At 41.7% G+C, this 1,135,342-nt stretch overlaps 6 protein-coding genes, 2 long non-coding RNA genes, 3 other non-coding genes and 5 pseudogenes across 23 annotated transcripts; 7 read left to right on the forward strand and 9 right to left on the reverse strand.

The window, feature by feature from the left end:
• Nucleotides 1-31,742: 31,742 nt before the first annotated feature.
• On the forward strand, nucleotides 31,743-409,407 carry ZFHX3 (zinc finger homeobox 3). 8 transcript variants are annotated; one of them, XM_074405623.1, is made up of 11 exons: nucleotides 31,743-31,814; nucleotides 81,480-81,825; nucleotides 224,457-227,242; nucleotides 233,916-234,412; nucleotides 297,590-297,821; nucleotides 363,893-364,000; nucleotides 382,429-382,562; nucleotides 382,690-382,890; nucleotides 394,071-394,173; nucleotides 395,773-401,211; nucleotides 405,116-409,407. In XM_074405623.1, exons 3-11 carry the CDS (start codon nucleotides 224,506-224,508, stop codon nucleotides 406,786-406,788), a joined length of 11,124 nt encoding a protein of 3,707 aa, XP_074261724.1. In that variant the 5' UTR covers nucleotides 31,743-31,814; nucleotides 81,480-81,825; nucleotides 224,457-224,505; the 3' UTR covers nucleotides 406,789-409,407. The 8 variants fall into 8 exon arrangements, with proteins under 8 accessions (XP_074261724.1, XP_074261720.1, XP_074261742.1 ...); XM_074405619.1 differs by lacking the exons at nucleotides 31,743-31,814; nucleotides 81,480-81,825 and adding an exon at nucleotides 117,629-117,692; XM_039478219.2 differs by lacking the exons at nucleotides 31,743-31,814; nucleotides 81,480-81,825 and adding an exon at nucleotides 122,034-128,574.
• Nucleotides 175,574-176,666, reverse strand: LOC101047533 (farnesyl pyrophosphate synthase pseudogene; annotated as a pseudogene).
• On the forward strand, nucleotides 180,112-180,218 carry LOC120362034 (U6 spliceosomal RNA). The gene has a single exon (XR_005578037.1). It is a non-coding gene; the product is annotated as a U6 spliceosomal RNA (small nuclear RNA).
• Nucleotides 372,163-372,222, forward strand: LOC120362196 (U7 small nuclear RNA). Its single transcript, XR_005578161.1, has one exon. It is a non-coding gene; the product is annotated as a U7 small nuclear RNA (small nuclear RNA).
• LOC104653210 (uncharacterized) lies at nucleotides 398,946-579,980 on the reverse strand. The gene is made up of 5 exons (XR_012519182.1): nucleotides 579,766-579,980; nucleotides 462,192-462,253; nucleotides 402,015-402,096; nucleotides 399,565-399,660; nucleotides 398,946-399,034 (listed from the first exon to the last, which is right to left on the reverse strand). It is a non-coding gene; the product is annotated as an uncharacterized LOC104653210 (long non-coding RNA).
• On the reverse strand, nucleotides 560,101-560,160 carry LOC120362209 (U7 small nuclear RNA). Its single transcript, XR_005578172.1, has one exon. It is a non-coding gene; the product is annotated as a U7 small nuclear RNA (small nuclear RNA).
• On the forward strand, nucleotides 565,471-566,191 carry LOC101047208 (ubiquitin-conjugating enzyme E2 S pseudogene; annotated as a pseudogene).
• Nucleotides 579,981-688,746: 108,766 nt separating the features above from the next.
• Nucleotides 688,747-691,967, reverse strand: LOC141581761 (uncharacterized; annotated as a pseudogene).
• Nucleotides 691,968-846,497: 154,530 nt separating this feature from the next.
• On the reverse strand, nucleotides 846,498-846,613 carry LOC120362047 (U6 spliceosomal RNA; annotated as a pseudogene).
• A 69,590-nt stretch (nucleotides 846,614-916,203) lies between these two features.
• LOC101046893 (c-Myc-binding protein pseudogene) lies at nucleotides 916,204-916,567 on the reverse strand (annotated as a pseudogene).
• A 58,166-nt stretch (nucleotides 916,568-974,733) lies between these two features.
• On the forward strand, nucleotides 974,734-1,006,561 carry LOC141585626 (uncharacterized). Of its 2 annotated transcripts, none has more exons than XR_012519210.1 (3): nucleotides 974,734-980,911; nucleotides 994,233-994,372; nucleotides 995,611-1,006,561. It is a non-coding gene; the product is annotated as an uncharacterized LOC141585626 (long non-coding RNA). The 2 variants fall into 2 exon arrangements; XR_012519211.1 differs by lacking the exon at nucleotides 995,611-1,006,561 and having other exon boundaries at nucleotides 974,734-979,927; nucleotides 980,814-980,911; nucleotides 994,233-995,058.
• Nucleotides 1,006,562-1,008,869: 2,308 nt separating this feature from the next.
• On the forward strand, nucleotides 1,008,870-1,087,293 carry PMFBP1 (polyamine modulated factor 1 binding protein 1). The gene is made up of 22 exons (XM_074405686.1): nucleotides 1,008,870-1,024,904; nucleotides 1,025,454-1,025,593; nucleotides 1,028,214-1,028,285; nucleotides 1,033,813-1,033,965; nucleotides 1,044,149-1,044,397; nucleotides 1,047,704-1,047,925; nucleotides 1,056,773-1,056,943; nucleotides 1,057,968-1,058,078; nucleotides 1,060,613-1,060,739; nucleotides 1,060,831-1,060,988; nucleotides 1,064,508-1,064,751; nucleotides 1,066,711-1,066,900; nucleotides 1,067,049-1,067,202; nucleotides 1,068,454-1,068,621; nucleotides 1,068,966-1,069,103; nucleotides 1,073,903-1,074,067; nucleotides 1,074,614-1,074,781; nucleotides 1,075,088-1,075,255; nucleotides 1,076,338-1,076,441; nucleotides 1,076,987-1,077,061; nucleotides 1,080,880-1,081,115; nucleotides 1,084,488-1,087,293. The coding sequence occupies exons 3-22, from the start codon at nucleotides 1,028,274-1,028,276 to the stop codon at nucleotides 1,084,535-1,084,537; spliced, it is 3,063 nt and encodes a 1,020-aa protein (XP_074261787.1). The 5' UTR covers nucleotides 1,008,870-1,024,904; nucleotides 1,025,454-1,025,593; nucleotides 1,028,214-1,028,273; the 3' UTR covers nucleotides 1,084,538-1,087,293.
• LOC101034274 (BEN domain-containing protein 6) lies at nucleotides 1,051,015-1,053,550 on the reverse strand. Its single transcript, XM_003939962.4, has one exon. It carries the CDS (start codon nucleotides 1,053,122-1,053,124, stop codon nucleotides 1,052,285-1,052,287), a length of 840 nt encoding a protein of 279 aa, XP_003940011.2. The 5' UTR covers nucleotides 1,053,125-1,053,550; the 3' UTR covers nucleotides 1,051,015-1,052,284.
• Nucleotides 1,087,259-1,106,128, reverse strand: DHX38 (DEAH-box helicase 38). 3 transcript variants are annotated; one of them, XM_010350686.3, is made up of 27 exons: nucleotides 1,105,933-1,106,128; nucleotides 1,103,891-1,104,232; nucleotides 1,103,378-1,103,565; nucleotides 1,102,612-1,102,716; nucleotides 1,101,591-1,101,738; nucleotides 1,101,338-1,101,456; nucleotides 1,101,106-1,101,182; nucleotides 1,100,492-1,100,647; nucleotides 1,099,801-1,099,962; nucleotides 1,099,211-1,099,318; nucleotides 1,098,791-1,098,903; nucleotides 1,096,860-1,096,997; nucleotides 1,096,275-1,096,461; nucleotides 1,095,934-1,096,119; nucleotides 1,095,442-1,095,582; nucleotides 1,094,954-1,095,064; nucleotides 1,094,762-1,094,878; nucleotides 1,094,475-1,094,582; nucleotides 1,093,950-1,094,062; nucleotides 1,092,805-1,093,013; nucleotides 1,092,554-1,092,708; nucleotides 1,091,974-1,092,129; nucleotides 1,091,743-1,091,877; nucleotides 1,091,420-1,091,545; nucleotides 1,090,842-1,090,937; nucleotides 1,089,294-1,089,415; nucleotides 1,087,259-1,087,945 (listed from the first exon to the last, which is right to left on the reverse strand). In XM_010350686.3, the coding sequence occupies exons 2-27, from the start codon at nucleotides 1,104,211-1,104,213 to the stop codon at nucleotides 1,087,861-1,087,863; spliced, it is 3,684 nt and encodes a 1,227-aa protein (XP_010348988.1). In that variant the 5' UTR covers nucleotides 1,104,214-1,104,232; nucleotides 1,105,933-1,106,128; the 3' UTR covers nucleotides 1,087,259-1,087,860. The 3 variants fall into 3 exon arrangements, with proteins under 3 accessions (XP_010348988.1, XP_010348987.1, XP_010348986.1); XM_010350685.3 differs by having other exon boundaries at nucleotides 1,105,900-1,106,128; XM_010350684.3 differs by having other exon boundaries at nucleotides 1,105,770-1,106,128.
• Nucleotides 1,106,129-1,106,217: 89 nt separating this feature from the next.
• TXNL4B (thioredoxin like 4B) lies at nucleotides 1,106,218-1,114,348 on the forward strand. Of its 3 annotated transcripts, none has more exons than XM_003939959.3 (4): nucleotides 1,106,218-1,106,436; nucleotides 1,109,378-1,109,546; nucleotides 1,110,822-1,110,973; nucleotides 1,112,693-1,114,348. In XM_003939959.3, exons 2-4 carry the CDS (start codon nucleotides 1,109,415-1,109,417, stop codon nucleotides 1,112,856-1,112,858), a joined length of 450 nt encoding a protein of 149 aa, XP_003940008.1. In that variant the 5' UTR covers nucleotides 1,106,218-1,106,436; nucleotides 1,109,378-1,109,414; the 3' UTR covers nucleotides 1,112,859-1,114,348. The 3 variants fall into 3 exon arrangements, with proteins under 3 accessions (XP_003940008.1, XP_039319716.1, XP_039319720.1); XM_039463782.2 differs by lacking the exon at nucleotides 1,106,218-1,106,436 and adding an exon at nucleotides 1,109,993-1,110,124 and having other exon boundaries at nucleotides 1,109,457-1,109,546; XM_039463786.2 differs by lacking the exon at nucleotides 1,106,218-1,106,436 and adding an exon at nucleotides 1,109,993-1,110,124 and having other exon boundaries at nucleotides 1,109,477-1,109,563.
• Nucleotides 1,114,349-1,116,119: 1,771 nt separating this feature from the next.
• On the reverse strand, nucleotides 1,116,120-1,120,744 carry LOC101033231 (haptoglobin). The gene is made up of 5 exons (XM_010350683.3): nucleotides 1,120,709-1,120,744; nucleotides 1,119,182-1,119,264; nucleotides 1,118,777-1,118,878; nucleotides 1,117,966-1,118,040; nucleotides 1,116,120-1,117,053 (listed from the first exon to the last, which is right to left on the reverse strand). Exons 1-5 carry the CDS (start codon nucleotides 1,120,711-1,120,713, stop codon nucleotides 1,116,275-1,116,277), a joined length of 1,044 nt encoding a protein of 347 aa, XP_010348985.2. The 5' UTR covers nucleotides 1,120,714-1,120,744; the 3' UTR covers nucleotides 1,116,120-1,116,274.
• Nucleotides 1,120,745-1,135,342: the final 14,598 nt, after the last annotated feature.

The following is a 1,135,342-nucleotide window of genomic DNA, read 5'->3' on the forward strand; positions in this document are numbered from 1 at the left end:
CAGCTCGGCTGGGGCTATTTTGAGGGCCGGTGGCATGGGAAAGTTCGGCCTGGAATCTTGAGTCTGTCAAAGGAGACGGATCTCTCCCAAGACATGGGAAGACCACGAAGCAGCTGGTGAGCAAGAGGAAGGAGGGCAGTGGACCTGGTCAGTTTTCAGGGCCAGGTTAAACGTGGGTGACAGAGAAGGCCAGGTGTCGCCCCTGCTCTCTGGAGCTGCCAGACTTGCTGTTGGAGGCTTGGGCTCGGGTGTCACTCAGAGTGTCCATAACCTCTAAAAAGGCTGAACATGGCCTTTTGCTCCTGTGGGGTCAATGGACCATTTCACTCTTCCTGAAGGACCCGGCAGGCGGGTGGAGGAGGGGTGGGAACCAGAGTGGCTGGTCAGTCTGGACAGGACCTAGTCCCTAGTCGCATCTCTGGCGGACCCAGAAGGGAATTTTTTTTCCATTTTCTTATTGACACATAATTGTTGTGCATATTGATGGGGTAGGTGTGATATTTTGATATAATATGTGTCATGATGAAATTAGGGTATTTAGAGTAACCATCACTTCAAGCATTTAGCATTTCTTTGTGTTGGGAACAGTTGAGGAGGTCATTTTTGCCCATTCAACCCCAAAGGTTGGCACCGGGTACGTATATATGTTACAAAATTAGGGGCACAGTAGCATGGATTTGAGGAAATCGGGCCCATAAACAAGAGTTAGTAAAATATGTAGGCAGAGAATATATATGCAGATGTCAAGAACTGCTTAACATCCCCCTCGGGTTGTACCAACAGATGGCAATTAACTGCTAACAGTCAGGAATTGGTAAACACAGAATACACAGACGCTTCTGCATTGTGTACCTGCCTGCACTGCAGGAGCACAGATTCCCCTTTGCGGCTGTGAAATTGCATGGAACGTCTGGGTCCATTCTGCCTTTCCTATTTTCTGTTCAGAAAGCACACCCAGGACGACTGTGGATTCACACATTCACTGAGTAAGTCTGAGCATTTATCAGAGACCAAGCACTATCCAAGGCACAAGAGTCTCACACAGACAGAGCTCTGTCTGCCTGGGGCTTTCAGCCCAGTGGATGCATTTGATCTGTCCCTGACCCTACAGTTTCCTTGACGATGCCTCCGCATTTCCCCGGAACAGCCCTGTTTATATCTGTTATCCCAGAGTAATTATTAATAGCGCTTCTTTTCACTCTCAAACGCGTCCCAGTTTGGATGATAAATTATATGGCTACTCTATCTAGAGTCTCTTTTTTGAAAGTGCTTTTTTGGGGGGATGAAATCTAATACACGGAGATAAAAAGTGCAAAAATGTAGCATCCTCTATTTGAGAGGCTCTTTGGAACTTGCTGAAGTCAAGAGAGGGTTCCCAGATGATTGAGAAAATGGCTTTAGCAGATTAAATTTTAATTAGCTCATAACGGGTTCCACCGCATTCAGGACTTGAATCCCTGCCGCATGCTGTCGCCGGCTCTGTAGTCCCAGACACCATCGGCTCTAGATTTTCCACGGTGCGTCGGAAAACTCAAACTGACTGCCCTCTTCCACCAAGCACAGGGAGAGCTGGGGCACATAAGGGCACTTGTCCCCACACAGCCTAGAGGGGAAGAGCCAATCCAGGTTACCATGACAACACCCTTTCCTGAAAATCTCTGACTGACACTTCCTGGGGAGACAGGAAGTAAGGACAGGAAGATCCCGAGGTCATTCTTTTCCTTTGTCCAGCTTTTCCCACCTCCCAGACTCTCTGATGATTTGACCTTTACTAGCTCAGCATCTCTTCTGCCAGCCCCATCATCAAAGCTGTCCTGGGGGCAAAAAGCAAGCAACTGTTTCTGTCTGCTTCTTCCCAGCAGGCCAGTGGAATGCCCAAAATATTTCCATAATAACCTGCATCGAAGTAACTAGTGAGGGCCGGGCGCGGTGGCTCACACCTGTAATCCCAGCACTTTGGGAGGCCGAGGCAGGCAGATCACCTCAGGTCAGCAGTTCAGGACCAGCCTGGCCAGCATGGTGAAACCGTGTCTCTACCAAAATACAATGAATTAGTTGGGTCTGGTGGTGACATGTGGCTGTAGTCCCAGCTACTCGGGAGGTTGAGGCAGGAGAATCGCTTGAACCCAGGAGGTGGAGTTTGCAGTGAGCTGAGATCGCACCACTGAACTCCAGCCTGGGTGACAGAGTGAGACTATGTCTCAAAAAAAGTAATAATAATAATAACAACTAGTGAGAGAAAGGTGCTTCAGTAAGTTACACAGTTGATTCCTAAGTAAATGAACCGTTTGTGGACTGTCTGCACTTCTGCATTTAACATGAGGAGACTGGCTTGCCACAGTGCCTCCCACCTGTAATCCCCGCACTTTGGGAGGCCGAGGTGGGCATACCACGAGGTCAGGAGTCTGAGACCCTCCTGGCCAACATACCGAAACCCCATCTATACTAAAAATACAAAAATTAGCCAGGTGTGGTGGTATGCGCCTGTAGTCCCAGCTACTTGGGAGGCTGAGGCAGGAGAATCGCTTGAACCTGGGAGGCAGAGGTTGCAGTGAGCTGAGACCATGTCATTGCACTCCAGCTTGGGTGACAGAGCAAGGCTCCATGGCAAAAAACAAAATGACACAAAACAAAACAAAATCAGGGCATTAATAATCATGCCACAAGTGTTATTCAGTGCCTACCACGTGCCAGGCACTGTGCTGAAGCTTGGGTATTCAGTACTGAACAGAATGGACATGGCCCCTGCCTCCATGGAGCTTACAGTGTCCTAAGGGAGGCAGACTTGCAAGGGATAATCATACAATAACTATGCAACTGTCAATTGTAATAAATGCAACAAAGGAAAAGTGCAGAGTAGGAGAGAAGCTACAAACGAGGTACCTAGTTTAGATTTGGGTGGGTCAGAGAAAGCCCCCTTATAAAAAGCAGCTATGATCTAAGACCTGAGGTGGGCAGAGAATGCCTGTCTTCTGTTTATATGAAGAGTCCATGAGTCTCCACCACACTGGGCAGAACCTTGATACTTTACTGAAATATTTCACTTCTAGGCCAAAAGGAGGTTTCCCTCACTAGTGACTTTTTTGGTTTGTTTTGAAACGTAGTCTCACTCTGTCACTCTGTCACCCAGACTGGAGTGCAGGGGCACCATCTTGGCTCACTGCCACCTCTACACCCCAGGTTCAAGTGATTCATTCGCCTGCCTCAGCTTCCTGAGTAGCTGGGATTACAGGCATCTACCACCACTCCCAGCTAATTTTTCTGTATTTTAGTAGAGATGAGGTTTCACCATGTTGCTCAGATATTGCCCAGAATTGAAAGTCACACCGTGAGGTATGACTTTCAAGCCCACATATTTACAGCTTTCATCAAAAATAACACAAGAGATTTGCAATGCCACCGTTCTAGATTGTTGGTTAGTTGTGCTTGAAATGTAGGAAAAGGTCAAAGCGTGCCCTTCGTCTTTCTGTCTCAGATATGGCGTCCCTCATATCTGAATCTCCAACACCTACCATGACTCAAAGCATTGTTAGATGCTCAATATGTATTGAGAAAATGAAGGCACCATTGAACAAATAAGTGAACTTCAATAGATGTGGTCTGTGGACCAGATGTGTGCCAGGCACACTCACAAATATCTTCCAGCTCCAACACCAAAAACCTCATTGCACCTTCCTCAAAGATAGGATTCTAATGTGCTGAATGAAACAATAGCTCTAAAAATAATTCTGAAATATAAGCTGAATGAAGTTTGGAGAAGCAGATACGGGAGCAAATGCATTTTCAGAAGCATTTTGAAATAGCATGGGGAGATGGCAGTCAGCAGAACGAAAGGGTGCCATGCTCTCAAGGGTCGTAGATGCGGAAAAGGTGGTGACTTGAAAGGGAGCAGAGGGGCAAAGCAGAGCGGACGGTCAGTATTGCTGAAACTCAGAGGGCGGCTGGAGATCTTGAGATGATGCACAGAGCATTTTGTGGGTGCAGATGATACATTTGTATTCCGTTGCCCTTGGGACAAATGCTAAATACACTCCCAGCAGCCTCGAGGCAGAATGAGGGAATTGAGGGTTGAGCAAGCCCGGATTTGGAGAGAATGGTGAGAAGGGAATTCCGGCTCAGTAGAACATTTAAGTGCAGAGAAGCTTCCAAAACAGTAATGCTAGACCAGGTACAGTGGCTCACACCTCTAATCCCAGCACGTGGGGAGGCTGGAGTGGGAGAGTTGCTTGAGGCCGGGAGTTCAAGACCAGCCTGGGCAACACAGCAAGAACTCATTTCTGGAAAAAAAAAAAAAAAAAAAAAAAAAAAAAAAAAAAAAAAAAAAAATTTAACTTAACCAGGCACTCCTGTAGTCCTAGCTACTCTGGATGCTGAGGCAAGGAGAATCTTTTGAGCCCAGGAGTTCAAGTCTACAGTGAACTGTGATCACACCACTGCACTCCAGCATGGATGACAGAATAAGACTTTGTCTCAAAAAAATAATAATAATAATAAATAAAAAAGGAAAAGAAAAGAAACTATAATGTTAAAAGGCTGGCATTTACGGAGCAGGTGATAATAGAGAATTTTTCTGAAACAAAAGTAATGAAAAGAAGTGTGAATTCAGAAATAGCTCTGAATCTCACTAGTATAAGAAAGAGCATTAGGGAAAAAAGGAATCTAAGGGGATGATTTCATATTTTAAGAGATTTCTCTAGTCTAAAAGGAGCAAGTCTTACTGTGAACAATTTAGACAAAAGAAAGTTTCAACAGAGGTAGGAATTTGTTTCAACAAAGATGACAGTGGGAAGCACAGACTCTCTTTTAGGGTTGGAAATCTCTACATTTTAAAACCATTCACGTTAGACTGGGGGTGAGTGGGAAAGGGAAGTATCTGAAAAAGTTAAGGGGGTAGGAAAAAAACCCGAAGGCAAAAATTATTGCCCCTGCCAGGGACCTCTGATATTCAAGAGAATTTTCTGCAGAAAAGAATCTTGGTTTGAAGTTGCTGTTCTTCTCTGAATCTCTGCAGTTCCCTGAGACGGTGACAAGTTCCATAATTGTTCTGGCTTTATTGTTTTTTCTCCACAAAGCTATTAGTGAAAGAGCCATAAAATTGTCTTACCCAACATTCTCAGTTTCAAGAAATATGATACACAGCAGATTGGGAGAAATTATTATTTTTTTTCGATTTCACAGCCTCTTGGCACAAGCTCAGCCCTGAAATGGTTAAAATATCAGCACATTTCACTAGTCTTGGGTTACTCATAAACATTCAGCAAAGCAATTTCACTCAATCGCACATATTAACTGCTTAAGTTCTTCTCTCTGAGGATGTGGACTGTTATTTTATGCCAAAAGTCCTGTAATTAAGTTTGACATAAGCGCATGGATTAAATGTGTGGCTGGGAGGGAGGGGGGCTGGTCCAGAATGGAAGGGTTTTTCCCCCGCCTTCTTGCCATATGGAAACTGTAACTAAATAATGTGCAAAAAATTTTAAGAGAATTTCCAATCCTATTACTCAGTGTTGTTTATCAGGTAAATCTCAAGGCCAATACAGTTACAAAGCCAGAGTTTCTTTTCCCCAATTTTGCAGTAAGTACAGCAACAAAACATGAACCCTTCAACAGCCCAGGACCCTCATATTATGATACTTACAGGGCAGAGAACAGAACAGCTATTAGAAACTCTTCTGATGGGCAAGGGATTGTGGGTAGAGTTTGGAGCTGATTTATCAAACTGCTCTTATTCAGGGACATCAAGAGGAGGATGTTGTGTGTTGTGTTGTGCTGCTGTGTTATGTCGTGTTGTGTTGCCAATGACGTTAAGGTATGCAACATTCTGATGCACTTGGTTCAGATGGCACTTTTATCTCATCAAGACTTTCCCTGTCTGAAGGTCCTCAGGTAACTCTGAAAAGGCTCAAATCACTGAAGCAGCAGAATAACAAATTTACTTTCAATTTCTGGCCACATTCATGACAGTTTCTTGCGGTTTAAGAGAGGAATGCTCTTGTTCCTGCCTTCCTAAAAACAGCTGAAAATAGCTTTAAAAATGTTTGAAGGAGAAAACATCCTCCTTGAGTTTCCCCTAAATCAGAGGGAACACACAGGAAATTAACCCAGCAAGGGTAGCCAGGCAGCAGGCCCCTCCCTGCCTCTCTCCTGGGGAATCCTGCCCCACACCCTTGCCCAATCGAAATCTTCCTCATGCCTCTCTTTCCATTGGTTGAGCTGGGTTGACTGCTCTCTTGGTGGCTTTGTCTAGCCATAATGTCCTTAAAGCATCCAGAAATGCTATCCGCATCCCTGCCAGGCTCAAGTTCTTTTGACTTTAGTCATCATTCGAAAAAAATCTCATTGCAACTTTTCCCAGCTTCCTTCTTGATTTGTCTCTGTTTGTCCAAACCCGACTCTGAACCTTTTCCTCTTAGAAAGCCGCAGGCCAGGCAGTTCGTAACCCTGGTGTACGAAGCTCCATAAATCTCCATGTCACACTGCCATGGGTTTCTGACCATTTTCACATATCCATTTTTTTTAATAATAGGTGGCTCAAAATGAACCCAGCGTTGAGATAAAGCTTTAAAACTCTACTACCCAGGAGCGAATAATTTACTTAGGCTCAATGCGACCCTCTATATTCCCCATAATTTGGGGAGAATATCTGCCACAGCTTTTAAAAGCCCATCCCAAGCCCTCCAGGAATATTCTTGTTTCTCAGTTTATCCTCCTGGTTTTATAGTTAATATTTCTGCTCATTAAATTACATAAACCTGTTATTAGGCCCACAGTCTTAATGGATTCCAGGCATTCTGAATCTTACTATACTCTTCTATATTATCCCCCAATATGGTACGAAATATAATTACTACCTTTGACTCTATCATCCGTGTCATTGTTGGGAGTTGCCTGGTTCTTGTAAGTGGCTTTCACTTACCCAGGCCTTCTTTTTCTTTGCTATCTCAGGTAGCTCTGTTTCCCAAGACTAGCCCCAGAGAGGTAATGGAACATGTACCTCTGCCCCCCAGCTGGGCTCTTGCTTTGGTCGGGAGGGGTGGGGAAAGAAGACTCCAGGGGTTTGCCGTTTTCTGAGTCTAGTCCACTGACTTGAAATGAATGGGATTGACCCAGGCCACACCGAGAACGGTGGGCTCAGGCCACTTTCTAACTGTGTCTGGTTACATTTTCCATGGACCAGCTTTGCCCCTTTATTCTGCCAGTATCTGATTCCTCCACAACAACTCCAGAAGGAAGCCACAGCAAAGACACGTTGCCATAGGCTGGGCCCAGGGAGAGTGCAGATGGGGTTCCCTGCAGCTGATGAAGTGGGGCAAAGTGTAAGATGTTAAGAATCTAGAGGCGTGGCCGGGGGCGGGGGTGACTCATGCTTGTAATCCCAGCACTTTGGGAGGCTGAGGCAGGCAGATCATGAGGTCAGAAGATGAAGACTATCCTGGTCAACATGGTGACACCATGTCTCTACTAAAAATTCAAAAAATTAGCTGAGTGTGTTAGCACATGCCTGTAGTCCAGCTGCTCAGGAAGTTGAGGCAAGAGAATCGCTTGAACCTGGGAGGCGGAGGTTGTAGTGAGCCGAGATCGCACCACTGGACTCCAGCCTGGTGACGGATCAAGACTCCATCTCAAACGAAAAAATGAATCCAGAGGCTTGAGCATAATCATACAGGACATCCTCGGAGTCCTGTTGAAACTCTCCGCCGTTGAGCCTCTTCCACTTTTGTCCCCACATATAGCTTAGTTCCATTTTTCCTCCCAGCTGCCGGCGTGTTTTGCATCCAGGCTGGGTTAATTCCCATCTTGGACCTCGAATTCCTTCTGCACTCACTGTCTTCCCTCTGAGAAATCTGTGAGACTGAGAACCTGGTAGGACTGTCTGAAGTCCATGCTCACAGCTTCTAAATCTGATCTAGCCATGTCAAAGAGCATGGCCATTTTCTGTGCAGTTTATGCATAGCGTCTTTTGGTTCCAAACTTCTTGAGCATGATTCCAAATTAGACATCCGCTTGCTTGTCAGTGAGTGGCAGTATGAACGAACGTAGTAAATAAGGATGCAAGCTCTGAAGCCTAGATTCGAATTTTGACTCAGACATTTATTAGTTGTCTAACCTCAAGCATGTTAACTCCCCACAACTCATATGCCTCATCTGTATCATAGGTACATATTAGTACCTACTTCTTGAGGTCATTGTGAGAATTAAACAAATAAAGCATTAATGACAGCTCTTGGTCCATGGCAAAACCTCCAGTAAGTCTTGGCAGTAGACAAACAGATGATGTGAATTCCAAATTTTCTTTTTCCTTTTTTTTTTTTTTTGAAACACCGTCTCACTTTGTCACCCAAGCTGGAGTGCAGTGGTGCCATCTCAGCTCACTGCAGCCTCTGCCTCCTGGTTTCAAGCCATTCTCCTGCCTCAGCCTCCTAAGTAGCTGGGATTCCAAGCACCCACCACCATACCTGGCTAGTTTTTGTACTTTTAGTAGAGACAGGGTTTCACCATGTTGGTCAGGCTGGTCTCAAACTCCTGGCCTCAAGTGATCCACCCGCCTTGGCCTCCCAAAGTGCTGGGATTACAGGTGTGAGCCACCATACGCGGCCCCACATTTTCTAAGGGCATCAGCCACATTGTTTTTGGGAGGTTTTGGAAGACCTGAGATGCTCAGGCTCTCAAGAGGATGAGTGACGAGAGTCTCCAGGTCTTTGGGCTTCCCTTGACTTTGAGGATTTAAACATAGCCTTACATCCAGACCCACAGACCATTCATGTGTGACTCAACTTCTCACAGCCTAGCATTATTTAAGGATAGAGAGATTCAGGAAATGAGAAAATTGGTATAAAAATTAATAAAAGGATTTAGTTTCAAAATTCTTACTGTTTTGTCTGCTGTACATAGTCACAAATTGCAGACTTCTCCTGTGGGCTCCCTATAAAAATCACAACCTTGCTGGAGTTGCCCGATTGGCTGAGCAGCTCTGCAAGGCTTTCAACCCACAGTGAGGCTTTTAACCAACCTCTCTGATGGTCATCTGACAAACTGGGTTAATTCACTACCCTGCCTACCTCACAAGAGTATGGCAAGCAAGCAAGAAAGTGAAAGTGTTTGGAAATATAATCTTTGTTATTATTAAACATACAGCTTCAGACTGGGTGCGGTGGCTCACACCTGTAATACCAACACTTTGGGAGGCCAAAGTGGGTGGATCATGAGGTCAGGAGTTCGAGACCAACCTGACCAACATGGTGAAACCCCATCTCTACTAAAAATACAAAAATTAGCTGGGTGTGGTGGTATATAACTATAATTCCAGCTACTCAGGAGGCTGAGGCAAAAGAATCGCTTGAACCCAGGAGGCGGAGGTTGCAGTGAGCCGAGATCACACTGCTGCACTCCAGCATGGGTGACAGAATGAGACTCTGTCTCAAAAAAAACAAAACAAAACAAAACAAAACAAAACAAAACCAAAAATTGAAACATAGCAAAAGGCCAGGTGTAGTGGCTCATGCCTGTAATCCCAGCACTTTGGGAGGCCGAGGCGGGCAGATCATCTGAGGTCGGGAGTTCAAGACAAGCCTGACCAACATAGAGAAACCCCGTCTCTATTAAAAATACAAAATTAGCCAGCCGTGGCAGCATGCGCCTGTAATCCCCGTTACTTGGGAAACTGGGGTAGGAGAATTGCTTGAATCCACGAGGTGGAGGTTGCAGTGAGCCGAGATCACTCCATTGCGCTCCAGCCTGGGAATCAAGAGCAAAACTATGTCTCAAAAAAAAAAAAAAAATCCCTTTCCTTGTCCTTTTATATTTTTTGTCTACCCGATTAGACTGTCAGAACCTCAGGGACAAGACTCGTTGTTAGGTGTTTAGAATACCCTATCCCCCAGGTATCCGAATCCTGCACCTGGTTCGGTACATGCTTGTTGGATTAAGCTGTCTCATGGAACAATTCTGTATTTATTGTGAATAGATGGACTTGAGCAATCAAGCCAGGCAGAGTTAGACTAGAAAAAATACATGTGTTGTCCCGACTGAATGAAAGATGGCCATCTATGTGTCAAAGACATCAGTATAGGAGAAATGCTGCTCACCAATCACTGTCAAATCCGGAGGGAAAAGCTATGGAAAACACCTGAAGACCACATGTTCCTGGAATCTGAGCTCTGTGCATGAATCATGCCATATAAGACCAGCAGCATGGGTAGGCTGACTTTTTTCTGAGGACGTAGTTGTAACTCTGAATTCACAGATGACCACCATTCTTTAGAGGCAACTCTTTCATCATTATCCTGGAGTTTAGAAGAATTTCCCTATTGTTTCTCATTTAGATTCATCTGAAAATAAATATTTTTGTGGAAATATGACATTCCAGGCAGGGTTGAGAGTGTTTAAGCCTGTAATCCCAGCACTTTGGGAGGCTGAGGTAGGCAGATTTCTTGAGTCCAGGAGTTCAGGACCAGTGGGGGCAACATGGTGAAACCACATCTCTACAAAAAAATAGCCAGGTGTGGTGGTACATGCTTGTGGTCCCAGCTACTGTGGAGGATGACATGGGAGGATCACTTGAGTCTGGGAGGTGGAGGCTGTAGTGAGCCAAGATGGTGACAGTGCACTCCAGCCTGGGTGACAGAGCAAGACCTTATCTCAAAAAAAAGGCGAGGGGGGGTGGTGTTTAAGAGCAGCAGGGCCCAGAGTTTGACCTAAATTCAAATCTGTGAGCCTTTAAGTAAGTCACTTAACCTCTCCAAGTCTCAGTCTTCCCTTCTGTGAAATAGGGGAATTTGTTAAATGAGACCATGTATATGAAGAACTGAGTGTACAGCTCAGGATAAACACTCAATAATTATTAACATCCAATAATAGCCATATTCATAGCAGTCAAAGACACAGAAGTAAAAGATATTTCCAGCCAGGTGCAGTGGCTTATACCTGTAATCCCAGCACTTTGGGAGGCCGAGGTGGGTGGATCATGAGATCAGGAGTTCAAGGCCACATTGGCCAAGATGGTGAAACCCCATCTCTACTAAAAATACAAAAATTAGCTGGGTGTGGTGACACATGCCTGTAATCCCAGCTACTCGGGAGGCTGAGGCAGGAGAATTGCTTAAACCCGGAAGGCAGAGGTTGCAGTGAGCTGAGATCATGTCACTGTAATCCAGCCTGGGCGACAGAGCAAGATTCCATCTCAAAAAAAAAAAAAAAAACAGCAGAAATAACCAAAATGTCCATCAGAGGGCAAAAGGGCAAACAAAATGTGGCACATCCAAACGATCAGTATTATTTAGCCGTAAAAAGGCGTGAAGTGGGCCAGGCGCGGTGGCTCAAGCCTGTAATCCCAGCACTTTGGGAGGCCAAGGTGGGTGGATCACGAGGTCGAGAGATTGAGACCATCCTGGTCAACATGGTGAAACCCCGTCTCTACTAAAAATACAAAAAAAAATAGCTGGGCATGGTGGCACGTGCCTGTAATCCCAGCTACTCAGGAGGCTGAGGCAGGAGAATTGCCTGAACCCAGGAGGCGGAGGTTGCGGTGAGCCGAGATCGCGCCATTGCACTCCAGCCTGGGTAACAAGAGTGAAACTCCGTCTCAAAAAAAAAAAAAAAAAAAAATGCGTGAAGTGCTAATACACTCCATGACATGGAAGAACCTTTAAAGCATGATGCTAAACAAAAAAATCCAGACACAAAAGACCACATATTGTATGAGTCCATTTACATGAAGTGTCCAGAATCGGTCAATACAAAGAGACACAGAGTAGATTCGTGGTTGCCAGGGGCTGAGGTTGGGGGAAAAGGAAGGAGTGACTGCTAATTGGTGCAGAGTTTCTTTCAGAGGATGATGCAAGGTATTATGTGAGATGTTAATAAGATATATACTTGGGAAGAACCACATTGTTCTAATGATACAAACTGCAGCAAAGTGGAGAATGACCAAATCTCAGTTGGTTGATGCACAAAGAACGCTGAATGATTAGCTTAATGACTTTATAGAGCAGGAGTCCCCAACCCCTGGGGCGCAGACTAGTATCAGTTTGTGGCCTGTTAGGAACCAGGCCACACAGCAGGAGATGAGCATCCGGTGAACAAGCTAAGCTTCATCTGTATTTACAGCTGCTCCCCATCGCTCTCATTACCTCCTGAGATCCACCTCCTGCCAGATTGCTGTGATGTTAGATTCTCACAGGAGCACAAACCCTATTGTGAACTGCACACGTGAAGGATCTAGGCTGCATGCTTCTTATGAAAATCTAATGCTGGATGATCTGTCACTGTCTCCTATCACCCCCAGATGGGACTGTCTAGCTGCAGAAAAACAAGCTCAGAGCTCCCACTGATTCTACATCATGGTGAGTTGTATAATTATTTTATTACATATTGCAATGTAATAATAATAGAAATAAAGCACACAATAAATGTAATGACCTCGAATCATCCCAAAACCATCTCCCCAACCCCCAGTCCGTGCAAAAAGTGTCTTCCACGAAACTGGTCCCGTCCCTCGTGCCAAAAAGGTTGGGGACCGCCGTTATATGAATAAAGTCATTGTCCTTTGCCACATCCTCCATGTCCAAGGTAATGCATGGCACGTAATAGGTCTGCAACACACATTTTTTTATTCTGAGTAAATCTTTTTTTTTTTTTTTTTTTGAGATAGAGTCTTGCTCTGTCACCCAGACTGGAGTGCGGTGGCACAATCTCAGCTCACTGCAACCTCTACCTCCTGGGTTCCAACGATTCTCCTGCCTCAGCCTCCTGAGTAGCTGGGATTATAAGCACATGCCATCACGCCTAATCTTGAACTGTTGAGGCACACCCTCCCCTTCTAAGTTGAAAGTAGCAGTTCTGAGTTCTAGCAGTTTCAGTCGGTCTAGGATCCCTAGGTTTTACATAAGGAAGTAAGAGGTCCACCAGGCCACCTATGGATTAAATTTGCCCACTTGAGGGCCTGCATAAAGAGCAGTTCTCACATTTTTATAATCCTAAGAATGACCTGGGCAGCTTGTTTACCATGAGGATTCCTGGGCCTTCCTAGCAGAAAGGCAAACTCTGTAGGTCTTAGAAGGGGCCCAGAGATGGTGAGATGGTGTTTAACAAGCACCCCTAGTCACGCTGATACAGGAATGCACGAACAATACTTTGAGAAATGCTGCCCTCAAAGGTTGGAAACCAAGCCAGGCACAGTGGCTCACTCCTGTAATCCCAGCACTTTGGGAGGCCGAAGAGGGTGGATCATGAGGTAGGGAGTTCGAGACCAGCCTGGCCAACATGGTGAGACCCCGTCTCTACTAAAAATACAAAAATTAGCTGGGCATGGTGGCACATGCCTGTAATCCCAGCTACTCAGGAGGGTGGGACAGGAGGATTGCCTGAACCAGAACCTGGGAGGCGGAGGTTGCAGTGAGCAAGATCGTGCCACTGCACTCCAGCCTGGGCTATAGAGTGAGACTCTATCTAAAAAAAAAAAAAGAAGTTGGAAACCAGTGCAGTGCCAAATGTCTACTGAGCACCAACCTTAAATAGTGCCCTTTGCTAGGCACTTTAGGGGGACAAAGACATATAATCCCTTTCACGAAGAGCACATAACCAAATCTGAAGACAGTGTGATACTGGCCATGCATGTGGAATGTGATCAGTAACCACTGAGCAGCTGAGACTCTAAGGCTGTAGGAATTCAGAAGAGCAAAGCAGCTCCACGAGCCAAGGTGGTTGGAGAAGACCTTTTGAAAGGGAGGGGTCACTTAGGTCTCACCTTAAAAAGTGACTATGGGCAGGGCACAGTGGCTCACACTTGTAATCCCAGCACTTTGGGAAGCTGAGAAAGGAGGATTGCTTGAACCCAGGAGTTCAAGACCAACCTGGGCAATATAGAGAGACCCCCATCTCTACCAAAAAGATGTTTAAAAGATTAGCCAGATGTGGTGGCAGGTGTTTGTAGTCCCAGCTACTCAGGAGGCTAAGGCAGGAGAATCGTTTGAGCCCGGAGGTGGAGGTTGCAGTGAGCTGAGATGGCACCACTGCACTCCAACCTGGATGACAGAGCCAGACCCTGTCTCAAAAAAGAATAAGCATGCCATGACAGAATTCCTATTTTGGTCAAAAGGATAAAGCAATCCGAATATGCTTTCTTTCTTGTACTCATGGTAAGATGCTTCCTTGAAACAAGCAATTAAGGAGTGTGATTTTGATGGCAGTAATGAGGGAAAAGCAGATGGATGGAGGGTTAAACCCTCCATGCAGATGGAGGGAAGCTCAGAGATTAGAAAAAGTAACTGGGGTGCAGGAAAGAGAAGGGGACAGAAAACCACACCTGCCAAGCCCTATGTGGAGTTCTCATCCTTAGGAATTTGCTCAGGACTGCTGGAAAGAGACACACTGCTTCCAGTCAAAGAGAGTGATGGACATGCTGGAAACAGCTTTTGCAAATCATCATACTCACTACTCAGGAAAACTCATCAGGTCCTGGCTTTTTGTGTTTGGTGGGCTATTACTGATTCAGTCTTGGAGCTCATTATTGGTCTGTTCAGGGAATTAATTTCTTCCTACTTCAGCATTGCATGTGTCCAGGAATTTATCCACATCTAGGTTTTCTAGTTTGGATAAGGAAAGGGAACAGCGCTTTTACCCAGAAAGGGAGCACAGCCATTGCATCACAGCTAATATCATGTATCCAAACAATGCCTATATTTAAGGAAAGATGTCCTATTATCTAGCTTAGACTGGGCACGGTCTGTAATCCCAGCACTGTGGGAGGCCAAGGCAGATGGATCACTTGAGGTCAGGAGTTCGAAACCAGCCTGGCCAACATGGCAAAACCCAGTCTCTACTAAAAATACAAAAGTTAGCTAGGCACCATGGGAGGCACCCGAAGGCCCAGCTACTCAGGAGGCTGAGGTAGGAGAATCTCTTGAACCTGTGAGGTAGGGGTTGCAGTGGGCTGAGATCATTCCACTGCACTCCAGCCTGGGCAACAGAGCAAGATTCTGTATCAAAAAATAATAATGATAATAATAATAATCAAGCTTAATGAACAAAAATAACAACTGTGTTTATGGCTTATTCTGCAGCTTTTGCCACAATAACAAAGCACCCCAAAATTTAGTCACTTAAAACAATCAATTATTTCTCACAGGTCTTAGGGAAACTCAACCATTCTCCTAGTCTGAGTTGACTTGACCAAGATAGATAAACAAGACAGGCCTCCCATTGCTGGCCTGGAGTAGGCTCTGTATCAGCTGAAGTAGTTCCTCATCCCTCAGCAGGCGACCCCGAACTCCTTCACATAGTGGCCTCAGGGCTCCAGAAGCCAGCAAGATAGCAAGCCCCAGTGCACAAGCCCTTGTCCGGCTTGGGCTTGCGTCACCTTAGCTATCGTCCCATTGGCCAAAGGATGTCGTATGGCTGGACCAGAGTCTGTGAGAGGGCACCACCCAAAGTCACAGATACAAAGGGAAGAAAAATGTGTGACCATTTTTATCACCACGGCGATGTACATCTAACAGATCATGTATCTCTAAAGGAAGTGGCAATGATCTCATAAATTTAAGTTCCTTACAGATACTGGCAATTAGACCTTTGTCAGATGCACAGTTTGCAAACGTGTTCTCCCATTCTGTAGGCTGTCTGTTTACTCTGGTGATTTGTTTCTTTTGCTGTGCAGAAGCTCCTTAGTTGAATGAGATCCCACTCATCCATTTTTGCTTTTGTTGCAGTCGCTTCTGGCACCTTCCACATGGAATCTTCGTCTGTTCCTATGTCCAGAATGGTACTGCCTAGGTTGTCTTCCAGGGTTTTCATGGTTTTGAGTTTTATATTTAAGTCTTTAATCCATCTTGAGTTGATTTTTCCATAAGGCATAAGGAAGGGGTCTAGTTTCAATCTTCTGCATATGACTAGCCAGTTATCCCAGCACTGTTTATTAAATAGGGAGTCCTTTCCTGCTTGCTTGTTTTTGTCAGCTTTGCCACAGATTGTATGGTTGTAGGTGTACAGCCTTATTTCTGGACTCCATATTCTGTTCCCTTGATCGAAGTGTCTGTTTTCGTACCAGTACCATGCTGTTTTGGCTACTGTAACCCTGTAGTGTAGTTTGAAGTCAGATAGCATGATGCCTGCAGCTTTGTTCTTTTTGCTTAGGTGTGGCAATGATGTACTCAATTCTACCTAAATAATCTAGAAGGGTAAGGGTCAACGTTGGTTGATGCTGAACATGTCTGAATGTAAACGTTGGAATTCTTGTGAAAAACATTTACAAGTGTATATAACTGATAAAAAAAATTTTAAACGAAAGAGAGAGAGACCTGGTATGGTGGCTCATGCCTGTAATCCCAGCATTTTGGGAGGCCGAGGCAGGCGGGTCATGAGGTCAAGAGATCAAGACCATCCAACCCAACACAGTAAAACCCCATCTCTACTAAAAATACAAAAATTAGCTGGGCCTGGTGGTGCGCATCTGTAGTCCCAGCTACTCAGGAGGCTGAGGTAGGAGAATTGCTTGAACCCAAGAGCCGGAGGTTTCAGTGAGCTGAGATCACGCCACTGCACTGCAGACTGATGGCAGAGCAAGCCTCTGTTTCGGGAAGAAAAAAAAAAAAAGAAGAGAGAGAGAAGGAAGGGAATGAGAGAAGGGAGGGAAGGAGGGAAGGGAGGAATGAAGGAAGGAAGGGAAAGAAAGAAGGGAAAGAAAGAAAAGAAAGAAAAAGAGAGGGGCAGGGAGAGAGAGAAAAGAAAAGAGAGAAAAAGAGAGAGAGAAGGAGGTCTTTCTTAGCATATAGGGTTTTATTACTTTGCACTGGCAGAATGCGACCAGTTTTATAAAGACTCTAAACTATTCAGTTGTCATGACTGCCTTGAAAAAAAGCTTCCTATCTCCTGAACTCTTGGCTGGGTTAGATTTCAACACTGGAGAGAGGTCCTCGTGGTATGCATCCAGGAACCCCAGTTTCTAATCCCCAGAGTGGTAAATGCCGGGGCTGCTGGCCCAGCCTTGGAAAGAACAAAGATGCAGCCTGCAAGGTCCCATTCTTAGGACATAATTAATGTGCTGGTAATTTTTTTCATCAACAAAGGATTACCAAAATATCGCATGATTTCCTCCAAAAATGTGACCCTCCCTTTCCTGTCTCATTTTTCTTTTCCTGGATCCGAATACGGTTTCCATTGGCCTCACAAAAACAGTTATTTCTGTTCATTTTCCTCAACTCATCTCAGTTCCTGCACCCCAAGAAGTCCAGAAATGCTAATGCCAATTATTAGCAGACTTTTAAGGGGCTGCTTCTCTCTGTCAGAGGCTCTTCTCTAAAATGCGTCTCTCTGTGAGGCCAGCGGTGTCCACGGCAGCCCACGGCAAACCTCATGGCCTTATAAAAAGCCAACTAACTCAATAATGCCATAGGAATCTTAATGACTAGGGCCATTTGGCCAACAACATGACACAGTTTTTTCCTCTCAAAATTCAGGCATTCAAAATTACAAATATCCCATCCAATTCAGATTTAATTACCACTGTTCAAACTTGAAGAACTTTCTCAGTTTCAGTTAAGTCACATTGGACACAATAAACTCCTGCTAAGGGATGCTAACCCAGCCTCCTGTTTTAAGGGGAAGCAGAAAAATGGCGTAATTGTTATCTCTTTCAGATCAAATCTCGATTGTGGACTGGCCATTTCTTTACCAAACGTTCCTAAATCACCCAGGATAGTTTCTCCGTATTTATCATAGCCAAGAATGAAATTAACCTGTGGCGAGCCCTGATGCCTGATTGGGCCACAGAGACCATTGTTTCCACAGCCCAAGCCCGTGTCTGATAGATGAGCTGATGTAAGGTTTGAATATGGCAGAGGGTATTCGAGGGAACAACTGTCATGGAAAACCCAGCACTTAAGAGGCACCATCTCCCCAAACCTACCGGGAGCTACTCTGTACGGTCTGCTGGGTAAGGAAAGGGAACTGAAGGAGCCAGCCCTTTGGGGCCTTCAAATGACTCCATTCAAGACTTGTCCTCCCTCCTATGGACGGCTAAACTTCAGAGTCAGGCACATCTGAGTGTGCTTTATTAATGTGGCTTATATCCTGGGCGATGTAGCGACACCTCGTCTCAACAAAAAATTTAAAAATTAGCCAGGAGGCCAGGCATGGTGGCTGACGCCTGTAATCCCAGCTCATTGGGAGGCTGAGGTGAATGGATTACAAGGTCAGGAGATCAAGACCATCCTAGCCGGCATGGTGAAATGCCGTCTCTACTGAAAATACAAAAATTAGCTGGGCATGGCGGCACATGCCTGTAATCTCAGCTACTCCAGAGGCTGAGGCAGGAAAATCGCCTGAACCTGGGAGGTAGAGATTGCAGTAAGTCAGGATCATACCACTACACTCCAGCCTGGCAACAGAGCTAGACTCCGTCTCTAAAAAAAAAAAAAAAAATTAGCCGGGCATGGTGGAGTGCGTCTGTAGTAACAGCTACTTTGGAGACCGAGGCGGAAGGATCACTTGAGCCCAGGAGGTCAAGGGTGCAGTAAGCCAGGATCACACCACTACACTCCAGCTTGAAGACGAAGTAAAACCCTGTCTAAAAATAAATCAAACTAAATTAATTAAGTTAAAAGAAACATGTCTTATAAAAAGCAGGGCCAGGAGCAAAGACTTAATTTAAGAGAGCCCTACCTATTGAGAAGATGTCTTCTTGAAATAATGATGGGTCTGTGGTAACCGTTCTCTGAAGATCCATTTCAGTCTGCTTTGCAATCTACCCCATCGTCTGTAACAATTATCTTTTTTAAGAACCACAGTTTTCTTTTAGTACCTCAAATCATTTTTTTAAATGGGAACTACCCACCCACCTATTAGGTCGTTCTTATAATAAGCCTGACTTTTTTGTGTTACTGGAAAAGAATACTTTATTTATATTCTTGTATATATAACATATATGTACATGTGTGTATGATACGCATATGTACTCTATATAATGACATATGTGTCATATATATATGTATTTATATACTTTTTTTTTTGAGACAGTTTTGCTCTTGTCACCCAGGTTGGAGTACAGTGTCACAATCTTGGCTCACTGCAACCTCTACCTCTTAGGTTCAAGCGATTCTGCTGCCTCAGCCTCCCGAGTAGCTGGGATTACAGTCATGCGCCACCATGCCCAGCTATTTTTTGTATATTAGTAGAGACGGTGTTTCACCACATTGGCCAGGCTGGTCCAGAACTCCTGACCTCAGTGATCCACCTGCCTCGGCCTCCCAAAGTGCTGGGATTGCAGGTGTGAGCCACCGTGCCTTGCCTCATATGTATTATTATATAATTATGTCATGATATCACTAGCACTTGTTTCAAATGTGCTACATTTTGTTACCATTGGCTGTTCTGGCTCCATGGAAAGCTGAGGGATCGGGGCAAGGGCTGAATTTCCTCTTGGTTTCCTCTGGGGCAACAAGATCCTTGCCGTCTGGGAGATGCTCCTGGTTTCATGTAGGACCAACATCCTTTATATTGACCACTGAAGCCTAAAGCCATAAGAGTTATTTGCTTTTAAGGGTATGCTGTTTTGGCTTGGTAGAGCGAGAGTATACATGCCAACTGAAAAAAAGAAAACTCTTTGTATTACTTTTTTTTTTTTTTTTTGAGACAGAGTCTCACTCTGTCCTCCAGGTTGGAGTGAAATGGTGCAATCTTAGCTCACTTGCAACCTCTGCCTCCTTCTTTCGAGTGATTCTCATGCCTCACCCCCTGAGTAGCTGGGACTACAGGTACAGCCACCATGCCTGGCTAATTTTTGTGTTTTTAGTAGAGTCGAGATTCACCTTGTTTGCCAGGACGGTCTCGAACTCTTGGGCTCAAGTGATCCACTCACCTCGGCCTCTCAACGTGGTGGGATTACAGGCGTGAGCCACCACCTGTAATCCCAAAAGCATCTGTCTTTATGCTGGAATCCAATTTATGCTTCTTTATTCTTGCAATCTTTGCTTTTGATTATTTTAATGGCCTTCACGACACACATCTCCCCCTTTCTTCACCCAACTGTAGTAGTGTGAAACTTTTAAAGGCTGAGCATTTTGCATCTGATGTAATGTCCACTTTTTCCCCAGAACATATTTCTATTTTTCAAAGTCTCAAATTACCATAGTAACTGTCAAGAGTCCCTAAAATGTGTGTTATATTCTCTGGACTCAAACCTACTGTGGAGTCACCACAAAGGCCCAGGGGATTGCCAAAGAGCTTGGTCCTAGACTGCGAGAAGAGCCACCCACCCCCAAGTCATTCATTTCTTTCCATTTTAGTGTGTCTTGGGGAAGACTGAGTGACAGAGCTGCAGGGATGATGGAATCGTCAGTAGAGACTCTGATTCTTGTAGACAGGGAGTCACTGTCCAGTGGCCGCCTGTGCCCAGTCACTGGTGCAGGAGAAAGAAGAGGAAGTACCGAAAAACGGAACAGGAAACAGATGGGAGACATGATCTCTCAAAACTCCCAAAATTCTGAAAAACCTCAGATCAGCCTGGTTGCTTGAAGATTAGGACACATCTGAGATCTGCACATTGACCAAAGAGAGGCCATCGGAAGCAGGCCCAGCAAGGAGCCATGTCACATGGATGCCAAATCCTGGGGGCTGCATTTTTGTAATACCCAAGGGAAGTGAGAGGGCAAGAGAATCACTGAGTCAATCTGGGCCAAGATGTGGACAAAAGAGGGCCCATTCTCGCAACGGTCGCCTTCACTCCAGCGTCACATGGACAGCTACAATCTCTGCAGTCATGTGATAAGAATGCTCGTTTCTTCCCTTAAACTTAAGAGATACTTTTCTACTAAAAATGAAAGCCCGTAATGGTGACCAGAGGGAAAGGACTCAGTATTCCTAATCTGCAGTCTCTAGGGCTCACACAAGGAAAAGAAGGTGACAGAACCTGGAATTGATGTGTTGAGGCCATTTTCTATGACTCCAGTGCAGCAATATCAAAGAATCTAAAGGACTTCATTAAAATTCACCCCAAGGCCAGGCGTGGCCATAATCCCAGCACTTCGGGAGACTGAGGCAGGTGACTTTGAGCCTTTGAGCTGGAGTTCGAGATCAGCCAGGGCAACATAGGGAGACACCCCGTCTCTAAAAACATAAAATAAATTTACGCTTAAAAATTCATCCCAAGGTGCAATTATGTATCGAAGATGACTCTTTGCTCAAAGTTGAGGGCTCTGGGAGAAACCTTCCAGGTGGGGATGAACCCGCAAGCTTCAATGTTCCTGGTTTGCCAAGTGGTTTGGGGTGGGGGGGGGTTGGAGGGGGTGGGAGAGGGTCTCTCCCTGACAACCAGAAAGTTGAACTTGCTTCCTGAGATGCTAAAATCTGACAACCAGCTGACCTCCTCCTAACAAAGCCTGATAGCAAAACCATCCAAAAATCCCAGACACCCCTCCCCCTTCCCAGCAACTGCATTTCACTTGTGACCCTGCTCAGCCTGTGGTCAGGAAAGAGCCTTTGAACACATCTCCAGAGCTGCAGCGATTAGAAGGGCTTTGATTACCCGGCTCAGCTGGCCCTCCCTTCTTGCGATTACTCCCCTCCCTTCCCCCAGCCCCCTTCCTGAGCCTCCTCACCCCAGTAGCCCAGGCCAGGCTTTTTTTTTTTTTAAAGCAACCCATTTTTTTTTCTTTTCATTTCCTATAGCATCCTAAACCTCAAGAAGCGGTTAACACTAATCCTGATTTATTTAGGGTTTATCTGCATTATTCATTCCAATCACGTGAAAAAAAAAAAAGCGCTACAAGTCCGTACTGTATACGAAGTTTGGGTGTGTGTGAAAAGAGCCAGCAATCCCTGAGAAACATACTTTCTTTAGCTATCTTTTAAATCCAAACAACTTTCTTTTCTAGTCTGAAAATATTCCTTGAAATGGGCCCCATCCTTAACAATTTCATTTATTTTATTTCTCCCCCCGTCAATATCCTTTGAAGCTACTTCCTGCGTTAATCTGGACTTAATATGGATTTAAACATTGACAATGGAAAATAATTTGGGTTAAAAAAATAATCTTCCTTGATAAAACTAGAAAACTTCCACAACTGTCAGCATCTCTGACAGCTAGGCATAGAATGAGATTCTCGAATCTGCATATTGAACACGAGGAAAAGCAGGAAGAACAGGCTGTATGTTATATTTTATATTTGTCAGCTGTTATGACTGACTGGAGTTGAGTGATAGCCAGGGTCTTGACTTGTTGTTTGAATGAATTCATCATCGTTCGGGACAGATGAACAGTTTTTTGGTTCCTGGGATGTACTAAAAATATCTTGTTGGAATGAGGGAGGTGTCTCAGGAATAGAAGCTTGAATCTTCTCCATGGAGTGGCTTCCCATTAACTAATAGGGCCCAAAGCTTCCAAACCCCCATTTCTAGCTCTCTTCTCTGCCCCTCTCTATTTTTGTGGGGTTTTTTTTTTTTTGGAAGGAGGGTTCTTTTTTCTTTTTCTTTCTTTCTTTTTTTTTTTTTTTTTTTTTTTTGTATTCTTCTTTTAACTGGTATAATGCTGGAAATTAAAAGGTCCCATTTCTTTGGGGTGGCCCTTGGCAAGGCCAGTGTTATCGAGTGACTTCTTCCTGAATTTGACTCCGGGAACCCATGGAGATTGGAATATTTTCATGGGAATTTAGAGAAATTCAGATTAGATCTCAAAGTCTACTTTGTCAGACCCTCAGCACATAGGACAGACCTAAATGTGTTTTGATTTCTTGGGGACTTAGAGAATGAAGGCTGAATGCTAGAAGGCCCCTGCAGGAGTAGAAAATGTATGGCTTTGATTCACTACTGCCCATTCCTTTGCCCGTGGCAGACATTACCAATCAATCACAACATTCTTTCCCACCGAGCAGGAGGCAGCCTCTGTATCCTGGTATGAGACCCAGACCCTTCTCACAGTTCCTCACTGCCTTCCTCCAACCTGCCTCTGACTGGTTCTGCCTTTCATTCCTGCTGCAGCGGCCCCTTGTAAGTTCCCTGTTACTTGCACCCCTTGCTATTCATTACATGTGACATTCCTTTCCCAACCAGGAAGCCTTCTCCACCTCCCACACACCTTCCTTTCCCCTCTGAGATGCCGGTCCTCAGAAAGCAAGTCGCCCCTTCCCTCCCTGCCCCTCACCACTTTTTGTGTTGTACGTTTTATTTTGATAACATTTACCTCCTCTCAAAGTAATATAAATTCACTGTAGAAATTGTATACATTACAGATCCGCAAAAAAGTGGGGGCTTTGGTTGCCCTCAGCAATCACTGATCTACTTTCTGTCTCTATGAATTTTTGTGTCATGGACGTTTGATAGAAATGGAGTCATTCAATGTGTGGTCTTTTGTGACTGGCTTCTTTCATTCAGCGTGTTTTCAAGGTTCTTCTACATGGGAGCATTCCTTTATTCCTTTTTCTTCCCAAATAATATTCCATCATATTAGCCCGTTCTGTGTACGACTGCCTGTTTTGTTTTTGTTTGTGCGGTGCTGGTTTCAACACTGTACTCCTGTCTGTCATCTGTGCACATATGAGTTGTGCCGGTGATTATTTTTGGTAGACTTCTACTGAATTTACAAGGAAACCCAGTTCAACTTAGCTCAAAAGACACATGTGAAAGGTTAAAATGTACAATGTTCTTTGCTAGAAAGTGCTGGAGATACAAAGATGGATGTATTCAGCCTCTGTCATCTGGCAGTTTGCAATTTATTCCTCTGTCATCTGGGAGTTTGCAATTTATTTATACCAAATCATGAGAGCACATCATGTCCACCAGTCACTCTGGTACCCTTGGCTTTGAACTAGTCTTTTCGTTTACATTATAGAGATGAAGACGTGTAAATGTTTTTCAAGGTTATTTCATGCTTTTATGTTTATATCCTGTGATGCTCTAAGCCACTCCAAAACAGAAACTATGGGTTCTATTTCTTTTCTATTATAGTAATCTGATTATAATTACATCAGCTGCCACTTGCTGTATATTTATTTTATTTGATGTGCAAAACTACGTGTGAGGTAGTTATTACTTCCTTTTATTGTTGAGGACACTGAGGCTGACAATGAGAAGTTACTTGGCAAAGGTCATCTGCTGGGAAGGGGCGGGGGCAGGACTTGAACCCAGGGCCATCTTACTTCAAAGAAGCTCACACGTTTGACCACCGAGCCACACCATCACCAAACTATAGAGGGAACATTGTTGACAGCCAGTAGGTGACATTGTCCACCTACCACTCTGGCCAGCCCCTCCGCACCTTGGTCTGGATGGCCTGAACCAGTCTGTGGTGGGGAAGAGTGAATCCAAAGGGGCCTGGAGCCTCCGTCCAGCAGCATCTGCAGTTGTGTCTGTTCTGCTCTTGAGTTTGCGGTGGTGGGGAACGTTACTCCCCCAAAAGCACCGTCTGCTCAGTACAAGAAATCATTGATTGTCATCTTTGGAAACAACCATTCTGGAAGGAAACTGTAGAAAACGCACTTAGGGATGACAAGTTAGGAACAACTCAATCCAACATGTGCCCTTTGACAGCGCAGGTGTCAGATAGAAGCACGTGGGAACTTGGGCCTCCAGAGCCATCCAGCTGCTTTCCCAGACACACGTGCCTGTACTCCGCTGTCATCCTCAACAATGAGGCAGGTTATGTCTGTGAGTCTACGTAGCACAACGAAGACAATAAATATTAAATAATAATTATTGCTTCTTTCACATTCACTGACAGGATAAAATCCAGGTAAAGAGCCGTTGAGGTCTAATTACTTTGTAGGCATTGAAACCAAACTGCTCATTGAAAAATTAATTGTGGAGCAGCCGGAGACAGAGTGGTAGGAAGTTGTTTGGAGTGGTGGTGTCACTCTGAAACTCCACGTAAGATGCAGAGCAATAAACACCAACGCAAAGTGCTGAAAATGACTGAGCAAGCGAGGACTATTCATGCAGCTGGGTAACGCATGGACTTCAGTTCATTTCCTGATTAGTGGGGCCCACAGCAGATGTGTGGAGTGAGTGACCAGCTGAGCTAATTAACTAATAAGCAGAAATGTCATTCAGGATATTTAGAACAATATGCAAGTGATCTCTACGGCATGAGTGAAGTCTCCACATATTCACACCTACCAATAATTTATATTACTATAACATGTTATATGAATGACATTATTAAGGTATATCTGTTGATAATAGTATATAGTATTAATGCCATTAATATAAAATATATTAATATATAGTAATAATATTGTTAATATTAATATGTTAAAATATTATATTACTGTTATGATAGAAAATAAAATATATTAATGACATTAATATTAATAAAGTTACAATAATATCTGTTTGTAATTGTCTATAATATTAATGTGATGAACATCAAATATCACCAATAATTACTGACATTCACTGAGCACTCACTATCAGCTATATAGCACTTAAAAATTTGTCTGTATATAAAATCTCCTTTAATTCTTACAACCAATTGTGAGCCAAATACAGTTACCCTTTTTTTTTTTTTTTTTTTTTTGAGATAGAGTCTTGCTCTGTCTCCCAGGCTGGAGTGCGTCGGCGCCGTCTTGGCTCACTGTAGCCTCCGCCTCCCAGGTTCAAACTGTTCTACTGCCTCAGCCTCCTGAGTGGCTGGGACCACAGGCTCACGCCACCACACCTGGCTAATTTTTGTTTTTTGTTTTATTTGTTTGAGACAGAGTCCCGCTCCGTCGCCCAGGCTGGAGTGCAGTGGTGCAATCTCGGCTCACTGCAACCTCTGCCTCCCAGGTTCTAATGATTCTCCTGCCTCAGCCTCCCAAATAGGTGGGATTACAGGTGCATATCACCGTGCCAGGCTAATTTTTTTGTAGTATTAGTAGAGACGGGGTTTCACTATGTTGGTCAAGCTGGTCCCAAACTCCTGACCTTGAGATCCGCCTGCCTCAGCCTCCCAAAGTGCTGGGATTATAGGCGTGAGCCACCACATGACTAATTTTTGTATTTTTATTAGAGACAGGGTTTCACCACGTTGGCCAGACTGGTCTCGAACTCTTGACCTCAGGCAATCTGCCTACCTCAGCCTCCCAAAGTGCTGGAATTACAGGTGTGAGCCACTGCGCCCAGCCCAATTTTCTTTATTTGTGAAATGAGAAAATGGAAGCACCGAGAAGTTAAGTAACGTGCTTGACATCACACAGATAATATTTTTTTTAAAAAAAAAAGGCCGGGCGCGGTGGCTCAAGCCTGTAATCCCAGCACTTTGGGAGGCCGAGGCGGGTGGATCACGAGGTCAAGAGATCGAGACCATCCTGGTCAACATGGTGAAACCCCGTCTCTACTAAAAATACAAAAAAATTAGCTGGGCATGGTGGCGCGTGCTTGTAATCCCAGCTACTCAGGAGGCTGAGGCAGGAGAATTGCCTGAACCCAGGAGGCGGAGGTTGCGGTGAGCCAAGATCGTGCCATTGCACTCCAGCCTGGGTAACGAGAGTGAAACTCAGTCTCAAAAAAAAAAAAAAAGCCCAGCATTTGCCAGAGGAAGGCACATTTGCTGCCATTCTCTAATCTCTTAAGAAATTACTGAGTTTCTAGGACCTTAACTAAGTATCCAGAGCTTGTCCAGTTCATAGTTTTTAGACTGCTCCATAGAAGAGTGGGAGTTGCTGTAGAATTTCTACCAACGTTGGATTATTTCTGCCAAACAAGGAAGAGTTCAGCATTCTGGGGAAATATTTGTTGCTTGAACCTGCTTTGTATATTAGATTTCTACGTAAGATTTTACTTTTAAACCAACGAAAGAGTGTTCCATTGGTGTAGGTCAGGGCTGGCAAACGTTTTCTATAAAGGGCCAGATGGTAAATATGTGTTAGGCTTCACAAACCACACTGTCTCTGTCATAACAACTCAACTCTGCTGTTGTGGTACAAAAAGAATCATAGACAATACATAAATGAATGAGTATGGCTGTGTTCTGATAAAACTTTATTTACAAAAGTGGGCCATGGGCAAAATTTAGCCTGCCCAGCCATAGCTTGCTAAACTCTGGGCTAAGTCATCTCCCTGTGGTCAAGTGGAGTTTGCCTAAACTTTCTTTCTTTCTTTCTTTTTCTATTTGAGATGGAGTCTCGCTCTGTCGCCCAGGCTGGAGTGCAATAGCAAGATCTCGGCTCGCTGCAACCTCCACCTCCCAGGCTCAAGCAATTCTCCTGCCTCAGCCTCCAGGGTAGTTGGGGTTACAGGCGCACACCACCATGCCCGGCTAATTTTTTGTATTTTTGATAGAAACAGGGTTTCGTCATGTTAGCCAGGATGGTCTCGATCTCTTGACCTCAGGTGATCTGCCTCCCTTGGCCTCCCAAAGTGCTGGGATTACAGGTGTGAGCCACCACGCCCAGCCAAGTTTGCCTAAACTTTGTAAATAAATACTAGTTTTTCTTGCTTACAAAGAGAACATCTATCATCCAACATCTCATATTTAACAATGTCCATCATCAAAAAGCCCAGGTGATGCTTTTTTGTTTTTGTTTTAATTTATGTTTGTCAGAGAGAGGATCTCGCCGTTTCACCCAGGCTGGAGTACAGTGGCATGATCATGGCTCACTGCAGACTGGAATTCCTGGACATAAGTGATTCTCCCACCTCAGCCTCCTAAGTAGATGGGACTCCAGGCACATGCCATCATGCCTGGCGAATTTTTTTATTTTTAAATATTTTTCAGTAGAGACATGGTCTGGCTATGTTGCTCAGGCTTCAGGCTATGGTTTAAGGCAAAAGGAAACTATTGTGTTTTGAAGGTTGAATTTATCTAACTGTCTAGCAGTTCTACTTCCGAGTTCATCCCCATCGTACCTGTGTTGGGTGGATGGCATGATCCCCTTTAACAGTGAAGAAAACAGGCTTAAAAAGGTAAAAGTAATACCTTGAGTCATGCCAGTGTCTCCCCATACACCATCACACCATATTGCCATGACCAAAGCAGCATGGCTCATCCTACCATGGAATACGGCGGACGGACATTGATGTCACCCTTAACCTGTTTTCTTCCAAGAAAAACAATTCCAGTTGACTTCCCAACCTCACTTTGCACCCAAGGACGTTTTACTACTTCTATTAATAAGAGACTTAAGAACTAGTACTACCAGCCAGGCATGGTAACTCACGCCTGTAATCCCAGCACTTTTGGAAGGCCAAGGCAGATGGATGGCTTGAGCCCAGGAGTTCGAGACCAGCCTGGACAACATGGCAAAACTTCGTATCTACAAAAACATAAAAAATTTAGCTGGGCTTGGTGGCGGCCCCTGTAGTCCCAGCTACTCGGGAGGCTGAGGTGAGAGGATTGCTTGAGCCTCGGAGGTCAAGTTGGCAGTCAGCTGGGATTGTGGCACTGCACTCCAGCCTGGCAATAGAGCAAAACGCTGTCTCAAAAAAAGAAGAAAAGAATTTTAAAAACTCGTACTACCACGTTCATCGGTTTTCCCAAGGCATAACTCAAGAGGAGAATGACCTTGCAATTTCAACAAGCCGTTCTCCCATTCGTGCTTTCTAGCCATTTATTGTCTGTGTTAGCAGGCTGCGTTGGGGTTTGTATTAGCTGATCCTCCGTGGTCCATATGCCTTTCAAAAGATCATTTTTTTAATCTATATACTTTGTTTTCTTCCTCCTGTTTTTGTCTCCCTTAAATTCAAACTCTAGCGGGAAATTTTGGAATTCTTCCACTTCAGTGACCTCATTTTCATCAAATATTTAATGGCACTACTAGCCTGGTTACACCCCACCTGTAGATAAAGAAGTCTAATTTCTTCCTCCTGCCTGAGGTTGAAACTTTGGCACCCTATTGCAGCCCCCGCCTCCCAGGTTCAAACGGTTCTACTACGTCAGCCTCCTGAGTAGCTGGGACCACAGGCTCGCGCCACCATGCCAGGCTAATTTTTGTTTTTTATTTTTTGTTCTATTTTTTTTTGAAACAGTTTCACTCTGTCGCCCAGGCTGGAGTGCAATGGCATGATCTCAGCTCACTGCAACCTCTGCCTCCCGGGTTCTAGCAGCTGAGCTATTGATAGTTAGAACACTAAATCTCTTCCAGAACACATTGATTGCCTTCTTTTTATGTTTGCTCAACTGTCTTGGGTTTGCAAGACCTCTTCTATCTACTTTTCAATTCATTCTGGATTGTTTTCCTTTCAAGAACCAATCAGCCCCACTCAACTGTCAGTGGGAGGTTGGCGCCGTCCCAGAAGTCAGTGACAGTGTCACCTATCATGGCTCTTGGTTCTAGAAAGTCTGTGTCTGTGCTTCACCGCAATCCACCTCCACGACTGAATGGAAATCCAGCTACATGTGAAACAGAAGAGAAATTCATCATAAGTGGAAAACTCAGTCATCAGTAAGCGGCTCTGCAGGCCTTTCAGTTAGGGACCAACCACAGAACTGGCTCTCCATCAACAATCAAACAGTCTTTAGCTGTGATCAGCCACTTCCATCACCTCTGAGACTGGCAGGTTTCCAATAAAGCCAATAGTCCCCTCCCCCCAGGGTAAGGTCCTCAGCGGGAGCCCGCCACTGTCTTTTAGCCCAGCAATTTGACAACAGTGTTAGCTGACACTCTATTAGCCAGCAGCTACACCCTGACCTGTGACCCTGACATTGGCCCCTGGCATTGGACCCTGACATTGGCTACACCCTGACCCCTGACTCTGATCTTTTGAGATGGCCCGCCCTGCTGGTTAGCTCGAGAGAAGCCTGGCCAGGATGGAGCGGGGCTCTCTGGTCAGCTCCCCCAACAGGAGGCTTAGGCTTGAAGTACAGACACATGCCTCGTTGAACCTAAGATGGCAAAGGTGAAAGTTCAGAAGCATGTCCATCAGCAGCCTGTCACCGCGGGACGATGTGCGAACCATGGGGGCTTTCAGCACCGGGATAGCTGTTGTCACCAGACAGCTCTGCTCCTTAATGGAAAAGACATATCGAAATATGGCTTACAAAATACAAAATAGTGGACTGAAATGTACATTATATGAGGGTGTTAGATTGCACCGTACTTCACAGTGGAGGAATTAGATTGAAGTGTTATGCCAGGGTAGTTAGGTTGAAATATAGATTATCCCAGGAATGTTAGCTTGAGATGTACTTTATAACACAGTTGTTAAATTAAGATAGGCTCTTCAGTGCAGGCATTAGCCGGAGATGTGCATTATAGCCAAGTTTTTAGGGGAAGATGTGGCTTCCGCTCGGCGGGGAGGGGCGAGCAGGAGAGAGGAAAAACACTTTGGGTTGAATATTATTCAAGGTTAGGGAGTGTCTTCTGCATTCGATGGATGTCAGGGATCTGGATATGTGGGGCAGGACAGAGTGTAGCATCTGATGTTCCTTCCTTTCTCCTTTCTCTCCAGCCAATCTGCCACTTTCCCCACTTTTCCTGTTAGGGACTTAAAGGCTTCCCCCATCAATAAAAACATTAGCTCACTAAACAGTCTGATGGCTTTTCCTTCCCTGGCTTAACCCTTCGGGAGCTGGGGTTTCCTTTGGATTTGTAAAGATATTGATTCCAGATAATGTTTGCCTTTCTAACTCTCTCTTCCTTAGACTTGATGGATAGGTTCAGGGCTGCATCTCGGCAGCTAACTCACCGCAGCTACCCAGGGAAAGAGGAATGGAAAACGAGGCAAGTGTTCAGTAGTTAACACCATTTGAATCCTTTCCCTGGAAAGGACAGGCAGAAAGGCAGTGGCCGGGAGAAACCCGAGGGCTCACGGTCACAGTCAGTGAGCCTAGGATTTCACTTTCAGTTTTCCTCATCCTTGCCCGGATCCCACTACCGGTATTTCTTTAGTTCGATTTAAGAGTGTTTTATGATTTTTTTTTTTTTGAGACAGAGTTTCGCTCTGGTTGCCCAGGCTGGAGTGCAATGGCACGATCTCGGCTCACCGCAACCTCCGCCTCCTGGGTTCAGGCAATTCTCCTGCCTCAGCCTCCTGAGTAGCTGGGATTACAGGCACGCACCACCATGCCCAGCTAATTTTTAGTATTTTTAGTAGAGACGGGGTTTCACCATGTTGACCAAGATGGTCTCGATCTCTTGACCTCGTGATCCACCCGCCTCGGCCTCCCAAAGTTGTTTTATGATTTTTAATTAATATCAGATGCTGTCTTGGGTTGGCTACCCTGAGTTGCAGTTTTAAAAACTCCTTTCACAGTTCAAGAATGTGCTTTTCTGGGCCGGGCACGGTGGCTCTGGCCTGTAATCCCAGCACTTTGGAAGGCTGAGGTGGGTGGATCGTGAGGTCAGGAGATCGAGACCATCCTGGCTAACATGGTGAAACCCCATCCCTACTGAAAATACAAAAAATTAGCCAGATGTGGTGGCACACGCCTATAATCCAAGCTACTTAGGAGGCTGGGGCAGGAGAATCGCTTGAACTTGGGAGGCGGAGGTTGCAGTGAGCTGAGATCACGCCACTGCACTGCATTCCAGCCTGGGTGACAGGGTGAGACTCCATCTCAAAAAAAAAAAACAAAACAAAAACAAAAAAACCAAGAATGTGCTTTTCTGCCGCCTAGGCAGCATAAGTGAATACAGGTGACTGTGTCACTCGCTTATGACACTGGCTGATGAGGGGATGACTCGAATAAACCCTCACCCTAGAAACAAATTCCATCCAAAGAAAGTAAGTCAAAAGCAATGGGAGAATCCTCTCGTTCATTAACCACTCGGACTATAAAGATTTGCCAAACGTCTCCCCAACCGTGTTTTTGTCCTTTCTTTTCTTCCCCAGCTCGGAAGATGTAAGTTACAGACCCCAGAAGTCGAGCCTAGCCCCACTGGATGGTGTTCAGCTTTGCCAGAGTTAGAGAGGTGAGTTCCATCTTTCTCGTTTCTCAATGAAAGAAAATGGTATACCAGGTGGGTTAACATAGTCCAAAAAGACTAACCAGCCAGATAAGGCCGCCAAACAAAACCAAACAGTTCAAAGGAAATTGCAGTGTTACTAGACACCTCCGCAGTGTGCCTGGGGTTTCAAGAAAGAGACAAGCAGGTATTTCTGTGTGCATTTTCCAGGTCGTATTTCTCTAGTTAGCAGTGGGTTTGCTAACAGCATTTACCTTCCCTGGCTGAGATTTCTGTGGGCAAAACACGATGAATGTGTCAGAAATATGCTGTCTGGGTGAACGGGGGGAAAAAAAGCAATTTCACCTGCCCTACTATGGCTCTGCCAATGTCATCTTTGTCAATGTTCCCACTTCTCTTCTCTGAGCATTTCTTGGTGAAGCATTTGTTAGAAGTTGGCCTTATTCTCCAGCCTGGTGAGTTCCCTTCTCTTCTCGGGGTCCTTCCTGCCTCATTTTCTAACATCATGCTCTCCTTAAAAATAGGCTATGAGAGCTATTTCTAACCTCCATCAAGGGATCTGTCCAACCAGACTCCCACGGGATGTGAGAATGCACTTAAACCAATCCCAGAGAAGAAAGGGGAGAAATAAGGTTGGCTTATTCCCAGACTCAGTTTAAAAAAAAAAAAAAAAAAAAGAAAAGAAAGTCTTTTGCATCAAATGAGATATCTGAGGCCCCTCCCTAGAAGGGAAATGGCAATATGGTTCTCCTTAAACACCTCCTAAAACCCTACCCGAAAGAAGAGACCAAATTGTACCCTGGCAGAATCATGGCAGCCTGGGGACTAGCAGCAGGTTTGGAGTCTGTTCCACCCCCATCGTTTAATTGCTTTGTGAATATCGACCAATCTTGGGCCTTTCTGAACGTCAGTTTCTCCATCCATGAAATGGACATAGTAGTATCTGACCTATAAGGATATTATGACTATCAGACAGGCTAGTGCATATAGAATGCTTAATCTCATGCCTATAATCACTCAATGAATAGTAGCTGTTAACTTTATCATTTTATGATCATACCATCTGCTAGCTGGAGTGCCATGCCAATTCCCACCGGCACCTGTGGCATTGACTTACCACATCTCACACTACCCCTCACGCACTCATTAACACATCTGGTTTAAAAATACAATGTATCTCTTAGCCTCACTCCTTTAGGTGACTATTGTTTGTAAGGATTTTCTCTGTACAGGAAGAAGGGTAGCCCTGCCAATGAAGGGAGAAACAGATTGCTAGGGCCTCACTAATGGGATATAATCCCCCCTCTGTACCCACTGGTAACTAGCCATGATTGTATTTCAAAGGTAACAGTTCTTCTCTATGGTGGGTATTGGTGTGCAGTCAGTAAATAGGACCTAATGTGATCCGACAGGCCTGATTTCTCTGGATATATATTAAAACAACATGCCTATTGCTGATGGCTCAGAGGTCCTGACCTTTAACAGCGACTTATGACGTAAGGCAACCTGCCCAGGAGAGCAGGCAGGGCAGAAGGCCAGAGGAACAAGGTCATCGGCTAATGAAGTGGTCAGCATTGAGTTTCTGTCACTCAGCTGGTTAAGAGGAAACCGAGAGGGAAGTACAAGAAACTGGGAACATTTAAGAAACAAAGGAGGGACCATGCTTGAGTCAATGCTCTGAAGGTGGATGATACTGTCAGAAGGCAGGGTGATGACGGGCAACCCGTCCGAGCCTTCATCCTGGCCTCGTTCAGTGTTAGCTGCCCAACATGGGCTGGTTGAAAGAGCATCTGCAAGAAGCCAACTCAATATAAATCCTGAGTTAGAATGAAAATAAACAGGTCCTAAACCACCCTTCTCTTTGTTGTAAATCTGCTTCAGACACACAGTCAGGAAAGAGATCAAGCGTACAGGCTGGGAAGTGGCTTCCAGACCTATTCTTTCTCTACATGGACAGACTACCTCCTGATCCTCAGCGTCAGAATCTGAAAAACTGGAGTGAGATTATGGCACCTACCTCCAAGGGAGGGTGGTACAATTAAATGAGAAATTTTATTCAGCTGAGCATGATATTATGCCTTACGCCTATAATCCCAACACTTTGGGAGGCAGAGGCAGGAGGATCACTTGAGCCCAGGAGTTTGACATTAGCCTGGGTAACATAGCAAGACCCTGTCTCTACAAAAAATTTAAAAATTAGCCTGACGCAGTGGAGCACAACTGTAGTCCCTGCTACTCGGGAGGCTGAGGTGGGAGTATCCCTTGAGCCCAGGAGTTCAAGGCTACAATAAGCTATGACGGAGCCACCGCACTCCAGCCTGGGTGACAGAGTGAGACCCTGTCTCTGAAACAAAAAAATTACTTAAAGAGATGAGCAAAGCCCTTGGCACAAAGCGATCCGTCAAATGTCAGCAATTAATTTTGTCATTCTGCGCGCTCTAACAATCTCAGAAAGTGTGTGAGCTTTTTTAAATGGGTAATACATTGTCTATTTCAGAGTGAGACAGTTCCATGAGTTTCACTCTTACCATCTGTAATGCATTTCCACTGGTGGAGAACTTTGAATTTCTGAACCATTCACCCAGTCAGCAACATCTATTGAAAACTACGGTATTAAGTCATAAGTGTGGTATTACATTGAATCAGAAATATTCTTGACTTTATTTCACGGCCCCACTGGGTGGCAGAAACCTCAAGATGTATAGTGTAAGTGGCAGCATATTACAAGAATATGCTGTGGAGTGGGGTGACCAGCTGCTCTTGAGAAGGCTAGGGAGAAGTCAAAGAGATGGGGGCCTCTTATCTCTTCCATCACTTGATCCTCTAAATGATGCCTTGGGGAGGGTAAGGTCAAGATTTCTTTCCCCATTCGTGTTTTTTTTGTTGTTTGTTTTGGGGACAGAGTCTCGCTTTGTCACTCCGGCTGAAGTGCAGTGGCACAATCTCAGCTCACTGCAACCTCTGCCTCCTGGGTTCAATTGATTCTCATGCCTCAGCCTCCCGAGTAGCTGGGATTATAGGCACATGCCACCACGTCTGGCTAATTTTTGTATTTTTAGTAGTAATAGGGTTTCACCATTTTGGCCAGGCTGGTCTCGTACTCCTGACCTCAAGTGATCCATCCACCGAGGCCTCCCAAAGTGCTGGGATTACATGTATGAGCCACCATGCCCAGTCTCCCCATTCATTTTAGGTATGAAAAGGTTAAGACCTAGTCAGGTTAACCCTTGCCTTTGTTTGCCACAGTTAATAGTAGAACAGAAACCTTTAGCCCAACCTCCAGGCTTCCCTGAGATCACCCTTTCAGCAGATCAGTATGAATCAGGACCAGTGATGGCCATCAGAGGTCCAAAAATATTCCTCTTAATGAGCATTTGATCACACCCAGTTATAATCCAACTCTTGAACATCCCTACACAAAAAGACACAGATGGTTTCGGTTTCATTTCCTGAGTTATTAAAAAGATTATTTTATTTTAAACCTTTTTTTTTTTTTTTTTTTTTGAGACAGAGTTTCACTCTCTCTCCCAGAATGGAATGTAGTGACATGATCATAGCTTACTGCAGTCTCAAACTCAAACAATCCTCCCACCTCAGCCTCCCAGGTAGCTGGGAATATAGGCATGTGCCATCACGCCCAGCTTATTTTATAATTATTTGTAGATATAGGGTCTCACTATGTTGCCGAAGCTGGTCTCAAGCTCCTGGCCTCAAGCCGTTCTCCCACTGTGGCCTCCCAAAGTGCTGAGATTACAGGTGTGAGCTGCCATGGCTGGCTCCATCTCACTTCCGAAAGTGAAGCACTAGGAGTTCATGGGAGAAACACTGGGCAGAGAGATTGAGAACCAGTATGCTAGCCTCATCAGTACCATGGTCTTCCTCAAGCCCCGTAGCCACTGATGCCGCCAGTCCTGAGATTAGGAGACTTGTCTTCATATTTCCTACCCACCTCTGCCTTACAAAGATGATACAAGGGTGAACTGAAAGCATTGATCCAGGGAAGCTCCTTGAATGTTTAGTAAGGAGCATAAAGTTTCAATGGAAATGATTATCAATTTAGACTGTCATAACCTGGAAATAGAAGTTGGAGCGTCACCAGGGCAACCAACTCCCTGTTCCCGTCATGACCCAGCCGAAGCTCTTTCCCAGGATTTCATGCCTTGGGAAATTTTTAGGTTTGGAGACTTGAGGAGAAGGGCGCAATGACTCACATACCATTAACCAAGGCTGGTTTTTTGTTTTTTTGTTTTTTTGTTTTTCTCAAATATAGACCTAGCTTTAGACTTTATTTTTCTAATTAAAAGATAATGTACAATGCCTGTAAGCAATTTATCAAAGCATAAAAATTAAAATCACCAAAAACTCTACCACCCAGAAGTAAACACAGTTAACCCAGACTTCATCCTATCAGATGTCACCTATGCATACACATAATACATCTGTTTTATTTCACATCTGTGGCATCATAACATACATGCTATCTGCAGCAATATACAATGTCAGTGGGTTATAGATTTTCAATAATTTTTGATGATTTTCCATAGTTTATTTGTAATGACTGCATTGAATTCCAGTGTTGGATGTACCACTGTTGATTTAGCTAATTCCCTATTAATGAGCAGTGATGTTGTAAACAACGATGCAATGGACATCTTTGTTCTTGGTAAATCTGTCTCATTGTCTCATTAGGATAAATTCCTATAAGGAGGAATTGCTCGAGTTGCTGTCCCCTCCAACCAAATGTTGAAAAGGATTCACATGGTGTAGTAAGAGAATAAAAGGGCAATGACCAGGCTGGGCACGGTGGCTCACACCTGTAATTCCAGCACTTTGGGAGGTCGAAGCAGGAGGATTGCCTGACCCTAGGAGTTTGAGACCAGCCTGGGCAACATAGTGAGACTCTATCTCTACAAAAAAGTTTTTTAAAATTAGCCAGGCATAGTGGTATGTGCCTGTGGTCCCAGCTACTTGGGAGGCTGAGGTGAGAGGATCACTTGAGCCCAGGCAGTCCAGGCTGCAGTAAGCATGATCAAGCCACTGTACTCCAGCCTGAGTGACAGAGTGAGACCCTATCTGAAAAAAAAAAAAAAACAAAACAGGTTGGGGGCAATGACCAGCCATGCTGAGCAGCCCGATCAACCCTGGTGACCTATAACAACTGCAAACACATTCATTCACTGGTGGGGAGTGAAGGGTAAGAGAAGGGGAACTTTCATATCCCTGGGGTTAAGGATCATGCCATCATGCCATGATATTCTTCTTTTTTTTTTTTTTTTTTTTGAGATGGAGTCTCACTCTGTTGCCAGGCTGGAGTGCAGCGGGTGATCTCAGCTCACTGCAACCTCCTCCTCCCAAGTTCAAGTGATTCTTCTGCCTCAGCCTCCCGAGTAGCTGGGACTACAAACGCATGCTACCACACCCAGCTAATTTTTGTATTTTTAGTAGAAACGGGGTTTCACCATGTTGGCCAGGATGGTCTCAATCTCTTGACCTCGTGATCCACCTGCCTCGGCCTCCCAAAGTGCTGGGATTACAGGCTTGAGCCACCACGCCCGGCCATGCCATGATACTCTAGAACTAGACATTTGTTTTCTTTCACTCCCTGCCTCCTACTTTTCTTGCCCTGGCCTTTGGAGCCCTGGCACATCTCACAGCTCTCTCTGAAACCAGCAGACCCAGTCTTCATCCCTGACCCCTCTGGCCATCAGCGGGTGGATTCCATCTCCTCTTGAATGAGTTTTCTTCCTGGTTGCTTTTCTCTGTATGGGGCCCAAATGTTGATTAACTCCTTTGGGTAAAAGTAGCCACTGGGGCCAGCCAAGCAGTGAGTGGAGTTGGGTGATTACATTGCAATGTTTTAATTTGTCTTCAGACAAATTCTCATAAGCTTTCACGAGAAAATCTCCCATTAGATGTAGTCATTTAATTTAAGAACAGTTGGGAGAGGAAGATGAGCTAAGATGACAGATGGAGGAATGCAGATGTGTGTCTTAGAGGGACTCAGAAGCACTCTGAGGATTTGGCATCCAGCGAAACACAATGTCAGCTTCTACTGATTGTGCCCATGGACTTGAGAAATTGTCAAGAAATCATTAGAATACAGGGATTTTCTCCGATGACAAGCAGGTTTCATTATTTTCTTCTGCCTATAAAGTCATAACAAGGTCAACTAAAGAACTGGATACTCCCCACCCCCAACACCCTAAATCTTGCAAATACAAAAAAATTTTTTGAGTAGCCTTATAGGAAGGCAAAACCAAACAGAAATTATAACAAGGCTGCTGTTTGAGATAAGTTTCCTTTGGTCACACTGCCACAAGGATAATTGTTTTTAATTCCATGCTTTCTCTGGCTTCCTTCATACAGATTTTCCGAACATCCTAATTTGGTGTTTTTATCATTCAACATCTATTATTGTTTTAGGACCACAGTTATTATTTTAATTATAATTTAAAGCTGCCCAATATACCCAGAGGTCACTGGGCACCTAAAAGAAATAAATAAAAACAACTTGCCATTTTTAAAAGCAGCATGTTTATTTGCAAGTCCCACGAGCCACTCAACCAAGACATCATAAAACTTTCAAATAAACTAAAACGGAAACAAAATAAAATGTCCGTTCTTAATCTCCTTAGAAGGCAAGCAGGAGAAAGTTGCAGCTAGCTGAACGCTGGCGTGAGAACTCCGAGGGCGATTTCATTACTGCGTCCAGGAACTGAAGTGTGTATCTCAACATCTACATTCCGTACTCCAGGCTGCCGTGGGTTTACAGTTCCTGAGCTTTGATGTAAAGTTTTCGTCAATGAGAAGTCAGTCTAGCAACAATTCTGGTGCAGAAAAAGAAAAGGGTAGATGAGAGGCTTACAAACACCTACCCACTGTCTACTTTATCCAGATAGCACTGGCTAGTCTCTGCAGTGTAGGTACTTACAAAGCAGCATTGATCTCATCAGCTGTGATATTTTAAAATGTAGAATTGCTGAAATATCAAAGTCTAGTGATTTTACATTTAGAAGGCAAAAGAAATTTCAAGACAGTTCCATAATATCCCTACATGTGAGTTTCCATAACAGAAAACAGTAAAATCATTTTCCAATCATTTACTGCTAGCATTTTCCATGTAATCAAAGCTGTTATGGTTTGTTAAGCAACAGAATTATCTAGTGGGCAAGAGGCTTATGCTGCTCCAAGACCTGCTAGCTACACAAGTATGCAAATCAACGAGTATTGTAGAAGCCATTAGATAAATATAGTCAGGATCTCCAGCAGAAAGCATCTTTTCCCTCCACCCCCAGAATTGTCTTATTTGATTGGTGCAAAAGTAATTGTGGTTTTGACCTTTTTTTTTTTTTGAGATGGAGTCTCGCTCTGTCACCCAGGCTGTAGGGCAGTGGTGCAGTCTCAGCTCACTGCAACCTCTGCCTCCCGGGTCCATGTCATCCTCCCACCTCAGTCTCCCAAGTAGCTGGGACTACAGGCATGTACCATCATGCCCGGCTAATTTTTGTATTTTTAGTAGAAACTGTGTTTCACCATGTTGGCCAGGCTGGTCTCGAACTCCTGACCTCAAGTGATCTGCCTGCCTCGGCCTTCCAAAGTGTTGGCATTACAGGCATGAACCACTGTGCCCATTGGCCATTACCAATGGTAAAAACTGCAATTACTTTTGCACCAACCTAATAGATTGTTTAGAATGACTCTCTTTGGGAACCAAAGAACTAGACTGTCAAGTTTGGGTCACCCCAAATTTCAAAAACAAGGCAGAAGAATGATGTCCTCAGAGTGACAAAAATGGAGTCCCAGAGATCTCCTTCCTTGCTATGGAAGACATAAGAATCAAAGAAGGAAAAGAAAAAGGAAAGGAAAGGAGTTCTTTAATACCCAAGGAGGCAAACTCAAGTGGCACCATGGCTTAAGCAAAGAATAGATATAAGTCAAATGAGCCTAGTGTACGGCAGTAGGAGGAGGGAGGGGCTGTGGAAGCCATGCCCAGCCTAAAAGGCAGCTGCTACTCAACTCTAGCTGACGTTTCCCAAGCCCAGTGTAACCAAAGCTTTCAATTAAGAGAAGCTGGAACTATTTTTTTAACCTGAAATATCTCAAATGTTGAATGTTGGGCCGGGCGCGGTGGCTCAAGCCTGTAATCCCAGCACTTTGGGAGGCCGAGGCGGGTGGATCACGAGGTCAAGAGATCGAGACCAGCCTGGTCAACATGGTGAAACCCCGTCTCTACTAAAAATACAAAAAATTAGCTGGGCGTGGTGGCGCGTGCCTGTAATCCCAGCTACTCAGGAGGCTGAGGCAGGAGAATTGCCTGAACCCAGGAGGCGGAGGTTGCGGTGAGCCGAGATCGCGCCATTGCACTCCAGCCTGGGTAACAAGAGCGAAACTCCGTCTCAAAAAAAAAAAAAAAATGTTGAATGTTGGCAATCAATTTAACTCAAACATCTGCGCATAGAATAGTGCTTTATTTGGTATGTTAAAGGAGTTCCACATACAACGTGCAGTTCCTGGGCCATAAGTTGGCAGCCTCTAAGAGAGAGAGGAGAGCAACTGGAAACTAAAAATGGCAGCAGGGTGTGAAGCTTGAAATGGGTCATTTACATTCAAGAGTTCCTTCCTTCTCTGTCCTTGGATAAGGGACAGTCCCATCAGGACTTCGTCCTAATTCCCATCTCTGAATGAAAATAAATCCTTTTTCTCTTCCCTTCTGTCCAATGTCCTGGAACCCAAACTAACATTTAGTCTACTCCATCTGTTCTTTCTGATGCTGTTTGTACATACTGAGCTGGTGAATGAACTCCATGTGTACTGAGCATTGCAAGGGTGTATGCTCTCTCGGCCTTCTGAGATGGAGAGATGCATAGAAAGTGTTCATAGAAAGTAGAAAGTTGTTTTGCAAGATTTCTCGGCTAAGCTATAATACAGTTTATTGGTTATTTAAGGATGTGCTTATTGATTCAAGATACTATCCTTCGAACAGTCCTGGCATTTCACTTAGATGTAACAGGGAAGGTCCCTAACAGCTATTGTTAGAAAAACAAAGCAAGTCCTCAAGGTCTGTTCTGACCCTGGAAGGGGCCACTGAGGTCATTTGAGAGGTGAGTGGTCAAAAGCACGGTACCTGAAGGCAGATTTCCTGGGTTCAAATCGTAGCTCTACCATTTACTGTCTGTAAGACCTTAGATATATTACTGAAGCCTTTTGTGCCTCAGCCTCTTCTTTTAAGCACACTTACCTCATAGGGCTATTGGGAGGGTTCAACAATTGAAGATTAGATATAGACGAAGGCATAGACGTAGATAGTATAGAAAGACAGAGAGAGCGCTTGGAACAAGGTTTGGTACCTAAGTGTTGGCTCTCAGCACAGCAGTGATGACTGGAAAGCCATCAGTCCAGATGCATCTCAGCTACCTAGATTACTCCAGGTAATCTACCTTTAAGAATTCCGTATTAAGGCCAGGCTCAGTGGCTCACGCCTGTAATCCCAGCATTTAGGGAGGCCAAGGCGGGCGGATCACCTGAGATCAGGAGTTCAAGATCAGCCGGGCCAAGGTGGTGAAACCCCATCTCTACCAAAAAACAAAATACACAAATTAGCCTGGCTTGGTGGCACAGGTCTGTAATCCCAGCTACTTGGGAGGCTGAGGCAGAGAATTGCTTAAACCCGGGAGGCGGAGGTTACAGTGAGCCACTCCAGCCTGGGTGACAGAGCAAGACTCCAAATCATAAAAAAAAAAAAAAAAAAAAAAAATCCCATATTAAAATATAGGTACTTGTGGGAGAGCTAAAACCTTAAGCTGAGCTAACACCTTCTTGGGGATTACTGTGAGAGCCGGTTCTAACAGGATATGGCCCAAGAGAGGGTTCTGGGGATGGAGAAAACAGAAGTTGGTAGACAAGAACCCCCAAAATACTACAAAGAAAGTACCACAGACTGGTGGCTTAAGTGACAGAAATTTATTTTCTCGCAATTCTGTAGGCCAGAAGTGCAAGAGGAAGGCCCTGGCAGGATTGGTTTCTTCTGAGGTCCCTCACTTTGACTTGTAGATGGCCGTCGTCCTCCACGGTGTTCACGTTGTCTTTCTCTGTGCGTCTCTGTCCTAATCTCCTCTTCTTAAAAGGACACTAGTCTGGCTGGGTGCAGTGGCTCACGCCTATAATCCCAGCTCTTTGGGAGGCTGAGGAGGGTGAATCACCTGAGGTCGGGAGTTTGAGACCAGCCTGACCAACATGATGAAACCCTGTCTCTACAAAAAATACAAAAGTAGCCAGGCGTGGTGGTGCGTGCCTGTGATCCCAGCTACTTGAGAGGCTGAGGCAAGAGAATCACTTGAACCTGGGAGGTGGAGGTGGCAGTGAGCAGAGGTCGTGCCACTGCACTCCAGCCTGGGCAGCAAGAGGGAAACTCCATCTCAAAAAAAAAAAAAAAAAAGACTGGTTGGTTTAGGGTCCACCCATATGCCCTCAGTTTACCCTAATTACCTCTTTCGTTTCTTTGTTTTTTGAGACAGAGTCTCAAGTGATTCTCCTGCCTCTGCCTCCTGAGTAGCTGGGATTACAGGCACCTGCCATCACGCCTGGCTGATTTTTGTATTTTTAGTGGAGATGGGGTTTCACCGTATTGCTCAGGTTGGTCTCCAACTCCTGACCTCAGATGATCCATCTGCCTCAGCCTCCCAAAATGCTGGGATTACGGGTGTGAGCCACCACACCCAGTCCTTAATTACCTCTTTAAAGGTCTTATCTCCAAACACAGTCACATTTTGGGATACTGGGGGTTATGAACATAATTCCACCCATAACACTCAGGTACGAATTAAAATCCCCAGGAGGTCCCTTGACCATGCCCTACGTCAAAAGCATCAGAACTTCTGAGGGTGAGATACAGGGCTCTGAACTTCTTAAAACCCCCCAGGGGCCTCCCACGTGTAGCCAGGGTTGGTCAGCCCTGGAGCCACTGGCCTTCCACTCAGAGCACTCTTTGGTGGTCCGTAGTTTGCTCCGCTACGTGTCTTCATGAATTTCTCCATCACAATCCGGCCACACTGACCAGGAGAAGAACGCTTGCTGACGAAGACGCGAGGGAGAGATGGCCCACGTCGAGCATTTGTCTTCCCTCTCCTCCTGATTGATCACTTTATTCAATAATAAAACTTTTAAAAGGTTGAACCTGAACTGAGGCTGTGACTGTGACACAATTAATCAAACTCTTGAAGACTCATGTTACATTATGTGCTTCAGACATTGATCCACTTCACTAGAAGTTGGCCTGAAATACAGCCTAGACACAGGATATTGGATCTGTAAGGAATGGCCGCGATGCTGTCAATTGCTTTGTGTCTCTGTGTGATATGTGGTCCTATAGCAGACCAGACCATAAAGCAGGACAAATTCCAGTGCATCAGAGAGGACATCATCCAGTCCCCAGCTGGCCCCAAATTGCTAGGAGTGCAAGTACGGATAAGAGAGCTCATTACGGCGTGTTCCTAAAAACTGCTATCATAATACCTTCATCTCCCAGGCCCCCAGTCTCTTTCCCTCTTCTTGAATTGATTCCAGACAATACCAGGATCTTTGGCCCCATAAAAATTTCCCGAGGGAGGCACAAGTTTGGGTCCTTTCTAAATCAAAGTTTTGTTATGTTTTGTTTTGTTTTGTTTTTTGAGATGGAGTCTCGCTCTGTCACCCACGCTGGAGTACAGTGATGCAATCTCAGCTCACTGCAACCTCCACCTCCCAGGTTCAAGTGATTCTCCTGCCTCGGCTTCTCAAGTAGTTGGGATTACAGGTATGTGCCACCATGTCTCGCTAGTTTTTTTGAAATTTTGGTAGAGACGGGGTTTCACCATGTTAGCCAGGTTGGTCTCGATCTCCTGACCTTGTGATTCACCCACCTCAGCCTCCCAAAGCTCTGGAATTATAGGCGTAAGCCACTGCGCCTGGCCTAAATCAAAGTTTTTAAGGACCAAGTGCATCCCCCTGCTTTTTTTAATTTTTTTGAGACAGAGTCTTGCTCTGTCACCCAGGCTGGAGTACAGTGGTGCAATCATTGCTCATTGTAACCTCATACTCCTGGGCTCAAGTGATCCTCCCACCTCAGCTTCCCAAGTCGCTCGGACTACAGTTGTCGCCTACCACATGGGGCTCATTTTTAAAGTTTTTATAGAGATGGGGTTTTACTATGCTGCCCAGGCTGGTCTTGAACTCCTGGCCTCAAGCAGTCCTCCTACCACCTTGGCCTCCTAAAGCACTGGGATTACAGGTGTGAGCCACTACACTGAGCCTGCATCCCTCTTGCGTCACAGGATGCATCAAGCCAGTGATAACATCTAGCATCTCTGTCCAGTGCTTTCTAGTTAACTGAGCAGTTACACATCCTCAAACATTTGAGCCTCACAACAGCTCCATGAGATAGGTGAGCCAAGATTTCTGATCCCCATTTCCCAGAAAATGAAACTTTCTGGGAAAGGGATGTGAGTTGCCAAGGTCATAGAATGTGTAGTAGAACTGGAATACAGTACCTAGTTTTAGGACTCGGATCCTGTGGCTTTTGGTGACACCCTGCTGCAGGCAGCACTGGAGACCACAAAGAAAATCAGAGCTTCTACTGGCCCGAGGCAAAGCCAGGTAATGGGCAAAGCTCCTTTGATGCTTTGCTCTCTCCTCTGCATACCCCTCCCACCCTGTGATGCTCACTGCGTCAGCTCACACTTTGACTAGCATCTCCGGGTCCTGAGGTCTCTCTGTGCTCCCCTCTTAAAACTACCTTGTCGTAGCTGGTCCAGTAGGAAGAATCAGACATGCCCTCAAAGCCCAGCTTGACCTGTCTGCATGACCCTGGGCAAGTTACATTTTGCTTTTGAGTTTCCTCCTCTGTGAAAGGGATTTTTTACTAGAACCCTTCCTTAGGGTTGAATGAAAGCTTGTATGAGTCATGTACATAAAGCATTCTGAACCTTGAATTGTGTTTATTAAGCACTTCAAAAGGGCAGTTGTTTTTTAAAATGATTTATACTTAGGCATTCATTATATATAACAGGAACAGTAGCTAAAATGTTGTGCACTGACTTGTTCTCATGGTATTTTCGTGTATTCTTCCACTGAATTCTCAGGTCGACCCTAGAAAGCAAATCCTATTATTACTCCCAATTTACAGAGAGAGAAACTGAGACCACAGAGAAGTTAATGAGAGCCAGCAAGGAACAGAACCTGAATTGGAGCTGAGGGTGTCTAACTCCAAAACCAGCACCCCCAGCTAAGACACAAAGCTGCTGTTGTGGTGGGGTGGATGACAAACGTCTAATATTGCCCCTTGCCATCTGCATTTTTAAATAAGAGTATCTGGGCCCAGCATGGCACCTCATGCCTGTCATCTCAGCATTTTGCGAGGCCGAGGCAGGGAGCTCACTTGAAGTCAGGTGTTCAAGACCAGCCTGGCCAACATGACAAAACCCTGTCTCTATTAAAAATACCAAAATTAGCCGGACGTGGTGGCTCAAGCCTGTAATCCCAGCACTTTGGGAGGCCAAGGTGGGTGGATCACGAGGTCAAGAGATAGAGACCATCCTGGTCAACATGGTGAAACCCCGTCTCTACTAAAAAATCCAAAAAATTAGCTGGGCATGGTGGCACGTGCCTGTAATCCCAGCTACTCAGGAGGCTGCGGCAGGAGAATTGCCTGAACCCAGGAGGCGGAGGCTGCGGTGAGCCGAGATCGCGCCACTGCACTCCAGCCTGGGTAACAAGAGCGAAAGTCCGTCTCAAAAAAAAAAAAAAAAATTAGCTGGACATGGTGGTGTACACCTGTAGTCCAAGCTACTTAGGAGGCTGAGGCAGGAGAATCACTTGAACCGTGGAGGCAGAGGTTTCAGTGAGCCAAGATCGTGCCATTGCACTCCAGCCTGTGCAACAGAGCAAGACTCTGTCTTAAAAAATAAATAAGTAAAAATATAAATAAATAATATATTTGAATCAAATAAATAATTTAAGTGTACTCTACTGACATGGAAAGTTCTGAATCTGCAGTGGTCAAACATCAAGCATTATAGCAGACAGCATAGACTAGATGCAGGAAACAGGGCTTTCTTGGTGCTGCTACCATTAAGCTGTGAGTGTGCTTTTTTTTTTTTTTAATTGAGGGAAGGAATGACAAGAAAATGTTAACAGTAATAGTTTTTGTACAAAAGTGGATCTGGCTAGGGTGAGGATAACAGGATTTTTCATCTTCATTTTGTACTTTTCTATATCCGAGTTTCCCAACCTGGCTCCACAAATGAGGTTTGCTTTATGCCAGCAGGATTTATTACTATAAAACTATTGTTTGGGGCCAGTTGCAGTGGCTCACACCTGTAATCCCAGCACTTTGAGAGGCAGAGGCAGGTGGATTACCTGAGGTCAGGGGTTCGAGACCAGCCTGGCCAACATGGTGAAACCCCGTATCTACTAAAAATACAAAAAAATTAGCCAGGCGTGGTGGTGCATGCCTAGTAATCCTAGCTACTTGGGAGGCTGAGGCAGGAGAATCACTTGAACCTGGATAGCAGAGATTGCAGTGAGTTGAGATCGCACCACTGCATTCCTGCCTGGGTAATGGAATGAGACGCTGCCTAAAACAAACAAACAAACAAAACTCGTTTTTTGTTCTTTGTTGTTTTCTTTCCTACATACCCCACACTTGAAAAGTTAATGAAATCATGTTTTAAAATGATAGTGTAAACCCAATTGCTAGCTCCACGCCAATATCACTCTCCTTGTCCTCGTGTTGTCTACCATCTCAAGGCACATCTAGACATTGTAGACCCTCTTGGAGAAGAGTGTGTGGTGCCAGGGATGTGGGATCATCTGGAAAGACGGAAAGGATGAAAGAATTGGAGCACACAGCAAGATGGGATATAATTAAGTGCCCAAGAACGCCGAGCCATCTCTTGAAACTGTAGGAGTACAGCTCTGTTTCCAAACATGGTATTTTCCCTGATGTGTTTTTTTTCCTCCACCAAGAATTTTCCACTTTAATTATGTGGGTTAGGTTAGAGAGCTCACCTTTGGAACTTTACACGCGTAAACAGCTAATCCCTTCCATAAGACACATTTCTGGGAAAACCCAGAAATAAATGTTTACAGTCTGTGCTGGGATAACAGAACCCAGTGAAATTTGAAATGATTTAAGCATTAGAGGTCCATGCCCTAAGAAACAATTTTGGAAGAGCTCTCGCCTCCGCATTCTGGAATTCTGGCCTTCATTGTCACAAAGAGTGGAATCACTGGCAGTGCTCTCGGGTTAGATGCTTTCCGTCTTTTCCTGCTTTTGCCTTAAACGTGAGGAGGATGGTTAATTAAAACCATATTTAAAATATTAAGTTGACTACCTAAAGGAATGAGGTTTATTAAAATTGCCGAGCATTAAGTACAGAAACTTAGAATAGCCTGAGCACACTCTTCTTAGCCCATACTCAAAATATCGGTTGAAAGGATCCTGAGCACAGGCGTTGGTGAGTGGGCACACACACACCACATGCACACACAATTGCACACGTGTGCACACAGGCACACACGCACATGCACGCACGCACATCTGCACGCACACACCCACACACACGTGCACACACTGTACACATCAATACATTGATGTATCAGTAAACTGAATGCATTTCTCAAGTAACCAGCATTTGACAAGCAGAGGGCAAAGATGATCCCCTAGTTAAGGTACTTAGAAGGCTGTTACTCCTCAAAATTATGAAATGGTCCCATACAGGCTCAGAGGAGGTAGAGACTGACACTAGATATCACTTCAATTCTTTTTTCTTCTTCTTCTTTTTTTTTTTTTTTTTTTTTTTTTTTTTTTTTTTTTTTTTTTGGTGACAGAGTCTGGCACCCAGGCTGGAGTGCAGTGGTGTGATCTCGGCTCACTGCAAACTCCTCCTCCCAGGTTCAAGCAATTTTCATGCCTCAGCCTCCCGAGTATCTGGGATTACAGGCACCGGCTACCACGCCTGGCTAATTTTTGTATTTTTAGTAGACATGGTATTTCGCCATGTTGGCCAGGCAGGTCTTAAACTCCCAACCTCAAGTGATCCGCCCGCCTTAGCCTCCCAAAGTGCTAGAATTACAGGTGTGCCCCTCCAAGCCCAGCCCACTTCAACTCTTTGAGGCTCAGTTTCTCCCCCGGTCATCTGGGGTCAGTGGTATCCCCTTTGGAAGTGTGGGGAAGGTTTAAGGAGAGACTTAGCCCAAAGTAGGTAGGTACTTGGTCGGTGTAATACCCCTTTCTCCCAGGGAATCTTTTTGGGGTTCAATTGATAAGAGATTAGCAGCTTCCTAGGGTTGTTATGAAGATATATAGATAGATAGATAGATAGATAGATAGATATAGATATATAGATATATAGCTATAGATATATATAATCATGTGGCATGGTGTCTAGGACCTAGTAAGTAATGTTCTTGAAAAATGAAAAACAACAGCCCCACGAGATTAGTGTTATCCTGTTATATAGATGAGAAACTCCTCGGAAAGGTATTTTCTGATGGTCCCTTCCAGTGCTAAGGAATTCCCTTGTTTGTATCACAAATGATTGAGGAATTGATCTGGAGTTTTAGAAATAACCAGGATTTTGGGAACAAGTGGAGAAGGATATTTCAGACAGGATCAAATCCTACAGAGGCTTGTAAGAGAAAAAGGAGTATGAAATGGTAAAAGATAAGAAGTAATGTTACCTTTTTTTTTCCTTCTTCTCCCATATAGAGTGCTTGAGTATGAGTCAGTCAGTGAATTTATTCCTGGGTTTATACTAGGTGTTATTTATTATGTACCCAAGCTGAGAGCCAGTATAAAAAAATGGTTAAGAAAAAGTGCTCTGGAGGTGGTCTGCCTGGGTTTGAATTCCTGCCTGTCATTTATAAGGGATGTGACCATGGGGAATTTTTTCAACCTCTCTGAGCACGAGGTTTCATCATCGTAAAATGAAAATAAAAATAGATTCTTCACATGGTTTGAGAATTACTCAAGTTAATGTATGCATCACTTTTGCCATGCCTGCACCTGTTAGCATTCAGCACATGGTAATTTGTATTGCTGTTGCTGTTTTCATGTGCTTTATATAAATAAAACAAGATTTGGATGGATTAAGAAATAGGCGAAATCACCCAAATACTAACAACTGGTAGAAACAGGTTTCTAAAACCCAGCCCCCTTGTTTCAGTCAGAAAAGGTTCAGTTATGCTAGGTAACAAACAAGCCAAAAAATTAAGTGATGTGATACAATAGAAGTTTATTCCTTATTCACACAAAATCCGTTTCAGTTTTGGAAAACTATCTGTCCATTTGCTTAACATTCCAGACAGTTTCACTCTTATCCATATCAATACTAGTACCCAGGATCAGAGTAGCAAGCAAAGAACAGGAGGGTTGTACACCAGTAATTAAATCCATCTACCCAGAAGGGACATGCATCACTTCTATTCACATTTCATTGGCCAAACAAGTTACGTGTTCACATCCAATTCAAGAAAAAGAATTACAATCCTTCCGAATACATAAAAGTTCAGAAAAATAAGTCGCCAGCCATTCTCTTAACTACACTCTATGGCATCATTCTGCTGATCCCTGTGATAGGATCTGCCATTGCCCAACTTTCCCTGCAGCCGTTAGTTTCAACAGCCCTTACTGAAGTTCAGGAAAAAGCACTGGGGTTTTAAATAAACTAATTATTCAGCACCTGTTCCATAACATCCAGCCTGCATCCTGTTCCTTTCTCGCCTGTCAGCAGTGCTCCGTGGTCAGCGGCGGTCCTCGAGTGCCCCAGTCAGCTTGGCTGAGTCCAAAACCTCCCATGTCTGCATCCAGGGGCATCCCTCTTCCCGCATCCATCACCAGGGCCCAGTGATCGTGCCTGCGGATGCCCAGCTCTCGCTTGATGTCTCAGTTCCAGAACAGAGATGCTCCAGCTGCTACCTGGGAAGGCTCCGGCCCCAAAAATATTTAGTTAGCAGCCATTCAGTTAAGTGGAATTGACTTTTTATCGGCTTTCCTCTGTACGGCTGCCACCAGCAAAGCCTGTTTCCTTCTTCCTTCTTCTCTGCCTGTCAGTTTCCTCCACATTCCTATCGGCAGCCTTTAGCTCCGATCGATACTAACCGCTGTGTAACAGCTCACGCACGACTGCTCTGGTTTGCATCGATCAGACCCTTCTTCCAACAGGTAGTCAGCTATTTGAGGCAATGACTTGAGATAAACACCTACTTTTACTTCAGGCTAATTCATTTCAGGTGGATTTCAAGGAGGCTCTGCACCCCGTCTCTTAGACAAGCTGAAATCAGAGAGTCAAGATCCACACATTGCATGCTTGAGATCCTAGGAGACCTTTCTTCCTCTCCCCACCTTTTTTTCTTTCCCTTGTATTTTGTAAGTGCCACTTATAAACAAGATACCAGGACTTGGGACATTGAAAATGCCACTTGAGAAAATGTGTCGGCCATCCATCCCTCTTTCCTTTTAATGAGATGCGTCCAGGACTGCAGGAAACCAAGGCTGCTGTGGAGGCAGCTTTGTCGCTGGGCAACCAAGCATCCTTCCAGCTGCCCCAGAACGAATCTCACAATGTTCTGCAACCCTGGTCCTCTCACCACCTCAGGGGGCAGTCCTCGAATCCACCCCCATCCTTGTTCGAGGCTCACAAGTGACATTTTCAAGGAGTTGATACTGCAAAACAGATCGCTGTTTCACAACTGATTGTGGTGTGTGGGAATGGTGTGACTTATTAACATTTGCACTGTAACCAAAGAACACACACGAGACTGGCTGACGTACACTTCTTTTCCAACGTGTACACTAAGTGTGGCTGAATGGTTCATCTGATACTATCATTCACCTATCACCTGGCTCCCAGACCTCCCATCTGTTTCTCTTTCTTCAGCCCTCCCTGGCACATCCAGTACTTCAGTCCCTGAGTCCTGCTGAGCTTCCCTGACAGCGCAATTCCATTGTCTCTTCCCTGCATCTAGGCTGCTGTCACTCTCATTCAAGCCCTCATCACCTAGTGCTTGGACCTCTGCAGTATCCTCCTGCTGACTGCCTGGTTTCCAGTTGCTCCCTGCTTGGTTAGTTTCGCCCTGCACACAGATAAATTTCCGGTGCCCACTGTGATTGCCTTTCTCTTCTCTGAAGTCCTCAGTGGCTTCCCAGAGCCTCCCAGAATGAAGGATAAATTCCTTTACCCATCATTCTGGTCCTTTCTCTCTTAATCTTTCCCCATTCTCCAGCACAAACCCCACACTGGTCCATCTGGATGACTCGCTGCCTCCTCTACATGTATTTTTCAACACCGTGCCTAAGAAACAAATGCCATCTCCCACACCCTCTTTGAAACTGGTTCAAATCTTGGTTCTACTACTTATAACTGTGTGACCTTCACTGAGTTATCTAACTTCTCTCTGCCTCAATTTCTCATCTGTGAAGTGGGTAATAATGGTACTGTATTAGGGTTCTGTAGAGGGACAGAACTAATGGAATATATATATAAAGGGGAATTTATGAAGTGTTAACTCACATGATCACAAGGTCCCACAACAGGCCATCTGCAGGCTGAGGAGCAAGGAGAGCCAGCCCGAGTTCCAAAACTGAAGAACTTGGAGTCCAATGTTCGAGGGCAGGAAACATCCAGCACTGAGAGAAAGATGTAGGCTGCGAGGCTAGGCCAGTCTCTCTTTTCAACATTTTTCTGCCTGCTTATATCCTAGTCATGCTGACAGCTGATTATATGGTGCCCACCCAGATTAAGGGTAGGTCTGCCTTTCCCAGCCCATTGACTCAAGTGTTAATCTCCTTCTGTAACACTCAGACACAGCCAGGATGGATACTTTGAATCCTTCAATCCAATTAAGTTGACAGTATTAACCATCACAGTCCCTACCCCATAAAGTGGATATGAGGATTCAACAAATTAATGTATGTACGGCATCCAGAATGGTACCTGCACATAGTAGGTGCCATGTCAATGTTTGCTCTATTATTTTCTTCGTCTCTCCAAGCCACAACTCAAAGCAGACCTCCTCCGTGAATATTCTGCAGGTCACCCTGGCAAAAATAAATAACTATATTCATTTCCTACAGCTCTTGGTTTCTTCTGATACTATAATAATATTGCAGTAAACAGTGACTGGGTGCTAGTTACATGCCCAGTGCTTTCCTATGTGTTACTGCTTTTAAATCCATGGACTGCATACCTTCCATTTGCCCCAGATTACTCTCCCACCTTCTCCACGTTGCTTTTTGCCACAAGAGGCTGATTTGAAGCCCAGTGGCTTCCGATAGGATTTGGCCCATGAGGATCACTGGCAGAAACAGGCGAGAGGAAGAAGTTAGGTCAGAGTTTGTATTCTCCCAGCCCCTGTCCCAGCCACGTCACTGCAGAACAGACTCTTTTCTCAACACAAGGTTCTATGTCCTGTTAAGCAGCCCTCTTGACCCACCCCCGCCTGCTGTGTCCCCAGCTTCTGGTCACCATGCCCTGTCCATGCTTCACACCTGGGTGGTATCACAGTCCCAGGGCCCTACACTGTCTTTTGTATTTCCCTGAACCCTGAACACTTCTTTGTAGATGTAGTAGTCCCTATATAAACTCTCCTCAAGTTATCCTAATACAGTGTCACCCTGGCTGACACAGTTCTCATTATAACCCTACAAAGCATGTACTGTAACTGTTACATTGTTACCAAAGGTGCCCAGGATTGTATCCAAGTGGTGGGACTGCATCTGCCTGGCTCCAAAGCCCACACTCTGAATCGCTCTAGGGTATGGTCTGAATGTTGAAACCTAACTCTCAATGTGAAATGTGATGATATCAGGAGGTGGGTGGGAAGGGATCAGGTCATGGGGGTGGAGTGCTCAAGAATGAATGGAATTAGTGATCTTATAAAAGATACCCAGAGAGCTAGCTTGCCCTTTCTGCCACATGGAGACACAGCAAGGAGACACCATCTATGAACCAGAAAGCAGGCCCTCACCAGACACCAGATCTGCCGGCCCCAATGCCTTGATCTTGGACTTCCCAGCCTCCAGAACTGGGATAAATATATTTCTGCTGCTTAAAAGCAACTCAGTTTATGGTGTTTTGTTATGGCAGCCTGAACAGGCCACCACACTCTGTTATAATAGCTCTCCTGTACAAGGTTGCAAGGTGATTATTTCTATGTGGGTTTTCCCACCTGTGACTCAGACTGTACTGGTTGGTTGGTTGGTTTTGCCATCTGTCTTAGTCCATCTGTGCTGCTATAACAAAACACCAGAGACTGGGTAACTTATAAACAATAGAAGTATATTTCTCACAGTTTTGGAGCCTGAGAAGTCCAAGATCAAAGTACGGGCAAATTTCTTATCTCATGAGGTCCCATTCCTCATAAACGGCATCTTCTCACTGTGTCTTCATGCTATAGAAGAAACAAACAAGCTCCCCCAGGCCTCTCTATAAGGGTATGAGTCCCATTCAGGAGGACTCTCCCCTCATAATCCAGTCACCTCCCAAAGGCCCTGCCTCTGAATATCCCTAAATTGGAGATTAGGTTTCAACTTATTATTTCCAGGAGACATAAACATTGAGACCATGGCACCATATTTTTAAAATATCCAAAACTTAGAGGCTTAAAACCATAATCAATAATTAGCTCACCATCCTGGGGGCTGGCAATTTGGGTTGGGCTTAGCTGGGAAGTTCTTCTGCTGAGTTCACCTGAACTTGTGCCTGTGGCTACGGTCAGGCGAGGACTGGCTGAGGCCTGGTGGTACTGGATGGTGTTGCTTATGTTCCTGAAAGCTGGGAGGTATCCACAAGGGTGACCAGGCTATGTGTCTCCAAGATCTAGTAATCCAGTCTAGATTTCTTCACATAATGGCTGGATTCCAAAATAGCAGAAGAGGGTAAGCCCCCGTGGGCAAGCACTTGCCAGGCTTCTCCTTGCATTGGGTTTTCTGACGCCCCATGAGTATAACCCAGATTCGGGGGCCGGTGAAACGGACTCCACCTCTTGGTGGGAGGAGCTGCAAAATACTACAGCCATTTTTTTTTAATCTACCACATGGGACACTCCTTTCCGGAAAGATCTATGCCTTGACAACTTCACATCCTGTATCCTCATAACCCAAGTCAGAAAAGCAATGTAGGAGCTGGCCCTGTGTTTTAGAGGGTGGGGAGTGTCCTCTTTATAGCTTGGTGAACATCTGACACTTCCTGCCTGTTACCACCAGACTGAAAATAATTCTGAAAGGGAAGTCTCTTAAAACATAGCATGAGGGAGTGGAATTTTTTTTTAATTAGGCTTCAGCAGAATTTTTAAAAGAATCTTTTCTTTTCTTCAGTTGCCTCTCCCTTGTTATAAATTTTAACTCCACCCAGCGGCCAACCACAGCCAGCCCGGCCTCTCCTTCTCCCTCCTCCACACCGCTGTTTGCTTGGCAGCAGTGCTCAGCTCCCAGGCCATGGAAGGCAGAGGGAGAAGTGTTGCTTCCTGCTCTCCTCCCTTCATGTTTTCTTTCCTCTGCTCCTTCTGGGGCTCACCCTTGACTGCTTACTCCTGCTCTGTACTCATTTGCTGCCCCCCTAGGAACAGGATGTTGGGAAGGGTTGGAAGGTTTGTCTGTAGGGAATCCCCCAGTGGCCCCCTAACTTGGGCATTGCACCCAATGGTGGCCTAGGACATAACCAGAAGACTTGACCTCTAGGAAGCCCCAAGACAGAAAACAAATCTTAAAAGTAGTTGCATGTGGGCCGGGCGCAGTGGCTCAAGCCTGTAATCCCAGCACTTTGGGAGGCCGAGGCGGGTGGATCACGAGGTCAAGAGATCGAGACCATCCTGGTCAACATGGTGAAACCCCGTCTCGACTAAAAATACAAAAAAATTAGCTGGGCGTGGTGGCGCGTGCCTGTAATCCCAGCTACTCAGGAGGCTGAGGCAGGAGAATTGCCTGAACCCAGGAGGCGGAGGTTGCGGTGAGCCGAGATTGCACCATTGCACTCCAGCCTGGGTAACAAGAGCGAAACTCCGTCTCAAAAAAAAAAAAAAGTAGTTGTATGTGGCCGGGCACGGTAGCTCACACTTATAAACCCAGCACTTTGAGAGACCAAGGCAGGTGGATCACTTGAGGTCAGGAGTTTGAGACCAGCCTCTGGTCAATATGACAAAACTCTATCTCTACTAAAAAAAAAAAAAAAAAAAAAATTAGCCAGGTGTGGTGGCACATACCTGTAGTTCCAGCCACTCAGGAGACTGAAGCATGAGAATCCCTTGAACCCGTGAGGCAGAGGTTGCAGTGAGCTGAGATTGTGTCACTGCACTCCAGCCTGGGTAGACAGACTCTGTCCTAAAAAAAAAAAAAAAAAAAAAGCAGTTGTATGTGAAATTATATTTAAAGATACTTTTGAACTTGATGTGGCTATCCATTAATTAACTTGGCAAGTATGGATAGAATACCTACCATGTGCCAGGCCCTGGAAATATAAAATATGGTTCCTGCCCCTGAGAAACTTACACACTTAGTGGGGAGAGAGACACACAAAGAGAATATGAATTAATATTCACAAATAATAATATTCATGAAGAGAACATAATTAATATAACTAGGAATTAACAAAACTAATTGCGGTTTCCGCCTACAAAAGTAATGGCAAGGCCGGGCATGGTGGCTCACACCTGTAATCCCGAGACTTTCATAGGCTGCAGTGGGCAGATCACAAGGTCAGGAGTTCCAGACCAGCCTGGCCAACATAGTGAAACCCCATCTCTACTAAAAATACAAAAATTAGCCAGGCATGGTGGTACATGCCTGTAATCCCAGCTACTCAGGAAGCTGAGGCAGGAGAATCACTTGAACCCGGGAGGCAGAGAGTATGGTGAGCTGAGATCACGCCACTGCACTCCAGCCTGGGCAACAGAGCGAGACTCCATCTCAAAAAAAGTAATCAAAGATAGAAATAAAAAATAGAAAAGTAAGGGTGAAAACCCCGATTACTTTTACAACAAGCTAATCAGTCCTGTGTAAGAGGATATTATGAAGATGTGAGAAGGCCCCTGTGCCTAGCCTGAGTGATTAAGAAAAGTATTCTCAAGGAGGTGCTCTCTGATATGGTCTAGCTCAAAGATGCCCAGTAGAAATATAGCACAAGCCATGTGTGTAACTTTAAATATTCCAGTAGTCCTATTTTAAAAAGTAAAAACAAACAGTTGAAAATAATCTTAATCATATATTTTGTGCAACCCAAGATATCCAAAATATTACCATTTCACTGTGCAATCAATATAAAAATTATTAATGAGATACTGTACATTCTTTTTATTGTACTAAGTCTTTGAAAGCCAGTGCGTATTTTATACTTACAGTACATCTCAATTTGGATGCCAAATTTTCCACAGTTAAAGTAAAATGTAGTCCTATCCAAGCAATAAAGCTGTGTTTAACAGAAACATATTAGATTGCTTCAACTTAAAATTTGTAATTTAAATTAATTGAAATGGAATAAAGTAGAAAATTCAGTTCTTCCCTGGCACGAGCCACATTTCAAGTGATCCATAGACATGGAGGGCCAGCAGCTGCCATGTTGGAGAGTGGAGGTCTAAATGGATAAACAGATGGAAAACCGAGAAAGCAGAGAGGATAGGGTAGAAAATTTTTTAAAAAACAATATGAACAAAGGCACAAAAAGGTATGGGGTTTGGCCAGGCACAGTGGCTCACACCTGTAATCCCAGAACTTTGGGAGACCAAAGAGAGAGGATCACTTGAGCCCAGGAGTTTGAGAGTAGCCTGGACAACAGACTGAGGCCCTCTCTCTACAAAAATATAAAAATAAAAATAAATTAGTGGAGCATAGTGGCCTGTGCCTGTAGTCCCAGCTACTGAGGAGGCTGACGGAGGATCCTTTGAGCCTGGGAGTTTGAGGCTGCAATGAGCTAAGATTGCACCACCGCACTCCAGCCTGGGTGAGAGAGCAAGACCCTGTCTTTAACAGCAGTAACAACAACAACAACCAAAACCAATAGTATGGAATGTAGGACTCTAAGCAGCTTAATATTACTGCGATTCAAGGGGCAGGACTAGCAATGGGAAGTGAGCCAAGGGTGAAGGGATAGATCAGAGATAGAAAGAGCCTTGAGTGTGCAACAAACGAAACAAAACAAAACAAAAACACACACAAAAACTCCTGAACTGTGTATTTCACTTAATACGGGGGAAATTGGGCACAGAGAAACTCTCAGGAGTAGGCCCCTGGCTGGAGCCACTGAAACCCACTGTGAATGAATTCAGCCTCCTGAAGACCCAGGACAGAGACTCTCCAAGTCCACATCTGGGACAAGAAAGCTCAGCCTCAAGCAAAACAATGGGTTTTTTGTTTGTTTGTTGTAAATAGCCTGGCAAACATAGCAAGGCCCTGTCTTTTAAAAAATGTAAAAAAAAAAAAATAAACCACTTAAGGTGTTGCATACCTGTAGTCCCAGCTCTTTAGGAGGCTGAGGCCAGCCACTTGAACTCAGGGGTTTAAGGCTGCAGAAATATGATCACATTACTGCATTCCAGCCTGGGTGATAAAGCAAGATCCCATTTTTAAAAGATGTAAAATAAAATACATTACGTGTTTATCTCCTATGATGTAACTATTAGCAATGAACTCAAACAGATCTCAGTAAGGAGGCCTTATGGGCTCACATGGGACATTGCCCAGGTACAGCAAGCCACACAGCTGGTTGGTCCAAGCGCTCAGGAGTATAGTGAGGAGCCCAGAGCCCTTCTTCCTCTCTACCCCATCATCCACAATGTAGCCCTCATCCTAAGGCCTGCCCCCTTGGAGTCACAGGGTGGCTGCCAGCTTAGTGCGGAGCCCCATGGTAAAAAGTGCTTCTGGGTTGGGTGTAGTGGCTCAATTCTGTAATCCCAGAACTTTGCGGGGCTGAGGCGGAGGTATCACCTGAGCCCAGGAGTTTGAGACCAGCCTGGACCACAGAGTGGAGCCCCATTGCTACAAAAATTGTTTTAAAAATTAGCTGGGTGGTGCTGGGCACGGTGGCTCACACCTGTAATCCCAGCACTTTGGGAGGCCGAGGCGGGTGGATCACGAGGTCAAGAGATCAAGCCCATCCTGGTCAACATGGTGAAACCCTGTCTCTACTAAAAATACAAAAAATTAGCTGGGCATGGTGGCGCGTGCCTGTAATCCCAACTACTCAGGAGGCTGAGGCAGGAGAATTGCCTGAACCCGGGAGGCAGAGGTTGCGGTGAGCCAAGATCGCGCCATTGCACTCCAGCCTGGGTAACAAGAGCAAAACTCCGTCTCAAAAAAAAAAAAAAAATTAGCTGGGCGTAGTGGCATGCACCTGTGGTCCCAGCTACTCAGGAGGCTGAGGCAGGAGGATTACTTGAGCACAGAAGGCTGAAGCTGCAGTGAGCCATGACCACGCCACTGCACCGCAGCCTGCACCTCAAAGTGAGACCCTGTCTCAAAAAACATAAAATAATTTTAAAAAGCGAGTGTTTCTGCACTGTCATCTCAAGTAGGATTCTTGAAATTTACCTGCTAGGACCATCCTAGGACACAATGCCCACCCTGAAAGCAGTGACTGTAATCTGAAATATAAAAGGTGTTGCCTGGAGGCCGGGTGCGGTGGCTCACGCCTGTAATCCCAGCACTCTGGGAGTCCAGGATGGGCAGATCACGAGGTCAGGAGATGGAGACCATCCTGGCCAACATGGTGAAACCCCGTCTCTACTAAAAATACAAAAATTAGCCTGGTATGGTGGCAGGTGCCTGTAGTCCCAGCTACTCAGGAGGCTGAGGCAGGAGACTCACTTGAACCCAGGAGGTGGAAGTTGCAGTGAGCTGAGATTGCGCCACCGCACTCCAGCCTGGTGTCATAGCAAGACTCCAACTCAAAAATAAAAATAAAAAGATGCTGCCTGGCTCAGGTTATTCAGGGCTCTCAGCTGGAAAAAGCAACAAAGTTCATGGGCCGCATGGGGGTGTAATTACCTGAAGGAAAATCTGGATACTGCTAAGGTGGAGGATGGTTACATGGGTGCTGGGTAACCAACAAATGCCAACTACTGTGTACCCCTTTGGCTTCTCAACATGTACTCATACCTGTCTTCCACAGAAACAGTCTTACAGATGCCCAGACCCACATAAAAATGCATGCATGCCACTCAAATGCAAGAGCCCAGAGGCTTGCATAATTACTGCATCCTGTGAAATTCCTCTTCTTGAAATTCACAGGTAGCTCCTAGTGGTCCAGTGACCTGTGATTAAATAAGTTGTCTACCCGCAATACACCCAATACAGTGAAGAAAGAATGGGAGGTATACAATAAAATCTTTGGAAAAATGGGAAATCGCACATATCATCTTAACACAAAAAATAGGCCAGGCATGGTCATACCTGTAATCCCAGCACTTCAGGAAGCAGGGGCGGGTGGATCACCTGAGGTCAAGAGTTCAAGACCAGCCTGGCCAACAAGGTGAAACTCTGTCTCTACTAAAAGTACAAAAATTAGCCAGCCATGGTGGTGTGCGTCTGTAATCCCAGCTACTCAGGAGGCTGAGACACAAGAATCACTTGAACCCAGGAGTCAGAGGTTGCAGTGAGCTGAAATTGCATCACTGGACTCCAGCCTGGGTGACAGAGTAAGACTCTGTCTCAACAACAACAACAACAACAACAACTAAGAACAAAAAATAAGATATCTGGCAATAAAAGGAATTCTTGTTATCCAATATAGACCACAGAAGGTCATCTGTGTCCATCTGTCCTCCATAGGCATCTCTGAGGAAGGCATTGGGAGCACGTGTTCTCTGAGGACTCCACTGCTTTAGCAGTTCACTACCTTTGGTGCAAGTTTGGGGCTGTCTTAGTTCGTTCAGGCTACCATAACAAACAACTCGAGACTGGATGGCTTATAAACAACAGAAATGTATTTCTCATGGTTCTGGAGGCTGGGAAGTCCAAGATCAAGGCACCAGCAGATTTGATTTCTGGTGAGGGTTCACTTCCTGGTTCATAGACAGTCGTCTTTTCTGTGTCCTCACATGGTGGAAGGAGTAAGGGAGCTTTCTCAGGCCTCTTTTATAAGGGCACGAATCCTATTTGTGAGGGTTCCACTCTCATACCTAATGACCTCCCACAGGCCCCACCTTCAAATGCCATCATATTACGGGTTAGGATTTTAACATGTGAATTTAGGTGGGGACACATTTGGCCTATAGCAGGGAGCTAGAGATTGATCTAAAGTAAGCCTCACGATGTAAACAATGGCAGATTATCGTCACCCTTTCTTGCCATTTCTTTAGCAATACACATCCCCCCAAAAAACTAATAAGCTAATAAGATTTTCATATTTTTGCCTCTAGACAACTCCATGGGTTATAACCATAGCCAGAGGTTCTGTGTGATCATGTGTTTTAAACCTGGACATTTCTGCTTTCTAGCCCCAAATCTCTATGCTTCATCTATCTACTAGTTTTCCATTTTTTTGGCCATGACCTATAACAAGAAATGAATTTATTTCATGACCTAGTATACAGTTACGCATGGGTGTCTTAATATGTATTTATGTATAGCTAAATCATAAGTTTTACACAACAGTATTTGTTACTACGTGTGCTACGTGCTAATATTTTCTACTCTGTTGAAAAAAGGACAGAAAGAAGAGAGGAAGGAAGGGAGGGAGGAAGGAGGGAAAGAGGAAGGAAAAAGAAAAGAAAAAACAAGCCAGTAACAATCCACCACATGGATTTTATCATCCACTAATGTGTCACACCCAGAGTTGGAAGCCCTACCTTTACTTCAGGCCTAGCATGTGGCCTCTTCCTTCATTTTAGTCTTTGCTTTGAAGGAAATAAAGACAATAGCCTTGGGTAGACAGTTCTTACTCCATTTCGCCATCCCCTCAGACTGTTCCCAGACACTTCACAAAGCGCATGCATCCTCCTTGCTCAGTCCGACAACGTTCACTAGGACAAGCCAGGAGACCGCCTAGCAGGAGGCAGGCCAGGCTTTTTCTGCGTTCCCCTTTCACCTTCTGAGAATCCTCCCTGTTCCTGCATGAACAACTTGGTTTGAGATAGAAAAATGTGGCTTTTCCAGCCCTGCAGGCCCCAGGGTTAGGACTTTTGGTCATCTTGAATTACAGGCCACAGGTGGAAAGAACTTCTCTTAGCCAACCAGAGTCCTTTGACTTCTTGCTGGAAAACAGACCGCCTTCAGCCTGCCCCGCAAAGTGCTTCCCCGAAGGCTGCTCAAAGACTCCAACATCCTGAATTTTTTCCTACTAAACTAAGCTTTGATAGGTACACGGTCTGCATCCCCAGGTACAAAAAGTGACAGTTTTCATCTTCAGCATAATGGAGGCCTCCAGTTTCCCAGCCTGGAGTCTGGCACCCTCCCCAGCCAGTCCTGACCTTCTCCACTTGCAATTCCACAATATAGGGAGTATTTGTTACATACTTCTGGTCCAAACTCTCATCCCTCCTCTTGAGAACTAGCCTCTCTTCTCCAAGCCCTCCTTGTCCTAAAGAAAATGCGTGAGTGAGTAACTGTCAGCAAATCCCCATTAATGAGGTAGTCAGAATTTTCAAAGGACACTCCCCTGTCACCCACCCACTCAACCCCCTTCTGGAGTATCTGGTGAAGGCTCACTTCCTGGTTCATAGACAATCATCTTTTCTGTGTCCTCAGATGGTGGAAGGGGCAAGGGAACTCTCTCAGGCCTCTTTTATAAGGGCACTAATCCTATTTGTGAGGGTTCCACCCTCATGACCTAATGACCTCCCAAAGGCCCCACCTTCAAATACCATCATATTAGGGGTTAGGATTTTAACATGTGACTTTAGGTGGGGACACATTCAGTCTATAGCAGGGGGCTAGATTGATCTAAAGTATGCCTCACGATGTAAACAATTGCAAATGTAATCATATTAGGGGTTAGGATTTCAGCCGGGAGACTCAAGGTAGGAACAGTTTTCAAGACCCAAAGGGCATAAGCACTAAAGGCAGGATGAAGCAGTGAAAGCAGAGAGCAACCTTTTAGAACCAGGCAACCCTGCACCTGATTACTGGTTCATCACGAATGATGTCAACTTGAACAGGTTATCTCACTAAGCTTCAGATTCCTCCTCTGTGAAATTGTCTATAGTAGTGCCACCTAGAATTGTTAGGGCCAAATGAAAGATGTAAAGCATCTAGCCCTAGGCCTGCCCTCGAGGAGGTGCCCAAAAAAAGCCGCTGTCTGGTTCTAGAAGCCAGGAGGTGCTAGAAGGTGGGAGATACTGAAGGAAGCCAAATATGGATACTGGATTCCAGGACCCCATCATTTCTTTTTGAGAAAGGGTCTCATTTTGTCACCCTGGCTGGAGTGCAGTAGCATGATCCCGGCTCACTGCAGCCTCCACCTCCTGGGTTCAAGCAACCCTCCCGGCCTCAGCCTCCCAAATAGCTGCACTACAGGCACACACCACCACACCCAGCTTTTTTTTTTTTTTTTTTTTTTTTTTTTTTAAGAAACAGGTTCCCATTATATTGCCCAGGCTGGTCTCAAACTCTCAGACTCAAGCGAGCCTCTTGCCTCAGCCTCCCAAAGTGCTAGGATTACAGGCATGAGCCACCACGCCTGGCCTGGACCTACAATCTTGGGGCAACGGTAGATCTTAGATCCCTGGAGTCAGGCTTAACAGTCTCCCCCAAGGCACCAACTTAGCAGTGTCTGCTGAGTCTTGGAGATGAGAGCAGCCAGGATCGGGGTCTGGTTTCTCCAGCAGTTGGTCCTGACCTTCAAGATGTTGGCTCCCACAAGAAGTGGTGGTGGGCAACAAAGAAGGCCTAGAGAGAGAAGCTGAAGACAGCTGCTTCTATGACAGCAGACTCTTGAGGAAGCACCACAGCAGGGCCTGGGGTCCCAGGGTAGAAACTGTGATCAGCTAGGCATGGTGGCATGCACCTGTAGTCCCTACCGCTTGGGAGGCTGAGGTAGGAGGATTTCTTGAGACCAGGAGTTTAAGACCAGCCTGAGCAACATAGCAAGACCCCATCTCTTTAAAAACAAACAAAAAGGCCGGGCACGGTAGCTCACACCTGTATTCCTACCACTTTGGGAGGCCAAGGCAGGCAAATCACAAGGTCAGGAGTTCAAGACCAGCCTGGCCAACATGGTGAAACCCTGTCTCTACTAAAAAATACAACAATTAGCTGGGCATGGTGGTTCGTGCCTGTAATCCCAGCTACTTGGGAGGCTGAAGTAGGAGAATTGCTTGAACCGGGACCTGGGAGGCAGAGGTTGCAGTGAGCCAAGATCGCACCACTGCACTCCAGCCTGGGTTACAGAGCGAGACTCCATCTCAAAAAAAAAAAAAAAAAAAAAAAAAAAAGTAAAAACAAACAAAAATAAGGAAATAGCAGTAATCCTTTGTCTGTGGGTTGCCCTTGTGATCAAAGACAGGCTGGCCATTCGTGAGGTAGCAAACCTTACTCCCTTGCAGAAAATCGCCAGTTTGCCCATTTTAAAAAAATGTTTACTTTATGTTTTTTGAAGCAGGGTCTCACTGTGTCACCTAGGCTGGAGAGCAGTGGTAAGATCATGGCCCACTACAGCCTTGACTTCCTGGGTTCAAGGGATCCTCCCACCTCATCCTCCCGAGTAGCTGGGACTACAGGCATGAGCCACCATACCCAGCTAGTTTTTAAATATTTTTTATAGGGATGGGGGTCTCACTATGTTGCCCAGGCTGGTCTTAAACTCCTGGCATCAAGTGATCCTCTCACCCTGGCCTTACATTGCAGGTATGAACCTATGCCTGACAGTTTACCCAATTTCCAATAACAACCTAAGGGATGATTAATAAAGAATATTAAAAAGGTAACTTTAGTTAAGAAAATTCATGGCTGGGCATGGTGGCTCACACCTGTAACACCAGCTCTTTGGAAGGCCGAGGCAGGTTGGTCACCTGAAATCCGGAATCCGAGACCAGCTTGACCAACATGGTGAAACCCCATTTCTACTAAAAATACAAAAAGCTGGGGGTGGTGGCAGGCACGAATAGTCCCAGCTACTAAAGAGGATAAGATAGGAGAATTGCTTGAACCCAGGAGGCGGAGGTTTTGGTAAGCCGCGATTGTGCCACCGAACTCCAGCCTAGACAATGGAGTGAGACTCCATCTCAAAAAAGAGAAAAAAAGAAAAGAAAAGAAAATTCTACCTTATCCTCAATCATAGTGTGAGACCAATGCCAACTAGCCTCAGAAAATGAGTAATATATATACAAAATCCACTCCCTTGAAAGTTTCCAGCCAGACATGGTGACTCACGCCTGAATCCCAACACTGGGAGTTGAGGTGGGAGAGTGACTCACTTGAGCTCAGGAGTTCAAGACCAGCCTGGGAAACAGAGTGAGACCCCATCTCTAAAAAAAAAAAAAAAAAAAAAAAAAGTTTCCAAAAAAGAGTCTGGGTCATGGGACAAACTATTTGATTTGAACCTTCTGCCCTTGAAATAGAATAGAAATGGACACATCATACCCCATTAGTAGGAACCAAGACATGCCATCCACGTTTAATTCCACTTTCCTGTACTTGTTGCTGGCGTTTACCTCCTTGCCTCTTCCCAGGAGCTCATGCAGTGGGTGTATGCATGGGATTCTTGCATACCTGTAATTACTCCCATTAAAGCAAGGCCTTGGGGCATGCCTCATTCTCCGGGCTGACATGTGGACATGGGTGTGGATAGACGTGGGTTGTATTTATCGTGGCCTGTGATTGTTAATTTCTCGGAGGCAGCCTCATGGAAGCTGGCAGGAGTTTTTGCACTTCCTCAGGCCTTTTGCTAATCCTCGACAACAACTTGTTCTTAATTTCCCCGGCCAGTTTATTGACCTCCGGGATGTGGTGAAAGATCTTATATTATTCCTTCCTAGGAGTATAAAATGCCTTCCTTCCCCTCTTCACTTCCTCTGGCAGCTTCTCCACCTTCTCACCTAATTCCGTCTCCCCATCTCTTTCTCCAGGCCTCTTGCCCTCCTCTCCTTCTTTCTGACCTTCTCTGACTCCTCTTCTCTTTTCTTCCTCTCATTCTCTCTTTCCTTTTCATCTTCTTTCTCTCCTTCCCTTGAGGTTTCTCCCAAAGACTCATCCAGCTGGTTTTCTGCTGCCCTTTCTAATGTGTTTTATCCTTTTGAATTTGTACCCAGAGACTTTCAGGAGAAGGACAAATTTCAAAAATCTCTAGTGTCACCGAGCACGGTGACTCATACCTATAATCCAGCACTTTGGGAGGCCAAGGCAGGTGGATCACCTGAGGTGAGGAGTTCAAGATCAGCCTGACCAACATAGAGAAACCCCATCTCTACTGAAAATACAAAATTAACCAGGCGTGGTGGCACATGCCTGTAATCCCAGCTACTCAGGAGAATCGCTTGAACCCGGGAGGCGGAGGTTGCAGTGAGCCAAGATCGTGCCATTGCCCTCCAGCCTGGGCAACAAGAGCAAAACTCCGCTCCCCTTCCCACCAAAAAAAAAAAAGAAAAGAAAAGAAAGAAGAAAAGAAAAGAAAATCCCTAACTTCTTAGGGAAAGACATCGTAGGGAATTCCTAATATCTTAGCGATTTTCAAAGTTTGTCCTAAGAGCCAAGGCGCAGGACTGCTGTGGGTGCTGGGTCCAAAGTGTACAGGTTGACTCAAGGGCACGCCTGGCTCTGCTGGGGCTGCGCACCCACTCACCTACTCAGCCAGAACCCAGGGGGAGCAGTTGAAACACTTCTCCCTGGATGCACAGGAACGTGGGTGGAATCCAGGCTGCTTCTCTCCACCCTTCACTAACCTCCCCCTTTCTCAGTCTATTGGGAGAAAGCACTTGCTTTTTTTTTTTTTTTTTTTTTGAGATGGAGTCTCCCTGTCACCCAGGCTGAAGTGCAATGGTGTGATCTCAGCTCACTGCAACCTCTGCCTCCCAAGTTCAAGTGATTCTCCTGCCTTAACCTTTCAAGTAGCTGAGACTACAGGCATTTGCCACCACGCCTGGCTAATTTTTGTATTTGTAGTAGATAATGGGGTTTCACTATGTTGCCCAGGCTGGTCTCGAACTCCTGACCTCAGGTGATCTGCCCACCTCAGCCTCCCAAAGTGCTGGGATTACAGGTGTGAGCCACTGAGTCCAGCCCCCACCTTTTTTTTTTTTTTAAATCCTGCCTGCCTGGCTTTGTTGTTATCCTCTTAATTTATGAGACTGGGACTCCCAAAGCTCCCTGCCTCACAGGCCCTGCCCTTCTCTCCGTCTTTCCATTTTTCTCTGCCTTCCTATTTTGCCAACTCCTCTGTAGGCTCCTGCTTGGGCCTCTACCTCTCTTCGTCTCATTATCGCACTCCTCTCTTCTCTGTCTTCCCTCTTTCTCTCCCTCTTATCCCTCTTGAGATAGGGTGCCATGGACAGACAGGAACAGAGAAAAATGGAAAACTCTGGAGAGAAGTTTGTCCACCATGCCCAGGACATCTCCCCAGGTGTTTTCTAGAGCACCCCTAGAAAAGGAGGAAAAGGACTACGAGCCACCTAGACCCACCAGTGTGAGATTCTACAACTGCAGGCCTGTTCCGTCCCCTCTAAAGCAGTTCTTGGTAGAGGACCGTCAGTGGGCTTTGGAGTAAGGAAGGACTAAGTTTGAGAGAATCCAGGTTCCTTGAGAACTTGCACGTATTTGTTAAACCTGTTTTCCCACCTGTAAAATGGGGACAAGTAATGCTTCCTGGAGTTTCAAAAACGAAATGAAATAGCATATAGGGCAAGAGTTTAGAATGTGCTACACAGTGAATCCCTCCCTTCCTCCCTCCCTCCCTCCCTCCCTCCCTTCCTTCCTTCCTTTCTTCTGTCCTTCCTCTCTCCCTCCCTCCCTTCTTTTCTTTCCTTTTCTTTCTTCCCCTTTCTTCTTTTTTCCTTCTTCCTTCCTTTCTCTCCTTCTTTCTCTTTCTCTTTCTTTCTTTCTTCCCTCCCTCCCTCACAGAGAATATGGACTCTGCACAGACTTAGGATAAGGAGCAAAGCTGGGCAGTTGAAACACAGGACAGTGTAGAGTTCTGTTTGTTCCTTTCTGAATGGATTGGTTGAATTTCCTGTACGTGGCAAGAGCCCCAGGTCAACTTTTATTCTGCGTATGCTGTGTAACTGCATTTGATTCTTTAATGTTTAAATAGTGGCTGCTTCCCCTAAGCTGGCATGATTGTTAGACCTCCCATTAGTGTGTTTATTTATTTTTAATTTCACTAGCAATGTGTGAAAGCGTTCTCATGGGGAAAAAAAACAAAATCAAATAGGATAATAGAAAAATGCCAGCCGGGCGCAGGGGCTCACGCCTGTACTCCCAGCTCTTTGGAAGGCCAAGGCGGACAGATCACTTGAGACCAGGAGTGTCTCTACTAAAAATACAAAACTTAGCCAGGTGGGGTGACACAAACCTGTAATCCCAGCTACTTAGGAGGCTGAGGCAGGATAATCACTTGAATCCAGTAGGAGGAGGTTGCAGTGAGCTGAGATTGGGCCACTGCACTCCAGCCTGGCTGACAGGGCGAGACTGTCTCAAAAAAAAACAGAAAAGAAAAGAAAAGAAGAATTCCCCTTGGGCTATCCCCAGAAATCCTAACTCTGTCCACAGAGGTAATAACAGCTTGGTGCGTGTCTTTTTCCATTTTTCTTCATATGCATATATGTCCATGCAGAAATGTACAGGTTTATCTTGTGATTGCAAACATAAAATGTGGCTGGGCACAGCGGCTCATGCCTGTAATCCCAGCACTTTGGGAGACTGAGGTGGGAAGATCACGAGGTCAGGAGTTCGAGACCAGCCTGACCAACATAGTGAAACCCCGTCTCTACTAAAAATACAAAGTGTAGCCAGGTGTGGTGGCGTGTGCCTGTAATACCAGCTACTCAGGAGGCTGAAGCAGGAGAATTGCCTGAACTCAGGAGGAGGAGGTTGCAGTGAGCTGAGATCAAGCCACTGCACCCCAGCCTGGGCAACAGAATGAGACTCTGTCCCAAAAAACCACAGCCAAAAAAAAAAAAAAAAATCCTTAAAAACATCAAATGCATCCTTGCTGTTATTAGTCTGCAACTTGGTCATTTGTTTCTGTATTAGTTTAATGTGCTAGGCACGGCATGTGGTTCACACCTATAATCCCAGCAATTTGGGAGGCCAAGGCAGGCAGATCATTTGAGCCCAGAAGTTCAAGACCAGCCTGGGCAACATTGTGAGACCTCACCTCTACAAAAAATTAAAAAATTAGATTATTGTGGTGATGCACACCTGTAGTCTCACCTACTCGAGAGGCTGGGGTGGGAGAATCACTTGGACCCAGGAGGTTAAGGCTGAGCTATGATCAAGCCACTGCATTCCAGCATGGGTGACAGAGGAAGACCCTGTCTCAAAAAAAAAGCTGGGGCAAAATACAAAGAATTAGGGAACCTGTGTAAAGAGTGTGTGGAAATTTTAGAAGTGTTTTGTGTAATTTTTCTTAAAATTTGAATTATATGTTTTTAAAGTTATATAGTAAATACAATGTCATGTCAGGGAAATTCAAATCAAAATATCATTGAGGTATATTTATTACAATTGAATCATCACAAACAAAATTATATTATCCAAGGACCATGGAAAGGGGATACTCAATGCTACTGTTCGCTGTGCTAATAGACACAACCTTTTTGAATGTATCCTACTTTTGCACAAGTACATGAGAAAATGTATAAGGATTTTTAGGATTTAAAAGTAAACAAAACAAATGAAATTCCGCAATGACATTTCATTTGTTTTGTTACTTTTAAAAGTTTTTAATATGAAAAGTTGAAGGTTTATTTTAGACAAAGTCTCACTCTGTCACCCAGGCTGGAGGGCAGTGGTGTGATCTTGGCTCACTGCAACCTCTGCCTCTTGGGTTCAAGTGACTTTCATGGCTCAGCCTCCCGAGTAGCTGGGAGTACAGGTGTGCACCACCATGCTCAGCTAATTTTTGTGGTTTCTGTAGAGATGGGGTTCACCCTGTTGGCCAGGCTGATCTTGAACTCCTGGCCACAAGTCTTGGCCTCCCAAATTACAGGCATGAGATACCACACCTGGCCTAATATCAAAAGTTTTAAACAAAAAAATATAAAATGCTTCACAAATTCGTGTATCTTTCCTGCACGGAGGCCACATAACCTTCTCCATCATTCTGACTTTAGTGTGTGCGCTGTCCAAGCAAGCCCTGCAGCTTTATCTGTAACACCAAGAAATTGGTGGAGATGGCTGAAGTGTTCAGTCACATTTATATTGGGTAAATGTGTTCAGCCTTGTTCATATTCTGGATTAATATGAGGCTCTTCAACAGAATGGAAGGGTGTCCAAGACAGATGGTTGGGTAAAAAAAAAAAAAGGCAGTTTACAAAACAAAATTTGTTTCCTATGATTGCGTTTTTGTAATAAAGACAGTAAAACTATGCACACACATGCGTTCACATCCTTATTCACTCACTCACATTTGTAGGTGCACAGGAAAGAGTTTGGAAAAATACACGTGAAACAGTTACCAGATCATTCTCTAGAAATTCCTTTAGTCCTATGGAAAGACCACCCAGCTCCATCTCTCAGGACCTCAGGCTGGCTGTGGAGGGTCCTCTCGGAAAACCCTTATGCTGGAAAAACAGGGGTGCCTTCAGCCAGCCAGAAATCCCCAACTGGTGCCTATCATAACCGTACCTCTTAGCTGCACCACCAAATTGCTGGCAAACACCCTCACCATGGGCTGCTGTTTCCAGCCCCGTAATGACCAGTGCTCCTCCCCATTGAGGCTGCCAGGCCTGCAGGGCAGCAGGGTCATTACTGAGTTCCAATGAAGAGAGTGTTTATTATTGTTGTCGGTTTGATGCTGATCCCAAAAGGACCTAATCAACAGGTAATAAGACCTCCTGGGAGTGATTAGAAACCTCAGGTTTAACCCTGTTAGAACCACAGCGGAGAAAGCGGAAGTCACTTCAGGACTGTGGCCCACATGCCGCAGGGCCTGACAGGGACGGGGCTGGAGAGGTACTGGTGGGCGCGCTCCAGGACCGGCAGAGAAGGGGATGTAGAGGGAGGAGGAGCGATCCAAAATTTAGTTTATACAATAACATGTTTCCACTGGGCATAACCCCGGCACTTTGTGAGGTCAAGGTGGGAGGATCACTTGAGCCTAGGAGTATGAGGCTGCAGTGAGCCGTGATCCTACCACTGCACTCTAGCCTGAGCAACAGAGCAATAGCCTCAAAACAAACACACACAAACAAATACCCGTAATCTCAGCTACACAGGAGGCTGAGGCAGGAGAATCATTTGAATCAGGGAGGCAGAGGTTGCAGCGAGCTGAGATCATGCCATTGCACTCTAGCCTGGGCAACGAGCAAAAACGCCACCTCAAAAAAAAAAAAATCCTCCTCCTCTTCATCGTCATCTTCCTTCTCATCATCATCACTGTTCTCTCTTTTTTAAAGACAAGGTCTTGCTCTGTCACCCAAGCTGAAATGCAATGGCATGATCACAGCTCACTGCAGCCTTAACCTCCCAGACTCAAGCAATCCTTCCCCCTCAGCCTCCTGAACAGCTGGGACCACAGGGGCACACCACCAGCTAATTTTTTAAATTTTGTGTAGAGGCAAAGTCTCACTATGTTGCTCAGGCTGGTCTCAAAACTCCTAGGCTCAAGTGACCCTGCTATTTGACCTCCCAAAGTGGGATTACAGGTGTGAGCCACTGCACCCAGACCATTATCATCATTCTTTTTTTTTTTTTTTTTTTTTCCTAGATGGGGTCTTGCTCTGTCACCCAGGCTGGAGTGCAATGGTGCCATCTTGGCTCACTGCAACCTCCACCTCCCATGTTCAAGCGATTCTCCTGCCTCAGCTTCCCAAATAGCTGGGATTACAGGCATCCATCACCATGCCTGGCTAATTTTTTGTATTTTTAGTAGAGATGAGATTTCACTATGTTGGCCAGGCTGGTTTCAAACTCCTGACCTCAAGTGATCTACCCGCCTCAGCCTCCCAAAGTGCTGGGATTACAGGCATGAGCCACAAACGCCCAGCCTCGATCTTCATTCTTGATTGAAAACCTGTGCTAGGGGTTCCAAATCGAATATGCATGGTGCTGCCCTCATGATGCCCACAGCATGGGAATAAAGACTCAGAATGCTGTAGGTGCTATGCTACAGAACGGGTTTGTTCCAGGCACAGGACTGATGCAGAGGAGGGAATTCTCACCCTTACTGGGTGAGTCAGGGAAAGCAAATGCCCCAGTAAAGTGGTATCTTGTCATATGCAGATGTGACAGTATCTATCAGTTGAGCAGAAAGTGCTTATATTTAAACACCCGCTTCTAACATGGATCTCCTTTTGTCTTTGATGCTGCTGTATATGCTTTCTTTTTTCAATAAGGTTTGCTATGAAATATATAAAACTAAAGAGGAATCAATTTTATTTCATTTTATTATCGTGTTTTTTTTTTTTAGATGGAGTCTTGCTCTGTTGCCCAGGCTAGAGTGCAGTGGCATGATCCTGGAACACTGCAACCTCCACCTCCTGGATTCAAGCAGTTCTCCCACCTCAGCCTCCCAAGTAGCTGAGATTACAGGTGCACACCACCACACCCAGCTGGGTTTTTTTTGTATTTTTAGCATAGACAGCATTTTGCCACAGTTGGCCAGGCTGGTCTCAAACTCCTGACCTCAAGTGATCTGCCCATCTCAGCCTCCCAAAGTGCTGGGATTACAGGCATGATCTCCTGTACCCAGTCTAAAGAGGAATGAATTTCAAAATACATACTTAAATACTTGCTTTTTGGTATTACAAGTGACTGACTGCCAACCAGTTAGATGGAGTGTTCGTTCCATCTGTTAGCAAAACTTGATAATCTCTGATACAATTGCAGAGTCTTGACCCATTTCTCATTACCCACGTGGTGACCAAGTGCATTGTTTCATAACTATCACATGAGAACACCCTTGGAACTGGACCGACTAACTCTACACAGGCACGCCATCATTATTGCCATTGGAAGGTTTTGATTACTTAAACATACTTTTTTATTTTTTTATTTTTTGAGATGGAGTTTCGCTCTTGTTGCCCAGGCTGGAGTGCAATGGCATGATCTCAGCTCACCGAAACCTCTGCCTCCCAGGTTCAAGGGATTCTCCTGCTTCAGCCTCCCAAGTAGCTGGGAATACAGGCATGCACCACCACGCCTGGCTAATTTTGTATTTTTAGTAGAGACAGGGTTTCTCCATGTTGGTCAGGCTGGGCTCAAACTCCCGACCTCAGGTGATCCACCCACCTCAGCCTCCCAAAGTGCTGGGATTACAGGGATAAACCATCGAGCCCTGCCAAATTACTTAAACTTTCTAAGGCATGGCTTCCTTGATGAATGATGGGAACTTGGAGACAAAGTCACATCTACACAGGCCAAATTGGCTCCTGGCTTTTTCCAACTCACACAGAATTACAACAGCCTCTCTAGTTGTTGCTGTGCAAGATTTTAAATCTTGCATAAAACTAGCTGCAAATGTCAAGTCAGCTGGGTTGACCGATTTGACCAGGCCCAAGAGCACAATAAAGGGATGACATCAGACAGGATACGCAGCCATCTGACTGCTCAGCCCTTTGTAGACTTTGATGAGCACTCACCCTTAGAGAGGGAGAGTTTGTACATCTTCCATCTTGCTTAATCCTGGGTTCTCATCCTGCTAGAACAAAAGTCTTGGAAACTGAAAACTGACACCATGCGAAAAGCAGCATGCATGTAAGGTCTTCTCAGAGCTGAGAAAGAGAGCTTCACCATCACTAACTAGTAAAGGGATGTTAAATTCCATAGATTCTGATTTCACAATTCATCCAGCCACCCAGGACCCAGCGTGGGCGTGGAAAACAAAAGAACAGGACAGGATCCTTGCCCCTAAGGATCTGCTGCTCTAATTAAGGGAAATGGGCAGAAATCATTGGAATATAATGAAAAAAGTCAGGCAGTAGCCAGAGCTCAGGGAACTGAGAGAAGCCCGTAACATGTCATGGGGACCAGGGATCTGGGAGGGCTTCAGAGAAACATCGAAACGGAGCTTTGCATGATGGAGAGGAGTCCCCTGGCTCTGAGGTTGGTGTTCCAGGCAGCAGGTATTGCATGAGCAGAAGCACAGAGGCAGGGGATGTGGGTGGCGGTGGTGAGAGGGAGAGAGGTGAAGGGGTGAAAGAAAAGCTGGATCTAAAGAAATCTCACTCATGGTGACCACGAGGGCCATGAAAAGAATTTTTGACCTGGAAAGTCCTGGCAGTGTAATGATTTTTTTTTTTTTTATTAACAAAAATATTTTATTTTATTTTTTGAGAAAAAGTCTCACTTTGTCACCCAGGCTGGAATGCAATGGCGCGATCTCCGCTCGCTGCAACCTCTGCCTTCCGGGTTCAAGCGATTCTCCTGCCTCAGCCTCTCGAGTAGATGGGATTACAGGCCCCTGCCACCTCCCGGCTGATTTTTGTATTTTTAGTAGAGATGGGGTTTCGCCATGTTGGCCAGGATGGTCTCGAAACACCTGACCTCACATGATCCACCCGCCTCAGCCTCCCAAAGTTCTGGGATTAGAGGTGCGAGCCACCACGCCTGGCCAAAAAAAAAAAAAAAAAAAAAAAAAAACATATATATATATATATGTATGTATGTATTTTTTTTTTAATTAAACGCAGAGTCTCGCTGTCTTGCCTAGGCTAGTCTTGCACTCTTGGCCTCAAGCCATCCTCTGGCCTAGGCCTCCCAAAGTGCTGGGATTACAAACATGAGCCACCACACCCAGCACAGCAACAAGAAACTAACTATGAAAGAAAACAGTGGGATTACAGTGCCTGTAATCCCAGTTACTCGTGCAGTTGAGGTGGGAGAATCGCTTGAACCTGGGAGGTGGAGGTTATCCAGGAGGCACAGGTTGTAGTGAGCTGAGATTGCGCCATTGCATTCCAGCCTGGGTGACAGAGTGAGACTCCGTCTCAAAAAAAAAAAAAAAAAGACTCCTGGAAATTGAATTCTAACCTGGAAATCAGAAAACTGGGAGAATTTTCAGTTTCAGTAGGGTGAAGGGGCTCTCTTGCACTGATGTTTCTGAAAATCAAATTCTGCCAAAGATTTGCAAAGTAGTTCCGCTCTTGTTACCCAGGCTGGAGTGCAATGGCACAATCTTGGCTCACCGCAACCTCCACCTCCTGGGTTCAGACAATTCTCCTGCCTCAGCCTCCTAAGTAGCTGGGATTACAGGCACGCACCACCATGCCCAGCTAATTTTTTGTATTTTTAGTAGAGACGGGGTTTCACCATGTTGACCAGGATGGTCTCGATCTCTTGACCTCGTGATCCACCCGCCTCGGCCTCCTAAAGTGCTGGGATTTTACAGGCTTGAGCCACCGCGCCCGGCCAGATTTGCAAAGTTAATCAAACCTAGCAAACCTGGGCTAGATCAAAGAAGAAAAGGACACGACCATTGGTCAGATTGTCTCAGCTCTTGAGTACCTAGTGGCTGATGTTTACTTGTTCATCTGATTAAGGTGTTGAGTACTTATGTGGGCTTCAGGCTGTTCTAGAATGTGAATAGTATGTCAGGGTCATCCATCAATTGTCCATGTTCTCTACACTGTCTATTCCTTCTCTGCTCACTAGCTCAACTCTGAGAAATTAGGAAAAGGAATGAAAAAGAAATGGAATGGAACCCAGTTAGTTTGGCTACTTTCTGATGGTTTTCGTGAGAGGCTCAATGGTGGAGCCATGGAATTGTCAACAGTAAAACCTATGGCTTCTCCACAAGTATCTTTCATCTGAATTCCACTTGCCCCCAACCCCACCCTGTCCTCATGTGTAATGGGCTGATAGCCATAATGAGATAGTGAACATTTAAATAGCATCTCAAGTCCTCAAGACAATGCCATGTTCGCAGGAAAGGGATTCCACAGAGACAGCCCCAGGTAGCCAGAAGCGGAAGTTCCACTGGGACAATCCAAGGCATGGCTGATGCATATGGCAGACTGGATGACCCTGATTACTCTGAACATGTGGCCTATTCCTGCTTTCTCCCTCCCCTTCCCACTTCATGTCTGTTCCTGCTGAGAAAAGGACACAGAGCTCATCTTTTTTTTTTTTTTGAGACAGAGTCTTACTCTGTCGCCCAGGCTGGAGTGCAGTGGTGCAATCTCAACTCACTGCAACCTCCACCTCCAGGGTTCAAGCAATCTGCTGCCTCAGCCTCCCAAGTAGCTAGGATTGCAGGCACCGGCAACCACACCCAGCTAATTTTTGTATTTTTAGTGTAGATGGGGTTTCACCATGTTGGCCAGGCTGGTCTCGAACTCCTGACCTCAGGTGATCTACCCCGCCTCGACCTCCCAAAATACAGGCATTACAGATGTGAGCCACCACACCCGGCCAGAGCTCATCTCTTAATATTTCCAAATAAAGCTGTGCTAAGAACCTGTCTGGTATGACAAAAATAAAAAACTCCAACAACAAAAATTACTATTCAAAGTAAAGTATTATTTTAGGGTGATATTATTTTTTAAATTCACATTTTTCACTGTTATAATATGTAGCCATTCTGTGAACACATAGATAAGAGGATACAATAGCTATTTGACAGTGTAGTTCTCAGAATATTTGCATATCCAAGAGATTATTTCAGCAAGTATACTTAGACTGACCCTATTAACCATTCACAATATTTTGTCTTGAATCCAATTCACACTCTATAGACATGCCCAATTCACATTTCAGCTCTTACACTGTTTTCTCTTTTAGACTGTATATTAAGAAATAAATCCCTAACATCAAATCTCATGACAACATGTGCTCTGGCTGACAGGATTGAAAGGGGATTTCATTCATTCGAGGTTATTCTGTTTCTTAATTTGTTCTTTAGCTTACCTGAGAAGGAGCTTGTTTTATTAAGCCCAATGTAGAGGGTGGAGGCTGATGGTACAGAATTCACAACTGGCACGAGCCTTGGCAGTGCCAGAGGATGACTGCAAGAAGTCCTTTGAAGCGGCGGCATTGACAGCAGAGCCAGAGAGGAATTCCCAGGCATGAATGACTTTGCCACTTGTGCCCAGGCCAGCTCTGCCAGGCTAGCAAACAGAGCATCCAAGATAAAGGTAGATCAGATGAAAAAAATGTGATGGTCAAAACAGAGGTCAAGAGTTCGAGACCAACCTGGCCATCATGGTGAAACCCTGTCTCTACTAAAGATACAAAAAATTAGCCAGGTGTGGTGACACGTCCCTGTAATCTCAGCTACTCTGGAGGCTGAGGCAGGAGAATTGCTTGAACCCAGGAGGTGGAGGTTGCAGTAAGCCAAGATCATGCCACTGCATTCCAGCCGGGGTAACAGAGCAAGACTCCATCTCAAAAACAAAACAAAACATAACATAACAAAACAAAATAAAACACAGATACACGAGGGACTCAGATACTTGTACACTCATGTTGACACCAACATTATTTCAAAAGCCAAAAGGGGGTAATCACACAGTGTCCATCAGTAAGACAGTGGATAAACATAATATTACCATATTATCCATACAGTGGAGTATTATTTGGTATAAAAGAGAATTAAAGTTAAATACATCTTATGACGTGGATGAACCTTGAAAACATTTAAGTTCAGTGAAAGAAGCCAGATACAAAGGGACAAATATTGTATGGTACCATTTATATGAAATGTTCAGAATAGGACCAGGTGCGGTGGCTCACACCTGTAATCCCAGCACTTTGGCAGGTCAAGGAGGGTGGACCACAAGGTCAGGAGTTCAAGACCAGCCTGGCCAAGATGGTGAAACCCCGTCTCTACTAAAAATACAAAAATTAGCTGGGCATGGTGGTGGGCGCCAGTAATCCCAGCTACTTGGGAAGCTGAGACAGAGAACTGCTTGAACCTGGGAGGCAGAAATTGCGGTGAGCTAAGGTCACGCCACTGTACTCTAGCCTGGGCAAGAGAGTGAAGAGAGTGAGACCCTGTCCCCACCCCAAAAAAAAACATTTAAAAAAAAATGTTCAGAATAGTAAATTCATAGAGACAGAAAGTAGATGAGTGGTTTCCAGGGGCTGGAGGGGCCACAGGGAGCAGGGAAGCAGGAACAGGGCTTATTGCTTAGTGGGTTAAGAGTTTACAGTGATGAAAATTTTTGCAAAGAGATAGTGGCCCTAGTCTCACAACATTGCAAATGTGATAAACAGCACTCAATTGTACACTGGACAGTGGTTAAAATGGCAAATCTTAGGTTGTCTATATTTTACCACAATGAAAAATTAAATAATTTGAGACATATACATAAATCCAAGTAAAACCTAAAATCAGATACTTCAGTTGAAGAGTCCTAACAGCTATACATGAGAAATTACATAAAGTTAGAAGAGAGAATAAGGGCTGTTTCAGAGCTAAGCCTATTCAAACTGTCCAGAAGGAAATCTTTCTAGGCCAGGCTCAGTGGCTCATGCCTGTACTCCCTGCACTTTGGGAGGCCAAGGTGGGAGGACTGCTTGAGAACAGGAGTTCAAGACCATCCTGGGCAACATAGCAAGATCCTGTCTCTGCAAAAAAATTTACAATTAGCTGAGTGTGGTGAGGGGGGCAAGTGCCTCTAGTCCCAGCTACTTGGGAGGCTGAGGTGGGAGAATTGCTTGAGCTTAGGAAGTTGAGGCTGCAGTGAGTCATGATGGTGCCACTGCACTCCAGCCTAGGTGACAAAGCAAGGGCCTGCCTCGAGGGAAGGGAAGGGAAGGTGGAAGGGAAGGGAAGGGAGGGAAGGAAGGAAGGGAGGAAAGAAGGGAGGGAGGGAGGGAAGGAAAACAATATTTCTCATCTTGCCTTGGCTTTCCCTGTGGCCATTTCTTTACAGCGCATATTTATGGCTGTTTTAAGATCTCATCTCTTATGTTCTGGGCAAAGGTGCCAGTCTCCTTGGCAGAGTTTCCCTCTGTGCCAGCACACCTGACATAAAATGAGTTTCTAAAGGAAAGCGTATTCCTGGGCATGCTTCTGCCTTGAGGAAGAGTTTTAACATGATGTCCCATTCTCTGCCCTCTCCTGTCGCACTGCCTGCCCACCATCACAAGTTTAGCTTCAAGGCCGGCTGCAGTGGCTCACACCTATCATCACCCCATCATCCCAGCATTTTGGGAGGCTCAGGCAGGCAGATCCCTTGAGGTCAGGAGTTCAAGACCAACCTGGCCAACATGGTGAAACCCCGTCTCTACTAAAAATTTAAAACGTAGCTCGGCATGGTGGTGCACGCCTGTAATCCCAGCTACTTGGAAGGCTGAAGTATAAGAATTGCTTGAACCAGGAAGCAGAGGTTACAGTGAGCTGAGATGGCACCACTGCACTCTGGCCTGGGTGACAGAGTGAGACTCTGGCTCAAAAAAAAAAAAAAAAAAAGAAGAAAAAGGAAGGAGGAGGAGGAGGAGGAGGAGGACACAGCCAAGGAGGAAGAGGAAGAAGGAAGAAGAGGAGGAGGAAGTACCAGTAGCAGTAGCAGTAGTTCGGCTTCAGCTATTCTATACGAAGACCTCTGAGCTGTCATTGGTTTAGGAAATGTGTGGGAATGCCGTAAGAGAGCCTGCGAGATGGAGGGAGATCCTCTGAGCTCCCAAACCATGAAAAACCCAGACACCACCCATCCTCCAGCACCGACTTGGTGTCGTAGGAGCAGAAGCTGCTTTCTGGAATGGTTATGGGAGCCCAATCCCGGGCAGGCGGCCGGCGCAGGCAGGCAGGCAGTAAAGAGTTTCCAGGTCCCCAGGGGACTGTAATCACATTCCCCAACCAGGTGCTGGGAGGAGGGTTAGTGGCTTCCAACCTTCTTGGCCCGGGGCCAGCATCTCCAGGCCTCTCTCTACCCTTGGCTCAATCACATCTTCTTTCCAACCAGAAGCTTGTTAACTGTTTTCCTGTGCTTTTATTCAGATTTCAAGGCACCCTCTGTGTGTTAAACTTCAAAGAAAGTTTGCTACAGTAAGTGCAATGTTGTAACAAGTGGAGGCTCCTAACAGCACTGTTGAAAATGGTTTATTAAAATGAAGGGGCTGGGATTCTTTTCCCCCTCCACCCGCCACCTTCTTTCAAATGAAATTGCATTCGGGTCTGAATTAAGTTGCCTGGTATCAATCCTAAAATTTTTAAAGATGAAAAGCAGAACCACCAACGCAATATTTAAAATGTAAAATGATTACCAAATGGCACCGGGCCAATGTTTATGAATCACTGAATATGATCATAAAATCATAAAAAATAATCACCAAAAGGTAAATAAATTACCCAGCTTACTGCTTATTTTCACATAGGGTCTGACACAAAAGCTGCAGCCATGAATGATTTATACCTGTTTTAACAATAATACTCATTTTACTGAAAGATGGTCAGCACTCGGGCGGCTGTGGGCAACATGCCAGTTGTCGAAAGGTTAATGTTTCAGCAGCAATACATTAAATTATGAATAACACCGGTCCCAAAATGGAAGGTTATTAGCTCAGTATGCTTAATTAGCCCAGCTAGAACTTTGCCATCAAGTAGCAGTGCCCATTACTTCAGCAGTAGCTAAGATGGGGGATGGCAGTGTGGGATTCTAATGCCAAAGCAGGGGTGCGAGGAGGCAGGATGGGTGTGGGATGTCTTTCATTTTCTTTTCATCCAGTGTAATATTAAGAGAAGCATCTCCAAGCCGGGCACAGTGGCTCACACCTGTAGTCCCAGCACTTTGGGAGGCCAAGGCGGGTGGGTCACGAGGTCAAGAGATTGAGACCATCCTGACCCACATGGTGAAAACCTGTCTCTACTAAAAATACAAAAATTAGCCAGGCGTGGCAGTGCGTGCCTATAGTCCCAGCTACTCCGGAGGCTTATGCAGGAGAATTGCTTGAACCTTGGTGGTGGAGGTTGCAGTGAGCCACACTGCACTCCAGCCTGGAGACAGAGTGAGACTCTGTCTCAAAAAAAAAAAAAAAAAAGAAAGAAAGAAAGAAAAGGGAAGCATCTCACAGCCAGGCATGGTGGTTCACACCTGTAGTCCCAGCACTTTGGGAGGCCAAAGTGGGAGATCGCTTGATCTTAGGAGTTTGAGACCAGCCTAGGCAACATAACAACACCCCTGTCTCTGTTTAAAAGAAAACAAAAAGTGAAAAAAGAGAGAAGCATCTCAGAAGTTGGTTTTCAGGATTTTGAACTCTCCCATGCTTTACCCATGAAGACTTCACAGAAGGGGCCAGGCATGGTGGCTCATGCCTGCAATCCCAGCACTTTGGGAGGTGGAGGCAGGCAGACCACCTGAGGTCAGGAATTTGACATCACCCTGGCCAACATGGGGAAAACCCCTTCTTTACTAAAAATACAAAAAGTAGCGGGGTATGATGGCATACACCTTGTAGTCCCAGCTACTCGGGAAGCTGAGGCAGGAGAATCACTTGAACCCAGGAGGTGGGGGGTCGCAGTGGTCCAAGTTTGTGCCTCTGCACTCCAGTCTGGGTAAAAGAGCTAGACTCAGGAAAAAAAAAAAGAAAGAAAGAAAGAAAAAGAAAGATTTCACAGGAGGAAGGAGCAGAAATTATTTGGGAGGAGCTTGGTCCTTTGTCGTGGTGGTGTGGACCCACCTCGATCTGGTTCTACATGTGTTTGTTGCTGCTACACCTGAGCCCCACCAAAGTGGCATAAGGTACCATCTACTTTGGCACCCACCATTCCCTATCAGCACTCATCCAACACAGGCCTGTATTGGGCAGCTACTGTGTACCCAGCACTTACAAAGTCGGGAATAAGACAAACCTGTTTTTAATCTAAAAGAGGGACAAGACAATGGTGTTAAACCATCAATTATGCAATTATTGCATTAACCACAGTCACATGGCTGAGAAGGTTTAGAGGACCAACCCCTGGACTGGAATCAGGGTAGTTAGGGAAGGCCTCTTACTGCTCAGAATCTCTAAAATCTGTGAGTAGGAATTAGTTGCGTGAATTTCCAGGAAAGAACCTTCCAAGGAGAAAATACCTAAACTATGCCTATGTTTCCAAAAAAGAATGCTGCTGGAGAAAGATCAGGCATTGTTTAAAAGGTATCTTGGGCTACAAGAAAGCTATTGAGTGCCCAGCTTGTGTGTGCGTATGTGTGGGGGGTAGGGTGGAGGGAGTCCACACTCAACCCCACAACCTCCCTTCACCCCATCCTGCCTTTGCCCTGCCAGTTACTCCAGTTCTAAACTCAAAGTTTTCAGCCAGAGGCAGGGCGGGGACTCACCCATGCCATGTTGGTCACATCCCTGCTAGAACTAAGCCGTCTGCACCACTGCCCAGCTCTACTTAGTACTATTAGTAGCTTGTTTTTCTAAGCCCTAAAATTCATTTTCTTTTCCCGCCTCGCTTCCAGAAAAATAAATAAAAGTGAACATATCACTCATTTAAGACGAGGAATGGAATTTAGGTTGCGTTTTTCTTTCTATTTTTATGATTAGTTAGAATTTTCCTGGGAAAGCCGCCAGAAGGGCATTATGGTGAGATAATGTCCTGTATTTAATCAGCGCTGTAATGGCGAACTGTATTCTGTGGGGAGAGGCCGAGTTCACTCATCCTTCTCTGTCTTGTCTGTTTGCAGGAGACGGCCGGTGAGCCCAAGATGAAGACAAGACCGACAAGTGGCCGGGATCCAGGCTGGTGTAATAGCCCGAGAGTGGACAGGGTGCAGCCGTGACTCCATCTCTTCCTACAGGACCTGGAAGCTCTGAAATCCCTGGAACCCCCAAAGGAGCTGAGCGTAAGGGGCTCCCAAACCGACCAAAGTGATCAGCTGTGGTTCTGCATCCGCCGGACTCTTTCGGGGTCGCCCCCTGCGGCCTGGGCGCACTTCCGGCTTTCCGTACGCATCTTTCCCCTTTGCAACCCAAACGCAATGTGCACGGGGTGGCACGCGGCCTTTAAGTGAACCTGGAAGTCAACGCCAGGTAGGACTGGATCATCTCCTTACCTTTGCATGCGCGTGGTCATCCAGAGTTTCGCGAAAACCTCTGCTGGAGGCGAGGGCTGCTGGTTTGCAGCTGTCGGGGTCGTTCTTGTTTTCAGAGTTCATTGGTCCATTGCTGAAGAATGAAGGGATCCCTGCGAGGGGTCAAATAGCAAAGGTTATGTTAGAAAGATGTCTAAAAGGACGGAAGAAAGCAAGGGCCCGAAGAAAAAGAAGGGATTTCACCTCAGGAAGGGCACACAGAGAATAACTGGAGGGAGGGATGCTGGTTGGCCTTTCTCTGCAATTAGCATGGGTGGCCAGGAAAACGGGAGCACGTGGGGCGCACACAGCCTTTCAGATTTACTGTTGTCCCTATTAAACTGGGGGTCTGCGGGAGCCGTCTGTTCAGGTAAGGGCAGTAGAGAGAACAGGATGCCCCAAGCAACCCATAAATAGCAGGGTGAAGACAAAGTGTTTATTACTTAGCCTCATGAAGCCCATATAAGTGCTCTCCTAGGGCGCGAGAGAGCAAGAGCATGTGTAAGGCAGCCCACGTGTGTGTCCTGGGAGTGGGGGCCCCAAACACGGCGTTCGCGCTCTGCTTGATTCTATGAAGGCGTCTATTTGATGGAACGTACTGGAACAGTTCATAGGCAACCCAGCAAATCTGGTGTGGAGACAGAGCTTGCTTTTTCTCTTTCCTTTTCCTGTTTGCAGTGAGAATGAGGCCTTTCTCTTCTCGGCCCTTTGCTCTCCCCACAGTTGTCTCACGAGGTCACCGCCAGCTGACAGGCTTCCTTTCAGTGCAAAGTTTGGATGGAAACAATACTCTGTGTTCTAGGGGGGGCTGGTGAGGCTCTGGGCCTGACCAAGCTGTCTTAAACTTAAATGGGCTATTGTTTTAGTAGGGCTGATGGCTTCTTCAGACAACTGGGTCTGTGTGACACAAGACTTTATCCTTTTATGTGTGTGCATGTGTGAATATATACATGGTACCTTCATACCTTCAACATAACACACAGTGGTAGAAAGGTGGCTTATGATCATGATGTTTAGTTCCACATCAGGCTCAGCCACGCACCAGCTGTGTGCTCCTTGGGCAAGTTATGAAGTGACTTACCCTTTTTAGCTGGGTGATAGTGTTCTTAATTCAGACTAGCTTGTCTGTAAGAAATCTTCGAGTTCAAACATTCATTGACTCCGTGATTGCAAGACATTATATGACGATGTTCAACAATGAACTTAAAAGCACTTTCTTTGAATAGCTGATATATCGACAGAACCGATTTCTAAGAGCAGTTAAGGATATGTGCTGAATGTTCTATTGAATATCCTGAATACCAAATGTATTGGTTTGCTAAAATGAGGAGAAAATGGAAGAGATCTATGTTGTCACATTCTAGCATCTTGAAATACCCTTCTGAGTATCCTCAGGGTTCTCACCTACAGTGACGCTTGTGGCCATTGGATAGTATTGTGAAAATTAAGTGGCACTGTCAAATTCACAAAGTATTTTGTGAATTTCTGAATGAAGACTCAGCTCAACAAACTCTTGCATCCCATGAAGATTGTAAAAATACATGAAAGCAGCTCACCAAAACTAAGGTCAACTATGCGGGGTCATTGTTAATAATGATCAAAACCATAATATCAAATATCAGGGGCTTCAGAGGAAACTGACAGGATAAAGATAGGATTGAGCAAGGCTCAGCTTCTAGGATGCTAGGAACCATCTGACATAGCCAACCTCAGGCTGCTGCTGGCCAGCTCTGCAGAAATGTCGCCAGCACCGGGCTGTGTGCTGGCCTTCAAGGAAGGTAAGTCCCTGGCTGATCCAGGAAAGAGGGATTCCCTGGGGTTCCGCCAATAAGCACAGTGAGAATCACAGGCCTGCACCTGCTGAAAGCAATGGCCAACTCCTCTCTACATCTCCATGAGGTTGTCTCTCCTAGGCTCGGTGGCTAATGCCCCTTTTGGAAATGCCTGACACTGCTGGCTGCCTGATTAGTGGTCTTTACTGCTTCTTCTTTTTTTTTTTTTTTTTGCTAGAGGATCTCACTCTGTCTCCCAGACTGGAGTACAGTGGTACAATCATGGTTCACTGCAGCCTTGACATCTTGGGTTCTAGTGATTCTCCCACCTCAGCCTCTTGAGTAACTTGAGTAACTGTAGTAGGACTACAGATGCACACCACCACACCTGGATAATTGTTTGTATGTTTTTTTTGTAGAGGTCAGGTTTCGCCATGTTGCCCAGGATGGTCTCCAACTCCTGGGCTCAAGCAATCTGCCTGCCTTGGCCTCACACAATGCTAGGATTACAGGCATGAGCCGCTGCGCCCTGTCCTTTACTGCTTCTTTCACATCCAGCCCACTTTCCCTCTCTTTCTTCCTTCCACAGACATTTATTGAGCAAATGCTACGTGATAGGCACTGTGATAAGCGCATCACATGTATATACTTAAAAAAAAAATGGTCCATGATCTCAGAGTAGTTTTGCTTTATGAAAAAGATAATCAGCCGGGCACCGTGGCTCACTCCTGTAATCCCAGCACTTTGGGAGGCCAAGGCAGGCAGATCATTAGGTCAAGAGATTGAGAGCATCCTGGCTAACATGATGAAACCCCATCTCCACTAAAAATACAAAAATTAGCTGGGTGTGGTGGCATGTGCCTGTAGTCCCAGCTACTTGGGAGGCTGAGGCAGGAAAATCACTTTAACCCAGGTGGTGGAGTTTGCAGTGAGCCGAGATTGCATCACTGCACTCCAGCCTGGTGCCTGGTGACAGAGTCTACTCTGTCTCAAAAAAAAGGTAAAAAAAAAACAAAAAGAAAAAGATAATCAAGTAGACAATGACAAATGTAGTTAATCTATTTACTTAATTTGAGACAGGGTCTCCATCACCCGGGTTGGAGTGCAGTGACACCATCTCAGCCCACTGAAACCTCTGCCTTCCGGGCTCAAGCCATCCTCCCATCTCAGCCTCCTGAGTAGCTGTGACCACAGGAGCACACCGCCACACCCAGCTAATTTTTGAATTTTTCGTGGAGACGAAGTTTCCCCATATTGCCCAGGCTGGTCTCAAACTCCTGAGCTCAAGGGATCTGCCTGCCTTGGCCTCCTGAAGTGCTGGAATTACAGGCATGAGCCACAAGCCCAGCCTCACACAGATAGTTTAAATATAGTCATTACAGTGAACTTGGATGCATGGACTAGGGAAAAAAAAAAAGTGACTGAGCCTGGAGGGGTTGATATTGATGGGGATAAGGCATTCTCTGCAGAGGACACACAGGCTATTTGGGAATCACAGTTAGATATTGTGTGCATTGTGTGTAAGATCTGGGAAGAAATCATGACTGGAGATGAGGTTGGGGACCACTGGCCTTAAAGCAAGCACAGCTTGGGTTCAGGAATATTTCTTTATCCTTATATCCTATAGATAGTTCCTCAGCCTTGGACACTGATAGGGAAATCTCCAAATCTTTCTAGTCGTTAACAAAAGGCTCAATCATCATTAGTAAAGCCTGCAGGTCAGTTTCCCAGGGCAACATGGTACCTTAAACTCTGTATCTGCAAGAATGAAAGCCTCACCTAGTACATTCATCCTATCTAGGGATGAATCTGGAATCACAGGATTCCTGTTGCCAGAGACCTGCCCTGATTCATGCCAGTCAGTGCTGGGTCAATGGATAGTGTGGTCACAGCATCCATGACTTCATCACACTGGCATCCTTGATGTAGCTTGCGTTAGACACTTGTTCAGTGGCATAGTTGGCTTCATGGTGGCTCAGCTCTCTGCAGTTTGATTTTTCCTTGGTAAAAATATATGCATGGAGTAAGGAGATGCAAAGACACCATCTCAAGGTGTAACATTAGGCCGAGTGAGGTGACTCACGCCTGTAATCCCAGCACTTTGGGAGGCAGAGGTGGGTGGATCACCTGAGATCAAGAGTTTGAGACCAGCCTGGCCAACATGGTGAAACCCAGTCTCTACTAAAATTACAGAAAAATTAGCCAGGTATGGTGGCAAGCACCTGTAATCCCAGCTACTTGGGAGTCTGAGGCCAAATAATCACATGAACCCAGGAAGCAGAGGTTGCAGTGAGCCAAGATTGTGCAACTGCACTCCAGCCTGGGTGACAAGAGCAAGACTCAACAAACAAAAACAAACAAACAAATAAATAAAATGAAGGTGTAATATTACTTTTGCCTTTGGAAGTGGGTGTCTGTCTGTGCAGGCTACTGAGATCTTCACCCAGGCCTATGTTACGTTCGAAAGCAGAGATGCCATCCAATCCTAAGGCCTCCAATGAGCTGTGCCTTTCTGCCTCATGCTTTCTCTGGCTTCCACCTGCCCTGACCCCCGCCATGTATAGCGAACAGTCTGACTTCCCTTTCAGGGTCAAGACTCTCCAGTGAGTAGCGGGCATGGCCAGCACGATGAGGTTAGAAGACCAGCCTTCCTGTGATAAGATGAGTTCGTGTCAGTGGTCTGCCTCCTGATACTAGTGTCTCAATCTCCCTGATCTCCTGCCTTGAACTTCAGGAAGTATCTGAGTATGATGTAACTCTCATTTAGCTACCTGGATCCAGGCCCCCACTGTGTATTCTGTCCTGCCTTACCTACCTGGTCCCCAAAAACTTGCCTGAGTATGGAAGTAGCTGGGATTACAAGCACCCACCACCATGCCTGGCTAATCCTCATTCTGTCACTCTCATTCACCCTTTGTTCTTCTCCATACCTAGATTCGACATTCAGATAGAATTCATTTAGGTGGCTTCTTGTACTGTAGGCTTTATGTAATCATGGAGACAGGAAGTACAGGTATTTGAAATAAAAGAAATGGGCTGGGCATAGTGGCCCTTGCCTGTAATTCAGCACTTTGAGAGGCTGAGGCAGGTGGATCACTGGAGCCCAGGAGTTTGAGACCAGCCTGGGCAACATAGTGAAACCCCATCTTTATGAAAAATACAAAAATTAGCTGAGCATGGTGGCACATAGCTGTGATCCCAACTATGTGGAGGGCTGAGGTGAGAGGATCGCTTGAGCCCAGGAGTTTGAGGCTGTAGTCAGATATGATTGCTATACTGCACTCCAGCCTGGTGGGCAGAGGGAGACTCGGAAGGAAGGAAGGAAGGAAGGGAGGGAGGGAGGGAGGGGAGAAAGAAAGAAATGAAAGAGAAAGAGAGAGAGGAAGAAAAAAGAAAGAAAAGAAAAGGAAGTTTGGCTTATAGACTTCTTTGTCCCTTACAATTTAAAACTCTCCTGATCTTTGAACCACATTAAACCTCATAATGTGTTAGACTTTGGGGACATTATCCTTGACTCCTAGAGAGCCCAAACTGACATGAACAAAGTCATCTCCATGAAAAAAGATGTACAAATGCCAATCCCATGGGATTCTTGTCCATCATCTCCTTTTTTTTTTTTTTTTTTTTTTTTTTAAGACAGAGTCTTGCTCTGTCTCCAGGCTGGAGTGCAGTGGCACAATCTCGGCTCACTGCAACCTCCACCTCCTGGGTTCAAGCGATTCTTCCACCTCAGCCTTCTGAGTAGCTGGGACCACAGGGGCATGCCAGCATGCCCGGATAATTTCTGTATATTTAGTAGAGACAAGGTTTCACCATGTTGGCCAGGATGGTCTATTAGAGTTATAATCTTCTCCCAGGGGACATCTCGAGGTTTCATTAGATTCAGCAGTTTCCCCGTGATATATAAAACTAGTGATGTTTAAAATCTTGGCTATATCAAAAAGAGTGGCAATTTGGGGAAAGCGTACCTGTAGTCTAGGGGCTTTAGATGAAATGAAATTCCCTTTTCCTCCTGTAAGACAAGGACTTTCCCGGAGTTAGGGTGAAATGCAGGACCTCTTGCTGTCCCGCTGGGTACACTGGTTTCATATTCAGGTCACATTCCCGGATCCTCAGAGGCCCCAGTTAAACCTCTAGAAGCTGCAAGCCAGGGCCTATTCATGACCAACAACATGCTCCTTGAGGAGTCTCACAAGACGCTCCTGAGTCTGTGACCCTTTATCTGCGGAGAAGTAGTCTATCTGAGCAAAGTTCCTCAGCACCTCGCTCCCAGTAAGCTTCCACAGGTTATGAATGTTCCAGAACCTGTCTACATCTACTCAGGCTGCTGTCCAAAGCGGTCCACTGGGTGGGGCTTTCAGCCTTGATATCCTCACCTCCCCATAGAATTGCAAAGTATCTTCTGGCGTTTGCCATCTATGACTTATTTCACAAACCCACAACACGTAGTTACATGACACTTCGAGATGGACCGGGCTGTCTGGGTTTAGGACTAGCTCTGTGTTCCTAGTCTAGGAATTCTCAATGGCAATACTCATTATACTTTTTAATTAAGTTTTTTGAAGTTCGCAGTGTTTTTCTAATTGATACGTAATAGTTGTACCTATTTGGGGGGGGGTACATGCAATATTTTGATGCATGCGAACGATGGGTAATGAATGATCTTATTAGGGTAATTGGGATACCTGTCACCTCAGACCTTTATCTTTTCTTATGTTGGGAGCATTCCAATTCTTCTCTTCTGGCGACTTTGTTTTGTTTTGTTTTGGAGACAGGGTCTTGCTCTTTCATCCAGGATGGAGTGCAGTGATGTCATCACAACTCATTGCAGCCTCAACCTCCTGGACTCAAGCAATCCTCCCACCTCAGACTCCTGAGTAGCTGAGACTACAGGTGCATGCTACCACGCCTAGCTAATTTTTGTGTTTTTTGTAGAGATGGGGTTTTGCCCTGTTGCCCAGGCTGGTCTTAAACTCTTGGACTCAAGCGATCTGCCTGCCTCAGCTTCCCAAAGTGCTGGAATTACCAGGGTGAGCCACCGTGCATAGCCCTAGATACTGTGAACTATGCAATAAATTATTGCTAACTATAGTCCATTTTCATTCACGTTGCTTCAAATGACAGGATTTAATTCTTTTGTTATAGCGGACTGATACTTCATTATGTATCTCTACCACATTTTCCTTATCCATCCATCCACTGATGGACACTTAGGTGGATTCCATATCTTTGCCATTGTGAATAACGCTACAGTAAACATGGCACAAGTTTCGATCGCTCTTCAATATACCGATTTCCTTTTTTTGCGACATACGCTCACCAGTGGCATTGTCAGATCATATGGTGGTTCTATTTTTAGATTTTTGAGGAACCTCCACTTTTCCTTAGAGGCTGTACGAATTGTACTAATTCACATTCCTACCAGCAGTGCACATGGATTCCCCTTCTCCCGCGTCTTTACCAGCGTTTGTTATTTTTCGTCTTTTTGATAAAAGCCATTCTAACTGGGGTAAGGTAGCTCATTGCGGTTTTGCTTTGCATCTCTTTGACATTGAATGATGTGGAGCATTTCTTAAATATACCTGTTGACTATTTGTATTATATATGTCTTCTTTTAAGAAATGTCTGTCTAGATCTTTTGCTCATCTTTAATAATTTGATGGTTTTTTTCTTTTCTTTTTTTGCTATTGAGCTATTTGAGTCCCTTATATATCCTGTTTACTGATCTCTTGTTAGCTTCGTAGTTTGCAAATATTTTCCCCCGTTCTGTACGTTGTCTCTTCACTTTGCTGTTTGTCTCTTTTGCTGTACAGAGCTTTTTCGCTTAATGTAATCCCACTTTTCTATTTTTGCTTCTGTTGCCTGTGCTTTTGAAGTCTTATTCCCAAAATTTTTGCCCAGACTAATGTCCTCCAGTGTTTCCCTAATGTTTTCTTCTAGGAGTTTCATAGTTTTAGGTCTTGGATTTAGTCTTCAAGCTATTTTGATTTTTATTTATTGTGAAAGACAGAGGTCTAGCTTTATTCTTCTGCATATGCTTATCTAATTTCCCCAGTAACATTTATTGAAGAGGCTGTCCTTTGCCCATTGTATGTTCTTTGTTGAAAATGAGTTGTAGGCCGGGCACAGTGACTCACGCCTGTACTCCCAGCATTTTGGGAGGCCCAGGTGGGCAGATCACTTGAGATCAGGAATTCAAGACCAGCCTGACCAACATGGTGAAACTCCATATCTACTAAAAATACAAAATTTGCTGGGTGTGGTGGTGCGTGCCTGTAATCTCAGCTACTTGGGAGGCTGAGGCAGGAGAATCACTTGAACCCAGGAGGCGGAGGTTGCAGTGAGCCAGGATCATGCAAGCCTGGGCAACAAGAGCAAAACTCCATCTCAAATAAATAAATAAATAAAAATAAAATGAGTTGTAAGTGCTGTAAATGTATGGACAAATTTTTCGTTTTCTATTCTGTGTCATTGGTCCATGTGGCTGTTTCTATGCTAGTACTATGCTGTTTGGGTTACTATGGCTTTGTAGTATGTTTTGAAGTCAGGTAATGCAATGCCTCCACTTTGTTGTTGTTGTTGTTCAGGTTTATTTTAGCCATTTGGGGTCTTTGTGGTTCTAGGACCGTTTTTTTCTTCTTCTATTTCTGTGAAGAATATCTCTGGTATTTTGATAGGGATTTCATTGAGTCTGTAAATTGCTTTGAGTAATATTCTTGACATTTTAACATTAATTCTTTCAGTCCTTAAGCAGGGGCTATCTTTGATCTTTTTGTGTCCTCTTTAATTTCCTTCATCAGTGTTTTATAATTTTCCTTGTAGAGATCTTTTATGTCTTTGGTTTAATTTATTCCTAGGTATTTTATATTTTTGTAGCTATTGTAAATGAGATTGTTATCTTATTTTCTTTTTCAGATTGTTTGCTATTGGTGTATATAAATGCTACTAATTTTTTAATGTTGATTTTGTATCTTGTAACTTCACTGAATGTGTTTATCAGTTCTAACAGGTTATTTTGGTGGCATTTCTAAGTTTTTCTAAAATAGATCATCTGCAAATAAGAAGAATTTGGCGGCTGGGCGCGGTGGCTCAAGCCTGTAATCCCAGCACTTTGGGAGGCCGAGGCAGGTGGATCACGAGGTCAAGAGATCGAGACCATCCTGGTCAACATGGTGAAACCCCGTCTCTACTAAAAATACAAAAAATTAGCTGGGCGTGGTGGCGCGTGCCTGTAATCCCAGCTACTCGGGAGGCTGAGGCAGGAGAACTGCTTGAACCCAGGAGGCGGAGGTTGCGGTGAGCTGAGATCGCTCCATTGCACTCCAGCCTGGGTAACAAGAGCGAAACTCTGCCATAAAAAAAAAAAAAAAAAAAAAAAAAAAAGAAGAAGAATTTGGCTACTCCCTTTCCAATTTGGATGTACTTTATTTCTTTCTCTTGCCTAATTTCTCTGGCTAGGACTTCCAGTACTATGTTGAATAAAAATGGTGAAAGTGCATTCTTGTCTTGTTCAAGATTTTTTTTTTTTTTTTGAGATGGAGTTTTGCTCTTGTTGCCCACGCTGGAGTGCAATGGCACAGTCTCAGCTCACTGCACCCTCTGCCTCCCAGGTTCAAGCCATTCTCCTGCCTCAGCCTCCCAAGTAGCTGGGATTACAGGCATGCACTACCATGCCTGGCTCATTTCGTATTTTTAGTAGAGATGGGGTTTCTCCATGTTGGTCAGGCTGGTCTCAAACTTCTGACCTCAAGTGATTCACCCAATTCAGTCTCTCAAGTGCTGGGATTACAGGTGTGAGCCACTGAATCTGGCTTTGTTCTAGATCTTAAAAGTTTTCATTAACGGAATTTTTTATTGAGGTCATTGCTATTGGCATTTTGAGCCAGATAATTCCTTGTTGGTGGTGGGAATGTATCTTGTGCATTGCTAAATATTTATCAGAATCCCTGGCCTCTACCCATGAGATGTCAGTTGTCACTACTAGAAATGTCATCAAAAACTTCCAAATGTCCCTTGGGATGTTGGGGGTAAAGTTAGCCCCAGTTAAGAACCACGGCCCTAGACCTCACGTAGAACAGGTGTGTCACCCTGGGGCTGTGTGGCCTTTCCAGTGGCGGCATGTTCTAGAGTATCTGTGGAATCTTCTCTGGCCTATGAGAAACAGGAGAGGCAGGATGCAGTGGCTCACACCTGTAATCGCAGCACTTTGGGAGGCCAAGGCAGGCAGATCGCTTGAGCCCAGGGGTTTGAGACTAGCCTGGGTGACATGGCAAAACCCTGTGTGTATAAAAAACACAAAAATTAGCCAGGTGTGATGGTGCGTGCCTGTAGTCCCAGCTATTCAGAAGACTGAAGTGGGAGGATGGCTTGATCCCAAGAGGTTAAGGCTGCAGTGAACCAAGATTGCACCACTACACTCTAGCCTGGGCAACAAAGTGTGACCCTGTCTTAAAATAATAAAAAAATAAGCAGGAAAGATATGACCACAAAGAAAGTCATTTGACCATGAAAACCACAAGACTTTCCACCATTCATTTATAGTTTTTCACCCTTTATGTCTTATATATCAGATAATTATTCAGATGTGTTACCAGTTGTGATACAGAAGGGAACCATAATGGAGAAAGAAGTCAGATGTCCCTGTCCAGCCATGCCACTTCCTACTGACACACTTTGTCTGTGCCATCACAAGAGGTCTCATTAGCAGTAAGCTCTTAACTCAGGTTTCATTTGCATGTTATGCTGACTTAGATGGCTCTAATGTAAAGTGTTGGATTTTTTTTTTTTTTGAAATGGAGTTTTGCTCCTGTTGCCCAGGCTAGAGTGCAATGATGCAGTCTTGGCTCACTGCAACCTCCACCTCCTGGGTTCAAGCGATCCTCCTGCCTCAGCCTCCCAAGTAGCTGGGATTACAGGTGCCTACCACCACACACAGCTAATTTTTGTATTTTTTGAAGTAGAGACAGGGTTTCACCATGTTGGTCAGGCTGGTCTCGAACTCCTGACTTCAAGTGATCCATCCACCTCAGCCTCCCAAAGTGCTGGAATTACAGAAGTGAGCCACTGTGCCTGGCCGGGGGTTGTGTGTGTGTGTGTGTGTGTGTGTGTGTGTGTGTAAATACTCTTTCCTGTGTCTCATTTGGCCGTGATTGCAGAATCCAGTAATGTTGTGATGTTTCAGAAACTGTGCCATCCTTTCAGTCATTTCATCACACTGCATTTCAAAGCCAGCTTTTATTGCAAGGAGCTGATTTTTATAAGCAGTGACTAAGAGCAATAGTTGGGACTGCTGAGATCTGCCCAGGCACACACTTCCTTCCCTCATGCCTAGGGAGCTCCATCTTCGAGTAGTCACTGTAGGATCTGCTTTCATCTTATATAAAAAATAAGTAAGTTAGTGGGAATAAAATGTAACATTCATTCATTCAGAGAAAAATTACCAAGTAGGATGTTGTGCTAGTTACCGTGAGATATTTTGAGGCAACTAAGACAAAAGCTCAGAGTTCAGAAGCTCCTTATCTTGTAGTTGAATCAACATGTAGACAAGGGCTGGACATGGTAGCTCATCCCTATAATCCCAGCACTTTGAGAGGCCAAGGTGGGCGGATCACCTGAGGTCAGGAGTTTGAGACCAGCCTGGCCAACATGCTGAAACCCTGTCTCTACTAAAAATACAAAAATTAGCTGGGTGTAGTGGTGCACCCCTGTAGTCTCAGCTACCCGGGAGGCTGAGGCAGGAGAATCCCATGAACCCACCGGGAGGCGGAGGTTGCAGTGAGCCGAGGTCGCCCCACTGTACTCCAGCCTGAGCGACAAAGTAAGACTCCATCTCAAAAAAAAAAAAAAAAACAAAAAAAAAAAAGATGTGGATAAGAACATTTATAAGTCAAGGGTCTTATGACGTAAGTGCCATAAACATCCAGAACAAGGTCGCTGGAAAAGAGGGCAGATTCTGCACGCTAGAGCCCATTGCCTCACCGCAGAGTCTAGAAGGCATGTGTAAATGGCCTGTGAGAACACCTCACTTTTTTCCTTGACAGAATTGGCATCTCAGTGGAACCAGGAAATACAGAAGACAGAGAAGAGCCAGGCTTTAGTGAGGCATTTGATAATATGGTAAAAGACGATTTGCCCATTTGTCTTATGGAAAAGAAGATGAAGTACAAGTTAGTTAGTTATTGATATCAATGTGGAGGAGATTTCTGGTGCTGGGACAGTGAGGTTTTTGTAATCCTTATGTGGTTATCATGAAATCATATCTTGCACAGTAAAGAATTCAAAAGATTTTTGATAGACCAAGGCAAGGTACCAAATTTAGCAAGATGAAATGTAACACAGGAAAATGGCAGGTCTTGACATTGATTCTGAAAATCCATCTGCACAAACTTGGTTGGAGGGAGCCAGGCTTGGTAAGAAGTGTTAGAAAAGACCCAAAGCCTTTTTTTTTTTTTTTTTTTTTTCAGACTTTTGTGCACATTTAAGAATCACCTGGCTGAGCACAATGGCTCACACCAGAAATCCCAGCACTTTGGGAGGACAAAGCGGGAGGATCACTTGTGGCTGGGAGTTTGAAACCAGAGCCTGGTCAACTTAGCAAGACCCTTTCCCTACAAAAACTTTTTTTTTTTTTTTTTGGTTACAGAGTCTCACTCTGTCACCCAGGCTGGAGTGCAATGGCACAATCTTGGCTCACTGCAACCTCCATCTCCTGGGTTCAAGCAGTTCTCCTGCCTCAACGTCCTGAGTAGCTGGGATTACAGGCACCCACCACCATGCCCAGCTAATTTTGTATTTTTAGTAGAGACGGGGTTTTAGCATATTGTCCAGGTTGTTCTCAAATTCCTGACCTCAGGTGATCCACCCACCTTGGCCTCCCAAATTGCTGGGATTATAGGCATGAGCCACCGCACCCAGCCCCAAATCTTTTTCTTTTAAATTAGCCAGGCATGGTGGTGGTGGTGTACACGTATAGTCCCAGCTACTGGGAGGCTGATATGGGAGGATCATTTGAGTCCAGGAGTTTGAGGATCATACAGCTATGATCATACCACTACACTCCAGCCTGGGCAACACAGCAAGATCCCATCTCAAAAACAAATGATCACCTGGCATGAATGTTTAAAATGTGGGTTCCCAGGTGCTACCCCAGATGGTCAGATTCAAGTTTGAGGTGTATTCCAAGAATCTCCATTTATTAAAGTGTCTTAGATAGCTCAGACTGCTGTAACAAAATATCATAGACTAGGTGGCCCAATCAGCAGACATTTATTTCTCACAGTTTTGGAGGCTGGAATCAAAGTACCTACACATTCAGTTCCACACTCTTTTGGGAGGACACAGACTTTCAGTCCACCACATGAAAGCTCTCTGGGTTATTCTGAAGTAGGAGCTCCATGAGCCACACTTTCCAAACCACTGTCTTAGGGGTTTAAGTTAATGGGTGGAAGCTTTCACAATCGTATTGGGCAAAGGTGTAATGAGGAGAATAAAAGAGGTGAGAATTCTGCTCTACTGCCATACACAGAGCAGATGTGGATAATTTACATTTAATCGTGGGCCATGACACTTTAAGAAGAGAGTCAAACTGGAAACAGGAAGGCGAAAGGGACTGAGAAGAAGATCCTGTGAAAAAGAGTTGAAGCAGCTGGCGGTTCTTAGCTCAGGAAGATCAGACAGAGAGAAGAGGCCAGAACAGGGGAAAGGTTGTCTGCATCAGGGAATTAAACTTGCTCTGTGTGACCTCACAAGGTGACACAAAGACCAGTGGGCAGGAACCACAGGGGATCTATTTAAAAGGCTCAAAATAATGACCATCTTCTCTAACAATCAGAGCCATCTGTCCACAGTGCCAGAGGTGTTCAAGCAAGGGCTGGAGAACACGTTTAAATGATTCTTTAGGAAGTTGGGTAATGAATGGAAGGATGGCACATCAAAAAGGTGGCAGAACCAAGGGAAGTGTTATTGTTCTTGTTGTTTGTTTGATCGGAAAGAACAGAGCATGTGTAGGTTTCCATGTAGAAATAGAGTAAAGACAGGAGCCCAAGTGTGGGGGCTCACACCTGTAACTCCAGCCCTTTGGGAGCCCAGGTAGGAGGATCAGTTGAGGCCAGCAGTTTACGAATAGCCCGGGCCACATAGTGAGACCCCGTCTCTCTTTTTAAAAAAATTAAAAATCATTTTTTGTTTCGAGACAGAGTCTCGCTCCGTTGCAACATCCACTTCCTGGGTTCAAGTAATTCTCCTGCTTCAGCCTCCCAAATAGCTGGGATTACAGGTATGTGCCACCACTCCTGGCTAATTTTTACAGTTTTTGTAGAGACAGGGTTTCACCATTTTGGCCATGCTGGTCTTGAACTCCTAACCTCACATGATCCACCTGCTTCAGCCCCTCCAAGGTGCTGGGATTACACATGTGAGCCACCATGCCCAGCCTTAAAAATAAATTTAATGAAAGAAAGATATGAAAGTGACAGAGGCAGGCATGTCGTGGGGGCAGGAGTGGGGAGAGACAAGTAAGTGAAGGAGAAAGGGACCAGAAGGACCTGGTCGGGTTGGACTCTAGAGACCAGGGAAGATTTGTAATGGAATCACAGCAGAATAGTAGGAAGGAGATAAGAGCTAAGGATACAAAGACATTTCACGGTGAAAAAGAGGGTGTGGTATAAGGCACCGTAAGGTAATATGACAGGCAAGTTGAAGTTGAAGTTCATTCCAGTCATGGTTTTCAGAAACAAAGGGTTGAAATCATTTGCTTAGAGTTAAGAAAAAGTGGGCTGGTGGTGGATTGAGGAGTGTGGGCAAGGTATGGAGTACCAGGTTTGGGAATCTGTTGAAGAGCCAACAGTTATCCATGGTTGACTTTGTATAAGGTGCAGTTAACTTGCATTCTTTATAATCCCAGCACTGTTGAGTCATCCAGAGGCCAGGTGCCCAGGGGTAATCTAGGTGGGGAATTGGCATGGTGGACTAAAGAAAAAGAATGAAGGAATTTAAATTTCAGGCTCACAAGACTGGTAAATACCAAGCTGTGACCTGTCAAGGGCAGCGTGGGCTTCCTGTTTCCAGAGCCTTTACACAAGCAAGTATCTCAATGAAGCTCAGAAACTTCAGACCCTAGAGATACCCAGAAGTACCCAGGATACCTGACTCTCATTTCAAGGATGCTGCCTTTGTGCTCCCATCTTGGTCTCGACAGTGCTGGGGCTTTGACTTTGAGGTGGTCTCTGTGTAGCGCGTATTCTGAAAATGCTGGGATTTTATGAAGCCCTGAGAAGTGGGGAAGCGAGCGGATCCTGTGGCCACTATAATTTGTGTTAAGACAAATAAACAGTGAGGTCACTCATGTGTTTTCTCCCATCTTTCTCCTTTATTGCCTCGTGGATTTTCAGTGTGTTTATGAGAAATAATGGCTTTGACGTGCATGAGATCTACATGATTGACATAATCTGAAAATTCACTCTACCTGTCTTTGGCCTTGACCCCATTTAATTCAGAAATAATTTCTAAATCTAACACCTAAACCTGTGGGAGAGATCTGGAAATAGGCTTGTCAAAGTGGAGGTCATATACCTTGACCATTTACTTCCTCATTACTTTTGCAGGATGAAATCTTAAAGATTTCTTAAACACTAGCAGAAATGCCTTATCTTTTTTTTTTCTAAGCAGATTTTTTTTTTTTTTTGCAGGGTAAAGTTGTTTATCAGGGAAGCTGTTGTTATTAGCTAAAATCATGGGAGAGTCACTTCATTTTTAACAACTTGGAAAGACTGAAAGAGAGCAGGATTAATGCCTCTACTTTTAAAAAGAAAAAGGGAAGTGTGTAGTGTCCTAATCTGGAACTTCACCTGGAAAAAAAAATGATTACCAGTTTATTTCTAGAACAATCTTTAGTGAATGCAATGTTGGGAACTTATATCACTTGACAGAACAAGTCCTGTCAAACTGATTTATTTCCCTCTGTGAAAGAGTAACAAGATTTTAGTAGATTGAGGGGAAATGATCGATATAATCTATATTTTATTTAGCAGCATGCATGAACCCGCTCCTTCCAACATCTTGGTCAATAAATTCAGAAAATTTGGGATTGGCATTAGACATCTAGAGGGCAACTGAGGTCTTATCCTGGAGTCTAGATTTAGTAGCAAATCCTTTTTGAGAGTCCCAAAGGAGGGGAATAGTTACCTAACTTTTTTTTTTTTTTTTTTTTTTTTTTTTTTTTTTTTGCGACAGAGTCTTGCTCTGTCACCCAGGCTGGAGTGGAGTGGCACTATCTCTGTTCACTGCAACCTGTGCCTCCCGGGTTCAAGCAGTTCTCTGCCTCAGCCTCTCAAGTAGCTGGGGTTACAGGCACCCACCACCACATCCAGCTAATTTTTGTATTTCTAGTAGAGATGGGGTTTCACCATTTTTGCCAGGCTGGTCTTGAACTCCTGACCTTGTGATGCACCTGCCTCAGCCTCCCAAAGTGCTGGGACTACAGGTGTGAGCCACAGCGCCCGGCTAGTTACCTCACCTATTTTAAGAGGAAGACATGCTGGTGAATTCCCCTTGAAGATCCTCTGAGTTCTGATGAATGGCTCTGACATGTGTGTCATTCATGCTTTTGATTATTCAGATATGCTCAGAAGATCAATCATGTTTGTGTGTATATATAAATGTACATATATACATATTTTATAAAATAAAGTTAATGCCAGCTGTGCACAGCCATTCCCATACCCTGCATTCACATCCTTCTGAAAATTCCCCAAAAACTTCCCGACAGGATCGGTTCTCAGGCTTCTCTGTCACCAAAGGGGTGCGGGGAAATCAGAGGAAACAATAACTCTGAAAGCAAGTGAGACGTGTGGAAATAAATCTGTCATACTCTGTAATGCTACAAGAGAAAGATATTTCTGGAAATTTTAACCCAGCTTAGGAAACAGTTGGCTGTGAGAAACGGTGATGATATTATTTTTATGATGAGTCCCTGGATTTACATATCCCCTCTGCTTGAGGGAATCCAGGCACCTTCAGAACTGTGACATCATCCAAAACTATTAATCTTCACAACGCCCCCCCGGAAGGAAGTCTCTTAGGCACTGGCTTCCTCCTATTTCAGTAACTTTATGACTGGAATTAGGTATATCAGATACCTGTGCATAGGAAAAGTTCATCCTTGATGATGTATCTTTATCTCATTGCTCCACTTCCCAGTACTAACAGATTTCACTGAGAGCCTAATAACACTGAAAAAGAACATCTTAGATGTGTTTCAGTCCCTCTAATTCATGCAGTACTTTTACAGTCACTGGATCTTCACACTCCGGAGAGTCCTGCCATGCTGACAGGTAAGAAATATCAGAATAATGTTAATCATTTCTACCATGGACTGCACCCCCTCCATGTACCAGGAATCGTGCTAGACACTTTCTTTTTTTTTTCTTCTTTTTTTTTTTTTTTTTTTTTTTTTTTTTTTTTTGAGACAGAGTTTCGCTCTTATTACCCAGGCTGGAGTACAATGGTGTGATCTTGGCTCACCGCAACCTCCGCCTCCTGGGCTCAGGCAATTCTCCTGCCTCAGCCTCCTGAGTAGCTGGGATTACAGGCACGTGCCACCACGCCCAGCTAATTTTTTATATTTTTAGTAGAGACGGGGTTTCACTATGTTGACCAGGATGGTCTCGATCTCTTGACCTCGTGATCCACCCGCCTCGGCCTCCCAAAGTGCTGGGATTACAGGCTTGAGCCACCGCGCCCGGCCGCTAGACACTTTCTATCTGCAATCTCCTTTAATCCCGAAACAACCCTGTGGGGTGTGTACTGTTACCTCCATCTCACAAGAAGTTACACAGTGAGGATTAAGTGATTTGCTGGGGCCCATCCAGCTCTTAGTGGCAGAACTAACACTAGAACCCAAGCCTTTGGTAATCTTCCTACTCTCTAGATGTTGTTTCAATTTTATTAAGAAAAGCCTTTGGCCGGTGTGGTGGCTGATACCTATAATCCCAGCACTTTGGGACGCTGAGTTGGGCGAATCACAAGGTCAGGTGTTCGAGACCAGCCTGGCCAACAGTGAAACCCCGTCTCCACTAAAAATACAAAAATTAGCTGGGCATGGTGGCTCACACCTCTAATTCCAGCAGTTTAGGAGGCCAAGGTGGGTGGATCACGAGGTCAAGAGATCGAGACCACCCTGGCCAATATGGTGAAACCCTATCTCTCCTAAAAATACAGAAATTAGCTGGGCATGGTGGCAGGAGCCTGTAATCCCAGCTAATCGGGAGGCTGAGGCATGAGAATCACTTGTACCCGGGAGGCAGAGGTTGCAGTGAGCCGAGATCACACCATTGAACTCTAGCCTGGCAAGAGAGTGAGACTCCAGCTAAAAAAAAAATAGTAAAAATGTTAGCTGGGCACGGTGCCTTGCACCAGTAGTCTCAGCTACTCCGGAGGTTGAGGCAAGAGAGTCACTTGGACCTTGGAGCCAGAGGTTGCAGTGAACTGAAACTGCACCATTGCACTCCAGCCTGGGCCAGAGAGCGAGACTCTGTCTAAAAAAAAAAAAAAAAAAAAAAAAAAAAAAAAAAAAACCTTTGATTCTTCTAGGTAGTTGTTTCTTATATGTATTTACTTTTCTATATATTTTTAATTTGTTTATTTATATTATATATCACTGCAAGGTCAAGGTCATGTCTCTGACTTTTAGGCTTTGAGTGTAAGGTGAATCTGTCCTGAGCTGCCAGCACTGCCTCTCTGACTTGCCATGAGAGAGAGAAGTATTAGGTACTAAATTGTATTTTTAAAAATATGACAACAATGAAAAGTGATTGTTTTACTGTTGTGCTATTCTAGCTCAGCCCACAGGCTCAGCAGTGGAGATTATGTTCTTCTTTTTCCTTTTTTCTTCTCTTTTCTTTACCTCCCTTCCTTCCTTTCTCTCTTTTTTTCTTTTCCTTCCTTCCTTCCTCCCTTCCTCGCTTTCTCTCCCTCCCACCTTCCCTCACTTTCTCTCTTTCTCTCTCTCTCTCTCTCTCTCTCTCTCTCTCTTTCTTTCTTTCTTTCTTGTTCTTTCTTTCAAGTTGAGGACCATCCTCTTGTTCTGTTACCCAGGCTGTAGCACAGTGGTGGGATCATGGCTCACTGCAGCCTCGAATTCGTGGGCTTCAGTGATCCTTCTGCCTCAGCCTCTCTAAGCACTGTGATTGCAGGCATGAGCCACCAAGCCTGGCCTATGTTCCTTTCAGTAAGTAATAATAGAGCAATTATGCTTTAAAAAAAAAAAAAGGTGGGGATTGGGCTGGGTGCAGTGGCTCACACCTATAATCCTAGTACTTTGGGAGACCAAGGCAGGTGGATTGCTTAAGCTCAGGAGTTCAAAACCAGCCTCGGCAATATGGCGAAATCTTGCCTCTACAAAAAATACAAAAATTAGCTGGGTGTGATGGCATGCACCTATGGTCTCAGCTACTTGGAAGGCTGAAGTAGGAGGATCACTTGAGCCCAGAGGTGGAGTCTGCAGTGAACTGTGATCGTGTCACTGCACTCCAGTTGGGTGACAGAACCCAACCCTATCTCAGAAAGAGCGAGAGAGAAAGAAAGAGAAAAAGAAAGAGAGAGGGAAGGAAGGAAGGAAGGAAGGAATCTTACTGAAACACTCAAGTGACAGTCCTAAACTTCATTCATTCACTCACTCATCCCGTCTTTGTTAAGCATGTCTGTGTGCCCAGAACTGTCTTCATCCTGGAATCAGTATCTGCAGTTGAATGTTGTCATCACTGCCATCATTGTCATCATCATTGTCATTATCATTCTCATTATCCTCTCTTCTCCATGGTACAGCACTGAGTACCAATTAGCATGGTGGGTGTTAATGGAGATGCGTACAGTGAACACTGCATATGGTTCCTATCCTTGGGGAAGCAGGTGGGTTATCCCTAACATGAATACAAATCTACTCATGAATGTGTATGCATTTCCACATCATCACAGGTATTCTGTAATGAAGCAGATGGATCTTATTGATATTATTGTGGTTCTTGTATAGTTTTACACAAATGCAGGAAACCTGCTCGGAGAGCTGAATTTGAGAAGGTGGGCGAGGGCATCTCCAACACTGGGCCTGGGACAGGGTTCATGTGAGGAAGTGAGCCTGAGCCTTGAGCTACATTCAGAGATGGAAAAAATTTCTTTCATGTTCTTCTCCAGATCCCTCCAAAATTGAAAGATGCCATAGTAAAGGTCATGCAATTCTGCTGGGTTGGTTGGTGTGTATGATTCTTACTACACTCTCTTATATCTTTCCACAGCCTGGAGTTTGGTTTGATAAAAACTGATAAGTGAAGGCAGGGTACAGTGGCTCATGCCTGTAATCCCAGCACTTAGGGAGGCCAAAGAGGGTGGATCATGAGGTCAGGAGTTCGAGACCAGCCTGGCCAATATGGTGAAACCCCGTCTCTACTAAAAATACAAAAATTGGCCAGGCATGGTGGTGCGTGCCTGTAATCCCAGCTACTCAGAAGGCTAAGGCAGGAAAATCACTTGAACCCGGAAGGCAGAGGTTGCAGTGAGCCTAGATCGTGCCACTGCACTCCAGCCTGTGTGACAGAGCAAGACTCTGTCTCAAAAGAAAAAAGTGAAGAGCACACATTCACTAACAGAGGCATCTCAAACCCACAGCTGAGAGCTGAGAACCTATGCTTCACCTTATCCTTCCATACTCATAATTCAGCAGGGTCTCCATAAATGATCAGATATGGAGATGATGAGAATGACATTGAGACTTTCCAGCACCACTTTTATTTGGAATCAAAAGCCACAAAAATCATTTCATTGACCAACAGAGTTATTTACCTAACTGTTGTCTCAAAACAGCAAGTCCAGGCCAGGCTTGGTGGCTCATGCCTGTAATCCCAGCACTTCAGGAGGCCGAGGCAGTGGATCACTTGAGGTCAGGGGTTTGAGACCAGCCTGGCCCACGTGGTGAAACCCCATCTGTACTAAAAATACAAAAATTAGCTGGGCATGGTGGCAGGTGCCTATAATCCCAGCTACTTGGGAAGCTGAGACAGAAGAATCACTTGAACCTCAGAGGTGGAGGTTGCAGTGAGCTGAGACCGCACCACTGCACTCCAGTCTGGGCGACAGAGTGAGACTCTGTCTCAAAAAAAACAAAACAAAACAACAACAACAAAAAAACACAGCAAGTCCTTGGCTTATGACATTTAGAAGTTTAAAATTAGAACTTCTACAAAATGTTTAAAGCCTGTAGGAAGTTCTAGATTTCCAGCATATCTGAAGAGGATTTAGATTCTGTGACTGGCCTCTTCCACCACACCCTTCCCTACCATAGTCATACTTTGCTGAAGGAACAGGTCTCCAGAAGGTAGCCTTATTATACCTGGATTCTCTCCTGACTGGCTGGCAAAGCCATTTCAGTGGGCATAGTACTGGAAACATGTCTTAAGGAATAGGAATGGGCTGGGCACAGTAGCTCACGCCAGTAATCCCAGCACTTCGGGGGACTCAGGTGGGAGGATCACTTGAAGCCAGGAGTTCGAGACCAACCTGGGTAACATAGCAAGACCGTGTCTCTACAAAAAAGTTCTGAAAAGAATTAGCTGGCACTGTGGCATGTGCCTGTAGTCCTAGTTACTCAGGAGGCTGAAGTGGGAGGATTGCTTCAGCCCAGGTGTTGGAGGCTACAATTAGTTACAATTATGACACTGTACTCTAGCCTTGGTGACAGAGCAAGATTCTGTCTCTAAAAACAAAGAAATAGGAATGAACCCAAACACTGAAAGCCAGTACTGTATTCACATTCTGAGTACCACCTGTAGGTCTTAATAGGGTCTTCCAATAGGATACTGTATTTCTGATTTTTTCTTTTCTTTTCTTTTTTTTTGAGACTGAGTTTCATTCTTGTTGCCCAGGCTGGAGTGCAATGGCATGATGATCTCCACTCACTGCAACCTCCGCCTCCTGGGTTTAAGCGATTCTCCTGCCTCAGCCTCCTGAGTAGCTGGGATTACAGGCACCCACCACCACACCTGGCTAATTTTTGTACTTTTAGTGGAGACGGGATTTCACCATCTTGGCCAGGCTGGTCTTGAACTCCTGACCTCAAGTGAACCACCTACCTTGGACTCGCAAAGTACTGGGATTACAGGCATGAGCCACCATGCCTGGCCTGTATTTCTGATTTTCTGTCCAACTCAGTGGTAAACATGCCCCATGCCCATCAAAGTACTCATGCCCTCCAGGTAGAATCCCACCTTTCTGAATGCTGGGGATTACGAGTTTACCCCTAAGTGATGATTATTTAATAGTCTCACTCTCCTGTGGCCATTCATATCTCCTTCGGAGTTCCACTCACAAACTAAAAGGGGTATCATCCCACTCAGAACAGCGTGGGGTGGGAGGTCTAAGCAATAGGGCCCATTAGTGTCTGCCTTGTGCCCCTTGGCCTGAGAGTTGTTCCCTCTGATTCCCAGTGGTGTCACCCTCTGGCCTCACTACCTTGCTGTCTGCTTTCAAAGCAGTTTCCAGGCACACCCTATCTCCACCTTTCTGGGAGAATAAATAAACAGTTCGGAGGCTCCCATGTCTTTATTAAACATTTCCTCTAAACTGCATGCTCTGGCTCTGCGCCCACGTGCACCAAGAAAGCTGGCCAGGAGCAGCCGAACCCCAGAGCCCTGCCTGCTGGTTCTTCCTAAAAATAGCTGTTTGAACAGCCAGGAGGCCACTGCACGAACTGTCACTCCCTCCCTCCTCTCTGCATCCTAGCTTTCCAAGCTCCCCAGGTCTCAGGCTGGGAGGATGGTAAGCAGCCTCCCCAGCCCCCGACAGAATGAGCAGCTGTATCAGCAGCAGCAGCAGCAGCAGCAGAGAAAAGACCCGGAGCGAGTCACACGTGCTCCCTCCCTCCCTCCCTCCGCTCCAGGTCAGGAGCTGCTGGGACCTGTGGTCTGGCAGTGGGGAAGGGAGGGGGACCTTGGTCAGCAGCAGGGTGGGAAAACGTGGAATGGAAACTAGAAGGGGAGAAGCTGTACATACATAAATAAAGCAAGCATGTTGGACCAAACCCCCAACACCGAAATCTCTAAGCCCAGTGGAGCAGGAAATTGAAAGGCTGGACTCCGCAGCCTCGCCTGGCCCTCCTCCCCTTCTCCCTGGCCCGGAAGACTTTCTAGGCCTCCAGACGTTTTTTTTTTTTTTTTTTTTTTAAATTTAGAAACCTCAAATCTAGAGAGAAAGAGGAAGTGTGTTTTTAAAAGAGTGAGGGCTCAATGGCCACAGATCTGTAAAAACTGAAAGGTGGAGGAAAGAAAAGGGCACCCAGGTGTGTGTGTGTGTGTGTGCGCGCGCACACACACACACACACACACACACACGATAGTCTAGGAACCGGCCCGCAAGGGGAAAAGAAAACAAAGGAAAGTGTGACAGGAGAAAGACAGAGAAATAAGCGGTGGAAGGCGTGAGTGGTGGGGGAGGGGGCTGGGCGCTGGAGAGAGGCAGAGAGGATGGATGCCGGAATGCAGGCAGCTCCGGGAGGGAGGGAGGCGCACATGTGGGAGAGAGAGAGACAATGATGTCAGCATTTCCTTCTGGATTGGTCACGTGGTTCTTGCCAGGTAAACAGACTGGAAATAGACTCCATAAAGGCAGTGCCTGCGGGGGGGGGTGGGGGGGGGTGGGAGAGCGGGAGACGATCTCGCTTCACCCTTTCCTCCCTGCTGCGTCCTCAGCAAGCAGGTTTTCACGTTTGCGACAAGGTGGTCTCAGAGTGGAATTGCATTCTTACAAGCCAAAGAATATGATTCAGAGAGGAAAACCTATTTGCTTTTATAATTAGCTCAAAGAGTTTGGAGACATTTTGATTAAGAAAAATAATAATATAGAGGTGGGGACAAATGTGAGTTTAAGCTCAGATGCTTTGAGTGTCTTGGGCCAGGGATAGCTTATCCCTGTGTCTTCTTTGGAAGAGGCTCAGATGGATCTAGATTAAGGATGGATTGGATGGCTGCAGTTTAGAATGAAAGGATCAGATGCTGTAATTATCAACATTAGAAAACAGAAAATGCTAACAGATTCAACGAGAATACATTAAAAGAGTTTGATACGGTTCAATGTGTGACTCCGGTGCCCAGGAAGGAATGGCGACCCCACAACAGAATAGAAGTTAATAAAAGCTACCATGATTTTCAAGCAGTGCTCTTTAAAAATGATATGGGCTGGGTGCAGTGGCTTATGCCTGTAATCCCAGCACTTTGGGAGGCTGAGGCAAGTGGATTACGAGATCAGGAGTTTGAGACCAGCCTGATCAACATGGTGAAACCCCATCTCTATCAAAAATACAAAAATTAGCTGGGCATGGTGGTGCGTACCTGTAATCCCAGCTACTCAGGAGGCTGAGGCAGGAGAATCGCTTGAACGCGGGAGGCGGAGGTTGCAGTGAGCTGAGATCATGTCGCTGCACGCCAGCCTGGGTGACAAAAGATATGAAAGGGTTCCCAACCAAAACATGGCAGGAGTTCGGGGCATTTTAAAATGGGAAAGGGACATCTGGAAACTTTATCGGAAAGCAAACTGGATGAAGCAGGTAATTTTTCCACCTGGAAAGCTCTAGAGTCCAAAATGGTAATGGGAGGGAGAAGTGTATGGATCTTTCTTCAAATGCCTGGAAACAGGGCCTTTACATCCATGATGAAAATATGTCATTTAGATTATTTTTTGAATGATTTTTGGATTGACAGGATATACTGTTATGACCAGTTATTTTCTGACCTGGTGGAAATTTGGCCAAAGCCTGTGGGAGGTGGAGTGACCAGCTGTCTCAGTTTTTCAGAAATGAGTGGGTTCATAAGATGCTGTTTTAAATCTGGGACAGTCTTAGGTAAACTGGGACCAGTTGGCCACCTTAGTAGGAAGCCAGGAATTCTAGGCTAGTCTTCATGAATATAATTAGACAGTTCACCCCTTCCCCTTTCTACCGACCAAAAAATAAAAACGAAACCACCTTTCGTTCTGTTTTTCTCTCATTTCTTATTCTCTCCCCTCATTTCTTTCCCTTAATCTTCCCTGCTCAGTTTATAGCAGGGAACATCGCATGGCTAATTTGGGTATGCATGACTCTGTAGATGGACACGTGAGCTGGTAGAATATAGCTACATTGAACAGTTGGCTTTAGTTGCACCTGGAGAAGAAAGGAGGGGGAAAAATAAACTATGCATTGTTGCTGCTGCTTTTGCCCCCCACCTACCACGCCCTTAACATCCCTTATGTCGGGGGAGGGTCAGAGCCCAGTCAGTACACACAAGTGTACTTTCAGCCCCTGGGTTAAAAGACAGATATTTGATATCCCTCTCTGTTAACAAAATACGTCACTCTGACAAGACTCCCAGCCCAGAGTTATTTTTGCAGCATTATGTAATTGGATTGCCTAGTCAGAAGTACTTCCTTAACAAGGCTTTCAGCAACCCCTCCATGTGGGCCTGGCCAGTCCTGCTCAGTTAAACACACTCACAGTTGGGCGGCATCAGTCAGAACCAACCCAGCCAAGCATGGTGAGGAGCAATCAGCCCATACCACTGGGCTGACCACCCTTCCCCCTTGTTGCAGGATCATTCAAAGGAGCGGTCAGTGCCTGTAGTACACTGTAGTACACATGGAGGCCAGAACTGGTGGACGACTGTCACAAGGCTAAACCTCAATAACGGCAAAGCAGGCATCATGTTTGTTTCAACGGAGCTGTGGAGCTGCCCCGCCCATACCCTTCCCTACCTTAAGGCCTGCAAATCGAGCACTCAAGTGACCAGGAGTTCCCAAGGGGCCTGCCTTTGGATGTCTGTCTCTGCCCTCTCTTATTCCCTGTCTACTGGATTTCCTCATATTTTTTCATGAGCACTGGTCATCTGATCATCCCTTCCTGTTAGCCCTGCTGACTCACAGAAGTAAGGAACTTGTCTGAGCTTCAGACACCGTCAGAAAATGTATGAAGAAAAACAAAAAGGCCTGATATGAACTTCCCCTGGTATGGCCAGCTGAGGCCGGAAAACCCAGGGGTACACCGGGCTATTGGTACGTGGGTTCAAACCCTGTCCTCCGAGGGTTTTGCTGATACTGTTCTATTGCATTGTCCTTTTGGCCTTTTTCCCTTTAGTGAATAACATCCCCCATGCCCATCAGTGTCTTGTCTGTCAGTCTTGAATCTAGCCCTGAATCCATACAAAACTGGAGCACCCTTCCTGGGATAGTTTTCTTTGCTGCCCCTCAGCCCATATGCCCTACACATCTATCTTTTCTCATCGCTTGGGTCCCCCGATTCTCCTGATCTTGACGAGAGGCAGCTGCTGTAACAGAAATAGCTTTAAAGCCGGACAGGCCTAGGTTCAAATTCAAGCTGAGCCACTTAATAGCTGTGTGACCTTAAGTCAGTGACTTAACCTCTCTGAGTCTGGTATTCCTCTACTATAAGATGGGACTAATATTAAACACCAGTTTCCCAGGGTTGCTGGGAGAACTGAATGCGTTTACTTAGAAAGTGCCTGGCAGGGAGCTAAGACCTGGAAGGTGCTCAGCAAATGCGGGCTCTCTAGGGAGGGAGGAAAAGAGCCACCTTGCCTGGCTCCTGAGAGCTAACCTCCCTTCTCTTTACCACCTATCTCTTATTGGAATATCCTTTTTAGGGGTGCTAAACTGAATCTTACCATCATTTGGTGGTAGTTGGGGGAGGGGCCCTTCGTCCCTGGAATAGAGACTCCCTTGGCTATTCCTTTGAGGAAAGCTTTCCATGTGGCAATCTGGCCCCCGCCTGCCTCCTTACAGCCAGGGTCTTTCTGTGGACCTCCAAGACTGGGCAGTAAATTCAGAGCATTAGCATTGGTCTTATCTGTGCCAAACTACAGGGGCCACCGAGTGCCCCGTACAAAGGGACAAGGGATGAACGCAGATTCTCCCAAAGTGTCCACCTGTGTGAACCCTCCATCTTTGTTGCAAAGGTGGGTTCATTCCAACTCCGCAGCAGAAACTAGTTGGAACCCACAGGGCAGGAGCCCAGGGACAAACTGAGGTACCAGTGAGCCGCAGGCAAAATAACGGGGGAGACCAGGAAGGAGAGGTTCCTGAAGGTGAGGGGCAGGGACAAGCCAGCACTCAGGGGCTCCTGTCGCTAAAGTGCACAAATGCCAAGAACCCGATGTGAGCTGTACCTGGAGGGGCCAGGCTGGGGTGGAGGAGCCCCTGCGGCAGAGTGCAGCAGTGTTCCAGCTGGCAGGAAGCCCTTCCCTGAAGACTGTAAGTTTAACCTTTAGCATTCAAGTGTCGGGGCTTAAGTGTCGTTATGAGCAGTTCTTCCTGCTGCAGCATTCCCAGGCTGCGGAAAGAGGGGTCGGCGCAAATCTGCCCGCTTTCCTTTTTTCTTCTTAGAATGAGAGGGAGGGAGACGTGCAGCATCAAACACCCAGACACAGGCACCCCTCCAGTCGGCCCTTCGCTAACTCGATACACCCATTCCCGCCTCCTTGGCAGGCCCTGTTTCTGGTCGACCTCAGAGGCAAGCAGGGCCCTGGGGGTTCTCCACTTCTAGCTCTGGCTCCTGGGGCTGAGAGGTGCAGAGAAGCCTGCCCTCCCCAGGCCCTGATTGGAAGGGGCTCCTGGGGGAACATCGAGGTCCAGCGTCCGCCTCCAGTTGAGTTCAGGGCCCCCCATCTTGGTGTCCCGCGTAGCAGGGGAGGGGTGCGCATCTGCGGCCCTAAAGAGACTGGACAGCCCGGTGAGGACGGTGGAAATAGAAGGGACCCATCTGCAGCCCTGGGTCCGGAGTTAGGGTGACCGGGGGAGGCAGGCATGGGGCCTGGGCCGCGCGGGTTCTGAGCGCGAGGTGAGCTCGCCGCCGCCGCACCCTCTCCTTCCCAGGTCTCTGCTGGCGCAGGACCCCAGGCCTAGTGGCTTTTCTGGGCATCGGAAGGGGCATAATGGGGTGATCGAATTGCTCCGCCGGGGCATGTTTCCCCGCCCAGCCAAGGGGCCGCTGGGCGATGCTCTGTATCTGCGAGGGGCGCCCGGGGCCCAGTGCAGTGACTGCGCTGGCTTAAGCGCCTTAGCCATAGTCTCTGGAAGCCAGAGGCGCCCAGGGTTTCCTCTCGGGAATCCCAAGCCCGCAGGAAAAAAAGGGTCCCGAAATGTAGCTGCGTGTGCCGGGCATTAGGGACGCGCGTGCTGGCTCAGTGAACTGGGATCAACATCTCAAGGAAACCGTCGAATTCTCGATGATAAGGTTTTGGGGACAAGACAGCAGGGAGGGAAGGGGCCTGGACTGTACAACGCCCAGCCCGGAGGGACGGAAGAGCAGACGCGAGAAGGGTGCGTCTCATGCCCGGGCCAGAGGAAACTGGCGTCGAATGTCCCTGTATCCCGCTGAGCTCTGGAATTAGAAAAGCAGGCGGCTGCGAGGGCGCGCCCCGAGTCCACAGGGGGCCAGTGCCCTGCCCGCAGCCTTGACTCAGGCTGGGCCCTAGGCCACCCGACGGGGAGCCGGGCTAGCCAGAGCCCCAGCTGGTGCTCTCCAGGCCCAGTGCGCATCGGACTCCTGCCGGCCTCCGGGCCGCGCCCTGCCCTGCACCCCCCAGCCTTAACCAAGTAAGGGCTCCAAATTTCGTGCCATCAGCGCACGGGAAGATCGGATTCGCCTTTTTTTCTATTTCTGAGAATGGGAAACCAACGAATCAGAATTTTCTTGCCTTGGCAAAATATCTGTTCGATGTCGTTTGTTGCTTAAATTGTCCTTGGATTTTTTTTTTCAACTTTATTTGGAAAAGAGAAAGTTGAAGCACTCCCCAACCCCCGTTTCTCTTTAAAGCGTCCCTTTAGACGTACAGTCGGTTACCGCAGATGTTTTCTGGGGCAAAGAGAGCGAAATGGAATGGGAGGGAGGACGAGGACTGGGAATCTCTCATTTTAAATCCCATTACTGGCTTTGAGGAGAGGCACAAAAAAAATCAGGAAAAGCTAGTTCGTCCCCCACTGATTTCCTCCACTTCAAAGATTTCCCTTGCCCCTTAAATCAGAAATAATATGGCGCTAGGTATTTCTCAAGAAGAAAAAAAAAACCTTCACGTTTCTTCAGAATATGTACACGGTATAGGTTCCTTTTTACATTTCTCAGCAAAAAAAAAAAAAAAAAAAAAAAAAAAGGGATGGGGGTGGTGGGTAAGAGGCACTCAATTCCCTGGCCATTAAATAAGCCATGCCTGCAAGAAATGCAAGCATGGGGGGGGGGGGGGATTGTTCAGCCGCGCATCCCTCCATTAGCGCACGCCTGCGTTTCTGCGTGTCAGCAATGCACGTGCCACCATGGGCATCATCTCCCCGCGCTGGCCCTCGCGGGCTATGTGCAGATGGGAGCCAGGTCTCAGTTGCCCACTCACAGCCCTGCTCCCAAGCCCGCCGCCCGCGCATCGCGCATCGCAGGGCTTCCTTTTTTTCCTGGCTCCGGCTGGCAAGCGAGAAGTCTCCATCATTTCCCCAATTTATGCCCTTGGAAATCCCTAAAGCGAACGTAGTTCAACCGAGGGTCTCTTGCCCTCGAGTTGTTCACTTTGTTGCGTTGTGATGAGGTTAGTTCTCTCTCTTCACCGGCCCCAGGCTTTAGATGTGGTACAAACTTCTAGTACCAGGTCACCAAAAGGGAAGTCAGGCGCTAGCCGGCGGTGCAGGCGTTGCGAACCCGGGAGAGCCACCGGCTCCGCGCCTCCTGCCCCAAGGTTGGATTTCAGATTTCCATTGCAAAGGAGCTGAGGAAAGTGGGAATCTGACCCAAACCCTGGAACTGACTAATTGCCCTGCATTTTCACAATGCGCCATGTATTCGAAATGAAGGGCAAGCTTTATCATTTGGAACTCTTTCAAGGACCCGGGAGCTCCAAGTTTGGGGCTAATTCTTTAAAGGTTTTACTTCTGAGAAACAGGAAAAAAGAAAGAATGAAACATACCCACAATCCATGTACTGGAGATGACACTCAAGAGTAGGTTGTGGTCTCTTTTGAATCGGGAGTTCAAAAGAAAAAAAAAAAAGGCTTGTTCCCTCCCCCTTGCCCCAGGGATGAAACCTCTCTAGATTTGAGCGGCCAATTTGGTTTGATTTCCGCGGTTTGGAGGCTCTGGCAGGGTTAGGGGCGGCAAGGGCTAAGAAGACAGACCTCAGCTGCCTTCTAGATCAGCTGGTCTGCTCTTGGCCCAGGAAGTAGAAGCTAAAATCGGGGTGATTCACCCTCAACCTGGTAGCTGGAGGGAGAGTCAGGAGAGGGCGTAGGGGAGCCTCCCTGGCCGCACCCCACACGCCAGGTCCGTGGACGGTGCTCATCTCCTAATCTTCTTACCACACCCCCCACCTGCCTCCTGTCCCCCAGGGATCTAGTTCCCCTTTCTCTCTGTCATTTCGAGCCAGTTTTCTTTTCCCACCAAAAACTCCCTTTTCTTGGAGTAACTTTCCGAAAGAGCTGTCCATGTTCTAAATGCCATCCTCATGGAGTTGGATTTGGGAAGCTTGTTTTCAATTAAAGTGCCTTTTGTGGGCACGGAATGAGTCCCTACAGCCCCCAGAACATCACCTGGGTGTGGGGCCAGGCTGGACGCTGAACCATGATAAAAGGGGACCCCAGACCCTCTGCTCTTTTCCAGTGAAAAAGTCCCAGAAACACATCTGAATTTGGTTTTTGATTACCTTTCAGGTGTAAAAAATATTTTGACAAAAGTATTTCCCAGGCTGCCTGAGGTGGGAGAAAGCAAACTCTTAAGCAAGAATATAGATGGGCACAAAGCAAGAAGCTGCATGTAGTGGGCACCACTGGGTACCTCCTCCGCTCACGACTGCGGGGACAGTGATAGGAATCTGAGGGACTGGCATCAACATTCAAATGCCCTAGTCCTGCCAGGGGCACCCCTGGTTTTGAGAAACAGGGAGTGGGAGGTGATTTTTCATCAGATCCAGCTACTCACTCCGTGGTGCAATGAGAACAAAACTTTGAGATTTGGTGGTTGAGGCTCAGGGCACATTGGCTTAACCTTAGGACAGAGCCCTGGATGGAGCGATTGCGGATGCTCAGAGAAGAACCGCACCCCGCATCCCCACCAGAAAAGGGAACTGTCCGATTAGTCTGGGGGCCGGGGATGGGCTGGGGCGATTGGGGTGTCCGATGATGGAGCCCACGTGCCGTGCCTGGCTGCCACTCTCTAGTTTCTCCCTCCCTATCTCATCTTCTGCCATTTCCAGAGGCAGGAGAAAGGTGATCTCGGACTTGACCCCTAAATCACAGCTGCCGGTGGCTGCACCTCGCTCCAGGAGGAGGGCAGCCGGTTCCATGGGCTGGGGCAGCTTAACCCTTTCCTCCCCGCGCGCGCGGAAGCCGCCGGTTGCGTCGCCTCTGACCCTGGCACTGCGAGCAGCCCGCCTCCTCCGCGCGGCACCTTGGATCCGGTGCAGAGACCACAAAAGGACGAGGCTGCCGGGCTCTGCGAGCCTGGGGGCACGGGCCGCATGGCCCGGAGCGCTGCCGGGGAGCCCGAAGAAGAGCCGGAGTTAGCGGAACGAGGAGGGATGTTTAGAACAAGTTAACTACCCAGACAGATACACTTCGGCATGTCTGCATTTATGGAATCCATATGTTGTGGCAAATGAAAGGACTGCAACACGTACATACAATAGACTTTGAATAACAATACACATTCAAAAAGGGACTCGCACATTCTTCACTCTCCAACCCCTTTCTTACATCTAGCTCTGGAGTTGTACGGAGAGGCGTCCTTTCAACCTCTCCTGCCTCCACACGGGGTTTTCTTTTTTCTTTCCCTTTTTTTTTTTTTTCTGTGTCCCCCATCCTCCCACAGAAGACAACCCAGGGCCCAGAGCTAGGCTTTTTCAAAGTGAGATATCCTAAGACCCCTTCATCCTCCTTGCCCCTTAAGATGGCCCATTGCCTCTTTACCCTTTAGACCAAATAATAACTGCTCACATTGCAACCCCATATCCTGATCATTGCAGGGGAGCAGATTCTTACTCAAATTCACCCATTCCATCTTCATCATTAAATCAACCTTTTTATGTTATATTTGCAAATAAGTGGCTTCAAACAGATCTGGAAACACAAGCCCCCAGCGAGCGAGCACTCACACAGCTCTGGCCAGTACCTGAATTTATGTACACCTTATATATCTGTGTACACAGATATATTCACACACACACACACGCACACACACACACAAATGCAAAGACATCTGAAGTCATTCAAATGTATATTTATGTACCCCTTTATGGATATACTTTGTGTTTTTATATCTATATCCATTCATTTGAGAGCTAGAGAAATGTACACAGCAATGCAATATTTAGCCTACATTCCACTTTCCTTGCTAATGTAAATGTCTTAAAAACAGGTTAGTCTAAAATTTTCTGCCCTCTTTCCAGCTAAATGAAAGATTTAGATTCTGGATTTCTTGTTTCTTCTTTTTTTTTTTTTCATTTTTGTACGTAAAATAATCCATATAGATGCTGGATTATCGTCTAAGCATTATTCAATCATACGAGCTTGGTACCTCTCCTCCTTATAACGAATTCACTCAGTAAAATTAGCATAAGTATTTACCAGATTAAGCTGACATTTTCCTATATTGTAACATGAAATACATTTATATCCAGAATTTCCTCCAAATAGCTTAGACCAAAGGAAATACTGACTTCCTCCACACCGTTTTATATAAGAAACAAGCTATAAGTTCACTTCTAGTACTATTTACATTTTAAAGGAAAATAAATATATAGTATTTAAGTGATTTTTCAAGATCTACAAAGAGGAATGTAATTCTGCTACATCTTTAAAAAAATAAACAGCTTTATGAAGATTCCTGAAGACAGATAAAAAAGAAGCGAATACATTCCTGAAGGTCTCAACAATTTTCCTTACCTGATGTATTATGGAAAAATTCAGAATTTACCAGTCTTCCTTCAGTCAGCTACATCTTACACTGACCTGCACTTTGGACTGAAAGGGAAAAAAAAAAAAGATTAACTGTTGCCAATGAAAAATTTAAAATAATAATCAGAAACCGGACAACCTGAAGGTAAAAATATACAATGGCTACAATAAAGATAAATATTTATTTAATCAAAGTCGAGGTTGTGCTTGGAATGTAGGAATGTTTCACCCTTCCCTTAAAAAAAAAAAAAAAAAAAAAAAAAGCAAGAAAGAAAAAAGCTAGAGTCTTTGCAGGCTCCTAGAGAGTTCCCCATTGTCCAGGGCTATCGAGAGCCCAGAATGGCATTAACCTCACAAAAGACACATTGTGCAGGGGACAAAAAAAAGCCCCTTCTTCTACAATAACTTTTAGCTTTTTTATTTTTAGAAAATGACAAAGGTTTTGCAAGCACTGACTGGTGAAACCTGTAGCAAGCCAGGCTGGACTTGGCTTTATTGATCAGCTGTCCTGCATGGAAAAGCAGCCAGGAAAAGTTTGAATGGCAACCCAGATTTGGCTCACAGAGAGGAAACCCCTGATTTTTCTAAATGTATTTTATCCCCCCCCCCACTTAAATAAAATAGCATTATTCCCAGAGTGAATTCAGAAGGATTAGATGAGGTAACCCAGCAAAATCCTAAACCGGTTTTTTCTCTCTAGTCTTGAATAAGAAGCTGCATGCTCTTAAGAGCATTGGAAAATCTCTCAAAATGAAGAATTACTTTCTAATCAAACAGATTTCCTGATTAATTCCCAAATTCCTTTTAAAATAAATAATCTTGGTAGGCTGGGGCAACATTTTTTTTCCCCAAGAAAAATAAGTTTTAACTCTCTCTCTCTGATGTTACAGGGTTTACTAATAATGTCTTCAAAAACATAAATGTTTTTACATTTGTTTGTAGATCACTTAAAGTGCTGATTGCATTTTATTTTATTCCAGACATTGTAATTTCAATTGTACTAGTTCATATTTAGAACTTACATAAATACAGCTTGTCATTTAAAAAAAATATCGCAGTAGCAGTGACGCTGAGGCTAGGATTTTGAAAGGGGGGGAAGAGACAGAAAGAGAAAGAAAGAGAGAGAGAGAGAGAGAGAGAGAGAGAGAGAGAGAGAGAGAGAGAGAGAGACTCTTGTTCTTCCTGCGTTTGTTTGCTTGCTTTTTGGAGGTACCGTGCACCAGCCTAAGTGATGGCTTTGATGTACTCGGAATCGGTACAGTAGCAGGGTCCCTGGCTGCTGTCTTTGATTTCAGGGATCTCCTTTGGGCTCTAGTGGGATGTACTGCTTCTAGTCTTTATCTGAAATCCATCCTCTCATTTCAAGCCCTTTGGCTTCGTGACTCTGCTCCAAACTCTTGGAGGTGGCTGTAAGACTTTTTTTTTTTTTTTTTTTTTCTGGCATTAGGGAAGGCGTATGTAATTTCCCCTTTCTACACTCTAGACCTTTCCTCTATATTTAAATATATTGGCTTTCTCTCTTATGAATTTAGTCTGAAATTATTTTTCACTGCCTTTATTACATCCCTGCTTTTGATGGCAAAATAGCTTCCTGTGTTTTGAAAACATCTGCTTTCCAGGTTTCACACGAGAAAATTGATTTTACTTTTCTCTTAAGTCCAGAAAGGTAGAAAGTTGGACTTGTTTCCAAGTGCAACTTTTCCATTTTTTTGTCTTCCCTAAAGTTATCCCCTTTCAGTTCTGATTCACTTTTCCCTTTTTATTTCTTCTAATCACCACTCTTCTCTTCCCCTCTCCTTCTAAAGAACCAGAGAAGATTGATTGCGTCTTATTTCAGTAGACAAAATTAACATATATTTTTTGTCTAATCTATGGTACGTTTTAAAGTTTTCTCCATATTTTCTTCATTTGTCCTCGGATTTGGGGGGAGGTAATTTTCCTTCAGTTAAAAAAATCTCAGATTTGCAATTTAAAGTGGTCTGTATTTGAAGACTCTGCTCTTTCACTTAAACCTTTGCTCTAAGCTGTCCCACCACTAATGCCCCCCTTCTTTGGAGATGTTCTTTTCCTAGTTAATTTAAACATTGCTGCATTTGCTTAAAGGGAGAAACAGACAAAAGGGAAAAAGAAAGAATAAGAAAGAAAAGAGGAAGGTGGAAGAAGAAAGAAAAGAAAAAAAAAATCTTAAAAAAAAATTCTTAGCCAGGTTCCTATTGTTGCTCCTGTGCATTCCACTTCTTGGTGTGTGTGCGAGCGTGTGTGTGTGTGTGTGTGTGTGCTCGTGTGTGTGTTTTTAATACATGCATAAACTTTTGGTGCCTCTCTCCCTCTTCCTAGGCTCTTCTCCCATCCTCTCTTCCTGCTCTCCTTGCCCTGCTCATCACTTTCCCCTGGTTTTTTTTTTTCCTCCCTTCCTCCCCTCTGCCTCCCTCCACCTCCCCCTTTTCTTTTTTGCTGAATCTTATTGATCCAGAAGGTGGCTAATTAGCCCTTCCCGTCGTGCCTGGGTAATGAAGCACATGCGCACTGAATTAATCACAGCCATTTTTTGCAGGAAACTAATTAGCAGAATAAAGATCCAAAGACTTTTTTTTCTTTTCACTCATCAGCTCCCACTTCCAGCGCGTCCCCTCCGACCGCTGCAGCCGCCACCGCCGCCGCCTCCTCCTCCTCCTCCTCCCGGCCGCAGCCGCCGCCGCCGCCGCCGCCTGCTTTGCATCCCAATTACAGCCTAGAGCCGCCGCCGCCGCCGCCGCCGCTTCTCCTCCGTGGCCCCTGCCCGCTCCGGGGGCTGTAAACTCCCCGCCAACCATGCTGCTCGGCGGCAGCGGCGGCGGCGGCTCCGGCTCCCCGGCTGCGGCCGCCTCCCGCCCCGGGCTCCGCCGAGCGCGCTCCAGCTCCGCCGCCGCCGCCGCCGCCGCCGCCGCCGCCGCCAGCAGCGCGTCCTCCGCCGCCGCCGACCCCCGCCAGCCGCCGCTGCTGCCTTGATGGGCTCCGCGGCCCGAGCGCCTCTTTTCGGGATTAAAACCGCCGCCAGCTCCCGCCGCCGCCGCCGTCGCCAGCAGCGCCGCTGCAGCCGCCGCCGCCGGAGAAGCAACCGCGTAAGTGGCAACTTTTCCCTCTTTTTTTTTTCCCGCCGCCGCCGCCGCCGCCGCCGCCGCCGCCTGCTCCTCCTCCTCCTCCCGCCGCCACCGCCCGGACGCGGGGCTCCTCGGGGCGCCCGGGCTGCTTTGCATGGAGCTCGTCCTGCCCCCTCCTGGCTCCCGCGCCCGGCCGCCGCCGCCCGCGCTCCCCGCGCCCGCGCCCTGCTCGCTCGCTGCGTCCCGCTCGCCTTCCCCCTGCGCCAAACTTTCTCTTTCTCTTCTTCTTCCTCCTCCTCCCGCCGCCGCCGCCGCCGCCGCCACCGCCGCCACCGCCGCCGAGCCCGGGCCGCCCCCTCCTCCCTGGCCCCCGCGCCGCCGCCGCCGGCCGCCGGCGACCCCCGGGAGGGTGGAGGCGCCCGGGGCGAGGCCCGCGCTGAGAGTTTGGAGGCGCCGCCGGGCAGGGCCGGCCGGGGCGCGGGCAGAGGGCGGGAGGGCGGCCGAGGTCCCAGCGCCGAGACAAAGGCAGCGGCCGACGGTGTTGCTGGGGGGGGGAGGTCCGCGGTGCCGAGCGCCCCCGCCCCCGCCGCTCTAGGCCCCCAACTTTGCCCCACCCCGAGAGGCGCCGGGGCCCCGGGCTGAGCCGCCGCGCGGGGCGCGCACCCGGCCCGGAGCAGTCGCTGCGGTCGCAGCCTCTGCTGCTGCTGCCGCGACCGCCGCCGCTGGCCGTGCGGCCGGGCGGGCGCTTTCCGCGCCGGGGCTGGACTTGCCAGGGACGCGGGAGCCCGTTCGGAGCCCCGGGGTCCCGGAGGGGGCGAGGCGGCCGCGCAATCCTCTACCTGCGCGCTCTCCGCCCTGCCCCACTGGCAGCGCTGCGAGCGCCCAGAGGGGGCTCTGCCCTGGACACTAGGGGCTCTCGGGGGCTTGGGGCTGCGCCGCCGGCCAGGGCCAGACCTCTCCGGGCCAGCCTTCCTCCACCAGCTGAGCTCAGAGACATCCGAGGATGCTTTTTGCCTTATTCTTTTCTTTCTTCTTCTTCTTCTCTTTCTCTCTCTTTCTGTTTTGTTTTGTTTTTTTTGTTTTTTGTTTTTTGTTTGTTTTTTTTTTTTGCTCTCGCTAATCTGTGATTATTTACATTCAGTTCCGCACTCTCACCCCTCGCCCGTCTCCACTCAATGCAAAAACCTTGTTCCTGAATGTTACATTATGCATTTTAATGTCCATCTTTTTGCATGTCTATTGGAGAGTAGATCTAAGTGTATTTCATGCAGTGAGTGTAATTAAATTGTGTTTGGACTCTGTATTCTGAGGCTTCTTGTAGAACTATTGAATTTAAAAAAAAAATATATATATATATATATATATTTCACTTTGCGAATTAAGCTGTTGCTCAGCATCTGACTTTTGTCCGGTGTTGTGCTATTCTTTCGACGGTGGCAAATTCTTTGATTACAAGTGCTTTCAAAAGGCATCCAGTCTTAACTTTTCCCCTTTGTTGCTTTGAAGTAGGGTAAATATGACAATTTTTATTGGTCTCAATTATTGAAACTTGATCTAAGCACTGTATGGAAGGAGCATGCTGATTGCCTTTTTCTGGCCTCCAGTTCTAGTGACTTTTAAAAGGCAGTTTGTTAAGTACCTTTGAAGAATATGACAGACGGTGATCGCTTGGCTGTAATGCAAATTACAGAACATAAATTCACTTTGGAATTTAAAAAAGACTGGAGCCCTTTCACTGGGGACAATTGAGGATTTATTATGTTTTTTAAAAAATTACTTTTTTTCTCCTTCCTACTTTGGAAGAATAGCTAGTTGCAGACCAACTTATTTGGAGGTCCTCAGAAAGAGGCTTGGGCAGTAGGCAGGGGAGAAGATTGATCACAATCTACATAATCAATAGGGCAGCGTGCTGCAATCATGTACCTACATTTACTGTAAATTTCTACAATATCTGCAGCGTGGGTGCTCCAGTGTCTTGCTTGGCTTCTTAGAGAGGATTTAGAGGCAGAGCAACCAGAATTTACTGCCCAGCCCTCGGAACAATATAGGGAAGTCCACTCCATAGTGGCTTCATTTTAAAACCCCATTTTGCTGAAGTTTTTTTTTTTTTAATCTATTTACATGTGGGGGTTTCAGGAGCTGAACCCCCAAAGTGTAGATGTCCTGTGGGTTGAGGGGAGTAGGGGGGTATTCAGAGGACCCGGGGGGGGGGGGTGGGAGTTTGCTTATTGAATGACCACTTTGAGGGCCCTCTTCTCATCTTACAATGTTAGCTTTTTGTTCTTGGTTTTTTTTTGTTTTTGTTTTTTAAATAGTGCAAGTAAGAGATAGGAAAATCAGTATATACTAGAGATTGAAGCATTGTCAAAAGTATGAGTTGCCGTGTGTGTATGAGAAGAGAGAGAATACAGTCAGTCAGTCTTGAAAGCTTGGTGGTAGGTGAATCCATATTTGGAGATGATTTTGAAATAGTGTAGCAAATGGTGCACGAAGAGGATTTTGTAAAAAGTGTACACAGAATCAGTTTTGAAAGGCTTGTGGTTTGGGGAGATGAGGTGTGGACAGGGAAACCCACTTTAGGCCAGCAGACTTTCTCTCTCTCTGTGTCTCCCTTCCCCCTCCTCGGGTTTTAGTTTTTAATTACTTAATGCTGAAACGCACAGGGCTTATATAAATATTTGCAAATGCTCTTTCCTATTGATTTTTCTGAATAAACTGCACTGCCTGGGTCCAGAGAGGAGGCGATTCAGATATGTGGACTTTTGAAACATATAAAGTCTCTGGAGAAGTGGTGTTCTGTGCATGTATGTGTTTGTGGGTAGAGTTGTAGGCATGAGGATTTTGGGGGCCCGCAAGGAGAGTTGAGGCTCTCCATGGTGTGGGCTGAGAAAACTGGTCTGGAGCTGGTCCCATGGCCTGGCAGTCCTGACGTGTGTGTGTGTGTGTGTGTGTGTGTGTGTGTGTGTGTGTGAGGGAGAGAGAGAGGGAGAGAGAGAGAGAGAGCGCGAGCAAGCACGAGAGCACGAGAGAGAGCACGCGTGCGTCCATATGTGCGTCTACACTGTGTGGATGTCTTCACTGGGGAAGTCTGAATGCATATGCACTTACACCCCCACCCCTGTTAAATATGGAGCAGTTTTCCAGGGCTCTGTGACTGCCTTCTCCTCAGGGTCACATTGAGTTTGAATCTGACCCAAGGTGCAGGAATCCTGCAATGGGGAAATAAAAGAATATACAGAACGGGGTCAGGTCAGCTGCTCAGAGGCCAAAACCCCTACAGCTGCTTTGATTTTATTTTTTGGTGTATATTTTAGGCTCCTCCTGCCATTCTACAAATTGTGCCTCCCCCTATCAGGTGTTTGGTCTGTGGCTTAAAGGCACCAGAGTCTCTGCCTGCATAGACTAGGCTCCCTAGAACAACAGAAAACCCACATTACCGAATCCAAAACAAAACCTGGGAGGAGGGGGAGAAAAATCCCCTATTGAGTTCAGGCAAATAAGGTTGGGTCTCTAGATCCGGTTACAAAGCAGCTTTGAATATGCAAGACAGTGCACAAGACCAGTTATTCCAGTTACAACAAACTATTAAAAAAAAGAGAGAGAGAAAAGAAAAGACATGTTTAGGTTGTAATTTGTTAGTACAAGGAAAAGAATCCCACATAAAGCTGCCTTTCTTGTTTTTTTCTCCCTTCGCTGGCTTCACACAGAATTCACTCACCCCTTTCCAATTCATCTACTGTATAGGTTCTTTTATTAAAATCTTTTGGGTTTAGGAAGATGGCTGCAAGCAACACATTTTCTGTATTTTTTTCCCCTTTATCTTAGAGAGAGAGTTGGCAGGGGTTCTGTGGTTTGCAGTTACACAATATGTTATCATGTTTTTAATCACTAAATCATTGCAGTGGTTATAGATTTACAGTCTTGGGGTATTACAGAGAGGAGCAACGGCGGCTATATATATGCTTTTAAATTACACCAATGTAAACTGAGTGCGGCAGCTGTGAATATGGTCGGCAGACATCTATCCCCTCCCCCTTCCCAGTTCTTTCTCCCTCTGTGATTTTTCTCCCGAATTTCTTGTTTTTCTTAAAATAAGCTACCCCTCGTCCTCCCCGGTATTGTCGCTTTGCCCCCTCTTCAGAAAGAATGAATTTTCATTTTAGACCTGTAGCCCCAGAGAAGCTGGAATTCAAACTCTTGAGCTGTAACTTCGGATCAGAGTATAACAACAATAATAATGAAAAATGTGGATTTCCTTAAAAAATAAAAAATCCTCCTCGTTTCCTTACGGACGTCGTGTATCGGGACGGAGGGTTGATTTCACGTCAGAAAGTAGTGGGGAGGGTGGGGGGGAGGGGAGCCGGACTGGTGGTGCTCGCCTGCCTGGAACCTCGAATGTCCTGTCCTTGCGAGCCCACTTTCAGCTTCTGTTTGTCATATTATTATGTAACAGAATCCTTGGCAGCATTAAAAATTCAGTATTACAAGCTGATTGTAATGCTGCCTCATTAGACAACACTGTCTGGCCTTGTATTAAGTGAAACGTGGGGCTTGGCTTTTAGATTATAAACACCAATAAATATTAAGGATCAGCAGAGGGGGCAGTAGCAACTGGGTTTTTGGCCCCTTCTGGTTTTACCCCTCCTCCCCGCCAGGCTCCCAGATCATCTTCCCTTTAGCCCCTCTCCTCCCCTCTCTCACCACCCCCATGGTAACTGTCATGTGTTTTCTTGTGGGGATGCTGACGGGTTGACCCTAGTGGCGTTTTAGGAAGGCTTTTTATAGAGTTATCTTGTGTACACAAAAGGTTTGGAAGTTTGTTTTGTTTTGATCTTCAGTAAACAGGTCCTTCACTTTGCTGATGTCATTTCCGTTCATATTTGAGTTGTTTATTGTGCTCCTTTGCAGGGCCCTCATCCCTACCCCCACCTTGCCTTTCAGCTCAGAGCCTGTGGCTGCCTGGGGAAGGGGGAGTGTGCTCCTAAGCTGCCAGGTCTGGGTTCAAAGGCTGAGGGTCGCGTGGCTGTGCCTCGTCCTAGGGTTTGCCCGCTGGGGAAGATGCTTCCAGCTTCAAATCTGGTTAAACACTCCGACATCCACTCGCCCTGGTATTTTCATGGCACGCGGTGATTCATCTCAGCTTCCTTTCTTTGTGACACCTCCCCCCACTTTGCCCCTGCCACACCTTGTCTCTGTCTTTAATACATCCTTCTTGTCCACTTCTCCATGCCCCCACCCACCGAAAAACCTTGTAACGACGACACTGAGACTTTGATTCAGTTGCAAATCTGAAGCTGGCATTAGTGGACTTCATGCTGTGAAAAAAAGAAAGTGTTTCAAGGCCTTGCCCCCGCAGCCTCCCCGCCACCGCCTTCCATCCCTGTTGGGTTTTTGTGCGTGTGTGTTTTCTCCCTGTTTCCTGCCTTTCGTAGCTCTAGAGGCCGTTCTGGTGTTACTAAAAATGACTGTAATGTCCACTGCCTCTTATTTCCATGTGATCTACAATTGGAACCCCCCCCTCCAAAAAAGAAAAAAAAAGTAGGATGAGGAAAGCCTGACTGCGTAGGTCCCAAAGGCTTTCCTCTAACAGAAGGATGGGTTTTAGGTTAAAAAAATACATATATATTATTGTTTTGTTCTTTTAGGTCTAGAAATAATAGGGAGAGAGGGAAAAGCAGTCATCAGGAAGTTCCCTGAGCTGCTTTCCAGCTAAGACGGGTGAAAAATGAACCCGCATTGACACTTGGCTCCATGTGAAAGCCCCTGTCACCTCTCCCCCCTTCCGTGGCCCTGGCCTTTTGTTTCTGGAGAACGGAGCTAAGGTACTTTTTCTCCCAGACCAAAGGCAGCAGGCAAGGAGTCCCCTTGTGAGCTCATCGCCTTTAGATGGCCTTCTCATGGTTATTGTCAATGCAGGCTTCCCCAAACAATTGCTCCGGGGAGACAGAAAAGCAAAAACATTTGTCCTATTTTTTTTAACCTCTTTGTTTTAGACTTCTTTTTTTTTTTTTTTTTTTCCCCTCCATTCTTTAAATTTCACAGTTTCTATTTGTCTGCAGAGACAAACGAAACAGCATGAAGCACGTTTTTACCGTAGGCCTCACTGGCGATTGGAACAGCCTCAATAGAAATCCAAATTCTAAAACACTGGCTGACTTGGAGGAGATGTGAAATTTTCAGCTCGGGGCTCTGAAGTCAGATTAGCACAGATTTTTGAACCCAAATGCCCTAAAATGAAAAGATAAGAAAATAGGATTCTAGAATTATTTGGGGGAAACCATGGAAAAGGTCATCTTTTGTCTCTCTTCCTGTCTTGTGCCTCATCCTTAGAAGCTTGACAGGGGAGAACTGCAAACCCCAATGAATTCTTCATTTAAAAGAAAAAAAATCCAGCCCTGGCTGTTATACTTCTGATACAGCATTTAATTGATTATTTTAACTCATGTGTGAAAGAGCTCGTTACATACTATGGGACTGACACTGTGTTGAGAATTTTTTTTTTTTTTAAACCTACAATTTATATAAACAGGCAGTATCCCATCGCCCATTTCTTTTTCCTCTTCTGTTTCCTTTTTCCTTTTTTCTCCTTCCAACCTGCTTCCCCTCCAAGAATTCAGTGGTTAGCATCAGGCGAACTGTAAAGGGATGTGTCAGATGGTGGGGCTGGCCTGTGAAGAAAATAGAAATCCACCTCTTTCTTCTGGGCCCCAGACAAAGCGCCTCTCTCTCCTGTAATGTATGGACCCAGATTGCGATGCTGTCCTTAAGCGTCTGTCTGCCTTTCCATTAAAATTCTCAATTTCAAGGTTTAGAAACACAAATGTAAGAGTCCCCCTGGGTATAAAAGTCTTGCATGGCAAATTCTCTTTGCCCTTTCAGAAATAATATTTTTGTTTAAAAAAGAAGGAGCGAGAAAGAGCGAGCGAGCTCTTTACCTGCCACGTAAAGCTGTTTTTAAGGCAAATTCTCTATTTTGGCTTTCTGAAAACTTGGGCTTTGTAACTTGAAATTAATGTAGAAAAACTCTCCGGAATCACAGCTCTTAAAAAAATAGTTACACATTTGTGTCTTTTTTGTGGATATCATGGACAGATTTAGCATCTGAGCTGGGGAAGGTGGGTAAGGAAATTAGATAATGTTCCACCTATGATTTGGGGGTAAAAATTAATCTATGGAATTAGCACTGTAGGGAAGGATGGAGGTCTTGAGGTTTCAGCAGAGAAATGTGAATCAAACCATCTGTGTGCAGGCCTTGGCACACTAGCTTCCAATGGTTCTGAAGGCAAATGTGAGCTGTTCTGAGGACGGCCTGCATTCTGTTCCATACCCAGGAAGGCCTGGCCACCCAGCGGGTACCAGGCCCCTAAATATAACTGCCTCAAAATCATGGGGTGAACTGAGGCCATGGAGCGAAATTCAGCTCCAGATGGTTCCTTGTTTATTTCAGGAACGTTTGTTTTTGTTTCTTACCCTCTTCTGGATTTTTCTTTTGTTAAAGCCTCCAGGTTATTTAAGCACTAGTTTTTAAAATCAATGTGTACCTATAATTTAATAAAAATAGAAGAACCCGGAAGGGTGCCCAAATCTGCCTAAACCCAGTCGTACTGTGAAGAGAGTCCAGGTTAAGCTAGAAGTCGGAACACTGACATCCACTGTATCTTAGAGATCATATTTACCTTTGCAAAAATAGAAGGACACAGCATTAGTAGTAAGTGTATGTGTAGAAAGAGAGAGAGAGAGACAAACAGGTTTGGTTCGGTGGAATCATTGTAATTTACCAGCCAGCTCAGCATTAGGGGGCAGGCCTCTGGCTCGGAGAGTGGGTAAGGGGAGGAGTAGAGAAGGGGTTAGCACGCCCTGATTTATTTTTAAATATTTATCCTTTCGGCTGTTGCCAATTACGCTTTCCAGATGAGACGAGAATGGGTATGGAGAACTGCGAGGGAAGAAGTGCCTTTTCTGAGAGTGGGTTTATTTGTCAGCAGTGTTCAGGATGGAGCCATGAGAATGTCAGGCTGTCACTGCTGGGTAGGCCATGGGCTTAACATCAGGCAGCTGCCCTCCGAAGAGCCGGGCCTTCAGAGCTGGAGGATAGAATTTGCAAGGAGTATTGCAGAGAAACTCCTGATTTCCTCTGTAAGTGCAAAAGTTTGCCAGTTCCCTCTGAAGAGGTATTGTTTTTATGAAGAAGGAAAATGAGTTTTAGTAGAGGTGACACCCAGCTGTGTGCAGTCCCTTATTTCCATAATGTACAGAGGCCATAGATCACCTGCCTGTGGATTACCTGTTAAATTTTTGCCTGGAACAAAGGCAGGCTTGACTAGGCCTCATCATGTGCGTAGCTGGTGCCAGATAAAGAAAAGGAGCTCAGGGTCACTCTCAGTTCTACTTGTCAGGCCTCTGAAGTGCAGGAGGCAGGTCGCAGGGTCTGCTCCTCGGGACAGTGGCGGTATTAGGGCAGATCCCCTCTGGGCCTTCTGCCCAGGCACTGTCGAATCTTCCCAGGTTACTTTAATAGTTTGTTCTTTGGGTTGTTCAGCTTTTATTTTATTGAAGGTATTTGTCTGTGGGCCTACCAGCATCATGATGTCACCAGGTTACGAGGTTGTCCCCTGTTAATACAAGTGAAGACCAAGGAGAGTATCAACATTTTCTGATTGTCTTTAATTTACCAAACAGGCCGTAGAGTTGCTCCCAGGTCAGGAATCTTCATTTTCCTGAAGAGATTTCCAGAGGCATCTCTGAGTTGTGGGCCACACTGCTTGAGGTCCTGCTGGTACCATCATCTTCATGTATTATTCATAGTCACTTTTTCAATTAAATTATTAATTGTTTTTCTTTAAGGTGTTCTCAACTTATGTGGCCAATATAAATAACAGTGTGTTTTGAAAACACCACCTGTTCTTGGGCCTGAAGTCAGGTGGTCTGGAAGGAGCTCTGCAGTGACCATAGTTTGCAAAATCATCCTCCACCTTCCCTGCTGGCTCTCCACTCCCCCTACCCCGCCACCGAGCTCACGTGTGACTGAATTGGGCTTGTGCCCTCCTTTGTCCCAAATCGGACATGATTCCCTGGAGGCAGTCTTTTCTCCCAGGGCCCTCACAGAAGAAAAAAAAAAAAATTTTCCCCCAGAATCTGTTCGGGACTAAAATGTAGAGAGGGGCTGTCTGTACCCAACAGGTTAGTTATTTACGTTAATCTGAACCCAAATTATATTGTGCAAAAAGCCTTCTACAGGGGGAGGTGATGGTTTTCACCAGCTAAGCATCCCTCTTTCTTTGGAGTCAGTGTGTGCCTCATGCTAATACAATTCAGTGCATACTGCTCTTTGCCTCATGAGCTGATTATATTTCTAACACTTGCACGGTTCATTATTGTGCCCGAGGAAAAGACTCTCCAGGCTGTAAGGCCAGCCTGGGTGGGTGGTTTTCAGAAAGGGTAAAAGCAGGTGCCCTTCTGTGCTGTGAGAATCGGGAGTAAATTCAGACTGAGGGTGGGATTCTGACGGAGGACAGAAGACTTCCGGTGAGAGATTTCTGTAGGGCTGCCTTTGAGATCAGAATGGAAAAGGTGAACTTTGGGAGACAGAAAAGCATCCAGCAATCGCTTTTACCAACTGGGGTGGCCGCTTTAAATCTTACCCTGGCGGTAGCTACTCCCTTGGAAAGGGCGCGATCTTTGCTATCTCTGCAGTGATGTGGCTTTATAAGGTGAGGCTAGGGAGCCTGGAGGTTTTAATTGCAGCTTCTTTTCTTCTCACTTCTTTTCGTCCTCTCTGTCTAGTGGTCTCTTCTCTTTCTCTGGCCTCAAAAACTATTCCTTAAACTCTCAACAGAGAGCAGGGGGATGTTTTTGTAAGTTTCTGCAACTGAAAAACAGAAGTGCTCTGTAAAGCAGTTAATAGGATGGGTGTGTATTTCCAATAAATTCCTGTCCACATTGGCTTCTGTCCCCACGCTGGAGTGGCCTGGCAGTGACGTGGACCGGGCCCAGGGAGCGATGGCTCCGGTTCGGAGGCCCCAGGCTCCTTTGAATAGCGGAGGGCGCGTCCCTTTCTTCTCGCCCGATTCTAGGCCGGCCCCTGACCTTTGATGAGCGAGGGGTCAGCGCCTCCGGGAGGGCCCGGGCTTTGTTCCCGCCGGGGCCGGTTCCTGGGGCGGCGCAGGCCGAGCGGTGAGGGCTCTTGGCCCTAGGCGGGCGCGGGCCCCCCCACCCCCCGGCCTGCCCCAAGGCCCGCGCCCCGAGCGGAGCGAGCACAGCCGAGCGCCCGGGCCCCGCGCGTCCCTGTGCGTCCCCGGGTCCCTGCGGGCGGGCGCGGTCGCCGCCAAGCAACGCGGCCTGTGCCCGGCAGAACTGTAGATGTCAGGCTTTGCGCGGGGAGCCGAGCGGCAGCGGGGCTGTGAGTTTCAAATTAACCTTCCGCTTTGTTGCTGTGTAATGTGGATCCCCGAAGGCCCCCCGCCCCGTCCGCCCCCCTTTCCCGGGCGGTGCGCGCTGCAAACTGCGAGTTGGGCTTCATTTACATAAAGCGATTCCGGGCGGGCGGCGGCAGCAGAGGAGGCGGCGGCCGCGGCGGCGGCGGGCAGGCCGGGGACCCGGACTCTAGCGCCGCTCCCCGTGGGTGAATCCCCGCCGCGCCCCGGGGACCTCCCTGCGGGGACGCGCCGACCGCCAGCCCCGCCACCACCATGAGCTTCCCTCCCCTGTCTCCGGGCCCCCTGCTCCTAACCAGAGCCATCTCGGAGTCCTGGGGCCAGCGGGAGGTGGGGAGAATGCCGCCAGAGGTGGGTAAGCGCGGGGCTCGGGCGCCACTGGAATTTCCCGTTGTTGCGCAAGGCGGCGCGGCCCCCGGACCTGCGAGTGCCGCCTCCCTCCGGAGGTGCGCGGAGGCTTGGTGTGCCAGGTGAGTGCAGCCTCCCTCCGGGTCCGTGAAGCCGGCCTGGAGCCGCGGGCAGGTGCTGCGAGTCTTGGCCGAACTTCCCATTCTCTTGGGGCGTGTGGGGGAAGGGCAGGCTGGATGCACTTGAACTCCCAGACTCCAGTTGCAACCTATCTACCGTGCGGGCGCCTAAATTCTGTTGGGTGCACAGTAAAGCCCTCCCTTCCTCCTCCCTTCCCTTCCCTCTGTCCTCCTCTCCTTCCTCCTTAACTGAATCTGCTTTTGGATGAGTTCCTGCCTTCTGAATACTTGTGGTACTGGTGTCATTTAGAAGTTTGGGTGCCTCCGCCTAAAAATGCACACTTGTCAGCCCTGGAGAAGTCGCTGGTCAGTTTGAAACAATGTGAAGAATGCCCTTGCGGAGTAATTAAAGGGAGAATCGGAGTTTTGGAGCTGGAGGGCACCTTTGGAGATCATCTTGTCCACCCTCTAATTTTAGTTTTTTTTTCGCACTCAGAAAAGACAGAGCATTTATTTCCTTGGGCGGGGGCGGGGTGGGGAGCTGATGCAAAGGAGAGAGTCAAGATTTTTGTCCTGTTAAAGGAGGAGGAATGCCTATGTTTAGGTCAGCAGCAGAAAAACAATAACAAAAAGAAGCATTGTAGGCTTGGAGGGAAATGAACCTTCTGGAAAATGGTCTTTTCTGCGATGGACACACCTGTGTGACGTTAAGAGAAGGCCTGGAGGGTAAAGACAGTGGCTCAGGCATGACTTGTGCTAAGAGGGAATTGCCTGGCACAGTGGTACCTCGTGTGCTAAACCGGCTTAGGTGAAGCCAGCCAGCAGGTGAATCCAGGGGGGTCATCCGTCCCCCCCACCCTCTACTTGTGTCATTTAACATGCCTGGGAGACTCCCTGAAAGCCACTGACAAATAACCCCAGAGAGGACAGATGGCCCTGCCTGGGTGCAGAGGGAAGGCCTCTCCTTCAGGCTGGGGCCTGCTTGTCGGAATGCATCAGGGCAAAGCCTTGAAGGTACATCGTGAGAAAGTTACACGTCATCTTATTTCTCTCCATGCTTTGAGATCCTCGGAGAGAAGTCCCTAAATAAATAGAGTATAATTTAAAGCTCACCCTAGCTGGGGAACCTGTGTCGTTGCCATCAGCAGCAGGTGTGAGTTTGTAGAGTTGGCCCCTCGAGTCCCCTCATTCCTAAATTCAGGAGGTGTCAAACCTTCATGTTCAGTTAATGGCTGTGGTTTCTGGCTAGGTTTCAAGGGAAACCCTGAAAATCACAAGTTCCAGGAGGCTGGGCTGGAGGAGGACGTGTGAGTGCTGTGGTGGGGACTTCGTTGGGTAGGGAAATACACACCTTTCAAGGTAACCTGATCGAGAAAGGCCCCAGCAAGGAATGTGAGTCTGCTCCTTGTTATCGGAACAGCCACTGGGAGCCTGAGATTCTGAATCTAGTTACTTCAGCATGAAAAACAATGAAGGCAAAGGTGAGGTGTGAGGAAAGTCAGAAGACCACGGTTCCAAATAATTGAAGGGTTTCAAGAATGGGGTCTTTGGAGAGAGGTACATACCTGGGTGTTTGCACACCTGCATTTGTGTTCATTCGGTTTTGCAGAGACCCTGAAGGCACCCTTTCACAGAGTCTGTAGCTGTGATGGCCAAAAGAAACTTTTTCTCTCCCCCTTTCCTAAATTACAGGACTAAGGAGATTGTCCGCGTGGCATTTCCAGCATAGTTTTCAGAAAGCATGTAAAGTGCCTCTCAGAGTGAGCTGGGGTCACACTTGGCTCTTTTATTTAATTATACGAGTGTTACTTAACAACATGGAGCAGATGCAGAAGCGAGCTCTTTTACACTTTAAAAACAGCCCTTTCTCGGAATCACAGGAATTAAGTGACTTGGAGACCTTCTGTCTTTATGACATGGGTCACTTCCCTCTCTCAACCCTTTTTTTGTTTGTTTGTTTGAAATGGCTGCACTTTCTATGAGATAGAGCTACTGTTTTCCCTTTCTTCTGTAAACAGTATTGATGGACAGGGAACTATTGAGAAACACTTGCTAACTATTCCAGAATGATGATGATGGTGATGATAATAATAATCCATGCTGCTTCCCTAACCACCTGACACTTTATTTTGGTTTCTTTCCTTCCATTTTTTTTGTTTGCACAAATGAATGTTAAGGGAGGGTAGAAAAGGCCCAAATAAAACGGTTCTCTACGCAGGCCTCTGCCTGACTCTTCCCAACAGGACAGAGAAGTGCCTGCCTCCTTGCAGCTTCGAGGTTGAATTTCACTGCTGTGTCAACTCAGTGCCAACTGGACAGCCCAGTGGCAAGGAGCTAAAATAAGTGAGATTTCGGTTTTTATTATTCTGACTTTAAATGATGACTGCTAGACACTCCCAGGACTGGCCTGGGAGTCATCTTGGGTGACTCAAAGGTGGTTCATTAGAATACATCGGTAATTACAGACTGCTGGAAAAGTATTATCTGGGGCTAGCGGTGATTTGGCTTAGTTCGTTTATTTCTGGTCACACGCAGCATCCAGGAAACATGTCCTTATTGTCACTGTGTGCACTTTTTAGTGTATCTTTCAGGGGGTGGAGCTTTTTGTCTTCCTCCTACACAGTATCAGCAAGAATCTGGAAATACTTGAGGGCCCAGAGCAGACCCTCACTTAAGAAATTACTTTTATTGCTAAGTTGTAACAGTGAGTGTCATCTTAAAAAGTAAGTATTTAAGTGACTAAGCAACATTTTATCAAAGTGTAGGGAACTGGCTTAAAGAGGAAGAAAGTGAATTGTCCTTAGAAAACTCTCCTTTTGGCTGGGCACAGTGGCACACGCCTGTAATTCCAGCACTTTGGGAGGCTGAGGCGAGCGGATCACCTGAAATCAGGAGTTCGAGATCAGCCTGACCAACATGGTGAAACCCCATCTCTACTAAAAACACAAAATTAGCTGGTTGTGGTGGTGCATGCTTGTAATCCCAGCTATGCTACTCGCTGCTCGGGAGGCTGAGGCAGGAGAATTGCTGGAACCGGTGAGGCGGAGGTTGCTGTGAGCCGAGATCGCATCATTGCACTCCAGCCTGGGCAACAAGAGCAAAACTCCATCTCAAAACAACAATAACAACAACCACCACCACCACCACCCCACCACCTCACCTTTTAGGAGTAACTCACCTACTTCTCAGCTCTGAGGATTTAGCCTTGATCTGCAGGTAGGCAGCAATGATTCTGGCCTGAAGAAGCTTGTGTAAACTCCATCTCACACTCAACCCGCACTATGGAGCTAATGGACTGAAGATGCCTGTCAGTAACCTGCAGAAGTACAGTGCGTGCTGTGGTTTATACTTTCATTTGTTATTAAAATGATTGCTTGCTGTTAGCCTGGTCTATTTCTGTGATGTTTGGGCCTGTTGGCCTGTTCTGGTTCCCAAGGCTGGTACAATTAACCAGGATGGGGGTGTTACTGTAAAAACACAACAGGAAAGCTGATTCCATTATAGTGAACTTCATAGGGGTATCCAAATGCTCTGGTATGATAATTTGATGGTAATGGTTAATATTAGAAATCACAGCACAGCTCAGAACCACCATCCTGTGCCTGAGTTAAAAACTGTGGTCAGGGGAAATGGGAACCCAGTTTTAATAGAATCCAGGCAAGGGAATTCCTTGGCAGGAGCTAGTTTAAATCATAAAGGGTGCCTGTTCTCTCCAAAGCACAGTGTCCTGTGTCCTTAGGCCACTCAGATTGAGAAAGGAACACACAGAAGCTACGGTTGTGTCAAACCGCCCCAAGGGAGAGACCCAGGCAGAAATCTTGGCTCATTGGCGAGCCACTGTCAAAATCCAGATTAAAGAGAAGCACTACAAAATCAACAACTGTCAGATGGCTTTTCTCTGTGATTTAAAGCTGACTGCCGGATTGATCTCTTTGAACATGTGCAAAGTGGCAGTTAGATGTTGGAGGGTTAGCTTCTTGGGGCTAATAGGGTAAATGACTCCTATATGGACAGAAACTGGGGACAGAGGTGTGGAGCAAGGCTTAGTGCTGACTGGCAGTAGCAGTGTGCTAAAGCTTCAGAGACAGGGAAAGAACTGGAATGTATGTTTCTGCTTTTCATTCTTTGGGCCGGAGAACAGGTGGGTGAGGACCAGGCCATGGTCTAGCAGTGATGGGTGTGTCTGCAGTTATTTGCCCAAGGAAGGTACCTTGGCTTTTAACATTTAAAGGTGATTTTTCTTTTCTTTGATGTTTCTGCCCTTCTTTACCCTTCATTCATGGAGTTTCTGGCTTTTACAAGAATAAAGACTCAACTAAAAACAGGGAGGGAGACATAGGAAGTTGGCAAGGTGGCAGATTCAGCCCTGTTTCGGAGCAAGACTTCTCATTTGCTGGTTTTTAACTCCAGACCGGGGCTCTTAGCAAAATGCCTGGGCTTTATCTGCCCTTTGGGTGACAGCCTCTCCCTGTCCACCAGAGGGTCACCGCAGCAGTCTCATCAACATGAGGATTCCTGCCTGGGGGTTTTGATGTGTGCTTTTCCAGAGGGGCCTTAGCTGCCTTCTGTGTCTTGATGGGGCTTAGGTGGTTCTCTGAGCATTCTTTGAGCTTTGGTATTAACACATATGCTGCCTCTAAGATTTTTCCATCCTTTTCCCTCCCTAGAGTGTCAGGTCTAAAGCTTCCAGTGAGGCGGGGAAAACGTGCTGCCCTTCTACCCCTGCTCTTGGCAGCGGGTGGTTTGAGATGAAGCCATTGAAACTCCCCTGCAAGGAAACTGGCCCACCTTGAGAAGAGGGGCTGGTGCTGGGGTGTCTCTCACTTTTTATTCTACTTGATTTCTGGGAGGAAGCTGATGACAAAGGGCCTGAAAGGCTTTCTTAAATGGTGACTTTGAGTTGAATTTCAAGTGGGTCTTTTGGGACAGCAGTTAGGAATGTATGGAGCACCTTCAGTCATCTGCAGGGGGACCTGGACTGGAACTGGGAGAACTGACTCCACTGGACTCTGAAAAGGCGGTGGAATTTTCATCTGCTGCTGACTTCACCCTCTGTCCCAAAAGTTAACTTGGCCACAAACCTTTGATCTGAGAGTGAGACCCCTGTCTCCGTGCTTCTAGGGCAGTAGTCAGTGACTGCCTGTTCTCTGTATAGGGGAGAGGGTGTTACTGAATGAGTAGGGCAGAGGACTTGGGGCAATTTGGGGTGCTTAGGCATGATTGGGGCTTTCACACTGGAAAGGTCATGTGTAGGCTTCTTGATGGGGGGTCTTCCAGGAAGGAGGAGGCAAAAGAACAGTTTGGCTTGTTTCTTGATTGTTCCTGACTCCATCCAGGAGTGTGACTGGAGAAAATTCCTGAGTGTATCGGTTGGGCTGGGTTTTGGATAAAGGTCCCCTGTGTACATCTCTGTCATAGGCTCTGCATTCAGTATTAAAATTCCAGTTCAGAGGCTGTTGCCTGTCTGTCTGCTCACTTGAATCTCCTTAGTAGAGAGTCAGGAGGCAGATTAGCTGAGTGAAAAAGACCAGGGAGCTTAATCTGAGAGCTGATCTCAGCCTTGCTTCCCCCCCAAAAGTCATATAAGTGCCTGTTCAAATATGAAAGTCTGTCTCCCTTCAGTTATCCAAATAGCGCTTTTCAAAAGCCTTTAAACTCCTGAAAGTCCATAAAAAGTACATATGTGTAGACATGAGCGGAGCGGCTACCAGTGCTTCCAGCTCCAGAGTGGCCTGTTTGGGATGACTTCTCTCTTCCCAGCGGCTTTGTCCCGTGGCAGTTGCTGGAGAACACAAGTGTGCCTTTCTTCCCCATCTCCCAACTTTTCTGTTTTTTAAAACAATTATTCTTAACTACTCAGGAAACAATGCCAGCCTCTTCCACCATTTCAGGCCCGGCTTCCTAAAATGCTCTTTGGCTCAAGGCCTTGGTTCTTGATGTACATTTGGCTGGTTGGGGGAGTGGTTTCTGCTTCCCTTGTGGTAGCTCCGCAGTTTCTCTGTGGCCTATCTGCATCAAGGTTAAAGTGTCAGGTCAGCTTCTAGACACTAGAAGGGGCCCATGGATTTCAGTGTGCACGGCAGGAGGTTGGTGTCACTACTCAGGTGATTGCTTTTAAATGCCATCTGTGTCCCGACAGAGTCTTGAGTAATGTCCCCTTATTTTATTTGATACATAATTGAGATGGGCATTGATGAAGACTTTCAGTCTGTGTACTCGACTGTATGATTGTGTGTTATATGGGCTCGTGTTGGTTGGTTTTTCATGAGATAGTATTTTACCCTCTTTAAAAATGTCGTTTAAGAACGGCAGAAATGACAATAGCAGGGTCCCCTTACCCCTGCACACCCTTTTTTAATGGAGGAAGTCGAAGCTGGTTTTTCCTTCAGCAGATACAAAATCCTGAGGTTTATTTGGGGAAAGCAGAGAACGTTTATGCCTTTTGGGAAAGGACTGTCAATGTATTTTGCCCTTGCTGGTGAAGCTATAAAAATTGTCCAGACAGTGGAAAAACGGGGTGACAGAGGAAATCCTGGTGCAGACTTCCAGATGTCTAACTGGAAGGAGGTGTGGTCTTCCTCATTGGTGGAAGGTAGGAAATAATTACAGAATAAAACGGGGCAGGGCCTGGCCGAAGACCAGAGCGCTGCTTGTAAATCTTTTTCAAATGGGGACTGACAGCGAGTGGGAGAAGCAAAGGGGAATCAAAAAAGCCCACTCTTTGGAAAGGGGGCCTCTGCTCTTTGCTGTGGGCCTTACATCCTCTGCTGAGGCCATCGGTGGGAGGCCCGCGCTGTGCAACTTTGGATCAGTAATTTTACCTCTCTGGGCTTCTCTTCTTTCATCTGTAAAATGGGCATAATGTGTACCTTACTTTTGTAGTGGGAAGGCAATGAAATAGGAAGCAGGCCTTCACGGCACTTGGAATACTGAATAGCCTCTCCAAATAGCAGCTCCCATCCCCACGCCCTTTTCATTTCTTTCCTGCTGCTGGCTCTGCTACCTTTCCTTTCTTACCACCTTGGAAGAAATAAACTAAAAGGTCCAAAGCAATTCTTCAGTTCTTCTCCATGGGCTGGAAATAGAGCCAACTCCTTTTGACATCTTTGCAACAGTGTTCAGAGGTGAAAGGGTCTGAAATGGATACAGTGTCCCCCATCCTCCCCAGCCCTCCCCGTCTGTCCCTTCTCCCTAGGCTGGCAGGCAGCCCTCTAAGTGAGCAGCCCACTCAATGACCCACCTAGAGAGGCCTTCCCGGGCTGGCATGTATATGCTAATAGGCCTGACTTGTCCTGGCTTGTTTGTAGTGATTTGTGGAGGCATTTATATGCAAATACTATCAACTTGCAGAGTTAATTATCATGTGCCTCCCCCTACCCGCTCCTGCTCGGCTTTCCAGCCTGGCTGGGCTGTTCTCATTCAGCACCACACTCAGTTTCTGTCTTGGCCTCGCCTGTCCGTTGCCCTGGCCCCCCCTCCTTTTTTTTTTTTTTTTTTTTTTTTTTGAGACGGAGTTTCGCTCTTGTTACCCAGGCTGGAGTGCAATGGCGCGATCTCGGCTCACCGCAACCTCCGCCTCCTGGGTTCAGGCAATTCTCCTGCCTCAGCCTCCTGAGTAGCTGGGATTACAGGCACTCACCACCATGCCCAGCTAATTTTTTGTATTTTTAGTAGAGACGGGGTTTCACCATGTTGACCGGGATGGTCTCGATCTCTTGACCTCGTGATCCACCTGCCTCGGCCTCCCAAAGTGCTGGGATTACAGGCTTGAGCCACTGCTCCTGGTGCCCTGGCCCCTTAATGTACCCGCAGGCCCCATCACAGTGCCTTTGCCGCTTGTCATGGGAACCCAGGCCTAGCCTGTGTGGTCAGGCGTGGTGACTGGGCATCCCAGTGACTCCCCCAGTTCAGACTCTCCATTAGAGGCATACCGTTGCTTGCAGGGAGAGCCTGCCTTATGTTGCTTCGAGTTTTAAACCCCGTTTTTACCCACTACCCTGAAAAACAGCTGACGAGACATATCAGCCCTTGACACTCAATCCCCAGTCTGGCAACAAAGTGATGATAGTTTTAAAATTATTATTAGTTTTTTCATTTTCTCACATTGTTTATACCACTCAAACTTAGGACCAGTTCTGAGCTCTGGAGAGAAGGGGCCATTTTGCAAAGGGATGTCCCCTCTGGCCCCCTGCCCCGGGGACATCTGGGTATTAAAAGTATGCTTGGGTTGTGCATGGTGGCTCACGTCTGTAATCTCAGTACTTTGGGAGGCCGAGGCAGGAGGATTGCTTGAGCTCAGGAGTTCGAGACCAGCTTGGGCAACACGGCGAAGCCCCATCTCTACTAAAAATTTAAAAACAAGAGAAGAGGTATGCTTGAGTGGACCTCAGGCCTAGTCAGTTCCTAGTTGGGTGTTGGCCCTGTTGGTGTTTGGGGACGATTCTTTGTTGGGAGAGTGGCCACCTTGTGCATTGTAGGCCTTTAGTGTGCCTGGCATCTCCCCACTAGATGCCAGTAGCACCTTCTCCCCTAGGGGTGACAGTCAAAAATGTTTCCAGGAATTGCCCTCTGTCTCTTGGGGAGGCAAAATCGCCTCCAGTTGAGAACCCCTGAAATAGAGGTTACATTTACTTCTCCTGGTCTAAAACAAAGGTAGGTTTCCCGCCCCTGCCCCTATTTAGACGCCCTCTCTGCAGCCTAGGAGTGGAGGAGCCTCCGCCTTCGTGATTCTGCCTGATATCAGATGATGCTCTTTGCTGAATTTTATGCTGGTCTTTTTGGCATTTAAAAACGAGGAAACTGGGCTGGGTGTGGTGGCTCAAGCCTGTAATCTCAGCACTTTGGGAGGCCGAGGCGGGTGGGTTGCTTGAGCTCAGGGGTTTGAGACCTGCCCGGGCAACATAGGGAGACCCTGCCTCTACAAACTTTTTTTTTTTTTTTTTAATTAGTTGGGCTTGGTGGCATGCCACTGTAGTCTCAGCTACTTGAGAGGCTGAGGAGGAGGATCTCTTGAGCCCAGGGGTTCGAGGCCAGCCTTAGCAACATGGCAAGACCTCTGCTCTACAAAAAAATACAAAAATTAGCCGGGCATGATGGTGCGTGCCTGTACTTCTAGCTACTCAGGAGGCTGAGGTGGGTGGATTGCTTGAGCCCAGGAATTAGAGGCTGCATCGAGCCGTGATTGCACCATTGCACTCCAGCCTGGGCGACAGTGACATCCTGACCCAAAATGATAATGATAGTAATAAAAAGGAAGAGTCTTTCCTGGTAGAGCATGGTATTGTGCTGGCATCTGAGGTGGTGACATTTTCACTTCTCGAGTGTTGTCCAAGAGAAAGAGTACAAGCTCATATGTAATTGTACATTTTCTAGTAGCCATTCATAAAAAGTCAAAAGAAACAGGTGGAATTAAGTGTAAAGCAGATATTTTCAGCAACCCACGATTTCACCACGACATTCTTGTCTCAGCGCTCAGGACTGGCCTCATATCCAGTGCTCCAGAGCCACGTGTGGTCGTAGCCATCATATTGGATGGCTTAGTTCTCCGATGATTCTGGTCCTTTGCAGTCTGATGTCAGGTCATTTTCTACTGTTAGTGAGTCAGGGTGGAAGTTTTTTTCTTCTCTGTGTTTATTCTGTGAAAGGTAAGGCCTTGGCTGCACAGCTGCACAGCTAAGAATCAGAGGGCCAAGGGGCCGGGTGTCTAATCTCTAGGGAAGCTCCCCCGGTGTCCATGGGGGAGGTGCTCTAGACAGGATCCTGGACTGAGCCTGAAAGAGAGGGGGCCAATATTCTGAGGGCTCACTGGAATCTCACACCTCACAGACTAATGCTTCAAGTTAATTTTGTGTACAAGGGGATGAAAGTTCACAGCTGTGACTGGGAAGAGGGGAAGGACCCTCTGGGATGACCTTGTTTTGGAAAGTCTAAATGGAATACTAATGGCAGAGATCTAAGACTGGTGATGTAGGTGTGTGTTTGACTGGGCTTAAAGATAAGGTGAAGAGTATTTTAAAAGTTAGTGTGCAGCTTCCCAGATAACCATATGCCTGGGGCCATTTAACAATTTATGGCAAGCTGGTAGTCATGGCTGTGTGTTGGGCTCACTTTATGTTTTGAATCCTGGCTCTAGAGCTTCACTGGTGGGGCTCTGTTTATGTGTTTTGGTGGGTGGGGGGTGTAGGGGTTGGTCAGGTTTTGCAGTGGAGCATGGCAGCACTTTATAATGCACAAAGGCTGTTCATTTTTCTGCTTCTGCATACCTTGGCCTATGTCATTTTTTACTGTCCCTAATGATAACACATGCCGGGGTGTTGCATTCTAAGAGTTTCCAGGAGCCTGAAGTGCAGACCCCGGCCTTGTACGGTGCCACAAGCCTGCCAGAGCCGTCAGCCCGGGAGGAGGTGTGGAAGCCTTAATATAGCTCCAAGCCCCAGGTTTCTTTCATCTCTGAGGTCAGCTTTTTCCTGTTGCTTCTTGACTTACTGAAACTGTCGCTGGACTGGGCAGCACACCCAGCAGACTTTCCTAGTAAACACAGCTCTGGGTGGCAGGTTCCTTGCTTTTTCTAGTTGATAGATGAGCAGTGGGATCTCATGTCTCTCCTCTCAGCCATTCCCTAAAAACTGCTTTAAGAGATGCAGAATTTGACAGTGACCATGGAATTTCATGGATGCATTTGAATAGTAACTGGATAACTGAATATCTCCTTACCCCAGTATTCCCAAGGAAGAACTTTCCACTGAAAAAGACTCCTAAACTTTGTGTTTGGAAAACGTATGTTCTTGAGGTAGCGTTGACTCTGCTTTTAGTAATCGGGTTGTGACATTTGGGTGTATTTTAAATCTGGCATTCTTTCTTGTTTGTACTTTGACAAGTTATAGTTGCGGGGGGTTGGGCCAGGGTCTTTTATTTGGGCTACAGTGAGGATGAAATGGACAGTTCTTCTGAGTTTTGGATGTAACCTACAAAAATAACTTCTCTCACGAGAAATTGGCATAGGAAGTTTGCGGGTGCCTTTTTGGAGGGTGAGAGATGTGGTTTGACTTCTCTCCTACTCTTCGCTTCACCTATTCAGTAGGCCACTGCCATCTGCTTTCAAATTTTTATTTTTTCATTTTAAATCCTCAAAGACAAAGGGACCTGGAAGTTCAGACCTGTCCTGCCACATTCCTGAGTAATTTGGTTTTGATTAACCCAAGGAGAAAAGTTGGTTTCTCCTAGCGACGGACGGAGGGGATCAAAGCGCCAGGAGGGGCAGTTCCCCTAATACACGAAGTCCCCCTCCTCCCTCTCTCCAGCCGCCCCCTCTCCTCCTCCTCTTCCTCCTTCCTCTCCTTTCCCCTCCCTCCCTCTCCCTGGGCCTTTTCAACCACCCCCTCTTTAGAAGCTGAGCAGGAGTTATTTCCACTTTCTGACTCTCAGAAGTGGAAGTGTATCATAGAGCTTTGGATGGACAGACCAGGGAGAAATACATCCCCCACTCCGTCCCTTTCTTCCTAAACTCCTTTCCCCCCGCAAAGCTGCAGAGCACATTCCTGTGCTAATCCGGCTGCTGGAGGAATGCAAATGGCCGTAATTGTGTGCCTCTGGACAGGCCTTCCGCATCTGTGCTGCTTTTCTTCTTTGAGGAGGTGGCTAAAAAGTTCATTTACATAGAGAAATGAGACTGGCCTTGTGATCCCTAGTGGCAGAATAGGGACTTCTTAATAGGAAAGGGGCCACATCTGTGCTGTCTGTACCTTCCTCCCCAAACCCTCCCCACTTGCAGTGCTTGCAAGTGTGTGTGTGTGTGTGTGTGTGTGTGTGTGTGTGCGCGCGCGCGCTCTGTGTGTGGGGGGGTTGGGCAGAAGGTGGACACCAGGCTCTTGCTGGGCGTATTTCACAGAAGGGCAGTTAAAAGGGAGAAGTCTTCTATTGATGGTAAGAAATCAAGCTGGAGTATAATCAAGAAATCAAGACAAGCCTACTATTAGACAAGCCTTGTGAGTAGTCCTGGCATTAAAGCACAATAAATGACATTATTGTTTTGTATTTGAGACAGGGTCTCGCTCTGTCTCCCAGGCTGGAGTCCAGTAGCACGATCTTGGCACACTGCAACCTCTGCCTCCTCAGTTCAAGTGATCCTCCTACTTCAGCCTCCCCAGTAGCTAGCATTACTGGCATGGGCCACCAGGCCTGGCTAATTTTTTGGGGGGTGTGTTTTTGTTAGAGATGGGGTTTTGCCATATTGGCCAGGCTGGTCTCAAACTCCTGGGCTCAAGTGATCCATCTGCCTCAGTCTCCCAAAGTGCTGGGATTACAGGTGTGAGCCACCACTGTGGGTCTCAGAAGTGATTTGATAAAATTTTGGGAGAGGCGTGCCACCCCTTGGTCTAGCTTCTGGATGCACTTGAGTTTGGCAGTGAGTTATTGGATACTAAGACTGTTCAGCCCAATTAAAAGTATCACTTGGGAGCCAGTACATTGTAGCTTTAGGGAGATGTTCAAGACAGGCAGGAGAAGTCTGTCTCAGTCATATCTGAGAACCCTTTGAATCCTGCCCGAATCTCAAGCTGTTCTAAAACAGTACCATCTAAACAGTGTGAGCCACATAGGTAATTTTACATTTTCTCTTAGTCACATTTAACAATGAGAAACGGGTAGAATTAATTTTTGTAATATATTTTATTTAGCCCAGTATATGCAAAAGGTTATCATTTTAACAGCTAATCAATATTAAGAAAACTATTAATGAGATATTTTACATCCTTTTTTTTGGTACCAAGTCTTTGGACTCTTGTGTGTATTATGCCTTCAGCACACCTCTGTCCCAACAAGCCACTTGACAGAGGCTCGGTAGCGATAAGGGGTCGGTGGCTACCATGTGGATGGATGGTGGATGTCTGGCATAAAAGGATGCTGCCTTGGGCTCTTCTGAGACATTCTGTTGATGGAGCCCAGTCAGCATCACCCCTGTGACCAGCTGCTTGCATTTACTGGGGTCCAGGGGTGCAGGCTGAGTCTGCATATAGCGGGTTTGGTCACAAATGCCTGGCTCCCCTGACGTGCTCCTGAGATTGTTAGGAGATAGAAATGTGATGTCCGGGTTGCTGGTGTTCTGTAAACTGCTTCCTGGCATGCAGGTGGGGGTGCTCACCTGCCTGTGAAAACCTTCCCAGAGGTGGAAGACCAGCAGAGGCAGCAAGGCGTGGGCCACCTCCTCAGGGGCAGCCCCGTTCTCATTCATTCCTGTGAGTGCTGGTGTTTTTGTTAACAGCAGTCTTAATGCTTCGTGTGTGTTACTGAAATCACAGACAGGGCTACAGGGAGCCTCTAGAAACCCTCGTTTCACCTTCACCGGGTGGGTTTCTAGTTTGTGTCAGGAGGGAGATATGAATATAGAACCTTCTACCTGTAGGTAATTGATGTGTTTCCTTGACTTCACAGTCTTTTCTGGCACCACACACCCAGGCTTCCAGGTTCGGTGGTCCAGGGGCTGTGAGGTGCCTTGCTTGGAAGGGAATTTCTTTTGGAGACTCTAATGCCCCCCATGATGAGAGCTGCAGGAGCGGCCTCAGTTGGCAAGGTCACCGATCCCAGCAAGAAACGCCTCTCTTCTTCTTCTCTTAGTGTTTATTTGGATTTCTGCTTTCTTGCCTCATCTTGATGCCATGAATGGAAACCTTCTTCCCTAATCTAGGGCCAGTGGACGTCTCTTGTTGGAAGAGGAGAAATGGAGGGGCAGAGGGTGATATGGAAAATCAGAAACAGCCTTGCCCATGAGAATCAGGGGCATAATGGAGGCAAGAAGTCACAGTCTAGACTGACTTTTTTTTTTTTTTTAAAGTCTGTTAACAGTTTTTCCTGTTCACCCAGGAAGGGACTTCTTTTCAAAGCTAGCTGATTTCAGCCTTGCTACCATTACAGCTCTTCTCAGTCCAGTGGCTTCTAGCAGAAGGAGCCACTGTGAAGTGTGCCCTAGAGAAGATGCTACTTTCAGAGCAGCTGCCACGTCCCGGTGTCTTCTCTCTTTTGGTTTTAGTGTTCCTTGATCAATGCATGTGACAAGAAGAATTTTCCTTCACCATTGCTGCAGAGCACCCAGGCAGCCTCCTACAATTCGAGGGTCTCCTCTAGGATGCCGGTGGGATTTGTGCCCCTGGTAAGCTGAGAAGTGGGTGTGGATTTGGGTATAGCGGGAGGGCGGTTATCAAATTCCTCTAACAGGCTGACCTCCTGGCAGGCAGGAAAAAAACTGTGAAAGTGTGAGGTGGAAGGGGCCCCGGCGCTGGCCTCTGCTGGGGACAGAGCATCGCAGCTGTCTGACCTTGGGTGAAAAGTTCAAATCTGCATTTAAAAGGAGCCCCAGTACCCCCCACCCCCTGCCTGCCCCAGTCAAGTTGAAACTGTTCATGTTTTTAGAGGATATGATCAGGCCCTGTGCTGGGACACCAGGCAGCCCCTGCTTCACTTCTGTCAAGACCCAGTGCTGGGGGGTGTGGTGGTGGGGGGGGGGACTCTCAGCTAAGATTCGGTTCTTGAACAACAATAGTTGTTGAGGATGAACCCTTGGGGGTGCCTGGAAGGGAGGGGAAGTGTCTCCCTCGGCCAGACACTGGACATTTAACCCCTTTTTCTCCAGGCGCTTGGCAAGGCCTTTCCTCTTCTGTCCTCTCCAAGGCCATGGGGGGTTATGTTGGGGTGCTGGCAGGGCTCCAAGGGACTGGGGATGGGGAGTAAGGAGGTGTCTGGCAGCTGAAGTCCTCTCTCTGTGGAGGGTGGCGGCGCTCAGGCCTGGAAGGGCTGCTCCCTTATTGTGCGGGGTCAGGGAGGGCCCAGGGTTAGGGAGAAACTCAGGTGCATTGGGATGAGAGCCTGGCTTCTGTTTTCCATGCTGAGAAGTGACAGTGTCCACCTCCTTCCTGCCTGATCCTACCCCTGCTGCCCCGCGCCCCGTGGGGTCTGGCTGCAGCCCTGCCCGGAACCCCTCCACTGGGGCTCTGATTTGTTTACTTGAGCATTAGATGAATGTAAGCAGTTCAACCTCTCACGTTTTAGATCCTTAGAGGATCTGAGTGTGAATACAAATGGGTATTAGGCCCCTGTGGTTCCAATGACTGTCCTCCACCCCCTCTTGTTGCTAACTAGCAGGTCTTTAACCTGCGGGGGGAGAGGGGAGGAGGAGGAAGAGAAAGTCCTTTGCAAGCTTGAGGACTCTGGGATGTCTCCTTTTTTTTGCTGTTCTTTTTTTAAATGCTGAGCTTTAAAAAGTGATGTTGGGGGGCCCCCATCTGTAGGACTAGAAGTTGAAGAGCTCGGAAGAAGAAAGCTGCCTGCTCAGGGAAGGCTAGTTATTTTGATGTCTTTCTGGGGAGAAAGAAGTTTTCTAGGTTCTTGTTACTTGTCGCATGCACTCACGAAGTCTGACTATGGCGTTGAAGTATTCCTGCAGCACTGGGCAGGTGGGCGAGTATTATCTCTGGGTTTTTGTTGTTGTCGTTCTTTCTGAATCTTCTTTTTAAAAAGGTAATTAGGAATGTATACTTCGGGGCCTTTTCCTTATATGAAGTGTGGTCAGTAGGAAAGGGTCTTAGCCAGATTTTTGTTTTTGCTTTGCTTTTGTTTGTGTTTTTTGAAACAGGGTCTCGCTCGGTCGCCCAGACTGGCGTGCAGTGGCACCGTCATGGTTCACTACAACCTCCACCTCCTGGGCTCAAGGGATCCTCCTCCCACCTCAGTCCCCCAACCCGAATAGCTCAGACTGCAGGCATGCATCACCACGTGTGGCTAAATTTTTAATTTTTTGTAGACACAGGATCTCCCTGTCTCTTTGGCCCCTCAAAGAGCTGCAGTTAGAGGCGTGAGCCAGTGCACCGAGATTATTTGGCCAGTTTTAACACATTCTCTTATTTTTCTCCCTACTAGAATAGGACACATTTTTTTTTTTCCTTTAGGGGATCTCAGGAGCTCATAAAGTTTCGAGGCAACGCCAGGCCATTTACCCTCATAAGGTTCTAGAATGTGCATTCTATTGGGGTGCTGCCTTCCCTCTGAAATCTTAGTGCCCTCACTCCCCCACTCCAACTCCTCCCATTCTCTCCACACCCCTGCCCTTTCATTCCAGCAAGGGTCACAGTGGTCCTTCTTTTCAGCCAAAGGGCCCTTGGTGAGCTGCAGAGGAAGGAGCGGAACCTCTCCCGCCCTGCATGCCTGCGTTCTGGTTCCTGCATTCAGGGCCCCAGCTCCTTCTGTTTGCGTGGTGGCTCTGAGTCCAGTCACGCCATCGTGGGGGCATTTTAATTAGCAGCGCCTTAGTCATTAGTGAGTTATTGTTTTTGTCTGGAAACACTTAAGTACTGTTTACTCGATGTCTCCACGAAATGCAAAACAGCAATTAAGCAGAAATTTGTTGTGTGAGGCAGGGACCAAAATGGATCATCAAAAGCAGGTTGTGGTTCCCCCAAACCAAGGAAAATCGCTTTTCCCTTTGGTCTCCTGATATCTGGAATGCTCCAGACCCTCTCTCTCTTCCCTGACCTGCCCCCTAGAGTTACTGGCTAGAAACACTCGGGAGCTTCGTGTCTTCCTGCGTGCTTCCTGACTTCGCCAGCGTGAACATTTGGGTTTGGTGAAGTGTGAATGTTTACTCTCCCCTGCCCCCTGGCCTTTTTTTGGTCGGCTACCTGGGAGATTTCAAAACCTTTTCAAATGAAGATGAATTATTTGTGAAAACATTTGTGATGATTTATAGAAGTTGAGTTCGTTTTCTTTATGCTTCTTTAGACAGAGTGCCATTGTTAGTGTGATAGATCCTTGTGACCTCTTGGGAGCATCAGGATGCTGAGATAAATATCCTATTTGCCTAAAAAAAAAAAAAAAAAAAATCTTTTTTATCGATTGGTGAGAAAGAAGCCAAGCCTGGGAATTCTGGCTGCAGTAGAATGGAAAGGCGGTAGGAAGCCACACAGGGCGGGAGAAGTGTGGACTTTCTGGAACTTAGACAGGGATGGCTGAACCTAAGGCAGGAATTGCTCCTTGCTGAGACACAACACAAAACAAAAACCCTAAACCAGCTTCAGTAGGATTGACCCCCCCCCACCCCCCCACCCCCAGGATACAAGGTTTATGGAAAATGGAATCCCTGAGAAGGCTGAGGGGGGCGTGCCGGGGAGGCAATTTAACTCCGAATGTATCATATTAGCCTTCTTTGCAGGACACATTGGTATGAAATTCTTGCCACCAAGTTCGCCACCGGGGACCCCAGTTTCTAACTGCTCTGGCTCTTGAATCATGCTTCCTGTTTCTTCTTCTTCTTCTTCTTCTTTTTTTTTTTCTCTTCTCCCTTCAAACAATATCTTCCGACTTCCAGATTTCTGATAAATTGATAAGAGGCATTGCGTGAGTCAATAGAGCTGTAGACACTTTGCCAATATAACCCCGGCTCTATTGATCTGCCAGTAAATTAAAGTCTTACTTAGAGGCTGCCGATATTTCTAATCTCCTGCCTCACCAATTACATCCTCCCAGCTACCTGGAAAGAGGACTCAAGCCTTCAGACCTCTTTGTGGTTGCTGCGGGTGGGCTGCTCTCCTTCCTTGGAACTGGGGGCACTTGCCTTGCTTATCTGGCAGGTGAAGGGGCAGCGTGCAGGGAAGTGAACCCACTTAACTCCTATGGGCTCTGTCTCCATGCTACAAGATTCATGAGTAAAAATGTCTGGGAAACTAATTCCATTGTGGTGGTCATGTACATTTTATAGCAAGTCTGTGGGCCATTCTTACTCACCCCTGGGTGGGCTCCAAGTTTGGAGGTAGAGAAAGTTGAGACTAGCCATTCCTGGGGATTATCCTGCCATATTTTATTGCTGCCTTCTACTTAAATTTATTTATTTATTTATTTATTTTTTGGCGAATAACCTTTCCTTTGCACTGGGAGGAGAATGGGGGTTTGGATTAGATGTTTGGTTATTAGTATTTATCACTTATCAAAACAAAACATTCAAACCAAGCAAGGTGGCTCACGCCTATAATCCCAGCATTTTGGGAGGTCCAGGCGGGCCGATCACCTGAGGTCAGGAGTTTGAGACCAGCCTGGCCAACATGGTGAAACCCCGTCTCTACTAAAAATACAAAAATTAGCTGGGTGTGGTGGCGCGTGCCTGAATCCCAGCTACTCAGGAGGCCGAGGCAGGAGAATGGCCTGAACCCGGGAGGTGGAGGTTGCGGTGAGCCGAGATCGCATCATTGCACTGCAGCCTGGGTAACAAGAGCGAAACTCCGTCTCAAAACAAAACAAAACAAAAACAAAACACGCCTAAGAGTTTGTGCAAAAGAAGAGGAGCCAAGAGGTGTCCCCAAAATTAGCAAGGACTGAAAGGTGCTTATGCGCGTGCTGCTTTTTTTGGAGTTTGTCTTGTTGACATTTTGCTTTCTCCTTATTGGAGCAGAGAAATGACAGTGAAGGAACTCATTTTTTTGTCTCTTGTCACTTTCGCCCGTGGTCTCCCCCTGCCGCTTCCCAGGCCGGCCTCTCTGCTGCTGGCATGAAGTCAAGTAATGACAACAGCCACCTAAGGATGTCCATGCAGGAACAGTGGAGCTGATGGAGTTCCCTGCCGGGATTCCCACTTGGGTGATGGCCTTGTGAGCAAATCGTTTGTCCGATAAGCTCTTTTCAAGTCCCGTTTATGTGGTTGGCTTTGGGAAGAAATCTCCAGATAAATGCTGTTTTCTCTCTCATACTCCAGGGCGAAAAATCAATGGGAAGGATAATTCCTTCCCTTGTCCAACACACACTTCTCGTGTGTTTCTACCTGTGGCGTCCCTCAAAAAATGTTTTTAAGTCAAGTATCCAGTCCTGGGGTCCCAGCTCTTCTCCAGCATTGCAGGGAAGGGAGGGTTCGGAGGTGCTGGTGTCCTCTTTAGTAGAAGGAGAAGCACAGACTCTGTGACCAGGGAACATTTCTAATTTTCCTCTTTGTCACTCTCCTTACCTCTCAAGGGGCAGAAGGTGATGGTGAACCCAGGTCAGGAAATGCAGGAAACATACCGTTGTGGCTCATCTATGCCAGCTGAGCTTGGGAGGTGATAGAATGGGCTTCGGGGCCCGGGAGCAGGTAGGAACCCTCGAAGGGTCTCCTGTTCCTAGCAGAGGCTTTCAGAACTGCCCTCTGGGCAGCCCAGATGACCCCGTGGTGAGGCAGTGAGGAGGGTCTGGCTCTGGTGAGGTCTTTGCTGCTGGGCCTGTGGAAGGTGCACTCAGCTACCCTGGGCTGAGTGAGGAGTGAAGACGGTGTTAGACAGGGAGAAACCTCAGGAGGTGGGGATTGACTCTCCCCTTTGTTTGCATTGCATTGTGTTGTAGGAGGTGTTTAAATCTTGTTCACACCTGTCGAGGCTGAAGCCTGGCTTTGAGAGCGGTTTGGAACAAGACTTCTGTTGTTGCCGAAAAGGTTTCTTTGCTCAGGACAGAGGAACTTTATTGTAGCAACTTGTTAATGTTCAATTAGGCAAATTTTGGGTGCCCAGGGGCAGTGGGAGGACCCGCTCACTTTTTCTGGGCAGCCCACTGCCCCGGTTCCCAGAAATGGGCCCGGAGAAGCAAAGCCTATGCCATGGGCACCTTAAGAGAGCCACCAGCTGGGGGCTTGGCAGAGCTGGAGAATCCCTCGGCGCAGTTGAGGTTATTGAAGATGGAGTTCAGCGTCTTGTTCTAACAATCGTCCCCTGTCTGTTGGCGCTTTGGGGCTCTCCCCACCCTTGGGTGTGGCCAAGGCTGTGCCTGATGCCTCCGTAGCCTGTGGATTGGCAGGAGGAGCGACCAGCGCCAGACCCGGTGTGTGGCAGCCTCAGCATCACACTGCCCCAGGCTCCGGAACCCTTTTCTCCTTTGGGATCTGAGCCTGCCTGGCCACACCTGGGCATGTTCTCTGCCTTTCTTCCTGGCAGGACTCCTGCTGAATGACTGTCCGGCACCTTGATGGATGGTGTTTTCCACCTCCTGAGGTCTTGAGACTGTGGAAAGGGAAAAACAGGAAGCTCATTTCGCTAAATAGGACGTCTCACTTGGACCTCGGTGCTTGCGTTTTCCCACGTGAACACTGTTGGCTGACAGTTGTCTTCTCGGTAGAAAAAGGGGGAATCTTGAGACTGAAGCTCTGTCCCCCCGCCCCTCCAAAAAAAAGGAGAATCGGAGGGTCCCGGAGGGGCTGTGTTCTGCCCTGACCTGCTGTCTAGGTGCAGCTGGGACCTGGTGGTCTGGGAGGAGGCAGGAGGTGGGTGCTGGCTCCCCTTGACTCTGGAAGTCGTCTGTGCTGGCAAGGCCTGGCTGTAAAATACGGTCCCTGTGGCAGCCTCGCTCTGCAGTGCTGAGCGATGAGGAGTGTGAGGCACCCGGCAGTGTATTAAACACTAGTTGAGCACAGGAGGGGCAGTATATCACAGGAGAGAGATAAGCAAAGTTCTCTGATAGTGGATCAATAAAGGTTAGTGACATCATATCTCAAAGTGAGGGAACCTGCTTTCTGCACAGCCATTTATCAGATCCCAGCCTGGAAGGGCGTTAACCCCTTTCTGGCCAGATTTCTTCTTACTGAGCACAGACCCAAATTCCTTCTCGGTGGTGGGGGCAGTGGGGAGGAGAGAGGGTGTCGCTATCCCCAGCGCTGTATTTAAGGAGCACTCTTCACATGCAGCTTTCGGAAATGCCTTCTGCAGTTAGCATATGAAACCAGCCGTGGCTGGGGCATGCCTTATGTATTTACAGAAAGTTTCTTTACTTGAAATTTTGTGCAAAAGTGACCCTGAAAAGCATGGTTACGTTTGGTGTTTGCTAGGCAAGCAGTTTTGAGCGGACTGGAGAGTTAAAATTGCAATAAGCCTGGGAATGATCACAGTTTGTCTTTTTTTGGCTTGGTGGTATTCTATTAATAGATATTGAGAAGTCTCCCAGCGATCTGGGATTATAGTCTGCAGGCCAGACCCGACCCAACACAATTTGGCGTGGCCTGCCAGCCAAGAATGACTTTTACATTTGTAAATGGTCCTCGGGAGAATCACAAGATGAATACAATTTTGTGACATCAGAAGATAGGTGACATTTATATTTGTGTTCCTAAATGTTCATTGGCAAACAGCCGTACTTGTTTGTGTTTGGTCTGTGACCACTTTCATGCTGTCATGTGGCGTAGTTGAGTAATTGCAGTGCGAATACATGGCCTGCAAAGCCTGAAATGGTTACCTGGCTCTTTACAGGAAAAGTCTGTCGACCCTAGCGTAGCCTCTAGCTCCGGATCTATTGCTAAGTAGCTGTGTGACCTTGGGTAAGTCACTTTACTTCTCCTTTACCTCTGTTTCAGTGGTCTCTGGAATAAAATCTTCTCCCCTGCCAATTCCAGGGTATTCTGGGAGTCAAATAAAAATGAATGAGAAATGGTTTTGAAACATATCTTGTGTTTCTATTACTTTTTTTTTTTTTTTTTTTTTTTGATACAGAGTTTCACCCTTGTTGCCCAGGTTGGAGTGCAGAGGCATGGCACAGTCTAGGCTCACTGCAGCCTCCACCTCCCAGGTTTAAGCAGTCCTCCCGCCTCAGCCTTCCAGGTAGCTGGGATTACAGGCGTGTACCACTATGCCCAGCTATTTTTTTTTTTTTTGGAGACAGAGTCTTGCTCTGTCGCCCATGCTAGAGTGCATTGGTGCGATCTTGGCTCACTGCAGCCTCCAGCTCAGTTCTCCTGCCTTGGTCTCCCAAATTGCTGGGATTACAGGTGCCCGCCACCATGCCCGCTAATTTTTTTTTTTTTTTTTTTTTTTTTGGTATTTTTTATAGAGACGGGGTTTTGCTGTGTTGGCCAGGCTCTTCTGAAACTCCTGACCTCAGGTGATCCACCTGCTCAATTACAGGCGTGATCCACTGTGCCCAACCTTTTGTTTTGGTTGGAGTGCAGGGGTGCGATCTCAGCGGAGTGCACCCTCTGCTTTCAGGGTTCAAGCAGTTCTCCTGCCTCAGCCTCCCAAGTTGCTGGCACCCACCACCACACCTAGCTAATTTTTTTTTTTTTTTTTTTTTTTTTGTATTTTTTGTAGAGACAGGGTTTTGCCATGTTGGCCAGGCTGTTCTCGAGCTCCTGACTACAAGTGATCCATCCACCTCAGTCTCCCAAAGTGCTGAGATTGCAAGTGTTAGCCACTGTACCCAGCAGACCCTCTACTGTCAGAAACTGCCAGGACATGGGTATTATGGGTATGTTCCTTTTGGGAAGCGTCGAATCTGGCATGAGAGGTTGAGCTTTGTGGAGTTCACGTAACTTGTCTCAGTGCTGTGTCGTGTTGGGTGAAGTTTGAATTTGTCTGTCTGAAAACCTGAAGGTGCGCATCTTCCCGGAGCTAACATCTTTCACTTTGTAAGGGAACATCAATTTTCCTCCTCAACCGCTGCGATTTTTATCCTTAAAGAGTTGGATCACTTTTCTTTCCTTCCCACCAGTGATTTATAGATGGGGAGAGCAGGCCTTTTCCTGTAGGTCTCTGACTGTTTATCTTTTTTGATTGGGCCCTGACAATATGTTGGCTGGAGCGTTGGGGGGCCAGATGCCAGGTCTGCAGCCTGGGGGTGCCTAGGGGAGGGATAAGGAGGCCAGAGATTCCAGCCCAAAGGTAATGGGCTGATGTCCAAGTGGAAAGTGTATTTTCATTGAGGAAGTGTAGGCATTAGAGGACCCTGGATTGCTGTGTGATTGTGCTGTCAATACTACCGTATTGAGTCCGTGAGGGCCTCCACAATACGGGGAAACACTTAACTCACTACTGCTTGCTTATTGAGAAGCCAATAGCAATTTACTTGCTGACACTTGACATCAAATCCATTCCCAGAGGTGGAGCTCTGCAAACCACCATGGTATCCCTCCCCTTCCTGGGCCTCTTCTCTTACATTGGGTGTCTGCCCCTGCGTGCGTTCTGCACGGGCTGGTGGCTACCTCCGCGTTGGGAAGGTCTAGGGGCAGGGTGATTGTTGCAGGGAGGGGAATGCTCCTGGTTAGCTTTCTTTGTTTCTTTCTTTTTTTTTTTGAGATGGTGTCTTGCTCTGTCGCTCGGGCTGGGGTGCAGTGGTGTGATCTCTGCTGCAGCCTCCACCTCTTGGGTTCACGCCATTCTCCTGCCTCAGCCTCCCCGGTAGCTGGAATTACAGGTGTGTACCACCACGCCTAGCTAATTTTTGTATTTTTAGTAGAGACAGGGTTTCACCATATTGGCCAGGCTGGTCTCAAACTCCTGACCTCGTGATCTGCCCACCCTAGCCTCCCACAGTGCTGGGATTATAGGCCTGAGCCACCGCGCCCCGCTTCTGGTTAACTTTCATAGCCGACACGTTCTTCTCCTCCCGATTGCTTTTGTACATATCTTCTTTCAACAGGTGCTAAATGACCCTCTCTTCGTTCCTCCCTGGGGTGTGAGTTTTCTGCATGTGGGAACTTTGTCCTCTCCAAAAAAAATCTCCTTATAGTGGATACATGCGGAGGTCATGTGTGGGATAGGGCTGAGGAACGTCTTGTCTCCAGGAGGCAGGCGGTATCCAAGGGCCAGTCAAGGCTGGGGTTGGGGGATGTCGTGTTTGGGAGTATAGAACCTCCCATACAAGATGCAGGGCCTCCCTGTGCCCACCTTCTGGGGACACGTAGCCCCATAGTTGTGTGATCTGGCACAGCCAGACCCTCTGGTCCTCCTATAATTCTTCATGGAGTGGAGTCTGTCTGCAAAGTGTGGTTGCTTGACTGACTGTGTTTTTACGTAGCCAAGTTGTTGAGATGCTTTCAGACCCTGGAGTCTTCTAGAATAATCTGCTCACAAATCAGGGTAACCCACTTCTGGGAGGTGGGACCTGAGTAACACATGGCAGTTTAGGGATGACCAGCCCAAGGCTGCCATTGGATCTGGCTTTACTGAATGCTGGTGAGATTTCGTTTTCTCGTTGCATTCCCAGGCCTTGCTAACCAGTGCCCCGATTCTTTCAGTGCAACTATGTGGGCTTATTTGCAGCTACCACTTGGAGATTGGAGGCGGGAAGAATTGGGCTTGGGCAGTCAATGGTGCATGATCTCAAACTCAGTCTCCATGGGTGTGCCTCCTGCTGGTGGCTGGGGGAAGGAAGGAGTGTGAAGACTTTGCCTTCGGGGCATCGTGAGGCTGGGTGGAGACTGGCCATCAATTCAGTGGCGTCCGCTGCCTCCCACCTGGAAGTTTCTCCCCAGCTGGAAGATTGGGCTGCCTCTTCTCTTCTTTCACCCTTCCCTTCCCGCATCTCTCCCTGCCCACCTGCGTCTCCCTGTCTCTGCCAAAACACTCCAGCTATTTTCTTTCTTTCAGGAAGAGGAAAGCTGTGTGGATGGGAGATTAGGGGACTCTGTGGACTTTAACTTGTCTCCAGTGACCTTGATTGGACCCAGGTTGTGGAGCAAGTGGGTGAGGTGGCCTGTGCCTCGGCTATTTAGTGACACTGGGACATGCATGTTGTTGAATGACAGTACTGCACATGCCTTGTTTCCAGGATGTCCTTCTCTGGGAAGACAGGAGCACTCAGAAGAAGCCCTTCTACCCCGTCTACATGTAGGGCGGGAGGAGCTGGTGTCCCCCCCGTAAGCCTGTCTTGAAGTGCGTGTGTCCCTCGGAGCTGCCTTGCACTTTGTTGCTGTCCCATGTGGCCTTTGGGCTGATGTTGTGACAATCGTTGCAGCCTTTCTCTTCGTCCCTTTAGGCTCAAGGACCGGTGTGGGTGGTGGCAAGATGCTGTGAAGCATTTGAGGTTGTGGATTTGAGCTCTGATTCCAGCAGTCTTCAAAATATTCACTTTATCCCTTTTCCAAGCACTCGTTTTCCATAGAGCAGGGGGACTGACATGAAGGATGCATTAGGGGGGTCCTCTGGCCCCTGGGTGTGTGATCTGCATAGCAGAGTGCTATCTGTAGAGCCTCCTGGGAGGAGCTGGGGGCATTGGCCCTGCTCTTTTGGGGCAGCAGGAAGTTCTGTCTCATTCAGAACAGTGACACTGCCCGACTCCTGGGGAAGGTTGACGATGGAGTTGTTCCCAGGCTGCTGGTCTGAGTGGAATGAACGGAGCGGAGCGGGAGTCTGCCCTGGTGGCTGGGCTGCTTCCTGAGCAGTGTGGGGATGCAGAGGCTTGGTTTTGTCCAGGACGGGCTTCAGGTTTAGGATCACGTAGGCGCGGGCTCATGCACCTTCTGGAGTTCAGTGTGTGGCTTCCTGCATTGATTTTGGCCTTAAGGAGATTGGAGATTCTCCAAGGCCTTTGGCTGTTGCTTTGGCCCTCGTGGCTTAAAATTACGATTTACAGACTTGTCTTGCTGTGCTTATCTTACTCCCCTTAAGAGTTTATGGGATCCAGCCTCTTTTCTTCCCCATCCGCAGCCTCACAGGCCTACCCCAGGCCCCTTGTGTCTGGATGACAGCAGGCTCCTAAGGAGTTTTCCTTCCAGCCCCTTCCACCTCCAGGCACCCTCTGTTCAGAGGTTGCACAGTCTTGGCTCGTAGGCAACACCTAGCCTGTAGATGTGTTTTGTTCAGCGCATACTATATTTTATTTTAATTAATTAATTAATTTATTTCTGAGAGTCTTGCTCTGTCACCCAGGCTGGTGTGCAGTAGTGTGATCTCAACTCAGTTGTTGGGTTCAGACGATTCTCCTGCCTCAGCCTCCTGAGTAGCTGGATTCATAGGCACGTGCTGCCACACCTGGCTAATTTCTGTGTTTTTAGTAGAGATGGGGTTTTGCCATGTTGGCCTGGTTGGTCTCAAACTCCTGACCTCAAGTGATCCACCTGCCTCGGCCTCCCAAAGTGCTGGGATTTTAGGTGTGAGCCACCGCACCCAGCCACATACTGTATTTTAAACATGGACATAGTCTACAGAAAAATCGGTATCAAAATCTTCTCTTAGATTTGCCCATTTGGGGTCTTCAGGGCAAAGCCTGGCTAGAAGAGGGTGGTGACTGTCATTTGTGGAAGGAACATCTCCTTTTTAGGTTGCCTGGACTCACCTGTGCTCATGTGTGTTACCTGCTGTTTGGGATCACGGCGTGTGTGTGGGCTGTCATCTGACTCAAACTCAATTTCAGTGGTTCTCCATAGGGGGTGATTTTGCTACCTCCCCCTGCCAGGGTTGGCAGTCTGGAGACGTTCGTGGTTGTCACTCCTTGGGGAGAGGATGCTACTGGCATCCAGCGTGGAGGCCAGGGATGCCCCTAAACATCCTGCAGTGCCCAGACAGCCACCCCCATCCCCAACAATTAATTAGGCAGCCTGAATGTCAGTGGTGCTGCCATCAAAGTTCCAGCTCTGTGTTCTTGTTCCGCAGACCGGAGATCTGCAGTGGCTCCTCTCCTTCATGCCTTCCATCGTCTGCCTGCCTGGCTTGCAGGCGTGACTCAGGGAGACCAGCACCCCCCAGCCTGGCTTTCCCGAGAGCTCCCAGCATCGGGGCTTCCCCGGGCTGTCCTTGGCCTTTCGTTTGAGACCCTCGTGTATGACAGGCACTGTAGCTGGTGCCGGCAATACTTCAATGGGGGCAAAAAAAGAGAAAAATGTGTGTCTGCTTGGAGCTTATACTGCCTCATCTCCCTCACTAGACATCATTATCAAGTGCATTATAGCATTTCGGATGATGTTAAGTGCTGTGGAGAGAAGGCAGAACAAGTGGGGTGGCAGTGGTTGGCAGGTTCGACGGACACAGTGAGGAAAGGCTTTAAGGGAAGGCGACATTTGTGCAAAGACTCATTCCTTAGCCCAGGGCTGTGTCACTCCAGCCTCTGCCTCCTGTCTGCACGCGGCTGTCTTCCTTGTGTGCATTTCTGTGTGTTCCTCCTTTTCTAAGGGTACCAATCATTTATTTTATTTTATTTTTTTTTTTGAGATGGAGTCTCACTCTGTCGCCCAGGCTGGAGTGCAGTGGTGTGGTCTTAGCTCACTGCAACCTCTACCTCCCAGGTTCAAACGATTCTCTTGCCTCAGCCTTTGGAATAGCTGGGATTACGGGCACCTGCCACCACACCCGGCTAATTTCTGTATTTTTAGTAGAGATGGGGTTTCACCATGTTGGCCAGGCTGGTCTTGAACTCAGGACTTCAGGTGATCCACCCACCTGGGCCTCCCAAAGTGCTGGAATTAGAGGTGTGAGCTGCCTGATCTGGCCCAGTCATTGATTTAAGGCCTACCCTGATCTAGTCTGAGCTCAATTTAGCTACAAATTACTTCAAAGACTCTTTTTCCAAATAAGGCCATGTTTTGAGGTTTTCGGTAGACATGAGTTCTAGGAGGGATGCTGTTTAATCTACTCCGAGTGCTTATCCTCTGGATAGATTTTGAAGACAGGTATGGGACAGGACGGGAAGTAGAGTCAAGGGTGATTGCAAGATTTTTAGCTTGAGTGACTGGAAGCACGGGATCCCTGTGACCTTGGCTGGGCTGGCCACCTCAGCAGGCCCTCATCCCAGAACCTCAAGCACTGTTTCTTGAATTGTCTTTCTTTGCGGCTCTAGGCCCCTTTAGTCTTTGCTTTTATTGAGCTACTACATGTCTCCTTAGCATCACAATTAAGCCTCTTAGCTGCTCAAATATTTAACTACTTCATTCTGAGTAGAAGGGTAAGGTGCCAAGTCTGTCTGAGGATCAGAAAAGTGATTTAAGGGGCTTCATTTTTCAAAGTCCTTGGGCCTATACCCTTTCAACTAATCCTTGCAGTTGCTCTATATAGTATGCAGGGTGGGGACATGTCTCATTTTCTAGATAAGAAAAGCTCAGAGGCTAAATGTCATTTTTTTTTTTTTGAGGCGGAGTCTCGCTTTGTCACCCAGGCTGGAGTGCAGTGGTGTGATCTTGGCTCTCTGCATCTTCCATCTCCCAGGTTCACATGATCCTCTAAATATCTTCGGGGGATCACTGAGCAGTTGGTTCAGATCTGCATTTGAACCCATATGGAAGAGTGTTTGGGGGAGTGGGATGAAGTATATTACACAGGAAGATGTCCTGCTGCGTCACGTTTAACCGTTTAGCCAGATTTGAATAGGATAAGACAGAAAAAGTCCAACGACCATGCCTCGGCCTCCCTGACCTTACCCTTAAGCCAGTAAATATTTGAATGGAGAAAGTCAGGAAGACACAGGGCGTTGGAGAATCGTTGAGTCAAACTCAACACTGGCGATCTGAACTGATCAGTTCCACTTGATTTAAGTTTCGGTGACTTTATTGCTGAGTCATGGTCGACAAGCACTGCCAAAGTCAACACCACGGGCCTGGCTGAGGCAGCTGGCGACACAGTGGTTTGTCCCATGTGCCCCGCGTGTGTTTCCCGTTTTCTGTGTATTTCAGAAGCTGACCCATATGGTGAGACCATTCCTGGCCCTTATACTCTGTGTGGGGGATGTTTTTCTTTTGGAATCTAAGACAGAGATCTTTTGTTTGGAAATTTCTTGCAAGAAATCAGAAGTATGTCTTTACTTTTTGATAGAGTAATAGCAACATTGGTCCTCTTTATGGTTTCCGTGTGCAGTTCTCTATTTGATCTGATCAGAAATTTGGTCATGATCACCAAGGGAGTGTTCTGCTGATGTAAAGTTTTCATATGTGGTTCATTAAATGTGTGTGTGTGTGTGTGTATGTGTATGTGTATGTGTGTGTGTGTGTGTCTGTGTGTGTGTGTGTGTCTGTGTGTGTGTTTTGAGACTGAGTCTCACTCTTATTGCCCAGGCTGGAGTGTAGTGGCATGATCTTGGCTCACTGCAGCCTCTGCCTCCCAGGTTCAAGCAATTCTCCTGTCTCAGCCTCCCAAGTAGCTGGTATTACAGTCACCCACCACCACACCTGGCTAATTTTTGTATGTTGAGTAGAAATGGGGTTTCACCATTTTGGCCCGGCTGGTCTGGAACTCCTGACCTCAGGTGATCCTACCCGCCTCGGTCTCCAAAAGTGCTGGGATTACAGGTGTTAGCCACCGTGCCTGGCCCGTTAAATGTGTTAAAAAAATGTAAAATCAAGCATCCTGGTGCCTCGGTAGAGTAATTGATGCAGGACTCTTGTTGGTGCCTATTATACTGGTGACAGTGGCCTTTCCCACAATCCTGGTGTTGCCTTTCTCTTCCATGCTCAGCTCTCAAACCAAGAATGTGAAGGATCTGTGTGAGATGCTGCAGTGTAAAGTGGATTTTGTCTTTCAGCAGTGATAAGAGATGGTGATAGTCAGTTCCCATGGAATGTCCGCATGGCCCTTGCGGGAGGTTAAAGGGCTCAGTCTGGGACCCAGGCAGAATTGAAACAGACGTTTTTTTAAAAACGTGTTTATGCCTGGCCAGGAATGCCAGACAGCGCTCTCATTTTTCTTACCAGTGGGCTAAGCAAATAAACAGTTCCAGTTGTAGGCCGATGGATGAGAAGAGATCCTGAAGAGGCCGAAGAGAAAAGGAAGGGGGCAGTGAGCCCTGATTGCTTTACGTGGGATGAGGGGAGAGAGACAACAGGCCAGAGAGAAGCCGCTCTAGGAACAAGCTGAGGGTTTGGACTGAGAAGTTGCTTCCTGTGAGTGGTGATGACTCAGTCTCCAGGTTCATGCCCTTTACAGCAGAAGGTCTATGCAAGGAAAAATGCTCATCTCAGGGTGAAGGTGAGGATAGTAGAGCCGGGGTCACCCAGTAACCAGGGCAGGTTTGGGCAGGCAAAAATGCTGTTTCCTCGATGCCACAGTGTGGCTGGGGGCTCTACAGGAGTCCAGGCTGGGTTTCCAGTGGGCATCTTGTTAAGGAAGTGTACGTGTGTTCAGACTTCTTGGGAGGGTTGTAGTGGCCTGTAAATCAGACAGCCCATGTGCACTCACACACACACACACACACATACATACTCAAACACAGACATGATGATGCTGATGGAAAATTCAGAGGCCTTTCTCTCACACACGTATACACACACACACACACACATGCACACACGCTGATGCAAGATTCAGAGGAACTTCACAAACACACACAAACACAGATATGCTGATGGAAGATTCACAGGCTCTTCAGATGCACGTGTGCACACACACACACACACACACACACAGACATGCTGATGCTGATGGAAAACTTGGGGGCCGCGCGTGCACGCACACACACACACCCCCATAGATTCAGAGGCCCTTCTCTCTCTCTCTCTCTCTCTGTCTCTCTCTCACACACACACACACACACATACACGCTGATGCTGATGCTGATGGACGATTCAAGGCCCTACACACACATACACGCATACACACACAGACACAGACATGCTGATGCTGATAGAAAATTCAGAGGCCCTTCACAAACACACACACACAGACGTGCTGATGGAAAATTCAAAGGCCCTTCACACAGACACACAGACACACACACACACGCACACATGCTGATGCTGTTGAAGATTCAAGAGCCTACACACACATACACACACACATACACACACACAGACATGCTGATGCTGATGGAAAATTCAGAGGCCCTTCACACACACACACACACACACACACACACACACACAGGCTGATGCAAGATTCGGAGGCCCTTCACACACACACACACAGGCACACACACAGACATGCTGATGCTGATTGAGAAATCAGAGGCCTTTCACACGCAGGCACACACACACACACACACACGGTGATGGAAAATTCAGAGGCCCTTCACACACACACACACACACACACACACACACACACAACGCTGATTCTGATGCTGATGGAAGATTCAAGGCCCTACACACACACACATACACACATACACACACACAGACATGCTGATGCTGATGGAAAATTCAGAGGCCCTTCACACACACACACACACACACACACACACAGACACAGACATGCTGATGCTGATGGAAAATTCAGAGGCTCTTCACACACACACACACACACACACAGACACACACACACTGTTGCTGAAGGAAGTTTCGGAGGCCCATCTGGGACTTCGCGCCATGCCTGAGGGCCACTTTCCTGAGGATAGGAAGTGGGAGTGAGGCTCGAGTCCACTGGCAGCTGGCATTTTCCACGGCATTAGACCACTTTCTCAAACGAACTGGCCACCCGGTCCTTGCCTTGTGGTGATCGCTTTTGAAAGTCACAAGTGGCTTTAATCCCAACCCTTTTGACTCGAGGCAGGATGAAAAGGTGCCGGATGTTTTGCTGTTGTATTCTTTCATCCAGCGACAGCCTTGAGGACTCTGGGAATGAGGCATCGAAGGATGTGACAATGTGCGTGTGATAGAACGGAGCGCTGGGGCCCTGAGGTGTGTGTCCTCAGAAGTGAGGTCAGAGTCTTAGTGGCACCCGGAAACTTGAGCCCCAGCACTAGGGTGCAAGCAGAGCCGGGTAGTGAGTTCTCTCTGGGTTGGCTAGGAGGGAGGGTAGCCTTTGAGTGAGGAGAGTTGTAGCTTTCAGAATAAAATCACAGTGGCGAGCATTGAGGTGACTGACTGCCAGTTTCCGCATTTAGACTGTAGGGAGGCTGGCTTCAGTCCTTCAAGGAGAGTTCAGATTCCTGAAGAGAGTTTGACAACACACAGCCAAGCCTGGGGCGCATCCCCCCGAAATGTCAATTAAGGAAAATTCTTGCCATTTACTATTTAATTTATTTTGTAAGAAACCATGGTGGGGCATGATGGCTTATCTCTGTCACTGCAGCTCTTTGGGAGCCTAAGGCAGGAGGATCACTTGAGCCCAGGAATTCGAGACCAGCCTGGACAATATAGTGAGACCCTGTCTCTATAAACAAAAAAATTAAGCAAAATTAGCCAGGTGTGGTGGCACATGCCCATAGTCCCAGCTACTCAGGAGGCTAAGGTGGGGGGATTGCTTGAGCCTGGGAAGTTGAGGCTGCAGTGAGCCATGATTGTGCCAGTGTACTCCAGCCTGGGTGACAGAGCAAGACCTGTATTAAAAAAAAATATATCAAAACTGTGAAAGTACAGGTCTCACTTCGCCACAAAAGTCAACTTTTCATCCAGAAGGAGGAAATCCTTTTCAGAAAAGGACAGAGCGAGAGTGGGGAATAAAGGAGCGTCTGCAGAGGTAGGGATGGGTGAGACCGCAGGTGCGGGCTCTGTGCAGGTGGCAGAGGTCTTAGCCTGTTTGGTTTGCTGCTCACCTCTGGCCCTGCTCCAGAGTGCAGTCTCTGGCACACCGGGGCTACCTGGGTATTTCAATGCATGGTTGGACAATTCCCTGGACAGGCTTTATCTGTGGGGTGCTAATTGGACAGTGTGCTGTGGCTCCCTGGAGTTGGGGAAGTCAGCTGATACGTTGTGCTAAAGACCAGAGAGGTGTGGGCGGTCGGGGTAGAGAAGGCATGATTTAGTCGTGACAGCAGCCAGGACATTCATTGGTGGGGAGCCCAGGTGAGTGCTAGAAAGAGAACAGTGTTGGCAGGGGTTTGATGACTTGGCGAGGGGGACCACTGGAAAGCTGGGCAGGAAAAAACTTGGAGCACTTTCAGATATTCCTTTCATGTATTCCTCCTCCTAAGGCCAGCGGGGGAGATTTTTGGGGACATCTTCCCATACCCACCTCCCTGAATGAAAGCAGAAATAACACCCCACTCCCCCAAATCCAAACTTGGAAAAGTCCCATCATGTCTTGGGATCACATGGAAATTGCCCACTCAGTCTTTGGTTGTTTTTGTCTTTTTTTTTTTTTTTTTGAGACGGAGTTTCACTCTTGTTACCCAGGCTGGAGTGCAATGGTGCGATCTCGGCTCACCGCAACCTCCGCCTCCTGGGTTCAGGCAATTCTCCTGCCTCAGCCCCCTGAGTAGCTGGGATTACAGGCACGTGCCACCATGCCCAGCTAGTTTTTGTATTTTTAGTAGAGACAGGGTTTCACCATGTTGACCAGGATGGTCTTGATCTTGTGACCTCGTGATCCACCCGCCTCGGCCTCCCATTTTTTTTTTTTTTGAGATGGGGTCTCATACTGTTGTTCTGGCTGGAGTACAGTGGTGTGGTCACAGCTCCATGCAGCCTTGCTGTCCCAAGGCTGAGGGAGGTGATCTTCCTGCCTCAGCCCGCAGAGGAGCTGGGACCACAGGCACATGCCACCACACCTTATTTTTATTTTTTTGTAGAGTTGAGGTCTTGCTATTGGGCTCAAGTGAACCTTCCGCCTTGGCTTGTCAAAGTGCTGGGATTACAGGCATGAACCACTGTGCCCAGCACCCTTTGTCTTTTGTTAAAGGTGCATGAAGGCGTAAGGAACGTTCAGCGAACTCTGTTGAGATACACATCTGAACTTGGGTAGGGTCCCAGTGGGCTTTGACTATAGGGGGGAGATTCTACTCAGGAGCCACTCTGCTGTCACCAGGGTGCGAATCCACATCATGAAAGGTGCAGAGAACATTCTCAGTTCACCCAGAGGTTACAGAGAGGCTGTAAATGGACATTCAGATAGAAGAAGAGGAAATTACTGGGGTAAACTCTGGTGTAAGGGCTTTAACCAAAGGCTATAAATTAGTCATACAGTGACATCTAAGGAAGACAGGATTCTATTTCTGGGGCTGCTTTATTATTATTTTGAGGGGCATCGGGAGAAGCAAGAGGTGAAGAGAAGTGGGTCAAGTAGCATAAAGACTTTGAATCAAGGCAAACTAGAAACCAGTTCTGCTTGAATTACCGTTCTTGGGACTTTGAGTATTCAGAGTCATATCTTTCACAAGCAGGAGGCTGAGTGAGAACCCTTTGTGAAAGGTGGTTAGATTTTTTTTTTTTAAACCACTAATCTTGTCATGTACAAAATAGCGCCTTGTACACGTGCACTAAAATCGAACATTTAAATTCTATTGAGTAATCCTAGTTACTCCGACCTTAAAAACCAAAACACAATTTATGTTCATTGTTAACATAATACTTGAGGTTAATTGTTAACATAAAACGGGAAAGTGGCCGTGAATGTGTAGGACTGGGAGTATTGGGAGGAATTAAAGTTACACCTGGGTCTAAGACTGAAGCGGATGGGTAGTCTGGCTTGTGACTGAAAGAGAACTGGGGTAGCCTGGGAAATAAAAGAGATGGTGGCGGTGGGGTGTCCTTTGTGTAAGTGAGAAGACTATATATATATATATTTTTGAGACGGAGTCTTGCTCTGTTGTCAGGCTGGAGTGCAATGGTGAGGTCTTGGCTCACTGCAGCCTCCGACTCTGGGGTTCAAGCAATTCTCCTGCCTCAGCCTCCCAAGTAGCTGGGACTATAGGCACCTGACACCACACCCGGTTAATTTTTGTATTTTTAGTAGAGATGGGGTTTCATTATGCTGGCCAAGCTGGTCTTGAACTCCTGACATCTTGATCCACCCTGCCTCAGCCTCCCAGAGTACTGGGATTACAGTAGTGAGCCTGTAATGGAAGGCTTTTCTTTGCATAGAGGTGATTCATAGTGTCAGGATACCTTCTCTCTGTATGGCCAGTCTTTGTGTGGGCCATTCTTCAAGGTGCCATGCCTTGATTGGGTCAACATGGCCAGTGCCCGCATGGTATGTAAAACCCAGTCCTGGAAAGCTGACTCCTCCGGCGGCGTTGGGCAATTGGGGCCCGCCGGCAGCCAGCTTCTGATGTGGTTGGCTGCCTGGCTCACACCTCTCAGGTGCTGGAAAGACGGTGAGATCCAGTGGCCCCAGGCTACCATGGAGGCGGGCAGGGTGCCACGGCCTTCCCCCGCCGTTCTGTTTTCTTTGTCTTCAGGAGCCTGGCATGCATGTGGCCTGGCTTTCCGGTTCTTCAGGCTGGCTGCCTGGCATCACGGTGAGGCTTCAGGCGGGCCCACCTGCGCAATGTATGGGTAAGGTTGTCTCGGCTTGGCTTCTGTTCACGGATAAAAGGAGCTGCGGCTCTGGGGATTCTTCTTGAATGTAGGTGTTTCTATCTCTGTGTCTTCTATTAGATAAAACAAAAATGTAGCGCACACACTCTTTGTTTTTCTGTTGTTTCTTTGGCGAATCTGAATATTTACGAATCTCAAATGCAGGTAAGCCAGTATGGGGGTTCTTTTCTGTCTAATGCTACGATACTCCACTGAACACTTGTCCTAAGACATAGCTCTTGTGGCTGGCGTGGTGGCTCATGCCTGTAATCCCAGCCTTTTTGGAGGCTGAGGTGGGCGGATCACTTGACCTGGGCAACCCAGCAAAACCCTGTGTCTCCAAGAAATAGAAAAACTAGCCATGCACGGTGGTGTGTGCCTGTATCACAGCTATTCAGGAGGCCGAGGTAGGAGGATCACTTGAGCCCAGAAGGTGGAGGATGCAGTGAGTTGAGATCGCGCCACTGCACTCCAGCTTGGGAGACAGAGTGAGACCCTGTCTGGGAAAAAACAAACAAACAAACAAACAAACAAAAACAGGCCTAGCTGTTCTTTACAGCATCTGAGGCCTTTGGTCCTAATTTTTGGTGATGGAGAAAGAGGTTTCAGCTGGTCCCTAGGGTCTGGAGAGGGAGGTAGTGTGAACTCTAATGGTGGGGTGAACCCTTCGGGGACACCCTACTTCTCTGTGTCCAGTGGCTCTGTCTGTCCCCCTTTCTCCAGAGGGCTGTGCTAGTTTCCTTTTGATGCTCTAAGAAATTACCACAAAGCACGGTGGCTCACACCTGTAATCCCAGCACTTTGGGAGGCCGAGGTGGGTGGATCACTTGAAGTCAGGAGTTTGAGACCAGCCTAGCCACCATCGTGAAACCTTGTCTCTACGAAAAATACAAAAATTAGCTGGGCGTGGTGGCGCGTGCCTATAGTCCCAGCTACTCAGGAGGCTGAGGCAGGAAAATCGCTTGAACCAGGAGTTGGAGGTTGCGGTGAGCTGAGATCGCACCACGGCACTCCAGTCTGGCGACTAAGTGAAAAAAAAAAAGAAAGAAAGAAAGAACCACAAACTTGGTGGTGTCGAACAACACAAACTTAAGTTAGTATTTTGATTTTTTTGGTAAGGATGTATGTTGTGTGTTGAACCTTTATTAAGTAATGTTACAAACTGTGTTGTGTGTGTAGAATATTACGTACACATGTTCATGTCTAAAGAATGACTGTTGATGATAAAATAAAAAACCCAAAAAAGACACACACACACACACACACACACACACACACACACACACACACACACTGATTGCTTTGTATCTGGAGCCCAGATGTCTGAAATGAGTTTTACTAGGCTGAAGTGAGGGTGTTGGCAGGGCTGGTTTCTTCTAGAGGTTTAGAGGAGGAACCTGTTTCCTTGCATGGTCACATTTCTGGGTTGATGACCCCTTCCTCACATCACTCTGTGTCATACTTCTGTCACATTTCCTTCTGTCTGTCTCTACCCTCTCCTTTGCCCTGTTGTAAGGACCCCTGTGGCTGCATCAGGCCTCACTGAAGAATCCAAGATTATCTCTTCTATTTAAAGATGCTTCAGTTGCTCATTTGCCGTGGATGGTACCCTATTTGTAGGTTACAGATATTAGGACATGGCATCTTGGGGGGTTGTTGTTCAGCTACTGCAGGGTCCTGTGGAGGAATTGGTGCAAAGAAAGAAACCCCCATGTGCCTCTGGAGGTAGGTGGCACAGGAGGGTAAACGAAATGTTGCAGCCTTACCTGTTCAGACAACGTGTCTTTCCTAGAAAATGACGGAAGAGGTTTCGAGGTGAAATTTGGTAGCCTCCTCCCTCCCCCAAATAAAGTGACATTATTTTGTGAAATTGTATTTTGGTGAGGCCCTTCAAGAGTCAGACTTGACAGAGAAATAAAAAAGAGTGTTTGTAAAGGGTTTTTGGCTGGTCACCGTGGTTCATGCCTGTAATCCCAGCACTTTGGAAGGCCAAGGCAGGTGGATCAGTTGAGCCTGGAAGTTTGAGACCAGCCTGGCCAACATGGTGAAACCTTCTCTCTACTAAAAAAACAAAAACAAAAAAACCAAAAAATTAGCTGGGCATGGTCGCATGCGCCTGTAGTCCCAGCTATTCGGGAGGCTGAGGCAGGAGGCTCGCTTGAATCCGAGAGGTGGAGTTTGCAGTGAGCCGAGAACTCATTACTGCACTCCAGCCTGGCAACAGAATGAGACTCCATCTCAAAAAAAAAAAAAAGTTTTCACATGAGTCCCTGGAAAGAAAGAATCTAAGTGTTGTGGGAATAAGGTTCAGTGGAGATTGATACCGCACTTTAGGGGACACTTGAAGGGGACAGATGGACAGTCTGTGATGTGAGCAGGATGGCGGCTTCCTCTCCACCTTTTCCTGTATAGCCCCTTGGCCTGGGCAGCTTCACTCCTGTGATCTGTGGGTCTGTACCTCCTGAGTGCCCAGGTGATATGTCCAATTGCGAGGTGATGGCTTACAGGCTGCCTTTTGGGGGTCCAGGGGTCCTGGGGGAAGTGTGTTCATAGGATGGAGCTGTGTTTCTAGAACCATCATGGAGACATTTTCTACTATGAGTGATATTGCAGACGGCAGTTCATTCCTTAGCTGGCCTCTGATAGTATGTGTTCGAATCACATGGAATAACCATTTTTGAATTAAATTAGAGTTGTTGAATAATAACATCCTGGAGCAATGTATTAGGTTCTGGGCAGGAATCTTAACAGCATGATTTTGGAACAAGTATATAGGTTGGGCTGGGCGCGGTGGCTCACGCCTGTAATCCCAGCACTTTGGGAGGCCGAGGCGGGTGGATCACGAGGTCAAGAGATCGAGACCATCCTGGTCAACATGGTGAAACCCCGTCTCTACTAAAAATACAAAAAATTAGCTGGGCATGGTGGCACGTGCCTGTAATCCCAGCTACTCAGGAGGCTGAGGCAGGAGAATTGCCTGAACCCAGGAGGCGGAGGTTGCAGTGAGCCGAGATCGTGCCATTGCACTCCAGCCAGGGTAACAAGAGCGAAACTCCGTCTCAAAAAAAAAAAAAAAAAAAATCAAGTATATAGGTCGTTGGGTACCTAGATGACATCGTTTGTGCCAAGATCTCAAAATTTGAGATGGAAAGTATTTCTATCAAATTATTCTTCTTTCTTCTTTTCTTTTTCTTTTTTTAAAATCTTCAGCTGCCTAGATTGAGATATGAGTAGTTTCACCCAAATTCCAAGGAGGACTTGCAGGATAAAGGCTGGTTGCTACTGTTGGGTACCAGGCGTGGGCTTGGGGCCCCTGTTATTGTTCCAAAACTGTGCCTTTAAGATCTTTGTCTAGAACCTAACACATTCCTTCGTGATGTTATTATTTAACCACTGTAATCCAAACATGGTGAGTCCATATGGTTCATATGCATACTGTCAGAGGAGAGCCAAGGAATGAATTGTCATTTACAGTATCATTTGTCGTAGGAAATGTATCTGGGATGGTTCTAGAAAATAGCTCCATCCTGTGCTCACACTTCCCGGCACAGAGGCTGAGCTGTGATGGTGGCACAGAAGCATTGTGGAACCCAGTGGGAGTTTGAGGCTCTCTGCCTGTGACTTGTACCTAGTCCACCAGGTGCTTTGGTGTTGGAAGACTTAAGATCAAGTTCTCAGTCAGCAGTGGCTGCAAAGCCCTGCCGAGAAGACTGACTGCCCTTTTGGGTGCCTCTGTTTTTAAGTGGCTGTTACATTTGACTGCAATGTTTAGCTCGAATGTGTTTTGTGCTTGATGAGCTAATAGCATGCGTTCCTCTAAAGACAGTATTTCAGTGGTGGTGGAGAGGCTTCCTCCTTGGTCTTGGGGGATGAGGGCAGCAGTCAGCTTCTACTCCTCGATAGAAACTTACCTTATGCCCCAGAATTAGTGCGAAACACCCAAATAACACCAAAAAAAGGGCATCCCACCAAATTGAGTTGAGGAAGGGCATCTTAATTGTGCTTACATTTATCATCCTAGTATTTTTGGGGCAGGAAGGGTAGCATAAATCGGAAGAATCCACAGGGGGACTGGTGATACTAATATATTCAGTCTTGCCAGGTGTGGTGGCTCAAGCCTGTAATCCTCAGGAGTTTGAGACCAGCCTGGTCAACGTGGGGAAACCCCATCTCTTCTGAAAAATACAAAAATCAGCCTGGTGTTGTGGTATACACCTGTATTCCCAGCTGAGGAAGGGAAGCTGAGGGGGGAGAATCACTTAAACCCGGGAGGCAGAGGTTGCAGTGAGCAGAGATCACGCCACTGCGCTCCAGCCTAGGTGACAGAGTGAGACCCTGTCTCCAAAAACCAAAACAAGGTTGGGTGTGGTGGCTCACACCTGTAATCCCAGCACTTTGGGAGGCTGAGGTGGGTGGCTCATGAAGTCAAGAGATCGAGACCATCCTGGCCAACATGGTAAAATCCCGTCTCTACTAAAAATAGAAAAATTAGCTGGGCATGGTAGTATGTGCCTGTAGTCCCAGGTACTTGGGAGGCTGAAGCAGGAGAATTGCTTGAACCCGGGGGATGGAGGTTGCAGTGAGCTGGGGTCGTACCAGCTACTCGGGAGCTGGGCTTAGGAAGATCACTTGAGCCCCGAAGTTCAAGGCTGCAGTGAACTATGATCATGCCATTGCACTGCAGCCTGGGTGACAGAGAAAGACTCTGTTTCTATGTAAAAATAATAATAATTAAAAATAACATGTTCAGTGTTGGTCAGAGAGTAGAACTTGATATAAATGTATGCTGGAGTAGAACCCGTGTGCCCAGAGGACTGGCTCTGGAGGGGGTGGTTTCTGAAGGCAGACACAGCATATCGGACCGAGTGGAGACTCGTGGCTGCCAGCTTGGTCCTTCTATGAGGTGTCCAGAGTCAGCTCCCCTGAGAGGAGGAGGCCGAGGTGAGGTAACCTGGTTCTGCAGGTCAGGAGGGAGGCCCTGCCCTGGGGCTGTGTGCCAAGCCCTCTGACATTGCAGCATTTTCGCTTTAATGCATCTGAAATGTGGATTATACTATTAATTACTGCTGGACAAAAAGGGATTAGCGCCGCTGGCCCACTTTCCCTTTTGCACTTTTACACTTCCCCTTTGCTAGGGAATGGACCAAAGGCCAGTGGGTTTTCCTGCCACCCGTCTTCTGTTGTAGTGGCAGTGGCTGCTGTACCTCCCCAGGGGTGAGTGGGGAACGGTGCAGAGTTGTGAACTCCATTTGGCACATGGGGGATGCAAGTGGCACAGCTTCCTTCCCCAGAGCTGGGCATTCTGAGCCAGGATCCTAGGGCGGCTGCTGGGTGGCTTGCCCCCAGCATGGTGAGTGGCAGTGCCCTGCGGCATCTTCGCTGTCAAAGGGCCTTGCCTTGTGGTGGGAGCTGAGTGCATGCCCTGGGGCGTGCCTCCGTGGGTGTGTTCTGCTGCTGATGAAAGCTGCCAAGTGCTGTATACCTTTATTAGTTTTCTTTTTTTTTCCTTTTTTTTTCGGTGACGGAGTCTCACTCTGTTGCCTAGGCTGGAGTGCAGTGATGCAATTTTGGCTCACTAGTGGCAACCTCCGCCTCCCAAGTTCAAATGATTCTCCTACCTCAGCCTCCCAAATAGCTGGGATTACAGGCATGTACCACCACTAAAAAAAAAAAACTCTCTCTCTCTCTCTCTCTCTATATATATATATATATACACACACACACACACACATTATATATATATATCATATTTTAGATGGATTCTTGCTCTGTCATCAGGTTGGAGTGCAGTGGCATGATCTTGGCTCACTGCAACCTCTGCCTCCTGGGTTCAAGTGATTCTCCTGCATCAGCCATCCGAGTAGCTGGGACTAAAGGCATGTGCCACCATGTCTGGCTATTTTTTTTTTATTTTTAGTAGAGATAGGATTTCACCATGTTAGCCAGGTCTTGATCTCCTGACCTTGTGATATACCTGCCTCAGCCTCCCAAAGTGCTGGGATTGCAGGCATGAGCGACTGCTACTAGCCAGTTTTTGTATTTTTGGTAGAGACGGGGTTTGCCATTTTGGCAAGGCTGGACTCAAACTCCTGACCTGAAGTGGTTCGCCTTCCTCAGCCTCCGAAAGCGCTGGGATTACAGGTGTGAGCCACCATGCCGGGCCGCTTTATGAGTTTCTCAAATAGTCAAATAGAGTACAAATGGCTGGTCCTGCCGTCAGCTGCTGGGGGATGGAGATTTTGGTAGCCAGCAATTCGCTCAGGAGATTGTATTTTGAGCCATTCTTAATGCCTAAGCTTTGGTACTAACACCTTATCTTTGCATAAAACGTTATAGATTTTAAGTAATATATGATTACATTTTCTGTTTTTTCCCCATATTGAGGCTAGTATACTCATTTTTCATCCATATGAAATGAGTTTTTTTTTAATAGATGAAGCATTAAATAACCACATCTCACTAATAATGTTCCCAAGAGTACATAACTTGGTAGTGTTTGCAATTACATAAAGTGTAATCTGTTGTGTATGCAGGCGTGTGGATTTCTGTTTACTGGCATCCTTCATTATATGGTAACATAATATACAGAATTTCCCAGTTGCAGAAATTAGAAATTAGGAAACAGATTTCTTCAATGTAAATTGGAAAACTGATTTATGGAGTCTGTTGTTTTTTTTTTTTTCTTTTTAACTTGGCACTATAAAGTTTGTGGGAAGAAAGGGAGTTGACATGGTATGATGCTTATAATCACAAGTTAATTCTATTAATTTGGGATTGAAATTCATTTTAAGTAATAATGGAGAGGTGTATAGCAGGCATGATCTACAAGACGCAGCATTTGTAAAATGGAAGAGGCTAGGTAAGGAGGTAGAGGAACTGACTTTTATACCTCCTCAGCTTCACGTTTGTGATGTTCAGGTTTCAGAATAGTCGCCTGGTTGGAACCTGATAAAGCTTTTTTTTTTTTTTTTAAATTAGTTAATTATTTTATTTTTGTTGAGACAGAGTCTCACTGTGTTGCCCAGACTGGAGTGCAGTGGCTCGATCTTGGCTCACTGCAACTTCTGCCTCCTGGGTTCAAGTAATTCCCCTGCCTCAGTTTCTTGAGTAGCTGGCACTACAGGTGCCCGCCACCACGCCAGACTAATTTCTGTGTTTTTAGTAGAGTCAGGGTTTCACCACATTGGCCAGGCTAGTCTTGAAGTCCTGACCTTGTGATCCGACCACCTCAGCCTCCCAAAGTGATGGTATTACAGGCACGAGCCAATGCGCCTGGCCCCTGATTAAGCTTTTTAACATGTATACACACATACACACACACACACACACACACACACACACACACACACATATATATTTATATATACACATATGGATATACTTGCATATATGTATGTATATGTGTATATACTTTATTTTTCTGTACCTCTTCATTCTTCTCAATTTGGAGATTATAGAATTAGAGATCATTTTTTCCCCTCCTCCCTCCTTTAGTCACAGATGTAATCGTCTTGGGGCCAAGTCTTATTCGGTGGAAACCTTCTCTAAATTTCATCCAAAAAATAGGGAAGTTTACTTGGTTATATACTTAGATAGTGTATCTAGGATGGTTTTATTCCATTTATTGTGGGATGACTTTGTTTCTGAAATTAATTTTTAAACAGGCAGTACGTGCCATAATATAATAAAATTTTCAGAAGTCACAGAGACTTCCTCTTCCTCTCTCCCTGTGTGCTTATACCCAAATCTCTCAGTTCCCCAGGATCAGCGGTGGTTACATCCCTTCCACAAGGTGGGTCTGTGGGGATGGCCCTCACAGCATTATATGAGTCATTTTTCACTCTTTTAACATTGTCGTGTTTTCTGTTTAAAAGATTTTTCTTTCTTTGCCAGACTTTCATCTCCTTTCTTTAAACATGAGATATTTTTATCCTTCATAGAATACTTAGTATTAAACATGTTAATGAAATCCAGTTACTTGAAAATTTAAAAATATTCTCCTAAGTCACACTTGGGTCAAAGAGGAAATGAAATTACTGTTCCAGAGTCATTAGGAAATATTGAGAACTCTGTATATCTAAATGTATGGGTTATTACCAGAGTTATATTCAGGGGCACATTTGTAGCTTTGTTTTTATTTTTTAATTTTTTTTTAATTTTTCTTTTTTTGGGACAGAGTCTCACTCAGTCACCAGGCACCAGGCTGGAGTGCAGTGGCGTGACCTCGGCTCACTGCAACCTCCTCCTCCCGGGTTCAAGCAATTCTCCTGCCTCAGCCTCCCGAGTATATGGGACTACAGGCGCGCGCTACCACGCCCAGCTAATTTTTTTTGTATTTTTAGTAGAGACAGGGTTCCACCATGTTGGCCAGATGGTCTCGATCTCTTCACCTCGTGATCCACCCGCCTCAGCCTCCCAAAGTGCTGAGATTACGTGTGAGCCACCACGCCCGGCCACATTTGTAGCTTTAAATCCTTCCATTATTAAATAAAAGAAAATGAAAATAAATGAATTAAGTATCCAACTCAAACTTGGAAAGGATAAAACAAGCCTAAAGACAGCTGGAGAAAAGAATTATAAAAGTTATATTAATGAATTAGGAAAACAGGTTAAAAACACAAAACTGATAAATCTAAAAGCTATTTATGTGGGGGGAAAAAGGTCAAGGAAGTAGACCAAATCACTATCATGTCTTAATTAAGAAAAGAGAAAACCCCAAATATAGAAAACTAAAAAGGAGTTGATATGATAGAAAAAGTGTTACAAATATAGTATTTGAAATAATTGGTAATATAAAACACAGCAACTTAAAATGCAACACCTTTGAAAATCCCAGTAACCTGGCTTTTGGGAAATGATTCAGATGTCTGAATCTTTAAATCAGAAACTGGGGAAGAGACTGAACGTTAAAAAAAAAAAAGTTCTGAAAAGGACTCTAGATGCAAGAAGTTTAAAGCGTTAAGTTATTTTAAACTTAGGGGGATGCAGTAATTGCTTGCTGAATAAACTACTTCAGGGCATAGAAAAAGAGATAAAGCATCCCAGTTGATTTTACAAATCTGGGACCCAACACCGTCATGAAGATTACACACACACACACACACACACACACACACACACACACACACTCTCTCTCTCTCTCTCTCTCTCTCTCTCTGTCTGTCTCAAGAGTGGGCCAGGCGCAGTAGCTCATGCCTGTAATCCCAGAACTTTGGGAGGCCGGAGCGGGCAGATCACGAGGTCAGGAGTTCAAGACCAGCCTGGCCAATATGGTGAAACCCTGCCTGTACTAAAAGTACATAAATTAGCCAGGCGTGGTGGCACACACGTGTAGTGCCAGCTACTCAGGAGGCTGAGATAGAAGAATTACTTGAATGCAGGAAGAGGAGATTGCAGTGAGCCGAGATTGCACATTGCACTCCAGCTTGGGCAACAGAGTGTGACTCCCTCTCAAAAAAAGAGACAGAATTCTGAAGATTGAGCTCAGACATGAGTCGAGATGCACAAATTCCAGATAAAACAGTCACAGATTGAATTTAGCAGGATTTTGAAAGAATTATTACCACATAGCGTTTATCCTGGAAATGTAAGAAGAGGCTTAACATCAGAATGTCTTCTCTTGAAATAATCATGTATGTAGAGCTGAGAAGAAAAACATAATACAGTTGGCCTTCATATTTGCCAGTTCTTCATTTGTAGGTTCAACCAAATGCAAATAAAAAATTCTTGGGAAAAAATGGGGTCTTAACATGTAAAGACCTGTTGACTCACCAGCTTTTTTGCTTGTCATTACTCCTTAAATTTAACAAATAGTTATTTACTGTTTACATTGTATTAGGTGTTATAAGTAATCTGAAGATGATTTAAAGTATACAGGAGGACTTGACTATCCTTAGATTTTTGGGATCTGTGGGAGATACAGCAAGGGACAGCTGTGTGTATGTGTGTGAGAGAAACAGATGCATTTGGTCATTTTCTTTCCTTTTTTTTTTTTAAAGACAGGGTCTTACTTTGTTGCCTAGGTTGGCATGCAGAAGTGTGATCATGGCTCATTATAGCCTTGACCTCCCAGGCTCAAGCGATATTCTTGTCCCAGCCTCCTGAGTAGCTGGGATTGTAGGCACATACTGCCATGCTGGGCTAATTTTTAATTTTTTTTTCATCTGGGATTATAGGCTTGAGCCATCACATCTGGTTGCATTTGATAATTTTCTACCCTTATTCCTAGTTTGCTTAGACTTTTTAAAGCTCAAGCTGGAAAGAGATTGCATTGATTGCTCGATGAAGAAACAGGTAGCCAACATCTTCAGACTTAGTGATGAATCATGAGAGGCAGTATTCTGAAACTGGGAACAAAACAGAGACTGTGGAATATACTAATTTACTAATTTCTTTTTCCTGCCTTATTGAATTGGTCAGGATGGACAAACCAAAGTCAAGTAATGGTTAAAAAGAAACAATGAAAATTATTTCCAGATGTTACTGTCTTCCTAGTGCCCCAAGATATATTTAAATTTAATTAAGTAGGGAGTTCAGTTACAACATAAAAATTTAAAAGATAAATAGCTTTCTCATATACTGGGAAAAACTGGTTAGAAAATACACAGATCATTCAATGGGACAGAATCAAATAGAAGTGTGTCTGGTAAAGGTCGTATTTCACGTAAGTGAGAGGAATCAGAGTAACAGTTCATAACGCTTCACAACTAAGTGCCAAGCATTATGGTAAAGACTTTTTTTTGTTTTTTTTATTTTTATTTTTTGCGATAGAGTGTTGCTTTGTCACCTAGGTGCAGTGCAGTGGCAGGGTCTTGGCTCACTGTAACCTTTTCCTGCCAAGCTCAAGCAGTTCTCCTGCCTCAGTCGAGTAGCTGGGACTACATACAGGTGCACGCCACCATGCCTGGCTAATTTTTGTATTTTTATTAAAAACGGTGTTTCACCATGTTGGCCATGCTGGTCTCAAACTCCTGGCCTCATGATCTGCCCGCCTCAACCGCAAAGTGTTGGGATTACAGATGTGAGCCACTGCTCCAGACCAAGACTTTACATGAACTTATTTAATCCTCATAGAAACCAGATGAAGTGGACACTATTGATAATAGTTCATTTTGTAGAGAGGGAAACCAAAACTCCTGGAGTTTAAGCAGCTGGCTCAGAGTCACCCAGATTTGAACACTGATCTAACCAACAGCAAAACCAGTAATCTCTATCACAGCACTTCACTGCCTTTAGTATGATGAAATTATGCAGTAAATGGTTGTAGGACAGTTGAGGACAGTTAGGACAATTTTTCCCTAACCCTTGTAGGGAAAAATTATAATAGAAAAGGTTGATATACTCTACTTAAAAAAATTGTGCATGCTCGTCACTAATCACAAAATTCTAAGGCAAATGACAAACTGGGAAAAGGTGTTTAGAGCACATGGAATTGAGAATGTGTTCTAAATCCTTAACATATAAAGAGCTCTTAAAAATGAGTGATGCATCTGGGCGCACTAGCTCATGCGTGTAGTCCCAGCACCTTGGGAGGCCAAGGAGGGCAAATCACGAGGTCCGGAGTTTGAGACCAGCCTGGCCAACATGGTGAAACGCTGTCTTTACTAAAAATAAGAAAAACTAGCCGGCTGTGGTGGTGGGCACCTGCAATCCCAGCTACTTGGGAGGAGGCTGAGGCAGCAGGATGGCTTGAAGCCAGAAGGCAGAGGCTGCAGTGAGCCGAGATTACGCCACTGTACTCTAGCCTGGGCGAAAGAATAAAACTCTATCTCAAAAAAAAAAAAAAAAAAAAAAAAAGATGCATAAAGATAGAAAAAAATGGAGGCCAGGCACATTGGCTTATGACTATGATCCCAACACTTTGGGAGGCTGAGGTGGCAGGACTGCTTGAGCCCAGGAGTTTGAGACCAGCCTGTACAACATAGTGAAACTTGTCTCTATTTTTTTTTTAAATAGTGTTTTTATGTAGTTATTATTGTGGTAAACAAAAATAAAAAGATACAGAAAATGGGTAAAGAACATGAATGGTCAATTCATGAAGAATAAATCTAGGCTGCCCATTTGGAGAGCGAAATGAGACCTCGTTGTTGTTGGTTTTTTTTTTACACAATAATTTTTTACTGAGAGCCTCCTCTCCGCCCTTGCAGTCTTAGGTCACTTTTTCCACTTGTAGATTTTGCATGCAAGCCCCAGAAAGATAGGTGGGGGCAGAGGTGCCGCGTACTGTTCAGTGAGACCCGTAATGTGGTTGTAACTGTCTTCCTCATACTGCGAGAACACGGCCGGCAGATCTAGCTCCTCGTATAATGCCTTCACTCGGGCCACCTTCTCAGCCTCCTTCTGCCCGTAATTTTCCTTCAGGATCTGGTGCTGTTCCCAAGTGGACTGTTGCAGACCCTGGACCACCAGCCAGCTGCATGTGTTGTCCTGGATGTCAGTGCCAACTTTGCTGGTCACACTGGGGTCCCCAAAGAGGTCAAGGTGATCATCCTGAATCTGAAAGAACTCTCCGATTTCCAGCAGGATCTTCTTGGCATTGGTATGCTCCTTCTCGCCATCAATTCCTGCCATGTACATGGCAGCAGCTACAGGAAGGTAGAAGGAGTAGAAAGCCGTCTTGTACTTGACAATAGATTTGCACCTCTTTTCAGTGAATCTGCCGAGATCCACATTGCCCTGGGGGACTGTGATGAGGTCCAGGGTCTGCCCAGTCTCAGTCTGATAGGAGCTCTGCAGGAAGAGCTCCACCAAGTTCAGGTAATAGGGCTGCTCCCGGCAGTAGAGCTTCAGCAGGCGGTTAGATACATGCTTCCAGAAGGATAGCATCATTGATGGCCTCCAAACCCACGCCTGGCTTCTGATATGAGCAGATCTGTCCCTGGCAGGTGAGGGATGAATCCATGATGTCATCTGCCACCAGGAAGAAAGCTTGCAGCAGTTCCACACACCAGCCCACAGTCAGGGCCTGCTGGAGACTATCAGCATTCTGTTTCCTTGGCTCCACCAGTTCCTAGAATGCTACCAGCACCGTCAATCCCCGGTGATACTTGCCTCCAGTGGCATTGTACTCCGGGACCTCCTTGAGCCGGGCAATAGCATCTCCTGTCTCTGGGTGCCCCATCTCATCCTCAGGCAGCACCCTAACGATCTGGGAGAAGTGCTGAACAAAATCCTGCTTTTCTTGGGTATAAACATTGGTCTCCATTCATTCTGAGGGAGGAGCAAAGGGCTCTGTTCCTGGATGCGGGTTCCTGCTCAGTCGAGACCTCATTATTTTGACATATTTGATTACTAGTAAGGTTGAGCTTTGTTTTGTTTGTTTGAACAAAGGTTTTCTTTAAAAAAATAAATAAAGCAAATACCCTGTTCTGGTGATGGGGTATAAAAATTGGTATACCCTTTCTGGAGGGTTGTTAGGCAGTATGTATCAAGAAACTTTAAAATAAGGTTTATTTAAATGTGTAGCTTGTGGCCCGATGAATTTCTGATCCCACTCTGCATTCCCGACCATACCCTATGCCACTGGTGAAATACTATACAAATAAAAAATGTATTTTGTATTTGACAGGGTACTCTGTTGCCCAGGCTGGAGTGCAATAGTGCAATCTCAGCTCACTGCAACCTCTGCCTTCCAGGTTCAAGTGATTCTCCTGTCTCAGCTTCCTGAGTAGCTGGGACTATAGACGCCCAACATCATGCCTAGCAATTTTTTTTTTAAGGAGATGGGGGTCTCATCATGTTGACCAGGCTGGTCTCGAACTCCTGACCTTAGGTGATCTGCCTGCCTTGGCCTCCCAAAGTGCTGGGATTACAGGTGTGAGCCATTGACCCTGGTGAAAAACATTATCCATGATTGTTTCCTCTCCTAGAATCCAAGCTTCACAAGGGCGGGGTCTTTGTCTGTTGTTTAGTTTTCTTGTTTTCTTTTCTTTTCTTTTTTGTTTAACTTATCTCCAATACCCAGATCAGGACTGGTGACAACTCCATTTGTAATAAGGAAACTGTAAGAGGCATGCAAAGGAAATTTATAAGTAAAGATTTTCATTACAGACACTTAGAACAGACATTTATAATAGTGAAAAATGGAAACTATGTAAGAAATCTTACTGGGGATTGATTTAAACTGTGGTGCATCCATATGGCAGATGCTTATGTGGCTATTTAAAACTCCTGCCTCCTGGTTATAAACGTGGGAAAACGGTGATGTAAATGGCATGAAAGGAGCTCTGTGGACTGCAGGACTTCAGTTTAATTTTTAAAATACGCATAGAAGATAAAGAATACATATGAATGATGGCTATTTCCAGCTGGTAGCGGTACAGGCTACTTTTAATACTTTGTTTTTTGAACTCCACCTAGTGAATATCTATTACTTTTTGTCATGGGGAAAAAAATACGTGCTTTTTAAAAGTTTGCAAAAATGTAGAATCACTTAAATAGCACTCACTGGTCTGTGGCTGCGTCTGGAGGCTTTTTGGAGATTATTCAATCTTGTGAATTAGCGAGAACCTAATTAAAAAAAAAAAAAAACCCAGCAAGGATGCTTCACAAAATGTCCTTAGGCTACTTAGCTTTAATTATTGATGATATTTACTGTAAGCATCTATGGTATGTATTTGTAAAAAATAGTGGAAGTCTTAGTGGTGTGCAAGCTTGTGGAATCGCCCTGGGTACTTGAGAACACATTTGCCCAAGTTAGCTGTCTGGATGGAAATGTTTGTGCTGTCTTTCTGATACTTCATTGAATTTCAAAGCAAACTTAGATCACACCTCAGCATAAGCTGGGTGGACAGTATGCTGTTGTGATATGTGACATGTCGATTCTGATGGTCACCAAGAGGCAGGCGATCTGATCTGTCTTCTGTATCATGTCACTTTGTGGAAGGATTTAGGGGACAGGTGTGGGAGAAGCTGCCAAGTACCAGGGAAGCCAGCCAGCATAGAGCATTAACCTTGATGTGCCAAAAGGGAAGACTGGAGTTCCTGATGGAGTTTTTCTAGACAGCGAGTTAGAAACATGATCGGCATGTTTGAGGGGAAGTTTCCTGAAATCCTTAAAGAGTCACGTGTTGTCCTGGCCAGGGTTCGAGTTCCCTGTCTGCTACTTTGTAGTTGTGGGTCTCAGATTCTTTTTCTGTGAAAGAAGTTTAGATTGGATTCTCTCCTCACTCTTCAACCCTAAAATTCTGAAGGAATCTGGTGTCTTTTCATTTGGGGGCATGAATGTTAGGTGTCTGTGTCTTCTGTTAGGGTGGAGAGAGGCTCAGGGACTTTTGCTACTTTGTGGACCAGAATGTGCGCTTGATAGGTAATGTCACATGGTGAGGGGAAGGTGGCTAGAGAGTCAGTCAGTCCGGTGCCTAGCTCGGTGGCTCATGCCTGTAATCCCAGCACTTTGGGGGGCCGAGGCATTTGGATCATGAAGTCAGGAGTTTGAGACCACCAGCCTGACCAACATGGTGAAATCCCATCTCTACTAAAAATATAAAAATTAGCCAGACGTGGTGGCATGTACCTGTAATCTCAGCTACTCAAGGAGGCAGAGACAGAAGAATTGCTTGAACCCAGGAGGCAGACGTTGCAGTGAGCTGAGATTGCATCACTGTACTCCAGCCTGATGGCAGAGCAAGACTCCGTCTCAAAAAAAAAAAAAAAAAAGAGGGTCAGTCTGGCCTAATTGAGTGAAAATCCCATCTCTGCTACTGCTACTTACTGGCCAAAATTATGTATTTTATTTTCTTTCCTTTTTTTTCGTTTGAGACAGGGTCTCACTCCCCCGTCCAAGCTGAAGGGCAGGTGGCACAGTCAGGGCTCACTGCAGCCTTGACCTCCCAGGCTCAAGAAATCCTTTCAACTCAGCCTCCTGAGTAGCTGGGACCACAGTCATGTGCCACCATACCCAGCTAACTGTTTTTTAAAAAAATTTTTGTGGAGACAGAGTCTTGCTATTTTGTCCAGGCTGCTCTTGAACTCCTGGGCTGAAGTGATCCTCCCACCTCAGCCTCCCAAAGTATTGGGACCATAGGCATGAGCCACCACACCCAGCCTCCATTATAGCTTTTCATTTGCAAAATGGAGATGTGTATTAGTTATCTATTGCTGCCTCACAGATTAGCCCTAAATTCAGTAGCTTAAAACAGTAAGTACTTACTTTCTCACAGTTTCTGTGGGTCAGGAATCAGGCTATGGCTTCGCTGGGTCCCCTGCTGCAAGGTCTCATGAGGATTCTGTGAAGGCGTTAGTTGGGGTTGTGGTCTCATCTGAAGGCTTGACTGGGGACGGATCCAATTCTGTGCTCACTCATGTGGTTGTTGACAGGATTCATTTCCTCAGGAGCTGCTGTCTAGAGGCTGCTGTCAGTTCTTTGCCATTTGGGCCTCTCCACAGAGCAGCTCACAGTGGAGCACTTGGTTTCCATAAGGGAGAGGAGATGGAGAAGGGTACGGAAGACCAAATGACAGTTTCTTTGCAGCCTCATCCCAGAAGTGATGCCTTACCACGTTTGCCCTATTCCCTTTGTGTGCTGTTGGTTAGAAGTGAGTCCCTGTGTATTGTATTGCTCATTCCCAAGGGGAGGGGACTACACAAGGGCATGGATACCGGGCGATGGGATTGGAGGAGCTGGCTTAGAGGCTGCCCACCTGGGATCATAAGGACTGAGTGAGGCGACAGTTTGTTAAAGTGTTAGGATGATGCTCGCTTCGGCAGCACATATACTAAAATTGGAATGATACAGAGAAGATTAGCATGGCCTCTGTACAAGGATGACACGCAAATTTGTGAAGTGTTCCATATTAAAAAAAAAAAACAAAAAAGTGTTAGGATCAGCTTCGATGCTCAGTGTTGGCTGCTGTTCTCGTTCCCACCCCCGGTTTAAAAACTGCTTTGCTTAAGGGGTTTGTGGGGTTCAGCAGAGATTCCAGGAGTGGGTCAAACATGGAGGAGGGTCATGTCACACGATGTGACGCCCATCCGCTGTCCTTTTCCAGTTAGGCCTTGGAGTGTCTGCTGGGTGTGACGTGTCTAGCGTAATTTGAGAGGGAAATGGGTGTTTGGACGCTGAAAACATCCAGGGCGTGTGTGTCTGTGGGTTAGGCAGCAATTCAGAGAAACACCCAGGAGCTCTTTGGGAGTCTTCGGGCCGAGACAGAAACGCTTCCCCAAGTGGTCCCTTTTCGTGTGTCTGAATGCCACCACTTACGAAGTCAAGGAGGAGGCCTGCCTGGCACATCCTTCAGTTAAAGGATACTCCAGTGGGTTGAGCCAGGTGCCAGACATTGCCACAACCCTAGGAAATGAGTTAGGAAAAAAATGGAAAGCAGAGTCCTCCCGCTAGAACAAGCTGAGCTTTGTGCAGAACAGGCTCCAAATATGAAAAGACCATTGTTCCCGGATGGCTTTTTAATTCATGCTCACCACTCACACCCATCAGCTCGCCAAGAAGAGGCGCCTCCTTCCTTCCTTTCTCCACATGTTCTGCTTCCCTCCCTCCTCTCCCCAGTGCCCTGGGGACAAGCGGAGGGACCCTGGGGGATGGGAGGATGCTGAGCCTGTGTTGACAGACGGTGCCCGCTCTGTTCTCCTGCCCGGGATACTTATTTGGGTGAGCTCTCCACCTGTTGGAGAGCAGCTCTCTGCACTTCTGGGCTCGGAAGTCAGCCCTGTCCCCGTGGGGCTCCGGGAACAAAGCCCAGCCTCAGCCCATTCCAATACTTCCTTCAAAGCTCTGTGCACACCTTCTCTTGCCTACAGCCAAAGCAATGAGCCAGAAGTGAACTGCTTTCTGTATGTTTCCGTGTCCCCCGGGTTGCCCTGCTCTAACAGCCTTCAGCGTGCCAGTGTTGCTTTCTAGATCAGGTCCTGCACTTCGTTGCGGGTACAGCGCCAAGCAGAGAGACTGAAGCATGTACTGATTGGTATGAAGAAAATGGGATGATTCAAGAGTTGCTGCCAAAGTGTGTGGGTCTCGTGGGCTCATGTGAGACCCCTGCCCACCCTGTCATTGAAGGCCGTCCCACGTCTGACTTGTATTGTGCCCAATAGAATGGGGTCCTGTCAGCTCTCAGGATGGATGGGTCACTCCTGAGCCAATCCTGCCCAGATCTGGACTGAGCCTGCAAAGTTTTCTGGTTAGCAGTTGCTGCGAGCATGCCTCCAAAGTTTATGCCCCATGGACATTTTTCTTCTGCTTATAGTAATTCCCAAATCTGTGGATTTGTCCTGTATCTGTTTGTGTGTTAAGATTTTCGAGTTTTCTAGGCACGGTGGCTTATCCCTGTAATCCCAGCACTTTGGGAGGCTGAGGCGGGAGGATCACTTGAGGTCAGGAGTTTGAGACCAGCCTGGCCAACATGTGAAACCGTGTGTCTACTAAGAATACAAAAATCATCTGAGAATGGTGGTGTGTGCCTGTAGTCCCAGCTATTCGGGAGGCTGAGACAGCAGAATTGCTTGAACCCGGGAGGTGGAGGTTGCAGTGAGTGGAGGTGGCGCTACTGCACTCCAGCCTGGGCGGCAGTTCGAGACTTTGTCTCAAAACAAAACAAATAACCAAAGGTTTTGCAGGCACCACTCTAGCTGACTGTTCTGTATAGTTTCATGTCTGTAGCATACATGTGACTAGGGCAGAAATAATTTAGAACATCTCAAATTAGGTCAAAATGGGAGTCTCCTTTTTAAGAATGTGGAGCTCTTTTCTGTGGCCACTACAGAGTTAATTCCATGTCATTGTGAAGACAGTGAGTTTTCAAGTTAAAGGGTTATGAGGGTTTTAAATTAAGAAACCCCAGGGGTCTAGTTTAATGGTGGACAGGCCCTGGAGAGACGATCTGATGGACCAGATAAGTTGTACACAATTCCATGAAAATCTGTTAACTCCAGACCCAGGCAGCTTAACTTCTTGACATGTCACCCAAATATAATTGTTAATGCCGTGGGAAAGAATCTCGAGTAGGGGTAAGCTCTGTAAAGTCTGTGAGTGAGAACTACGAGCATGAATTTTTACAGTGGGGCCAGATCAGAGTTACATTGTAGATTCTCATCAGTAGAGGAAGCCAGTATTTTAGATGACTGCAGTATGTAACCCCTAAGCCCCCGAAACGTGGCTGGTCTGCACTGTGCATGTGAAACACTGTGAGTGTGAAACACATACCAGTTTTCCCAGGCTTAGTGTGAAAATAAGGGGAAACTACCCTAATAAAATCTACATCGATTACTTTTGAAATAATGGGTAGACAGATTGGGTTAAATAAAACATATTACAACGAACTCCACCTATTTCTTTTTTCCCTTTTGTATTATTATTATTATTTTTTTTTTGAGAGAATCTTGCTCTGTTGCCCAGGCTGTGAAGTGTGGTGGCAAAATCACAACCTCTGCCTCTCAGGTTCAAGTAGTTCTTGTGCCGCAGCCTCCTGAGTAGCTGGGATTACAGGCATGTACCACCACACCTGGCTGATTTTTGTATTTTTACTGGAGACGGGTTTTCATCATGTTGGCCAAGCTGGTTTTGAACTCCTGACCTCAGGTAATCTGCCTGCCTTGGCCTCCCAAAATGCTGAGATTATAGGCATGAGCTACTGTGCCTGGTCTTGAATTATCAGCATGAGCTACTGTGCCTGGTCTTGAATTATCATTTTATTTTATTTTATTTTTTGAGTCATAGTCTCACTCTGTTGTCCAGGCTGAAGCACAGTGGCGGGATCTTGGCTTACTGAAACCTCCGCCTCACGGGTTCAAGCAGTTCTTCTGCCTCAGCCTCCAGAATAGCTGGGATTACAGGCATGTGCCACCATACCCGGCTAATTTTATGTGTGTGCGTATGCGCGCGCACACACACACACACACACACACACACACACACACACATTTTTTTTTTTTTTTTAAAGTAGAGATGGGGTTTCACTATGTTAGCCAGGATGGTCTCAATCTCCTAACTTCGTAATCTGCCTGCCGTGGCCTCCCAAAGTTCTGGGATTACAGGTGTGAGCCACCGTGCCGGCCCTTGTTTTTATGTTTTTGTTTTTGTTGTTTGGACATGATCTTGCTTTATAACTGGAGTGCAGTGGTGTGGTTACGGCTTACTGCAGCCTCCACCTCCCAGGCTCAAGCAATCCTCCTATTCCAGCCTCCCAACTAGCTAGGACCACAGGCACACACCCTCACACCCATCTAAATTTTTAATTTTTTTGTAGAGACAGGCTTTCCCTGTGTTGCCCGGGCAGGTCTTGGACCTCTCGGGTTCAAGCGATCTTGCTTCCTCAGCCTCCCAGAGTGTCAGGATCCTGGCCCTGAGCCATCGCACCAGGCCCTTCCCCCTTTTTAACACAGCTACTGGGAAATTTAAAATGTCATAGATAGGTGGTTCCCTTTCTGGATGAAGGATTTACATGAAAAGTGGTTAAAGATGGGAGAGCCATAGATGTGGGTTTTTTTTTTTTTTTTTTAGACGGGAGTCTCACACTGTTGCTAGGCTGGAGTGCAATGGTATGATCCTGACTCACTGCACCCTCCACCTCCCAGGTCCAAGCAGTTCTTCCTGCCTCAGCCTCCCAAGCAGCTGGGATTACAGGTGCCCGCCACCACGCCCGGCTAAGTTTTTTGTATTTTTAGTAGAGACGGGGTTTCACTGTTTTGACCAGACTGGTCTCAAACTCCTGACCTCGGCCTCCCAAAGTGCTGAGATTGCAGGTGTGAGCCACAGCACCCAGCCAGATGTGGGGGTTGGTTCTGGCCAGTGAACTTTGTGGAAAGTCAAACATGGCTCCCATTGCGAGTGCTGGGAATAAGTCTGGGGGAGATGATTGGTATTTGCTTTTCAAATTACCCCACCTTAGCCAGAACTTTGTCAGACTGTGTCCCTCCAGCTGTGATCTGACTGGGAAGTGAGGAGACAGATGTGTAGTGAGAAGACTGAGTCGCTGCATCCTTGGTGAGGCAGAGGCAGTGGGGCTTAACCGGGGGGAACCTTTGAGGGCAAGGGTGGTTACTCAAGAGTTGGAACAGCTCTCTCGAGTAAAGAACTCTGTTGCTCAACTGTGAGACCTTTAAAGGAAGACAGTTGTTGCTCAAGCAGACCTCTGGACCCTCAGAATCCAGTTGTTCAAGTTTCACAGCCCATAGGCAAGACAGCACCATTGAATTCCTCAGTGGGATGAAGACTGCCATGTTATGCAAGACACATCTTACCTGGCCAGTGACAGATGGGAGCGATAGAGCAGATTCCCATAGAACCTGCTTGTGAAGCTGCAAGAACGCTTGTGCAGTGTTAGCAAAGTTAGATTTCTGTTTGTGATTTCCTTTCTCAGGGTGGGTTTGGGAGGGTCTGTTTTTGAGCCGGGCCCGGTGGTTCTCTTTCCAGAGCGTGAAGATCTTGCACTCCTGCTCAGAGGCTGGGCAGCTTTCTTGGCCACACTGAATGTCCAGCCTTGCTCTTGGCTTTTACCAGCCTAGGGGTCAAGAGTTGACCATACCGATGGGCCGTCGTAATACCTAGAGGGCTGGCAAAACAAGGCCGACCTTAAGCGTCTTTCTTTTGTCTATTTTTATGATCCTGCATCCAGAGTACTGATCAGACCAGTCCATATCTGGCTGATTATTATCAAAAAAGTAAACTTAACTCTGTGGCCAGAAACAGTCCTTAGCATCTGGCAGCTTAGGTTTACCAGGTGAAACTGCCAAAACTCTGTGGTTGGGTTGCACTCAGGGCAGGGCTTTATAATGCAAGGAGCTGGGGCCATTTCTGCACAGTGGGGAATCCCACGCCCCCAGCCCCTTCCCACCTTGCAGACTCACAACCAGTTACAGATTTTATCTTGTTATGAGGTTTGTCTCTTTTTGTAAAGAGTTGATGGATAGTTGCTAGCATATTGGTGCTTAAGAGTGTCTGGGTAACTGATGGGATGTAGATTCCAACCCTTTGTGGAGGACCTGCTTCTTGCTGTTTGGTGCTCTGGGCACACTGGTTCACAGAAGGTGAGAAGACACAGTCTCTGCCCTTGAAAAAAACCACGTCTAGTTGGACTGATCATTGTCTATGCAAATTAGTGCCTACATTGAGGGTCTTAGAAGAAGTAAAATAACATTTATTTCTTTTAAAGTGGAGTCTCGCTCTGTTGCCAGGCTGGAGTGCAGTGGCATGATCTCGGCTCACTGCAACCTCAGCCTCCCAGGTTCAAGTGATTTTACTGCCTCAGCCTCCCAAGTAGCTGGGGTTTCAGGCACCTGCCACCACACTGGGCTCATTTTTATGTGTTTTTTAGTAGAGGCGGGGTTTTACCATGTTGGCCAGGCTGGTCTGGAACTCCTGACCCCCACCCACCTCAGTGTCTGAAAGTGTTGGGATTATAGACATGAGCCACCGTGCCTGGCCGTAAAAGAACTTTTGAATATGCATTCATAATTAACAAGCTAGGACAGTGCCTCTTGAGCAGAACACTGGGAAATTCTGGAGCCTAAGGCCCTGGGCAGCTGGAAAATACCTACATTGATTTGTGTTTTCTGTTGGCACTGTTCTCATGTGTTCATTTGAGCCTCTTAATAATCTCAGAGGTCACTTGGCCAGGCCCAGAGCTTCCCTTTGTTGGTGGTGAAATGCTGGGGCTCTGTGGAGTTGTGTGATTGGCCCAGGGTCTTGAGCTAGGGAGTCGCGGGACTCCTCGGGGGGCTTGTGGGCGGATTCCCGTGTTCTGGCTGCACACCATGCCACATCTGTGGCTCGAGCCTCTGCAGTAGCTTGGAGAGCTCTGAGGACTGACAGCATTTGTGTTTCGTATTAGAGGAATTTGGGGGCTGGCCTTGGGGGAGGAGGCGTATGACTGCTGTATTTGTAGTTGTGATTGGAGGGACAAAGAAGGTGTCCATCAGAGAGGTTTGTGCCAGCGGTTTAATTTCCTTTATTTCAGGACTGGAAGTTATTTAAATTACTTTATAGACTTCCTGTTTCCTTTCAAGAGCTCATTAAGTTGGTGCTGAATGGCTTGCTGGATTGCCGTCATGGAGTGCCTGGACCTGCAGTTCCCATTCTGTCCTCCAGGGCACCCAGATTGGAGAGGCATGTCTGGAATGGAGGGGAATGTTTGGGCAGATTGTTTATGGTGACCCGTTTAATTGACATTCATTTATGATTCGACGTTGATGATTTTCCTCAAGGATAAAGCATACCCTGGACTCCACACTCTGTGGAATATTTTCCGAAACATGTTAATTTCTGTCTCGTTTTGGAGAAGTGGCAGGCCCCTCTCATCTGGCTGTGGGGGTGGGAACCATGTCTACGTTTTTGGTGATTGGAGCACAGCGCTGAACTAAATGAGGCATTAGGAGCAGGTAACTGGGAAGGCTGAGGATGTCCCCGGTGATCAGGAAAACACATTGGTGTAACTGGATTACCTTAACCCTTTATTTTACTTGATGGGAAGCCTTTCAAACAGGGGTTCCAGAATATTGTTACAGCTTTTCACCCCTGTCCACAGGCAGCTCTTGAAGAGATGTGCATTTGACTAGACAGTTTACCTTGAAACCTGCCAAGAAAATAATTTTAGTAAACACCCCCGCCCCTTGTGCATCTTTAATTGTTCCGTCAGGGGGAATCTTGCGCTTGGCTCAGCGCTGGTTCTGTTGAGAAGTGCTAATTAGAAATAATAGCTGCAACAAACAGGTGTTAGAAGGCAACATAAGTGGTGTCAACATCAAGAAGCTGTCACTGGCTCCCTGCAGATGTGTGGGCCAGCTGTGAGGCAGGGGAGCCCGTGCTGTTCCCTGCCATCCACCCGGGGCAAGGTAGAGGAGGTAGAAACCGGGGAGGCTGCCATATCCTGGCCCCCTTGGCTCGGCGACTTGCTCCTTCGTTTGAGGTTCTGTTAATGCACTCTAAGTCCCATTGGTATTCAGTATTGACTCAGTTTCAGCTGGTCCAGAAAGTCTTGGGGGAATCCCAGAAACTGTACCTGGGGGTTTGGGGAGGGGAGGCATACAAGGATCCTTCCAAAGGTGGAAGTAACACAGCGAGTGAAATACAACCTGAGTCAGACTTGCACGTCCAAGTGAATGCTGAGTCTTAAATATTCATTTACAATGTTAAAGTCTGCAATTTCTTCATAAAGAATTCTAAAATAATAAAGATGACCTGGTAGGCAAAATTCACTTGTATTTTCTAAAAGCTTTTGATAAGGTCCCTCATAAAAGATTAAGAGAGAACAAAACCACAGTGTGGCACAGAGTCCTTGTTGTGGATTAAAAAATGATTAAGTGATAGGGAACAGAAGAATTCTGGTGGAGACCCACTGCTTGTAGCGGGGAGAGGTTAATAGAGGGGTGTCTGAGAAGTCTGTCGTCGGGGCTGGAGTTATTAAGTATATTAATTGTTTGGAGAAGGAAACGGAGGGTGAATGAGTGCACTTGGCTGCTGCTACCCTGGTTTTTATAACTGGATTCAACCCAGAGAGTCTCTACAGCCTCGAATGCTTTGGGGGATCGGGCAGCACAGTGGCAGAGGAAATGGAGTTTGAAGACATCTAGGGTGTAATTCAGATTGGCAGAAAGTCTGGTCCATGTGGGAAAGCTACTGTGCCCCTTGAACTTGCCGCCTCTCCTGAGGACAGAGGTTCAGGAGTTATCCTGAGCAAAGAGCACTTCAGCGAAGTGACTTTTGTAGTACAAAGCAGATCAAGGAAATTGGAGTGAGGGGTGGTGGGCTTGAAAAATAAGGGGTTTGCTTAGGAAGGATGAGACAGGTGCTGCTGTGCTGTTGGGTGTCTCTTATTGTCTGGTTAGAGTGAGGAAGGACGATTCTTTTTCATCTGACGGTGTTCTTTTTTGTGCACTTACAGGTATTTTCAGAGTCATGAAGAAGGCAGCTGCTCTCTATGGAAGTGCTCACCGCTTTATTTCTCAGTGGGGATTTGGCATGTTATTCTGAAACATGTTACATACATGTAGGCAGCTAATGGGAGGCCTGCGGATGGGTCTGGTGGAATCACCAAATCATAGCAGATGATTCCGCACATCTCTTGGGGTGGACCACACAGACTGGTATCTAGAATCTTTTAAGGTGAATAGCAGAGCATACAGGCTACTTGGGTAAGGAGTGATTTTTGTTGAATGGGTGATAGGAGCGGGCTGGGGGAGGGTGTCGGCCAGGCTAGGTGGACTTGTCATCATGTCTCCTGCCTTTTTGCAGTTGTTTTTTTTTTTTTCCTTTTTGAGATGGAGGCCAGCTCTGGAGTACAGTGGTGTGATCTCAGCTCACTGCAGCCTCCGGCTCCCGGGTTCAAGGGATTCTCCAGCCTCAGTCTCCGAGTAGCTGGGATTACAGGCATCTGCCACCACACCTGGCTAATTTTTGTATTTTTAGTAGCGATGGGGTTTCACCATGTTCGCCAGGCTGGTCTTGAACTCCTGACCTCAGGTGATCCACCCACCTTGGCCTCCCAGAGTGCTGGGATTACAGGCATGGGCCACCACACCTGGCCTTTTCACAGTTTTTGATGCCTCTCGAAGGCTCTTTGCTGCCTTCCTTCCGTGGCCGGAATGAGTTTCTCGTGCACGGCCATCTACCTTGAGAGCATGCACCTTTCTGAATGGGCTCTTCCAAGCAAGCCGTACGTTGGTTTCTTGGTCAGTCTCCTTTATTGGCCGATTTTCTTTTGCTGTTCGTCTCCTTACGCGGGTCCCACTTTAATTAAGACCTGGAGAAGAGCCGGCCTCCCTGAGAAATGTTGCTGAGTCCCCTGTTTTGGCTGTGAGTAGATGCCTTTGTGTGGGTTGGGATCCCTAGGAGGCCCCCCCACCCAGGGAATTTTTGCAATCTTGGCCCAGCGTAGTTAGAAGCTGCAATTACTGCTTGGTTGCTAATTACCCCGCCTCACATTAGATCCGTTTACAGGGAGAGCTTGGAGCCTGTCAGCAAAGGTCAGCCGGAGGTCCTCTCACTAAACAGCCCTCTTGTGATAGCTGTTGGAGGGGAAAGGCATTAATGGGGGAAGGCCGGGGAGCTGGCTCTGGGCTGTAGGATCCTTGCTTGGGGGGATGGGAGAGGCAGAAGTGCTGTTGGTGACTGCAGAGGTCAGGGAGGCTGATAACCCATCTCATGGCCTTTCTCAGGAAGCCTGGAGGGAGGCGGGGAAACCCTTTCATTTTGGAGGCTCTGCTCTAGCAAGGAGGGAGATGGATACTTAGAGGAAACCAGGACCTGCCAGTTGGGGACTTTTAATGGTTGACTGTGTCAGGAAGATCAGTTCAGTGACAGCCTGTGAGAGGGGAAGAGAGCCCCCCACCGCCACCAACTAAGGGCATCATATCGTCGTATCTTTGTACTGCCTCTACTGTATTACTTGCTTTACATTTTTCTTTTCATGGGCTCCTCTGTTAAAACCCCAAATACCCACCTTAGCATCATGCCAAGCAGTTATATCTGAGCAACCACAGACTTATGCTGGTTGGATTGGCTCAGATAAACATTGACTGGCTAATGATTAGAATGTACAGTGTTCGGCCACTCCCGCCTGGAGCCGTCTAGCCCCTGGCCAGGGGTGTGCGGTGAAACACCCTGGAAAAACAGGATGGAAAAGATACTGGCCTGGAAGTCTGAGTACTTTTGTGTGACCATGGACAAATCTCTCTGCTTCTCTCAACCTCAAAATTAAGCATACGGACTTTGTTGGATTGCTGTCAAAAGACAGAACGTGTTCTTTGTCTGTGTGTTAACAGATACTAATATAAGCAGTAATAGCTAACCCTGATTAAGCATCTGCTGTGCTAAATACTTCACTGTCTCATTAATCCTTACAACCCTATGGGGTAAAGATGATCCTATACCCGTCACGTGAGTGATGAACTTGAGGCCCAAAGTCTGGTGCAGATGTGCTGCTGTTAAATGGCCTCTGTGCTGGGATGCCACCTCAGAGCACACACACCTAGCCATGACATGATTCCCCCCAGTCCTTGGGGGAAACATTCCAATATGCTTAGTGGATGCCTGAAAGGGAGGATAGTGTCAAACCCTAGGAAGGCTATGTCTTTTTCTCTACCTGCATACCTATGATGAAATGTAAGTTACAAATTAGGCATAGTAAGAGATAACAGTGATAACTAATAATTAAATAAAACAATAACAATATACCATAGTGACAGTGATGGGAATGTGGTCTCTCCTTTCTCTCAAAGTATCATATTGTACTGTATTTGTGGGTAACTGAAGTCATGGGACGTGCAGCCTCGGATAAGCAGGAACTGCTATACTCTGTGAGGCTCACACTATACTATACATACTGTGCTGTGTATAGGACTTCTTTGTTATTGACCCATTTGTCTCTCTCTTTTTTTAAATTTTAGTTTTTGAGACAGTGTCGCACTTTGTCGCCCAGGCTGGAGCACAGTGGTGTGATCTCGGTTCACTGCAAACTCCATTTCCTGGGTTCAAGCGATTCTCGTGCCTCAGCCTCTCAGGTAGCTAGGATGACAGGCCTGTGTTGCCATACCTGGTTAATTTTTGTATTTTTAGTCATGACAGGGTTTTGCCGTGTTGCTCAGGCTGGGCTCGAACTCCGGGCCTCAAGTGATCCGCCTGCCTCAGACTCCCAGAGTGCTGGGATTACAGGAGTGAGCCACTGTGCCCAGCCATTATCCACCCATTCCAAGGTGTTAGTTTAGTGCGTCTCTGATATCTGCCTGTTGGGTACATTATTAGGAAAAAAAAAAAAAATCATTAAAAGTGAGAAGAACTGGAAAGAAGAGAGTGCTCAGCTCCTCCAAGGTGGATCCCTTTTAAGATCCTTCAGCAGCTACAGCAAGGTCTTCAGCACTCAGTTCCTGTCTGTTTGGCCCATCCCTGGCTGGACAGGCCTGGACTTCCCCGTAGCTCTCTCCCGCTTCAAATCAGGGCAATATCAGTATGTGGTGATGGGGGCCTCGAAGGCAGGGGCACGATGTGTGAGACTGATAGCGTTCTTGCAGCCTGGGACACGGGCTTCAGAGCAGTTTCAGATCCCTGCATTCTATCTCTTCACCGGTACGGTGCATTTCCCGGCATTTACAGGCCCAAGACCTGGGAGAACGCTGTGCCGTCTTAAACCTCGGAAATTGCCAAGGGACGGGTGTACTGGCTTCCCCTCCGTCTCACTAAAGGCAGCTGCCCTTCCCCACCCTGCTGTAGTTAGGGAGGTGTGCCCCTCTTTTGACTGGCTGAGTCAGAAATGGGCCAGGACTTAGCACTTTCTGATTTAAACAGAAAGGAAAAAGAGAAAACGACATTGTGCCTTTTTGTAAGTCAGGAAAGTTGGTGTAGAGAGGGCCAGCCAATCGGCTGTGGAAGCCTTGTTAGGGGAAGGTTTGGGCCTCCCGACTCCCACTTCCTCTTTTCTTGAGCCAGAGGAGCCCCAGGCCTGTGCATGAAACATGCTTGACAAAACTGAATTTTTACTGAATTTCCACCCCCTGGGTGCTGACTAACACCGCTTCCCCGCATATAACTTTGCATCCGCATAATTAACATATAATTTGATACCTGGAAATTCATGCAGGGTGGAGCTGGAATGGATTACTCAGCTTTTGGCAGTTCTTCCTGGGTTATAGAACTCGATGTGCTGCGTCCTGGTTCTCCTGTTGCTGCTAACTCGTTTGGCCAATATTCTTCCCACTTATTTCTTCCTTCTGCCCTGTAAAGATGAGTGAAAAGATTATATGGTATGTTTCTGTCATTGAAACAACCAAAGGATTGTTGACTTATCCCTGTGCACCGTCTACTTACCGAGCATGCTTCTTCTTAGCCTGGTTCTTGCATTGCCTAGTGGACTTTGGTGGTGCCATGGTTTGTTTGTTTGTTTCTTTCTTTCTTTCCTTCTTTCCTTCTTTCTTTTCTTGTATTTCGATGGTGTCTCCTCTGTTGCCCAGGCTGGAATGTAGTGACACAATCTTAGCTCACTGCAACTTCCACCTCTTGGGTTCAAGTGATTGTCCTGCCTCAGCCTCCTGGCATGCGCCACCACGCCTGACTAATTTCCGTGTTTTTATTAGAGACAGGGTTTTGGCCAGGCTGATCTCAAACTCCTGATCTCAGGTGATCTACCCATCTCGGCTTCCCAAAGTGCTGTTACTTCGGGCGTGAACTGCCACACCTGGCTCTTCTTTATTTTTATTTCTTTGAGACAGTGTCTTGCTCTCTTGCCCAGGCTGGAGTGCAGTGGTGTGATCTTGCCTCACTGCAGCCTCAGACTTTTGGGCTTCAATGATCCTCCTGTCTCGGCCTCTCTATTAGCTGAGACCACAGGTGTGCCCACTACTTCTGGCTAATTTTTTTTTTTTTTTTTTTTTTTTTTGTAGAGATGGGGTTTCCCTATGTTGTTCAGGCTTGTTTTCAAACTCAGGGACTCAAGTGATCCTCCCACTTTGGCCTTGCAGAGTGCCAGGATTACAGGCATGAGCCCCTGGGCCTGGCCGGTACCATAGTTTCTTTCATTGCCTGCTGCTTCATCAAGGTGGTGCCATCGGTGTTAAAACATGCAGTCAGTAATTATCAGTGAAGAATAAAGCTGAAAAATTAAGATGATTTTGCAATTTAAATTTGTAGCGTATGCTGATGGTTATAAGTTTTGTTGGAGAAATTATTTATTGTGTTGACACATGTATTAATGTGGGGAATCGTGGCTAATGTACATGATATTTGCCATTATAGATTGAAAGGCTGGGTGAACCCTGACCCATTGCTGGGAACCAGTTAGCACAATTGAAGTCCAGTGAGGATCACTTGGAAATGAATCCAGAAATTCGTGTGTTTTGAAAAGAAGTGATTAGAGCAGTGCTGGGGGAAGATTGTATATGGTGTGAGCTCAGAGGAAGGCTGGAGCGAGTCCCTTAAACAGAAGTGTTAGGCGGGGTCCAGCCTGCATGGCCAGCCTCGATGGCCACAGTGCACTGATCCAGTGGCTAGAGAAGGATCGTCGGTCCATGTCCCAGCTAAGCATGTACCCTTCGGTCGGCTGGAGGGAAGGTGGAAGCAGGAAGAGTTGCTCCGGGGCTGGCTGGGTGTTCCCCACCCTAGCCTGTGCTCACGAGCCTTGCAGGTTTTGAGAACTTGACTTTGGAAAGCTTCTAAATTTGTTCCTAGTGGGTTGATTTATTCTGTGGAGGTCAAATTAGAGCTAATGGCCCTAATGGTTTACAATGCTCCTAAATGGTTCTTAGCACTTAGGCAGGCTGGACCGGCCCTGTTGGGCGGGTTTCCAAGTGTGGACCATATAGTTCTTAGGGTATTTCTTTGCTGAAGTTATTGTTGGGAGGACAGATACGTGCAAGTGAGGTTAAAAGGTAACAGCAGAATTAGCCAGACTTAATATTAAACTTTTTCTTGGTACCAAATCCAGGGAGGTGTTTGTTAACGTGGGCCCCGTGGGCATATATGAATGAATAGGACGTCCCGCTTGGAGTTCGGGAGGTGGCGTTTGTCAGTCCTTTGCCACTTTGCCTAGGAGCAGATGATTCATGAAATGCAGTCCTAGGGAAGCCTCAGATTTCCTCTGGCCATTCCTGGTTGCCAAACAGTTCCTTCAAGAGCAGGTAACCAGGTTAAAGGAATCCCTGGTGCCTCCCTTCCAGCCATGCTGTAGTATCCGTGAGTTCATGGCAAGGTCTTTGGCAAAGTAATGGTACTCTACATAAAACTGGCTCCAGTGTTCTGATTTCTTTGTGATTAGGAGTAGGTGGGGCAGAGCCAGATGTCTACAAAGGAGCTGCTTGTCTGTGCTGGTCCACAACATCGAAGCACGCACATGTACGCAGGCACCGTCTGTGAACGGTGACCTCCCAGAGCTGCTGGGCGCAGCTGAAGGGGAAGAAAATAGGGCAGGCAGAGGTCCCTCTACTTGAAATGAGGTGGCGGTGGAAACAGGGAGACTGGGAGCACTGTGAATGATTTCTCCATACTATGACTGGAGAGGTGGGAGGTGGAAGCAGCCTCCACAGCATCTTACTTTGGCCTGTCAGCTCTCAAAGTAGTGTTCCTTCAATTGCAAATGTGGTTTTGAAGGCTTAGTGCTATAGAGGTCTATTAGAGGTAAAATAGTCTTGGCTGCTGTGGGTTCAGCCAAATCTGTTGAGCACTGAGTGAGGGATGGGTGCTTGCCTTTTAGTTGCTGTTTGAATGACTACTGAGTTCTTACTAAAACTTGGGTTCTGGCTGGGCACGGTGGCTCATGCTTGTAATCCCAGCACATTGGGAGGCCGAGGCGGGCGGATCATGAGGTCAGGAGATTGAGACCGTCCTGGCTAGCACAGTGAAATGCTGTCTCTACTAAAAATATGAAAAATTTTCCAGGCGTGATGGTACCCGCCTGTAGTACTAGCCACTCAGGAGGCTGAGGCTGGAGAATTGCTTGAACCTGGGAAGCGGAGGTTACAGTGAGCCAAGATTGTGTCACTGCGAACCAGTCTGGGTGACAGAGAGATATCTGTCTCACACAAACAAACAAAAAACTTGGGTTGTTTTGTTTTGAGACAGGATCTCACTCCGTTGCCCAGGCTGTAGTGTAGTGGCCTGATCACAGCTCCCACAACTCACTACAGTCTCCTGGACTCTGGTGCTTCTCCCACCTCAGTCTCCCGAGTAGCTGGGGCTACAGGTGCTCACCACCACATCTAGCTAATTTTGGTGTTTTTTGTAGAGGTGGGATTTTCATCATGTTGCGCAGGCTGATCTCAAACTCCTGCTCAAGTGGTCTGTCTGCCTTGGCTTCTGAAAGTTCTTGGGATTACAGGTGTGAGCCACGGCACCTGGCCAGGTTCTATTTTTTTTTTTTTTTTCCCATTTCCCATTCTGAAAACATACCTTTGGTGTATTTGCAGAGCCCTGAAGTCCTGGGGCTGCCATCCTTAATCTCAGGACCTAGTGGCTTTCCCCTGAGCAGTCTGAAGAATATGACTATACCACCTGCGAGGTGCCTACTTATATTGATAAACATGTCTGCTTTGCGGTTCCTCTTGAACGTGAGGTCACAGCATTGGAGATCGTGCTGCTAATTCAAGAACTTGTGTCTCGAGGAAAACGGTGGTGTCTGTGACCAAGGAGGAGTTAATTTCCACTGCTAATAAAAACTAAATGGGTGCTTTGGGCAGGATAGAACTTGAGACCCAAGCCCAGTTCAGCAGCCCAAGTCACAGTTGAGTAGTGTTGGCGGAAATGCATTCTACAGTCAGCGTTTGACCATGTTCAGTTAGTTTCATGGCCACCAAGTTCTCCAGAGAAGTTTTAATTACAAACCAAGGTGGTGTGGTTTCTTAAATGTGTTAGAACAAATGGATGTCAGCCCAAGGAGCCCTGAGCAGCCCCCCTCCATCGATAAAACCTCACAATTATCACATGGCGGGTTCTAAGGAGGAAATCTGAAGGCCCTGAGTGGCTGTCGGCTGTGCTTCCGTCCGCCCCTTCCTGAAGTTGGGGGCAGGGTGAGGGTGGAGAAGGACAGTCTGTTCCTTAGAGGCTGTGAGAGTGAAGCTCCACCCAGGACGGGCCACGGAGTGCCTGTCCCCGGGAAGAACATGTTAATCGCCCAGGGGTGAGGCCTGCTTTTTGGGGGTGGGAGATTGAGGGGAGGGGGCAGTTAAAATGGAAGACCTTGAAATGGCAAATCTTTATTAGTTTTGTAAACAGCTTTAGGAAGCGCTGGGAGCATCTTGCAGGGACCCTGCAATTATCATAATAAACAGTTTTATCATCTGCTTGGCAATCAATATTGTGGCTTATGCTGCTTTAGTATCTCAGTGGTATTGATTACCTTAACAACTCTGCTGCGGTCAGCTTCCATTAACCCCTGCTGCGCCGGCAGAGCCTGTGCCTTCTCTGGTTGGGTAGAAGACTGCTCTGGTCACAGCCCAAGGAAGTGCCAGACTGTGACAGCTGCTAGTGAGTTCAACACAGTTTCTATATCAGAGCACCCGGGAGAAGGATGGGTTTTTAACCAGGGAATCTGGAAGTGCAACTTTTTAAAGGCATCTTCTTGTGTGTGTGAAGACAGTGTGTTCAAACAATTACAGCAGTGGGATTCCAACTATGACTCAGGAATTTGAATCTCAAGAGCAAAAGTACCATTTCTCCCCTGCCTTGAGTCTGTCCAGTCCAGTGTTCTTCTCGGCTCTACCTCCACCCTCCCTGGGGGAAAAGCTGACTTGTGTAGAATTGAATGGAGGACGCCCTTATGCAACAGGCATTCCTGGGACTCTTCTCACATTTGTTTTCTGATCCACATTTGACTTTTACAGAGAAACCATTTATTTGGGGACATCTAGTTCTAGAATTCAAGTTCCCCTGGATGTCTGCAGATACATAGTTGATCATAAGATGACAGAATGCTGGAGATAGATGTTGGTGCTGCCTGAGATGTTATCACCCTCACTGGAGGGTGAGCTGGGAGGATCGCTTCATACCAGGAGTTACAGGGAGACCTTGTGTTGCCCTCCTCTCTTTAAATCCTTAAAATAGCCCATCTCTGGAGTGATTCCGGTTCAGGTTCCCCTTTTCTCCTGGTGGGAAGAAGGTGACAAGGGCAGTTTAGGAGAGCAGCTGGAGTCCAGTCCCTAGACAAAGACAGTAGGCAGACCCTGTCATTTAGAGATTAGGTAGTTTTCAGTGACGTTTCTCGGAAACCTGGGACAGGATCTTAGCAGTGGGGTTGTGAACGTTGCTAGTGGTAGTAGGGGTAGGTGCATGTTGACTTTCTCTGGTTTTTTCCCTTTTAATTGCTTTATTTTGTTTTAAATGGGAGAGATGAACGTGTATATGTGTATATATAAAAACGTGCATATTAATGTATATACACGCATATTTATATAAATATATGCACATACATACTATATACATGCCTATATAAACATGTAATGCATATAAATATAAATTTTGTATGTATAAATTCTGCCGAGGCCTGGGGTGAGCTTGCACACTATAGTGAGGTTTAGCCCCTTCGCCCCAGTCTTACTGAAGACCATCACAGGGTCCTCATCACGGCAGACCCAGCAGCACAGGTGCTGTTCAACCTAAGAGACATTGACCTATAACACTGACCTCTAAGCCATCTACCACATCTCACCAGTGAATTTTTTTTTTTTCAGCTGGAGTCTTGCTCTTTGGCCCAACCTGGAGTGCTGTGGTGGGATCATGGCTCACTGCAGCCTCAACCTTCTGAGCTCAAGTGATCCTCCCACCTCAGCCTCTTGAGTCCCTGGAACCACAGGTGTGCACCATCACGTCTGGCTAATTTTTAAGGATTTAGAGAGGTGAGATCTCACTGTGTTGCCTGTGCTGGTCTCAAACTCCTGGGCTCAAGCCATCCTCCCACCTCAGCCTCCCAAAGTGCTGGGGTTCCAAGTCTGAGCCACTGCACCTGGCCTCGCCAGTGAAGTTTTAAAGTTTGTGAACTCAAGTTTCATGGAGTCATTGGGGAATGGAGGAGGAAGAGGCAGTATTAGACTAGGAGGAAGGTTGAATCAGGGCAGCTGCCGCTTTCCTGACTGCCTCGCCAGGCTGCAGCCTGTGGCTCTCTTACTCCTCTTTGCTGCCTCAGAGGAGCCAGAAGTGAAACTATCAGATGGGGAGGAAGCCAGCAGGCAGGTTATTGAGATAAGAGCTGAGGCCTGTGCTTGAAGGAGTGTGAGCAGGTTCAGGCAAGGAGGTTGCAGGTGCATAGGATTCCGGGATTAAAGCCCCAACTGATCAAAGGTTCATGCCAAACAGGGTCAGGAAGCCAGGCCATAGAGAACTAACAGCAAGATGGAAGGTTCTGGACTATAATAACTGGTGTGGCCAGGGGGCGGGGGATGGGGGTGGGGAATGGCAAGGTAGGACTCTAGTATCAGACCACAGGCTTGCTGAGCAGGGTCTTACCCTGCACCCACACATGGCAGTGGGTGGTTAGGCCTGTGCTGGTGAGGGGCCCCCAGGAGGGATGGTAGGAATGGCTTTTGACATGTGATTGGAGAGTTGCATTGGGCCATGGCTTAGGCAGGCCTTCTTCCTCTCTCTCGCTCTTTTTTTTTTTTTTTTTTTTTTTGAGAAAAGATCTTGCTCTGTCACCCAGGCTGGAATGTAGTGGCACGGTCAGAGCTCACTGCAGCCTTGAACTCCTGGGCTTACGCCATCCTCCCATCTCATCTTTCTGAGTAACTAGGACTACAGGTGTGTACCACCATGTCCAGCTAATTTTTTTTTTTTTTTGAGACAGAGTTTCCCTCTGTTGCCAGGCTGGAGTGCAGTGGCACAATCCCAGCTCACTACAACCTCTGCCTCCCAGGTTCAAGCAATTCTCCTGCCTCAGTTTCCCGAGTAGCTGGGACTACAGGCGTGTACCGCCACAACCAGCTAATTTTTATATTTTTTAGTAGAGATGGAGTTTCACCATGTTGGCCAGGATGGTCTCGATCTCTTGACCTCGTGATATGCACGCCTCAGCCTCTCAAAGTGCTGGGATTACAGTTGTGAGCCACTGCACCCGGCCTAATTTTTTAATTTCCGTAGCGATTGGGTCTTACTATGATGTTCCAGCTGGCCTCAAACTGCCAGGCTCAAGTGATCCTCCTGCCTCAGCCTCCCAAAGTGCTAGGATTACAGACATGAGCTATCACAACTGGGCCTAGGCCTTCTCTCTTGACCTCTCCGGGGCTGCCCTCCTTCCAGCTGGGATGTTTGGGGACCGTGGTCATTGTTTTGTGTTCTGGACCCACTCACTCTGTCCCCGCCCTTCCTCTGCCCAGACTACCTTGTCCCATAAATTGGAAAGGTTTGTTTTCAGCATTAATGTTCTTCCTACAAATGTCACTCAGCTTAGTCAGTTGGACTCAGAAGGGGGATCAGTGGTTATTAAGTTGCCTCATAAGTTTCATTGTTTTCTATCATGGTAGCAACAGGGGCTTCCAAGGGCTCCACCGTGGTGGCAGAAAGTGGACTAAAGAAACTGCTCACACCTTTCTGGGCACAGTGGCTCACTTTGGGAGGCCGAGGTGAGCAGATTATGAGGTCAGGAGTTCGAGACCAGCCTGTCTAATCTGGCGAAACCCTGTTCCTACTAAAAAATATAAAAATAAGCTGGGCATGGTAGCACACGCCTGTAGTCCCTGCTACTCGGGAGACTGAGACAGGAGAATTGTTTGAACCTGGGAGGTCGAGGTTGCAGTGACCCAAGATGGTACCACCGCACTCCAGCCTGGTTGACAGAGACTATCTGAAAAAAACAAAACAAAACAAAACTGCTCACACCCATAGAATAAGCGACATTTGTGATGGGAGGAAGCCAGTTTCCTTCTTTGCGGTGTTACGTAGATGTGTGCACTTTGCCTGGGTCATGCTACGGTAACCCAGGGGCCCAAATCACCCTTGATATTACCCCCACTGGTCTTAATCTGAACTCTGGATTGACATGAGCTCTTCTGAGTTCAGCCTCATTCATGAGGAGCTCCTAGACATTGATCATTTTTTTTTTTTTTTTTTTTTTTTTTTGGTGGTGAAGTCTTGCTCTCTTGCCCAGGCTGGAGCAGTGCAGTGGCGCGAACTCGGCTCACTGAAACCTCTGTCTCCCGAGTTCAAACTGTTCTCCTGCCTCAGTCCCCTGAGTATCTAGGATTACAGGGGCATGCCACCATGCCAGGCTATTTTTTTTTTTTTTTGTATTTTTAGTAGCGATGAGGTTTCACCAAGTTGGCCAGGCTGGTCTTGAACTCCTGACCTCATGATTCACCCGCCTCGGCCTCCCAAAGTGCTGGGATTACAGGCGTGAGCCACCACATGCAGCCTATTACATATATTTTACAAATAGCTTTTTGAGCTGAGGGGTCAGTGTGTTTGGATGACAGTGTTGTTTGTGCAGGCAAGGGTCTAAGAGGAGGAGTTGCACCCAGGATACTCAGATCTTACACATTTTTATGGCTTCAGCACTTGGTGCTTTAGTGGATTTGTTCCCCTCACTCCCCCCAGCATTCTGGTCTATGTAAAAATTTATGACTTAATGTCTTCCTATCAACGTTCTGGTCTGTGTGGAGCAACTCAATATTTGGTGGTGGTTATAACTCTGCTCCACTGAGGTGTGATCAATGAAAATATCTTCTTTGGGTCTTGGCATCCTATCTTTTTCTCTTGCTTAGGTGATACATGTTTTGGAAGGATTTGGCAACTTGGACATGCAGCAGATAGGTTTCTGTCTTTCTTCTTCCTGTTTCTCTATGAGTTAGTGATTTTCTTCGAGGAAGTGATGCCTTCATGTAGCCAAGAGCACCACAGTAGAAACTAGAGCTTGCGTCCTGGTTTTTGCTCTGCAAGTGACCAAAGGCAGGTCCTTGAGAAAGAAGGACTCACAGGAGTCACCCAGATGTTTGAATGTAGACCTGTAGAATCGAAAACATGATTCCCTTTCTATTTGAAAAGATTGTTGGAGGTCAAATGAGAGTGTTTGAAAATGTGTAGAAAGGCTGGGCAGCGCCTGCAGTCCCAGCACTTTGGGAGGCTGAGGTAGGCAGATCACCTGAGGTCAGAAGTTGGAGACCAGCCTGGCCAATATGGTGAAACCCCATCTCTACTAAAAATACAGAAAGAAATTAGCCAGGCCTGATGGTGGGTACCTGTAATCCCGGCTACTTGGGAGGCTGAGGTGGGAGAATTGCTTGAACATGAGAGGCAGAGGTTACTGTGAACCAAGATTGCACCACTGCACTCCTGCCTGGACGACAGAGTGAGACTCCGTCTAAAAAAAAGGAAAATGTGTACAACACTGTGTGCATGGAAGAAACATTGCTCTGTGTCCTTCAGAAGGCTGGTGCTGGGTGTGACTGTGTCCTTGGTCACATATTGGGGTCCCTGTGAAGAAGTCCATTGCACAGAGTATTGTGGGGAGTTGGCAGGATGGTGACGCATGTTGAAGTTGGAGGGTGTGCTGGATGATGGGGGCTGGTATGGGCCCCGACATGGCCAGAAGCCCACTTACCATTGGGCCATTTACCTTCAGAGCCACACTAGAGAACCAGCCCAATCGGGAGCAGTTCAGTTGAGGCTTTGCAAAGCAATTAAGGTGCTTATAAAACATTCATGCTGAGATAAAAGACAGTGTATGCAAAAACAATGGCTGGTAAACATTTGATTTTTTAAACTCACTGAAAGTGTTAAAAATATTTTCTTAACCCATTAAGTAACGGATGCATATTTTTCTTAATCAGACTTTGGCTCAAAGCTTGAAATCAAGCTATTATGTAACCTTAGGCTGCTAACTTTTGTAAACAGATTCATTTTTGCTCAGTAATGATCGTGACAGTTACCACTTAAAAAGGCTTCAGGTGCTATGCCCAGGTGTGATGCATATTGTCTTTTTCTGCGTTATTCTAAATATTGGTAGCCCGGGGGTGCTTGGTACCTTCCAGGAGTAGAAGTAAGAGTGGGATTCAGTAGATGGTGATTTTTGAAAGGAGCTTTAGAGATAGCTGGGGTCACCCTAGGGAGTTCTCTGGGAGGAAAGCCCTTCCAAAGAAAGGAGGAACCCACACTTCTTTGAAAGAAGTCTTGGTTGGCCCTGATATCGACTCAAGACTTGAATCTCTTGGTTCTGTTCAATGCTGTAGTTTTACAAGATGTTTCCAATAGTGAATGGTAACTTTTAAGTAAAAGAACAAAAACTGAATAGAAAGAATAATACAATGAACCCTTCCATAGCTGTCACCTCGACTTAACAATGAACTTTTGGCCAGATTTGTTCCATCTTTTTTGTTCATTGCTGAAGTATTTTGAAGCCAATGATATCATGATGCTTCATTTTGAAAGAAAATGATACCATTTTATTTATTTCTTTTTTTTCTTGTTTGTGATGGAGTCTTGCTCTCTAGCCCAGGCTGGAGTGCAGTGGCATGATCTCAGCTCACTGCAACCTCTGCCCCCCAGGTTAAGTGATTCTCCTGCCTGTCTCCCGAGTAGCTGGGATTACAGGTGTGCACCACCACGCCTGGCTAGTTTTTGTATGCTTAGTAGAGTCGGAGTTTCACCATGTTGGCTAGGCTGGTCTTATACTCCTGACCTCAGATGATCCACCCACCTCAGCCTCCCAAAGTGTTAGAATTACAGGTGTGAGCCACCGCGCCCTGCTGCTTCCTCGTTTTCTTATGCTGCTTCCTCGTTTTCTTATGTATACATAATATTATCCCTTAGCAAAACTTTGAGACAAGATTTCACTCTGCAGCCCAGGCTGGAGTGCAGTGGTGTAATCACAGCTTATTGTAGCCTTTACCTCCCCAGGCTCAAGCAGTCCACCCACTTCAGCCTCCCAAGTAGGTGGGACTATAGGTGCACACCACTGTACCCAGCCTTTTTTTTTTTTTTAACTTTTGTTAGCGATAGGGTTTCACTCTGTTGCCTGGGCTGGTCTCAGGCTCCTGGGTTCAAACAATCTGCCCACCTCAGCCTACCAAAGTACTGATATTACAGGTGTGAGCCACTGTGCCTGGCCAAAACTGACACGATTAACATGATCTAATCCCAAGTTGCAGTTCAGACTTACCTGATCGTCCCCAGAATGGCTTTTTACAGTTGTCTGATTAGAACTGGCATCCACATGAAATCTACATAGCTCATTTAGTTGTTTGGTTCTTGGGTCCCCTTTAATCTAGAACAGGTCTCCTCCTGCCCCAACGATTATGTGAGCCCCTACCCATCCAACCAGCCTGTGGATTTAAAAGGGTGAGGCAGAGTAGCTTCATGAGGGAGGAAGGCACTGTTAGTGTGGTGTGAAGGTACCTGGTCCTCTTCCTAGCTCTGCCACTGACCGGCCCTCTGACCTCAGCAAACCGCCAACAGCCTGTGGGGTCATTATTCTTGTCTATCAGTGGAAAAAGTGAGACTAGCTGGCCTCACACTCAAGCCTTCTCCGTATTTCTTCCCCAAAGAGATCTGGGAAATAGGGCTGCAACCCCTGCTTGCCCCTAGTCTTATCCCATTCCGAGTAGCTGAGAAATTATTGGAGCTGAATAATCCTGACCCATGGATTTGTTCTTTTTTTTCTTGGACATTGTAAAGTGTCCCTTTAAAGCCATACCTAGCGTGCCTTTATCTTCTTGACTTTTAGAAAGTGTAGGTTATTTCTGTATGTGCATTTTAAGATTGATTTTTTTGTTGTTCAAAATTTCCTCCAGTTTTGTTTTTCATTTCTTCTGTTGGCCCTGGCCTCCATTTCTGCTATGATGTTGTATTGCGTATTGTAAACAGGATCAATAAATAACTGTGTGCTAGGTATTCTTATGGGGCCATCTCCTCGTCTGTAAGCTCATTGAATCCAGGGTCCGTGTCTTATATATTCTCTGCCTTATTGAGGCACAGATTAGGTGCTCGATACAAGCTTCCTGATAGATTTTGGTTGGATGCTTTGCTATCACTTACCCACGTAAAATTTCCGTTTTAACAGTGAGGAGTTGTTAGGAGCAGCACTCATTTCATGGCTGTGGCCTGGTTCTTCTCTGACCCCTCTTTCCTATGGCAGAATGGCCCGTGGAGGTCTGGAGAGCTGCCTGGCTGGTGGTGTCCTTCATAGAACTTGTCTTTTTTGAGGAGCTGCTTGCTGTTTTTTCCATAGGCCTTTGGTAAGCAAAGCAGTATTTGCCAGGCGAACAGTTGGAAGGATCTTAACTGCTAAAACAGTACGCATTCCACGCGTTCTGAAGAGAAGCCCACCTGTGGTTCCAGCCTTGGACACAGGAGCGCTGTCGTTGGGTGTTGAGGATGATGGAGGTGGATTAGTCAGTCTGTCATCTGCTGCATCTGGAAAAGGGTAGATTAGTCCATCAGATGTGCTCCACGCTCTCTTAGGACTCAGGTGGGAGCTCTCCTGTTGACACTCAGCTTTCCTTTGCTGCTTGGGAGAGTTTGGCCTGGCCCTCAGGAAGGCGTTGGAACCAACTGGCTCTCTCCTTTACCTTCCTAGACCTCTGCCTCGTTGCCTTTCCAGGAGAGAGAGGGAGAAGAACATTTGTCCTAGAGGGTTAGGTGAGGACCAGAGTCCGGGCATGTTAAGCCCCTAGCACAGTGCCTGGCACATAGTAGGCACTCAATAAATGGTAAGTGCCTTCAGGACCATCTCTTCGAGTGGCTGGGGGACATTTTTAAAGGGATCCCAAGGGGCTGTGGAGATTGCTTGTGAGGATGTCTAGTCTGTATCCCTGGAAGACTTTGCTGTAATCCACAGGGAAGCACTGAGGGGTCCTGTTGGTTCAGAGAGTCCAGTGATGTCCCCCTGGCCAGTGCTCTCTCAGGCCGGCAGCACGGTCTTGGTCTTTTATTGTTCGTGGAGGAGAGCACTGCCCATCCTCTGGGCAGTGTGGACTTAGCCCAGAGGAAGGCGAGACCTCTTGGGGGTCCTGGGTGTGGCTGGGAAGTTGAGGCTCATGGTCTGCAAGTTTTCTTCTAATGGAATTTCCCATCACTTACTGCCCTGCTGATTTCTGATCAATGAAAATGAAATTGCATCACCTCCTCAGAGGCTCCACGTATGCCTGCTGCTTCCAGCTGTGTCAGTTCCGGTAAAATAATCTCATCAGGCGTGCGAGAGGGTAATAGGAAATAAAAATAAAAACCCACAATTAGCAAGAGGCCTTGTAACTGAGTAACACTTTCCATCCCAGAGCAGAAAGAAAGAGCTAGGTCATGAATGCTCGGGAAAGAGGCCCTTACAAAGAAACAATCCCAGGCCAGGCACGGTGGCTCATGCCTGTAATCCCAGTACTTGGGGAGGCTGAGGTGAGCGGATCACCCGAGGTCGGGAGTTGGAGACCATCCTGGCCAACATGGTGAAACCCCGTCTCTCCTGAAAATACAAAAATTAGCTGGGTGTGGTAGTGGGTGCCTGTGGTCCCAGCTACTCAGGAGGCTGAGGCAGGAGAATTACTTGAAAACCGAGCAGGCAGAGGTTGCAGTGAGCCGAGATCGCGCCACTGTACTCCAGCCTGGCAACAAGAGCCAGACTGTCTAAAAAAAAAAAAGAAAAAAGAACGAAAGAAAAAAATCCCTGGTCCTTTTCTTCTTCCCCCTTTTGTGCCCACTTCCCTAAATCCCAACTCTTCCCTCCACCCTGGGGTGCATGTTTTGAAATTGTGCACAGATTTTTGTTGCCCTGCTTTTGGAGTCAGTAGAATTTCTGTGTGGTCTGCACATGCTGGCGTGGCTTTTCCTTTTTTTTTTTTTTTTTTCCTCCCGAGTCCCCTGCAGATAGACACCAAGTGAATCATCGAGATCCCAGCCTCTCCTCTGGAGCTGTGTGGAGAGAGATTTTTTTTTTTTTTTTCTTTCCCACTGACCCACAACGGGGAACTAATAGTTGGAGAACAACTCAAAGCTGAGTGCAGGTTGTGCATAGACTTCTCAGAGGTGGTTCATGTTAGTTCCTGGACTTTATGCTTCAATGAGAAGTCCATTAAGAATAAGATTCTCCGCTCTGCCGCATTTCCTGTAATGCAGCACGTGTCATGAGCATGCGAGCCTATAAATGGACATTGTTTGGTCACGTGAAAGCTGTGCTGAGCCAGCTCCTCGTGGAGTGCAGTGACCGTGTCGGCCTGCCAACCCTCAGCACGTCTTCATCAGGCTTTGGTGGGGGAGGCCACACGCTGCCTCCGGAACATTCTGCTGCTTACCTGTGTGGAGCTTATCAAGTCACTGGTCCCACCTTAAAGAGGAACCAAGGCCAAAGAAACCAGGATAGGAACACAAAAGGCAGGTGGGGAAGTGGGAAACCAGTTGGGTTACCTATGAGGAGCCAAGAGAAATGAGATCATATCCTTTCTTGTCAACTGGACATCAAAGGAGAAGAAATGCTTCTGTGTAGCCCAGTTCAGTGGTTCTGGCAGTTTCCCATAGCCATTTGTGGGACAGCATGCCCTTCATCCCAGAGGAAAGCATGTTGGGCTGTCAGGAAAGGGTCAACCTACAACAGCCCTACAATGCCCTTCATGGGTGACTCCCCTGTGGACTGAAGGCGAGACCCCCAAGGGGACTGGCAGAGATGAGCCGAAGTCTCGGGGGCTTCGTGTTCCCCAGCACTGTGGGGTCTCAGGACAGTGGCCGCACTTGGCATGCCATGTGTTGCTATGGTCAAACCGTGTTTTTAAACATGGTGGACCTGGGTCAGTTCACTGTACCCATACCTTGTTAATAGAAGGACACGCCTGTAATCCCAGCACTTTGGGGGGCCAAGGCAGGTAGATCACGAGATCAAGAGATCGAGATCATCCTGGACTACATGGTGAAACCCCATCTCCACTGAAAACACAGAAATTAGCTGGGCATGGTGGCGCATGCCTATAGTCCCAGCTACTCAGGAGTCTGAGGCAGGAGAATCGCTTGAACCCAGGAGGTGGAGGTTACCGTGAGCCAAGATCACACCACTGCACTACAGACTGGCAGCAGAGTGAATCTGTGTCTCAAAAACAAAACCAGAAAAGAAAAAAGAAGGACAGATTCTGGCATTAGAGCAGGAAGACTCTGGAACGAGGGGAGCAGTAACCCAGATTGTGTGGATGTAGTGAATCCTAGTGGCCACATGGAGTGCAGAGTCCATTTCTACCGGGGTCCTTGATCACTGCCTTCCAGTTCCTTCCTTTGCATGCTGGACGCTACTGAGAGCAAGCTCGTAGGAGTCTGTATTGACAGGAGGGATGCTGTGTATGTTGTAGGCACTCAATAAATATTGTGGTGTGAATGAATAAAAATCTTTAGAACAGCCAGTGAGTGTTTGGATAAGTATTACACAGAGGAGCTTAAAACTATGACCACTGGGGTCAGAACCCCCGTAGCCTCTGTGTTATTGAAGCAAAGAAATTGGCCCCATTCGCCAGCCAGATTTGATTTCCTGAATCTTACCATGGCTTAACATGGGAATCTTTTGGAACCGTGGGAACAGTTGCCAACATTTGTTCTGGCGCTGTCCAAGATGAGAACTGCTGGCTGAAAGTTTTGATGGGATGAGCAGAGCTCCAGGAATGAAAGAAGAGAGGGTGCATCTTCAGAAACGAAGCTGAAGTTGATGTTAACATGCATTTTTCACATGTCCGTGTGTGTGCACAAATATGCTTCCCCTCTCGCGTCCTAGACACTTAGCACAGGGTCTCAACACACTGATCACATTTTATGACCTGAGCTGGCAACATCCCCCCAGGGACCAGACCTAACCAGGGTGTTCAGGAAGCCATTAAGGAAAAATACGTCGCCACACTCATTCCCAAACTCAATTGTTAGGTCTTAGCAGTGCTCAGAGCAGAGACTTTCAAGCATAATTAATCCAAGTACTATTTAACATGGCCTTGGTGATTCTTCCTAGCAGCTTTTGACCCAAAGGCAGTACTGGGAGCAGCAAGAGGAGAATGACCATCTGTGCCAGTTTTGCTGAGCTGGTGCGGGTATAATTATTACCCACAGTCACTTGATTCTCTGGGTGGCTTCCGGAAGGTTAAGGAAGTGTGAGCTCTTGGATCCTTACACTTTAAGAAGAAATTTTCCTTTGTTATTTTAGCTAATTACCAGGGCCGCTCTTTGAAGTGGCCAATGGTAAATATGTCTCAATATGATTTTCTTGATTAAAAGTAACAGTGCAAATAATGGACTTGGTAATTACCATGTGGGATGGAGAAGGGGCCGTGAAGAACGGGACATGTGATGAAGTTTTATGATCTCCTCCGTTCCCCGTGCACACCCCCTGCCTCCTGATTATATTTTCTTTTATTTTTTTCTTTTGAGACAGTCTCACTCTCTTGTCCATACTAGAGTGCAGTGGTGCAGTCAGCTCACTGCAACCTCTGCCTCCTGGGTTCAATGGATTCTCCTGCCTCAGCCTCCTGGGTAGCTGGGATCACAGGCACATGCCACCATACCCGGCCAAGTTTTGTATTTTTAGTAGAGATGGCGTGTCACTATGTTGGCCAGGCTGGTCTCATACTTACGACCTCCAGTGATCCACCTGCCTTTTGATCACAGGCGGGTGCTGGGATTACAGGCCTGAGCCACCGTGCCTGGCCCTGATAGGGTTTTAAGCTTTGGAATTTGGAAGTCTTTCAAGCAAATTCAAGAGTGTCAGCAGAATCCATGCCCCCTTCAGTCTGTCTCAAAGCCCTCAGGCCTCAGTGGCAGTTCCTGCTGCCGGTTCACTTTGCCATAAGAAAGCGAATTGAGATTGGAGCACCTCTCTGGGCCTGTAAGATTTGAGGACTCCTTATGATGCCATACGCCTCTCAAGCCTTCGGTCTAGTGCAGTGTGTATTCAGGAGGGAATTCTGGGATGGGATCTCTGTGCACTGCGTGCCTCCACCAGGTAGGAGGTTGTAAGGAAGCTTAGTACACACCTGCGGGAGGGATCTCTCGAGGGTGCCAGTCAAGGCACAGGGAAGACTCTGCATGTGGTTTTGCCTTTGCAGTAAGTGTCCCCTCTTCACGCCCTTGCCAATGCCTGTACCTTACAGTGACCATCTCTGCTTTATCGAGTGTCCCTTCGACTCCCCACTGCTTGAAAAATTACTTATGCTAACAAGCCAGGGACATCTGAAGAACTCACTGTGCCTGTGCTGGTGAGAGGCTGTGTGTGTGTGTGTGTGTGTGTGTGTGTGACCCTATTAATGAGCCTCCAAAGGGCAACCCTTGTTTGTTTTGTCATGGTGCCAGTTCTGGAGCCTCATGCTGGAGCGAGCTGCCGATGGTGAGCCCACCGAGTGGTTTTCTTCCTGCCTAGAGGAAAACATACTCCTTGTTTCTGAGCCATTTTGGAGATGCCTGCTGGGGGGAACGTTCCTTCGCCCAAGGCCAGCTGTCACCTCACCCTTACAGGGCTTCTCCATTGTCCTGTGTGTACCATTTGGCAGTCACTGCGAGGACGAACCTCTGTCCAGCAGTGTTGGATGGGGTTTCCCAGATGCTAGAATTAGTGTCCACAGGCCCAGAGAAAAGCAGCTGTACCGTGTTACTCATTTGTTCTCATGTAGATTCCAAGTGTATCAAAGAAAGCTTAAGGCCTATGGCTGCTTTTACCTACATGCCCAAACTGCCAAGTGCAAAGAATCTGCCCTGTCACCTAGGCTGGAGTGCAGTGGCATGATCTCAGCTCACTGCAACCCCCACCTCCTGGGTTCAAGCAGTTCTCCCGCCTTGGCCTCCCAAGTAACTGGGATTGCAGGTGCACACCATCCCGCCTGGCTATTTTTTTGGGTTTTTAGTTGAGACGGGGTTTCATCATGTTGGCCAGGCTGGTTACAAACTCCTGATCTCAGGTGATCCACCCACCTCGGCCTCCCAAAGTGTTGGGATTACAGGCCTGAGCCCAAGTTCATTTTCTTGGGTTTGTGCAGCCTTGAATGAGAGCAGCTACTTTTACTGTTCAAATCAATGTTCTGCTGACTAAGAGCTACCTAACAGCAACTCAGGAACTGTAGTAGACTCATCTGTTTACTGAACTAGTGAACCTGGCTTTGATAGGCCTTCTTGAGAAGTGGAAACTCAGGAGGTTTACTTTTATGTAGTTCATACCTGATTTTTCCTCCTTCCCAATAGAATTAAAAAAAAAAAAAATTTTTTTTGGAGGTAGTGTCTTACTCTTTGCCCAGGCTGGAGTGTAGTGGTTTCAATCTCAGCTCACTGCAATCTCCGACACCTGGGTTCAAGCCATTCTCGTGCCCCAGCCTCCTGAGTGGCTGGGATTACAGGCAGTCGCCACCACGCCTGGCTAATTTTTGTATTTTTAGTGGGTTTCACCATGTTGGCCAGGATGATCTTGAACTCCTGACCTCAGATAATTCACCCGCCTCAGCCTCCCAAAGTGCTAGGGTTGTCAGTGTGAGCCACCGCACCTGGCCGATAGGCAAGGATTGTATCGGCGAAGGAAAACTTGATCTTGTGCTTCTTTAAGGATGTCCCGGGTTTGGATGAGTGTTAAAGAAGAGAAAGGCTATTCAAAGGGCCTGGGGTTGTGGGAACAGAGTTGATACTGCCCGAGAATACGAAGATGATGGGGAGGAGTCCTAGTTGGAGGGAAACGGCCCAGATGATTGAATGGTAGTGTTGGGGGTAGATCTTAGAATGATTTGAAACCACTCTGGAGAGTTTGAGTTTGAATGTGTTTTGGCAGTTGGTTCTTGGATGGGGAAGGATGGGGATGAAGATGACACTGGGAAACCCAGACCGATCTTTCTGTTGTCTGCAAAGGTGGTGCCAAAAGTTCTTCCAGAGAGACCAGGGCCAACAATGAGCTGGTTCCACGTCGTCATGCCATGGGCTCCATACTGTCACAATCACACATTAGATAGGTATCGCCAGTGGTTCTCTGTTCCCACCTCACCCCCTGCCATACCTTTACTCCACTTGCAATGTCTTTATTTTCCTCCTTCTGCCTGATTCCTTTCCTAGGTTCATTTTATACAAATATTTTATTAACTTCATAAAGGGGAGTGCCCTTTAGACATGTTGAGCCATGCTGAGCCTTGGCTGATGGAACGCTAGCCACGTACAGACCTCTTCCGGTCTTCCGAAAGTATGAGACGCTTATTCAAGTGCTAAGTCAGGAATGGAAATTTTTGTTTTGGGAGTCAGCTCATAATTTCAGTAACTGAAACCACAGAAGTAGTTAAGGTAGCTGATGTACAGAGTTAAGAGCCGAGAGACAAGGGGGAAAAGTGTGATGACGCTTAAATGCTGCAGGAGAACAGGGAGGAGAGATGTCTGTGGCTTGAAATAAGAGAATTTTATCCAGTACGTGGAACATATGCCCGTGGAGAGCTGTAGGAATGCGGAGCGACAGGCAAGGTAGAGATGACAGAGGTGGGAGAAGGGCCAGAATATGTCAGAAGCAAAGTAGGTGGAGATTTCCAGGTTTCCGGGGAAGCAGTTTTGAATGCAGGGGAGATTGAAGATTAAAGTAGAAGAGGAGCAGCCATTGACCAACACCAGGAGGACACTGGTGACTTTGGACAGAGGACAGAAATCTGGGAGCCATGGGGTCTTCTAACCCTCTGGAGCAGATACCCAGTCCTTCAGAGAGCTATTCCTGTGCTCTAGGCTGGGGCTTGAAGTGTGTGTGTAGTTTTATTATGCCCCATAGTGGATTCCACTGCACAACCCAGCTTGAAAAGTGTTGATGCCATTTGGCCCTTTCTCATCACATAGAGGAGGGGGATCTCACTTGAACAGAGGAAAACTGATGTGGAGCCAGTGAAGCAGGAAGTGGTGGACAGAGCCCACTCGCTGGAAGGAGTTGAGATCTGAAAGACAGAGAACATCTTCTGAACTGGCAGTGTAAGTAGGTCGGACTCTTTCTTGTCCAGGAGCTCATAGGATGGTGGACTGATAGGAACCCAAGGGGTAGGGATCGCCAGTCAAATCCTGCAAAACCTTCTCATTACTCACTCGGAAAAGGACAACACACATCTGCCATATAAATAACAAACAAGGCCGGGCACAGTGGCTCCTGTCTGTAATGCCAGCACTTTAGAGGCCGAGATGGGTGGATCACCTAAGGTCAGGAGTTGGAGATCAGCCTGGCCAACATGGTGAAACCGTATCTCTACTAAACACACAAAAAATTAGCTGGGTGTGATGGTGCGCACCTGTAATCCTAGCTAATCGGGAGGTTGAGGGAGGAGAATCACTTGAACCCAGGAGGTGGAGGTTGCAGTGAGCTGAGATTGCGCTATTGCACTCTAGCCTGGGTGATGGGGTGAAACTCCCTGACAAAAAAAATAAAAAGCAGGCAATTCACAAAAAGAAACGTAGACTGCCAGTAAATATCCGTAGATGGGTTCTGCCTTACGAGTAAGGAATGTGAGTTAAAATACTCGCTGTTGATGAAGGTGTAGCAAAACTGATGCTCACACACCCGTGCAAGCAGGAGCGGGAAGGGCTTTCCTGGGGGGACAGTTTGGCACGTTCCAGAGGGCCTTAAATGATCCTAGCATCTGAGTCGGCAACTCTGCTTCCAGAAATGCATCCTAAGGCAGTAGAGACAGAACATCATGAGTAAGATCCTGGTTTTAGAGTCATAAGGGATGCTTACCTGGTTTCAAAGGCTGATTAAACTAGCATGCAACTTGGTCAAGGTACTCAATTCTCTAAGCCTCGGTTTCCTCATCTGTAAAATGGGCTGCCGCAAGGATCAAATGAAACAGCCTGTTTAAAAATATAGTGCTCAAAACCGTGCTTGGTTCTACTGGGAGGACAGTACTGGAGCTGCTACTTGGTTTGTTGTTTGTTGTTGTTGTTGTTGTTGTTGTTGTTGTACATACAGAGATTTAAGGGCCCTTATTGCAAAACGGACAGCAAAATATTGGGAGTTGTTTGAATGTCTCATAATAGCATTTGGTGGAAATTATGCAATGTGTATAAGATGCTATACAGCCATTAGTTCTAACTCATGAAGAATATTGAATGGCATAGGAAAAATTTCTTACTAAATTACATTAAAAGGGCAGCCTACATAAAAAGCAGTGTGATCTAAGGGAGGTAAGGAAAATCTGTCTCTGTAAACATGCAGAGGAGAAAAAGTCCGAAAAACTACCTGCCTAGCAGTGGTGCTCTAGCTCGTGGAATTGTTGGTGATTTTAACTTGAGCTGCTGAGTCTTTTTGTACATACTCAAATTTTAAAAATAATGAACTCCCACAACTTTAATCATAAGAGGTTATGTAAAATAAATTTAACATCATGAGATGCCAGATTGAAACTGAAACGGGCCAGATGGTGTGTTTTTACACTGCCTCTTAGCTTTTGCTCTGTAGCCCAATAGCAAGAATGGAGAGAGATCACAAATGGGGTCTTTGAGAGGGACTTCGTGGAAGTTAGGAGGAGATGAAAAAGGCTTGAATGCTGGCAAAGGAAATGTGTAAGTGTTGGTTATGGTTAGTGTCGGAAGGTGTCTGGTTTAGCCAGGAGGGTGCCAGGAGATGATCTGGGTAGGCGGGGTGGGTTGGTCCAGTCAGGTAAAGTGATGGTATTTGGTGAAAGGAGATTCTGGGACAAATTTGGGAGGGGATCAGTGCTTTATGGTAATTAGATCCAGGTCAGGAGCACCAGTCAAGCCAGTGATGGGCACACGATGCTGGTCTTTCCTGTTCTGAATATGGTGGAAAGGCCTCCGTGTGACTCAGGATGGATGCTTATGTACCCACCTGTGAGATAGTTACCATAGCTGTTCAGATTACCCTAAATCCCTTTTTAGAACAAGGCAGAGCATAAATAATATCTGGTTTGCGTTGCTTTTTATTATTATATTCATGGATTTGGTTTTGATTCATGGTTGTTGAACTCTGGGTAGGTTTTGTTTTTGTTTTTTTGTTTTTTTTTTTTGAAACCGAGTTTCGCTCTTGTTACCCAGGCTGGAGTGCAATGGTGCGATCTCGGCTCACTGCAACCTCCGCCTTCTGGGTTCAAGCAATTCTCCTGCCTCAGTCTCCCGAGCTGGGATTACAGGCAGGCGCCACCACACCCAGCTAATTTTTGTATTTTTAGTAGAGACAGGGTTTCACCATGTTGACCAGGATGGTCTCGATCTCTTGACCTCGTGATCCACCCGCCTCGGCCTCCCAAAGTGCTGGGATTACAGTCTTGAGCCACCGCGCCCGGCTGGATATGTTTACATATATAGTAAAATATATTATTTCTCTAAGTACATACAGACTGGCTCTGCTTCTGGTCTCACGACTCCCTCCTGTTCCCCTCCATGACTCCGTTGTATCCAGGATGTCGTGGTGGTTGTGGATTCCCTGCAGAATGGGCTGAGCTAGCAGTTTTCACTTCCAGGCTGATTTATGTTCACAATGGAAATAGCGCAGATGCACTTATTAGCAAACATGGAGGCCCACGGCCTGGGCGATTCTCTGGGCCTCCGGGCACTGAACTTCCGGCAGCACACAAGGCACCTGTTGAAGCACGTGTGTGTTCTCCGACCTGGCCACACTTGCAGAATAGTCCTGAGGGCTGCTGGGAAATCGCTCCCAGGCAGACGGAATCACCTATGTATGGCCTAACGCGTACTGACGTCTGTGCAGCAGCGATAGACAAACACTGTTATTGTAGAAAGCACAGAAGGGAATTGGGTATGGTCAGTGGATTCCAAGCTAAACAGATGCAGGTATTATTTCTTTGACCCTTGAAGGAGGTTTCACCTTCTCTTGGAATCTGGATTACCTTTTTTTTGTTGTTTTTGTTTTCTTAAGGAGGTGGGGTTAGTGAGGGGATAGTTTCTTCATGGTAGTGTTTTTCTCTCTGATACTTTTTAGTCTGGATTTAACAATGTTCACACTCTAGGGGCTGCTGGACTCCTCTTCTGCAGGGGCTGTCCTTGTCCTTTTCCTTAGAATCACTTTTCACCAAGCTAGGGAAATCAGCCCACAGTCAGGAATCATGGGTGTCACGGGGCAATGGCTCAGTGCTGTATGACGTGAAGTTCTGCTCAAGTTGGAATGGCCATTTATTTGTCTTCTCCAACTGGAAGGCTCCACCTAGAAGCCTCTTGGCCAGAGGAGGGGGAGACCAGTTTTCTGTGTTTGTGTCTCTACCCCTCCCTGTCCAGCCTCACAGCCACTTCCTTTTATGAAGCTCTGCCGGGAATGAATTTCACATAAAGATTAAAGATACACATGTCAGGGTGGGTTGACTCTTCATTTGTCGTTTTTGGGGTTTACTATGTCGAATTTTTACTCTGGACAGTTTCTTTTTCTTTTGACATAATTTCAAGTGTACGGGAATGTTTTAACAGTGGAACAAAGAATTCTCATGTTCTCCTTCTAGACTCCTCCTATGGTAACATTATCTCATATATTCTTGCTGTATATATGTAGGTACATATATATTGTGTATATGTGTATATATGTATATACTCACACATACACACCCACATATTTTCCCTAACCCATTTGAAAATGAAAGCATCATGCCCCTTCACCTCTAAATATACCAGTGTGTATTTTTAAAAACAAAGACATTCTCTTTTATAATCACACTGTAGTTATCAAAATTACGAAGTAACACCGGTGTGGTGGCTTATGCCTGTAATCCCAGCACTTTGGGAGGCTGAGGCGGGCAGATCACTGGAGGTCAGGAATTTGATACCAGCCTGGCCAACATGGTGAAACCCTGTCTCTAGTAAAAACATTAAAAAAATTAGCTGGGCAAGGTGGTGGGCACCTGTAGTCCCAGCTACTCAGGAGGCTGAGACAGGAGAATCGCTTGGACCTGGAAGAAAGAGGTTGCAGTAAGTCAAGACTGTGCCACTGCACTCCAGCCTGGGCGACAGAGCAAGACTCTCAACAACAGCAGCAACAACAACAACAACAAATGGAAATTAACATGCATATACCACTATTGGCCAGTCTATAAAACCTTATTCAGTTTTTGTCACTTGTCCCAGTGACGTCTGTTAGGGGAAAAGAAGATCCCAGATTATGTGTAACGTTCATTAGTCACGTCTCTTTAGTCTCTTTTAGTCTTAAACAGTTCTTCAGTCTGTCTTTCTGTCGCATGGCCCTGACATTTCTAAAGAGCATAGGACATTCTGCAGACTGTCCTCGGTTGGATTTGCTTGATGTTCCCTCATGATTAGATTCCGGTTTTGCATTTTTGGCAGGAATACCCAGGAAGGGATGTTGTGTTCTTCTTGGTGTATCCTACCAGGAGGCACATGCCGTCTGTTTGCCTTACTGCTGGCCATGTGAACTTTGATCACTCATTGAAGGTGATGTCTGCGAGGTTCTCCACTGTGAAGTGTTTTGTGTGGGTGTGTATGTTGTGTGTGCGTGTGTGTGTGTGTGTGTGTGTGTGTGTATTCCTGCTATAATTGAGAAGTATGCTGTGGGGAGAGACTTTGAGATTGTAAATAACTTATCATTCAAACTTTCATCCATTAGTTTTGGTGCCCATTGATTCTTCCTTGAGTGGATGATGATGGTTACCAAATGGTGATTTTCTCACTTCATAATCTTTTTCTACATTTGTTAAAGTTGAGTTTTTACCCTGTGGAAGAACTGTCCCTTCTCCCACACTTACTTTTTACTTTTTTCCTTTATTAAAGTAGGGACTTAGGGATTCTTAGGTTATACGTTGGGTTGCAATCCTTTACTGTCACTTAATTTTCTTTCTTTCGATGGGGTTTCGCTCTTGTTGCCCAGGCTGGAGTGCAATGGCACTATCTTGGCTCCCCACAACCTCTGCCTCCTGGGTTCAAGTGATTCTCCTGCCTCAGCCTCCTGAGGGGCTGGGATTATAGGCATGCACCACCACACCCGGCAAATTTTGTATTTTTAGTAGAGACAGAGTTTCTCCATGTTAATCAGTCTGGTCTTGAACTCCTGACCTCGTGATCCAAACTTCCTTGCTCAAATTGTCCCTGATGTGGCCAGTGGGAGCCCCTCCAACCTGCTCCTGGGTCATTTGGACACATCTTCCTCATTCTCTGAGCACAAGAAGATGCTTCGAGCCCATCTTGTACTTTTCCTGCTCTAGCCCAAGAATTAGCCATTTCTCCAAGGGGCCCTAGTTCCATTTCGTGGAGAATGGTTACACCAGACATTTCTTAAAGTAAGAGAAAAAAGAAAAGGAAGGGATTCAGGGAGCATCTTTTTTCCTGTTTCCCCCATTGTTTTATTAAGCACCTATTACATCTCAGATGTGGAGGATTCAGAGATGAAGGACACGGGGAACCCGACCTCCTGCCACTCACAGCCTCCTGGTGGGAACAGACAGACCCACAGATAGCACCCAGGAAGAAGAAGAATCTTCACCTTTCCGAGGGCTCCTGGACACAACCACAATCCCCTTCTTCATTTCTGAAGCTGCACAGTGCAGTGTTTCATAGCATAAACATTCCATTTAGGAACTATGATAATGTTGAGAAAGATTCTCATTTCTAGTGATCCCACCTCTCATTCTTTTTTTTTTTTTTTTAAAAAAGATAGAGTCTCACTCTATCACCAGGCTGGAGTGCAATGGTGCGATCTCGCTGACTGCAACCTTCGACTCCCTGGTTCATGCGATTCTCTTGTCTCAGCCTCCCGAGTAGCTGGGATTACAGGCGCGCGCCACCATGCCCAGCTAATTTTTGTATTTTAGTAGAGATGGGGTTTCACCATGTTGCCCAGGATGGTCTTGATCTCCTGACCTTGTGATCCACCCACCTTGGCCTCCCAAAGTGCTGGGATTACAAGCGTGAGCCATGGTGCTCGGCCTCATTCTTATAGAGTCCCCTCATTACCCCTAATTCAAACCTGGAACTAGGTGGAAACCATAGAAGCAAACCCTCTTGGATGTGGCAGGCAGGGTTTCATACAGCCAAGGATAGTGGTCTTGCCCTGCACGGGACTTCTCTTTCCTGCACCCGTGAGCTGTGGTGTTCAGCCATTCCGATGAGCCTACAGTGTCTTTGTTGGCATCTTTCTTAGGAGATTCCCTGGAGTGGTTCATGACATTATTCGTGCAGACAGAGGAAAGTGATGGGCTGTGGACCTGCTGAGCTCCAACAGGTACAGAGTAGTCTTGATGCCAGAGGCCTCATTACGTCTTAGGCCACTATGCCAGCTTTGGGCCTCCTCTGAGTTTGTCATCAAGAAAGACCCCCTAGATATTTTGTTATCGTTGTTTGCATGAGCTCTTAAGACTGCAGATCTCTTCTGAAATTTGCTGCTATTGGTTGAGCAGATTGCCTGAAGTTAAATGTAGGGCTTCATGTTCTTCCTTCTAAAGTTTCGTCCTGTTAGTTTGGGCCTGTCGTTCCAACTTGTGAAGACCTTTTTCTCAGTCTAGATTCTGCCACCGGCATTTTAATCGTTCCCTTGAGCTTGATAAGCGCTGCAAGTGGGTGTCTGCTGGGTCTTGCTTCTCAAGCTGGTGATCTCAGCCGAGTAGGGACAAGACAGAGCCTTGTGGTGTGTCCCGAGACACACGGACCTCTGTGTTGATGCTTAAAGTAATGGCATCATTAGGTGGCTATAAAATTTGCCACAGTTTATTATCTGAAAGCCGTTTTGCCATCCTGGATATAAAGAAATGATAAATTCAGTGCTATCTTATTAAGATACAAAAGTATGCTTTACTATATTTTTCAGATCATTAAGTCTGAGTAAGGCTAATTTTGGGTTTATTTTATGTGGGTTTTCTTACTGGACCTACAGCTAATTGCTAATTCCTCAGGGTCATCCCACCCCCTAAAATTATTTTCCAGCAACTGCTGAATCTGCTTGAGAACTATGAAGAACTTCCACTATGTACTTTGCAACATATCCTTGAAGTATATCCATAGCCATGAAGTCACTCTGACATTGGTACTTTCTCCAAAACGACGCGTTCACATTGTCCTTTCCCTTTTCTTGTTTGATACTGCTTTACGTTGCTTTTTATGTAAGTGTATTTGTTGGTGGTCTCTTTTCCCCACAAGAATGTAAGCTGAGACCTTTTTATCATGGGTTCTCTAGCATCTGACACATAGTACGTGCTCACTAAATCCTGAACGAATGAATATGTTTCCTGATCTGTAGGTTCTGGAATCTGCAGTTTGTCTTTCTTTAAAGATCAGGATAGTGGACCTACATTTCAATTCTTTGCAGCAGCTTCTCCTACCTCCTTTATCCTCTGTCTAAAGATATCCAAGTAAAACAGTGTGCTTTGAACTGTTCCCCGCACCCCCCACTTCACTCTCAAGCAAGAAGAGGGTATTTGGGTGAGTTGCCAGTGTTCTTTTACATGAGCAGTCCTGGGATCCCCTCACCTTAGGACAGTCCCTGGGTGCCTAAAGACTGAATGTGAATGTGAGATGTAGGAATGTTCTAGTGTTCTCTTTGAGAATTAGGCGCAGTGGCTCACACCTGTAATCCCAGCACTTTGGGAGGCCGAGGTGGGTAGACTGCCTGAGGTCAGGAGTTTGAGACCAGCCTGGCTGACGTCGTGAAACCCCGCCTGACATCGTGAAACCCTTTGAAAACTAAAAATACAAAAATAGCCGGACGTGGTGGCAGTCGTCTGTCGTCCCAGCTACTCAAGAGGCTGAGGCAGGAGAATTGCTTGAGCCCAGAAGGTGGAGGTTGCAGTGAGCCGAGATCCCACCACTGCTCTCCAGCCTGGGCAACAAAGGAAAACAGTGCCTGAGAGCACAGACCCTCCACTCATACTGTCTGATTTGTCAGCTGGGCTGTGTAACTGTGGGCTGTTTTCCCATCTCTGAAATGGAGGTAAAAATAGTATCTATCTCATAGTGTGGTTATGAGGATCAGAGTGATGCTGTACCCATGAGTCTTAACACAACGCTTAATTCATTAGGCGATGACTTCCATTATGATGGTTTTCAATGTTTTTTTCTATTTTTTTTTTTAAGAGATTAAATCTTGTTTTGTCACCCTAGCTGAGTGCAGTGGCTCGATCATAGCTCACTGCAGCCTTGAACTCGGGGGTTTCAGCAATCCTCCTGCCTCAGTGATGGTTTTAATTTTAAAGAGCTTCAGGAAAGAAAGGTACAAAGGAGGACATGAAGTCACCCATAACTTCATTCCCTAGAATTCACCATTGTAAAAATTGTGATAGAAATCTCATGTTCTCCTCTACATACCTCTCTGTGCTTTGTTCCTTCCGCATCTGTATGATCGTTTTCCCTTGCCTATAAAATAGTTTTTTTTTTTTTTTAAAGCAAGCGTATTTATAACAACATAGGGAGCTCTGTGCACTGTAATTTATTTCGGGTCCCTGTTTTTGCCCGATTTTTCCCTTTTTTTTTTTTTTTTGTCATATATGCTATGATGAATCATCTTATGCCTCCATGCATTGCTTGGGTTGTTTCCTTAGGATGAACTCCTGGAACGGGGAATTGCCAAGTCAAGGGGTAGGCACCTGCATTTTTGAGGCCTTTGATGTATGCTGCCCGGTCGCCTTTGGGAAGGCGGTGTTTGCTGCCTCCTCTCCGGCGGAGCAGGGGATCACCCAGGGAAACAGGTATCCTCACCTACCGGCTGATGTCTCTTGGGTGATCCCACACGGCATATGTGCGGAGGCGACAGTTCCTCACTGTCTCTCTTCTCTGTTTTTCCTCCCTTCCCCTTTGTTTCTCTTCTTGGTTTCCTACCAGACAGCCTCTTGTGAAAGGACCGCCTAATTAACCCGGCGCTAATTAACGATTTAAAATTACACGGTGCAACTGTTCATGTTTAATTCTCTGGGAGCTGGAGCAACAGCAGGAACCCCCTCCCCTTCGTCGTCACTGCACCCCTCCCCTCCCACCCCCCAGCTTCCCTGAAACTGCTGCATTTTACCCAGTCCTGCCTTAAAGGAAAAGGATAAAACTGTCGTAAGCGCATGTTTTTAATGAGGGAGGCGAATGTTTTAATTAATAGGGAGTTACAGGGTAACAGGGTAGTGTTTTATCCTTTTAAACAGTCTTTGAAAAGTAAAGATTGATATTGGCAAAGATGCAGTGGGCTTTACAGGTGGTTCCAAGGGAGCTTGGAAGATGAGCAGGGGTCCGGAGGGGGTGCTTGATGAAGGTGTTGGAATTTTTCTGTACTAGATCACCTTTCAGATGGCAGATGTAAGTGCTAAGCAGAGAAAGCGAGCAAGCTAGGTCATTCCTGTAGCTTCCCTTTAACTTTCTCATTGGAGAGATGTGCTCTATTAAAAGCTAACTGAGGCCAGGTGTGGTGGCTCACGCCTCTAATTACAGCACTCTGGGAGGCTGAGGCTGCTGGATCACTTGATCAGGAGCTCGAGACCGTCCTGGCCAACATGGTGAAACCCCGTCTCTACTAAAATACAAAAAATTAGCTGGGCTTGGTGGTATGTGCCTGTAGTCCCAGCTACTCAGGAGGCTGAGGCAGGAGAATGGCTTCAACCTGGGAGGTGGAGGTGGCAGTGAGCTGAGATCACACCGCTGCGCTCCAGCCTGGTGACAGAGTGAGACTCTGTCTCTAAAAAAACACAAAAAACTAACTGAATTCTTAAATAAGGCCTGTGTTAAGTACAACACTGGGGGCTGTGAGTAGAATACCTGGACGTTTTTTGGAGGGAGTTCCGGGTATCACCAGCAGAGAAGGGGGCTGCAGGAAGGGTGGAGGGGTGTGAGTCTGTGCGAGCTGGCCCTGGGAAGGGGCACAGAGCCTGGGGGGAGCCTGAAGAGAGGTGCACCTGTCAGGATGGCAGGGCTGCTTGGAAAAGCGCGGGGACCCACTGCATTCCCAGGCTGCCCTCTGTAACTGAAGACCATTGATTTTACGGGAAACCATGTTTACAGACAGAGTGCTGATCGACCTGTGGAGTTGACTTCTGCCTTCTTAAGTAAGAACTACCTTTTTTCTTATTGACTGGCTGATAAACAGTGAGAGAGAAACAGCCGGCTGGGTGGGAGAGTGGTAGATGCCTTGAGACCCTCAAGCCACAGGATGGGGCGGGTTGGAGAGACTTCTTGATCTCTGTACACAGGTCCCCCTCTTCTCTGTCTCCATTCCTGCACCTCCCAGGGACCAGGAGGAGTCTAAGACCGACCTTCCGTGGTTTCCTAGCAATACAGGTACGAAGCACAGAAGAGCTGTGCTCAGAGAGTGTCTCAAGTTGCGTGCGCGGTCCCTGAGGATGGTGTGAAAATGCAGATTTTCTTGGAGCAGGAGAGAGTGTGTGTCTCACAAGCTCGCTGGAGAGGATAATGCCACAAGTCCACGAACTATGCTTTGTTTGGCAAGGTTGCAAACTGCCCTGCTGGTCGCAGCCAGTGTGCATGGGAAGGAGGCCCAGAGGAGGTAGCTTGAGTCCTGAAGCGGGTTCCTCCTCTCCCACCTGTGTCCTCACGGCTGCCTCTCCCTGTGGATGAGTGGGCTCTGGCGCCACCACCACGGGGTCACCAGCAACCATCATGGGTGGGTACCATGTCATTCTTTCTTGACATCTTCTGCTTTGGAGTAGAAAACAAAGTAAGGAAGGTTTTTAAATTCCTAGCCCCTTAGCCGGATAGTTTGTGGAAGAGGAGGAGGAATAAGAGAACAGAGCAAGAAAAGCCCACCAATTAATTGGTAAACGCTTGCAGGTTTCTCTGACCCAGCCCAGGCTGGAGAGGAGATTGGCTTTGCTGTCGATAAACAAGTCCCTGGTGCAGCATCAAAGCTGTTCTCCTTTATCAATCGTGGCCCCCTCTTCCCGCATGTTCCTGTAACTTACCAAGCATTTATGACATTGATTTTACAATTGGGCTGTTAACCCTCCCGCCCCTTCAGGCCTGCCAACCTTTTTGGCCCGAGCTGTCAATCAGAGATGTCTTCCAGCCAATCAGAAGCATCCCTTAAGAAGAGCCACCTTGGAGTCTCACCTGTATCCTGGCTCAGCCTTGCGGGAAAGTCCCATTGCATTTGCTGTTTGGTTTGGTTTAGTGCCTGTTTTCAATCAGTATGTCCTTTCTAAGGATCATGGAACTTTGTGGCTGCAAAATCTGAGGTTATAAACGGAGAGATAGGAGTGTGTGTTTGCATGTGTATATGAGACACAGCATGGCTTTAGTCTTCCAGAAAGTTATTTCTCCTGAGACTTGTGGTAAACCTGCCTTCCCCATCTTTTCCCGAGAGGGAGCTGTTGGCTCACTGTGCAGTCAAGAATCAAGAAATGGAAAAAAAAAAAAAAAGATTGAGAAGATGGGGGCTATGGGGGAGGGAAGTGAGATCAAGCCTGGCTGAAACCTTTACCGGCCGGGTATGAATGAGATGGTGGGTGGAGAAGCAGCCACGTGTTCTCCAGGAGGAGCAGCAGGGGAAGCGTAGCCGGGGACCTATGGGTGAACGATCAGGGCGCTGTAAGGTGCTGAGCTGCCTGTAGGAGCAGGGCCAGATGGAATAATCGCCCCTGCGATGATGTTACCGCCGGAGCAGAGTGGCTGTGATCCGATGCCTCCCTCCCTAGGGATGTGAGGTCTCAAAGGGCACATTCAGCTCAGTGGCACTTTGGAGTCGGAACTGGAAAAGCCTCAGGGCTGAAGGACAGCTGGTTGGGCAGCGACTAATAACTAAGAGGCAGGTGTGGAGCCGGGTCTCTCCGAGCCCAGCTGCTGTCTCGGCTTGCTGCTCAGGTCTTTGATAGCAAAAAACACCAAGCACGTGGGGAACGCGCTCCCTCCAGCCAGGGCCAGATAGAAGCTGATGGAATGGAGACTTGGTGGATCCAGAGGCTGGTCCAATGCTGCTGGAAATACCAAGCTCATGTTTTGCACCTACGTACTTTTAGTGTGAAGTCAGCTGAGTTGCACAGGCCAGGGAGCGTGACTGGCAGGGGCGGAGGAGACAGGAATCCGGGGACTCGTCTTCTCTTCTGTTTCATGGTAGTCAGGTTAGCACTGGGCCAGTTTTTAGATTCAAGCCCCTCTGTTTGACTGCCTGTTAAATGGGAGCGATGCTTCCCAGACCTCGAGAGGACTTTGCAGAGTGCGTCCAGGCCTGCACGCCTGCTCTGTGAACCTCAGGGTCCTCACCCACCTTCTTGGAACTTCTCAAACTAGAACCACGGTCAGAAACACGACGGCGGCAACTTTTCTAAATCCATGAGCGTATCCCACTTGACCATCCTCTTTCTGGGGACATTGAACCCTCCTCTTCTCAGCCTTCCTCTGTGTTCCCCTGATCCACAGACAGTGTGGGGAGCCGGGGCTTATTTCACATGGTCTGTCCATAGTGCCAGGGCTGTGACTGTGACCTTATGGGGGGCTGGAGAGATGATGTGTCCATTCTCCACGGTGGCCCATCAAAGCTTTCCTGGCAAAGAATGGAAACTCCTGCTAGTCCTGGGGCAGAGTGGTGACAGTTCGAAGCCGAAGAGGCCTGCTCCTGGTCCTCTTTCCCCATGTCCCCTGCTCATTCGTGGACCCGGCTGCGCCACCCCTGTGTGCCGGACGGTGTGGGGCAGTGTCCCCAGGCCCGCCCTCCACCCCGTGTCTCCGCGTTGTGGGTGTTGTGGACAGAAGCCGTCTCTTAGAGCGCTCCGTGCGGTGAGACCTCAGCCTCGGCCCTCCTAACCTCTTTCCTTTCTCTCTCTCTTTCCCCCCTCTCCCATCTCCCCCCTTGCCTCCGCCCTTCAGGTCCGATCCTCCGTACTGGGTGCAATGAAAGCTCCACGCAGGCCTTACCATGGAAGGCTGTGACTCGCCCGTCGTCTCGGGGAAGGACAATGGGTGCGGTATTCCTCAGCACCAGCAATGGACTGAACTCAACAGCACCCACCTCCCTGACAAACCCAGTAGCATGGAGCAGTCCACAGGCGAGAGCCACGGGCCCCTGGACAGCCTGAGGGCCCCCTTCAATGAGCGCTTGGCGGAGAGCGCTGCGTCGGCCGGGCCCCCCGCCGAGCCTGCCAGCAAGGAGGTCGCCTGCAACGAGTGCTCGGCCTCCTTCGCCAGCCTCCAGACCTACATGGAGCACCACTGCCCCAGCGCGCGCCCCCCGCCACCCCTGAGAGAGGAGAGCGCCAGCGACACCGGCGAGGAAGGGGACGAGGAGAGTGACGTGGAGAACCTGGCCGGGGAGATCGTCTACCAGCCAGACGGCTCCGCCTACATTGTGGAGAGCCTGAGCCAGCTGACCCAGGGCGGGGGTGCCAGTGGCAGCAATGGCAGCAGTGGCAGCAGTGGCAGCGGGCCTCTCCCCTCGCTCTTCCTGAACTCTCTCCCCGGCGCGGGGGGCAAGCAAGGGGACCCTTCGTGTGCTGCACCCGTGTACCCGCAGATCATCAACACTTTCCACATAGCCTCATCCTTCGGGAAATGGTTTGAGGGCCCAGACCAGGCTTTCCCGAATACCTCAGCCCTGGCGGGGCTCAGCCCCGTCCTGCACAGCTTCCGCGTGTTTGACGTGCGACACAAAAGCAACAAGGATTACCTGAACAGCGACGGTTCTGCCAAAAGCTCCTGCGTAGCCAAAGATGTCCCCAACAATGTGGACCTGTCCAAATTCGACGGCTTCGTGCTCTACGGCAAGAGGAAGCCCATCCTGATGTGTTTCCTGTGCAAGCTCTCCTTCGGGTACGTCCGTTCGTTTGTGACCCACGCGGTGCATGACCATCGAATGACCCTGAGCGAAGACGAGCGGAAAATTCTTAGCAATAAGAACATCTCCGCTATCATCCAAGGGATCGGCAAAGACAAGGAACCCCTTGTAAGTTTTCTGGAACCAAAAAACAAAAACTTTCAACACCCTTTAGTTTCCACAGCTAACCTCATAGGCCCCGGACACAGTTTTTATGGTAAATTTAGTGGCATTCGCATGGAAGGGGAGGAAGCTCTCCCAGCCGGCTCCACCGTGGGCCCCGAGCAGCCCCAGGCTGGTCTCTTGACCCCCAGCACCCTGTTGAACCTTGGTGGGCTCACCAGCTCGGTCCTGAAGACCCCCATTACCTCAGTCCCCCTGGGGCCTCTGGCTTCCAGTCCTACCAAATCCTCAGAGGGCAAGGACTCTGGGGCGGCAGAAGGAGAGAAGCAAGAAGCGGGCGACGGGGACTGCTTCTCTGAGAAAGTAGAGCCAGCCGAAGAGGAGGCGGAGGAGGAAGAGGAGGAGGAAGAGGCGGAGGAAGAGGAGGAAGACGAGGAGGAGGAGGAGGAAGAGGAGGAGGAAGACGAGGGTTGCAAAGGACTCTTTCCCAGCGAGTTGGACGAGGAACTGGAGGACAGGCCCCATGAGGAGGCTGGGGCCGCGGCAGGTAGTAGCAGCCAAAAGGACCTTGCTCTCTCAAACCAAAGCATTCCTAACTCCCCCTTAATGCCTAACGTGCTCCAGACCCTGTCGAGGGGCACAGCTTCTACTAGTTCTAATTCTGCTTCTTCCTTTGTTGTCTTTGATGGTGCGAACAGGAGGAATCGTTTAAGCTTTAACAGTGAGGGCGTCAGGGCCAATGTGGCAGAGGGCGGCAGGAGGCTGGACTTCGCTGACGAAAGTGCCAATAAAGACAATGCCACAGCACCAGAACCAAATGAAAGCACAGAGGGCGATGATGGGGGCTTCGTCCCCCATCACCAGCACGCTGGCTCCCTCTGTGAGCTTGGGGTGGGGGAGTGCCCCTCGGGGAGTGGCGTGGAGTGCCCCAAATGCGACACGGTCCTGGGCTCTTCCCGCTCGCTGGGCGGCCACATGACCATGATGCATTCTCGTAACTCGTGCAAGACACTCAAGTGCCCCAAGTGCAACTGGCACTATAAGTACCAGCAGACCCTGGAGGCGCACATGAAGGAGAAGCACCCGGAGCCTGGGGGCTCCTGTGTCTACTGCAAAAGCGGGCAGCCCCACCCCCGGTTGGCACGAGGCGAGAGCTACACATGTGGTTACAAGCCTTTCCGCTGCGAGGTGTGTAACTACTCCACAACGACCAAAGGCAACCTCAGTATTCATATGCAGTCCGACAAGCATCTCAACAACATGCAGAACCTGCAGAACGGAGGCGGGGAGCAGGTCTTCAGCCACACCGCTGGGGCGGCGGCGGCGGCGGCAGCTGCAGCGGCGGCAGCGGCCAACATCAGTAGCTCCTGCGGGGCCCCCTCGCCCACCAAACCAAAAACCAAACCCACCTGGCGGTGCGAGGTGTGCGATTACGAGACCAACGTGGCCAGGAACCTCCGCATCCACATGACCAGCGAGAAGCACATGCACAACATGATGTTACTGCAGCAGAACATGACCCAGATGCAGCACAACCGCCACCTGGGGCTCGGCAGCCTGCCCTCGCCCGCCGAGGCCGAGCTCTACCAGTACTACCTGGCCCAGAACATGAACCTGCCCAACCTGAAGATGGACAACGCGGCCTCGGACGCCCAGTTCATGATGAGCGGATTCCAGCTGGATCCCGCCGGGCCCATGGCCGCCATGACGCCGGCTCTAGGTGAGGATGACTCCGTGTTTGTCTTGTTTCCATGGTAGGCATTTAACTGGGGAGAGCGGTGGATAGGCTGACATAGTCCTGTGGATTCAGTTGACTCTGGTCTTCTCGAGTGGTTTCGGTGTAAACTGGAATGTCTTACAGTCAAGTATTTATTCTCAAGGATCCCTTGAACTCGATGTGTCCATATGGAAGCATTTATACATTCAAAAGAGATAAGATGGTACTCTGGCTACGTAGGGCTGGGATGAAAATGTGAGTGTTTGCTCTAGTTTTCTGTTCCATTCTCTCTTTCTTGGTCTCCTTTTCAATTTGTAAAATGACTGTAATCACCCAAAATTTTGGGGTTTCATCAAATATTTACTGACGCTTACCGGAAACTGTAGCTGGGGCCATCATCTCAATAAGAGGAATAGGGACAGTTATCTCAGTGATAGAAAGAGATAGTCACCCAATAATAATAATAATCTCAGAGTGTACGTTATTCACATAACCAAAGGCTGAGTCTCTGCTGAGCTGGGAACCACCCAGATAGACTTCTCAAAGTTCTCTGTGTATTTATGAGGACCTTGATGAAAGAGATGTGATTTTTTTTTTCCTTTCAGTGAGTTCTTGCTGATTAGAATGTTGGAAATTAATTGGGAATTAAATGGTTCTGGTGGCACTGTTGTGAGGGTTGTGAGGATGAAAAATGAGTAAGTGGTAAACATTGTCCTTCAAGGAAAGTTAACTTTTGATAGCAGTTAGATCCTGGTTAGTAGAGCGAGTCTTTGTTGCCGGGAAGAATGACCTATGCTTTATGGAAGCTGACTTGGCTTTGTGTCCAGGTACAAAATATTACCAATTGGCTTACCATATCTGGAATAGGACCAAGAGTGTAGGATTTGGATGCCAAAAATTTTGAGTTTTTATGTAGAAAGAACCACAGCCATGTTGAGGATAACTTCTGCTGCCAAAAAAATCTACAAATGGGTTTCATGAGAAGCTTCCGATCCTTGGGCCACTCAGGACTCCACCCCGTATGCCTCAAACAGGGTCCTGCGTGCTCCCCATCCTTTGACCCTGCTAATGGACCTCGTGGGACCAGTGACAATGGCCTGAATTGAGCAATATACCATTACTGATGTGGGGATAGGTTGTTCTGGCAACAGAGTGTCAGTGAGAACCTTTTTCCGGGATGGCTTAGACGACTGTGGGGCCAGGCCTTATTAGTTAGCAAGTGCTTTTTCGTGTGGCGTTTTAGTGCTAATTGTCGCCAATGAGTTATCATTCCAAGCATTCCATTTCTTTTTCTTGCTCTGTATTCAGTTTTGAATCCTTGGTACTTTAATCTTGTTTTCCATTTCGAAACATTTGCCTGTTGATCGTCCACTACCAAATGATTTGAATGTATTTGACCAACTGGTGAATAGTGGATGCACAAGCCCGGTCGTCTGACTTGTCCCCAGGGTGAACTGTGCATGCCAGGGCATGGGCATCAGTATTCTATGTTTTTTTTTTTTTTTTAAAAAAAAAAAAACAGTAGGAATCGAAAGGAGCCGTAGAATCTTGAAAGGTAGATCTTGCAGCAGATCAAACACAGTGGAGGTGGAATGAAGACAGAACATGGGTAGGTTCATGTCGGGTCAAAGCGAGGCTTTTTTTTTTTTTTTTTTTTTTTTTTTTTTTTTTTTGAGACAGAGTCTTGCCCAGGCTGCAGTGCAGTGGCACGACCTCGGCTCACTGCAACCTCCGCCTCCCAGGTTCAAGTGCTTCTTCTGCCTCAGCCTTCCAAGTGCCTGGGAGTATAGGCACCCTGGCTAATTTTTGTATTTTTAGTAGAGACAGGGTTTCACCATGTTGGCCAAGGTGGTCTTGAACTCTTGACCTCAGGTGATCTGCCTGCCTTGGCCTCCCACAGTGTTGGGATTACAAGTGTGAGCCACCATTGCCAGCCTAAAGTGAGGCTTTTTAATTACCTCGAGAAGAGATAACTAAGGCTAGGATTGAGAAGTAGAGAAATATTTCACATTCACGCCAAATGTCTGTGAGTCTTTGGGGCATTATGCACTGTCCTGGGCACTGCAGCAGGTTCAGAAGGAACTGAAGAATGAGCACTTGTGTTCTAGACACACATGGAAGAACTCTGTCCAGGCACCTAGTCTTACCAGTTGGCTTACCATATCTAGAATAGGACCAGGAGTATAGGATTTGGGTGCTGAAAACTTTGAGTTTTTACATAGAAAGAACCTCTCACAGCCACTTTGAGAAGAACCACACTTTTATTTCTTAAAGAGGCTGGAGCTCTTTTTCCCAAGGGATTTAACCAGCTCACTCACAAAAGGCCCTTGAATTTTCAGTGTCACTACTTCTTGGTTGAGGGGAGTCCCTGTACACCTGTGCCTTCCTTGGGCCCTGAGAATTGCTAAGAAGGTGTGAGAGTCACAGATCCTTTATGCTGGAAGCTCCAGTGGGCCTGGGGACTGTAGTAAGTGTCCCAGAGACTTGGAATTTGAGTCGTATGACCTCAGTAGGAGAAACCAACTTATGCAAATAAAAACAGCCATAACTTTCAGTTCTGTCGGTGGCTCTACTGATTTTTTTCCCCCATAATCTACTTATAAGATAGCTGTAGGTGTGTCATTAGATGTGACTGAGTTCCGCAGGGGGAGAAAGTTTTTCTGAAATACACTCTCCTTACATGGGCCCTGTTCTTGTGCTTCCCATTGGCAGAACCTTCTCTTAGTGTCATCAAACAGACACTGATTCTGGGGATGATGCTTTTCAGAGGCCTTTGAGGAAAGAGTTGGGACTCCTCCACCGAGCACGGTCGGATCTGCTGCTCTTTGTAGACTGCACATTAGATTTGAGGCCTTGTGAACTTCCTCCCAAACCTTCCTTTCAACTCTGAAGTTTAGTGCAGCACCCAGAAGGGGGTTGCTTGGGGTGGCCGTGTGCTTCCCAAGTAGCCAGCCAGCCCCTGGACACTTGCACAAGGTTTCACAGCTCCCTTGCGTCTTCCTTTGATTCCAGAGCTTGCCTTGTAATCTATGTGCCTTCCTAAGGATGTGCCTTTGGGTGGGCTCACGTTGTTACCGTATCCGTTCCAGTGTTAGAGTTGGGTGTATACCCAGAGATGAGGGCCTGCCCCAAGACTGTGTATCCGGCGTGGCTCAAGGCTAAAGAACTGTCAAGTACTTAAAATTTTTTTTTGAGTTGGAGTTTCACTCTTGTCACCCAGGCTGGAGTGCAATGGCGTGATCTCAGCTCACTGCAACCTCGGCCTCCCAGGTTCAAGCAGTTCTTCTGCCTCAGCCTCCCAAGTAGCTGGGATTACAGGCATGCAGCACCATGCCCGGCTAATTTTTGTGTTGTCAGTAGAAAGTAGACGGGGTTTCACCATGTTGGCCAGGCTGGTCTTAAACTCCTGACCTCAGGTGATCCGTCCACGTTGGCCTCCGAAAGTGTTGGGATTATAGGTGTGAGCCACTATGCCGAGCCCCAATTTCTTACGTTTAGGAGCTCTGCTCCTGTCAGGGAATTGGGTGAGATTCCTCCATTTTGTGGCAGCTGAATTAGTTCCTTTAGTCTTACGGATTTGTAGAATTCTAAGCCCTGGGCTTGTTTCTCTGAGGCATAGTTCTCGAAGGGACTTTTCACTTGCCTGTCGTCCTCACCCGTCTCACCACTCTGCTGCCGCTTTCCTTCGCATTTCATTTTAAGAGCCTAGAATGCTGGCCAGGTACGGTGGCTCATGCCTATAATCCCAGCACTTTGGGAGTCCAAGGATCGCTTGAACCGAGAAGTTCGAGACCAGCTGGACAACATCTCTATGAAAAAAAATTTTTTTAAGATAGGCTGGATGTGGTGGGGTGCACCTGTGGTCCCAGCTGCTTGAGGGGGGCTGAGGCAAGTGGATCACTTGAGCCTTGGTGGTTGAGACTACAGTGAACCCGTCCAGCCTGGGCCTGGGCAACAGAGTGAGACCTTGTCTCTTAAAAATAAAAAGAGCTTAGAATGGAAACTGGGACTTAGTTCCTCTGCTTGTTCCAAGAACTTCTCATTTTCACTCAGGCATCAGCAAGTGACAGCTGAATTTCTCTTTAGAGCAGTATTGATGCGCCGAGGTTAAATCTAAAAAGTGGAGACGATTTGATGCTTCAGGTGGTTGGCATCAGAAACAAATATATGTTTGCTCCTTGTCTTACCCTCCGGGCAGTGTCTGCTTTGACTGAACACCAAGCATGTTTCATGGATGTTGCCTGGCCTTCGTCCCTGTTAAGGAATGGAGCTTTTAGGCTTTTCTTTTTTTTTTTCTTTTTTCTTTTTTCTGTTTTTCTTTCTTGTCCTAAAAAGAATGTCATAGTTATGGTTCCTCTCACCAGGGGAGATGGGAAGACAGACAACAAGCTGAAAGCTTCCTAAGCCTTCTGGAATGCACGTGCAAAAGATTTCTATGGCTCTCTAGACGGTCCGTGAGCTTCAAACGCAGCTGCTGGTCTGCTTAGCAGAGCCTGTACTGATCTTTTCACTCGAGGTGACTTGTGTAGCGTAAATAAGAAAATCATGAAAAAAAAACCAACGGAAATATTTTCTTTGATGAGCCACTGACTTGGATTCTAATCAGTCATAAAAAATAAAATAACCTCAGCCCAACCACACATAAAAGGTCAAGTTTAAATACCAGTTGCGGGAGTGGGGGCAGAACTAATAGTTCAAGTACGTGTGTGTTTAGGAAAGAGAAACTAGACTCCAGTGCTCAGCTTTCTGTTTGACTGTACACTTCTAGGAACGGGAGGGAAAGCTGCTCTTTCCAAGCCTTTCTTGTGGTAGAAATAAGGACTTGCAGTGTTAATTTACCATAGCAAATATGAGCTCGTCACCGGTTTATTCAGGGCAGTGGTGGACTGGAAAAGTCCAGGGTAGGAGAGGAAGGAGGAGATCTTCATCTGGCCCTCTTATGGAGATGTGGAGCTGACCCTCGTGTCTCACTGCCCGTCTCGGTCCACTTCCTGAGCATGCACCATTCCCACTCTTTTTTTACTCTTGTCTGGCACAACAAACATTTGGGCATCTGTGCACTCCGTAGAAGGCCAGCGAGGATAAGACTGGACCCCTGTCCTAGGGAGGTGGTGCCCTGATGGGGATCCCAGCTATAACGCCTCTCTGTATGTGGATGACTGAGTGACAAAGGGAATGTGATAGGTCCTAGGGTAGCCCTGCACGTCACACAGGGCAGAGGCTCAGGAAAGGGAACAGGTGGCCCTACTGGGAAGACATGGAAGGGCTGGCAGCATTGACTGACAGGTGGGTTATTGACCAGAGGGGAGTGGTGAGGAGTAGAGGGATTACTCTCCAAACCTGTTGTGTTTTGTTTTTTGAGACAGGTTCCTGCTCTGTCACCAGGGCTAGAGCTGAGTGTCACGATATCGGCTCACTGCAGCCTCTATCTCCTGGGCCCAAGCGATCCTCCCACCTCAGTCCCTGAGTAGCTGGAACTACAGGTGTGCACCAGCATGTCTGGCTAGTTTCTGTTGTATTTTTTTAGAGACGGGGTTTCACCATGTTGAGCAGGCTAGTCTCTCCTAGGCTCAAATGATTTGCCTGCCTTAGCCTCCCAATGTGCTTGGATTATAGGCGGGAGCCCCCGCACCCAGCCCTACTCCCCAAATCTTTGCTTGAGAGATGTACTGTCTGACTCAGGTGCCTGCCACTTATCACCATGTAGCTTCCGAAATTTAAATAACATTAAAAATTCAGTTTCTTAGTTGCACTACCCATATTTCCAGTATTCATTAGTCACATGTAACCGGTGACTGCTGCATCAGACAACACAGCCACAGAACGTTCCCACAATGATAGAAAGTCATGTCGGTCATTGCCACTTCAGATGAATTCTGGGCCCGATTCTGGTTTGCCATGAAGGTTTGGTATGCTAAGATTGTAGCTGTAAGTCATTTCTAATTTTGGGAGGTCTGGGGTTTGAGATTCCGTTACATCCATTGAAGGATACATATTTCTGTCTTTTCTTGGATCTTAGAGAGGGAGTTAATTGGAATATTAAAGAGGTAGCCAGGTGCGGTGGCTCATGCCTGTCATTCAGCACTTTGGGAAACTGAGGTGGGCGGATCAGCTGAGGTCGGAGTTCAAGCCTAGCCTGGCCAACATGGTGAAACCCTGTCTCTACTAAAAAATACAAACATTAGTCGGGTGTGGTGGTGGGTACCTGTAATCCCAGCTACTTGGGAAGCTGAGGCAGGAGAATTGCTTGAACTGGGGAGGTGGGGGTTGCAGTGAGCTGAGATTACCTCACTGCACTCCAGTCTGGGCGACAGAGCAAGATTCTATCTCAGGGTTGGGGGGGGGGGGATATCTGTCTATCTATAGATAGATAGATATAGATATATAGATATGAAGTTACAGTTTCTAACTTTTCTAGTGTTCTTTTCCTAAAGAAGGAAAATATAAAACCTGCCCCAAATCTCAGAATGTCTGTAGGAAAGATTGAAACACATCAGGTTGACTATGTTTGTTTGTTTGCTTGCTTGCTTTTCAGCTCGTAGCCCTCAGTAACACTTGAAATGTGATCTTTTCCTTTGGACCCCGGTTGAGGGTGGCGGAGGTCTGGGTGATGCCTCAGCCGTGGCCGTGACCGTGAACCTGGTCTCTGACTCTCTCCCTCTCTCCTTCCCTGCAGTGGGCGGTGAGATCCCCCTAGACATGCGGCTCGGGGGCGGGCAGCTGGTGTCAGAGGAGCTGATGAACCTGGGGGAGAGCTTCATCCAGACCAATGACCCGTCGCTGAAGCTCTTCCAGTGCGCCGTGTGCAACAAGTTCACGACGGACAACCTGGACATGCTGGGCCTGCACATGAACGTGGAGCGCAGCCTGTCGGAGGACGAGTGGAAGGCGGTGATGGGGGACTCGTACCAGTGCAAGCTCTGTCGCTACAATACCCAGCTCAAGGCCAACTTCCAGCTGCACTGCAAGACAGACAAGCACGTGCAGAAGTACCAGCTGGTGGCCCACATCAAGGAGGGCGGCAAGGCCAACGAGTGGAGGCTCAAGTGTGTGGCCATCGGCAACCCGGTGCACCTCAAGTGCAACGCCTGCGACTACTACACCAACAGCCTGGAGAAGCTGCGGCTGCACACGGTCAACTCCAGGCACGAGGCCAGCCTGAAGCTGTACAAGGTAGGCCCAGCTCCTCGGGACTCAGGCGCTGTCTCTGAAAGGAGGGGGTTGCTCCCTAACAGGCGAGTCTGGGAGCCTTGGGGAGGAGACGGACAGTCTCGGGCATGGCCCCCGTGGCTGTTGGTTGGGAACCTGGAGTTGGGAGGAAAGTTGGCGGTGTCCGCTTTGTCACCAGGTGGAAACGTGACAGGTTCAGTGAGTAGCTTTTGTGGCTGAAAGTTCTCTTTCTCAGTGCCCCATTTTGGGGCAGGTTTTGTTGGCAGTGCCTCGATGGTTGATTCTTTTCTTACTTATGTGGGCTCTTTTGCATCCTCTGCTCCTGTAATTTCCGGCTTGCTTTTAGACTTTTTCTGCTTTCCTTTTCCATCTCTTTATTCCTTTTTCTTCTCTATTTCTTCTTTCCTGGATGCTCCTGGGGTGGCTTGTTCCTTCCTTCCTTTCATGCATACATCCATCATCCCACCAACAGATATACACTGGGCACCTTCTGAACGCCAGGTACTGTTCTGGGCACGTGTCCACATCAGTGCATGAAATTGACCCCCCCAAAAAAAAAAAAAAAAAAATCCCTGCCCTCACACAGCTTCCATTCTTTTAGCAGGAGATGGGTGAGAAACATGAATAAATTATGAAACAGGCTAGAAGGTGCTAAATGCTGTGGGGAAAACTGGGTCCATAAAGGGCCTCCTTTGATTTTCTTTCTGTTTTTTTTTTTTTTTTTTTTTTTCTCTGTTGCTTCCTGGGTTCTATGTCCTTTCTCTTCCTTACACTTTTTCTTCCTTTCCTGGGCTTCTCCCGTCCTCCCCACTCCCTCTATCTCTTCTCCTCTTCCCTCCCTCCTGTCCATTTATTCTCTCTCTCCCCCCAGCCCCCACGTCCGCCCCAGCCCTTCCCTCTACTCCGTAGATGGTAACCTAAGAGGAGGCGCTCCGGATACTGTAAATAGTCCTTTCACTTGCACGGCAGAATCGCTCCAGACGTCTCTATTGATTTTCACTGGACTTAAAGCCTCACCTTTTTCTCTAATCATCCCATAATGGCTTTAGTATGAACAATCAGGTACAAATCGCCATAAATCTCCCCGGCCTCATTCCACACACCTTCCACTCCCTCACTCTCTGTTTTCATTTCCTTACTCCTGTTATCAGCCTCTCTCTCCTCTTGCCTTTCACACCATTTCTTGCGTCTTTGGGCCCACGAGTGTTTGGTCTGTGCCGGCCCTGAGCTAGCTGAGGCCCCGCTTTACTCAGTGTGATTTTAAATGGAGATTCCACGAAAGGAAGACGTCTTAGTCCTTTCCCCATGTGGGCCTGTGCGGGGATTGATAATTGTACTTCATTTTACAGTTGCTCCTTCTCAGGGCGTGGGGAGGACTGCGTAATGCCGATGGAAAGGCACTTTAGGTAAAGGAGGAGAAGGCAGGAATGAGGTAGAGGGGATAGAACATTCTGGAACTGACCATCAATTCAGCTACGGTGCAGTGAGGAAGGTCTGGACTCCACGCAGCCAATCCCCTTATCTCAAATGAGCAAGAACCTTGCTGGACTGGCTGAGTTTTGTGCCACCATTGAAAGAAAAAGGCCCTTTGCAGTCAGTTTAAATTGGAGGTCTGAACTGGCAACAGGATGGTGCCAACGTGGTCAAGAAAACCCGATGGAAAAACCAGTGGGAAAAAGAATTTCCAAAGGACCCGACTGAGTAAAATTTGTACAAAGGACTCGGCGTGGCCATTGAAGGTTGCGCACAACTTTGATGAAGGTTGTTTAGAGGTGGCATGAAGCTGGCCTCTTCCATCCAAGGAAAAAATTGCCCTTTAGATTCTAAAACGCACACGGTGGTGATTAACTCGCACGCTGCATTCTCCGTGCGGCTGCAGTCTTGAATAAGAGTCTGTCAGGCACTTGGCTTTGCTTCTAACAGGCCTGGAACTTGGAAAGGATTTGCTGAGAACATCTCGTTTTGGTCTACAAACCTTGTCCACGGGTCACACCCAGAGAGTCAGGGTGAGGTGTTGGATGGAAGACATGCAGTTTATTTGTGTGTTTCTGCACTATGGGCCTGTCCTTCTGGGCCTTCATTTTTTCATTCCTTTTCTTTAAGGTAGAGGAAACTCTTGTTCAAAAAGATGGCGTGGGGAGAAGGGTCCTGAGTGCTGGGGTGCAGGGTAGAACGTGGACCCCGCACCCAGAGGAGAGGTTCCGAAATTGTGCATCTGGCTGGCACATCCCCGTGGGTGACCAGGGCAGAATTGCCTCTGTCAGGAGCCAAAGGTCATTAGTCTGGTCTCATTAGTCCTTGGGTAATGAATGGCCCTGTGCCTGTCGGGGATCTGCCATAGGGGGTGGGGAGCTCTCCTGCTCCCTGCTGGATGACATCGCTGGGATTATCATTCCCGTGCTCGCCCTGAGCCCTTTGGTCTCTCAGTACGACGAAGATAAGACTTCCCTTGCCACCAAGAGGGGCTCCCTCTCATAAGGTTTCATCAGTCCACTGATTTGGGGTGGGGATGGGAGGTGGTTTGAGAGTGACTTTTTCTCTAGGCCCTGGTGTGGCCTATAGTAAATGGAGATTGATTGCATGTTATTTTTCCTCTTGCTAATGTAATCCATTAGCCCGGCACATGCATAATCAGTTTAGAGCACAGTTAACTGGATGTAATCGAGTTCTTTACTGTCTGCTAGAGAAACTGCTCCAGATGCAGCTGACCTGGGGAGGGCCCCGGGCTTCTCACACACAACCCTCCTTACTCACCCCTTCCCCACCCCACCCTGTCCCAGTTCCCTGGGAGATTATTCATGATCAGCCAGGGCGGCTCTCCAGAGTTGCTCTTTGTGGCACCCAGCGAAGTGGCGGTGATGCATGTGGCTTCCCAGTGAGCCTCCCAGCCCTCTCTTTCAGCCGAGGCTTTTATTCTCCTCCTGCGCCTTTTTCATGTTGGAGGAGACAGAGCCACATTCTCAGGAGATGCAAGCAGTGGCGTGGCTTTCGGTTTGTCGTCTGACCTCACCCTGGGCCGGAGTCGCTGCCCTTGCAGTCATGAATGCTAGTGCGTAGGTTGCTATATGAAGAGTGAACTTTCTGAAAGCCTGTGATAATTTCTCATCCAGAAATGAGAGAGGGTTGGGCTAATCCATAAAGCCTGGTGGTATTGTCTTCATTGCCTGGAGTGGTGTAGTTCTGATTTTTGAGTGATACTCATTTATGAATCAGGATTAAGGTTCACCCTGTTTTTCCTCTGTACCTCCTGGAAGTCGAGTGGAGTTAGGGGAAGGCTGCGGGGCCCGAGGCGTCCGATGGAAGTCCCCTTACATTGTCTCTGGGTCCCAAGTTACTTCTGCAAAGTGCTCCTGATTGAATTCCTTGGGATCTTTTGGTCTGAAACAGCAGCTGGCTCTGGCCCCGCTCCTAGTGCTCACATGTCCACGTCCTAACAGCTACTCTGGTGAGATCCTGTGATTGGCTGACACAGCAGAAATCCCAGAGGCTCAAGTGAAGCTTGGAGACTGGGCTCTTTCCGTCCTTAGTGACTCATCTGATCTAGAATGGGATAGACACTTTTTATCATGAGTACTGAGCTCCCGGGTCCTTAATTCCTCATCCTTCTGCTTTCACGTGTAAATGTATCACTCCTTTCTCAGAGGATGTACATCCTGGCCCCACTGTCAATCCTCTCCACCCATAGAGATGTGGGTGTCCTTGCTCCTCAGAACCAGGAGAGTGGCTGCCACTGATAACGCCTGCCCTCTACCCTCTGCCATGGCTAGCGTGGTGCCGGCGTCCGAGGTGTGTGAGTTCAGAGATGGCAGGAGCTCTTCCGTGTTGATCTTGCATTCCCGGCTAAGTGACATCCATGGCAAGCTCTCTGAAATTTGTGCAACTTTCTGCCCAGAGGAGGAGGGGCATAGAAAGGGCAGTTAGAAATCAGGGCACACTCCTGCCGTCCCCCAGCATCTGTGTTTTGCTTTGATGTTTCTCTTCACCTGTGTGTCTTTGGAATGGAAATCTGTCAGCTTTAGCAGATAGATTCAGACCCCACCAGAATCTGTTACTCAAAACAGTTTGCAGCTGGGGTTCCTTTGATTGGGCCAAGACTGAAGGTTACCTATTAATCTTAAGTTGTGTGCAAAGAGGGTTGTCCACCACGGTGTTGGGTCTGGGCCACATGTGAGCTGCCCTGGAGCAACAAGGCACACAGGAGAGGAGAAGCCAGTGTCCACACCAGCTCTGCGTGGCCCGCAGTAGGAGGCAGAGTGTGGTATTGATTCCTGCACATGACCAGATTCTCCACATAGTGGACGTCTGCGCATGCTGTCCTAGGAGGATTGTGCAGTGCGGGAGGATGGAAGAAAACCTCCATCGGACTTTGCATTGCTTCACAACCCATCCTCTCAGTTCTTTCCCTGATATGTAAGAAACTCACTGGGACTCACACTCCCAGAAGGGCCATAAACTCATCATGTGGGAGACGAGCATATCAGAAAACGTAGGTGAAGTCAGACAGCGATTTGGACTGAAATCTGCATTCTTGGTGCTCCTCTGTGGGTGCCCTGCAGGGAAGTGGGGGTCTTAGAAAGACAGCTGCACACTTTATGCCCATAGGTGTTGCCTGGAGGCCTTTGTCTTGTGCTGAGAGCAAAAAGCATCAATCCTTTGGGGAGCGTCCCCTCCCTCCCCCACACCCTGCCTGCCCGGTGTGGCCGCGTGTTTCAAGCTCCGGTGAAAGTGTAGTTTGCATCGGGATCCTGGAGCCAGCCTCCTCAAACCTCGTTTTCTCATTATTGGACGATTTTTGTTTTGTTTTGTTTGAAGTACCTACTTCTGCCACCTCTCTCCCTACCTGGGTGCCTCCAACCAATAAATGAAAGGAAGGGAATGTTTTCCTGCAGGTGGTTTAGAAGGTGTGAAAGGCCAGATGTTTGGGTGAATTTTAGCACCTGCCCTCCTTCTCCTGGAGCAGCTGGAGGCCTGAGATTCATTTCTCCGACTTGAGGGTCGGTGCTGGTGGGTCACTGGTCTGTGTAGCTGGGCTGGGAGGCTGCGTATGGGCCTGATGGGTCCTTGCTCGAGAGCCAGGGCTGACTCTGCAGCTCTGGTGGCCACCAGTTAACTTCAAGGGGACTCCAGGAAGATGGAAAAAGCAAATATTTTAGGGGGCAGGGCTCATAACAGGACCACGTTCATCCATCGCTGCTGTGGGAATGTGTGGCTCATGGTTCATCAGTGGTGTGTGGCATGAAAGGTGGGTACCTTGCTGGGAGGTCCCTTGTTCTTTCCTCCTTCCAGAAGCTTCTCACCTGTCTTCACCCACATCCCTCCAATATGTTGTATTTCATACTCTCAGCCGATGGCTTTAGGCGCAGGCTTTGTGTGGGTCACTCTGGTTATAGCATTTCACACACCCTCATGTCAAAAAGCTCAGGTCGGTGTGATCTTTTGACCCCGATCTTTAGACACCACGTAGTGGAACTGAAATCTTATTAGATGTGCGTATTGAAAAAAAAAAGTTCAGTACTTAAAAAACACCTGTTGAAAAACCAGTTTTGCAACCATTAACCATAGCACTTTTATTTTCTCCTTTTTCTAAATGCTTTTAGTGTTTTTTTTTTCCTCTCTTTTCGGAGTCCTTTTTGTGGATTGTAAAGAACTGACCAGACCCTTTTAGAATAGTATTGTATCTTAATTCTTTTTTTTAGCATTCCATGCTGACCTCAAGTGTAAGTTAGTAATAAAATATGCCTTCCCTATTTTTTACAGTTAAAGTAATATGAGTAGTGCATGTTCGCTGTAAAAAAAAAATTGGAAAAATCCAGGAATTTTTTAAATTAGCAAGCTTTAAAGAAAGGAATTTTTAAAAGTAGTAAACTTTAAAAGAAAGTAAATATCTGGTTAATCCTACTGTGTGATGTATTTTTATTTTCTTTTTGCATGTAACATAGGCCTTTTACAAAATTAGAATGATACTGTGCATTTATATGTGTATGTGTGTATGTATACACATATATATATGCACAATATCTATACACACAGACACGCATAAGTACGATACCAGTATATATGTGTAGACACACAGCATAATACCTGAGACCTTTGTTTATATCTCTGAGTATTTTCGAATACTTTTTAAAGTGGATGTCTTTTTTCTACTGTCAGACTTTACTGTCCAGAGGCAAACCCACTGAAACATGTATTTGATACTGTTTTGTGCTCTTTCCAGTGCTTCCGTAGATGAAAATGTGTGTGCCTATGTATCTGTACACATGCACATACTGTTCATTTTTAAAAATCTCTAAGTATAGACACATGCTATGCTTTCAATTTTGTTTTGTTTTTTTGAGACAGGATTTTACTCTGCCACTCACAGGGAAATGCCGTGGCACGATCTTGGCTCGCTGCAACCTCTGCCTCCTGGGCTCAAGCAGTTGTCTCACCTCAGCCTCCCAAGTAGCAGGGACCACAGGTGCACACCACCACACCCAGCTCATTTTTTTGTGTTCCTCATAGAGGACGGATTTTGACATTTTGCCTAGGCTGGTCTTGAATCCCCGGGCTCAAGCAATCCACCTGCTTCAGCTTCCCAAAGAGTCTGTTTGTTTTATTCATGAAAATCGTTTTGATCAGTACATACAGATACTTTTTATCATCAGAATCATTTTACGACGGTACAGGTAGATACAGTCACTCTTTTTAATGGCTACTTAGTATTTCCTTTATTGACCAGTCTCTTTTTGATGTACCTTGAGGTTATGTGCAGAGTTTGGATACTGCAGATAATGAATTTGGAATGTAAATCTCTGCATACTTGTGCTGTTCCATGAAGTGGGGTTGTTGGGTCCCAGGACCTGATGCCAGTAGATGCCGCACTTCCCAGTGGCCTTTCAGAAAGCAGGTGGCCATGCCACCCTTCCCCGTTAGGTGATGGCCAGACCTCCTGCACAGCGACCAACGCCATGTTGATGTTTTCCCTGTTCATGGTCAGATGGACAGCATTGTTCTAACGTGGGTCCCTTTTCACTGTTCCAATGTGGGTGGCTAGAGGAGGCATTTTTTTCATGCATTTTTTTTTTTTTTTTTTTTTTTTTTTTTGAGATGGGGTTTCTGTCGCCCAGGCTGGAGTGCAGTGCTGCGATCTCAGCTCACTGCAACCTCTGCCTCCTGGGTTCAAGTGATTCTCATGGCTCAGCCTCCCAGGTAGCTGAGATTACGGGTGCTCGCTACCACAACCAGCTAATTTTTATGTTTTTAGTGGAGATATGGGGGTTTGCCACGTTGGCCAGGCTGGTCTCAAACTCCTCACCTTGGGCGATCCACCCACCTCGGCCTCCCAAAGTGCTGGGATTACAGGCGTGAGCCACCACACCTGGGCCCCATTTATGACTTTTGAGGAATATATTTTGTGTATAGTTGTAAGGCTCTGCTTTTGTATACAGTTTGATTTAAGACGCTTTATTTTCTTTCAAATGAGATGGCTAGCTGTACAATGATTGCTTACATAACCAGTTTTTCCTAGCTGGTGTGAGAAGCTGTGTTTCTATTTCCCCATTCTCTTACGTCTTGCAGAGCCTCTTGTGAATGATCCACAGATTTCGATAAATCAGAGCATATTTACAGAATACTGTCATTGGAGACAAGGGGTGAACAAGAAGGGGCGGAAAGGCCTGGTTCTCTTTCCTGGCATTTGGTGTCTTGTCTGTGGACCAAACATCTTCCTCTCACCTTTTGCTGTTTCTCTCTGGCGTATTCCCCAAAAGAAAATTTCGTAGTTTGCCGTCATTGAATTATCCAGGTTGAGGGAAATTCCAGAAGAAACAGAGTCTTGGAAGAGGAGCTGGATTTTTAGGCCACTTTAATGGAGACTGTGAAACTCACCATGTATCCTCAAAAAGCAATCAGGAACAAATTCTGAAAGTCATGGAACTTCCTTTTTCTGAAGTTCTTATGTAAATAGCATGTAGATTTCATGATTATGTCTACACATTTCCAATACAAACTGTTTTCAGGGATTGGTTACCAGTCTATTTTTGGATTCCAAAGGCATACCATGGCCCTGACTTAGGCTGAGCAGCAAGGAGGTCTAATTTCAGAAAATCTAATAGCTACAAATAACAGCTGACAAATATATTTGTTAAAATATTGGAAAGTACCTAGATTATCTATTTAGAAAGCCCTGGACCTTCTTATGAGAGGGAAATCTTAAACTTTCAGTCTCTTCACCCATCGCCATCCAGAGGTAAGCCATACCGTGGAATTCTTTGCATGAATGACATCTGCCATCTTAGAGGTGGTCTGTAACCCTTAGGACAATTTTGTTGAAAATATTCTGTTGCTTCTGCATTCCAGAATAAGTCGTTGTGTTACAGTTGTTCTAGGTAAACACTCTGGCAAGAGAGGCAGTATGGCAGGTATAATGGGGAGGAGGTGTGACCTCAGTGTTGAATTCTTGCAACTTGCTGAGTACTTGGACTAAAAGGCCAAATTTGAATGTATCTAGTCCCAACAGGTGTTTCTGGTTTTTTTGTTTTGAAAGGGAAATTGTAAGGGAACAATTAGGCATTGTCAGGAACACTGTCAGGAAAAGGCAAGAGTTTGTAAATAATTATATGATCCACCTGAACCGTGTTCTTTATTCTGTTTTACACATAACTTGAAGCCACGAATACTAGTTAAGTGTAGGGTAGGAAAGGCTGGTACTGTGAAAACCATTCTGGTAGTATTAAATAAATGTATATTTAATACTTAACAAAAATTGGCTTTTAGGACTTAAAGCAGCCGGGATGTAGGATGAAAGTTAAAATTTTCTGATGGCAGAAGATCTGTCACTCATGGAAGTACTGGAGAATGTAGAAACTAGCAACTTTAAGGGGGTGGCTTGGGATTGTGTGGGCAAATATAGCCAAGAAAAAGGTGGAATTCCCAGCGATGTGAATTTTATTATTATTTTCTTTTTTATAAAAAGAAATTTAAATCACATTAAAAAAAAAAAAAAGGGTCTCACTATTGCCCAGGCTGGTCTCAAACTCCTGGGCTCAAGTGGTCCTCTTACCTTGGCTTGCAAAAGTAAATCTCAGATAAGCAACAGTGATGTTTTGTGTAAGGACAGCTCGTGAATTATGCTTACACTTACCTGATATTCACATTTAACTGAGCATCCTGTGTTTTGTTCGGCAGCTCTGCCTCTGGATAGCCTAGAAATCCGTTCATAGTGACCTGCCAACAGGCTGTACAGAAGCATAAAGAGAGCTGTGTGGCTTCCTTGTTTGTGAAACCCCTTTTCTTCCAGTGGTTGCCAACAAAAGAACAAAGTTACAAATGCCTCTAATGATGATATCCAGTTTTTGTTATTTATAGAAAAGTGTACTATTAGATATTTTTATTTTCTATGTTAAAGAAAATGCTTTCCTGTTAGAATAAAATCTGAAATTTTCCCCAGAGCTGTATGTTCAGGCTTACTTTTCAGTTATTTTTTTTTTCCTGAGTTCCTTTTATTGAAATGCTTTTGCATCACACAGTGGACATCAGGAGGCCTGGCTTGGTCAGCACCAGCTTGGCCAGATGCTGAAGCTGCCCCTGGTCCGCTCCAGGCCTTCTCGGTCTCCTCCTGCTCTGGTTACTTGTACCTAGACCGTGAAAATTCACAGCACGCGAGCATTGCTCACGGTACATGGCAGACCCCATGTGCGGATGGTATATAGGTCGCTAATAGGAAACGCAGAAAGTAGGTTTAAATTGGGACTGATCATCAAGAATGATTAGGGGACGTTCTCTAGGGTCCCCATCCTCATCCCATAAAAGGCAAACTAGTTAGAAGGTTAGAAATGTTTATCTACTGATAGTGTTTAGTTTATAACCTGTTAATGAGTGGGACATGTTCTGAGACTCAGGACAAGATCCTCCAAAGCATGTTAAGTCTCTTAGGTCAACAATGGTACCCACATTGCTTGGCGGGGCCGGCCTGTGCCCTGGAGCTGCTGAAGGGGTTTACATCCACCTGCTGCTTGAGTCTCTCTTCTGGTCTTCTGTCTGTCTCTGGCGGTAGGCTCTTCCTGGAGGATGGCGGAACCTTTCTAACCACTTCTGTGCTGACCTCTTTGGACTTCTTGGTGACATGTGTCCCACTGGGGCATCCCTGTCTTCCTGCTGCTCCTCAGAATGAGACAGAAGGTTGGGTTCTGGGTGGAAGGCATCCTTCCATCTGCTACTCTGACTTGTTCTCCTCCCATGGGTTCAGACTCCAGCCCTCACGACCCAAGAGGCCACACAGCAGGATTTCCCAGATCATTCCCCTGGGCAGCATCTTGGAGACTGAAATCACTGGGAAGGGGACTTCCTTCCCTGGGTCAACAACATTTGTGGAGTGTCGATTCTGTGCTGGGCATTGAAGTAGGATTTTGTACAGGCTGGGGTTCATGGATGTGTCATGTATTATTAAAAAACTTGTTTGGGGCCGTGGCTCCCACCTGTAATCTCAACACTTAGAGAGGCTAAGGCAGGGGGACTGCTTGAGCCTAGGAGTTCAAGACCAGCCTGGGCAACATAAACACACCCTGACTCTATAAAAAATGTAAAAAATTAGCCGGGTGTGCTGGCACATACCTGTGGTCCTGGCTGCATAGGAGGATCACTTGAGCCTGAGAGTTCAAGAGCAGCCTGGGCAACCTAGCCAGACCTCATCTTAATGAAAAATAAAAAATTTAACAGGGTGTGATGGTGCGTGTAGTCCCAGCTACATGAGGGGGCTGAGGTGGGAGGATTGCTTGAGCCCAGGAGGTCGAGGCTACAGTGAGCCATGATCACAGCACTGCAGTCCAGCTTGGGTGACAGAGCAAAACCCTGTCTCAATAAATAGCTAAATAAATGAAACAATACAAACCTAGTTGGTTTAGGGAACACTTTGTTAGTAGCGTGTACTGGGAGTGTGGTTCTTCTCTATTGTATGTGCTCTGTAATGGGAACCCCCAACCCAGTGCATCTTCTGTTCCTCTTCCTCCTTCCCTCCCTCCAGAAGCTTCTTTCCATTGAAGACTGCCCTCTGGTCAAGTGGGGGTGGCGGGCAATGAGCAGCTATCAGTTTTTTTTTTTTTTTTTTTTTTTTTGGAGACCGAGTCTCACTCTGTTTCCAGGCTGGAGTGCAATTGTGTGATCTCGGCTGACTGCATCCTCCTCCTCCTGGGTTTAAGTGATTCTCCTGCCTCAGCCTCCCGAGTAGCTGGGACTACAGGCGGCTGCCACCACGCCCAGCTAATTTTTGTATTTTTAGTAGAGACAGGGTTTCACCTTGTTGGCCAGATGGCCTCGATCTCTTGGCCTTATGTTCTGCCCGCCGCGGCCTCCCAAAGTGCTGGGATTATAGGCGTGAGCCACCGGGCCTGGCCATAGGTCTGGTTCTGAATTAGAAGAAGATGAGTTTTCTAAAAACTCGGAGCAAACAGGTCTAATGACCTGTGTAAGATTAGAACGAACTTTCTGGTATCCCCTTACTTCCTTTGTACTTTCATCCAGCCAAAAAGCTGGAAAGGTCATGCAGCTGGCCACAGCCTCATCACACCTGGGCTCCTCCAACCATGACGGCTGACAGAATCCTGCATGGCCTCAAGGCTTTCCAACAGGCTTCTGACCCCTCGGTTGTCAGATGAGCACAGATGTCACCAGGCTGTGGTCAGCAGCATGATCTTGGTGCACATGTGCAGATGTAACTCATTTCACTTTTGACTTGGACCTAGATAGATGCATCTAAGGGCCTTAAAAAATTTTTTTTTAATTTTAATTTTTTTTTTTTTTTTTTTATAAGGAGTCTCACTCTGTCACCCAGGCTGTAGTGCAGTGGTAATCTCAGCTCATTGCAACCTCTGCCGGCCGAGTTAAAGCAATTCTCCTACCTCAGGCTCCCAAGTAGCTGGGATTACAGGCGTGCATCACCACACCAGCTAATTCCTGTATTTTTGGTAGAGACCGGGTTTCATCATGTTAGTCAGGCTGGTCTTTGACTGCTGACCTCAAGTGATCTTCCCACCTCAGCCTCCCAGATTGCTGGGATTACAGGCCTGAGCCACTCTGCCTGGCATGTATCTAAAGGCCTTTGGGACAACGAGAATGATAATGTCAGGGTTTGGTGTTTGCTCTTAGACCCCTCTTGCTCTTGGGAGGCAGTCTTTGTCACTGTATTGGTCCTGCGGATGCCTTTTGGTGCTCCTGAAGATTAGGGAGGAGCTCCTATTGTGTTTATGGCAGGGAGTATCTTAGCAGAGTGACCCTTTCCAGCTCGTGAACGTGCCTTGCTGGTTTCTAACAGGATTCATTTGAATGGAATGTTTCGTGTTCCAGGTTCTTTAAGAACTGCTGATTGCTGCAGGCCTAGGAAGGTTCTCTGAGCAGCCTTAGATGTTTTTCTTCTGTCTAGGGCAGGGCACTGTGTGCCTTGAGGTGGGGGCGGGGGAGATAAAAGGTAACCCCACAGGCTCTTCCTCCAGCCGAGGAGTCTCCTGCTCCAAGATGGTTTTCACTGTGGTCCTCCCATAACTCCTGTGCCTTCGTCTTCTGTACTTTCCTGCTACTGCCATGTCTCTTGTTTTCTAAAATAATGAAAGATAGAGAAGCATGGGGAATATTCCTCGGCTCTTCTAGTGAGCCAAGCCAAGTGGCGTGGGTCCCAGGGCTGTGATTTCCTCCCTGTCCTAGACATGAGTCAGCAAGTGTGACTCTGAAGCCAGCTGTGGTTGAGGAAGCACCGCGGGAGTGATTTGGCTGGAGACATCTGTTTGTGCGTGTTTGTTCACTTTCTGGTTCTCAGCTTAGGCTCTGACCATTTTCATTATTAATTTTTTTTTTTTGCCCAGACTGGGTTCACATTAGTGGTGGCTGCAGCTGTTGGCGTAGGAAGACCAAACAGCTCCTCCAGGGACCAGAGCTCTGACCTTTGTCCCATGTCTTTGTGTCCAACTGGGAATCCATACCCGTCTCTCTTCACCTCCATGGTCTTCCTGCCCTAATTCATATCTCTGAGACTTTAGTGCTTTCAGTTTATCCAAAACTCATGCCTTGGGGGTGGGCAGATTTGCTCTGAGGTGGTGAGTTCTTGAGTGACACCTCTGTGGATGACTGTTCCTCCCTGATGTCCTAGCTGGGTTCCCAAAGGACCCACCACATTGTCCAGAAACTTCCTCTTCCTTCCTGCTCCCTCCTGCACACAGTCGGATGCTTGTCTTCTTTTCCTGGCCTGTGCTTTCTGCCTTTTGGAGTGCGGCATTTGGAACCAAGTCACCTGGGGAGATTTCAGGCAACAGCCACAAAGCCCAGCTCCACTGAGGGGAGACTAATTACACAGCTAATTAATCCAACAGATGTCATTTTAAGTGCTCATTTCTGTGTGATTTGATTACACACGAGCTGTATTGCTGAGATGGGCATTGGGCCCTGTTGGAAAGTATCTTTTTTTTTTTAATCAGACTTTAAGGAAGAGCATATTTCCTGTCCATATTTTGTGCTCTAGTGACACATCACTGCTTTTCCAGAACTGTGTCTCCAGCTGCTGCACCCGTACACACCCACCCCACGTGGGTATTACACTGTTTGGCACCACACTGGTCTCTGCGTCATGTGCTAGATGGTTTCACCAGCTGGTTTGGAAGCTTCTTGAGGACATGGATTGCCTTCGGTTTTGTGAGTTTCTTTCAAGAATGCAGCACGAGTGGACATCAGCAGATGGTTATCCGTTTCTCTCTGTTTGCCCTCTCGTCTTTACTGAAAGCAAGTTTCTTCGCAAGAAAAGTAGCTTAGGACTCTCAGAAAGGTGGTTTGCAGGCAGATGGTTAAGAAGCATAGGATGTCTGGGTGCGGTGGCTCATGCCTGTAATCCCAGCACTTTGGGAGGCCGAGGTGAGCAGATCCTGAGGTTGGGAGTTCGAAACCAGCCTGACCAACATGGAGAAACCCCATCTCTACTAAAAATAGAAAGTCAGCTGGTATCATGGTGCATGCCTGTAATCTCAGCCACTGAGGAGGTTGGAGCAGGAGAATTGCTTGAACCCAGGAGGTGGAGGTTGCGGTGAGCCAAGATTGCGCCGCTGTACTCCAGCCTGGGCAGCAAGAGCAAATTTCCATCTCCAAAAAAGAAAAAAAGAAGTGCAGGACACCAGTGGTTGTTGAGAAACTGAACAAGTCGTGCATGGGACAAAAATAAAAAGGCTCTTGGAGGCGGAGGAGGAAAGTCAGGAAGTGAGAGGAGATGGTGTTTTGCTTCCTTCCCTCTGCAGTGGTAGGAGCGGAACAGAGAGTATGGAAAGGTGCTGCCTTCTGCAGGTGGCCTGGGAGCTGCTGCGGGGTGTAGCATGACTGTGGCCCCGAAGCTGGCAGCCTGTACTCATGGAAGTCACCTGGTCCTCCATGGGGGCTGGTGTCTGCCCAAGGCCACATTGCCCAGCAACCCCTCACCCTGGGTCATGCTCACTCTGGGAGTGGACTCACCATGTCCCCTCCCAATCGCTGGATCCGGAAGTGACACATTACACCACTGATGGGACAGGTCACCAGTGTTTTCCGTGTTGCTGAATCTTTGGCTGTGTTCTCATCTCCCTAGACCTTTCAACCACCTTTGCCACCTTCGGCCCCTTGTCCATCTCTGCTGGCTGATTTCCTGTGACTTCACAGTCAGTGTTATTACACCCCCAGGCCTGGCCCAGAGCCCGTTCCTTTTTCCGTCTCTAACTCTCCCTAAGTCTCCCTAAGTGTCTCATTCAGTCCGGTGGTTTTCAACCCATCTACTTTCCGATGACACCTGAATCTGTCTGTACCCCAGACCTCTTCCCGTATCCTGCTCTCTCCCTGGCATTTGCATTGGAATGTCTGAGAATCAACTCTTCAGGCTTAGCAGGATGCAGGGAGGACTCTGTGACCAGAACCCCCAAACGCTGATGGGCTCCCGCATCTCGGTTAGTGCTACCTAAACCAAAAAGCTGAGAACTGTCTGTGGGGCCCCTTGTCTTTTACTCCCCTGCAGCCCAACCATCCGCGAGTTCTGTGGGTGCTACCTTCAAAAATGCATTTCCGTCACCCTTCTCCCAGGCCGGCCCGCGTGTCTCTGTGTATTTCAACTCTCTCTCTGCCTTTACTCTTGCCCTTTATGGTCCCTCTCCATACAGCGATTTTATGTAGAGGAAAATCAGGTCATATCTCTCCCTTGAAAAGACCCCACAAAGGCTTTCCACCTTACTTAAGATAAAAGCCCACGTTTGTACTGTGGCTTACAAACACCTTTATGATCTGAACTCCTCCCACCATACTGACCTTATTTTACAACCCTTTCCCTTCTGCCCCCTACACCGCAGCCACAGCGGCCTTTTCACTGTTCATTCAATATGCCAAGCTTGCACCTGCCACAGGCCCTTTGCACTTGCTGTTCTACTGAGTGCTTGTGCCTCCTTGACCTTGACATTCAGCTCTCATTTAATGTCTGGTCCTCAAAGAGGCTTTCCCTGACAACCCAGTCTCAAGGAGCTACACTGTCACTTCACTCAAGGTAACTTCTCTGCATTGACAGTGATTATATTTATTTTTCTTGTCTGTTCATTAATTTAGCTGTCTCCTAAGACAGCAGGGCCTGCGTTGCCCCATTAACAGCTCTGTCCCTAGTGCTTAGAACGGTGTGTGAACCAGCCCAATAAATATTTATTGAACCACAGGGTACCAGCAGAGTGTGTGTGGCTTCTCACCTCTGCTGTAACGGGTACCGCAGCCTCATGTGCACACTTGGCATTTCACAAGGTAGAGGCCCAAGGCGTACGTTGGGGTAAATGGGATGGCTCGTGTGGACCAGGTGATTGCAGAGCTGTCTGCAGCCCTGGTCATTTGCCATCAGCTTCACACAGAGCTCTGTGCCTGTACTGACCCTTGAGACACAGCCCTGGCAGAGTTGGGCAGCTGGTATCAAAGTATTTTGAAAATTCCCACATGCTGCCGGACAGCCGTGAGTTTCAGCTCTGTCTCCCCGAATTCTGACGACCAGAATCTCGGCTCTTTCTCCTCAGTGCTCTCATCAAGATGCATTGTTCCTTTCCCTTTCTTACGATAGACCGTATTTTTAGTGGTCCTTATCCTCTACTTGGTTGTAAGACCCTTGACAGCGGGATCTGTTTATTCTCTTTGTATCCTTCCCAGGGTCTTGGGGATATTAGGTAGACCATTAGCAAGTGTGACCTGATGATTTGATAGGGAAAGATGGAATCTTTTTTTTTCTTCTTTTTTGAGACAAGAGTCTCTCCCTGTCATCTAGGCTAGAGTGCAGTGGCACGATCTCGGCTCACTGCAATCGCGCCTCCTGGGTTCAAACAATTCTCCTACTTCAGCCTCCTGAGTAGCCAGGATGACAGGCACATGCCACCACACCTGGCTGTTTTTTGTATTTTTAGTAGAGATGGGGTTTCTCAATGTTGCCTAGGCTAGTCTCGAACTCCTGACTTCAGGTGACCTGCCTACCTCGGCCTCCCAAACTGCTGGTTTTACAGGCATGAGCCACCATGCCTGGCCGAAAGGTGGAATCTTAAACATAGACATTTAAAGATTAGGGGTAGCCCCGAGGCGCCTCCTCCATCAGTTTCCCTAGAGGCTCCTCTGCTGCTTTCCTTCCCTTCTTCTTGGGCAGGTGTCTTTGTCTGAGTGATACTTCCTTAGTCCCATATCTGATTGTCCCCCCCATCCCAAGAACCATGTATTTGGTGGCAGAACATACTCCCAGTAAGAGAAACTCTGACCTGCTGCTCTCCTTCTGCCCTGTGTATAAGCCACACATCCTTGAGCACCTTCTACGAGCAGGATAACGTCCTTGCTTCTTTAGGGCAGTGACTTTCAAACTTTGTTGACGATGATCTAAAATGAAATGCATTTTACATGGGTGACCCAGCATGTTCATATAGCTAGATATTCTGTATATTCGACTAAAACAGAAGTTGTACAGAATGATTTTATCCTTATTGCAGGTGCTACGTTCTGATGCTTTCTATTGCATTCAATTCTGTTTTGTTTTACAAATGCTGTTTGTACTCACAGCATTGATGTCATGATTCGCTGGCATGATCCTGATTTAGTGATCCAGTGACTCTCAGCCCAGGAACCTTGAAAAACCTACGCAGGCCTGGCTTGACCCCCAGACGTGTGGTTTCGTTTACTGTCGGATTCTGATGTGCGGCCACAGTTTGAGCAGCACTGCACTAATGGGTCACGATCCACAGTTTAAAAAACGTTGTGATACAGAATACAAAGAACTGATCATTCAGTAAGAGCCATCAAATGTGGACACAAGAGTGGTCGACAGGAAGGTGAAGGGAGGGAGGAGCAGTCGCACCCAACTGGTTAGATCCAAAAAGACGTCTGGGAGGGAGGGGCAAGCTGGAGTTTGAGTAAGATTTGAAGAGGGTATAATCATGCAGAAAGGTGAACTGGGCGGAGGGGAAAGGCAGCAGATTCATTCTTGTACTTACCAAACCTGTGGCTATGGTCCTAAAATGATTTTAATAACTAGAACTTCCTCTCACAGACTTGTGGACACTGTTTTATTTTACTTTTTGTGATGGAGTCTCACTCTTGTCCCTCAGGCTGGAGTGCGGTGGTACGATCTCAGCTCACTGCAGCCTGTGCCTCCCTGGGCTCACTGCAGCCTGTGCCTCCCTGGTTCAAGCAGTTCTCCTGCCTCAGCCTCCCAAGTAACTGGGATTACAGGCTAGCGCCCCCACACCTAGCTAGTTTTTTTTTGTATTTTTAGTAGAGACAGGGTTTACCGTGTTGGCCAGGCTGGTCTCAGACTCCTGACCTCAAATGATCCTACTGCCTTCCAAAGTGCTGGAATTATATGCTGAGCCACTGCACTTAGCCTACTCTAACTTTTTTTTTTTTTTTTTTAAAGTCAGCCCTGTGTACAATAGCAAAGACCTAGAACCAACCCAAATGCCCATCAGTGATAGACTGGACAAAGAAAATGTGGTACATAAACACCATGGACTACTACACAGCCATAAAAAACGATGAGTTCGTGTCCTTTGTAGGGACTTGGATGAATCTGGAAACCATCATTCTCAGAAGCTGACCCAAGAACAGAAAGCCAAGCACCGTATGCTCTCACTCATAGGTGGGTGTTGAACAACGAGAACACGTGGACTCAGGGAGAGGAGCATCACACAAAGGGGACAGTTGCAGGGGTTAGGGGAGAGACAGCGGGGGGTGGGGAGGGATAACATGGGGAGAAATGCCAGATAAAGTATGCACCTAGAGTAAAATAAGTAAATAAATTTTAAAAGTATTTATTTATTTATTTTCATTATACTTTAAGTTCTGAGACACATATGCAGAACATGCAGGTTTGTTGCATAGGCATACACGTGTCGTGGTGGTTTGCAGCACCCACCACCCCATCGTCTACATTAGGTATTTCTCCTAATGCTCTCCCTTCCCGCCTACACTAACTTTTCAAAGAAATCAGTTGTGACCGAAACATTTCATTATAACAACAAACTGGAGTTTGGGTCTTTTAAGTGTTTTGCTAGTAAGAAAGTCTGCTCATGTGATCTATTAAAATAATAAACTATGAAAAAAATACCCCATAAACGAAGAAGAAACTGTAGTCGAGGCTGTGCGTGCTGGCGTAGGGGAAGGGGTAGAGCGTACTGCTTCAGCACTTTACTTTGGAATGAATAAAAGATGGAAGGTACATAGGTAGCGGGATAGAGAAATGGCTAAATAGACAGCACAGCATTAATTTCAGCAGCTGGGTGGTGGGTACTTAGGTGTCTATTATATGATTTTCTTTTCAACTCATCCCTGTGATTGGAAATGTTCATAATGCAGTGTGTGGGTAAAATACTAAAACCTGATGGAGAAATGTTCTCTCCTCCCTGAGCTCTACCGTGTAGAAGCTGCAAGTTTGATGTGAGGCCCCTTCTCAACCCCTGCTGTCCTGCCGTCCACCTTTCTACTCCTCTGGGAGAGTCATACTGATGATCTCTTGTGTCTCTGATAGCAGGGCTCAGATCGGTTATTTCTGTTTTTGTAGACATGGGCATATATTTCAATAGAGGCAGAAACAAACCCGGTTAAGAGCTCTCAAGCTACTGCAGGAGAGGCAGTGGGAATCTAATGGGATCTGGCCATTCAGGAGATATCTAGATGCGCACGAGATGCAGGCACTTGGTGGTGTGGCAGATGGAATGGGGGCTTAGTGGGTGCTGCAGACTAGAAAAATTTAAGATAGCGTGTCCATGCGTCTTAAAGGAAATCCAGATAGCTCTTGGGGTTTTAAAGACGGAGAGGATCCCTGGTGTCAGGCTGCCTGAGTTTGAATCCCAGCTCCTGGGACTTCTGCAACTTAATTCCTGTTTATTCATCATCTGTAAAATGGGCTAACAGAACGACCTGCCTTGATAGGACTCTTCCATGAGTTAAATGAGGTAATACGTGAAATGCGCCTAGCTGTAGTCAGCATACGGTGCCATAAACGTGTAAGGACTCTACTTTTCTGCATCAGATTTCCCGTCGTCTTCCGTAGACCACACAAACTGATATTATGTTATAATTTGGTTTCGATTAGCTTTGAGCTTGACACGCTGTTGGTTTGGAGGATAGAAAGGTCAGTTGGGTTTTTGTTTCGTTTTGTTTTGTTTGGTGTGGAACAGGGAGAAGGAATTTCCCCAAAGAGAAATATGACCGATGCTTAGTGAAATGACCCTGGCCAGTCTGTAGTGGCCCCATCTGAAGGATGACGAGCTTGGATTCCTCACCAAGTCCCCTTCAAGCATGAAGTGTGTGTTTGCAGGACTTTTTTGTTTGTTTGTGTGTTTTCCCAAAGGGATATCTCCATCTCTTCTCCTGAGTAATAGAGCAAAAAATGATCTAGTACAGTACTTAGGAAAATTAGAAAGTAATCCAAGTCCATCTGCATTGCAGCTATGACCTGCTCCACCCCTTCCCTGAGAAGTACCTAAGACATCTTCCGTTGTAAGAAAGCGATGTTGTTACTTTCACTGACATAATTTTATAATATTGCCCTACATAACCTGGAATATCTTTCCTTTTTTTTTTTTTTTTTGAGATGGAGTTTAGCTCTTGTTGCCCAGACTGGAGCGCAACGGCACGATCTTAGCTCACCGCAACCTCCGCCTCCCAGATTCAAGTGATTCTCCTGCCTCAGCCTCCAGAATAGCTGGGATTGCAGGCATGTGCCACCATGCCTGGCTAATTTTGTGTTTTTAGTAGAGATGGAGTTTCTCCATGTTAGTCAGGCTGGTCTTGAACTCCCAACCTCAGGAGATCCGCCTGCCTCGGCCTCCCAAAGTGCTGGGATTACAGGTGTGAGCCACTGTGACCGGCCTTGTTTCTTTTTAAATAGGACTTCCTGCAAGTATCAACACACACATATTTCCCTTATGTGACCAAAATTAGATGCAAGTTAAAATTTAGGCTTGGAAACTGCCATAGAGTACACGGGACACTTGGAGGAACTGTATTCCTTGGTGTTTTTCATTCCTTTACATGTATACTTTTCTGATTAACGCTAATGCATATTCACTCTAGAAAAAATAAATAAATAAAGCTACCGTCTAGAAATACACAGCTCAGAGGGCAAAGGTGGAAAAACTAGAATGTATTTGACATTGGTGTCTTGTTATGGTTTGTGTTTGTGTCTGTTTACATTTTGTAACCTTGGCAATACCACAGAATATCGTAAAAGGGGGAACAGCTTCTGGATGCAAGTGTTAGCTGGTGCTGCCAAGCTCCCATGTGCTCCTTGCAGAAGTGAGTTCATTTTTGTGGAAACCCATGGCTTGGATGACTTAACATTGCTTTAGGAATCTTCCTTTAATGTTTACATTTATGCTCTTGCTTGTGGCTGTACCATCCCAGTCTCCTTTCACTGTCGGGAGCACCTGCAGTCAAGTATGCAAAACTGTTTCCATGGCAACCCTTTGTTACCCATTAATTTAAAATGTTCCCAAATTTTCCTCCAGCTGCAACTTTTACTTTTTTAAAAAAAATGGTTCATCCCTCCTCTTCCCTGTCTGTACGTTGGAAGTTAATCTCCTTGGCTGCTGAAACCATGGTTGTTTTCGCTCTTTCCCCCACCTCTTTTGAAAGCTGAGGAATGTGTGTGTGTGTGTGTGTGTGTGTGTGTGTGCGTGTGTGTGTGTGTGCGCGCGCGTGCGTGCGTGTGTGTGTGTGTGTGTGTGTGTGTATTTTTTCTCTTAATGAAATAAATGGCTAATCCCGGAATCTCTGATTACAGCTTTGAGTCAGCAAGTGGGAGGAGATGCCTCCCTTCTTGATTTGAAAGAAGCAGAACTTAATGCGAAACAATCTTTAACATCTGAAACTGTGTGCAAAGTATGTGCAACAGAAAAAAAAAAAAATCTCCCCAAGCTCCGGGCCTGCCTGATGATTAGATTCGTGAGTGGATCTGGAAAGTATACTTGAAAAACAGAGTGGCTGTTTGTAATGTGAATGGTGAATAGAATGCGTACCAGGAGGATTGAGTTTTGGTAACATACGTTTCACGCTTGTGTCAGGAAGTGTGTAAGGAACCCATCCACAACTTATGTTTGGAAACTTTCACCTATGAAATGCAATGCAAATAGGTGGCAATAAACATGTAAAGATTGCAAATTGGAACACAAATGAAGAAATGCAAAAGAAAGTTTTGCATAGCAACACTCATTTCACATGAGTTAATTATTACTGTCAAATATGACATTGTAAGGTCCAGGATGTGGGGTGCAGCTCAGTGATGGAGCCTTGTACCACATTTTACATTTTATGGCTATCATGTACAAGTCTTTTGCATTTCTTACGTGTAGGTAATGATTCGGTCATTTATTCTCACTATGGCCATAATCTTCCTTATTTTGGCAATGTACAGGCATTATTTTTGCTTTCTTCCCTGGTGGGTTTTATGAGTATTTGTAAATGTATCCGTTCTGATCTGTTATTCGCTGTTGGCAGTGGCTGGAAGAGTTGAGTGCTGGCTGTGCTTTGTAGCCCCATAGCTTTGAATTGCTATTGTCTTCTCCATGGTCCTTTAATTTTTGAAGCATCCTTGCCATTAACTCATGTGCGGATTGTGTCTGGATCATTTTGGGTCTTAGGACTTTGGGCCTCGAGATACTTTTTACTTACAAAATCTGTCTGCAAGAGATCACACAGAATCCAGTATCTTCTTATCGCCCCCCCTCTTCTTAAGCTTACTTTTATTTTTCTTTTTTCCCCTCCAATTCCAAATAGTTTGGCAAAGATTTTTAGGTGCAGAAGAACCATAAAGGGGTGTTTTGATCAGATGCTGCTCCTTTCCTTTGGGTGACAAAAATGGGTGAGAAGCTGTGATTGTTAGGAGACCATGAACTATATTATTATTATTATTATTATAGTTTATTTTTTTGAGATGGAGTTTCACTCTTGTCACTCAGGCTGGAGTGCAGTGGCACGATCTTGGCTCACTGCAACCTACACCTCCTGGGTTCAAGCGATTGTCCTGCCTTAGTCTCCTGAGTAGCTGGGATTACGGGCACCTACCACCATGCCTGGGTAATATTTTAAATTTCAGTAGAGACAGGGTTTTACCATGTTGGCCAGGCTGGTCTTGAACTCCTGACCTCCAGTGATCCACCCACGTCGGCCTCCCAAAGTGCTAGGATGACAGGCATGAGCCACCCCTCCCGGCCTATTTTCTTTTCTCTTGCCACCTTCTTCATGGTGGGGGTCTGGGAGCCCGGCACATCCTGTGACTGCAGTTGGTTCAGCATAATTGATGCGGTCTTCTTTCCCACAGCTGATGAGGATTATATCAGCTTGGTTTAACAGTCTCATTTTCTGCTCCCAGTGCACACTTGTTTTAATGTGTTTCGGTTAATGAGGTAGAAGAGAGAATGAGGTGTTACTGTTTATGTACAGCCAGCTTGTGTGGAGGGCCCTGTCACAGCCCGCCTGGCCCCAGGCATCCTCTGGGGCAGGAGCCACAGAGCCAGGCCACCTTTTCAGAACACAGTTTTTCCTGGCTGAGGAATGCAGATCCTGACGATGACCTATAAGCTTTGCCAAATCGTCTTATTTCTACCATTTGTGTTTTCCACACATATCTTTCTCATGTAATGATAAAAAGATTAAACTTGGCTTAGAGCTTGGGGTGCAGTTGAGGGAGCTGATCAAACACTTCAGCCCCAGAGCTTTTTCAGACTTTGCTTTTGCATTCCTTTCACCAGCCCCTCACTTGCAAGTGACCCCTCCCCAAGCAAGGGTCAGTTAATTTCACAAATAGGCAGAACCAATATCAAACATACAAGTGGAGTTGAGCAGTAAGAATTTGATTTTTTTGCCGGGCGCAGTGGCTCAAGCCTGTAATCCCAGCACTTTGGGAAGCCGAGGCGGGTGGATCACGAGGTCAAGAGATCGAGACCATCCTGGCCAACATGGTGAAACCCCGTCTCTACTAAAAATACAAAAAATTAGCTGGGCATGGTGGCGCGTGCCTGTAATCCCAGCTACTCAGGAGGCTGAGGCAGGAGAATTGCCTGAACCCAGGAGGCGGAGGTTGCGGTGAGCCGAGATTGCGCCATTGCACTCCAGCCTGGGTAACAAGAGTGAAACTCCGTCTCAAAAAAAAAAAAAAAGAATTTGATTTTTTTTTTTTTTTTTTTTGGAGGCAGAGCCTCACTCTGTTTTATGTATTATATATATGTAAGTGTGTGTGTGTATATATATATGTATGTATGTGTATACACACACACACACACACACACACACACACACACACACACACACACACACACACATATATGGTCTAGTGGCTCCATTGCCCAGGCTAGAGTGCGGTGGCACCATCTCGGTTCACTACAGCCTTCACCTCCCAGGTCAAGCAATTCTCCTGCCTCAGCCTCCCAAGTAGTTGGGATTACAGGTGTGCGCCACCATGCCCGGCTGATTTTTGTAGTTTTAGTAGAGATGGAGTTTCTCCATGTTGGCCAGGCTGGTCTCAAACTCCTGATTGTAAGTGATCTGCCCACCTTGGTGCTGGGATTACAGGCGTGAGCCACTGTGCCCATCTGAGCCTCACTCTGTTGTCCAGGCTGGAGTGCAGTGGCGCAATTATAGTTCACTGCAGCCTCAAGCTCTTGGGCTCAGGCCATCCTCCTGCCTTAGCCTCCTGGGCAGCTGGAACTACAGGAACATACCATTATGCCTGGCTAAACTTTTTATTTTTTGGTAGAGATGGGGTCTTGCTACGTTGCCCAGGTTGGTCTTGAACTCCTGACCTCAAGCCGTCCTCCCACTTTGGCTTTCTAAAGTACTGGGATTACAGGCGTGAACCACTGTGTCTGGTCTGAGAATTCGTATTTTACCTTCCATGGGTCAGAACAGTGCTACTGGTGAGGGAGGTAAAGGAGATAAAGAGACTTCCAGGGGTAATTTTACATGAACAGACATTTGGTTTTGACTTGGTTCTTGCTCATTTGCGGAGCTTGGGTCTGGAGGTTTGTGGCCTATTGTAAATACCACTGCCCCCCTCCTTCAGGTGCCTTGGTGAGTAAGGTGCTGCCAGAGAACAACCAGGAAACCAAGACTGTGGGGGGCCTTTTGCATGTATTCAAATCTCCAGCCATGGATGCATGGATGGCAAAAGGAATATCAGGGGTATAGCAACAACTTTCCTTCCTTGGGACCAACCCAAGCCATTTTGTCAATTGTGCGCACATTGCAGAAGGACCCGCTCTGGTACCTCCCACCCCTCTCTGTCTATCTTTCCCTTAAGCCCTTTCCTTTTCCTCCCTCTCCCCGTTTCTCCCTCTCCCCCACATCGAGCACCCTAAATGGTTAAACCTGTTGCCTGGCCTTGGCGCGGTGCCAGCCCCACAGGGCACTGTGCAGGCTGGAGGTCCCCAGCGCATCCTGGCTTCCCGAAGGCACAGTGGCCATGGGTTTCAGCAGGAATTAAACAATTACTAAGTCTTAGTCCTCTCCACCTTCCGTGGATTGACTCTATAAATTGTCAGCCTGTTGACATGTTAATGCGAATTATGTCATGTGGTATCCCCTTTGATTTCGACATGCCTCAGTTTGTAAATACATGAGCCACTCAAAGGCTTGTGGTTAGTGTACACTCCAGAGGCCTCGGGCTTTTTGGTGGGGGAGAGCGTGCTGGAGGGAGCACAATGCTGGGAGTGTGCCTGGCAAGGAGAGCCTGCTGCAGCTCCGTGGGGTGGCTCCGGAGGGGTGGGCGGCCATGCTGAGGGCCTGCTGCCAGCCCCCGTGCCTTGTTGGGCACCTCCCAGTGCGTCCCGGATCCTTGGGAAGGCCACTGCCTTTGAGTCCAAGTCACAGGATATTTTTATTGGGGGTATCGATGGCTCACTGTTCCCCTTAAGTCAGCCTGCAGCTCTTCTCCTTTTGTGAGGTATGATGTCACTTCCTCCATCACCTGCACCTGGAGAAGAACTGACTTATTCCAGATTCCAGGGCAAATCAGGAGGCCAAGGGGGCACAGCCTGGATTAGGTGTTGCCCTTGGAAGAACTTGGGGGCATCCCAGTAGGAGAATGAATGGGGAGGATTATTAAGGAAAGGATCAATGGGGATAGAGAAATTGAGAGAGAAGGAAGATGAGGAGCAAGGATTGCTGTGACATAGAAGATGCATCAGTGTGGGTCGAAACAGTTTTTAAAAATGGTTTACTACTGTTTAAAAACAGTGAAATTGTTTTAGCCAATCTCTGACCAAGTGAAATGCTCTGACCAACTGAAGGAGGAGCAGAAACTTGAAGGTTCTGCATGTTCAGATTCTAAAAGTGAAATTCCAGGAAATAAATACGGAAATAGATTTTTAGAGGCAGTTTTCTAGTGAGAACAGCTGAGAAGCCCCTGTGCCAGGACTTTCCTCCAGCTCATGGTTCTTAACACCCTGCTTTCTGTCTTCTGACCTCTTGATTGGAGACTTTCCTGTACATTTCATAATTCTGGAGGAGGTGGCTTCATGGTAATCCTTTGTGTGTAGGATGTCACTGCTCGAGAGAAAAAGAGCTGGCCATCTTGAGGTCTGATGGGCTGTGCCCGCAGGAATTTGGCCAGGATAGACCTAGAGAATGGACCAGGAGCAGGAACGCTGGTCTCTGCTTTGTGCAGGAGAGGCAGGAGCGTGTAATCACCTCTCATCTGAGTATAGCAACTGCAGGGCCGGCTATCTGTGTTGGAATTTGGTTGATTTACAGAAATGTCATGGGATCTTTGATGCCCTTGGGTGGTCGGGACCTAATTCCCACGTACTGAGCAATACAGTTTCATGTGTGAATAATGCCCATATTAAAACAATTAGAAGTATCCATAATCTGAAACGGAAGAGGGAATCCCAATTCATGTTGATCGGAGACACTTCCAGCTCATTTGAGAAAGGACTGGTAACTTCCACAAGGGGTCGAAAATGTTTTGCAAAGTGGATTCTATAATTTAATTCATTTTTAAAGAGCCGGAATACAGGTGTTTGGAAAGTGGAGTTGCTGTAGCTCTTTCGCCTCTTCCATGGGTTTGTCTGGCTTTTGTTACTTGGGGATGGGAGTGAGTGGGAGGGCGGGATATAGTGAGTGTATGAGAGAGACAGAGACAGAAAAATACACATTGCTTAAGGGCACTGTTTTAGTTGGTTACTATGGGCAATTATATTCCAGCATCTAGTTTGAGTTTAGCTATAAGGGCTTATGCAAAATAAAATAAAACATTAGAATAATCATGACCCGTAACAACATTATTCCTTGTTAAGTTTTTTTTTTAAAAGGTTTCAGTTGATAGACATGTTTCCAAATTAAAAGAAGCAGTGACTTCCAAGATATAAAGGGAGCCCTGTGCTTTTTAAATAAATCCTAAAATTTTGATTGCAACATGTAAATAGGTCTCAGTTACCTGCTTCCTCTCTATTGTAATTATTATGTTAATTCTTGGAAACATACTTTCATGCACAAATATAGGACCATTTTCAAGAAACTGACATGTGTTATACAATGAGTAGTGGGGGACAGGGGAGTAGCCAGGGTCAGGGGAGTAGCCAGGGTCAGGGGAGTAGCCGGGATCAGGGGAGTAGCTGGGGTCAGGGGAGTAGCTGGGGACAGGGGAGTAGCAATCTATGCCTCTTTGCATTTCTCTCCTGTCTTCCAGAGGACATAAAAGCTGTGGTCACTGCCCACCCTTGGCTGGTGCCCATTCCAGCCCCTCTGGCCAGTTGGTCAGGGAAGGAATAGACCCGAAGGTGACACTTGGTTTCCCAGCCCTATGAATTAGACAGATTCCAGATTGTAGATGATTGTGCAGGTCTGTTTGCTTTCGGTCATTCCTTCTTCCTCATTATTCCTTTGAAGTGAAAGGCAGCTTCAGATAAGGGAAAGACACAGGACTGGATTAAGTGGACGAAGGCGTGGGCTGCACGTGAGCAAACCTGGGAAATGTGATCATCAGGATCACCTGTCTTTGACCCGGTGCCTGCTTGTGCAGTGTTACTTCGGTGGTTGGGGACCATTTAACCTGACCTGAGACAGGCCTGTACCTCCTGAAATTTCCTGGCATCCAGAGGCCTCTACAATCCTCTTGCCCTTTCCAGAGTTAGTGGCCTCAAGGTTCTTTTTATTGGGCTTAGTATTTAAAAAGCATAAGCTAGCTCAGTGATGGAATGATTGACAGGGGAAAAGTGCACTTGACCCACTATAGCTGCGTTGACGTTGGGCAAGGATTGGTAGGAAGGAAGACGCCTGCCAGCTTCTGTGAGGTCGGGGAGGAGTGGGCGGCCACATGACCAATTTTGATAGCATAGCAATGGCTTTGTGTTAACTCCGCATTCCGGCTTGCTCCAGCCCCACAGGTTATTTGCATAGCACACAAAGCACAGATTGTACAATGTATCCAGGTATCACCAGCATTGGCAATTGACCATGAATATGAATGGGACCTGTGTGTCCCTGTTGTAAGGCCTTCCCAAACCACCCCAGTGACTGCCGGGGACAGAGTTCAGACCTGCTAGCCAGGGCGCGCAAGGAAAACCCGTCTTTGCTCTCCGTTTTTGGGTCTCTAGATACGTTTCTGGAAAGGGTAGAAGGAGGTGGGACTGAAGTCCCATGGGAGAGAAGTGCCCCGAGGAAGAATACCCAGGAGCTTAGTTTAATAAGAGAAAAAAAGGAAGTTAGACGGAGGTGGAGGCTGAACGAGACAGCGAATGAGAAGGGTTTCTGACAATTAACTAATTCTCCTTGCTCTAACCCATGACAGAATTAATCACACATTAACACACTGACAGCAAAATTAATGTCATATGCAAATTAATAGTGCAGGCTTGGCATTCAACAGCCTGTTGGCTTCTTAGGGCTGGCGTCACCATTCTGCCCACCCAGCCCCAGCCCCTCACCGCACCAGCTCACCCTCATTCTCTGTTTGAGAATACCCAGGGTGACTTTGTCACAGAAGCGGCATCTCATCGCATCGGCTGGCTTGAAACAACTTATGTCAAAACCCATAACCAGTTCCCACCATGTTGTTTTCATTGTGGACACGGAGGCGGGAATAACCGGGGCCTGGGTTGAGGTGCCCTTGGGGTACCTCCTCTTGGAGTTTTGCCATCGGGGGCTGTCCTTGTAGGAAATCGGGGACTGTTTCCTTGAACCGTTCCTAGGGAGTGCCTGTGGTGTTGGCAGAGAGCTGTCCTGTTTAACAGAGGGAGCCGGATTGCAGAGAACACGGACTGGTAGTGGGATAGCATGGTTGAAGCTAGAGTTGTTTGAGTTTTAGTTACATGGTACGCAGTGAATTGTTTTATGTGGCTTCAAAGAGGTCTAATCTATTGCAACCAACTCTGAAAGAGAAAATGGGGTTCTCTCCTTGATGTTAATACTTAAATAACAAGAAGAAAGAATGGTATGTTTTATAGCGTTTTGACTGCTGAACTTCAGTGCCCAGGGCAAGTGCTAGCTTGCCCGCTACAGCCGTCGGCTCACCCACTTGTGAATTCACCATCTGTGATAATTATTATTTTGACATGTAATGAGTAATTGTGTTGTGAATCAGGCATTATACAGGACTTACAGATGTGGACCCGCCTGGCAGCCGCATCTTGAACGCGGTAGGACAAGGCAATTCAAGGCAGGATAGAAACAGTCAACTGTGTATGTTGATCGGGAATGAGTATTGGCATTTTCTTAGTGGTGCTGATTTCCTTAGCTTTTTCATTAGCTCCCACTTCATCTACTACCAAGGAGAGAGACTTGAGATTGATGAGGTCATGGCAGATGTCTGGGAAGCAGTGCTGTAGGCTGTGGAGTGGTCTTCATTCCTGGGTGCTCCTGGCGCTGTCTATGTATGACGTGTATAAAACAGGCTCAGAGACCGATCACCTACATCAGGGCCATGGAAATTAGGCCCCTGGAAATCATTAATGTAAAATTTTGATTTTATAAATAATGCGAGGTGCTTGCCTATATCAAGGCTAGAAGGCATATATATTCATATCTTCTCTTTTTTTTCTGTGGTCTGAGACAGGGTCTCGCTGTGTCGCCCAGACTGGAGTGCAGTGGTGCGATCACGGCTCACTGTAGCCTCAGCCTCCTGGGCTCAGATCTTCCCACCTCTGCCTCCCAGGTAGCTGGGACTACAGGTGTGCACCACCGCACACAGCTAACTTGTCATAGATTTTTGTAGAGATGGGGTTTCGCTGTGTTGTCCATGCTGATGTTGAACTCCTGGGCTCAAGCAATCCTCCCACCTCGGTCTCCCAAAGTGCTGGGATTATAGGCCTGAGACGCTGCATTCGGCCCCATATTCGTATCTTCTATCCTTGTAGACAGATAGATACCAAATTCTGTTTATGTACACAACATATACATAGATACACATATACCTAAAATATACACATCTGCACTGGTGTGTGTGTGTGGTGTGTGTGGATATACTTGCTGCAATTCTCATGTGTAGTATAGTGCCTTAGATAAGAATCATTTCATCACGTCCTACTAGCAGCTTTACCATATATGGACTTAGTGCTGTAATCCGAGGAGCCTGTCCCGGACAGAGCAGGAAGCAGGCCGTGAGAGTCCGCCCTGCCCCCAGCCCTGACAGGCATCAGACTCAGACCCTGTAACGTCAGCTGTAAGATGAAGGTGTTTGCCTCCCAGAGGTTTTAGGATTGGATATCCTAAAATAGAATATCCTGTTCTAAAAACTGTACAGCATGTCACAATCTGAAACAAATGTTTTGTGATTCATTTTTGATCACACAAGGCAATTTCATGGGAAGAAAGCCAGGGACGAAGCGAGCGCTGGGAGTGATGGTCGTTCCATAAGGCTGATGGTGGGTTTGGCCACACTTAGGTTCATGTAACCCTCGCTGTCACTGCAGTCCCTGGGTTGAGGGTGACAAGCAGGTGGATTTCCTTCTGTGACGCTAAGGCCAGCCTTGACGGTGGCCCTTTTTGTCTGTGCTAGAGGTAAGGATTCGTCGTCATCCCCATTGCCACACCTCCCCCTTGACATTGGCATAATGGGTGGAATAGGATGAGATGAACTTGGGCTGATGGAGAAAAGGAACAAGGGACAGTGGCCAAGGGGAAGGTCATTTGTCCGAGACAGGGGGGACCGCTGTCCTCATGGGGTAGTTGGGAGAGGGTGGAGGGTGAATGCTCCTTCAGCGGAATGCAGTGCCACACCGGACAGGGTGAGTGGCAGTACCTGCAGAAAGAAGGATTTGGGTGCAGAGAGAGGAGTAGATCCAGTAGTTTGGGTGTCACCCCTGCAATTAAAGTTCTCTGTAGGAATCCAAGAGTGGGAGTTCTGGTTCTGGTGCCCCTGCAGTGTGGAAGTGCGGTCTGCTGTTTCGGTGACTCATTGGCAAGCTGTGGGCTTCGAGATGTATCTGCCGTGCTGCGGGGCTGAGAAGAAGTGAGACCCCTTCCATGGCTGGTGCCCCCAGCTGCTTCTCCATGCAGCTTGGTTTGGGAGCTGTCTGGCGGGGGCCTCCGCTGCTTCGGTGCCCGGCTGGGAGGCAGGCGTGCTTTCTTTTTGCATCTGTGCGTGTGGCCATTTTCATTTCTTCCCTGGACAGACTTGCCTGGGGTACTGCCTGCTGCCGGCGAGGGTTGCTAGGAAACCGGCCACGGCCTGTCTCCTCCTGGCTCAGGACAAGGCCCCCGCCAGCTTCCTGGGGCCTGAAACCAGCATGTAGCATGCTGAGTGCCTAGCCCGGCTCTGCCCCCTTTTCTCTCTGCCCCATCCTTTCCCTCGAGACCCTTCGACCCCTTTCTGTACATCCATTGATCGTTTGCTGCATGAAGCATGGGGGGAGGCAAGGCCACATCAGCTGTCACCGCCGTGCTTCTCATGGTACTATTAAGGTGCCTTCATCAGGGAATGGGAGTACCCCCCAAAGCCAAATGAAAGTGAGATTCACTCTGATTGTTTTCTGGGGTCTTTCTTGGCCAGCACCCAAGCAGGCCAAATCCCCATTCAGTTCTCTGCCCTTTTGCATCGCCCTGTCTTCCCACTTAGCCCTATGTATCCTGCCTTCTGAGTAACAGTCATGTCTGATGCCCTTTGAAGAACAGGAAAGCCACAAGCATTTTTGGCCATGGGGTCTAGGAAGGAAGTAACCACGATCACATTTCTATGAAGCACTTTGTCCAAGTTCCTAGAAGCTGCATCTCCTAGAAGCTTGGATGATGACATCACCTGGTTACCTTTCAGCTCTCTAAGCATGATGTAGGGTGTGGTGGGAGAGGGAGAGCAGGGTCTGTAATTCAGATGTGAGCTCCGTAATGAAGTGAATGAGTGCCTGGATGTTCTGCGAGGACACTTTGAGGATGAGTATCTGAGTTTGGTTGGATTAGCTTTTATTTTATTTTTTTGAGACAAGGTCTGGCTCTGTCACCCAGGCTGGAATGTAGTGACATGATCACGGCTCACTGTAGCCTTGACCTCCTGGGCTCAAGTGATCCTCCCGCCTCAGCCTCTCAAGTGGCTGGGAATACAGGCATGCACCACCATGCCTGGCTAATTATTTTCTTTTTTGTAGACATGGGGGCCTCACTTTGTTGTCCAGACTGGTCTCAAACTACTGACTTCAAGTGATCCTCCCACCTTGGCCCCTTAAAGTGCTAGGATTACAGGCTTGAGCCACCCAGCCTGGATTTGCTTTAAAAGCTAAAAAAGCTGTCTTCGTCCACTTGAGGAAGCTGCTCCGCAGGTGTCTCACAGACAGGCAGTTTCCTCTAGGTGTTTTTTTGTTTTGTTTTGAGAAGAAGTTTCTCTCTTGTCACCCAGGCTGGAGTGCAATGGTGTGATCTTGGCTTACTGCAACCTCCGCTTCCCAGGTTCAAGTGATTCTACTGCCTCAGTCTTCCGAGTAGCTTAGATTACAGGTGCTTGCCACCATGCTTGGTTAATTTTTTTTTGTTTGTTTTATTTGCATTTTTAGTAGAGATGGGGTTTCACCATGTTGGCCGGGCTGATTCTTGAACTCCTGACCTCAAGTGATCCACCCGCCTCACCCTCCCAAAGTGCTGGGATTATAGGCGTGAGCCACTGGGTCCGGCTGGTGTGTTTCTTTGAGTTGATTAAATTCCTAATCATAATGGAATTCAGGGGCTCATGTGCCCTGTCAGTGACTGCGTGAATTAGTTTAATTTTTCCTCTGATAGCTATCACAATGTAAAGTGGGCTCATTCTGTGCTGAGGCCCTATGGCTTCTGGGTATTTAAATGTATGAGACGCTCTTCTTCACAGCATTGTTTATTTTGGTTATTTTTTTTTAAGTTGACAAATTGTTCAATTGGACTAGTTAAAATAATTTCAGCATGTTCTTGTGGCTTACAATGCAGCTCTTAAAAATGATGATGCATATATAATTTTTAGTTGGAAAGATGGCCTCAACATATTATGAAAAAAGTTACATATGCAGGTCATTGCCTTTATGTAAAATTGGGAGTACACTTTAGATAGATTGATTGTGGGTATACTTTAGATAGATTGTTTGAATGATTGATAGATATAGATAGATAGGAGATACCAAGATGGATATTGGTTTAAAAAAAGTTCACATTAGTGATAGAATGTGATGATTTTTACATTTCTTTCTGTATTACCTTTTTATTTTTTTTAAAAAAGAAAACAAAAAATGTGAGCAGCTCTTTCTTAAACATAAAGAGATCAGTTGGCTCAAGGATTCCCACACCTAGCTGTGCATCAGAATCAGTGAGAGAGCCCTTTAAATTACAAAATCTGCTGGGCACAGTGGCTTATACCAGTAATTTCAGCACTTTGGGAGGCCAAGGCAGATAGATTACTTGAGCTTAAGAGTTCAGGACCATCCTGGGTAGCATGGTGAAACCCCATCTCTACAAAAAAAATACAAAAATTTGCCAGGTGTGGTGGTGCACGCCTGTAGTTCTAGATACTTGGGAGGCTGAGGTGGGAGGATTGCTTGAGCCTGGGAGATCCAGGCTTCATTGAGCTGTGATTGTGCCTCTGCACACTCCAGCCTGGGTGACAGAGTGAGACCCTGTCTACAAAAAAAAAAAAGGTACAGAATCTGAGGTCCTGCCTGAGAGATTGATGGGGTTGGCCTGGACGAGGGAAATGCACAGAATCTGTGTTTTTAACAACCTGCAGGTATACCTACCCTTGAAGGGCTTTTAGGAAACACACTGAGCCCAGTGAAGGAGCATCCTATAGAAATACCTCTAAACAAAGGTCATAGGGAAGGAACATCCTATAGAAAGACCTCTAAACAAAGCTCTGAACATTTCCATTTCTTTATACAAGGGAGTCCAGGAGCACCTTTAATTGTCATAAAGCCCATCCTTTATGTTGGGATACTGGCTGCTTTGTTGCCTGCAGGGATAGAGATACTTTTGTCCTGTTCCTCTTCTAGAAGACATCTGTCTTGTGGTATGATGATTTTGTAAGTGTAAGGGATGCTGTTTTTTGTGATTGACTTTTTAAAACTTTGCAATATTTGATTTTTTTGGGGTGTCACTATTTTTTCCAACATAATTTTTAACAGCTGCGTAGTATTGTTTGAAGATGTCATAAGCAATTTAGCTAACTTTCCCCCTCCTCTTGTTGTCTGTTGTCTTCGTGAGTATGTACCGTCCCCAATCTCCTGAATGTAAACTTGACCACTTGTGACTATCCTTTATATGGTTTCCAAACCCTTTACTATCCCTGCCCTGTGCCTTTAACTTGTTTGTTTGACATGTCCCTTGAATGATGATGCTCTTTTGGGACCTGGTCTTCTTGGCTAGGCCTCACTGGTGTTGATCACGGGGAGTCTGTCCCTTTCCTTGATATAAACACCACATCATCAACATTCTAGTCTTTTTTATTAAGTAGCCATCTCAAACCCTTGGCTCCTGTGGAATTTGGAGTCCCCTAAAACTCTCAGAGTTTTGTTAACTGTCTTCATTTTCATGGAACTGATGATGAAACCAGGCCTCCTTGTCCCCTCAACCAGGGGAGGGAACTTGACATTTATTGCTGTTTTTCTTCATCCTGTTTGTTCTATTGACTCAGTGGGCTAGCTGGCTGCCCTCTCAAATTTATAATATCTGAAAATGTGACAGTGAAGTGATCATCTTTATATATGTATATATATTTCCATTTAGTTATTTTTATTCATTAACTTTGAGTTCAAAAGTGCTTCGTGTTTGGAAATGCAGAGACACACAAAAATAAAATCATCACTCATCTCACTACCAAGATGATTTTCATTTTGAACGTTTTGGCATATGTCTTTTTGGCCTCTTCTGTACAGATGTGATATTCTTATTTTGTAGAATTGAAATGATACCGTATGTATCTTGTAACTGGCTTTTAAAAAGCTTTATAGTGTGTGACCTTTTTTGGATGTCACTAAATGTTTTCCCCAACGTGATTTTTGATAGCTGCGCCAAACACCCAGTGGTGTGAAGGTGCTGCAATTTAGTTACTGCTGCATTTGACTGGTGGCTTGTTTCCATTTTTTTTGCTATTGTAAATTAAATGTTTGTAGATGCATAATATCAACAAAAGAGCTCTATATCAAAGAGGTTAAACGTATATTTCCTCTGTGTTGCTGTCTATCCCCCCACCAGTTTATCCTTATCTTTGCTGTTTGTGGTGTGTTCTGAGATTCCAAAGTTTTGAAATTTTACATGGCAAAAACTTCTCATTTTTTGCTTTTTTGTATATTGATTTATTTCTTGAGACGGGGTCTTGCCCTGTCACTCAGGCTGGAGTGCAGTCGTATGATCATGGCTCACTGTAGCCTCGGCCTTCTGGAATCAAGCGATCCTCCTACCTCAGCCTCCTAAGTAGCTGGGACTATAGGTGTGTGCTACGACACATGGCTAATTTTTGTATTTTTTGTAGAGGTGGGGTTTCACCATGTGGTTCCGGCTGGTCTCTGACTCCTGGGCCCAAGCAATCCACCTGCCTCAGCCTCCCAAAGTGCTGGGATTACAGGCGTGAGCCACTGCACCTGGCCTCCTTCTCCTTTGTTAAGCTTAGAACTGCCTTTCCCTTGCCATGATCACATTCTCTCCATTCCCTTTTAGTCTTTCATGGTTTCATGTTTTGATGCTTAACTCTGTTACATATCTGGAGTTTATTTTGGTGTGTACAGTGAGATAGGAATTTCTCTATTTTTTTCTCAATTAATTATCTGTCCCAGCCATGTTTACTAAGCAATCTACCCATCCTTTGCTGTGGTGCCTAGAAATGCTACTGTGTCACACACGAAGTTCTCATATGGGTCTGTTTCTAGACATTCTCTTGTTTCATTAATTTGCCTTGGGCCCGTACAGAACTGTCTCAGTTTTTTAGTTTTGCACTGCCTGGTGTTAAAATGTAATAGTCCTCGTTAGTCATCTCATACAAATGATTTTCATTTCACCTGTTTCTTCCTCTGTATGACTTTTTGACTAACTTTGCTGGGTTGATGGGCATGACTTCTGTCTCTGTTCAGGTCTTATTAGAAACGCTGGACAGAAGAGGTCCACCTGGTTAATTATATTTTGCTGCAGGCATTTTCCTGCGTGTTGACTTTGATTCACCATCAGCATTCTCTGGGCCAACATTTCTAAGTATAAAGACCTCTTACCATAGTATAATCAGATCCCCCCCATTCCAGATTGTTCACAAGGGTGTCATGAGATACAAAATCAAATGTCATTAATCTTTAATAGTCCCTGATCTGCCAGTTCGGTATTAGTAATAACAGCACTTATTCAAGGAAAAAAAAAGGCGGAGAAAGTGAAGAATTAAGGAACAGAAGTAGTTAGTCTCTTGTTCTGTACTTCGTGAACTTCTATTTACTTCCAGTGATTCACTGCTCTCTCTTGTTTTTCTTTCTTTCTTTTAATTGAGATGGAGTCTTTCTCTGTCACCCAGGCTAGTGTGCAGTGGATGATCTTGGCTCACTGCAACCTCCACCTCCCAGGTTCAAGCGATTCTCCTGCCTCAGCCTCTCGAGTAGCTGGAATTACAGGCACGCGCCACCACACCTGGCTAATTTTTGTATTTTTAGTGGAGACAGGATTTCACCATGTTGATCAGGCAGGTCTCAAACTCCTGACCTCGTGATCCAGCCATCTTGGCCTCCCAAAGTCCTGGGATTACAGGGTTGAGCCACCGTGCCTGTCCCACTGCTCTTTTTTCTAAGTGCTTAGAAACATCTCCTTAACTCTTTTAGATTTTTGCCACATATACTCTTCTAGTCCATCATTTCCAGCTTCTGATGCCATTAAAAATCAGAAAATGTGCCTTGCTTCAATGCTGTTTTATGTTTTCTGGCTGAAGTAAGACATTGAAATGCATGGAAAAGAATACATTGAACTGTTAAGCAGTTACCTCTAGAGCGGGTGATTCTTAGAATGTGCCTTGGAACTGTGCCTGGCACATAGTAAGCACTCAGAGAGTATCTTATTAAGCACATTCCTCTGCATTTTATAAAAAGAAGATTATATGTGCTTTTAAAATTCACACTGAAATTCAGCCTTTTTTTTTTTTTTTTTTTTTTCCCTGAGACAGAGTCCTGCTCTGTCATAGAGGCTGGTGTGCAGTGACACAAACACGGTTCACTGCATCCCTGACTTCCTGGGTTCAAGTGATCCTCCTACGTCAGCCTTCCATGTGGCTGGAACCACAGGCATGCATGTACCACCACACCTGGCCTATGTGTTCATTTTTTTGTAGAGACTGGATCTTACTCTGTTGCCCAGGCTGGTCTAGAATTCCTGGTCTCCTCTTGAGCTGCGGCGTCCCAAAGTGCTGGGATTACAGGTGTGAGCCACTGTACCTAGCCTCAGTCTTGAGTGGCAGCAGCTCTGTTTTCCTCTTGACATGTAGTTGGGTGGACAAGTTAGCACAGAGGCCCACCGTGCTGGTGTGAAGAGCCCTCTGTCTCGTGTTCTGCGAGTCTAGGTGTTGATGGAGGGTCTGCTGTCTGCCCTGTCATTGATGAGGTCAGTGCAGAATTTGTATGGTGTGATTCTTTATTAATGCCATTGTTTTAAAGGCAAATTTTTGTGACTGAAAAATTGGACAACAAAAGGCAGAGTTAAATGGAGGAGAAATAAATGCCAGATATTTGGAGAATCCAGTTTGGGGTGGGCGTGCAGGTAGGGGACATTTGCTGCTTCCTACACATGTCATCATCTTTTCTCTATGCATAGGATAATGGTGAAGGATAAGTACTGGAATTTTGATTGGAATTTTGAATTTTGAATAACATAGGCTACTTGTTAGTGTAGGTTCTTTCTTTTTTGAGACAGAGTCTCACTCTGTTGTGCAGGCTAGATTGCAGTAGTTTGACCTCGTCTCACTGCAATCTCTGCCTCTGGGTTCACGCAGGTCTCCTGCCTCGGCCTCCCGAGTAGCTGGGACTGTAGGCGACCATCACACCCAGCTAATTTTTGTATTTTTAGTAGAGATGCCATTTCACCATGTTGGCCAAGCTGGTCTCAAACACCTGACCTCAAGTGATCTGCCTGCCTCAGCCCCCAAAGTGCTGGGATTACAGACACGAGCCACCATGCCCAGCCTAGCCTAGTTAATCTTTTGGGTAAGAACGTAGCAGTTCTTACTGAAACATTCCTTGTTCCTTTCTTGTTTATCTAGAAGCAAGAGTTTCCTTGTTTCTTTTAAACGTCAGAACATCAGCTTTTTAACAGTTGGGATTAAACAAGCCCATGAGTAGATACTTGCAGACTGTAGATTGGGGGTGTTATGGGCCAAGTTTCTCCCACAAGTCTGACTGCTGATTGCTTTTTTCCTGACCTCTGTGCTTTATTGCTTTGTCACAGTGAACCCTCAGAATAGCAGGAAAAGTAAATGTTTTTGGAGACAGGTCCAAGTTTGTGTCTGTGGCAGACGCGGGCTGAGATTGTAATAACCATCGTGGTCTGTGGGTTCTGAGCATCTTCCTTACCTCTTCATAGAGAGGTCCTTAGTCCAGCTCGTGTGTTCTGGATCCTCTGCCACAATGCAGAGATAAAGGCAGACTGTCTGCTCTTGAAAACTCCCCAGACCATCTTCGTTTTGTTGGGCCCCCTTAGTGCTGTCACTCAGAATGCCGTTGTGGGAGTGCCAGGGTGCTTTCTCGTTTTAACTGCCCTGAAATTTCAGAATTGTATATCAAGAGGCAGGATAGCAGAGAGGTCTCTAGACAGCATGATCTCTAGAGCCAGGTAGCCTGGGTTCAAATCCCACCTCTGTCCCTTTATAGCAGTGTTCACACAAGCAAGTCGTGTAACCTCTTGGTGCTGCATTTCACCTCCTGTCATTTGGGAGGATTATTGTAATCTTGTGCCATGGCATTCACCTGGTGGTGGGTAATCTCATTTAATCCCAATGAATTAATATCTGTAGGTGCACAGAACCCGGCCTGGCACTGTGAGGGTCCTGAAGCTCTTGGCATTGCTTCATTTTCATTGTTGAGAGCCCAAGAATGCAAAACAAAGACAACAAACTCTGACTTTCTAGGTAGACATTCCCATTAGCCACCTCTGCTTGCCTAAAGAGAAGTTTATCTCTTTTACAAGATGTTTTTATTTTAGGAACAGCATAGTAACCAGAAGGTGGAGCTTCACTCCCCTGCCCTGCAGTGTGGGCTGGGCTTGGTGACTCACATTTTAATGAATAAAGTCTGGAGAGGGAAAAGTTGTAACTTAGCAGTGGAGAAACCCGACAGACGTCACCTTAACAAAGTGATCAAGGGTAACGTCACCAGTAATGTCTCACATAGCCCCTGATGTGATACGATGGATGGGAAGGGCTTCCCCTCCATGGCATTTTCTCCAGAAATCCATAATCTCAATTGAATTGTGAGAAAACATCAGACAAACCCACACTGAGGGGTCCTCTGCAAATACCTGGCCTGGTGCCGTCCAAAGTACCCAGGTCTTTCGGGACAAGAAAAGACAGATTGGAGGAGAATGACATTTCAGTGCTATGCAGGGACCTAGTTTGGATCCTGGACCAGAGAAAGGCCCTGAGTAGAAAAACTGGTGACATCTGGCCAGGGGCAGTGGCTCACACCTGTTATCTCAACACTTTGGGAGGCTGAGCCTGGCGGATCACGAGGTCTAGAGATCCAGACCATCGTGGTCAACATGGTGAAACCCTCCGTCTACTAAAAATACAAAAATTAGCTGGGCATGTTGACGCGTGCCTATAGCCCTAGCTACTTGGGAGGCTGAGGCAGGAGACTCACTTGAACCTGGAGGCGGAGGCTGTAGTGAGCAGAGATCGAGCCATTGCACTCCAGCCTGGCAACAGAGCAAGACTCTGCCTCAAAAATAAAGAAAGAAAAACTGGTGACATCTGAATAAAGTCTGTAGTTTGGTCATAGTATTGCAGCAATGCTAATTTATTTGCTTTGACAATGTCCCAGCTGTTAAGATGGAAGATGTTGACATTAGAGGCAGCTGTGTGAAGGGCACATGGGAGCTCTGTGTATCTGTACAACTGTTCTCTAAATCAAATGTTCTTTCAGACTAAAAAATTCACAACCAGAATACAGGCCTGTTTTAAACATCTTTAATTAGTTTGGAAGAAAAGGAAGTAAAAGTGCAAACCCCTTCCCTGCTCCCCATTTGCTCTGTCCCACCTCCCGAGGACAGCGACCCTTAGGAGCTGCTGTTTCTCCCAGGCCTCTAAGTGCACGTAAACATTTTTATTAAAAATCTTAAGAAGCCTTTTTGACTCCCATTCTGATCATACACGTTAGAATTTTCCAGCCTTTCAGGTTTTCTGCGACCATTTTCCAAATAAGTCTCTTTTCAGATGTATTTTGGCTCTTCCATAAGACTAACTGAAGAGCAGCGTTTGGCCAGCGCTTAATTTTATTATTTCCACCCATCCAGGTCCCATTTATGTTGCCACTGCCCTTGCCAGTCTTTCTGAAGCCTCCCAAATTAGCATCATCTGAGAATTTAATTAACTTGCTGTTTACTAACCCTCTCCTTTCAAGATAATTAATGAGGATGTTAAGTGACACCCGGCCTGACATTGCTCCCAGCGGCACCTGAGCAGGCACCTACCCCAGTGGAGCCTGGCAGGGTTGAGCTCCTGCCTTTGTCTACCCTTCAGCCAGCGTCAGGGCTGCATGGCCACGCTGGGAGCAGGCGGTGATGGCACATGTTTGCTGGAAAGCAGCCTGTCCTGCCTCGCCTTTTATCCACTCGTTTTCTGCTTTGTTAATTAAAAAGCCTCATTTTACTTAGAATGGAATGCTTATTTTTTTATGTGATTCCCTAGACGGCGTCTACATTACCGGGCTTGAAATTAAACTAGCTGAGAGAGTCCGGAGTTACAATTCCCTTTTGTTTCTAAAGTGGCAGCGTGTGACATCTCCTGCATTCCTCTCCCCCTGCACTCCGCTTTCTACCTAATCCAGGTAACAAGATGTGATTGTCGGTCTAGAATTCAGCACCGTCCACTAGAACTTTCTGTGATGGGGGAAATGTTCTGCCACCAGCCACACGAGGCCATCAAGCACTTGAAATGTGGCTGGTGCCACTGAGGGACTCAACTTTTCATTTTATTTAACTTAATTTAAATGTAGATAGTCATATGTGGCAAATGGCTGCTGTTCTGGCCAGCTGCTGTGAGTGATCTTTGGTCTGCCTTGGGCTATCCGTGGTAGGTCTGGCAGGTCTGAGATGCCGGGCATTTTCCATACTTTCCCCAACACTTTGATCGAGAAAGTAAACTGATTTCGCCACTGCATTCGGCAAGCCGTAATTAGGAAGGTAAGTTTTCCGAAGGAAAAAGATGTTACTTTCTAAATCCAAATGTAAATGACTTGGATTATCCGTGTCACTGAGCGCTTCATTCATGCAGATAATTGAGAATTGACAGTGTCCTTTTCCCTCAATTACTTCTTGATCGTTCCATGTGTTACAATGGGGGAAACATTTAAATAGCTATGTTAATGTCCTCATTAATTTTACCTTTTTCTACCAATTAACAAATATTAACTCCTGTGGCAGAATTAAGCTGGCTTCCTTTGTGAAGCTGCATTCATTCTTGACCCCCTTACCGCTTGAGTCTGGGGAAGCTAAAGCTTTTCGCCTTCTGTTTTGCTTCTTTTCCAAGCAGCAACGTGATGCTTTTTTAGGGAAATCTTTGTACTCAGTTATTTACGGAGTAGCACAGTGTGGGGTGACAAACCCTGACACAGGACTGGTAGATGCCAGCATTGGCTTCTGTGATTCCCACTCTCGAGCCACATTCGCTTTCAAATACCGACCCAGGGATTGCAAACCCAGATGCCTGCAGGGGCCACACAGGTTTCGTGAATGGATGGCTGGTGTGGGGCTGGAGGGCACCTGCACCATCTTGTCTAGATAATTGTTGACATGAGGGAATGTGCAGCTAGTACAGCCAGAAGTCCTTATTTATTTATTTATTTATTTTTTTATTGTCATTGTCTAAAGAGGCAGAAAACCTTGGGAAATTGGCAGGTTTTTAAATGTTTGCCATTAATTAAGAATTTTTTAAAAGTCCCGAGGATTATGAAGCTCCCACCTTCAGGCTTCCCAGCCACTGTCAATTTGCCATCTCTAGATTATCTCTCTCCTGTCTGTTAAACAGAGGTGAAAGCCATCTGCCACGCCGCCACCCACTCCTAACGTCTCAAGGTGCTTGTGAGAATCAGTTGAGCTATGTAACGGCCAAACCCTTTGAAATCTATGCAGGACTATATACATGTAAGATGATGCTATTGAGAGAACACTTACATACTTAATTTTTCTCCATCCAGATTTCCTGACCACTTGTTCTTTGATGTCAAGATCCAAGATTCTTGGATGTCCTAGCATCTGCTTTTAAGAGCGTGTCAGGAAGGAAATAAGAGTGTGGCATGACGCAGGGATGCTAGTGACCTGATTTTTCACCTTCTCATTTTTTCCTCCCTGGCTGTTTAAAACTGGATTGTTTTCAGCTACTGGAAGGCATAGACTAGAAGGCTACATTTTTGTTCTTAGTAATTCCATCACTAGGTTCGTTCAGAGTGGCGTCAGTTACAGGTATTGTTAAGCTCTGAATAAATGTATAACTTTAACCCTGATTTATGGGGTGTTATTTACGGTGGTTGTAGAGTGAGGTGCAGGGCTTGAGAACCAGTGGCCTGTGACTGAGGGCACACCGACGAGAAAGTGATGTTTGAAAGCGTGGAAACAAGGAGTGAAGTTTAATTGTTCCAAAGTCATTTCATAATTCAAAGTTAAAAGCTTCTTAAATAGGTGTTGACTTTCAGGTTGAAACAGCTTATTTTCATATGAAGTTTGCAAGACTGGCTGTTTAAATTTTTTTGAGGCGGGGTGTCACTTTATCACCCAGGGTAGAGTGCAGTGGCATGATCTCGGCTCACTGAGGCCTCAGCCTCCTCAGTTGAGGTTCAAGTGATCCTCCTGCCTCAGCCTCCCAAGTAGCTGGACTGCAGGTGCCCGCCACTGTGCCTAGCTAGTTTTTGTTTGTTTGTTTGTTTGTATAAACAGGGTTTCACCATGTTGCCCAGGCTGGTCTCAAACTCCGGAGCTCAAATGATCCTCCCATCTCAGCCTCCCAAAGTTCTGGGATTATAGGCGTTAGCCACTGCACCCGGCCTTAGCCTGGCTCTTAAGTTTCAAAAATTGTAAGAAACTTATTTTGCTTATCAGAGCATGTGTGTGAGGGGGGATAGTGTGTGAGAAAGAGAATGTATGTGTTCCCTTGTTCATTGAGAGCAGGCATGTGATTTTTCTAAATGATTCTATAAATTTGTCCTGGAATTTTAGGTCAGAGAACAGCACATCACTGCCAGAGGAGGGAATGCAGCCAGCCATTTGTCTTCATAAATAAAGTTTTATTGGAACACAGTCATACCTATTCTTTTGTGTGCTGCCACGGCACAATTGAGTAATTGAGATAGAAATGGTATGACCCTCAAAACCTAAGCCATTTACCCTCTGAATATTTACAGAAAAAGTTTTCTGACCCCTTGTCTAAATTTTAGAAATGTGCCTTCTAAGAGGTGTTTTTTTTTTTTTTTTTTTTTTTTTTAATGAATTCTAGAGAAACCGGGACTAAGACATTATTCTCCGCAAACCATTCTTCATGCAGTTGTCAGCGCGGTGGGCTCTGGCTGATTTCTGTGATCTTAAAAATTTGCTTATTAGATGTTGAATGCAATGGCCATGGTTTCATGGTAACTAAACCCGCATCCGCTTCTCGCTAATGTACTGCTCGTCATTTTATTCAGCAGAATGAGTAGCTTTCGCCGTTTCTATGGGAAGGACAGTGCTCATTAGTGGATGTGCTCAGCCTTCAGTTTAGCTAAAATCTGAATGCTTTCTCAACCTGAAACAGTGGGTATTATTCTAAATGTTAAGTAATATGGCTCTCCGCAAAGACAAAGTGCTTCCCAGTCAGTATTAGCTGCTTCATCATCATTCCTCACAATGATGCCTTTAAGTAGGTTCTCTTATCGCCATGCTGATTTTAGCACTGGAGCAGGGACGGGAGGGCAACTTGCTGAAGGTCACATAATAACAAAGCCCGATGGCAATTTGTGTCATCGCATGAGTCATGTTGGCGCTGGGGATGCAGCTGGCACCCGCGGGACTGACACCCAGAGGCAAGCCAGTCCTCCTAACAGGTTCTTCCCCAGAAAAACCCGATGATTTCATTAGCAAGGTAAGTGAACGGGTGATCAAGTAATTAATTCATCTTTGTGTAGTCAGTCCTAGGACCCTGATGAAATCAGATGGCAGGGGAGGCTTCCTGAATCTTCAGGCTCCCTTTTCCACCCCTTGCTGTCACCTGAACAGCTGTTTTTTTTAATTTTGCCTTATGGATTAAGGAAGTTCATTCACGCTGATTTTCTCACTCAAGCCTCATGACCCCTCGTGGGGTAGGCGGCCTTATTCCTCTTTTTGCAATGGAAGAGACAGCTCAGTGTCAGCCTGCCCTCTTCTGTGTGGCTGCTCACTCCCATCCCTGTGTTCCCACCGCAGAATGATGTGGCTCGTGAGTGTCAAGCCCCAAGGAGGAGGCCACAGCATCCTTGCCCTCAGGAACCTTCCGGTTTCTTTGGGGGGTATGTCACATGCATAAAGCCGATTACCAACACTCAGGGTGGCAGTGCCCATAGCCACACTGAGAGGCCAAGCCTTGGAGTTCAGAGGGGAAACGATCGATGGAGATAGAAAAAGGGCAGGAGGTGAGATGCTTAGAAAGGAGCATGGAATTTGGAGAAGCAGGAGCCAGGTGCGGTGGCTCATGCCTGTAATCCCAGCACTTGGGAGACTGAGGTGGTGGCTCACTTGAGGCCACGAGTTTGAGACCAGCCTAGCCAACATGGCAAGACCCCATCTCTACTAAAAATAGAAAAATTAGCCAGGCATGTTGGCACATGCCTGTGGTTCGAGCTCCTCAGGAGGCAGAGGTGGGAGGATCACTTGAGCTTGGGACTCAGAGGTTGCAGTGAGCTGAGATCCTGCCACTGAACTCCAGCTTGGGTGAAAAGAGTGAGACCCCATTAAAAAAATAGAATTTGGAGGAGCTGGCATGTACATTTGCATGGGAGGAAGTGGCCTGAGTCAGCAGCTCTGTGTGTGTGTGTGTGTGTGTGTGTGTGTGTGTGTGTGTGTGTGCATGCATGCACACAGACACACACATACACACACACACACACACCCCATAACACAAATAGAGGAGACCTTCCAAAACAGAGACCCAGTGGAGCTACTGGCTGGAGACAAGGGTGGTACATGGCAGTAGTGAGACCCCATAGTGCAAGGCCTTTCTCATGCACAGAAAATGTGGAAGATAATTGTTAGAGGTGATTGACGAACCCTCATTTTAGGGAGAGATTAGAGCGTGAAGATGGAGGCAGGCATGTAGATAGATAGACACATGGGGAATGAATGAATCAAAACCACTGCATGAAATGAAAGCCACTATATGAATGAAAGACCGCTATAAAAATACCGGTGCTGTCAGAACCTGAGACTGGCTGCTGGTTTCCTCTGGCCATATGCTATTACAGAGTAATCTGGAAAGGTCATAGAAAGATTTGTTTCAAGACTTAAGCCTGTAAAAAATACCTACTAATAAAAAGCATCCATAGAGTAGATTAAGGCTTGCAGAGAAGGCTACTGGTTTTGAGAGTCCAGAAAGACATCACCTGCCCATTGGCATGATGGTGAGTGATTGACTGTATGTTAATACTGGAGCCCCGGGAGGAAGCACGGCCAGGTCTGTGTCCATGTGTCACAGAGGAACTCCTAGCATGGGTGATGTGTCCTGATGCTTTCCACCTGGCAGGGTCTGGGCAGTCCTCTCTCTAGTTCTCCCTTCCACCCACCTCCTCTGCTCCTCCCCAACCACTACCATTTTGCTTAAAGAAAATTTTCCCAGGCTCTCTCTCTCTTTTTTGTTTTTATTTTTATTTTTTTGAGATGGAGTCTCTCTCTGTCACCTAGGCGGTAGTGCAGTGGCACAGTCTTGGCTCACTGTAACCTCCACCTCCCAGGTGATTCTTCTGCCACAGTCTCTGGAGTTGTTGGGACTGCAGGTGCACGCCACCATGCCTGGCTAATTTTTCTATTTTTAGTAGACACAGAGTTTCACCATGTTGGCCAGACTAGTCTCAAACCTCAAGTAGATCCGCCAGCCTCGGCCTCCCAAAGTGCTAGGATTACAGGTGTGAGCCGCTGCACCCGGCCAGTGTTCTTGGGGCGGTTTTCTGAAAACTTGATTTTCACTGAAGAAAATTCCTCTCAGTTCTGCAGAAGGTTTTGTATACGCTCGTCTGTCTGGAGTGAGACTGACGGTGCTCCCACCCCGGTGCCTTCCTCGCAGCGAGATCATCTACCACCGCGCCTTCCTATGTCATCACTGTTTCTTGGCCCTGCTCGTACAGTGAACTTACTGAGAATAACCAAGGGATGTGTTGATCAGTGTGGACTGGCCGATGAAAATTCTCCCTGTATTTTGCCACTCAAAAATAAGTTTAAAAATGTTTCCACTGACTGGCCTCCCAGTCTTGTTCCACCAGGAGCTGGAGAGCTGACCAACCGGGACATGGCGTCTTTGGATTGGGTTGCTTGGATGTCCTTGGGGTGGGGTCTTGTCAGGAGCGGGGTCGGGGGGGCAGTTGGTCTGTCAGAAGGCTGGGGAGCCCAGAGTTTGGGCATCACTGGAGAGGGAAGGAATCACATCTGAGCATGCAGCTCTGACCCCGTGCAGAGAATGGTCCATTCCTTCCAGGCCCTAGAATGGAGAGTAGATGAAGGTGAGAGACTTAATCGCGTGGGTGGTAAGACTTGGGGATCCTTTCAGCAGCAGTTCCCAGCAACAGTTAGATTAGGAGCAGGAAATTCAGGAAGAAAATAAAATCACGTGTGTGATGTGTGTATAAAAAAAGAGATATGCCTCTCATTCCGACTAATCATAGCCGTAGACAGTCACGCTGTCGTATGTTCCGGGAGTGCCTTTGTGGCCGCCACCCAGGTATCTGAGCACTTGCATGTTACTCTGTTGGCTTGGGTGGACATTTTATGTTTAGAACTAAAATGTATACTGAATTATTATTATTTTGGGGGATGGAGTCTTGCTCTGTTGCCCAGGCTGGAGTGAAGTGGCGTAATCTCAGCTCACTGCAACCTCCGCTTCCTGGGATTCAAGCGATTCCCCTGCCTCAGCCTCCCGAGTAGCTGGGACTACAGGCGTGTGCCACCACACCCGGCTAATTTTTTCTATTTTAGTAGAGACGAGGTTTCACCATGTTGGCCGGGATGGTATCGATCTCCTGACCTTGTGATCCCCCTGCCTTGGTCTCGCAAAGTGTTCACAAGTGTGAGCCACTGCACCCGGCCGAAATTATTTTTATCTGCAAAGGTGTGTGGTGAACACTGTCCAAACACATTGAGAAGTCTGAGCTTGAATTACTTCCCCTGGGTGGCATCTGCAAGAGTGCACCCCCTCTTCCTCTCTTCTGTGATCTTGATGTTCTCGAAATTTCTCAGATATCCAAATCCTGCAATTATTTGTCAGTTTAATAGTAAAAGAGCACAGTAATATCAAAACCATGCAAATAAGATAGCTAGGAATGTGGAACAAATGGAGGAATAGAATGAGGAGGACCCATGCAGTTGTCCTGGTGGGGGGACATTGTGGCTGACTGGTGGGGAGGGGCGAGCCGTTTTGTGATCCACATACTAAAAAATATCAAGTCACTGAATACAGCATTGAGTTTAATTATTTCCTGTCGTTAAATGTTATTTAAACAAGCAGTAAATATTAGCAAACATTTTTATTCTCTTCAGCCCCAGCCTCCCATCTCAGACATCAAAGGACAGAGAGCCCAGTGCGGAAATCAAGTGAAGCATCTGCGCAAAAGAAAAGGCCGGGCGCGGTGGCTCATGCCTGTAATCCCAGCGCTTTGGGAGGCCACCGTGGGCGGATCACTTGAGGTCAGGAGTTGGAGACCAGCCTGGCCAAGATGGTGAAACCCCATGCCTACTAAAAATATAAAAACTACAAAAATTAGCCAGACGTGGTGGCAGGCATCTGCAATCCTAGCTACTTAGGAGGCTGAGGCAGGAGAGTCACATGAACCCAGGAGAAGGAGGTTGCAGTAAGCCAAGATCATGCTACTATACTCCAGCCTGGGCGGCAGAATAAGACTCCGTCTCAGAAAGAAAAAAAAAAAAAAAAGAGACTTAAAAAAAAAAAGCAAGGTTTTGTGGTGGGCATTGATAGGGACCACAGAGTGCTTTTGGACCCCTCAGGCAAGGAGCCACAGTTTTAGCTTAGGTGCAATGCAGAAGGCTTCCAGGCAGAGGTGCCACCAGCCTGCTGTGGGAGCTGTGCGGCATTTCAGCGTGGGTCAGAGTTATCCGGGAGGGTTTCCCAGTAGGAAAAGCCACTGAGACCAGAAAGATCAGCGTTGGTGGGAACTGCCACGCATCTAATTGCACATGGAATGTGGAATGGAGTGGAGCATTGAAATCTGAGATGGGAGAAGTGAATTTGGTCTGGATTAGATAGGTCTTGAAAGGTAAGCTAAAGCCTCAGGAGTAATGGTGGAGCCTTAGCAGGATTTCAGACTTTCAGCCCCTATTTTTTTTTTTTTTTTGGGATGGAGTCTTACTCTGTTGCCAGGCTGGAGTGTAGTGGGCATGATCTCGGCTCACTGCCACCTCCACCTCCTGGGTTCAAGCGATTCTCCTGCCTCAGCCTCCCAAGTAGCTGGGATTACAGGTGCCTGCCACCACACCCGGCTAATTTTTGTATTTTTAGCAGAGAGAGGGTTTCACCACGTTGGCCAGGCTGGTTTTGAAATTCTGGCCTCAAGTAATCCACCTATCTTGGCGTCCCAAAGTGCTGGGATTATAGGTGTGAGCCACCACAATTTTTAAGTCCCTGCCATGGATCAGGAGCTGTGCTGAGAACTGAGGATAGAAAGATTTGACTTGGTCCCAGCCTGTGAGATGCTGTTTACGCTGTGGCAGAGAAGCAAGGGTGGTTTATAGCACACATAGCGTAGGAGCTGCTTCCAGTGGGCTGGTGGGCCCAGAGGAGGGAGAGTTGGGGCTTCGGACATGGGGACAGCGGACGTGGGTACCGCTTTGGAGGAGGAGTGGCCTGTGATCTGGGTCTCTGCATAGCGCAGGGATCTGATCTTTCTAGCTGTATATTTTCTCATAGTTTGCTAATCCCTTGGAGCTTTCAAAAGACCCAGTTAGTCTCGTTTCTACTTGAGATACAATATGAGACTGTTGACTTCTGAAATTCAGTAGTGTGACCCATTCCGTATCTTTTCCAACTAATAAAATGGAGTTGCTACAAGGGCCTCTTTGTTCTTTTGGTTTTCTTTTTCCCAGGGGCCTTGCATTCTGAAGCAGATGGGTGGTGGGCTAGAATAAATAGCTCCTCCTCTGAGCCGAACCTCAGTAAAAATAGTTTTCTACCTACATCTTGGGCATCTGGACTATTTCTGATCCAGAAAGGTCCAACTCTGTGTCATGTACAAGAAGGTCATCCCTACTAGAAGCTTGCTTTGTCTAACCCTCGGTATAAGACAGTGGTCACCAAGTAAGCTTGCCTCAGATTTGCATCGAGAACTTGTTAAAAGCCAGATTCCTCACCCCATCCCCGGGGTTTCTGTCGATCTGGACAGGGTCTGAGAATTTGCACATCTGACATTCCCAGAGAATGTTGGTTGAGGAGCCACGCTTTGAGAACTCTCTGCTCTAAGCCGAGCATAAAAGGAACTGCTGGATTCTTGGTGGGACCTGCCCTGAGCATGGCCCCTTTTCAACCACCTCCACAGTGACCATCCTCCCTGCACTCTCACAGCAGGAACAAATGCACAGTGGCCTCTGCCAGAGGGAAGGTGATGTCCCAGGTTCCCCGTGGAGCCTTCCGGTTATCCTGGTGAGAATCCACACTCCTGCAGTGCCCGGCCAGGTGCATTTGCCTTCAAGGTGCAGTTGCACTTCCCAGTTCCTCATCTGGGAGGAATAACCATTCACAAGACCAAGACTTGGCCTTGGAAACTTGGACATCAGCCTCTAAGAGTGGCGGTTCTTGTTCCTGTCCAACTTTCGGCCCTGCCTGGCCTGCGCAGTGGTCACACCTCAAGGGTCAGCCTGGTCCTCCATCTCTCTGGCTATTTGGTGCTAAGGCCCTTCCATGAGAGGCCCCTCAGCCCCCATGAGCCCCTTTGTGCTCTGAAAATGGTGTCTTGAAAATGAGGGTGCTCATATTCAGGGACAGCTTGAGATCCTCTAGCCCAAGGGATGCTCACAGGTCTTTGAGCTCAGGCACATTGCAATGATTAATTGGTGTCCTCCATTCTGCTGGACAATTAAGGAAAGCAGGAAAAGGAGGGAAAAGTCTTCAGTGAGACCTAATTTGGCACCATGTTGTTTTCTGTTAATCTATTTTGTTTTCTGTCCGTCTGTCCCCAGGGATGGGTGCCTTGCTGCTTGCTGAAGCATGCATAACTAATGTCCTCATTAAGGGCTGATCTGTTTATCAGGGCCATGCGAGGAAGCCAGCCTGCCAAACCCAGGCGCAAGCTGGGGGCTGTTGCCTCCCTCTGGGCCTTAGCCCCACCTCATTAAGCTGGTCCGGGCTATTGATTGGGAGCCTGTGTTTGGAAGAGTCTTACTTACTCCATGCATTATCTTGACAGATTGATCAGACCTGATTGAGAACCTCTTAAAGGAACGAACAGCTGTAATGGGAAAGTTGGACTCTGTCATCCGTTAGGATGATTCTGGGAGCAAGAAGAACAAGGCTGACATCTTGGAGCAATTGTATTTACAATTAACATGGTTGAAAACGATTGCCTCTATTGATCCCCCCTTCCTGCAATTACAGCCCCATTGTTTACATTCCAGCACTTCAGTTATAAAAAGGAAATTCAATAATTATTGCATTATTTAAAGTTAAAGTGCCACAGAGTTTGCTGGCTGCGCTTGCTGGTTGATTTAACGTTCAGTAAAATCCATGCTGAGCTCTCCATCTTGAGGCCGAACAATATCGGCTTTTAATGAGACCTAAAAAGTGGGGGAAGGAGGGCAGAACCCAGTGCATGGGGCGTTTTTCTGGATTATTTACAGGGGGACCCGGAAGCAGAGCTGGGAAACCAGCAGTGTCATTGCACCACAGTGGCCCTGTCGCCACGTGGCCGTCTGTTCTGCGCATAGCCGTCTCCTGGCCTCTTGACACATACTCCACTGTCTTTCCTCAAAGAACCATCTTTCTCATTTCACTGTCAGTCCCTTGCTTCCCCCCGACAAGTCTGTCTCTTTTAACCTCCCACAAAACCCGTGGTGTTTAAGTAGAAAAAGTGAAATGTCTGCATCGGCCAGACTGATCAACCCGGAAAGTGTTTATTTGGAGGGAGTTTTTCTGCCCCGCCCTGTCACTTTCTCATTTCATCTTTTAAGGGAAGAATAAAATAAAAAAACCAAGCCCCTCCTATAGCAGAAGGCAGCCCTGTGGGTGCAGCTTACCTCTTGCTTCTGTCTTACTGAATGCCCTGCCTTCTCTCTTAATGAAGGTGATAAGGGTATTTGTCAGCAGATAGTGGGAACCTGAGAGGAGCCTCTGGGTGTGAGCACCAAATTCAGGCTCCGCAGCAGCAACCAGAAAGTTCAGGAGCGTAGGAGGAATTTTAAAGAGCATTTTCTTCTTGTATTTGGTTGGAATTCTTCCTTGGGCTCGGTTCCAGTGAGACATCTGGGCAGGTGCACTCAGCGGGCTGCAGAGCGAGAGAGGAAAAAGTGATGCCTCATGCTTTCCCATCAAGAGCCACGCTGCCAGCGACAGCCCCAGGAAATTTTCGCGTGCAGGTGTGAAAGGGGAGAGGAAGATGAATAGAGCCAATTCTGACTTTTATGAAGTATCTGGAGCAGGCCAGTAGCGGGCAGCTGCTTCCGTGTGACTTTTTCATTAAGGAGGTGAATTCTTATGTGCAGGCATTGCATGATTTATCAAGTGCAGTTTGTTGGAATCTAAGATACTCTTTGGGAAAAGGCAAGTGCAGGGATTTTTGGTCTCGGAAATTTTCCTCCCTGCAACAGAACATCTCTATGTATTCCGACTTGGGTCCTTTTTCCATGGCCTGCTCTCCTGGCCAGAGCATCGATTCTAAAGTGTGGTCTCAGACGGGTGTCATCATGACCTGGGAGACTGTTAGAAATGCAGATTCGTGGGGCTCACACCAGACCTGCTGAATCAGAAAGCCTTGGCATGCACCCAGCGATGTAGGGCGTAGCATGCCTCCCAGGTGCTCTTGATGTACGCTCAAGTTAGAGAACCACTGAGCCGGAACACCAGCTCATTCATCACCAAGCCCACCCGGTTGTACCTGCCCATCAGAAGTGATGAAGAAAGATCTGGACTCACAGTAGAAACACCATGACTGTCTCAAACATTTGGGTAGTTCTTCACATGTTCCGAGGGATTTTCACATATGTGGAAATTTTCTCGTGGATTTAATAATTACTTCAAGGAAGACAGGGCAGGTAAAATATCTTCAGTTTACAGATGAAGTAGTACACCTGTTTTGACCAGTAGACAATTTTTTTTTCTTTATTTTTGTCCTGCTGGCTTGATTGTCACAGGATTAGAGATACAAATAAGCAAATTCTTCAGAGATGACTTGGAGGATCAAGAATTGTCTTCCAGGCATTTCACCTGAGCTCTCCTCCCTTCCCTGCTCCTCACCTGAGATATTGGCAGACATGAGAAAGAACTTGGTCCTTGCATTTTATTAGATGGGTGCCTTGATGGGCAAAGAGACCCGGTAAACAAATATGGGATTTTGTGGCAAGGGCATGCGTTTGGATCAGGGCTCTGCCTACACCAACAGCATGACTTTGGCAAGTTACTTAAAAAAAGAAAAAATTACATACTTCTTGTAAGGGAGAAGGCAGCCCTGTGTGTGTTCAGTATCCCCTGTCCACGTAATGATTCCTGTGTGTCAGTTTGTTGTCAACCAGAGATTCCTTTTTGGGGCCTGGGGAAGAGTGAGGGTTGGTTGTAAGGAGAGAAATATTAAATAGGTATGTTCAGTAGATGTTTCTTTCTATCCCTAATCCTGAAGATTAACTAATGAAAAATAACATTAGTAGTAATAGTCTCGTTTATTATGAAGGCTAACCATGTATCAGACTTATCGTATGAAGCATTTTATGTGAATTACCCTGTTGAATCTTCCCAGCTGTGAAATGAGGCTCTGTTATTATCTCTGTTTTACACACAAGGAAACTGAGTCTCAACAGTGTACGTGACTTGCCTTCATAGCACAGCTAGTGAGATTCAGAGTGAGGGTTTCGCACTGGGCTGCTCAATTCAGAGTGCCCACAAGCCGTCATCACTGGCAACAGCTTGACATGGAGTTGGGTGCGCACAAAGTAGAGTAGTGTGTATATGGCAATGTATTCGTTCATTTTCACGCCGTTAATGAAGACATACCCAAGACTGGGTAATTTTTTTTAAAAAGAGGTTTAATCGACTCACCGTGTTCAGCGTGGCTTGGGGGGGCCTCAGGAAACTTACAGTCCTGGTGGAAAGGGAAGCAAATATGTCCTTCACATGGTGGCAGGAAGAGACGGGCAGAGTAAAGGGATGGGAAAGCCCCTTATAAAACCATCAGGTCTCATGAGTACTCACTGTCACAAGAACAGCATCGGGGAAACTGCCGCCATAATTCGATCATCCCACCAGGTCCCTACCATGACACATGAATATTATGGGGACTAAAATGAGATTTGAGTGTGAACACAGCCAAACTATATCAGGAGGCTTTTATTTTTATGTGGGGACAAATTAGGGAGAGCTGGAAAACCGCGCTAGGGAAGAAGTACATCTTATAAAAGAAGAAAGTTACTGCTCCTAATACAATATCCTAGTGAAGGGGGATTGTCAGATCCTGGAAGCCGTAGGTTGTTTCTGGAGAGAAGTCAGCTTGAGGTTAGCCTGGTGTGACCCACTTTGTTGTTTTATCCACCCATATAAAAAAGCTCTGTGCACACTCACTCGGCCGTTGTGCAAACCAGTCCTCATTTTGTTTGTGACGTTATACTCTGGTGGGCCCCTTTCTCAGGGGCCTACCATGAAATCAGGAAGATGCAGGGGGTGTTCGTTCACTGTCAAATGCATGCATAGCATTTACTGTGGGCAGAGTGCCTACACACACTTTCTTGGGGGGACAGGGTTAATAATTTGCTCCCATAATGATAAAAATGCATGCCTGGTAAATTTCCTCCCCATGGATGAACAGTGGCTCCACACTCCCTTCTGGAGTTTACTTCCCTCCGAACAGAGGGAAGTCAAATCTGTTATATGGAGGCGTCCGCATTGTACAAGGATCCATGTTTGTGTTTTTCCAGAAAAGTTAAAGCCAAGGCAGATACAACTTATAGATAGATGGGCATAGACTTAGATAGTTATTTTCCTTCTAGAACTTTTTGTTCTTTTCAGGGCCACTAATGTTGAGATTTTTGAATCAGGAAATGTCATGTGTGCAAAGGAAAAGATATAGGAATGGGAAGTCTGTGTTCTGGCCTTGGATACAGAGAGCAAGCAATCATGGCTTGTTTTAGGGCCTAAGGAGCCTGGCCTAGAAACCAGAAACTAGGTCAGAGCAACCCAAATGGATTGATCTAAGGGAACATTTTTACTTCCTTTTACTTTTTTCTTATAAATCATGGTTTGGGGCTTCTATCTTATGGTGTCTGCAGGGATCCTACAATGAAATAGAACTAAATTAGCATGTGTCAAGGACGAGAGCTTGAGCGGATGAAAAGCCAGCATTAAACGGAATATACATATATATATATAGGTTGACCTTCCAGGAGTCTTCCTAAAAATGTGACATTAAATTTGGAACTATAATACACTCTCACTGATTAAAAAATTAACCTCCCGGCCGGGCGCCGTGGCTCACACCTGTAATCCCAGCACTTTGGGAGGCCAAGGTGGGTGGATCACGAGGTCAAGAGATCGAGATCATCTTGGCCAACATGGTGAAACGCTGTCTCTACTAAAAATACAAAAATTAGCCTGGCATGGTGGCATGCACCTGTGGTCCCAGCTACTTGGAAGGTGGAGGAAGAAGAATCTCTTGAACCTAGGAGGTGGAGGTTGCAGTGAGCCGAGATTTCGCCACTGCACTCCAGCCTGGTGACAGAGCAAGACTCTGTCTCAAAAAGAAAAAAAAAAAATTAACCTCTCCCACTGCTGGTTGGATTTTCATTTTAATTTTAGGCATTCTAGGTGAACACCTGGGTCGGTGGAGTCTCGTGTTCCAGAACCCCCTGCAGTCTGTGCAGCGTAGCTTGGCAGTGGTAGACTTGGAACTTGAACTCAAGTCTCAGGGTACGGTCCTGTTTCCTCCACACTCTGGGTGACCCTGCAGGAGTCATGTGGCTTCTTTGAGCTCTGGGCTCCTCCAAGGATGGAAGGCAAATGTGACCCTCCTCATAGGGTTGTCATGTGAAAATTTTAAAGTGTGTGTAGGCTGGGTGTGGTGGCTTATATCTGTAATCCTAGCACTTTGGGAGGCTGGTGGGAAGATTGGTTGAGCCCAGGAGTTCGAGAACAGCCTGGACAACTTGGTGAGACCGTGTCTCTACAAAAAATAAAAAAATAGCTAGGCATGGTGGCATGCGCCTATAGTCCCAACTGCTTAGGAGGCTGAAGTGGGAGGATCACCTGATCCTGGGGAGGTTGAGGCTGCAGTGAACCATGATTGTGCCACTGCACTCCAGCCTGGGCGACAGAATGAGACCCTGTCTCAGGCAAAAAAGAAAAAAAAGTGTGTGTGTGTAGACGTTTCACCCACACTAAATGCTCTGCACACCTAGGATGGTGAATGAACTCCCGCCGTGGCTTCCTTACTTCCTCTTACCCAGTTGGGGAATTAGTGGACTTGACTCTGATCTCCGTCTTCTCCCCATCCCTCCCACTGGGTTCGTTAGTGAGATTTCATAGTCCTCTCCCTGAAGGGAGAAGCTGAAGCCATGACACACTGTGGTTGCTGTGTTTCCCTCGAGAGGGGTGTGGTAACAGGCAGCCTCTTTCATCATGGGACCTCGAATCCTACTGAGAAGAGTTACAGATAGGCTCTCCTGCCTGCCTTTGGCCTGACAGGTGTCTCGGGGGTTTTCCAGGACATTCCACCATGGAGTTTCTCCTGTGCTGGGCAGGAAGCCTGTGGCATCTCCTGGAATAGCCCCCTGTCTCAGAGCTGCTGCTCTGGAAACAGAGTTGCCCTGTGTGCCTCTGTGCACAACACCGTGGCCAAGAGGGCAGGTGTGGGTGTGTTTAGAGTAACAGGTGCCACTCCCCCAGGAAGCTTTGTTGGTGAATTGTGTGTGTTTGTGTGTGTGTCAGAATGCACTTTGTCTATTTCTACTTTAAAGGGGAGGCTTTGACAAAACCTGATCAATATTTTGCATTCCATGCATGAGGAACCAGACGTTAGAAGTTTCCTATCGTTGGGGAGGAGGAGGGAGCTGGGGCCCCTCCAGATTTATAGAAATCGATGTTCTCTGACAGAAGTTGGTTAGTTTTCCTGGGAAACAAGTAACAGGAACACATTTTTTTGATTTTCATGATGAATTATTTTCTAACAAGAGCCCTCTTTTCGTGTCTTCGACTTTCAGTGTTTGACTAGGGTGAACTAGCACATCATACTAATGGGGCAGAAGCCCACAAAGTCACGCAGCCAAGGCTCCGTTCTCTCCCTTCTTTTTAAATTATTAGTTTGCTTTTTGCGCTTCGTGTTACATGACAGCCCCTTTATCCAAGGTGCCTCTTGTTGCAGGGAGGGCTTTCTCAATGAACCAGACCTAGAAGGGAAGACACGGAGACAGATGTGGGCCCTGAGATGTTTCCATGTCAGAAGCATTGGAGTGCCGTCTTCCAGCGAAACTGACATGGGATGAACATTTTCAAACACAGGTAGCCCTAATAGGATTAAAAAGAGGTACAAGGAAAGGTCTCTTTGACCCATGTGAGTAAGCCCTCCTGTGAACCCTGGCTTCATTTCCATCCATAGCCATTGACTGCCTAACATGTGCCAAATTTCTGATTAATCCAGATGAGGACAGGCTGTTACCCACTGCACAGGATTTGGAGGGCTTGGAGATGGTTGCAGTCTTTTTCTGCTACCACTTATGACTCAAACTAGATATTTACATCCTTCTTATAGGTCATCATACTTCTCTGAGATTTCAGAAAGTAAATTGTCAAGCAGAGATGTTTCTTTCTGTGAAAACTACTGTACCTTTGGAGTTCTTACGATAGTCTTTTGCAGGTGCTGTCTGCCTGTCTTTATCTATCTATCTGTCTGTCTGTCTATCTATCTAGTCTATCCAATCTGTTTATTGAAATAGTCTCACTTGGTCAGCCAGGGTGGAGTGATCATACCTCCCTTCAGCCTCCACCTCCTGGGATCAAGTTTTCCTCCTGCCTCAGCCTCCTAAGTATTTGAGACTACAGGCATGTGCCACCACACGCGGCTAATTTTTTATTTCTTTTTGTAGAGACGGGGTCTCACCATGTTGCCCAGGCTGGTCTTGAACTCCTAAGCTCAAGTGATCCTCCTTCCTTGGCCTCCCAGTGTTGGGATCACAGGCATGAGCCACCATGCCCAGCCTGCAGGTGCTTTCTAAACAAGCAAGTGAGTTGGAGTGGGACTGATCAAGGAGAAGTATAGTCAGAGTCAAGGTTATAGGGAGATGCTGGCCCAACCACATGAGTTTGGGTGGACATGAGTTCCCACTCCGTTTTTGGTTAGCTAGGTTGACCTCGAGTTACTGGTTGATTATGCTTTCTCATTAGGAATTTATGGGAAGATACTGGATTTTCTTGAGTTAGCTAGTAGGCCCCTGTGATTTTCAGTATTCCAGGAAGTGTATCCTCTAAACAGTATTCAAGCTAAAGTGGGATGCCCTCATTACACCACTCCTTATGTTCTTGGAGTTGCTGCTGTCACTGCTTGCATCACCTGCAGGTTAAGTCCCTGGGGTTGGGCTTATTCTGTGTGCGTGTGTGCATGTGTGCACGCACATGTGTGTGTACACGTCCCCACAGGGTCTCCTGTTGTAGACACTTAGAATTGAACCAAAACAAACCCTCACCAAATGGGCTCACCAGGTAGTTTTCTTTGGGTCCCCGGGTGGCATGCGTTCCAGCTTGGAGCTGTTGTTTTGTTTTCTTTTTAAAATTACACTCCTGACCTAACCAAGGAGAGTAGGTAGGAATTGTGAGCACAGAGTAAAGAAAATGGAAAAAGTAAAAACAGAACCCAGTTGCCCCCCTCCACAGCAGGTAAGCTCTGTGATAGAGGCAGAAGGGGTTGGGAAATTCAGGATTTGCGTGGGAGAAAAATTTCCTGCCTGGCGAGAAGAGCAAGAACTCTGAAAGCAGGCAGCGCCTTTCTTGAGTGCACCACTGGGATTTGTGCCTTGGTGGATTCTTCGTATATTACAGTGAATTTAATTAAATACATTGTGATCCCAATTGAGGGTATTCTAATTAGCTGGGTCAGGAACAAATTATTCTCCCTCCTTCTCCAAATGAAAACATCCACTCTCTTCTGCAGGGAAGGCGTGCTCTTGGCTGACTGGCTTGCCCCGTGGAGTGCTCATGGGCCTCTTAGCACACTCCCTCCCGGAGCTGCTTTTTATTAGGCAGGTTCCAAGGGTGGGATTTTCTGGGGATGAGGCCAGTGCCACTTGGGAGGAAGGGAGAGAGGATCTGAGCAACGGGGTTGAGGGTTTACCAGCTCAGGGCCTAGGAAATGGCTGAATGGTGTGGAGAAGGTCACAGAGGTCAGGACCCTGTTGCTAGCTTTGGGCCCCTGTTTACTTCCTGTTAGACAACTTAAATAACAAGATAGTTGGAAAATCTGGGGAGAACAGGACTTGTCACATGCAGGTAGACATCAGTAGAACTGGAGTGCAAACAGAATTTTGAGTTAGGATGTTACCTTTTATAAGCAGTTGTTTCCTGGCAACCAAGATACACGTTACTCGAGGGTTTTTTTTTTTTTTTGGAGACAAGAGTTTTACTCCATGCTGGAGTACAGTGGTGCAATCTTGGCTCACTGCAATCTCCACCTCCTGGATTGAAGTGATTCTCCTGCCTCAGCCTCCCAAGTAGCTAGGATCACAGGCATCCACCATTATGCCCAGCTAATTTTTGTGTTTTTGTAAAGACAGGGTTTCACCATGTTGGCCAGGCTGGTCTTGAACGCCTGACCTCAGGTGATCCGCCCACCTTGGCCTCCCAAAGTGTTGGGATTATGCGTGTGAGCCACTGGCCTATACTGGATTTTTAAAAAGTGTCTTGGAGAATAAAGTTGGAATACAAGGCAACCTTGGACTTTTGAATGAATCTTTTATGGAAGTTTCTAGGAGAGGACTCTAGGTGCTCACTGTACCAGGACAGGTGGGAGAAGCCATGGCTCCATTTTCTTTTTTCCTTTGATTCTTTTCTCCATGATTTGTAGTACATGCCTAGTTCCTTGCTAAAAACGTCTCTCAAAGTGGCAGACGAAGGAATTCATGGCAGTGTAAGAGATTGTAGTTTACCAACATGAGCTAGATAAAGTGTGAGGTGACTTTAGAATATCTTTATCATATCCATTTTTTAAAGTGTGAGTCCCCGGTATGATGTTTATTTCAACCCAGTAGCCTGTGGATTTAAAGACAAAAGACATTCGACATCACATTTCTGTCCAGCTCTTTTGGCTGTGTTATTCGTCTCTTCTGGCTCAAAGATTGAAGACTCCAGCCATTTGGAATGGAGAACGCTCACACATCCATATTAAAATTTGATGTTTGAAATTCAGTGCCTTATTGTGAGGAAATCCTGTTTCATAGGGAGGTAGCAGGGGATTGGAGGTAAGGCTTTAGTGATTCTTGATCTGATTTCATAGTTTATTCTACCTCCAAAATCTCTTGATGGAATGCATTTCTTTGAATTTCATGGTTATTGTCTCTGCTATCTTTTATTCACTCCATTTTCGTTGAAGCTTTAATGAATATCATTCTTTTGGTCCTGGTGACCTAAGACAGCAATTCGCTCCCTTACAGGTTTCCAGCTCCTCAGTCTCAGGCCAAACTCTTGCTCCCTGGAATATCCTGGTCCTGTTTCTGGCTTCTGAGTTCTGAGGGGCCTCATGGCGCAGTTTAAGGGAAACGATGTGGGCTTGCTCATCTTCTGCCAGCCTTCTGCTCACGGTTGTAACCTCCAAAAAGCACGGCCTCACTGCATCCCATCCTTCTGACATCCTCTGCAAAGAACCTCATCACAGAGAAGACAGTGAGGTTAAATCATTTTTAAAAAGCAGCTCAAAGGCCAGGCGCGGTGGGTCACGCCTGTAATCCCAGCACTTGAGGAGGCTGAGGCTAGTGGATCGCTTTTGGTGTGGAATTCGAGACCAGCCTGGCTAACATGATGAAACCCTGTTTCTACTAAAAATACAAAAATTGGCTGGATATGGTTATGCATGCCTGTATTCGCAGACACTCAAGAGGCTGAGGCAAGAAAATGGCTTGAACCTGGAATGTGGAGGTTGCGGTGAGCGGAGATCGAGCCCCTGTACTCCAGCCTGGGAAACAAAGCAAGACCCTTTCTCAAAACGAAAACAAAAATAAAAAAATAAAAAGCAGCTAAATTTATCTCCAGAAAAGCTTTTTATCATCAGTTATAATTTCTCTAACAGTTCACCGGGGACTGGCTGGTTCTTCCAACTCTTTCTGGTTGTGAAATTCTTCTGGCGCTGTTTTTACTTGCAGAAATTTTACTTTGTCCAAGGCTCTGCATTTGAGTGTATGAATCACCCGTTCCAGGGGCAGAAGGGATTGTTCTCTCTTGGTGCCTGTGAGGCTTATCCCATTCTTATGCCCAAGTTGGCAAGATTTCCTGTGGGATACTTTAGTCAGTTTGTGTGATTGAGGGCTTCAGCCTCCCTCCCATGAGTTTCCGTGACAATTAGTTGGTGCATTTATGTTTCTTCTTCTGACAAAGTACAAACATGCTTCTGGATTTTTCACATGTGATCAGCGAACACAGGATGTTTGCACATCAGTACGTGAGCAGTGTCCCTTGATAGGAAGCACTCACAGGGCCACTCTGGTATTTTTAGGATTGCGTGGCGTGCAGGGCATTCAAACCATTCTAGCTTGCCAGTGTCTTGCATTCTAAGCTGGACAAGGACGAGATACCCAAGCAGGACTAGAAACCATTATCCTGGCGTAGATATCAGACAGAAGCAGTGTGGGTCAGAAAGGAGACTAGCAGCATGGGCAGTTTTGAGACATTTGTCGTGTGCCCGCCATGGCTCCATGGGCCGGGCTTGGCTGACTGGGCTGGGGTTGGGGATAGGTGGTGAGGAGAAAAAAGGAAGGACATGGAATCACAGGTACGCAAAAGCACTCACGTGATCTGAATTCCCTCCTTCAAAAGGCTGCTGGGTACATGCTGGAGGAGACAAGCCCCAGGTTCTCTCTCTCTCTCCCCTAACTAACTGGGCTACCTTGAGTCCATCATTAAAGCTTTTGGGGAGTATTTCCGTTGTTTCCTGTGTATGCAGTAGAATAATTCTCCCTCTTCCCCTAAAATGAACCTTTGGAAATGAAGGAGATGGCCTTTCTACACCATAATTCTCTGTTAGTCAAAAAGGGTCCATAGCTTTCATTACCTCCCCAGGAGACTCAGAAACATTGTGAGTTCTGTTCTTGGGTCATTTTTAAGTCTTCCTAATCACAGAAGCCTGGGGTCCACCAACTGTCTGCATGACCTCTTCTGTTCTTACACCCCAGACATGAATCCTATCTGTGCCTGCCTCCTGGGGTCTCTTAGGCTGCCATGCTCTGGGATCAATACACAACAAGAGGACCAGCATCATTGGTCACTTGGTGTATCAGGTGGTCAGATGTTCCAAATTATGTTTGGACCAGGTGACTCTGAGATATTGGCAGGGAACTAGACTGGAGAAATTTATTTTTCTGGCATTTTTTAATCTGGGGAAAAAACTGATTTGGGGTTCTCCTAGTAGACTGTGGTTATAAATACAAAAACTATAGAGTTATCTTATGAAAAGGCCAGCTACCAGCTCTGGCCTTATGCTCCCGACCTAGGATCCTGTACAGGCAGGATGGCCAGAGGCTATTACCTGAATCTGGGTTGGCTTAATTTTTCCTGTCATAATTTAGTACCTTTCTATGGTAATAATTTAGGCTTTGTGGACTATAGTATCTGTGTCACAACTATTCAACTCTGATGTTTCGAAAGCATCCATAGACAGTATGTAAATTAGTGGACGTGGCTGTGATCCAATAAAACTTTTTTTACAAAAACAAGCAGTGGGTTGAATTTGGCCCATGGGTCATAGTTTGCCAACCCCTGATCTAACTAAAACAGGCCACTTTAGAGAACAAAAGGGGAAACCTTTAACTGTATGCCAGGAAAGCCTCTGTGATCAGCATTGTCAACATTCTGAAAAGCCACATGGCCAGGGCCATTTGGGGGAGGCAGGAATGGGAGTCAGCTTGCTGGGCCTCTTCAAAGAACTGCTGGAGAAGGGTACTCTAGGGAAAACAAAAACAACCCCTCTAAGGAATCTCAAGGTTGAGGACTGCATTAGTACATTACCCTGCTGCTAGGAAGAACTGCCCAGGACTGGGTAATTTACAAAGGAAAGAAATTGACTCACAGTTCTTCAGGGCTAGGGAGGCCTCAGGAAACTTACAACAATGATGGAAGGGGAAGCAGGCGTGTCCTTCTTCACATGGCAGCAAGAAGGAGAAGTGCTGAGTGAAGTGGGGAAAAGCCCCTTATAAAACTATCAGATCTCATGAGAACTCACTATCACAGGAACAGCATGGGGGAATCACCCCCATGATCTAATCACCTCCCATGAGGTCCTGCCTCCCAACACGTGGGGATTACAGTTCAGATCACAATTCAGGGGGAGATTATTGGTGGGGATACAGCCACACGATATGAAAGACCATCCTGTTTGGCTGTGGAGATGCGTAACCTGGAGGCATGCCTCTGGCTATGACCAGGATGGTGTGGGCTGGTGCCATTGGTGACTGTGAGTGGCTTACCCAAGGCATGTTCTTCTCTTTTGTCCCTCGCAGCACCTGCAGCAGCATGAAAGTGGTGTGGAAGGTGAGAGCTGCTATTATCACTGCGTCCTGTGCAACTACTCCACCAAGGCCAAGCTCAACCTCATCCAGCACGTGCGCTCCATGAAGCACCAGCGAAGTGAGAGCCTGCGAAAGCTGCAGCGGCTGCAGAAGGGCCTTCCGGAGGAGGACGAGGACCTGGGGCAGATCTTCACCATCCGCAGATGCCCCTCCACAGACCCAGGTGAGTGCTCTCACAGGTGTGGGAGGCCCAGGTTAGGCCTGGTTGTTCACCTCCTTGAGGCCTCCTGAGGACTTCTGTTTGAGGAAGACATTTCTGATCCAACTGGTCCTCACGTCCCCTTACTAACCTCACAGAAGAGCGTTGTGTTTTGGAAGGAACACGCAAGGATTGTTGCTTTTCTTTCTCCCTTTGGAACTTGGCAGCACTTTTCTTGAAGCAAGGCTCAGTCTTAGGGAAGTCGCAAGCTACTACCCAGGGAGCAGGCCAACAAAAGATATACTGTCTTCTGAAATTCCACCGGTACCTACTCTAGATTCAATTGATTGGTTCAAGTTGACATAGCAAATGCTACATCATGTGTCCTGCCCAGTATTAAGAGTAGACAGTTTGTGGCCTCAAGTCTCGTCTGTAAAAACGTAATTCAGAGAGGAATAAAACAAGTGCTTGTTATAAACATTTCAGTTGTATTTGAGAGCGATTCTTCTGTGCGTTTCTGCTGCTTGCGGCCTCAAGGCGTTGAGACCCGGTGGGAGCTCGCCTCGTTTCTACCTCCCCCACTGCCTCCCTGCGGCTGCCTTTTCCCCACCTCCTTCATATTGGGACTTCGCTGGGTAGAATCACCTCCTCTTTTCTGTTTTTTTTTTCAATCTTTCAGTTTTTTGCACTCAACTTAGATGCACAAGACAGTCACTTGCCTCTTTAGAAACAAAAAAAGCGTTCCTTTCATCCTAGGTCCCATGCTCCCTCTACAACAGAATCTTCCAGATTCTTGAGAGAACCCTCTGAACTGCTCACCTCCATTGCACATCTCAACCTTCTACAAGCCATGTCCTCCTGCCCAAGCGACCCTTGGGAGGGCGCCGCTGACCTTCAGTTGACACAGCCCAGGACCTGCTGGGCCTGACCGTTTCTTTCTGTGGTGTTAGAAATTGTTGTCTAGCCTCTTCTTGAAACCCCCTTCCCTTCCCTTGGTTTCCAGGCGTTTCCCTCTTGTCCTCTGGCTTCCCTTGACGGTTCTCCAAGCTTGTCCCTGGCTGGTGGTCCTCAGCCTGCCCCATGTACCTGGGCACCTGGCACTGTGGCCTGGTTCTTGGCTCCCAGCCTCTTGAGCTTTGATCTCCTGGTGCTGCCAAATACTCTTCAACAGCTTCCTGGACACCACTGGTCCCACCTCCCAGATGCCGAGCTTCACAGACTTGTCATTGATCCCACCTCTTGGCCACCTTACTCACAGCTGTCTCTGCCACACTTCTTTATCCGTTTAATGGCAGCCTCTCTAACAGCCTGGCCGAGCCAGAGACTCGAGGCCACTCTTGGTCCCTCTGTTTCGCAGCGCCTTCTCGGCCATCCATCCATACAAAACTGTTGTATGCAGTTTTAATCTTAACATAATCAGATTACACATTTTTATAATTTTTAAAGGCAAAAAGTTCTGTAGACCTTATGAAGAATAGCATGGCCCTCTCCCATCCCCTTTTCCAGGGAAAGCACTTTCAACTTGTAGATGTTTCTTTTGTTACTTATTTCCGTGTTTCTCCTCATGCATCTATGACTGTTTCTTGTTTTTAAGTTTTAGATGGTGCCTCTTGGCTTTCTACCCAGGCAGATGAGGATTTCATCCATGTGCTGTTCCACAAACCCACCTGTGTGCACACTTACACCCATACCCCAACCACAAACTCACACAGAGGGTGCACACCAGCACCCGATGCCCCATACACACACATTCTCGCATATGCACGTGCGTGCGCGCGCACACACACTTTTTCTGCATCCCACACATTCCATCCACACTCACACAGCCCACAGACAAGACACCATACCCACATTCATTGTATTCACACACCCACACAAGACATACTATACCCATCCACATGGATTTTCCCCACATATACTGCATCCCCCACATGCAGACATCATAATCATAGACTCAGTACCCCTACACACCCTGTCCATAGTGACACGCATCCCACACGCACCCTCACTCTACCGACAGATAGGCTTTGCCCCGAACACTCCCACACCCCCCACACCACTTGAACTTGCTCCCACTCCCCAAGCCCCTTCCACCCTCAGTCCCTCCTCCCTCCACCTTCCATTATGATTAGATAATAATTTGGGATTATATTAATATTCAGTGTTTTCATTATTATAACTATAAATATTAATCACAGCTGAGCCATGTAGAGTTTCATAATTTCATTTACCTTCTTGTACAACTTATCGTCTTCTCTGGTTTTATAGGTACCTATGATTAATTCATGGCGAACCTTACTCTGCCAGAAGTAGACGTATCCTAATCTCTAAATGCTCCGCTCTATCAGTTCTTCTGTCAGCTTCATTTCCTCCTGGAGGCATCCCTCCTAAGCCCTCCGAAGCCCTCTGCCCACCTGCTCCTCTCCGGATCATCTGGCTGCTCCTTCGCTGCCTCCTCATATAAATGAAAAAGCGATTCCCAAATGATGGGATAGACCACAACTCAAGAATTTTTCTCCCTGCTAGAGTGGTTGAAATTTCGACAGTCCGTGTGAATCGTTTGTTCGGGAAAGGGCTGTTGGGTACTTTCTGTCACTTGAAGGTCACTGCAAGACTGTCCCTTGCCGTGTGTTTTTCACATGCCTCTTCTGGTTAAAGTTGAAATGCTTTAATTGGTGGAGCTTCTGCTTTGCCTCTGGTCCCATCCGTCTGCATGGGGGCACTCTCAGGAGTGAGGGATGGGGACGGGCCAGAGGCTGAGGCCATTGCGCTGTGGGGGAGCCCGGGCCCCATCCAAGGGTTGTGGCCTCTGTTTGATCCGCTGCTCTGCGTTAATGCACTGTTAAGTCATTCTCCAGATTCTCCTCTTTCTATCAACACACCTAGACCTGTTTCTTGTTCAGGGTTTGTGCTTTGTTAGGGGTATTTTTTTTTGCCGGGGGGGTAGGGGGCAGCTCTGCATACATCTTTGTTTTAATCATCTGTGAAAAGCTGGTCCGTTTTACTCCTCAATTCTTTTCTTCACTCTGCTCAGAATTGCTTTTTTATGAATGAGGTGCCCCAAACTAAACAGTTTCCAGCTGCCGTTTCACCCAGAGTCTGTGGCCTGGGACGGACAGTTCCCTGTTTTGGAATGTGGTACTTCCATGGGTGCAGTACGGCCCCAGCCCCTTCAAGGTTCCTCTCATTTAGTGCATGCTCCGGGCGTTTCCCCCCGAGAAGTGTATGAGCAGCCTCCGTGGAGGTGATAGACTTCCCTTCCATATTTCGAGGTCCTTTTGGATTGGCTTTGACTTGGAGTCATGTTTTGGGTCTCTTCCCTACTCTCTCCCCACACCGCACCCCTGCCCAGCCCCCACAGGCTCCGGTTCAGTCCATACCCGACTGATGACAGAGGGACAGAGTATTATTCATATTGACGTTAACAAGAACTTGGTTCTGTTTTAGGAACCACTTTAAGAAAACTCATCTTAAAATACATCCTCCCTCTCCCCAGGGATCGGCTCTTCAAAACTTTCAAGGATGTCTTCAAGAGAAGGGACATGATGGACCTGGTAGAATTCAGACGTTTAAGATGGTCAGCTTCAAATTTTGTAAACATCGACTTTATAGACTATTCTCAACTCTGTCCTCTTTAGCACAAGGGTTGGGACACGGATTTTTCAGCTAGAAACATCATCCTGTGGCAGCAGGAGCATTAGAAAGTCTTGGAGCACCTTCCAGGAGCCACACCCACTCTGACCGGAAGCTGGGTCCCTCCATGGCCGTGCTCTCTGGAGTTGGCAGTTCTGGCTTCCTGTCATCATTCTGTTCAGGGATGACATTGCTTCTGCTTTCCTCTTCTCTTCTGTTGTCCACATGCCGGAAATATTACACAGAACCCTTCAGAACCAACTCCTTCTGCTTGCTGAGTTCTGGACCTTACCTCCTACGGGTATCTGGGTATCTGCTGCTAAGGCAGGAGGGGTGAACTCAACCATAGTTTCTGCCCTGTGGATCGCAAAAACATTATATATTCCCAGTTCACCCGTTACTGGAGTGAGTTGCTTGCCAGTCAGTCCCGTTCGTCATCTAGCCTGCTAAGCCATGTGAACCTGTAGGTCTGGAGGAGAGAGTCAAGGCAGAAGAAATTGCAAAAGTTTCCTCCATCCCTTCAGAAATTTCTGGTAGCAGCCAGGATCTATATCTGCCATGACTGGCCACGTAACCCCGTGAGAGGCCTCGTGGGTTAAAGTTGAAATGTCCTTTTTTTAAGGACATGCATACATCTAAGTCCTGCCCTGCACCAGAGTGCAGAGCCTTGGCTGCCAGCTGTGTGCTGATAGTTAGGCTCCTATGCACGTGTGGCCCTGCTATGGTGGAACCCTGTCCTTAGGTCAGTGGGCAAGCCAAGTCCTGTGTTAAATTGCCTTTGGTTAGTGTGATGCTCTTCATCGTTACACTTTCCCACCCTTACCCCACGATAAACACAAGCACGCATGCCTGGTGGACCTTCCTGTTTTAAAAATAGCTTGGAAATATATCTCTCAAAGATGGTAACTAAGCACGTGAGATTCTTCTTCCAACCCCCCGCAAGTTATTGGCTTGAGTGTTTTCCCTCAAGACCAGGTAGTCCCTGGAATTGGTTGGGATTTGGTCTCAGCATTTCTTTCTTTCCTCCTTTCCTCCTCTCCTCCCCTCCCCTCCCCTCCCCTCCCCTCCCCTCTCCTCTCCTCTCCTCTCCTCCCCTTCCCTCCCCTCCCCTCTCCTCTCTCCTCTCCTCCTCTCCCCTCCCCTCCCTCCTTCCTCTCTCTCTCTCTCTCTCTCTCTCTCTCTCTCTCTCTCCCTCCCTCCCCACCCCCCTTCTTTTTCTTTCTTTTCTTTTCTTTTTTTTTTTTTTTTAGACAGAGTCTTGCTCTGTCACCCAGGCTGGAGTGCAATGGCGCGATCTCGGCTCACTGCAATCTCTGTCACCTGGGTTCCAGCAATTCTCCTGCCTCAGCCTCCTGAGTAGCTAGGATTACAGGTGCATACCACCATGCCCTGCTAATTTTTGTATTTTTAATAGAGACAGGGTTTCTCCATGTTGGTCAGGCTGGTCTTGAACTCCTGACCTCAGGTGATCTGCCCGTCTTGGCTTCCCAAAGTGAGCCACCGTGCCAGGCCTGGTTTCATACTTACCTACCCACAGGTAGATGCCACTCCTCATCACTGGCCGATGCACTGGGCTGGAGCTCTGAGTTGCTGGCATCTGCCTTCTGCTTCCCTAGTTGACCAGAAGCTCTTGAAAAATGGAGAGCTCTCAGAGGTGGGTCATGTGTAGGATCAGCTTCCCTGTTCACCTATTTAAAAGGCATTTCTGGCTCCTGGGTGAAACTTACTTAGTTAACTAATTTTACTCTCTCAGTGCCCTGGGCTTTGAGAACACAGGCCCTTTGTGTTCTGCTTTTGGCCTTTCTCCTTTTCCTCCTCCTCCTCCTCCTGTTTTCTCTCTTACTCGCCTTGCACTAATTACTTTCTCTTTCATGTAGACATAGACCTCCAAATTTCACACACATGTCATTAAGTTCAACAATTCTTTATTGACAATCTATTACATATAAGACTTTCTATGAGCTGGAGAACACAGGTGATAGCTGATGTCTCCTCTGTGCTCTCAGTGTGGATACACTGATGAATAGAGCAGCTCAGCCGTTGGAAGTAATTGGACCCGGACTCAGTTTCCACAGGGCACACGATCATTCAGAATTGAAGAGACTTGTTTTGCTTGGAGCAAAAAGCAGTAACCCCCTTTAATGATACATCTTTGGCATTCACAGTACACAGAGAGGTGCACACAGCTCACCAGGTGATAATGTGGTTGTGGTGACAGTCTTTACTGAAAGACTGTCATTTTTTAAACCAAGTTTCGGAGTGCTCTGCTTAACTTATACAGCCTAAGAGACCAAGAAAATACACTATCTTCAGCTTTCTCACTTGGTTTTGTTTTTATTTTTCGAAGTCGACATAAGGCTGTCCTCTACATATGAAGTACATCTCTTTTTTTTGTAAATAGCTAAATTATATGCAATTTCAGTGTAATTTTTCTGTTGGCGCTAAAATATGTTGAGGCCAGCTCTGAATTTCTGAAATATTGTTTCACAAAACCAGCACACCCATGCTCTTTGTTTTTTCTTTCTTACTGTTCGTCTTGTTGAGCAGGCTTGGGGAATGTATAGGAACTTTTCAAGTATTTTTAACTAGAGAAGTTAAATGTAAAAGTGCATCCAAACAAATTGGGGTGACTGAAATTTTAAGTGTTTATGGAGGCATGGAGAAAATATGACTTTATCTGTCTAAAGGACTCTTTGGACAAGGATTGTAAATTTTAGCATGTTTTTTAGAAAGATGCCTTACAATGCAAGGGTACAGGGAGGTCATTATGTATGAACATGAAAGGAGAACATAATGCTGTTAAATGAAAAATGGAGTTTACGGGATAACAAAGGTTGATTTCCTTTTTTTAAGCCTTTTTTTTTTTTTTTTGAGACGGAGTCTTACTCTGTTGGCCAGGCTAGAGTGCAGTGGTGCGATCTTGGCTCACTGCAGCCTCCACCTCCTGGGTCCAAGTGATTCTCCTGCCTCAGCCTCCCGAGTAGCTGGGACTACAGGCACATGCCACCATGCCCGGCTAATTTTTGTATTTTTAGTAGAGACATGGTTTTAGACTGGAGTGCTCCTGCGTCCCAGGTAGCTAGGATGACAGGCATACACCACCAGGCCCAGCTAATTTTGTATTTTTAGTAGAGACAGGGTTTCTCCATGTTGGTCAGGCTGGTCTCGAACTCCAGACCTCAGGTGATCTGCCTCCCTTGGCCTCCCAAGGTGCTGGGATTACAGGCATGAGCCACCGCGCCCGGCTGAGTATTTTTCTTGCAGCTTTTAAAATAATCATTGGAGCAAGGAGTTAGTAACTCTTGTCTCTGGCTGTTTTGGGGGGTGGGATCTGTTTACATGGACTCTAACAGAATGTCAGACGTGTGGCAGGGGTTCAGATGGTGGTGGTGCTTGTTGGTAGAGAGTTTAGCAAGATCGCTAAGAAGCTACTAAGAAGTAAGTCTTGGTTGTCTTTTGTTCATGGAGATGCTTTTTATTTGCCAGTACTCGTCCTTTGATTACTCTGTGATTCTCCGGCATTTTGCATTTACACAGAGAGGACAGGAGAAGTTCTCAGGGTGTATACTATCTTGTTTTTCTGTTGGAACAGAGTTCTTGATTTGCCTTAATTAGTCCTCTAACAATCTACAAAGGTCAGTGCCAATTGCCTGTTCATTTACATTTGTAATTGTGATGGCTTCTGATTACATATTCCTTGTCTTAGTCTTTCTTAAGTACACTCTAGTTGTGTCCTCCTCCCTCCCTCGCTCTCACAGACACACACCCACCCACCCCACGCTGAGTGGTGTCAAGGCTGCAGATCTGACTCCTCATACAAGAAACCTTGGTAGTGACAGCCCAGCCTTGCAGGAGCTTCACTTCAGTGTCTGTTCTGGAAAGCCATCTTGGAGAGGCTATTGCTTCTAAGCTAGGGATATAATGAAGCCAGAGTCAGGGAAATTACGTCGATACCAGGCAAGAAATCTGAGAGCCATTATCTAGGAGCCTTGTTGAACTGAGTAATTAAGGGCAATTAAACTTTTCTGCTTGCTCTCTGTAAAATATGCTAATGATCTGATCTGCTGGAAGGTGGACATACGCAGTGCTGTTTCACTGCTGTCAGATGCCCATGGCCTGGAATGTCCCTCTGGAGAGGGTGTGGCATCACTAGGATGGTCACATGGGCAGTGGGTCGAGAGTGCAGGTTCCCACCCAGCTCCCCAAGCCCTGTCTGTCTGTTCCAGGACTTGTACCTCTTTAGTGGTTATCGAGACCCGGCTGCAGTGGCCTGAGGTGCAGTGATTCGTATTCATTTGTTCTTTGATGTTCTAGATCCACCATTCATTTGTTGCATTATTTTTCTGAGACGATGAACCTACTGGGGTTTTGTGTGTGTTGTTTCGGCATATGACACTGTGGCACTGGCCGTGCACTGCCCTTCTGGTCAGCGTTGTGCTTGGTCAAGGGCTCCAGGCTGTCTTCCATGCTATCTTCATGGGTAGGTGGCAGTGCGTGCCCAGAGTCGCCCACTGGGAGAAGCAGTGATACCGTGGCCACTCACTGCTAGGGAGGGTTTCTTTCTGGCAGAGCAAAAAGAAAAAAAGAATAAATCAAAAAACACCCTGCTAGTAGTTCCTGGAATGAGGGCAGTGTATGGGTGTGTTTGTGTGCAGGTGGAGGAGTGAGCATTGAAGGGGCAGAGGATGGGGTTCCTCTGTGTAGGGATGGGAGCATGCCAGGGACCCCCACTGGCTCATCACAGCCCAGTGACATGGGAGCCTCCAAGGGAGCCACAGGACATCATGTCATACCAAGTGTTATTTTCGTGAAACCTTTATTTCCAGACATCCCAAGTCACCTTCAAAAGGTATATCCAGAAAACTTGAAAATTTGAAACTCTACCCTACGAGGAATGTGGATAGCTAGCCGGTGAGTGGGTGTTTTTGCTGGGTTGGGAGCTGGGGGTTCTGTCCCTGGATTTCGCTGGAGGGGACAGATCTTCTAAAGCCGACAGCTGTAGCAGGAAGTGGCTGTCCTGCTCTGCTGTCTCCTGCCATGTGTGCAGACCCCTCCCACGTGGATCCCCTATCCCAGTTCACACTTTCTCTCTTGCCTGAATGGAGTTTTCAAGAGAAATAACGATTTGTACTTCTACCGTCTTTAGGAATGTCCAAAGAATCCATTTCTAGGGCTACTTACATCCTGTATGAAACTTGTTCCTGACCTTGGTAGGGGCCAGGGAGGAAATAGAACATGCATCTCTCTCTCTGCGTACAGAAATAGCTCAAAGGCTTTTTCTGAGAGTCACAGATGTTAAGGAACCCCCTTCAAACTGTGACCCAATTATAAGAATTATGGTTCCAAATTATTTTTTTCAAACATTGACGAGCAGTGGAAAGTTTTGTGGCCTCGCAAATCAGTTCTAAGCACTTCCCTGGTTCCTGGGCTTTCAGATCCCCTGAGGGCCACAAGGAAGCTTCTCGAAATTCTCTATTAACGCTAAATAAAATTTTAAACCCAGTTTCTGCATCATACTAACCAGATTTAAAGTGCTTAATAGTGCCATGGGGCTCATGGTTAACTTAGACTAGATTTCTAGAACAGTTCAGAAAGTTCTGTTGGACCATGCTCAGCTCCTCACTGGGTTTCCTCAGCCTTCTGGTAGACCCAGGCTAGGTTTGGGCTACATTTGCCTTAATATTTTTTGGCTTGCATTTTAGAGAAGTGTGGTTCCTGCCAGCCTGGGTGGGGTACAGCTTTTCTTGCCTATCTGTTTCTCTGTTTCACAGTTTGAACAGTGTGGGAGAAAAGTCTTCAGATGAGCATTTAATTTTGCTTTTTACCACTTATGTCTTATTCCATTAGCGCTTTCGAGGGACTTTGGAAGGACTTTGTAAAGATGTGTTTTTCAGAGTGGATGTTGAATGGCTTTTTATAGTTTTATACCTCAAGACTGTCTTGAGACCTTTTGCGTATATGTTAATAAAAGGAACCATTTGTTGCTTTTAAAAGATCTTTGACCTCTGCTCTAATTAGAATATCAGAAATCAGACAGTGTGATTTTCTTGGAACAGGCCCATCTGTTGTTTCAACCCAAACTTTTATCCAAAATTGTCATATCATACATTCGTCAAAAAAGAATGTCTGTATTTTTCACCCCCCCCATTTCCATAGCTTGGCTTAAACAAAAGAAATGTGTTTTCTCACAGATCTGGAGGCTAGAGGGTCAAAATCCAGGTGCCAGCAGGTTTGGCTTGAGGCCTCGCTGACGTGCAGAGGGGGTCCTTGGTCTGGTACACCCTCTCTGTGCAAGTCTCCCAGTGTCTCTCTTTATGATGAGGATGTACCAGATAGATTGGGTTAGGGTCCACCCTAAAGGCCTCATATTAACCTAATCGCCTCCTTAGAAGTCCTGTCTCCAGGCTGGGTGCCTATAATCCCAGCACTTTGGGAGGCCAAAGTGGGCGGATTATGAGGTCAAGAGATCGAGACCATCCTGGCCAACATGGTGAAACCCCATCTCTATCAAAAATACAAAAATTAGCTGGGTGGGGTAGCACGTGCCTCTGTAGTCCCAGCTACTCAGGAGGCTGAGGCAGGAGAATTGCTTGAATCCAGCAGGCGGAGGTTGCAATGAGCACAGATCGTGCCACCACACTCCAGCATGGACAACAGAGTGAGACTCCTCTCAAAAGAAAAAAAAAAAAAAAAGAAACAGAAACCCCTATCTGGTGCTCACTGGTGCTTTCAGGGACTAAGCAGATCTCACTGGGCTCTGGTGTGTGGTGGCCCTGGCGTTTGTGCTCTGATTGAGATAGATGCTTCCTAGAGCCTTATACTTTTCTATGGCCTGTTAGGGGATAGAATTCAATGTGGTGCCAGTTGATTGACTAGACTTCCATCCAGAGGATTTTAATTGCCGGAAGTACCTGGAGGACTTTTTATTCCTTGTTTTTTTCCTTACCCTGTATCATACACTCCAGGCTGGACATGATCTAAATATCCCAGCATGTACACTTTTACCCTGTGTAGCGTTCATTCACGCCTGTCCTTCACTCGCGCCTCCAGGGCAAGTCATCCTGCTTCCCGTGGCTGGTCTTTCCCAGATCCAACCTGTGATGCGAGCACTGAGGGCAGCCTACGCAGGGCCGTTCCCATCCAGCACCAGCGTAAAGCAGAGGCAAACTCGGGCCTTTCCTGGCAATCCTGGATGTCTCAGGGCGCTAGGTTTCCATTGCACCAACCCGTCTGTCTTAGTGAGTGTCTGCTGTATTGGATGTGCAGACAGAAGCCATTTCCTTCCCTGCAGAAAGCTCCTGAGGACAGGGCTGCTGTAGACAGCAGCAGAGTAGGGACTTGGCCCACAGGCCCAGGGCCCAGGGCTGTGCTCTTCCCACCGAGTCTCATCTCCTTGCTGACAAACGCTTCCACGGGACAAGTAGCACTTTGCCCCAGGGATGGGATTCTTTGTGTCTAGAAGACAATGTGATCGCTTGCTGGATTCTCTCCAGAATAAAAATGAAGAAATCCTAAGACAGAGGTGAAGAGGGAGGCAGCAGTTATCTGTGACTCTGCATACTCCAGAGTGCACGCCGCAGGTTGCCCTGAGAAGTGGAAATGGTTTGCATGGTTTTCCTAACGTCCAAAGCCCTCTGTGATTTTCTTGTGTGAGTCCATTTCGGAAGTATTGAGAAACCCCATGGCATGGGAAGGGCAGCGCTGATCTGCTTAGCCCTGACTAGGGTCCTCATTGGAGTGGTTTCCAGCCTGTCACTAGCACTAGCAGTTGTGAAGTGCATGTGTGATGAGGATATGTCCTCTTCACCCATTATGCAGCCTTGAACAGAGCCCACTTTTTTTTTTTTTTTTTAGACAAAGCCTTGCACTGTCTCCCGGGCTGGAGTGTAGTGGCGTGATCTCAGCTCACTGCAACCTCTGCCTCCTGGTTCAAGGGATTCTTCTGCCTCAGCCTCTCAAGTAGCTGGGATTACAGGCACCCACCACTGCCCCCAGCTAATTTTTTCTATTTTTAGTAGAGATGGGGTTTCACTATGTTGGCTAGGTTGGTCTCAAACTCCTGACCTCATGATCTGCCCACCTCGGCCTTCCAAAGTCCTGGGATTATAGGCGTGAGTCACCGTGCCCAACCAAGCCATGTTTTTATGGCAATAACTGGGATTTTTTAGTAGGTATCAGCTGGACTTTTGGTTGGTGCTTTTTTTTTTTTTTTTTTTTTTTGGGTAGAGACAGGGTCCCTGCACAGGCTGGAGAGCAGTGGCGCAATTATGGCTCACTGCAGCCTCCATCTCCTGAGCTCAAGCGATCCTCCTGCCTCAGTCTTCCAAGTAGCATAAGCATATACCACCGCACCCGGCTAATTTTTTTTTATTTGTAGAGACAGGGTCTCACTATGTTGCCAGGGCTGCTCTTGAACTCCTGGCCTCAAGTGATCCTCCTGCCTTAGCCTCCCAAAGTTGTGACTTGGTCTGTTCAGGTTCATAAGTCCATTAGAATTCAGGTGTGAGTTGCCTCTTTCACCACTCAACCCATGGCCCCCTGTTAAGGGGGCCTCTTCAGGCAGGGAAGAGAGGTGCCATGTCTCCAGCAAAGTTGACTGTAGGGGTTCACTGCAAAGAGGAGGGGTTTGAGTTGACCTGAGCCTTGAGGAAACCATCCATATGCTTGTCTGGGGTCAGCATAGCTCTTTGGGGCTCCCTATTTTAGCCCAAGGATCAGAAGGTTTTTTTTTTTTTTTTTTTTTTTCTCCCCCCTAAAAACTCAATCCTTTCCTAGTGACTCATTGCCTGAGTTTGAAACACAGGAAGGACTTTTGTTGAGGATGAGTCATCTCTACTACAACATAAACATCGGACACGAAGAAGAGAAACTAGCTGTGGTCAGGGTGTGTGCTATGATGACTAAGGCAAACTGAGATTCTCCTCCTATGCTGGACCCTGTGATGGGTGGTCACTTTCCACAGACCGTCTTCATATAGAAGACCATGGTGTTTATTTCCACCATAAAAAGTTGATCTCACTGTTAGATATTGTACCAAGAATGACAACAAAATACCTACACAATGCCTTAACACCTTTGTTCTCTTGGGGGCCCCTGTGCCTCGTGTCCAGAGGTCATTACCCCATTCTTGAGGGCTCACGACCTACTTCTGATTTCCGTGTCTAACTGGCCTTTGACAGACAGGCCTGATCGAATTCTGCAGCCATTGGATTCTCTGCGGACCTGTGCCCAGACCCTGGGCAGATCTGAAGACTTCCTTAGAACACATAAGACTGGGGAGATTTGTGCCATACTGGGCTGTTTTCTCTGGGCTCTTCTTCAGTCAGGAATGTAGACTGATATTTTTGTTTTGGTAGATGATGTGCAGGAGCAGGGGTTCCAGTCATTTCTGTAAGGCATTATTACATGGCTAACTGGGAAACAGTGGTTCTTTTTCAATAGCTGTTTTGGAATCACCCCTGTTTCTCCCCCCTCAAGTCCCTGTGCCTTTGAGATTGTCAGGCTCACTTTGAAAGACCCCCAGAGGGAAGGATGTTGGCATATATCATAGATATCTGGAAAGAATGTTGCAACCACACCTGGCTGCCGTGTGTGAGGACAAATTTAATTCATTTTAAAAATCTGGCCACAGGCGGCCTTTTCTGTTTGTTTCTTTAGGGGGGAAAAAAATTGAAAAGCAGCAGCAAGCTGTGGTTCACATTTGTTTTCTTCCAGATTGGACCAGCCAGCAGAATCGAGATGATCTCTAAAGGATATGAAAGGTTTAATCATTTTAATTTTGTTTTTATTAAAGTTTATCATAACTTTTTTTTTCAACATGCCCGGGTAGAACAGAAGGACAGAAGAGGAGGTAATATAAATATACAGAAACCCCCAAGCATTTGGTTAATAAAACTTTGCAACAGGCGATGCCTGGTGGGGAGGAAGTGGTTGGATGGCTGGGGATGGCGGGCCGATGGGGGAAGACTGTGAGTGCACGGAATCATGGACAGCACCTTATAAACTTCCTGTCCAGTTCCAGCAGACACTTGTGGGAGCTCAGAACTTGCATGAAACTGAATGAGAAGAAGCCCTGACTATGGGCTCATTCCATCATGATTCTCAAGCAAGACTGGATCCCCAAGCCATCTGTAGCTGAAGAAGTCTGAATTTATAGAGAACAATAAAATTTGCTTCTGTGAGATTCTTCCACCCCTACCATCTCAGTGAAATATTTGAACCCGGATGTTTCGAAAACTTGCTTTAGGCCAAAACCTCTGAAGTTGCATGCGTGCACGTGTTTTTTATGATGCAGCGTAGTTGAGATAAAAATAGCCTTTAGTTTTTGGATTGAAAAACTATCCTGTAAATTGTGGTGAAACTGAGTAACTAGGATGCTAGATTAACAGGATTTTTGGCTCCTTTTCCCTTTAGGACAGAAAAATAAGCTCATTTCAACTTTAACTCCGTTGTCAAAAATCACCTGGGCGTGGACTGGAATTATCATCACAGGTGTTCAGTTCAGTCTCTGCTCCCTTTCAGGGCTGTGAAATGCTGCAAAGGCGTGACTGTTTGGAATTCCAGCTCTGGGACCAGGCAGGATGTTGCATCACCTGATAATGATGAAATTATCTTTACCATTATGTTCTTAAAATGGCTGGAAATTTGACTTGCACATTTTAGACATCGTTTTAAGCAGCAGGATTAAAGGACTGTCATCTCGTTAAAACTGACGTACCCTGGCAGTTCACTTAACCCTATACCATTCTTTTAAGTTTTTGGCTGCATTAGCATGTACAGTAATTTCTACGCCATTTTTATGGGTGGAATAGTTTGTTCATCAAGGAGAAGCAGCTCTTCTAGTGAAAGCTGCAACTCCAGTTCCTTGAACTAAGTAGAAACTACACTGAGGCTTTGCCTTTGTTGGGTGAGCGATGACCTGGCCTCTGGCAGGCTGTGTAGACAGTCACATGTTCCATGAAGTTTCCCTTAGGGATTCCTGGGGCATCTGGGCTGTGCGTCCTAGCACAGAGGGCTTCCAAGAGGAGCTGTGTTGGATCTGCCGTCTCCCTGCAGGGCTGGCTTCACAACCAAGCCAGGTCTCCCCACTGAGAAAGGGATCCAGAGCCGAATGGCTGCCTGCAGTCTGCAGGGATCTGCCATGTTCAGTCAGCTGTGTTCCAGGTGGAAGAGTGGCCAGGCCACCTTACTGGCCTGTTAGTTTGGAATTCATCTACAGGAGTTACCTGAGCCAGTGAGGGGCAGTTTGCTTGGTTACTCTCGGCTAGAGTTGTATGAACACTAAAAGGAAACAAACAGCTGGCCCATACCATTCTCTGTGCGCATCTTGATGGGAGCCCAGTATCAACAGGTTAGGCAGCCCCCTTAAGAGGGAGAGAAACCTGACACCTCTCCTGTCCAGGACTTCTGTCCCACGTTGGACTGGACAACCCCAGCAGTTGCGGTGTATAGGTCTTGTTCCCCATTTTTGAAGCCGTATCACAGGTTACGAAGATAGCAGAAGGTGGGGAAACAAAGAAGTATTCTTTCGTTTCACACAACTTGGCTATAGATCACAGAAACCCTCCAAAAGTGGCTTAAATGAGTTAGGATGGTACGGTCTGGTGGCTTATGCCAACAGTGTCAGCTCTTTGGGAGGCCGAGGCAGGAGGAGCCCTTGAGCCCAGGAGTTTGGGTTCAGCCTAGGCAACACAGTGAGACCCTGTCTCAATAAAAAAAAAGAGTTAGAGGTTTTATTTTTCCTTCTATAAGCAGCCTTGGGAGAAGGGCAGTCAGGTGCAGACGTGAAGGTTCCACTGAGTCAGCAGACACCCACTTTCCTTCTATCTTTCCATGGAGCCGTTCTTACCAAGCACTTGTTGCCTGCTCATAGACTCAAGATGGCTTCTCCATCTGAGCTCCAGGCAGGAGGACGTGGGTCGGTGAGAGCGCATACGCCACTGGAGGCTGCCTCTTTAAAGTTTCATCTGAAGCCCCGGCCGCTTACTTTCTCTGATATCTCACGGGCTGGGACTGTGTCATAAGACTGCCCTTGGGCACGGCAGACAGCAGTTTTTGGCCAAGGATACTGGTGCTTCGAAAAAAGTGAGCATTCTGTTAGCAAGGAAGTATGCTTACTATGAAGGCAATTAGAAATGTCATCCATATGTCTTTTAAAAGATAACAAGAAGATTAAGTAAACTGTGTTATGATTTTGTGGTGGAAATCTGTGTGGCCATTAAGAATAATGTTCTCCATTAATATTTAAGGATATGGAAGCAAGCTCTCTAGACTGAGGTGAGGGTAGCAAGGCCCAAAACCACATATAATTGTCATAGTTTTCTTAAAAATACCTGTACGTAGACTGAGATGCCAGCTCTGATTATGGACAACTTTTATTGTCTTCATACTTTTTCTGTTTTCAAGATTTTTGACAATAGGCACTTAGGCTTTTATGATCAGAAAAAAATTGGCGAACTTGAAGTGTAAGGAGTAGAGAACCTAGTAATTACTACCTCGTATATGAGCTATACTTGATGGGAAAAATACAATGAGTAATAAAGGAGAAAATCTATAAACATGTAGGGATAATGGAATGATGACAAGGAGCTGAGGTGGTACGGATTCATCAAGAACGAATCTCATCATACTAATAAGATAAAATGAAAGAACGTACGTGAATTCTCATTGCAAAGGGAAGTCGTACAAATGCAAATTGATATTCTGGGGCCTGTAAATGTACAGCAGAAACACTCGCCGTTTTCTCCAAGCACGCTTTTGAGGTGATTCAGAGGTATTCTTTTCCCCTCGTTCTTAACGTTGGAAGCACTGGGGCATGTTGAGCTTTGGAGCTTTTTATTAAACATCTGTTAGTTGTAAATACGGGTTGCTGTGAGGGAATAGAAAAGAACAGAGTAAATGAGCCCAGCCTATGCTCTTTTGGGAGGATGTGAAAAATACACCCATTGAAGGTTAAAAGGGTTCAAGATGATCTGTGTTGAGTACCAGAGAGCGGAACAGGAAGTAAATACTCTGGGCTTTCAAGGGTGAGGATTTCCTGGGCTGAATGATGGGGAAGCTCGAAGGAGAGGGTTGGGCTGAACCTGGAAAGATAGATGGATAGAGACAGAAAGAGGGAGAAGATCCTCGGCGCTTGTGGGAGCTCAGGACTCTGCTCGGGGGCTAATGAGCAGGCCATTCTGCCTAAAAGAGAGGATCCTGGGCATGGCCAAAAACTGCAATCCCGTTTTCTTTCATCTTTCGGAAGTCTAGTTTCAACCATCTCTCCCCCAGACCCTGACCATCTTTTGAAAGGTGGTAGGATTACAAGTGTGAATATTATACATTTATTTAAAGCAAATACGGCAGGGGGGTGGGGCACCAAGATGGCCGAGAGAAGCCAGCACGTGAATGCAGCTCCCAGCGAATGAGATGCAGAGGGCTAGAGGACTTCACGATTCCAAACGAGGTGCCAGGTTTGTTTCTGTGGGACTGATAGGGCACTGAAAACGGCTTAGGGAAGGAGCCGCAGGGCGAGCCGCCCAGAGGGGCAAACCAAGGCGTGGGGGTGGGTGTCCCCACCTGAAACACGCAGCCGGCTCGGAGGGCCGGGTGACTTCACCCGCTCAGTGCTGCGTTTCGGATCCTGTGCTTACCTCATGCCTCCTGCAACCCGCGGTCCCCGAGAGCCCTGCCAGGCTGAGGGGCACTGTGGGTAGTCATGCAAATCTGAGCAGCGGCTCCCGCCAGGTGTGGCAAGTTGTCACACGGACCTGGGTGGAAATTTGGACTAACGCCAGCAGGACGGACATCCCACAGAGGGAGGCGGAGTTGAAAGCAGGGAAACAGACCATAAGGCCTGGAAGGCCCCAACTTCACAGAACTGAAATTGAAGCCCTCGCTAGAGAGCTTGGCAGCAAATACTCGAGTTTGACCCCAACCAGGAAGATCCAGCTCAGAGAAGAAGAGAGCCATTGGGAAGGCGGGGCCCATCTCACCTGCGCACAAACTCCGGGGAAGGACCAGCCACCCAGCAACCCGACTGAACCCGAGCGAGCCCAGCAGCGCCCTCTACAGGCCGAAAAAGATACAGCTCCAATCTCAACAAAAAGGATGTCCACTCGACTCCTCCCAAAATCACCAATTTCAAAGATCAAAGGGAGATAAATCCACGAAGATGGGAAAAAAACCAGCGTGAAAAGGATGAAACCACCAAAGAACAGAACACCTCTTCTCCTCTCAGTGATCACAACTCCTCACCATCAAGGGAACAAAAAGGAATGAATTTGGTGAATTAACCGAAGCAGGCTTCAGAAGGGTGGGTAGTAACAAACTTCTCTGAGTTAAAAGACCATGTTCTAACCCAATGCAAAGAAACTAAGAACCTTGAAAAAAGGTTAGATGAAATGTTAACTAGAATAACCAGCTTCGAGAAGAACATAAATGACCCGAGGGAGCTGAAAAACACAGCGCCACAACTTCTTGAGGCATACATAGTTTCTACAGCTGAATCCATCAAGCAGAAGAAAGGATATCAGAGATAGAAGAGCAAATCAATGAAATAAAATGAAAGGCAAGATTAGAGAAAAAAGAGTGAAAAAAATGTCTCCAAGAAATATGGGATTATGTGAAAAAAATCCTAATCTATGCTTGATCAGCATACCTGAATGTGACAGGGAGAATGAAATCCAAGTTGAAAAATACTCTTCAAGATATTATCCAAGAGAACATCCCCAACCTAATAAGGCAGGCCAACATTCAAATCCAGGAAATACAGAGAACACCACAAAGATATTCCTCAAGAAGAGCAACCCCAAGGCACATAATTGTCAGATTCACCAGGGTTGAAATGAAGGAAAAATCCTACGAGCAGCCAGAGAGTCGAGTCACCCACAAAGGAAAGACCATCAGATTCACAGCAGATCTCTCGGCAGAAAACCTACAAGCTAGAAGGGAGTGGAGGGGTCAATATTCAACATCCTTAAAGAAAAGAACTTGCGGCCGGGCGCGGTGGCTCAAGCCTGTAATCCCAGCACTTTGGGAGGCCGAGGTGGGTGGATCACAAGGTCAAGAGATCGAGACCATCCCGGTCAACATGGTGAAACCCTGTCTCTACTAAAAATACAAAAAAGTAGCTGGGCATGGTGGCGTGTGCCTGTAATCCCAGCTACTCAGGAGGCTGAGGCAGGAGAATTGCCTGAACCCAGGAGGCAGAGGTTGCGGTGAGCCGAGATCGTGCCATTGCACTCCAGCCTGGGTAACAAGAGTGAAACTCCGTCTCAAAAAAAAAAAAAAAAAAAAAAAAGAACTTTCAACCGAGAATTTCATATCCGACCAAACTAAACTTCATAAGTGAAGGAGAAATAAATCCTTTATGGACAAGCAGTTGCTCAGAGATTTCATCACTACAAGACCTGCCTTACAAGAGCTACTGAAGGAAGTACTAAACAGGGAAAGGAACAGCCACTACCAGCTGCTGCAAAAATATACCACAAGGTAAAGAACAACAACACAATGAAGAACTATGTCAGCTAACAGGTGAAACAACCAGCCAGTAACAAAATGGCAGGATGAGATTCAAACATAACAATCTTAACGTTGAATGTAAATGGCCTAAACACCCCAATCAAAAGACACAGACTGACAAACTGGAGAAAAAGTCAAGACTCATCACTGTGCTGTATTCAGGAGATCCATCTCAACATGCAAAGACTCACATAGACTCAAAATAAAGGGACGGAAGATTTACCAAGCAAATGGAGAGCAAGAAAAAAAAAAAAAAAAAAGGCAGGGGTAGCAATCTTAGTCTCTGAATATATATGAACCTGAATATATATGAACCTGAATATATATGAATCCTAAATATATATGAACCCATTGCAGGAGCACCCAGATACATAAAGCAAGTCCTTAATGACCTACAAAGAGACTCAGACTCCCACACAATAATAGTCGGAAACTTTTAACACTCCACTGACAATATAGGACAGATCAATGAGACAGAAAGTCAAGAAGGATATCCAGGACTTGAATGCAGATCTGGACCAAGCAGACCTAATAGACATTTATAGGACACTCCACTCCACATCCACAGAATACATATTCTTCTCAGCACCACATTGCACTTACTCCAAAACTGACCACATAATTGGAAGTGAATCACTCCTCAGCAAATGCAAAGAACAGAAATCATAACAGTCTCTCAGACTACAGTGCAATCAAATTAGAACTCAGGATTAAGAAAAGCACTCAAAACCTCACAGTCATGTGGAAACTGAACAACTTGCTCCTGAATGACAAATGGATAAACAACGAAATGAAGGCAGAAATAAAAATGAACCAACAAGAACCAAGACACAACTTACCAGATCCCATGGGACACATTTAAAGCAGTGTCTAGAGGGAAATTTATAGCGATAAATGCCAACATGCGAAAGAGAAGGAAAGATCTAAAATCGGCTCCCTATGGTCGAAATTGAAAGAGCTAGAGGAGCAAGATAAAAAAGACTCAAAAGCAAGCAGAAGACAAGAAATAACTAAGATCAGAGCAGAACCAAAGGATATAGAGACACAAAAAAAAAACCCTTCAGAAAATCAATAAATCAAGGAGCTGCTTTTTGAAAAGATCAACAAAATAGACCACTAGCTACACTAATAAAAAAGAAAAGACAGAAGAATCGAACAGATGCAATAAAAAACAATAAAGGGGAGATCACCACCGATTCCTCAGAAATACAAACCACCATCAGAGAGTACTACAAACACCTCTATGCACATAAACTAGTAAATCTGGAAGAAATGGTTAAATTCCTGGTCACTTGCACGCTCTCGAGACTAAGCCAAGAAGAAGTTGAAACCCTGAATAGACCAATAACAAGGTCTGAAGTTGAGGCAGCAATTAATAGCCTACCAACCAAAAAAAGTTCAGGTCCAGATGGGTTCACAGCCGAATTCTACTAGACATGCAAACAGGAACCGGTACCACTCCTATTGAAACTATTCCAAACAATACAAAAAAAGGGACTCCTCCCTAACTCTTTCTTTGAGATCAGCATCATCCTGATACCAAAATCTGGCAGAGACACCACTAAACAAGAAAACTACAGGCTAATATTCATGATGAACATTGGTGCAAAAATTTTCACTAAAATACTGGCAAACTGAATCCAACAGCACATCAAAAAGCTTATCCACCATGATCAAATAGGCTTCATCCCAGGGATGCAAGGCTGGTTCAACATATGCAAATCGATAAACATGTGATTCACCACATAAACAGAACCAGAGACAAAAACCACATGATTATCCCAAGAGATGCAGAGAGGGCCTTTGACAAAATTCAACAGCTCTTTATGCTAAAAACTCTCAATAAACTAGGTATCAATGGAATGTACCTCAAAACAATAAAAGCTATTTACAACAAACCCACAGCCAATATCATACTGAATGGGCAAAAACTAGAAGCATTCCCTTTAAAAACTGGCACTAGACAAGGATGCCCTCTCTCACCACTCCTATTCAATACAGTATTGGAAGTTCTAGCCAGAGCAATTAGGCAAGAAAAAGAAATAAAGGGCATTCAGTTAGGAAAAGAAGAAGTCAAATTGTCCCTGTTTGTAGACAACATGATCGTATATTTAGAAGACCCCATCGTTTCAGCTGAAAACCTCCTTAAGCTGATAAGCAATGTCCGCAGAATCTCAGGATACAAAATCAATGTGCAGAAATCACAAGCATTCCTATACACCAGTAACAAACAGAGAGCCAAATCATGAGCGAACTCCCATTTACAGTTGCTACAAAGAGAATAAAATAACTAGAAATACAAATAACAAAGGACATAGAAGATCTCTTCAAGGAGAACTACGAACCACTGATCAAGGAAGTAACAGAGGACACAAACAGATGGAAAAACATTCCGTGCTCATGGTTAGGAAGAATCAATATTGTGAAAATGGCCATACTGCCCAAAGTAATTTATAGATTCAGTGCTGTCCCGATCAAGCTACCATTGACCTTCTTCACACAACTGGGAAAAAACACTTTAAACTTCATATGGGACCAAAAGAGAGCCCACATAGCCAAGACAGTCCTAAACAAAAAGAACAAAGCTGGAATCATCATGCTACCTGACATCTAACCATACTACGATGCTACGGTAATCAAAACAGCATGGTACTGGAACCAAAACAGAAATATAGACCAGTGGAACAGAACGGAGGCCTCGGAAGCAATGCCACACATCTACAACCATCTGATCTTTGACAAATCAGACAAAAACACGCAATGGGGAAAAGATTCCCTTTGTAATAAATGGTGTTGGGAAAACTGGCTAGCCATATGCAGGGAGCTGAAATGGGACCCCTTCCTGACACCTTGTACAAAAATTAACTCCAGGTGGATTAAAGACTTAAACATAAGACCCAACACCGTAAAAACCCTAGAAGAAAACCTAGGCAACACCATTCAGGACATAGGCACACTTCATGACTAAAACACCAAAAGCAATGGTAACAAAAGCCAAAATAGACCACTGGTACCTGGTTAAACTTAAGAGCTTCTGCACAGCAAAAGAAACAATCATTAGAGTGAACTGGCAACCAACAGAATGGGAAAAAAATTTTTGCAATCTATCTATCTGACAAAGGGCTAATATCCAGAATCTACAAAGAACTAACGCAGATTTACCAGAAAAAAGCAAACCCATTCAAAAATGGGTGAAGGATATGAACAGACCCATTTCAAAAGAAGACAAATATGTGGCCAACAAATACATGAAAAAATGCTCATCATCATTGGTCATTAGAGAAATGCACATCAAAACCATATTGAGATAGCATCTCATGCCAGTTAGAATGGCGATCATTAAAGAATCTGGAGACAGCAGATGCTGGAGAGGATGTGGAGAAATAGGAACACTTTTACACTGTTGGTGAGAGTGCAAATTAGTTCAACCATTATGGAAGACAGTGTGGCGATTCCTCAAGGATCTAGAAATAGAAATTCCATTTGTCCCAGCAATGCCATTACTGGGTATATACCCAAAGGATTATAAATCATTCTATCATAAAGACACATGCACACGTATGTTCATTGCGGTGCTGTTTATGATAGCAAAGACCTCGAACCAACCCAAATGCTCATCGATGATAGAATGAACAAAAAAGATGTGGCACATATACACCATGGAATACTAGGCAGCCATAAAAAAAACGACGAGTTTGTGTCCTTTGTAGAGATGTGGATGAATCTGGAAACCATTATTCTCAGCAAACTGACAAAGGAACAGAAAACCAAACACGACATGGTTTCACTCCTAGGCGGGTGACGAACACTCCGAAGGCTTGGGCACAGAGAAGGGAACAACAGTAACAGGGCTAGGTGGGGGCGTGGAGGGAGGGGAGGGGAGAGGAGGGACTGCAAGTGGGGGCAGGGAGGATGGGGAGGGATAACACCGGGAGAAATGCCTGCTGGAGGCAACGGTGGTGGGGGTCAGGGGGTAGATGGAGACAGCAAACTCATGGCATGTATGTACCTATGCAGCAATCCTGCAGGATAACAGGACGTGTACATGTACCCCAGAGCCCAAATACAATTAAAGAAAAAGAAAAATACTTGGCTGGGCATGGTGGCTCATGCCTGTAATCCCAGTACTTTGGGAGGCCAACACAGGCGGGTCACTTGAGGTCAGGAGTTTAAGATGAGCCTGGCCAGCATAGTGAAACCCCTACTCTACTAAAAACACAAAAAATTAGCCAGGCATGGTGGCTGGTGCATGCCTGTAGTCTCAGCTGCTTGGGAGGCTGAGGCACGAGAATTGGTCGAACCTGGGAGGCAGAGGTTCACTGAGCTGCGATCACCCCACTGCACTCCAGCCTGGGTGAATAGTGAGACTCCGTCTCAAAAAAAAAAGGCATGAAAACTATTTTTCTCCTAATCTCCTAAACAGATTCAGAACCTAGAGAGTACTTTTACATGTTGAATTCTGACTAGAAAGAAAGCCTTAAAGGTGAGAATAAAATGTTGATTTGGAGGCTATTTGTGTTGAGGAGAACTGCAGGAGCTGATAGGAACTCTGTTTTCATTGAACGTTTCCTTACTATGGAAACAATAAGTAGTAAATGAAAGTTGCATACAATCTGAAGTGTGCATAATATGTATAATTGCAACTGCTTAAGAATGCAAAATTATGTAATTGGACTCAGGGTGTTAGGAATCTTATTTTAATTTCAGTTTGTAATTCCTTTACAACTTTTTAAAATTTTGGCCAGGTGCGGTGGCTCACACCTGTAATCCCAACACTTTGGGAGGCTGGATCACTTGAGGTCAGGAGTTCATAACCAGCCTAGCCAACATGGTGAAACCCCGTCTCTACTAAAAGTATATTTTTAAAAATTAGCCGGGCATGGTGGCAGGCACCTGTGATCCCAGCTACTTGGGAGGCTAAAGCAGGAGAATCACTTGAACTGGGGAGGTAGAGGCTGCGGTGAGCCAAGATTGTGCCATTGCACTCCAGCCTGGGTTCCAAGAGCAAAACTGTGTGAAAAAAAAAATTAAAGTTTGATACAATTTAAGACTTACAGAAAAGTAATATACTTTACATAGTAAGAAAATTCTCTATCTTTACCTGTATTCCCCAAATGTTAGCATTTTACCACATTTTCTTTTTTCACTTCTCTCTCACATTCACACCTAACTCTCTCCATATTTTTATTTATTCTCCATACAAATAGAATAAGTAGAAATAGACACGTTGATTTTTTGTTGTTGTTGTTGGAACCATTTCAGACTAAATTTCAGACATGATGCCCCTTGATATCAAAAGAAGTTGATGTGTATTTCCTAAAAACAAAGATATTTTACATAACTACAGAATGATGATCAAAATCAGAGAACTAACCTCACTATAAAACTATTAGGTTATTATAGTTCTTACTCCAAATTTTCTAATAATATCTTTTTTTTTTTTTTTTGAGACAGAGTTTCGCTCTTGTTACCCAGGCTGGAGTGCAATGGCGCGATCTCGGCTCACCGCAACCTCCGCCTCCTGGGTTCAGGCAATTCTCCTGCCTCAGCCTCCTGAGTAGCTGGGATTACAGGCACACGCCACCATGCCCAGCTGATTTTTTGTATTTTTAGTAGAGACGGGGTTTCACCATGTCGACCAGGATGGTCTTGAACTCTCGACCTTGTGATCCACCCGCCTCGGCCTCCCAAAGTGCTGGGATTACAGGCTTGAGCCACCGTGCCCGGCCTAATAATATCTTTGACATGAAAAGAACATCTTAGATTACAAGCTGTATTCAGCTGTTCTCTTTCATATTCTTTACTCTTTCTTTTTTTTCTTTTTAAAGGCAGGGTGCAGCTCTGTCACCCAGGCTAGAGTGCAGTGGGGAGATCTTGGCACTGCCACCGTCACCTCCCAGGCTGGAGTGATCCTCCTACCTCAGCCTCCTGAGTACTTGGGAGTACTGGCATGCATCACCACATCTGGCTAGTTTTTTTATTTTTCATAGAGATGATGTCTTACCATGTTGCCCAGGCTGGTCTTGAACTCCTGGGCTCAAGCAGTCTGCCCACTTCAGCCTCCCAAAGTGCTGGGATTACATCTCACTCGGCCCATATTCTTTAATCTAGCATTGTTTTTCAATCTTTCCCTTTTCTTTTATGACCTTGACATATTTGAAGAGTGCAAGTCAAGCTATTTTGTCAAGTATCCTTCAACTGGGTTTGTGTGATGTTTCCTTATGATTAGAATCAGGCTTTGTGTTTTGGTAGACATGCCAAGAAAGTAATGTGTGCTCTTCCTAGTGTATTGTTTCAGGAGATACATGATATTGATTGGTCTCTTTATTGCGGGCATCAGCTTTGGTCAGTTAGTTATGGTGGTTCCTTCTAGGGTTATCCATTATCAAGTTAACATTTTTCCCTTTGTAATTAATGAGAATCTGGTGAGGAGATACTTAGAGATGATTTAATAAGGAATTGAATTTTTTAAATGAGATTATTTTGAAAAAATAGCTAATGAAAATCAATAGGGAGAAATATTTGGCAAATGAAAGTGGTGATCATGAACGTTTATTTTTAGCCTGTACATTCCTTCCCAGTTTTCTAGATGATTAGGAAATTCAGTAGGCCAGAACTTCAAAGAGATGGGGATGAATTTTCCAAAATGTCACTGTTCACTGATGGTGTAAATGAGGAATGGTGGCTTTGGGAAATGGACAAAAAAACCTGTTAGAGTTTAAGAAGGAAGATCACCCGTTACCTTGGCCAGAGCCGGAGTCACAGGGTCTTAGGAATGTGAAAGTTGGTATTATGATAAATTGTAACTTATTTCTAACTCCTCTTTCATTTAAGGAAAAAGGATACACTTTCAGCTGTCATCAGTGTGTTGTGCTGTAAGTGAGTCTCTGGTTGGCGAGGGCTCTGGCCGGCTGCTCCTTGATGGATGGCGGAGGGGTTGGTAACTGAGCAGGAGCGCATGGAAGGGAAGGCAAGGGCTCCGGGGCCAGGCTTGCTGTTTCGTGTTTCTAGTCTCCCCAGTATTTTTTAAATGTAAGATCTGGTAATAGCATTTGATTAATGTTCTATTTTCTCTACTAAAACTAATAAAAACTTGAAGTCCTTCCTGCCTTCCTTTCCATCTTCTCTCCTTTCTCTGAGGGAAATGCATGATAAGGCCGGTCTTTGTCCTGGGATGGCTCAGAAAGCACAGTCTCATCTTTCCCTTTCACCCTTTTTTCTCTGACTTAAGTAAAATTTTGGAAATAACAGCCTTCTGATTTTCCTTCCTCTCATGTCAAATCCTTGTCGGCTTTTTCTCCTGTCCATGCTTAGAATTCCTGCCAGCGCCACTCTTCCCTTCTGGAGGTAATTATTCCTACTGTCATCTCCAAGGCTGTACGTACAGTAGGGCCATTTCTCACAACTCCTAAGGTGAACAGATGGCCGTAGATGGGCGCCGATTCTCCAAGTGGGAGAGAATAAGATGAGGGCCAGGAATGGGTAAGAAGCGAGGGTAAAAGGGGACTTAGATGGGTGCCGGAGAAGCAATCAAGGTGAAGGTGCCGAAGGTGACCAAGAGATGCTCTGTGCCTGAGTAATCTCACTGTCTAACAGAAGATTCCTAAAAAGCCTGTCAGTGTGGACCCTGAAAACTGCAGAACTGCCAGTTTGTAAAAGTCTTGGGATGTAGTTGTGGCCAAAGATAGAGTGCAAACAGGTGGAAGGGGGAGAAGCAAGATCCGACGGGCGCCGAGGACTTTCCCTCTAGGAGTGGGGACCCCTGAGATTTGGGGGACCTGACTAAGTCACGTGATCTCTCCTTGTTTTAGAGGGTAAGAATGGCTCCCTGGTGGACGATGGAAGAATCTGAGGGACAGCTCACCTAAGGTGAAAGATGCGAGAGGGTCTAGGTTAGATTGAGACTCTTCGTGCTGTTCCACCTGGGAGAGATGGGGAAGAGAGCAGGTAAAGGTGATCCGAGGATGTGAGCTTGGGCCTTAGATGGGTGCTGATTCTCCAAGTAGGGGAGAACAGGATGAGGGGCAGGAATGGGTAAGAAGGGAGGGTGAAAATGGAGTTATCATCAAAACCACCTTCCCTCATTCCCCGCTTTTCTAAATGAATATAGCACTGAATCTGTACCACTGACTTTTGCACACAATTATAATTTTGTGTTGTTTATGTATCTCATGTTATTCCAGAAAGAGTTGACAGTCTTATTTGGCTGATTATTTAGTATTTGCTTACTATTCATTCCTAAAATTGTAAACCTCTTGGGGCAGGGATCATGTCTTACATTAGTTCTGTCCATAATCTGTCCCATGGATCAGTGGCTCAGTCAGTTCCATGCTTCCTTGGGCGCCATCTTGCTGGAGCCCTATGAGCGTTCCTTGGTGGACTCTGTGCGGCTCTGGCTGTTGTCATAATTTTTTGCCTCCACAAACACCCTTTTCAGCGATTGGTGAGAACTTTCCAGAAAAAAACCGACTCAACTGGTTGGTGCAGTGACCAGAGATATCGTAAGAAGAGGAAGGTTGTCACCTTAAGAAAATAGTGCCTGGGCACACACAGCATTACCTCTTTTTTGTTTCTATCAAAGAGTCTGCTTTCTGTGGGTTTGCTACTTTTTGCCTTAGCCAGAAACTTGCTAGGAAATGACTACATGAGCAAAAATAGATGATCCAATCAAAATAATTGTGGATTTCATGTTTAAGCTGGTGTCAACAATAAATGGAAGAAGAGAGCCGGGCGCGGTGGCTCAAGCCTGTAATCCCAGCACTTTGGGAGGCCGAGGCGGGTGGATCACGAGGAGGTCGAGAGATTGAGACCATCCTGGTCAACAAGGTGAAACCCCGTCTCTACTAAAAATACAAAAAATTAGCTGGGCATGGTGGTGTGTGCCTGTAATCCCAGCTACTCAAGAGGCTGAGGCAGGAGAATTGCTTGAACCCAGGAGGCGGAGGTTGCGGTGAGCCGAGATCGCGCCATTGCACTCCAGCCTGGGTAACAAGAGCGAAACTCCGTCTCCAAAAAAAAAAAAAAAAAAAAAAAAAATGGAAGAAGAGTTTAACGACTCATGGGGACTAGAACTCCATGAGGGTACTAACGCATGGGCTTGGGATGTTGCTTCTTACGGTCTTAGATTTTGGCATATTTTGTCTTCTAAAAGGTGTTCCATGTGTCTTGCCATCTTCCAGAAAGGGACACACTTAAAAAATAGTTCTCATCTTCCTGCTCAGGATTAGACAGAGTGTACTTCCTTTTGCATAAAGTGCACATTTCCAGAGTTCTGCTCTGTGAGTGATGCCATTAGATAGTGCAGGTTTTTCTTCTAAATTTTGTGTAACTACTCAGAGTGATCACATAATATGCTTCACTGACATTATTGTCACCTGGTGGAGTAGAATTAATGCTCAGCTTCTCCCAGCAGGGTCACAGATGACAGCTTCCTTTGGGGCTGAGGTTGCCACCTGGACAGGCTCAGGCTAGCTTAGTGAGACTTGACACTGGTCCCACCAGATCATCTTTTTTTTTCAGCCCTTGGTGGAAACAGTCATGCCAATGAGATGCACTCTTCTTTTTTTTTTTTTTTTTTTGAGACAGAGTCTTGCTCTGTCACCCAGGCTGGAGTGCAGTGACGCAGTCTCAGTTCACTGTAACTTCTGCCTCCCAGGTTCGAGCAATTGTTATGCCTCAGTCTCCTGAGTAGCTGAGATTACAGGCGTGCACTACCAAGCCTGGCTTATTTTTTATATTTTTAGTAGAGACGTGGTTTCACGTTCTGAAACTCCTGACCTTGTGATCCGCCCACCTTGGCCTCCCAAAACGCTGGGATTACAGGCGTGAGACACCGTGCTCTGCCGAAGTGTGCACTTTTTTTTTTTTTTTTTTAAGTACAAAGTCTTGCTTTGTCACCCAGGCTGGAGTGCAGTGGCATGATTCTGGCTCACTGCAACCTCCACCTCCTGGGTTCAAGCAGTTCTCCTGCCTTAGCCTCCGGAGTAGGTAGGATTACAGGTGCATGCTACCATGCCTGGCTAATTTTTTGGATTTTTAGTAGAGATGGGGTTTCACCATGTTGGTCAGGCTAGTCTCAAACTCCTGACCTCACGATCAGCCCGCCTCAGTCTCTCAAAGTGCTGGGATTACAGGCATGAGCCACCACATCTGGCTCAAAATGCACTCTTAATTAATTTCCAAACAGTTCCCCCTTCAAAATAAGAAAAGCAATACATGAAAGATGATGACTGTTTATATTTTGCAGAACATCCAGAAAGATGATAATTTAGGGAACATGGCTGTTTCCTGCTTATCCCGTTGTTTCCAGGTCATTCTCTGGATTCGGTTAAGCTGGGGCTGCAGGTCAGTGGGTTTGTACCTGTGTGGATGGGTGCGGTTGGCTCATGTCACTTCTGTACACTGAAGATGTTCAGAGAGTTGACATTGCTTTGAAGAACCTCTGGGATAGAGTGAAAGGGGCTCGTAAATGTCCTTGGACATCCTGCTCAGAGTCAGCACCCCTCTTATTTACTTTTCCATCTCCTCAACTCAGAGGGACTCTCCTATGCTAGTTTTTCTTTCTCATTCAGTGAACACTGGGGGCTTTCAGACTAGACCGGGTTACAAGAGCTTTTATGAGTTACCTAGGAGTTTAGATCCCAGCTTTTCTGAGCTTAGTGACCTTAGTTACATTATATAACCTGAGGATTTCTTACCTTTTCAGGTAATCTGATGAAAGAAATGATCCCTCACCTCAGAATAATGCACATGAATGCACATGCACAGAAAATGTCTACATGTTTGCTTCAGGGTCTCCCAATTGCACCCCTCTTGAACCTCAACTCTTTTAATACCTATAAAAGGGGATGCAAGTGCACCCTCACGGGGTCTGCCTCATTCAGCCTTGACAGTGAAGTGAGGGAATGTACATAGAGTGTCATCATACTTAGCGTGGAGCCTGGCACATGGTACACCTTCCTTCTTTCTGACCCTCCCTCTCTGGCTCCTGCTCCCACTCCCCCTCTCTGTACATCTGCCAAGGGAGAAGAGTTAGTCTTACTTCATTTTAGGATCATTTGTTAGGACAGAGCCCTGCCAGATTTTCATTTCGTCTGTCCACAGTGATTTCTTTGTTTCTTTTTTTTCCTCCTTCCAGTTTGGGCATCTCACAACCATATCACATTATCTTACGGGGCTGCAGCCTCAGTATACCCATTTCCTTTGTGTGGGAGGAGTCTGGGGTATGTTGAGCTCAGAGAATCCCCGAGTCTCCCTCTCCCACTTAATGGCTGCCCTGGTGGCATGCAGAATCTTCAGCATGGCATTTCCTCTACTATGGAAGGCAAGGGGAGCCCTGCTCCAGAGTTCATGCCTCCAAGGAGCATGAGTGCCATAACCATGACCTCAGCCTGCAGGGCACACAGCCCCACAGAGGGCTCCTCTGTGGATACAGAGGCCTGATCAGTGGCAGAATTGGGAAGAGCCAGTCCTGATGGTGGAAGCCCTCACTCATGATGAGTTGGAGATGAACCTGACCACCTCCAACCCACAACCTTCCTCCTTGGCCAGTCACAGGTAGTGGGAGGTGCCTTCCATCTCAGTAGCCAAAACTCAGCTTCTCATACCTGCCCCCATAGAATATAACAGTGTACTTCTTGTCTGTGAGCCCTTGGTTTGGCACGTTGAGTGAGGACAAGGTCCAAGTTCGTTCTCGGAGCTCACCAGAGAGCGAGCCGTGCACTGCTGTTAACAAGTGGCTGTCACAGCCCAAGTGCCTGATAGGGCCCAGCACTGGGCCTCCATGAATGTGAAGACAGATCCATGGCACTCAGAACCCAATTTGGGGCTGAATGGGCTTGTGTGTATAGTAAGAGTTCAGCTGAGCTGGTGGATGGCACCTTGGAGGGATCTTAGCCACAAGCCTCTTGCCCGTTGGTCTCTTCTCCTTCTGGCCTTCCTGGTTCTCAGCTGAGTCCTTGGTCTTGTGCCCTGTCTGGGTGCACGGAAGTCATCCATAAATACACGTTGGTGAGACTCCTTCAGGTCACAGGTTCATCTTAAGAAAATGAAAGCTTCTGTCTCGGGTTCTTCAGTTAATATTTCACCTTCTTTTTACAGTAATTCATTAGAGTGGATCAGCCAGCTATCACTATCCTGAGAGTAGGCAGGAATGCCAAACCCACTTTTTAAAACTGCCTCATTGGTAGAGGAATGTTGGCCTCACCTGACACTGGCTCGGGTTCTCCTAGCTGGAAATGCACTGGCCCGCATCTTTATTTGCATCCTCCAGGATTCCAGGATGTTCTGCCATTTTTCAGGTGGCATCATCACGACTCATAAATTGAGCAATGCTTCCATTAGATTGCCCTAGGCATCATCTTCAAAACTCTAACATCTGGATGTTTCCAAATAGCCTGCCATTTGGATGATTGATGGCTTTCATTCTTGGCTGGGTTATGATACGGGCCATAGCTGTCGGGATTGGAATTGGTGGTCCTGATGTGCCACTGTGTGATCAACTGATCAATAACACTGGTGGCCACACAATGAGGCCCAGGAGTTGGGCCACCTGAGAGGTCAGCTGCTGCTCTGTCAACACTGTTTGGTGCTTCATTCACGAGTTTAGAGAAAGATTTCATTGCTTTACGTGTGTGTCTATTGGCTGATACATGACAATCTGTTGCCAAGATACAATGCTTAAACTGTTTGGGTGGCCCAGGAATACTTTCACATCTTCCTAAGAAGGGGATGAACACCCACTCAAGACTTCTGCAAAGGCAAGAGAGCGCAATGCTCTGAGTTGCTGCTGAATGATTGATGTGGTCTTGTTTGTACATGTGCTTCTATGTTTTCTAACGTGTATTTAATGAAGCTTCCCATGTGCCAGGTATCTTCAAAGCCCTAGGAACATGGTGGTCAGTGCGGGTGGCCAGGCCCCAGCTCTTGTCAGCTTGCATTAAGAAGGGTTTGTGAGGAGTAAATAAAAAGAAAAATATAAGGGTCAGGTAAAGAATTAAAATCAAATATAAGATGGAGTGACTAGAGGTTGACCAGGTGCCTGTTGTAGAGGGATAGTCAAGGAAAGAAGTTTTTAAAAAATAAACCTTCTATGTTCCTGTGTTGGATAATTTCCAACATATACATAAGTAGAGAGCATTACCTAAACTAGTAGACCCCATGAACCCTTCAGCCATCCTTGGCAGATACCCACTCACAGCCAGTCCCTGGCCCATCTAGACACTGCCCCTCACATGCTGCTTCCCTTTACTAAACGTTTTGAAACAAATCCTGGTTGTATTGTTTCATCCATATTTGCATCTGTGTCTCTCTTTCTCTTGAGATGGGGTCTCACTCGGTCACCCAGTCTGGAGTGCAGCAGTGCGATCATAGTTCACTACAGCCTTGACCTCCCAGGCTCAAGCCATCCTCCTGCCTCAGTCTCCTGAGTAGCTGGGACTACAGGCACATGCCACCATGCCTGGCTAATTTTTTTTTTTTTTAATTTTTAGTAAAGATGAGGTTTTGTTGTGTTGTCCAAGTTGGTCTTGAACTCCTGAGCTCAAGTAGTCCTCCCACTCCGAGCTCCCCAAGCACTGGGATTACAGGTGTGAGCCACCACGCCTGACCTGTATCTTTCTTTTTTAACAAGACGACAATATGATTATCAGACTCCTAAAAATTATAAATTCATGCAACCAAATAAATTGCGTTTGTATTCAAAATTCCCTAATACGTGGATTATTTTCATTAATTTTAATTTTTGTAGAGGCAGGTTCTTGCTTTGTTGCCCAGGCTGGTCTCGAACTCCTGGGCTCAAGTGGTCCACCACCTTGGCCTCCCAAAGCGCTGGGGTTGTGGGTGTGATGCGTCATACCCAGCCTAATACATGGTTTCTTTGATAGTTGGTTTGTCTAAATTCAGATGCTAATATAGTGTTCACATTACATGAGTTGATATGTCTCTAAAGTATCTTCTTAACTGTGTGTTCCTCTTCTAACCTTTTTTTTTTCCCTCCCTCCTTGCAATTTTTGTTGAAGAAACGGAATCATGTATCCTGTAGAATCGCTGCAGTCTGGATGTTGATGTTTTGATGATTGTATCCCCACAGTGTTGTTGAACATGTTCTTCTCTCCTCTGTGTTTCCTGTGAACTGATAGTTAACATCTAGACACTTGATCTGATTCAGCAGCAGTTTTACTATTTCTCCATGGCTTCTTTGTATGTGTTAGTCAGTGTGTCTGATCAGGAGATACATGATGTCTCACTGATCGTTTTGTGACGTTAGCATTCATTGATGATCATTGCCCAAATCTTGTATATTATTTGGAGCTGGCAAAATGGTGATATTCTCATTCTATTATTTCTTCACTTATTATCTGGCCTACTTCTTATCAAGGGAAAGCTTTCCTTATTGAATATTGTTTACCTTGAATACTGCAAAGGCAGGTTAAATGCTTGGTCTTTAAGGTGGTGACATTTAGGCTGTGACCTGACTTGACCTTGAAGAAGGCAGGGAACATGGCAGGCTTAGGGCCTGGTTGGTGCAAAGACCCCTGGGGCAGAAGGTAGGCCAGTGCAATTGGCATGTCCTAGGGAGGGCTGGCAGTGTGTGTGTGGGGGGGGTGGCACCTACCACCAGACCCACCTTTGTAAGCAGGGTCCTGAGTTTGGGGTTTCACTGCTGTGGGAAACCCTTAGAGGTGTTCGGCAGTGGTCTGACATGATTGATTTCCCTTGAAGTTTCATGGTATACAATTTGTCACACACCTCCTCCCCACAGAGCATGTGGTCTCAGGGAGCAGAGGACACAGACACTGAAACAGAAATTCCAGTTCTATCTTTTTTTCGCCCAAGCTGGAGTGCAGTGGTACAATCGCAGCTCACTGCAGCCTCTGCCTCCCGGGTTCAAGCGATTCTCCTGCCTCAGCCTCCTGAGTAGTTAAGGTTACAGGAACCCACCACCATGCCCCGGTAGTTTTTGCATTTTAAGTAGAGATGGGGTTTTACCATGTCACCCAGGCCGGTCTCGAACCCCTGAGCTCAAGTGATCCACTCGCCTCGGCCTCCCAAAGTGCTAGGATTACAGGCATGAGCCACTGCGCCCAGCGGGTTCTCTCTGTTCTTGTGCAATTTGTAAAATATATGTGGACCTTCAGGTCAGGCTTTCTGGTTGCTTGCATCTTTTGCATCTTGGTAATTCCACATCTTCAGATAGAATTTTTCTCTGATGTATTTTTCTATTCCTGGACTCTGGTTTTCAGGGAAGCATCTGGGGCTTCCTTGGGGGTAGTATGTTGTTCTCTTGCTCAGGTAAGGTTGAAATTACCCAGGTATAAGGATTCACTGGTGTAATGAAATGTGCATGGGAATGGAGAAGTACTGTGTTTTTCTAGACTCTGAGGAGTAACCCACCTCCCAGGGAGGGCTTGTCCTTGTGTCTGGGTCTGCACTCCCAAATGGATAGCCAGCCAGCTTCTGAGTGGCATCTCTGTCCTGGGGGTTAGCTTCACATTACACTGTTACTAATGTGAGAGTTTCCACCCAGTGCTTACAGGGAAGATCTAATACCCTTTTATCTTTGTTAATATTCTTGATACAGAGATTTAAATATGCAAAACAAGGAGACGCCATATGGCAGTGTACAGCAGGATAGCCCAGTGTCTATAGGGGATGGTTGGTACCAAGCACTCCCAGAAGGGTGATATAGACACACACAGCACAGAGGACGCATGTGTCTGCCAGGTGGATGGTGGGTTAGGGAGTCATTTGGATGGGAAGAGGGAAGGTGCGTGAGAAAAGCACCCGCTGACCCGTTGCTGTTGGCCAGGTAAGAGAAGATGAAGCCAAGTGGTGGCAAGTGGCATCTGTAACTTAGGAAAACCCTGAGAGTCTGTAAAGTAAACTTCATGCACACAAAAAATAAATGCATTAATTTTAGCTGTCAGACAAGGGATGAATTTTTGAGAGCTATCAGAGGAATAGCCAGGCTTGCACAAAGACAGAGAAAGGAAGGCCAACTGAGCATTTGGCCAACCCCTGCCCCAAGGTGACTTGCTCTGTGAGGGCAGTCCATGTGGTGGCAGCTCCAAAGGGGACTTAAAAATTTGTAAATTTCGGCTGGGCCTGGTGGCTCATGCCTGTAATCCCTGCACTTTGGGAGGCTGAGGCGGGTGGATCACTTATGGTCAGGCATTCAAGACCAGCCTGGCCAACATGGTGAAACGCCATCTCTACTAAAAATACAAAAATTAGCTGGGTGTGGTGGCGGGCGCCTGTAGTCCAGCTACTCGGGAGCTGAGGCGGGAAAATGCTTGAACATGGGAGGCGGAGGTTGCAGTGAGCCGAGATCGCGCCACTGCACTCCAGCCTGGGTGACAGAGTGAGTGAGACTCCGTATGGGAAAAAAAAAGGTTTGGAAATTTAGAAGGTGGTTCAGAGGGACACGTTTGGTATTTGCTACACACTGAAAGGAAAGGAAGGAGGTGAGCAAGGTTTTAAGTGTTGTTGACTGTGTGGACTTGCAGCTTCCTGCGGGAAAACAGAGCCATTCAGCTGTTCAGATACAACAGGAAGTGGGTGTCTGTGGCACCATCCCAGACCCACCTCTGCAGGGGGACCAGCTGGAGGGGCTCTCCGTTTTCCTCCTTGCTCTAAACGGAAAGTCGATTTTCAAGATGGGAATCTGAATCTGTTATAGTAGGTGCAAGCCCAGTATTTATTTAAGTGTGGAGCGCTCAGGGTGTTGTTCTTTGCAGCTGGGCTTGGAGCTGCAGACGTCCACCACGTCAAGGGGCACAGAAGTAAGAGCTCGCCGCCCCTCCAGAGATGCCTGCATTGTGTCCTTTAAATAAGCTGCTCTTCCTGTTTTCATTGTTAATTTATCATCCATTTCTGTAAACTAGCCTCTCTTGTGGCCTGGAGGCTTCTGTCAGCAACACCTTAGAGTGGAGTCCTGTCTCTGTAAACTCTCCCTACCGCAGAAATAGGAACACAGAGTGGCCCGATTGTGTTCTTAAGGCCATTACCAGAAGTGGCCACAGCCCAGCTGTTCATGGCCCCTAGCCCATGTCCTGCCACCGTGTCCCCTGACTGGGCTACTCCTTGTAGACTAAAGGATGTTCTCAGTAAAGCGCATTTCTGCTCTCAGTCTTCCTTGGACTCCAGCAGGGATGATGAGTTTTAGCCTGTGGTTTCTTCTGTTGTAATTTATATGACGTTAAAGCTCTATTTCAAATCCCTGAACGCCTTTATTTCCCTCTATGAGAGACAGAACAAAGTGGGGCCTTGTAAGTGGACTTCCACGTGTCCAAGTCGGGAATCTCTTCCAGACTTCAGAGATTTTTTTTTACCGCGGCTGTAAAAGAGGAGTTGGGAGAAGAAGGCCGAGGTGGGATTTTGTCTCTTGCCCCCTTGTGGCCTCTCTGGGACGATAGTGGTTGTCATGGAAATCCACACCCACAGACCATCCTTTGCCCCATTTCCGCCCACAAAGAATGGAATCCAGAGAACTTTCTCGCTTTCTGGACATGGAGAAAATGGCTGCGTTGGTGACAGGGGAGAGGGAGAGGACTGGTCCAACGGCTTGTTTATCTGGGCTGGCTAATTCCGGAGAGCGTCGTCTTGTCTTTTCTGTAGAAATGCCCTTCTGTGGATTGCTTTAAAAAAAGAAACACAACTTCAAGATGAAAGTTCTCATTGCTTTTTAGAAGCCTGAAGCCCTGTGACCGGGCTGGAGGAGTCCAGTCAGTGTGGGGAGGGCTTTCAGAGGCACAGAAGCCAGAGGGCAGAGGGTGTGGAGGGAGCCTGGGAATACCCCGCACTGGCCAGTCCGGCCCGGCTGTCAGCTTGGAGGAGGCAGGATCTGATTGTGAGAAGCAGACAGCAGGCGAAGTTGAGTTGGGCACAGCTTTCTAGATGAGCTGTCTGAAGCTGCCGTGTTTGGTTTGGCCTGAAGCTGAGCAGGAGGCCCAGCCGGCTTTCCAGAAGGGAGGCCGGCCCCGCCCCGCTGCAGGCCTGGGGCTCTGCCCTGCGTCGCCCAGGTTGTGGCAGCTCGTGCATAAATGGGGCAGCCAGGTCCACATCTCTTCCTCCCTCTGCACAAATTGGAAACGACTAACCTTGCCATATTTAGTGCAGCACTCACGGCTGCTCGCCTCCAAGGGGTAATCATGCAGGCATAAATTCGGAAAGTTGCTAAGCTATGAGCAGTCTTATGAGCTTTAAAAGTGTCCTCTTTGCCAGAAAGGTCATTCATAACTTGGCTACCCTGCTGATGTACAGCCAGTGATATTGATTGATTAATGTATAAAAGCACCAGATCCATTTGCTTCTATGAAAGAGAATAAAGTGCAGTCGACTCTCTCTTTATTTTCACCTCATCCTTTTGTTTGAAGGACATTTTTCCCCCCTCTTTTTGTTTTGCGGGCTATGTTTAAGGGGGTTAAAAAAAGCCAGTTTCTGCCAAGTAATGTGTTCACAAAGGGAACATTGATTCACATCAGTGTCGCTTGAATTACCCTGAAAGGTTTGCCAAGGAGTTGCTCTTATATTAACCTTCTGTTCGTGAAGGAAGAAATAAATAAATAAATCATAAAGTCAGCCTGGTTGCTTTGGATTTCATTTTGGGCCTAATCTAAAATAATTTCTTCCACGGCTGCTTGTGGTGAAAGTTATTGACCAGAAAGGCCCTTGTTAGTTTTTAGGACATGGGATAGGGGGCAGCAAGGGAAGCAAGCCCACCCCGAATGAGATCAGGGAAGAGAACACTGAATTTACCTCCAGCGCAGAGGTTAGTTCTGATTGGCTGCTCCGCCTTTCAGTCTGAGGAGCTGTGGCCTGGTCCTTGCTCTCTTACTTGGGCAGTTCACACTGTTAGGTGTTGGAAACAGCAAGAAAACCCTGCCTTTGTCTGAAAGGTGAAGGATTTTGGTGGGGAAGGTAACTTTGCTGTTTAGCACCAGTGGAACGAATTATACAACCTTCAGTCATCCTTAAATTTCCCAGTTCTTTGCAAATCTAGCAGGGCTGCAGCCTGAAATTGGGGAAAAAAGAACCCCTCAGCTTTTGTTAACTTGGAATTAAGTTTGTTTTGTTAGTATTTTTTCCCCCAGTTATAGAGACAGGATCTTACTCTGTCACCAAGGCTGGAGTGCAGTGGCATGATCATGGCTCACTATAGCCTCATACTCCCAAGCTCAATCTATACTCCCGTCTCAGCCTTCAGGGTAGCTGGGACTACAAGCATGTGCCACCATACCTGGCTGATACTTTTATTTTTTTGAAGAGGCGAAGTCTCACTGTGTTGCCCAAGCTGGTCTCAGACTCCTGGGCTCAAGCAATTTTCCTGCCTCCGCCTCCCAAGGGACTGGGATTACAGGCATGAGCCACCATACTTAACTTAGTCTTTATTTTTTATTTTTCTCTTTATCTCTGTAGAAGGAGGAACTTCTTGTCCTTGTGAAACCCAAATGGGGCTGGTCCTCTATGAAAACTAACACATACTGATTACGCTGTGATTTGGTTAGTATTGGGTATTACAGAGAATATGGCATTTGCCAACTAACGAGCTCTGTTTAGGGTTTCTTTCAGTGGCTTGATCAGAAATGCCTAGGAAGATAGCCCAGTGCTAGACCACGTGTGAGGCCCTTGGTCAGTATCAGCTGGCTGCCATCTTGGATTCTTTATCATTTGGCATGGCTCTTTTCAGAGTTGGAAGGATTCCAAGCAGGCAAGAGGGCCTGGGAATGTGGAATTGTGGAACATGAGGCTGCATTTAGCTCCTGTGGAGGTGCGTTCTGAAGCATCACCTGCGGGTGTCAGTGTGGAGTTCTCCGTACCATCTGCCCCAGGGTCAGAATAGCCTTGCTTTTTGGGATCTGTGTTCTTTTGGTAGGTGCTGTGCAGTGAAAACTGATCAGTCTTCCTGTGTGTATTTATAAGCTGGGCCCCATGCACTGGACAAAATCCATTTCCCCGAGGGGGAGGATGGCCCAGGCTGTTCGTGCAACATGGTTTAGTAGAAGGTGGCCACCTTCTGCCTGCAAAGCTGATGTGTATAGGGAAGAACCAATTTCACATCATTTTGCAGCTCTCCAGCATTGAGGGTGGTGGTTGCTGGGAGAAACAGGAGTCTTCCATGTGCTGGGAAGATTAGACATCTAAGTCTCCCCTAGGAATCTAAGCCCTTGGACCTACACATATCTCTGTCTGCCCTGGGCAGCCGTCCCCAGGTGGTGTGAAAGCAGCAGGTGAAAAAGTAGATTGCTTGCTTCTCCCTGCAGAGGTGGTTTGGGATTTTGAAGGTATCTAAGCTCCTGCGAATCCCTCTTAGTTAAAAGAGGCACAGAGTAAGCTAGCTGCACCTGGCCTTGTGCTTTGATAGAGACGCAGTTCTTCACTTGGGAGCACCGGAAGCCCCGTGATCCCCCCAGGTCTTGCATGACACTTTGAATAATCTCTTCTGTTCAGCCATGGGTAGTACAATGTTACTGATGGCTTGCGGTCTGACCGCGTATGTGCTCACTGTCAGTCTCATTGGCTTTTTCTTTGTTCTAGAACATGGCAGAGGAGCTACAGACAGACAGGTACAGCGCCTAGCTTTACAGTTACATGCACACCGTGTCATCAGTTTATTTCCCTTCATAGCAACCAGAGCTCTAAACGCTCATTGCTAAGCTAACCCCAAGGCGCTGGTGAAGTGTTGGACTATACAGGGAGCCAGACTAACTTTTATGTAATTGTTTAATTAAAACCCTGGTTTTCTAATTGCAGTCTAAACACAAGCGCCTTTTGCTAATGAAAGGCAACCTCTGTACTTGGTGTTCTACATGGCATTTCTTTTCCACTGTTTTCAACTTCAAAATCGACATTTAAGTTCCCACCACAGGGAAGGTGGCAGGTGGCGTTTCTTGCCACTGGGGGAGATGTTCCACAGTTCCTTTTGTCGGTCCTTGTCAGCAACCTATGTAGGCTGCAGTTGCCTTTCTGATTTCCTGTTGCAATGAATCAAATTTGTAAGCTTCTTCACCTGCTGGAATAATTGGAAAGCCAGAGAAAAACCCCTGTATTTCTCTGGCGTAAGCATTATTTTCCATATTCCTGGTGCAAGATATTGAAATAGATATATTTTAATGTTTGCTTTTTAAAGGAGGAGGCTTCTTTTGATTTCCAGATGAATCTTGGAACCTTTCTTTCCCTTTTCCCTCTGCTGAGGTGATAGGAGCTGGCTCAGAGGATAGACTGAGAATGAATCCATTTTCGTTCCTCTGTCTCTGCAGAATAAATTAGAATTTGCCTGATTTAATAAAATGGCTTCATCTCCCTGCCATCTTTTCCATCTCCAGAGTATTTCTTCCTTAGTGGCCTGCCCTTCTATAATGGATCTCAGCTCCATATCTCCTTATTACAGGCTGGTGGTTTCACATGTAATGCATTCACTCACGCTCTCACGCACACACTGTTTCACACGCATGCACGCACGCCAGCAATGGGGGATCCTGATGGCTGAAGGTGTGGAAATTTGTCACCAGATCTCATTTTCCCCATTGTCAGGCGTGATGGTTATAATTGATGAGGTTGGTGCAATTTGCCATCTATCTGCCATTAACCCAGCCTCCTGGAGTTGATGTGACCACCATGTAGAATATATTTTGGGAGAAGGAGAGGTTGAAGATGGGGAATTGCAGCATAAATCTTCTCAATCTGCCCCAGCCTCTCTCTGTTTAATTGGAACATATTTATCTCTGCATACAGTAGAGTATTTTGCTCTCTCCCTGTTGCCCTCAGATGGACTGATAGGAGTTTGTTGTTTGAATTTGGAATGGTTTTTCCATTTGACCCCCTCCCACCCCACCCTCCAATTTGTGTTTTAATTTCTATTTCCTAGCTTGATTTTTTTTCTTTCCATTTTGACACTAATTATGCCAGCCGCATTGGGAGCTCGTGCTGCTGGGAGGTACCCAGCTAAGTGTTAAGAAGGGTTTTAAAAACAGGCTGAACTCCCTCTTAATGAGGCTCAATCGGGCTCTCCTCCGGGTGGTTTTGTTTTGCTGATCTGTCGGTTTTTCAAGGATTTAATTGCACTTTTTTCGTATTAGTCTTTGAAATTGGCCTGTCCAATCTTGCTTTAAAATACATTTAAAAAAAAAAAAAAAGGCAGAAAGTTTGTGGTTTGTCCCTCCCCTCTGATTGTTTGGGAATTTTTACTTTTTGATGTCGTTTCTCCAAGACCATCTTCCACCCGTCATTCTTGGGATCCAGCAATAGGGAAGAGCCGGAATGGGAGAGGCAGGAGGGGCCTTGGAGAGCCCGGATTTGCAGGCCTCTGGGGCACTTTAACGCTTCCCTCTTTAGGGCTTCAGTAATGCAGCCTGGCTTCTGTCTCCTTTTCCAGAGTTACTCTTGATCAAGGGCAGGGAGAGACTCACGCACAACCACCATTTCTTTCGGTATAGAAGTGAAAGATTCCATAAAGTGGGGCCAGCCCAGCTAACAAGCATCTCGAGTCCTCAAACATGAGAGGCAAAGAAAAGAAAAAGTCCCAAAGCCAGGAGGCAAAAGTTATCAGTCAGGGGAGGAGAGAAGCAAGGCCATATCCTTTATGCTATTATCTTTATGGCGTAGAAAACATGCTTAGAGCAATCAGCATGAAATTCTTAATTGCTTCGCTTACTTCTGCTCTCCTCATGGGACAGATTGTGCAAATGCTGGAGCTGCCAGGACCCTCATGTTAGCACACTGTCCCTGCTGCATACACTATTTTTAACTAGTGCTTTGTTTTGCAAAGATGCACAAAGCTTTTTCTTCTCTCTCTCTCTCTTTTTCCCTTCCCAAGGATGCTAATAAACAGCAGAGGCAATGAAGAGCTGTTCCAGCCACCTTGGCAGCAGCTACACTTGATTAGGCTGTGCACCTAGCCCTCTCCTGCTGCCGCTCGGTCTTCTGCTTCCTCTCTTTGGATTTCTTCATTCTCTCCCTTTCAGCATGAATTTTGGCTTAAAAAAACATTCTGTGACCAAACCAACGTCCCCTTCTCCCTTCCACACCCTCCTGAATCTGATTTGCATCCTTCTACTGGCCTCTTTCTGATACCTACCTTCCTCTTTGAGATTTCCAGTCTCCTCTCATGAGAATGTAAAATCCAAGAACCAGATCTCAGAGATTTCAAAATAAAATAAAAGTAAACTCTGCTTAAAAAACACTTTAGCAGGAAAGCCAGGCTAATTGTAAATCAATGGGTCTTAAAATGCAGCATCGATCTCCAGTTAGAAGTTTGAAGGGGAAAGCAGTAATTACTGCACCAGAAGGTAGTTTTTCCTCTTAGTAAGTTCTGGGCAGAAAGAAGGCTCATTAGGGCAGCACTTCAGAATCTGAGTAATTAGTTTAAAAAGTACTTTTGTGGTGTTATTCCCTTGGCTAGAAATTATTGGAGTCTTCACAGATTTATAGCTCAGTTCTGATAAGATTTGATTTCTTATTGTGTTTGGTGGTGGAAGAACCTTGATCATAATCACCCAGGTGAAGATTTAGGGAAGCCTGGATCAGAGAGTGTTTTTAGAGTGGGTAGGGTTTAATTCTTTAATGATTCCGGCTATTCATAGTATTGAAGGTGTCCAACTTAGGACCTTAGCATGGAGGCCCTGTTAGATCACCCGAGGTCAACCTTGTCTTCCCTCCGGTGAGCAAACAGAGTCAGAGAGGTGATTTGCTTGTCCAAGTACATGTTGACGTCATGGTTCAGTGAGAAAGTTCTGGACATAACACTCTGGCCATCTTATGTTACCTAAAACGGATCCACTGGAGGGCAAGTTCCCTGAGGGCAGGAAGGTGACTCACTTGTCCATTTGGATCCACAATGGCTGGAACCTAGCGGGCATGGACTAATAGGTTTAACTGATGACTTAGTGAGCAAATAATGCATAGAAGACTCTTCTGTTCTAAAGAGAGAGCTTCTAAGTTCTTGTCTTCGGAGGAGAAAACTGCCATGGGGAGTGTTCTGTCTGGTTAGATGATCAAAGCAAGGACAACTGCTACAAGGAGCCTTCGGCATTGCAGAGGACAGAAGTAGCCCCTCTCCCCGTTTTATAAAAGGAACATGGTTTTGCTTCTGTGAGGAGTCATCAAGGGATCTTTCTCTTCCCTCATTTTTTGCTTAGAAGAAAATATACAACATAAGCAATATGTTGAAGTCATCCAGTATTGCACTGCTGCCTCCATTTTGGTACATTCTCTTTCTCGTGCCTGGTAGGATTAATAGCCAGTCAAATATATGTGGGAGTGTTGTGTCGACTCAAGAGCTGTGAAGTTCTTAAATTCTTACTAGAAAGTTTAAGTTATCCGTGTTGTTTTTCAAGGGAGGCTGTCTGAAGATGCGCACTCGACTTTAATCTAGAAATATGCATCAGATAGAGCAGTGGTTTGTAAAATTTTATTAGCGGAGCCCTCTTTTAGAAAAAATGAAATCTAGTTTGAACCCAGTATATAAGCAATGTTTCAAAAGGCTTGGAAACTAGTTATTTCGGGAGTTCAGATTTGTGACATTTACTTATTAAGTTAAACATTAGAACAAAGCAGAGCTGACCAACATTTAGATCAAAAATTAAGAGTTGTGGAAAGTAGTTAAGTAGTATCAACTAAGCTTCTGTTTTGCTTCTGTATTTCATTTTAGTCTATTTCTATATAAACCTCATTCACTCAGAAGCAGTTCCAAACAGGACTGGTTTTTAATAGCCTGCCTTGCAATCCCAGAAGGGTCTTCCATTAAGTGAAAATGGCAGAAGTTTTATGCTATAGTCTGTGTAAAAACTATTTAACTTGGCCACATAACTAGTTCACCTAGCCACCATTGTATTAAATTTTGGCATATACCACATTTGAGTATGCCTTATTATTTCAGCATTTGAAATGAAATTGGGGTCGGGCACGGTGGCTAATAACCTATAATCCCAGCACTTTGGAAAGCCGGGGTGGGCAGGATCAGTTGCAGTCAGGAGTTTGAGACCAGCTGGCCAATATGGTGAAATCCTGTCTCTACTAAAAATACAAAAATTAGACATGGTGGTGGGTGCCTGTAATCCCAGCTACTCAGGAGGCTGAGGCAGGAGAATCACTTGAACCTGGGAGGCAGAGGTTGCAGTGAGCTGAGATTGTGCCACTGCAGTCCGCCCTGGGTGACAGAGTGAGACTGTCTGAACAAAAAAAAAGAATTGAAATTATAATCAAAATAAGCAGAACCCTTGTGGTATTTGGGATTCCCCAGAGAGCAATTCAGACACCATTGTATTCATACTATAGATCTCTATTTAGAAGTACACTGGGATTTTTGCCTTTGAAAGAACCCAAGAGTACTCTCTCCGGAAGAATCGCTGTGGTGCCGAGTGGCTGTTGAAGAGCCCCTGTCGGGGTATCTCCTTGTCACCCACACTGGGTGACTCTGCATATAATGTACACCCCTCTTTCATGTAGTGACTTCATGGGTTGCAGTGGTCTTGGCCTCCCCTTGAAGGCCTCTTGTCCCTGTTCTTTCTGGTGTCTGTCGGCCCCCACCCTGAGAGTGTACACCTCGCTGGGGCTGCTTCTCTCTCTGGTCCCTGCCCTGTCTGCTCTCCTCTCTTCTGTACTGTGAACATGGAAGTGATGACGTTCCACGTGGGAAAAAAAAAAAAAGCACTTTCTATTTATAAGTGAAAGGAAATATTTCTGCTGTTTATCCTAGAAACCCCAAGCCATGCTTTCAGATGCTGAGAATTATGTCCCTGCGCCGCAGCCTCAGTCAGGCTCCTGGGCTCTGTCACCGCTTGGCCCCAAGCTGCTTCCTCCGCACACCCATCTGCTTCCCACCAGTTTTTGTTGCTCGCACCCACTCTCCTTGAGTCAAACGTTCCTGCTTGCAAAGTTTATTAATAGCTCTAGCATCGTTGACTAGTGATTTTTCTTCCTTTTTACATTTATTATTTTTTAAATTTTAGGCTTTTAGAAACATATCTAGAATAATATTTCAAGCTGCACCCATCTGGGGCAAACTCCAGTCAGTCCTTTGAGCCAAAGCACGTCTTAGCGGGAGGCATCCTCCACATTCCCTCCCAAAGCTGCGGTCCTGGCTGAGCCCGGCCTCTGTGCTCTGGTGTTAATGTCCTGGTGATGACTGGCCATCTGTAGTCCGGCTCTACCATGGCCCATGGTTCTGTGGATGTACCCCACATCCCCAGTTCCTTGAGCCTCCTTGAAAACAATGTCCCTAAAAAGTCATTGCTGCCCAGAGACATTTTTTCCCCAGCTTTGATTTTACAGATGTAAGTGCTGTTGAAATGATTGACTGTATACATTTCAACACAAATTATAATGGCACTGCGTGCACAGATTTACTGAGCTCTTGGTAGTGACAGTGGGATGGTCGTTCCTCCTGCAGTAAGTCCTTTTCCATCCTGAAGCATGGGAGTGAAGGTGGGCAGATGATGTTTCCATATGGGATCTATAGTCTGAAGTGCTAAGTGAGGTAGACACTGGTGGGTGAGACTTTGTAGGTCTGACAGCAGGTGTGACTGTGGCTCGGGGAGGCCGGGGGCCAGGAGAGCTTCCCCAGGATGGGCAGAGGGCTGATGATGGCCGTGGCTTGTGTTTTCAGGCTGGTCCCATCATTGCCTGGAGTGTTGTCCAAGGTCCAGTCTGGGAACTGAAACCATTTCCATCGGTGCCTAACCTAGAAACATCTGATTTGTCTAATCCTCTTGTTTGCTCTAACAGGCCCCCAGACCGCTCCTACCTTTCCTTTCAGCTTACGTCCCCTGACATAGCTTAGCACTTTTGTCATCACCGCAACACAGAAAAGTGTTTTTCAAATGGAAGGGTAGGTGTGATTTTTTGTGTGTGTGTGATAGATTAAACTCCAAGTGGCAGAGAGCCCACCTGGAAGTCAGCTGAGAGCTCCGAGTAGGGCATGCTTGACATGGCTCTGTCTCCTACCCCTGAACAGCCAGGGAAGCGAATGGCAGCCGCTGGCCAGGAATTGATTGCATTAATTGATATGCCAATAAGAGCGCTTGTTACATCCACCATTGGTTAGGAGGCCAGCTAACAAGTCCACTGATCAATGGCACCAATAAAGATTCCATCCATTAATGAGCAACGTGGTAATTAATGTTATCCATAAACCTATTAGCCTGGCTGGCTAATGCGCTGGTTGGTGCCATGAGTGGCAGTGCTGAAAGTGGGCAGGGCACAGGTTGGGTCTTCAGGCAGGATCGTGGGCCCTGTCTTGGCAGGACCACGGGCCCCATCTTCAGGCAGGTTTATTCTAAATGTAAGCACATTCCAAGCCGCTGGCAGAGAGAGAAGGCAGGTTGAGCCCACTGAGCCCTGAGCTGGAGTTTAACTGAGCCCTGCTTTTGTCCCCATACCTGCTGGGAGGAGACCAAGCCACGTTTTTCTCTTCCAGTTCCTCTGGCTGCAGAGCTTTCCCACGCAAGTCTCTCCGGGGCTGTTAGGGACATAAATGGAATGACTGAGTTCCCGGGTCGTTCCAGTCCCAGCTGGGCACACTCTCCCCAGGGACACAGCCTGTCAGTGGCTCACACGCACTGCCCTGTGGCCCTGGAGGGCGGGTGTTGGCCTCTTCTGGGAACCATGAGTACGTGGTAAAGTAATTAACATCCCCCACCCCCCCGGGCTTCATTAGGAAGAAAAATTTTTCTAGACGAAAGAAAGAAGGAGAAACAGATGATTTGAAGCTGTGCCTTTTTCCTCCCCCCCCTATTTTTTTTGAAATGACATCAGTGGGTTGTTTGCCAAGCATAACCTGGCAGCCCGGCGGCTCTGCCTGCCTGAGATTTCTGGGGACCATGCAGCTCGCCAGCTCCAGCCGTGGCAGCGTGCCAAGGTGACGTTCCGTGACTAAGCAGAAACGAGGGAAAGGGAAAGAGGGAGGAAGAAGGTATGTGTGGTTGGGGAGCTGGGGGAGAGAGTGGTCCTGGGTCTGGGCGTGGCATGGGGAGATGAGGAGGCATGTCTGGGGGCATCTGATCAGGAGGGCGGGCAAGAGGGGCAGGCACTGGCACGCCAGGAAGTGTTCCAGTGGCCCCAGGGGTGGGAGCGGGGCACAGGGCAACGGCCACAGACCCAGGCTGGGAGGCCGCTGAAGGGGTCCGACTTAGGAGGGAACCAAATGAGCCACAGTGAAGGTGACAGCCCAGAGGGCCTGGAACTGTTGAGGAGGAGGCTTAGGAAGCTTTTATCAGCATCAGGCCCGATACTCCACGGCGGAGTTTCCTTTGCATTGTTAGGTATTGACCCTCAGAGACCCCTTGTGGATTCCCTAATTGAAAATTAATACTAGATCAATGCCATGGGCAATTTGCATATTGATCATAAACAACTTTGAAGGCACCGAGTGTGCGGCAGATCAATAGGGCTCCTGAATAGGCTGCAGAGGGAGCACCTCCCAGTACAATGCGCTCCGAGAAAGGTTAATGATTTGGGAAGTTCCTAACTGCTTAGCGCAGGGAACAGCCCCCACGCCACGCAGCATCCCCAAGAGCAATTAGTGCCAGGCCTGAGCGCCTGCCCTCCATTCCTTCTCGGCACCCCATCCCCAGGAGCAGAGGGAGGGCCACTGTGCTGGTGTGAGGCAAGGGGCTGGCGACCTGTGTTTTTCCTGTTGCCTTTTTTGGTGATGGCTGAAGTCTTGGGGCAGTTTATTCTGGGAAGCCTACTGTAAAAGGCAGCAGCCAAGTTCAGGCTCCCGTCGTTGTCTTGGCCCCTTCCCCAAAACACAGTTCTCCTGACGATGTGAATGGAATGAAAGGGAGGAGGGGAGGAGCCTGGCTGCACCCAGCCTCCTCCCCCTCAGGCTTCTGATCACCGTGGAACCCACATTAAGGTCTGCTTTAAGCTGTGATGGGTTTGGCCCCGGTTCGCTTCCTGTTCCATTCAGCTCTTATCTTCTGGCTTTTACTTCCTTGCCCATCGCTGACTCTCCCCTGCTTTGTGCCTACTTGTTTTTGCTCTGGCTTTAGGCCTTGTTTTTTGGGGTGCCCCTGTTGGGCCCCCAGCAAGCCTGGAAAGGAGCTCCTCTGGGTGGGGGCTCCCTTTACCTGCCACCCCTCCCCTTCTGTATTCTGGCCTTCATCCATCCCCTCTTCTCTCTTGGCTGCGGAAGCTGTGTGTGGATCAGCCGCCCTGAGGGTGCTCCGGGCTCACTTCTTAACGTTCAGCAACAAAACTGGAGCACTCCAGGGCCTGAGCACTTAGTGTCTTGGAGCTCCCAGGGTACCGAGAGAGATAGCTGGTCCTAGGATCAGGGCCAGATGCAGCCTGCGGAACTAATGCTGCCTGCCTGCCTCCACCTAGCTGCCTTGCTCCAGCCCGGAGACAGTGCCGCAGGATGGTGGCACCAGCAGCAGAGAGGTCTGCGTGTCACTAGGGGGAGACACCTCTTAGGAGTGCTGAGTTGAGCAGACTTTCTTCCACAACAGCCAATTTGAGACAAAGCCCCCCTTCATCCTCAGCACCACAGTCATCTTAGACTAGGAAGAACTAGCTTAAAATAGCCCTGCCAAGGTCACGTAGTTTTCTATGGCTTTTAAGTTTACAAAGTCCGCTGAAAGACATTTATGTGCAGGGGCAATGCACTTCCATAGAAGGGGCACGCAGAACAGGCAGCAACTAATTTCTGGGTTTGCGCCATAGCCATTCTGAGCCTTGAGTCCTTCACCCGAGTCTGAGTGCTGCCCTGTCTTCTCAGGGAGAGGCTTCGGCACATGATGGTCAGATGGGTCCTTTTGGTATATGGGTGTCCAGACTGTCCAAGTGCTGCAGCGCGGCCCATGGCAAAGGACAGCCACTGGTCCCCTTCCCCTCTTTGCATTTCTTCACCGCGAGAGAGGTCAACTCTGCCCCCATCCCTGCCAGCCCCCAGTAAAGGGAAAGGTTCAAGGAGATTTTCTCTGTATCTGCAGTCACGTCTGTATCTGCACTTATATACCGTACGTGCATGGGTAGTGAAAGACAGGAGTCTTTCTACTGGAAATCCCTACCAGGGCCACCGGCTAGAGTGGCCACCATGCAGGCTCTCCCCCACACAAACCGCTCTCTGCTGAGGGGACGTGTAAGGACTGCAGTCTGTCCCAGCAGAGAGCACATAGTGGGTCCCAGGACCATGTGTGCCCAGAGGAAGAAGTGCTGGAGGAGCACCTCATCCTTGCTTTCACAAAGGGACCTTTCGTGTTCACAGTGCCCACAGCCCTGCAGCGGGCAGCAAGGTCTGCAGTTCTCCCTACACTGTGTGTTCCCATCCTCTGGGTCACAGCACCCTGTCCTGCCCCGGGGAGCCTGTGCCCTTGGCTGCCATCTTCTTTGACCCAAGACCTCCCTGAGCTCACACCTGCCTTGTCCCTTCTCCCCCTCCTCTGGCAGGCCAGCCCTCCTCCTGCACCCTGGGCCTTCGCGCCCACCGTGCCTCTGCCATGTGAGCCTCCTGCGGCCCACGCTCTCACTTCTTTCTGGTCTGTGTGCAATTCGCACCCTTCCTGAGCTTCCCATGTTAAGGAATTTCCTGGACTCCTTTTTTTCTACTTTATCGTTGTCGCTTAGCTGCCCCTGACTTAGAATATGCTCATTTACAGAGCTGCTTACTGTGTTTCACCCTCTCACCACTCCTTCCCGCCCCCGCCCCTTGAGAGTGGGGAGAGGGGCTTCCCTGTTGTGTTTGCAGCTGTGTTGTCAATGCCTGAAATAGGTGCCCTGTGGGTAGGTGATGGGTAGGTGGATGGATGGACGGATAGCAGAGGCAGAAATGCGCGTTCTCCTGTGAGGGCCACCATGGCACCTCTAGAGGTAGCCACTAAGCGTATGGTCTTTGGCATCAGCTGTCAACTCCTAGCTATGTGACCTTCACCAGTCATTTAACCTCTCCGAGCCTCATCTGTGAAATGAGAGTCTTAATATTATCTACTCAGTTGAGTGATGATTGTGTTGCTATTGTTAGATACTTGCTAATGACTTAAGCCATGGAGGCTTTCCCTGCGCATGGCATTGGCTTTCATGATCAGGCTCTTTGTAGCGAAGGGTCTACACATGCAGGAGAAGAGGAAGGTCGTCAGTGTTTTGTACTGATCGGTCTCAGTCACATATGCTTTGTAGTCAGAGCTTTTGGGATTGGGTCAAAGAAGACGGCAGCCAGAGCACAGGCTCCCAGGGCAGGATGTGGGTGCTGTGACACAGAGCATGGGAGCACACGGTGAGGGGAGCACTGTGGGTTGGGGGTGGAGAGCCCGTGCAGGCTTGGTTTAGGGCCGGGCGTGGCTGCAGCCCTGCCAGCCCAGCGGGCAGGTGCCTGGATGTCCCTGTGCATGTGATTACTTCATTATGGAGCCTTTCATTGACTTGGCTGTACTGTGTTGATGAACTGAGACTGGGGACAAGAGCACATAATTGAGGGAAATAAATTCCCCTCACAGGCCGGGCTGCAGCCAGGAGCGTGCGTCCCCTAGGCGTGCGTGTGGTAGGGGGAGGGGTCTCCAGTGTTCTCCCAGGTGCATCTCCCCTTCTCTCCTCCCCTTCCAGACCTTCACAAGCACTTGGGCGCAGGGGGGGAAGGAAGGAGAGTGCCATGCCTGCCTGGTTCTGCCTCTGTTTCCCCCGCTTGGAGCTGCTTTTCCAGACAGGCCTCTGAGGTCTGCACCTTGCCCTCTTTTCAGCCACGCGGAGGCGCTGGAACCTGCTGGGGCCTCCCTCGTTCCCCTCACGCACCTGTTCATTCTCTCATCCGTTTCCCTTTGTTTGTTCATCTTCAGTTCTGTCTGTGCCCTCGGCTTAGATCTCCATGAAGGCAGGGAAAGGAAGCACTGTTGCTGCTGGTCTTAATTGAAATAGCATTTCATTCATCTGGGAAATGAGGCAGGGGTGGCGGTGGGGCAGGGGTTTCCGGGGCAGTCTACTTGCTGCTGATTTGACATGGAGCCAGGCCTGAAGATACCAGTGCCACACATGCATAGCAAGACCTTAAGAAAAGAATTTAGGAACCAGAGTCATTTGCATAAAACTAAACCAAAAACCACACAGCCAGCCACGTGGTTTAACCACCACAAAGCAGATGTCCTGCTGCAATGCATTTTCCAAAAACTGGGCTATCAGCCGCTCAGGTCGCCAGAGCATCTGAGGTCAGTCATTATTATTAATCAGTTGTTTACAGTAAAGAGATAACACCCTCCACCTTCCCCCCCACCCCGACCCCCAGTGTTTCCTGGGCCTTAAAAAACATTTCCTGGAATGTGAAGTCTGTGGGCAGGGGGTGCATGTAATGGTTGGGCGAGGGAGGCAGGTTGCCTCAGTTACAAAGAAGCATGGGTGGCGTGAAGGCAGAGTAGAAAAGAAATGGAGAGCCCTCACTTGACACCCTGTGACCTCAGCCAGAGGAACTGAATGCTGGAGAGCCAGGTCTGAAATTGCAGTCACTTTAGATTATTTGGAGCGAGGAGAGGCAGGGAAAAAAGGGTCTGTTGACTACAGGAAGCTGAATTCTTCCTCTGCTGGAAAGCTTATTAGTGGAAGGGGAAAAAGCAATTACTTGGCTTTTGCTACTTCTCTGTGGCTGGGATTCGGGGCTGTGACAGCAACCCGATCACCAGTGCCTTGGACCTCACCCTGATCCAGAATATCAATGATGAGCTCTGCCCCAAGCCATTTGGGAGCAGTACTTCAGGGACTCCCTTCTGCTTCCAGAAAAGAGCGTGGAGGGGAGGAGCATGTGAGTGAGCGGTGAGTGTGTGCAGGTGCAGGAGGGAGACAGACCCGGGTCTTGTCCTGTCTTAAGTGTGAAGCTTTCATTTGGGGTTTCACGTTAGCACTGGGCAGGAAGTTAACAGGGTACCAGGTCCCTGGAAACAGGATGGCTGGTTTTGTGTTGTGTATTGTGGGGTTTGCTTTGGTCTTGGTGAATTCATTTTTTATCCTTGCCTCGCCATTTGTCTTAAAATGTAAAGAAAAATTAGGCATTGCTTTGAACAACTGTACCATTATTAGAACCCACCTGCCTCAACATCACCACGTTGACTGAGGGAAGATTTCCACAGAGCCAGCACCCAGGGAGCAGGTGTGAGCTGCATCGTGCACACTTGTCATGCACACTGCCCAGGCACACTGCCCGTGCACACTGGCCATGCACACTGCCCAAGCACACTGTCCATCAACACTGCCCGTGCACACTGCCCAGGCACACTGCCCGTGCACACTGCCCATGGCTTCTTTCCTGTTTGACTCTGTCAGTATCATCTTGAGCACTTCTTCCGCCATAGCTGATGGCCTTCATCGTCCTCTTGACACCCTCCTCCAGGCTTCCTCACTGTGTGGCTTTGCAGCCTTATCCTGCTCTGATCCCTGAGGTACTTGTCGTCAGCTGCCCCAAATACCTCAAAACAGAGGTAGAACCTTCCGGTGACCAGGCTTTTGCAAACAGCCTTCATCCTTCCTTCCCAAATCTGTTGTCCTCATGTCTATGTTTTCTTTGTGTTTGGACTACTCTGCCTAGTTACCCTTTTCATATTTTCTAAAATACCTAAGAAACTTCTGCTTTTGCCATCTTTTTTTTTTTTTTTTTTGAGACGGAGTTTCGCTCTTGTTACCCAGGCTGGAGTGCAATGGTGCGATCTCGGCTCACCGCAACCTCCGCCTCCTGGGTTCGGGCAATTCTCCTGCCTCAGCCTCCTGAGTAGCTGGGATTACAGGCACGCGCCACCATGCCCAGCTAATTTTTTGTATTTTTAGTAGAGACGGGGTTTCACCATGTTGACCAGGATGGTCTCGATCTCTCGACCTCGTGATCCACCCGCCTCAGCCTCCCAAAGTGCTGGGATTACAGGCTTGAGCCACCGTGCCCGGCCTGCTTTTGCCATCATAATTGTATCCAGCTAAATTTTACACAGCTAGATTTTTAATCCAGTGGTCCCTTGTATCTTTCTTGTATCTCTCGGTTCTTCAAGTTACCTGTCTTCTAGGCTGTTTTCTGTCTTAATTTACATTCTCCTGGAACATTTCCTATTCTTTCTAACCTTTCAGCAAAGTTCTTTAGTATTTGAGTCAACTCATAGGCTAACTCTTCTTAACAGAAATTGATCTGTTTTTTTTGTTCTACCTTAATATATATTTAATTTTAAGATACAATCTGACCTAGGTTTGTTTTTGGAAAGTTTTCATTGGTTGCCATCCAAATCCCCTTCCTCCTCTTCCTCCTCCTCCTCCTCCGTTTGAGGATGTTGCTTGGTAAGTGAAGAGTCACTTTATTCTTTCCAGTCGCAGGGTAGGCAGTCTCATCTTCAGAGCCGCATTGCCCTTGGGTTAGTTCACCTTCACACCGTTGGCTTGTTTTACTCTTGCTAAAATATTGGCCTTACAAAGTGAAGTGAAACCTTTTACTTATTTCAAATGTCCTTTCCTTATTCTCTCACCGTGCAGTTTCTGTACGGCACTTGTAAAATGCTGTCAGCTGGGCATGATGGCTCACACTTCTAATCCCAACACTTTGGGAGGCTGAGGCTGGAGGATCAACCTGAGCCCAGGAGGCTGAGGCTGCACTGAGCTGACATGGTGCCACTGCACTCCAGCCTGGGCAACACAGCAAGATGCTGTCTCAAAAAAAGAGGAAAAAAAACAAGTTGCTCACTTAGGAAAGTTAGGAGAAGTCTGAACTAAGAACTTTCCTGTCAGCGGGTTTCTAGTACTTCCTTCAGCTGCACTGTGCAGACAGAAGGATCCCAGCATCCCAGATTCTTTCTTAAAATGTAATCGTGTGCTACAAATTTCTATATATCCCTTATTTCTCTCTCGGCTACCAACTCTTTGTCACTAAACTGCACCTTCTGCCCAGATCCCTGATGACCTGTCATCTCATGGCAACGTGTTCTTTCTCTTCGGTTTCATGTATTTGTGGTTTTCAAATATTCCCACCACTAAATGGGGTGCGATGTGAGTCTAGAATTTAAATTACTTTTATTCAGTTGTTTGTCTTGATGACTATGACTGTGTGTTTTGGGGCCTTGAGAGGTATTGCTGTATAAATTTGTGAAATGGAATGCATTGCTCTTCAAGGGTTGCTAACCTGTTCTTAGGTCTGAGAAACACCTTTCAGGAGGAAAAGCTAAACAGATACACACCAAGTCCTGAGGCCGAGTCTACAGGGCCGTTGGTAGCTGCGGGAGATTTGAGGAGCTGCCGCTGGTGCTAAAATCATTGTGAAAGGGATGTGGGGGTGGCATTTTGTTAAATCCTAGCAAAAGACCATTTCATTGCACAGGATCCAAACTTAGAAAAACATAGAGGCTTTGGATCCAACTACTGGCATTAATTTCTAAGTTTCTAAAAAGAAGGAGGGAGAATCCATTAATTGTCTTTCTCCCTTTGGACACAAAATATAGCTGTACAAGGTGCCTGTTAAAAACGACAGCAAGTTAGGAATTCCATCTGCTTTCCCCCTATTAATGGTGGAAAGCTCCTGAACGTAAACCTTTGTATTTTCTCTGCACCTCAGCTTCCTGCTTCACTTTCTTTGCAGTTTCCCAGGAAATATCAGCTGAAACATGTTGCTTCTGCTGCCTGTTTGTCTGAAACTGAAGCATGCTTGGGGACTGGATGGCTTTTGGCGAGTGGCCCAGTTTTTGACTTTCCACGTGTAGGCGCCCCTTGAAATGTCTTGGGTCTGGCTTCTGGCAGAGTTAGGCTCTTTTCTGCTGACACCAGGGAATTCGTGGTACGCGCCTGAAGGCTCCCCAGGATGCTTGTGATTGTAAGGGTCTGTTCTTGGCAACTCCCAGAGTTCATACATGTTTCTAGCATTGCATTCTTGAATGTGCAACCTGTAAATGTGCAGTGACCTTGTGTACGTTTGGGGCTGGCCAAGGGAGAGCAGATTTAGCTGGTGTTTTTCTGGGGGCAACATTGCCTGAAGTTGGCCTGATTTCTTTTCCCCAGATTTGGTTTGGAAAGTGAAAGCCTTTGTTTGTGCTTTGTTTTTATGAATCAGCTTGTTTTACCAGCTGTGCATATTAGTGGCTTATGATCATACAAAATAAAGCTCATTGACAGTCAGTCCCACATTCTACTGTCCACTGGTGGGAGTAAACTCACATTTCTGCCTGAATTCGGTGCTTCGCAAGGGTAAAGCTGTTTTCTGAAGAGGTTACAGATTCGTTAGACACTGTAGGCTTCAGAGTAAGGTGGCAGACGGGGAATTCAAGTCCTTCGTTTGTATCCTCATGTGACTCAGGCCTCTGGAGTCATGGCTTGCTTTTTCTCTGTGGTGTGCCATTTGTTTTGATGGTCAGGCACAAAATGTTTACCTCTTTTTCTGTTTGCGTTTTTGCTTCTCTTTGCCCCAAATATTCCGTCATTCCCATTGGTATTGTCAAACTGTGTCTCCTCAGCATTGCAAATGCCTCGGTCTTGCATGGCCGCCCCTCTGCTTCTCCTTCCCTTGCTGTCGTTCCTGTGTAGATTGCATCCATCACTGCTGACATTCCCGTTACGAGAGCCATCCCACAAGGTTTCACTTACACCCATTAGGTTCTAATCACCATCATTTAATACCACTTCTGGTACATCCTGCTCATTTCCCATCCACCTTCATTTGTATATAGATGCTTAAGTACACTTAAAGGTCCGCCCTGACGTTTTTCATCCATATAGTCCCAACATTTTCCAGTTAAACATAAACACAGAATTATTACTTTTTTGCATTAAGCGTAAGATCTCTCTCTGATAAGCCAAGTGAGTTTTGATTCAGAAGGAGATACCAGTCTTCTTTAATGGAAACTGTTAAATTTTTTTAAATGTACTCTCTTTCTGTCACTCACGTGTGTTTATCTATCTTGTCTTCTCCCCTCCCAGCATGGAAACCTGGCAGTGTTTATTTCAAGCAGGGTGTTACTGAAAGACAGACAGATGCTTGTAAGGACTGCTCAGCCTCACACCTGGAATGTTAAAAAGCTTTCAGGCAGATCTGCTCTGTTGAAAAATGTCCCTTCCTACAGAGAAAGGGGACAGGAGGGAGCTGTTACCCCATCAGGGAAGCACCCTTTCATTCTCCCCCAACATTGTCGTGAACCCCCAATTCTGACCATAAATCTAGACACCGTAGATGATGCCTCTGAATCCACAAAACCGTTAATTCCGATGAGCAAACGTTCCATCAAGACCTTCCTGCTTCTGTCATCTCCAGCTTTTTTTGGCCTTTATCAAATGTTCTGTCTTTAAGATGTGACCGTTTCCTCTCTCCCATCCTCCTCTCTTTCTCTCAACTCCTACTGGGTGGGAATCACTTTTCTTGACTACTTTGTTTTTAACGAGGTGGGGGACACCCTTCTTGGTCTCAGGGACCTTCTATTTTGCATGCCCCTTCTTTCTAGAACATTCCAGTTTGGTGTGAGGTTAAACTGTGTAAAATACTGTTTGAAAGAAAGGAGAAAAAGGAAAGGAACTTGTCAAAATGCATTTGTTAGATCACGTTTTAAATGAGGTACAATTGAAGGTAGTTTTTGTCCAAAGAAAGGAAAAACCCCTGCAAATCCGCTGAGCTCCCAGAGAGCGCACCTCCTTTGTCGTCGCGCTGACATTGAAGTGTAATTTTTCATGGTTATTTGGACTGGAAAATGGGTGGGGGGGGAAAGGGAGAGATGGGCCTGCGATTATTTCCCATAAATGACAACACAATCACATCACGCTCTGCTACAGACATGCTCGGGGAATTTGCCTTTTTTACATTTCATGTGTGAAAGTAACAGCAACAATCATGGCTCTGTAGAAATCCGAGGGAACTAATCCCTGCTGAATTCCGTTTACTTCAGAGTTCTGGGACAGAGTTAGTTTTCTTCCTTAGCGTGTATTCTGAGAGTGTTTCAGGGTTGGGTTTGTATTTCACAAACTGGAACTCACACCTTTCAGTTATTAAAAAAAAAATCTTCCCGTGAATAGCCACCAGGCGAGTCAGCGACACATTTCGCTCCGTTGTGCTTTGTCGCTGCACATTGACTTTTATCCTTTCTGGATTTCTGCAGGGGGCAACCCAGGTGCTTTTGCTGAGAACACAGATAAATGGAACTTGTCGCAATCCTGGCTCTAGGCGTTTCTTTCCTTTTTCTCCTCTCTTGACCCCCACCCACCCCCGTAATTCTAGCGTGGTTTTGACAAACTGTTCAAATGACCAAGTGGCCTTGCCTGGGAGAGGAAAAAATGGCAGGACCCATCCCTCACCACACAATGGCAGCATTTTTCACTTCATGCTCCGGCGTTCTGTGCTGTTCCCACAGGCGGGACGGGGCTCAAAGAGGGGAAATTTTCTCTGGGAGGCCTTAATAGGCCCTGGCTGCTTTGGACTCGGAACAGGCTCTCTCCTGTCAGTGCTCAAGTTGGAGGTGAAGTTAAGTAAAAAGGCAAATGGAGAGGCTCCCCCGGGCTTGCATTCTTGTTGAGCCAGCCACGCTCTGCCCAGCAGGGGCGGAACATGCAGACTGCCGCCTGGCCCTCCCTTCCCAGGCCGCCTCTTGCCACACAATCCCCATTTTTCTTGTTTCTGTAAACAGTGGTAAGATCTTCAAATATACAAAAGCATAAATGGTCTCTATTCTCCAATTAGTCATTTTTAATAATACCCAGAGTTGCCTTCAGAGTGTTGATTCTTACAGCCTGATGCCAAAAAACAGGGATGGTGGTTGGGAAACAGGGATGGGAATGGGAGTTGGGCGGGTGGTGGTGAGGAGGCTGAATTCCTTCAGTGTGGGATTTTCCTGCAGGACCTCCCCTGGCAGCCCTCTACCACCTTTCAAGCTCTGCCCAGAAACCCCAGGCGCTGTGGCCCCCAGGTGTATTTGGTGAACGAGCATCTAGTGGTAAAAAGAATTCTTGTGGTAAAATGATTACTTGAAGGATCCATGTGAAAAAAGAGATTGTGTGCCAGGCACAGTGGATCACATCTGTAATCCCAACACTTTGAGAGGCCAAGGCAGGAGGATCATTTGAGTCTGGGAGTTGGAGACCAGCCTAGGCAACATGGCGAGATCCCTATCTCTAGAACTTTTTAAAAGTTTAATTAGCTGGGCATGGTGGAGTGCACCTGTAGTTGTAGCTATTTAGGAGGTCAAGGCAGGAGGATCACTTGAGGCCAGGAGTTCGAGACAGCCTGGGCAACATGGTGAGATCCCATCCCTACTAAAAATACAAAAATTAGCTAGATGTGGTGGCATGTGCCTGTAGTCCAAGCTGCTCAGGAGGCCGAGGCAGGAGGATTGCTTGAATCCAGGCGTTCGAAGCTACAGTAAGGCATGATTGCACCACTGCACTCCAGCCTGGGTGACCAAGAAAGACCCCCCTCCCCACCCCCCACAGAAAAAGAAACAGCAGAAATCATCATTGCAGCCGGGGTGTGTGTCTGCTCTTTTTCACGCCCTGACTTTGTTTCCTGACTCTACCCTCTCTGCTTTTAGAGGGCTGAAATCTGTTTGTGTCATTGTCGTCTTCGAGAAGGCAGTTTTGTTTAAAACAAGCTAGCAGTTCATTAGCAGTTTGGCCACTTGTTTTGGTAAGCCGGCAGGGTGGGAAAGTTACCTGTAGGAGCCTTAGGCTGCCCCCGCCTTATGTGTTTACTCCAGCAGGTGGAGAAAGGTCTTTGGCATGGCAGAGAGCGAGCGTACGTGGGTGAGAAGATAGACAAGGATGAAGGCAGTGGCGCCCTGGAGGGAGACCTGCCTCTGTTTTTCCCACACTCTTTCCCATTGACTGGGTGCACTTGGGTCCTACTGAAGCGGCAGCTTCTAGAGGCCCAGGCCTGCAGGCGTGCAGGAGGCCCATTTGCTCATCATCCACGCGGCAAGCAAATGGGCGTGAATGTCTCGAGCTTTATTCATGCACTGCAGTTTGTCCATTGGCAAAGAAATGACCTCCTGAGAAGGTGGGAAAATGCTACACTTTCGATGAGTAAACGGACACTCCACCTGTAGAGCCCCAGCCTGCTCTCCCCTGCCCCCACCCTCCTGCACACATCTGCACTCAGCCTTTGCCTCTTTGAGATTTCCTGCCTGGACTATCTTAGGGGTAGCTCAAGATACCCCACTCATCGTTGGTTTGGATCCCAGGCCCTTCCTCTTGTGATCTCGCATTTCCCTTAACAAATGTATAGCCTGCTAAGAGGTGGTAGATGAAATGGGCAAAGTTCATCAGCAGTGTTTTTTTTTTTTTTTAAATTTGGATGATTAGCCACAGAGGACTTCCACAGAGACTTGTAAATTCCCTTTTCCATGTTCATACCTGAGAACGTGCAGTCACCTTTACTAAGTTGCTGAGTATAAGGTGTGTGATGAGAACAATTTGCATTTGTGGTAAGCAAAACCACCTTGATTTAAGGGAAAAATTTCTGGGGCAGGGCATTGTTACCCAGAAAACCTAATCACTTGGAAGTTACCTCTCAGGCGTCTTCTAGCCAGGTTATCGGGGCTGGAAGAACGCCACGAAATAAAACTAGGGAGTAAATATTTGAGAAGTATCTGGGATATTGCATAGTAGGTTACTACATTCTGGATCTGGCTGTCACTGTGCAGGCAGGATATAGCCAGGAGCACTTGGAGAGTCATTGGCAGGACCTCTGGTAACTAGTCAATGAGATTCCACTTGCCCAAAAGTCACAGAGGGAGAATGGCGTAGGGAGTGGCCCACCTCCGTCGGTGTAGCCACAGACGTTACCACCACTAGCCTCTTCCTTTCTGGCTTAGAGAGAGAAAAACCGGAGTAGAAGTAACAAGCTGGGAGCAACACAATTGCCCGTCCATCAGCATTGCAGATTGCATTCTGTTATAAGTTTCTATTGTTGCAGAATTATAACGCACTGGATTTTATTTGAAATAAGTGGTCTAGGCCTTAGTAGTCATCTTTTATATCGTGGGATTAGATTTGACTTGTATTTGCAAAATAAAGGATGCATATTCTGTAGAATATTCGCAGCCAGTAGAGGTTTCCCATTGATAACAGAATGCCAAGAGGATTGGACACGGTAGAGTGTTCTGCCCTCGTTTTCCAGTTGTGCCAGCCAAGGCTTAAAGAAGACAAATGATTGGCCAGGGCACACAATGAGTCTCAGGATGCCGCACCTACACAGGAGTTAGCGGAACAAGAGAGCGAGACACAATCCCCGAGTCCCTCCTTCCACCCACCACAGGGACACCAGCACACGCCACTTGTAGCCGCCACCCTCCGTGTCGCTCCTGATGGTCAGAGTGTGCCCGCCTTCCTGCCCGCTTCAGTGGTCGTCCTTGGGTTAATTAGGTTGAAAATGGAGAAAGGAAACGCTTTAACCCTATCTTCAAAGCAAGCAGATTGGTTATTTTGTTTTTCAAAGGAGAGGTCCTATATACAATTAAAACTTGTTTCTGGTAAACCTCATTCCAGGAAAGATGAGCTTTTAACAAAAGGCTTTTGACAGCTGCAGGCTATTTCATTTTTTTTAATGCCGAATGAAAAATCAATACATTTTTCTGGGTTATACATATTCAGAACAGGCCTGATATTTCCATTATAATGGAAAGTGGGTGTCTGTGCACATCTCGCCTGTCAGAGCTGCACTGCCGCATTTTCCGAGCCACTGCTAAATATTTCAAACCTGATTTGATTGTGGTTCATGACAGCTAATGTTTCTCAGCTCTTGAGCCTGCCGACAGGCAAACGCACTTTATTTCACCCCCACCCTCAAACACCACTCCCTCCAAAGAAAAAGGAAAGAACAATTTCATTCTTCGGGGATCACAAATTGGTGTATTATTTAAGTAACATGATCATGTGAGAGCCTTGGGTACAGATACCCTGATTCTTAGGAGAATTTCCAAATTTCTATCACACCAAGGCACGATGGGGGCTTTGTCAGGTTTGGGGAAGGTTTGAATTAATTTGCATTATCCTGTTAAGAGTTAGGAACAGAGGGACTAGTCTTAATCATTGATTGATTGACTCCCCTTCCTTCAAGCCTGTAAGCGATTCGTAGAAAATACCCGTTGGTGGACGCGTCACTCGGCCCCCATTATTAGGGTAAATAGGACCTTTTTTTTTTAAAAAAAAAAAAAAAAACACAACTGGACCATTTTCTTGAGTGACACGTTTGGGGAGTGTGTACAGTGGGGTTTCAGGGTTGAATGCCAACTTTGTGGTGATGCTATCTCTGTTTTTGGCTTCTGCCTGGTGCTTCTTTAAGGAACAAATTTCCAGGTTGTTCATAAGATTGCACATTCCCATGGGGCTGCCAGTTGGCACACTCGCCTCCTTCGGGAGCGGATTTCACCACCAATGGGGGAATTGTGCAGTCACCTGTATCAAGATGCTAAGTATAAGGTATGTTAAGAGATCAGTTTGCATTTGTGGTTAGCAAAACCACTTTGGTTGAAGGGAAATTTTCTGGGACTGGGGTATCATCCCCTTAAAAACTGAAGCTGTCCTAGGAACTTTTCCCTTGTAGGTCTTTATCTGCTGGAATTCTTGCATTTGAGGGCTCTGCACTTAACCAGGAGGCATGAGTGATGAACAGGCTGGGTTTGGCCAAGCAGTAATAAGTGCTATCTGGGAGAAGCAATTGTAAAAAAGAGGTGGTGATGGAAAGGTTTTTTTTTGTTGTTTTTTTTGTTTTTTTTTTTTTTTTGAGACAGGGTCTCACTCTTTTGCCCAGGCTTGAGTGCAGTGATGCAGTCACGGCTCCCTGCTGCCTCAGTCTCCCAGGCTCAAGTAATCCTTCCATCTCAGCCTCCCAAGTTCACTAGGACTACAAGCATCTGCCATCACACCCATCTAATATCTACAGTTTTGGTAGAGATGGAGTCTTACATTCTGTTGCCTGGGTTGGTTTGGAACTCCTGAGCTCAAGCGATCCACCCACCTCAGTCTCCCAAAGTGCTGGGATTTACAGGCATGAGCCACCATGCCCAGCCAAAAAAGAGATTTTTAAAAGGCCTTCAGTCACTGTTGAACATGGAAATGAAGGGCAGAAGGGACCCTAGTAAGACACTGTAGTTTTCCAAGATTTGTTTTTATTTCCCTCTTTAACATGAAAATACATATAGGAGGGGGTGCTCCGGTTTGAGGCTACTGTGTGGTGTAACTATCGAAGTGGGCATCTGCAGGGGTTTTAGAGGCACCTTCTCTGGCGTCTTCTAAAACACAGACCTATCTGGGATGCACTGGGCCTGCTACCTCCTGCCAAGAACCAGGGCTGGACTAGGGGAGTGGGGATCACCTCCTCTCCCAGGTCCTGGCCACACCCTTGTGAGAGCATTCCTGGTGTGCTCTGGTTGGGATCTGAAATATCATTAAATGCCTGAAGGAGAAGCTGGTTTTGATTTGTCTGTTTCTGCCTTAAAAGTGGCATAGGGTGAAGGAAAGCAACCCCTTTTTCTGTAGGAAAGACAGGATTTTCCAGATAAAACTGATCGTCAGTCCATCAAGTCTTCACTTGTTCCCACCATCTGTCGGTAGCCGATATTATAGGGGGAAAAAATCAGCAGCTTCTGTAGTAATGAGCCAGGCTGTTGCCACTGACTTTGCAGAAGAGGAGGGAATAAAATCCGTGATCTGTGGGAAAAAAAACCAAAAAACCTCCCCTTCGTTCTCCAGCACGTGTGTATCAAATCTACATTCCTAAAGAGAACAAGAAGGGCTAGATAACAGCCCAAGGAGCTTAGCGTGTGGACGCAGATCTGTTTCAGAGCGGGATACCGTTTCGTCCCTGGTTCCCACGTGTTTCCAGGGCAGGGAGACCAAGCCCTTCCCCAGGCCTGGCTCTTGGTATGCGCTTGCTTTATGATTTAGGAACCGATAAAACACACCCGGTCTGCAAAGCATAGTGGGTCTGAGCTGTCCAGACGAATTTTCAGTTTGCATCTCTGTTTTTTAATCATTCCTCTACCTTTATTGGTATTCAGAGCTCAACAGTTTTCCGGTTACTGTCAGCCTGGGCTTTCATACGTTTTAAAGAGCTATTTTTCCTCTTGCTGTTGATGATGATGGTATAAAGACAGATGGTGTAACTGCTTATGAATGTCCTATTTTATTTCTCCAGGACCAGACAGTTCGCTTGAAGACATATATTATTTCCACATGCTCAGGTTGGGCAGCCCAGACTCTTGTCTGCCTCCTGCAGCCAGCTGCCCTTCCAGGCCTCGCCATGCGAAGGGCGACACCTGTAGGTCACGGCTTGAACTGCAGGGATGAGCCGGCTGGGCTGAATGGGACCTGGTTTTCATGTGGGGGTGGAGGGCTAGGACACTGATCCCCTTGCAAGGGAGCTGGCTTATCCAGGATTTTCCTAATCATTTCTTCTTCCACCACGCATAGAACAGCCTTTTAGTGAATGACTCACAAATGATAACATTAAACCTAGGAACTCAAGAGGACTTGATTTGTAAATCTTTAAAAAAAAAAAAAGAGATGAGCAAAATAAGTTCGTGAAAGAACCTCTTTCACTGATCCTCTCATTGGAACTCAGCTGCCTTCATTTGCTGCTTGCGGTAAGGCAGAGAGGGAAGAAAGCAAAGGCCCAAGTGGGCCCACGGAATGAGAGCAACATGCGGTTTCCTTGCTTGATGCATCAATGATCTGCTTATACATTACAGTCTCTAGCCTCTCAACACATTTGTTTGGTAAGGCTCGAAGAACTGGGGTCAATGTCAGTTGACCATGAGTTTTTAACTCTCTGCTCTGATAGCTGCAGGCTGTATAATGTGTGGGCTTGTGTAATATGACCTCACAATGGGTAAATCCCTTCCCAGGTCTGCTGAGCAGCACCTGCAGATGCTGCTCATCACCGTCTCAGGGCGTTCTCTGGTTTGTAGGTGTCAGACTGTCCCCATCTAAGGTGATAATATGTATGCATTCGAGATGAGAGGCCATTGAGCCATCTCTTTGCCTAATCAAATCTGATTAACCCATTTATGCTGGAGATTGCAAAAATTGTTTTGTGTGAAAAATAAGACCTTGGTGATGACCTTGAGCAGTAGGCTATAAATAACTCCCACAAGCTTAGCGTTCCAATAATGGAACACTAGGCATAAATGTATCACCACTACAGATATTTTGTATCACAGCATGTATTGGGACAAATAAGGATCCTTTAAGAGACCTAACTCATCTGGGTTGACCCAATGTAATAAATAATATTGATTGACCAAATGCTGGTATCACCATTCAAAGATGAATTTTGTCATTATAATGTTGAACAATTTTATTGAAAGCCTAAAAATGTGCATGGAACATCCCATCTGGACATAATGAAGATAGTTTCTGTGTCATGCTGTGTAATTTGTTACTGCTCTACTGACACCTATATATGTTTTCTGTACTAAATGATGTATGATGTTAATGTGGCTCTATATCTGATTGACTTCAAGCTGTGGTTTCCTGATTTTTCTCCGTTTGAACTAAGGGTAGATTAGGGAGACTCGATGCTGACTTTACTGTGCAGCGAGACAAAAAAGGAGACATAGAAATTATATGTGGAATCCTGAGTTGGAGATGAAAATTAGCAGTACCAGACTTCACCTGTGTTCCCAGTGACTGCCTCGTAAACTCCCTCTCAGAAATTAGGAAGAAAACGTTCCGTGACACTGGTTCAGTTTTCCAGACCTTAGACGCCCATCATCTCTTGAGTCAAGACATCTGATTCTAAATAGATACCTTCTTCCTCAGCGTTTTAGAAACCCTCTGAAACCAATTTACTTTGTACTCCTATTACTTCCTTCATGAGATACATTCAGAGGCTGTTTTCTAGAGAGTCAGAAGGCATGACACTTTGAAAAATTGAAAAGCAGCATTGGGGTAGAGGCTGTTTTCTAGAGGGTCAGAAGGCATGGCACTTTGAATTAAAGTAGCATTGGGGTTGGGGAGACTTCTGACGTTATTGGACAGAGCCCTGATCCAGTGTTCTAGGCCAGACTCAATACTTCCTTGCTGGGGTCTGGTCACAACTGTGTACCCAAGAAAATGTGCTCTTTACATTCATCTAATAATTACATTGTTATTAAAATGATGTCACCTTGGTTTGTCCACTTGATTCATTCCCTTAGGCCATTCTTGCTGAATGCATGCTTTGGATAATGACCCAGAGGGCCAGAACAGCAAGAGAAAAGTGTCTCCCTTTGTTTCCCTCCGCATCTAGAGTATCTTATTTTCTTCTTCCCCACTTGGCCGGATGGCATTTCACTTCATAAGTGACCTAAAGTTGGCAGCGGTCATTCTGCCTTCACTATAGCACTGTGTACTGAACTGGAGAGATGTTTCCTGCCTTCATATTAAACCCATCGTGAGTGAAGGATGGAATTGCTTCAAAAAGAAAGTGTACTCTACAAATCTCACTTCCCACCACTGCCTCCTGGCATGCTCACCAGATGCCATTCGGTTTCGGGAACTCTTCAAACCGTTGAACTCATATCACTGCTGCTCTATGGCTCTTCACAACCTGAATGACTCCCAACAACCCACACACACTCTGGCACACGCATAGGCACTGTGAGCCCTGTGAGGGGTCAGTGACTGGGGATGGTCTAGGCCAATGCCAGGAGGCTCGGAATGGAGCTAGGCATGAAGTGAACAGGTGGGCACGTCTTGCATTTTCAAGTGTAAAATACTTGGATGCGACTTCAGGGATTCAGGTGGAGGTATTGCTTCAGTCAGGATTGGTTTTTCAGTTCGGACTGCTCAAGGGAAGCATTCAGAATCTATCTAGAAATACCTAATGGCCACACAACTGGGGCAAGTCACAACCTCACACCAGCTGTTTACCCAGAAGGGAAGTCCCCACTGCTTACCCAGACCTCGCCGTGTCCTCAGCTCAGGCAGCCGTCCAGGGGCCACTGGAAAGAGAAGGGGGACGAGTCATTGGTGCCTGTTTTGTGGTTGGCAGTGCTTTGTCATAGGGGCCAGAAGTCCTTCATCTTCTTTTTCTGTTTAACCCTTGACATGTTTTTCTTCTGTTTCAGAAGAAGCCATTGAAGATGTGGAAGGACCCAGTGAAACAGCTGCTGATCCAGAGGAGCTGGCTAAGGACCAAGAGAGCGGAGGCGAGAAAGACCAGGGCAAGTGGACAGGTAGTGTGCGTGGCTGCCCTCCAGCCTCTTTTATCTTTCCTTCCCCGGAAGAACGGAGCTAACAGGTCAGGGAGCGGACACATCCCTAGTCTGCCCAGAAAACGATGCTGGCTTTGGGTGAGTGGGAGGCGGCTTGTTTCACTTTTTTGAGTCGTCACCTTCCTTGTCCTTTATTATACTATACTCTACTATGCTTTTAAACGGTTAAGCATCTTCAGTGGCACCCACCAAAGCAAACTTATTTATTGAGTGTTGAGGTAGGTGCCAGGTGGTGCAAGGGCGTCTGGCTTTTGGTCACATCTCTTTGGTCCCTGCTGTTTTGCCCTTGATGTCGTTCTTCCTCTATTGAAGGCCCAGTCACTGGTCCCACCTGCTCCCAAGGCCAGAGGGGTTTGTGTCACATGGAACTTGATCGGGGTCACCCCTGATTTTCAGCCTCAAGATTCTCTAAGGGTCAGGTATGATGGCTCATGCCTGTAATCTCAATACTTGGGGAGGCTAAGGTGGGAGGATCACTTGAGCCCAGGAATTCGAGACCAGCCTGGGCAGCATAGCAAGTTCCTGTCTCTACTAAAATTAGAAAAACAATTAGCTGGGTGTGGTGGCATACACCTGTAATGCCAGTTACTCGGTGGTGGGGGAGCGGAGCTGGGTGGGAGAACCACTTGAGCCCTGGAGGTTGAGGCTGCAGTGAGCCCTGATCATGCCAGCCACTGCACTCCAGCCTGGGCAACAGAGTGAGACTATCTCAGGGAAAAAAAAAAAACAAGATTCTCAGCTAGGTATCATGGCTGACGCCTGTAATCCCAGCATTCTGGGAGGCTGAAGTGGGCAGTTTGCTTAAGCTCAGGAGTTTGAGACCAGCCTGGGCCTACACTGTCTCTACAGAAAATACAAAAAATTAGCCAGGCATTGTGGCACATGCTTGTAGCACCAGCTACTTCAGGGGCTGAGGTGGGAGGAATACTCGAGCCGGGGAGATCGAGGCTGCAGTGAGCTAAGATCATGCTACAGCACTGCAGCCTGGGTGACCAAAATACATAAATAATTTTTTTTCCTTGAGGAGTCAGCAGTGAAGGGTGGTCTTTGTCCTGCATCGGGGGCTTGGACAGGGCCCTACGCAGGTGGTGCCCGCCCTGCATATTCTTCCTGTCCTCCCCTTCCCCCAGGTGAGCACCCATGTGCTAAAGTCCACCCAAAGGGGAGATGAGCAGTGCAGCCAGGCAGGGAGACATCTTAGCCAAAGCAAAAGACATGGAAGAAGCCAAGACAGGAAGTGCTATTTCTGGAAAAACTGATGTTGAGAGAAGGAGACCGCCCATTTCTCAACGTGATAAGATTTCTCTGTTGAGGGGAAGAAGAGCTGAGACTAAAAAAGCTTAGGGGTTTTGAGGAACAGCAAAGTCACTTCTGAGAAGAGCTTAGGGGAAAGTTAAGTCTTCTAGAAAATACTAAGAGGAAATGATGTGACAGGCAACAGAAAGGATTTTGTTTGGTCACCCTAATTGTTATGACCATTATTACAATACTTCTGTTTTAGAGAAAATATTTACTTTCTGGAGTCCGTATTCGTTGGGCCTTTGTTACTTTTCCGGAGTGACTGTTCTTAAATCATGTTCAGTGTTGGCCTTCACTATTTAAACAAGATACAGGATCTTGGAGAGAGGCCAGAGACAGCAATGAAAGTGACTGAAGGGCTGAGAAATACTGCCTTCGAGAAGAGGCTGAAGAAACGGGTCATTCAGCCTAGAAAAGAGAAATTAGAGAGGTGGTGCAATCGTTCCCAAACATTGGGAGGGGTACGCAGGGCAGGCGATGTGCAGTGTTTCCTGGGAGACACAGACAGGGCCATACTGCAGCTGAATGAATGGATAGCATGCCGGGTGGACTCTGCTGTCCACCATGCTTAGCGCCCCCCTTCAGACTGGCCTTTGCAGTGTGCAGAAGCCTGAACTCCAGAAAACGATGAGAGTTACGGCCAGACAACCTAGGAGGATGCGTCAGGTAGGACCGAGGAATAGAGGATGGACGTCTGTGCTTAAAGGGAAGGCCCTGAAGGTAGCGGCCGACGTGTCTTCCTGTGGGGCTTTGCCTGGACCAAGATCCTGGTTTTGCCTCAATGTTAAATGAGAGCTAAACAAATGGTTCTGACGGCAATTAAACACATTGCCAGGTGAGCTGGGGAAAAGGGTTTCACACACGCAGTTTGAAGACTGGTGACCTTCTGGGCCATCTGTCCTTTGCTGTCGTGAGTTGGGTGCTTGATTTCTAATCCTGGCTCTGCCACTCATTAGCTGTGTGACCCCACTCAAGGTATCTTGACCTTTCTGTGCCTCAGTTTCCTCAGATGAGATGAGGAATAAAAATAGCACCTGTTTCTAGAGGGTTGCTGTGAGGATTATTTGACTATGGTAAACTCCAAGCCGTGCTTGGCATGTAGTATACTCTATATAAGTTGTTTGTTTAATGGTTTAGTGATATATAAAATGAGGAAAACGAGTAGCAGTTTCTCTTTGGGTTCTCTGTTGCCAGGCTTCGTGTGGCTCCTGGGAATTTTGAGCTGGGGGAGGAGCAACATCCAGGGATTTAGTGGGATCGTGCGAATGATGTTTGGTGCATATGTTTCCTGCATTTTGTGTGCTAAAGGCACTACAGAAATGATAAACAGGAGCAGCCATTTGCACAGCCCCGATGATATGTGCCGACCTATGATAGCCACTCTGTATGTGCTTCTGTAATCCTTGCAGCCAGTTTAGGGCAGTCTTTAAGAGCGGGTCAGTTAAGTCTTATTCAGACTGTTTCTCATTCAGTGGGAGTTTGTCTTCATAGCACGAGTGGACATGCTAGGCAACTGGGAGACTACTAGAAAAACGTAAAATGAACACCATAAAAAAATGAATGTCCTGGCTCAGGCCTATAATCTCAGCAATTTGGGAGGCTGAGGTGGGCAGATCACAAGGTCAGGAGATCAAGACCATCCTGGCTAACATGGTGAAACCCTGTCTCTACTAAAAATACAAAAAAAATCAGCTGGGTGTGGTTGGTGAGCACCTGTAGTCCCAGCTCCTCTGGAGGCTGAGGCAGAAGAATCGCTTGAATCCAGGAGGAAGTTGCAGTGAGCTGAGATTGTGCTACTGCACTCCAGCCTGGACAGTAGAGCGAGACTCTGTCTCAAAAACTAAGAAATAAAGAAATGTCCTTAGTAAGATTCCACTTTCTCATCCATTCATTCAAGCAGCAGGCCTACTTAATCTTTACTTCCAAAAGACAGAGAGAAGATGAATGAATGAGTGACTTGATGAATAACTCAGAGGTGTACCTTGCCAGTTGCTCAGTAGTAAAGAGAGAAGGAAAATTCTTTCCTGACTCCTGCAAATGATCCACTTTTGACCCGAAGCATAATTTTGTCTATAGCATCTGAGTGTGTAATGACAGGCTTTATTAAGGTACTTGGGCCAATTTGATCTTGGAATCGATATAGGTGCCAGCAGCCTCCTCTGAGCTTTCTTCTGGATCTTTAGTATTTTATATTAAAAAAAAAAAAAAATCTACGTTTGTTCTATTCTCTCCATAAATTGAGCTGTTCTTATCTGATTACATGTGATGGGGAATGCTTCCTCCTGACAAGTAAATAAATACTGATTTCACAATTTGTTATATGTTGATTAGTGGCTGTTCATGATGCAGATTAATAATATTTCAAATGGGCCTGAATAATTGGCATTTTCTCAGCTATTGATTATGTAGTTTTGGGGTTTGTGGAGGAATGGGTAATCTTGACTGAAAATTTTCAGCTATTTATTTCTACATTTGGAATGGGCCTCCTGGTTTCCTTTCTGGGTGTCCCTCTTTGGGATTCTTTTATTCAGATGGCGGGTGTTTCACCCTGACATCTGAATAAAATAATTCAGCACGGCAAGCAAGAAAGTGATTTGAACCAAGGCTGAGTCAATTCCATGATCAATGGCTGAGTCCCTGCCCCATGCAGGACACTGGGCAGAGTTCCCCAGATCACAAATTCAGTGAGATGATAGGGCTTGCCTTTAGGGAATCTCACGCTCTTCTGGGAATTTCAGGAATGCCCCTAATCGTAAGAGCAATATTACAATAGATAAGTGCTGTTGAATGGAACTTTTTCTGCACTGATAGAAGCATTCTGCATCTGAACTGAACAGTTCAACAGTCACTCGCCACTCGTGGCTATTGAGTATGTAAAGTGTGGCTCCTACCACTGAGGAACTGAACGTTAAACTGTATTTAATTGTAATGAATCTAAATTTAAATAGCCACATGTGCAGCTATAGATACCCAAGAGGAAGAAAACCAGCCCTGAGAGAATGCATCACAGGAATAGCAAGTTTCTGATAATTTTCAAGGCTGCATAAAGCTCTAACCCTGTGCCAGGCACCATTTTGGAGCTGCACAGCTGTCCTTCCCAGCAGGCATGGCAGGAATGGCTAACAGGTCCTGCTTCATCTGTTTATCCCAATTTGCCATCATTTTTTATGTGTGTGCCACAATGTGAAAAAAAAAGTTGGGAAACACTGCTTTACATACCTTATCTCATTTGATTCGCACCCCCTCTCTGTGTCACAAATACCATAAATCACCACTCCATCATTTGGCAGGTAAGAAACTGAACCCTGGAGAACTCTAGCAATTTGCGAAAAGGTATACAGACAGGTTCAGATTTACACACTGGCTTTTCTACTTATTCTAACTTAGAACAGAGCCTGAGCTCTTACCAGTATACCAACTCTCAGAGAAGGATCATTTTCAGTCTGATCCTTTGATCTAGTTTTCATCTATGTCTAAGTATAAGGAGTAGCAGCCTCCTGACATTGTACAGTTACAATTATAGTAACATGACAGTCACCATTATGTTCAAAATGAACTGGATTATCAACCATGGATATGCATCCTATAAGGAGCTGGCACTGCTCAGTCTGAAAGCAGGATGGTGATGTGGAAAGACTCTAGACTTGGTGTCAGGAAGCCCGCCAGCCAGCAGCTGACCTAGGTTGAGGCACTTGGCCTCTTGAAGCCTCAGGTACCTCCTCTGGGAAACATGGACAAGGGATGCCCACTAGTCCCAACCATCTGAGAATTCCAAGATGGTGAGTGGTAGTACCCGGACAGGCCCGCTGTGCACATCTTGTCAGGGAAAGTGTGCTGTGCTCCTTTGGGCCAGTGAAGGGCATAGGAAGGTTCTTTGTTCTCTTCCTTCATGCACAGCCATTGCCACTGTCCAACATTGTGGTTTTCTCTTTTGAAACATGAAAATGACCCGTGTTCTCTTTTACCAGAATAGATTTGAATGTGCGTATTCTCAAATGAAGAGCCCCCCGTGTCAGCCACTGAGCAATGATTAATGCAGTGATTATCCAATTAATCATTAATTGCAATAAATTAAGTGATATACAATTACTGCTTTATCACCAATAATTAGGGGGAAAATGGAACTCTTGGCAAAGAATCATAGCAGGATGGTTATTTAATTCCTGTAGTCATCATGGTTTCCAGCCACAGAGCACCAAGCTGAGTCTAGTGAAGGTAATTTGGGACAAGATGACCAGAGGGTATTGGTGCTTTTAAGAAAAGAGAGTTGGATGGGGAAGCAGGGAAATGGCTCAGCTTGCAATGACACCACAATAATGCTTCACAAATCCCTAACTGACGTTCATGTTTGTATTTTTGTGGATTTTTGAGTTAGAATGGTAGTTGGAATGTTTGCTTTCTTCTAGAGGATTGGCCTGAAGAAATTTTACTTTATTAACTTTTTAAAATCTGTGATGCTCACCTAACACAGCAATTAGCGCAGTGGAGCATCCCTGATCTGAGTCTGTGGAAGATTGCTATTAAAGGAAGTGTTAATGGGCTGGCAAGGTCTGGGTGACTGTTGGGGAAAGTGTGTTTATGGAATATGGTGCTGGCAGGCATGATTTCAATCGGATTTGACATGTTTAACATAAATGTATAGTGTATTGGCTCCTGACGCATATGAATAATTCCTACAGACCTGCTGCCTTTTTAATTACTGGGGTTGAAAATAAGCAGGTCAGGCACATCCTGGTGCAAGTCTCTCACCAGCCCTCCCGCTTTTTTCCCTGTTGTTTACAGTGTTGTATAAATAGAGATGCCTTTGTATGGGAAACGTAGTGCCTGTAATATAACCTGTGACAAAGAATGGAAAGAGGGTGAAAAAATAATACTACTTTTTTTTTTTCCCCAAAATTGAGTCTCTAAAGAAAAAAGAAGGTATGTGCTGAGAGGAAACATGTGTTAGGAAAAACACAAGACTCATAGGAGTCAGAAGCCCAGGGTCAAGGCCTAATTCTGCTACTAAGATTACCTGCATGACCTCAGGTCTCTGGACCTCAGTTTCCTAATCTGCAAAGGGGCAGGTTGGACCAAATGGGTCCTTAGCAATTCTGGAGATCCATAAAATATGACTAGGGGAGGGACAGCTATAGAGTGGTATAGTATCTTAGAGCATGTTAATTACTAAAGTTGGAATGCTAATAACTTTCAAAGATGTCCCATGTCTGTGGGTAGTTAATATAGCCTGGATAAAGGATTCAAGACTTTCTCCATGGAGGTCAGGCAGCGTCAAGCTTACTTTTCTTGATGGGGTGTCAGAACATCATATGCCTTTACCTAGTTCTGTGTTCTTGGGACAGATCGCACTGTATTGTCAGAGCCGGTGGGTTGAGGACATCAACAGAGGAGTCCATGGAGACTTACATGGGTGCCTTTGAGTGGTCACCCATCTCTCAGCCCTGTTGCTAGCTAGAAACCAGGCTATTCACTGCCACCACAGCTCCTCAAAAATCATTTTGGACCAATTCTGTGTCTTTCCAGTACTTGGTTTCATTTTTCCGCCTCACCCAAAAGTAAAAAATTTGTCTTTGCAGCAGGGTGCAGGTGAGGGAATGCTGGGAGCCCAGTGTGCATGGCCCCTTTGTGGTTCATGGTCCTTCCAATGGAAGCCGTTTCTGGCTTTATGTTTTCACACATAGATGGGAATTGTGGGGCTGTGTCAACTTTTCCAGAGTCAACTTGTCCCTGCTTCTCTCACTCTCCACTCTTTTTTTTTTCCAGGCCACTTTCAGTATCCTCGGCTGCTTAAAATCACTGCAGGCGGAATTCTGTCTTCCAATTGAAAACAAACCATGAACTATTTTAATGCTGGGAAGCCAAAATAGATAGAGGCCGTGGTGTATATCTGGACTTGCCCAAATTCCAGTTAATTAAAGGTCTTGGCTTTGAGAATTTATATTGTAAGTCATGAGAGAGACAGGGACCACATCAATTGAACAAATATTTTCCTGCACAGATAGCTAAGGCAGGTACAGGACATGCAAAGAAAAAGAAAAAGGAATTCACTTTCTAGAAGAGTCGTCATATGTAATCACATAATTATGACAGTATAATGAGAACTATCATCAAGGTATAGATAAAGGGCAGTGAAAATGTAGATTAAGGAGCAAATCATTGTTCATCATTATAGAAAATACCTTATAGATTTGCATATTATTCTTATAGAGTAGCCATGTTAATCTTGCCTGCCTTGTTCCAGCTTTAACTTTTGTGCCAATAAGAAAGTACCTCTGTAATTATAATCATGATTGTTAAAAAAAAAAAATACCGTTGTGCCTTTCCACGAGGGATATTAGAGCATGGTCATTAGGCTGTCATATTCTTCTTGGGTCCAATGTTACCTTTATTTTGCAGCCTAGAGAACTCAGGCTCATAGATTGGGAACTCTTGGGTGTCACAGATGCAGTCAAACCCCAATCTGTCTTCTGAGTCAGATATATTTTCTACATTATAAAGCCAAAGAACACATAACATATCATCACTTTCTCTATTTATAGATGATCGGAGGAGACTTAAATTCTGTGCTTCTCTTGTCGTTGGATAGAGTTTTCAGCTGTTTATGGTCAGGAGCTATGTGGCAACCATTGATTTTTGTAATCCCCAGCACCTAGCAAGTGCTTAATACTGTTTAGATGTTTCATTAACAATCAATTGGTAAAATAGCATGACATAAGTACCTTCAAGTTATTCTACTTTCTGCTTTGTAGACATTAAATTGTTTCATCCTAGTATATGGAAAAGACAACTTTAGGGTGTCTTTGCTTGTCCTAAAAACCAAATTTCAGTGTTACAGCTTTTAGAATTTGTCTAGCAGGCTTTCCGGTCTTCGTCGGAAAGCCCATAAAAAAGCAAAAATAAATAAGTTTCTCCCCTCATTCTATGGTTTTATAGCCCCACCAGTATTATTTCCCAGTCCTTCTAAAAATGAAACCATAGCAACAAATGTCTGCGCTTTCACCATGTACCAGACTCTGTGGTAGGCGTCATATGCTCGATCTCTGGCTAGAGGCACAGAAACCCTGTGTGTAGATGGTGTTACCCTTTGACAGATGAGGAAACGGAAAACTCAGTGTAGTCAGATAGGATGCTTGAAATCACACAGCCAGGATCTGAACCAACTGTGCCAGCGCTACAAAGCACTGTGCTGTATTACTCTGCAAGGGGGACTGACTGATGCCTTCGGGTAAAGAGAACTGGGCCTTAGGCAAGCAACACGGGAGAAAACATCGGTTCCTGAGGAGTCCCTGAAGGCACGCCAGAATCACCTCCCCACACCTTCACACAGGCTGCTTATCCTAGGCCTTTGGAGCACTGTGAGTGAACTGAGTGGGGGAACTCAATGGAGACAGAAAGCAGCACTGATAATAATGTAAACATTACTCAGCGTAGGGCGGCTTTCTCTCTGTACAAAATATCGAGAGGAGATGTTGACAGTCTTTGTAGTGCTGAAATCTGGTGGGGAAAGTGGAGAATCATTCCCAGTTTCCAGCCTTGCAGGGACCTGAGTAATGTCTTTCTTCCCTAAGTACAAGTTCTCACACTTTCCTGTGGAACCTGGACTAGCAAAAAGAAACCCTAGGTGGACCACGGGGGAAGGCCGATTTGTAAGATTCTGAGAAGTTATGTTCAGCAGTTCTCTGTGTCTGTCACCATTCTGGACACACAGCCACATTTTATCTGTTTGTGTTCACAGGTTCACTTGCACTCTTAAAATTTAGTATTTTAGGAAGATAGATTTGGAATGGAGAAGAAACTAGAAGAATACTGTTATACTCCAGTCTCTCAGAGTCTAGACTGTGTTGGGGCTCAGAGACCCTAACTAACCTAATTATTGATTGAGTCTGTGGAGACTGAATGAGCCTCTGTTAATTAACTTTGGCCCAATCCCAGAATGACTTGCTTTCTACTGGTTTTGATCTATGTCTTGCACCTCTGGGCTTTTCCTCTGTTTGTCCAAGGGTCTCTGAGGTTCCTTCCCACTCTAGTTAGTCTTCACAGTCCTGTAATAAAGCCCCAGGGAAGCGTGATAAGTGTGTCCCTGCACTGTGGCCACCCATCCTCACAAGATACCATGGCCACAGCTGCAGGAAGCTTTGCCAGGGGAAGACAGCATATTTTGGGGGAACCAACAAGAGGCCAAAGACAGGCAGGTTGACTCAGTACCTCAACTTCAGGATCAGGTCAAAGTCAGGAATATTTAGCCAGCCTCCAAATCCTGGCATGAGCCAGGCTTATGGTGGAAGCCCAGTGCCTAAACTTTATTAAATAGACCAACAGCCGATGTTGGTCTAAACCAACATCATTTGGCTCTGTTTTGACTGGTGGTTCATTTGCAAACCTGACATGGAGCAAGGTATCTTGAAACTGAAATGTGGAATGGCCCTTTGGGAGCTCAAATCAGTTTGGTTAGCCTTATGCATATTTCAGCAAGGAATCAGTCCAATGGACTGATGTAGGGCTTAGTACCATCTTTGTCCCCAAAGATGCAGAGCAAGCAGCAGCACCCACTGGTCAGCGCGTGCTCACCATCCCACCTTGAGGCTTCCAGAGCCTGCCAGAGAGGTTCCTCCCTGAAAAAAAAAGCAGAAGCCCCACAGAATGGTGCCTGAACCCCCATTCCCGGATTGCTGACTTGTGCAACTGAGGGCTAGCATAGATCTGTGCATCCTTCCAGGGCTGAAGCAAAGAGGGCCTTCAGCTGCTGTGTCCTGCAGGTGCCTGGCTTAGGGAAGCCAGTGATCAAAAGATGCTTCCTCTTCAGCAAGGTGGAAGGAGCCCACAGATAATTGCCCTCTTTCCACAGAGGTTCTCCAGAATAGGACGTGTGGAAAGAAAGAGATTTCTATAAACAAGCGAGTCTGTCCTTATTCTGGATTAGGCTGCTAACAGAACACGTGGAGCTTATTCCTTCTGAATTTCTGGCTTTGAAGGTGTCTGCATTTGTTTTAGAGTAAGCAGGTGGCCTGAGGGTGTTTTAAAGCACATAGGCTATGTGACTGGGCCTGGCTATCATCCCTGCGTTTAGATGAGAGAATCATGTCGTCAGAGTCATTTAAAGTGGACTGACAGATTGGCTCATGCTTGCTAGGCCCTCTCATTTAATTCTAGTTAGACCACAAAACGATGTGGCTCCTGCCAGTTACACAAAGCTTTGGTTCTGATGGCTGTTCTCAAAGTGTGGTCCCTGGACCACCAGCATTACCTGGGGACTTACTGGAAATGCAGATTATCTGACTCAGACCTACTGAATCAGAACCTCCGGGCAGGGGCTGTGATCTGTATTTTAATGAACCCTGCCTGGGAGTCTGACACATTCTGGGGTTTGCTGAACCTCAAGGCTGCGATCTCATTGACAAGCGTGAGGTTTTGAAATCTACTTCTTTAACTAGATAATAAGTCCTGAGCCCTTGCAGGGTGAGGGAGGCTCAGAGCTTTCCCAAAAGACAGGGAAAGTCTCTGACACTCAAAGGGCCCTAGGTCTTGGTAGATGTAAGCAAAACTGTGGGTGGTGGAGAGAGAGGGAGGGAGGGAAGGAGCTGGAGGGTCAGGATAACAATGCAGAGTGATTGAAGACCTGGAAATCTTTATCTAAACGGCTTAATAAGTAACACCTGGGTGAAATGTACATGGGCCCTCTCTATTACTGTTCTTTCGACTTCCTGTGAGGTGATAATTATTTCCAAGTAAAAAGTAACATCATAACAATAACACCTAAGAGCTACTGGAGTTTTAAAGTGCTGACCTATTTCGTTCATATTTAAGTTGGAGAAGAAAAATAATCAGCTTTTCCCTGAGCAACTCTTACACCTATCTGTAGTATAAATCCAATTTTATTTGAAATCCTTTTTAGAAACAAAAGGTCTGTGAAGTGGTGGGACCTCTTTGTCTTGCCATACCTACGTAGACATATTGTACTTTGGAGGGTAGATGTTTTCTGGGGATATATGGGAACAAGATAGCTTGCATTTCCTGAGAATAGGACTGCGTTTTGAACAGAAGGTTCTTAACTTCACCAGGCTGGATGTTGAGACGGATTCTGTTCCTTTGGACGGGGAATAGAAAAGCCCCAACTTCTTTTTAGCTGTGGCATGAAGACCACCCCTTGCTGAGTGGACATGTGCATGCATCTGCTTCACACAAATCCTCTTCCCCCACCACCCCTACTCCTCTTTGAAACATCTTTAAGTGCTTGGTTGGAGGCAGAATGAGACCATGCATGTTTAAAGACCAAGCTGGCAGGAAAGCAGATTCTTTAAAGGAACTGTTGTTCTCTCTATTGGGGAAGGAAGAAAATTTAGCCAGATCTCTGGCCACTTATCAAGTGCAGTAGCTCCACAGGAGATGCAAGTAAGAAAGCCCAGCCTGTCCTCTGGGGAAGGAATTGCAAGCAAACGCCAAGAGTAACTCCGCTTTCAATGAAAATAAGACGATCACAGAATCCAGAAGCACAGATGACCCTCTGGAAATACTGCATTTCTGCTGTCTAGAGGGAGTATGAGGTATGAGAAGCTGAGAGAGAAGGGGTTATGGGAAACATACTGTACCTTCCATTTAGTTATAATTTTGAGCTGAATGACCACTTTCATGTCTGGTGATACATCTGTGTCTCATGTGTTGGGATAGTTATCCCAACTCAGACATTGAGTATGGAGTTGTGTGAAATTTTTTTTCCCTAGTCAATGGAGAGAGATAAAAGATTGCTGTAAATTTCTGGGGCAGGTGGCAAGCTGGTTTACGGAACGCAAGGCGATGAGAACCTCTAGCTTACGGAAAGTAGCATGAATTAATAATCATTTAATTGGCTCCTCCATTATGTTGCTGGTTTGGGAGATGGAAGTTTAGATGGAGGGGCTGTCAGTGGTACTTTTTAGCTGACGGTCTGATGGTTGAGAGGTGGGGGTGGTGGCTGCCTTTGGACTCTCCGCAAGGTTCAAGTGTCAGGCAGCATTCCAGGCCCTCAGTGGGCTCACCCTGGGATGTCAAAAAGGAAGAGGATCAGCACTTTGGTGATTACCACCTCCAGGTGTCATTCTACCATGAAGAGACGCAGAAGAAGCTTCCCAGTAACGTAGACAGCTCATTGCCTGCCCAGGATTTCCCCAGGGGAGGGAGGTGTCTGTCCAGAGGGAGACTGGTTTGCGTCACAGGCAGCCCACCATGCCAGCCGCTCACTGGTGTGCTGAGTGGTGAGAAGATGAATTTTGCTTAGGAAACACAGAAACTCATTCTACCAGTATGTTGGTTTTCTTGAAGGGCAAGTGGATATCTTGAAAACGGAGGACGATAAGGTTCCATATTTACTTTATTTCCAATTTTTCTTCAGGTTTATCTTGGATGAAGCAGTAATTCCATGCCTTACCTGGCTTCAGAGTTGTACAGTCTCTAAATGAAAAATGAAGCCTCTGTTGGCTTTAAGTCCACTGGGATTGCAAGTGCAACTCTTCAGTTTTCTGTGGCCAGAATTTCAGTGACTCGGCTGTAGAATTTGTTAGCAAAGATTGGGATTACATGAGAATTTGTTCTAGCAAGAATGGTTTTATCAGGTAAAGTTACAAGGGACTGTGAATGTTGGAAGGCTCTGCCTCCACCATCTTTGGCCACTTTTTAAGCTTTCTAAGCGTTACTGTTCCTTAAAGTAAATCATTACCTACATGAAGTTTTGCTAGCCATATTTTCATTATTCTATATGCTTAGAATATAATAAAACCATGTCTTGTAAATTTCAAACAAAACGTTGCATGAATGCAGATCAGCTCTCTTCCCTGTTCCCTCTAAGTAGCAAGAGTAGAAGGGTAACTTTTTAAGTAATTATTTTTAGAGGTTATATACTTTTCAAACAAATGATGATAAAATCAAAGGGTATCTGGAAGTTAGCGTCTCCATGCGTAAGTGGTTTTCCCCCTAAGGGAGCCATGCATTGACAACTGTGCTTCCCTTTGAAAGAAGTTCTTTTGCCTAGAATGCTGAGGAACCCAAGGGGTTAAAATAGACGATCATGAATCAGTTCTGTCTCTCTCAGTATTCGTCTTTGTGAGTTCTCGTTGGCCACCCCATTACAGTATGAGGGGATATGGTGGCTGTTGGCCCAGAAAGCTGACTTATGAATTTTCGGAACTCCCTAACAGGGACATGCTAGTCTTTCCTGTGCCTCATCAGCAGGTGTTGGGTAGGGCCACCATTAACACTAATAAGCAGAGCAAGTGCTTTCTCACTCCCTAGAAAGTCTATGTAGCATGGAATCCACAGCTCGCATCCTGTCAAGTTTGAGTAGGAGTTTGACCCAGCATTTCGTTGCCACGATATCCCATTTACCTAGCTTTATAGGGTTTGTCATCTGTAGCATTCAGTTGCATGATTCCCTACATTTTTATCCCCTTTGAAGTCCCAGGAGCCCAACATGTTGCCTGTGAAAGATTCACTGAGATTTAACACATATTTTCGTATTTTATAACTGCCAAAATGAGAGAAATTGCTTTAACTAGCAAAATAAAAAATACCGTCTGATGTTTTGCACAGTATAGAGCCAAATACCAACTTTTTTTTTTTTTTTTTGAGATGGAGTTTCACTCTTTTTCTCCAGGCTGGAGTGTAATGGCACGATCCTGGCTCACTGCAGCCTCCGGCTCCTGGATTCAAGCAATTCTCCTGCCTCAGCCTCCCAAGTAGCTGGGATTATAGGTGCCTGCCACCATACCTGGCTAATATTTTGTATTTTTATTAGAGATGAGGTTTCACTACATTTGCCAGGCTAGTCTTGAACTCCTGGCCTCAGATGATCCGCCCGCCTTGGCCTCCCAAATTGCTGGGATTACAAGCATGAGCCACCACAGCCTCAAATACCAACTTTTTCATGGACAGTTGAACTTCAATGATAACTGTAATAGTAAAAATAAAATGACTATGGGAAAACTTATAAACTGGTCCATGATGTCATCACCTAAAGACGATGATCATTTTCTTTTAGTCTTTTTTCTAATACCTAATTTTTACATAGCTGTAACATGGGACAATACACATTTAATCTTCTTTTCTGATTTGCATTCCCGATGATTTTTCCATACTGCTTCATTTTTCATGTCTTATCATACTCGGTAGAATGTCTGTACCGTTGTTTACTTACACCATGCCGTATTGCAAGAGATCTAGATTGTTTCCACATCATTTTGTCATTATTGTACAAACCACTACAGATACTAATGCTTCAAGTTGTTTGGTTTTTTGTTGCCAGTATAAACCAAAGTTTCCAGGCACCAGTTGTCTAAACTGTGTCTTGTCTCTGGAGTGCATCTATTTCCATTTCACTTATGTGACATCATAGCAGGCTTAGAGTGACCAGTAATTGATTTTTAAAAGAGTGTTTTGTATATTGTGACATGTCTTCTAGAGTTTTAAGTTTAGAAAAGCCTTCAAAGTAGAAAACCTCATACTTTCTCTCTTGGTATTCATACAACTTCATTTACTTATGCCTATGATGTATGCTAGTGACAGAACTGAAGTAGAAATTTATTCTGAGACTCTGGCCCTTTTGAAGTTGTTCAGAGAGAAGAAACTTGAGAGAACGATTGTGGCCTGTGATAAACCATCATCTAGCAGGTGGGTGGGGAACTTGCACAACTTTTTTTTTTTCTTCTTTTTGAGACAGAGTCTCACCCAGGCTGGAGTGCAGTGGCACAATCATGGCTCACCACAGCCTCAACCTCCCAGGCTCAGGTGATACTCCCATCTCAGCCTCCTGGGTAGCTAGGACTTACAGGCACCTGCCACCATGCCTGGCTAATTTTTGTAGAGGGGGGTTTCACCATGTTGCCCAGGCTGGTCTTGAACTCCTGGGATCAAGCAGTCCACCCACCTCAGCCTCCCAAAATGCTAGGATTACAGGCATGAGCCACAGTGCTTGGCCAGAACTTACACAACTGTTTGCCCATCTATAGAAACGGTGTAAAGACTTTGGTCCCATGTCTTCATAGGGACTGACATTTTAATGTCTGAGGCCAAGCAAGGGAAGAGCATGTGTCAGCCATAGTTAACTCTTAGGAGCTATCCCCACATCACTCAGGGAAACACAGTAAGATTGGAACTGGGTGTTTATAGAATCTGTTATAAGAACGGCATTGCTTTATCTTTAGAGAAGGGGCCAGTGAGCTGCAAGTGGCTAATATCCACTTCTAGACAGATTTGATCGAATAAAGATGCAGATTGTCCTAGATAGAATGGAGATGAACCTTTAAGTTTGTGCACCAGTGGATGCAGCATTTTATGTTAGAGCAGGGCTGTTGTATTACTGGGAAGAAAGAGAAATGAGTGAGCAAGTGGTGATTTTATTTTTTAAAACACTTTATAATGGATCCTTAGCTCAAGCTCACAAAAGAAGCTTTAGAATTCCAGAGCAGTTTGAGTTTGGAAAAAAAAAAAGGTAATAAAAGTTCCCCTCTCCATGCAGGGGGAAAGAATAGTGGCTTCTGAAACCAGAATTCTCACCTCTGCAACCTCACCACAATTCATCATGTGTTCAGCCTTCAAGGAAGAGGATGGACTCTTTGGTCCCATGAAGAAACTAATGCTGCACTGGGTTACTGTGTTTGCTTTTCAGCTCTGGGAGAGTGAGATGAGTTGGGTGGTCTCAGCCTCGGTGCCCATTCATCCACACTACTGAGCAGGTGCAGAATTGACTCATTCCATAGTGGGGTGGCGGGCAGATTGAGGGCATTTACAAGGCAGTCACAGTCCTGTAAAAACAGGTGTTGTTTTTAATCAGGCAGAGTAACAAAAAGATGGGGATGAGTATATGGAATAGAATCTGTGTTTTGGTTTGCCTCTACTGAAAGGAGGAGCAGATAGCAGCTTTTTCCTATCTGCCACAATCGTTCTCTCAAGTTTCTTCTCTCTGAACAACTTTTTCCTACTGTAAACCCTGAGCCTAACCTAGTGCCTACCAATTGGGGTTAACAATAGAGAAGGTAAAGAAATGGCTGTGACAAATAAACACTGGAAGTATTATTTGATGCCCTCACCTACCACATCTTGAGAATGCATTTGAAGAGTCAGTATATAGAAGAGAACCATTAAGCAAAAATCAAAATGATGGCAAATAAGGAAGCTTCTGGGTGCAAGGGAACTTACATCCCTGAAACATTAATTAAAGACTCCAAATGTAGACATGTTCAGGAGTGGCCCACCACACTGCAAGGTCTAAAACCTGCAACGCAAAGTTCCGTAGGATCAGGTGTGGGTGGGGCCAGGGGATGGGGAGTGGGCCATGGGGGAACTGGTCTAGAATGTTACAGCACCTAGTTAATCGGCAGCCAGTCCATCACATTAAACATCCAGCTGTCATGTATTACCTTTCAAGTGAAAATGAATAACTCCCATTAAGAGCAAAATGGGTTTGAAGTCGATTCGAGACAGATTAAAGTACTGTTATGAATGTGTGTGTTGGGAGGAGGAAGATCTGTGTGTAATATGCTTGTCCTTGTGCTTTTTAAATAATAGATGTCCTACAAACTTACGTAGACCAGGTTACCGAGATACTGGGGTTAAAGGTCACATGATGTGCATTCTGGGAACAGCATCAACTTCCTGGAATATATTTCCTGCATTTGGCAAATTTCTTTTCAAAATTATATTGTGGCCTTATGACTTTAATGAATAAAATTGATTTTCTAAGATTGTTTATTAAAGTATACAGCTATAATGACAGCATCCTGGTGTCCACATCAGAACAAATTTCAAACCCAAGCATAAATGGAAATACATGCTAGATAACTAGACAGGGTAAAACAGAAAGCAGTTTAACAAGGAATAAAAATTAGCTTTTCTAATCCAGTGACCTGAGTGCTGAGTCACATTATTTTTTCATGAGGGCAGTGGGTATATATTTTCTCACTACCACTTTCATGAATTTTAAGAATTTTAACCAAAATTCTGAAAAATGGAGTACTACATTCAAAATAAATGAAAGAGCCAACACTTAGAAATTGACCAGGTTGTGGAACAACCTGATCCATCCACACTGGAATTGTGTTTAAACTGGAGGAGACTTGCTTATCCTGGATAAACCCTTAGCCTGGCTGTTTTCTTATGAAAGTGTTCGCCTCTACTGGAAGGAGGAACAAATAGCAGCTTTTTTTTTTTTTTTTCTAATTATAAACCCTGAGCCTAACCTAGTGCCTACTGATTGAGGTTAAACAATAGAGAAAGTAAAGAAATGTTTCCTTTTCCTGCTTCAGAGAACTCCTTCCACCAGCACTGCTGTACCTGCTGTCTGCTACTCAATCCTCATGGGTGGCTTCTCTTTAAGTAGCATTTGTTTTTTTGGTGGTAGAGGCAAGAGGGGCATGGAGGCATGGTTTGGGTAAGCAGATAGGAAACTTTCCTTCTTCCCACCCACTCCGAATAAGCTCTTAGGTCTGGAGCATTGGCTAGATTATATCTTGGATTCACACCCTGCTTAGTTCCACTCCCCAATTATTTCTTCCCCAAAAGCAAACTCCAGAACCCAAACTTGATTTTTCCCCCCACATATTCGTTAGGCTGATAACCACGTGAACCTTTCTCAAATCACATTCATCCTGTTGCTGGTGCTGTGCCATGTTGTGATTCCAAAAGGAGGGACAATAAAATTGAGAGCACATCTCTTCTTAGATCTCTGAAGCAGAGCATGTCTGGTACTCTGGGTGGCAAAGCAAAACTTTCCACCCCCCCTCAGCCCTACTGCCCCCCACAAGCCAGCAGATTGTGTCTAGATTGGGGGAGGTTAGAACAGGCAGAATTTAGCTTAATCCAACTCCAGAGCCTTTTATTCCATTTCTTTGCCTTCTTTTCCTAATGTTCAGTTGTTAACATAGTGACAGAAATTCATGGGGGAGAAAGAAACACTTGCTTCTATTCCAACATGCTTGATAAATCAGTCCGGATGTTCATCCTTCTTGAATTTTGGTGTTTGAAGAAAATCCTGTGCTATAAATGAATGTTGATTTTCACCCAACACAAACCCTCTGGGAGCTGGCCTGGCCTGGCTGCTGTACTGCATCTTCTACTTTCTCTTCTAGCATCGTCCAGCCAAGCAGAGAAGGAGCTGACAGATTCTCCTGCAACCTCCAAACGCATCTCCTTCCCAGGTAGCTCAGAGTCTCCCCTCTCTTCGAAGCGACCAAAAACATCTGAGGAGATCAAACCGGAGCAGGTGAGGCTGGAAGGGACTCTGCTGGTTGGGGGGTGAGATGTTGTAGACATTGGTGGGGAACACACTTTTGGGTGGGTGGGCTTGGGGCACACACAGTTGCTCAGAGCAGTGGGTGTGTTTCCCACAGATGTACCAGTGTCCCTACTGCAAGTACAGTAATGCTGACGTCAACCGGCTCCGGGTGCATGCCATGACGCAGCACTCGGTGCAGCCCATGCTTCGCTGCCCCCTGTGCCAGGACATGCTCAACAACAAGATCCACCTCCAGCTGCACCTCACCCACCTCCACAGCGTGGCACCTGACTGCGTGGAGAAGCTCATTATGACGGTAAGGCAGCCAGGAGCAGCACCCTGTGGTCTTTCTCCAGGGTCAAAGGTGATGCAGTAGCAAGATACTGTGTTATTGGATGAGAAAGCCAGTGTAGAGTTGGAAATGTCAGGTAACAGTTCTCATTCTGTGACCTTTGTTCTCCCATCCCTGTCTTAGACTTGGCATGACCGTAGCCCAAAGTGCTGAACATGTGTCCCTTAACATCCTCTCTCCCCTCCAGGGACAGAGGCATGGATTAGCTAACCATTGATATGAAGAAATCATTCAAATTCTTCAAACCAAATCATTCAAAATCTTTAAACCTTTACTGAGCAGGTCATGGACTACATTGCTCTTACCTTCATTACGTCTCATTTCATCCTCATAACAAACTCTATTTTTGTTTTTGAAGGGAGCCAGGCACATTAGGTCACACCTCTAATCCCAGTTCTTTGGGAGGTCAGGGTAGGGGGGATCGCTTGAGGCCGGAAGTTTGATACAAGCCTAGCTAACATAATGAGACCCTGTCTCTACAAAAAATATTTTAAAATTAGCCAGGCATAGTGGTGTATGCACCTGTACCGCTAGCTACTTGGGAGGCTAAGTTGAGAGGATCTTTTGTGTTTTTAGTAGAGATGGGGTTTCACCATGTTGGCCAGGAACTAAACTTGAGCCCAGGAGTTTGAGGTTGCAGTGAGTTATGATCAGGCCACTGCACCACAGCCTGGGTAACAAAGGGAGACCCTGTCTCTTCAAAAAAAGAAAGAAAAAATTATTTTGCCACATTCCCATCAGCACATAAGGAAACTGAGCTCAAAGATGTTAACTGACTTGATGCCATTTGTTAAGGAGCAGAGTAGAGATTTGAACCCACAATTTTCAACTCTAGGGATAGCCCTGTAATGGAGGAGGAGTTTCTCAGGAGATAGTTTCATTCTCAAAGCAAGAAAATGTACAGCTGGATTTGCTGATTCGTGGATGTGGGTTTTGCATTTGAATATGATATTGCTAGAGCTGCAGATTTTTGAAAGCATGACTCTTAAGTGACCACTGTAAACATGGCCTAATTAGTATAACGATGTAAATCTAGCTGTAACATGAAAACTTTTCAAAATACTGCCGGTGGTGGTGATATCCTAGTTTTGACTATGCTGGTGCTGCTATGAAAGCCCTTTCTGGGTGGACACAGTGGCTCACACCGGTAGTCTCAGCACTTTGGGAGGCCAAGGTAGGTGGATCACCTGAGGTCAGGAGTTTGAGACCAGCCTGGCCAACATGGTGAAACCCCGTTTCTACTAAAAATACAAAAATTAGCCGGGTGTGGTGGCAGGTGCCTATAACCTCAGCTACTCAGGAGGCTAAGGCAGGAGAATCACTTGAACCCAGGAGGCAGAAGTTGTAGTGAGCCCAGATCAAGCCACTGTACTGCAGCCTGGGCAACAGAGCGGGACTCTGTCTCAAAAAAAAAAAAAAAAAAAAAAAAGCCCTTTCCTCATAATTAGAGGAAAAACCACCAAAGAGAATTATTCTCACCTCTTTCTTAGCATTATTTTTAGCAGTGGACTAATAGGAAGTTAATCTGATTGCCTTTTCATGTGAAGATTCCCAGAGAGGTAGTCTCTTCACAACTCCACGTTATAATGTGCAGGTCACAGACATATCACCTCTAGGCATTTCCTGTTCCATTTGGTTCTGCAGAAATTAATGAATAATGTTGTAAGTGATGTTTAGTCGTGAAGAACTTATAATTGATGATGCATCAAGACAACTTTAGCAGCCCATGGGAAGCTCAAAGGTGACCTAGCATGAGTTGCCTTTCTGAGATCTTTCAAGTATGAATTAACTTTCTGTAGGTATTTGGCTGATGAATATTCTGTAAAGATTCTCTGTAAGTGAAAACCTTCTGTGGACCAATGGGTTTCTGTGTTACTGGTTTCCTCAGCATTCTCATCAGCCTTGGAAGTAACAGGCCTCATTGTACTTCCCAGCTAATGGCCTGGAACCATGGGAGCCTTGAAGGAACGGAAAGAGATGTGGGGAGGGAAGCAATGTCAATACTGAGCTACATTTTTCTTTTACTCAGGTGATTATTTTTGCTGTTTAATATAAATCTAGTTTAGGAACTGTGGGCCTACAGTAATCAGCATGACTGGTTTACATTAGACGGTAAAAATTTCATTTATGTTTATTCCTAGGGACTTGAGTATAACTTATATTTCAAATATTCATTGTCATATTTTCATAACAGCAATAACAAGGTAAATTTCAAGTGGCAAGTGTGGTGGTCATTGTGAATCTTCTTCATTTACCAATGGAGTCTTCAAGGGCAGGATATTACTGCTGTGTTTGCTTGGGTACCAATCCCTAAGACATTTCTGGAAGTTACCCGGTAACCAGCACCTTCGGAAGCAGTGATTCTTGACCTTTATGGAGACTCTGATGAAAGCTATATGGCCATACTGGATTATTCTTTGCACAATGATGTGTGATAACCACTGTTATTGACCGTCCATCAAGTATTTTGCAAATATAAAAGGGTACAGTGCCGGAGAGCATAAGGATACATCATGGGACTGGTCAATAAAAACTGTTCTATCGTCCCTGGCAATATTATTATGTAGGAGACACTGCTCCCTAAAGGGGCTGTGCTTAGTATCTTGTATAGAAACCCCTACGTGCTTCATCTTTCCACAGCAGACCCTGGAGATCTTTTCTAGACATTTCTGAGAAGTGTGCAGATTGTGGGAAATGTATTCGTAATGGGAAGTCAATTTGTTAGCAACATGAGAAAGTTAATGAATTCAAGAGTAAAGCTGAAAGTTGTGAGAAATGTAATCATATACATATTTTACTTTTTACTGAGAGGTGTATATGCAAGGATGAATTTTCTCTTTGCCTAAGATGTAGTTATGGCATGGCTGTCAGAACTAAACTGGTTTCTCCAGTCATGGTGATAGTTCGCACTGAAGCCAACCTATGCATCTCTATCTCAGTCCTTTAGTTTAGCGGGAAAAAAAAAAAAAGAGCAAGCAGGGTCAGAGGGAATTCATGGGCCTGCGACAAGTTGAACTTGAGAGCCTGTTCAAGGACTGGAATACTGATCTTGGTTTCCGTCCTGATGAATCAAAGCAGATGCCAGTGTCTTTCCTCTGAAAATTTTGGTGTAAAAATGGAATTTGCAATTGTTTTACAACTAAGTGATTATAATGAACCTGTGGTTAAAATCATGTCATGGGAGGGTATTTTATTGTCATTTTATTAGAAAACTGGCCCCAGGAAAGTACTGGTTAGGCTTTCTAGCGATGTATCTGTTTGTTCATGGACAAAAAGAGCAGGACACTGAAAAGAGTATGGATGAAAAATGGTCCTCTAACCAACGCTCCATTTTCTAAACCATATCATTAAGGAACAGCCAGTTTTATGGTCATTCATCCTCCAGGAGAAGAAAGTTATGTCTGCTTTGTCCCTGACTGGCTAGGATGAATGGCAGCAAGAGGAGGGAATCTTCTTTCTTTCCAAATGGTTGACTGAGTTAGTTGCCGTTGGCTGCAGAATAGGAAAAGCTTGCAAAATATCTCAAATAGATGATACTCTGGAAGACAAGGGGTGTGTCAGGGGTATTTACAGCTGTAAATTCTGGTAAATATTTTTTGCTGTCTGGGTCCAAAGTCTCCGGATTTAGCTTGAGTTCGGCTCAATCCCACTACAAGTAAATTCCACCCTGATAAATGGAAACAGATTACTTTCTACACAACATCTTTCTGTTCAGTTGTAAATGGAGTGCATTTTGAGGAGGCTTCATTTAATAATACCTTATCAGACAGCTTTCAGGAACCTGCAGTGTCTAATATGTCTGTTGCTATGGTAACACCTGCCTGCCTATGCTGTGCATCTCATATCTATGTCTTCCATGGGCCCCCTTCTCCCTACTGATGAGGGGGCTTGAGGAATATTCTCCACTAGGAACAACTGCAGTGCTGGCCCTCCACTATGGAGACCGCACCCACAGCACTTCATTCTTCTTGGCCTACTGGAAACAGAGCTCCAAAGAGTGTCTCCGCACACGTCATATGAAAGAAGGAAATCTACAAAGCTTAACAGAGATGAGACAAGGGCTCCTCAACAACTGGCTGGGGAGTCTGCCCCCAGTGTCAGTTTCACATAAGAACTCTCACCTATTTACAAAGAAGCTTGAGATTTCAAATTGGTGAAAAGACATGTAGGAGCTGCTGTGTGGTGGCCTTATTTTCCTAATCTTTCAGGAAGTGAGGGTGGAAGGCATGGGGCCCATGTTTCTGGCCCCTGAATGAGAATAGGAAAAACCATCTACCATACATTTCAATACTCTTAAATTATTCTAATTGATCACTATCTTTCTACATGACAGGACACACCACTGGGATCCTGAAGCACTGATATGGAGAAATTTTCTTTCTTCTTTCAACATTTAACAGAATATGACCTCACGGTGGAGATGGGATTGGCTCCTGGGCAGCCTAGGAACACCTTCTCTAGCCCTGTATCTTTGCCCCCTTTGGTAGCTCTTAATTATTCTGCAATTTTTGCACCTGCACAGATTTCCCTTCCATGCTCCTGGCCCTGCGTTGCCTGCACTTTTCTCTATATCCCTTTTGAGACCACTAGTTTGTCCCTTGCCATTTTTTCTGTCAGTGTCTGTGACTCTCTGTGCCCCATGTGTGCCTGTGTGTCTGTGAGTCTCTGGACCAGACTGGTCATCCGCTCCCCCGCCTCCCCCACACTGGAGCTCTCGGGTGGCCACTGGCCTGGGGGCTGTTGCACCCACCTGGGTACCAGCTCTCTCACTTTATCTCTAAGAGGAAGGTAGTGAAAATAATCGGGCTTCATTAATTCCAAGCCCTGTGAGATGACAGCCATTTGGAGCCTGTTTGCCAATTAGATGGTCTAAATTAGAAGTGACCTTGGTATACTGCCACTGCTTGCCTTTCGGAGTCTAATGAAGCTTTTCTCTCCAATTCATTCTCCTTCTCGTTCTCACCTCTCACTCTCTGTGCACATGTGTATAACTCTTCATGGTTCCTGTTCTCCCACACACCTTTTTAAAAATCTGGTTCTGAGCTACATTGGTTTCCAGCCCACATGAATGTTACCACAGCCCTACAGTATTTTCTTTGGAGCTTTATGTATTTAAAAACTGAATGAACTACCATACAGAAGCAGTTTTAGAAAGGAAACAAGAAGGCCACGGTGAAAGGATGGCTTGAGTCCAGGAGTTTGAGACCAGCCAGGGCAACATGGCAAGACGGTGTCTCTACCAAAATAAATAAATAAATAATTGCCGAGTATGGTCATATGTACCTGTAGTTGTAGCTACTGAGGAGACTGAGGCAGAAGAATCAAACTCAGCAGTTTGAGGCTGCAGCAAGCCATGATCATGCCACTGTACTCCAGCCTAGGTGACAAAGTGAGACTATCTCCAATCAAAAAAAAGAAAAGAAAAGGAAGTGGTACAAGGAGAGAAGAAGTGGGGCCTCTTAGACTCCATGGTCCAGTGCTCTCCCTGGCACATGTAGAAGGCAGTAAGGGTAGGGGAACCCAATTCTGAAACTCTCCTGGCAAGAGGTGCCCGGTTTGCTGGCTTTAAGTGTGCAGAAACCAGTTAATAGGCTGTCTAGATACTGGGAAGGAAGTGAGCAACTGGCCTCTCACTGGAGCAGCGGGCTTTAGGTACACCATTCGCTAGAATGCTCAGCCCTAAAAGCAGTTGGGTTTTAACTTGATGCTTAAATGTTTTGGGCAGAACCAGCCTCATCTACCAGGATGTAGAGACTGGTTTGGTCTGTGCCAGGGAGGTTTCTCCTTTTTGTCTGTCTGAAGTTCTTCATTCTGTTGACTTTCAATTAAAAGTAAAGGATTTGAGGCATCCTTGGGGGAGCCTAGGTATTGGCAGATCTACACTTTTCACCTAGAATAATGGACTTTTCAGAAAGCAGTCCTAAAATGAGCAGTGCCAAGGCAGTAGGAATAGGATCTCAGATAAACTATGTTCACCGCTTTTACTAAGAAAATATCTCTGCTGGTTGGGCGTGGTGGCTCACAACCGTAATCCCAGCACTTTGGGAGGGCGAGGCAGGCAGATCACCTGAGGTCAGGAGTTTGAGACCAGCCTGGCCAATATGGTGAAACCCTGTCTCTACTAAAAGTACAGTAAAATTAGCTGGGTGTGATGGCACATGTCTGTAATCCCAGTTACTCGGGAGACTGAGGCAGGAGAATCACTTGAACCTGGGAGGCGGAGGTTACAGTGAGCCAAGATCATGCCGTTACACTCCAGCCTGGGTGACAAGAGCGAAACTCCATCTCAAAAAAAAGGAAAAGAAAATATCTCTGCTTTCCAGCACATGGAATGTGTCAGGTACATCGATCTAACTTAGGCCAGCCTGTCTGTGGGTAGCCTGGAGAGATGAATGGGCATGAATAGTCCCATACAACTTAACAAAGGCTTATCTTGGCTGCACAGGGTGTTTGCCCTTCCACATCTGTGACCTGCAGGGGTTGGGGTAGGTGGCAGGATGGTGTTCGTTGTAACGTCAGCTTCTACCAAGAAATTATACATTGCAGCAGCCCCTCCCAAGTATCAGAGTGGGAGACCAGACCAGTACCTCAGACACTGGGCTGTGTAAGGTGGTCCTTGAGGCCTTAGCTTCCACTCACCTCACAGAATCCTGAAAAGCATGAAAACATAATCCAAAATGATAATGACCCAAACTATGATACATACAAATTTCTAATACATAGCTTGGAACTATGAACCTATGTCCCCTCTCCTAGTAGATCAAGGGCACTTTGAGTACATGGATTTCCCTCTGGGGAACTTGTGATTTCCTGTAATTATCTGGAATATTCTTTCTTTCTGTGAAAGTATTTTCCTAGGAGTCTGCAACTTTTATTAGATTTCTAAGGCTTTTATGACCTCTAAAGTTTTAATTATTCTGGATCATAAGCTTCCTGGGGACAAGGACTTTTGTCTTGCTCTCTGCATCTCACAAGCGTGCAGCACATGGATCCTGTACAGCATTTAGTAAATGATGGTCGAATGAACTGAGAGTCACTCAAGGCTACTCCTTCTCAACTGTGGTATTTTGGAATTAACTTAAGCCAACATTTTTAGCATCAGTGTGGAACACTTCTGTTTCTATTGTATATGAAAATTGCCTAAACTGGGAGGTATTCAGTCTTGGAGTAGAACTCCACATTTCTTTTGTTATGCATGAAACCTGTTTGTTAGGGATATATCAGAGCCACTGTTTGCTTCCAAACTTTCTGCAACCCAGTCAGTTAATGGTTTCTTCCCAAGTTGCCATGAACTGTACATGTGCTCTGGGAGGAAGGTAGGTTAATTGGCTTAAAAGGTATGGCAGGAAAACATATGGTGTCTAGAAGATCACCATGGTAATGCCTTTTGCATGGCAGAGGCCAATCTTGAGACACCCAGATGCTGTAATGACTGTAATCAACTGCATTTTCTTAACCAGAAAAACTTTTTCTTGTTACTTCTCAGGTTCATTAGTGAATGAATAGAGTGGGGGATATAATTTAGTGTATTAAATGTTTACTGATGTATGGATTATTGGAATAATCAATGTGGATGGTACAGTCAATGTAGAAAGTGTAGGTGTTTGGACTGATTGTATACTGTCATCTGGCCAAACCTTAGAACTTTTTTGTTTGACTGTCGAATACATGGCTGGAAGGATGGACATTGTAGGATTGTGGCCAGAGATGGAGAGGGGGAGAAGGAAGAGACAGAAAGCATGTATGTAGGTTGTGCACGAAAACTGGTGGTAGGACCAGTTATTTGAGGGCCTCTGAAGTTTGGCACATGACCACTTGGCATGACCCTGGTTATGCTACAACCAGGTTTTGCCTTCTAACAAACCTACATGGTTCAGTGTTCCTGGCAAAAGGGAAAGTCTTTACAGAACGGTGCTCAGCACAGCTGGGATTTATTTATTTATTTATCTATCAAGAGTCTCACCCTGTCACCCAGACTGGAGTGCAGTGATACGATTTTGGCTCATTGCAACCTCTGCCTCCTGGGTTCACGCGGTTCTCCTGTCGCAGCCTCCTGAGTAACTGGGACTACAGGCATGGACGACCATAACTGGCTGATTTTTGTATTTTTAGTAGAGTTGGGTTTCACCATGTTGGCCAGGCTGGTCTTGAACTCCTGACCTCAAGTGATCCACCTGCCTCAGCCTCCGAAAGTGCTGGGATTACAGGAATGAGCCACCACGTCCGGCCAACAGCCGGGTTACTGACTTTCCCATTTTCAGCTGTCCATCAGAGACTGCAGCTGGGACAGTCTGAATTCCATGCAGGTTAGTAGCCAGGTGTGATTGGAAAACAAAGCGGGCGTCAAGGCAAGTGTTGAAGGAAATTTGCTTTTGGGTATATCACCTCAGTGAGCAGAAGGACTCCTCAGTGCGCTCTGTTGTCAGGATTATGTTTATGGCTCTTTTAAGATGACAAAGCATGAAAGCTTTGAGTGAAAAGCTTTGGAAGCTGGTAGGAGATGGAAGAATGGGCAAAGGCACAGGAATTAGTGTCTGATTGCTGACATCAGGCCCTCCAGTAGCTTCCATTCTCAACCTCTGTTCAGACACATGTGCAGATAGACCCCACCTGAATTTCTAGATCTTCAGGATTCTCTTTAGGGATCTTCCTCTTTGCCTCCTGGGAATTTCTTGCCCATGAAAATTTCATATACCAACCCCCCGCCTTTTTTTTTTTTTTTTCCAGGGAGAGGTTGGGTACACTATAGATGAGAAGATGCAGGTGGATAAAAGTAGTTACTTAAACACATATGGGGCATGGCTTACAGGTTTGGAGGCCCAGATTAAGATGCAGAGGAGGATGTGAGGTTGATGATTATATTTCGGGGAGAGTTAATTGATGGAAGGTGAAGGCAGACAAAGAACCGCTGCTTACTGCCTTCTTGAATCCCAATCAGGAATTATGATTAAAGTCGCAGCGAGACAACAGAGGGCTGATGAATTGGTGTCTTTTTTTTTTTCTTTTTTGCCGTCATTCACACTTGATTGACTTCAACCTTTCAAGTGCAAAAGTCTCTCTTTTCCATTATTATTCATAGCCATCTGAGTTTTTCTAATTAAAGTGTATGAAAACAATTACTGATCCGTCGTACTGAGTCTGTTAGAGGGGATGTCTGCCTTACTGTAATGCGTATGAAAAGCCCACAGTTTTCTATAATGATGTGCAGCTGAGGTGTTAGATAATTTTATTCTTTTTTACTCTGTAGGGCTTTTTTTTTTATTTCTCATGATTCATTTTTCATAATTCCTAAAGATCCCAGGAAAAGACTGATCCTGCAGCTACAACCGAGAAAGGAGGTGGGGGGGAGTCTTTTTTCCTTTCCCTTTCTCCCCCTCTTACCCCCAACCTCGTGCTCCCCCTCGGCTGAGGACTATAAATTAATCGGTGACCTTTCACTTCTTGGATTCCCGCTGGACTCCCCAACCATACTGGTCAGAAATACCTTCTATTAAAAAGAAAATAGAATGAGTTTGGCAATCTACACTCCATTCCTAACGAATCATCAACAGCTAGCCTTAACCAGCTGCCGATGAGCTTTGTGTGCGGTGCAGGTGTCTGTGGGGGCAAGAATGCGATGTCATTCACATTCACCTGCCACACACCTGCTCTTCGTAAACACAGTGTTTCTCAGAGTGGTTCTCCATAGTGCCTGTGGCTTACTTTTTGCACCCATTGGCATCTGGGTTGCTAAAATTATTTTAATACCCCTAAATGTGATGGGGAGTTATCTTATGTTGATGAGGATGGCTGTCTGGGTTTCCTCTAGTCGTCAAGCCTATCACTGATATTCTAGTGGACATGTCAGTAGCTGTTTTGGGCAAGGCTAGGATTTTCACACCATTAAAAATTAATAGTAATGTATTTAAAACATTAATTTTGAAGAGAAATCTAAGTATTCCAGTCTTTGCAACAGATAGTGAAGATGGCTGTGCAGTATGGTTTTGTTTGATGGAAAAATAATGTCTCCAAGTGGGGCTGGGAGCCATGTAGAAAGGTTAGTGGTGATTGTAGTTTCTGGTCCTGTATCTTCTAGGTCAGTCCATTTCTCCGGCTGTCATCAAATGGGAGGCGGTTTTCTGATTCATTTCAAATATCATCGCCACCTACCCTTCCCACCCCATATCAGGCAAAGGGATATTGCTTCTGTTTGAATGAAGAACCTTTGATCCTTCCATTGGTGTCGAGGACTGTTTATCACATTAACATAGGGCAAATGATAACTTATCTGGACAGGCTTCTGGCTGTATGACTGGGAGGCCCAGAGAAGTATCTGAGGATCTGCCATAAAATTGCAGCTATTTGCATCCAGGCAATTTCCAGAATTGCTATGTTTAGAAACAATGGCCATGGTCAAGGTGGGACTGCCCTGTTATAGAATGCTGTGCAGGCCACCCTCTATGGCTGGGACATTGGCCAGAGGTTCCTTCTGATGTTGTGTATCTTGGGCAGATAGTCCAGAAGAAATCGTGGGCTTAAGTGAGTCACACACAAAAAAAGGCTTGTTTGTGCTTGATATCAGCTTGTAAAGGGTTACAAATGTTGTTTCCTGGAAAATCTGCCAGCATGTCTGCGTGTCCTTAGCCTTCCCTTTGTTCTCTTCTTTTCTTCTTACCCTTTCCTTCACTCTTACTCCCCTCCTCTTCTTGCCTGAATACATTTTGAAAACAGTACTACAATGCTCCCTGTTTCAAGATTACAGTGTACTTTACTAGGTATGATTTAATTAGGGCCCTTATTATGTTTTCAGCAGCTTAAGGTGGGCCTTTCAACTTATCTACCTAATTGGTTGCACAAGAAGTTTCACAGCCCATGACAAAACATTGTCAGTGATCAAAGTCAAAATTCTGCATAAAGGAAAAATATTAATAAGAAGATTATTCTTCAAGTGTGCACTGCTAATTATGTCCAGAATGTAACCGTAGAAACACTTTTGACTGATGTGAGCTTTGTCTAATAAACATGAATCTTCAGTGAGCTGTGAAAAGTGACACCTCTAGCTTTATACTGGTGAAGGGTAATTTTGCTTATTAAATAATTTTTAAACATTTCCTATTTTGTGTATCTTTCCTCTCCATTTGACTCTCTTTGCTCTTGCTCCTCAGGTGACCACTCCCGAGATGGTGATGCCCAGCAGCATGTTCCTCCCAGCAGCTGTTCCAGATCGAGATGGGAATTCCAGTTTGGAAGAGGCAGGAAAGCAGCCTGGTCAGTACCATTATTCTTGACCCCAAGAACCTGAAACAAGATGGAATGGCAAAATGTTCATGGAGAAGGGTTTACAGGAATTCTTTACAATACTCTTAAGGTGAATGTAACTGATCAGGAGATGAGGGGCACTGTCATCAGCTACCTTATACTCTGGTTCTTGGCATGTATTTGTATATTACGCACATGGTTTAAAGTGAGAGAGAATCAGTATGACAACCAGTGGAATTTTGGCAGACACACACATACATCCCCTTAGATTATACAATTACGGAGTGAATAAAAGACTCAGTTAATAGGCCCCACCATTTTAAGCCATTAAACACTGTATCTCTGAGGACTTAATTAGTAGAGACTTGTGGGTTGATTTTTAGGTACACTGGATTAGTTGTCTTTTGTTCTGAGTTTTCTGGGCTTGCCTTAGGATGAAGCACAGAAGTGCCATTGGAAAGAACATTGTGATAGACATGCATGCTGCCATAGTGGCGCCACATAGTATTTCCTAGCTAGATGGATGGTGAGACCTCTGTGAGGCTGTCCATCTTTCACCTCTAAGTTGGGAAGAGTTTGGGCACACCACTGCTCTGCCTCCTCTCTTTCTTGTGAGTTTTCCATCTTAGAAAATGGGCAAATGACCTGATAAATGGTCTGGTTATTTATGGGTATGATTATCTCATTGTAGGAAAAAAAGTAATATATTTTAAACGATTGAACACTTGTTCATTGTTTATACAATAGAGATGGCAATCAGAAGTCACAAGAAATTTAATGCCTGAAAATATGTATCCCCCAAATTTCTTTCTTTTTTTGTTTTTGAGACAGTCTCACACTGTTGCCTAGGTTGTAGTGCAGTATGTGATCTCGGCCCACTGCAATCTCTGCTTCCTGGGTTCAAGCAATTCTCCTGCCTCAGCCTCCCGCGTAGCTGGGACTACAGGCATGCGCCACCATGCCCAGCTATTTTTTGTGTGTGTTTTTAGTAAAGATGGGGTTTCACCATGTTGGCCAGGATGACCTTGATCTCCTGACCTCGATAACTGCTCGCCTCAGCCTCCCAAAGTGCTGGTATTACAGGTGTGAGCCACTGCACCTGGCCCCCAAATTTCTTACATTACAGCATTCAGCAGTTCTTACAAAAAATTCCCCATAACTTAGGACAGCATTAATTCACATATTCTACACTTCAGATCTACTGTGCTAAATTCTTATTACATAAAAGATGAACATAAAAGGGAAATCCAGTCTAAGATCAGTAACCTTCAAACCAGTTCTTGAGAAATTGAGGATTCTGAGTCAAGCAATTAAATACTATTTAAAAGACTGTTAGATCTGTGATATGACATGGGTCTATTATTCATTGAAACTTTTTGTATTTCCTTTTATTCATCTCTGTTCATGTGCACCCTGTTTATAGTATGTGCTCTGTTGGGGGAACAAAAGGAAGCAGGAGGCGCTCAATGGAGATTCTGTCATTCAGGTTGGGCACTTCCCTCATCATCAGATTCTGTGTTCATAAGGCCTGGTTAGGTAGACCACTCTGGGTGCCATCCTTGAAACAAAGCCTTCTTTATCTGTGGGTTTGATGTTTTTTTTTCACAGAAACCTCAGAGGATCTGGGAAAGAACATCTTGCAATCTGCGAGCACAGAGCAAAGTGGAGATTTGAAACCCTCCCCTGCCGACCCAGGCTCTGTGAGAGAAGATTCAGGCTTCCTCTGCTGGAAGAAGGGTTGCAACCAGGTTTTCAAAACTTCTGCTGCCCTTCAGACGCATTTCAATGAAGTGCATGCCAAGAGGCCTCAGCTGCCGGTGTCAGATCGCCATGTGTACAAGTACCGCTGTAATCAGTGTAGTCTGGCCTTCAAGACCATTGAAAAGTTGCAGCTCCATTCTCAGTACCATGTGATCAGAGCTGCCACCATGTGCTGTCTTTGTCAGCGCAGTTTCCGAACTTTCCAGGCTCTGAAGAAGCACCTCGAGACTAGCCACTTGGAGCTGAGTGAGGCTGACATCCAGCAGCTTTATGGTGGCCTTCTGGCCAATGGGGATCTGCTGGCAATGGGAGACCCCACCCTGGCTGAGGACCATACCATAATTGTTGAGGAAGACAAGGAGGAAGAGAGTGACTTGGAAGATAAACAGAGCCCAACGGGCAGTGACTCTGGGTCAGTACAAGAAGACTCGGGCTCAGAGCCAAAGAGAGCTCTGCCTTTCAGAAAAGGTCCCAATTTTACTATGGAAAAATTCCTAGACCCTTCTCGCCCTTACAAGTGTACCGTCTGCAAGGAATCTTTCACTCAAAAGAATATCCTGCTAGTACACTACAATTCTGTCTCCCACCTGCATAAGTTAAAGAGAGCTCTTCAAGAATCAGCAACTGGTCAGCCAGAACCCACCAGCAGCCCAGACAACAAACCTTTTAAGTGTAACACTTGTAATGTGGCCTACAGCCAGAGTTCCACTCTGGAGATCCACATGAGGTCTGTGTTACATCAAACGAAGGCCCGGGCAGCCAAGCTGGAGGCTGCAAGTGGCAGTAGCAACGGGACTGGGAACAGCAGCAGTATCTCCCTGAGCTCCTCCACGCCAAGTCCTGTGAGCACCAGTGGCAGTAACACCTTTACCACCTCCAATCCAAGCAGTGCTGGCATCGCTGCAAGCTCCAACTTACTGAGCCAAGTGCCCACTGAGAGTGTAGGGATGCCACCCCTGGGGAATCCTATCGGTGCCAACATTGCTTCCCCTTCAGAGCCCAAGGAGGCCAATCGGAAGAAACTGGCAGACATGATTGCATCCAGGCAGCAGCAGCAACAGCAGCAGCAACAGCAGCAACAACAACAAGCACAAACCCTGGCCCAGGCCCAAGTTCAAGCTCACCTGCAGCAGGAGCTGCAGCAGCAGGCTGCCCTGATCCAGTCTCAGCTGTTTAACCCCACCCTCCTTCCTCACTTCCCTATGACCACTGAGACCCTGCTACAGCTACAGCAGCAGCAGCACCTCCTCTTCCCTTTCTACATCCCCAGTGCTGAGTTCCAGCTCAACCCCGAGGTGAGCTTGCCAGTGACGAGTGGGGCACTGACGCTGACGGGGACGGGTCCAGGCCTGCTGGAAGATCTGAAGGCTCAGGTTCAGGTCCCACAGCAGAGCCACCAGCAGATCTTACAGCAGCAGCAGAACCAACTCTCTCTAGCCCAGAGTCACTCCACGCTCCTTCAGCCAAGCCAGCACCCAGAAAAGAAGAACAAATTGGTCATCAAAGAAAAGGAAAAAGAAAGCCAGAGAGAGAGGGATGGTGCCGAGGCGGGGGAGAGCAACACTGGTCCAAAGGAAACACAGCCAGATGCCTTGAAGGCCAAAGAGAAGAAAGAGTTGGCACCAGGGGGTAGTTCTGAGCCTTCCATGCTCCCTCCACGCATCGCTTCAGATGCCAGAGGGAATGCCACCAAGGCCCTGCTGGAGAACTTTGGCTTTGAGTTGGTCATTCAGTATAATGAGAACAAGCAGAAGGTGCAGAAAAAGAACGGGAAGACTGAGCAGGGAGAGAACCTGGAAAAGCTCGAGTGTGACTCATGTGGCAAGTTGTTTTCCAACATCTTGATTTTAAAGAGTCATCAAGAGCACGTTCATCAGAATTACTTTCCCTTCAAACAGCTTGAGAGGTTTGCCAAACAGTACAGAGACCACTACGATAAACTGTACCCACTGAGGCCCCAGACCCCAGAGCCACCACCACCTCCCCCTCCGCCCCCTCCACCCCCACTTCCGGCAGCGCCACCTCAGCCAGCGTCCACGCCAGCCATCCCTGCGTCAGCCCCGCCCATTACCTCACCTACGATTGCACCGGCCCAGCCATCTGTGCCGCTCACCCAGCTCTCCATGCCCATGGAGCTGCCCATCTTCTCACCACTGATGATGCAGACAATGCCGCTGCAGACCTTGCCAGCTCAGCTGCCCCCACAGCTGGGACCTGTGGAGCCCCTGCCTGCAGACCTGGCCCAGCTGTACCAGCATCAGCTCAATCCAACCCTGCTGCAGCAGCAGAACAAGAGGCCTCGCACCAGGATCACAGATGATCAGCTCCGAGTCTTGCGGCAATATTTTGACATTAACAACTCCCCCAGTGAAGAGCAAATCAAAGAGATGGCAGACAAGTCCGGGTTGCCCCAGAAAGTGATCAAGCACTGGTTCAGGAACACTCTCTTCAAAGAGAGGCAGCGTAACAAGGACTCCCCTTACAACTTCAGTAATCCTCCTATCACCAGCCTGGAGGAGCTCAAGATTGACTCCCGGCCCCCTTCGCCAGAACCTCCGAAGCAGGAATACTGGGGAAGCAAGAGGTCTTCAAGAACAAGGTTTACGGACTACCAGCTGAGGGTCTTACAGGACTTCTTTGATGCCAATGCTTACCCAAAGGATGATGAATTTGAGCAACTCTCTAATTTACTGAACCTTCCAACCCGAGTCATAGTGGTGTGGTTTCAGAATGCCCGACAGAAGGCCAGGAAGAATTACGAGAATCAGGGAGAGGGCAAAGATGGAGAGCGGCGTGAGCTCACAAATGACAGATACATTCGAACAAGCAACTTGAACTACCAGTGCAAAAAATGTAGCCTGGTGTTTCAGCGCATCTTTGATCTCATCAAACACCAGAAGAAGCTGTGTTACAAGGATGAGGATGAGGAGGGGCAGGATGACAGCCAAAATGAGGATTCCATGGATGCCATGGAAATCCTGACACCTACCAGCTCCTCCTGCAGCACCCCGATGCCCTCACAGGCTTACAGCGCCCCGGCATCATCAGCCAATAATACAGCTTCCTCCGCTTTCTTGCAGCTTGCAGTAGAGGCTGAGGACCTGGCCACCTTCAATTCAAAAACAGAGGCAAGCGATGAGAAACCAAAGCTGGTGGAAGCTCCCAGTGCCCAGCCAAACCAAACCCAAGAAAAGCAAGGACAACCAAAGCCAGAGCTGCAGCAGCAAGAGCAGCCCGAGCAGCAGAAGACCAATACCCCACAGCAGAAGCTCGCCCAGCTGGCGTCCCTGCCTTCGCTGCCACAGCCTCCTCCACAAGCACCCCCTCCACAGTGCCCCTTACCCCAGTCGAGTCCCAGCCCTTCCCAGCTCTCCCACCTGCCCCTCAAGCCCCTCCACACGTCAACTCCTCAGCAGCTGGCAAACCTACCTCCTCAGATAATCCCTTACCAGTGTGACCAGTGTAAGTTGGCATTTCCATCATTTGAGCACTGGCAGGAGCATCAGCAGCTCCACTTCCTGAGTGCACAGAACCAGTTCATCCACCCCCAGTTTTTGGACAGGTCACTGGATATGCCTTTCATGCTTTTTGATCCCAGTAACCCACTCCTGGCCAGCCAGCTGCTCTCTGGGGCCATACCTCAGATTCCGGCAAGCTCTGCCACTTCTCCTTCAACTCCAACCTCCACGATGAACACTCTCAAGAGGAAGCTGGAGGAAAAGGCCAGTGCAAGCCCTGGTGAAAATGACAGTGGGACAGGAGGAGAAGAGCCTCAGAGAGACAAGCGTTTGAGAACAACTATCACACCAGAACAACTAGAAATTCTCTACCAGAAGTATCTACTGGACTCGAATCCGACTCGAAAGATGTTGGATCATATTGCGCACGAGGTGGGCTTGAAGAAACGTGTGGTGCAAGTCTGGTTTCAGAACACCAGAGCTCGGGAAAGGAAAGGACAGTTCCGGGCTGTGGGCCCAGCTCAGGCCCACAGGAGATGTCCTTTTTGCAGAGCGCTCTTCAAAGCCAAGACTGCTCTCGAGGCTCACATCCGGTCCCGTCACTGGCATGAAGCCAAGAGAGCTGGCTACAACCTAACACTGTCTGCGATGCTCTTAGACTGTGATGGGGGACTCCAGATGAAAGGAGATATTTTTGATGGAACTAGCTTTTCCCACCTACCCCCAAGCAGTACTGATGGTCAGGGTGTCCCCCTCTCACCAGTGAGTAAAACCATGGAGTTGTCACCGAGAACTCTTCTTAGCCCTTCCTCCATTAAGGTGGAAGGGATTGAAGACTTTGAAAGCCCCTCCATGTCCTCAGTTAATCTAAACTTTGACCAAACTAAGCTGGACAATGATGACTGTTCCTCTGTCAACACAGCAATCACAGATACCACAACTGGAGACGAGGGCAATGCCGATAATGACAGTGCAACGGGAATAGTAACTGAAACCAAATCCTCTTCTGCACCCAATGAAGGGTTGACCAAAGCGGCCATGATGGCAATGTCTGAGTATGAAGATCGGTTGTCATCTGGTCTGGTCAGCCCTGCCCCGAGCTTCTATAGCAAGGAATATGACAATGAAGGTACAGTGGACTACAGTGAAACCTCAAGCCTTGCAGACCCCTGCTCCCCAAGTCCTGGCGCTAGTGGATCTGCAGGCAAATCTGGTGACAGTGGGGATCGGCCTGGGCAGAAACGTTTTCGCACTCAAATGACCAATCTGCAGCTGAAGGTCCTCAAGTCATGCTTTAATGACTACAGGACACCCACTATGCTAGAGTGTGAAGTCCTGGGCAATGACATTGGACTGCCAAAGAGAGTTGTTCAGGTCTGGTTCCAGAATGCCCGGGCAAAAGAAAAGAAGTCCAAGTTAAGCATGGCCAAGCATTTTGGTATAAACCAAACAAGTTACGAGGGACCCAAAACAGAGTGCACTTTGTGTGGCATCAAGTACAGCGCTCGGCTGTCTGTACGTGACCATATCTTTTCCCAACAGCATATCTCCAAAGTTAAAGACACCATTGGAAGCCAGCTGGACAAGGAGAAAGAATACTTTGACCCAGCCACCGTACGTCAGTTGATGGCTCAACAAGAGTTGGACCGGATTAAAAAGGCCAATGAGGTCCTTGGACTGGCAGCTCAGCAGCAAGGGATGTTTGACAACACCCCTCTTCAGGCCCTTAACCTTCCTACTGCATATCCAGCGCTCCAGGGCATTCCTCCCGTGTTGCTCCCGGGCCTCAACAGCCCCTCCTTGCCAGGCTTTACTCCATCCAACACAGGTGGGTTCTGCTCCAGGGGATTATTTCAGGGCTGAATAGCTGCCCATTCAGCATTCTGTTATGTGGCTACCACCCAGACCCTCTGAGTGCTGGGCAGATGGGAAGCTTCTCTTTCTAGTTCTCTAAAAGCAACAAGACTTGAGTTTGCTCCTGTTAAGTCTCCCTACTGCTGGTGTGTCAGGGGTGGGACCTCCCGGTTGGAACAGTCTCCTTTGAAACCTCTTAGGCCCTACAATAGGGAAAAGCTTGAGGGTCCTGGTATACTGATTTCTGGAATATTTCAAGAAATAAGATTCCATCATAGACCCTTTCATTCAGTCCTTGTGGAAATGCTGATCCTGTCTGGGTATTTGTTGTAAATATAAGACACCTGAATTAGTCATAGCTAATTCTGGATTATGACCTAAGAAAACTGGTCTAAGAACATTTAAATCAACTCTTTGCCCTCACCTAGGGTCCCTGCCTTCTCGAGAGCTACTGTGGCTAAAGAACTGCTATCAGAAAGAAGCTTTCATATGGTGGATCCTTACTGTTGGAGTTTTCTCTTCCAGCCAGAACAATAGTGGCTGTTAGTTTCTAACAAGATGACCTTTTTACTTGAATGCATTGACCAGGAATCCTGTATTGGGATTAAAGTATTGTTAAAGTACTGATGCATATTTCAGAGGTCCTCAGTCACCTCTTTTTTTTTTTTTTTCCTTTTGCCCATTTCCCTTTCCTTGCTCCTGATCATTCAGAATCATACATACTTGGTGCTCTTATAGTCTCACTTAATAAGGAATTTTGCAGTTTTTCCTACATACCTCTTTTGTTTCTCCTCCTCTGTCCTCACATCTTCTCTGGATCCAGCCATCTTTGCTAAATTGGACCTTCACCTCCAGGGTCCTGCAAGGATTAGACGCAAGTCAGCCAATTCCCCCCACAACAGCCTGAATTGATTACTTCCCGTTCACCAAAGGAGAACGGCTCCAAAAGCCACCTTGCCTTCAAAATGTGTCCCTGTTACCTACCAGGGGTTAAAGCAGCCCCACTGCTTCCCACAGCAGTCCTAGTTTCTGGTTGAATTAGCTCCACATTTACATTTTGGGTGGTATCTTACCAAACATTGAGCCTACTGCATTCCTGGTCCATTTCTTACTCAATTAAGACAGAAGTTGTTCCTTCTATGTATTGACAAGTCATGTCACAGAAAACCAGCTAGACATAGACAGGAAAAAAACTACAGAAAAAAAAAAAAAAACTAAGCGAAGCACTTAGTTATCCCTGTAGCCCAGGACCTTGCCAGAGGGGCTTGGGAAGGTTTGACACATCACAGTAATGTGAAAAAAGTAGAATCAGAATGTCTGGTTTATTCCCCTTGTTTTACAGATGAGAAAACTGAGGCCCAGAGAGGTCGAGACCATTCAACAAGCTAGGATAGGAGCTAGAGCTCCCACCCAGGCCTCCGGGCTCCCAGTGCTATGTCCTCCTTCCACAACAACACCCAATATGAGCCAGTCAGTCAACAGGTATATGTTCAGTGTTACTCAGGTTCTGACCACTTAGAGTGGACTCAAGCTAGAAAGATATGCTCTTATTTATTCAGGGCAGCCAGACTGCCCCAGTTGTCATCATCTGACTGTAGCATTGTTCTCAAGAGCACTGGGAACAATGGGAGGGAAGGAATGAATTTGTATTTATTAAGCATCTATTACAGGTCAGGCCCAATGGTAAGCTTTTTCTATGAATATGGTCTTTCATTTAATTCTTGTAACCATCTGTTGTGGAAAGCTGAGGTTCCAAGAGTTCAACTGACGGGCCCAGGGTCACATGTCTGCTGTGTGTTACCACGATTCCACAGGGTCTGTGTGATTCCAGAGTTGTATGAGTAAGTCTTGGGGGAACAAGGAAGTCACAGAATTGTGAGTATGTTGAGCTACTGTACCATGGCTAGGGCAGGGCTTGGTAAATAGTAGAGATTGGTAAACATTTCTTAAAATTTGAACCTCTTAACATAGACCATCAGTTGAAGGTACACAGTTTAAGGCTTTCTGACCTGAATCTTTCTCCTAAAAGCCTGAAGCCACAGGGATGAGGAAATCTCTAGATATTCCTTCCTTGCCGCACTGATCTTTTCGCTCTGGCCTCAAACCTGAAACTTAGTAGGCCCCAAATCTTAAACTTAGTAGGCCCATTGCCTAGTGGAGACAGAGCCATATCCCAAGTTTAGAACTCATAATCTACTCTGTCTCGTTTGTGCCAGTTTAATCAAGTTTTACTAAGCTTTTTGGAGTAGAGTCACGCATATCTTCTCTGGTGTGATGTGATGCTGAAGGAATGTTCCTCCTTGGCTATCCCATATTAATGGAGATTTATTGGATTGGCAACTTGAAGCAGTCTTGTTCTTTTCATCTGAAATAGGAGGGTTTTGATAGTGAACACTGTACCTCAATAGCCAGAAATCAGCAGTCTTCCCCCAGATCTAGGCTTCAGAGTGTTTTTTTCTTGGGTTTTGTTATGGAACTCCTTCTCCAGCTTTCTGGCAGAAAGTGGTCCAGATGAAATACTGAAGGGCTTTAGGACTGTTTTGATTTTGCATTTGGTGTCCTCTGAAGAGATGTATATACCATCTAGTTTCTTGGATGTGGTGAATACAGAGGTGTTGCCTGTGGGATCCTCTTTTCTTTTCTCAGCTTGCATCATCCAGCACACTCTGCACCCCACCCCTCATGCTGTCTTTCCCTGGTGTCTTGCTACTCTCAACATACCTGAAGCTTGGAGTACCATCCATAGCAACACCCTCTTCCATTACCTTGGAACTGAAGACTCAAACCAGGAGATAGCTATGGGTCAGGGGAGGGTATTAGGCTCTAGGGTCAGTGAAGGTGTTGCAGGGAGTGGTGGTAGATTAGGGGTGAGTATGATAAAGGATGGGGCCTAGGCCATGAGGGCCTGGTGACACAGTCAGAGACCTTTGCTATCCATAGACAGTGGTGCTTCGAGAAGGTTGTGATGTGTTGGAAATTGGTGTCAGTACCTTGGGCTATTCCGTTTGTGACATGGCTTTTCTCCTTTTCCTGTGGTGGCTTCTCAACCATCTACAGTTCTATTGGCCCTCCTGTGTATCATTCAAACGGACAGAAGAGAGAAGGTGGTCATTTCTCCAGTAGTCTCCAGAATCTTATGCCTAGATGGTTACACACTTGTTGAAGCAGATCAGCTGGGCCAAGGCACTGGAGCAGTTTTCCCTGAATGGATTCTTACTTCTTCCCAGGCCCTTCCTCCATACTTTCCCATTCACCTCTTCTCTGTACCCTCCCAAAGCATCCAGTCAGCTGCCACAACAGAGGTCAGAGAGGAGGGACACATGTAAAGCCTGTTTTATGTAAAGCCTGTTTTGCTTGTCCATGTGGCCTTGGGCCCTTGCTAGCTTTCCTGCCCCTGTTCTCTTCTCCCTTCTCCTGTTGCCTCTCTCCTCCAGGCAACTTCTCCGGGCCTCATGGCCATACTCTTTCTGTGATGCTTTGGTAAAGGCCTTTGGTGCAAATGGGCCCCAGCTAGAAACAGCTAGCTTTGGGGCCTCCAGACTAATTGCGATTGGGTAGAGTGACTGGTAGGTGGGAGTGCTTGGCCAAGAAAATGTGAACTAGCTGGTGTGGCACATTGGGCAGGAAGGTGCTGGAAGTAGATTGGCTGGAAGGAGGAGTATGGGAGCTGACCCAGGACTGTGACCTCATTAGAATACAGGCTGTCCAGCCCTGAGCCTGATGGGATACTTCTGTTGAAAACGTTGGTTTTGAGAGGAGTCTTCAAGCCTTGACATCTCAGACTGTATGCCAGTGACACCGGTAAAATGTCTTGAGCTTCAGTCCTACCCCTGCCCAGACTGACTGGTGATTTCTGTTTCTGTCTCCATTACTTTCAGCTTTAACGTCTCCTAAGCCGAACTTGATGGGTCTGCCCAGCACAACTGTTCCTTCCCCTGGCCTCCCCACATCTGGATTACCAAATAAACCGTCCTCAGCGTCGCTGAGCTCCCCAACCCCAGCACAAGCCACCATGGCGATGGCCCCTCAGCAACCCCCCCAGCCCCAGCAGCAGCAGCCACAGGTGCAGCAGCCTCCCCCACCGCCAGCAGCCCAGCCGCCACCCACACCACAGCTCCCACAGCAACAGCAGCAGCAACGCAAGGACAAAGACAGTGAAAAAGTAAAGGAGAAGGAAAAGGCACACAAAGGGAAAGGGGAACCCCTGCCTGTCCCCAAGAAGGAGAAAGGAGAGGCGTCCACGGCAGCTGCAGCCACGATCTCAGCCCCGCTGCCCACCATGGAGTATGCGGTGGACCCCGCACAGCTGCAGGCCCTGCAGGCAGCCTTGACTTCGGACCCCACAGCGTTGCTCACAAGCCAGTTCCTTCCTTACTTTGTACCGGGCTTTTCTCCTTATTATGCTCCCCAGATCCCTGGCGCCCTGCAGAGCGGGTACCTGCAGCCTATGTATGGCATGGAAGGCCTGTTCCCCTACAGCCCTGCACTGTCGCAGGCCCTGATGGGGCTGTCCCCGGGCTCCCTACTGCAGCAGTACCAGCAATACCAGCAGAGTCTGCAGGAGGCAATTCAGCAGCAGCAGCAGCAGCGGCAACTACAGCAGCAGCAGCAGCAGCAGCAGCAAAAAGTGCAGCAGCAGCAGCCCAAAGCAAGTCAAACCCCAGTCCCCCCGGGGGCTGCTTCCCCAGACAAAGACCCTGCCAAAGAATCCCCCAAACCAGAAGAACAGAAAAACGCCCCCCATGAGGTGTCCCCCCTCCTGCCGAAACCTCCTGAAGAGCCAGAAGCAGAAAGCAAAAGTGCGGACTCCCTCTACGACCCCTTCATTGTTCCAAAGGTGCAGTACAAGTTGGTCTGCCGCAAGTGCCAGGCGGGCTTCGGCGACGAGGAGGCGGCGAGGAGCCACCTGAAGTCCCTCTGCTTCTTCGGCCAGTCTGTGGTGAACCTGCAAGAGATGGTGCTTCACGTCCCCACCGGCGGCGGCGGCAGTGGCGGCGGTGGCGGCGGCGGCGGCGGCGGCTCGTACCACTGCCTGGCGTGCGAGAGCGCGCTCTGTGGGGAGGAAGCTCTGAGTCAACATCTCGAGTCGGCCTTGCACAAACACAGAACAATCACGAGAGCAGCAAGAAACGCCAAAGAGCACCCTAGTTTATTACCTCACTCTGCCTGCTTCCCCGATCCTAGCACCGCATCTACCTCGCAGTCTGCCGCTCACTCAAACGACAGCCCCCCTCCCCCGTCGGCCGCCGCCCCCTCCTCTGCTTCCCCCCACGCCTCCAGGAAGTCTTGGCCGCAAGTGGTCTCCCGGGCTTCGGCAGCGAAGCCCCCTTCTTTTCCTCCTCTCTCCTCATCTTCAACGGTTACCTCAAGTTCATGCAGCACCTCAGGGGTTCAGCCCTCGATGCCAACAGACGACTATTCGGAGGAGTCTGACACGGATCTCAGCCAAAAGTCCGACGGACCGGCGAGCCCGGTGGAGGGTCCCAAAGACCCCAGCTGCCCCAAGGACAGTGGTCTGACCAGTGTAGGAACGGACACCTTCAGATTGTAAGCTTTGAAGATGAACAATACAAACAAATGAATTTAAATACAAAAATTAATAACAAACCAATTTCAAAAATAGACTAACTGCAATTCCAAAGCTTCTAACCAAAAAAAAAAAAAAAAACAAAAAACAAACAAACAAAAAAAACAAAAAACAACAAAAAGAAAAAAAGAAAAAAAAGAAAAAGCGTGGGTTGTTTTCCCATATACCTATCTATGCCGGTGATTTTACATTGTCTTTTTTTCTTTTAATATTAAAAAAAAAAAAAAAAATGCCCTAACCCTGTTACATTGTGTCCTTTTGAAGGTACTATTGGTCTGGGAAACAGAAGTCCGCAGGGCCTCCCTAATGTCTTTGGAGCTTAAACCCCTTGTATATTTGCCCCTTTTCAATAAACGCCCCACGCTGATAGCACAGAGGAGCCCGGCATGCACTGTATGGGAAAGCAGTCCACCTTGTTACAGTTTTAAATTTCTTGCTATCTTAGCATTCAGATACCAATGGCTTGCTAAAAGAAAAAAAGAAATGTAATGTCTTTTTATTCTCAGGTCAATCGCTCACACTTTGTTCTGTTTTCAGAATCATTGTTTTATATATTTTTCTGTTTTTTTTCTTTTTTTGGTTCCAGAAAAGATTTTTTGTTTTGTTAATTTAAAAACGGGCAGAAAGTATTCGAGAAAAACAATGTGAACTGCTTTAGCTTTCTGGGGATTTTTAACGATAGCTTTTCTGCTGAAGCCAATTTCAAGGGGAAAAGTTAAGCACTCCCACTTTCAGAAAAAAAAAAAAAAAAACCCACATACACAAAGAGTGTTGAGGACTTGTAGCTTAAAAAAATAAGTTTTAAAAACTGACTTTCTGTATTTATGATAGCTATGACCATTTTTGGTGTTGAGTAGATTGTTGCATTGGAAATGAACTGAAGCAGTATGGTAGATTTAAAAGGAAAAAAAAAAAACCTTTTGTGTACATTTAGCTTTTTGTATGGTCCAGCTGACAGCTCCTCATTTGATGTTGTCTTGTTCATTCCTAGCAAATAGATTGCAATCCGTTGATTCGCCTAAGCTTTTCTCCCCTTTGTCCCTTAATTCCACTTTCTCTTTCCTTGTCCCACCTCCCATATCCTATAATCTCCCACTTAAGGTAGCTGCCTTCATTTCTTAGAGGGAGCTGCAGAATTATTTTATAAAACTAAAGAAAGAATTTCAAGGGATTCTAGGGGTCATTAGGATCCTCACAGATTATTTTTGGTTGGGGAGTTGAAACTTTTTAAAGGCATATAATCATAGTTACCTGTGTCTGTTAGCCTTGTGCATTTATGTTTTATTTACCCTTCTTTTGGCTTTTCTTTGTACCCCTTCTTTTCCTCCTTGTTTGGTAGATGCTTCAAATATTCTTTTCCTATACTAAAGCATTTGTTTCCATTTGTGTAATTGGCTGTGTACTTTTCTTTTCTAAAAAAGTTTTTGGTTAGGGATTTGGTTTTTGGTTTTGTGTTTTTCTTTCCTCTCTCAGAAAAAGAAATTTCATGCTTTAAATAAAATCCAAAGACACACCCTTTCACTGCTGGTGCAGAAAAAAGGGAAAGGGTTCTTGTTACTTGAGAATTTGTTTCTGATTTAAACAAACAAGACTTAGTTTAATAAAAGAAAGAGAAAAACAAAAGATTCCCAGGTTGTTATGTGCTTCTTCTGCACGCAGAGGGGCAACTGTTAATGACAATTCCATATACCAAAAGACACATTTTTTACTTCAAAGTTTTGTCCTTGTGTTAGGCAGTCTGAGCGGCGAGTGATCCAGAGCGCAGCCAACAGAGCAGCAGATAGCAATGTACAGAAAGCAAAAAAGGAATCGTATGTGAGGCACTTGTTTATGTTAATATCCATGTTCCTGTAACACACAACGCAACACACAACCTTTCTCATGTAAAAAAAAATAATAAACCGTCTGAACTTTGAAAACTTTGTGCTGCTAAAACAACATAGATTTTGGAGACAAATAGATGCTTTGCTGTTTCACTTTCATAGCCAAACATCAAGAGAAACCATCTCCCCTTGCCCCTAAAGTGTGAAATCCTTCTCCCCTTCATTTTCTTCCGTATGTTTCAAAAGGGAACTTTGAAGACTGTGAATGCAGGTTCCATTGGTCACCTTTCGGGCTTCTTTCCCCAGTGCTGAAGCCACTCATCGACTTTGCAAAAGACTGGAGCATTCCAAGATCTGAAAATGGATTTTTTTCTTTTTTTCTTTTTTAGCCGGGACTATTTTATTTTTATGAATTTGTTTTTAGTTTAAAGAAATAGTAGATCCTGAAATGTTGTACATATTTCTAACTAGGCTGATGCACAGTGCAAATTCCTTTTTTAATTGTTTTTTTTTAAGTAGAAATACTAAATACCATCTAATTATTCATACCAGTATCCAGTTGTAGCATAAGGTGTCAAAAGCAAGTACGCAAAACATTTACTGTTTTAACAAGCTGTTTCCTTTTAACAAGAAATCTTATATTTCTCCCTGTGTTTGAGATGAACATTTTTAAATTTTAAAGTTGTACAGTTTTTTTGTTTTCCATTATTTTATCTTGTTTGTAACTCTATGAAATATATATATATTTTTTGCCATTTAACTGTTGTATGTTACTCTGTGTCTGTACCATATAGAAAAAAATTTTGTTTTTGGTTCTCTATGTGATATCAGTTAACACTAGCTTTACCTGTCAAATTCTGCTAGGTCTTTTCTGAAAACGTTGTTTTTAAAAATGATTGATATTGCTTGGTAATAGTGCAATTTCTATCCCTTTCCCTCCCCCCTCAACTTTTAAGTTCTTTTCTTTATAATTTTTATGCCCCTCCCTGATGGTTTGGGTTTTTGTGTGTTTTTTTTTTTTTTGTAGGGGGGAGCTACTATGCCATCCTCCCTCTGTGAGGCAGAGTGACTGTCAGTGTTTTGTTACACCATGCCTTGAGCTGTGGGTGTGTTTGGCGACAATAAGGTGGTTGAATAGATTGGCTGAGCACGCTTCCACCCACCCAGTGTTCTCAGAGGGGTTATGTGATTGTTTCAGCCTGGAGTGGGTTGCACCCTTAATGCTTTTCTCTACAACTCTACCACCCACGTACATGTTCATTCAAAAAAGTAAGAAAAATTCTCAGCACTAACCCAGAAGTAGCAAAGCAGTCAGTGATGGTGAACATTAGAGGTCAAACATGAGTTAGATGTTTGTGGGCTGACAACCACCATGGCTATGACCAGTACCATTCACAAAGCAAGAGTTCACTACAATGCTCAACTGTTTAGATTGATCTCACTCGGGGAATTTATTCCTGTCTGCTGCATCATAGGTAGCTGAGTAGGATATATTTCCACTAGCTTTCTAAATTAGTTATTCACCTCCATTGACACTTACTTTTTGGTTTTTCTCCCTATAGTGTGGGTTGGTGCTAGACACCAGTCTGTCATAGCCCCATACTGACCCACAGAATGGGAGTTACATCACCCATCTTTCCTCCATCCTTTCAAAAGCCACACCTCTACACAAGGAAAAGTTTAATACATCTAGGAATTTTTTTAATTAAAAGGTAAAGAGATGAATGTGGCCAAAGTTTTACACAACTGAAAATAAAGTAAAACAGACGGCATGTGTTTAAACCTGAGTTTATCAGGCATGGCAGGAAGTTGCAGGAGAGAGAGGCAGTGACCCAAGCCAGTGCACTTGATGTTCATGGACATATATTTTTTTTAAATAATAAATTAACATTTTTAAATAGAAGCATAAATTGAGTTGGATATTTGTTGGCGCTGAGATACTGCCCACTGTGAAACAAAGCTTTGACTAGTTTTTTTGTTTGTTTGTTTACTTTCTTCAGGGGGGAGGGGGGGCAAGTTTGGGTAGGAAAGAAAGCATAAATGAACGTGACCCTGAGGTGAAGAGGTATATGAACAGCCTTTGCAATGTATAAAAAGAAAAAAACAAAAAACAAAAAACAAAAAAAATAGAGCAAGTGAAACCAAAAATGATGTTCTTGGTGTTTTTCTATAATGTAGTCTTGTTAGCTTTTTTGTTACTGTAACAATGCTGATCTCGAACTGTACCAAAATACATGGAGACTAACAAACAGAACCACATGGAACTTTCAAACTGAAAAAAAAATTTGTCACAAAAACTTTGTTGTCATAGTTAAGTTGATTGTAGATGGTAATTGAATATACTCCTTTGAAAATATTTCATCAAGTATGTTTCCTGCTCATTGTGATACATTAAAAAAATATGAGCAAAAGTTCTGTCTCCGTTACTACATTTGTGCATATGCATGTGTGTGTGCATGAGAGAGAGACTGATGGCTGGCAAAGTATAAATATGAATACCTTGAGGTTGTGTGTGCAGGGAGTACTTATCCCAATGTACACAAGGATGTACACAAACTCTTTAGTGTTTCAAAAGACACTTGTATATCCCATTTCCTGGGGCTCATGAATGTCAGAAGTCTGGGCCATGATGCTGTCTACTTTATTGGGAGGGGTAAGCCTGACATCTTAGACAATACTTGGCCCCTTAATTCAGATGTTTACATGAAAGTTTTAGATGGTTGACACAATTACAGGCAAAAGAGTTTTACTGACAGGAGAAAGGTAGGTTCAACTTTTTTGAAACGGGAATTGGATCTAGTGTTTATGACAGAAGGATATGAACGGTAAGTTGAACTAAGTGGATTATGGCCTACACTTACCTGTCCTCCAAAGGACTTTTCTAAACTTCCATTAGTGCAGAATTTGAGAGAGGCCCATTTCGTATAACACCAGTATCAGTAATGTCTGCATATAAGAGACAACTCGGTCCTCTTGCCAGAAACCCTCCCCTACCACAGCAAATGCCTGAACTTGACTAATAAGGAGTATCTCCAAGATCAGGCCTGAAGGTCTTCCATTCATCTATACTTTATATAGCCACAGCTAATAAATAATTTATAAAACTTTAGCAGGTGGCCTGAATGGCACTGTAGACTGGCTATATGCTTGCAAGGTCTACAGCATCTGCCCTCCATCAGTAGGAATATTTTCTTCCTCAGGAGTTGAGCTATAAAATCCTCTCCTATTGGCTCAGACAGCCATCCATCTTTTCTCTCTCTTTCCCTGCTCTCCCTGTCCCTCTCCCCTCTCTCTCCTCTCTTTCCTCTCTGTCTCTACCTGCCCCTCACCTTTCTTTTAACAGAGTCTTGCTCTGTAGCTCAGGCTGGAGTGCAATGGTGCAAACTTGGCCCACTGCAACCTCTGTCGCCTGGGTTCAAGTGATTCTCCTGCTTCAGCCCCCAGAGTAGCTGAGATTATAGGCGCGTGCCACCATGCCAGACTAATTTTTGTATTTTTAATAGAGACTGGGTTTCACCATGTTGGACAGGATGGTCTTGATACCCTGACCTCAAGTGATTCATCCGCCTTGGCCTCCCAAAATGCTGGGATTGCAGGCGTAAGCCATCGTACCTGGCCTCAGACAGCCATTTTTCTTAATTCCTACAACAGGCGTTCAAAAAGTAGTGATCCTATTGTCTCAAAATTTCAAAGAATTCAACTGATACAGGCATTACTAGTGCTCAGGGAGGAAAGCTGGTTCCTTGGCCAGCGCTGGAACCTCTATGCCAAACAGGTAGTGTCACTGTCCTTAATGAAATCTGATCTTTCCCTAGGCATTGTACCTTTCTTTTTGGAGTTCCTGCAGAAATGGATGGCCTCTATCTTGCTATATTTTCTTGGTACCCAGTTAATGTTGCTGATCTGTCTTCCCACCCTGTGAAAAGGTATAGTAGGATAAAACTTGTTCAGACCCAAAGCCACATCTGCCTTTTTAAACTATAATTATTTTAGGATCTGGCAGGATTGCATTGAAACATTTTAAATGGAACTAGTTTTGCAGAGAGGTTTTGCTGCTTCAGCTCTTTGGAGGAAAGTGACTACAATTCAAATTCTCCTACAGATAAATTTCTAACAAGAAAATAAGACAAAATTTTATTGATGTTTGAGCCCTTTGTATCAGAGAATCTCTGAGCACCTAAATTACATTAAAGAAGGGCTGCTTAAGAGACCTGAAGCTCCTTCTGTTACTGAAAAGGCTGGTTTTTCTTAAGGGAAAAGAAGTCTTCCAGTCTGGCTTCAATATCATCCTCATGTGGATGAATTAATGGCTTTCTCTCCAGTGGAAAATAAATGGCAACATCTTAAAATGGCCAATACGTGCTAGGTAGCTGTTTCTAATTTTGCTTTAAAGAAACGTCTGCAGTGCATAACCCCTGCTATAGACTAATGACCTTCCAAATGTTACTTTTAACAAGTTTAGGCTTGAAGTTACAAGAGCACAAGCAGTTTAAGAGTCAAGTTGAAGGATGAGAATTTTGCACCTGCTGATCTGCTCTGCTCTGCAGCCTTAATTACAGCAGGACAGATGTGCTCACTCAGCCTCTGTACACTACTGCTGGGGATGAAACAGCCAAGGCTCTGGAAAAACTTGCAAAGAAATTAGTGCTCTCAGAATCATTAAGGTAGAGGCAGTTTTCCATTCTTTACTTCATGATGAAGGCAGGTGTTTTCCTTCCCTCTTTCCTGTTTCATTCTTTTTTAAAACTAAAGGCATCTGTTTTTAGGATGTCCTAATCAGTAAGCTAGGGTTTCTCTGAATCTGTCGTCTTGAGTTTTTAAATTATAAGCAACATAAATAAATTTGCTTTTGATCCTTTATTTATGACTGCTTAACTTCTTATTCTAAGTATAAGAGATGAACAAAAAGCCTATTTAATTCAAATTTTCAATCCTTTATTAACATGGGAATGAAAACTCTCAGATGAACTGTTTTACTTTTGGGCCAAGATCCCTTGGCCTGAGAAGTGAGTGCTGAGAAGCAACTAATAGTAACCATGGAGAAAGGCACTGGCGGGTATTCTCTACCTCTACAATGTTCACAGCCTTTATAAAGCATCATTCTTCCTTGCCTTTCTACTTAATACACTACTCTTGTAAGCTCCCCACACACTGCTGCTCTTTTAATTCCTGTGTATGCTTTATGTTTGCCTAACACTTGTAAAAATATTTTGTAAAATTATATACTTGCTTCTCAGATGATCTGTAAGGTAGACAAAGTGGGTAGCATTTATCCCCAGTATCCAGGATAGTGAGGTAATGAGTGAGGGGAGAAGGCACTAATCAGGTATTTAGCCTTTAACAACAGTGCTCTTCCTCATCACACTATTTCTTGAAAGACCACGGAAGAGAGAGAGTGTGGGCTCCAGAGTCAGACTGATAGGGTTCAAATTCTGGTTCCATCATGGTGACCTTCCTTTAGTTACTTACTTTCACTGTGAAATGAGGGAAATAGTACCTGCTTTATAGAGTTGTTGGGAATTTTAAATAAATTAATGTATGTAAAATACTTAGGACACTGCCTGCTTCATACTAAGTGCTAAAAAATCTGTTGTTACTATCAGTCATTATGACCTCTCCACATCTCCTTTCTGTAGGCCCCTTGAACTGCTGCTTTCTAACTTTTGGTTTCCTTCACAGAGGTTTGGGAACTGCAGCTGTAAAGGTAAGTGCCATCAAGCCTCTGCCATAGGTTTATTTCTGATGTTTCCCTGTCTGTACATATCTCAGATTGTTCAGAGATCCTTTAGGAGGTTTCTGCTCACAAGCTGTATAGGAGTATGGTATAGGAGTTTGGATTATAGTATTTTAATGCCCACCATGTAGTAATTAATTTGGACGTGAGGAAAAGATGGCTGGTAGTTTGCTTTTGTTTCTAAGACTAGATATATGTCTGGTTCACCATACCTTGAAAGATGAGCCACTTAAATGTATGGGGTTACAGAATAGGGAAAACAGAGTAAGTTGTGATAGTTTGCCCTCTGCCTAATTTGAAGTGGTTCAGATGTACAAGTTGAGAGGTGTACCATCTGAAATGAGACTCTGTATGAAAGAACTGTAGGTGAAACAAAACTGAAAGGGGAATATATGCAAAAGAATGCAGCAAGAGGATGTCTTCACCCCTAGACCCAGGAAGAGGTTTTTAAAATACTATCATTGGAATAAGCTGCAAAATAAATATTTAAAAGACGCATGGGAAACAATGGGCAAAAACTAAATCAGCACAGTGAAACGACTTAATTACAGTGTTTCTATGGTAGCATCTGCATGTAAGAGCTCATCAGGCTTTAGGATACAGGCTTTAGGAGGCTATTACCCTATGTGTGAACTTAGTCTATTTTTAATCAGAAACAATGGTGGCTTTAGAAATAAAGTTGCCAATATTGGTATCAGAGGGCTAGAAAAGGCCTCTTTACTTGAGAATGACTGCTGGGTGATTTTTCCTTCTATCTGAGGATAACAACCCATTAATGTAGCTTTGTTATACTGCCTGTAGATAGGACATCATCATACAGTGTCTTTATTACATGGTTATAAGTTTGACACTGCTTGAACAGTTATCAAAGTGTGATTTGTATTAAGCTTATTTTTTTCTTTATCTTTGAGTACTTTAAAGGTAGTGCTCCACTGATGCCTCATTTACATGGTTTCCAATAACAAATCTGCTGTCATCCTTATTTTTAATGTATTTTTTGTCTTTATCACTAGTTTTATCACATCACAATTTCATTATGATATGTTTTGGTGTAGTTTTTAAAATTCATGTTTCTTGTGCTTATGGTTTGTTGGGTTCTTGGATCTGTGGGGAATTACTTTTCACCAAAATTGGGAATTTTTCAGCCATTATTTCTTCAAACACTTTTTGTCTGCCCCTTCTCCCTTCACTTCCTCTGCCACCACCACCCCTGGCCCCGGCCCCACAGGGATGCCAATCATATAGTTATTAGTGAACTTGAAGTAACCCATCACTTGCTGATGCTCTGAGTTTTTCATTTGTTTGGCTTATTGTTTGTTTGCTTACACTTTTCTCTGTGTGTTTCTTTTTGGATCATTTCCAATGCTGTGTCTTCAAGTCCACTAATATTTTCTTTTAATCTGCCATTAATCCCATCTAGTGTATCTGTTCATCTCAGATAATAAAGTTTTTATCTTTAGAAGTTTAATTTGGGTCTTTTAAGTATCTTCCATGTCTCTCCGTAAATTCTGAACATATGAAAAAGTTACAATAGTTGTTTACTATCATCCTCTGCTATTCTAATATCTGTGTGTAAGTTCTGAATCAGTTTCAGTTGATTAGTCTCATTAAAGCTATTGTTTTTCTGTCTGTTTGTATGACTGGCAATCCCTGATTGGCTATTAGACATTGTAAATTTTACCTTGTTGGGTCCTGGATATTTTTGTATTCCTCTAAATTTCCTTAAACTTTGTTCTGGGATGCACTCAAGTTATTTGGAAACAGTGTGATCCCTTTGGGTCTTGTTTTTCTTTCAGGCAGGACCAGAGCACTATTTAGTCTAGGTTATTTGCCATTACTGAAGAATATGACTGTGCTGATTCTCTACTCAAACGTCCCATGAACTGTTCCCCATTTTGTATGAGTATCAAGTACTGTTCTCTTTTATGCTTTTGGCTGGTTCTTTCCAGGGCCAAAAGTAATCAGCACTTTTCTGAATACTTATGAGGGACCCCATGACGATCTCCAGAGTTTTCTCTCTCCTGTGGCACTTTGTCCTAAAGATTCTAGCTGCTTTGGTCTCCCTAGACTTGGCTTTATCTCTTCAACTCAGGGAGTATGCTGGGCTTCACTCAGGTTCGTCACCCTGTACTGTTGCCTGGAAACTCTCTCAAGGCAATAAGGTGGGATAATGATAGGGCTCACCTTCTTTGTTTCTCGTCTCTCTAAGATCACTGTCTTTCACTGTGTGATGTCTAGTACCTTGAAAACCATTCTTTCATATATTTTGTCTTGTAATTTTTGTTTTTTCAGCTGGGAGGGTACATCTGGTCTCTATTATTCCATCTCTGCTAGAAGCTGAGGTCAAATTTATTCTTTAGATATATGTGGTAAGAGTCTTGCATACCTTTCCAAAGTGCTGCCAACACTTACGAAATTTCCCAAAAGGTTTGAACTAACACAGGAACCTGACGTCCCCAGCAGATTTCTCTAGACATAGGGTGCTGACTGATCTCTTAAGATTAAGGTTGCAACTAATTCATCCTTTTGCTTACAATGATCAGAGATGGAGAAACAGTAGCCAAACACATGAATTCTTCTAGCCACCTTTTTTGCTTTGCCATAATACCACACAGAGTGGGGAAACCATTTCTTAGGTTTTGAAGTTGTAAGCCAGCCCAGAAATATGAGGGAACAGATGGATAACTGACCCTAAAACAATATGTTAGCTCTTCCACCTTAACTACAAGGGTTATCACTATTCATAATGTTATTTTAGCCATTTTTAAAAAACACTTCAGTGTCTTCCTTCACACAGACAATTTCACAGGCTAAGCAAGTGTGGTTCAAAGAAATCCACTGATATGAAAGTATGGCTCTCACTGTGATGTGAGTTTATTGCACTGAGTAATACAAGGGAATGAGAAAAGCTAGACCCTGGCAGACAGACGCTAGTCATTTTAACTAAACCTAAATAATGTCTTCTGTATGTTTATTTATTTTGCAAAACTTAGTTCCCACTTAAATTGGGCATATAGTATGTCCATGATAAGTGTAATTCTTAAAATGTTAACTCATTACCTGCTTTCATAACTCAGTATTTGTTCCAGCCTGCCTTTCTCACTATAGTTATCTGTGGATAATCTGTTCCACCAAAACCACCCTACCTTTAAAACACACCCTGTACTTTTCCCTCTGCCTTTACAAGGTTATCTAATACCATTTATTCCATGACATTTACTCTCATCATATCTGCCCAATCCCTTTTCTGACCCCTTACACATGAAATATGTTGTTTGGCAAAGATTCATGTATGTGTCTTATACCTAGGTAGCCTGACAACCTGTGTTTATACTGAATGTTCATGTGACTGAGTAAATTATTTAAAGAATAAATGAAATAAATGGGTATTCATCCTCATCTTTATGCTTTCTAAAGGGGGAAAGGTTTTGTTTTTTTTTCTTTTGAGACAAAGTTTCTCTCTTGTCCAGGCTGGAGTGCAATGGCATGATCTCAGCTCACTGCAACCTCTGCCTCCCGGGTTCAAGTGATTCTCCTGCCTCAGCCTCCCAAGTAGCTGGGATTATAGGCATGCACCACCACACCTGGCTAATTTTTTGTATTTTTAGTAGAGACAGGGTTTCTCTGTGTTGGACAAGCTGGTCTCGAACTCCCGACCTCAGGTGATCCACCCACCTCGGCCTCCCAAAGTGCTGGGATTACAGATGTGAGCTACTGTACCCGGCCAGGGGAAAGGTCTTAAGTGAATGAGTGGATATATATGAAATTATACAAAATTAGTATGGAATGGTTAAAAACATTTTCAGTCCCCAAACCTTCTGTAAAGTAGAAGGAGAAGGACATTTTTCAATAGGTAGAGAAGTAATGGAGAATAGAAACCAATTTAAAATTAAATTGGACAGATTAAAAACTACGCTAGGAAAACATTTTATTTTTAAGGGAGAAAATGATTACAATAAAAACCAGTCTAGGTATTTGGAAGTACCAGACAAAATCCTTTATAACTGTCCTCAAGAAGAAGGGTGGTCTTAAACACTACTTGAAAGGAGTTACATGGTTATGTTTTTCTAATAAAAATGGAAATGTTTGTAGAATATTTGAAAGATAGGCCTCACCCTAAAACTAGAAAAAATACTGGAATATAACCCTAAGAGAGAGTTAGATTATAATGAAGGCTGAAATATGCCTTCAGTCTTTACTAGCTGGTAGATAATTATGGGAAAGAAAAGATAAGTGGAATTTTTTTTTTTTTTTTAATAGAGACATGGTGTCACAATGTTGCCCAGGCTGGTCTCAAACTCCTGGCCTCAGGAAACCCTCCCGCCTTGGCCTCCCAAAGTGCTGAGGTTACTATGCTCAGCCACATGAAAATTTTTATGATTTTGCTATCTGTAAAATCTCACACCAATAAAATCTCCATGTCATGTATAAATGCAATAGAAAGAAATTGAGTACAAAAAAGAGAGATGCAGGCTTACAGAGCTCCATTTAGTGGAGCCACATAATCTGAAAAGCTATAAGAGTTTTTCATACTCCAATTGTGCTGATGAGGGCTGAGAGCAAGGTAAGGAATCTCTGGTAAGATCTGAAAGGCATGAAATTCAAGTTCCCTTTTAGAACAAAATTCCACAGTAAGAAGAAACTATAGGCAAGAGAATTCAAATTGAGCAAGACAGGGACATAAGGGACTAAAGATAAAACAAAGGGAGGGGAAGAGACCAAGAATCCTCAGAGAAATAAGCCACATTCTTGAATGCTTCATGAAAACAATATAAAGCTAGGAGGACCACTGAAGCCATGAAGCTAAAAAAGTTATCCCAACCTATCTGTTCCTCCTAAAATTCAAAAAACTAGTTACACATGAAAATGTTCAATAGAAAAACACTGTAGCTGAATTCCATAAAAAATTTATTATAAGAAAAAAAGGCACTGGGTGCGGTGGCTCAAGCCTGTCATCCCAGCACTTTGGGAGGCCGAGGCGGGTGGATCATGAGGTCAAGAGATTCAGACCATCCTGGTCAACATGGTGAAACCCCATCTCTACTAAAAATACAAAACATCAGCTGGGCATGGTGGTGGGTGCCTGTAATCCCAGCTACTCAGGACGTTGAGGCAGGAGAATTGCCTGAACCCAGGAGGCGGAGGTTGTGGTGAGCCGAGATCACGCCATTGCACTCTAGCCTGGATAACAAGAGAGTGAAACTCCGTCTCAAAAAAAAAAAAAAAAAAAAGAAAAGGAAGAAAAAAAAAAAAGAAAAGGAATGCTGGGAAGATGGCCGACTAAGAACAGCTCAGGACTTCAGCTCACAGTGAAAGTGCAGAGGGTGAGTGGACGCCACATTTCCAGATGAATTTTTATTGCCCACAGACCAGGAGATACCCAGGCAGAAAGGTCGCCAGCGCCAGTGTTCTGGCCGGTGCGGCTGTTTGGCCCCTGCGGGGCTGATTTGGCCCGCGCACCTGCTTTGACCATGCCCTGTTGCGGCGGTTCTCCGTACAAAAGCCACTTGTCTGGGAGCCCTCTAAGCTGGCGATTGGAGCCCTGAGACAGCAGAGTTGCCCATTCATCTGAAATAGTGAGCCAGGCCAGGAGATTCCTAGGCAAAAAAAAAAAAACAAAAAAAAACGCCAGGAGCCAGCACCGCTGTTTGAGCCAACTCAGTGAGTCACAGCATGGGAGATCCCGGCGCCTTTTCAACAAGTGACTAGAACGCTGGGTCTTTCAACTTAAAAAATAAAAAAAAGACTCTGAGTCAGGGAGCCAGGTGATCAGGCTCAGTTGGTCCCACCCCCCACCCCCAACAACAAGGAAAACAAAAACAGTAATTAAAAACGCTCTGGGTTGAGCCTTTCACAGCAAGCACAGCTGAACCCGGGACAGTCCAGCTCTGTGGGGGAGGGGCGTCTGCAATTACTGAGACTCTCCACCATTATGGAGGCAGGCTGCCGTTGCTGAGGCAACTCGCCGTTGCCAAGGCAACTTGCCACAACAGAGAGAGTCCGCCATAACAGAGGTGGGGCCACCATTGCCGAGGCATTTCTAACTACACCCATATAAACAGGACTGCAGGGAAGAGCACAGGGCAGCTGGGCGGAGCCACTGGAGGCAGACAGTGGCTAGGTGGGCTGCTAGCTGGGCGGGGCAGACCTGAAAGAAAAAACGAAAAAGGCAGTAGCACAACGGAAACTCATAAAGCCCTAACTCCCCGGGACAGAGCACCTGGGAACAAAAAGCAGTTTATGAATTCAGCTGCAGCAGACCTAAACGTACCTGCCCAGCAACTCTGAATGAACAATGGAGCTCACAGCTCAGGACTTAAGCCCCAATAAAAGATAGACTGTCTCCTCAAGTAGCTCCCTGACCCCCATAGATCCAAAGAGTCACCTCATAAAGGAGAGAAGGGACTGACAGTTGGCGAGCATCCTTCTTGGACAAAGATAGCAGAAGAGGAAACTGGTAGCAACCCTTACTGTTTTGCAGCTGCTGCAGGTGATCCCCAGGCAAGCAGGGCCTGGAGTGGACCTCAGCAGTCCTACAGCAGAGGGGCCAGACTGTTAGAAGGAAAGCTTAAAAAAAAAAAAAGAAGTAACTTCAGCATCCACGAACTAGAAGCTCACTCAGAGACCCAACCTGAAAGATAGTAACTACAAAGACAACAGGTGGATAAACCCACAAAAATGGGAAGAAACCAGCACAAAAAGGATGAAAACTCCCAAAACCAGAACACCGCTCCTCCTAAAAGGGATCACAACTCCTCACCAGCAAGGGAACCAGACCGGATGGAGGAGTGTGATGAAAGGACAGAATCAGACTTCAGAAGGTGGATAGTAAGAAACTACAGTGAGCTAAAAGAACATGTTCTAACCCAATGCAAAGAAACTAGGAACCTTGAAAAAAGACTGGACGAAATGCTAATGAGAATGGACAACATAGAGAGGAATATAGTGAATTGATGGAGCTGAAAAACACAACACGAGAACTTCACGAAGCATGCACAAGTTTCAACAGCCGAATTGACCTAGCAGAAGAAAGGATATCAGAGGTTGAAGATCAACTCAATGAAATAAAAAGAGAAGGCAAGAACAGAGAAAAAAGTGCAAAAAGGAACGAATAAAATCTTCTAGAAATGTGGGACTATGTGAAAAGACCTAATCTACGTTTGATAGGTGTACCTGAATGTGATGAAGAGAATGAATCCAAGCTGGAAAATACTCTTCAGGATATTATGCAGGAAAACTTCCCCAACCTAACAGCGCAGGCCAATATTCAAATCCAGGAAATACAGAGAACACCACAAAGATATTCCTCAAGAAGAGCAACCCCAAGGCACATAATCATAAGAATCACTAGGGTTGAAATGAAAGAGACAATGCTAAGGGCAGCCAGAGAGAAAGGTCGGGTTACCCACAAAGGGAAGCCCATTAGACTCACAGCAGATCTCTCAGCAGAAACCCTACAAGCCAGAAGAGATTGGGGGCCAATATTCAACATCCTTAAAGAAAAGAACTTTCAACCCAGAATCCCCTCTCCAGCCAAACTAAGCTTCATAAGTGAAGGAAAAATAAAATCCTTTGCGAACAAGCAAGTACTCAGAGATTTCATCACCTCCAAACCTGCACTACAAGAACTGCTGAAAGAGGCTCTACACATATAAAGGAACAACCAGTACCAGCCACTCCAAAAACATACCAAATAGTAAAACAGCATCAACACAATCAAGAATCTGCATCAACTAACCAACAAAACAGCCAGGTAGCATCAAAACGACAGTATCAAATTCACACATAACAATACTATCCCTAAATGTAAATGGACTAAATGCCCCAATCAAAAGACACAGACTGGCAAACTGGATAAAAAGCGAAAACACATCAGTGTGCTGTATCCAGGAAACCCATCTTACATGCAAGGATATGCAAAGGCTCAAAATAAAGGGATGGAGGAAGATCTACCAAGCAAATGGAGAGCCAAAAAAAAAGCAGGAGTTGCAATTCTCATCTCTGATAAAACAGACTTTAAAGCAACAAAGATCAAAAGAGACAAAGAAGGACATTACATAATGGTAAAAGGATCACTGCAACAAGAAGAGAAAACGATCCTAAATATATACGCACTCAATACAGGAGCACTCAGATACATAAGGCAAGTTCTTAATGACTTACAAAGAGACTTAGACTCCCACACAATAATAGTGGGAGACTTTAACACCCCATTGTCAATATTAGACAGATCAACCAGACAGAAAATCAACAAGGATATCCAGGACCTGAACTCAGACCTGGAACAAGCAAACCTAATGCACATTTACAGAACTCTCCACCCCAAATCCACAGAATATACATTCTTCTCAGCACCACATCACACCTACTCTAAAATTGACCACATAATTGGCAATAAATCACTCCTCAGCAAATGCAAAAGAATGGAAATCATAACAAACAGTCTCTCAGACCACAGTGCAATTGAGTTAGAACTCAGAATGCAGAAACTAACTCAGAACCGCACAGCTTCATGGAAACTGAACAACTTGCTCTTGAATGTTGACTGGATAAACAATGAAATGAAGGCAGAAATAACGATGTTCTTTGAAACCAATGAGAACAAAGATACAACATACCAGAATCTCTGGGACACATTTAAAGCAGTCTCCAGAGGAAAATATATAGCAATGAGTGCCCACATGAGAAGAAAGGAGAGATCGAAAATTGACACCCTATCATCAAAATTGAAAGAGCTAGAGGAGCAAGATCAAAAAAACTCAAAACCTCGCAGAAGACAGGAAATAACTAAGAACAGAGCAGAACTGAAGGAAATAGAGACACAAAAAACTCTTCAAAATATCAATAAATCCAGTAGCTGGTTGTTCGAAAAGATCAACAAAATAGACAGACCACTAGCCATATTAATAAAAAAGGAAATAAAAAAGAGAATAACCAAATTGATGCAATAAAAAACGATAAAGAGGTTATCACCACAGATTCCACAGAAGTCCACACCATCATCAGAGATTATTACAAACAACTCTATGCACATAAACTAGTAAACCTGGAAGAAATGGATAAATTCCTGGACACTTCCATCCTTCCAAGCCTAAACCAGGAAGAAGTCGAAACCCTGAATAGACCAATAACGAGGTCTGAAGTTGAGGCAGCAATTAAGAGCCAACCACCCAAAAAAAGCCCAGGTCCAGATGGGTTCACAGCCGAATTCTACCAGACATACAAAGAGGAGCTGGTACCATTCCTTCTGAAACTATTCCAAATAATCCCAAAAGAGAGAACCCTTCCCAAATCATTTTATGAGACAAACATCATCCTGATACCAAAACCCGGCAGAGACTCAACAAGAAAAGAAAACTTCAGGCCAATATCCATGATGAACATAGATGCAAAAATCTTCAATAAAATACTGGCAAGCTGATTGCAACAGCACATCAAAAAGCTCATCCACCATGATCAAGTAGGATTCATCCCAGGGATGCAAGGCTGGTTCAACATATGCAAGTCCATAAACGTTATTCACCACATAAATGAACCAAAGACAAAAACCACATGATTATCTCAATTGATGCAGAGAAGAGCTTTGACAAAATTCAACAACCCTTTATGCTAAAAACCCTCAATAAACTAGGTATTGACAGAACATATCTCAAAATAATAAAAGCTATTTATGACAAACCAACAGCCAATATCATACTGAATGGGCAAAAACTAGAAGCATTCCCTTTGAAATCTGGCACTAGACAAGGATGCCCTCTCTCACCACTCCTATACAATATAGTACTGGAAGTTCTAGCCAGAGCAATCAGGCAAGAAAAAGAAATAAAGGGTATTCAAATAGGAAAGGAGGAAATCAAATTGCCTTTATTTGCAGATGACATGATTGTGTATCTAGAAGACCCCATTGTCTCAGCCCAAAATCTCCTGAAACTGATAAACAACTTCAGCAAAGTCTCAGGATACAAAATCAACGTGCAGAAATCACAAGCATTGCTATACACCCATAACAGACTTAAAGAGAACCAAATCAAGAATGAACTGCCATTCACAATTGCTACAAAGAGAATAAAATACCTAGGAATACAACTAACAAGGAATGTAAAGGACCTCTTCAAGGAGAACTACAAGCCACTGCTCAACGAAATAAGAGAGGACACAAACAGATGGAGAAACATCCCATGTTGATGGTTAGGAAGAATCAACAACGTGAAAATGGCCATACTGCCCAAAGTAATTTACAAATTCAACGCTATTCCCATCAAGCTACCAATGACCTTCTTCACAGAACAGGAAAAATACACCTTAAACTTCATATGGAAGCAAAGGAGAGCCCACATAGCCAAGTCAATTCTAAGCAAAAAGAACAAAGCAGGAGGCATCACACTACCGGACTTCAAACTATACTACAAGGCTACAGTAATCAAAACAGCATGGTACTGGTACCAAAACTGAGATATAGACCAATGGAACAGAACAGAGGCCTCAGAGTAAATACAACATATCTACAACCCTCCGATCTTTGAGAAACCTGACAAAAACAAGCAATGGGGAAAGGATTCCCTGTTTCCTTTTTTTTTTTTTTTTTTTTTTTTTTTTAAAGAAGAGGAAGAAAGAGAAAGAGGAAGAGGGAGAGAGGATGGGGGTATTGCTTTATTGCCCAGGCTAGAATGCAGTCTACATATGGGTATACCTATAATTGTCCTTAATAATGGAGACATGAAAGAAAATGAGGGAAGAGAATAACAAACAAGGAGCCAACCAAGATTTCATTTAAACTTCTAAATTGATATGATGTGGTACTGATAAGAGTGTATATTTTGTAGATTTAAAGTGGAGAGTTCTATAAATGTTAATTACATTTACTTGTTCCAGATCTGGGTTCAAGACCTGAATATCGTTGTTAATTTTGTGTCTCATTGATCTGTCTAATATTAATGTTGAAGTCTCCCACTATTATTATGTGGGAGTCTAAGTCTCTTTATAAGTCCTGTATGTCTAGGTATTCCTGTATTGGGTGCGTATATATTTAGGATCTTTAGCTCTTCTTGTTTTTGCATTGATCCTTTTATCATTATATAATGTCCTTCTTTGCTTCTTTTGATCTTTGTTGCTTAATTGTAACTTCTGCTTTTTATTTATTTATTTTAGCTCTCTGTTTGGTTGGTAAATCTTTCTCCATCCCTTGTTTAGAGTCTTTGTGTATCCTTGAATGTGAGATGGATCTGGATGCAGCATACTGATGGGTTTTAGTTTTTAATTCAAATTGCCTGTCTTTAGATTGGGGGATTTAGTCAATTTAAATTTAGAATTAATAATAATATATGTGAGTTTAATACTGTCATTAGCTGACTATTTTGTCCATTAGTTGATGTAAATTCTTCATTATATTGATGCTCTTTTTGATAATTTTTTTAGAAAGGCTGATACTGTTTGTTCCTTTCATATGTGTAGTGGTTCTTTCAGAAGCTCTTGCAAAGCAGGCCTGGTGGTGATGAAATCTCTGAGTGCTTGCTTATTCACAAAAAACTTTATTTTTCCTTCACATGTGAAGCTTAGCTTGGCTGGATGTGAAATTCTGGGTTGAAAGTTCTTTTCTTTAAGGATGTTGAATATTGGCCCCCACTCTCTTCTGGCTTGTAGGGTTTCTGCTGAGAGATCTGCTGTAAGTCTGATAGGCTTCCCTTTGTGGGTAACCTGACCTTTCTCTCTGGCTGCCCTTAGTATTTTCTCCTTCATTTCAACCCTGGTGAATCTGACGATTATGTGCCTTGGAGTTGCTCTTCTTGAGGAATATCTCTGTGGTGTTCTCTGTATTACCTGGAGTTGAATATTATCCTGCCTTACTAGGCTGGGAAAATTTTCCTGAATAATGTCCTGAAGCGTATTTTCCAGCTTGGATTCATTCTCTTCGTCACATTCAGGTACACCGATCAAGCGTAGATTAGGTCTTTTCACATAGTCCCATATTTCTTGGAGACTTTGCTCGTTCCTTTTTATCCTTTTTTCTCTCGTCTTGTCTTCTTGTTTTATTTCATTGAGTTGATCTTCGACCTCTGATATCCTTTCTTCTGCTTGATCAATTCGGCTGTTAAAACTTGTGCATACTTCACGTAGTTCTCGTATTGTGTTTTTCAGCTCCATCAATTCACTTATTTTCCTCTCTAAATTTTGTATTCTTGTTGACATTTCGTCAAACCTTTTTTCAAAGTTCTTAGTTTCTTTAGATTGTGTTATAACAAGTTCTTTTAATTCACAGAAGTTTCTTATTATCCACGTTTTGAAGCCTGCTTCTGTAATTGGAACCCACTCGTTCTCCATCAAGCCTTGTTTCGTTGCTGATGAGGAACCGGGATCCCCTGCAGAGGAAGAGGCGTTCTGATCTTGGGTATTCTCAGCCTTTTTTGACCGTTTTCCTCCCTTCGCCGTAGATTTATCCATCTGTGGTCTTTATAATTACCGTCTCTGCAATTGGGTTTCTTTGTGGACGTCCAACTTACTGATTCTCAGCGCCGAAATCTGAGCAACCCACTGCACCGACTAAATCAGCGGCGTTAAGATTGAGGGTGCTTTTCCAACTCTGCACCGTGAACCGACGCTCCGAGGCGCCGGCAAAACCGCCTCGCTGGTCACAAGAGTCGCGCTGGCGACCCGTGGGGCTCCTCCGCTGGGAATCTCCTGATGCGTGAGCAACAAGAATTCATGTGAAGGTGTGGCGTCCTCTCCTTCTTTGCGCTTTCAGTGGGAGCTACAATCCCGAGCTGCTAGTGATCAGCCATCTTGGATCTCTCTCGGATTCCCTGTTTCCTAAATGGTGTTGGGAAAACTGGCTAGCCATGTGCAGAAAGCAGCAACTGGACCCCTTCCTGACACCTTACACTAAAATTAACTCCAGATGGATTAAAGACTTAAACATAAGACCTAACACCATAAAAACCCTAGAAGAAAATCTAGGCAAAACCATTCAGGACATAGGCGTAGGCAAGGTCTTCATGACCAAAACGCCAAAAGCACTGGCAACAAAAGCCAAAATAGACAAATGGGACCTAATCAAACTCCACAGCTTCTGCACGGCAAAACAAACAGTCAGTAGAGTGAATCGGCAACCAACAGAATGGGAAAAAATTTTTGCAGTCTACCCATCTGACAAGGGGCTGATACCCAGAACTTACAAAGAACTAAAACAAATCTACAAGAAAAAAAACAAACAAGCCCATTCAAAAGTGGGCAAAGGATATGAACAGACACTTTACAAAATACGAAATAGAGGAGGCCAACAAACATATGAAAAAATGCTCATCATCACTGGTCATCAGAGAAATGCAAATCAAAACCACAGTGAGATACCATCTCACACCAGTTAGAATGGCGATCATTAAAAAATCGGGAAACAACAGATGCTGGAGAGGATGTGGAGAAATAGGAACACTTTTACACTGTTGGTGGGAGTGTAAATTAATTCAACCATTGTGGATGACAGTGTGGCAATTCCTCAGTGACCTAAAAATAGAAATCCCATTTGACCCAGCAATCCCATTACTGGGTATATATCCAAAGGATTATAAATCATTCTACTAGAAGGACACATGCACACGAATGTTCATTGCAGCACTGTTTACAATAGCAAAGACCTGGAACCAACCCAAAAGTCCATCGATGATAGACTGGACAGGGAAAATGTGGTACATACACACCATGGAATATTATGCAGCCATCAAAAACGATGAGTTTGTGTCCTTTGTAGGGACATGGATGAACCTGAAAACCATCATTCTCAGCAAACTGACACAAAAGCAGAAAATCAAACAACGCATGTTCTCACTCATAGGCGGGTGTTGAACAATGAGAACACATGGACACAGGGAGGGGAGCACTACACACTGGGGTCTGTTGAGGGGAAATGGGGGAGGGATGGGGGGTGGGGAGGTGGGAAGAGATAGCACGGGGAGAAATGAGATACAGGTGAGGGGAAGGAAGGCAGCAAACCACACTGCCATGTGTGTACCTATGCAACAATCCTGCATGTTCCTCACATGTACCCCAAAACCTAAAATGCAATAAAAAAAGAAAAAGGAAAAAAAGGCAGAGAGAACAACCTTCCTGCAGTTGACAAAAGAAAAGACATGCCCATAAAATAGATAAGTTATATAGCCAAATATTCTAAAATTAGCCAATGAAAAAGTTTTTAAAGGATATAATAGCAGAATTAGAAAATTCTACAAAATTATCATTTCTCCTGAATCCATAGGAGAGCTGAGGTTAGATAATAATGAAGAAAACTGAATTCCAAAAAGGAGCAAGCCCTTTCAGGAAGAAAGAAGACTCACGACTACCTCACCTTAGCAGAGCATAAGAGAAAGAGCCACTTTAAAAACCTGTAAGAAGAAATCAAGTAGAAAAGTGACACAATGTTCCTGACCAACTGAAGGCTATTTCACTATGGAATACTTGGCATGAGGGTGGGGGCAGACACAGGTAAGTAAGTTTAGCATTCGCTTGCTACTCTTTTCCATGGGCCTCTACCAGAGGCTATAGAAGTCTAACACAGGCCTACTGGAGGTGATCAGCTTATGTCAGGAAACAAGCATTAAGCACAGCCTGTTTCATAGGACCTTCTTCCTTACAAAGCAAAAGCATTGGAGGGAGGAATAGCTAACCCTACTACCCCAAGGACACAGGCAAAAGATACTCTGTGGCAAGAAAAGAGGATAGAAGGAAAAACAACCGTACATCCCTGGGGCAAGGGCAGGAGCAGAAAAAGGTCTTGGGACAAGATCCTACACCAATACCCAGCAGATATCTGCTACCACTAACGGAGAAGTAGAAAACTCTTGCCTGACACCAACTCAGAGCACAGTTTGCTCTGTGGAGGAGCAGGAACACTGAGAAAGCCCTTTTGCCAAGATGAAGGTACACAAGGCCTGCCTAAGATGGATGCTGGACCTGGATCATCAAGAAAAGCTACAAGAGTTTTTCATACTCTTTCATACTCTGGACCTGGATCACCCTTCCTACTCCTACCATGAGTCTAATGCCCAGTGAGAAAAACCCACTGTGTGATACCCAAGCCCCCTTCCTAAACACATGGCAACAGCATCCCACAATTAGAGGATTTGAAGTCTGTGGTATACTGAGGTTACCGCTTCTTGACTTATTGGCTCAATCCCCTAACAGACAAAAAGCATGCCCCTATCTGGGCATAAATACTATTTACCTTACTCTCTACTGTTCTACACACAATGTTATAAAAAACGCAGCAACCAAAAATCATGTTACTCTCTATGGAAATATATAACATTAGCCAGGCATAGTGGCTCATTCCTGTAATCCCAGTACTTTGGGAGGCCAAGGTGGGAGGATCACTTGAGCCCAGGAGTTTGAGCCCAGTCTGGGCAACATAGCAAGACCTTGTCTCAACCATTTTTTTTTAAAGTTAGCCAGGAATGGTGGCATGCACCTCAAGGCCAAGCTACTTAGGAGGCTAACGTGGGAAGATCACTTGAGCCTGGGGGTCAAGGCTATAGTGAGCTGTTATTGGACCACTGCACTCCAGCCTGGGCAACAGAGCAAGATCCTGTCTCTAGATCCAACTACCAATTCCCAAGGTGTTACAGGCTGAATTGTGTCTCCCCTCACTCCCCACCTCAAATTCGTATGTTGAAGTCCTTACCCCTAGTACCTAGAAATGTGTCTGTATTTGGAGCTAGGGTACTTAAAGAGGTAAAGTTAAGTGAGTTTATTGAGGTGGGCCCTAATCCAACATTAGTTATAAGAAGAGGAGATAAGGACACAGACAGGCCCGGGGTAAGACCACATGCAGATATGACAAGATGACAGCCATCTACAAGCCAAGAAGAGAGGCCTTCAGAAGGGCCAACATCTTGATTGTGGACTTCTAGCTTCCAGAATTGGTGAAGAAATAAACTTCTGTTAATTATTCCAGTCTATGGTATTTGTTCTGGCAGCCCTAGAAAACTAACACAAAAGTTATATAGAGGAATACATTAAACTCTAGCAAAGGGATGCAGTAAACAAAAAGTAGATTATGGGAAACTCTCTAGATTAAACAAATAGATTTCTTTTTCAAATAAATTGCAAGGAGATTGAAGGCATTGGAAGGAAAAGTGTATGCACTGAAATATACCTAAAAACCATATTTTTAAAAACAACGGCAAGGTAAATGTAATTGGCTTCTGATTCAAACTATATATATTTTTAAAGTTATGAATATTTAAGACAATGAGAAACTTGATCACGACTAGAAATTTAATATTAAGAAAGCATCATTAAAGGAAAAAAGAGTATGAAAATTAAAGCCAAGGGTCCCCTACAAAAGAGGATTCTAACAAGAGACAACCTACACAGTAAGTTAGGACCAAAAGAGGCTACAACCTTGAGGTAGCCTCAAGGGGTAATCCATAGATAGAACAGGCCTCATAGAGATTGACAGTCTGAGTTCAAGTTCACTAGGAAGTCCATGGCATCTCAAGATTTAAACTTGTTTTTCTGGACTGATAGTTGCCACAGTTAACCTGACACAGCAAATGTAAAGCTTCACTAGAAAAATGTATATTCATTATATCCCTAAAATTATCTCTACATATGATTTTCAAACACAGTATCAGTTCACAAAGATAAATAAAACAAGAAAATTAGACTCCATGAGTGAGAAACAGCAGACAACAGAAATACAGCTTTAATGACTTAGATATTGAAATGATCAAATGCAGAGAATGAAATGACTATGCTGAATATGCTTGAAGAAATGTTAAAAAGAGCTTGGGGATGTAGTCACTGGACAAGAAAGTAACATTCAAATGACAAAAATACAATAACTATAATTAAAGATTCAATGAATTTAACGTCAGACTGAGCATAGTTAAATAATTAACGAATCAGAAATCAGGTCAGAAGAATTTACCTAAAATGCAGAATATGGCGGATAAAAAGATAGAAAATACAGATAAAAGGGTAGGATATATAAAACATACAGTGAGAAGACCTGACATATATTTAGTCAGTGTCCCAGACGGAGAAGAGAAAGATACTGGTAAAGAGCCAGTATCTGAAGAGGTAACAGCTAAGAATTGTCTAGAAATATTGAAAGATACAAATCCAGAGATTCAAAGTCCAGGGGAAAGTAGAAGAAGAGAGAAGTAAAGAAAATAATTATGTAGGCCAGGCGCGGTGGCTCATGCCAGTAATCTCAGTACTTTTGGAGGCTGGAGGGTGGATCACTTGAGGTCAGGAGTTCAAGACCAACCTGGCCAACATGGTGAAACCTTGTCTCTACTAAAAATACAAAAATTAGCCAGGCATGATAGCACATGCCTGTAATCCCAGCTACTAAGGAAGGTGAGGCAGGAGAGTTGCTTGAACCCAGAGGGGCGGAGGTTACAGTGAGCTGAAACTGTGCCAGTGCACTCCAGCCTGGGCAACAGAGCAAGACTCTGTCTCAAAAAAAAAAAAAAGAAGAAGAAGAAGAAAGAAGAAAGAAAGAAGAAAGAAGGAGGAAGAGGAGGGGGAGGAGGAGGGGGGGAGGAGGAGGAGGAGGAGGAGGAGGAGGAGGAGGAAGAGAAGGAAGAAGAAGAGAAAATAATTATACAAATCATAGTGAAGATGCAGAAAACTAATTCCAAAGTAGGCATAGAAAGCAGACTTGTTATCTTCAAAGGAATAGCTTTTAGATAGTCAATTGGTTATGCAACAGAAACAATGGAAGCCAGAGGACAGCAGAATAATATCTTCAATCTGCTGAAATAAAATAACTACCAACAAAGAATCCTTTACCCAGAAAAGGATAATTTTAGTATAAAGGCAAAATAAACACATTTAAAATGAACAAAATCAGAGTTTGCTACCTGTAGACTGATTAAAGAATATACTTCACTTAGAAGGAAAATGATCCTAAGGAGAAGATCTCATACAAAAAAAAATATATGAACATTTAGAAAATATTGAAACTGTACATAGGCAAATCAAAATGAATACAGATAGTATGAAACAATAACTGTGTAGCCTGAAAAAAACTATACAGAATTAAAATACACAACATTAGCATTTAGGTTAGGAGAGGGTAAATGGAGTTTAAAAATCTTTTAAATTTCTTGTATTATCCAGGAAGTAAGGATAATTATTATCATTAGCCTTTATATGTTACTAATGATAGTTTTAATTTACTTAAGTCTTACACATTATGAATTTGTATTTAGTACTCAAAATTACAAGGCAAATGAGGGGTGAATATTCTATGAGTTCAATAAATCGTCAATAAATTGAGAAGGCATTCTTGCCATAGAGGGGAAAATGACATTCAGAAAAAAGATAAATATGTTAAGTTTTTAATTTTCAACAATTCATTAGCAAAATAGAATATATCCATTAGCCAAACTTCAAACTCTGTTGTCTTTAACAACAACAATCCTTATTGTTAAAAATAATCCTTGAGTACTAATGTTTTTACTTGCTTAAGTCAGATTTATTTACCTATAATCAACATACAGTAAAAATCAACCTTTTAGGTGCACAGTTCTATGAGTTTTGACAAATATATTTTAGTGTGTAATCACCACAAAAATAAATGTAAAAATAAATACTAAAATAAATTGTTTCCATTGCCACCATCATGTTTCCTCCTTTGTTGTTAATCCCCTTCCAATCCCCAGCACAGTCAACTACTAATCTGTGCTCTTTCCCTGTAGCTATGCCTTTTATAGAATATAATATAAACAGAATTATATATTTGCAGCCTTTTGTGTTTGGCTTTTTTCACTAACCATAAGACTTTGGATATTCATGTGTGTTGTTACATGTATCAGTAGCTCCTTTTTATTGCAAACTCATGTTTCATTGTATGATTACACTATTCATGAGACTATGAATATTTGGGTTGTTTACAGTTTGGGGCAATTTTTAATAAAGTTGTTATAAACATCCATGCATAAATCTTTGTATGAATAAATACTAGATGTGGGATCCCTAGATCACATGGTAAATGCAACACATAACTTCGGAAGATTGCTACCTGTGGTGGACAGATTCTAAAATAGCCCCAAATTATCTCAGCCTTCTGGTATGTGAACCTTTGTGTAATACCTTCCACTTGAATCTGGGTGGAACCTGTAGTTTGCTTCTAACCAAAAAAATATAGCAAAGGTGATGGGATGTCACTCCCATGATTGTATTACATAAGTTTGTAACTTCTCTCTCACTAGCAGACTTTCTTCTTATCCTTCTTGGCTCTGATGAAGTAAGCTGCCACGTGGCATAGTCCAGTGGTAAGAAAATGAGTCAAGCAACAGGTAGCAATGAACTGAGGCTTTCACTGACAGAGGCAAGGAACTGAATCCTACCAACAACCACATGACCTTGAAAGAGGATCCTTCTCAGTTTCAGCTTCAGGTGAGACCCCAGGTGTGACTGACACCTTGACTGAGGCTTTGATAGAGACCCTGAGGCAGAGGACTCAGTGACGCTCCATGTGGATTCCTGACCCCTAGAAACTGTGAGATAATAAATGTGTCTTGTTTTAAGCTGCTAAATATGTATAATTTATTATGCAGCAACTGATAACTAATATACCACATAAATGTTTTCTAAAACGATAATACTACTTTACATTCCCACTAACAATGCATGGAAGTTCCAGTTGCTTTGCATACCACTAGAGTTTGATATTGTCAGTTTTATAAATTATAGTAATGCCAAAAAAAGGTCTGTACTAGTAACTCATTGTAATTTGAATTTGTTTTTCTCATGACCAATAACGTGAAGTATTTATTCATGTACTTATTTGCCATCTATTTTATTAACAATTTACTTTGAAGAGCAGAAGCTTTGAATTTCAAGTCCAATTTGTCAATTTTCCTTCTGTGATATTTACTTTATGTTACCAAGCTAAGAATCTGTGATAACCTAAGATCACCTGTTCTCCTTATCCATGTGTGAAAAAATATAAAACTGGACCCCTATGTAGCATAACTTTAAGGCTGACTATACACCCAAAATCCCTTTTAGCAAACTAATAAAGTTTTTAGAAGATAATATAGAAGAACATTTTCATGACCTTGGGGTAGGGGGGATTTCTTTTTTAAAAAATTTATTTATGAGGCCAGGCATGGTAGCTCACACCTGTAATCTCTAATTAATTAATATTAATTAGAGCACTATTACTACAGTGGGCCAAGAAAACTGGTCCATCTCAGGTTTATTGTAGTGAAAAAGGAATTAAAATATAAATGTGGTTTCCTGACTCCACAGCTTATCACCTTGGGCTATTTTGTAGCCTGTTACATCCCTGGTTTTAACTGGTTTGGTACAGTGATGCCATAGTAAAGTTTTATACACTAGAGATGAAAAGTTACTTGGGAACAACAAAACCTAACAGGTGATTTGACAAGGCTTAAAAGTATGCCACTGATCTACTTTGGGTTTCATCTTGATGTTTATTGGAAATAAAAGCATTTCTCTCTTTCCCCCACTCATATCACTTAAATATAACGGCAAAGCAAATCTACTAAGGCAAATGCCCAGAATCATGAGATAGCTGGTCCAAGCAATCTTAAGGGCCAGGCACTGTGGCTCATGCCTGTAATCCCAGTGCTTTGGGAGCCCAAGGAGGGAAGATTGCTTGAGACAGGAGTTCAATACCAGCCTGGACAATATAGTGAGACTCTATCTGTACAGAAAAATAAAAAAAAAAAATAGTTTAGCATGGTGGTGTGTGCCAGTAGTCCAGCTACTCAGGAGGCTGAACAGGAGGGGAATAGCTTGTTATCAGGAGTTTGAGGCTGCAGTGAGCCATGAATGTGCCACTGCACTCCAGCATGGGTGATGCATCAAGACCTTGTCTCAAGAAATAAACAACAACAAAAAAACAGTCTTAAGATTTCTCTATAAATTACTTGTTTTGGATTGCTGTAAGTGAATTCCTGTGGGCTTTCTAAGTACTCACAAAAGCTTTTCTATACGGTAATACTCACAGGAGGAAAAATTGAGACAATCAGAAAGAAGTTCCTATTTAGTAATGTGTTTAGTAACGTAGTAAAATTTTAGTAATGCTTTAATGCTAGTAATATGAAAGACAGAAAGAAGTCTATGCAATAGTTACAACTGATTGAGCTGAGAATACTTCACTTAATCCCCTTTCCTAAAGGCCCATTATGTATAGCTTTTGTTTCCACCACTAGGTCATCCTGTTCTATTCTCTTGCTTCATCCTCAGCTTGCTGTCTCAAATCCTTTTTTGAGGAGGACTACATGTGCACACTCCTAGGCTTGCTCGCTTGCTTTCCTTTCTCCCTTCCTCCCTCCCTTGTGTGTGGGGGGAATGGGGGTGGGTTAAGATCTCACTTCCAATGACTGATTATAAATGCCCTTCCTTATAATATACTGAGGGAACCACAGGACATCTTTTCTTATTCTATGAATTTCCATAGTCAAAAGCTCAAGGAGGGTAGTCATGCTGCTCAAGCCTTTTTTTTTCTCTTTTTTTCACCTGCTGAAATGTTCTTTTGGTAAAACACACCATAATATAGTATGATAAAGATAAATGAAGGATATTTACTAAAGGAAATGAAATATTTTCTGAAGCCTCACTTCTTAAATTTCTTTTTCAAGAATCATCTATGTCATAGTTTGGTGTTTTGTTTTTATTTAATTTAAAATTCCATTTTGTATAAAGACTGACTATATTAACATACAAGAAATGGTGATTTCCTAGCAGGAATTTACATATTATTTCCTACATTTTGGTATCTAAATATAGCCAGCACAACTAAACTTTATAAAGGTAAGCAGTCAAGATCAGAATAGTTTATTCAATTTTAGGTTTGGACTCAGCACTTTAAAGCCATGCTCTTTATTAAATGCCATGAAAGAGTGAATCATCACAGATTCTTGGCTGATGTAGTTGTGAATTCTGTGAGTGGTCATTCTCCCCTTAGACACAAGCAAGATTCAAAGGCCAAGTGTATTTTTCTAAGTAACCACCTTGTTCTTGTCTTCTCTACCATAACTTTAAGAAATTATGAACAGTGTGAATCTAGAATATAGTTTCTGATTGCCCAAGAAGAACAGAATGTTAATCTTGGCATTAATATATTTCAATCTGAAAAGCAACAAGTCTTTCAGGACTGTAGAAAGACAGCCATAGAAAGGGATGTCAACAGGAACACCAAGGGACATCTGTGTTAATTTGATAGTTCTTCTAATAAGAGAAAAAATTTTTAAAGAAAAAAAACCCCAGGGCAGATGTTTTAAGAATGAAATATCATATCTAATTATGTGAGAGTTTTGCTACCACTATCTACCTAACAGTCCCCTTTCTTCAGATAAAAATCTCAAGTTCTGCGTGCGCGCTCATGTATGTGGGTGTGTGTTTAGAGAGAAGGTCTCATTCTGTCACCCAAGTTGGAGTACAGTATCACAATCACAGCCCACTGCAACCTCGATCTCCTGGGCTCTAGCAATCCTCTCACTTCAGCCTTCTGAGTAGCTAAAACTATAGGCACCACCACCATACCCTGCTTGCTTGCTTTTTATTGACTGATTGATTGTGGAGACAGCATCTTGCTATGTTGCCCAGGCCAGTCTCAGACTCCTGGCCTCAAGCAAATGCCTAGAAATGATCAGCTTGGACTGCTGCTGCCTTTTATTTACATTTTGTTTGAAGCATTTCTAGACTTTTCTAGGATCTCTCAATTGTTCAGCACCTTATAGGTTGTGTAGGATGAGGACTGGAGAAGTGGAAGACATCCTTATGAGATATATTTGTTTTCAGAGAAGATTGTGTCTATGTTTATCATTGCAGGTAAAAGAATATTTGAATTGCAGACATTGCAAAACTTGAAACAGAGTTTGCAATATGTGCTAGAGGCTCTCAAAGACACCATTCAGCACATCTCACTATCCTCTAACAAGGACTGCCCTGTGACACATCTGAAAGAGAAGTGACAATCTTATTCGGACTCTTCATGGACTGGCCCTCTATTTGGGCAACTATGTAGTATCTAGCTCTTTGGTATCATATCTGAGGACCAAATTGTATCAACTGTGCAGGAACCAGATTATCCTGGGATATGGTAAAATAAACCACAAACCACTTTTTTCTATTTATCAAGCAGAGCAAAATGATATTGCTTCCTTTAAATCTGGGATGTTTCCATTTTTTCTTACCTTACCAGGGGCTGGAACTGATTGGGACTTTAAAATGCTTTGTTACCATTCTTTTTTTCTCTAATAAGCACAATGGTTTACTCCCTTTTGAGGCAGGGGCCCCGTGTAATGAGTCAATGCTTCTGCTAACTCCAAGAACCCTTAATTATTTCCACCATTTTCTCCATATGTTTCCTTCACTAACTGTGTGAATCAGAGGCAGGCTGCTGGTTGTCAGAGACGGGAAAAGTCACTGGCCTTCCTTGTTGGCAGGGAACTGAATTCTGCAGTGTCTGTATTCATGGACAGAGTATCCTGTCTCAGAGTTTATGCAGCACCTTCTGTTTTTAGTTTACTGGTGAACGGGGCACATCACAAGAACTTGGAGTGCAGCTAAAACCAAATCAGACTTGACAGAAAATTATTAGCAGGGTACAGAAGGAAAAAAGATCCCCCTTACTTTCTGTAATCAGGTTAATATGTGCATGGAATGTTTCACTTTAAAAGGTAGTGTGTTTTGGCAAAGCTGGTTTCTTAAGTAAAATTTCAGTTCCCATTATGCAAGGCTATCCACTGCTGCTCTGGCAGAGCCTTTGATCAGTGAACTCAGTGGGGGAGAAGGGCATAGGCATATTAATAACTTCAACATGTGGCCCTTCGGCCCAGCTGTACCCTGTCTTGGAAAAAGGCCAAATGGAAAGGGTTATATGTATATGCATATTTTGGAAAGGGGAAAAGAAAGGTAGGGGTTCAAAGGAAGAAATAAAATCTGGTTTTATGGTGGTTCTTTCTCTTGTCCCTGTTACCTTTTGGAGGTACTCTACTACTACATATGTGGATCCCGTGGACTCTGGCTCCATCTTCAACTATTAGTATCTTTGTTCTCTCTCCTATAATATTATAATAATTAAAGCTGCAGGTTTAATTTACATACCAGCGCAGGACAAGGTTAGGGAGAGGCACCAGGCACTGTAAGAATCTACAGGGATGAGAGATTAATGGAAACCAGGTACCTGAAATAGGATCCCAAGGTCCATTTTACCAGGACTGTATCTTCTGCCCTTTCCACCCTGCCCTGGTATTTTTTGACTGTTTAATTTTAACAATCACAGGGTTTAGGCCTCATCACATTACTGCTACAAAGTAGAACCCAGATTGCTCTTTACTGTGTGTTTCCCTGTATTACATTATATCATTCTCCTTTCATTTTCTACTTCTGAGATGTTCATTTTTCATGTTTCCCTGTCTGATCGTGAAAAGGTTCCTGAGTGACTCTACATCATGGTCATGGAGCAGGCTTCAATTCTCATCACAGGTGGCTTTGTAATGATGACCTCAGCTAACATTCATCTCATATTCTCTCACCCTCCTCCTCTTTCTTCAATTTTATAATATTCTTATCATTTTCTTAATCCAAACTCCTGATACGAACTTGTCACAAGGGATTAGCAGGTAATGATCCCAAAGGTGGGACGCAATACCCAAGGGCTCTATATAGTTAGGATATAGATTTGACTTCTGTTAAAAAGGCCAAAATATTATTGGCTTAAACGAGACACTGGTTGATTTTTGTCTCATATAACAGCCCAAGCATTAGCAGCACAGGGCTAAAAAGGTGAAACCATCGTTTCTGGTAGCTGAACTCCTCTTCTTTTGCTTTCTGATCTTCAACACTCAGCTTCCATTTTGTAGTCTAGGACTGGTTCTTCAGTTCCCATGCCCACATCCCCATGTAGGGAGAAAAGTGAGAGGAGGACACACTCCTTCCATTTTGAAGGTGTTAAGTTTTACTTATTACTTCTCATATCCCATTATTCAAAACCTAATCACTCGGGTACATTTAGCTACCAGGCAGAACAAGACATAAATTTTTTAACTGCTGGCCTTTGCCACAGAAACCTACTTAGGAATTTGTCTCAGACAACTATGGCAGTTGTGAAACTGACATAGTTACAAAACTGAACTATCAAAGTTATGTTATCTTCTTGGAAAAGGTGAGAATTAGAAGAAAACAACAGGTAACAGTATAAAGGCAATGTTTTCGTTTTGTTTTGAACTACTCCTCTGTGATCATCTCAATTCATTTATTCCTTCAACAAACTAAGCTCTGGACCTATAAAAGCTCCCCCAACATAGACCCTAACTTTATATATCTTCGCACAGGCATGTGAAGGAGCCGGACAAAAACACAGGTGTACATGATGGGGACAGTGAGTTAGCAGGACTCTTGTCAAGAGTTTTTACAGAGAGTGAAAGAAAGGGAGCTAGGCAAGGATGAGATAAGATCAGGGAAAGGATATTCAAATTTATCTTATAAAAGGCAATAGCAAGAAACCAAAGATAAACTAGCAGGAAATACATGAATAAATTTCTGTTTTAAGGACAGAATTCCTCTATAGAAGAGATGCTTGATCAATTTGACTACAAGAAACTGTTTTGTTTTGTTTTGTTTTTTGAGACAGAGTTTTGCTCTTGTTGCCCAGCCTGGAGTGCAATGGCACAATTTTGGCTGACAGCAACTTTCAAGCGATTCTCCTGCCTCAGCCTTCTGAGTAGCTGAGATTACAGGCATGCACCACCATGCCTGGCTAATTTCGTATTTTTTTGTTGTTGTTAGTAGGGTCGAGGTTTTCTCCATGTTTGTCAGGCTGGTGTCAAAGTTCCAACCTCAGGTGATCTACCTACCTAGGCCTCCCAAAGTGCTGGGATTATAGGCGTGAGCCACAGTGCCCAGCCATGAAAACTTGTTAAAAAATTTGTTGGCACAAACATTATGAACAAAATCAAAACATGAATAACAAAATGTGAAACATATTATCTACACATACGAATGACAAGAAGCTAATTTCCTCATATAATACAAAAGCAAAAAATCTGAAGACCAATAATCCAACAGAAAAGTACCCAAAAGATATGAACAGACCCTTCATAGTAAAAATAATTTACTACTGACTTTCAAGTAAAGAAAATAAGCTCAACCTTACTTTAAAAAAATTAAAATAAACACTTGATACACTACATCCAAAGCCTGCTCATATACCATATTGATAAGTATGGTAGGGAACAGGCACTCAGGGCAAAAAGGTTTACTCAAAATAAAAGGAATGCTTTTTAATAATAAACATTTTAAAGGTATATCCCACTATGGTAAATAGCCTCTAAAACAGCCCAATCCCTGCTTCCTGGTATTCATGTCTTTGTATAAACCCCTTTCCTTGAGTGTGGGCTGGACTTAGTGACTCTCTTGTAACCAAAGAACATAGCAAAAGGAATGAGATGTCATTTCTGATTACGTTATGAAGGGATTACGGTTTCTGTCTTGCTCATTCTCTTGCTTTCTTCCCTGCTTACTCTGAGGAACACCAACTGCCCCACTGTGAGGTGCTCTGTGGAGAGAGCCACATGGAAAAAAAAGAGATGTCTCTGGCCACCAGCCAATGAGGACCTGAGGAATGCCAACAGCCACATGAGTAAGCTTGGAAGCGGATTTTCTCCAGTTGAGCTTTCAGGTGACTGCAGCCCCAAGTGACATTTTGATTACAGCCTTATAACACTGAGCCTGAGAGCTCAGCTCGGCCATGCCCGATTCCTGGTCCACAGAAACTGTGAGATAATAAGCATTTTTTGCTTGAAGTCACTAAGTTTTCGGACAATCTGTTGCACGGCAAGAGATAATTAATATAGATTTTGGTACCTGGAAGTGAGGTGCTACCTTGGCCTTGGGACCAAACATGGGAAGAAGCTAGAAATATTTTGAAGATTTTGTTAAAGAAAGCTTAAGTTGCCTTGAAAGACTATTAATAGAAATCTGGACTTTGAGGATGCCACCAGTAAAGGCAAAAAAGGAAGTAAGAAACATGTTATTGGAAGGTGGTGAAAGAGGGATATTTCTTATGTCATGGTAGAAAGCTTAACACCACTATTGCCTTCAGTAACATGGAAAGCAGGATATGTGTTGAATGAACTGAGTGATCTAGGTGAGATTCCCAAACAAAGTGTTGAAGTTACTACTACCTAAGCTGTTACGCTATTTATTACAAAGTGTGAAATAAATTGAACAAAGAATGGTAAAATGAAAAGAAATCACGACTGGAGAGGAGAATTGCAGGAAGATGGTGGAGTAGACAGTAGCAGAAATCAGTCTCCCTACCTAGATAACATTGTTCTGCAGAAACTAGCTGATGTAACTATTCTGGAACTCTGGAACCTATTCAAAGACTTGAAACTTCCAGATAAAGGCTTGGACAGTTAATTAATTTTGTTCAATTTCAGTTCTTAACTTGTTCGCTTTCCCACCCACTGGCCTCAGGGCAGGCAGTTACACACGTGTTCCAGCAGTAGCTTACACACCACTTGCAGAGACATGGATAATAAGGACATTGTCCTCCAGATATAGAAGATCTGTGCTCTGATGACTGATCACTACTTCTGAGAGCACAGGTGGAAACACAGAAGAGGGAAGCCATTGTTGCCACCCGCACCACCATTGCTGTAAGCCCCTTCCCTGTGGCTGAAGCATTTCTAGAAGATTTAAAAAGCCAATACATTTCCCTTTTTCAGTTTTCCCTTTTTCCCCTTTTGGGAGCGAGGCATTTAAGGACTAGGACATTCAAAACCAACTACATATAAAAGACAATTTAGAAAGTAATTATATATATTTAGAGAAAGGTGCCAACTCAGAAAAGACATAAGAAGCCTTAAATTTACTGATCCCAGGCACAGAGACAACCAATACCAATTTTAAAAAGAAAGAAAAGTAAACTCTGAGGAAGAAGGAGAATCTGATTTCCAGACTTTCCACATTATAAGATTCAAACCTCCAGTTTTCAACAACACCAAAAATCACAAGGCATAAAAAGGAACAAAAAAGTATGGCCCAGTCAAAGGGAAAAAAATAAATCAACAGAAAATGTCCCTAAGGAAGACCAGATGGTGGACTTTTCAAAGACTTTAAAACAACTGTCTTAAAGATGTTCAAAAAAACTAAAGGAAAACATGGAGAAAAATGTTTTATATGTGTATGACCAAAGTAGAAATATAAATAAAGAGATATAAAACATTTTTTAAAAACCTCAAAAGTGGTTCTAGGCTAAAAACAGTAACATCTGAATTGAAAATTTTATCATAGAGATTCAAAAGCAGATTTAAGAAGGCAGAGAAAAAAATCAGAAAACTTGGAAGACAGGACAATTGAAATTATTAAGTCTGAGAAACAGAAAGAAAAGACAGAAAAAAAGAAGTGAATACAGCCTAGGGGACCTGTGGGACACCATTAAGCTGACCAACATGTACATTATGAAAATCTCAGTAAGAGCAGAGAGAAAGAAAGGGAAGAGATTTGAAAAAATAGCAGCAGAACATTTCTGAAATTTGATGAAAGACATGAATATAGACATCCAAGAATCTAAACTGATGCTAACAGGATGAAATCAGATGATAGCATCAAGACATACTATAATCAAACTGTAAAAAGACAAAGAATCTTCAGAACATCAAGACAGATGCAACTAATCACATACAAGAGTTCTTGAATAAGGGTACCAGTAGATTTCTCATCAGAAACTTTGTAGGCTAGAAAGCACTGGGCCGATATATTTTAAGTACTGAAAAGAAGAAACTATCAACTAGCATCCTACATCCAGCAAAACTGTCCTTCAAATGTGAGGTAGAAAGTAACAAATTCCTAGATAAACAAAAGCTGAGGAAGGTCATTATTATTACACCTGCTGTTCAAGGAATGGTAAAGGGATTTCTTCAAATTGAAATGAAAAGGCGCTAGAAAGTAACATGAAACCGTATCAAGAAATAAAGGTCTTAGTTAAGGCAAATATAGGCAATGATAAAAACTATTATTATTGTAACTTTGGTTTGAAGTCACTTTTTGTTTTCTATATGATATGAGACAATTTTTTTTTTTTTTTTAAATGAGATGGAGTCTCACTGTGTAGCCCAGGCTGGAGTATAGTGGTGCAATCTTGGTTCACTGCAACCTCCTCCCTCCTGGGTCCTGGTCCAAGCAATTCTCCTACCTCAACCTCCAAAGTAGCTGGGATTAAAGGCATGAGCCACCATGCCCACCTAATTTTTCTAGTTTTTAGTAGAGATGGGGTTTCACCATGCTGGCCAGTCTGGTCTTGAATGCCTGACCTCACAATTCGCCCACCTCTACCTCCCAAAGTGCTGGGATTACAGGTGTGAGCCATTGCGCCCAGCCAAGACAAATTTTTAAGGTTATTAGACTAAAAGTTAGTATCATTGTAATTTGTTCTGTAACTCCACTTTTTGTTTTCTACACGATTTAAGAGAGTAACGAAAAAACTCAGTTATTAGTCTGTGTTTTCAGACACACGATACATACAGATATAACACTGTGACATCAATAACTGAAACTACATAGTTATTGTTGGGGACAAAGCTGTACATGAGTAGAATTTTTGTAGTTATTAAAGTTAAGCTAGTAAAGTGTTACAACTTTAGGATGTTAAATGTTATACCCATGATAACAACAAAGAAAATAGCTATAGAAGATACATGAAAGGAAAGAAAAAGGGAATTAAAACATCTCACAATGAAGAAAAAAGTAAAAAGAAAAGGAATATATGAAAGACATTTCATGTTTATGAGTTGGAGGCCTTAATATTATTAAAAATGTCAATACTACCCAAAATAATAGAAAGATTCAATTTATCCCTATTAAAAATCCCAGAAGCATTTTCTGCAGAAATAGAAAAATCACCCTCAAATTCACATGTAATCTTGAGCCAAAACAGCCTAGAAAAAGAACAGCAAAGTTGGAATACTCACATTTCCTCATTTCAAAACTTACTAAAAAGCTACAGTAATCAAAACAGTGTGGTGCAGGCTATTCTATTCCAAATTATTTCTTAGATATTATACCAAAGGCACAGGCAACAAAAGAAAAAATAGAGACGAGCATGGTGGCTCATGCCTGTAATCCCAACACTTTGGGAGGCTAAAGCGGGTAAATCACTTGAGGTCAGGAGATTGAGACCAGCCTGGCCAATACAGTGAAGTCCCACATGTAATAAAAATACAAAAATTGGCCAGTGTGGTGGCTCACACCTGTAATCTCAACTAATCAGGAGGCTGAGGCTCAAGAACTGCTTGAACCCAGGAGGTGAAGATTGCAGTGAACCAAGTTCATGCTACTGCACTCCAGCCTGGGTGACAGAGTGAGGAAAAAAAGAAAGAACAGACAAGTCGGGCATTATTAAAATTTAAAAATTTTGTGCCTCAAAGGACACTATCAACAAAAAACCACCTCCAGTATGGGAGAAAATATTCACAAATCATATCTGGCAAGGGATTCATATACAGAATATAGAGGCAACTTCTAAAACCCAACAACACACCAAAAATAAACAAACTGATTTGAAAATAGGCAAAGGACTTGGATAGACAGTTCTCCAAAGAAGATATACAAATGACCAGTAAGCAAGTGAAAAGATGTTCAACCCCATTAGTCATCAAGAAATCAAGGGGCCGGGCATGGTGGCTCATGCCTGTAATCCCAGCACTGTGGGAGGCCGAGGTGTGTGGATCACGAGGTCAAGAGATTGAGACCATCCTGATCAACATGGTGAAACCCTGTCTCTACTAAAAATACAAAAAATTAGCTGGGCATGGTGGCGCATGCCTGTAATCCCAGCTACTCAGGAGGCTGAGGCAGGAGAACTGCCTGAACCCAGGAGGCAGAGGTTGCGGTGAGCCAAGATCGTGCCATTGCACTCCAGCCTGGGTAACAAGAGCGAAACTCTGTCTCCAAAAAAAGAAAAGAAATCAAAACCAACTGAGATACCATTTTCACACCCATCAGGATGGCTACTACAAAAAACAAACAATAAAATGAAAATAGACAAATGTTGGCAAGGATGTGGAGAAACTGGAAGCTGTGCACTATTGGTGGAAATGTAACATGTTGCAGCTGCTGTGGAAAACAGTATAGTCGTTCCTTAGAAATGAAAACCAGAATTACCATATGAACCAGTGATTCTACTTGAGGGTATATGCCCCCCAAAACTCAAAGCAGAGTCTTGAAAAGATATTTGCACACCCATATTTAGAGCAGCATTATTCACAATAGCCAAATGGTAGAAGCAACTCCAGTAACCATGGATAAATGAATAATGTGGGGGTTGTGTATGATATACATATACACATAAACATATATGTACACATATATACATACACATACCCATACATACATACACAATGGAATATTATTCAGCCTTAAAAAAGAAGGAAATTCTGACATGTAACTACTTGAATCAACTTTGAGGATATTATGCTAAGTCAAGTAAACCAGTCACTGAAAGACAAATACTGTATGATTTGACTGTTATCAGGTATCTAGAGTAGTGAAATGCATAGAGACAAAAAGTAGGATGGTGGTAGTCGAGAGCTGGAGGAAGGAATGCAAAGTTGTTATTGAATGGGTATAGAGTTTCAGTTTTTAGGATGACAAGTATTGTGAAAATGAATGGTGATGATGTGTGCATAGCAATATGAATGTACTGAGAGGACTGCTGGGAAGATGGCCGACTAGGAACAGCTCAGGATTTCAGCTCCCAGTGAAAGTGCAGAGGGTGAGTGGACGCCACATTTCCAGACAGAGTTTTATTGCCCACAGACCAGGAGATTCCCAGGCGGAGGGGTTGCCAGCATGGCTGTTTCGGCCGGCGGGCTGCTTCTGCCTGCGCAGCTGCTTTGACCACACCCTGGCGCGGCGGTTCTCTGTACAAAAGACACTGGTCTGGGAACCCTCTTAGCTGGCGATTGGAGCCCTGAGACGGCAGAGTTACCCATTCATCTAAAATAGTGAGCCAGGCCAGGAGATTCCTAGGCAAAAAAAAATGCCAGGAACCTCAGCGCCACTATTTCAGCCAGCTCAGTGAGTCGCGGCACGGGAGATCCCGGCACCTTTTCAACAGGTGACTGGAACGCTGGGTCATTCAACTAAAAAAAAAAAAAAGACTCTGAGTCAGGGATTCAGCTGATCAGGCTTGGTTGGTCCCACCCGCCCCCCTCCAACAACAACAACAACAACAAAACAGTAATTGAAAACGCTCCAGGTTGAGAGTTTCACAGCAAACACAGCTGAACCCGGGATGGTCTGGCTCAGTGAGGGAGGGGCATCTGCCATTACTGAGACTCTCCACCACTACGGAGGCAGCCTGCTATCACTGAGGCAGCCCACCGTTGCTGAGGCAACCCGCCATTGTTGAGGCAACCTGCCACTACAGAGAGAGTCCGCCATAGCAGAGGCGGGCCACCATTGCCGAGGCAGTTCTAACTACACCCATATAAACAGGACTGCAGGGAAGATCAAATGGCAGCTGGGTGGAGCCCACAGCAGCTCAGCAAAGCCTCTGCAGGCAGACAGTGACTAGACTGGCTCCTAGGTGGGCAGGGCAGCCCTGAAAGAAAAACGAAAAAAAGACAACAGCACAACGGTAACTCATAAGTAAAGCCCCAACTCCCTGGGACAGAGCACCTGGGGGGGAAAAAAAAAGGGAGTTTATGAGTTCTGCTGCAGTAGACCTAAATGTATCTGCCCAGCAACTCTGAATGAACAACGGAGCTCACAGCTCAGGACTTAAGCCCCAATAAAGGACAGACTGTCTCCTCAAGCAGCTCCCTGACCCCCATAGATCCAAAAAGTCACCTCATAAAGGAGAGAACAGACTGCTATTTGGCGGGCATCCTTCTGAGACAAAGATAGCAGAAGAGAAAACTGGTAGCAACCCTTACTGTTCTGCAGCTACTGCAGGTGATCCCCAGGCAAGCAGGGCCTGGAGTGGACCTCAGCAGTCCTACAGCAGAGGGGACAGACTGTTAGAAGAAAAACTAAGAAAAAGAAGTAACTTCATCATCCACAAACTGGAAGCTCACTCAGAGACCCAATCTGAAAGACAGTAACTACAAAGATAACAGGTGGATAAACCCACAAAGACGGGAAGAAACCAGCGCAAAAAAGATGAAAACTCCCGAAACCAGAACACCGCTCCTCCTAAAAGGGATCACAACTCCTCATCAGCAAGGGAAACAGACCGGATGGAGAAGTAGTGTGATGAAATGACAGAATCAGACTTCAGAAGGTGGGTGGTAAGAAACTACAGTGAGCTAAAAGAACATGTTCTAACCCAACGCAAAGAAACTAAGAACCTTGAAAGAAGATTGGACAAAATGCTAATGAGAATGGACAACATAGAGAGGAATATAAGTGAATTGATGGAGCTGAAAAACACAACATGAGAAATTCGCGAAGCATGCACAAGCTTCAATAGCCGAATTGACCTAGCAGAAGAAAGGATATCAGAGGTCGAAGATCAACTCAATGAAATAAAAAGAGAAGGCAAGAATAGAGAAAAAAGGGCAAAAAGGAATGAACAAAAACTTCAAGAAATGTGGGACTATGTCAAAAGACCTAATCTACGTTTGATAGGTGTACCTGAATGTGACAAAGAGAATGAATCAAAGCTGGAAAATACTCTTCAGGATATTATCCAGGAAAACTTCCCCAACCTAGCAAGGTAGGCCAATATTCAAGTCCAGGAAATACAGAGAACACCACAAAGATATTCCTCAAGAAGAGCAACCCCAAGGCACATAATCGTAAGAATCACCAGGGTTGAAATGAAAGAGAAAATGCTAGGGGCAGCCAGAGAAAAAGGTCGGGTTACCCACAAAGGGTAACTTTAGACTCACAGCAGATCTCTCAGCAGAAACCTTACAAGCCAGAAGAGATTGGGGGCCAATATTCAACATCCTTAAAGAAAAGAACTTTCAACCCAGAATCTCCTATCCAGCCAAACTAAGCTTCATAAGTGAAGGAAAAATAAAATCCTTTGCAAACAAGCAAGTACCCAGAGATTTCATCACCACCAGACCTGCTCTACAAGAGCTCCTGAAAGAGGCTCTACACATATAAAGGAAAAACCATTACCAGTCACTCCAAAAACATACCAAATGGTAAAAGAGGATCAACACAATCAAGAATCTGCATCAACTAACCAATAAATCAGCCAGGTAGCATCAAAATGGCAGTATCAAGTTCACACATAACAATACTATCCCTAAATGTGATTGGACTAAATGACCCAATCAAAAGACACAGACTGGAAAATTGGATAAAAAGCCAAAACCCATCAGTGTGCTGTATCCAGGAAACACATCTTACATGCAAGGATACACAAAGGCTCAAAATAAAGGGATGGAGGAAGATTTACCAAGCAAATGGAGAGCAAAAAAAAGCAGGAGTTGCAATTCTCATCTCTGATAAAATAGACTATAAAGCAACAAAGATCAAAAGAGACAAAGAAGGACATTACATAATGGTAAAAGGATCACTGCAAAAAGAAGAGAAAACGATCCTAAATATATATGCACCCAATACAGGAGCACCCAGATACATAAGGCAAGTTCTTAATGACTTACAAAGAGACTTAGACTCCCACACAATAATAGTGGGAGACTTTAAGACCCCATTGTCAATATTAGACAGATCAACCAGACAGAAAATCAACAAGGCTATCAGGACCTGAACTCAGACCTGGAACAAGCAAACCTAATGCACATTTACAGAACTCTCCACCCTAAATCCACAGAATATACATTCTTCTCAGCACCACATCACACCTACTCTAAAACTGACCACATAATTGGCAATAAATCACTCCCCAGCAAATGCAAAAGAATGGAAATCATAACAAACAGTCTCTCAGACCACAGTGCAATCGAGTTAGAACTCAGAATGCAGAAACTAACTCAGAACCGCACAGCTGCATGGAAACTGAACAACTTGCTCTTGAATGTTGACTGGATAAACAATGAAATGAAGGCAGAAATAAAGATGTTCTTCGAAACCAATGAGAATGAAGACACAACATACCAGAATCTCTGGGATACATTTAAAGCAGTTCCTAGAGGAAAATATATAGCAATGAGTGCCCACATGAGAAGCAAGGAGAGATCTAAAATTGAAACCTTAGCATCAAAATTGAAAGAGCTAGAGGAGCAAGATCAAAAAAACTCAAAGCCTAGCAGAAGACAAGAAATAACTAAGATCAGAGCAGAACTGAAGGAGATAGAGACACAAAAAAACCCTTCAAAAAATCAATAAATCCAGGAGCTGTTTTCTTGAAAAGATCAACAAAATAGACAGACCACTAGCCAGATTAATAAAAAAGAAAAGAGAATAACCAAATTGATGCAACAAAAAAAGATAAAGGTGATATCACCACAGATTACACAGAAATTCAAACCATCATCAGAGATTATTACAAACAACTCTATGCATATAAACTAGTAAACCTGGAAGAAATGGATAAATTCCTGGACACTTCCATCCTCCCAAGCCTAAACCCGGAAGAAGTCGAAACCCTGAATAGACCAATAACAAAGTCTGAAGTCGAGGCAGCAATAAAGAGCCTACCACCCAAAAAAAGCCCAGGTCCAGATGGGTTCACAGCCGAATTCTACCAGACATACAAAGAGGAGCTGGTACCATTCCTTCTGAAACTATTCCAAATAATCCCAAAAGAGGGAACTCTTCCCAAATCATTTTATGAGACAAACATCATCCTGATACCAAAACCCGGCAGAGACTCAACAAGAAAAGAAAACTTCAGGCCAATATCCATGATGAACATAGATGCAAAAATCTTCAATAAAATACTGGCAAGCTGATTGCAACAGCACATCAAAAAGCTTATCCACCATGATCAAGTAGGATTCATCCCAGGGATGCAAGGCTGGTTCAACATATGCAAGTCCATAAACGTTATTCACCACATAAACAGAACCAAAGACAACAACCATATGATTATCTCAATTGATGCAGAGAAGGCCTTTGACAAAATTCAACAGCGCTTTATGCTAAAAACCCTCAATGAACTAGGTATTGATGGAACATATCTCAAAATAATAAAAGCTATTTACAACAAACCAACAGCCAATATCATACTGAATGGGCAAAAACTGGAAGCATTCCCTTTGAAATCTGGCACTAGACAAGGATGCCCTCTCTCACCACTCCTATTCAATATAGTACTGGAAGTTCTAGCCACAGCAATCAGACAAGAAAAAGAAATAAAGGGTATTCAAATAGGAAAGGAGGAAGTCAAATTGTCTCTATTTGCAGATGATGTGATTGTATATCTAGAAGACCCCATTGTCTCAGCCCAAAATCTCCTGAAACTGATAAGCAACTTCAGCAAAGTTTCAGGATACAAAATCAATGTGCAAAAATCACAAGCATTCCTATACACCAGTAACAGACTTAAAGAGAGCCAAATCAAGAATGAACTGCCATTCACAATTGCTACAAAGAGAATAAAATACCTAGGAATACAACTAACAAGGAATGTAAAGGACCTCTTCAAGGAGAACTACAAGCCACTGCTCAACGAAATAAGAGAGGACACAAACAGATGGAGAAACATTCCATGTTCATGGCTAGGAAGAATCAATATCGTGAAAGTAGCCATACTGCCCAAAGTAATTTACAGATTCAACTCTATTCCCATTAAGCTACCAATGACCTTCTTCACAGAAATGGAAAAAAACACCTTAAACTTTATATGGAACCAAAAGACTGCCCACATAGCCAAGTCAATTCTAAGCAAAAAGAACAAAGCAGGAGGCATCACACTACCGGACTTCAAACTATACTACAAGGCTACAGTAATCAAAATAGCATGGTACTGGTACCAAAACAGAGATATACACCAATGGGACATAACAGAGGCCTCAGAGAAAACACAACATATCTACAACCATCCGATCTTTGAGAAACCTGACAAAAACAAGCAATGGGGAAAGGATTCCCTGTTTCATAAATGGTGTTGGGAAAACTGGCTAGCCATGTGCAGAAAGCAGCAACTGGACCCCTTCCTGACACCTTACACTAAAATTAACTCCAGATGGATTAAAGACTTAAACATAAGACCTAACACCATAAAAAAAAAAACCCTAGAAGAAAATCTAGGCAAAACCATTCAGGACATAGGCATAGACAAGGACTTCATGACCAAAATGCCAAAAGCACTGGCAACAAAAGCCAAAATAGACAAATGGGACCTAATCAAACTCCACAGCTTCTGCACGGCAAAACAAACAGTCAGTAGAGTGAATCGGCAACCAACAGAATGGGAAAAAATTTTTGCAGTCTACCCATCTGACAAGGGGCTGATATCCAGAATTTACAAAGAACTAAAACAGATCTACAAGAAAAAAACAAACAAGCCCATTCAAAAGTGGGCGAAGGATATGAACAGATACTTTACAAAAGAAGACATACAGGAGGCCAACAAACATATGAAAAAATGCTCATCATCACTGGTCATTAGAGAAATGCAAATCAAAACCACATTGAGATACCATCTCATGCCAGTTCGAATGCCACTCATTAAAAAATCTGGAGACAACAGATGCTGGAGAGGATGTAAAGAAATAGTAACACTTTTACACTGCTGGTCGGAGTGTAAATTAGTTCAAACATTGTGGAAGACAGTGTGGCGATTCCTTAAGGACCTAAAAATAGAAATTCCATTTTATCCAGCAATCCCACTACTGGGTATATATCCAAAGGATTATAAATTGTTCTACTATAAGGACACGTGCACATGAATGTTCATTGCAGCACTGTTTACAATAGCAAAGACCTGGAACCAACCCAAATGCTCATCAATGATAGACTGGACAGGGAAAATGTGGTACATATACACCATGGAATATTATGCAGCCATCAAAAACGATGAGTTCATGTCCTTTGTAGGGACAATGGATGAACCTGGAAACCATCATTCTCAGCAAACTGACACAAAGCAGAAAATCAAACACCACATGTTCTCACTCTTAGGTGGGTGTTGAACAATGAGAACACATGGAGGGGAGCACTACACACTGGGGTCTGTTGGGAGGGACAGGGGGTGGGGAGGTGGGGAGACATAGCATGGGGAGAAATGCCAGATATAGGTGAAGGGGAGGAAGGCAGCAAATCACACTGCCATGTGTGTACCTATGCAGCAATCTTGCATGTTCTTCACATGTACCCCAAAACCTAAAATGCAATTAAAAATAAATAAATAAAACAATATGAATGTACTTAATACCAGTAAACTGTACACTTAACAAAGGTTAAGATGGTAAATACAATGTGTATCTTACCACAATTTAAAAATTCTTTTAAGAAATCAGGACTTGATGTTTTTGAAAATCCTCAAACCCTTCACATTTAGAAGAAGCTAACATTAAGAAATAGCTCCTGGCCAGGCATGGTGGCCCACGCCTGTAATCCCAGCACTTTGGAAGGCCAAAGCAGGTGGATCCCCTGAGGTCAGGAGTTCAGGATTAGCCTGGCCAACATGGTGAAACCCCATCTCTACTAAAAATAGAAAAATTAGCCGGGCATGGTGGCGCATGAATGTAATTCCAGCTCCTTCGGAGGCTGAGGCAGGAGAATTGCTTGAATGTGGGAGGCAGAGGCTACACTGAGCTGCCATTGCATCACTGCACTCCAGCCTGGGAGACGGCAAGACTATGTCTCAAAAAAATTAAAAAAAGAGAAACAGCTCCCCAGAAGTTCATACTGTGGGCAGTGCCAGGAGAACCCTTGTCTAAAGGTGACACTAAGAATGTGTCTGTAAAAACTTCTGTTATATTAAGAAAGATAAAAAGTGGTACCATCAGAGTACTATTCAGTCATACAAAGGGCCTTTGAAAAAGAGTAAGGATATGCTTCATAGATCCTCTCAATCAAACAGTAACGCCTTCAGAAAACTTAAGTGCATTGACTCTCAAACTGATAAGCAGGAACATAAGGTAAAGAAAGACTTAACAAGAAAAGATTTCTGGTTTCACTTTTGTGTAATGGAGTAAACTCTAATAAGATTCACAGGAAGCCCACAATGTTTTTGCAAGAATTTTATCAGGAAGAACTCTGCCAGCTTCAACTGAAAAGGACAGAATGAAAAGTACAGTACAAAATGAAAAAAGGCTATTAGATTGCCAAAATTCTACTGGCAAGAAAAGCAGGCCGAGGCGATTTCTTAACTGTAGCATGTGCTACCTTTCTTGCAAAAGGAAAAATGACTCAGAGTGAAACATGAGCCCAAAGAATAGAGATGAAGGCCATAGAGAATCATTCCTAGGTCTTCAGATCGAATCAAAAAACTTCTAACATTGGAAGTCCAGGAGTAGTGGTTCATGCCTGTAATCTCAGCACTTTGGGAGGCTGAGGCAGGTAGATTGCTTGAGCTCAGGAGTTCAAGACCAGCCTGGGCAACATAGCAAAACCCTGTCTTTACCAAAAATATAAAAATTAGCCAGGCATGGTGGCATGTGTCTGTAGTTTGAGCTACTCGAGAGGCTAAAGGTAGGATGATCACCCGAGCCCAGGAGGTCAAGGCTACAGTGAGCCATGATATACCACTGCACCTCCACCTGGGCAACAGAGTAAGAATTTGTCTCAAAAAACAAACAGCCAAGCATGGTGGCTCACGCCTGTAATCCCAACACTTTCGGAGGCTGACGTGTGTGAATCACAAGGTCATGAGTTCAAGGCCAGCCTGACCAACATGGTGAAACCCCATCTCTACTAAAAATATAAAAATTAGCCAGGTGTGGTGGCAGGTGCCTGTAATCCCAGTTACTCAGGAGGCTGAGGCAGGAGAACTGCTTGAACCTGGGAGGTAGAAGTTGCAGTGAGTTGAGATTGTGCCATTGTACTCCAGCCTGGGTGACAAAGTGAGACTCCATCTCAAAACAAAATAGAACAAACATTGGAACAACTGGATTTCAGAAGTGCACTGGACCTTTGTGCCCCCCATTTCCCCTCTTATAAAACAAAATTGTCTAAAATGGTTATCCTCTGTCTGTCACTACTGTATGTTGGGCTTGGTTGGGGAGGACTTTTACAGACTGAGAGAAACTATACCTGAGGTTCCTCATCTACACCTGTATATGATTTAGGTGATGAGATTCTGAACTGTAAGCTGATGTCATAATTGAATTAGACTTTAGGGAACTGGGAAGGTGGGATGAGAGTATTGCATATATGAGGGATAGGATCATTGGGGGCAGAAGGAAGACTAGCGTAGACAGCCTCTAAAATGGTCCCCGGTATTCCATGGTTTTTTGTATTTCTGCCCTAGGCAATCTTTTCCCCTTGATTATGCACTGTACCTAGTGACTCTTCTAACCAAAATAATATGGCAAAAAGGATGAGATGTCAGTTCCCAGGTTAAGTTACAAAGGACTCTGGTTTCCATCTTGCTCACATTCTCTCTTGCTTTTTCCCTCATTCACTCTAAGGAATACCAACTGTCACACTGTAGGCTGCCCTGTAGAGAGGCCTACATGTCTCTGGAAAGGAACCTATGTCTCTTCTGAACAGTGGGTAAGGATTTGAGGCCTGCCAACAGCCAGGAGAGTAAGCTTGAAAGCAAATCCTTCCGTAGTTGAGACATAAGATGACAGCAATTGTGGCTGATGCCTTAACTGCAAAGCTGAGCCTGGATTCCTGATCCAAAGAAATCGAAATAATAAATGTTTGTTGTTTAATGTTGCTAAGTTTGGGGATAATTTGTTACACAAAAATAGACTACAACCATAATGAAGGTTTAACAATCCATTGGTGTTCACAATAAAAATACTTTTAAATTTTTAAAGTATTTTTTTTAAGTTTTAAGAAACTTAAAAATTTTTAAACAATTTGTAATATTTATTTTCAATATGTATATAATACATATATTATATTTATATTATACATACATATATTTTAAGAATCTTGGGACATTTATAAAAGTTAACTCTGTAATAGCCCTCAATAAAATAAAAAAATTCCACAAAGTATTATAAAAATAACACAGATAAAGTTATCTGATCAAATGGGGGAGAACACCCTAAAAATATTTTTACAACTTTCTTAACAACTCTTGGGACAAAAGGAAATTAAGACCAAAATTACACAATTTCTTTAAAAAAAAAATGATAACAGAAAAGGATTCATCAGACCTTATAGATAACCATAGTGCTCAGAGGAAAATATGTAACATTAATTAAATATTTATGTTCATTTATGTTATTCACATAGGAATAAAAGTTTAAGTTTCCAATTATCAAGAAATTAGAGAGCACCAAGAAACCATTTAGCTAACAAGTAGTCTAAACAAGAAAAAATAAACATAAATTTTAACAATTAGAATGTGAAAAGAAAAGATTCAGAGAAAATATAAAACAAATTGTAACAGATTGCTTTTCTCAACACTATTTCTTTATTTCTCTATCTATTTATTTTGAGACAGTCTCTCTCAGTCAAGTAGACTGGGGTACAGTGGCACAATCATAGCTCACTGCAGCCTCGAATTACTGGGCTCAAGTGATCCTCTTACCTCAGCCTCCCGAGTAGCTGAGACTACAGGTATGAAACATCACACCCAGCTAGTTTAATTTTTTTGTAGAGACAGAGTCTTGCTATGTTGCCCAGGTTGGTCTTCAGCTCTTGGCCTCAAGAGATTATTCCATCTTGGCCTTTCAAAGCACTGAGATTTCAGGAATAAGCTATAGCTCCTGGCCTCTGAAAACATTATTAAAATAGATGTATTTTTAGGAAAATATAAATCATAAAAATCTACCTCCAGAGGAGACAGCAAATCTAAATGGGCAAATTATGACAGACAGAAATTTTTGATTGTCAGAAAGCTACACATCAAAATGCACCAGGCCAAGAAATTTTCAGTAGTTCACTTTCACTACTATTGTTTAGCACTGTCATAGAAGGAATAGCAAATGCAATTAGGGAAGAGAAAGAAAAATGGGGTCTTACATTGGAAAGGAAGAGGCAATACTTTCATTATTTGTAGGATATACATTCCTATTAAGCCTCTTTAGGTTCTGGAGGCCACATATTCCACAAGTAGGTATACTGATCTGGCCTACATATTAGGCAATGTTAAGAGGCATTATACGACTTTTAAAAAACAGCTTCTGGGCCAGGTGAGGTGGCTCATCCTTGTAATCCTAGTACTTTGGGAGGTTGATATGAGTGGATCACCTGAGGTCAGGAGTTCGAAACCAGCATGGTCAACATGGTAAAATCCCGTCTCTACTAAAAATACAAAATTAGCGGGCATGGTTGTATATGCCTATAATCCCAGCTACTTGGAAGGCTGAGGCAGGAGAATCGCTTGAACCCAGGGGTGGAGGTAACAGTGAGCCAAGACTGTGCCATTGTATTCCAGCTTGGGCAACAAGAGTGAAACTCCATCTCAAAAACAAAACAAACAAAACAAAACAAAAACAGCTTCTGATATGGTACTGGGACCTAACAAAGATGGAATATTTGACTATGTGACACTTAGTGACCATATGTCCAGAACTGCTGAACTCGGTAAGTCATAAAGTTAAGATGGCTCACCAATAATCTATTATAAGATAGAAATACTATATACAGGATAATCACATGCAGGACCACAGGGCACATGTAAACTGCATGAGTGGACACCCCATCATCCACCACAGTTCACCCAGAATTATTCCCTAAGTCATAACTATGGCCTATGCACCATAACCTATGTACACATACTGATATCCAAAAAACGTATGTACAACCATGTGAAGGAGGCAGAGAAAACCTGGGTTTTGAGGTAATGAATAGGTTAGACTCAATCCAAAAATGAATGGCAGCTGCATACAACTTCACTGATGGGTGGCCTTGAAAGACAGTGAAGAGGGAAAATCTTTCTGATGGTCCAAGTTCAGGCATTGGTCATCCACCTTGTGTGAAAGGAGGAGTGGGCTTGTAATGAGAATGTGTATTGATTCATGGGCAGTGACAAATGGCTTGGGCTAATGGTCAGAAACATGGAAGACTGAAAGACACGGAGATAAGGAGTTCTAGTATAGAGGCATGTAGATAGGCCTATGAGAACGGGCCTGAATGAAGTACATAGATTATTGTATCACCCATTGATGTCCTTAGGAAGGTAAAAGGGTCTTGGCATGTTGCCCAGGCTGAACAATTCTCAACTTCAACTCCTGGCCTGAACAATTCTCCTACCTTGGCCTCTCAAATCACTGACATTACAGACCTGAGCAACAGCACCTGGCCCCTGAAAACATTATTAAAATGAAATTATTATCATGGAAGGAGTATTAAACAATCAAGTAAACAAAATGACTTGGTGAGTTAATAATAGCCGGTTTTTGTCAAGGGCCACCCCAGCACAGTGTCCTATGAATGAAATGACCAGAAAGGCAGAAATGGAGGCTATACATGGTCTCAGCAGCATGGACTCTAACTCGCCAAGGCTGATACAGCTACAGCTGTCTCTGAGTGTCCCACCTGCCAGCAACACAGTATCACTGCTGAGCCTCCAATGTGACAAACAGCCATTAGATGTAAAGTTGATTATGTTGGGCTCCTTTTATCCTTAAAGAGTCTGCAGTGTTTTGTTTTGCTTTTTTCCTCACGGAAATTGGTATCCATTCCAGATGTATGTTTGCTTTTCCTTTCCTTAGGGCCTCAGCTAGCACCCCTAAATCAACCAGTAGCTTAAGGAATACCTGATCCATAGGCATGGAATTTTGGCCTGTTATAAGCTTCACTGTTTTTCCTCCTTTCTCGTCCTCCTGTATTTAACCCAGACCATGGTCAGGTAGTCCTGTATTTACATCTACCCAAGTCATAATCACCCCAATCCAGAATGAGGTCTGATAATGGCATATTAGGATTCTTGTTCCAAGGTGACAATGGAGATAAACCTGATGCTGTCACAAAGCTCAAAGGCATCTACTTTTGTTCTGATTACAAGGATGCACCTTACTTCAAATGTACCCTGAAGTTTTCTGAAGGTCACAGACCAATGTAGGGACCAGAAACTTTGTTTTCCCCTACCTTTTTGCCATTTTGCCTTTTTTCATGAGAAGATCCTTTACCCTAGCCCCTGGTTTGATATGGAAATCAGGATTCATGCCCCTTGTTCATATACATTAAGTACTCCTTACCTCACAGCAGCTGAACCCCCAGCAAATACTGCCCCTCGAAAAAACAAAACAAGAAACCCACAAGACAGAAGCCCATTGACTTCAGCTCCACTCAGTTTTGCTTTTCTGTTCTATATCTGGTTCATAGAGAGATTTATCTGTTTCCGAGACCTTGTCTTTTGGTGTTTTAATGTTTCATTGAACATTGGTAAGTATTGGAGTGTTTTATAGCATAATCTTACGATTATAGTGATTGGAAACACCCTAAAGGTGGCATTTAAAATATTAATTGAGAAATGTTTTCAGAGAAGTGTAAAAGCATTTGGAAAAAAATAAAATTGGACCCCTACCTCTTATCTCTTACTAAAACAAATTCTCAATGGATTAATGATTTAAATTTGAAAAGCCACTGAAATATTACAAAAGACCTTAGGGTAGACAGAAGTTTTTAAAATAGGACATACAAGTGCTAAACATACAGGGAAAAACCGTAAGTGTGGCTACATTAAAATTAAGAACTTATATTCATCAAAAGACACCATTAAGAAAGTAAAACAGCACGCCACAGACTGGAAAAAGATATTTGCAAGATATACCCAGTAAAGAATTCATATTCTAGAATATATTTTCTTTTAAACTACTGATCAATATGAGAGACAAAACAAAAACAAAAACAAAAACACAACAACAAAAAAACCCGACCAACCCTCAAAAACTTCAGTTTAAAAAATAGGCAAAAAATTCAAACAGGCACTTCACAATATATGATCTCTAAGAATCCAATAAACATAAGAAAAGGTGCTACATATTGTTTTCTATCAGAGAAATACAAACTAAAAACACAGTGAGAAACCACCATCCACTCATCTGAATGTTGGTGAGGATGTAGAGACACTAAAATTCTAAAAAATTGCTGGTGGGAGAGTCAAATGGTAAAACCACTTAGAAATCTGGCAGTGTCTACTGAAGACAACTGTGGGCCTAGCAAACGTAAGTCACAGGCCCACTTAAAGTCACATAAAAAGTAAAAGAAATGTCTCTCTGATTTCTGAGCCTTTGTTCTTTACTAACCCATGTCCCCTACAAACACACTGATGCCTTAAACGAACTTTATGTCTCTTTCTGGTTCACTGTTATTTGTGTTTGTTTAAAACACCTTATCATAGCCCAGCCCTTGGTTGATTTGTTGCAGTTTACTGAACCTTAATAGAAATCTAGAATTAAAATACCAGATAAGAATTAGAAGAAGTATCACATAAACTATTAGTGGTTATTTTTCTGATTTTAAGTTGAATAAAATCCTTCACAATATATGTCAGAATTATTTTTTAAACTGATTTGCCTTGCTACTGTTTTTCTTGGTTGAAATCCTCAGGGTTCAGAATATCCTCAACTCCTAAGTAAAGTAAAAATTCAAGGCCATGGCATTGCCGAGCATTTATTTTGTTTCTGATGTCATCTGTCTATTATCTTAGAGCTTTGCCTAACCTCATGTTAGTGTCTACTTAACCTGTCCATATTTCATTACTTCAGGATCTCATCTGAAGTCCTTTACCTAGAAATCACCACAGGTTTTTCTTCTAGAAAATGCTTTTCACTCCTATTGCTCATCAGGATCCAGTAAATCTGCATCACGAGCCTAAAACTTATAATCTTTGTGGTCAAAACTTTTTAAAGCTTTTCCAAATATTCGTCTTTTGGGCAATGCTAAACTGCTGCTTTCACAGCCAGTCCATGGGTGTCCAATCCTATAGATGCACCAAACTTGGACACCTAAACATTCATGGAATAAATATTGCCACATTGATCTGCTAAGTTACTAAGTCTTGCTAATATTGTATTGGAGCCTAAAGGTTATGCATTAAACATTCCATTAAAAAGCAGCAGCTTAGGGTGTAGTGGCACATGCCTATAGACCCAAGCTATTTGGGAGGCTGATGTAGGATTGCTTAAACACAGGAGTTCAAGATCAGCCAACTGGGCAACACTGTAAGACCTAGCTCAAAAAAAAAAAAAAAATTAAAAATAAATAAATAAGCAGTGGCTTAGAAACCATAAAAGTTTAATTTGTATTCAGTTATTTAATAATAGTAATATTCACCCTGGAGGTCTCTCAACTAATTAGAAATCTCTTTTAAAACACTGAAAAATTTTAGACAGTACGTAAAGGACAGAAAGAAGACTCAAATTTCAGTCAAAAGCCTGACTGCTTCAAACAGTTTGCTGAACAAAGTGAAACAAAGAAATCTCAGATGTCAACCTTTCCCCAGAGATCAAGAGGCTTGGGCATGGACAGGAGCAAGGAAGAATATATTTCTGAGCTCTGAATCTGCAGGAGAGCATTTTCTTGATTGATTAAAGCAGCAAAAAAGAATATGAATTAAAGCAATCTGGCCAAATGAGAGAGCAGGTTAGTAATGACTTTTTCCTCCTTAAAAAATTTTATGACAATTCTACACATGTGGGAATGTCTAGGCTTCTCCAGCACAATTTTCATTTTAGACTTTGGAACTGTGAAGACTTCTTCCATATGAACAATGAAGGCTAAGCATCCTTAAACTAAAGTTAATGTTGAATTCAGATAAGCCATAAATGTATACTATGCATACTGTGACACTGCTTTTGATCAGTTTGGTTCATACTGTGCTATTATATATGCCCTATTGTTCATGTTTATTTTAGAAACTGTGACTCAATGTCCTTTGTTCCGCTTCTTATTTAAAAAACAAAAACAAAAACAAACAACAACAAAAAAACTGTCCCAAGGCTTAAGTTTCTTATATTTTAGTATGTTTCTGACACTGCTCTGCCTCACTTGAGGGTGCTCCTTTCTGTCTCCAAACCTGGGTGTAAAGGTCCGCAACAATAAGATTCTGAGTCAGGAACTCAGAATCTGTAGGATGGAACTCGCCAGAGGGTTTGAGTGAAGGCAGTGGATGTCAGAACCTAATGCAGAATGACAATAATCAGGGTACCCCAGAACCCACTTTGCCTCTACCTTTGGCCACTTTGGAAAAGCAACTTACAAGGTAGACCATTACTGGCACTAACCCTACTCAATCTTACCAAATAATAGATGTTGGATGTGTTTTTTTATCTTAGAAGAGAGGAGAATATTTCTTAGAACCATCACTGTCCTTATGTTGTTTCTATTATCTTAATCCTTGTCAGAATTCATTTTCAACCTTTCACAACAAAATTCAATGTTTTCTAGTATATTCAGAGTTTTGCAACCATCACCACAATTAATTGAGAACATTTTCATCGTTGCCAAAAGAAACCCTGCATCTTTTAATAATCACCCCCTCCTCCCCGTTATATGTGGATCATGTAATAAGTGGTCTTTCATGACTGGCTTCTTCCACTTACATAATGTTTTAAATGTTCATTCCTGTGGTATTATGTATCAGTATTTCATTCCTTTTTGGTGCCAAATAATGTTCCATTATAAGGACATACCACATTATATTTAGCTCTTCATCAACTGATGAACATTTGGATGGTTTCTACTTTTTACCTATTAAGAATAATGTTGCTATGAACCTTTGTGCACAAGTTATGTGTGAATGTATGTTTTCATTCCACCTGGGTATATACCTATGTTCTCTTCCCCCACCCTGCCTACTTTTTTTCACCCCTGTGCAATGCACTTACCTTGGAAGACTCTAACAGTTTTCACCAGCCACGCAGAAGAGCAAGACATCAGTAAGTAGGTCCTAAAAGGTAGAAAATTATGTTACTCATATCAAAAAACTATTTTTGTTTTAAAATTACATGTATGCCATTTTTAGCAATGACCCAAATACTTGTTCAGAAATTAGTAATTAAGAAACAGACAGTGAGGGAAGGACTCAGTCTTCAGTATCAACAGAAGTCCCTGCCAGGCTACTAAGGGTCCTTGTTTCAGAGCTTAAAGTCATTTATCTATGAGCAGATGGACTAATACATTGAAGCTAATATAATGGCTGCAAAAGTCTCCTGGGATCTTTGTTCTCTGACCAAATATTTGTATCCTGTGTCTTGAATAAAAAGTTTTAATTTCTACTTAATAGTTTACCCACTGATGACTTCTTTAATTTGGTCTTTTTCTTTAAAATGCATGACAGGCAGGCTAAGATTTCAGAAAATGTGTTTAACCTTATAAAGATCAACACATAGGTCTAATGGTCTTATGTGAGGAGAGGCATAGTAAAGTTAGCTGTGTTAAAGTAAAATCAATATCTACAGAAGAGAAAATTAGAAAGGAAACTGCTAATTTTAGTCCCTCTTTCTTTTTTCTTGTCCCCAGTCTGTGCAGGTTTGGAACTCTAGGAATCATTATATTATAAAAGTCTCCACATTTCCATTCTAATGGGTTCCAGGTTTTCCTGTTATGGGGGTGAAACTAACAGACTTAGCAAATCCTTATTTATTTGTCCCAAAGGCCAGGCAGTACTCTTTCTTCTCTGGTGCTGGTTTCTATTCATTCACCACCTCTTCTCACATTCTTTTGCTGCCCATCATTAATCTTTCAAGCTACAGCTGGGTGGGTTTAGCAGAAAATCATAAGAGGAACTGAAAAACGAAATATTTATCTGCACCAATGGGAAAAAAAAGGCCTATCAACTTTATCCTTTCAATGCAATCACATTTTCAAAAATTTTATTCTACTCAGTTTCTACATAGAAGACAGGATGTATACATACATAAACACATATTCACTCTTGTGTGTGTGTGCGTGTGCATGTGTGTGTGTGTGTGTGTGTGTGTATATATATATATATATATATATATATATATATATATATATATTTTACTATCTATCCTCATTTGTAATGAGGTAAAATATATAGAGCTCAGTTAGTTGCCATGGAGACACTGGTCCCCTCTTATCACAGAGCCACACTATCGTCTGGTGTCAGCCAAGGAGGGATGACAAAGGCCTCCCCAAGAGCCTAGCTCTGCAATTACTGAGCAATCAAGCACCTCTTTTAATAGAGCAAATCCAGGTATACATGGCTCCTCTCCCAGCACTGTCTTCCTTTCTTCCTTTTCAAACTTACACATAGCAGGATGCAGTTACCAAGTATAGATATCTTCTTCTGTTGGATGGCTTGTTTATTTCAGATTTCAGTGATATTCTTTGGTTTAAATAACAGAGCTCACTATCATCCCCTTTGCTTTTAAAACTTGATTTTTTTTTAGCAATTATTATTTTCTTCTGAGGATACACAGTGATCATCCTTTTATGAATTAATCTGTTTTTATGGTTTGTCATAATTAATGAAGGAGTGGATAAATGAAAATCACAGTCTCTAAATTTCTTTAGTCCTGAATTTTCCCTGATTTCTCCAACCAAACTGCTAGTGCTATCAACAAATTTTTTTTTAAACCTGAACGATCAGCATTTATTCTTTGTCTTCTGGTGGTGATACAAATGAGAAGCTAAAAGAACTGAATGCATTTAAGAGGAGAAAGAAAAAAGCCTAATTTTTCTTTAGGTATTTTTATTTTATTTGGGGGTTGGCTCAACTACTGTACTCCAAGATTTGATTTTGATGCTCAGACATTCTAAACTTACTCAGAAATCTGAGGTCAAACAAACATGAAAAAATGCTCAGCACCACTAATCAGAGAAATGCAAATCAAAACCACAATGAGATAGCATCTCATGCCAGTCAGAATGGCTGTTATTAAAAAGTAAAAAACAACAGATGCTGGTGAGGTTGCAGAGAAGGGAGAACACTGATACATTGTTGGTGGGAATGTAAACTAGTTCAGCCACTGTGGAAAGCAGTTTGAAGATTTCTCAAAGAACTTAAAACAGACCTACTATTTGACCTAGCAATCCCATTGCTGAGTGTATACCCAAGGAAAAATAAATCATTCAACAAAAAAGATACATGTACTTGTATGTTCACCTCAGCACTATTCACAATAGCAAAGACAAAGAATCAACCTAGGTGCTCCTCAACAGTGGAATGGATAAAGAACATGTGGTACATATATACCATGAAATACTATGCGGCCATAAAAAAAAAAAAAAGCATGTCTTATGCAGTAACATGGACGCAGCTGAAGGCCATTATCCTAAGCAAATTAATCCAGAAACAAAACCCAAATACCACACATTCTCACTTATAAGTGGGAGCTAAACAATGGGTACGTACAGATATAAAGATGGCAACAACAGACACTAGAGACTCCAAAAGTTGGTGAGTGGGGGAATGCTGAAAAACTACCTATTGAGTAGTATACTCACTACCTGGATGACAAGATCAATTGTACCCAAACCTCAGCATCATACAATATACCCATGCAACAAACCTGCACATGTACCTCCTGAATCTAAAATAAAAGTTGAAATCAACATTTTCAGCAAACTACCACAGGAACAGAAAACCAAACACCGCATGTTCTCACTCATAAGTAGGAGCTGGACAATGAAAACACATGGACAGAGGGAGGGGAATATCACACACCAGGGTCTGTCTGGGGGTAAGGGGCAAGGCAAGGGAGAACATTAGGAGAAATATCTAATGTAGACAACAGGTTGATGGGTGTAGCAAACCACCACGGCACGTGTATACCTAAGTAACAAACCTGAACGTTCTGCACATGCACCCCAGAACTTAAAGTATAATAAAAAAAGAAGAAATTGGGATGAAATAGGGTATAGATTGAGACACTCAAATTAGCCTGAATCTATTATTTTAGATAGAATTCTTGCAGTAACAGCTAAGGTTTGTCCTGTGTAGTATCTATAATGTTACAAAATATACCACTGTCTTTGGTTTTTCTCAAGTTATACAACTCTCGTCTGAAAATTAGAGTATCAGAGGAATAAACAAAAATGGTTATAGAGCTTTGCTAACATGCCCTTATCCCCAAGGAAGAAGGAATGTTCAGGTGTTTAGAAAAAGTATGATTACAGTTGGGGTAGGGAAAGATAAAAACAGTGAGATACTATAAATATATAAGACAAAATCCCTGCTCTGAGTAAACCATTGGAGAAATAAGGCTTTAACTTATATAAAGATTCAGTAATATGAATTAAGCAGCAAAAAGCATACAACAGCATAAGTGTTGAGTGGCATGGGATTAATCAAGTCCAGAGTCAGTAGGATTTAGCAGAGTAAGAAAGATTTGAGATTAGTCTTAAAGAAAAGAAGAAAAAGCATACTAGACAAGGAAAACAGTAGAAGCTACAATGCCACAGAAAAATGATGGTCTTCTCAGGGGATTGTGATAAAAGTTAGCATTACTGAAGCAAAACATTCTTGAGCTTCAAGAGAACTTCCAGAATCAGTTTAGGTGATGATGCTAGTTTCCTCCTCTAAGACCAATCCCCAACGTGCATCTCTCTTCCCTTTACTAGGAAGGGTGGAAGGGGCGGGAGAAGGGAAGAGAGGGAAGGAGGGAAAGAGAAAAGAAAGGAAAGAAGAAAAGAAGGAGAGGGAGAGAGGGAAGGGAGGGAGAGGGAGATAGAACAATGACATTAAAAAAATGACACAATAAAGAAATGAAAAGCAGAATTTGCCATTTTGCAGGTGGAGAACAAAGTGGGTTTTCACAGGCAGAATGTGGACACATTCTGTGCTGTATGATCCCCATATGCCAGGAATGTCATTAATTAGATAGAACGGAATGACTGGAGACAGGCCAAATGCAGCTCCGGAGATCAAGGTCTATATACTCACACATTTTCACCTATGCTATGCAATCTTTGGTATAGCTACACAGTATGTATAGGCTTTATCAGGAGCTTGACAGGAGCCTGAATTAATACTAGGATTTTAATATACCACTGATTCCTGGCATTTTTGTTACCAAAAGATGGTCTCATAAATATACGGTGTTTCTGACCTGGACAACAGAAGAAAAGATACTTGGACAGTGGCATAAGCTGGGGGGAATGCCAGCATAAAAGTTTATTGGAACTATTTAAAAATGTCTGTAGAAAAGGTTGACTGGGAGGTGATTTGAAAGAATAAAGATCTTCATGATAATATAACAGTAAGGACAGGCACGGCAGTTCACATCTGTAATCCCAGCACTTTGGGAGCTGAAGGTGGGAGGATTACTTGAACCCAGGAGTTCGAAACAAGCCTGAGCAACACAGTGAGACCTCAACTCTGCAAAAGAAACAAGTTAGCCAGAAATGGTGGTGCACGCCTATAGTTCCAGCTAGTCAGGACGCTGAGGTAGGAGAATTGTTTGAGCCCAGGAGGTTGATGCTGCAATGAGCCAAGGTTGTACCACTGCATTCTAGCCTGAGTGACACAGCAAGACCCTGACTCTAAAAGATAAACAGTAAGTGCTCCATAAACATTATCTATGTGCCAAGCACTGTGCTAAATGCTTCATGTGCTTAATCTCATGTAATTCTATAAGATACTTAGTAGTCACCTCCATATATTATAGCAGAGAAAACTGAGGCTCAAGAGAGATTAAAGCAAGCAAGCAGCCCATAATGAACTGACTCTATTATAATAAAGGCAGTATTTGCCTCAAAATATATAATCACTATGGTATCTATTTGTTCAGCATTATCCTCTCTTCTATTTCCTTTAATAAGGTTATATGCAGAGGCATAAAAGAAAAAATCTGTATTTCCATTGTAAATTTTGTTAAGATAGAAAATACAAATTGAAGAGAATATTTCTAAATAAAGAGGGGGAATGGAGACAGTGCTCATAGAGAAATACTTCTTAGGACACTAGGGAAAAGTAGTAAAACAGTCAAAGTAATTCTCTTCTTTAACATGGTTCATCTAGCTATGTAGGGACTCACGCAAAAACACAAATAAAAATGTACACAGAAAGAAAATTTAGTGTTTCTCATCTTCCCTCATTCAATTGCCATTCTGTGGGCATGAGATTATAAATTCCAAGGAGCTTTGCTCACTTCATAACCTGGTCTTGTCATTCTGGAACATACCAAGCTTCTTCCTATCACAGCATCTTCACACTGCTTGTTCCCTCCACTTAGAAATTATAGCTGACTTCTCAAGAAACGTGTCAGTTCAGATGTTAGTTCTTCAGACTGACTTTTCCTGAACAACCTAGGTAAAAGGTTTCTCCTCTTCCCTGCTCAAAACCTACCTCTTCCTCATACACTATCTAAATATTCTGCTTTTTCCTCTTCACACCATGAATGACTATCTGAAGTTATTTTTTTATTTTTATTATTTTTTAATAGAAACAGGGTCTCATTATATTTACCAGGCTGGTCTCAAACTCCTAACCTCAAGCCATCTTCCCACCTTGGCCTCACAAAGTGCTAGAATTATAGGTGTGAGCAACCATGCCTGAGCTATTTTTTATGTTTTATTTTATATATAAAAATGTATTCCTGTGAATGTAAGTTTTATTCATTACTATGTCTCTAGTACTTAGAAAAGCAGTTGGCACTTAGTAAGAACTTAGTAAATACTTGTTAAATGAATGACCACCACACCTGCCAATAGGAATAGGGCAAACTCAAAACAGACACATTTGGTAATGCTTCAAATTTAGAAAGTGCTTACATATATTTCAATAGTCAATATCTCACTGGGGACTAATCTGCATATCAACTGGTTATATCAAAACACCTACAAATCAAAGAATTCTATTTGCTATTACAAGTCTTAGTCTTATTTGCATGAAGGCCCTCGACGCAATTAAAATTCTTGGCATAGTTGTGTGCCTAGTTACTGTCTAAACTCCCTTCAAAGCACTGGTAAGAAGGACTTTCAATAGAATCCAGAAGAGCAACAAAATATATCAATGAGTTCTGAGGTTTTATTGCCATTTCCAACAAAGTTCCTGCTTTCATCTGCCAGAAATGTCCCTATAAACACTAAGGTTTTTATTTCTGCTTTTCAGACTAGCACAAGTTATACTGCTCTGCACAGCTAGAAGAAAACATGGTTAACACAGGAAAAACAGCTGGTCAAAGCAGGTAACTTTTTTGTTCATAACACAGAGTTACTTTGAAATATTCTTGGTATTTGAAGAGGGAATGACACCTAGGGTTGAGAATTCAATCTCACATTCACACATTGTCTTTGCTGACTTATCCAGGAATTAGGATAAATTCTTTATGGATTTTACCCCATTCCAGTTTCAATGGCCTGGTGTTATCCTGAAAAATTAGCACCTCCATCTTCCACTTGGGGCTAGACAAGAATCAATATATTTGGAATTGGTAGAAGACACAGGTAGCAAATTTTTAACTCTGAGAAGTAATGACATTTCAAAAACATCGAATTGTTGGTGTTCCCTCTACCAAATGATTTTTTGTTTTCATTTGCAGAATGAGGCTTAGGTAAAAAATATCATTAAGAAAATCCTATGTTGAGGCCAGCCACGGTGGTTCATGCCTGTAAACCCAGAACTTTGGGAGGCCGAGGTGGGTGGATCACCTGAGGTCAGCAGTTCAAGACCAGCCTGGTCAACATAGTGAAACCCCATCTCTATACAAAATATAAAATTTAGCCTGTCATCCCAGCTACTTGGGAGGCTAAGACAAAAGAAATGCTTGAACCCAAAAGGTAGAGGTTGCAGTGAGCTGAGATCATGGCACCAAACTCCAGGGTGGGCCATGGAGAGAAACTCCGTCTCAAAAAAAGAAAAAAAAAAAATTCCCATGTTGGGCTGGGTGTGGTGGCTCACCCCTGTAATCCCAACACTTTGGGAGGCCATGGCAGGAAGGTTGCCTGTGTCCAGGAGTCCAAGACCAGTCTGAACAATATGGCAAAGCCCTGTCTCTACTAAAAATACAAAAAATAATGGGTGTGGTGGTGTACACATGTAGTCCCAGCTCCTCAGGAGGCTGAGGCATGACAATTACTTGAACCCAGAAAGTGGAGGTTGTAGTGAGCTGAGATTGTACCACTGCACTCCAGCAAGGGTGACAAAGCAAGACCCTGTCTCAAAAACAAAACAAAAACAAACAAACAAAAAAACTAAACAAAAATGTTTCAGTTAGTTTTATTTTAAATTTTCAAATAAGTATTAATAAAAAGAAAATCCTACGTTCTATGTTGACCTGACAAAGAGATTCCAGGTCCTTTCAGTATTTCCAGTGGGAGTTATAATTATTTCTTCTGAACTGATGACTGCAGGCTTTTCCTACAGAGAATTTTCTTTTCAACAAGAAGCAGAGACTACAGTTTTTACTGACCTCCATCTATTCAGATACCTGCTCTTAACTCATCAAACAGTCTGTCTCATTTCTAGGACATTATACATTGTTTCAGACCTCTTTTCACTATAAGAAATGAAAACAGATGTCTAATTCCTAGGACCTATATGGTAGAAAATAGAAAAGACAGTCCCACTTCTGGTGTAGACTCCAGTCACAAGAGTCCTTCTTAACTGATTAAGAATTAGTAACCAGCCGGGCGCAGTGGCTCAAGCCTGTAATCCCAGCACTTTGGGAGGCCGAGGCGGGTGGATCACGAGGTCAAGAGATCGAGACCATCCTGGTCAACAAGGTGAAACCCTGTCTCTACTAAAAATACAAAAAATTAGTTGGGCATGGTGGTACGTGCCTGTAATCACAGCTCCTCAGGAAGCTGAGACAGGAGAATTGCCTGAACCCAGGAGGCGGAGGTTGCGGTGAGCCGAGATCGCGCCATTGCACTCCAGCCTGGGTAACAAGAGCGAAACTCCGTCTCAAAAAAAAAAAAAAAAAAAAAATTTGCAATGTGGTTCATTTGCCAAAAAATAAGCTGTTTTAAGTAAAATGCAATGTTCAATGCATCATATAAAATTCTTTTATGAAAGGCTTTTGGCTTTTTAGCACGATGCCAGAGCAGGTGCAAGGTGATAGGCGAAAGCTAATTAAATTAGTACATAGAGCAGTTCTTAGTGAGCTGCACATGGGTAAACAATAAGGTAAGGAGACCATTAGTAAATGCAATAAGCCCAGTATGGTGGCATGTGCTTGTAATCCCTGCACTTTGGGAGGCTGAGACAGGCAGACCATGAGGTCAAGAGTTCGAGACCTGTCTGGCCAATATGGTGAAACCTCACATCTACTAAAAATACAAAAAAATGAGCCAGACATTGTGGTGGGTGCCTGTAATCCCAGCTACTTGGGAGGCTGAGGCATCAGAATCACTTGAACCCAGGAGGCAGAGGTTGCAGTGAGCCAAGACTGAGCCACTGCACTCCAGCCTGGGCAATAGAATGAGACTCTGTTTCAAAAAAATCAATAACCTCAATGATGGTAGCAAGAAATTGCAACAGAATACAGAAAATGGTAGTGCACGGATGCATCTTTGAAAAGCTATGCAAAGCCTCTGAGATTACCCAAATGAAATCCCATTCTTCACTTTGGTAGTATCTAAAGTTAACAAATCCTGGTTTTTGACCTTACCCTGCTGTTCTTCATTTTAACGAGCTAGTTTTAAAAAAAATGGTTGAGTGTAGTGGTTCATGTCTATAATTCCAACATTTGCGAGGCCAAGGTGGGAGGAATGCTTGATGGCAGGAGTTTGTGATCAGTCTGGGCAATACAGTGAGCCCTTCATCTCTCCAATCAATCAATCAATTGAAATATAGAATATAAAAGCAAATAGTAACAGAAATAAGGAAATTCAACAAGATGTGGGAGCACCCAAGAGGGACACATATCAGTAAATGCTAAGTAAAATGAATAAAAGACCAAATTTTGGTCTTTAAATATATTTCTATCTACATTCTATAAGTATGTATTAAAGAGATGATCAAAACAAATTAGTCACTTCTTTTTCAACTTTCATTAAAAAGGGAGGATAACTGACGATTGGATAAGCACGCTAACTTTTATATAAACAAGTGCATATTTTGCTTTATAGTAATAATAAGGGGAAATTATACATTTATTCTACCAGTAAATGTACTACACAAATTTTTTTTATTGTACTTTGGGCTCTGGGGAACATGTGCACATCCTGCATCCTGCAGGACTATTGTGTAGATACATATACACTATGGTGGTTTGATGTCTCCATCCTCCTCCCCCCACCGTCACCTATATCAGGCATTTCTCCCAGTGTTATTCCTCTCCATCCTCCCCGGCCCCCGCTGTCCCTCCTCTTCTCTCCACTCCACCCCCCCCACCTAGGCCAGTGAGTGTTGTTCCCTTCCCTGTCCCCAAGTGTTCTCATTGTTCATTACCCACCTAGGAGTGAAAACATGTGGTGTTTGGTTTCCTGTTCTTGTGTCAGCTTGCCGAGAATAATCCTTTCTAGATTCATCCATGTCTCTACAAAGGACACGAACTCATCATTTTTTATGGCTGCATATTATTCCATGATGTATATGAGCCACACATACTTTGTCCAGTCTACCATTGATGGGCATTTGGGTTGGTTTCAGGACTTCGCTATCATAAACAGCACCGGAATCAATATACATGTGCATGTGTCTTTATAACAGAATGATTTATAATCCTTTGGGTATATACCCAGTAATGGCATTGCTGGGTCAAATGGAATTTCTATTTCCAGGTCCTTGAGGAAGTGTCACATTGTCTTCCATAATGGTTGAACTAATTTACTCTCCCACCAACAGTGTAAAAGTGTTCCTTTTTCTTTACATCCTCTCTAAAATCTGTTGTCTACAGATTTTTAAATGATCGCCATTCTAACTGGCATGAGATGGTATCTCAATGTGGTTTTGATTTGCATTTCTCTAATGACCAAAGATGATGAGCATTTATTCATATGTCTGTTGGCTGCATATATGTCTTCTTTTGGAAAGAGTCTTTTCATATCCTTCGCCCACTTCTGAATGCGTTTGTTTTTTTCTTGTAAATCTGCTTTAATTCTTTGTAGATTCTGGATATTAGCCCTTTGTCAGATGGGTAGATGGCAAAATTTTTTTCCCATTCTGTCGGTTGCCGGTTCACTCTACTGATTGTTTCTTTTGCTGTGCAGAAGCTCTTGAGTTTAATTAGACCCCATTTGTTTATTTTGGCCTTTGTTGCCATTGCTTTTGGTGTTTTAGTCATGAAGTCTTGCCTGTGGCTATGTCCTGAAGGGTTTTTCCTAGGTTTTCTCCTAGGGTTTTTATGCTGTGGTCTCATGTTTAAATCTTTAATCTACCTGGAGTTAATTGTATGAGGTATAAGAAAGGGGTCCAGTTTCAGCTTCCTGCATATGGCTAGCCAGTTTTCCCAACACCATTTATTAAATAGGGAATCATTTCCGCATTCCTTGCTTTTGTCAGGTTTGTCAAAGATCAGATGGTTATAGATGTGTGGCATTACTTCTGAGGCCTCTGTTCTGTTTATTGGTCAATACCTCTGTTTTGGTACCAGTACCATATTGTTTAGATTACTGCAGTCTTGTAGTGTGGTTTGAAGTCAGGCAGGGTGATGCCTTCAGCTTTATTCTTTTTGCTTAGGATTGTCTTGGCTATGTGGGTTCTCTTTTGGTTCCATATAAAGTTTAAGGTGTTTTTTTCTAGTTCTGTGAAGAAGGTCAATGGTAGCTTGATGGGGATAGCATTGAATCTATAAATTACTTTGGGCAATATGGACATTTTCACAATATTGATTCTTCCTAACCATGAGAATGGAATGATTTTCCATCTGTTTGTGTCCTCTCTTATTTCCTTAAGCAGTGGTTTGTAGTTCTCCTTAAGGATACCTTTTACATCCTTTGTTAGGTGTATTCCTAGGTATTTTATTCTCTTTGAAGCAACTGTAAATGGGAGTTTACTTATTAACTGTTTGTCTGTTACTGGTGTATAGGAATGCTTGTGATTTCTGCACATTGATTTTGTATCCTGAGATTCTGCAGACGTTGCTTATCAGCTTACGGAGGTTTTCGGCTGAGACAATGGGGTCTTCTAAATATATGATCATGTCGTTTACAAACAGGGACAGTTTGACTTCTTTTCCTAATTGAATGTCCTTTACTTCTTTTTCTTGCCTAATTGCTCTGGCTAGAACTTCTAATACTGTATTGAATAGGAGTGGTAAGAGAGGGCATCCTTGTCTAGTGTCAGTTTTTAAAGGGAATGCTTCTAGTTTTTGTCCATTCAGTATGATATTAGCTGTGGGTTTCTTGTAAATAACTTTTATTATTCTGAGATACGTTCCATCCATACCTAGTTTATTGAGTTTTTAGCATAAAGGGCTGTTTTTTATTGAAGGCCTTCTCTGCAACTATTGAGAAAATCATGTGGTTTTTGTCTTTGGTTCCGTTTATGTGGTAGATTACGTTTATAGATTTGCATATGTTGAACCAGCCTTGCATCCCCAGGATTAAACCTACTTAATCGTGGTGGATAAGCTTTTTGATGTGCTGTTGGATTCGGTTTGCCAGTATTTTAGTGAAGATTTTTGCATCAATGTTCATCATAGATATTGGCCTGTAGTTTTCTTTTTTAGTTGTGTATCTACCAGATTTTGGTATCAGGATGATGTTAGTCTCATAGAAAGAGTTAGGGAGGATTCCCTCTTTTTGTATTGTTTGGAATAGTTTCAACAGAAATGGTATCAGCTTCTCTTTGTCCATCTGTTATAATTCGGCTGTGAACCCGTCTGGACCTGGACTTTTTTTGGTTGGTAGGCTTTTAATTGCTGCCTCAACTTCAGATCTTGTTATTGGTCTATGCAGGGTTTCAATTTGTTCCTCGCTTAGTCTCGGGAGTGTGCAAGTGTCCAGGTATTCATCCGTTTCTTCCAGATTGACTGGTTTCCATGCATAGAACTGTCTGTAGTAATCTCTGATGGTGGTTTTTATTTCCGAATAATCGGTGGTGATCTCCCCTTTACCATTTTTTATTGAATCTATTTGATTCTTCTCCCTTTTCTTTTTTATTAATCTGGCTAGTGGTCTATTGTGTTGATGTTCTAAAAAAAGATACTGGATTTATTGATTTTTTTTGAAGAGTTTTTTGGATCTCTATTTCCTTCAGTTCTGCTCTGATCTTAGTTATTTCTTGTCTTCCGCATGCTTTTGAGTTTTTTTGAACTTGTTCCTCCAGCTCTTTCAATTTTGATGATACAGTGTCAATTTTAGATCTTTCCTTGTTTCTCATGTGGGCATTTATTGCTACAAATTTCCCTCTAGACACTGCTTTAAATGTATCCCATAGGTTCTGGTATGTTGTGTCTTCGTTCTTGTTGGTTTCTAAGAACATTTTTATTTCTGCCTTCATTTCACGGTTTATCCATTCACCATTCAGGAGCAAGTTGTTCAGTTTCCATGTGATTGTGTGGTTTTGAGTGCTTTCCTGAGTTCTAATTTGATGGAGCTGTGGTCTCAGAGATTCTTATGATTTCCGTTCTTTGCATTTGCTGAGGAGTGGTTTACTTCCAATTATCTGTTCAATTTTAGAGTAAGTGCGATATGGTGCTGAAAAGAATGTGTATTCTGTGTATTTAGGGTGGAGTGTTCTGTAAATGTCTATTAGGTGTGCTTGGTCCAGATCTGCGTTCAAGACTTGGATATTCCTGTTCACTTTCAGTGGAGGATTAAAGTCTCCCACTATTATTGTTTGGGATTCTAAGTCTCTTTGTAGGTCGTTAAGAACTTACTTTATGTATCTGGGTGCTCCTGCATTGGGTGCATATATATTTAGGAGAGTTAGCTCTCCTTGTTGCATTGATTCTTTTACATTATGTAATGCCCTTCTTTGCGTCTTCTGATCTTTGATGGTTTAAAGTCTGTTTTATCAGAGACTAGGATTGCTACCCTTGCTTTTTTTCCTTTCCATTTGCTTGATAAATATTCTTCCATCCCTTTATTTTGAGTCTATGTGAGTCTTTCCACATGAAATGGGTCTCCTGAATACAGCATATCAATGGGTCTTGATGTTTTATCCAGTTTGCCAGTCTGTGTCTTTTGATTAGGGCATTTAAGCCATTTACATTCAACATTAATACTGTTATGTTTGAATCTGATTCTGCCATTTTGTTACTGGCTGGTTGTTTTGCCTGTTACAGGTAGTGCTCGACTTACAACCATGGTCGGGACAGTGGAACGGTCGTAACACAATTTGGTCGTAAGTTGAGTAGGCTATATGTACAGTTGAAATGGTGCACGTGGAGATGGTAGTGCTGCCAGAAGCTGGTCTGCACTGTCGTACGCCCAGCTGGGCAATGTTTGCGCTGCCAGTCACGGAACAGTCATGGCTAGCGATTGTGGTCATAAAGTCTAATGGTTGTAAGTTGCATAGGTCATAAGTTGATCAATACCTGTAGTTGATGTGGTTTCCTCATTGCATTGTTGTTTTTTTACCATTTGGTACATTTTTGCAGTGACTGGTACCAGTTGTTCCTTTCCATGTTTAGTACTTCCTTCAGAAGCACTTGTAAGGCAGGTCTTATAGCAACGAAATCTCTCAGCAATTGCTTGTCCATAAAGGATTTTATTTCTTCTTCACTTATGAAGCTTAGTTTGGTCGGATATCAAATTCTGAGTTGAAAGTTCTTTTCTTTAAGGATGTTGATTGAATATTGGCCCCCACTCTCTTCTAGCTTGCAGGGTTTCTGCGGAGAGATTTGCTGTGAGTCTGATGGTCTTTCCTTTGTGGGTGACTTGATCTTTCTCTCTGGTTGCCCTTAGAATTTTTTCCTTCATTTCAACCCTGGTATGGTGAATCTGACAATTATATGCCTTGGGGTTGCTCTTCTTTGTGGTGTTCTCTGTATTTCCTGCATTTGAATGTTGGCTGGCTTTATTAGGTTGGGCAAGTTGTCTTGGATAATATCCTAAAGAGTGTTTTCCAACTTGGATTCGTTCTTCCCGTCACATTCAGGTATGCCGATCAAGCATAGATTAGATCTCTCACACATTTTTTAAGGTAAATCTCCTTTGGACTGCCTTTAGTATCAGTTAGAAAATCCATAGAAAAAAAATCTGTCTCATTACTTTAAAAATCCATCTCTTTCTTTTTATGTTTGAGATAGTCTCTCACTTTGTCACTCATGCTGAAGTGCAGTGGCACAATCAAGGCTCACTGCAGCATCAATCTCCCTGGGCTCAGGTGATCCTCCCACCTCAACCTCCAGAGTCATGAGACCACACGTACGTGCCATCACAACTGGATAACTTTTGTATTTTTTGTACAAACAGTTTCACCATGTTGCCCAGGCTGGTCTTGAATTCCTGGGCTCATGTAATCCACCTGCCTCAGCCTCCCAAAGTGCTAGAAATTATAGGCATGAACCATTGTGCCCAGACTCTATTAAAAAAATAAAACCCCGCCTTGGTCACTATACTTATTTCCAAATGACTTTTGATTGTTTCAAAAACAGAGATACCTTCAGTTCAGACACTTGAAAAGTATGGCGGGGAGAGGCTAAGATGGCTGACTAGAAAAAATTGCAGTCAGAGGCTCCCACTGAGTATGAAAATGACAAGTGAATCATATACCAGCAACTGAGGTATCCAGGTTCTCTCACTGGGACTGACTAGGTGGTTAGCATGACCCACAAAGAGCAAGGAAAGCTTGCTTTTCCTTGATGTGTTGGAGTGATGGCCCACCTGAGAGCCACACATGGCAAGAGGAGCTCCCACCCCCAGCCAAATGAAGCAGTGAATGATTGTGCTATTTCTCCCAGGAAACCATGCTTTTCCCACAGATCTGTACAACCTGTGGATCAGGAGAAACCCTCACAACCTCACGGCCTTGGGTCCCAAGCACAGAGCTGTGGAGATTCTCAGTGGCCACTTGGCTGGAGACTGCCTAAGACTACTGAGTTCCTGTGGGGAGAGGCAGGAGCCATGACTGCAGCTTTAGTCTGCTATTTTCCCCTGCCAGTGCCAGGGAGACTAAGTGGTTTGGACCCAGGAAGAATTCCCCATAGCACAGCACAGCAGCTGTGGAAGATCGTGGCCAGACTGTCTCTTTAGGCTGGACCCTGACCGATCTCTCCTCATCAGGCAGGATCTCCCTGCAGGAATTTTGGCAACTCCAGCCAGGGGTTTAGGGAGATAACTCTAATCTCCCTGGGAGAAGCCCCTTGGGGGAGTGGTGGTCATGATCTCCAGGGATCAGTGGACTTAGTCTTTTCCCCCTGCTGGCTCTGAGAAATCCAGGCAGTCCAGATGAGTGGGATTCTGATCAGTGCAGCGCCACTCCACCAGCATGCGGCAGCCAGAGTGCTTTGTTAAGCAGGTCCTTGATCCTGTGTCTCCTGACTGGATTAGACCCCTAGATAGGAGTCACCAGACACCTTATACAAGAGCATTCCCACTGGCATCAGGTTGGTGCCCCTCTGGGATGGAGTTTCCAGAGGAAGGAGCAGGTAGCCATCTTTGCTATTCTGCAGCCTCCACTGGTGATACCTTCAGGTACAGGAGAGACGCAGGTGAAAAGGGTCTGGAGTGGATGGCAAATGGCAGTAGCCCTATGGAAGAGGTGCCTGACTATTGAAAGAGAAACACACAGAAAGCAACAACAACAGTCTCAACAAAAAGCCCCCACAACAATCTTATCCGAAAAGGTCAGCAACCTCAAAAATAGAAGCTAGATAAATTCATGAAGATGAGAAAGAATCAATGGAAAAACACTGAAAACTCCAAAAGCCAGAGTTCTTGTTCTCCCCCAAATAATCAGAATACCTCTCCAGTAAGGGCACAGAACTGGGCTGAGGCTGAGATGGATGAACTGACAGAAGTAGGCTTCAGAAGCTGGGTAATAATGAACTTTGCTGAGCTAAAGGAGTATGTCCTAACCCAATGCAAAGAAGCTAAGAATTATGGTAAAATATTTCAGGAGCTGTTAACAAGAATAGCCAGTTTAGAGAGGAACATAAATGGCCTGATGGAGCTGAAAAACACAAGAGAACTTCACAATGCAATCACAAGTATCAAAAGCTGAATGGACCAAGCAAAGAATTTCAGAGCTTGAAGACTATCTTGCTGAAATAAGATAGGCAGACAAGATTAGGGAAAAAAAAGAATGAAAAGGAGTGAACAAAACCTCTAAGAACTACGGGATTATATAAAAACAGTGAAGTTATGACTGATTCAGGTTATCCCCAATCCCTGAAAGAGATGGGGAGAATGGAACCAAGTTGGAAAACATACTTCAGGATATCATCCAGGAAAACTTCCCCAAGCTAGCAAGATACTACAACATTCAAATTCAGGAAATCCAGAAAACCCCAGTAAGATACTCTATGAGAAGATCAACCTCAAGACACATAATCATCAGATTCTCCAAGGTCATAATGAAGGAAAAAATGTTAAGGGCAGCCAGAGAGGCCAGGGAAAGCCCATCAGACTAACAGTGGACCTCTCAGCAAAAACATGATAAGCGAGAAGAGAGTGGGGGCCAATATTCAACATTCTTGTTTCTTTTTTTTTCAAGATGGAGTTTTACTCTTGTGCCCAGGCTGGAGTGCAATGGTGTGATCTCAGGTCACTGCAACCTCTGCCTCCCAGGTTCAAGCAATTCTTCTGCCTTAGCCTCCTGAGTAGCTGGGATCACAGGCATGTGCCACCATATCTGGCTAATTTTGTACTTTTAGTAGAGACGAAGGTATCTCCATGTTGGGCAGGCTGGTCTCGAATTCCCAACCTCAAGTGGTGCACCTGACTTGGCCTCCCAAAGTGCTGGGATTACAGGCATGAGCCAACGTGCCCAGCCCCAACATTCTTAAAGAAAATAATTACCACCCAGAATTTCATGTGCAGCCAAACTAAGCTTTATAACTAAAGGAGAAATTAAATCCTTTTCAGACAAGCAAATGCTGAGGGAATTCGTCACCAGTAGGCCTGCCTTGCAAGAGCTCCTAAGGAAGTACTAAATACTGACAGAAAAAACCATTACCAGACATGACAAAAACACACTGAAGTACAAAGACCAATGACACTATGAAGCAAGTACATCAACAAGTTTGCAAAATAACCAGCTAGCATCATGATGACAGGATCAAATTCACATAAAACAATATTAACCTTAAATGTAAATGGGCTAAATGTTCCAAGTAAAAGACACAGAATGGCAAGCCAGATAAAAACTTAAGACCCACTGGTGTGCTGTATTCAAGAGACCCATCTCACATGCAAAGGCATGCATAGGCTCAAGAAAAATTTATCAAGCAAATGGAAAGCAGAAAAAAAGCAGGGGTTGCAATCCTAGTTTCTGACCAAACACATTTTAAACCAACAAAGGTTTTTTTTTTCCTTAAAGACAAAAAAGGGCATTACATAATGGTAAAGGTTCGATTCAACAAGAAGACCTAACTATCCTAAATATGTATGTACTCAATACAGGAGCACCCAGATTAATTAAAACAAGTTCTTAGAGACCAACAAAGAGACTGAGACTCCCACACAACAACAGTGGAAGACTTTAACACCTTATTGTCAATATTAGACAGATCATCAAGACAGAAAATTAACAAAGATATTCAGGACTTGAACTCAGCTCTGGATTAAGTGGACCTGACAGGTATCTACAGAACTCTCCACCTAAAACAACAGAATATACATTCTTCATGGCGCCACATGGCACTTACTCTAAAACCAATTACATAATTGTAACTAATACACTCCTCAGCAAATGCAAAAAGAATGAAATCATAACAGTCTCTCAGACCACAGGGCAATCAGGTTAGAACTCAAGATTCAGAAACCCAATCAAGACCACAACACTACATGGAAACTGAACACACTACTCCAGAATTACTCCTGATAAATAATGAAATTAAGGCAGAATTCAAGAATTTCTTCGAAATCAATGAGAACAAAGAGACAATGCACCAAAATCTCTGTAATACAGCTAAAGCAGTGTTAAGAGAAAAATTTATAGTACTAAATGCCGACATCAAAAAGCTAGAAAGATCTCAAATTGACACCCTAACATTACAACTAAAAGAACTAGAGAACCAAGAACAGACAAACCCCAAAGCTGGCAGAAGACAAGAAATAACCAAGATAACAGCAGAACTGAAAGAGACAGAGACATGAAAACCCTTCAAAAAAACCCAACAAATCCAGGAGCTTTAAAAACAAAACAAAACAAAAAAACAGACTGCTAACTGGACTAATAAAGAAGAAAAGAAAAAAGAATCAAATAGACACAATGAAAAACGAAAAGGGAATATCTACTGACCCCACAGAAATATAAACAATGCTCAGAGAATATTATAAACACCTCTTTGCAAATAAACTAGAAAATCTAGAAGAAATGGATAAATTCTTGGATACATAAAACCTCCCAAAACAACCAGGAAGAAGTTGAATCCCTGAATAGACCACTAATAAGTCCTAAAATTGAGGCAGTAATAAAAAGCCTACCAACGGAAAAAAGCTTTTGACCAGATGGATTTACAGCTGAATTCTACCAGAAGTCCAAAGAGGAGCTGATACCATTTCTTCTGAAACTATTACCAACAATTGAAAAGGAGGGAATCCTCCCTAACTCATATTATGAGTCCAGCATAATCCTGACACCAAAATCTGGATGAGAAACAACAAAAAAAGAAAACTTCAGGCCAATATCCCTTGTAAACATTGATACAAATATCCTCAAAATACTGGCAAACTGAATCCAGCAGTGCAACAAAAAGCTTATCCACCACAGTCAAGTTGGCTTCACCACTGGGATGCAAGGCTGGTTCCACATAGGCAAATCAATAAATGTAATTTACAGAACTAAAGACAAAAACCACATGATTATCTCAAAAGACACAGAAAAAGCCTTCAATAAAATTCAACATTGCTTCATGTTAAAAACTCTCAATAAACTAGGTGTCAATGGAATATACCTCCAAATAATAAGGTATTATTATTTAATGACAAACCAATAGCCAATATCAGAGTAAATGGGCAAAAGCTAGAAGCAGTCCCCTTGAAAATTGGCAAAAGATAAGGATGGCCTCTCAACCTATTCAGCATAGTATTGGAAGTTCCGGCTAGGGCAATCAGGCAAGAGAAAGAAATAAAGGGTATTCAAATAGGAAAAAAGTAAGTCAAACTGTCTCTGCAGATGACATGATCCTACATCTAGAAAACCCCACTGTCTCAGCCCAAAAGCTTCTTAAGCTGACAAGAAACTTCAGGCAAAGTCTCCGGACACAAAATCAATGTGCAAGATTCACAAGCATTCCTATACACCAACAGTAGACAAGCAGAGAGCCAAATCATGAAGGAACTCCCATTCACAATTGCTACAAAGGGAATACAATACCTACGAATACAGCTAACAAGGAAAGTGAAGGACCTCTTCAAGGAGAACTACAAGCCACTGCTCAAGCAAATCAGACAGTACATAAACAAATGGAAAACATTCCATACTCATGGATATGAAGAACCAATATCATGCGAATAGCCATACTGCTCAATTTAATTTATAGATTCAATTCTGTTCCCATCAAACTACCACTGATATACATTCTTCACAGAATTAGAAAAAAAAACTGCTTTAAGATTCATATGGAACCAAAAAAGAGCCCATATAGCCAAGACAATCCTAAGCAAAAAGAATAAAGCAGGAGGCATCACGCTACCTGACTTCATACTATACTACAAGGCTACAGTAACCAAAACAGCATGGTACTGGTACAAAAACAGACACATAGACCAAAGGAACACAATAGAGAACTCAGAAATAAGACCACACATCTACATCCATTTGATTTTTGACAAACCTGACAAGCAATGGGGAAAAGGATTCCCTATTTAATAAATGGTGCTAGGAGCACTGGCTAGCCATATGCAGAAAACTGAAGCTGAACCCCTTCCTTCCACCTTATACAAAAATTAACTCAAGATGGAATAAAGATTTAAACGTAAAACCCAAAAATTTTGGAAACCCTAGAAGAAAATCTAGGCAATACCATTCAGAACATAGGCATGGGTAAATAGTTCATGTTGCAGTAGGCAAAAGCAATTGTAACAAAAGCAAAATTTGACAAATGAGATTTAATTAAACTAAAAAGCTTCTGCACAGCAAAGGAAACTATCATCACAGTGAACAGGCAAGCTACAAACAGGGAGAAAATTTTTTTTGCAATCTATTCATCTGATAAAGGTCTAATATCCAGAATCTATAAGGAACTTAAACAAATTTACAAGAAAAACACACAAAAAAACTCCATCACAAAGTGGGTAAAAGACATGAATAAACACTTCTCAAAAGAAGACATTTATGCAGCTAACGAACATATTAAAAAAAGCTCAACATCACTGATCAATAGAGAAATGCAAATCAAAACCACAACGAGGTATCATCTCACATCAGTTAGAATGGTGATTATTAAAAAGTCAAGAAACAAATGCTAGCAACACTGTGGAGAGAGAGAACTCTTTTACACTGTTTGCTGGTAGGAATGTAAACTAGTTCAACCACTGTGGGAAAAAAGTGCAGCAATTCTTTTCTTCAAAGACCTAGAATCAGAAATACTATTTGACCCAGTAATCCCATTAACGGGTATATACCCAAAGGAATAGAAATCATTCTATTATAAACATACATGCACGTGTATGTTCACTGCAGCACTGTTCATAATAGCAAAGACATGGAATCAACCCAAATGCCCATCAATAAAAGACTGGATAAAGAAAATGTACAGGGGGGATGCTGAGAAGATGGCCACCTAAGAACAGCTCAGGACTTCAGCTCCCAGTGAAAGTGCAGAGGGTGAGTGGATGCCGCATTTCCAGACGAATATTTATTGCCCACAGACCAGGATATACCCAGGCAGAGGGGTCGCCAGCGCCACAGTCCCGGCCCATGCGGTTGTTTTGGCCCCCGCGGGGCTGATTTGGTCCGTGCCTCTGCTGTGACCACGCCCTGTCGCAGCGGTTCTCCATACAAAAGCCACTGGTCTGGGAGCCCTCTTACCTGGCGGTCGGAGCCCTGAGATGGCAGAGTTGCCCATTCATCTGAAATAGTGAGTCAGGCCAGAAGATTTCTAGGTAAAAAATCCGCGAGGAGCCGGCTCCGCTGTTTGAGCCGACTCAGTGAGTCGCAGCACTGGAGATCCTGGCACCTTATCAACAAGCGACTGGAACGCAGGGTCGTTCAACTTAAAAGACTCTTGAGTCAGGGAGCCAGGTGATCAGGCTCGGTTGGTCCCAGCCCCCCACCCCCAACAACAACGAAAACAAAAACAGTAATTGGAAACCCTCTGGGTTGAGCCCTTCAAACAAAGCACAGCTGAACCACAGACAGTCTGGCTCGGTTGGGGAGGGGCGTCCGCCATTACTGAGACTCTCCACCACTACGGAGGCAGGCCACCGTCGCTGAGGCAACCCACCGTTGCCGAGGCAACCTGCCACAACAGAGAGAGTCCACCATAACAGAGGCGGGGCCACCGTTGCCTAGACAGTTCTAATTACGCCCATATAAAGAGGACTGCAGAGAAGAGCACAGCGCAGCTGGGCAGAGCCCACAGCAGATCAGCAAAGCCTCTGCAGGCAGACAGTGGCTAGGCGTGCTGCTAGCTGGGCGGGGCAGACCTAAAAGAAAAATCAAAAAAGGCAGTAGTGCAACGGAAACTCATAAAGCCCCAACTCCCCGGGACAGAGCACCTGGGAACAAAAGGTACTTTATGAGTTCAGTTGCAGCAGACCTAAACATACCTGCCCAGCAGCTCTGAACAAACAACGGAGCTCACAGCTCAGGACTTAAACCCCAATAAAAGATAGACTGTCTCCTCAAGTAGCTCCCTGACCCCCATAGATCCAAAGAATCGCCTCATAAAGGAGAGAACAGACTGACAGTAGGCGAGCATCCTTCTGGGACAAAGAAAGCAGAAGAGGAAACTGGCAGCAACCCTTACTGTTCTGCAGCTGCTGCAGGTGATCCCCAGGCAGGCAGGGCCCGGAGAGGACCTCAGCAGTCCTACAGCAGAGGGGTCAGACTGTTAGAAAGAAAGCTTAAAAAAAAAAAAAAAAAAAAGAAGTAACTTCAGCATCCACGAACTAGAAGCTCACTCAGAGACACAATCTGAAAGACAGTAACTACAAAGACAACAGGTGGATAAACCCACAAAAATGGGAAGAAAGCAGCACAAAAAAAATGAAAACTACTGAAACCAGAACACCTCTCCTCATAAAAGGGATCACAACTCCTCACCAGCAAGGGAACCAGACCGGATGGAGGAGGGTGAAGAAATGACAGAATCAGACTTCAGAAGGTGCGTAGTAAGAAACTACAGTGAGCTAAAAGAACATGTTCTAACCCAACGCAAAGAAACTAGGAACCTTGAAAAAAGATTGGACGAAATGCTAACCAGAATGGATAGCATAGAGAGGAATATAAGTGAATTGATGGAGCTGAAAAAAACCAACACGAGAACTTCGTGAAGCATGCACACACTTCAGCAGCCGAATTGACCAAGCAGAAGAAAGGATATCAGAGGTCGAAGATCAACTCAATGAAATAAAAAGAGAAGGCAAGAACAGAGAAAAAGGCACAAAAAGGAATGAACAAAATCTTCAAGAAATGTGGGACTATGTGAAAAGACCTAATCTATGTTTGATAGGTGTACCTGAATGTGATGAAGAGAATGAATCCAAGCTGGAAAATACTCTTCAGGATATTATCCAGGAAAACTTCCCCAACCTAGAAAGGCAGACCAATATTCAAATCCAGGAAATACAGAGAACACCACAAAGATATTCCTCAAGAAGAGCAACCCCAAGGCACATAATCATCAGATTCACCAGGGTTGAAATGAAAGAGAAAATGCTAAGGGCAGCCAGAGAGAAAGGTCGGGTTACCTACAAAGGGAAGCCCATTAGACTCACAGCAGATCTCTCAGCAGAAACCCTACAAGCCAGAGGAGATTGGGGGCCAATATTCAACATCCTTAAAGAAAAGAACTTTCAAACCAGAATCCCCTCTCCAGCCAAACTAAGCTTCATAAGTGAAGGAAAAATAAAATCCTTTGTGAACAAGCAAGCACTCAGAGATTTCATCGCCACCAAACCTGCACTACAAGAACTCCTGAAAGAGGCTCTACACATACAAAGGAACAACCAGTACCAGCCACTCCAAAAACACACAAAATGGTAAAAGAGCATCAACACAATCAAGAATCTGCATCAACTAACCAACAAAACAGCCAGGTAGCATCAAAATGACAGCATCAAATTCACACATAACAATACTATCCCTAAATGTAAATGGACTAAATGCCCCAATCAAAAGACACAGACTGGAAAATTGGATAAAAAGCCAAAACCCATCAGTGTGCTGTATCCAGGAAACCCATCTTACATGCAAGGATACATAAAGGCTCAAAATAAAGGGATGGAGGAAGATCTACCAAGCAAATGGAGAGCAAAAAAAAAGCAGGAGTTGCAATTCTCATCTCTGACAAAATAGACTTTAAAGCAACAAAGATCAAAAGAGACAAAGAAGGACATTACATAATGGTAAATGGATCACTGCAACAAGAAGAGCTAACGATCCTAAATTTATACACACCCAATACAGGAGCACCCAGATACATAAGGCAAGTTCTTAATGACTTACAAAGAGACTTAGACTCCCACACAATAATAGTGGGAGACTTTAACACCCCATTGTCAATATTAGACAGATCAACCAGACAGAAAATCAACAAGGATATCCAGGACCTGAACTCAGACCTGGAACAAGCAAACCTAATGCACATTTACAGAACTCTCCACCCCAAATCCACAGAATATACATTCTTCTCAGCACCACATCACACCTACTCTAAAATTGACCACATAATTGGCAATAAATCACTCCTCAGCAAATGCAAAAGATTGGAAATCATAACAAACAGTCTCTCAGAGCACAGTGCAATTGAGTTAGAACTAAGAATGCAGAAACTAACTCAGAACCGCACAGCTTCATGGAAACTGAACAACTTGCTCTTGAATGTTGACTGGATAAACAATGAAATGAAGGCAGAAATAACGATGTTCTTCGAAAGCAACGAGAACGAAGACACAACATACCAGAATCTCTGGGACACATTTAAAGCAGTCTCTAGAGGAAAATATATAGCAATGAGTGCCCACATGAGAAGAAAGGAGAGATCGAAAATTGACAACCTATCATCAAAATTGAAAGAGCTAGAGGAGCAAGATCAAAAAAACTCAAAACCTAGCAGAAGACAGGAAATAACTAAGATCAGAGCAGAACTGAAGGAAATAGAGACACAAAAAAAACTCTTCAAAAAATCAATAAATCCAGGAGCTGGTTTTTCGAAAAGATCAACAAAATAGACAGACCACTCGCCAGACTAATTAAAAAGAAAAGAGAGAATAACCAAATTGATGCAATAAAAAACGATAAAGGGGATATCACCACAGATTCCACAGAAATCCAAACCATCATCAGAGATTATTACAAACAACTCTATGCACATAAACGAGTAAACCTGGAAGAAATGGATAAATTCCTGGACACCTGCAACCTCCCAAGCCTAAACCTGGAAGAAGCCGAAACCCTGAATAGACCAATAACAAGGTCTGAAGTCGAGGCAGCAATTAAGAGCCTACCACCCAAAAAAAGCCCAGGTCCAGATGGGTTCACAGCCGAATTCTACCAGACATACAAAGAGGAGCTGATACCATTCCTTCTGAAACTATTCCAGAAAATCGAAAAAGAGGGAATCCTTCCCAAATCATTTTATGAGACAAACATCATCCTGATACCAAAACCCGGCAGAGACTCAACAAGAAAAGAAAATTTCAGGCCAATATCCATGATGAACATAGATGCAAAAATCTTCAATAAAATACTGCAAACTGATTGCAACAGCATATCAAAAAGCTCATCCACCATGATCAAGTAGGATTCATCCTGGGGATGCAAGGCTGGTTCAACATACGCAAGTCCATAAACGTAATTCACCACATAAACAGAACCAAAGACAAAAACCACATGATTATCTCAATTGATGCAGAGAAGGCCTTTGACAAAATTCAACAGCCCTTTATGCTAAAAATCCTCAATAAACTAGGTATTGATGGAACATATCTCAAAACAATAAAAGCTATTTACGACAAACCTACAGCCAATATCATACTGAATGGGCAAAAACTGGAAGCATTCCCTTTGAAATCTGGCAGTAGACAAGGATGTCCTCTCTCACCACTCCTATTCAGTATAGTACTAGAAGTTCTAGCAAGAGTAATCAGGCAAGAAAAAGAAATAAAGGGTAATCAAATTGGAAAGGAGGAAATCAAATTGTCTCTATTTGCAGATGACATGATTGTATATCTAGAAGACCCTATCATCTCAGCCCAAAATCTCCTGAAACTGATAAACAACTTCAGCAAAGTCTCAGGATACAAAATCAATGTGCAAAAATCACAAGCATTCCTATACACCAGTAACAGACTTAAAGAGAACCAAATCAAGAATGAACTGCCATTCGCAATCGCTACAAAGAGAATAAAATACCTAGGAATACAACTAACAAGGAACGTAAAGGACCTCTTCAAGGAGAACTACCAGCCATTGCTCAATGAAATAAGAGAGGACACAAACAGATGGAGAAACATTCCATGTTAATGGTTAGGAAGAATCAACATCGCGAAAATGGCCATACTGCCCAAGTAATTTACAGATTCAACTCTATTCCCATTAAGCTACTAATGACCTTCTTCACAGAACTGGAAAAAAACACCTTAAACTTCATATGGAACCAAAAGAGTGCCTGCATAGCCAAGTCAATTCTAAGCAAAAAGAACAATGCAGGAGGCATCACACTACCGGACTTCAAACTATACTACAAGGCTACAGTAATCAAAACAGCATTGTACTGGTACCAAAACAGAGATATACACCAATGGAACACAACAGAGGCCTCAGAGGAAATACAACATACCCACAACCATCTGATCTTCGACAAACCTGACAAAAACAAGCAATGGGGAAAGGATTCCCTGTTTAATAAATGGTGTTGGGAAAACTGGCTAACCATGTGCAGAAAGCAGAAACAGGACCCTTTCCTGACACCTTACACCAAAATTAACTCCAGATAGATTAAAGACTTAAACATGGCCGGGCGCGGTGGCTCAAGCCTGTAATCCCAGCACTTTGGGAGGCCAAGGTGGGTGGATCACGAGGTCGAGAGATCGAGACCAACCTGGTCAACATGGTGAAACCCCGTCTCTACTAAAAATACAAAAAATTAGCTGGGCATGGTGGTGCGTGCCTATAATCCCAGCTACTCAGGAGGCTGAGGCAGGAGAATTGCCTGAACCCAGGAGGCAGAGGTTGCGGTGAGCCGAGATCGCGCCATTGCACTCCAGCCTGGGTAACAAGAGCGAAACTCCGTCTCAAAAAAAAAAAAAAAAAAAAAAAGACTTAAACATAAGACCTAACACCATAAAAACCCTAGAAGAAAATCTAGGCAAAACCATTCAGGACATAGGCGTAGGCAAGGACTTCATGAACAGATACTTTACAAAAGAAGACATACAGGAAGCCAACAAACATATGAAAAAATGCTCATCATCACTGGTCATCAGAGAAATGCAAATCAAAACCACATTGAGATACCATCTCACACCAGTTAGAATGGCGATCATTAAAAAATCTGGAGACAACAGATGCTGGAGAGGATGTGGAGAAATAGGAACACTTTTACACTGTTGGTGGGAATGTAAATTAATTCAACCATTGTGGAAGACAGTGTGGCGATTCCTCAAGGACCTAAAAATAGAAATCCCATTTGACCCAGCAATCCCATTACTAGTTATATATCCAAAGGATTATAAATCATTCTACTATAAGGACACATGCACACAAATGTTCATTGCAGCACTGTTTACAATAGCAAAGACCTGGAACCAACCCAAATGCCCAACGATGATAGACTGGATAGGGAAAATGTGGTACATATACACCATGGAATATTACGCAGCCATCAAAAACGATGAGTTCACGTCCTTTGTAGGGACATGGATGAACCTGGAAACCATCATTCTCAGCAAACTGACACAAGAGCAGAAAGTCAAACACCGCATGTTCTCACTCATAGGCGGGTGTTGAACAATGAGAACACATGGACACAGGGAGGGGAGCACTACACACTGGGGTCCGTTGGGGGGAAATGGGGGAGGGACGGGGGTGGGGAGGTGGGAAGAGATAGCATGGGGAGAAATGACAGATACAGGCGAGGGGACGGAAGGGAGAAAACCACACTGCCATGTGTGTACCTATGCAACAATCTTGCATGTTCTTCACATGTACCCCAAAACCTAAAATGCAATAAAAAATACATATATATATATATATATATATATATATAAAAAGAAAAAGAAAATGTACATATAGACCATGGAATACTATGCAGCCATAAAAAGGAATGAGATCATGTCCTTTGCAGAATCTTGGATGGGTCTAGAAGGTGTTATTCTCAGCAAACTAACACAAGAACAGAAAACCAAATACTGCATGCTCTCTCTTATAAGTGGGAGCTGAATAATGAGAACACATGGAAACAGTGAAGGGAACACCACACACTGGGGCCTGTTAGAGGGAGTTGGGGTGGAAGGGAGTTTGGGGGAGGGAGTGCATCAGAATAAATAGCTAATGCATGCTGGGCTTAATACCTGGATAAGTTGATAGGTACAGCAAACCACCACGGCAAACGTTTACCTGTGTAACAAACCTGCACATCCTACACATGTATCCCGGAATTTAAAATAAAAATTAAGTGCATGTCATGGGGACCCACCGGTGTCTCTTGCATCCACCAACTCCTTTTCATTTCCATAGCTAATAACCCAGTGCAAGCTAGCATTTCCCCTTCCTAGGATCTCTCTTAAGTAGCATCTGTCTCATGATCAAATGTACACAGTAGGGCCAGGATCATACTCTCAAAGTATAGTGCCTATGTTTTCACCATCTTGATGAAAAACCTTCAGTGGCTTTCAGTACAGTAGAGTAGATCCTCCACTGTCTCATTTTCTAACACTTACATAAGACTTACATGGTGCTTGTTATGTGCCAGGTACTGTTTTAGATGTATTATTCTATATTCCTCTTAACAACCCTGTGATGTAGGTTTAAATATTATTCCCACTTTACAGAGGAGAAAACCAAGACACATTTCAAGTCACTTGTCAAAGGGGACACAGTATGTTTCAGCACTGAGGCTAGTACCCCGGGTCTCTAGCTCCAAAGTTTTATCTCCCTGTTTCTTTTTCTGCCTAACCACTCTGACTAAACCAAATGCTTTTCTGCTTTGGGGTCTTTGCTTACAATTTTCTCTTTTCCTGCTATACCCTTCTCCCATATTTTCCTATTTATATCCAACAAGATCTGAAATGCCACCTCTTTCATGATGCTCACCCAGACACCTTGTCAATTCCACTGTATACATTTATCTGCTATAACATTGTGTTTTCTACTATGTTAATTTGAATGTACATTTCTAAATTATAACTCTTGGAAGAGTAGAACCATGTCTTATTTCTCACCTAGTAACTGTTCCTGACACAAGGGAGACTGATGTGCAATTGCTACAACTGCAAGTAAATAAACTAATGGGTGAATTCATGATATTAAAAAATATAGGCCAAGTGTAGTGGCTCATCTCTGTAATCTCAACACTTTGAGTTGCCAAGGCAGGAGGATTGCTTGAGGCCAGGAGTACAAGAACAGCCCAGGTAACATAGTGAGACCCCCATCTCTACAAAAAAATTGAAATACAAGCTCTGAGGGCAATTCCAGAACTGTTTTGGATACTAATATAATAAATACACAGCATTCCAAAATAATCACTTTGAAAATGACCAAAGATTTTCACAGCTTCAACTATTACTTACTGAGTACCTACTACACACCAAATGTGAAAATACAAAAATAAAAGTCCTAAAGTGTTTAATAGAAAAAATCAGTCTAGCTCCCTCATATTGTTAAGGAAGGAAGTCTAAATGATAAAGCATCATTGGGAATTCTCCTGTGATATAAAAGCCTCTAAAAAACATGCCAACTGGGCACAGATCTCCCTGCAATGGGAACAATCATCACTAGGAACCCACAGTGATGACTGTTTTTTAGTTAAAAATTCCTAAAAATGATGAGATATAATGCATAAAACGTTTTTAGTTAAAAATTCCTAAAAACAGATATAATGCATAAACCTGCTACCCCACCTCCACCCCCTGCCAGGAATTTGCAGGAAGCCTCGTGTTTTGTATATTTCACATGTAATAACTACTATGTATTAAATTTGTGGGAATTTGAGATTCCTGGTAAAAGATGCCATACTTCTTCAAAGTATAAACAAAAACAATAGCTTCATCTGCCATTAAAAATATAGCTTTAAAAGAAAATTAAACCAAAAGAGGGGAAGAGGGAAATTCAGCTTTAAAGTATCTATTAAGGGGTATGTTTAAAGCTGAGCTATTTCCTAGATCTCTGTATGATAACATCCTTAGAAGAGAGTCTAGGTTTTTAAGAACTGTAGATTTTTCCTCTTTTCCACAGATGTCTGCTTTTATTTTGAGATGTCTGATTCTTCTGATTAAATAAACCTAATCAAAATGTTCATTTTCCTTCAGTTTTTATTTAATTAACATGATTTTCTACATGATTATAAAGGCCATAATTATATGATCAAATCCCAGTCAAAGTAATAACAGTATAAAACATTTAACACTTAGCAGTGTTTAAAACAATACTGAAAAAAAAAAAATCCAGGGTGAATTTATTCAGACTATTTCCTCTGGAATGCAAATGAAAGTTCTGGCTATGTATATTTTTTATTACTATATATTATTGCAAGGAGAAACAATTTTTAGCCTTTATGAATAGTATATGTCTATCCCAAACCAAGATCTTTTTCTGATCGTTTTATAAAGGGCACCAGCTATTATGAAACTAGGAATGATATATATGACAAAAGAACATAGCACAAGGAAGGTACACATTAGCAGTTAATATTTATAGCTAAAATATTTGGGGATAACACAATTAGAAATATGGAACTAAAAGGAATTTCATTAGAATTTTCTCTTTCCTTTGGTTGGATATACATGCACATAGCCATTCTAAATACATTAAGAATATTCTTTGTTTTTAGCCTGTCACAGTTAAAGAGTCTATCATCCACTTTTGTCTTCCATGCTGTGTTTGTATGCTCCACTGAAGTCTATTTCTCTTCTTCTGTCCTGAAGATGGAGAACCGGCAGCCACCCTTTCTGTATCAAGAACCTTTGAGTACTTGAAGATAATGTTTAATCACTCACTCATCAGCCTTATTGTCTCCAAAATAAAAAACAAAGTAGAAGGTTTTGTCTTTTGTTTTTTAAGGATGTGAGAGGATATGGTTTATTGCTGACCCATATATAACATCCAAAATCCTTACTAGCAAGTGAAGGAAAAGGAAAGGAATACACAAGAATAAAGGTCCAGCTGGAATGGAAAAGAAAGGCTAAAAGGAAGAAATAAACAAAACATTAATGGAGAGCTTCAAAAATAATTTTTGAGTGCTTATTACATCCAAGGCACTGTGCAGAGTCCTTTATATAGCTGTCATCATCACCATCATATTAGCTAACACTCACTGAACGCAGACTTTGTATCAGGTACCATTCTAAGTGCTTTTCATGAATGAACTCACATAATCTTCAGGACATCCCAAGGGCGAGGTTATTACCATATTTCAGCAAAGAAACTGAAACATAAGTTCATAATACCTTCATATATGTGATGCTTTCTATAAGGTTAGATATATTATTTCTTTTAACATATGATAATATTGAGAATCACAGATAAGTAACATGCTCATACTCAAAACAGCTGGTGACAGATTTGTCTGATTCCAAAGTACTTTTTGACTATAGTAAATCCTCAATATCATCAATACATTCTTGGAAACTGACCTTTAAGTAAAAGAAGATATATCATGTCTTCGAATAACACTGTCATTATAATATTGATGATAAAAAATTGATTTTGTTACGTGTTTAATCACTTAAAGACAATTTTTAAGAACCTCTCAATGATGTTAAGTGAGGACTTATTGTACATGCTTAACTTGATTGAGAAGAAAAATAATAATGATAGAAGCACTAGCAGTTACAGAATATGTATTATATGCCAGGCACTGTTTAAAGTATAAGTATTAACATATTTAACCTTCACAACAATCCTATGAGAATGGGTACTATTATTATTTCCATTTCACAGATGAGGAAACTGAGGCATAGACTAATGTACTTAGTCTTATTCAGCTGCTAACAGGAAATTGGGCCTCAAATCTAGTTCCAGAGCCATGCTCTTACCAAAGCACTATATTGCCCCTTGTAATTAAAATACATATGAAAGCAGTTGTTCTGTAAGAATGGTCTCGTAGGTATATACACATTGACACTATCATATAGCTAATATTTACTGAGTGCTTACTAAACTCTTCTAATAGAAATTGTAATGTGCCACCCAACTACCCCTTCAATAATAAAGGACTTATTTCCACAGCTAAAGAGATTGCTAAAAGATGACACTCCTTAGTTGCCAGGTCCCAGCTGAAAAACACCTGCCAGAGTGTTGGCTGAGGTCTTTGTTGAATGCACTGCAGCTTATCTTCCACAGATAGTGACAACACCCCCAAATAAACACAATGAATGCTAATCTCAGGTCTGCTTCTCTAGGAATCCAACCTGTGACAACACTTAATCTCATGTAACTCACATGATCCTATACATTAAGTGTTATTATCCTCATATATTCATTTTATGAATTAAGACACTCAAGCTTAGCTTGCCCAAGGTCACAGAGCTAGCTAGTCAAGGATGGAGTCAGAACTTGAACTGAGATTGTCCAATTCTGGAGGCTTCACTCTCAACATCTGTGTGATTGCAGAGGAAGAGATTTCAGTAAGTGAGACCTACCATTGGTTTAGCATGTATTTTTTGTTTAAAGCAGAGGTAAGAATAACAGTTGGAATGACCTGAAATGCAAACAAGGTCTCCTAAAACAATTTTTCCTCTAGGCCTTCTACAACTATTTCTTGGGAAGAAAGAACTGACGATAAAGTTGCCATAAGAAAGAGAAAGATACTCAATTAAAAATATACCCTTATATATTAAATTACCTTAGGTTCAAAGATAAATGTTTCACTCTTCAATATGAAATGTTTATCATTTAATACATCTGTGTAGCATCTTTCCTTAGATGAAGGAAGTTGAAAACATAAAATGCCAGCATGTGGCCCTAACTTTAATGAAAAGTTACAGTATGATATCTGTCTGAAATATCCTAAAAATATGGAATAGTGTTAAAAGGTAAGATGGCATGAGATGACTTGAGGTGGCATAGGGCCATAGCTTTTGCCTCAGTTATGATGGTATTCATCATTCATTATGATGAATCACAATCCAATGTTGTAAATTTCCTGGTGCTTTTGTCCATCCCTATCGCTTTTTCCAGGATAGATTGATTCAAGACATACACAAATCTCTTTACTCATGTAGGCTTAAATTGTGTGGAATCCACTTTTTAAAATTACACTTTTTTGTAACTGCCCATATTTCCAGTGGAGGAAAGGGAAAATTTGCAACTAAAAAATCCAAACATTAAATGTATCTCTCAGTACTTGTATGTTCTGGGTACACCTTTGATTTCACTTCAAATATAGAGTAAATCTAAAATACATCCAAACATAAGAGGGCCTGAAAAATCCAGTTCAGAGAAAATGAGATGCAGTTAGCAAAGATTACATGCATCAGTGAAGTGTACTAAATTGAACACTTTTAAATGCCAGAGATTTTCCCCGTGAAACTGGGGAGTTTGAAAGAAAAATCAATAATGTTGGGGAAGGGAACCTTCTTCACACATCTCTAATTAGTCATAGCAGAAGCTGATGGATTTCCATATTATGACTCAATCAAACTTGTGAAATTGGTTTTGATCCCAGATTCATTTGGTACATCTTCCAGAAGAAGCTCCACTCCAGACAATCAAAGGGTTTTTTAACCTTGAATGAGCCTCAAGATCACTCTTTCGGTTTGGACCCATACTATATTATGTTCGGTGTCTGTAAAATGTTGACTACAACAATCTCCCTGGTACTACCCTGTAAATGCTCCATTTCTAAGAATAGGCAAAGTATATTCAAACTGGTTGGCTTCAGGTTTAGCATGAGCCTTAAAAATCTGTACTAGTAAGTGAAACCAGGCATAAAGAGGCACATTTCCTCAGATCTTTTATTTTTTAATAAATTGAATAAATATTGGCCATATTGTTTATATTAGGGCATGAACCCATCTGTAAAGTCATTGCTCAAGTTTAATAATGGAGTAGGTAAAAGGTTTCTGTATTTTTCTGCATAATCAATACCAAAGCTGCTGATGCAAATTCATTTGAACTCCAGGGAACATATCCTTTGAAGTTCTGGGAAAATTTTAAATAAAGTGTACAAATCAATAAGTGGACAAAAACATCTCTGTCAAAGTGTTCATTTTTATTCAAAGAAGAACTATATCTTTAAGTGTATTCTCTCTCTAACTCCCTCTATGAACCTTTTCCCCCAATCATTTCTTTTACAAAAGAAACTCATGACGACAATCAGCTGAACATAAAACATTCTTTTTGGTCATAATTATAAGTGGTATGGAGGTACCTCTCTGAACAGGATGATTCTTCAAGCCCTAAAGAGTCTTCTTCTTTCTACTCTTTTATAATGTTCTATTTTTCTCCTTTCCCATCATTTCACATCCAAGTTTTGGAGCCTGAGCTAACTAGGATGGTTTGAGGGCATTTCCAGAAGGCCTAATTTGGTAGCATGTCTTGTTTTCAATGGGATGCATCTATGAGATTTAAAAAAAATTTTTTTTCATGACTGCCTCTTTTCACAGTCCTCTAAGCAAAAACACAAAGCAATTTTTTTTCCTTACCCCCATTTTCCCTTCCTTCCTTCATTCTCTTTCTTCCCCTGTGGAGTTCAAATTAAAAAAAGGTGAAAATTGAAGCTGTTGTACACAAGGCAATTGCAACATGCATATTTGATTTTTATGATGGATCTAAATTGCTGAATAAGGCCATGGAACAAAGGGAGACTGCAGCTTCCTGCCCATCACATACAGCCACTGAATGCAGAACAAAAGGTTTGGCCATTAGGGGCTCAGCAGGGAGACACATTATATAAATGACTTTGTCTTCTCTGCCCCCTCCCCCCTACTGGGTGCACTGGACAGGGATGGGTGTGTGTGTGTGTGTGTGTGTGTGTGTGTGTGTTATGATTTGCTAGGGCAGAAGATAAGAAATCCTAGGAGAAGCATGGGAATAGAAATGAACAGCACATTATGATTCAAAGGGGTCACGCTTTCCTCACTAGACCAGTGTAGCTCTTACAGTGCTGTGGTCAGAGCGCCACCTAAGACAACTACTCCCCTACCAAACTTGGTGTGTACTCAGAGTAACCTGTAGCTTTTCTTTATACTGTTTTGTTTCTTTCATCAGGAATGATGGAGTCGAGTAGAAGGAGAAAAACATTTAGAAAAATATCGAGCCCTAGTATTCCAAGGTAATTGTTACGTCGGTTTCAAGAACAGACATACAGTTTACTGTGGCACCAGTTTCCTAGGAAAATGCACACTAACTCCTCCTTCCAGGCTCAAGGCTTTTCTTTTGGCAGGACAAGAGATGATATCAATAAAAACGTCCTAAGCTATCACATAGCAGAGTCAATCTATTTTTAAGAGGTCCCCTGTGGTTATGACTTGAATAGGTACTACTGTTCTATCTAGCTTGAAAAACCAGCAATCTTGCACACACATTCTCAACAACCTCTGAATAGTGTTTGTTTTGTAGAAGAATTTTACTAATTTTTTTCTATTTTTTATCTTCCTCATCCCTGTGAATTATCTGAAGATATAGAAGAATTTTAGTAAGCTTCACAAAGGTGAATCATTTTACTACTTCTGTTATCAATGAAAGGGGTAAGGAACTGGAGAGAGTCTCCGCAGGATCTAGGTTGAAACACAGACTGTACATTATTAAAGGTAACACAGTGAACTGGGCATGCCAGGACTGACACCAAGGTCACTGAACGCCTACTTCCACCCCAACTGTCACTATACATTTCATGTGGGGAAACATCTCTGTGGTAAGTTTCTACTTCAGAAATTGTACTAGGATTTTCCAAGAATCCTCCAACTCTCTAATACAGTGGAGAAAGCAGTACTACTGGGGGCTAAAATAACTGATAGCCTTTCTGTCATATGCATGGAGCCAGAACTGAGGGTTCTTGGAGACAAAACCAACACAAAAGTGTATCCTGAAGTCATGTAACAATAACTGAATTGTGTAAAGCTAGCTAAAGGAAATGCCATGAGACAAGTGCCATTTGTCACATACCATCATTACTCTGTTAAAATGGGCTATTCATTTAAATAAGGTAGAATCTTATGACTTATACAAAAGCTGAGAGGTTATGAGGGACAAAGAGTGGGTTGTCACTGTATAGTAATCCAGTTCTGAGCTACAGAGGTCACCAGGTGATCTTTTTATCAGTTCTTTTGGGTCTCACTTTAAGGCGGTATTTAAATTTTTATTGGATGGAAAAATGTCTCTGCTTCATGGATTATGGATAGCAGACAGACTTATGCTTATCAATAGTTTTAAGTAACTGGGATGAATAGAAGGTTAGGGAGAGTCCCTTAACCCTGCATGGCCAGTAGTGAGTGGGCAGTAGTCAATATGGATAAATTAGCAGATGAATGAGGACCGTAGAGATGAGGCTGCTGTATAGTTTATTCATTTATTCAGTTATTAAATATTCATTAATGGACTATTAGGATTTTTATACTGTGGACTCTCTGTGAATAAGACAGGCACTGTCCCTGCCCTAAATAATATAATAATCTTATGACTGGAAATTGCACAGAAGATATAAAATACAAATACATATATATGTCATATACATATGACAAAAGATAGAAAAAGTGAAATGTTCTATGAAAATGTTAACTGGGAGGACCTATCTCATCCTTAAATGAGGAGGAAACATTAAGCAGAGGCAGGAAACAAGAAGTTAGATATGCTGTCACCACCTACATTTCACCTTTTGGAGTACATTTTAAGCTATCAATTAAAAATATGAGTCAAGGAAATTATGTATTACTTTAGGTTCTTACATATCTACACCTCTCCTTTATCCTATCAAGAAAGGAAACTTTATTATTTTGCTTAAAGTAAAACACATACCAATTTAGCTACAGGCCTTAGGTAATTCAAATTTGATTACTTCAGAGTAAAAGCCAAAGGTCACAAGGCTCTAACTGTTCTATCTAATATGGTAGCCACTACCCAAATGTAGCTGTTTATACATGTAAATAAAATGAAGTAAAATTTTAAACATTCACTTTCTCCGCTACACTATCCGTCCTTCAAGTGTTCATCAGCATACTGTACACTACAGCCAGAGGCTATTAAATTAAAATTAACTAAAATTCAATATACAGTTCCTCAATGGCACTAGCCATGTTTTGAGTGCTCAATTTCAAGTGAGTAATGGCTATCACAGTGAAAAGGGCAGACAGAATATTGCCATCATTGCAGAAAGTGGTACTGGATAGTACTGTAAGACTATCGGGCATACTGTTTCCTCTTCAACTTCATTTTTTACTCTTCTCTCCTTGCTCATGCCCACCAGTCATGGTGAAATCCTTGCTGCTACTTGGGCATACTAGGAATGCTCCCACTTCAGGGCCTCTGCATGATTTGGCCCTACTTTCCTCCCCAGTTCCTTGTCCCTACACTAGCCAGGCCGGCTTCCTTTCTCCATCATTCCCCAGTCTTTCTTGTCCCAGGGGTTTATATGTATCTGTACCTTTCCCTGGAAGCCTCCTCCCTCTCTGCTTTACTTTTCCTTCAAATATCAGCTCACTTATCACTTCATTAGGAAAGCCTTTTCTGACTAATCAAATTTTCCTGTTACAAACTCATGTTCCTTTCTCTCATAGCATTTATTACAGTGGCAGGTTTACATTTACTGTGTCATTTTTAAACACATGACAGACTCTTGAAATCCACTGAGAGCTCCATCAGAGGACCGTGCCTGTTTTTGATCACCACTGTGTTCTCAAAAGGTAGCGGAATGAATGGAAAAAGTAGGAGTTTAACAAATATCTGTGACTAAATTGTGAATGAATGCTATGGAGTAATAGCCAATGGTATAATATGTTAAAAGACATATGCTGTTTTGCTTCTTCCACGCACGTCAAGTACCCACATTTCAAAGGTTATACACAGTGAACAAAAATGAATGACAGAGACTGTAATAATGTGGGAGGTGTGAAGTACTTCTTTTAGGTTGATAAAAAAGTACTGCTCCCCCAAAGAAAAATCATTATTTGAAAATAATAGAATTGAGTGGTATTTGCATTATTTTTACTTAGCTGAATTTTCTTTTCTTTTTCTTTTTTTTTTTTTTTTGAGACGGAGTTTCGCTCTTGTTATCCAGGCTGGAGTGCAATGGTGCGATCTTGGCTCACCGCAACCTCCGCCTCCTGGGTTCAGGCAATTCTCCTGCCTCAGCCTCCTGAGTAGCTGGGATTTCAGGCATGTGCCACCATGCCCAGCTAATTTTTTTGTCTTTTTAGTACAGACGGGGTTTCACCATGTTGACCAGGATGGTCTCGATCTCTTAACCTCGTGATCTACCCGCCTCAGCCTCCCGAAGTGCTGGGATTACAGGCTTGAGCCACCACACCCGGCCTTAATTGAATTTTCTAATATTTTCCATAATTGTGTATTAATATTATAAGAATGTTATTTTTTACTACAACATAAAGTCATTCCGGCTCCAGTGCAACAGAAAACCAAAGAACCTAGGAGAGACAGCAATTAACCATAGGAGAGCTATTTCTCCCCCTTCTAGACAGATAAGAGTTGAATTCGTGGCTAGCTGAGCACAGATCACAATAATCATTTTCATTCTTATATATTAATTTGAAAGTAAAAGATTTTAGTTTACAGATTCCAACTTTGGTTTCTGATACTAGGTTTGTTTCCAAAATTATACGATCTTTCTTTTGAACGTAGCAAGTCCACATAGTCTACCAATTGAGATTAGTTTTGAGGAATTAAATGTATTCACTTATTCAACAAACTTTTTTTTTTAAGACAGGGTCTCACTCTGTCATCCAGACTGGAGTGCAGTGGTGCGATATTGGCTCACCACCACCTCTGCCTCCCCAGCTCAAGCAATTTGCCTGCCTCAGCCTCCCAAGTAGCTAGGATTACAGGCGTGCGCCACTACCACCTAGCTAATTTTCGTATTTTTAGTGGAGACAGGGTTTCACTATGTTGGCCAGGCTTGTCTTGAACTCCTGACCTCAAATGATCCAACCACCTCGGCCTCCCAAAGTGCTGGGGTTACAAGTGTGAGCCACTCTGCTCGGTCTTTTTGTATGCCTTCTGTACATAAGGCATTGTGTTAGGGAAATGGTTGGCAAAACACACATTAATATATCTCTTTCAGCCTTACTAACCTTGCTAATTCCTAGGTGAGCATCTAAGATACAAATTCAGTTACCAACTGTCACACAAATTATTTCACCATACCCACAAGAAAATATTTTAATAATTTTTTAATGAGTGCTATTTATAGATGTGTGAAAAGTACTTTTATTTATTATTATTATTTTTATAAGGGGTCTCTGTCACCCAGGTTGGAGTACAGTAGCACAATTACAGCTAAAGAAGCCTCAAAGTCCTGGGCTCAAGTGATCCTCCTGCCTCAGCCTCCTCAGTAGCTGGGATTACAGGTCTGAGCTACTGTGACCAGCTGAAAAGTAATGTTTTTTTTTTGTTTGTTTTTTGTTTTGGATAGGGTTTTGTTCAGTCACCAAGGCTGGAGGGTAGGGGTGCAATCTTGGCTTACTGAAGCCTCAACCTCCCCAGGTTCCTGTGATCCTCCCACCTCAGCCTCCTGAGGACACACCATTATGCCTGTTTTTTTTTTGTTTGTTTGTTTGTTTTTAAATTTCTTGTGAAGTCAGGGTTTTGCCATATTGGCCAGGTGTGGAAAAGTACTTTTACAAAGATATTCTCTTAGCATTATTTTTACTATTGAAAATTTAAGTGCTCAATAATAGATTAGTTATATAAATGATAATATAAGCATTTAATTGAATATTACACAACTATTAAAACGTAGCACAACTACTAAAATGTAGCAGAAGAAGTATATTTACTGCTACAACAAGATATTGATATGCTGATAAATGCAAAAGGTTTCAAACCTGTATGTTAGGTAAGAACTTATTTATATAAAAATTATCTGTATAAGCAAAAAGATGGGAATGACATCAAAATGTTTTCTGTATCAATGGTTCTCAACTGTGCTTCGTATCAGAATCATCGAGGGCACTTAATAAATATGCTAATACAGGAAAACAATTAGAAATTCTTATTTAATTGACCATATGAGAGGCCGGGGAATCAATATTTAAAGAAAACACTCTAGGTAATTCCATTGTGCACCCAGACCTTCTTTTTAATGCCTGAATTTTGTTAGCTATGCCTTTCTTATCCTTCCCACCTCTTAACGAGTCTAAAATAAGTACCAATTTTATTATTTTGAAGAACCAACTTTTGGCTTTGCTTATGTCCTAAATTGAATGTTTATTATTTCATTAATTGCTATTTTTAAATTACTTTATTTCTTCTAGGTCTTTTTGGTTTTCATTTGTTCTTTTTTCTACTTTCTTCAGCTGGATGCTTAGATCACTGAGTTTTTGGCTTTTTTCTTAATATATGCATCTAAAGCTAAGATCTTCCTTCTAAGCATCTCTTAGCTATGTCCCCCACAAATTTTGATATAAAGTATTGCAATTATAATTTATTTTAAAATATTTCCTAATTTTCTATTGCAATTTTTCCCTCTGAGGCATGAGATATTTAATGGTCTATTTTGAAATTTCTAAATATATGGAGCTTTTCTAATTATCTCTATGTTATTCTTTTCCAGTTTAATTCCATAGCGATCTGAGACTACACACCATCTGATTTCAATTTTCTGAAATTTGTTGGTACTCTATGGTTAAAATATAGTTGTTATAGACCAAATACATGTTCTCCCCTCTCTGAATATTCATATGTTGAACCCCAATCACGAATGTCACGGTATTAGAAGGTGGGACCTTTGGGAGGTAATTAAAATCATAAGGGAGCAGCCCTCATGAATGAGATTAGTGCCCTTTCTGAAGAGATCCCAAAGCATTCCCTACCTCTCCTCCTGCCATCTTAGGAAAGAATAAGACAGGCAAAAAGAGGACCTTCACCAGAACTCAACCATGGTGGCATCCCAACCCTAGACTTCCAACCTCTGAAACACTGAGAAATACATTTCTGTTCTTTATAAGCAATCTAGTCTATGATACCTTCTTATAACAGCCTGAACTGCCTAGGACAATGATCCAATTTTTAAGTGTTGTGTGCACTTAAAAATAATGGGTATTATGTAGTTATAATAGGTATCCTGAAGTTTTTGCCTACAAAGTAAATAAATCACATTTCTTAATGTGTTGTTCAAATTTTCCCTCTATACATTTGTCGGTTTGTTCTAAAAGTTTTTGGGAATGGTGTGTTAAAATCATCTACTATAAATATGAATTTCCATTTCTCCTTTTTATCTTGTAAGTCTACATTTTGTGGCTATGTTATGAGGTATATACATTTTCAGAATTATTTTAGTTTCCAGGTGAATTAAATATTTTCTCAAGGAGTACCACTACTTTTCCTCTAACATGTTTTAAAATGACATCATTATACGATACTAATATAGCTTTCTCATATATGTTTGGTTAAGATTTAAATGATTTGGTACACTGAATTATTGGTTCCAGTTCTTCACGCCTTCCTGTATCCACATCCTTTGCCACATGACTGCTGTTCCTTAAACTAGAGGCAGGGTACCTCCCTGCCCCTTGACTTTGGGTTCAGTTATATTACTCATTTACATTGAGATGTTAGCTAACTGTGTTGCAATCAGAGCCTTGAATTGCACTTATTCAGCTGAACTTGTCCATGCTTCCAACATCACCAAGAGATTATGTCCTGACTTGATAGTTCAAGGAAGAACAGTAGACCTGGACCCAAACTCCAAATGAAGTCAAGCTAAACTTAGATCTGTTCATCCCAAGATTCATGAAAAAAAAATTATTTTTGTCAGTAAATTAGAAACATTATTGTAGCAAAAACTACGATGGTAACCTAAATGTAGGGTGCTGCTCCAGTAGCAAAAACCTAAAATAATGTGATACTAGATTTGGAATCAGAAAGCAAGTAGTATGAAACTAAAATAGGAAGCTGGAAAATAGCAAGAAAACAGTTACAGGAGACTAGAACAATAACTCATAGTGGCAAAACATTTTGTAAAAAATGGTGTATGGAATAATCGGAGAGAAAAATTATATAATAAACTTGTAGAGTTCAGTCAGCAGAATATGAGGGAAAATATAAATACATGAGCTATCTGTTTCGTGCTGCATTTGGTAACGTACTACAAGAAAGAATGAAATCAGAAAAGTGGTCCATTGTGAAGCAGAGTTAAAGGAACAATGAATTGTCCAGACACTTCAGAATTGTAAAATAAAACTGTTTGCTACTAAATAAAAGTTATGGTCATTAAGAAACAGCTTCAGAGAGAAGACCAAACCCAGGGAACTGGGTAAAGACCACATCAAGGATATGGCTGTTAGATCCTGTGCTAAGACCTCTAAAAGATGGTGGCGCCTCACAGATTATCTCCACTTGAGAAAAAAGGGTGACTTCTAGAAATATAAAAGGCATAGTCCCACAGATGTGTGATGAACCCCCAAGTACCTGTAATATATGTCTAAAGAGAACAGCATGTCTACAAAAGAACTGTGGGTGTGGCTTTTAGCATAGAAGGTAAATTGAAATTAAACATGAAAACCTACACAATTTTTAAGGGACAAATTAGTAGAAGCACAGCCAGCATGGCCCAAAAGAAGTGGTGATTATTTAAGGTGTAACACACCTGTGGGACAGAGGATTCTGGGAAATCAGTGGAGTAAGAAACACCAAGAATCCATCTCACCACCTAGACAAAAATTTCATTGACAAAATCTAAGATAACTATTTTAAAACTCTTGGAACTACCGTGAAGGCTTGCAACTTCTAGAGGAAGGCTTGGACAGTAAACAGTAATTATTTTCAGGTAGCTCATAGCAAGCTGGCAGCTACGTATCCCGCACTCCCCAGGCCCAAGGCAAGCAGCCATGCAAGTGTGTTCCTGGAGCAGCTTGCACACAATTATAGGAGCCAGGTCGGGCAATAAGTGCCCTTTGCTCCAAATATTGGGAGCCATGCTGTAATCACTGATTGCTGATAATTGAGGGACAGGCATAGAGGCAGGAAGCCATCATGTCAACTCCTTCCACTCCAGTTGAATCGACTTCCAGGAGATTTAAAGAACTGCCATATTCTGTGCCCCTCAAGTTTTCTCTTTTTCTCTTTTTGGGAGTTCAGTATTTAAGAACGAGGGGATTCAAATGCAACCACATATACAGAGGATTTAGAAAGTCATGGCAAACCAGGGAAAGGCATAGGCTTAGGAAAAAAACTGAGTTTTTAAAATATTAAGTTGAAACCTAAGGCTGATCACCGCACAGAGACAGTCTAAAGCAATTTTTTTTTTTGTTTTTTAAAAAAAGCAAAACCTAGGGTAGAGGAGGATATAATTTCCAGAGTAAAAATTCAATTTCTGTAAAGTTAACAACAAAAAATTCACAAAGCTTACAAAGCCATAGGAAAGTATGGCCCGTTTGAAAAAAAAAAATTTAATAAACAGAAAATTTCCTTGACAAAGATGGCAGACTTACCAGACAAAATCTTCCAACAACTATTTATAAACACTAAAGTTCAAAGGAAAAATTTAGAATTAGTCAAGAAAACACAGTATGAACAAAGAAGAAACACAAATACAGACAGAAAACCTAAGAAACTAAAATAAATTCTTGACCTGGAAAGTACAATAATTGAAATAAAAAAGTTTACTAGACATTGCAGATTAGAGCAGGTAGTAGAAAGAATCTGTAAACTTAAAGACAACTGAAATGATCAAGTCTGAGGAACAGAAAAAAGAAAAGAAAAGAAAAGTGAACACAGCCTAAAGGAATCAAGCTGACCAACATATGCACTGTGAAAGCCCCAAAAGAAGAGGAAAGATTATTTGAAACAGAAGGAAGAGAGATAATTTGAAAATAATGTGTTAATTCCCCAAATTTGGTGAAATGCATGAATATAAAAATCCACGAAGCTCAACTAACTCCAAGTAGGATAAACAAAAAATACCCCACCAAAACACACTATAACCAAACTGTCAAAAGCCAAAGCCAAAGCATCTTCAAGGCAGAAAGAGAAGCAACTCATCACATACAGTATTTCTTCAACAAAAGTATCAGCATATTTCTCATAAGAAATTTTGAAGTCCAGAATGCAGTATATTGGCCAATATACTCCAAGTGCTAAAAAAAAAAACAAAACAAAAAACTGTGAATGAAAAAGTTTTATCCAGCAAAACTGTCTTTCGAAAGTGATGGAGAAATTAAGGCATTCACAGATAAACAAACACCGAGGAAGTTAGTTATCACCAAACCTACCCTTAAAGAAATGGTAAAGGGAGTGCTTCAAGTTGAAATAAAAGACACTAGAAAGTAACACAAGGCCATATGAAGAAATAAAAATATCCACAAATGTAAATACACAGGCAATTATAGAAACTAGCAATATTTTAACTTTACTGTGTAACTCTACTTTGTTTATACATGCCTAATGCATAAAAATTTTTAGTCTGTTTCTGGACATAGAAAAATTACTAGTTTATGTATAAAGATGTAATTTTGTGATATCAATAACTGAAATGGTAAGGGCAAGGATCTATATATAAGCAGTAATTTTGTACGGTATTGTGCATTTGTATGCTACTGAATTAAAGTTTGTGAAAGTTTAAATTAGAATGTTATAACTTTAAGAAATTAAATGTAATTCCTATAGTAACCACAAAGAACACAGCTATGGAATAAACACAAAAGGAAATGAGAAGGGAATTAAAACACTGTACTATATAAAATTAATTAAACCTTGAAGATGACAGCAATGTAGAAAATGAGAGGCAAAAAAAATGTTAGAAGGCATATAGAAAGCAAACAGCAAATGAAAGACCTCTCTCTTTAGCAATAATTACTTTAAATGTACATAAATTCAATTTTTCAATCAAAACACAGAGGTTAGTAGAATGGATTTTAAAACATGATTTAAATATATGCTGTCTATAAGAGACTCATTTTAGATCCAAAGACATAAATAGGTTGAAAGTAAAAGTACAGAAAGGTATTTCATACAAATAATAACAAAAAGAGAACAGGGACAGTTTTACTAATATCAGACAAAATAGACTTTACATCAAAAAAGATTACAAGAGACTGAGTACGGTGGCTTATGTCTATAATCCCAGCACTTTGGGAGGCCAAGGCAGATGGATCCCTTGAGCTCAAGAATTTGAGACCAGCCTGGGCAACACAGGGAAAAAAAAAAAAAAAAAAAAGATTACAAGAGATTAAAAAGGACATTATACATACTAATCAAAGACTCAATACAAGAAGAAGATATAACAATTATAAACATTATACCTTATAACTGACCATCGGAATATGTAAAGCAAAAATTGACAGAACTGAAAGGACAAATAATTCTACAATATTTGAAGACTTAATACCCCACCCTTAACTAACTGGGATTTACTCCTTGAATGCTAGGATGGTTCAAGATATGAAAATCAATCAGTTTTCCTCAATTGGCTCTTTCCATTTCATATTTTACATGTATAGATACATGTAAACATGTATCATGTTAATATGTAGCAGATATTACACATGTATAGATACACGTAAACAGATAGAAAGTTAACAGAATGGGAGAAAAAGAAAAAAAATAGATGACCATCTCAACTGATACAGAAAACCATTTGACAAAATTCAACATCCTTTCATAACAAAAATACTCAATACAATAGGAATAGAAAACAACTACATTAACATAATAAAAGTCATCCATGAAAACCCCATAGCTAATATCATACTCAATGGTGAAAGATGGAGAGCTTTTTTTTTTATAAGACCAGGAACAAGACGAGGATGTCCATTTTGTCACTATATTCAACATAGTAGTGGAAGTTCTAGCAAGAGCAATTGGTAAAGAAAATTAAAAAAAAAAAAGAGGCATACAAATTCCAAATAAAGAGGCAAAATTATCCCTACTTAAAATGGTATAACCATTTATATTGAAAATTCCTAAATATGCCACACACACAAATTGTCAGAATAAACAAAATCTGCAAAGTAGCAGGATCCAAAATGAAATTCAAACAGCAGCTGCATTTCTATATACTAATAACAAACAACCCTAAAAGAAAATTAAGAAAACAATGCCATTCACAATAGCATCCAAAGGAACAAAGTATTTAGGAACAAACTTAACTAGGAATGTGAAAGACTTATATAATGAAAACAGCAAAACATTGCTAAAAGATATCACAGGCTAATGGGTTTGAAAACTTAATATTGTTAAGATGTCACTACTACCCAAAGTGATGTACAGATTCAATGAATGTCAAAATCTTGGTAACATATTCTGCAAAAACAGAAAAATCCATCCTCAAATCCATACAGAATTTTAAAGACTATTATAGCTAAAACAATCTTGAAAAAGAAGGATAAAGTTGGAGTACTCATTCTTCCTGATTTCAAAACTTACGACAAAGCAACAGTAGTCAAAACATCATGGTACAAGCATGAAGATGACATATAGACCAACATAATAGAATAGACAGCACAGAAATAAACCCTCACATACATAATCAAATGATTTTCTTCAATGCTGCCAAGACCACTGGATAAAGACAAATGGGGAAAAGACTGTCTTCAAAAAACGGTGCTGGGAAAACAGGATATCCATATGCACAAAAGGGTGAACTTGGACCCTTACCTAATACTATATGCAAAAATTAGCTGAAAATAAATAAAAATCCTACACATGAGAGCCAAAACTATAAAACTCCTAGAAGCGAACACAGGAAAAAAGCTTTACTACAGGCTGGAGTGCAGTGATGTGATCTTGGCTCACTGCAACCTCTACCCACCAGGTTCAGGAGATTCTCCTGTCTCAGTCATCCAAGTGGCTGGGACTACAGGCACCTGCTATCATGCCTGGCTACTTTATGAATTTTTAGTAGAGATGGGGTTTCACAAGGTTGACCAGGCTGGTTTCCAATGCCTGACCTCAGGTGATCCACCCACCTTGGTCTCCCGAAAAGCTTGGATTATAGGCATGAACCACAATGCTCAGCCTAGGGGCAATCCACTTTTAATTCCCAGACATCTCTCTTGGACGTTCTCTTGAGTTGGGCTCATAATTTTTCAGTATTTTGTTAATATTACGAAGTCTCAGATGTTTGTTTCTATTTTATCCAGGTCTTCTTTCTTTTTGAACCAGGGTCTCACTGTGTCCTCTGTCACCCAGGCTGGAGTGCAGTGGCCAGATCATGGCTCACTGCAGCCTCAACCTCCCAGTCTCAAGTGATCCTCCCACCTCAGCCTCCTGAGTAGCTCAGACCACAGACATGCACCACTACAGCCCACTAATTTTTTGTATTTTTTGGTAGAGATGGGGTTTTGCCATGTTTGCCAGGCTGGCAATCTTTCTGTTGTCAACATTTGGAATGGTCCAAATTACTTAGTCTACCATTATTACTAGAATCCAAACTGCATGCCTTAATTTTTAAAACCACATTTAACTGCCAAAGTAAATTTTCACAGAATGGTCTTCCGATCATTTATATAAGAATCATCTATGATGCTGGCTTAAAATGCAAATTCCTAGAGTCTCTGTTCAATCTAGCTGAGTCAGAATTGTATTTTAAACAGAATCCCAGTTAACTGAGTATCTATATGGATATACATTACTGAAACAATACCTTATTTATATACTAGTACTTGACCATCAGTCATAAATTAACTACCACTTTCCAGATGAGTTAATGAAATATATGTCTTCTAAAGTTCTTAGTGTAAGCTGCCTCTTTAATATGAAATTAGATAAAAAGAAAAACAAAAATGAAGAAACTGCTATAGCTTCCAAGTAATCATTCCTTTTTTTTTTTTTTTTTTTGAGATGGAGTTTCGCTCTTGTTACCCAGGCTGGAGTGCAATGGCGCTATCTCGGCTCACCGCAACCTCCACCTCCTGGGTTCAGGCAATTCTCCTGTCTCAGTCTCCTGAGTAGCTGGAATTACAGGCATGCGCCACCATGCCCAGCTAATTTTTTGTATTTTTTTTTAGTAGAGACGGGGTTTCACCATGTTGACCAGGATGGTCTCGATCTCTTGACCTCGTGATCCACCCACCTTGGCCTCCCCCAAGTAATCATTCTTAAATGGATAAGCAAATACATTGTTAAATTTTTCACATACAAATATCTTCCCAAATTTTTATTTAATATAAACTGATAGTTTAAAACATGACAGTGGAGAGTGGTGACTCACACCTGTAATCCCAGCACTCTGGGAGGCCGAGGCAGGTGGATCACCTGAGGTCAGGAGTTTGACCAGCCAGACCAACATGAAGAAACCCATCTCTACTAAAAATACAAAATTACCTGGGCATGGTGGTACATGCCTGTAATCTCAGCTACTTGGGAGGCTGAGGCAGGATAACTGCTTGAACCTGGAAGGCAGAGGTTGTGGTGAGCCAAGATCACATCACTGCACTCCAGCCTGGGCAACAAGGGTGAAACTCTGTCTCCAGAAAAAAAAAAAATGGCTTAGAAGATCTGTATCTATACATGTAAATTATGCAATGGAAAGAGTCAAATGAAGGAAATTTCTTCCCATTAATAAGATCGAGATGTGTTATAATGGGAAACTATCCAATAACAGAAACCATTTTATCTTTTCTGTACTGATTTAAAATTCTTATTTAGTGACCTGTCAGATTAAAGAATTTTAAGATCAAGAAAAATGATAAGGGTGAACACTATAGAGTATATTTATAACTTAGTCTAATGAATCTGGATTAAAACTTCCTAATGGTGAACTTAAAATTTCTTGTTTAGGAAGAATTGAGAAATAAATTTGTCTCTTACACACATAACTCCCAGTGGCATGTTAGACAGCTTCTATATCTTCTTAAAATTTTAAGTGTTCACTGCCAGTCCTTATTTAGTTTTTCCTTAGATAAGCCATACATACTAACTTTCATTAAACCTGACTGAGAGATTAGTTCCCTTTAACTTATTCATGTCTGTAAATAAAGTCTTGTTAATTTCTTCCAATTTCCTTTTAATGTACGTTCAAAATGCAACACAATTTTCTTGTGTAGTCTTGCTGGAACAAATAGAAGTTCATAAATGTATTCTTTCAGTTACAGTAGTCTCCCCTCATCCACAGTAGATACCTTCCAAGACCTTCAGTGGATGCTTAAAACTGCAGAGTACCCAATCCTACATATACACTATGCTTCCCCCCCACATATACATAATTATGATAATGTTTAATTTGTAAAATAGGCACAGTAAGAAGTGAACATTAATAAAATAGAGCAATCATAGCAATATACAGTAAAAGTTGTATGACTATGGTCTTTCTCTCTCTCTCTCAAAACATCTTATTGTAAGGTACTCATTTATTTTCAGATCGCAGTTGACCAATGTGAAACCACAGAAAGCAAAATTGTAAATAAGGGGGAACTACTGTATATGCTCCTTCCATATTATTGCTTCGCCAGGTAGGAACATTTTAATCAATTTTTTTTTTTTTTGAGACGGAGTTTCGCTCTTGTTACCCAGGCTGGAGTGCAATGGCACCATCTCGGCTCACCGCAACCTCCGCCTCCTGGGTTCAGGCAATTCTCCTGCCTCAGCCTCCTGATTTTAATCAATTTTTAATTTCCCTATTGCTTGTCTCTATTGCTTAGTCATCTTCATAAATGTTCTGTGCAGTCTTTGATCTTTTAACTCAATCTAATCATAGTTTCCCAGAATGCTATTCATCGTTTCAGGATCTTCATTTTTGGTTAAAAAAAAAAAAAAAAAAAAAAAAAAAAGTGATGATCAATTTTGAACTGAAGGTATTTTGAATTTTGATTTTATCTGTCTCTTAAAACCAATGTATTTTTCCTCTGCACCATAACTGACCTCATTGAAAAGCTTTTTGTGAAACATTTTACAAAAACTAAATCCAAACTGCATGTTCATAGGGGAAAACAGAAAACCAACAAGACAAATCAGCTCTCCTTGTCTTTGTAAAACTAACTTAAAGTGTGGAGAATGCTAAACACATAAACAGAGTTCATAAATGATAATCTCTCTTAAGTGGTGAGCTAAATAAGAAGGCATAATGCCAAGGTGAAGGTTAAGATTCAATTAATGGAATAATTAATTATTAAGTAAAAAATAGAATTTGCTCAAATTTCATACTTTAGGGCCAGCTTTTATGTATTTGGTTCATACTTGTTATGGAAATATTAAAAGAAAAATCACAAAGTCCAGAGACAACAGATGCTGGAGAGGATGTGGAGAAACGAACACTTTTACACTGTTGGTGGGAGTATAAATTAGTTCAACCATTGTGGAAGACAGTGTGGCAATTCCTCAAGGACCTAGAAATAGAAATTCCATTTGACCCAGCAATCCCATTACTGGGTATATATGCAAAGGATTATAAATCATTCTATTATAAGGACACATGCACACGAATGTTCACTGCAGCACTGTTTACAATAGCAACGGCTTGGAACCAACCCAAATGCCCATTGATGATAGACCAGACAGAAAAAATGTGGCACATATACACCATGGAATACTATGCAGCCATAAAAAAGGACGAGTTTGTGTCCTTTGTGGGGACATGGATGAACCTGGAAACCATCATTCTCAGCAAACTGACACAAAAACAGAAAAACACCGCATGCTCTCATTCACAGGTGGGTGTTGAACAATGAGAACACATGGGCACAGGGAGGGGAGCTTCACACACTGAAGTCTGTTGTGGGGAACTAGGGAATGGACAGTGGCGGTGGGGTGGGGAGTTGGGAAGGGATAGCATGGGGAGAAATGCCAGATATAGGTGATGGGGAGGAAGGTAGTAAACCACATCGCATGTATGTACCTATGAAACAATCCTGCATATTCTTCACATGTACCCCCCAAACCTAAAACGTAACAAAAAATATTTAAAAAAAGAAAAATCACACAAGAACCATGTTAGAATAAATAAAATTTTGAAAAAAATTTTACCATATTAGAAATCCACTGCGATAGCCATGAAACTTCTTATTTCTCACAATATTTTTCTTAGGCTCAGAAAAGAGCCTAAGATTTGAATTTGGGCTTAGGTTTTCTCTGTCTCCTCTCTATAAAAGTGAGAAGATAAAGAAGGGTGAAAGGAACAGGACTTCTTAGTCTCCCATTCTCTATGATGCCACCTTCAAAACAAAAAACCTGAAGTGGTTTTTTATTTTGAAGGTGGCATCATAGAGGAATGGGAGTCTAAACAGTCTTTAGACTTCCATTTGGCAAACCAAATGATGTCTCAAAAAAAAATCTACAAAAATGCTGTAGGCATTTAAATTACACTTTTTGTTTGCTGCTTAATTTTTATTTGTTCAAGGATTTGCAGTGGGAAAGGAAGCTATGCCCCTGAGAATCAGTTCCCAGAATGCACTATGATTTGTGTTGCCTTTAAGGGTTCTGCTCATTAAGAAACCTACAAATTTCTTCTTTGTGTTTTAACAGGACAGAATCTAGTAATAACTCAAATGCCCAGAACTCTCCTCAGACATCATTTTTCTAACAGTCCAAGAGGAGCTGATTCAAGGTCAGAGGTCATAGGCTGTGGTCCATTTGCCAGCTGGCAGTAAGCTCCAAGGACAGAAGGTGCAAGAAGCGTGACGATTCCTCAAGATGCTCATTCACAGAGCATTGAGAGTATCCCCATGGATACCTCAGAAATACTCATTTTATCTCAGTTTGATGGGTTAGAGAAAAGGGGGTCAATTTTCTTGGGTAGCCTTGTAGAGCTTCACATGCTATGATCCCATCTCACTGAGGCTGACTTTATTTTACACTAACATAACAAAGCTTAAGAGAGGACGAAAAGTTTCCATTATAGACAAACATTATCTGCTCTGTGACTCCGAACAGAGCAATATTGACTAAAAAGCAAACATCTGGAACTTCAGTTGAAGGATAAACTGTGACTAGCATGAACACTCTATCTGGAGTGATAGGAAATCTTCCACAGGGAAATCATTGGTATTAAAATGTTGATCTACAGTTATTTTGGGTGAGTTCTTTTCTATCTCAAACTTCTACCTCAGATTTTTTGTGCTGGTCTCATACCTTACCTAGATTTTGATTGTCTTTCCCTTCTTAAATGGCTAAACTGAGATGCTGTGTGTAAGAAATAGAAAGTGACAAGATATGACCAACACATTGGAAATCAATCCAAACGAAATGTGCTTCTTAACTATAAGTGAACAGTTGAAAACAATCCTCTTTTATAGCCATGGAGATAAATACTCTGTTTTTATTAGGAAAAAATTGCTTTGGACTGAATGAAGTCATTTGATTAACAAGTCAAAGCAGATGGTTTATTGATATTTCAAAAAGGAGTTTACAAGGTCTAGTGAAAAAAAAGACCCAGGTCTGAATTAACAAATTACCCTGGTATATGGGACATTGACAGTTCACTGCTAATAGATTTATGGGCTACTGCTAGGTGTTTCATCCCCATTTGGATTATGATGATAAAAGATTGGGGCATGGGTAACCTATAGCCTTGCTGCAATATACTATTTTGACCTTTGACCTTTAGGGCCTGACAGCAAAAATATGTATTAGATTTTTAATTTGTCTTAACCTCACAGGATCAACATCAGTATTTTGTGGTTTATTTTTAAGAGGCCATGCGGTATGACTAACACACAGCATGCTGGCTTGGGATTTGCTAGAACTCAATAAGTTAGCTCTCAAAGGTTATAGGAGTCACATGTTAAGATCCAGAAGTCACTGGCAAAATATGCCATGTGGCTTGAGTAATGAAGATGTACAAAGAGAATCTCACTGTTTAACTTAGAAGGAAGTATGTCCTGCCTCTTGGAAAATTTCAGAATCTTTTTATTTGAAAATGAATCTTTTATTTTCAATGAACTTAACGTTTTATTTCTAGCACTTCTCTTTTTCCCCCCAAAATCTGCCTGAATACTGCCTGTTCTTTTCTCATACTTTCCATTCCTTCTTTTTTTGTGTGACACAGGGTCTTACTTTGTCAACTCTGCCACCCAGGCTGGAGTGCAGTGGTGCAATCACACCCCACTGCAGCTTTGGCCTCCAGGGCTCAGGTGATCCTCCGACCTCAGCCTCCAAGGTACCTGGGATTTACAGGTACACACCACAACTCACAACTAATTTTTTGTATTTTTTTTTTTGGTAGAAACAGGGTTTCACCATGTTGCCCAGGCTGTAAAATACAGTTTCTTATCTTTAGTCTTCTAGTCCATCATTTGTTCTCAGTTTAATGTATAAGGCTTTAGATTAACTCTGATGAAAATTATCATTCTTGATTTGTCTCCTCTTTAGACTTGACTTTGTATCATTTATTCTTTTAAATGTTGCTATTTGTGTTCCTCCCTCTATCTCTGTCCTCTTTTTCTGTTTGTCCGTGAGAGGGGTATTACATAAAATAGAACTGTAAAATCATAGTTTCCATTCTATCTCAAATTTTATTCCAGAATCCCTACTTTTTGGAAAAGTAAAACCCCAAGTATTAATGTAACTTTATATATCTTGGGTTACCCTTTAACTAAGTGGAAACTTTAATTTTATATTAGAAAGTTAAAAGCCTGTAAGTGAACCTGTAGAATAATAAATAAGACTTGCTAACCAGTCTGGGCAACATAGTGAAACCCCATCTCTACAAAACACAAAAAACAAAAGACAAAAAAATTGGCTGGGTGTGGTGGCTCATACCTGTAGTCCCAGCTACTCAGTGGCTGAGGCAGGAGAATCCATTGAGCCCAGGAGATCAAGGCTGCAGTAAGGCCACAATTGTACTGCTGCACTCCAGCCTGGGCAACAAAGAGACCCTCTCTCCAAAACAAAACAAAGCAGACCTGTTAAATGATACAGCCTAAATTTATAATAAGTTGTAGAAGAGGATGTTTGAACAGCTAAGAAGCAGGGCATATTGGCAGGTGACTCTGGAGTAGAACCCACTCTTCAAGGACAGAATACTGATAACGTGATATCGAGTCTATAGAGTTAGCTTTAAACAACAGAAATACAAACCTAAGCATTTTTTTGTTTCCACAAAACCACCTCTAATGAGATATGAACATGTTTCAGAAGGTAGTGAGGCATTCTGAACTGTGTGTATCTCTTGCATCTGAACTAATTGTCATGGCTTGTGTTCTCCATTCATTTCTCCTTTGAAGCAGTCTTCAAGAGTTGAGTCATATTTATGGAGAAATATATGGTGGACCCCCAAACCAAAGCCACATAGTTTTAAGAGCATGAGTTGTGTTAAAAGGCAATGGTAGATCTGAGCGTCAGCCTAAGTAGCACTGAATAACTCTGCCTAGTTTAACCAAGTCTTCCAAGTAGCTCCAGCCTCAGCCTATAATATCCCAATTTCTACCACTCCAAAATTAGCATAAAGTTATTTTTATCAATTGCCCATGGCTTGTCTTTCATCTTGAGTTTTTAACCTATAAAAAGAAATAAAAGCATATTTAAAGGTTGAAGGAAATTTGGGAGTTTGTAGACAAAATATTCAAATTTATAATATAAAGGAAGGTTGCAATTACAACTAGACACAGTAGAATATGTTATTTAAAAGCAAACAGTTAAAATTAAGAAAATAAGAGCTACTATAAAATATTTTATACTGGGAAGATAGGACAGAAGAATGAGAGAGTTATTAAAAGTTTAAAAAAGATTTTTAAAAGGGCTAACAATTCCACCTCAAATTACATATACCAGAAGCAAAAAAAAAAAAAAATGTTTTGATAGAGTATTGGTGAAAGAAATGAATAAAAAAAAGAACTGTATGAGAAATAGAGAAGAGGGGTGAATGAAAGGATACAGTATACTAATTGCCAAGCAAGACAGACTTAAAACTAGAGAAACAAAAAAGATGAAATAATGCTAAAGGATTAAATAGGCATTCAAAAGGAGTGGGATAGGACTACCATAACACATGAGAAATGAATATTTTGCAGGAATATTAAAATGAGGCCAGTGTAGTACTCATGTCTGCAACCTCAATACTTTGGGCCATTGAGGGAGGAGGATCACTTGAGCCCAGGAGTTTGAGATTAGCCTGGGAAACATAGTGAGACCCCACCTGTACAAGAAATTTCAAAATTTAGCTGGGTGCAATGGTGTGTGCCTATAGTTCCAGCTACACAGGAGGCTGGGGTGGAAGGATCACTTGAGGCTGGGAGGTCAAGGTTGCAGTGAGCTATGATTCATGCCAAATGCACTTCAGCCTGGGTGAGAGAGTGAGATCCTGTCTCAAAAAAATAAATAAATAAATGATAAAAATAGCCCTTTTGCTTAGCTTCTGTAGAAAGGAAAATGATAAGCAAATCAAGAACATGGCTGAGTGTGGTAGCTCATGCCTGTAATTCCAGCTCTTTGGGAGACCAAGGCAGGAGGATTGCTTGAGCTCAGGAATTCCAGACCAACCAGGACAACATAGTGAGACCCCGCTCTCTACAAAAAAACAGAAAATTTAGCCAGGTGTGGTGGTGTGCACCAAAAGTCCCAGCTATTTAGGGGGGCTGAGGTAGGAGGACTGCTTGAGCCAGGGAGGTTCAGGCTGTAGTGACCTATGATTGCACAACTGTACTCCAGCCTGGGCTACCGAACAGGACTCTATTTCAAAAAAAAAAAAAAAAAAGAAAGAAAGAAAATAAAATCAAGAACATTACACAAGAAGCCAGCAGTTGAAGCCACACACACACACACACAAAAACCCACAAAAAACTATGAACCTAAAGGATTAATTAAGACATTGAAAAGGTAATTATATTTAATTACATTTACATCTACAGATTTGTATGATGTAGTCCCAAGAATGTTTAAAAAATAGTGTGGAACACCTATGACTCATCTTGGAGTCTGCAGTTACATCCATGATCACAGGACGATGATTACAACAGCAACGAGAAACCAAAGGGATCTGCCTCCACATTCTCAAGATAACAGAATTTGAAATCCTGTGTTGTATGTTCTGGCACTGGCTCCATGAAAACTATAAACTCTCTGCTAATTCACATCTAAAAAGCTAAGAAAAAGACAACAAATTGATAACTATCAACCATAACTTTTACTAGATAAATATGCATCAAATCAACCACATAGGCTTTGCATAAAAGTTAGAATTTACTTAATAATGACTATCTAGAAGGGAAGAGAGCAAGAATAGTTGGATATTCCTGACATCATCAGAAATTTTGTAATGCCTGATTATCATTTAATAAACGTTTTGTGACACTGAGTAGATTCCAAGAAAATAAAATTATAGCCTTATTTTTACACGACAGAAGGTGTAAAGAGGACACTGAAGTCTCGCTATTTCATTTTGGTGATGTATTGCCTGATAACATGCAGTTGCAATAAATTCAATACAAAAGAAAGTGAACTTAAAGCTCTCTATATCGTATATTAGAATTTGATTAATGAGCTAGTAGTTAATAGTGATCTATGGTAAAAAAAAATTTTTAAAACTGTAAGAAATGAAGTTAAACCCCACATTACTTTCCTTTTTATCAGTATCTAAAATATGAACAGACTCTTATTTTAAGTTAATACAACAACATAGCCTACTCCCAGGTTTTATGCACAAGGAAAAATTTGACTCTCCAGAAATATCTTGTCCAAAGTCTGTGGAAAGATAAAGTAGCTATAGGAAAAAACAAGTTAAAAAGAAAAAAAAAACACCAAAAATATTTTAGTTTGGCATTTGGAGATATTTGTAGCATTCAGGAATGCTTCAAAACTCCATATGGAACCACTGACTTAAAAGATACTTTAGATTCTATCATGAATACCATTATAAAGGTCAATATCACTGGAAAGAAAGTAACATTACCTCAATGAATTCAAACTATGATGAAAGGATTAGAGAATAAACACTAGATGAAGTTTTCCAAGTGATCTAAAGGGTTTTACATTTTATATCTACAGTCTGCACACTTGCTTTTTGTCTACACAGTGTAGGGGGTGGATTATAATAATAAAAAAAGAATATAGAGATGATCTCATTCAACAGTTGGGAAATGTGCATAACAATGTATCAGGAAAACATGGAAATTCAATATCATGATTAATATAATTCTGTAGTTCTGTTAATATTTGGTCAGTTTAAATCAAAGTATGAAAAATAAGGGGCAATAATCTGAGATTAGGAAAACCTTCTTAGGAAATTCTCTGAAGAGACAGTACAATTGAGTAATTTTTAAAAGGAAGACAATAATGGAGGAGCCAGAATCAGAATAAATTTTCCATTTGATAAAAAGAAATAGTAATGATATCTTTAAAATCATAAATTCCTGGTCTTGCACAGTGGCTCATGCCCATAATCCCAGCACTTTGGGAGGCTGAGGCGGGCAGATCACTTGAGGTCAGGAGTTTGAGATCAGCCTGGCCAACATGGTGGAAACTCATCTGTATTACAAATACAAAAATTAACCAGGCATGGTGGCAGGCGTCTCTAATCCCAGCTACTTGGGAGGCTGAGGTAGAAGAATCGCTTGAACCTGGGAGTTGGAGGTTGCAGTGAACTGAGATCATGACACTGCACTGCAGCCTGAGTGACAGAATGACACTCTGTCTCAAAAAAATAAACAACATGAAATCACAAATTTCTAAAATAACTAGACAAAAAGAGGCATTTTATAATTCTAACCTTAACTTTCATAGAAATAGCAAGAAAATATCCCCCATCACCTTCCTTCCAAGGAGTCACTAATAATACTTTTCAGAATCCACAGGAAACACATATAGTAGGATTATATAAATGTAAGCAATACCCTTGGTTCCTGACAAACTTTCTATAAAATTCATTACCTCCCCAAAGCAGTAGACCCTGATAAATTAGAAAAAATTTACACATATATGAGTGTCAGATCCACAGTAAATTCAAAGGGACATTAGACATCTCTAACTTTTTGAAACTGTGGAGCATGGCTGACAACCACTCTCTCTCTCAAAGCACAGTATTACTTTTGGAAGCTGGTTGACCTACATACATGACAAAGTACTGTAAGTCTTATGTTTCTTTTGCTTCTGTCACAAAAATATTTATACTATGATTATACTAATTGATTACATTCAGAATGAAACATTGTAACATATTCTACCAAAATCTACATTAAAAATCAACATCAGAACCCAAAATCCAAATACATCAGCAAATTTCCTGAGATAAAGCATACCAACTTCTTTCTAGGCTTTGACTTTTAAATCACCCACCCTCTCTAATACATGCACACACACTTTTATGTACATATTAAAGTTTCACAACTTTGCCGTTAGTCCTGATGCACTAGTTTTAAAACTTTGTTCACCATCTCCAGAATTACTATAGCAGCAAAAGGAAAGTATTCTCCTCCTTGTGCATATTATAAAGAATCCAGAGCTCTTTTTATACCTTGGCAGCACTAAGCATGTTAGAAATAAACATATACAGAAGGCGACAAGATGGCTGTGAGAAGGCAACACCAGAATGCAACTCTCAGCAAATGAGACGCAGAGGGCTACAGGACTTCAAGATTCCAAACGAGGTGCTGGGCTCATTTCTGTGGGACTGATAGGGCACTGAAAATATGCCCAAGGAAGGAGCTGCAGGGTGAGAGCTGCCCAGGGGCACAAATCAAGATGCGGGGAGGAGGGGTTGTGTGTCCCCACCTAAAACGTGCAGCTGGCTTGGAGGGCCAGGGGACTTCACCCCCTCGGTGCTCCGATTCAGATCCTATGCTTACCTCATCCCTCCTACAACACACAGTCCACGAGAGCCCTGCCAGACTGTGGGGCACTGTGGGTTGTTGATGCATATCTGAGCAGCTCTCCCAGGAGGGGCAACTTGTCGCACAGACCTAGGTGGAAGTTTGGACTAATGCCAGCGGGACAGACTGTCCGACAGGGTGAGGCAGAATTGAAAGCAGGGAAATAGACCATAAGGCCTGGCAGACCCCACCTCCACAGAACTCAAACTGAAGCCCTCAAAAAAGAGCTTGGCAGCAGATACACCGGTTTGACCCCAACCAGGAAGATCAAGCTCTGGGAGAGATGCCATTGGGAAGGTGGGGCCAATCTCACCTACAAACAAACTCCAGGGAAGGACCACCCACACAACAACCTGACTGAACCCAAGAGAGCCCAGCAATGACCTCTACAGGCCAAAAACGATATAGTCTCAACCTCAACAGCAAGGACATCCACTCAGAGACTCCTCCTGAAATCACCAACTTCAAAGTTCAAAGGGAGATAAATCCACGAACATGAAAAAAAAAAACTGCACGAAAAGGATGAAACCATCAAAGAACAGAACACCTCTTCTCCTCCCAGGGATCACAACTCCTTACCATCAAGGGAACAAAAAAAGACAGAGAATGAATTTGATGAATTGACAGAAGTAGGCTTCAGAAGGTAGGTAATAACAAACCTCTCTGAGTTAAAAGACCAAGTGCTAACCCAATGCAAAGAAACTAAGAACCCTGAAAATAGGTAGAATAACCAGCTTAGAAAAGAACAGAAATGACTTGATGAAGCTGAAAAACACAGCATGAGGCATACACAAGTTTCAACAGCCCACTCGATCAAGCAGAAGGATATCAGAGACAGAAAATCAAATCATGAAATAAAACAAGAAGGGAAGATTAGAGAAAAAAGAGTGAAAAAAAAAATGAAAAAAGCCTCCAAGAACTATGGGATTCTGTGAAAAGACCTTATCTATGCTTGATTGGTGTACCTGAATGTGACGAAGAGAATGAATCCAAGTTGAAAAACAGTCTTCAAGATACTATCAAAGAGAACTGTCCCAACCTAACAAGGGAAGCCAACATTCAAACCCAGGAAATACAGAGAACACCACAAAGATATTCCTCAAGAAAAGCAACCCGAAGGCACATAATTGTCAGATTCACCAGGGTTGAAATGAAGGAGAAATCCTAAGGGCAGCCAGAGAGAAAGGTCAAGTCACCTACAAAGGAAAGACCATCAGACTCACAGCGGATCTCTCAGCAGAAACCCTACAAGCTAGAAGAGACTAGGGGCCAATATTCAACATCCTTAAAGAAAAGAACTTTCAACCCAGAATTTCATATCTGGCCAAACTAAGCTTCATAAGTGAAGGAGAAATAAAATCCTTTACAATCAAGCATTGCTGAGATTTTGTCGCTATAAGACCTGCCTTACAAGAGCTACTGATGGAAGTACTAAACAGGGAATGGAACAACCAGTAACAGCCACTGCAAAAATGTACCAAAAGGTAAAGAACAATGATACAATGAAGAAACCATGTCAACTAATGGGCAAAACAACCAGCCAGTAACATAATGACAGCATCAAATTCAAACAAAGCAATATTAACGTTGAATGTAAATGGTCTAAATATCCCAATCAAAAGACACGGACTGGCAAACTGGAAAAAAAGTCAAGACCCATCAGTGTGCTGTATTCAGGAGACCCATCTCACATGCAAAGACTCACATAGACTCAAAATAAACAGATGGAAGAAGACTTACCAAGCAAATGGAAAGCAAAAAACAGCAGGGGTAGCAATCCTAATGTCTGATAAAAGGACTTTAAACCAACAAAGATCAAAAGAGACAAAGAAGGGGATTATATAATAGTAAAAGGATCAAAGAAACAAGAAGAGCTAACTATCCTAAATATATATGCACCCAATGCAGGAGCACCCTGATACATAAAACAAGTTAACTTGAATGCAGATTTGGACCAAGCGAATCTAAGTAGAGATTTACAGGACACTCCACCCCAAATACACAGAGTATACATTCTTCTCAGCACCACATCACACTTACTCTAATATTGACCACATACTTGGAAGTAAATCACTCTTCAGCAAATGCAAAAGAATGCAAATAATAGCAAACAGTCTCTCAGACGACAGCGCCACCAAATTAGAACTCAGGATTAAAAAAAGCACTCAAAATCGCACAATCACATGCAAACTGAACAACCTGCTCCTGAATGACAAATGGATAAACAATGAAATGAAGGCAGAAATAAAAGTGTTCTTTAAAACCAATGAGAATGAAGACACAATGGAACAGAACCTATGGAACACATTTAAAGCAGTGTCTAGAGGGAAATTTATAGCAATAAATACTCACATGAGAAACATGGAAGGATCTAAAATTGACACTGTATCAACAAAATTGAAAGAGCTAGAGGAGCAAGATCCAAAAAAAAAAAAAAAAAAAAAAAAAACCTCAAAAGCAAGCAGAAGACAAGAAATAACTAAGATCAGAGCAAACCTGAAGGAGATAGAGTAGAGACCCAAAAAACCCTTCAAAAAATGAATATATCCAGGAGCTGCTTTTTGAAAAGATCAGAAAAATAGACAGACTGCTAGCTAAACTAATAAAAAACAAAAGAGAGAAAGATCGAACAGATGCAATAAAAAACGATAAAGTGGAGATCACCACTGATTCCTTGGAAATACAAACTACCATCAGAGATTACTACAAACACCTCTATGCACATAAATCAGTAAATTTCAAAGAAATGGATAAATTCTTGGACACCTGCACAACTCCCAAGACTAAGCGAAAAAGAAGTTGAAACGCTGAATAGACTAATAACAAGGTCTGAAGTTGAGGCAGCAATTAATAGCTTACCAACCAAAAAAAGTCCAGATCCAGACGGGTTCACAGCCAAATTATACCAGACACACGAACAGGAACTGGTACCATTCCTGTTGAAACTATTCCAAACAATACAAAAAGAGGGACTCTCCCTAACTCAACGAGACCAACATCATCCTGATACCAAAATCTGGTAGACACATAACTAAAAAGGAAAACTGCAGGCCAATATCCATGATGAACATTAATGCAAAAATCCTCAATAAAATACTGGCAAATTGAATCCAACAACACATCAAAAAGCTTATCCGCCACGATCAAGTAGGCTTCATCCCAAGGTTGCAAGGCTGGTTCAACATACACAAATCTATAAACATAATGCACCACATAAACAGAACCAAAAACAAAAACCACATGATTATCTCAATAGATGCAGAGAAGGCCTTCGACAAAATACAACAGCTCTTTATAATAAAAACTCTCAATAAACCAGGTATGGATGGAATGTGTCTCAAAACGATAAAAGCTACTGATGAGAAACGCAAAGCCAGTATCATACTGAATGGGCAAAAATTAGAAGCATTCCCTTTAAAAACTGGCACTAGACAAGGATGCCCTCTCTCACCACTCCTATTCAATACAGTATTGGAAGTTCTAGCCAGAGGAATTAGGCAAGAAAAAGAAATAAAGGGCATTCAATTAGGAAAATAAGTCAAATTGTCCCTATTTGCAGACAACATGATTGTATATTTAGAAGACCCCATCGTCTCAGCCCAAGATCTCCTTAAGCTGATAAGCAACTTCAGCAAAGTCTCAGGATACAAAATCAATGTGCAGAAATCACAAGCATTGCTATACATCAATAGCAGACAAACAGAGAGCCCTATTATGGGCAAACTCCCATTTACAATTTCTGCAAAGGAATAAAACACCTAGGATTACAAATAACAAAGGATGTAAAATATCTCTGCAAAGAGAATTACAAACCACTGATCAAAGAACTAAGAGAGGACATGAACAGATGGAAAAACATTCCATGTTCATGCTTAGGAAGAATCAATATTGTGAAAATGGCCATACTGCCCAAAGTAATTTATATATTCAATGCTATCCGATCAAGCTACCATTGCCCTTCTTCACAGAACTGGAAAAAAAAAAAACACTTTAAACTTCATATGGAACCCAAAGAGAGCCCACACAGCCAAGACAATCCTAAACAAAAAGAACAAAGATGGAGGCATCATGCTACCTGACTTCAAACTGTACTACAAGGCTACAGTAATCAAAACAGCATGGTACTGGTACCAAAACAGAGATATTAACCAATGGAACAAAACAGAGGCCTCGAAAATGCCACACATCTACAACCATCTGATCTTTGGCAAAACAGACAAAAACAAGCAATGGGGAAAGGATTCCCTGTTTAATAAATGGTGTTGAGAAAACTGGCTAGCCATATGCAGGAAGCTGAAACTGGGCCCCTTCCTTACACCTTATACAAAAATTAACTCCATATCAATTAAGGATTTAAACATGAGATCTAATGCCATAAAAACCCTAGAAGAAAACCTACGCAACAACATTCAGAACATAGGCACAGGAAAGGACTTCATGACTAAAACACCAACAGCAATGGCAACAAAAGCCAAAATAGATAAATAGGATCCAAATAAAAGCAAGAGTTTCTGCACAGCAAAAGAAACAATCATTAGAGTGGGAAAATATATTTGCAATCTCCCCATCAGACAAAGGTCTAATATCCAGAATCTACAAAGAACTAATACAGATTTACATTAAAAAAAATCCATTCAAATGTGGCCAAAGATATGAACACTTCTCAAAAGATGACAAAAATATGTGGCCAACAAACATATGAAAAAATGCTCACCATCATTGGTCATTAGAGAAATGCAAATCAAAACCACATTGAGATACCATCTCACACCAGTTAGAATGGCGATCAAAAAATCTGGAGACAGCAGATGCTGGAGAGGATGTGGAGAAAAAGGAACACTTTTACACTGCTGGTAGGAGTATAAATTACTTCAACCATTATGGAAGACAGTGTGCCGATTCCCCAAGGATCTAGAAATAGAAATTCCATTTGACCCAGCAATCCCATTACTGGACATACACCCAAAGGATTATAAATCGTTCTGTTAGAGGGACACATGTACATGTATGTTCACTGTGGCACTGTTTATAATAGCAAAGACCTGTAACCAACCCAAATGCCCATCGATGACAGACCGGACAAAAAAAATCTGACACATATACACCATGGAATACTATGCAGCCATAAAAAACTATGAGTTTGTGTCTTTTGCAGAGACATGGATGAATCCAGAAACCATCATTCTCAGCAAACTGACACAAGAGCGGAAAACCAAACACCACGTTTTCACTCCTAGGCAGATGATGAACAATGAGAACACCTGGGCACAGGGAAGGGAACAACACTCACAGGGCTATGTGGTGGCGGTGGAAAGGATGGGAGGGGAGGGACAGCAAGGGAGGCAGGGAGGATGGGGAGGGTTAACACCGAGAGAAATACCTGATGTAGGTCATGGAGCGGGGATGGAGACAGCCAACCACCATGGCAAGTAGGTCCCTATGCAACAATCCTGCAGATTGCAGAATGTTCACATGTACCCCAGAGCCCAAATACAATTAAAAAAAAAAAAGAAATAAACACATACTACATTTAAACAAAACCTAACTTAAAGTTTACAAATATAAAATTCGTTAGCAATAGAGTTTATTTAGAGATGCCAGAATTACCTAAGATTATTCCAAATCATGACTACATAAACATCAATCTATGACAGCTGGCATAAAGCAAGAAAGATGATGAAGAGGGACCATAAGTTAGCTTCAGAGTGAATGAAACATAGGGAAATCTAGGTACCTCCTAGAGGGTACCTCTTGATTTGGTTATAATAGAAAGAATCAGGAGTTATAGGCTAAGGCATTAGAATTTAGGATGAACTCGAAGAGTCGCAGTCTATTTGACACTTATATTGAAAGATGCTATTTCCAGGTGGCAAAGCCAATACCTGAAATCTACCATTAACCATGATATAAACATTAAAGATTAGATCCTGTTACATATGTCCACAGAAGACTGCAATTTTGTAGAACTGAAATGAATAGATTAATAAAACTTTAATGTTGAAATATAAAACAATTTAGTTTCAACAGCGTTTTATCAAGTTTGCATGTTATTATAACAAATATTTTGCTGCTCAGTTTTTCTTCTTCTTTTTATCTTTCCTTTCTAAATTACCCAGTCTTGGGTATGTCTTCATTAGCTGCTCAGTTTTTATGTTTTGAGATGTTATAAAAATTATTCCATGAAAATACAGGAAGATAGTAAGATCCAGAATTTATGGGTGTCATTTTTATAGAGAATATTTGGGAAATGTTGAAAATGAAAGATAACTGACCGTACTTATGGTCAGGAGCCCCTGGTTAGCTACAAATAGTCAACATGGCACCTAATATTTTGGTTATAACATGGTAAGAGATTTAACAAAAAAAAGTTATGCCAGGCATCAAACAGCTCAAGGTCAAGGAAATTAACCAATTATTAAGAAAGTGATATAGATGTTAAGACTTAAATAAAACTCAAGAAATGGTTAACTGGTGACATCTAGAATAAGGACATTGAAGATTCCTAAAGAAATTAAGTTCTGGTAATCAAATTTAGATGTTTAATATCAATAGTAAACTGGAGGCTTTTATGCTCTAAGTCAGTGGACATCATTAGTTTACTATCTATTGTTGAAGTGACTGTAGAAATGACAGTTATGCCTCTGATAGATGGGTAAGGACCAAAATTATGACAGAGTTACCTCAAGGAATATAAAGAAAGCAGCCTCTTGGGGTATGCTATTTTACAGAAGTCTGAAATACTGAACAGCATGAGCTATTTCAGGTGTAAGAGCAGCATTCCCTTTTTTATTCCTCATCACAAAATTTCACAAGAAATTAATGATAATAACACTTATTCCGAGCCTTGTATCCTTTTTATCCTCTGGCCGTCAGGGTTCTGCATTTTACCAGAATATCAGTTGTCAAATAATAAATAATGTAATAACCAAGCATACTACTTTAGGCAACTAGAGATAAATTGAGGGAGCAGTTCTTGTTGTACTTCATACACTCATTCTTGTTGTATATTATATGAAATTTGTTATGTTTCATATGGAAAATCTGTATCTCCACAGGAGGTTTATTGGAAAAAGTAGATGGGTAATGTTCTACTTACTCCTATAAAGCTTTTAAGACAACCAAATTGTCTTCATGCTGTGCAGATATTCAAGTAGTCAAATGATCAACACAATACATCTTCAAGACACGTGAAGGAACCTTAGAAATGATTTGGTCCAGTCATCCATCCAATATAGGATTCTCCTCCATCCAATGTAGGATTTTCCTCAGTTTCCAAAATAAAGATCAACTTATTTGCAAGTAACACCTTTTTCCAACCAGGTAGGAGTGTTCCTTCCTTCCTCCCTGTGCCCTCCATGACTTTATGCAAAAAAGAAGGAGAATTCCTTCTAACTTACTGCTTCTCAAATATTTGTTGCTAGTTGGAACTTACCAAAGGCCTAAATATTACATGTGGCCTCATGATTAATTTTTTTCAGTGCAAAAGTTAAAGAGATAAGCATTCCTGGCTTGGCGTGGTGGCTTACACCTGTAATCCCAGCACTTTGGGAGGCTGAGGCAGGCAGATCATGAGGTCAAGAAATCGAGACCATCCTGCACATAATTGGTGAAACCCTGTCTCTACTAAAAATACAAAAATTAGCTAGGCATGGTGGCACATGCCTGTAGTCCCAGCTACTCGAGAGGCTGAGGCAGGAGAATGGCTTCAACCAGGGAATCAGAGGTTGCGGTGAGCTAAGACCGCACCACTGCACTCCAGCCTAGTGACAGAGTGAGACTTCATCTCAAAAAAAAAAGAGAAAAAAAAAAAAGAAATAAGTACTCCTAAGCTATAAAAAATGGAGATTGCTACAGGCTTTTCTGTGCTCAATTTTTTAAAAACCATCTATCATATATCATTTTAAAAGTATAAATAGTTATTTAGATGGGTGATAACATCTTGGGGTCCTGATTTATGCTGTGGTCATTAAAATTCTGTATTGTTATATGAATTCAGATGTGTGGTTTATTTCTTTATCATTCTTTTAGGTCGCAATTGCAACACACTTCTCAGATGTTACTCTTGCTTCTACTCTTTGTTCTACAGTTGCTGATAAGAACATATACCTGTATTTGCAAATAATGCATGCAGCGAAAGGACATAGACATGACCTGGGCCTAAGGTAATTTCAGCAACTAATCAAGGAAGCCTATGTGTACTTTAATATACATGAAAATAGAACATATTTAAGAATCAATTTGTAAGTTTAATTTTGGAGACAAAGAAGATGAAACAGAGTTAGGTAAGGTGCTCTGAATGAGGCCTAGTATAAGTTACATATCTGAGGATGGGAGTCACCTACATTTGATATGAAGTAGAATCAGCAATTATGAATGGAAAGACTTGTAAAATAGCCCAGTGTAATTTGCTGAAGATGAATATACTTGTCTGTAGTGCTATACAGCTTAATCATTTTTATTACTACTTCTATTTTGTCGGCAGTGGTTAGGTACCAACTTGAGACAAAATCAGTTCTGTCTTCCAGATGTCCTTTTACCAGAGGTATGAAAAACAGACTATTGTATTCTTTATTTGATACACAGTACACGTAGCCATAATCTTCAAAATCACTGCATCATAAATTTATATCTACTTTGTGATTCATTGTCACCCTTAGATCTTTTTGACCATTTGATGACTTTCAGATCTTGTTGCCTCTGAATACTTAACTTTATTGTTTTTCTCCTAATGCAGTAGTAGTTTTTATCTTGGAGAAACAGAATCTCATTTTGTTATTTCCACTCCATATTTCTAAGCTCTCTGAGTACCTTTACCTGGCTTTTGCTGCCCTCACTGCTATTTGCATCACCTCCTAATTTAATAGCATCTGTGAATTTCATTAACATGCTTTTCACTCCCTTTTCTACATCATTAATGCAGCAGCTGTATAAGACAGGACATAACACTGATCCTTGCAGCACCTAGACACATTCTCCAACTTGATACATTACCATTTATGGTTTATCAATATTTTTTATGGTTCTCCAGCCAGTTTTTAATCCATATGACTTTGCTTATATCCAAGACAAACTGAACTAATTGTACATGGATATCATGAGACACTACATCAAATACTTCACTAAATTTAAGAAATACTCTATTACCAAATTTTTTTCATTTACTAATATTTTATTTAAAAAACATTTCAGCAATTACAAATGGAAAGACTTCTAAAGTCTTAATGTTTTTAATTCTAGTGATAAATTTACTTCTCTTTTAATATTTGTACCACTATTTTCATATGAATACAGATGACACAATATTGTTTATCTTTGAACACTTTTTACTTTTATAATTTTGGAATAATTTTAGACTTATAGAAAAGTTACAAAAATAGCAGAGTTCCTTATGCCCCTCCCCACAACTCCCCCTAATATCTTCCAAAAACCATAGTAAATTTATAGTAAATTTATCAAAATTAAGAAGTTAACATTGATATAATACTCTAAACTACAGACTTCCTTCACATCACATCTGGTCTCCCAATACTGTCCTTTTACTGTCCCAAGATCCAGTCTAGAATCTCACACTGCATTTAGTGGTCACACCTCCTTTGTCTCCCATGATCTGTGACCGTTTCTCAGTCTTCCTTTGTTTTCCATTACTATTATAGACTAAATATTTGTGGTTCTCCACCTCAAAATTCAGATGTTGAAACCAATCCTCAGTGGTACTTGGAGGTGAGACCTTCAGGAGAGGATTAGGTCATGAGGGAGGTGCCCTCATGAATGGGATTAGGAACCCTATAAAAGTTAACCCAGCGAGCTCCCTTGTCCCTTTCGCCAAGTGAGGTTGTAGCAAGAAGGAAAAGATAGAAGAACTAGAAAGCAGACCCTCAACAGACAGAAAATCTGCTGATGTCTCAATCTTAGACTTCCCACACTCTAAAACTGTAAGAAATAAATGTATGAAGTTTATAGGTCACCCAGTCTATGGTATTTCATTATAGCAGCCAAAATCGACTAAGACAACTACCTTGACACCTCAGAAGAGCACTGGCTGGGTATTTTGTAGAATGTCTGCCAGTATGGATTTTCCTGATATTTTCTCCTAAGACAAAAGTTATTAAAAGACTACTAGAAAGACAAAATACCATCCTCACTGCATATAAGGGCATATGGTATTAACATGACTTATCACTGGTGTTGCTAACTTTGATCACTTGATTAAGGCAGTGTCTGCCAAGTTTCTACAAGTTAGAATTTCTCCCTTTTCTCACTCTATTTCATGTATTCTCAGTGGAGGTTGTTAAAATGCCATGAAAGGAAAAAACTGGTTCTTGGTGAACAAAAAAACTTACTATTTTATGCATAAAACACAGATACTCATATAGCACATAAACACATATACAGTATATTTGTAGCACTGATATTTCACTGGGACAGGAAGGATGTTAGAAAAAATTTTCCAAAGAAGCTCCTGCATGTCTACGTTGGGGAAGAAGGAGGAGGTAATAATAGAAAAAAATACGATTTTATTCACTGGAAGCAAGTCACTAAGCACAGACTACACACTCAAGGGGAGGAAAATTATGCTCTCCCTTCTGGTGGAGGGAGTAGTTACATACATTATTTGTGATTTTTCTGTAAGAACATTCTTTTTTAAAAGTCATCATTTTGGTACCTTTTCTGTCATGAGTTTGGGTCTGTGTTTCTTTATTACTCTGGATTTTCCAAGAAGCAAATGCCAAGATGAGACTAGACATGCAAAAGATTTATTAGGAGATTTACCTATAAAAGATGAAGGAGGAGGAGCAAGGGAAGATAAGAGAGCCTTCAGGTTGTGGTGCAGTTCTATTACTTGTGATGAAGAAATAGAAGGAAGGAGGATTAGGTAGGAAGGGTCTCAGACTGCAGCACATTTCTACGAAAGTTTTGGCCCAGCTGATGGGGAGTCCCGAGGTCAAAGTATCTCATTGAAGGGTCCTGCATTTCACAAGAAAGAGCCTGCATTAGAACTCCTCCCATACACAGTCACTGCCTAGAAAGATCACTTAAAACCACCATCTTGGCAAAGTTAGGGGTAAGTTCTAAAGGGCGGCATCTGTGACTGCAAGTCAATTGTTCTCCCTGCAGCTGGAGAGTTAGCAGAATATTTTGATGCCCATAATCCCTAATTTTATAGTCTTATAAAGACACTAAAAATTATTTTTTGTAAGGTTATCCAATTTTTTCCCCATTCTAGGTAGTCTTTACTTTTCAAAACAGCTGGGTACAATTTTAAAAACCAATAATTTCTTAGAAACCATCACTTTATATTTCCATTTAAAAATACTGCTTAGTAACTGCTGGCTTTCATAAATGGTGGCAGATATTAAATGAGATAATTCCTTTGATAATAACAATTATAACCCTTACTAAAATATAAGAAAACAACTATTTGAAGTTACTATGGAGCAATTAAAAGCAGACAGAAATTAAAGGTGATACAACCCTTAAAAAAAAGGGAAGCCATGCTGGGCACTGTGGCTCATGCCTGTAATCCCAGTACTTTGGGAGGCCAAGGTGAGAGGTTAGCTTGAGTTCAGGAGTTTTAGACCAGCCTGGGCCACATGGTGAAATCCATTCTCTAGTAAAAGTACACAAATTAGCCAAGCATGACGGAGCATGCCTGTAATCCCAGCTACCTAGACGACTGAGGCAGGAGAATAACTTGAACCAAGGAGGTGGAGGCTGAAGTAAGCAGTTTGTACAACTGCACCCCATTCTGGGTGACACAGTGAGACCCTGCTTTCAAAGAAAAAAAAAAAAGGAAGACAGGAAGCCAATAGATGAGATCTACATTTATCTTGACTTTTTGAGTAAGGTTATTCCCCCGTGTGCATGGTGCATAGGGAATAAAGCTTACACAGAAGGCAGCAGCTTCTTGTCTGAGGAGTCAGAAGTTAGAATCTGAGGCTGCTGATACAGCTGGAGCAAGAGGGAGAAAATCTTCAGGAAGGGAAAGTCATGTGGTCAGAGGGAACAGAGGTTGCGTCAAATTCCCAGAGGTTTTGTCAAATTCCAGTTCCTGAACTGTGCGTATATAGAACGACAACCAAGAAATCTAGAGGAAAACAACAGCAAAAAAAAAAAAAAAAAAGAAATAGCTAAGGAGAGATTTTAGCAGCTTCCAACCGATGAATCAGTTTAGAGGGGAAGCCCTTAAAGTTGAAAGGATATGGTAAAAACTAGACTTTCTAGAAATCCCAGAAGCAGCATACTGTAAGAGTATAGTTTATGCCTCAGAACAAGGGAAAAACGGAAGTAGATGATTTTGAACAAAGCCTAAAACCAAGCCTTCCCAGAATCGAGAAAATCTACCAGTAAATTAACTACCTTCTAGAAGAAGATTAAAAACACTCTTCAGAGAACAATAACAAAATCAAGAATGCAATAAACATATTATTTACAAGGGTAATACACAGTCAAAAAAGTAGAATATATGAAAAAATCCAAGAAAGTATGACCCAGAGTTAGAGGAAAACAGTCAAAATAAACAGACTCACTAATATTCCCGATGTCAGGATTAATTGATGAGTACTTAAATGTAGTTATAATATATATACATGATAAATGATGTATAAGAAAAGAAGAAAATAATGAGTGAAAATATAAGTAATTTCAGTAACAATTAAAAACTGAAAATAAAAATCAAATGGAAATCCTGGAACTGAAAAATATCTTATCTGAAATGATTAAAGAAAACCACTATAAAGTTAACAGCAGAATGGACAATGTAAAAGAAAGGCTCAGTGTACCTGAATACAACCGAATAGAAATTATCTAAAGTAGAGCACACAGAGAAAAAGATTTAAAAAAATTAACAGATCCTCAATGACATGCATATTCAAGATGAAGCTATCTAACATATTTATAAATTGGAGTCCCACAGAGAAAGGATAAAGAGAATAGGGTAAGGGTTTTTGATAAAATATAGGGCAAAATTTCCAAAGCCAGTTTAAAACATACAGTCGTACATCCAAGACGCACAGCAAATCCAAAGCAGTATAAAAAAAATAAAATCACAGCTAGGTACATCACATTCAAATGGATGACAACCAAAGATAAAAAAGAAATCTTAAAAGCAGCCAGAGAACCACAAATTATACAGAAGAACAACAAAAGAATGATGACCGGCTTCTGATTAGAAACAACAAAGAACAGAAGATAATGCAACAATATATTTAATTTATTTTAAAGTCACCCTAATATTCTACCCTTAAAAAATGAAGGTGAAATAGACATGTTCAGATAAATGAAAGCTGAGTGAATGTGTTACTAACCTACTCACACTACAAACTTTGCTAAGGCAAGTTTGTATCTGGAAGGGAATACTGTATAAAAATTTGTATCTATGGGAAGAAACACAAAAAAATAAAATAGTAAATACATGGTAAAAATACATTATTTATTTCTTTTCTTACATTCTCTAAAAGTCAGTTGACTTTTCAAAAAATGATGCTGGGTAAACTGGATAGCCACATAAAAAACAGTGAAGTTGAACATTTACCTGACACCATATACAAAAAGTAACTCAAAATGGATTAAAGACCTAATTATAAGTGCTAAAGATATAAATCGCATAGAAGAAAAGATAGATAAAAACTTCCTGATATTATATTTGGCAATAATTTCTTGGAAACAATACCAAAAGCACAGCTAACAAAAGTAAAAATAGATAAACTGGACTATATCAAAATTAAAAACGCATGTGCATAAAAGGACACAACAGTGTGAAGGGGCAACATAAAGAACTGGAGAAGAGCTCCGGGGAAGATGGCCGCCTAAGAACAGCTCAGGACTTCAGCTCCCAGTGAAAGTGCAGAGGGTGAGTGAACACCGCATTTCCAGACGAATTTTTATTGCCCACAGACCAGGTGATACCCAGGCAGAGGGGTGGCCAGCACTACAGTCCCGGCAGGTGCGGCTGTTTTGGCCCCCACGGGGCGGATTTGGCCCACGCGGCTGCTGTGACAATGCCCTGTTGCTGCGGTTCTCCATACAAAAGCCACTGGTCTGGGAGCCCTCTTAGCTGGCGGTCAGAGCCCTGAGACGGCAGAGTTGCCCATTCATCTGAAATAGCAAGCCAGGCCAGGAGACTCCTAGGCAAAAAAAAAAAAAAAACACCAGGAGCCGGTGCCGCAGTTTGAGCCAACTCAGTGAGTCGCAGCACGGGAGATCCCAGCGCCTTTTAAACAAGCGACTGGAACGCGGGGTCGTTCAACTAAAAAATTATAAAAAGAGACTTTGAGTCAGGGAGCCAGGTGATCAGGCTCAGTTGGTCCCACCCACCACCCCCAACAACAAGGAAAACAAAAACAGTGATTGAAAACGCCCTGGATTGAGTGTTTCACAGTAAGTACAGCTGAACCCAGGACGGTCCCGCTCAGTGGGGGAGGGGCGTCCACCATTACTGAGACTCTTCACCACTACTGAGGCAGGCCGCCATCACCGAGGCAACCCGCCGTTGCTGAGGCAACCTGCCACAACAGAGACAGTCCGCCATAACAGAGGCGGGGCCAGCGTTGCCTACACAGTTCCAACTATGCACATATAAACAAGACTGCAGGGAAGAGCACAGGGCAGCTGGGCGGAGCCCACAGCAGCTCAGCAAAGCCTCTGCAGGCAGACAGTGGTCAGGTGGGCTGATAGCTGGGTGGGGCAGACATGAAATTGAAAACAAGTGCAGCAGCACAACGGAAACTCATGAAGCCCTAACTCACCGGGACAGAGCACCTAAGAATAAAAAGTGGTTTATGAGTTCAGCTGCAGCAGACCTAAACGTACCTGCCCAGCAGCTCTGAATGAACAACGGAGCTCACAGCTCAGGACTTAAGCCCCAATAAAAGATAGACTATCTCCTCAAGTAGCTCCCTGACCCCCATAGATCCAAAGAGTCACCTCATAAAGGAGAGAAGGGACTGACAGTTGGCGAGCATCCTTCAGGGACAAAGATAGCGGAAGAGGAAATTGGTAGCAACCTTAACTGTTCTGCAGGTGCTGCAGGTGATCCCCAGGCAAGCAGGGCCCGGAGAGTACCTCAGCAGTCCTACAGCAAAGGGGCCAGACTGTTAGAAGGAAAGCTTAAAAAAAAAAAAAGAAGTAACTTCAGCATCCACGAACTAGAAGCTCACTCAGAGACTCAATCTGAAAGACAGGAACTACAAAGACAACAGGTGGATACACCCACAAAAAAGGGAAGAAACCAGCACAAAATGATGAAAACTCCAGAAACCAGAACACCGCTCCTCCTAAAAGGGATCGCAACTCCTCACCAGCAAGGGAACCAGACCGGATGTAGAAGGAGGGTGATAAAATGACAGAATCAGACTTCAGAAGGTGGGTAGTAAGAAACTACAGTGAACTAAAAGAACATGTTCTAACCCAACGCAAACCAGGAACCTTGAAAAAAGATTGGAAGAAATACTAACGAGAATGGACAGCATAGAGAGGAATATAAGTGAATTGATGGAGCTGAAAAACACAACACGAGAACTTCGTGAAGCATGCACACACTTCAGCAGCCGAATTGACCAAGCAGAAGAAAGGATATCAGAGGTTGAAGATCAACTCAATGAAATAAAAAGAGAAGGAAAGAACAGAGAAAAAAGCGCAAAAAAAAACCGAACAAAATCTCCAAGAAATGTGGGACTATGTGAAAAGACCTAATCTACGTTTGATAGGTGTACCTGAATGTGATGAAGAGAATGAATCCAAGCTGGAAAATACTCTTCAGGATATTATCCAGGAAAACTTCCCCAACCTAGCAAGGCAGGCCAATATTCAAATCCAGGAAATAGAACACCACAAAGATATTCCTCAAGAAGAGCAACCCCAAGGCACATAATCGTCAGATTCACCAGGGTTGAAATGAAAGAGAAAATGCTAAGGGCAGCCAGAGAGAAAGGTCGGGTTACCCACAAAGGGAAGCCCATTAGACTCACAGCAGAACTCTCAGCAGAAACCCTATAAGCCAGAAGAGATTGGGGGCCAATATTCAACATCCTTAAAGAAAAGAACTTTCAATCCAGAGTCTCCTATCCAGCCAAACTAAGCTTCGTAAGTGAAGGAAAAATAAAATCCTTTGCAAACAAGCAAGTACTCAGCGATTTCATCACCACCAAACCTGCTCTACAAGAATTCCTGAAAGAGGCTCTGCACATATAAAGGAACAACCAGTACCAGCCACTCCAAAAACACACCAAATGGTAAAAGAGCATCAACACAATCAAGAATCTGCATCAAATAACCAACAAAACAGCCAGGTAGAATCAAAATGACAGTATCAAATTCACACACAACAATACTAACCCTAAATGTAAATGGACTAAATGCCCCAATCAAAAGACACAGACTGGAAAATTGGATAAAAAGCCAAAACCCATCAGTGTGCTGATATCCAGGAAACCCATCTTACATGCAAGGCTACATAAAGGCTCAAAATAAAGGGATGGAGGAAGATCTACCAAGCAAATGGAGAGCAAAAAAAAGCAGGAGTTGCAATTCTCATCTCTGATAAAACAGACTTTAAAGTGACAAAGATCAAAAGAGACAAAGAAGGACATTACATAATGGTAAAAGGATCACTGCAACAAGAAGAGCTAACGATCCTAAATTTATACACACCCAATACAGGAGCACCCAGATACATAAGGCAAGTTCTTAATGACTTACAAAGAGACTTAAGACTTCCACACAATAATTGTGGGAGACTTTAACACCCCATTGTCAATATTAGACAGATCAACCAGACAGAAAAGCAACAAGGATATCCAGGACCTGAACTCAAGACCTGGAACAAGCAAACCTAAAAGACATTTACAGAACTCTCCACCCCAAATCCACAGAATATACATTCTTCTCAGCACCACATCACACCTACTCTAAAATAGACCACATAATTGGCAATAAATCACTCCTCAGGAAATGCAAAAGGATGGAAATCATAACAAACAGTCTCTCGGACCACAGTGCAATCGAATTAGAACTCAGAATGCAGAAAATAACTCAGAATGTCACAGCTTCATGGAAACTGAACAACTTGCTCTTGAATGTTGACTGGAAAAACAATGAAATGAAGGCAGAAATAAAGATGTTCTTCGAAACCAACGAGAACGAAGACACAACATACCAGAATCTCTGGGACACATTTAAAGCAGTCTCTAGAGGAAAATATATAGTAATGAGTGCTCACATGAGCAGAAAGGAGAGATCTAAAATTGACACCCTATCATCAAAATTGAAAGAGCTAGAGGAGCAAGATCAAAAAAACTCAAAACCTAGCAGAAGACAGGAAATAACCAAGATCAGAGCAGAACTGAAGGAAACAGAGACACAAAAAACTCTTCAAAATATCAATAAATCCATGAGCTGGATTTTCGAAAAGATCAACAAAATAGACAGACCACTCGCCAGATTAATAAAAAAGAAAAGAGAGAATAACCAAATTGATGCAATAAAAAACGATAAAGGGGATATCACCGAAGATTTCACAGAAATCCAAACTATCATCAGAGATTATTACAAACAACTCTATGCACACAAACTAGTAAACCTGGAAGAAATGGATAAATTCCTGGACACCTGCATCCTCCCAAGCCTAAACTCGGAAGAAGCCGAAACCCTGAAAAGACCAATAACAAGGTCTGAAGTCGAGGCAGCAATTAAGAGCCTACCATCCAAAAAAGCCCAGGTCCAGATGGGTTCACAGCCGAATTCTACCAGACATACAAAGAGGAGCTGATACCATTCCTTCTGAAACTATTCCAGAAAATCGAAAAGAGGGAATCCTTCCCAAATCATTTTATGAGACAAACATCATCCTGATACCAAAACCCGGCAGAGACTCAACAAGAAAAGAAAACTTCAGGGCAATATCCATGATGAACATAGATGCAAAAATCTTCAATAAAATACTGGCAAGCCAATTGCAACAGCATATCAAAAAGCTCATCCACCATGATCAAGTAGGATTCATCCCGGGGATGCAAAACTGGTTCAACATACACAAGTCCATAAATGTAATTCACCACATAAACAGAACCAAAGACAATAACCACATGATTATCTCAATTGATGCAGAGAAGGCCTTTGACAAAATTCAACAGCCTTTATGCTAAAAACCCAAAATAAACTAGGTATTGACGGAACATATCTCAAAATAATAAAAGCTATTTACGACAAACCAACAACAAATATCATACTGAACGGGGAAAAACTGGAAGCATTCCCTTTGAAATCTGGCACTAGACAAGGATGCCCTCTCTCACCACTCCTATTCAATATAGTACTGGAAGTTATAGCCAGAGAAATCAGGCAAGAAAAGGAAATAAAGGGTATTCAAATAGCAAAGGAGGAAATCAAATTGTCTCTATTTGCAGATGACATGATTGTATATCTAGAAGACCCCAGAGTCTGAGCCCAAAATCTCCTGAAACTGATAAAAAAAACTTCAGCAAAGTCTCAGGATACAAAATCAACGTGCAAAAATCACAAGCATTCCTACACACCAGTAACAGACTTAAAGAGAGCCAAATCAAGAACGAACTGCCATTCGCAATTGCCACAAAGAGAATAAAATACCTAGGAATAAAACAAACAAGGAACGTAAAGGACCTCTTCAAGGAGAACTACAAGCCACTGCTCAACGAAATAAGAGAGGACACAAACAGATGGAGAAACATTCCATATTCATGGTTAGGAAGGATCAACATCGTGAAAATGGCCATACTGCCCAAAGTAATTTAGATTCAACACTATCCCCATCAAGCTACCAATGACCTTCTTCACAGAACTGGAAAAAACCACCTTAAATTTCACATGGAACCAAAAGAGAGCCCGCATAGCCAAGTCAATTCTTTTTTTTTTTTTTTTTGAGACGGAGTTTCACTCTTGTTACCCAGGCTGGAGTGCAATGGCGCAATCTCGGCTCACCACAACCTCCGCCTTCCGGATTCAGGCAATTCTCCTGCCTCAGCCTCCTGAGTAGTTGGGATTACAGGCATGCGCCACCATGCCCAGCTAATTTTTTGTATTTTTAGTAGAGATGGGGTTTCACCATGTTGACCAGGATGGTCTCGATCTCTTGACCTTGTGATCCACACGCCTCGGCCTCCCAAAGTGCTGGGATTACAGGCGTGAGCCACCGCGCCCAGCCTAGCCAAGTCAATTCTAAGCAAAAAGAACAAAGCAGGAGGCATCACACTACCGGACTTCAAACTATACTACAAGGCTACAGTAATCAAAACAGCATCGTACTGGTACCAAAACAGAGATATACATCAATGGAACAGAACAGAGGCCTCAGAGGAAATACAACATATCTACAACCATCTGATCTTCAACAAACCTGACAAAAACAAGCAATGGGGAAAGGATTCCCTGTTTAATAAATGGTGCTGGGAAAACTGGCTGGCCATGTGCAGAAAACAGAAACAGGACCCCTTCCTGACACCTTACACCAAAATTAACTCCAGATGGATTAAAGACTTAAACATCAGACCTAACACCATAAAAACCCTAGAAGAAAATCTAGGCAAAACCATTCAGGACAGAGGCGTAGGCAAGGAATTCATGACCAAAATGCCAAAAGCAATGGCAACAAAAGCCAAAATAGACAAATGGGACCTAATCAAACTCCACAGCTTCTGCACGGCAAAACAAACAGTCAGTAGAGTGAATCAGCAACCAACAGAATGGGAAAAAATTTTTGCAGTCTACCCATCTGACAAGGGGCTGATATCCAGAATTTACAAAGAACTAAAGCAGATCTACAAGAAAAAAACAAACAAGCCCATTCAAATATGGGCGAAGGATATGAACAGACACTTTACAAAAGAAGACATACAGGAGGCCAACAAACATATAAAAAATGGTCATCATCACTGGTCATTAGAGAAATGCAAATCAAAACCACATTGAGATACTATCTCACACCAGTTAGAATGGCAATCATTAAAAAATCTGGAGACAACAGATGCTGGAGAGGATGTGGAGAAATAGGAACACTTTTACACTGTTGGTGGAGTGTAAATTAATTCAACCATTGTGGATGACAGTGTGGCGATTCCTCAAGGACCTAAAAATAGAAATCCCATTTGACCCATCAATCCCATTGCTGGGTATATATCCAAAGGATTATAAATCATTCTACTATAAGGACACATGCACACGAATGTTCACTGCAGCACTGTTTACAATAGCAAAGACCTGGAACCACCCCAAATGCCCATCGACGATAGACTGGATACGGAAAATGTGGTACATATACACCATGGAATATTACGCAGCCATCAAAAACGATGAGTTCATATTCTTTGTAGGGACATGGATGAACCTGGAAACCATCATTCTCAGTAAACTAACACAAGAGTAGAAAATCAAAAACCGCATGTTCTCACTCATAGGCAGGTGTTGAACAATGAGAACACATGGACACAGGGAGGGGAGCACTACATGCTGGGGTCCTTTGGGGGGAAATGCGGGAGGGACGGGGAGGTGGGGAGGTGGGAAGAGGTAGCATGGGGAGAAATGACAGATACAGGTGAGGGGAAGGCAGGCAGCAAACCACACTACCATGTGTGTACCTATGCAACAATCTTGCATGTTCTTCACATGTACCCTAAACCTAAAATGCAAAAAAAAACTGGCTAGCCATATGCAGAAAGCAGAAACAGGACCCCTTCCTGACACCTTACACCAAAATTAACTCCAGATGGATTAAAGACTTAAACATCAGACCTAATACCATAAAAACCTTAGAAGAAAATCTAGGCAAAACCATTCAGGACATAGGTGTAGGCAAGGACTTCATGACCAAAACGCCAAAAGCAATGGCAACAAAAGTCAAAATAGACAAATGGGACCTAATCAAACTCCACAGCTTCTGCACGGCAAAAGAAACAGTCAGTAGAGTGAATCGGCAACCAACAGAATGGGAAAAAATTTTTGCAGTCTACCCATCTGACAAGGGGCTGATATCCAGAATTTACAAAGAACTAAAGCAGATCTACAAGAAAAAAACAAACAAGCCCATTCAAAAATGGGCAAAGGATATGAACAGATACTTTACAAAAGAAGACATACAGGAGGCCAACAAACATATGAAAAAATGCTCATCATCACTGGTCATCAGAGAAATGCAAATCAAAACCACATTGAGATACCATCTCACACCAGTTAGAATGGCGATCATTAAAAAATCGGGAAACAACAGATGCTGGAGAGGATGTGGAGAAATAGGAACACTTTTACACTGTTGCTGGGAATGTAAATTAATTCAACCATTGTGGAAGACAGTGTGGCGATTCCTCAAGGACCTAAAAATAGAAATCCCATTTGACCCAGCAATCCCATTACTGGGTATATATCCAAAGGATTATAAATCATTCTACTACAAGGACACGTGCACACGAATGTTCACTGCAGCACTGTTTACAATAGCAAAGACCTGGAACCAACCCAAATGCCCAACGATGATAGACTAGATAGGGAAAATGTGGTACATATACACCATGGAATATTATGCAGCCATCAAAAACAATGAGTTCACGTCCTTTATAGGGACATGGATGAACCTGGAAACCATCATTCTCAGCAAACTGACACAAGAGCAGAAAATCAAACACCGTATATTCTCGCTCATAGGCGGGTGTTGAACAATGAGAACACATGGACACAGGGAGGGGAGCACTACACACTGGGGTCTGTTGGGGGGAAATGGGGGAGGGGCGGGGGGTGGGGAGGTGGGAAGAGATAGCATGGGGAGAAATGACAGATACAGGTGAGGGGACGGAAGGCAGCAAAGCACACTGCCATGTGTGTACCTATGCAACAATCTTGCATGTTCATCACATGTACCCCAAAACCTAAAATGCAATTAAAAAAAAAAAGAAAAAGAAAAAAAAAAAAAAAAAAAAGGAACTGGAGAAAACATCTGCAATATCTAATACAGCGTTAATATGCAGAATTAATAAAGAACTCCAGGAGAGAGGACCCGAGATGGCCGAATAGGAACACTTCAGGATTGCAGCTCCCAGTGAAAGCGCAGAGGGTTAGTGAACGTTGCATTTCCAGACGGATCTTTATTGCCCACAAACCAGGAGATTCCCAAGCGGAGGAGCCCCACGGGTTGCCAGCGCAGCTGTTTTGGCCAGTGCGGCTACTTTGCCCGCACACGGCGGTTCTTCGTACAAAATACACAGGTCCTGGTGCCCTTTTAGCTGGCAATTGGAGACCCAAGAAGGCAGATCACCCATTCATCTGATATAAAAAGGAACTGACACGGGGAGCCAGGCCAGGAGATTCCTGGGCAACAAAAACGCCACGAATCTCAGCACCACTGTTTCAGCTGGTGCAGTGAGTCGCTGCACGGGAAATGACACAGATCCCGGCGCCTTTTCAACAAGTAACTGGAACACCTGGGAGAGAGTCGACTGTTCAACTAAAACACACACACACACACACACACACACACACTCTGAGTCAGGGAGTCAGGTGATCAGGCTCGGCTGGATCCAACCCACAAAATAAAAAACAAAACAGCAATTGAAAACACTCTGGGTTGAGAGTTTCACAGCAAGCACAGCTGCACCCAGATGGTCCAGCTCTGTTGGGGAGGAGCGTCCGCCATTACTGAGACACTCCACCACTAGAGGTAGTCCACCATTGTTGCTAAGGCAGCCCACCGTTGCCGAGGCAAACTGCCACTACAGAGAGTCCGCCATTACAGAGGCGGGCCACCATTTCCAAGGCAGTTCTAACCACACCCATATAAACAGGACTGCAGAGAAGATCACACGGCAGCTGGACCGAGCCCACAGCAGCTCAGCAAACCCTCTGCAGGCAGACAGTGACTAGGCTGCCTCCTCGCTGGACAGGGCAGCCCTGAAAAAAAAAGGCAGCAGCACAACGGAAACTCATAAATCCCTAACTTCCTGTGACAGAGCACCTTGGAAAAAAAGGATTTTATGAGTTCTGCTGCAGCAGACCTAAACGTACCTGCCCAGCAACTCTGAATGAACAACGGAGCTCACAGCTCAGCACTTGAGCTCCAATAAAGGACAGATTGTCTCCTCAAGCAGCTCCCTGACCCCCGTATGTCCACAGAGTCACCTCATAAAGGAGAGAACACACTGACATTTGGAGGGTATCCTTCTGGGACAAAGATAGCAGAAGAAGAAACTGGTAGCAACCCTTACAATTCTGTAACTGCTGCAGGTGATCCCGAGGCAAGCAGGGCCTGGTGTGGACCTCAGCAGTCCTACAGCATAGGGGCCAGACTGGTGAAAGAAAAACTAAGAAACAGAAATAACTGTTTCTTATCCACGAATTGTTCATCATCCACAAACTGGAAGTTCACCCAGAGACCCAATCCGAAAGTCAGCAACTACAAAGACAACAGGTGGACAAATCCACAAAGATGGGAAGAAACCAGCGCAAAAAGGATGAAAACACCCGAAACCAAAACACTTCTCCTTCTACAAGGGATCACAACTCCTCACCGGCAAGGGAACAAGGCTGGATGGAGAATGAGTGTGATGAAATGACAGAATCAGATTTGAGAAGGTGTGTAATAAGAAACTTCTTTGAGCTAAAAGAACATGTTCTAACCCAATGCCAAGAGCCTAAGAACCTTGAAAAAAAACTTGACGAAATGCTAACGAGAATGGACAACAAAGAGAGGAATATTAATGAATTGATGGAGCTGAAAAACACAAGAACTTCTCGAAGCATGCACAAGTTTCAACAGCCGAATTTACCAAGCAGAAGAAAGGATATCAGACGGCGAAGATCAACTCAATGAAATAAAATGAGAAGGCAAGAATAGAGGAAAAAGGGTAAAAGGGAATGAACAAAGTCTCCAAAAAATGTGGGACTATGTGAAAACACCTAACCTAGGTTTGATAGGTGTACCTGAATGTGACAAAGAGAATGAATCCAAGCTGGAAAATATTCTTCAGGATATTATCCAGGAAAACTTCCCCAACCTAGCAAGGCAGGCCAATATTCAAGTCCAGGAAATACAGAGAACACCACAAAGATATTCCTCAAGAAGACCAACCGCAAGGCACATAATTGTCAGATCACCAGGGTTGAAAAGGAGGAGAAAATGCGAAGGGCAGCCCAAGAGAGAGGTCGGGTTACCCACAAAGGGAAGCCCATCATACTCACAGCAGATCTCTCAGCAGAGACCCTACAAGCCAGAAGAGAGTGGGGATCAATATTCAACACAGTTAAAGAAAAGAACTTTCAACCCAGAATCACATACCCAGCCAAACGTAGCTTCATAAGTGAAGGAAAAATAAAATCCTTTGCAAACAAGCAAGTACTCAGAGATTTCATCAGCAGGAGGCCTGCTTTACAAGAGCTCCTGAAAGAGGCTCTACACATATAAAGGAACAACTAGTACCAGCCACTCCAAAGACATAGCAAACGGTAAAGAGCGTCAACACAATCTGCATCAACTAATGGGCAAAACAGCCACCTACCATAAAAATCACGAATAACAATATTAACCCTAAATGTAAATGGACTAAATGCCCCAATCAAAAGACACAGACTAGCAAACTGGATAAAAAGCCAAAACCCATCGGTGTGCAGTATCCAGGAAACCCATCTCATGTGCAAGGATACACAAAGGCTCAAAATAAAGGGATGGAGGAAGATCTACCAAGCAAATGGAGAGCAAAAAAAAGCAGGAGTTGCAATTCTCATCTCTGACAAAATAGACTTTAAAGCAACAAAGATCAAAAGAGACAGAGAAGGACATTACATAATGGTAAAAGGATCACTGCAACAAGAAGAGCTAACGATCCTAAATATATACACACCCAATATAGGAGCACCCAGATACATAAGGCAAGTTTTTAATGACTTACAAAGAGACTTAGACTCCCACACAATAATAGTGGGAGACTTTAACACCCCATTGTCAATATTAGACAGTTTAACAAGACAGAAAATTAACAAGGATTTCCAGGACTTGAACTGCGACCTGGAACAAGCAAACCTAATAGACATTTACAGAACTCTCCACCCAAAATCCACAGAATATACATTCTTCTCAGAACCACATCACACCTACTCTAAAATAGACAACGTAATTGGAAGCAAATCACTCCTCAGAAAATGCAAAATAATGGAAATCATAACAAACAGTCTCTCAGATCACATTGAAATCAAGTTATAACTCAGAATGCAGAAACTAAATCAGAACCGCACAGCTTCATGGAAACTAAACAACTGGCTTGTAAGTGTTGACTGGATAAACAACGAAATGAAGGCAGAAATAAAGATGTTTTTCGAAACAAACGAGAACGAAGACACAACATGCCAGAATCTCTGGGACACATTTAAAGCAGTCTCTAGAGGAAAATATATAGCAAAAAGTGCCCACATGAGAAGCAAGGAGAGATCGAAAATTGATACCCTATCATCAAAATTGAAAGAGCTAGAGGAGTAAGACCAAAAGAAACTCAAAACCTAGCAGAAGACAAGAAATAACTAAGATCAGAGAAGAACTGAAGGAGATAGAGACACAAAAAACCCTTGAAAAAATCAATAAATCCAGAAGCTGGTTTCTTGAAAAGATCAACAAAATAGATAGACCACTAGCCAGATTAATAAAAAAGAAAAGAGGGAATAACCAAATAGATGCAATAAAAAACGATAAAGGGGGTATCACCACAGATTCCACAGAAATTCAAACCCTCATCAGAGATTATGACAAACAACTCTATGCACATAAACTAGTAAACCAGGAAGAAATGGATAAATTTCTGGATACTTGCCTCCTCCCAAACCTAAACCAGGAAGAAGTCGAAGTACTGAATAGAACGGTAACAAGGTCTGAAGTTGAGGCAGCAATTAAGAGCATACGAACCAAAAAAAGCCCAGGTCCAGATGGGTTCACAGCCGAATTTTTCCACACATACAAAGAGGAGCTGGTACCATTCCTTCTAAAACTATTCCAAATACTCCAAAAGGAGAGAACCCTTACCAAATCATTTTATGAGGCCAGCTTCATCCTGATACCAAAACCTGGCAGAGACTCAACAAGAAAAGAAAACTTCAGGCCAATATCCATGATGAACATAGATGCAAAAATCTTCAATAAAATACTGGCAAGCCAATTGCAACAGCATATCAAAAAGCTTATCCACCATGATCAAGTAGGCTTCATCCCAGGGATGCAAGGCTGGTTCAACATACCGAAGTCTATAAATGTAATTCACCACATAAACAGAATCAAAGACAAAAACCCCATGATTATCTCAATTGATGCAGAGAAGGCCTTTGACAAAATTCAACAGCTCTTTATGCTAAAAACCCTCAATAAACTAGATATTGATGGAACATATCTCAAAATAATAACAACTACTTACGACAAACCAACAGCCAATATCATACTGAATGGGCAAAAACTGGAAGCATTCCCTTTGAAATCTGGCACTAGACAAGGATGCCCTCTCTCACCAACCCTACTGAATATAGTACTGGAAGTTCTAGCCATACCAATCAGGCAAGAAAAAGAAATAAAGGGTATTCAAACAGGAAAGGAGGAAGTCAAATTGTCTCTATTTGCAGATGACATGATTTTACATCTAGAAGACCCCATTGTCTCAGCCCAAAATCTCCTGAAACTGATAAACAACTTCAGCAAAGTCTCAGGATACAAAATCAATGTGGAAAAATCACAAGCATTCCTATACACCAATAACAGACTTAAAGAAAGCCAAATCAAGAATGAACTGCCATTCATAATTGCTACAAAGAGAATAAAATACCTAGGAATACAACTAACAAGGAATGTAAAGGACCTCTTCAAGGAGAACTACTCAACGAAATAAGAGAGGACACAAACAAATGGAGAAACATTCCATGTTCATGTTTAGGAAGAAATAATATTGTGAAAGTGGTCATACTGCCCAAAGTAATTTACAGATTCAATGCTATCCCCATCAAGCTACCAACGACCTTCTTCACAGAACTAAAAAAAAAAGCCTCAGACTTCATATAGAACCAAAAGAGAGCCCACGTAGCCAAGTCAATTCTAAGCAAAAAGAACAAAGCAGGAGGTATCACACTACCGGACTTCAATCTATGCTACAAGGCTACAGTAATCGAAACAGCATGGTACTGGTACCAAAACAGAGATATAGACCTATGGAACAGAACAGAGGCCTCATAGGAAACACAACATATCTACAACCACCCGATCTTTGACAAACCTGACAAAAACAAGCAATGGGGAAAGGATTCCCTGTTTCATAAATGGTGTTGGGAAAACTGGCTAGCCACGTGCAGAAAGCAGCAACTGGATTCCTTCCTGACACCTTACACTAAAATTAACTCCAGATGGATTAAACACTTAAACATAAGACCTAACGCCATAAAAACCCTAGAAGAAAATCTAGGCAAAACCATTCAGGACATAGGCGTAGGCAAGGACTTCACGACCAAAACACCAAAAGCACTGGCAACAAAAGCCAAAATAGACAAATTGGACCTAACCAACCTACACAGCTTCTGCACGGCAAAACCAACAGTCAGTAGAGTGAATCGGCAACCAACAGAACGGGAAAAAAATTTTGCAGCCTACCCATCCGACAAAGGGCCCATATCCAGAATTTACAAAGAACTAAAACAGAGTTACAAGAAAAAAAACAAGCCCATTAAAAGCGGGCAATGGATATGAACAGACACTTTACGAAAGCAGACATACATGAGGCCAACAAACATATGAAAAAATGCTCATCATCACTGGTCATTAGAGAAATGCAAATCAAAACTACATTGGGATACCATATCATGCCAGTTACAATGGCGACCATTAAAAAATCTAGAGACAACAGATGCTGGAGAGGATGTGGAGAAATAAGAACACTTTTACACTGTTGGTGGGAGTGTAAATTAGTTCAACCATTGTGGAAGACAGTGTGGCGATTCCTCAAGGACCTAGAAATAGAAATTCCATTTGACCCAGCAATCCCATTACTGAGTATATATCCACAGGATTATAAATCGTTCTACTCTAAGGACACATGCACACGAATGTTCACTGCAGCACTGTTTACAATAGCAAAGACCTGGAACCAACCCAAATGCCCATCGATGATAGACTGGACAGAGAAAATAATATGGCACATATACACCATGGAATATTATGCAGCCATCAAAAACGATGAGTTCATATCCTTTGTAGGGACATGGATGAACCTGGAAACCATCATTCTCAGCAAACTGACACAAGAACAGAAAATCAAACACCGCATGTTCTCACTCATAGGCAGGTGTTGAACAATGAGAACACATGGACACAGGGTGGGGAGCACTACACATGGGGGTCTGTTGGGGGGAAATGGGGGAGGGACGGGGGTGGGGAGGTGGGGAGAGATAGTATGGGGAGAAATATCAGATATAGGCGAAGGGGAGGAAGGCAGCAAATCACACTGCCATGTGTGTACCTATGCAACAATCTTGCATGTTCTTCACATGTACCCCAAAACATAAAATGCTGATCTTCCCATATATCACAGCTATATACAAAAGAAATGTACACAAATATCTAATCTAATATTGTTACTTGCATTACGGATGTTTAAAATGCTTCCAGTGAGACCTACTATCAATAGCACTACTTTAAGGCAAAAAGATGGTACAACCTACGAATATATCTATTAAGTGGGTTGTTTTTAGGTAGAATTTTTGTCACCAATGAATCTTTTTTTTTTTTTTCTGCGATAGGGTATCACTCTGTCACCAAGGCTGGAATGCAGTGGCACCATCACAGCTCTCTGCAGCTCCAATCTCCCTGCTTCAAGGGATTCTCCACCTCAGCCCCTTCTACCCCGGCACCCGCAAAACCTGAGACTGCAGGTGTATGCCATCCTGCCTGGCTAATTTTTGTACTTTTGGCAGAGATGGGCTTTTGTCATGTTGCACAGGCTGGTCTCTAACGCCCGATTAAGCAATCTGCCCACCTGGGCCTCCTGAAGTGCTGGGATTACAGGCAAAAGCTACTGTACCTGGCCCGAACCTTAACCTTTTTCATTCAAATTGTGTCTCTTTTCTCCAACTGTTTCTGTAGTCTGTATCTTTTCAATTCTATGGATTTTATAGAGACAGAGTGTAAAAAGACAGATTATCTAAACTTCTTATGAAAACTGTTTATGCATCAATCCAGTTTGTAGAACTAACTTCATGTTTCCAAAAAGCTTTTTAAATGGGGATATGAAAGAAGAAAACAGGAAAACTAAAGCATTTCCCATATATATTACTATATAATCACTCTCCTTTTTAAAAATAAACTCCTATATATCATTAAAATAATATTTTGTGGACTCTTCCTTGTACTCCTTCACAAATATTTTCTCATAATTGGTTCTCATCTTGGTGCTGCTAAAATAATAGATTAGCTAACCTAGATAGAACATAAGTGGAAAATAACTTTCTAACTGATTTTTTTAAGCCTAGAAAGCAAAGTTTTATAAGTCAGGTATAGCAATGCTTTGGTCCCAAGATAAAATTCACCTTAGGAAAGTACCCAGTTAGTATGTCATTTACATTTTTTATCTATCTCAAGAAATCCTGATAATCCTAGAGATTTTGTTTTTGAGACAAGGTCTCATACTGTTGCCCAGGCTAGAATGCCGTGGCATCATCAAGGCTCTCTGCAGCCTTAACCTCCTTGGCTCAGGCAATCCTCCCACTTCAGCCTCCAGAGTAGCTGGGACTACAGGCATGTGCCACTACTCCAAGCTAATTGGTACATATATTTTTCTAGACACAGGGCTTGCTATGTTGCCCAGGCTTGTCTCAAACTCTTGCAATGCTCAATCAGTCCTACAGGTTCAGCCTCCCAAAGTGCTCAGATTACAGGTATAAACCACTTACAACTGGCCTAGCATATGGCATTTTTAGCTGTGACACTTCAACAACTTTGTCAGTAGCAGCAACATTACAGAATGAAACAGGTTTTTAAAAGTGACAAAAAGTGAAACTGGAATTAGTATGTCTAATAAATGGTCGCAATGATGTATCTGATGGATAGCAATGAGAAGTTAACTGAAAAGTTTCAAGAGACATTTGAATCTCCTTTACAGTCAAATACTCCTTCAAAAAGTAATGGTAAATACTCGATTATGCATAATAATAGCTATAGTAGACACCCATTCCCTCTTTGTTAACAGAACACCAATGTTATTTAGGCATCCAGCCTTTAAAAAAGTGATACAACAAAAAACTTGGAGATAAACTGATTTGGGTACATCCATCCCCTAGGTAATTTATAACCCCATTCTCTTCACCAGTAATCATTTAGGAGGTGGGAATGGGACCCAGTCAATCAGTTATGAAGGAAAGTATGTTAGAAGGCTTCTGGGAAAGAGTTCCTTGTTCTTAACAAGAAACTCATGTAAAGAGATACTTTTCTTTGTTTTCCTAGATGCTATTTTGACTGGATTTGAAGACCGAAACTGCAGCAATAATCTTGTGACCATAAGGTTACCTCGTCTGAGGACAAGGACTACCTCTTTGAGTATAGCAGAGTGAACAACAGAGTTCTGGACTCTGATGAAGTCACTGAGCAGTTGAAATCACCCACTTTGGAGCTGTCCGACTTTGAAACTTATTTAAAAATACATTTTCCAAATATTTAAGTAATTTTGAGTTAAACTAATTATGGCTGAAGTTACCCATATTGTGTACTTACTAGGTATCCGGTAGTGTGCTAAGTGTTCTACCTGTGTCATTTAATACAATAAACAGATGAGATTGTTATTATAATGCCATTTTAACACATGAGGAAACTTTGTTTTATACAGTTTAACTACATAACCCACAGACACATAGCTAGTAAATGGCACAACTGAGAATCCAACACTTTTTAAAAGTTAGGGTATTAGCTATAGTAGTTCTTTAGGTACTGGCTCAATGTTATTTTATCATTAATTTCACACAAAAAAACTACAAACAACAGATAATGAGCTATGTACTATGTCAATTTCCTGAAAACTGTCTTCAGATTTTTTAAGTTGTTGTTGTTTTTTTTTTTTAATAAAAAGCAGTATCTTATCTTAGACTGTACATAAGAATAAATATTAAAGCCAACCCAACAAATAGGCTGGGTAACAGTGTTTTCTATTTGGTAAGGAATATCTTCACTAAGTAATATGCATTACTTATTTCAGTGGCTTTAGGTTTAGGGTATCTTGGAAAGCAATGTCGATTGCAAAGATCTGTGTTGTGGATTAGAGAGGTATGAATCACTCTTGTCAGGTCTGCATCTGCTGGGATATACAGGAAGGTTACTTTTGACTGATGGGAATTCTCAAGTGTGTAACAGCAATCTCATGATCAGAGTAACATTAATTCTAATTGCAATTATGATGTGCTTAATGGCTTACTTAGAAATCACCAATTGCTAAAAATAAACAAATGTTTACTGAGTATTTGACTAAGTACATAATGCTTCATGTGGGAGATACAAAAGAAATATGAACTACAAAATATTAGTATGTATAGGAGTGTATATATTGGTTTGGGAGATAAAATTAACAACCACAAAATAATGAGAGCAAAATGCAAGGAAGTATATAATTAAACACTTAATTATATGACAATGAAAATAATGACTTCAGAAAAAAGATTTTAATCAGTTGTCAGGTGAATATCTGCAAAGCACCTTACAATTTTCAAAAAGCTCTTACACTATGTCATTTGATGTCTGCCAAACTGTATGAACATAGAAAAAGCGAAGTAATATTCAATAAATAATAACAACTACCATTAATGAAAACCTGAAGTGTATCAGACACTGTGAAACACTTTACATTCTCCTTACACGAATTCCATATGGTAGGTACTACTGTCCCCATTTCCAGATGCTGAAATTGAGTTAAGAAGAATTGCTTGAGAACATACAACTAATTCACACAACTAATTTACACAGTTGGCACTTAACACTAGCGTCAAAGTTGATACCAGTAACAAAGTTGAGAGTTCTACTGAATTTTGCCAATCCTACGCAATAACCAATCTCTAAAACCTGTAAATATCTCTAAAGAAATATTTTCCTTATTTTGCCTGAAATAAAGTTTAGCAAATCTAAACATAACGTAATCATCGCATAGCTGTGAAGAAATTTTTAAAACGGCCGGGCGTGGTGGCTCAAGCCTGTAATCCCAGCACTTTGGGAGGCGGAGGCGGGTGGATCACAAGATCAAGAGATCGAGACCATCCTGGTCAACATGGTGAAACCCCGTCTCTACTAAAAATAGCAAAAAAAAATTAGCTAGGCATGGTGGTGCGTGCCTGTAATCCCAGCTACTCAGGAGGCTGAGGCAGGAGAATTGCCTGAACCCAGGAGGCGGAGGTTGCGGTCAGCCGAGATCGCGCCATTGCACTCCGGCCTGGATAACAAGAGTGAAACTCTGTCTCAAAAAAAAAAAAAAAAAAAAAAAGAAAAGAAATTTTTAAAACGTAGATTGCTATGAAAGAACCAATGACAGATCCTCATCACATGAAATCTGCATTTCCCACTTTGAGGTAGTTACAGATTTGTACTAGACACAAGGGGAACTCTTGAGCCTCTCTGGTAGATAGTTGTTGAAGCGAAGGTACCATCACACAAATTTAGGGGTTACTTTTCCCTGCAGCACAGCCTATCTTATCCTAATGAAAAGGGAGTTTTTAGAGTTACTTCAATACATAATGTTATACAGGTAATTTGAATCACCCTGTTTATGCAATACAAGAGTCATGTACTTTGTTTCTATTGGGCCTCCAGGTTTACTATAACCTAGACAGTGAGTATTTTAGATTCTCAATGTCAGAACCCCAGCTCAGCCAAGTCAAATCAACCCCAAAAAAAGTAGGCCCATGTTACCAAATTCTTCTGAGAATAACTTGTATTTGAAAAGTACTCATTAAATTATAAAATTAACACCAGAATTTTAGAATATTCCTAATGCCTAGCCAGTATGTTTTGTTTTATTTATTTATTTATTTATTTATTTATTTATTTATTTGAGACGGAGTCTCACACTGTCACTGAGGCTGGAGTGCAGTGGCATGATCTTGGCACATTGCAAACTCCGCCTCCTAGGTTTAAGCGATTCTCCTGCCTCAGCCTCCAGAGTAGTTGGATTACAGACGCCCACCACCATGCCCAGCTAATTTTTTATGTTTTTAGTCGAGATGGGCTTTCTCCACGTTGACCAGGCTGGTCTCCAACCCCTGACCTCATGATTTGCCTGCCTCGGCCTCCCAAAGTGCTGGGATTACAGGCATGAGCCACTGAAAAATCTATGTGGAAAATCCAAATAAGATTAAAAGATAAATAATTTGAACAAAGAAAACCTAAGAGTCTTCTCATTAACTGTTACGTTAGTGATTCTCAAAAACAGTAACTAAGCTAAATTCTTATTCATATACATACATAATATAGTTTGAATGTGGAAAAATTTATGATGTAAAATTTACCACTCTGTCTTTAATTGTACGATTTGGTGGCATTAAGTATATTTATAATGTTGTGCAATCATCACCACTATCTATTTTCAGAATATTATTATCCAAAACAGAAACTCTGTACCTGTAAAGTAGTAACTCTTCATTTCCCCCTCGTCACCCTGCAGCCTCTGGTAATCTACTTGTGTCTTTGAGTTATACAAATTTTGAATCATACAATATTTGTCCTTTTGTTTATGGAATTTCAAACTAGCCTATTTTCAAAGTCCATTCATGTCATGGCATATATCAAAAACTTTACTCTTTCTGTGGCTGAATGTTCCATTCTATGGTATACAACGTTTTGTTTATCCATTCATTTGTTGACGGACAATTGGGTTGTTTCCACATTTTGATTATCGTGAACAATGTGGTTGTGAACACTGGTGTACAACTATCTCTTTGGATATATACCTAAAAGTACAATGATATGTTTAACATTTTGAGCAATTGCCAAGCTGTTCTGACAGAATCTGCATCATTTTACAGCCCTACCAGCAATGCATGAGGGTTCTAATTTTCTGCGTTATTGCTAACACTTGTTATTTTCCCTTTTTTAAAGTAAAAGCCACCCTAATGGGTTTGAAGAAGTATCATATTGCTTTTAATTTGCATTTCTCTCATGACTAAAACAGAATTTAGTATCTTTTCATATGCTTATTGGCTATTTGTATGTATTCTTTGGAGAAATGTGTATCCAAGTCCTTTGCCCATATGAAAATTGGGTTTGCCTTTCTGTTGTTGACTTGTAGCAATTCTTTATATATTTTGGATGTTACACTTCATCAGATACATGATTTGTAAATATTTTCTCCTTTTCTGTGGTTTGTATTTTTACTCTCAATAGTGTTCTTTGATGCACAAAAGTTTTTACTTATGATAAAGTCCAATTTATCTATTTTTTCCTTTTGTTGTGAGTGCTTTGGTTGTCATATTTAAGAAATCATTGCCAAATCCAAGGTCATGATAATTTCTCTATGTTTTCTTCTAAAAGCTTTACAGTTTTAGCTCTAAAATTTATGTCTTTAATTCATTTTCAATTTTGGATATAGTATAAGATGTGAGTCCAGAACTTGTGCTTTTGCATGTGATATCCAGTTTTCCTAATACTACTTGTTGAAAATACTCTATTTTCCCCATTGAATGGTTTTGGAACGTTTGAAAAATAATCCTGTAACCATATACGTGAGGGTTTATTTATGTGCTCTCACTTCTACTTCACTGGGCTATGCCTATCCTTATACTAGCATCAAACTGTTTTGGTTACTGTAGTTTTTAGTAAGTTTTAAAATCAGACATTGCGTGTCCCTCAACTTTTTCATTTCAAGATTATTTTGATTATTCAGGGTCTCATGAAATTCCATATTAATTTCAGCATGAGTTTTTCTACTTCTATAAAAAAACACCATTGGTTTTTCTTTTTTTTATATATAGAGATTAAACTGAATCTATAGATGGCTTCGAGTAGTACTATCTTAACAATATTAAGATTTCCAATCCATGAACAGGAAATGTCTATTTATTTGCCTAATTTATTTCAGCAATACAATCTTGTGCCTCCATGATTAAATTTATTCCTAAATATTTTATGTTAATGTTTTGGGTGCTATTGTAAATGGAATTGTTTTCTTAATTTGTTAAGTTGTTCATTGCTAGTGAATAGAGGTACAGTTACGCATTGACTAATGACATTTTTGCCAACAATGGACTATATATATGATGGCTGTCCCACAAGAATTACAACTGAGGAAAAAATTCCTATGGCTGACTTAATGTCATAGTGCAATGTATTACTCACATTTGTGGTAATGGTGGTATTAACAAATCTGCACAGCCAGTCATACAAAAGTGAACAGCAATGTGCAAGGCCTTCACATTCACTCACCACTCACTAGCTCATCCAGAGCAATTTCCAATCCTGCAAGCTCCTTTCATGTTAAGTGTCCTATACAGATATACCATTATCTTTTGTGTCTTATTTTTACTGCACTTTCTCTGTTTAAGTTTAGATACACAAATACCATTGTATTACAAATGCCTGCGGTATTCAGTACTTTAACATGCTGTACAAGTTTGAGGTCTAGGAGCAATAGGCTGTACCATTTAGGTTTATGTAAATATACTCTATGATATTTGCACAAAGACAAAATTGCCTAACAATGCATTTCTCAGAATGTATCCCTGACACTAAATGACTCATGAGTGTTTAACCAACTTCTGAGTATGAATTTTGTATCCTACAACTTTGCTAAATTAGTTTATTACATTTAGCGAAGTGTGTGTGTGTGTGTGTGTGTGTGTGTGTGTGTGTGTGTGTGTGTAGATTCTTTTGAATTGAATACAAGTGGTGAGTGTGGACATCCTTGTCTTCTTCCTGATTTCAGGGGAAAAGCTGTCAATCTTTCACCACTGAGTATGATGCTAGCTTTAAGTTTTCCACAGATGTCCTTTATCAAGCTAAGAACTTTTTTTTTTTTTTTTTTTTTTTGAGACAGGGTCTCATTTTGTCACCCAGGCTGAAGTACAGTGGCACAATCTCGGCTCACTGCAGCCTTGACCTCCTTGGTTCAAGCAATTCTCCCACCTCAGCCCCCCAGAGTCTACAGGCATGTGCCACTATGCCTGGCTAATTTTTTTTTTCTTTTTTTCTTTTTCTAGAGATGAGGTTTTACCATGTTGCCCAGGGTGGTCTTCAACTCCTGAGCTCAAGCAATCTGCCCACCTCAACCTCCCAAAGTGCTGGGATTACAGATGTGAGTCACTACACCTGGCCTCAGTACATTCCTTTCTATTCCTAGTTTATTCAGTGTTTTTCATTGTGGGATATTTTCAGATTTTTCAAGTACTTTTCTACATAAGATCATGCAATTTTATTAATGTGGTATATAAAATGATGGAATTACCTATGTCAGTGTAACCTAACTTCTCTGGGATAAATCCTACTTGGTCATAGCACATAATCTTTTAAATAGGCTGCTGGATTTGGTTTGTTAGTATTTTGTTGAGGATTCTGGCATCTGTATTCATAATGAATATAGTCCTATAGTTTTTTGTAATATCTCTGTCTGACTTCAGTATCAGGGTAATGCTAGCCTTGTGAGTTAGAAAGTGTTTCTCACCTCTTCAATTTTTTTTGCAATGATTTATGTTAACTCTTTTTAACTATTTGGTAGAATTCATCAGTAAAGTCATGTGATTCTAGGCTTCTCTTTGTTGGGAGTTTTTTTTTTTTTTTTTTTTTTTTTTTTTCATTTTATTTCAATCTCTTGTTATGTGACTATTCAGTTTCCATTTCCTCTCCAGCCAGTTTTGGTATTTTGCATCTTTCTAGGAATATGGCAATTTCACCTAGGTTATCCAATTTGTTAGCATAATATTTGTCAGTATAAAATTTTTTCTAGTATTCTCTCACAATCCCTTTTTATTTCTGTAAAGTCAGTACTGATGTCCCCATTTTCATTTCTGATTTTAATGAGTCCTTTTTCTCTTAGCCAATCTAGTTAAAGGGTTATCAATTTTATCTTCTCAAAGAACCAGGTTTTGCTTTGCTAATTTTTCTTTCTATTCTGTATTTGTCTCTGCTCTCATATTTATTATTTTCTCCCTTCTAGCTTTGGGTTTAGTTTGCTCCTCTTTTACTCATTTCTTAAGGTATACATTTAGGTTATTGGAGTTCTTTCTTCTTCTTAAATGGAGACTTTATAGCTATAAAATTTCCTCTTAGCACTGCTCTCCCACATCCATAATTTTTGGCATACTGTGTTTTAGTTTTCTTTTGTCTCAAAGGATTTTCTAATTTCCCTTGTGATTTTTTTCCTTCTCATCTATTTTCAAGCAAGAGACGGAAGCCCTTGTGATTTCTTCTTTGACCCATTTGTTGTACAGCAGTTTGTTTTTTGAATGCCACATAGTCGTGAATTTTCCAGTTTGCCCACAATTAGCAATATTTTTCTTTTTTTTCTTTCTTTTTTTTTTGAGACAGAGTCTCACTCTGTTGAGGCTACAGTGCAGTGGCAAGATCTTAGCTCACTGCAACCTCTGCCTCCTGGTTTCAAGTGATTCTTGTGCCTCAGCCCCCACCCCCACCCCCCAAGTAACTGGGATTACAGGTATGCACCACCATGCCTGGATAATTTTTGTATTTTTAGTAGAGACAGGGTTTTACCATGTTTCCCAGGATGGTCTCAAATTCCTGGCCTCAAGTGATTCCCATGCCTTGGTCTCCTAAAGTGCTGAGACTACAGGCATGAGCCACCATGGATGGTCTCTATCATTGATTTCTAATTTCATTTCATTGTTACTGGAGAAGATAATTTGTATAATTTCAATCTTAAAAATTTATTAGGGGCTGGGCACAGTGGCTCATACTTGTAATCCCAGCACCTCGGGAGACTGAGGCAGGTGGATCACCTGAGGTCAGGGGATCAAGACCAGCCTGACCAATATAGTGAAATCTCGTCTCTACTAAAAATAAAAATAAAAATAAAAAATAAAAAAAAAAAATAGCCAGGTGTGGTGGCAGGCACCTGTAATACCACCTACTTGAGAGGCTGAGGCAGGAAAATCACTTGAACCTGGGAGACAGAGGTTGCACTGAGCTGAGATTGCGCCACTGCACTCCAGCCTGGGCAACAAGAGCAAAACTCCATCTCAGAAAAAAAAAAAAAAAAAAGAAAAAGGAAAAATTTATTGGGACTTCCTTTGAGGCTGGATATCCCACATATGATATCCAGGAGAATATTCCAAGTATACCTGAAGAATAATACGTATTCTGCTGTTGCTGGAAGTGAGGAAGATTGATCTTTATGTCTCTTAGGTCTACTTGATTTATGTTGTTGTTCAAGGCCTCCATTTCCTTACTGATCTTCTGTGTGGTGGTTGTTTCAATCCATTATTGAAAGTGGGATACTGAAGAATCCAACTACCATTACAGAACTATTTCTTTCTTATATTTTATCAATATTTGCTTCATACATTTTGAAACTTGGCTATATACATTTATAATTACCATTATAATTAATTCATTGATGAATTGAACCTTTTATAAAGAAATACTGTTATTTGTTTCCTGTAATTTTTTGGCTTAAAGTCTGTTTTTCTGGCTGTTTTTTGGTGGTGGCACATGCCTGTAGTTCCAACTCCTCAGGAGGCTGAGGGAGGAGGATCACTTGACTGTGGGAGGTCAAGGCTACAGTGAGCTGTGATTACACTACTTCACTCCAGCCTGGTTGACAGAGCAAGGCTCTATCTCCAAAAAAAAAAAAAAAAAAAAAAAAGTCTATTTTTCTGACACTAATAGCTACCTCAGCTTTCTTTTGATTACCACTTGCACAGACTATGTTTTTCAGTTCTTCTACGTTCAACTTCTTTGTTTCTTTGTACTGAAAGACAGTCTCTTGTAGACAGTATATTGATAGATTGTGTTTTTCCTATTCTGACAATATTTGCCTTTAAATTGCAGAGTTTAATTCAACTACTTTCAAAGTAATTACTGATAAGAACTCATTACTACCATTTAGCTATTTGTTCTCTATGTACCTTACATGTTTTTTTTTAACCTCAATTCTATCACCACTTAAAAACATATATATTTAGTTCATATTTTGTAGTGTACCATTTTTATTGTGTGTGTGTGTGTGTGATATTTTCTTTGTGGTTACTTTGGGGATTACAATTAATATATTAAAGTTATAACAACCTAGTTTGAATAATGTCAACTTTGTTTCAATAGTATATGTATATACTATTCCTATATATTTCCATCTCTATATTGTCACAGGTAACATTTTTACAACATATACTATTAACACAAATCTAAAGTTATTGCTTTATGCATCTGCCTTTTAAATTACATAGTAAAAATAAACATCACAAATCAAAAATATAATACTGCTTTTACATTTACTTGTGTAGTTACTAGTTCTTTATTTCTTCATGTAGTTTTGTTTCAGCCTGAAAGACTCCCTTTACCATTTCTTGTAAAGCTAGTATACTAGTAATAAATTCCCCCAGAGTCTGTTCATCTGAAACTATCATAATTTTTTTCTCCATTTTTTTAAGAGTGGGGTGTGCTTCCACTGAAGACTTGGAACAAGCTAGACAAATTCTAAAAGAGCTGTAATACTTTTCTCCACTCTTGGAGGACAGTTTTTCCAAATATGGAATTATCAGTAATTTTCTCTATTTTAAATATGCTATCCCACTTCCTGCTGGCCTCCATAGTTTCTGATGAGAAATCAACTGTTTATCTTACTGAGGATTCCTTGTACATGAAGAGTACTTGAAGAGTACATGAAGAATACTTTTTGCTTTCTAGATTCTCTTGCTTTGTATAATTTGAGTATGTGTCTTTCTGTGGATCTCTCTGACTGCATCCTGCTTAATGTTTAAGTTTTTTGGATGTATATATTAATGTTTTTAATCAAATTTGGGAAATAGTTTTTCTGCTCTTTTTTCATCCCTCCTGAGACTTCTATGATGCATGTGCTGGTATGCTTGATGGTGTACCACAAGTCCATAAGGTTCTGTTTGTTTTCCTTTTTCTTCATTCTTTTTCCTTTCTGCTCTTTAAACTAGATAATTTTAATGTCATTATCTCGTTTGCTAATTTTGTCTTTTTGCCTACTCATACTTGCCACTGAACTCCTCTGGTGAATTTCCATGTACCTACTGTACTTTTGTCTTCAGAATTTCTATTTGGTTCCTTTTTTATAACTTTTATCTTTTCACTGATAATGCCCTGTTTGTTTGTACATTCTTTTCTTTTTTCATTTTTTTTAAGAGACAGGGTCTTGCTCTTGTCACTCAGGCTGGAGTACAGTGTCACAACCATAAGTGATTTTAGCCTCGAACTCCTGGGCTCAAGGTATCCTCCTGCCTCAGCTTCTCAAGTGGCTAGGACTACAAGTGTGTGCCACCAGACCTGGCTTTTATTTATTTATTTTTTTTTTTTGAGAAGGAGTTTCCCTCTTATTGCCCAGGCTGGAGTGCAATACTGCAATCTCAGCTCACTACAACCTCTGCCTCCTGGGTTCAAGTGATTCTCCTGCCTCAGCCTCCCAAGTAGCTGGGATTACAGGGGTCTGCAACCATGCCTGGCTAATTTTTGTATTTTTAGTAGAGACAGTTTCACCATATTGGCCAGACTGGTCTTGAACTACTGACCTCAGGTGATTCACCCACTCAGCCTCCCAAAGTGTTGGGATCACAGGCATGAGCCACTGCACCCAGCTGGATCTGGCTAACTTTAAAAAATATTTTGTACAGATTGGGGGTCTTGTTATATTGACAATGCTAGTTTCAAGTTCCTGGCCCCAGTGATCCTTCCACCTTAGCCTCCCAAAGCACAAGGATTACCGGTGTGCACCACTGTGCCCAGCCTTATACACTGGTTTTGTGATTTTCTATAGTTCTTTGTCCATGGTTTCCCTTTAACTGATTCAGCATTTTTAAGTTAGTTTTAAGATAGTTGGTTTAATGTCTTTGACTAGTAACTCCAATGTCTAATATTCCTCAGAAATGGTTTCTGTAAAAATTGTTTAAAAAAAAAATTCCTGTGAATGGGCTATACTTTCCTGTTTCTTCATACAATTTGTGACTTTTTTGTTGAGAATAAGACAATTAGACATCTTGAGTACTATAATGTGGTAACTCTCAAAATCAGATTCTATTGTGCTTCAGAGATTGATTTTTGCTTGCTGAAGGCTGCAGTAGCTTATGTGGTCAAAGAAGTTTCTCTTCTCTTATTGCTGTAGTCAGGCACTGACCTGACATAGATTTAATTAAATGTATGGATCCAAAAGATAGAAATAAAAGAGTGTGTTCCTTTATATTTTCTATTAGTTGCCGTGAGAAAGCTGCTACAAGCCAGTGGGGGAGGCTAAAAAATAAAAAAGTGTCTTTTCTGGTTCTTTAGGGAACTGCCAGACTGTCCAAATGCACAACTCTTAAAATCTGAAGGAAAAGTTCCTTACTGCCACTGCTGGCAATAGCCAGCTACTCCAGAAATGTGAACTACCATGGCTGCAGTAGGTCTGAAGAAAGGGGATTATAGCTGGTTCATGCATATCACTCCGTTATTGCAATTCAGGTGTCCTTTTCTTCATCAAGCACTCCTCAGATTGCTGTAAGTGTTCAGTTTCCAGAATTCTAAAATAGTTTATTATAATATCTTTTTCACATTTAATGGTTTTGTTAGAGAGACCAAGCTGTGAAACTTCCTATTCCACACTTTTCCAGGATGTCACTCTCTTCTTTACGTATTTTTCCATAGTCACTGATGTGACAGTAAAAATCCCCTCAAGATGTACAGGTATGTGGATTTTCACAAGAAAGCATTTTCAGAAAAAAGGCAGACAATGGCCACTGAACCATCCTTTTGGGTTTTTGAACCATTTTTAAAACAAAAAACTGATGTCATCTAAAAACCCAACAACTATGTGTGCCTAGATCTGAAATTTAAGAGTTTTTGTTATTGTTAATTTCTGTCATGTAGATTCTTCCCACCAATCCTTCTCTTACAAGATGTAGGCCAAGAACTTAGGAAGAGATTCATTGTTCCACTAGAGAGAAGGCTTACATTTTAAGATGTGTTTATTTTTAATACAAATTAAATGTAAATCTTATTAAAAATAAGAGTTGTCTATCTCAAAAGGTTATAATGGTTAATCGATTTATATAATATTCTCAAAATGACAAAATTGTAAATATGAGGAATAGACTAGAGATGTGCAGGTGTTAGCAGCTGGGGTATAGGAGGATTGGTTGTGGTTTAAAAAAAATGGCATGGGGAATACTTGTGGTGACTGAAGTTCTGCATCTTGAATGTACTGGAGGTAACATAAATCTACACATGATACACCTGCATTGAACTAAATCAGACACACACACACACACACAAACGCATGTTAAAGCTGTGAATTCTGCATAAGGTCACTAGATGTCAATTTCTTGGTTATGATACTGTACTACAGTTATACCAGATATAGTTACCATTGAGGGGAACCTGGGTGAAGGATACAAAAGATCTTTCTGTACTGTTACTAACTGCAACACATTTAAATCTAGCATTTCCAAAATAAGCTGTGGCTGAGTGTAACAATAAATCATCTCTTCTGCTGTCTTAGCTGAAGAATTGAAAAACATTTTCAAAATAAAAAGTTAAAAAACAAGTCTTGTGAGTTAAATGTATGTTGGGCAAGAGAAGTGGCTTGAAAGTAAAAAGACTGCTTGTTTTGGCTCTAAGTTTCTCAAGCTTTCTACATCTCATCTGTAAAAGGAACTTTCACAATACCGTTGAAAAGACTATATGAAGAATATATTTAAAAGCACTGAAGGGCCAGATGCAGTGGCTCACGCCTGCAATCCCAGCACTTTGGGAGGTCAAGGCGGGTAGATCATGAGGTCAAGAGACGGAGACTATCCTGACTAACATGGTGAAACCCCATCTCTACTAAAAAATAGAAAAATTAGCCGGGCATGGTGGAACACATTTACAGTCCCAGCTACTCAGGAGGCTGAGGCAGGACAATTGCTTGAACCTGGGAGGCAGAAGTTGCACTGAGCTGAAATTGCACCACTGTACTCCAGTCTGGTGTCAGAGTGAGACTCCATCTCCAAAAAAAAAAAGAACCATGAAAATCGTGATACGTGTTATTTTGAGATTCTTGAAATAACAATATTTAATATTTACTGTGTTTTTATGTGCTCTTCATATTACAAGATCTTCTAATAACACTAATTTTCTAATAACTTAAACTTCCTGATAACCCTATAAGAGCATCATATAACTAACTAATCCCATTTGACAGAAGAAAAAAAAACCTTAAAAATTCAGAGCGGTTAAGTAAATTGCATAAGGTCATTCAATCAATAAAAATAGTTACCATTTATTGAATGCTTACTATGTACTTGGCACATACTTAACATTATATTATTTATTTAATGCTATGAAGCAGGTGTTGTTATTTTCCTCTTTATAGAGCAGTACTAACTTAACCAAGGTTGTATACAAAACTTGTAAGATGCAGGTCGGCCTGAAATTTGAATTCAGGTCTTTTTTATAGTTGATCACCATAGTATCTATCTACTTACGAATAGCTTTTAAGACTGGCATATAACATGCAATGTTCATAAAATCTTTTGTTGCTAAATCTAGAAAAAATATTAGTTTTCCCTCCAACTATTTTTCTTCTTTAAAGCTTAAAAAACTCCTTCCACAAATTTTTTTTTTCTTTTACTTCTTAAGAAGGTGACTTTTAATCAACTTTATGAATTCACTTCTTTTACCTTCCCTACTATTCAAGAAAAACCTTACAAAAATCTAAGTTAGGCTAATAATGAATGCTTACTACTAATTTTATCACGGCCATTTTATCTCTCACTGTTTATTTCCTTTGATTCTGCTCTTAAAATTATTTTATTACAAAAAAACAGAAGTCTTGGCCAGGCACAGTGGCTCATATCTGTAATCCCAGCACTTTGGGACATGGAGGCAGGTGGATCATCAGAGGTCAGGAGTTTGAGATCAGCATGGCCAACATGGTGAAACCCCATCTCTACTAAAAATACAAAAGTTAGCCAGGCATGGTGGTGGGTGCCTGTAATTCCAGCTACCTGGGAGGCTGAGGCTGGAGAATCTTTTGAATCAGGGAGGCAGAGGTTGCAGTGGGCTGAGATTGTGCCATTGCACTCCAGCCTGGGAGACAAGAGTGAAACTCCAACTAAAAAAAAAAAAAACCCAAAAAACAAAAACCAGGATGTCTCTATGAATTAGAAGCAACTTGAGGGGTTACATAGGTTATAATAGTTTCTCATGTTTTTCCCACATTAAAAGTTACGCTTAATTATCCCTTGGTTTGATTTTGCTGTCAATTTATTTTTCAACTCATAGAAACCCCAATATTCGATAGAACTTCCTCTGTTCAACAGAACAGATAGATGTCAATTCCAGAAGCCTCTCTACATCCACATCACAACCCCTGTATTTCTTATTCACATGCTATAAATATGATTTGTTTGAGATTTTGTTTTTGGTTTCTGTCAGTTTATTTTTTTTTTCCACCTTTGTTTCATATGCTGCCTCCTTCAAGATGTCTAAAAAGGGAAATACTCCCTCAATATTCTTTATAATACATTTTCTTTTTGTTTGATCTCTTAGAAATCTTTATTACACAAAGATTTTCCAATTTTTTTCTTCACTCATACCTCTTTTCCAGGCTCCTAAATGACATTTCTTACTTGCTGAATAGCTTTACAGATCAAATTTATTTCCCTCAAAACCAAATTAATGGAGTGCGGCTAGGCACTGGGGCGGCAGATCATTGGACGCTGTGAGCGGCAGGTGTCAGAGGTAACGAGGAGCGGGGCTGCTGCACCGCAGTGGCAGCAGCTGGGCCTTCCACCCCAGCTGAAGAATGTAGGAAGCAGGCCGGGGGACCACCCCTGGCCACCAAAAGCCATGAACTCCAACATGGAGAACCTGCCCCCACATATCATCCGCCTGGCGTACAAGGAGGTGACGACACTGACTGCAGACCCACCAGATGGCATCAAGGTCTTTCCCAACAAGGAGGATCTCACCGACCTCCAGGTCACCATCGAGGGCCCTGAGGGGACCCCATATGCCGGAGGTCTGTTCCGCATGAAACTCCTGCTGGGGAAGGGCTTCCCTGCCTCCCCATCCAAGGGCTACTTCCTGACCAAGATCTTCCACCCGAATGTGGGCACCAATGGCGAGATCTGCACAACGTGCTCAAGAGGGACTGGACAGCTGAGCTGGGCATCGGACACGTGCTGCTGACCATAAGTGCCTGCTGATCCACCCTAACCCCAGTACTCAACGAGGAGGTGGGCCGCCTTCTCAAAAACTATGAGGAGTATGCCGGCTCCTCTGCTCAGGGATCCACGGGGGCGCTGGTGGGCCCAGTGGCAGGGCCGAAGCTGTTCATGCCCTGGCCAGTGGCACTGCAGCCTCCTCCACTGATCCTGGGGCCCCAAGAAGCCCAGGAGGGGCTGAGGGTCCTATGGCCAATAAGAATGCTGGCGAGCATGACAAGAAGCTGGCGGCCAAGAAAAAGACAGACAAGAAGCGGGCACTGCGGAGGCTGTAGTGGGCTCTCCTCCTCCTTCCATCGCAACCCCAACCTCTCCTGTCCCCTCGCTCCAATGCTGAACAGTCACTCAGACCACAGTGCAATCAATTTAGAACTCAGAATTCAGAAACTAACTCAACTGCACAGCTTCATGGAAACTGAACAACTGGCTCTTGAATGTTGACTGGATAAACAACGAAATGAAGGCAGAAATAAAGATGCTCTTCAAAACCAATAAGAATTAAGACACAACATACCACAATCTCTGGGACACATTGAAAGCAGTGTCTAGAGGAAAATATATAGCAATAAATGCCCACATGAGAAGGAAGAAAAGATTTAAAATCAACACCCTCTCATCAAAATTGAAAGAGCAAGAGGAGCAAAATTTGAAAAAAACGAAAACACTCAAAACCTAGCAGAAGACAAGAAATAACTAAGAACAGAGCAGAACTGAAGGAGATAGAGACACAAAAACCCTTAAAAAAATCAATAAATCCAGGAGCTGGTTTTTCGAAAAGATCAACAAAATAGACCACTAGCCAGATTAATAAAAACAGGAGAGAGAGAATAATCAAATAGATGTGATAAAAAAAAGGGGGGGGGATATCACCACAGATTCCACAGAAATACAAACCATCATCAGAGATTATTACAAACAACTATATGCACATAAACTAGTAATCCTGGAAGAAACAGATAAATTCCTGGACACTTGCATCCTCCCAACCCTAAACTAGGAAGCAGTAGAAACCCTGAATAGATAAATAACAAGGGCTGAAGTTGAGGTAGCAATCAACAGTCTACCAACCAAAAAAAGGCCAGGTCCAGATGGGTTCCCTGCCAAATTCGTCCAGACATGCAAAGAGGAGCTGATACCATTCCTTCTGAAACTATTCCAAACGATCCAAAAAGAGGGAATCCTTCCCAAATCATTTAATGAGACCAACATCATCCTGATACCAAAACCTGGCAGAGACTCAACAAGAAAAGAAAACTTCAGGCCAATATCCATGATGAACACAGATGCAGAAATCTTCAATAAAATATTGGCAAACCAATTGCAACAGCACATCAAAAAGCTTATCCATCATGATCAAGTAGGCTTCAACCAGGGGATGCAAGACCGGTTCAAAATACGCAAGTCTATAAACGTAACTCACCACATAAACAGAACCAAAGAAAAAAACCCCATGATTATCTCAATAGATGCAGAGAAGGCCTTCAACAAAATTCAACAGCTCTTTATGCTAAAAACCCTCAATAAACTAGGTATTGATGGAACGTATCTCAAAATAATAAAAGCTATTTACGACAAACCCACAGCCAATATCATACTGAATGGGCAAAAACTGGAAGCATTCCCTTTGAAGTCTGGCACTAGACAAGGATGCCCTCTCTCACCATTCCTATTCAATATAGTATTGGAAGTTCTAGCCAGAGCAATCAGGCAAGAAAAAGAAATAAAGGGTATTCAAATAGGAAAGGAGGAAGTCAAATTGTCTCTATTTGCAAATGACATGATTGTATATTTAGAAGACTCCATTTCTAGCCCAAAATCTGAAACTGATAAGCAACTTCAGCAGACTCAGGATACAAAATTAATGTGCAAAAATCACAAGCATTCCTATACACCAATAACAGACTTAAAGAGAGCCAAATCAAGAACGAACTGCCATTCACAATTGCTACAAAGAGAATAAAATACCTAGGAATACAACTAACAAAGGATGTAAAGGACCTCTTCAAGGAGAACTACAAACCACTGCTCAATGAAATAAGAGAGGACACAAACAGACGGAGAAACATTCCATGCTCATGGTTAGGAAGAATCAATATCATGAAAATGGCCATACTGCCCAGAGTAATTTACAGATGCAACACTATCCTCATCAAGATACCAATGACCTTCTTCACAGAACTGGAAAAAAACACCTTAAACTTCGCATGGAACCCAAAGAGAGCCCACATAGCCAAGTCAATTCTAAGCAAAAAGAACAAAGAGGGAGGCATCACACTACCTGACTTCAATCTATACTACAAGGCTACAGTAATCAAAACAGCATGGTACTGGTACCAAAACAGAGATATGGACCAATGGAACAGAACAGAGGCCTCAGAGGCAACACCACACATCTACAATCTTCTAATCTTTGACAAACCTGACAAAAACAAGCAATGGGGAAAGGATTCCCTGTTTAATAAATGGTGTTGGGAAAACTGCCTAGCAGTATGCAGAAAGCAGCAACTGGACCCCTTCCTGACACCTTACACTAAAATTAACTCCAGATGGATTAAAGCATAAGACCCAACACCATAAAAACCCTAGAAGAAAACCTAGGAAAAACCATTCCGGACACAGGCATAGGCAAGGACTTCATGACTAAAACACCTAAAGCATTGGCAACAAAAGCTAAAATAGACAAATGGGACCTAATCAAACTCCACAGCTTCTGCACAGCAAAAGAAACAGTCATTAGAGTGAACTGGCACCCAACAGAATGGGAAAAAATTTTTGCAATCTACCCATCTGACAAAGGGCTAATATCCAGAGTCTACAAAGAACTAATAAATATTTACAAGAAAAAAAAAAAAAAACAAGCCCATTCAAAAGTGTGCAAAGGATATGAACCAACACTTTACAAAAGAAGACATATATGAGGCCAACAAACATGAAAAAATGCTCATCATCACTGGTCATTAGAAAAATGCAAATCAAACGGAATGCTGGGAAGATGGCCGCCTAAGAACAGCTCAGGAATTCAGCTCCCAGTGAAAGTGCAGAGGGTGAGTGGACGCCGCATTTCCAGACGAACTCTTATTGCCCACAGACCAGGAGATACCCAGGCAGAGGGGTCGCCAGCGTCGCAGTCCCAGCCAGTGCGGCTGTTTTGGCCCCCGTGGGGCTGATTCCGCCCCCGCGGCTGCTGTGACCACTCCCTGTTGCTGCGGTTCTCCTTACAAAAGCCACTGGTCTGGGAGCCCTCTTAGCTGGCGAGCAGAGCCCTGAGAAGGCAGAATAGCCCATTCATCTGAAATAGCGAGTCAGGCCAGGAGATTCCTAGGCAAAAAATCCGCCAGGAGCCGGCGCCGCAGTTCGAGCCGACTCCGTGAGTCGCAGCACGGGAGATCCCGGCGCCTTTTCAACAAGCGACCGGAATGCGGGGTCCTTCAACTTAAAAGAAAAGACTCGGAGTCAGGGAGCCAGGTGATCAGGCTCGGTTTGTCCCACCCCTCCACCCCCAACAACAACGAAAACAAAAACAGTAATTGGAAACCCTCTGGGTTGAGCCCTTCAAACCAAGCACAGCTGAACCGGGACAGTCCCGCTCCCTGGGGGAGGGGCTTCCGCCATTACTGAGACTCTCCACCGCTACAGAGGCAGGCTGCCGTTGCCGAGGCAACCCGCCGTTGCCGAGGCAACCTGCCACAACAGAGAGAGTCCACCATAACAGAGGCGGGGCCACCATTGCCGAGACAGTTCTAACTAAGCCCATATAAAAAGGACTGCAGGGAAGAGCTCAGGGCAGCTGGGCGGAGCCCACAGCAGCTCAGCAAAGCCCCTGTGCGCAGGCAGTGGCTAGGCATGCTGCTAGCTGGGCGGGCCAGACCTGAAAGAAAAATCAAAAAAGGCAGTAATGCAACGGAAACTCATAAAGCTCCAACTCCCTGGGACAGAGACAGACAACAGGTGGATAAACCCACAAAAATGGGAAGAAACCAGCACAAAAAGGATGAAAACTCCCGAAACCAGAACACCTCTCCTCCTAAAAGGGATCACAACTCCTCACCAGCAAGGGAACCAGACCGGATGGAGAAGGAGGGTGAAGAAATGACAGAATCAGACTTCAGAAGGTGCGTAGTAAGAAACTACAATGAGCTAAAGGAACATGTTCTAACCGCACGCAAAGAAAATAGGAACCTTGAAAAAAGATTGGACGAACTGCTGACGAGAATGGACAGCATAGAGAGGAGTATAAGTGAATTGATGGAGCTGAAAAACGCAACGCGAGAACTTCGTGAAGCATGCACAAGCTTCAACAGCCGAATTGACCAAGCAGAAGAAAGGATATCAGAGGTCGAAGATCAACTCAATGAAATAAAAAGAGAAGGCAAGAACAGAGAAAAAAGCGCAAAAAGGAATGAACAAAATCTTCAAGAAATGTGGGAGTATGTGAAAAGACCTAATCTACGTCTGATAGGTGTACCTGAATGTGATGAAGAGAATGAATCCAAGCTGGAAAATACTCTTCAGGGCTGGGAAGATGGCCGCCTAAGAACAGCTCAGGACTTCAGCTCCCAGTGAAAGTGCAGAGGGTGAGTGAACGCCGCATTTACAGACGAACTCTTATTGCCCACAGACCAGGAGATACCCAGGCAGAGGGGTCGTCAGTGTCGCAGTCCCAGCTGGTGTGGCTGTTTTGGCCCCTGTGGGGCTGATTCCGCCCGCGCGGCTGCTGTGACCACTCCCTGTTGCTGCGGTTCTCCGTACAAAAACCACTGGTCTGGGAGCCCTCTTAGCTGGCGAGCAGAGCCCTGAGACGGCAGAGTGGGCCATTCATCTGAAATAGCGAGTCAGGCCAGGAGATTCATAGGCAAAAAATCCGCCAGGAGCCGGCACCGCAGTTCCAGCCGACTCCGTGAGTCGCAGCACGGGAGATCCCGGCACCTTTTCAACAAGCGACCGGAACTCGGGATCGTTCAACTTAAAAGACAAGACTCGGAGTCAGGGAGCCAGGTGATCAGGCTCGGTTGGTCCCAGCCTTCCACCCACAACAACAACGAAAACAAAAACAGTAATTGGAAACCCTCTGGGTTGAGCCCTTTAAACCAAGCACAGCTGAACCTGGACGGCCCGGCTCCGTGGGGGAGGGGCTTCCGCCATTACTGAGACTCTCCACGGCTACGGAGGCAGGCCCCCGTTGCCGAGGCAACCTCCCACAACAGAGAGAGTCCGCCATAACAGAGGCGGGGCCACCAATGCCGAGACAGTTCTAACTACGCCCATATAAAAAGGACTACAGGGAAGAGCTCAGGGCAGCTGGGCGGAGCCCACAGCAGCTCAGCAAAGCCCCTGCGGGCAGGCAGTGGCTAGGCTTGCTGCTAGCTGGGCGGGTCAGACCTGAAAGAAAAATCAAAAAAGGCAGTAGTGCAACGGAAACTCATAAAGCTCCAACTCCCTGGGACAGAGACAGACAACAGGTGGATAATCCCACAAAAATGGGAAGAAACCAGCATAAAAAGGATGAAAACTCCCGAAACCAGAACACCTCTCCTCCTAAAAGGGATCACAACTCCTCACCAGCAAGGGAACCAGACTGGATGGAGAAGGAGAGTGATGAAATGACAGAATCAGACTTCAGAAGGTGGGTAGTAAGAAACTACAGCGAGCTAAAAGAACATGTTCTAACCGCACGCAAAGAAAATAGGAACCTTGAAAAAAGATTGGACGAACTGCTGACGAGAATGGACAGCATAGAGAGGAGTATAAGTGAATTGATGGAGCTGAAAAACGCAACGCGAGAACTTCGTGAAGCATGCACAAGCTTCAACAGCCGAATTGACCAAGCAGAAGAAAGGATATCAGAGGTCGAAGATCAACTCAATGAAATAAAAAGAGAAGGAAAGAACAGAGAAAAAAGCGCAAAAAGGAATGAACAAAATCTTCAAGAAATGTGGGACTATGTGAAAAGACCTAATCTACGTCTGATAGGTGTACCTGAATGTGATGAAGAGAATGAATCCAAGCTGGAAAATACTCTTCAGGATATTATCCAGGAAAACTTCCCCAACCTAGCAAGGCAGACCAATATTCAAATCCAGGAAATACAGAGAACACCACAAAGATATTCCTCAAGAAGAGCAACCCCAAGGCACATAATCGTCAGATTCACCAAGGTTGAAATGAAAGAGAAAATGCTAAGGGCAGCCAGAGAGAAAGGTCGGATTACCCACAAAGGGAAGCCCATTAGACTCACAGCAGATCTCTCAGCAGAAACCCTACAAGCCAGAAGAGATTGGGGGCCAATATTCAACATCCTTAAAGAAAAGAACTTTCAACCCAGAATCTCCTATCCAGCCAAACTAAGCTTCATAAGCGAAGGAAAAATAAAATCCTTTGTGAACAAGCAAGCGCTCAGAGATTTCATCACCACCAAACCTGCTCTACAAGAACTCCTCAAAGAGGCTCTACACTTATAAAGGAACAACCAGTACCAGGCACTCCAAAAACACACCAAATGGTAAAAAAGCATGAACACAATCAAGAATCTGCATCAACTAACCAACAAAACAGCCAGGTAGCATCAAAATGACAGTATCAAAATCACACATAACAATACTATCCCTAAATGTCAATGGACTAAATGCCCCAATCAAAAGACACAGACTGGCAAACTGGATAAAAAGCCAAAACCCATCAGTGTGCTGTATCCAGGAAACCCATCTTACATACAAGGATACACAAAGGCTCAAAATAAAGGGATGGAGGAAGATCTACCAAGCAAACGGAGAGCAAAAAAAGGCAGGAGTGGCAATTCTCATCTCTGATAAAATAGACTTTAAAGCAACAAAGATCAAAAGAGACAAAGAAGGACATTACATAATGGTAAAAGGATCACTGCAAAAAGAAGAGCTAACGATCCTAAATATATACGCGCCCAATACAGGAGCACCCAGATACATAAGGCAAGTTCTTAATGACCTACAAAGGGACTTGGACTCCCACACAATAATAGTGGGAGACTTTAACACCCCACTGTCAATATTAGACAGATCATCCAGACAGAAAATCAACAAGGATATCCAGGACCTGAATACAGACCTGGAACAAGCAAACCTAATAGACATTTACAGAACTCTCCACCCCAAATCCACAGAATATACATTCTTCTCAGCACCACATCACACCTACTCTAAAATTGACCACATAATTGGCAGTAAATCACTCCTCAGCAAATGCAAAAGAACAGAAATCATAACAAACAGTCTCTCAGACCACAGTGCAATCGAGTTAGAACTCAGAATGCAGAAACTAACTCAGAATCACACACCTTCACGGAAACTGAACAACTTGCTCTTGAATGTTGACTGGATAAACAATGAAATGAAGGCAGAAATAAAGATGTTCTTAGAAACCAATGAGAATGAAGACACAACATACCAGAATCTCTGGGACACATTTAAAGCAGTCTCTAGAGGAAAATATATAGCAATGAGTGCCCACATGAGAAGAAAGGAGAGGTCGAAAATTGACACCCTATCATCAAAATTGAAAGAGCTAGAGGAGCAAGATCAAAAAAACTCAAAACCTAGCAGAAGACAGGAAATATCTAAGATCAGAGCAGAACTGAAGGAAATAGAGACACAAAAAACTCTCCAAAAAATCAATAAATCCAGGAGCTGGTTTTTTGAAAAGATCAACAAAATAGACAGACCACTAGCCAGATTAATAAAAAAGAAAAGAGAGAATAACCAAATTGATGCAATAAAAAACGATAAAGGGGATATCACCACAGATTCCACAGAAATCCAAACCATCATCAGAGATTATTACAAACAACTCTATGCACATAAACTAGTAAACCTGGAAGAAATAGATAAATTCCTGGACACCTGCAACCTCCCAAGCCTAAATCTGGAAGAAGCCGAAACCCTGAATAGACCAATAACATGGTCTGAAGTCGAGGCAGCAATAAAGAGCCTACCACCCAAAAAAAGCCCAGGTCCAGATGGGTTCACAGCTGAATTCTACCAGACATACAAGGAGGAGCTGATACCATTCCTTCTGAAACTATTCCAGACAATCCACAACCATCTGATCTTCGACAAACCTGACAAAAACAAGCAATGGGGAAAGGACTCCCTATTTAATAAATGGTGCTGGGAAAACTGGCTAGCCATGTGCAGAAAGCAGAAACAGGACCCCTTCCTGACACCTTACACCAAAATTAACTCCAGATGGATTAAAGACTTAAACATCAGACCTAATACCATAAAAACCTTAGAAGAAAATCTAGGCAAAACCATTCAGGACATAGGTGTAGGCAAGGACTTCATGACCAAAACGCCAAAAGCAATGGCAACAAAAGCCAAAATAGACAAATGGGACCTAATCAAACTCCACAGCTTCTGCACGGCAAAAGAAACAGTCAGTAGAGTGAATCGGCAACCAACAGAATGGGAAAAAATTTTTGCAGTCTACCCATCTGACAAGGGGCTGATATCCAGAATTTACAAAGAACTAAAGCAGATCTACAAGAAAAAAACAAACAAGCCCATTCAAAAATGGGCAAAGGATATGAACAGATACTTTACAAAAGAAGACATACAGGAGGCCAACAAACATATGAAAAAATGCTCATCATCACTGGTCATCAGAGAAATGCAAATCAAAACCACATTGAGATACCATCTCACACCAGTTAGAATGGCGATCATTAAAAAATCTGGAGACAACAGATGCTGGAGAGGATGTGGAGAAATAGGAACACTTTTACACTGTTGCTGGGAATGTAAATTAATTCAACCATTGTGGAAGACAGTGTGGCGATTCCTCAAGGACCTAAAAATAGAAATCCCATTTGACCCAGCAATCCCATTACTGGGTATATATCCAAAGGATTATAAATCATTCTACTACAAGGACACGTGCACACGAATGTTCATTGCAGGACTGTTTACAATAGCAAAGACCTGGAACCAACCCAAATGCCCAACGATGATAGACTGGATAGGGGAAATGTGGTACATATACACCATGGAATATTATGCAGCCATCAAAAACGATGAGTTTGTGTCCTTTGTAGGGACATGGATGAACCTGGAAACCATCATTCTCAGCAAACTGACACAACAGCAGAAAATCAAACACTGTATATTCTCGCTCATAGGCAGGTGTTGAACAATGAGAACACATGGACACAGGGAGGGGAGCACTACACACTGGGGTCCGTTGGGGGGAAATGGGGGAGGGGCGGGGGGTGGGGAGGTGGGAAGAGATAGCATGGGGAGAAATGACAGATACAGGTGAGGGGACGGAAGGCAGCAAAGCACACTGCCATGTGTGTACCTATGCAACAATCTTGCATGTTCATCACATGTACCCCAAAACCTAAAATGCAATTAAAAAAAAAAAAAAGAAAAATGCAAATCAAAACCACATTGAGATACCATCTCATGCCAGTTAGAATGGCGATCATTAAAAAATCTGGAGACAACAGATGTTGGAGAGGATGTGGAGAAATAGGAACACTTCTACACAGTTGGTGGGAGTGTAAATTAATTCAACCATTATGGAAGACAGTGTGGGGATTCCTCAAGGACCTAGAAATAGAAATTCCATTTGACCCAGCAATCCCATTACTGGGTATATCTCCAAAGGATTATAAATTGTTCTATTATAAGGCCACATGCATACGAATGTTCACTGCGGCACTGTTTACAATAGCAAAGACTTGGAACCAACCCAAATGCCCATTGATGATAAACTGGACAGGGTAAATGTGGCACATACACACCACAGAATACTATGCAGCCATAAAAAACGATGAGTTCATGTCCTTTGTAGGGACACAGATGAACCTGGAAACCATCATTCTCAGCAAACTGACCCAAGAACAGAAAATCAAACACTGCATGTTCTCACTCATAGGCGAGTGTTGAACAATGAGAACACATGGACACAGGAAGGGGAGTATCGCACACTGGGGTCTGGGGTCTGTGCGGGGGAAATAGGGGAGGAACAGCAGGGGGCAGAGAGTTGGGGAGGGATAACATGGGGAGAAATGCCAGATATAGGTGATGGGGAGGAAAGCAGCAAACCACATTGCAATGTGTGTACCTATGCAACAATCTTACAGTTTCTTCACATGTACCCCAAAACCTAAAATGCAGTAATAAAACCAAATTAATGGCTTATCATATTCTTTGTCACGCAAAATATAATCTTTAGAATTCTTTGTCAGTATTTCCTCTTTCCTACTTATCATGGTCAACCTGAGGTTTTCAATTTAAATAATCTAAATCAAAATCATGAAGAAGGGTTGTTAAAAATGCAGATTACTGTGCCTTATCCTGAATTAGCTGAACAGGTTTTCAAGGATAGAGCCCAGAAATCTGCTTTTTAAATCAACAACCCATGTTAAGACTTAGGCATATAACATTTTGAGAACTACTGCATTATATCAATTTTCACCTAATTCTGCTCACTCTACCTTCTTAGTGTTTTTCATCCATTTCTGTCCTATTGTCTCTACTCTAGTTCAGGGCTGCTTCATCTCTTAGCTGGACATCTGTAATAGGATTTCCCTGCCTCTAGGATATTTCCCACTTTAATTCATCCTACACACTGGAGTCTTATTAATCTTACTAAATTGCAGCTCTGCTCATTTAATGTGACAACAATTTACTGAGAGCATACTACATACTAGGTGCTCTAGGGCAGTAGGTTCTAAATGGTGTGATCACCAGATTTATTAAGTGTGGGAAAACTTTTCAAAATAGAGATCATATACCACCTCTCAAGGCCTACTTAATTACAATCTTCAGAGCTAGAATTAAGACAAGTTTCTTTTTAAAAAGTTCCCCAATTGACTCCTTAGGTAACACTCGATACTTCTGAATAACATTAGACTGGAACAAATAAAGATTAAGACTAGTGTATTTTAGAATGTATTGGGAGAGGATATGAACATATGTAAATAAACGCCATATAATATGCTGATTAATGTTACATTAGAGGTACCAAGTGCCATGAAAAGATTAATTCCAATTGCATTAAATGCCTTCAGCAACACACCCAGCTAGATAAAATCTGTTTGTCCTCTAATCTTCTGTAGCACTTTATCTGTAATCCTTTTATGGTCTTCTTTCATCTTGCTCAATAATTATTTTTTTATTTGTCTCATTTCCTCTACCCTTGTACTTGAGGACACAGTCTTGGTCTTTGCAGTGAACATAGTCTGACAAGAAATTATTTTTGGAGTTCAAATTTATTTACGAGTTAAAGTTACACAAAAAATTACATTTTTGATAGATATGTATATAATAAATGATCTCAAAAATAACTCCTTGTAACTCTGGGATATATGTATCCAAACTTATGGATCTTAATCTCTGTATGGCACTTAGTACAGTTCCTTTAACACAGCAAGTACTCAATAAAAAAAAAAAAAACAACTTTGTGTAAACCAATGGGGTCTGGGAAAAATGTATTTGGATATGCAATAAAAATATTTAACATGTCCAATATTGACCATAACAGGTTACGAATCCAAAGGAAATAACATAGTGGTGGTTTTTGCAAACTGATAACCTGTAAGTCAAAACCAGCCAAACTGTTTTGTTTGGATGGCTAGGGTGGAAATGGAGGATTGTTTACAATTTTAATTTGAAAGTCTTTTCTCTGGGCAAATATACTCTAATTTGTCACAGGCCCTAGTACTTCCTATTATCTTACACTATTCTGACTTACACATTTATGCTATCTATAAGTCGTAAGATGGGAGTTCTGAAAGTTGACAGATAACTGCTACTATTCATTTCTGCTTTTTAAGTCTTGGGTACTGTTATGGGTTTGAGTCCCCCTAAAACCCTCATGTTAAAAGTTTTAATCCCTAGCAGAAAATAACCTTATTTGGAGATAAGGTGGTTCAAGAGGTAATTAAACTAAAATGAAGTCTTTAATATGGGCCTGAATCTAGTAGGGCTGGTGTCCTTACATGAAAAAAAAATTGGATACAGATGTGCACACACATGGAGAAAAGACCATATGAAGACAAAGAGATGAGACAGCCATGTATGAGCCAAGGGCAGAGACCTCAGAAAGAAACCATCCCTACTGACACCTTGATTTTAAACTTCTAGCCTCCAGAATTGTGAGAAAGTAACTTTCTGTAAGCCACCTAGTCTGTGATATTTTGTTTGCTCTAGCAAAAAATACAGCCTTCAACTACATTTAACATTAATCTTGGCTTTTTTACATCTAAACTTACTTGTTCAAGTCTGTCTCCCAGGTACATGGTGAACACAATTCTGAGTAGTTTAGGATTTCCATGATTCAAGTTATATGTAAGATATATTCATAAATAAGAAACATAAGGAATACAACAAAAATGCCAAATAAAGGCTATATCTACAATTCTATAGGCATTCAGGAGGGAGTGAGGTGACTGTGGACGAGGTCACAAACGATTCACAATTTGAGCTGGGTCTTAAAAGCATAAGTAGGATTCAGCCAAGCTGATGGGAGAGAGGTTCAAGGAGAGAATAGTGTACAGTGGCAAATACGTGTCTACTACTGGAGGAATTTTTTTCTACTTTTAAGTACCTCTAATTTATGTTGAAGTTTCTTTTCTGTGCTTTCTAAACTCGAAGATCACTATATATTTTTAAATGAATGACCAAAGTCCTTATAAAACTTAGGCATTTTTTTTCTTGTCAGAAAAACAACAGTTCAACCGACTGTTCAGTACAATACTGACAACCAAAGGATACTAGGGTTCATTTGAAGGCCTCTCGAGCTTCTGCTGAGTTGGCTTAATTTCGAATGCTCTATGCAGGCAGTAAGCAGCTCATGGAACATTCTCTTTTGAAACCCTGGGCATTTTTTGATCTCTTGCCCATTTATCAAATCTTATCACATTAAATGGCTCCACAATGCAGGAGGCCTGTGTTTTCTTAAGTGCCTGATCTTCTTAAGAATGTATTACTCAGTTCATTAATGTTTCATACCTAAGTATTCTGTGTATTTAATTTTTTATTTAATGAAATTTCTAACCTTCGGGCTGAGGAATTATTCAGAATGTTTCATCCAAGCTCCTGGAAAAGTGCTCATTAGCAGGGAGTTTCGAAGATGGAATTTTAAGAAAGAGGTTGGCAGGATCCCAAACACATATAGATCTAAGCTTTCATAAACGTTTCCCTGCCTAAACTATAGAGGAAGAAATTGTTCTTGATAAGCAGGTAAGCTTTGCTTTCGTTTTTACATTTTGGTGACAAGAATTTAATAATAATTTCTGTGGTCTGATAAAATATCTTCATTGAAAGAGTTATCTGCAGAAAGCTATATTTCACCAATGCTTACTTTCTTTGACAAATGAGATCGTGTTGTGTAAGACTATCATCATCAAATGAGATACAACTGGAACCAAAGCAGCCGTAGTCACCATTTGGTTTAACATTTTTTAGATTAAAATAATGCTCCTAACCAAAGGAGTCTCAGCTGAATTAGTTTGATTCTTGGAATGGACTGGGCTCAAATCACCTGCTCATCCTTACCACATGCCTTCAGATTTATGGGCGATTAAGAACTTAGCTTGGAGAACCTACGAGAGTGTTACAGAAAATAAAATAATTTCAGTTCTTCGTGCATTATTAACTGGTTCAGATGAAATTTGGGGGGTCAGAAAGAACCAGGACGTTAAATTTCATTATAAAATCAAATTGCATTCAGTGGTTAAAGACTACAACAGTAGTGTGCAGTGCAGTTTAAAAAAACCTCACACAATAAGAGGTTACTGAATGCTTGAAGATCCAAAATTTCAACTTTTTCTAGTTAAGTACAGGTATGTCGCGTAACGAAGTTGACAGCGGGTTTTTGCTACCGCTGTGTGAGGAGGAGGCGCTACCACACGCTTACCTTAGGGAAATAACGTGCACTTTATAACCGTTCAGGTAAGTCTTTGGATGAGAGAGAAGAATAAAGGACACAGCCGGTGGAGTGACCCTAGAACAGTCCCATGGTTGCTCGCGAGGAAACGGCCGCAGCCCCAAGTCTCCTAGTCCCTCTAGCAGGGAGGGTTTTCCCGCGGCGTCTCGCCTTCCGACCGGAAGCCACCTCAAACCGCCCACCCGGAAGCCGTCGCCGTGGCAACTCGGTATCGTCCCACCCTCTTGTCTTAGCAACGCCCATCACCTTTGACGTCTGAGACCAGCCGGGCTTCGATTGGCTCCTCTGTCCTTCACTCTGGGAGACTTTCAAGACCGCGAGTCTCTGAAGCGCGTATTTGAATTTGCGGCGTTAGGTGTTCGCGAGTTGCCGAATGCAGCTAAGCGTCTTGATGGAACCAGGGATCTCAGGGGTGAGCCACCGCGAGGGGAGAGCGACAAAAAGGGCGTCCGGAGCTGGAGGGGCGCCGAGTTAGGCCACTTCCAGATGGGGGGGAGGGGTTCATGCGGGCTGCTTCGCTCCCCTGAGACAGGCTCTGCGTCTGTTCGCCTCCTCGTAGCCTGTAGGTTTTTTCCTCAGGTCCTTTTCTGACCGTCTCAGAGACGCCTCGCCCGCCCCTGTTCTGCTGCCCCTGAAGGACGGCTCCGCTTAACGCTACCTTCCCTCTTTCACAAACCGTCTCAGCTTCCTTTTCTCTCCGACGTGCTTAACCTCCCCCGAGTATAATTCACTCGCCACAGATGGCTTTCGTAATGGCCTCCTCAGCTCCATCACTAAAACTATCAGACACGGTGTGCTTGCCCTTGACAACGTGGAAAAGCGGCTTTCGCGCAACCTGGTGAGCGTCCCCCACGCCTCACAAATCGAATCCAAAACGTTCCTTATCTAGAAAAGATGCTGTTGTCCTGCTCTTCCAGACCGGGAGTATCGTGATGGTCACGTGGAAAGCAGCAAGTGACAGCGCTTTATATAGCGCTACAAAAGTCAGCTGTTGCGTTCACGTCGGAAACATAGTTGTTGTGATTTTTGGTCTGACCCTGTTGATCCATACGTTTCATTTTGGGTTTATGGATACTGTTCGGACTTTGAAACGGATAATGCCAAAAGTTACATTGGCGAACAAACTCTGAGGATTGATCCGAAGCACAAAAGTAACCACCGATTGAAACCTTATTTTCATTAACCTTTAGCTTCTTTGTCTATTATGATACTTCTGCCACCACAGTGGATTTAATTTCCGTTGAGATTTATGAACATTTTAGGAGTTTACGGTCTAAATAAACAGCTTTCCTTACATCTCCTGTACATGACAATGAAAATTCTCTATGAACTTTCCGATTTGATAATCCAGCATGAGCTTCTGTGTGCTCAGCCTCTAGAACAAACAGGTTCTTTTCGGGGTAACGGGGTATCATACGCCCGTTTAAGAATCAGAGGAAAACTTTGGAGCTTTTCTCCAGAATATGTCACTACACACAAAATTTTGTATTAGTTTTAGGGAGTTTTACTTTATTTAAGTAGAGAGATCTCACTCTGTTGCCCAGACTGATCTCCAATGTCTAGGTTCAAATGATCCTCCCGCCTCGGCCTCCCAAAGTGTTAGGATTGCAAGCGTGAGCCACCGAGCCCAGCCCAGTTATAGGGAGTTTTAGATTCTGTTTTGAAATGTGGATATCAGTGTGACCCCAGTCCAGTTCTAGACGTTTCTTATATAATAATATATATTATACATATATATACATATTTATACGTGTATACATATATAATACAGAATATGTATATTATATATGTAATGTATTAACATGTTACATATATACATGTATCCTATTTACACATATATTACATATATGATTTTTTTTAAGTAGAAATAAGCAGCAAACTGCTCTACGGAATTACTGTCATGTAACTTCTGAGTTTTAAGGTTTGTAGTTCTGAGAGACGTGGATTGAGAAGGCTGAAGCTTTTACATGAGCACTGATTTAAGGATATTAGAAAAGTCATTTCTGAATGTGGTGGTCCGTGCCTGTAATCTCACCCAACACTTTGGGAGGCTGAGGCAGGAAGATTGCTTCAGCCCAGGAGTTCAAGACCATAGTGGAACCCCATCTCCACAAAACATTTAAAAATCAGCCAACTGTGGTGGTGTTTGCCTTGGTCCCAGCTACTCAAGAGGCTGAAATGGGAGGATCACTTGGGCCAGGGAAATCCAGGCTGCAGTGACCAATGATGGTGCCTATCTCCAAAACAAACAAACAAAAGATAGAGAGATAAAGGCAGTAAGGTTGTATAAGAGCACAAGGCCATACCAAAAACTAAGTTGGCAAGTTACTGCATCCAGAGTCTTTTTGAGTTAACAAGAAATAGGAAAATTCTTGATCAACATGAAGAGTGAAAAAAGTTTGTGTGCTTTAGTTTTTTGGATGTTTTATATTAAAATAATTTTTGTGGTGACATGCTACCAGCATATACCTGAATATAATCTCATACATCCTCTTCCTAACCATCTTAGACATTATTTTCACGTGAGAACATTAGCTCACTTGAAATTTACTTTTGTATATGATATGAGGAATGGCTTTAACTAAATTTTTTTTCATTGTTTGAATGCCATTTTGGGGAGATTAGTTTTCAGTTTTGCTTTATTGTGATTGTCTGGTTTTAGAATTAGGGTAATAGTGTCTGGCATGTTTAAATGGTCTGGGATGTGTTATATTCTTCACGTCTTGAAAAAGTTTGTATAATATTGGCATTTCTTTGTTAACTGTTTGATAGAATACATTCTTCGAGGGCTGATATTTTCTTTTGTAGGAAGTTTTAATGAAATTAAGAAGAGTGAATTCTATTTGCCTACATCTTTACTGTTTCTGTCACTACTTCTTGTTGTAGGTCTATATTTTCATAATTTTCTTTCAGTTCGAATAACTTTATTTAATATTGCTTGCAGGTAAAAGATTCTGTCAGTGTTTGTTTTTTAGACAATGTTTTTATTTAACTTTCAGTTTTGAACTGTATTTATTTTTAAACTGGATGTATAATTCTAGGTTGACTTTTTTTTTTTATTTTTTAAGCACTTTAATGTTCTGTTGTCCTCTGGCTGTTGTTTATAGTCAGATATTTGGTGTCATGCTTATCTTTGTTCTTCTGTATATAATACCTCACCCAACTCCATCCCACCCTACCCCCACTTTTAAAAAAACAAAATCAGCCATATGTAGGCATAATTTACATATGGTAAAGCTGACCCTTTTATGGAATATTGTTCTATGAGTTTTGACAAATGTAATGAATTGCGAACGGCTATCACAATCATTTTTAGTATATCTGTAAGTCTGTAAAGTTCTCTCATGCCCCGTGATTATCGATTTTCTGTCCTCATCGTTGGCCCCTAGCAACCCCTGATCTGATATTTACTGCTATAGGTTTGTGTTTGGAGGCCTCATGTTAGTGGAATCACATAGTATGAGCTGGTTGTGTCTGGCTTCTTTCACTTGATGTAATACTTTCGAGATTCATCTGTGTTCTTTAATGTATCAGTAATTTTTTCGTTTTATGTGTAAGTAGTATTCCATCATATGTATTACCACAGTTTGTTTATTCATTCAACAGTTAATGGTCTTTGGGTTGTTTCCAGGTTTTGGCTGTTAGGAATAAAGCTGCTGTAAATATTTAGCTCCAGGGATCCTCTGCTTTGGCTTTCCAAAGTGCTGGGATTACAAGCATGAGACACCATGTCCAGCCTCAGTTCTACATTTATGTTGCTACTCTTGTAAGTGAAAAATCTTTTCTTTGATGGTTTATCCCTTTAGTGGGAGAAATAATCTACTGTCATTTTGCTCTGTACTGCAAATATTCTTATAAAGTTATTTAAAATATTCTAAAAATAAAAATAACTTCTGTATACCTGTCATACAGTTTAATAAAACACCACCAATATAGTTGAAATGTACTTTGAACCATATCTATACAAAAAATTTTAAAAATCAGCCAGGTGCAGTGGCTCAGGCCTGTGGTCCCGGTTGCAGTGAGCTATAATGGCTGCACTGCACTCCAGCCGGGATGACAGAGTAAGAGCCTTTCTCAATCTGTTCTGCCACAATAACAGGAGAAGAAAGAAGAAAAAGAAAAAAAAAGTAGAACTGAGGGCGGACAAGAACCAACTGAGAAAAGGATTTTAGGGAAGGACTGATTTGCATACATGAAGTCATAATCATGTAACTTCTTTTAAAGAAGTTGTGGTTTCCTTTGGGAATATTACACCAAGCAAAAATGTAAAGTATGATGACCTGGAAGCAATTTCACTAATGCATATTTTGCAAAGTGTTATTACTCTCAGAAGTCAAATCAATGACTTCTAGGAGATTTTTGAACGATATAAAATAGTCTCCAAGGGAGGAAACAGTAAGGATGTGGAGTGTGAGGAAAAACCTTAAGGAGATCATTCTTACATCGCATGGCTCAGTTTTAAGATAATCACCTAGTCAGGAGGTCCCCTGAGAAACAGATTACACAGCTGAAACAAGGAGGTACTTGAATGCTTTCTAGTTCATAAAAAATGTTATTGATATCAGACTCCATTCTAGTATCAAGAATTATGAAGCTTTGATCCCTGTCCTCAAGGAGGACAGAAATTTATTCTAACTATACTGTCAAGCCTGTTTCCTGGGAAGACAAACTTCTGTATAGAGCACTTTATAGGAGCTGTGAGTTCAGAAGTCTAGGATCATTTAAAAAGTATTACCCAGGGGTTTCCAAAAACCCAGACCTACAGAACATGGGCAGGAATTATAAGAACTTTGAATAGCTTCTTAAAATTTTTTTGGGGGAAGGAGTGTCACCGTGTCACTCGGGCTGGAGTGCAATGGCGCATCTCAGCTTACGGCAACCTCTGCCTCCCGGTTTCAAGCGATTCTCCTGCCTCAGCCTCCCAAATAGCTGGGATTACAGATGCCGCCCCCCCCACCCCGCCCCCACACACCATACTGGGCTAATTTTTGGTATTTGTAGTGGAGACGGGGTTTCACTATGTTGGCCAGGCTGGTCTCTAACAACTGACATTGTGATCCGCCCACCTCAGCCTCCCAAAGTACTGAGATCACAGGCCTGAGCCACCACAACCGGCCAATAGCTTTTTATTTAAAGACATTCTTTCTTATGAGTTGAATTGTGTCCCTCAAAAAGATATATTAAAGTCCTAACCCCTGGTATTTGTGAATGTGACCCTAATTCACTGACTGCTTTCTTTATAAGAGAAGAGGCTAGTCACAGTGGCTCACACCTGTAATCCCAGCACTTCGGGAAGTTGAGGCTGGAGGATTGCTTGAGCTCAGGAATTTGAGATCAACCTGGGCAAAATAGCAGGATGGCATCTCTACTAAAAAAAACTGGCCGGGTGCGGTGGCTCAAGCCTGTAATCCCAGCACTTTGGGAGGCCTAGGTGGGTGGATCACGAGGTCAAGAGATCAAGACCATCCCAGTCAACATGGTGAAACCCCGTCTCTACTAAAAAATACAAAAAATTAGCTGGGCATGGTGGCGTGTGCCTATAATCCCAGCTACTCAGGAGGCTGAGGCAGGAGAATTGCCTGACCTCAGGAGGCGGAGGTTGCAGTGAGCCGAGATCGTGCCATTGCACTCGAGCCTGGGTAACAAGAATGAAACTCTGTCTCAAAAAAAAAAAAAAAAAAAAAAAAATTAACAAAAAGATAGCCAGGTGTCCCAGCTACTCTGGAGGCTGAGGTGGGAGGGTAGCTTGAGCCCCGGAGTTTGAGGATGCAGTGAGTTTTGATTGTGCCAGTGAACTCCAGCCTTGGCAACAGAGTATACAACCCTGTCTCGGAAAAAGAAAAAAAAGAAAGAAAGAAAAGAAAATCGAAAGAAGAAGGAGATTTGCATACAGAGACCTAGACACACAGGGAAGGAGCTCTTGTGATGACCGAGGGAGAAATGGCAGTTATGCAGCTGCAAGCCAAGGAACACCAAGAACTGCCTGCAACCACCAGAAGCTAGGAAAAGGGTAGGAAAGATTCTTTTCCAGACACATCAGTGGGAGTCCCAGACACATCAGAGGGAGCATGGCTGTGCTGAAATCAATCTGACCCTGATTTCAGGCTTTTGCTGAAATCAGTCTGCACCTTGGTTTCAGACTTCTAGTCTCCAGAACCCTGAGAATAAGTTTCTGTTTCAAACCACCTATTTTGTGGCAACTTGTTCCCACAGCCCCAGGAAACATAGCTTCTTCACTAGGCACTACCTAGTTCTCTATAGCAATTAGTAATAAAACACTTAAAATGAAAATGACTACTAGGCTTGCTTAGTGGGGCATCAAGAGCAAAATACAACTCTGGGGATGTGTGTCCTTATTCTGCAGTCATTCCTCAAGAAATAGAATTATCAAGAGAAGTTGGTGACAGCTTTGGGGAAGAAAGGAATAAGACTTTTTTTTTTTTAAGGTGTGCAACATGATTTTCAAAAAATTATTTTTTATTGAAGTAAAATACTGGTACATAATTTGCCACCTTTACCATTTTTAAGTGTGCACCTCAGTGGTAATGAATACATTTATATTCTCTTTTTCCTCTTCATTTGCCCCTCCTTCCTCCCCTTCCTAGCCTCTGGTAACCACCAATCTACTCTATTTTCATGAGATTCACTTTTCAAGTTCCCACATATGAGTGAGAACGTGATATATTTGTCTTTCTGTGTTTTGCTTATTTCATGTAACATAATGGCCTCGGATTTATCCATGTTGCTGCAAATGACAGGATTTCATTCTTTTTGCTGCCTGAATAATACTGTGTCGTGTATATATATCACTCTTTCTCTATCCATTCATCCATTGATGGACAGTTAGGTTAATCCCATATCTCGGCTATTGTGAATAGTCCTGCAGTAAACATGGAAGTGCATATATCTCTGATATATTGATTTCCTTTCTTTTGGATGTATACCGAGTAGAGGAATTGCTAAATCATATGGTAACTCTGTTTTTACTTTTTTGAGCACCCTCCATGCTGTTTTCCATAAAGGCTATGCTAATTTATGTTCCTACCAACGGTGTGTGAGGTTTCCGCTTTCTCTACATCCTTGCCAGCATCTGTTATTGTCTGCCTAAGACCTGTTTCTCTGATGGAGTAGATAGAGCCAGTCTATGGCAGACATACTCTGTAAGAGTTTCCTTTGCTACTGTGTGTGATCCTGAAGTACCCATTCCTTAGACTGGCTCATGCCAAGCGTTTGACCTTAATCTCAAAAGCAGTTACTAATGCTAAAACATACTCTCAAAAGTAATGATCATTGCTGGGCAAAGATAATACATAGGAATAATAGCAACAGCTAACATTTATTAGGAACTTACTGTTACCACATTTGATTATTTTTCCATACTCTGTGCTAGGTACTATTGTCTCCCTTTTAGATATGAGGAACTGAGGTTGCTAGAAATTTGACTTACCTATTCCCCAAGCCCCCACCTCAAAATTTAACTCCTAAAAAAAAAAATTCACCCTGTCTCAAGAGAATAAGGAAAACAAGAGGTCAGGCATTAAATAGTACTGATTGACAACCATAGGAGATTCTGAACTTAGACCTGTTAGATAATGGAAGTCAATGTAGATATTTTAATTACATGTTCTGAAGTTGAACTTATACATTAAGTATCTTGTAGCTGCTATAGAAATAAAAATATGATTTCTCAATTATCATTTTGTGAAGACAATAACTCATTTACTACGTTTTACTAGTTTTGTTCTCACTTGAAAAATGGATTAGAGGCTGGGTGTGGTAGCTCACACCTATAATCCGAGCACTTTGGGAGGCCAAGGCAGGGGAATACTTGAGGTCAGGAGTTCGAGAACATGGTCAAACCCTGTCCCTACCATAAATACAAAAAATTAGCTGGGCGTGGTGGGGCATGCCTGTAATCCCAGCTACTCAGAAGGCTGAGGCAAGAGAATTGCTTGAACCTGGGTTGCAGTGAGCTGAGATCACACCACTGCACTCCAACCTGGACTACAGAGCAAGACTCCATCTCAAAAAAAAAAAAAATGGATTAGAGATAATTTTTTTTTAACTTAAGAAGTATATCCTTGCAGGGTATGGTGGCTCACACCTGTAATTCCAGCACTTTGAGAAGCCTAGGTGGGTGGATCACGAGGTCAGGAGTTCAGGACCAGCCCGGCCAACATTGTGAAACCCCGTCTCGACCAAAAATAAAAAAATTAGTGAGGAATGATGGTGGGTCCCTATAATCCAGCTACTCAAGAGGCTGAGGCAGGAGAATCACTTGAATCTAAGAGGTGGAAGTTGCAGTGAGCCGAGATCATACTACTGCACTCCAGCCTGCTCTCTGTCTCAAAAAAAAAAAGAAAGAAAGAAAAGAAAAGAAAAAGTATATCCTCAAATGTCATAAACCCACAGCTTTATTTTTTCAGGAAATAAAGGTAAGTTTTCTTGTTCCAAGAGATGAAGTCTTGAGGTCATTAAGAGTCCAATGGTTAGAAATGACACCCTGCAGTTAGATCTCTTAACAGAATTACTAATATATTTGTATTTATATCTACCCTCTCACTATTTGTCTCATGTCTCATTATAAAAAAAAATTAGTTTCATTTCCCACCTTCATGTATTCCTGATTTATCAAATTCAAATACTACTACACATTCCTGTCATTCCTGTCACTTCAAAAATAATGTACAGACCTGGCTGGGCATGGTGTCTGACTCCTATAATCCCAGCACTTTAAGAGGCCAAGGCAGGTGGATCATTTTTTCTACTGTGCATTTTAATTCTCTGGCTATTTTCAGTGCCTTAAGACAGTAATATTGTTTTTTTACAGTCAGTAATTGCTTACATTTACCCTTTTTGTGGCTCTTCATTCCTTCTTGTGTCTTCTAGCTTCCCTTGGTGGGATTATTTCCCTTCTTCCCAAATAATGCTCATTAATATTTATTTTACTGTGGATTTGTTGATGACAAATTCTTACTTTTTTTATATCTGAGGAAAAGTCTTTATTTCACTGTCATCGATGAAGGATATTTTTGCCATTTATGGATTGGCATATCCCTTTGAGGATGTAATTCCATTGTCATTTGGCTTCTATCATTTCTGTTGAGAAGTTAGCTCTAAGGTTTACTTTTGTCTGATGAAAGGATAAAGGGAATTTGCCTCCTTTTCTCCTTTGAAAGTTTTCCCTTTGTCTTTGATTTTTCAGTAATTTTAATGATAGGCCTGAACATATTTTTTTTCTGATTATATATACATTGTTTATTCGCTACTGAGTTGAATCTATGACTTTTTATCTTTTATCTTTTACCAGCTTTGTAAACTTCTTGGTCATTCTCTTTTTAGATATAGCTGCTTTTCCTCTTCTCACTCTTTACCCTAGTAAGTTCCCTTTTCTCATCTTCAGTCATTTTCTATCCCTTGTCCCTCAACCCTAGGCAACTGCTAGTGTGCTTTTTGATTTTATAGATGAATTATGACTTTTCTCTAATGTCATGTAAATGAAATTAAACAACATGTACTATTTTGTATTTAGCTTTTTTCATACTATATGTTTTTGATATTTACTAATTTTTTGTGTATATCAGTATTATAATATTTCTTTATGTATACCTAGATCTATCTGTAGATTACAGTTTGTTTATCCATTTTAATTGTTTGACATTTGGGTCATTTCCGGTTTGAAGCAATTATGACTAAAGCTGTTGTGAACATTTTTTACAATCTTTGGGTAAATACTTAGGAGATGTAATTGCTGAATCATACGATCATTTTATGTTCAACTTTATAAGAAACTGCCAAACTGTTTCCGAAAGTAGTTGTATTATTTTATATGATTTTCAGGAATGTATGAAAGTTGCAGTTATTCCACATCATTGGAACTGTCAGTCATTTTAATTTTAGCCATTCTAAAGGGCATTTGTTGGTATCTCATTGTGATTTTAATTTGTACTTAACTGCTGGCTAATGATGTTGAATATCTTTTTATATGCTTATTGTGTATTTAGGTGTTTTCTTTGATGATATGATGTCCGTTTACATCTTTTTCCAGTTTTTAGATGGGTTTGTCTTTTTATTGAGGTATAAAATCTTATGTTCTGTATCAAAGTACTTTGCTAATTACATAGGTTTAGATTATCTTCTCCCAATCTGAAGCTTACCTTTTCATTTTCTTAACAATATCTTTTCAAGAGCAAAAGTTTGAATTTTGATAATGTGCTGTTTATTCATTTTAATATGTTGTGTGTCCTAAGAACCTTTGCCTACCATGAGGTCACAAAGATTTTCCTCCTTTGTTTTGTAGATTTAGCTTTTATATTAGTTTATGATCCATTTTTTCTTGAGTTTCGTTTATGGGAAGGGTCAAGATTAATTGTTTCCATGTAGATATCTAGGTCTTCTAGCACCATTTTTACCTTATGAGATTATCGTTGCTTCTGGTAACAAGAGAGTATCACCTATTTGAACAATTCTTCTGTGCTAAAAACTGTAATCTGTCAATGAAATACAAGCTTAACTACTTGAGTACAATGGACAACAACCAAAAGCAACCAGAAACTGGAGGAATATCTGCTTGGAAATGGGTGAATTTCCCATTCTTATGGTGACTTTTTTTACTTGACTTCTTTTACCCGAGTAGATACGACATCAGACAGCTATAACATAAATAGAATATTAACAGACTTAATAGCCTGAACATACAGAGGACAAGATTTGGGCTAACACCCACAGCTAGAAAGTAAGTAGGGCAATGACAGATCCACAGAGAGTGAGGGAGCTCTAAATTCCGTTTATAGTCTCTCCCTTCTCTTCACCTGACCCCTAAACTAGGTTTCCGTTAGACAGTTTTCAAGCAATTCAGCTAAAGCTAAAAGATTGGAACAGAGCTTTCAACTACTATCCATCAAGGAAGGACAACAGGGCTTTCTCCTTCAGTCAAATTAACTCCTTGTTAAAACAAAAATATCAATATTCTCCACAGGAACACAACATAATTCAGAATCTCCACAATATATCAACATGTCTATAATACTGTCAAAAATAACGAGACACCTAAAGAAACAGTAAAATATGATCTATATGCAAGAGAAAAGGCAATCAATGGAAACTGGCCCTAAGAGATATTGATTTAGTAGACAAGAATTTTAAAGCAAATATCATAAATATGCTCAACAATGTGAAGGGGAAATATTCTTGTAATAAAAAATGAGGATCTCACCAGAGAAGTAGAAACAATTAAAGTAATTCTAGGATTGAAAAGTATAATACAAGTAAAAATATGATACTTCAAATAAATTAAAAAAAATGATGAGTTTAAAAGCAGATTGGAATAACAGAATATTTAGTGAACTTGGAGACTGACCACTGGAAATTGTACAATCTGAAGGCAAGAGAGAGAAAAAGAATTAATAAAAAATGAAAAGAGACTCATTTACATGTGGGACAATAGCACAATGTCTAATATATATCTGTTTGGAGTCCCAGAAGTAGAGGTAGAAAAAGGAAGCAATAAATAAATAAATCGAAGACCTATGAATGAAAATTTACCAAATTGCCGGGCACGGTGGCTCACACCTGTAATCCCAGCACTTTGGGAGGCCAAGGTGGGCAGATCACCTGAGGTTGACAGTTCAAGACCAGCCTGACCAACATGGAGAAACCCCTTCTCTACTAAAAATACAAAATTAGCCGAGCATGGTGGCTCATGCCTGTAATCCCCACTACTCAGGAGGCTGAGGCAAGAGAATCACTTCAACCCAGGAGGCAGAGGTTGCAGTGAGCTGAGATTGCGCCATTGCACTCCAGCTTGGGCAAAAAGAGTGAAACTCTGTCTAAAAAAAAACAAAACAAAATGGAAACCTTACCTTTCAAATTAGGAGAAAGGCATAAATTTACAGATTAAGAAGCACAGTGAAAAGCAGGGAAAACACAAAGAAAATGACATGTCAAGCTGTTTGAAAAGTAAGATTAAATCTTGAAAGCATTGAGTAAAAATACATTATTTACAGAGAAAAACAAAGTGAATGACCTTTTTTATTTGTAATCATAAAAAAGAGAGGCCAGAACCCAGTGGTATGAAGCCTTCAAAGTATTGAGAATTTAAAAAAATGCCAATATACCTCAATTCTCTATTCAGCAAAAATATCTTTTGAGAATGAAGGTTAAATAAAAAGTTTTAGATAAATAAAATATAAGAATTTTCTGCCCACAGGTCTAAATAATGCTAAAGGAGGTTCTAAATTACTTTGACACCTTTGTTGAAAATCAGTCAGTCTTATGTATGTTGTTCTATTTCTGGATTGATTAATCTATTTCACTTATTTATATGTCTATCCTTTATGCTCGTAACATACTGTTTTGAAATTAGGTATAATAATTTTGTAAGTCTATAAATCAAATCTAGTAATGTCACACCTAGCTTTTGCTACTTTTAAAAGATCTTGGCCAGGTGTCGTGGCTCACACCTATAACCTATAATTCTAACACTTGAGGAGACCAAGGAGGGTTAGATCTCTTGAGCTCAGGGGTTGGAAACCAGCCTGGGCAACACAGCAAAACCCTGTTTCCACAAAAAATACAAAAATTATTAGAGCACAGTGGCATGCACCCATGGTCCCAGCTACTTGGGAGGCTAAGGCAGGAGGACTGCTTGAGCCTTGGAGGTTAAGGCTTCAATGAGCTATGATCATGCCACTGCACTCCAGCTTGGACAAAAGAGTGAGACCCTGTATCCAAAAAAAAAAAAAAAAAAAAAAAAAAAAAAAAAAATACGAAACATAAAATAAAAGACATCTAAAACATCTTGACCATTTTTGGCTCTTTTTAATATTAGAGGTCAATTTTTACAAAATGCTTGCTGGAAACCTCTTTGAGAATATACTGAATCTATATTAGACCAATAAATTGTTACTTTTCTCAGTAAGAAATATTCTTCCAAAGATGACCCAATATGGCCAAATAGGAACAGCTCCAGAATGCAGTTCCCAGCGAGAACACAGTGGGTGAGTGATCACCACATTTCCAAACAAGTGTTTACCACCCACAGACCAGGAGATTCCTGGGCTGAAAAGCACCACGAGTCTCCAGCACACCTGTTTAGGCCTACACAGCACATCTCCACACAAAAACTCACACAAATCTGGGCTGCCATTTCAACTGGTGCCTGGAACAACTGGGAAACAGTTGCCCATACAACTGAAAAAAAGGGAGCTGAAACAGGGAGCCAGGCAATTTGGTTTGGCGGGTCCCACCCCCACAAAGACCAGCAATCTGAAACACTCTGGATTGAGAGTATCACAGCAAGCACAGCTGGACCTGGGACGGTCCAGCTCTGTGTGGGGAAGGGCGTCCACCATTACCGAGGAAGTCCAGCTCTACCGAGGCAGTCCTCCATTACTAAGGCAGTCCACTATTACCGAGGCAGGCTGCCATTACCGAGGCAGGTTGCCATTACCAAAGCAGTCCACCATTACCAAGGCAGTCCTACATTACTGAGGCAGACTGTGATTACTGAGGCATTTCTAACTGTACCTCTACAAACGAAACAGCAAGTTCACACAGCAGCTGGGCAGAGCCCACGGCAGCTCAGCAATGCCTCTGCTGGCAGACTGTGACTGGGTTGCCTCCTCCCTGGGCATGGCATTTCTGAAAAATGACAGCAGCATATCAGGAACTTATAAATAATGCCCCAAGTTCCCAGGACAGAGCACTTGGGGAAAAAAGGGGGTTATGAGTTCTAATGCAGCAGACTTAAATGTACCAGCCCAGCAGCTATGAATGGAACAATGGAGCTCACAGCTCAATACTTGAGCTCCTATAAGGGACAGATAGTCTCCCCCAGCAGCTCCCCAACCCCTTTGTATCCAAAGAGTCACCTCATAAAGGAGAGCTCAGGCTGATTTGGCGGGTGTCCTTCTGGCACAAAAATAACAGAAGAAACTGGCAGAAACCCTTATTGTTTTGCAGCCACTGCAAGTGATCCCCAGGCAAGCAGGGTCTGGAGTCGACCTCCAGCAGTCCTATAGCAGAGTGGCCTGACTGTTAGAAGGAAAACTAAAAAACAGAAAGAAATAACTTAATCATCAACAAAAAGTAGCTTTTACTACTTTTAAAAGATCTTGGCCAGGTGTGGTGGCTCACACCTATAATTCTAACACTTGAGGAGACCAAGGAGGGTCCACTCAGTGATCCCATCCAAAAGTCACCAACCACAAAGACCACAGGTAGATAAATCCACAAAGATAGGAAGAAACCAGCACAAAAAGGATGAAAACACCAAAAACGAAAATGCCTCTCCTCCTCCAAGGGATCACAACTCCTCACCAGCAAGGGAAGAAGGCTGGATAGAGAATAGTCTGATGAATTGACAGAAACAGGCTTCAGGGGTGGGAGTAATAACAAACTTCTCTGAGCTAAAAGAACATGTTCTAACCCAATGCAAAGAAACTAAGAACCTTGAAAAAAGGTTAGACAAAATACTAATGAGAACAAACAGCTTAGAGAAGAATGTAAATGACTTGATGGAGCTAAAAAACAAAACACAAGAACTTCATGAAGCATACAGAAGTTTCAGTAGCTGAATTGACCAAGCAAAAGAAAGGCTATCAGAGATGGAAGTTCAACTCAATGAAATAAAACGAGAAAGCAAGATTAGAGAGAAAAGAGTAAAAAGAATTGAACAAAGCCTCCGAGAAATATGGGATTATGTGAAAAGACCTACTCTGCATTTGATAGGTGGATCTCAGTGTGACAGAGAGAATGAATCCAAGCTGGAAAACAGTCTTCAGGATATTATCCAGGCTAATTTTTGTATTTTTAGTAAAGATGGGTTTTTGCCGTGTTGGCCAGGCTCCTCAGCTCAAGTGATCCACCTACACCGGCCTCCCAAAATACTGGGATTACAGATGTGAGCCACCATGCCCAACCAGAGGTCTTTACTTTGAGTTTTTTAGTGATGTCCACTATCTTTTTTTGTTAATAAAGCCATAGAATTTATAAGCTAGTGGTTAGAGATCTGAGAGATATTCCTTTCTTGTGGAACAGGACAAGATCTCAGGTATTTGATCAAGGAAAGTAATATGCCATAAGCATATCATGTCAGTTTATAAATTGTATCGATGCCAGAACTGGATGAGCCAAACTTTGCTCTGTAAATAATGACTGATTAGATCTCATTAGCTGTAACATAGAATGGTTTATGTCTTTTAAGTTTCAATGAAAAATTATTTAAATAATAGTTAATCTAATAATAAATTATTTCACCTACAACTATTTTGCTATCTGGAATGTTTCTTGATATAATGGCTATGTTTATTTATTTTCCTTGAATGTTTTATAAGCAGTGTAATATTTAAGACTAGTGTTAGCTTTTTATTTGAATTTCCTGAATGTGCAGCAAGGATTTTTAGAATCTTTATTACTAGATTTTATTTTTCTCTCCAGTTGTTGCTGTGTATAGAGTATTGTAGGTAGAAAAGAGATTGATTTGTAAATAATAGGTTAATCTGGCTAGACCAGCCATGTATAGGTCAAGCTGTTTGAGGGTGACCTGCTAACATTGTGGAGAGATTTTATTATACTTTCATTTTATTGAGTTTAATTATACATGCTGAGCAAATGGAAGGTGTAAATGCAGTTGGTTTTGTGGTGTCCCATTCAATGTGATGGTTATTTTTTTATATTAAGTGCCTACACTGAAAATATTGGGGAGAGATGTTTTAAATCTGTCTGTCTTTCATCATCTATGAATTTTACACAAAAGTGCAATGTAGCTAATCTTATTTGCAGTTCTTACCCGTTTTGCTCTACCTGTCTGGTTCAGTTATATTTGCAATCTAAAAATTAGGGTGCCAGTTTACTGTTGCCTGAGGATATATTATGATATTTAAAATATATTTCTTTTTTAAAAAAATTAAGCATATTTATTTATTATTTTTTCTGATACAAGCTCTTGCTTCATCATCCAGGCCAGAGTGCAGTGACCTGCACTTCAATCTCAACTCATTGAAGCTTCAACCTCCCAGGCTCAAGCAGTTCTTCTGCCTTAGCCTTCCAGTAGCTAGGACTACAGGTGCATACTACCACACCTGGCTTATGTTTGTATTTTTTGTAGGAACAGGGTTTCACTATGTTGCCAAGCTAGTCTCAAACTCCTCACCTCAAGTGATTGCCTGCCTCTGCCTCCCAAAGTACTGAGATTATAGGCATGAGCCACCACGCCCAGCTTAAAATCTATTTCATGGTTGTAGTCAAATCTCGTAGACTTAGGTGATCTTCTCATTTTTCTTCTGATCTGAATTGAAACAATGAGTGATAGATTGATATTTGAATAGTTTCCATCCATCTGGTTTTATTTTAGTAACTGTATTAATAGGTGGGACTTAATAAAATGTAAACCATTCAAGTTTTCCAAAGGATAAAATGTTATATGAAGATCTACCTTTGTTTTTTAATCATATGTCTTTGATACAAATCATGTACTTTGTAAATTTGTAGTTCTACTGCAAATGATAGGAAAACAGAATGCTTTGTGTCAGTGTTGTTGTGTGTGTTTGCTGCTGGTAGATGCATTTAGAAGGCATTACAAGAAAGCACAGCTCAGAAAAGAATTGTCATTTTTGAAAACAGGAGTAAAAAGAAGTTAAAAGGAACTATGCTGTTGGGAGAGGCACAATTGCTTTTTAATCCTAACTTCACAAAGATAAAATTGATAAAGACTTTAAGTGACAACAGCCAATTAAAACTCAGTCTTTTAGTAAGGATCAAATCAAGGGCCTGACCTTCACATCTGTTGATAAAATCTTAAAATTGATCACGGCTCAGAATGAATTTCACCTATGGGTATGCTTGAAAGTTCTTTGAATTGGACAGAATATTTTATGGAAAAGAGTTCCAACTCAAATCCTTGATGGGCCCAAAATTTCCATAATTAAGAAGAGAGATGGAAGCAAAAGGGAAAAAAAGATATAGCAGACCTAAGAATGTCTAGAAAAGAACTGTCGATATAGCTGTTGGATTAAGGCTCTGACTGAAATAAAGTAGATGAGAAGCCTATTTATTAACTTTGTGAGAGAAATGCATATTTTAGTTTAGTAGATACATCACAGTTTTCCAAAATAGTTATACCAATTTACACTCTCACAGTGTATCGGGCTTTTAAATTTTAGTCAGTCTTATGTGGGTTGTAGCAGTCTTTTAATTAGCATTTCCTTGATGTCTAATGAAGTCAAACATATTTACTTATGTTTTCTGAACATTTATATTTGTGTGTGTGTGCATGTGTTGTGTCTGTGTGTGTGTGTGTGAGAGAGAGATGTGTCTGTTCATGGCTTGTTTTGATTGTCTGACATGAAGTAAACTATACTAATAGTAGTGACTTTAGGTGTATAGTTCAAAATATTTATTAATTTTTATGTCTGTAGATAGATCCAGATTAAGATATAGAACATTTCCAGCAGCCCACAAAAGTCCCTGTATTCATTCCCAGACCACCATTTGTCTTACCAGAGGTAACCACAGTTCTCATTGTTATAAACATCAGTTAGTTTTGCTTGATTTTGAACTTTATTTAAAAGTTTGAGACTGGGCACAGTGGCCCATGCCTGTAATCTAAGCACTTTGGGAAGCTGAGATGGATGGATTGGTTGAGGCCAGGAGTTCAGAACCAGCCTGTCCAACATGGTGAAACCTGTCTCTACTAAAAATACAAAAAATTATCTGGGCTTGGTGGCAGGCACTTGTAATCCCAGCTACTTGGGAGGCTGAGGCAGGAGAATCGCTTGAACCTGGAAGGCTGAGGTTGCAGTGAGCCTAGACGGCACCACTGCACTCCAGCCTGATAAAAAAGTTTGCTACTTTGTGTCTAGTTTCTTTTACTTAAAATCATATGGGATGTCATTTATGTGTTTATGGCTGTCTTTTGCTCTTTTTTGCTGTTATGCAATATTCCACTGCATGAACCATCATCCTAAAATGAGTGATCCAAAGGAAAGAGTCTTTTCAGGAATAACAGAGGACTGAAGTCCAGGATACACATTTCATAAGCAGACTAGAGGTACATCCAAGAGCATTGGGGGAAAAGGGGAAACTTTTAAAGACAAAAAACAAGTCCACATAAGCTGTATAAGACCATTGGCTACAGGAGCTTGTTGCAGAAGCTGATATCAGTTCATGATGGAGACAGCCATTGCAAGGCAAGTGTCCCTGTGCAAGTAGCTCATCTGGTTTGAGGAATTTCCTTTGATAAGGTCTATTATAAGTGTACATGTAAGACATACAGTAATTTCTTGTGATAAAGCTTGGTACCAGCATTCATATGTGAGGGCTCCTTCTTCCTGGCCTCCTGACTTCATTTGGTTAGTTTGACATAAGTCAAATATGCTGTTTTGGTACCTGCATCTCTCACAGAATATGCTACAATTTCTTCATGTATTCTCTTATTTATAGACTCTGAGATTGTTTACAATTTTTGGCTATCAAGGTTAAACTAGCTGTAAATATTCATGTGCACTTGAAAAGGAGATTATTTTTCTGTTATGGGTGTTTAAATGTGTAGTTACTGATACAATTTGTTTTGTTCATGCCTTCCACATCCTTTTGTATTTTCTGTACACTTGTTTTGTACTAAGTATGAGATTTTGATGTTTTCTCTTTGGTTTTTTTCTTTCTTGCATCTTTATTTCTCCTTGATTCTGTTTTATTGAAGAAGTTGTTGTGTTATTCCTTTATTGGGAATTGTAGTCTTTAGATCATAAAGTGTTCTTCATGTCATGCTTTTAGGTCGCAGTTCTCTTATGTTTAATATCAGTATTACAATACCTACTTTCTCACTGTTTTCATTTACCTTGAATACCTTTTTTATGCCTTGTATATTAAGCCTTTCTGGTTCACTTTAATAGTGTTTCTATAAAATGCAGTTTAGAGTTTTACTTTGAGTTTATTTTGAAATTTAAAATTTACAATTTAAAAAACAGATAAGTTAAAGCTATTTACTTTCATTGATATAGTTATGTGGTCTCTGACATTATTTTATATACATTTATTATTATATTTCCTTTGTTTCTTTCATAATCTACTAATATCTATTAATAATATATTCCTTTCCCCACTCCTTTTTTTTTTGTGTATTTTTGGGAGGTTTGTATTTTCATTTCAGAGGTTGCTTTTATATTATTATTTATAATGCTTTTAATTTCCTTCATTCTCCTTTTACTTACTTAGGCTTTCAACTCTTTGTATTTTCAGTTTAAGTGACATGCTTTAATTCCTACCTACTCATCATTGTCTTTTCTATGTTGCTGCCAAGAAGTCTGATTCTGGTTTGATTTTTCTTCCTCTGCAAGTAATCTCGGAAGAGTCGTTCTTATGTTCCCTACACTTGGGTGGATTTTTTTTTTTAAATCTTTAAAGACTAGTTATCTGTTGCAGTATATCTCAGTTTAAGTATTTGTATCAGTTTTTCTAAGTTCTTTGTAGGCCTTTTTAATGTATACATTTATATCTTGTTTTATTTCTGATTTTTCTTTGTATATTACAACTTAATTAATTAATTTAGTTTTTTTGGTCCTTTTTTTTTTTTCCCCCAGACCGTCTCACTCTATCACCAGGCTCAAGTGCAGTGGCGCAATCCCGGCTCACTGCACCTTCTGTTTTTCTGGTTTCAAGCAATTCTCCTGCCTCAGCCTCTACTAAGTAGCTGGGACTACAGGCACGCACCATCATGCCTGGCTAATTTTTTTGCTTTTAGTAGAGACAGGGTTTCACCACGTTGGCCAGGATGGTCTCAATCTCTTGACCTCATGATCCATCCACCTTAGCCTCCCAAAGTGCTGGGATTATAGGTGTGAGCCACCACACCCGGCTGGTCTTTTTTAAATACATACTTTAAGTTCTGGGGTAAATGTACAGAATATGCAGGTTTGTTACATAGGTATACACGTGCCATGGTAGTTTGCTGTATCCATCACCCCATCATCTACATTAGGTATTTCTCCTAATGTTATCCCTCCCCTATCCCCCCACTGTCTGCTATTCCTCCTCTAGCTCCCGACCCCCTGACAGGCCACAGTGTATGATGTTCCCCTCTCTGTGTCCATGTGTTCTCATTGTTCCCCACTTATGAGTGAGAACATGAGGTGTTTGGTTTTCTGTTCTTGTGTCAGTTTGCTGAGAATGACGGTTTCCAGCTTTACTCATCCCTGCAAAGGACATGAACTCATCCTTTTTAATGGCTGTATAGTATTTCATTGTGTGTATGTGCCACATTTTCTTTATCCAGTCTATCACTGATGGGCATTAGGGTTGGTTCCAACTCTTTGCTATTGTGAACAGTGTCACAATAAACATATGTGTACATGTGTCTTTATAATAGAATGATTTATAATCCTTTGGGTATATACCAAAAGATTTTGGTATGTATTTGCTGGGTCAAATGGTATTTATATTTCTAGATCCTTGAGAAATCACCACACTGTGTTCCATAATGGTTGAACTAATTTACACTCCCACCAACAGTGTAAAAGTGTTCGTATTTCTCCACATCCTCTCCAGCATCTGTTGTCTTCTGATTTTTTAATGATTGCCATTCTAACTGGCCTGAGATGGTATCTCAATGTGGTTTTGATTTGCATTTCTCTAATGACCAGTGATGATGAGCTTTTCTGTATACGTTTGTTGGCTGCATAAATGTCTTCTTTTGAGAAATGTCTGTTCATATCCTTCACCCACTTTTTGATGGAGTTGTTTTATTTCTTGTAAATCTATTTTAGTTCTCTGTAGATTCTGGATATTAGCCAGATGTGTAGATTACAAAAATTCTCATTCTGTTTGTCAGATGTGTAGATTACAAAAATTCTCATTCTATTTGTTGCCAGTTCACTCTGTTGATAGTTTCTTTTCTTGTATAGAAGCTTTTCAGTTTAGTTAGATCTCATTTGTCTATTTTGGCTTTCATTGCCATTGCTTTTGGTGTTTTAGTCATGAAGTGACTTGCCCATTCCTATGTCCTGAATGGTATTGATTAGGTTTTCTTCTAAGGTTTCTATGCTGTTACGTCTTATGTTTAAATATTTAATCCTTCTGGAGTTAATTTTTATATAAAGTGTAAGTAAGAGATCCAGTTTCAGCTTTCTGCATATAACTAGCCAGTTTTCCCAACACTGTTTATTAAATAGGGAATCCTTTCCCCATGGCTTGTTTTTGTCAGGTTTGTCAAAGATCAGATGGTTGTAGTAGATGTGTGGTGTTATTTCTGAGGCCTCTGTTCTGTTCTATTGGTCTATATATTTGTTTTGGTACCAGTACCAGTACCAGTACCATGCTGTTTTTATTACTGTAGCCTTATAGTATAGTTTGAAGTCAGGTAGCATGATGCCTCCAGCTTTTTTCTTTTTGCTTAGGATTGTGTTGACTGTGTGGGCTCTTTTTTGGTTTGATATGAAGTTTAAGGTGTTTTTTCCCAATTCCGTGAAGAAAGTCAACAGTAGCTTGATGAGTATAGCATTGACTCTGTAAATTACTTTGGGCAGTATGGCCATTTTCACAATACTGATTTTTCCTAACCATGAGCATGGAGTATTTTTCCATCTGTTTGTGTCCTCTCTCATTTCCTTGAGCAGTGGTTTGTAGTTCTCCTTGAAGAGATCCCTTGTTAGTTGTATTCCTAGGTATTTTATTCTCTTTGTAGCAATTGTGAATGGGAGTTTACTCATGATTTGACTCTCTATCACTGGTGTATAGGAATGCTTGTGATTTCTGCACATTGATTTTGTATCCTGAGACTTTGCTGAAGTTGTTTATCATCTTAAGAGATTTTGGGCTGAGACAATGGGGTCTTCTAAAGATACAATCATGTCATCTGCAAATAGAGACAATTTGACTTCGTCTTTTCCTAATTGAATACCCTTTATTTCTTTTTCTTGTCTGATTGCCCTGGCCACAATTTCCATTACTATGTTGAATAGGGGTGGTGAGAGAGGCCATCCTTGTCTTGTGCCAGTTTTCAAAGGGAATGCTTCCAGTTTTTACCCATTCATTATGATAATGTCTGGGGTTTTTCATAAATATCTCTTATTATTTTGAGACAGGTTCCACTGATACCTAATTTATTGATTGTTTTTAGCATAAAGGGCTGTTGAATTTTGTCAAAGGCCTTGTCTGCATCAATTGAGATGATCATATGGTTTTTTCCTTTGGCCCTGTTTGTATGATTGATTACATTTCTAGATTTGTGTATGTTGAACTAGCCTTGCATCCCTGGGATGAAGCTGACTTGATCGTGATCCTAGTCTCTGATAAAACAGACTTTAAAGCAACAAAGATCAAAAGAGACAAAGAAAGGTATTACATAATGGTAAAGGGATCAATGCAAAAATAAGAGCTAACTATCCTAAATATATATACCCCAAATACAGGAGCACCCAGTTACATAAAGCAAGTTCTTAATGAACTACGAGGAGACTTAGACTCCCACGCAATAATAGTGGGAGACTTTTATACTCCATTGTCAGTATTAGCCACATCAATGAGTCAGAAAATTAACAAGGATATCCGTGACTTGAACTCAGATCTGGACCAAGTGGACCTAATAGGCATCTACAGAACTCTCCACTCCAAATCCACGGAATATGCATTCTTCTCAGCTACACATTGCACTTACTCTAAAGTTGACCACGTAATTGGAAGTAAAGCACTTCTCAGCAAATGCAAAATAATGGAAATTATAACAGTTTCTCAGACCACAGTGCAATCAAATTAGAACTGAGAATTAAGAAACTCACTCAAAACCGTACAACTGCATGGTAACTGAACAACCTGCTCCTGAATGACTACTGGATAAATAATGAAATGAAGGCAGAAATAAAGATATTCTTCAAAACCAATGAGAATGAAGACACAATGTACCAGAATCTCTAGGACACATTTAAAGCAGTGTCTAGAAGAAATTTATAGCAGTACATGCTCACAGGAGAAATGAGGAAAGATCTAAAATTGACACCCTAATGTCATGATTAAAAGAAGTAGAGGAGCAATATCAAACAAATTCAAAAGCTAGCAAAAGACAAGAAATAACTAAGATCAGAGCAGAACTGAAGGAGATAGAGACACAAAAAATTCTTCAAAAAAATCAATGACTTCAGGAGCTGGTTTTTTGAAAAGACCAACAAAATAGACCACTAGCCAGACTAATAAAGAAGAAAAGAGAGAAGAATCAAATAGATGCAATAAAAAATGATAAAGTGGATATCACTACCAATCCCACAGAAATATAAACTACCATCAGAAAATACTACAAACCAGTAAATCCCGAAGAAATGGATAAATTCCTGGACACTTACACCCTCCCAAGACTAAACCAGGAAGAAGTTGAATCCCTGAGGAAACCAATTTCAAGGTCTGAAATTGAAGCAGCATTTAATAGCATACCAATCAAAAAAGTCCAGGTCCAGATGGGTTCACAGTCAAATTCTGCAAAGAGGAGCTGCACCATTCCTTCTGAAACTATTCCAAACAATACAAAAAGAGGGAATCCTCCCTAACTTATTTTATGAGACCAGCATCATCCTGATGCCAAAACCTGGCAACAACAACAAAAGAAATTTCAGGCCAATATCCATGATGAATATTGATGCAAAAATCCTCAATAAAATATTGGCAAACCAAATCCAACAGCACATCAAAAAGGTTATTTATTTACTTTTGAGACAAATTTTCAATCTGTTACCTAGGCTGGAGAGTAGTGGCAAAAACATAGCTCACTGTAGTTTTGATCTCTCTGGCTCAAGCGATCCTTCCACCTCAGCCTCCTGTATAGGAGGGACTACAGGCACACACCATGCCTGGCTAATTATTTCATTTCTTGTAGGGATGGGGTCCCACTTTGTTACCTAGGCTGGTCTTGAATTCCTCGGTTCAAACAGTCCTCCTGCCTCAGCCTCCCAGACTGCTAAGATTACAAGCGCAAGCACCACACTCAGCCTACAACTTTACTTTTAATTAAAAAAATGTTTTTATACAGATAAGGTCTTTCCGTGTTGCCTAGGCTGGTCTTGAATGCCTGAGCTCAAGCAATTTTCCTGCCTCAGCTTCCCAAACTCTTGGGATTATAGGCATGAGCCACTACAGCTAACCAGTATTATAACTTTAAATATTAGTTTTGCTCCATTATTTTATTTTCTTATTTAGGCCTTGCAGTTTTATGTATGTTAGACCCTCTTTCTCTTTCTTATATATTAATACTTTCCCCCTGATTTTTCTTTCTTTTTTTTTTCTGGTAGAGATGGGATCTGATTATGTTTTTCAGGCTGATCTTAAACTCCTAGTTTCCAGCAATCCTCCTGCCTCAGCCTCCCAAAGTCCTGCAATTACCAGCTTAAACCACCATTCCTGGCCATTTTCCTGATTCTTACTACTCTTCTTCTTTATTTTGTTTTGTTCTCTTGGCTGCTTTCATGGCTTTGTTCAATGATACTTATTTTCAGTCTTGCCCTCCCTTGGGTACTTTATAATTTATTTTTCTTTCCTAAAATAATTTAGTTTTTCTTTTTCTTTCTTTCTTTCTTTCGTTTTGTTTTGTTTTGTTTTGTTTTGTTTTGTTTTGTTTTGTTTTGTTTTGTTTTGATACAGAGTCTTGCTTTTTAACCCAGGCTGGAGTGCAGTGGCATGATCAGGGCTCACTGCAGCTTTGACATCCTGGGCTCAAGTGATCCTCCTTCCTCAACCTCCTGAGTAGCTAGGACAAAAGGCACATGTCATCACACCCCACTAATTAAGAAAATTTTGTTTTGTTGATGGGGACAGGGCTTCTCACTATATTGTCCTGGCTAGTCTCGAACTCCTGGGTTCAAGTGATCTACCTGCCTTGGCTTTGCAAAGTCCTGGGATTAACAGCATGAGCCACTGTACTTGGCCATTTTTGTCTTTTTTAATCTTAATTTTTTGAATATGAAACCAGGTACATATCATTTTAAATCCTTCTTACTTTTGCCTATTATTATTTATTATTTTTATTATTATTTTTTGGAGACAGTCTTGCTCTGTTGCCCAGGGTGGAGTGTGATGGCATGACCTCAGCTCAGTGCATCCTCTGCCTCCTGGGTTCAAGTGATTTTCATGCCTCAGCCTCTCGAGTAGCTGGGGTCCCAAGTGCATACTACCACACCAGCTAATTTTTGTATTTTTAATAGAGATGGAGTTTTACCATGTTGGCCAGGCTGGTCTTGAACTCCTGACCTCAAGAGATCTATCTGCCTCAGCCTCCCAGAATGCTGGAATTACAGGCATGAGCCACCACACCTGGCCAGACTTTTGGCATTTTTTAAACTGAATTGTTGAATGTTTGATTTAAGAGGTTTAAAAAAAAAATTTTAAATACTTATTTAGCAACATAGAATTCAGGTTGAGATGTTTTGTAGTTTTCTCTGCCTTATCTATCTATTTATTTTTTTGAGGGGGTTATTTATCAGCTAGAACATTCTTGTTTTCATTTTCTTTATTTTATAGTTGTTGCCTGTTGTTTCTGATCAGGTTTGAAAATTTTATTTTTCTTAACAAGCAATAATAGTTTATATAAAAAGAGAGATTATAAGGTTTCTTAGTTCAAAAACATCTTGTTCTTTTACTAAAGTTAAGTGCAGTTTCTTTAACCTACCTGGTGTGTTTTTTGTGGTTCTTGTTTTTGGTTTTCTTGGAAGGGGATGTGGGTTTGGTGTTTCTCTGATTTTATGATTATGTTTTATTTTAATTTTTTTTTTTTTTGAGACAGGGTCTCTGTGTCACTAAGGCTGGAGTGTGGTAGTGTGAACATGGCTCACTATAGCCTTGACCTCCTGGGCTCAAGTGATCTTCCCACCTCAGCCTCCCAAGTATCTGGGACCAAAGGTGCGTGACCTTGTGCTTGTCTTATTATTACTACTTTTTAAAAATTTTTGTAGAGACTGGGTCTCACCATGTTGCTCAGACTGGTCTCAAACTCCTGGCCTCAGGCAATCCTGCCTCAGCCTCCCGTAGTGCTAGGATTATTTCTTTTCTCTTTATCATCATACATCTAAGGAATACCACTTCTAAGTCACAGTCCTCTCCTGGAGAAGTGCTTTTTTTTTTTTTCCCCCCCAACAGTGTTAACTTCTCCTTGTAATTCGAAGTCCCTTCCTTTTGATGCTATAGTAATCAGTGCTTTGACCTAACAGGTCTCAGGCCCGATTTTAGGATTTTTATACTTTCCGGGCTTATTTTATCTGTATTTTGCTTCCCTGCTTCCCTCTCCCGTTTTCCACATAGTGTCTATCTATCTTGTTTTTTTCTGGCATGGACTCTAGAGACAGCTCCTGGATTTTAGTGTTCAATTTTCTACTTACATGTTGTGAGACACAGTAACAAATGTAAGAAACCATGTTTGCTCATTCTGCTTGCCAGAAGAATTTCACAAAGGCTCTGACTCAGTGACTGAGGGCAGCCCTCTGGAAGAATGCCCTGGAGACTTTAAGCAGGATTCGCAGGTTCCCACATCTCTTTATGGAATCATTGCATTTTTATTTTTAAGATAAAGTCAATGATCCTAGCCCTTGCCTCTTCCTGTATATAAGATAAATTCTGAGGGATTAGTGACTATGCTTCTGTAATCAGTAACAAGATGTACTCTCACACCCAAACTTCAGTTGCACTTTGCTCTAATGTAACTTCTGAGCATGCTTAATGTAACTTCTAAGCAGATGGAGAACTGCTACCCCCTGATATATAAGCTGTGGGCTGAAATACTGCTTTGGAATCTCTTTGAAAGATTCTCCTGGGTTAGAGTCTTCAGTAAGGCTGAATAAAACTAAATTTTCTTTCTTTTTTTTTTAATTGCATTTTTATGTTTTGGGGTACATGTGAAGAACATGCAAGATTGTTGCAAAAGTACACACATGGCAGTATGATTTGCTGTAAATTTTCTTTTTTAAAAGCCTGATTTTTTTCCTTTAGTTGACAATCCATTTGAAATTTGTACTATTCTGTGCTTCTTAGTTATGCTGTAGACATGGATTATGAAGGTTTTTTTCAGTTAATTTTTATTTTTTTCTTTCAGCAATACCCATATAGCCTCATCACTTCATTATTTTTTTATTGCATTTTAGGTTTTGGGGTACATGTGAAGAACATGCAATATTGTTGCACATTTCATTATTTTTAAAGTTTTATGGAGGGTATGTGGAGACATTTACATTTAGGCGGTTGCCTTTTTTTTTTTTTTTTTTTTTTTTTTTTAGAGGAAACTATAGTTCTCTTCTGTTTTCTTGAACATATTAGTTGAAGATATTTGAAGTCCAGATCTGATCATTTTAACACCTGTGCCTCCTTTAGGTCTGTTTCTTTAATTTTTTCCTTCTTCTTTCAGATTTGTTTCCTGGTATGCCTAGTAACTGTCAGTTGAATGTCAGGTACTAATTTTTTCCAAAGAGGGTTTATTTTTGCTTCTGACAGGTAGGTAGAATAGAGACAATTTAACAGTATAGTCAGGGATTGCAATGATATATAGTTGAGTTTCATTCTACAGATACATTTCTGGTTTATCATTAGCAGTTCCCAAACTTCCAGCTATTTCTCCCTGGTCTGTGATACTGCTAAAAGCTCTGCTTAGCTTCCCAGCCTCTTGAAAATTGGCAAGTGACTTGAGTAAACCGATGCTAAAAGTCGAGGTTACTCCTCTGTACTTCTCTTTTGTTCAGGATCTTGGACCCTTGAGTCTCGGCTGCTTTAGTAACTCTCTCATCACTTCATGTAGATGTTTTCTGTATTTTATCTGGTTTTTCTAGTTATTCTTATGGGAAGGGTCAGTATGTTGTAAACTAATCTTCCATAATCTCTCCAGTGAGTTTTTATTTTCAATTAGTATATATTTAATTTGTTCAAATGTCTTTCAAACCTTCTAGGTCATTTATTTTTAATTTTCTGTCAAGGTATTTTCCCACTGCAAACAATTATTTAAAATACATTAGCATGGTTATTTTATAATCTACATTTGATAATCCTAATAAAATCCTCGCAGGTTTGTTTTAGCTGGTTCTTTTTTATGGTTCTGTGTTTTCTTGTGTACTGTATTTAATAGTTTGTTCTACAGATAACATTGGTGTTTGCTGCAGTCTGGCACCCAGGAACATTACCAGTTGGGCGCCACTTTTTGTTTATTTATTTGTCAGGGGGGACTGATTTTTGTGATATGAATTTGGATTGTATCTCTATTTGGGTGCCCATTTGTGGTTATGAGTCCCTGTGGTTTTGTCTTTCCCCTGCTTTACTTATTATCAAGGCAACTTTCGTTTTAGTCCCCTAGGTCCAGACTTCTCATCACCTTTACATTGAGGGGATAACTCTTTGATGTCCCAGTTTCTTGGGAGGAGAGTCTCCTGTTAGACTTTTAGGTAGTGTTTGTTTGTTTGTTTGTTTTTATTTAATTTTTTTGAGGCAGAGTCTCTGTCACTTAGGCTGGAGTGCAGTGGCACCATCTAGGCTCACTGCAACCTCTGCCTCCCAGGTTCAAGCCATTCTCCTGCCTCTGCCTCCCAATTAGCTGGGATTACAGGTGCCCGCCACCACACCTGGCTAATTTTTGTATTTTTAGTAGCAATGAGGTTCCACCATGTTGGCGAGGCTGGTCTTGAACTCCTGACCTCAGGTGATTCACCCAATTCTGCCTCCCAAAGTGCTGAGATTACAGCATGAGCTATCTTGCTCAGCCCTGTTATTGTTTTCTGTTCATTTTAAGTAAGATCTGTAAATCTAAAGATTTTGTCACAATGACTGATCAGATGTCCTCAGTGCAAAGACAGATTCGGCATTCCTTACCACCTCTGAGTTCGCACTTTCACTTCGATTTTGGATTGGTAGTTTCTTCTCAACTCTTGGATTCTTTTAAGATATTTTTGTGTTTTGCTTTGCCCTTTAGTTGTTTTCAATTATGGAATTGGTACAAATGCTTTGGTTTTGTATATCGCCTGAAACAAATTTCTGTTGTATTACATAATTTGGAGAGCCATGAATTCATAACACCTTTCTTTTTCACTTACAATTTTATTTTCACTACATACACAGCTACCTTTAAACGAAGACAAATTCTTCTACTTTTTAAACTTTGCTTTTAGGGAAAAGGTTTCGAAATGCATCCAGTGTTTTGTGTAAAGTTGAGTTTTACTTTTGGTTCAGAATTGTAATTACTATTTGTAACATTCTTCAGTCCTATGAAGCCCTGAAATACTTTTCAGAAGGCAGAGATTTAGGCTACAATCAATTTATTTGGGATATTTCTGTAATTTGAATAATTTATTTGTATTTTTAGTAACATTTATTTTAGTAGTGAAAAATAAATAAAGGTGTAACAAGAAAAGCAGGGGTACTCACCTTCTATTTTTTGTTTCACTCCTTAGTTTCCCATTTCCTGAGTGGTTAGAATTTGGTAAATTGGTGGAATTTTTTTATGAGTTTGTATACTCATGGGACTAATTCTTCTAAATAATTTCAGATTTTACTCTATATCTTTTAAGGTGTGAATACCTTGAAGACAAGGACTTATTTTGAGATGATTTTAAAATAGTTTTCCTTTCATGAAAGATTACCTAATCAATATTAGGTGACAGAGGTGTTTTATATTAGAGTAATGTACAGCTTTAATGTTCCTTTAGTATTTGGTTTTATAAATGAATATGAAAAGTGATCATCTTATAGTATATTTTTAAATTCACTTTCCTCTTTCCCCAGAAAGTAGCAGTTACTAAAACTGTCATTTTTTTTTTCTGATCTTCATGAATAATTTCTTACTGGCCCTGTGTGAGAGTGTAAGAGGCTGTTTTCAAGGCCATCTTACGGTATCCACAAAGGTAGAGTTTAGAGCTTGCAGTTTAGACCTCTGTGAAAATGCTTCTAAATTACTGAAGTGAAGAGAGCTTACACTTAATCTTTGGATAATTTCAGTTGTGGACTTTAGAATGAATCAGCTAGGGGGAAAAAGGTTCCTTATTAGAAGCATAAAACCTACTGACTCTATCTTGGCCAGTGTTCCCTTTTTTCCAGTAAGCTATCTGCTGTACAGAGGTGTATAACCCTAATGGCTTGTTGTATGCCATTAAAAGGTATTGTACACTCATAAAAGAATGACATTTTGATCAATGCTGTTAAAAGAATTACTGTCTTGACACAGAAAAGCTTTCCTGCTGCAAGTTTAAAAATATGCCTTTAAAAGCTTTTTATTGAATACCTTTGCATCCCTTAGAAATGTGCCATTTTGGCATGAGGTTACTCTGAAGAATTCCACATTGTAACTTAAATGCAAAACCCCTTATTTACCTTTAGAAGTAGCAGAGCTGAACAGGTATTTCCCTACCAAATGGAGCTTAAAGACTTGGTAGCATCTTAAACCACTGTTGGTGATCTAAAAATAGAATTTCTTTAAAAGAGAAAGCTGAAAACTAAATTTCCTTTTTATTTTGTGAGTTATTGATTTTTTTCATTGCTGTTTTGTTTAAACTTTATGGTTTAATTTCCCTTTGGATTTAAGAATTATGCCTTTCCACCCAGTTCAGAGATAGATCTTTTCTAATCATCTGGAAATCTGTTGTCTTAAATCAGGCGTCCCCAAACTACGGCCCGTGGGCCTCATGCAGCCCCCTGAGGCCATTTATCCGGCCCCCTGCCGCACTTCAGGAAGGGGCACCTCTTTCATTGGTGGTCAGTGAGAGGAGCACAGTACGTGGCGGCCCTCCAATGGTCTGAGGGACAGTGAACTGGCCCCGTGTGTAAAAAGTTTGGGGACGCCTGTCTTTAATGGTGATTATGTTGGATGTGGTATTGTTTCTTTTTCTTTTCTTTTATATATTTTTGATTAGGAATTGATGAAAACCACATCATAATAGAAACATTCTTTCACATTTCTTCTGTACACAGCTGGTCTTTTACAAATTTTCTTATCTATCACTGCTGTTATTTTAGCTTTTTTCATGCTTGGTAAGCCTTCTACTGTTACCTAACTTCTGACATTTTATCTTTGGTAAAACTGAGCATTTTAAAATTCAGTATCTTGAAAACAATTTCTTAAATGTGTCACTACAAAGTGATTATTTACTGGATAGATAATATTGTACTTTTTGAATCTGACTTTAATCCCAATCTAATGAACTTCACACATTTCAGGGTTTAGACATATTTTAGGATAGATTTGCATTGACTTTTATTTAGCACGTTGGCTTTGTCAGTCTGGCCTACTGATACTTGTGAAGCAGATGATTTTGGTGTTGCTGGTGATGGTGGTTGTGTTTTTATATTCAGTACCCATTAAGTGTCAGGTGATTTATATATATTGATAACTTTAAAACATGTTACAGTTATGTGCCATGTTCTCTGCTAAAATACTGCCTGTGGCTCAGAGGAATCATATAATTTGATCAAATAATGAGTGAGTTTTGGAGTTGGGATTCAAACATAAGTAGTTTGACTCTCAACAATTGTGCTCTTCTAACTCATTTTTTAATCTTATGTGATTGTTCAAGGTAGTATTGTCCCGCTTTTAACAAGTAAGGGACCTGAAGCTCAGATAGATTTCATACTTTGCCCACTGACACACAGTGAAGGAGTGGCAGAGCTGGCATTTGAAACAAGCTGTTTGACTTCAAAGTGTATTGTTTACTATGTTGTACTTGTTACTTTTCCTTCAGCCTTTTTGTCACACGCCCTTCTCAATTATTTTTTGTGTTCAAACATGGCTTTTATTAGAAATATTAGAATAAGAATTTGCTTCATGATTTTTATTTAATGGTTTGAGTAGTAGCATACTGAAAAGATAATTGGACCTAGGTATCAGGAGACTTGTATACTTTTACTTTCCCTGGTTCTGACCATATGACATTAGACAAATCACCTCTGAGAGGTTTTATTTATAAAATGAGGGTTTTGGACTAGATGATTTTAAAGGTTTCTGCAAACTCTAAAATCCAATTTGACTATATTTTGATTTAATGCTTACGCCTATTATTTTAACATGGATAAAATTTTATCACCTGTAATTCAGCCCATTAAATGCTTTTTAAAATTAATGTTAGGGGACAAGAAGCTCTCTACTTCCACTATTACAGCTAATGTTGAAATTCAATAATGGGAAGAAATTCCATATCAAAATGTAATTTTATTACAAGGATGCTCTTTCCCTCCCTCTCTCCCACCCTGTCTCCTCCCCTCTCTCCCTCCCTTTCTCCCTCCTTCCAACCTTCCCTCCATTCCTCCTTTTCTCTTTCCCTTCTTCCTCCATCCCTCCTTCTTTCATTTTTTCCTTCCTTCTATATTCCTTCCTTCCTCAGAGTCTCACCTTATCACTTAGGCTGGGGTGCAGTGGCAAGATCGTGGCTTACTACAGTCTTGAACTCCTGGGCCCAGTTTGATCCTCCTCCCTTAGCCTCTCAAGCAGCTAGGACTATAGGTGTGCATCATCGTGCCTGGTTAATTTTACAATTTTTTGTAGAAAGGTGGTCTTGCTATGTTATTCATACTGGTCTCAGCCTCCCGAAGTGCTAGTATTACAGGCATGAGTCACTGTGCCCAGCCAACGCTCTTTCTTTTAAACTACTTAAAAATCTCATAGTTTTTACAGTCAGAATAATTCTGGAAGTCTAAAAATTAAAAAAGGAGAAAAACCATTTTTAAAAGAGAACATTTCCACCAAAGAACAGAGGAATAGGCAATTGTCATCTGCAAAGTGCTTTTAAGTTTTTATCTGTACAGCAATACTATTGGCAGTAATAATACTATTTATTGGGAATTAATTTTATGCTACTGTATTGGGAATTAATTTTATACTATTAAGCATCTTATATACATTATATTATTCAATACTCATGAAAACACTGAGGTATATACTATTATCCCCATTTTACATACTTGTAAATAGAAAATTGATGAGACTAAGTAATTTATCCCAAGGTTACATTCTTGGTAAGTGGTGAAGCTAAGAATACCTCAGAGATTTTCCTTATATTTACAAATGGAAGAATTGTCAGAGGTTACCTCTGATAACACTTAGTGAATATGATTTAAACATGAGACTTTTTTAGGAAGGAGTGCATCTGATGACTGATCCCAAATGGCAGATTCTAAGTTTTCAGATTTGATCACTGTCACTTACATATGTTGTTGATATAGTCATAAAATAAGTAATAACTTGTGGACAATTTTATAACAGCACATATTTTCTGAAAAGTTAATAAATTCATTGTAAGTTTTAGAAAAACATTCTTTAGTGTTGGGGATGTGGTGAGGTAAGGGAGTGTGTGTGTATGTGTATGCATGTAAGCACGCACACAAACGTATAAACACATGCTCAGGCATCAGTTGATAGTTGTAGATATCTCAGTTTGCCCAGGTTTGAATTTCTGGTTCTTAGAACTGTCAGTGCTAAAACAAGGAAAGTTCTGAGTAAACAGGGCAAGTATGTATGTATACATACATTTATACATGTGTGTATATGTGTGTGTGTAGTAGTTGGGCTATGGGAAGTCAGATCTTGCAGAGAGTAAAACTGCTCTGAATTCAGTGCTTAGAATGATACTTGTCCATTTTATTAGCAGATAACTTTAGTCTCCTGTGTTTCCCCCATTTCAGATAACCTTTTCTGGTCATCTTAGAAATTAATTTCTTTGTTGGAATCATTGCAAGTAAACTTGAGAGCAGGAATGCAGTTATTAACTCAGCTTACACAGTGATTTGCTAAGTACAGTCTCTTCCCAAAAGGTGAAGCAGAAGTCAATTTATTGATCACTGCTAGGAACCTGTTGAACTACCTGATTTTCTCCACTTCTTCTGAAGCCCACTATTTCTATTTCTCTTTTTTTTTTTTTTTTTTTTTTTTTTTGAGACGGAGTTTCGCTCTTGTTACCCAGGCTGGAGTGCAATGGCGCGATCTCGGCTCACCACAACCTCCGCCTCCTGGGCTCAGGCAATTCTCCTGCCTCAGCCTCCTGAGTAGCTGGGATTACAGGCACGCACCACCATGCCCAGCTAATTTTTTTTTTTGGTATTTTTAGTAGAGACTGGGTTTCACCATGTTGACCAGGATGGTCTCGATCTCTCGACCTTGTGATCCACCCGCCTCGGCCTCCCAAAGTGCTGGGATTACAGGCTTGAGCCACCGCGCCCGGCCTATTTCTCTTAATACCTTAGCATTTAGTTGGAAGCGTCTTTTCACGTTTATTTTCATGTCATGTTTTTATTATATATTTTTATTTTTTGCTATTTTCCTCTTTCTATCATAGAGTTGGAATTGTTTAAAAACTATTTTTAGGCTAAGCCACATGAAATTATCAAGATTTGATTGTTTTTGACCCATAGAAATGGAATTTTGTATGATTCAACTAATAGTTAATCTACTTTTGGTTATTTAGAAATGTTAGGCTACTAATTTAAATTTATTTGTGGAGTATTCCATTGCAACTCTGGTTAATGTTAGAGGAGAACTAAGATGAACTTTGGGCTGATAACTCCATGCTACCTATTTGCTAAAAAATATTTTTTAAAAGGTGTAACTGGGAAAACTGAGCATTGCACAGCCATTAATATTAGCCATTTAAAATTTAATCAAATGTTAAGACTAAAGTTAATCATTTTCCTTAGAATTTTGACCTACTATGTTAATTTTAAGCTAGAGTGGGTTATGTTCATGTTCATTTTTGATTCATGTTTTTGAATGCTCCTTTCATGGAATCAGAAGTAAAATTGTTGCTGTAAATCAAAATAAATACCAACCAACACGATAACTTTGTTTCTTTTGGATGGTTCAGTTGGAGTCAGGGTTTGTCTTTTTGGATAACTGAGGCTCCTAGAACCTAAGGGAGTTAAATGAGTGACAACAAGGAGTGACTGTGATTTTTTTTTTTAAAGAAATGTAGCCATTTTCTGTTTGTTTCAGCCTTATAACTATCATAATTTTGAGATTCTTGTGTTATGTAAAAAATTGCACATGTGAATATGTGTTAAAAAATACTTTTTTTTGTCTCTTGCCCCATTAATTCCATGTAGTGCAACAGTTGGCCTATGAAAAGGAAAGGATTTCTTTATGGCCCCTAGTTGTGTATATAGTAGACTAAGCCGATGCTGAGAATTTTGACTTAATACAATGACTCTACCTTACAGAAATAGTAAATGATCATGGAATTTTGGGGAGTTGCTGTATGTGGTGGCTCATGCATGTAATCCTAGCACTTTGGGAGGCCAAGGCGGGCGGATCACTTGAAGAGGAATTCGAGACCAGTTTGGCTAACATGTGAAACCCCATCTCTACTGAAAATACAAAATTGGCTGGATGTGGTGGCACGTGCCTATAACCCAGCTACTCAGGAAGCTGAGGCAGGAGAATCGCTTAAACCTGGGAGGTGGAAGTTGCATGCCACCGCACTCCAGCCTGGGCAACAGAGCAAGACTCTGCACCCCTTCCCTCAACAAAAAGAATTTGGGTAATTAACTGTAGCTTTAAGCTTTTTATATCTCTTAAACTTTAAAAGCAACCTTGGAGACAGATGTATCTTTTAACAGTGTGTTGAAAAATTGGAGTTCATATCTAGGTCTCATTCTTTTTAATATCATGATCTTTTTAATATACTTTTGCCAAGTATATGTCTCTTGTTCTGTCTCTGTCATCAGTATCAAACATTTTGAGTGTTCCTTATTATTGAAGTATTATACTCAATCTTACGTGTTTTTCACAAGCTACCTTGTGACTATTGAAGAGTAGTATGCATGAGTTGTGGTTTGGTAAATCTTTTCAGGAATAAATCACTATTAGGGCTATTTAAAAAATGCTTTCCTGGCTGGGCCTGGTGGCTCACACCTGTAATTGCAGCACTTTGGGAGGCCGAGGCAGGAGGATTGATTGAGCCCAGAAGGTCAAGACCAGCCTGGGCAATATAGCCAGATACTGTTTCTGCAAAGAATATTCAAAAAAATAGCCAGGCGTGTTAGCACACACCTGTAGTCCTTGCTACTGAGGCACGAGGATTGAGTCCAGGAATTTGTGCCTGCAATGAGCTATGATTTTACCGTTGCATTCCACCTGGGCAACAGAATAAGACCTTGTCTCAAACACACACACACATCTCCTAAGTCACTGAAATAGTTATTATAAACTCAATTATGAAATTATAGACCTAAATGTAATGAAATGTGCTCCATTGCTCTAGTATGTCTAACTTGAATCTTTCCTTAAACAGTTTAGCTTGGAAAGCTGAAAAACAAGTGTGAAGCTTGATCAAATGGGAATCTGAACTATAGCTCTTCTTGGAGACTAAATTATTGGGGCAGTTAGTTGGCTAGAGGACATGCTGTTTCCTGATCACAAAGCTTTTTTGATCACAAAGATTCACATATTATAAGTGTACAGTTTGATGAATTTTTATAACCTAAAGATACCTACGTAACTAGCACCTTGATTAAGAAACAAAACATAACTAGTGATCTTCCTCTTAGTGCTTATATCTGAACATTGGACTCTATCCACCTAGTTAAATTTTAGTTTAGTATCATGTAATTATTTAGATTTAAAAACTGTGTGAAGAACAAGACTACTTAGTATTTATGCAAAATATCTGGGTAGTTTTATTATTTTTTTCTTTGACATACTAACCATGACATACTACTATTCAATTTAATCCTATGTAATTTTAAATGTCTACTATTTTATTAATTGTCTTTGTGATTGCTGAAAAAAGACCTAGACTGTTTTGTGAGTGCTATCCTGATTTTTCTGATTAACTACATTGCTTGGACAGTGACTGACATTCAAAGCTGATTTGACTGGCTCCTTAAGTTTCTCTGTTTTGAGCTTCTGGGATTACAAAACTCAATCATATGCAGTTAATTTCCCATTCATAATGACAGTTCTGTCAGGTCAGATGATGCGATTATTATGTATGCTGCAAGAGCATTATTATTGCTAGGTGTTTGGTTTTCTTCTTTTCACTCCTTCTTCTTGAAAGCCAGGTGGAAGCTGTGCTCTCTTAAGGTGTAAAGCTAGAATGTCAGTCTGACACTTCCACTTGGCGTTAGCTTTTCTATTGAGTTTTCATCCATGAGTGCTGAGCTGTTCAAGTCATAGCCCCAAACTCAGTGTTTTTCACTAATGTTTTGTCAGAGAAAGGTCTGTCCTCTTTTGAAAGACTGAAATGAGTAATACTCCACACTATTGGCAAGTGGCTTTCACGGTCCATGGCAGATCTAATGAGCTACATCTGCCTGCTTGGAAAATTCAGCTTTCAATGGTCTGAAAGGATCCTCGGAATATGGACTTTAGTGCCTGCATGCATTAAAACAACAACAACAGCAACAACGCAAACTTAACAATATATCATAAATGCTTTGTAAGCTATTTTATAACCTAACATTTAAAGGTTTTTAGTTTCAACTGCAATAATTAGTTTTTGCAGAAACCTGGAAAAATAAATAATATGAACTATTTGACAAAACTAGTTTTGCATGACACTGAATTTATATCCGTGTTTTACAAAGTCAGTTCTACGTTCATATTTAAGAGTAAGCAAATTATGTAAAACTGTACTTTACAATATGGATTATGTACATTAATATTTTCTGGGGCCATCACCTTCTTTCTGTGTGTACAACTAGGCATACCATGAAATGGGAATATATGGTAATGCATGAAAGTATATAACAGAGATTACAAGATTTGTGGTTCAGTAGACCATCTAGTTTACAGCACAGTTATACCCAAGGATCAGGGTTGCAACTTCACTTATTTCTGTTATTCCAATAATGGAGAATGATCTCTTATATTAATAATTCTTATGTAGAAAAGTAACCAGACCATTTTGTCTGAGTTCATGTGAGGTTAAGTGTTCCATCTCAAAGTTAAGGAAACCCTGTTTATGGTATTTTATTAGTCTAATTAAACTGTTTCAATGTATCAGTTTCAAGAAAGTTTTCTCTTGAAGTGGCTTGATTATTCAGGGAGACATTTGGGGGTTATATCGGTGATTATTTTTGTATGAGCTATAATAATGATTCAAGCAAAACATTTCCTGACATTTGTAAGCCAACGTGCCTACCTTTGACAGCCAGTTTTTGCTTTCCTATGAGAAAAGGGGGCTGTCATTGCTCTTGAAAAAGAAGGTGTAGGTAAAAAGAAAAATACAAACAGAGAGAAATCGTTCAATGACATTGCACAGATTAGTGGATTGACTATTGAGTTTTGTAATAGTTATTGCTATGAAATAGAGCAAATGGAGCCTGTCTACTAACATGTGAACTTTCCTCATTTGCAAGTATATACCAGTTATTTGACTTTAATGTGAGAATCTAGATTCAAGAAGGCATGAATCTGACACAGCTGTTGTGGTGCATGGACTGATGTAGGGCATATGGAGAATCTGCAAACAATGCAGAACAAGGATGAAAAAAATGAGCCTCTAAAATAGGGTCAGGATAGGACTGTTTTCCTTATCCATACTTTTTCTCTAGTAAGGAGCTCAGAAGTTAACATCAGGATGACATTCTATATTATTTATAATTGGAATATGTTTGTTGTATATTAGTTGATTAGTAAAGTAAGAAAAAATAGAAAATTGTGACTTTTCCAAGAACAGAATCTGTAAAAAGCTAAGGTAGAAAAACAAGGAGGACAGTAGTAGACATTAAGGGATCTTCACTAAGATCATAAATTGCATAAACCCCCTTGTCTTTCTCCTATTTAATCCTGATATTTAATCAGATAACTACTCTCATTGTCTTCTTTGTGACCCAATTTCTTTAACAGCTTTGTTGAGATATAATTTACATACCATACAATTCACCCATTTAAAACATAGAATGCAGTGATTTTTTTTGTCTGTTCACAGTTATGCAATCATCACCATAATCAATTTTTTAAAAATGTATTATCCCAAAAAGAAACCCCATACTCATTAGTAGTCACTCTTTATTCTACCCAAAATGCTCCAGCCCTAGGCGACCACTAACCTATGTGATCCAAGTTTTAAAAGTTGTTGATCTGAAATTCCCTGCTGTCTTCCAAGGACATTCTACTTCAAACCATTTGATTGATTACACAGGTACAATCAGAAAACTGCGACTACTCTCTTTGTTGAAACAAGTCTTGTAAATCAAAGGGAGTGACACATAACTGCATTCTTGGATATATATAATTATATATTCTTCTTAAATATGCTTTTCAAAAGGTGGTTTTTTATCATAGATACAGACCCGTTAAATATGTCCCCTCACTCATCCCTGACTCTGATCCTTAACTTAAAGATTCAGAATATTGATCTTGTCTGAGTCTTAGAGTTTTTGGACTAAGAGATTCTGACTCATTCTGACAGCACTCACAAGACACTAATGTATAATGCAGAAAACAAATTATTCAATATAATGTAAAATATATTTGCCCAGGGGATTAAATACTATATCCTCTAAAGAGCACATTCTCTTCCTATAAGCCATAGGGTAAGCCAAAATATTAATAGTAAATTGTCTTGTGCAAGTGGAACCAGAACAAGAGGGATTTAGTTGGTTCAAACATTGAAAAGCTCTCTTATAGTCAGATCTTGATAGGCAGAATAATCCCCCCCCCCAACAGTCTTCATGTCCTAATCCCCATGATCTGTATATAGCAAGAAGAACTTTGTAGATATGATTAAGTCAAGGAACTTGAGATGGGGAGATTTTGGTGGATTATCTAGGTGGGCCTAATCTAATCACATGGGTCCTTATAAATGGAGAATCTTTTTGTGATGAAAGGGTGATGAAACTATGGAAGAACCAGAGAAGCATCAGCCTAAAGACTCAACTGATTATTGCTGGCTTTGAAGACAGGAAGGAGCCATGAGCCAGGGAATGGTGGTGGCCTCTAGAAGCTGAAAAAGGGAAAGAAGTAGATTTTGTTCTAGCCCCTTCAGAAGATAGTGCAGCACTGTGACACCTTGATCTCAGTCCATTGAGACAAACTTGTTTCAGACTTCTGAGCCAAAAAGCTGTAAGATAATAAATGTATGTTGTTTTAATTTAATAAATTTGTGTTAATTTGTTATAGCAGCAGTGGAAAATGGATAGACACACGTCTAGATTTCTTCCTGCATTAATCTAGTTGGTGAGTCTCAGGCAAGCACACCCTTTTAGAACAGTGCATAAGTGAGGTGACTGAATATTCTAAGCCTTTTTTCTTTTTTTCTTTTCTTTTCTTTTTTTTTTTTCTTTTTTTTTTTTTTTTTTGAGATAGAGTTTACTCTTGTTGCTCAGAGTGCAATGGCATGATCTCGACTCACTGCAGCCTCTGTCTACTGGGTTCAAGCAGTTCTCCTGCCTTGGCCTCCCAGGTAGCTGGGATTACAGGTACCCACCACCACACCTGGCCAATTTTTATATTTTTAGTAGAGACAGGGTTTTGCTGTGTTGGCCAGAGTAGCCTGGAACTCCTGACCTTAGGTGATCCACCCACCTCAGCCTTCCAAAGTACTGGGATTACAGGCATGAGCCACCGTGCCTAGCCAGCCTTGGTTTTTTCAAGAACAAAATGGGATTAATAATAACTATATTTCAAGGTTGCTTTGAGGATAAGTGAGATTATATATGTAAAGTAGCACATAATGCCTTATGTATTTAGGCTAAAAGTGGAGTTTGCCAATGGCGTGTATTATAACTCTATCAGATATAAATATATTAAGTCATATTGGTACAGCTATTGTGTTTAGGGGAATATTCTACAGAATTCTCTTGATAACTCTACTGACATTGAGCCTTCTTACCCAAAGGCTTATTTTTGAAGGTTTAATGGGTAGGTTAAAACTACCTTTGGTTTATGGTGCAATATGTAATACCTTTTAATACTCCCTTTCTTCTAAGAGCTAATTTGTACAAGAGAAAACATTAAGGAAAACCTGGAATTTTGTTTCTACAATTAAAAAACATTCCCAATGACCAGAATTTTTCTTCAATTTTTAAAATCCCCAATGCCTGGCAAGTATCTGACCCATAATAGGCAACAATGAATATTTATGAAACTGAACTGAACTAAGTTCTAAGCACTCTTTCATGACTTGTTTTGAATTCATCCTTTTTGTTACCCTTTGTTTTCTTGCCTAGCTTATTGCAGCAACTTTTGAACTGCTGCTAACTGCTGGTTTTTTAGTACCTTGTCCTTTCCCTCTTTGATACGGTTTGGCTGTGTCCCCCACCCAGATCTCATCTTGAATTTCCATGGCTTGTGGGAGGGACCCAGCAGAAGGCAGTTGAATTGTGGGGAATGGGTCTTTTTTGTGCTGTTCTTATGATGGTGAATGAGTCTCATGAGATCTGATAGTTTTAAAAAATAGAGTTTCCCTGCATAATATCTCTTCTCTTGTCTGCCACCATGTGAGATGTGCCTTTCATCTTCCACCATGATTGTGTGGCTTCTCCAGCCATGTGGAACTGTAAGTCCATTAAACATCTTTCTTTTGTAAATTGCCCAGTCTTGGGTATGTCTTTATCAGCAGTGTGCAAACAGACTAATACTCTCTCTCACACGTGCTCTTTTTTTCTTTTTTTCTTTTCTTTCTTTTTTTCTCTCTTTCTCCCTTCCCTCCCCTCCCCTCCTCTTCATCTCTCTCTGTCCCTTTCTCTCTTTCTCTCAGATGGAGTTTGGCTCTTGCTGCCTAGGCTGGAGTGCAATGGTGCGATCTCAATTCCTGGCAACCTTTGCTTCCTGGATTCAAGCAATTCTCCTTTGTCAGTGTCCTAAGTAGCTAGGATTGCAGGCATATGCCACCACACCTGGCTTATTTTATATTTTTAGTTGATCATGCTGGTTTCAAACTCCTGACCTCAGATGATCCCCCCGCCTCGACCTCCCAAACTGCTGGGATTACAAAGTAAGCCACCGAGTCCAGCTAACTCTTTAATTGATCTTCCACAGTGCCACCCATGTAGGCAAAGACTACTGTACATTGTATCCTCTCCTGTTTACTCCTCTTTGTATCTGTTCTGTTGCATATTGCATAACAGCCTTATTGTTTAACCCATTGCTTCCCAACTTTTTATGACATGATACACTTAGGAAATGATATTTGTGTGTCACAGTGGGGTAGCAGGACTGCCACCTTATGGCTGGAGGTTTGGACCCCAAAGGCTGACGAGATCACTGTCTCAGTATACCTGTCACCCAATTTAGGCATCGTAATATGCCTTGGCATGCCCATTCGGATGATCTGTTTAATCTAGCGTTTGAAACTAGTTGTGATGGGAATTCATCCTATCTTTTACATAGATATTTAATGAGCACCTACTGTGTGTCTTCTAAGTTTTAGGGGAAGGGAATTAAAAGGACTAAGGAATTAAGAGGTTCTATAGGATCCCTCTATTCCAAGCAGTCAGAGATATGAAGACCTCCAAATAGGCTTTCTGTATTCCTCTGCTACCTTTGCTCCTGTCTGACTGTTCTGAATAACCTACACTTTCTTTATCATCTGTGTGAATCTTCATATGGTCTTCTCTATGTGATGCTGTTTCTAGTATAGTTAAAATATGGTAGTGTTATGTGGTATTCTTTTCCATTTCATTATACCATAAACTCATTTCGTTTGTTGTACTCTGTAAAGCATTGTTTCTTTCTTTATTACTTTCTATCTTACATTTATCATTTTTTCCCCTTATGTACCTGTTGTTCCCATCATGTTTATTATTACTTACCCAAAGTATTTACCCTGCTTCCTCTCCTTACAACTTTATCATATAAATTCTGAGAAATATGTAATACTTATACAATAAATATAAAATAATACACATTGTGCAGCTGTATTATCAGGTAATAACAAATGTCTTTTGAACGCATACTTGGACCAGGTATTATTCTAATAGCTTTACATGTGTTTTGTGTATATAATCTTCATAATAACCATATGTGTCTAAAGTATTATTATATTTCCATTTTATAAACTGAGGTATAGATAAGTAACTCGCCAAAACTTATATAGCTGTTAAGTATCAATGCCATGATTGAAATATAGTTAGTTAGCACAAGCAATCTTGACATGTCAGCTCCTGCTGATAACCATTCTGTTATACTGTGCTGTGACAAAATAATTTATATATGGGTGAGCAGACCAGGAGGTATTAATACTTAATAATAAACGTTCCCTGTAAGCTGATATAGGCTATTTTATAGGGGTGAAAGAAGTTGTAGTCCTAAGGAATATATGATCTAGAGGGTATGATGATACATAATCAATAAATGCTCAGTATTATAAAAATCAAAAAGTAAAAAATATTATTTGTGGATCATCTACTATATAAGACAAAAAGTGAACTGGATATTTCACATATATTACCTCATTGGAGTCTTGCAATAACACTCTTGAGTAGTACCTATTACTCCTATTTTACACATGAGGAAAAATAATCTCAAATATATTAAGTAACTTGCCCAAGAGTTACTAAGCTAGGAAATGGCAGAGCTGAAATTAGAACTTGGTCATGTCTGCCCAGTTTTCTATTCATTGTGCTGTACTGCCTCTCTTACAGTAGGGTGTCCTGGCAGAAGGGCAGGACAAGCTATAGCTAGAATGTAGTTAGAGATGTGCTTAATTTGGGAAAATAGTTTTGTGACAATGTTAATTTGCCCTTCAAATTAGTGTTTGAGCAGGGAGCATAGCCAGTATTCTGGAATAAACCCAGTAAAAGCAATGTTCATTGTTGTTAAACATTATCTTGTGATCATGGCTTTCTCTCTGTGCTTCAGCTGTATCTTCTACAACATATATATGGTTAGTAGGCATCTATTTATAGCCAAAGAGGTTTTATGATGTTAAGAGTGGTGTTTGGACTCTGGAAGTACTACATAAATACTATTTTTTAGTTAGTCTGAACACTGACATTTGACTCGACCATGTTTTTCCTTTATGGTATCACACTTTTACTTTCCTTTGTCTCTTTTTTTCTTCTGACACTGACAAAGAGGTTTGTTCATAGTGAACTGACTCTGAAGGTGACAACGCTTCGTTGTATCTCAGTGGCTTACTCTCCACCTGCAGTTTCTTCTCTGTCTTTAATTAAAGTTGTTTTTTTCAATGTTGTAGCTGGGAGGATAGTGTTGACACAACTCACTCTTGTAAAGAATAGATTAAAATGTCAATGTTCTAATGTTCTCATCTGTGGGAAAAAGAAAATATTCGGGGTATTTTATTTATAGCTTTTTAAAGACTCCTTGGTGGAGAAAGATTACTTTTAAGATGGAAGACCATTTGACAGTTAAAGGGACAGAATTCTCTAATACTAGTCTAACAGAACTCTCTAATATTAGTCTAACAACAACAACAAAAAAAAAAAAAAAACAGAGAAAAATGTGAAAGCTTACTAAGACTTTCCTATGGACTTAGAATACATCCTTCTCTCCATTCCTTCTTAATTTTCCCTTCATTATGTCTTTTAATTCCCTAGTGTTTTGCTAAATCCTTCCAGATATTGTGCATGTGGCGTATTGACAATTTCCACAAAGGCAGTTAGTCAGTCATTACAGTAAACTCATATATCATGTGGAAGAGGACTACTAGTCAAGGGAAATGGAGTTGGTATATTGAGCCTTTAACCTTCATATCATAAGTCTGAGTGTATCTATTTTTACAATGAATCATTAACATTTGTTAGCTCTTTGTTGGTAAATAGGCCAACAAATTCAACATGCTGCAGTATGAGACTTTTTATTGACTATAAGGCATTCACAGTGTATAAACCACATCGTTTAGCACCGGGTGCCATGCAAATTTTAGAAGTCATAGTAGAGAGATGGGCTTGCTGCAGATTGGTAAGGTAGAGACTTAATAATAGATGCTAAAACCTTAAGGGCATTTACAATGTATTTGGAGTGTTTCTAAGTGTCTATATTTATTTACTGTCTAATCCCCACAACCCTATGAGTAGATAAGATTATCTCCATTTTACAGAGGAGAAAACTGAGGCCTATAAATACAAAGGAATTTGTCCAAGGCAGCTCAGAAAGTGGAGAAGCAGGACTTGAATCCAGGGAATTTGGTTCTGTAACCTATTCTATTAAAAAATTTCTGAAAGTTTATTAACTTTTGGTGCTGTACAGTTGGCAGATTTTACTTTCTGGTGTTATTGTTAACCACCATATTAATATTGGGTAGATGAAGATAAATACTAAAATAACAAGGAAATTTGTATATGTTCATTAATTAATAGTAGGTGGTTACCAGGCAAACGCCTGGTCTTCTTTGAGTGTATCTTAATTAATAAAATAATTATGAATTGTTCCGGTTTGCCCATATAAAGGCAAAAGGCGGCTTTCTAGAAAGGCACACATTAGTATTTCGAGTACCCACTTCAAACTCCTGGTTTTGGAAGTTAGCTGCCCTCTAGCAGAGCATCTGCCTTTCAGACCTTATTTAGAGATTTGCCTAGTTTGAGTTGTCCCCTGGGTTAACAGCTGTGGAATCTGAGTTTCTTTGGCATTGCTCCCGCCTATGTAAATTACAGATGTTCTCTAATGCCCTTTTGGACTGCTTTTGGACAAAGAGGAAAGAGAAAAACCTTTTTTCTCTTTAAAGGGATCTGTAGTTTAGGTTCTGAGTAGGAGGAAATACGTTTACTGAGTTTTTCCCCTTTATGTTTCCCTTCAATCTTTAAAAGTACTTTCTGCAGCCCTGGTGCTATGGGATCAATTTGTTGGCAAGGGTTATTCAAACATGAGCAGAATTTGTGTTCTCTTTAGATTAAAGCTCTAAAGCCAACAATAACAATTTTCGCGTGGGAACTGGTGCTTGATATCCAAGTCAGGCTATAGTTGGTGGTCTGTAATTTACTCGAGAGTAAAAACATGCACTTGTGGCGAGTGAGGGTCTTTTCCTAGGTTTTTGTTTATTTGCCTTCAGTTTTAGTCTTTTTGTGACTTTTTTAAAACCTGTTTTTTAAACAGAAGTTGTTCTAGAGGGTTTTTTTTTTCCTTTTGATTTGGGAGGTGTAAGGTTGAGTACTGGAAATGAGACATATAAAGTTCTTTATAAAATTAAAATTTATATTATGATGTAACTTATAAACTGGCAAACATCTCAAGAATATTCATTGAATTTTCGCATATATATAATTTAGTTCTTTCTTTTTCACTAACATTCTGATTAACTTTTACTCTTTTATCCCCCATTGCTGGAGAGAAAAATTATATTATCTTGAAGATTGCTACTTTGTTTATACTTTTAGATTTCAACTTCATTTGGACCCCCTAATACTATGTGACAGTTATTTAAACCTTTTTCACTATCTCCAGGACTTCTTTCTTTCTTGCATTCTTTTTTTTTTTTTTTTTCCCCTGAGAAAAGGTCTCACTTTTTCACCTGGGCTGGAGTGCAGTGGCTCGATCATGGCTCACTGCTGTCTCGACCTTCGTGACTCAGGTGATTTTCCTACCCTCAGCCTCTCAAGTGTCTGGGATTACAGGTATATGCCACAGCACCTGACTGTTTTTTTTTTTTTTTTAAGAGATAATGTTTCACCGTATTGCCTGGACTGATATGGAACTCCTGGGTTCAAGCATTCCACCTGCCTCAACCTCCCAAAATGCCAGGAATACAGGTATGCACCGCCACGCCCAGCCTCCAGTGCTTCTTTCTTACTATTTTCCTGTTAGCTTTTACAAAAGTAGAGGCAATCTGGAGGGAACTCCCTTTTCTACTGCTAGTCACCCTTGTCACTCCTCAATATTTAGAAACAGTACCTATAACTATCCTTCTTTTCTTGCCTTCTATTAAAGCTATGCTTTCATTCTCTTCTGTGTCTTCTCAGTGACTGACATTATCTGTTTATCAGTTTTCCCCGTTAGCCTCTGTATTGACTTATTCTCCTCAGGATATATGCTTGATTGAGAATTCTCAGTTAAAAAATAAAAACAAAGTAATACAAATTTGCCTTTGACTCTGTGCCACTGTCTAGTTATGATCCCCAGCATTCTCCTTCACCTCAAAGTCAGGCTTCTTAATTCTCACTACAAGCCTCATAACTTTCACTATTTTTACTTCCTCATCTCTGGTTGGCTCTTCTCAGCTATAGGTTGGGTTTCCGCATCCCCCAGCCTTTATCCACTGAAATTGCTTTTGCAAAAATCACGTGACTTTTGCCAAATCCAGAATACACCTTTTTGCCCTTCTTAACTTCCTTGATGTTATTCCTCTGATTTTTCTTTATTCCTCTGCAATCCTCCGAATCCTTTCATAAGTTCCAATTACTTTGCCCATCTCTTATATGTAGGAGTTTTCCAGAATTTTGTCTGCATCTGGCTTCACTTCTATCTTATGCTCCTTGTAAGCAATCTGGTCCATATACACAAGGTTTTAGTTACTGCCTGTTTCTCCTATATCATGATGCTTACTAACTCTATTCTGAAACTCCCTTTTGATCTCCAACTTCATAGAACCAACTTTTCATCTGACAATTTTGTGTTTGGTTGTCTTGTAGGCATGTATGAAGAACTGACATCATTCTCTTTCCTCAGCATGTCCCTTTTCCAAAACTAACCTGTTTCCCTTGCTGTATTCTCCATCCTGGTTTGTGGCACCTTCTTTGCCAGGCAATGGGGTACAGAGCTACAAAGACATTGTGAGATAAATCCTTATCCTGAATCACAGATACTGATGGGGGAGACAGACACATAAACAATTACACTACATTAGAATGTAGTAAATATGATAAAGGTATGATTGTGTATATTTGTAACACAATAAAGGACATTAAACACAAATTATGGATTCAAGAAAAGTTTAGGAGAAGGTGAACCTGAGTGTAGTCCTCAGAAATAGGGTCCATGACTCCTCCCTTTCACCTTTTTTCCTCCCCTATTTGCTGAATCCCATTAATTCTTGACTCTTCATATCTTCCAAGTTTGTCCTATCTTTTCCATAACATCTGTTACTGCTTTAATTCAGGCATCCTGGGATTACCTCAGCAATTTCCTAATGCCCCTCCTTTCTCTATTCGCATGATTTCCCCCTAATCTGTTATCCACATTGATACTACAGTAGTCTTTATTTTAAGCAAAACTGTCTGATCATGTCCTTCAGAGGTTAAGTCTTTGGTAGCTTTCCATTGTTTTAGAAATATGACTTTTCAGCTACATTTGTAACTGAAGTGACCATTTCTAACTGGTCCCTTTGGGTGCTGGCTCTGACTCTTGCCTCATCTCTTTGTTATTGTTGTTTTAAGGGCTTTATTGAAATAAAATTCCTATACCATACAATTCATTCATTTAAAGTGCACAACTCATGGCTGGGTGCAGTGGCCCACACCTGTAATCCCAGCACTTTGGGCAGCTGTGGTGGGCAGATCACTTGAGCCCAGGAGTTTGAGACCAGCCTGGGCAACATGGCAAAACCCCATCTCTACAAAAAATACAAAAATTAGCCAGGTGTGTTGGTATGCGCCTGTAGTTTCAGCTACTTGGGAGGCTGAGGTGGGAGGATATCTTGAGCCAAGGTAGTGGAGGCTACAGTGAGACTAGATTGCACTACTATACTTCAGCCTGGGCAATGGAGCAAAGACTCTTGTCTCAAAAACATTTTAAGAAGTACAATTCAATGGTTTTTAATATATTCACAGAATTGTCCAGCCATCACCAGAATCCACTTTAGAATACTTTCGTCATTGCAGAAAGAAGCCCCACCATCCATACCCATTAGCAGTCACCCCACCCCACCCCTAGGCAACTAGTAATCTACTTTTTATAGATTTGTCTATTCTAGGCATTTCATATAAAAAGAATCATACAACATGTGGTCTTTGTAACTGGCTCATTTCACTTAGCATAATGTTTTCAGGATTCATCCATGTGGCAGCATGTGTTAGTACTTCCTTTTAATTGCTGTATAATATTTCACTTTATGGATATATTACATTTTATTTATCCATTCAGTACATTTGAATGGTTTCTACCTTTTGGCTGTTATGAATAACACTACTGTGAAATTCATCAGAAAGTTTTTGTGTACATGTATTTTTTTTTTTCTCTTGGGTATAGACATAGGAGTGGAATTGCCAGATTATGTGGTAACTCTATGTTTAACTTCTTGAAGAACTGGCAGACTTTTTTCCAAAGCAACTGTAGCATTTTACATCCTCACCAGCAATGTATAAGGGTTCCAATTATCCCACGTCCTTGACAACACTTCTTTTTCCTTTTTTTAAAAAACAATAGGCCATACTAATGAGCATGAAGTAGTATATCATGGTGATTTTGATTTTCCCTGATGACTAAGAATGTTGAGCTTTTTGTTTTTTTTAATTGCATTCCAGCCGGGAATCTCAGTCTGTTTCCCGACTGGAGTGCAGTGACGTGATCTCAGCTCATTGCAACCTCTGCCTCCTGGGTTCAAGCAATTCTTTTGCTTCAGCCTCCTGAGTAGCTGGGATTACAGGCAGCTGCCACCACACCCAGCTAATTTTTGTATTTTTAGTAGAGACAGGGTTTCGCCTTGTTGGCCAGGCTGGTCTCGAATGCTTGACCTCAGAAGATCCTCCCACCTCGGCCTCCCAAAGTGCTGGGATTACAGGTGTGAGCGACCACACCCGGCCTGAACATTTTTTTTTAATGTGTGTGTTGGGCATATGTATATCCTCCTTAAAGAAATGTCTATTTAAATTACTTTTTTTAAATTCGGGTTTTGTTGTTTTTGTTACTTCTTTTTATTCTTCTTTTCTTTTGAGACAGTTTTGCTCTGTCACCCAGGCTAGAGTATAGTGGCACACTCTCAGCTGACTATAACTTGCCTCTCATTGGTCCAAATGACCTGCCTCAACCTCCTGAGTAGCTGGGATTACAGACACCCACCACCATGCCAGACTAATTTTTGTATTTTTTAGTAGAGATGGGGTTTTATCATGTTGACCAGGCTTGTCTCAAACTCATGGCCTCAAGTGATCCACCAGCTTCAGCCTCCAAAAGTGCTGGGATTACAGGTATGAGCCACTGTGCCTGGCCAAAAATTCCGTTTTAAAAAAAACACATTGAGTTGTAGCAGTTCTTTATATATTCTATATACAAATTTCTTATCAGATACTTGCAAATATTTTCTCTCCATCTGTGAGGCTGTCTTTTCTTTTTCTGGATAATATCCTTTGAGGCATAAAGGTTTTTAATTTTGATGAATACCAAAATATCTATTCATTTCTTTATACTGTGTGCTTTTAGTCTCACAGCTAAGAAACCATTGCCCAACCAAATGTCACAAATTTTACACCTATATTTTCTACTAAGAGTTTTATAGTTGTAGTTCTTTATATTTAGGTCTACAGTCTATTTGGAGTTAATTTGTGTGTGTGGTGTGAGGAAGGAGTCTAACTTCATTCTTCTGCAAGTAGATATACAATTGCTCCAGTGCTATTTGTTGAAGACTGTTTCCCCCTCCCCCATTGAATTATCTTGGAACTATCTTTAAAATATATATATATATCAATTGACCGTAAATATATAGGATTATATACAGGCTCTCAATTCTATTCACTCTATCTATATGTCTGTCTTTATACTAATACCACTTTTTCTTTGTTACTGTATCCTTGTAGTAAGTTTTGAAATTGGAAGGTGTGAATCCTTCGATTTTGTTCTTTCTCAGGATAGTTTTGGCTTTTCTGGGTTGTTTTCATTTCCATGTGAATTTTAGGATAAGTTTCTAAATTTCTGAGGAAAAGACAGCTGGAATTTTGATACAGATTGAGTTAAACTCATAGATCAATTTGAAGAGCATTTTCATCTTAACAGTAAGTGATCTAATCCACAAACAAGAGATGCCTTTTCATTTATTTAGGTTTTCTTTGTTTTGTGTGTGTGTGTTTTTTTAACAGTATTTTATAGTTTTCTGGTGTTTTTGTTTTTCAGATAGGGTCTTACTCTGTCACCTGGACTGGAGTTCAGTGGCACGATCACAGTTCATTGCAGCCTCGAACTCCTAGGCTCCAGTGATTCTCCCACTTCATCCTCTCAAATAGGTGGGACTACAGCCCCATGCCACCACACACAGCTAATTAAAAAAAAAAAAAATTTGTAGAGGTAGGATCCCACTGTGTTGCCCAGGCTGTTCTTAAGCTCCTGGACTCAAGCGATCCTCCCACCTTGGCCTCCCAAAGCACTCAGATTTACAGTCCTGAGCCACCGTGCCTGGCCTGTAGTTTTCATTGTTAAGTTTTAGGATATTTTGTTAAACGTATTCCAAAGTATTTTTTTCTTTTTGACGATATTATAAATGGAATTACAATACAATTAATTTCATTTTTGGACTATTCGTTTCAAGTTTATAGAAATACAATTGATTTTTGTATATTGATCTTGTATAATGCAACCTTGCTGAACTGGCTTATTAGATCTAATAGGTTTTTAATGTGTTCTTTAGGATTTTTTTATACACAATAAGATCATATTGTCTGCATATAGAGATAGTTTCATATTTTTGCCTCCAACCTAGATGTATATTATTTCATTTTCTTGAGTAATTTCCCTGGCTAGAGCTCTGGTACAATATTAAATGTGAATGATAAGAGTGGTGTTCCATGCCTTTTTTATTTTTCTTAGGGGGAACACATTCAATCTTTCACCAGTAAGTAAAATGTAGCTGTATATTTTTCTGAGTCTCCTTTTCAGATTAAGTTCTCTACTACCAGTTTGTGGAATGTATTTTATCATGAAAGTGTGCTGGATTTTGACAAATGCTTTTGCTGTTTCTATTTAGATGATCATGTGGCGTTTGCCCTTTATTCTATTGAGAATGGTATATTACATGAATTGATTTTCAGATGTTGAGCCATCTCTATATTCCTTGGATTTATCTCACTTGGTCATCATGTATAATCCTTTTTGTGTGCTTCTGGATTAGACTTTCTAGTATTTGTAAAGGATTTTTGCATCTATATTAATAAGAGATATTAGCATGTTGTTTCTTTTTTGTGTTATCTTTGTCTGATGTTGTTATCATAGTTAAAAATTAGTTGGGAAATGTTCTCTGCTCATGAATTTTGGAAGAGTTTGTAAAGACTTAGTATTACTTTTTTTTTTTTTTTCTTTAAGTATGTGGTAGAATTTCCTAGTTAAGTCATCTGAACCGGGGCTTGTAGGAAGGTTTTAAGTTACTAATTAAGTTTCTTGTTATACATAGCTATTTGATGTTCTATTTTTTTCTTGAGCCAGTTTCAGTTAGAAATAATTAGTGTCTTTCTAGGAATTTTTTCATTTCATCCAGATTGTCTAATTAGTTGGTATATAATTATTCATAGTATTTCCTTCTAATCCATTCTGTATGATTAGTAGTGATGCTTTGTCTTTCATTCCTGATTTTAGTAACTTAAGTCTCCTGTCATTTTTGGTTTTTGTTGTTGTAGTGGTGGTGGGTTTTGTTTGTTTTCTTTTTGAGATGGGATGTCACTCTGCTGCCCAGGTTAGAGTATAGTGGCACAATCATGGCTCATTGCAACCTCCACCTCCCAGGCTCAAGCAATCTTCCCATGTCAGCCTCCCAAGTCGCTGAGACCACAGGCTTATGCCACCATGCTGGCTAATTTTTTGTGTTTTTTATAGAGACAGGATTTCATCATGTTGCCCCAACTAGTCTCGAACTCAGAAGCTCAGGCGATCCACCTGCCTCAGCCTTCCAAAGTGCTGGGATTACAGGCATGAGCCACCGAGCCTGATCTCCTGTTTTGTTTTGTTGGTGTTTTTTTAACCTGGTCATTCTAGCTAAAGTATTGCCAATTTTGTTGCTCCTTTTAAACAAGCAACTTTTCATTTTGTTAATTTTCTCTGATATTTTTGTATTTCCATTAATTTGATTAATTTTTCATCATTGTTATTTCACTTTTTAATGCTTGTGTTCGCTTTGGTTTCCTCTTCTTTTTTCTAGAGTCTTAATGCAGAAGTTTGACTTGTTGATTTGAGGTCTTTTTTCTTATTTAATATAGGCTTCATAGCTATATACTTAGTAGTGTTTTAGCTGTGTCCCATAGATTTTGCTCTGTTTTCATTTGTCTTAAAGTATTTTCTAATTCTTTTGTTATTTTATCTTTAATTAATTGCCTAAGAGTAAGTTGCTATTTTGCATATATTTGCGGATTTCCCAAATTTTGTCTGTTACGTGTTTCTAATTTCAATTTACTGTGCATGACGTCGGTCGTTTTAAATTTATTGAGACTAATTTGTATCCTGATATATGTCCTATTCTGGAGAATGTTTCATGTGCACTTAAGAAGAATGTGTATGCTGCTGTTGGCTAGTGTTGTGTAGATATCTATTAGTTCCAGTTGATTGATAGTGTTGTTCAGGTATTCTGTTTCCTTGTTGATCTTCTTCCTAGCTGTTCTTTCCATTACTGAAAGTGGGATATGGAACTCTCCAACTGTTATTTTTAAACTATCTATGATTCCCTTCCATTTTGTCAGTTTTTTCTTCACATATTTTGTGGCTCTGTTGTTAAGAACATATATGTTTTAAATTGTTAAATCTTCCTAATGGATTTACTTTTTTTTTTTTTTTGAGACGGACTTTCACTCTTGTTGCCCAGGCTGGAGTGCAATGGCGTGATACGGCTCATGGCAACTTCCACCTCTGGGATTCAAGTGACTTTTCTGTCTTAGCCTTCCAAGTAGCTGAGATTACAGACATGTGACACATGTCCAGCTAACTTTGTATTTTTAGGACAGATGGGGTTTCTCTATGTTGGTCAGGCTGGTCTCAAACTCCCGATCTCAGGTGATCCACCCTCCTGAGCCTCCCAAAGTGCTCAGATTGCAGGCATGAGCCACTGCACCCAGTCATATTTACTTTTTTACTATTATAAAATGTTCCTCTTCATCTCTAGTAAAATTTTTTTGTTTTAAAATCTGTTTTGTCTGATATTAATATAGTCACTCCAGATTTCTTCTGGTAGCTGTGTGAATAATATATCATTTTTCATTCTTTTGCTTTCAATCTATTTAAAATATGTCTCCTATAGAGAGCATATTATCGGATCTTTAAAAAAATCTGGTTTGACTATCCCTGCATTGTCATGGTTTATAATAATACAGTTGTGTTATAAATTGTGCATTTCATTGCTTAAGTAAACCTTCATAATATAGTGATGCTCATAGAAGCTTCATATTGAATACTTACTGAATTCTTTTTCCTTGTCCCTATTCCTCAGTTTAAATGCCGTCATTGTTATAGATCAAAGCCAATGTGCCTCCTATTAGGTAGGTTGACTGATTAACAAAAAAGTAAGTTATCTAATTAGCTTTGAAACCAGAGAGGTTAGTGTTGGTGGTTGTTGGATCTAGTCTTTTGAGTCAGTAAAGTCTAGCATACGTGTTAGAATTTAGCAAAATTCTTATCCATTACTAGAAATCTCTTCCTCCATCCTCAGCAACGTTTAAGTTATAGTTTTGGCTTTAGGGTTGCCAAGAATAACTGCTTGGCATAATTACCCAGATTGAGTAATAGCAAAAAAAAAAATCATCATTTATTTCCACACTGCGGTAATGGTAGTTACTATTTTTGGAGCTCCACATTATTTCTATTGTCATATATGTATTAATAAGGGAATGGCTTCCTATCACTAACTTCAAGTCATGCCAAGAAACCTGCTTCTTTCTGAGGGGGGTTTAACTTATTTCTAAGCTAAATAATTTTTTGGCACAGAATGTTTAGATACTTATTTTTCTTCAGAATACAATCTAGAATTTGTTGGTAGAAAGACAAAATGCACAATGTCTGATTTTGTAGATCCAGTGTTTTTCGATCTAAACTGTTCATTGAGGCAACCTATTTCTTATTTCTAGTTTCTTCCCTGTTATTCATAAATCATAATTATGGACACCATAGCTATGAGATAACCTCAATGTTATATCCTTCTTGTTTAAAAATGGGAATTTAGGCAAGGAGGGGATACTGGAAAAGACAAGTAAAATGTAATTAGAAGAATTTCATAGCCCAGACTTCTTTCTAGTCACATTTATAAATAAAACTAGAATAGGGGTTCTGAGTTATATTTCTAGGTTTCTACTTAGTTTTTGGTTGGATATATTCAGTGTTCCATTTGTTTCTTTGCTTTCCTTAAATAAATGGGACACAGAGTTCAAATTATAACCCTTGAGAGTGTTTGTGACTTAGTTTTATGTTACTCTCAAATGTACTTACTTGGTCTAAGTTCACGAGGACTATAAAGCAAAATTAAAAGGGCACAAACATTAAATGGTTTCTTAAGCAGTTTCTGCTATTGGGTAGTGTTCAGAGGAAAGTGAGAAAATATTTGTTGATCATACTAGCCATATCAGATGCTGGTTTGAGTGCTTTGCTTAACGTTTTTGAAACAGGGTCTTGCTGTGGAGCGGCACAATCTCGGCTCACTGCAGCCTTGACCTTCTGGGCTCAAGCAATCCCCTGACCTTAGTCTTCTGAGTAGCTGGGACTACAGGCATGCACCGCCACACCGGGATAATATTTGTATTTTTTGTAGAGATGGGGTTTTGCCATGTTGCCCAGGCCAGTCTCAAACCCCTGAGTTCAAGCAATCCATCTGCCTCAGCCTCCCAAATGCTGAGATTATAGGCATGAACCACCATGCCTGGCCGGCTTAATTAAAAAAACAAAAACAAAAACAAAAACTTTTAAATTTTGTACTAAGTTTAGAGTTACAGAAAATTTGCAAAGATACTTTAGAGAGTCCCCATGTACCCCTTACCCCATTTCATTTCCCCCCATATTATCACTGTACGGTATTACACTATACACTACTGCTTGGTTGCTTTTAATCCTCACAAACAACACTTGAAGAAAGAACTACTCACTTTGTATAGATGGGGTTTCACTGTGTTTCCCAGACTGGTCATGAACTTGTTTTTCGTAAGAAGAAACTTAAGCCACATTGTGATGAATAATTTATCTGTTCTTTCAACAAATATTTGAGTTGAATGTGCATACTATGTGGCAGGCATTATTTTAGGGTGGCCATGGGAATACACTGCCTCCACGGAGTTGTAATATTTATATAATTTAATACTGCATTGAACTAATTTCCTTTTTGTTTCTCAGGTACTCATTATAGGAAAACTGCTGAACTGTTTTATTTTATGTGTACAGTAATATTGACTATCCCCATCCTCTCTATCACCCCACAAGACATGCTTCCTCAAATTTTTGAGATCTACTTAACTCCATATCTCTACACTAGTGACCTATACAAAATGCTCTGTAATATTAATAATACCAATTTGCATTTCTCATCATCTGTATGCCCAGTTATATTTTTTGCTATTGATACGTCATTCTCTAAACATCCTTTGTAATGTTATAACCTATGCTATATTGGCTCTGTACATAGTATAGGTTATATGAAAATACAGTTTTTAGCATCAGAAGAACTCTGGGTTAGAATTTTCAGTGAAATAGCCTGTAACTCCTGTTAACAGTAATGGGAGTCCCATGATTATCTCACCACAGCCCTTGCTGAAAACGTATTCCTGAGGGGCTTGCTGACCTTTGCATCTATTGTAGAGGTATGAAAGGAGTAGGGTGGGAGAAACACCTTAAAGTAAGAGGTTTGCCACACAGAAACAAAAGAATAATCAGAGCACTTAGCAACTGGAGGAAGCTTATGAAAGAATGGGGAAGTGAGATTCTCCTACCAGGGATCCCTGCTGTTCCCTATTTTCAGTGTGGGCAAGCAAACCAGTTCTCTGTGGACTCTAATACTGAAGAATGAATTATAGACCTCAATAGTAATGTGGTAGGGCTAATGATTTCGTCAGTGACCACAGTCCTTGTCATTGCTTTTTAGATGTGTGTGTGTGTGTGTGTGTGTGTGTGTGTATGTGTGTGTGTTTGGGGGTGCTAATTTATTAAATAACTTATTGTTTTAAAAAATAGTTTTTTCAAAAATACTCATGATGAATTTGGCAGTATGAGAAATGCACATTATATATATATATATATATGTATATATATATATATATATATATATATATATATATATATCTGCAATCATATTGACTGAATAAACAAGTAAATTACATCATTAAATTTTTTTTTTTTTTTTGAGACAGCCTTGCTTTGTTGCCCAGGCTGGAGTGCAATGGTGCAATCTCGGCTTGCTGCAATCTCCGCCTCCTAGGTTCAAGCAGTTCTCCTGCCTCAGCCTCCCAAGTAGCTGAGACTAAAGGTGTACACTACCACGCCGAGCTGATTTTTGTATTTTTAGTAGAGACAGAATTTCATTATATTGGCCAGGATGGTCTCAATCTCTTGACCTGGTGATCTGCCTGCCTCGGCCTTCCAAAGTGCTGGGGTTACAGGCGTGAGCCACCACGCCCCATCTACATCTTTGATTTTTGCAGTCATCCCATGTACATTCACTCTTAGTTTTTTAGTTTTTTAGACCTTTCACTGTTTTAGACTATCAGTCTTTTAGACCATTCCTCAAATTATTACATCAAAAATGAAATTTTTAAAAAATGCTAAGTAATGATGGTATTTATAAAAAGTTGCTTACTTTATTCCATACGTTTTTTAAAAAGTTTTTTTGTTTTGTTTTGTTTCTAAGAGGCAGTCTCTTTATGTTGCCCAGGCTGAAGGAAGCTCCCAGGAGGAGATTCCTGCCTCAGCCTCCTGAGTAGCTAGAACTACAGGCTTGTACCACCGCACCTGCCTAAAAACACTGAATTTTTTTTCTTTTTTCTCCAAACTTGTTTTTCATTTTTCTTCCAGCCTCTTATAGTTTATTTTCATATTAGTTCTGATTTATATTTTTTTCAGAAATTAGATTTTAATCTTGATATTTTTGAGTTTTGTTTAATGCCTACCTATTATAAATTTAGACTTACATGCCCTGGTTGTCATTGGGAAATGTTACACCACTCTTATGGTTAAAGAGCATAGTAATGAGTATTTTTACACAGACATATTTGTTGCTCCTGTACACCAATATCTAAGCTTCAGTGTTCTCATATTTTCTTATCCAAACTTTCTTAAGAGTTTTTATGCTTTTCATGTTCTCTTTCTCTCTACTGTACTTTTATGACATTAATGTCCTTAGAGTTGTATTGTTTGACTAGTTTTTGTAGAATCTTATGGTCTTTTAAAACCTTGTTCTGATTCTATACTGTTAGCTTAAGATTTTTTCCAAGTTCATTAAATGAGATCCTTCAGGGGGGTGAAACTGTAGTTCATGGGAAAATCAAGAAACATTCAGTCTATGCTTAAGTATACGACATGGGCTGGCATTTCAGTGAGAACAAATGAAATATCTCTTGTCTTTAAGGTAAAAGTAACCTCATCCTCTTGATATTCCAGTAAATTCCAAGTTGCAAATAACCAGACACGACAAGGAGATGTAGACATTGTACTATACTACGAGAAAAGTTCAAAGATGGGCTATCATCTTTAATTTACATGAAGATTTCTGTGAAAAAAAAAATGTATCTGGAGGAGATGGACATACTCCAAAGAATGTGTCTTCTACCTACCTAAGAATACTGTTTGCCATTGACAGTAAATAGCAACTTTAATCTAGTTGTGTGTGGCCTAACATGAAACATAGAATTAGAAATTATCTGTAAATCTGGATTGTCATCTGGATCATTTGTGGTATCAGTGTATTTTTTATTCTCCTACCTCTGGGTCAGACCCTTGTGCAAGTGACAGAATTTGCATTTCTGTTAAGCTTGTGACTTCTAAGAAATCCCCTTTTTTACAAAGGGAAAGTTTAAGATCCCCATATTGTCTTATATGCTGAATACTGTTCCTTGAGTTTAGATTGCCAATTTTGGCCTAATTTTTTTTCTTCCAGAAATCTCTAAAGCAAATAATTCTGCTGCCATTTTTCTTAAATGTCTTTCAAATATTTGATTGGAAACAGAAGACTGCTTCTGTCTTACTCATCTGAGTAAAACTCATTTACTGTTTTTCCTTTTAAACTGTTAGCTCAAGTGACCTTACACACGAGTCCCAGCTGTGCATTAGCATTGCTTGGGGATGTGTTTGTATCTTTTGTCTAAAAATACCCAGCCGGTTGGATTCATGATCCATGAAAGCTAATTGAAACAATTTCTCTTCAAGTTTTGGCAAGCGAAGCATGCATTATAAGCATTAATATCTATAAATTGAATTGTTAATGAATCTAGACACTAATAATGAATGCAATTTTGCAGGCTTAACTAGAAACACTAAAATTATCAGGATCTGGAGCAGAATTTTCAATCATTTTTGCTTATTAAATAGCAAAGCTATGCTTTTAATAAGCTAATCATTTTTATTTGACCCCATAGGAATAGCTCAGTTGATTAGAAACAGGTTTCCTAGTGCAAAACAATGTTGTTTTTCTCTTACTGTTTTAACCACCAAAGCACTGAAATTTTAAGATGGATATTTCATCTCATACTCTGTGTCTTTTAATCACATTTGTACCTACACTCAGTGTTTCCAGAGATACTTGCTTATTCCATTTCTCCTCTATTATGCTGAATGTCTCATTCATATACATGGATAGATGGATGGATGGGTGGATGGATGGATGGATAGATAGATACTCAAGTTTCTAAAATAGTGTCACAATCACTTTAAAAATGGCCTTAATAGGCCAGGTACAGTGGCTCATGCCTATAATCCTAGCACTTTGGGAGGCCAAGGTCAGCGTATCACCTGAGGTCAGGAGTTCAAGACCAGCCTGGCCAACACAGTGAAACACCGTCTCTGCTAAAAATTAGCCAGGCATGGTAGCACGCACCGGTAATCCTAGCTACTAGGGAGGCTGAGACATGAGAATTGCTTGAACCCAGGAGGCTGATGTTGCAGTGAGCCAAGATTGTGCCACTGCACTCCACCCTGGGTAACAGAGCAAGACTCTGTCTCAAAAAAATAAAAAATAAATGATCTTATTTCATATGTAAACATTTTAAAAATTACATTATCAAGGTAATAAAATTTTGAGCTTCATGGTTGCCTTTTTGACCTCATTATTTTCTGAGACTTAGGAAAGGATACAATATATGTTTTCATTTGAGTATCATCTCCTAAAACTTTTGCATAGCCTAAGTTTATAAAGCAGCAGAATCTCAACATTAAACAGCAATGGAGTGTTTTCTCCCTAATGCTTGAATGACTTTTTAGATCCTAAGCCACACACTTAGAGGCACACTTAGTACATTTTAGTACCTGTGCACCAAATAGTTGCCAAGTGGTTTGAGCGAGTTAATGCACCTTTCTATGTCCTTTCACTTACTACCCAGGAATGACTTAAGCACTAGGGAGAGTGAAACAGTAATAACTAGGAATATGTGTCATCTCTGTATATATTCTCATGGAGGTGCCTGAAATTGGAATTCAAAGTACCTTATCTGATTGCATCTTCCCCAGCAAATCTCAAGGATACTGATAATTATCTGGACTTCAACTCTGGAAAACTAAAATGCTAAAGTCTACAAGTTGAGTCTGATAGTAAATATGAATTTTTCTTTTGAAAGTTATGGGTTGGAACTTCTATGGAAGGGTAGAAGGAAAGGGTTGTTAGGATTCTTTGGCATTGTTTATTTTTCTTCAGTATTTTTGCATATTTATTTTGATTATCAGGTTTGAGAATCTAATTCATTTAAGAGAATGAATTCAGGAATTCATACTGATGAAGATTTCCTTAGGAATATAGAGGATATTCATTGCATTACCATTTATATAGTTGCTTTCAGGATTTGTCAACCAGCATAGATGTGATAATTATAGACATGCTCATGTATTTCGAATAGCTATTCGCTTTTTACTTAACTGAAGCTTATACTTTGATTCTCTGTAAGTGGCTTCATCAAAATGGCAACTGAGTGATCTTAGAGCATTCTGTACTATATTTCTCAAAATGACTGAATAGGAAAAGCTGCTTCTTCCTTTGGAGAACACTCATTTCTTACATATTAAGCTTTTACTACTTTCTGGCATTTTCAGTCAAGATTTTAAAGAACACCTTCAGAGAACACTCCTTGTTTACATATTAAGCTTTTACTACTTTCTGGCATTTTCAATCAAGATTTTAAAGTTTTGTTGTTGTTGTTTTTGAGATGGAATCTTGCCCCGTCACCCAGGCTGGAGTGCAATGGCATGATCTCGGCTTGCTGCAACCTCCGCCTCCCAGGTTTAAGCGATTCTCCTACCTCAGCCTCCTGAGTAGCTGGCATTACAGGTGTGCATCACCACACCTGGTTAATTTTTTGTGTCTTTAGTAGAGATGGGGTTTCACCGTGTTGGCCAAGCTGGTCTCGAACTCCTGACCTCGTGATCCGTTCGTCTTGGCCTCCCAAAGGGCTGGGATTATAGGCGTGAGCCACTACACCCAGCTAAAGTGTTTTTAATATTGAATTTTAGTATTTTTTAACCCTGTTGTTGATTAAATTTGTATTGATGAGTTGACTTAAAAAAAATCTGTAAATTTGATGAAATGAGTCCTTATATTACAGTCTTCCCTGGATTTAACTACCTATTTTTATTCCAAGGATATATAATTTTGTTTTCAAGAGACAGAGCCTTGCTCTGTTGCCCTGGCTGGAGTGCAGTGGCACAGTCATCTGGAACCTCAATCTCCTGGGCTCAAGCAGTCCTCCTGCCTCAGCCTCCCATGTAGCTATGATTATAGGAGTGAGCCACTATGCCCAGCCCAAGGATATGTAATTTCAGATACACCTATACTAATCTAAGTTCTATCATCAAAATATTCACCAGAATTGCCTAAGTCATTTGGCAAACATCTGACTTGGCTTTTTGAAGTACAGAAATAATATATGGTTCTGAATAAGCAAGAGGTTTTTGTTTTTTATTTGCTATTATCTGATCAATTTCATGAAAGCTAATTCCATAGGCAAGTCTTAATTGGTAAGATGAATGTATTTTAAGTAATTACTGATACTTTGGATAAAGCAAGTAGCTTTCAATTTTTTTTCTTACCCAAACTGATTTTTCTATATCAGTTTAGTTTTTTTTTTTTTTTTTTAGTTTCTATAATATCCTGGTCATGTGATAGTTACTTTAGAAAAATGACTCAAAATCTTTAAGATAAAATTTATTTACTTAGGAGATGTGCTGCTATTGTCACTATATTATTTGATTTCATTCTGTCTCTCTTTCTTTCTTTCTTTCTTTTTTTTTTTTTTTTTTTTTTTTTTTTTGAGATGGAGTCTCACTCTGTTACCCAGGCTGGAGTGCTGTGGCGTGATCATAGCTCACTGCAGCCTCTGCCTCCTAGATTCAAGCAACTCTCCTGCCTCAGCCTCCCAAGTAGCTGGGATTATAGGCACATGTCACTTTGCCCTGCTAATTTTTGTATTTTTAGTAGAGACAGGGTTTTACCGTGTTTCTCAGGCTGGTCTCAGGCTACTGACCTTCACTGATCAGCCCATCTTAGCCTCCCAAAGTGTTCAGATTACAGGTGTGAGCTACTGTGTCTGGCCCATCCTGTTTCTAAAAGAATGTTTTTTTTAAATATCTGTGGTGTAATAAATAGAAGGACCAAAATAAATGTTACACTCAATGACAGTCAGGGCAGGATTGAGTTGAAAGGGTATTTCTAACACAAACATTTTTCACTTATGAGTGCTTTAGGAGAATAACATCCTGTGAAAGAAATTAAAAGCGATAAGCCTGAACAACATAGCAAAAACCCATTTCTCAAAAAAAAAAAGAAAAAAAGAAAGAAAATTTAGCCCTGCCAAGTCATGCTTCTGTAGTCCTGGCTATTCTGCAGGCTGAGTCAGAAAGATCACTTGAGCCTAGGTGTCTAAGGCTACAGTGAGCTACAACTGAGCCACTGCAACTCAACCTGGGTGACAGGGTGAGACTTTGTCTCTTAAAAATAAATAAATAAAAAGCAGTCAATCCAACATGAATATAAGAAGAATTCCTGAGAGGCAAGGTGGCTCATGCCTATAATCCAGCATTCTGCTAGGCTGAGGCAGGAGCGTAGCTTGAGCACAGGAGTTCCAGTCCAGCTCTGACAACATAGTGAGACCCCATCTCTATAAAAAAATTTAAAAATTGGCCAGGCACAGTGGCTCACTCTTGTAATCCCAGCACTTTGGGAGGCCAAGGCAGGTGGATCACCTGAGGTCAGGAGTTCAAGACCATCCTGGCCAACATTGTAAAACCCTTTCTCTACTAAAAATACAAAAATAAGCTGGCTGTGGTGGCAGGTGCCTGTAATCCCAGCTATTTGGGAGGCTGAGGCTGGAGAATTGCTTGAACCCAGGAGGCAGAGGTTGCAGTGAACCCAGATCATATCACTGCACTCCAGCTGGTGCAGCAAGAGGAAACTCCATCTCAAAACAGCAACAACAACAAATTATCTAGATGTGGTGGCACATGCCTGTAGTCTCAGCTACTTGGATGTGGCTGAGGTGGGAGGATTGTTTGAGCCTGGAAGATTGAGGCTGCAGTAAATTGATTGTGCCACTGCACTCCAGCCTGGGCAACAGCAAAGTGAGACACTGTCTCAAAAAGCAAAAAAACAATTCTTATTGCAAACTTAATTCTTGACCGTCATCTTAAAATATTCCTTTAAGTTAGAATAACAGGATTTAAGGCTCTTTAATTTTAAAAGTCTATTCTGGTGCCGGGCGCGGTGGCTCAAGCTTGTAATCCCAGCACTTTGGGAGGCCGAGGCGGGTGGATCACAAGGTCGAGAGATCGAGACCATTCTGGTCAACATGGTGAAACCCCGTCTCTACTATAAATACAAAAAATTAGCTGGGCATGGTGGTGCGTGCCTGTAATCCCAGCTACTCAGGAGGCTGAGGCAGGAGAATTGCCTGAACCCAGGAGGCGGAGGTTGTGGTGCGCCGAGATCGTGCCATTGCACTCCAGCCTGGGTAACAAGAGCGAAACTCTGTCTCAAAAAAAAAAAAAAAAAAAAAAGTCTATTCTGTAATTCTCATTATGAAATTGCAACAACAGGAATGATTTTATGTCAACTCGCAAGCTAATACTTAAAAGTCATATGGTTAGACATAACCAAGAACTAGAGTTAGTCTCTTTAAATCTGCCCTATGCTTCTCACAGTATCTTCCTATACTTGAGTAAGACAAGAGATTAATGGAAATGTTCACATTGATGAGAAACCCAGCCATCCAGACACATACTAGGATGGGTAAATTATGGGACCTGAAATTATGGTTACTTGTTCATACCATCTGTCCTTACATGTTAACTTAGAAGTGCCTTGAGGGCATTATGTTTCTTACGCCACCTTTCTCTGTCATCATGACCACCCATTAGCCTCTTTTGCATTATGGTGCAGGCTTTAATGTGGGTTCTAAGACTATATAAGTTACAACTTCATCTTAACTACTGTGGATTAATGTAATATTTTCTTATTAAATTAAACAAGTAATTCAAAAGTAGTTGAGAGCTAATTAGGTACTTGAGAAAGTCATCAAGGACCCAGTTTCACTCTGTCAGCTTCCTGTTTTTCTGTCTTTAATCTGTAGCTTTTGTTCCTCTAGTCAAAAAATGGTTGTTCCAACTGCAGCCATTACATCCACATCTCAGGTAATAAGAAGGGAAAAATAATAAAGGCAAAAGGCAGAAGTCTTCTTGCTAAGCTATATGTTTACTAGGAAAGAGAAGCCCTCCTAAAGGACTTTCATTTATTTCTCATTAGCTAACACTGTTAGCTGGTCACCTTTGTGAGGGAATATGAGATGGTAAAATTTAAGAAAAGGTTTTTTTTTTTAGTTTTTTGGTTTTTTTGAGTAGCCAATACATTCTTAAGCTTAAAATATCAGAGTGTAAAAGAGTTTATGATGAAAATCTCATTTTTGTATCCACATCCCTCTCATTCTGTATCTTGCCCTGCCCACCCTCCCCACAACAAATTACCACTGGTGTTAATCTCTTTTTTAATACTTCAGGAGATTTAAAAATGTATATGCAAGCAGATCAAATACATATTCTTCCCCCCTGATTTTTTTTTTTAACATAAATGGCATATACAGTGAATATCTTTAACTGGGCATATAGCAGCCCCAACCAGAACAAACAGAATAAAAGCTTGATTTTTGTGTGTGTGTTTTTTTTCCTTTTTAGATAGGGTCTCACTCTGTCGCCCAGACTGGAGTGCATTGGCATGATGTCAGTTCACTGCAGCCTCCGCCTCCTGGTCTCAAGCAACCCTCCAAGTAGCTGATACCACAGGCATGCACCACCACACCCGGCCAGTTTTTTACTCTTTTTGGAGAGAGGAGGTCTCACTGTGTTGCCCAGGCTTGCCTTGAACTTCTGGGCTCAAGCGATCCTTCCACCTTGGCCTCCCAAAGTGCTGGGATTATAGGTGTGAGTCAGCACACCTGGCAAGAGATTTTTAAAAAGGAGGAAATTATACTGGATATTGGGAAGACAACTAATAATATCTGTCATGGAGTGTATGGGTTTTGCTTTGACTTAAGTACAGTAGTATCCAAACAGCAGTGAAACCATTGATTCTACTTAGCAATTGACAAAGCCTTAAGTGTACTTTAGAACAGATACCTGTGACTTCTGTGTAACACAGTGCCTTGTATAGAGAAGCAGATCAATAAGTGTATAAAATGGAGCCCATGGTGTCTCTTCCCCCTTAACCGCTCATCTGCAACTCAGTTAATGAAACTGCTGTTTGCTAAGTTATTCAGACAGAAATTAAGAGGCTATTCTTGATTCCAATCTCTTCAGGCTCCAAATGCCTCTCCTTCTCTCATACAACACATCTCTTCAATCAGCAAGTCCTATTGGCTCTACTTTAAAAAGATATCCTCAACACTTCACCCCTTCCACCACTACCTCTGTCCTGGGCCTGATTGTCATACCCATTTCCTATACTCTTGCAGTAGCTCCCTTACCCATCTCCCTTCTTCACTTCTTGCCCCCTACAGTCAATATAACAAATATAACCTTAAAAACAAATCATTTCCCCACATAAAACTCTCTGAAGTCTCCCAACTGTAATTAGAATAAAATCCAAAGAACCTACTGTGGCCCATGAGTCCCTTGGTAATCAGATGTTTGCCTACTTCTTCATCTCTTACTACTCTAAGTGCTCTTTGTGTTCCTTGAACAGCAAGCTTGTTCCTGCCCTAGTGTCATTACTTGTTCAGTTCTCTTTGCCTAGAATGACCTCCCATGTGCATATAAAGCCCTGTATTCAAAGTTCAGCTTATTTGATACCCCCTCATGACAACTTTTTTAAAAATCACCTATACAGTCCTTCCTTCTTATACTTTATCATTTTCTATTTCATCAATTTTTTTCTTATAACACTCATAACTATCTAAAGATGATTATTTGTATACTTGTTAATTTCTGTCTTTCCCCACTAAAATATAAGTTCCATGAGTATGAGGACTTTGGCTGTTTTTTTTTTAAATTATTCAACAAATGTCTATTGAATACTTGTTATGTGCTAAACAATAGTCTTGGTACAGGAGTGATAAGAATAAACAAAAGAGGCAAAAATTACTTCATGGAGCTTTTATTTGTGTGTGGATGTCTGTATGTAGAGGGATAGACAATAAAGTTGTAAAATATATAATATCTTAAACTTAAGTGCTATGAAGAAAAATAAGCCAGGAAAGAGGGTGAGAACTGTCTGGATGTTGGTGGTCTTCAATTTCTAGTTGCTGTTTTCACAATAGTGCTATATAACAAACTGCCTAAAAATCAGTGGTTTACAACACCAGACATGTATGTCTGTGGATCTCCTAGGGTTCATATAATCATAGACCAGATAGGATTCCAGGGTACGGCTCAGGTTCAGGTGTTGTCCAAGTGTCTCCCATTTTTCTGTCACCAGTAAAATACTGAATTATGTTACTTTTCCATGGCTAAAAGCAGGAGTGTAAGAGACCAAGCCTAGCAGTGCAAACCATTTTAAGTCTCTACTTGAATCGTGTCTGCTTTCCAGTGCCCAAACAAATTGTATGGTCAAGGCTTAAAGTCTAGAGACTAGGCCATACATTTGGCTACCATGATGCCAGGAATGTAGATATGTAATACTACTACAAGGGAGTGAAACATTGAGACTGATAATGTAATCCATTGTAAGGTCAGAGATTACATTATCAGTCTCAATGTTTGAGTAAAGTGGGAGGTGAAAGGGAGAATCATCTGGATATCTGGGACAGAGTGCTCCAGGCAGAGATAACAGCAAACACATCCTCTTTTGGGGATTTTTATGTCATAAAAGGATAATTAGTTTGGGTTCTGAGTTCCTTGATAGAAACCATTAGTTAAAAAGAAGAGGCTGGGCACCATGACTCACACCTGTAATCCCAGCACTTTGGGAGGCCGAGGCAGGCGGATCACCTTAGGTCAGGAGTTTGTCACCAGCCTGGCCAACATGGCGAAACCTCATCTCTTCTAAAAGTGTAAAAATTAGTTGGGCGTGGTGATGGGCACCTGTATTCCCAGCTTCTCATGAGGCTGAGGCAGGAGAATCACTTGAACCTAGGAGACAGAGGTGGTAGTGAGCCAGTATCATACCACTGCACTCCAGCCTGGGCGACAAAAGCGAAACTCCAAGGACAACCCAAGATAGCTGAATAGGAACAGCTCTGGAGTGCAGTTCTAAGCGAGAACAATGCAGAAGGTGAGTGACCACCACATTTCCAAACTAATTTTTGCTGCCCACAGACCAGGAGATTCCCAGGTGAAAAAGCACCACAAGTTTCCAGCGTGGCTGTTTCAGCCGGTGCAGTGGGTGTCTGCACAAAAATTCACACAAATCTGGGTGCTGTTTCACCTGCTGACTGGAATGCCTGGGAGACAGAGTCGCCCGTTCAACTGAAAAAAAGGGGGCTGAAACAGGGAGCCAGGTGATCTGGCTCGCCAGCCCCACCCCCACAAAGACCAGCAATCTGAAACATTCTGGATTGAGAGTTCCACAGCAAGCACAGCTGGACCTGGGACTGTCCAGCTCCGTGGAAGGAAGGGCGTCCACCATTACCAAAGCAGTCCACCACTACCGAGGCAGTCCACCACTACCAAGGCAGTCTGCCATTACCGAGGCAGTCTGCCATTACAGAGGCAGTCTGTTAATGGCAGACCACCATTACTGAGGCAGTTCTAACTATACCTCTATAAACAAAACTGCAAGGAGGTTTACACAGCAGCTGGGCAGAGCCCACAGCAGCTCAGCAATGCCTCTGCTGGCAGACTGTGATGAGGCTACCTCCTCACTGGGCAGGACATCTCTGAAAAAAAGCAGCAGCACATTAGGAACTTATAAATAAAGCTCCACCTTCCTGGGACAGAGCACCTGGGAAACAGGCAGTTATGAGTTCCACTGCAGCAGACTTAAACGTACCTGCCCAGCAGCTCTGACTGGAACAATGAAGCTCACATCTCAGCACTTGAGCTCCTATAAGGGACAGACTCTCTCCTCAAGCAGCACCCCAACCCCTGTATATCCAGAGACACCTCATAAAGGAGAGTTCAGGCTGACATCTGGAGGGTAAATCTAAAATTGACACCCTATCATCAAAATTGAAAGAGCTAGGGGAGCAAGATTAAAACAACTCAAAAGCTAGCAGAAGGCAAGAAATAACTAAGGTCAGAGCAGAAGTGAAAGCATTCCCTTTGAAATCTGGCACTAGACAAGGATGCCCTCTCTCACCACTCCTATTCAATATAGTATTGGAAGTTCTAGCCAGAGTAATCAGGCAAAAAAAGAAATAAAGGGTATTCGGTTAGGAAAGAAGGAAGTCAAATTGTCTCTATTTGCAGCTGACGTAATTGTATATTTAGAAGACCCCATCATCTCAGCCCAAAATCTCCTTAAACTCATAAGCAACTGCAGCAAAGTCTCAGGATACAAAATCAATGTGCAGAAATCACAGGCATTCCTGTACACTAGTAACAGACTCAAAGAGAGCCAAAGCAAGAGTGAACTTCCATTCAAAATTGCTACAAAGAGAATAAAATACCTAGGAATACAACTAACAAAGGATGTAAAGGACCTCTTCAAGGAAAACTACAAACCACTGCTCAAGGAAATAAGAGAGGACACAAACAGATGGAGAAACATTCCATGCTCATGGTTAGGAAGAACATACTGCCCAAAATAATTTATAGATTCAGAGCTATTCCCATCAAGCTACCTATGACCCTCTTCACAGAACTGGAAAAACCCACCTTAAACTTCATATGAAACCAAAAGAGAGCCCACATAGGGAAAACAGTCCTAAGCTAAAAGAACAAAGATGGAGGCATCACGCTACCTGACTTCAAACTATACTACAAGGCTACGGTAATCAAAACAGCATGGTACTGGTACCAAAACAGAGAAACAGACCAATGGGACAGAACAGAGGCCTCAGAGGCAATGCCACACATCTACAACCATCTGATCTTTGACAAACCAGACAAAAACAAGCAATGGGGGAAATGATTCCCTGTTTAATAAATGGTGTTGGGAAAACTGGCTAGCCATGTACAGAAAGCTGAAACTGGGCCCCTTCCTGACACCTTACACTAAAATTAACTCCAGATGGATTAAAGACTTAAACATAAGACCTAACACCATAAAAACCCTGAAAGAAAACCTAGGCAAAACCATTCAGGACATAGGCATAGGCCAGGACTTTATGACTAAAACACCAAAAGCATTGGCAACAAAAGCCAAAATAGACAAATGGGATCTAATTAAACTCCAGGACTTCTGCACAGTAAAAGAAACAGTCATTAGAGTGAACTGGCACCCAACATAATGGGAAAAAATTTTTGCAATCTACCAAATATCTACCAATATTTGGCCTAATATCCAAAAAGAAATAGAAAAGATTTACAAGAAAAAAACAAACCCATTCAAAAGTGGATGAAGGATATGAACAGTCACTTTTCAAAAGAAGATATTTATGAGGCCAACAAACATATGAAAAAATGCTCATCATCACTGGTCATTAGAGAAATGCAAATCAAAACCACATTGAGATACCATCTCACGCCACTTAGAATGGCAATCATTACAAAATCTGGAGACAACAGATGCTGGAGAGGATGTGGAGAAATAGGAACACGTTTACATTGTTGTTGGAAGTCTAAATTAATTCAACTGTTGTGGAAGACAGTGGGGTGCTTTCTGAAGGACCTAGAGATAGAAATTCGATTTGACCCAGCAATCCCATCACTGGTTATATATCCAAAGGATTATAAATCATTCTATTATAAAGACACATGCACATGTATGTTCATTGTGACACTGCTTACAACAGCAAAGACCTGGAACCAACCGAAATGCCCATTGACGATAGACTGGACAAGGAAAATGTGGCACATATACACCATGGAATACTATGCAGCCATAAAAAATGATGAGTTTGTGTCCGTTATAGGGACATGGATGAACCTGGAAACCATGATTCTCAGCAAACTGACACAAGAACAGAAAATTAAACACCAGATGTTCTCACTCATAGGTGGGTGTTGAACAGTGACAACACATGGACACAGGGAGGGGAGCATCACACACTGGGGTCTGTTGTAGGGGGAGTAGGGGATAGATAGCATGTGGTCGGGAGGTTGAGGAGTGATAACATGGGAGGAAGAATGCCAGATATAGGTGAAGGGGGATGGAGGCAGCAAACCACATTGCCAGGTATGTACTTATGCAACAATCCTGCATGTTCTGCACGTGTGTCCTGAAAAAGTGCAGTTACATATATATATATATAAAGGTAAATAGGAAAAGGCCTCAGAAGCTTTTTGTTTCTCAGCTCTCTTATCTAGATAAACAATCCTGCCTCAAAGGAGGCTGCTTATTCAGAAAGCCAAACTGTCTTAACCTGTCTAGGCTTTCTGACTCCAGTCCTTTTTTTCTTTTGTTTTCCCCATTTCTCCCCTTTTCTTATTTTATGATATTGATCATCCTTTTTCTAACTTGAAATATTTTTAAAAATAGAGAATGTTTACACAGTATGAAATTCTATAGGGCAAAGTGGTACACAGTGCACGATATTACCACCCATATATAGAAGATACATAGGCCTCCTTTCCAGAAGCAGCCACTATTAGCCATTTCTGCTCTGTATTTCTAGAGGTGTTTTATGCATATGTGAATATGTAAAAATCAATGCATTCCTTAAAAAGCACACACCAGAAAAATAAATAAATAAAAGCACACACCTACATGTATGGTAGTATTCTTTACATACTGTTCTGCATCTTGCTGTTGGAGCTTGATCACAGATCATGCCACAATAGTACCGATTAAGCTGCCATTTTTAAAAAAATTAACCATTGCATTCTATTGTATAGATGTCTAAGACGTTTCTTCATTTTTGTCATTTATGTTTTCATTTTTTTGGTCATAAATTCATGTTTGATGGGTGTCAAATAGTGATTTTATACATGTATAAGTGTTTCTAGGAACTGCAGGTTAAGATGTATGTACATTTTATTGGTTTTCTCTGTTATTTCTCTTTTACTATTTCAATGATTTTTACTCACGTATTATTTTCTGTTTTCCTAGATTTAAATTTGTACTGTTTAAAACTTAGATGATTGATTTTAAGCATTTCCCCTAATATAAACATTAAGAGCTATAGATTTTTCTTCAAACACTGCTTTAGCGGCACCATTAATTTTTGATGTTGTATTTTTATTATTCAGTTCAAAGCGTTTTATGCTTTTCCTGTGGTTTCTTACTTGTCCTATATGTTATTTAGAAGCATATTACTTTAATTAAAAATACTTGGGGCTTTTCTAGATATCTTTTTGTAATTGATTTCTAATTTGATTCTGTTTTGTGGCAATACAAACACTGTTTGAGCTTACCTTTTAAAGTTTATTGGGACTTTAAAAAATTTATTGAGATACACTAGAATTGGTAAATATTTTTTCTGCACTTGAATGTATGTTTTGCAGTTTCTGGATTTACTCTTTTAGAAATTAATTAGGTCAAGTTAATTGTTCAAATTTTCCATTCCCTCCCTCCCTCCCTGCTTCCTTCTTTCCTTTTTTTTGTTTTTACTTGTCCATCATATATAACTACAACTTTATACCCTTCGACCTACATATTCTTATTTATTTTTCTTTCCTCTTCCCTACCCTATCCCCCTCCCTTGGTAATCACCAATTTACTTTTTGTTTCTGTGTATTATATAATGTATTTTTAGATTCTATATATAAATGAGATCATGCAGTATTTTTCTTTCTATGTCTTGATTATTTCACTTAATATAATGCCCTCTAGGTTCATCCATGTTGTTGTAAATGGCAGGATCTCATTATTTAAGACTGAATGTATGTATGTGTATATATATATCACAATTTCTTTTTTTTTCTTTTTTTTTTTTTGAGATGGAGTCTTGCTCTGTTGCCCAGGCTGGAGTGCATTGGTGCAACCTCAGCTCACTTAAACCTCTGCCTTCTGGGTTCAAATTATTCTCCTGCCTCAACCTCCCAGTTAGCTGGGACTACAGGCGAGTGCCACCATGCCTGACTAATTGTTGCATTTTTAGTAGAGATGGGGTTTCACCATATTGGCCAGGCTGGTCTTGAACTCCTGGCCTTGTGATCCACCTGCCTCAGCTTCTCCGAGTGATGGGATTACAGGCATGAGCCGCCACGCCTGGCCAGCCACTCTTTCTTTATCCCTTTATTCGTCAGTGGGCACTCCAGCTGTTTCCATATCTTGGCTGTTGTGAATAAAGCTGCAATGAATGTAGGAGTGCAGATGTCTTTATAAGGTAGTGATTTCGTTTTCTGTGGGTATCCTTCAAATTAAATTTAACTACATCACATATGTCTTTATGCTCTTGTCATTCTTTGTGTTTTTGTTATCATATATTTTGCTTTCATTTTTACTGTATATCAACTTTACAATGTTTAAAAAAATTAAGATATGAAAAAATATATCCTATATTTACCCACACATTTTTCACTTCCAATGCTCTTCATTCCTTCTATAGATGTGAGTTTGCATCTGGTATTTTAGTTCAGCTTGAGAAACTTCCTTTAACATTTCCTGTGGTGCAGGTCTAAAGCAAATTCTCTGGGCTTTAGTTTTTCTGGGATATGAAATTCCTAGAAAAATATCTTGATCAAACTACAGATTTTAGGTAACATTATTGATGTTTCTAGATTAAATTACCAGTTTCTTGCTTTCTTTATCCCCTTTTCTCCTAACTTTCCTTGAACTCGAATGCTTCATTTCCAAAATACAAGATTACTGAACCCATTAATCAGTTGAAACCAGTTTGGAAACTGAGAGTTTCAATAACTCTTTCCAGATTACTTCCTTTCACTGCATGTCTCCGCTTTTCATTGTGCCAGTTGTTAAACAATACCAGTTTATGTGACATTTTATGTGAGTTTTCTGTTTACAAAGCCTCTAGTTTTATTACCTATGAAGATCTGGTATGATAGTCTCAGCTAACTCATCGCACTAGAGGCCTTTTAAGAAGAAAGAAACTAGAATGTTGACAAGACACTCTGCAAGACTAATAGAAGGATATTTTTTAACTCCTTGAAACATTGTCTGCAGTGATGAAAAGTTCTGGGTTTGTTTTTGTTTTTGTTTTTGTTTTTTTCTTTCTTTTTTGAGACAGAGTCTCACTCTTGTCACCCAGGCTGTAGTGCAATCTCCACCTCCCGGGTTCAAGCAATTCTCCTGCCTCAGCCTCCCAAGTACCTAGGATTACAGACGCCTGCCACGACACCTGGCTAATTTTTGTATTTTTAGTAGAGATGGGTTTTCACCATCTTGGCCAGGCTGGTCTCGAATTTCTGACCTCAGGTGATCCATCCACCTTGGCCTCCCAAAGTGCTGGGATTACAAGCATGAGCCACTGGGCCCAGCCGCTATTTTTTTTTTTTTTAATTTTAATTCAATTTAATTAACTAATTTATTTTAGTGTCAAAGTCTTGCTCTGTCACCCAGACTGGAGTGCACTGGCTCACTGTACTTTCATATTCCTAGACTTAAGTGATCCTCCTGCTTCAGCCTTCCTAGTAGCTGGGGACTATGGGCATGTACTAGCACCCCTGAGTAATTTTTTTTTATTTTTTGTAGAGACAGGATTTTGCTATGTTGGCCAGGCTGAGAGTCCTAAGGTATCTTGATATCTTATGTGACTTCTCTCAAAAGCCTTTCAACCTGTCTCCCTGCTTCCACTTTTACCTCCTAAAAGTCTGTTCTTCACATAGCAGCTAGGGTCATCCTTTTATAATCAAAGTCGTATTATATTAATTTTCTGCTGAAAACTCTTTGATGTTTTCCCTTTATGTTTAGAATAGCAACCAGTTTTCATCATGGCTTACAGTGTCCTAAATGATATGGTTATACCCTTCAAATGACCTACTATATTATCCCTTACTCATTCTGTACCAATTTAGGTAACATTATTGATGTTTCTAGATAAAATAACCAGTTTCTTGCTTTCTTTACCCCCTTTTCTCCTAACTTTCCTTGAAGTTAAATGCTTCCTTTCCAAAATACAAATGACTGAAACCATTTTATCAGTTGAAACCAGTTTGGAAACTGATTCTGCTTTTCCTTGAACATGGTAAGCATGCTTGTTTGCTGGGCTGTATTCTTATTGTTTCCTCTGCCTGGAATCTTCTCCTAGATAGTCTCAAAGCTCGTATCATCTGTTTACTACTCAAGTCTCTCCTCAAAGTCGTATCAGAGAGCACTTTTCAAGTAGCAGCTCTCCAACTTTGTCCCCTTGCTAACATAGTCACCACTCTGTACTTCTTTATCCCTAATAAATGAAGAGAGATAGCAGGAATATTATGGAGGCTAAGTCGGGGTTTCTAACAGAAGTTCCTTTCTGATTGTGTATGAAGTGCATGTATACATTTGTCTGTGCATTTTATGGTTGTATTGGTGTTTTTTATTTTGAGACCAGGTCTTACTCTCTCCCAGGCTCTAGTGCAGTAGCAGGGTCATAGCTTACTATAACCTTGAACTCATGGCCCAAGTAATCCTTCTGCTTCAGCTTCTTGAGTAGTTAGGACTATGGGCATATACCATCATGCCTGGTTCATGTTTTTATTTTTTATTTTTTGTAGAGACAGGATCTTGCTATGTTTTCCAGGCACAATGGTTACATACATGCTTATAGTTCTAACTACCTAGGAGGTCTCAAACTCCTGGCCTTAAGCCATCCTCTCACCTCAGCCTTTCAAAGGAGTGAGATTACAAGAATGAGCCACTGCACCCAGCCTAGATTTTATGCTTCTTAAGCAATTGGTTTACTATCTACATTATGAAGTTTGTAATGGACAAAGTTACTGGAAAACTTAGATTTGTAACCTTCCTCAAACGAATTTTGTCAAAAGACGATATTACAACAATTTTATTTTAAAAGTCTTTTAAAAATAATTTATTAATTGTTATGTTTTTTTGAGATGTTATTTTTAAACTTTTTTTTAAGAGACAGGGTCTCACTGTGTTGTCCAGGTAGGTCTTAATTGTGTTGCCTAGGTGGAGTTTATTGTGCTGCCCAGGTGGATTTTATTGTGTTGCCCAGGTAGGGCTCACTGTGTTTCCTAGGTGAGTCTTATTGTGTTTCCCAGGCAGTTCTCTCTGTGTTTTTCAGGCTGGTCTGGAGCTCTTGGCCTCAAGTGATGTTTCTGCATCCATCCTCCCAAAGTGTTGAGATTACAGGTATGAGCTGTTGTGCCCAGTCAATTTCAAAATCTTAATTGGCTTTTATTATCAATTGTAGAATCAGGCAACACCTCATTCTTTGTGTTCCAATGAGCTGAGCAGAGTAGGTTGACTTTTTAGACAGAAGAGGACTGAGGAAAGCACAACAACAAAAAGCAGATTGGGGCTAGGCACGGTAGCTCATTCCTATAATCCCAGCACTTTGAGGAGGCCAAGGTGGGAGGATAGCTTGAGGCCGGGAGTTCAAGACCAGCCTGGCCAACACAGCAAGACCTTGTCTCTGACAAAAACTGAAAAATAATTAACCAGGCTCCCTGGTACATGCTTGTAGGCCCACCTACTTGAGAAGCTAGAGTGAGGTGGGAGGTTGCTTAAACTCAGGAATTAGATGTTGCAATGAGCTGTATGACCATGTCATTGCACTCAAGCCTCGTTGACAGAGCAAGACCTCATCTGAAAAAACAAAAGCAGGGGGATTGGTCATTTCAAAATTACTTTGTTTGCAAAGGTTAAAGTAGAGGGTACTTTTTTATCATGCCAGCTAACATTAGTCTGTTGGGGATTTGGCTATTATCTCCTGATTTCTTGGAGGGTCAGATAAACAACTTAGTTTTGGCTTAGTGGCTTGGAATTTGACCATGAGTAAATCCATTTTGGTTTGATCTATTGGGCCTAGTGAAGGAGCTGTCTAAAACAATGGCTGCTTATAAGTTTAATTTAACAACCTATATATCTGCAATTAGAATACATTATTTGACTGGGCGTGGTGGCTCACACTATAATCCTATAATCTCAGCACTTTGGGAGGCCAAAGAGTGCAGCATGGGCTCAGGAGTTCGAGACCAGCCTGGCCAACATGATGAGACCCTGTAACTTCTAAATATACAAAACTGGCTGAGTGTGGTGGTATGCGCCTATAATCCTAGCTACTTGGGAGACTTAAGCAGGGGAATCACTTGAACCCGGGAGGCAGAGGTTGCAGTGAGCTGAGATTGCACCACTTCACTTCAACCTGGTGACAAAGCGAGACTCAGTCTCAGAAAAAAAAAATGATTTATTATTTCATTCTGTTTCTACCTTTGTTTTTCCCTCCTTTGTTTCACTTTTAATTTATATTCTATTATTATTTAACATATTCTTTTATGCTGTCTTAAATTATTTCTGAAACAACCTAGGATATAAATTTGTAAACTCGAAAGTTATAGAATTACCTACAGAAGTTTTAACTGCCAAACAAAACAAGATCAGTTCCTTTTTCCATAGGTTTTTTTTTTTTTTTTTTGGCTGGGGGCAAGATCTCACTTTGTCAGAGATCTTGTGTAGTGGTGTAATCACAGCTTACTGCAACCTGGACCTCCTGGGTTAGAAGAATCTTCCAGCCTCAGCCACCCAAGTAGCTAAGACTATAGGCGTGGGCTACTATGACTGTTAAATTTTTTATTTTTATATTATGTATTTATTTTAAATATTTTTATTGAGACAGGGTCTCACTGTTTTGCCCAGGTTGGTCTCAAACTCCTGAGCTCAAGGGATTTTCCCACCTCAGCATCCCAAAGTGCTAGGATTATAGTTGTGAGCCGCTGTACCTGGCCAAGTCACTATTTTTAATTCAGTAGAAAAAAAGCATAGTGATATTAATAAGTTTTAATACAAAAAGTTATTGAAGATAATTTGACTTTTTAGGGTAGTGAACTTCTGTGCTATAGTGTGTTTAGCACACTTTTACTAGAACTTTCATTCTCCATTCATATGTTTAACATACCTCTTTGTCCCATGTGTATACTTCAGAGCTACCTAGCTACTCAAGCTGGATACAATTCCCCATCTACCTAATTAGAGTTAATTTGTCCAAGGGTGGACATATAATTTAGTTTGGCCAGTGAGAACATTCCCTGATAATTTCGCATTTGAAACTGCAACATTGTGGTTAAAGCTATAATATGTGCAACTCTCTAGCTCTAGGCAGCCATGCTTTTCTTTTTATGGAAAAAGCCATTCTGCAGTGAGAAAAAATTAAGCTAGCCCACTGGAACAGATGCGATTTTAGAATAAAACCTGCCCCAGTCCCAACTGTATCTTTGTCCACCTTCTTGTCTTTGTATCATTCTTTTCGGTAAGGTACTCCAGTGTTGTTTTAGTAAATTTCTCTTTTTGCTAAGCCAGTTCAAGATAGTTTCAGTCACCAGAAGAGTCCTTACTAGTAGTTATTTATGGGCAAAGTTGATAGTAGGAAGTACATGTGAGTGAAGAATCCATACACTATCCTAAGCTGCCGAAACCTGGGAGCCGGCTCAAATATAAAAAGCTTTTATTTATTGAAATAAATTATGAAGATATGCAAGCTGGTGATTAGTTAAGAATATGTAACAATTTTTATTAAAGCCATTTTCTCCAAGCTTAGAACGTTTCGGGTTTTTCTGTTGTTTAATATTCTTATTTCTATACAGTGCCTACGCTTTTATAGGAGGTAATAAAATCAGAGATAATAATGTCAGGCTCTATTTGGTCATTTAGATGAAAGGAAGCCCTTGGACTAGAACAAAGTTGTGTGTAGTGTACATTGTATCACGTGACTAAATGTTAGCAAAGTCTCTAGGGACAAAGCTTTTATCACTGGCAGAGTGTAGCAGCAAGAGCTTTCCTCTTCTCTTGCAATCAGCACTTTGTGTTTAATGTTTAAAAATCTTTGGCAAACACAACAGAAGAAAGGTTGTAGATGTTACCTTTAATTGGACTTTAAAAATTAATACAGCATAACAGTGTTCTGGTTTTTGCCCTTTTGCCATTGACTGGATGAAGAAAACCCAGAATACTTTTCTCAGCTCTATCTTGTTCTTTAAAAAGGCAGTGGTATTAAGAAGAAATTATTTATTCTGAATGGTACTTTGACTACATGCATTTCTGAGTTTTGTTTTTGTGTATACATAATCTACGTACAATAATATATAATGGTTTTTATGTGGGAGAGGGACTATTCAATTAAATATAATTGACCTCATTTCTACCAGTCTCATTTCCTTCAAACAAAGATGCTAGATGAAGGAAAACTGACCAATTTGAATTTTTTTTGAGACAGAGTCTCGTTCTCACCCATGCTGGAGTGCAGTGGCGCATTCTCAGCCCACTGTAACCTCTGCTTCCTGGATTCAAGTGATTCTCTTGCCTCGGCCTCCTGAGTAGCTAGGATTATAGGAACCCGCCACCAGGTCTAGCTAATTTTTGTATTTTTAGTAGAGACAAGGTTTGACCATGTTGGCCTGGCTGGTCTCGAACTCATGGCCTCAAGTGATCCACCAGCTTCACCGTCACAGAGTGCTGGGATTACAGGCATGAGCCACCATGCCCAGCCACATATTTGATTTTTATCTGCTCTTCTAAGCCCTTGCCACCTTACAGAGGTGTAAATGAAAGACTAAAACAGACAGTAACAACTAGTCTTGATAATCTACAAAGTGAAATTTTAACATTCTAGCTTTTCAATTAACTAAAATTAACTAAAGGTTAAAACACACATTTTCTCTATCTTCAGAATTAGGTTGATGCCACTAGAAGTTAAATGAGGGTCTTGAGAAATAATGACTTGTAACTTCTCTTTGGGATTAATGTTCCAAGCCACCAGTCTTTGCCATATGCTCCTTCATAAATTTTCTCCACCACTTGGGTGCTCTTATGATTTTCACCAAAACTGAAGAGGCCAAGAAATGAACTTATCTTTTTTCCCAGTATATCTGCACTAGTGTTCCCTTGGTGGCATCAGTTCAGTCTGTTCAAATATCCCCATCTGCTGGTCAAGCCCCCCACACAATAAAAAATAACACTACAACAACAAAATACAGCATTAGAAAGCTTAGTTGTAATAATACAAATAAAAAACAATATAGCATAGCAAATTACATAGCATTTACATTATATTAGATATTAAATTTACAGATAATTTAAAGTGTAGGGGAGGATGCAGATAAGTTACATGCAAATACTAAACCATTTTATATAAGGAACTTGGGCATCCATGGATTTTGGGTATCCTTGATGGTCCTGGAACCCAGTAGATACTGAGACATGAGTGGATTCTGTAAATTCCTTTCTGTTGTTTATAAGCCATCACTCCTCTGTTCTCTACTAAAAATAATCTCCAAAGATACAGCTATCTTTCAACAATATGGCTGACTATTTTTTCATGGGGTCAACTTATACTAATCTCCAAGTTACTCCTTTCTGTTAAAAAAAAAAAATGCCTCATCCTGGTAGTCTTTCCCCCAATCTCATGTCATGGTATTTTTCTATAATAGATGCCATCACTGGGTCTAGTGGAGATGGGCTATCTGATAACATGGTCACACAGTTTCCTGGCATCCTCAACTTGAGTTACCTTTCGTGTCTTGCTACCCAAGATGTCTGTACTCCTGAAATCTTATATTATCCTCATCTCTATCCATAATCTTATTCACCCAACTGGCTTTCTTTTCCTACTTCACTTGTTTAATGGAATTTAGACTTCAGTATTTTTGACGTTTAAATGCTCACAGTCTAGCAAAATTACTCCAGTCTTGGTGCCTTATTCAGTCTAGGTCTTATGAATCAAAACTTGGGCACGTTTCTTGTCATTTCCCTCAGTGCTTTGACATTTTTTCCTTTATCACACCCACTCAGCAAATCCCCAAAGGTGAATCAGTTTGGGTGGCCCTCAACTGGAGTAGTTCTCGTGTCCCCATTCATTCCTCCTATTCTCTAGAGCAGAGGTTTTAGAAGTGTGGTCCCTGGACCAGAAGTATCACCATTACTTGGGAACTTGTTAGAAATACACATTCTCAGATCCTAACCACACTTACTGAATCATAAACTCTAGCTGTGGGATCCAGGCAATTTGTAAGCCTTCCATGTCATTTTAATGCACAGTAAAGTTTGAGAACCACTGCCTCAGAGTATTAACTTGAAACTTCCATTTCTTTCCTTAGACTTTCTACCCTCCTGTGTCTTCAGATATTTTTAGTTGATAACTGGTTGCTCGTTACTTTATAGACAAAATAGATGCTATCAGGTGTGGGGAACATTCCCGTGTGAGACCCCTAAAAGGCGTGAGTCTCACTATACGGTGAGTTTGATCCCAAACACAGTTTCCTACTGGAGGCAGTCGAGCTATCCGGAAATATAGGCGGACGGGTAGGCATGTCTATCAGGTATGAGTTTCATCAACTTTCTCAACTGCCATATGTTCTCCATTCTATGACTTTTCTTATGTGCATGTGCATGTGCTTGAAAGCTTGACATGGTGTGTAGGATTGTAGAGACTGAGGTAAATAATATTTATGCTTGGAAATTGGCTGACCTCTTTGCTATAATGTTAGAGTCAATTGAGTCTAGTCAGAAGGTGAACTAGGTTTGGTTTTGCTTTGGTTTTGGCTACCTTAAATTATTCTAGCATTACCATGTGCTTCTGGTTGAGGCTGCTTTGACAGAGGGTTTTTTTTTTGTTTTGTTTTGTTTTGTTTTGTTTTGTTTTGTTTTGTTTTGTTTTGTTTTGTTTGAGACCAGGTCTCACTCCATCACCCAGGCTGGAGTGCAGTGATAGGATCTCAGCTCACTGCAACTTCCCCCTTCCAGGTTCAAGGGATTCTCATGCCTCAGCCTCCCAAGTAGCTGGGCATGTGCCACACATCTGGTTAACTTTTATATTTTTAGTAGAAACAGGATCTCACCATGTTAGTTGTTCTCAAACTCTTGACCTCAAGTGATCTACCTGCCTCAGCCTCCCAGATTGCTGGGATTACAGGCATGAGCCACAAGGCCCTGCCAGGCAGAGTAATTTTTATCAATGCTACTACTAAACCCTTGGGTTTAGGTCTTCCTTGTGTGCTTGTATCACAGAGAATGTTTCTTTCATGTCCCTCTCTCAGTAGCACACTTTTTTTCTTGTTACTTGATGCTGGCTACTCTGGTAGTGGGTACCAAGGTGGATACGGTATTGTCGTGGTTTGGCATGAGCCTTAGGTAGGCCCTTGTGTACCTGAGACTTGGGGGTGGGAATTTCTCAGTTATTCTGCTGCTTGCTAGCCCTTTGGAGATCTCTAATATTACAGATCCAGGATAGTTTGTTGTCTTTCTCTGAATGGTCTCAAGTTTTTGCTCTGTCAGAGAAGTATCAAGGTGTTGCTGCAGCAGTGACCACTTGCCTCTTCTGAGTCTGTATGTACCATAGAGGGAAACTTTCTCCAGTCTCCCTCCCTGCCCCACCCAGTCTATCTTGTGAGGACTCAATAAAGGTGTATATGTATAAACTCCCCATGAATCTGTGGTTCACAGGGTTTTTATATTTTTACAGTAGCCACCCACATTTGGACTTTAGTAGTTTATTAAAAAGTTTAGCTAGATTCCTCTTACACATTTCTTCTATATTCTTTTAGTGTCCTGTCCAAAGTAAGTCAGTTCTCACAGCCCATAGCTCCTTAGGGGCATTTATTTCTTCTTAAATTACAGGTTGGTTTGTTTCCCTGTGAATTTAGCTGTAGTAAGTGCAAGGGAAATTACGATTTGTAGATTGGTCAGTCTTGTTAGTTTGGGAGAGGTTTTTTTTCTAGCTTTGTACATCCTAAGTGAAAGCTGTTTGGTTTTTGGGTTTTTTTTAAAGAACAATTTATTTACTCATTATGTCTACTTTTTTAACTTTCATTGTATTCTACTCTCTTATAGTGTGGCTTATGACACTCTCAAATCTACCAGAGCATTAACGATAACCTCCTTGTTTGAAATCTAATGAACCTTTTCAAGTTTTATCTAGTCTACCTCTCTGGTACATGTGACAATATTAATCATTCCCACCTACCTTTAAATTGACAACACATTATGCTGCTTTTATTTCTTCCTCTTACTGTTCTTAGTTTTTAATCTTCTATTTTAAAACAGAAAATCAAATAATACGTTGCTTATCTCATATTATTGAAGTAATTTAATTTCTGTTAATATATACCTTGAAAACATAAAAGAATAGAGAAAAAAATTACTACAGTTCAGAGATGATGACTATGAACCTTCTATCTAAATGGCCATTGGTTTTACTAAGTATTTCATATAAAGACATTTTAAAAATCATGCATTTCGGCCGGGCGCGGTGACTCATGCCTATAATTCCAGCACTTTGGGAGGCCGAGGCCAGTGGATCACCTAAGTGAGGTCAAAAGTTCAAGACCAGCCTGACTAACATGGTGAAACCCTGTCTCTACTAAAAATATAAAAATTAGTTGGGCATGGTGGCAGGCCCCTGTAATTCCAGCTACTTGGGAGGCTGAGGTAGGAGAATCCCTTGAACCTGGGAGGCAGAGGTTGCAGTGAGCCAAGATTGCACCGTTGCACTACAGCCTGGGCAACAAGAGTGAAACTGCATCCCCCCAAAAAAATAAAATTACGCATTTTGGCTGGGCACGGTGGCTCATACCTGTGATCCCAGCACGTTGGGATGCCAAAGCAGGCAGATTACTTGAGTTTAGGAGTTAAGAGACCAGCCTGGCTAACATGGTGCAACTCCATCTGTACTAAAAATAGCAAAAATTAGCCAGGAGTGATGGTGCACACCTGTAATCCCAGCTACTTGGGAGACTGAGGTGGGAGAAGCATTTGGACCCGGGTGGCAGAGGTTGCAGTGAGCCAAGATAGTACCATCGCACTCCAGCCTTGGCAACAGAATGAGGCTAAGTAAAAAAATTAATGAATAAAAATTTAAAAATAAGTCATGCACTTTATGTTTTCATAACTGAATTTTTTTTCACTGAAGTTGTATTTCACATGAGATTTTCTTGAACTACACAGCTCTTAAAAAATTAAAACACTCTTGTGTCAGTTTGCTGAGAATGATGGTTTCCAGGTTCATCCATGTCCCTACAAAGGACGTGAACTCATCGTTTTTGATGGCTGCGTAATATTCCATGGTGTATATGTACCACATTTTCCCTATCCAGTCTATCATCGTTGGGCATTTGGGTTGGTTCCAGGTCTTTGCTATTGTAAACAGTGCTGCAATGAACATTCGTGTGCACGTGTCCTTGTAGTAGAATGATTTATAATCCTTTGGATATATACCCAGTAATGGGATTGCTGGGTCAAATGGGATTTCTATTTTTAGGTCCTTGAGGAATCGCCACACTGTCTTCCACAATGGTTGAATTAATTTACAGTCCCACCAACAGTGTAAAAGTGTTCCTATTTCTCCACATCCTCTCCAGCATCTGTTGTTTCCCGATTTTTTAATGATCGCCATTCTAACTGGTGTGAGATGGTATCTCAATGTGGTTTTGATTTGCATTTCTCTGATGACCAGTGATGATGAGCATTTTTTCATATGTTTGTTGGCCTCCTGTATGTCTTCTTTTGTAAAGTATCTGTTCATATCCTTTGCCCATTTTTGAATGGGCTTGTTTGTTTTTTTCTTGTAGATCTGCTTTAGTTCTTTGATAGTATTGAGTCAAATGGTATTATATAGTTTTAAAATGTGTTTTTCTGTTTTTTTTTTTTTAAACTACATAGCAGATAGTTGGTTGATGGGGTTTTTTAAATAACTACCTTATTGAGATATAATTCACAAATCATTCAATTCACCCATTTAAAGTATAAAATGTAATGAATGATATTTAATATATTCACAGAGTTGTACAGCCATTACTACAATCAATTGTAGAACATTTTCATTTCCTCCAAAAGGAAGTACCATACTCATATTCCCCTCAATCTCTGCCACCCCCTTTGCATAGGCAGTTACTAAGTTATTTTCCATCTCCATAGATTTGCCTATTTTGGACATTTTATATAAAGGGGTCATAGAATATGTGGTCATTTGTTTGTTTGTTTAAACCTACAGATCAGTTTTAGAATTGTCATCTTTACTAAGTTGGATCTTCCATTTTATGAACATGGTATGTCTCTATTTAGGTTTTCTTTGATTTTTTTCATCAGTACTTTTTAGTTTTCAGCATACATATTCAGTACTTGTTTAGCTACACTAATACCTGTATATCTTAAAATAACTATTTAAATGACTTTTTTTTTTAATTGTCATCATCATTTTAGAGACAGCTTTTTACTCTGTCACCCAGGCTGTTATACCATGGCAAGATCATAGCTTACTGCAGCCTCAAACTCCTGAGTTCAAGTGATCTCCCCACCTCAGCCTTCCAAGTAGCTAGGACTATAGAGTCAAGCCAACACACCTGGCTAATCTTTAAATTTTTTGTAGAGATGGGGTCTTGCTATATTGCCCAGGCTGGTCTTGAACTTTTGGCCCTAAATCCTAAGTGATACTCCTTCCTTAGCCTTTAAATGGTATTATGTTAATTTCAGTTTCCAAATGTGCATTGCTAGTGTACAGACATAAAATCAATTTTATTTTGTGTAGATCTGTATCCTACGATTATGTTTGCTCACATATTAGTTCTAGTGTTTTGTTGCTTTTTGTCCTTTGGTTTTATAGATTCCTTCGCATTTTATTTTATCTGTGTTGCATCCATATAATCTAATTAATAATCATGTCCTCTGTTAATGTACAGTTGTATTTATTCTACTCTAGTCCCTATGGTTTTATTTTTTGGGTTTTTTTTTCCTCTTTATCGATTTGGTTAAGACTTCCTTAGGACTGGTGGTCAAAGTGTTCATGAAAAAATGAAATAAAAGGCATCTAGATTGAAAACGAAATCCCGAAGTTTTTTTTTTTTTCTTGTAGATATAGATAAGCTGATTCTAAAACTTAGAAGAATGTTAAAGAAACAAGAAGAGCTCAAACTGGTTCGTATTTTTTTTTCTTTTTCTTTCTTTTCTTTTTTTTTGAGACAGGGTCTCAGTCCTCAGTCTGTTGCCTAGGCTGGAGTGCAGTAGTACAGTCATGAGTCACTGCAGCCTCAAATTCCTGGGCTCAGGCAATCACCGGACCCGATTAGCTGGGACTACAGATGTGAGCCATCGTGCCCACCTAATTTTGTTGTTGTTGTTGTTGTTGTTGTTGTTGTTGTTGTTGTTGAGACAGCGTCTCACTTTGTTGCCCAGGCTACTTTTTGTACGTATTGATCAAATTACCCTTTTTTTTTTTTTCAAAGGTCTTGTTCTGTCACCCAGGCTGGTGTGCATTGGTGCAATCTTGGCTCACTGCAGCCTCCATCTCATAGGTTCAAGTGATTTTCATACCCTAGCCACATGAGTACCTGGGATTATAGGCATATGCCACCATGCCCAGTTAGTTTTTGTGTTTTTTGTAGAGACAGCATTTTGACATGTTGACCCAGCTGGTCTTGAACTCCTGGCCTTGTGTGATCTGCCCACTTCTGCCTCCCAAAGTGTTGGGATTACAGGCGTGAACTACCACACCAGGCCAAGTCTCCATTTTTAGGAGGAAAATTAGCCCTTAACTATAGGAATGGTTAGCTGTAGATCATCTCTGAATTCCCTTTATCAGGTTTGGTAAGTTCCTTCTAAGTTTACTGAATTTTTATTACAGAAATAAGCTGTGTTTTGTCAAATGCTTTTCTGCATCAATTGGTATGATCATGTGGATTTTTTTTAAAGACGTTGGTAGATTGATAATTTTATTGGTTGATTTTTAAATATCACATGAGCCTTGCATTCCCTAATATACCCCACTTGATCATGTTCATTATTCCTTTTATGAATTTCTGGATATGACTTGCTAATATTTTGTTGAGGATTTTTATGTGTATGCTTATGAGAGATATTGGTCTGTAGTTTTCTTTTAGTGCCTTTAACTGGTTTTGGCATCTCCAGTGTATGTGATCTGCCAAGTCATGTTACCTAAGTAACACAACTGTTACCTAATAACCTCAACCTTTAGAAGTCTTTATGTTCTGTGCCCCACTCAAAAGAGGCAGTCTTCCACATCAACTGATAGTGAGTCCATGCAGTATTCTCAAATGTGCATCTATTCTGAAGAAGTTTATCATATTTTATACTTTTGCATTAGTATTGGAGGTACAAAGTGCAATCATTTTTAATTTGGAGAAGAGATACGGCATGTCCTATACTACTGGACCCCTGAAACCTTAATCACTGGGACAGGATTCTCTATCTTTGTATGTTTGATCTCTTGCTGCTTGGAGCACATCTTTTCTGCTAAGATATTCTATGTATTTGGTACTTCTGGAGAATCCGGTTTGATGAATATTATGCCATCAATGTAGTGGAACAGTATCATGTTATTTGAAATGTTCGGATGGTTCAGGTCCCTTTTGACTATATTGTGACGCAAAGTTAACATAGACTTGAGGGGAAGACTCTGACAGTATACGTCAGTTAGGCAAACTGTGCTTCACATGCCAAATCTGGCCTGCTACCTCTTTTTATGCAGCCTATGAGCAAAGAATTTTTTAAAAAAACATTCTAAATGTTTGAAAAAAATCAAAAGAAGAATAATATTTTCTGGTATGTAAAAATTATATAAAACCTAAGTGTCCATAAATAAATTTTATTGGAACACATTCATGCTCATTTGTTTACATATTGTCTATGGTAGTTGTTTGCTGCAGTGGACAAAGTAGTTGTGATGGAGACTATGTTGACATTCTTCTCAATTTGCACTCTTCTACAGCACACTACAAGTCTCAGTGATATAGTCACAACTTAATAGCTTATCAAGAGTCACACATATCATTCTCCTGTGACATTTTTAAAAATCACCAGTGAATATGCATATGTCAAATCAAGAAGAGAGAAAGTGGATTTGAGTGTTAAACTTTTAAGACAAAATGGACTGTGGATAATTTTTTATTGAATTAAATGACAAAGTATTGTATTATGCAGTGACATTATAGCTATGCTAAAATAATATATGTAAACTTTTCCAGACTAAGCTCTCAGCACAATGTTTTCAATTCATAGGAAAGCAATGATCAGAAAAGGTAGAAAATTTCAGATGGAATATCTTATGAAGTATAATTTATTCACTTACACACACACATAAATGGGCCAGTCCTGGTGGCTCACACCTGTAATCCCAGCACTTTGGAAGGCGGAGACAAGGGATCACTTGAGTCCAGAAGTTTGAGACCGGCCTGGGCAACATGGCAAAACTTTGTCTTTACGAAAAATACAAAAAAATAAGTTAGCCAGGCATGGGGGTACATGCCTATAGTCCCAGCTACTTGAGAGGCTGAGGTGGGAAGATCACTTGAACCCAGAAGGTGGAGGTTGCAATGAGGTGAGATTAAGCCACTGCATTCCAGCCTGGATAACAGAATGAGACCCTTTCTCAAGAAAACAAAACAAAAAATGTAAATGAGACTGTACCTCATTTACATTTGTATTTACATACAAAGATAGAGAATCCTGTCCCAATGATTACGGTTTCAGGGGTCCAGAATATAGGACATGCTGTATGTCTTCTCCAAATTAAGAATGATTGCACTTTGTACCTCCAATACTAATGCAAAAGTAGGTTTCTAAGCAGTACTTCTGTTACTCAAGCAAGGAAAATCAATTACTGATAGTGAATTAAATTGTGTTTTGTTGTAGTAGCTGAAGATACGTATCATGAGAAAATTAACATCTTAAAGATTATTAGCCTTTCTATAAGTAGAATTGGGGACACTGGGAATAACACCAATGATCAACTATAAAACAAGGCAAAAAAAAAAAAGGCAAATGATTTTCTCGACTCTTGAATAGTCTCTTTGAGACAACTACGGCAAAATGTTTAAAAAAACATTAATTTAGTATAACCTGAAGTGGAATCTGCTAAGATGTATTATAACTGTTAGTGGTAAAGATATATGTGGAGCAGAGAAAGACTTAGTTGGACAAAAGCCATAATTAGTCATTGTATTATTTATCAGCAGGTACTTTGTGGAAAATATTTGAATCTCTTTTTTTGTGTTATTGAACCAGTAGTGTTAACAGTGAACTTCACTGCTTTTGCCAACTTAAACATCATTTGTTCTGTGAATTTTTGCCCAGAAGAGAAGCTGGCTATCCTTAAATTTATTTACCACACAAAATTTCAGCCACTTTGCAATTGTAAAGTTTTATTGTGAATGGTTGAGCTCAGGACCAAGACTGAAACTTTTCTAAATGGAAAGAATCTCTCTCAACCAATATGTCAGCAAATGAATGGCTTTGAAATTTATCTTTTGCTGCAGACTTGATAATTTTTTTAATTGATTTGATAGCAAATCACAGTTATGTGCTGCAGTAGAGTCATTTCAATGTTAACATTGTTTAAATGAGAATAATGTCAGCTTGTTTTGTACGTACCTTGTAATGTCAAAACCAAAACAAGGAGTGAGATCTATATTCTAATATAATTTGGAGTATTTTTTCCAAGCTCAACCTACAGTTCTAGCAACAGTTTTTGGAACTTGATTTAAGTGCAAAGGAAATTTTCATGTTTTAAAATCCATTTAACTTTGTGATAGAGGAGCTTCTATCTGTCAACTGGAAGTGATTAATATACAATGTAATGAAATGTTAAACTGCAATTATCAAGAAAAGAATCTAATATAATTCTATGAATGCCTTCCAATTGATGAATATGCTCAATTAATATCATATGCTCATGACCGATATCAGTATTTGGTAATATGTATCATCTTTGTTAAAGCCATTTTTAAAGATTAAATATGTAAAATCTCACTACGGATTAGCTTTAACAGGTGTACCTTACAATCTATTTTAATAATTGGAAACACTAACTTTGTACCCCCATTTTAAGTAAAATGTTATCTCCACACAAAAAAAATTTTATTTTTATTAGGAGACTTGTATTTTCAAAAAACTATACTAAAATATTACTACTATGTTTTGAATTTCATCAGTAAAAAGTTTGGGAAATTTGTATTTTATGGATAATGCAAATAAGTGCCTTTATAATATCCTCCATTTTGCCTCTTTGCTCACTAAGCTTAAAATATTTACTGTCTGGCCTTTACAGATAAAGCTTTGACAATCCCGCTACATATTGTCTTTTTCTATATATAGTACATGTATTATTTTTTCAATACACACAAGTATGCATTGTCCTACATAATGCATATTTCCTCTGATTCTCCTTTCTTGTGGATAGATATTGAAAATAATGCAATCTCCAGATCAGTAGATACATACCATGTACCAAAGGCCATGTTAATTTACTAATTATGGTATCTTTACTAAATACCGTATCTGGCACAACAGCTACATTCAGCATTACTGCTTGACTAAAATTGTTCATTGTTTTCTCCTATAATTCATCCAGTTTTTATAGAAATAAGACCTGTGAATTAAATGGGGATGAGATGAGGACAACCTGCCTATATTAGTCACGGTTCTCCAGAGAAGCAAACCAATAAGATATGCATATATAAGGAAATTTATTTTAAGGAATTAGCTCCTGTGATTGTGGAGGCTTGGCCAGACCACGATCTAGTTAGGGAGGCCAGGGGCTGGAGACACAGGAAAGAGTTGCAAAGGCAGTCTGCTGTAGATACAGGAAGAATTGATGTGCAGATGAGGTCTGAAAGCAATAGGAGAGACTATTCACTCTTGCTTCAGGGAAATCAAGTTTTTGTTCTATTCAGGCCTTCTCTTGATTGGATAAGACCCACCGCATTATGGAGGGCAGTCTGCATTACTCAGAGTTCACAAATTTGAATGTAAATCTCATTCAAAAATTTTCACAGAAACATCCTGAATAGTGTTTGATGAAATATCTAGGCATCGTGGCCCAGACAAGTTGACATGTGAAATTAACCATTAACCGTATATCCTTTACATTTCTGAAGCTGTGTCTGATCTCTGCATATCCTTTAGGGATACAATGTTATTTTTGTTTTTGATACGGAGTCTTGCTTTGTCGCCTAGGCTGGAGTACAGTGGGGTCATCTCAGCTCACTGCAACCTCTGCCTTCTAGGTTCAAGCGATTCTCCTGCCTCACCCTTCCAAGTAGGTGGGATTACAGCTGTGTGCCACCACGCCTGGCTAATTTTGGTATTTTTAGTGGAGACAGGGTTTCACCATGTTGACCAAGCTGGTCTCAGAGTCCTGACATCAGGTGATCCACCTGCCTTGGCCTCCCAAAGCTGGGATTACAGGCATGAGCCACCATGCCTAGCCACAATGCTATTTTTTACTTACTATCTTGGCAGTGGATGGGGCATTTTTAGTAACTTTATTAATTATATTTGCTTTGACTCCACAGGTCAGGGCACCAAGGTAAGGGTTCTACCAGCTGCTCATATGTAAAATGTCCATTCTTCCATTCTGTTGTTGTTTTAATACGCCACAGAAACACTGAATTTTTGTTTAAGAACAGGGAAAATGATCTCTGGGTTAGTCTCTAAACACTGAATTTGCTATGAGTCAGGCTTGGGCTAAGATTCTATTATAGCATCCTCCTATGTCTCTTTTGAGGCATTTTATTATGAATTTTTATTGTTTAATTTACTACAAAACAACTCAGAGAAAGATCTCAGAATTTCACACATTGTTTTGAATTGGTGATTAATCATCCTTTCCTTTCTTCATAGTACCACTAATGCTAAGTAACGGCTGTTCAATTCTGTGATACTGAATTGGGTAAATACCTGAGGTTCATACCTGGAGTTCATTGTCTCATGCCGAGAGGATTAAGGACACGGACACATGGATGGGTTAAAGAGGGGAAAGTTTAGTAGGCAGAAGAAAGGAGAGAGGAGAGCAGTTGCTCTCTCTTGCAAGAGAGAGGCATCTGAAAAATGTAAAGTGAAGGACCGTGGCAGATTTTATAGGCAGGCTTGAGGAGGCAGCCTCTGATTTCTGTAGGATGGGTTTGACCAGGTGTGATGTTTACATAGTGGTGAGGAAGGCCGGTTGCCCCATCTAATCATATGCAAATGGGCTTTCCACTTGGCACCTCCATCTTGTGTGCTCCTTAGTGTATACGTGGCAGGCAAAAAGAGAAGATGGAGCCACCATATTGAATGTGCCTAGTCCCAGGTAGTATATTCCTGTGGGCACAACTACTGGCATTCACCCATATAGGCTTTCAGCTTGCTTGTTTATGTCTGCAGCTCAGTTTTACAGGCTGCTCTTTGTTAGAAAAGAAAACTATTTTGGGGCTGCTTTTCATTAAAAGGGAAACCTTACTGAGGACTAACATAACCTCGCAATCTGTCTAAGTAATTTCTTTTTAACTCATATCGATACCTACATACTTACTGCTTTCGCTATTCCTCTTAAATCTGGAAGTATGGCACAAGCCAATGCATTATTTTATACATGTATTCCATTCCTGTTCAAGTCTTAGCAGTGGCACTACTGCTATAGCATGCCAAAAAACACCACTAATTTTGGGGTCCTTGTTGACAGCCAGTCAGTGAATGATCCTGAATCTCAGCCTTAGAGCCTGCTTTCTAGGATCACTTGTGTCAGTGGTTCTTTGGGTCATTGGGTCCCGTTAGAAGCAGAACTTAAGAAAGAGATTCTTGTGCAGTGATTTATTGAGTGCCCTCAAAAGAAAATGAGAAAAGCAGGAAGAGCAAGGATAGAAGCTAGGCAAAGATGTAGTTTCAAAAGTTTAACCTCAGCTTGATCCCCCAGGGAGGTCTGAGGAGTGAATGGTTCCACAGAATTGTCCCTCTTGAGATATAATGACATGGCTTTTGTAACCCTGTTTTTCATTCATCTGTTGTGGGCCATCCTGAGACATTTTTTTATATCTCAGGTATTACTAGGTGAAGAGACTCTCATTGATAAGCTAAAACTGGTAATCGCCATTTTAATTAGGTTTCTAGTATTCTATTGTAGGATTGTACTATATTTAATTTAGCAGAATCTCTAATTATTAGACATTTTGATTGTTTCCCTTTGTTTCTGTCATAAAACACATGGAGATGAATATCTGTCTCTAAATGATTGAGTGTAATTTTTAAAGTATGAACAAGATAACTGATAAAATATGAAAAAGCCCTAAACTTACCACCTTTTTACTCTGTGATATCAGTACTCTATAAGGATGAAAGTTGAGTTTTTGTTTAGAAAATGGAAAAATGTTAAAGTTGTTATATGGATATGGAGATGAGAAATAGGAATTAAAATGGAATAAAAAATTATGATAGGAGTAATTTGATATTAAAAATAGTTTAAATTTATGAGGGAATAAATACAGGTCTTATATTTAGGCACTGTTTGGGGAAAACTCTCTAAGCATGTTTTTCCTCTGTTCTCATACCACTACAGCAATCATGGAAGCAGAAGCCTTCTGTGACCAACAGTGTGGGAGTTTTTTTCCACATACCAAGCAGCAGACACCAGTTGGATGTCTGCTAATTAAATTCCAACACTGTCTACCTAGAGCTAGCATCAGTTCCCATGGAATGAAGGTTCAGTCCCCAAAATTAAGCCCCTTCCCCACACCAGTGGCAAGTCTGAGCCTCTGGAGCTTCTGGCCCACTGGCTTCAAGTTGAGATTCTCATGCCCCTCTCTTTGGGTTCAATTAATTTGATGGAACGGCTCACAGAACCCAGGGAAATGCTTACCTTACTTTACTTGTTTGTTATAAAGTATATTACAAAGAACACAGATGAAGCGATGTGTAGGGCAGGTTATGGGGGAAAGGGATTGGAACTTCCGTGTGCTCCCTGGGCATGCCATAATCTAGGAACCTCCATGTGTTTAGTTATCTGGAAGCTCTTTGAACCCAGTCCTTTTGGTTTGGTTTTGTTTTCCTTAATCCCAAATGTGATAGTACTTCTTGGATTTTTATGAAGAATCATAGGCATGATTGACAATCATGTAGAAATGTGATTGAACAAAAAGGATACAATCTCATATAAATAGGCTGAATGGGGAAACCCAGCAATGCCTGTTTAGATTCTTCTTGGCCTCTCTGTGCAACGTTTCTTCCTCCAGAGTACAGGACAGGACCTTCTCTGGAATGAGGGTCTTTGGACGCACAAGCAGATCAGAGTTCTGCCTTGGACAGGTAAAGGGAGGACAGGAGAAGTTTAGAGAGAGAGATTCTGTTTCCTGAGGCTTGCTCATGACACCTCCTCCTAAGGGTTAAAGTGCCCCAACATTGTAATGAAAAACTAACAAGGGCTCTGAGAGTTATGAGCCAGGAACCATGGACGAAAACCGTGAATACTGATGACATATATATTATATGTATGTATATGTCATAGGTACCCAGAATAATTTTCTAATTTCTTTTTTTAAAATATATTTTTTTATTGTACTTTAGGCTCTGGGGTACATGCGCAGATCATGCAGGATTGTTGCATAGGTACATACATGGCAATGTGGTTTGCTGCCTCCATCCCCCTGTCACCTATATCTGGCATTTTCCCCATGTTATCACTCCCCAACCTCCCTACCCAATTTTCTAATTTCATAACAAATATAATGAGATACAAGAATTGGCTGAAAAAGCAAGTTACTTTTACTGACTTAAGTATGTAAAATCAGATCTATATGCCATAATTGGGCCATAATAAGCAATTTATAAATATGTATACACCAATAAATAGGTACAAGAAACTGTCCGAAAATATGTAAGTTAAGAGGATGGTTTAATAGGAAAAAGAAATGTTTGTGGTATGTAAAGCTAACACTAGGGATTTAGGTGAAGAAAAAAGAATGTAAGCTTCCTTCCAAGATTATTGAAGACATATGGCAAGATATTCATGTGGGAAAAGAGAAATACTTACAAAAAATAAACTAGTATAAGATGGAAATTGATAAGTGAAATGTTTGAGATACTCAATTTTTTAAAAATGCATCTTAATTATAGGGACACACATATAAATGAATAAACAGAACAAAGAAAATTATTTTTATAAAGTTAATAGCAGCAGATGCTCCTAAGGGAGAGAAGAGGTAAGCATTGGAAAAATATATCCCATAGCTGCTAAGGTACTGATAATGTGCTGTTGTTGTTGTTTTCCTAACCTAGATGGTGGATACGTGTATGTTGTTTCTAGAATTATGTTTCAAAACACACTTTCAGAAGTCGAATGTATTTCCTTATAAAAATGAAATTAAAAGTAGGTTTTAATATAGCAGAAGAATTTTAAATAACCAATAAATTCAAAAGAAATTACAGTTGTAAATATAAAAGAGGAACAAAATAGCTCTTGTTATGAACCATATTGATCTTGGTTCAACTTACCAATTCTAAAATACTTAAAATAGAAACATTCTAAATTAATCTTTACTCATTTGATGTAACAAATTCTTGTCATAGTAAATTGGAATCTAAAATTTAAAAAACTCACTGCACAACAGAATTTGGAATATGGGGTCTTTGACCATTTTACATCATGGACATGAGAATAACATGTGAGAATAACATCATAATGTTGTTCTTCTATGATGTTATTAATAGAACATATTTATGAAAAAATGCAGAAGGTTAGGTAGAAAATTGTCAGTAAAAGCTTTCTTATTTACAGAAGCAATCATAAAAGTAATTTAGCGCTAATATTCAAAAAAGGATAGCAGTGACCCTGAACATTATTCTGTTTTTAGTCTGTCATGAACCACTCCTAAAATAATAAAACAAATATTAAGTGGCAAAAAAGTGGTGCATTCTTTAGATTATAAACATTATAAGCAAGATTATAAACATTAAGCAGCATTAGAGTTTTAAAAAATAAACAAATCATTGTAGAGAAACTTCATTAGTGATTTATAAAAGAGGATACACATCATGTTAATTAAATTTACAGATGATGCTAAATTAGGTGGTGTTGACAAAACCAGTGAGGACAGATAAAGGGACCTAAAGTGGTTAGAAATATGGGCAGGAAATGAAATGTGATTCAACCTGGAAAAATGTAGCTAATACATCTGTGGAAAAATAATAAGAAACACAGCCATTCAGTTGGCAGGATATACAGTACTTGGAAAGCAATATTACCAAGAGACTGAGATGATAGTGGTAGCAAATTATATATGGTCTTGTAATGCAATGTGGCAGTAAAATCAGTCAATGAGATTTTAGTCTTTATATGCAAAAGCTTTACATCATGTGGCTGAAAGATAAAAGTTAGTTAAATGGTACTGGTGAGATCACAAAGAGAATACAAGTTTGGGGCATGTACATGCCTCAAACAAGCAAATTGAGTAGTGTTCAAACTAGAAAATAAATGTATAATGGCCTTCAGACTTTAATCCTTAAAAAAAATTAAAATAACACAATGTATATTCTTTGCTCATCTCTGACTGTAGTTATGGTAACATTTTACAAATATTTGGAAGATGTAAACATTATGGAAGTCAAGACATTTTTAAAGGTAGGATAAGAGAGTTTATAGTCAAGTAGTGAGATGAAATTAAGTAACGGAAATTTAAGACTGAATCCCGGAACTGTTTTCTGACAGTGAAATCTATTAGTCTCTGGAATAGAATCCCTAGAGAGGTGGGGAGAATTTCTATTGCTCTAGTCATTGGTCTAGATCAAAACTTGGATAACACATTATTTAAAAGAAAATAAAAAGATGTAAAAACTGATTTGACCATTTTGCATTGGCTAGACTGCACACAATGACATTGTCAAATCGTATCCAACTGTCTTACATGGTCTCAGACTTCTCTGACATGTTATGCTCTATCATTAAGTAACTGCCCATTATTTTTTAAGTGAATGCTTTCTAAAAGACCAAATTCATATTTTCCAGTTCATGGACTTCAATTTCCTAGATTTTTTTTCTTCCAAGTCATAGGAATGCTAGAAAAGAAAACACCCCTCCTTTTCCCTGTTGATGAGATATGATCTTAAATATTCCAAGCCTTTTGCATCGAATCAGATGAGGTAGCTGAACTCTGAAGTCTCACTTACACCAGTGCATTGAAAACATATTTTACTGCAGTTTTGCAACCACAACTATGCAATATTTAAAAATTTATTCACTTCCTTTTCTGAGTTAATCCACAGAGAGATTTCTACCAGATGGTGTCCTGGTGGTATTATTTACTTTTAGCAAAGCAATATAACTGAGTTTGAAAAATACACAGTAAAGTATGCACTTCAGCCCAACATTAGAACATTCTGTCAATTGTACTTTTAAATTATCTAGGCTAAAGTTTGTCTATAACTTTGTTCTGTGTCCTAACTGAGCAAAATGTATCTGGAAGCAGAATACTTTAAAATGGCTAACAAATTTTAACCCAAAGTGTTACTCTTTTAAGCAAAAGCAAAACCAGCTAAACAAAAATTAACATTGATACAGACTGTAAGCAAGAGGTAAATTATATATATATATATATTTACATTTATGTATATAAATATACATACATTATATATTTTTTAACACATAGGTATAAAGTATGCGTGTGTATATGTATTTAATAGTCCTTAAACTATATTTGGCATTGTTTGTTCCGGTTATTTCTGTAGAAAGAAGTAAAGAAAATAGAGGCTCCTGTTTCCAAAGTACTTAACATCCTAGCTGGAGATAAATACCTGAGAGGCAAATGTAGGTGGTACAGATTCATATCAGTTATTTAATAAAAGCATTTCAATGAAATTGTACAAATTGGATAGAAGGTGGCAAATAGATTTATTTCATTATGGTAGAAAATATTTTGAGGTCTAATAAGAAATGACCTGGTAGCCTGGGCAACATGGTGAGACTTCGTCTCTACAAACATTTAAAAAATTAGCCAGGCATGGTAGCACATACTTGTGGTTCCTGCTACTCAGGAGGCTGAGGCAGGAGGATCACTTTGGCCCAGGAAGTTGAGGGTACAGTGAGCTGTGTTGGCATCATTGCACACCAACCTGGGTGACAGAACAAGACACTGTCAAAAAAAAAAAATCTTATGAAATGATACTACAGAGTTGGGATAAACAGTGTATTAGTCAGTGATCTTCAGAAAAACAGAACTAATAGGAGATATTTATCATGTGATTATGGACACTTGCTAGTCCAAAATCTGTAGATCTGGTATCCCCTTTCAAGTGCAAAGGCTGGACGCTGCTGTAGAACCAGGAAAAGCAAATGGTATAGTTTGAGGGCCATCAGGCAGGATAATTTTCACTTATTATCTGGGAAGGAAGCAGCCTTTTGTTCTATTCTGGCCTTGAAAGGATTGGATGAGGCCTTTCCTATATTATCTGCTTTGTCTAGTCTACCAATTTAAATGTTAATCTCATCCAAAAACACCTTCACAAAAACAGAATAATGTTTGACCAAATATCTGGGCAACCTGTGTTCCAGTCAAGTGACACAAAGTTAACGATCACACAAAGACTGAGAGGAATTTGAACTATAGAGAACAATTGTAAATTTTTGAGTGGGGAAATAACATAATAGAAAGAGTACTTGAGGACTATTCTAATAGCAGTACATAGATAACGTGTGAGAAACAGACTTGACTCAAGAAAAATTGGTAGCTGTGGAAAGAGCTTCCAGGGAGGAGGAGATCTAAAATTCAGGTCCAAGGGGAAAAGATTATGCCTTGATTATCAGATAGGACTATAAAGAGAGGTTACCATGCCCTGCTTTCATTAATTTGAGTTTAAAGAGGTATCAGCCTGGGGATTCAAAGTCAAGTTAAAATAGGGAAGGTGGGAAGGTTTTGCTTTTTTGGATTTCTAAAAAAGATTTCTTCGAACTGCTCTGAAAAAATAATTTTGAAAACAACAGTTTTATTCTACTTTACCCTTAAATATATTAAAAATATATTTGAGAGAAATAAATGATCAGCTGATTTTGGGATAATTATAATGTAGCATAGTGTAATATATCACATATAATAACAGAATATAGTTTTTTGGTGTCAATAAGCCATACAAGTAAAGGGGTCTGTGGTTATGTAAGTACAAGTGAGTTCGAAACTGCCCTTTTTTTCTTTTCAGGCAAATAAGTAGTATTGAGCCAGGAAAGCAGCACTTCCAATATCATAGAACTAGGGCACCTGTTTTTTTTTTTTTTTAATTTGGGGATGTTTACATATTTTTTTGTCGCACAAACTAAAATACAAAAATTCCTAATCCAAGTAGATAAGAAAAAAAAAACACATAAATTAGAGGTTGATCTTGACCTCAGTTTAGAACAATTCTCTTTAAAAACAAAACAAAGCAAAACAAAACATGTAGGTCTGGCACAGAGGCTCATGCCTGTAATTCCAGCACATCGGGAAGCCAAGGCAGGTGAGTAATTTGAGGTCAGGAGTTGGAGACTCGCCTGGCAAACATGGTGAAACCCTGTCTCTACTGAAAATACAAACAAAAGTTTAGCTGGGTGTGATGGTGCACACCTGTAATCCAGCTACAGCTACTGGGGAGGCTGAGGCAAGAGAATTGTTTGAACCTAGGAGATAGAGATTTCAGTGAGCCAAGATTGTTCCACTGCACTCCAGCCTGGGCAACAGAGTGAGACTCTGTCTCGGAATAAAAAGCCTAAATCTAATTACAGAAGCAGAATTCAAACTTCATAGATGGAATTCAGATTCAGATGTTTGTATATTTACTAACACAAGACAATTCTGAGATATTATTACATGTTAGCCCACCAGCTAACAAACAATTCATCTTGCAGCATTTTTCCTTTTTACTTCTTTGTAGTTATTTAGTTTTTTGTGTTGCTTCTTGCTTAACTTCCAACTTGATTTCCTCAAAACGCTGGAGAGATTCTTTAGATGCCAATATTGAAGGAAGGGCAGGGGTCTGAATGGGAGGCGTTGGAATCCCGCACGCTGCTTCAACCAAGACAGCTCCAGATTATTTTTGTTTTGTTGGTTTCCAAAAAAGATTTCTTTTGTCCACCTCTGAGAAAATAATTTTGAAAATAACAATTTTATTTCACTTTAACTGTATTAGAAATATTTTTGTCAGATATTATACCTAAAAGTAAAGGTGTATCCTAGGTAATGCATAATTTATATTTAGCTCTTAGGAATAGAACCTTTTATAAACATAAAACTTTGATTTCCCCCTTTTAAACACAGTATTATTGAGATTTAATTCACAGACCATACAATTCACCCATTTAAAATATACAATTCAATTTTTAAATTATTTTTATGTAGTTTTGCAACCATCACCACAGTCAATTTTAGAACATTTTCATGACCCCAGGAATACACTCATTACCCTCTAGTGATCACTCTCTGTTTTACCCCAACACACCTAATCCTAGACAACCTCTAATCTACTTTCTGTCTGTATGAATTTGTCTATGCTGGACATTTCATATAAGTAGATTTATAATCTACTGTGGTCTTTTGTGAGTGACTTCTTTATTTTTTTTAGTTTCATCCATATTGTAGCATGAATCAATATTTCATTCCTTTTTATGGCTGAATAATATTCCATCATGTGGCTATAACACATTTTATTTTTATGACTTTTTTTGTACATTCAGTATATACTCTGATTTTTAGAAAACATTATGTAAAAGTGTAGAAGACTCCTTATAAGTCATATAAAATTATCAGTTGATTAAGTTATAGTTACTATATAGAAAGTAATATGCTAAACATTGTAAGAGACACCAAAACAAGGCAAAATAACTATCTTAAGGATACTGTTTAATGATTTACTAAGCTCCTTGTCATATTTTCTAATATTCTCACAACAGTAATCTGTGGTTTGGCATCATTGTTATTAATTCCTAAGAATTAGGACTTGATGCAAGTTATTTAGGCTTTCTTGGACTCAGTTTACTTATCTGAGAAACAGAGTAATAGAAAAGGATAGTGAAATAATAGGTATAAATTGTTTAAATGGGGCCTACTTATTTCTCAGTATTTCTGTAATTATTTCTCAGTAAATATTCGATGCATCAGAAAACTAATGTATTGCCCTCCAAGACCATACTTTCTAATATATAGGCACTAGTCACATTTTACATGCTCAGTAGTCACTTGTGGTTAGTGGCTATTATATTGGACAGCACAGATAGAGAACAGTTCCATCATTGTAGAAACTTCTTTTTGCTGTATTGTATACAATACCTGACTACCAAACAAGGATGAGAATTCTAAGATAGTGATTTAGTTAGCATCACATATGTTCAGAATGGGTCGAGATGGCTTTCTTCAGTAATGATCAAAGCCCAGGGAGGAGATGCTACTTGAGCTAAACCTTAAAGAATAAATATGCTACAAGGAGAGGGGATCATTTAGCAATATCAGGTGCAATATATGCATACCAAAAGTACAAGGCATTTAAATGAAAAGGATTTAAATGACAGCATGGTGAAAACAAAACTAGAGACTTAGAAAATAATTATAGAGGATTTTGTTGTTGTTTTGTTTTTTGTCAACAGTGAAAGTTAGTTATTAACTCTTTTTTTTAAGACAAAGTCTCAATGTCTTCATGTTGCCTGGGCTGGTGTAGAATTCCTGGGCTCAAGCAATCTCCTGCCTCAGCCTCCCAAAGTGCTGGGATTACACATGTGAGCCACCATGCCCTGCTTTCATTAACTATTGATAAGGGAAATTTTATATCAGGAAGTTTGATCTGACAAAATGGTTAGAATGGATAGAATGGATCAGAGGCCACAAGATTTATTCACAGGATGTTGCTACAGGTCAGGATGGGCCATTAACAGCCTGAAATTCCTGATAATGTCACAGGAACATAAGGTAGGTGCATAAAACTGTGTACCTACCTTACACATATATTTGTATTAAAACATTTATCCACTTTGGGAGGCCGAGGCAGGTGGATCACGAGGTCAAGAGATCGAGACCATCCTGGTCAACATGGTGAAACCCCGTCTCTACTAAAAATACAAAAATTAGCTGGGCATGGTGGCGTGCCTGTAGTCCCAGCTACTCGGGCTGAGGCGGGAGAATTGCTTGAACCCAGGAGGTGGAGGTTGAGGTGAGCCGACATCACGCCATTGCACTCCAGCGTGCGTAACAAGAGCGAAACTCCGTCTCAAAAAAAGAAAAAACATTTATCCGTATTTACAGATGAGAACATTGAAGTTCAGAGGTGTTAGTAAGAGGGAACCCACTACTTTAAGAATCTGCCTATTATTTCATTATTGGTACAATTCTAATTGTAAAGAAATTTTTCTTCAACTTTGTTTGCCTGTAACTTCACCATCAGTAAGGGGTCTGTTCTATGAAGTAACTGAACAGTATGATAACCTCATAGCCTCCTCCTTCCACCCAATATTGCCCCCTACCAGAAAGTACTCTACATATTTGAGTACTGCTAGGTCTTTTCTTAATCATATATTCTGATATTCAACATCCTAAGTTACTTTATTTCCTCTTATACTCTGAGTTTTGTATCATTTGCTGTTCTGTTTCCCTTCTTTAGATTGACTCAGATTTGTCATGGCCTCTCTGAAAATGTGGTGCTGAATGAATGTCAGCGTTCCAGATATGATTTGAGCAGTCCAGGATTCAGTGAAACTATTTCCTGTACTAAAGAGGTGTTTTATATGTTGATGTGCTGCTGACTAAGGGGAATCCTGGAGATATTTTTAGCAGGAATTTGGGAACTTAGAAGTGATGGTCATGCATTCATTCAGTATTTATTTATTTTTTATTTATTTATTTATTTATTTTTGAGACAGAGTTTTGCTCCTGTTGCCCAGGCTGGAGTGCAATGTCTCGATCTCGACTCACTGCAACCTCTGCCTCCCGGTTGAAGCAGTTCTCCTGCCTCAGCCTCCCGAGTAGCTGGGACTATATAGGTGCATACCACCATGCCCAGCTAATTTTTTTATTTTTAGTAGAGATGGGGTTTCACCATGTTGACCAGGATGGTCTCGATCTCTAGACCTCCCAAAGTGCTGGGATTACAGGCTGAGCCACCACACCCAGCCCCAACATTTATTTCTATTTATACCTACCATAAGCTGTACTTAGAAATACAGATAGATACTTCACACACACATACACACACGTACCAAAGACAGATATTTGGACACAGGATGTTTCTGAGTGAATTTCTCTGAGGGGGAGGAGCTAGAGAAAAGGGATGAAAAACAGGTAAATAGTAGTCAATAAAGGATGTAGTAGTAAATTAGGGACCCTTCTGCTGAAGTTCTGTGAAACACTGGAAAACATGCCTAAAAGTTACTCTACTCAAGGATAAGGAGAGTTTCACACTGACTCCCATTGGTCATTGGTTGAGAGGTTGAAAGGTTTACTATATTTCTTTTGTTTTGTTTCAAAGTTCTGCCCTTGCAACCTGCTTTTAACATGGGCAGAGTGGTTTAAGAGAAAGCCTCCAACTTTGCTAAGCCCTTCACTACATGCAAAAGGAAGACAATTTTGTGAGGAGAGAGTGGGGATAAAGTCCACTTCCATATGCGGCAAGAGGGGATGAAATCTGGTACTATGAGCTGCAAGATGCATCTCTGAGGCCAAGAGGAATAGGAGATGGCTTCATCTCCAAGTCTGCCAGTTCCTTTCTTGAGGGTAATTCAACAGTACTCCTCTCAGCAGCCTTGTTTTGCAGACAATGAGGTGCTTCAGAACTGACCTAACAGAAATATCAAGACTCCTGCAATCATGCTGCTTAGATGAAAGCTGTGACTCCTTAGGTCAGGCAAAAATGCCTGTATTATATAGCTGTTAAAAAAGTTTTTTTAAGGATGGAAATACCTTAAGAATGGATACATAATAGTTGCATATATTTTTGAGGCATATGTAATATTTTGATACCTGTATACAGTGTGTAATGATCAAATCAGGGTAATTGGGATATCCATCAACTCAAACATTTTTCTTTGTGTTGGAAACATTTCAGTTCTTCTCTTATAACTATATTGGAATATACAATAAATTATTAATTATAATTTCCCCACTCTACTATTGAATACTAGAACTTGTTTGTTCTATATTTGTGTATTGCTAACTGTATTTATGTATTCCTTAACCAACATCTCTTTGTCCCTCCTCCCCACTTTCCTTCCCAGCCTCTGGTAACTACCATTTTATTCCTTACCTCCAATGAAACCTACTTTTTCAACTCCTTCAAATGAGTAAAGAACATGTAATATTTGTCTTTATGTGCTGGCTTATTTCAGGAACTTATGGAACCTCCAGTTCCATTCATGCTACAGTAAATAAAGGAATTTTATTATTTTTTAAGGCCAAATAATATTTTGTCATATATATATATATCACAATTTCTTGATCAGTCCATCCACTAATAGACACTAAAGTTTATTCCATATCTGGGCTATTGTGAATAGTGCTGCAGTAAACATCGGAGTGCAGACACTTCAATGTACAGATTTCCTTCCCCTTCCCCCCCTTTTTTTTTTTTTTTTTTTTTTTTTTTTGAGATGGAGTCTTTCTCTGTCATCTAGCCTGGAGTGCAATGATGCAATCTTCGGCTCACTGCAACCTCCACCTTCTAGGTTCAACCAGTTCCCTGCCTCGGCCCCCCAGGTAGCTGGGATTACAGGTGCCTGCCACCATGCCCGGCTAATTTTTATGATTTTAGTAGAGACGGGGTTTCAGCATCTTGGCCAGGCTGGTCTTGAACTCCTGACCTCGTGATACACCTGCCTTGGCCTCCCAAAGTGCTGTGATTATAGGCTTGAGCCACCACGCCCAGCCAATTTCCTTTCTTTTAGATATATACCCAGTAGTGGGATTGCTAGGTCATGTGGTAGTCCTATTTGGTCCTATTTAGTAAGGTAGTTTTGTAAGGAATCTCCATGCTGATTTGCCAGCAGTGTATTAGCATTCCCCTTTCCCTGCATCCTTGCTAGCCTCTGTTTTGTTTTGTTTTTTATTAGAGTAAGATGGTATCTCATTGCGGTATTGATTTGTGTTTCCCTAATGATTAGTGATGTTGAACCTTTTCTCATATGCCTCTTGGTCATTTGTATGTCTTCATTTGATAAATGTCTATTCAGATCTTTTGCCCATTTTCAAATTTGATTATTTGCTTTTTCTTTGGCTATTGAGTTGAGTTACTTATGTGTTCTAGTTATTAATCTCTTGTTGGGTAGATATTTTCTTGTTGGGTAAATACTTTGTTGATTATTTTCTTTGCTGTGCAGAAGCTTGATGTAATCTTATTTATCTAGTTTTGCTTTGGCCACCCGTATTTCCTTGCTGCCTTTGGAATCTCTAGCCCATGCTGCCTGTACTTTTGAGGTCTTACTCCCCAAAAAATTGCCCATCCCAATATCTTGTAGCATTTCTCCAATGTTTTATATTAATAGTGTCATAGTTTCAGGACTTACATTTAAGTCTTTAATCCGTTTTGAACTGATTTTTGTATATGGTGAAAGGTGGGGAATCTAGTTTCATTCCTGTGCATACTGATATCCATTTTCTCAGCACCATTTATTAAAGATATTCTCCTTCCCTCTGTGTGTATTCTTGATGCCTTTGTCGAAAATGAGTTGGTTGTAACTGTGTGAATTTATTTCTAGTTTCTCTATTCTGTACCATTGCTCTATGTGTGTTCTTATGCCAGTGCCATGCTGTTTTGGTTTCTATAGATCTGTAGTATATGTGATGCTTCTAGCTTTGTTCTTTTGCTCAGGATTGCTTTAGCTCTTCCAGGCTTTTTGTGGTTGCATACAAATTTTAGGGTTTTTTTTTTTTTATATTTCTATGAAGAATGTCATTGATATTTTGTATTTCAATAGAGATTGCATTGAATATGCAGATCACTTTGGTTAGTATAGACATTTTAACAATATTATTTCTTCCAATCCATGAGCTTGGGATATCTTTTTATTTTTTGTGTCCTCCTCACTGTCTTTCATAGGCATTTTATAGTTTTCCCTGTAGAGATCTTCCACTGTTTTGGTTAAATTTATTCCTAGGTATTATTTTAATTTTTGTAGCCATTGTAAATGGGATTTTTTTTTGATTGATCATTGTTATTGTATAGAAATGCTACTGATTTTTGTATGTTGATTTTGTACTTTGCAACTTTACTGAATTTGTTTATCAGTTCTAATAATTTTTTGGTGAAATCCTTAAGTTTTTCTAAATATAAGATCACATCATCTGCTAACAAGAATAATTTGACTTCTTTTCAGTTTACATGTCCTTTCTATCTTTTCTCTTGCCTAATTGGTTTGGCTAAGACTTTTAATACTGTATTGAATAGAATTGATAAATTGACGTTGTATTTCACCTTTTCTTTTTCCAAAAAAAAAGTTTTACAATGGGTCAGCTCAGTATTGGAATTATCCATTGGATGTTTCTAACTATTGGAAATGTCTCTAAGTTAAATTAAGCAAACACACAGAATATGGAATAAAGCAGCATGAAGAATCTGTGTTTAAGAGAAAGCTATCTTTTCTCCACAGATTTATGTTACCCTTTCATAGAATAAAGTTGAATAAGTACCAACTCAGGGACTAAACTTCCCAGCTTCTCCTGTGTTTAAAATGACAGTTACTTCTTGGGGAATGTGTGCAAAGTAATCTGATAGGACTTCTGGGCAGGGTGATTATGAAGCAATTATGTCTTAAACGCTCTCTTTTTTCTCTCCATTTGCTGCTAAAGTGAAGACTGAAGTCCTAGGCCATGGCAGAAATTGCCTGCCTGAAGTACACATGGAAATATGCCATCTGAACATTGGACTACCACGTGAGTGCAAAATAAACTTTGATCGTGTTAAACCATAAGATTTTAGGGTTTAGTTATTATAGCAGCTAGCATTACCTCAACTAAGCAGTGTGTTTTACTTTTGAATGTATTTATGAAATGTAGTACATGTGTGCCTCTAGTATGTACAGAATGTGAGGGAAGGAATATATAAATTGAGAATGGTGTTTCACTCTGGGGATGGATGGTATTCAGGTTTCACCTCACTTAGCTTCATTTAACCTAGGATCATCCTTGTTTGTCTTTCATGAGTTTAATTTTTTTTTAATACTGCAGGCTAGATATTTTGAAAAATATCACTCATTTTGAGTTTGTCTGATTTTTTTCTGCATGGTTAGATTTAGGTTATGAATTTTTGGCGAGGATGCCACAAAAGTGATTTGGTATCTTTTTCAGTGTATTGTATTAGGAGGGACATGATGTCTTTGTTTTCATGTTTATGTTAACTTGGATCATTTGATTTATGTGCCGTCTGGTAGGTTTCTCCATTGTGAAGTTACTTTTTCTCTCTGGTAATTTACAAGAATTTTCTCTCTGGTAATTTATAAGAATCTTTTAAATTTTTTAATTTATAAGAACTTTTTCCTCTCTTGTAATTTACAAGAATAATTTGAGATGACGAAAATATGTCGTTCCTCATAAAATTTTCACCTATGCATTGTAATATATATTGATGATTCTTGACTAAATCTGCTTTTATTATACTATTTACCAAATCATGCTTTTCTTACTCAAATAGTCCTTCCTTATTAACTGGTGTTCTGCTATGAAGAAAAGCTTCTCTTCCTCTCCAGTAAAAAAAAAAAAAAAAGTATCAGTATGAACTTATGGATTTCACATTTTTTTCAATGCTTATATTGCCCCAAATTCAGCCAGTAGAAATTTTTTCAAGTTTGTTCCTGTGTTCCTCCAAATGTCACTATATATATATTTGGTTTTTTGTTTGTTTGTTTTGTTTTTTATAACAGAGTCTCACTCTGCCACCCAGGTTGGAGTGTAGTGGTGCAATCACAGCTCGGTGTTGCTTAAACCTTAAATTCTCAGAAAAAATCTGGTTTCAAGTGATTTTCCCACCTCAGCCTCCCAAGTGGCTGGGACTACAGGTATACACACCACCACACCTGGCTAATTTTTTTGATTTTGTTGTTGTTGTTGTTGCTATTTTATACTGTAGCAAAAAATAGGGCTGGAGAAGGACCGTTTTCCTTCAGCATAACTTTCTGTATTTCATCAGCTTTGCCCAAAATTATTCGAACCAGCAAGTGACTTATCCTAATTTATAAAATGTTTGCCAACATTAATCAGATGTTTCTTCCACTTCTCTTTATATAGATTACCTTGAAGGAATGTATGTTCTTGAGGTGGATGGGGAGAGATGGAGTGTGTGTGCATGTTACAGAAATACTGCAGGATTATAGAAAACATAAGTAAAAATTGTGATGGATAGTTGAAAGGTTGCCTTCTACAGACACTGTATTAGTCAGGGCTCTCTTAGACAGAACTAATAGGGGATGGAGATATATGTATATATATATATATATATATATATTTCAGACTTACTTAATTTCCATGATTACAAGGCTCCACAATAGGCTGTCTGCAGGCTGAGATGCATGGAGCGCCAGTCCAAGGCCCCAAACTGAAGAACCTGGAGTCTGATGTTATAGGGGAGGAAGCATCCAGCATGGGAGAAAGATGTAGACTGGGAGGCTGGCTCCATCTCGTCTTTTCATGTTTGTCTGCCTGCTTTATATTTGCTGGAAGCTGATTAGATTGTGCCCACCAGGTTAAGGGTGGATCTGCCTTCCCCAACCCACTGACTCAGTTTATCTCTTTTGGTAACACCTACACAGATACACCCAGGATTAATACTTTGTAACCCTCAGTCCAATCAAGTTGACACTCAGTATTAATCATCACAAGTCCACCCCTTATCAATCTGAATCCATATGCATATCCTGAGAACATACATAATCTTCAAATAAAGACAATAACGGGGTCATAATTACACCTAACGTAATACAACTATCTTTCGTACAGTGGGAAACAGACCAATCCCCAATCAAGTACTATTACATAAAGTTAACAATACTTAAATCCTGATATGAAGTCAGTAAATCTTATGTCACATGACAAAGGAAAAGGAAATAAAATGAAGATACTTTTTTAGTACAAGTGTATACATGCACAAACATGTTTTTATCAAAAGGAGGCTGCGAGGCATGGTGGTTCACGCCTATAATCCCAACACTTTGGGAGGCCGAGGAGGGCGGATCACCTGAGGTCAGGAGTTCAAAACCAGCCTGGCCAACATGATGGAACCTCATCTCTATTAAAAATATTAAAATTAGCAGGGCATGGTGGTGCATGCCTGTTATCCCAACTAATTGGGATGCTGAGGCAGGAGAATCGTTTGAACCTGGTAGACAGAGGTTGCAATGAACCGAGTCCAACCTGGGTGACAGAGCAAGACTCTGTCTCAAAAAAAAAAGAAGCAGGAGAAGGAGAAGAAGAAATAATATTACATGACAGTTACAGTCCTCATTTTTGCAGCTGGTCATGTGGTCGTAGCTGGTATTGATGACTACCTTCTGCTATCCATTCTGTATGCCCTTTGCCTTCAGCAAGCACCTCAGCAGGTCATGGTTTTTTTCCTGGTGGAGTGACCCAAACCTTCCTTCCTGAAGGTTCTCGGTAATTTGTAGTCCTTCCTGGCTTGGGCTGTTGTTGTTTCCCATAGACATAAATTACAGGGCTTGCTAATACTAAGAGATGCCCAGTTGGTCTCCTGTATTCCCTGCATACTGTCTCTTACCTCCGTTATGGAGTAGTCACCTGATTTCATCTTGGTAGTCTGGGTCCATCGCTGTAGGCAACACTGCATCTCCCTTCTTAGCCTATTGACTTGAAGGTAGGAGGAGCCCAAAGTGTTCAGGTGGCCATCTTAATTTCCAGTTTAGTGAAATCGTTGTTGTGTCTCCTGATTGCAGCATTCCTCCCTCTGGAGCCAAGACCTGTAGGCCAGCAGAACGTAATGTCATGGGAACAGGAAGCAAAAATTTTGCTAGTGGTTCACTAGGGATGATGGTGAGTTGTGCCACTTCTACTTCCACCCGTTGACTCCTGGACCAATGAAGCCTGGTTATGGGAGAAACAGTACCCATATTTTGGATGCTGATTGATAGCATACATGGCCTGCTGGAGAACTTTGCCCCAGCCCTGCAAAGTGGTGTCACCTAGTTGGCATTGTAATTGTGACTTCAAAAGGCTATTCCACCTGTCTCTCAATCCAGGTGCTTCAGGATGATGGGGAACATGGTCAGACCAGTGAATTCCATGAGCATGAGCCTACTGCTGCAATTCTTTAGCCCTACAGTGAGTGCCTTGGTTAGAGGCAATGCTGCGTAGAATAGCCTGACAGTGGATAAGGCATTCTGTGAGTCCACAATGGTACTGTTGGCAGAAGCATTGCATGCAAGATAGGCAAACCCATATCTGGAGTAAGTGTCTATTCCAGTGAGGACAAACCTTTGCCCTTTCCATGATGGAAGAGTTCCAATATGGCTGATCACTCCAAGGAATGGTGCCATATTGAGGGCTCAGTGTTGGTTTCTGCTGCTGGCAAATTGGTCACTCAGCAATGGTTGTAGCCAGGTCAGCCTTGGTGAGTGGAAGTCCATGCTGCTGAGTCCGTGTGTAACCCTCCATCCCTGTCGCCGTGGCCACTTTGTTCATGGGCCCGTTGGGCAATGACAGGGGTGGCTAGGGAAAGAGACTGAGTGGTATCCACAGAAAGGGTCATTTATCCATTTGATTGTTAATCTCCTCCTCCACTGAGGGCAGCTGTTGGTGAACACTCACATGGGATACAAATATCTTCACAGTTTTTGACCACTCAGAGTGGTCCATCTACATATCTGTTCCCCAAATTCCTTTGTCACCAACTTTCCAATCATACTTCTTCCAAGTCCCTGACCATCCAGTTAAACCATTGGCTACAGCCCCTGAATCAGTATATAATCACACATCTGCCCATTTCTCCTTCTATGCAAAGTGCACAACCAGGTGCACTGCTCAGAGTTCTGCCCACTGTGAAGATTTCCCTTCACCATTGTCCTTGAGGGATGTCCTTAAAAGGGGCTGTAGTGCCGCAGCTGTCCACTTTCAGGTTGTGCCTGCATATCATACAGAACCATCTGTGAACCAGGCTTTAGTTCTCTCTTCCTTTGTCAACTGATCATAGGGAACTCCCCACGAGGCCATTAGTGCAGGCTAGGGGAGAGAAGGCTGGGCGGCAGGAGTGGAGACCATAGGTCATTTGAGCCACTTCCTCATGTAACTTACTTTGCCTTCAGGACCTGCTCAAGCCCAATCATGTATATACCACTTCCATTTGATGATGGAATGCTGCTGTGCATGACCCACTTTATGGCTAGATGGGTCAGAAAGCACCCAGTTCATGATAGGCAGTTCAGGTCGCATGGTGACTTCATGACCCATAGTCAAATGTTAAATTTCCACCAAAGCCCAGTAACAGGCTAAGAGGTGTCTCTCAAAAGGAGAGACATTCTGAGTTATCTGCAGAAGATGGCAGGGTCTTGCTCTCAAAATCCTAGAGGCCTCCACTCTGATTCACCTATGGGAGCCTGCGAAAGGCTTCAAACAGCATTTCTATCTGCCACTGACACCTTAAGCACCATTGGATCTGCCGGGTCAAATGGCCTGAGTGGCAGAGCAGCTTGCACAGCAGCCAGGACCTGATGCAGAGCCTTCTCCTGTTCTGGACCCCACTCAAAACTGGCAGCTTTTCGGGTCACTCAATAGGTAGGCTGGAGTAACACACCCAAATGAGGAATGTATTGCCTCCAAAATCCAAATAGGTCCACTAAGCGTTGTGCCTCTTTCTTGGTTGAAGTAAGGGCCAAATACAGCAACTTGTGCTTTATTTTAGAATAAATATTGTGACAAACCCCATACCACTGGACCCCTGGAAATTTTACTGAGGGAGAAGTTCCATGAATTTTAGTCAGATTTATTTCCCATCCTCTGGCATGCAGATGTCTCACCAGTAAGTCCAATGTGTTTGCTACTTCTTGCTCACTGGACCCAATAAGCATAATGTCATCAATGTAATGGACCAGTGTAATAGCTTGCAGAAGTGAATAGCTATCAAGGACTCTCTAAATAAGATTATGACACAAAGAGTTGATATACCCCTGAGGTAGGACAGTAAAAGTATATTGCTGGCCTTGCCAACTAAAGGCAAATTGCTTCCTGTGGGCCTTATGTACAGGAATAGAGAAAAAGACATTTGCCAAGTCAATAGCTGCGTACCAAGTACCAGGAGATGTGTTAATCAATGAAGCGACATCTAATAAAGCAATTGCAATAGGAATCACCACTTGGTTAAGCTTACGATAACCAACTGTCTTTCTCCAAGATTCATCTGTCTTCTGCACAGGTTAAATGGAAGAGTTGAACAGGGATATGGTGGGAATTACCACCCCTGCATCTTTCAAGTCCTTAATGGTGGCACTAATCTCTCTAATCCCTCCAGGGGCACAATTGTTTTTGAATTACCATTTTTCTAGGTAGAGGCAGCTCTAATGGCTTCTATTTGGCCTTTCCCACCACAATAGCTCTTACCCTACCCAGTTAGGGAGCCAGTATGGGGGTTCTGCCACCTGCTAAGTATGTCCATGGCAGTTATGCATTCTGGCACTGGGGAAATGACCATATCACAGCGTTAATCTGGGGACCCACTGGACCCACTGTAAGTCAGACCTGAGGTAAAACTCAATTAATTACCTGACCTCCATAAGCCCCTACTTTAACTGGGGGACCACAATGATGTTTTGGGTCCCCCTGGAATCAAAGTCAGCTCAGAACCAGTGTCCGATAGTCCCCAAAATGTCTGATCATTTCCCCTTCCCCAGTGCTCAGTTACCCTGGTAAAAGGATGGAGGTTTCCTTGGGGAAGGATGGGAGAAAGATTCACTGCATAAATTGTTGGTAATGTCGTGGGTACTTCCTCAAGGGGACTCAGCCTCCCCTCATTCAAAGAGTTTTAGGTCTGTAAACTGGCTCAAGTCTGGAAAATGATTGAGGGGCTGTGACTTTCTATTTTTAGAATTCAATTTAGTCTTTTGTCATTCAACCTAGAAGTTTTCTGTTTGTATAATTTAAGTAGGAATGCAGTAGGCTGCCTGTCAGTTTCACTTCTAGAAACACCATGACTAATTAGCCACTGCCAGAATCCTACACAAGTCAGATTGTTCTGATTGCTGCTTTGCCTCTGCTGTCCACCTCGCCTTTGAGGGTTAATGCTGCCACATGGCCCCTGGCATTTCAGGATGCAATTATTCCCATCGTATTTAAATTTTGTAGTTGAGTGACTGTAGTTCCCACTGTTAGATCTGACATACAGAGAAGAGCAATACAGGGCTCTTCAAAAATGTAGGTGCTGCCCTTACAAATCTGTTTCACAAGGCATTGGTCAAGGGTATATCTTCTGGATCCTCCCAGTTGGGATGAGTAGGTCTAAAGTGACTTCACCATCCCAATCTCCCTAAGCCTTTGAATCTCTTCCTCTACCTTAAACCAAAGAAGGTCAGGCATTTCCAGCTCATTCACAGTGGGCCATCTTTTAATCCATATTTCAGCTAACCAAGCAAATAAACTATTAGAACCTTTTTTAACTTCCTGAGCTGCAACATTAAATGCAGGGTCCCTATGTAGTGGGCTCAAATCAATAAATTCAGCCTGTTCCAACTCTTTGTTCCTTCCACCATTACCCCATACCTTTAATATCTATTCCCACGCCTGTTCTCCAAATAGCTGTTTTGATAAATTAGAGAACTCAAACAGTTCTTTTTGAGTGTAGCACACCTTCTTATGGGTCACACTCTCAACCTCACCTCTAGGGGCCCACCAGGACTTTAGTATAGTTATATGTCTAGAAGCAAACAGAGCTGTTGGGGGTGGCTTCTGAGGAGAATCAAGGTTATCTTGCCTGGCAACTGACTCAGGGGAGGCCTTCACTGTTGCCTCAGGCAGTGCAAGGTTTATCTCCTCAGATATCAGGTGGGAAGGCTGATGACAGCATGGGTCAGGGAGGGGATGTTGCCACTACTGGGAATGGAGAACCTGTTCCTTCTGGCAAAAAAGGTACATCAGAGTTTACAAACTCAGTGTCCCCAGCTTCATCAGGGTCCTCCCACACATCTCCATTCCGAATTTTAGGGCCCCATTCTTTTCCATTCAGTGCCCTCACATTAGCAGCAGACACCTGGTGAGGCTGTGCATGCATCTTTCATTGCAGGTGAGCCACTCACATAAGAGTTTGTGTCTGTTTTTCCACAATTTCAGCTCTTTCTGTACAGGAGATAAGACTCACTAAGGGCAGTCTTAGCAGATTTGAGGCTCAGTATCTGCTTCTGATCCCTGAGTTCATGACAGGATCCCTGAGTTCATCATTTTCTTTCATCACTTCATCCACTGAACTTAGGAGCAACCAACCAGCTTCATTATGTTCCTTAGTTCTTCATATATGGTCAAAGGTATTATGTACAGAGTCACTAAACGCCTTGCCTCTCACAGGCAGTGAATCAGGAGTATCAAATGCATTTATTTGCACAAGTCTCAAACAGTTCATGCCAAGGACTATCAGGGTTCCCATAATGTTAGAAGTAGAGTTCAAGTAGAATAGAAGCATTTTTGGTTCCAATCATATTAAGCATCCAAATCCAGAAATCCAAAAACCAATGAAAGAATGCCATCTTTAGTATTCTGTTCCTCTAAAACCACTCCTGGTACCAAAATCTGTATCAGTGAAGGTTCTCTTAGAGGGACAGAACTAATACATATATATTAGTTCTGTCCCTCTAAGAGACATATATATATATATATGTATATATATATAAAATATACACACACACATATATATGCGTGTGTATATATATATGGGACATATACATATATGTATATATATGGTACATATGTATGTATATATATGGTACATTTATGGGAGACATGGGAGTTTATTATATATATATATGTGTGTCTCCCATATATAAATGATATAAGTATTAACTTACATGATCACAAGACCCCACAATAGGCTCTCTGCAAGGTGAGGAGTAAGGAGAGCCAGTCCAAGTCTCCAAGCTGAAGAACTTGGAGTCTGATGTTGGAGGGCAGGAAGCATCCAGCACAGAAGAAAGATGGAGACTGGGAGGCTAGGTCCATCTCATCTTTTCATGTTTGTCTGCCTGCTTTATATTCTCTGGAAGATATATATATATATATATATATATATATATATATATATATATATAAAACTTTAGGTTCTGGGGTGCAGGTGCAGATTATGCAGATTGTTGCATAGGTACATACATGGCAATATGGTTTGCTACCTCCATCCCCCTGTCACTTATATCTGGAATTTCTCCTCATGGTATCCCTCCCCAACCAACCTCTCCACTCCCTACTGTCCCTCCCCTAGTCCCCCTCAACAGACCCCAGTGTGTGATGCTCCCCTCCCTGTGTCCATGAGTTCTCATTGTTCAATACCTGCCTATGAGTGAGAGCATGCAGTGTTTGATTTTCTGTTCTTGGGTCAGTTTGCTGAGAATGATGGTTTCCAGATTTATTCATGTCCCTAAAAAGGACACAAACTCATCGTTTTTTATGGCTGCATAGAATTCCATGGTGTATATGTGCCACATTTTCCTTGTCTATCATCGATGGGCATTGGGGTTGGTTCCAGTTCTTTCCTGTTGTAAACAATGCCACAGTGAACATATGTGTGTATGTGTCTTTATAATAGAATGATTCATAATCCTTTGGATATATAACCAGTGATGGGATTGCTGGGTCAAATGGAACTTCTGTTTCTAGGTCCTTGAGGAATGGCCACACAGTCTTCTGCAATGGTTGAACTAATTTGGACTCCTACCAACAGTGTAAAAGTGTTCCTATTTCTCCACATCCCCTCCAGCATCTTTTGTCTCTAGATTTTTTAATGATCACCATTCTAACTGGTGTGAGATGGCATCTCAATGTGGTTTTGATTTGCATTTCTCTAATGACCAGTGATGATGAGCATTTTTTCTTTGTTTGTTGGCCTCACATGTGTCTTCTTTTGAAAAGTGTCTATTCATGTCCTTCAACCACTTTTGAATGGGTTTGTTTGTTTTTTTCTTATAAATCTGTTTTAGTTATTTGTAGATTCTGGATATTAGCCCTTTATCAGATGGGTAGATTGCAGAAATTTTTTCCCATTCTATTGGTTGCCAGTTGACTCTAATGATTGTTTCTCTTGCAGTACAGAAGCTCTGGAGTTTAATTAGATCCCGTTTGTCTATTTTGGCTTTTGCTGCCAATGCTTTTGGTGTTTTAGTAATGAAGTCCTTGCCTGTGCCTGTCCTGAATGGTTTTGCCTAGGTTTTCATCTAGGGTTTTTATGGCGTTAGGTCTTACGTTTAAGTCTTTAATCCATCTGGAGTTAATTTTAGTGTAAGATCCAGTTTCTGTTTTCTAAACATGGCTAGCCAGTTTTCCCAACACCCTTTATTAAACAGGGAATCCTTTCCCCATTGCTTGTTTTTGTAAGGTTTGTCAAAGATCAGAAGGTTGTAGATGTGTGGCATTACCTCTGAGGCCTCTGTTCTGTTCCATTGGTCTATATCTCTGTTTTGGTACCAGTACCATGCTGTTTTGATTACTGTAGCCTTGTAGTATAGTTTGAGGTCAGGTAGCATGATGCCTCCATCTTTGTTCTTTTTGCTTAGGATTGTTTTCCCTATATGGGCTGTCTTTTGGTTTCATATGAAGTTTAAGGTGGTTTTCTCCAGTTCTGTGAAGAGGGTCATAGGCAACTTGATGGGAATAGCATTGAATCTATAAATTACTTTGGGCAGTATGGCCATTTTCACAATATTGATTCTTTCTAACCATGAGCATGGAATGTTTTTCAATCTGTTTGTGTCCTCTCTTATTTCCCTGAGCAGTAGTTTGTAGTTCTCCTCAAAGAGTTTCTTTACATCCTTTGTTAGTTGTATTCCTAGGTATTTTATTCTCTTTGTAGCAATTGTGAATGGGAGTTCACTCTTGATATGGCTGTCTTTTAATCTGTTATGGGTGTATAGGAATGCTTGTGATTTCTGCACTTTGATTTTGTATCCTGAGACTTTGCTGAAGTTGCTTATCAGTTTAAGGAGGTTTTGGGCTGAGACGATGGGGTCTTCTAAATATACAATCATGTTGTCTGTAAATAGAGACAATTTTACTTTCTCCTTTCCTAATTGAATACCCTTTATTTCTTTTTCTTGCCTGATTGCTCTGGCTAGAACTTCCAATAATGTATTGAATAGGAGTGGTGAGAGAGGGCATCTTTGTCTAGTGCCAGATTTCAAAGGGAATGCTTCCAGTTTTTGCCCATTCAGTATGCTATTGGCCGTGGGTTTGTTGTAAACAGTTCTTATTATTTTGAGATACATTCTGTTAATACCTAGTTTATTGGTTGTTTTTAGCATAAAAGGCTGTTGAATATCCTTGAAGGCCTTCTCTGCATCTATTGAGATAATCATGTGGTTTTTGTCTTTGGTTCTGTTTATGTGGTAGATTACATCTATAGACTTGGGTATGTTGAACCAGCCTTGCATCCCTGGGATGAAGCCTACTTGATCATGATGCATAAGCTTTTTGATGTGCTGTTGCAATCGGTTTGCCAGTATTTTACTGAAGATATTTGCGTTGGTGTTCACCATGGATATTGGCCTGAAGTTTTCTTTTCTTTTTGAGTCTCTGCCAGGTTTTGGTATCAGGATGATGTTTGTCTCATAAAATGATTTGGGAAGGATTCCCTCTTTTTGAATTGTTTGGAATAATTTCAGAAGGAGTGGTACCAGCTCCTCTTTGTATGTCTGGTGGAATTCAGCTATGAACCCATCTGGACCTGGGCTTTTTTAGGTTGGTAGGCTATTAATTGCTACCTCAACTTCATCCCTTGTTGTTGGTCTTTTTAGGGTTTCATATTCTTCCTGATTTAGGCTTGGGAGGATGCAAGTGTCCAGGAATTTATCCATTTCTTCCAGATTTACTGGTTTATGTGCATAGAGTTGTTTGTGGTAATCTCTGATGGCAGTTTGTATTTCTATGAAAACAGTGGTGATATCCCCTTTATCATTTTTTATTGCATCTATTTGGTTATTCTCTCTCTTCTCTTAATCTGGCTAGCAGTCTGTTTTTTTGATCTTTTCAAAATCTAGCTCCTGGATTTATTGATTTTTTTGAAGGGTTTTTGTGTCTCTGTCTCTTTCAGTTCTGCTCTCATCTTAGTTATTTCTTGTCTTCTGCTAGCTTTTGAGTTGTTTTGATCTCTCCTTTAGCTCTTTCAATTTTGATAACATGGTGTTGATTTTCTATATTTCATTGCTTCTCATGTGGGCATTTATTACTGTAAGTCTTCCTGTAGACACTGCTTTAAATATGTCCCAGAGATTCTGAGACATTGTGTCTTCGTTCTCATTGGTTTTGAAGAACATCTTTATTTCTGCCTTCATTTCATTGTTTATCCAGTCAACATTCAAGAGCCAGATGTTCAGTTTCCATGAAGTTGTGTGGTTCTGAGTTAGTTTCTTAATCCTGAGTTCTAATTTGATTGCACTGCGGTCTTAGAGACTGTTTGTTATGATTTCCATTCTTTTGCATTTGCTGAGGAGTGATTTAATTGTGTGGTCAGTTTTACAGTAGGTGTGATACGGTGCTGAGAAGAATGTGTATTCTGTGGATTTGGGGTGGAGAGTTCTCTAGATGTCTGTTAGGTTTGATTGATCCAGGTCTGAGTTCAAGTCCTGGATATCTTTGTTAACTTTCTGTTTTGTTGATCTCTCTAATATTAACAGTGGAGTGTTAAAGTCTCCCTTTATTATTGTGTGGGAGTCTATGTCTCTTTCTAGGTCTTTAAGGACTTGCTTTATGTATCTGGGTGCTCCTGTACTGGATGAGTATATATTTAGGATCATTAGCTCTCTTGTTGCATTTATCCTTTATCATTATGTAATGCCCTTCTTTGTCTCTTTTGATCTTTGTTAGTTTAAAGTCTATTTTATCAGAGACTAGGATTGCAACTACTGCTTTGTTTTGCTCTTCATTTGTTTGGTAAATCTTCCTCCATTCTTTTATTTTCTCCCTATGTATGTCCCTACACGTAAGTTTCCTAAATACAGCACACCAATGGATTTTGACTTTTTATCCAATTTTCCAGTCTGTGTCTTTTCATTGGGGCATTTAGCCCATTTACATTTAAGGTTAATATTATTATGTGTGAATCTGATCCTGCTATTTTGATGCTAACTGGTAGTTTCGCCCAGTAGTTGACACAGTTTCTTTATTTTATAGATGCTCTTTACCACTTAGTACATTTTTGGAGTGGCTGGTACTGGCTGTTCCTTTCTATGTTTAGTGATTCTTTCAGGAGCTCTTATATGGCAGGCCTGGTGGTGATGAAATCTCTCAGCAATTGCTTGTTCTTAAAGGATTTTACTTCTCCTTCACTTTTGAAGCTTAGTTTGGCTGTATATGAAATTCTAGGTTGAATGTTCTTTTCTTTAAGGATGTTGAATATTGACCCCCATTCTTGTCTGGCTTGTTGGGTTTCTGCCGAGAGATCCACTGTGAGTCTGATGGGCTTCCCTTTGTGGGTAGCCCGACCTTTCTTTCTGGCTGCCCTTAGCATTATTTTCTTCATTTCAACCCTGGTGAATCTTCTTATGTGCCTTGGGGTTGCTCTTCTTAAGGAATATCTTTGTGGTGGTCTCTGTATTTCCTTGACTTGAATGTTGGCCTGCCTTGCTAGCTTGAGGAAGTTCCCTTGGATAATATCTTGAAGAGTGTTTTCCAGCTTGGATTCATTCTCTCCGTCACATTCAGGTACGCCTATCAAACATAGATTAGGTCTTTTCACATAATCTCTTGTTTCTTGGAGGCTTTGTCCATTTCTTTTCGCTCTTTTTTCTCTAATCTTGCCTTCTTGTTTTATTTCATTGAGTTGATCTTCAGTCTCTGATATCCTTTCTTCTGCTTGGTTGATTCAGCTATTGAAACTTGTGTATACTTCACAAAGTTCTCGTGTTGTTTTTCGGCTCCATCAAGTCATTTATATTCTTCTCTAAGCTGTTTATTCTCGTTAGCATTTCATCTAACCTTTTTTCAAGGTTCTTAGTTTCTTTTCATTGGGTTAGAACATGTTCTTTTAGCTCAGAGAAGTTTGTTATTACCGACCCTCTGAAGCCTGTTTCTGTCAGTTCATCAGACTCATTCTCCATCCAGATTTGTTCTCTTGCTGGTGAGGAGTTGTGATTCCTTGGAGGAGGAGAGGCATTCTGGTATCTGGTGTTTTCATCCTGTTTTTGCTGGGTTCTTCCCATCTTCATGGATTTATCTACATGTGGTGTTTATAGTTGGTGACTTTCGGATGGGGTCTCTGAGTGGATGTCCTTTTTGTTGATGTTGAAGCTACTTCTTTCTGTTTTTCAGTTTTCCTTTTAACAGTCAGGCCCCTCTGCTGTAGGACTGCTGAAGGTCCACTCCAGACCCTGTTTGCCTGGAGACCACCTGTGGCGGCTGCAGAATAGTAAAGGTTTCTGCCAGTTTCTTCTTCTGTTATCTTCATCTCAGAAGGGCACCCACCAGATGTCAGCCTGAGCTGTCCTTTATGAGGTATCTCTTTGGATATATGGAGGTGGGCAAGCTGCTTGAGGAGACAGTCTGTCCCTTATAGGAGCTGAAGTGCTGAGCTGGGAGAGCTATTGTTTCGTTCAGAGCTGCGTGCAGGTACATTTAAGTCTGCTGTAGCTGAACTCATAATTGCCTGTTTTCCCAGGTGCTCTGTCCTGGGAAGGTGGGGCTTTATCTATAAATTCCTGATGTGCTGCTGCCTTTTTTCAGAGACAGCCTGCCTAGCAAGAAGGTAGACTAGTCACAGTCTGCCAGCAGAGGCCTCGTTGTGCTGCCGTGGGCTCTGCCCTGCTGCTGTGTGAACTTCCTTGCAGTTTTGTTTACAGAGGTACTGTTAGAGCTGTCTTGGTAATGGCTGTCTACCTTAGTAATGGTGGACTGCCTCAGTAATAGTGGACTGCCTCAGTAAAGGTGGATTGCCTCGGTAATGGCGGACTGCCTTGGTAATGATTGACTGCCTCGGTAATGGCTGATGCCCTTCCCCCCACCGAGCTGGATGGTCCCAGATCCAGCTACACTTGCTGCAAAACTCTCAATTCAGAGCATTTCAGATTGCTGGTCTTTGTGGGTGTGGGACCCATTGAGCCAGATCACCTAGCTCCCTGTTTCAGCCCCTTTTTTTCAGTTGAATGGGCAGCTCTGTCTCCCAGGCATTCCAGTCGCCAGTTGAAACAGCTGCCCAGATTTGTGTGAGTTTCTGTGTGAAGATCCACAGCACCGGCTGAAACAGCCATGCTGGAAACTCATGGCGCTTTGCAGCCCAGGAATCTCCTCATCTGTGGGCAGTAAAAACTCATTTGGAAATTTGGTGATCACTCACCCTCTGCCTTGTTCTCACTGGGAACTGTACTCCGGAGCTGTTCCTATTCTGCCATCTTGGATTGCAGACCTTATGATAATTTTTTTAAATGACATAAGTAAGCCAAGGTTTTTTTATATTCCACAGTACATGGTGAGGATTAAGTTATTCTTTTTATAGTATCTTTAAGATTCACAGTTAAACGATATTGTGAAATCCAGCCAGGCACAGTGAGCCACGCCTGTAATCCCAGCACTTCAGGAGGCCAAGATGGATGGATCATTTAAAGTCATGAGTTCAAGACCCACCTGGCCAGTATGGTGAAACCTTGACTCTACTAAAAATATAAAAATTTGCCAGGTGTGGTAGTATGCACCTGTGGTCCCAGCTCTTGGGAGGCTGAGGTGGGAGGATCATTTGAACCCAGAAGGTAGAGGATGCAGTGAGCCAAGTTGGTACCACTGCACTCCAGCCTGGGTGACAGAGTGAGACTCCACCTCAAAAAATAAATATATATATTATATAATAGTTATGGTACTGTAAAAAGTATTACATATGGCAGAAACTTGTGGTAACGTGTGCAGTTGTTCTCAGAAGGCAATACAGAATCGTGTGGGTGTGTTGTTGCTCTAAACCTTTCAATGATTGCTAATGAGTATTTCAACTTGGGCATGTAAAAACCATAGACTAAATTGCATTAATTCTCAGTACAAAAAGATGTGTTCATGTAATGTTCAGAGTTTGATTTTCCATTGCTTTTCAGAATCTAGAGTAACCTTGAAATTATTCCTTAAAACCTGAAACAATAGTTTAGATGTAGACCTTCACCCTTCATTACTCCTGACATTGTCCCTGGATAGTGTCATTCATTCTGATAGTTTTAACCATGATATACATATGTAGTGATTTAAAGCACACCTCAATACCACCATTTTCTACTGCATCAATACTGAAACAACAATTAATAATCCAGATAGACCATTATTTCTTAATATTGTTTACTTTACCAGAAATACCTGATTCTCAGGAGCTCCACTATTTTAATCCATGTCTTATTTAGACGACTAACTTTTGCTTATATTCTGAGATAACTTGCATACCACCTATACTAAAAAGTTTTCCCCGACTACCTGCCAACATCTGTGGACCTTGCACTTCCTGATTTTCTGAATCAAACCTATTCCTGAATTTATACTGAATAATAAGTTTTTGGATAATAAAAGCCTATATTGCATTATTTTAAGTGGAAAGAAATAGATTAAACATTCTAATCAAAGATTTGCAGGATGAATAAAAGAGCAACATCCCACCATATGCTCCCTATAAGAGACATACTTTAGATTCAAAGACACAAATAGGTTAAAACTCCTGGACAGGAAAATATATACCACAGAAACAATAACCAAAATAGAGCTGAAGTGGGTGTACTAATATGAGACTTTAAGACAAAAATTATTGTTAGAGTCAAAACAGGACAATTTATAATAATTAAAGTGCCAATCCATGTAGAAGATATAAAAATTACAAACAAGTATGCACTAACACCAGACCCCAAAACATACAAAGTAACAAGCAACAGAATTGAAGAGAGAAATAGACAATAAAATAATGATAGTTGGAGACTTCATACCCCATTTTCAATAATGGATAGCACAACTAGAAAAAAGTTCAACAAGGAAATGTCATACAAATACCACCAACTAACATGAACTAACAGGATCTGTAAAACACTCCTCACAGCAACAACAAAAGTATATGTTCTACTCAAGCATACATAGAATAGTCTCCAAAATAAACCATCTATAGTCCATAAAATAAGCCTCAATAAATGATTGAAATCATGCAAAGCATGTTTTCCTACCACATGGGAATGAAATTAGAAACAAGTGAAGGAAATTTGGGAAATCCAGAAATATATGAATAGCTAACAACACACACGTGACCAATTAATGAAAAATTTAACAAATGAAATTACAAAATACTTAAGAGATGAATGATAAAAAAAAAAAACTCACCAAAATGTATGAGATACAGTTGAAGAAGTGCTTACATGAAATTTATGGTTATAATGCCTATATTTAAAAAAAAAAAAAAGTTAAGTGAATAACTTAAATCTTGAGAAGCAAACAAAAGAACAAACTAAACACAATGAAGCAGAAGAAAATAATAAAATATTTGAGCAAAGTTAATATAGGATAGAAAAACAATAGAGATAATTAATGAATCTAAAATTTGGTTCTTCAAAACGATCCACAAAATGGATGAAACTTTAGCAGACCAATAAAAAAAGAGAGAAGATTCTAATTATTGAAATCAGAAAGAAGAGAGAAAACAAACATAAACCACATGTTCTTACTTAAAAGTGGGAGCTGAATGATGAGAACACATGGACACAGGAAGGGGAACAAAACACACTGGGCCCTATAAAGGGCAGGGTTGGGGGGAGGGAGAGCATCTGGATAAATAGCTAATGCATGTGAAGCTTCATACCTAGGTGATGAGTTGACAGGTGCAGCAAACCATTATGGCACACGTTTATCTATGTAACAAACCTGAACATCCTGCACATGTATCCCAGAACATAAAATTAAATTTAAAAAGAAAAGAAATGAAAAAGGCCATAAGTTAACACTGTAAACCACTGTACACCAACAAATTATACAACTTAATGAAATGGAAAATTCCTAGGAAGACAAAAACTACCAAAGCTGACTCAAGAAAAAGTAAAAATTTGAATAGAACTGTATAAAAAGTAAAGATAATGAATTAGTAATTTTTAGAACTCCCACAAGCCCAGGCCCAAATACCTTCGTTGGTAAATTGTACCATATGTTTAAAGAACATTAACACCAATCCTTTACAGGTGCTTACAAAAACACTTTCTAATTCATTCTTGTTCAAGCCGATATTGCTCCGATACCAAAACTAGACAAAGCAAACAAGAAAAAATAATGTTGATCAATTTCCCTTATAAATATAGATGCAAAAGTCTTCAACAAAATACTAGCAAATCAAATCCAGCCATATTACACACACACACACACACACACACTCTCTCTCTCTCTCTCTCTCTCTCTCTCTCTCTCTCTCTCTCTGTCTCTGTCTCTGACCAAGTGGGATTTATCCTAGAAATGGAAGTTTGCTTTGACATCTGAAAATCAATCTAGGTAAGGCATCAAATTAAAACAGCAAAGGACAAGAATACATAGTCATTTCAGTAGATACAGAATAAGTTTTTGACAAAATTCAGCATTCTTTCATGATAAAATCATTCACCCAACTAGGAATAGAAAGACAATCTGCCAATCTGATTTTAAAAAAAAAATCCCAAACCCGCATAGCTAACATACTTCTTGGTGAAATACTAAATGCTTTTCAGGAAGATCAGGAACAAGATGACATCCACTGTCAGTACTTCTATTTAACATTGTACTAGAAGTTCTAGTCAGAGCATTTAAACAAGAGAAAAGAATAAAAGGCATCCAGTTTGGGAAGGAAAAATTTTAAAACTATTTCTCTTGGCATGGTCTTGTACAAGCATACTTCATTTTACTGTGCTTCACAGATACAGCCTTTTTTTTAAAAAAAAAAAAAAAAAAAAAAAAAACAAATGAGTGGTTTGCGGCAACCCTCTGTTGATCATGTCTGTAGGCAGTTTTTCCAACAGCAAGTGCTCACTTTGTCTCTCTGTGTCAATATTTCATACTTTTTCATTTTATATCTGTTGTGCTGATCTAGGATCAGGGATCTTTGATGTTACTATTGTCATTGTTTTTTTTGTTGTTGTTGTTGTTTTTTTTTGAGACGGAGTTTCGCTCTTGTTACCCAGGCTGGAGTGCAATGGCGCGATCTCGGCTCACCGCAACCTCCGCCTCCTGGGTTCAAGCAATTCTCCTGCCCCAGCCTCCTGAGTAGCTGGGATTACAGGCACGCACCACCATGCCCAGCTAATTTTTTGTATTTTTAGTAGAGACGGGGTTTCACCATGTTGACCAGGATGGTCTCGATCTCTCGACCTTGTGATCCACCCGCCTCGGCCTCCCAAAGTGCTGGGATTACAGGCTTGAGCCACCGCGCCCGGCCGTCATTGTTTTGAGATACTACAAACTGTCTATGTAAGATGGTGAACTTAATGAATGTGATGTGTGTTCTGACTGCTCCACTGACTGGCCATTTCTCTGTCTCTCCCTATCCTCAGGCCTCCCTATTCCCTGAGATACAACAATATTCAAATTACTCCAATTAATAACCTTGCATTGGTTTCTTAGTGTTCAACTAAAAGGAAGAGTTGCACATCTCTCACTTAAAATCAAAGCAAGAAATGATTAAGCTTAATGAGTAAGGCATGTCAAAAGCCAAGATAGGTCAAAAACTAGGCCTCTTGTGCCAAATGATTATCCAAATTGTGAGTGCAAAGGAAACATTCTTGAAGGAAATTAAAAGTGCTACTCCAGTGAACATACAAATGATAAGAAAGCAAAATAGCCTTACTGCCAATGTAGAGAAAGTATTAGTGGTTTGGATAGAAGATCAAACTAGTCACAACATTCCCTTAAGCCAAAGCCTGATCCAGATACAAGGCCTTACTTCTCTTCAGTTCTGTGAAGGCCACGAGAGAAAAGAAAGCTGTAGAAAAAAAAGAAAATGCTAGCAGAGGTTAGTTGATGAGGTTTAATGAAAGAAGCAGCCATCTCCTAACATAAAAATGCAAGGTAAGGCAGCAAGTGCTGATGCAGAGGCCTGCAGCAAGTTATCCAGAATATCCAGCTAAGATAACTAATGAATGTGGCTACATTAAACAACAGATTTTCAATGTAGAGGAAACAGCCTTCTGTTGGAAAGAGATGTCACGTAGGACTTGCATTGCTAGAGACAAGTCAATGCCTGGCTTCAAAAAATTAAAGGACAAGTTGACTCTTGTTAGGGATTAATGCAGCTAGAGTCTTTAACTGGAAACTAATGTTCATTTACCATTCTGAAAATCTTAGGGCCTTTAAGAATTATGCTGATTTTTGGGGTTAGGTAACTTGTGCCTGTACTCCCAGGTATTCAAGAGGTTGAGGTTGGAGGATTGCTTGAGCCTAGGAATTTGAGGCCACCCTTGACAATATAGTGAGACCCCATCTCTAAAAATAAAATTTAAAAAAGAATTATACTAAATTAATTCTACCTGTGTTCTGTAAATGAAACAGCAAAGCCTGGATGACAGCACAACTGTTTACAGCATAATTACTGAATATTTTAAGCCCACTGTCAAGACCTACTGCTCAAAAGTAAAGATTCCTTTCAAAATATTCCTGCTCGTTGATGATGCACCTCATCATGTAAGAGCTCTGTTGGAGGTGTGCAAGGAGATTAATATTGTTTTCATGCCTGCTAACCCAGGAACCATTCTGAAACCCATAGATCAAAGAGTCATTTTGATTTTCTAGTCTTGTTATTTAAGAATAGCCATTCCTCTGATGGATCTGGACAAAGTAAATTGAAAACCTTCTGGAAAGGACCCAGCATTCTAGATGCCTTTGAGAACATTTGTGATTCATGGAAGGAGGTCCATATTAACAGAAGTTTGGAAGAAGCTGATTCTAAACCTCTAGGATGACTTTGACGGGTTCAAGATTTAATGGAGGAATTAACTACAGATGCGATGAAAATAGCAAGGGAGCTAGAATTAGAACAAGAGCCCAGAAATGTGACTTTGCTGCAATCTCACGGTCAAACTTTAACAGATGAGGAGTTGTTTTTTTTTTTTTTTTTTTTTTTTTTGAGACAGAGTCTTACTCCGTCACCCAGCTAGAGTATACTGACAGGATCTTGGCTCACTGCAACCTCCGCCTGCCAGGTTCAAATGATTCTCCTGCCTCAGCCTCCCTAGTAGCTTGGATTATAGGTGCCTGCCACCACACCCAGCTAATTTTTTGTATTTTTTAGTAGAGGTGGGGTTTCACCATGCTGGCTGGGCTAGTCTAAGCTGCTGACCTCTAGTGATCTGTCCACCAAATATTTGAAGATTATATTAACACATACGATAAAATATTTTATTCAGAAAAAATGAAAATAACCCAAAGGTCCATCAGCTGAAGAATGGAAAAATAAAATGCAATACAGTCATACAACAAGCATTCTTTGACCATAAAAAGGAATGAAGTAGCAATGTATACTACATCATGGATGAATCTTGAAAGCATTATGCTTAGTGAAAGAAGCCAGTCTCAGAGGCCACGTATCTTATGATTCTACTTATAGGAAATGTCCAGATGGGCAAAACAATAAATATTTTGAGTAATTGAGGTTTTTCCTCCTGTGACTCATATTGTCCCCATCAGGCCTATCATCAAGTCCTGTATATTCATTGTAATTGAGAAACTCCTCCTTTTCCCCCAGTTTGTATTTTTCTCTAATGACATGTGCTAGTAATTATTTGAACTTTATTTAAATCATTTAGGTATTAACTCACTTTATTACATATACTGAAACATACCTATGAGTGAATAAATGTAATTAGTTCTTCTTTTCTGTCATTAACAGATATAAAGTCAGCCTGGCAAGTACTTGGCTAACATTTCATCGTTCCTTTTCCCTAATCAATCCACCACTCTGCTCTTAAGCTCAGATGGCCTAGAACCTGTCTTGACACAGTTCTGAGCAGTCACTTATAGTTATTCAGAGTTGGCCCACAAGATGAGACCTGATGTCCCTAATAAGAAAGTAGGTAATGGTGTAATAAATATATACCTGGTGGTATAAAATGTTTCACTACCTTTATCTTGTTATATTTTGCGTTGGAAAGGTAAGTTAATCAGTGTTTGTTACAATTATAAAAAATGTGGTCTTAAATTTTCTGAAAAGGTAGACTTGTATATTATAATAATAATAATTGTGAATGGTTGGATTTCCATAATACTTACCTTCAACCTGAAAAACCTTTTTTTTTTTTTAATGGTTCCAAAATTTAAGTCATCAGATGGAAAGAATCTGTTAACTTTCATGGCTTAGGGGCTAAAAATGGTCCTCTCCCTTCTCTTGTAATAATGTTTTTCTTAAAGCATTCAGCTCTTTTCAATAAGAGATGACTTAGTGTTAATTATTCTCCTTGCTTCATTTGTATCTTTTGTAAGTGAAATACTGGCAAACAGAATTGCTTCTTTTGAGTAGCTATGAAAGGTCAGAAATGAAGACTTCCTATTTATTTAGCTGTCATATGCTTTACTGATATAAAGGAAAACTGGAAGTATTTTCTTTTAGTGCAGTGCAGTGTGAAAGTTCATAAGGTTAGAAATGATTTTTATCCTGACTTAAAACTCCTAGGTAATTTTTAAAAAAGATTTAATTACAGTTGTCATTTCTGTGATTTCTACTGAGAAAACAGTAGGGAGACTGTCCCACTGAATGTTCTCCCTCATTCCTGAATAATTACTATATTCTTGAAACGGTGACCTTGTCAGGTGACATTTTAGTGGGAAGGTCAGAGAGCATCTGATTTTCAAAGTGCTTGAATTCATGCATACTAATTTCACCTTAAAAAAATTTAGCATTTTGACTAAATGAATCCCTTGACTTTTAGTAGTACTCTAATTCTGGCTCAGGTGAATAATATTTGCCCTTGGTATATTGATTGCAAAACAGAAAAATCATTTTAAGAAGTGTTGCTGTTTGGGGAAAGTTTAAATTTGTTAGATCACGCTATTTGTGTGTGTGTTAAAATATATTTTAAACATACTGAAAAAAAGATGGAGAGTAATATAAGCAATACTTTTAAGCCTATTACACTAGTTAAGAAATTACCATTTTGTCATGCTTGCTACAGAATTTTTAATAATAATAATAGTAATAATAATGGTACATTATAGATATAAATCATTTCTTAATAATAATAATAATAGTAATAATAATGGTACATTATAGATATAAATCATTTCTTAACAAATCCCATTATGTTTCTTCTCACAAGTAAGCTATACCTTGAAGATAGTGGTTTTATTCCTAAGAAAATTTACTATATGTTTATGTATCAAAAAATTATATATGTTGTTGTATAGCAAGTTTTTGAGCTATCAGTTGCATCCTATTATGTATGTCATTTGCATGATGACAAAATTTAAGTCATTATTGCCAGAAGATGGAAAGAATTTTTTTTCTCAACATTCTGTTTTTGAAATTCATTTGTATTGATAAACTTCATGGTATTTCATTTAAAAATATGTACCACTTTATTATTCTTTATTTTCTTTTTTTGAGATAGAGCCTCACCTTGCTCTGTTACCCAGGCTAGAGTGCAGTGGCACAATCTCAGCTCACTGTTACCTCTGCCTCCGGGGCTCATATGATTCTCCCACCTTAGCCCCCTAATAGCTGGGACTACAGCCATGTGCCACCACGTGTGGCTAATTTTTGTATTTTTTGTAGAGATGTAATTTCACCATGTTGTCCAGGCTGGTCTCGAACTCCTGGGCTCAAGTGATCTACCCACATTTGCCTCCCAAAGTGTTGGAATTACAGACATGAGCCACTGTACCCAACTTATCTGTTCACTTCTTAATAAACATTTGGGTAGTTTCCATTTTTTCAACTATTATAAACAATATTATAATAAATATTTTTTTCCTGTCTCCTCATGCTTTAAGATTTTTGCCCCATTGTGTACCTAAAAATGGATTTGCTGGGTATATGTGTATTATAAACTATATTAGATGTTGGCAAATTGTTCTTCTAAGTGGTTATAGCAATTTACATCTTCATCCCCAACCATTTTAAAAACACTTTCTGAGATATAATTTATATGTCATAAATATGCATCACTGGCATATAGTGTACAATTCAGTGTGTTTTAGTATATTTATAGTTACACAAGTATTACAAAATCTAATTTCAGAACATTTTCATTTCATCATCCCCAAAATAAACATTGTACCTATTGGTAGTCACTATTACTCCCTCTTCCATTTGCTGATGCCCCCAGCCCTATGTCACCACTAATCTACTTGCTGTCTCCACAGATTAGACTATTCTGAACATTTGCATATATGATACTATACAATATATGATTACGTGGTCTTTTGTAATTGGCTGCTTTCACTTACCATAATGTTTTTGAGGTTCATCAATATTGTAGCATGTATGAGTATTTCATTTCTTTCTCTTTTTTTCATTTTGTCTAATTGTATTACCATGTTTTATTTCTCTGTTCATCATTTGATGGACACTTGGATTGTTTCCACTTTTTTTACAATTGCAAATAATGCTGCTGCAAACATTCATGTATAAATTTTTGTGTGGGTAATTTGTTTTCTTTTCTCTTGAGTAGACTCCTAGGAGTAGAATTGTTGGTCTGGGTCATATGATGGCTCTATGTTTAACATTTTGAGCAATTGCCAGAGGTGGCTGCACCATCTTACAATACCACAAGTAATATCTGAAAGTTCCAGTTTCTCCACATCCTCCCCAATACTTGTTATTTTCTTTTTATTATATATCCCAGTGGGTATGAAGTGGTATCTCATTGTGGTTTTGATTTGCATCTCCTTAGTGACTAATCACTAATGAACATCTTTTTATATGCTTATTGGCGTTTCTGTATATTTTTTGAAGAAATTTCTATTAAAATCCTCTGCCTATTTTTAAAATTGGAGTTTCAGTCTTTTTATTGAGTTATGTGTGTCTTTATATATTTTGAATGCAAGTTATTTATCAGATATATGATTTGCAAATACTTTTTTCCTGTCAGTTATCTTTTCACTTTCTTGATCGTGTCCTTTGAAGAATAAGTTGCTTTTCAAATTTCTGATGAAGTCCAGTTTTATCAAATTATTTTACTGCTTGTGTTATTGATACCATATCTAAGAAATCACTGCCTAAGTCAAGGTCAAGAATATTTACTCCTATTATTTTCCTATGAGTTTTATAGTTTTACCTCCTACATTTAGGTATTTGATCCATTTTGACTTAATTTTATATAGGGTGTGAGGTAGGGGACTACTTCATTCTTTTGCATGTGGATATCCCATTACCACAGCACAATTTGATGTTCCATCATCAAATTATCTTGACATCCTTATTGAAAATCAATTGACCAGAAATATAAGAGTGTATTTCTGGTATCTTAATTCTGTCTCATTGATCTATATCTCTATCTTTATGTCAATACCATATAATCTTAATTACTGTAGCTTTGTAGGCAGTTTTGAAATTGGGAAATATAAAATCTACAGGTTGTTCATTTTCCTCAAGATTATTCTGGCTATTCTGGGTCCTCTGTATTTTCATATGAATTTTAAGATTAGCTTGTTGGTTTTTAGCAAAAGACATCTGATATTTTGGTAGAATTCCTAATGAATCTGTAGATCACAATTTGGGGAGTATGGGCATTTAATATTACTAAGTCTTTCAGTCCATTGGAAGATCACTGGATGTCTTTCTATTAATTTAGATCTTTAAAAATTTTGAACTTTCTTTCAACTATGCTTTATAGATTTTATTGTATATATCTGTCCTATTATTATATTTATTCCTATGTATTTTATTCTTGTTGATGCTATTGTAAATGCAGTTGTTTACTAAGTTTTATTTTTAGATTGTAGTCTATACATTGGTAGCATATAGAGGTACAATTGATTTTTTTTTTTTTTTTTTTTTTTTTTGAGACAGAGTTTCGCTCTTGTTACTCAGGCTGGAGTGCAATGGCACAATCTCGGCTCACCGCAACCTCCGCCTCCTGGGTTCAGGCAATTCTCCTGCCTCAGCCTCCTGAGTAGCTTGGATTACAGGCATGTGCCACCATGCCCAGCTACTTTTTTGTATTTTTAGTAGAGACGAGGTTTCACCATGTTGACCAGGATGGTCTCGATCTCTCGACCTTGTGATCCACCCGCCTCAGCCTCCCAAAGTGCTGGGATTACAGGCTTGAGCCACCGCGCCTGGCCAATTGATTTTTATATTTTGGTCTCATGTTCTTCTACTTTGCTAAGCTCATTTGATAGATCTAATAGCCTTTTTCATTGCTTTTTTTTTTTTTTTAGGGTTTTGAAGTACAAGATGCAGTCCAGAGTTTATTCATGTTGTTAAGTTTTTAATTTCAGTGACTATATTTTCATTTCTAATTTTTTCCCACATGTACCTGTTGTTATATATCTGCCTCTTTCATTTTACAATTTCTTGCCTTTTGCCTGAAATATTTTGTATTTCTTTTATTTATGCCTTCAGATATTCCAAATATACTTCTGTTAAAGTCATTGTTAGGCTTTTTGTGAAACTAATTCTATGTGAAGTGAAGTCATTTTTTCTTTTCTTCTTTTCCTTTCTTTTCTTTTCTCTTCTATTCTTTCTTTCTTTCTTTTTTTTTTTTTTGACAGGGTCTCACTCTGTTGCTCCAGCTGGAGTACAGATCTCTGCTCACTGCATCTTCCGCCTCCTGGGTTGAAGCTATCTTCCCACCTCAGCCTCATGAGTAGCTGGGACTACAGGCATATGCTACCTCGCCCAACCAATTTTTTTTGTATTTTTTGTAGAGATAGGGTCTAGCCATGTTGCCCAGGCTGGTCTTGAACTCCTGAGTTCAAATGATCTTCCTGCCTCAGCCTCCCAATGTGCCAAGATTGCAGGTGTGAACCACTGTGCCTGGCCAGAGTGAATTCATTTTCTGACTGTCAATTTGTTGATTTTGTTTGATACCTTTGTTAGGATTAGATTTCTGTGAATTTTAGTTTGCAGTTATATTTGAGCAAGAGGTTTTATGAGTGTTTTGTTCTTCTTGTCTTTGTTCATTCCATTCTGTTATGATCTTTCAATTATCTACATCTGACTCCCCAATACTTCTGTCCAGACTTATGCCTTATAATAACAGTCCAGCTCAGAGTGATACAGATTCAGCCACTGAGCTTTCAAGTGAGGGGAAGCCCCACACCAGCCTCGAATATCAAGCCGTACACTCTCTAGTCCCCATTACTCTGAAACCTATTTAGTCCCCCTTACCATACTGGAGCCAAAGCCTGGCTACCACTGTTTCCCTCCAGAGTCCAACACACAGTAGCCTCAGCCCTGCACACTGTTTTTCATTTCTCTCTCCATACTGGTTCATGGAGGTGCATATCTTGTTTGTGAGCCTTTTTATGTCTTTTGGTTTTGGTTATCAATTTTTATATTTTTTCTCCCATGTTTTCTGTTTTGAGCAGAGGGCATATGTCAAATTTTATATCAAATAGTAAAGTCCTTATACCTTCATTATTGAAAACCCAATAGTGTTTATTCTGTTTTTTTTTTTTTTTAATATGTAAAGATGGGGTCCTGCCATATTATCAAGGCTGGGCTTGAACTCCTGGCCTCAAGCCATCTACCCACTGGGTCCCCCAAAGTGTTAAGATTACAGATGTGAGCCACTGCATGCAGCAATATTTATTTTTTAGGGTAATTTTAAATTGTCAACAGGGTGAAACTTGTACTGAATGTTATTTTTTTATTGAATGTTATTCAATCCATATTGAACGTTATTTTTTATTATAAAACAAGTTATATAAAATGAATATTTTCATTTTGCAATAGATCCCCCTCCCCCAGGAAAATCCTTTCCATAGCAGCTAGCATGTGAATATTTGCTATATAACGAGCACCATGCTGAGCATTCTACCTATATTATTCAATCACAATAACCCTTCAAAGTTGATATTATTGTTTTTTTAATAGAAGAATAAATTGAATTTTAGACTGTTCAAGAACTTGTCAGTAGTCGACACGAGTATTCAAATTCAGGTCTGTCTGATTTGAATGCTTGTGCTTTAAGTCATTTTTTAATGCTTTTCCATTTTAATTGTTGTGAAGTTTGCATTATATTCTCTTCTTTCTTTTGGCAAATTTGTACAATTTTAATGATGTTTGGTACAGAAAAATAAGAACCTGAGACAGGAACAGATTGGATGATTTCAATGTTACCAGAGCTGCAGCGATTGTATACTGTACTATAAGGTTTCAGAATATGTTTGAGGGATATTCCCTGAACTAGTAGGATCTTTCATGATAAATTATTATTGTTAAAGTTTTGGAGGGGCCAATGAGACACTTCCCCATCTTTTCATTTTTATTACTTTTATAAGTACATAGAGGTGTACTTATGAGTATATGGCTGTGGGGACTTTTAAAAATAGGATTATTATTATAATTTTACATTCTAAAGGGAAGAACCATTTATTCGATGTTAATAGTTCAGACTCTTCATATATTATTACATGTGATGACACTCAAAAAAGAGACGTCCTAATTACAGAAGCGTAAAAGAAAGGGAGAGAGTTGGCATTAATGAATTGAGTGGTGTCTGGAAGTTTTTAGCAAGGTTCCTATATTAGGTATCTATAGATGAAGAATTAAACCTAAATCTCATGCCCTGCCAGCATTTATTAACTAACTGAAATCTGCAAGTGTTTCTTTTATGGAGATTGATAGGCTAGTAAGAATAAAAGAAGCCAGGAGGTTTTCAACCTATACTGGGCAATTGAACTTAAAGAATAATGACTGGGTAAGTATAGTGTTGAAAAGGATTTGAATTTATAAGAAATCAGGAATTAATATAATAAGTGTCAGAATCAAGAGACTAATAAGAAGGATGTGTAGATGCTAATCCTCATCTAGGCTGATTATTAGAGTTTTAGGTGCTAGTTTGTAGTGGAGTATTAGAGGAACATGATTTTTGTTAGATTTTTAGTGATGAAATAAGTAGGAGAGAATAGAATAATTCTAAATGGGTTGGAACTATCTGTTGCAATGAATCTCCTCTGTGCCTTTCTTCTAATTGTAGGAGATGGTTTATTGGAAATCTCAAGTTTGAACTACTCGGACTCTGTATCCCATCCCTCTAGGGCCAGCTCAGCCCTTCATCCTGTCAAAGCAGATAAAACAGAACAGCTTGCAATTTGCTATAAAGGGGTCCTTGGGATGAAGCATTTTAATGTCCATAAAGAGTAGACAAAACCTTCATTTTTAAAGACTCCCATGGAACATTTCAAACAGCATGGATATGTCTTGGTGCCCTTTGCCAAAACTAATAGATTTAGGCTGTGGAGTTTGAGGAAAGCTGAGAATTTAGGTCTACTTAATCATCTAATAACATTTTAATATGTTTATCTTATTTTAGCCCACATGCCCTAAAACTTGCAATACTTTGAATAAATAATACTTAAATAAGAAATGCTACTAATCTTTAGACCTATGTCAGTTAAACATAGAAGGAATGAAAAATTACAATAACATTATTTAAAAATAAAAAATAAAATATAAAAATCTAGAGAATAGATCAAATTTATTTAACCTGACAGTTTTTTTTTTTTTGGTTTGTTTGCTCGTTTTTAATTTTGCCTCTATTAGTCTGAGGGTGAGCTGCCTTTCTGGTTCAAATAGCTATTCCAGCTAAGAACCCTGAAGAAGAAATGGCACAGAGGGACTGAAGTGTAATAAAATACAAAGTATGTTATTTTGAATTCTTCTCATGCTCTAAGAACAGGAATATCTTAAGCTTTGATAGAATGGTGTAATTTTATATTTTCCATTTGACTACTTTAAAAGGTTCATTGTCTTTTAATTAAACTACAGGGGGGAAGAGCGGAGATTAAAAGTTACAGTACTATAAAGGGGATGGCTTTTAGCTGCATGAGTGAAGACACCACAATAAAGCAAGATGGAGTGCAGCAACAAGTTTTGTGCCTTGAAGCCTCCTCTTGTCTGACTGTGGCAGTAATTTGGAGTTAATTTGTGCAGCTTCTCAATAAAAGACTTTGTGTTTTCTATTCTTTGATTCTTCCTAGCATCTCTTCCCAGCTGTTCTTTTATCTTTCCTTTTATATGATCCAGTGCAGCTTATATGCCTAGATGTGATAAGGAGGTAAACAAGTTTAGGTGAGAAGCTTGGACCAGGCTTAGTACATGGATATTTTCTATTTATCACCTGCTTTTTATTTTCTACAAAATGACTACCTCAAGTAACACCTTCCTTGAATCTCCCACTTTCTACTCTCACTGACAAGTGGAGGCCCACTTTTCTCCTATAGTAATTTTGTAGTTTTAGCATGGGGTGGATGTTTGGGTTTCTGTATTTGACAATATATTACAGCTAGTACTTGTTTTATATTCCTTTGTCTGCATGAACATTTTTTTTTCTTTGTGTCTGTTTTTCTCCCCTTGCTATTTACTCCACCACATGCCCCAAGTCCTTCAAGCCAATGAGGCTGTGGTGACACCTTCTGGGCAGTGCTGGGAGTGAATTACAGTCATAAGTTCCATGGTGGTGGTAACATACCAAAGATTGGGTTTGCAATACTGAATTTGGTTTATTTCATCAGAAGAATTGCTATTTCATTCTACATGTGCTCAGAGTTTCTACAACTTGTTAAATATCAATGTTATTTCTTAGTAATAAACAGTGATTTGTAGTTAGTTACATAAAAAGTCAATGGGCCTGCATGCTTGATCAATGTAAGAGTATGGTTTTTGGCTGGGCCTGAAAATGAGTGTTAACAGAGCGGATATTAATGTTTTCATGTTATTAGAATATCAGCACTGTACTTCTGCTTTTTTTTTTTTCCATGACACGGAAGTGTTAGGTTATATGCCAGTGTTTTATAGCAGTGGGAAAATGTCCCATAAACAATCTCAGTAGTAACAATATCATCCCCCTCAACCATCCACTGTCGGAGAGTACAGGATGAAGCTTTCTCCAGGGCTGTTCTTATCTATTCATGTCTCATGTCAGCTTTAACAGACATGTAAGGAGTCTTCTCTGTGGCCGTTGTTGGAACCTTGCCTTTTTCTGAACAAAATTCATTCTATCCACCTCTACTTAGAAGCTGATGTAACTCTCTTGTGTTAAAAGATTTTAAACGATAACTTCTTCACACAGATAGCATGAAACATAATATGCATTTACTGTTACCAATTTACTTATTTTTTTTGTTGACCTCTGCTTGGACCCTAATGCTAAAAGCTGTAGTTTCTAATGAAATCACTAGATAGTTTTAGCAAAGTTGCCATTACTATATCTTCAAGAAATTGGCTAATATTAAAATACATTAAATAATTTCAGGGCTCCTAATAATCTTTTCTCCAAATATTGAGGTACTGAGCAACAAAGATGTGATTGGCTGTCAACATGGCTCTAACGTCACCTTAGGGCAGCGTCAAATGAAATAGCACAAGACATTCAACTTAAGGGTGAGGATGACCAGTACAGCTGGATATGCAGCCTTTAAAATGGCACCACATGCTTTATCTTAGCTTTTTGCATCATCCTTTGGTCAAATATTGCATAGCCAATATATAATATATACATTTGTGTTTGGTACAGAACTCAATATTTCTACTATTACTATATAATAAAATAAAAGCAAGAACGCATTGCTTTGTGATTTTGATTTGCAAACAGATGGTAGATATCTGGAAAATAGACGAGCTATAAAAAATTGGGAAAAATGTTTTTCATGAAATTAAAAGAAAACTGACTTAAAATACTAAGAATGTGAATGGGTAACAAAATATCATGTAGTAAATGTGGAGATGATGATTTTATTTGAAGTGGGGGGAGGGAGGAGAAAAGCTAGAAGGAGGCAAAAACACAATTTGGCCTAAAATTGAATTTCTCTGATAAGGCATTTCAGAAGCGGCTTGTCTTATTCACTCAGCAGCAAAATAATCATATGCGCTTTAATAATCTTTATTTTACAGGAGTGTGTTGCCAGGGTAACAGAATGTAAGCAGGGGAACAGCACCTTGCAGATCACAAAGGCAAATCTGTGGAAAGAAATTTTACTGAGTTTCTCTTTTCTTTACCAGTGTAATAATGAGTCGTATTTTCCCTGCACTATTTAATAGTCTCACATAAACATTTTTTCCCCTTTCCCTTTTTTGTATCTGTTTAAACATGGACAGTAGCATAAATCTGGAACTGTCAAGCTCAGTGAGCTAAGCAAAAAAACAGATGTTATACCTTTAGCATTTTTATGTAATTACTTTTTATTGTTATTTTACCCCATCTCCATTCCTCCTGATCTTATTGTTGTTTCTTTCTCTCTGTAAACCAATCTGATGATAGTATTCCAAATAAAGGGAGTTTGAAGTAGGATGATAGTATTCCAAGTAAAGGAGGTTTCCAAGTAAAGGGAGTTTGAAGTATTTGGCTATACTAATCAACATTTATTAGCTAAGCTTGCCTCCATGGAGATTCTAAAGACATGAAGACTGCAACTGAAGCATCTATTTTTGGAAAGGGGTAAATTGAATTGTATAAAATTAATTATATAAAATGAAGTGACAAGCATTCAGGCCAATTATACTTATACACATACACAAATATGTATACACACACAAGACAGGACTGAAGAAGGAAAAGAAGCAAATTAGGTTCTTTCAGCTGTCCGTTGGGCATTGGAACCTCAATTAGTTCTGGGAATTGGCTGATTTTAAATTAACAAAATGAAAGTTTCCAATGCCTTTCCAAAAGAGATAATAACAACTGGCAATAAGAATGTGCCTACTGACCATTTGATTGGATCAAATTTATGACTAATCTATGGCTTATAAATATTTGCCTGTCATTGTCTTGTCAAAGGCCATAGTCTGTGAAGGCTAATGCAGAAAGCAAATAATATTAAACTATAGAACTGGCACACAAAAAAAAAAAGCCTCATAGAATTAGATATGAAAATCTTTATTCATATGATGGTTGATTTGACTTCTGCCAAGAATTTTACATTAATGCTATGTCTTAATTTTAACATGCTCACTTGTGCACCCAAGCATACCTCATACAGTTCTTTCTCTAAGTCTATGGGATAATCAGTAACCAGAAGCAAGTGCTCAAAAATCAGTTTCTGGATAGACTGCATTCTAAATTATATTATTCTCAGTTTTGACGAAATGTACTAAAGTGTAGTTTTAATTAGTTATTAATTTTTTTCTATAAATTACCCTTTTTTGCCAGATAAACCTTGCACTAATACTTAAAATTCAAACCAATTAAAGCTGCCTTAAAAACAGATAATGGTAAAAGAGCAAGTAAAATTTGAAAAGGCCAAGAAAAGACTTGTTAAAATGGCAAATTATAAGAAAAATGTTTCATAATGATATAACTAGTGTATCTCTGATGTTCACAAAAAATGGAAAAGGATCATATTGAAATATTAATAGTAAGAGTTCTGATGTTTCAGAAGCGTTTCAAACCCAAGTGCTATGGAAGTCAAAGGTTGATTCTCATCAAGCACCATTGAAGGTTCAGGAGAAAAATTTTTACACCCACCAGAATCCATTTAAAATCATTTCTCCATGTTACAAAACTGTTGACTTAAAATCAGCTCCCGATTTTCATTCTGCATAGAATCAATTTGATGCTTTCATGGAGCCAATATCTTCTTTGGTATAAAATCTCTATTTGACCTCTATGATGTTAATTATTTCTTAAAAGCTAATAATAAGATAATGTTGCTGAAAGGACAGACATTTTCTTCTCCCTGGGCTCTTGTTTACCTCTGGATTCTATATAGAAATTCCTCTATGGAAATAAGGTTAACAGTTTTGGGGCTAGAGTAGTATGAATATTTTCTTAGCATTTGAGTATTCATCCTTGGTACATGAAAATCATCAATAATTTTATATTTTTATTTAATTGCTATGAAGATAGCATATGATTGGCAAATGTAAACATGGTGGTAAGTAAGTACTGTTCATTTAGTGATCTTCAGCAATAAACAATTTCAAATGATCTGCTAGCATTTGCTCTTATTTGGTTAAAAAAAAAAAAAATCTTTCCCCTAACCTCTTGAATTTGGTGCAAGTTTGCAACCATGTGTAACAGAATTTTTAAATGGGACTCTCCTTGTTTGTTTTTACTATGGCCCTAAGACAAAAGATTTTAAGGTAAGAAATGAAGATATCCTCCAGTTCTTACAGGAGCAGAAGGGAGAAAACCAGTTATGTGGTTCTTAAGCTACTTAATCTTGTCAAGGATGTAAAAGGATTGGGAGATAGGAAATTAAGGAAAGGGGAAGGAAAGGAGGGTCTCCTTTCATCTGAATCTAAGAGAGAAAGGCTTTAAGAGATGTAGAACTTAATAAGTGACCCCTGCCATTTAAGACCAGCTAGCTGACTTATGCCAAAGAAATCTAAAGAGCATAAGACTGATTGGCCAGCTGCTTTGAAGGTAGAGTGACAGGTAACTGTTAGGCAAATGTTGCTTAAGTTTATGTCATGGATCAGAAATAGGTCATATCCACAAAAAAGGTGATACAGGGTTGACTTACATGCGTAGACTGCCTGGAGGGGCCTAATGATCCCAAAAGTCCACTGAAGTGCCATCTTCTCAGGAACAGTAAGCTGAGAAAGAGTTTCAGTTAAATCAAAGGATCTGCAAGTGAGATTCTGACCACCCTCTCTCATGGCAGGTGCCTATAACAGGACTTCAAAACTTTTAATACTAGACTAGACTAGACATTAATTGCTGAATATTCTGATACCATAAATGAATGAAAACATGAAATCTGCCCTAAATTTAATACACAGAGATGGGAAGCCCCATAGAATAAATTAAAAGAGATACTGAAAGTCAACAATAAAGTTTATTGTTACACACCAAATGTTTTTCTATTCAACTTAATTATTTTTTATACATAAATGCATGAAAATGTGATCTTGAAAGAAGGGTTGCATTTTAGGAAATAATATTACACTTTTCTTTTGACTCGTACTGTATTATCTCTATCTCTGTAATCAGTATTTCTACCCCTTCTACTTGACCATTCATACTTCAGTGAGAAGGTACTAAAGTCAGGCAAAAAATAATCGTAGTGAGGAAAATTTTTGTTAGATTGTTTTATCTATGTGAATTTATCTCTTCTCCAAAAGCCCTTCTACAGCTTTTCTTGGTTTGCTATTTTTCCACTTTCTTTTTTTGTCCAGAGCTTAAGTCGGGGGTATGAAAATCAAGGGGCCTTGATTAATCTACAAACAGGATCACACATTAGTAGATATCTGCAAGTTAATGGTAATATTTTTAGAAGAATATAATCAAGTTCTGAATACAGTATAATGGATTAAATAATAAAAATAGATATGTGTGTTAATGCAATATTCTAAAGGCTACTGGTCTAAATAATCTTCAATAAATTTTAAACATATAAGAATCTCTAAAACATTAAACAAATATTAACATTATTACTTTCAGGTTGGTTTCCTTGGGACAGTCTGGCCTCTGAATTTTGGTGGGCTGGTTTGGGCTATAGCTATACTTACACTTTTTATTTAACATCTTTATAACATTGGGACTTCTCAGAATGTAGGAGATAATGATAGGGAAGCCTGGGTAGAGAGTAAGATATTAATAGAGAGATGTTAGAAAAAGCAGTAATAATAGAACTCTATTTTGGAGATCATATGATAGAAAACAGCCAGCCAATGCAATAATGTGCACAGGTACAAAAGGAAGGATGATGTGAATGTCTGCCTTCGTAAATTAGGTCTCAGGCCCTTCAAGGCAATCCTATAATGCCCTATATAAAAAGTACTCTTTTTCTCTTGACCTTAGCAAGCATTGTGTATCTTAATTCAGACAGAAAAATCAACATGTTTTCTAATGTCATAAAAAATGCTAAAGGCAGAAATCAAATTATTAAATATAGTTGGTCTCAGTGCTGTTATACTGTTTATTCTCGTTAGTTGAATGAGAACTTTCCTATCATTAGCAAAGTGATTTATATTGGAATCCATGTAAATGGTCAGTGTTTTTTACCTTTAAAGTTTATACTTTTTCTGCATATATGTGCAGAGCTGCAACTTACTATAAAAATTAGTTGGTACATATATTACTAAAAATTGTTATTGAAATATGTTAACAAGGAAATTGATTAAATATTGAACATTTCTAACAATGCTTATAATTTTATCACAGTGAAACATACTGAAAAGACTGATTAGTTCAAAGCTTAGCTGTGCAACTTGATAGGTTTGAGTTTGTATCAGTCACTTTCTCAGTCTTTTTTCTTTTCACCTGTAAAATGGAAATAGTATTTCTTCCCCTGCTTAAATGATAATTATTGTAAAAATCAAGATAAGGCAAGTTGAAGGTAAAATCAAGATAAGGAGTAGTCTGTTAATATAGATAAAGCTCCATGTGTACACATACATATTTTCACATAATGACCATGATCATATATGAAAAATATGATATATACACTCATACTTCCATATCATGGGTTCCACCTTCATGGATTCAACTAACTGTAGTTTTAATAGTTGTAATATATTCAGAATAAAATGGATGGTTGTGTCTGTATTAAACATGTACAAATCTTTTTTATGTCATTACTATCTAAACAATATAGCATAAAAATTATTTACATAACATTTACATTGTGTTAAGTGTTGTCAGTAATCTAGAGATGATTTAAAGTGCATGAGAAGATGTGTGTAGATTATATGCAAATACTACACCATTTTATAGAAGGAACTTGAAGATCCATGGACTTTCGTATTTGCAGGAGGTTCTGGAACCAGTCCCCCCTAGGATACTGAGGGATGACTATATGTGTCTGTGTATACAGTCATCCCTCAGTATCCAGTCTGTATATTGTGTATATATAGTTATTTGTTACATGAAAATATCATACTATGATATTATTTTTCATTATGATTTCAATTGCATAAAAGTATCCAGTTGTGATTTTTCCTTTCCATTGCTGAGAATTGTCTGTTGAATGAAGATATAAATATATTTTCAGTCATAGGAGGATTCATTGGGTCCCACAATTATGGGCGAGTCATGGATTTTAGGGGAAAATAAGAATTTCAATAGTTTTCATTCATTCAAGAGAATGGAGTTAAAGTTTTTAGACTAGGAACATAGGAAAGAAATAACCTTATTTAGAAGAATGCTGAAAGAACTATAAAGAGATTTCCTGAATATTTCATTTAGATACTTTAGCTTCCATTTTGACTTTTGGATAATAGAGCTTACTATCTCAATAATAGAATAAAGTGAAACTGTTAAAAAAAAAAAAGGCAACATTCAGGTTGCTCACTTTTTATGGATCCCACATAACCTCCATAGAAGTATGTTAAAATAAAGACGATATTGCATCTCTAAGAGTGAAAATAATGTAATTCATCACAGATAAAATATGTAGACTCTTAAAAGCAAGTCTGGGGTAAGCTTAAAACTTATTCATTTCCCATATTTTAAGAATTATAAACTAAGAACTTTTGATGTAAATTTAGAACACCAGATACAAGGTATTTTACATTTTATACTAGTTCATAAACAGGCGATTTTACCAAAAGCATCTCATTTTTTTGTTCTTAAGGTATACTCTCATAGTGGTTATTCCTCATTGTAGAATAGTAGAAGCTTATAGGACTCCCCCACCCCACACGCAAATTAACTTAGGACAGGTATGCACAGGTCAGTAAGGAAGGCCTGAAATAATCCTTTACAGATTTTATCATTAGTATTAATTAACACTTTGTAGTGACTTCTATGTGAACGAGTTAGAAAGCATGTTCCAAAGATTAAGACAAATATGTTCCATGAACTAGAAATTTACACCTTCAAAGATTATTTCTGTGTTTAATTTAGGTAAAATAAATTTCCTTTGTTTACTGTCTTTGGCTTTAATTCATATTTTTCTAGCCATGGGGTGTGTGTGTGTGTGTGTGTGTGTGTGTGTGTGTGTGTGTCTAAAATAATGGGATGTATCATGGACTGAAAGAAAGGCAAATACTTATTTTATTGTTAAGTGAACCATCTACTTTATGAGTGATTAACTGAGATGGTAGTAAGATAGTAATTATAAGTCTGGCTTGAAATTTGAATTATTTGATTTTTATTATACTAGACCATATACCTGGTAATAATTAAGGGGGTTTTGTGGCTATTGTGTCTGAAATGTTTGCTGACTTATGTGATCTCTTGTCATTTGAGAGTGGATTTGGGATGACCTACTTCAATATAATTCCTATTAGTAACTCCATTGAAGTGTTAAATAATAAATCCTTTGAAATTTTTTCCTTGGGTAATCCTAACTTAACCATATTATGGAAATAGAAATAGCTCTCTAAGGAGGCACATCATGTGTGCATGCATGTGTGAGTATACACATGCGCATGTGTGTTAGCATCTAGTCTTTATGAAGAGCAGATACTTTGGGCTTCCTTTTGTCTCACATAATGTTAGTTAAAGCTGCAGTTGACATTTTCCTGCATAATGCAAGGATTTATCAGAATACCTTTTCATTTCAGGGCATGTATATAAGATTTAAATATAATCACAAGACTTAAAAGAAATGATCCAGTTTCTTTCTCTAAAGCAGAATGACAGCACTACTTTATCCCACCACTGAGTATCATGATGAGGGTGACATGTTCCAATTGTGATAAATCTTGTCGGAAATAAAATAGCTTGTCTCAAATTTAAGTGTTTTTACACCTACGTTTTCAAAATGGAATTATCTGCAAATATTATAAGTGATCGACTAACAGTTGTTCTCCATCTAAAGCAAAGATAACTGTTTATTTTAGCTAATTACATACCATAAAAGCTAAGGATATTTTGTAGATTATTACAGCTGAGAAGGCATATAAAAACGGAACACCAACAGAATTGCATAAAGGAAATGGATTCTTATCATTATTATAAATGAGTGTGTGTTACTGACTGACTTCCCTGCTCATTTTCTCCACCTCCACATCTCCCTGTACATCTTTCCATTTCATGGGAAACCATGAACATCTTTATGATTTTTTAAAATCTAATCAAGCTCCATTCTCTCTTAAGTGGACAATGAGGTGACAACTTAGTTGGACTAATGTAGTGCTACATGGTGGAGATTCTTTATCCAGCCTATTGAGGATCTGCTTTTAAAAAAAAAAAAATCTCTTTTAGCAGGGAAAGAAGTAATTTATAATTTACCTTAATTTTCACAAAGAAAGACTTTTTAAAAAAAAAAAAAAAAACATGATATTTTCAACAACTTAAATTAACTTTTCCCTATCATGGTAGCCTGGATTCTTGCATCTTTTGAAATGGAAACTGTCCTAACCTCATAACCTCAACATCACTGTGAGCAAAACTCTTTCTAATTATATGACTGTGTAGTATGCACATTAGCATTGCTAATCAGCTTACTGCAGTGGATTTGTATCTTCACTACTAATGTTCATAGGATGTCCATTGACATAATTGCAGGTCTGCATCAGTGCTTAGATGCTACTGTATTTAAAATCACAGGTTGGAATTTATTAGTGCATACCACAGTATATGGAAAACTTTTCAACCCTATGTAATTGTATGTTACTAACTTGAGTTTACGTAGTTTTATTTATCCGAAATCTTTATGGTACCTAATGCTATAATACACTGGATCTTTAGCTTAAAAATGAAAAGACTCTATCTCACTTGGTTTTGCTGCATTTTTTTCTTCTATGATTGAAAGGCAATCATCTCTTCTGAGGGAAGGTTTTTTAATCTATGTCAAAGAATAGCTGATGATTTCTGAAAATCACTTTCAAAAGGCCGTTGTGAGATTATCATGATTGTCACAAATGAATATTTATTAAATGTCCATTGGGTTCTTGACATCATACTTGGGTTTGCAGCAATTTCACTGAAGATATACAATAGTGTTGAGGTGTAAAGGAGAGAAGGTTTCTGTGAATTTTATACGTATATAAGTATGAAGAAAAGTATTGCATAATTAGATGGTGTGTATATGTTTTAGTAAATATATGGTATATTTCTAATGTATGTGAAGATGGCAGAAATGTCAGGTAAGAAGTAGGAGCAATTTCTGTTTTATTATTTAGGTTTTTAAAATATTTATGATATTTATAAATATTCTGATATTCTAATATTTCCATCTGGAAACTAAAACAAAATTTTTTATAAATCTTCCTCAGATTAATAAGTTATCAAGAATAAAACAATATAATAGCAGTCAATGATTAAGTGCTACTCACACTTGACACCACCTTATTTAATGGAAATGCAACTGAATATAACTATTGAAAGAAGAAAAGAGTTTAAGATGATAAAAATGATCAAAATAAGATTTTTGCAAGCCCATTGGCAGTACAATGACGTAGCAAGAGTTTTGTGATAAAAAGAGGACCAACAGATCCATGAAGGTCAAATAGAAGGAAACAAACTGAATGCAGGATTACCATGACTAGTATAATAGTTAATGTCAGAAAATTATGTTAGTCTTACATGAAGTCCATAAAATAGGTAATTCACAAATTTACAATGAAGAATTTGGGAAATCAAAGTTAGAGGAAAAGAATTAATTAAGGAAATGAATGCTGATAAAGAATAATAATTCATTCATTCAACCAGTCACACATCACATTTATGATATACTCCTGCCTACTAGATGCTGTGCCACAAGCAAATGTGAAGAATAAAAGGATTTAGTAGAGAATTCCTGGACAGGCAACTTAATATTAACTTGAAAACTCTCATACTACTACGTATTTAGAAATGCTATAAAATGCAACAAATATCATTTTGGTTGCATAGCTATGCTTACAAGAAACTAAGGAAAATTCTAGGTCTGTAGTTGAGGCAGCAATTAATAACCTGCAAACCAGAAAAAGTCCAGGTCCAGACAGGTTTACAGCTGAATTCTACCAGATGTTCAAAGAGGAGTTGGTACCATTCCTTCTGAAACTATTCCAAACAATACAAAAAGGGGGAATTCTCCCTAACTCATTTTATGAGACCAAGATCATCCGTACCAAAACCTGGCAGAGACACAACTAAAAAGAAAAACTTCAGGCCAATATCCATGATGAACATCGATGCAAAAATCTTCAATAAAATACTGGCAAACTGAATGCAACAACACATCAAAAAGCTTATCCATCATGATCAAGTAGGCTTCATCCCATGGATGCAAGGCTGATTCAACATATGCAAATCAATAAATGTAATCTATGACATAAACAGAACCAAAGACAAAAACCACATGATCATCTCAATTGATGCACAGAAGGCCTTTGACAAAATTCAATAGCACTTTATGCTAAAAACTCTCAAAAAACTAGATATCATTGGAACATATCTGAAAATAATAAAAGCTGTTTACAACAGACCCACAGCCAATATCATACTGAACAGGCAAAAACTGGAAGCATTCCCTTTGAAAACTGGCACTAGACAAGGATGCCCTCTCTCACCACTCCTATTCAATATAGTATTGGAAGTTCTAGCCAGAGCAATTAGGCAAGAAAAATAAATAAAGGGTATTCAGTTAGGAAAAGAGGAAATCAAATTGTCTCTATTTGCAGATGACATGATTGTATATTTAGAAGACCCCATCATCGTCTCAGCCCAAAATCTCCTTAAGCTGACAAAGCAACTTCAGCGAAGTCTCGGGATACAAAATCAGTGTGGAGAAATCACAAACATTCCTATACACCAATAACAGACTTAAAGAGAGCCAAATCAAGAACAAACTGCCATTCGCAATTGCAACAAAGAGAATAAAATACCTAGGAATACAACTAACAAAGGATGTAAAGGACTTTTTCAAGGAGAACTACAAACCACTGCTTAAGAAAATAAGAGAGGACACAAACAGATGGAAAAGCATTCCATGCTCATAGTTAGGAAGAATCAATATCATTAAAATGGCCATACTGCCCCAAGTAATTTATAGAGTCAAGGCTGTCCCCATCAAGCTACCATTGACCTTCTCAGAACTGGAAAAAAACACCTTAAACTTCATATGGAATCAAAAAAGAGCCCACATAGCTAAGACAATCCTAGGCAAAAAGAACAAAGCTGGAGGCATCATGCTACCTGACTTCAAACTACACTACAAGGCTACAGTAATCAAAGCAATGTGGTACTGGAACCAAAATGGAGATATAGACCAATGGAACAGAACAAAGGCCTCAGAAGTAATGCCACACATCTACAACCATCTGATCTTCAACAAACCGGACAAAAACAAGCAATGGGGAAAGGATTCCCTGTTTAATAAATAGTGTTGGGAAAACTGGCTAGCCATGTGCAAAAAGCTGAAACTGGACCCCTTCCTTACACCTTGCACTAAAATCAACTCCAGATCGATTAAAGATTTACACATAAGACCTAACACCATAAAACCCTAGACGAAAACCTAGGCAAAAGCATTCAGGACATAGGCATAGGCAAGGACTTCATGACCAAAACACCAAAAACAATGGCAACAAAAGCCAAATAGACAAATGGGAAGTAATTAAACTTAACCGTTTCTGCATAGCAAAAGAAAAAATCATTAGAGTGAACTGGCAACCAACAGAGTGGGAAAAATTTTTGCAATCTACCCATCTGATAAAGGGCTAATATCCAGAATTTACAAAGAACTAAAGCAGATTTACACGGAAAAAAAAAAAAACTCATTCAAAAGTGGGCAAAGGACATGAACAGACACTTTCAAAAGAAGACATACATGAGGCCAAAAAACATGAAAAAATGCTCATCATCACTGGTCATTAGAGAAAAGCAAGTCAAAATCACATTGAGATACCACCTCATGCCAGTTAAAATGGCGATCATTAAAGAATCTGGAGACAACAGATTCTGGAAAGGATGTGGAGAAATAGAAACACTTTTACACTGTTGGTGGGAGTCCAAATTAGTTCAACCATTGTGAAAGACAATGTGGTGATTCCTCAAGGATCTAGAAATAGAAATTCCATTTGACCCAGCAATCCCATTACTGGGCTTTTACCCAAAGGATTCTAAATTGTTCTATTATAAAGACACATGCACATGTATGTTCATTCAGCACTGTTTACAATAGCAAAGACCTGGAACCAACCCAAATGCCCATCAATGATAGACTGGACAAAGAAAATGTGGCTCATATACACCATGGAATTCTGTGCAGCCATTAAAAAGGATCAGTTTGTTCTTTGCAGGGACATGGATGAATCTGGAAACCATCATTCTCCCGCAAACTGACAAAAGAACAGAAAACCAAACACTGCATATTCTCACTCCTAGGTGGGTGTTGAACAATGAGACTACATGGGCTTAGGGAGGGAACATCACACACCAAGGTCTGTTGCGGAGTGGAGTGCTAAGCGAGGGACAACAGGGGCAGGGAAGATGGGGAGGGATAACACTGGGAGAAATGCATGATGTAGGCCACAGGTGAATGGGGACAGCATACCACCATGGTATGTGTGTATATATGCAACAATCCTGCAAGATCTGCACATGCACCCCAGAACTTAAAGTACAATTTTTAAAAAGTAAGAAAAATTCTAAAACCTAAAAATATAGAGGGTTTAAAAAATAAACAGAGACATAGACGACAAGGAAGATTTTTTTTCTCAACCTGGGCTCAGTATCTAAGAAGGGAAAATTTTAAAAGCTTCCCCATGAATTTCTGGTCATAATCATAGGCATACACTTTTTAAGTTTAAGGTTTACATTTACACTCCTGCCTAGTTCTATATGCTGGGAAATCAACCAACATATAGTTACTGAATGTTAATACTTCTGAGGTGCCTTACAGAAACTTAAGACAAAAGCCATTTTAGAAGGATGCATTCTCAACCCAGGCTACACTGTATTCCCTCAGAAAATCCACTGCTTAGCATGGTATTACTTTCTAAAAGTTACTAAATATGCAAGGAAACAGCCAGTATGAACAAGAATCAGTAGAACAAATATATGCTAGTATTATCCTTTATTAACTTCTGATAATTGAGCACATAATATAAATATTAAAATACAGACTACTTTTAAGTAAAATGAATATTTAAGCAAAACATTCATAAAAGAAGAATATCTAAAAAGTGAAAAATATGGCCAGTGAAGTGAGAATTAACAACCATAAGATAGATTTGAGGAAATGATCCTGAAGGTAGTACAGAGTTATAGAAATAGAAAATATTATATGGAGTTCAACATATATCTATCAAGAGTTATAGATGAAGACCATGGAATAATGAAGGAAAGAGAATATTTAATAAAGTGCTTGAGAGTATTTCTAACAGTTTGTAGCACCTAAATTTCTGTATCAAGATACTGTTGAATTTTAAATAACTGGAATTGTTTCCCTTTTCCCAATTGATATCTAATTGATGTATAATTCTACCTAAGCTATTATTCAAGAATAAGAGCATAACAAAGATGTTTCCAGAACAAGCAAGAAGTGAGTCTACTTAGTTATAGACTCTCTATAGAATTATTAAAGAATGTACTTAATACAATGAGCCTAGAAAAATCAAGAGCATTATACTGAGCAAAAATAAAAATAAAAAACCAAAAAAGCCAATCTGAAGAGGCTAAAGTATGATTCCATTTACATAGCATCCTCAAAATTACAAAATTGAAAGAGAGCATTAGTGGTTGCCAGTGTTAAGGATGGTAGTTGGAAGTGGGGCAGAAAGGAGTACAGGGATGAGTATAAAGGAATAATATACGAAAGAACTTTGTGGTGACAGAACATTTTGTATCTTGATTGCAGTGGTGGTTATATGAATCTACACTTGTGATAAAGTGACATAGAACTACACAAAAATGTCATACCAATGTCAGTTTCCTGGTTTTGGAATATTACATAGCTATTTAAGTAGTAACCACTGGGGGAAACTGGATGTTTGGACTTTTCTGTATTAATGTTGAAACTTCCTATGAATCTAATTAATACATTTCAGGACATAGGCACGGGCAAAGACTTCATGACTAAAACACCAAAAGCAACGGCAACAAAAGCCAAAATAGACAAATGGGATCTAATTCAACTAAAGAGCTTTTGCATAGCAAAAGAAACTGTCATCAGAGTAAACAAGCAACCTACAGAATGGGAGAAAATCTTTGCAATCCCTCTGTCTGACAAAGGGCTAGTATCTAGAATCTATAAAGAACTTAAACAAATTTACAAGAAAAAAAACCAACAACTCCATCAAAAAGTGGACAAAGGATATGAACAGACACTTGTCAAAAGAAGACATTTATGAGGCCAAGAAACATGAAAAAGAGCTCATTGTCACTGGTATTAGAGAAATGCAAATTAAAACCACATTGAGATACCATCTCATGTTAGTTAGAAGGGCAATCATTAAAAAATCTGGAGACAACAGATGCTGGAGGGGATGTGGAGAAATAGAAACACTTTTACACGTTGGTGAGTGTGTAAATTAGTTCAACCACTGTGGAAGACAGTGTGGCAATTCCTCAATAATCTAGAAATAGAAATTCCATTTGACCCAGCAATCCCATTACTGAGTATATACCCAAAGATTATAAATCATTCTACTATAAAGACACATGCACACACATGTTTAATGCGGCACTGTTCATAATAACAAAGACTTGGAACCAACCCAAATGCCCATCAATGATAGACTGGATAAAGAAAATGTGGCACGTGTACACCATGGAATACTATGCAGCCATTAAAAATGATGAGTTTGTGTCCTTTGCAGGAACATGGATGAAGCTGGAAACCATCATTCTCAGCAAACTAACAGAAGAACAGAAAACCAAACACTGCATGTTCTCACTCATAAGTGGGAGTTGAACAATGAGAACACATGGACACAGGGAGGGAACATCGCACACCGGGGTCTTTGAGGGGTAGGGATCTAGGGGAGGGATGTCATTAGGAGAAATACCTAACGTAAATGATGGGTTGATGGGTGTAGCATATCACCATGTTATGTGTATACCTATGTAACAAACCTGCACGTTCTGTACATGTACCCCAGAACTTAGTATAATAAAAAAGAAATAAATAAATGATTTAAAGGGCAAATAAGAGTGAAGCTAAAATACTAGACAAGAATACCATGTAGAAGGGAGGAAGACTTTGCTTTAAGAGTCTGAAATTCCATGTATTATTTGGAAGGAAGATAGAGGATTGACATTGGAATTTAAATCTGTTTTTAATGGTAAAAGCTTAAGTGTATCTATTAAAAAATAAAATTCCAATGTGTAATTTTCAAACCAATATAAAGGGAAAATATCAGAATTAAGAACACTTAGGAGATTAATTTTATTTCTGGCAGTGTGACTAAGTACTAACACCAACTTCCCAGTAAAATATTAAAAATAATGAATAAGACTTTTTAAAAAAATTGTATTCCTAAGCTTGTTAGGAAATAAAGGAAATTCAAACCTAAAACTTAATGAAAGCAAGAACCTAAGTCAGGCAAGCAAAACACTGCAGTCAGCTTTCACCTTGAAGACATTTGCTAAATTGAGTTGTACTATAAACTTTGATTTTTGTGATTTTTCCAGGGAATAAGAAAAAGGAGTTGAAATCCAGGAACTTCCCAAGTAAATGTCTTCTTAAAGCTGAGAACCCAAAGGGGTAGAATATAAATGTAAGAGTGAACTAAAAATAAACCCATGTCCTCAAGAGACTGGAAGGAAAATGGCTGTTTAAATATAGTGTTCTATGGAGAGGTTGTGAGTATGTGGGTGGGGGAGGCTGCCGGAAGCAGATATGGCCCCTGAAAATTCATAGCCACAACCAGGTATAACATGGGTCTGTACATGTTATACATACTACTTGTAGTCTGGAAATCCTCAAGCCAAGAAGTTTAAAGTAAATTTACTTAAAATGTTTTAAGAATAAAGGAGAGATTTGAAAACAGTAGCAAATAGATTTGAAGAAAAACCAGTTTCTAGTAATTAAACTGCCATAGCTAAAACTTAAAGCTCCAAGAGCAGATTTAACTGAGGCAAGAAACAGCTATAGGAAATTATGTGAATTAAAAGATATATCGGAAGAAGTATGTAATGGAATGTTGTAACAAATACATGACAAATGTCAAAGTGGCATGGGACATGAAATGAAAAAAATCTAAATTATGACTAATCAAACTTAGGAGAAGAGACAAAGAATGGGGTAGGATAATGTCTGACAACTTTTCTGAAAGACACTAATCTACAGATTAAGGAATCCCAATTGGAATCATAAGGAGAAATAAAGAAATTCACTGCCAGCAACATACCTGTGAAACCATAAAACAATAAAGTCAAGGAGAAGATTTTTAAAACAGCCAAGGGGAAAAAACAAATTATCATTAAAAAAAACCAGCTGTTAGACTGGCAGTCAATTTCTTGACGCAAACAGTAGAAGCCAGGAAACTATAGGATTGTATGCTCAATGTACTGAGTAAAAACAACTGTCAACCAGAATTCATGAAAAGCATTTTATGAAAACAAGAAGAGAAAAAAGACATTTTTAGATATTAGAAATGGGGACAATGTGATACTAGCCAATCTTTGCTAAAAATTTAAAATATATATACTTTAGGCAAAAGAGTAATTTCAAGTGGAAGATCTGAAATTTAAGAATGAATGAGACACAGACAAAATGATAAAATGGTATATAAATCTACATGAAAATTGTGTAAACCAATACTGGTAAATTATTGCGTGGTTAAAAGCAAGTAGAGTCTGGGCATGGTGGCTCATGCCTGTAATCACAGCACTTTGGGAGGCTGAGGTGGGCCAATCACTTGAGGTCAGGAGTTCAAGACTAGCTTGACCAACATGGTGAAACACCATCTCTACTAAAAATACAAAAATTAGCCAAGCGTGGTGGTGCACACCTATAGTCCCAGCTACTTGGGGGACTGAGGCAGGAGAATCACTTGAATTTGGTAGGAGCAGAGGTTGCAGTGAGCTGGGATCGCACCACTGCACTCCAGAGGGACATTCTGTCTCAAAAAAAAAAAAAAAAAAAAGTTAAGCTGACATTTATGAGAGCAGAAGCCTATGATGAGGGTATAGAGTGATTTGGAATTAAAAGTTAAGTGTTCTCTAATATTCAGGTAGGATTTGATATATAGATGTTTATTAATTTGGGGCCATGATAAAGTTGATATGCATGCAAAAATTTCTATGGAATTACTAATAGTAATGGCAGGCAAATAATTTTTTTAAGTTTGAGGAACTATATAAATTTTACATAGACTTGAAGAGACAAGCAATATTAAAGATAGACAGTCATCTAAGTCTTTTTCACTGTAAAGGTATTTCTAACTGCACATAATAAGAGGGTGTAAAAATAAAGTAAAAATTGACAGAACTAAAAGGAGCCAAGTTTACCACCAACCTATTTGAAAAAAATAACAAATGATCTCAAGCATAGATGTAGTGCAGTTAATTCAATAGTTAATGAATATACTTTTCAAATACATGTATAGTATTTGTAAGCACTTAACATACTAGGGCACTAAACAAGTCTCAGTAAAAGCTTAAAAATAGGTTTGATACCTCTAAAGATAATACAACAAAATTAGAAATGAAAAATAAAAAGATGCTCAAAAGCACCCCTTAGCCTGGAAAAATTTAGAAACACACCTCTAAACTCATGAATCAAAAATAAAAATTATAATAGAACTTTGAGAATATTTAGAATGGCATAGTATTAAAAATGTACTATTTTTAAAATGGGATAAAGCTAAGGAGGTACTTAGAGTAAAATGTTTAGCTAAATGCTCAGCTCAAGAAAGAGTAAGCCTAAAAGAATGTCAAAAGAGGCAAATAGCAGAAATGGAAGAATTAAAAAACAAGATAGAATTTAAAAATTGTTCTTTGAAAAGACTAGTAGACAAATGAAGCAAAATTGATTAATTATTTTAAAACATAATGAAATATGATTTACCTAGCTTTGTTCCTGTGGAAACCTATTTTCTCTTTTCTCCTGGAGTTGCAAATAATAATGGCAGCTGACTTTTGGAATGTGAGTTATGTTTACCTGGCACTGTTGCTTATGTTAAAAATGACACTTGATGAGTAAATTACTTTGGCCTGGGTGAGTTTTAAATAAGCTAGTAATGCCTGGTAGTAAATCTTAGTGTAGTGACTAGAAGCTATGCTTGTAGAATTATTACAGGATATATCAGTTACTTCTGCACCTACGTAATGTGACCTTATTCCCTCACATCTGAGATAAGCTGCTTGGTGGCAGTGTGGCATGTTGTGATGACTACTCCTACTTAAGAAGAATGTCTGATATTGCCTTGTCAGTATGCTGTGTATCCTGACCTGTATTCTGCTAAAAAAGGATTTATGGCCAGGCTTGGTGGCTGAGACCTGTAATCGCAGCATTTTGGGAGGCCGAGGCAGTCGGATCACTTGAGGTCAGGAGTTTGAGACCACCCTGGCCAACATGGTGAAATCCCACCTCTACTAAAAAAAAAAAAAAGAAAAGAAAAGAAAGAAAAGAGAAAAAAAAATTATGTAATCCCAGCTTCTTAGGCGGAGATTGAGGCATGAGAATCACTTGAACCTGGGAGGTAGAAGTTGCAGTGAGCCAAGATCATGCTGTCGCTCTCCAGCCTGGTCTACACAGTGAGACTCTGTCTGAAAAAAAAAAAAAAAAAAAAAAAAAGTTTTATTATAATTTTTATTTTTGATTCATGAGTTTAGAGGTGTGTTTATAAATTTTTCCAGGCTAAGGGGTGCTTTTGAGCATCTTTTTATTTTTTATTTCTAATTTTGTTGTATTATGTTTAGAGGTATCAAACCTATTTTTAAGCTTTTACTGAGACTTGTTTAGTGCCCTGTGTCAAGCGTGGCCAATAATAGTTATATGAATCGTATTTTTAGGCGAACTCAAAAAACCTCTCCTAGTGGGCATAAATTGTTTCATGCTAATAAATTTGAAAACTTAGCTGAAATGGATAATTTTTCAGAAAAATAAAACCTTTCCAAACTAAGTCAAGAGTAATCAGAAAACACAAGTAGAACCATAACTTTGTAAAAAGTGAATATACCTATGCCTTTTTAAGAAATTAACATTTTTGCTCATTGGAATAAATTATAAAAAGTGACAATACAATTCAGAGACTGGGAAAGCATTTTGGTAATGTGCATTGAAGGCAAAAATGCTCAGACCCTGCAGCAGAGCAAATGTACTTCTAGGTATTACTCAAAGGAAACTCTCATACCTAGGCACAGAGACATGTATAAGAATATTGTTTACATCATTGTAAGAGTGAATAATTGGAAAGAAACTATCCATCGAAAGAATTGATAAATCTCCTGTGATGAATTAAGGTAAAAGATTATTATATAGACAAACTAATGAATGAACTCGAGCTGCTTGCATCAACATGAACAAATATAAACAATGTAGAGCAAAGTAAGCCAGTAACAAAATATATACATTGGGATGTCATTAATTAAGTTTTAAAATGCATAGGTAGTTATATATTTAATAAAAGTATAAAAAAATCTATGGGAATTTAGAATAATAGTTATCTCTGTAGGGGAAGGAATTGGGCTGATGAAGACTGTTACAGGATAACTCAGTTTTACCTTTTATTTTTTCTTTCTTAAGCTGGATACTAGTTACATTTATCTTAACTTTTAAAATAGCATTAATTATTTTATTAAACAAAGATATATAAGGTACAATATCAATTTTTGAGGTACTTATATTACAGTAAGTATACATGATAACATCATTATAATAAAAGGTATTACATAATCACCATAAGAACAGAAAAGAGAACAAGTATAAGATTTCAGATAAAGGAACAATGCCTTCTCTGTTAGGGTAAGAAAAAAATTTCATGGAAAGGTAGGCATTTTGTTGGGGTAAAATTCTTACAGACTTGTTTTTAGGGTTCTATTTTGTCCTTTCCCCTTCATTATACATTTAGTGAAATTCTTATGGCATATCTGCAAAAAGGCGTGGTTGGGAAAACATGGAGTATGTTTTAAGATAGGGCAAGTAAATCAGTTTTAGAGGGGCAATCGATTTGTGAAGCAAGTAGCAGACAATGAAGATACATTGGTAGCTACAGGCAAGATTAGGATAGGTCTTGAATGTCAGGTGTAGCAAATTAGACCATATTCTTTAGGCCATTGTTTTTCAGGTTTTTTTTTTTTTCTTTTTAACCACGCTTCACAGGATACATTTATATTGTAACTTTGACCCATGACTGGAAAAAACGCTTCAAAAAATATGGTGCTTCCTTTGAAAAACACTATTTTAAGCAAATGAACAATTGTCTTCAAGTAGCAATGCTATAATGCAAATGCACACACACAAGTGTGTATGTTTATCTGTTTTTAAAGTAATGTATTTAAAACGTATCTGACCTTAGTTTGCAGTCAGTTTTAAAATGAAAAGATTTTGGATATAGGGAGACAAGAAAAGAAGCGGTTACATTCAGCTAGACATAAAAGGTTTACCAGTTGAAACAATTAAGAGAATTGTAAAGGAATAATCAGCAGTATATATGACTTTTGGAGAAAAAAAAAAAAAAAGGCTTGATTACCAAGAGTGTTAAAACCTTTAACAAAAATGGAAGAATATTATACCTGATCTGTATCCTGAGGTATTTAAATTTTCATGGCACATTGTGAAAGTAGACATTGTGACCCACATTTTAGGTTGGTGGTCTGACTTCATGTTACAAACTGCTAATGTTCAAGAAAATGCAAATGATTGATGAAAGCATGAGGACATTTATTAAGGTACTTGGATCCTAAAAAGAAACTAAAGTTGGAAATTAGAACAAGTAATTTGGGTATTGGTGGCATGATGGATATGGATGTCGAAAACTATCAAGGTTAGACTGTGTGTCATTGGTTAAGTACAAATAAAGGAGTAAATGTAAACTGGATGGGAAGTGGGATACAGGGTTTAAAATAACCTGGACTTTGGAGTGAAATACAGATTTTAAAAGGTGAAGCATTCTTCTAATTTAATAGAAAATAAAAGTTAAAAACAATTTCTGAAAGAAAAGAGACTGGCATTGGTGTTGGTTATAGAACTGAGTCTGAAGTGTTTTGCAGGGGGACATTTTACAACAGCATCTTGATTTCATTTTGTAATACTGCAGGCAAATGGAGAAGAGTAAGAAAAAGAGATGTTAATTTTGGACACCAAAGCTGTCTTACCTGTAAGAGATATGATAAAACACTTCTTGGTTAAAAGGAAAACTGCAGTCAATTTTAAATTGACTTGAGTTTTATTTTAAGGTGCATTGTCATGTTTAAGGTGAGAATTACCTTCTAACTTGATTTTTTAAGTTAATTTCTACTTCATGCTATTTATTTCACTACCCAGCTGTTCACTTTTTAAATTAAATTTTTTATTTTGAGATAATTGTAGGTTCACAGTTGTAAGAAATAAGTTGCAGAAAATCCTGTGTATCTTTTATCTAATTTTCCCGGGTGGTAACATCTTGCAAAACTATAGTACATTTAACCAGGATGTAGACATTGATACAGTCAAGATGCAGAACATTTTCGTTATGTCAAGGATTTCTCATATTGTCTTTTACAGCCACATCCACTTCTCTCCTGCCCTTAACTCCTGGCAACTACTAATCTCTTGTTCATTTTTATAAAGTTGTCATATCAAGAATGTTTTGTATCATACAGTATTAATCTTTGGGAATTGGCTTTTTAAAAACTCTGTATAATTCACAGGATTTTTGTGTGTATCAATAGCCCTTTCCCTGTTATTGCTGTGACTCTAGACTCTGCCTCTTTCTTCACATCACCTTGTCATCTCTCTGTCATGTGTCCCCTGTGTGCTATAAGGACACTTGTATTTAGGGCACACCTGGGTAATCGAGAATAATCTCTTTATCTCATGATTCTTAATTATATCTGCATAGACCTTTTATCCAACTAAAGTAACATTCATAGTTTCTAGAATTAGGATGTAGACATATCTTTTTAGAAGCCTCACTCTTCAACCCACTACACTGTTCTAAACATTCATGTACCCCATTGTTGTTTTAGGAGAAAATAAATCTTCATTTCATTAAGATAAGTTCCCTGGAATGCAATTTCTGGGTTGTATGGTAATTGCATGTTTAATGTTTTTGAGAAAATGCCAAATTATTTTCCAGAGGTGCTATACCATTTTACATTCTGTCAGTGACATATGAGTAATCCAGTTTCTCTGCATCCCAAACAGCATTTGATGGTGTCGCTATTTTTAATTTTAGCTATCCTGGTAGATGTGTAGGAATGTCTTATTGTGGTTCTAATTTGCATTTATGCAGTGGCTTATGGCTAATGATGCCTAATATTTTTTCAGGTACTTATTTGGTGAAATGTATCTTTGGTAAAATATCTTCCTATCTGTTGCCCATGCTCTAATTGGATTACATGCTTTTTTTACTGTTGAGTTTTAAGAGTTCTCTAACTAGACTATTTTCTCCCACTCTGTAGTTTGCCTGTTTATCCTCTTAACAAGGTCTTTTACAGAGCAAACGTTTTTAATTTTCATGAGATGATATTTAGCCCTTTTTCCCTTCATGGATCATGTTTCTGGTGTTGAGTTTAAGAACCCTTTGCCTAGCCCTAGATCTGGAAGTTTTTCCCCAAATGTTTTTCTAAAATTTCTTTACAGTTTCACATTTCACATTGAATTCTGTGAATTACTATGAATTAATTTTTATATGAAATGTGAGGCTTAGGTTGAGGTTATTATTTTGCCTATAGATTCTCAATTTCTCCAGCACCATTTGTTTTAAGTCTGTTTTTTTCTCCATTGAATTGCTTTTGCAACTTTGTCAAAAATCATTTAGGCATACTTGTGTGGATCTATTTCTGGGTTCTAGTTTTTTCCATTGATATGTTTCTGTCCTTCCATGAATACCATGCTATCTTGATTGTTAACTCTGTAAGTCTTGAAACCAGTTAAACTGATTCTTCACACATAGTTATTTTGCAAAATTGTTACCACTATTCTAGTTGTCTTTTTATATGAATTTTAAAATAATCTTTTGTATATGGAAACATCTTTCTGAGATTTTTATAGTTAAATCTGTATATTAATTTAGGAAGAAATGATACCATTGCTAGGCTGAGTCTTCCCATCCATTGACACTAAATGTTTTTCTGTTTATTTGTAGTTTTCAACCTACAAGTCCTTTATATGTTTTCTTAGATTTACATCTAAGTATTTCACTTGTAAAATTTTTTTATTACCAAAAAAATATTTTAGAGACAGGGTCTTGCTCTGTTGTCTGGGCCGGAATGCAGTGGCTTGATCATAGCTTGCTCCAGCCTTGAACTTCTGAGCTTAAGCAATCTTCCTGCCTCAGCCTACTGAGTAGCTGGGACTACAGGCACATGCCACCATACCCAGCTAATTTATTTTGCTTTATTTGTAGAGACAGGTTCTTTGTTGCCCTGGTCTTGAACTCCTGACTTCAAGTGATCCTCTTGCCTCAGCCTCCCAAAGTGCTGGTGAAATATTTCACTTTTAAAGGATTGTTAATGGTATTGTAGTTTTAAAAAATTTTGTGTCGTGTTCATTAATAGTATATAGAAGTACACCAGCCTGGTAGACATGGTGAAACCCCATCTCTACTAAAAATAAAAAAAAAATTAGCTGGGTGTGGTGATGCGTGCCTGTAATACCATCTATTTGGGGGGGCTGAGGCAGAAGAATTGCTTGAATCCAAGAGGCGGAAGTTGCAGTGAGCCAAGATCATGCCAGTGCACTACAGCCTGAGCAAAAGAACTAGACACTTGTCTCAAAATATGTGTGTGTGTGTGTGTGTGTGTGTGTGTGTGTGTGTGTGTGTGTAGCAAACCTTGTTATAAATCCAACTTGGTCATGATATATAATTGTTTTTCCATATTGCTGAATTGATTTTTGCATCCATGTGAATAAGGGGTATTGGTCTGTAGTTTTCTTTTTTTCCTTCTTTCTTTTTAAATTTTTTTTTCCTGCTTTTATCTAGTTTTAGTATCAGTGTAATCCTGGCTTCATAAAATAAACTGGGAAATTCTCCCTCCTCTTCTGCTTTGTGAAATAGATTACGTATTGAAATAGACTATGAAATAGATTATCAATAGATTGATGTTAAGTCTTCCCTGAACATTTTGTAGAATTCTTCAGTGAAATAATATTGATCTGGAGATTTTTCTTGGTAATTTTTGAATTATAATTTATTTAATTTATTTATTATTATTTTTTGGGGGGGACAGAATCTCAGTCTGTTGCCCAGGCTGGAGTACAGTGGCCCAATCCCAGCTTCACAGCAGCCTCAGCCTCTTGGGCTTAGGTGATCCTTCCACCTCTGCCTCCCAGGTAGCTGGGATTACAGGTGTGTGCTACCATGCCCAGCTACCAATATCTTAAATACTTGTAGGCTGTTCAAATTATCTATTTCATGTTGGTGAGTTGTGATTGTCTGTTTTTTGAGTAATTGGTCCATTTCATCTAAGTCGTCAAATTTATATGTAGAGTTATCTGTAGCTCTTCATTTTTTTTTCAATTTTTTTCAGGGTGTGTAGTGATGTTCTGTTTTATTCTTGATGTTGATAATCGATAGAGATTTGTCAACTTTATAGATGTTTTCAGAAAAGTGAATTCTTCATTTCATTCATTTTTTTCTATTGTTTTCCTGTTTTCAATTTTAGTGAGTTCTGCTCTTTCATTATTTCCTACCTTTGGCTTGTTTTGGGTTTGTTTTGCTCTTCTCTTTCTAGATTCTTAAGTTACAGCTTGGATTATTGATTTGAAACTTTTTCATCTTTTCTGATGTATGTAGTTAGTGCTGTAAGTTGATTGTATGCCATGTACTACCACCAAAACCAAAAAAGTTATGTAATATGAAATTCCATTTACAACAGTAAAAAACACTAAGTATAGAGGAATATATCTATGGAAGATACAAAATTTTTAAAGAGTAAGTGATAAACCTTACTGAAAATGGAAAAATCTGAATATATGGTCAGAGAAATTATGTTCATAAATTATAAAGATGATTCCCCTCAAATTAGGCCTAATCATTGCAATGAGATTCCAGTACTGTACAGCCTGAAAGAATGATACTGTTTATAGATACTATTTCATACTCATTAGATTAACAAAATATAATTATAATTGAAAATATTTATAAGCAGAGATGTGGGGAAAAAACCTCAAAACTACAGGTAATGACATATACAGGTACAGTTACTGGGAGGAACAGTTTGACAATATCTAGAAGAGTTGAACATACATTTATACGTCTTTATGAAACTCTCATGTATATCCACACTAAAAGTTAAAATTAATGTTTCTTACTGTGTTTTAATAATCACGAAAAATTGGGAAAGCATAATTGTTCATCTATAAGAGAATAGATGAATAGATTTGGAAATTTTCATTCAGTGAAATACATACAGCAATTAAGATAAATGAACTAGAACTACATGTATCATTAAGAACAAAACTCTAAAACAATATTAAGCATGAAAATATTATTGCAGATTATTTGCAGTATTCTAGCATTAATATAAACTTCTAAAATGTGTGAAGCATTCATGGGAATGATGAACATTAAATTCAGGGTACAGTTTACATCCTAAGAGAGAGGAAGTTGGGGAAATGAGGTCCCTCATTTCCATAATGGTTAAACTAAGGATTTTCCATAATGCTTCAACTGCAACTGTAATGTCCTTTTTAAAAAAATTAAGCAAATATAGGAAAGTTAAATTTAATAAAACTAGATGGTTATATAGGTGTTAATGGCATTATTCTTTTTACTTCTTTGTATGCTTGAAATATGTGATAGTTTAATAAAATAACAATAGGCGAGGCACAGTGGTGCACACCTGTAATCCCAACACTTTGGAAGGCCGAGGTGGACGGATCACAACGTCAGGAGTTCAAGACCAGCCTGGCTGATACGGTGAAACCCCATCTCTACTAAAAATTAGCTGGGCATGGTGGTGGATGCCTGTAGTCCCAGTTACTTGGGAGGCTTCAGCAGGAAAATTGCTTGAACTGGGAGGTGGAGGTTGCAGTGAGCCGAGATCACACCACTGCACTCCAGCCTGGGCAACAGAGTGAGACTCCGTCTCAAAAAACAAACAAATAAATAAATAACAATAAAAACAAAAATATTTTGCTAATGGGACCCAGAAACCATACATACAGTTTATTCTAACAATAAAAATCCCAAAAGCAAGAGGGGTAGTAAAGATTCTCAAAGATCACTATGAAAGAAAGAATAGTCAATGTAAGTAAACTTAATCAGTTTGTTCCTGTGGGGCTAGCTAATGAGTGTTCGATTTATACCGCTATATTTCAGGCACTGGGTATCTAGGGGCCCACAGGCTGAGTCTCACAGGACAACCGTTTCTCCTCTTTTCTGTTTATTTATCTTTGCCTGTGTTCTAATATTCCTCTCTTCTCACTTCCCTAGATGTGATACTAGTCTAATGTTTTGTTCTTTCATCTGTTGATGAGAAGCAGGACTCATATCTTTATTTCAATTGATCCCTTTTCTAAGTCAAAGGGCACACACACGAGAGACTTAAACCAAGTCTCTATGCCTATAAAAATCCTCAGAGGATTTTTTCAAAAAGTGGGAGGTGACATTTTCAGGATCCTCCTGTAGAAGCCAGTTCTCTTTTCCCTTTTATCTCTAGCCTTCCTCACATAGAAAGCTCTCTTTGTTGAAGTTCAGTACCAGAACAGGTATGTGTGTCAAGTGTTCGTTATCTGTTGAAAGAGCTACTAATATGATAATATATAAGCCTTAAACACACTTAAAATTTATTTAATTTCTGTGAGAATCTAACCCATTTAATGTAACATATTACATAGATTCATCTGACTGTGAAGATTCTTTCTGATTTATCTTAAAAATTGAAGGACTTTGCTAATGTATATCACCGTTTTCTAAACCAGCTCAATAAAGTAATAGGACAAATTTTCAATTAGCAATTGTTATATTTAGTTAAGCCCTATAGATTCTGTTGTCACCAAGAGGCAAATTTATGTTATTTATGTTGGGTGGTAATAAGTACTATAGAGGCAAATAAATCAAGTAAAGCAGGTATAGAGTGCCAGGAGTTAGGGTGATTGCTCTTTTATAATGAGTGGCCAGGAAAAGTTTTTGACTCTGGGGAAAAAATATTTCAGCTAGCGGGAGTAGCAATTGTAAGGCCCTGAAAGTGAGATCATGTTTAACACATTCCAGGAACAACACAGAGATGAATGGAGGCTGGAATAGAGTGAGAGAGAGGAGGAATAGTGGGAAATGAGCAGCAGAGTGGGGGTGAGGGAGTTTGGATCAAGTAGGGCCTAGTATTGGCTTTGATTTTGAATGAGACAGAAAGCCATTAATGCATTTTGATTAAAGGAAGGACCTGACCTAACTTCTGTTTTAAAAGGATCCCTTTGGCTCTAGAGAAGAGAAGATACCTAGTCGCCATTTGACCTTTATAATCTGGAGACATTAATGACATACTTATAGTAATGGTTAAATTTTTATGCTAATATTAGCTACACTGTGTTTTTCAACTATTCATTTCTTACCACAATGCTATGAACTAGGATTATAATTATCTCCTATTTTACTAATGAGGAAAGTAAAACACAAAGAGGTTCAGTAAATAACCTAAGGCCTCACAGCCACTAAGTAACAGAGCTTGGATTCAAACCCAGGCAGTCAGACTTCATAGCTTCCACTTTTTTATTTTTTATTATTTTTTATTTTCATTGTATTTGGGCTCTGGGGTACATGTGCACATCCTGTGCAGGATTGTTGCATAGGTACATACATGCCACAGTGGTTTACTGTCTCCATCCCCCCACCTCACCTACAGCAGGCATTTCTCCTAGTGTTATCCCTCCCCATCTCCCCCACCCTATCCCTCTCCTCCCCTCCCCTCCACCCCCCCACCCTATTTCTCTTTTCCCTTCCCCTCCCCTCCCCCCCCACCTAGCCCTGTGAGTGTTGTTCCCTTCCCTGTGCCCAAGTGTTCTCATTGTTCATCACCCGCCTATGAGTGAAAGCATGCAGTGTTTGATTTTCTGTTCTTGTGTCAGTTTGTTGAAAATGATGTTTCTAGGTTCATTCATGTCCCTACAAAGGACACAAACTCATCGTCTTTTATGGCTGCATAGTATTCCATGATGTATATGTGCCATATTTTTTTTTGTTCAGTCTATTATCGATGGGCATTTGGGTTGGTTCCATGTCTTTGTTATCGTAAACAGTACCACAATGAACATACATGTCCATGTGTCTTTATGATAGAATGATTTATAATCCTTTGGGTATATAACCAGTAATGGGATTGCTGGGTCAAATCGAATTTCTATTTCTAGATCCTTGAGGAATCTCCACACTGTCTTCCATAATGGTTGAACTAATTTATACTCCCACCAACATGTAGAAGTGTTCCTTTTTCTCCACATCCTCTCCAGCATCTGTCTCCAGATTTTTTAATGATCACCATTCTAACTGGGGTGAGGTGGTATCTCAGTGTGGTTTTGATTTGCATTTCTCTAATGACCAGTGATGATGAGCATTTTTTCATATGTTTGTTGGCTGCATATTTGTCTTCTTTTGAAAAGTGTCTGTTCATATCCTTCACCCACTTTTGAATGGGTTTTTTTTTGGGGGGGGGAGGTAAATCTGCTTTAGTTCTTTATAGATTCTGGATATTAGCCCTTTTTCAGATGGATAGATTGCAAAAAATTTTCCCCGTCCTGTTGGTTGCCGGTTTACTCTAATAATTGTTTCTTTTGCTGTGCAGAAGCTTTTAAGTTTAATTAGGTCCCATTTGTCTATTTTGGCTTTTGTTGCCATTGCTTTTGGTGTTTTAGTCATGAAGTCCTTGCCTGTGCCTATGTCCTGAATGATTTTTTCTAGGTTTTCTTCTAGGGTTTTTATGGTGTTAGTTCTTATGTTTAAACTTTTAATTAATGAAAATACTATACTGCCTCTTCTACTACTGTGTCTTCTACTTCAGGGTGGTATTATGAAGAATGCATGGGTGTGGGTGTGAGTGTGTGTATCTTTAAAATGTTAAATTCCACCAAGCATATTAAACCAATGAAGTAATGGAAAGAATAGAATTGTAATAGGAATAAATTTCATAAGTAGTTTTAGGGGTAGAGGATAGAACTCATGGTAGATTTTTGACTTAAAGTAAGAAAATTGCTTGTAAAAGATATGTGTGAAAAGAATATTATATTGAAGGAAGAACATTTCTGAAAATAGATCATTAAAAGGCAAACTTAGTCATGGTGAGAATTGACTGCAGTTGGATGAAATTAAATTTGAATAAGATCAGCAAGTATCACAAAGAACTAGAAATGTTTTTGTCATCCTATAGAAAACGGATCCTCTGGTATACCACAATACATTCTGAAAGTATCTACATTAGTAATTCTTTGCCTGTTCGCTGGGTTGAGCTGGGTTTTAAAGATCAGTTCCATTTGGAAGGAAAATGTTTCTAGTGGTGGTTTAAGACACTTTTTTTCCTGTTCAGTATTTAAACTGAGTCATACAATTTGAGACTATTGTGTCACATTTTCCACCTTTCATTCTCCTGAAGAGGCAGTAGTCAGGAGAAACAGTAGTGATGAACATTAGTGGCAGAGTATGTGGTTACAATAGTCAATAAACCACAGAATGCTTCAGATTCTTAAACGGTTAAAAGAAAAAAGAAGCCACTACATACAGTCCACAGAAAAGAGTGACTGTGTAAAGCTGGCAGTCAGAGAGCAAGGAGCCAGTCATAATTAAAGCTTCCCTATTCCATTGTAACTCTGTTTACATAGACATCCTGAGAGAACCCATAACCTTGACTGTGTCTGAATAGCTTACAAACTAACAAAGCAGTTTTGTAAAGAAATAAACAAAAACAGTCTAATACTTAATTGCAATTGCAACAGTGTTAAAGAGTCTTGCATGCAGACTAAAGAAAGCCTCCAGGCTTAGATTTTAAGACTTTAAACCAGTTCATTCTAATCTCTCCAGTCTCTTGTGTTGACATAAAGTATCACATCCTCAGAAAGAACTGTTTAGGATTTGTATTTCAATTTTTTATGAAAATTCTTCTTTTACCCTGGACTGATTTTTAAAGTTCATCTTAATATATTCCATATTTCATTGCATAACACAGACTGATAAACATTTATGGAGTGCTAGCTCTTTAACTGACCTTTTAATTGAACAGATATGAGCTGTACTCTGTGAATGCTAAATTAGCCAAAAAGAGAAAGATGGGAAAATTCTGACAATGTATCAGTTTTAATATATCCCCTTTCTTCATTTTTTCAGTTCCAGCTTTTATCTACTTAAATCTAATGGAGTTAGCTTAGATAGAGATTTTCTAATAGAAGTATGCTTTTGGAAATAAATTTAAAAAGCAGAAGACTTGTTTTGTTTCAGGCATACGGTACAGAACATAACACAGTAGACAAGGAACAGAAGAGTGAATATGAGCTAAATAGTTTTAAAAACTACAGTCTTCAGGGTTAAAGGAAGGAAGATGTTGATAGGGCAAATTGGAAAGGACTTTTAATACAAAAACAGAAAGTAAAGCTGCTTCTTGAATATATTTCAAATTAGCAGCTCTTTAGATTACCTATACAAAGCTGATATTTACTGAGCACGTATTGTGTAGCCAGAAGCACTTATCTTCTATCAACTTATTTAATCCTCACAACAACTATATGAGATCTTCAAGCATTATTTTCCTTATTTTACAAATGAGTAACTGAGGCCACAAAGACTGTATGTAATTAGATCAAAGTTAAATACTTTGTGAGTAGTATTGCCAGGTTTGAAACTCAGTCTGGCACCATAGTATGTACCCTTAGTCACTGTACTAAATCACGTCTAAATTAGTAATCCTGTGCCTCAATGCCATACAGCAAATTTGAAAATATTTTTTGTACAAGTCTTAGTATATTGTGTATCAGAGATGAAGATATCTTAAACATAAAGATATACCAAGATGTGGGACCTATCAGACATGTAATAGCAACTTTCTGAGTTGGGAGCCAGATATGGTGTAGTGTTGTATTTGATTGGTGGAGAAAGAGAATGGAGCTTCATTTCATACATTCAAATACATTTTCCTAATCTTTATACTTGTTAAGGTACACACTATAGAATGTTTTCGAAATTTATCTTTTTAAAAAGTTTTGGAAAATCCTAGACCAAAATGAAAAGTTATTTGCAGCTGAAATTAATAGGAAATATTAACTATACAGGTGTCTATCTTAATAGGAGAGTGTAACACATTGAAAATTATCTAATTTATAACAAAATGAACGTGCTAATAATGGTTATATTTTTTGATGGAACTATGAGTTATTTCATACCTTCTTTCTGCTTTTCTTTCCAGTTTTTCCTTCATTAACTTGTTTGCCTCATTATCCTAGAAGTTACTTTGTTCATAAACTTGAAAGAAGAAATTTAACTGAAGATGATTCCATAATTGATTTATAATTTTTAAGAGGGACTGACTTAGGTTACCAGATTATAAATTCTTCTTCAGAAGCAAATATCTTCTTCTTCTTTATAACTTCTCATAATAGCAATTCCTGCAGACAGTAGTAGCCTATGCTATAATTACTGACAGAAGCCATTACTGTGGACCATTGAATTCACCCTGCCAAGAAGGTTGTGTAGAGGAAGTGAGTACTGAGGAATAGTGAGTCGTGAAACTTAGGGAACTTAAAGCAGAATAAGAAAAGCCCGTAAGTATCAGAGCTTTCCATACATAATTATAAAAGTGTAGCGGCTTCAATTTCCACTAAAATTTTACAATTTGCCTAAAGTACCTCTAGTGATTTCCTCAGAGACTTTTTAAAAATATAAGGAAGGTAATATCAAAACCAAACAAGGATAATACAAGAAAAGAAAATTACAAACTGCTCTTTCTCACGAACATAAATTTAAGAATTCTAAACAGAATGTCAGCAAATTGAATCCAGAATATGTAGAAATTATTGTAAATTATGACCAACTGTGATTTATCCAAGAAATATGCAAGTGGTTTAACATCTCTAAATCAATGTAATTCACCATATTAACAGAAAAAGGAGAGAGATCACATGATCATTCTGATAGATTTTTAAAATCTTTAATATTCATTTATAATAAAACCTAGGAATAGAAACACTAACTTCCGGCCGGGCGCGGTGGCTCAAGCCTGTAATCCCAGCACTTTGGGAGGCCGAGGCGGGTGGATCACGAGGTCAAGAGATCGAGACCATCCCGGTCAACATAGTGAAACCTCGTCTCTACTAAAAATACAAAAAATCAGCTGGGCATGGTTGCGCGTGCCTGTAATCCCAGCTACTCAGGAGGCTGAGGCAGGAGAATTGCCTGAACTCAGGAGGCGGAGGTTGCGGTGAGCCGAGATCGTGCCATTGCACTCCAGCCTGGGTAACAAGAGCGAAACTCTGTCTCAAAAAAAAAAAAAAAGAAATACTAACTTCCTTAACCTGGTTAAGAGGATCTACAAAAACGTATAGCAGAATTCAATATAAAATGCCCACTATGACTCCTTCCACTCAGCATTGCATTGGAGGTCCTAGCAAGTTTAATAAGGCCAGAAAAAGAAAGCAAAAGCATAAGCATTTGAAGAAAAAAAGAAAATTGCCACTATTCAGCAAATGACCTATTGTAGACATTACAAATCTAAATGAATTTGCAATCTTTATATCTTTGAGGTAGGCCATATTTCTTAAACAGAAAAAAAAGTACTTTGTCAAGAAAAAAGTGATTCATTGAGCTATATTAAAACTAAAAACTTCTTTTCATCAAAAGACACCCTTAAAACGAGTAAAAAGGCTTATCACAACCTAGAAGATACTTATAAAAGATGATCTGACAAAAGACTTGTATCCATAATATACAAATGACTCCTACAAATCTATAAGAAAAAGTCAGGTAATCAAAAGGAGAAATAGACAAAAGAGTTAAAGAGGTGCTTCACCAAAGAGGATACCTAAGCAGCAATAAACATTTGAGAAGATGCTCAATCTTACTAGACATAAAGGAAGTACAAATTAAAACAACCAGGATAATTAACATACCAAGAGTTGGCAAGTAAACAGAGCAATTGGAATTCTCATACACTGCTAGTGGAAATACAAATTGATTAAAAACCACTATGGAAAAGTGGGTGTAACTGCAAAGCAGAACATATTCATACCCTGTCCCCAGCAGAGTTCCACTCCTAGGTATGTATAGGTTCACTAAATACATGTTCTAGAATATTTACAATACATAGTAGCGCAATATCAGAAACAATCCAAATGTTTTTTAGCACTAGAATGAATAAATAAATTGTGGTGTAGTCACACAATGGAGCACTTTACAGCAGAGGTCAGCAGACGTTTCCTGTTAAGGACTAGATAGTAAACATGCTAGACCTTGTGTGCCATGTGGGTGTCTGCTGCAGCTACTCAACTCTGTTGTGATAGCATGAAAGTAGCCATAGACAATACCGAAACAAAAGAGTCTGACTGTTTTATCAAAAAAAAAAAAATTTATATGTGGACACTGAAATTTGAATTTCATATAATTTTCACATGTAATGAAATATCTTTCTTTTGATTTTTACGTTTTTTTAAAGAATGTAAAAATCTTTGGCTCACAGACCATACAAAAACAGGCAGTGGACCAGATCTGGCCTTAGTTTTTCAATCCCTGCTCTACAGCAATGAGAATGGACAAACTATAAATGCATACATCACTGTGAATTAACATCACATAATTTTAAGTGAAAGAAGCTAGACACGAAAAAGTACATACTAGAACATTCTATTTATACAAAATTCAAAAGTAGGCAGAATTATCTGAGATGTTAGAAGCAAGACAGAGACTACCCTTGAGGGAGTTGGTAGTGACTAAAAAGGAGCAAAGGGGAGCTTCTGGGTAACTAATAAAACATTCTGCTTCTTGGTCTCAATGCTGGTTACACAAGTGTGTGCAGCTAGTGAGAATTCATAGCATACATTTTTTATTTGTACACTTTTCAATTTGTATGTTACTTGAATAAAGACTTCATTAAAATGGGAAACTATTATATTGAATAAGAAAGGAAAAAACAGGTATACGTACAACCATACTTTTCTGTCGGGGGGAAGAAAAGAAAAGGCACAGCAATCAATGGCAGACTTTTTTAAATGATCACTGAAACATTTAAAAATAATTAGGTCAGTAACAAAATTCCAAAACAAAAGAATGAAGATGAAATGAAATATTGTTATAAAATGGCTGAACTTTTCAACTCTTTTAAACTCTCTGATTGAAAAGATCATTTCTCTATTTCTTAAGGCAAATGATATAGATAAGACTATATTGCTGAGGAAGTTCCCAGAAGGAAGAAATCAGAGGATCATTTGACATTTCATTAAACCTCTAGTGATGTCTTTGGATCCTGCTAGTGCTGTAGCTCTAAGTCAGCCATAGTCTCAACAGTGCGTCCTTGAGAAATAGCCTTTTCATATTATGCTATAGAACTGAAATTTAATTTTCATTTTTATACCCAAGGGACAAAAAAATTATCTTAAAAAGACATATACTTAAACTTGAAGTGACTTATGTTTCCATGTGTTGATTCCATTGTTTTGGTGACATCTAAGGGAGGTGTTAGAACTTATTTGGGGATTTGCTGCAGCAGCCAAGAAGTATAGTCTTATGGCTACAGGACTTTATGAAATTTTACAATAAATTTTTAGACTGGGAAAGTATAGAGGGTAAGGCAAGCTATTATACAATGAGAAGGAAGTAAGAGAATTACTACTTTTCATCTGTTTATCACTGAGCTTTGGGATAAGAAAAATATTGTTTTTTAAAGCTAGAATGCTTTACTTGCTGAACTCTATAGCTCCTTGGAATATTTGCATATTGTAACATTAGCGTATTTTCCATGCTTTTATCATTCACCCTCATTGCAACATTACTGAGAATTTTTAAACCAAATTTATTTTATTTCAAACTTGCTTTATGGACATATATTTTGTCCCCTTGAATTGTAATTGTCGTCTTCATTTACAGACCAGCACATAACAGACTATTTCATCCTGATTTCTAGAATTTTTAATATTTAAAAAATCCTGCTGCTTATGGCTATGATACCTGGTATTATTTATGGGTTTTCATAAAGGGGGGAGTCAAAAGGAAAAATACAGTACTGGCTGGCCTCTCTCTACCTTCTCCTTCTTCTCTATCCCCTCTTTCCACAGAGGAGTTTAATTTTAAATGATAAATGTGGAAATTAGAGACCATCGAGAAAATCCAATTTGGTGAGGAGTTTTAAAAATCCCATAATAAACGCAGAGTGAAATGTATGATTTAATGCGGGGCGCCAATGGCTGTTATTATGGGCTATTAGCAAATCGGGGCTGAGAGTGAATCTTTATCACTTGGTGAGTGCGGGTTGGTCCTGCCTTTCCCTCTGCTATTGATTTGTAGCCTCTTGTCATAATGACACCGGGAAGCAATGAATGGAAGATGTGCTTTTGATAGGATTCAGGGGGGTCTTGGAAGGGGGAAAGAAAATTCAGCAAGTTTTCTATCTCTCCTGCCTGATTAGATTTTTTTCTTCTTTAAGAGCTTTCACATTCCAATAAAAATGCTAAATCAGCGCTATACCAGAATTGTTATGGTGTAAATAGCTAGTCACATTTAAAGGAGGAGAAGATATAGAAATATCAACCAGACTATGTAATGTTAGATGAATTTGACTTTATAGAAATGGAGTTGCACATGTATATGCATGTGAACACATGAAGAGCAGTGTGAAGAAGTGTAAGTCATAATGCTGTAAGTATACATACTACATAAAAATACATTTTCTTAAGTATGGAATCATTTGCCTTCAGTATATGATAGAGGGTGACCTAGCTTTATATGAATGTGTCCATTTTATGAAGATCATTTCAGTTTTTGTTCATGTGTTTATTTTCATAAAGAACATATAATAAAGAGATATATTTTTACTGACGATTAAATAAATTTCCTGAATCTAACTAGTCATAGTGGAAATTTACTCAAAATTTTAAGATAAGAAAACCATACTGTTTGAGAACAAAGATACTCATGGGGTAATCCAATGGAGGTGGAAAAGATTTCTCTATAGAAAATCAACTTAAAATTTTCTTTAAAGTGAGTTAGCTGTAGGCATATGAAAATAGTTACATGTAGCCCAAGTATGTTTTTTCTATCCCCTTTAAAAGGAAACAAAGGTTTTCCTTCCAGGTTCTTTAATCCAGGACAATGCTAGGCATAAAAGTTCCTGTCTTCACATACGTACATGCAGATAGTACGATGTTACAGCAGTAGAAAGGAGCTGTAAGCTGCAAGCATGGAGGGAGGAGTGCGTTCAATGAACATGTGACACCATTTTGATAGTTATATCAAGTGATAAAATCTGCCTTCTCACCTGCTTCACTTCTTAGATAAGTCTAGATGAGAGTAAGAAGAGCACAAATATTCCCCTTACAGTAAGTAGAATACCATGGTTAGATAGATACTTATTAACTGCTTGTGGTGATCATTTATCCCTTTATCCTTTCTAGTTAAGGAAGACTGAAAAACATTAAAATACAATGTTGCATGTAAGCAGAAACCATGTATGAAAGATAAATCCAATCTGGATCCTTAAAAACAAACTTCAACACCACAAGGTCTTCTAGTCTATTGAAACGTACCATGAAAAAATATATATGGAGGTCTGGTTTATATAATGTCAGGGAACCCAAAAGCAGCTTTGAAAAAAAAAATCAAAACTATTAATCTAAGTGTATTTCTCACATTTGTGAAGTAAAAAGGGCTGTGTCATACCCTAGGTATTAATCCCATTATAAGAGTGTGTGATTTAAAAGCAACAGTAAATGAAATGGATTTTTATAGAAATGTGGACCAAGAACAGAGAGACTCTTGATCTGTAGTTGGAACTTTGTGCTATAGAAGAACTACTTCCCATTAGTCATGCCTACCTGAAAGGACCTTATGTAAGCTTGCGTCTTTTCAGATGTTGAGAACAATGAATGCCCATTAACAGAGAAGGTTTCACAGGCAATGCAAACAGATACCAGAGTTCATATACTTCCATACCCCCCCACCTCCCATTAAAGGACTATGCCTAAATTTTGATAAGTTAGAATGTTGCCATTTATTATGTATCACTTATTAAAAACTAGAGGCAGAAAGAGGCATTTCTTTGTTTTTTCAGTGGCAGTTTTATTTTATCCTATGTAATGTAAGTGATTATTATTTGGTCTATATATAGCTGTTTCATACTACAACGAATTACCTGTATTAAAGTAATAATAACATATATTCACATAGCCTTTGTTCTAATGTAAAAGCACAATTAATCATTCCAAGCACAATGAGAGGTAGTCGTTTCCATATTTCATATATATTAAGTGATTTCTACCGTTATCCACCCAAAAGTAATAGAGTTGAAAATAGAAATGTGAAACATTTCTGTTTTTCTCACCCTATGGTTATATAAAATATATCTTATTCTAAAGATTGAGATAAAGAAATTAAGAAAATTTTAGTCTTTTCTGTCTATATTTTTATCTACCGGGAAATCTGTTACACATAATAGATAATAAAAAACAGTACATTGAAGAAACTGTCAACATAAATGGAAATGAAGATGTTAAGCAGAATTTAACCTAATATTTTATACATCCATTATCTTTAAGCTTTTGTGGGGTAGCAAAAAAAACATGATCTTTCCCAAAAATGTACACAGCACAGTAAAATTTCTATAAGCTCTGTGCATTATCACACTAATCCTCCCATTATCAACACTTCTATGTGGTTTCTGGCAAGAGTTACTGCTCCTGTTTGATAGAGGAGCTGAATCACAGAGGAGAACACTGACTTTTTCAAGGTCGATGATGAGTCAGGGATAGAAATAGAATCTAGAGTTTTTTGTTTTTACTCCAAGTGTGTGGCCTTTTTATATCCATTTCTCTGTCTATTTTTGTCTTGGATTTGCTAAGTCCCTCATCTATTTAGATACTATTCAAGGGATTTAGATAACAAGTACCTGAAGAGCCCTGTTTCAAGAATATTTCACTTCTAAACTTTGCCCCACTCTGGAAATATTAGGATATGTGCTATTTTTTCTTTGTACCTCTTATATTTTGGATATTTTTAACCTATTCATTTAATCTTTTATGTGTTATTACACATTTAACCTTATTTAGTGTGTATAATGCAGATTTTTCTTTGTTCCTCTTATATTTTGGATTGGTATTTTAAACATATTTAATCTTTCATGTGTTGTACACATTTAACCTTATTTAGTGTGCACAATGCAGAATAATACAACCTTACCTTAAAAACAAAATATTAGGGCCGGGCGCGGTGGCTCAAGCCTGTAATCCCAGCACTTTGGGAGGCCGAGGCGGGTGGATCACGAGGTCAAGAGATCGAGACCATCCTGGTCAACAAGGTGAAACCCCGTCTCTACTAAAAATACAAAAAGTTAGCTGGGCATGGTGGCGCGTGCCTGTAATCCCAGCTACTCAGGAGGCTGAGGCAGGAGAATTGCCTGAACCCAGGAGGCGGAGGTTGCGGTGAGCCGAGATCGCGCCATTGCACTCCAGCCTGGGTAACAAGAGCGAAACTCCGTCTCAAAAAACAACAAAAAAAAAGAAAATATTAAGCAAATCTAGTAGGTTTGTAAATTCTAATCTTTTCCTCAGTGTTTTTACTTCCTTATTTACCAGAAGACATTTCAGAGGTCTTATTTTTGCCTGTGTTTCTGAGCCAAATGTTTGACTGATCTTCACTTTAATTCTTAAAGTGATAGAAATACATAAACAAATATACATATGTAGACATATCACACACTTGCATTCATTAACGTGCTTCTTAGTCCTTTTTGAATATTTAGCTTTTCATAGTCTTCCTCATGCTGTGTATGTAACTCATTATGTAAATCAGCCCTTTTAAAGGAGAAAAAAATATGCCTATGATAGAGTGGTAGTTTATGGAGTTATCAGTCTCATAATTCTAATTTCTCAGTGCATATTAGACAATGAAAACACTGATTTCCTTCATTCCTTTAAATTTCTTTGTGCTTGTGTAAAAACTGTTTTGAGGAATATATTGATGTTATGTAATACTCCCTTGTAAAATATCTCATTCTGCCCCCCAGAATTTAAACATATGCTCACTTTATAGTCAAGTAATTTGTTTTTCTTATGTTCTCCCTTTTGGATTTTGATTAAGCATGAGCAAAATTTTGACTGTCACCAGAAACAAAACTTTCAGCATGAATACACTTTTGAGAAATTAGGTAAGTTTCCAGAGGTTGACAGAAGCAAATTATTGTCACTGCTATTTTTTTCTGGTAGAACAAACTCCTGTTTCTCTAAGTACTAATATTTTTAGTACATTCTAATGTTAGCAGTGTTTTGCTAACATTTTATGCAAACTGTTTTGTTAAAAACTAGCCTTTGTTAAAATGCTAACATTTTATGCAAACTGTTTTGTTAAAAACTAGCCTTTGAACAAAAGGCACATTATTTTTTAAAGTGGGTGTACCTTATTTTAGAAAAGTTTTTTTTAAAAGAAAACCTATAACTCTTTAATATAGTGTTATAGTTTTACTTAGCTGGCATTAAAAGCCAGAAAATTGTTCTAAAGCATCATTTATCTTTCTTGGCTGCAATGCCAAAGAAAACCTAAGTCAGTGTAACCAAACACTTCATGAAAAAAAAAAAAAAAAAGGTTATTTCATGTACAAGACAGCACTAGAGGGCACTCTTTAGCAGGTTGCAAGATAGGGACTTACTGGTATCAGAGCTTGGCTTGGTGATGGAGGTAAGGGTTTGAGGAGCTTAGAGGCTCGGGCAAGTGTGGGGTGAAAAAATGGCTTTCAACCTTTTATAATATCTACTCTTCCCAAAAGACTGGAATATCACAATCAATGCCAATAATATGATGATTCTTAAAACATGTTCTTAAAATTGTATACGAAGCATGTATTTCTTAGAGATTAATAATCTTAGTTACTTCTATATAAGTGTTTCTTCTCTATATATGAATTTAATAACATTTATTACTTTATTTTTTTTTTAAATTAAGTAGTGTAAGCTTGTTCCCCCTATGTTTTGGTTTATATCAGTATTTTCTATAGCAGACAGAAAAAGTAACAAGTTTCGGTACATTGTTTCTGAAAAAAGAAGTCTAGTTTCTTCTCTTTTTAATGTCAAAAAGCTGAAATTAAAACTAAAGTAGCATTTTTTGTCCTCTCTAATAAACCTTTTTGTCTGTCTTTTGCTGCTCTATAGATGAGACCTCCTTTTTCTTTTGAGTTTGCTTTGAAGCACACTTTGTGTGTGTGTTTGTGTGTATCACAGTACCCAAAGGCTTTTTGCATATACTAATGTCATCCTCATGCTTATTATTTTATGCTAGTTCACAAAAGGAATATGATCATATGTTTTATATATAAATCATGTATTTTCTCTTACAATTCTTTGTTTTTTCCTTTCTCTTACATTTCATTTTCCCTTAGTATACCATGCTATAAGGCTGCAAAATGAGAGTACTCTAAAGCTTATTAACTAGTTTTTCATACAAGAAAAATGCTCAATGTACATAAGCAGTTGGCATTTACATTACTGCCTATAGTAGAGATACAATCAGCAGATCACCAGTATTGAATGATAATATTTAGAAGGCAGCAAAGCATAGCGGTTAGAGATTGGGCTTTTGAGTTACATCAGCTTGAGTTCCCACTCGCTATGCGTCAGTTAGCAATTTTTTATTTGACATCTGTAAGCCTTAATTTCCCTACCTGTAAAAATGGGACTTATAATGATAATTAATTTACTTTAGCTCAGAATTGAGAACTGAAGATTGTGTGTGTGTGTGTGTGTGTGTGTGTATGTGTATTTATATATAAATATATGTTATATATATAATTGTACACAGCAAATAGTAAAAACAGTTATGCTATTAGTTATTATTCAGATTTAGCTGAGATCTCTATTAATATTGCCCCTACATGTATTTCATTTTTTGTAGTACCTTTTTGATATAAAGTTTTAAAATTATGTACTTGATTTTTGTTAGCTTTTGAGCAACAACAACAAAACAATGTGAATCAGAGATACCACTGCCTTGACTCTGAAAGACCTTTGATAATAAAATCCAAGGGCAGGACTAGGGTGAGGCTAAGAAGGTGCTTACATAGCAAAATTTAAGGAGGTACCCACTTTCAGGTGTCAACCTAGCACTTACATGACCCTGGGATTGAGAGCTTTCTTAAATTTTAAACCATAGGCATTTCTCTTACCTCATCCCAGTCTTGACCCTGATATAAACCTTAATTTTCACTTTGGCTGCTTCCTTAAGTTCATGAAATAAATGCTTATGGAAAAAGATAACTTGTTTATTAAAGCTTAATCAGTCTGCAGGAGCTGGGCACAGAAAAGCTTAAAGAACCTTATCCAAGACCTTCCAAACTATGGACCAACTTGAACACTCAAGATATCTTTGTTGTTCAGATGGATATTCGGCTCATAATAATGAAATGCCTTAAATATCTTTAATACTAAAGATGATGCAATCATTTTTTCAGGCATATTATGACCTAAAAATTCAACTTCAATCATTAAATCCTTGTGGGAATTAAACTTATCTCTGGCACAGCATGTTTTAGGACATTTTAGTAAGGTTGCTAATCATCTGTATTGCACACAAGTCATTTCAGCTGCAAATAACTAAAATAAAATTAGAACCACTGATATTATATCCAGAAGCTGAAATTGCATGCAAGTTTAGACTGTAAATACCTACATTGCTATTTAGTGAAGTGACAATGGTAGTATTTGTTTTGGTCATTATTAGGAGTTATATATATATATATATATATATATATATATATATATATATATATATGTATACATATATATGAAGAAAGATCACCTTTTTGTGTGTTCATGCCAGACTAAAATTTTACATCTGATCAGAGAACCAGAATTCCTGCTCTTAAGAGACATTGTGTCCACCACATTCCACTCAGTTCCAAAGCATTCCTTATGCTAATAGTGCAAACACTTTCTCTCTTCATTACTGCTAGAGTTTGGTTTGTTTGACCCCTTCAAATCTCATGTTGAAATTTGATTTCTGATGTTGGAGGGGAGGCTTAATGGGAACTGTTTAGGTCATGGGGGCATATCCTTCATGAATAGATTAATCCTCTCCCTGGGGGAGAGCGGGTAAGTGAGTTCTCATTCTATTAGTGCTCATGAGAGCTGATTGTTAACAATAGCCTGGCACAAATTCCCACTTCCCTTGTTTTATCTGCTTCCCCTCTTGCCATGTAATCTCTTTGCATGCCAGTTCCTCTTTGACTTCTGACATGAGGGGAAGCAGCCCAAAGCCCTTACCAGAAGTAGATGCTGGTGCCAGGCCTCTTGTAGGCTTGCAGAACTGTAATCCAAATAAACCTCTTTTCTTTGTAAATTGCCTAGCCTTAGGTATTTATTTATAGTAACACTAAGCAGACTAAGACAATAACTTTGAAATTTAAACTCAGTTAAAGTGTATGTATTTGCCTAATTTGACTTTATTCTTATACTTTCTGGGGACCCCAATATTGAGACATTAGAAACATAAAGGCACAAGAATTTTTTTAAAAGTATAAGCATAAAACAAGAGTTCTTGATTTGAATACCCAAGGCTATCTACTTACAAGCCTTTCCTAGATCCTCCTGATTTTCAAATTCTTATCACTTAGTAAACTTTCAACTTCTTCTATGGCTGTGATCCTTATTGGGTATCGTAAACTGAGTTAGATTTTCATATAGCCCAAGAAAAACTAAGTCATTTGACATTGATTACTTCCTGGGAAGTGCTACTTTCTATGAGTCAAAACTGAAATCAGTTCCTAAACAGAATTACTGTTGGATGTCATATTCCTGCTGACGGTATTTTTCATGGTTTTATGATATGAAACAATTTAAGGTAACTGAACAGGAAATTTCTGTCATTTGTGTAAACCAAACTCATTAAAATCTTTGTTCTCCCATAGTTCTATCAAATTAAAGCTGCCATACTCTGTTCCTACATTATTACTTAAAATATGCAACATTGCAGTGTGCACACAAGTCTTCACAAGACTGATTGTTAAAGTTGTTACTGTTTCTGGTTTAATATAAGAAGTACTAAGAAAGCAGCCCAGTAGGATAGTTAGGAGCTCAGCCCTAGGTTTGAACTCTGGCTCCTGAATAAGTTAAATTGCTTCCCAAAGCTTTAGCCTCTTTCTACATACCATGAGAATAATGATAGTACCCAACTCATAAAATGATTATGATGTTCAATTAAGATGATACATTAAAATGCTGATTGTTATTTGACATTGGAAGACTTGTGAGAATTTGATACAGCAAATATATTCTTTTTTTTAAAAAGGCCTTAAAATTACGTATTTTTACATTTGTATTTCTAATGATATAGAATACTCTGTCCCTTAGATCTCATTTATAACCATATTTCAATTATATGTCTTTGATTCTTTAATTTCCATTCTTTGTTCTTATTCTGTTCTACTTGACATCTGTAAACTTAGCTCAAAATTAATATGTCCAAAAATGAAAATATCTTTAAACCACCCCCACTTAAAAAATAAAGACAAAAATCTGTTATTTGTCCCCTATTCCTTGCTTTTTGTAAATGACTTCACTAATTGCAGAGACATTAGAATTATTTTTAATAATTCCCTCCCCATGTCTGCTTCATCAGCTAATGTCTATTTTACCTTACAAATACCTCTTTAATTCAGTCACTTAGGTCAATATCCACTGCGACTGTCCCAGGCCAAATAACTGTGATGTTTCAACTGGCCTACCACAAAAGCTTCCTGTTTTTTCAACATTCGTTCTTAACTCTGACAACTATTTCCCCTATCACAACCAAGGTGATCTTTTAAAAATCTGATAATTTGTCTTCTGTTGCTGAAACTTTTCAAAGCCTTCCTATTTTCCCTAAAATGAAGACTGCCATTTCGAATATGGCACTCTAAGCTATGCATGATCTGAATTTTGTCTGATGCTCCAACTTCATTACATCACATTCTTTGCGCTACTATTTCAGCTGCATACCTATTAACTCAAATATTTGGACAAGCTTTTCCTTCTACCTGCAAATATCATTTTCATCCCATTTCTCATTTTCCTAGGTAATTCCTACTCATCCTTCAATTCTCAGCTTAAAATTGAGTTCCTCATGGAAATCTTCCCATACTCTTATTCCTTCTCCACCAAACTGAATCATTTCCCTTCTGTGCATTTAGAGCTCCCTGTGTTTTTAAAACCCTTAAACAATTTTTGATAATATGTAGTTACTTGGTTAATGTCTATAAACTATAGGATCTATATCTAGTTTTTCTCTCAATTAAATAACCGATGCTCACAAAGCTGGCTAGAAGATAGTAAATATTGTCCAATGAGAAAGTGAAAGTCATCTGATTTGGTAAAATAATGGCAATGTTCTGGATCTTTAGACAGCCAAGAAATCTTAGAAATCATTAAATTACATATAATTGCTTTATAGACTACAAAGCAACATTTTTGCTGTCATTTGTATTAACTTCCTTATACTTGTCTTATTGTACATCATCTATCAGTAATTAGCATAGTCACTGAAATTCTCTATGTCAGATGTTATTTCTTTTTTTGTTAATATTTACAGATTTGGTGTATTTTAAAATAAATGATCAGGCAAACAAAAAAAATTTATTATACCATCATCCACAAACAGTTATCACATGCTGGTGCTCACTTTACACATATGCGGTTTTGGCTGATGTGCTCACCCCATGGAACCTATTGTTTGCAAACAGTGCCTAAGGATACCTATCTTTTTCTGAGGATTAACTCTATAAAGCACACTTTATCCCTTCTTACCATGTATACATGAGAATTATCAACCTTAAACCTCTGTCTTTTTCTGAGACCCTATTGGGAATAAGATAGTTTCCTCTGTTTCAGTTTACAGAGAAACCTGGTATTGGTGGTCATTCTTCAGAAACAATAGATTTATTCTGGTATCTGTTTTTCCTAGGGACAAACAAGCAGGTGCAGCCTTACCTTAAAGTACAAAATGGAGAAAACAAATAGAAAAAAAAAAATCTAAGGACTTCAGTTATCTATGGACATTTGGCTTATCCAGTTGTTAACAATTGGCTTTGAGGTTCCTAATAACAGGTCCTAGAATTACAGTTTTTGTCTGTGCTGTTTATTTTTACTGAAATGAATTTATCTTTGTCATATTGAGTTGAAAACTCTGAAGACACAAGAAATTGGTTCTCAAACTTATTAATTTACTGTCTTCATTAACTTAACATCTTTCATAATAACTCTTTACGTCTAGGCCAAGATGAAAAAAAAAAAAGATCTGGTTTTCAATCCTGTTACTCATTTTGGGTTTATTTTTTGAGACTCCACACAGATGATTATTAGTTGCCCTTGTGGTTCGGAAGTGCAGAAACAGATAAACTGAGTCTTAGTATAAATTCCTTTGGAATAGTGCAAAATAGCAACAACTTTCAGCTGTTGTTTTCTGTACAAGTTTTGTTACTTATAAGACTATAGGTAAAGACCTTAACATCATGGTTTTTACTGTTTGAGTTACAAAATAATACCCCGTAATCAGAGTTGGGTCTTTTCTTTAAACATGTTAGATTTAAAGCCTTGCTAAGTTTTACGTCAATTAAATTGTCTTAATTATACGTACTTTTCTCCACTGAAACTTAAGGAAGACTGCAAGTAACATTCATAACAGTATTCAGTTGCCCTACTGAACATATCCTAGTATTCTGACTCCCAGTGAGAGGTGTTTTGAAGAATGCATTGTGGTGCTCAATGTTATGAGTCAAGAAACATCCCAGTTTCCCTTTAGTAACATATGGTGAATTTAGCATACATTTATTTGTTTAGATAGCTTTGAAACCTATTTTTTTCTCTTGGAGCAACAATTCGTCATCCTTCCTGCCTTTCTTTCTTTCCTCCCTCCCTCCCTCCCTTCCTCCTCCCCTCCCTGCCTCACTCCTTCCCACCTTCCTTCCTTCCCCTTTCCTTTCCTTTCCTTTCCTTTCTCCTTTCTCCTTTCTCCTTTCTCCTTTCTCCTTTCTCCTTTCTCCTTTCTCCTTTTTCCTTTCTTTTCTTTCTTTTCTTTCCTTCTTTTCTTTTCTTTCTTGGCAGGATTTTGCTATGTTGCCCAGGCTAGCCTTGAACTCCCGGATTCAAGCAATTCTCATACCTTAGCCTCTCATTCAGCAGGAATATAGGTGTTTGCCACTGTGCTCAAGCTAGTATCTCATTAATTAGTTTTTTTTCTTTTCTTAAAGTCAAAGTCTTACTATGTTGCTCAGGCTGAGAAATAGCAATTTATGAAACTTTACTTTGTTACGTCAAGTAATCTTCTATCTTGTTTTATTTCATCATATTTGTTCTGTGTTTACCGCTTTCAAACTTCAAAAGATGCCCCTGGCTGGGTGTGGTGGTTTACATCTATAATTCCAGTGCTTTGAGAAGCCAAGGTAGGAAGCTCACTTGAGGCCAGCGGTTCAAGACCAGCCTGGGTAATGCATCGTCTGTCCCCTAAAATTAAAACAAACTAGACCTCAAATTAAAACAAACTAGCTGCATATGGTGGTGCATGCCTGTATTCCTAGCTACTTAGGATGCTGAGGTGGGAAGATTGCTTGAGCCTAGGAATTTGAGGCAGCAGTGAGCTATAATTGTGCCACTTCACTCCAGCCTGGGTGACAGAACAAGACCCTGTCTCTAAAAACAAACAAACAAAACAAAAAACAAAAGGTACCCCTAATTTTAGGATTTGGTAAATCAGTTTTTATTCTGTAAACAACCTCCATTATTCTCAGTTTTCAGGACTGAGACATCTTAATTGTTTTGAGTTTGTCTCCCCATTCCCTGACCTCTTTGATTGTAGTGACCTTTATTTAATATTTAATTTCCGATCTAAACATAGCATATCAAGCATGAGTGAATCATGGTTACTTTGGAAATTCATTCTTATGTGGTATATTTTTCCAATGGTGCAAGGATTTTGTTTTTCAATTATAACTTTTGCTGCTCTGACACACTAAGTCAAATTCTTCAGGATACACTTAGTAGCTCCCTAAGAAAATCACACATTAATATAATGGATTATTTTTTGGCCTCTAAAAGTTGAATTGCCTTTGTTAGTTAATATTTCTCTCACTTTTGTTTCTGATATTTGTTGTCTTTTGAGCATGTAGCTTTAATTCAGATGGAAGTTAGCTTCAAATTTTTATATTTTAACTTTCTCTAATCAATTGAGTTAATTTGGTAGATAACGCATTTAAAATAGCATTATAACTGCATATGTACTTATTCATACCTAACATTCACAATATATTTCCTCAGTACCTCCCATCTTTGGAAAAGTTTGGAAGAGAAAATTTCAGGGAACTGTGGCTCTGTTGTTGTATGGAGTTATTTGCCTTAACATGTGGATACCTGTATTTCTGTTTGAAAGATAAAGTTATTTTCAACCATTAACCAAACACCATTTCTAGTTATGTTCAGTTACAATATGAACTAAGCATTTGCTTTATTTTCAATATCATTTATTTTTATTATACTGGCAGTGCCTGGTTTTGAGATGCATGTAGCTATTGTTCTGTATTAATCAGAACTGGAGAAATGAGGGAACTTATACACCAAGAATGGTTAAGTTATTCTTTCTTACCAAGAAGCCTCAGAATCTTCCTCTACAAAGAAGGCATCTAGGGAGTGTGACATCAGCAAGATGGCAGAATACAAGAACCTAGCTCTCATTCCCCTAAAGGAAACACCAATTTGTGTAACCACCCACAGATGAGAATACCTTTGTGGGAGCCACAAAATCTAGCTGAGAGTTTCCAGCACACTGGTGGAGCAAAAAATCTGACAATGGACACATTGAAAAGAGTAAGAAGAGCAATTTCATTTTTTACTCATGTCACCCCCTCCTTAAAACTAGCAATCTTTGTGCCAAAAGAGGACCCTTTGACCCACAATTTCTCTCATGAGGGAAAGTGAGAGCCTGGGTTACCCAGTTTTGTTGGATGCTGCCTAAGAGTCTCACATCATCTTGCCCCACCCAGAACACCAAGGGGATCTACATGGCTGAATAATCCATTGCTAGTTAGAAGTAGGGAGAAGAAGTGAGCACTCACAACAACTGGCATGCAGTTTGCAACAGCCAGCCACAAATATAATTAACTGGTTCATGGACTCCATCAAGAGATCCACCCACAAATCCTACAAGATGACTTACCCATATGCACTCCCAACAAGTTTTCGTGCACCCTTAGGACCCCATTCATCACTACCCCTATGGATGGCACCCCATGCATCCCTGGTACATGACCTGTGCAAGCTCCCTCAGACAGTACATGGATCTCAGTAGCCAATATGTATCTTAATAGCCCAAAATACTGGTTTGTGAGAAAATACACAACCTTAAACACTTTGGGGCACAGCTCTAGGGAAAATAAATGAGAGGCTATTGGCACCAGGCTCAGCTTTGTAGGATAAAGAGAAGGCACACAGTATTAAGATTTCTCCATAAGAGGAAACAAGAGGAGTGGAGCAAATGCATTTATAGTAAATGTCTGAGAAACTTTCAGCATTGCTAACCAGGCTCACTGGTGAAGGTCTTTCTCTTCACAATAATCAATAAAGACTAGAAGAGTTGACTGTTTCTTCAAATGTGAAGACTTCAAGGAACATGAAGATTCAAGGAAGTATGCCACCACTAAAGGATTACCAGTCATTTGAAATTATCTAGTGAGAGGAACAAAAAGGTAGAAGAATGGAAAAGATGAAGAAAGCATATGGGACTATGGTACACCATCAAGTGAACCAATATACAGTATGCATTATGAGATTCCCAGAAGTAGCTCAGAAAGAGAAAGAGGAAGAAAGTTTATTTAAAGATATAATAAAAGATAACTTTTGAAATCTGGAAATAGAAATCAGCATGCAGTTCCATGAAGCCCAAAGAAGCTCCAAATAAGTTGAGCATAATGAGGTTATCATTGAGACACATTAAAATCAAATTATCAAAAGTCAAAGATTAAGAGAATTTTGAAAACCAAAGGGGTTTTTGTCACATACAAAGGGCCAATTATAAGACTATCAGCAGATTTCTCAATAGAAACTTTACAGGCCAGGAAAGAGTAGGGTGATATATTCAAAGTGACAAAAGAAAATAACTGCCAACCAAGAATAGCATACAAAGCTGTCCTTCAGAAATAAGAGAGAGATAAAGACTTTCACAGGCAAACAAAAGCTGAGGGAATTTATCAGCATTAGACCTGCCTTACAAGAATTGCTAAGGGAAGTTCTTCAAGTTGAAATGAAAGGATGCTTATTAGCATCAGGAGAATATATGAAGGTATAAAACTCAGTAATAAAGGTAAATACATAGTCAAATTAGAATAGTTTAATACTGTAATGGTGGTATGTAAATCACTTTTATTTTAGGATGAAGGTTAAACATACAAATATATAAAAATAACCAGCCACAATAATTTAATTTATATACAGTATAGATGTAAATTGTTATATCAATAACAGAAAATGTTGGCAGCATGAGTAAAAGTATAAAGTTTTTGTATGTGACCAAAATTAAGCTACTATCAGCTTAAAATAGACTGTTATAACTATAAGATGCTTTATATAAGCTTCATGGTACTCACAAAGCCAAACTCATAATAAATACATACAAGACAAAATGGAGTCAAAGCATACCACTTAAAAACGAAAGAGAGGAAGAAAGGAACAAAAAAAACTAGTTTTATTCAAATGGCCACAGTAAGTTCTGACCTATCAATAACAATTTAAATGTAAACGGATTAAATTTCCCAATCAAAAAACAGAGTGACCCAGTGGATTAAAAAAACATGATTTGACTATAGGCTACCTGCAAGAAACTCACTTTAGAATTAAGGAGACACATAGGCTGAAAGTGAAGGGATGGAAAAAGACATTCCATGCAAAAAGTAACCAAAAGAGAAGAGGAGTGGCTGTCACAGAGATAAAGAATATTTCTGTGTAATGATAAAGGGATCAGTTCATCAAGAGGATATAATATTTGTGAATTTATATGCACTCAGTGTTGGAACACTGAAAAATACAAAGCAAATATTAACAGAATTGAAGGCAGAAATAGACAACATAATAGTAGGGGACTTTGATACTCCACTTTCAACAATGGATAGATCATCCAGACAGAAAATAAAGGAAATGTCAGACTTGAACAAATGGACCCAACAAACATGTACAGAATGTTCCATCCAATAGCAGCAGAATATACATTCTTCTCAAGGGCACAAGGACCATTTTCCAAAATAGATTATGTGTAGGCCACAAACCAAGCCTCAACACATTTAAGAAGATTGAAATTGTATAAGTATCTTCTGCCATGAAGGTATGAAACTAGAAACAGGAGGAAAATTCACAAATATGTAGAAATTAAATAACACACTACTGAGGGTGGAGCAAGATGGCAGAATAAAAGGCTCCACTGATCACCCTGAATTGCCGGGTGATTGACGCCACTCCTCCACCTTCCCGGCAGTGTTTGCATCGTGCCAAGAGTGTTTCTTTGCTCTGGGAAGAGGAAGAGTGCAGCAATTGTGAGGCATTGAACTCTGTGTTGCCCCATTATAGCAGGGAAAAAAACCCCACCAAATTCAGCTGATGCCCACTCACAGAGTGAGCATTTAAACCAGCCCTAGCCAGGAGGGAATGACCGATCTCAGCAGTCTGAACTTGAGTTCCTGCAAGTCTTACCACTGTGGGCCAAAGTACTCTGGGCTCTAAATAAAGTTGAAAGGCAGTCTAAGCCACAAGGACTGCAACTCCTGGGCAAGTCTTAGGGCTGAGCTGGGCCCAGAGCGAGTGGACTAATGGGGCACACAGCCTACTGAGACACCAGCTTGAGCAGCTAAGAGAGTACTGACATCATCCCTCCCCAAACCCCAGGCTGCACAGCTTACAGCTCCTAAAGAGACTACTTCCCTCCACTTGAGGAGAGGAGAGCAAAGAGTAGGGAGGACTTTGTTTTGCATCTTGGATACTAGCTCAGCCACAACAGGATGGGGCACCAGTCAGAGTTATGAGGCCCTTTTTTCCAGTCCCTAGCTTCTGTACAACATTTCTAGACACACCCTGGATCAGAAGGGAACCTGATGCCTTCCAGTGAAGGATCCAGTCCTGGCAGGATTCCTCACCTGCTAATTGAAGAGCCCTTGGGCCCTGAATAACCAGCAGCAATACCTAGCTACTACATTGACTGCCTCTCTGAGACCTGCTGACTTCATTTGAGACTCAGCACATTTCCAACTGTGGTGGCTATGGAACAAGACTCCTCTGCTTGAGAAAAGCAGAAGGAAAAGTAAAGGGGACTTTGTCTTAGACCTTAGGTACCAGCTCAGCCACAGGTAGGGAGAGCACCAAGCAGGCCCTTGGAGTCCCTCATTCCAAGACTTGGCTCTTGAATGTTATCTCCGGACCTACCCAGGGCCTGAGAGAAGCCTACACATTTAAAGGTCACTCTCAGACCAGGCAGCATTCACTACAAGCTTGGTGAAGAGCCCTTGGGCCTTAGGGAACATCAGCAGTAGTCTGGCAATACACCCCATGGGTCTGTGATGGCAGTGGCTATGATATGAGGCTCCTCTGCCTTTGGAAAGGGAAAGGAAGAGTGGGAAAGACTGTGTCTTGTGGTTTCAGTGCCAATTCACCTACAATACAACAGCACAGTAGGTAGACTTTCAAGGTTTTTTATTCTAGTTTTAGTTTCAGGATGGCAACTCTGGACCTACCTGGGGCCTAGGAAAACTCACTACCCTGAAGGGAAGGACACAGGCCTGACTGCTTTGCCACTCAGAGTCTTGAGTGAACCTAAGTGAACATAGGGAGTAGCCAGGGAGTGGTTACAGAAGGTTGTGGGTGAGACTCAATGCTGTGTTGGCTTCATGTCTGACCCAGCATAGTCACAGGGTTGTGGTGGCCACAGGGGTGCTCATGTTACTCCACCCCCAGCTCTAGGTGGCCCAAAACAGACACAGAGAGAAACTCCATTTGTTTAAGAGAAAGTAAGAGAAGAGAACTAGATTCTCTGACTAGCAATCCACACAATTCCTCCTGATCTTGTCTAGGGCCATCAAGACAGTACCTCTATGAGTCTCCAAGAACCACAGCGTTACTGGACTTGGAGTGCCCTCTAAAGCAGATGCATCTTTGATCATAACATCCAAGTCCTTTCAAATATTGGGAAAGCCTTCCTGAGATGGATGGGTACAAATGTGTCCAGACTGAGAAGACAGTAGTAAATACCTAAGTGTTCAATACCCAGATACAGATGAATATCTGTAAGTATCAAGACCATCTGGAAAACATAACCTAACCAAATAAACTAAATAAGGCACCTTGGACTATTCTTGGAGAAAGAGATATATGACCTTTTAGACAGAGAATTCAAAATAGCTCTTTTGAGAAAACTCAAAGAAATTCAATATAACACGGAGAAGGAACTCAGAATTCTACGAGATTAATTTAACAGAGAGATTGAAATAAAAAGAAGCAGAAATTCTGGACCTGAAAAATGCAATTGGCATACTGCAGAATACATCAAAGTCCTTTGATCACAGAGTTGATCAAGCAGAAGAAAGAATGAGTGAGCTTGAAGACATACTATTTAAAAATACACTCAGAGGAGATAAAAGAAAAAATAATAAAAAAACAGTGAAGCACACCTACGGGATCTTGAAAATATCCTCAAAAGTACAAATGTAAGTTATTGGCCTTAAAGAGGAGGTAGACAAAGATATAGGGGTAAAAGGTTTATTCAAAGGGTTAATAATAGAGAACTTCCTAAACCTAGAGAAAGATATCAAAGTCCAAATACTAGAAAGTTATAGAAAGTTAAACAGATTTAACCCAAAGATTACTCTCTCAAAGCATTTAATAATCACATTCCCAAAGGTCAAGAATAAAGGATCCTAAAAGTAACAAGAGAGAAGAAACAAATAACATACAATGGAGCTCCAGTACATCTGGCAGCAAACTTTTCAGTGGAAATCTTAGAGGTTGGGAGAGAGTGGCATGACATATTTGCTGAAGGGAAAAAAATTACCATAGAATAGTATATCTGGTGAAAACATCCTTCAAACATGAAAAAGGAAATAAAGACTTTCCCAGACAAACAGTAGTTGAGGGACTTCATAAACACCAGACCTGTCCTGCAAGAAATGCTGAATCACACAGAAAAACAATTATCACATGTTCTTATTTGTGGGGTCTGAAAGTCAAAACAATAGAACTAATGGAGATAGACAGTACTGTAAATGGATGGTTACTAGAGGCTGGGAAGAGTAATTAGGGGATAAGGGGAAATTGAGGATGATTAATGGGTGAAAAGAAAGACTGTGAACAAGACCTAGTATCTGATAGCACAACAGGGTGTCTATAGTCAATACTAATGTTATTGTACATTTTAACATAACTAAAAGAGGATTGTTTGTAATACAAATGTAAATGTTTGAGGGTATGGATATCAAGTTTTACATGATATGATTACTACACGTTACATGCCTGTGTCAAAACATCTCTTGTACCCTATAAATCTATATACTACTATATACCCACAAAAATTAAAATCAAAAATCAAAAAAGTAAACAACAGACTAACAACCAAAAAGTCACCAAGAAGAAATCAAAAGGGAAATCAAAAAGTATCTTGAGAGAAACAAAAATGGAAACTCAACATACCAAAACTTATGCAGTGCAGCCACAGAAGTTCTAACAAAGAAGCTTATAGCACTAAATGCCTACATTAAGAATAAAGAGATCACAAATAAACAGCCTAACTTTATATTTCAAGGAACTAGAAAAAGAGCAAAATAAGCCCAAAGTCAGCAGAAGGAAGAAAGTAATAAACATTGAGAAGTAAATGAAACAAAGGCTAGAAAAATCATAGAAAAAAATCAACAAAACAAACAGCTGTTTTTTTAAAAGATAATGAAAATGATAATGATAATGTAAATCTTTAACTAGACTAACTGAAAATGAGAAAAGATTCAAATGAATGTAAAATATAAATAAGAGTCATTACACCTGATATCACAGAAATACTCAAGTTCATAAGAATCTTCTGTGAAGAAGTAAATGCTAACACTTTGTATAAATTTGTAGAAGCATAGAAATTAACAAGACTGAGGCTTGACAAGATAGAAAATCCAAATAGACCAATAGCAAGGAATGAGATTGACTTAAGGAATCCAGAACCTCCCAACAAAGAGTATTTCAGACCAGATGGTTTTGATGGTGAATTCCACCAAGTATTTAAAGAAGAATGAACAGACACTTCTCAAAAGAAGACATTTATACAGCCAACAAACATGAAAAAAACCATTATCACTGGCCATTAGAGAAATACAAATCAAAACCACATTGAGATACCATCTCACGCCAGTTAGAATGGCAATCATTAAAAAATCAGGAAACAACAGATGCTGGAGAGGATATGGAGAAATAGAAATACTTTTACACTGTTGGTGGGAGTATAAATTAGTTCAACCATTGTGGAAGACAGTGTGGCAATTCCTCAAGGATCTAGAAATAGAAATTCCATTTGACCCAGCAATTCCATTACTGGGTATGTACCCAAAGGATTATAAATCATTCTATTATAAAGACACATGCACACGTATGTTTATTTTGGCACTGCGACAATAGCAAAGACCTGGAACCAACCCAAATGACCGTCAATGATAGACTGAATAAAGGAAAGGTAGCACATATACCCCATGGAATACTACACAGCCATAAAACAGATGGGTTCATATCCTTTGTAGGGACATGGATAAAGCTGGAAACCATCATTCTCAGCAAACTGGCACAAAAACAGAAAACCAAATACCGCATGTTCTCACTCATAGGTGGGTGTTGAACAATGAGAACACATGGACATGGGGAGGGGAATATCACACACTAGGGCCTCGCAGGGTGGAGGAATAGGGGAGGGATAGCAGTGGGTGGGAGGATAGGGGAGGGGATAGCATTAGGAGAAATACCTAATGTAGATGACAGGATGATGGATGCAGCAAACCACTATGGCACGTATATACTGTACCTGTGTAACAAACCTGCACGTTCTGCCCACGTACCGCAGAACTTAAAAGTATAATTAAAAAAAAAAAAAAAAAGAATTAATGCCAGTCCTTCTCAAACTTCTCCAAAAGCATAAGGAGTAGGGAACACTTCCAAACCCATACTACAAGGCCAGCATTACCCTGATACCAAAGCCAGACAAGGACACTGCAAGAAAAAAAAAATTACTAACCAATATTTGTAACGAACATAGATGTTAAAACACTAAAAACTATAAAACTAAATTTTACAGCACATTGAAAGGATTATATGCCATTGTCAAGTGGGACTTATCCTTGGGATCCAGTCATGTTTTAGCCTACACAAATGAATAAAAGTAATATACCATATTAACAGAATGAAATGTAAAAATCATATGATAATCTCAGTAGATGCAGAGAAAGCATTTGACAACATTCAACATGATTCTTTGATTAAAAAACAAACCTCTCAATAGATTAGGATAGAATGAATGTACTGTAACATAATAAAAGCCACGTATGGCAAGCCCAAGCTAGCATCCTACTCAGTGATGCAAAACTGAAAGGTTTCCTACAAGATCAGGAATAAGACAGTGATGCTCACTCTTGCCACTTCTTTTAAACACAGTGCCTGGAAGTCCTAGCTAAAGTAGTTTAGGGGAAAAATTCATCCAAATCATCCAAAAACATTTCTCCAAAGATAACATTCAAATGCTCACCACCACTAATTACAAGCAAAATGTGAATCAAATCAAAACTTTAGTGAGTTATCACCTAACTAACACCTGTTAAGATGGCTGTTACGAAAAAGACAACAAATGACAAGTGTTGGCAAGGATATGGGGAAAAGGGAATCCTTGCATACTGTTGCTGAGAATATATATTGGTACAGCTCTTGTGGAAAATAATATAGAAGTTTCTCAAAAATTTAAAAAATAGAATTACCATATGATCCAGCTATCTCACTTTTGGCTATATATCTAAAGGAAATGAAATCAGTGTCCAAGAGACATTTGCACTTCCATCTTCATTGCAGCATGATTCACAGTAGTCAAAATGTGGAAACAATTTAAAGGTCTGTCAACAGATGAATAGATAAATTGTGACATGTAAATACAATGTAGTATTATTCAGCCTTCAAAAAAAAGAAAATCCTGCCGTTAATAACAATATGGGTGGCCCTGGAGTGCATTATGTTAAGTAAAGTAATCCAGGCACAGAAAGACAAATACTGTATAATCTCACTACATGTAGAATCTTAAAAAGTTGAAGTTACAGAAGCAGAGAGTAGAATGGTGGTTGCTATGGGCTAGGAAGAGGACAAAACAGGGAGGTTATGGTTAGTGGGACAAAGTTTCACTTCTATAAGTAAGTTCTGGTGATTTACCATATATAACATGAAGCCCATAGGCAAATTTGCTAGGAAAATAGATCTTATCTTAAGCGTTCAAGAATTATGATAAAGCAGGCATGAGAAAACTTTGGGAAGTGATGGATATGTTTATGACCTTGATAGTGGTAGCAGTTTCTCAGGTATGTACTTATGCTCAAACTCATTGAGATGTATACATCAAATATGTCCAGCTTTTTATATGCCAATCATACCTCAATAAAGAGGGGTTAAAAAAAGCATTGAATATAATCAAATGGATTTTCTGATTTGATATAGTTTCATAGAAATTCAAGTATTACCAAAAAAAAAATGATGATAGGGTTATGGGCAGAGGTATCAGTGGCCTAATTTCTACTAACTACTTAGTGCTTTAGCATCTGTACAAGGTACAAAGGATTTGATTCAAAATTTTATTTGACTCACAATATGCCTCTGTCCAGTTTGGAAGTGGAACTTCAACCTCAATTATATAGAAACCAGATGACTGTTTAACTTTGAAGACAGAATAGAAAGGGAAGGAATTCCAAAGTAGTGTATCCAGAACACATAGAAGCTTATGACTCACAAAGTCAAGGAGAGATGATTTCTTCTGGCATTTAAGATTATGAACACCTTTAGATCTTGACTAGTCATTCGCATAAGGAATGAAAATTCATCCTTCCAGGCAGTTAGTGTATAAAAGAAAGACTTTCCTCAAGAAAGAGGCAACATTTTCTTAGTAGCATCCTGTTATCTCACACTTTAGAGCAACTATGGATAGGCAGATTCCATTCTGTTTCTCTCAGAGAATATATAGACTAAAGTTTATCCCTTAAAGCTGTTTTTTTCTGTTAAAACCATTATCTAAACTGAATTGAAATATAATTTTATGAGAGAAAAAGTTCACAATTTCTAACTGATGAATGATTCTGAATAGGAAAGGCTCAGAATTTTCATTTTAAAAAGGCATTGGGGAAAGAAGGTAATACTATAGGAAGAATATTGATCAAGGAGATAGGAGACCCAAGTTTTAATCTTAATTCTGTTATTAACCAGCTGTGTGAACTCTGATCAATCACTTTACACCTTTTAATTCCTAGTTGTTTTCACTCTAAACTGATAGAAGTAGATTAGGTGGTCTGGTCTCTAATGTATATGACTCTAAAAGGAAGGGGGATATCTTTCTTTGAAATTATATTTATATAGATTTTGTTATCTAGTAAGAAAAAAGTCAGAAGAAAATAAAATGAGTTATATGGCTATCTAAATCTAACGTCTATTAACTTCAAAGTGAGCATCCATAAAGCCCTTGCAGTTCTCTGTGATTTGCAACTCTTTCCTCTGCATTAGATTGAGGTGGAAGGATCAAAGAGGAGCTATATGTTTTGTTCACTGAAGGCTTTTGGCATATACATCAGTTTGAGTTGGTGTGACACTGCTGGCTACTGTGTCCCTATTCTTCTGGTCTAGAAATTCATAGCTAACTTAAGGAATTTATAAAGCATTTGCACTCTCCATTCTTTATCAATCACTGGCAGACTCATTGTTTTATAATGTACTTCTCAGCAAGCTGTTTGCGACTCATCGCCTGCCTTGCTTTATAGTCTATAAATATTTAATTCTTTAATAAACTGCTTATATGTAATATAAAATGACTGATGCTATTCTCTCTCCACTCTTTTAATAGTGCTACTATTTGCAAAACTATTGTTTTTTTTTTTTCTAAATAGCAATATGTTTCACAAATGTTTGACTTTCCTTTTTCCAAGTAGCAATTTATTCTGGGAGGTTGGTAGAATGACAGGCAGGAAAACAGCCCCTTGCTTCTGGGAGTACAATATAACTCTTCCCTCATCCTCACCCCTACTAAGCTGCAAATTGATGAGGTAAAGAAGATGGACTTTGAATTTGTAACAGAGAGCAATCACCTGTCTCTCTATAGACTTAGTGTGCAAAAGAGCCTTTAAATCTCTAGACTAAATGTTTACAATGAACAAATATAGTTCCTTCTTTGCTTGACATCCTTTGTTTAGGGGAATCATAAAAAATAGTCCAGGATAATATACCAACACCTCAGTGGTCCTATCTTTATAACTGTGTAGTTTATTTTTTAATGTTGGCTGATGTGCTTTCTGTGCCATGAAATAATTTTTCAATATTTAATGACTCATTTTTAGAATTGGGTAAGTCAGATGCTTATTGAGAACTTGTTGTGTGCCCTGCACAGCTGTTAGTGTTTTCAAGCAAGCTACTATTATTGTTCTGTGGTATTTCAATATAATTTATAAAACCCTATAAATTGTGAACTCTCTTGTGCTAAGGCAGGGAGGAAGAATTGGGGAAATCAGAACAAATACCATTTCTTTGGTGCTACCATTAATCAGGTGCATTTGATCTTGTAAACATTGTAGGGAGAGTGGGGATAGAACATTTGTTTCCAAGTTTTAAAATCTTGATTTATGTGCTACTTCTATGATATATTAGCTATTACTTTAAGCTTTTCACCTACCCTGTCTTACCTGTAATATGGGCATAAAAATTATGCGGTTTATATAAATGCCTGACATATACAGGCATACCTTGTTTTATTGCCATCTACTGTGCTTCACAGATATTGTGGGGGTTTTTTGTTGTTGTTTGTTTGTTTTTAACAAATTGAAGGGTTTTGCAGGCCTGGTTGAGCAAGCCTGTGATGCTCACTTTGTATCACATCTTGTTAATTCTCTCACTACTTTAAACTTTTTCAACCTTTCATGGTATTCCGTGGTCAGTGATCTTTGATGTTACTATTGTAATTGTTTTTGGATGCTATGAACTATGCTCATATAAGATGGCTAACTTAAGTTATCAATGCTGTGTGTATTCTGACTGCTCAACCAACTGGCTATTCCCCCATATCTGTTGCTCTCTTCAGGCTTCCCTATTCCCCAAGATAATATGGACATTAGACACAACAATATTGAAGTTAGACCAATTTATAACCCTACAATGGCCTCTAAAAAGTATTCAAGTGAAAAAAGAGTCACATCTCTCTCGCTGTAAGTAAAAAACTAGAAATGAAGCTTAGTGAGGAAGGCATGCAAAAAATGAAGATAGATCAAGAGCTAGACCTCTTGCACTAAACACGTAGCTAAGTGTGAGTACAAAGTAAAAATTATTGAGGGAAATTTAAAATGCTACTCTAGTGAAGTAGTGAAAGTGAAACAGCCTTATGCTGACATGGAGACAGTTGTGGTGGTCTGAACAGATCAAATTAGCCACAACATTCCCTTAAACCAAAGCCTAATCCAGGGCAAAGCCCTAACTCTTCAATTCTGTGAAGGCCAGGAGAGGCAAGGAAACTTCAGAAGAAAAGTTTAAAGCTAGCAGAGGTTGGTGCATGAGGTTTAAGGAAATAAGCCATCTACATAACAGAGAAGTGCAAGATGAAGCAGCAAGTGTTGATGATGACGCTACAGCAAGTTACCCAGCATATCTAGATAAGATAATTGATGAAAGTGACTACACTAAACAACAGATTTTCAATGTAGAGGAAATAGCCTTCTATTGGAAGAAGATGCCATCTGTGACTTTCATAGGTAGAAAGGAGAAGTTAATGCTTTGCTTCACAGCTTCAAAGGACAGGCTGATTGTCTTGTTACAGGCAGCTGGTAACTTTAAGTTAAGCCAGTGCTCCCTTACCATTCCTAAAATCCTGGGGCTCAAAAGAATTATGCTAAATCTACTCTGCCTGTGCTCTATAAATGGAATAACAAAACCTACATGACAGCACATCTGTTTTCAGCATGGTTTACTGAATATTTTAAGCCCACTGTTGAGACCTACTGCTCAGAAAAAAGGATTCCTTTCAAAATATTCCTGCATTTGATAGTGCACCTAGTCATCCAATACCCAGGAGCTCTGATGGAGATATTCAAGGATATTAATGTTGTTTTCATGCCCACTAACAGAACATACATTTTGCAGCCTATGGATTATGGAGTCATTTTGACTTTCAAGTCTTATTATTTAAGAAATACATTTATAAGATTATAGCTGCCATAGATAGGTGTTCTTCTGCTGGATCTTAGCAAAGTACATTGAAAATCTTCGGAAAAGGAGTTACCATTCTAGATGCCATTAAGAACATTTGTGATTCATGGGAAAAAGTCATCATGTCGTCATTAGCAGGAGTTTGGAAGAAGTTGATTCCAACCCTCTTGGATGACTGTAAGAGGTCCAAGACTTCAATGGAAGAAGTAACTACAAGAGGGCTAGAATTAGAATTGGAGCCTGATGATGTGACTGAATTGTTGTTGAGATCTCATGATAAAACATGAATGAATAAGGAGTTGCTTCTTATCAATAAACAAAGATAGTGATTTGTTAACATGGAATCTACTCCATCTTGAGATGGAATCTGCTGTGAACATTGTTGACATTGACAACAAAGGTTTTAGAATATTATGTAAACTTTGTTAACAAAGCAGCAACAGGGTTTGAGAGGATTGAGTCCTATTTTGAAAGACATCCTACTGTAGGAAAAATGCTGTCAAACAGCATTACATGCTACAAAGAAACCTTTCATGAAAAGAAGAGTCAATTGACACAGCAGACTTCATTGTTGATTTTAGGAAACTGCTACAGTCACAAGAATTGCGTGAACCCTGGGTGCGGTGGTTGCAGTTAGCTGAGATCGTGCCACCGCACTCCAGCCTGGGAGACAGAGCAAGACTGTGTCTTTTCTTTGAAAAGAAAAGAAAAGGAACTGCCACAGCCACCCCAACCTTCAACAACCATCACCCTGATCAATCAGCAGCCATCAACATCATGGCAAGATCCTTCTCCAGCAAAAAGATTATGACTCACTGAAGTCTCAATAATTGGTAGTAATTTTTAGCAATAAGGTCTTTTAAATTATGTACATTTTTTAGACATGCTATTATATACTTAATAGACTGTACAGAATAGTGTAAATGTAACTTTTATATGCACTGGGAAACAAAAAATTCATGCAACTCACTATATCATAATATTAACTTTATTGTGGTGGTATGGAACCAAACCTGCAATATCTCTGAGGTGCGCTTGCAGTAGGCCCCCAAATAATGTTAATTTTCTGAGTAAATGTTCCACTCTGAAAGAAGAACATCAAGACAGATTCAAAATCAGTGAATGTTTTTAATGCAAAGATGAGATAATTTTATGTAAATAGGGCATATAATTTCAGTTGTTTATATAATAATATTGATGGGTTACTTTAAGCAATAAACACTTAGGTTGATGCTCCTTTTTAACTGACAGCACATATTTGTGAGGAAACTCATTAGGATCTTTTGCTTAGGAGCAGAGAGTTTTTTTATGCCAAACTGCAGGTCAGTCTTTTATCCTTATTCTTTTAGTCTATATGATCAGTCTAAGTGAGTTAATATGCTTATACAAATTAAACTATTCTAGCCTCATGTTCCCTCTACCCTTCTTCACTCGATATAGTATTATTTCTTATTTTACAGGTATGATTCTGTTTTCTTCCATTTAACATTCACATCACAAATGCACTGCCATTTTACTCTTCCTAAAGCAAAATCGCCTGTGATGCCTTTAGTATAACTTTCTACCCTATTTAAATATCATAAATTTAAACCAGTTCAGGTGTAACCTCAATTTTTCCTAATGAGTTCCATTTCCCATGGTGTACTGTCTCATCTGCTTCCAAAATAGACTTTTACCTTTCTTTCTCACCTGGTCTTTGATCTAAGATTAGCCATTGTCATATCTAATTATTTACTTTGTATATTATGTTTTATTGAAATATTATGAAGATCAGTGAAAAAGAATAGATCATCTTAATAATAAAAGTAACATTATTTTCATCAGCAGCATTATTTATTGAGTTCCCACTATGTACCTAGTATTACAGCAATACTATGTGTTGCTTTAGGATATGTAAATTTTTTTTTATTTAATCTGACTTTATGAGTGAATTCATAAATAAGGAAAATGAAGTATAGGCAAGTTAAGTGGCTTTCTCAAAGTCACACAGCTAGAAAGTAAATAAAATTAGAACTTATTATAGATACTGTTGATTCCAGAACCTAAGCTTTGCCATAATGCTTTTTGAGAAGCTCAGCAAAATGAGTTGTTTTTTTGTTATAATATGATAGGCATGGTTTCTATCTCCATTTTAAGAATGCCACTATTCATTGAAAAAAAAATTAGTATCAGTTCACATTCTTCTGATGCCTTTTTTAAAGAAACAGTGTAAATGAAAGTGCTTTGTACATTGTAAAGACCTAGACAAATGTAAGGCATAATTATAATAATGGTAATGAATATGAAGCACTTTTATTATAACTGTGTTGATAGTTATGCATTTTTATCCCAAAGACAGGTATATCTTATTCTGTGTAATAAAAAAAAATTCCCAAAAATTTGTAAGTAATTTTACAAATAAATGTTAAAACGTAATACTATTTTGAATGCCCAGAGGCTTATCAATTCTGGGTGAAGCTTGTAACAAGTAAAGAATTAATTTGTAATGTGACTAATCTGTTCCAAATCTTAAATTTTTTACAATTAAGGTTTTTAAAGGAAGACATTCTTAGATAATGTTGATTGACATCTATACTCTCTTGAAATACTATCAAAAAGACATCATGGGAAAGCTGCTAACTTATTTTTGAGGCCAGGAAACATAATTGGAGCTATATATTATAGAATTCCAGTTATTATTCCAAGGCCTGATCTTCATCCCTTCACATTGATATCCACTAAAATATGGACAAACATATTTCATTAGAAAAATATTTAAATGCCTATCTAGAAATCAATTCATATATTTCATATATGCATTGAATAAATATATTGTACAATACTCAAATTTGGGAGAGATGAGAGTTCACATGTTATGTCTCTATTCTCATTCACTTTCAGATAACATCTGATTCTATTAAATAGTATTCTTTACTTTTTTTTTTTTTAAGACCAATGGAAACTTTGAAATCTTCTCCTGGAATTAATTTTTTTTTTCTTTTGACACAGAATCTTGCTCTGTCACCCAGGCTAGAATGCAGTGGCATTATCTCTGTTCACTGCAACCTCTGCCTTCTGGGTCCAAGAGATTCTTATGTCTTAGCCTCCTGAGTAGGTGGAATTACAGGCATGTGCCACCACATCCAGCTAATTTTTGTATTTTTAGCAGTGACAGGGTTTCTTCATGTTAGTCAGGCTGGTTTTGAGCTCCTGGCCTCAGCTGATCCTGACCTCAGCCTCCCAATATATTAGGATTACAGTTGTGAGCCACCATACCCAGCCTGTAATTAATTCTTAATACAGGACATCCCTTACTTCATAAGACTGAGTTCCTTATACTGAATTCCTTAAATGTAATCATTTATTTTAACCTTCTGGAAAATGCTGTTTCTACTTTATGCAAATCTATAAAATACATGGATTATGTATGTATCTATCTGCAAACATAAGCACTGTAATAATTATAAGTTCTGTGTTAACCTCAAAGTTGTCCATTTAGTTGTATTCTCTTTCAAGAGATTGCATTCTTGACTGTAGACAGAGCATTCATAAATGACTATACAAGGTCAGTTGGGAGCAGAATTTGAGAGGAGACATGAGAGAAAGCACCTGGATAAGCATAAGAATAGAGATCAGAAGTAATGGCTTCAAAAAGATATGCTACAATTTCCTTGGTCAAATAAGTAGTATTATTTCTAGAAATCCTAATTCAGATCCTTTCAAAAAGTACAGTCTCAGGAAATCATGTGATATCAACTATTCAAATGCATTCTCAAAATCCATTTTACCAAAAGTTGAGTTTTGGACATATTTTTGGTTTGCCTTGCTAATAATATGCATCTTGATAGATGAAAGCAATGATAGAAAAACTATACAAACTTAATTTTGATCAACACCTGAGAAGTTATAGAGTTTAAAAAAAAAATTAGAGCTCTTGGCCAAACGTGGTGGCTCATGCCTGTAATCCGGCACTTTGGGAGGCCAAGGTGGGTGGATCACGAGGTCAGGAGATCGAGACCATCCTGTCCAACATGGTGAAACCCCATCTTTACTAAAATACAAAAAATTAACCACATGTAGTGGTGTGCCTCAGTAGTCCCAGCTACTCAGGAGGCTGAGGCAGGGGACCCAGGAGGCTCTACAGCTTGAACTGTGGAAGTTGCAGTGAGCTGAGATTATCGCACCATTGCACTCCAGACTGATGACAGAGCAAGACTCCATCTCAATACATATATATATATATATATATATATATATATATATATATATATATATATTAGAGAAAGCAATCATTTAATCTTAAGGCAAAATAGCCTTATTATTCAGGACTAATGAATATTGGGCATACTATATGGCTACATGTCCAATAAGTTCACCCCAGCCACATGTGACTATTTAAATTTAATAAATTTAAATTAAAGATTTGGTCCATTGTACTAGCTATTGGTTACACTATTAGAAATCACATTTCCATAATTTCCAAAAGTTGTTTTGGACGGTGTTACCATAAACTGTATAAGACAGATTTTAAAAAATGTTCAGATGTTTGTCTGTAATAGATGAATAAAATAATACCCTCCTTTTCAGGAAAAGGGGGAGGGGGAAATGTAAAGCAGACCAATGTGATTTCATACTAAATTTAGGTATAAATGATTATATGTAAAATATAAAGAGGGGCATATAAGGGCAAGAATTTGTGGGTTGCTTCTAGAGAAAAGTAAAAGAAAGAGACTTGCTGCAAGATTTCGATGTCCTGTTAAGAGATTACTAAAAGAGGCCTGGGTACAGTGGCTCATGCCTGTTATCCCAACATTTTGGGAGGCCAAGGTGGGTGGATCACTTGAGGTCAGGAGTTTGAGACCAGCCTGACTAACATGGTGAAACCCCGTCTCCACTAAAAAGATGTGGTGATGTGTGCCTGTAATCCCAGCTACTCAGGAGGCTGAGGCAGAAGCATCACTTGAACCCAGGAGGTGGAGGTTGCAGTGAGCCGAGATTGCACCATTGCATTCCAACCTGGGTGACAGAGTAAGACTCTGTCTCAAAAAAAAAGAAAGAAAAAGAGAGAGAGAGAGAGAGAGAGGTTACTAAAAGAGAGAAGGAAGAGAGAGGAGAGAGAGAGAAGAGTAGTCTTTAGGGTAGGAAAGGACAAAGCTAACATTGATTAGTGAGAATTGCAGCATAGGTCAGGCACAGATATTGAAAGAGAACAACTCAGTATTGGAATTCAAGTCTCTTATCCCAGACATATTGTTTTCAAATGTACTCTGATAATTTGCCATAGATCCACAAGAATTACATCTGCAGTTGAGCTTAAAGAATTGCAGATTTCTGGGGATACAATCAAAGATGGCCAAATAGGAACAGTGCCGGAGTGCAGTTCCCAGTGAGAACACAGAGGGTGAGTGATCCCTGCATTTCCAAACGAGTTTTTACTGCCCATGGACCAGGAAATTCCTGGGTGGAAAAGCGTCACGAGTTTCCAAGCTGTTTTAGGATCTCTGAAAAAAGGCAGCAGCACATCAGGAACTTAAAAATAAAACCCCATCTTCCCAGGACAGAGCACCTGGCAAAGAAAGGCAGTTATGAATTCCACTGCAGCAGACTTAAACTTACCTGCCCAGCAGCTCTGAACGGAACAGTGGAGCACGCAGCTCAGCACTTGAGATCCTGTAAGGGACAGACTGTCTCCTCAAACAGCTCCCTGTGCCACATATATCCAAAGAGTCACCTCATAAAGAAGAGCTCAGGCTGTCATCTGGCGGCTATCCTTCTGGGACAAAGATAACAGAAGAAGAAACTGGCAGCAATCCTTACTGTTCTGCAGTCACCGCAGGTCATCCCCAGGCAAGCAGGGTCTGGGGTGGAACTCCAGCAGTCTTACAGCAGAGGGACCTGTTAGAAGGAAAACTTAAAAACAGAAAGAAATAACTTCATCATCAACAAAAAGCATGTCCACTCAGAGACCCCATCTAAAAGTCACCAACAACAAAGAACACAGATAGATAAATCCACGAAAATTAGATGAAACCAGCGCAAAAAGGATGAAAATATCAAAAACCAGAGTGTATCTCCTCCAAGGGAACAGAACTCCTCACCAGCAAGGGAATAAAGCTAGATGGAGAATGAGTCTGATGAATTGACAGAAACAGGCTTCAGAAAGTGGGTAATAACAAACTTCTCAAAGCTAAAAGAACATGTTCTAACCCAATGCAAAGAAACTAAGAACCTTGAAAGAAGATTTGACAAAATGCTAACGAGAATGGACAACATACAGAGGAATATAAGTGAATTGATGGAGCTGAAAAACACAACATGAGAACTTCACGAAGCATGCACAAGTTTCAGCAGCCAAATAGACCAAGCAGAAGAAAGGATATCAGAGACTGAAGATCAACTCAATGAAATAAAATGAGAAGGCAAGAATAGAGAAAAAAGGGTAAAAAGGAATGAACAAAATCTCCAAGAAATGTGGGACTATGTGAAAAGACCTAATCTAAGTTTAATAGGTGTACCTGAATGTGATGAAGAGAATGAATCCAAGCTGGAAAACACTCTTCAGGATATTATCCAGAACTTCCCCAACCTAGCAAGGCAGGCCAACATGCAAGTCTAGGAAATACAGAGAACACCACAAACATATTCCTCAAGAAGAGCAACCCCAAGGAACATAATCATCCGATTCACCAGGGTTGAAATGAAGGGAAAAAAAGCTAAGGGCAGCCAGAGAGAAAGGTAGGGTTACCCACAAAGGGAAGCCCGTTCGACTCACAGCAGATCTCTCGGCAGAAACAGTACAAGCCAGAAGAGAGCAGAAGCCAATATTCAACATCCTTAAAGAAAAGAACTTTCAACCTACAATTTCATATACAGCCAAACTAAACTTCATAAATGAAGGAGAAATAAAATCCCTTACAAACAAGCAATTGCTGAGAGATTTCATCACCACCAGGCCTGCCTTACAAGAGCTACTGAAAGAAGCACTGAACATAGAAAGGAACAACCAGTACCAGCCACTCCAAAAACATACCAAATAGTAAAGAACATTGACACAATGAAGAAACTGCGTGAACTACTGGGTGAAACAACTGGCTATCATCAAAATGGCAGGATCAAATTAACATATAACAATATTAACCTTAAATGTAAATGGGATAAATGCCCCAATCAAAAGACACAGACTAACTGTGAATAGACCAATAACATGGTCTGAAGTCGAGGCAGCAGTTAAGAGCCTACCAACCAAAAAAAGCCCAGGTCCAGATGGGTTCACAGCTGAATTCTACCAGACATACAAAGAGGAGCTGGTACCACTCCTTCTGAAACTATTCCAAACAATCCAAAAAGAGGGAATCCTTCCCAAATCATTTAATGAGACCAACATCATCCTGATACCAAAACCTGGCAGAGACTCAACAAAAACAGAAAATTTCTGGCCAATATCCAGGATGAACATAGATGTAGAAATCTTCAATAAAATACTGGCAAACCAGTAGCAACAGCACATCAAAAAGCTTATCCATCATGATCAAGTAGGCTTCATCTCAGGGATGCAAGGCTGGTTCAACATACACAAGTCTATAAACGTAATTCACTCCATAAACAGAACCAAAGATAAAAACCCCGTGATTATCTAAATAGATGCAGAGAAGGCCTTTGACAAAATTCAACAGCCCTTTATGCTAAAAACTCTCAATAAACTAGGTATTGATAGAATGTATATCTCAAAATAATAAAAGCTATTTATAACAAACCCACAACCAATATCACACTGACTGGGCAAAAACTGGAAGCATTCCCTTTGAAACCTGGCACTAGACAAGGATGCCCTCTCTCACCACTCCTATTCAATATAGTGTTGGAAGTTCTCGCCAGAGCAATCAGGCAAGAAAAAGAAATAAAAGATATTCAATTAGGAAAGGAGGAAGTCAAATTGTCTCTATTTGCAGACAACATGATTGTATATTTAGAAGACCCCACTGTCTCAGCCCAAAATCTCCTTATACTGATTTCAGTAGAGTCTCAGGATACAAAATCAATGTGCAGAAATCACAAGCATTCCTATACACCAACAGCAGACTTAAAGAGAGCCAAATCAAGAATGAACTGCCATTCACAATTGCTACAAAGAGAATAAAATACCTAGGAGTACAACTAACAAAGGATATAAAGGACCTCTTCAAGGAGAACTACAAACCATTGCTCAACAAAATAAGAGAGGACACAAACAGATGGAGAAACATTCCATGCTCATGGTTAGGAAGAATCAGTATCGTGAAAAAGGCCAAACTGTCCAAAGTAATTTATAGATTCAGAGCTATCCCCATCAAGCTACCAATAACCTTCTTCACAGAACTGGAAAAATACACATTTAACATCATATGAAACCAAAAGAGAGCCCATATAGCCATGTCAATTCCAAGCAAAAAGAACAAAGCTGGAGGCATCACACTATCTGACTTCAAACTATACTACAAGGCTACAGTAATCAAAACAGCATGGTACTGGTACCAAAACAGAGATATAGACCAATGGAACAGAAAAGATGCCTCGGAAGCAATACTACACATCTACAACCATCGGATCTTTGACAAACCTGACAAAAACAAGCAATGGGGAAAGAATTTCCTGTGTAATAAATGGTGTTGGGAAAACTGGCTAGCAATGTGCAGAAAACAGAAACTGGACCCCTTCCTGACACCTTACACTAAAATTGACTCCAGATGGTTTAAAGGCTTAAATGTAAGACCTAACACCATGAAAATCCTGGAATAAAACCTAGGCAAAACCATTCAGGACACAAGCACAGGCAAGGACTTCATGACTAAAACACCAAAAGCATTGGCAACAAAAGTCAAAATAGACAAGTGGGATCTAATTAAACTCCAGAGCTTCTGTACAGCAAAAGAAACAATCATTAGAGTGAACCAGCAACCAACAGAATGCGAAAAAATTTTTGCAATCTGCCCATCTGACAAAGGGCTAATATCCAGAATCTACAAATAACTAAAACAGATTTACAAGAAACAAACAAACAAACCCATTCAAAAGTGGGCAACACATATGAACAGACACTTTTCAAAAGAAGACATATATGAAGCCAAGAAACATATGAAAAAATGCTCATCATCACTGGTCATTAGTGAAATGCTAATCAAAACCACATTGAGATACCACCTCATGCCAGTTAGAACGGCGATCATTAAAAAAATCAGAAGACAACAGATGCTGGAGAGGATGTGGAGAAATAGGAACATTTTTACACTGTTAGTGGGAGTGTAAATTAGTTCAACCATTGTGGAAGCCAGTGTGATGATTCTTCAAGGACATAGAAATAGAAACTTCATTTGACCCAGCAATCCCATTACTGGGTATATATCCAAGTGATTATAAGGCATTCTTTTAAAGACACATGTACACGTATGTTCATTGTGGCACTGGTTGCAATAGCAAAGACCTGGAACCAACCCAAATGCCCATAGATGATAGACTGGACAGGGAAAATGTGGCACATATACACCATGGAATACTATGCAACCATAAAAAACAATGAGTTCGTGTCCTTTGTAGGGACATGGATGAACCTGGAAACCATCATTCTCAGCAAACTGACACAAGAACAATGAGAGCACATGGACACAGGGAGGGGAGCATCACACACGGGGGTCTGTTGAGGGGGACTAGTGGAGGAGCAGTGGGGGGTGGGGAATAGGGGAGGGATAACATGGGGAGAAATGCCAGATATAGGTGATGGGGATGGAGACAGCAAACCACATTGCCATTTATGTACCTATGCAACAGTCCTGCATGTTCTGCACATGAACCCCAGGACCTAAAGTGCAATAAAATATATTTTTAAAAAAAAGAATTGCAAATTTTTTTAAAATGTTCAGTTTCAGAGAGATGTCCAAATTTGAGAGGAAAAGTTATTTTCAATTTCATTACTAGGAATAAATACAGGTTCACAAAGAACAAATGTCATCATTTTCTTTTTGATGGTCTTATTTCAGAGAGATTTTATAGTAAGGGTATGACTCAGAGTGTCAGTTTGCCTTATCCATAATAAGATCCTAAGCAGCAATCTACTGAAAGCCCAATAGAGCTTTCAGTAACCTCACAGTGCTGGGAAGATAAAAATTAAGTGTCAGGGTCTGTCAAAGAAATGGGACCTACAAGATGAGATTAACCAGATGCAATGTGTGTCTTAAAAAGACTATGATCTAGCTTCAAGCCATTTCACTCTTTTATTGAATTGAGGTAATCTGCCCTTGTTCTGCCCTGTTGCCTCCCAGGTGATATGGTAATTTTTCTTCAAAAGAAGATATCATCCAGAACCTCTAAAATTTTTCAACGCACAATATCCAACATCCTTTCAGTACTTTCTAGGAATAGCAAAACACAGGACCAAAAGAGGGAAAATACCAAACAGCAGAAACAGATCCACAATAAAGTGAAGCAGATATACTTATCAGATGTAGCTCTCTAAATAGCTCTAAAATGATAATATGTTGGAGAACAAAAGAGCTGCAGCTTATCAAAGAGGAATTAAATGTATATTCAAGAACTGAAAAATATAGTAACTTAAGGCATTTATAAATAGGTTTAATGGCACATTGGAAACAAAGAGAGAATTGTTGAGTATGATAGATCAGTTTAAAAATGCTAAAGCTGAATCATGAAGGGATAGAAGGCTGGAAAATAAACAACATAAAGCCCATGGGAGATATATTGAAAATAATATATGTGTAATTGAAATCCAACAATGTAAAACAAGATTGCAGTAGGTAATTTTCAAACTGATAAGGACTAAACAATTTCCAAAAAGAGGAAAGATATTAAGCCATACATATTCCAGGCAGGATACATACAAAGAAAATCACACCTAGGAACATCAGTAAAACTTCTGAAGATGAAAGAGAACATCTTAAGTGAAAGCAGAAAAAGAAGACAGGCTACTTCAAGGAAGCGGCAATAAGACTGACAGCTGACTTCTCAATGAAATGATAGAGCTCAAAAGACAATGGAATGACATCTTTTAAAAACTGAAAGAAAATAACTGCCAGTCTAGAATTCTGTGCTCTGTGAAAATATCCTTGAAAATTGAAGATGAAAATAACTAAAGGAAAACAGAAACTGAGAGAACTTATCAACAGCATATCCAACCTAAAAGAAACACCATGGGGAGTTATTTAGGTGGAAGAAAAGTGACCTCAGAAGAAAATGTCAAAATGGAAGAAGAAACAAAGAGCAGTGCACAAGATATATATGTCAGTGAGTCTCAATGAATCTTGACTGCGTAATAGAAAAATGAAAATATCTTGCAAGACTTAAAACATATGAATGATAAGATGCATGTCAATAATTTTAAAAAGGTGGGAGGGAGTAAACAAAATAATACCAATTTCAGTTCTAGCATTGTCTAGGAGGTGATAAAAATACTAATTTATTTTGACTGTAGCGAGTTGTTGATGTATATTACAATATTTAGAGTACTACTTAATAGTAAAACAATGTATTACTATCAAACTAAAAGAGAAAAAAATGTAATAAGGAAAGCACTTGATTAATTATAAAGAATACAAAATAGAATTTAAAGAACATAAATCAGGTAGAACAAATAGGAAACAATAAGGTGATAATGTATATAATTAAAAATATAGCAGTAATTATGTTAAATATAAATTGACTCAGTTCTGCAGTTAAAAGACAAGTTGTTAGACCGGATAAAAGACAGAATCCAACTAGAAAACAGGGTACAGGAAAGTTGAAAGTAACAAGATAGAAAATCTAGCAATACCAAAATCTGATTAGAACAAGTATATTAATTTTAAACAAAGTAGACTTTAAGGTAAGAGATAAAGATGTATAAGGCATAATTATTAAAAGTATTAATACAATAGAATTATATAATAAATATTAATGTATGGTTTACTTAATATAGCCAGAAAACATATAAAAACAGAAATTGGCAAAATTAAAAAAATATATGTACCCAAACTCACAATATGCTGTAAGACTTTAACACACCTCACTTAGTAACTAGTAGAAAAGTACATGAGGAGAACAAAAATCATTAAGAATATGCATAAACTGAATAACATAGTTATGAGATATAACTTAGTTATATGTAGGACACTGCACCTTACAATGACAAGATAACATTGTTCTCAAGTGGACATTTGTGAAAATTAGCATATAGCAAGTGTCAAAAACAGTGGAAAGATTTGAAATCATTCAGAGTAGACTGTGACCATAGAGATCAAGAAAGCAGTAACAAAAAAACTAGAAATCAGTAACAATAAAATAACTAAAACTTTTGTGAATCACTAAAGATTTGGCATTTAAACCATACACTTCTAAATGGCCTATAGATGAAAGAGGAAATTATGGTATAAATTAAAAAGTATTTTGAACCAAATGATAATGAAAATATGACATGTGAAAACCTGGAGGTTGTATCTAAAGCTATTCCTACAGGAAAATATATAACCTTTAAATGCATGTTTAAAAAGAAAAAGAGGCTGAAATTATGATACAAATATCTCATCAAGAAATTAGAAACAAAATTTAAAATGAAGCCGAAAGAAAATAGAAGGCAAAAAATAATAAGAACAAAAATTAACTGAATGGAAATCAAATGTTTGACTGAGAAAATCAACAACAGCAGAACGACAGTGGATTCTTCTCAAATGCACATGGAATTTCAAAAAGATACACTACATGTTGGGGCATATACGTCTTGAGTTGAAATTTCATATAATTTCTCTGAACACAGAGGTTTTAAGTTGGAAATATATAGTAATAAAATTTATAGTAATAACCTAGAAAAAAATTACCAAATATTTAGAAATTTAAACAATATACTTAACACTTGTAAAAAATGGCAAGGGAAATATTTTTAATCTCAGCTAAATGGGAATGAATACACATCCTATGACAACGTGTGTAATGCAACTAAAGCATTTGTTAGAGGAAAATATATTACTTTACACATTTGTAATAGAATGTAAAGTATAAAAGTATCTTAAGATTCTGCCATATGAATCTAGAAAAAAAGAACAAAATTAAACCCAAAGTAAATAGAAGAAAGGAAATTATAAAATTGGGAGTTGAAATTAAAAAAATAATCAGCTTGATTCTCTGAATAGATTAATAAAATTGATTTTTAAAATATCCAGAAAAAATAACACAAATCACCAATATCACAAATGAAATAAGGACATCACCAAAATTCTGACAGATAAGAAAAAGGATAATAGGATATTGCTAACAACTTTATTCCAGTCAATTTGATAACTAAGATGAATGGCCAAATTTCTTGTAAACCCCAGCTCACCAAAACTGACCCAAGAAATTACGAATCTGAATAGTCCAAGATAATTTTTCTAAAATTAAAATTGAATTTGTAGTCCAGGCACAGTGCTTCACACCTGTAACACCTCTCACTTTGGGAGGCTGACACAGGATGATCGCTTGAGGCAAGGACTCCAAGACCAGTCTGGGCAACAAAGTGAGACCCTGTCTACAAGAAAATAAAAATAAAAACAAATTAGCCAGATGTGGTGGCATACACTTGTATTCCCAGCTATTCAGGAGGCTGAGGTGGGAGGATCACTTGAGCCCAGGAAGTTGATGCTGCAGTGAGCTGTGATCATGCCATTGCACTCTGGCCTGGGTGACAGAGTAAGACTCTGTCTAAAAAAAAAAAAAAAAAAAAAATTGAATTTGTAATTTTAAAATTGTCCACAAAGAAATCCCCAGGCCTCATAGCTTCACTGTTTAATTCTATTTAACATTTAATGACAAAGTAATTGTCTTATACAAACTTTTTCAGAGTTCTAGAGGAGAGAGACACTCTCCAACTCATTCTATGATATTAGCAAGACCCTGATAACAATGTCAAAATTATTATACCCCCCAAAAATTACAGACTAATGTCTCTCATGCCCATGGATTCAAAAAGTTCTTAACAAAATGTTAGCAAGTCAATTATTGCAATATATAAAAAGATTAATATGATCAATGGGGGATTGTCCCAGGATTGCCAGGGTGGTTTAACATATGAAAATCAGTCATTGTAATTCACTGTGCTCATAGCTTTAAGCTGTTATTTGTTCAGTAGAGGCTGAAAATGATTTGACAAAATTTAATAACCATGATTTTTAAAAATTATTAGCAGCTAAGAATGGAAGGAAACCTCTTTCACATGATAAAGGGCATAATTCTTAGTGATGAAAGCCTAAATTCTTCCTCTCCTAAGATCGCAACATCCCTAAGATTGGAAAGAAGGTAAGGGTGTTTACACTCACCAATCACTACTATTCAACATTGTAGTAGATGTCCTCACCAACGAGATAAGGAAAAAGGAATAATTGGCATGATTACTAGCAATGAAGCTTTCTAGTCACAAATGAACTTATTGTGTTGACAGAAAATTCTAAGGAATCTGTAAAAAGTATTTGTGTATGATACATTAACTATGTTAATGTTAATGTACTAATAACTGGTAGAATGAACAAGAAAACAGTAACAGTGATTACTTATTTGGGGGTGGGATGAGGAACTCATGGGTAGAAGAGGGGAAAGGCAGAGACCTTTTCCTTTCTACATTATTTAAATTGATATTTCATTGTAATGTATTATTCCAAAATATAACTTATTTAAAAAAAAAAAGGCAGAAATTTGGTATTGCTTCATCATTGTAGTTAAATAATGAGCACCTTTCAGTTCCCAAAACCCTCTATACCAACCAATGATAGAACCCTCTTATCAGACTATCAGTGTCATGCAACATGAAAATTTCAGAATTAAACATACATTTTTAATGGAACCCTTTCATGGATCTATTATGCATTGACATAAGCTGTAGTTTGACTTCTGATTACAGATCATTCACAATCTATTCACCATGAATATCTGTTTGATGCTTTTCCACTCAGCCTTTTTTACCTGCATTGCTATTTAATAGTAAAAGTAAAGATTGAATGTTCTTTTCTTTTCCTTATTTCTCTCAAATGGTAACCAACACACTGAAATAGTAATAAGAATGATAGCAGTCATAAAATCTAACACTTATTTAGAGCTTGTTATATGCAGATACTGTGCTAAATTTTTTACATGTATTCTTTCAAAATTCAATAGCCATAATTCTGGCAACAGAGATGGAAAGTTGAAGAGGTTAAAGATCTGAATAATTCAGATTAAATAGCCATTCTCCAAATAATCATTAATTCACTGTACTCTGTAGTTTTGTACACTGTACCAACAGTTGAGAATCGTGTAACCATTGAAAATAGTTGGAGGGAGAGTATTAAAAGAGACTTATAAATGGAAGTTTTAGAGGTTATAGGTGAAGAGCAACAGAATTTAGAACATGCTTATAATCAGACTAGTTACAGTTCAACATTATGATATCAAATAGAAATTTATGCAGATACACATCAGATAAAAACTGTCTTCATGTAATTTAAACAGAAGTGTAAAATTCTTTTAGCTGAATTGTGAAAGTCATTTGAACTCTGATCACCTGACCAAGGGCAGTAGCAATATCTTTTTTTTTTTTTTTTTTTTTTTTTTTTTTTTTTTTTTTTTCTGACTACTGCTTCTTTATTTGACTTTCTTTGTTAATCCTTGGAGGCCATGAGTAATAGTCCAAATATTTCATCAGTTTTGAATCCACCTAATAGGTTCATTCACTATTTGTCCCTCTCTATTCATTGTAAACATGTGTTAACCCACACTGGTAATTTTAACATTCTGAAAATACTAGACAACTGCAGTTATTATTATCATGAGAATTAACCAACATAAATATTACCAGGCCTCCTTAAGCAGCCAGTTTCATCTGCTCTTTAGCAATGTGTACTATGATAGCGCCAAGAATTCCATCTTTCACAAATACCTGGATCAGTAGGCACTCTACTGCATCCCCAAATTAGAAGTAGCTGTGCATTTGGCTTCTGAACTGTAGGCAGGTCTGGGGGACAGGCACCAAGTTGCCGCTGCTTTCCTCAGCCTCAGACCTAGAAAGGCCTGTTTCAGTGCTCATCTTGGTATACCCTGATAGCTCCCTACATCAGGAGCCCACAAGGGAGACTACTGAAGCAAAGATGGATTCTGAAAACCTCCTGTACTAAAAATGCCATGCAGTGGCTCTGCATATGCTCCTCTTCGTGTATTCTCTCTTCTCCCCTCCCTTCCTTATCCGTGCCCTTGTTTAGTTCCAGTCTCCATTAGAAATGCTATTTGGGCAGCAAATTTCGCAGCTTGGATCCATCTCAATGCTGCCATGCAAAGAAAATCACATCTGTCTGATTCTTCATTTAAAATAAGGGAAAAAAATTGAAATCGCAAAATGCTGTAGTCGCTCTAAGCTATTTCCTAACGAACCTGTTTATCCCAAGAGCTGTAGTGAGGAGCTTCTCCTCCTCGGTGAGAATTCTTTGTGCATATTAATATTATGCATGTTTTCCATGCCACTTCGTCTGTCTGACTTGCCCTCACCCCATCCTTTGAATTCATTGAAATAAAAATAATTTATGTGGACATTCCTTCAGTCAGGATTTTCTCTCCTCCTTTCTTAAAGACATCCATAATATTTCGTTGATGCTTTGCATCCAAACCAAATCGTTATGCTTTTGCATATCATTAGGGCTTTATAAAGAACAACAGCGACATCTGCATGTGCCGCAGTGCCAAGAAGATAGGAAAAATATCGAAAACAAAACTCCGTATTGGCTTGGAGGCTGAATGACTCTCTGTCTTCCTAGCAGCCCCTGCCACCACCATCGATAGGAGTAATTGTATAGTGTAATCACATCATGCCTCATCTGCATATTCATAGCAGAGACAAAGCTTTGGAGGATAAGGGGGGAGCAGGGGTAATTTAAATATAAAACAGCATCTCATTTCCAAATCAAGTTATGCTAGTTAGACTGTGCACCAGGATTCAATATTAAGCCAACATTGTTTTACAGTTTGGAAATTGGAGTAAAGAAAAAGATAGAGAAGAGACTCAATAAAGAAGGGGTGATATTACATTTTCATTTTTAACTGAGGAGAAACTAAACAAGACAGCAACAATAGCGACAGAAAAAAAATAAAGTAATATTTGAAGAGTCACCAACAGTGGCTAACCAGCTGCTGTTATACCAGGAATGAAATAGCCCATTGAGGGAGCTTTAAAAGCCCACAATTAATATGTTGTGCATGTATAAGATCTACAAAGAACTCACTGTATTCTTTCTCTCCCCCCTCCCCAAGTTCCCGCCATACTCACATATTCCCTAACCACCACCTTTCTTTCCTGTCGGGTGCAGGGGAAAAAGATCAGAGCTACAAAATAATTGACTAATCACTTCAAAAGTGACAACGTCCCTCTTCAAAAAGAAAGGACGAAAACAAACACATACAAAAAGGTGACTGTTCATTAATGAAGGGATAAATTACCGATGGCTTCTTCATTCTCTTTAGTTCATTACCCCCCAAAAGAAACAAATATAATCCACTTGTTAATATTTCTTGTCTTCGTTTTCTTTGTTTCTAATATGATGCTCTTTATTATACATTTTTAAGTGTTGATATTTGTAGAAGCCTCTGACACTGCATTCCCCAAAGAGCTACTAGTTTCAACCCACTGGAGTTTATATTCCTTTAATTGTCTAGTGCAGGAACATTTCTGCTGTTTTTTAAAATATACTGCTCTGCAGGAATTAGAAGAATCCAAGGTTGTATCCAACTTCAAAGGTTTCCAAGTCATAATGATTTTAGCAAAAGTAGAAGACAGATCATGGAACAAGTCCCTGTTTGAAGATAAGCATCATAGGGACCTTTTTTTCTTCCCTCTCTCCCCAACTTTGTACTTCTCCTGGCTCTGAATGCCCCTTGCTAACACAGTTTAATGATATGCAAATGAAATATGCATAAAACCATTCTACTGTATGATGATTAAACACTGGAGACATTAACAGCGGAGGCTTCTCTCTTTGTAATAATCCTTCCCGACCATCCACTTTGATTGCGGAGTTATGGAAACCCATAGCAGTTGACAGAGAGAGTGAAAGAGAGAAGGAAGGAAAGATACAGGGACACATCACCCATCTCGGTGCTTCTCCCACTCCAGGAGAGGTTCCCCCCCTTTGTACTGCGTTCCTATTGCTGTCTTTTGTAATCCATCCATGCAGTCGCACCAGAGCGATTAACGGAAAAAAACCTTTTCTCTTAATGTTTCAAAGCTCATTAGCCAAACGATTATTCCTCATTAACAGCAAAAACTCATTCATTAAAAGGAAGAATATGCCCAAAAGATGCCAGCGCAGCTAATCCTGAGTCCCGTAACTGGGCTGTAAATCCCACACTACTTGTATATTCCATGCAAAAGGGACACGTGCCAATCCACATTTTTTTTTAAAGAAAGAAAAAGAAAACAGTTTGTGTGTTTTGTAAAATCCACAAGAGCAGCAATTAATATTCCCATTGAATGACTTTATTTTTTTGTCTCTCCCTTTTGTTTCCAGCGCCTGCCCCTGGCTCAGCGCCCGGTGCCAACAGAACACCTTTCAGGATCCACAGCAACGCAGACAACGTAAGTACCAGCTGTTCCCTGAAACCCTTTTGCAGATTTTTTTTAAAACAACCATCTAAAACATAGAGACAGAGAAAGACAATCCTCTTTTCCCTTCTTCTCCCCTGCGTTATGCCACCAGTGTTTCCTCAGTAGCCCCTTCCAAATCTCTCTGCCTTCAAGTTTGTGCATGTCTGTGTGGCATCCCTCCTCCTCCTTCACTCCCATAGTGGATCTTGTAAAAGGGCTTCAGATCGGCCCCATTCATCTCCCTGGTGATAGCAGTGAATGTAGATAAATCTCTGGCTGCCTGCTTGCTGCTGGAGTATGATTTTTATTTTGTCTTCTGTGTATACCTGGGTCAAAAAGTGGGATGTATGCACACACATACATGCACATACACATATTTCCTTCTCTCTCCTCTGTCTTCCTCCTTTTTCTCACACATGCATACATCCTACATATGTGTGTATATGCCTGAACATACACACCTATATACATACCCATAATTATAGTACAAAATATATATATATCTAAACGTTGTCTGAAAATATGTGTATTTATATACACATACAAGCTTACACATGTGTTTATATGCAGTCGATAGGCACCTATCTTTTAATTTATACCCATCTATATCTCCGTTTAAGTATTCCCTCTCTTCTTCCAGCAGAGGCTGTGTTCAATGGCAATCCAGAATTATACAAGCAGTATTCTTTCTTTATGATTTCTAGTCGTAGACCTTTATGCTTCCTTCTCTGCCTTCTTTGCAGCTGTAGCATTGGCATCTTTCCCTGAGGTTTTTCGAGTGGCGAGTGGCAACTGGCACCGGCTGTGGCATGCATTCATGCCGCTTCCTGTGGCATTTCTCTTCCGATGGCTGCTTTTTCTTTGTTTGTTGTTGACTAGGCTGAATGGTGGTTTTTTTTTTAAGTTAATTATAAACGAAGTTGAATAGCAAATATGCCAACAGCTTGCCCCCCCGAAAAAAAATAGCCCCACACAAGTGCCTTCTGCTGCAACAGATGCCCAGATCACCCCTGGCACGGGCAAACGGGCAAACGATTTTGGTGGTTTTCAGATTTTTCTGTTTGTTGCTCTATTTGTTGTTTGTTTTCCTTGTTTCTTTTTGATTTTTCGAGGAGTCCAGAATCCCGGCCTCTGCTTGGAACGGAACAGTGTCATGGCGGAGACGACGGCCTTTGTCTTGCTGGGTGTGAAAACATCCGCTGTGCTGGCTCCACTGCAGCAGAATCAAGTTTAAAGGAAAAAAAGTGATTAAAGTCAGCTTTGTGCCTCTGTGGTGTGGAAGACCCCCAAACCCCAAGTAGTCGAGTCCCAGGGTCCGAGGAAAGGCTCATAGTTGGAGCAGCCTAGGCTGTAATCCTGGCACTTGCGCCTTCGGTTGCTGCTTGCTGTTCGCTCCTGGGGGTCTGGATAATCTCCCTTGGCTTTACCGCACTGTCTGCCCCGCATACAGGGGCCCGTAACATATACCCGCTGCTGCTATCGCACGAAACTGTGGCGTTGCCCCTGAATGGATGGCACCGTGCCAACTCTTCTGCCATCCGCCCTTGCAGCTTTTTTCTTTTCTCCCTCCCTCCCCTTCTTCTTCTCCTCCTCCCGTCGACTTGACGTTAATTAACACACGGGTTAATTGATTTTAAAAGCCGAAGAATTACAGTTAACTTTTCCCACAGGGTACAGACGCCATCCGCTTGGCACACTGCTTTTCGCACTGGTGCAGAGGAGCAGGGAAAGCCCGCAGCAAAGCTAGCAACTGCTGAGGGAGCGTTGCCTGCTTATTGGAGTAGAGCCGATAGAAGTTGACGTGGCACTGCCTCATCCTTTACAATATATGTAGCCATTGTATATTTTGTTAAATAATCAAAACCAAAACCCTATTTTTCTTCTCCCTCTTTCAAAATAGGAAAACCATTCAGAAGATCACCTAGAGGGGGGAAAAATCCTTCTACCAATATTCTTTTTCCCCCCAATGATAAGGAAATAGCTAGTGCTTTAAAACATTTTTTATATTTATTTTTTAGTTACAAACAGAAAGGCTTAACCTTTCCCTAAAATTTACAGACATAGAAGTAAGTTTGTTTGTTTTTCAAGGAAGAGTTCTATAAAGTTTTTCTGTCTCAGTGTTTTGTTTTGTTTTGTTTTGTTTTGATGTCTCTTGGCTCAAGGGGGTTATTTATGGTGAAGGATTTCAATGAGAAAGTAGGTACATTGTAATTAAGAACAAAATTCATGTGAAAGCTCTTTGTTATATGTCTGTGTATCTTTGCTTTCTGTCCCTTTCCCCCAGTCTTCTGTAGAAAATGAAAACGATTGATACTGTAGTTGGGAAGAAGACAGGCAAGGCTGGGGACTTGATGCTTTCACCTTTTCATGCTTTCATTTTATTTCATTTTGTTTTTTAAAAGCACGCAGCAAGTGAAGCGACAAGAGGAATCCATTATGCAAATCATGTCACTTTGCATAATGTCTCATGACTAGAATATGCAAATGAACTGTATAATTTATGAGTGCCAGTGTCTGTCTAAAAGTGTTTCACCTAATTTACAAAGTGAGCCTGAGAGGCATGAGGAAGACAGCTCTTCCGATTCCATTGCCAGGAAAGCTCTGTATATTTTTCTGTAAGTGATCATTCCTAATATCATCAAGTGCTATTTAAATGAAATGAAGGTTTCAAATGTACATGAAAGGCAAAGATTTTCCTCTCACTTCCTTCACTTATTGATTTTTTTGCCTAAAATTTACAAGAAACTTGGACTCTAAAGCCTTAAATTTGGGATTTAATTTGGAAAAGAAAAGTTATTCAAGCCTAACTTACTCTTTATATACGGTTTTTATTTTCTTAAGCAAGGAATGTCTTAGAGAAGTAGACACTTTATCTACTAATATTTGCCTGGACCTATAGAAGGTATAAGAATGGGATTTCTCATTTTGGTTGGTTTTATGTGTGCCCTGTAATATTTTATACATAGTAGTCACCTGGATGTATTAGATATTGATACAGAATACTCATACAATCAATATTCTTCTGAAGGTATAATTGTACTTTAAGAATAGTCTTCACAGGAGAAATTATATCCAGTAAAAATCAGATTTTAGATAAGTGTGTTTAGTTGGCCAATCCATGTCTCATTCTGCTAACTTTCTTGAGTAGGGGATTCTGAATCTTTTGAGAATTCATAACGTCTTTGATAATACAGTATAATCTGTCCTCATAGTTTTCCTTATAATCATAAGTTCTGTGAAAGAGAGGAACAGACTGTCATGAAAGTGCAAACCACTGATTCTTAACAAGGAGGACATAATCCTTGGAGGGAATGTCAAAAAGACTTTCTAAAGAAAGTGAATTCAAGGTCAAGTCTGAAAGTTGAAGAGAACTTAATGGAAAGATAGAGATTATATTGTCCAGATAGAGATTATATGCAGTAAATCCTGATGCAGAAAAAAAAACATGGTTACTTGGAAGAACTAAAATAAGTCCAGTGTGACTGGAGTATAGAGAATGGGTTATTGGATCGTATTGGGAACAGATTGAGAGCTAACCATGTGAAGAGGTAACTTACTCATTATCTGCTTTCATTTGATAGTGCCTAATCTCTTATGTTGTTATTAATTATGTGTACAGGTACTTCATTAAGTTCATATGGAGAACTACTTCAGATTTCTGAATGCAACCTTAAGTGATATTCCTTCTTTTTGTAAAGTTTTGTTTTCAAATAATAGCCATTTAAGAAAACAGGAAAAACAACCCATCAGATGAGAGCAGAATACAAATTATTTTCGAGTGCACACACAACATTTGCTAAAATAGACCACATTGTGTTCCATTAAAAAAAAAAAAATCAGTAAATTTAAAAGTAGTCAAGTCAGACAAAATATCTCTTGACCACAAACAAATTGAACTAGAAATCAATAACAGAATGATATCCAGAAAATCCCAAATTTTTAGAAATTAAACATATTTCTAAATGACATGGGTCAAAGAGGCAGTCACAGGGAAATTATTGAAATGTTTTTAATTAAATGAGAATGAAAATAACATTTCTGAGATGCAGCTAATGATGTACATAGAGGAAAATAAGTTTTAGTGTCTTGTTTTAGAAACCTAGAAAGTTGTGAATCATTAATGTGTCTTAAGAAAACAAATTAAACTCAAAACAAGAAGAAAAGAAATAATAAGAACATAAACCAAGGAAGCTGAAAACAGGAAAACAGTAAACAAAGTCAGAATACTCAAAAGCTGGTTCTTTGCAAAGATTACAAAAATCAATAAACATCTGGCCAGACTAAGTGAGAAAAAAGTGAGAAGATACAAATTACCAAGATTAAGAATGAAAGAGTGGACATCAGTCACTAAGGCTTATATATATTAAATGGATAATAAAAGTAAATAACAATTTCATTAATATATTTGACAACCTAGATGAAATAAATTCCTCAAAAGACACAAATTACTAAAACTCATTCAAGTAGAATAAACCTGAATTGTTTTATATCTTTAAGTAAATTGACTTTGTGGTTTAAAAACTTTCCTGTAAAGAAAATGCCATGTCGAGTGGCTTCACTGGCAAATTCTACCAACCTTTAAGAAAAAAATCATACCAACTCTAAACATAATCTCAGGAAATAGAACAGAGAACACTCCCCCACCTCATTCGATGAGGTCAGCATTACCCTCTGCCAAAAAACAAAGACAATAAAAGAATAGAGAACTGCAGATTAATAACTCTCATAAACATAAACACAAAAAAAACACACAAAATATTAGCAAATTGAATCTAATATGTCAAAAAAAATCACAAGCAAGCCAGGTTTATTCCAAGAATGCAAGGTTGGTTCAATATATTAAAATCAATGAGATTCATCAGATCACCAGGTTGTTATTTTAATAATCATTTCAATGGATACAGGGTAAAAATGATAGAAATTAACATTCATTCATGATAAAATATCTTTGCTAACAAGGAATAAGGGGTAACTTGCTTTGCCTAATTAAAGTTTGTCTATACAGGAGGATTATAGATTAGAAAGGAATAGATAAAATTATCTTTATTTTCAGATGGTATTGTCTGCATCAAAATTCCAAATTTATGAAAAAGATGCTAGAACTAATAGGTGTGTTTTACAATGTCATGGGATAGAAGATCAAAATTTAAAAATGCACTATCAATGAATAGTTAGACATTTTTTAAATAAGTACCATTATAATAATATTAAAAAGCATGAAGTATTTAGGGATAAGCCTAAGAAAATAAGTTCAAAGTTTACATACTGAAAACTATAATACACCTAAGAAACAAATTAGAAATACCATGCTCATGGATTGGAGGACTTAATATTATTAATGTAATTTCTCTCCCAATTGAAATATAGTGAAATTTAATTTAATCTTCATCAAAAACCCAACAGTTTTTTTCTAGAAATTGACAAGCTGATTCTAAAATATATAAAGAAAAGCAATAGAATAGCTAAGATAATTTTTTTCAAAGAACATTAGAGGACTCACATTAGCTTTTTAATGTTGTATAAAGCTACAGTAACCAAACAGTGTGATAATTGCATAAAGATAGAGACAAAGATCCATGGAAAAGAATAGAGAGCCCAGAAATTGACATGCAATTTGTTGGCAAAGGTTCAAAGGCAACTTAATGTAGAGAGAATAGTCATTTTAATACACAGTACTGGAACCATATAAATGAATGAGTGAATGAGAAACTTGACTCTCTCTTTATACAAATACTAATCTTAAATGGGTATTCGAATATAAAATTAAAATGTAACACTAAAATAGTTCTTCAAGAAAACATAAGTTTTGTGACCTTGGGCTAGGCAAAAGATTTTTCTGTAGGTAGCAGGGAAAGAACTTGCACCACAAATGAATTAGGTAAGTTGGACTTCAGCAAAATTGAAACTCCTACTATTTGAATGACAAGAAGTAAATGAAAAAAATGAGCTACATACTGAGATAAAATATTTTCTACGAGTAACAAGGAGGACAATTAAACAAGACTAAAAATGACAAAGAAGATAGAATTAGTGGATGAGGACATTTAAACAGCTATCATAACTGAGCAAAGCAGACGCATGTTAAGTAAAGACATGAAAGATAAAGATTTAACTTGTAGAGAGTAAAAACTGTCACATCTGAGATTATGAATACCACTGTAGGGGATTGACAGGAAATTGGATGTTTCAGAAGAGATTAGTGAAGACATAGAAATGATCCAACATAACACACACAAAACAGTGGAATTAATGTAAGCTAGAAAACAGTGGAGAAACACCTATGAAGTATCAAAAGAAAAAAGTTCAATTAAAATTTTGTACACAGCAAAAATATCTTTTAAAAGCAAAGGTGAAAAAAACTTTTTCAAAGGGTACAAAAGCTGAAAGACTGCATCATTAGCAGACCTGCTCTACAAGAAATGTTAAGAAAGCCCTGCAAGCAAAAGCAGAATTATACCACATCAGTGAAAAGCTTTGGAAATGGTAATTATGTTGGTGAATTTAGAAAACTTTTTTTTATTAGTAAAAACATTTAAAAATATTTGATAGCTTAAAGCAAAAATAATGTATTTTATAGCATGTAAAAGTAAAACTTATGACAACAATAGCACAAAAGCTATTAAAGGATACAAATGGAAGATTCTGTTTTAAGGTCTTACGCTATACATGAAGTAGCATAATATCAATAATATCACTTGAAGGTAGACTAAAAAGTTAAAGTTTTATTTTTTAAAAAACTAAGTTAAATGGCAGTTACGGTTAATAAGCTAACAAAAGTAAATCAAATTACCAAAAATGTTCCATTAATCCAAAACAAATGCAAAATAATAGATTTAAAGCTAATCTTCAATAATTACATTAAATGTAAATGGCCTAAATTAAATTCTCTTACTAAATGGCAGATATTCTCAGACTGCATTTAAAAAGAGCAAGACTGAAATATAGGCTGCCTACCACCAAACCACCTTAAATATGAATAGTTTAAAAACCAAAGGCAGGAGATAGATAACCATATTAACACTAATCAAATGAAATCTGGAGTAGATATATTAACATAAGACAGTATTATTCAGACCTTACAGAACCACATCCCAGAAAGATGAAGTTAGCCACTAATGTATTCATTTTCTGTCTTTTGGCAACAAGGGGACCCTAGTTTCTCTTTTATGTGATGGATTCTGAGTTAGAACTACCTTAGGGTATGGAAACTGAGCACAGGATTATGACTTTCTATTCTGACTTCATCATCTTGCTCATCTAGTCTCACTCTCTTTTGAATATGAGTTTTATGTATATGTAAAATATTACATAATTATTCATATGGTATACATTTCCATTATGCCACCCAATCTCTATGATCTATTCCTGGATCATATCATTCACATTGATAGAAGAGATTCCAGTTACGTAACACTATCATCTTCAAAGTCTCCCATCTACAGAAGAGTCACTGCTAAGCTCTTCATGATGCTGGTAAATGAAGCATTTCCTTCCAGAGAACATCATAAGCTAGGTTTTGGCTTCATATAACATGTCCACTTCTGTATAGCCGCTTTTCTGAGGTTTTTATTATGCTCTGAACAGTTTACATCACTTAGTACATCTCTGTTTAAACAAGCTTTCACTCATTTCAGATATCCAAGAACCATTGCATCCATGTATTAAAAACTGATTCTGGCCGGATGCTTTGGCTTACATCTGTAATCCCAGCACTTTGGGAGGTGAGGTGGGCAGATCACGAGGTCAAGAGGTCAAGACCATCCTGGCCAACATGGTGAAACCCCATATCTACTAAAAGTACCAAAATTAGCTGGGCGTGGTGGCATGCGCCTAATCCTACTTGGGAGGCTCAGGCAGGAGAATCGCCTGAACCTGGGAGATGGAGGTTGTAGTGAGCCAAGATCGTGCCACTGTACTCCAGGCTGGGGACAGAGCGAGACTCCATCTCAAAAAATAAAATAAACTGACTCCAGGGGCCTTTGTCAGAGTGTAAAGTCAGAGTTATGGAAAAGTTCCTTCATTAAGCATCTTTACATTGTACTTCCCCTGATCCAGCACCATTAGGATTTACTCACAGGCATATTCTGCCAGTTTCCACAGTACTTATTAGCCAGGTGCTGCCACTGTATTGGCATTAAATCTCCTTTCTCTGTTAGCAGATCTAAGATTTTCCTATGGGGCTATGTTGACATTTGACACAAACTGTTCTTCTGGTGGCCAAGGTTTTGAGGTCAGACTCTAAGAAAGGAAAGTGTTATTCTATAGGATACCTTGAGGTCTTTGTGTGGTCATAAGCAGGATGGAGCTCCTATATGCTAACGAGGAAGAATGGGTTCCTTCTACAGGCCCAGAAGATTCAAGGTAATATTTTCTATCAGGAACTTAACTTTGGCATAGAAAAGTTGGCTGGGATGAGAAATTAGCCTTCTCTTAAATCCTGCCATTATACGGCAGGATTATCTTATAAATAACTCACATTTCTAATCTTAAACTATGTTTGCCTTTTAATTTTTGTTCTTTAAGTTGGTGCTGAATTGACCTAACTTGTCATTCTCTTTCTTCACTAAATCATTAGTGCTCAGCAATAACTACCCAGCTTCACAATCCTAATACCTACTCTCTTATACAGGCTAATACTGTCTTTCTGCCTTGTACCACATCCCGATTTACCATAGGTGAAAGTCTCAGCATTTACACTGCAGCAACATGCCAGGGAATCCACCACTTTTTCCTGACTATTTTTCCAGTTATCACTGCTGGTAGCAACTATCCTAGGTAGGACTGTCTAAAGGCAGAGCCCTAAACAGGAACTTTTATGTGAATGATATATTAAAATATCAGTCTTCTGTCAGGAGATTCTTGTAAGGGAGGAAATGAAACAGGAGAGGACAGGGAAGAAGTTAAGAATAAGATAGGGTTTCAGAAGAAGTCTAGTGTCAGCTTAATCCTATAGGGAGCTCTGGAGCATGCATTGTATCCCAAAGCTTGTTCTTACTAGCTGGCCTGTTGTGCCCCCACATCAGTCAATCATTGTTCTGGGCTGCCTCTGGTGGGGTGGCATATCCTAGCCATTCCAAGCGAAGTGGTGTCTGAAGGGTGAGGTGGTCCTCCCATCAGCCAACAGCAATCTGGTAAGAGGCAGCTGTAAGCTATTACTGGCAGTTGATGTATAGTTGCAGTGTCCTGATTAAGAAGATCTGGGCAGAGCAGCAGTAGCATCTACAATAGCCAGGTAGTCAATAATCATATGAAGATATATTTATGCTCATTCATTGCAAAATTGGAAATTAAAACTCAGTGAGGTACCATCTGTTCCATACATTGAAAAAAGTGTGTATTTTGCAATTGTTAGGCATAGGATTCTAGGTAATGGTTGTTCACATCTGTAACTTTTCTGATTTCCTGTCTATTCTATCAATTACTGAGAAATGACTGTTAACATTTTCAGTTATGAGCAGGTACTTTGTCTTCATTTCTGTCATTTTTGCCTCATGTACTTGAAGTTCTGTTGTTAGATGCAAACACATTTAGGAATATAATGCATTCTTAGTGAATTGAACCTTTTATCATTATGAAATCTTTTTCTTTGATTCATAATATTTCTTGTTGTGAAGTTTACTTTGGTATTAATTGATTAATCATGTTTCCATAATATATCCTGGACCTCTGTAGTTTTTTGGTGGTGGTGGGTTTTTGTTGTTGTTGTTGTTGTTGTTGTTGTTTTTGAGGTGGAATCTTGCTCTGCCACCCAGGCTGGAATGCAGTGGTGCAATCTTTGCTCACTGCAACCTCTGCCTCCCAGGTTCAAGCAGTTCTCCTGCCTCAGCCTCCCGAGTAGCTGGGACTACAGTCGTGCACCAACACACCAGGCTAATTTTCGTGTTTTTAGTAGAGATAGGGTTTCACTGTATTGGCCAGGCTGGTCTCGAACTCCAGACCTCAGGTAATCCACCTACCTCGGCTTCCCAAAGCGCTGGGATTACACATGTGAGCCACTGTACCCAGCCACCTCTATAGTTTTTAGTAATGCCTACTTAAATGGTAAACTTATTAGAAGAGCAGGTGGCTAGATAATCTAAAAATCAAGGCATTGGCTGGATGTGGTGATGTGTGCCTGTAGTCCTTTCTACTCAGAAAGCTGAGGCAAGATTGTTTGAGCCTGGAAGTTGGAGGCTATAGCGCACTATGATTGCACCTGTGAATTGCTACTGGTCTCCAGCCTGGGCAGCAGAGCAAAACACCATCTCTTAAAAACAAACCAAAAAAATCAAGGCATTGGTTTTCTTCAGGAGGAAGGTTAGAACATGATATTTGGAAGCCTTTTCTGTCACTCGGTTCTGTTTTTTCACCTTGGTGGTAGTAACACAGGGGTCTGCTTTATAATAATTCACTACTTAATTGTATTTGGTGTACTTTCTATGTGTTTTATACTTCACAATGAAGAACAAAGAAAACAAAGAATGCTTATTATGTCATGCATACAAAAAATATTTATAAAAATTAACCACATGCTTTTCACAAAAGAAATTTCAGTAGGGTCCAAAAATTGATGCTACTCAGATTGTGTTTTCTGAATAATACACAATTATATTCAAAATCAAGTATAAAAGTGATTTTAAAACCCCATGTGAGATTATATAATACTAGTAATGAATTAAAACCTATAGTATTAAATATCATTGAGTCTATACTGATATAAAAAATTGAATGAGCAAATTAAGGCAAAAGGACACAGCTTGTCCTTATAGTAAAATTCTAACAAATAAATGTAGAAAAATAATGGAAACAAAAAAACACCATTTGGTAAATACAGAAATCAGGCAATAATTATCTATGGATGCTAAAATTGATAAATTATGACCAGAAATTATTTCCTTTTAAAAATCTTATCTTAAATGTACCCATGACAGATATATATTAATTACAAAGGGAAAAATAATAACTTTACTGTGGAAAAACAGGTGGATGCTGCCTTAATTACATGTTCGGAGTTAATATTAACCTAGACATCAGGTACCTCCTAATGTTATGTACTTAACATCATGTTATATATATAACTTGGGCTTAACATCACCTTGGCAAAAATGAGTAATCTCAGTATAAACATGAGAGAATTTCATTCAAAACCAAATTGAGGGAGATTCTACAAATTAACTGATCAGTATTATTCAGGAATGTCAAGGTCATAGGAAAAGAAGGAGAGACTGAGAAACTGTCATTGATTGGTAGAGACCAAAGAGACATGATGACTGAAGGCCACCCCTTCATCCTATACAGACAACTCAGTAAAAGGTTGGTCCCTGTGTTAAGACTAGGATAACTGTTTCTTAAATCTAGTAGGAGGTGCTCTGTAAATATACTAAGGGCTTCCCACATATACCAGTGCCTTTCAACACTGTGACAAAGATTTCTTTATTGATGCCTGTCATGGACCTTAAGTATGTCAGTATGCCATTTCCACTTAATCAAAGGTGGTAGTCCTCCAGTTCACTGAGGAGTATCCTGCTGGAGAAACGACACAAGACAACAACAGAGGTACAAGAAATCCATGATGATCACTTGTCATGAACAACATAGTCCTTCATTTATAAACATGAACATACATGTAAAGATCATCAGATATGAGAGGAAGATCAGTAAAATGAAAATGAAATTAGAAAATGAATTATTTACGCCAGAGGAAATGTAGATGATGCAAGAAGCAAACGGTATTTTTTATTTATTTATTTATTTTATTTTATTTATTTATTTATTTATTTATTTATTTATTTTTGAGATGGAGCCTCACTCTCACCCAGGCTGGAATGTAGTGCTGTGTGATATTGACTCACTGCAACCTCTGCCTCCAAGGCTCAAGCAATCCTCCCACCTCAGCCTCCTGAGTAACTGGGACCACAGGCATCTGCCATCACACCCCACTGATTTTTTGTGTGTGTTTTTTGTAGAGATAGGGTTTTGCTATGTTTCCCAGGGTAGTCTCAAACTCCTGAGCTAAAGCAATCCACCTTTGTTGGCCTCCCAAAGCATTGGAATTACAGGCGTGAGCCACTGTGCCTGGCCAAAAAGACAACTTTAAAAACTTTAGTCTGAAGGCTTAGAGAGACTCCAGAGGATTGATATCCACAAAAGATAACTAGAAAGTTAACAGATTTCCATGCAAAGCAGAAATCAGAGCAGGAAAGGTTAAAAGGCATGACAGTTAAAACAGAAAATTTAATCAAATTGATAAAATGACACATCAGTGACTTAATAATATGAAAAGAAATCCCCTATAACATAGTGCTCTAGAAATACCATATGGAAATATAAATAAAGAAGAGTTGAAGTGTAGTTACCAACATATATTTCATTATTTCCTTTATTTTAGAGCATTCCCTTAGGATTTCTTAGCCATTCCAGTTTGGAAAAGGCATTTTGTTCTATTTTGTCTATTATCACCCCAGAAGTCATAAACCTGGAAACATTAACAATATCCAAAGTATTTAAACTGAGATATAATGTAGTTATTCTGTAGCCATCAATTCTATTGTTGCATTTTCATACTATTTCCTTTCCCAAAGCTGAATGTTTTTTATTTATTTAGGAAATTAAATGTTGTATGAAAATGAGCCCTATAAAAATTGTACCTCTCCCTATCATCCCCATTGCAAGACTCCAGAGTAGCCATTGCCGACAGCTTTCTTCATATTCTTTTCTATGCACTGACAACTTGGTATGCAAAATGTTGAACAAAAATGGGATCATATTTATTTTTCAGCATCTTGAGTTTTTTTACTCAATAATAAAGCATCAGAATCTTTTCATGCTTTTGTCTACATATGTGTCTTCTGACATTTTTTTTGTTTTGTTTTAGTTTGGTTTATATATATATTTATTTATTTATTTATTTTTGAAACAGGGTTTCACTCTGTTGTCCAGGCTGGAGTGCAGTGGTGTGATCACAGCTCACTGCCACCTCAACCTCCCGGGCTCAAGCTATCTTCCCACCTCAGCCTCCCAAGTAGCTGGGACTACAGGCATGGGCCATCATGCCCTGCTATTTTTTTGTTTTTTGTTTTTTTGTGTGTGTTTTTGTTTGTTTGTTTGTTTGTTGTTTTAGAGATGGAGTTTCCCTATATTGCCGAGGTTGGTCTGGAACTCCTGGGCTCAAGCAATCTGCCCAACTCAGCCCCTCAAAGTGCTGGAATTACAGATGTGAGACACTGTGCCCAGCCTCTGTCTCATTTTTAACAGCCAGAGTCATGTGCCATATAATGACCTTCCAATGACAGACAGACCACATACACAACAGTGATTCTATGCATATTATTATAATGGAGGTGAAAAATTCCTCTCACTTAGTGATAATGTCATAGTATAATGATTACTCAAGTGTTTAGGGTAGTTCTAGTGTAAACCTACTGTGCTGCCAGTTGTAAAAAAGTGTAGTGCATACAATTACGTACAGTACATAATACTTGATAATAAATTACTATGTTACTGGTTTATATACATATATATGTATATTTTTTAGACAGGCTCACCGCATTGCCTGAGCTGCAGTGCAGTGGCACTATCTCCACTCACTGCAACCACCGCCTTCTGGGTTCAAATGATTCTTATGCCTAAACCTCCCAGCTAGCTGGGATTACAGTTATGAGCCATCATGCCTAGCTAATTTTTTTATTTTTAGTAAAGACAGGGTTTCACTGTTAGCCAGGCTTGTCTCAAACCTCTGGCCTCAAGTGATGAGCTCACCTCAGCCTCGCAAAGGGCTGAGATTATAGGAAGCAGTCATTGCACCCAGCCATTGTTTATATATTTACTATACTTTTTAATCATACTTGAGTGTATATGTGTGTGTGTGTATATATATATATATACACACACACACACACACATATATATATATATATATATATATATATATATATATATATATAAGTTAACTGTAAACAGCCTCAACTAAGTTCTTTGGGAGATAGTCCAGAAGAAATTGTCACAGGAGATAAGTCTGTATGTGTGTTATTGCCTCTCAAGATGTTCCAGTGAGACAAGATATAAAAGTGGAAGACAGTGATATTGATGATCCAGGCTCTGCATAGTCCTAGGCTTAATGTGTGTGTCTCTTAGTTTTTAACAAAAAAAGTTTAAAATGTTAAAAAAAAAAAAAAAGAAAGAAAGAAAGAAAAAGCTTGTTGTATAAGGATATAAATAAAATATTTTATCTTCTTTATAATCTGGTCATGGTGGCTCACACCTGTAATCCCAGCAATTTGGGAGGCCCAGGTGGGCAGATATCTCAGCTTAGGAGTTTGAGACCTGCCTGACCAACATGGAAAAACCCATCTCCACTAAAAATACAAAATTAGCCTGGTGTGGTGGTACATGCTTGTAATTCCAGCCACTCGGGAGGCTGAGGCAGAAGAATCGCTTGAACCTGGGAGGCAAAGGTTGTGGTGAGACGAGATAGTGGCATTGCACTCGAGCCTCGGCAACTAAAACAAAACTCTGTCTCAAAAAAAAAACAAAAACAAACAAAACAGAAAGAAAATATTTTATATAGACGTATAATCAGTTTATCTTTTAAGCTAAGTGTTATTACAAAACAGTCAAAAAGTTTAGAGAACACTAAAAAGCTTATAAAGTAAAAGAAAACTTACAGTAAGCTTACTTTATTATTGAAAAAAGAAAAATATGTTTTAGAAATTTAGTGTAGCCTAAGTTTATAGTGTGTTTATAAAGTTTACTTATAAACCTAGGTCTTCTCAAATTACTTCCCACTCACTTCTTGACACCTAGAACAACTTCCATCTAGTTCTGCAAGCTCCATTCATAATAAGTGCCCTATGCAGGTGTACCATTTTTTGTCTTCTGTGGTGTATTTTTTGCTGTACTTTTTCTATGTTTAGATACACAAATACTTACTATTGTCTTACAATTGCCAAGAGTATTCAGTACAGTAACATTTTTACAGGTTTGTATCCTAGGAATAATAGGCTGTACCATATAGATTAGGTGTATGGTAGACTATACCATTCAGTTTTGTGTAGTACACTCTACGACAGCAGTCCCAACATTTTTGGCAAGAGAAACCAGTTTCACAGATTGCAGGGGAGGATTTCAGGATGAAACTGTTTCACCTCAGATCATAAGGCTCCTCATAAGGAGCATGTAATCTAGATCCTTAGCATGTGCAGTTCACAATAGGGTTCACTCTTCTATGAGAATCTAATGCTATGGCTGATCTGACAGGAGGAGAGCTCAGGCAGTAAGTAATGCCTTGCCTGTCGCTCACCTGCTGTGCAGCCTGGTTCCTAAGAGGACCACTACTAATCTGTGGCCTGGGGGTTGGAGACCCCTGCTCTATGATGTTCACACAATTACAAAATCACCCAACAATGCGTTTATCAGAACATATCCCCATCATTAAGTAGTGCATGACTATACATAGAATTCCCCACAAAGAATGCATTATATTTTAACCATTTTACATTTGTTGAACCCGTTTCACTATAACAGTAATTATTATCTTCAGCTTTCATTCAGTCAGTCATCCATCCTTTAGGGTTACTTTGTTTGCTTTTGATTTGCTGTTCCTATTCTTAGTATGCTCATCCTTCCTTCTCTCCTCTTTCAAAGTTGTGTTTTTGGTATACCCATTTATTCTTGCTTTTCTTCCTGCTTATTATTCTCAGTTGTAGTTCTTGTTGTTAGGTACACTCTGAAATTTTAAATTAAAGTTTACTACAAATCTTTAGAATCCAACTAATGGCTAATGTTTGTAGCAGATTCCTTTCAGTAGAATTTGAGGGTAGTGGGAAAACCTGGTATCTGACGCTTCCAACATTCTGAGACTGAGGAGGAATAATTAAGGTTAATAGAGTAGCACCCTCTTAAATAATACAGTTGGCACTTGTAATTGGGCAGTTAACTGAAAAGTTGGTTATAGCTAGGACTAATAAAATGTTAAGACTTAAGCATTTTAGTTTCTTTAAAACATAAAACTACGTTTATTCACCAGTCCTTAGATGTAAAGCCAACAGGATCTTTGCTTTGAGTTTAGATTGTTGAATGGTGTTCTCAGCGCTCTCATAAAAGTCACACCCTTAATGCATGATGTATGATTTCCCATTTTGATTTCTCCGGAGAAAGAAACTAAAGACGTTTTAAAACAATTTGAATATAGAATACTTTTAGATACTGACAGTTGCTTTAATCTTTTTCAATGTCTCCTCCACAAGTTAACTTTTAGTGACTTCTTTCTTGAGTCCTTTTAAAACGTTCAGCTTAGTTTGTTGCTGTTTTTATAGGCTAGTTCTTTTGCTGCACTCTTAGTTTATAAGTTTATATGTAGTTAATTAGATTATGTAATAAAAGTAACAAATACAACAGCATAAACAGTATTGAAAACAAACAGTTGATCTTTAGTAAGCTTCTACATAGCTAGAGGACAAAGTATCTGGCCATATTAGAGAATAGATTATTATCCATAAACCTTCAGCAAGGTGGATATGTCATGTTTTTAAAGAGGAAATGGGCCGGGCACAGTGGCTCACACATGTAATTCCAGCACTTTGGAAGGTCAAGGCGGACATATCACCTAAGGTCAGGAGTTAGAGACCAGTGTGACCAATATGGTGAAACCCCGTCTCTACTAAAAATACAAAAATTAGCCAGGCATGGTGGCAGGTGCCTGTAGTCCCAGCTACTCAGGAGGATGAGGTAAGAGAATCACTTGAACCCAGGAAGTGGAGGCTGCAGTGAGCCAAGATTGTGCCACTGCAGTCCAGCCTGGGTGGCAAAGCGAGACTCTATCTCAAGAGGGAAAAAAAATGTATCAAATGAAGGGTTCTGACAATAGAGTCAATCACCTAAGTAGAGACTGTTTCAGATCATTTTTACTATACATTATGATTAAAGGAGATCAGCAAACTGCACACTGGTAGAACTAGGTGACAAGTAGTCATGTAGTTTTCTTGGCTCCTAATACCTAGGTTATTTTGAGAAGTGTATTTCATTTTTAACTATTTTTATTGTTATTAGGATGTTGAAGGGAAAATCCATTTTTATCTACCAACACCTATTTACACTGTTGGAACATGGCTTGGATTAAGACTGAATTTAGCCATCCAAAATTTTCTTTTTGTGTGTGCTTGACTATGAATGCTAATGATATGTCCCTTGTTAATAAGTAAGTAATATTTTATTCTCCCTTTTTAAAATAAATAAGGCTTACCTAAGACAGATCTTAAATCTACTTGTACTTCCAAAGTATTTTGAGAATTCCATTTGGTAGCAAAACTTAAACCAATAAATGCATTTACACTGCTTTTTCTTAATATAAATCATTTTTAACCTCTTCCTTCAGTGGTTATGGGATATTGCAGTAAAATGCTGAAATCACCCCTCTGTGTTCTCCAAATACCTAGCTTCCTGGCCATGCACACTGCCTAAGGGTTCAATAAGCAGGTTAATTCTTCCTTCAGGGTTGGCCTGAGGGTTAAGGTTCCTGATGAGCCAAGTAGAGCTTGCAAGTGGGAAGAAAGTGAGTGGATAAAGTGCACATGAATGATGGGGGAGAAAAACCACTTCTATGCAGCTGAGGTCACACAGTGATCTCTATTCTGTTTTACTATTTTATGCATTTCTATTTTCTTGTTGATGCTGTTTTCAGCTCATCTTATAACCCTATTACAACACAGCTCTTTCAACGTCTGACAAAGAACTGTTATGAAAACATTTTCCAATGTTTCCATCCAGCTGTTTTGGTGCAAGTTTTGGTTTCTATTCCTTTCTGGTTTTTTTTTCATTTATCCCAAACCTGTTATTTTATATTTTTATGAATAAGATGAAATAAGAGAGGGGAAAATGTGATAACATGGAAAAGTTTATTTTTACTTGATTACATATTTTTCTATGATATCTCTAATAGCAATAATAATGATGATTACCATATATGCTGGTATTTTATATATTTTATGTATTAACCATTATCCCAATTTTAAACTGACTTCACCTTTTACTGGCAAAGCCAGACTGCCCGAGTTTAAGTATAACTTGCCCCATGTTATGTAGGTGGTAAGCAGATGAGTAAGAACAGAAAGCTAAGACATAAGCCTCCAAGCCAAAGCTTTCTCCTCCATTCCTGCATTTCTCAATCTAGGAATCCTGAAAGGTTGGGATGTCTCCAGATGTCATCTTATAACAAATTTTTTATTCTTTCAACAAATATTAACTGAGTGCTTATTATGTGTTAGACACTGTTCTAGACACTTAAGATACTTTATAAAAAAAGAAAAATATTGCTGCCCTGAGCTTACATGAGCTTACATTCTGTGGGAAGCGGGGAGATAGACAATAAACAAATAAAGAAGTAAAATACGTAATATGTTAGAAGATGATAAATGTCATGAAAAAAATTCAACAGTTTCGAATTGTGCTTCCGTCTTTTTAGTTATAATTAACAGTGATATTGTGAATAAGCTCAGTAACCTCTTATAACAGAATACTCCAACCTGGGCAACAAAGTTAGACTCTGTCTCTCTGAAAACTTAGCTGAGCATGTGGCGCAGGCCTATGGTCCCAACTACTCAGGAAGCTGAGCTAGAAGGATTGCTTGAGCTGCAGGAGGTCAAAGGTGCAGTGAGCAGTGTTGATGGTGCTGCATTCCAGCACAATTATTTGGTGTTTTCTCTAGAAACACAATTATTTGGTTGTGTTTGGCTAGATAGAGAATGCAAAAAATGTCATCATACAATGTAAAACTGAAGGTACCATAGTGGTTTAAAGAGGACTGATTTGTAACAACATCTAGTAGTAAAGGCAACATGAACCCAAATGAACACTATCATTGGTACCATCTTGAATTTGAAGTGGTTATTGTATTGTGGAGACCTTATTTTTGTATGTACCTCTTTGAAATAATTCCATGTTACCCAATACCCTGTCAACCTCCCATCAATCAGATTACTTAATGTAAATTTAAATAATAGGAGTATTTAAACTTATCTTTAAATAAAATATAGTTCTATAATGTTAACAATGATACTGATATGGTTTGCCTGTATCCCCAGCCAAATCTTATTTAAATTTCCAGATGTTGTGGGAGGGATCCAGTGAGAGATAATTGAATCATGGGGTGATTTCCCCCATACTGTTCTTGTGGTAATGAATAAGTCTCAGGAAATCTGATGGTTTTATGGGGGTATTTTCACTTTTGCATCTTCCCCATTCTCTCATTTTTTTGCCTGCCATCATCCACATAAGATGTGACTTCCTCCTCCTTGCCTTCCACCATGATTGTGAGGCTCCCCCAGCCACTTAGAACTATAAGTACAATTAATCCTCGTTCTTTTGTAAGTTGCTCAGTCTCAGGTCTGTCTTTATCAGCAACATGAAAATGAACTAATACAGACACCTTATTAAAATAGGCACTCAAAGATTGTTTCTGAGCAGGACTTTGTTAAGTGTAAGTCTGATCATACTGTACTATCAAACAAAGCCTTTATATTGTGAAAACTATTTTTTAAATAAAGATTTAACTTCTTAAAGTACAGAAATCTTTAGTGTACAACTCAGTGAACATTAGTGCCATTTTATACAACATACTTCTGTAAAGAGGCAGTGTCCACAGTAGTAACAAGAACATTTTTAAATTTTGGAAATATAGAACACCAAATAATAAATGTAAATGTAGACCCATATCTGAAGAAATACCACCCTACCTTAAACATTAGCAATTTTAGTAAACCAAAATAGTTTGTTATATTATTTTTATTTAAATGTTGGTTTTATAACTTTTTAAAATTTTAGTTTTATACTTATAAGAGCTTAAGAAAATGCATTAAACCTAACTTTATGATTTTATGTTTATATGTATTTAAGTAATGTAACGTTAAGATTCTGCAGAATTTTATTTTAAAGGGTCTGTGTAGTTCTTACATTTGGGAAATACTATGCAGCAATGTCTTCCTCTAAGTGGAAATTTATCTGATAAAAAATGAATTTATTTGAGTACCTTCAATGTAAAGCTGTAACTTTTCTTGTTTATTTTCAAGTTACAATTTGGTAGGGTAATGACATCTATAGAAATAGAGTGTGTATCTATCCAGTCCTCATTTGTGATACTATTAACAAGTAGTCATCATTCAAGTTGGTGATGAGCTTCAAACTATATTGTCATTACAAAAATTTTATTTTAGTTGGGAAATTTATACATATTAATTTGCCCATATAGGTTATTATTACAGAAACTTCAGTCATTCTGTCCTTTTGCTCTATTTTCAGGTTAACATTTTTACAATTCCAAATTCCTGAATTCTTGAATCTAGATTATTAAGACTTGATTGAAGTAGACTTAACTTTGTAACCTTAACTTATATGCAGCGACTAATCTGTCTTTCCCAGGTCAATTCAGGGGAAGATTTGTGGATGTGAATTGGAGCATGTGTTTACGTCACGGCATTGAAAACAATTTTAAATTCAATATTAGCCATTCCCATTCCTTTTTTTTAGGGGGGAGGTTGGTGGTAGGGAGTCTCGCTCTATCACCCAGGCTGGTATGCAGTGGCATAATCTCAGCTCACTGCAACCTCTTCCTCCTGGGTTCAAGCAATTCTCCTGCCTCAGCCTCTCAATTAGCTGGGATTACAAATGCATGCCACCATGCCTGGCTATTTTGTATTTTTAGTAGAAAAAGGGATTCACCATGTTGTCCAGGTTGGTCTAAAACTCCTGAGCTCAAGTGATCCACTCACCCTAGCCTTCCAAAGTGTTGGGATTACAGGCATGAGCCACCCCGCCTGGCCACCATTCCCATTCTTAAAAACCCTACTATGAATATAATTAAAGCCATTACATTATATACTTTAAATATGTAACTTGTACAGTATGTGAATTGTATCTCGATCAAGACATTTTTTAAAAAATTAGAGCCATGTAACAGTCTGTTTCTATTTATCATCTCATCTTTTGTGATATTATTCTTTTTTTAAAAAAAAAAAAAAGGAAGGAAAAAAAAGAATGAAGGAGAGGAAGAAAGAGGAAGAGGGAGAGAGAACGGAAGTGTTGCTTTATTGCCCAGGCTAGAATGCAGTCTAAAAATGGATATTGAAGACCTCTTTTTTACCAGTAATTGTGCTTAATAATGGAGACAGGAAAAAATGAGGGAAGAAAATAACAAACAAACAGCCAACCAATATTTCATTTAAACCTGTAAGTAGGTGTGATGTGGTGCGCATAAGAGTGTATATTTTGTGTATTTAAAGTGGAGAGTTCTATAAATGTTTATTAAGTTTACTTGTCCCAGATCTGAGTTCAAGTCCTGGATATCCTTGTTAATTTTCTGTCTCATTGATCTGTCTAATATTGATGTTGAAGTCTCCCACTATTATTGTGTGGGAGTCTAAGTCTCTTTATAAGTCTGTATCTGGGTGTTCCTGTATTGGGTGCGTATATATTTAGGATCGTTAGCTCTTCTTGTTACATTGATCCTTTTACCGTTATGTAATGTCCTTCTTTGCCTCTTATGATCTTTGTTGCTTAAAGTCTATTTTATCAGAGGCAAGAATTACAATTCCTGCTTTTTATTTATTTATTTATTTTTGCTCTCCATTTGGTTGGTAAATCTTCCTCCATCCATTTGTTTCGAGTCTTTGTGTATCCTTGCATGTGAGATGGGTCTGGATGCAGCATACCAATGGGTTTTGGCTGTGATATTATTTTATATGTAATATATACACTAACCCAAAAGGTGAATGTTGTTATATTTCATTAGTTATATTATTTTAAAGATGAGAAAAAGTGTACCTCTTTATAGTTTCTCAAGTATTTACCATTTCAGATTTTCTTCATTCTTTCTATGTTAATTTTCATGTAATTTTCCTCAGCCTGAAGAATTGATATTTCTTGCAGAGCAGTTCTGCTGATAACAGGCTTTCTCAATTTTTTCTGAAGATGTATTCATTTGGCTTTCATTTTTTAAAACGAATTTTTCCTAGATAGAGAATGTAAGTTTGGCAGTTCCTGCTCCCCTTAGGACTTTAAAGATGTTGTTCCATTATTTCCTCACCTCTGTTGTTTCTAATGTGATATCAGTAGTGATTTGTATAATTGTTCCCTGTTTATAATGGGGCTGTTGTCTGGCTGCTTTTCTCTTTATTTATGTTTTCAACTGTTTGGTGAAAAAGTGCCTAAGTGTGGTTTCTTTGTATCACTCTTACTTGGGGTTCATTGATCTTGGATCTGTAAATTTTTGTCTTTCATAATTTAAAATTGATCATTATTTCCTCAAATTTTTTTTAATATATATATTTTATTGCACTTTAGCTTTTGGGGTACATATGCAGATCACACAGGATGGTTGCATAGGTACATACATGGCATTGTGGTTTGCTGCCTCCACCCCCTTTCACCAATATCTGGCATTCCTCCCCCATGTTATCCCTCCCCAACCTCCCTACTCCCCGCTGTCGCTTCTGTAGTTCCCTCCAACAGACCTCAGTGTATGATGCTCCCCTCCCTGTGTCCATGTGTTCTCATCGTTCAGCATCCACCTATGAGTGAGAACACACAGTGTTTGATTTTCTATTCTTGTGTCAGTTTGCTGAAAATGATGGTTTCCAAATTCATCCATGTCCCTACAAAGGACACAAACTCATCATTTTTTATGGATGCATAGTATTTCATGGTGTATATGTGCCACATTTTCCTTGTCCAGTCTATCGTCAATGGGCATTTGGGTTGGTTTCAGATTTTTGCTATTATAAACAGTGCCACAATGAACATACGTGTGAATGTGTCTTTATAAAAGAACAATTTATAATCCTGTGGATATATACCCAGTAATGGGATTGCTGGATCAAATGGAATTTCTGTTTCTAGGTCCTTGAGGAATCATCACACTGGTTTCCACAATGGTTGAACTAATTTACACTACCACTAAACAGTGTAAAAGTGTTCCTATTTCTCCATATCCCCTCCATCATCTGTTGTCTCTAGATTTTTTAATGATCGCCGTTCTAATTGGCATGAGATATATGTCAATGTGGTTTTGATTTGCGTTTCTCTAATGACCATCATTTTTTCATATGTTTGTTGGCCTCGTATATGTCTTCTTCTGAAAAGTGTCTGTTCATATGCATCACCCACTTTTGAATGGTTTTGTTGTTTTTTTGTTATAAATCTGTTTTAGTTATTTGTAGATTCTGGATATTAGCCCTTAGTCAGATGGGTAGATTGCAAAAATTTTTTCCCATTCTGTTGGTTGCTGGTTCATTCTAATGGTTGTTTCTTTTGCTGTACAGAAGCTCTGGAATTTAATTAGATCCCATTTGTCTATTTTGGCTTTTGTTGCCAATGCTTTTGGTGTTTTAGTCATGAAGCCCTTTCCTATGCCTATGTCCTTAATGGTTTTGTCTAGGTTTTCTTCTGGAGTTTTTATGGTGTTAGATCTTATGTTTAAGTCTTTAATCCATGTGGAGTTAATTTTAGTGTAAGGTGTCAGGAAGGGGTCCAGTTTCTGCTTTCTGTACATGGCTAGCCAGTTTTCCCATCACCATTTATTACACAGGGAATCCTTTCCCCATCACTTGTTTTTGTCCGGTTTATCAAAGATCAGATGGTTGTAGATATGTGGCATTGCCTCCGTGACCTCTGTTCTGTTCTGTTGGTCTATATCTCTGTTTTGGTATCAGTACCATGTTGTTTTGTTTACTGTATCCTTGTAGTATAGTTTGAAGTCAGGTAGTGTGATGCCTCTGGCTTTGTTCTTTTTGCTTAGGATTGTATGGCTATGCAGACTCCCTTTTGGTTTCATACGAAGTTTAAGGTGGTTTTTTCCAGTTCTGTGAAGAGGGTCATAGGTAGCTTGATGGGGATAACTCTGAATCTATAAATTTCTTTGGGCAATATGGCCATTTTCACAATATTGATTCTTCCTAACCATGAGCATGGAATGTTTTTCAATCTGTTTGTGTCCTCTCTTATTTCCTTGAGCAGAGGTTTGTAGTTCTCCTTGAAGAGGTCCTTTACCTCCTTTGTTGGTTGTATTTCTAGGTATTTTATTCTGTTTGTAGCAATTGTGAATGGGAATTTGCTAATGATTTGGCTCCCTTTTAGTCTGTTATTGGTGTATAGGAATGCTTGTGATTTCTGCACATTGATTTTGTATCCTGAGACTTTGCTGAAGTTGTTTATCAGATTGAGGAGATTTTTGGCTGAGACAATGGGGTGTTCTAAATATACAATCATGTCATCTGCAAATAGAGACAATTTGACTTCCTTCTTTCCTAATTGAATACACTTTATTTCTTTTTATTGCCTGATTGCTCTGGCTAGAACTTCCAATATTATGTTGAATAGGAGTGGTGAGAGAGGGCATCCTTGTCTAGTGCCAGATTTCAAAGGGAATACTTTCAGTTTTTACCCATTCAGTATGATATTGGCTGTGGGTTTGTTGTATATAGCTTTTATTATTTTGAGATACATTCCATCAATACCTAGTTTATTGAGAGTTTTTACCACAAAGGGCTGTTGAATTTTGTTGAAGGCCTTCTCTGCATCAGTTGAGATAATCATGTGGTTTTTGTCTTTGGTTCTGTTTGTGTGGTGGATTACGTTTATAGACTTGCAAAAGTTGAACCAGCCTTGCGTCCCCTAGATGAAGCCTACTTGATCATGATGGATAAACTTTTTGATGTGCTGTTGCAATCGGTTTGCTAGTATTTTACTGAAGATTTGTGCATCTATGTTCATCATGGATATTGGCCTGAAGTTTTCTTTCTTTGTTGACTCTCTGCCAGCTTTTGGTATCAGGATGATGGTCTCATAAAATGATTTGGGAAAGATTCCCTCTTTTTGGATTGTATGGAGCAGTTTCAGAAGGAGTGGGACCAGCTCTTCTTTGTATGTCTGGTAGAATTCAGCTGTGAACCTATCTGGACCTGTGCTTTTGTTGTTGTTGTTGTTGTTAGTAGGCTATTAATTGCTGCCTCAGCCTCAGCCCTTTTTATTGCTCTATTAGAGTTTCAACTTCTTCCTGGTTTAGGCTTGGGAAGGTGCAAGTGTCCAGGAATTTATCCATTTCTTCCAGGTTTACTAGTTTATGTGCATAGAGTTGTTTGTAGTAATCTCTGATTGCAGTTTATATTTCTGTGGCATTAGTGGTGATATCCCCTTTTTCATTTTTTATTGCATCTATTTGATTCTTCTCTCTTTACTTTTTTATTAATCTGGCTAGTGTTCTGTCTATTTTTTTATCTTTTAAAAAAAAAACAGCTCCTGGATATATTGATTTTTTGAAGGGTTTTTTTTGTGACTATCTCCTTCAGTTCTGCTCTGATCTTAGTTATTTCTTGTCTTCCACTAGATTTTTAGTTGTTTTGATCTTGCTTCTCTAGCTCTTTCAATTTGATGATAGGATGTCTATTTTAGATCTTTCTTTGCTTCTCACATGGGCATTTATTGCTATAAATTTTCCTCTAGACACTGCTTTAAATGTGTCTGAGATATTCTGGTACGTTGTGTATTCATTCTCATTGGTTTTGAAGAACATCTTTATTTCTGCCTTCATTTCGTTGTTTAATCCAGTCAACATTCAAGAGCAAGTTGTTCAGTTTCCATGAAGTTGTGCAGTTCTGAGTAGTTTCTTAATCCTCAGTTCTAATTTGATTGCCCTGTGGTCTAAGAAAGTGTTATATTTCCATCCTTTTACATATGCTAAGGAGTGATTTACTTCCAGTTATGTGGTCAATTTTAGAGTAAATGCAATGTGGTGCTGAGAAGAATGTCTATTCTGTGGATTTGGGATGGAGAGTTCTGTAGATATCTATTACGTTTGTTTGGTCTAGATCTGAGTTCAAGTCATGGATATCCCTGTTAATTTTCTGTCTTATTGATCTGTATAATATTGACAGTGGAGTGTTCAAGTCTCCATTATTGTGTGGGAGTATAAGTCTCTTTGTAGGTCTCTAAGAACTTGCTTTATGTATCTGGGTGCTCCTGAATTGGGTGTGTATATATTTAGGATCGTTAGTTCTTGTTGCATTGATTCTTTTACCATTATGTAATGCCCTTCTTCGTCTCCTCGATCTTTGTTTGTTTAAAGTCCATTTCATCAGATACTAGGATTGCAACTCCTGCTTTCATTTGCTCTCCATTTGCTTGATAAATCTTTCTCCATTCCTTTATTTTGAGCCTAGGTGTGTCCTTGCACGTGAGATGGGTTTCCTGAATACAGCACACCGATGGGTTTTGAGTTTTTATCCAGTTTTCCAGTCTGTGTCTTTTGGTTGGGGCATTTAGCCTGTTTACATTTAAGGTTAATATTGTTATGTGTGAATTTGATCCTGCCATTTTGATGCTAGCTCATTGTTTTGCCCATTAGTTGATGCAGTTTCTTCATTTTGTTGATGCTCTTTACCATTTGGTACATTTTTGGAGTGGCTTTTACTGGTTGTTTCTTTCTATGTTTAGTGCTTCTTTCAGGAGCTCTTGTAGGGCAGGCCTGGTGGTGACGAAATCTCTCAGCAATTGCTTGTTTGTAAAGGATTTTATTTCTCCTTCACTTTGAAGCTTAGTTTGGCATATATGAAATTCTAGATTGAAAGTTTTTTTCTTTAAGGATGTTGAATATTGGCCCCCACTCTCTTCTGGCTTGTAGGGTTTCTGCTGAGGGGGTTTGTAGTGTTCTGCTTCTGCTTGTAGGGTTTTTCTGCTGAGAGAGTTTGTAGGGTTTTGCTTCTGCTTGTAGGGTTTCATCCACTATGAGTCTGATGGGCTTCCCTTTATGGGTAACCTGACCTTTCTTTATGGTTGCCCTTAGCATTTTTTCCTTCATTTCAACCCTGGTGAATCTGACAATCATGTGCCTTGGGGTTGCTCTTCTTGAGAAATATCTTTGTGATGTTCCTGTATTTCCTGGACTTCAATGTTGGCCTGCCTTGCTAGGTTGGGGAAGTTCTCCTGGATAATATCCTAAAGAGTGTTTTCCAGCTTGGATTCATTCTCTCTGTCACATTCAGACACACCTATCGAATGTAGATTAGGTCTTTTCACATAATCCCATGTATCTTGGAGGCTTTGTTCATTTCTTTTCACTCTTTTTTCTCTAATCTTGCCTTCTTGTTTTATTTCATTGAGTTGATCTTCAATCTCTGATATCCTTTCTTCTGCTTGGTAAATTCGGCTATTGAAACTTGTGTATGCTTCGTGATGTTCTCTTGTTTTTCAGCTCCATCAAGTCATTTATATTCTTCTCTAAGCTGTTTATTCTCATTAGCATTTCATCTAACCTTTTTTCAATGTTCTTAGTTTCTTTGCTTTGGTTTAGAACATGTTCTTTTAGCTCAGAGAAGTTTGTTATTACCCACCTTCTGAAGCCTGTTTCTGTCAATTCATCAGACTAATTTTCCATCCAGCTTTCTTCCCTGGCTGGTGAGGAGCTGCCTTCCCTTGGAGAAGGAGAGGCATTCTGGTTTTTGGTGTTTTCATCCTTTTTGTGGTGGTTTCTTGCCATCTTTGTGGATTTATCTACCTGTGGTCTCTGTAGTTGGTGACTTTCAGATGGCATCTCTGAGTGGATGTCCTTTTTGTTGATGTTGAAGTTATTTCTTTCTGTTTTTTAGTTTTCCTTCTAACGGTCAGGCCATTCTGCATATATAGGACTGCTGGATCTCCAGACCCTCCTTGCCCTGTGATCACCTGTGGCGGCTGCAGAACAGTAAGCATTGCTGCCAGTTTCTTCTTCTGTTATCTTCATCCCAGTAGGATACCTGCCAGATGTCAGCCTGAGATCTCCTTTATGAGATGTCTCTTTAGCTATATGGTGGTTGTGGTGCTGCTTGAGGAGACAGTCTGTTCCTTATAGGAGCTCAAGTGCTGAACTGGAAGCTCCACTCTTCTGTTCAGAGCTCCTGGGCAGGTACTTTTAAGTCTGTTGCAGCAGAACTCATAACTGCCTTTTTTCCCAGATGCTCTGTCCTTGGAAGGTGGGGATTTATTTATAAGTTCCTGATGTGCTGCTGCCTTGTTTCAGAGATGCCCTACCCAGCTAGGAGGTAGCCTAGTCACAGTCTGCCAGCAGAGTCATTGCTGAGCTGCCATGGGCTCTGCTCAGCTGCTGTGTGAACTTCCTTGCAGTTCTGTTTACAGAGGTATAGTTAGAACGGCCTTAGTAATGGCAGTCTACCTCAGTAATGGTGGACTGCCTTCGTAATGGCAACTGCCTTGGTAATGGCGGATTGCCTAGGAAATGGTGGACTGCCTCAGTAATGGCAGACTGCCTCAGTAATGGTGGACTGCCTCGATAATGGCGGATGCCCTTCTCCCCACAGAGCTGGATCATCCCAGGTCCAGCTGTGCCTGTTGCAGCCCTCTCAATCCAGAGCGTTTCAGATTCCTGGTCTTTGTGGGGATGGGAATCATTGAGCCCCATCACCTGGCTCCCTGTTGCAGCCCCCTTTTTTTCAGTTGAATGGGCAGCTCTGTCTCCCAGGTGTTCCAGGCACCAGTTGAAATGGCCACCCAGATTTGTGTGAGTTTTTTTTGTGGAGACCTGATGCGCTGTCTGAAACAGCCATGCTAGAAATTTGTGGCACTTTTCAGCCTGGGGATCTCGTGGTCTGTGGGCAGCAAAAACTCATTTGGAAATGCGGTGATCACTCACTCTCTGCGTTGTTCTCACTGGGAACTATTCTCCAGAGCTGTTCCTTTTTGGCCATCTTGGATACCCCCTCCCCACAAATGTTTTATTATACTGCATTTACTCATCTCAGAGAATACACTTAAATATAACTTAAACCATTTAAATATGGTTGCACAGAATATTGAGTCTTTGTGGTTTTTTTTTTTTTTTTCAATATTGTTTCTCTCTCATCTTCAGACTGAATATTTTCTATTGATGTGTCTTCAAGTCCACTGCTTCCTTTCTTTGGCTTTCTCTAGCCTAGTATTTTTTCCATCCAGTTTTCCTTCATGTGTTTAGTAGTTTTTAGTTGTGCCATTGTAGAGACTATGGATATCTGTAAATAGTGTTGATTTTGTTCTAGGAAGCAATTCAGTTTGCAGGGCCCAAAAATGAAACTCCTCCTTGAGCTAAACACTTCACTCATTTTTTTTTAGCTTTCTAGCTGTTGATTTTTGCCAGGTACTCTGCATATACATTAATCAAGAACAACCAAAGATTTGAGGGCGTTTATATGAAGATTTTGTACCTCCAGGCCCTAAGTTTCCTCCTGTCTGAGGTTTTCCCATGATTTTCTAGCCGTTCCATCAGCTCCAAATTTTTGCCTTTGAATCCTCAAATCAGGTAAGACTGTAGTTTTCTGCTTGAGTTCCAGCTACTCCATGAGGTGTAGACTGACTGGAAAGAGCCTTTAAGTGAAAAGCCAGATGCAGAATCAGTGTAGTTCCCCTTCTGGTTTCTACCTGCTTTAAGTTGTCTCAGTGCCATCAAATAGTTGTTTCTATATGTTTCCCCAGAATTTATTGCTATCTGCATCATAATTTTAAAATCTGAATAATACTTTTGCACACAGAATATTCCTTTTTTATGCCCTCTTGTTCTTGTCTCATGAATGCAATCAAAATGTTTTTTTAGTTAAGAATATTGATTATAGGTCTTATGAGATTATTTTCTGATTTCTGTTCTCTTTTCCTCAATTTTTTTTCCTTATTCAGCTTCTTAGTGCATGAAGAGAGGAACTTTGCTTAGATATCTGGTCCTTGACTTTCCATTCATATTTCAGTATGAGGTATTCAAAAGACAGCTGAAATCTAGAAATCAATGTTAGACAGAATGTCTAGTCATTTTATTAGGGATCTCCAAATGTCAGTATTACTAACTCTCTTAATTTATGATGGTATTATTTCAGAGAGTATTTTTCTAAGTTCCTGTCCTGAGATTATGAGTTTGGTTGTCAGCATTCTTGGAGCCACACTAGGGAAAGAAGATGGCATAGTGATATCATTTGGCTGTGTGCCCACTCAAACCTCATCTTGAATTGTAATTCCTATAATTCCCAACTGTCATGGGAGTGGCCTAGTGGGAGGTAGCTGAATCATGGAGGCAGGCTTTTGCTGTGCTGTGATCATGATAGTTAATAAGTCTCGTGAGATCTGATGGTTTTATAAAAGGAAGTTTCCCTGCACATGCTCTCTTGCCTGCTGACATGTAAGATGCACCTCTACTCCACCTTTGCCCTGCATCCCAGCTGTGGCTAAAAGGGGCCAAAGTACAGATCAGGCCATGGCTTCAAAGGGTGCAGGACTCAAGCCTTGTAAGCTTCCACATGGTGTTGAGCCTGCCAATGCATAGAAGTCAAGAATTGAGGTTTGGGAACCTCTACCTAGATTTCAGAGGATGTATGGAATGCCTGGATGTCTAGGCCTAAGTTTGCTGCAGGGGTAGATCCTCTGCTACGGTAATGTGGAAGGGAATTGTGAGATGGAAGCCCCCACACAGAATTGCCACTGGGACACTGCCTAATGGAGCTGTGAGAAGAGGGCCACTACCCTCCAGACCCCAGAATGGTAGATCTACCAACAGCTTGTGCCATGTGCCTGGAGAAGCTGCAGGCAGTCACACCAGCCTATGAAAGCAACCCAGAGGGGAGATGTACCCTGAAAAGCCACAGGGGCAGAGCTGCCCGAGGCTGCAGGAGCTCACTGGTTGTATCAGCATGACCTGGATATGAGACATGGAGTCAAAGGAGATCATTTTGGAACTTTACGGTTTAATGACTGCCCTACTGTATTTCAGACTTGCATGGGGCCTATAGCCCCTTTGTTTTGATCAATTTCTCCCATTTGGAATGGGCGTATTTACCCAATGCCTGTACCCCCATTTTATCTAGAAAGTTACTAACTTGCTTTTGATTGTTTTAGGCTCATAAGCAGAAGGGACTTGTCTCAGATGAGACTTTGGACTTGGACTTTTGGGTTAATGCTGGAATGAGTTAAAACTTTGGGGAAGTGTTGGAATGGCAGGATTATGTTTTGAATTGTGAGGACATGAGATTCGGAGGGGCCAGGGGCACAATGATATGGTTTGATTCCTCCCCCACCCAAATCTCATCTTGAGTTATAGTTCCCATAATCCCCACGTGTTATGGGAGGGACCTGGTGGGAGATAATTTGAATTATGGGGGCAGTTAACCTCATGCAGATCTTGTGATATAGTGAGTGAGTTCTCATGCAATCTGATGGTTTTATAAGGGGTTTTTCCTGCTTTGGCTCATTCTTTCCTTTGCTACCACCATGTGAAGAAGTTTGCTTTCCTTTCTGCCATGATTGTAACTTTCCTGAGGCCTCCCAGCTATGCTGAACTATGAGTCAGTTAAACCTGTTTTCTTTATAAATTACCCAGTCTGGGGTATGTCTTTATTAGCAGTGTGAGAATGGACTAATACACATAATCATTATTTAGCATCTGTAGTTTGAATTAATCAGCCTGTTTTCACAATGAAGCCATAGTCTTCAGCCAAATCTGGTGTCTCAGTTCAGTCTGGTGGTTCTACCTTTTCAAAGAATAAATATCTAGTCTTTTCCATAGGTGAGGGAGGGGCAGTTTGCTCAGCTCTATTTGGTAAGAGCTTTATGTAGACCTAACTGCTTCTTACATAGACTTATACTCATTGTTTTCTGCTTTAGCCATACTGCCACAATGAGAAGTACCTAGGACCTACAATTTCTGTGTCTTTATAAAATTACAGATTGACTTGTTTCTGAGCTTCTTCCCCTGCTGGCTTAAGTTTATGTTTTCAAAGATTTGTTGAGTCAGTTTCCACTTATCCACCTGCTTTCTGGTTTCTAAAATTTTAATGTTGTGTTATTATCTTCTGTTATCTTTGGCCTTCTGGGTTTATTCATTTTTTATACTTTCCACTGTTATTTTAGTAGAGTTTCAAAGGGAGAAGTGGTAAGTTTGTATGTTGAAGTCACTATCTTTAAGGTAAGTTGGTCTTCATCATCGATTGCTTGAGATTGTTATGATAACTTACTATCTAATCTACCTTTCACTTTCTCTTTACTGTAATTCATTTTTGAATTTTTCCTTCCCCCAACCCCTTCTTTTAGTTCTAAAACCCAGATTCAAGAAAATTTAATTCATTTTGGGAAGGAGTATTCCTCTTAAGTTTATGTAGTTCTTCTTGTGATCTGTAACAATAAAATACTTTGTCATTTGTAATGAGTTGGAGGATTCCAGATGCAAATAATTTTGTGAGCTGAAAAATTGCTTAGAGGCAGAAAGCAAAAGATATGTTCAAGGAGCAGCAAGTAACTCTATCCCATTAGATACAGGAGATTTGGTAAAATAAGACAAAATGTGATGGGACAAGATTGTTAAGACTTTTAATATCAAGCTCAACTGGAATAGATTCGTTAATGGTATTGTTTCAAATTATAGCTTTGGAGATTACCACTAAACTAGAAAAGAAATTCTATTTGTCTAAGTGATTTGATACAGCCTTTCAGACAAGTAAGTAAGTTATGTAATTCGAAGGTTAGATTTGTGGTTAAAAATTCACACATACAGGCCGGGTGCGGTGGCTCAAGCCTGTAATCCCAGCACTTTGGGAGGCCGAGGCGGGTGGATCACAAGGTCGAGAGATCGAGACCATCCTGGTCAACATGGTGAAACCCCGTCTCTACTAAAAATACAAAACATTAGCTGGGCATGGTGGCATGTGCCTGTAATCCCAGCTACTCAGGAGGCTGAGGCAGGAGAATTGCTTGAACCCAGGGGGCGGAGGTTGCAGTGAGCCGAGATCGCGCCATTGCACTCCAGCCTGGGTAACAAGAGCGAAACTCCATCTAAAAAAAAAAAAAAAAAAAATTCACACATACTGTGGCATTCTTGGAATGATTCTTTTTATTGCCTTCCACTTTTGTGTCACCCAGGCTAGAGTGAAGTGGCATGATCTCGGCTCACTGCAACCTCTACTGCCTGAGTTCAAGTGATTCTCCTGCCTCAACCTCCCAAGTAGCTGGAACTACAGGTGTACACTACCACACCTGGCTAATTTTTAAAATTTATTTTATTTTATTTTTTATTAGTAGAAACGAAGTTTCGTCATATTGGCCAGGCTGTTCTCAAACTCCTGACCTCATGTAATCCACCCACCTTGGCCTCCCAAAGTATTGGGATTACAGGCGTGAGCCACCATGCCCACGCCTGAGGTCTTCTTTTATAACTGTTGCTTTTTGTGTCCTAAGAAATGTTTGAGAGGATGTGGAGAAATAGGAACATTTTTACAATGTTGGTGAGAGTGTAAATTAGTTCAACCATTGTGGAAGACAGTGTGGTGATTCCTCAAGGACCTAGAAATAGAAATTCCATTTGACCCAGCAATCCCATTACTGGATATATATCCAAAGGATTATAAATTGTTCTATTATAAAGACACATGCACACATATGTTCATTGTGGCACTGTTTACAATAGCAAAGACCTGAAACCAACCCAAATGCCCATTGATGATAGACTGAACAAGGAAAATGTGGCACCTATACACCATGGAATACTATGTAGCCATAAAAAACGATGAGTTCGTGTCCTTTGTAGGGACATGGATGAACCTGGAAACCATCGTTCTCAGGAAACTGACAACAGAACAAAATCAAACACCACATGTTCTCACTTATAGGCAGGTGTTGAACAATGAGAACACAAGGACACAGGGAGGGGAACATCACAGACTAGGGTCTGTTGAGGGGGACAAGGGGAGGGACTGTGAGGGGTAGAGAGTTTGGGAGGGATAACATGAGGAGAAATGCCAGATATAGGTTATGGGGATGGAGGCAGCAAACCGCATTGCCATGTATATACCTATGCAACAATCTTGCATGTTCTTCACATGTACCCCAGAACCTAAAGTGCAATAAAATATATTTTTTTTTAAAAAAAAGGAAATAATAACATGCCCTTGCCACCCCTCAACACACATACCTGTAAAGAGATTCTCCTGTGGTTGCTTCCTAGACACTTGATAATTTTAGCTTTTAGATTTAAATCAGTCCCTTCATGTAGCTCTTTTTAAAATATTTGTCCAGAATTTATGATTGTTATCTGCAGAATGGTTCACCAGATAAGAAAATCTACTTTACTGAAGTAGAGCCCTATGTCTTATCATTTTACAGAGGAATATTTACTTAGATATACCCATATCTAATATACTCTTTTTCTGATTGTGTTTTTGCCTGCCATTTCTTATTGCAGGACATACCTTCTTTCTGGGTTCATTTACCTTCTTCCTGAGGTCCAGCCCTTAAGAATTCTTCAGTGAGGGTCTATTGCTTGTAAACTTTCCATTTTTGTCTGAAATGTGTTTATTTTAACCTCACTCTAAAACCTCAGACTCCCAGATAATTTTCCGGGAATATAATTATAGTTTGTAAACTATTTCCTGTCAGTAATTTAAATATATTATATGATGGTTTCCACTTTTCATTGTTACCATTGAGAAGTGAGACATCAGTGCCGTTTTTTACATGGGGAATTGTCAACCTCTCTGATCACGCTCAGGATTTTCTCATTGTTTGATGTTTTAAAGATTCACTCTGATGAGCTATGGTGTATATGTGGATTTCTTTATATTTATCTTGCTTGAGATCATGATGCTTTCTTATTCTAGTGACTCATGTATTCTAATATTTTTTGAAAATTCACAGTAATTATCTCCTTGAATATTATCCCATATTTTCTGTATTATCACATCTAAAGCTAAGAATAAATTAGATTTTTTCATTGTCCCCTCCATGCATTATTATTTCTTTCATGTATTTTTCATCTCTGTGTTTCTCTATGCTTTGTTCTGGCTAATTTCTTTAGTTTTATCTTCTAGTTCACTAATTCTCTCTTTGTCTGTGTCACATCTGATGTTTTACCTGTCTATTGAATTTTAAATTTTAATTATTTTTCATAAGCATAGTTGAATATTTAAAAATCTGCCTGGTTATATTTTGTAGCCCTTTTTTCTGGCTTATATTTCTATTCCCACCTTCCGTCTTTACACATGTTAAACATACTTTGTATTCCAAATTATGTGATCCACGTATTTGAAATACTGTGTTTCTTCATTACATTTTTTTTTCTCTGTAATTTCTGTTTTTGAATGTCCAATTTTTCTCTGTAATTTGGTTTTGCTCATAGAATCTTGTTTACTCGTGGGCTTTTGGTGACTTTTCTTTGTCTTTTCTATTGTAAGATCATGTAAACTCTAAAATCTGAGCAAACTATATGAGTTCAGGGTTGAGGATGCATTTTCCTAGAATGGACTTGCATTTTTTTTCACTGTTGAGTGCCTAAAAAGAAATACAAACTGTGAGGATCACTTTAATTTCTAAGCTTGGATATTTTTTAACCTACATAGATGGCCTGATTTCAATCCCCATGCCAACCTGACTGCTAACCTGTGGTTATAAATTAGAGTGTTCATACATCCTGCTTTGCTCAAGACAGTCCTAGTTAATGCCCTTTGTCCTTGTGTGATTACTAATAATGTCCTCTTCTACTGTCAGGAGAATTCTTGTTTGGATTATCAATTACATGTGCCCCAATTAAAAATAAGAAGAGAGACTTTTTGCTGGTTCCAACCTTACCAAGACTGAACAGAATTTTTATCGTTTCTCCATTTGCAGGGCAGAATTTATAGTTTACTCTTTCACTGAAGGTGTCTGTCTTCCAGAATCCTGATTTTAAGTTGGAGTTTGCATTCCAGCTTCACAAATAAGATGCTTTAGGTTTCTGGGGAATTGGCAGTTGCCCTCAGGGCAGCCTCTGGCTTTAGCTTGTTTACCTTTCTGGATACATGCTTCTGCTTAGTTCTTTGCCTCTAAGGATTTTCCTTTCTTTATTGTAGGCTCAGCTATATATTTAAAAGGATGTTGTAAATCTTTTATCCAGAATATTTAGTTGTTTGTTTGCAAGAAGATTTTTTTCCTCCTAGAACAAAATTCCTGGACTCCACGTAAATACTGGCTTAACTGCATTTGGTATTGAAAGAGCAAATTTTTCTAATGTTAAGTAGCCCAGAAACTTCAAAGAGCAGGTTTTCTATTTGAAAACTCTCATTTGTCCCACTTTGTTGAAAATAGGTAAACAATTTACTTGAAGGAAAAAAACATTTTTTAATGTTTTGTATGCCCCAGAAAGGAACTGAGAGCATAAAATATAATCACTTTTGTTTTTCTAATAAAAGAAATAGGCAAGTGCTAGCATGGAAGATAAAAAGTACTATGGTTATATGTATTTTATAGATGAGGAAACTGAGGCCAGAAAGGCTAAATAACTTACCCATGGCCCACTATTAGTGATAACATTGGAACCCACACCCAGCTTTTCTCTAATAATCATACTATTAACAACTACCTCATCTACCCCTTTACACAATTATATACATTCTTCTACCTCATCCACATAAAATGTATGCTCATGGAGAGAGTACTGCTACATTTCTGTCTACTAGAGCCTTCCTAATATTTTGGAATATTAATATGTATCTAAAAGCTTCTTAGTAAAGCGTATAAAGGATACACAATGATAGGGAAAAAAAGTATGTCAGCTCTGTAACAGATTATTAATACTACAGGATAAATTCTGTCCTTTTAATTCTAAATCATAAATGCTTCCCATTTCTCCATCCTTCTTCTCACTCTCTTGTCTCCTTGGAAAACTCTTCCCTGTATGCTTACCTGAAATTTTCTTGCTTATAGTTTTAGTACAGCTCAAATATTAGGTCCAATTTTAAAAATTTTTCCAGGAATTCCATCCTACACATAGACTTTCTCTGATAGACGAAATTCATTCATCTGTGTTCCTTTGGTATTTTTACATATTTTATGATAATACTTACTAATTGTATTATGCTGAACCATATGAAATCACCATTTTTCTAGGTTAAAAAAAATGGTTGAATGTCAGCAATGTCATATGGTTTGATCTGTATTTATTTTGTATATGTATACCCCACTAGATGTAAGAGTGGGAGTCATGTGTCATTTACCTTTCTTTGTTTCTTTAATTTAGTGCCTGGACATATACTCAAAATATGCTTGTTTAATTGAATGAATGCCTATCGTCCACAGGCAATATTAAAAAATATTAAACTCTGACATCTACTGCATGGACATTAACCAGTCAAAACTGATACTGGCATTAAACAACTGCTAAAGCTGTGCCCATACTATCAGCCATGTATCAGCAAAGCCTATGCCAAGGAAACATGCAGAAAAAAGACTTTGGGGGTTATAGTGAACCCCTAAATGGGGTTCTAACCAACATTTAATGCTTCAAATCTCTACAACAGTGCCACCAAATATCACTTTGACCTTTAATGACAGGGAATCAGAATTTTCTAAAGTAACCAGTTCTGTCTTCGAGCACATCTCATTCTAAAAATTTCTTTCTTTAATTAGACATTACAGACTCTTTCTTAATTTACAAAGAGCCTAATTACAAACCGAAGGACCTTAGCATTGTCTGTTCCTCTAAGTATTTGAATAGGGCCATCATATCTACATCTAAGTAATTTCTTCTGAAAACTGATATCCTTGTTTCCTTAAGCTAATCCTTATTTTTCATGATTCATATTCCCCCATTATTGTAGTATTCTCTTTTTGCTTAGCTGTAGTACTCAGAGCTGAGCTGTGTAGGATATACCAAAGCAGAGGAGGGCAGGACTGTCATCATCCTTTAATCCAGTTTAGGTTATAGTTTGACAAAATGTTTGTTGTCCATGACAGTGGGATACACTAAGGCATTTCCTGCAGTATAAAATAAGTATAAGCCCAGTTCCAGGAAGCCATGCTCTAGGAAGAATAGGCTAGGCAACTAACACTACACTTTTGGTCCTTAACCCTGGCTGTGCACCAGAGCTACTTGTAGAGCTTTTAAAAATCACAGATTCCTGAGCCCTATTCCAGACCTGCTGAACACAGCCATCTAGACGTGGGATCTTTGAAAAGACCATGGGAGGTGGTATAAAATAGTGATTAAGAAAGAGTACATGCTCTGAGGCCAGATTACCTGGACTCAAATTTGTACTCAGGTTTTTATAAGTTGCTTAAATCCTCTGAGCTTTCTCATCTCTAAAAAGGCATAACAACCTTGAAGGGCTATTGTAAAGACTGAATGAGTTACCATAAGTAAAAAGGCTAAGAACCACTTAGTACTTGCTACATTAATATTATCTATTATTATGACCTATGTGTATTTAAATATTTGCTGCTGATTTTTATGCATAGGCTGAGATGACAGTCACCTCTGCCAGGAGGGACAGAGAGCAGGTGATCCTCATATCTTTCTTGAGCAAGAATTCCTCATTCCTAATTCTCTCCTTCCCCATCTGCTTATCACCACAGGGAACCCACACAGGCTTCGGTTCTAAAGAGGCCATCGAAACATAACTGCTGCTGAAACAATACCTTTCCTTCTCCTTACTACACTCACTGAATGTTCCGGATCAGTGTATCTCACACCTTTGGATTTTATAAGCTACTTGGAAAAGTGAGTATACCAACAGATTGGCCAACGCATATTACCAAGCAACAACGTTCAAATATATTGTCAAAAAAGACATTGTTACATGAAAGAAGTAGGAACAGTGTAGTATCAGGATAAATAATAAGCGTACCATAATTAAGTTAACCCTACAGCCTCTCTTTTTGTCTATGAGTATAGTTTGTTTAATTGCATATCTTTGTTAATTACAAATGGAGAAAATTTATTGTAGTTAACATAATCACTTTCTTTGCCTAAACCTTTACTTGCAGTTATAATTATGGCACACGCACAGAAATCCTCCAAATGCTACCTGAATAGAAAAAATAAAAGTGCCACTCTTGATTATATAAGTTTTGGCATATTTATGTTTCTCTGGCTTTACTTTTATTTACTAAGTTGAATTCATTTTGATAGTCTCTTTTAGTAGAAATTTATGTAGCCATATTTTAGAATTTAAAAATAAGATTTCTGTTCCTATACAAGTATTTCTTGTTTTAGCTAATGAAAATTCTGCCAATTATACACTGGAAAAATATCTGTCGGTAGTTAATGCTACTAGAGACACCAGAGCATTCTCCCCACTATTAATCTATGGATAATGGAAGGCCCATTTCTTAAGTACACACAGAAGAAAGAATAGAAAAAATACTGGCTATGACACCAAATGAATTGCCTTCCTCCCATACTACTGTGCCCTCGTAACCTAGGGCATGTAGAGCAGGCTGGCAGCCATCGCATTACACATTTAACAGTGCTGGAATCTCTCGGTCCTGTAACAGGTTGCCTGATGGATTGGTGGGTAATGTACTTGAAGAGTGCATTACTGAGCTCTAGACTAATGGCTGCCTCTTGCCTATGGCCTTTATGGTAGATCATTCATTGTGCTGCCTCATCAGCTTCCTGCCAGTCTGTATCTGGTATGAGCACTGCCTGTTCCAAAGCTGATTAATACCCCAGGAATGAGTCCCACTGCAGGTCTCAGAGTGGATTACACAAAAGTGGGAATGTTCTGGTGCTTGGGAACAGCACAACTTTCCTTTCATGAATAAAACAGAAGAAGAAAATCTTTATATATTGTCAAAGTAAAGGTCTGCCCAAATTATAAATTTTCTAAATTGCTGTTGATTACAATTAGCATGTTAAAGGAATAATAATACACATTAAATATCAGACTCTTTGGTGGTTTAAGCGGCACAAGGTTTCTTCAGATTCAGTTTCCTAAAATTGTGTGTGTGAAATAAGAGCCAAGAAACAAAAGCAAATAATAGAAGGCCACATGTAACTCAGGATTAAGTGCAGACTGTAATTCTAGGGGAATTTGGAGGAGAGGGAAATTGATGGTGACCAGAGATACAAACACCATGGAGGAAATGCAGGTTAAGCTGACTCCTAAAAGCTAGAATTGGATAGGCAGTGGGGAAGGTGGGTATGACAAATTAGAAAATAACATGAGCAAAAGCATAAAAGTATTAAAGAGCATGACATATTAATGGACTAGAAAGAAGGAAAGCCTGACCAGAGCAGAGAATACAGGTTTGGAAGTAGAAGTAGTAAAAAATCAAGCACAAGCTGACAGGACTTCTGATAGTACAATAGGCTGGCTCACCTAAGAGACATCCTGCTGTAATGACCTAGAAATGGTACGTATAACATAGAATATATTTTCTTTGGAATATATGGCTGACCTTCTAGAAAAATGAAAAAATGTATATACAGGGGTCAAAAATGACCTATAAACTTAGAGAGTGATAAACATGTGAACCAAGGCTGCAGCTCACCTGAGAAGCTGCACCTGATGAGAGATAGCAGTTATTAGTCTTGGAAAGCTAGAAGCTTGAGTTAACATCCATGAGTGGACAGAGAATCAGAACTAGAGTCCACATAGGCCAAGAACTGAGCTACCACTTACTTTGCACTCCCTCCTTATAAAGCCAGCACCTTTAAATCCTTGACTGCACAGGAAAATGACAAGGAAACTTGTCAGTCTTTGAGTGTTTTAAAAAGATGTTTTTAAAATTGAGAATAATAATGATCAGTTATATATAAGTTTGGAGAACAAATTATTTATAGGACCTTCATGGTTTAGGTAATTATGTAGGCCAAAATATAACATAAGAATTTGTCCTGGAACATTAAAATCCCTTGAAAGAACTAACACAAAACTCTTTGGAAGGACATTTTACAGATAAAACCCATTTAGGATTAGCTCTTTAGTCAATATTTTATAACACTGAGGGAAAAATCCATAATAAATGGCAACTATTAAACATAATAGCAGAATTAATCTCCTCAAACAGCCAATAAAATTTATCTAGTGAGATATTAGAACAAATGGAGAGAGGTAATAAAAAGAGTGACAATTTTCCAGAGCAGATGAAAGCTGTGAGTCTTCAGATTCGGGTAACATAACAAAACCTGAATATAATAACCTACTCCAAGATACCCTATAGTGAAACTTCAGAGTAGCAAAGACAAAAAGAAAACTTTTTTTTTTTTTAGCTTGAACAGCAAACGTTTATTTCTCATGGTTCTGGGGGCTGGAAGTCCATGATCAAGATGCCAGCAGATTCAGTTCTTAGTGAGGGTTCTCTTCCTGGATTGCAGATGGATGGTTGTCTTCTTTTTCTTCCTATGAGTGAGAATATACGGTGTTTGATTTTCTGTTCTTGTGTCAGTTTGCTGAGAATTATGGTTTCCAGGTTCATCCATGTCCCTACAAAGGACGTGAACTCATCGTTTTTGATGGCTGCGGTTCATTGCAGCACTGTTTACAATAGCGAAGACCTGGAACCAACCCAAATGCCCAACGATGATAGACTGGATAGGGAAAATGTGGTACATATACATCAAAGAAAACCTTTTAAGTGACCAGAGAATTTAAAAAGACATTGGTGAAAAAGGAATAATAAGATTTACAGCAGATTTCTCAATAGCAACAACAGAAGTGAGAGCGCAATGGAGTAGTAGCTCCATTGAGGAAAATTTGTTTTCCAATGAGAAAAAGAATTAAAATTGTCAACCTGAGATTCTATACTTCACCAAATTATTCAAGTGGGAGGATTTTAAATATTGTATTTCCAGACAAAACTGAGAGTTTTACATACTTTCACTGGAAAAAAATAATGTTCTTCAGAAAAGGAACTCAGAACCAAGGTGGATAAGGAAAGGAACAATGCTGAGCAAATAAAATTACATATGGGTAAATCTAAATAATTATTAACTGTATGAGACAATAATAATAAGACGGAATCTTGCTCTGTCTCCCAGGCTGGAGGTCAGTGGAGTGATCTCAGCTCACTGCAACCTCTGCCTCTTGGGTTCAAGAGATTCTCCTACCTCAGCCTCCTGAGTAGCTAGGATTACAGATGCACACCACCACACCTGGCTAATTTTTGTATTTTTAGTAGAGACAGATTTTGCCATGTCAACCAGGCTGGTCTCAACTCCTGACCTCCAGTGATCTGCCCTCCTTAGCCTCCCAAAGTGCTAGGATTACAGACGTGAGCCATCCACCACGCCTGGCCAACAAAAAATCATTTTTAAAAACACTTTAGCAATGCAGTGGCATATACCATGTTCACAAATGAAAATGCTTAATATTCTAAAGATTTAATTTCTCCCAAAGTTAGCCTATAAATTCAATGAAATCCACATACAAGTCCATGGAATTTGACAGACAGCTTCGCAGTAGATTACAATATCCGATAGAAATAGTGGTGTCTCATAGATTTTCACTTTCTTTGTTTACAGGGCCATTCTTATATGTTTGGTTTTCCATATGAAATTTAGTATCAGCTTGTCTAATTCCATAAAATTGCTTGCTGATGTCTTATTGGAATTATATTTAATTTATAAATCAACCTAGGGAGAAATGACATTTCTGTAATGTTGAGTTGCATTATCCAAGAATAAGTGATGTATTTCCTTTTTTTCTACTTTTTCCCAGAAGTCTCCTTTGGAGTCTTTGGGGGAGTGTTTTTTGTTTTTTTTTTACCATTTTTTCTATAAAGTTTTACACATTTATTGTTAAATTTATTTGCAAGCATTTAGTATTCTTTATTGATACTGTAAATGAGGCTTTCTCTCCTATTATGTCTTCTTTTTATTATTTGTGTATACAAGGGCTGTTGATTTTGTATGTTGACTTCAAGTCTTGCTATCTCACTGAATTCTTTTATTGTTTGATTTAGTGTTATCATTTTTTCTGGGATTACCTAGGTATACTATCATATCATTTGCAAATAGAAGTAGTTTTACTTCTTCTTTATTTATTCCTATGCCTACAATTGACTTTTTTTGCCTAATTGCATTAGCTAGTACCTCAAGTACATAGTTTAATATAATAAAGGTAGTGGCCATCTTACTTTGTTGCCAATCTTATTGGAAATGTCTATAGTGTTTTCCCATGATAAAATAATGACTTTAAGATTAGGTATATAAATTTTATCATGGTTACAATGTGTTTAATATTCATTGTATTCTATATAAATATAGTCTTTATATTCTTGTGTGTTTTTCTAGTGAATCAATGTTTAATTTTGTCAAAGCTTTCTCTGCATCTATTGAGGTAATCATATGATCTTTTTCTTATAAATATGGCATATAGTATTAATGGATTTCTTTTTAGTGAATCGTCTTTGCATCTCTATAATAAATCCCACTTGATCACGGAGTATTCTTTTCTTAATGTGGTTAACGTGGTGTTGGTTTCTGTTTGCTAATGTATAGTTTCAAATTTTTGCATCAGTTTTCATTGGCTATGGACACTGGACCATTCTTCTCTCTTTCTGTACCCTACAGGTTGAACAACCCTAATTCAAAAGTCCAAAATCAGAAATGCTCCAAAGTCTGAAATTTTTTTGAGTGCTAGCATGATGCCACAAGAGGAAAACTTCACACCTGACTTTATTTACATTTACTTTAATTTACAATTACTGACTTTACATTTAAAATGCAGTCAAAACTTTATTTCATGCATAAAGTTACTTAAAATGTCATATAAAATTACCTTCAGGCTATGTGTATAAGGTGTATATAAAACATAAATGAATTTTATGTTTAGATTTGGGTCCCATCCCCATGATGTGTATATGCAGGTATTGCAAAATCTGGAAAAAAAAAAATCCCAAACCTGAAACACTCCTGGTCCTACAGATTTTGGATAAGGGATACTCAGTCTGTGTTTGTCTGGCTTAGATAAAAGGAGTTTTCAATGCTGTGGAATGATTTGCAGAGCACTGGAACCTGTTGCCCTTTAAAGGATTTATAGAATTCCTATGCGAAAACATATGGACTTGGTGATTTTTTTTGTAAGATAGTTCCTTAAAAACTTACACTTTTTCTTGTATGAATATTGGTCTGTTTCAGCTAACTCTACTGTCTGTATCTAAATTATTCATGCATCTAAGTTTTGAAATTTATTTGTATAGAGATCTGCAAAATGATCTCATGAGTTTTTATTTTAATTTATTCTGTAATTGTTCAAAGTAGTTTCTTGGATCCTTCATATTTTTGTGGTATCAGTAATAATGTCTCTTGTTTCATTCATAATTTTGAGTATTTTCTTTATTTACTCTTCTAAAGGCTTGTCAGTTTTTATTTAAATCAATGGAATAAGATATAAGCCAAAAATAATAATTAAAATGTATGAAAGAAGGCAAAAGTATTAATTATAGGAGCATCATTGTTTTCCTGAACTTTCTAAACCATTAGAACTAATAAGAGATGTTAACAAAGTATACAAAATCAACATACACAAAAATTAATAGCTAATGATTCTATTTATATGAGAATCAGGAAAAGATGGAACTACATTTTTTAAGTGCTAACAGAAGAAAATTGTCAATTTAGAATTTGACAGCCAGTGAAAAGAGCTTTCAAAACGGAAGCAAAATAAAAATATTTTCAGATCAACAAAAGCTGAGATAATCTATTAACAGTAAACGTACAGTATAAGAAATGCTAAAGAAAGGTTTTCAAGTTGAAAAAGATACCAAATATAAACTCCAACCTATAGGAAGGAATGAAGAGCATTGAAAATGGTAAAAATAAATAAATAAAATAAAAAGCAGGTAAATATAAAATACTTTTTGTCTGCTTCCTTTAATAGACAATTGATGTCTCTTTCTCCCTTTATATATTTGCTTTATATATATACAGTCCTTGATCTAAGATGGTTTAACTTACAATTTTTTTACTTTATGATTTGGTGAAAGTGATACAGTAGAACTGTACTTTGAGTGCTTAAGTAAAAACCAATCTGTTTTTCACTTTTTGTACAAAAATTTAGTATTCGATAAGTTACATGGGATATTCAATACTTTATTATAAAATAGTCATGTGTTAGATGTTTTTGCCTAATACAGCATAATATTAAGCGTTCTGAGCACATTTAAGGTAGGCTTGACTAAGCTATGATGCTTAGTTAGTTAGAGACATTTTCAACTTATCATATTTTCAACTTATGATGGGTTTATCAGGACACAAGCCCATCATAAGTTGACAAGTATTTGTATTTAGATATTCCAATGTTGGGTGCACCAAATCTTATATTTCTGGTATAGAACCACTAGGTAATTATGTGTCATCTTTTTATTTATTATTAGATGCTATTTGATAAAATTTTGTTTTGAATGTTTGCATCTACATCCATAAGGAATATTAGTTAGTAGTTTTCTTTATTTCTAATGCCCTTCTCAGGTTTCTAATCCTTGTAATTTCCAAGGTAATCCTCGTTTCATTGAATGAGTTTGGAAGTGTTCTGTCATCCTCAATTTTCTGTAAAGTTTATGTAGAATTAGTGTTGCTTTTTTAAATGTTTGATAAAATTATCCTGTGAAGTAATTTGAACCTAGAGTTTTTTTTGGGGAAGACATTCAAATCAAATATAATCTATTCAATAGGGCTTTTGAGTTCTCTATATCTTTTGAGGGAATTTTGCTAGTTTGTGTTTTTTAAGAAATTTTTTCATTTGACTTAAGTTGTTGCATTTACGATTATAAAGTTTTTAAAAATTATATCCCCGTACTAGTCTTTTTGTGTGGAATATCTAGTGATGTCTCCTTTTATATTCCTGATGTTGGTAGTTTGTGTTTTCTCTTTTCTTTCTGGTTAGTCTAGGTATACATTTATCAAATTTATTGATCTCTTCAAATAATTTGCATTTGTCTTTTCATTTTCTCTGTTGTTTTTCTTTTCTTCTATTTCATTGAATTCTGCTCTGATTGTTGTCAGCTCTTTCTACTATTTATATTGGGTCACATTTGCTACTCTTTTTCTTTTTTCTTAAGGAGTTTGAGGTCCTTAGTTTAAAACCTTTCATTTTTTTCTAATATAGGCATTTTATGCTATAAATTTTCTCCTAGGTACTACTTTAGAGATATTTTACAAGTTTAGATATTTCCTTTTTATCCAGCTCAAAATAATTTCTAATTTCCCTTTGAATTTTTTCATTGATCCACATGTTGTTTTTAATATATGTGTTACTTAGTTTCTGGATATATATGGACTGTAATATGTGTTATTAACTTATCAAAGTTGATCTTGAATTATAATAATTCACATGTAAATTAAAAAGCTTTAATGTTATAATTTCATTTATCCTCTTCTGGGTGCTGTTTTGTTATATATTTTGCTATTAGATATTTTAAAACTATTCATGAAATTATCATTTTTGCTTTCAAACATCAATTGTCTATTAAAGGAAGTAGACAAAAGGTATTTTATATTTACCTGCTTTTTATTTTATTTATTTATTTTTACCATTTTCAATGCTCTTCATTCCTTCCTATAGGTTGGAGTTTATATTTAGTATCTTTTTTTTTCAACTTGAAAACCTTTCTTTAGCGTTTCTTATACTGTACGTTTACTGTTAATAGATTATCTCAGCTTTTGTTGATCTGAAAATATTTTTATTTTGCTTCCGTTTTGAAAGCTCTTTTCACTGGCTGTCAAATTCTAAATTGACAATTTTCTTCTGTTAGCACTTAAAAAATGTAGTTCCATCTTTTCCTGATTCTCATTGCTTCTCAGGGAATCAACCATATCATCATTGTTTCCATTATGGGACCTCAGTTACGTGTATGTTAACTGCTTTGCTCAGTTACGTATATGTTAACTGCTTTGCTTTTTTCGTTGTTGTTGTTGTTGTTGTTGTTGTTGTTGCTGTTGTTGTTTGAGACAATCTCACTCTGTCGCCAGGGTGGAATACAATGGCACAACCTTGGCTCGTTGCAACCTCTGCCTCCTGGGTTCAAGCGATTCTCCTGCCTCAGCCTCCAGAGTAGCTGGGACTGCAGGCATGCACCACCATGCCCAGCTAATTTTTGTATTTTTAGTAGAGACAGGCTTTCACCATATTGGCCAGACCAGTCTTGATCTCTTGACCTTGTGATCCACCTGCATAGGCCTCCCAAAGTGCTGAGATTACAGGCGTGAGCCACTGCGCCCAGCCCAGTATGTTTTTCTTAATCTTTTTTGTTGTTGTTGTTGTTGTCGTTGTCTCGGTTTGGATAATTTATCTTGGCCTATCTCAAATTCCTTCATCCTTTTTCCTGCAGTGTCCAGTATGCTGTTAAATGCATCCAATATGCTTTTCATATCAGATATTTTATTTTTAGTCCAGAATTTTCATTTGGTTCCTTTTAAAGTTTCAGTTTCTCTGTTGAAATTACTTTTCTGTTCATAAATTCTGCCATTTTGTGTTCTAAACTTTTGAACATATTTATATTGATTTTAACGTCCTGATCCACTTGTTATACTATATGAGGCATCAGTCTGTTTGTTAATGTTTTTTTCTCTTGGTTGTGCATCACATTTTTTTGCTTCTTTACATGAGTCATGATATTTTCTTATATGCCAGACATTGTGTATAGACAAAGGGTGGGAGACTTAAACATGCTTTGTGTTGTTTTCTTTGAGTTTTCCTCGCAAGAGGGTACATCCTTTCTTATGTCTGGCATCTAAAATGAGAGGTGATATAATTTAAACTTTTTGAGGGGTCAAGTTAATCTGTGACTAAGCTACAGCCTTAATAAAAATTAGTCTCACCTCTGATAGTGCAGGCCTCAATCTCCCAGGCTGTCTCCACTGAGAAACTAATCCCTCTTATTTTATCAGTATTTGAGCTTAGAGGAGGTTGGCCTGTAATTTCACCTGTTTTCCATTCTTTGTATTTAGCTTCACTGCAACACTATGACACTAGGTAGGCTCCAGGCACCCTAAGGATGTAAAAGATTATTCATATTCTTTACTCTCTTAAGCCTGCCTTCACTGTTGCTTTCTCAGAAAAATTTGGGGTAGAGAAAGGATTATTATGCCATGAGAATTACTGGTATGCATGGGGCTCCTCCAGACTTTAATCTGCCCCCATCAGCCCTCGCTATTGCTACTAGGTTGACTGATTACCTTTTGACTCCAAAAAATCTTTTCATCTTTTACAGGATTTTTCTGCTTACCTTTGAAGGGTTCCATTTTCTAGAAATGAGTTCATCAATACTACCTTGCACTCACCAGTCTTTAATAGTTCCCTACATTAGTATGATTTTTATTTTATTTTTTTGTTGCCACAGGGCAAAGGCCACCTGTGACTTTTTACATGCTAGCTAGATGTAAGACTGTGTGCTTTCATTCTTATATGCATTTTATGGCTGTCCTTAGAATCTCAAAGAGATGTACCAAAAAAAAAAAAAAAAAAGAGAGAGAGAGAAAGATTAATAAACATAACTATAGGGCAGTGAGTTACCGTGGAAGAACTTTAGGCAGAGTAATGACCTAGCTAGGCTTATGATTTAGGAAAATTCTATAGCAGCTATATGGGTTCTGCATTAAAGTAGTAAGTCAATAGAGATAACTGTGAAATTTTTTGTAAGTGATTGTTATAGTCTGGACTAAAGACAATAACCTTCACCAAATCTAATCTGGAAGAATGCAGAAGAGAGAACCATTTTGAGAAATTAAGATCTGTATCTATAGCAGTATGGAGATGCAGAAGAATGGAGATTATTAATGGAAAATAAGATTACAAGATTGTCTAAGGTCCATTTATGAACTTGACAGAAGGTTTTTAAAATTCAGTAGGTCTTGAGGATCTTTTTAGCAGAGAAGTTTGAATATTAAAGTCGTGTTTTAAAAATATTAGTCTAGAAATGGTGAAAAGAATGGATTATAGAGGAAAATAAATTTAAGAAAGGGAAACCCAACTAGGGTGTATGTTGGTATAAAACACAGGACTTAGTAAAGGCCTGAGCTAGAGAAGTATAGCAGAAATGGAGATGGAAGAACAATAATGATAAGCAATAATAGGTTTATTACTTTCCATATTATAAAGGGGCACAAAATTACTAGTCAAAAAAGTTAATTGAACCTGTCTTATCATATTCAAAGTTGCTATGCATCTTAGCATTTGGTACCATATTACTAAGTAATTACTCAGTGTGCAATAGGAGAATAAAAGAAAAATAAACCAATTAAAATTATTAAAAACTTAATAGTATCTGACTGTAATTAGAATCCAAACTAATAAATGAAGCCTCATAGATTCTGAGGAGTATTTCCTATTGAAAGTATTTTAAATGGGAACAGAATTATTGTTTCAATAATATAAAAGAATACTACAATTAAATAAACAATTATAAAAGGTAAAGGATTCTAATCCTGCTTTTCAACTACTATGAGAATAATTTTCTAGATATAGTCACACTTTTCTATAAACAAAGGCTTTATGCAATCTGAAAGTGAATCCTGAACCATCCTGAATTACAAAACAATGAGTCCTCTCCATCTTCCCTCTCTGTCAAGGTTCAGCAAATTTTCACTGTAAAAAGCTAGATAATAAAAATTGTAGGCTTTGTGGGCCATACATTCTCTCTCACAGCTACTCAGCTCTGTTGTTATAGCATGAAAGTAGTCATAGACAATGTGAAATAAAAAATCTGGCTGTGTTCCAATATAACTTTATTTATACAAATAGGTAGTGGCCATTTTTTGCCAACCCCTCCTATACAGTTTATCTGTATGGGAGAATCTTGGAGGCTTGACTCTTCCAGTATGGTCTAGAGAAGTGTTCTTGAATATAAGTGTAATGGAAGCCACATACAAATTTTAAATTTTCTAATAGCTACCTTAAAAGAAGGTGAAATTCATTTTAACGATATATTTTATATAACTCAGTATATTCCAGATATTATCATATCAACATGTTAACATTAGAAATTATTAATGAGATATTTTACTTTTTTTTATATTAAGTCATTAAAATCTGATGTGCATCTTACACTTACAACACATCTCAAGTCATAGCAGCCATATTTCAAGTGTTAAATAACCACGTGTGGCCAATGGCTACCATATTTGAAAGTACAGCTCTAAACTCGTCATTGCTATCCCAAGTTTGAATGCTTCTCCTCCAGACTGCAAATTACCCACTGGTAAGACCAATTCTCACCTAGCAAGGTGTTTCTGGTACCTTTTCATTTCCCTGGCTTCATCTTCATCAGTCTTGCCACTTGAAAATGATCCAAGCAGTGCTTCTCAGAGTTTAATATGCATAATACTCACCTGGGGATCTTGTTGAAATGCAGATTCTGGTTCTGTAGGTGAAGGACAGAACCTGAGATTTTGCATACCTAACAAGCTCCCAGGTGGTACCAATGCTACTAGTCTAAGAACCATATTGAAGAAGCAAGCATTGAAAAGACCACTCCAAAGAAGCATAACTGGAATTGATGGTCTGCCCTCCTCTAAAAATCTATGAGGTCTAATCCCAACATGCCAAACATCCCTGTTAGGTCACCACCAAAAATAAAAGCTTCTAAGGCAGCACTATCCGGTAGAAATGTAATACAAGCTATGTATGTAATTTAAAATTTTGTAGTAGCCACATTTAAAACAGTTTTTAGAAAGTGAGATGAATTTTCATAACATTTTTAAACCAAAATATCAAAACATTAAACATTTATTTAATATAAAAATTATTAAATTTTAACTTCTATTTTAAGTTCAGGGGTACATGTACAGGATGTGCAGGTTTGTTACATAGGTCAATTTGTGTCATGGGTGTAGGTTGTACAGATGATTTCACTACCAAGGTATTAAGCCTACTGCCCATTAGTTATTTTTTCCGCTTCTCTCCCTCCTCCCACACTCTATCCTCTAATAGGTCCCAGTGTGTGTTGTTCTCATCTATGTGTCTGTGTGTTCTCATCATTTAGCATCCACTTATAAGTGAGAACATGTGATATTTGGTTTTCTGTTCCTGCATTACTTTGCTAAGTATAATGGCCTCCAGCTCCATCCACATCCCTACAGAGGACATGGTCTCATTCTTTTTTGTGGCTACAGAGTATTCCAGTTGTCTATGTACCACATTTTTCTTTTATCCAGTCTATCACTGATGGGCATTTGGGTTGATTCCAAGTCTTTGCTCCTGTGAATAGTGCTGCAATGAAAATACACATACATACATACATCTTTATAATGGAACAATTTATAATCTTTTGGATATATACCCAGTAATGGGATTGCTGGATCAAACAGAAGTTTTTTCTTTAGGTCTTTGAGGAATGCTATACTTCCACAATGGTTGAACTAATTTATACTCCCACCAACGGTGCAAAAGCATTCCTTTTTCTCCACAACCTTGCCAGCAGCTGTTATTTTTTTGACTTTTTAATAACAGAAAACATATGGAATTCTTCACAAATTTATGTGTCATCCTTGCACAGGGGCTGTGCTAATCATGCTAATCTTCTCTGTATTATTCCAGTTTTAGCATATGTGCTACAGAAGCGAGGACTGAAAAATTATTAATAAGAAACTTTACATTCTTTTTTGTACTGTCTTCAAAATCCAATGTATGTTTATACTTAGAGTACATCTTAATTTGGGCCAGCTACATTTAAAGGGCTTGGTAGGCACGTATTTGCTAGAGACTATTGTATTGGACAGTGAAGCTTTAAGGTCATCATCAGACCTGTGTGCTTATCCCTGTGTGGTTCTGTACATCTCCAAATCTGACCCAGTTTCTCATCTCTTCTTATTCTCCCAAATCCTTTTCCCATATTCTCTGGAACTCATGGTCTTTCATTAGGAGAAAAACAAAACAAAACAAAACTCCTCTATTATTAATCTCATCTCAAAAATGTTTCTTTCAACTTCTTGTTCTAACCCAAACCTGGTTATCCCTTAGCACCCTACTTCTCCTCCTACTCTGTTCAAAGTGGTGGCTGCTTCTTCTCACATATCTTCAGGGTCTTGATGTGGGATAGATGCCATTCTTTTGCCTCACTGCTCTGTTCAGGCCCATTCTCTTCCTCCTCTCTAAAACCCATTCCTTTGACCCAGATGCCAATATGTTGTGGTATCTGCTGTGTCTCCTTTTTTGTGGTCATTTGTTCAGTCTCCTGCTTACGCAGTTTATGTAGTCAGCATTTGATTGATCATATTCTTCTCCGCCACTATACCTCTTAACATTCTTGGTGACTTCAGCATCTGCCTGATTCTTTTACCTCCTCACTTCCACTCATCTTTTCCTCTGTCCCTTCTCAGATACCCACCACACCACATCCAAAATCCTGATTTAAGAATTCCATTTAAAAATGTTTCTAGCTCACTTAAAGTTCAGAATTCATTTGCCAATAATCCTTCAGCCACATTGTACCTACACATCAATTGATTCAACCTCATATTTCCTTCCTCATATTACCATTTCTTATGTCACCAATAATAAATTCCATGGTCCATTACTATAATTAACCTGCTGTATATCACCTTGCCCCTCTTTCCCTTATACTTGCTGGTAACCCTAAAGCTGACAAATCCAACGCCTCACCTACTCTTACCCTTACCTGAACAGCTAGATATGGTTAAGGAAAACACACAGTCATACTTACTGGTCTTATTTAAAATTTCTTACTACAAATCTTAAATCATCCTTCGTATTACTCAGTCTTAGTTGATAACTTCATGGCTTATTTCACTAAGAAATTAGAAACTATCAAGAGAGAACCTATTCTTCCCACAACCAAATCTACCACCTGTCATCTCTATCTTCCCTCCAACTACACTGAATGATATGTCCCTATTCCTAAGGCCAGTGCCTTGGCTTGGGAATTGGATTCCATCTCTTCCTCAAAGCCTTGGTCCCTGCAATTATAGATTCTCTTACACATCACTCTTTTCCATTTTTATCATAATTGTTCTTAATGATATACAAACATGCTATGGTTGCTCCCAACATAAACAAAGCCTTTATCTAAATAGAATCCTCCAACTAACACCCATTTCTCTGCTCTCCTTTCTAACTCATCAGTAGAGTTGCCTATTGATGACTCCATTTTCTTCACCACCATTTCCCAATTTGTCCTCCAATCTAGCTTTCTTTTCTTCTTACTTCAGTGGAACTCTATGGTCAAGGTGGCCAATGACTTTCATCCTGTCAAATCAAATAACCAATACTCAGTTCTCATTTTACTAATAGTTTTGGTGGCATTTTATACAGCTGATTACTCACTACCTCCTTTTTCAAATCTCTGTTGTTGTTTGTGGTGGTTTCTGGTTATTCTGCTGAAACACCAGTCATTCCTTTTCTGTCTCCTTTGATGCCTCCTTTTCTTCTTTCTGACCTATACTTGTTGGAGTGCCCCAAAGCCATCCTTAGGCCTTTTCTCTGTGTAAACTCACTCTTACAGTGATCCCATCCAGTTACATGGCTTGAAATGGTATCTATAAGCTTATAATAACAAAATCTATGTTTATCTTCATTCCAGACTTCCTGTGAGCCTCACTCTATCTATACTTGGATGTTTAGTGGTCATCTCAAATTTAATCCAGCCACACTGAAGCTTTTTATTTCATCTTCAATTTCCTCCCCCTTCTGTCTTCTGCCATTCAGTTAAAGGCTTACTATTCATTCTCTCATCCAATTGCTGTATGGGCTCCAAAGCTCTATCTTCAAAATATATCCTCATTCCCACTACTTCTTACCACCTCCACTGTTATCACTTTAGTCTAAAGGACCATAATCCATAATCGTCACTTGCTCAGATTTCTGATAACTTCCTATGTGGTTTTCTTGCTTTCTTTCTGCTACCCCATCCCCACCCTTCAGTTTAGTTTTTATAAAACACTAGGCATGATTGTAAGGTAACTTTTGGCTAGAATAAAATTCACACTCCTTATCATGGCCTTAAGTGTCTACTTTTCTTGCATACTGGGGTACTGCCTATTTCTCCCACCACTGTCTCCCATGTTACTCTACTCCAGCCACACTGGCTGGATTTAAATTTTTAAATACGCTAAACTTGTTCTGTTCTCAAAGCGTTTACATTCTGTGTGGAACACTCGTCCCTGAGATCTTCACAGGGCTTGCTGTTTTACATCATTAATGCCCCAGTTTGAATGTCAGTTCCTAAGGAATAGACTACCCTGTTTCAGATAATTCCCTTTAATAATCTCTACTCTTTCAAATCAGTTAATTTTCCTTCATAGCTCTTATAGCTATCTGAAATTCTGTTTTTAATTAACTGTTTACTTGTTTATAAATTTTTTAATTCTTCACTAGAAAGAAAGCTTTGTGAATGAAGGGACGTTGTGCTACTCACTGCTGTGTCTCCTTCATCTAGAACACTGCCTGACATACAGTGAGTAGTGAGTAAATGAGTCTGAAAGATTTCAGGAAATAGATCACATAGCTTATGAAATCAGAATTAGTTGTTTGAATTGTCTTCTAAACCTTCTAAGAACAAAAGGCTCTAGTACAAAGTAAGCCCTGCAATCTAGTCCATATCAGGAGCTTGTCCCAATGCTCATTAGTTGTTGGATGCAGAAATTCCCAATGATTCCTGCTAATCAGCTAATTTGCTTGTTTCCATCAATAGTTACTGGCTATTTGTTTCTGCTGCCCAGTCTTCACCTAACTTGCCTTACAAGAGCTTGCTTTTAAACCGAGAATTTCTTTGCTCGCTTTGCCATATCCTTGCTTGGCTTTTCTTTCTTTAACAAGCACAACAGCATGCTGCTGCATCTTCAAAGAGTAAATTAATTCTGTCCGCAAAAGGGTCAAGTGCTAGAAAGTGCATAGCCATGCAGTTTGCATGGCAGGATACAGAAGATATGATGCTAATAAGATTCTAAGATGAGAACAGCAGACTGTCTCTGGGGATTCAGATGAAGGGGTCTGTAAATTTTAAAAGAAATGGTCTCCGAAAACTAATGATGTCTGCTTTCCAATTCATTAATAATGTGGAGTGGGGAGATGGGAGTGAGATCCAGGCCATGCTTTGAAATATCAAAATGTAACAAGGAAGAAAACAGTAAGAGCCATCTCAATGGGGTCATAAAGCTGGTAGAAGGAGGCAAAACCTAAGAAGATGTGGTGGTACTGTATGGAGGGGAGGGAATCAATCCATCCCATGTGTGTACATTTATGTGCATATAGTACCTTTATCTGTACATGAGTAGATAAAAAGTTGTGCTAGAAAAAATATGCTGCAACATTGATAAGGCTTTTGCAATTTTCATATTTAAAGTGACTCAGAATATTTCACATATTGTAAAAACACATCTAAACTGTCTGCCTTCCCATATTTACAAACCTTGCCCTTCACCTCTTTGCATTGCATACAAGGAACTGAGTAATAAGATACTCAGCCTTGTTTGTAGTTAATAGTGGAAGAAAAAACCTTCAGGCAAAGCCTAATGAACCAAGAGCAATTCTGAGCTCTCCTCTGTAATATCTGCCGAGGCGGTGTCTTTCCAAGGGCTGCCTGGACATATCGTGTGACCTTGCTGCTTTACATCATTAAAATTTCCCATTACTGGAATGGTGTTTGCATGGAGGAGCTGTTGTGCAGATATGATGGCTGAGTTTCTCCCTGCTGCCTTCCGAGTTTGCTCTAATAGAAAATGCCTCTCTGCGTGAACAGTTCCCGCAAGCTGGGAGGTGTGCAGCAGCAGGAGAGTTTAGCTTTGGCTTTTATTTTGACAAAGCTATCACATTTTGCAGATTGAGGTTATGGTCTTTCCTTCTATCTCTGTATTTTATCTGCATGAATATTTTCTGATCTCCCTTTTAAACCCCCATTAGTTACGATTGAGGCTCTGAGGTGACAGTCTGCCTTGGAGCCATGATATCGTCAGCTTTTCTTATGAGCCACTAAATGACTGATTCAGTGGGGTTCAGTCATGTGGAACCTTTCTAAGGGGCCTAGCCTCAGAAAGGAGACCCTTCTGTGCCAGATAGAGGCCTAGGGGGTTAGTGCAATCCCCAAGGGGCCAACAATTTTAAAAGCAAAAGGAACTGCTGCCTCATTTTCCAGGGCCATAGCTTCTGTTGGCCATGTCCTTCAGCTCTTCCTTCTTCCGCAGGTAGCCTGCTGCACCATGAAGCTATGGAAGCTTGAAGGAATTGGTGGCATTTCCTAATCCAGGCCGCAACCCCCAGCCGTTTTACCACCCTACTAAGAAGCTGTTACACTTTCATGCAACTCTGATCTTATGATTTTAGCAGAAAGTTTCACAATAACAAATGCTTTTGCCTAGATGGAGCAGAAATATTTCAAAGTACTGGTTATACAGCTGTAAACTATTTAGAACCAGTTGAAAGGGGGAGAGATTCATTGGCCAGCTCTCCAAGTCTCTAAACAAACCATAGCAGATTGAGAGGTTTTGAACCCAAAGCTAGTGCTCTAATTTCTAAAGCAAGATAGTGTTACCGTTTCTTTTTCCATGCTTTCCTATTTTCAGTGAGGCAGTGAATTCTTCCTGATAAATGCTTCTGAAGCTGGGAGGATAGCACAACCACATGCCTCAAACACTTCACTTTGTTCACCTTCTCTTGAATATGTGGGATGTGGCAGTCTAGAGTGGGGGCTGTCAGGGAGAGAGGGTTGTAGAGGTGAGGAATTTATTTCCCCGGGAAATCTTATTAGAGATGCAGTGCCTGTTTTTCATTGAGGTTTCTGCTCCTTAGCTTTGTTTTCAGCTGAGTAACCGAGCCTGAAAGCCGTCTGGTGACTCACAAAAGGTCACGCTGAGAGTCGGGGGCACGGACCAGAGCACGCTGCCTACCTGTGATTGATGTGTATTAAAGCTGTCTTGAGCCACTCATAAACACAGCAAGAATCCTGTTCTCTTTTCATCAGTGCTCTTGACCAAGACTTGATTTACTGTTTTGAAATCAGCTGCTGCTTCAGTCCTCTACAATAGCTTCTTTAAGCTTATCGTAACAGTTGATGACAATTTGGAAAAGCTCACATATTCAATATATTTTTTAAATTGACTTTGCACTATGCCAGGTACCAAGGCTTTATAAATAGTCTAATTGTTCCCTGAGTGTTTGCTGACCTAAAGGAAAGTATTGATGAATCAGACCCTCCTCTTCTATCTATGAGGGTATTGAGATGTGTATTCGATAGTGTAGCAAATCACTGTTGAAAATTGGTTCCATGTGCCTGAGGCTACTTACCTCAAAAAATGAAACAGTAGAAGTATCTGCTAGAGAAGACTGACCAGCTCTGCTATTTTTGGATGAGATTGCTTTAAAGTTTGTAGGAGAAGGGATTGCAATTGGATCAGAGTGTTATAAGTGACAGTACAATTCTCATTCTGGTGAAGAATAATCATCATCATCTCTAGCCATTGAGTGGGTTTTCTCAGTTGGATATTTATGGCTATGCCATAATGAATTTAAGACTAATGTCAATAAAACTGAGACAGTAGTTGTATAATATTAGAAGAAATGTATGCACAGAATATGTGACTTATCTGAAGTGCAACCATCAGATGTAAATATTTCTGATCAATTTAGTTGTTACTTTTTGATGACCTGCACAAGCTGAAGGGCTCCCTGACTTCCCAATAGCCACTTCTACACCTGTGTCCAGGAATGCCCTCATGGTGATTTTCAGAACAGGTACAGCAGCCATTCAGAAGGAATGCACCAGTTGCACAGAACAGATGCTGCCCACAGCAGCCAGTGCCACTGTACCAAAACATCCAACTGAGTATCAACTCTGCTTCTTACTCCTCTCAATACACACAAATCTTACCTATGCTTCCTTGGCCTAAGTTATACTTCCTTCATGAATCCTTTCTTATTCTATAGTCTCTTTATTTTAAATTCTGAATTCCTACAATACTTACAGCCTGTGCCTCCCATTGTTCCTATATTGCTATTATTCTACTTTTTTATATGAATCATAGCATGATGTTGTACACATGTAGACATCTCAAAAATATTTTTGAACATGGGACATTCTGGTGAAAATGCCCAGAGATGCTGTTTGAAAGTGCTACACTTGGTATAGGGCTCATTTGAATTTTCTTTGTGTTCTTAAGCTGGTTATCCAAGTTCTCTGTTTTCTTTTACAGGAGCCACCTGAAAAAAAAATTACATTTCAGCAAAGAACTATAGCATGAGGACACTCCTACCAGTGCCTCTTTTACTGTAAACATTCTTTTCTCATATATTGTACTCTGCACATTTTCCAGATGAGAAATTTTGCTTCATTCTCTTTAATCTGGAGTGGAATTATGAATGAAGTCTGCCATATTGATGGAGCGTTCAGTTTTCACCAGGACCTATGGAGAGTTGTATATATTATAGTTGATTCTGTATACAATAGGTCGTAGTTTCAGATTTGTGCAGCATGTGTAATTTCTCTTCAGAACAGTAAAAAATGCATCTTGAGATAAATTCACAGGAAGTCCCCCAGCATATGGCTTTTTATTAAAAGGTTAATTTGATTATTTGAAACTGGGAATGTGTTTTTTTCCTCCAAAGAAATTATATTAAGAGAGACATGGTTTTAAGCCGCTCTACTGTGAGATATTCTCAAAGCTTCCAGCAAAGAAGGGGGCCTGAACTCTGCCAAGACTATTTTAAAAAAGAAAGACAGAGATGGATCTCTGAGTAAGGAAGACTGTGAGGGGAGAACCCTCAAAGCATTGGGTACTGTCCCCAGGTGATGACTAATATATTTCTTTTGTAAAGCTAGAGTAGGGTGTCAGAGATCTGGTAAAGCAATTGTGAGTAAGTGGAGAATTTCCAGTTGCTTCTTGGAAGCAGCTAGGACAGCCATGTATGGCAGTAAAACAGACATCAGAACAGAATTAGAAGAGCTAGTTCTAGTCCTGGCTCTGCTACAAACTCTGTGGCTAACGTTGAGCATGTCATGTACCTCTCTAGGCCTGCTTCCTCCTCTACAGGATGAAGGGTTTTACTATACAAGGCTCCTTTCAGCTAAGCATGTTACAGCAGTAATCTTTCTTCGTTTTGTTTGTTTGTTGAGATGAAGTCTCTCTCTGTCACCCAGGCTAGAGTGCAGTGGTGCAATCTCGGCTCACTGCAACTTCTGCCTCCTGAGTTCAAGCAATTCTCCTGCCTCAGTCTCCAAAGTAGCTGGGACTCCAGTTGCATGCCACCACACCCTGCTATAATCTTTCTTATAATGCCATCTCTACTAGATCTCTGTTCTGTCCTCCTTTTCATGTTGCCTCTGTATTTTCTTATATTTCTTTCATTCTGCTAAATCCAGCCACTCCTTCAACTCAACCCATTCACAGGCTGACAATAATAAAACAGAAGGTAAAAATGCTTAAACACATACTGATTATCACAGTCCATATTTTATTTACTATAAATATGTCCTAATCTCTGTCTTAATCTGAAAGCCCCTTGAGAAAAAAGACTATGCCTTCTTTTGTTTATTTCTATAACATATTTTAAAGCACCTAATAGATTTGGAAAATATTTAATGAAGACAATGATGCTGACATCTCAAGTTAAAAAGTAGTATTCCCTTTTCTATTATTTTAGTATTTCTGAATGCATAGCAGAATACCGCTTTTTGTACATACACATTAAGTTTTTTGCTAGTGGTAATGGATACAACTGGTACAAAATGACACTAATTGTGTAACACTGACAAAGTCACTTGTGACTGTATTATTTTGGTTTGAGTTATATGTAGTTTCACAGTGAATTGAAAACCTACTCAGTTATATGCCTCTGTGTGTATGTATGATTATCTTCCCTTACAGAAATATAGATAGCATTATTACTTCAAGTTGATTGTTCAGACTTTCTGTCCCTCTTTACCCGAGACTAGTTTTTGTAGCTGAAGTTTTAGCATTTTTTCAGGTAAGATTGCAGGTGGCAGGTGTCACCTAATATTTGGATGAATATTTTCAAAATCAGTTTTTCCCTATAAACCCCTAAAGGATTATAGAACGACTTCCATGCCTCTGCTTTCATGAGTAACTTAAGTTTTTAACTGCAGTATCTTTGAATGTGAGAAGAGTTGCAAGTAATATGCTAAAAAACTTTCAGAGTTTTTCTTTTCTTTCACACAAAAGGATTATAGCCCATGACATGGCTAGTTATATTTCCCAGCCTCCTTCCCAGTTAGTTACGACCACAGGAATAGGTTTTCTCCAATATGAGTTGGCAGGATATGTACCACTTCTGGGCTAGTCTTTTTAGAAATCAGGTGTGCCTTCTCCATACTTATTCCTTCCACTGGCTAGAGAGAAATCATGTTCTTGTATGTTTCTCTGCATTAGTGACAGTAAAAATATATATATATATTTTTCTCATATATATCTAGAACACCTCCTCTTATATCTGGAACATGTGACCATACCTAACTCCAAGAATATCTGGGAAATTGAGTATCTAGCTATTTCTACCTCTGTGGTTGGAAGTGGGCAAAGGAGAAAGGGATCAGAAATAGGTAGCTAATAAACCATGTCTACAATAATGGCCTAAACACATAATGCAAGAAGTTAGAAAAAAAAAAAAACACAATTTGGGTGCAGATAATTTAGAAAGTAGCATAAATAATGAAGTAAACAAAAAGTCCAAGCTAATTGTGAAAGTTCTGGCAATTCTAACAAAGGAAAACAGAGTCACAAATAAACAACTTAAGGCAGCAGACATAAATATGGACACACAGTTTTTTCCAAGTGTAAAGGAAAGCTAAGTATGAATTAATGCCAACAATTTTGGAAATCTAAACTAAAAGGATGATTTTTGTAGAAAATGTAAATTAGAAACATTGACTCAAGAAGAAGCAGAATACTATCACAGAAGAAATTTCTAAAATAATCAAAGATGTAACCCTTAAAAAGCCTCCAGACTAGATGGTATTATGAGTAAACTATTTAAAACTTAAAGAGATAATTTCTAGGTTATATATATATTTTCCAGAACAGAAAGAGATAGAAACCTTCTCCATTAGCTGTATATGGCAGTCATAATCTTGCTTATAAATTCATACAAATAATAAGTAAAAACAGAATAAGCCAATTTGCAAATATGTTTAAATTCTAGATATTAGCAAATCAAATGCTGTTTTGAAAGAAAAGAGTGTGTTTCTAGCTGATATGAGATTTAAGATCTTGATTGATTAAAATTTATTTCTGGAATGGAAGAACAGTTTAATGTTAGGAAATCTATTAATTTAATGCATTACATTGCCAGATTAAAGGAGAAACCCAGAGAGTCTTCTTAAAAGAATCCAAAGAACCATTTGATAACATTTATTTCTAATTGAATGCAATTTTTAAAATCCTGTAGTAAACTGAGAAAAGGAAAAAACAAATACCTTAATCCAATAAAGGTTTATACTATAAATCTACAATAAACATTATAATTAAAGGTATTTGGCAGAGATGGCTAGCTGTACTCCACTATCTGTTTCCCTCTTCTTCCTCAGTTATATGATGAATCCTGTTTTTAAATCCAGGCTCCTTGCCACCTGGAATAAAAATTACATTTCTCAGTTTCCCTGGCCACTAGGTGTAGTTATGTGACAAGGGTGGCTTAGTTTGACAAGTTAGCTGTAAACAAAGTTAAGAATAACTTCAAGGGACTCCCCTTGTCAACAAGGATGAATTTCCAAGGACCACAATATTAAGTTACCAAAGGCTAAAGGCATTGTAATACCAACTGTATAGATGTTTAAAACATACAGATGACTAAATATGACTTAAAAGTACACATAAAAATATAGAAAATGTTTATGAGAATGAAACACCAATATCAGAGGGAATGGGAAGGGAACAGCAGGAGGCGGGGTGGGGGGCAGGGCATCTAACTTTATTTGGAACATTTTATTTCCTTAAAACTAACAAAAACAATAGCAAAGTGTTCTGAATCAACTGTAGCAAACAATTAACAACTTGTTGTTAAACCTGGATTGTATTAAAAGGCCTTTAGATCAAACATATAACTGAAAAAAGGTTAATAACCACAATATGTAAAGAGGTCCTAAAAATCAGTAGGGAAAAATTCAATCAAAAATGAGAAAAATAGAGAGAAATATAGACTAATATGAAATAAGAAATAAAATGGCCAATACTCATGTGAAAATATTCTTCATCTCATTAGCAATCAGACAGAAAGCAAATTGAAAAACAGGAGTGAGATTTGCCAGTAGTTTGGCCAGTACTTTAAAGACTTCTCAGTATTGGCAAGAACCTGAGGAAACATGTACTCTCTCATACACCTATTACCTGTCTCTTCCACTTTCCCCCTTGCTCACTAGCTTTCTTATTTATTTATTTCTCACTTTCTTTAGCTCACAAACCTTACTTTATGCAGACTAGCCACCTTGCTAGTACACACTAGTTCTCTGTCCACCTTATATACTTTGATTTAATTAAATAGCTGGGCCTTTTAATACAATCCAAGTTTAACAACTAGTAGTCCTATCTGCTCAGGAGACTAGGTGGAAGGATTGCTTGTGCCCAGGAGTTCCAGATTACAGTGAGCTATGATTGCACCATTGCGCTCTAGCCTGGTGACAGAGTAAGACCTTGTCTCTAAAATCAAAATAAAAATAAAAACATTTGTACACAAACAGATATGTACAAGGATAAGCTAGTATGTTTTTTGCAACATTATTTTTATAATTAAACAGCAAAATATCCATCAATTTGGATAAAATTGAAATATGGTACATTTATATGATATAATACTTTGCAGATGTTATAAAAATAAGATGGGCTGTATGTACTTTTATGGAAAGATACCTTATGTTGTAATGTTAAGTGGAAATAAGTCACCAGAATATATCTAAAATATAATTTTATTTATGGAAAAAACAATACACATGCATATGCATATTTATACACGTATTTGTTTTTAGATATATAAACACATGCATACATATAAATAAATAGAAGTGCAAATTTAAGATACACACCAAATTGTTAATAATTTGTTAACTTCTCTGTGGAAAGTAGGATTTTGGGTGTGGAGGAGCTGGTAAAGGAGTATATTCTATGTATTTTCCTTTTTCAGTTCTCTATAATGAGAATATATTTAATGTATTATGTTTTTAATTAAAAAATAGAATATCTCCAAGGTTATTCTCTTTCAGTGTCAGTCTCACTCATTTGTATCCTGAAATGCCCTTTTGAGTGGTAGTGAATGAGCTGAAGTAATGGCCAGTGTGCTGGGAATTGGGTTTGGAAGAGCATTGTGATAGGGAACATTAGTCAGCCATGTGTGCACCCATAGAAAAAAAGATTGAAAACCATGTTCCTGCCCCATTGTTTCATTTCCTCCTGCAGCATCTAGAAACAAAAGAAGCCTCATGTTGCCTTTACTGTGGTCATGATATGTCAAAAGTACAGGAGGGGGATTTTTTTTTTTTTTTTTTTTTTGCAGTTTAGATGCATTTCATACCTGTGGAAAGCTTATACCTACAGAATACCTCTTTGTGCTGTATTTGAGTAATTTTAAATAAATAAATGCTTCCCTGCCAGCATCAAATATAGTGAAATGAATTGCAGGACTCAAGGCATGTAAATGAGTATTCTGGCAGTCCCTTCTTTTAACTTGTATATGTGGATCAGAAAATGTAAGATTATATGTGGTACACTGACTTCACATTTGCAGGCATTTATAAACCTTTCTTTATGTACATTTGTTCTCAGTTGTTGTTTTGTTTGCTTACAGTTTACACACAAACATGTTTGTGCTAACATGAGAACACACATGGACACCTTCACACACACAGTCACAGAGCCAAATTGACCGTCTCACTCCCAGGCCTTTTCTGGGTAATCATTGCTTGACCTTGCGTCTATTTGTCATCAACATCCTTTTAATGACTACCTAGGGTTACAACTCACTGACCCATGGGCTAGTGACAACCTTTTGGGGCAGCTCTATTTAAATTAGATTCGCTTCTTTTCCTCCTTTTCTTCTTGATTTGACAGATAGAATTGAGATGATAGGGTATGAGAAGGAGGAGAGTGATTTCCATTCAGATATATTAATAACGACAGAAATAACAAAAATAATGATAATGATGACTAATGTTACTCTTTGCTAAGCATGATTCTAGGCATTTTGTGCATCTAATTTAATTTATACAACAACTGTACAAGCCAGGTACTATCATTATTATTACTATGTCCATTTTTAAAATGAAGAAAATAAGACTTAGAGAAAATAATAACTTGTTCAAAGTCATACAAGTAGTAACTGGCAGAGATGGGATTTGAGCACAAGAACATCTGTAATATGATAGAAAAAAAATCAAAGAATTGAAAGCCTGTGTGAATTCATTTTGGTTTTTGATATTTTTAATTCATTTGATATTTTAAAATTACTAAAATAATAACTGCTTATAACAAGTGAAAACAACAAAATAAAAACTTGTATCCAGGTATGACTGATCATCTACCTTTTTATTCATAACCTGGTCATATCCCTCCACTACCATCTCCTCCTAATGAAACCAGGCTTAACAGTTGGGGTGTATCCTTCTGTGCATTTCTTTTTATCCATACCAACATAAAGGTATGCATACACTTATATAGGGGTCTCATTTATTTGCATGTATGTATGTAATGGCTATGTTTCCCAGAATTTCTCTCTCCAGAATTTCTTTCCCTAAATGGTTCTGGGCTAAGATTGGCCACAAGAGAAGTTTGCCTGAGATTTGAAATGTAAAATAAAGCACCAGGCGTGATTAGATTGGGAAGGTTAAAATAAGCTCAGGTGCTGTGCAGCTCACCTGGTTGACATCAGGTAGCAGCTGGGCCCACAGACTCTCCACCTACCACAGGATTTCCTCTTCTAGCTTCTCCTACTCTTATTCAGGTTCTGCTCCATGACCAGGGGCATCAGACTCTCCTGCAGGACACCCACATCTTGAAAGTTGGAGGTTTGGGCCGGGCGTGGTGGCTCATGCCTGTAATCCCAGCACTTTGGGAGGCCGCGGTTGGTGGATCATGAGGTCAGGAGATCAAGACCTTCCTGGCCAACATGGTGAAAACCTGTCTTTACTAAAAATACAAAAAAATTAGCTGGGCGTGGTGGTGCATGCCTGTAGTTCCAGCTACTTGGGAGTCTAAGAGGACAATTGCTTGAACCCAGGAGGTGGAGATTGCAGTGAGCCAAGATCACGCCACTACACTACAGCCTGGGCGACAGTGTGAGACTCCATCTCAAGAAAAGAAAAAGAAAAAGAAAAAGAAAGTCGGAGGTTTGAAGGAAGTAAAAGAGCTACCTAGGTTCCAACTTGACTTTATAGGTTCCAATATGTCCTTGGAATGACATGTCATTTCCTGTCCATCTTTCCTTCCCAGCTGCCTGCCCTGGAGATTTTAGACCTAACACCCAGTGCTGAAACAACAGCTGTACATGAGCTGTTTAACTAGCTTCCATCATTGCATAAGATCAAGGCTCTATAATAAGTTCCTTATTCTATAATTTGACTCCTTGAATTCCTACTTCTCTGATCAAACCCTGACCAATACAGTGTGTTGGTATGTTTTTATCGAAAAAATATCAAATTGTACAGGTACTCTTCAACTTGTTTTCTTCACTGATAGATTGTGCATATTCTTAGACATCAATAGATCTCTCTCCTTATCTGCATCCATTTCTCCATATTTGCTTATACACATCACACTAAAATATAAATTTTGCATTCATAGTATACATCATACATTCTAAATTTGCTTAACAATTTGTTATTTTTCATTTTGTCCCTTACTACCCCCAATTCCTGCCTTATGTCCGACACCCACCCTCTAGACAATTTGCATTAACAAACTCAAGCATTCTTATGAATTTTTCTTTATGCTCGTGGATCCATGTATTAACTATGAATGCAAGCACTATTGCTTAAGACAATTATTCTTTACTTTCCCCACAAAGCTGAGCTACCATTTTTTTACATGCTGAATTTTCATATATATTACAATCTATTTCTGAATTTTCTGTCCTGTAAACTAATCTATCTTATGCTGATACCATATTGATTTAATTACAAAAATTGTATAATGTGTTCATACATACAGTATATTAAGAATCCTCACATACATACACTGTTCTTTTTTATATTATAGGACATTTATTCTCACATATAAATTTTAAGATAACAAAAACTTATTTTTAAAAATTCTGTCAGGATCCTAAATAGATATGCTCTTTCTTTTATATTAATTTAGGAGAATTAACATCTTATCATCTTTGATCTCCCTGTCTAAGAACATGAAATGCCTTTTCAATTGCTTACATCTTATTATATGTCCTTCAGTAAGATTTTATTGTTTTCTTCATATGCCCTTCTTTTTAACTTTATTCCTATTATTTTATTATTTTTATCACTGTTGTGGAAAAAAATTCTATTATTTTCATTTTGTTTCTAGTTTCATATTGCTAAAATACAAAAAAAAATTATTTTTTAACATTTATCTTATATCCAGCCCCTTTAACCAATTATTTAACTGATTCTATTATTAAGGGTTTTAGTCAGGGAAGCATAACAACTAATATCATGAAATAGGGTTTAACTCTAGAAAAAAAGTCCTTACAGAATTGTGTGAGATATTCGGAAGTAAGGATTCAAAATGGGGAGTTGGAGGATTAGAGAAAAGTAATTAACAAGCCCTCTTCGAGATATGTTCATAGAAATCTGGAAAGCTAGATGCACTTAGGTGGCAGACAGAGAACATGAAGAGGACTTGGCAGAAAAATTTCTGGAAAGCTGGTACCTCTGCATAGCTCCCACTGTGGAGTCATCAGTCAGGTATCAGGTAAAGTACCTGGGGCTACTTTTGGTCAGCAGATCTAGCAGTCAGGAAGTAAAACTGGACATGGAGTGGGGAAAACAGTGACAAATGAATTCACTGGCCACTTCTGCATCCATATTTCATTGTATCTGACTTAGAAGATCTTCAAAGATATTGGCTGGTTTTGCTTCCCAAGCCTCATATGACTTCTGATTTTTGTCAATTCTTACACAGAACCATGAAAGAAAAGATTTCTGAAAAACACAGTTTCCATTATAACTTCGTTAACATTAGAACAATCTAGCACACTTGTCTCAGTAGTTTCTTTCCCAATGCCTTTCCTGCAGTCACTAGTAACACTATTATTAATAAATAATAAACATTTATTATTATTATAAGCTCCAAGACAACATTAAAGTAACAATTAGTATCAATGGCCCTTCGTAACTAGCTCCTGATTTTAACTGAAATGGTTTTAGGGTTTTGTTAAGAATGACATTTTCTGTTGGCTTCTGGAAAATTGCCTTCATTATAGCTAAGTAGATTTCTTCTACTTGTTACTTACTAGGAATGACTTTGGGATTGTATTAATTGCCTTTTCAACATCTACAGATGCAATAATTTGGTGATGTAATGAATTATGTTGATAAATTTTCTAATATTGAAATACTCTTTCATTCCTGGAACAAACCCTTCCTGGTCATACTGTATTATCATTGTGATATATTGCTAGATTCTATTTGTTAACACATTATAACTTTTGTTTATGTGTTCATAAATGAGATTACCCTTTTTAGCATCATCTCTGTGCATTGTAGAGTATGCACAGAGACATACCCTGGGACACTTCACACTGATGACTCAGTAATTTGAATAGATCATTTGCAGCGTTAATAGGTGACCAGCAGGATGGAGATAGAAGAGGGGAATGTTCACTCTCACAGCAGCTTTCCCATTGGCTGACCCCTGCGTCCTGAGATAAATTACTCATTCCACAACTGATCTGCAATTTCTCTTGTCTTTCTCTTCAGCATGTTTATTGTTTCATTATATACTCATTAATGGGAAGGATCATCTGCTATGATGTTTTCACATAACAGATATAATTAGTCATTCATTTAGTGCTGAGAAGATAGAGGAAGGTATTCAATATAAATTGCTCTTCTAGATATTTTTTCCAAATTCAGTAAGTAAAATACTATTTTCTGGACATCCCTTCAACAAAATTAATATTTACACATGTTAAAAACATAACTTTGACTCCATAAAGACCTCACTAGGAATCCGATTTTTATTTCATGTATGTCAACCACAGTGATTTCAATAGTTCGTATTAGCTTCATTCCATGAGCTTGATGTTATCACTCATTAAAAAAATCAAATCTACTTCACATGTTCTCTAAATAAGCAGATTTTCTATTTGAATTGCTAAAAGCAAGCAAGTATCTGTGTACATTTAAAATTTATACAGTTTGCTGTGAGAGTAGAGAAAAAGATTGCCTCAGTTCTTCCTTGCCTTTGTAGGGAACAAGTAGATAAAGGTTTGCTGGGCTAATTCCAGGCTCATGTTGGAAGGACTCAGAAACAGAGCAAGGACTTTTAGGGGTCAAAGAATCCATAAAGGCAAATTGGTCTGTGCCTGCCTCAAGCTGGGATGTTAATATTAGTAGACAGGATGCTGTAGAAATGTGAGGGAGAAAACTATAAAAGTGATATTTAAATTGCTATGAAGCTTGAATTGAGCCCTTTTCCATTATTCCAGAATCATTACTAATAGGAGGGAAACAGAGAGAGACCCAAACCCAGTGAAAAGCCATAGGAAGCTACAGAACACATGAAAATCCCAGCTGGTGGATAAAATCTATCACGTCGGCAAAACAGTGTGAGTGAAAATCTTTTAAACATGCATCAGCTGCAGGAGCTGAATGTTGAGAAATACAAGATTAAGATGATACTGGAGAGAACTGAGGGGCACTCAGGTTCACCCCTCTAGGAAAAGCCTGCCTGTGTTCTACTGAGTCATGCACCATTAGGGTGATAAGGCAGGCTCAGCCGCTAAAGCCATGCCTTTCCTATAATATATATATCAAAAACATGGCAGAGATGTTATGGCTCAGCTCCCTGAATCGAGTTATCTCTAAAATGAAGATTAGATATTAGTTTTATTACTCTATTATTAGAATTATAACAAATCTAAGTGCTAAATTCCTTTGAATATATTGTCCTTCATACCAAGCTGGCAATACCATAAAAATAATAACTGAGGTAGAATATTTAACAAATATTTATTGATCACCTACTATGTGCAAAACTACAAAGATAAATCAGACTTGGTCTTGAACTTGCAGGAGTAAAGCTTCGTGTTCTGTGAGGAAAATAGGCATACATAAATAACACTCAAACTGACTATAACATGAATAAGAATGGAGGAGTAGAATTCTTTCTGGGTGTGTGCAGGAAGGAGGGTGAGGAAGGATGAATAAAGATGACAGTTGGGAAAGGATAGATTATATAACATTCCGGTGTGGTCTCGGAGTTTTCATCCTGACTGGATTACTAAAGAGCTGCATGACCTTCAGTGGGTCTTTGTGCTTTCGTTTTCTCATCTGTAAAGTGAAGGGGTTATTGTATAATGATCTCTGAGGTCCCTTTCAGAACAGACTCTTTAATTTTATTATCCTATTCACCTAGAATAATGTAAGAGTATAATGGTTCTCAAAAATAAACTTTAAATTTTTTTTTGCTGTAGAACAGTTTTAGTAGCAGAGAATCTTAAATATACTTTATACTTCTTCCATATGGGAACTGTCTATATACTTCTATATACTTTATACTTCTTCCCATATGGGAACTGTCTATATCAACACATTGGGAAGTCCAAAGGAAACATCTCTCAAAATACCATGTTAGACTTTTGGGAAAGAAATGTTAAAACATAGAAAAGTACAAAGAATAATACACCAATCACATTCTACATTAAAAAATAAAATATTACACATAAAGCTAAAGTACTTATAATCACCATTCTTCTGTCCAGTTCTCCTCTTTTCACTCCCCAGAGGCAACTACTAGAATTAGTTTTTTTTGTTGTTGGTGGTGGTGGTGGTGGTGTGTTTTTTTGTTTTTGAGACTGAATTTTGCTCTTGTCATCCAGGCTGGAGTATAATGCCACAATCTTGGCTCACTGCAACCTCTGTCTCCTGAGTTCAAGTGATTCTCCTGCCTCAGCCTCCCAAGTAGCTGGGATTACAGGTGCCCACCACCATGCCCCCCTAATTTTTGTATTTTTTTTAGTAGAAATGGGGTTTCACCATGTTGGGCAGGCTGGTCTCAAACTCCTGACCTCAGGTGATCCACCCACCTTGGCCTTCCAAAGTGCTGTGATTACAGGCGTGAACCAAGATGGCTGGCTCTAGAATTTGTTTTAATCTATACCTAAAATTCATTTTTCATATCTTAACATACATTTATAGGTACTTCCATAAGCAATACATAGATTACTTAGTATTAAAATATTACATATCCTCTATTATTTTGCTTCTTGCTTTTAATGTTAAATATATTTTTTGGACCTACCCATCTGATAGTTTATTCTTTTCCATTGCAGTATAAAATTCATAATTTTCCCCTTTTGTGAATTTTGGGATTATTTTCAAATGTCTGATGTTGTAATCAATGCTACAGTAAACACAGATGTGCACATCTCCTTCCGCACTCATGTGCCCTTTCTCTAGGACATATATCTGAAATGGAATAGCCCATTATAGGGACGTGTGTTTCCAAATTTTATTAGATACCGCCATATTCATATGAAAGTGGTTATACCAGTTTACACTCCCCTCGAAGATGCATGAAATTCTCACCTTCTTATGGACATTTGATACTGCCTGACCCTTAAACTTCTGACAGTCCGGATTTTAAAATGGTATCCCATTATTATTTCTCTAGTGAAAATATTTTCTGGAGTGTGCTTATTAGCCAAGCAGATTTACTTTTCTGTGAGCTTCTGCTTCATTTCCTTTGTCAACAATTATGTTGTTGTATATTTTAATGTTCAAATTTTTGTTTTGATCTTAATTAAGAAAGCCTTCTGTACCTTGAAGCAACTTCAGTAGTCTGAATTTGTTTTTCCCTTTAGGTCATCAATCCAATATCTGAAAAAAATATTTTATGTGGGCATTGAGGTAAAAAAATCTATTTTTATTTTTTTCTGTATGAATAGTCAGTTGTCCAAAACCACTTGTTGAGTAATCTGTTCTTTTGCTCAGAAATTTTTGAAGGAACTTTCTTCAAATACCAAATTCCCATACATGCTTGGGTTTGTCTCTGGGCTCTTTATACTGATCTGTTGATCCAGCTGACTCTTCATTCTATTTTTTTGGTTCCTTGAGTGATCGGCTATATTTAATAAAAGAAAACTAGTTCAATCAATGTACCCATTTCTAGTATCTCAGCCAAAGATTTTCCTCCACTGCCCTCTGGGTAGCCAAAGCCTCCTGGGAGCTACTGTGGGGAGATGTCCTCATGGAGTAGGCAAATGGTGACAGAGCAAAGTGCAGCACAGGCAGGTCGGCCACTCCCAAGGTGGCAAGGTGACCAGTCGGCAAGTTCAAGTTAAAGACTGGAAAATTTGGAGACAAGATTCTGATTTAAGGGAGTTCTGGGAATTTGCACTTGCTACTTCAGGATAGGATCCTTCTTTGGCCTTTCCCTGGCAGCTCCCAGCCAGTGGTCCACACTCAGACCACTCTGCTATTTTGGGATCTATGGGATGGCCTCTCTCTCTCTTCCTTTTTAGTCTTCACTGCCTCCCTACCATGTCCCTTTTTACTCCTCTCTCCAAAAGTTTTCTTCTTTTGCAATAGTCTTTGATGGATGGTTAGAAAGACAGTCAGAAACAGAGACTTAGATAACCAAATCTTAACAGCAGTAAAACTGGTTTCTCCAGGGCAAGAAAGAACTTTCCAGGAATATAACTGCCTACACTCCATTCCTTGGAAGGGAGGGAAAATATTTTAGCTCTTACCTGCATCATGGTCTTGGTAACTTCCAATTCACAAAAGAAAAACAAAACAAAACAAAACTTAAATCTAACAATGACCTAATTTTCATATAAAAAGTAGGCTGAAACCCGTTTTCTGCCCCATGCGATTTAGAAAAATTCAGGACATAGGATATATTTGTTCCATTGGAACTTTCTAACCTACAATGCTAATATAGAAAAAAAAATCACTTCTTCTTTTCAAAAGGAATTTCCTCTCCATATATACCATTTATCCAAATCCTTTCAAACTCTTAGAACTCACTTTTCTGAAAGAAAAAGTAACTTAATTATCTCCCTTTGCATGCAACAATGCACTTCCCGGTGTTACTGTCAAGAAAGAGATTCCTAATTGTACTACAAGATGGAACAAGGAAGTTAAAGTTGGGAAACCTAATAACAATTGCCAGATGATTGTGAAGATTGGCATCCCTGAACAGATACTACATAGATCCAACCCCATGACAACATCCAGAGTACAGATGGAAGGGTTCATGCCTGGTCCCATGATGGTAAAGAGCTGAGCTCCAGGGTTGTAAGATATTTTGGACTTTGTGAAAGACAATCACAATTTAAAATTCAAGCACTATTAATAATTTCCCAGTTTCAATTATTTGATATGCTTCATTAAAATATATTCATTAATTTTGTTTCTATGTATTGTCGATGTTATACTACGTGAGGATGTTGATTTTCCAGCTTGGATGTTTCTTCACTAATTACAAGATTACAAAATCATGCTTTTCCTTTCTTAAATTGAGAATTGGGAAGAGAATACTCTGAATAGTTTTTTAAAATAAACTTTTGATAGCTGGACACCAAATTTGTCTTTCTCAGATATTTTTTGTTATTTTTAAAAATAGCTATAAATGATTATAAATATTTGTGCTTACTGAGTCCATTTACGCTCAACAGGTTTCTTTTAAAAATCACAAATGATGAAATCAAAGATATTTGAGTGAAAATAACATTCCCACCTCTCTCCTTATTTCAGAGGCATTCTCTGACTCATCCCAGGGGGTAATACATGTCTTTCTCTGTGAGTTTTCCTGCGATCTCCTTTAAAAGAACTGTGGCAGAAGGCATACAGTGGCCATCTTGTCTGATGGAAATTTTTATGAAAACTGTGTTCCCATTGTTCTAGAATGCAAATAGCATTATAATTTTATTTTACTCACCATTTTTTAAATCATTCTTGAATCTACCCTACTTTCCATCTTCTTTTTCTTATTTATCTTAATTGGCTTTCTCTAAAATTTGTGAAGAAGTAATTTAGGCTGGGAGTGGTGGCTCACACCTGTAATCCCAGCACTTTGGGAGGCCAAGGCGGGCAGATCACCTGAGGTCTGGAGTTCGAGACCACCCTGACCAACATGGAGAAACACTGTCTCTACTAAAAAAATCAAGACACTGCAAGGCCAGCATGTTATTTGGAAATACAGAGACAGATACTAGAAGAAACAGCTAAACTATTTGAAAGTAGTTGCCTTTAGAGAGTAGAAATTGGAAATAAGAAGAAATGGAACAAAGGATTACTATTTTCTGTTATAATTTATAGTATATTATGACTTTCAAAAACATCTACTTAAAAATATTGATAAAAATGAAAATTAAATCATCGAAATTGCATTGAGGCCAGGTTGCAGTGGCTTATACCTGTGATCCAAGCACTTTAGGAAGCCAAGGCTGGAAGATTGCTTGAGGCCAGGAGTTCAAGGCCATTCTGGGTGACAGAGTGATATCCCGCCTCTACAAAAAAATTAAAAAAAAAAAAAAATTGGGTGTGGTGGTACATGCCTGTAGTGCTAAGCTACTCAAGAGGCTAAAGTGGGAGGATCACTTTAACCCGGGAAGTTAAGACTGCCATGAGCTGTGATTGATCTACTGCACTGCAGCCTGGGCAATAAAGTGAGACCCTGTCTCAAAAAAAAAAAAAAAAAAAAAAATGTATTGAAACGGAAAAGAAAATTGACTACTGTTACCTAATCATTATAGAAAATTATGTGTAATCAGATTATCTGAGGATTAAGTTGTGCAAAGGACCCAACATACAAACATGTAGCAAGGAGATACTGAGTAATGAAATAGCCAGCTTTGTGTTTTTTTAAACATTTTCTTTCTTCACCAACAGTTTATATAATTTGTCAGTGAAATGCTTTTTTGTTTTGGTGAAATGCTATAATGTGTTTTCAGTTGTCATTTTAACTCCTTTAAGTCTTAGTTTATTTTAAAGTGGAAGTAATGATTTTACCTTTCTCACTAGGTTGTTGTGAGGATTAAATAAGATGATACAGGGTTTGGTGAATATTAGCTATTATTAATGTTTAATAATAATATAATGTTATCAGACTGTTTTCAATATAAAATTTATTTTTATATTTTCAACAAATAAAAATAATTTTTTGAACTTGTAACCTGTTGCTTTGGACAATGTCTATGATTAATTGTATTCATTTGCAGTTACTAATACTGACTAGTAGAATTCAATTATTATGGATAATGGTGATACCAAAGTAGTAATTTCATGTGGTTTCAATGTAAAGAAAGTATTAATCTAATCATGTGACCAGCACTGATAATAACCTATCATTATGAGTACTGAATGGATTTTTTAACCGTATATAATTGTGAACAAATAATTTCTGCTTCCTTTTTATTTGTGGGGCCTCTTTTCTGTGTTTTCCAGGTTCTATAGAGAAGGCAAAGATTTTGAAGGCACAGGAGGCTATCATAGATATTTACAATGCATCTCCCTAAAGGATTTGAAAGCTTTGCATCAACCAAAGGAAAAGTACCAGTGAGTGTCAAAATACAGTTCCAGACAAGTGCTACTTCTGTTCTAAAGGTGTCAAGATCTTGTGCTTATGATGTGTTCAGATCAGTGCCAGAAACGATGAAGACAGAGAGACTGGAAGGAAGAACACAACAGTTCAGTGAGTACTAAGTATTGTCAGTTAGATAACGAGTCCCCAGCCCTCAAGCCAAGGACCAGTACTGGTCCATGGCCAGTTAGAAACTGGGCTGCACAGCCGGAGGTGAGCAGCAGGTGAGTGAGCATTATCACCTGAGCTCCACATCCTGTCAGATCATCAGCAGCATTAGATTCTCCTAGGAGCATGAACCCTATTGCAAACTTTGCATACCAGGGATCTAGGTTGTTCACTCCTTATGAGAATCTAATGTCTGATGATCTGAGGTAGAAGTTTCATCCCAAAGTCACATCCCCGCTGACCCCTGTTGTCTGTGGAAAAATTATCTTCCACCAAACTGGCCCCTGGTGCCAAAAAGGTTAGGGACTGCTGAGTTAGATCATAACATTTAATCCTGATAATAACTCTGTGAGGCAAGGTTTGTTCAGCCCAGTAAACAGCAGAAATATGGGTCAAATATAGGTTTAAAGTTTTGTATGTATCTATGTATCATAAAATGATGTATTTTTTTATTTTCTTATTTATATTCTTATTTCTATTTATTTCTTCTATGTATCGTAAAATGAGCACCATTTTATGATACATACTGCCTCTTATAACAGGTATCCTAATCCTAATAAGTACCTTCCTGGAGAGTTTTGTTGCTATATGACTTTTGTGTAGTTATTTTCTTTTTTTTTTCTTTGAGACACAGTCTCACTCTGTTGCCCAGGCTGGAGTGCAATGGCACGATCTCGGCTTACTGTAACCTCCACCTCCTGATTCAAGCAATTCTTCTGCCTCAGCCTCCCAAGTAGCTGGAATTATATCTGCATGCCACCATGCCTGGCTAATTTTGGTATTTTTAGTAGAGACAGAGTTTCACCATATTGGCCAGGCTGGTCTCGAACTCCTGACCTCATATGATCCACCCACCTCAGCCTCCCAAAGTGCTGGGGTTACAGTTGTGAGCCTCTGTACCTGGGCTGTGTAATTATTTTCTTAGGCCTGTCAGACAATCATCTGCATGCATGTTATTTCCTAGCAAAGAACTGAGCTTAGGTGATTTTGTTCAGTTATTCTGTATCAGGGATCAGCAACTCTTTCTATGAAGGGATAAATAGTCGATATTTTAAGCTTTGGGGATCCTACAGTCTCTGTTGCAACCACTCACTTGTAACAGCCATAGACAATGTGTAACTGAATAGGTGAGCAAGGCTGTGTTCCAATACAAGTTTATTTACAGAAACAGACAGTAGCCATATTTGGCCCATGAACTATAATTTGGCCAATCCTTGTGCTGTACCAAAAATACTTATTTTTGACATATTTCAGTCTACATCGTTTCAGAGTGCTCTGTCTCCTGTAGTTCAAGAAACTCCCTAGTTCTATATCCTTCAGTGATTCCCCAGTGTCCCTCACCATAGAAGGCTCCATGTTTTATTATAACAGAGCCTTGGAAACAAGGATGTGAGGCAAGGACTCAAGCTTGTGCCCATCATGGTAAAATTTGTGTCATGAGAAGAATATTTACAAAGGACTTTAGAGAAGTCAGAGTCAGTACCCCACTGCCTGCATCAGAGCTAACCCTGTGGTAGGAAATCTCATACAGAGGGTGGGCTCTAATTTCAGAGGATAAGAACCTGGCATCCCATGGAGGTCTCAGTTGGCACTATTGATTATATGGTAGAAGAAGATGAGATTGACAGCACTTGAGCTACCAGTATCTAAATTGTGTTCAGGGAATTTTTTGCCATCAGCTACACCAGTATACCCTGCCATGCTAGCAAGTGTCTTGGTTTTAAACCTGCACTCCCCCACATTGCCCCCACTGCAACTCTACCAAATTATTCATGGCCTGATTTTCTTACTCTTCCATCTTTTCTGGCATTTTTGGGGGGTGTGTGTGTGTATGTATGTCTGTGTGTGTGTGTAGCTGCTTTAGAGACATTCTGCCACCTTTCTGGACTTAGCTAGATCAGGGAAAGTAGGCAGGTTGTGATTGGAATCTTAATAACCTGTCAAAACAGAGCATTTAAATCCTGTTCATGTTATTTTCTATCCTTCCCGTGGAACACAGAAAGCCAAGAAGACAAATAAGAGAAGCCTCTTGGTATTTTTCCCTTGTTTGTATGATCCTGAGGGTTTTGATGAACTGGCTTTTGCAAGTTATGTTGTCATTGTTCAGGCCAGCTTTAGCTGATTGATTTGGCAAGGATCCAAGGCATCGAAAATCAATACAAAACAAAACAAAACAAAAAAGAAAATAAAAACGGACATCAAATCAACATACATCATAACAATATAATCATTCAGCATCTTATCTGGTTACTTATAATAGGTTGTGCAGAGATAGAAATGGAAATAATTTACTCTGGCCACTCTATGTTACTGTTAAATCATTTATGTGCTGTGAAAGGAATCGAAAACTGTTTGAGACTCAAAGATCCTCTAACTGCATTCTCCACCACCATCGCCAGTTCTATGTCATATTTTAAACATTTTCTTAAAGTGTGGGCTTTATTATCCGTGTTCAAATTTAGCAAGGCTTACTTGTCCAGATAGATCACCATCAAGAAATACAGTAATGTGAAATTGAGCTACTTCTGACATTTTTATAGTGTATGATATATGATATGACATGATGTATGAAGCTTTTTGTAATAATTTTTAATTTTGAAACAGCTAGTTCTTTGGGGATCATTTAATACATAATTCCATAGATTTTAGTGATACCAGGTTTCTTTCAAGTATCATTTTAATTGAGCTCTGGTGCTTTTGTCCTATCAACTGTGAATCAAACAGGAGTCTATCAAATCCTATTGGGCAACAAATCATAGAACAAGAAAAAATTGGTTCGTAAGTTATATCTGAAGACAAATAAGATTTAATCCTTGCCTTCGAGGAGCAAAGGGTTTAAGAGAGAAAGAAAACCACAAAATAAAGTAAGAATGGTATAGGCTTTAATAAGAAACATGTCATGGGAGTTGGAGAGAGAGAAAGAGTAATTATTATTATGGCAGTTACATTTACTGAACTATATGTACTTGCTATATGCTGAACACTAATTTTTACACCTACATGTATATTTTTAATTACTTGAAGATGTCATCCATTGTACAGATGAAGAAAAGAGGCCCAAATAAATTAAGTAACTTGGGCAAGATCTGCAGCTATGAGATGGTAGGCCTGGGTTCAATAAGCAAGACAGTGACATGATGAAAATGCATCACAGTACTGAAAGAATGGATCCCCAGCAATTTAATCAGGGAGTCTGGTTAATGGGATATTAAAATAATCCATAGGCGATTGAGAGAGACTGAACAAGAACAGTGGCAATGCAAATAGGGAGGAATGGAGGATAGTGGAGGGTGGGATTTCTATGAGATTTTTGGAAGAAAGAATCAAAATGGAACTTGGTAACTAATCTGATAATATGAACTATAGGAAGAGTGAGTCAAAGGTAATTGTTGTGTTTTGAACTCCAATAAGTAGAATGAGGAAGTACGGAGGGGGTCTTAGGGGATTAGCCAGTGTCTCTGGATACTCAGAGCATACTGTACATTTCTCTGTTCCCAGCCCTTATCTGTAACTATTTATTTATTGATCTCTCTTTGTCATTAATTCTGAGCTCCTTACACCTTATGATTTATATAAGTCCAGCACCCAGGACAGTGTTTCAGGCATAGTTAGGACTTCCATTTATACCCCTTTGGAATAAACTTTAAGCATATTAATATAGAAAGTGCTCACTGATTAGCCAAAACATGGCTGTTTATGCAATTGGAAATATGCATTGGACATTTTTGAATGCTATTAGGTTGTAGAAGTAGATTTTGATGATCAGAAACAAAATTTGAAATTCTAAGAACAGATTAATATTTTGAAACAGGATTCAAAAAGTGACATCTTTATTTAAAGGAATGGCGGCTGAGTAATGTCAGATACTCAAGACTGAGGAAGTTTCTAATGGTCTGCAAGAATACAGAGGATATTTGTGTTTATCCGCTTTCTTTATTTTTAAGATGGGGTCTTGCTATGTTGGTGAGGTTGGTCTTGAATTCCTGGCTCCTATTGATCCTCCCACCTCAGCCTCCCAAAGTGCTGGGATTATAGGCATCAACCACCATGCCCAGCCCCTAGTTACCTATTTTATAACTGCTATTGTGGAAAATTATATTTTAAAAGTATAAATGCTATATTAATTAGAAGGTTTGCTAGGCATTAGCTTTTTGTTTCCTTTTAATAAATGTATGTATACTCCCCAGGGGAAATGAAAACATTTTCATAAGCTAATCAGCTCATATGACAATAATTAATACATTAAAATGAGCTAATCATAAACTAACTCATTTCAAACCACCCTCATTTAATCACCCAATGTGGAATAAAAATTAAATTTTCTTAAAATTTACTATTGTAACTTTCATTCCAACCATTACATTACAATGCCAGATAGTCTCCATTAAAGATTCCTCTTTCTAATCTCTTTGCATTTCCTGTACATAATTCTTTTTAGACAAAAGCATTACATGTTTTGGATAGGTTCTGAAATCAGTTGGGAAAAATTCGACAGAATGCCTATTTAGCTGTCTTTTATTCGCATTTGAAATGTTTAAAATGTAGTCATTATCCAGTCTTCCTTAATGTATTGAATTAAGAAAACTGGGTAGTGGTGGCTCATGCCTGCAATTTCAGCACCAACATGGTGAAACTCATCTCTACTAAAATACAAAAAAAATAGCCAGACGTGATAGTACATGCCTGTAGTCCCAGCTACTTGGGAGGCTGAGGCAGGTGAATTGCTTGAACCTAGGAGGTGGAGGTTGCAGTGAGCTGAGATTGTTCCATTGCACTCCAACCTGGTGACAGAACAAGACTCCTGAAAAAAAGAAAAAGAAAATGGACTCCAAACATCCCTGCCTATATTATTTTGAAAATACAATTGATTTGTTGCTGTTCTTTTTAAACAATCACAAAAGATCTCCTCTCCTAAAGAGCTTTAAACTCAGACCATTGAAGAAAAAGAATAACCAAAGTTACTAACATTATACCTTCATTATTCTTATAATGTGTCATAGGAATAAACAATAGTGGGTTTTATTAGGCAAGATAAGCCATATCTACTTAATAATGAAATAAATAATTGACACATTATAAGCAATTGTCTCTTTCCATGTATTCTGGAGTGCACACTTCTCAAATTCAGAACAATAACCCTAGGATGATTATCTTTTAACAATCTATTCTGCATTCAAACTAGAATAGTATCTTAATATCTTTAGGTGGAAAATTTGAACTCAAAGGATGTAATAAAACCTAGGTTATACACAGGCAAAGAAAACAGTCTCCTCCCCTTGAAAAATACTCATTCCAGTAGTTGTAGAAAAATTGTTTAACCAAACCCAACATTTGCTCATGATTTTTTAAAAAAAGTATGCTCAGCAAGTTAGAAATAGGAGGGAATGTCCTGAAATTAATAAAGGCTATCAACTAAAACCTACAGCTAACATCATACCTAATGGTGAGAAATTGAGGGCTTTCTTCTTAATATTGGTAACAAAGCAGCCCTTTAACATTATACTGAAGGTACTAACCAGTGCAATAAGGCAAGAATAAGAAATAATAGGCATGCAGAATGGAAAGGATGAACTAAAATTTGTCTTTATTCGCAGATGGCATAATAATGTTTATTGAAAATTCTAAAAAGACTCTTAGAACTAATATGTGAGTTTAGCAAGTCTTATGATACAAGGTCAATATTATAAAAATCACTTGCATTTCTTTATCACAGCAGTAAACAATTAGAAAATAAATTTTAAAACAAAAGCATCAGAAATCCTGAAGTGCTCAGAGGCAGTTCTAACAAAATATGTTCAAGATGTGTATTCTGAAAATGTAAAACATTTCCAAGAAAAATTTAAATATATATGGATAAATTGAGAAATAATATCATATTTTTGGACAGAAAGACTCAATATGAAAAAAATATCAATTTTCTAATTGGTCTTGAGACTCAGTGCAACTCTGATCTTCTAAATCTCAGTAGCATTTTCCCCACTATAAATTGATAGATTGTTTCTAAAATTTCTCTAGAAAAGCAAGGGACCAAAGGAAAAATACTTTTGAGAAATAGAACACAATTAGAGAACTCATACCACCTAATTTCAATATTTTATATAAAGCTACAGTAGTCAAGACATTCAAACTGTTATAAGAAAAGATCTGTAGATCAATGGTATAGGATAGGATAGAGAGTCCAAAAATAGATCTACACATATATGGCTAATTTAACTTTTGACATAAGTGCCAGGACCAAAGGAGAAAGAATAGTTTTTCAACAAATTAAGCTGAAACAATTATATGTACCTCTGCAAAGAAAAATAATCTCAGTCCTTAATGCATCCATATACAAAATTTCTTGGATTAGAAAAAGATTTTCTAATCTTTTAAAAGTGTTTAAGGACACAAAAAGCACAAACCATTAAAGAAGAAATTGATACATTGACTTTCATAAAAATCCTTGAAATGTTGCTCTTTAAGAGATATTGTTGAAAAATGAAGTGATATGACACAAAATGGAAGAAAATATTTGCAAAATGTATTTCTGATAAGGGACTTATATCCAGACAACATTTTAAAAACTTTCAAAAATCAACAATTAAGAAAAAATCATAAAATGGACAAGATTTGGACAGGCACTTTTCCAAAATAGATATATTTGGTAAATAAGTACATGAAAACATGCTCAGCAGTGTTAGTTATTAGAGAGGTGTAAATTAAGACCACAATGAAATACCACTATATGGCTATTAAAATATTTAAAATTAAAAAATACTGATCATACCAAGTGTTGGCAAGAATGCAGAACAATTGAAACTCAAGGAAGGGATATTAGAAATCAGTGGGAAAATGACAGAGAGTTAAATTAATTTGATGTACCAATTGGTAATCCATATGAAAATAAAATTAGTTTCCTAACTTACATGACCAAAAAAAAAATTTTTTTTCAGAGATTAAAGACCCAGATATGAGGAGTAGGGTAAGCAAAAGCATTAAACTTCATAATGAAAATATAGGAGAGTGTGGTAAGAAGGAACGTATTGACCAAAATGCCAAAAGCACAGACCAGAAAAGAAAATGTTAATATACTTGTCTACATTAAAACTTTTAAAATTTCCTATTCTACAAAAGATACCACAGACAAAATTCAAAGTTAAGAGATAGGTGAGGCAAGGTATCTATAATATATACTATTGATGTTTAGTTACAATATACACAAAGAATTTGTAGCCACAGTGTATCCAAGATGCAATCAATTCTTATAAACAAATAAAAATAACACAATAGAAAGTAAACAAAAGATAAATAGGCATTTCACAGACTAGACTGAACAAAAGACTAGACTCCATTGGTCACATGAAAACATGTTTGACTTCAACTAGTAACCCTAGAAATGTGAATTAAGAAAATAATGAGACACCATTTAATTTTTATTTAATGTACAAAAAATTATAAACTTTAGCTGCCATCACCAGCACAAAAATGTGTACAGGTGTTGGCAATACTGTCCCTCCGGCACTGCCACCACCACCAATGTGAATGTGCTCATAGACACCAGCAGCTTTGCCCTCCACAACACTACTGCTCAGGTGAACATGCACACAGACAAGCATGCCTGCACCTGCCAGCATCCCACACCCGCCAGCATCCTGTGCCCACCAGCATCCTGCTCCCTTTGCTGCCACTGCCACTGTGTTGGCAAGGATGTGGTGTTAATAAAAACTGGTGGGGTTATAAATTGGTAAAACTAAATGGAAAAGCTATCTTTCAATATCAAATAAAGTTGAGGATTTGCATCCTCTGACACAGTTTTCTTACATACAGAGATATATTTAGAATAGTGTTTGTAGTGGTGGACTTATTTGCATTTGGAGTGGGATAGTTCTTTATGTGTTACCACCCAACACATTGAACGATATTGAGCATCTATAGTTCCCAGTACTAAAGCTGGTAGTACTACCGCCAGTAATTTGATAACCCAGACTGTTTTTACACATTTCCAAGCACTTTCAAGTATGGGAGGGGTCCAATATCACTACTCCATAGAAACTTGTTCATATGCAAAAGGCAACATTTACAAGACTGTATCAACATTGCTTTTAATGGTAAAAACTGGGGAACAAATTAACAACTAAATGGCAGTAGAAGAATGGATAAAAAGCATGATTTATTTATATACTTCAAAACTTTAGCTGCCATTAGTGGCACCAAAATGTGCACAGGTGCTGGCAATACTGCCCCTTCTGCACCCTCACCACCACCAATGTGAATGTGCTCATTAACACCAGGAGCTTCGCCCTCCCCCTGACACCACTACACAGGTGAACATTCACACAGACACCAACATGCCTGCACCTGCCAGCATCTCACATCCTCCAGCATCTTGTGCCCACCAGTAACCTGCCCCCTTTGCTGCCACTGCCACTGTGAGTGCAAGCATGAGCACCAGCAATCCTACCCCTGCCAGTGCCCTGCCCTGCCACCACTGCTGGCACAAGCAAGTATGTGCAGGAGTGCCACAGCCCTGCTGTCACCAGTACCCCACCCCAGCTGATCCACGCACGCCCCATTGTGCTGCCATGGCTTCTGGCATCCAAATGAGCACGGATCCTGCTACCAGCATCTTGACAAAGTGCTTTGGCCAGCACAGCCCAGCATAATGGGAACATCTCAGCCCCTCCAGCACTGCAGATTCCTAATCTCAAAAGAACAAAGCCAGGAGCCTGGTACCAGCCCACAAGAGTTACAGCACACAGTTCAGGAGTGGTGAGCTAAGCCTTGGTCCCCTGAAATCTTCTGGAAATGAAGCCAGTTGACTAAACCCAACCTATGCTATAGTCAAACCCCCAAGGACATCAAAGAGGATAAAAGAAAAAAAAAGTCCATGATGAAGAAATAAGCAACTTAGTTTTTTCTACTCACATCAATAGAATTTTTTAAAAAGCATTCTGTAAGTAAAAAATACCCATATTTTGAGCCAACAAGGAATAACTTTGTATCATCTCCATTGGAAAATATAAATGAAATGGAAAATGGGTTTTATAGTTAAAGATTTTAGTTTTTTAAATATATATTAGAATCTATTTAGTTTTTTAATATATATCAGAATTCTTATATGAAGTATAAGAATTAGTAAAACAGGTATGAGGAGATGCCTGGTTAAAATAGCACTATCCTGGTTAAACCCACTGAACTTGTAATTCCTTCAGGTTTTCTAACTCCTTCCCTTCAATTCTCCTACTTTGTTCTTTTCCTTATTTCTATACTTTCGGACAAGGGCTTGCCCTGCAGAAAAGAAAAAGCTGAGGTGAAATTAGAAGATTTAATCAAAGCTTTTCTAGACAGCATGAACAATCAGCAAACATTGAATGGAAAAAATGAAATGCCATTTAAATGGAAACAGCCAGAGCTTGCAGGTTTCCCCAACAAAGAGCATGATTCCAAAACTTACTGCCCTTTGTCTCTTGGCCACATACATTTTCTAGCATTGAATGTGAGGGAAATTTGGGTTGCTGGCAGAACGGAGGTTGTGAGGGATAGGGGCTGAGTAGGGAAGAGTCACACAACGTAGCTTCCTGGTTGCTGCACAGAATGCAAGTCATTATTTTTCAGTGACAGTACCCAGAGACTATTTGAATTTGTAGAGATACTGCTCTCTGAGTCTTTTTTTTTTTTTTTTTTTTTTTTTTTTTTTTTTTTTTTTTTTGGCACTGGTTTTTAGTTCTTAGAAATTGGCTCATGCTTCAGCCTATAGACACATCCTAATGGGTCATTTTTAACCACTATGGGAGAAACAAAATGTGCTTCTGACTTTGGAAAGGAGGTCAGAGAAGAAAGAGCATGTGTCAGAACGACTTCTACATCTAGATGAAAAAATAAGAATAAACTGGTTTCTTTCCCAGCAGGCTGGCATATTATGTCATATTCACAGCACTGTAGCTTTATTAATTATGACTCATGGATAAGCATTTGTCAATTAAAAATGCTGAAATGGGATCAGTTAAGCTGGTCCAATAAAATTGCTTCTAGAATTGGCTATTTTCAAATAACTCCCCAAGTTTTATAACCACTAATTGGAAATGCCTCAAGAACATACAAACTGTCAGATTATTTCAATAATAAATCCACAAATATTTTTGTCAGAGCTGAATTTAAAGGAATACATTAATATTCTTCCTTTTAGACTGTAATTCATTAAAATAGATAATCTTTACTCCTGAAAAGATAGAATATTGTGGTTTTGAGGGTTTTGTTTTTTGTTTTGTTTTGTTTTTAGTTAAATGAGCTTAAACTCACATTTACTCACTTCTCGTTTAAATGTATTTCACACTTAACAGCTTTATCAGAGTACAGCAAGAAACAGAGATTTATCTATAAATAATGTAGTAAATTGACTAGATATAGATGTGTGGGCAGGGTAAAAGGAAGCAAGAAGAAATAGTGAAGTACCCAGAGGCTAGCTACCATGGAAGCCATCACCACCCATGCCTGAGCCTAAAGGGACAAAGGGTGGAATGGTGTTTACTACCGCCTCTTAAAAGCTAAGCCATAGAAGAAAGGCTGTTAGATGAGAGTTTCAGCCATGGACAACCTGGCCTCTGCCACAGCAGCAGAAAAAGGGCAAAACAGGGATGAAGTAGGAAGAATAAACAACCAGATTTCCTCCTACCCTCCCATCTCTTGCTGGTGCCTCCAGTGCATAAGGAAGTCCAGATGATGCAGTCAATAGAGGTCAGCCTCCCAGACATAGAGCTAGAGAAGAACAAAAACTCGGCCTGGAAATAAACAGAATAATGAGCACACCATCCTTAGACAGTTACATCTGTCCACCCATCCATTCACATTTCAGTTCATACCAGAGATCATTGCTAATATTATATAAGAACTTAATAAAAATAAATTCCATTTCTTATTCATTCTAAACATTACATTTCAGCTACACAGTACATCCGATCATCATACATTCTGGCCTCAACCTACCCTTCCCACATCACTCCTACTGACAATTTTGAAATATATTCTCTAGGTAATAGATAGTAGAAATCTTTAAAGACATTTAGGGTTGCACTGTTGCTTGTTTGTTTAAGAAAATAAATATGGAAACAGCTGAAAGGTGAAGTGGGAAGACACTGGTGGCAGGAAGAGTGTTGCTGGCACTCAGGCCAAAGAGATGATGAATGTTTAGACAAAAGTGGGGTGAGAGGGGAGCAGTGCAGCAAGATTCAGGAGTTGCTGATGATATAGAGTCTTCAGAACTCTATCTTTGGTGACATATTTGAAATGATGAGAGAAGGAAAGGGAAGAATCGAGAGTGAAGTGGATATTTCTAATTTTGGAGGCCAGATCCCTTATGCTACTCATCTAGATAAAGTAAATACAGAGGAGCTGCTTTTGGTGAGAGAAGATAATGAATTTAGTAATAGAAATGTTCAATTTGAGATGTCTGAAGAAAATCTCTGAAGGTAAGTTCAATGAGGAGAATTCTGGTCAAGGTGGCTATCTATAAGGTTCATCTTTTGAGTACCGCCTCCCATATACACAAACATAAAAAAGCAACAATTATATATAAAAAGAAAATGTAAGAGCTACATTTTCATTTATAAATGATATAAGTACCCAAGAGGCCAAAAAATGAAACAAAAACTCAAATCAGTGACTGGTGAGAGGGATTGAATCCACAGATCTGGAGAGCTGTAGGTATGGAGAGAGTGATGACTGGAAGGCAAGCCCATAAGCATGATAGGGACTAAAATAGTTGTTTCTTGTGAGGATGGAATGGGAAATAAGAGCCAAACTCGAATTTCTAAAACCGGAGAACACGGTGGAGACTCCTCACAGCCCAAAATGTGGCTGTAGGAAGATCTGCTAATTCTTGTCCAGAGCTTCAAGAGAGAACAGACAGTCTCAGTACCAGAAAGTAAACTAAACATCCTACTGACTCAGTGACTAATATGGTGATGTCCCCAATATAGGTACAAATTTAAGTCTTGGTTTTGGATTTGGATCCCTGAGGGGTTGCCTGGAGTCAACTACAAACCATCAGACAGGAAGGAAGCTGACAGGAAGGAAATTGACAGGAAGGAAGCTGAGGTAAGAAACGAGAAATAAGCTTTTTAAAAAAAATCTCCTCCTCGAAAGACCATGAAAACAGAAATTCTGAAACAGAAATCTATGCTAAGAAAAACATACATAAGAATAGAATCGGGGAGAGGATCCAAGATGGCCAAATAGGAACAGCTCTGGAGTGCAGTTCCCAGAAATAACAATGCAGAGGGTGAGTGATCACCACATTTCCAAATGAGTTTTCACTACCCACAGACCAGGAGATTCCTGGGCTGAAAAGCACCATAAGTTTCTAGCAGGGCTGCTTCAGCCAGAACTGCAGGTTGGCTCACAGAAACTCACACAAATCTGGGTGGCCATTTCAACTGGCACCTGGAACGCCTGGGAGACAGAGCCACTCATTCAACTGAAAGGGAGGGGGCCGAGACAGGGAGCCATGTGATGTGGCTTGATGGGTACCACCCCCACAAAACAAGCAATCTGAAATGATCTGGAGTGAGAGTTTCACAGCAAGTGCAGCTGGACCCAGGACGGTCCAGCTTGGTGGGGGAAAGGGCATCCGCCACTACCAAGGCAGTCTGCCAATACAGAGGCACTTCTAACTGTACCTCTAAAAACAACACGTCAAGGAACTTCACAGCAGCTGGGCAGAGCCCCTGGCAGCTCAGCAATGCCTCTGCTGGCAGACTGTGACTAGACTATCTACATGGAGGGCAAGGCATCTATGAAAAAAGGCAGTAGCATGTCATGAACTTATAAATAAAGCCCGACCTTTCTAGGACAGAGCACCTGGGAAAAGAGGCAGTCATGAGTTCTGTTGCAGCAGACTTCAACATGCCTACCCAGCAGCTCTGTACAGAACAATGGAGCTCCCAGCACAGCACTTGAGCTCCTAAAAGGGATAGACTGTCTCCTCAAGCAGCTCCCCAACCCCGATATACCCAAAGAGACAGTTGATAAAGGAGAGCTCAGGCCGACATCTGGTGGGTACCCTTCTAGGACAAAGATAACAGAAGAAGAAACCAGGAGCAACCTTTACTGTTCTGCAGCCCCCATGGGTGATCCCTAGGCAAGCAGGGTCTGCAGTGGACCTCCAGCAGTCCTGCAGCAGAGGGGCCTATTAGAAGGAAAACTAAGAAACGGAAAGAAATAGCTTCAACATCCACTCAGAGACCCCATCTGAAAGTCACCAGCTACGAAGACCACAGATAGATAAAGCCATGAAGATGGGAAGAAACCAGCACAAAAAGGATGAAAACAAAAAAACCAGAATGCCTCTCCTCTTCCAAGGGATCACAATGCCTCACCAGCTAGGGAACAAAGCTGGATGGAGAATGAATCTGATGAATTGACAGAAACAGGCTTCAGAAAGTGGATAATAGCAAACTTCTCAGAATTAAAAGAGCATGTACTAACCCAATGCAAAGAAACTAAGAACGTTGAGAAAAGGTTAGATGAAATGCTAACTAAAATAAACAGCTTAGAGAAGAATATAAATGAATTGATGAAGCTGAAAAATACAACACATGAGAACTTCACAAAGCATACACAAGTTTCAATACCCGAATCGACCAAGCAGAAGAAAGGATATCAGAGACTGAAGATCAACTTAATGAAATAAAACAAGAAGGCAAGATTAGAGAAAAAAGAGTGAAAAAAATTGAACAAAGCCTCCAAGAAACATGAGATTATGTGAAAAGACCTAATCTACATTTGATGGTGTACCTAAATGTGACAGAGAGAATGAATCCAAGCTGGAAAACACTCTTCAGGATATTATCCAGGAGAACTTCCCCAACTTAGCAAGGCAGGCCAATATTGAAGTCCAGGAAATACAGAGAACACCACAGAGATATTCCTCAAGAAGAGCAACCCCAAGGCACATGATCGTCAGATTCGCCAGGGTTGAAATGAAGGAAAAAGTGCTAAGGGCAGCCAGAGAGAAAGGTCAGGTTAGCCACAAAGGGAAGCCCATCAGACTCACAGTGGATCTCTCAGTAGAAACCCTACAAGCCAGAAGAGAGTGGGGGCCAATATTCAACATCCTTAAAGAAAAGAACTTTCAACCTAGAATTTCATATACAGCCAAACTAAGCTTCAAAGTGAAGGAGAAATAAAATCCTTTATGAACAAGCAATTGCTGAGAGATTTCATCACAACTAGGCCTGCCTTACAAGAGCTCCTGAAAGAAGCACTAAACAGGAAAGAAACAACCAGTACCGGCTAATAGAAAAATGTACTGAATGGTAAAGACCATCAACACAATGAAGAAAATGCATCAACTAATGGGCAAAACAACCAGCTAGCATCAAAATGGCAGGATCAAATTCACACATAACAGTATTAACCCTAAATACAACTGGGCTAAATGCCCCAATCAAAAGGTACAGACAGGAAAATTGGATTAAAAAGTCAAAACCCATCAGTGTGCTGTATTCGGGAAACCCATCTCATGTGCAAGGACACACATAGGCTCAAAGTAAAGGAATGGAGGACAAATTATCAAGCAAATGGAGAGCAAAAGAAATCAGGATTTGCAATCCTAGTCTCTGATAAAATAGACTTTAAACCAACAAAGATCAAAAGAGACAAAGAAGGGCATTACATAATGGTAAAAGAATCAATGCAACAAGAAGAGCGAATGATCCTACATATATATGCAACCAATACAGGAGCACCCAGATACATAAAGCAAGTTCTTAACAACCTACAAAGAGACCTAGACTCCCCCGCACAGTAATAGTGGGAGACTTTAACACTCCACTGTCAATATCAGACAGATCAACGAGACAGAAAATCAACAAGGATATCCAGGACTTGAATGCAGATCTGGACCAGGCAGACCTAATAGACATCTACAGAACTCCCCACCCCAAATCCACAGAATATGCATTCTTTTAAGCACCACATTGTACCTACTGCAAAATTGACCACATCATTGGAAGTAAATCACTCTTCAGCAAATGCAAAAGAACGTAAATTATAATAAACAGTGTCTCAGACCACAGGGCAATCAAATTAGAACTCAGGATTAAGAAACAAACTCAGAACTGCACAGCTTCATGAAAGCTGAACAACTGGCTCTTGAATGTCGACTGGATAAACAATTAAATGAAGGCAGAAATAAAGATGTTCTTTGAAACCAACAAGAATGAAGACACAGCATACCAGAATCTCTGGAACACATTTAAAGCCATGTCTAGAAGGAAATTTATAGCTATAAATTCCCACATGAGAAGTGAGGAAAGATCTAAAATAAACACCTTATCATCAAAATTGAAAGAGCTAGAGGAGCAAGATTTTAAAAAAAAGAAAGCTAGCAGAAGACAAGAAATAACTAAGATCAGAGGAGAACTGAAGGAGATAGAGACACACACAAAAAAACCCTTCAAATAATCAGTAAATCCAGGAGCCGGTTTTTTTTAAAAGATCAACAAAATAGACCACTAAACAGATTAATGAAAAGGGAGAAGAATCAAATAGATGCAATAAAAAACAATAAAGGGGACATCATCACCAGTTCCATAGAAATACAAAGTACCATCAGAGATTACTACAAACAACTCTATGCATATAAACCAGTAAGCTTGTAAGAAATGGATACATTCCCGGACACTTGCAACCTCCCAAGCCTAAACCAGGAAGAAGTTGAAACTTTGAACAGACCAATAACAAGGGCTGAAGTTGAGGCAGCAATTAATAGCCTATCAACCAAAAAAAATCCAGGTCCACATGGGTTCACAGCCAAATTCTACCAGACATACAAAGAGTAGCTTGTATCACTCTTTCTGAAACTATTCCAAACAATCCAAAAAGAAGGAATCCTTCCCAAATCATTTTATGAGACCAACATCATCCTGATACCAAAACCTAGCAGAGACTCAACAAACAAAGGAAACTTCAGGCCAATATCCGTGATGAACATAGATACAGATATCTTCAGTAAAATACTGGCAAACTGATTGCAACAGCATATCAAAAAGCTTATTCCATCATGATCAAGTAGGCTTCATCCCGGGGATGCAAGGCTGGTTCAACATACACAAATTTATAACTGTAACTCACCACATAAACAGAACCAAAGACAAAAACCACATGATTATCTCAATAGATGCAGAGAAGGCCTTTGACAAAATTCAAAAGCGTTTTATGCTAAAAACTCTCAATAAACTAGGCATTGATGGAACATATGTCAAAATAATAAAAGTTATTATGATGAACCCAGAGCCAATATCATACTGCATGGGCAAAAACTGGAAGCATTCCCTTTGAAATCTGGCACTAGACAAGGATACCCTCTCTCACCACTCCTATTCAATACGGGATTGGAAGTTCTAGCCAGAGCAATCAGGCAATAAAAAGAAATAAAGGCTATTCAATTAGGAAAGGAGGAAGTCAAATTGTCTCTATTTGCAGACAACATGATTGTATATTTAGAAGACTCTATCATCTCAGCCCAAAATCTTCTTAAACTGATAAGCAACTTCAGCAAAGTCTCAGGATACAAAATCAATGTGCAGAAATCACAAGCATTCCTATACACCAATAACAGACTAAAAGGGAACCAAATCATTAGCAAATTCCCATTCACAATTGCTACAAGCAGAATAAAATATCTAGAAATACAACTAACAAAGGAGGTAAAGGACCTCTTCAAGGAGAACTACAAACCACTGCTCAAGGAAATAAGAGAGGACACAAACAGATTGAAAAACATTCCATGCTCATGGTTAGGAAGAATCAATATTGTGAAAATGGCCATATTGCCCAAAGAAATTTATAGATTCAGAGTTATCCCCATCAAGCTACCTATGACCCTCTTCACAGAACTGGAAAAAACCACCTTAAACTTCATATGAAACCAAAAGGGAGTCTGCATAGCCATACAATCCTAAGCAAAAAGAACAAAGCCAGAGGCATCACACTACCTGACTTCAAACTATACTACAAGGATACAGTAAACAAAACAACATGGTACTGATACCAAAACAGAGATATAGACCAATTGAACAGAACAGAGGCCTCGGAGGCAATGCCACACATCTACAACCATCTGATCTTTGACAAACTGAACAAAAACAAGTGATGGGGAAAGGATTCCCTGTGTAATAAATGGTGATGGGAAAACTGGCTAGCCATGTACAGAAAGCAGAAACTGGACCCCTTCCTGACACCTTACACTAAAATTAACTCCAGATGGATTAAAGACTTAAACATAAGACCTAACACCATAAAAACCCCAGAAGAAAATCTAGGCAAAACCATTGAGGACATAGGCATAGGCCAGGACTTCATAACTAAAACACCAAAAGCATTGCCAGCGAAAGCCAAAATAGACAAATGGGACCTAATAAACTCCAGAGCTTCTGTACAGCAAAAGAAACAATCATTAGAGTGAACCGGCAACCAAGAGAATGGGAAAAATTTTTTGCAATCTACCTATCTGACAAAGGGCTAATATCCAGAATCTACAAAGAACTAAAACAAATTTGCAAGAAAAAAAAACAAACCCATCCAAAAGTGGGCAAAGGATATGAACGCTTTTCAAAAGAAGACATACATGAAGCCAACAAACATGAAAAAATGCTCATCACTGGTCATTAGAGAAATGCAAATCAAAACCGTATTATGATACCACCTCATGCCAGTTAGAATGGCAATCATTTAAAATATCTGGAGACAGCAGATGCTGGAGAGGATGTGGAGAATTAGGAACACTTTTACACTGTTGGTGGGAGTGTAAATTAGTTCAACCATTGTGGAAACCAGTGTGATGATTCCTCAAGGACCTAGAAATAGAAATTCCACTTGACCCAGCAATCCCATTACTGGGTATATACCCAAAGGATTATAAATCATTCTATTATAAAGACACATACACATGTCTGTTCATTGTAGCACTGTTTACAATAGCAAAGACCTGGAACCAACCCAAATGCCCATCGATGATAGACTGGACAAGGAAAATGTGGCACATATACACCATGGAATACTATGCAGCCATAAAAAATAATGAGTTTGTGTCCTTTGTATGTACATAGATGAATCTGGAAACCATCATTCTCAGCAAACTGACACAAGAACAGAAAATCAAACACCGCATGTTCTCACTCGTAAGAGGGTGTTGAACAATGAGAACATATGGACACAGGGAGGGGAGCATGACACACTGGGGTCTGTTGCAGGCAGCCAAGGGAGGGACAGTGGAGGGTGGGGAGGTTGGGGAGGGATAGCATGGGGAGAAATGCCAGATATAGGTGACAGGGGGATGGAGGCAATAAACCACATTGCCATATATGTACCTATACCACGATCCTGCATGATCTACACATGTACCCCAGAACCAAAAGTGCAATTAAAGAAAAAAAGAAGAATAGAATTAGAACACGAATTGATTCTGAATGCTACTGACTTAATAATGTAGCTGGGTAAAGACTTTGAATTACCATCACATGCCCACTAAAATGACAAAAAAAAAGAAAAAGAAAAAGACAACACTAATTGACAACAGTCAAGCAATTGCTGAAAGGGTATAAACTAGTTGACCACTTTGGAAAACTGTTTGGAAATATTTACAAATGCTGAATATATGCATACTTTATAGCCTAGTAATTTCACTCGTATACTTACCAGAAATGAGTAGTGTACATATATATACCAATGGCATTCACAGGAATAATCATAGCATCACTATTCATAAGAGTTGAAATCTGGGAGCAGGACAAATGTCCAACAACTGTAGAATGAATCTTTAAAATGTGATATATGTACTGTACAAAATGAAATATTGCACAGTAATGAGAATAAATGAACTACAACTATATGCAACAACATGAATAAATCTCACGAGCCTAATATTGAGTAAAAGACACATACTTGCAGTCCACATGAAAAGAAAAACACTATTACATAAGTTACAGTCTCCAAAAGATAAGAGTAGGGGCACAGGGGGCCGGGCACGGTGGCTCACGCCTATAATCCCAGCACTTTGGGAGGCCGAGGCGCGTGGATCACGAGGTCAAGACATGGAGACCAACCTGGTCAACCTGGTGAAACCCTGTCTCTACTAAAAATACAAAAAATTAGCTGGGCATGGTGGCGCGTGCCTATAATCCCAGCTACTCAGCAGGCTGAGGCAGGAGAATTGCCTGAACCCAGGAGGTGGAGGTTGCGGTGAGCCGAGATATCGCACCATTGCACTCCAGCCTGGGTAACAAGAGCAAAACTCCATCCCAAAAAAAAAAAAAGAAGAAGAAGAAGAAAAAAAAGAAGAGTAGGGGCACAGGGGAGCAAATTTTTTCAGAAGAAATATAATTGTTCTTGCTACTTCAAGATACTTTTCTTTTCCAAATTTTCATACAGAGTACTCTGTGCATTATTATAAATAATGTATAAATAACAATGAGCTATATGAGAAACATATGATAAGGCCATACTATAACATCTCATTGTCCACTAATAGACTGTCAAAACAAGAATATGAGATCATAGTAATGACAAAAGTCTACAGAATTTTCTTACAAAATCTGAAGTTTTTCAGTATTTCCATCTTACCTCAAATACAACACTACAGGTATTAAGCATGAAAGATATAATTTTCTGTGTACATCCAAAAACTGTATTCAATAGATAGTTAAGGGTCATAGAAGAATGTCAGTAGATGTCCCTCTTCTACAGCTTCTTTCAGGTTTTACTCTTTTTTTTTTTTTTTTGAGACGGAGTTTCGCTCTTGTTACCCAGGCTGGAGTGCAATGGCGCGATCTCGGCTCACCGCAATTCTCCTGCCTCAGCCTCCTGAGTAGCTGGGATTACAGGCACATGCCACCTTGCCCAGCTAATTTTTTTTTTGTATTTTTAGTAGAGACGGGGTTTCACCATGTTGACCAGGATGGTCTCGATCTCTTGACCTCGTGATCCACCTGCCTCAGCCTCCCAAAGTGCTGGGATTACGGGCTTGAGCCACCGCGCCCGGCCCAGGTTTTACTTTAAAACATAGATAAGAGCACTAAATAGCCAAGGGTTAATTATATTTACATTTTATCCATTCCTGTGCCCAGCATGTTTCTTGTGCTCTGTGCTGTCTCTCTGGGTTCAACATGCTAGATTGTCACAAATTATTCCTTGGAAGTAGAGTGCAGGCTTTAAAGTCAACCCTGGTTTCAAATCTTCTCCTCATTCTTTTATTGGCTGCATGGCCTTGGACAAGTTCCTTAATCTTTCTCATGAGATACTTTTTGTCACTCTACAATGGGAATAGTATTACTTAACATGGCTTTTGTCCACTGGCACATAGTAGGTTTTTCATTAGAGCCTGCATCACATTTTAAAATCTCATTAGCCTGCATCTCATTTTAATATCTCATTGATTTTTTTTCCTTTGAGGAAATTTTTGATATTTTTTAAATTGACAAAATCCATTCATGGAAAAGTCTTGTAACATGGTGAGTGATTAAACTGAGTAATACTGTCTAGGATTTTTTTTTAATAAGGTGTTAAGAGGCTTGTTTCTCATATATCTTGTGTACTGATGTTGAGAGCAATTCCATGAGAGAAATTTCAAAACTGCTTTGGCAGCGATTAGTGCTGGTGGTGTTAGTGTATAATCTCCTGAGGAGACTTCACCATGTGGTGTGTAAAATTCTGATTTCTCATTCTACATCATATCTTTCCCACCATTTGTATATACCTTATAAGCACATAAGCATATTTATGTATACCTTATAAGCATCCTACTTCTTTCTTTCTCTTGCCAAATATTTTTCCTAGTGGATTTCTGCTTGAGGTTGTGCTTTTTCCCTGTAGCCCAGAAAAGCCACTATACCAGTAAACCCAAGAGACAGAGTTAGAGCAGCTTTGTGCTCCTAGTCTTGGATTCAAAAAGTATGGGTGGAGGAAGGGGAGGTCAGAAAATAGGTTGTTATTTCCATTGCTGGTTATTTAGATTCAGAGGCATTTCATCTGCAGTTCCCTCAAGTGTTGAATTGAATAAAAGTAGTAGCAGAAACAGTGAAAAGGGTAGTTGGGGGAGGGACTGTGAACACTTCCAGCTAAACGCAAAGAGACAGGCAGCTTGTAAGCATGCATCCTCAGCATAGAATAAAAACCGCAAGAAGCCTGAGAGCCAGCCTTTATTGAAACAAGATGCTGCCATAGTGAAACAAAACACAGCCTGAAATCCATCTACACTAGCAGAATAGTGTGATTACTGTGTGTGTGCTCCTACGACCAGGGTGGGCTGCATAGATGACTGTTGAATGAGAGGAAGAATAAAGCACTACTGCATTTGCATCCTGCCTAACGTGAATGATTTTATAATAGACGTGTTTCACAGGCACCTTTACTAAGAATGACTGTGTCCACAAAGATTTACTCTCTACTTTATATTTGAGTTAACTAGCATTCACATTTGCATTGGGCTAAGCACTACAAAATACAGATTGTGTACAGAAAGCTTGTTGTTTACAGACATGATATCCCAAATTTCCTTTTTAAGCCATTTTAAGCCAGTTTTCCTTGGAAATGCTGTTACACATTATAGTAAGCATCATAAACTAGCCCTCAATGTTCTTTTTAACAAATAACGTTCCTAAAGGGTAAGATAAATACACAGAAAATGAATAGAAAATAATGCTAAAGGAAAACTAGAAATTTAAATAGGGAAAAATAATTGGATACTGATTTAGTTATCCTGTTTGCTTGCAGTACTGAGAAAATAAATGGCTTAATTAGGAAAATGAGGGAAAAGACAAAGATGTAAATGTATAAAGGACATTTTGATGTGTTTCAAGAATTGTAGAAGTTTATAATACTGCTCCTTTATTGTACCTAACTTACCTAAAAAAATAAGACTTTACTTTTCATTGGTATACATTCCAGAGTTATATAATAGATATTGACAATATAATAGAGCTCAAATTTTCTGTGTCTGAATTCAACTCCTTATATTTGTTGATGCAAATTAGAGTTCCTCTTCCTGACCTGTGCCATATGAGAACAAAAACAGAATCGCCTAGAACACAGTGAACAGTATGGAATACTCAACTTGTCCTTGTAATTACATACACAAAGCAAGAAGGGTCTGAAAGGGGTTTTAACATGTGAAGTGTTCGTGCAGAGACCTAGGACTTCTGTGATGTGTAGAGAAGAATTAAACAACAAAAGCAGTTTAAAGAATTTGTGTATTTTGTTGCTGTTACTTCCCCATATATTTTCTTCCTTTTTTTTTTTTTTGACTTTATCTCTTTTAGTATAGGAATAAAAAATTTCAGTCTTTTATAAAGGAAGAAAACAATAAGCTTTTAATGTGGGCCAGATACTATGAATCACTTTTATTGAATTAGAGAGCACAGTATTTTTTCCTCGTATCATACAGGCAGCTCTATGTACATGTACATGCATAGGACTTAGGGGTACTTGAATATTTTCCTGCACGGCCATCATGTGTGTTTATGCCCTAGCACAACCATTTGTGAAAGATTGTGTGTGTGTGATCGTGACCATGCGCAAAGGAAAGGGACTCCTACTCCATTATTCCAAGCAATTAAACTCCAACAGCACAGGGATGAAGAGGGAGCCCTGATTTTCTTTTCCTTTGCAGTAATTGCCTCAGCAATCATCTTTGATCAGGGAAGAGCAGAGGAGGAGAGTCCTGCAAGTTGACATCCCTGGTATAAATATATACATTTACATACACAGGGCCAGCATAACTCTGGAGGTTTTTACTGACGTCTCTGACCTGAAACCATTGTAGCTCCATTGACACCTCATTTAATTGAATCCTTCCCTAACAGTGCAGAAGCCAGAGACTTGAAAGGGGGAGAGAAGAGGAAGGATGGGTAATCAAGGCGGACTCTTCCGCCTGAATGTCTAGAAATGACAGGGAAGTAATTGCTTTTGAAAAGCAAAAAGCTAGAAATAGCACAATTTGTTCTATTTAGCAAGATGCTGAAAGAGGATAAAGATATGGGGATTTTGCCCCAAATATGGCAAAATCCCTACCCTGAGAATAAGACTGATTGGGATTTTTGTGCAAATAGGAATGAAATAGGTTTTTTAAAAGAAGAAGAATAAAGAAAATACAATCCTAAAAAAAATAAAAATAAAAAACCAGAGGCTTTCCTGGTTCAAAATAGCCAGAGAAAATAGTAAGATAATTCTGAGCCTAAAGCTGCAGCACAGCCCCTTTTGTCAGCTTCAAATCAGCGAGCCAGAGGGTCGAATCAGTTTAACCTGCCTGTGTGACACATCACCCACCCGCCTGACCCAAGAGTGGCCTCATTTTTATGGATGCAGAAGCTCACAGTGTAATTCATTTCCCGGCACACCCCACTCGTTCAGTCTTCTGCCTTTGCCACAAAGGTACGCTGCATATTCTCTGCCGGCTGAAAGGATGAGGTATCAGTCAGCTTCCTGCTTAATGCAGGAGTTACCCTACCTTATAGCTGGAGAGTAATGTTCCTCACACAGCATCAGTCTCACACCCATGCAAATCAGTGCATGTCCACAAACTGAGGGTCCTAAAGTCATCCTTCTGGACCTGGAGGAATCAGCAAGTTTAGGAAAAATAAAACCTAAAGGATGTTCATTTAATAATCTTTGCCTTCTTGTCATCAGCTTTTCATTCTTGATTTTTGGTTAAATGTTAATGAGAACACCAGAGCAGGTGCACAGCAGACAGGTGCTTTACCCTTCAATTAGTGCACAGTAAAATGGCAAACCAAAAAAAAAAAAAAAAAAATGGCATAGTAACAATACATTACTAGTGTACAGAATTTTTACAAAGTGCTCACATACACTGTTAAATTTATGTGGCTCTCTCAACAACCATGTGTAGTAGCAGAAGCAGCTGATTTAAGGTTCCTCATACAGATCAGGAAACTGAGGCTCATATAGGTTAAATACTATGAGCAGCAATAGTAGTATTTAGTAGACAAGCAGCAGAGCAGAGAGTCTAAGGTACAGCAAGAGGGGCCCCAGTTCTGTGCCTTATATTAGAGGACTCTGTTCTGGCCCCACTCTGACTCCATCTCATCCCTTCTCATCCCAGGTGGGTCCATGGGATCAGAGGGGTGGGGGGCATGGTGCCCACTCATCACTTGCCAACTCCCTGCCTTTAGACCACAGTCCATTCCCCAGGACTCTAGAAATTCAAGCGTGCCTGTAAGAGCTGTACAGGACTCTTCCCTGGGTCCATCGTTTTGGTCTACAATACTAGGCCTGAGGGGTATCCAAGAGGTGGCTGTTTGCAGGACTGGGGAATGAATGAATTTTGGATGTGTAAGGAGAGTGTCCACACAAGTCTGCATGAAGTAATTCATAGTGAGAGACAAAGCCAGAGGTAGAAAGAGAAGGGGACTGGGTTGAAGTCTGGGACCTGTGTACTAAATACGCACACTGTCATGGTCTAAAGTCTAAGGGTTCCTAACTAGAATGTGGTTTATCAGGGTGTAATGAAAGTATATATTTGTCAGAGTAAGAAGATACATGTTTTGTGTTTTTATGTAACCATTTGATTTGTAACTTTTAAATATTTAGGTATATCAAATACAGACCTCTGTTTGAGCTCTCACCTCAGGTTCCTTGAATGTTAAGAGCAAGCTAGTTGAAGTGGCACTAGGATACATGGTAAGACTAATGAAAATTTGGAAGAAATTACATAACCTTCACTGACATGACATAAATTTTCTTTAGCTCTCCTTAAGAGGTCAAACAATGTATTGGCTTTTATAATTATAGCAGTTTCCCCAATAATTTATTGAAGGCTAAGAACCAATGTCTCTGATAGTTAAAGGTATTAATGATTGATCTGATGAGAAAGTAATAATGATTTTATGTTTTATAAGTGTATTAACACAATCTGCTGGTTAATTACCTTGCCATGTTCCTAAATAATATTAAAGTGGCCCCAAAAAGTTAGTACCCTGGATTAAAGTGAAACATTTCTTCCAGGCAATTATGAATTCCTCTTTATCAGCAAGATCAGGCATAAATTTCTGCTGCAGATTCATGACCAAGTTGATTAGCTGTCCATTTTCAGCAGGAGAATCCGTTCTGAGAGAAGGCAGCCCAAAGCAGATAGGACAATGCTATGTATATGGCTCCCTGCAGCAGTTTACGTTTGGCCTCTACAGAGATGCTCATGCTAATGTAAGGAACATGCCAACTCTCACCTCTTCCATGAAGTTCTCTTGCCTAACACTGAACTTTCATAGCACTCTGTATCTCTGTAGGGTGAAAATTGTGTTCTTTGTTCACCAGCCATTTCTCTATCTCTTGTCTTTCGTAAAAGACTGTAGAGGTCTGGGACCCTGCAACTTTTACTTTTGAATCCCCACAGGGTGGAGTGCATATAATAGCATTCAATGAATATTTAGTGAATGAATAGACAGATGATATCTACTTTGTCATTATTTTTTGGACTTAAACCATTTTTGCCACATTTTTACGTGTTCTGCAATATTCTTCATGGTACATCCGTGATTTTTTATCAACCCCTGAGGAGTGCTATTAAAAGCATAGACAAGGCTTTTCTTTTAGCCATGGGCTACAGATATTCCTATATGTGAACAGGACAATTTTGTATTAGCTGATGTTAGGGATTGATTGTGTTTCCCGCAAAACTCATGTGTTGAAGCCTTAATCTCCAATTTAATGGTACTTGAAAATAGGGCATTAGGAAGTAATTAGGATCAGATGTGGTCATGTGAATGGGGCCCTCATGATAGGATTCATGTCCTTATAGAAAGAGACCTTGGAGAGCTTGCTCTTCCCTGATGTATATGCATGTACTGAGGAAAGACCATGTGAGGACACAGTCGAGAAGGCAGCCATCTGCAAGCCAGGGTGCCCTCACCGGGAACCAACCTACTGAATTTTGATCTTGGACTTCTAGCCTCCAGAACTATGAGAAAATAGATTTCTGTTGTTTAAACCACTTGGTTTATGGTATTTTCCTTATGGCAGCATGAGCAGACTAAGATAGTTGAGAATGCTTTTGCCAGAAAACAACAGAAAACTCAACATCTATTAGTTGAGTATGTAATAAAGACATTTAATCTCAGATAGTAAGATATTAGAAGGTTGATAGTTCCAGAGACTCAACAATATCATCAGAAACTCAAAACCTTTTCCTTCTGTCCTGTCATCTTCAGTATGTTAGCTTTTTGTCCCTGTGCTTTTACTTTTGGTAATGCTAATGAAGTATCTTATCAGGAAAGAAAATAAGATATAAACAAGCCCAGCCTTTTTTTAAGAAAGGAAACTATTTTCTAGTAACCCCTCAATAGACTTACCCATAAATATCATTGGTAGGGACTCTGTCACCTTAGCTTCAAGGAGCTAGGAAGGTAAGTATCAAACAAAGGGGCATAGGATTGCCAAATGGTCCCAGGCCAATTGTGATCCATCCCCTGAGGCTGGACACATTACCATTTGAACAAAATCAGAGTTTTGTTAGCAAAGAAGAGTTGTAATGTTTGTTGAATGACAAACTAAATAGTGTCTACCACCTCTTCTGTATGTTTAATTTTAATATTAATTTTACTCTGTGTCTTAGTCTATTTGGACTGCTATAACAAGATACCATAAACAGAGTAGCTTATAAACAACAGAAATTTATTTCTTATAAATCTGGAGGCTGGGAAGTCCAAGATCAAAATGTCAGCAGATTTAGTGTCTGATGAAGGTGGTTCAGCATCCTCGTTCATAGGTGGTAGCTTCTCACTGTGTCTTCACATAGTAGAAGGGGCAAGACAGCAGCTCTCAGGGGCCTCTTTTATTAGGTCATTAATCCCATTTGTGAGGGTTCTGCCCTTATGACCTAATCACCTCTCAAAGGCCCCACCTCCCCACACCATAACATGGATAACTTTTAACACATGAATTTTAGAGTGACACAAATATTCAGACCATAGCACTGTTTTCTTCAAACATTTCATCATAAGGTTGTTCTAAACTGAAAGTTCACATTGCAGTAGTACTCCTGCTTTACTGTGACATCCATATAGTCTGTCATACATAAAACTCACAAACTCAAGAATAAAAAGAAAGCATCCATGAAAATATATAATTAACATTTTATAAACCATGATAAATTCTGAAAAAAACTCCAGAGCTCCAAACAAGACCAACTAAATCAGAATCTCTAGAAATAGGGAGATTCTGATTTAATTGCTCATGATTCTAACATGGAGCCAGGATTGAGAACTACTGCAAGAAGAATTTATAGAAAGCAAAGATACAAGTCATATCTACCTTTAGCCTCTCTGGAAATCCTTTCCTGGCCCATGATAAATTTTCTCATTGTTTTTCAATATTCATATTTATTTACTCACTAAGATACTGCCTATGTATGTACTATGTGCATATAGCTCTTTGTGAGATGTTGTGGATATTTTTAAGAGATTTTAAGCAGCCTGTATTTCAAGAATTTTTAGTTCTTTGGAGTAAATCAGTGAAATATTTCTATTTAAACAAGGTAATGTTCATTGAATAGCATAATGAGAGGCACAGATACTATGGGCTTTAGGAGGTCAGATGAAGGCCAAATAAATGTGGATTGGAACAGTTGATTAAGGCCTAATATAGGTGTTAGAAAACTTTGGATAGGCAATTGCAAAGGAAAGGCCATACTTGGAAATCACAACATGCTATTTCTGATGTGTTTGGGATCAGGCTAACTGTATTGCTTCTCTTGGGGAATGGAAGATAAGATTAAAAGCATTGAAGGAACTAATGGTTTTGGGGTATTGTTTTTTCCAGTTTTAATTTTTTTTTATTTTTGTGGGTACATAGTAGTTACATATATATATATATATATATATATATATATATATATTTATGGGGTACATGAGACGTTTGATACAGGCATGCAAAATGAAATAAGCATGTCATGGGAAATGAAGTATCCACCTCCTAAAGTATTTATCCTTTGTGTTACAAACAATCCAATTATACTCTTTAAGTTATTTGGAACTGGTGTTTTGATGGTTTGATGTCACAGCTGAAGAAAATGTAGTAGTCAAAGCAAGACTAAGTTTGCAGCAAAAAATTCAGTTTGTTGGGGCTAGGGAATGATCATTTGGAAATGTCCAGTACGTAGTAAGAAATATAGGAATTTGCATGGGACAGAATTGTGTTTGGGGCATAGGGATAATTGTAGAAACTTTGAAGGTGGACGCAGAGGTAGGAAACTGGAAGCTCAGCTCCCATGATTCCTCCTGACTTACCCCCTCCTTGGAGTCAACGCTGGGCTTTGTACATACCATAATGTAAGCATTTGATACCACTGTTGTGCAATTATTCATCAGTCAGCAGATATTTATTGATCACCTAATCATATGCCAGATGTAGGTGATGTAGCAGCAAATGATATAAACAGGAGCTAAATTTAGAGGGAGAGTATAAGAAATAAACATGTTCAGAAATGGATAAGTTCAATGAAAAAAATAAGATGGGATAACGTGTAAGTACGTGGAGTTGGGTGTGTCTCTGATCTAGGGCAGTCGGGGACGGGGTGCTGAATGATGAGAAGAAAACAGTCATGTGATAATCTGGGGACCAGCATTCCAAGTAGAAGGACCAACAAGTGCAAAGGTCCTGAGAAAGAAATGAGTTGGCATATTCAAGGCACAGAGAACAAAGGCTAGAACATAGAGCATAGAGGCCAAGGGGAAAAATAGAGGGACATTCACCCATTTCTTCATTGATTTATGTTTTACAAATATTCATGAAGGACCTACTCCTCTAGGTTCTAAGGTACAGCTGTGAGCAAGGAGAGTTTTTCCCACATGGAGATTGCATAAGGTCACCTGCAAAGACAGAGCCTTGAAGGCTCTAGTAAGGCATTTAGGTTTTCTTATCGTTGCCATGGTAAGTCTGGAGAGTTTTCATTGTTGAAAACATATGACCCCATTTGTGTTTTACTTCTTTTCCCCATCTATTTCTTCTTGCCAGACCCTGGGTCCTTCAGTGAAAAGACTCTTTTGCTCACCTTTGAATCCCCCAATGTCTGAGCAAAGGGCATGTCCCTTAGTAGACACTTAATAAGCATTTGTTGAGTGAAAGAGACTGTCATGAATGTCTGCACCCTGTGCCTGAGAAAACTGCTTCAAAAAGAGACATAAAAAGTTTCCAGAAAGTTAAATATAGGATTACCATATGACCCAGAAATCCCCCTCCTTAGGTATATACCCCAAATAATTGAAAACAAGTTGACCAAATATGTGTACACAAATGTTCATAGCAGCACTATTTGCAATGGCCAAAAAGTGGAGACAACCCAGATGCCCATCAATGGAATGAATGGGTTAACAAAATGTAGTACATCTGTGCAATGAACTATTTAACCATGAAAAAGAAAGAAGTCCCCACAAGCTTGTCCAATCTGCAGCCTTCAGGCCGCATGCAACCCAGGATGGCCTTGAATGTGGTCCAACACAAATTTGTGAACTTTCTTAAAATATTATGAGTTTATTTATTTATTTATTTATTTTAGCTCATCAGCTATCGTTAATGTTAGTGTATTTTATGTGTGGCCCAAGACAATTCTTCCAGTGTGGCCCAGGGACGCCAAAAGATTGGATACCCCCGTTATAATATGGATGAATCCCAAGAGAATCCAGACACCAAGGGTCACATGTTTGATTCCATTTATATAAAATATACAGACTAGGCAAATCCATAAAGACAGAAACCAGATTAGTGGTTGCCAGTGTCTGTGGGGAGGAGGGAACAGAGAGTGATCCCTTAATAGGTGCAGGGTCTCCTTTGGAGGATGATGACATGTTTTGGAACTAGATAGAGGTGATAACTGGACAACATTGTGACTGTACTAATGCCACTAAACCGTACACATTAAAATAGTTGTATCTGATGTGAATTTTACCTCAATAAGGGAGAGAGACAGAAGTATCAGTCAATTTAAATCATGGGAGAAGCAAGCATAATTCCCATATTTGAGAAATTTGACAGAGAAAAGGAAGAGCAATATAGAAGGATAGCAAAATGGGCCATTGGCTCAACAGAATATTTTTTAGGGTAACAGGAAGACTTGTGTGTATTTGAAGGCAAAGAGGAAAACTGTCAGATTGAGATGCTAGGGAACACACTGAGGTCTTTCCAGGTCTGAAAAGCTGAAGACCTAGACATAACCCTATATGAAGAGATTGGTCATTCACTCTCATAAAAAATGCTGCAGTTAGGATACTTCATGGAGAAATGTAACTGGCAGTGAACTGACAGCCCAGTATTGGAAGTCAAGTCTCCAGACTTACTGGAGATAACAACTATGACTATTTTTACTTTACTAACAATTGGGGATTATCCACAATGTCCATTTGCTGTGAAACCTGTATTTTATCCTTCATATTTTTGTTTTTGAATTCAACAAATGTGCCTGGCATATGCTAGGAATTCAGAAGTACGTTTGACTGGTGAGTTCCACTTACCCTAACTATAGCACAGGTGTCAATATATCAGTAACTCCTAAAGCCCAGTAGCCTCATAATGTTTCTGAGAACCTCACATGCTAAGTATTTATTCATCTTTCTGAGTCTGAGATCTGATTAAGCAAACGAAGTTTGATCTGGGCGTACGTGTGCTTATGGGTATGTCTATGTGCAGGAACCATTTTTAAAATATACTTATTTATTAAATAGAGAATATATATTTAGAGTTCACAAAACAAAGTACGAAAGGATCACAGTGAAAATCCTCTCTGTTTCTACCACCTTGTTCCCCTTCCCAAAGACAAGGCATTTTATCAGTTTTTGTGTACCCTTTTAGATATTCCATACATATACAAGCAAATACTAATACATGTGTGTGCTCATCTGTCCAATTTTACACAAATAGCATACTACACACCCTGTTCCACACCTTTTTTGTTTTGTTTTTTTTTTTTCACTTTACAGTGTATTATGTTCATAGATATTATGACCTTTCTGGACCCCTCCTCTCATCTATTTTATTTTCCTGCAGTGATTACAAAGAAAGAATTTCTGTTTCGGAGAATACTAAATGTTTTTCATAGCTTCATAGTATCCCATTTTGTGGACAAACTATTGTTTATGTAACCAGCATCCTACTGATGGTCCTTTAGGTAGTTTCTATTCTTTTATAAACTGCAATCAATAGCTTTCTACATGTGCCATTTCACATGTGTGCAGGCATATCTGTAGGATAAATTCATAGAACTGGACTTGCTAGGTGAAAGGGCAGCTGCGTGTAATTTTAATGGGCCTTGGAAAATTGCATTCCATAGAGTTTGTACCACTTTCCACTTCCACCATCGATGTATGAAATAAAGCTATTCACACCTTTACAAGTTCATTGTAGTATCAGTAGTTTTGGGAGTTTTGAAAATATATTAAATATAAAGTGGTATCTCAGTGTGGAGTTGATTCGTGTTTCTCTTATTGTGAGTGAGACTGTTCTCTTAATATGCTTAAAAGTAATTTTATTTCTTTTCCTATGAACTATTTCCCTGTTTTCCATTAGGTTATTAGACTTTTATATATTGATTTATAGGAGCTTCTTATACATATATTATAGAAATTAGCCCTTTGTCTGTTATGTGAATTATAAATTTTTCCCAGTTTGTCATTTTTCTGTTTACTTATGATGATTTTTTCATCATAGAAATTTGTTTGACTTTTATGATGATGAATTTATAAATCCTTATGTTTTGACTTCTGGGTTGTGTATCATATTTTGAAAAGACTTCTCTCCAACATTCTTTTTAAAAATTCTCTCATTATTCTAGTAATTTTATGTGCCTATTTGTAATATTTTTATTTATCTGAATTTATTTTAGAACATTTGGTGCATTGTTGGGTGTTGTTCTAGCACCATTATGCCATCACCAAGTAAAAGCCTTATTTTCATTTAATACAACTTAAAATATTGCTTTCAATTTCCAAATGAAATAAATATTGATTGAATTCCTACTATGTGCAAGGCATAGCATCATTTTTTCTTTTTAATATTTTTCTTCAAGAATAAATGGAGACAAGATTTTAAGACCAGAGATCCAGGAACTTCCTCTGGTAGGCTAAAAAAAAATCTTCAGCAATAGTCTCTTGGGATCAGTAGGAACTGAAGACAGCCATATTCAGTGAGACGATGAGCTAGTCAAAACTGCAAGCAGGGCTGGGCGCAGTGGCTCACGCCTGTAATCCCAGCACTTTGGGAGACCGAGACAGGCGGATCACGAGGTCAACAAATCGAGACCATCCTGGCCCACGTGGTGAAACCCCGTCTCTACTAAAAATACAAAAAAATTAGCTGGGCACGGTGGCGTGCGCCTGTAGTCCCAGCTACTCGGGAGGCGGAGGCAGGAGAATTGCTTGAACCCAGGAGGCGGGAGGTTGCGGTGAGCCAAGGTCGTGCCACTGCACTCCAGCCTGGTGCCTGGTGATGGAACGAGACTCTGTTTCAAAAAAAAAAAAAATTGCAAGCAGAGGAAAGAAAACATAAATGATTCTTTGTAGGTATGCATTTTCCTCTGTAACCAGGAAAGGAAAATGAAACAGATATCAGGAGAGATCATCAAAGACCACAATATCTATGAACATGTGATGCTGCAATATAAAGACCATAGCTACGAACACTATGTAAATATGCACTTGAAATAGAGCTTGTGAAATGGAACTCAAAATGGATTAGTACTAAGAGATTCTAAAATAAGTCATTATCTTTTAAGTATACTTTCCTTTGGCATAAGAAAGACCATCATAAAGACTATAAACCTTAAATGCTATATTGAAACAATCCTAGTTATATAACTATTAATAGGAACCCTATGATTTAGCTGTTGATGAACTGTTCCTCTAGCATTCCTTTCCCACAGCCTGGAATCACTGGCTGCTCTTCTGCCTAAGAGCTAGTATGCTTCTAGCTAGAACTGAATTATCTGATTTTTGGAACATCATTGGAATCCATATTCTAGAAAAGTTTGTAATGAAAACCAAGTTGTACTGTTGCAATGAATTCATAATGTGCATTTGTATATGTGTGACTCATACATACAGAATGTTGCAGAAATATTGCTGGAAGGGGAAAGGACAGGAATAAGAGCCAGTGGGTATGAGTCAGAAGCAGGGGAGAGAACAAAATGCAAGGAGAAAATATTTAGGATCCTTGTCTTTTAAAGAATACACAGAAACTGAGGATGAACAGGAAGGCGATGTTTACAGTTTCATACAGACCATCTATAGTGGGTTGAATAATGCCCCCTCAAAATTCTTGTCCACTCAGAATCCCAGAATATGATCTTATTTGGTCTTTGTGGATATAATTAGTTAAGATGAGGTCATACTGGATTCGGATGGATCCTAGATCTGATTACTGGTATCCTTATAAGAAGAAAGGACATACAGAGATTGCGGTGAGGTTGCTACAAGCTAAGGAACGCCAAGAATTTCCAGGAGATACCAGAAGATGGAAGAGGCAGGGAAGGATCCTCCCCTAAAGCCTTCACAGAGAGCACAGCTCTGCCAACACCTTGATTTTGGACATCTAGCCTTCTAAACTGTGAGAAAATACATTTCTGTTGTGTTAAGCCATCCAGTTTGTGGTAATTTGTTATAACAACCCTAGGAAACATCACATATCATCCTAAACAAAAGTCTTTCCTCTGTGTAGCCTATCTGTCCTTTTCCCAATGTGACATAAATGAAAATATCCTCGTAAGGTTAGTCTTTGGGCCTTCAGTTTTGCCAGGCCATATTGCGACCTGATACTCACTGACTATAGTGGCATTAGCACTTTTTAAAATCTGTAAAATGCAGAGAACAATACCTGTCTCCTTCATAAAGGTGCTTTGAAAAAAGAGTTAATATATAGTAAAGTGCTTTTGAAACTAGAAAATACTATTTTGATGTAAATGTAATTATAAATACTGTAACTTCAGAAATCGTAAGCTCAAATAGTTACTAGTCCAGACTTTTATTTTTATGAGTCCAATTTTACCCAGTTATGCATAAAAAATAATATTTATTCTGATTTTCCTACATAAATTACCTTTCTTGAGACAACAGACCAAATGCTTTCTTTCCAGGGAAGAACAATTAATAATAAGTTTTCTTAGTTCTCAGTTGTCTCATTTTCTGTGTCTTACAAGTCATGCGTGTTAATGAAGATATGGAATTCACTTACTCATTCTTGTAAACACTACTCATTGTCCTTTTGCCTGACACTGTGCTTGATCATTGAGATTTACTGTCCAAAAGCAGGATAACATACAGGATAAGGTGATGAGGACTACCTCTGAGGTGCATAGTCTCTGAGAAGATGGTATTTGAGCAGGCACCTAAAGGACAAGAGGTAGGGCAGACCTTGACAAAGAGGTGGGATTTTAGTGGAAGCGCAATGGGAAGCCCTTGGAGAGTTTTGAGTGAGGGAGTGGCATTATCTGATTTCATTGGTAAAAGATAGAGCTGGCTGCTGTGGGGAGGGCTGATTGTAAGGTGCAAAGTTGGGGCAGCAAGGCCCATTAGGAGTCTTCTGGGGCATCTTATAATTGATGGTGGCTTGGAACAGGATGGTCTTGGGATGGTGGGGTGTGAATAGATAGGAAACGTCTGAAGGAACAACAAGCAGGTCTTGTGGATAGGTGGGATGTTAGAGTGAGAAAGAAAGAAGTGGGACTCAGTTAACCTGACGTTTTCATCAGCTGGCCTGATTGAAAGCAGCCCCACTGGAGACACCACATTTTGTAAATCATTGTTGTCTAAAGTATCTCTCTCCTACCTGGTAAATCTGTGATCACTGCTGGAAGACAGATGAATGTGGTTTAGCTCAATTGTCTCGTTTTGGCTTCTTAGAACAACTTGCTTTGAAGCTACAGAGAAAGAAGTTCTCTATTAGCCCCTGCTCTTCTTAGGGCTCTGAATGACTTTGTCTCTATTTAAACATGCTTAGGAGGACTAAGGGCATTTATCCTACCCCTGGTTGTAATATAATATGAGAATATTTAGGTCATTTCATTTTTCTGTATCTTTCATCCAAGAAGTGGGGATATTAGTGCCCACTCTGCAGAGGTTTTCTGACAAGATGAAATAACATGTGGTCTGGCAGACAGTTGAACTTCAATAAAAATGATGATGGCGATGGTGATAAATGTCTCGTAAGACAGAAGTGAGTGAAACTGACCTGATTCCAGCTGAACTTGGAATCATCTAGTTCCGTCTAAGTCTCTCCACTACCAAAAACCCTCACTACAGTTTTAGCCTGGGTCCATAAAGAAATATCCCAGGATTTGGTTCGTCCAGAGCACCAGCTTAGGCAGATTGGGTAACTTCTAGATGTCAATACATTACTTATTCTCAGTTATTTTGTGAGGCATGGGAATAACTTTTGAGACAGTAACAAGAAAAAGTAGTTTCTGATAAAATAACAAGCCTTCCTTATTTTGAGTTTTCCTTTGATGTTTGCCACCTCCCTCCCATTATGGCTTTTTGTCCACCATTGAAAAAGCCAGTGTCCTCAATTTGTGCCCAGCTGGAGAGAGAACATTGAGCTGAACAGTGCAAAGAAGCAGAGAAATCACACTGAGATGATATTTTCCTTTATGAGACATTTCAGCAGTCACAACAGAGAGAATGTCTTATGAGCTGATCATCAGTTTTAAATATGGAAAATGTTTCTTGCTTTGGAGCCGTCATTATGCCCTTGTATATTTGATGTCACTGACAGAGCAAGTGAGAGGTTTGTCCCATATAAATAACATATTTAACAGAAAGAGAAAAAAATATGATTGCTTCCTAAATCCTGATATCATACCAAGAGTCCTGCACATTTTGGAAGAAGTTGCATTATTTTTGAGATGGGGGTCTCACTCTGTCACCTAAGCTGGAGTCCGGTGGCATGATCATAGCTCACTGGAGTCTCAACCTGCTCAAGCACTCCTCCCCTCTCAGCTTCCTGAGTAACTGGGACTACAGAGGTACACTACCAAACCCAGCTTATTTTTGTATTTTTTTTCTTTTTTTTACATACAGGGCTCACTATGTTGCCCAGGATGGTCTGAAACTCCCAGCCTCAAGTGATCCCCCCACCTTGGCCTTCCAAAGTCCTGGAGTTACAGGGGTGAGCCACCATGCCTGGCCTAAAGTTGCATTCTTCATCTGAATGCATGACTTTTAATCCTCCTCCAGTTCATTCTGTCTCTCTTTTTTTTTTTTTCAAAATGCCTTGCTATTTTTGCATGATTTTGACACCTTCTCTTACGTCTTTAATCATTTTAAGCATACTTATTTGCAGTCTCTACCAGATTGTTCTATCACCTGAAGTTCACAAAGGTATAAATCTATTTGCTTTGTCTGCATTCACTTATGGTCTTTAGTTTCGTAATGTGTGGATACATCCTCAGCAGGAATTATCTACAGGAATTCTAGGTGCCCTGTGTGAAAGTGTGGCTCTCCAAAGCATTTTTGGGTTTGCTCCTGCCAAATGCCACAGGGATATTCCTGGCCTGAGACTAAGTTTGATTTCAATTTTTCAGCTTAGAGGTTTCTGAACTTGGTAGATAGTAACTATAATTCCCCTTACCCTGTAAGCATAGTCAAGATTCTCAAAGGAGACTTGTTTTCTTCCTATGCGCCAGGAAAAGACAAGCATTGCTGTGATGGATTTTTTCCCCTTAGGCCATCTTTTTAAGGGTCTTAGTTTTATGTGAGGATCTCAGCTTCCCCTTGCTAACTTTCATGGACCCTTGTCCCCAATGTGAGTACTAAAACCTAATCCCTATAGTCACTGTCTGGGCAGTGCTCTTCAAGGCAGATACACATCCCGTGGCTTACTGATTTTTTTTTTAAGTTCCCTCTTTGTACCTGGCATTTTGAGAGTTTCTGACTTGCAAGCTTAGCCCTATATTTAAAAGAATACATGTTCTATTTTATTCAATATATCTTAACTTTCTGATGGAATGGTCTTTAGTTTATCTGGCCTACCCACCCTATGGCTGGAAATGGAACTAGCAATTCATTCTTCATGCTTGCAGCCAAAGAGACTTTTCTAAAATACAAGTAAGATTTTGTTACCAACCTTGTATAAAACTTTTGAATGGCTCCGCAGTGATCTTAGGACAGACACTGAAATCTGTAATGTATAAGGCCTTGAATGGTTGGGTCCCTACCTATTTCTCTAGTCTCATTGCATCATATTCCTTCTCATTCTCTGTGTTCTACTCACACTGGGATCCTTTTGGTTTCTGGGCTGTACCTTACTCCTCCTTACCATATCAACTTCCCACGTTCTTGTTCCTTCTTAATGGAACACCCCTATGTTCTCTGAGTACTCACCCTTCATATGTCAACATAATTGCCTCATGGCAGTTGTCTAGATGAGTTTCCTCTGACTCATGTGTTTGTTGCCTCAGGTACCTATCCTTTATTATACTTATCACAGTTGTGTTTTTACTTCTATTTCTTTAGTTATTTTATTAATATCTCTTTCATCCACTGTGCTCCAGACTCTGTGAAAGAGAGGCCATATCTGTTTTTGCTTTGTGTTTTTGTTAGTCAGTAAAAGTAACGTTAGCTTCTACACTCACACTAACATAAACAGTCCTAAAATCTCAGCTGTTTAACAGCATTAAAGTTGGATTCCTTTAGTCATAGTCCAGAGTGGGTCGGGGTACTCTTCTCCAACTGGATCCCCAGAGACCCAGGTCGCACCCCCATCTTCAACATGTCACCATCAAGGTCACACTGGAAGGGAGGAGAAGGAAGGGCCATGTAGAAGGTTTTTATGAGCCAGGCCAGGCATGTATCTCTTCCACCCATGTTCCAATGCCCAGAGCTCAGTCATAAGGCCCCATTGCAAAAGAGCTGGGAAACATAGACTATCTGTGAGTTTGGGAAGAAGAGGAGAAAATGGTTATCAGCAGCACTTAAGTCTCCACCACACCATCCTATTTTTAGCAAAGAGTAGTTCCTGGTAATAGGAAGTTCCTGATAAGCAAAAATTGAATGTATCAATGAATAGACGGCTGGCTGGATGGTTCGGTGGGTGGGTGGGTGGATGGTTTTGTTGTCAATGAATGGATCATTGATTCATTTAGTCTGTAAGCTCTTTAAATATAATGACCATATCTTTAAGTATAATGACCATATCTTAAGCATAATAGCCATATCTTTAAGTATATTGACCATACCATATTGTTCATTATGATATTCCCCAGTGCTAGAGAAGATTTTGGCTTCCTGTGAGTAGAAGCCCACACAGGAAAGAGTAATTACCACTGCTTGGGAGATTTCATGGAGGAGATGGAGTTCTAGGGGGTCTTTAGAGAAGGGTATGAAAATAAATTAGGAGGGCAACTTAAGAAATAAATTTGTGAAAACATGAGATGGATAGGGAAAAAAGTAGAAAAAATGGTGAAGAAAAGTTAGTGTGCCTATAGCTGAGAGTAACAAAGGAGGGAATCAATGACGAGAATGATGAACCTTACAGAGGTAATATTTCACCTGGCTAGTGTCATTTGAACACCATTACATCATTTTCTCTCTCGATGTATTATAGCCTTACACCTAGGAATAAGGTTGTCTCTTCAGTGAAATAACATCTTTCCCTCTCCCTTCTTGACCCTTACTGACTAAAATGAATACTGTGTGCACAGGAAGTGTGTATTTGGATTGGCCAGAAGTTGGTACTATGAAAGTCACTTTGCCCCTGACCATGCAGAATGGAAAACTGCTCTAGTTCCAGCCCCAGCTGTCAGGCCAGGATTTCGCCCTAGCCCTTTTCCAATCAATACATAGAAATGCCTGGTGCCATCGGAAGGGAGCTGCATTTTAAAAAAATGAATAAAGTCGGACAGCCAAAATCTTTATGTTCCTTATGCTCCTCTCTGCAGCTCTCTGCCCAGGGATGGAGTCTACTCTGATAGCTGCAAATGGGCAGCATTGAGGTGCCACCCTCCCCTGCCCTGAGAAGGGGATAGGGGATATAAAAGGTAGCCAGTCCTACAATACAGGCTTCTGAAAGGCACTATCAGAGTTAGTGACAGGGGAGCTGCTCTACCTCTGGGGCTACAGCAGTGCAGGGAGCTTTAGTGGATCAATACTTTAGTCTTGTCATGCTAATTGCTCATTGGTTGACATTCATGATCCTTCCTTGCTCCCTCCCTATGTAAACTCTTTACAGCTGGAACAGCGAGATGCGAAAATCCCGAGCCTTCAAAGCCAGCTCCTGCAGAAGACAGAGGGCCTGGCAGCTGAGGTATGGTGCTCCCCCATTTTCTTGCTCCCCTTAAAAGAGCTTCATGTGTGTCTGTATGTGGTGGTGTGACAGGGAGACACACGAAGAAATGCCTCGTGTAACTCTCCTGTGACATGTAAATGGTATTATCTTTTCAGACCAAAACAATATCTCCTCCTCTTCCACCCATGTGACCCCCTCCAAAAACCCAGAAAACAAAAATATCCACTGGTTCTATGAGTTTGGTTGCAGCCCTTCTGTTTTGTTGAATGTGTCGCCCTTCACTAGTTCACAGCAAACATGTACCTGCACTGTCCTCTTTGCTCTCAGACTAGGGCATGTCAGACCAAGCTGCCGAGGGAGAGAGAGACAGAGAGAGAGAGAAAGAGAGAGAGAGAGAGAGAGAGAGAGAGAGAGAGAGAGAGAGAGTGTGTGTGTGTGTGTGTGTGAGAGAGAGAGATCACGCCTACCATATTGGCTTCCTGTCCCTGGAACATCAGGTTTTCTAGCTGGCTGAGCCTGTCCCCACATTCATTGTTGCCACTGAGACCATCTCAACTCCTACCCTTTATGCTTCAGGCCTGTGCTATGCAGGGTTTTGTTAAGCCGTTTAGTATTAATTGATTTTTTTTTCCATTTTTTTCTTTCTTTCCCTGGGCGGGTCAATAGCTGGATGCTTCAGGAGCAGAGGATCTATCAACTGCAGATCAAGCATAGGGAGACGCAGGCAAACCTGGAACAGTAACCCAGCCAGCTCCAATTGCTCCGACAGTACTTGGTGGCCAGACAGTCGGCAGGCAGCAGAAAGCATGCCCCGGGCCGCGAGGCAGGAAATTGACTCTGACTCAATCCTTGAGGTCTGGTAAGTTTTTTTACTTTTGGAAAGTAAGACAAATGATAACCATGTCTTTCTTTTCTTCCTCAAAAGAGTCAGCAGCATCTGGGCTGATTTTAGTGAATGAGCTAAAGATCAAAATTGGAAAGCTCCAGCAGATCTGGAAGGATGGAGGGGTTGGGGGAAGAAATAGGGGTTTGTGGGATAGACAAGGGCTAACCAAACTCCAATCCTAAGGGGAGCCACTGCAGCCAAGCAGATGTCCTGCGTATCGATCCCTACATCCTGTTATTGATTTCCTCTTGGGGCCAAGAATGGGGTGGACCTATGCAGGACAAGAGGGGAACTGACACCCTCCCAGAGGGCCAAGCAGCCCTAATCGGTGATAACGGTGTTAAGTGGTCAGCCTGGAGATGAGGTTTGCTTAGATCTATTGATCTGCACTCCCCTGGGATATAAATCTTTCTGAAATTGCTTCCATAGATATAAATATTTATAATTAAGATAACCTAGGAGCTTCTTACAGGCACGGAAAGAGTGGCCCATCCCAGGATAAGGCTTGATACCAATCTCTTTCGTCTCCCAACTCGGTATAGTCTTCTCACTCTCTTGCATCTGTTTATACATCTCTGTTCTCTGTTTTGAACCCTATTTTGCTCACCCTATGAGTGACAGTCACAATATCTCAGACTATCAGAAGCCGGAAAAAATCCATTCTTTCTGAATGCAGCCTCCAGCTGAGGAGGGAGTGCCGATCCCCCCCGCACCCTCCAAGGCTACACAGTTTTATGTGCATTCAGGAGCCTGGACTTAGAAAGGAATGGGCTATTTGGGGGGCGATGAGGGAAGACTTTTTTAGTTGTTACTTTGTTTTTGCTTTGACTGGTGCATCCGTTTGAAGCCAGTAGCAAACAGGCTCTGTAGCACAAACATGTTAGCCGTGCCAAGATCCTGTGTTGGCTCACTTGCAGTATTACATCTGGGAGTACAACTTGAAGGGACCCACACTCTTTTTCTTAGCACCTCATAAGTCTAAGCTCACTTGAAGTAAACAGAGCATCCCTTCTTCAAGATAATGGAAAAAGAAAGGATGCTGAAGAACTGTTGGGGGCAGAGCCCTTGAAGCCAGCTGGCAGGACTGAGACCACTGATCAATGCTTTGCCCACTGAAAGGACAACCTTATAAAGAATTGGAACCATTAAGCTTTAATTTTTAGAAATTTGGGTGCTAGGGGGAATGGTCTTTAGGGACCACTGCAGTCCCTAAACCTATCATCTGGTCTGGTCTTAGGATACAAATCTGTTCACCCTGGATCCTTCATCTACTTGGATGTCCAGGATACAATCTTTTCAGTTTGGGAACTTCTGACTATTTTTCCCAGGTGTTTGCCTTGCTTCGATGCTTATATCGTGAACAGTATGTCTTTTTGTGTCTGCCTTCAGCAGGCTTCATTAATTTGTAATTAATGCCTAAAAAATTATAAGCACTTCTAGGTCTTACATGGGTCAAGGGTGTGTGTTACTGGGTGTGTGTGCACTGTACAGACTGTGGGGGAGAATCCACTGGGTTTTGCTTCACCTGATTTTAAAATGTTTAGTCATTCTGATCCATACATGTGAGTTAATAAGTATGTGTCTGTGTATCTTGATGTAAGTGTCTGTACTCGGGAATCAATGAACACAAGCAGTTTACAATAGTGTTCCACTTTTCTCTGCCATTTGCATTAACCATGTCTTTCCCAAATGCATATTAAGCTTTGCTTTTTTTTAAAATTCAGAGGTGGTAGTTTCAAACTCAAATCTAGCTCATTTGCCTCTTTTAGCACATGATAGAGGATTAGGGAGTATTCTAATGGGTAGTCAAGGGTCAGTATTTTGAACTTCATTTGGCTTAGATAATTTATATAGAATAAATTATATATAATTTATATATAACAAGTATAATCACAATAGCCTTGGCTTAAAAATTTTCCAAACATACTTAAAGTTGAAAAACACTTCAAACTAAAAATGGAAGAATGTTCTGGTTAGTAACTTGTGTGCTTCTGTAATAATGGAGAGAACTGGATTGCAGTTCTCTTTGTTTGATTTAAATGATGATACCAAGAAGGTGAAAGGTGTATTTTATTGCAGAAATAAACTTTCAACATTGAGCTAGAGGATGGAAGACTGAGGTTGGTATTTAAATCCTGCTCTGCTAGCTTGTAATGAAAAGCATCTTGCTAAGAATATATATATGTATATGTGTGTGTGTGTGTGTGTGTGTGTGTATATATATATATATATATATATAGAGAGAGAGAGAGAGAGAGAGAGAGAGAAGAAAAATCCTAAGATCCATGCTTTTCTCCCATTGTTTACTATATTTGCCAACATTTGCTTGCATGGTTTCTGTGAAGAACAAGCTTATTTGGATAAAGTGATCTAAATTTTAGAATTGAATGTACTCCACTAATTAAATGTGTATGTCCTTGTGATCTTAGTGCCACTAAATCTAAATACCACATATATAAATTCATTGCTGTCTTATGCTACAGGTCATATTTGAAAGCTTGTTGCCAGCCATAAGAAAATGATTTTATTATGAAATTATCTAATGACTTAACACATTTCATTACCTACAGTCTTGTAAGAATTTAACTCTTATGCTATATTTGTATTTTATATTTTATATATATACAGATTTTCAAAATTCTAGCTGTCTAAAAGGTTTCCTCTTCAATATATTTTATAATGCAAGGACAGAAATTTTCACTTTATTTCTATATTCAAAACATAAAATGTTATAATATTGATATTTCACTTGTTTTCCATATAAATAATATATGTATTATGTTTCAAACCTTTGTAAGCATGTTGACGTACTCATTTGATCTTTAGAGAAAATTTATGAGATAAGTTACAGCACGAGTCATTATCTTCATTTTACCAGTAATAAAACATGCACAAGGTAACACAGATATTAGTGTCAGACTTGAAGCTGTGGCCTGAAGCTATCGACTCCTGGTCAAGTGCTCTTTCCACAGCTACTGCTGCTTCTGTTAATGTTTGATAACTTTTTAGCATACTCTGTATTTCCAGTACCTATTATAGCCATTACAATGCATGTAAAGCAAATGTTAGTTGCTCTTAGATGATCCTTAGCATTCTAACCACACAAGAAAAGGTAGCAAATAAGAATTTCAGGCATCTTTCTTGGGCTTTTATCACAGCACAGCCTGCTACATGCACAGTCTGATGTCATGATAGACCTTTACTGTCAGCTTCAGAAATTCTGGCTGAGCTATGAATATGCTTAATGAGTTTGCTCCCCAGAAACATGTTCCTGTGAAAACATGGTGAGTATATATTACTCACTATGTTACACAAAACAGTTATGTTATGTATGTATTTTGTCTTCATACCTACCAACATTTGCCTTAAAGAAACATTATGTATAATTTGAAACATCCAGATGAAGCTTTTCCTCTTCCTGGAATAATTAGCACGCCTTCTTCAACCTCTTCCCCATTCAGGGGTTCTTGGCTTTTACTGTGCCATGGACCCCATTGCTAATCTGCTACAGACCTAAAGCCTATGAACCTTTCTTAGTAGAATGCTTTTAAATATATAAAGTAAAGAATAAAGCATGTAGAATTATAAAGAAAATCAATTTATGTTGAATTTCAGCTATCAAAATATTAAAACCAATTAAATATTAAAACCAATATTTGGTATCATAATATGTATAGTTTCTATTAATATATTAATAAAGCCCAGTGGTGGATCTACTACTGTAATTTTAAGGCAGTGATGAGCATAAGGGATATTTTGAAATAGCTACTATATCTGTTATAGATGTGATATGAAAATAGCTATGATTTCTATTGGTGACATTGTTACCAGTATGTTAACATTACTGTGGTTTGTTTTCTACATATTTTTTTTGCTTTTACATCCATTATATTTGATTTGATCTTACAACAACCTTGTGAGGTAGGCAAGATGTGAAGTCGATATTTTATAGACAAAGCAGCTGAAGCATAGCAGGAGCTTAACTGATGGGATCCATTTTCTCTTCCTTCGAGCATTTTTGTGTATACTGTCTTCGTCCAAATCCTTGACAGAAATGTTGAAGAGGACCTCTAGAGGCTAGGCAGATCCTGAATTCTTAAATAGCATTGACTGATACAGCAGTTTAAGCAAGTCAGTTTCACCTAAAACTGTGATTATCCAGTCCACATGCTGCCATTCTGCTCAAAAAGGATGGTACAAAAGACAGTATACTTACTGACATGTTCCTATGAAAACATGGTGAGTATATATTACTCACTATGTTACACAAAACAGTTATGTTATGTATGTGCTTTGTCTTCATACCTACCAACAATATTAATTTACTGACATAAATATTAATACTATTTACTGATGTAAATATTAATACTAATCCAATGAGTTAAAAGCACATGAGAATTGGCTGCCACAAAAAAAATTTTTGACCTGTATCTACCAAGAAACTGTCATACCAACTAAAGAAGCCAAGTCTCTCTCTCTCTTCCAAAACCCTCATGGGACCATGTTTTATTATAATGGTTTGTCACAGGTCCTAACCCACACTGTATTTGATTATATACATGTCTCATAATTAAGCCATTCCTCTTTATCACACCCCCCACTTAGTCCACTGCTGCTCATGTAGGAAGCACTCAAATTGGTAAAACAGAAATCTATTCAAGCGAATGTTCTTCCAATAGTATCTGACCCCCTTCCAAAAACAAACTTGTGACTAGAAGAGGCACTGGCCATTGCCACATTCCTACTAACACGACTGATATGAATGCTCTTATAATTGACTTGGCCATAGTTTCCAACAGGTATCAAGGCTTTTGCTGGTTAAACCAGTTTTCATTGGATCATTTTGTTTTCTATGTGCATTTTGACCAAACATAGGTTCTCTAACAACGGGAAGAGAATACATGAAATTTGAATACATCTATACAAAGATGGTCTATCAGTAAGGAAAATAAGTGATCAATGAAACAAAACATGAAGACTGTAGGTATACCCAAAGAAAGGAAAAAAGACTAACAAACAAGAATATAGTGCTTTACCATTTACAAATCTTTCACATACATTCTCATTTGACCCTCATAACAACCCTGTGAGGCAGGCATCATGGATATTCTTCTCATGAAACAAATGAAGACAGTAAATCTCAGAGCAGTTCACTGATAAGCCCAAGGTTCTCCAATTAGTGAGTAATCTGTATTAACATCAATCTTTGATCTAAAAATTCAGCACCCAACTTCCCCTCATACTTGCCCCACCTTCTTCACAGGGATAATGAAGATAAAATGAATTCAAGGCTAGAAAAATACTTTGAGGGAAAAAAGAACTATATAATTATACCTATAAACTACAATTTTCCACAATATATGGCTCATTCCTCTTCGCATCCCAGCTTGTGTGTGAACCCAGAATGGTATATTGCCTCTGTTCTGTGCTCAATAAGCAAAAAAGGCAGGCAGTGGGTACAGTGTGATCCTGTTTAAAGTTTAAAAAATTACAATCAGGGTAACTGCTATTATCAGGGAAATTGAAAAACAGCACAGAAAGGCCAGTCTGCAACTAGGACCCACTAAAGCTCAGAGCAAAGCAATGCAGGGTTATCAGCCAAGGCATGATTGCATAGAAGGAAAATATGGTATCAGAGTTCAAACGCACACATACAGTTATCTAAGGCAAAATGGTGGCAAAGAAGAATTATTTGTTCTGTGTTACACAATCAAGAGCAGAAGATTCATGGGAATCCGTACAAAAGCATCCTCTGTCACACAGATCTCTCCATCTGCCTATAGGGAATATACACAACAGTGTCACCTTCAAAGAATGACTGTACCTGTGTTCATATCCTGAACTACACCAAGGACTAGCTCCATGCTAAACTGCCTTGGTTAAGATACAACCAGTGCCATCATTCCTGATCAGACTAATAAACAGAATATCTTTTAAGGTAATGAGTTAGATAGCTGTGTTTAAGATTTTTTCAGGATTTACTTTGGATTCCCCTGCTTTAAGACCCAAAGAAAGTTATATTGAGTTTTTACTGATGATTCTATATGTTTATAATAGAATGTGATAGGTGAATTAAACATATTAAAAGAGTTCTATAGCATCTATTCAGGAAAGATTATATATTATACAAAGTATTCAAGTCAGACAAAACCATTTTTTGGTCTTTTCGACTGAGAAGAATCCTATTCAGCAAGCTTCTCCTCCTGAGGTGGTTCATACTAAGAAAGCTTTGCTTTCAGTTTTTTATTTTCTTCTACAATAGCTTCATATTTCTGTTTCATTTTGAGTGGTTCTAGGCAAAGCAGCTCTATTTCTGGATTTTCTGGGGTAGCAACTCGTTAAGTGATGCTTTAAAAAATCCAAAGTACTGTTCGATTTCTCTGGTTCTTCATATAAGGCTATAAACACCTTGGTCAGTGTGTCTAGCACCCCCAACTTCTCCAAGTACCTCCAGAACTGCTCACGTTTTGAGTTAGCAGCTTTGTAATGGGCCTTAGTGACAGCGGCAACAGCGTAGCTGAAAAAAGAATCCACCTTTAGTCTCATTAATATTGAACTACAGTTTAGCATTTACAGTTTAACATTTCCTTCTATTATAAATGCTAAACTGTAGTTCATAATTACATACATAATATGTATGTTCTCCCTAGAACTCAATGTATTTGAAAATGATTGTTAATATTTCCTTAAAAAATAGAACACTAGCAATAAAAACCTCCTAAGTCCTCAGCACAGATGCTTTATGTATATACACAGCAAGGTATATTTTCAGACATAAATCAACTACTTCATATTAATGTCACAAAAACATGGGGACTTATTCATGCAAATTCACTTAATTTTGTATGCATCTTTCCTTCCCAGTAATAAATACTTGCCATTCCTATCAAAATGAATGGACATTCACATATCAATGTGAGGCTGCATATTTATTGGGTACAAGTTGATTTTTGATCTACAGTGAACTTGTTTATTACAGAAGAAAGAAGGTAGAGATCCAAATGGAGATAAAATTGGAAAAAATTTATAACCATTTTTATTGTCAAATAGCTGTCTTCTATTCAATGCTGTAATGTATGAGCACAGGTTGAACTAAGTCTTTGATTGGCATTTCAATGGCATTCAATAAACCCCTACAGACTATCCTCTTGAAATATACTAGTCACCCTCAGAAATCAAGTTACTAAATTGAATCTGATTTAATATATAAAGTTCTAAGATCTTGACTTGAACAAAGTTTATTTCACCCCATCGTTTAATAAGGCATTGACCCATTCTCACTGCATGTATTCTGTAAGTGATATCTTGTCAGGGTTCTTGGCAAGTATCCAGGGAGCAGATGCTAAAATATCCTTCTGGGCCTTGGTTCAGCATTCACCACCCTTTACCTACTGGGCAGCAAGTTGAAAAACAGTACGTATTCTGAGTCCTCCTTCCTACTAACTTTCCTAAATGGGGTGTTGGTGGAACACAGAAGAAAAGCTGGACAATGATTACAATGACACATGAGAAGAGGTCACCTTGCCTTGGAACTGTGAGTCAAGGAATTGATCTCAAGGAATTAGTCTATATTTGAGCCTCTGCGTCTTTTGAAAGAAAGCCCTACAGCACCTTAACTGATATTCCTGTAGTTAGGTTTCTAAAGATCCACAATTTATTGCATGCTCTGTTACCTGTTACATAACCTGCATCTCTGATTTTATCATTCTTCTCCTGTGTTATATTATTCCTTTCATTCCTGCTCTCCCTCCTCTTTTGAAAACATCTTATATTTTGAATTAGCTATTATCCTAAATTTACTGATTTGGTATATAACATTTGAGCTCTTCAGAAAAAGAATCTACCCAAAACTAAAAGTATTTAGAACTATGCTTAGAGGGCAGGCAAATTCATCTAATACATATAGAGAAATATCTGCTAAGGATTTTTTGCAAATAAATAGTTGTTCATAGTGGATATGATGTTAGTATTATAGCAATAATTTCATACTTATTATCATCCTTAATTTACAGAATATACTACACATCTTTTCCAGGCAGAAGGGGAAATAAGGCTCTGGAAAAACAGTTCAAACAAACAGAACAGGAAAGATAGCTTAAATACTATACCATAGTTCATAACAAAACTTATTTTAAAAGAAAATAATGCCTGGGAAAATGTTTTCAGAATCATTGCTTGAAGTAAAGAAATTGTATTAAAGCAATTTGCTTGCAAATTTAACTGTCAGTAGACATTTTCAATAACCCACATTTTAAAGATTACTTGAAAACCTTAAATATTTTCTAAACAGAAAGAAAGGTGTTGCCAGTAATTATCATCTTTCAAAATATAACCCCTGTGTCTAATAGTATAATGAATCAGATGTAAAGAGGGAAAAACTGAAAGAATGGAGAGGATAATGGAGCCAAGAGCAGGAGGCAGCTTTGCGGATGGATAAAGGACAAATCATTCCAGACAAATGTGATCACTCTTTTAAATCGCATTACGAGATTAATGGATGAAGGGAATGCACTAGAGGTAATATATATGGATTTTACTAAAGCATTTGATACACTACTCCATGAATTTCCACTTGCAAAATTAATTCAAATTGGGTAAAATATGTGCGTGGTCACATAGATTGAAAATTGGCTGAAGGACCATAAACAAAGAGCAGTGACAAATGTCGGTCCCTCACATTTAGATAAGAGACAGTGTCCACTGCATTCATGAGGACGCGTGCCCACTTTGGCTTCACATAACCACTTCACTAATGATCTGGGGGAAGGAAAATGAAAGTACAGAATTCACAAATCTTGACATGAAAAGTGTCACAAACCAAGGCACAGTTAGAGCACAAAAAAAAAGTTAATAAAAGAGAATAAAATTAAATATAAGCAATACTTCACCTCTTTTTCTTTTTTTTGAGACGGAGTTTCGCTCTTCTTACCCAGGCTGGAGTGCAATGGCGCGATCTCGGCTCACCGCAACCTCCGCCTCCCGGGTTCAGGCAATTCTCCTGCCTCAGCCTCCTGAGTAGCTGGGATTATAGGCACGCACCACCATGCCCAGCTAATTTTTTTGTATTTTTAGTAGAGACGGGGTTTCACCATGTTGACCAGGTTGGTCTCGATCTCTCGACCTTGTGATCCACCCGCCTCGGCCTCCCAAAGTGCTGGGATTACAGGCTTGAGCCACCGCGCCCGGCCTACTTCACCTCTTTTAATGACTAAAAGAAGAACAAATAATTACTAGAAAAAGAGTTATATACAATTTTCATTTTAATTATTAAAACACTGATTGGGGAAAGTGCTCTTAAAATCATGCTGTCAGCTGGGCACAGTGGCTAATGCCTGTAATCCCAGCACTTTGGAAGGCCAAGGTGGGAGGATCACTTGAGCCCAGGAGTTCAAGACCAGTGTGGGCAATATAGCAAATCTCTGTCTCTACAAAAATACAAAAATTAGATGGGAGTGCTGATGTGCACCTATGGCCCAGCCACTTGGGGGCCTGAGGCAGGAGCATGGCTTGAGCCTAGGAGGCAGAAGTTGCAGCAAGCCGAGATCATAACATTGCACTCCAGCTTGAGTGACAGAGTGAGACTCTGTCTCAAAACAACAACTACTACTCATGCTGTCATTAAATAGGTTTGTTCTTCATTTAGTTAGAATCTGAGGCCGGGCACAGCATCTCATGCCTGTAATGCCAGCACTTTGGGAGGCCAAGGTGAGAGGATTGCTTGAACCCAGGAGTTTGAGACCAGCCTGGTCAACATAGGAAGACCCCTCATCTCTAAAAAAAAAAAAATTTAATTAAAAAAAAATAAACCTGGCATGGTGGCTCACACCTGTAATCCCACCATTTTGGGAGGCCAAGGCGGGTGGATCACCTGAGGTCAGGAGTTCGAAGCCAGCCTGACCAACATGGCAAAACCCTGTCTCTACTAGAAATACAGAAATAAGCCAGATATGGTGGTGGGTGCCTGTAATCCCAGATGCTTAAGAGGCTGTGCTCCTGTGTTGCTCCAAAATTTTAATCCATCTAAAGAAACTCATAGAAATGCTGAAGGAGCAAAGATAATTGATTTATAAAGAAAGAATTTAATGTCTACTTACGTGAATAACTATTGGAGTATCAGTAATTCCCCTAAATATGTGATGAAGGCAGGGCAAATAATCATCTTAAGTGAATCTTGGCTTATTATAGGAATCTTTCTGATAAAAATGTCTCCAAATACCATTTTGATAACTGCCAGGTCAACCTTGATATTGTTTGCGATTTTTTTGGTTAGAATTATTGAAATCATGAAAAATTTAATTGTTTAGAAGCAACATGAACCCTTAAAAAGTGTATGGGTAAAATATGCTTTTCCTTTTACAAAGAGCAGGATCTTATTTATAATCAAAGCCATTTCACATTCACCATCTCATCCATTCTTCATGGCCACCTTGCGAGGGTGGTATCATCATCCCTGAATTATGGATGCGGAAACTAAGGCTCAGAGGGGACAAATGCTTACCCAAGACTATACCTTTAGTAATTTCAGAGTTGCTACTAAGCCCAGATTTTATGGACACCTAGTCTTGGAGTCTTTCCACTAAGCAACACTATTTTTTATGTGTATGCCATGAAAGAGACTGTCTCAGAAGCCATGTACCAGGGTCTGACCTTGACTTTAACTGTTCATTTTGTGCTGAATTAGATAATGTAATAGAAAAGACCTAACATAGAATCTGGGACAGAGAAGGCACTTAATAATGTTTAGCTCATTTACTTTTACCCTATTTACAATTTCTTCCTTCAACAGTTATTAAGCACCTAAGAGGTGCTGGGAACTGCCCAGCAAGTAGATTATCTTAGATTTTTTTTTTCTTTTTTTTTTTTTTGAGACATAGTCTTGCTTTTTCACCAGGCTGGAGTGCAGTGGCATGATCTCAGCTTGCTGCAACCTCCACCTCCCGGCTCAAGTGATTCCGCTGCCTCTGCCTCCTGAGTAGCTGGGACTACAGGTGGCACCACCATGCCCAGCTAATTTTTTGAAATTTAGTACAGATGGGGTTTCACCATGGCCAGGATAGTCTCGATCCTGACCAGGTGATCTGCCTGCCTTGGCCTCCCAAGGTTGTGGGATTACAGGTGTGAGCCACCATACCCAGCCCATCTTAGCTCTTTTTAAGCTCAGATCTCCCAAGTGAGACCTGAGGCTCCATGAGAGAAGATCCCTGTGTCTGCCTGTTCACAGCAGTCTCCTCGACACCTAGCACATACTCAAGGAAGACTTCCTGAGTTACAGAGAAAACATCTCACCTCATCCCTCCAAAGTTCTGGTGAGCTTTGGCCAGGCTAAAGCCTCATATGCTCACTTCACATGACATCAGATAAATGACCAGCGCAACTCCCTGCACCCACAAAAAAGTGAAAGAAAGTCCTGGATGGGGTCATTAGGAAGTTAGATGGCTTCACTTGTCAAGATTTTTGTTTGTTTGTTTGTTTGTTTTGTTTTGTTTTTACTTCTCTTTCACCAAAGCATCCCTGCAGCCTGATAACAAGTTAAGCACCATGCTAAAGCATTTGACTGCTTTGCTTAAGGTAGGCAACAGATCTTCTGCTTCCCCTATGCCTATTCCCAAATATCTCCACAGAGAATTCTGTAGAGGAGTAGTGAGCGCATGACTTTGCAGCTTTCGAACAGACTTTGTGCAAATTTGGAAGGAGACTAGAGTAGGGAAGACCCGGATTATGGAAAAGCTTGGAGCTTCTTTAGTGACTAGGCCAAGTCAAAAGACAGGTCATGGGGCATGTAGCTCAGGTAGTGATGCATATCATAGAGATCCCTCATTGCCAGAGAAAAGACCTGCCCATAACACAAAAACAAATGTGTGTATTCTGCCTGGGAATATTTTACACAACAGATATTTCCACCCACAATTGAATTAGTTATGTTATTTTCAAAAAATACTTTTGTCATTTCCAACCCTCTTCTTCTGCATTAGGCTTATTGCAGTTGGGTGAGTGCACCTGAAGCCTTCAGTGAAGTGTCAGGTGTAATTTAGCACTGGGAGATGAATTATGGGATTGCCCTTTAGGAAAAGGCTGGGAGCTCAGCCCTGCCTGTCAAATAGGTCCCTGCCTTATAGCAAACTCTGCAGGTGAATGAATCAGTATTTGGCACATCAGCATTTCATTGAGCCTCCATGCTAATGTCTTTTTGAAATGAAACCGAGAAAGCTGTTAACCTCAGTTAGTCGGGTGTCCCTTCTGTGACCGGGATAAATCATCAATGTAGAGGCTGAGAACTCTGTTCTTACTGCTTTGGGGAATGAGAGCTGGGGCTGTAGGGAAGCTGATGGAAGGGGCCGCCAACTCTCAGAAAACTAAATCAGGATATTTATTTCCCTTAAAAGGAGAAATAAACATTACTTCTTGCCTCCTAATTTAGCTGATCTAAAAGGATTCTGGAGAATTTTATTCAAGTAGATAGTGTATCCTTATCCCTTTTTCCAATCCTCTGATCTCTCATATATATATATATATGTGTGTGTGTGTATATATATATACATATATATATATATATATATGTAGGTATACATATGTGTATATATGTTCATATGTATGTATATACATACATAAATACATAAATTCCTGAGATGTCTCACAACTGAACACCTGGTCTTAACTGCCAGTGTAGCCACGGTCAGCCAACTAGAAATTCTCTACCACTTGTGTTTTGTTTTGTTTTGTTGAGATAGAATATCTCTCTGTCACCCAGCCTGGAATGCAGTGGTGCAATCTCAGCTCACTGCAACCTCTGTCTCCAGGGTTCAAGTGATTCTCCTGCCTCAACCTCCCCAGTAGCTGGGATTACAGTCATGTCTTAGGATGCCTGGCTAATTTTTGTATTTTTAGTAGAGACGGGGTTTTGCCATGTTGGCCAGGCTGGTCTCAAACTCCTGACCTCAAGTGATCCACCCACCTCGGCCTCCCAAAGTGCTAGGATTACAGGTGTGAGCCACCACGCCTGGGCTCTACCACTTCTTGAATATTTTTCCAAAGCTCGGATTCAAACAATATCTACATCAAATCTTCACATCAACCTTGTGAAGCAGGAGTCATTGTTTCTGATCTTACATTTGAAAACACAATGATGCAGAGAAGTTTCAGGAGTGGCCAAGCTCAGAATCAAACCCAGGGTTTCTGCCTCAGTTGTCTATTCCTCAGTCAGTAGCTGCTGTGCAACCATTGTAGCCAGATGCAATGCCAGGCACTGGAAATCTTTCTCCTAACAATTCAGTGCAAACAGAAGGTTTATGATTTGGGCTTGCAGACTATTTTTTGCCTTGAAGCCTCTGGACTACTTCCTCCTGCAGCTGTCCCAAAGGGAAGGCTGTTTGATTAATACTTATGTCTTCAGCCCTTGGTATTTACAGTCAGTCGTACAATTGCTTTTTATAGCTCCAATGTGCATGTTATTCTCTTTTTTTCCCTTTGCCTGCCTGAGCTTTCTGAACTGAAAAAGGAGTAGATGAATGAAGTTAGGGCCCATGATTTGGAGTGTTCAAGAGGAACATGGAGCAAGATGCTAGAAAAATTCTCAATCAGCAGGAAAACAAACTAGGTTAGGTAAGCTGCAAGGTTTTTAGAACAATTACAGATTCCTGATAAAATTTATTCTCCAAATCTTAAATGTTAGGAAAAAAACTAAAAAGCACGCATTATAAAAATGGCCGTAGAGAGCCTATAAGCACGTAAGTGTCATGCTTGGAAAAGGCGCTTTCTTGCTTGCTCCTTTTATTCTTTGGATGGAGGGGGAGAGCGATCAGAGTGGGGAAGAAACCGGCTTGTAAGGACAGAGTTCACACGTTGATAGAATGGATGATACAAAGATTTGAGGACCACAGGAAGGGTCCAACTGCATGATTTTACAAACGTGAAAACTGAAGCTCAAAAATGTCAGCCAATTTGTCCAAGGCCACAAAGCATGTTAAACTGAAGAATTAGCACATGAGTACAAATCTTCTGGTGCCAAGTCAGTGTTCTCTATGACATCTGAAGTGGTCTAGTTGAGTTTCCTTTCTTCGTTAAAAGTCCCAAGTGGCAATGCCAAAGGAAAGAGCAGAAAAAGACCATCCAGAGCTGCTGAGTTTTGAGAGAATGCAACCCTTATTTCCAGGCCTGTTTTTCACTTTTGTTTACCCACACCCAGGTCCCACCCATCCACTGCCATGAAATCTTATCCTCCACTAGCCTTCCCTTACCTCCCCGGATAAATTTAACCATGTCTTTATTCACACTACATCTATAACTTTGAACATACCTCTATACTTGCATTTATCCCTCATATTGTAATTTATTTTTTCATAGGTCTCTTATTCCTATAGATTGTGAATTTCATGAGAACCCATTCAGCTTAGCACTTTGCTGTATCTAGCATTGTAGTTGGAAAATGGTAGGAACCCCATAAAAGTTAGTTGAATTGAATATCATCTGCTCTCCAGCAAAGAAATGGTCAGGCAATTCTATCTGAGTTTCACATACTCTGGCAATGATGAAGTTCTACTGTCTTGGGCTTCATTTTGAAGTCTGAAGGTTCATTGTAGCTTTTTCTCATCCCCTTAGTCTGTTTAAAGACTGATCAGGGCTAGGCACAGTGGCTCACATTTGTAATCCCAGCACTTTGGGGAAGTGAAGCGGGAGGATAATTTGAGCCCAGGAGTTTGAGTCTGCAATGAGCTATGATTGCACCACTGCACTTCAACCTGGACGACAGAACAAGACCCTGTCTGAAACACACACACACACACACACATACACACACACACACACACACATACACATAGATCAGAATAGAACAAAAATTTTAAGTGTTTTCTTGTACTTGTGACTAACTGTACCTGTGCAAATAAAATTTGCAGTGATCTGGAGACCCTCAAAATATACTTTCTCCTTTTGAATCCACTGATATGGCATGACATTAGTTTTACTTCTTATTCTTTAATGACAGTGAATCAAAACTTCATGGCAACTTTGTGCTCTTTTTATATTTCCAGAAGTAGATTTATAGACAGCCAGAAATCACTCCTCAAATAGCAGAGAGATGTGAGGAAGTACAGCTATTTGACTTCACCCTTAAAGGAGTTACACTAATCATGGAAGATGGTTTTCTTGTAAACCCACCCAAAGGAAAATTCTGAATCCACCTAAAGGAAATTTCTGGTTTTTCCCAACTTGAACATCAAAATTAAATTTAGGGGAATTTAATGTTTTGCATGCCCAGATTTTCATTGGATCCTCAGCATGTTAGTGGGATCAAATCAAAAGAGGTTCCCAACTGAACATTTTAAAAATGCATTTACACAAATCAAAACTACAATGAGGTATCATCTCACCCCAGTTAAAATGCCTTATATCCAAAAAACAGGCAATAACAAATGCTGGCAAGAATATGGAGAAAAGGGAACCCTCATACACTGTTGGTGGGAATGTAAATTAGTACAACCACTATGGAAAACAGTTTGAGGGTTCCTCAAAAAGCTAAAAATAGAGCTACCATACAACCCAGCAATCCCATTCCTAGGTATATACTCAAAAGAAAGGAAATCAGTACATCAAAGATATCTGTACACCCATGTTTATGGCAGCACTATAGCCAAGATTTGGAAGCAACCTGAGTGTCCATCAATAACAAATGGGTAAAGAAAATGTGGTACATACACACAACTGAGGACTACTCAACCATAAAAAAGAATGAGATCCAGTCATCTGAAACATGGATGGAGCTGGAAGTCATTACATTAAGTGAAATAAACTGGCACAAAAAGACAAACTTTGCATGTTCTCACTTATTTGTGAAAGCTAAAAATTGAACAATTGAACTCATGGAGATTAAAAGTAAAAGGATGATTATCAGAGGCTGTGAAAGGTAGTGGGAAGGGTGGGAGAGAAGTGTTGTAGCTAATGAGTACAAACAAAATAGTTAGAAAGAATGAATAAGATGTAGTATTTGCTAGCACAACAGGATGACTATAACAAAAAAATAATTTAATTGCACATTTTAAAATATCTAAAAGAATACAATTGTGTTGGCTGGGCATGGTGGCTTATGCCTGTAATCCCAGTGCTTTGGGAGGCTAAGGAGGGCATATTATGAGGTCAGGAGTTGGAGACCAGCCTGGCCAACGTAGTGAAATCCTGTCTCTACTAAATATACAAAAATCAGCCAGATGTGGTGGCAGGCACCTATGGTCCCAGCTACTTGGGAGGCTGAGACAAGAGAACTGCTTGAACCTGGGAGGCAAAGGTTGCAGTGAGCTGAGACCATGCCATTACACTACAGCCTGGGTGACAGAGTAAGACTCCATCTCAAAAGAAAAAACAAAACAAAAAAAAACCATATATATATATATATATATATATATATATATATATATATATGAAATTGGGTTGTTTGTAATATGAAGGATGAATGCTTGAGGTGATGGAGGACCCATTTATCCTGATGTGATTATTACACATTGCATGTCTGTATCAAAATATCTCATGTACTCCATGAATATGTACACTCACTATTTACCCACAACTTAAAAAAAAAATTTATTGTATTCACAATACATTAAGATTTTTGAAACTGGCTTGGTCTTTCTCTGTTCCATGTCAGAAAAAGAAACAAACCACAATTCATTCACATTTCCACCACCGACAGGGAACTTACAAAGTATTCCATAGAAACAGGACTTAGGGATAACATAATAACTTAAATCTGCAAATAACTCTCAATCCAATGTTAGCTAATAATTCCAACCCCTACTCACCCTTCCTTTTATCGGGCTGCCTTAACAAAGAGAGAAGAGGTGGGGGATTGACCTGCATCTCCTCGGATTTCCATGGCATCACTTGAAAATGCAAGGGCCAAAAGAAAGGAAGGAAAGGTAGGAAGGAACATAAAAGAAAATCCACAGTTCATATAGAACAAGAATCACTAAGATTTAATTATATTAACCGGACTAATAACTATCATAGGTCTCTCACCAACACCAGTGGGAGGAGAGACTGGAAGTTCTTCTTCCCTGACTCTATTCTATAAGAAGATGTATGTTGAGAGGAAAATCTCATACTATTCTCTCTACTTTCCAAACAGTATATTCTGGGGAAATATTTCTCCCAGGGAACTCTAAATTCTTTCTGATTTGAATTTAGCTGAGGGGCTGCAATCGGCCTTCCCTAAGGATCCCTCAGGTCTTGAAGCGGGCAAGAAGGAAAATAAAACTGACTGACACTCTCAGACCTAGGTGGAAGCCCAGGACCTGTAGGAATTTGGAGCTATTTTCACTTTCTCAGGTGGGCTTTACTAAGATCAAGGGTTGACAAACTCTGGCACATGGACCAACTGCCTTTCTTTGTACATAAAGTTTTCCTGGAACCCAGCCACATCCACCATTTATATATTGTCTGTGGCTGCTTCCACACTACAATAGCAGAGTTGAGTGATTTAACAGAGATTGGCCCGTGAAATCTAAAATATTAACTATCTGACCCTGTAGAGAAAAAGTCTGCTCACCTCTATTAAGATTACCAACCTTGAGCAAAGGTAAGAGATGAGAAATCTATATAAAAGCATAGACCACAATCAAGAGTTTATTATAAACTACATCTAGAGCCAGCAATTATAATATAATGTGACACATTTGTAATAAGTGTAAATTTGTCTTTTCAACCAGATAGGATTCCATTCAGCTGCAAGGAATAGAAACAACAATACCAGGCTATCGCTGGTTTTGAGGATGGTGTGTACCTTAGTCCTATCTACTCAGGAGGCTGAGGCAGGAGGATCACTAGAAGTCAAATGCTAATGGGCTGAAAATGATTTAGTGCCTATATCTTTCTACCTAGAAATCAGTACTTGACCGCCTAGTGATCTTCCCTCCTCAGCCTCCCAAGTAGCTAGGACTCCAGGTACACACCACCACACCCAGCTATAGCCTAGCAAGGTAGGAGGATCACTAGGAAGTCAAGGTTACGATGGGCTTTGATTGTGCCAGTCCACTTTAGCCTGGGTGACAGAGTGAGACCCAGTCTCTCAAAGAAAAAAAAAAGTAAGCTAAACAAATAGGCTTTATTTCCCTCAAATAGGTCTAGATGGCATTGCTTCAATACTCAAAAATGTCATCAAAGAACCAGTTCTTTACTATCTATGATGTCAGAGCCAAAGATGCCGAGATTCTTGACTTTTTCTTCATTTTACAAGATGAGTGCTATGGCATCAACCATGATGTGAGTGTCCAAAGAAGGAAAAAAGATGAAGAAGGGAGAAAAATCATGCCCTTTGTGCCTGCATATTTCTACGTAGAAAGGAGCAGCTTCCCCAGAAGTCCCATCCCACCCCTCCACCTGCTCACATCTCACAGCTAGATGAATCCCAAAGCCACCCTCATGTCCCATGCAGCTGGGAAAGCAAGTATTTACCACTCCAGCCTCTATGCGGGAAAGCTGCAAAAGTCAAGGGGTTAGAAATGGCTTTGGTGTAACCAATCAGTAGTGTCTTCCAGAGATAGTTTTTCTCATTTCAGGTATGTAGACACAGAGGGTAAAATCAATGAATATTTATTAAGTGGCCAAATGTACAGGTGGTTCAGTTGATTATTTATTTTATTCCATATCAAAGAAGTTATGTCCAGACAGGATCTGCAAAGCCTTATCTAAAAATACATCCAAAGATCTTTCAAGAGAATGCAGTTGAAAAGAGTTGGGCCAGGGCAGGTGGATGCTCTAGGTGAATGGCATAGCTAGGATGCCCTCAAACACAGAAGATGCTTATCCTGTATGCTCACCAGATGGTTCTTGCTGGGTTGGCATATGATGGATTTATGGCTTATTTTAGGGACGGGCTTTATCTTGGAATTTAGATTGAGGCTAAAAGTGTTCACACCATTTCCTTTAGTAATGTGAACCTACCCACTTGATGTTAACTATTAAACTAGTCCCTTTAAATAAACCAATAAAATAATAAGATAAGTTCATAATCTGTAGGTTGACTTAGTCTCATCTACCTATGAAATTATAAAATAATTTATCCTTTTTCTTCTTTTTTAGTCTTACTACTTACAAAGCTATTGTATTTGTATTATTCAGTTCATCTTTATACTGGAGAACCTCAAGAGTTGAAGATTCGTGAGTCTGAAACATGCTACGTCAGTACTCTTAGAGGGTTAATGCCATTGTGATAGCCATGACACCTTCATCTCTTTATCTGTAAACTTTCTGCATGTGGCTGGATCGCACCTCCTCCAAGTCAGACAGCCAGAGGACAGAAAGTAATCATAGCTTAACAGGGATTTTGTTTTAGCAGAAGTTAGTCTATAATTCTATTGGGATAATAATAATTATTGTTATTAATAGAAGGTTGCTTGTTCTTCAGGTTTTCACAAAATTACAACAGACGGAATTTAATGCAGGGAATTATAGGGAGAAGCTGAGAAGCCAGTGGGAGTGGTGAGGTTAACAATAGCAGGAAGCCACTACCCTCCCTAGGCTGCAGAGACAAAGCAAGGAAGTGGCAGAGCCCAGAGGCAAGGGTCATCTCATAGAAACTGGAATCATGGAAGAAGGCCCGTGTGAGAGAGCTGGAGCTACAGAGGAGACACAACTGGGGCTGGGGTCCTATCCCAAAACAGAGTGAGAGGCAGAGATGTGCCTAGTTTCTCCCTCCCACACGCCATTTTCCCTTCAGCTCCTTCCATTGCCTGAACCTATCTGGAAGCCAATTGACTCGTAAGCCTAGAAATGCAGCCTTCAGGGGATCAGATCCCAGACACACAGAGCAGAACAAGGGAAAGTGGGTAATGGATTTGAAAGCAAGCTGGCTTAGAAACAATACAGAAGCTCTATTTCTTTCCTTACCCCACTGTAGGTGAAAACATACACTTTGGCCTCTAGTAATTATTTAGTCATGTCTCTCAGCCACGTGTGGGTTTCTTCCTAGTGTTGGTTAGGATGGTTATATCAGCACATTAACAATCTTTATTGCATATCCAATGAATGATAAATATTACTAGACTCTGTAGGACATAGAAAGAAATAGAAGACAGCATCACTGACTACATGTCATTTACCCTTACACTTATAGTTAGTTAGAGGTTTTCTAAAACAGATAAATCCTAAAAGAAGAGGTAAGAGGTTTCCCATAAAGTAGATAGGAAGAGTGTTTTAGGTACAGGAAGTACCCTAAGGAAGTGAAACACTAAGTGAAACACATTTTGCATGGCACACAAATATCCTTAACAGGAATACCCAGTCTAGATGGGCTTGGGTGACAGAGAAGTCAGTGGAAAACTTTGGAGGTCCGACAGAGGACTTTAAATGTGATCAATAGGGAAGAAAGCAAACCTTCCATGTGAAAAATGGTATTGAGCTCTGCTTGGTGCCAGACAGAGCACTAAGGAGCTATTGGGATAGTCTAGTCAGGAGGTACAGAGCAAGTGTCTGAAAGTGAGGAGGCATCATAATGTGGTGCTCCAGAACACAGGTTGTGAAGCAAATCTGTCTAGGGTCAAATCTCAGTTATACCACTTACTAGATCCTTCTCTGGAGGACAAAGATGATAATAAGCGCCCCTGCTTGTAGGGTTCCAAGCATTAACTCCATGCCTGAGACATGATAAATGTTAGCCATTATTGAAATCATATTAGAGGACGAGCTTACCAAGGAAGGAAGAGAGAAAGAGTAAAATGCCCTTCAGGCAGCTCAGATGTATATTTGGAACCGTTTGTGATATAAATTGTAGTTGAAATAACTATGAATGCATAAACTCACTGCAAGACTGAATTCAGAGGAAGGAAAAACAGAGGATCCAGGACAGACAGAGGAGACAATAGAAAAGCAGTGAAGGAAATAATAAGAGAATTCTGTGGACCAGCATATTAAAACCTCAGAGAATAATAAAGCCATACAAAATAGAGGTCACTTGGCAGGATATTGAAAACCCTGGATGAATGTCTTCTGTTCAGTTTGCTGAGTTGGTTTTCTGCTTACTCTGGCCTAAGCATTACCATCATTTTTGCATGTTACAGCATTTAAAATAGTATTATTAGATAAGAGCCAAATCACAATGTTGTATAAGTGCCTGTCATGAGTGAGCATTAGTGATACATTTTAAAAATCATCCACAGGGAGTTGAGTGTACATCTTTAAATCTTCCAAGGGGGCTAATTTAGCAACAAGAGCACAACATTTTCTTGTAGGGAACCAGAGCCACGTCACTACTACCAATTTCCCTACTTCCCACCGGAACCTAAAAACAATTAAGGAGAAAGAGTTCAGGAAATGAAGACATTACCAACAGCCACAAAACAGCCAGAATTGCTGCAAACGGTCTAGTGTTAGCCCGATACCAGCTTTGGCGGAGGCTGTACATCTGTATGACATGCAGTTATTATGCCTGAGCTTTGGTGTGAACAGTGGAGTGCTGACCTGAGAGTAGAGATAAGGAAAGGAGATGAAGAAGAGAGAGATGGGTAGACAGATTTGCTGTAGGGTTTTGTACATTCCATTTCCATCACTACTTAAAGAATGGGTGTGCAGAACTCATTTGGTGGCAGCTTAGAGAATGTGCCTTTCTGTGTTTCTCCTTTCATTAAAACCAGTAGGATTGAAGTGCTTTGGAGTATGGAGGTTGGGGAAGGGGCTGTGATCTTATCAAGGGGATCAAAGAAGCTGGCTCTGCTGGGTCTTGAGGCTGTATATCATAGAAAGGCAGAGCCATTTCATTTATTTTTCTTAAATGTGTTACAGTTCTTAGTCTCTATATATCACGTGAGCCAACAATGAAGAGTTTGAAGAGCCCCGTGGCTGATCAGTTTCTCTTATAACTAAAGTAGCTATATAATTTTTTCCTACAAACTTTTTACTGTAAGAATATACAATGGATACTTTTACTGGGATGACAGGCATAAACTGGACCATCTTAGAATACGTAATCATTGGCTGGGCCTGGTGGCTCACACTGTAATCCCAGCACTTTGGGAGGCCAAGGAGGGTGGATTACCTGAGGTCAAGAGCTCAAGACCAGCCTGGCCAACATGGCAAAATCCCTTCTCTACTAAAAATACAAAAAATTAGCCAGGTGTGCTGGTGCATGCCTGTAATCCCAGCTATTCAGGAGGCTGAGGCAGGAGAATCACTTGAACCTGGGAAGTGGAGGTTGCAGTGAGCCCAGATCATGCCGTTGCACTCCAGCCTGGGCAACTGCGCAAGACACCATCTCAAATATATATATTATTATATATATATACACATATATATATATATATAATTTTATATATATATAAATATATATACATATAATATTATATATATATACATATTATATATATGTAATCATCCTACTTATAACTCATTTTATAACTTTTTCAGTTCATATAGTATAGTGATTAAGAGAACAGACTCTTGGCTGGGCGTGGTGGCCTGTAATAGCAGCACTTTGGAGGGCCAAGGTGGGCGGATCACGAGGACAAGAGATTGAGACAATCCTGGCCGATATGGTGAAACCCCGTCCCTACTAAAAATACAAAAATTAACCAGGCTTGGTGGAGCACGCCTGTAATCCCAGCTACTCAGAAGGCTTAAATAGGAGAATCACTTAAACCCAGGAGGTGGAGGCTGCAGTGAGCCAAGATCGTGCCACTGCACTCCAGTCTCAGTGACAGAGTGAGACTCTTAAAAAAAAAAAAGTAAGAGAATAGACTCAAGAGCCAGACTTACTAAAACCCCAGCTATGCTGACAACTACCTATGTGACCTTGACAAGTCACTTAACTTCCCTAAAGTCAGTGTCGTCATTGGCAAAATAGAGCATAATGTTTGTTCCTACGTTTGAAGGTTAATATGGTTAATATGTGGACAGGCACTTTCAGTTCCTGGTAGATAATGCAAGCTGAGTGTGCACTATTCTTGTTATTTCATACACTGAAGGGTAAGCAACCTAATCTTACAGACCTGATGCCCAGCCTGCCTTTCCCATGCCATGGCATGGAGGGGCATTCAGCAAATTATTTGTATGCTGAATGAATAAATTAAAAGAAAGAAGGAAGAAAGGAACATGATTTTTATCCTTTACCTATACTTTTTTCTTTATTCTTTCACTACTTTTAGGCTACTTTGAAGGGCAAGGAACAGACCCAAAAAGCCTTTCAAATGCCTGTTCTAACCTAGCCTTTACTATTCCCTGAGGTCCCTTATATTTTGAGCTTCCTCTAGAAGGAAGAGAGATAGATTTGGATTAAAGAGAAAATTAGGCCAGCATTAGACTCTCTTCATCATCTGCTTTTCCACCTGCATGCCTCTCCCAAGCTGGTAAACCTTTTGTCAATTAAAACTAAATTTATCCATTAGCACTATTGCTACCACCTCAAGTAGGCCTGTTAGCAATCCTTATATTTAGTCTCAGTCATATTCCCCAAAGATATCATCTTTCCCATCCCATACGCATCTCTCCCAAGTTGACCTGCTTTCTGCTTTACTGAGATGAGACTTTCTAACATGAACTTCAACTTCCCCATTCCACATCCAAGTGATTTACAACCCCTCCTATTATTTCCTTGCCTGTGCCAGAAAGGAATCTGCCCCATATGCTTTCCAAAGCTAATTTGCTCCTTAATTGAAATCTATCTCTGTTCCTTCCAGAGCTCTGTTCCATCAGTTATCCCATTCTGTTTTGTTTTTTACAAGTCTCCCAAATTTCTGGTTTCTTCTCTTTTATATATTAGTATACTTGCATCTTTTTCTACCATAAAACAACATAAACAACAAAAAGCTCATCTTTCTCCTTCTTTTCATTACCAAACCTGCCAAAAGAATAATCCATGCATATTAGCCTCTCTTACTCTTAATCATTTCTAAACCCTTTTAAAATGACCTCTCATACCATTAATTTGAAATTGTCCTCTCATAAATTACTATTGACATTCTAATCCCTATATCTGATGACTTCTTCTGAGTCCTTGTCCTCCCCAATCTCTCTGCAGCATTTTATGTCATTGATCACCCTCTCCTTCATAAAACACATCCTTGGCTTCCTTGACTTGGATTGATCTTGGCTACAGTCTTGCATCTCTAATTTGTGTTTGCCTCATCCTTTTGTCACCCCCTAAATAGAGGTGCTCCCCCAGTGTTCAACTCTTCCATTTATGATCACTCAACTCTGGTGGTGATTGCAACCATTTCCAGGCCCTTGACCATGGCCTGGCCTCCAAATCTATATTTCTAACCCAACAAATACTGCAGATCCACATTTCCAGCATTCTGCTGGACACAAACATTTACTAAAAACTAGACTTTTTTCCTCAACATATTCTCCCAAACCAATTCTACCCCTGGGTTTTCTGTTTCTGATAATGGCATCTCTATCCTCCTATCCCATCCCCGAGACTTTAAAGTAAAAATTATATTTGTGCCTTCTTCACCTAACTAGTCTCCAGGTTCTATCAACTCTTATCTCCACCCCTGTCAAATCTATCACTTTCTTTCTTTCCATAAGCACTGCCACTGCCCAGCATGCCACCTCTTGTCTCAAATATCACAGCAACCTGCTACCTGCTCCTATTTCTTCCTGTCCATTCTTCCAGCATGTCCTGAATCTTCCATTACTCTGTCTCCTAATATTGCTTTATATGCTGCAGATAAAAGCCCCAAATGCCACCACCTTGGCCCTTTTTTCCCCAGACATAATCTCTATAATTGATCTTTACACATACTGCTCTTCAGCCAATCCAAACTTCACCTTTCAGAATAAGTCCCATACTTCCTACCTCTAAGCGTCATCTTTTTTTCCCCTTGCGTTAGTTTCCTAAGGCTGCCGTAACAAAACGCCACAAATTGGATGGTTTTTAAAGCAAGAGAAATGTAGCCTTGCCCAGTTCTGGAGGCTAGAAGTCCAAAATCAAGGTATCAGCAGGGCCATCTTCTCTTTGAAGGCCCTAGGGGAAGAACTCTTTCTTGCCTCTTCTAACTTCTGGCATTGCTGCAGACCTAGGCGCTCCTTGGCTTGTGAGTGCATTACTCCAGTCTCTGCCTCCATCTTGTCATGGCCTTCTCTCCTGGATATCTGTGTCTAAATTTCCCTTTTCTTTTAAGGAAACCAGTTCTAATCCAATATGACTTCATCTTAACTTGGTTACATATGCAAACCCAATTCCCAAATGAGGTCGCACTCTGTATGTACTGAATGTTTGTGTCACCATCAAAATTTTTAGGTTGAAATTCTAACCCCCAATGCAATGGTATTAGGAAGGGGAGGTAATTAGATCATGAGAGTAGAGTCCTCATGATGGAATTGGTGTCCTCATCAAAGACACCCCAGGGAGCTCCTTGACCTCTTTCCACTTGTGAAGATATGCCAAGATCGTAGTCAGCAACTCAGAAGAAGGCTCTCACCAGAACTTTAGCATGCTGGTACCCTGATCTTCCAGCTTCTAGAATTGTAAAAATAAATTTCTAATGTTTATGAGCCACTCTGGCCATGATATTGTCTTATAAGTACACTTATTAGAGTGTGACTAAGACACACAGATTCTGCATATCTTTCTGGGGGGCACAGTTCAACCCATAACACTTCTCCCTCTACCAGAGATGGACTTTGTCCTCCACCCAGTTCCACAGGTCAAAATCCTTCCACTGTTCCAGAGTTTGGTTGATTTTCACCTCTGCCAAGAAGTTGCTTATAATCCCCTGGTAACACAGTATTTTGCCCCTTTTATAGCATAGCTATTTCTATTTATCTTCTTTCTGCTGCTAAATTCAAAACCCCTCCAGAGATAGGACACGTATATCACTTATCTTTGTATTCCCTCCCCAACTCCATGCGTAGCAGAGTGCCTTTTACTTGTGAACTTACCTGGTTAAATCAAATTAAAATAATTTTCCTTTTAATATGAAATTTTGACTATTCCTATATTTTTGTCACTTAAAGTAATTTTTCACTTTCATCATTAAATCTAAACGTTGTGTTGGCCAGGCCCAAATAATTTTAATCTGGACTTAGTTTTCATTGAAATGTTTCAACATTAATAACGTATCTCTTTCCCCTTTTTTTGAAACTCTATAAATTGGTTTGTATAGGTCATTTTTCTATGTATCGATTTCTTCCTTGGATTATTTTGAAGTTAATATTGCAGGTGCCCTGAATTCTGTTGGAATCTAATCATCTAGCACTCAGAAGATATATCAAAGAGTGGTCCAGGGACCTGGCTTGGACCTTCAACTTCAGCCTTACTGGTAGTTTCCTGAGATTAAATCAGCATGTCAAACACAGTTTCCTTCAGGTCTATGTAAACTCTTTATTGTAGGGTCATCATAATTAACATGATATTCCCAATCCTGTATTAATTTATTTTTTATTCCTGCAGGTTTCAAATTGGAAATAAGATAGAATAACTAAGTGCTATGCTAGCTCACAATATTACTGCTCAAGAGTAGGTAGCTATCCTAGTTTTTCATCTAGAGTTGCTGCATATGTATATTCCTCTATGTGTGTGTGTGCGTGCGTGCGTGTGTGTGTGTGTGTGTGTGTGTGTGTGTTTATGGAATGGCTGGAATCTGTTTAATCTCCTAAATAGATTGAGCACATACACAGCAAGAGCATTCAGACTATGGGCTTTTAGTCAAGGACATGATTCTCTTTTTAATGCATATTTGGGACTGACAGACAGAATTACTGAGGATCAGCAGTCATGGGGAGAAAAGGAAAAACAAGTGAAATGATAGACTGAAATAGTGTTTAAGGGCCAGTTTCTCTGCATGTGCTCGCTCTACAGAAAGGGTTCTAGGGGCTGTGGGGAAATAGGCGGCCTCTGGGCTGTGAGCTAATGCGGCACCGCTGCTGTTTGCATAGCTGCACAGCCCTAGGAGAGACCTGGGAAAGCTAGCTTGAATTCCAATGAATATTTACAATTACACTGCTCCGGAGCAGAATGCAATCACAGCGCTGCAGTCTACAGGTTTTATGCATCAAAAGAAAATGAGAGGAGAGCAGCAAAAATGGAGTTGCCTTTGGAGAGACTTACAAACACAGATCTCACTGCTTGTGGCAGAACTAAAATGCTTTATTTCTGATAGGAGCAATTTATTCTTCAGGCACCTTCCTTGATAGTAGAAAGCACCTGACTGGGTTTTGAAGTGAGAAAGTCTTCAGTAGACGGTTTTTAATTCTGAGCAAGAGAAAGGCATGGAAGGAATTGTATTGCATAATTTTGATTTTGTTTTCTAACAGCAGACCCTAGAGAGGGGTGGAAAATCCCTAAGCCTGTTCACACACTCCCTCTTCTTTCAGTTTGTGTTTTCATTCTGTTCCCTCAGATTGTCATTGCCTCACTGGGTAGCCCTGGGAAATGCTGCCACCATTTTGTATCTCCAGCTTAAAGCCTTTGGGTAATTGATTACCAGTAAGGCCTGCAATCCCCTCGCTCATTTTGTTCTCATGAGCTGTTGATCCACACCAAATATCTGAAGAGAGCTAGATGGGAAAAATTAGTCAGAGCCACTTGGACCCAGTGAGGCAATTCTTAACTTTTAGAGGTGCCAGGGTAGATGAAATGGAATGTTTTAAAAAGACTCCACCAGAACCTGGTTTTGGACTCAGCTGGCTAATCTCTCTGACTGTTAAGATTTATATTGGATTACTATTTGCTAGCAGCCTGGGTTGCTGCACTAAGCAAAAGCCCTGTCAGCTACCCATCCGTACTTTTACCCATCATCAGTCCATTTTCTCCCATCAAGATATCCACCTGATGCCACTGTCTCCCATCCACCTCCCTGCCTGTTCACCTCTCCCACCACTAATCCATGCATCTTTTCACATATCTATACATCAACTTGCTTGTATACATCCAAGCTTGGAGCAGAGGCAGGCAGGAGTCAAGACCTGTATTTGTGTGACTGGTCATTGGCAGATCTGAGAATGCATTTTTCCTTCTCTGATGATATCTTCTCAGATTCTCAGTGGGTTATAGATGCAGCAGAAGTGTCAAACCAGGGGCTGGGAAAAGGGGAGGCTTTAGGTCCCCATGACCTTCATCAGCTTTCTGCTATTTTTTGTTGTACATGAAGCCTGTGTTCACAGCCATACATAAGTGCTGTGCAAACACAGCTTCAGGCCATTCCTCCTGCCAAGTAGATTGCTGCCTCTGTGTCCCTTCTTCAAGGAAATTCTGTATTCACTAAAGTTATTTAGTAACTCTTACAGTATACAAAATACATATGGCCTGTAAGTTTGCAATACACATGTAGATATTTGTTGCAAAAACCCATAGATGTGGTATTACTTAGCGCAGGACAAATAATCACTCTAAACAAATATGATTGCTTGTTCTTTACTCTCATGGTCAAAGAAGTATCACACTTTAATACCTACTGATACCAGGAGGCCAAGCATTTGTTCCAATATGGCTGCTACTGCTGAAAAACATTTGACTCACCTCTTCTGAAAATGCCCATTAAAAATTTTAAAGTAGGCAAAGGACTTGAATAGACATTTTTTCCAAAAGCAATATACAAATGGGACCAGGCGCAGTGGCTCACATCTGTAATCCCAGCATTTCAGGAAGCCAAGGTGGGTGGATTACTTGAGCCCAGGAGTTCGAGACCAGCCTGGCCAACATGGCAAAACCACATCTCAATTAAAATTTTATAGTCTTTTAATAAAAAAAAGGTACACAAGTAACCAACAAGCACCTGAAAACATGCTTAACGTCATTAATCAGTAGGGAAATGCAAGTCAAAAACCATGAAATAACCACTTCACACTCAGTAGGATAGCCATATTTTTTAATTTTTTTGAGACAGAGTCTCACTCTGTTGCCCAGACTGATGCGTAGTGGCATGCGCCTCCTGCATTAAAGCAATTCTCCTGCCTCAGCCTCCTGAGTAGCTAGGATTACAGGCATGCACCACCATGCCCAGCTAATTTTTGTATTTTTAGCAGAGACAAGGTTTGACCATGTTGGTCAGGCTGTTCTCGGAACTCCTGACCTTGTGATCCACCCACCTTGGCTTCTCAAAGTGCTGGGATTACAGGTATCAGCCACTGTGCTTGGTCAGGCCATAATTTTTTAAATGAAAAATAACAAGTATTCATAAACATATGGAGAAATTAGAACTCTCATACATTGCTGGTGGAATATAAAATGGTATAGCTTCTGTGAAAAACAATTTGGTGGTTCTTTAAAAAGGTAAACATAGACTTACCATATGCCCCAGCAATTCCACTCTTAGGTATATGCACAAAAGTATTGAGAACAGGTTCTCAAACAAGGGCTCGTAAATGAATGTTCATATCAGAACTATTCACAATAACCAAAAGACATTTGGTGCAACCATATGCCCTTCAACAGATGAATGGATAAACAAAATGTGGTACATACATACAATGAAATATTGATTTTAAAAGGATTGCTACATGCTACAAAATTAATGTACCTTGAAACCATTCTGCCAAGAAGTCAGTCATAAAGTATCACATATTCTATAGTTCTGTTTATATGAAATATCTAGAATAGGCAAATCTGTAGAAAGTAGATTAGTGGCTGTTAGGGTTGGGTGGGGGGAAGAAGGTGTAGTGAAAAGTAGGGACATAATGGCTAAAGGATGTAGGGTTTGTTTCTGTGGTGATGAAAATATTTTTAAGTTGCCCGTAATAATGGTTGCACATATCTGTGCCTATACTAAAAATCATTTAATTTTACACTTTAAATGGGTGTATTATATGGTATATGAATTAATTTTCAATCAATCTCTTTTATTTTTTAAAAATAGTTGTAAACCATACTTATAAAAAGTATTAACTCATTACTTTATGGTCCTACCCAATATTTTTAAGTAACTTATAATATTATCCAGCTTGTTACCTCACTTATTTTAGAAGTTTGGTCCCAAATGACATTTAGCTATTTTTAGAAATCTACTGTGAAGTGGTAAATATTTGCCAACAATGATAATATTCACAATACAGGTAAGAGGTGATGAGAGAACTGCTCAAAGAAGAGTTCCCAAAAATTTTATTTGTATCTGTGAAATAAATGGATCATCTCCTCACATGATTTCAGAAGGGGAACTCTCATTGGGAGCCAAAAATTCTAGTGTGTTTTAAAAAATTAGTCACACTTCATCATATATCTCTGTATACATTGGTATACACATATAATTGGTATATAAATCTACATTTACACATATAATTTGATGTGTGTGTGTGTGTGTGTGTGTGTGTGTGTGTGTGGCCAATCTTTGATTTGTAGCAGGACGAGTAGAAAGCAATGGAAGTTTAGACTTTTTTCTACTCTTTCAATGAATGTTTATTGGGCATTTAATAAAGGTTATCGAAATCACAGGACACATTTGTCAGGAAAACCTCTTATCCAATTAAACAGAGGTAGTGCAGATTTTTGGTGAACTCCAGACCAGAGTTAGAGGCCAAATAATTCATTCGTGCTTAAGAGTGGAGAAAACTTTGTAGGATAGTCAATAAAGGTGTTCCCATAGAGAAGTTCCCTGGCAAATATTTTTAAAGCTTCTAAATGGCATTTGACCAGCCGAATATCCAAAGGTGGTATAACTAATTGTCTTGGCAAGAACTTATAAACAGTTGCTATTTATCTACAAAGAGGAACCCATCTTCAGTTCTTCCCATAGTTTCAAGCCCTCCAACAGTAAGTACCCAATAATTTTTATTAAGATGGTTCCTATTAGCCCTATCGACTGATAACCGCATAACCATACAACAGGAGAGGGTGTTATAGGTATTGATGGCTTCTTTGAAATACTGTCCACTGTACTAATGAGCTATGGGTAAAAAGAGGCACTCATGTATTTGAGTGGAATTGTTTTAGATTTTTGTCATTTTTCCTTCTGTTAAAAATGTACTAAGTAAGTAAAGTCATAATAACTAGCTAACTAATTGCCTCCCCCACTGATGTCCAACTTCTATAGCAACTGGGTTTGGTGGAAACTTATCCAGAAATGATTTTTGTGAACTTAAGTGAAACTCTAATGATACAACCACATAAGAGAAAAACTGTGGCCGTCATATAAAAAAAAGTTAATGTAGAGCAGATTGATATCTAACAGAGGCCTTTTCAACCCTGCAGGCAATGGTGTTTTCAAAAGTTTGCAAGCTGACCATTCTATCTGGTATTGTTTGAATGTTCAGATGTGCCCCAGAATGATAGATAACATTCTTTTTCTAACCTTGAAATAGACACTCAATGGAAATGGGAAATAATGAGATTTGCCTGTACATTTCTACTAATATATCAGTTCTCACTAATGATTGATATATCCAAGATTTCATTTCTTAGTCAACCTGAATCCCTAATAATCCATCTTCCACAACTATTAATTTTATTGGTGATAGTTCAGCATTTATTGTTTTGGGAAAAAAATGTGATTTATTTATAGAGTTAAAAACTACTTGGATTCCTAGCTCTGGGTAGCTACTGGTCAGTCACATCACCTTTCTATGTTTATGTGTACATTTATAAAATAGGTATAAAATACACAAAACTATACCCAGAAGAATATGGGAACCAACATTTGTTGCAAACATATTACATGCCAGACATTATACTTGGTATTTTACAGACATGATCCCATTTTAATCCTCAAAATAATTTTGCACAGTCAGTAAGATTCCCATATTACAGACAAGAAAATAGGAATTCAGAAAGTCACTCAACCTGTGACCTTTGGCAAATGATAGTACAAGGATTCAAACCTAAGTGGAAAGCTAAGCTCTGTATAATGTTTAAGGTCCTTATAATTTTTAAGGTCTTGCAAGCACACCCCCTCCCTACACCTTACATCTCTGATCTCAGTTTCTATTACCTCCTCTCCTTCACTCTTCTCCAACCCTGCAAGCCTCCTCCCACCTCAGGGCCTTTGCACTGGCTGTTCCTTCAGCCTGAAACCCTCTTCCCCCCAAATCTAAATGGCTTATTCCCTCACTTTCTCAGGTCTTCGCTCCAATATCACCTTCTTAGTAAGACTTCTGATTATGCTATTTAAAACCACAACCTACAACCCACTCCCCGCTCACAATCATTCTCACCCCAATTTGTTTTCTTTTCCTGTAAGCATTTATCACCTTCTAATCCTATTTTTATTGTGTGCTACTCTTGCTAGAATGTTTGCTCCACTAAGACATCAATTTTGTCTGTTTTATTTTTGATGTTTCTTAGCTACTAGAACTGTGCCTAGCACATACTATGGGGCCGTTAAGGGTTGACTGGATAAATGAAAGACTCAATTGACTCCAAAGCTTGTACTCTTTCTTCAACGGCCCCAGTAATAAGCTTCTAGAGATTTTTCATTTTAAACATTATTAATCTGAATCTCTCCTGCTCTCTGACTTTCTCCTTTCACCAAATAGTGGGAAGAAACCCTCCCCTCAACTACCTGGCTGGTGTTTATGTGATTGAGGGTCATGGTTAAGGATGAGAGTATACAGGATATTATTTGTCCCATATCCGTGAGGGTCTACGTTATGTGTGGGGCTGTGAGAAGATGACCAGGGGTTCTGTGTGTATATGAGGCTAGATGTGACATGCTTCTAGTTATCTAGTGAGGGGTGACAGCTCTGTTAGCCAACCCTCAAGCAGGGTGAGTGAGCCCTGGTGCTGGCCAGCATGAACCCTAGAGCTGCAGGAGAATGCAAGGAGCTCATTTCTTCCCTGTCTTCTTAAAGCCGAATAGGTCTGAAGACAAGATCCATGCTGTACTTGGCATTTGCAGTTTGGGAGGATGCAAATTAACTCTGAACCTGGACTCTATTTCTAGATGGTTACAATTCAGAATTTCGTTAACAGTAATAAGGCTTACTGGATTTTGTGCTTTGCTTTCACTGTTGGATATTTGTTGAAATTCAGTGTGGAACTAATTCATCTTCGAAAGCATCTTAATCTTTCTAATAACCCAACAAGCCTGTTGGAAGAAAGGCGATGATAGAAAAGAGGTTCTTGGCTGGATACTGTGGCTCACACCTGTAATCCCAGCACTTTGTGAGGCCAAGACGAGCAAATCATGAGGTTAGGAGTTCGAGACTAGCCTGGCCAACGTGGTGAAATCTAGCCTCTATTAAAAATACAAAGATTAACTGGGCATAGTGGTGGGCACCTGTAATCCCAGCTACTCAGTAGGCTGAGGCAGGAGAATTGCTTGAACCCAGGAGGTGGAAGTTGCAGTGAGCCGAGACTGCACCACTGCACTCCAGCCAGGGCCACAGGGCAAGACTCTTTCAAAAAAAAAAAAAAGAAAGAAAGAAAACAAAAGAAAAGAGGTTCTTATCATTTCCTTAGTGTTGTTCTTTTTTTTTTTTTCTTAATGGACCACTTTTTTTACTTTATTAAAAATATGTATTTTTGTGAAGATTAAAACCACGTTGAGATACAATCTCACTCCATTTAGAATGGCGATCATTAAAAAGTCAGGAGACAACAGATGCTGGAGAGGATGTGGAAAAATAGGAATGCTTTTACGCTGTTGGTGGGAGTGTAAAGTGTGGCAATTCCTCAAGGATCTAGAACTAGAAATACCATTTGACCCAGCAATCCCATTACTGGGTATACACCCAAAGAATTATAAATTGTTCTGTTATAAAGACACATGCACAGGTATGTTTACTGCAGCACTGTTCACAATAGCAAACATTTGGAACCAACCCAAATGCCGGCAATAATAGACTGGATAAAGAAAATGTGGCACATATACACCCTGGAATACTCATGTCCTTTGCAGGGACATGGTTGCAGCTGGAAACCATCATTCTCAGAAAACTAACACAAGAACAGAAAACCAAACATTGCATGTTCTCACTCATAAGTGGGAGTTGAACAATGAGAACACATGGACACAAGGAAGGGAACATCGCACACTGGGGACTGTCGGGGCTGAGGGGCTAGGAGGGGATAGCATTAGGAGAAATACCTAATGTAGATGATGGGGTGATAGATGCAGCCAACCACTATGCATGTATACTTATGTAACAAACCTGCATGTTCGGGCCGGGCGCGGTGGCTCAAGCCTGTAATCCCAGCACTTTGGGAGGCCGAGGCGGGTGGATCACGAGGTCAAGAGATCGAGACCATCCTGGTCAACATGGTGAAACCCCATCTCTACTAAAAATACAAAAAATTAGCTGGGCATGGTGGCGTGTGCCTGTAATCCCAGCTACTTAGGAGGCTGAGGCAGGAGAATTGCCTGAACCCAGGAGGCGGAGGTTGCGGTGAGCCGAGATCGCGCCATTGCACTCCAGCCTGGGTAACAAGAGCGAAACTCCGCCTCAAAAAAAAAAAACCTGCATGTTCTACACATGTACCCCCAAACTTAAAGTATAATTTTAAAAAATTCAAAAATATGTATTTTTGGCTGACTCACTGTATAATAAAGGAAAACTGCTGGATACAAACCCAATAAAGTGTTCAATACCAGCATGCATACATAAATGTGCAAGCTATCTATCTCTTTTCAGGCTTTTTTCAATGAGTACATGTGGGCACATATATAATAGAAGAAAAGTTGGTGAGGAAGTTATTTCTGAATCACAGGATTCAGGGTATTTTTATTTTCTTTTTAAAAATGTTTCCAAAATTCACCCACCCATCTGCACACTGATACTCTCTTTACATGTCTGCATATTTTTCACATTTTTTACAGCAAATTTATATTACTTTGTAACCATGCAATTAATTTTCTCAGTAATGTTTATAATTTTTACATCATTTTCTTTGAAGATCTACAGGTTTCCCTTATGTTCATTATGTTGCTTTGAGTCTATTTGCTTTTTCTGAATCTCTGCCATAAAACTAAATGCAATGAAAGGGTTTTACTAATTAAAAGACTTTCATGAAAAAAAAATACATTTTTAAAAATCATGAAACTCTTTGTTCAATGGCTTGTCAGGAAAGATTGGTAGCCTTCCCTATGACAGGATAGGACAATATTTATAAACCAACAACTTAAATGCAGAATTATCTTCTGCCTTTAGTTAATACTGTCATGCCATTCCATAGTGCCATCAGTGATAATATTGGAGAGCCATAAGATGGAATACTCTATAGTTATTAGGAAAAATGGGGTAAATCAGCATCCTCACTGACTGGGAAAGATGCTCATGAAACACTCTTAAATAGAAGAAAAAGTTACAAATCAGGATTAAGTCTGCTCACATGTTCTTAAGAAATTGTTTTGTATATATGTTTATAAACAGACAGAAATCCAAAAAGACATATAGCAAATTGCTCATAGTGCCTATTTCTTAGGAGTAGAATTGGCAAAGCTGTTGATTTTCAAATTATTCTGCATTTTTGAAATGTTAAAAATAAAACGATGTACATATTTTAAATATGTCCATCTACTCAATGTTTCTAAGCATTCCTTTCTAAGATTCCAACAACTATTGATGCACGATTTCTTTCCCCAGAGCTCAGACATCAGATCAAGGTCACTGTTATCTTCCCAAGAACATGCAAAGTGACATATAGTAGGTGCCAGTAAATAATTTTGAATGAAAGAATAAATATATCAAAATTATATCTCCTTTTTAAAGGTTTAAAAAAAAAAACCTACCAAATTTTTCTTTATATATAGTTTGAGAAAAAATTCTTGTTTCCCAGAGAACTAATGACAGAAAATGCACATTCACACATACAATACTTTTTGTTTTTCAAACTTTGGGGAATGGATCCATAGTAAATACTCCTTCTCATACATTCATCTACTTTATGTTTTTTTATTTTTCAATATATTATCAAAAATCCTGAGGTGACATCTAAACTACTTGCCTCTTCAGCTTACTGGCAGAGAAAACAAAAGCTCAGCTGGAGGAGACTGAAATGGAGGCACCTACTTTCAAGCCCAGACTTTAAGAGAGGTAAACCACATACCTAAGCCTTACTAATAGATTCCAGAAAGAACATCTATGAAACTTCCCTTGATCTTTTTTTTTCTTACACAAATTTAAAACTTTGATCGCTTACAACCAAAAAGCAGTATTTAAAGAAACAGCACAGGTCACTTTTATTATATACAGCTCTGTTAGCAAGATACTACCTTGAGTAGCTGTTTAAAGGGATCACACTTCAAAAGGTAATTGACCTGAATTCTCCTTCCTGCTTTACACTCAGTGAGTCTTCCCCATGTGCAGCCCTCCCATGGATCTCACACATGGAAGAGTTACAGTGAGGTTCTGGGGAGCATGAGAATCTAGGTCACTGTGATTAAAACTAATTCAAACTTTATTTTAATACCTGTGTTTAGTTTGCTAAAAATACTCAACTTCATTGGGTGCCTAAAAGCTGACAGCCCCACTCTGGAATGAACCAGAAGTTGATTTATAGAGAGTAACACTCTAAAATGATCATACCTGTTCTGACCCCATCTGGTTGGGGATATGCTGAAATGGAATTCTGTGTTTCTGCTTTCAAAGTATTTGTTTTGGTCTGAGTAATGAAAAAAATTACAAAACACACACATCTAAAAGAAGAAACTATGCTCTAGCCAGTTGTCCTATGAGTAGCCTAATGCTATCTAATTTCTTTTGTTCATCTCAAAAAAAATCTTTTTTGTTTTTTTTTTTTTTTTTTGGCAGATGTTCACTGATTCAGTCACATTATCTAGTAATTTTCCTATTTCATATCCATGTTATTGCTTTGCCCCAATGATATAAAGTAAAACACTTGTAAACTTGTAAATTCATAAGTAAACTTGTAAATTTAAGTGCTATCTGGTAGTCATATTCTTAGGATAATTGTGCAATTGGTTAAAGTTCTTTAGAACTTACTGGAACACTGATTTAAAGTTTTAAATGTCCAACACATTTCCTAGTTGTGGAAATCCTGTCAGCACCAACTAATCATTGTTCCAAACATCTTTGGAACAAAACATAATCAACAAACATCTTTGGTACACAATTTTCCTGGGGTGTTTTTAAGGCTTTCTCCCATTATTTTGGAAAATAATATTTTTGCTATCATTTTAGAACACTTCCAGAAGCCGACTTGGCATTGAAGTTCTGACTCATTTGTAAGACCATCTGTTATAAATCACAGCTTTCTGTTCGATAGTTGGTGGACCAAGGCAGATGTTTGGCTGGAAAAATTGTTGTTACCTGAAGTTGTGTGTTAGCAAAGAAAGGCATGCGAACCAAATTTCTAACTAATATTCATATTTCTAATATGTGTCATCATATGAGCAAGTGTCCTCATTGTGTGTTCCCCAAACAAAAACATAGCCATTGTCCTTCAAATTATAAAATTAAACAGGATAAAAATAAAGAGATAGACATACAATTTCTGATACATAAAAAGGGAAATGTCTGGGGAAAGGAAACAAAAATCAAGCTCTTTGGATCCTGAGATTATATGAATATGAGCAAAAACCCACATGAAGTCACTTAATAATGAGGTCAAGAATGCTGAATAATTTAACATACCCTTGGATCCTGATTTGTAATTGTCCAAAACTAATATTTCACAAGCCACATTGCACCTTGTCACTGAATCCTATTTCACCCTCAAGATAATGTCCAAGTATTAATGGACCCAATTTGGTGAAAATTACCTAATTGGCTGCAGTCACTTCAACTTGAATGTGACATTTTGGTCTGTTCCGTAGTCACAAGGATACGTTAGAAGCCTGAGCAGACTTGCTCTTTGTGATAATTGTAGCTGAAGCTTGTGTTATCACTGAAGCTTATTATTTTGCAAGTTGTACACTCAGCTTTTTGTAAAAATTGTATTCTAAGGAAAAATCCCTGAGGAGACTGCTTTTCTCTCCTGGCTTTTCTGAAACCTTCAGATGAGGATGACCAAACAAAATGCTCTATGATTGCACATGCCACCTAAAAAATATCTTAGTATCATACATTAGACAGAGAGCCTTAAGTCTCTGTTTTCTTTAGATTGTGTGATTATTCAGTTAACCAAATTACTGCTAGCAAATGGCATTAATGAAGGGCATTCCTTGTATCTTGGGGAAATTATGTACCTCTTCATTGGGCAGGTAAATGGGGAGTAAGAAGTTAGCTTCATGCTCTATTGTCGCCTGCTCCATTTTGTGTCTAAGCATTTTGCTCATAAAAACAGTAAGCTCATTCCTGCACAGTAAGAGGGCATCGAACAGTGGCCATCTTTCTCTTGCTAGTAATACTTTGTATTTCTATTGTGCTTTATAGTTTCAGGAGGATATTCCTTCTCTCTCTCTCTCTCTCTCTCTCTCTTTCTTCCTTCCTTCCTTGTATATTCAGAGTAAATAAGATGATCCATGCCCTTTGCTGGGCACTGAAGATACAAAGAGAAATATATGTAGTCTCTGCCCTCAATAAGCTCCCTGGTTAAGAAGGAGAGAGGAAGAATAACCAGTCAATCATTATCCTGTACAGTGAGCATTCTAACCATGTGTACTACAGAAAATGCTGAGAAGACAGGAAGCCTCACAGAGAAAGTAAGCTTGTGACCAGATCTTGAAAGGTGAACAGGTGTTTACAGCTGAAGAAAGAGGAGTGAAGAGAGGGGACTGGGGAAGTTGTCACCTAAAGCAGAAGGGACAACAGATGTGAGGACATTAAGGCATGAAATATGTGGCTGAAACGGCAGGTGAGTCGAGATCACAAAGGACCTGTGTGCCTTGTCCAGGTGTCTGGAATTTGTCGTATGGTGCTTTTATTTCAGTTGTTCCTCACAGTAGCCTGAGGAGTCTGATGTTATCCCAGCAAACCAGTGTCCTGAGAAATAGAGGACCTACACTGTAGTAGGGTTCTGCCACCTACTGCCATTTGTCAACTTGGAGCAAGTCACCAGGCCTCTTTGAGCTTAGAACACATATCACCTATTTAATATTTCTCTATGCAACAATAATTTGATATAAATGCTATTGTCCTTTCAGCAACTATCTGTTACTGCATATTGTTAGTGTACTTTTCCTAGGCACTGGGTGCTATTAGCTGACGAGAGCTAATATGGCAAACAGCAATCTCCTCCCTCACTAGTGCACGTAGCCCACCACTCTGCAACCAGCCTCACCCGATGAGCACGCTCCTACACTGTCCTGAGCAGACTGTCTTTCACAATGGTGGTGTTTATTCTGCCATGTTCTCTCTTTCTGCCATTTAATTTTGCTCCGGGAAGCAGTTTTGATCCATAATGACTAACAAAAGACGTTCAAGCACTGGTGCTGGAGCAAAAAAATAGAGTGTCATGCTGGGTGTTTAAATGCAAGTGTAATAGCAGCTCAAGTGAAGTTCAAGGGGATGGTTGGAGAGAATGAAGGAATGGGAGAGGGAGAAGCCATTAGCAGACAGTTAAAGAGCAGCAGCAGTGTGACTTGGGAAGGGCACCGTGTAGAGCGGGACATGCTGGGAGGACTGCACTACACCTGTGAAAGCAGGCTGGGAGAAAACTTGGCTGGAGGGAAGCCATAACCTCGAGGAACCTGGAAAGAAAGAGTAGCCATCATCAGGCATTGTCATGATACTGAGGACATGTCTCTGCAGGGTATATGTTTTCAGGACCAAATGCAGCATGAATTCAGGTAATGCACCCTTTTCTGAAAAGAGTGCAACCCCTGGGCAAACCATGGGGAATTCATGGTTTACCAAACTACAGAGTTTAGGAGTATGGGCTCTGTAGCCAGACCATCTGGGTTTGAAGCCAGCTTTACCATTTACCAGCTGTATTACCTTGGATATTGAACCTCACAGCACCTCAGTTAATGGAAGTAACAATGCTATCTACCAAGCAGGGTAGCTGAGGTAATAGAATACTTGTAAAGTGCTTAGAATAGTCCCCAGCACATGTTAAATGCTCAAAAATATTAGTTATAATTATCTTTATTATTATAACTGATGTTATTGTTATTTAGTTTTCTGTCTCTAAAATGAGGAGAATTGACTAAATAATCCCTGAGATCTCCCGCAATGCAAACATTACCTGAATTCACTAATCCCTTTAACCCTAGGGGAAAACTGTAACTCTGAGGGGTTGATTGCCCCCCACCAGGGTTTCATGGAGAGTAAGGAGTAAATGCAAAACTGAAACTGAAACCCAAGTCAGCTGCCCACTCTCATGCCCCCCATGCTCTCTGGCAGTGCTCCAAATTGACCAGAACATAACCCAGCAGGGCCCCTTGCTCCCTAACCTCTGGCACCCTTGGAGTGGTAGAGCTTCAGACCAGCTCTGGTTTTTGTTTTGTTTTTTAACTCCTTCCATTCTTCTGTGAATCAAGAAGGGAAGTGGCAATCCTGGGTAGTGAAAGGGATTTGTGGCACTGAAGGAAATAAAATTTAGCCTAACTTTAAATAAACTAAAGAATAGTTCTCCCAGCATTTACAGCTAAAGCATCTTCTGTAGGTCCCCGTACCATAGGAGATTTGATCATCCTTTTGGGGCAAGTGAAGGGATTTTCCACCCAATTTAGGGAGAAGAGAAATCTTTAGATGTGGCCTTTTGTCTTAATCACCCTTTGGTCTTGTTTTGTGTAACTGGAATCTCAGTCATACTTCTTTCCTTTCTGGTGCAATTATGGCAATTCTTCAAGGGCCCAGTAAAGCCTGAGGAAGCAGTAGGAGGGGAGAAGAAGAAGAGAGGACATATTGCCAACAAACTGACCTATCCGTCATCTTTTAGTGTCAATTTTGGCAGAATTTCATCTGTATTCTTTCCTACACATTTACAGCCCACTTTCACGTAGCAGGGACTCTGATCTCTAGCTACTGAAATGAAGCTTTCCTCTTCTGTTTATTACCTCTCTTTTTTCTTGTCTGTGTCCATTTCAATTATTAGAATAATCATTACCCTCTTAATAGTAAAATATCTGTGCAGGGTTTATTTTTTTAATAAGTATTTTTCATTTGACTGAACCAATTTCATCAAAGGATGTTAATGTGATCACTTTAATTTGCAAAATGTCTTCCTCTTTTTATTTCTTCTACATTTGATTTTGAGCACACATTTAATAGTTTTTGATGGTTTGTGTTTCAACCTCAGCTGGACATGCAGAATAGGCTCTAGACAGTCTCAGAATTTCATTATGGCCAAGGAACCACTATTCTATAAACACTGAAAATTGGAAATTATCTCTAGAGCTGTTTGTTAACGAAGTCGAAGGCTAACCTTTAGGGCTCATTAAAATTCCACTGATGAAAACTCTCATGCCGGTCTGTCTCTCTTTCAGGAGTCTATCCCCGTGTTACAAGTGCTGGTGTGTGAAAATCGGTCTGAGCCCTCCCCTTTGCCCTCCCCTTTAATCTCTTGGTTTGGTTTAGGCAGAGATTTTTAAAGCTTATAGATTTCTCTTTCTCCCTACTCAAAGTATGTGTTGTGAATCCAAACAAACTTAAGTAGGTCTCTGAATGTGTAACTGTGACTGAGCCACCTGGACTGGCAGTCCTACTGGATCTCCCTTCCTCCATCAATAAAGGAACAGAGTCATTGGTACTGGGGATAATGAAGATGGGCAAAAAGAGGGTTACATTTTCTGTACCTGACAGTAGAAACAAACATGGAGGCAGGGGCAAGACATGACAAATCTCCAATTTACACCAGTATACAAGTAAACTGCACAATTGGTGGAATGCAATGAATTGCTTTAATGAATTTGTTTGCTAAATGACAGTTAAAATACAGCCATGCCTTTCAAGAAATCCCTGCCTGGTGACAATGGCCACTCTCCTGTCCTGCTGGCAGATGAAACCTCCCAAAGTGCTACAGCATCCACGTGCAGAAGGGAATTTGCATTCACTTTGTACCTCATTGTAGAGAAGGATACCATTGACAGCACATAGCATCACTATTATTATTGCTAAACAGATGGAAAATAATTGTTTATGGAATTTGTGTTTTAATCGCATTAATGTTTTTGGCAGGGAGCTCTACCAAGTACACAATTCAAAGCCTGCCTTTGATCTGGGCCCCTTGGGGGCATTTTCCATGACTGATAAAATGCTCCTCTGAGTTCATAGGCAAATGATGAAAATGATAAAAAGAAAAAAGTCAGGCACCAACCTCCCATTTGGGTATTTTGTCTCCTTGGAGAATCACAAGCTCGCCAGGCTTGCAGACATGCTGACGATTCAGCACACATCTCACCCTGTTATACACCCACCCAGGGCTCAATATGAACGCCCTCATCTCTCTCCTCCCTCCTTTTCCAGTTCCCTCCTCCCCTTTGCACACAAACACACACATGCTCGATGTAAGAATTCATGTGCTCTCTCTTATCATAGATTCTTACTGCCTTTTTATACGGGTCAGTATAGATGCTTTTAAAGTATTTCTCAATAATAGCCCTTACACACATTTTCCCCTCTCACCCATCACACATTTCTTGATTAGCATTATATTATGACAAGATACATATCAAAAGCCTTGCATTTAATGAAAATGAACATTCTAATTGTGAAATAGTTTGTCTTCTAAATATTCTGCCACAAATCAGGCTGAGTGCAGTGTAGTCAAGACCAAACCCTGATAACTTGACAATTTCCCTCTTACCAAGACTCAAAGAACAGAAGCTAGTGTAGAAATTTTGATAGCCAGTGAAAAAGAAAAGGTTGTATAGGTTTTTGTCTCAGAAGCACAATCCCCATCTTTCCTTCTCCTGAGAAGGTTAATCAGATACTTACCTTTCCTCTTAGAATAAAGAGAACTATGGGGGTTTTAAATTCATAAATGTATTTTTTGTTTATTTGTTTGGTGGATTTTTTCCTCTCATTCTTTCTCCTCTGCAGAACACAACTAGTAAGTGATTGGATCTTTGACAGAACAAAGGTATTTTTGATGGGCTCTGTAATCTTGTGCGCTAATGCGCCCAGTCCCCTCATTGTCTTGCTGTCTGATCCCATGCCTTCTGCCAGACAGTCACTGCGGGATGAGTCACTTTTAATGTCTGATAATCAAGGTGAATTTTCAAAAAGCTGCCATTTTGGAATTATGCACTATATCACGGTGTCAGGGAGAAGAGAAGGAAGGATGAAGGGAAGGTTAAGATAGACACCTACTGCACAGTGGGAGAACTGCAGGATACAGCCAACACCGTGCCAGACAAGATGTGTCCGGAGGGTCCAAGTCGATCAAGGCGTACATAATGAGAAGGAGACTATGTTAATTATAAATTAAAAATAACTTCTATGATAATGAAGATTATATGCACAGGAGGAAATGTCTTAGTTAAAACAGACTGGAGGGATGGAATTAAACACCAGCCATTTGGGGGTATGAATTCTGTACCTCCTGAATATATCGTGGTCCATTAAATAACCTAATACAAACTTACATTTGAAAAAGAATAGAAGTGAACTGTGGCTGTCTTCACGGATGCTGTATTGTCTGCCATCCTTATTTAAAGCAACATCAGCAAAGGGATGTTACTTAGTAAATGAATACAACCTTCCTTCAACTAGGGAGACTGATTATTTCTGGAATCATTTAAAGAACTGAACCCCCACACCCATGAAATAGAGAGGGAGATACTGGAAACCCTGGATAAACAAAGGCCAATCAAATACTCTTTCAAGGCTTTGGCAGTTCAAATATATGGCAGTCAGTGTCTTCTCTAAGGTAATTAACTGAACCCACTGTTACGTATTATGGCTTTGAAATTTTTTAAAATTATTGGCATTGTATTAAATAGTAGGGTAGCTGAAGGAAATGATATAATATGAAAATAGCCTGCCACTTTTGTTTATTATTCAGAGAAGTGAACACCTATAAATAGAACCAGGATATTTTGACTAGGGAAATGCTGTCCTCATTACAGCTGGGAGATGCTGGAGCGATTTAAAGCCAAAGCTTCAAAGCTTTGTCCTGCTTTATAAAAGCACGAGGGTTTTCATGGCTGCTTCAGTGGTCTGTCAGAGCCTGCAGGTGCTTTATCTGTCCTGGAGGAAGAAGGAGAGACATTTCTGAGAGTGCTATTTTATAACTGTGATGAATACTTACATATTTCCTCTAACAGAGGTGTTTAAATACCTACATATCTTCTTCAACACAAGTTATGTTTGGAGGTTATTATCCCTTCATGAACTCCTTCAAATAACCTTCATAACCCAAGTTAACTAGTCCATCCTCTCCTTAACCCCCTCCACCTTCACCTTTGACACCATCTCTCTCTATATATATGTATCTTGCACTTTCTGTCTCTCTCTCGCACACACACAAACACACACACACACACACTACCCAACACACAATTGCAAAATAAGCAAAGATAACAGAGTTACGGTGTTACTACTGTCATATTTATGTATACATAAAGATTCAAAATACAGAGAATATTTGCGATAGAAGGGAACCCTTAGAGATCTTTTAGTACAGCCCTAATTGTACTGAGACAACAGAGAAGAGACTTGTCCTAGGACATTCAGCCAGAGAACAGCAGATGCCAGGCTGGCATCCAGGTGTCTAAGCCCCAGGCTGGCCTGCTTTCTGCTATAGCATGCTATCTTCCCATTAAAAGAATTAAGTCTCTACAGCTTGGCTAAGCCATAATTCAAGCACAGATGTCACAATGGAAAAATAAAATCCTAAGGAGGCAGTAAAAATCATACGCACTTTCAACCATGATACAAAGGAATAAAATAGAATATGATATGAAATTAAGGAAAGCAAAATCTTAAGGTATATCTGTCTAACAAAATCATCTGCCTAGTCAGGAATTCTATTAGAAGGCAGAATTGTCCTACTTTTAGAAAATTTTTAGAGACTTTTGGAATTAGCCATGAAAGCAAATACTGCTTTAAAAAAATCACAATGCTTTATTTCTCTCTACATATTTTCATCTGCCATGTTAGAATAATTCAGACATATTCAAGTGTGTAGTCATTGAGATCCTGCCTAGGCTCTGTAAACTAGGGACACAACTGAAACTAGAAAGAAACCAGCATTTCCTTTTATTCTTCTAAGATCTAGGTCTTTAGCAGGTACACCCTGCTTGCTCTCTGCGCAAAAGTCTACCCGATATGACCTAGTAGGTATTTTTGCATCAATAACTTGCTTTAACCTCCTGATATGTCCTGCCTCCTGTTGGATTAATCTCTAGGTGAAATGTTCTGTGCGTTTTTATTAAAATACTTATCTGGTGCTTAAGGACCCTGAGGTTCTGGGTAAGAAACACATAAACCCTGGAGGATATCTCCTATTTTAATATTGAACCTTATGGATTTTCTTCACAAACATCTAATGACAAGAGGAATATTCTTGGAGGCACTAGATAATAGTAATGATAAACAAGACATTATTGTAAACCAAATAGGACCTTCCAGTAGCTCTACTTTTCCTTTTAAAAAGATTTAAAGAAATACCCACAGTAATAATTAAATAGTAAAAAGTAAAATGAAGATAAATGGCGAATGTGTTTTATTTAGCATCACAGGGAATTTTGGGGTAAATAAAGGAATTGATCAAAAGATTATGTATCATGTAAAAAGTCTTAACAAAATAAAAGCTGGAGATGTGGTGGTCAACAGACGATGAAAGGGTTACCAAAAAAAAACAAAAACAAAAACAAAAACAAACTGCTATTCCTTCAAGTCCCAAAACAAACAGCCTTTCCTAGTCTTCCTGATCCCATTTTTTGCTTCTGAGGAAGAAAAAATTGAAGAACATATATATGGCTGTGGGGTAAACATGGAAACATATTATCTTTGTTTTTGCCTAGAGAGCCATTAGGAGTTTTAATGGGATTCCTGTTTCGATGGTACTATTAGGAAAAATGTTTCCCAGTCTCAGCACTAATAATATTTGGGGCTAGATAATTCTTGTTTTGATTTTTTCCTTACTTTTTGAAAATCCCCTTTTTCCAGTTTTATATATATTATGCGACACCCTCTTCAGAGAATTGGCAGGATAATTATTTGCTAAATGGAGGCAGAGGAGGGGTTGTCCTATGCATTTTAGGATATTTAGCACTATCCCTGGCCTCTTACCCACTAGATGTCAGTAACACCCACCCCACAAAGTTGTGACAATTAAAATGTCTCTAGACATTGCTAAATGTCCCATGGGGAATAAAATCACCTCTGTTTGAAAACCACTAGACTAGAGCGAATGGTTCTTATTTAAGAAAATAGGCTTGGTTGTCCCATGTTTTGAAGACAACTTTTATCTATGCAACAAAGCCTGTGTTTCTGAAAATACGCTCAAAACAGAGCAGGTACTTTATGGTTCCTCATATTGCCTGTGAATAGGCCCTTCCACAGAACTCTGAAAGCTCAAGATATATAATTAAGTCTAAAGGGAAGCATATTTCAAAAAGAATTGAGCAACTGTTTACTGACATGTAGACTATAAAGAACTTAAACAAATTTACAAGAAAAAAATCCCATTAAAAAGTGGGCAAAGGATGTGAACAGACACTTTTCAAAAGAAGAAATACATGCAGCCAACAATGACATGAAAAAAGTCAACATTGCTGATCATTAGAGAAATGCAAATCAAAACCTCAATGAGATACCATCTTATACCAGTCAGAATGCCTATTATTAAAAGGTCAAAAAATGCCAGATGCTGGCAAGGTTGTAGAGAAAAAGGAACACTCATACCCTGTTGGTGGAAGTGTAAATTAGTTACCATTGTGGAAAGCAGTATGGCAGCTCCTCAAAGAGCTAAAAACAGAACTATCGTTCAACCCTGCAATCCCATTACTGGGTATATACCCAAAGGAATATAAATCATTCTATCACAAAGACACATGCATGCATATGTGCATTGCAGCACTATCCACAATAGCAAAGACATGGAATTAACCTAAATGCCCATCAATGGTAGACTGGATAAAGAAAATGTGATACATGCACACCATAGAATACTATGCAGCCATGAAAAAGAATGAGATTGTGTCCTTTACAGGAACATGGATGGAGCTAGAGGCCATTAGCAAACTAACACAGGAAGAGAAAACCAAATACCGCATGTTCTCACTCATAAGTGGGATCTAAATGATGAGAACACATGGACACATAGAGGGGAACAATAAACATTGGGGCCTATTGGAGGATGGAGGCTGAGAAGAGGGAGAGGATCAGGAAAAATAACTAATGAGTACTAGGCATGATACCTGGGTGACAAAGTAATCTGTACAACAAACCCCCATGACACAAGTTTACCTATACAACGAACCTTCACATGTACCGCTAAACTTAAAATGAAAATTTCTTTTAAGAAGAAATACAGAGTTGGCCAAAATCAAGTAGATTCAAAACCAACTACATTTTTATAAGAGATTTAATGCCAAAAAATAAATTTTTTGAAAGACATTGACCTAAATAAATGGAAAGACATCCCATGGTCATGAATTGGAAGACTGCATCTTGCTAAGATTTCAATCCTCCTCCAAAGAGCGACCACCTAGAATGGTTTTTTTTGTTTTTGTTTTTGTTTTTCTGTTTATTTGTTTTGATGTGACTATTTGAGACAAAAATGGCCCAGAACTCCTAATCTTCTATGGAAAGCAGGCCAAGCCACAGTGCAAAGCATTTTTTTCAGTGCCTTTCTTACATGTGGCCAACGAAGATAATGAGAAAAAGTACCTCCCTGAGCTATGGACAACAACAACTTAGGAAACTTCCCCCAGAGAGCAGAACCAGAGCCTGACCAAGTAACAGTTCCTCCTACCTGTAGGGGTCTCCTACCATGTCATCCCACAAAGAGTTTAGAGTTGCTGTGAATCCGTGACTGCTCAGTGATTTTCCTTCTTTCTCTTTCTAAATGGAAGCGTTTATGGTAATTACCCTGTACTTCTCCCACTATATGTTTGGCATGTGGGAACAGGTAACTTGGCTTTTAGTTCATAAGTCTCTAGATCAAGAGGAGTCATGTAGGATCCAGTGTTTTCAGTTTGAAATGTGATTGAATAAGACTTTGGGACCCGCTTAAAGAAGAGGTGAAAGTATTTTGCATATAAAAGGGGGTACAAATATCACCAAAAGAGCCAAGTGCAGTAGATTTTATTAATGTTCTCAATTATTTGCTGCCCTTTCCTGTGAAAGTATTATACATATCACTCATTTTCATTTTATTTTCAGCACCTATCCATATGGGATGACTGTTTCTTTGACATCAACCTTGGTAAGATTTTCTTTTGCCAATGAAATGTGGGTATAAGTGAGGTGTACCACTTCCCAGCAGAAGCTTACAAAGCCATATTATGGTTTGATCATTGCTTTTTTTCCCCCAAAGTGGGGGTTTCAGTCACTTTGTCAAACTGAAAACATTTAGTGGGTACTGCCAAATCAATTCAGGATTATGACAGAAGGAATGAGGGCCTTAATCTTGATTATGTCTTGGATGTGAGGCTTTTTTCAAAATAAGCCTTATTACTAAAAGCATTTCTCAATTTTATCTTTTGCTGGCTGGAAATTAAAAATAGTTACATTTTTCAATCTCACTTACAAACTAGCACGTTCCTTTGAGCTTTCTCTTTCTTGTAGTACCTTGTTAAATGTAGCCAACAGAAACTAAGACACACTAGTAACGTTCTGTTTCTTATCCTCTTCACCTAAGTTCACAGGTTCATTAAATACATGATTTGCCTTCCTGAAAAAAACATACTTAGGCACTGCAATGTTTGAATTCAAAAACAGAGAAATGTCAAGCATTTGACAAAATCTAATACCCTTGCATGATAAAAACACTCAACAAACTAAGAATAGTAGAAAAATTCCTCAACCCGAAAAAAACAGCATCTACAAAAACCCCAAAACTAATATTATACCTAGTGATGAAAGTCTAAATGCATTCCCCCTAAGGTCAAGAACCAGACAAAACATCCACTCTCATCATTTCTATTCCACCTTGTATTGAAGATTTAGTGAGGACAATGAAGAAAAAAAAAACTGAAAGCATCCAGATTGGAAAGAAGGAAGGGATACTCACTTTATGTTTAGATGGCATGATCTTGTATGTAGAAAATCCTAAGCAATCCATAAAAAGGCAACACTCGGCCAGGTGCAGTGGCTCATGCCTGTAATCCCAGCACTTTGGGAGGCTGAGGTGGGCAGATCACGAGGTCAAGAGATGGAGACCATTCTGGCCAACATGGTGAAACCATGTCTCTACTAAAAATACAAAAATCAGCTGGGCATGGTGGGGCTTGCCTATAGTCCCAGATACTCGGCAGGCTGAGGCAGAATCGCTTGAACCAGGGAGTCGGAGGTTGCAGTGAGCCAAGATCACACCACTGCACTCAGCCTGGCCGCAGAGCAAGACTCCATTTCGGGGTGGTGGGGGGCGAGGAATGATTACAACTAGTGAACAAATTCAGCAGTGTTGCAGGATACAAGATCAATAGGCAAAAAATGAATTGTATTTCTATGCAGTAGCAATAAACAATCCAAAAATCAAATTAAGAAAACAATTCCATTTATAATAGTATTTTTTAAAACTTGGGAATAAATTTAATAAAAGAAGTACAAGAGTTGTAACTGAAACCTGCAAGTCATTTTCGAAGAAATTAAAGAGCTAAATAAATGGTCATGGATTGGAAGACAACTGTCAAGATGGCAGTATTCCCCAAAAGGATCTACAGATTCAACACAATCCCTATCAAAATCCCAGATACTTGATTTCAGGAATTGATAAGCTGATACTAACATGCTTACAGAAATACACACACACACACACACACACACACACACACACACACCACCAGAATGACCAAAATAATGATGAAAAATAGGAATGTTTGAGAACTCACACTTTCCTATTTCCAAACTACTACAAAGCTATTATAATTAAGATGGTGTGGTAATGGCATAAAGATGAGCAAATCCTTACGCTGGGTTAGGCAATGGTTTCTTAGTTATGACACTAAAAGCATGAGCAACAAACGACAAATAGACAAGTTGGATCTCAAAGTTTAAAACTTTTCTGCTTCAGTGTATACTATAAAGAAGGCAAAAGTACAACTCACAGAATGGAATAAAATATTTGCAATAATCTATCTGATAAATAACTTGTATCCAGTATACATGAAGAAGTATTATGACTCAACAATAAAAAGACAAATAATTTAATTTTTAAATTGGCAAAGGATTTGAATAAAAATTTATCCAGTGAAGATATCCAAAGGGTCAATAAGCATGTAAAAACATGCTCAGTATCGTTAGTCATTAGGAAAATAAAAATCAAAACAACAAAGTTGTCAGTGGGTCAATTCAGGTTCTTGACTTCATGACACAAAAGAATTTGAGAGCAAGTTCAAAGTAAAATAGGCAAAGAAGTTTATTGCAAAGCAAAAGTACACTCTGATTACACTCTGATAGCAGGCTGCTCAAGAATAAGACAGCCCCATGTGACACTGGTGAAATTCCCTTTATTGGAAACTTATATGATTATTCATAAGAGGGTGGGGTTGGGTGTTGCTGTTAAGCATGTTGCAGGTAGTCTTCTGAGTGCACATGCCAATTGCTCATACATCATATGTCTCATTAGCATCTTAATTCTCCACCCAGGGGTGTGTTTTTTACTAGTATAATGAGCACAGGTCAACTTGGAGACACTAATCATGAGTTTCTGTGCTTGCATGAATTTGGGGATTTTCCTTTCTGTTCATTGCCCTCCTTGCTGCAGGATGTTTTAATCACAAGTCTCAGGTAGTTTGTGCACTGTTGGATGATTTTTTTCTCTCTGTCTGTTTAGCAATTTGTTCTCCTTTAAGGAAAGCTATGACAACAAATGCTGGTTAAGATGTAGAGAGATTGAAACCTTCATACATCGTTGGTAGGATTCTAAAATGGTACAGCCACTTAGGAAAACAGTGTAGCACTTTCTCAACATGTTAAACATGTAGTTACCAAATGACCAACAATTCCACTCCTAGGTTTATAACCAGGAAAATTGAAAACATATACCCACACAAGAACTTGTACATGAAACCTCATAGCAAACTTATTCATAGTAGCCAAAAGTGGAAAAAACCCAAATGTCAATCAACTAATGAACAAAAAAAATATGGTATGTCCATACAATAGAATATTATTTGGCCATCAAAAAGAATGAAATACCAATACCTAGTTAACAACATGGATAAGCCTTGAAAACATCATGCTAAGTAAAATAAGCCAGCCACAAAGGCCACGTATTGTATGATTTGCATTATATGAAATGTTTAGCATAGGCAAATCCATGGAGATAGAAGATAAAGTAATGGTTGCCAGGGATTGAAGGAAGGAGGGAATGAAGAATGACTGCCAATAGATACAAGATTTATTCAGGGGTGATAAAAAAGTCAAGATAGCGGTGATAGTTACACATCTCTGTACACGTTGTGTACATGTACTACAAATCATTGAATTGTATACTTTAAAGGGTTGAATTCTGTGGCATCTGAATTATATCTCACTAAAGTTGTTGTAAAAACAGAAATAATGAAGGACAATAATATTGGTAATTATTCTTACTAGTTACCAACCTATCACAAAGATGCTGTATTCCATTCAATCTCTTCAAAGCATTTTCCTGTTGCATATTTGTTCAGGGGATCTAAATGTGTCCAAGCCCAACATAGATGTAGGATGACCCACTCTTCTGAAGATTTAAGCCAAATAGAGTTCATTCTTTTCATCCATTATGATTTGCTTTTTTATAATCACCTCTGTACTCACTCAAAATGGTTATTTCTTAATGACTTGATTTACTTGAATAAGAGTAAAGGAGGTGGTTTTGCATTAGGGCTAGGGGTATTGGTATTTGTATGTATAATTTTTGGTAGAAGGTAATTGTCCTAATGAAGAGTTTTTAATCTAATCCCTTACCATTGAGGGGTTCAAGTGCATACTGGACTACAGGTAAATTAGACTTTAATTTTCCCTTTAGCAACTTATAGAAATGATTTACCTTAACATTTTTAGAATCACTTTACCAATATAAATGACTTTGTAAGTGTTTATGTTTTCTGACAGTTCTGACAGAGTTAATCACTGTCTCATCTGTACACTGATACCTTGTATAAATTCCTATTTCTGCATATCTCCTGCCATTCTGCATCGTTTATATATGACACTGGACCATAAAAACAGAGACAGTGTTTTATTAACTTTGCATCCCCAGCACTTAGAACACGTTCAATGCATGTTTGCTGACCAGAGCTCCCACTTCCACAGGATTTGTTTTTCGTTGCTTGAAGGCGATCTCCCTGAAGTCTTCACTCCTCCAGCCTCCCACGTCAGTCCCCTCAAATTAAATTTTGATCTATAAATTAATACTTATCCTCTTCATGCACTATGTCCATTTTCTTATTTCTAAAGTTACTACTAACCATTATTTCACCAAGGGCTATAATGAGAAACAGCCCATGACAGTCATGCTAAATGTGTCTTGCCACAGGGTTTCAAGCCACAATATGAGGACAGCTTATCTGTAAACAAGATTTTAAGAGATAAGAAATAAATACCTCTGTTCATTCTTTCTTGTGACTATCCCTGCTTTACCAACCTTTCTAAGCCTTTTTAACCTAAAACAACAGTGAATCTGAGAAGCTGAGATCTTCCTTCTGATGTTTAAGCACAGACTATGCGTGTCTCTTCCAGAGAGAGATGGCTGCCCTTGTATTTAGAAAAAGGACAGCAAGAAGCCTGCCTATAGCTTGTGCTTGACGGATATTTATTGTTCAGCAAAACCTGCCCTATCACTAGTGTTTCTGTCACTATGGCTATCAGCCTCTCAAATCAGACATCATGATAATTGATTGAGATCTGAAAGGCATGGAGGGACATTCTCTATGGTTGATTGAAAAATCCATCACTAAACAATATAGTGAACATTACAGTCACAGCGTATATATTCTCTGATGAGGGCTTTTAATCCATACAACCATTGTTTTTCTAGAGACCAACTTGGAGCTCAGCAGTTTGATAGGTATTTTCTCATGAAATGGTGTCAACTTGCCCTGACCAGAGATAGAAGTTCTCCAAGACCCAAATAGCCAAAATGTTTCTGTCTTTGAAGGAAAAATCCAAGAACTGCAGTTAATGAATTGCTGTCTTTCCAAAAGTATATCTTTGTGAGGAAAATGTTTCCCATCTATCTTCAATAAATGCTTTAAAACAGTGCTATTCAAAGTGAGGTCCCTGGACGAGTTTACTGGTTTGTGATACAATAAATCCAAAAGTTAAGAATAAACACTTCGAAAATTTTATAGCAGCATGACAGAGCGATTATATATCTGTGCAATCTCATCATTAAAAACAGGCCTTTGGCCAGGCATGGTGGCTCATGCCTGTAATGTCAGCACTTTGGGAGGCCAAGGTGGGCGGATCACCTGAGGTCAGGAGTTCAAAACCAGCCTGGCTAACATGACAAAACCCCATCTCTAAAAAAAAGAAAAAAAAAAATTGGCCTTCTATTTTATATTTCTTTGACATTTCATTTTTAATATTAACTTCATTGTGTTTTACAAAAATATTACTCCATCATGTTTGAATATTTTTTAAAAACTGGTCTTTAGCACACACAGTTTGAGAAACACTAATCTAAAACACTATGGCTCATTTCTACTTGTTTGCTAGTCTTAGTTGTCTTATTCCAAATTTAGGCTTCCTTCCATCTTAAACTCCCTGCCATTTTCTCTGAACATGCAAAACTTAGACTGTTTTCCCTTCTCTAACCTGCAGGCAGTAGATGTATCAAAGGTTCGAGACACTAGTAACCTCAACTAAAGCCACTCATATTTGGTGGTTCATTGTGGTCATGAAACTGAAAAAGCCTCCTTTTAGAGACTGTAGTGATGTATTTGTCATTTTGAGAGGAGAAAAGTTTGTTCCTGTTGGTTGTGACTTTGACTCTTGGAATTATCAAGCTATCATAGGCTTTCGTAAATGATCCTCTGCCTGTCACGTTCACAAAGACCATGTGGCCCTCAAGACACTGGAGAAGTTCATCTTAATCTTCTGTGCCCTTCCAGCTACCCCTACATCATCTCTGCACAATCCAATCAATGTCTGTTCTCCACGAGTATTATTTAAAGTGAACTGATATATCATTCATTGTTATATTTCATTTGATTCTCAAGCCAAGCAGTCAACCTGTCTCCAGGAGAACTATGTTTAACTGATTATGTCTTAACCTATGACATCATATTTTTTAAAGAACATGATTTGAAGACATTGATATCTATTGCCATTTACAGCTCTTTTTCATCCAGATTGATTATATGCTTATGACAGGGATATGAGTAATGGAATGGAGGGAGCAAGACCAGAATCAGAGAGACCAGTTGGGAGGTCACTGCAGAAACCCAGGCAAGAAATAATGAGGAGCCCATCCAGGGTTGTGACAGTTGAAGAAGAGAAGGGATGAGTGTGAATGATACCTAGGCGTTAGAACATCAGGATTTGCTGACTAATTAGATGTGGGAGTGAGAAGAGGGAAGTGTTGGTGATGACTCCCAAGTTTTTAGCTTGGGGTAACAAACTGGATGATGATGATATGGGAAGTTACGGCAGGAAGCGCAAGTTTGGACAGAAATAGTTGGGAAAGTGGGGATGGATCCAGCTTTGAGCACACTGAGTTTTTTATACCTGGACCATCTAGGGCATTGGATAGATGAGTCAACTTAAGAGAACGTTCTGGTCTAGAGATTTGGATTTTTGAAGTCATGGACATATGAGTAATTAAAACCATAGGATTGAGTGCAATATTTTAAAGTATGTTAGAGTCTTCTCAACCTATTCAATTTCCCTTTAAATGTAAGTTTTTTATAGTTGTGGTTTCTCTACCTTCTATGTGACAAAATGGGATAACCTGGTTATATCCTGATGGTTTGTGTATGAACACTGTGGGATCTTAGGAAAAGTGAAGCTAATCAGACAGGTCAGTTTAAATATTTCCTAAACTTGGAACTCTCTTCTCCTAGTGTAGTCCAGATTATCCAGCTCCCCTATGCCTAGCTCCTCATTGTTAGTAAAGGCACACAGATGTATGTGTTAGGATTCTACGTGTGTTAGCCCATTTGATTTAACTCAATCATCACATGATCCCCTAAGAGGTATTGTTAAACCCGTTTACAGATGAGAAAATTGGCTTCAAGAAATTACATGGATGAAAAGTAACTAAAGTCACCATCCTTCAGTAGTGTGTACCTCCAGCCCTCTGGTAATATGTGCTGTTGGACAGCAAAATTTTCTAGGCCCTACTTTGTACTGGTCACCCCAAGCACTGGTACCTCTGTTTACCTCAACCAAATCAGGCACTGCAAAAAAATAGCCAATTTTTATAGTTCAAAAGTTGGCTTCTTTAGCTGCATTTCCAAACACAAACAGCAAACACTAACGGACACAGGAGAGACAGTTGTCTTTCAAATAAATGTCTTATGATTTTTTTGCAATAAATCTTACCAAGGGTTCATCAAGAAGCCTAGACAAAGGACTGAACAGACACTTCTCAAAAGAAGGCATATGCATGGCCAACAACCATATGAAAAAAATACTCAGTATCAATAATTATTGGAAAAAAGGCAAATCAAAACCACAATGAGATACCATCCTGTTATACAAAAGTCAAAAACAAAAAAACAATACTGATGAGGTTGTAGAGAAAAAGGAATGCTTATACACTGCTGTGGGAATGTAAATTAGTTCAGCCCTTGTGGAAAGCAGTTTGGTAATTTCTCAAAGAACTCAAAACAAAACTACCTTTCAACCCAACAATCTCATTACTGGTTATATACCCAAAGGAATATATATTGTTCTACCATAAATGCATATCCACACATATGTTCATCGCAGCAGTATTCACAATAGCAAAGACATGGAATCAACCTAAATGCCCGTCAACAGTAGACTGGATTTTTAAAAGTGTGGTACATACACACCATGGAATATTATGCAGACATAAATAAGAATGAGATCATGTACTTGACAGCAACATAGATGAAGCTAGAGGCCATTATCCTAAGCAAACTAACACAAGAACAGAAAACCAAATACTGCATGTTCTCACTTATAAGTGAGAGCTAAATAGTGAATACACATGGACATAAAGAAGGGAACAATAGATGCTGGGGCCTGCTTGAGGGAAGAGAGTGGGAAGAGAATGAGGATCAAAAACTACCTATGGGGTACTATGCTTATTACTGAGTGATGAAATAATCTTTACACCAAATCCCCGTGACACCCAGTTTACTCATGTAGCAATCCTGCACATGTACCCCCCTCAACCTAAAATAAAGTTGGAAAGGGAAAAAATATATATAAAAAGTATACAAGAAAAATATTATACACATCTGTAGAGAAGTAAGGAAAGAAAGGATACAAGAAAAAAAAATGAAGCCTAAAAATAGTCATCCCTTTGACCCAGTCATCTGCTTCTACGAAACTATCCTAAATAAATCAGAGAGGCACCCCAAATCTATTCATAGGTTTGTAGATTTAACAAACAGGTTTTGTGAGCATTTAGCAGTACCAGAGGCTATGCTGGGGACTGGGACTACAGCTGTCAATGAGATACAGTCTCTGTCCTGTAAAAGCTCACAGTTCGGCTCTGTGTTCCCCACAGTGATAGAGAACTTGACCAGGTATCCTGGAAACAAGAGATAAGAGTGTCTCAGCATCCTGGGGCAAGGGTGGCTTCCTGGATGAAGTGATGGGCAGATGGAGTTCGTTGTAGGTGTTAACCTTGGGAAGATAGGAGTTAAGGACCTTCAAGACAAAAGCAACAACATAAAAAGATCCTAAGAGAATAAACTGCATCTGGATCTTTCAGGAACACGCAGTTTGGAGGTATTGTACACCATACTCAGAGCCTTCCTTTTACCCAGTAGGTGAAAGTTCCTCCCAGTGTGTTCAGAGTAGCCTTAGCATTCCTCAGAAATGCATTAGGGGTCAATGTCAACAATGGTGGGATAAGGGCTGGGAATTTGTCCAGGCTCTGACCCCACCCCTGCCACAACCCAAGTTCCCTGGGAAGTTTTCCTTAAGATATTTAACAAAAGATTCCCACTTCTGAAAAGAAAGTTTGAAAACCTTTGATGGAGAGCTACAGAAGATTTCAAGCACAGGAGTAAACATAACAGATACACATTTCAGGAAGGTTACCCTGGTGCTATGGAGAAGATATTTCATCTTGTGTTTAGGTGTTTGCTTATAACTGGAAACAACCTAAATGTCCGATAATAAGAATGTGATAAAATAGTAACAATAAATAGCTACCATTTATCAAGTGCTCATTCTGTGGGGGCACAATGCTGAGTATATATATACACCACATCATTTACCCTTGATAGAAACCACATGCGGTGAATATTATCAATATTTTGCAGATGTGAGGACTGAGGCTTAATGAGGATACGTGGCTGGTTTTGCATCACCTAGCTGTTAGAGGGGTGGGGTTGGAATTCTATCCCACAATCTCTCTGACTCTTAAGGGCATACCATTCTACATCCTGAGCAGTAATAAATCCATGTGGAATAATGTTATATGGCCCTTTGAAATCATATTTTCAAAGACTATTTAATAATATGGGGAAAATATTAATAGAATAATATCAATATTTTTAACTCAAGTACAAAAATATATATTGAATAATCCCAATATTATTAATCATGCTAAAATGTTAAAAATATTTATCACTAGGTAATGAACTATAGGTAATTTTAATTTTCTTTCTTACACTTTTCTTCCAAATGTTCTAGAATAAGCATGTGTCTCTTTAATCATCAGAAGCATAACAAAAAGTTATGAAAAGGATTCAAGGTGAATTGCTGTCATCAGTCATTCTTACCCTACACTCAAGAGGAAGGATCAGTTCTTTAACATGTCTTTCAGAATAACAGTGCAGACTATCCCATGTGCAAAATGTAAGGGAAATCATCATGCTAATTATTAGCCATATAACCTTGAAGTTAATGTCTCTGAATCTCAGTTTCTTACCCTATTAAATGAGGACATTAAGCTAAGTAGTCTTTACAATTCCTAAAAACACTAAATTTTATCTTTTTTTTTTTTAGTGCAAATGAAATCAGGCAGGGGGCATAAAAGAAATATATTAAATTCTTCTTGGTTTAGTTACGTTTTCATGAGCATTTAGGGAGGGTCAGTTTTTTATTAGGTCTCAGCTATTTGGTAATATGATAATATGCTCAGATGCCTTTGACATCCAAGCAATGCTAGTTACGTTCATAAAATTTTTTCTCATCTTCACTAAGACCTTTTTAGGTGAGCATTATTATCCTAATTTTTGCTGATGGAGATCAAAGGGTTAAGGAACTCACAAAAGGTCTCTCCTGACATGTTGTGGTCAGATTGAAATCCAAATGCTTCTTTGTGAATCTCTAGAATGTTGTTAGTTCAGATGTGGAATTGTTTGTTTGTTTATCATTTCAACCACCTTATGTACCGGTTACCAAATAAAATACAGTTTCTGCCCTCAAATAGTTTTTGTTCTAAGAAAGAGACAAAATTCTTACAAAGAAACAATTCTGCAATTAAAATGTAAAATGTAAAATGATATATAATGGGGACAAATGGAAGCTTTTGGCAATTTCTCTGTATCCTTTAGTAAGAAGCAAATAAGAGGACATTATTATAAAATTGCAAATGGGGGCAGAAACAGTCACTTGTCATTAGTGTCAGGGTCATTTTAATGAAAATTAACCCCAGAGATGCTTGACTAAGCAGTGGAAGCCTGCGCACCACTAGGACCTTGACAGAACCAGGGCAGTTAAATCTTTCCTACCTGCACATGAGCTTAAGAGAATAAATAATTACAAAGCTACTGGCCATACTAATTGCTGTAATTATTATCACTGGAAAAGCTAGATAATACTTATGAGGTATTGAAAGATAACCGCAGCCCAGAATAATCTAGTAACCAAAGAATTCCCAGAGGAATACTCAGACACTGCTCACAAAGCCTGGGCCAGTCGGATTAGATAATAAAGCATACAAATATGTAGCTTGACAGAGAGGATGGATTCCATAGCATACATAAGGTGTAGTCTCCAGCTGGGGATGACCATGTTCAGTGGAAATAAAGCACTGATAGGAAGAATTGGCTAGAGAATCTCAGAAAGTAGTGTTTGATAGCTAAGAGACACTTTGGCTTCTGAAGACTATTGCTCAGTGTGTGTGCATCAGGTATAAGAACAAACTGATTTTTCGTCTGCAAACTAGATTGATTTCTTCAAATTTAACTACACACCTAGCATCTATGGGCTATGTGAAGAGGGTTATGTCCAAATAAAAGCTTCTAGTATTTCGTGGGGCTTTAATATTATTATTATCTTTAGAGACAGTCTCACTCTGTCATCCTGGCTGGAGTGCAGTGACATGATCATAGCTCACTGTAATCTTGAACTCCCAAGCTCATGTGATCTTCCTGCCTTAGCCTCCTGAGTAGCTGAGACCACAAGAGTGCACCACCATACCTGGCTAGTTTTTGTTGATGTTTGTTTGTTTTGTAGAGACCCCACGTGGGATCTCGCTATGTCACTCAGGCTGGTCTTGAATTTCTAGGCTCAAGTGATTCCACACCCCTTACCCCCCACCCCACCCCCACCACCACCTTGGCCTCCCTAAGTGCTGGGATTATAGGCATAAGCCACTGTGCCAGGCCAGTGGGGGGCTATTGAATTCTTAATTTTCCTGCTGTCCTGAGATGAAAGAGTGACCCAAGGTGGTAAACTTGACCTCAGAGACTAAGTGAAATAAGGCATCTTTTGTGTGCCTTCCATGCACCATTTGGGGTGTGGGGAGAGCACAAGGCTTATGCTGCTCAGGCACTGCTTCTCTGGTAGGCTCTTCTTTCAGGTGGTTAAAGAAGTAACTATTGTGAAGTGTCCTAATTCTTTGAGGAATGCTGATATATTTGTCCAGAGCTGAGCTTCTGGGCAAAGTATGCTGGGGCAAAGAACACTGGACCAGAAATTGGGGAGATGGCCTCAGCTCCACCACTGTCTCACAGGTAAATTAATCTATAGGTACTATTAATTCTTCATTATTAAAGACAGAAGTACATGTTTGTTTATATAAGTAACTCAGAACAAATAATGTGTCAAAACACAAATTTTATTATGAGTAGAGTATAACTAAATTTAAGAAGCCCTTACTATGTGCAAAGCACAGATTCTGTCTGAGACACAAAGAAGGCCTGGTTCACATCTTTAGGGAGCCTGGAATCTCATGAGGCAACAGACCAGTACACATTTTGTAACCAATTGAGGTATAAGAGACAATATGAGAATTGCTATGAGCAAGTTTATTCAGTCACTCAACAAGTATTTGCAGGCATTGTGTGAACTCTAAAAGTAGATTACTTCTCTCTGAGGCAGGCGAGGCAAGGTCACAGAAGCTTTATGGAAGTGAGCATTTGGGCTGGTCTTTGAAGAAGAGGTTAAAATTTGTCAGGCAAAGCAGAAGGGAGGCAGGTGTGACACACACAGGTCATGCAGGAGTCAAAGGCATGGGAAAGTATAGGGTGTGCTTGGGAAATAGTGAGTAGCTGGGTTGGGCAAGAATCAAAAATGTGTAATTAGAAAAAGGAGATAGGGAGAGATATGCCTGAAAAGATCAATTATGGCCAGATTCCAGGTGGCAACGCTGAGAAGATTGAACTTTATTCTGTAGACATCAAAGTCCTGGGGCAGAGAAATCACGTGGTTTTATCTATACTGTAAGACAATATGGCAGTCAGTAAAGTAAAGGAGGAGAAACTGGAGGAGAGGAAACTCAGGAAGAGGCTCTCACAAGAGCTCAGACAAGAGATCCAAATTAGGGTGGAATGGGATGGAAAAGAGAGATGGATATAGAAGACATGGAGGAAGAAGAATTCACAGAACATGACACAGATTTGGACATGAGGCTGAGGAGAGGACAGAGTTGCTGATGAATCTTCTAGAGTGTTGCCATGAGCAGCCAAGCCCTAGACAAATTTTTGAAATAGGTTGGCTTCATTTTTTGTCACCTCAGGGAGCTCAGTGCATTACCTCTCTTCTGCTGGCCAGGGTCATGTGTGTTTATTTCCTTTCCATTGTCAAATCTGTCATCTGGAAAGGGTGTGACATTTATCTTGAAGGTAAGAATTTACAGTGCTGTCCTTCCCAAGTATTTGCCCTTCAGTAGATCTCTAGGCTTTAAGGTATAGAGAAGAACCTTTAAGAAGGAAATTTCTATCCTTAGCTAGTCATTTTCCAATGTGTTTCTCTTCCTTTCAGAATAAGCTTGAAGTTTCAGAAGGTGAGTCCTGTAGCCGCATCCTCTGATAGGTTCCTGGTGCCTGTGACCATTCAGCAGCCCTCCCTTGGTGTGTCTATGAGTTTTTGTCCTTTTTCTGTTCAGGGTACTCTACTCAGCAGCTATAGCTTGTTGGCCCTTATGATTTGTGCAGGTGACCTGCTACCTAGGAAGTGTTTTATTCTCATGCTTCATGTACTTCAAACTTTGCCTTGGTCCAGCCAGATATTCAAAACACTGAATAATTTTACAGCCCAGCCACTGACTTGTCATAAGGAACACTGAGAAGACCAACTGTAAACAACTGTTAGGGCCATATCAGAACAGCCAGCTGAGTATCCACTTGGACACTGGCATCTTCTGGGTTACAACCACCTTGCAATTAAGGATGAGCCAACAGACCTGTAATCAGGAACCACACCCAGTCTTTTAAAAAACAGATTTTAAAAAATGAAAAATAAAATGCAATTCACTGCACTGTCACTGAATTTCCAAAGATTAGTAATGATAATCCACTTATACTGATCTACAACTGTCTCCTAGGCAAGGCAGGAAGGAGCCATGGAAATTCGGTGCTGTGGCATACTCCCTCAACTTTAACCTTTCTTCCTTGTGCAATGTGGAGTTTTTTTTCCCCCAGTGCCTTTCAGATGTTCTGGAGAATAGAAATCAAAGCTTCCCCACATTTCTTTCCCGGCTGCATCCCACTCCCACGCACAGCCCAGGGCAGCATACTCATGACCCAGTGGGGCTGTGTGTCATGACAGGCTGGCTAGCCTTTTATTAATACCCAAGATTATTCACTCCCCTTTTTATTTGAAAGAGTCAAATAATTTTAAATACCACCCATAAGACTACAGCTGTCCCCAGAAATGGAATTCTGATTGAATTCCTACTGCTCCTTTAGGAGTCAACTTAAATGTCACCTTTAAATAATAACTGCTGACATTTACCCAGAGCTTACTCTGAGCCAGGCACTTTGCTAAGGGCTTCTCATGGATTTCTCGTTTCATCCTTAAAAAAGAAGAAAACAAAAACAAAAACCTCTGAGGTAAGCACTAGTATTATCCCCATTTTACAGATGTGGAAACTGAGAAGTTAAATAAGTTACCAACATCTCATAACTGGTAAGTGGGAGAGTCAGCAATCTAACATCTGGGTCTCCAGCACTGTTTCATAGCAGGTATTCAATAATTGACCTGAGGAATGGGCACAGTCATTGTTTTCCTTTGCGCTGTTTTCTCTGCCCTCATATTTGCAGTGACTTGACCAGCACCTGTCTTCCCAAACTCAACAAGGCCACTGCTATATCCCCGAAGACCTGGCACCATGCTAGGCATGCTGCAAACCTGCAATAAGTATTTGTGGAAATAAGAGATAGAAGGAGGAAAGAGGGAAGAACAAAAAGCCTTTCTAGTTTGAGGCTTGAAAAATATAGTGACCCGCCGGGCGCGGTGGCTCAAACCTGTAATCCCAGCACTTTGGGAGGCCGAGGCGGGTGGATCACGAGGTCAAGAGATCGAGACCATCTGGTCAACACGGTGAAACCCCGTCTCTACTAAAAATCTAAAAAATTAGCTGGGCATGGTGGCGCGTGCCTGTAATCCCAGCTACTCAGGAGGCTGAGGCAGGAGAATTGCTGAACCCAGGAGGAGGAGGTTGCGGTGAGCCGAGATCGCGCCATTGCACTCCAGCCTGGGTAACAAGAGCGAAACTCTGTCTCAAAAAAAAAAAAAGAAAGAAAAAAGAAAAATATAGTGACCCAAAACAAACTTCAGAATGAAAAGAAGCTGAGGGCTGTCCTGATGTTAGGTTTAACATGCCAGAGTAATGCCAGACATGGTGATGAGTGCCTTTAACCCAGCTACTTGAGAAGCTGAGGTAGGAAGGTCCCTTGAGACCAGGAATTCAAGACCAGTCTGGGCAACATAGCAAAACCCAGACTCAAAAACCCCAACCAAAAAAACAAAAAAACTCCATCAGGATTCCAGCCCCAACTCTGTCACTTACTGGCCACACGACCCGCATGCATATTGCTTTACTTTGAGCCTCAGTTTCTACCTCTTGTAAAATAGTTTTCTTTTTTGGAGTTATGAAAATTAAATGAGATGACACACATGACTGAGCCCAGCAGAGTGCCTGCTACTCAATAATTGTTGTTAAGTAGGAGATACAAGGAAGAGGTTGTCATATTTCACCTTATATAGAGGAACATGTAGTCATCACTGAGATATAACATATTGCAGGAGACCAGTAACTGTTTCGAGTGATCCAACCAAATGACTATATGTCTAAACATTAAAGTATGACATATGAAGTATCATCAGGAACATCAATTTTATGTCTCAATGCCAGCTTTACTGAGATGTGTAACTGTTTATATTTATAATGCAAATGTATTGCACGATTCCTGGTCAGAAGAGTTTAAACGGCTGTTCTTTTCTCTCCTGGTTCCTCCCTCCCGAGAGTATGTACTCCTTCCCCACACTCTCCCTCCAGCACCCTTCATCTGCCTGTCACTTTTCAAAGACAAGCTCCTCAGAATGAAATCTCTGCTGTCTTTGTTTTCCTAGTTTCCATTTTGTATCCTAAAATATTCACTCCAAGTTCCGCTTGACAGACGTCCCTAATCTAATCTCCACGTCTGCTTTCTAATTTTCACAGTCAGGATAAAACAAATAGGTTGGAGTTAATTGCCGGAGCAGCGGGCCGGAGCGCTGAGCTGTGATTTATGAGCTGAGTGCAGGCGCTCTGCAACACATTTTTCTTAATTTATTTTTAATGAGTCTCTCAATTAATTTTCTTGGAAACATCTTAATGATGTTGGAGGCGGGTGTTAATGAGGTCTGCACCAGCTCCTAATTTTGCATATTTTAAAGTGCCTAATGTCATTATGCACCCTTTCTTTCCATTTTAAGAAGAGATGTAGGGGGGAGGATTATTGTTGAACAGAGAATTTTCACTCTTCATGCCTCAGTCTTTGCTTACCTTTCAGGCTTTATGGGCTTTTGGTGTTCTCAGCGCAATCACATGCTCCCTGCTCTCCTTCCCCACCCTTGCTCTCTCTAGGCTCGCTTAGGCTGAGGAGCTACAGCAGGAAAGGGAGGGAAAGGGCACAATCCCCAGGAAATTGAGAGTTCTGGGGAGCAGTCAGTGGCACCTAATGAAGATGTCCAGAGGGTACTTTTGTGAAGATGATCGACCTTTCCCAAAGCAGACAGTGAACAGGGAAAAATGCAACTGGAAGAAACAACTTGAGGTATATTGTGTTCTTACTATCTGGCCATTTGTTCAGAGCCCTGGGTCACCTGAATGTGTCTGCAGAGCCTGGGGCACCGGAACCACAGGGCTGTAGCACTGTCCACCTTACATCCGGCGAGGCCTGAAGAAAAATGCCCGAGTACTGTGTCTGAGCTCTCTCATACCTCCTGTCTCCACTAAGTCTTCATCAATCTTCATTCTGTATTTGCTAGTTGGAGCTCATTTTTCTGATTAAATAGTCATTAAATGTTTATATAGAAAATCTAGGAAATGCAAAAGAATTTATCAAATAAGGGAAAACCAAGCCCTACTGCTTAAAGACAACCTCTATTCAAATTCTGGTGTGTTTCCTTCTAGACATTTTTTTCCTATCCATGGGCTTTTGGTTTTATTTTATGCATTTGGGATGATACTGCATACCCTTTTTTCCATTTAACATTATAACATTAGGTAACATACTTCCTTCAAGTATCATTTTTAATGGCTGTTTAATATTCTGTCTAGCAGATTTGTCATATTTACTAAACCACTCCACTGCAGCTGGGCACCTAAGCTAATTCTCAAACTGTTATTGCAGATACCTGGTGATGAACATCTTTGTACTGAAAGCTTTTTTAAGAAATTAGACACTAGTTCCTTTGGAATAACCTGAGGTATTATTGATTTAAAGAGTATAATTCTTTTTGAGGCTCTTGATATATATTTCCAAGTTACTGTTCAAAGAGTTATATCAGTTAATTTCCACCTGTAATACATGAGTGTATCTGTTTCTTCAATCTTGTGATATTATGGAGTATTATACATTTGTTTAAAAAATTTGGTAAGCTGGCATTTTAAATGTATTTCTTTAATTTCTCCACAAGTCCCCTCTTTGGGTAATGTTCCAGTTAAACCGAAGGCTGCTTTCTCTAAAGAACTTTCTAGGCCATGAACCCTAACATTACTAAGACCTAGATTCTTCTGGTGCATAGCAGAATCTAAGCACATCTGTGTTATATTGGCTTATCCACAAAATAGAAAATTGAGGACGTACCTCTCCTTTGGCTTCCCTGCTTTCCTCTGTGAAGGCTGTCTGCCTTCACTGCCTTTCTGTTGATGATTCCAAATCTGTATATCATCCCTCTTCTTCTTTTCTGGAATGCCAGCCTCAAATTTCATACCATCTGGGTGTCCCACCTCCACCTGGATCTGCCAATGACCTGTCCAGCTCAGCTTTTGCAAAACTGAGTGCACATCTCCTCACTGATGTTTTCTGTCTGGAGCAAACAAGCCCCCCAGCATCAAGCAGCTCCCATAGGCACCAGACATAAGTCTTCTGCAGGGTCCTTCCTCACAGGCCCCAGTACATGCACATTCAGTCAATGAGCAAGTCCTGTGGATATACCTGCCCATGCATGCCTGGGTGCCTCTTCTCTCCCATCTCTGCAGTCCTGCTTCAGACCCATCTCTTGCCTAGACTAGTGCAGAAGTCTCCCTGCTGTCTTCTGCTTGCAGTCTTCACTTATGTGCCTTAGCCCTTCACAGTGCCAGGGCACTGTCTTTCTAACACAAGTAAAAAGTGCTACAGCAATTCTCTCCTCCTTGAATAGAGAATACAGTTCACAGTCCTCAGTAATACATCATGGTGACTACAGTTCATAACAATATATTATCTATTTGAAAATTGCTGAGCGAGTCAATTTTAAGTGTTCTCACCACAAAAAAATAAGTATGTGAGGTAACGTATATTTAAATAACTTCATTTAGCCATTCCACAATGTATACATGTATCAAAACATCATATTATGTCCCATAAATAGTTTTTACTTAATTTAAAATAATTACTTAATTTAAAAAAAATTTGCAATGTGTCATGAGGGGCTTTCAAACCATTTGTCCTCTTCAGTATATTACACATTTTTCAAATATGCCATGCCCTTTGTTGGGGTTACTTCCTAAGCCTGTGATGCCCTTTTTCCCACACCCCATAGAACAATTGCATGCAACCTCCTCCCTGAAGGTTTATTTACCACTGTGATTTCAACACACCTGGAATATACTTTGCACATGGTAGATGCCTAGTGAACTCTGGTGAGGGAGTGTAGGGAGAAGGCATCTGTAGAAATGTGTGCCCTTCAAAGCTGTTACCCACTATACTTTCTGGAATGTCTGCACATGAGGTTAGAAGTTGATATTTGAAATTTTAAAGAGCCTTTCAACTTGAGAATTAGATGTTTATATTTAAAATGTTTAAGTATTAGGCCAGGTGTGGTGGCTTATGCCTGTAATCCCACCACTTTGGAAGGCCGAGGCGGGTGGATCATTTGAGGTCACGAGTTCAAGACCAGCTTGGCCAACTTGGTGAGACCCCCATCTCTACTAAAAATACAAAAATTAGCTGGCATGATGGCTGTAATCCCAGCTACTCAGGAGGCTGAGGTAGGAGAATCGCTTGAACCTAGGAAACGGAGGTTGCAGAGATCGTGCCACTGCACTCCAGCCTGGATGACAGAGTGAGACTCAGTCTCAAAAAATTTAAGTGTTAAGAATCCTTCAATCTGGGGAAAACCATTTCTCAAGGCATTTCTGTTTTCTGGTACATTCCATTGATTTTTGCTGGACATTTGTTAATTTCCATTAAAGGATCTGTTGAGTGTCTCCCACTAATTCCTTGTGCTTAGGGTAGGTATTGCCAGAAAGTTCCCTAAGAAAAGAACGCAGATTTTAGCTTTAGGTGCTAATTGGTTCAAATAAGATTCTGTATACAGATGCAGACATAAATACCTAGTAGTCTTAGAGTTTAAACGGGATCTTTCAAGCATTATCTTAAAGCTAAAGGATTTTTTAAAGCCTTTTGACCAATAGCAACAACTCCACTACAACTGTGTGATTCTGGCCTTTGGCCCAAACATTCGTCAAATAAATTAATATACTACAAGTGAAGTGTTTTGGAGATATCTTTAAGCCCCAGATTTACACAGAGATCATCAGTGGAAGAAAGCAAGATGGGAAGGCAAGGATAATATCAGTAGTTTTAGATATGAGGTTGAAATGACTGGCTTTGAATATGATACATAACATTACTGTTATTCCTAGTATTGACCATTATGTTTTACAGTTTTATAAATAGTGTCATTAAACAAATTCCTTGTTTTATTTTTAATTTTAAAATTTTTCTAGCAAAGTATATTGTAATGATAGGTTTTGCTATAACAAATAACTTATCAAAGTCCTAATAGGATTTGCTATAACAAATAACCTCAAATTTCAGAGACTTAACATGATGAAAGTTTATAGCTGGCTTACACCAAGTTTAAGGTAGACAGTTTTAGTAGGATGGCACTTCTGGGCCTCTCCCTGGTGACCCAGGGATCCAGGCTCTGCTTTCCCCTAGGGCAATCTTGGTGTCTTCTGCTGGATCCTCTGTGGTGGGCTGGCCAGTGACTGAAGGGAGAGTTTATGAAGGGCCATCCTGCCTACCTCAGGGGCCATCGTGAAAGTGGAATACTTTATCTTAGTGGTATGCCAGACCTGACTCATTACAACTCTCAAGAGTCACTTGTTAAATTTTCCAAGCTAGTTTTGAAACACAGGCATTATTACAAATTAAATTACATAAATATACCATTAAGCAAAAACAAATTAAATGAAAAACAAAGACAACAGAGGTTGAGTATCCTTTATTTGAAATGATTGGGACCAGAAGTATTTCAGATTTCAGATTTTTTTCAGATTTTGGAATTTTTGCATATGCCTCAGGAAATATCTTGAGGAGTGTCCTCAAGTCTAAACATGAATTTATTCCTTTATGTTTCATATATACCATATACACATAGCCTGGAGGTAATTTTATATAATATTTTTAGTAGTTCCATGCATGAAACAAAGCTAGTGTACACTGAAAATGTACGCTATCTCAGCCACCCATGTAGACAGCCTGCGGTTGCTTGGCATCATCATCATTCCTGACTCTGACTTTGTATGCTATTGATAAACAATTGTTGTCTTATACTCATTCACACACAAGTACCCGACAGTAAAAAATGTGACATACCATTAATTCCATGAAAAAATAATGTGTTCTGGGTAACTAAGCAGCACAGTAGCATCCCAGAATACCTGCATGATCTGTGAAACAACAGCAGCAACCAACAATAGCAGGTTTTCCACCTCCACCTATGATGCTGTGTTTTGATTACAAGATTACCATGCATCGTTTTGTTGTTATTGTTGTTGTTGTTGTTGTTGTTTTAAGTAAGAAGAGGCATCAGAAGTAGCTGAAGAACCAGGAAATATGTCCTATAGGGATGAGGAGGCATTCTACTGGCTTTTTAAAATGTTTCCTCCAGAGTCATCTGCCTCATTAACAATGGTTTTTGTCTTAGAAGTCTCTCTTGGAGTTTATAAACTGACATGATTTCTTGTTTTGTTATGAATGTACCCTGCTTTAAGTGCTTCCAGAAGCTTATCACACATTTTCACCATGTTGTCTCTAAGCACTTTTTCTGCAGTGTTACAATGTCATCTTGGCCAGGCACAGTGACTCAAGCCTGTAATCCTAGCACTTTGGGAGGCCAAGGCAAGTGGATCACTTGAGGTCAGGAGTTCAAGACCAGCCTAGCCAATATGGTGAAACCCCATCTCTACTAAAAATACAAAAATTATCCCAAGTGTAGGGATGTGCACCTGTAGTCCCAGCTACTCAGGAGGCCAAGGCAGGAGAATTGCTGGAACCCAGGAAGCGGAGGTTGCAGCCCGGATTGCACCACTGCACTCTAGCTTGGGTTGCAGAGTGAGACTCCATCTCAAAAAAAAAAAAAAAAAAAACACATAACAATGTCATCTTCAACACTGTGCACCTGTGTTTTAACTGCAACCCATCAAATGAGATCAGGTGTGAGATTTTCTACTTAGAGCATCATGTCTGTGCTTTTGTCTAAGAAGCCCAGAGTAGTCAACCAGCTGTGGCTTCCTGTGCCTAGACTGGACCTCATTTTATCAGGGAGGCTTTAGTTTTTCTTGAGCTTAGGTGTGCTCAGAACCCTAGCCTTGGAAAGGCTCCATGACCACGGGCCTATTTAGAGATGTAATGAGTGTTACAGATGAAAATCCACCACAGGTTTAGTGGTCCTACGAGACTTAGTTTTGACTTTAAAAGTTTATGGCAAAAAGTGCAAATTTTAGCATATGGGGCCTGACTTCTTCTATACCACATAATTCTACTTCCTGAAGTGTGATCAAAAGCTTGTTTTATTTCAGCACTGTGTAGGAAAATTATTAACTGTGCCCATCCCTAGGGTAATTTTGGCTTGTGTACTTCTAATTAGTAATTAACATCTTTTTTGTTTAGGGATGTTCAATTAATGCTGTAGCTATCAGCTTTGCTCTCACCTGAAGGCTTGTCCCCACCACACAGGACAACCTTCCTCCTGATGAGAATGGCTGTGTGTGTCCGAAGTTGAGATGGCCTGCCCTGCCACTGCCAAAGAGGTGACAAGAAGGTGGGAGCTGCTTTGTTAGATTGTGTTCAGTTCTGTTGCGCAGGGCAACGCCCTTTATTGGCGGTATGTATGTATGAACACACGTGCTTGTTGGAACTCTTTCCTCGGCATTTGTCCCTGGCTCCAGTCTCCCCATTTCCGGGCCTGCTATGCCTGAGTTCTTCTACCCCTGCAGTTGCCAGCCACCCACATCGAGAGGCTGTTTGTTCCTATGGGTTGGGTTATCTTTGTCATGGAGATCTGGAACTTTGCACATGTCACTACGAGGGAGTTGTTTCTACTCTAGCATCTGCGATGAGGTGCCCTCTTGACCGACCCTCTCGATCACTACTCTTCCTCAAGCACTATTATTTATTCTTCCTCTGTCTGCCTGAACCAGTACTACTGTCAACATAGTGAAATGGTTCTCAAAAGCTTACCAGTGTGGACTTGGTCTGTCACAGCCATGCTGTTTACTCATACATGTATGTGTCCTGTTTTTAAAATATAAAATTATTCTTAAAATTTAAAAAAAAAAAAAGGTTTCAGATTGTGGAGTGTTTTGGATTTCTGATTTTCAAATTAGGGATGCTCAACCTGTGACTATTCAAACATCATCATTTCATAATTTACTACATTCAACTATTATCTACACTTGAGATTATTTAGGCCACTTGTATAGATAAGCAGGAAATACTATATAGCGGTAGCTACTGTGCATTTCTTCCTGACCCCATGTTTGAAGGCATCATGTTAATAGTTTGAAATAGACCATCATGGGGATATTTATACCATGGAAACAGGCAAACACTATAAGTCAGAGCTTGACTTATTGTTCTGTTGATTTTCTAGAGACTTTTTGTTTTGTTTTGTTTTTTTAAGACGGAGTTTCACTCTTGTTGTGCAGGCTGGAGTGCAATGGCATGATCGCGGCTTACTGCAACCTCCTCCTCCCAGGTTCAAGCAATTCTCCTGGCTTAGCCTCTCAAGCAGCTGGGATTACAGGTACCCACCACCACATCTGACTGATTTTTTGTATTTATAATAGAGATGGGGTTTCACCATGTTGGCCAGGCTGGTCTCGAACTGCTGATGTCAGGTGATCCACCCACCTCAGCTTTCCAGAGTGTTGGGATTACAAGTGTGAGCCACAGTACCTGGACTGGAGACTTTTAAAAGTTTTGAAGTGTTGTTAATCCAGATTAAAAGCATGTTGTGTCTATAGCCATTCCATTATGAATAGCACAAAATATTGAGAGAATATTCTTACAGTATTTGAAAACTGTTAACTGATTCAGCAAGGAAGCTGCCCACATTACTGATAAAGAATTCTGACATACGTAAAAATCAACAAAAGCATTCTGAGGGAATCAATTAGCTGTATGGAAATTACAACAGAGTGCTGTATATTTTAAAATGTAATTATAATATTAATTATAAATAACTTCCTATGCAACCCTTATATCAGCAACTTTATCATAAATTTAAATGTATATGCATATGTTTTTTCTGGAGGCCAATTGTTAAACCCTTAGCAGCATACCATTGCCTCTTCTTTTGCTTCACTGGCCAGAACTCAATCATGTAGTTTCAGCTAGATGCAAGGACTGGAGAGGAATTAGATTAGCTGTGTGTCCAAGAAGAAGAGAACCATGTATAAGAGAACACACTCATCTCTCCCCAGGAAAGACAACTCAAAGTCCTATCGAGTCTCTTCATTCTGACTGAGTCTGGAATCTCTGGATGATGCAAAGATCTCTCTGTCATGTGACTCTTCTTGGTATGGCACCTAATGAACTAAAAGAAGTTATCTTTCCTTCCTTTCTTGTTTCCCTACTACTTATACTATAGTAAAGCAAGTGGCCTGCAATAATTGCAATTACAAATTCCCTGTCAGAAAAAGAATGAAAGGGGGTACACTACAGCCACTCACTCTTAACAAATGCTGGAATCCTATGGGGCAGATCTCTGCTTGTTTCTCTGGGCCTTTGTCATTTATGCTCTACTGGAAGCAGTTAAGTGTTTTCAACCCTTTGACTCTGCAAATGTCTGAACTCTTTGTATTCCCATTTATTTCTGTTTACAAACCTGCTAATTCTCTCCTGAGTTTATCTCCTTAATAGCTTAGCAAAGGCTGCCAATAAAAACCAACACACATTACTAATAGTCTGCTTTCTAGACTGCTCCTCTAGAGCTGCCAGCTTGAGAGGAGACATAACTAGTGAGTTACCACAGGTGACAGTTTTACCACTTCATACTCTGGGCCTTTTCTTTCTAGTTGGTGCTGATGGTGTCCTTGTCACTCACTGCCTGACCATTAAACCAATGCTGCATATTTTTTTATTTTTATTAGGGCACTGTTTCACTTCCATTTCTGTATTAATCAAATCGGACAGGCAAAGCTGTGATAACAAAGAAATTCTAGCAGCTTAACACAATAAAATCATTTCTGCCTAATGTTAAGTTCATGCAGATTCTTGTCATAGGGCAACTTCTCTAAGTAATGATTCTGGAATAGAGGATTCTTCCAACCAGTGGTTCCATGTTCACTGGGACTTCCTCAGAGTACTGAACACTCAGCGAACCAACAAGCAAAGAAAGAGCAAGGAGGCCCACATGGTGTACTTTAGGGGCCAGGCCTGGAAGGGGTATATCCCACTTCCAGCCCATGGGTCATTGGCCAGGACTCAGTCACATGATCCCACTTACATGCAAGATAGCATATGTGCTTTGGTAGTGTAGAAAGAAGAGGAAGGAAAAAGAAGAGAAAGAAGAGATTGGTAAGCAGTAGCATCTATATACTCCCAAAGGGAGTAAAGGTAGTTAGTGTATTAATCCTCTTTCTGACAAAAATGAAGATCTTAAAATGCCTGAACTTCCCTCCTAACTTCTTCTACCTCTCTTCCCCGTTAGGATTTTCTAGTATTGTAGCTTCACCAACCTTTTGTATGAGCCAAGAGAGGTTTTTTTGTTGTTGTTGTTGGATGGGTGAGTGGTTGGTTTTTGTGTGTTTTTACATTTAGTGCTTACTTATTTAACCAACATGTTTCACCTATTTTGTTCACTGTTGCCTCCTGTGTCCTCTCCTCTTCTGGTATAATTTGCCTTCTTGAAACTAATTCCTCTATTCCTTCTTTCAGCAAGGGTCTAAGACAAGTAAACGCTTCATCTTTATGTGTCTGGAAATGTCTTATATAACCTCACTTTTGAATTATAATTTAGTTAGGTATAAAATTCAAGGTTGTCTATTATTTTCCCTAAGAATTTTGAAGGTTGTTCTATCTTCTGATATGATTATCCTGACAAAAGTTAGCTGTCAGATAAATGGCTATTCTTTTGGAGACAATCTTGATTTTTTTCTCTCTTTCTCTCTTAAAGCATTTATTACCTTAACCTTTCTCTGCTTTACTGTTTCTAGGTCTGGATTTATTTCTCCTTTGTTTTGCCCTGTTGGGGACTCTGTATGCTTCTTTTTTTTTTTTTTTGAGATGGAGTTTCGCTCTTGTTACCCAGGCTGGATTGCAATGGCCTGATCTTGGCTCACCACAACCTCCGCCTCCTGGGTTCAGGCAATTCTCCTGCCTCAGCCTCCTGAGTAGCTGGGATTACAGGCACATGCCACCATGCCCAGCTAATGTTTTGTATTTTTAGTAGAGACGAGGTTTCACCATGTTGACCAGAATGGTCTCGATCTCTTGACCTCATGATCCACCCACCTTGGCCTCCCAAAGTGCTGGAATTACAGGCGTCAGCCACCATGCCCGGCTCTGTATTCTTCTTTAACTTAAGAGCTGATGTCCTCCTTCAATATTGGAACTTCAATTTTCTCAAATATTGGTTCTTCTCCATTCTCTTGGTTTTCCTTTTCTGGAATTTCTATTAGACATGCACTGGTGGGTTTCATTCTGGGATTTCTCATTAATTCTCTTTCAAACTGTACATTTACCTCACTGTATAGTAGTTTTTATTATTTCTTTTGGTCTCTATTCCATTTGGCTCATTCTCACTTCAACCATGTCTAATCTCTTTCACCCGTCACTGAAGGTATATTTCAAGGACTGATTTTTATTTCTGGAATTTGTATCTTTTTTTCAATATGTGTTGGCCCTTTTTATGATGCCCTAATCTTACCTTAAGTTTTCCATTCCTTTCATTATCTTTTTGAACCTTTTAGATACATTGCTAAAGTTCCTTTTGTATTCCTCTAATTTCCATGAGTTCTTTGATATGATTTCTCCCTTTTGATGTACCTGCTGACATCTCTTATAATGTTGGATTTATTCCTGTGTTTTGTCACATTGTCAATTATCCTGTTTTGCTGAAAGTTATCTTTTGTGGGGTCCTACACATGCTCTGTATTATGAATGTGTCTTTATTTTGCATTTCCATCATTAGGCTGGGAACTCTACATTCCAGACCAGTTATTTTATGACACTTTCTAGACTCTCAGTTTCCATAGAGCATGATTAGTAATGGAATTTGGCCCCACATACATTAGGAATACTAATTTCTCACGGTTCTTTCTACCCTGTGCCTGGAGCAGGCAGCACATTAGTGCTGCATCCTGAAGCTGACAGAGTTCTTCTGACTGCACCATCTTTTCACTGTTTGCAGAAAGACTCCTTCTAGGTTTCTCTCAGCATCTACCCCAAGATGGATTAAATCCCAGACCTCAAGGCACAAATGGTTTCTGGTTATGTCCATGAGCCATCTGACAGCATGTGCTATGAATTATCTTTATTTCTGACACCTAGAATGTTAATTTTCTTGATTTAAATTTTGCCTATGTATACAATATTTAAATTTATTTTTACATTTCTTTGTGTTCTCATATCAGTCTAAATCGCCAAGTTGACATCAAAATAATATATGCAAAATTAGGTACTCAAATAGTATCAAAAACTTATAATGAAAAACAAGAGCCTACCTCTCCCCTGTGTACTGTCACAGTTCTGCTCCACAAGGGCAACACTTTCAACTCTTCTAGTTGTTTCTTCTGATGGTTACCTCCACACTTACACACAATGTTTTTGAACTGCTAATTTTTTGGCAATGTTAGAAATTATTCAGTGACTGCATATTATGGTAAATGAGAACATAGTTATCTCATTCCACTGATCACTCCTTGTTTTGGTTATATGTTCAATATTTCCAACAGGATAATTATGTTAATACTATTCACTGTGGAGCCAAGTAGTAAAATATGATTGCATTTTCTTTCCAGTGCAACTTTGGAATTTTCTGTAAGCTTCCATTTGCTGTTTATGTGTAAAATTTGCTACCTACTTATCCTTAATCTCTTCCCCAAAATATTCAACTTTATCAGTTTTCACTCAACTTTTCTCTATTAGTTACCTATCACTGTGTAACAAATTGCCCCCAAAACTTTGGAGCTTAAAACAATGAGCATTTATTATCTCACAATTTCTATGGGAAAAGAATCAGACTTGGGTTAGCTGGGTCCTCTAACTCAGGATGCCTCACAAGGCTGCGATTAAGGTGTCAGCCAGGACTGCAGTCTTCTCAAGGTTCAACCAGCAGATCTACTTCCAAGCCCACTCCAGTGATTGTCAGCAGGATTAGTTCCTCATAGGCTTTGGCTAGGGCTCTCCCTTAGTTTCTTGTCACATGGGCCTCTCCACAGGGCAGCTCACAATCTGGCTGCTGGCTTCATCAGAGCAAGCAAGTGAGAGAGCAAGATGGAAGCCAGTCTTTTTAAACCTTCATATTGGAAGGAACACCCCATCAGTTTTATCATAGTCTATTTATTAGAAGCCAGTCACTAGGTCCAGCTCAAGAGGAGGGGATTATAGAAGAAAGGACTACAGATAGCCTGAGATCACTAGAAGTCTCTTAGAAGATGCCTACCACACCTTTTCCTCACCCACTAGGGCTCTTGCTCTTAACTGGACCGGTTAATCTCTAGTCCTGCTCTCAGTTGACACCCTCAGAGTTTCCTTCACCCCTTTCTTAAGTGGATATCTGTTTCCTGGACCCCACAGTCTCCTTTCTTGGTTTACTCTCTCTCATTATAGGAAAGCACATCTGTAGCAAGTGCTGTCAATTAAAGATACTGTGAAGGTGAATGTTCTAAGCCTTTTCATGTTGGAAATGCCTTTAAATTTATATTCCCTAACATTTGGATAGATATAAAATTCAAGGCTAAAAATTACTTTCCATCAGAATTTGTAAGGCATTGTTCCATTTTCTTCTGGCATCAAATATAGCTATTAAGATGTCTGATTTTTCATTCCTCTGTAAGTGAATGGTTTTTATCCCCCCTGGAAACTTTCATAATCTTTTTTTTAACCCCAGATTTTCTGAAAATTTACAGTGGTATTATTGGGCTAAGGCCCAGTCTTCATTTATTGTGCTGGATACCCCATGCACCTTTTCAGCCTGAGGTTCATGTCCTTATGTTTTGGGAATTGTTCTTGTATATTTTATTTGATAATTTCCTGTGTCCACTTTATCTCTTCTCTTTTTCCAGAATTCCTATCAATTGGATGTTGGACCTGCTAGAATAGGAGTAAGCAATTTTTTTGGTAAAGGGCCAGACAGAAAACATTTTAGGCTTGGTGGGCCACATGTCATCTCTGTCACATCTTCTTCCTTTTTTTTTTCAATACAACCCTTCACAAATTTAAAAAGCATTCTTAGCTTAAAGAACATATAAAAACAGGCCACAGGCTGGATTTGGCACATGGACCATTCATTGCCAGCCTTTTCTAGATAGGTTTGTCCTCTATATATCTAATCTCTGCTCTCCTATTTTCTATTACATCTTGCTATAATTTCTGGAAGATTTTCTTGAAGGTGTGGTAAGCATCTTCTAAAGAGACTTCTAGTGATCTCAGACTCCCTGTAGTCATTTCTTCTATAATCCTTTCCTCTTGAGCTGGACCTAGTGACTTGCTTCTAATAAATAAAATATTATAAAAGTGATGGGGCCTTCCTTACAAAATAAGGGTTTAAAAAGACTCTGGCTTCCATCTTGCTCTCTCACTTGCTTACTTCCTATTTTCTATTACATCCTGCTATAATTTCTGGGAGATTTTTTTGATGCTGCTTTCCAACTATTTTATGATTTTTTATTTTAGAAAAAAATTTTTTTTTTTTGAGACAACATCTATCTTGCCCAGAGTGGGTGCAGTGGCAGGATCTCAGCTCACTGCAACCTGTGCTTCCCATGCTCAAGCACTCCTCCTACCTCAGCCTCCCCCGTAGCTGGGACTAGGTGCACACCACCATACCCAGCTTATTTTTTGTAGATACAGGGTTTCACCTGTTGCCTATGCTGGTCTTGAACTCCTGAGGTCAAGCAATCTAACCACCTCAGCCCCCCAAATTGCTGGGATTACAGACATAAGTCACTACACCGGGCCCTAGAAATTCTATTTTTAAACTCTAAGAATTCTTTCTTATTCTCCAATTGTTCCCTTTGCATAACATCTTCTCAAATCTCTCTAAAGAAATGGACTAGGAGACTTTTTTTCTCTTTTAAGTTAATTTTCTGTTCCCTACATTATTTCTGGGTTTTTTTTCCATGTTATTTCTGTTTGTTTATTTTTGTTTCTTTTCATTCAGAGGTTTCCCTCAAAAATCTTTGCCTTTCCCTCTATTTAAATGTGATATTCTAAACAGGGGGCATTTTCTTTAGGAGTAGGAGCAGGGCTTGTCAACTAACAGGCTTTGCTTTAAGGTTATTAGGTTGAGAATGCTTTTTGTGGGGAAGTTTAGTCCCTAGGGCCATATAGTTTACTCAAAGAAGAAACTTCTGGTTTTCCACCTGGAGGACAGATGCCTTGCCTCTGGTGTTCTGTGCATTGAGACTGGGAGGTAGGAGGAAGGCCAGTTGTTCTGTCACTGATTTTTATCCAAGCCCTTCGACCATATCGCACTCACCACCCACAGACTTAAGCCCCCAAGCTCCAAGTCAGGTTTGTTTCTTAAGACCTAAGTCCCTATGTTGCTATAAGTCTTGAAGAAGACAACTTCTTGAAAGCACCTAGCACACCCTAAGTACCTTGCAGAATGTCTTTTCCTTCAGCTTCCCTTTACTAATCTGTCTTCTAAGGTGATAAAACCATTCCTTACCATCCTTCACCAACTGTTAAAGAACTTTCTAACAAAGAATCCACTTGGCAGGGGATTATTTCTAGCCCGTTCTAGCATATGGTAGTAGATCTTGGTAATCTTGGGCTACAAGAGTCGGCTACTAGATCATTTTAGTAAAGGTGGCCATGAGACTAACTTAACATGTCATTTGTCCTGAGAACACCTGGCTGGCATCACTCCTACTATACTAGGGAAGACTTCACCTCCTCAACACTCTGTTTTGTTTTGAGTCAACCACTCGTGACCCAGTAACCATGGGAGTGAAATTGCCCCTGGTTTCCTCACAGCCTGCCAGTCTATTAAATCAAAGAAAGCTGAAAAATTCATTCTTTTTTGTCCCTGTCCAAATGTGGAAGCTGTTTAATTTCAATTAGCAAAGCTTGAAAAAGAATATTATGCCAGGAGTAATTAAAGCAGGAGGGGGTTCCTTGCTCACCTCCACTCATCCTCTTAATTGAGGATCTGAGGTGTCCCCCAGCAGGGCTGTGAAGTTTGGGTTCTGGGGAATTCTGGTGCCTGGGGCTTTGATGTAGCTCTCTCTTCAAACAAGTGACAGGACAGGAAGCACAAGCCTCCAGGAAGGATTCATTTAACTTTTTAAAGTCTAAAAATTAGCTGTACAGATCAGACTTGTCTACACCAAAACGCCAACTTGTTCACTTCAAGCCCTTGCTTTTACTCTCCATAAGTCATCTGTCTGCTTTCAAAGCTCCTCCTCCTCTCCTGCTGGGAAAGGCCAACTCCTTTCTCATTTATCAAACAAGTATTTGTTCTGGTTGACACATTCAAGTCTTTACCAACAAGTGAAGCAACCCCCTACCTGCAGCTTCATAAGTTTTACTGCATCAATCAGAATCCCAGGAGGAAACAGAATTCACTCCTAACGGTACAGATGAATCGAATTTAAGGAAAGGGCTACTGACAGAGGAATAGACGGGTATGAGAACAGCAAGGAAAGGCACCCAGAGACTAGCAACACCAAGAAGCTGTTACTACCCATAAGGTGAAAGGAACAATGGAAGGACCAGAGCCAGTGAGAGCTAGGGGAATGGAAAGGTATGACCTTCCCAGAGAGGCTGAAGCAGGGAAGAACAGGGAAGACATGTCCTGCTGCCTTTCCATCTTCTACATGTGCCTCCCATGGCCAACCAGCCAGCAGAGTTCATTGTCACTTCTCGTACATGGATCTTGTTTCCCAGCTTGTGTTTGGTCAACCTGAGGGTCAATATTCTCTTTTTTTTTCCTTTTTTCTTTTTTTGAGATGGAGTCTCGTTCTGTTGCCCAGCCTTGAGTGCAGTGGCGCAATCTCGGCTCACTGCAACCTCTGCCTCCCAGGTTCAAGCAATTCTCCTGCCTCAGCCTCCTGAGTAGCTAGGATTACAGGTGCCTTCTGCTGTGCCCAGCTAATTTTTGTTATTTTTAGTAGAGACAGGGTTTCGCCATCTTGGCCAGGCTTGTCTCGAACTCCTGATCTTGTGATCCACCCACCTCGGCCTCCCAAAGTGCTGGGATCATAGGCATGAGCCACCACACCCGGCCAATATTATGTCTCATGTTTGTTCTGTATCCCATGGGGCTTAACCTAATAGTGAGCACATGGGTGCTTAATAAATGTTCTGATTAGATTATTTGAGTATAATTTATTGTAGAAAAACTTGAGACAACATGTCTCTATATTGTATTTTACATATATTATGATAACAATGTATGGTTAGCAATGTGATATACAGATAACATATATAGATATGTACATATATACAGATAATACATAGATCATATATACAGATAATATATATACAGATATCTATATACAAAATGACATGTAGATAACAGTATATAGGATAACATATAATAACTCTGAAAATATGTGTGTGGTATCATTGTAAATTAGTAAGTGGGTCTCAACTGGAAATACAGAGATAAACCTCTTTAAAATAAAAGTAAGAAAACTGGAGTCAGTGAGAAATGACAGCTAATGGGCATGTTTGGCAGCAACTTACATATCACACAAAGCCAACCTACCTGGGATGGTTGGAGTAGACATGCTATGTATGTGACTTTCTGAACACAGGCACTATTTAAGGGCTATATAGGTGCTCTTCCTTAAGAGGTTGAGTGATGGAAGACATGGCATTTCTAGGAAGGAGCCTCACCAGCGCTGAGTGCCCAGGCCTGCTGGCTATGTGGAGTCTATTTAAGAGCAGAGGTGTGTGGAGGAAAGGGAGCAGCACTGGTGAAACATGAAACGAGGAGTCTAGCAAACAGTTTTCAAGCTCAAAAAGTATTTCATCACTCTTTACAACTAAAATTCTGCAGAGTCTTAAGTCCTCTGTTGTGAGCACTGCACTAATCAGATGGGGACCAATGCAAGGATGTGTCACTGTGCCTCAGCCAACTCACCACCTGCCCCAGCTGACAAAACTTCAGATTTCTTGGCTCCTTTTTGACTCATCTGGCACCAATGCCTGAAAGGTCTACTTCCCTGTATTTCTTTTGAGTAAAGACTAAGGTGGTCAACATGCTGACAAGAAACATCCATTCATTCTGCACCAATGATGAAAAGCCACGAATCACCCAGAAAGAATAACTTTGATAATATCTTTGTAAGTAGCAAGCATCTTTATCCACAGCACATTTTAGATTATGCACTAGATTATTCCTTTGCCCCAGAGTACTTCTGAGCCACCTGCTTCTGCCAATAGTTGACAAGCCTGCCAAAAATGCAAACTACTTTAAAGTTACCTTTGGGAAAATATAATTAGAATGGAAAATTTTATATTCAATTTAATAACCTTCTGGGGAAAAAGGAATGACAGAACAAATGTCTACATGGATTAGCATAAAAGCATCAAGTCAGAAGGTCCCTTTAATCATGTAAAGAGATGTTGGTTTACCCTGCTGCCCATTCAGATTAGTCTGTGATTTTTTTGCTTCTTTTGGCTGCCAACATTCTCAACTGCGTGGTCTGTGTCTTCCTGCATCCTTTTCCCTACCACACATTTCTTCAACAAGCTGACTTCATGGCACTGTGGTGGTAAATTATATGTATCAACTTGATTGGGCTACTGGGTGCCCAGACATTTGGCCACACATTATCTTGGGTGTGTGTATAATGGTGTTAGTAGATGAGATTAACATTTGAATTGGTGGACTGAGTAAAGCAGATTGTCCTCCCTAATGTATGTGGGCCACACCCAACCAGTTGAAGGCCAAAAATTCAGACCAAAAAGGCTAAGAGGGAGTTTCTCCTGCCTGCTGTCTGAGCTGGGACATTGGCCTTTTCTGTCTTCCATCTCCCTTCACCCCGCACTCTGCACTGTCAGCCTGATTGTAGCAGAACATTCGTTCATCCCATCTGTCTCCTGAAAATCTCCAGTGACTTAGGACCAAGCCCAAACTTCTTTACCGAGCCTCTAAGCCTCTCCACCATCTGACCTGCTATTCCAGGGTGGCTACCGAGGCAAAATGGAACTCCAGGCCATTGGGCTGCCTTCCTCTGAAAGTTTGTATTCCTTCCAACTCTGAAACCTATAGTAATGGGAAGGACTCATCTTTCCAATTTAAAATCCCCTTTCTACAGCCATATTTTTTAAATTTTGAGATCACATGCACTCTGGGTGCAAACATGATTCACATGAAGTTCACTATAAAACTTTTATGAGGCAGGAAAATTGCTTAAACCTAGAAGGTGGAGGCTGCAGTGAGCCGAGATTGCGCCACTGCACTCCAGCCTGGCAACAGAGTGAGACTCCATCTGAAAAAAAAAGAAAAAAGCTTTTAGGGAGGTAAGCATTTCCCAGCCTGCTTTGCTATTGTTACTTTTAGCTACAGTCATCATTGCCATGTTGAGTTCAGCTAAAAGCAGTACTCTGGGAAGCGATGGTTAACAGTGTGGATGCTCAAACCAAAGTACTGGATTTGAATCCCAGCTCTGTCACATACAGGCAGTATAGCAGTTGCGTGAGTCAGTTAACCTCCTGGGGCCTTAGTTCCATCATCTGCAACATGGAAATAACAATAATCACACCCATGGACTATTGTGAGTTTCCCAGAAAGTGGTTAGATCAATGTAAATGTGCATTACAAAGGCCATATGCATTTCAGTTATTATCACATTGTTCCTGATGGTGAGCTGCCAGCAGTGTCAGAGCTGACTTACCTGTGGAGCTGCCCTCCTGGAATGCTGATGTCATGGCCATGAGTGAAGCATCCCAGTGTTCCTCCACATCCTGGCTTACCTGCAAAAGTTGTAAAGTGGTACAGGTCACAGAGGTTCCTGACCAGAAGGTACCTATTGTTCTATTTGTCAAACATTCTCTGAGGACTGTCTCATACATTATCTCATTTCAACTTATCACCAGCTCGTAAAATGAAACAGGGACATAGAGACCAAGAAACTTGCCCAAGGCTCACAGCTAGAATGTAAGCCCAGATCTAACTGTACATTTTAACTCATGCCTCTGCTTCTGTCCTGTCTCTGCCCGACCTTCCCAAGTCACTCTCACTCACTTCCCCAGACCCTCAGCCCATTTCCCAATAGCACGCAATTATCTAGTCAGGACATCCATTCATTTTTAGCGGGCCCTAAGTGAAGCAAAACAAAGCAGTAAGATTGCTTTCTGGCTCTCTGGTTCTTGTATTTGGGGCTTCCACTTTCATAGACAGTGACCCTAGAGCAGTAGAACAGGAAGAGACAGAGGCCCTCAGAGCACCTGATGCTTCTAGAGTGTACCTGCTTACATTATGCCAAGGGGCATCAAGGGTGATGGGCAGGGCTGAATTCTGTGGATAAGAATATGAGCATGCGGCAGAGTGGACCAAAGTGTGATTGATGATCTCCAAGAATTCTATGAAAAAGACGACTATGAACAAAAGGGCCCAGCATGTGTGCTCTAGGGACCTCATGAAATGAGGCCACCCTGCAGCCAGTGACCACATACGTGCACTAAGTATGTGTGCCATACTCTGTCTTTGCATCATTATCCTAGTTCTGTCCTGGAATCATACCCTTTTGTGTGTGTATAGAAAGCTAGCAAAGTGGCCAGGCCTGGGATGTGTTGGAGTCCCCCTACCCACAGCAATCCAGGATGCTCACAGGGGCTGTTTACATTCTCGAAGTCCAGCTGCAATTGGAAACATACCTGTGGTTGCTGTAGGAGATGCCACAGAGTGGGACAAATGTCCTCATGAGAAACTCATTATGCTGTCCAAAAGGAGCTGTCCATTTGGAGCCAATTGGTAGCAGGAGGCCGCTCAACACAGGCCAACCACCCTTCTAGCGACATTCTGCCTCATGCTGCCACAGCACCGCATCAACACAATAGCACTTCACAGTTCAAGAAGCAGGCAGATCGCTTTTAGAAATTAGGGGAAAGAGGCCAGTTTCGCTGGCTCACACCTGTAATCCCAGCACTTTGGGAGGCCAAGGCGGGCAGATCACTTGAGGTCAGGAGTTTGAGACCAGCCTGGCCAACATGGTGAAACCCTGACTCTACTAAAAGTACAGAATTAGCCGGATGTGGTGGTGGGCGCCTGACCTAGCTACTCAGGAGGGTGAGGCAGAAGAATCACCTGAACCAGGTGGTGGAGGTTGCAGTGAGCCAAGATTGCACTCAATCTGTGAGCAAGACTCCATCTCAAAGGGAAAAAAAGAAATTAGGAAAAAAAGTGTTTGAGAGCTACTTACCTGTTTTTAAAGCCTCCCCATGAAGCTTCCACATCTGTCTTTCTCCTGTGCTCTTAGGTCTTGGTCCTGGGCCAGAAAGTCAGAGTCACAGCCTAGACACACTAAGGATGGCATTCAGAGTATCCTGGCCTGTCATCCTGTCCATGGCAGAATAAGTAGTTAGTACAGAGGGCCTGTGTGCCCGCCAAGCTAGGATGTGATTTGATGTCACATTTTCCAATATGGCAGCCAGTAACCACAGTGGCTGCTTCAATTTAATTTAATTAAAATTAAATAAAATTTAAGATTCCATTTCTCCATCACACTAGCCACATTTAAAATGCTCAGTAGTCACCTGTGGCTAGGGGCTACCTTACTGGACAGATAAAACGTCTACATCATCACGGCAAGTTTTGTTGAGTGGTGCTGCTACTCCACTGCCATCATTTAAACTGGCATGAGGTCTTTGAAAAGCCCCCAGAATCCACGTGGTGGGGGAAAGCTACCTGTACATCCTTTCCTCTGCTCATTCATTTGTTTCAGGAATGTCATCATGTACCTGTGTACACAAGGCACACCAGTGTTGACATACTCAGGACCTGCCAAAATGATCCAGACTCTGCTCCTGCTCTTAAAGGACTGACCATTTGGTTCAGGAGATAGGAAATATGCACAATGGCCAGGTGAGGTGGCTCATGCCTATAATCCCAGCACTTTGGGAGGCCGACGCAGGCAGATTGTTTGAGCCTAGGAGTTTGAGACCAGCCTGGGAAACATAGTATAACCCCATCTCCGCAAAAAATACAAAACAAATTAGTTAGGTGTGGTGGTGCACATCCCATCTCTAAAAATAAAATAAAAATATTACCAGCTACTCAAAAGGATGAGATGGGAGAATCACTTGAGCCCAGGATGTTGAGGCCACAGTGAGCCAAGATCCTGCCACAGCAGTCCAGCCTGGGCAACAGAGCAAGACCCTGTCTCAAAAAAAAGAAAAGAAAATTGTACACAAGTAACAGTAACACAAGAAAGTGATCATTTCTTAAGAGAAATATACTGAGTTCTCACAGAGTTCAGACAAGAAAAATCGGCTTCCAGCTCAGGAAAAGGAGTAGCTTTCAAAGGAGAAATGTGGAAGTGGAAGAAAAACTCTCCCAAGCAGCAGGAAGGGCATGAGCATGGCACGGAGGCAGACAGGGTCCTTCCTGGCAGAATGGTGGCCCTCCTCCCTGGGAGCATCCGGCCTGAAGCTGAGGTAGGACTCCTGCCGACTGACTGATTACCTCAGCGCGCCCTGCTCAGCAGAGGGGGATTAATGTCCTAGCCCAATTGCACTCTGTTTTGATTAAGGGTCATTGGTAAGGAAGTTGTAGGGAATTCACTCTAGCAAGTGAAAGAAGGATATTAAATGACTTACAAAATTACCAGGAAAGCTGAAGAAGCAGAAACTAGATTGAGCTTTCAGGAGTGGCTTGGAACACCAGGCCACCGTGGAAACTGCTGCCTCATTGATCAGGAAGCCACCAAGATCAGGAAGTGGTATAATTACAAAGTGGCCACCATTTGTACTTGCCACAGAAAACCCTGACACAGCCATGATGGTGCTGCCGGAGAAAGAGCAGCTCCAGAAAACATGAGCTCTAATTCACTTCCCCTTCCACATTTCATCCGGGCACATCTGACTGGCAGAACTTAAATTACATCCAGAGCCCCAGGGACAAATGCATCTGAAAAATTAAAAATAATGTGAAAAACAATGGTTGCTAGTTTTCCAGGCTCCAAAGTATAGGAAGGAACATTGGAAAAGTGGAAATCCATTTCACCTCCTCCCTGCCACACCCTCCCACCCACCAGTGATGGGGAATTAAGTGACCAGTCATACTCCAGGATGATTAGAGCAACTTCTTTTTTTTTCTTTTAGATGGAGTCTCACTCTGTCACCCAGGCTGGAGTGCAGTGGCGTGATCTCAGCTCACTGCAACCTCCGCCTCCCGGGTTCAACTGATTCTTCTGCCTCAGCCTCCCAAGTAGCTGGGACTACAGGTACGCGCCACCACACCCACCTAATTTTTTTCTATTTTTAGTAGAAATTGGGTTTCACCATATTGGCCAGCTGGCCTTGAACTCCTGACCACATGATCCGCCTGCCTCAGCCTCCCAAAGTGCTGGGATTACAGGTGTGAGCCACCGTGCCTGGCCTAGAGCAACTTTCAAAGGTGAGAACCTGAGACTTTTTCTGCTAAAGGCAGAGATCGGGAGACAACACTCATATAAGTGCATTAACAAGAAAGAAAAGTGTGGAAAATATTTGAAGGAGATTGGGTGCTGTTTAAAAACCAAGGGTTCCAGAACTGGGCAACCTCTTTGCTTCAGTGCAGCCACTGTGAATCCTGGCTTTTTGCAAAGAACTGCATGAATCAGCAGGGTCGTACAACATCCTAGCCAGCTGCACACTGTCAAGGACTAAGGGAAGCCCCAGGTAGGGTGAATTTCCAAGTCTGAAAAATACCAGGGAAGCCAAAGAAACAGACACTAGGTTGAGCTTTCAGGAGTGACTCTGAACATCAGCACCCAGCTCTTGGTTTTGTTTGTCATATCAGTCCCTGCTGAGGAAAGCAAACAGCAGGTAACTGTAGAACACACCTGTCTATAGCAGCTGTTTGATGTTAGTAGGCTTTGATTGTCAACCGAGCAATTTGCTTAGGATTTGGAAACAAAGGAAGGAGATTGTCAAAAAGCCTGAGGAGCAGGTGACATGCAGCATGCCTATGTGCTCCCAGCAGTCAGGAGGAGGATGCGTGAGCGAGAGATTGGCACCAGAGGTAGTGCAGGTTGGGGAAGTGACAGCCTCCTACAGGGCAATAATGGGATCTCTCCAATAAAGCGCCAACTTCCTATCCCAATAAAGTGTTGATGTCAGCAGAGACCACACTACGGGTAAACGAGTCTAACCAGTGTCGGGGTGGGACCTAGGGAGGAAAATTGCTCAATTCTTGCTATGGTTAGAGAAAAACATCAGGGCCAGGCGCAGTGGCTCACACCTGTAATCCCTGTAATCCCAGCACTTTGTGAGGCCAAGGAGGAAGAATGGCTGGAGCCCAGGAGTTCAAGACTAGCCTGGGCAACATAGCAAGACCTCATCTCTAAAAATAAAATAAAATTTAAAAAAGAAATGCATCAGTGAGGAGTCCATAAAGAATGCCAGCCAGAATTATTTCTAGTTGATAGTGACTAATCTATAGTCTATTGTGACTGAGGAGTGTTTAAACCTACCCGTCCTTTAAGATCCAGCTCCAGTCCCAAGTGGACTCATTCACTCACTGATTCATTCATTCAAGGGTCTCTACTCAGCACCTTTTGTATATAAGATATACAATGAACCATGCTAGTCATGGTGTCCACAGGGAGATAAATGAAAGTAATTTCTCTCTAATATGGAGATAGGATGTGAATAAATAACTCTAGTGCAAGTTAGCAGATGAAATAAAGTAATGTTAAAATTCTAGGATGGGACGGTTACTCAGTTTGGTGGAGGAAAATGAGAAGGATCTGGGAGGCCTTCCTGGAGGAGGAAGTGGTCTTGGTGAAAGCCTTCATCATGAGCGCCCATTCTTAGGTATTCAGTCCCTCCAGAAAAGCTGGTTGGTTGGTCTCCATGCAGCTAGCACCCACCATATGTTGCCTCATGGAATTTGTTGTCTTTCAATATATCTAATCTTTTCATTTATCTCTGACTTAAATAATGAGCTTTGAAAGTATTTTTTTTTAATGAATCAAAATAACGTATATAAAGAAAGGTGCCTAACCGTATAATGGGTAATTAATCAATATCAGCCCTTTTCTGGGATGGAAATGGGCCCAGAGGGAAAGGTAAATGTTGTGGTTTAATTTAAGTGGGAAATATACTGCAACACCTTGATCAACTTCGGTGTTAAAGGATTGGGATTGGCAGCTTCGCTCGAGTTCTTTCTTACTTGTTTTGGAGCCAGGCCCTTCTGTAACCTGGGAAAGTGTTCCCCATCATATTCTGGAGAATTTCTCTGAGCATCTCTGTTTGTTTCTAACTATGATATTCAGAGGAGGCATACATGATTTTAATTGAATTGAAAACAAGATGTAATGTGGGAAGTATTGGACATATAATAACTGTTGGGAAAGAGGAGAATGTATAATGAAAATGGACATAGTTCCTGTAACTTTTGCGCCTCCCAAACTCCAATTGAAATTTAAATCCAAAATGCATTATTCTGAGGATAATTGTTCAGCATAAAATTATGAACTCAAATTAGTGTCTCATCACCCTCTCAAAGGGAAGCCTGAGGGCAAAGGACATATAACCAAATCTTAGCTTTCCCATCAGACCCCTCCAGATGAGTGTTAAAGCATTGCAGGGGTGGAGGGAAGAGCTGGGAAAGCAATGGCGCAGTCACACATTATACATCTGCACAGTCTTGAGAGCTCTGCAAATCTGTCCCATAGGTGGGGTGGGGACAAGGAGTTATTCAGGCTGTGAAACAATAAATGAAGAAACGTTAAGTGGACAGTTGTCCAGGCAGAGAGTCATAACCCAGGCTATAGCGCCCAGGGACACCCCCTCAACCCTATGGTCAGTCTCTATGGATGTCACCAGCAGCATACAGAATAGGCAACTCCCTTGCTCCCCTGGCAGCACTGGACCAGGTGTCTTAAAATCTAGATCTTGTCCTTACTCTGTGTGATTTTGTTCTCGCCCCAACCTTTCTAAATCCAAATTTTCTCATCTGTAAAATGCACCCACCTACATCACAGGGTTGCCATGCAGTTGAAATAAGCTAATAGTTATGAAAGTACTTTGAAAAGCTGTAAGAATTGTAATAATGTTATTCCTTGACTATAGATTAACGAACATAATAAAATTGCTATTGCAGATATTAGCATAATAGCACAGATTGTCCTTCCCTTTAATGGAATTCATCAGGAATAAAATGCTCCTGCTTTTTCCTGACTTCTCTCACCGTCTTTCTTCTGTAGGAGGCTACGAGGCTCAGTGGTCTCCAGAAGCGTACCTCTGTGTGGGGGAATGTTCCAGAAAGCCACTCTCTACCAGGACATTGCTTCAATGCAGATTAGATGTCCTCTTGGAACCTTCCAGGGCACTAATTACCTAGGGCTCTGGTAAGAGGATCAGCAAGTGTTTTAGACTAGTAAGTGTGGAAATTCTGCTCCAGTATAAGTCAAACCAATTTTGATTAGAAAATATACTCTGTTTCATGAACAGCTGGACAGTTTACTCTGCCAGTTAAAGGACAGTGCTTTCCCCCATCCTAGCCAGAGGGAGCTTGCACTAGGTTGAAGTCCCTGATAGGAGCCAGAGGGCTGGCTCTACTTGAGGTCACCCTGCTTCCCTGTTCTGTGGACAATGAGGATGGAGTGAGCCTGTCTGGCAAATACCTGTCAGAGGCTTCATCCCAGCAGGGCGGGCACAGAGCCTTATGTGCTACCAACGGCTTGCCATGTGGTTTTCTCCCTCCAGATCCAAATGTCACACTCACACTGCTAATATAAAATTCACCACAACGCTTTCGTTCATTTCCTCTCAGGCGGCTTTTCTCTCACAGGCTCCATGAAGATTTCCATAGTTACCAAGCTCTCTATGTAGAGTCAGCTTCTACCACCAGCAGCCCCATCCTAATTCCACACTGCCATTCTCTCTCTTCTTCAGTTCTCTCCATGTTTCCTATTCCAGCGCAGCATTAGTATAATGGGTTGGAACTAGCTGAGTAAGTGATTTGCAACTACATTCCCCACTCCCACTAGAGGGACTGACCTGCTAAAGGAAGTCACTGTAGAAACTACCCTTTTTTTTCTGAAAAGGCCTTTCCAATAATCTCCCTACTTTTTTTTTTTTTTTTTTGAGACTGAGTCTTGCTCTGTCTCCCAGGCTGGAGTGCCGTGGAATGATCTCAGCTCACTGCATCCTCTGCCTCCCAGGTTCAAACAAGTCCCCTGCCACAGTCTCCCGAGTAGCTGGGATTACAGGCGTGCGCCACCATGCCCGGCTAATTTTTGTATTTTTAGTAAAGACAGGGTTTCAACATGTTAGCCAGGCTGATCGCGAACTCCTGACCTCAGGCTGTCTACCCACTTTGGCCTCACAAAGTGCTGGGATTACTAGTATGAACCACTGCGCCCAGCCACTTTCTTAGTGTTCCTTTTGCTTGACCTTCAACATGGGCTTTCTGAGGACTGGGCTCTGCTTTGTCTTCATTTAGCTCTTCAAGCAGGTCTTACGTCTTCTTAAAAGTGACATTCATAAAGCAGGGGGGTCACTGAAAGTCTAGGGCCGTGCAAATGCTGTCAGCCAAGGAAGATGCTTCCTCCTGCCTCAGAACACAGGCGGACTGCTGACAACACCTGAACCGGCGAGGGAGAGGTGACCTTGGATTGGAAACAAAGGGCTAAGCCCCGGAAGCATGCTTCTTAATTCCCTGCAACAACACAGCCACTCACCTTAGGCAGTGCAAGAGCACAGAAAACAAAGCCTCATTTGGCATCTCTGATATCATCTTTGGAAGTGAATAAGACAAATAACTTAAAAGGGGCAGGGGAGATCGATGACGCTGCTAACTTGAGACTGTCCATATGAGAGGTTCTGATTTATCAGCCTTCGTTGAAGCTGATAAGCTCTGGAAATGAGTGTTCTGTGATCAGCGGCGGTACCTCCTGGTAGTCTATGTTGCTCTCCTGGTTGGGATGGGTGGGGGATGGGGGGATGTGACTGTGACAGGGACTGAAAATACACACTTTGATTCCATCATTCACTGATCCACTGGTTTGCCTTATTATGATGGGGCTGTTAATTGTGTCATCCCCAGGTACAGCCCAAGGCTAGTGGGAATTATATTTCAGCACAGGTTTGGGGTGAGGGAAGAAAAAACTACTGCTAAAAGTGGAGACCTGTCATTTTTTAATTGGTATTATTATGAAAGCTATGTTGCTTGCATTAGCAGACAGAGCCAGAGAAACCATGCAGCCATTCAGAAAGGAGCAGGGCAGCTCTCCTCAGGGCAGAGGGATGTGCGGGATCCAGCAGGGAGAGGGAAGCTATTATTAAAAATAAGAATAAGAAAATAGAGCTGTAAAGTGGGTGAGTAGCCCTCCTGAATATTGGTGCCGAACAGTGTCTGAGCACTGGCTGGGGCTGCCTGAGTAAGATTAAAATCTGCAGGGAAATTTTGTTCCTTAGCACTGGCAGAAATTAGGAATAAATTCAATTGCATTCTGCACAATAGCTGGAAGCGATTGAGGTTAAGTGGCCTCGCTCTCTGATGTGTTAGTATTACTGAGCACTCTCTGCTCACGTGACTTGGTGCGATCTGCTCTTGGAACACGTCGCCATGGCAACTGATGATTTCTATTACAGTACATTCAAGTTCACATTCTAGGCCTGTCATATGCTTGGAAATTTCCAGTTAAAATATTTATTTATGAAAAAGGCAAAAAGAAAAGAAAAGCCACCCCCAGACTCTTTCAGGAATAGAAAACAAAAAGGTGCCCCCGATGAAGAATTATTTATCTGTGGACAAGAAGGGAATGCTGCATTTTCACTCAGCTGTTGCCACTAAACAAAAAATGTCCCACAGGGTGGTGAACTTTGTCAGGGAGGGGACAAGTTGAAATCTTAGCTGCTGTGGTTTGGTGTGCAGGTGTGATGTCGCACTGGATGCAAAGTGACAGAAGTGGCCTGAAAAACCTACAGATCAGAGTCTCCATTTGACCCTCTGAGGCACATGGCTCCGATTTCAGCTTCTCGCTAGGCTTCTACACTTTATCTTTCTTAGTCAATCCTCAGTGGCAAAAAAGCTGCACTCTTCCCTCAGCCACAAGGAAGGGCTGGAGGGAGCTCTCACTGGGTGGGTCAATATTCTGGGATCCCTGGGGATTCCAAGGCTGATCCCAGTGGAGGAGGAGGGCAGCCGGGGACATAACGTGGCAGACTGCTCTCTCTCATGGAAGCCGCAATCTTGTCCATGACAGGGTTCCATGTGGCTTTCTCTGTACTCCTCCCGGGCCCTGCCCATGGAGCCCTGGGGACCCCCAGCCCTTTTAGGAAAACTGTTAAATTTAAGTGTATGTATGCCCACTGGTTTCTCCCTGGAGAAAGAGAGCCAGGAGTTAAACTAAACCTTTCCTGGGAAAGAAAACATTACTTCTTGGCCATGCATGACACAGGGTTGCTAGCGAGGCCTGGCTTCACATACTTTTTTCCCTTAGTCAAGCACATTAAATATGTTAATAAATGATTCCCAGTGCTTTCTTTATCAGAAGGTTTCAGGTGGCTGCAGGGACCCTAGGTGCCCAGTTACCTGGTGAGGGCATCCCATGACTCACAGATGGTTCTTTCTCTAGCTATTAAAATCTCCATGATCTTTTTTTGCATTGTGGCCTCTGCTGAGTCTGATTGGACTCACACACTGGTTTGTAGATGGAATCTACTTTGTACAGAGGGGCAGTGTTTCCTGGACTTGCTTAATGATAATGATCACTAGGCTGCGTGTTTAAAATGCATATTCCCAAGGGGACCTCAGACCTACTGAGTCAGAGTCTCCAGGACAGAGACCTAGGAATCTGTATTCTTATAATCAAGCAGATGTAAGTCATACTGCATTTGGATTGTGGAGCCTATCAGCAATATTAGAGCTATCTTTCAAAAATTATCTTGCTGACATACTCCTAATGTCTCTCTGTAAGGCATTGGGCCAGGAGTCTTCTGGGAAATTCCTAACCATTATTGGTGCAGAATGGGACAAGAGATTGGGCAATATTAAAGAGTGGATTGATGGTTGTGGTCCTGGACGTTCCCCAATGGAGGCACAGATGAATTCAGTCCCGTTAATATGAATGTATTATCTATGTAACCAAATAGTCATCCCACGTGTAAGAAAATAACTTATTAAATTCAGATTAACCAATGTGCTTACCCAGCTGCTCCATGGCAGGAGTTCTGTGCATGTAGAACAGATAACCACTGTTTGGGGTATGAATGAAACGCAGGGTTAGATTTTTAGTCCCACACAGCAGCTTTGCCTATGAGGATTTGCAAGACAGGTGTTATGTTTACACACTGCTAACTGCACATGTCATAGGTTGCGGGGGGCAGCATCAAAGATGGCAGTGTTAAAGAAAGAAACCTGGCCAGGGAAGTTCCTGTTCTGTACTACAGAGAAGACAAGCAAGAAGACACTAAGCATAGAATAAGCCCCCATACCCTGTATTCTATTTGTCTAACACACATGAGTGTTGCCTGGACACACAGTTCTTTGGAGGGATTCTAGATAAAGACTTTGATGTCAATACCATTCGTATTGCTCTTTCTCCCGTATCTGGAAGCATGAGGTGGGATTGCTGAACTTTCAGTTGTTCAGTAGATCCAAAGGACTCAGGGACACCTGGAGAAATTAGAGCAACCAGGGTTAGTTTCTGAATCAGTTCAAAAGTTTCCGAAAACTCCTCTCTCTCTTTGTCTCTCTGTCTGTGTCTCTCCCTCCCTCCCTCCCTCCCTCTCTCTCTCTCTCTCTCTCTCTCTCTCTCTCACTCTCTCACACACACACACACACACACACACTATAAGCTCAGAGAGAGCAATTTAACACCCTTACATACTTTTCTAGAGTCCTGAATCATGGATACAGAAATGACTTTTTCACATTCTGGAGTGGATTGCAGACCTGAAGGTCCTGCTCAGCCAAGGAAAGACAGGACCTACAGCCCAGGATGGCTCTGGCCAAGCCTAGCTCAGGCTGCTGCTTTTGTGTGGGACAGCAGCATCACCTAGTGCTGCTGAGGTTTAAGTACAAGCTTTTTTCCTGAGAACTCCAATTTGATCCAACTGTAACAAGAACAACTATCCTCATTAGTGAATGAGAGTAGTAGTAAATACAGCAATCCCAAACTGGAAATAACACCCAGGTCCGTTTTTACTTAGCCTGGAATGTATTCAGTGACTATGCAGCATTTGAGTTTTCCATGAAGTAACATAAAAGAATATATGGCTGAGCTCATGCCAGGCAGGATGGATGGTGGAGGCAGGAGGGGTTAGCAAGGTTAAAGGGGGGCTAGGCTCTTATGTCAGTTCAGGTCCTCCAAGAAGCAGATGCTGAGATGGCATTAGAAGTGCAAGAGATTTAGTTGAAAGATAAAGGGGAGGGAGCAGAAGCGGGCAGGGAGAGCCATCAGACTTCAGTGCAGGTCTGACATCTGTGAAAAGGAGAGGGGGAAGGAAGGAAGATGAGGTAGGAGGAGCCTCAGACTGCAGTGCAGCTCGGAGAACAGCTTGACCAGCCCATCAGGACAATCTGGTGCAAAGATCACCTATGGAGGAGTCCTGCAGTAGCCAGAAAACATGGGCCCTGGTGCCACTGCTGCACCCAGTCATTGGCCGGAAGCTGCCCTGGAGACACTGACAGCTGGAGGCTGTGAGCTAAGAGCACTCCCTGGAGCAAGTTCTCTCTTGAGGGAAACCTGAATGGCAAGCCTCCACGGCTGCTGCAGATGGAAGGGAAGCTGTCTCAAAAATCACATATTTACCTGCAGATCCCCATGGCCATCAACTGTCAAAAACAGAATGAAGGAACACTGTGGATTGATGCACCTACATTGATGAGTGTAGAATCTAGCACTTGTTCTCATGCCATTAACCTAATGTAAACTAGAAAGAGGAACTCCTGAGTAGCCTTTATTAAGCATGGATTTCAAAACAACAAGTGGCCTGCCTTCTGAGGTATGTTCTCTGCCCAGGAAACCAAGTTCAATGTCAACAACTTGGAACACCAACAGTGCCTTCGCTTCTTTGTCGAGGATGGATTTGGGTCTGAAAATGTCTATATCCTGCCCAAAGTATGAACAGTGACCTCACATTTCTACCGATTCTCTCCCTCCCATGAATGGTCTTTGATACTATTGACCACGAGACACCACTACCCAGGTGATATGACCTGATCTCTGGATTTAAAAACATTAAGGAACTTGCCCAAGCTCAAAGATTTTCAGAAATCCAATTTGGCTAAATTAAGAAACACAGATAGCACTACAGACAAGGGCACAAAGTTTTCAAATCACAGTTAAGCCACAGAGGGCCAGGATCCCTTGAATAAAAAATGCAAGAAGCCACTTGACAAAGAATCCTGAAAAGATCTAAGGATGGAAGAAAGCCCACTGCAGAAATAGAGAAAGGATAAGGAAGAGCCACAAAAAAAAAAAAAAAAAAAAGAATGTGCAACTCTTTCTAAGGCTCGTGGAGGAAAGAAAGATAAGAGCAGCCACAGAGAAAGAATGAGTTAACACCACCAAAAGTGTTCAAGGCGAAAACTGGGCTGGGGAGGAGAAACCCTGGCAATGAAGTGGCTGCACTAATAAATGAGAAGGAGAGTGAAATTAACAATGACTCTGAGTGGCAGAGATACCAAGCTGCTCTTTTAAATTGGTCTTTAACAAGAAAATAAAGAAAGGAAGCATAGACAATTAGGAAATAATGAAGACTTTTAAATATAGAAGTTGAAATAAACCACATAAGGGAATAATTGAAAACATGGTACAATATGTAAATCAGCAGGTCCAGAGAATGCACATTCCCCAACCCTAGGAGAATTAGGTAATGAACTTGCTGAACTACTGACCATTATTTTCAAAGTCTTCAAGAGACCAGGAGACTATAAAATTAAAATATTTGTCCAGTCTTTTACCAAAATAAAAAAATGCAGCCTTGATAATTACCATACCTGCACTATAGACTCTCCTTACCTCATGGGGGTGTTGTAGTGACAAATGGAACTAGAAATAATTAGTCACCCAGTGGAAAACATGAGGAGGTGTGGTTAGCTAGCCGTGGTATGTGTGTGCTATGCTGAGGGACTGGAGCCAGGGACATATGATCAGGGTAATACAGATGTTCACATTTTTGTTCAATAGAATGCATTTGGGGGTTGTGTAATTATATTTCTTTTTTTCACACTGATATAAAGTTAGTTTCCATCCCAGAGAGCACAGCAAGGGAGAAAAGGTCTTCATAGTAGGTATCAAGCTATGATTTTAAATTTTCCATCCACAGATGGATAATGGAGGATAGGCAGCATCAAAAATCTCTAAGCTTTCTGTTTAATAAATAGACTAGGATAAGCTATTTTTCATTTTCATAAAATAATACATTATTCTTCTAGAAAGACAAAAAATACAAATAAGCAACAATGATAATCACCTAAAATCTTGTCCCTGTTTATAAAATTTGGTGGTTCTGCATTCACAATTTTCTCATAAATATAAATTTATTTATTTATTTATTCATTTTTTAGAGACAGAATCTCACTCTGTCACTCAGGCTGGAGTGCAGTGGCACCAACATGGCTCACTGTAACCTCAAACTTACAGACTCAAGCAATCCTCCCACCTCAGCCTCTTGAGCAGCTAGGACTACAGGCATGCACCACTACACCCAGGTAATTTTTTAAATTATATTTTACTATAGAGACAGAGAATCACTCTGTTGTCCAGGCTGGTCTTGAACCTCTGGCCTCAACTGATCCTCTCGCTGCAGCCTCCCAAAGCGCTGAGATTACAGGCATGACCTACCATGCCTGGCCAGAAGTTACTTTTATAAAAATTAGGTTGTCTTCCCTATAGGATGGTCCATATAACTGTTGTTTTTATATAACTGTTATGTCTTATATAGCTTTTTTTCCCACTTACTATAACATGCACATTCTTTCATCATTTTAAAATCACTGCACAGTTATTTAACCAATAACTTTTGGACATTTAGATTATGTCTTCTTTTTTCTTTTTGCTATTATCAGTCACTCTACAGTTACCTTTTTTTTTTTTTTTTTTTTTTTTTTTTGAGAGGGAGTCTCACTGTGTCACCAGACTGGAGTGCAGTGGTGCAAACTTGTCTCACTGCAACCTCTGTCTCCTGGGTTCAAGTGATTCCCCTGCCTCAGCCCCCCAAGTAGTTGGGACTACAGGTGCGTACCACCACGCCCAGCTAATTTTTTGAATTTTAGTGGAAACAGGGTTTCACCATGTTGGCTAGGATGATCTTGATCTCCTGACCTCGTGATCCACCCTGCTCGGCCTCCCAAAGTGCTGGGATTACAGGCGTGAGCCACCACACCTGTCCCTACAGTTAACATCTTTAAACAAACATCTTTGTATACTTACTCTGTTTTTCCTTTAGAATAAAATTCTCTAAGGGGAATTGCTTTGCCAATTGTATTTTTTTAAAGGCTTTTTTCCATCCATATTGTTAAATCGCTTTCAAGGAAAAAAAGACAACGTTCGTAAACAATACATGAAACTGCTAGTTCCCTTCTATGTGCAACAACTAGATTTAATAAATTTTTAAATTTTTCAATACAATAACATATTTAGCATCCTATAACAGTTGAATTGGGATCATTAGGTAGAATAAAACATCTGAGGAAATGTGTGTATTTTCTAAACTGACATTAAACTGTTCAAGGGAATTCTGTCTCTGTCTCTCTCTCTCCTCTCATACGTGTGTGTGTGTCCCTTTTTCCCTCCCTTCCTCCATCTCTCTCTTTCTCTCTCCTTTCCTCCCTCCTCTTAGGAAGATACATATGTGATATACGTATTTTTAAATCACAGTTAAATAATAAACTCAAAATTCAGGATGGTGAGGAGAGGCAGGGATCAGAGGAAGGCCACAGGAGAAACACTTCGAAGCCACAATGTTGGTAATGTTTCAGCTCTCAGGATCACACATACTCATTTTATCGTCCTGCTTCATAACTTATGTATATGCTGCAAGCATCTGAATGTATTAGCTACAGAGTGGGGATTATGCATTGCACACTCAGTAGTTAGCAAATTTTAGTTTCTAATATGTAAAATCGTGTTCTTAGGTCCCCAAAGAGTGGAAGCAGTTTTTCACTGCTAAAACCAGGCCCGATACCTTACTAGCTGGGTGCCTGCCAGGACAGAGCCTCTCCAGAGGATCCCAGAATTCCCCGGTGAGGTAGCTGTGCCTTCATATCTCAAGTGAAGAATGCCTCCCTGCTGGTGAAACAGGAATGGAGAAAAATGAACCAGAACATACAATAGATACAACTTCTCAAGGAATTACCTAAGGTTCAGGGCTATGACCTTAACCATTCTCATGTACTTTTCTAAAAATAGATCCCAATTCTGGTAAACTGTTCAAGGAAAATAGCCTATTTTTAAAGGAAAGCTCCTAAATAGCTAAATCATTTTGCTTAAGCAATGAGCCAAGTCGCTTCTAATGAGGTTGTAGCTTTACTGGAAATAAGAGATATATTTAAATATATAGTCCATACATTACTCCAATAAATCACTTGAAAAATATTCTCGAATGTACTAAATGTATTTTTAGAGGCATGTGCCTGACCTTTCTGGAAGAAGAAAGATAATGTTGGAATATTTTGAGAATAAACATTTATCCAAATTAGTAGGCAAGACACAAGTAAAATTGTTTTACATTTTCTTAACACCTTTATACCCTATGCTTCAGAAACAATTTATTTTTCCTACCTTTAATAAAATACAGAATCTGTCTGTAAAGTAGCAGGAATATAGGAGCAGAAAGGTTTTTTTGATGACCCGATGAGAAATCCTGTAATGGCCCTATTACCTCAAGGCCCTGGGCAGAAGGGATATATGTATTTGCAACATTTCCTGAAGTGACTTGCAGGCCATAAAATTTTCATTTTTTATGACTGTATTCCCAAGTGTTTTAAAATCAGTGCCATGTTCTTTTCTTACAATATTCACAATAAAAACATAAATAAGACCCATTTATTCATTCACCAAACACAAAAGGAACCTTCTCTTTGCCTGGTACTCTGTTAAGGAAGCATAGGTATTCCCTCAAAGTCCTCATGATCTAATAAGATGTCCTATAAAGCTGCCTGTATTAAATCTGCAACTGAACGTTTTCATGTTATGCTCCACTGCCTGAAAGAAATAATGATTACATTGTGCCCCAAAGGGTGGGTGCTCAGGTTGAGGTGTGCCAGGGAGAAATTGTGAGTCTCAATCTTCTTCATGTGGTCTGCCTCCCCAACCCCACCTCTCTCTCTCACCCTCACTCTCTGCTCTCCTGCCTATCTCTGACCCCAAGCTAGGCTCATTCTCTTCCCTTCCATCCCATTTCACTCCCCCTCTATCTCTCCCTTTCCCTTTCTTTTCTCTCTCTCCCCTCTTCCCTTTATTATAGAACTTCTAGAAAGACATTCACACCACTCTCTCCTCCTAACAATTCTTCATCAGTAAGTGTAACTGCAGTCCTCTGATCTACCCACCCTGTCTTCACTAAGGTCAGCAGCAAAATCGCCTTTGCAAAGATTATGACAGTGAGAGAAATCAAGCATGGCTGAATTCATCTTGCCTCTAGCTTCACAGGCTAGCTGTCCACACTCATTACTGGTTATAGGCAAAGCTAACCATGGGAGGAATTTTGTTTTGTTTATGGTTTAACTTTAAAGCAAGGATGATAATAGTCTCTCCCACTTGCTCAGGGACTGAATAAAATAATGAAAGGCCAAAAGATTAAGATTATGGGAGGGGCCTGAATTCTACTTAAAATATGGGCACAGTTTCTTGGCTGAGCTTGGTGGCTCACATCTCTAATCCCAGGACTTTGGGAGGCCAAGGCGGGTGGATCACTTGAGGACAGGCGTTCAGGACCAGCATGACCAACATGGTAAAACCCCATCTCTACTAAAAGTACAAAATTAGCGGGGCATGATGGTGCACTCCTGTAATCTCAGCTGCTTGGGAGACAGGCAGGAGAATTGCTTGAACCCAGGAGGCAGAGGTTACAGTAACCTGAGATCTCCCCACTGCGCTCCAGCCTGAGCAGCAAGAGCGAAACTCTATCTCAAAAAAAAAAAAAAAAAAAAAAAAAAAAAAAAAGTAGGCATAGTTTCTGTAATCCCTTACTGTTTAGGAGTCATGTAGCAGAGATCATAAGATCTATAACTTCCCCAACTGCTCCTATAGGTAACATGGCTAATGTAGAACCTAAGATTGGTTTTTTAAGATGATTTTCAGTCTTTTGCATTCTGGCAACTTACTGACCACCTGCCCACACTCATGACTCATGACTCATGACTCATGACTCATGACTCGACCAGTCCCATGGCCCTCACCCAGAGGCAGACTCAGCACTCAAGGACCATTTTCCACAACCCTATGATTTTATACTCAACTAATCAGCAACACCCATTCCCTAAGCCTCCTACCCACCAAATCATCTATTAAAAACCCTACCTTCTGAGTTATCAGGGAGACTGATTTAAGTAATAACTGTCTTCCATGTGACTAGCCTAGTGTTAAACTCTTTCTTTACTGCAATACCATGGTCTCAGTGAATTGGTCTTATCTGTGCAGCGGGCAGGAAGAACCCTTGGGCAATTACAGCAAAGGCTCCTAATCACCAAAAGAATGGCTTGGTTTTCCTCTACTTGGACTTCTGCAGCAGCTGACGCTGTGGACTCTGCCATAATTTATCTTCCTTCTCCCCTTTGGAGAGGCCCCTCCTCTGGTTTTCCTTCTGTGGGCTCCTTCTTGGCCCTCTTCGTTGGCTCCCTTTCTGTTCCTCCAAGATTGGCACTCACACCCTAGACAGCATCCCTTCTTATCCCACTGCTCTGACAACTGTATTTCTCATTGTGGGCCACATGTGGTCCTTGAACAAGCTTGAACAAGCTTGTTCCTTTACCTGGAATGCTGTCCTTGATGTGCTCCTCTCACCCATTCTGCTTTTCTCTATCTGCCCAAATCCTATCATCTTCCAGGGACTGGATTAAAGGGATGGCAGCATGTAGTGGCTGAGGGCATGGACCCTGAAGCAAGATGGTGTTCAGATCCTAGGTCTGCACTGATAAGCTGTATAACCTTGGGAACGTTACTTAACCTCTCTATGCCTTAGCTTCCTCAAGTATAGAAGGAAAATAATAATAGTGTCTGCCTCTCAAGGTTGTTGGGAGAATTAATGAGCTAATATTTGTAAGTCCATAGAGTGGTGCCTGGCACATCATAAGGACTATCTATGTGTTTGTTTAAAAAAAAAAAGTCAACACTAAAAGTACTTTCCAAATTCCCAAGTTTTTAATCATCTCCTACTGCCGGTTTGTCACCATATGTTATACTTTTCAGCTAAGTGCCTCCCCAGTGCACTCTGCACTCCCTTGGTCAAGGACCCTGTCCTAGTCACCTCTAAATCCCAGCCTGCCATGAGGCAGGTCTCCACAAATGTTTGTTAAATGAGCAGGAGGCCATATCAGATGGGTTTTCCATGGTCGCCCATCTTAATAGCAAATTAGGGAGTATGGGCATAGAATTTCCTTGGGAAGTATTTTGGCAGGGGTGAGGTTGGGGTAATGTGAGGCACCAGTCCTTTCCATTCCCATAACTTCTTCAGTCCAATAAACTGATCAGCTGACAGGAGCCATAATCGTGCCAAGCCCAATTAATCCACATCAGAATGGCACACACTGTACCTTTCTGTATCCCATCAGTTGAGTTTTATTTTCCATCCTTCATACCTGTTTCCTTCTCTGTGTGTAATGAGCTTTATATTTAAAGCATGAAAATCCAATAAAACATGAAACCCAACAGTGCTTTGTTCAAGAATATTCCTATTTTGTTATCAAAATCTGCCTTAAAAAAAGTTCCAATTAATCAAGAAACTTTCCCAAGTAATGTGCTCAATCCACCCACCAGGTGCCGGGTGGCAATAGGTGCTTAGGGAGAAGATTAGGGAGAGGCTTAGAGAGAGAGTTAGGGAGTATGTAAGAGAGAAGAACTGTGCCCTCTGGCCTTGGGAAGCTTTCAGTGCCATCTATGATTAGAATAGACCCCATCCCCCTCCTAGGAAAACATCTTTAGGTATCAAAGGTGTCCATAACCCACTAATGCATCTGTACGTTTAATTAGCCCAATCGAGCATATAACTCAGAAAAATCTCTCACCTCTTTTGCTCCTTTCAACTAATTTCTGAGCACTTCATTTTCTAGTAAGCTTTCACTGTGTAACAAGCAGTAATGAAATGACCAATATAAACCCATTGTTGTATTAAACAAAGTACATCATTGGCCGATGGCATTCTATAGTCTTAGAGTTTGAAATGGGTCCTATCCTATGATGAAAACATTTGGTGTTTGCCTAATGAGACCATTCCTGTACCTACAAAGGAAAAAAGACATTGTGTTAAAACATTTCATGTTAACGACAGCATGTTCAGCACTTTCTGCTCACAGCCACATCTGTGGGTGAGGCAGGTTTCTCAGTATTAAATGCTGCAGTTGGGCCCATATTCTTAGCGAGGTGTCTGATTGGCTACTCCCCAAATATAACTTAAATTGGCTTAAAATAGAACAATCACATGCTAACCCGGTAGCATTAGCAACTCTATTAACAGCCAATTTCACATCCACACCAGAGGGAGTAAAAGGTAATTTGCTCATTATCAACACCCTCCGGCAGTGGAAGGAAATGACTGTTCATCAAAAAGTATTTTCCAACATAACAATAGCGGTGCCCATATGTAACCACCTCACTCTCCCTTCCCTTCCATGACTCGATCACTGAAGAACCGCTACAGGAAAAAGACTTTGTACTATAAACGGGTTCGATGTAAGAAGTCTCACCACTCACTCTCCAAAATCAGCCCTACCATCATCTCACCTTTACTCTTTAGGGTTACAAGTGAAATGTTTGGCAAATCACCGTACAAGGTACAGGATGGATCCCAGTATAATATTAGATAATATAATGTAGACATGGTCTAGACCAAAAAGCTTCCCCATCCCTATGACTTGACTAGTACCCCAGACTGCGTTAACCCCACGAGTTGAATGTGGACAGTTCTTGGAGCCCAGTATAACCAAATCTGTAATCTACGGACTCATCTAAGGATTGAAGATATTGGACCGTTCAAAATTATAGTATTGTCCTAATGAATATTTTAAACCTCATCCACCATCAGTCTTTATTTAGTAAATGTTTCTTTAGAAATTAAGTTTCTTTGTTTGCTTGCTTTTATTTTTTTATTTTTATTTATTTTGAGATGCAGTCTAACTCTGTTGCCCAGGCTGGAGTACAGTGACGTGATCTTGGCTCACTACAACCTCCACTTTCTGGGTTCAAGCAATTCTCCTGCCTCAGCCTCCTGAGTAGCTTGGATTATAGGCACGAGCCACCACATTCAGCTAATTTTTGTATTTTTAGTAGAGGTGGGGTTTTGCCACGTTGGCCACGCTTGTCTCGAACTCCTGACTTCATGTGATCTGCCCACCTCAGCCTGGGATTACAGGTGCGAGCCCAGCCCGTTTGCTTGCTTTTAATTGCTGCTTAATAAGCTTCTATAGATGTGTTTATATATTTGGCTATCATATACTATTACAGTGACAAATTAAAGAAATAGATTTCTCACCTATCACTCTGTTCAACTGGCTATTTTTATTTGAGGGGAGTAATCTCCTAACTCCTGTCTAGCTCTCTAGGCCTTCTGCTCTGCTTCCTACCTCTCTCTATTCAGTCTCCTACACAGAGGTCAGGCTAACGTACATGAAGCAATTGTTGATGTGTCTCTCCCCAGCTGGAAAACCTTCGTGGCTCCCTGTTGCCTCTAGATAAATGTCAGACTCTGAATTCTAGCATCTACAGCTCTTCACACCCCAGCATCTCCTTCTCTTCCAGCTTCAGCTTGAAAATTTCATTTCTCCTCAACATCTGAGCATATAGCTCATCTTCACTTGTCAGAATCAAAAGTAGGATCAAATGCAACTGTCTCCATAAAATCTTACTTGATTATTTGAATAGAAAGTGACCCACTGCACCTCTGAATAGCAGAAGCCATTTGGAACATTCTGCAATTTCAAAGCAGATTAAAGGGGGCTTCTTCCAGAACTTGAAAATGAGAGAAAGGTTATTTTGGGAGAGCTGAATCATGCCCCACATCATCTTAGAGAGACAAAATAAATCTCAGATCTGCAAAACGTGACTGGACCATAGTAGTCTATGTAAGGAAAGAGCTTATCCATCTCATGATGCAGAGAGGGGGAGAAATATAGTCCCAGAGGGAATGACGGGTGGACCCCTCCTAGCTCTGTTCAGGAGAGAGGGAGCCTTAGCCAACAGACTGATTATATCAGCCCCAAGATCTTTGCTATCTAAGATAACTACAAGATTCTGTCCTAGTCAGTTACAATTCAACATCAGATTATTTGAGTATCCCTTACTTCTCATTCTGTCACCCAAAACCCTCCTTGGTTTCTCATGTTGGTCTACCTCTAGAGAGAGTGTGCTGGCCATGCAGACTAAAAACTATTCCAGCTCCCATGACAGTGATTTCTTACTGTAAATTAGTTAATTCGGCTCTTCATTCTTTCAATAAATATTACTGATCATCTACTATGTGCCAGTTATTTCTCTACTCACTTGAGATAAGATAGTGAACAAGAAAAATACAGTTCCTTTGTCTATGGAGTTTTCAGTCTAGAGGGAGATACAGACAAGTATACCCACAGTTTCTAATATAGTGTGAGGACTGCCCTGGTGGGGACATTCAGATCAGGATGGGAGCACATGCTTTGAGGAAGAACCCAGGCTTGGGGATTCAGAGAAGGCTTTGTAGAGGAAATTATATTTACCCTGAGTTCTGAAGAATCAGCTGGAGTTAACCCAAAGATGATGGGAGGAGAGAAATGGAATGATGCATGTAGCACAAGCAGAATACACCAAGAACTAAGGGTGGAGAGGTGTCCAAAAAAATGAACACAGTTCAGTAGAGCTCTGGCAGGAAAGGTAAAGAAGGGCAGGGAGGAGGGTCAGAAAACAGGACACAAAGCTGAGTGCAGGGACTCATGCCTGTAATCCCAGCACTTTGGGAGGCCAAGACGGGTTGGTCACTCGAAGTCAGGAGTTTAAGACCAGCCTAGGCAACATAGTGAATTCCATAGCGAATTCCCTGTCTCTACTAAAAATACAAAAATTAGCCAGGCGTGGTGGTACACACCAGTAGTCCCCTCTACTTGGGAGGCTGAGGCAGGAGAATCGCTTGAACCTGGGAGGCAGAGGTTGTTGCAGTGAGCCGAGATCTTACCACTGCCCTTCAGCCAGGTGACAGAGCAAGACACTATCTCAAAAAAAAAAAAAGAAAAAGAAAAAAAAAAGAAAATAAAAACAAGACAGATTAAGGAAGGCCTTCTAAACCGTTTATGAGTCTGTACTTTATCTTGAGAGCAATGGAGAATTATTAAAAGGCTTTAGGCAAGCAAATGATGTGATTGTATCTCTAGTTGTTGGAGGAATGGGCAGTAGTATTGGGGTTGAGGAGAAGAGGACCAATAGAAGATTTATTGGGAAGGTACAATAGGCAGGATATGGGAATTGATGGGATGAAGGGTGTAGTATTTAAAGTGAGTGAGAGAAAGAAAGACAAAAAAGAAACAAGGTGGTGCTTAGATTTCTGGGCTGGAACAAATGAAGCGATGGCGGTTCCTTTCACTGATGGAGTATATAGCAATGGTTAAGAACAAATTCCAGAGTTGGGCCACTTGAGGTTGAATCCCTGCTTTCCCACAAATTACTCTGTGATCTTGGGCAAGTTCCTTCACCTCTCTGTGCCTTATTTTCTCATTCGTAATGAAAATAACCACAGTACCTTCATCATAGGGCTGTTATGCAGATTACATAAGTTAATAGTGAAGTGCTTGGAATTGTGCTTCTTTTCACATAATAAACATTACGCAAGTTTGTTAAATAAATTAAAAAGGTGATATCAGAGGAGAAGCTGGTTTGGAGTAGAGGCTTATGGATTTAACCTTGGAGAGGCTGAACTGCAGAGGCCTGTGGATCAATGGCGCACAGCTGTGTAGAAGGCAGTTGTCTATACAGATCTGGAGCTCCAGATGGAGAGCTGTGCTGGAGATGTTATTGTAGAACAACCTGATATGGATGGTAACTGAAATCTGACAAGAGAGAACAAGACCAGGGAGGAGGATTTAGAGTGAGTATGGGGAAGACAAGACCAGAAAAACCCCGGCACCATTTCAGGAATGGGCAGAAAGAGAGGACTTGCCAAGGAAGCAAAGGAGCTGTCAGAAGAGCAGGAAGAAATCTGGGAGAGAGTCCCGGAAACCAAGGACAGAAAGCACTTCTAGAAGGAGAAAGTGCTTCTAGAAAGTGTTTCTAGAAGTAGCCACTGATATCGTTTGTCAGGTACAATAAGGACCAAAAAGGACCCCCTAGAGTTGACAAAAAAACTTTGACCTTGGCCATTCAGACTTGCTGCCACTGAGGTAAGGGTGACAAGGTGGGAGTGGAAAAAAGGAGACAGAGGAAATACCAAGAGGCAGCAAATATGAACAGTTCATCCACGAAGATGAGAAGTGAGGGGCAGAGAGGAGAGAGAATACGATGGCTGAGGACTGGTATAATGGAAGATACTTGGGCATAGGTAATAGCTGTTATGGGTTTAATTGTATCCCCTCTCCCCAAAATTCATATGTTAAAGTCCTAACCCCGAACCTGAGAATGTGACCTTATTTGGAAATAGCATCATTGCAGAAATTGCAGAAATAATTAGTTAAGATGAGGTCAAATTGGAATTGGGTGCCCCCCTAATCCAATATGACTGGTGTCCTTATAAAAGGGAAATTTGGAGACAGACATGCACATTGGGAGAACACCATGTAAAGATGAAGGCAGAGACTGGGATGATGAGTCTACCAGCCAAGGAGAACCGCAGATGGCCAGCAAACTGCGAGAAGCCAGCAGAGAGGCATTGAACCATTTCTCCTATATAGCCCTTAGAAAGAACCAACCCCACCAACACCTCAAGCTTGGACTTCCAGCCTCCAGAGCCACCTAGTGTGTGGTACTTTGTTATAGTAGCCATAGGAAACTAACAGAACTGCAAATGAAACTTCCCATTATTTACCTTAAAAACCAGGGTCCTGGCAGGAAGCAGAGTCATGCACAAGCTGAGTAATTTGTGGACTACTTCGTAGAGGGACTAGGCACAAAGGTGTGGCCATGGTGTAAGGAAGCTACAAGGTGGCATGCAGTGCCCAGGTGTAGTAAGGGTAGGCCTTGACCACCTCCAAGCCTCAGGGGCCAGGGGAGAAAGCAGATCTGAAATTGGGAGTGGAGAAGGCCCCAAGGCCCTCTGGAGACCTGGCAGGGCGGAAGCTGAGGACCAGCGCCCTCTCCCACTGATCTTCCTGCTGATGTTCCACACTGGCCAACCAAGCAGGTGCCAGAGAGCAGAGAGCAAGAGAGCTGGTTGATGCAGCTTATGGGGCACAGAGCAGAGGGGAGAGAGGCAGAGAGTATGTGAGGGACAAATGAAAACCCAGCCCAACTCCTTTTCGCTTTTGAAACCAACAGGACTATGATATATGTTCAAATGTTGAAACGTTAACATGCTAGTAAGACGAACTACTAGAGAGGGAAAGGCTACAGCACACAGTAGCTCATTGTAGGGCACTGGTATTTCTAGAGTTATACTTCTCATCGTACATTTCCGCTTCACCTGATGCATACTGTGTTCTCAGGACTTTTGAATTAATGAGTAAGTTCATATTTATAGTTTCTGTTTCTCCTTTCATCTTTGGAAATAATCATTGAGAGAGACATTTACTGCTATCCCCTAACCTCTTGTTTTGTTTTGTTTTTAGATGGAGTCTTGCTCTGTTGCTCAGGCTGGAATGCAGTGGCATAATCTCAGCTCACTGCAACCTCTGCCTCCCGGGCTTAAGAGATTCTCATGTCTTTGCCTCTCAAGTAGCTGAGATTACAGGTGTAATCAAGGGATTACAGGTGTAATCAAGGGATTACAGGTGTGCACCACCAGGCCCAGATAATTTTTGTATTTTTGGTAGAGATGAGATTTTGCCAAGTTGGCCAGTTTGGTTTTGAACTTGTGAGCTCAAAGCCATCGGCCCACCTCAGCCTCCCAAATTGCTGGGATTACAGATGTGAAACACTGTGCCCAGCTACCTCTTGACTTTTGAAGTGACTGAGGTGAACCTTTCTTCTAGAATACCTGTTGAGATATGCCAGTGACCAGGAGAATAGGTCTGGTCTAAAGTATGGTCTCATACGAAGCAAAGCAACTCCATGAGAAGCTTCTAAACCAAGCTTGTCTAACCCACAGCCCATGGGCCACAAGCAGGCCCAGGACAACTTTGAATGCAGCCCAACACAAATTCATAAACTTTCTTAAAACATTATGTGATTTTTTTTTTTAGCTCATCAACTATCATTAGCGTATTTTATGCGCCCAAGACAGTTCTTCTTCCAGTGTGGTGGGGAAGCCAAAAGATTGGACACCCCTGTAAACAGAAATGTAAACACAGCACAATCAGTAAGAATCATTTCTTTTATCTATGATTCTAAACATTTATTTAACTAAACCTACTACAAAATACTGTATTATCTAAACTAATACATGTTGGCATGCTATCTTCTTATATGCTTCTATGCTAGATTCAGTCAATGCTTTGTTTTATAATGAATATAATAAATTCATTCAAGAATCATTGATAAGAATAACAAGACTTTTATAATGAAGGACGATTTTCACACATTCATAGTAGTTCACCTTGGGTTTTGCAATCTGAATAATTTTTTCATCCCACAAAGAAGGGCCAGCTTCATGAACGTCTTTTGAGTCCCCGGATTGGGACTCAATGTTTGAACTGACTCTCAGATGTTTGAGAAGGGGACAGCAATATAGGGAGAAAACTTGTGAAGCAATGAGAAAAAGCCATAGATAGTTAAGAACTTTTTTAAAGTAAAAATAAAAGAAGCAAGAGACAAAAATGGAAAGGAAGTGTGCAGTACCCCAAGGTCCAAGCTGTCTTCCAATAAAATGCATTTCTGTGGTGGCCCGTAATCCTTAAGGAGTTTTTTTTTTTTTTAAAGTCACGCCCAAATGCTGCAGTGCACAGGAATCTTTTCATTTCTTCCACTCATTTTGGGGACGGACATTCCCTTTGAAGGCGCCTGATTACCGGGACCATGGGAGCACCGGGGTTTCCTCCCTCGCTGCCACTTGTGCAGTTGATGTGCTCTTAGTTACAAAGCGCCAGACTGCTGCTGCCTTCAGTCAATCTGTTTAGCCAAAGGCCTCTGATTTGTTCACATTTACTACAACACATACAGAGGGCTGGAGATTTTTTTTTTTTTTTTTACTATTGATCTGGTGCTTTAAGAGGGGAAAAAATCTCCTTGGCTGTCTAAACACTATCGATCCGTGCTTGGGAGTCGCAGCAGAAGTGTAGAAAGGGCGTGGATGAATTGAAATTTCATTTCCGACAACTTGTTCCTGTTATTTTTACCCTTTTGGACGGGGAGAAACACGTGCTGCAGCTTCAGTCAATGTGGTCGATAGCTCCACTGAGAAACTCAACATGGCTTCTGCCAGAGGTTTGGCAATGAGACATGATGTTGGACTTAGAGTGTATGAAACTGAAGGATGCTTGTGAAAAGCATGAGGTCTTAACACCAATGGAGGCAGAACAAGTGGCTCTGGGCTCGCTACAATCTACAAGAGCTATGGCTTTGGAGAAAAGCAGGATTGTGGAGACTAACACCAGTCCCATGTAGGAAGGGCCCAGAGTATGCACCAGAAGCTTCCCTGGCCTCTAAGTGCCTTGCTTCCTACTTACTCTTAGCTGGCTTTCTGCAGCAACCATGAGAGAAGAACCCTCTAGCAAAGCTACGTTTCAGCCCTCAAAGAAGAGCATGATGTTGAAACCTTACTGGAGGTTGCTCATGTACTATGTGGGAAAAGACCCATGTATAAACCAGAGCTGCAGGCCTGCAGGGAACTAATGGACAGACTGGCCATGCAAGGGTAGGTATCTGCAGCCAATGGCTTTGGGAAGCTCTCCCACCTCTTAAACACATCAAGTAGGAGATGTGGTGTGGTGCCAGCAGCACCAGCTTTGTTCTTTTATTAGATGTTCAAATAATATGGGAAAGAACCAGGCTCCTTCTTTCTAATGGCAACATCTGGCATTTATGTAGCCAGGCACCTTTGATCCTTAAGGATCCCGAAGCACTTTACAACCTGCTGTAGTGCTAATGGCCGTAGCAGCAATTGTACAGTAAACATGGCCAAATATTCCCCATACTAGTTCCATCCTCTTGCTTCTGCAGCATACACACAGTGTTTCCTTCTGGAAGGAAAGATTCCAGTGCGGATCCAAAACATCCCTTTGGTTTGTCATTTTTTTGCTAAGTTTGTTCAGGACTGCCTCTTTCCTTTTTTTTTTCTTAACGAAAATACTTCACAGTCATTTCTTAATAAACAGTACTTCATTTACATTTTCAATTATTTTATCAGCCCATTTCTGCCCCTCATCCTCATCCCTCCCACTCTAGAGAAAGATGGAAATGTTCTTCTCTCGTGGGAGCCAAGAATCTGCATTGCGGATGAGGTTGCAAATTCAGACACAATAAACAGAATTAAGAAAAACTGAGCTGGCGTTTGACAGAAATTGTAAAATGACACTCAGAAATGTTGCTCTTGTGGAAATTACTGATATTAAAATATAAATCAGTGTCTTGTGTTTCCCATAGCACCAGGGGCTCTATTAGGTTATGCAGTTTGATTGCTGAGCTGAACCTAAGAGACTTGGCAGTTCAGAGCTGAAGTTATCACAAAGCATTTAACCCTTCTCCTGCTGGAGAGCAGGCACCTCTGAGAATACCAGTTGACAGTATCGCCTCCAAAAGGCCTCGACTTTTTGTTGAGCCCTTTGAACCCTGGGAGAAAGTAGAGGAGGGCTGGGTTGGGGAGAGAAGATAAAGGAATCTGGAAAATCTTTTCTTAAGACAGGAGTCTTGTTGCATAGTACCAGTCCAAGGCTACTCAAGAAGCAGAGTCTATTTTGGAGAGGGCAAAGAAAAAAAGCCCATTAAAAATGTCTAAATATTACCCCATTACATTATTTATTTAATCCTCATAACAACCCTGTAAGGTAGGTATTATTATTCCGGTTGTTTCCAAGTGAGGAAACTGAGACTCAGAGAAGTTAACTTGAGTCAAAATGTGAGCCCTGACTCCATGAAGAAGTGGCTGAGGCAGGGAAAAGTATAAGATGAACCTGGAGCATCTTGTACCTGAAATTAAGGACGTGCTTAGGAATAGGTATTGTTGAAAGGGCCCAGGAGCCAACCTGAAAGAGCTCCCATTAGCCAAAGCTGGAACATGTGACCAACAAAATAAATAACAGTATTAGATTATAACCCATATAATAGATGTACATGAGTTCATAGTAAACTCATGTAAACAAAACATTAATTAAATAGGAGAGAAAGAGCAGCTCTTTCTTACAGAAGAATTCTAGTGAATACTAGAAGAAGAAATAAAGGAAATAATACACTAGTAGAAGAAAGTAGTATTCCCATATATTAGAATACTACTATAATAATTATTGCAAGTGAGAGCCACCTTGCTAAAGATAGCAGGTGACAGTTTGAAGAAAAACAGGATATTTATATACTCTCAAAGTATCTCCCTCAAGATATTTATTAATTATAATGGGGAAAAAATAATAACTTTATAATAGATAAACTCAGTAGACACCAGCATAACCAAGTGACCAGGGTTAACATCATCAGTGATAAGATGCACTGTTCTCATGTAACCCCTGACATGATACACTAAGAAGGTGTGTGATACACTTGCTCAGAATGCATAGCCTCAATCTCAGCACAGAGAAACATCAGGCGCTTTGGGAGGCTAAAGCAGCCAGATGGCTTGAGCTCAGGAGTTTGAGACCAGCCTGGGCAGCATGGTGAAACCCTGTCTACAAAAAAATACAAAAATTAGCCAGGTGTGGTGGTGCGTGCTTGTAGTCCCAGCTACTTGGGAGGCTCAGGTGGAAGGATTGCTTAAGCCTGGGAAGTCAGGGCTGCAGTGAGCCATGTTCACACCACTGCACTCCAGCCTGGGCAACAGAGTAAAACCCTGTCTCAGAAAGAAAAAAAAAATCAGACAAATTCAAACTGAGGGCATTCTATGAAATAACTTTCCAGTACTGTTTAAAAGTGTCCAAGTCATGAAAGACAAAGGAACTATCATAGATCAGTGGAGTCTAAAGATGTAAAGCAGCTAAATGCAACGTGGAATCCTGGGTCAGATCCTAGAACAGAAAAAGGACATTAGTGAAAAAACTGGTGACATCCTAACAAAGTATGTCATTTTGCTTATAGTTTTGGACCCATGTTAATTTCTTAGTTGTGATTATCATATCATTATTGTGTTATGATGTCAATATTGGGGAAACTGGGGAAAGGGTATACAGGAGCTCTGTACTATTTTTGCAACTTTTCTGGAAATCTAAAATGATTGCAAGAAGGTCTGTGTGTTCCCTTTCTTTCACCAGAATAGATCCCTGCTACCTTTGTGGAGAAACAAAGCAAATCACAAACGACCATAATAAAGGCAGATCATTGTGTTAAAAGAGGTATAGGAAAAGGGCTGTAAGGGGGGAAGGATACACATTACAAGGCTGGGATTAGCTCTGTTATTTTATGTTCAGAACACTGCCCAGCGTATGGAAACTGCCATACAAGTGTTAATATGACATGTAGTTGTAGGGAAGGTGAAAGAAATGGCAATTGGGTTCTGTCTGGAAGATGTGTGACTTTTGAGAGGCAGAAAGAATATATTTCATAAAGAAAGAAAGAGCAATCAAGTGGGAGAATCTTCTCCATGTCAGTCAATGACAATGTCAACAAAGATTAGATGGACTGTGTACTTCAAAACAGGAAATTTTCCAGAATGGCATGGGAGTAATGGTGGTGGCAGTGGGAAGGCTGAGATGTTCCTCTCTCCCTGATCCTGGCTCTTTCTACTCCATACAGCAAGTGGAGAAGGAGAAAGACATCAGAAAATAAAGAACTGATGTCTCAAGAGAAAACCAAGGCAAGGTGAGGAAGGGAAAGGGCGTTTGAGGAACATATCTGTGGAATCACCAAAGATCTGATCCACAATGAAACAGGGGCTCCAAAATGTACAGAATAAACAACTTGCGGAGGTACTAGAAACAGTGAGTGAATTGTAGAGAGAGCTCTCCGAGAATAACTTTAACAAGGGTGTTTTGTCAGCTTGCATTAGATTCAGCTGTATGAAACAGAAAAATTAAAAACGAAATCATGACTTAACCAAGATAGAAATTGCTCTTTCTATCCAGGGCTAGCAATGTTGCTTCCATATCATTAAGGCCTCATATTCCACATGGCTGCTGGAACACCAGGTATTAAATCAGCATTGCAAGCCATTAGAAAAGTGGGAAAGAACAAAGAGCTGTGCACTACTTCCCTTTAAGAAGATTTCATGGAAGTCCCCACAGTTCCTCCTTTTATGTCTCATTGACCAAAACTTAGATACATTGTCATACTAGCTGCAAGGGAGGCTGGGAGATCTAGTCTTTTAGATGAGTACATGTGCATCCCAATAAAATGAGTGTCTGTTACTAAAGAAAGTAAAAGAATATGGATATTGGATCACAAACAGCCTCGGTGAAAGGTAGCATAGGAGAGAGCCACAGGGAGAGGCTTTCACCTAGGACAGTGAGTCTCATAAATCCTGGATTCCTTCTGCTCCTCCTGGCCCCTCATTTCTTCTGTCATTCAAAAGCTTCTTTTTGGGGAGAACTGACTAGCCCTACTTTCTCTCCAGAAGAATCTCACTCCTGGGATTGGCTCAGTCAGTGACATTGGTATCAGGTTCCTATTCACTATGTTACTATGCTGAACCCCAAACCCTGGAAAATACCGTCTCTAACATCATCTCCTCATACCATCTCCTCCTACCAGTTATGCCCTGCACAACCAGGGATTTTCTCCTTTAGAACTGGATTTGGATTCAAAAAGGTGAACTCTCTTCATGACAAGCCTCTGCACATTGGCTTTAATCATACATTCTGGGTAGAAATAATTTAGTATACAATGAGCATCACTGTCTGTTCATGGGGCTCAAATATTTTTAAAAATAGAGGCAATGTTGAGCACCCTCTCATCATTTCAATAATTAAGAACTCTAAGATTCATCCTACTTTTTTCATTGGTAGGAGGTAGAACATTGGAGAAAATTCTAAAGCCCAGCATAAGTAAAGGAAAGACTTATGGCTTAGTGTAGGTAAGCCTAAGTAATTTGTATTATCCCACAAAGATAGCTTTAGTTTTAAACAAGAAAAGCATCTCTTTCCTTGAAAACCCAAAAACATGTTTTAGATTAGGAAAAACAGACCCTTGATATTCTTTTATCCAGGCCGTGAAAGAAAATAAATAGTCAGTGTTCCTTAGGGCAACAATGTTGTTCTAAGGCTGGGAGTCAACTATATACCCAGACAGTTAACAGTTCCTTGGGGGAGAGAGTCAACATTAGCAATCTGTGATAACGGCATTTGTGCAAGCTAATATGGACAGGTGGTATGTGAAGTACTAACTGATGTGTTTCACATCCTGGCCTGCTCAAACTTCATTTCAGAGAACTTGTTCACTTGTACCATTTTTCCTTCCTCTCTCCAAAACTAAACAAATGCCCTCTGAGTTAGAAAAGGGGAGGAAAAGGGTAATTGGAACAGAAGCAGAAGAATTAGACCCTGGTGGGATATATGAGATGGGGCAGAAGGCAAGACAACAGATTCCCAGATAGGTTTACTGATCCAAGGGCTAAAGAGAGACTTTTAATCAAAACCAGGAAAGTGAGCATCCTGTCCCCTTTCTCTCAATACCTTTCAAGGCAAAACACAGAATGTTGATAAGACAGGTCTAAGAGACGGTCTAAGACCACTCGTGTGTGTGCATGTATTCGTGTCTTCATGGGGAATAGGGAGGAACATCTTCAAAGGATGAGGAAGGGCCAGACAATCCAAAGCCCTTAGAATGAGGAAGATACAGGATTATATGGTGCTATGGTTTGGCTGTGTCTTCTTGAATTATAATCCAGTAATCCCCATGTGTTGTAATAGGGAGCTGGTGGGAGGTAATTGAATCATGGGGCATTTTCCCCCATGCTGTCCTCATGATAGCGAGTGAGTTCTCATGATACCTGATGGTATTATACGCATCTGGCATTTCTTCTGCTGGCACTCATTCTCTCTCTTGCTGCCTTGTGAACAGGTGCCTACTGCCATGATTATAAGGTTCCTGAGGCCTCCCCAGCCATGCAGAACTGTGAGTCAATTAAACCTCTTTTCTTTATAAATTACCCAGTTTCGGGTATTTCCATATAGCAATGTGAGAACAGATTAATACTTGTGGCTTACTGACCAGGATAATGACACCTCACCATACTCTAGCTGGGAGAGATGCCCATGACCATGGACCATAAGCTTCCCCTGGTGCCAGAATCCAAACTGGGACCTCAAAAACTTCGGCATACTCTGGAGGCCTTAAAGAGGTCGAAGGAATCATGAACTAATTCATTTTTAACCTGAAAGTCATGGCATTTTCTCAGAAATTACCAAGATTATGTTTTCTGCCATTTGGTGAAAATGGGGCTCGCAAAAACAGTGAGTAATAGAAATTGTTACATTCTCTTTTTGCACACCTAGCTTGATACTTGCTACCTTCGTCACTCATTTGAGATGTAGTCTTAGATTTTTCTTGGGAATCTGCAAGGTGCTCTGAAAATGGACTGAAGAGAGGCATAAAACATCACTAGAAGCTCTGGTCAAGTTTTTGTTTTCACTACAATCATTTTTTTTTTTTTTTTTGGTACAGCTATCATGAAGAGAAGGCCCACTTTGAAAAGCAGATGGCAGAAGTTTTGAACACAAGAAAGGAGTTCCCTGGGCAGATGGAGCAGACAAGGCATGAAAAAGTGAAGGTCTCAACAGAGACACAGAGGCAGAACAGAATATGTAAGAACAAGGGTTTGAGAAGAGAGAGACATCAACAAAATCCTGGCTCCAGAGAGTCAGTAGCTGGGGATCTGGTAGAGAGCCCCCTCTCTGGGATGAGTCCCTCCTCCACAAAATGTCTGTCCAGCCGTGCTCCTCAGTTGGACAGCACTGTGAAGGTTCACATGAGCATTTCATAAAGCCTGTGGGGCTCCCTCAAAGCACTCTTCCCTATCCATCTGGCAAATATTACTGTCAAATGCATCAGAAACCTATCATATAACACTTCCAGTTTTTTCATCATAAGCCCTTCCAAAAGGCCCACTGCTATTGTTAATGACTCAAGATTCTGACATCTTCTTCATGGGACAAACTCCAGCTCTCTTTTTTCTTCTTATTTACCTTACTTAGTACATTTCAATATATTTTCATGCAATTATTAGAACCTGTGCCTTCTACTTTTCCTTTGAAATGCTCTTGGCTCTTGCAACTACAGCTGCGTAACTTCATAGTAGATGAAATCATCACAATCTAGAAAATCATTTTTCTGTCTTTTGGACAAGATTTCAGAATCATCTCCTGACTATGCAGCAGGCTTGCCTGCAGAGAAGTGTGATTCTCAAGGATACATTTGTTCTGTTATAACTTTTTGTATGATACTTGAGCTGAGTTCATAGTTCCTCTAAAGAAAGATGTCCATCATGGTAGAGCACCGAATCAGTAAACTTTAAAGCTAGGAAAGACCCTTAAAGGCCATTTATTAGAGCTTCAGAAGCAGAAACATAGGCTCAGAGAGATGAAGGCCTTTCGAAAGGCCACTCCTCCAGTGAGGTACTGAATGAGGTTTAGAAGCTTGGTGGCCTAGAACACTGTTTAGTCTTCTTTATGCCACACTATTTTTAATCTTCTTGCTTCACTAGTGTGGAAGTCATTTGTGATGTTCCCCAATACAGGAATACCTCGTGTTATTGCTCTTCATTTTACTGTGCTTCACAGATACTGCATTTTTAGCAAACTGAAGATTTGCAGCAATCCTGCATCAAGTCTATCATCACCATTTTTCCAACAGCATGTGCTCTCTTGTGTTCGCATCAGCATTTTTAGCAATAAATTATTTTAATTAAGTTATGCACCTTGTTTTTTTAGACATAATGCCATTACACACTTAGTAGACCACAATATAGTATAAACGTGTAAGTTTTCTAGGCACTGAGAAACCAAGAAATTTATGTGACTTGCCTCACTGTGATATTTTCTTTATTTTGGTGGTCAGACTCCAAACATGCAATCTCTCCGACATATGCCTATATTTCTTTGGGGAGATAAAGGAAGAAGTTGGGCATGCTTGTTTTGGCTAATGAAATGTGAGCCGAAGCAAAGTGTTTCACTTCCACTTTAAGAACGGGTAGGTGATTCTCCAAGTTCCTTTTCTGCTACCATGACAACAGGCAACATACTAGATAATAGAAGTTTCCGCCAGCTGAGGACTACTAGGAGACTGAGGACAATGTGCAGGAGAGCCCCAGCTGACTCATAAAGGACATGCAGCATGAGTGAAAAATAAACCTTCATGGTTGTAAGCCACTGAGACTTGGGTGTTGTTTGTTGCTGCACCATCATCTAGCCTGTCCCCACCAGGTGAGCCTGAGGCACACCTCCATTCCCACAGCACACCTCTGTACATGAAGACTTCAGAGGGCATACAATGCAGAAGGTCAGAATTCTGCTCCATAAAACATTCTAAATTCCATAGATCACCAGCATTCTTTCTTCCTCTTGGCTTATATTAGGGATAGGGGTGTGGTTTATTACAAAGAATGAGTATTTTGATAGCTTCTCATTCTTTGAGCTGTTCTGTAGGTAAGTTCCTGGTGGAAATATTCTCTATTCTTAGGGTTAAAAACAGAATGAATTAGATAATTTTAATAAGCTCAGTGCATTATGACCTCAAATGCATCATCCTGTGCTTACACACATACATGTGCAAAGATCTTTGGTTTCCTTGGAGGCTTTCTATCTAGATAAGTCTCAGCGCTTCACAAGTTTCCTAACTTTATAAGCACCAACATTATGGCAAATTGATGCTTCAAAAACATCACATCATCAGGTATTTCATATGAATAGTTACAAAATTAATGGAAGCTCCTCACAGAGTAGTAAGTGAGCCTCTGTGACCTTGGGTAGGTCACTTAGCATCTCTGGGCCTCAGTTTCTCATCTATAAATGAGGATAGTAGTAGTGCCTGGCTCCCAGGGTTCATGTGAGAATGAAGTTGGGTCATGCACATCATGTCTGGTTCATAATAAGTACATAATGTTAACTATATCTGAGCCATAGAGTACATAGACATCCAAAAAGTACACTTGATTCAGACTTTTTGCTTTCCAAAAAGGGTGAATTCAGAAAGCATTTGGTTCACCAAGTACTGACTTTCTGGAAAAGATGTAAAACCACAGTCCTGCCACGTAGAGGTTTTAACACACTTTTGAAAACACAAACAGATGGGTAGGCAAGTAGGTATTGCTAACAGTTCAGGAAAATTTTCCAAACCTCTTGCTGAGGGCATAGATCCAGCTGGGAAAATCTTTAAAGGGCAGGCTCGTTTATACTTTTTCCATCTTAAATATTTGGACTTTTTCAGGTTTATAACAAAGCTTGGAAAATACTAAAGGTTAAAAGAGAATTGAGAGCTGCCAAGGAAATGAAAGATGAGGTAAGGCTCCTAACTCCTCTACGTACATGGAGTTGAATCTTCATTACAAGCGACGTTTTTTCATGTTTTATGATTCAAAATTCCAGTAATAAGCATCACAAAATATCATGGACAGAAGTGGGCAGCAGAACATAGTGTTTAGGAGCCCAGACTCAAGCTGGGTGAGTCTGGGTTCATATCTACCAGCAGTATGATTATACTGAGTTTGTTGCCTACTCTAAGTTTCCTTTGCCTTATCTAGAAAATATGAATTATGAGCACCTATTCCAAAGACTTGGCAGGAGGATTAGCAAAGATAGTGCATATAGAAAGCACTTAATCAATATTAACTATTGTTGCTAACATTCTCTCTTTATCTGGAATGATATGAAAATGGAGTGTCTGATTAGTTTAATATTTTGGTCAAACTGTGTTTATGGGGCCAGGTGTGATGACTCACACCTGTAATCCTAGCACTTTGGGAGGCCAAGGCAGGAGGATCGCTTGAGCCCAAGAGTTTGAGACCAGCCTGGATGACTTGGTAAGACCCCTGTCTGTATAAAAAATAATTTTTTTTAATAGCCAGGTGTGGTGGGATGCTCTTTTGGTCCCAGCCACTCAGAAGGCTGAGGTAAGTGAATCACTTGAGCCTGGGAGGTTGAAGCCACAGTGAGACATGATCACACCAGTGCATTCCAGCCTGGGTGACAAAGACCCTGTCTCAGAAACAACAACAAACTATGTTTGTGTATGCCCTACCTTGTTCCAGAAAGGATTTAAGGTGGCTGTTTTGATGAGTAAAGGATTGTCCCACATACAATGTGCTTTTTAACAGACCTCCTACCAAGAGGTGAGCAGATTCTGAAACAGGCAGTCCACTCCTTGCCTGCTGCATTACTGGAGCCATACAGAACTTGCTACCAGTTCTGTGGGGAACAAGGATCTGGTATGGATTTTCAAGAAGGCTGTTTCTTCATTTAAGTTATATCTTTGCAGCATCTTCAATGTGCCAGGCATTCATTGTTATAGGAGCTGGGAATAAACAAAATAACAAAAATCTCTACTCTCATGGAGCTTACCTTCTTAGTAGAATAATTTCTCAAATGATATGATAGTGAAAAGTCTATGAACCTGCCCAAGTGCCAACAGATCAGCCCACATTCCTTAGCTGGCTGATCTCCACCATATGTCATATGTGTCCTAGACTATATACTTATAGGGTGTGCCAAGTTTTAAAGAATCTAGAATACCATAAAATATAGTCAGTCTTCAGCATATGAACATAAATGGTTCTAAATTTTTGTTCACAGGCAAAACCTTGTATAAATATCCATTAATTCACATCATAAGTAATGCAAAAACTATAATATTTCTATAAATGAAAAAGTAAACTTGGGAATCAAGTTAGTAATATCAATAATAGTGTTTAAAATTACTGTAGATAACTGTAAACTTTATTATGACACAAGTGAAATGTAAAAAGTCCTGAATCAATGTTAGTTTTTAAGGCTTCATGTTTCTTAAGGCATAACACTCACTACAAATTCAATCATTCTGATATTATTGGTGGTTAAAAGTGGTTTCCCATTGATGATTGAAGACTTGTCCTCATCCTCAGACAAATTAGATAATATTCCAAAGATGATGACCTTTATGGTGTTATTGGTTGACTCCAAAATTACTCTGGAAATTGCCACCCAAGTTTTCTTGAAATGCCAAATCCCTGGGAATGCTGCCATTTTGAATCTTTGCAATGTTCTTGTGCTCTGAAAGTGCTACTGAATCATGAGCTTCAATTTAACATCAGCTTCCCCCAAGAAGAAGCTTGAAACTGTCAGTACTTGGAAACCTAGAGAAAAATTTCTTCTCCTATTTTCAAATACATGTTTGAGATACCATGCTTTCTGACAATAGATCCATTTAATCAATACAGAAAATTTGCTTCAGTAAATAACCTATTTTCCAATAGTTATAAGGAATATGGTAACAACTACAGTATCAGCACTAGTCATTTTGCCTGTGGGTTGATAGCTGCTGCTGATGTCATATGTTTCAAAGCACAGTGACCAGGTTCCATTCTTATAGAAGACAAACCAAGTATGTAAATTCATGACTTAGGTAAATGAAAACTCACCTAGCAGCAGAGACTTGTGATTTCAGCCATTGTTAATGACTTCAGATCCAAGACAGGATCAGATGGTGCCTGAGGGTCAACATTATGTTCTCAGTTCATCTCATGTCCTAGTAATGGTTACAGAGCTGTGATTGATGAAATGTCAGATTAAATCTTTTCCTATTGTATGTTGATACTCAAAAGGCATCTGCCTGGAATTTAGCCTTCATAAAGTAGATACGATTATAAATAGTTTACAGTTAATATCTGTGCAAGATACTAGCAAGAAATTAGGTTCACTGAGACCTTGGAAACACTGGCTTTTCTGGGGTTCTGAGTTGAGCACAGCTTTTTCTAATAACTTTCTACAATTAAAAATAGAACATGGTTCTGGAAATCACCTGATCACTCTCCCAGAATATTTACCCCTGTTCTGATGCATCACAACCTCTTTATAATTTGGTCTTTAGGAGAGAATGACTTAAGTTTTGTTTTCAAAAGTAAATTTCACTTGACGTACATCAAAACATATTTGTTATTCAGCTGGTTTAAGGAATGTTCAAAGAAAGACGATTTATTCCAAACCTCTTGTTTCATGAATGAAGACATTTTCTGAGAGACTCTGAGCCAACGCTAAATATACAAATTAGATTAGATCATCTACATTAAGGATTCAATTCTGAAGTTCTGGTGGTGCAAAAAAATTGGACCATCAGGCCTCTTCTACTCAGAGGACATCCAAAACTGGGGAGAAGAAAGGATATTTTTATTGGCCTGAGAGAGAGCACTTAACTTTTAATTTAGAAAGACTCAAGTGTGTATCATTGGTATTTTGTTAGTGAGCCCTCAGTGTGCTAGTCTCCATGGGGAACAATCTGGTGTCAGGGTCCCTGCCTTGAAACACATATATTCAGCACCAAGGCAAGAGTATAGAGCATTTGGTTCTCCTGTGGAGCAGGCATCTTGTTGTCACCTAACCTGCTCATAGATGCCACAGAAAGACAGTCCTGTGGCCAGAGTGGAGAGGCTCCTTAGGGTCCCCTTTCCCAGAGAGGCTCCATACCCTATTCCCAGTGTGGTAACCGCAAGAAAGGGATCCAAAGCACCAGAATCAAACTACTGCTCTTTATCGAGTTAAGGATTTTGTTTCCAAGTTAGAAAACAGTGTCTGTACACCATTTTTTAAAGCCACTCTACACGTATTCTCTTAAGAGAGTCCCCGGTAATTGTCTTAATGGTAATTATATGCTTGGGGCAGTTGACATCCACTGTTATTTTTCTGGAAGTAAGAAACGAAGGATGGGAGCAAGAGAGGAGGAGGGAGAGTTTTGAGATAATGAAATCCTTTTAATGACAGAGCCATGCCGTTAACCTAATTAAACTGTATAGTAGTTAAAAAAAAAAAAAAAAAAATCCCGGTACTAAATGGAAATGAAGAAATAAATCAGCAGAGACAGCAGCACTTCTGGGAAACCTTCTGAATTCCGAATACTCTGACATTGCAGTGTCCAGTTCTCACCGTTGTCCTCTGTACCCCCTCGGCCTTGTGCAGGAGCTTTTTAAACTGACCTGTCCAGTAAGGCTTGATTTACAATATCCATATCCGGTCTCCAGTTCCTCTGGGAATGTGTGTTATGCAGCTCATATATTTCAAAAGACAGACCAGTCAGTCAGATATGATGGCAGAGCACTAGCTACAGGGTCAGGAAGAACGTGCTCTCCTGGCCTTATTGCTGACTAGATGTGAGACTTTGGACACTGTGGCTTAGATTCCTTCACTATTTCCATGTACCTATCCCCTACCTACTGTACACTTTTGTAGCTGTAATTCTCTTAGAAGAATTGCCTTGAGACTACTGAAGTCACTTTGCCTACAGGGGCAGAGAGTTGGAAGTTCTTAGGAGTTTATAACCCATGGGGCAGCCATTGGCCATTGACCGATGCCAATTTTGACAGCCCAGCTTTCATTGGCACCATTCAGGACAGACTCTTAAGGTGTAACTCATATTCCAGAGTTTCCTGTATGATCAGGCTAAAATTACTGCCCACGGGACTCTCTGAAAATGTACCTGTACTTGGTTTTTTCCCCTTCCGTGTCCGGCTTCCCCCTCTTCCATGCTGGTTTCTCTTGGGAGTGTTTCTTTAATAGATGACACTTAAGAACCTTCTGAGTAATCTAACCTAAGAGATAGGTACTGTATTAGTCCATGTTCACACTGCTATAAAGAACTACCGGAGACTGGGTAATTTATCAGGAAAAGAGGTTTAATTGACTCACAGTTTCAAATACGTGGTGAGACCTCAGGAAATTTACAATCATGGCAGAAGGCAAAGGGGAAGCAAGGCACATCTTACATGGCAGCAGGAGAGAGAGAGAGCAAGGGGAAGTGCCACACTTTTAAACTATCGGATCTCGTGAGAACTCACTATTACAAGAACAGCATGGGGGAAACCACCCCCCATGACTCAATCACCTTCCACCAGGTTCCTCCCTAAACACATAGGGATTACAATTTCAGATGAGATTTGGGTGGGAACACAGAGCCAAACTATGTACTTACCATAAAGGAACCAGCCGCAGTTCCTAGATTTAAAACTCAGCAGTGATGCTCATGAGTGTTGTAGAAAGCCAGCTTAGTGAAAGAAATTAAGGACTACACAGCTTCACATGGGACTTCTTCCTCATTCCTTTGACACCATTGCCAACCACAACACTGGGAGCAGAGGTGGCATCATGGTGTGATGAAGCCCTGCCCTCCTACAACAGCTCTGCACCCACATCCCCACTCAAGTTACTCTGCCCCATACACTATTTATATGTCAATCACTACTTTGTATCCCCATCTAGCGACAGTTAGCTAATTCTTTTCCCTCATAATCAAAGACAGAGATCTTACGCCACCAGCCCAGGGATTTCACTTTTGTTTCCCTTGTGAATGCCTCTAAAGAAAAGCACTGAGTTTATAGGTGAGGGAGATCCCTTGGTCTAGTGGGTGGAAGAGAAAGGTAAGAGACTTCAGAATCCCACATCAAGCCCATCATGGATTCACTATACTTGTCTTGACAAGTTCATTTGACATCTCAATATGTTCATCAGTGGCAGAGCCATTAATATTTATAGGCAGTCCACTAGGTGCCTGGAATTATTCTAGGAACTGACTTCCTCTTGAAAAACAGGGGAATTGTCTGTGGTGCACCTGCACAGTGTGGTGAAGATTAATTAATATAAATCAGTAATTGTCTGAATAATGCAGAGCGCTCAGACACCAGGCAATTGGAAACTGTGTAAATGTTACACAGGATGAGTAATAACAGCTAACGGTTGATGGACAAATTTCCAGCAAATTTAAAGTCTCTGTCAACCTGTTAAGTGAACGAAAGCAAGCACTTTCTTGATAGCTTATAATTGATGCTTTTGTTTTTCTGGCTGCCTAGGCAGGAGAGAGAGACAGAGAAGTGAGCAGCCTGAACAGCAAGCTGTTAAGCCTGCAACTTAACATCAAGAAGCTGCATGATGTCTGCAAGAGACAAAGGAAGACCTTGCAAGACAATCAGCTCTGCATGGAGGAGGCAATGAACAGCAGCCACGTAAGGGACTTGGCAGCGGCCGGCCACCCCTGCTCCCTTGACTTCTGCCCCTGCTTCCTTGGGGGGAAACAATAGAAAGTTGTTTCACTGTTCATTCAAGAGCACTTACTGAACAAGCAATGAGAGAGAATTAAGAGAATTAAACACAAACACCCTACACACATACATACAGAAAATGTCATTCCTACCTTCAGGATTTTTCCATCTATCTCCAAGGTCATGTACATGCTAGGCAAAATATTTTCCTTATCTGGCCTTTCCCACCTATATTTACAGCCCATTGCCCTGAAAATATCAGATCACAGTGATACAAGGAGAACAACATCTGCTATGGATCTCAGATAAACTTCTAAGTCAACCATGAAAATAAAAACCATCACACCTGCTCCAAGGTATCAGTGTTCATCAGGGTAGCAGGGGGTCTTCATTGCCGCACCTGTGTCTCACTGTTTGTGAGCTTTTCTTCTGGACACAGGAACCTGATCACAGGACAAGCTCAGATTCTCAAGAGTTAATGCCCCTAGAAGCAACCCTCAAGCAATATCAGATGGGGGATGGTAGATTAAATCTCCCACCTTCCTTTCTCCCTAGTCAGAGGTAACTCGAGGCATGCTGTCTCACAACCTTCCTCAATAGAGCTGAGCCCAGTTGCTCATATCGGTAACTAGCTTGATGACACACCTTTTTTTCTACCAAATTCTTTTGTTGTTGTTGTTGTTACATGAGTAAGTTCTTTATCCGAGATTTGTGAGATTTTGATGCACCCATCACCCGAGCAGTACACATTCAACCCTCCTTCACCCCCTTCCATCCTTTCCCCCAGAGTTCCCAAAGTTCATTGTATCATTCTTATGCCTTTGCATCCTCATAGCTTAGCTCCCACTTATGAATAAGAACACACAATGTTTGGTTTCCCATTCCTGAGTTATTTTACTTAGAATGATAGTCTCCAATTCCGCCGAGGTTGCTGCAAATGCCATTCATTCATTTCTTTTTATGGCTGAATAGCATTCCATTGTATCTATATACCACATGCCAAAATAAGGAATCAGCCAAATGCCCATCAATCAACAAGTGGACACACCTTTTATCAGCTTCCTTCCTTTCCTTGTTTCAGTCTCCCACTGCACAACCAGAGTCCTAAGACCACATCCCACATCAACTACTATTTGCTCAGTTCCTTGTCACAGAGCCTGCTTTAAAGGGTGCCCAAGCCAAGACACTCAGTAACACTGATCCTACATATGTGTGAACACGCAGACCTCCTGGCAAGAGCATCTTTCTGGAGACTGTGATTTTGGACCAATGCTTATCTAGAGTCTAGGCTGTTCATCAGCTGAGGCAATTTCATTTCAGTCTGAGGAAGACAATTTCGTTTCAGTCTGAGGTTTTCGTTCTTTGGAAGCTCTAAACCTGAGGTCTTTAAGTCAGTCTCTAAATTTATCCACACAAGCTGGAGAGCCAGCTGGGAGACATTTTCCCACAGCTCTCTAAACACTTCATGTTTCCAAGAATTCTTTACTTGTGATCTTCATTTCCATTTAGTGACTTGAATTCTCAGTAAACATAAAGCAAGTCCTAGCTGCACAGACCTGTTGCTGGACACCCAAAGTTAGCCTCTGGGAGGCTGTGAAGCCACCACTGTGTTCTTCACTGTTTGTGATCAAGGATCTGGCCTCTTTTCATTGAGTCTGTTAGAGTTCTCCCAGGACTTACCGCTTCACTATTGAAACCACAAACTGTTCCTCTGCAATGCCCTAGAAATACTACCAACAAAGCATTTCTACTTCATGTCATAAGCATTGCTTTCCTCAGGAAGTCACAAATAGAGAAAAAATCCACTGGTTTCCTAAATGGATCTCAGGAAGAAGATTATCATAATTTACTTCTTTCTAAATATTAACATTTTAGGATATTTCACCATTGCTGTCATGAGTTTTCTTATTTCCCCTGTCAGGAAAAGCCATGTGGCTTATAAATGTACCTGGCAACTTGGAAGGAGAAAGGTATTAAATTGCATTTTATTATTCTAATTGCACAGAAGAGGGTCTAACAGCTTGAAACAAGCTTTAAAGCAGGCTCTTTTTTCCCTTAGCACTTAGTGCAGAATTTAAATAGCAGACTACGCATACAAATACACAATTAGATGTAGACTTATACTCATCCGCTTGGAAAATCCCTTTAAGATCTGCCTTCCACATGGAAATGTAATATGGGAACAAAAGGGAAACCAAGACTTTCTGAAATTCTGACTACTGTCTAACGAGGAGCTGGGGAAACAAGCAGGAGTTAGGCCCACTATTATGTAAGAAGATTAAAATATTACATTAGATGTTATGTATAACAAAAGGAGTGGCAGGGAAGGGCTGAGTGATAGAAAAGAAAGCGACATGACCTTGCAAATCAAGAATAGGTGATGCTCCCAATCTCAGGAACAGAGCAGGAAACAGGGTGAAGAGTGCTTTCTTAAAATTTGCACCTCACTTGCCTCACTGTAGAACTCACCCTGCCCAGGAATCAGAAGAGCATCTCAATTAAAGTGAAAGGAGAAAAGAACAACAGAGATATCATAATAAAATAATCAAACCAGAAAAGAAAGGGCCTTTTGAGCCATTTTCCCAGGCTGCCTTCCCTGATGGGAGCATAGGGTGCATGCCCTGATATTCAGTAGAGCTCAGATTGCCAAACTCATCTTTGAAGTGTACAGAGGACACTATTTTTAGCATTAATCAATATAAGGCAAGCTTGATTCCTGCAGATAAAAGTAATTCGTTGAATATTTGAAGATTAGTAGAATCTTGATGGGCATTATTACACAGTATCATTTTTAGTCATTGGGAATGAAATATATATATATTTAATTGAATCTCCTGAATGCAGTCTGAAATCCTGGATTGGATATTGGAACAGAAAAAAACACATTAGTGAAAAAACTGATGAAATCCAATAAAGTATAGTTCATAGTAATCTTCCAACATTAATTTCTTAGTATAGACAAATGTACCCAGTTATTTAAGAAGTTAACCTTAGGGAAAGCTGTGTGAAGAACATATGGGAACTCTCTGTGCTACTTTTACAATTTTCCTGTAAATCAAAAATTATTCACTGGGCACAGTGGCTCACACTTGTAATCCCAGCACTTTGGGAGGACGAGGCGGGTGGATCATGAGGTCAGGAGTTCGAGACTAGCCTGGCCAACAGGCTAGTCTCTACTAAAATACAAAAATCCACTGGCCATGGTGGTGGGTGCCTGCAATCCCAGCTACTCAGGAGGCTGAGGAAAGAGAATCACTTGAACCCGGGAGGCAGAGGTTGCAGTGAGCCGAGATCGGGCCATTGCCCTCCAGCCTGGGCAACAAGAGTGAAACTCCGTCTCAAAAAAAAAAAAAAAAAATTAAAAATACGTTTATTTTTAAAGTGAATTTCAGGCAAACAGAAGTCACTAATGAGAATAATGTCTAAATCAGAAAGATGCATCTAAAATTAATTGATGTCACTTAAACACACAGTTCTATGCTCTACTGGTACAAGAAAGTACAAGAAATGCAATTTGTAGAAGACATAAAAAGTAACAGATAAGGTTGGGTGTGGTGGCTCACGCCTGTAATCCCAGCACTTTGGGAGGGCGAGGCAGATGGATCACCTGAGTTCGAGACCAGCCTGGCCAACATGACGAAACCCTGTCTCTACTAAAAATACAAAAATTAGCCAGGTGTGTTGGCAGGTGCCTATAATCCCCGCTACTCAGGAAACTGAGACAGAAGAATCACTTGAACCCTGCAGGCAGAGGTTGTAATGAGCCAAGATCGTGCCACTTCACTCCAGTCTGGGTGACAGAGCAAGACTCCATCTCAAAAAAAAATAACAGATAAACCTATCCAGTGATACAAGGCTAAACTAGAGTTCCAAGGGAATATCTCATTTACCTCAAAGTTAGGAAAAGAAGTTCATGAAAATGACTGAAAAAGTGATTTTGTCCTCATCTGTGCTAATGGTTGCTGCTGCTACCTCTTGAACAAGGAGAAACTGATTCAAAAGCCAATAACGCCTCGTGTAATTCAGCTCAAGTTTGAAGATTTTCTAGATTGTCCCATAGACCTCAATACCAAGAAATGAAAATCACAAATGTAATAAATAATTTTGTATGAAAAGGTCAATTATAAAGCATTTAGATTTTTTTCAACTATACAAATATATTCTCTGGGTTCTGCTATAGCCCAGACAGTGTTAACTTTTTTTTCCTTTTGTGGGTTTTGGTCCCCTCCCTAGGAAATTATTTCAATTTGATGTGTCCAACTCTTAAGTTTCTTAGTTAAAAAAAAAAAAAAAATCTCCATTAAAAAACAAGATAGTGAGACTTTTTGGTTCTTAAATAAAAAAAAAAAATCACTGGGGATTTAGTTATCAGAACAATGCCAACCTAGTCAGTGCAAACTAGAGCAGGGAATAAAATGGTTAAAAAGTATTTTGAAAATCCAGCTTTAGGCAAATCAGCAGGGCCTGATGACATACTTCGAAGAGTACTTAAGGAATTGGCAGGTGTTATTACATCGCTGCTAGTGATTATTTTTGAGAACTCAAAAGGATAAAGAAAGTCCCTGTAGACTGAAAAAGGGTAAATGAAGTGCTCATCTTTTTAAAAAGGGAAAAAGGACAATCCTGGTAATTATAGACCTGTCAGCTTAACTTCAATACAAGGAAAATACAGAACTTAACATCAATCAATTAGCATCAACTTGAAAAGCACAAAGTATTGGGTGGAAACCAACGTGACTTTTCAAAAGGCAAATCATGCCAGGCCAATTAATTTCCTTCTGTGATCAAGTGGTCACATAGGCAAGGAAGGAGCAATAGCTATAATCTCTTTGACCACAAGTAGGGCTGAAAGGTTGACTAAATATGGGAACAGGTTCCTATGGACAACCAGCAATCCCCATCTTTTCAAGCAGCTGAGACCTGGATAGAAATCCAGCTGAGAAACCTGGTAGACCAGATGGCCTCCAGAATCACATCTCTCTCCAGATGGTCATTTTAAGAACTAATCTTACCTCTGTAAAATCATTTCCAACGTGCTTATTTTCTTCAGATCTCAGTTTAAAAGTCAAAGAAGACTCTAATAAAATATCTGTGTCTTCATTAGAAAGAACGTTTTTTTAAAAAAGACAAAGAAGCAATAGGAAATAAATAGGTGCCTTTGTGATACTGCTCTTCAGCACATTTGTAAGTGAAATGTAGGCTTAATCCATAGTGTGTGATTTTCTATTCCTTTAGAATTTAGAAAAATAAACTTTTGAATACATAACAATAAATAAGTAGAAACTTAATAGGTCTCAAATAAGTCTAGGCATTTCTCCAAGTCTTTGAAATTTGATTCCTCTAAACCCATTTATACCTATAGTGTACAAATGTTTAAAATTCTTATCCAAAGAATTTTAGTTTCTCTGCAGATATAAGCAGTCCTTGGATCTTTATAACCAGGCAAATTAGGTCAGATGCTGTATTTGTCCTGTACTGGAAGAAATGCATAAATTCTGATCATCTGGCTAGCCCATCATGTTGCCTCAGACCAAAATTAAACCCAGAAGATTCAATATGACCTCTGGGGAAGATAAAGCATTGACATTTCGACAGTATCCCTGCCAGGCTGCTAAGCTTTATACACGTCATTTAGGAAAAGGCATTTACTTCCCACTGGAAGCTTTAATGCCAAAGAGCAATTCTAAACATACCTAAGTATAGATGGGGGTATCAGATACTAGAGGGGTAGCCCTAAAGAGAGAGAGAGTTTGACTTCTTTTAAAAGGAGGGCACTTCTCTCGTTCTGGGCAATGAAGAAAAAACAGGGACACGGAAGGAAAGGGAAGCAAAGAATGAATATGCAACCGGAGACCGCAGTTAGTTTTCAGCTGGGTCATACACACTCAGCAGTGGACAGGTGCTTACAAAGCCAAAGAAAAAGGATTATGGCAAAATCTGATAAGGTTTTTTTTTTTTTTAGACAGTGTCTTGCTCTGTTGCCCAGGATGAAGTGCAGTGGTGTGATCACAGCTCACTGCATCCTCAAACTCCAGGGCTCAAGTGATACTCTCACCTCAGCTTCCCAAGTATCTGGGACTACAAGCACATGCCACCGTGCATGGCTAATTTTTTTTTTTTTTTTGACAGAGTGTCACTCTTGCCAGGCTGAACTACAGTGGCACGATCTCAGGTCACTGCAACCTCTGCCTCCTGGGTTCAAGTGATTCTCCTGCCTCAGCCTCCCGAGTAGCTGGAACTACAGGTGCACACCACCAAGCCCAGCTGATTTTGTATTTTTAGTAGAAACTATGTTTCACCATGTTGGCCAGGATGGTCTCAATCTTTTGACCTCATGATCCGCCCACCTTAGCCTCCAAAAGTGATGGGATTGCAGGCATGAGCCACTGTGCCTGGCCAATTTTCTTATTTTTTGTAGAGATAGTAGTCTTGCTATGTTGCCAAGGCTGGTCTTGAACTCCTCATCTCAAGCCATCCTCCCACTTTGGCCAAAGTGCTGGGATTATAGGGATGAGCCACCATGCCTGGCCTGATTTTATTGGGTATGTACTAAAATAAGTCATTCTGAATTAACCCTACTCCAGGATGTTCACTCCTTTGCATTAGTTCTGTCCATGTTAAGTACTTATTTGTGATCATGTTTCTTTCCAAGTAGCTCCCCACCCTCCTAACTTACTATGTAAGCAGGAGGACTCAGGCTCTTCAGAAGCCCCTGTATCCATGAATATGCACATACACACACATACATGTATACACCACACACACTACTCCCAACTCCCTTCTCTCCAGACGTCATTCACAGATGAGTTGTGAGAAGAGCAGTATTCTTATATTGAAAAAAGTGAAAGCACTTAACCACAACATTGAATATAAATGCTGGGAATTATAGCTACACAAAGTAAATACAAAATTTAGCTTTGTTCAGCTTAGAAAAGAAGTCTCATCAACTTTCCTCCAGTGACATACACTGGATATTCAGGTCAAGAGTCCAGTGTGTCTTCGCCTAGAATTTCTTTTGCCTGGAAACCATAGTGGGTCCATTTTCTCTGTCTGTCTTCTCAATTCTGAGGCACTTAGGATGAGACACTTTCAGGAGAGCCTGGAAAGGGTCATTCAGATTGTACTGACACAATCAGCTATCATCTTTCTGGTTCTGCACTGGGCTGAGCCTCCTTTACCTTCTCTGTGCTGTCACCACCACTCTCAATAGAGATTTTCTGTCTTTCAGGTCCCAGCTCTTACTAAATTAATCTCATTAAAATTCCATCTCTCCAGTTATGCAAACCAAAACCCTGGCATCATCTGTTATGGATGACTATCATGTCCCACGATCCAACCTGTAACCCAGCAGCAAATCCTGTGGCCTGTCATTTCAAGATACATCTAGAACCCAACAACTTCTCTCACCCTCCATTGCTACCATCTTGGCCCACGCCATCATCCTTTGTTGTCTGGATTTTTGAAGTAGCCTCCTACGTGGTCTCCCTGCTTCTGTCTTTGCCTGCCTAGAGCTGATTTCCAGTAAACCGTGAGCGTGTCCTTTGTAAAAGCTCAGGGAGATCATTTGCTCCTCTGCTCAGTACCTTCCAATGGTCTTTCATCTCCCTGAAAGAAGTTAAAATCTCGAGAATGGCTATATGATCCTAAAGAGCTCACCTCCTTTTCCTATCTGACTCCATCAGGCACACCTTCCCCCCTTACTTTCTCTGCTCCAGCCAGGAAAAAAAAGTGGTTGCAACCCCTGGGGCTCCTCAAATACCACCAGGTATGCTTCCACCTCCAGGGCTCTCTCTCCCTGGAGCATTCCAGATGCCTTCTTTTACCTCCAAGTTTTGGTTTAAATGTCAGCTTCTCAATTTGGTCCTCCAAGCAAACATTTAATTCAAAAATATAAGCTCCTCCATCCTGGCATTCCTCATCCTCCTCCCCTGTTTCACTCTCCCCTATTGCATTTTGTCCTTCTAATACACTATGTATATATACTTGCTTAGTTTTCTCTCTCCCCATATTAGATGCGAACTCCACAAAGATGGGGATTTTGTCTGTTTCCTACACTATCCCCATTCGCTAGTGTAGTGCTTGATGTAGTAGTTGTACCACAATATTTGCTGAGCACATTAATTAAATGAAAATATCATACCCACACAAAGGCTAGCATGGTTAATGTTCACAGCAGCAGTATTCATAATAGCCAAAAACTGAAACAACCCAAATATCCATCAACTGGTGAACAGATAAACCTAATGTGGTATATTTATACAACAGAACACTGTTCAGCAATAAAAAGGAATCAAATACCGGTTCTTGCTGCAACCTGGATGAGCCTCTAAAACATTATGCAGCTGGGCACAGTGGCTCACACCTGCAATCCCAGCACTTTGAGAGGTCAAGGCAGGCAGATCCCATGAGCTGGAGACCAGCCTGGCCAGCATGGCAAAACCCCATCTCTACTAAAAATACAAAAATTAGCTGGGTGTGGTGGTGCACACATGTAATCCCAGCTAGTAGGGAGGCTGAGGCATGAGAATCACTTGAACCAGGGAGGTGGAGGTTGCAGTGAGCCAGGATTGCACCAGTACACTCCGGCCTGGGTGACAGAAGGAAACTCTATCTCCAAATTTAAAAAAAAAAATGCCAAGTTAAAAAAGCCAAAAAATTATATATTAAACAATTTCGTATGTGAAATGTCTAAAAAAGGCAGAAAATCCATAGAGGCAGAAAGCAGATTTGTGGTTGCCTGGAGCCGGGGGAAAGAGCAGGAGTGACTGAAAATGGGCATGAGGAAATTTTGGGGGATGATAGAAATGTTCTAAAACTGGATGTAATGTTGGTCACACAATTCTATAAGTTTATTATAGGTCATTGAATTGCACACTTAACAATGGTTGCATTTCATGATATATATAAAGTATACGTCAATAAATCTGTTTTTAAAAAGTTAATTTAAAAATTTGAAAGCCATTGTATTAGAAGGACTCTGTTAATGAGGCCAAGACCACAGGCTTAAAGCCTTGGGAGCCAATGAGATTACTTGGAGTCTATTTTCATTTCTTTCATTCAATACATAGGTATGTATGAATCTCTAATGTAGGCCCCAGAAGAGCAGACATGACCCTGCCCTCCTGGAGTTTATAATCTAATTAGAAGTTAAAATGCACAGAAATAGTTACAGACATGATATAGAATACCACATTAAGGACATGCTAGTAAAATCTGTGGTATTGGAGCAAAGATGGCTCTGAAGGGAAAAAACAGAAAGGAGAGCAGGATTTAAACAGAATCTTAAAAGAATGAGTAGGAGGAAAATAAGCAAGGTTGGACACTAAGGACTGTCTACAGGCTACCTCTTTATCCACCTTTCCCTCACATGTCACTGTCATAAGGGATGATGGAAAATACAGAACATATAGATGCATCACCAACTCAGGGATGTGTCCTACCAGCAGAATACCTGGCACAACATAGGTGCCTAGCCTGTGTCTAATGAATGAATAAAGGAATAAAAATGTAGGATGAGACAAGCAGCATTTCAGGTAGATTATGGATTAGCAGGAAGAGTTCACCACACACACACACACACACACACACACACACACACACAGAGTAGCATCTGCAAAGTCACATCTTCCTTCAGGAGAAGAAGACAGAGTCAGTGCCCAAATGTACCTGAACAATATCTCTGCTTCTCATTTTCCAGCATTTCAGAATCGCCAATAATTCACTCTTGACTCCTTGCAATGCTCCTGTACCCAGGTGTTTTTAATGCCAAGTTTAGTCCAAGAACTGTGGCCAGAAGTCCATTTCCTCCCAAGTCACTTGTGTTATCTTTATATGGGAAGGCAACACATCAGCATATTATTACACATATCTCCCTAGGTCCTTTATGTATATGTTTTTTCTTCTGACCTAAATAATAAGATTTCGATGGATAAGAACCATTATTTTTCTTCTATTGAATTATTCTTACAGAGTGGGAATGCTAAGTGATACATTTCCTTGTGAATAGAGTGAAATGTTTAATAAGTTCTCTGTAGATAAAAAGATGGATAGATGGATGTGAAAGATTGAACAAATGAAAAAATCCAGGAATGAATACATCCTTAGTTATGAACTAAATCCTTTGCTGTATATCCTGTGTCTATTGTAGAACAAGAAGCAAGCACAGGCATTAGCATTCGAAGAGTCAGAGATGGAGTTTGGGTCCAATAAACAGTGTCATCTGAGACAACTCCAGCAACTGAAGAAAAAATTGCTGGCCCTTCAGCAAGAACTGGAGTTTCGCACAGAGGAGTTGCAGACTTCTTACTGTTCTCTCCTGCAGTATCAGTCCATCCTAGAGAAGCAGACATCCGACCTGGTTCTTCTGCACCATCACTGCAAACTGAAAGAAGATGAGGTATAGACAGATTAACCATGGAAATACCCCGCATTCTCAGGTACCCGCAGAAATCAGACCAAGCCCACTAGAAAGCAGACGCTGGACTTAGGAGGGCTTTGCAACTTCTCAAGCAGGTTTTATAAACTTTCCTTCTTTAATTCTTGATCTTTTTGAAGCTGAGCAGAAGGAAACTAAACTGAATGGCATAACTGGGTGAAGGCTACAGTATTCATGCATGTGGAATATGTGGAGTGTGTATGCAGGCGTGTGTGTGTGTGTGTGTGTGTTTGTGTAAGTCCATCTTCTCCATCCAACTTAAATGCAAAAGACTGTAGGTCTCTGAGGGTTACAAAAGAGGTATAAGGTACATTAAATCCACCATTTTTAGAAAAATAAGGTCTTGATAACATAAATTCCTGGCACCTACACAGTAGATAAAATAACCAGATGTTGAATGCAGCTCAATCATTGACAGTACTAGATAATATTTTCAGACTGAGGTTTTAGATCATATAGACTTCACTTAAGTATATTTAGGGCATTAATTGCCTTCCATGTTCCAGGGTGGTATTTTCTAAGCCAAAGAGTAGCATCCCTGTAGAATCCCAAATAAATTCCAAGGACCCAAAGCTGCAGCACTAAAACCACTTGAGCAGTGCAATAAACCATGGGTTCTAAGTGATGGGACAGGCACACTCTTTCATCCTGGGGTTTCCTTGGCATTTTCTTTCTTTAGATTTAAAGATAAAATTGCAAGGAGTTAGGTTTCTCTTGGAAGGACAGAGAAGGAAAAAAAATTCAAGGAGTGTTTCGGATGGTGCTGTTGCTTAAGGACTAACTTCAAGGACTTCAGGAGGGACCTTAAAGACCATCAACTTTTTAAAAAGGAAATATGATCTAGTGAAAATTTGCTGAAAAGAACTGAGAGTGGGAGGAACAGAGAAAGGTTGTCCTAATTCTACAAATATAATCTGTGACTAAACCTGTGAGCACAAACATGGTTTTTTAAAAAGATAGCGCAGAGGTGTGTTAAAACTTACTGGTTCACGACAACTGAAACAAAAGGTCCAGCCTGGATGAGTTGGGATTCTATTTAGCTGCATGTAACAGGAAATAAATAAGATACTTTATTTCTATGTCATATGTAAAAAGGTCAGAGACAGGTGGTCTGTTGCTGTCATGGCAACTGCATGTGTCATCAGATACCTAAGGATCTATCCTTGGGTTCCACCATCATCAGCTCAAGGCTTCCATTCTCCAAGTCTCCTGAGGTGCCTGCTGGACCTCCAACCATCACATCCTTTCTTTTGAGACAAAGTCTCACTCTGTTGCCCAGGCTGGGGTATAGTGGCGCAACCTTGGCTCACTGCAACCTCTGCCTCCCGAGTTCAAGTGATTCTGCCATCTCAGCCTCCTGAGTAACTGGGATTACAGGCACACGCCAGCGCACCAGGCTAATTTTTGTATTTTTAGTAGAGATGGGGTTTTACCATGTTGGCCAGGGTGGTCTTCAACACCTGACCTTGGGTGATCTGCCCATCTCAACCTCCCAAATCATGCCTGGGGTTACAGGCGTGAGCCACCATGCCCAGCCACATCCTTGTTCCAAATAATCCAGATAAATGGCCAGGGGACCAGGTGACAAGGGTGGAAGGGAAAGACACATTCCCCTCCTTTTAAGGACACTTTCCAGAAGCCACAAACACCTTCATTTAACTATTGCTGACCAGAATTAGTCACATGGCAACAGCTACTTTCTAGGAAGCATAAGAAATGTGGTGTTTTAGGAGGTGCATTGCTGCCCCCAGTAAAGTCAAGGTTCTATTACTAAGGAAGAGTAGGAGAGTAAATATGGGACTTTGCAAATAACAGTCAGTTAAGATCCCAAACCGGGAAAGCATTGAGAAAATCACTTTAGCATTCTGCCAAGTTCCCCCAGTGTCTCACACAGCCTCATCAAACTTCTCTCTAAGGTTGGGTTCACTACGCAGCAGACTCTAAGACAAGGATATAAATACAAGTAACTAATTCCGGAGATGGTTCCTGGAAGCACATGAGCAAGTGAGTCAAAGAACAGGGAGCACATAAAGGACATCAGTATTGAGCAGACTGCTTGCTCAGTCCCTCTGGAGAACTCTTAGAGATAGCGTAGAACATGCCTCAGAGTGAACCCACCAACACACCCCAGTCATTGGTTGAGGGCTTCTCCTGAGGGCATTAACTCCCAAGTCCTTCTAATCTACCCTGTCTTGCCTCTCTGACTGTAAGCGCTCCTGTGGTCAGAGAAGCCCTCCGGCAGAGTTGAATAAGCTTGCAGTGGGAATGGGGTTAGCTTGCAAATAAATAGCAAGCGCCCAGGGGATATGGGCTGGCCACTGACAGCTTCAGTTACAATATTTGGATATAAAATATTCCTCTCCTATTCTTCTTACATAGTGGACACCTTACACGAAATTATCCTTTCCTAAGAAGAATCTCAAATGACAAGCAGCAATTATAATTAGCTTCAACTAATGGAACGTGTTCTATCAGCATTCTATGTTGGATTATTTGAACTAATATGAAGCCTTCCTTAATGACTCTTCTGCTGTTAACTCCTTCAACACATAAAATTCAAGTCATGCAATTTAGCACACTCAACTACCTGCAACTGTTTACTCATTTTAAATCTTATCTCCCCAAGATTGTGAAAGTTTTAAATTCTTTGAGGGGTGAGCATATGTCTAATATATGTATATATCACCTCTGTACTTAACACAATGCTCATGAGCTTTCAATAAATATGTCAGTTGGTTGACTACTTGCTGAGGAATAAAAGAAATCTAAATAAGGACTGTGCAAATCCCAGAGGAACTTTGGGTCATGGTCCCTACCTGTCTCTTGGAAACTTGGTTGGCATGGTCCTGTGTGCAGGAGGAAGTCTCCATTTTCTAAATTTGAAATTTGACCTCTAGAGAATGCCTGGGAAAGAAAGAATACTGGCATTACAAGCCCTTAAAAAAAAATGGAGCTATACAAATTCATCCCTATTAATCAACTAGCGAGTATCTATTGAACTCCTACCACATGCTGGGCAGGATGGGAAATAAATATGGTCCCTGCCTTGAAGGAGCTTACCTCTAACTATGGCCATCTTTTTTTATTTCTAGTCATTAACATCTTGATATATACTGTAGCTTTCAGATCTGTGCAGCCTCTCTTCTTTCTGTTCATCTGGTCTTCTGGTTTAGATACAAGACTTCTTTGCAGGGAGTCTTAAAACCACATCCTTTCCTCATTAGATGATTCCATGGGCTCAATATGGATTTATTCCTACACCTACAGGTGATTCTTTATGAGGAGGAAATGGGAAATCACAACAAGAGCACAGAGGAGAAGCTCCATTTGGCACAGGAGCAACTCGCCTTGGCCGGGGACAAGATTGCCTCCCTAGAAAGGAGCTTAAACCTCTACAGGGATAAATACCAGTCTTCCCTAAGCAACATCGAATTACTAGAATGCCAAGTGAAGATGTTGGAAGGGGAGCTCAGTGGGATCATCAGTCAGGTAGGACTTAAGCCATGCCATTCAGTCCAGGCAAGTGGACATGCTCCCAAGTGGTCCCCTCAGACAGTCCCAGCCTCCTCCACTGGAAACCCAAACCTTAACCCAGATACCACTTCCTGCCCTTGATTTTGTAGACCTCAGCTTTTGAACCTCCAGCTTTCACATCCCCTGAAAGATTGCTTCTTCACAATTTTGAGACTCTTTAATTAATACAAAGAGCCACCACTTCAAATAAGGCCAAAAGAGAATTACCAAATAAGCTCCAACCCGCAGTTCCCCATGGGGTTGGCCAAGCCTCTGTTGAGATTGCGTCACAGCTCATCTCCCTCTGCTCAACCCTGCTTCCTTCCTCTTCATTTCACATATGTTAATGCCAGCAGCTCTCCCTAACAAGGTCCAGTCTTTTCTTGGTTCTCATGGGGGCCCGGCAGGGGGCTCTACTAAACCACAGTACTCATGAAAACCACAATTTCAAGATCAAATCGGAGGAAAAAGCTATGAAATACGGGAAAAGAAGAGTCAAAACACCTGATTTGTTTCTCTTTTCTTTTAATTGCTGCTTTAATTACACAAGCAATACAATTATTATAGGCTCTCTAGACAGAAGTACAGAGATTAAATATGAAAGTCTGCCTTAAACCTCTTCCCCATCATTCTCCTCTTCTTAGGTAATCAATCACTTGAATCATGTGTTGAGAATCCGCTAGGGGCTTGTGCTATATACAGATACATATATAAATGGGCAGGAGGTTCTTTTTACCTAAGTGGTTATTTATCAATGTGGTTTTACAATTTACTTTTAAAATGCACTTTTTTTTTTTTTTTGGAGACAGGGTCTTGCTCTGTTGCCAAGGCTGGGGTGCAGTGGTGTGATCTTGGCTCACTGTGGCCTCCTCCTACCAGGTTCAAGTGATTCTCCCAACTCAGCCTCTAGAGTAGCTGAGACTACAGCTACACCACCATGCCCAGCTAATTTTTGGATTTTTAGTAGAGACAAGGTTTCGCTATGTTGGCCAAGTTGGTCTCGAACTGCTGACCTCATGTGATCCACCCACCTCAGCCTCCCAAAGTGCTGGGATTACAGGCATGAGCCACCGCGCCCAGCCTAAAATGCACATCTTAACAATTTAATTTACTTACTACCTTGTATTTGGTAGTATGGATGTACCACCTACTGACCTGTGTTTTCCTCTCTTTTACAAACAAGCTGTAATTAACTTCCTATTTCTGTTGGATAATTCTTGAAATGTGATTGCTGGACCAAAGAATATGCTTATTTTTATTGTTTGAAGATACTTCTAAGTTATATGCCAAAAAGGTTCTACCAGTTTACACTTTTACCAACAATAATTAAGAGAGTGTATTTTCCCACACCCATCCACACTACATGTTTTCATCCTTTTAAGGTTGTGCTAAACCCTGATGGGTAGGGGGAAAATGTTCACTGATTACAATTTTCATTTCCTTAGTTCTAATAGTTGCAGGTTGGGTTCCCCAAGAAGCCAATTCTAGGACACAGTAGTGTGCAGGACATTTCTGGGAGAACTCTTGGTATTAACACCTGTAAAAGGAAGGAGAGGAAACCAAGGTTGGGCAAAGGAAGAATCCAGGATGCAGTCTCAACAAAGGCCTCCGCCAACCCCACAGAACAACGGGCGGGATGAACCTTCAGAGCCTTGCTGAAGGGAAGGGAGCTGGCCTTTAAGCCTCCATGTTGATCAGTTATGGGATGTGCTTGGCCTTGGGCAAAGCAGTTTTCTTCAGCCCCTACAATCCCCCAGAAAGGCAGTAAGTCCTTCATTGCCAAAGGGGATCTGGAAGGCCCAGCAGTCTCCACCACACTAATGAAGTATTGAGCACTATTCAAAAGCATATTGGTCATATGGATTTCTGTTTTATGAATTCCTTGTTAACCCATTTTTTTACTGGATTGTTAGTCTTTTTTGTATTGGTTTATAGGAGCTTCTTAATATATTACAGGTAATAATGCTTCATTACATATGTTGCAAATATTTTCTCCCAGTCTGTAACTTTTCATTTTACTTTATTAACGGTATTTTTCATCATACAGAAGATTTTAATTCTTTATAAAGAAGAAGTTGAATCCATCACTCCTTCTTTATAAATTCTAGGTTTTATGTCTTGCTTAAAAAGGCCTTCATTACCCTCAAGATTGTAAAAGTTTATTGTATATTTTCTGTTAGCACTTTTATAATTTGCACTTTTATGTTTTTATCTTTAGTCCATCTGGAATATATATATTATATGTATAATGACATAAGTCTCTAATTTTATTATTTAAATGGATCTCCAATGGTCCCAAAACCATTTATTGAACATCCCAACCCTTCCACACGGATTCTTCTGCACCCAGGACCTTCTCTGCACTCTGTATTCTTTTTATCATTCTGCTAGTTTCTGCTCCAGTGTCAGAGTTTTCTAGTGACCATAACTGGTAGCTTGTTTTAATAGATCTTTTTAGGACAGGTCCTCCTTCACTCTTCTACACTTTCCATTTGTTTCTTGGCCATTTTTTAATTTCTTCTCTTAATGAAATTTAGATTTATGTTGACCAACTTTCAAATTATGTATTAATTTGGGGGAAATTAGCATGCCCTGTGGAACATGACATATTTCTACTTTTATGCAAGTTTTCTTGTGTCCTTCAGTAAGATTTTGTACTTTTCTCTGTAGATCTCACATATTTCTTGCTATGTTTATTCCTAGACATATTTCTGTGTTATTGGTTTTATAAATGGGATCTTTTATACATTTAATTTTACTAATTTTTTTTGAGACAAAGTCTCACTCTGTCGCCCAGTCTGGAGTGCAGTGAGGCAGTCTCTGCTGATTGCAACCTCTGTGTTTTGAGTTCAAGCGATTCTTCTGCCTCAGCCTTCCAAGTAGCTGGTACTACAGGCGCGTGTTACCACAGCCAGCTAATTTTTGTATTTTTGAAGAGGCAGGGTTTTGCCATGTTGGCCAGGCTGTACTTAAACTCTTAACCTAAAGTGATCTGCCTACCTCAGCCTCTCAAAGTGCTGGGATTACAGGTGTGAGCCACCATGCCCAGCTTAATTGTATTTTTTTTTAATCTTTTCAATGTGATTTATTTATGTTTAAGTAAAAGTAGCAAATGTTACATAAGTTATTTCCTTAAGAACATGTATTTTGTACAATCACATTGTGAACAAGCAAGACTTACGGAACGTTTCCTGGGTCCACAATACTGATCTTTGAAACTACTGTAGCATCCTCCTTTTCAAGTTTAAACATGACTTTGTGCACTGAAGAAGCATGGCTTCACATCGCAGAGTGGTCACATGTGACAATCTGACATCAAGCAAGAAGCTTTTGGATGAAGAATTTTCTATCTTTTGTTGAGTTACAAAACGGTATTTGTGTGTGTGTGATTATCAAACCCATATAATTTTCTTTTCAATTCACTTTTCTTCTGCTACAATGAAAATAAACTAGTTAAAACTAAGCAGTATAGCAATGTAATCGACCAACTATATATCAAGTTATAAATATAGGATGTTTTAGTTGATACTGATGGTTTATATTACACATCTGTATTTAACATAATTTGGGCAATACAAAGTTAAAACATATCTGGTAAATAAACAAACAAAAATATTTCCCTGAAAACTGATGCATTGTTTTAACAATCACCAGAATTTGGGTTTATTCTTCAGAAGTGTGGTGGAACTGTCTAATATTAAAATAAAAAATCTTGCTGTTGTCATTTTTTCATATTCCTGCTTTATGCATTTTTAGATAACAGACTAATCCTGCAATTTTATTGCTAAAACATTATTACTTGGTTAGACATGATTATCAGATTTTGGGCTGATTTTTTTGTTCTCATATTTGTCAACATTAATTATTTCACTGTTTACTGTTACAAACACATGCTTACGCTAAAGATCCAAAAACTATAATGGGAAGTTATTGGTAATAATAAATGTATGGGCTGATAATAAATCGTATGGGCTGAAGTTTTGGCTGCTATGATAAGACATCTGACTACATGGTTAAATTAACTGTATAGAGGGGTATTTGGGGATTGAGAAATGCTTATTTCCAAAGAAACCATATTGCATGCTTATTTGACTGGAAGAAATTCACTGATTTGATGCATCACTAGTTCTGAGGGTGGAATCTACATGCAGCTTCTTCAGCAAGCTTGTTGGTCCCTTAGGAGAGTTCAGCAATGTTACATATGTCTTACAGCCTGTCACCGCACATGTCTGTCTTTGCTCACTGCCAGGAATTTTGCAGATTCTCCAACAAAATCCAATGTTAGATTTAGAACTGAAGGTGCTTTGTTTCAGATACCCGTAATACCAAAAGGATCTATTTAATATCCTGAGAGTTAAGATTTTTGCTTAAATTTGGCTTCTTGGTACAGTTGTTTAGCTTCTGCCCTATCATTCTCCTTATTGAAACATCATCCGTATTGGGAAATAATTGTTTTGTTACTCCTATGATTTCTTGAACTTCATTCTGATTCATAGCTGCTTTTACAGCTTTGTCCCTTGAAGTAGAGGATTTTGCCCCTGTCAGGCTGTGAGTGGCCATGTATTCATTTGTGTAAAGTACTTGCATTAAATCATTAATAAACTTCTGAGGCTTGCTCTTATTACAACGGGCAATCTGCCATTTTTCAATCTGGAACTGTTTCTCATCAGTCTGATGCTCTTCCTCAGGCTTTAAGGAAACTGGTGAACTGGAATTCGAATTAGAATTACTACAGGTCGAGGCCAATGAATCTGGTGAGGAGTTGTTGGTTGCTCTCCAGAGGGTGGATGCAGATGTAGACATGGTTCCTCCACCCTTAAGCAGAGCCTCAGCCATGCCAACCAGTTCTTCAAACTCGGTGACTGCTTGTGGTAACACTTGAAGCATGACCAAAGACTGTCGAAGTCGGCTGTTTTCTTTCCGGGTATTTGTTAGTTTTTCTTTCAGGCTTTTTATTTTGGCGCACAATTCTTCCTTTGACAATTCTGCTAAAGGCTCCTCATCCTCACTGGAGCTTTCACCAGGCAGAAAGGCATTTCCTGAATATGGGTCTCTCTGTCCTTTATCCATGTCACTATTTCCGTTTTCTGAGTCCATTGTCTCTGTCCTTTTCCTCTTTCCTTTTCTAAAAGCTTGTGTATTGGTAATTTCATCTGTCTGCAAGATCTTCTGCATTTTCTCAATTAGTTATCAAAGGTTTTCTGATATCCTAGGAGTAGGGAATAACCATGTAGATGATGCTATTCTGGACGTAGCTCAAAAGTTAATGTTTTCCCCGGCTGCATCCTTCAAAGCCCCAACCTCCGGGCGGGGCGTAGGGAGGTGGGAGGTGGGGGTAGCACCTCCGGGAGGCTCCTGCCGGCGCCTCACGGTTTTCCCCTGGCTCCTTGGCGCCCCCTGACGAGGGCTTCGCAGCAATTTGGCCAAGGGAGGCTGCTTAGGGGGAAGCCCCGGGTGACCGGGAAGCGAGAGGCGCCCGGCCAGAGCACCCTCGGACGGCGCGGACTGGCGGGCGGCCCCGCGGGAGGGCGCTGGGCTCTCAGGCCCTGGCGCAGCCCGCGGCCGCCGCCGAAACCGCCGCAGCCATGTCTGCGCGCCCGCTTAATTGTATTAATTATTACTGATATATAGGAAAACTTCTCTCTTCTCCTGCCACCTTACTGAGCCCTTTCACCAGATTTTCACTTGACTGTCTTGGATTTTCTTAAATTGCTTTCCCTTTCAAAATTTACTCAACTTGTTTTCCAACTTATCACATTGACCAGCACCTCTAGAGCAATGTAGAATTGTGGCCTCTCTGCTTTGGTCCTCACTGTAAAGAAAGTATTTCTAGTATTTCACTATTAAGTATAATGCCTGTTCTTGGCTTCTTTTTAATAGCCTTTTTCAAATTGTAAGTATAACTGTTTATATTTAGCTTATCAAGAATTGTTATTAGGAATGAATGTTGAATTTTATCAGATGTTTTTATTAGCATCTATCCTTCAATGAAGCAGATTACATGAATAGATTTTCATATATTGAACAATTATGTTCCTGGAATAAATACCACTTGATCATAATATATTATTAATAATTTTAATATGTTTTACTACTTTTGTTAAAAGTTTATTTTTTGCATCCATTTTCAGAAACGAGGTTAGTTTGATGGCTTAAATTTTTGTACTTTCCTCGCCTATTGGTGCCTGGATTATGCCATTCTATATAATGAGTTGGAAAGATTTTTACGTTCTTTTAAATCTCTGGAACTGTTTATATTACATAGGAAATATCTATTTCTTTAATATTACAAATAAACCCAACTGTTTCTCATTACTGTGCTCGGCAGTCCCTTCATGTCTTCTGCATTCTTGGAGTTTTCCTTTTGCTGTAAATAATTCCTTCTTAATTCTTTCAGAAACAATTGTTGGTGGCAGAATTTCTCAATATTCCCATGTCTGAACAAGGTTTATTCTGTCATCATCCTTGAATGCTAGTTTGGCTGGATATACAAACTTTCAATAGCACCTTCCCTTAAGTCTTCGAAAATACTGCCGCATTTCCTTGTACCACCCAGTATTAAAGATGCATTATTAGATGTCAATGTATTTCTCATTTTTTGTAGATTACCTGTTTTTTGAACACTGGAGGTTTTTAGGCTCAGGGTGTTTTAGTTTATTTCTTTTTTTTTTTTTTTTTTTTTTTGAGACGGAGTTTCGCTCTTGTTACCCAGGCTGGAGTGCAATGGCGCGATCTCTGCTCACCGCAACCTCCGCCTCCTGGGTTCAGGCAATTCTCCTGCCTCAGCCTCCTGAGTAGCTGGGATTATAGGCACGCATCACCATGCCCAGCTAATTTTTTGTATTTTTAGTAGAGACGGGGTTTCACCATGTTGACCAGGTTGGTCTCGATCTCTCGACCTCGTGATCCACCCGCCTCGGCCTCCCAAAGTGCTGAGATTACAGGCTTGAGCCACCGCGCCTGGCCTAGTTTATTTCTTAAGCCACTCAACACTTCATTAACCCTTTTAGTCTGAAGATCTACATTTTTCTTCACTTCGGAGAATCTTTCTCCTATTCCTTTTAAATTAATTTTCATTTTTCATCCTATAGTATTAAGAACATATTGAAACCTGTAGATATCGTCTTCCTTGTTAGCTTCGCTGTTATGTTTTCCAGTCATTTGCCTAAACAGACTCTGCATTATCTACATGAATGTTATTTACAGTCCATTTTAGATTTCCGCCTGGTCTTCCTGCAGCTTGCTCATGGGAGGCTTCCATGCTTAGTGAACATGAACTACTCCTAACTTTGCCTGAAAAAGCCCAGTTAGGGAGACAAGTTTAATGGGGAAAGGATCTACCATCCAAACCAGAATGCTTTGCTCTTTTTTTTTTTCACCATGTATGTCAAATTTACCCCTTTATGAATGCAAACCAATAAGAGGGCAGCAGCAGTCATGCATGATTGCAAATGATCTAGGGAAAGACGTTTAAAACAAACAAACAAACATGGTTCTAGGAAAACAGCCATACTCATGTTGGTGACAGTGTTCAGTGGTACAATTTATTTGAAGGACAATAGTACAATATCCAAGTTTAAATATGATCTGGCAGTCCTACTGCTATGAATTTAATGGACACAATTACCAGAATAAATACTCAAAGATTTATATGCAGAAGCATTCCTTTCAGCTTTGTTTCAAAAAAAAAATATGGAAACAACCTATATTCTCATCTATAGGAAACCAGATCAACACATTTAAAAGCAATTTAAAAGAACAAGATAGTAACACATGTGCTACCATTGACAAATCTCTAACACATCTTGATGAGTAAACAAATTTTTTTATGTTTTAAAAAGCCAACATAATTTATATTGTACAGATTCATTTATATTATGTAAATATAGTAAAAAGTTCTAGAGAAATATGCACAGACTGTCATCTCTGGAAAGTAGAGAGAGAATGAAATTAGAAGTGATGGTCAAAGAAAAATTCAAATTTACCTGTAGTGTTACAATGTTTTAGAGATACAATATAAATATAGTTACTTGTGTAATTTGAAATTCACTTTAAAAGAGGAGTAAGACAGATCAACAAGTAACAATATGAAAACTATCATAAATAAATTGTCAAGTGAAAACACAATGTTTAAATACTATACGAAAGACTCATTTGTTGGCCGAGTATGGTGGCTCTTGCCTGTAATCCCAGCACTTTGAAAGGCTGAAGCAGGTGAATCACCTGAGCTTAGGAGTTTGAGACCAGCCTGGCCAACATGGTGAAACCCTGTCTCTAGTAAAAATACAAAAAATTAGCGAGCCATGGTGGTGCATGCCTGTAATTCCAGCTACTTGAGAGGCTGAGGCAGGGGATCACTTGAATCCAGAAGGTGGATGTTGCAATGAGCCAAGATAGCGCCACTGCGCTCCAGCCTGGACGACAGAGTGAGGCTGTCTCAGAAAAAAAAAAAAAAAAGACTCATTTGTAAGAAAAAAGTGAGAGTTATATGCATATCCATATATGCATATATAAATATGCATAAAATATTTCAGAATGATATCCAAAAAGCTGGTAACATGGATTGTCATCAAGAAGGGGACCTGAGTCATAGTTAGGATGTAGGAAGACTTACCTTTCAATGTCTACTCTTGTGAACCATTTGGACTTTTTACCATGTATATGCACTAGTTAGTATTTTTTCTTTTGTTAAGGAAACCATGATTTCCATATATGAACATAGACCTTTACAGTGTAGGTCTAGAGATTTTCCATGCTCATGGAATTCTGAAATAACTCACAAACTATAAACAAAACCAACCCATTAATTTTTAAATCTCCCAGGACCCTGAGAACAAGGGTGATCATTCAGAGGTGCGGATATACACTTCTCCTTGCATGATTCAAGAGCATCAGGAGACCCTGAAACGACTGTCTGAAGTCTGGCAAAAAGTCTCTGAACAGGATGATCTCATTCAAGAACTTCGAAATAAGCTGGCCTGCAGTAATGCTTTGGTAAGTGCCTTCTTCTAGAACATGTCTCTGAGAGACCCACAATCAAGACGTGGGGGAAAAAAGGAGGGATGAAGAGTCACCTAAATTAATCTTTTTCACCAAGAATCCTCAAATGCGTTATATGTTCTTACCCCACCTTTGTCCATATTCTCCGTGATATGCATCTCCCCACCCACATAGTTTGAGATAAAGAATCTTAAAATCTCTCACACAATAACCTAAATGCCCATCAGTGGGGAAATGATTAAAGAGATTAAGAGAAATAATTAAAGAGATACTCCTATTGTGGAATAATATGCAGCCAGTAAAAAGGACTAAGCACATCTGTAAGAGCTGCATGGAAGTAGGTTTGTGACTTATTGTCGAGAATAAGTTGCAGAGTCCCATCTATCATTCAGTCCTACTTTTGTTTTATCTCTGATCATAATGCTAATATATAAGTACAAACTAAATTTTCAATACTGTCCTTTCCCTTAGTGGAAGTGGGAGAGGGGAGAATAAGTGAAGAGGGGGTTTCACTTTTCCATGCTTGGGTTTTGTTTGAATTATTTTCAACAGATTCAAAAAAGCACAAAATTAAAACTAAAATTTCATGTTTTTTAATTTTTGGGAAAAAAAAAGTATACACACAGTCACATACTCCATAAGGAAAAATTTAGTTTATTTCTTATTTCTTCTTTAATTCTCAAACTTTGTATCCTGTCCTCTGGATAGATTAGGTACAGCTCTTCATCACAGCCCCTGAAGAACCTTCTTCTGCCTCATCAAATGGACCACACAGAGGTTTAGGGGAAAGTGCAAGTGTGGGCATTGATGAACTTGAGACAAATCACATATGCCTTAGAGAACCTTGATTTAAGATGGGGAGCTTAATTCCTTCTCCCTACCTACCCCACAGGGAGTGCCTGATGAATTATATAATTCTACAACAAACTTATGCTGCAGAAACACTCTGAAATAATAGTCATGGTAACAAGCATGTTCCACTGATCATCCAGCATAACTGACCTAAGCTTATTTGCAGGTTCTGGAGCGTGAAGAGGCTTTGATAAAACTACAGGCAGACTTTGCTTCCTATACAGCCACACACAGATACCCTCCTAGCTCCTCAGAAGAGTGTGAAGACATCAAAAAGGTGGGAGAAATTTGCTGATGTGTGCCTACTGGGATCGGGCTGAGCGGGGTTTTGATTCTGGAGTTTCCTACTTATTTTTTATTTTTATTTGATAGTTTATATTTTATTTTATAAATAAAATATACACTGTTATAAAATATATACTGTTATATATTAAAAATAAAATATATACTGTTATATATAAAAATATATAGTTATATATATTTTATTTATAAAATATTTTATTTTGTAAATAAAATATATAAAATTATACTGTGTATAATATGTGCCAAACCCCAAAGACAGGCAGCATTCAATTTTGGAATTGCACCTATCTCTTCTAACAGTGCACTTAAGCAACACAATACTTCTGTTGCCTTGCTAGATTCAAAAGGACCATCTAGCCTCCCAGTTTCTGGCTAGAGTTGAAAAGTAGCTAATTTAGAAAAGATTATTAATCCAAATTCATTCCCTCTGCTTTATTTATTTTTTTTTTTTTTTGAGAACTTGCTGTTTGCAAAATTCAAAGCAGTATCAAAAGTTGATTCTAGTAAGAAATAAGCAGTTAAACCATGTAAGCAAATAGCAAGAATTGATCGGCCAGGTGTGGTGGCTCATGCCAGTAACCCTAGCACTTTGGGAATCCGAGGCCAGCAGATCACTTGAGGTCAGGAGTTCGAGACCCACCTGGCCAACATAGAGAAATCCCACCTCTACTAAAAATACAAAAATTAGCCAGGTGTGGTGGCACATGCCTGTAGTCCCAGCTACTAGGGAGGCCGAGGCAGGAGAATCATTTGAACCCAGGAGGTCGAGGTTGCAGGGTTATGAGATCATGCCACTGCACTCAAGCCTAGGCCACAGAGTGAGACTCCATCTCAAAAAAAAATGGATGAACCAGGAGTTAAAACACAGCCAGGTGTTCTCCTAGGTGAGATCCTGATAAGTCAGTCCTGAATGAACTTGCTACCTGGCAAAGCCAGCCACAGGAGGCCACACTGGGCAGGTGCTGGCATGCCTGCATGCACCAAGACTGATACCAAAATGGGGGCAAAGCGGGATGGCAGAGGGAGTAAACAACACGTCAGCTTCCCCAAGGGCTTCTCTAGTGGGGGAGGAGGAGACTCTCCTCTTTCCAGGACTTTTCAATCCCAGGAAGTTGGATGAACAAGGGATCAATATTGAACTTTGTAGTTCTTCCTTGGACATCTGTCAATATTTATTTTAAAGATCAGTTTCATGTTATTCACATCCTGACCTAGAGCAAAAAAATTTCATAAGACTCCATTTTTTTTTTAAATGAAACAAACTTCCCCAAGAAGCAGAATGCACCTTCCCCTGCTGTGTTATATTTCCTTTCCAAAGCCCCCATGCTCCCTGGGGCACCATCAGGAAAGAGAGCCACACGTCAGCTTTTTCCAGCAGGCCTCTCCTCCCCTCGGCCAGTATGGCACAGTGTGGGGCTTCAAATCCCTGCAGTGCCCACTCCTGGGTCCTGCAGTGGCTGTGTTGAATCTCTCTAGCTGTCACCTCCTGGCATCATGCTGTTGCTCTCCCTCCTGGCAGCTCTGAAATCACACAAATAACTCTCCCCAACATCCCTGATGCCCAAGCAATGAATTGCTCCTCCTCAGTCACGTGTTCCTGCCTTTTCTTGGTGAGGAAGGCATTCCCCTCTCCTTCATAGTAGAAGCCAAAGGACTTACAGAATGACCCCAAACCCCACGTGATGTGACCACCTAGCTCCTCACCTCATCTCCTACTCTCCCCATCGCCTGCTCCGTGCCAGCTGCACTTACCTCTTCCATGTTCCCTCCATAGACTGTGTTCCTGGCTAGTCTCCCTGCCTGAAAGCTCACCTCCAGCAAGTCTCAGCTCAGAGGCCACCTTCACAGGGAGGCCAGCTTATGCTCCTACTTAAAATTCCAACATGCGCCTCCCCCACCCATGCCCCTCCATTCCCCTTAGCTCTTCTGTTTCCCCCATAGTACTTTACAACTGTTAATATTTTCTATAAGTCACTTCTTATCATGCTCTTCATCTCACCCACAAGGTCAGCTCCATGGGGACAAGGATTTGTCTATGTCCTTTGCTCCACATTATTTACTTGGAAAATATTAATAGACCCATGCCTAACACCGAGGACAGTGCTGGGCACACAATAGATACTCCATAAACAACTGTATATCTCAGGGAGGAAGGGATGGTACTTTTATGCATATTCCATGTGAGCCTGAGAAGTCTACAATATCCTTTTGTTTTAGTCCGTTTTTCAAAAAAAATTTTGAGATACAATGGACAAAGTATAAAATTCACCATTGGTTTTTAGTATATTCACAAGGTTGGGCAATCATCACCACTACCTAATTCCAGAACATTTGTGTCACCCCAGAAGAAGCCCTATGCCCATTAGCAGTCACTCATCCCGTGGCCCCCAGCAACCATTACTCTACTACTATGCCCTACCGACTGTTGTGTGTGGACACTGGGCATTTTAGAAAGCATTCTCCATTCTCCCCCACCTCCTCATCCTGCCCTGTTCTTTGGTCTGCTAGATCCTGAAGCACTTGCAGGAGCAGAAAGACAGCCAGTGCCTGAACGTGGAGGAGTACCAGAACCTGGTGAAGGACCTGCGCATGGAACTAGAGACCGTGTCAGAACAGAAGAAAAACATCATGAAAGGTAAACCAGGGCTGCTGGCTGTAGTGGCAAGAGAGCCATAAGGAAGCCCAGCCCTCCCCTGAGCATAGCACTCTGTCCCGCCCGGTGGTAGACATGATGAAGCTGGAACTGGACCTGCATGGGCTAAGGGAGGAGACATCTGCCCACATCGAGAGGAAGGATAAGGACCTCGCCGTCCTGCAGTGCCGCCTGCAGGAGCTGCAGCTGCAGTTCGCCGAGACCCAAAAGCTCGCTTTGAAGAAAGACAAGGTAAAGTGAGGAACTCTAGTTGGAGGCAGCTGTGAGGCCATGCCCTGGCAAGAATCAGTTCTGCCTTCACCCGTAGTGATTGCTTCGGGAGCCTTAACACAAGCAAAATGAGACAGTGGGCTCTTTAGGCCCAGGCGCAATTCTCAGCATTGTTTTGGTATTTCTCATCACACGTAATAAATGAATCTAATTACACAGGGACCATAACAGAGGCACTGACTTTTCCCAAGCCCTGCAAGGTAGCAAGAGCATTTGGGACACACTTACTTACATTGTTCCCTTATACTATTTTTATGCTTGATGGTAGAAGGAAATGATATAACAGGTAGCCTTATTGAGAATTTCAAGTGAATTTCACTTTTTGAAATTACAAACATCTGGCTGGGCCTGGTGGCTTATGCCTGTAATTCCAGCACTTTAGGAGGCCGAGGTGGGGAGATCTCTTGAGCCCAGGAGTTTGAGACTAGCCTGGGCAACATGATGAAACCCTGTCTCTACAAAAAATACAAAGTACCTGAGTGTGGTGGCATACGCCTGTAGTCCCAGTTACTTGGGAGGCTGAAGCCAGAGGATCACTTGAGCCCCGGAGGTGGAGGCTGCAGTGAGTCGTGATCATGCTGTGCACTTCAGCCCGGACACTAGAATAAGACCCTGTCTCAAAAAACAAAAACAAACCCTGTCTCAAAAAACACAAAACAAAAAATTACAAATATCTTATGAATATGTAAATAGGCAGTTTGACAATATTAATGGAGCTGTGCCCTAAAAGAACTGTTGCTGCCAACATAAATCAAGTTCCTGGAAAAGTCTAGAAATGGAACCAAGAAGAGAAAGCACGTGAAACCAATGCAAACTTTTTTTTTTTTTTTTTGAGACGGAGTTTCGCTCTTGTTACCCAGGCTGGAGTGCAATGGCGCAATCTTGGCTCACCGCAACCTCCGCCTCCTGGGTTTAGGCGATTCCCCTGCCTCAACCTCCTGAGTAGCTGGGATTACAGGCACGCGCCACCATGCCCAGCTAATTTTTGTATTTTTAGTAGAGACGGGGTTTCACCATGTTGACCAGGATGGTCTTGATCTCTTGACCTCGTGATCCACCCGCCTCGGTCTCCCAAAGTGCTGGGATTACAGGCTTGAGCCACTGTGCCCGGCCCCAGTGCAAACTTTTATAATCAGCACTATTCCGACTCTGAACTTCTGTCAGAGCTATTAAAAATAATCCAGTTGAGGGCTGGGTGCGGTGGCTCACGCTTTTAATCCCAGCATTTTGGGAGGCTGAGGCGGGTGGATCCCTTGAGGTCAGGAGTTAGAGACCAGCCTGACCAACATGGTGAAACCCCATCTCTACTAAAAAAAAAAAAAAAATTACAAAATTAGCCGGGCATGGTGGTGCACACCTATAATACCAGCTACTTGGGAGGCTGAGGGGCTTCCTCAAGCCATTGAAGCCAGGAGGGGAGGTTGCAGTGAGCTGAGATTGCCCTACTGCCCTCCAGCCTGGGTAACAGGAGCAAAACTCAGTCTCAAATAAAGAGAAGAATAATCCAGTTGATAGACTGGCTGGTCATGAAAACCTCCTGTGTCAAGGCACAGAGGAGATATGCCCATCAAAACAGAGGCATTTGGAGAGACGATGACAAAGCACGGAGTCTGGGTAAAGAGCCTCGAGTCATTCGTATATTCACTCCACAAATATTTTTGAGCCCTAAGATATGCCAAGCACTGTTCTCAATGCTAAGAATATGTAAAATCTGCAACATCCCTCCTCTTATGGAGCTTACACTCCTGTGGGGGGAGATAGCCAGTAAACAAAATTAATACATAATACTGACATATCCATGTCAGACACTGATAAATCCCTCAAACAGCTTGGTGGGTGTTTTACACAGGATGGTCAGAGAAGTCCTTTCTGATAAGGTGACATTCGGGCAGAGATTTGAAGGAAGTGAGGGAGCCACCCAGGCAGAGGTCTTCAGGAAGAAAATTCCAAGCAGAGGGAACAGCAAGTGCAAAGGTCCTAAGGTGGAGTCTGCTTGGGCTGTTCCAGGAGATAAGTGGAAGCAGAGAGGGGTGGGGGTGGCAAGGGGTGAGGTCAGACAGGTAGCCTAGGACCAGACCGTGGGGTGATTGTAAGGACTTCCTCCTTTTTCTAAGAGATGGAAGCCAGTGGAGGATTTTGAGCTGAGGCAAAAGATCTGCTTTGCACTTTTAAGACCCCCCTCTCTAGCTGGATGCAGTGGCTCATGTCTGTGATCTCAGAACTTTGAGAAGCCAAGGAAGGAGGATCACTTGAGCTCAGGAGACTGAGACCAGCCTGGGCAACATGGTGAGACCCCATCTCTGCAAAAAATTTTTAAACTAGCTGAGTGTGGTGGCACACGCCTGTAGTCCCAGCTACTCAGGATGTTAGCAGTGGTAGTTATCCATATGGTCTGTAGCAACCTCAAATCTTGCCTCCTCAGCAGAAAGAATTTGACTGAGGGGCATTAGGCAGAAGGAGAGACTGAGGCACGTTTTAGAGCAGGAAGGAGTGAACGTATTTTAAAAGCCTTAGAGTGGTAATGAAAGGAAGGAAAGTACACTAGAAGAGGGTGAAGCCGGTGGCTTGAGAGACCAAGTGTGCCATTTGACCCCTTGACTTGGGGTTTTATAACATGGCCTACTTCTGGGGTCCTGCATTACTTCTCACCACTCTCCCAACTCCTGAGATCTTACCAGGAATCCGCTGATCCTAGTGTCAGATGTTTTCTATCTATTCATAGACAGCCTGTCCCTGGCACCAGCTGTGACCAATTATTACTTTAGCGAGACAGTTAACCTCCTGACCATCACCTGATGATCGCCTGACAACCCTGGTGTATGTCGCAGGGGAGCCCTCTCCTGCCCTGCTCACACCTGACTAGCCACCTGCTGTAACAGGGAGGCTGAGGTGGGAGAATCGCTTGAGTCCAGGAGGTCATGGTTGCATTGAGCTACTATCGTACCACTGCACTCCAGCCTGAGCAACAGAGTGAGACCCTGCCTCAAAAACTAAAATTAAACTCAACTAAAAAGGCTGGGCACGGTGGCTCACACCTGTAATCTCAACACTTTGGGAGGCCGAGGCAGGTGGATCACTTGAAGTTGGGAAATCGAGACCAGCCTGGCCAACATGGTGAGGTCCCATCTCTACTATAAAATACAAATATTAGCTGGGCGTGGTGGCAGACACCTGTCATCCCAACTACTTGGGAGGCTTGAGAATCACTTGAACCTGGGAGGTTGCAGTGAGCCAAGATCGTGCCACTGCACTCCAGCCTGGGTGAGCGAGAGAGACTCCATCTCAAAAATAATAATAAAGACTCCCTCTCTCGACTAGGTGGAGAATAGCTTGAGGAGAACAGGAGGGAAGGCAGGGAGATTCGTGTAACGTCCAGGCAGGGGATGCTGCTGGCTTGGATGAGGGCTTGAGACAACCTCTCACTGCCTTCACCCACTGCCGCTCAGACCTATCTCAGCATTTGCACTTTGCTCTCTTCAGTTACTCCAAGAGAAAGATGAAATGCTGTGTGAGCTGGAGAAGAAACTGGCACAGGTTCAGAACTGCCTCCTGAAAAAGGAAAAGGAGCTGGAGAAGCAGCAGTGCATGACCACAGAACTTGAAATGACCGTCAAGGAGGCTAAGCAGGACAAATCCAAGGAGGTGGAGTGCGAGGCCCTGCAGACAGAGGTCCAGAAGCTGAAGAACAGTCTTGAAGAGGCCAAGCAGCAGCAGAGGCTGGCTGGTGAGGCCCCCACAGGTGCTGTCCCTACCACATTTTTCTTGGGGCTAGAACAGCCACCTTCTCTCTCCCAGTGGCCATTTCCCCTCCCCCCCCTCCAATGAGTCACTGCAGACCTTCTCAGGGCCTCATCCAGTACCTCACAGCAGTGGCCACTGCCCTCTTGAATTCCTTCACCCACTCCCAAATTCACCTGCTCTCTGGAGTCACCCCGTCTCCCCCACCATTCTCCCAGCAGTCTGCCTGAAGACCCTGCCTTCCTGGCCACGGGAAGGCAGGGCTCTGTCCTTTACACCACATTCCTCTCCAGCTTCTCCAGGCTCTCATCACACAATTCACTTCTCCTTCCCTAGCTTTTTATTCCCTTTCTCCTTCTTGTCCCCAAATACATTCTATGCGGCATGCACTGTGGATGATGTCCTTGTCCCTCCACAGAGCCTGGTCTTGCTTTGGGTACAGGGTTTCTCTGAAACAATGAAAATGTTCTGGAATTAGATATTGGTGATGGTTGCATGACTTTTTGAACATAAAAAAAAAAACACACACACTAAATTGTACACTTTAAAAGGATAAATTTGCCAGGCATGGTGGCTCACACCTATAATCTCAGCACTTTGGGAGGCGGAGGTGGGCAGATTACTTGAGCCGAGGAGTTCAAGACCAGCCTGGGCAACATGGCAAAACTTCATCTCTACAAAACATACAAAAATTAGCCAGGCATGGTGACGTGCACCTGTAGTCCCAGCTACTTGCTAGGCTAAGGTGGGAGGATCACTTGAGCCTAAGAAGTCAAGGTTACAGTGAGCTGAGATCATACCAGTGCACTCCAGACTGGGCAATAGAGTGAGACTCTGTCCCATAAAAAGGAAGAGGGGGAGGCTAAATTTATGTTATATGAATTACTTATCAATTTATAAGATAAGATCGAAGCCTGGCTTTCTTCCTCACCTTCCTTTAGTGCTGTGTTCCTTGATGCTGTTGGCTACTCACACCTCAAAGCTTGTTTCTCGGCTTTGGAGACATCGTTCTCCCACAAACCTCCCCACTGTTTTCTTTTCTCTCCTGCTCTGATTGTGGTCATCCAGAGACTCTCCTTCCTCTCTTACTCATTCTTCAGTGAGCTCCCTCCTCTGTGTAGCTCCCTTTCTCTATAGGTAACTCCAAAACTTGGAGCCTCAGCGCTGACTTTGTAGCTGCCTTCCCCTCTTACCCAGTGGAGGTAAAGGTGTGGACTTGAAGGATATTGCTGGAAGTTTTTTTCCATTCTAATGCATTCCAATTTTCCTGAAGCACTTTTTTTTTATGACAGATTCCTGCTGAAGAACCCACTAAACCACATCTAAGCATTTCTCTTAGGCTTTCAGAGCCCTCCACTTACTCAACTCTATCATGCACCGTTCCTCCCCACTTCCCTTTCCAGGCAAACTGGTGTCTTCTGCCCTCCCACACACCTTCCCCATTCCCCTCACCAGGCATCTGCTCTAACAATCCCCACTCCGGGAATTCCCTTCCTCCTCCTTCTTCTACATCTCAGCTTCTCTTCTTCTGCTCATCCATCTCCAAGCTTTCTAAGCCACGTTGATCTCTCTTCTGAGGCCAGTAGGTGCAAGTGTAACATGACAGTGTTCTCTAGGACGGTGGGTCAGCAAGCCTCCCTCAGCAGTCTCTAAACTCCAGGAGTGTCAGGATTTGTCCCTAATGGCAGGATGAGTCACACAGGAGGTACTGAGAAATTTCTACCAATTTGTTTAATTTTAGTCCAGAAGGTGTCCACAGCTGAGGAGTAGACAAAGATAATTTAACAGAGCTCTTCAGGACTGATTGTGAAATGGAGAGAAATGAGGACAGACTGGGAACTGAAGCAGGGCACCAAATGAAAGGAAAAACTGTTCAGCTAGGCTGATAGGAGTGTGATCTTCATACACCCTCCCGTCTCACATGGCCATCTCCCGGCTTCCATAGCTCAGCAAGCAGCCCAGTGCAAAGAAGCAATGGTGCTGGCAGGCAGTAACCTGGAGGACGCCCAGAGGAAACTGCAGAACTCCCTCCTCCTGGACAAGCAGAAGGCAGACACCATCCAGGAACTACAGCGAGAACTTCAGAAGCTGCAGAAGGAGTCCTTGATGGCTGAGAAGGAACAAACCTCCAACAGGTGCCAGGCTCACCTCCAGAGAGAGGTTCTGTCCCTCTTGAGCAGCTGCCCAGGAGTTGGAGAATAAGGACTTCCCATGGGGTCAGCTCCACAGTCTGCCCACATGGGCACTAAAGTCTGTCCTCCTGTGGCTGTTACTTTGCTTTAGAAAACGGGTGGAGGAGTTGTCATCAGAACTCTCTGAAGCCCTGAGGAAGCTCGAAAATTCAGAGAAGGAAAAGAGGCAGCTTCAGAAGACAGTGGATGAGCAGGATATGAAAATAAATGACATGCTTGATCGTATCAAGCTCATTCAGCACCAGGTATGACGGGCAGGTAGATGGACCATTCAAGCACTTGCTCTGCTTAATAAAACATGGGCCAGGAGCAGTGGCTTATGCCTGTAATCCCACCTCTTTGGGAGACCAAGGCAGGCAGATCACTTGAGCCCAGGGATTCCATACCAGCCTGGGCAATATAGCAAGACTCTGCCTTACCAAAAAAATACAAACGTGATCAGGGCATAATGGTACATGCCTGTAGTCCCAGCTACTTGAAAGGCTGAGGTAGGAGGATCCCTTGAGACTGGGAGAATGAGGCTTCAGTGAGCTATGATTGCACAACTGCACTACAGCCTAGATGAAAGAGTGAGACCCTGTCTCAAAGAAAAAGTCCAGGCATGATGGCTCACACCTTTAATCCTAGCACTTTGGGAGGCCAAGGCGGGTGGATCACCTGAGGTCAGGAATTTGAGACCAGCCTGGCCAACATGGTGAAACCCCGTCTCTACTTAAAAAAACAAACAAACAAACAAACAAAATTAGCCAGATGTGTTGGCATGTGCCTGTAATCGCAGCTACTCTGCAGGTGGAGGCAGGAGAAGCTCTTGAACTTGGGAGGCAGGAGATCGCACCATTGCCCTCCAGCCTGGGCAACAAGAGCGAAACTCCATCCCAGAAAAAAAGAAAAAGATTAAATATATCAGTCGTTACCTGGGAAAACACCACCACCACCAATCCTTGCAAACTAATTGTCCAGAACTGTGTTAGCATGCTAATCCAGCCACTCAGCACCAGCTCCCTTTGCAAGAAGCATCTTCAAGGGTTAATCTTAAAATTAATCAAACAACAATTTGTTCTGTGTAGGATTCAAAGGCTATTTTTATCAGTCAATTTATTTGTTTTTTAAATAGTGCCCAGCAGCAGGAGATATTGTCAGTTTAAAGCCTTTGATCTCTGAATTACTCTTTTGTGTTCTTCTAAGATTTTTTAAACTTTATTCAAAAAAGTTTTTGATGAAGATTTGGAATCTTCCAAATCTTTGGCAAGAATTGGTGAGAAAGTGGAAGAGAAAGCCGATGCTTAGGAATTGGATCAATAAATAAGTTGGCATGTTACTGAACAAAGAAAAATGTTACAGATATTAGAGGAAACATTTTATTTTACATATGCTATATAACTAAGGAATTGTCTTCTTATTCATTTCAGCCATGCCCTGTGTGCAATTGTCTGGCTTTTTACCCCAAATACAATATTGTCTAAGACAGTCTTTCAGCTCAGTCTTTATTTCTTCAGCAAAGGGAGCAAGTCTCCACTCAATGCAAGTTAGAAGATGATCTTCAGGAGGCCACAAAGCTACTGGAGGAGAAACGGGAGCAGTTGAAGAAGAGCAAAGACCATGAGAAGCTGATGGAGGAAGAACTTGAAGCTTTGCGGCAGGAATTTAAAAAGAAAGACAAGACGGTGAGTGGGAGAATCCCAGGAGAGCTGGGTCAGAAATCAGAGCAGGATAAGAACCCAGCTGGGCCTAGAGGGATGCGGAGGCCCTGGACGCTCAGATGTCAAGAAAGACGACAGGGAGCGTGGGGAAGGCCAGCGCCAAGGGGAGCCAGAGGCCTGAGCTCCCACAGGTGGAGATAGAGCTGGGGGAAGGCCTGAGCTCCCACAGGTGGAGACAAAGGTTGGAGAAAGCCTGAGTTCCTGCAGTTGAAGACAGAGCTGGAGGAGAGGGAGGGTGGAGTGGGGCTTTTATAGGTATCTGATATTAACACCTCTTGGCTGTGCTTTATTCTTTAATGAGGGAATAGTTGAAAGAGAATTCCAGAAAGTTGGAGGAAGAAAATGAGAATCTTCGAGCAGAACTACAGTGTTGTTCTACACAACTGGAATCCTCTCTTAACAAATACAACACCAGCCAGCAAGTCATCCAAGACTTGAATAAAGAGGTAAGCACACAGGAACCCCAAGGAGTAAGGAACTTGAACCCTGTGACCCTTGACCTGAAATCTGTACCCACCTCTCCTCCACACAGAAATGCCACTAACTGCTCAGCCAACTGTGGATCTCAGGCCACCTGTAGCTCCCCTTCCCTCCCCGTTGGCACCTGGTTGCTGAGCCAGAGAAATGTTTCTTCCATATGGAGAAGATCTCATCTCATATCTGGTGGAGCCCCCAAGCTATTTGGGCTTTGGCATCAAGTCTTCCAATATTACATTTTAGACCAGAGTTGAGTGAATCCATTTGGGGGAACAATTTGCTAGACAACACTTCCAAAACTTGTCACAAAGCACAAAAAGGGGAAGAAAAGGGGGACAGTTATTTTTCATTACACAAGTAAAAATGACAGAAAGGAGTAAATAGCATCTGACATATGCTAGGCAATACGCTTGAATTCAGTCATTATTTATTTATTGTCCACTTAAGCTCTTTATATGGCTTCCACCTACTTTACTGCCAACAAGAGAGATGAGGAAAGAAAGATGGAGGGCTGGCCAGGCACAGTGGCTCATGCCTGTAATCCCAGCGCTTTGGGAGGTCAAGGCAGGTGGATCACAAGGTCAGGAAATCGAGACCATCCTGGCTAACATGGTGAAACCCTGTCTCTACTAAAAATACAAAAAATTAGCTGGGCTTGGGGGTGCACGCTTGTAGTCCCAACTACTTGGGAGGCTGAGGCAGAATTGCTTGAACCTGGGAGGTAGACATTGCAGTGAGCCGAGATCACGCCATTGCACTCCAGCCCGGTGACAGAGCGAGACTCCATCTCAAAAAAAAAAAAAAAAAAAAAAAAAGATGGAGGGTCAAAGTCACTCACCAGCAAGTGATGGGATGAACCACTATTTGAACCGGAATTATCCAGCTCTAACGCCTATCCCCTTTCTCCTTCATCATAAGCAGCCATACTTTCTCCAGCTAAATCCATTCCATCTTTCTGGGCATGAGAAAAATATAACACCTTGGTAGATGGTCTCTCGGGCTAAAAATGAAAGGCCAAGCAGCCTTTATTCCTTCATAATATAAAAATGAATCTTAAAATAGTTGACTTTTCTAAGTATGAAATTAGCACTGCCCAGTAGAACTTGCTGCCTTTCTGTGATGATGGAAAAGTTGTATGTCTGAGTTGCCAGTGCTAGCCTTTAGCCACATGTGGCCATTGAGTGACTAGAATATGGCCTAGTATAACTGAGGAACTGAATTTGTAATGGTAATTAATGTTAATTATTGTTACATTTATTTAAATGTAAATAGCCTCATGTGGCTAGTAGCTACTATATTATACAGCACAGGCCTGAGGCACTGATGTTCTTGCAGTTGTCCTCCAGAGATAATAATCTCTCCTTGAGTGTGATCCAGAGTTGAAGTCTGAGTCACTCAGATCCCTAAGGAACCTCCATGAACATATGTGATACTCAGATTCCTACGTGTTTAGTATGGACATATTGTCGTATTTGCCAAAAGAAAGATAACCAAGTAAATGTGAAAGTAAAAGCACTAATTTCAGAATACCTTTAATGAGAATCAGGAAGCTGATTTGTGTGTGTGTATAAGCATGTTCAGCTTTTAAAAAGCATACCCTGGCCAGGCATGGTGGCTGACACCTGTAATCCCAGCACTTTGGGAGGCCAAGGTGGGCAGATCATGAGGTCAGGAGTTCAAGACTAGCCTGGCCAGCATGGTGAAACCCCACCTCTACTAAAAATACAAAAGTAAGCTGGGCTTGGTGGCGGATGCCTGTAATCCCAGCTATTCAGGAGGCTGAGGCAGGAAAATCACTTGAACTCAGGAGGCAGAGGTTGCAGTGAGCTGAGATCATGCCATTGCACTCCAGCCTAGGTGACAGAGCAAGACTCCATCTCAAAAAAAAAGCATACCCCACATATGGAAAACTTAATTAATTGAAACAGCCACTAGAAAGAAGCTTTGGTTTTTTTTTCTAGAACGAACTTCATTTCATTAATATTCCATTTTTAAATTTTAAATTTTTCCGTCTGAAGCCAAGGCAATATATCTTGAGGTCCTTTCCATCTCTTTGTTTCAAGAATATTTCCACAGTATTTTATGAATTAATTACTGTCAATAATAGGAAAGTTCATTTATTTTTTACATATTCATTCTGTATTTGAACATCTTATTGAACTCACTTATAAGTTGTAATTGTTTTTTAGTTACTTCTCATGGATTTTTTAAGTAGATGATTATATTATTTGCAAGCAACAACAGTTTTCTAATATTTCCTTGCAATAGTTAAATTTATATAATTTTTCTTGCCTATTGAATTGGACAGTACCTACAGTTTGATGTTCAACAGCAGCAGTATTAGCAGGCATTGTTTTCTGGCATTTAACTTAAAGGAATGCCTCTGTTTTAGTATGATGTTCCCTGTAGCCTTCTTGTTGCTGTCCTTTAGCAGGCTTTTTAAATTCCACATTACTAAGAGTTTTATTAATATGAATGTTGAATTTTATCAAATGCTTTAAAAAAGATAAAAGATGATTCTATCATCCTTATCTTTAACCCATTTCCCATGTAGAAAAAAAAAAAAGTACAGCTCACTGCCAGTGCAGTATTCTTGGGGCAAATGGAAAATGAATTAAATAATGTGGTGAATAAAACAGATGAAGTAATTGATCCCAATTTTGGCCTACTCTTACATTCCTAGTATGAGTCTTGATTGTGCATCATGTCTCAGTCTTTTAATATAACTAGCTCAGCACAGTCTAAGAAGTGAAATAAGGTCAGTATGATTGGAATGCATTGATCAAGGGAGACATTGGTATAGAATGAGATTAGAAAGGAAACAGGGACAGACATTATGGCCGCTGTTAAGAAATTTGGGGTTTTATTCTAAAAGCATCAGAAAGCCATTGATGGATTTCCTCAAAGGGACAGGGGAGATGATTTGATCTAAGTTTTCATAACATAACTTTGACTACTCTGTGGAAATGGATTGGAGGGAGTGATAAGTGTGGAAGTGAGGAGACCATTTAGAAAGTTATTGCTGTCCAGGCTAGAGGGGTATCAGGGAAGAAGGAAGGGAGCAAATTTAGGATGTGTTTTGGAGGTCTAGCTAGAATTACCCCAGTGTAGCTGATGGAATGAATGTGAGAGAAAGTGAGGAATCAAAGATGACTTCATGAAATTCACCTATAAAACCATCTAGACCTAATACCATTGACAGCAGAGAGAATAGGTCTTTTACTAGAACTTCGACTAGAATGTCTTGATTCTGTACTTTACATGTCTATATGTAGATTTTTAGAATCTTTCTCCAAGCTAAACCACTCATGTTAACAAAAATTTTTTTTTAATCTTCTATTTTAGCTTCTGGCTTCACCGTGATTTTTTTTCCACTATCCTCTGTTTTAGTGTCTCACCTCTATAGTGACATTTCTCAGTTCAGCCATCACTTATCAAGCACTGATAGTAAATTATAGTTTCTCCAATGATTCCTCTAGTTTACTGGGCATACCCTGCTGACTCCATGTTTTTCAGAAGTCCCCAGAAAAGATGTACTTCTGTTTTCAGAAGACCAAATTATTTCATCTTTAGGAATAGTTTCACTACCAGGACATGTAAAATATAGTGTCACAAGTCCAGTCTACCACTTTTCATCTTACTAATTCCCAGGGCCAAAGGTACTCAAAATTTTATCTGAAAAAGTAATAAACTTGAAGCACTGAGCAGTTATTGGAGATAAAACAAGAAAAATCCAAAAGAGTGTGTTTCTGTGTGCATGGCCACTTTCAGATGCAGGTGTGCTAGAATACCAAAGAGTACAAGTCAGGCATATGAATTTCTGAGGTCCCCTTTGGCTTCCAGACTCAGAAGCAGATATCTGTCCTGTACTTAAAGTATAGAAGAAGGCTAGTTGCTCTGTGTGTCTATGACAATAACTCACAGTTGTACAGTAAAACAAAGCCCTTTTTACATGTATCATCTCATTTGATCATCATAAAAATTCCATGAAACAGTTAAAATGATTCCAATTCGTGGAAGCAGAAAGTAAGGCCAGAGAAATAAGTACATGATAGAACCTGGACCTCAACCCAGATCTTTCTGACTCCAGATCTCAACTTCCTTTTCACTATACCATGAATACTCATTACCAAGGTGAAAACAGACTTCAGCTTTTAAACATGCTTCTACCAGAACTACATGTTTCTTAACATGTTGATCAGTTGATCCCTAACTCCAAAAAATGCAATATTTCACGCAGACAGAATAAAACCATTTTTGAGCATTTACTGAGCCTCTATCACGTCCCACACTCTGAGTTACAGCAATGGGGAAACAGCAGGAAGCAAAACACACACACAATCGTGCTTTCATGGCACATCAAGTCTAGTAAATCACATCACGAACTAAGTGAGGCATCAAACATGAAGGAAACGTTGTTATCATGTCCACTAACCCCGAACTGGATTCGGATCTTTATCAAAGGCTGCAGAGTATGTGAGAGACTTTCTGTGTACTTGACATATCATGCCCTCCCAGCACTGCTGGTTCTCCTGTTATTTGAGGGAAATGCAAACTAGAAAGGGAAATATGGCTAGGGGTGCAAAAGAGCCTGGAAAGACAGCTCTACCTTTTACAATGCTGAAGTGAAGATGTGGGTGTTAACACGGACTCTGCAGGTTGTTGCAGACAGGAGAGAGACTAGCTCTTGCTTATTTCCTGTAGGCACAGAGAATGCCTCTATGACCCTGAACTGCCACCCTGACAGTTCTGCTCTGTCTCCCTAAAGATATCCCTTCAGAAGGAGTCCTTAATGAGCCTGCAGGCCCAGCTGGACAAAGCTCTGCAGAAGGAGAAGCATTATCTCCAGACCACAATCACCAAAGAAGCCTATGACGCGTTATCCCAGAAGTCAGCGGCCTGCCAGGATGACCTGACACTAGCCCTTGAGAAGGTGAGGCCACACCCTTTAGTCTCCAGGGCTGTTTTCAGGTAGCTGGAGAGGCACAGGAGCCAATTTCCTACCTACTGACTGTCGTTGGGGCCATCTCAAACCCTTGCGTGGGCTGGGATGTCTGTCCAGAGAAGGTCTGCTTCCTCTTTGTGAGGTTTGGAGCGGGGTGAAGGGCAGAGGAAAAGGACAAAGATCAAGGCCAAATCTAGCAAGCTTTTCTGCCCATGAGTGACTCAGGTGCAAAGTTTTCCCAAAGTCTGGATTGTCAGGGAAATTCATGCCCGATTCTGTGCTGATCATGGCTGGCCTGTCAGTTCATGGTATTGGAAGGAGAAGAAATGGAGGGAGTGGGTAGGAAGGAGAAGGTGGGGTAGAGAAAACCAACCACCGTCATTTCCCACCCCTCTCTGGGATACTAGATAAGGTGACCATCTGTGTCACCCAGGGCAGAGAATAGGAAGGGACTAGAACCCTCCTCCATTCAGGACTCAGCAGAAAGGGCCAAAGGCTCTGACAGCCATCCATCCCCTTTGTCTTTCCCGGAAGCTCAATCATGTGACCTCGGAGACAAAGAGCCTGCAGCGAAGCTTGACACAGACCCAAGAGAAGAAAGCCCAGCTGGAGGAGGAAATCGTTGCTTATGAGGAAAGGATGAAAAAACTCAATATAGAATTAAAGAAATTGCAGGGCTTCCACCAGGAAAGTGAGCTAGAGGTGAGGAGCAGCCAGGGGCTTGGCCTGCCCTCCTGGTAGGGGTCCACAAGGTCACCTCTTGCATCCAGAATTATTTAGTACTAAGCCATTTCCTTGGGCTGATAGGTTCCCTCCATTCTCTTGGCTCCCTGAACTTCAGACAGAGGCGGCAAAGATCGGAGCATGGGTGCCCTCTGCTGGCCGCTGGGAAGAAAATACCCACAACATGTCTCTCAAGGCCCAGAAAGTACCCTCTGGCCTCGTTGTGGGTCCTGGGGACAGGGAGGCTGGCTGGGGTCCCCCTCCTCACTTGGCTCTCCCGAGCAGGTGCACGCCTTCGACAAGAAGCTAGAGGAGATGAGCTGCCAGGTGCTTCAGTGGCAGAAGCAACACCAGAATGACCTCAAGATGCTGGCAGCCAAAGAGGAGCAGCTCAGGGAGTTCCAGGAGGAGATGGCTGCCCTGAAAGAGAACCTCCTTGCAGATGAAAAGGAGGTGGGCATGCCTCAGCTTCTGAGCGCCTCCTCTCAGCACCTTCAGGCACATCCCATGACCACCCAGATGCCAGACAGACCTTGGTGGGGGTGGGGGAACCTGGGAGCAAAGGAAAGGACACCTCCTCCATATAGTGCAAAGCAAGGGCCACAGCTGCTGGCTCGACGCACCTGTGTTCTTGTGGTGGTGTTGATAGATACTGAGCAGAATGAAGGCCCCATTCTAGAGAAAAGACTGTCAGGTACACCAGCTATCCCTGACCTAGTCCACTGGGTGCCCTACCAGAGTACCTCCTGACACTTTCAGCAGCCCTGGACCCTACAGTAGAATTGGTTCAGTGACCTGGGCATGTCCCAGATCCAGCTCCTTAAGCAGTGAAGTTTATGGCAGGAGGCCTAAGGACATTTGGGTGACCACTGGGCCTTTGCTCAAATTAGAGGCATCTTAGGCCAGGGAGAATGGCTCACGACTGCAATCCCTACACTTTGGGAGGCCAAGGCAGGAGGATCACTTGAGTCCAGGAGTTTGAGACCAGCCTGGGCAATATAGCAAGACCTCATCTCTACAAAACGTTTAAACGTTAGCTGGGCATGGTGGCCTATGCCTGTGGTCCCAGCTACTCAGCAGGCTGAGGTGGGAGGATAGCTTGAGCCAGGGGGAGGTTAGGCTGCTGTGAGCTGTGATCACGCCACTGCACTCCAGCCTGAATGACAGAGCAAGACTGTCAAAAAAAAAAAAAAGATATATCTTCCTCCAGATGTTTTTCTTCCATCTGTTAGAAAATTGGCTTAGCATAAGGACAAGTCACTTTAATGCCTTCAGACTGAAAACCATGATTATAAGTGTACAAATCTACTGTGTCACTACCACAAATGGTGCCTTCTCAAATGTGTCACCTTTGTGTGACATGCCACCCACATAGCCAGAGGACGCCCTGGGTGGCAGTTCCAACTCTGGCCTCAGGTTGGATAGCAGGGTCAAGTTTTGTTTTCCGAGGAAGACAGAAGAGGCCTGACTCGGAAGGACGGGTGACAGGCCTGTGCTCCCACCCCTGACTGTCTCATTTTCTTCTTGTACCCAAGCCCTGCTGCTTGCCCCAGCGGTGTGTGCCCAAAGACACCTGTAGGCTCCACAGAGAGAATGATCAGATTATGACCAACCTGGAGCAATGGGCGAAACAGCAGAAGTGAGTACGGAACGAAAAAGGAAGGCAGAGTCTTGGACTGAGCTGAGGCCTGGACTGAGCTCAGGAGCCACACGGGTGCCAAAGCTTAGTCACACACACCCCTGCACTCCTGGAAAACAGATCCAGTCTCAGCCCACCAAGGGATGGGAATAAGATGGAGAGGAGGGCTCACCCCTTCAGGGAGGTCTGGAAAGCCCTGCTGACCAGGAAACAGCAGCGGCAAGAAGGCAGGAGTGCCTTGCTGAGGTTCAGATGTCCTCTTCCCGTCCTGGGATCCACCTTCACTGCCTGGCCCCCTTGAACTCATTCCCTTGAACTCACCTGGCAGTCACAGGGATTTTGCATAGGAGTTGAGTTCAGAAAATCTTCTGAATTGCCAGGTGCTAGGAAGGCCCCAGCTCTGGGCGCAGGGTGATATGAGGGGGGGCCTGGGATGCTGCAGCAGCAGTCTTGCTGAGAACACCAGCGTCCCATTCAGCCAGCTGTACCCTTACTCACAGGAGGCTGGGGGCTGGCCGCTCTTTTCTCCTGTGATCTTATTACAGGGTCGCCAATGAGAAACTAGGAAACAAGCTCCGAGAGCAGGTGAAATGCATCGCCAAGCTGACTGGTGAAAAGGAGTAAGTCATCCTACACCACCCTGGCTGCTTCCTGGAGCTGATGAGAAGGGTCAGCAGGGAGCCAGGGCTAGCTCTAGCCCTTGAGAGGGTGATCAGCCCAGGAAAGGCCTGGGTGCTCTGGAAAGAACCCAGACCTGAATCTGCATCTGTGTGACCTAGGGCACATCACTGAACCTCTCAGGGCCTTAGTTCCCTCACCAAAAATACAAAGGGGGTTTAGTCATCTTTTTGCTCCTTCCTGCTCTCATGGTTCTCAGAGGTCAGGGTGCTAAGCAGGGAAGGGGCACTGAAAGGCAGACTGGATTAGTTAGGGCAAGGGCTGAGTTGCTGTAACACAGATCCCAAGTGAAGTAACAAATAAGGAACGTCTCTTCATGAAATCATCAGGCGAGCAGGCCAGGTTGAAGGAGCCCTTCTGTTCCACCTGCTCATCTGGGGGATTGTGGTCTTGCTTCTCCTCATGGCCAAAGCTGGGTCCACTAAGAGGGAGGTATGGGAGGAGTGTTACCAGCTTGAGAATGAAGGTGAAGGTATGAAGGTCTAAAACAGATTTTGGAGGTAGCAAAGTAATAAGTAACAAGCCCTAGGACAGTGCTTCCCAACCTTTTCTCAGGGAACACTTAGAAAGCGACCATACCTTACATATTCACCATGGATACTATGCAGCCATCAAAAAGAATGAAATCGGCCACACGGTGGCTCACGCCTATAATCCCAGCACTTTGGTAGGCTGAGGCAGTGGATCACCTGAGGTCAGGATTTCGAGACCAGCCTGGCCAACATGGCAAAACCTTGTCTCTACTAAAAAAATACAAAAATTAGATAGGGGTTGTGGTGCACGCCTATAGTCCCAGCTACTTGGGAGGCTGAGGTGGGAGAATCACTTGAACCTGGGAAGCATAGGTTGCAGTGAGCCAAGATTGCCCATTGCACTCCAGCCTGGGTAGCAGAGGGAGAGTCAGTCTAAAAAAAAAAAAAAAAAAAAAAGAATGAAATCATGTTTACTGTGGGAACATGGATGGAACTAGAGGCTATTATCCTTAGCAAACTGACATAGGAATAGAAAACCAAGTACCACATGTTCTCACTTACAAGTGGGAGCTAAATGATGAAAACTTATGAACACAAAGAATGAAATAACACACACTGGGGCCTATCTGAGAGTGGAAGGTGGGAAGAGGGAGAGGATCCGAAAAGATAACTATTGAGTACTGGGCTTAATTCCTGGGTGATAAAATAATCTGTAAACTCCTGTAACATGAGTTTACCAATGTAACAAAACTTCACCTGTACCCTTGAACCTAAAATAAAAGTGAAAAAGAAAATGACCACAGTTTAGGATCATTTGAGGCCAAGAGTTTAAGACTAGCCTGGCATCATAGCAAGACTTCACCTCTACAAAACAATTTTAAATTAGCCTAGCCAGAAATCAAAACCCAATGAGGCATCAACTCACACCAGTTAGAATAGTGATCATTAAAAAGTCAGGAGATAACAGATGCTGGAAAGGATGTGGAGAAATAGGAACACTTTTACACTGTTGATAGGAGTGTAAATTAGTTCAACCATTGTGGAAGACAGTGTGGCAATTCCTCAAGGATCTAGAACTAGAAATACCATTTGACCCAGCAATCCCATTACGGGGTATATACCCAAAGGATTATAAATTATTCTATCATAAAGACACATGTACATGTGTTTATTGTGGCACTTCACAATAGCAAAGAGTTGGAACCAACCCAAATGCCCATCAGTGATAGACTTGATAAAGAAAATGTGACACATACACACCATGGGCTACTACACAGCCATAAAAAAAAAAAAAAGAGTTCGCATCCTTTGCAGGGACATCATCCGCAGCAAACTTAACACATGAACAGAAAACCAAACACTGCATCTTCTCACTCATAAGTGGGAGTTGAACAAAGAGAACACATGGACACAGGGAGGGGAACGTCACATACCAGGGCCTGTTAGGGGGTGGGGAGGTAGGGGAGGGATAGCATTAGGAGACATCCCTAATATAGATGATGGGTGATTGATGCAGCAAACCACCATGGCATGTGTGTACCTATGTAACCTGCACGTTCTGCACATGTACCCCAGAACTTAAAGTATAGTAAATTTTTTTAAAATTAGTCTCGCCTGACACGGTGGTGCACACTTATGGTCCCAGCTAATCAGGAGGCCGAGCCGAGAGGACTGCTTGAGCCCAACAGGTTGAGGCTGTAGTGACCTATGTTCACACCACTGTATTCTGGCCTGGTACTGAGACCCTGTCTCTAAAAATGAAGGATAAAAGTAACCACATTTGTTTGGCATATTTGTGACAAAGCTGACCAAGCAGTGGCTGTCCCAGACCCTGCCCCAACGGCTGCAGGCATCTCCGCACACCTGGAACCCATTTGTGGCACCCCAGGTGGAAAGCCCTAGTCTAGGCTTTGACCTTAGGTACACAGCTGAGTTGAAGAGAAGGATGAGACCCACCAAGGAATTGAGAAGCCAGGACTTGGATGAGCTGTACGGGGTATTAAACGCTTTGGGGAGGCTGACAGGAGGGACCAGAGAGCCAGGGAAGGAGGGCACTGCTGGGACTCCCTCACCAGACCCAGCGGCACAGGGAGTGAGGGGCCACCAGAAGGGGAATAGACATCCTCTTAGATATGCCTCATAGAGCATATGCATCCTCATAGAGCATATGCCCAGGGAAGAGGTTGAAGATGAATTCTCTACTTGGCTTCCTCTAGAAAAAACCGTGAAACCTTTTACTAGGGTATAACTAAAAGAAACGTGGTCAGACTCTAATGGTAACATATAACTTCAGTCCTTCTCTTCTATTGTGCCAAGTCCAGGAAGTTCTGTTTCACAGAGAACTCACTCTTGAGTTTTCTTGATCTTATCTGATAGAAAATCATCTTTTAATGATAATATTAGCTCAACTAATACATATCGTTTGCTATGTGTGAGGTACTAAGTGCTTTACACATACAAACTCATTCCATCTTCGTAAGACCTCCTGTGCTCAGTATACTCATGATCCCCATTTATGGATGAGGAAAGAGAGGGCCTGGGAAACTAAGTAACTTGTCCCTGGTCTCACAGCTAGTAAGTGGCAGAGTCACAATTCCAATGTGAGAAGTCTGGAGCTCACTCTCACCTCCTGCCCTCATCAGTTTGGAGACACACAACAGTGGTAATAAAAGCTGCCATTTATTGAGCCACAGGGAATGCACTAAATTATCTTTCCCCTTACCTACATGGCAGTCTCCATTTCCTCATCTGTAATAATGGGGATTAAGTAATTTGCCCAAGTTATTGACAGAGCTGGGATCTCCTTTGCTCCCGAATCTTCAGCAAAGGGAGGCAGAGAGAATGCGGGCTTTGGCACTGGTGCTGGGTGAGAGCGTTTCTGAGGTAGAGCCATGAGAACCTGAGGACACATGGTCACAGTTGTCCCTAACAGCCTTCTGGCTCTTCAAGTTAAATTTCTATCACTTATCAAACCAGATCCTCATATGAACCCCATCAGTCAGGCCAGGCCTGACTGTCCTCGTCTGACAGATAAGAAAACAAACCCAGAGCCGACAGAGTCAGGCAGGAGTACCAGCTCCTGGTCCACTCAGACCCCAGGCCTGCGCTTCTTTCACAGGACTCACGTAGGCCTCCATTTCTACAGAGCATGTGTAAGAGCACAGCTCTGAATAGACCTGGGTATCTGTGCTGTCTTCCCTGTGACACCTTTATTTGTCCTTTCTAGCAGGGAACCAAGCAGAGCCAGCAGCCCCAACACCCACCCGTCCTTCCTCTCCTTCCCACAGCCACCTCCACAATGTAATGGTCCACCTACAGCAGGAAAACAAGAAGCTGAAGAACGAGATAGAAGAGAAGACGAAAGCTGAGAACACGAGGCTCTGCACCAAAGCCCTAAGCCCGAGCAGAACGGAGTCCACACCGAGGGGGAAGGTGTGCGGCACCTTGGGCTGGAAGGGGTTGTCCCAGGACATGGGTCAAAGAATGGACCTCAGCAAGTACATTAGGATGCCCCACTGCCCAGGTATGTCTGCCATTTGTCAAAAATAAATGTGATTTTTTTCTTTAAATTGCTGGATGGAGAATTCAAGTAGGAAGAAGAAAATAGGTCTTTTGTGACCTCAAGTCATTTTCTTAGCTACTTGGGACCAAAGATGGTTGTTTTGATGTCTGTAGAGGGAGGAGGCAAATTAAGACCCCTTCTGATCTAAGATCATCTGATTATACCCAAGTCCCTCACATCTCAGACCTGTCCCCCGCCGACCCAGACCCATCTTGGGGAACCGGTAGAAGAGGCATCTCCCTTCTGTGTCTGGAAACCCCGTAAGAGCACCCCAGCTACCTACTCAGTGTGAGTCCACAGCCACCTTTCCTGCTACCCATAAACTCCATGTTATCCCAGAGGCAAGAAGTCACCCTGCAGCTGAGCTGCGTGGCCGTGCAGCCCGTCCTCAAGGAATCACCTCATTAATTTCTCCTCAAATCACAACTCTCATTTCCTCCCTGTTCCCTCAGGTTCCTCGTATTGCTAGAATCCGTGTCTAGCCCTGAGCCACATTTCCACGCGTGTTTCTTCAGAGGATAGTGAGTTCCCAGCCCTCTCTCTTGACCTGGATCAGCTCTTACAGGAATATATCAAGGTTCCAGCTATGTTGTAAGATGCTAACATTTTGTTGAGTTTAGGCTGCTTCCTGCAATGGAGTGAGCTTTAGAACCTTACTACCATCTCCAGGCCCAAACTCTGAAATAAAGACATGAGCATGAGCACAGCAGTTGTGGTGAGCTCTTGGCGTCTTGCAGATCTTTCTGCCCTGCAAGCCCCAGCAACGTGTTCTTTCTGTTTTCTCTGGATTCTAAGAGGTATTGGTCTCTTCCATATACAGGGAAGCCATAATCCCCAATGCAAACTTCTGGATTTGTTTTTAAACCAACAAAAGTGATAAGTAGCTCCTTTTCTTTATTTCCATCACTATCTGAAACTTAAAAAGAGAAAGTCTAAAATGTCCAAAAAGGCAGTAATCCTGAGACCCAAAAGAAAGGAAGAGCAGGCCAGGCGTGGTGGCTCACGCCAGTAATCCTACTTTGGGAGGCCGAGGTGGGCAGATCACCTGAGGTTGGGAGTTTGAAACCAGCCTGACCAACATGGAGAAACACCATCTCTACTGAAAATACCAAAAAATTACCCTGGCATGGTGGTACACATCTGTAATCCCAGCTACTCGGGAGGCTGAGGCAGCAGAATCACTTGAACTTGGGAGGCAGAGGTTGTGGTGAGGCAAGATCGTGCTATTGCACTGCAACCTGGGCAGCAAGAGCAAAACTCTGTCTCAAAAAAAAAAAAAAAAAAAAGAAAGAAAGAAAAGAAAAGAAAGGAAGAGCAATAAGGGCTTGTATTTTCCAAACGGGGGAGCAAGAGCACACCACCTGCTCCCCCGGTCTCCACATTCCCTTCCTCCTTCTAACAACTTTATTTGCCTCCCCAGCCACCTTAATGCAAGTGAAATTCCATTATGCCAAACTCCAAAGACAGCTAAACTACTTTATTCTGGTAGGATTTTGTTAAACTGAGTACATGTCTAGCATTTATATTTCTAGTCTGTAGGAAATGGAGAGAACTCACTACTAAGGTAATATTAATATAAGAGAAAGAAATGAAAGATCTTACACTTCTGAGGGAGCAGTAAAAGTGAAGGAAGAAACCCACTGGTTAGCAATGATTCTTAAATATTCTTCCTGGGCCTAATAAAGGCCTAGAAAATTCACTGCTAATAGCAACACTGACATGTTACATAGAATGCACCAGACAGAACTTGGGAAGGGCAGTTCCAGAAACGCAGTGTGAGCTAGGAGTGACGGGCATCTCTGGTAGTTTCTGTTATGATCGTTGTTGTCTGTCTAAGCTCTGTGATCTATGTTCCCCCATGTAGTTTAGAATATGGGTTTATTTTCTAGAGAAAACAAAGACTAAAAATTATAGTACGAATCTAGCCTGTGGCTTCTTTTATTCAAACAAAAGTTCAATGCCATTAAAATCTCCAGGCTAGTCTACCAAAAAGGCATCTTATCTCTATAATTTACAAAAATGTTTCATATGTGTTGGCCAAAATGACAATATCTGGTTTCTTTGAAGGTTGTACATTTTTCCAGAGTTACCTTTCACTTCCTGTGGAGTGATGACACCAGAGCAAAGCAGGTAGTCAGTTATGGAGAGCTAATTGGTAGCAGAGCCAGAAAAACATCGACATATTACCCAGCCATCTGACTTTGACAGCCCAGACAGACAGAAGGCCTGGCTAAATACAGGGATGGACTTAGAGAAGGGCAGTTTCTCTTAAAACAGGAGGGAAGGCAGGAAAACTGAGTATTGCCTGCCTATAATTTGTTAAGAAATAATCAAAGAATTGAGTTCCTAAAAAGTAGTTTGAACAGCTGATATTAAAAAGAAATGGTTACAACAATACTCTTTTATGATTTTTTTTTAAAAAGCACTCAACAAATGAGGATTAGAAGGAAACTACCTCAACAAAAGAAAACCACATATGAAAAACCCAGAACAAACATCATACTCAGTGATGCAAGACTAAAAGCTTTTCCTCTGAGATCAGAAGTAAGGCAAGAACATCTACTTTGCTGCTTCTATTCAGCATTGAACTGAAAGTTCAAGCCAGAGCAATTAGGCAAGAAAAAGAAAGAAAAAGGATTCAAATTGGAAAGGAAGAAGTAAAATTATGTCTGTTCACAGATCTTATATGTAAAAAACCGTAAAGACTCCACAAGTCAAAACACAAAAATGAGTTGCAGTTTTATATTCCAACAATTAATAATCTGAAAGGAAATTATAAAAATAATTTCAGCCAGGTGTAGTAGCTCACACCTGTAATCCCAGCAGTTTGGGAGACTGAGGCAGGCGGATCACGAGGTCAGGAGTTCAAGACCAGCCTGGGCAACATAGTGAAACCCCATCTCTACTAAAAATATAAACATTAGCCAGGCATGGTGGCACATGCCTGTAGTCCCAGCTACTGGGGAGACTGTGGCAGGAGAATCACTTGAACCTGGGAGTTCGAGTTTGCAGTGAGTCAAGATCGCGCCACTGCACTCCAGCTTGGGCAACAGAGTAAGACTTTGTCTCAAAATAATAATAATAATTTCATTTCATTTAAAATAGCATCAAAAATAACCAAATATCTGGGAATTAACCAAGGCAGTAAAAGACTTGTACGATGAAAACTGTGAAACATTACTGAGAAAAATTAAAGGAGATATAAACAGAAACACATCCCATGTTCATGGATTGAAAGACTTAATATTAAGACATCAGTACACACAAAGTGATCTACAGATTCAGTGTAATCTGTCAAAATCCCAATTATGTTTTTTTGTTTTTTTGTTGCAGAAATAAGAAAACGCAACCAAACCACATGGCATCTTAAGGGATCCCAATAACCAAAACAATCTGAAAAAAGAAGAACAAAGCTGAAGAACTTACTGATTTCAAAACTTACTACAAACCTACAGTAATCAAAATACTGTGGTGCTGCCATAGAAACCAAAAAACAGACATACAAACCAATGGAATAGAATAGAAAGAATCCCAGAAATAAACCCTCACATATATGGTCAAATAATTTTGACAAGGATGCTATCCTTGGGGAAAGGATAGTTTTTGTTTTTCTTTTTGTTCTCCAACAAATGATGTTGGGAAAACTTGGTATTTGCATGCAAAAGAATAAAGCCATGCCCTTACCTAATACCATATATAAAATTTAACTCAAAATGGATCAAAGACCTAAATGTAACCACTAAAACTACAAAACTCATAGAAGACCTAGAACAAACCCTTCATGACATTGGATTTGGCAGTGATTTCCTGGGTAAAACACCAAAGGCACAGGCACCAAAAGAAATAACAGACAAATTAGACTTCATGAACATTTTAAAATTTTGTGCATCAAAAGCAGTATCATCAGAGTAAAAAGGCAACCCACAAGAGAAAATATTTCCATCATATCTGTGATGTTAACATCCAGAATAGATAGCGAACTCCTAAAACTCAAGAAAACAACTCGGTTCTAAAATTGGCAGAGCATATGCTGAAGAATGAAACTGGACCCCTATCTTTCACCATATACAAAAATTAACTCCAGATGGATTAAAGATTTAAATGCAAGACTCAAACTATAGAAATCATTCTTGACATCAGCCCTGGCAAAGAATTTTTGGTTAACTCATCAAAAACAATTGGGCAAGAGGGACCTAATAAACTAAAGAGCTTCTACACAGCAAAAGTAACTGTCATCAGAGTAAACATACAACATACAATGGGAGAAAATAGTCACAAACTATGCAGCTGGCAAAGGCCTAATATCCAGAATCTATAAGGAACTTAAGCAAAATATATACAAGCAGCCAACAAGCATATGAAAAAATGCTCATCATCACTAACCATCAGAGAAATGCAAATCAAAACCACAATCAAATACTATCTCACACCAGTCAGAATGGCTATTACTAAAAAGTCAAAAAATAGCAGATGCTGGCAAGGCTGGCGAAAAAAGGCAAAATTACTGGTTGTGAGAATGTAAGTTAGTTCAGCCACAGTGAAAAAGTGTTTGAAGTTTTCTCAATTAACTTAAAACACGGATGCAGCTGGAGGCCATAATCCTAAACCAATTCATGCAGGAACAGAAAATCAAATACCACCTCTTCTCACTTACAAGTGGGAGCTAAACATTGAGCACACAGGAGCATAAATATAAGAACAGTAAATACTGTGGACTATTGGACAAGGGGAGTAGAGAAAAGGAAATGGGTTGAAAAAATACCTGTTGGATAGTGTGCTCACTAGCTGGCTGATGGGCTCCATACCATAACTGTTGGCCAGGCACGGTGGCTCATGCCTGTAATCCCAGCACTTTAGGATGTCGAGGTGGGCAGATCACAAGGTCAGGAGATCGAGATCATCCTGGCCAACGTGGTGAGACCCCGTCTCTACTAAAAATACAAAAAATTAGCTGGGCATGGTGGCGCGTGCCTGTAGTCCCAGCTACTTGGGAGGCTGAGGCAAGAGAATCACTTGAACCCGGGAGGCAGAGGTTGCAGTGAGCCAGATGTCACCACTGTACTCCAGCCTGGGTGACAGATTAAGACTCCATCTTAAAAAAAAAAAAAAAGCAATAATAATAACTGTTAACCGGAACCTCAATCTGTTTCCTACTCTGTTGCCTGATTGTAAATAGGTCACACATCAGCCATCTTCTCCTAGTTTTCCAACCTAGGGCTAAGTTTAGAAGGCTTCCTAGGCAAACTGCTGGCAGCCCTGTCTCCACTATGGAGCCCTGAAAAGCCATTTCCACCTGCATTAAATTAGAAGGTTGGGTTGGACCCAAGGGGGCTAGAAATAAGGAGAATGCAGGCAGAGGTGGTAGCTGGTGCTGGCTGGCAAAGCTAGGCCTCCAAGCTTACCCACAAGATTGACTTACATTTTAACATTTATTGAGTTATGGAAATGCAAATCCCAGGAACACAGGTAGAAAAGGATCAGAACTAACAGCACAGCAGGCACACACTACAGGGCTGATGCTGGCACTGGCCTAGCACCAAGGTGCTTCTGAGCCCCAATCCTGCCTGTGACTCAACCCCAACACAGAACCTGCCAACCAGCACACCTGGCAGAAGCCTGGCCTAGAGGAATCACAAGATACAGACAGATCATGGTTGGTGCAAAGGACCAAACACCCAAAAAGCCACCTCAGCACTTAAGAGACTGCTTAAAAATAGAAAACACTGTGGATGCTGGTATAAGAGTCACCTTTTACGTGAAAATCAATAAGCAACGTTTTACAGTTTTTCGGTCAATGCACAGCTCTTACCCTCTGCCATCCTGAGCAATCACATGGACCTCTTTCAAGCGGCCAAACCCTCCCAGGGAAGGCTGAGGCAGACTCCTGCTCACCTCCCTCCCACCACCTGGCCATCGAGGCAGCTCTGCCATTGCCCCACAACCTCAGGAGCAGCTGGGCACCCTCAGAGCTCAGCCTGCCCTGTATAGAAATAAGGACAGAGTTTAAGGATGATTCATGCAAGGAAGTCAGGGCAAGCTTCTGCAGCCCCTTCTTTATTATGTAATTTAAGGGGGCGAAGAAAGCAGTCAGAAATGCAATCATGTTTTACAAATAATAAATTTATTTCCAAATCCTGAATTATAACCAAATTACAATTCCCTTTAGGTCTTTTTTGCTGCTTTACACAAGGATTAAAAAAGACATAGCCACAGCCAAGTCACACATATGCCAAGTGTCCTGGGCTGGTTTATTTGGATGCGATGGGTCCAGCCACCTCCCACTGCCCAGGCAGCATCTCAGATGCTCTACAGCAGGTATCCCCAAACTACAGCCCGCGGGCCAAATGCGGCCCCCTGAGGCCATTTATCTGCACCCCCCACACACACACTTCGGGAAGGGGCACCTCTTTGATTGGTGGTCAGTGAGAGGAGCACAGTATGTGGCGGCCCTCCAACGGTCTGAGGGACAGTGAGCTGGCCCCCTGTGTAAAAAGTCTGGGGACGCCTGCTCTACAGCCTGGCTCCTGCACAGAAGAACCCCACCTCCTCTGCCACAGAGCCTGGTCCAGCAGGAACTGCCTCAGGCCCATGAAGTGCACAGATAAAAAGTCCTCAGATGAAAGGGCTTTGTCCGTAGCCTCAGGGCTTCTGCTAGAGGGCTCAGGGCCCAATACCTGCTGGCATCCTCTCCAGGGACAGCCTCAGCTCACAGACCAAAGCGGGCTGGCGTGCGGCGAGGGGTCATGGGCTCTCCTTGCTCTTTCCGGCCTGGAGTGTAGATCTTCGTAGACCTGGAGACACAACAGGAGGAATCAGGAAACACCGTGCCCTCTCCCCAGGAGGAAAGGCAGGAGGATGCAGAGCCCCAGGCCTTACTGTCCTAACCTGTGGTGGGGAGCTCTGGGGCCAAGGGATCTCCTCCTCGGCACATTCCCACCCCCCTGCCGTCCCCATGTTCGACTGACAATGTAATCAAGGAAGCTCACTCATTCCAATATGCTTCAGATTGAATTTTAACAACTCCTTCCACAGTCCCTATGTGAGCTACAAAGGCAGCTTTAGCACCACTCCAGCTGTGCCACAAAGAATTTCACCTGCCTTTGTCCCAGTGCCTGGGAGGCAACTCTAAACCCTTGGAATTTCCCAAGTGACTGAAGTGTCTGCTATTCATGGGGGCCCCTCAGCCCTCATTTGAGAGAATAACACTAATGAGGTGACTCTTAGTGAGCCCCTGAGTTTATCCAACAAGATGACTCAAGGCAGGCTGGCCTGTCAGCCACAGGGTTAGCGTTGGGGCTCTCAGCCACGTGCTGTCAGCCTCACCTCTGAAGAGGAGCGGGGGCTGGAGGCTGAGCTCTACCATGTGACAATGATTCAGTCATTCATGCTTAAGTAACAGAACCCTGATGATAAGAACTCTGGACATGGAAGTTCAGGTGAGCTTCCTGGCTGGCAATACCCTGTCATACTGTCATGCATCAATGTGCCACGGGGGGACATGGTCCTGAGGACAAACAAGGCTTTGCCTTTGAGACCCTCGCAGACCTGCCTCTATGCATCTCTCCCTTTGGCTGGTTCTACTTTGTACTTTTTTGCTATAATAAAGCTATAATGGTAAGTACAGCACTCTCTGGAGTTCTGGAAGTCATTCAAGCAAATATTGAAGCTGCAGGAGTCCATAGGGATTGCCAAATTTGTAGCGGGTTGGCTGGAAGTAAGGATGATGTCCACACCTGCAGCTGGTATCTGAAGTGAGGACGGTCTCACAGAGGACTGTGCCTGCAACCTTCAAGTGTGGCCTAACTCCAGGGACCAGCAAAGGCTCAGAAGCCCAAGGAGCTCTTCTCCCCACTGCACTGTGAGTAAAGATGTGAGACCCACCCCCTGCTACTCCAGGCAGCCTCAGGCCCTGAATCTGAGCCGGTAAGTGGAGGTTGCAGGTGTATAGTCACCCCTTTAAAGCTGTCTGGAACTCCTCCCACACATCCATGTGACCACCCAACACACAAGCAACTTCTGTCACCAGTTCACCTTCATGCATGCACCTTCTCATAAATCCTGGCTCTGCATCAGGGCCTGGTCTCTGGCAGCCTCCTGGGATGGGTGCGCCCCAGCTGGGGTCCTACAGCGGGAGCTCACCTGACACTGCCCAGGGGGCTGCGCTTCTCCTGCTCCTGTCGCCGGGCTCGCAGCTGTTCTTCGGCCAGCGCCATCTCCTCCTCCATGGCAGTGGCTTCCTCTTTGGCCCGACGACGGTTCTCCTAGAGAAGAGGGACAGGCCTGGCTCAGCCTACTGGGGACCACTGAGGAAGGCAGCCTCGTTGGCACTCATGTCCCTGCCACAATCCAGGCTCTGCACTCCACATGGCTACCTGCCCTGGTACCAAAGCTGCCTTCTCTTCTGCAGCTGAGGCCTGCTTTTTTCATTGACTCAAGAGACTGGACAAGTCAGTCCTAACCCAGTCATGCCTCATTCCAGGGAGTACTTACATTTCTTTCTTATTTAAAAAATCAAGTTCACAGCTATGCCAGGAAGTATAGAAAAACAGAGATGATGTTACCTGCTGGCTGGAATGAACAGGTAGAAGGTACAGGCAGGCCCAGGGTGGAGTGAATTATGCTATGAAAGGGGAAAGCAAAAAGCCCAGCACCATTTTGCAACCCTAAATAATGGCTCTAGGTGATGGCCATCAACAGACACTAAAACCTCGAAGAGACGGAGGAGCAGTGGAAACCTATCAGGGAAGGGGCAGGCTGCCACCACTGGGGCCTCTCATCCATCCTCCCATAAGCAAAAAGGTGGGGCCACCAGACCTCACATGCCTCCTGACAGCATCTAAGAGGAGGTTCACAGCACCATATGTAGGCATTTCTGCCACACACAGCTGAGATGGGATATAATCAAGCGGTCAGACTCATCACCAGCTTACAGCAAGGGCACGAAACACAGGCACAGGTTAAACACCAAGCAATGAGGCAAATACATCATACGGACTATTCAACAGGACAAATGACCTGGCTGCTCCTATGAATCAATGTCATGAAAAAAAGCGTGAGGCGGAGCCTGTTCTAGAATGAAACAGTTAACACACATAAGCAGTTTCAATGTCTGGATCCTAATTCATCATAAAGCATTACCTTTGTGATAAATGGGGAAATCCGAATGTAGACCAGAGACTTAGGTGACATTAAGTATTCATTTTTTTAAGAGTCATAATGGCACAGAGGTTATATTTAAAAATTTTTAAAGTCCTTTTACTCAGAGACACATACTCAAGTATTTATGGATGAATAATATGATATATGAGATAAGCTTTAAAATATTTCAGAAAAAGAAATGGATGTGTGTGGAGTGGGGGTGGGAATAGTGAAACTGATCAAATGTTGACAATTACAGAGGCATGGCAATGAATTCATGGTAGCCTGTTGTACTGCTTTTCCCACTGTTATGAATATTTGGACTTTCCAGTAATGAGTTTTTTGGTTTTATTTCTAAAGGCTCAGCCTACCAAACAACTGGAATGGGTGGTGGGGAATCAGACAGACCAGCCTGCTGGATCACAGCCTTTATGTTTGGAGAGAGAAGTAAGTGGGCTGGATGATGACGAGTCTTCAATACAAGCTGAGGGAACATCGACCCCACAGGCAAACACAACAGCACCGCCGGGTAGAGGACAGAAGCCTCACCTGCCGTGACTTGCCCGCCTGTTTCACGCTATAGAACATGGGGCCCAGCTCCGCCAGCCACTCCCCGTCCACGGCAGTCACACATTGCATATACTCCTGCGGGCAGAAGGGCAAGGAGGCGAGGGTCACAGGAGGGCCAATGTCCCTCCCAGAGTGGTTCCACAATTAGAAGCCACGTGGGAAGGGCCCAATCCCTGGCCCTGCGAGGCTGAAAAAGGAAAGTAAAAACCCCAGATACTCCCATCCAAATTCCTCCACGCTTAAGAAAATGCCCCCTAGTATCTAACAGAAAAGGCCTAACCCCTCCAAAAATCCTTCAAATGACACCAACAGGGGTTGCTCATCCCAAGCAGCAAGTGGGGAACGATCCTGCCCGCACGGCTGAGGTCACTACAGTCTACGCCTCAACCCTGTGCGGAACTTCCCCAAGTCCCCAGATGAAAACCAGCCTCATATGGCAACGCATGTGGCCTCAAGGTTCCCAGACTAAAAGCTCATGCCAGAAGACAGTGAGGGGTTTCAAGGCCTGGCCCAGACAGGCGGCCCTGCGTTATGCAAGCACCTTGGAAAAGACTCACCTTGGTGGTCATGACCAACTCGTGATACACTATGTAATCAGGGGTGTAGCCCATTCCAAAAAGGGAGCTGGTGGGGTGCAAGTGGCAGGGCATCCCTGTGCGGATGTTCACATACTCCCCAATTCCCTAGGAAGGAGACAGAACAGGCAGTCACGTCAGGAAAACACCACCCCTTTGGGCAGCCACCCCATTCCTTAATGCTGTCTTGATACACCCTTTGGCAGAATCCCAGATCTGCAGAACCACACCAGGAGAAAGGAAGAACTCTGCCCTCATACAGACAGGTGTCAGGCCAGTAGGGGCCCAGGGGCTCCCGGGCTCACCTTGAGCTTGGCTGCTTGGTGGAAGTAGGCAGCACAGATGCACTTCCTGACGATGTCCCAGTCAGTGCCACATGAGGCCAGGCTCATCCGCTGCTGCACCATGATGTCCTTGAGTTGAGCTCGCACCTCCCGGACCTGGGGCAGGGCAAGGAGGCACCAGGAGGGATCCCTGTTTCCCTCCCCACCCTCCCCTCATCCCAGTATCCTGCTCATCTGGGCCACCACCCCTACCTTCCGCATGGCCTTAGCATGGATGAAATGATCGTTACACCAGATGGTGGAGTAATTATTGTTCTTCCACTGCAGGTAGACATTCAGGTAGGTCAAATGATCGCTCTCAGGGACAGCAAACTTCTCCCGGATTTGATCGCTCTCCTCCTCTCTGCCCTAGGAAAGGAAAATGAACACTCACTCTAAGCACAGGGGAGTCCAGGCCCACTGATCACATCCCAGAGGTTCTAACACTACCACCTACCCACACAGAGAACTTCAAACATGTCAACAGGTTATGCTGACAATTTGAGAAAAATAAAAATAATTTTTAAAAAGTCTATTCTAAAACATGAGGGCTCAAGAGCAACCATACTAGAAGATAAAAAATGCTCTTGCAAATTTCCAAAGCATTCCCTGAGAACCACAGCCCTTCCTTTCCCTTACCCTAAACCTGCTTAACCGAGAACAGCAAAATCATTCTTCAGAAACTTTGATTCCGCCCTCTGTTCCATTTCAGTGATACAGAGAGAAGTCATTCCCCTCTCCCAACACTTCCTCGAGCCCTCTGGTAGGAGAGGAGAGCTGGCCGCTGCCCCACCTTGGGCCTGTAGAAGATGGCCGGGACCGAGAGCATGGAGACGATGAGCAGGATCTCGGAGCTGCAGCCCATGTCACAGGACACGATGAGCATCTTGGACAGGGCAGGGTCCAGCGGGAACTCCACCATCAGCCGCCCGGTAGAGGTCAGACCACCTAGGAGAGATGAACAAGCCCGGATATTTGACGGGACAGTGAAGGGAAGAGGCAAGTCAAGCACCAGCACCCAGGAGGCTCCCAGGGCCACCTCACCTGTGTTGTCCAGGGCCCCAAGGATCCAGAGCTGATACATGGAGTTGAGCATGTTGTCCTCCGGGGGTGGGTCCATGAAGTGGAACTGCAGCAGGTCCTGCACCCCGAGGGACTTGAGCAGCAGCACCACGTTGGCCAGGTTGGTCCTCTGGATCTCGGGCACTGTGGTGGTCAGGAGCTCGTTCTTATAGGCGCTCTGGGTGTAGAGCCTGCCAGGGAGAAGACACCATCTTCTCACCACAAGGAAACCCCACAGCAGCCAGTACAGATGAAATCCCACAGGCAGGGAGGAAATGTCTCATTTCTTCTCCCGACCCCCTACTTCAGTGAGCCGCTGACTTCCACCTATTCAAAACTCCAATGTGCCAATTCAGCTCTTCTTCTGGAGCCTCTTACCTGTGTTTCATTTCGGGAACCAATGGGCCTGGGATTAGAATCATGGCTGGGTTTTATTTTCTTGATATATTTCTACATTCACTAACTCTCTAGAGTAAATACATTATTTTTAAAAATAGGAACAAAAAAAGGGGGAGGAGCCAGGCACAGTGGCTCACGCCTATGATGCCAACACTTTGGGAGGCTAAGACAGGAGGATTACTTGAGGCCAGAAGTTCACACTACCAGCCTGGACAACATAGCAAGACCCCATCTCTACAAAAATTGAAAAAATTAGCCAGGTGTGATAGGGTCTGCCTGCAATCTCAGCCACTTGGGAGGCTGAGGTGGGAGGCTCACTTGAGTGCAGGAGGTCACGGCTGCAGTGAGCTGTGATTGCATCATTGCACTCCAGCCTGGGTGACAGAGCAAAACTGTTTCTAATTGGAAAAAAAAAAGGAAACAAAGAAAGAGAACAACAGAAGTGAAAAAGAACCAGTGGCATCCTTTGTCCAGACCTACCCTCTGAAGGGAGATAGGCTGTATTACCTGCATGTGGACCTACATCCATGTAGGTCAGCCTCAGACCTTAGAGCTCCCGGGGAAGCCACTCCTTCCTTCCACTCAGTAGCACAGGATAAAAGGACTAATAAGTAGCAGCCCTGGCAGCGGCCTCCAGCCTTGGGGACCATCTTGCCCGCCCCAGCCTGGGCTCCACACTCAGCAACCCCAGCACTACCCCGGAAAGCAGGCTAGCACACGGCTCCTACCTGAAACACTGACCTGGGCCCGTCCTGCCAGCCCGCCCTGACCGCTGGTTGGCATTGGCCTGGCTAATAGGATAGATCTGCAGAGCGTCCATGCCGATCCTGGGGTTGAAGACCTAGGAGGGGATGGTGAAGTGCCGATGAAGGACAGAGTGAGGGGAAAACAGAGGCAGCCCTGAGACAAAAACAAGCCCTGGCTGCTGCACATGGCAGAGGAAGAGCCAGAAGCACCGGGAGCCATCCTGTGGAGCCAAGAGCCTCAAGGAATGTTCTCGTGAACACCTGAAGACGTCTTTCCCACAAACACCAGCTCTGTGAACTCCACTGCTATTTCAATTATCCACCTCATTGAGTATTACAAGAGTTAAGTGAGCCAAGCACAGTCAGTCAATGTGAGCCTCCTGCCACCACCACCACTTCCAGGTGCTCCCACAACCTGGGGCCCACAGCGAGGCCCTGACTTCCCACCCTGTAGTTCAGTTAGCTTCTGGTGAAGACCCAGGCCCTGCCTCCCATGTCTTCTCTTACCTTTAATTTGCAATAACCAGAATCGATAACAAACATGATGCCGTCAACTGTCAGGGATGTCTCGGCAATGTTGGTGGCAACAATGCACTTCCGAACACCATCTGGAGCCTAGAGCCAGGCAAGACACACAGGGAGGGAAAGCTGAGTCCCTCGAGACAGGAAATGCTCCACGAGGGGAAAAAGCCCACCTGCCAGGACCAGCTCACCCCCTGCCAGGACAGTCACATGCCCTCTCGCTTCCTTTAGAGAACTCCAGGAGCCACTCCTGGACATTCCTGCTGTCGCACCTTCTGAAAGATTTTGGCCTGGAGGTCAGAAGGCAGCTGGGAGTAGATAGGCAACACAGCCAGGGCAGGCGCGTTCTCCAGTTCCTCCAGATGCTCCACAATTTGGTCTGAGGTCACCTGAGAGCCCAGGGAGCTGTGAGACACCAGAACCCTAACCTCTCACCCGCTCACCACAGTGACCAAGGCACACACCTCAATGTCCTCTTGGCCAGGCATGAAGATAAGGATGTCCCCAGGGGCCCCTGACAGGTGCACCTGCAATGATTGCTTCACCGCAGCCTCCACGTAATCCTCCTGTGGGGTCTGCAACAGCAGCAGGGACATGGTCAGACAGAGGTACTGGAAGCCTGTGGCCCAGGCCCTGCTCTGGGCTAGAGCCATGGACTTTAAGCGCCACCACACCTCTAGATAGGCCTGACTGCAAGGCCTCTAAAAGAAGCCACAGTGCCTCCCTAGGACCTATACTTCAGCCCCAAAGAAAGAATGAAACAAAATTTTGCCCAGAGCACAGTCCTCTGTCCCCTTGAGCCCCATAGCTGCAGGCTGCTCCATTTGCACCATGGTCCCCATGAAATCTTCTCCAACCCAGTCCCCTACCCACCCTCCACCCTCCGGCTGGCTTCTCATCAGAGAAGGGCATGGCATGGAAGGGTCAGTTCATAACATGGAGGCCTCGATACCTTGCTGAAGAGGATGTCAACAGGGAAGGTACGGCCAGGGATGTGGAAGATGGGGACATTCCCAAAAAAGGCAGCAAACTTCTCCGCATCCATCGTAGCTGATGTGACGATAAGCTTCAGGTCTGAGCGCCGAGCCACTACCTGAGAGAAGAGGCCGCTCAGAGGCCCCCGTGGTGGGGACCCTTGGCTCCTGCCCTGCAATCCCATCAGCACAACTCACAAGGAAACAGAAACCAAAGCTGACAAATGGGCGTATTCAATTCTTAACCAATCCTGAAGCAACGAAGCCACTGCGCAGAAAACCCCAAGTCACTCTCAGTCAAGCAAGAACAGCCTAAACTACAACCCATGTCTGAACTCTGCAACCGGAGGCCTCAGGGAAACTCTGGCCTGCCAGAGACCCCCTCAGGCCACCTGGAGCACCCCACTAGCTACTGGTGCTGCTCTGGTTAACACCCCATGTGCAGAGGCACCAAACCACACAGCCCTCACCTCCCGGAGCAGCCCAAAGAGCACGTCAGTGTTGAGGGAACGCTCATGGGCCTCATCCATGATGATGGCGCTGTAGTGATCCAGGTCAGCTTCCCGGAGGGACTCTCGGAGCAGGATCCCATCGGTCATGTATTTGATCAAGGTGTTCTCGGAAGTGCAGTCTTCGAAGCGGATGGCGTAGCCCACCTGGAGGTCAGAGATGGCTCGGACATTCTGGCCACTGGCTCACCACCAGCACACCCTATGCTGGGGTCCAGGCCTTAGCAGATCACACCCTTTAGCAAAAATGGGTGGAAGCTACTGGGGAATAAGGACATGGCTCAGCCACCACACCCACTCACCTCCTCGCCAAGGTTTCCCCCCATCTCTTCACTGACTCTCTTGGCCACTGACATGGCAGCCACGCGCCGGGGCTGGGTGCACCCAATCATCCCATAGTCCGTGTAACCATCTTCATGCAGATACTGCGTCAGCTGAGTGGTCTTACCACTTCCCGTCTCCCCAACCACGATCACGATGCTGTTGTCTCTATGAGGACAAGCAGGCAAAGGGCTTATCAGCTCAAGTGGGAGGCCAACACCCAGCCTCCAAGAAGCCTCCACTACCTCCTATCTCCATGTCTAGCTATCCAGGAGCATGCCAGCTTAGAAGGGAGAATTTCACTGGGAAAACAGCCTCTTACTGAGATACCACCTGAAACATCTGGAATACAGTGGGGTTTAAACAGATGAGCTAAAACAAAAGGGTGCCCTCTGTTACTCTGTGCGGTGTACCCCAGGCATGAGGTCAGAGAAAAGAATTATTTCCCTTCTCCACTGGGTGCAATGTACAAAAAGGAAAAGAGCTCCTGGGTAAACATGGGAGACCAGGGTCTGCTCCTGACTCCCTGATTTAACACTGGATTCTTGGACCCTGGGTGAAGTTACCTGATAATAGTGAGCAGTTCCTGCTGCACTGCGAAGATGGGCAAGTACTGCCTCTGCTCCAGGATGGACTTCTTCTTTGCAAATTCACTGCTGGCTTCGCTCTTTTTCTTCATGTGATCTGCAAACTTCTGCTCTGTCCTAGGAACACACAGCAGCCTAAACACCCTGCATGGTGCCCTATGCTGCCCTTCCTGATTGGGTTACTGCCCTTCCTCCTACACTCAGGAATGAGGACTTCCACAAGAACCTGAGACACCAAAGCAGCCAGGGAATCTGAGATGGTTCTCATCAGCCTAAGGACTGAAATTGCCACATTAAGAATCCATCATTCACAACACACTCAACACCCCAGGGTCCAACAGAGCTGAACGTGAATTAGAGGAGTTACAGATAACCAGGCTGGCAAACCTTCTAACCTAAACAAAGTGAGCAGAAAGGAGCAGAAATCAATTCCCAGGTCACTAACTTGTAGAAAATACCCTCGGGCAATTTCAGCACACCTAAAGTGCTAAAATAGCCACATAGGCCTTTCGAGGAGGTAAGGGTGCAGAGCATGCGACACGGGTCAAACTTCCTCCCTCTTCTTGGCAGGACAGCAGGACAGCATAGTCTTTATGGCTTTGTTTTCAAACAACTATGAGAACAGCCCCACTAAACAGTTACCTGCAACCTCTACTGAAAGCTCTCAATGTCTGATACACGCACACACCCAAGACTCAGAGCACTGTCACTTTCCCAAGGCTGCAGGGCAAAAAGACACCAGCTCAGTGCTCCACACTGTCCACACTCCCCTCCCCAACCCTATCCCCAAGAGACTTTTCCTGGCAGACTTGCCACCCTATGCTCTGTTGAGCTTCCTATTTCTAATTTCACACAGTTGCTCCTGGTCACCCATTAACTAATACCTAAGGAATTAAGTTAACTAGAGACAAGTAAGGACTGATCAATAGTACCAACTTGTCATTTGGCTATTTCACATAGGAGTAGAGAGAATTATTAACTCAAATGACCGTTCAGTAGGATGTGAGGGCATTTGAAGGATAAGGATCTTGAGGGACAGGTGAGTCCAGCCACTGGCCCAACATTGGAATCCCAGCTCAGCATCTGTTTAGATGCCTCTATGAACAGAGAAGTCATTGCCCAAGAAGATAACCCTTTCTATTTGGGAACCTCTTTTAAAAATAGTTCTTCTGGCCAAAGGCAGTGGTTCATGCCTGTAATCCCAGCATTTTGGGAGGCCAAGGAGGGCGGATCACCTGAGGTCAGAAGTTTGAGACCAGCCTGGCCAACCTGGTGAAACCCCATCTGTAATAAAAATATAAAAATTAGCTGGGTGTGGTAGCGGGTGCCTGTAATCTCTCAGCTACATGGGAGACTGAGGCAAGAGAATCACTTGAACCTGGGAGGCAGAGGTTGCAGTGAGCCAAGATCACGCCACTGCATTCAAGTCTGGCAGACAGAGCAGGACTCTGGCTCAAAAAATTAAAATTAAAAAAAAAAATTTTTTTTTAATTCCTATAGTGAACGGAAATCTAAGAGAGTAAAACCCAGCCACCCACGCTGAACACCTGGGAGATACTTCAGCAGAGTGGCTGAGGGCGTGGGCTCTGACGTGAGACTGCCTGCGTCTAATTCTATCTCCCTCATTGGCTGGGTGACCTCAGACAAGTTACTTAACCTCCCCGGGCCTCCTTCCTCTCACAGCAGCAGCACCAGAGGAAACAGTGGGGGCAGCAGGAATCACATCTGGGAAAAGTAGAAGACAGTGAAGAGACCAGGAGGAAGGGACTGGAAGACAGCAGACGATGCCGAGAGGCATCTTAAGCATCTCCCACTCAGGAGCCACAAAGTCAATGGGTTCTGCCACAACTGCCCGGACAGGCCCCCATCTTTGGAGCAAGGCTGCTCCACTGCTGGCAGAGGCTGCCCACCTGTAGTCTACCTTCCCGTCCTCCGTCACAGGTTTATCTGGCTCTTCCTCCTTCTTGACGCCCATTATATCTCCCAGTTTGGTCCCAGCCAGTTCCCAGTGTTTGTGCTGGGCCTGAAAAGGAAACAGGTCAGTCTGCTCCCTCCTGCCACGTGACTGTGGGCAATGGAAAATCAATCCCAGTGGACACCAGGCTTCACCCCACAGGTGATAAACTCCCCCAGGGCGCTGGTGGCTCCGAGCCATGCATTCCAAGCCCCAAGTCTCCAGCTCTCCCAACACCAGGCTTCATGGCTATCAAGACTAAGGACTTGATGGAGGGGACTCCTACCTCCTATCTGTGGCCTAATAAGACTTTTGAAAAGAAGAAGAAAGAAAAAAATACGCATAGACTTTGCAGCCCCGGTGACAAGAAACCAACCTTCTTGCGCTCCTTCTGCTCCCTGTGCTTCCGCACTGTTTGGCTGCCTTTCCGAGCGATGATGGCCAGGTCAGAAGTGGCATCCTTCACTGGAATCACTGGCTCCGGCTGCAGCAGGTGGGGGAGAAAGGCCGATTTCGTAAGAGTCCTACCCGTGAAAGGGAGTGCTACCCTCTTATGCTCTCATGGTACAACACTATTGGCTATTTTCTCCTTTCTCTTTTGTCTTTCTGTCTCCACAACAGGGCTTTTTTTTTTTTTTTTTTTTTTTTTTTTTGGAGACAGAGTTTCACTCTGTCACCCAGGCTGGAGCACAGTGTTGTGATGCCTGCTCACTGCAGCTTCTGCCTCCCAGGTTCAAGCAATTCTCCTGCCTCAGCCTCCCAAATAGCTGGGACCACAGGTGCCCACCACCACACCCAGCTAATTTCTGTACTTTTGAGACGGGGTTTCACTGTATTGCCCGGGCAGGTCTTGAATCCTGTACTCCGATGATCCGTCCACCTCAGCCTCCCAAAGGCATGAACCACTGCAGCTGGCCCACTTCAGGTCTCTCTGAGCTCTTGTCCCTGGCCACAGAGGAGGCTCACCTGCTTGGTGAAGACAATGCGCCCATCCAGAAAGGGAGGCACCAGATTGTGCACCATCAGGTGCACCTTGGCCGCGTTGTCCTCTTCAAAGTCTTCGTCCACCTCCAGCCGATGGACCACCCCACTGGTGAGCATGCGGTTCGTCTCCCAGCGCTCGTTATCCTGTGAGGACACAATGGGAGCCACACTCAAATTTCCACCCCAAAAGTCCTCCTGAAAGGTTACCAGGTAAGTCCATACATCAAGTCCCAACAGAAGGCCACTGGTGGTTGTAAAGATGTCACTAGCATCTACCCATGGCTCCATAGACAGAATCACCTGCAGGACTTTGTTCCGAGAAGCAGTACCTTTTAACTAAATCAGAACCTCTAGATGGACACACAAATGGTGAGCATCCCTAACCCACATCAGAAACAAAGAACACAGCCCACAGAGGCAGGTCCCACCGCACCTGTTCCCATCAACAGTACTTCCCCTCAGGGAAGTACCGCAGAAGACAGAAGTACGAGTGGGGGCTTTCCTTAAGTTCCTAAAAGGCTCATCACCCACTCCTCCTCCACCGCCAGAGGACCTGGTCTTCTCAGCAATCGGGGGACAGGCTATGCTGGCCTCACTTGGATGTAATCTGCTGCTTCCCCACATGCTCCACCTCCAGCTCTGAATCTGCTCCAACTTCTGCAGGCAGCCTCACCTCGTTGATCTGTCTCCGCTGAGCCGAAATGCGCTTCTGCTTCTGTTTATGCAGGTGCTGCTCCCGTCTCCTCACGTAGTCCTCGGAGGAATAGGCCAGCGGGTTGTGGAACTCATCATACCCCTCATCCATCATGTACCAATCCCGATCAGCTTGCTGCAGGGCAGGAGGCAAAGCAAGGGAATAAGGAACAGATCAAGTTTATGCACGAGGCATGGCCAACAGAGGAGGGGATGCTTGGTAAGAAGTCACTACTGCAATGGAGCTACCCTTGTGAGGGGTGTAAGAAAGGCCACCCTGCACCCATGTGCCATCTGGAGGAGAACCACAGTGGGAGACCACACAGGACTGGAGGGCAGCCCATCACAACAGCACTTCTTAGATTTACCACATGGTGGCAGCAACACATAACAAAAGAGTAAAGTCAGCCTACTGCAGTGAGTGACAGGGTTCACTGTGCCACCTGCAGAGTCTATGCCTCTGCAGAGACTCCAGGGCTTTGGGGCGGAACAGGGATCAGCTGCACCCTTATCAAGGCCCAGTCGCACTGGAGGGTCCCCCATCCATGGACGGACACCAGCCTCAATCAGCCCCTCAGAGATATAAATCTTTACCCTCTGGTCATCCTCCCACTGCTGCCGCTCCTCCTCCGTATCAAACGAAATGCCTTCTTCGCCCTCCTCACGTCTTCCTGGAGGAGCACAGGGAGCAGGTCAGTCCACGCCCTGGCCTATCCCCAGTGGCCCTGGACAGATCTGCAGGGCTGCACAGCTCAAGAAGCGCAGCCCCTGCTCATACTTGCTAGGCTGAGCAAACCGCTCTTCTGCCTCCTGCCCCAGGCCTCACCTCGGCCCCTGGACAGACGCGGGGTGGACCCCAAGTGTCTTCTATCATCAGCCCACTCGTTGTATTTGTAGGAGGGAGTTGGCAGAGGTGTGTCATCCGCGTACTTGCCCCTCACAGACCTGGGAACAGCAGCACCAGTATCAGAAAACCGCCACTGAGCTAAGCCATGTCCCTCTGGCCGCCATCTGCTCTCCCTGCCAAGGCGCCTTACCGCCCACCTATCGAAAGTAGGCTGCTCTGCCCGGAACATCACCTGTCTCGATCCCGAGTGGACGGCCGATGGCTCCGCTCAGAATCCCGATAGGAAGGTGTTGGCGAGGGCGATTCCCACTGCGAGCGCCTTGAGGAGCCATAGCCACCGTCCTCTTCCTCCCAGGTAGACCTTGAAGGAGTGGCTGCATCTGGGGCCACAAAAGATATATCCACAGGCAACATCTCACTTAACCACAACATGGCTCTAGAACCAGTTGCCAAAAGTCAATTACCCAAATTTATTCCTTTTACTATTTCTAAACCTTGCGCGGATCTATAATGGATAAGATTGGTTTTGACAGTTTTTAAAGATACTTCGATTTTTAATGGTCCAGGATTTTTTTTTTTTTTTTTTTTTTTTTTTTTTTTTTTTTTTGTAAAGGTCTCGTTCTATCACCCAGGCTAGAGTACAGTAGGGTGATGTTGGCTCACTGCAACCTCCGCCTCCCAGGTTCAAGTGACTCTCCTGCCTAAGCCTCCCAAGTAGCTGAAATTATAGGTGCCCACCACCACACCTAATTTTTGTATTTTAGTAGAGACAGGGTTGCACCATGTTGGCCAGGCTGGTTTTGAACTCCTGACCTCAAGTGATGTGTCCACTTCAGCCTCCCAAAGTGCTGAGATTACAGGTATGAGCCACCACACCTGGCCAATGGTCCAGTTTTCATTCTGTGTTTATGAAAACATTTTAAGGGATGTTTACTTTATCTCTACAAACACACCCCTCTTGGATATAAATAGTTCTTTTTAATAAACCCTTCTTCTACCTCTAGCTCCCTATTCTTTTGGGCCATTTGGAAAACTGGTCATTCAGCAAACCAGCCTCTCCCAGTAAGTATATCCACCCCAGTGGAGAAGTGCAGAGCCATGCCCACCTGACTCAGAACCAACCATACCAAGACGTTCATGGTAGAATCGGGAATTCTGACTCAGTGCCTTGGCCATCTCACTGAAGACAAGAGTCACTCATTCTGTCTTTTATACACCTGAATCCTCACAAACCAACAAAACAGCCAGTCTACCTTTAGGTCGATGTCGTGGGCTCTCAGGTTCATTTCTTCTGCTGCTACGCTCTGACCCTCCATCTCGCTCCGATCTGCTGCTGTGCCTACTTCTATCCCGCTCATCTATGAAGAGTCACACAAAGCTTAGAAACGTGTGTCCTACCCTAAGGTACACCCATCTTCACCCTAAAGAAAGGACAGGCTGCCTTTCTCACTCACTCACAGGTGCAACCTGCACTGCTCAAATGTGACCTGTAGGTTCCTGAAACTCACCTATGCCCATTCTCCCAAGGGGAAGAAAGTTACTGGCTGGAAAGTTTCAAACGCACAGTAACAGTTATTTTTCAGCAAGAATTCAAAAATAATAGTAAAAGTTTACAGTGAATCATTTTTTTAATAGTTACAATTCTAGCAGCTATAAAACTTAATACTGAGCACGAACAGCACTGGATTTTATGTCTAGCTTTGTTCCATAGCACTGTCCTTTCTCTATAACCCATACTATTATAAACTGCAGTCTCATATCTATTCCTTATCTCCTTTATCATCAATTTTCATAATAAAACGAAGGCCACACACTCAAAGAGAGCAGCTACGTTACAAGTAACAGCTCTTTTCTGAAACTAGTATTCCCAATCCCAAAAGGGTCAAAACCACTCAAGCATACATCATGCAAATAGGACTCCCTAACTTAGGGGTGTTGTAAAAACTCCTGCAACAGGAAAAAGGGTGCCATGTATATTCAAATACTAACGGACAACAGGAACTATGCTGAACAGTGTACCTCTGTCCCTCTTGCGGTCATAGTCTCGATCCCGCGATTTCTCCTTCTTCCAATCCTTTTCTTCTTTGGATGAGGCATAGACACCATGTTCCCGCCGCTCCCGCTCTCTCTGCCGACTGCGTTCCCAAAACTCTTCACTCACACCACCAGGATGGGATGGAGTCTCTACCCGAGCAGATCGATAATGTCTGAAACAGGGAGGGCAAGAGGTAGAGCCCCTCCGTAGGAGAAAAACTCTGCCCGAAAAACAAGCGATCTGTCCCTTTCCACTTTCTCTCCCTGGTACAGCAGGCTCACACATGGCAATAATCCAAGGCATCTCTAACCTCTACCATCTACTCTTTAGCCACATTTGTTTTGCCCCACAAATTCCTACCTACCCTCAATATTACATAATCATCATAAAATCATAGAGTTCTAAATGTCCAACAGGAAAACTGAGAGATAATGAGATGTTATTTTCCAGCCTCCATTCACTTCCCTCTGTGGGCTAAACCATCGTAAGGCCTTTACCTGTCTTTCCGGATATTTCGGCCAGCCTGGGCACCACCCTCTTCCTCAGCATCCTTCTGGTCATCCTTGCTCTCTTCCCAGTCCTTGTAGGAAGAGATTTTGGACTTCTTCTTGTCCTCCCCGTCGTCCTTTTCCTCTCGCTCCCTCCGTTTCAGGGAAGCCAGCAAGTCCAGTCCCAGTAATGAAGGGCGAGGAGCAGGGGCCTTGAAGACATGCTGTTCGCTGGCCGCACTTTTCGTCTTGCAAATTAGACCGCCAACCTGAGAGTCCAGATCAGTGCCTTCCAATCGATGGATAGAGGCATCCTCACTGGTGTCCCCCATCACAGGATATGGGATTTCTCTGGAAAGAAGGCAAACCATTTGCTACTAGAGAAGGCTCAGTTCTACTATATCCCAGAATAAATACAGTTATAGTTAAATTTAGGTGATTAACTGTCCTCATATCCCCTTAAGACCAGGACTACTTTTGCTGCCTTTCTCCAAGACCTTTCCATTAAGTCGCTGACAATCTCCAAAGATCCTATTTCCACCCCCAACAGACACCCAAACAGATACACACACACACACACCATATATTCCCCCCCACCACCCGACAAGGATCCAAGAGGCAATAAAAGGCCTCACTAAGGGATACTTTCTAGAACCTGATGTTATCTGTCACAGGAGTGTAGGGGAAACACCACTAAGTTTGAGTCAGAAACCTCAATTAGAGACCAAGCTCTTGACACTTTCCACCTGTATGATGAGCAAATAACTTAATCTTTGGTTAGCCACAATTTCATATCTACTAAATGGAAATAAGTTTTACTTTACCTAATCCATGAAGCTATTGTGAGAATCAAACAAAAAGTGTATATGAAACCATAAAGAGTAGTTCTTTATGTAACCATAAGAGTTACATAAATGTAACTGCTACATTATATTATTTGCTACCCTCCTATATACTATTGGTCCCTCACCAATTTTTCACATGAGTTCTACCTCTCCCTCTCTTTAAACATCAGGTACAGCAGCGTAGAGATGGGGCATAAGGCTACTATCCATGTTCTCCATACGTTAGTGGCTTTTCTTGGCCTAGCTGCGTTTTACAGAAAACAATTTACTCATAGCAGCCAAAATCAGTTTTGGTGAACCATGTTCACCAAAAATATTTATGAGAAACACTAGATTAGGAAACAGTGTTACTGAGAAGTATTTAAGTGGCTACAAGCCTTCTGGCACTCCTCTTGAAACAAATTCCTCTTTACCTCTCACTACACATCTCCCACACATCAACTTCTAGTTCTGGGTGCTTGGACAATTCCTCTCATTTCAAAGTTATCAAAGCAAAGGAGAAGGATGAATGGCAAAGAAACTACAAGGGATACGAGGAAGCCAGGGAAGAAAGAACCTGAATTCATACATTCAACAATTACTCACTAAGGGCCTCCCTGAGCCAAATGTGGTTCTCGGCAATAGCAACAGAGAACAGAACAAAACGAAGATCCCCGCCCACCTGGAGCTGATATTCTAGTAGAACAGATCGCCCCGCAAATTGCCTGGTATAAACACTGTGAGAGAGCAGAGGAAGACACAAGGTGACAGGCTGGGGTGAGCTAAGGCGGAGGCCTGAGGGAGGGAGCAGGGCCGCTCCAGGCAGCATCTCTAGATCTCAGCGAGGCCGCTCCAGGCAGCAGGATCTGACCAGAACAAGGAGAAAGGCCAAGGCGGGCAGGACGGACGCAGCATCCCTGAGGTGAGTAAGGCAAGGTGGGTAACAGGGACGACAGAGGAACTCCCCAAACCGGGGCCCCGACCTGAGTAGGGAACCGATATCCGCCGCCTGGAGCCGCCATGATTGGCGAAGGGAATGTCAATAAGGAAGAAGGGACTCTCACCTCACCAAGCGTGACTCTTGGGACCCTTCAGTCCCAGAATCTGGGGCGCCGGCGGTGCCACCCCCCGCTTAGACAGCCTCAAGGAGCCAAAATCCACACTTTGAATGCGGCCATTATTGTCCCTTAATACCTTGCGCGGCCCCCTCTATCCGCCCAAAGGTACCATAGAGAGCAGCCTGGAAGATGCCGATTCCTGGATCCAATGTGGAACGGCTCTCCTGGCTTCCTCTGGGGCTCTGATCAGAGACACTTCCGAGTCTCCTTGTGACCAATCACTCTTAGTCTAACTGACGACATCCCGCCTCTGGTCTGGCGGCAGGAAACGGAGAGAAAAGTCAACCATTTTCAATACTGGCAGAAATAACGTGAGACTTCCGGTCAGAGCCGGGCAAAGTGGGCGGTGACTAGAGGCTCTTCTGCTTATTGGACTATTGAGCGGGGCCCACCAAGAAGGAGAGTTTTCTTTCTGCGCTTGCGCGTTTTCCTATTAGGCTTCCTTCCCGCCAGCGAGGCCACGGGGGTTGCTAGGCAACAGCCCGAGGGTGGTTTGGCGTTAGGGTCCAGTCCCGCTTGGGGCAGATGAAAGGAGTAACCCTCGTCCTGGCTCTTTCGAGGAGTTGTTGACAGCCGCGAAGGGGAAGGGAGGGAAGCGGCGTGGACGAGTAAGGTAAGTGCCGCGGTTCCTAGCGCTGTGGGCCAGGAGCAGCGCAATACAGGTGACTTTAAATATGTATATGGGATATTTTGGAAAATAAAGACGCGCGCCCCGCTGTAAATAAGAATCACCCATACGTTCACACGCAGAGATGACCACTGATGGTGTTTGGGGATGTTTATTTCCAGTTGTGTTTCTGGAATACATTGCAGTTAGGTTCTGTACAAAAGTGGGTTCAAAGTTTATGTTTCTTCCTCTTTTTTTGGTGTTTCTGCAGTAGTGGCGCTGCCTGAGGTTACAGCTACTCGGGAGGCTAAGGCGGGAGGATTGCTTGAGCCCAGGAGCTTGAGACCAGCCTGGGCAACATAGCGAGACCCCTTCTCAAAAATAGGGAGAGAGGAAAGAAGTGGAGTTATTGGTCAAAGAGTATGTCAGCTTTCTATCAATAAAGGTTTTTGTGTCCACATTCCAGCAGGGACTCCCTGTACCTGCCGCTACAGTCATACTCTTACCGTTATTGTGTACCACTATCTTGTTTAATTTTTGCCAATTCAGTGAATTTTTAAACATATCTTTTAATTTGCTTTTCTTTGCTTATTAGTAAAGCTTAACTATTCAAATTTATTTACTGTCCATTTGTGCCTCTTCTTTTGGAAATTCTCTGTGGATATCGTTTGCTATGGACATTTTCTTAGATATGGTCTCAGTTTTCCTCTCCTCCATCCAGCATTTGTCCAGTTCCACCCTTGGCCTCGCCACTGACAACTTTGTTCTCCCCTTACCTTCTCCTTTTGATTAGTAACGCAGAGGAGTTGCTGTTTGTTTGAATTCTAGTGGGACAGATCCATCTTCTCTTTGACCTTCCCTTTCATTGGTAATTTGTTCTGCTGCTCATATTTGATGATGTCCCTTTGGGCCATTAGTGTCCGTATTTAGAGTATGACCTATAGCTGGAACAACATTATTTCCTGTGTGAATTTTTGTTAATTCTGTGTGTGTGTGTGTGTGTGTGTGTGTAGACAGAGTTTTGCTCTTAGTGCCCAGGCTGGAGTACAAAGGAGTGATCCCAACTTCCGACTCCAGGGTTCAAGCAATTCTCCTGCCTCAGCCTCCTGAGTAGCTTGGATTACAGGCGCCTGCCACCACACTGGCTAATTTTTTGTATTTTTAGTAGAGATAGGGTTTCACCACATTGGCCAGGTTGGTCTTGAACTCTTGGCCTCAGGTGATCCACCCACCTTGACCTCCCAAAGTGCCGGAATTACAGACATGAAGCCACCATGCCTGGCTTAATTCATATCTTAAAATGTGACTTGTGACAAAAAAATATATAGAAAAATTCTCCCTTTCCATATTTGGAACTGAATTCAAAATGCCGAGTATCTCAATGGAGTCTCTTATTGATATCCACAAAATTAAGCTTCGTGGTCAAAGAGTTTCTCAAAACTGAAATTTCTTCCAATCATGAAAATAGCTCATTGTAGTAGAAGGAGCCCTGGACTAGAAATTTGGTGGCCTATACTCTGGTCCTTGATGTTGTAGCAGGAAGTGCAACTGTAAGCAAGCCAGTTTGTAAAAGAACAGGGCTGGATTAAGCCCCTTCCACCTCAGTATTTTATGATTTGTTTATGGAATTGTGGCTTTCACATACACTCTTAATTGATCTATTTGCCATGTAATGAGATGCACCTAGTAAGTTATGCACCAAGAATCTTTAAGCCAGGACTTGTAATAATATAATGTCCACAATAAAGGACTGTTTAAAAAGTGTAACACATGAAAGAAATAATATGCTGCCATGGCAAAGAATATGGATGCTCTCTGTATAGAGTTATGGAGTAATCTTCATCGGTTATATTCGAAATAATGAAAAGTGCAGAAGAGTAGACTAAGTGTGTGTTCCAGGAACACCTGCCATTTGTCCTTCCACAGCCATTCTTCATCCTCCTCTAGAATGCTCTGGGACCGGGAAGCTTGCCTGCCTTAGCAGGCCCCTACCCTCTGGTTCCAGTTGGAGTCAGCCTGCGGGAGCACGAGCAGGGGTAGGAGGGAGGGAGGAGAGTGGCTGTAACCCTTAACCGCAGGCCACTCTCATATACACCGTCCTCTCCACTCACCTCTCTGCCACACAATTCTTATAACTGCTTCCTTCCATGGCCCCTTCCTCCCATGGCCTAGGGGTGGGTACAACATCCCGCTGTTACTAGCCCCAAAGTACTGCACTTTACCTTGTGGCTTTTCTACACTTGCCTTAGTTAAACTGCCTTCAAATTACCAAATTTGAGAGTGTCATCACTTTCCTGCTGGAACACTGACTGATACAATAGGCTCTATCTTTGGGAGAGAGAGAAAAAAAATATATATATATATAGAAACACAATTGCATTTTTTGGTGAATGCATAACAAAACTCTGAAAGATGCATGAGAAACTAATGAGAGCAGTTACCTGGGCTGGGGGAGGGATCAATGAAAACTGGGCCCAAGGAGCAGGGACAAGAAGGGGGAAACTCCACAGTATTACCTTTCTATGATGTTTCTTTTTTTTTTGAGACGGAGTTTCACTCTTGTTACCCAGGCTGGAGTGCAATGGCGCGATCTCGGCTTACCGCAACCTCCGCCTCCTGGGTTCAGGCAATTCTCCTGCCTCAGCCTCCTGAGTAGCTGGGATTACAGGCATGCGCCACCATGCCCAGCTAATTTTTTGTATTTTTAGTAGAGACAGGGTGTCACCATGTTGACCGGGATGGTCTCAATCTCTTGACCTTGTGATCCGCCCGCCTCGGCCTCCCAAAGTGCTGGGATTACAGGCTTGAGCCACCGCGCCCAGCCTATGATGTTTCTTTTTATGCCGTGTGAATACATTACCTACTCTGTGAATTCCTTTTTTTTTTTTTTAACAAGGGCTCATATACTTACTCGAAGCTGTCTTTAAACATTGCACCTTTATTTCAGGAGTGAGGGTGAGGAGTCACATCTGGGTTATTTCAAGATGAGCTTCCTACTGCCCAAGCTGACTAGCAAAAAGGAAGTAGACCAGGCGATAAAAAGTACTGCTGAGAAGGTGTTGGTTCTCAGGTTCGGGAGAGATGAAGATCCTGTCTGTCTGCAGCTAGATGATATTGTAAGTGAATGTCTAATGTAAGTGGTTTTTATTCATAATCTACATATTCTCACTTCAGCATCTGCATAGGTTATGAAAGGGAGTAGTCAGCTGATCGTGTGCCTGCCCTGAGCCGAACCCCCACATCTGTGTGTGCTGTATCTGCCTTGGATGTCCTTACCCACTAGAAGCTGTCAGTGCTGTTTCACCAGCAAGGCGATGGAAGAGCAGAAAACTATTAACAAGCATCTGTGAACATCAGCTTTTCAGTGCTCGCAGCAGTAGGATACTAGTAGCCCCATTTCCCAGTGGGAGAAAGAAATGCCAGAACGGTCAAGTAACTTTTCACAGGCACTGATCCGTTAAATTCCAGAGCCAGGATTTGAACTCAGTTTTCTGTAGCTGCAAATACTCTTTTCTAGTGTGCTGCCTCCAGTATGTACCTGATGATAATCTCTGGTTCACAGCATGTCTTCGCATTCTGAGTAGAAAGGAGGAGGAAGATGGGACGGCATGCGAGTATTGTTGTCTGTTCATTGCACAGAGACTTAACCCAGAACTAAGACCTCTTCCCACCATTTCCACTGCTCCCATCCCATGTAAGAGCTGAGCGTATGAATCCTCTTTTTTGTGGTTACGAGGGTCTGATCTGTTAGCCTGGGGAGAAAAGGACCAGAGGATTCCACCGTCAGCTGTAGGGAGGAGGAAATAGCACAGAAGTCCGTAGCGTAGACTCTGAAGCCATGCTACCGAAGTTCAAATCCCAGCCCTACTGCTCAGGAGCTGTGTGACGTGGGCCAAGTTATTTTCCCTCCCTGCGCAGCTGTTTCCTTATCTATAAAATGAGGGCTCTAATAGCACATACCTCATAAGAATGTTGTAAGGATTAAATGAGTTAAGCACTTAGAACAGTTACCGCATAGTAATGTCATCCAATTATCTGCTGCTAATGATCATGATTATCATTTCTGGGAGGATTGGGAGGAAGGAGAGTTTAGGGAGTTTCAGTATCCATATTACATATTTCTAAGTTGAATGAGCATGGATTACTTTTATAAAACATTCAAATAAAACAAAGAAAGAAATAGATTCACACAGTTTTCCCGAAGGTCCCCTCCTAACCCAGTCTGCAATGACTGAGACTCTGGAGGATGTGTCTAATGGGGGAGCAACATGAGCTGCTTTGTTGGCCCAGGAGTTTTTTCGAACAGAATACTCTGTTGTAGTCACAAGTGTCACAGAAGAAACATAAGCTGCCTCTTATATTGTAACCTTTGTCTCTCTCATTATTTGCAGCTTTCTAAGACCTCTTCTGACTTAAGTAAAATGGCTACTATATACCTGGTAGATGTGGACCAAACTCCAGTTTATACACAGTATTTTGACATCAGTTATATTCCATCTACTGTCTTTTTCTTCAATGGGCAGCATATGAAAGTGGATTATGGGTAAGTGTCATTGATGTGAAGGTATTGCAGCCTTGAAAGTTTCCTTTGGTAAGCAGTTTCAGTAGCTGCCTATTCGCATGTGATGTTACCTCTGTGAGTCTATCAGTACTGTTACCTCAATGGATGCATGCTCTAATTTTTTATGCAAAACCTTGCTGCAAACATGTTTCCGGTATGATTGTCAAATTTTATGTTTTAAATTTAAAAAATAATGCATACACACGGTTTGTCAAATTTTAATTTCCAACCTAAGTGTGAAGAAATAGTACAGTTTGCAAAGCACTAATCATCCTTCAGTCTATAAAATATAAAATAGCTATATTAGCTAAAGAAAGAACTCTTAACATTTTCCCAGGACTTTCATTTGAAACAAAATATGTAGTTGTTCTTAAGCTTTTGGAGTGGTAAGTGGCATTTACAAAAGACGCATTCCTTCCAGCAGACTAAAATGTACTTCTCTCATACAAAGTTTCCTGCTTTTCACCACTCAGAGAATTTTAAATTGTTCATCAAAGGCTGTCAAGAATAAGTAACATGAAGTCTTCTTTAATACTTTCCACTCTATCCAGTTACCATGTAATACTTCATATTTGTGGTTGGATGCATCCATGATTCTGACCATTTCTTACTGTGGTTGAGGAGTTCACTTGTCTAGATCTGTGTACCCTTTTTGTCTTTATTTGAAAGTGTGTGGAATATTATCTGTTTTAAAGTGTCTTACGCTGGGCACAGTAGATCACATCTGTAATCCTAGCACTTTCGGAGGCTGAGGCGGGTGGATCATTTGAGGTCAGGAGTTCAAAACCAGCCTGGCCAATATGGTGAAACCTCATCTCTACTAAAAATACAAAAGTTAGCTGGGTATGGTGGTGGGAGCCTGTAATCCCAGCTACTCAAGAAGCCGAGGCAGGAGAATCACTTGAGCCTGGAAGGTAGAGGTTGAAGTGAGCAGAGATCACATCACTACACTCCAGCCTGGGTGATGGAGCAAGACTCCGTCTCAAAAAAACAAAAACAAACAAACAAAAAAAACAGTGTTTTAAAGCTGTTTATTCTACCAGAACACATTTGCTGTATTAATTTGGTACAACCTTTTAACAGGGCCAGTTCAACATTACGTATCAAACACCTAAAAGTGTTTAAATTTTTTAAGCCCGTAATTACACTTCCAGGATTTTAATGTGATGTTGTAGATGCATATTTAATGACTGAAAGAAATAGATGTTAGCTGGAAAAAAAGCATGTTACCGAATAATTTGTATGGCATAATTCCCAACGTTGGGGAAAAAAGAAACGTACCTAAGCACGCGCGCACACAAGTATAAGTGACTAGATCTTAAAGACCGTGACTAGTGAATGGGCTTTGCACAGTGCCCAGGCAAAAACAACAACAGCGAACCAAGAAACAGTGCACACTCCAGCACTTGGTGAATTCTGCTTATGATTTGAGAAGTGATAAAAACAGATTTCGGGATTAAAATAGATTTGAAGCTGAATCTTTTCGTATGACAGAGCTTTCATTCTAGTGGCCCACTGCACTGGGTTTAGTCATTTACCAAATGGAAAAAAATGATTAAAAAGTTAATGTTGGGCTTTCTGTCTGAAGTCTTATTGACAAGAAGAAAATAAAGCTATTGTTCATTTTGTTTTTCCTGAAAGTCTTCAACAAGTGATTTTTCAGAGTTCTTAGAGCAGTTGTTTCTCTTCTATGCTGTCTAGCTCTCCAGATCACACTAAGTTTGTGGGAAGTTTCAAAACCAAACAAGACTTCATAGATTTGATCGAAGTAATCTATCGAGGAGCAATGAGGGGGAAGCTTATTGTCCAAAGTCCTATTGATCCCAAGAATATTCCCAAATATGACCTTCTCTATCAAGACATTTAGCACAGTAACTGCTGTCAGAGATGAAGAAAAAGGTACATCTTGGCACGATACCTGAATCCAGCCATCTTGTTTTTCTGGAGTCCTTTGGAAAAATGCCCAGTGTCCCAGAGGAGAAGAGGTTTGACTTGCCTGTAGAAAACTCGTTCCCTGAGCGAAGACCCCACTGGTTCTCTGATGACCTGGGATGACTGTCTACACCCTGCGAGCCTTAGAGCAGCCAAGTCAATGGTGTTCATTTTCTCCCACGGTGATTTTTTCACCTCTCTTTATAATGTTTTTCTTTATCCCTTTAATACAGAATCCTTCCAGACATTGGCTAGTACAATTTGATTGAACCATCTTCATTTGATACACAAGTAAACTGGAAAGTCAATTTCCGTGGAAGCAAAAATACTTATTTTCTACCCTAGATAGGTGCACGCGTGCACACTACACACACACACTCACACAGGCTCACACAGACACACACCCCTTCACCCATTCCTCCGCTCATACATCTCTAATGCTTTCCCATCTCCAGTTCTTATTACCGTAGTTTCTCTTCAGATAATTAACGGAGCAGACAAGTTTGTTTTATTTTGGAGCCTTTTTGGCTCTGGCTTTTAAAATGTTGTCCTGGTTGGCCCCTTTAATTATATTTTTGTTATAAAATTGAATATGAAAACAGAATTGGAACCTTCACCCTCCACCACTCTGCTGAGGTAAAACAATGAATTAGCCACCCTTAGCAGGAGCAGATTTTACCCAAAAACTGCTGCCTCTTCCTCAGGCAGAAAATTTTATTACGAGGGCTCTAAACTAAAAGAGATGTCAGAAGTGTTAGAATGAAATGTCACCTGTATGGGATTTGCCTGTTTAAATAACTTTGTGGAGAATTCTTGCTCTTCCAGGGGCACCTGGCACAACCATGGGCAAGTTACCACTCCTCTCAAAACCTCATGGTGGTTATTGAAACTGACTCATTAGAAGGAGTGGGTGGGCGCAGAGCTGGAGGGCCATAGACAAGGCAGCTTGTGATCTGCTTAGCAGCTGCTGACCTCCTCACCAGCAGAAGCCCAGTCCCGTTCAGGGCAGCTCTGTCACTGCAAGTCCAGCCACATTTACCAGGGGCTCCATTCCATGCCTTTCTTCAGGGAGGGTGCCATGAGCTTGTTTCTAGCTCCTGAGGCAGAGGGGGAAGGCTGCTGGGCACTCCTTGTGTCCCTGCTGATGAAAGGAGGGAGTCCCTCCAGGAATAAGACACAACAAAAAGAGAGAAGGAGCCCACCGCCTCTGTCCTCTCCCATCCTATACTTCCTGCCACTGGTTTAACCCTGATGCATGGAGCTACAACAGCCATCCTAGGCCCACGAGGTGCCCAGCGTCAGGCAAACATTGATATACTAAGAACAAAAAGAGCCCTGATCCCTGATATTATTGAGCTACTGCGTGAACTCTGGACCTGCCTCCCTCCAGACTTCTGTGAAAGAATAAAATTTCTTTTTGCCTAAGCCACTGTTAGTCGGGTTTTCTGTTCTTCAGCCCAGATCACACAGTATTTGAGGTACAGTAAGTGCTCAGCCTGCCAGCCAAAACTCAGAACCTGCATGTGCAAAATTTGGAGGTCATCTTCTCCCAAGGGCTTTTAGTCATCTTTCTCTCCAAGTCCTGATTTGCATTGTTGATCCTATCTTAGTTGCTTTCCATTCCACAAGTATTATGTGCCTGGTGTGTGCCCCATCCTATGCTGAAAGCTCTGTGAGTACAGATGGCTCCTGGAGGGCAGAAAAGGTCCTGAGAGGAGGCGGTGCCTGCATCTATCTGGAAGGAGAGTAGGAGGTGCTCATACGGGAAGGGGAAGGGAATTTCAGCAGAGGGCCCCTGAGGAAATAAAGCCCAGGGGCTGGAGATGGCCTGGCGTCAGCAACGAGGAGTTTGGTGTGGCTGAAGCCCATAGGCTGAGGACACGAGGTGGTGCTGGGGAGGGAGGGAGAGAAGAACACCGAGCTTTTCTCTTACTGTTGTTCTACCAGAAGCCACTTAATACAATCACACAGTTCTTTAACAAGGGAGTGTGTCTTGTTACAGGAAACTTGGTGCTGAAGAGAACTACCAGAGGAAAAGGTGTCAGTTACTGTGTTCTGAGAGGCATTTTTTTTTAAGAGTTTGACTGTTATTTTCCAGTTTCTGGCTATTACCTCTTTCACAGGTTCTAGAATATAGGTGTGTGTCATATTGGCCTACTAGCGCTAACCTGTTGAAGTTTACTGATGAATCTGCAGGGTGCCTGTGAGGAGAGCTTTACAGAGATGGCCAGACCCTGCTGAGAGAGAGTGACATCAGTGTCATTTTATACCCTGAAAAGGAGGGCCCGTATTTTGGCATGAAAAGAATGTGCATTGGTGATTGGTCAGGTTGTTGAAAGCTTGTAGCAAGAGAAAGTTCTCTTAGAACAGTTTCTGTTTATCAGAGTTCAGAACCTTTCTTCTGGGAGACCCTTCATAGCATGACCTGCCATCGGGAGAGGAGGCTCAGACAGCTTGCATTTGATTCCTGGTGAAGGGCGGGTTTGTTCGCAGTTGGAAAAGCAGCTTCTACTGAGGCAGGGACTCTACCTCCCCACTCTTTACAGAGTCCCCAAAGGTTATTGCTGATAGGGACATTAGCCATCGCCTGGCTCAAGTCCTTCGTGGAAGAGACCAGGAACTGATGGCCTGGAAGCCTAAATTACTTAGCAAATTTGTGGGCCAAGCTGTGATTTGGACCCAGCAAGTCCAGAAATCCTGCCTTTTCATTCATCATCTTTTGTTTTCTGGAGTGCTGGTAGATTAGATCACAAATTCTGAAGACTGTCTGTGTCAAAGCTTTTTCCCATCCTATTTCCCATTCTATTTTGAGCTAGCCCCTTCCTCACCAGGCCCATGCCCTTTCTCCTTACTATGGCAACAGGATGCAGTGAAAAGAGCTCTGAGTTTGTAGCAAACAGACCTGGGTTCAAAGTTCAGCTTCACTGTTTCATAGCTATGAAACCTTAAGCAAATCACTTACCTTCTCCTTGTCTGTAAAACGAGGACAAAAATTGCCTTTCTAGGACCTGGCATCCAACAGACACTGAATCACTGAGCATGATTCCCTAAGATGGAACAGTGTGTATCACCTTAGGGATTCGTAGTGGGTTTGGGGTATTTTCTACCATACTCCCCGTAGACTCTATACCTTTTCGCTAACCTGGACCATCAAAGAGAGAATAAAAAATTCTCAAGACTGAACACAACACAGAAATGAGTCAAAAGAAAGCTCTTTATTGACTGATTCAGCAGCACAGAGCTGGCACCCATCAGCTTCAAACCATGTCTTATCCCATCCACTCCCATCCCCTTTGCCCTCCTCCAGGCTGAAATCATGCTTTCAGGCAAAGGCTTCCAGCCAGGCTTGCGTTAGTTCTCAGCTACGGTTTTCTGAACCCAGTCCTGGATGGAAGTCGCCTTCACGTACACACCGTACTCAGCCACGCTACAGCTCTTATCAAAGCTTAGGATCCCAGCCGCGTACCACGTGTCCTCCTCCAGGTCATGAACAGCAAAGGCACTGCCCGCATCACCATAGCAGGTGTCTTCCTGGTACTTGGACATGCCAGCACAGAAGGTGTGTTCGTTCAGTATGGGCTGCACCCCGACGGGGCTCTTTGGTGTCTTCTTTTCAGGGACTGTGCTGCCTTCATAGTGCTTTACGCATTGGTCTTGGTCAGCCACAGGCAGCATGACATACTTCAGATGATCAGTAAATTTAAAGTTGGCATTTCGCCCCCAGCCAGACACGTAACCCACACGCCCTACTTCTGCATAATCCTTTGAAGGTAGGCAGATGGGCATCACTCTCTCATTAACAGGCACCTTCTGTTTGAGTTTGATGAGCCCAATGTCTACCTGGGAGTAGTCAGGGTGTAGAACCACCTTCTCAATCTCTACAAGCTGATTTTTCCCCACATAGAGTGTTAAAGTAGGGGCAATGTCTTTTGCTGTTGCATTTTCTGAATGGTTCAGGAAGAGATTTTTAGCTGTGGTCAGCAGCCATTGTTCATTGATTAGCGTGGCCCCTGTGGTGAGATTATGGCGGGAGACCATCTTAGCCTGCCAGGGAAAGCTGCCTTTGGCATCCAGGTGTCCACCCAGGATCCGCTGCACTGGGTTTGCTGGATTCTTGGGCTTCCCACATACTGTCAAGAAGAGCAAGACACTCGTGAGTGGAATGTGCAAGAGCCTCCCCATCTAAGAAAGAGGGGTGAAACCCTTGGTGGCCGTCACTGCTGCATGAACTAGAAAGTTTAAATGCTTTGCCCTTACCACCTGCTCATCTCGTTGCCAATCGTTGTAGTTTTAAAATAATTCTGTTTTTATAAAATTGTTTGCATTACAAAAAGCTCTATTTCCAGCCTTCCTAAGAAAGGAAATGAGAAATACTGAGATTTTTGAGCCCTGGCTGATGAACTGTGTTATATTTAAACAATTATCCCAACAAAGGAATTTCTCCCATTCCCTGAAGTTCATTGAAAGGGCTATGAGCTACAATATTTCATTCTCTCTGAAGAAAGAGGAATCCAGAGCAGCACCCCACTAGAGTTCAGATTTTGTAGATGGTGCAGTTCTGCACCACTAAGAGCAGGAGAGGCTGGGCCAATGCCTCCAGTTCTGAGAGGGAAAGGAGAGAGCAACAGCTCTTCCTAATAACCGGAAGCAGAGTCCCAGCCCACGTCCAGCCTCCTGCCAGGCTTCCAGGGATTAAGATTTAATGTCATCCCTTGACTTGTTCTCTCTGGAGTTTGCTTCTCCTCAGACCTAGGGCTCTCTAGCAGGCTCTCCGTATACACAGGCTCTCCTGATCTGTGGGCAATGTGGACAGTGGATTCAGCCAATGCTCTTCAGGCCCTGATGAACAAGATCCTTAGATCCTTGGTGACCCTTAGGGAGTCATCACCTAACTGCCCGAGTCTCTCTCCCTGGCCAGTACGGTTCTCCCACATCCCTCCTCTGGGCTCTTGTGTGCTCAAGGGAAGCCGCATCGGAAGGCTGTGCCTCTAGGACATGCCCACCTGGACACCTGCCTGGGCTCTTAAGTGCTCAGCACCCACCTGCTTCACATTCAGGAAGTTTATCTCCAACAGCCTTATTTGTCCACTGCTTCTCACTGTTTAAGGTGTACACTCCTAAAACAAAAGGCAAGAAATGAGCCAAAAGAGAAGTCAAGTCTGGACCCAGTGCAGAGTGAGAAGTCATTTAAGCAGAAGAATTAAAAAGAAGAGTTGGGGAGGAGGTAGAAAAGGGAAAAGGAGGGAGAAGAGGAGGAGGAGGAAGGGAGGGAATGCTGTGCCGGAAGCCAAGTGCCTCGACGCCAGTTATGCCCAGAAGAACAGACTGTGGTCATTGTGGACACAGCCAGGCAGTACAGGGAGGGCTCAGGGTTCATATTCTGACTCTGCCTCTTACAGGCTGCCTGAATTTGGGCAAGACACTCAACCTGCCTGTGCCTCTGTTTCCTTATTGGCAAAGTGGGGATAATAATCTCCATTCAGAGGGATATTATGAGGACTAAGTGAGCAAATAAGTGTAAAGCACTTAGAGCATTGCAGGAAATGCAAGACTCATCAGGGGAGGGTGGCTTGTCACCATCAGTGTTCCTTCTTTTCCCACATCTCCTGCTGGAGATGTGAATCTGACTCTGAGATAGGTAGGCTGCATGGCATTGCCTCCCCTTAACAAAAGAGAAAACTTGAGGCTGACGAAGGTTAGTCTGCCCAAAGGGCCACAGCTGCTGGCGACAAAATGCTTCTTAGAATCTAAATCTCCTGGCTTCAAGGAGAGCACAACCCCAGCACCACCCCTTATGGAAATGTCGGAGCAGGGGTTGTGTGTAGGGTACTGAGGCAGTTGTCCAGGTCTTACCATCTCCCTCTGTGCGCAGTCTATAGTAGGTCTTACAGTGATAGCGAACCAAGTGCTCCACATAGCCATTTGCAATCTCAGGGGGCTTTGGGCAGCCGTCATCTGGAAAGAAAGGCAAGCTAGAGAGTTTACTCTTTGGAAATTATTCCCAGAGACCCATGAATAGTCAGATGAGAGGACGCTGCTCTGCACATCAGTCTCCTTCTACCCCAAATAGAAGCCAGTGGAAGGGCAAGCTCCCTCATTTCTGGCAGGATCCCCAGTGTTCTTCAAGGTCCTGAAAGCCCAGAGGTCGAGATAAGAAGGGGGAACTGGGTGTTCTCGGAAAGCAAGAGTGCAGACCCAAGAGGGTCAGAGTGGGATGCCGCACCAGGGATGAGACTCCTACCCAGCTCAAAGACTGACCTGCAATATCCGTGACATCGTTGCCTGAGTCCACTGCAAAAAGCTGTCCCCAGAGCAGGAGGGCAATGACAGCTCCCAGGGCACTGCAGAGAGAAGACAAGAAGGAGTGGAAAGCTGGTCTCCCTGCTTCACAGCACATGCGTGCATCCACACACACAGACACACACATGCATGCACACACACTCCTCCCACTAAGCAGCCAGAAAAGAAAATCGATATATGGAAGTGCTAGGACCAAGAAGTTGCCCCTCCCCTGCACATGCACAATTTAGCAGCTTCTGAGCTACTAAGCTTCCAGCGAGCTTAGAAGTCCTGCTGGAAATTCTGCATAGAGAAATAGGAAGAAGCATAGATTGGGGTGGGGGGGCTCAGTTTCTGGCCACATTGAGGAAAGTACACTGGCAGTAATACAGGAGCCCTCCAGGAAAGAGAAACCTCCCTCAGCACCTGGAGGATACTGCTAATAAAATGTAGATGACTCAAGGATGGGAACACAGGGCTTATTATGCCATTCCCTTTACTTCTTGAAATTTTCCATAATAAAAGCCTCCTTCAATACATAATGTAAAATACTTATGTGATTATTTCTAGTATTTTATGACAATTCACCTTTAGGAAATGTATCTCGAACCCCAAAATGTCAACAGGTCACCTGGAAGAGAACGGGTGTCTGAAAGCAGGACTGTGGCCATGGGCATTGACGCACAGATGCCACCCGCCAGTTCACCGTCCCACTGACAGACGCTGGCTATTCAGGCACTGCTTGCTACTATTAAAATAGTTTTTTGGCCAGGCGCAGTGGCTCACGCCTGTAATCCCAGCACTTTGGGAGGCCGAGGTGGGCAGATAACAAGGTCCAGAGATCAAAACTATCTGGTCAACATGGAGAAACCCCGTCTCTACTAAAAATACAAAAATTATCTGGGCGTGGTGGCACACACCTGTAGTCCTGGCTACTTGGGAGGCTGAGACAGGAGAATCACTTGAACCCAGGAGGCAGAGGTTGCAGTGACTGAGATCACGCCACTGCACTGCAGCCTGGCCACAAAGTGAGACTTTGTCTCAAAACAAAAAGTTTCTAATGTTTTTATTTCAACATTCCAAAAGTCTTTTTGTTTTTATAAGATGAGTGCCTTAATGAGATGTATCCCAGGTACTAGTCAGTTAATTGTGTCACTCAAATATGTTGCTATTAGTCTTCTTATACATTTTTAAAGAGGAAAATATCTGCTGTAAATATATTCAAAATGCCAGGAAGCCTACTACGGGAGCTGATGACATCTCCTACAAAGCTAAAAATGCAACCTCAAGGAAAAAGACACCCCTGAGAGTAAATCACATCTCCTGGGAAAGATAGCACTGTCTATGGATGCAGAAAAGGAGAAGATTTAACCCATGAAGCCCTTTAGTTCACTATAATTTGGCCCATTTGCCCTGCTTTTTATTCTATTTCTGCATCTCCACCAATGTACACAAAGAATGAAATGAAGAACCACAGGAAAGGCAGAAGAGAAAGCTGTGACCCACCTCATCTTGGTTGGTCTTGTCTCTGGAAGAGCAGTGCTGTGGGGCATCTGCTGGTCTTTTTATGCTGCCGCCAGCTCACCTCTCCCCATCTCTGTTTCGTAATTCCTGTGTCTACATGACTTTGGCCTTGGTAAGGTCACTCTCTGTTCCAGTAACCACAAACAATACCTGTGTGAAGAGTTGAGCTCTTGCTTCACGCTTGATTTTCCTGTGGTGTTCTCTTACAAACCCCAGAGAAACCTAGCAACTTCATTACCCACGAACCTGCCAAAGTATTTCCCGAAATCAGCAACTGGGCAGGCCAGGGCATGGCAGGAACCGTCAATCTGTCTCTATCTAGGAGGATTTTCACACTGCAGAAGGCCTCACTTGGAGTTGTTTCAGACCCATGGTAGACATTTCTGCAGCCTAGCTTATATGGGGCTCTAAAGAAAGCACTTCCTTGTCACAGTAGTTTGCTTCACACAATTTTCTTCACCTTGTGTGTGGACATCTCCATGTTGCTTAAAAGCTCTCCAGCCTCAAATCAGTAAATGTGTTTATTGTGTCTTCTCTGATTGCTCTTTGCAAGAAATCACGTAACTAGTAAAAGCTATAGTGTAGACTGACAAAGACCATGCTCAATAACAGTGGGTCTCATGTTTTTATAGTCTGGTGATTAGCCTAAATAGGCAGATGAGAAAAAGCCATATGTCTCAGCCAAATGTCCACCTGTGTGCATCCCAGGTACTAGTCAATTGAAATTTAGTAGCAACTCAATACAAGATTGATTTGTTAATTTAAAAGGGTTGGGCCGGGCACAGTGGCTCACACCTGTAATCCTAGCACTTTGGAAGGCCGAGGTGGGTGGATCACATGAGGTCAGGAGATTGAGACCATGCTGGCTAACATGTGAAACCCCATCTCTACTAAAAATACAAAGAAGTAGCTGGGTGTGGTGGCATGCACCTCTAATCCCAGCTACTCAGGAGGCTAAGGGAGGAGAATTACTTGAACCCAGGAGGCAGAGATTGCAGTGAGCCAAGATCGTGCCACTACATGCCAGGCTGGATGACTGAGTGAGACTCTGTCTCAAAAAAATAATAATAATAAATTTTTAAAAAGGGGTTAGTGGTTCTTAGAGTTACAAAAAAATTACTTTTGGATAATCATGGTAACACTGATATAATAGGAAAGTAGCTAGAAATGAGACAAATGCCCATAAACAGGAGGATGGGTCAACCATGCATGGTATGTTGATATGATGGAATATTACACAGCATGAAAAAGAATAAAGTCTGCAAGAACATGGATAGTCTTACAAATGTAATTTTTGAAAGAAAACCACAAGTTTCAGAAGATTACCTTCAGTATGATAGTAGTCTTCTAGAGAATGAAGTAAACTTGGCAATGGATTTTTAGATAGGACCCCAGAATCACAAGGAATCAAATCAAAATTAGATAAATTGAGCATTATCAGAATGAATGTTTGTGCATGAAAAGGCAGTATTAAGAAAGTAAAGACAATTACAGAATGGGAGAAAATCTTTGCAAAGTATGTATCTGATAAAGGGTTAATATCCAGAGCATATCAAGGACTCCTACAACAACAAAAGGACAGACAACTCAACTGAAGCGGAAGCAGAGGATCTGACTAGACATTTTCTCCAGAAAATATACATAAAGTGCCAAAAAGCACATAAAAAGATACTCAAGGCCTGGCAGTGGCTCACACCTGTAATTCCAGCACTTTGGGTCCAGGAGTTCGAGACCAGCCTAATAAAAATACAAAAATTAGCTGAGCATGGTGGCATGCACCTGTGGTATCAGCCACTACTCGGGAGGCTGAGACAGGACAATTGCTTGAACCTGGGAGGCGGAGGTTGCCGTGCGCCAAGATCACATCACTGCACTCCAGCCTGGGTAACAGAGCCAAACTCCGTCTCAAAAAAAAAAAAAAAAAAAAAGAAAAAAGAAAAAGACACCGAACGCTAATTGGAAAATGTCAATAGGGAAATGCAAATCAAAACCACAGTGAAACACCACACCTACTAGGATGGCCACAAGTAGTGAGTTTGTGTGTGTGTGTGTGTGTGTGTGTGTAACAAATGTTGGCAAGGATGTGGAAAAGTTAGAGCCCTCGTACATTATCTTGCTAGTAAGAATGTAAAATGGTGCAGCTGCTGTAGAAAACAGTTTTATGGTTCCTCAAAAAGCTGAACATTGAATTAACCATGTGACCCAGCAATTCCACTTCAAGGTATACAGCCAAAAGAATTAAAATCAGAGACTCAGAGATGTGTCTGAACAACAACGTTCATAGCAGCATTTTCACAATGACCAAAAGGTGGAAGCAATCCAAGCTTCCATCCACAGATGAATGGACAAATGCATACAATGGAATACTCTTCACTATAAAAAGGAATAAAATTGGTACATGCTACAACATGAATAAACCTTGAAAACATACAAAGTGAAAGAAGCCAGACACAAAAGGGACAAAATATTATATGATTCCACTTACAATAAAGTATCTAGAATAGGCAAATGCATAGAAACAAAAAGTAGATTGGACTTTACCAGGGGCTGGGAGAAGCAAGAAATGGGAAGTGCTTGCTTAATAGGTACAGAGTTCCTGTTTGGGGCAATGATAAAATTTTGGAAACTCGCAATGGTGATGGTTGCGCAATGCTGCTGATGTAATAAATGCTGCCGAATTGTGTACTTCAGAATGGTTACAATCAGAAATTTTATGTTATCAATATTTTAGCACAATAAAAAATTCAAGAAGTAAGTAAATAAACTTCTTTTTGTTGGGAAAAAAAAAAAAAGGAAAGAAACAAGCAAGACTCAGCAGTATGTTGCTCAGGCATAGATACCAAAGAGACAAAACTATATTTTTAAGTCTTTTAATGGAATGGAAATCCCAAAATGTGAAATGTTACATCCCGAGGAGAGGTAGGAGGAAGGCATAAGAGAAAGACACTTAGAGAAATATAAATAAGTTGTTAATGACCCAGGTTTTGGGCCGGGTAGTAAGTTCATTAATGTACATTATATTATTGTGTTTTATTTATATATATATATATATATATATATATATATATATATATATATATATAAATGCCCACATATATATGTCACATATAATGTTTTCTAAGTATCAAATATTTAAAAATATGAAGGAGGAGGGAATCACCCAGAGGACATAGTGGCCCCTTTTCCATGAATTTGATCCAATAGGTCTGCGGGGATGTGAGAATCTACATTTCAAATGTCCATAACTTCCCACCCCTGCAGGTACGAGACAGTAGACTGCAGCTCTTCACTCATAAGCAGGAGCCGATTTCTCTACCCCTGGAATCTGGGTTTGGCTCTGTGGCTGTGTTGAAATAATAGCAAATATAAAAAGGATAGCCTTGAAATGTGCTTGTGAATTGGGGTTTGCCTGCTTTTCCAGCGCCTGGAATCTGGGGGCTGCCCTATGAATGAGCCCAAGTTATTCCTCCATTGCTGGAGAATGAAAGATCCCCATAGAGCAGAACCGAGAAATCCCAGCTGACAGGCAGCCCCGAATTCCCAGAAGCCCTCCGCAGAGGCATAAGCAAGCCCCTGCCAACATCAGCTGAAACCGGTCCTGACCAAAACCACCTCCAGCTAAGCCCAGCCTACATTGCTGACCCACAGAATCATAAGCTTAATAAAAGATGGATGTTCTAAGCCACTAAGCTTGGGAAAGACTCATTAGGTAGCAAATGTTAAACAGTAGAACTGGCATATGGAATTATGGAAATGGAGCTGCTCTGGCTGAATCTGAGGTGAAGGTGTTAGAATTCTGCTCCCCAGGTCCCTGGGTTCCTGCCATGCTCTGTCACAGCCTGTCTTTACCTGCACTTTGCCACCCAGTTTCCTTCAGTGGCCAGAAGGAGGGAGCTACACCCTACATTTTCCAAGGAGAACATGTGCTGTAGACTGTGAAGGATTCCACTACACCTGGAGCCCTTCCCTCCTTTGACATCCTCATGCCCTCCTCCCACCCCCCCAACCTCATCCAGTCCATCACCCCTCCCCACAGAAACTGTCAAGCCTTAGCTTCTCACAGTCCTCTGTCTAGAATCTTGGAAATGTCACAGCCCCAGGCTTCTTGTTTCTTCTCTGTCCAGTTGCTGCTACTTTTCCAGAGGGAAGAGATGGCTCCTATTTCTGTGGCTCTGGATCCTCAGGGAAGCAGGGAGACCACTGGTCCTGCGAAATGGAGGGAGGGCTGGTGCCCTCCTAGGGTGTCTAAAGTGAAACATTTCTCACCACTGCTGTAGAACAATTGTTTATTCACCAGGTACATGAAAATTCATTCGTCCTCTGAACATACCCTTAACTCTATTACTCTGACCCCTTGTCTTGGCCAAAAGGGGAGCATTCACACTCAGCCTTCCTGCCCTGGGCATCTTTCATTAACTTGAGGAGAAACAGGATCCAGTCCAAAAGGCTTCTCTCTTTCAATGGAAAAGTCAAGGTGTGCGACAGCAAGTCAGAAGACTCCGCCAAGGGAAATAGGAATATATTTTGTCAGGAGAATAGAAAGCAGGAAAGCCTGAAACATTAACAGGCAGGAGAGCAGTTGACAGAGGAGCTTGAAGGGGAGAGTTTTGATTTTAGAAGCAAAAAATGATTTTTTAAAGTTCACTCTGCCAGTCAGGCATAGTGGCTCACGCCTGTAATCCCTGTGCTTTGGAGGCCAAGGCAGGTTGATTGCTTGAGCCCGGGAGTTGGAGACCATATGGAATAAAATGGGCAACACAATGAAATTCAGTCTTTACAGAAAAATACAAGAAATTATCCAAGCATGGTGGCACACGCCTGTAGTCCCAGCTACTTTGGAGGCTGAGATGGGAAGATCGCTTGCACCTGGGAGTTGAGGCTGTAGTTAGCTAAGATCATGCCACTGAACTTCAGCCTGGGTGACAGAGTGAGACCCTGCCTCACAAAAACAAAAAGCTCACTCTGCCATTACAAAAGTCTTGAAATTTTGTAAGCTACCAACAAATAAAAATAATAAACAAGTCCTCTGATAATTTCACCACCTCAAGACAACCAATAACCACTATTAACCCTTTAGTGTTACTTCCTTCCATTTCTCTGTACATACTTTTACACAGTTTTGATCACTCTTTGTATAGAATTTTTTTGATCTACTCTTTTCACCCAATGTTGTAGGCATTTTCTATGTTGCAGCAAACTCTTTAAAACATTTTAAATGCCATATTATACTCTTAATTTAAGGAGGAGGTATCACATGTACTTTAATCTTGGTGTTATGAGTCGCTTCCATACACACAGGGAAGAGAGGTAGGGAAACCACTCTCATTTTAGTCCATATGGATGTACAAATGATCCAGCATCATTTACTAAAAATGCCTAATCTTTTTTTTTTTTTTTTTTTTTTTTTTTTGAGACGGAGTTTCGTTCTTGTTGCCCAGGCTGGAGTGCAATGGCGCGATCTCGGCTCACTGCAACCTCCGCCTCCTGGGTTCAGGCAATTCTCCTGCCTCAGCCTCCCGAGTAGCTGGGATTACAGGCACGCACCACCATGCCCAGCTAATTTTTTTTGTATGTTTAGTAGAGACGGGGTTTCACCATGTTGACCAGGATGGTCTCGATCTCTTGATCTTGTGATCCATCCGCCTCAGCCTCCCAAAGTGCTGGGATTACAGGTGTGAGCCACCGCGCCCGGCTTAAAAATGCCTAATCTTAAATGTTCCTCTCAATGAATCTTTATAGTATGAAATATTTCTAGCACCCCAGAAAACTTCTTTGGGTTTCTTTCAGTCCACACCCCACCCCTACCAAAGTAACCACTGTCCTGACTTCTATCATGATCAAATAGTTTTGCCTGGTCCTGAACTTCATATAAGTAGAATCAAATAATAGTCATTCTTTGTTTCTGGCTTGTTTTTTTACAACATAATGTCTGTGAGAATCATCCATGTTGTCACATTAGTTTCTTTTTTATTGCTGAGAAGTATTCCATTGTGTGACTAAAACACAATTGATTTATCCAGTCTCCTGATGGATATTTAAATTGATTCCATTTGGGGGCTATTGTAAATCACGCTGCTGTGAACATTCTTGCATATATCTCTTGGTGGTTACCTGCACTCAATTCTTTTGGATACGTACCTGGTTGTATCATAGGACAGCATATGTCTAGCTGTAATCGATTGCCAGTTTTCCAGTAAACACTCCTATCAGCAGTATGTCAAAGTTCCAGTTGCCCTGCATCCTTGCCAATACTTTTCAAGTTTTGCCATTCTGCATATATGTAGTAAAATGTAATAATGGAGGCCAGGTAGGGTGGCTCACGCCTGTAATCCTGGCATTTTGGGAGGCCGAGGCGGGTGGATCACCTGAGGTCAGAAGTTGGAGACCAGCCTGGTCAACATAGTGAAACCCTGTTTCTACTAAAAATACAAAAATTAGCCAGGTGTGGTGGCACAGGCCTGTAGTCCCAGCTACTCTGGAGGCTGAGGCGGGAGAATTGCTTAAATCCAAGGGGTGGAGGTTGCAGTGAGCCAAGATCACATAACTGCACTCCAGCCCGGGCAAAAGAGCAAGACTCTGTCTCAAAAACTAATAATAATAATGGCTTTAATTTTTCATTTCCCCAATATCAAATTATGTAGAGCACTTTTTAGATTTGTGTTGGACCATTTAGATATCCTCTTTACAGAATGTCTTCTCCTTAGAGATTTGTTGTCTTTTTCTAAAATATTCTGCATACTAGTCTTTCTTTGGGTAAATGTATTGTAAACACGTCTCCCATTTTGTGGCCTGTCTTTTAATTATCTTAATCTTTTGATGAACAAAAGTACAGAAGTTCTTAATCTTAAATAACTACTAATTTAACAGTTTTTTAAATTTCATAGTGGTTTCTATCTTCTGATTACGAAATCTCTGCCTATAGGGTTGTGACAATATTCTCTTATACTTTTTTCTAAAAGTGTATTGTTTTACCTTTCAAATCTAGGTTTGTGATCCATTTGGAATTAATGTTGGTATATGATATGAGAAAAAAGTTCATTTTTTTCATATAGACATGCAGTCCAGTATTATTTGCTAAAATGACCATCTTTGGCCCCTGAATTGTAGTGCTATCTTTATTAGAAATCAGGTGACTATATAGGTGTTGGCCTCCTCCTGAATCCTCTGTTCTCTTCCATTAGCGTATTTGTCTAATCCTGAGTCATTGTCATATTGTCTTAATAATGTGTGAAAGGAAACTGTCTTAAACTCCCAGAATTACTAAGCTGAAGTGAAAGTGAAGCAGGGAACTGCATAGGGTAAACCTGTCCCCCATTCTATTCCAAGTCACCCCTCTGCTCACTGACAAATTCGTATCCGATTGCCTCCTCTAGAGTCTAGTCAGAACCTCAAAAGAATGCAGCCATTTGTCTCTTATCTATCTATGATTGGAAGCCCCTCCCTGCTTCAAGTTCTACCGCCTTTTCAGACAAAACCAGTGTTCATCTGACATATGTTGATTTCTCATATCTCCCTAAAATATATAAAACCAAACTGTGCTCTGACTGCCTTGGTCAGACCTCATGAGGTTGGGCACATGTCAGGACCCCCTGAGGTTGTGTTGGGCGTGTATCCTCAACCTTGGCAAAATAAGCTTTCTAAATTAACTGAGACCTGCCTCAAATTTGGGGGGTTCACAAATGGGAACATATTTTTGAGACAGGGTCTCACCGTCCCCCAGACGAGAGTGCAAGGGCAAGATCTGCAGCCGCAACCTCCTGGGCTCCAACAGTCCTCCCACCTCAGCCTGACGGGTAGCTGAGACTACAGATATGTGCCAACACACAGCCGATGTGTGCTTGTCGAGATGTGGTTTTGCCATGTTGCCCAGGCTGGACTTGAACTCTTGGGCTCAAGTGATCCACCCACCTCAGCTTCCTAACCTGCTGGCATTACAGGCATGAGCCTCCACACCTGGCCAATAATGGGAACTTTGTAGTAAATCTTGCTATCTGGTATTATAAGTGTTCCAACTTTATTCATTTTCTTTCAGAGTTTGTCTTCACTCTTCTGGGTCTTTTCCATTTTATGTAAATTTTAAAATTGGCTTTCCAATTCTCACAAAATGTCCTGCTGGGATTTTTATTGGGATTACATTGAATCTCCAGATCACTCTGAGGAGAGTTGACATCTTAACTGAGTTGAGTCTTTCGAGCAATGAGCATAGCATCTCTCTTCATTTATTTAGGCTGCCTTTAATTTTAATCCTTGTTCATATTGATACAGACCCCTGGCACCTCTTTCATTAGATTTATTCTTAAGCATTTGATTTTTACGTTACTGTAAATGATATTTGATGTATTTAAGTAGTGTGGGAACAAATACCTACAGTGAGGTGAGAACCCTGAGGTTTCCCAGGAGTATACATGACCTTTGAACAGAATGGAAAGTGGAGTGTTGAATTCCGAACAGCACATGTTGTTCAAAATCACAGTTTATCTTGATAAGAAAGTTAAACAAAGACATTGGCATGATGACACCTATTTCTAGACTGTCTCCCTTTTTCACAGTCACCAGGACCAGGGGCTACGAGGTCCTGCTGTGCCTGGAACATAGGCATGGCTTCCTATTTGTATTTCCTTACTGTCAGCAAATCTCTTCTCCAAAACTGAGCCACCGGAAGACACAAATATGGATCTTTTGTACCGTACACATTGATATTTTAAGCTTTTTTAAAGTTTTTCGAAAGTGGCATCAACACGGAGAGTTCGTAAATGAGGAACTTCCAAGATCCAGGCGGCTAAATCAAATACTATCCTCAGACCGGTTTCCTGTCAGCAAAGACAGCCAACCAAGGTGGGCAACCCGCACAACCTGTCAAAACTTCCAAAGAAATCCCGCCTTTCCCAGCATGAAACTGGGCGGGTATCAAAGGCATGAGGACATTAGTATGAGTGTAAAGACTGACTATTCAAAAGAATTCAGATCAACCTTCCTCAGTTTCTTCAATCTACATTTGTGGGACAGATTCGGGGAAACAGGCAGGACCACGTGGGTGCTTTTCATTCACCTTTATCTCTATATCCCGCAATGCCTGGCATACAGCAGAGGCCTAGTCCAGTTGATTGAATCAATGAATGATAAACATAGCCTCTGCCTTCATAGAGTTCACAGTGGGGGCAGAAATCAAAACTGTAACATAAGTAAGTGCTACCTGTCTCGTCAGCTTCTGTCTGCAGAAGATCCAGCCCTCAGAAGCATAAAAGCTGTCCATAGAACCAGCCCTACAGGTACTTTAGGAGAAAATTCAGTCAACTCCTAGGAACAACAGGTAACATCGGGAGAGTCCTATGCCCCAGGCACTGTACTGTGTGCTTTCTGTGTATTCACTCATTTAATTCTAAAACAGCTCATAGGCAGTAGGTCTTTCTATTATCTAACAACCCCATTTTTACAGTTGGGGCGTAGAGAGGATATAGAACTTGCTCAAGGTAAAACAGCTAGTAAAGAGAGCAGGCAGGATTCAAACCCAGGCCAAGTCCTTAACCACCCTGGGTGCTACCTCTCCCACATGATGAACTACACAGAATTTTCAAGACTCCCTCACATGGACTGGGCACAGTGGCTCATGCGTATAATCCTGCACTTGGGAGTCCAAACTGGAGGATTACTTGAGGCCAGGAGTTCAAGATGAGCCTGGGCAATGTGGGGAGACCCATCTCTACAAATAAAAAATAAAAAAAGCCAGGCGCGATGGCTGAGGCAGGCAGATCACCCGAGGTCGGGCGTTCAAGACCAGTCTAACCAACATGGAGAAACCCCGTCTCTACTAAACACACAAAAAATTAGCCAGGCATGGTGTTACATGTCTGTAATCCCAGCTGCTTGGGAGGATGAGGCAGGAGAATTGCTTGAACCTGGAAAGTGGAGTTTGCAGTGAGGCAACACCATGCCCTTGCACTCTAGCCTGGGCAACAAGAGTGAAACTCCATCTCAAAAATAAAAAAATAAATAAATAGCCAGGCATGGTGGTATGCACCTGTAGCTCCAGCTGCTCAGGGGACTGAATGGAGAGGATCACTTGAGCCTGGGAGGTCAAGGCTGCAGTGAGCTCTGATTGCGCCACTGCACTCCAGCCTGGGCAACAGAGCAAGACCCTGTCTCAAAAATAACATAAAGAAGATCCCCTCACATAACCAGCATTAAGGGCTCACCATTAGAGTCACTTTTAAGGGTCATTTGGGGACAGATCTTTCACTGGGCATTTCAGACTTGGAAGGGATAATAAACTTGCTAGCTTAACCACATTAGCCAGGCTAAGGGTGTCAATTCTGCGTGGCTGTGGAAGCCCACTAAGAACCCTGTGTATCAGATTTCAACTGTGACTGAGGCAGTGATACCCAGCAAAGAGGATAAGGAGAACCCGAAAGCACTGGCACCCAAGTCTGGAGAAACTGCAAAGAGTTGGAGGCTTCCTCCAAGCATGACCCCTGTGTTGGCCTTGGTGGCGCTGGAGCAGGCAGAAACCACGTGGGCCATGGCTGGGAAGCACATTAGGAAATAGATCAAGGAAACTACCTGCTATCTTCAAAGCATTTGGGCAGCAGAGTGCCCTGGGTGCCAGTCAGATGCAGGGAGGAGTGAACCATTCACCCTGGTCTCAGGACAGATCTCTCAGAAGGAATGGAATTTAAACGGAGCTCTGCTTTTGAGCAGTCAGTGCGAGAAATCAGGGACTCCCGTAAACTTGCCAAGCCCAAAGCGAATCCCCTCTCCACTACAGAAGCACTGGGTTTGTTGTAGCCCACAGCTTTGTTCCTGAACCCACCAACTTGAGTGATTAACGGGGTGGCAGGTGGTGCAGCAGCCAGGTGACCTCCACACACTGTCACTCTGTTTCCTATGGGACACTTTCCGGATGGAGATTTCAGCGTGCAGGAAACCTTTGTGGCTGGCAGGAACGCAAGGAGTGCAATGTTCATCTGTTTCCTCTCCTGAAGCCCTGCCCTTTGGAGCCTTGTCCTTGTTTTGCTGCCCAGGTATTTCACAAATTCCAGATCATTCCCACACTGCTCCTGCACACACACCACTATGCCCTGTCCACTGCTGTCCTCTTACATGTGACGAGCCGCAGTGACTTTATTTCTTACGTGTCTAACCACAAGGTTCTTAGAGAAATTTTCCCTGGCTGCCAAGACTCATTCAACATCACAGGTGGCCAGACTAGAGGGTAGGTAACATCGTCTGAGAGCTTTCCCGTGGGGTGCTGGAAAGGTCTGCACCTGCAGAAAAGAGAAATCCTAAAACGTGTTTTAGGATTTCACGTAACATCTCTTCTAAGCAAATATAAAACTATAGTGGGCCTCAGTCTGGTTTGTTTATTAGCTAGCATTAAATTTGACTAAGTGACTTAACAGGGATTTAAGCACACAAGGTCCCACCCACCCTGGGTAACATAGTGGAACCCCATCTCTACAAAACCTACAAAAATTAGCCAAGTATGGTGGCACACAACTGTAGTCCCAGCTACCCTGGAGGATGAGGTGGCTCTAAAAAAAATTTTTTTTAATTAATTTTTAAAAATGCACACACATACACAAGCAAGGTTCTGTTTTCTCAAGTAAAGAGGTGGGGAAGTAGGCAGATAGAGCTGGTATTGGTGACTACATTAAGCTCTTTCCAGCTTTTGTTTCCATCATCCCTGCAGGGTGACCCTGATCCTCAGGTCTAAAATGGATGCCAGAGCTCCGGCCATCATACCCCATATTCCAGGCAGCAGCAGACTTCCCAGAAACTTCACACAATACTTTCACATATATGTCATCAAATAGAATTTGGTCACAGGACCACATCCAACTATACTGGAAATCAGGAAATGTCTTTATACTGGGCATCCAGAACATGGAACCATTGATATGGTTTGGTTGTGTCCCCACTCAAATCTCATCTTGAACTGTAGTTCTCTTAATTTTTTCCTTTTTTTTTTAAGACGGGGTTTCACTGTGTTGGTCAGGCTGGTCTTGAACTCCCAACCTCAGGTGATCCACCTGCCTCGGCCTCCCAGAATGCTAGGATTACAGGCGTGAGCCACTGCGCCCAGCCAAATTGTAGTTCTCATAATCCCCACATGTCATGGAAGGGACCCTGCGGAAGGTAATTGAATCAGGGGGCAGTTACTCTCATGCTGCTTTCATGATAGTGAGTTCTCATGAGGTCTGATGGTTTTATAAGGAGTTTTCCCCAAACCTTCATTCTGCATTTCTCCTTCTGCCACCATGTGAAGAAGAACGTGTTTGCTATCCCTTCCACCATGACAGTAAGTTTCCTGAGACATCCCCAGCCATGCTGAACTGTGAGTCAGTTAAACCTCTTTGCTTTATAAATTACCCAGCCTCAGGTATGTCTTTATTAGCAGCATGAGAACAAACTAAAACAGCCATCTACAAGATAACTGGCCTGATCTCATGAGAGGTTACTGTTCTAGATTAAAAGAAACTAAAGGGCATATGAATGAGCCTTGATTGGATAAGGAAGATATTTTGGGTACAATAGGAGAAATTTGAACATGACTCAGTGTTAAATGATACTAGCAAATCATGGTTAATTCTCTTATGTGTTATTATAGACTAATGGTTACATAGGAGAACATACTTAGATAATGCATGTTACAAAGTAGTTAGGAGTGAACCAAAATACACAATAAAAATAGGTTAAAAGATTGACAGAGCCAACGGGGAAAATGTAGTAAGGATTACTGAGTGTAGGTGGAAGGAGTATGGATATCTATTATAGTATTCTTTCAGATTTTCTGTATATCTAAATTTTCTTTTCTTTCTTTTCTTTTTTTTTTTTTTTTTCTCAGAGACAGAGTCTTGCTCTGTCACCCAGGCTGGAGTACAGTGGTGTGATCTTGGCTCACTGTAGACTCTGCCTCCCAGATTCAAGCGGTTCTCCTGCCTCAGCCTCCTAAGTAGCTGGGACTACAGGTGTGCACCACCACACCTGGCTAATAATAGTAGACACGGGGTTTTGCCATGTTACCTAGGCTGGTCTAGAACTCCTGGCCTCAAGTGATCTGCCCACCTTGGCCTCCCAAAATGCAGGGATTACAGGCATGAGCCACCGTGCTCAGCCTAAAATGTATTATAATACATACTACAGGAGAGTAATTCTCTATTTGGGCTGACTGTTCCTCAGCTTTCTCATGTGAGGCTGATGGCCTCCTGGTGCAAAGGAATGAGGTTCCTGTCAGCACTGTGGAACCAGTTAACACAAAGGCTCTGTGAGGAGTGGGTTGAAGCCCACGGTCTCAGCCAGGATGGGTCTCAGAGCTTGTGGATGTGGAGATAGAAGGCTGCCCTCCAGCTGCAGCTCCTCTAACAGTCTTCTGCTGTCACCCAGCACTGCTGCAAGCAGCCACAAATCCCATCACCTATTTGAGATAAGAACATGGCGGAAGACAGAAAATGAATCTAAGACATTTAGTGGAGACATCAGTACTGTGTCAGAGTGTGACTGGGTGGAGCAGAACAAATGCCAGACTTGAGATTAAGAGGAATTCATTGCGTCCTCCACCATTTCTGCCCATATCACCTTGGAGCAGGTGCTTAATCTGTTTCCTCACCTGTCAAGTGGGGATTGTAACTGCCGCTCTCAACTACTCCACAGCTGTCTGAGGCTCAGAGAAGATAATGTGTTTGATTTCTGGTAAATGTGCAAGACTGTTTGGAAGAACACCTTGCTTGGCCCTGAACTACTGCTTCATCCTGTTAGACTCCCATGCAATTATCCACAGACCCCAGAACCAGAGGACCTTTTTCAAAATCCTGCTTGTGGTGGTTGAAAAATATCTCCACAAATTATTGGACATTCCTCCCTTCAATTCAAATGTGGAAGCCACCACATTTGTCTTCACCAGCTTGCTTGGAAAATAAAAGAGAAAAAAAGTGGGCTGGACTAAATGACTTGCTTCTAACATAGGATTGCCAGATAAAATATATGATGCCCAATTAAATTTGAGTTCAAATAAACAACAAATAAATTGTAGAATAAGTGTGTCTCAAATACTGCAAGTGATAGACTTACATTAAAAGTGTATTCATTGTTTAGCTCAAATTCAAATTTAACTGGGCATCCTTTTGTTTTAGTTTTGCTTAAACTAGCAACTCTATTCCAATGAGTAGAATGAGGCTGGGCACAATAGCTTACACTTGTAATCCTAGCACTTTGGGAGGCCAAGGCTGGAGGATCTCTTGAGCTCAGGAGTTCAAGACCAACCTGGGCAACACAATGAGACCCGATCTCTACAAAAAATACAAAAATTAATGAGGCCTAGTGGCACATGCCTGTAGTCCCAGCTACTCAGGAGGCTGAGGTGGGAGGATTGCATGAGCCTGGGAGGTTGTAGTGAGCCGTGATCGTGCCACTGCACTCCAGCCTGGGTGACAGGGAAAGACTCTATCTCTAAAAATGAAATAAGAATAGAATGAATGTGGCATAAGTAATGATGTGTGACTTCCAAGGCTAGGTTATAAAAGCACTGTAGCTTCCACCTTGTTCCCTCTTAGATCACTCTGATGCCATATTGTGAGGGTACTCAAGCAGCCCTATGGAGAGGTTCACCTACGCTTCCTGCCA

Source organism: Saimiri boliviensis, chromosome 1, assembly GCF_048565385.1.
Source record: "Saimiri boliviensis isolate mSaiBol1 chromosome 1, mSaiBol1.pri, whole genome shotgun sequence".
NCBI lineage: Eukaryota > Metazoa > Chordata > Mammalia > Primates > Cebidae > Saimiri > Saimiri boliviensis.

Coding starts and splice junctions, on each gene's coding strand:
- LOC101033231 (XM_010350683.3), bottom strand. Junction 1,118,879..1,119,181: donor CGATGTCACGGATATTGCAG/GTCAGTCTTTGA, acceptor CTTTCTTTCCAG/ATGACGGCTGCCCAAAGCCC. Junction 1,118,041..1,118,776: donor ACTGCGCACAGAGGGAGATG/GTAAGACCTGGA, acceptor CTTTTGTTTTAG/GAGTGTACACCTTAAACAGT.
- ZFHX3 (XM_074405623.1), top strand. CDS start 224,506: ATGGAAGGCTGTGACTCGCCCGTCGTCTCGGGGAAGGACAATGGGTGC. Junction 234,413..297,589: donor CCAGCCTGAAGCTGTACAAG/GTAGGCCCAGCT, acceptor TGTCCCTCGCAG/CACCTGCAGCAGCATGAAAG. Junction 394,174..395,772: donor AGAGGCAGGAAAGCAGCCTG/GTCAGTACCATT, acceptor TTTTTTTCACAG/AAACCTCAGAGGATCTGGGA.
- TXNL4B (XM_003939959.3), top strand. CDS start 1,109,415: ATGAGCTTCCTACTGCCCAAGCTGACTAGCAAAAAGGAAGTAGACCAG. Junction 1,109,547..1,110,821: donor GTCTGCAGCTAGATGATATT/GTAAGTGAATGT, acceptor CATTATTTGCAG/CTTTCTAAGACCTCTTCTGA. Junction 1,110,974..1,112,692: donor CATATGAAAGTGGATTATGG/GTAAGTGTCATT, acceptor TATGCTGTCTAG/CTCTCCAGATCACACTAAGT.
- LOC101034274 (XM_003939962.4), bottom strand. CDS start 1,053,124: ATGCAGAAGATCTTGCAGACAGATGAAATTACCAATACACAAGCTTTT.
- DHX38 (XM_010350686.3), bottom strand. CDS start 1,104,213: ATGGGGGACACCAGTGAGGATGCCTCTATCCATCGATTGGAAGGCACT. Junction 1,095,583..1,095,933: donor TCTTTGGGCTGCTCCGGGAG/GTGAGGGCTGTG, acceptor CTCTTCTCTCAG/GTAGTGGCTCGGCGCTCAGA. Junction 1,094,879..1,094,953: donor CTGGCCAAGAGGACATTGAG/GTGTGTGCCTTG, acceptor CTGGGCTCTCAG/GTGACCTCAGACCAAATTGT.
- PMFBP1 (XM_074405686.1), top strand. Junction 1,064,752..1,066,710: donor GCAGCAGCAGAGGCTGGCTG/GTGAGGCCCCCA, acceptor CGGCTTCCATAG/CTCAGCAAGCAGCCCAGTGC. Junction 1,081,116..1,084,487: donor TAGGATGCCCCACTGCCCAG/GTATGTCTGCCA, acceptor TTTTTGTTGCAG/AAATAAGAAAACGCAACCAA.